General features: G+C 34.6%; 62 protein-coding genes, 6 long non-coding RNA genes, 3 other non-coding genes and 1 pseudogene across 155 annotated transcripts in view; 45 read left to right on the top strand and 27 right to left on the bottom strand.

The window, feature by feature from the left end:
• Ih (hyperpolarization activated cyclic nucleotide gated potassium channel Ih) overlaps positions 1–11,894 on the bottom strand; it is a 148,832-nt gene extending 136,938 nt beyond the window's left edge. Inside the window, exon 1 of one of the 2 annotated variants that reach the window (XM_065346184.1) lies at positions 11,519–11,894. In XM_065346184.1, coding sequence (XP_065202256.1) covers positions 11,519–11,571 — 53 coding nt within the window. In that variant the 5' untranslated portion in view covers positions 11,572–11,894. The remainder of the gene's footprint in view (positions 1–11,518) is intronic. The other variant, XM_065346185.1, reaches the window with a different exon arrangement.
• Positions 11,895–14,867: 2,973 nt separating this feature from the next.
• Positions 14,868–20,680, bottom strand: LOC135832739 (ecto-NOX disulfide-thiol exchanger 2). Of its 2 annotated transcripts, none has more exons than XM_065346181.1 (14): positions 20,480–20,680; positions 20,297–20,392; positions 20,010–20,216; positions 19,804–19,942; positions 19,437–19,722; positions 19,146–19,359; positions 18,948–19,073; positions 18,630–18,863; positions 18,351–18,563; positions 17,507–17,613; positions 16,493–16,621; positions 16,274–16,414; positions 16,057–16,201; positions 14,868–15,963 (listed from the first exon to the last, which is right to left on the bottom strand). In XM_065346181.1, exons 1-14 carry the CDS (start codon positions 20,520–20,522, stop codon positions 15,737–15,739), a joined length of 2,307 nt encoding a protein of 768 aa, XP_065202253.1. In that variant the 5' UTR covers positions 20,523–20,680; the 3' UTR covers positions 14,868–15,736. The 2 variants fall into 2 exon arrangements, with proteins under 2 accessions (XP_065202253.1, XP_065202254.1); XM_065346182.1 differs by having other exon boundaries at positions 20,019–20,216.
• A 283-nt stretch (positions 20,681–20,963) lies between these two features.
• Positions 20,964–30,083, top strand: LOC135832738 (myosin-IIIa-like). The gene is made up of 23 exons (XM_065346180.1): positions 20,964–21,314; positions 21,502–21,677; positions 21,766–21,870; positions 21,986–22,162; positions 22,235–22,531; positions 24,269–24,433; positions 24,544–24,660; positions 24,752–24,940; positions 25,027–25,229; positions 25,302–25,446; positions 25,536–25,728; positions 25,805–26,009; positions 26,255–26,399; positions 26,471–26,621; positions 26,718–26,998; positions 27,076–27,353; positions 27,431–27,596; positions 27,792–28,119; positions 28,202–28,347; positions 28,415–28,513; positions 28,604–28,680; positions 28,747–28,848; positions 28,940–30,083. Exons 1-23 carry the CDS (start codon positions 21,182–21,184, stop codon positions 29,067–29,069), a joined length of 4,008 nt encoding a protein of 1,335 aa, XP_065202252.1. The 5' UTR covers positions 20,964–21,181; the 3' UTR covers positions 29,070–30,083.
• Positions 30,084–30,150: 67 nt separating this feature from the next.
• On the bottom strand, positions 30,151–33,312 carry gwl (serine/threonine-protein kinase greatwall). Its single transcript, XM_065346183.1, has 14 exons — positions 32,999–33,312; positions 32,849–32,904; positions 32,679–32,779; positions 32,511–32,602; positions 32,324–32,445; positions 32,140–32,246; positions 31,963–32,060; positions 31,667–31,890; positions 31,357–31,593; positions 31,146–31,287; positions 30,914–31,079; positions 30,738–30,851; positions 30,449–30,661; positions 30,151–30,377 (listed from the first exon to the last, which is right to left on the bottom strand). Exons 1-14 carry the CDS (start codon positions 33,254–33,256, stop codon positions 30,322–30,324), a joined length of 1,986 nt encoding a protein of 661 aa, XP_065202255.1. The 5' UTR covers positions 33,257–33,312; the 3' UTR covers positions 30,151–30,321.
• Positions 33,313–33,828: 516 nt separating this feature from the next.
• Positions 33,829–44,237, top strand: Ephrin (ephrin). The gene has a single exon (XM_065346179.1). The coding sequence runs from the start codon at positions 34,318–34,320 to the stop codon at positions 35,299–35,301; it is 984 nt and encodes a 327-aa protein (XP_065202251.1). The 5' UTR covers positions 33,829–34,317; the 3' UTR covers positions 35,302–44,237.
• A 1,239-nt stretch (positions 44,238–45,476) lies between these two features.
• LOC135832726 (actin-binding protein IPP) lies at positions 45,477–48,930 on the top strand. The gene is made up of 9 exons (XM_065346164.1): positions 45,477–45,970; positions 46,057–46,201; positions 46,305–46,443; positions 46,525–46,690; positions 46,759–47,102; positions 47,185–47,448; positions 47,531–47,613; positions 47,689–47,909; positions 47,986–48,930. Exons 1-9 carry the CDS (start codon positions 45,722–45,724, stop codon positions 48,214–48,216), a joined length of 1,842 nt encoding a protein of 613 aa, XP_065202236.1. The 5' UTR covers positions 45,477–45,721; the 3' UTR covers positions 48,217–48,930.
• A 764-nt stretch (positions 48,931–49,694) lies between these two features.
• On the top strand, positions 49,695–58,467 carry Sur (Sulfonylurea receptor). The gene is made up of 23 exons (XM_065349548.1): positions 49,695–49,928; positions 50,043–50,237; positions 50,354–50,503; positions 50,596–50,760; positions 50,881–51,018; positions 51,136–51,298; positions 51,445–51,623; positions 51,691–52,015; positions 52,339–52,444; positions 52,520–52,781; positions 52,879–53,016; positions 53,105–53,269; positions 53,341–53,689; positions 53,783–54,009; positions 54,098–54,322; positions 55,270–55,427; positions 56,738–56,933; positions 57,003–57,240; positions 57,314–57,438; positions 57,534–57,721; positions 57,828–57,928; positions 58,007–58,203; positions 58,287–58,467. The coding sequence occupies exons 1-23, from the start codon at positions 49,701–49,703 to the stop codon at positions 58,419–58,421; spliced, it is 4,353 nt and encodes a 1,450-aa protein (XP_065205620.1). The 5' UTR covers positions 49,695–49,700; the 3' UTR covers positions 58,422–58,467.
• A 2,774-nt stretch (positions 58,468–61,241) lies between these two features.
• LOC135832729 (putative inorganic phosphate cotransporter) lies at positions 61,242–70,388 on the top strand. Of its 2 annotated transcripts, XM_065346168.1 has the most exons (11): positions 61,242–61,635; positions 62,031–62,170; positions 62,272–62,499; positions 62,598–62,685; positions 62,791–63,011; positions 63,465–63,614; positions 63,713–63,845; positions 66,465–66,709; positions 66,803–66,935; positions 67,572–67,642; positions 69,776–70,388. In XM_065346168.1, the coding sequence occupies exons 1-10, from the start codon at positions 61,632–61,634 to the stop codon at positions 67,625–67,627; spliced, it is 1,398 nt and encodes a 465-aa protein (XP_065202240.1). In that variant the 5' UTR covers positions 61,242–61,631; the 3' UTR covers positions 67,628–67,642; positions 69,776–70,388. The 2 variants fall into 2 exon arrangements, with proteins under 2 accessions (XP_065202240.1, XP_065202241.1); XM_065346169.1 differs by lacking the exon at positions 67,572–67,642 and having other exon boundaries at positions 61,246–61,635.
• A 2,389-nt stretch (positions 70,389–72,777) lies between these two features.
• On the bottom strand, positions 72,778–82,847 carry BuGZ (Bub3 interacting GLEBS and Zinc finger domain protein). 16 transcript variants are annotated; one of them, XR_010556364.1, is made up of 13 exons: positions 82,583–82,847; positions 82,027–82,153; positions 81,813–81,945; positions 81,547–81,730; positions 81,331–81,463; positions 80,659–80,759; positions 80,335–80,440; positions 80,049–80,207; positions 79,678–79,966; positions 78,367–79,253; positions 75,799–75,922; positions 73,759–73,888; positions 72,778–72,984 (listed from the first exon to the last, which is right to left on the bottom strand). XR_010556364.1 is itself a non-coding variant. In XM_065346170.1 (11 exons), exons 1-10 carry the CDS (start codon positions 82,621–82,623, stop codon positions 79,153–79,155), a joined length of 1,374 nt encoding a protein of 457 aa, XP_065202242.1. In that variant the 5' UTR covers positions 82,624–82,847; the 3' UTR covers positions 72,778–75,922; positions 79,149–79,152. The 16 variants fall into 16 exon arrangements, 2 of the variants coding, with proteins under 2 accessions (XP_065202242.1, XP_065202243.1); XR_010556357.1 differs by having other exon boundaries at positions 73,759–75,922; XR_010556358.1 differs by having other exon boundaries at positions 72,778–73,888.
• A 333-nt stretch (positions 82,848–83,180) lies between these two features.
• Positions 83,181–86,184, top strand: LOC135832727 (protein SPT2 homolog). The gene is made up of 8 exons (XM_065346165.1): positions 83,181–83,595; positions 83,722–83,865; positions 83,942–84,077; positions 84,152–84,309; positions 84,387–85,434; positions 85,515–85,632; positions 85,699–85,793; positions 85,867–86,184. The coding sequence occupies exons 1-8, from the start codon at positions 83,539–83,541 to the stop codon at positions 85,941–85,943; spliced, it is 1,833 nt and encodes a 610-aa protein (XP_065202237.1). The 5' UTR covers positions 83,181–83,538; the 3' UTR covers positions 85,944–86,184.
• Positions 86,185–86,852: 668 nt separating this feature from the next.
• LOC135832735 (PXMP2/4 family protein 4-like) lies at positions 86,853–87,892 on the top strand. The gene is made up of 4 exons (XM_065346177.1): positions 86,853–87,107; positions 87,191–87,322; positions 87,438–87,629; positions 87,700–87,892. The coding sequence occupies exons 1-3, from the start codon at positions 86,853–86,855 to the stop codon at positions 87,606–87,608; spliced, it is 558 nt and encodes a 185-aa protein (XP_065202249.1). The 3' UTR covers positions 87,609–87,629; positions 87,700–87,892.
• LOC135832723 (kinesin-like protein KIF12) lies at positions 86,917–94,485 on the bottom strand. Of its 4 annotated transcripts, none has more exons than XM_065346161.1 (18): positions 93,876–94,166; positions 93,649–93,775; positions 93,400–93,516; positions 92,681–92,788; positions 92,533–92,611; positions 92,224–92,445; positions 92,007–92,150; positions 91,740–91,881; positions 91,570–91,664; positions 91,299–91,443; positions 91,100–91,218; positions 90,913–91,017; positions 90,705–90,831; positions 90,328–90,556; positions 89,577–89,706; positions 89,396–89,463; positions 89,215–89,310; positions 86,917–88,464 (listed from the first exon to the last, which is right to left on the bottom strand). In XM_065346161.1, exons 3-18 carry the CDS (start codon positions 93,468–93,470, stop codon positions 88,437–88,439), a joined length of 1,908 nt encoding a protein of 635 aa, XP_065202233.1. In that variant the 5' UTR covers positions 93,471–93,516; positions 93,649–93,775; positions 93,876–94,166; the 3' UTR covers positions 86,917–88,436. The 4 variants fall into 4 exon arrangements, with proteins under 4 accessions (XP_065202233.1, XP_065202231.1, XP_065202230.1 ...); XM_065346159.1 differs by lacking the exons at positions 86,917–88,464; positions 93,876–94,166 and adding exons at positions 88,569–89,043; positions 94,173–94,485; XM_065346158.1 differs by lacking the exon at positions 86,917–88,464 and adding an exon at positions 88,569–89,043.
• A 1,128-nt stretch (positions 94,486–95,613) lies between these two features.
• On the top strand, positions 95,614–96,562 carry spt4 (Transcription elongation factor subunit spt4). Its single transcript, XM_065346178.1, has 4 exons — positions 95,614–95,891; positions 95,979–96,085; positions 96,166–96,221; positions 96,299–96,562. The coding sequence occupies exons 1-4, from the start codon at positions 95,823–95,825 to the stop codon at positions 96,415–96,417; spliced, it is 351 nt and encodes a 116-aa protein (XP_065202250.1). The 5' UTR covers positions 95,614–95,822; the 3' UTR covers positions 96,418–96,562.
• Positions 96,563–96,716: 154 nt separating this feature from the next.
• On the top strand, positions 96,717–121,653 carry LOC135832724 (sodium-dependent serotonin transporter-like). Of its 2 annotated transcripts, none has more exons than XM_065346163.1 (13): positions 96,717–98,612; positions 101,178–101,441; positions 104,677–104,811; positions 109,825–110,035; positions 110,134–110,272; positions 110,992–111,126; positions 111,303–111,406; positions 115,005–115,129; positions 115,204–115,302; positions 115,392–115,537; positions 119,582–119,782; positions 119,882–120,049; positions 120,138–121,653. In XM_065346163.1, exons 2-13 carry the CDS (start codon positions 101,195–101,197, stop codon positions 120,297–120,299), a joined length of 1,872 nt encoding a protein of 623 aa, XP_065202235.1. In that variant the 5' UTR covers positions 96,717–98,612; positions 101,178–101,194; the 3' UTR covers positions 120,300–121,653. The 2 variants fall into 2 exon arrangements, with proteins under 2 accessions (XP_065202235.1, XP_065202234.1); XM_065346162.1 differs by having other exon boundaries at positions 101,175–101,441.
• On the bottom strand, positions 119,881–126,557 carry Ccz1 (vacuolar fusion protein CCZ1). 2 transcript variants are annotated; one of them, XR_010556355.1, is made up of 13 exons: positions 126,265–126,557; positions 125,856–125,953; positions 125,616–125,709; positions 125,326–125,535; positions 125,066–125,244; positions 124,819–124,989; positions 124,587–124,759; positions 124,240–124,504; positions 124,037–124,167; positions 122,924–123,954; positions 122,622–122,849; positions 121,329–121,442; positions 119,881–120,043 (listed from the first exon to the last, which is right to left on the bottom strand). XR_010556355.1 is itself a non-coding variant. In XM_065346166.1 (10 exons), the coding sequence occupies exons 1-10, from the start codon at positions 126,337–126,339 to the stop codon at positions 123,899–123,901; spliced, it is 1,431 nt and encodes a 476-aa protein (XP_065202238.1). In that variant the 5' UTR covers positions 126,340–126,555; the 3' UTR covers positions 123,646–123,898. The 2 variants fall into 2 exon arrangements, 1 of the variants encoding a protein (XP_065202238.1); XM_065346166.1 differs by lacking the exons at positions 119,881–120,043; positions 121,329–121,442; positions 122,622–122,849 and having other exon boundaries at positions 123,646–123,954; positions 124,587–124,738; positions 126,265–126,555.
• On the top strand, positions 121,696–123,432 carry LOC135832733 (E3 ubiquitin-protein ligase MARCHF3-like). Its single transcript, XM_065346172.1, has 5 exons — positions 121,696–121,974; positions 122,061–122,252; positions 122,361–122,577; positions 122,661–122,856; positions 122,941–123,432. Exons 2-5 carry the CDS (start codon positions 122,087–122,089, stop codon positions 123,115–123,117), a joined length of 756 nt encoding a protein of 251 aa, XP_065202244.1. The 5' UTR covers positions 121,696–121,974; positions 122,061–122,086; the 3' UTR covers positions 123,118–123,432.
• A 165-nt stretch (positions 126,558–126,722) lies between the features above and the next one.
• Positions 126,723–132,121, top strand: Ctr1A (Copper transporter 1A). Of its 3 annotated transcripts, none has more exons than XM_065346173.1 (6): positions 126,723–126,890; positions 130,034–130,147; positions 130,286–130,425; positions 130,514–130,612; positions 130,741–130,770; positions 131,580–132,121. In XM_065346173.1, exons 2-6 carry the CDS (start codon positions 130,043–130,045, stop codon positions 131,779–131,781), a joined length of 576 nt encoding a protein of 191 aa, XP_065202245.1. In that variant the 5' UTR covers positions 126,723–126,890; positions 130,034–130,042; the 3' UTR covers positions 131,782–132,121. The 3 variants fall into 3 exon arrangements, with proteins under 3 accessions (XP_065202245.1, XP_065202248.1, XP_065202247.1); XM_065346175.1 differs by lacking the exon at positions 126,723–126,890 and adding an exon at positions 129,885–129,915; XM_065346176.1 differs by lacking the exon at positions 130,741–130,770 and having other exon boundaries at positions 126,725–126,890.
• A 676-nt stretch (positions 132,122–132,797) lies between these two features.
• LOC135832722 (ATP-dependent helicase brm-like) lies at positions 132,798–139,343 on the top strand. The gene is made up of 22 exons (XM_065346157.1): positions 132,798–133,078; positions 133,398–133,550; positions 133,653–133,899; positions 133,967–134,406; positions 134,483–134,644; positions 134,717–134,913; positions 134,987–135,134; positions 135,215–135,428; positions 135,518–135,626; positions 135,702–135,783; positions 135,862–136,019; positions 136,107–136,284; positions 136,357–136,599; positions 136,685–136,851; positions 136,930–137,118; positions 137,216–137,546; positions 137,624–137,854; positions 137,934–138,122; positions 138,207–138,323; positions 138,394–138,620; positions 138,714–138,837; positions 138,921–139,343. Exons 1-22 carry the CDS (start codon positions 133,007–133,009, stop codon positions 139,071–139,073), a joined length of 4,131 nt encoding a protein of 1,376 aa, XP_065202229.1. The 5' UTR covers positions 132,798–133,006; the 3' UTR covers positions 139,074–139,343.
• Positions 139,344–140,005: 662 nt separating this feature from the next.
• Positions 140,006–146,639, top strand: LOC135832721 (ATP-dependent helicase brm-like). Its single transcript, XM_065346156.1, has 23 exons — positions 140,006–140,458; positions 140,532–140,681; positions 140,755–140,968; positions 141,047–141,380; positions 141,456–141,594; positions 141,699–141,860; positions 141,936–142,132; positions 142,214–142,361; positions 142,432–142,540; positions 142,625–142,774; positions 142,851–142,956; positions 143,039–143,120; positions 143,186–143,343; positions 143,573–143,750; positions 143,848–144,090; positions 144,167–144,333; positions 144,408–144,596; positions 144,668–144,998; positions 145,072–145,302; positions 145,393–145,581; positions 145,664–145,780; positions 145,867–146,220; positions 146,306–146,639. The coding sequence occupies exons 1-23, from the start codon at positions 140,195–140,197 to the stop codon at positions 146,456–146,458; spliced, it is 4,365 nt and encodes a 1,454-aa protein (XP_065202228.1). The 5' UTR covers positions 140,006–140,194; the 3' UTR covers positions 146,459–146,639.
• Positions 146,640–152,588: 5,949 nt separating this feature from the next.
• On the bottom strand, positions 152,589–155,240 carry LOC135832720 (uncharacterized). The gene is made up of 4 exons (XM_065346154.1): positions 154,955–155,240; positions 154,549–154,776; positions 154,035–154,212; positions 152,589–153,222 (listed from the first exon to the last, which is right to left on the bottom strand). The coding sequence occupies exons 2-4, from the start codon at positions 154,746–154,748 to the stop codon at positions 152,854–152,856; spliced, it is 747 nt and encodes a 248-aa protein (XP_065202226.1). The 5' UTR covers positions 154,749–154,776; positions 154,955–155,240; the 3' UTR covers positions 152,589–152,853.
• A 1,634-nt stretch (positions 155,241–156,874) lies between these two features.
• On the bottom strand, positions 156,875–347,958 carry raskol (Ras GTPase-activating protein raskol). Of its 14 annotated transcripts, XM_065346103.1 has the most exons (22): positions 298,271–298,471; positions 293,690–294,189; positions 261,366–261,505; positions 261,093–261,134; positions 258,135–258,342; positions 218,284–218,328; positions 171,011–171,105; positions 169,650–169,744; positions 166,871–167,107; positions 165,396–165,497; positions 165,119–165,303; positions 162,398–162,567; positions 162,153–162,315; positions 161,799–162,057; positions 161,540–161,688; positions 161,285–161,451; positions 160,937–161,202; positions 160,600–160,855; positions 158,793–159,432; positions 158,523–158,707; positions 158,292–158,455; positions 156,875–158,157 (listed from the first exon to the last, which is right to left on the bottom strand). In XM_065346103.1, exons 2-22 carry the CDS (start codon positions 294,039–294,041, stop codon positions 157,884–157,886), a joined length of 4,194 nt encoding a protein of 1,397 aa, XP_065202175.1. In that variant the 5' UTR covers positions 294,042–294,189; positions 298,271–298,471; the 3' UTR covers positions 156,875–157,883. The 14 variants fall into 14 exon arrangements, with proteins under 14 accessions (XP_065202175.1, XP_065202178.1, XP_065202177.1 ...); XM_065346106.1 differs by lacking the exons at positions 293,690–294,189; positions 298,271–298,471 and adding an exon at positions 347,544–347,958; XM_065346105.1 differs by lacking the exons at positions 218,284–218,328; positions 298,271–298,471 and having other exon boundaries at positions 293,690–294,195.
• LOC135833516 (small nucleolar RNA U3) lies at positions 243,216–243,413 on the top strand. The gene has a single exon (XR_010556484.1). It is a non-coding gene; the product is annotated as a small nucleolar RNA U3 (small nucleolar RNA).
• Positions 247,069–250,263, top strand: LOC135832717 (uncharacterized). The gene is made up of 3 exons (XR_010556352.1): positions 247,069–247,226; positions 247,506–249,647; positions 249,929–250,263. It is a non-coding gene; the product is annotated as an uncharacterized LOC135832717 (long non-coding RNA).
• On the top strand, positions 251,032–251,782 carry LOC135832719 (uncharacterized). The gene is made up of 2 exons (XR_010556354.1): positions 251,032–251,179; positions 251,269–251,782. It is a non-coding gene; the product is annotated as an uncharacterized LOC135832719 (long non-coding RNA).
• Positions 252,211–252,818, top strand: LOC135832718 (uncharacterized). The gene is made up of 2 exons (XR_010556353.1): positions 252,211–252,375; positions 252,455–252,818. It is a non-coding gene; the product is annotated as an uncharacterized LOC135832718 (long non-coding RNA).
• Positions 261,619–271,744, top strand: LOC135842816 (uncharacterized; annotated as a pseudogene).
• TRNAV-CAC (transfer RNA valine (anticodon CAC)) lies at positions 300,800–300,872 on the top strand. The gene has a single exon. It is a non-coding gene; the product is annotated as a tRNA-Val (tRNA).
• Positions 301,473–301,544, bottom strand: TRNAQ-UUG (transfer RNA glutamine (anticodon UUG)). The gene has a single exon. It is a non-coding gene; the product is annotated as a tRNA-Gln (tRNA).
• Positions 347,959–354,941: 6,983 nt separating the features above from the next.
• Positions 354,942–385,257, top strand: LOC135832703 (aquaporin-like). 2 transcript variants are annotated; one of them, XM_065346134.1, is made up of 7 exons: positions 354,942–355,218; positions 372,158–372,448; positions 376,882–377,025; positions 380,664–380,861; positions 381,451–381,531; positions 382,157–382,278; positions 384,586–385,257. In XM_065346134.1, the coding sequence occupies exons 2-7, from the start codon at positions 372,167–372,169 to the stop codon at positions 384,587–384,589; spliced, it is 831 nt and encodes a 276-aa protein (XP_065202206.1). In that variant the 5' UTR covers positions 354,942–355,218; positions 372,158–372,166; the 3' UTR covers positions 384,590–385,257. The 2 variants fall into 2 exon arrangements, with proteins under 2 accessions (XP_065202206.1, XP_065202205.1); XM_065346133.1 differs by having other exon boundaries at positions 354,944–355,218; positions 382,157–382,270.
• A 2,364-nt stretch (positions 385,258–387,621) lies between these two features.
• LOC135842305 (uncharacterized) lies at positions 387,622–389,913 on the top strand. The gene is made up of 3 exons (XM_065359702.1): positions 387,622–387,907; positions 389,118–389,209; positions 389,551–389,913. The coding sequence occupies exons 1-3, from the start codon at positions 387,821–387,823 to the stop codon at positions 389,621–389,623; spliced, it is 252 nt and encodes an 83-aa protein (XP_065215774.1). The 5' UTR covers positions 387,622–387,820; the 3' UTR covers positions 389,624–389,913.
• A 140-nt stretch (positions 389,914–390,053) lies between these two features.
• On the top strand, positions 390,054–396,137 carry LOC135835331 (gustatory and odorant receptor 63a-like). The gene is made up of 6 exons (XM_065349536.1): positions 390,054–390,198; positions 390,689–390,936; positions 395,361–395,654; positions 395,754–395,828; positions 395,921–396,010; positions 396,078–396,137. Exons 1-6 carry the CDS (start codon positions 390,054–390,056, stop codon positions 396,135–396,137), a joined length of 912 nt encoding a protein of 303 aa, XP_065205608.1.
• Positions 396,138–408,366: 12,229 nt separating this feature from the next.
• LOC135832696 (sodium/potassium-transporting ATPase subunit alpha-like) lies at positions 408,367–433,002 on the top strand. The gene is made up of 2 exons (XM_065346114.1): positions 408,367–408,572; positions 423,764–433,002. The coding sequence occupies exon 2, from the start codon at positions 424,292–424,294 to the stop codon at positions 427,328–427,330; it is 3,039 nt and encodes a 1,012-aa protein (XP_065202186.1). The 5' UTR covers positions 408,367–408,572; positions 423,764–424,291; the 3' UTR covers positions 427,331–433,002.
• A 3,624-nt stretch (positions 433,003–436,626) lies between these two features.
• On the top strand, positions 436,627–478,793 carry LOC135832702 (protein obstructor-E-like). The gene is made up of 5 exons (XM_065346132.1): positions 436,627–436,809; positions 466,995–467,276; positions 474,768–474,968; positions 477,982–478,177; positions 478,560–478,793. Exons 1-5 carry the CDS (start codon positions 436,749–436,751, stop codon positions 478,720–478,722), a joined length of 903 nt encoding a protein of 300 aa, XP_065202204.1. The 5' UTR covers positions 436,627–436,748; the 3' UTR covers positions 478,723–478,793.
• A 527-nt stretch (positions 478,794–479,320) lies between these two features.
• On the top strand, positions 479,321–481,703 carry LOC135832697 (DNA polymerase lambda-like). Its single transcript, XM_065346115.1, has 7 exons — positions 479,321–480,080; positions 480,158–480,346; positions 480,412–480,720; positions 480,797–480,965; positions 481,050–481,141; positions 481,221–481,379; positions 481,448–481,703. The coding sequence occupies exons 1-7, from the start codon at positions 479,685–479,687 to the stop codon at positions 481,559–481,561; spliced, it is 1,428 nt and encodes a 475-aa protein (XP_065202187.1). The 5' UTR covers positions 479,321–479,684; the 3' UTR covers positions 481,562–481,703.
• Positions 481,692–483,563, bottom strand: LOC135832698 (leucine-rich repeat and WD repeat-containing protein 1-like). The gene is made up of 6 exons (XM_065346116.1): positions 483,185–483,563; positions 482,983–483,107; positions 482,688–482,905; positions 482,412–482,610; positions 482,068–482,333; positions 481,692–481,997 (listed from the first exon to the last, which is right to left on the bottom strand). The coding sequence occupies exons 1-6, from the start codon at positions 483,281–483,283 to the stop codon at positions 481,705–481,707; spliced, it is 1,200 nt and encodes a 399-aa protein (XP_065202188.1). The 5' UTR covers positions 483,284–483,563; the 3' UTR covers positions 481,692–481,704.
• A 1,898-nt stretch (positions 483,564–485,461) lies between these two features.
• LOC135832693 (uncharacterized) lies at positions 485,462–487,365 on the top strand. Its single transcript, XM_065346097.1, has 2 exons — positions 485,462–485,744; positions 485,860–487,365. The coding sequence occupies exon 2, from the start codon at positions 486,010–486,012 to the stop codon at positions 486,979–486,981; it is 972 nt and encodes a 323-aa protein (XP_065202169.1). The 5' UTR covers positions 485,462–485,744; positions 485,860–486,009; the 3' UTR covers positions 486,982–487,365.
• A 2,125-nt stretch (positions 487,366–489,490) lies between these two features.
• On the top strand, positions 489,491–492,026 carry LOC135832692 (uncharacterized). 2 transcript variants are annotated; one of them, XM_065346096.1, is made up of 3 exons: positions 489,491–489,846; positions 489,958–491,031; positions 491,107–492,026. In XM_065346096.1, the coding sequence occupies exons 2-3, from the start codon at positions 489,977–489,979 to the stop codon at positions 491,195–491,197; spliced, it is 1,146 nt and encodes a 381-aa protein (XP_065202168.1). In that variant the 5' UTR covers positions 489,491–489,846; positions 489,958–489,976; the 3' UTR covers positions 491,198–492,026. The 2 variants fall into 2 exon arrangements, with proteins under 2 accessions (XP_065202168.1, XP_065202167.1); XM_065346095.1 differs by having other exon boundaries at positions 489,494–489,846; positions 489,958–492,026.
• A 2,589-nt stretch (positions 492,027–494,615) lies between these two features.
• On the top strand, positions 494,616–497,180 carry not (non-stop). Its single transcript, XM_065346093.1, has 10 exons — positions 494,616–494,887; positions 495,031–495,147; positions 495,222–495,345; positions 495,419–495,625; positions 495,700–495,875; positions 495,953–496,209; positions 496,276–496,534; positions 496,602–496,753; positions 496,844–497,011; positions 497,083–497,180. Exons 2-10 carry the CDS (start codon positions 495,040–495,042, stop codon positions 497,123–497,125), a joined length of 1,494 nt encoding a protein of 497 aa, XP_065202165.1. The 5' UTR covers positions 494,616–494,887; positions 495,031–495,039; the 3' UTR covers positions 497,126–497,180.
• LOC135832691 (gustatory and odorant receptor 63a-like) lies at positions 496,969–499,454 on the bottom strand. The gene is made up of 7 exons (XM_065346094.1): positions 499,047–499,454; positions 498,709–498,953; positions 498,377–498,634; positions 498,015–498,308; positions 497,878–497,952; positions 497,718–497,807; positions 496,969–497,641 (listed from the first exon to the last, which is right to left on the bottom strand). Exons 1-7 carry the CDS (start codon positions 499,273–499,275, stop codon positions 497,462–497,464), a joined length of 1,371 nt encoding a protein of 456 aa, XP_065202166.1. The 5' UTR covers positions 499,276–499,454; the 3' UTR covers positions 496,969–497,461.
• Positions 499,455–502,749: 3,295 nt separating this feature from the next.
• On the top strand, positions 502,750–507,322 carry LOC135832705 (protein obstructor-E-like). Of its 2 annotated transcripts, none has more exons than XM_065346135.1 (5): positions 502,750–502,923; positions 503,720–503,917; positions 504,048–504,254; positions 505,076–505,289; positions 505,988–507,322. In XM_065346135.1, the coding sequence occupies exons 1-5, from the start codon at positions 502,860–502,862 to the stop codon at positions 506,079–506,081; spliced, it is 777 nt and encodes a 258-aa protein (XP_065202207.1). In that variant the 5' UTR covers positions 502,750–502,859; the 3' UTR covers positions 506,082–507,322. The 2 variants fall into 2 exon arrangements, with proteins under 2 accessions (XP_065202207.1, XP_065202208.1); XM_065346136.1 differs by lacking the exon at positions 505,988–507,322 and adding an exon at positions 505,456–505,718 and having other exon boundaries at positions 502,758–502,923.
• A 1,488-nt stretch (positions 507,323–508,810) lies between these two features.
• On the top strand, positions 508,811–513,512 carry LOC135832688 (protein obstructor-E-like). Its single transcript, XM_065346088.1, has 5 exons — positions 508,811–508,976; positions 511,922–512,122; positions 512,797–513,003; positions 513,091–513,304; positions 513,394–513,512. Exons 1-5 carry the CDS (start codon positions 508,910–508,912, stop codon positions 513,446–513,448), a joined length of 744 nt encoding a protein of 247 aa, XP_065202160.1. The 5' UTR covers positions 508,811–508,909; the 3' UTR covers positions 513,449–513,512.
• A 1,366-nt stretch (positions 513,513–514,878) lies between these two features.
• On the bottom strand, positions 514,879–517,517 carry LOC135832689 (uncharacterized). 4 transcript variants are annotated; one of them, XR_010556343.1, is made up of 6 exons: positions 517,483–517,517; positions 516,215–517,365; positions 515,958–516,112; positions 515,706–515,872; positions 515,142–515,627; positions 514,879–515,073 (listed from the first exon to the last, which is right to left on the bottom strand). XR_010556343.1 is itself a non-coding variant. In XM_065346091.1 (5 exons), the coding sequence occupies exons 2-5, from the start codon at positions 516,341–516,343 to the stop codon at positions 515,488–515,490; spliced, it is 591 nt and encodes a 196-aa protein (XP_065202163.1). In that variant the 5' UTR covers positions 516,344–517,365; positions 517,483–517,517; the 3' UTR covers positions 514,879–515,487. The 4 variants fall into 4 exon arrangements, 2 of the variants coding, with proteins under 2 accessions (XP_065202163.1, XP_065202164.1); XR_010556342.1 differs by having other exon boundaries at positions 514,879–515,278; positions 515,368–515,627; XM_065346091.1 differs by having other exon boundaries at positions 514,879–515,627.
• A 1,133-nt stretch (positions 517,518–518,650) lies between these two features.
• Positions 518,651–526,955, top strand: LOC135832714 (protein obstructor-E-like). Its single transcript, XM_065346153.1, has 5 exons — positions 518,651–518,868; positions 524,185–524,406; positions 524,486–524,680; positions 525,315–525,522; positions 526,758–526,955. The coding sequence occupies exons 1-5, from the start codon at positions 518,823–518,825 to the stop codon at positions 526,780–526,782; spliced, it is 696 nt and encodes a 231-aa protein (XP_065202225.1). The 5' UTR covers positions 518,651–518,822; the 3' UTR covers positions 526,783–526,955.
• Positions 526,956–528,536: 1,581 nt separating this feature from the next.
• On the bottom strand, positions 528,537–529,983 carry LOC135832715 (uncharacterized). Its single transcript, XR_010556348.1, has 3 exons — positions 529,791–529,983; positions 529,386–529,500; positions 528,537–529,268 (listed from the first exon to the last, which is right to left on the bottom strand). It is a non-coding gene; the product is annotated as an uncharacterized LOC135832715 (long non-coding RNA).
• Positions 529,984–530,437: 454 nt separating this feature from the next.
• On the top strand, positions 530,438–532,585 carry LOC135832716 (uncharacterized). 3 transcript variants are annotated; one of them, XR_010556350.1, is made up of 3 exons: positions 530,438–530,748; positions 531,881–532,349; positions 532,450–532,585. It is a non-coding gene; the product is annotated as an uncharacterized LOC135832716 (long non-coding RNA). The 3 variants fall into 3 exon arrangements; XR_010556351.1 differs by having other exon boundaries at positions 530,439–530,665; positions 531,884–532,349; XR_010556349.1 differs by having other exon boundaries at positions 530,442–530,665.
• On the bottom strand, positions 531,744–533,343 carry LOC135832706 (uncharacterized). The gene is made up of 3 exons (XM_065346137.1): positions 533,129–533,343; positions 532,382–532,565; positions 531,744–532,298 (listed from the first exon to the last, which is right to left on the bottom strand). Exons 1-3 carry the CDS (start codon positions 533,341–533,343, stop codon positions 531,930–531,932), a joined length of 768 nt encoding a protein of 255 aa, XP_065202209.1. The 3' UTR covers positions 531,744–531,929.
• Positions 533,344–535,031: 1,688 nt separating this feature from the next.
• LOC135832707 (uncharacterized) lies at positions 535,032–542,578 on the bottom strand. 5 transcript variants are annotated; one of them, XM_065346140.1, is made up of 5 exons: positions 542,324–542,564; positions 536,180–536,290; positions 535,906–536,023; positions 535,654–535,831; positions 535,032–535,573 (listed from the first exon to the last, which is right to left on the bottom strand). In XM_065346140.1, exons 4-5 carry the CDS (start codon positions 535,744–535,746, stop codon positions 535,205–535,207), a joined length of 462 nt encoding a protein of 153 aa, XP_065202212.1. In that variant the 5' UTR covers positions 535,747–535,831; positions 535,906–536,023; positions 536,180–536,290; positions 542,324–542,564; the 3' UTR covers positions 535,032–535,204. The 5 variants fall into 5 exon arrangements, with proteins under 5 accessions (XP_065202212.1, XP_065202214.1, XP_065202213.1 ...); XM_065346142.1 differs by having other exon boundaries at positions 535,906–535,981; XM_065346141.1 differs by having other exon boundaries at positions 536,180–536,252.
• Positions 539,562–541,215, top strand: LOC135832709 (uncharacterized). 2 transcript variants are annotated; one of them, XM_065346147.1, is made up of 4 exons: positions 539,562–539,699; positions 539,818–540,041; positions 540,422–540,582; positions 540,668–541,215. In XM_065346147.1, exons 2-4 carry the CDS (start codon positions 540,026–540,028, stop codon positions 541,034–541,036), a joined length of 546 nt encoding a protein of 181 aa, XP_065202219.1. In that variant the 5' UTR covers positions 539,562–539,699; positions 539,818–540,025; the 3' UTR covers positions 541,037–541,215. The 2 variants fall into 2 exon arrangements, with proteins under 2 accessions (XP_065202219.1, XP_065202218.1); XM_065346146.1 differs by having other exon boundaries at positions 540,405–540,582.
• A 398-nt stretch (positions 542,579–542,976) lies between the features above and the next one.
• LOC135832708 (uncharacterized) lies at positions 542,977–544,368 on the bottom strand. 2 transcript variants are annotated; one of them, XM_065346144.1, is made up of 3 exons: positions 544,151–544,368; positions 543,610–543,787; positions 542,977–543,524 (listed from the first exon to the last, which is right to left on the bottom strand). In XM_065346144.1, exons 1-3 carry the CDS (start codon positions 544,366–544,368, stop codon positions 543,156–543,158), a joined length of 765 nt encoding a protein of 254 aa, XP_065202216.1. In that variant the 3' UTR covers positions 542,977–543,155. The 2 variants fall into 2 exon arrangements, with proteins under 2 accessions (XP_065202216.1, XP_065202217.1); XM_065346145.1 differs by having other exon boundaries at positions 543,610–543,770; positions 544,151–544,288.
• Positions 544,369–547,618: 3,250 nt separating this feature from the next.
• LOC135832699 (uncharacterized) lies at positions 547,619–554,769 on the bottom strand. Of its 5 annotated transcripts, none has more exons than XR_010556345.1 (7): positions 554,369–554,769; positions 553,808–553,985; positions 552,452–553,725; positions 550,310–552,355; positions 549,970–550,196; positions 549,262–549,439; positions 547,619–548,829 (listed from the first exon to the last, which is right to left on the bottom strand). XR_010556345.1 is itself a non-coding variant. In XM_065346117.1 (4 exons), exons 2-4 carry the CDS (start codon positions 550,194–550,196, stop codon positions 548,461–548,463), a joined length of 774 nt encoding a protein of 257 aa, XP_065202189.1. In that variant the 5' UTR covers positions 550,310–550,477; the 3' UTR covers positions 547,619–548,460. The 5 variants fall into 5 exon arrangements, 1 of the variants encoding a protein (XP_065202189.1); XR_010556347.1 differs by having other exon boundaries at positions 550,310–551,620; positions 553,300–553,725; positions 554,369–554,750; XR_010556344.1 differs by having other exon boundaries at positions 550,310–553,725.
• A 1,103-nt stretch (positions 554,770–555,872) lies between these two features.
• LOC135832713 (uncharacterized) lies at positions 555,873–558,507 on the bottom strand. The gene is made up of 3 exons (XM_065346152.1): positions 557,060–558,507; positions 556,727–556,904; positions 555,873–556,625 (listed from the first exon to the last, which is right to left on the bottom strand). Exons 1-3 carry the CDS (start codon positions 557,263–557,265, stop codon positions 556,257–556,259), a joined length of 753 nt encoding a protein of 250 aa, XP_065202224.1. The 5' UTR covers positions 557,266–558,507; the 3' UTR covers positions 555,873–556,256.
• Positions 558,508–558,578: 71 nt separating this feature from the next.
• LOC135832711 (uncharacterized) lies at positions 558,579–561,174 on the bottom strand. Its single transcript, XM_065346148.1, has 3 exons — positions 560,757–561,174; positions 560,090–560,273; positions 558,579–559,415 (listed from the first exon to the last, which is right to left on the bottom strand). Exons 1-3 carry the CDS (start codon positions 560,960–560,962, stop codon positions 559,047–559,049), a joined length of 759 nt encoding a protein of 252 aa, XP_065202220.1. The 5' UTR covers positions 560,963–561,174; the 3' UTR covers positions 558,579–559,046.
• Positions 561,175–562,103: 929 nt separating this feature from the next.
• On the bottom strand, positions 562,104–564,371 carry LOC135832712 (uncharacterized). 2 transcript variants are annotated; one of them, XM_065346150.1, is made up of 4 exons: positions 564,202–564,371; positions 563,913–564,094; positions 563,298–563,481; positions 562,104–562,784 (listed from the first exon to the last, which is right to left on the bottom strand). In XM_065346150.1, the coding sequence occupies exons 1-4, from the start codon at positions 564,208–564,210 to the stop codon at positions 562,416–562,418; spliced, it is 744 nt and encodes a 247-aa protein (XP_065202222.1). In that variant the 5' UTR covers positions 564,211–564,371; the 3' UTR covers positions 562,104–562,415. The 2 variants fall into 2 exon arrangements, with proteins under 2 accessions (XP_065202222.1, XP_065202221.1); XM_065346149.1 differs by having other exon boundaries at positions 563,913–564,355.
• A 1,177-nt stretch (positions 564,372–565,548) lies between these two features.
• Positions 565,549–934,121, bottom strand: mbl (muscleblind). 13 transcript variants are annotated; one of them, XM_065346120.1, is made up of 12 exons: positions 913,228–913,353; positions 719,240–719,335; positions 682,237–682,278; positions 671,407–672,676; positions 607,226–607,396; positions 605,500–605,595; positions 600,507–600,689; positions 593,198–593,305; positions 589,432–589,473; positions 584,916–585,036; positions 572,134–572,227; positions 565,549–568,975 (listed from the first exon to the last, which is right to left on the bottom strand). In XM_065346120.1, the coding sequence occupies exons 4-11, from the start codon at positions 671,590–671,592 to the stop codon at positions 572,193–572,195; spliced, it is 942 nt and encodes a 313-aa protein (XP_065202192.1). In that variant the 5' UTR covers positions 671,593–672,676; positions 682,237–682,278; positions 719,240–719,335; positions 913,228–913,353; the 3' UTR covers positions 565,549–568,975; positions 572,134–572,192. The 13 variants fall into 13 exon arrangements, with proteins under 13 accessions (XP_065202192.1, XP_065202194.1, XP_065202191.1 ...); XM_065346122.1 differs by lacking the exons at positions 719,240–719,335; positions 913,228–913,353 and adding an exon at positions 934,100–934,121; XM_065346119.1 differs by lacking the exon at positions 719,240–719,335 and having other exon boundaries at positions 913,228–913,357.
• On the top strand, positions 850,993–855,810 carry LOC135835323 (putative nuclease HARBI1). Its single transcript, XM_065349523.1, has 3 exons — positions 850,993–851,127; positions 855,145–855,355; positions 855,529–855,810. The coding sequence occupies exons 1-3, from the start codon at positions 850,993–850,995 to the stop codon at positions 855,756–855,758; spliced, it is 576 nt and encodes a 191-aa protein (XP_065205595.1). The 3' UTR covers positions 855,759–855,810.
• LOC135832687 (phospholipase A2-like) lies at positions 860,464–865,719 on the top strand. Of its 2 annotated transcripts, none has more exons than XM_065346086.1 (4): positions 860,464–860,769; positions 860,828–861,002; positions 864,041–864,211; positions 865,507–865,719. In XM_065346086.1, exons 1-4 carry the CDS (start codon positions 860,634–860,636, stop codon positions 865,583–865,585), a joined length of 561 nt encoding a protein of 186 aa, XP_065202158.1. In that variant the 5' UTR covers positions 860,464–860,633; the 3' UTR covers positions 865,586–865,719. The 2 variants fall into 2 exon arrangements, with proteins under 2 accessions (XP_065202158.1, XP_065202159.1); XM_065346087.1 differs by having other exon boundaries at positions 860,469–860,769; positions 860,843–861,002.
• A 13,103-nt stretch (positions 934,122–947,224) lies between the features above and the next one.
• On the top strand, positions 947,225–948,697 carry LOC135832686 (adenosylmethionine-8-amino-7-oxononanoate aminotransferase-like). The gene has a single exon (XM_065346085.1). It carries the CDS (start codon positions 947,361–947,363, stop codon positions 948,645–948,647), a length of 1,287 nt encoding a protein of 428 aa, XP_065202157.1. The 5' UTR covers positions 947,225–947,360; the 3' UTR covers positions 948,648–948,697.
• A 14,345-nt stretch (positions 948,698–963,042) lies between these two features.
• On the top strand, positions 963,043–979,766 carry dachs (unconventional myosin-IXb-like dachs). Of its 2 annotated transcripts, XM_065346083.1 has the most exons (19): positions 963,043–963,981; positions 969,643–970,089; positions 971,236–971,462; positions 971,600–971,771; positions 971,849–972,021; positions 972,102–972,261; positions 973,467–973,583; positions 973,688–973,968; positions 974,054–974,203; positions 974,365–974,505; positions 974,622–974,795; positions 974,894–975,086; positions 975,230–975,401; positions 975,651–975,862; positions 975,971–976,172; positions 976,274–976,431; positions 976,538–976,857; positions 977,065–977,164; positions 978,524–979,766. In XM_065346083.1, exons 1-19 carry the CDS (start codon positions 963,891–963,893, stop codon positions 978,691–978,693), a joined length of 3,660 nt encoding a protein of 1,219 aa, XP_065202155.1. In that variant the 5' UTR covers positions 963,043–963,890; the 3' UTR covers positions 978,694–979,766. The 2 variants fall into 2 exon arrangements, with proteins under 2 accessions (XP_065202155.1, XP_065202156.1); XM_065346084.1 differs by lacking the exon at positions 969,643–970,089 and having other exon boundaries at positions 963,045–963,981.
• Positions 979,767–982,047: 2,281 nt separating this feature from the next.
• On the bottom strand, positions 982,048–986,901 carry LOC135832683 (proton-coupled amino acid transporter-like protein pathetic). 2 transcript variants are annotated; one of them, XM_065346082.1, is made up of 3 exons: positions 986,644–986,901; positions 983,730–983,838; positions 982,048–983,551 (listed from the first exon to the last, which is right to left on the bottom strand). In XM_065346082.1, the coding sequence occupies exon 3, from the start codon at positions 983,514–983,516 to the stop codon at positions 982,125–982,127; it is 1,392 nt and encodes a 463-aa protein (XP_065202154.1). In that variant the 5' UTR covers positions 983,517–983,551; positions 983,730–983,838; positions 986,644–986,901; the 3' UTR covers positions 982,048–982,124. The 2 variants fall into 2 exon arrangements, with proteins under 2 accessions (XP_065202154.1, XP_065202153.1); XM_065346081.1 differs by lacking the exon at positions 983,730–983,838 and having other exon boundaries at positions 986,644–986,900.
• A 31,373-nt stretch (positions 986,902–1,018,274) lies between these two features.
• LOC135832682 (protein gooseberry-like) lies at positions 1,018,275–1,043,335 on the top strand. Of its 5 annotated transcripts, none has more exons than XM_065346080.1 (9): positions 1,018,275–1,018,633; positions 1,021,311–1,021,614; positions 1,026,344–1,026,459; positions 1,036,919–1,037,118; positions 1,037,853–1,038,075; positions 1,039,085–1,039,299; positions 1,039,932–1,040,112; positions 1,040,190–1,040,477; positions 1,041,811–1,043,335. In XM_065346080.1, the coding sequence occupies exons 1-8, from the start codon at positions 1,018,564–1,018,566 to the stop codon at positions 1,040,453–1,040,455; spliced, it is 1,575 nt and encodes a 524-aa protein (XP_065202152.1). In that variant the 5' UTR covers positions 1,018,275–1,018,563; the 3' UTR covers positions 1,040,456–1,040,477; positions 1,041,811–1,043,335. The 5 variants fall into 5 exon arrangements, with proteins under 5 accessions (XP_065202152.1, XP_065202151.1, XP_065202150.1 ...); XM_065346079.1 differs by having other exon boundaries at positions 1,026,326–1,026,459; XM_065346078.1 differs by having other exon boundaries at positions 1,018,275–1,018,669.
• A 2,348-nt stretch (positions 1,043,336–1,045,683) lies between these two features.
• On the bottom strand, positions 1,045,684–1,049,705 carry LOC135832681 (proton-coupled amino acid transporter-like protein pathetic). Of its 2 annotated transcripts, none has more exons than XM_065346073.1 (2): positions 1,049,498–1,049,705; positions 1,045,684–1,047,224 (listed from the first exon to the last, which is right to left on the bottom strand). In XM_065346073.1, the coding sequence occupies exon 2, from the start codon at positions 1,047,181–1,047,183 to the stop codon at positions 1,045,753–1,045,755; it is 1,431 nt and encodes a 476-aa protein (XP_065202145.1). In that variant the 5' UTR covers positions 1,047,184–1,047,224; positions 1,049,498–1,049,705; the 3' UTR covers positions 1,045,684–1,045,752. The 2 variants fall into 2 exon arrangements, with proteins under 2 accessions (XP_065202145.1, XP_065202146.1); XM_065346074.1 differs by having other exon boundaries at positions 1,049,614–1,049,703.
• Positions 1,049,706–1,053,057: 3,352 nt separating this feature from the next.
• On the bottom strand, positions 1,053,058–1,055,699 carry LOC135832680 (proton-coupled amino acid transporter-like protein pathetic). The gene is made up of 2 exons (XM_065346072.1): positions 1,055,501–1,055,699; positions 1,053,058–1,054,857 (listed from the first exon to the last, which is right to left on the bottom strand). Exon 2 carries the CDS (start codon positions 1,054,808–1,054,810, stop codon positions 1,053,443–1,053,445), a length of 1,368 nt encoding a protein of 455 aa, XP_065202144.1. The 5' UTR covers positions 1,054,811–1,054,857; positions 1,055,501–1,055,699; the 3' UTR covers positions 1,053,058–1,053,442.
• Positions 1,055,700–1,070,483: 14,784 nt separating this feature from the next.
• On the bottom strand, positions 1,070,484–1,072,174 carry LOC135842294 (proton-coupled amino acid transporter-like protein pathetic). The gene has a single exon (XM_065359689.1). The coding sequence runs from the start codon at positions 1,071,903–1,071,905 to the stop codon at positions 1,070,508–1,070,510; it is 1,398 nt and encodes a 465-aa protein (XP_065215761.1). The 5' UTR covers positions 1,071,906–1,072,174; the 3' UTR covers positions 1,070,484–1,070,507.
• Positions 1,072,175–1,073,733: 1,559 nt separating this feature from the next.
• On the bottom strand, positions 1,073,734–1,075,324 carry LOC135832677 (proton-coupled amino acid transporter-like protein pathetic). Its single transcript, XM_065346066.1, has one exon. The coding sequence runs from the start codon at positions 1,075,133–1,075,135 to the stop codon at positions 1,073,744–1,073,746; it is 1,392 nt and encodes a 463-aa protein (XP_065202138.1). The 5' UTR covers positions 1,075,136–1,075,324; the 3' UTR covers positions 1,073,734–1,073,743.
• Positions 1,075,325–1,076,046: 722 nt separating this feature from the next.
• On the top strand, positions 1,076,047–1,085,602 carry LOC135832678 (proton-coupled amino acid transporter-like protein CG1139). Of its 5 annotated transcripts, none has more exons than XM_065346071.1 (4): positions 1,076,047–1,076,240; positions 1,076,350–1,076,448; positions 1,076,527–1,076,655; positions 1,083,554–1,085,602. In XM_065346071.1, the coding sequence occupies exon 4, from the start codon at positions 1,083,623–1,083,625 to the stop codon at positions 1,085,030–1,085,032; it is 1,410 nt and encodes a 469-aa protein (XP_065202143.1). In that variant the 5' UTR covers positions 1,076,047–1,076,240; positions 1,076,350–1,076,448; positions 1,076,527–1,076,655; positions 1,083,554–1,083,622; the 3' UTR covers positions 1,085,033–1,085,602. The 5 variants fall into 5 exon arrangements, with proteins under 5 accessions (XP_065202143.1, XP_065202141.1, XP_065202139.1 ...); XM_065346069.1 differs by having other exon boundaries at positions 1,076,522–1,076,655; XM_065346067.1 differs by having other exon boundaries at positions 1,076,510–1,076,655.
• Positions 1,085,603–1,087,665: 2,063 nt separating this feature from the next.
• On the top strand, positions 1,087,666–1,092,985 carry LOC135832676 (proton-coupled amino acid transporter-like protein pathetic). The gene is made up of 2 exons (XM_065346065.1): positions 1,087,666–1,087,900; positions 1,088,088–1,092,985. Exon 2 carries the CDS (start codon positions 1,088,425–1,088,427, stop codon positions 1,089,958–1,089,960), a length of 1,536 nt encoding a protein of 511 aa, XP_065202137.1. The 5' UTR covers positions 1,087,666–1,087,900; positions 1,088,088–1,088,424; the 3' UTR covers positions 1,089,961–1,092,985.
• Positions 1,092,986–1,093,223: 238 nt separating this feature from the next.
• LOC135832675 (proton-coupled amino acid transporter-like protein pathetic) lies at positions 1,093,224–1,111,011 on the top strand. Of its 2 annotated transcripts, XM_065346064.1 has the most exons (3): positions 1,093,224–1,093,380; positions 1,094,266–1,094,349; positions 1,109,287–1,111,011. In XM_065346064.1, exons 2-3 carry the CDS (start codon positions 1,094,300–1,094,302, stop codon positions 1,110,668–1,110,670), a joined length of 1,434 nt encoding a protein of 477 aa, XP_065202136.1. In that variant the 5' UTR covers positions 1,093,224–1,093,380; positions 1,094,266–1,094,299; the 3' UTR covers positions 1,110,671–1,111,011. The 2 variants fall into 2 exon arrangements, with proteins under 2 accessions (XP_065202136.1, XP_065202135.1); XM_065346063.1 differs by lacking the exon at positions 1,093,224–1,093,380 and having other exon boundaries at positions 1,094,085–1,094,349.
• LOC135832674 (proton-coupled amino acid transporter-like protein CG1139) lies at positions 1,101,258–1,103,573 on the top strand. Its single transcript, XM_065346061.1, has one exon. It carries the CDS (start codon positions 1,101,427–1,101,429, stop codon positions 1,102,867–1,102,869), a length of 1,443 nt encoding a protein of 480 aa, XP_065202133.1. The 5' UTR covers positions 1,101,258–1,101,426; the 3' UTR covers positions 1,102,870–1,103,573.
• A 2,350-nt stretch (positions 1,111,012–1,113,361) lies between the features above and the next one.
• LOC135832673 (proton-coupled amino acid transporter-like protein CG1139) lies at positions 1,113,362–1,116,115 on the top strand. Of its 2 annotated transcripts, none has more exons than XM_065346059.1 (2): positions 1,113,362–1,113,595; positions 1,114,356–1,116,115. In XM_065346059.1, exon 2 carries the CDS (start codon positions 1,114,600–1,114,602, stop codon positions 1,115,956–1,115,958), a length of 1,359 nt encoding a protein of 452 aa, XP_065202131.1. In that variant the 5' UTR covers positions 1,113,362–1,113,595; positions 1,114,356–1,114,599; the 3' UTR covers positions 1,115,959–1,116,115. The 2 variants fall into 2 exon arrangements, with proteins under 2 accessions (XP_065202131.1, XP_065202132.1); XM_065346060.1 differs by lacking the exon at positions 1,113,362–1,113,595 and adding an exon at positions 1,114,117–1,114,272.
• Positions 1,116,116–1,121,589: 5,474 nt separating this feature from the next.
• On the bottom strand, positions 1,121,590–1,146,075 carry LOC135832671 (uncharacterized). Of its 2 annotated transcripts, XR_010556341.1 has the most exons (3): positions 1,145,498–1,146,075; positions 1,144,458–1,144,527; positions 1,121,590–1,121,745 (listed from the first exon to the last, which is right to left on the bottom strand). It is a non-coding gene; the product is annotated as an uncharacterized LOC135832671 (long non-coding RNA). The 2 variants fall into 2 exon arrangements; XR_010556340.1 differs by lacking the exon at positions 1,121,590–1,121,745 and having other exon boundaries at positions 1,142,720–1,144,527.
• LOC135832669 (proton-coupled amino acid transporter 3-like) lies at positions 1,127,395–1,129,620 on the top strand. Its single transcript, XM_065346057.1, has one exon. The coding sequence runs from the start codon at positions 1,127,692–1,127,694 to the stop codon at positions 1,129,081–1,129,083; it is 1,392 nt and encodes a 463-aa protein (XP_065202129.1). The 5' UTR covers positions 1,127,395–1,127,691; the 3' UTR covers positions 1,129,084–1,129,620.
• Positions 1,133,767–1,142,989, top strand: LOC135832670 (proton-coupled amino acid transporter-like protein CG1139). Its single transcript, XM_065346058.1, has 2 exons — positions 1,133,767–1,134,163; positions 1,137,527–1,142,989. Exon 2 carries the CDS (start codon positions 1,137,535–1,137,537, stop codon positions 1,139,044–1,139,046), a length of 1,512 nt encoding a protein of 503 aa, XP_065202130.1. The 5' UTR covers positions 1,133,767–1,134,163; positions 1,137,527–1,137,534; the 3' UTR covers positions 1,139,047–1,142,989.
• Positions 1,146,076–1,153,433: the final 7,358 nt, after the last annotated feature.

Here is a 1,153,433-nt window from a genome sequence, read left to right as displayed (position 1 = left end):
AAATGGCTGATTTTTTGATATGTTGTGCCCAAGGGTCTTGGCTACAACATATCAAAAAATCAGCCAATTTGGGCCATTCCTACGTTTCCAAATTGTACCAAGTACCATGAATTTCTTATCAATTAATATTTTTTGGGATTTAGTGCGTTTTGGAAACGTATGCTTCAATTGAAATCAATTTTCAAAGTCATTTTAGGAGCCAACGAAATTTAGAAAAATGTCATAAGATTTTTTTGTTTGAAAAAAAAAAGGTGATTGAAACTCGCAAAATTGCAGAAATAGACGCGAAAATTACGTACATTCATGATATCCTTCTTCCTCTCGGGGGTGAGATAAATAACACTAATCGTAAGCATTCAATCGAAGCCTTTAAAAAATTGAAATCTTGAATCTAGAAACAAATCAGCTTACTTCGCCTGCTATAAACTTGTATCATCAGTTCATCACGCGTGTTAATAAAATTGCATAACCAGTTTGCCGTAAAAACGCTGAAATTTAAATTCAGTAATAATGCGACTGAATGGCATCCTATTTCGAAATGAAACGAGGAAGGAGGTTGAAGCGAGGAAGAAGAGTTTGAAAACAAGTTCTATACCTAAGTTTGATTATTTCACATTCAAATAACAATTCTGAAAGTGGATAAAAAGTAACTTTGAAAAAATAATTCCAAAATGCGCTTTTGAAACTTCGATTTAAAAAATTCACAACATTTCTTCAACGTTTTATGTCCTTTTAATTTTTTTAAAATGTTGAATAGGTAATTTTTTCGAGAGTATCATTCTGCCCCTTTTGAAAAAAAAATTGAAGCTCCCATTTACAAGCATATCCGATGGAGTTCATATCTGGAACATGAGAATACTGAAACTCGGTCTGTATGACAATCTCCAGAACTCAAAGAGATAAAATATCTACTCCCTGTGTTTTAAAACGATAACGATAATATGTAATAACAAATGGTCGAAGAAAAGATGTGACATTCAATTCGAAATATATACCTATTTCACCCCTCTTTGTCGCATTTTAGACCGAATGTAGGTAGCATGGAGAAGGAAAAAATATTTATGAAGTGAAATATCTTTCAAATCTATAACCAAAGATGAGGTTACTCCACACTATCATTTGGGTATCACAACTTGCGGACGATTTACATCCTCTCACCGCGACTCCGCTGCAGATATCCAACGCTTAGCAAGACGACGACGACGACGGTCGACGACGTACATACGAGTACTATAAATAAACGATAAAATTACAACTCGATCGAATATGTCGACACAAAATACACTGTATCATATTATTGTCAAATCCAACTTGGGGATTTTCGTATGAAATATCACAAAACAGTCAACAATATTGTCACCTATCCGCCGCTCGGTTAGGCAATTTATTTAACACAAAATGCTGAAAATGATTCATCGTACGGCGTTTTGTTGCATACCTACGTACATATAAAATAAAGGCGACTCTATGCCGACAACTGAAATATAGAACGTTTAACAGGTAGGTACCTTTCACGGTTAATTTTTACGCCAGTGATTGATGTTTGATAAACTATCGTACAAATGGACCTGCATTTTACATATAATCCCGTATAATTTTCTATCTCCTTGTTTATAGGATCAATACTTTGTACGCTGGATGATTATCACAAGGTTTTGATCATATAAAGTGTAATCATCCGTTTGATCTTTGATTTGAATTTCATCCGTGGAATAAAAACATCTGATTTTTCGAATTACTCGTAAAATCGATTTTAATTTTATTCTAATGCAACATTCGTGTACCGTGGTTTTATCACCGAGCCGACGAATTAATCTTGGTGAAAATTTCAGTTAACTCGTATTACTCGTGTCGTATTACGTTTCGTACTAAGAATCACTATGATAATCTCTAAAGTAATTCTATAACATGCAAAATGCAAATAAGGACAAAAGATACAACGTGATTTAAATACCATTTCGTTCGTCTTCTCATTTAAATACTTAAATAAAATATTATAAATGTTTTTCTATGTGTAAATATCCTGTAGTAAAATTTGCATTTTTCATAAAGAAAACTTCACGAATCAATATTTATCAATATGGTAGGTACCTACCTACCTAAAGCTTTCATATACTCACACTCGTGGCTTTTATTTACTGTACACATGGAAGGTGAATTTTTAAATAAAAATGCCACATTCGAAGAACACTGAGCTGAGAGAGAAAAAAAGCGAAAAAATACCTACATCGAGTATTAATATAAATATTATTTTCACTTTAACACGACCTCTCGACAATACAAACACTCGGTTCAACTTCAAACTAACCAGAGTGGACGTTCATGCAAAAAATAAACCTCTTGTATTCGGATTTGGTATAGTTAAATATTCGCGAAACGTCGACGAAGGTAAGTATACATATTTTTCCCTCCATCTTCACACTTTTACAAGTTGTTTGTTTTTTTTCAACGCGAGGATTTTAAGTAATTTTAAGGTAAATTATCTACTCTTGATTCCCACGAAATTAAAAATCTAGGGAAATGCATAAGATTTTTTCGAGTAATATTACTTACGAACATTTTAATGACAACTTAGAATTTTGTGTGGTTTGAAATATTGCTGATGTATGACAATTATTACCTCGTACCTCGCATTGCTTCTCTTTGTTCAATTTTTTATGTTCTCTTTTGGCAAATTTCTCGCAACCATCATTGGAAAACTCACATTTGAATTTTTTAAAGTGTTGTTATAACGTTTTATGTATTTTTTGAATCCATCTTAAGTATAAATATTAATAAAATCGACATAAAAATGGTTCAAAATAGAAAGAAAACTGACGAAATGGCAAAACTAATTCAAAAAGTGGTTAAAAAGTACGAAAATTAGTGAAGAAAACGAAAAAAAAATCCTTACTTATTTCCTGAACGATTTTATGAGAAATGTTGACGATATCTTTTCAGTGCATATGAGCTTCTCGTGATTCCGTGAAATTTTTTCCTCTTTTCATGACGAATTGTGTAATTTTCAAATCCATTATTGACGATAATTCATGATAAGTAATATTCGTCCGCAAAAGATTTGATCAGTGGTGGAAATTCGATCTCGAATGAATAAATCAATTTGTTTGAGGACAACTTGCTCGGATAAGAAGAATCGTTCATGAACGAATGAATTACTGAAAAATCTAGCTAAATAAGTACCTACATACGAGTACATAGGTATGTTAAGATAACGAGAGGAAACTTTACAGTTGACAGTGGAGTCAATTCGTTCGTGAACGATTTGCTCCAGACCTCCCAATCAAAAATCGATAGGTACCTATATGTACATATTTGCGAGTTTCAATTATTTAATATGATCGATCATTCATTTTCGAAATGAAAAATAATTTTTAATCTCAAAAATCGACTTCCCAACCAAAAAGCGATCAAGATCGAAATCCGATTAAACAAAATAATTCATCCAGAAAATTTCAATTTCATATAATCGATCATGCTCAGATGACTGATTATTTGTATTGTTTATTAGTAGATACCTACGTATGTATAACAAAAATTTACCAAAATTTTGCCTTTTTTTTCTAAGCGATCTTCTAAAAATCTATTTTTTTATTTTCGATTTCGCAATCATAAGGGCAAATGATCGATCTTTTGGGAGGTTCAATTTATTCAGAATTGACAATCTCCTTCGAAAACGATGAACGATAATTTGTTTTTGACTACATTTTATTCATGAGCATATTTCATTTCAAATTTTAAACATTTACTTATTAATTGCAAAGATTTTTCTATAAACATTTTCGAAGTAGGTACATAGGTAAGTACCTAAGTAATTTCGTACCTATACCTATTTAAATACTCACGTATCTACGTGAAAAATAAATAAAAAATATATAAGTGCAATATTATTCTCGTCCCATGCTAGAAAAAATACGACGGGGAACCTGATTAATTTGCGTTAAAATTTATCAATTTCAAGTTACACTATTCTGTTTCTGTGAATTTTCCATTTGCTTTTGTAGGTACTTTGAAAAGAAAAAGACACATTGCGTTTTTTCACTTAGGTACTATTCAAAAAAAAAAAAAAACATACAAAAGCATGTCATCCTTAAACATAAAATAATAGATAACATTGAATAAACATAAATTCGATTTATGAACGTATGAGGCTTGCGTGGACGAGTACGTATTTACAGCTATAGATAGACCTACGACCTACAGACTTTCTGTTTTTGGAAGAGGTTATTTATATGCAACATCAGATCATAAATATTCATTATTCACTTCAGTTAGACGCAAGTCTGACATTTTCGACTGTTAAATCTTTGTTGAAATTTCTTTCTCGAGCATGTAAACGATTATTTTCAACTTATTTGAAAAAGTACGTGGTCACATGAGCTGATGAATTGATGGTTAATATCAGTTTGTGCCAAGAATGAGATTGAAGTATAACTACCAGCGACGTACTATCAATCAGTATAGGTAATTGAATTACCAATCTACTTTTTCCACCAACCTACCTATTTAAACAGTTACTTGAACAAAGCACGTGAATTGGTGTTCTTAATGTTCCTAAGTTGAATCAATCAGTTGGTTAAAGGGCTACACAGCGAGAAAAAATAAAACTTTGCGAATTAGGTAGGTAAACGAACAAATAGACAATGTGTGTTCTCGTATAAGCAGAACACTTGTGGCTCTCTTGGGACATTTTTGAATTGTCAGTTCGATAAAATGTTTTCGTAAAAGTACTCAATTTGTTTCACTACCTGGATAAAAACATGAAATATCTTCGATGATAATAAACTAACTTATGTAATATGCATAAAAATTGATATATTCGCGGAATGTTTTTCGTAGGTATAACATTTGTATTTGTGTATAGGGTAGGTAAAGGTATAGACTACCTCGGTATAAAATATAACAGATTTATTACGTGGCCTTATCCGTTCAGAATTTTCAATTCGATTTACTTATATAGTAGCTATATATATACCTCGCAATACAGTGTAATTTATGATATTGGCGAATATTTTCAAAAAGTGTAATTAATCTCTCGCTTTATTCATCATTCAAAGTGATTTCTTACCTACGTGAATAGTGTTGAAAAAAAATTCGAAAGAAAAAAAGCATTGTTTTAAAAAAAAAAATACAGGATCCTACTTAGAGCGTAGGTAGGTTCATTTTTGGCATAATCTCAAAAAGAAAAAGGTTATTTCCTTACAAACCCTCTTTAAAAACTATGGGAACATTGCTTTGACTTTTTCCTCGTCTAAGCTTGTAATAAAATGATACGTTCTTTTCATAAAATCATTGTTCGTCTGCTTGTTCTAGGTTCAGTGGAGGGGTTTATTTTCAATAGGGCTAGCACTCTTCCTCAATAGCGTGAAACATTCTTCCTTTTATTCGTATTTGCTTTTTTATTAATGGAGCGTTGTTTTTGATCGATTGTTACTTTGTATAGTGTACTTTTGCAATAACTGATAAAAAAAATATGTCCTACATTTTTTTTTTTCACGATGGTTTGAAAAAATAGTGCACTTTGCATATCGAGGTTGTTGCGTTTATGTGACATAGTTTTTTTCACACGTAGATTTTTTTCTCTTTTTTGAAATTGATTATGTTCCATGTGGTTGCTTGTCGTATGCATTTTGATTATCTTCTCTAAGCGTGTAGGATTTCGAGTGACCCGGCTAATTCAATGTCATACGAATGGTTCTCTAATAATCAAATTCGAATAGTTATATATTAGGCTGGCACACTATATAAAAATCTATTTGTTTCGGAAAACTATTAGGGGTTGCGAATGACTGCCTCATCTTCAGTCTTCACGACTACATCATTTGACCAAACGACAAACGTTATGAAATATCTGCGGCAAAATATCGTATCCACAGACAAGATTCCATTCTAGTGTAAATGTTCATCCCTCAAATACCGATAAGGAATTCTGGCTATGTCGTGGAAATTGCTTTATCGTGTCTGCGTGTTGGTTAGGTAGGTAGTTCTCGTCGAATAATGCAATACTGCATGTCCAACGACAGCCTTTACATGGATTACCGTTCTGTTTGCTGGTTTATCTTCAGCTAGTAATTTCGATATAGCGCGTACCTAGCACGTCGCTAAATATGTTTGTATTTGGCGAAATTTATTTTCAAATGAACCGCGCATCTTGTCGGCCAGGTAACGGGTAAGAATTGAACTTTGCACCGAAACTCATTAAGAAGTTTGAAAATTATGTGGAAAATGTTACCTGATGGTTTCGCGATGGTCTGCTTTGTTACCGCGCACATTGAGTCAATTTAAACTTACCTATCTACCTATATAGGTACTTAGCTTTGTGCGATAGATGCAGAGTGAGCGATGCGATGCGATGTGATGCGATGTGTATTGTCCAGGAAACTTTTCCATCCTAACGAATGGCTAAAAGAGAATTCAAATGGAAAAATTTAATTTATTCGCACGTCGGTCGGAGTTGATTTTTCGCTCGAGTCGAATACTAACGAGCCATATTCTATCGTATTTACCTTCTCTTATGTTGTTGTTTTTTTTCGGATATTTTCTATATTATTGTTGTAGATGGTAGACATTGAAAATACGCTCGTCTGCTTCGCTTCGATATATGAAATGTTACACGTAGTTTTACTATACCTATGCATGCTTTAAGTCGAAAAGTCGAGTATAGATTTTCATTGTCATTGAATTTTCCATCGGGCATTTGTAAGGGTATTGAAAGGTTGAATTCATGCGAAGTGTGTATTCAAACATCGACGAGTTCGTGCGAATACTCGTTCGTCACATGGTTACCGCCACCGTCTGGGTTCTCCTATATACGTACCTACTCTCTTGTTTCAAATTAATAACCTTGAAATTATTTCGAATAATTAACCATTTTAACTATTTGATTTTGATGTTCAAAGCTCAACTTTTATTATATTTTCAACAAAAAATCAAAATGGAGAACTTTTCAATTTTGTGTGACGTGGGCCGGTACGATTATGACGTTACTTTTGCATAGATTACACGAGGCAGTAGGTATCTGAATTTGACTCAAAATTTTGATCCTTCTCCTCATCCCTCTAACGAAAGTATTTTGAGAGCTGCAATGTACGAAATTTACCTATTTTCTGAGGTCTATCCAATATCAAGAAATTATTTTTCATAATCAGAAATTCCACTGTGAAAATGGAGACAACTTACAGAAATCGTTACTTCTGTTTCGAAATACAAGTTGTTCACCAAGTCAGTCTAGTAGTAGTAGTATGCGCCCATACATTATTTTATTGAAAATAGAACCTTACACGTCATTAAGTTATCTACAAATTCGTACATTACAGCCAGAAATAATGCAACTTCAATAACAAGTGCATGCTTTTTGTTCCGCCTCTTTCCCCAAAATCTACACGAATAAAGACGTGACTTACCATTCAATCTCGACACTTGACAATTTAACGAGCCGTTGATAAACGAGCTCGAATAAAACATCTTCAAACTCTTATTACTTCATAACACTTCGAAGTACCCGAAATAAAACAATTAATAGGTACCTAGGTACTGTAAAATTTGCAAAGACGACATTCGAGACAAATAACTATAACGAATTTATAATCAAAAAACAAGTAACACTTCTCAAAGTACTTTTTGACCAATAAGTAATGACAGCGAATGCATGTCTCTAGCACGTAGAACTGCCGAATTTTGAAGATAGTATAAGCAAAAATTCTTACTTCGATTAATCCTCACAAAACATTTCTTGAAGGATTTTCAAAGTCTCAGAAAGAAAGGGACAAAAGCAATTTTCCATGGTATACATTCCGTGGAAATTTCCAGAAATGAAGAGCTTGAGATGCACAGGGATGTTCAAAAGTCAGTAAGTGAACCGTTTTGCTAGAAAATTAATCAACATTTTAGAAAAAAGTTGCAGGTATAAAGGCGGAATTTGTACCTACTCTGAACCTTCCGCATGAGTATTCTACCACATTCCAGATTGCCAACCTCCCACACCATTCAGAGTACAAATACTTATACTCGAAATCGACACCTGTTCTGTTCTAATCAATCAAGTATAGATAGTTGAGTTGGTTGCTGTAGTATAATGGCGCGAGTTACGTGTATAAACCGTAACAGATGCTGAATTTTTTGAATTGATTTTAAAAGTTTCATTTCGTATTCAGTTTTTCCTGGAAGGGAGGGGATCCAAAATCACATGTTGAAATTTTTTAAAACCTGTTCATCTCAAAATGGAAAAAATCATCGTGATCTTTCTTCTCCCCGTTTACCCTTCCTTCCACTTCGCTAAAATAAAAAAGGTTCAAATCGTGTACAGATCAATGTAAACAGTTTTCTACATAAAATTGAACGTAGGTACTAAAAACATTTCAGAAGCTGAGCTTCATGGCTGAAATCTTACAAAAATGAAACATAAGTACCCCGTACTTAAATTACCTACATGAATTTCCTATTTTTTTTCACTTGTAGGTGTAGGTAAGTACAAAGACCGCAAACATCGCAACTATTTCTTCAGGTAAACAAAAAATAAAAAATAAGACGTACGTCTATTAATAATACATTTTTTACAACCAGGAAAACCTAATACGATGTACAAAACGCGTAACAGCGGGAAATCAACACTTTTCAATTTCATGCTCACTGCGGGATATAGGACCTTTGCTTATATTTTTTGAAGTGATGAGTAAGTATGTACAGGTAACAAAGCTCTCGCACAACCATATAGTAGGTATAGAACTGAGAAGAAAATTTCAAAAAAGTTCTGGCATAATAAACCAGTTTCCTTCTTCATCGCAGAGTAGAGACTACCTAGTATACTTACTCACATGAATACCTTACTAGTACTGATGCTAGAGGTTGAAACTGCAGGTTTTTCAGCGAGAAATTAAAGTAAAATTTTACAAAAGAAAGGAGTACGTGATGAATATTTTGCTTGGTTGTTCAAATTTTGTTCAAATTCTTTTATTGCGATAAAGAATTTGTAGGTGTAATGAAATGAAAATTGGAAATTTCAGGCGAGTAAAAATGGAGGAATTGAAAAGTGACAGGTCCATATCATTGCCTGGTTTTCTAACTAAAATTCTTAAAAACAAAAAAACACATTTTATACCTAAATATGGAGAAAAAACTAATTTTAATTGATTCGATCGAATGAACGTTTCGTTCAGTTGCCACAGTACCTGATGATGTGCTCTTTTTTCATTCTTAAATGCAATCAGAAATTTGAAATCTAAAATTTAAAATTTTTACTCTCAAGCCTCTGCCCTCTTCCTTCCAATAAACTTTGCTTCCACGGCCATCAAATATTTATATGATCGAATCTTGATCGTGAAAATTGTGATCAAGGTTCTTTTTTACCGTATGGTACTGAATGATCTTTGTTGGACTGAAGTGATAATTTTCCACCAATCATACGCATCTATTTGTATTTCACGTTCCCCATCTATTTTTTTATTGAAAAACTTTCTTTGGGGTTCACGATATTTCTGCGCACCCTGTAGTAACATTACTAGGTACCTACCTCTATCCATAGTAAAATGATTGAATCTGATCATGTCTGATCAGATCTGGACGTTCGCCAGATCCAATTATATCTCACCAGACCAGATAAGATCTAACAGGGGAGACCTGATGGGATCTGACCAGATCTGAATAGATTTGATCGTGATCAGACCAGACCAAACCACGCATGATCAGATCCAAACATTCTCCGGTTCCAATTAAATCTGACCTGATCGTATTAGACCTGGCCAGACCGGGTCAAATGAATAGGTAGGTACCTAATCATCCCCCTCATATAAGCCTTGTGGCACGTTGAGGAGGTGGGGGTGTGCCGCAATGTTGTGCTCCCAATATTAATAAAATAAAACTTTATATAAAAAAAAAAAGGTACCTAATCATTTTCCTCAAGGTAACGATACTAAATTTCAGTTTTGTATTACTATTACATACTTACTCGTACTTCTGATTAAACAAATTTAAATCGTTTCCTTTATGTAACGTCTGTGAAGTCCCATGATAAGAGTATACAATGAATGTTTTTCTAATAATCGGGTCCTAATAAAAAAATAACAAAAACAAAAGATCCCTGACCGCGGAAAAAATACTAAATATCTAATCTAAACGAAAAATTAATAATAAAAATTGAAACTTTAGAATTTTTGAACTTGAAATTTCAATTAAGTATAGAGAGAGGAGAGTAAAAAACTAAGAATAACTTACGAATCTTATTTAAAGAATCTATGAAGAAATAATATTCTAGCCTTTTCGATAGAGTAGACTTACATAATATATCAGTTTTAAAAATTAATCATCAGGATAAGCAATGCTGGATCCAGGGCCATGAAGGTACGTACGAGCATAAGTACGAGAGTACATAAATAAACAAATGTACATCTTCACGTGAAAACTTTAGTAGGTACCTGGAACCTACCTAGACCTACGAGAAAATGAAAAGCTCTAAAAATAAAACAGTTTTTACTGAATAGACGAACCACTATCATCAAATTTCTAGTTCTTGGAACTAAGTGAATATTTTTTACCCTCGAGATAATTTCATTCACTTAATAAAATTAAATTTTTTACGTTGTTACCTACCTACAATCTTTTTGTAGAAAATATGATGGTGAAACTAAGACAAAAATTTATCATAAGAAAATGTACCTACCTTTACGGTATATATATTTTGTCCTTCTCATAATTATTTTTACTTACCTATGCAATAAATAGGTATTATTGAAAAACTATAGTAGGTAAATTAGAATCATAAAATCATTAGTTTACTGCAGAAAAGGGTACCCAAAGAAGTAAGACACGATGAAGTAGGCATTTTAGCCGGAATACTTCGCTCTATTTTTATTGCTAGTTACCTTTCGTGCAATTTAGTTTTAATATTGAATTCAAAATCATAAAATTTCGTATATTTGAATTTGCATAAAATGAAAAAACAGTGTGAACGAAATGCTTTACCTTTACCTGTATAAAACTGACCCACTTTTAGGTTTTCTCGTATTCTCGTAAAGGTTAAATAGTTATAGAAATATCTATACTTTTTAACGCATGATGAGCTGACAATGCATTAACTTTGTTATATTACATACAAAGTTGAGTTGTGTTGGCTATATTTTCATTTCGCACATTTACAAGTACCTACCCACAGTGAAACTTTTTAAAACGTTGCCGGTTTTTTTTTTACTGCGAAAAATCATCATACTCCATTTATCCGTAAAACGATCGAATAATTCATTTTTTTAAAAAATGATTACAAAACCGAGTTGATGTGATTCGGGAACAATTACAAAACAATGCGACATCTTCGAAACATGTAGGCATAGCTATGTAGGAGCAAAGTAGTCAAATTGTTAGACGTGCATGTCGCTCAAATGATCTAATTAAACGATACGAAGAGTCTAGCTCATATACGTTACAGTAAGTGTATTTCCGGCAAGGGATGCGGCTAATTAGCGTAACACTTTAAAGAGAACGAGTTCAAGTACGTGGTAAATTATTAATCGCATACTAAATAGATAATTACCCGAAAGAATTTGAAGCGACCGATAATTTGCTTTTTTGACGGCGAAGAGACATGGGAAGAACGGAAGACGGCGGCCGTTGGCGTTGCTTTTCAAACGTAAAGATAAAAAAAGTGATCGGGTGGCCGCCGCTATCGCAATCAGTGGCATAATATTCACTTATCAATGTCACATGTGATCCGCGTAAGCACAAGTATTTGTATGAAAAAAAAAAATTCTTCACCTCATAACCGAATTTTCGAGTCGGAAGAATGCGAATAAATGAACGATCGAGTAAATTGTCATGCGTTAATTCCGTAATTTCAACGATAATTTCGATATGGAAAAGAACGCGATTTACCGTCGTCCCTCTACGCGCACACACTGATACCTATCCGTTAGCGAGTCTTCATTTCCCCCGAGAAAGAGAAGAAAATTTAGGCCAGACGGACGGGGACTGGGGAGTAGCAACGCACTCGATTTTCAATGTCCACCTTTAACACCAAGACGGGTGACTGGCACGCGATGCGCCGCCCTCCTCGCTCAAGCTGTTTATTATTGCTATTTTTTTTTTTTTTTTTTTGGTCCTTTTTTATATATAATATTATTTTACACCATTTAACTAGAAAAACGCCTGCTGTGAAAGATAGTTTATTGCGTTAAAATGTGTCGCGTTCGAAACCCAACTTGAAGCAGATTTCGGATGAAATGAAGCGAATTCTCGATGAGAAGGATAAAGGTGATAGTCGAGTGACGTAGTAAGTTCCAAGTAGATGTTTTTAAAAAACTTATCCTAGGTCAAACATGCAGCTAAAACGTAGAATTTTTAAGCTCTTGGAAAAGAACAACGCAAAGATACAACGATACCTAGTGATGTACATACATATCGATAGGTACCTACAGTCGATGTGTTGACATTTTTAGAAATATTTTTTCTAAAGAGAATCAAAAGTCCGAGGGAAACTCGTCGAATTCATCAGATACTTTCAAATTTGAAGTAAATGAACTTAATTGCTAATACTTTCGACAGTTTTGAAAAAATGCAAACATGAAAATTAAAATTTGAGATAGGAAGTATTTAAAAATACAAATCTCGATTTATTGAATCAAGTGAAACCTTCAAGTTTTCATAGTTAACTATAGTACCTACCTACTCGATGATTTCAGGAGCAAAAAAAAATGTTTTTTTTATGATTGAGAAATTCCACGCTCCACAATTTCAGTCATGTTTAATTTCTTCGAAAAAATCCTATCACTTTTCTCAATCTCAATAAATTTTTGAACCTGATCTCAAATCCAATTCAATTTTTATTTTTCTTGCACCGCAAAATTGAGTTAGACATGAAACTCAACGCACTTCACACAAGAGAGAAATCTTATGATCTACAGTTTGTTCTTGCTTTTCTTTATTTTTTGGAAAATCGGTAATTTATTTGTTGTGTTTTGTTTTGTTTCGTTTTTTTTTTTCAACAAGAAACATTTTTTGTAGTGGTAAAATTGGAAAAAAAATCATCTCAAACAATCATCTCTGTTGAACATTTCAACTTCAACTCGAAAGCAAATCCTGCCAAGAAAAAATGTGTAAGCTAACGAACTCTGCTGATGAGAAAATTCTGTTACACCCAGCTAAAATTGTATTCCTCAATCCACATCCATCTTTTCGTAAGACATTAATTTTTTTCTTTAAAAAAAAATCAAAGAGATTAAATGATTCATTTTTTTTAGTAAACTTTATTTTTTGGATAGGTACATATTTCTGAAAAATATCATTCGACCAGCAATCGTATATAATGTAATCAATTACGTCGTATCCAATTCCAGTTCAACTTTTGTATAGTTTTTTACAATTTCTCAAATAAAAAATACATTGTTTCTACTCCGCAATCTAATTCAAACCGTAGGTCACTACTGAAATAAATTCATTACCTAGGCAAATACCCACTACATAACCACACAAAGATATTTTTGAAAAATAGTCATAATCTCGTACCACTGAAACTAGGTCTATAGGTCATTTTTTTCAATCCTATGTGTGATAATAACCAGTCTTTGGGGAAAAATCGGTGTGAAAATAGGGTAAATTAGTTAATTTGTTTGCATCAACTAAAATCCAAGTTTTTAATGTTTTATGGCCCAGCAGTGTTTTTTTTGTTGAAAAAAAAAATATATCTGCACGCAACTGCTAAAATACAATACATTCATAACATGCACGTGGAAGACTAAAAGTTTCATACCCATGCACGTAGGTAGGTACTTCAAAGGTTCGAGTTTTAAAAGTAATTGAACCAGGTATTCATTCCATTCGATATCACGTACCTACACTTATGGAAAATTTCTGCTGCAGTTTTTAATACTTTTCAACGTGTTCCGATCAGAAATTAGAAAACGTTCTAAAAATGAAAATATAAACACACGAATAGTGAATTATTCAACTAGAGAGGTAATGTGATTTTCAACGAATTTTGATGTTTATTTCCCGAACGAAGCGAGGGAAGTGACTAAAAATCGTTGAAAATCGTTACTAGTACTATTTTTTTCATTCCCCCTTACGTCAAAAAAAGGTTAAGGATTTTGAAAATTTTCCAGCTTAATATGGCACGGAATTTTTCCAACTTGGGTTTCAATTTCTTCGAAAGGAGTGAGATATACTGTCACTACCCTGCTGCATCCTGCTTAAGGGACTTTTGAGAAATGCCCACAATGTAATAAAATTTCACAAATAATAAATGGCACCTAGCACTATGGCCTCATTATATTTGAGTGTCACTTACTAGAAGTAATTCAGTGCTACAAATATATTTCGTGTCCAGTTCAACTGGTGAAAAAAAAAGTTTAATTCATCCTTAGGAGAAATCTCACATACCTACGTAAAAAAAATAAGCAAGTATGTGAGATAAGTTGCCTACCCAGTTCACCGTAAATACGTTCGTATTTCTTTTTTTTAAAATGTGTAAAATAAGTTGCCTACTCAATTTGCCGTAAATACGAATTTAGTTCTCTTACTGAATACAGAATATACTGTACTTTCTCTCTCCCTCCCATCATCAGACCTTTTCATCTTCCAAAAAAATATTTTTTATTTTAGATTCAATTTTGATTTTTGAGATAGTAATTATAATGCACTAGATTAAACCCGGTAAAATTTGTCTTCAGCAACATTCTCAGGCCATTCGAGATCAGTTTGGAATTTATTTTTTAAAGATTCTGAATCTTGTTGTCGTGACGAAAAAAAAGCGTATGATGTATTTTTAAAATTTGACCTAACATTATTTTGCATAATATTTAGTCAAGTGAAATTCAACACACGAAACTATTCGAGTATGATAAATAGATAGTATGATGAATAGTTGATGGATATGGAACAAATCACACTTTCGTTTTCAAAGTTTTATTTAAGATTCGCACAATTGTAGTCTTAAAAATAAACACAAAAATCAAAACAAAAAAACAACACGTTATTAAAAAAAGGGTATTTTTCAGTTGTCATTAAAATCTGAGTTCAAATTCTCCTCCAACATACATCTATTAAATCGTATGATCATAAATGTTGTGAAAGGGTCTCATTTTTTTTATACATCGGTAATTCCCCCCCCCCCCCTTGAAGAAAAAAAATTCGTCAAATGGTCCTAAAATAATGAAAACATGAATGTTTTGCAGATCTAAAACCAAGTTATTATTTTCCCCCCAATTTTCAAACTTCAAGCGATTTTTAATTCATAGCAAATAAGAGAAACATAAAAATCGAATAATCGAAATTTTTCAAAGCATCGGCACAGTACAACAAAACAATCGAATACGTTTTGGGATAAATTTCAAACATATTGGTACAAACCATTAGAAAATGAGTAAAGCTGATTCACATATTTTTTTCCTAACGCATAACGCACAAGAATATACCACCAATGCAACAATGTAATCAAATTTGAACAAAATGATTTTTGATTATCTTGTGGTTGCACACATTTAATTTTTAGGTGTTGTGCGTATGCAGGAAAAAGTATGTGAATGCAGCTTAAGGTACAAATAATGGTGAATCTGGTAAAATAATTAACCAGAATACATAGAAGTCTTTGGTAAAAAATTACATGCTTTTTATCAAGTGGCATTTTTGATTCCCTTTTAAAATTTTAAAACCAGTTGATACACATGAATGCTTTTTAAAAAAGGCAAATGAAGTTCTGAAACCTCAGCAAAATACGTAACAGTACATCGTACGAGAAACAAAATGAAATAAAACAAACTTAACCAACAAATGCATCATTATCGCTGCAAAAACCGGCGTATTTCCATCTACGTTCCATATTCGCTCCAATTCCAACCAATTCTTGTTGAAACACGGAAGGAAATTTACTCAACAATTGCTCGACGTCGGTAACTTTTAAAGAAGGCATAGCTTTTTGTAAAAATGAGCATATATAATCAACTCCGGCTCCAAAAGGATGTATATGGAGGAATATTGATATCAATCCTACAAGTGTGAAAATAAAAATCAAAAATTGATTTCGAATGAAAGAATCATTACACCTACCTAAACGTAGGTGATACAAAATTTAAAACTAACCTAATAGCTTCGCTTCTCTTTCAAGCAACGTTTGGATATTCAAAGTTGTTGGAACTACGGTGGTATCAGCTTCTTGAGATTTCTTTTCTGGATTTTCATTATTGGTGATTTCTTGCGACGATTGTTTCTTGATATTTTCCATTTCCTTGAGTTTTACACAATTATTTTCATTTTTAGCCCATATTTCCAATAAAACTAACAAATCAACTCGGCTCACCTGATTCACCATATTAAGCGTACTCTGTAACAAAGCGATCTGTTCGGTTTTACGATTAATTTCGCATTGCAGTTCACTCCTGATGACACAAATTTCGTTTTTATAAGCTTCCAGTTGACATCGTAAACTATCATTTTCGTCCTATAAACATGGTAAATTAGTACACATATTTTCAACGACTTAATCCTGCAGCATCATCAATATCATTGTAATACTTACTTTCAAGGAATTAGTTTCTGAATCCAATTTTTTCTTTTTTAAGGCCGGACTCTCTTCATCGTCGGAATCGGAAACATCCATTTCATCATTACCAGATTCGTCATTTTCGAAAGATAATTTTTTGATTTCCTAAATAAATTATGAAAATATAAGTTTCTTAATTTAATTTATTTTTGGAAAAAATCAATTTATACCAATATTAATTTTGTTTAACATTGAAAAATTATATGAATAAATAATGTACATATGTAATGTAGCGCGAAAAATAAATTAATTTGAATTTTCGGGGATACAAGTGAAAATAGCATAATTTTTTCATAAATTGTTAGCTATTTTAGTAACTGATTAATTTTGAATCCACGTTAGGTAACTTTAACTACACAGGATTTACATACAGTGAAATTAATTCGTATTTAAAATTTCACACAAGGAAAGATGTAAATTCCAAACTTCACGCAAAAAAAAAACAACACAGCTTATTAGGAAAAAGTAAGTTTCTGTGAGACATCGAAGGTTAGAACCATCACACTCATAAGTAATATTTCCCTTCCTACTAGGTAATTGAAATTTTCAAAATATCAAAATAACACCTACATCAGCATTGTCTAAATGGACCGATGCACTAAATATCACAATTTTTGTCATTATATAGACAGATGAGTTGAAGTTACAATTGATTTAGTTTACTACTTCTCCGGTTATTTTAAACATGAACGAATTAAAGGGAATCAACGCTCATGTAGATTTTATAATAAAAAAGCATGGTAAAATTATGCATTACATGTTACTGCATTTGTAAGGAAATATCCAATACACCCACACTGTAGATCCGTTAAATAAATAACTAAATACCTACCTGGTTGATTAATCAAAGGAAAACGCGCCTTAAAACAGCGTTTACAAAATGATTCGAATAATCGTACATAAAATAAAAGCGAACAAAGCGTATTTACAGTAGAAAAAAAAAACAACAAAAAAATCCAAGCGTTACATATTCGCAATCATACTACCTACCATGGCCGTTTTCTTCCAAAGTTCAATATTTTTCCTCTGTGCTTTAGTAAAATGATCCCAAACCTTCTTGTGCGATGAACTGATGAACAATTTCTCGATCTGAGCGACTTTAACATTTTACGGAATTTCAAATAATAAAATATTCATAGGCGAAATAATGATGAAAAAACGTTGAATTGATTTCATTTTTTTCGTAACAATTTTTTTTTAATACAAAAGAATAGTCATAAACTATTTAAAATTATTTTGAAATTTTTTCCTCTCAAAATGAACATTTTGATGATTGAAAAGTAATCATGTTAAATGATTTACTACGTACGAAGTCTTTCAAAAATATGTAAACAATTACAACAAACCTGATTTCAGCGCTCCGTATAAGTCTTTAAAGAGTAAAACTTACCAGCCTAATATTACGACCACTGACCGTACTTTACCACACCATTAATATTACACATAAATTGTGCTTTCAACTAATTTTTCTGACCTTTTTTTTCATCTTTTTTTTTTGTTTAGTAGATAAAGCTTACATGTACAAATCCAAATAAATATAATCTACCACCTATGTGATTAAAATAGCATTCTTTATAGCTTATATATACATACAGAAGTCCAAGTTTTAGTAATTTCCACAACCCTTATTACTGATATATTTGAAATACTCAGAGAACGAAGTAACTATACGAAACAACACTGACTGGTGGAAAATATTTAAAGCATGTTAATGATTTTCATTCGAGAGCGAATAATTTCCACGAAACCAAGTTTGAAAGCGGTATTTTAAAAATCCGACAGTATTTTCAATACACCGATAACGTACGTGATGAAAATTCTAATAAATACTTACATTGTGTGAGTATCACGTGAGCACGCAATTTCATTATATCTTTTGATTTTTTAAAGTCGCATTCGCATTGATTTTTGTCATGGAGCAGACGTCGAACATGCGAGTTTATCGATTGTATCATGCTGTAAAACATGTTAACGTTTCGTTTATTACATTCTCCGCGATCTAACCAACAGACAGCTACGGATATTGCTTTCATGAAAGTATCTTCGCCTATAAAATGAAATTTTTGTAACGATGGTCATCGTAAATCATCATGAATAACAGTAAAATACCCACCTTTTAATTTTTCTAGAACGCCGTTCGCTTCACTTTCGGTAAAATGACTAGGTCCAGTAGGTGACATTTCCCTGCAACTCTCTCGTAACATTCGTTCTCTATGACGTTGTTCTCTTTGAATTTGTCTTTGTTTGCATTCCCATTCGTATTGATCATCTCGAGCATGAGCGAAATCTACATGCAATCGACCGGTATTCGGTGGATCCGAATTTGATCCTAAACGAATTCTGTAGCCTGAAAAACAGAAACGAAAAATGTTATACATACTTCGCGATTTTAATACATACAAAAATAAAAGGAAATCTCAGATCAACGTACCAGAAAGAGTGAGAGCTTGATCTACAGCCGATTCTTCAGAAAATCTTATGTGACAAAATTTCTTATTACTCAATCTTATGTTGGTAATTTCACCGCAAAATCCAAATACTTCTCGTATAATATCCTCTACAAAATGATGACAGATTAATATCATGACTACTATGCCAAAACTAGGTAGGCATTGTTTCATACTCGTACCTTTAATATTTTCAGGTAAGCCACCAACGAATACAGTTTTACAACCAAGCGGACGATCCCTTGTAGTAGGAGCGGGAGCGTTAGGATTAGGTGGAAAAAGCGTACAACTTTTACAATGAATAATGGATTTAATAACAGCATTTGTATTCTGTTCGGAAACAGCAGGCGTAGCATTATTTGGTAACTGAGTGAGAACGTTTCCGAAAACGTTGAACTGAAATCAAATGATTCATTAGAATTTATTTCATATTTTTTTACAACAAGGGTCAACATTAAATGCTCATTGTTTACCGTTTGTCCAACAAAAAGACTAGGATCAATTATGTTAGAGGTCAACATCTGATTAACCCCCAACATGGGAAAATTCATATTTGGAAGAACATTATTCCAAACACCGGCGTTAGTTGTTAAAACGGGAACATTTTGACTAGAAGCTGTAGTTGAAGTAGTAGTGGTGTTGGTGGTGGAAGAATTTGGCAACTGAGCGTTGACAGTCTCGTTAGTTGGCCTGATTTCAGAGATAACTTGGCAATCATCATCGTCAGAATCTACGCCAATGATTTCTTTGACAGAATCACTGAAAATCAAGTCGTAAAATAAGTTTTAAATATTTTCTTAACGCTTAATTAGTTCATTAAAGAGTAAACTAAAAATATACCTTTTATCGCTATCTTTTTCCGAAGAGCTTTTATTTTCTATCAATTCGTTCACGATAGGGATATTAGGCTTGATTTCGGAGATTTGTTTGAAGTTGAGATTTTGATATCTATCTTTTATAACAGCTTGTTCATTAATAACTAAAATAATTCAAAAAAAAATATTAGTAAGGTAGAAATTTTAAAAATTCGTAACCAATTAAAATACCTGGCTTACTCCTAGATGAATTGAATTCTAAAGGAGCATCATTCAAACCAGTAGAGAGAACAGAGGGTGTGACACCTCCCGGAGAGAAAACACTTTCGTTAAACAGCTGATGATGGTGGTGATGATGAGCTAATGGAAAACCTTGATGACCAATAAGAATAGGCCTCCCAGTACCCATCAAAGAATGATGCATCGCCAACAATTGTCCTAGAAATGATAAAATAAAAGCCGTAATAATAAGCCATCAATTTATTCATCAATCGATAATATTATGCTAATCCAAGTACCAGCTGTAGGGGGTGGCGGAGGTGGAGGAGCCCTAATGACCGAAGAAATTCCTGCTAATGAAGCAGCTGCTGTTCCAGTCGGAGGCGGAGGTGGATCTATTGAAACATAGCATTTCTTTAATAAAATCTAACCGAAAGTACAAGACATTCCAGTGAGTAGAAAAATGATAAAACACAACATACTTAACGCCATCCTATGGTTCAGGGAAAATGTGTAAGAGCTCATGATGTTTTCTTTGGTTAATGAGCGATCATACTTCACGTACTTAAATTCGTGAGCACTTTTTTCTCATTCTCCGAAATTCTAACTCACTTTTTTAAATCAAATTATTACATAACACTACTGTTATTTTGATACCTCTTTTGACTTACATTTGACAAAACAACAACAAACAGGAAACAACGAAAAACGAAATTGAAATGAATGTTTGCGACGGTATTCTGCATTGTTTTTCTGTGAGACATGTTTTTTTTCATTCGTTAATTTTTTTAAAACGTTTTTTTTAACGCAAAAGCTTGAAAATGTTTTTAAAAATATTTGATTTTATGAAGTTTATTTCTCATATTAAACATAATTCACGTTGAAACTGAATTTTAAATCGTGTTACACTGAAAATTCAAAGTTATGGAAAGTGTTTCTGCCAGTCAGAAAAGACTCGATTTTGTACGATGTTTTGAAATTAATTACTTTATGAACTTGTTAATTTGTAGTTCAAACATGTAGCGCATCTGATACAATGTTATTTTGATAAAGCATAACGGTACATACAACGGTACAGTAGGACAGTATACAGCCAACTTGTATCATGTCTGAAGTGTTCTTGGTGCTGATCTACGCTTACGATACAATGTAACGACTAAAACCCTTCGGTACATTCGTTGATCATGACATATCAAAGGCTATGTCATTTTGCAAACATCTCTTCCTTACCAGACCCGACCAACAGGTACAGAATCGAAGAAAGAATCGGAGAAGGTACTTATGGAGAAGTTTTCAGTGCTGTGGATTTACAAACAGGTCAGTAAATTTACAATTAAATATGACTGATCCTCTAATTCATGGCAAATCACTCTTAAATTTTTACTGCCGTACACCTAATTTCACATGTCACTTATCTGCACGCTGTGAAACATCTGATTCTATGGCTACTCGATTGCATATGATGTTACAATTTCTTCAATAATTTTTGTTTGTTTCATTTCAGCTGAAACTGTAGCGATAAAAATATTGGAAAACATATCGGAAAGTATCGAGGAAATTGAAGAAGAATACATGATCTTGAAAGACATTAGCCATCATCCGAATTTACCTCAATTCTACGGTCTATATTTAAAAAAAGGAAAAAAAGTTGAAGATGATCAATTATGGTTGGTTATGGAGGTATGTTATTTCATTTTTTTGAAGCTACGATATAAAATGGTTCAATGTGTTTGGTGCAATCAATCACATGGTACGTTTTTTTTTTCAGTTATGTGCTGGTGGATCGACAACCGAATTAGTTCGCAATTTGAAAAAAAGAGGAGAGTTGTTGACCGAATTACAAATAATTTATATTATCTACAACACACTTCAGGTAAAGTCTTCAAAAGAATACAATATTTTATTCTCAGATCGTTCAAATTGAGCATAATATATATGTATTCGAAGAATTATTATAATATTGTAATGGTATAATTTTTCCATTATAGGCCATAGCTTATCTACACAGTAAGCATTGTATGCATCGTGATATCAAAGGACATAATATTCTGTTAACTGATGAAGCAGATGTAAAAGTGATTGATTTCGGAGTTTCTTCCCGATTAGGAGCGACAATGGGCCGGAGAAGTACTTCGGTTGGTACACCATACTGGATGGCACCTGAAGTAAGTTAAATTTTAAACTAAGATTTCCATTTCACTCGGCTCATTTAAATAATTCGTTGCATAATTTCGTAGGTTATCGCTTGCGAGCAGCAGCTGGAATGTTCATATGATTCGCGGTGTGATATATGGTCACTAGGTATAACGGCCATAGAATTAGCTAAAGGAGAACCACCGTTATCTGAAATTCATCCTATGAGGGCATTATTTCAAATACCTCGTAACCCCCCTCCTACACTGGATCGTAAAGACTGCCCTAGCTTGAAACAATTTGTTAGTGAATGTCTAATCAAAGACTTCGAGTGCCGACCTACCGCGCAATATTTATTGTCTCATCCGGCGATGAAAAAAGGAGCCGAAAATGCGCACCAGGTATGTAACTAATAATTATTTATTCATCGATCTCGGCTACAGTTTCGCGAATATTTGCCTTTTTTTCGCGCGTATCGTTTACTCTACAAATTCGTCAACAATTACGAATTGCGGTGTTTTCAAAAAAAAATCAAACAACCACAAAAAACGGAATATTTATGTTTGCTCATTTAAACAAATAATATTCGAGACGACGCGACGGTAACGGTACTATTTGCGTAAGAACTTGACAAGTATTTTAACGATGGCTCTATCAACGGTTCTTGTGTTGTTTGGTGTAAAGTCTCACGAAAAACACGTGTACCTTACACCGTGAGATTTTGTTGATGAGCCATACTGGAAATGTTAAATAAAAAATTGAGAGTGACCTACAACATTTTTCAAAACATGAAAAATGATCAAAATTATTGCCTGGTGATGTTTTGTTTGAAAATTTTGTCCGAATTTGCACGAAGGTGTAGATTATTCCGTATTAAGCGTATTCTAACATAGGTAAATCTAATTAGCAAGACTCGTCGCGCATTCAAGCGAAAGATTTCATTAAATGTCTTAGATGCTCTAGAAAGTTAATTTTTTTTTACCATACGACTCGTGTTAATTCTTCACATACATAAGTCTATTGTCTCGTAGATGCATACTTATTATAATACGAGAAATATAATTTACAATTTAACAGCATATTAAATTGTGTGCAACCATTCGTCACATTCCAATTAAACCGTAAAACTAGTGATTATAATGATTTCTTAATTACTTATTCAAATTTTATGCATAATAGATTGTTACGAGATGCCTTTCAAAAAAAAATAAGTTTAATTTACGAACTATTAATCAAGTAACGAAAAAAAAAGAGATTAAAAGAAAAGCAAAAATTTAAAATATATCCATCTTCGTGAATTTTCTCATTTCATGTACCTAGCTACTCGTATTTACGCGAAGAAACTTAATATGCTAAAGAGTAGGTAGGTAGGTAGGTACGTAAGAATTAACATGAAGATATTAAAAATCTCTCAGTGTAAAAACAACATGTTTCCTGTTACAACATGTTTACTACACTGTCGCGTTTACGAGAAAACTCAGTCAAGTTTTAATAATTATCGTAAAAATGGAAACTAACGTTGAAATTCTCGTATCATAGAAATAGCAGTAAATCAAACGCCGCTAAATCAGCGGTTCAAAATAATACGTCAAATCGAATAAAATATATCAATTAATTTTAATGGCTAAAGCGTACAAAAACTCATACCGTTGGCTGACTCCATCGCTCCGGTACACAAAACTGTCAGCATCGAACCCAACCTCGAGTTCCTTTATGAACAAAAAATTATAAAAATAAAAGAAAAACCGGTATCATCTTTCTGCGGAAGTTGATCGACATTTTTAATTATTGACCTCAATTAGCGCGGTTTTTCTCCATTCATTCGTCGATATTCATTTTATCATCAGCGTCATATTTATCTTCGTCGGGTATTGTAAAACATGTTTGTGTCGTCTTCGAAAATAATTCGATTGTTTTTTAATTTCGACGAATATATTAACGATAATTGGTTACCCACCACCGAATTGATTTTCCCTTTTTTTTTTTGGAGTCGCTGAAAAAAAAAACGTGTTACGAAATCGCGAGAACTGATCGTCGCCTCGTTCCAAATTAGAATTGTTTCTATGTTATGATTAGATTTTTTTTCAATATTTATATGCTCCGGTTATAGTGTTTTAAATGAGTGAATTTTTTTTTAGGCGCGTAAAGAATTGAAAGAAAAAATCCTCAAGCAAAAATTATATGGTAAAGATAAAATCACTCCAGATGTTACTACGAAACATGGAAAATTTAAAATCGATCGTAAATCGGAGCTGACTAAAATGTACGTTGATGACCTAGCAACTTTGGATACGTTGACCGAGGTAAGTTATGTTTACGTTTTGATCAGATTAATCTCACGTTTTGTGTATTTTTTTTTTTTTTTACTCTTGAAGAATCGTGCCTAATTAAAAATTTGAAACAATCTTTACAGGATATAATTGTAGAACAGTTACAATGCAGATACGAAAGTAATCGTATTTATACGTTTATTGGGGATATTTTACTAGCCATTAATCCTTTCACTGCTTTGGGACTTTATAATACAAACGTACGTTGATTTTTCTTCCTCTACTTTATTCGATAATTTTAAAATGAAAAATTGCTATTGAACTAATTAATACATATTTGCGACGAATTAGGAACAGAAACGTTACACTAATAGAATTCGTTCTGATAATCCACCTCATATATTCTCGATCGCGGATGCTGCTTATCAAGCGTTATTGTTTCAACAAACCAATCAAGCTATTGTTATCAGTGGAGAAAGCGGAGCTGGCAAAACTGAATCTGCGAATTTACTACTCAAACAATTGGTTTATCTAGGAAAGGTAGGTACTAGGTACCTACCTATCTATTTGAAAATTCGTGATAATCATTATATTTTCGTTAATGTTTTCTGCTCATTATTGCTCAGGCTGTGAATAAAAATCTAGAAGAACGTATTCTCAGAATGAATCAACTAATGGAAGCATTCGGAAATGCTCAAACTGGAATAAATAATAATTCTTCGAGGTTTGGTAAATACCTCGAATTGAGTATGACTAGTGCTGGACGTATCTCAGGGGCCAAGATATATGTTTATCTGCTTGAACACAGTAGAATCGTTCAACAAGCTCAGTAAGTTTTTTTCATCCAGTGTAATTATTCAATTTAAGATGAATCGAGTATTGATGTTGTTCGAATTTACAGCGAAGAAAGCAATTTCCATATATTTTACTATTTGTACGACGGATTAACTAATAATAATTTGCATTTGGATTATCATTTGGATGGAGAATTACGACAACAACATTCCTATTTACCTGCTGATAAACAAGATTTTAATACAAAAAAAGTAAATTTTTATTTTGAATAATTCAAACGTAAAGAGTCGTGTCGTCAAGTTCACCTACTTTACCATCCTCATTTTTGTTTTTTTGCTAGTATAACATCATAAAATTTGAAGAAATCAACAGCGCTTTTAAACTGATTGGATTCAAAGAAGATGAGATAATCTGCGTTTATAAAATCCTCGCTTCTATTTTGCATCTCGGTGATATCGAATTTAGCGAAGTTGTTTCCGATGACAATACCGATAATAAAAGTAAAATAATCGATTTTGCTCCCTTACATCGAGGTAAACTGTTCATAGGTTTCATTTACATAGTTTTGTTGTAAATAATCTTATTAATCTACTTATGTGTGTTTTTTAGTGTCCCATTTATTAGGATTGAATAGATTTAATTTATTGGAATGTTTAACCGTGAATAGTGTCACTATGAGAGGTGAAGTTATTACGAAACATAATTCTGTGACTGAAGCTTGTGTTATCAGGGATGCCATCGCCAAAGCTTTATACAGCAGACTTTTCGATTGGCTTGTCAGCTGTATAAATAATTTACTATCCTATCATATAAGGTAATTGAAATTAATGATAAGTAGCATCTTTAAAAATAGTAAAATGAATGAATTAACGTCCAAAATTGAGTCAAAATAAATAATTTCTTTGGCATCCAGGGCTCATAAGGCTTTTAAAATGGTAATTTAATCATTGTTGGACTAAAAAATCAACTAGAAGAGCCGCAAGCCATTAAATTCTGAACGTGAAATTTTTTTTAGTTTATTGCATTGTTAATCAATATAGGTATGATTTTATTTTACAGAGGCGATGCGCGTATGATCGGTATACTGGATATCTTCGGATTTGAAAATTTCGCTAAGAATTCGTTCGAGCAACTTTGCATCAATATTGCAAATGAACAAATACAATATTACTTTAATAGACATATATTTACTTTAGAGCAGCAGGTAATTTAAATTGTTTGATGAAAATTGGGTATAAATCTGCATGTTCTCTAATTATGTTTTGTGATTTCAAGGAATATATAAATGAAGGCATACCGGTAGATATGATCGAATTCGTCGATAACAAACCAGTCTTAGACATGTTTCTATCCAAACCAATGGGATTATTATCGTTGCTTGACGAAGAAAGTCGATTCCCCAGAGCCACCGATAAATCTTTAATAGGTACCTATTTTTATGCATATCTTATCATCGATTTTTTTTAGTTTTTTTTAAAACTTCATTCAAGTATAAATATCTTACATTTTTAAAATTTTTCAGAAAAATTCCACAGCAATATAAAAAGTAAACTGTACATTCGTCCAAAATCAAACACTTTACAATTTGGCATACAGCATTTCGCTGGTAAAGTTATGTACTGCACAGAAGGCTTCTTGGACAAAAATCGACAATTCTTACCAGCAGATGTGGTAAAATTATTATGTGGATCGAGTATTCATACAATTCGATACTTATTCCAATGTTCCGTTAATAAGACCGGTAATTTGTTCTATTCGATGCCGGTCAATTTACGTCCCCCTGAGTCACCAATATGTAACAAAGTAAGCATTCATTTCCGATATATTCTTTATTTAAATCATATTTCTTTGATTACTATCCACCTCTGTACATTTTTCAGAAAAGTGCTCCTAATAATTTGGATAACGTTCCGAAAACTCGTAGTCAACAAACAGCCGCCAGCTATTTCCGCTACTCTTTGGCCGAATTATTGCAAAAAATGTCCGGTGGAATACCACAGTTCGTTCGTTGCATTAAACCAAACGATTCAAAAACGCCCCATCTATTCGATCCAGTTAAAGTACTAAAACAACTACGATATACCGGAGTTTTAGAAACGATTCGCATTCGACAAAACGGATTCTCCCACCGAGTAACCTTCGCTAATTTCTTGAAACAGTGAGAATTTTTTATTGAAGCGAAAATTTTTTGAATGGGTGTATGTATTTCAATGTTTAATTTTTTCCAATTTTCAGGTATTCGTTTTTGATGTTTTCGTCGGAAGAACGATTCCCACCTACTAGAGAAAGTTGCAGATTACTTCTAACTCGATTGAAAATGGATGGATGGGCGTTAGGAAAAACCAAAGTGTTTTTGAAATATTACCATACAGAATATCTTACGAAATTATACGAAGAACACGTTAGTTTGATATTTTATTCATTAATTACCATGGTTGTGGGTTCATTAATTTTACCCAAATATTCGCATGATTGCGTTGAAACTCGTTGAAATCAGTCTTGAAAATATAACATTCCGCTTGTTGACACGTCTCATAACAGATGATGAGAAGTTTTTCAATTTCCATAAATTTTAAAATAATACATTTCATTCCAGGTCAAAAAAATAATTATAGTGCAATCGTGCATTCGAAGATTCCTAGCCAGAGTGAAGTTCATTAGGATGAAACGCGAAATGACCTTCAGCGTTTTAACGCTACAGAAATATATTCGCGGTTGGATTGTTCGCAAGAAAACACAAACATTGAAGAAGAGTAATAAAAATCCGGTCAATGTTAATGGAATCGACGATTCTAAACGCAACGAAGTCGATGGTCGTAATAAAAATCATTTGAAAGAAATTAACCCTCCGCCTCAAGTACAAAACCACCAAAAGAACGGAATTGTCGAAAAACCTAGCAAAGAAAAAGATTTTAATAAAATTGGTTTGTATCAGAAATGATTATTCGAATTATTACCAAGTGTTTTTCAAAAATTATGATTTATGAATTCTCTGTCTTTTTACAGAGTATCAAAATGGAGCCAAACCTCTCAAGTTTTGGAATGTGAAACCGAATTGGAATTACAACGATGAAAATTGTAAAGATAGTAACTGCAATAATGTGAAAAATCTCAAAGTACAAATTAATCCGGCTGTCAAACAAGCGAATAATGTATGCGCCTAGATTATTTTTTCAATTGATTTTAGTACGGAATAATTTATAGTTGGACATCTTGCAGGCTAATAAAATAATTCCAGTCCGAAACAACTCCATTAAAAAAGTAAAAAATATCATTAGACCACTTGTGGTATACGATGCTCCAAAACCGTACATTCAAGTACGTATTTTTATAGAAATTATTTCTAAATGTACATATAAACTAATTAAATCTATCTCCTCTTTTAATTTTCTCATTTTTAACCAACAGAAAGGGTTCGTTCAAGAAGTGACCAAAAAATTCGCAGAAGAGTCATATAAATATAAAAAAGAAGATGAAATGAAAAAGTAAAGAGAAATGTAATGGATAAGTATGTGTGAAGTTCTTGTTTATAATTAAATTTTCATTTTTAGAAGAAGAAAAATGCAAACGTTGGATAAAAGTTGTAAAAAGGAAGTACCAATAAAAGAAATTAGTCAACAGCCAGCGTATTACTGGAAGTTTCAACCAACGAGGTATAAAATTAATAACATAATGCATAATTTATATCTAATATCGATATACAAATGATTAATTTTAATTATGTTTTTTAAATGATATTTCCAGTCGAGTGAGAATTCTCGGTAACAACAGTCCGTGTAATTTTCGTCAAATGCTCAGACCAATTCAAGATCCGCCTACAGAATCATTACGAAAACGTATGGTTGAAAGATCTCAGAAATTAAATGGTGTGTGAAAATGTAATACCTCGAGTATTGAACATAATCATGAGGTAAGAAGACTAATGATTGAAAATGAAACATATTTCTACATAATAATCGTGTAACTGTTTTACTTGAACTAGTCAGATAAATATTTTTAAATATGAAAATATTCTGCATGCATATACATGTTCTATTTTTAAATACATTCCATGTAGGCATATTTAAGAATAAGATTTTTTCAGTGATTTTTTAAAATGTCATTCCATAATGAATGTAGTTGTTGTAAGTACATATGTTGTTTATTTATTTTATTTTAAATTTCTGAAATTTTTCTTTTTTTCGATGGTTCTCGAGTTTAAAAATTTTTGGTTTCTTGAAATAGAATAGTGATAACGTTTGACGTTAAAATTTTCAAAAATAAACCATTAACAGGTTTATGGATTATTTCCAATGGCAATACTAGTCTGATTTTGCAAATCAAAATGTTCACGTGTTTTTATTGTTTTAATTTATCGGTGAAATATCTGTGATTTTTTACAAAATCGCCGTTTTTATAATTTTCAAAATTGAAAACAATGTACTATTTGCATTGTTAATTTATATTGTTATCAAAATAATGTTCTAAATTTAATTGACACTTATTTTTACACACGGTTGTATGTGAATTTAAAGATACGTGAAAAATCCAAGTTTAAGTACATACATTGTATTGTGATTTTTTTAAAGCTATTAATAATATCACCTTTTCCACGCAGTGGTGGGGAAATTTGTATTTATAAGTTTACGGTTGAAGGCTGAAATGAATTTTTATACATAATATTCAATCTGTGATTCAACATTTTTTTCTCCCTCATTTATTTTGAAATTCCATTTCAATGGTTCATTTACAAAAATCAAATTAATTTGTGTATGTAATCTTGTTCCTATGCTTATTTATACATTCCGTTGTACTGCAAACAACGTGTTTTCGTACGTTAATTTATTTTGTTATTCTGTTATTTATTTTTTGTTTGTATAATTTGTTGCAATAAATATCTACAGATTTACGTTTATCAATAATCATTCGTAAAAATTTTGTTCTTCAATTAAAAACTATGTAGAGCAAAAAAAATATTCTAAAAATCAAGAATTTATTCTTTCAATAATACACTATTCGATTTTTAAAATTTAAAATTATAACACAATAATTCATCAGTAAAAATACGACATAAAATTTCATAAAATGATAAATACCAGCTGAGTAGTAAATACCTACTTACATAGAACAGGCTATAAGGAGAGGAATTACATATCGAGGTGTTTCAGATTGGTAACTGTTATTTGTTTCATATCGCAACGCGCTGAAAAATTAACCAATTCAAATTAATTTTCTAAAAATTGATGGGATTATCTTCTTGAAATATCCACATACCTTTGAAATATGAAGTATCATCAATCGAATCAGGTTTTGGAATGAATGGAGGCTCGACGGATAGTAAATTATCCCAGCTTATATAATGAAATAAAGGCATGTCGCGTAAATCGGCGCCGGTATTTCTTTTTTCAGGTTCCAAAGTTAACAGAGAATTGATCGCGGCTTCCATTTCCGACGATAATGCTTCATCTCCTTCTGGCCAATCTAATCCTGAATCAAAAACATATCGGTAATGTTATTTGAAAAAAATCAGCGATCGAAGAGTATAGGTCAATTTCAAACTTACTTCGATTCAGTATATTTTCAAACACTTCTTGGGGTGTTTCTCCACAAAATGGCAGGACGCCGGTGACCATTTCATACAAGCATACACCAAGTGCCCACCAATCTACTCCCGAGCCTGAATAAAGAAAAAAATAAGTTAGCTCGTGTTGAACGAGATTTCATTTACGAAATGCTTACCGTGTTCTGTTCTCAACAGTAATTCCGGCGCCAAATAATCAGGAGTGCCTAATATCCTGCTGTCGGTTGGTTTAAATCCTCTTCTTAGTATTTTCGGGGTACGATAAGGAGTACGATTAGTATTAGGCGTTCTATTATTCGTAATTGGACTAACTAGAGGATCCTCCTATAAAATAAAATCGTTAGTGTCGAGAAATTTCGCTCGCCAAAAGAAAATGAAATGGATACATACCAACGGCGAAGATATAGACGTTATCTGTTTGCTAATATTAGTTTGTTTACTGAGAATGGCATCACAAGAGGTCATACTATTCGCTGCATTGACTGGAGTGGAAAACATGACAGTAGGTTTTCTATTTACCGCAGAAATCCTCCTATTAGCAAAAACCGAATAAATTATTTTCAGGCCGAATTCTTTCTCATACGGATAAACTGATACTCACTTTTTTTTCAATACACTCCTCAAAGGACTTAAGTTAGAAGGCTCTGTACAGCGCGGAAGTGTGTTTTGGTCTCTAACTGGAGTAATTGTGTTTGTGATATCCATTAATTTAACTTCTTGAGTAAGACCTGTGTTGTTTCTACTCACTGGTGAAGAACAAGCGAGTTCAGGGTGACAAAAATCAATTGGTCTTTTTCTTTTTAAAGGTCTATTTTCCAAATTAGGTCTTTTGAATGATCTGTGCGATAAAAATACATCATTAAAATATGAATTCTACATAGTGTAATGTATGAAAAGAAGAAAAATTATACCTGGTTGTAGATAAGGGCGATGGTGTAAATAATGATGCATTGTATTGTGGTTTTAGTTTGGAATGACAATTGCAAGGCATGGATATTTCTTTAGAACAGGAGGCACATGTTTCATACGTAGAAGATGCATTTAGGTTGGAATCAGCTGAATAAAAAGGCAGGAAACCGGATAAGTTATTCTCATCACCTAGAGGCGAATCAAAAGGCATTCTTTCATACGATCCCTAGAAAATAATTTGAGCATTAATATCTGTTCATAAAAGAAGTAAACATAAGGAGAGTTCGTGTCAACTTACAAAAGATATGTGTGATGTTAACGAGCAAATTTGACCAGGAGTTCTAGCGTTCAACACACAGCCTGGAGTTCTATGTATTAGATCGGATACCTCGAGATCTAAAAATCAAACATTCATTTATTATATCTACTCTAAACTAAAACTGCAAATATTGGTTTAAAAATGAACAAATATTACCTCTATGAAGTGTTACTTGACTTAAACCAAAATCTGTTAATTTTAAATGTCCAGTTTCAGATATTAAAATATTATCTGGTTTCAAATCTCGGTGTATGATGCCGTGTCTATGAAGTACATTGAAATGTAATTTTAAAATAAATAAGTAAATGCGAATTAATAATGGAAAACCACTCTCACATACCGATGCAAATATTGCAAAGCTAATATGATTTCAGCACAGTAAAAAACAGCCATTTGCTCCTCGAAGTAGGTATAAACACCCAGCAATGACTTTAAATCTCCGCCAACCATGTATTCCATAACCTAAAAACCAAAATCATACGAATTAATGACATAACTTTTAAAATTTCAATACAATCATTACCTACCAAAAAAATTCTTGTGGGTGTTTGTAACGAATAAAACAGCTGAACACAGAACGGACTTCTTGACAGTGCTAAAGCATTTCTTTCATTTACAACTGAAAAGTATCAAAATACGTATGTATATGTAATCCAGAAAAAAAAAGATCTTTTCATTACTAAAAATATAATTACCTTGCGAGACCATATTTTTATTTATCATTTCGGATTTTTTCATTACTTTGATAGCGTAAATTACATCAGTGTGGCTCGTTTTTCTGCCCAAATAGACCTCCCTGAAACACGATTGTTCAATTATAAACTTCATTTCAATAGAAACAGACCGTGAAGAAACAAATACATACCCGAAAGCTCCTCGACTGATAGGTTTAAGAACTTCGAAATCTTCTATATTAGGAGCCTAAATAAACGAAAATGAAGCAAATTAAAGATCATCGTAGAAATACGTATACATACAACAACTCATTTGAAATACGTATCAAAACTCAACTTACTTTAAAAGTTTGAGATGATTTTGAAATGGTCTGATAAATAGATCCTGGAATTTCATCGATATCGTGATGAAACACTCCGTCGGTTTCTTTCTCTTTTTCCATTTCACCGAATTTGAAATATTCTATTAATTTTGAAAATACTTTCATGAATGTAATAAATATCACATCAATAAGCGGACCATCATTAAACCAATTTTTTAATACAAAAAAATGAATAAATTGCAGCAAGAACTCCGGAAATTTTAAAAAGCACATCATCAGGTCAACTGATAAAAATGTAAGCTCAACGGATTTCTGTTTTCATCACAGAAAAAAAAGTAAACAATGAGCTTTCGTGTCACGTAACCCAAAAATTGACCAATCAGAAAACACGAAAAGCTCAAAAGGGCGTGCGTTATTCCGTGAAAACAACCAATGAAAATCGGTTTAAGACATTTGACGTTTTTCAATTTTATTCTTCCTAAATCAATCCAATGCATGTGGTATTTTGACGTTTTACTTGAAATAATGAATACTTTTCCTTTCGTAAAGGATTTTATGATAATTTGATTGACTCAGTAATTCTAAAAAAGTCTTGTTCATGTAAATTCAAGAGTGATGAATAATTAAAAAAGCAGATATAACTTTTATAAAATGAAGAAATTTTTATCACAAAAACGCCGCCATTTTCACTTTTATTCATATCACAGCAGCATAAAATATGCGCAAAATAAATTTGAAAAAACTGGAAGAGAGAGGAACAAAAGTATGTTGGATTCGGAATATAGGTCTTTCTGTGCTGTATGAATATTCCGTGTACTTAGAATTTTTGTTTGTATGTGTGTGTATTTTACAGGCGCTTGCGTGTGTGTGTGTGTTTTATGTTTTACCTTTATTTACTTGAAGGTTTATTGACTGTTCTTTGGTATTTTAATTATTTAGTGTTATTTTTACAGAAGTTTCATATCGTGATTATTCGTGGTGTCGATTTAAATATATGTAATTCGTTCAGTTCGTCGTCGAATTTGTGAAGTGATATGAGTGATGAATGTGAAACACCAAACTATACTTTTATTTTATGAATGTAGAATCAACGTCAGAGTGAATGACTATTGGTGAAAACTGGAAATGCGAATGCATTATTTCAATGTAAAAGATACATTTCGCGTTTAATATGTGCTTAAATTTGGTGCTTTCGTTGTGGATGAAATACATTAATCCATCGCAATGTGTTCGACGACGTCTTATTTGAGTAATAACACGTAAATGTAGCGCCTCAAGTTATACCCATATCGGATTACAAGCGCTAATTTTCAGAAGTGAGTAATAACCGCAGAGCCATGATTTTTGGAAATGAATTCAGCTTTTTGATCATCACTGGGGTTATTCGGATACTATTCAGAAGATTCAGATTTCTCAACAACTTGTCGTGCGCCAAGATAACGTCTTGTATAACACTAGGCCTGCTCATATGTTTCGAGACAGTGCTACTTTGTGCAGTTAGCGATTGTACGAAGTCGTTTTATATTCATTGGAATACATCGAATCCTATATTCAGAGTGGATAACACGGATCATATAATTTCCGTGAACCAGGGCAATACGCAGTTCGACTACGATCAAGTGAACATCATTTGTCCTGTGTACACTCCAGGAACGCACGAAGAAGACGCAGAACGATATATTATCTATAATGTATCGAAAGAAGAATACGAAACTTGTCGTATAACTAACCCCAGCCCTAGAATAATTGCTATCTGTGATAAACCCCATAAATTAATGTATTACACAATCACTTTCCGACCATTCACTCCACAACCTGGTGGTTTGGAATTTCCACCCGGACACGATTATTATTTTATTTCCACGTCTTCGAAAGACGATCTACACAGGCGAATTGGCGGACGATGCGCCACGAACAATATGAAAGTTATATTTAAAGTCTGCTGTCGTCCGGAAGACTCGTATAATAATTCTGTGCGACATATATCAAAAAATACGTCGATATATTCATCGGTTCCGGCCATGCAAACGACAACCACCGTACCAGCGTATATTCGTTCTTTTACGGCCAGACCATCAAAACCATCCAATTTTGTCAACGTTTATCACGGCGTTACTTACGAGCCTTCTGCCGAAACGCCGCCCAATAAACAAACCACCAAAAAATCACAAGAATTTCCACATCATCCTAACGAAGTGGTCAAAAACGAAGAATTAACTCACGGTGGCGCGGCGACGCTGTATCTATTTTCATTTTACTCATTTAAGCATAAGTTACTTGCCATGATTGTCATCAGTCTAGTCTCTTTCGTTATACGGTAATTCTTTTATAGTTATTCTGTTTTATGTATTTATTTTACGAATCGGTTTCCGAAACCTATCATAATGAATTCTTCGATCATTACCAAAAGTAACCCCCTTCCCTCCCTCCCTCCCTCCCTCCCTCGTGAAATTTACTCTTCCCAGTCCCCTTTTTTGTTTGTTTTATCGTACCGTTTTTACCTTGTCAGCAAGACTGATAAAATTCCAGTTCACTGACCCTAATATCCGGTCTTTGGTAATGATTCTAAGGATTTGTTATAGTTGTGCTTGCATTTACGAAAAACAAAATTTCGAAAAATCGTTTTTATTTTTACGTCGAGTGTTTGATAATATCGAATTTTTGCGATTCCAAATGGCATCCCCCCAAGCTTTTTAACGTCGTGGAGTTATTTGTTTAATGTACATATCGCATTTATTAAGATAGATTTTTATACTTTTTTTTTTTCTCGGTCGTTTCTTCTGACACAGTATAACAATTAATTTAATTAATTTCATAAGGTTTTAGAGGACCAAACTGATTCGTGAGAAGTAAATCCGCGAAGCGAAATGCTTCTCTTTTTTTTGCAACTGTTCGACTATCATGGGTGAAGTTAATGCGACGAATTTTAGAATTTTTATTTCGAGTTCTTTCATTTTTTTCTGTTATGTAAATAATTTCTTCTTATCGCTTTCTTTCTGTTTCTTGTTCTTGTTCTTCTTCGTCAACTTTCAAGTACCTATCGAATGTACCTACCTATATTTTTCGCGAACAGTTGTGTTTTATCATTTTTCTATACCAGTAGTGATGTTCAAATTTTTCTAATTCATTTTTTTTGTACTCGATACAAAGAATACCGGACAATAATATTTAAAGAGTATTTGAGCATATACAACATGCAATTCAGCTATGCCTTATCAGTACCTGTAAAATTTAATTCACGAATTGCCTCGCGTATCAGATTTTCGTCGAAGAATTTCAGTAAAGAATTCGGTATACTGATTTCTTTGCAGAAATTCGAAAGTTTTTCTTCTTACAAATCGAAATTCTGAAATTGCCGCGACGATTTGACACGCGATAATTGGCCATGGTATTCGCACAAAAATATACTCATTAAGAATAAACTAATTAGAGAATCGCTGAATTAGTCTGCCCATTAAAGGAAACGGTTATAATTTGATTATTTGCGCGTTTTACACGAGTCAATTGTTTCATTTCCGGAAGTCTTAGCGTAGAGCTATGAACCCGAATCGATTTAATCCAGTGAGATTTCGAATGTTTTAATTTTTGATAGGTACCTTCAGTTTGAATAAATATGACCTGCTATGTTGATTTTAAACTATCCTGAATTCCTGAAGTTCGAATATACTTTTCATTTCGTTAATTACGAGTTTATAAGGAAAGGATAAGTTTAAATATGGTATTGCAGCGTTGCCAAAAAATCATAATTGTTCTGAATTGTTCCCAGACACTCCAATTTTTCGTTTCGAGACGTCGCGCGTCGGTGGTGAAAGTTGATATTTTTGAGCTTTGATAGATTTTCAAGAAAAGTCCAATTACTATAATTTTTGGTTAATTATTCGTATTTCAGCGATGAATCGTAAAAGCTGATTGATATTTCCTCCCTTCCCCTGAGACAGAATGATGTTGAAAAAAATGACCAGTGTTTTGATATCTTATTCTTGAGAATATTCTTCGTTATGCCAAATATTCCATTAGCTTTGTACGTAATTTAGATTCCTTCAGTTCACAAATCTGTGACCTTATGGTTCAAAAATATTTGAAAATACCCCTGGATACCCTAAATAAAACAAACTTCTTTCTCACTGCATCAGTTCCATCTCTCGGTATAGCAAGTTTTGAAGAATTGATGAGAATGAGGCTGAGTTGAACTGATAAAATTCAACTGAACCTTAATCCTTAGATCATCTCTTCCCTTTCTATAGAATTTTGACGCATTTTTTTAGAAATTGCTCGTCACTTGTTTTAGTTCAAAAATTGAGATGTGAGCTAAAGCAAGTTGAGAATTGGGGTCACGTTAATCATTACTCTAAATTGGATTTTGGATGGGGGAAAGTCTCACGATATTCTTTTTTCATCCGCAGAATTTCTAAATCTAAACAGTGGGATTTCTCTCTTGGCTTTTTTCTTCCCCTCTTTATTTCACCTTTAAAATTCTTAAATTTTTAATTTGCATTTTCACGTTGACTGAGAAAAATGGCTGGGAAATTCATTTAGAATCCCCCTTTCTCCTACCCGAACTCCATCCATTTTCGTTCCAAAAAAATATGTAATAAAAACTAAAATTGAGGATCTAGATCAGATTTTATACAAATCATCATTTTTTAAGTGGGATTTTGGATTAAAAATTCTTTTTTGGACTGTCATTTTTAAAAATTTGAACATGATACAAATTTTATTGCAATTTTAATATTTTATTTTCGCGATCTCCCTCTCTCCCTCCGACGCTTCTATCTTTAGACATAATATGTAAAATCTGTGATTCAACTTTGAATTTTGATTGAACGAAAAGAGCAGAAAGTTAGTTTAGTAATCGCTCCTTGCCTTTTTCTTTAGTAAAATTCAATATTGCTCTCTCATCTGTTAACTAGCATGTTTAATAATCGAGAAGTATGCTAGAAATTTCCAACAAAAATCAATTGAAGCGTTGGGTTTCAAAACCAGCTAAATGAAAAAAGTAAAATTTTACAGGAAATGAAAAAAACGTTTAGAATTTTTAGTTTTAGAGCTACAGGGAAGTTTTTTTCGTCATCGGACAAGTTGGTAAGCATGCTTTCAGTTGGCTAAAAACCAAGACTGTAGAATCAGTTTTGATTGGTCAAAAAGCAGATTTAAAAATGCATTTAGTAGGTTTTGGAGCGTAATTACGCACATGGAAAATTTTAAAGTAAAAAAAACGAGTTTTTATTGGGATAGTTTATTTTGAAGGTTCTAGAATTTGCTTTTTTTGAGTTTTTAAAAATTATTTGCGGCATTATCTTTGATTTATTTTAATCGAAATAATATAATTTATTTTTTCTGCGTGTATTTTTCTCTAAAAAATAAAAGTATAATTTTGGTAAAAAGTGCAGATAGTAGGTTTTGATGAAAAAAACAAACATGCATTTAGTAGGTTTTGAAGCAAAAATTTCATTTAGTAGGTTTTGAAGCAAAACACCGTTTTCAATCGCATTTTAGGTGGCATTTAGTAGGTTTTGGAGCAAAACTGACTTCGCCATTCGATTCGGGAGGTCCGAAAATACCCGAATCCATAATAATCTCATTTTCGAAAAATGGTGCATTTAGCAGGTATTGAAACCCAACGCTTCAATTCGCCGAATCATTTTGCCAATTTTTTTTCATTTATAAAAAAAAAAACTTGAAACGTCAATTTTTTGAGAAACAGAGAAATAATGAAAACTTCGGGTGAATTCCTTTGAACTGTTCGTGGCTTTTTTTTTAAAATATTCTAATTTTAAACTTTATGTTGTCGTTCAAATATTTCTGTGAAATTATTAGATTTACAAAACCTGAAAATTCTCAAACGATTGGGATTTTGAAAGAATTTCCAGTTTTATGAAAACAACGATTTTCTTGGTGCCATATTTTTGAAATTTTGGGTTGGAAAATGCTATGGAAATAGAGTACTCCCAATTTAGCATACTTTTGTGAACGGATTTCTGGTAGGGTGACAATAATCCAATTTTTTGAAGCCTTAAAAATCTTTAAAGTTTCCTTTCGATAAGTAACTCGAACTATTGATATCGCCTTAATTCTTCTCTCAAAAATCCAGTATCAATTTTTGCATTTCTTAAAATTTATTCTAAATTATTATTAATTTTCTTAATTGGAACTGTTGCAGTTAACGTGCTTAATCTGAATCAAAGCTAGTTTGTGCAAAAAACAAACAGGGAGGGTAAAGGGTGCCTGAACAACTCACCCTCTTGAAATTAGCTGTGGCATAGCCAAGATTTTCTCGAGAATAAGACAAAAGAATAATTTTGGCAAAAGTTGTAATATTTTTCTTATTATATTTTTAAAATACAAATAACGTACAATTACCTACTTCTCGAGCGAAGATCATGTCTGAAAAGTAAAAATGTATATTTTCCGTACGCTCGATGGTAGTTGGGAGGTGAATGTACTCGCCTCCTTGTCTTTTGTCCTCCTTTGGCTACGCCGAAAAATAGTTTAATCTTTAATTTTTGAAAATGACGAATGTTCAAAAGTGACATGCCTTCTGAAAAATACATAAATGAATAAAAAATTGACTTCTCGAGCGGAAGAAAGTGTGGAAAATTTCGCCTTCACCGAGAAAAAAATACATTTTTATTTGAAAAGTTGAGAACTACCCGCTGTTGATCATTTTCATTTTTTTGTCTCTCAATAATTTTCCTTCAGTTTTTGACTTTTTGATGAAATTTTGCATTATGCACTATGAAGAGTAGGTATCTAAAAAATCCGTGAAACTTGCTAGTATCTACTGAAAAAGTCCTATACTTGGCAAGGCGGTAATTTAAAAATCAGATAAGCCTCCAATTTGGCTCAAGAACACGGCAGTGATTAATTTGAAAAATTATCAGATTGTGGTATTTGAAAAAAAAAATGAATTTGAGTGATCATTCATTTTGGAAATTGAGGATGTTTCTCAATTTTTTTCCAACAGTTTATTTATTATGTAATTACATATTGATTTTCAAAGCCAAATTCACAAGTGCAGACGGAAACAAAAAGCCAAGTTGGTAGAAATTTGATGTAAAATTATATCAGCTGAAAACTTTTTCGATCGTTTATCGTAATTTCTTCATTAGATTCGCAAAGAAAAAATTTAATGCTTTAAAAAGCAAAATTTCATTCCCTTTTTTCAACAACTTGAACTGCTTGCTAGGAGAAATGTTTACATTTAAATTAAATTGGAATAAAAAAGGATAAAATAACACCGGGGTTTTCGATTTTGTTCGAATTTCATTTTGGAATTTTAGGAAATTTGGTTGAAATGTTTTATTTAAAAAAAAAATCGTTTCAAAAGATTCCTGGACTTGTGTGGAAAAAGTATCAGTTTGAATTTTCAATCTTATTTATGATTCGTTTTTTGATTTTGATTTTTTTTTAATTTAGTGATTTCTCAATTGAAATAAGAAACTTAGATTTAAATTTCTCCTTCATATTCCGAAATGGAATTTCAAACTATTTACAAAATCATTGGCGCTTTCTCTCCTTGCACAAAATTTTATTTTATTGGAAGTAGAAATTTGTTTAATTCGGAAACAAATAATGTTTGTTAATTCTCAACAATTTTAAAATCAATTTTTTTTATCAATTATTGGAATTTTAATATGCATAAAATTTGGTTCAAACTGAAAACCCCCGCGTTAGTTTACCAGATTTTATTTCGATTTTGTTGCGATGTAAATATTTTTCTTTTCGTTGAAAAAAAGATTTGAATTTTGTGTTTTGAAGCATTTTACCAGTCTTATAAAAAAGTTGAGAAAAACAATCGAAAAAATTTTCAGCTGATGAAATTTGACAGCAAATTTCTATCAACTTGGCTTTTTGCCATTGGAAATTAACATAATCATTTCATAATCATTTGGAGAAAATTGAGGAAAATTCTCAATTTCCAAAATGAGTGATCACTCGAATTCATTTTTTCCCCAAACATCACAATCTGTCTATTCAGTCCAATTTCTTTCTTGAAAATTCTTGAAATTTATCAGTTGAACTTCTCTCAGATGTTAGAAGGTTAACCCAAATTTCTTGTTCAAACTTCATTAATTTTTGAAAAATCTCATGAGAAATCTGGGTTCAGTAAACGTATCATGATATAAGGAAGACAGTTGTTCGTATTTTTGGGAATTCCTTGATAGATTGATGGGTGGAGGGGGTCAAAAAACACCTACATTGTTCAAGTTCATCTTTTTGAGGAATCAAAGAAAAATCCCCCCCTCGATTAAAAAAAGTACTGAAGGTACCTGCCTATGTATGATCCTATAGAAAATTTTTTAAAATCCTGCATTTCAATTTGGAGATTTTGTTAAAGAATTTTGGGTGCTTTTTTGATTTGTTTCAATTTGTTTGACTACCGCGCTCGCCCTCTCCGGCAGGCGGCAACCAACAAACTCTTGAAACTCTGTTATCAATGAATCGTATTCTGCAAAATTGACCTGTACGTTCTGATTTGGACCAATTTTAATATTGATATTTTTTACTTCCAACTTTTCTTAAAATCCAATACGTTTAATTTGAAAAGCCATAGAAAACCATATCGTTTTTTTCATCTTTTTCGTCCCTTATTCTGAATCAGATCGTACGTAATGTTGACTATTTTAAGACGAGACGACGATTTGATTATAAAATCTTCTCAATTTGTACTCATAATTTCAAAACACGAATGTTTAGTCAACAGTGTCGAATTGAGCTACGAGCTGGCAGATTGAAACAGCTCGCATTTACCACCCCCATATGCACTTTTACCGCAGAAACGAAGAGGTTTTGTGAACAAACCTGAAATTCTTTAATGCTTTCAAAGAAAAAACGCAACGGGAAAATTACCATTTAATATTTTTATTCAAAATTACATACATTTCGCTCATGTCAACCCTTCGACGATGTTATACGGTGGTATTTTCATTAACGTCGCCTCGGTTTTTTTTTCTCGTTCTCTTTTTCTGCGTATTTGTATGTGTGTGTATCTTTGTGTGCAAAACGACGGAGTTATTTCTAGTGCGAATTTTCAAACGCTTTATGCATATTACGACGATGAATAGAGGCATAGGGGTCGGGCATAAAGAGAGAACCAAGTGCAGAAGTAAGCGCATATCAATGTTTTTTTCTGTACTCTCTTCAAGTTGTGCACTGTGCAAATGCAACGATGCACCAGGCTGTAGAAATTGGGAAGCAGATAACGTGTGCTCGTCTACTGTGTGACGGGCGTGAAAAAGTAAAAAGTAAAAAAAAAAAAAATGACGAACGTTTCTCGTAATTTTTACATTCTTTCGGGGCGGAGGTGCGACGCGTATACGCTTTTTCAAGGGTGTATTTTGGATGTACGAGAGTGTGTAAAGGGTTGAAGCGCGTTCGCGAAGAAGGCGCGACGACGCCATGGGTGGTGAACAGTGCGGGGTGCGTATTGAAAGAGCGTGTGCTGTGTACAGAGTGTACAGAGTACAGAGAGTGTGAGAGAAAAAAAAAATAGCGTATGCATCGCGGTGGTTGCGATGACGATGGAAAGATGCAGAATAGAAGACCCGGGGCAGGGCTGAGGCCTGAGGGGTTGATGAGCGCAAATGCGAATTCGTTGATCGTAATTTTTTAAATGATTCACCGGCGTATGTATGTACGTACCTCAACTCGAAACTCGACTTACGAGTGAGGTACGTACCTACACGTAGACGTACGTAGCTTTTGAAGGCTAACAAATGCGGCGATTCTCTAATTATATAAATGCTGCGTATACTTTAGCGAGTTGTATTTTGCTTTTTGGCGCGCGTATAGAGTATTTTATGGTTTATATACGCGTACAATAACGATCCACGCTCATTAAGAAAATAGGTGTGAAAATGAACCGGCGACACTTGACAAAAGAGCTCGAGTCGTTCTTTCAAGTACTACGAGGCTTCTTTACAATTGCGCTGCGTTGGTAATGTTTTTTAAGGTGGTGTAAGCGAAGCGCATACTGCCAGGCGAGCGATGGTAGTTTACAACACATACACATATGTACCGTATATTACACGCATATATTATGAAATTTATACGTCGAACAGTATTTTAACGTTGGTTTATTCGTAGAGACTGCTTTCAGTATTAATAGCGTGGTTCCTTTTAGAATTCTTCTTTTACTTTTTCTTTCTTTTTTCGCATTTTTTTTTCTCCTCTTTTTTTTCTAGCTTTATATTCTTTCTCTTGTATACTGAAATACTCACGATAAGGTTTATGTGATTTTTTTCTGGCCTTGATGGTTTTTACTCGAATATTATTCTATGACAGTATTATTTATTTTTAATTTTACCATGACTTTATTACGGAGCCTGTAGTAGGATAATTTTTTGTGAATTTTTTTCTTCTTGTTCGAGTTCATTACCTAATTGACGAAAATAATAAATCCGAAACGACTGTATAAATGAAATTATACAATCATTATAGAAATTAAGCGAATCTCTTCTATCGTGTTTCCAAATATTGTACCTTATTACAAAAATTTAATACTCACGAAAATTTTTCGATCATCGTAGTAATTTTTTTAGTATTATTTTTCTATTTTTAATTTCGTCATATCAAAACAATAAAGAAAAAAAATGATAAAACACGATATTCATAGATAATATTTACTCTTTTTTTTAATAACTCGATCGACGCATTTTTTTTGTATGTTTTTTTTATACGGTAGAGAAAAAGTAAATGTGTAGTTGTATATTGTTTTTTTATTAGAATGTATTAAATGGCTTTAACATTTCATTTGTACCGTTGATTTGTGTATTTTATGTCCCCCTTTTTATTCTACGATATGTTACAATTATAAACATATTCTAAAAATTAAAAAAAAAAATGATTTTAATTTGTAGATGTATTATATATATCGTACCGTCGTGTAAATATTATTTTAAATTAACTTTTTTTATGGCTATCTATTGATACATATTTTATACGACATCTTTTATCGATTTATTCCTTTAATTAATGTATGTTTTTTGATATGTATTTCGAGATAGTTGTTCGTTCGTAATGTTCTTATAATTACTGCCATATTTAGCGAAATTGTAGACATTTTAACGATTTACAAAACTAAATTGGCTGATAGTGAAGTGCGCTGATTTTGTTGGGAAAAATTTTCAAATATGTTTTGTATTTTGTTTATTATTATTATTTTTTTCTGTACATATTGTAAACAAAATTTCAACAGTGTATAGCTTTCGATTAGTAATACGAATTATATAAAAATAAATTTTCACTTAATAATGTGCGGATTTCGTTCTTTAGTTTTTAGGTTACTGTGATTCTGCGCTGGTTTGACATACTCCTATATTGTGAACGGCGAATGACTGTTCGGGTGTAATCAATAATCATAGATTGGTTGTCACAGCCGCAATATGATCTTATTTCATTTTTCCATTTATCACATTGATGCTTAATTTATAGGAAACAGAAGTAATTTTCGTTGTAAACAAATTTGGACGTATAGACTCATTTATGGCTAATCATTTTGGCAAAATTACGATGCTGTCTGCTGTTCCGTCACTTGTGAATGTATTGTCAGTTTTTCCATATTTTAGATCTCATTATTGGTCTGATTTTCGTCGCCAGAAAGCCAGAATAGATCAATAATGTATATTGCACGGTTTGAAAATTCAGAATAAAAGAGTTCAGCATTCTTTCAGATTTTATAGTTTCAACTTCATAAATAATGCATTATCTGGAATGTGCATTGCTCGACGACCGTGCTTGAATTGAAATTACGAAATACAAATCAGAAAAATTTGCTCAAACATGGATTTTATTTTAGAATAGGTATTCTAAAAGACGAAAATTGACCTAGATTTCAGGTTTCTGAGGTTGAAATTCTTCATTTTTTATAAACACATGTAGCTTCTTCAAGTCTTCACTTTTTTGACCAGCACATAAAAGATGAAATTCAGGATGAGAAATAGTGAATAAAAGTTGGAGCCTTTCAGTTTGCGCTGAGATGAAGGAAAGTCGTTAGACGTTATCCCTTCTCCTTTCAAAATATTGTACATTGTACAAATGACATTAATGAATTCAAAGAAAAACTGTGCTGACCTAAATGTGGCTTTGTTTTCAATTTCGTCTTTCGAACAGAATTTTGTGTTTGAATATTCAAATTTCAAAACCATTTACTACAGTACAGTCTGCAATCCTCATTTCGATCCGAGCATTCCGAGCTATATTATCCTCAAATTCTTCAATCCACCAATCCTTATAATAAGCAATATAATAAATTAATAAAATGAAAAAAAAACTTGAACTTCGAAAAATTTTTAATTTAATTTTCATTTTTCTCTTGGAATTTTCTAAATAGAATTTTTCAATTTTCTAATCAAATCAAATAAAAAATGAAAACTGAAAAATTTTGTAAATTACGGTATTTTCATTTTCATTACCGTAATTTGCCCACCAACATTACGTAATCTATGAAATGACGTCATTTGTTTTTATCATTATAATCAGCTAATTTTTTTCACCCCTTTTTCAAAGTAAACTTTCGCCTATTTTCTTACATAATGAAACGTATTTTTTTAATTAATTAATTGCTTAGTGATCGAATTTAGTACATTTTATAAATTCTCATTTCTTGACTCGATAACGTTTCGATTTTCCAATACTTTTTATACGGTGATAATATGAATTAATTTATCGGAGACTACGTAGACGAATTCATTGACCAAAATTTCAATTCACTGTGTTATTCATTCTCGTTAATTGTTCCCTATGAATTTATTCACCAATTCTGTTAACACATCATTAATGCCAAATGTACACGTAAATAAAGATTTTTACTTTCATTCGTTCTTGAAAAACTGCGTGAACAATAATCCTCCTTCGTTGAACGATTCGCCCGCTGAATTCGACTACAGTTCAAATTTATATCCTATAAGGCTGATTAAAAATTTACAATCTCTGAGAAAAGAGTCAAGATTCTGTGATGTCAAGATATCGGTTCAAAATGAAATATTCAACGTGAGTATCATTTTTCGACGTTTTCGTCTTTACCTATATAAGTAGATATGGTATTATCGGTGACTTATGATTTTAAAATTTTATAGGCCCATCGAGCAGTTTTATCCGCCAGTAGTCCATATTTTTACGCTATGTTCAACAATGGATTGAAGGAGAATGGAAAAGATGTCATTGAGCTGCACTCGTTATCGTCTGAAATTTTCAACGGACTTATCGATTTTATTTATAGTGGTTCGTACAGTTCATATGTAATACTTTTATACGTGTTACTTGTCACCTACTTTTACTGTATTAGATGTGTTATTATTGACATTTGTTTTGTAAACTTTTTCAGGTAGTATAAGAATCACTAGACAAAATGCCCAAGAATTAATCGTCGCTGCCGATATGCTCCAGTTGACGGATCTCGTCACTGGATGCATTGATTTCTTCATCAAAGAGCTCGATATTACAAATGCTGTAGGAATATATAGGTATGTATAATGAACTATATTTGAAACCATTGAAACTTTTCGAGTATTACTTACCCTGCCCATCTGTTATACATATTTCAGATTAGCTGATATGCATAATTTCACCAATTTAGCCAAATCTGCGTTAGAATTTATTCAGAATAATTTTCCTTTAATTTGCCAAGAAGAAGAGTTCTTGGAACTACCAAAGAAGTATATTTTAGAATTACTATCCAGCGAATATTTACGCGTCGATAGTGAACTTCAAGTAAGTGAGCCTTTATTCCAGATGAATCGTGTAAGAATCTTGCGTCTAATTATCCATTATTTTGTCAGGTTTTCCAATCGGCGATTCGTTGGATCCATCATAAAGTCGATGAACGTCGTTCGTTTGTTTTTGAAATCTTGTACAACATACGACTGCCATTATTAGCTGAAACTTACGTCGAACAAGCGATTAATGATTGCGGCGACAGTAGTGTAAAATTAGCCCTTCGTTCTATTTGGAAGGATCTGTTTTTGAAAAAAGGCAATTTATCGCCTTTAATCGTTCAACCAAGAATATGCGCCAAGAAAGATATTTTCGTTATTGGAGGCTCGAAAAGAGAAATGATCAGTACCTGGACTCGTTCTTCTGAATGTACTTTTGAAACTGTTGAGAAATTCGATACCTTTAAGAAGTAATACTACTCGTAGTTTTCTTCAAGTCTATTTTTATTGCTTATTGTACTTGGAGTGATCTAAATTTACGGTCATTTCTAGATGTTGGAGTCGTGTATCTTCTATGGGTATTGGAAGAATATTACCCGGTGTAACTGCTTTGAATGGTAAAATTTTTGTCGTCGGTGGTGAACAAGAATCTCAAATCTTAGCCAATGGAGAATGTTACGATCCTGTTGGTGATACTTGGACAGCTATCGATAGCATGGTGGTTCCCAGATGCGAATTTGGATTGGCAGCTTTGCATGGTTATCTGTATGCGATTGGAGGATGGGTTGGTGACGATATTGGCGGGTCGATTGAAAGGTACTTTTACATACGAGTACATACTATTATAAGCTGCGATACGAATTCGTCGAATATCTTATAATCGTTAATTCTTTTCCAGGTATAATCCTGTGCTAAACGAATGGAAATTATATGGAAATTTACCCGAACCTAGATTTAGTATGGGTGTGGTTTCTTACGAAGGTAGGCTGCAATTTACCTATTGACAAGCTTCTTGGCATCACTCATTGTGAATGATGATGACGTTAATTGTTTCAGGTTTAATATACATTGTTGGAGGTTGCACTCACAGTAATCGCCATCATTCTACTCTCCTGAGCTACAATCCAATTACGGGTGAATGGGATACATTAGCGTCGATGTTGGTGCCACGGAGTCAAATGGGAGTCGCAATTTTAGATAATCATTTGTACGTGGTTGGAGGTACAAATAAACATCACAATGTGCTGCATTCCGTTGAAAAATATTCCTTTTACAAAGTAATCATAAAATTTTTCATCGCCCTGAGCGTGGTTTTCATGAATAAAATAAATATATTTGTAATTTTTATGATAGAACAAATGGTACAAAGTTCCACCGATGTCCGTTGGAAGATCGAGTCCTGCAGTCGCAGCGGTGGGCGGGTTATTATACGTTATCGGCGGAGATCAAACTCACGAAGTGAACTTTTATCGTGCCCAAATTACAATTTCATCGGTCGAGATATTTGATCCGGTGGCAGGAGTATGGAAAGATGGTCCTCAACTTCCAGATAGTCGAAGTGAAGCAGGAGCTGTTGTAGTATAATATTAGATTTCGAATGATTATTTTTTTTTTACATTAACATGGCGCGTAATATTTTCCTACATACTATCAATTTTCGTGTTCATAAACGTTATTAAAAATCTCAAAAAATTGTATCATATTTTTACCTACTGATTTTTGTCGAATTTCGAAGCGTTTTTTTTCCTCAAGTAATTATCGATCGCTTTGCGATTAATTGATTACCATACATACGGTACGGCTTGTTTATTGATATTATATCGCGATTGTATTAGAAAAAAGTAAATATTAAATTAGAACATTGATTCTTTAGGGTTCTATAAATTTGGTAAATTCAAAAAAACCGGAACTATTTAAAATGACGGATATCATGTAATGGATGATGTTCCTATTTCTCCGCTTGTTCATAATTGAACAATTTACTTATGTAAGATAATCTCTGTTAACGCGTTAACTTGTTAGCGCGATCGCTGAACTTATAATATAACGCGCAAATCATTCAAATGTATCACTATTGTAAAATTTTCGTTTTCGCTTTGGTTGTGGCTAGTCATTTGTCGGGTGAGTGTATTATTTCACGGTTGATCTTTTAATTATGTATTTTTATTACGTTAAAAACGTCGAGTTTTTCATCAATACTACAATTGTTAAGATTTTTACTTGTTTTTACTTTCTGTTATTGAATTCATTGTTTAAATTGTAAGTTTCAGTAATTACCTATAAATTTTTATCACCGCATGTTTTATTTTATTTATTGAATCCTAACAATTGATTATTTTCAGTTGAAAATGTTTTGCTCGGATAATTTTACTATAGAGTACAAACCGACTTACATTCGTTTAATCATTAGTCCATGTGGGGTGGAATTATTCAATCTTGTCTGTTTTTCATCATTTGTATATATTCTGATATTGCTATTGATTTACGTTCGATGGTCGCCTAGTAAATATTTGGGGTATGTATTCTTAAATGAAACGTATTATTAAATCAAAATACTTGAGTAGGAATACCTACCAATTGTAAATCAAATTTGTTTCAGAGTGATTTCAAAAAAGCGTCTGTTCTACGGACATGATACTCGTTATTGCTTAGCACTGTTGCTACTTTTAGTACAGTTGATAGAATTAGAAGAATATTCCATCGGGTATTACGATATTTGGTACATCAAACTGGTACCAATCGCCGCTATCGTGTCGAACGTAGTTTGTCAAATTTTCTACAGCAAATTAGAAGAATATAACAATCTGTATTATCTAGCTGTAACAATCATCTATTGGCTTTCTTGCGGATTGTGTAAAGGTCTGATGTTGATTACAGTTTTGAATTTGGGGTTAAATTTCGAACATGTAATTTTCAGTACATCTGTAGCCTCAACGGTTTTATGTTACTCAGCTGCGATTAACGATTTTATTTCCTTGTTACAGGAAGTAAGTTCTCACCCACGTGGAATTTGTATTTTATAATGAAACAATTGACGAATCTTATTGAATTTCCAGATGAGGAGAAAAATGTCTAAAATTGCAGAAGTAAATAATGAAGCAAACGAGAGAACAATTTACGCCTATCAACATCCATTCAGCAGGTTTTATTCAAAAATAACATTCTATTGGTTAACGTCGGTACTGCGTATCGGATATGTTTCAACGTTGGAAACTCCACATTTTGGACAATTACCTGACTCTGAAAAATCCTCAGCTCAATTCGAAAAACTCGACGAAATATTTCATTCGGAGAAAGTAAGTTGAATTTGTTATTTTTAGGTACCTACATAAATTTTAAATTCTGTTTGTGCGAAAAAAAAATACCTACCTACACGAGTTCATATTTTTAATTTTATTCATTACACACAGGCAAAAACAGCGAAAAACGAGTGCAAAGTTAGCTTATGGAGGTGTTTTGCCAAAGGATATTGGAAAACTTTTGTGTTAGGTGGGATATTGAAGCTGATTGGTGATATGGCTGGATTCATTCCACCGTTGGGTATTTCTGTGGTGGTTCGTTACATTGAGATGATCCAAACCGCTGAGACCAAGAGCACAAATGAGGTATATAGGTATTCCATTACCATATTATTTCCCATTTTTATGACTACCTATATGTACACCTGTATGCGAAAGTGCTACAGTATTCCGCATTGTAATGAAATGAATTTTATTTCTAGTTTCGTTACATCAAATGGAATGAATTCATAAATAATGGTTACGTTATGGCTGTGATAGTATTTATAGCTATATTGACTCAGGGAACACTATCTCAAAATAGTACTCATATCATAAACGTTGAAGGAATTCGACTGAAGAACGCTTTGCAAGTCAGTACATATTTTAAAAATCCGATAGGTAGATATGTAATGTACCATTGACCATTGTCAGTGGAACACAAATCATGTCAAATTTGTTTCAGGGATTAATTTATCGAAAATTATTGAAAATTCGTAAAAATGAAATACAGTGTCAAAACAACAATTGTGATAATATTGGGTATATAACGAATCTAACAACTGAGGATTCATACAATATTATGTCCTGTTTTTGGATCGGCCATTATGTGTGGGCTATTCCACTGAAGGTAGGCCTACGCTTTAAGCTTGGGATTTGATTGTTTAGAAATCCGTTCCCAAAACACATTCAATATGTATAAAGCGTACTGTATGACATAAGAATTTGCAATAATTTAAAATAATTTTAGATAGTATTGTTGATTTATTTACTATTTCAAGAAATCGGAATCAGCGCTGTGATTGGTTCAGTCGCTTGTATCATTTTGATGTTATTCTTGCAACTGATAATAGGCAAACGGATGTCAAAGAATTATAAATTGATTTCGGTAATTTTTCAATCTAAACACAATCGTTATGAATTTTAATTACTTATGCATGATGAGGTACGTTTATTGTACGGTGTACAAAATTTCATATCTAATTATTTACCTATGGATTTTTAGGAATGGAGTGATAAGAGATTGAGAAGGATAAACGAAGTTCTTCAAGGTATTCGATTCATCAAGCTATCATGTTGGGAACATATTTTTACAGAGGAGATATCAAATCTGAGGGAAAACGAGTTGAAGTATTTGAATACAGATTCTATTCATTGGGCCAATATTAGTAAGTTCGTAAAATTATATATGTAGGTACACCAATATACCTTGGCACAATAATTGAGTGCATAAACAATAAGCATACAAGAAGTATCCAAGCCTAGATTTTGGTGTTTCTGACCTCCCGCCTACGGGTTCCTACAATGATTTCAGCATTCTTGGCAAATACATCATCCATCATAATAGCTGTGGTTACATTAGTTCTTTATCAAATTTTGGAAAAATCGCCCATAGCTCTGAGTTCGCTGTTCACAAGCTTAGCTCTATTTAATCAATTGACGGTTCCTCTTTTTATATTCCCAGTCATGGTACCAATTATGATTTCGGCCGTGGTAAATGATTTATCGAAGCGATGAATTTAGAGTACAGACAATTTTTAATCCACGAGAATTTTAACAGGTAAGCATCAAAAGAATAGAGAATTTTCTGTCCTTACCTGAAATGAAAATTGACATCGGTCATGATCGAGATGAAAAAAAATCAAAGGAAAAGTACAATCATCAAAATGAAAGTATTGATGAAACATTCAAGAAAGATTCGACTGATGATACTACAAGATTAAGGAAAATCACCGAGAACAGTGAAAACGAGGATGAAAACAGAATCAAACGTGAAGACAATTTTACCAATGAAAAATTAGTTTTAAAAATATACAATGGTATTTGGTTTTGGGGAGATACGACTAAATGCTCACTGGAAATAAATGATTTATCAATTTATGCAGGTAATTTTCCAAACGAATTGATTTTTAAATAGATTTAGTGTAGCTATGATTCATCCATGTAATTCGAAAAGAGGATTTTTTCTCATTTTTTTCAAAGGCGTAAAGATAGGCAATTCATCTTTCATTTTCGGTCGTATATAGAATAACTGTGACTATGAAGTCGCATGAAGGAGAAAAAAATATTTTTGCGCAGATCTCATTTCTTGTTTGTTTGTTTATTTTTTTTTTTTTATACCAATCCTTGTACTCTTCTGAACCTATACCCATGTTTCTCTTGATAGGTGATCAAAACGATAGGTAATTTCAATTGCATTTGTTTTCAGGCTCTCTGAACATTATCATCGGTAAAAAAGGTAGCGGAAAAACTTCATTCTTATGCGCTTTACTCGATGAAATGGTTCAACAATCAGGAAAAATCAAATGGAAGAAGTAATTGATTTAAAAATAATCCACTTGTTTTCAGTTTTAAGAAATTGTAGCCTAATTTACCTCACGTCTAAATAGAAACTTGAAGTTTGGATACGTGCCGCAATCTCCATGGCTTCTAAACGACACCGTGAAAGAAAACATAACCTTCGGATTCCCATATCAAGAAAAGCATTTCGCTAGAATAATACAAATGTGCGCCTTGAATGCCGATATAAATTTATTACCGAGTAATCAACACACGATTATAGGAGGTCGCGGAGTCGCATTATCTGGAGGACAGAAGCAAAGACTTATGATTGCCAGGATGCTGTATTCCAAACCGGATATAATATTATTGGTAATGAATTTATAAAAACTATTCGTCATTCAGAGAGCCGAGAGGAAAATATTACTACGAAAATTCACATAGGCTGCGTTTTACTGTTATTTACTAGGATGATCCATTTTCATCTTTAGATACGAAAGTCAGTAACCATATTTTTGAAAACTGCGTCAAAAAATATCTCATCAAGCAAAATAAAACAGTCATAATGACAACGACTCATAAAAAATTTCTGCCTTTTGCTGATCAGGTGAATTTGTATAATGTGTGGTACATATTATAGCTCGCTCATCTGACAAAATACTCGTACTTACCTACCTATTCGTATTATGTGACAGATTATTGTAATGGAAAACTGTAAATTGAAAATAGCCGGTACGCTAACAAAAATTGTAAAAGTTGCCTCGGAAGAAATCCAAGGTTTAGATGAGCAAAACACCAAGAAATTATTAGCTCCTTGTCTAAGCATAGCTGAAGAAGAAAAACAACACCGCAGCTCTAAAGTTTGCTATTGAAATTCATAAAAGCGAATTGTAGTTAGCATTCATTTGTCTAATGTGTATTTTTCTCACAGGGGTCATTATTTGTTCCTTTGAAAAGAAGACGTAGTACATTATCAGGTTCTCGATATTTTACCCATGATTTACCACTCCCAGTTGACGATTGTGAAGTGTCCAACACCACTTTATTACAGAAGAGAAAGCGATCTAGAGCGGCTACCGTCACTGAGTATCCGAATTCTCCAACGTTACACAGGACAGTATTTAGAGTATCTTCTCTGCAAACCAATCATACGCAACAGTGTTCGAAAAAGAATAAAAAAAGAAACGATATCGACGATATGATTAATTCAACCAGGCATCAGTCCACTCAGTCCACGGTATCCGATTTCAGTGCTGATTTTGAAGATTACAGTGACCAATGTAAATTCAGAATTCGCATCTCATTCGTGTCTGAACCAAAATACGTACTATACCTACCACCTACCTGCTTCAAATGATCTGTGTTTTTTACAGTTTTGGAATCAGCTAATGAATTACATTCTGCATGGGACATGATAAACAGAGAAAGAAAGACGAACAATAATATAAAAAATTATAAAATTTACATACAGTCTTGTGGAATATTTACCGTGGTATTTTATTTCATATTGACATTCGGATGGCAAATTATGCGAATTTTGGCAGATTTTTGGCTCAGTTACGTTGTTTCAACGTTGAATCGAATGGATTACAAAGAACAAGTAGGTAACTTTAAAATCAATATTACGAGTAATTTATAAAGCTATAGTTACGTATGATTGAGGTATATTGAAATTAAATTTACTACAGGAAATACAGTGCTATTTGTACTTGTACGTGATGTTTTCAACTATAGCTCTGACATTATCACTTTTTTCAACGGCTGTTGGTCAGTATGCTGGTTCTATATCGAGAAAATTCCTCCATCAAAAGATGCTGACTAATATACTGAAATGTTCCGTTCAATTCTTCGATAACACATCGTTTGGACAAATAATTGATAGATTTTCCACTGATGTAGAAATTATTGATAAAGTAAGTACCTAGTACCTACCTAAGTAGGTAGTTCAGGCAAAAATCATAAATGTGTGTTTTGTTTTTTTTTTGTTGTTGTTAATTATTTTTATAAAATACTGGCACCTAATCTGAAATGCAATTAACTAAGTAAGTACCTACATATAATTAAACCGCCAAAAATATACGCAAAAATATAAGTTAAATTATAGTCTTTTTGGGAAACGCAGAAATAAACTTCAAATAGGTAGGTGTGATTAAATTCAGATTTATCTCGACCTGTAAAAAAACCGACAGAATATAAATTCAGTGAATAAAACAAGAAATTTTGTTTTCAGAATTTTTAAACTTTCAAAAGAGTAGTCTAGAATCCGGTCTTAAAAACCTCGTGATCAAAATGTTACCCTATTCTTAAGCCAAAATTCAATTTATTTTCACGTCACGCTTGAATTTAAAAATCATCAAAAATGTTCAAAAATTTCAGAAAAGTGGACGACATACAGGGTGCCCAGAAATATCGAGTACCCCTTACAAAATTTTCTACTAAAATACTTTGGTTGGTCACAGTGAATGATAATAATGATAGCACATGATTGGTTTTTGGACTGGAGAGATAACATTCCACCAATCATATGTATCTATTTCACGTTGCCAACCTATATTTTTAATGAAAAACTTTCTTAGGGGTACTCGATATTTCTGGTCACCCTGTACTTGTAATTTCATTTTTAAAATCTGAAAAGTGGACGACATACTTGTAATTTTATTTTTAAAATCTGCTTTGACTGATCTGTATTTATCTATAGGTACGTTTAGCTTTTGAAAAAAGGTTTCTTTATCGCGTTTATTTATCAAAAGACATGGGCAATTAAGTACCTATTAGTTGATTCTGCATTATTTCATTACGTTATATTGGAAATCTAAAATAACAAAGGTGTACCTACGTGAACATAATTTTTTTTTTGCAGAAAATTTCAACATCTACACAGCGATTAATTCAATTCCAATTGTTGTGCCTGTCAGCAATACTGGTGAACTGCTTTATCACTCCGTGGTTCATTATTTTAGTCATCCCTATAACTCTAATTTATTATATGGTTCAGAGATTCTATCGTTGTTCGTACAGGTATGGTACTTATTGTTTTCTGTTTTGACTGTATCTTACGTGGTTAGTTGTTCATTTTAAAATAGGTACCTTTATTTGACGCATTTAAGATATTGGATAACAATAACAAGAGCGATCGTGGGAATAATTGAATGAATAAGTATTGAATTTTAATTACCTATTCGCAGTGATAGGTACTTTGTATATTAATTTGGATAAGAGGCGAAGAAAGTACCTACTAAAGTACAGTATGATCTGCGTTTTCTTGAAAAAATTGCAGATAAATAGACATCAATTAAATTAATGTTTTTTGTAACCTTCGATATCAAAATGATACAAAAAATAACAATTTTCCTATAAATCGATGACTGCTCTCACATGTGAACGTTTATAAGAAGTAATGAGGTGTTTTAAAGGCTAATTAGGTACAGGTAATTCTGATACGTATAGATCTACGTAGGTATTTGCGTTAGAATTAAATAAAATTCCATGAAAATTAAGACTTGCGTCAACATTTTATAGAATCCTTTTGCAATTCGCTCGATTTCTCTTGAAATATTCGTTATCTTTTCAAGGTACTTAGATACATTCGACAGTGATACTTTGAATGAATTTGGATAAGAAGTGAAGAAAGCACCGTATGATCTACCGTAGTCTTGAAAAAATTGCGGACGAATCAAAATTATACAAAAATGAAATTTTCTTTTAAATTGATGACTGATCTCACTCGTATAAGAACTAAGAAGTAATAAGGTGTTTTTATAAGGCTAATTAGGTAAGTAGATAATTCTGATATGTTAGATCTATTTTGCGTTACAGGGAAATAAAATTCCATAAAAATTAATGCTCGCGTCAAGATTTTATAAAATTCTTTGGCAATTCGCTAAGATTTCTCTTAAAATACCTTCCCGTTATCGTTTCAAGCGTAGGTATACACTTCTACCTATTAGAGCGTACAGCGCTGCGCCTGTATCACGGTGTTATTAAAATTGCATACCGTCGATTCAAAAGGAAAACAATCAATTAATAACGAAGCGTGAAGCGTTGAATGAACGAAGGGCGTTTTGTAAAACCATGAATGTCATGTATCAACTATCTCGATGAAATTCGATAAACAAAGAAAAATAAACAAGGATACCTATTAAATTGAACCGATTAAAAGAGATTAACTAGAGTAGGTAATCCTTATTTATACTTACCATTATCGTATCTGAATAAATAAATAGGTAGGTATACCTACCTATTCTGAAAGTTGGATGGTAACGTTTATTGAATGGATTTACTCTATTATAATTTATACTCACCCCCTCTTTAAAAATTTAATATTGCAGAGAACTTCAACATTTGGAGAATTTCCTTCGTACTCCGGTAATTAATCATTTTTCTGAAACATTCAACGGATTAGAAGTAATTAGAGCTTTACACCAACAAGGCACCTTCTTGAAGAGCCTATTCCTGATGAATGATAAACACACGAATGCGTTCCTAATACTCAACTCATCTAATCGATGGCTTGGAATTATTTTGGTATCTACACCTATTGATTGCGCATTGAAAAAAGCTCATTGTCAGAATTAATATTTACTCTTTTTGCAGGATTACTTGGGCGGTGTGATTGTATTCGCAGCAATGTTAGTATCGCTGATTAGTGTTACGATCAAACCAACTTTGAAAACTTCAACATTTTTTGGCTTAGCTATTAATTATACCTTACTGATACCGATTTATTTAACGTGGGTGGTGAAATTCTTGGTGGATTTGGAAATTTATATGGGAGCTGTTGAACGTATTCATCAATATGCAAAAATGCCAGTGGAAAATTACCTAGAGGATGGTAAGTAATTATTTGAGACGAATTTTAGAAATTCTAGGCTGGTAAGGTATACTATTACATCTTGATTTTACAGCTTCAAGACCATCCAATTGGCCTCAAAAAGGCATAATTCAATTTAAAAATGTAACATTAAGATACAAAAGCGAAGGAAAAAGTGTGATACAAAATTTAAATTTAGTCATTCACTCGGGTCAAAAAGTAATAATAAAACATATCTTCTATCTACAATATACTTCGATAGTCGATAGGTATTTAAAAAAGTCAATTTATTGGTTTTATTCGAATACTGATAGGTAGGTATTTGCGGGCGAACTGGCAGTGGAAAATCATCTCTAATGATGTCTTTGCTAAAAATGGTACCAGTCATTGAAGGAGACATCATTCTAGATGGAGTGAACATTTCTACAATACCATTGCATCATTTAAGATCAAAAGTTTCCATCGTTCCTCAAGATATTATTTTATTCAATGGAACTATACGGTGAGAAAGTAGTCGAACTTATACTAACGTAAATTGATTATCACGTGCCTACCTATTTTGTTTTTGGAGTGAATTCATTTTCATATTATTTTTTGAACAACTTTAGACAAAATTTGGACCTTAAATGTGAATTTTCCGACGCCGAGTTATGGAGGTGTCTAAAACTTGTCAAGATAAGTGATACCATAGCAAGTATAGGTGGATTAGGTAGGTACCTGTTGATTCAGTTTTTTTGTTTACAATAATTTACATAATTATTTTTACGTAGATATTATTTAATTTCAGATGCTCACGTACACGATGGTGGATCTAATTTAAGTGCAGGAGAAAAACAGTTGATTTGTTTAGCCAGAGCTCTTTTACGAGAATCGTGTTGCTTAATTTTGGACGAAGCAACGAACGCGTTACAACCAGAGATAGAAACCGAATTTCTGAACATGATTTTGAATCTGTTTGAAAATCGTTCCGTTGTCGTTATAACGGTAAGCCTTGAATCGATTTTTTAAAGTAGGTACTAATAAAAATTCATCACAGCATCAAAATAATAATTTTATTAATTATTCAGCATAGAATATCCAGTTTACTTTACTTCGACAGAGTTTTGGTATTGGATAATGGAAACTTGGTCGAAGATGGTTCTCCTAAAGAGTTGATGAATAATGTTGAAAGTCGTTTTTCTAGGATGGTAAAAATGTTATAGATTCTTAAAATGGGCTCGTCAAGTTTAAATATAAGTTTCAAAGTTACTTTTAAGAATTTCTTTCACTGATCATTTCTTCCCATCAAACCATATTCTTATTGAGGTAAAAGAAAAGGCCAAAAAATGAGGGAATATGTTTCAGTATTTTTTGCTTATATTCCTATCATAGGATGTGAATATCATAAGGATTGAAAATTAAATCATTTTGAACATGTAAGTATCGTAAGTAAGTACTCAAGATGTATTTTATGTAAACTTAGATTCGTTATGTGATATGGATTGCATTAGTTTCTGTGTGTAAACGTCCAAACTGAAACATATCCTATTTAAATATCCCAGTTTCCTCCCCCCTCCTACCTTTTTAACTTATTGTTCCTTCGAATTTCAAAGCTAATACCCACGTAACATTTGCACTTCTGGAATTTTTGCTGATTTTTTTTTCTTCGTATTTGCTCCGTCATTTACGAACCAATTTTAGCAGAAAAGATGCAGTAATATTTCATTTAAAACGAATTTTTATTCACGATACATAAATTATAAGAATAAGTATTACTTTTGTTAATGATGAATTTTCCATGAAAAGTTATGGAAAAATGCGAGATTACTTATAATTAAAGCAAGAATCGCCATCGGTATCCCCGCTGAGATCACTCAGATAGAGAAGCAGAAAAAACGTCTCATAGGAATTCTAAAAACGTGAAGAAATTACGAAACTTTCATTTTACGTTTTTTTTTCATAAAAAGGCAGATTGTAGCCTTATTCCAGACTTACTTTTTATGAAATATTCAAGACGTTTGTCAGTTACGTTGAAAAATGTTATTTTTTATTCGCATTTTTTGTTTTTATGAAAAGTTTGCACTCGATTAAAAAGAAATGTTGAAATATTTTTGCGCCAAGTTCAATGTTGTGGTCATGAAGAAAATTTTTAAAATCGTCAACGCGAACATTTAGTTAATCTGATTCTAATTATTAGGGCAGAAGAACATATTCTTTAGCATATTTTTTTCTGTGCTATTAGGCAGGGAATATCAAACACATCTTTGCGAATCAAGAGAATTCAAGTCGACTGAGCCAATGTTATTTTGCATATTTTAGCATATTTCGACTAAAAATGCATGTTTTAGCATATTTTCACCTGTTTTAGCGCATATTTCAGCATATTTAGTCAATTTTCACAGTTTTCCCCTATTTTTAGGGAATATTTTTAAAAATCTTCAAAATTTGCTTTTTTTGTAATTTTTTGAAAACAAAATTTTTCGAACACAAATTTTTATTTTTTTCTCATTAAACTTTGAATTTTATATCCTTTCCTTGCAAATACCTCCTGGAATTTTCACTTTATTAAACTATCAAGGTTACCATTGAATTCGCTTTGTTTTTCCCTGTAAAACGATACCCATATTGTGTAGGAAATGGTGGGAATATTTTGGCATATTTCAACTTTTTAGGAATTTTTTTTGCATATTTTCATCAAAATGAGCGCATAAAATATGCGCATATTTTGGGTTTTTTAGAGCATATATTCTTCTGCCCTACTAATTATATACTTATGTGATAGAACATGTGTAATTGTGTATTACTCAAAGATACAAAAAATGTGTCATAATGTAATTGAAAGGGTTACTTAGGTAGGTACTTTACTATGAAGCAAATTTCAAACAGAACATTATAGTTTTCTTCGTAAAATTAAATTTTGAAGCGACGAATTTGATATCGCGTGATAATCTGCAATAAAGATTTATGTAGGTACCTACCTATACATATATTTGATGACTATCCCTCATTTTGAAGGAAATATGAAGCGAAAAATCGTTGCCACAATAATTAAAATTTTTTGATAATGATTTTGAATTACATTTAGCTCTTCTAGAAAAAGAGCAGTCAAAAAACACTTAAGATATTTTTCGGATATTGTTACATGGCATCGTCCCGCGGCACCCCCCTTCTCAAATTTCTAGCCAAGCGAAGTTTTATGAAAAATTTGACAACTCTTTGCCAAATTGACATTCATTTCCTTTTAGGTGAAGCTGATGGGTTGGAAAATTCAATTTTTTCAGACCGTTGGTAGCTGGATTTCAATTGTATGAAAATGCCATCTTACCTATAGAGAAAAAATTCATTTCTCCAAGTAATTTTCGATTCAAAATACCTACATTAATATACTGCAATTCTAGCAGAATTTAAAATTTTCAATTTTTTACTTATTTCACCAACAAAATACTTCCCAATTTTGAAAAATGTGACCACTGCGGGTGGGAAAAATCGAATTTTAAAATTATTGCTAATCAATTGGTTCAAATTTAGGTTGACGGTGTGTTTAGGCGTCTTTGAAATGTATTTCTAGAAAACAGATTTTGCCGAAATTGATCAATAGTGACCTTATTTTACCAGAAATTGATCGAAAACCAAAAATTATCACCGATAAGTGATAATATTAATTTTACGTTGAAAAATTCGGCATCCAAATCCAATTAATTTAAAAATGCAGTGCACTCACCTCTTAATTGCAATATTTACAAGTTCGATCATTTTCATTAATATAGTGGATCTCTAATTAACTATTTACCTATCATAATAAAAACCACTAAAGCTATCTACCTAATTACCTAATTATCGCAGCTAATAATTTTGGAAACATTTTTTTAAAAGGGTATTTGGATAATTAGCTCTATATATACGTATTAGGTATCCTGGGCCTCAGTAATGCGTTCGCGATTACTTAAGTACATCAGTACAAATTGATATCTTTTTTTTTTTGAAAAAATTACCTTACCTAGATATACCTAACATTTTTAAAAAGTCCGTAATCTATAAGAATAAACATTTCAGCGAGTGGCTAAACTGTGTTCCGTGAGATAACAGTCTCGCGTGTTTCTATCGGTATTGAAAGTCTCGTAGTGCTCGAATGGCGCGTGTTTTACTAACAGGTTTCAACACTGAGAGAACTATTCGCGAATTTCCGACTAAGTCGTATTACGAATCGTGTTTCCATCTTATAATACTCGTAGTTTAAATAGATGAATACGTTAACCGAATATTAATCATAGAATACAAAAACTAGTGACATAGTGACAGTGTATAATTTACGAGTGTATTTTGCTCTTAAAACATTCAACTTGCTTCATCAGTAAGGAGGAGGAATTCGCGTTGGCGAAGAAGCTTTCGAATCCTCGATTTCATTTTTCCTACGGTTTCGATTTTCCAACAAAATGAGTGAGTAATTTAATAAACCTACCTATTATTTTTAATTCTCTTTGCAGAATTTTACTTGTATTTTTTTATTTTTAATTAAGGTTTGAGTGTATGAATTTTTTTTTACCATATGGAAGGTGGGAATTTTAATATTTGATTCTACGTTGAAAATTATTTTATAAAAGAAAAATGATAAATTTTCTGTATTTTTTTTTTTTTTTTTTTTTTTAATGGGTACTAAAAATTATTGAAGGATAGGTATTTTATGATGCATTCCTAATTTAACGAGATGATACCGGTATATGGAAACATATGGTAAAGTTTTAGCTAAAAATAATCAATAATTTGACGTAAACAAGATGCGATATACTTACGATAATCTCTTCATAACAATATACGATGAACAATTATTACAGTTCCTACTACATTCGGATTACGACACGTCCAAGTATTCATGATGGTAACAGCTATTACAGTTGCTTACATTTTGAGAGTAAATATGTCTGTAGCTATTGTCGCCATGACTAATAACAAGATGGCTAATGAAAATTTTCAGGTGAGATCTTGAAACTTTATACGATGCATAAATTAAGAAGAAAATTCTCTGAAGAGTAGGCGCATGTTTTTATCACTCTTTCGTACCTATACTTTCTACAGGATTTCGATTGGAGTGAACCAGTAAAAGGGACAATATTGAGCGCCTTTTTCTGGGGCTACATGATGTTTCAAATCATCATGGGAAATTTAGGTGAAAAGTTCGGTACCAAGACGTTACTACTTGGGGCGATGACATTTTGCTCACTTATAACAATCCTGACACCGTTTTTGGCCGATCTTGGTTCAACGGCCGTGATTGTTTCAAGGGTACTGATGGGAGCTGCTCAGGTATTATGTTGTAATGAATTTTCTCTTTTTGTAATGTTCCTAGTCTTTCCTACCTAGGTAAATTAATTCGCTAAATTGGTATAAATTTTAATCTCCAGGGTGCATTTTATCCATGCGTGACGGTATTTATTTCAAAATGGGTACCACTCGAAGAACAGGGAAACAGTTACACGTTGGCTTTTAGTGGTAAACATACTAATCCGTTGTACCTAATTGATCTCATTTCAACGTGTTGCTTTTGCTTTGGATTAAATAAGATTAGCTAGATTTTGATAATTCTCTTTTCAACAGGAAGTAACGTAGGTACTCTGATTGGTTTACCTTTATCTGGATTTTTGGCAGCGAGTTCTGCAGGATGGCCGTCGATATTTTACGTAAGCGGTGCCATTGGAATTCTGTGGTCTGTGGTATTTTTATGGGTTGGAGCTAGTACCCCAGATCTTCACCACGGTATCAGCGAAGACGAGAAACAAAAAATTAAGGAATCGCTTCAAAATCAAAATCAAGAAGAAGTGAGTAGGAGTACCACGAACTCTATGTTTGAGAGCAACGCCTCCGCGAAAATGCTACCCACCGTGTTTTATAGTTTCATTAAAAATGGTAACACTGTCGATCGATACAGGTAAAGAAAGGTAAACATGAATGGGAAGCTCGTTCATTCAACAGTTTTCCTCACCAATGAGATTTCATTTGATGAAGAAAAACTACAACTTGTCGTGGTAGTTAATGAAAAGGAAAATTATTTGCTTTCATATATACCTACGGTTGTGAAAGTTGAATTTCCTTTCATTGTATATTTACCTTCATAAACTTAGATAGGTATTTCCTCGAATGATAAAACGATTTTTTCGCCGAGAGTAAATTAAACGCTCTTTATCGCAAATAAACACGAATTAATTGTACCTACACCACGGATCGCTCTTGAGTAGGTAATGAATTAATGAATTTAATTAATTTTATCGTAGAAATTACCGACTCCGTGGCGAGAAATAGCGACTTCCTTACCACTATGGGCGGTATTCATTGCACATTTAGGACAGAATTGGGGATTCTGGACTTTATTAACGGAAATGCCCAATTACATTAGTTCGGTTTTGAAGTTCAAAATAAAAGATGTGAGTAAACTTGCGAGCGTGAATTTTAAACGCGTGATCACAAAATTGCTAAATATTGAACATATTTTTAATTTTTTCTTTTCTTCTCTTTTTTTCAGAATGGATTTTTATCGTGTTTACCATACTTGGCTGCTTCGATCACGGCGGTGGTTTTTTCATCTATGTTTAATCGTATGGTTCAAAAAAATGTTTTACCGAAAACCACTCTTAGAAAAATATTCAATACAGTGGGTAAGTTGTTATCTACGTACCTATTTTGCATTTTCGTTTGTTTTAAATAATGTTCCATTTTACGCTTCAACGAAAAAAATACAAGGAAGTTGTAAAATTATATCATATCAGCAACGAATAGGTATAGGTAGCTAGGTTAGGTACCTATCTACAATATGTAAATACCACCATTATCGTACCATGTCATGACCATCACTTGTACGGTATTTTTCTCCAATGATCATTTTTGAAACTGGAAGAAAATAAAAAAATTATATAAAAAACTGGAATTTATCTTATATCCTATTTTCGACCGACTGTAGTGAAGTGATTGATCGCTGATTCGATATCGAGTCCTTTTAAAGCCTTCAGCGGGATTATGTCAACTCATACTCGATCAAAGAATACTGTTTTTAATCGCATATTTTATGACTCCAATTTTTTCCGTAGGTATAATGTGTAACCGAAAACAAAATTAATGTAACAACACTTCTAGTTGATGTATTGTAGGACTCTCTTTGAGGTGGGGGGGAGGAGTGTTTATTTCAGCAATTTGTGATAGTGAAATGAATCACTATCGTGGTTGACCAAATCGAATTTTACAGTTTGGGAGGCTGTTTGAATTGAGATTTTATAGACATCGTTTCCAAATTTTGAAAAGTTGAAAGTTAGACAATTTTTTAGGAAATTAAAATTTGGAAATTGAACCTAAATTTGAGATTAGTTGAAGCTTACTGTTACATCTAAAGCATAGACTGAATTTTTTTTTCGAATGTCACAATTCTACTTTAATTCAATTTTTTGATTTCCTTCAACTTGGAGGGGGTCATTCCATATCAATTCAACCAAAAAAAGCCGAATGGCGCTGTAAGTGGGAGCTACCATTTAAAATTTTGAAAAAATTTCCGTAGATGTACCTTTTGATGTTTTTTTTTTTTGAAATATTCAATTTTCGAGATGGGATCTCCTAATGGAAGGGGAGCATCCCTCTCCCAAATTTGGGTGAAAATTTTAAAACAAATCTGGGGCATGCGATGTACCGAATTATATGTGTTTGGTGATGCTGAACACGAATATGACGTCAGATTTTTGATTGGACTCCATCCACGGCCCCCAGCACCTCCCCAAATGGGATAAAAGTTTTAAGAAGTGCTTCATTCGTGCGACACATGGAATAGTATGTTTTTGGTGACGCTGAACACGAATATGACGTCAGATTTTTGATTGGATCCCATCCACGGCCTCCAACAATTTTCTCACCTATTGGGGGAGGTTTTGGGAGCCATGGGCGATGTCAATTTAAAAAACTAAGGCTATATTCGTGTTCAGCGATATCGAAAACATACTATTTCTGTGTCACACGAATGAAACAATTTTTTAGGTTAACCCCTTTAGGAAGGGCCCCCTGAGGGGGCTGGGATCAAACTGATTGCAGGTTTCTTACTTATTGAGTGGGTAGATATTGTTTTAAAAAAATTGAGCGAAATCGATGGGCATGACTCAAAAACGTTGGTTGAATTGAGGTGGAATGACCCGAGGGCTTCATTGGGGGAGTTCAATATTATATGAGGGCCCGAGGAAATTTTTTTCTTGAAAAGGAAGATATTAAATAGACATATTCTACCACAGAAATGGGAAATTTTCAAAAATTGTCACTTGACTTTTCCTCTTTTTTTTTCAAATTTTGAGGCTTTGTACCGTACCTACAAGGTAACCAATTCAGTTTGAGATTCTATGATAAGATGACGAGTTGTTATTTGAATATCACGAAGGGGACATTAAAGGGATTATTTAGAAAAGTAGGGAAGCGTTTTCTCGCCCGATAGGTAACAATTTTAGGTGGTGGATAGTGAAAAATTCCAACCTTGTAAAATGAGTTACTGGTTACACTTACGCCATCGTCTATCTATGATGTCAAAATTTATAGAATTTCTAGAAAGGTCCTTTTTATTCGATTCGATCATATTAATTCTTAAGATTATTTCGAAATAAGCAAGTCACAGAGACACGAAGAAGTACGAACGTCTCTTGAATATTTTCTTTTCGTGTATAGGTAATCAAGCATGCTACCGAGGATAATTTTTTGAAATATTACGAATAACGCTTCAGCTCAGTAAGTCCTGCGCATCGTAAAAGCTGCTTGCAAAAATTATTTACGTAGGTAGGTACTTGTTTGTAGTTGAACAAATCGTTGTTTTCGTTTATTTACTCGTCATTGTAATTCGAGGTACAACTACAAACCGAGTGATAACCGATAAGTAATTAGTACACGCGATTTGAAATTTTAAAATATACAACATTACAATATATCAAATGTAGGTACAGGTAGATTTCAGTTAAATAAAAATTCTGATAAAAAATAATACTCAACTTGAAGTGATTTAAACGACCTTATTTTTATTACCTAGGATATAATGAATTTACCTAGATACCTATACCTACTATTTTTGGTGATAAAAAATATCTAAGTACCTATCACAAAATGTACAATAGGTATTACGTAATTCAGATACCTACTACGACATTGTAGGTATCACCAGAAAACTGCAAAATAACCAAACATTCTGTTCCATTATTGAAACTAAACAAATTTTTAAGTAATATTCAAAAAATTTAGTCGAAAAATTTGCATTGTTTCAGCATTTTGGGGATGTGGCCTTGCTCTTTTTATTTTGGCTTTAATGAATACAACGGATGCGACCACGGCTGTGTTTCTGCTAACATTGGCGGTTGCTCTAGATGGGGCCATTTTTTCTGGTTTCATCACAAATCACGTCGATCTATCACCGAATTTTTGCGGAACATTGATGGGAATCACCAATTCCTTAGCTAATATTACTTCGATACTAGGGCCTTTATTTGTAGGATGGATTGTTGAAAATTCCGTAAGTAAAGAATTTTTTATTCGAGTTAGGTACTACTAACTACTAGGTTTAAATAAGGATTTTCATTCACGTAGAAAAATAATCACTTTTCAGGAGTCAGTCGATCAATGGAAAAAAGTATTCTTCTTGAGTGCCGGAGTCATGTTCGCGACGAATTTCTTTTACGTCATGTTTGGTACATCTGAACAACAATATTGGAATAATCCTAACTCTTCACGTGAAAAAGGTATGAACACTACCTATGTGTGTATGATGTTGGTTTACCCATCGGTGGAATAGATTTTAGGTATTTCTCGCGGCATTAGAGGGTATTTAGTCTATTTAAACTTATGCATAGACTTGTTTAATTAATACATTTGTGGATGTAAAGTTTGCTTGGGAATTTACGATCTTAGGATACCTATTTCAAAATATGCGTAGGTACGATATAAATGCCAACCTAATGCTTTTGAATAATGTAGTATCTATTCTACATACGAATACAAGGTGGCCCGCGTGTAAGATTTCAAAAATTGAATTTGTTCACTCGGATTGAGCTTTGATAATTAAAAAAAAAAAAATAGTTTATGAAAAAAAATAATAGACCTAAACTATGAAATTTCCCATCAGTTTTTTGTAATGAGTCTTTATCAAGAAGTTTACTTTTTGAAATATCTCGAGCCGAAATCAAATTGGTAACTCTATTTCATCGAACAATAATTTTCTATTGGAACGTTACATAACTACTAACTAGGTACTTAATATGGGCCACCCGGTATATACACGTATTAGGTTTAGGTATATACATAGCTAATATCTACTAATAATTTATCTAATTTTTTATAAAAATAATTCACACTAACATAAAAAATTCTACACGCAGAACATTTACTTGATAAAGAAAAGGTGGTGGAGAAAACGAATGATTTACAAGAATGAAGAAAACTGGTTCAAGTAATAATATTTTAATTACGTACATAAATTGTTTTGTGGCGTCTGATTTTGCTCAAATTGGTTAGAATAGATAGTGAGGAAAATTCGTTTAAAAGCTCTTCGTCAGTAGAATTTTTCAAGTAATTTTACAGCAAAAGAAAAAATAGGTAGGTAACTGAGGAGAAGGTCCCTTTCCCGCGAATTTCTCCTCGAAAAAACTACCCCCTCTCCCTTATAAGGCAATGTCTTTCTTTCGTTTTTAAAGAAGCTGATCAAACTTCAATTACGTAGATTTCAACGGTGCTAGTTTTCCTCACTATCAGTTTTATCAACTGTGTCCTCCACTCCCTGCTTATCTTCTAAGATGTAGGTACAAATACTGGGTGTCTGATGAGTTGCGGGTTCCCCCTCGAGCAACTCACGTGCAATAAAATATGTTCATTTCAACAAATCATTTCATAAACAATAAAAGAAATGTGTCATAATTTTTTTTATTTACCAACCATTTTCATGAAAAAAAAAAATGAAATTGAAAACCAATAGGAGTCCGCAATTGATCAGACATCCGGTACTTGCGTCAAACATAATTGAATTGACGCAATGGAAGCAATTTTTCCATGCATTCTTTTCCTCTCTCTACCACACCTAATTTCAATGACAGGTTAATGTACCTACCTATATACTGCAAATTAGGCCGGCGCGGAAAAATAAAAGGTTCTTCAATTTGACTCAAATTTTGATACATACAAGTATGTGGTATGATTTGAGTCAGAGACCAACCATAAAAAATTTCAGCCTCCTAGGTGTTTTGGAAAGGAAGCTAGGGCTCCCAAAAAAGGGTCAATTTTGAAGGAAAAAAAAATGCGGTTTTTAAGTATTATTCTAAACTGTGTAGGTACATTAAAAATTGAAAAATTGACACTAACAGTTCCAAGTGCGATAAGAACCTTTTATTTTTCCGCGCCCGGGTACTGCAAATTGTCTAGAGATATTTTCTTTTTGGAGGATTTTTTTTTACCAAGAAAATAAGAAAACCTGATGTTCTTCCATCATTAAGAACAACTGCACATCTGTCAAACTAAAAATAAAATAATCAAACTAGCGTTTATAAAACGTGAACACGCATAAATAGGTACCTACGATACCTACCTACTCGTGCGTGAAAATAAATTATCGCAATGCGATTAAAATTAAGTGACGATAAGCGTCAATATTTAATGTGTTGAGAAATGAAAATATTAAAAATATCAACTTTATAATCAATTATAGGCTATATCTGTTTCATTTTGTTATTTGGTTATTTTTCTACTCGGACATTAACCTCTATTTCGTGTTTTGAAATTTGACAACAATAGACGTATTTCAGCTTTATTTATTAAATGCTTTCGCTTTTATGAAATTTATTCGGTAAATGGACACGCTGCCCGCATTTGAGCTTACATACGTACTTCAATAACAAATCAGCTACCTATTGATGCTTTAGAAGCTTACAATTTTGCTCCCTGCTGCACTACCTAGCGTATATCTACGTACCTATTCGTAGGTACTTCATTTTATCAAATTATTCGATCAATATCAGGGATAGGTATTGTAATCGTAGCCGAACGAAAAATTGATGGACAACTTAGATAAAATTTCAATACCTACCTATGCATTGCATTTAATTAATTTATACCTCTAGGTACCTGCCTACTCGAAAAAGTAAAAACAAAACCATAAAGTAAGAGTTGATTTTACCTACGTACCTACTTGAAAATTCGAGTCTTTTTGCTGGTAGGTAGGTACCTTGAATTGTTACTTTATTCCATCAAAGTCAATAAGATACATGAAACCAAAACTGAAAAAAAATTCAGACTCGCATCATAGATAAAATATAATACTCATATCGTCTACAATATGTTTGCTTCGTTTATCCTTGATTACTTTACGTAACCAAGTTTACAGCAATATTATTACTTAATTCGTATTGTTCTACGACAACTATATACTCACTTTCATTGATACCAACAAATGGTATGTGATAACAAACAATCTATCAATATGCTTACGTCGTGTCGTCCGTGTCGAGGAAAAAAGTGACGATTGTCTAAGGTTTACTCAAGATTAATCAATTACATTATCTAAATCTCTAATTACCCAATGTTGTTTTTTCAGGCCAAAAAAAATGAACGCACCTACTGAAGTAGAGAACGGAAATGAATGAAAATGAAATTACAACGGCTGTGATACAGAATAATGTAGGTAGCAATTTTTTAAATTTAGTCGATTAAAATATTTTTGTTTGTTAATTGCATAAATGTTATACCCCATGTGATGGTTTGAATGTCTATTGTTTAGGTATATACGTATAGTAATTTTATCTCTGTATGTTTTTCTTCTTCATTTTTTTCACGCTCGTGTAGTTTTTATTAAACGGGTAATCTTTTTTAAAATCATTATTACCTATTCCATGAAAACGTCGCATTATTTTATTATTTGTAGTAATTGTAACAGAGTTTAATATTCCATCAGGAGCGTGTAAAATATTCGTCGAACTCGTTCGTTAATTTCTCGATATTTCTAGTCAATAATACATAAATTGTAGGTAAGGTACATACATATACCAATTAATTCGGAATGTTTATTTGCCAATGCGAGTGGAATAATAATACGAAATGTAATTATGCACTTATCTTTTATATGTATTACTGTACCTACTCTTTGTATATTTTACAATGTTTTATACGTTCCAGTACATGTACAATACATACGAGTGTAAAAAAATCAATTACGATTAAGGTCGAATTATTAAATTGTGTATAATTAAAACACATTAATCTTGAACGATATGTAAACACATCTGATGATGAATGAAATTCTGTTGCAAGAAAATTATAATATTACAGTAATAATCGTTAATTCGAGTAGGTACCTAAATGGTAAGTAAATTTAAAGGAAAAAAAAACAAAAAAACAAATTGAATTTTTTGCCTCACATACCAAAGTTGAAAGATTGCCAACCAAATATAATACTTAATTACGCGTAGATATTGATGTAAATTAGAAAAGCTATGAAAATCTTACATCATTATTACTATCCCTTTCACTTTTTTTGAAATACGAGTATCCATAAAAAGATTGGAACATTGTACGTACATTTTCTTGAAATTAACAGGAACATTTACACTACTTAATCACTTAATTGTAGGTGCCAAACTCCCTTGACAATATCGGTCTTTTTAAAACCTACAACTACATATGTAAGTAGGTACTTCGATCGAAATTATCAAAAAATGATCATTTGTGGAATTTTAGTATACTTAAAAGTTGAGAGACGATAGCTCAAAAAATAGGTAAAGTCACAATTTTTCTTATTAATAAAAAAACCACTTCCAATACATTAACGAAGGTCAAACAGTTTTCTTGGATTTCAGCCCAAAGTAGCTGGAAATGAGTTTGATCAATTCAATACTGCGATTGAGGGTTTATTTTGGTGCAGATTACCTATAAATCGAAAAATAGGGTACCTATCTTGAAAATTTCAGGTGTGGGAGGCAAAAGCGTGTATTTTTTAATTACTTGTCTTCCAAGTTCTAACTGAAAAAAAATTATAATTACGAAATCTAGTCGACAGCGACCTAATTGTGAAGAAAGTGAAAGGTGGCCAATTTGAACTCCAAAGTTGGAGTTCGCTCACTTTCAGTCATTCCAGAACTAAAAATTGGAAAACAAAAAAAACTTGAACATCTTGCCAATTTTGGGGCAATTGAAACACACAATACACGTATTAAAAAATGTTTATCTTGCGAGATCAAATGAATCACCATCCAATATACAAATACATTACTGCAATTTTAATTTATTTCAGTCAGGTTGCTGTTTTCTTTTTCAAAATCAATTTTGGCAGGAAATTTTTGTACCTATTTCAATTTTAAAATGTTTGCATTTTTGAAGTAACTGGTCAAGTTTGGACTTATAAATTCAGGAAAAAACTTGGCCCGTTAAAAAGTTGATTTCAAGAAGGGAGAGGGGTTGGAAGGCGCAAACTTTCAAAACGCACATTTTGAGCAGCCTTTGAATGATGGTGCCAAATTTTAGCTTCCCAAGTTGATAAGTGAATGAAATAGGCTCAAACAACGGTACAATATTTTACTTATTTAAAAAAGTAAAAATTGACTTCATTAAAGGGTTCGCAAACTCCCCAAAAGGCACATCTTGAGTATCCTTTGAACAGAAATTCCAAATTTCAATGTTCAGCCTTTAAAGTCAATAGGATAAGTTCTTGCGATAACACAAAATCAAATTTACTTAAAAAATTAGCGTGACGCCCATCTGAGTCACTCTGCCTTTTGAAAACAAAAAAAAATCAATTGAATTTCCGACATTATTCCAGGCTTTTCAAAACTTGGAAAAAACCGACCGAACGGTGTGAGGTTGACTTTTGAAAACTTGAAAAAAAAAAACATCTTGACTTTCTGATACTATAACTACCAGTCTTTTAAGAACACGGCAAATTTTTTTAATTGATTTTTTTACATTATGTTCAAGTGGGAAGGGGGATCAACGAAATTATAACTATCAGACTTTCAAAGAATGACTTTCTGATATTTTGTCAGATTTTTTTCTTCAATTGGAATTCTAAACATTGAGTTAACTCGAACAAAAACATATCCATGATTTAAAACTTTCCCGGGAGGGGAGACTTTACCATCATTTTTTTAAGGAGGGGGCGGAGGGGCAATTTTTATATTTTCTTCTCCTCCTAAAAATTTACAAATCTTGTGATTCTTAGTTAAAGATCATCAGCAGTCAAACATCTAAAAATCTAAATATACGTAGAATTTGGACGAATTTTTATAGATGTGGTTTTTACTGAGATAGGTACTCAAAGAGTCATGAATGCAGGGAGAAAAAATTTCAGGCATGTCTGAAAATTATTAAAATTGTTTTCTGGCCCCATGAAACAAATTTTGAGCAAACCTTTTCCTCTGTAACGTCATTCTCAAACCCGGCTAAACCACCCCCTCCCCCTCCCCTTCGCATAGTTAATTTTCTTTTATGAACAATTCTTTTCGGAGGGATAAATATTGAGAAAATACGAAAATGCAATTTCAAAGCTTCGATATTCTTCTTTATCCCCCTCCTCCCTTCTCACCAATAAACAAAAAACGAGAATAGTAGATTTAGTTAAACAATTGGTTTTATTATACGTAAGTAACAATTCACAATGATTTAAATTACAATTCGTAACATTTATCGATTATCACTCGTTTAATCACGAATCGAGCTTCATGATCGTTAACAATCATCACGATCACGTGAAATCAACAATTCAATATTCAACTTTTCCAATTAAGCACACCGTCATCTGAACAGATTCTTCGGCTAAAATCATTTCAACTCGTGTAAAGTACTTTGAAATATGACATATTCTTCGAACAACTTACCGTCAAAAAAAATACACAAAAATAATAGGTATTTTCCATCAAAACAAACAAAAAGTCAAGTTTCTAAGGAACTATGTTGAATGAAAATTGGATGAAAATTCGACATGTTTTGTGTTTCCTTTTTTAAAATTATTTTAGAGGTCGAAAATGTGAATAGGTAGGTAAAATAATTTGAAGGTATACGTACGCCGATGCATACGGTACCATTATGTAGTACATATGTACATTGTGCATACACATACATTGTACCAATTTAACGATATGGAATAAATTAATTAAAATTTCCATAAATAAACACCTAATACGAGGTAGATGAGTTGGAAAAAAATGAAAATAATTTAGTCGCAATAAACTGTTCAACTAGACAGATTTTCTTCGCTCAAAATTTATCACTATATTGCATCAAAATAAGTCAAAATAACACGATCCAAAACGCAGATTCATTTCTCATTCACGTGTTCGGTGATTAAATCTGCACATGTATGCACACACATACACGAACATAGCACACCTATCTAAATTATAAAATACGTAGAAGCGCATTCGTGGAAGTATTTTTAATACTGAACTATAGGTAATACTCGCAGAAAAATCAACTTGGCGGAAAATTTGAAATTTACGACGTACGTAAGTTACACATATTTTGCACATGAGATAATGTACGTACACGTAGTAACTTAGTAGTATAAATGCGAGGATGAAAAATACATACGATCACAATCACAACAACTTGCATCATCTCTATCACCAACAACAGCCATATTCATATTCACGAATACCATATAATGTATTGTACACGGTACGAGTACATTCAAGTCAGCTTGACGGTAATATTTTTTTGTCTACGGCATAAAAAAGGCATTATACAAAGTGCCACACAAATGTGAAGATTGTGCCATAACCCGTTATTAGTTGTAAGCGCATATATACCACCTCTTCCACATAATAACATGCAACGTGTGAAATTTGTTCCAACATTTTCGAGCGGCACTTCAAAAAATAATAAGTACATCAACATATCAACGCACAAGCGTACACATCGTCAAAAAAACACCCTACTTCTTACCCTTACCACAAGCAAATTAAATGTATATAGCTTGTTCTGTTTTGTTTTTTTCATTCTGCTACACCCGAATTTATACAATTTGAATGGCATGCCAAGCGTAGGGGTTAGATGTGCGCGAATACGCTTCTAAGATTCCAAACAAAGTAATTAGGAAATACATCCTGGGCGAATCGTCATACACGAACACGTCACAATGCATACAAAATCTCATTCATAATAAATGGTAAAAGACACCATTACGAAGGTAATCGAATTCATCCACAATCACATTCCTTAAAAACTAAACTAATTTTATAATCGTGACTAATAGAGACGGCAACCATCCAACAGCAATGGAATTGTAACATTTTTCAGCAGTTTTTTCCGTTTAAAATCGTGACAAAAGAGTGTCTTAAGAATTTTCATTTACCTAAAAGGCAGTTTGAGATTGTTGCAAATGAAGATAATCTTCAGTTTCCTTCATTTTTTCAACATGACACGTCCTCCATTTCATTTGGGTTTGGGAACAAAAAAGGAAGACAAATTTGAATTTTTCCCCAAATAAAATGACTTCAAATCAGGCAACAAAATAATTTTTCAATTCATTTCAGTTCAAATTTCAGTACTTATTCTGCATTTGTACTACACTTTTCTCATGTTTTTCGTTTCCTGTTCTGTTTTTTTTTTCCTAAATATTAATTTGCCATGAGAAATAAAATTTTAATATTTTTATGTATTAGTGTTTCAACTTCAATTTTCATACTTTTTTTTCTAATAATACCTAATGTTTTAACCACTTTTCCAGTTTTTCGCTTGAAGTTTGAAGAAAAATCGATTTGTTGAGTAAAAGTAATAGAATTTTTAATTTTATTAATACTTTTTCGAAACCAAAAAAATGTAGCGATTCTTCACTGCTTCTTTTAGTACTAGGGAGGATGTTTTTCTTGGGCACCCCCCCCCCGCCCATCCTATAATTTGCCCTCGCCCCGCCGCCAAAAAATAAAAGAGGATTAATAAAGGACGAAGATTTGCAACTTATTCGAAAATAACCAGTTATTTAGACAGTCAATTCTTATCCTATTTCCTCTGAATTTTTTCCAGATGAATTCTTTCGGGGAAAACTTCTCAATTTTCAGAATTTACGAACATTGTATTACTTGCTGATCAATGATCACGTATTCTGGCATGGAATAAGTTTTCAAACCCTGACATTCAAAAAACTTGAAATTTTGCACAACTAACACAATGTTATACGTAATCAGATAAAGGCGATCAAATCATTCGCAAACAGCACAATTAGCAAATCTATGAGAATAAAATATTAAATAAATTATTCACCCGTCACCCGAATCTACGTAGATTAATTAAAGTGGTAAAGTTGCCGTCTCTAACACGAACACGAGTATATAAAAATAAAAATCGCCTGTGTCCGATATTACAGAACACAGGGGACTCGTCGGAGTCCAACAGTGCTTCGAAATGCACTGTGATATCACGCCAATAAACCTGCATCACCTGTTGAGTTCCGCCGTCGAAAACCCAACAAGGGACTTTGTATTATGGGTACAAAGTCCAACAGTTTAGCTGTGATATTTCGCCTGCCCGATAACGCGCTCGGACAAGGGACACCTGTCCAACAGCCGTACTGTGACTACAAAATGGTAGTTTTTGTATAGAAGAGAAGAAGGAAAAAAAACGGTACAATACCTTTGGACGGTCATGTCCCCTTACTTTAAATGATCAAATGGCCGCAAATTCAGAGACCGAATTTTAATGTCACAGAATTTTTAGTTTCAACTCCTACCTCACACATTTTTCGTCACAATACCGCCTGTAAAACATAACACAATTAATATCCGTATTTTTATTATTTTTCAACATTTGTTTGGTTCATTTTTTAAATTAAGATGGGATTTTTTTTCTCATTCGTCTTAATCTCGTTACGGTATACTTAAAAATATATTAATACCTAAAGGTTAAAAACAACGCTTATCGTCGATACTCAGGTAATCGCCCATGTAATTTCATCGGCGATTACCTATCGCATCGAAATAAAAACATACAAAATAAATAAGAATTAATTAATTTTATTTTTACAATAAACGTTCAACAAATACAATTCATTAATATACGTGAAAACAATTCGCATTTCTAAAACTCGTGCGTTGTACGAGCAAAATTACGAGAAGCATTCGACTCGCACAACACGACAAACAAACCAAATTACGCAGGCAAAAAAACCTTGCGACATATCTAGCGAGGGAAGAATTTTTTTAGCTATAGTGGAAAAAAAGTCGAATTTATTTTGTGAGGTAGAATACGAGGAGATCTGTCGTATTTTAAGTGCTTTGCAAACATAAACTGTTTAAAATCAGAAGGAGAAAAAATGCTATTCTGTTTCTACGACACAGATGAAATTTTTAAACACACGTCATTTGTTGGGGCAGAAAAAATCCAAAATAAATTATTAAAGGAAGAACATGAAGAAAATTTGATTATTTATTGGATCACTTTTCTTTAACCAACAACAAATTTCCCAATCCACATTCGGACTAATCAGTCAAAAATCTTCTGAAAAATTCGAACGATACCGGGTTCGAGCAGTTCTAAAATTGATAAGAGTACGAATTTTCACATAGACCATCTACACAAGCAGAGCGATTGCAGTCAACCTATACATATCGATACACACGAAAGAAATTCTTGGCATTTTGCAATGCCTACTCGGTATCAGTTGATTTGAGTAAACAAATCTATAACGTACGGTCTACAATATCACAGAAAATTCGAAAAAGAAAACGATATCGATAACGTACTCCTACTAAATCAAAATATCACAATGAACACAACACAACTGCCGATGCCGGCCGTCGTCAAATTGCTATATCATTTTCAGACTGCCAAATTCATCATCTCGAATAGGTACCCTTACCTGCATGATTTTCAAATGATTTCATATATTCTCTTCGAGAGGGAAAATGAATGAATAAATAAATAAATAAGATGGCAAAGTGGTATTACAAAATGCAAAGAAATAATTAAAGCGTTAAATCGCAACGTTTTCAAAAACACGTTAATGTGATACCTATCTATTAAAAAAGAACACTAATAACAAAACAACTCGACTATTTGGAGCTATACAAATATCGTAAAGTAAAAAAAAAAGTCTCGAAACTGCATTCAACATGATTACATTATTTCGTTCAAAAATTCAATAAAATATTTTCTTTTCAGGGATAATACATAATAGAAAAACTGCTTCGAAAATATCCAAAATTCCAAAAAGAAGAAGGAAAAACAAAGTATTATACACAATGACTCAATAAATAAGCCAATCTGCTACTTCCTGAAGTAATAAAAACAATTTTGAGTTCCTTTCCCAACCACATCAATTATTCGCATCAACACAAATCGTAGTGTACAGAATATAAGGCAGCGAACAGTATTCACCAGAATACAGACTCAATTTAACTGGGTGTTGTTTAAAACAACACAATGTAAGTATTGATTAAAATGGTGTTTTTAGTGTTGAATATTTGTCAATTTTTGTACTTTGGTGATGCAAAAAGAAACGACTTGGTTGTCTTCAAAATAATAACCAATCGTACATGCTTCTCGAACGGTGAAAACTCGTGTCACTAAACTACAAGATAGGAAAAAATCCAGCCATACTTGAAAAAAAAACGCAATGTTTAATTGAATTTGTTTTGCGGTGAAGAAAAAAAAACGAAACCCATTCGAACATTTCAAGACATAAATAAAGGAAAAACATAATAAACGAAGAAATACTGATGAGCATTTCACAGTGCAGTCTATAAAGCTTTACAAATGTGATCGATTCGATGATAATAAATAAAAGAAACCAACTCACAAAACGAAAATCACGAATGAAAAAAAGTGTCAGAAATGTCAGTTAATCCTTTCAAGTAAATTTTTTGCCTTCGATTGCAACAAAATTCATAATGGGAATTATCGCCGCGCCGGTGGAATTAAACGAAGAAAAGTACGTTCAGCGTTGAAAGCAGGCAAATTAAAGAAAATGTCAAAAAAACTTAGAAGGCTTATTTTTCGATCGTTACACACACGTTCTAAGAAAGAAAAATAAAACAAAATCGAATACAAACGTCAAAAAATAGTAGAATACTAAGTTTTATGTCGAATGAAAAAAAAAAAAAAAAAAAAAAAAACAGAAAAAAAAGGAAAACCAAAAAACCAAAAAGGAAAAAATGAAATTTAGCAATACTGACGAACTAAGCTAAATACACGAAAACTTACGAGAATATCGATTTAAGGAAAACTATATTCAATGTTCATATTCGGATGGATATTATGCTGAAAAAAACATATACACTTAACTGGAGGCGTTTAAAGGTATAAAATAAATTAATCACTTTTTTCATTTTTTTGTGGTAGGGGCAAGGGGTGAGAAGGAGGAGGAAAAAATAAACACACGTCGTTTAAGAAATTCGCAATTCGAAGGTATATACAAAGAGTCGCAAAGAGAAACCTAACAATAGAACTATACTATCTAAATTTACACGATTCACACTACTTGGAAAAAGTCAACTTGCAAAATTTCAAAAATTATCCGTTCAAATTTTTTTCTCTTTCATTTTACAAAAGAAAGACCAAAAACAAAAGAAATTAATTTAAAAGAAAAATAATATTATAAGTATGCGATATAATAAGACATATTTAAACATAACCTTACACCATATTATCGTTTTTAACGATGAAAGAAAACAGAGAAAAGAGGTTGCAACCCTAATCGAAGCACGCTCTTCTCCAAGTCGGAGAAAATTTAACATAAAAATGCTGAGTTGGTAAATTACGATCGACGATGTTGACGACTTTCTATCACAACTACCCAACGTGGATATAATGATTAGATGACGCGCGTCTACGCAGATATAACACCGTACGCTCGATATCGTAATAATTCCATTTTAAAAAGTGGTTTGTATCAAAAACGAAAATGGCTTAATATAAGAGTGAATGTGTCAATTTTCGTTATAAGTTATGAGAGGGGTATAATAACCATATCCCCTCTAACAAACCTGATCATCTGAATCTCGGCATCATCGGTGTCAGAACTGGACCACCAGGAAAAGTCATTTGAGCCGTTCCGTACGGGCTCATCATCGGTGCCGCTCCGAGAAATCCTACGCGAAGAAAAGATTTTGTTAAATGATGAAAAACTTCAAACTAAGCAAAATGAAAATGAGATAATATGTATTGAGACGAAAAAGAAAAATGAGATGCAGAAAACACTGATTATTGAAAAATTGCACTACTCGTTTTCAAATTGAGAGACAACTCGGCTACTTCTTCAAAGTTGATCACAGATCGAGCTTTTTGAAAACTTCAATGTCTCAAGAATGCGATATAATCGAAATTTTCTTGAAAATTGAAGTAAATATTGCAGCTGAGAGTCTTCGAATTAATCCAAATTGGTTTTCTTTTCAAAATAGTGCAGGAATAATTTCAAACCTCATTTCGACCTCCTTTAGGATTCGCTGCTTTTTCGTCTCACTCAGTTGATGACCATAAAAGCGATCAAAATCGACACGTCGACTAGTTCATTACCTGGAAATCCTACGGGTGATGGTCTTAACATTCCTACATTAGCGGCCGGCGACATGATCGCGGTATGAGGACCTAACGTCATAGTAGGCCTTAATAAATGTGCACCAGGCATAGGAGTCATCAAAGTAATGCCACTAGTAGGCGGCATAGTGACAGACATTGGTAAAGTACCAATTTGCGGAAACCGGGGCATCATCGCTGCTGCAGCTGCGGCCGCTGCATTAGCTACAGCAGCGGCTGCGGCCTGTTGTTGAATTTGCTGATGCTGCTGTTGTTGCTGTTTACCGAGCTAAAAATATACAAATACGCGTGATTAAAACGCTTACATAGTTGAAGTTTAAATCGACATTGAAATGTTGAAAATTATTCACTTCGACTTGTTGAGCGTATGTTAAACTAACAGACGTAGGTGCTCCGGGCATTGACGTTGAAATAGTAACTGTTGTGTTTGCTTCGGTAGCTTCTGGCATTGAAACCACAGGAGTTGATTCTTCCACTTTATATTTTGGTAATCTAGCTCTATGTTCTTCCTACAATTGAATTAATGAAAATGATCAAATAAGTAATACGTGCACATTATAATATAATTAAAAGATAACTAATCTAATCGATTCTCCAATTTTCAAAATAAATTAAAACTAGGTTACCCATACTTACCAATGAAACATCTTCTGGTGGATGTACAATTTTACTCGATGCCCCAACGGTATTAATTAAAACGACTTTTTGATCAGCGTTCGTCGAACTGGAAGTATCATTTCCTCTGATTATTAGTTATTGTTCGTTAGAAAAATGAGGGAAAAATACCAAAACATATTTAGGCGATACATACTGAATAAAGAACATATTCTAACACGTCACAAACACTACAGCAAAATAGTCATTTCAAACACGCCTACTACTTTCAAGATGACAAGGTATCGAATATATTAAAATATCGATAGGTATTGTAATGAAGCGGAAAAATAATCAACGACTTACCCATAAGCGGGAAATGTAGGTTTTGAAGTCGAAGGCGCTGTACTGTTAATTGGTTTAAAATCACTGCCCACTAGGGTGGAGGAAGTTGCAGAGCTTGACGTCTACACACGGTACAAACATTTTTTAAGCATTTTTCAGCGCATCGGGTAGGATACATTCAATCACAAACAAATAGCATTGCAATGACAAGATTGCAAACAAAAAAAAAACATAGTGAAGTAGTGAAAAGCTAGCGTTATTACTACGTTAAACGTTCATTTAAAAAACTACAAGTAGATAAAAATTGATCAAATTTTTCAAACAGGCGAAAAATAGGGATAAAAACTGCGTTTTTTAAACTCTATAATAATGTGATAAAATCACCAACTTACTTTAGTAATGATAAACTACAAATAAATTTTGGAGATATAATTTTTATCAGCATGTGAATTATTTACCTTCAAACGCTCTCATATTTCTCATCCCCTACACGGGACATAAACAATTATTCAGAAAATTGTATATTCAACTAAAGCAATTAGCATAAAAAATATAGCATTTCTGCCTCGAGTGTAATTCATCTGTTGAAATTTAATACCGAAACTTCGGAAGGATGGGATTTGTAAAAGAAAAAATAATACCGCTGCGAAGTTTGAAAAACTATGCTTTTTAAATGTAATATTTATTACTTACAATGGCTGCGGCGCTTGGAAACAAAGGCTTATTAGGGTGCGATTGAGAAGCAACTCCAACTGACGTAGGAGTTCCAGGAGCGTTCAATTGGCCAGAGTTCATTCCAGCAGGTGTAGGCATCATAGATGGTAAACTGCAGAACAATAAATTGAAATTATTACCGCTTCGATGAAGAATAAATCTACTAAACTATTTCAAAAATTTGTTTTCAAGTACCCAGCGCCCATAAACGGAGGTGCAACGTGTCCCATATGCCCCATCATTTGTGGAAATTGAGGCGGCATTACGTTAGTCATCATTCCTGGAGGTAAGCCTGACATGGCATTCGAGGAATTATTTTGATTTTCAGGTTTATGTTTCTTAGTTGGAGCTTCATCTTCACTATCCGAATTTTTTCCACCTAAATTTCACGTGTTTCAAGTAAAAGTTTCTCAAAATACTTAATTATACGTAATCGGAATTTTAAAAAATGTCATTCTTACTTTTACCTTGCTTTTGCCTTTCATGTTCTTTGAGATCTTCTTCAGGTATACCTTCCATTCCGTATATTTCAATTTCAATATTAGATCGATTAGAGAGCGCATTAGGAACTTTATCAATTGGTTCTTTATGTACCTACAAAAATACATTATTAAATATCCACGCATCTGTTTCCGTAGATCATGATACGCAATAGAAGATGAACTGATTTTTTACCTGCATACAATGAATTGATAACCCAGGACCCGTATATAATTTCTTGTGACAAATATGGCATTTGAAGTGTTTGGCTTTTTGATGCTGAATTAGAATTTTTTCGTCTTCGAATTCTCTATTACAATACCTAAATTACTCGATAAGGAAGATTATCGTAGAATAAATTGCAAAGATTCGGAAACAAATATGGAATTTCCAATATGCAAATCAGCTGAAAAATCAATAATACAGCCATAGCTACACATTTTCAAAAAATACCTATAATCACACATGAGATTTATCATATGTGACTTTTTCTTTCTTTGAACATTTATCTTGAATATAAATAATATACTTTTGTTTATGAATCTTTCTAAACGCATAAAACGTCAACGAAATAAAAATAGGTTTCCTGGTTGGCAACACAACTGAAGTTCCAAGATAAACATGATGACTCCAAGAATACATACTTCATAGTTTTCGCACTTGAGTGATACTACTACTTTCCGTACGTTTAATTAATAAGTTTTGACGTACGTTTATGTATTTGCTTTTAATGAAATGTATAAAAGGATACCAACACCATGGTTTTGACTGTCTCTTCTTTTTCCTTCCCATTTTGACGGATAACCTTTGAGTTACAAATTCGAGTCGATGAAATTAGCACTACAACAATCAAATCAGAATAACTTTACACGCGATCAATCAATGATATTCACATAATAGTTGAAATTCACAAATTCACCATATCGAATAATAATTCATTTAAATAATAAGAAATTATTATTCATAATTATTTTTTCTACAAAACGACTGCAAAATTATTTTGAGACACGATTGAGATACGCCTGTTGTTGCCAACTGATAAATTGACAAGTTAAAATTACCTTATGCTTTGTCCATTTTTTAAAATGAAATTTTTAATTTGATTATTTTTTCAACGATGGATAAATAAAATTATTCTAAATTAACTATTTGATATTATTTTAAGAAAATTATATCGTTTTAAATAGTTGAGTTGATGTTTTAACCGAGGTAAATGTAAAAAAAAATGAAAATAAAAGTTTTCAATATTCAAAAGCACTACAATATTTTTTTGTTTATGGCAACATTGGTTTCTCAAATCGGACCTCGCGTTGCAATCACCTTGACATTTTTTTGTGCACTCGCCAATTTCAAAACATTTTGCAAGTATGGGAGATAACACGTCAATGAAGAAAGAAAAGGAAAGTTCCAATTACTGAGTAAAATAACTATTAACTAATGTAAAATCATTTTGTCATAATCATTTTATTCGTCTATTCTTCTACTTTTGATATCAACTTTTTGATCAGTTCGAATTTCCTTTGGTATTTTCAATTATGTATGATTTTTCTTTTTTGAACTTTCTTCAACTTGTTTGAACAACTATGTATAAGTTACGCTTGAACTTCATCTATCTGTTGTACAAATAAATCTCGAATAAACTCCACGTTGTATAGAAATTTCAGTTTTGAAAGATTCCTGTTGTTATACTCTTTTAGTTGAAGAGAAATGGATTTCGGATCCTTGTTGTACAAGGCCCAGAAAAATGATCAAGATAACAAACAGGTACAGTTTGATTCTGTGTGTATGTTTGCTATTTTCATTAATCATATATGTATCGATAAACGAATACTGCGATCAATTTTTGTCACGTTACTGATTCAGTCTTAAAACATTTTTATTCATTTCCAGAGTGCAGGATATTATAGAACCACCTTCGCTCCCCCTAAAAAAGAGCGGAGGCAAAAGGAATTATCGGCAAACATTCAGAAATTTCTCGCTAAAAAAGAGGAGGAAGAAAAACAGAAACGTTTAGAGGCTGAAAGAAAAAAACAGGTAAAGTAATGTTTCACTGAATATGGCGAATGTTTCATTAAATATCAAAAATGATTATTCCATTTTTAATTTACAGGAACTGTTGGCGCTGAGGAACAAGGACAAAAAATCATTCAAAAGGGTCAAATCGATGTTAACTAAAACGAAATCGGCCAATAAGTCAGTTATAGAAGATGCAGTGGACAATGTCAACACAGCTGTAACAGCAAATGGTATTTTGTAAATTTTAGTAGATGTAAGAATAAGTTTTTGAGATGTGTATGTTGACACATGTAATTTTCTATAGGTCCTGCACAGCCAGACGAAGATGATTATGGATATGTTTCAAAAGATGCCGAGGATTTGTACAATAAATTGATAAATAAGTACAACAATATGCCACCAGAGGAGTCTAAATTCTCAAAATCTTCTAGTAAATGCTCAAAAGATGTACTATCTACCAAGGTAATTGCACATTCTGCGATTCGGTGTAGGCCGTTATCTGATGTTGAATTACATATTTTTCTTTACATGCGTTCTAGGACCGAGTGAAAGCTGCCTTGCTACGCGAAGAAGAAGAAAAATTTCTTCCAAAGAAAAGAAAAAGGAAATCTAAAAACGGTGAAGCTGAAGAGGAAGATAAATCTGACGATGAAAAGAAAGATGTTGAAAAAGAAGAGAAAAAAGAAGATACGAAAAATCCGAGCAAATTTAAAATACCTAAAAGAAATGTCCAACAACCTCCTCCGATAGATTTTCAATCTTTATTGAAATTGGCAGAGAAAAAGCAGCATGAACCAATTATGATTGAAAAAAAAGTCGAAGAAAAGCCTGAGAGGCCTATGACTGAGAAAGAAAAGCAAGAATACCTGCGAGAAAAAGAACGCAGATTACGTAAAGAGATGGGCATTAGTGAAAACTCTCATAAAACAAATGAATTATCCAAAGCGAAAACAATGAAATCGAAATCTGAAATGACTGTAAAAAATCAAAACGTTACTCCTTCATCAGCTCCTGTCGATAAACTGAAAAATGATAGAACTTCGGATCTTAAAAGAAGCCAGCCATCAACTAGTTCATCTCAAAAACCAATGAAAACTAGCCCAAGTCCAAAAAAAGTCAGAATCGAAGAGCCTAAACTTGAGACGTCGAAAGAAGAAAAATCACCTGCGAATACTGAGAAACCAGCTCTTGGTGTATTATCTGAAAGGCAAAAAATGTTATTAGCTCATAAACGAAATTCTGAATTGGAAACTAAAAAAATGGCGTTACTGGAAGCTCGACGAAAAGAAGCTAAACTGAATGGAACAAATCAATCCAAAGAGCCATTCAGAGAAAAATTATCAAATACTTCATCAAAAATTTCGAGAAGTGAATCGCCAGTGTCTAAGATATCAAAACCTATGGAGAGTCATTCTTCAAAAAATATTCCTTCAAAGCCATTGACGTCTAAAAAACCGATCTCTTCTAATATTCCAAGCCGGCAGTTTCCTCCGCCTGATGTTGTGAGACAATTTCCGCCTCCTGATGTAACTAGACGATTCCCGCCTTCAGATACCATGAGGAATAAACCTAAACCACCCATGAGACGTGAGTACCTGTACTTTATTTGTAAAAGTTTTGCTTTATCATTTCCATTACCTATATTGGTCTCATTTATTCTGTTACAGGAAAAGTTATCGAATCAGATGAGGAATACGATTCAGAAATGGATGATTTCATCGACGACTCTGAACAAACTGATGTTTCTTCATTCATAACAGAAATTTTTGGATACGATAGAAGAAAGTACGTGATACGTAATCGAATACGGTTATATAATATGAAATTCCGTACTAATAGATTTTTTTTCAGATATGCTGGCAGAGGTTATGAAGACGATGACGATGAATGTATGGAATCCAACTTTTCTCAGTTGCAAAAAGAAGAATACATTAGTACTAAACATGGTAAAACTATTGTTCGCTTTGCTCACAAAAGTCAATGAATTATCTGTATTTCAAATGTTTTGTCATTTTCCAGGTATTTTGGAAGATCTTGCAGATGTAAGACGAGAAAAAGCTGAAAAAATGAGAAAAAAAAAGCGCATAATGTATTAAAAATGTGATATGTACTAATAAGTTTGATTACCAATAATTTTTTAATGGTTCTACAGTTTTATCGATGTATTATTAAGAAGTTACGTTATTTTCTACTGCGAATTTTTATGTGGATAAATGATTTGTTTTGTTACGCTTTATTATTACTATGCAACGTAAAATATTAGTAAAGTAATTATTTTTGTTTGAAACAAAGTGGAATAAATATAATTTCGTTGAGTCCCTGAACGCACTACTACAATTTGTGATTTTTTTAATGCAACTTTCTTCAATTTGAGGATTCTGTACTCCGTTGAGATTCATATACATTTCAATTCGAAAATTCACTACTGTAGGAGACTCATGTTTTTTTCTCCTTCAATGGTAATTATTAAATCATTTAATGCACATATGTAATTCACATTTCTGATTTCACACGACAATTTATGCAAATTTGCTTCAAATGAATGGAAATATCGAGGCACAAGAAACAGGCTACATGAACTGCTTCCTTTTTGCCACCCCTCCCCCTTTTCTCAATCGTAAATTTGGTATTTGGTAAAAGCGAGTTCTCTATTGGTAGATTTGAATAGTGCGGGGTTATGTGCGGATCATATTACGTTACTGTTACTACACTCCTTTTTCCTTATCAGTAAATTTTGCTGAATGGACTGATAACTCGTTGTGTTGTGGTAGCGTTATGGAATAATTTTTACTTCATTATTCGTATAAATTGTAACAATTTACGCTAACAAATTATTTGTATTTTTTGCAAAAAATTGACCTTCAGTAATAATGTAATCAATACGACTTAAGTTGTGAAACTTACGTTTCTATCTGCCTATGATGTGAATCCATGCATGAAGAAATTCACCATCGGTCTCATATTCCTTCGTTTGATACGTAAAGTATAATACATATTATATTAAGATGACATATGCAATTAAATTATTTAGAAATTTAAAATCCAAACCTCTTTTAAGAGGTATGGTAATTTATTCGGTGACTTGGCCATGTAGTAGTTTAATACAACAAAGTTTCGATAAAGAAGCAAAGTATAGTTGGAGTCGAGCTCTAAAATTCAGTCTTTACGGTAGTTTATTTGTGGCACCTTCCTTGTACGGATGGATGAGATTCTCTTGCCTAATATGGCCCCAAAATACATTAAAATATGCTTTAATAAAAGTAAGTTGGTTTTTGAAAATTAAAATTACAATAATGGAGTATTATGAAGAGGTTTAATTGATTATTTTTATCCAAATGTACAGGGTTTTGTAGAGCAAGTTTCATACGGTCCTTTTGCGATGTGCTCATTCTTTTTCATAATGACTTTATTAGATAATGGAACCGTTGAAGATGGATTGAAAGAAATTTCGAATAAATTTGTCCCCACTTGGAAGGTAATTTGGATATTAATCCTCTCACAATTATATTTACGAATTTTTAGTTAAATTCTTAATCGAAGTACAAAATTTATTGTGTCTTAATTATACGAAAATGATAATCATTTTTCAGGTCGCTGTTTTTGTATGGCCTTTTGTACAGACAATAAACTATACTCTCATACCGGAGAAAAATCGTGTCCCATTCATTGGAGTTTGTAGTGTTGGCTGGACGATATTTCTGGCTTTTATGAAGTATCAAAATGAACATGCCATCGAAAACAAAAATCAATCGGCGAACTGAACATTCCAAACTGGTTTTTGGGTAACTAAACGTTTATATCATCCACGAGTACCTACTCTAGCAGTTATTTAATTCGATTCGAAATTTGTAGAATATTTCCAGGAGTAAAATATTGGATATGATCCAGGTCTGAACAGATGAGTTCTGCATTGTAAAACTTTCGGTTTTTGGAAAAAGAGAAAGATAGGTATTTTATTTATTAATTGAAAATTTCGATTGATAGTTACCTTCTTTTCTAGTTTAATTTTGTCTACTACCTATTTTAAAATAAAATTTGCATTCCATTTTCATGTCGTCATTCACTCAGCTATAATTGACCACCAGTTCATAAATCAAGTAGGTTTTTAATGCTGAATTAAAAATTAGGTCAGAAAAAAAATATTGGGTAAAAATTTTACAGGAATGTTGCTTCGGTAATGTAATTTGTAACTTTCTTTATGTTGATATGTACTGTTTAAAAAAAAAATATCTATGGTGAAAAGCTTCTATATGGCTTTTATTATCTAATTATCGTTGCAACGTATTTTTCTTTCAACATGGCCATCCCATAATTTTTCATTTTTATAGATTCTCTGAAAAACCCATCTTATTGAAATTTTTCACGTGATGTTACATTGCATTGGTCAAGTTATTAATTATTATACTACCGATATTATGTATAATCAATGCATCAAAATTTTACGTTTTGCTACCTAAATTAAATTTCTTCATGTTTACAGGAAAGCATAAATTTATCTTGTTTGCTTGAAAATTGAACTATGGAACCTCTTCTGGTTTAGTCTTGTAGCTGGTTCGTTGATCACATTTTCAACTGCGGCTCGTTCTTATTTAATTTGCTTTTAAACCACGGGTTTGACTTTGCAAAAAAAAAAAAATGTTTCATATTACTCGATTTAGTGAGCACCTACTTAATACTTCTGTGTTGACTACGTATCATCGTGAAATAATATACAAGTGCACTTGACAAAGAAATCGAGCTTTAATGATGATCATAATAACAAACGAATTGATAAGTATAACAATTGGTTGGTACGACAAATAATGAAAATGAGTGAATGCAAACGTTTGATTACCCGTTAATAATTTATACAAATAGGTACCTATGCTACATTTATGTACATTTTGAAATTGAAGTAAGAATCACAGATTAATAAACTACATTATTGGCGAAATTGAACTTCCAAAAGGATTTGGGAATTTTTTCACTACTAAGGATGGAAACGAATCATTTTGCTTTTTTCTGTGTCTTAACGACAAAGGCAAATTTCGTGGTGAATCGAAAGACTGTGATTTTTTAGAATGATCTGCTAAAGAGTGTCTATTAATCTCCGTATCGAGTAAATCATTTTCTATGCTAGCTCTTCGAGAAATATTGAACAGTGGACTTCCAAATACGTTGTAAAGTGTAATTAAATTCTTAGAATCCGTTTTTGAACTGTAATTTATACAAATTTTTATTAAGCTATGGATATTACGTTTATGTTGGGCTCGTGTTTGATTGTTTTGGTCGAAATGAATTCTGTGAGGTATGTTTTCTATGGTGGAATTATTTTGTCCATGTTGGATCTTTGAAATTGCTAAAAAAGTGGTATTGTAGGGCAGTTACCTCGTCATATATCTTTTGCTTGGCTCTGATTCATCATACAGTTTTTTGCCCGATGCACTTTTACGTGTTTTAATAGAGTCCATTAAATTTGAAATTCTGAAATCCAAACTAAAATTCAGTATATGCCTAATTTCTACCATTGTATTTTGGTGATATAGGTATATGAAGATGAAGAACTTACGCTTTGCCTATTTGTTTTTTATTCATTTCTTTTTGTATTGCGTCTGGAATTTCCTTTGTCGTGTATGTCTAAAAAAAAAAAATTTTAAAAAATGAAATTCCTAGCAAATACTGGATTTATGATTATGTTTTTTTTAAAATTAGTACTACTACATATATTATCATGACTATCATGAGCTTACCGTATCACTAGAATAACGTGAGCTTCCCGACGAGCTTTTTGTATTAGAATTGTTTTTTTGCATATCCAAATCATCCAAATTCAGCCCTGCTTCTGCTGAATGACTCGTTCGTGTCAGTAATATTGGAGACCTGTCAAAAAGTTACAAAAAATGTTACAAAAGTACTTGGTATAATTACTGTAGGTACGACCTTAGATTTATTATTTTGCCAATTGATTATTCGTCTACGTGTCTACGTGAAACAAACGATTACCTGACAGGCAGGTGGTAGGTAAAGGTACATCTACATACATATATGTATTAATCATTTTCACACGACAAATCTCTTACCTGTACATAAGATTTTTGATTTAATTCGTGCTCAGTTTTTTTTCTATGAAAAAAAATTTATCTAAAAACATATTTCGTAGAAAGTAGAAAAATCCTCGATTATAATTCAAAGTAGGTAGGTTTCGTTCAATCAAGATTTCATAGATATTATTTTGGTGATGCAAACGTGGTTTTTGAAACACGTGATAAGAACATGTGAGAAAGACATTGGAAGACAGCCATGAACAAAAAACATGACAAATCACAAGTAGGTAAATCCAAAGTACAGCTTTATTATACAGACAACACAGCAAACAAATCAGTACCTAGTTTATAAGATACTTATGAAGTAATGTATGTAAAATTAAGAACCAATCAATATGATGAACGATTCAGATAAGTAGATAGGTACCTACCTACATAACAAATATTATTCTCTTACATGTTATCTGATTCCACTTTCTTCAAAAGTCTTTCATTTTCCCTGCAAACGAGCTGATGATCACGCATTAATAAGTCTCTGGAATGGAATAGATCTGCGTTTTCTTTTCTCAGAGCTTCATTTTCAACTGCATAATGTTTTATCAAATCAACTAATTCAGAACTTTTCATTTGTGCTAATTTTTCTAGGTTAATTTGAGGTGGCGTTTTTAGACGTTCTGCTAGAGATCCTAAAACAATAATAAATTATTTGCGGTTTCATTAATCGTATTTTTATACCTACTATACTCATGATTCAACTTTGGTTCATCTCTAGTAGATAATTGCTGTTTGTGTATTTATGCGATTGTATATACATAACTATGTAGTCGTAGGTACCTGATTTCTTCTTCAATCCTTCGACGTATGACTTATTCAAATCTAACGCCATTCGCAACCGTTCATTCTCATTTTCTAAAGCTTCAACTTCACGTTTCAATGCCAGAATTAAAGTTTCCCTGGGATCCTGGAAATATTGTTAAGATATTACATCAGGCTATTCATTTACATATGAAAATCGTTTTATAGGATAAAAGTTGAATTTTACCATTACTACGATGGGTTTCGTTCTGATTTTTTTAGCACGAGCTGCGTATCTAAGCGTATTCATTGTTTCTGATAAATTCGATAAAGTTGGAGAAACACATGCTATCTGATGAATGAATTTTAAATTTGATAAAATTCACGACTTCATGACATTTTTTTTTATGAATGATTAGGTTAGCATGACTCACCATTAATGTTACTCCACTTCCCGCCAGACTATCAGCTAATAATTTTGTCAATTTACTGTCTCGATATGGAATATGGCCATTTCGTTTGCGAGGATCACTGAGTGAAGCTATGCAATATCCTTGAAAACCCCGTATTTGAGGTTAAAAACTCATCATCGATTTTTTTATTTCATCACAAGCAAAATTATTGAATTCTTACCTAGTACCATTAAACTTTTATTGATGTTGTTCGCTTCTTCTAAGGTTTTACCAGTGCTGTTTGTTTTTTTAGTCATTTCGCTTCCTGCTAAATCAACAAAATTTATTTTACCGTGCTTAGTGATGAAGACTTCAGAATCTGCCATCTAAAAACATCAAATAAAATTATTGCTTCATTTTCTGCTTATCTTTCTACATATGTAAGAGATTTAAAGCGAGTCTTTCATGATTCATGAAATAGCTGCATTCGTGATATTTTATTTAAAACTTGCCTGTTGTTCTGAAGTGATATGAACTGTCAATATGGTGTGACTTCTGCCTGAATAGCTATTCATATTGTGCTGACCAATCGAGCGATTTCGCATACCTAAACAATTCATGACAAACAATTTTGAAAAATGTGTTTAGATAGCATATTTTATAGAATAACAATGGTTTCTACCTTCTTCTAGAACTGCTTGGAGATCGTCTAATTCTTCGCAATCCACCGTAAACAAATTTTCAACAAAAAAACCTCTGGATTTTTTAGACCATCTCACTGAAAGTGGTTTTCTGGTGGTGCTAGGATTCAATAAATCTATCACCTAATGAAATTAAGAAAAATAAAAAAAATTAGTTTCAGTACCGATTTGAAGAATACGTTTCAAGAAGTCAACTTATTTATTGTAGGTAGAGGTAAGGTAAATATAGGTATGTAGTAAATACCCACCTTTTCGTTATAAATTTCTAAAAAAGATGCTTTCAATACAAAATGTACTTCTGCTTTCTCTTGTAACAATTGGAATAAGTGTAAAAAGGCACGAAATATCAAACCGTGTTGAGCAGAATATGGGTCAACTTTTTTCTTAAAAAACTGCAAAAGAAAATTTAAAAAATAATAAATTCGTGCTTCAAAATTTTTAAATTAGGCAGTCAAGTTTTAATACCAATCCTGGAGGTCCTGTCAATGTATGTGTTTTACCACTTCCAGTTTGACCGTAACAAAAACAAGTAGTGTTGTATCCCTCTAGAGCCATATTTATGAGTTTTTTGATTCCACAAAAATTGAAAACGTCGTTTTGCGTTGCACCAGGTTCGAAAACGACATTAAATGAAAATAATTTTGATTTAGGTCCGTTTCCACCTGTGTAAATGTTTAGTCCTTCTACCTAAAAGAAATTGTCCAGGAAATAGAGATTTTTTTTGGAAATACCTACTGAGTGTAATTTTTTAGTTATAGGTAGGTAGGTACTCACTAGTATTTGACCATTTCCAGGAAATGATATCACATTGGGATCGTTGGTTTTTATTTCTTTACCATTCAACGGTCTTACTCTGTAAACATTGTAGGTATAAATTTACAAATATCTTCAATAGAGAAAAATTGAGGGGAAAAGTCACTACCTAACAACAACGTTAATTCCACCTTCTTCTGTTTCTTCTGTAGATTTAGGTAAACTATTGGAAGAACCGAAATGATCTAATTTTTCTAAAGACCGTGAAAAGATTGAGCTAGAATCATAGAAAAACGCAGACTTAATTTTACTGCAGCCAGTTGGAAAATTAAAATTTGATGTAGTTAGTCGTAAACTTCTTCCCATCCCCTCTTCACTTCATCATGACACTCCTCGTTGGCATTGCGTTTTAAGGCGAAACACTTATGCAATTTTATTAACGTCATAAACATTTACAGCGGTAGAACTTGTAATCGAAGGCGACACGTGGTTAACAATTCGCGTAGGTACTTAAACCTGATTCTTTTAGGAAAAGTACTTGCGTATTTCCCAATTTAACCTATAAATCTTCTAAATAAACGAATGAATATAGGTAGTGTTAAACTTGGGTCGTCCGAAAATCAGTGGGTACGTTTTAAATTATGCACCGAAGCATAGGCGCCTATTCTCAAATCAAAAATTCAACAGTCACGAAAAACTGTAAAAAGCATCACGTGTTCGCTGTCCGACTTCGATTTGAAACTTTGAAATAATTTTACCGACATTGACCCGTGATCAGCTATGCCAACAAAAGGGTAGCCTCGGTAGGTAGGTAAGGTACCTTACTTAGAAAGACAACAATCTTAATGGAATAAGCACAGTAATAGGCACTACATATAAATTACTCACTCGTTACTTCCACCCGCAGAAGAAATTGGTGCGATGGTTTTGGCTTGTTTATTGGAATATTTATTCGCCATAATATGTTCAAAATCATGTTACCTAAGTTTTCGTGAATTTCAATCACTGAAAAAAATTTGATTAATTAACAAATAAACCATCAAGCTAAAACCACTGACTATATTGCGTAACGATTTTGATTGCAAAATTGAATTTGAAAAATGATTGCGATTATTTGCAGATTATTTAGCATTATACCTGAACTACATCGCAGATATATTTAGATGTTTCATCATATTAATGGCACGTGGACAACAATGCTCAATTTCTATTACTTTAATTGCTGATTGAAGTGAAAATCAATAGAATAGGTATTGATTTAAACCTGTAGCGAATGATTAGGTTTTTTTAAAACAATAAATGAATTATTTTTAAAAATTCTACACAATATGAGAGTTGCAGTAAAATGTACATTATATACTCACATAACTACGTACGTCATTATTATAAACAGATCAGCGCAGAGATTATGTAAGTATCAATTTTTTACGCGGTTTTTTTTTTAAAAAAAAGAAAAACACTTTGTAATATTTTTTCCCCCTATGTTTTACATTAAAAGATACCAAACATGACAATTGTTTAAAGTATGGTTTCTAAATCACATTTACCCCGAAAATAATTCAAATTCTGTCAAACGCTAGAGAAAAGCACATTCAAAGAAAATCATCATGCAATAAAAAAGTAGGTAAATAAATGAAATAATTCGAAAAAATCTCACTCACTGTAAGTGTATTTCTCCTACGCACTATTTTAATGAAAAAATCAAATTTTACGCGACACATTGAAAAAAGAATCATAGCAACACTTGGGTCCGATTACATTACACTCGTCAAAATATGCATTAACATTAGTAACATGTTAAAATCCTCCACGAGGGATTAAAATACCCTCGATACTCCCTCCAACGGGAAAAATCGAACTTACCTAGTGGCCTCCATAACTGTTTTTGTTTGACAGCAGCTGTCAATGTCATCAATCACTGAATTTTTAATGAGCTCGAATCTATTATTCAAAGCTATTTATTAGTGGCAATTCAAGGAACTTTTGTAATGGAACGTTTCTTTGTGCATTTGTACATTTCACGAGTTATTTTGGTTTATGGTGTGCTTGTATTAAACAATTGAAAATTTTTTTATCATGGGCGATATACTTAGACGTATGCACTTTCAAAGAAAATACTTGAAATATAGGTCTGTCTATTCTTGTTCTTATTTGCGTTTTTTCGTGAATTTTCAGTCGGATTTCCACAGATTTATCAACCATTTCAGCTTATACGTCGATTACTTGAGGGATAGCTGGTGGAGATCATACAATCATCTGTTTTACCTACCTACCTACACTTGTGTACATTAGGTTGGATAGTTCAGATTTGTTCGTTATTTCATCAATGATTGATTCTCAATAGTTCTTTTTAGAATCAACGCTGGAATCTAATATTTTTATTTAGTTATCTGATTTAAATTCCAATAGAATAGAGATAGATTAGAATTTATCGAAAATCCAAATAGGTATTGTTCAATTCCACTACATACAAAGGTATTCTACATCTCGTATAACTATAAGTAACGGTTAATGGTGCACGGTGCATCGCTTGAATTAATATAATTTTCTAAAAATAATTTTGAAACCTTTTGAAACTTCAATCAAAATTAAATTAATGACGAATTATTCTCAGTCTCACAATGGTCTCACACTGACAAAATGAAATCATTGTTAAGGGAATTGGACAATATTAGTACCTAGGTTATTATTTTCAAATAGGTAAATGTACATAATTATTATGTACATTGTACGTATGTAATATTATGTAGGTATGCGTTTGCGTTGTTCATTTTACTTCACCTACAACTACAATTACTACAAAATGAAAATATTATCTAATTATTCTTTGTGTACTTAAGTAAAATAAGACTTTGGTTTGAATTGCATCAATTTTTTTACATGAAAAAAACAATAAAAAGTACTTGATATTTCTTTTTTATCCGCCTGCAATAGACACGTTATTCTACTTAAATGACACTAGGTACATTTTTTTATTTTTTGCTAATGAAAGTTTTTACTGCTCTCTTTAGGCGAGAAAATAAACCATTCCTCAACACACTCAACACAGAAACACCTGGCTTTAGCACGGTTTCTATGTACTTCACTTGTTTATTTTTTTGGAAAATATATGATGAAATGAATGAAGATTCTAATCATTCTGATCTGAAAATTTTGAATAATTTCGATTTTGGTTTTTCGAGAAATAAGAGTTACAAGAGCATTCATTTGCATTATTAATCGTATTAAGTAACGTATTGACATTGACCAATCTTGTAGTCAATAATAAATCGATTGCGTGTTTTCGGTGATTAATTTGTACTTGGTTCAAAATGTCCGTGGAAATAATCCCGAAAGAGCTACGTACTGCTCGTGCATGTTTGGTATGTTCGCTGATTAAGGTAAGAATTGATTGAAGCACTATATTTATGAGTATTCTTCACGTTCGATGTATTCATTTTCATCTTATTTACTCATTTCTTTCACAGTCTTTCGAACAATTTGAATTTGATGGCTGCGATAATTGTGACGAATTTCTGCGTATGAAAAACAATCGGGAGAATATCTACGACTGTACCAGCTCTAAATTTGAAGGGTGAGTATGCTACATGCTACGATATGAAATAGAACTACGTATACTCGAGTTGATGACTAAATTAAATTTCAATTTTGTAGCATGATTGCATTAATGAGTCCAAAAGACAGTTGGGTTGCTAAATGGCAGAGAACGGGTAATTCACACTCTCGGTGTTTATTTTTATTTGAGAATTCGATAGAATTTACTTAACACAGTTACTTTGTATTTTAGATCGATTTACGAAAGGAATTTACGCCATTTCTGTAGCTGGTCGTTTACCAAATAGCGTTATTCGTGAAATGAAAAGTAGAGGAATAGTGTATCGTTCACGTGACATGACCAACAGATAAACATTGAAGCTGTGGTTAATTGGGATACTGATGAATTATTTTCCGATCATATAAGTATAAATATTTTGAACTGTTTAAATTTAAGATGTAATATTGTTTATATAATGTTTTCAACGAGGATTAAAAATATCCATTTATTGTTATACTCGTTTGATATTTTCATTTCTCAAATCTTATTCGTATCCTCGTATCGCGTCGAAATGCTTACTTTAGCCTCTAGCTTGTAACATTTCATTTACTTCTCAATTTTGTATTGAATTATGAACTTCAAAGATACGAGTGTAAACTGACTATGTAGGTATTTCATTAACAAAGCATTTATTCATTTCATCATTATAATGCACGTGCGCGTAAGTGAGTAATACGTTTAACTAATGATTAAAGGCAAGCTTAAAGGAAGAAGTTTCAGATGTCATGCTTATCTTCGACACTTATGCCTTTGTTTATGTCAAACAACAGGATTGCATGGAAAATGCTCTTTGTTATTGTTTGTCTGGCCTCGTTTTTGAATTTTCTCGATAATGGACAGTGGTCGTTGTTACTGTTTTCTTTAACAAGTAAACTCACACGGTGCTTAAAAATGTATGTAAGTATTACGTACAAATTTTAATTTTTTACAAAAGCTAGAATTTTATAAATATCATCTTTAGGATTACCGCATGATAAGCTGGGCAGCTTATTATTAGTAAAAATGATTAGGCTCGTGAAAATTTCAAATAGACAGGTAGGTATTTGATACCTAGCTAGATATATTGAGTGGATTGGGTATACTGGCACATAATGTTAAAATATTTATATTGATCTGACTAAGATATCGAATTCGGTTGCGGCCAAAAGGGAACAGATTATACTTTTCTGCTTCATTAATTTTGTTAATTTTCTACAGAGCGATGATTAGAAATAACATAGGAAAAGATTGATGGTCTTATATTGTATAGGTAGGTAAATCTACAATAAATGAAAATTATGTGTAAAAAAAAAGGGAAAGTGCCATGTGTGCACAATCAAACCAAAATCATAAAACTTAATTTTTGAAAAAAAAGCTCACAAAATTAGTTAAATTTTTCACATTTTAATTTTTTTTTATGTTTATTAGATGAAACTTAATCAATTAAATTAAGCTCTGCCGATTTTAAATTGTTGTGTTTTTCTGGAGGGGAAAGGAGTTGGAAAGTTGAAGATAACGATAAACTGCTTTGAAAATTTTTTTGTATGATCGAATTTTCCTCAAAAAAAATGTTGGGGTAAGGCCACTTTCGGATCACTAAAATAGATCAAATATACTTAATCGAAACCGAAAACGTATGCATCTAGAATATAAGTAAGGTAGCATGTACCTACCCACTCAATAATGCCTACTTATACATACCTATGTTTTAATTTGATTTGAAACAAAGATTAGGTACATCCTCAAATCAAAACAACAGGCACTTTCATACTTTCAGTTTCGATAAACACTACTAAAAATTCAATTTATTATTTAAAAGGGCTGAGGTTCTCAACTTCACTCACACTGCACTTCGCATTTACTGGAAGTTTTATTTCACGTGTTAACAAAGCTCAATTTTACATCAAAACTTGATGCGTGCTTTAAGAAAATAAACGAAAAGAACTAAAAGTAGGTACCTAAGAAAAAAGTTGAAGAAACCGATATGAAATATTTATGATTCTAAAACAATCATTCGCGCCAAAAAATAAATTACATATTAAAATTAAAAAATTTTCACTCTAAAGGAGGGATTTAAAGTGACTTGGCGATGGTAGTCGAAAACTTCCGAGAAGGCGGGACGACGTACGTCCTTATAGCTTGCTTCTGCGACTTCTTTGGAGATACGCACACAAAAACTCACCCCCGTCTTATATTAACACATACAAATGAATGTACATGGATATAGGAAAATATACGAGTATATGTGTTTTGAAAGGTGCAATTTCTTGGATTTTCCTCGTGATCGAGTATTTCAGCTCGAATTGTTTCACGAGCTGATAATGTATCACCCTATCGTTCAAACGTAATTTTTTATTAAATAAATAATATAATTGATAAACGGGGTTGATTTTTATATTTTACGCGGTGTAAGATGATTGTACGCGCGGCAAAAAAACTCACCATGTGCATAGAAACGGTGTAAACTATCGATGATTAATTAATCGTGGTTTTTGATTTGTTGCCAGTCTCGTCGATTAAATCACAGGTAATTTTCTTGTTTTTTTATACGCATCGTAGTTCATAGACCTTTGAGCGTGTATTTTTTTTCATATTTTGTTTATTACCTATGTTGCACGTAATATCAAAACTTTTGAATTTGATCTCTCGTAATTTTTTGGTCATTTTTTTCAAGTTTTTCAAAACATGAAATCTTGATTTAATTGAAGAATTAATCTATAGAGTTGAGCATTATTTTTCACTTTATAAAATTAATTGATACCTATTCCAAGTGAATTGTTATGTTATATCCTTTCCATTATGATCACCATACCTTGAAAAGGTAAAGAATTTTAGGATTTGATTGATATTTTGAGTATACCTTTCATTAGCAAAGGTTTTCTTACTTTTTTATTTTTTTAAATTAAATTCAAATCAAGTATCTATGAGGCGTCTACGTAATAAGAAAACTTAATGCAATGGAAAATTAACGTTTTAGTTTCCGGTAATGGAATAATGTCTCAATTAATTTTCCAATAATTTTGATAGGAATTGGGATAAACGCTATATTTCTGACGTTCAAAAGCACCTAAAAAGACTTGGTGGTATAAGGATACGAAATCTTTAAAATTTAGATTATATAGGTAGATGTTTTTTCTTTTTAATTACCTAATGGTTTTGGAAAGTAGAGCTCAAATTAATAAGGAAGGGAGATCCAAAAAATCTACACGATTTTTTTACTCCGAGTGAATTGTGTTTCGATTCATTTCTTTAAAAAATAACAAAATTAGAAAAAAAAAGTCGAATATGAGCCAATTGCAAATTTCCTTTCCCCTCCAAAAATACCATGATAAATAATCTGTGGATCATACAAAGTACAATAGTCCTACCTACTTTTTTGTACTTTTTTTACAAGTTTTTGGTTGGTAATATTTTTTTAGCAATTAAAGAATTGACATTTTGAAAAATTTGGAAGGCGGAAATGAACGCGAATGCTTCTTTGTGACCTTTCTAATGTACATTTCTCAATTTTCGACTGATTGACATATTAGAAAAATTCAGACAGAGTAGGTTTTGAATTTTTAGAATAGGTATGTTCTTTCAGTTGCTCTGTCATCGATTTCGTCCATTTTTTTTTACTAAAGCGTGGAAATTCATAAATAGCTCACATAAAAATTCGTTTGCTTAGTTAGATTTGATTTTTAGAAAATAGTCTAAAAATTACGTTGATAATTAGGTAAAAATAAATTAAATGACTAGTCATCGCCTCAAAACCAGAATTTTTGAAGGCTCTAATATTTCATTAAAAAAAACACATAGGTAGGTAAGTCAATGAAATACCGAAAAATATGACGCTGCAGTTATAACTGTGGAAATCTTCTATTTTGGTCATATTCTAGAAGTACCTATTTTTGCCTAATTTGTACACGAGTTTTAAAAAAGTATAAGTGTTTGTTTTTTACAGCTGAATTTTTCCAACAAAAAAATCTGAAAATTCTCATAGTTTCTTTAATATTATAGCCCACAAATCGAATTTAATTTTTTATGTTTTTTTTTTTTTTGCTAGCAGAATCAGTATAGGTAGGTAGGTAGTAGGTACTCAAAAATTAATTCCTTGAAAATTTTCAAAAATCTTCTCTTCTTTTTCAGTATGCTAAGATCCCAAGAAGGCCCTTAGGCAAAAGTTCATCTATGCATAACGCTTTTTTATGCTCCTCTACCTATAGATTCGAAGCGTGGCAAAAGTTTGTCAGGATGCTCTGTAATTAAATTTCGTAATGATCACATCAAAATGGAGACCTCATCACAGATGTAGATAGCTAGGTACCCATCAACGTACAAATTCATTTTTGTACGAATGTTTGCTTTAATTATTCCGATTAGGTGTTATTTATCTACTTATACATGAGATGAACTTAAACCAACGAGCCAAAACTATATTTGAAATCGATTCATTTAGCCGTGAAATCACATTTCAGAAACTTTATAGAAATCAAATTCAGTCTGTTGACGCGCACCTATCTCACTTATGCGCCTATATTATTCGACTTAAATAGTTAATATTCTAATCTATTTTAATAGATAGGTATTCTACTTTAGCAATATTGAAATTCCGACTGGAAAATTTTTCATCCAAGAAGGCTACCTACCTACCTATATGAATTTGAAAAATACATCTAGCTATTTCATTATTCCGAATCGTTCATATTGTTCATAGAGCAAGCTAAATTAGACATATCAAAAAAACCTTCATTATTTTTCAAAGTAAGTAATAAGATAGTTTTGTTTAAAATTAAACGCGTTTCCTGCTCGTGTTTTTTTTTCTTCTTGTAAAAGTCTATTCTGTCGCCAAAAAGAGAGAACATAAAAGACAGGTTTTATGGTCCAACATTAAAAAATATTCTTTTTTTTTTTATAAACGACGCAAAAAGAACGAGTTAATATAATAAAAAACAACGCTGCAATGAAAGTCAAATTTCATTTGGTGATTTCCACTTCTCAGAAACAAATTCAAACGAATTAAAATTTTTCCGAAACTCGATTTAGAAATTACGTAGGTACCTATAGCTTAGCATAGGCCTAATGTTAATCTAAATTAAATTATAATTAGCAGAAAAACAAAGACCAATTATGTCGGACGAAGGTATAGAGAGTGAAATTGAAAAAGGCGCAGCAACATCGGAACTGGAAGAAGATGTTTGTAATGAGATGATGGTAATCGTAACGACAAAAAGATCCAGTAATACTTCGGACGATGAAGAAATACCCAGAGAAACGTGGTCGAAAAAAGTGGAATTTCTTCTAGCCGTCATAGGATTTGCTGTAGATTTAGGAAATGTTTGGAGATTTCCTTATATTTGTTACCAAAATGGAGGTGGTGAGTATATTCCATTTAATACATCGTCAAAAGCTTACAAACTAGGCTTTTATTAGTCTGTATATACCTATAGGTACGTTTCTTCGTAAGAATATAAAACATTTTCGTATATGTATAACGATGATGTATTCAGGAATTCGTTAAATCTACCTAACTACATACATGCGTCTTTTAACGGATGAATTAAAACATTAAAGATCATAGAAGCTTACCCAGGTAGATAGATAGGTACCTATCTAGGTTATGAAGTATATTCTTTAGCAATGTGGATATATTTGCTGAAATATTTTTACACTTCTAACAGATCTTTTAATTACTAACTACAATTTTAATTTTACATTTCATTTTTTGTGATTCTTAATCAATGTTTTTTATTCCATTTCATTCTATCTTTAATCTGCATCGCAAAGTCTCTAACTCAGATGCTACCTACTTTATTTGCATTTATTCGAGACTTCGATTGTTGGTGTTTATCAACTTTTAGTACAAGTATTGTTTCTTTGCTTGCAAAAAAACAAAAAAACTTATTGCAGAGTAAAGATGGTGATTTTTAATATTTCACTTCAGTGAAGTTGTGTCGATGTCGCATTGTTGCGCTGACTTTTCCAAAACTTTTTAAAATTTGCCATATCAAATTCTAAACATGTGTGAGGCTTATTTAATTGTACGCAGATGATTGTTCAATAATAAGTGAATCGAAAAAAATATGATCATGATACAAATAAAAATACACAAATATTAATAAAAACACTTCAACTAGCAATTTCTCAGTTTCTTTAATATAAATTTAAAACAAACATGAAAATTGAAAAAAAAAAAAGGTTATTGTGAAACCGTCGTAAAAAACAAAACAAAGCAGGTATTAGTTTTGATTATAAAATATTTACTCGTACCTTACGTAAAAAAATTCGTGAACAAGAAAGGCCGAAAAATCAAGCATTTTCGATGTTCATTTGGAAGGATTTGAATACCTGCGAGAAGAAAAAGAAGTGACAAGAAGTTAGTATGATAAAATAAAACGAAGGAGAAATAAAAAGGATTGAAAGTAGGACCGAATATAGTGAAAATGTCGTAGACTGGCGACTTGTTGCTTTTAACGCGGGTCACCCTTTTAAAAACTTGAGCTAAACATTTTCGAGATTAGGCTAATGAATAGCCTTCGTGTATATACAAAGACCTAATAAGAGGCCATTTGTCGTTGCTCTTCGTCGTAGTTGTAATACGCTTAGTAGTTTCCAATGTAAGTTACATATATTTTATAATAACAAAATAACAACAACAATTGCGATAACGCATTATCAAGACAGTCTACCAGAAGTTGTACTCTGCTCGGTGCGGCTTTGTTATTGTTGTCACGAAAATGATGATACGCGAACGAAATCAAATTTCCCATCAAATCGTGCCCTTGTTGTAGTACCAATGGCAGTGGCAATGGCAATACCGCACCTTTTAATACGACAATAGCTATTTTATATATTGTTTCCTTTGCTTAGCTTGCTGCTGTTTTATTCAAAGCTTCGAAACGAGATTTTTAATTTGTTAATCTCACGCGAGTTTGAGAATAAATATTTGTTCGGTTTTCTTTCCTGAATTATTTACTAGATTGGCGATTTTTTATTTTCAAAATTCGATTAACGTAGATGGAAAATGAAACCCTTATGCGCATGTAAATTTAAAATATTAGTTGGGTAGGTACGTACTACGTAGGTACTTACCTATCTGATTAATTTTTAAATTTTTATAAAATTGAACCGGGATTATAAAGTAAACCTTACCTAAGTAAAATTCTCAGAAGTTGAAATATATTTGTATGTACGAACTACGAAGTTTCATACCTGCGTTAAATTTTTGATGCTATCTAGGCCTAAAATTTTGAAATGTGCTTTCCCCTCGCTTTTGAGCAAACTTAATGAGTAGCTTAATTATATGAGTAATTAAACTTTTAGCATAAATCCATACCCAAAAATGATAAAATTTTGAGAAAAATGTCGAAAGTTCCAGTTCGTAAAAAATATACTCTGGAATTTCTCGGCTGTAATATTCATTAGAGCAATAAATTGATACAGGATTACAATAATAGAAGATGCAACAGGCACAGTGTACAAAATTTTCACTATTCAAGTGTAACAGCTGGTTTGAAAAAATTTATAACTTCAAACACTGAACCTACTTAATTTTTTTAACAGAAATTTATTAAAATTCATATTGAACTTTCATAAGAATCAACATTTAAAATGTGATCTGATAATTGTGGTATTTCTAGTTTTTGAAAAATGTTACGAATAAGGCTCAAATAAAATTACAGAATCTATCATCGGATTAATGCCTTTGTCTATTCAAATTTAGGTTTTTTCAACAAATAATTTCGGAGAAAGAAGAAATTCTGCCTGGTATATCAGTCATTATTTTATCGCCAGGAATGCGTCATTTTAAATCGTTTTTTTGGATTTTCATAGAAATATCCTTAATCAATTTGAAAATAAAACAAAAGTATTTATACATGTTATGTACTTTTTAAAATTAAATTAGTGTTCGTGCAAAAAAAAGCTGATCGAAGCTCACATTCAATCTTGTCCCATTCGGTAATCATTTGAAAATTACAGTTTTACAAAAAAATTCAACTTGGAATTTTTAAAATTCTCAAAGCATGATTTTCAATATTCTTTCAATAAACTTCAAAATTATGTAGAATGATTCACTTCAACTTCAATCGATTTTATTTGAATAAGGTTCTGAAGTTGGGTATTTGTAGAAAGTCGACCTTCTCCGAAAAGTTTTAACCATGAGTTGAGTTGGAGGGGAGAGATGAAGGATGAGCGAGATGATCAGAAGAAGGAAGTCGCACACAGGCTCTCAAATGTCACCACAGAAGTACATTTGCATCTTCTTTGCAAGATAAGATCTGTGAGAACTTAATTGGTAACTACATAATTGATATTTACGGTAAACTGGTTAGGCAATTTATTTGACGTATTTTTCCAAAATGAATCGTATTCACAGCAAATTGACCTGTCAAATTCAATTTTATTGACTTCCCGAGCACTCTGTTAGAATAACTATGGCTAGATATATGCTCATTTTTCATTATTGAATGCAAGCGAACTTGTCACCCATCCACTCTTCTTACCTATAAGAATGTGCCAATTTTTTTAAAACCTATTGCATAGTGTATGCACATCACTGCTAGAATACTGAAAACGGTTCAAACTGAGATCATAATCATTTTTCGTTTCAGGGGCTTTTTTAATACCATGGTCTCTGATGTTCCTGTTCGGTGGATTACCTTTATTTTATATGGAATTAGCTTTAGGACAGTTTCATAGGTGTGGGTGTTTAACGTTATGGAAGCATATTTGTCCAGCATTAAAGGGTAAGTCATAGTCTGAAAATTATTTATACTTACCTACGTACTTTAAATACTTGTTTTTCTGTAGATTTAATTGTAGGTATTCACATTTAGCTAATCACAAACATACCTATAAGTAGATGTTCGTCTTTTAAAAAATCATTACACTTCATCGAATGTGAAATTAATCCCTCGTTCGTTTTGCATTTCCTCGTGAAAAATTCCTCTCATTGATGCAGTGTTTCAATAATGAAACAACAAAAAAAGTAGGAAGTACATATTATATTGAGCAGTTCGCATCAAAGAAACTATTAATCTGGCAAGTGGTTTCAGCTCATGAATGAATACTTTAACATACCTACCAACAAATAAAGATCTCCAGAAAACTCCTAACGTACAATATGGGCTTATTGAAATATCTTTTTTATCTCATTTGTCAATACTTGTTTTTATTCTTTTTAAAGAACACGTAAAATTCGGACTTTCATTTTTTTTACATCTCATAGAATGAAATATGTAGGTACTGTATCAGACGCTATAGATTGTGGACACCTGTATAATATGCTCAGTTTTTGAAATCGTTTCGTAAACTGTGGCTCTTTTTTAAGTATCTTAAACATAATATCCCTTTTCCGAGTATCTTGAAATGTAGGTAGCTCCTACAACAACCCTAACCTTAAAACTAAATCTATCACGAGCTTTCAAGTTCATAATGAACCATTTCTATATTCTTTTGCCACCTTGGGTATAAGTAGGCATGCCCAAAACCGAATCTTGTAGAATGCAAATGTGGTTTACTACAGAACTCGATATTTGTAAACTAGAAATTATTTTATTTCGGTTATTTCGTCTAAAGGAAGGTTCGCGGTTTTACGTTTTGGGTTCGCGGTTCGAAAAGCAAATAATCTAGTTAAATGTTCCGCGATATGAATTCGGAATCAAGATGAAACACGAAAGGCGATAACAGATTTTACTACGATATTTAATAATGTAATTTTAAACGGTTAATCTGCCTTCAATAGTATTCTTAATTTTACTTCTCGCTCAATATACGTACGCTCCTATTTCACGAGAAGAAATAATATAAAATTAATTTTAATTTCTAGACTTTCCTCCGAATAAGTAAGAATATCAAATGTTAACCTAATTGATTTCTGTTTTCAATATTGTACTCCTCGACGTTATTAATTATGTTTGCCAAGTTTGTCGCCTTGTTCAACACGACTTCAGTTGATGTTTTCTTTCGTAAAAGATACTATACCTACATTTGTATATTCATCAGCCTATAGTATATCTAATGCACCTTTTCAAAACACGAATTAAAAACTGTTTTTAAAATGTTTTTTGATTGACGCGTGTGAAATATAGGTAAAATTTTTTATGGTTTTAAAATCTGTAATTTTTTGCCTAGAAAAAAAATCGCCTACAGTTCGTTATTTTATAAGAAAAAAATTAATTACTTCGATAGGTATTTTTAATCGAGATGAAAAATTTGGTCGTTTTTATTAGTTAAATCACACTTGCGAAAAGACTATACAAACGTAGATAGATATTTTTTTTCTTCATTTTTTGCTGCGATGCATTTCAAAAGTTATTGTTAAAGAATACAATGATTGAGTCAATTGAACACGATCTTCGACAAATAGAAAGGTTTTTTTTTTCTATTTTATTAAAGATTTTCTACGTGTCATGTTACGTTGATTTTTCAGAATTTTTTTTTTTACACTTTAGTTATCTCGCTATCAGTTTTTTTGTTCGTCTTTGAAAGAATTCATCGGGTTAAGTTAATTAATTTCATATTATGAACATATTTGTCACCGATTTCGTCGATTAAATTTTTATACATAGTATTGTCGACTTTTGAATTAGGTACCTACCTACCTCTATAGTAAGTGTAAAATAAAAATGACAGTGTACTGCATTTTAAACTACATTAAAATGAGTTCCGAGAAAATGCCATCTTTGTTTGCATATTATGCTCGCTGTCCTTTTAATTAATTAAAATTTAATACATATAATAGCGCTCAATGTAAACGTTGGCGAGTATTCTAAAATTGGAAATGGTTTGGAAATGGAGCGGTTTTTTTTCTGGTTTTATCGTGTACGGTTATAGGGGAGGTGTATTGTCAAAGCCCTGAAAAACCTTTTTTAATTAAATTATTCGTGCTTCGACGAAACCACTTGATTATTTTATCTACCTTACAATCTAATTATTTTATGTATCATGTTTTACACAACAAGATTGTATTCTTAATATTTTAAAAGCATTTAGCATTCTTATATAGTATACAGGGTGTGTCAGTCGCCGTACACCGCCTTAAACTCGTATCTGACGAGGTAGCAACCCGAAGAACGCCAGTGTTGGTGCGTTTGACGATTCTTAGATGTTAACAGGCGGTGTAATTCAATATCGGATGCTATTTTGTTTTCTTAATTCCCTCTTTTTCTCAACTTACTTATAAGACCTAGTACAAAAAATGCAAGAAATCAGGTTATAGCCTATTAGAGTTGTATAAAATTGAAAACTTCCTGCTTCCAACGAACACCTCATCTCGGTCCCTACTTGAGCAAAATCAACTCATATAAGGGTAAGGGCACCAATTATGGACCAGTCCGCAATATGGACCAGCGCCTGTTCTCGTCGTTAATAAGCACAATCTGCCAGGAAAAAATGTTTTACGATGTATTTTTCATCAAAAAAATGAACGAGATAAAAATTACAACTGTAAGGTCAAAACTCGCTGAGAAATTGACAAAAAAACTGTTTTGAGACACTGAAAAAATTTTTAGTATGTTTTTCAACATTAATTAAAACATATAATTATGTGGTGTAATTTTCTAAATGTTATTGATGTTTGTAATATCAAAAAAGGACGTTGTTTCTGCTGGAGTGATCAGCTTTTGCTAAAAATGAAGGTATGAACAGACATTTTTGGTGCAGATAAATATGATGTTTTGAATAGTAAAAATATGTTAATTTGAAATTCTTTAGGTGGTCCATATTAGGCGTCCAAAATTTTAAACTGTCATTTTTACACTCATCATTCAAAAATTTTTACAAAATATTCAAAATTAACCTGCACAGTGCACTGCTTAGAATACGTTTTTTTGTTAATTTCTACAAATAAATATGACGTTTTGAAAAATGTGAAAGTACGTTTATTTTAAAATTTTATATGTGGTCCATATTAAGCGTCCAAAATTTCGAATCGTCATTTTTGACACTCGTCGCCCAACAATAAAAAAAACATAAATGTACTTAAAGTTGACCTTCGCCCCTGAAGTTTTGTACAGCGTTAGTGGAAGGATGGAACTTCATTTTAAGCCTTTGTGGAGGTTTCTACCCCCTATAGTTTTCAAGTGGCAATCCTTCAAAAAAAAGTGGTCCATATTTGGTGCATCTACCCTTACGTACTCGTAGTATATTAATTCATCTCCCACCCTCTCAACACGTGGGTTAGAATAGCTCTTGAAAAAAATTGCATTTTTTGCTCCTTTGCCCCAAAATGATCTTTAAAAATTTTAGGATGAATTCAAGTCATGTCGGGAAGCCTCTTTTCGACTTTTCCTCAAGATGTCGAAAAATTACGAATAGGTACCTATACAAAAAAAATTGCGTGTGTTTTCTTTCTAATTCCTGAATTTGACCCATTTTTCTTCAAACAATCTTATGCCAATTTTTTCTAGGTATATGTAGATAATTTGTCCAAGTTTTAAGGATCCAAGCTATATAAATATAAATAAATTGAAGACGTCATAACAAAAAGGGGTATATATGACACATATGTTCTTTTTGAGACGAATCCATATTGTTATTCTTCAGACCTTCCTCTATCATATGAGACCACCCCCACTTCACAAAGTCGAAAAACCAGTGAGATATCGCCATTTTAAAACTGCGAAGTCGATTAAAAATTTACTTTTTCAGAGATAATGGGTTACTCATGGTCGATTTTGTGTTATCAACCATTATTTACCTGGTTTAAATCCAAAAATTTGCTCAAAAACATTTTTAAATCAAAAAAAAATTGCCCAATTTTTCGCTTCAAAAAGGACATATGTACTATAATTCGAAATGTTTGAGCGCTTACCGCTGACACACAGTTTCCTCCAGACTGATGGTGCATAGCATTTCATATAGTTAGATAGTAGGAAAATAAGACAGAATCGTCACCATGTTCAAATATATGCACATTTCTAAACTTCATAAGCACTCAAACTTTCAAACAGTTTTTTCTCAAAATACAACTTTCACACATACGTATGTATGTCCTTTTTGCTATGACGTCTTCAATTCTTTACATTATGTGAGACTTAAAAACTTGAATTAAGTATCCAATTTTTGAAAACTTGGAATAAAATTTGATCAATTATTTTCTTTAGCATTTTTGTCTGATCTACATAATTTTCGTAAATTACCTACACGATGGCTAAGTTATTTTTTGTAAATGTGGGTGATTGTGATCATCGTTAAATGGAATTAGGTACCTTATCTACTACTTACAATTAGTTAGTTTTTGGTACCTAAATTACGAAATAATTGTTGAAAAATTATCAGTATTCTTCGACAAATTAATTAGGTATTTGGTATCAGTAATTTTCGGTGAATTGTAAATTACTGGTAATTTTTGGTGACTTTTGGTAATTCTCTGATAAATCTACGTAAATTACAAGAAATCTTTGGTGATCGAGTTACTGCAAAATCAACGAATAGCTGAAAATTTTGTAAGGCGTTTGAAAACTGGGAAAAATTTTTGTAGAGTTCCTATATCTACACCTATTAATGACATTTTCATGATCAAGTTTCGAGCAAAAAATAAGTCCATGATTTTTCAGAATTTCCTTAAAGAAGAGACTATCATTAGGTATTTTTTTCAATGGATGAAGGGTGGTGATTGGGGAGGTGATGCCCACTCTCATCTGTTCTGATTTATGTAGGTTATTGCATCTTCCCTTGAGAATGATGAATTGCATATAATTCATATTATCTAGTTGCTAACATTTTATTATTATTATTTTTTCTGTAATTTTATCCAGGAGTGGGATATGCAATATGCCTGTTAGATGTATACATGGGTATGTATTACAACACGGTGATCGGTTGGGCGGTATACTACCTGTTTGCCAGCATGAGATCCGAATTACCATGGACGACGTGTCTGAATAGTTGGAATACGCCATTTTGTTCGCCGGTCACTGCGAATTTTACCGATTTCAATACAACCAGTCCTGCTAAAGAATTTTTCGAGTGAGTGGCGAAAGAAATTGATTAAAATGGATTGCCGATGAGGCAAATTCGTGCAAACTCACGGTTTTAATAAAATACCTATCTGATGTACGTTTCAGGCGAAGTGTTTTAGAAAGGTACAAATCAGACGGTCTTGACAGAATCGGTCCTATAAAATGGTCTATGGCGTTGTGCGTATTCACCGTATTTTTGCTAGTGTACTTTTCTTTATGGAAAGGCGTCAAGAGCGCTGGAAAAGTACGTTGAAACGGTTCAATTTCTAAAGGTGCGAGGCGTGTAAATTTAAATTTACACGTACGAATCGATTCGATGTATCACTCTTCATCAATCAGTTTAATTTTAATTTAATACCGTATCTTGTGATGTTGAGAGAGAGAAGAAAAGTTTGAGTTTAAGGCCAGCGCACCCCCATACAGGTACTTGGTACCTACGCTACGCTGGTCTCTAATAATGTGCGAGCATTTTGCGATGAGTATAATATGTAGTATCCATATATCAGTGAATAAAGGTGCTAATGAGGTATGTTCATTGTATAATGAAATGTTTTAGAAAACAAGAAACTATAAATGTTAGTTATTCGGAGTACGCTATCGTAAAAGATACGATAACGACTGCGGCTCGAATAAACGATCCCATCCCCTCGTTCCAATTTACTGAATTGCATTATTTTTTCCTTTTTTTCACTTTCATCGCATTAAACTTTCGTTTTATCTAGGCGCGCCGCGATTTCGTGTTACGAGTAGCTGAGAAAAGGGTTGGCGATGAGAGTTTTGTTTTCGAGAAAATACCTACTCGTAGCAGGTATCTCGATCTACCTGTCTGAATTTCACCTTGAAATTTTCTTTACCTACGAAAATCATCATCGCGAGATGAATTTTATATGTAAGCCTATAGGTGTACCTGCATTTGGCAAATATTTCATTTAACGTGTTGCGTTGTTTTATTATTTTTTCAAGGCTGTATGGATTACTGCGTTGGCTCCGTATTTTGTTCTGTTTATACTCTTAATTCGAGGTATATCGTTACCAGGGGCAGGCGAAGGCATCAAATATTACTTGACACCAGAATGGCATAAATTGGCTAATTCAAAAGTTAGTATGACTTTGAAATTTTATAAAGCATGTTGAAAAACCCAATTTGGTACCGTAATACTCGTATCGTACTTAGCGATTATGGTACCCACCGAAACCTATCTAATGTGATTCAACTAAAGAATAATCAATTTTGATGATCAAACAAATATCTTTTTTTTTGAAATATTTTACAGGTGTGGATCGATGCTGCATCTCAAATTTTCTTCTCTCTTGGTCCTGGTTTTGGTACTTTACTAGCGCTGTCAAGTTACAATAAATTTAATAACAACTGCTACAGGTATTTATAATAGGCTATTTATCAATTACCTAGGTACCTACGATTTGTATTTTGATTGCGTTTGTGAAATCAATTTCGATTTGGTAACTACGAGTGTGTTTTTACAAAACAATTCTATCGTGGTCATTGCATTAATACGTTTTAAATGACACGTATTTTTTCATACCTATCGTTTTAGTCAATTACATTTACAGCTTTACGAAAATGTAGCATGGGAGTAGGTATTTGCACCTAGCGATGCACCGGTAACTAGGTTTCTCGCTTTTTGTAAATAAATCTATCGTTGATGCCATCTGTTGACATATGTAATTTGTTGCTATGTGATTCTATGTACTTATAACGGATGTTTTTGAAATATAAAACTAGAGGGGTAATGGATATGTGTGATTGTGTACGTACAAAAAAAAAACATATAATAGCTGATGCATACTTACTTTTTTTGTAAAATGGACAATCATTTATTAAAATTCACCATCGAAATCGAAGTATTTTTCTTGGTGTATTTTTTAAGGTGCATCATAATAAAAGAAAAATGTCAGAGGATTTTGACCAAAACAAGCAGAGACCTTTGTTTTTAATTGGAAGTCACCCATGATTTAAAATGACCTATAGGTATAGCACTCAAAAAAATTGACACCACTGTATACTTATGAAAATATTTCGATGGTTTCAGAAATGACATCTCTTGATATTTTAGCATAATGAATGTGTAATGTGATACGGGAGAAGGCTCATTGTGAACCCCAAATTGTGTAGTGGCTAGAGCGAAAAAACAACTTTGTTTTGAAAATGAAAAATCGGTAATTTCTCAAGAACTCAAAAATTGAAACCATTATTGAAGCAAGACAGTTATTGGATATAGGTATCGGGGGAAAAAGTTGGAACAGTTTTGATGAATCAAAAATCAGATTTTCTAACGTACTATAAAATAGAATTTTTCAGTCTAGATTAAGCACCAAGCAAAACATGGGAAAGAAATGAAAATTTTCTGCTTCAAAGTGTGCTAATTTTTTCGGAAGTAGAGGAGGTGGGATATGCAATCGTTTGGGCTTTCCCTGCGCAAAAAAATCAGCAGTATTGCACAGATTTAAACTTCGACTTTCTATATGAGTTAATGTTATAGGTGGGTACCGAAAATTAAGCTCTCAATAAACACCAACATTCAGGAACGGGATTTCACTTTTTTCCAGAATTATTTATACCTAACTCTCTTGAAAAATAATCAGATCAATGTTAGGTAGGTATTCATAAAAATTCACATTATTAGGTGCTAGAAAATTTCAGGTTCTGTAGAATTTTTGAACAAAATTTTCCAATTCGAAAAATAAATGCTAGACACAGGGTAATCGAAAAATTCGGTTCACATTTTCAAAAAAAAAATATACCTATAGGTAACTTGAAAAATTGAAACTCACAAACTGCATATTTAGTGTTGCCTCAAAATGTCCTGGTAAAATTCAAATTCTCTAGGCCAATTGAGAAGGGAGATGGGAGGTCGTAAACGATGACAGAATCTAGGTACTTTTTGTTTGATAGAATAGAGGTGCATTAGACAGAACGATTAAAAAATTCAAAGTTCTCATGAAAAGCACATCTAGAGTTTTCTCAAAATATACAGTAATGACACAAAAGTAGTGCCCGGTGGTTTTTATTTCTAAGGGGAAAGGGCTAGAAAGATTAATGAAGCGGCGCGGCGTTGAGTAGAGAAAAATAAGGGCTTTCAAAAGCGACCTTGAAAATTTCCGACCCATGCACAGGGTGTCCACAAATTGAAAAACCGGTTGGTCAAAAAATTTATACTGGTTTTCATCGGCGCAATGCATTCTACACACCAAGGCAACAAAAACGTGGTATGAATTTTTTGAAACCGGTTCATCAATTTGCAACCAGTTAACAAAAAATACTCAAAAATTGTAGATAGAGAAAAAAGCTGGAAACAAACGTTGTAGAGCGTGAAAAAACACACAATTCTGTCTAATCACATTTTGAAACCGGTTCATTGGTTCGCATTCAGCAACCAGTTTTTGACAATCACCTAAAAAAGGGAGATAGAGAAAAAAACTCGAAACAAAAGTTGTTGAGCGTGAAAAATTGAACCATTTTTGCTGATAAGATTTTGAAAATGGCTAATCAACTTGCAACCAGGTAGCTTTTGATGGCTTGCTGCGATTCAATGAACCAGTTTCAAAATTTGATCAGCAAAAGCTTCAAGCTTTTTTCTATATCTTCAATTTTTAGGTGATTGTTGAAAACTGGTTGCTAAATGCAAACCAATGAACTGGTTTCAAAATGTGATTGAACACAATTGTGTAATTTTTCATGCCCCACAATTTTTGTTTCAAGTTTTTTTCTCGATCTCGAATTTTTAGGTAATTTTTGATAACTGGTTGCAAATTATGAACTGGTTTCAAAATCCGATCAGCGAAAGTGGTTTAATTTTACACGCTCTATAACTTTGTTTCAAACTTTTTTCATTTTTCTCCATCTCCTTTTTTTAGGTGATTGTCAAAAACTGGTCGCTGAATGCGAACCAATGAACCGGTTTCAAAATGTGATTAGACAGAATTATGTGATTTTTCACGCTCTACAACTTTTGTTTCAAGCTTTTTTCTCTATCTACAATTTTTGAGTATTTTTTGTTAACTGGTTGCAAATTAATGAACCGGTTTCAAAAGATTCATATCACGTTTTTGTCGCCTTGGTGTGTAGAATACATTGCGCCAAAAAAAATCGGTATGCATTTTTTGACCAAACCGGTTTTTCAATTTGTGGACACCCTGTGCATGGGCCGGAAATTTTCAAGGTCGCTTTTGAAAGCCCTTATTTTTCTTTACTCAACGCCGCTTCATTCATCTCTCTAGCTTTTTCCTCTTAGAAATAAATGCTACCGGTCTCATAGGCCAATTTTGAATTGCGAGCTGTCTAACATAACGTTTTTCAGTTTCCCTTCAAATTGCTTTAGAATACGTGATTTTCGGATTGAATATTTCATTACCTACTTTGAAGGTCTTATTCTTAATTGCATTAAAATAATTTCTTTCGACATTACAAGAGAAAAAGGAAATTTTTGAAAGCCGAGTAGATATCAATTTTTCAAGAGCAACTTCCTATCGGACAAATTCCAAATATTTTCCAAAAATTCCACATTAGCCATCTTATAGGACTAACGAATGCAAATTTTCATAAAAATTCGAAAAGAAATTTTGCCTCCGCTCTCTCATTGCGATCAAATATTTATATTTATTCCACTCGACAGCAGATAATCGTCTGAAAATAATAATTAGGTAGGTATTTTTAAAAGCTTTTTTATTTACATATCTGTTGTTTTTCAGCGACGTTGATTTTATCCCCAAAAACTTGAAAATTTGTTCAAAAAAACATCTCAAACATTGTCTAAAAAAAAAACTTTCGTAAAAAAATACAAAAACAAAAAAAAGATACCGAAAAGAAATTGATTTTAATAATTTAAAAACGTGCCGAAACGACGCGACGACGTTCCGTTTCATCATTCCTTTGCATGACCATAATATTGAAAAGTTTCGAATTAGGCCTACTCGTCGATAATAATATTAAATTTATTGGTTTATTTTTCTCACAGAGACGCTATAATAACCAGCAGTATAAACTGTTTGACGAGTTTTCTAGCTGGTTTCGTTATATTTTCCGTGCTCGGATACATGGCTCATGTGCAGAAAAAAAGTGTTGCCGATGTAGGACTAGAAGGTGATTTAATTCATGTGTAATTACAGATAATTCAGATTCAAAGCTTATTAGTTTATTTTTTTTCTGTTCGAAAGGTCCCGGATTGGTTTTCATAGTGTATCCGGAGGCGATAGCGATGATGACTGGATCGGTGTTTTGGGCGATAATATTTTTTTTGATGTTGATTACATTAGGTAAGAGAACAACGAAGAAAATTATTAATTATCGCAGGGTTGCCAATTCGAGAATAAAATGGGTAATTAACGTTGCGAATTTTCAACAGGTTTAGATAGCACATTTGGTGGCTTAGAAGCAATGGTAACGGCGCTTTGCGACGAATATCCGAGGCTTTTGAGAAGACACCGAGAGATTTTCGTAGCTGTTCTACTGCTCGGCGTTTACATATGTGCTTTACCTACGACCACATACGTAAGTACAACTACGAGATCACCTACCTATGGTGTATGTATAGCTGATTGAGAGAACAAATTTCAAAAATTTTCATCTCCAGTACGTATCAGAGTAGGTACGAGTAATGTTGAAACAAAAAGATAAAACGATTCTCGTGTTAGATTTTCTACAAGAATAAACAACTTAGCGTATGTCGCGGGTATGTAAGCTTGTCAGTCACATTTCGTCCTATCTTGGATAAAATTAAATTAAATCAAATCAATCGTATTCAATGACCCGGTTACTCGGCTAACAAAACAGCTTTTTTCACTTAACTCGAGTAAAAATTTACAAAATAAGTATCTACAGTTGGCGTATCCTTCAACCTGCTCGTAATGTCTACACTTTTACTTTCGTATTCGTCGAGAGTGAATATTTTCTCAAAATTTTGAATCAAATAAGTGTACGAGTAGATAGGTAAAACTCAAAATTTTCAATAATGTAATAGGTATCACTCAAATGGGCTCCCTATATGAAAATAACAATAAAATCAGTGGGGTACCGATTTCATTACTCTTGTAAAAATGTATATCTGCCTATCAATTCAAATTTAAATATGTAGGTAGATGAAAAAAACTAGGCGTTATAATTTTCATCTATGCCATTTCAAGCCAATAGAAATATATTGTAGATCGAAAAATAAACCAAAATGACAAGGTACGAGTAGGTAAGACGCGAAGACGAGGAAATTAAATAGCTTGCGCGCTCCGATGATTTTTCTAGTTAAAAGCTTTCAACTTTCCTACTTTTTCTTTTTCAAAGTGTATAAACGATTCGTTGAATTAAAAGTGGCATCCATAAAACATGAGAACCTTTGCTAGAATAAACCTTTTTTTCAAATATTTATTTATCGCCCCGGCTGGCTGCACGTATAATAATTTTAAAATTCCTGTTTTTCAGAATACAAATACCTGCTACGTTTCTTTTTCTTACATCAGTGAAATGAATTCTTTCATCTATACCTATTTGAATGTTCTTATTAAAAGACTTTTAATGAAACTAACCCTATTTGTATCTAATTTTACAAGTAGTAGTAAAGATTTTCATCTTGCGGACATCTTTCCTTATCCTTCCTCTATTTAATCAAAGTGTAAAAATCACATTACACATCAGGGAGGGTGAGGGACTTTAATCCAAATAGGGTGGGGTTGAATTCTTAGCTAGGTTATTATAGCCTGAGATGGCGTTTTGTTTGATATTATTTATTAATTATTAAATAGGTCTGCGTATCCAATCCTGCAGTTACGTATAAGAGAAAAGATGAATGAGAAAATTGGCTCCTGGCGCAGAACTTTCTTCATGTTGCGGCGTAGCCTGCGGTTCCAAATGTTTTGGTTTTTTCCTCGAGTGTGAGTGAGGCAGAGGAGAGGAAGAAAGATTGAACGATGCAATGTTTTATTACAACTTGTTGAACAGGGGGATAATGTATTTTCAATTCTACCTGAACTAAAAGATCTAGATTTCGTCAGAAAAATATATGGACGACCAATGTTGAAAATATGTTAATAGATTTGCATAATCAGTTTGCCGTAAATACAGTGAGAATCGCAAGGAGATCTATTGCAAAAGATTAACTTGAATCAGAAATGAAGTCTGGTGTTTTGAATTTTTTTTACGAAGTTCTATCGAATAGTCTAATAAAATGACCACAGTTTCCTTTCTAACCATTCGAGAAGGGGTACCTAACTACCTACATATTTGTGACTGGTAAAAATTGACGAAATATAAGAGAACTTATTATACCTCAAAACTTCTTAAACTAGGAGAAAATCTGTTTAGGAGTCTTTTAAAAGAAGAAAAGGAAGCTTTGAAATCACTGATTGAAGTTTGAAAACCCAAAGCTGAACATGAGAGATAAAAACTCGATTTTTCATTATCAGACTAAATTACAAAAGTTGAAAGTTATCGTTTAAAAAAGTTGAAAAAAATTACAGAAAAGACTCTTCTTTTACTCTTTTTTCAACACACAAACTTTAAAGATTGAATTTTTACACCACTGTAAGGCACAAGGGTCTTCAGTTTGTATCAATTAATTCAAAACAAATTCCATAAGTAAATGTCATATCGATTCTTAGGTACTAATTTAAAAGCACCAAGTTCAAATAGGTATTTACATATTTTTCCAATTGGACCTCAATGAATCCTCGCTTCTGCCCTTTAGAGAACTGAGAAAGAATCAAAAAATCAGAAATTACGTTCAACGTCTCGTTTTTTAACTATTCGGAGACACTGAATATTTGAGTATGGTATCCATTCATTTTTGGATTATATTCCTTGATGCCTTTCTAGAATTCTTCCAGGTTCCCTTCTCAATTTTAAAAATGAGTACAGAAAAATCCTGGAAATGTAGCGTGACATGTGAAAAATTAGTTACCTACAGGGTAGGTACCTAATCCGACTGATCCGAGGCCACTAGATAATCTGAATAATTGAGTGGTCTTCAAAATCAACGATCTCAAATTGCTGATTTTTTAAAATTCAAAATAAAAACAAATTAGAAATAGAGTCGATTTTTAAGAATGAAAAATCTGAAATTGAGAAAAAAAAATCAATTTTAATTATTAGTTAAAAACTTTCTACGCAGGAGCTTATTTTTAGAATCATGAAAATGGTGGAAAATATTGGGTTTAAGTGAACAGATCGAAAGTTTTTCTCAAAAAACTACACCAATTAATAGGGTTTTTGTGGGTGGTGAGGAAGGGGGACACAAACAAATAAAACATCTGTATCATTTCAAGTCACTCCTATCATTTCCCTCCCTTTCCTTTTACTCCCAAGGAAAAGTTTGTATGTAATTTTGACCAAGCTTCAAGTGCAGAAGTACCTGTTCAATTTGTAAGCTATTCGTGTGCCTTTTTAAAATCACAATTTGAGCATTATAATTAAGTGTAATTTAAAAAAATAGCTTACAGACTGAAAAAAATTGTGTATTTTATGTGATAGGTACCTTTACTATTTCCAATTTTGTAATATTTTGACAACATCGAAGGGAAGAAGAGGGGATCAATGTGGAGGGATTTTAAAAAGTCAATATTTGAACTCAGCATTTTCAAATTTGCAATCAAGAGATAGATATGCTACCACATTTTCAATTTTTTTGAAATTAAATCATTGAAGACTTTTGTGTTCTCTTTAGAGATACAATTATCTATCACTTTGAAAACCAGTTCTTTTTTTTTAAAAAGTGAAATAGGTCTTCGCTGAATTTTTTTTGAATTTTTAAATGATTTATCATAATAAGTTAAGATTGCAATGTGAAAGTTTATAGTAGGTATAGGTAGTAGGTACCTATTAAATTTTTCAAATTTTAATTACATATTAATATGTAATTGAATCTACATATTCGCTTTAAAATACCGTGAACAGATTTGCTTCAGATCCAACTAGTCTTGAGATATGAGCCTTCGAAGACCGGCAACTTTTGTTTAGAAACCGCAATTCGCAAAATATGTGAATATTACTGTGCTTCTACCCTCCCATCAGCAGAACGAACGTTTGGAACGAAAATGACGGAATCAGTAGAGAATAAACTTGCGTATTTACGGCGAACTGGTTATGCAATTTTATTAACATGTTTGAAATACTACGGATACCTATGCTTGTAGATTTGAAGGCATAAAAACACCGGTTTGTTCATTTTTGGTTGATTACGATTTTCATTCAAAATTATCAGTTTTTATGTTGGTTTGGAATTTCATTTCAAAACGGGAATTTTCATTGAAAAAGGTCACCCTTTCCAATTTTGGGGCAAGATTTTTGAAAAAAAGGGGAAAATATGCGATACATTGACTAACATGTTAACAAAGGTGCTGAACAATAATATGGCCTTATTTTTTAAATTCGACCTATACCACCACCCTTGGTGCCCCCTCCATTTTGTGTCAATGCTTATTAACTGCCGAGGAAGGATTTTTTTAAAATTTACTATTTATTTACGAAGAGGTATTAAATAAGTAAATCTTCAATTCACATAAGAGTAAACATTTAAACATTTTAATAAAACTTTTTTTTTTTGAATTCCAGGGAGGCTATTATTTGGTGAATCTCTTGAATATTTTCGGACCCGGTTTATCGATATTATTCGTAGTATTTGTAGAATCTGCTGGTGTTTGTTGGCTGTACGGCGTCGAAAAATTTTCTCGCGATGTCGAATGCATGCTTGGACACAGACCAGGATTATTTTGGAGAATTTGTTGGACCTATATAAGTCCGACATTTTTATTGGTAAATGTGTCGTTCTTTCGTAAATTATTATCACCAAGCGTTAGCTGAATTTTTGAAAAAATGTCGAACTGATTGAATCTGTAACGCGTTTGTCTACAGGTGATCTTTGTGTTCTCTTTACTCGGCTATGAAGAAATGATCGCTGGTGAATACACGTATCCAGAGTGGAGCATAAATGTAGGTTGGGTTCTAACAGCCTCTTCGATACTTTGTATTCCAGCGTATATGATTTATTTATTCTGTATCACACCAGGACCATACCTACAAGTAAGAAATTTGGATTACCTATCTAATTATGTGGGTATTTAAAAATACATCAGGAATTTTAATTACTCGAACGAATATTTTTTTACAGCGTTTTGGCGTCATGTTAAAACCATCCGAAGATTACAGTATAACCGCAACCACCAATATTATAACTACTACAACTACCACAACAACGATGATTAGTTCCAAAAACCCAGAAAGCTTAAAAGCACGAGCAGCTACAATAAACTACGGAGCGACATGCGTTTGACGACAGCAACAATTGGAATGGCTTGTGTAAAACATGGCTATTTCGAAATTAAAATCTTCGATCTCTGTGTTGTATACTTTATACTTACTTACATTAACTTATTAACAATGAATAATTTTCGTGTTCATGTGTAACTATGACTTTTATGGTCAAAAAAATCGCTACTCTTGTGCGTTTTACATGACTGAATATTCAAATAGTCTGCCAAAAAAGTTTATCATTTATTTTTGCTATAGATTTTGGTAGTTAGATGTTAGCTTTAAAATACATAATATTGTTAAATAATTTGTGAGTTACCTTCAAAAATATTTCTATAAGTACTTATGTAGCATGTAAGCGTTTACCAATATTACCTACCAAATAATTTGGGGATTTTTTTTTACATAATGTAAGCATGTGTAAGCATGTTTCTAAAAACAAGTGGGTAAATAGGTGGGGGGGGCATTGCTTTGTATTTATTTTTTGTTTTGATTGCCAATTTTAATATTGTGAAATAAGTAGATACTTACTTAAGAATGCTTCCTATATGGTAGCTTTTAAAATAGGTACGTATAACGAGTTTTCAATTAATACAAGATGAAGGAAGTAATTTTTATTAAAAATCCATTCTGGCCATTTACCCACATTGGACAACTCTTTTATTTTTTTTCGGTTGTAATTGTAAAAGATAAATAAATATCTAAGCATTTTTTTTAGTGTTTTTGAAGGGAAAATTTTTCCGTAAAAATATTTGTAGTTTTTAAAAACATAAACTTGGCTTACAATTTATCTAGTCATCTGGTTTATTTGTTTTTTTGTCGTGTAATTTCTTGGACAAATTTACTTACCTAATTTAAAAAATAATTTTTATATTAAGTTACACTAAATTAAACTATTTACCTGTTATGACAGACAATAATAAAAATAAGCGTATTCTTAAATTGTTTTGTGAAAATATGTACTTATTGACTAATGTAAGCAATCGTTTTGCAATATTCATTTTATGTTTAGGCTTTTTACTTATTTTTCAAGCTTATTATAGGTACTTACCTATTAGATATAATTTATTTTTGATTATGCCAAGTTTTTAAAAACTTAATTAGATTGGCAGGTACTTTAGTACATCGGTACCTAGAACTTGCTGAAACACATCGAACCGATTACCTACAAAATAAAAATAAAAATCAGTTTTCAATCTTGTACTCACATATCATTGACGAGAGAATGATGCCATATCATATTTGTACGTGTGCAGAATAATATTATAAATAAGCATTGACCTACCTAGGTAATCAATTTTCAATCGTATAATTTAATTTTTAAAATCTGAACTTTTAAAAAATTAAGATCAATAAAGTGGAACATAATATTATTTTATAGTGATATTTTATTTCAAATTGAACTTGCTGAATTTGAATGAATAACAAACAAGTGCCTTGAAATGAGCTCAAAATGAAACAAAATGGGATACACCTACTTCATTCTATCACTCATCATGACGTCATAAGCTGGAATTGATTCAAATTGAAATATTTGGTTGCATCTAATTTTACTTCAAGAATTGACCAATTTGTTGCTGATAATTTTGAAAAATTTCCACTAATGTGAGAAATTTAGAGAAAATTTTTGATAAAAATAAGTCATTTTAATTTACATATATTTCGAATTCAATGAAGTAGGAAATTTCTACGATCAAGTGGGTGATAAAATTCTTCATCTAGTTTTTAAAACAACGTTATCAATAAGTATGTAAATTTCCACTAATTGTGCATTTTAAATTAGATGAAATAAATTTTTGGTTGAACAAAATGCTAACGGGTGTCATAAGAAAAATTAACAACGGTGTTGTCGGTAGAGGAAGTACCACTCACGATGGGGAACGAAATTTATTAAAATTCAGATGCCAAAATCGATCACAACAGAAAGTGGTAACCTCGAAAAAGAATAATCCTCATAGTAGAAATTCTTCTAAAGGTAAGCGATCAAAATATTCATTATATTAGGTACTTATGTAAAAAATGATGAGTAGGTAGTCTTGAATTTCGGGTTTTCATCCTCTTATTAATAATTTGCCCATGATAGGACCTTCCGTAACCGATTTAAAATTAGAAGAAGAAAAAATATGTCGAATATGTCGTTTAAATGAGATAAAAACCAAAGAAAATTTGATATCTCCGTGTGCGTGTAAGGGTACTTTGGCACACATACATCGATCATGTCTAGAAAAATGGCTGAAACGATCAGGAACCACGTATTGTGAATTGTGCCGTTTCAATTATACTGTCAAAGTCATAGAAAGGTAAATTTAAAATTAAAAAATGTTCTCGAAATCACAGTATGTACCTATATCAATCTTGAATAATATTTGTTTCCCCCTAATAGGTACTCCAAAGTTGATTCAATTCGTAGATGGCTCACTGACGATGATAATTTCGACGATGCGCAAGATCTAGTAGTAGATATGGTCCTGGCAGTCACTTTCCTACCGATCGTGTTCATTTGTGGTTATGGTTTTCTGGCGGTTTGTTCAGAAACACCTCGTATTACCTCGTACAGTCTATCGAAGAATACCTTTGAAGTAAATGGATAGCGTATAAAAAATCAATCGAATCAAAATAGTCTTCATTACACTCATTTTAACATACCTATTGCACTTTGGCAGATAAAGCAAAAATTATGGGTAGTTTTCATGCTCGGTTGCGCTACTGTATCGATTTTGGCCAGTTACACGTGCTGGATTGCTTTGCGATCGGCTCATTATCACAGAAAATGGAGTAGCTGGGTTCGAAGACATGGAAAACTGATTTTAATTCTCGATAAAAACGAAACCGCTTTGTAGCTCGATTTTACCACAGACTGTTTTTTTTTCTCAAGCTTTTTAATTCCAACACCATTTTAATTATTTTATTTCGACTCTTTATCGGGAAAATCGTAGATGAAATTCATTTTGTTGTTTAGTAGATTATTAACAATTTGAAAACCATTTTAAAGCATTACAAGATCAACGTAAAATTCATTTTATAGTAGTTCTATCGAAAAACATAAAACTTGCATACGTACTGCAAACAAGTACCTATGTCAATTCAATTCCTATACATTTGCATACCACGATGTTATGATCTTGAATTACCTAATAAAAAGTTATCAGTAATTACATATTTGTGAACTTGTCGAACGACTCGAAGTATCATTCTTCATGGATTTGTTCTAACCAAACAAATTAAGATTTCTATGTATGTAATTTTTAATCATATCATAAAACAAAGGTTATTGTATTAGCGCGTAACTTCACTTATACAGCTGGTTACATCGAATGTAAAAAAAAATATATCCGTGAAACGAATAACTATTAAAATGAAACACGAAATAAATAAAAAAGTAAATTTAAAAATTGAATATCACAGTTTATGGTTTGAAAAGAAAAAGAAATTTTAAATACCTAAATAAAATATCAGCGATTATATCAAATTATGAACCGTATTGTTACTTTGCGTAATGACTTGGACTATTTTATAAAAACGTGGTTTAATTCGAGAATCGAATTCAATCAAAATAAGTGAATAATAAAAAAAAATAATTTTGAAATATGTAGAACAAAATAAACGAATAATCCAAATTGGTTATATGTGGAAAAAAATACTCTTCAATTGTTTTTCACAAATTTTCTTCATTTCATCTGTAAGAAAAATTTCATACACATGCGTGAATATAATATCGAAAATAATATTGAATTCCACGATCGGATAGGATAAATTTACCATTTATTTCAATCAACGTTGTGTTTTTCTGTTGTGTCACAACGTAAAATTCTCGTTCATTGCAGAACTGACCAACAACCCAATGATCATCGTACGTTTTCAAGATTGTTTCACCGATAGCACTATCACTTCTGAAAGTTTAATTCATTTTTAATTTAATAAATATTTTGGATAAATTCAAGTTCAGAATAATCGGCCATTACCTTTTTTTATCAAAACAAACATCATTCAGCACAGATAATATTTCCGGTGTTACGAAAGATTTATTATTACGTATCGTATTCTTCTGGGCTAGATTCAATTTGTTGAAGTAAATGTAACTGAAAGAATTGCCACTATTTGAGACATTTTTGGCAGTTGAACGTTTCTTATCCACTTGCAAACATAATTCCGAAGAGAATGCTATCATTTTCAATTTGAAAAAATTTTCTAAATGTTTTAATAAATCCATTGATAATTCAGTGGTTTCTGTAACAGAAAAAAATGTCACATTTTTCAGAAACTCCGATATCGTGATGGAAAAAGAACGCATCGAAGAATTAATTCTCACCAGGAATGAAGATACAAATGAACGAAGACAGGACATTATAGACGACTAATTGATACACGATATTTTTATCACCACATTTAATGAAAAGTTTAGGAACTTTACCCATGGTGACATTACTGCTATTTGAATAGAATGGCGGACACGTTATGAATCTGCAACCAAACAAGAAATGCCTTCAAATTAAACTTATCGTAGCAGATATTCTTCGGTTACGTCGAAATAATTTTCTTACCGTCCCAAACTAGAATCACTGATAATGGTAATCTCCGGAGAAACGGTGGTATCATGAGTAAAAGAACCTTCCGAGGCATCATTCGTGTTACTATTATTTATAAAAGAGGATAATAAGTTTGTAGTGAGATATCGATAAATAGTTCGTAAGCTCTCGCCTTCAATATTGCTCCTGAAGAAAAAAATTCAATAAATAAATAGACAGTAAAATCAGCGCACAGTATTCGACAAAAAAGTAATTCACTCACCAGACTAAATGTTGTCTAACTAGAAACATAGCGTAATGTATTTCATCACCGAAAGTACTTTGGAATAGATTCATGAAACTTTGAGCATGTAAATAAGTTTTTTTATCAAGCGGTAAAAACTGCATGCCTTCGAATACATCAATAATATCGCAGTTGGCAATTTTCAATACTGGCAAATACTGCAAAAATTGATTAATCGTGTTTAATTTGTGTCAGAGAAAACATAACTAGCGCAATTAAATTGAACAAAATATACCAACCCGAGTGAAAAACTGTTGCAGCTTGGTCTTAAGTATCTGTACTCCATTTTGATCGCTATTCAAAAACGATGAAAATGGGCCAACGAATAGTTTATACATCTCATAGGCTTGTTTTACTAAAGAATGATACACATCGTCGTGAATATTTTCACTGCGGTATGAACTATCTTTCAATCCATTTTTTGATGAAATGCAAGGAACGTTGATCGTCTAAAAATCAAAAATCAAATCATCGATAAGCTGCGTGAGAAGTCGATTATAAGAAAATCAACCGCGTTTAGATAAATTACCATAACGATCCAACAGTCGCCTTCCGGATGGTAGAAATACCTCCTCGTTTTTAGCATGTGAACAGATTTGCATTCTTCTTTGGAAATGAAATTTCTGAAAAAAATCGCGTAGAATTAATGTTTCACTTTTCATATTCAAGGCATGATTTTGAACATTAATTTCTAGGTTCGTTCGTGTTCCTACTCAAACCATCAATTGATAAGTAATCGAACTTCTAGTGGAAAGTAATTAACACTTACTCAGTGAATTTAATAATAGCTTCGCTCAAGCCGACATTTTTCACTTGTGTGGTAACATCTGTTTTCGCCGGATAGTAAAATAAGATCTTTTTATCCTCCTGTGAAAATGAAACAAATACATACATCTGTATCAGTTATGTTCAACACACAATTTGTTCATCATATGTTACAGAGGAGATGTTGGAATTTTCAATTATTTTTACACCTCATCCTCAATAAAGTACTGCTAGGTAGGTGTAGGATCAAAACAAAGGCAAAACTCCGAAAAATACACCATTGTGCCTCATTCGTCGTGTATTTCTATTGAAAAGAACACAGAAGATCTCAAGTGTTGAAAACAAACCCAAATACCCAAGTAAGTAAGCTTATATAGAAGAGCGAAATTCCGGACTGCTCATTACGTACGTACCTCTCCTTCTTTGCATCCTAATAAAGGGTTAAAGATGTAAAAACTGTTGAGCGTTATCTTGAGTTCTTCCTCCATTTTACTCGAATTTTCATCTTGTGAATAAATAGCATGCGAGAAAAATTGATGTAAAGCCAGATTGCTTTACGAAGATGGATTCAACTAACCTGTCTTTCACAACAAACTTGAAATTACTAAAATTTTAAACGTTCACTCAGTTTCGAGCAATCCAAGGATTGCAAAATGAAACTGAAACTTACGATGAATCAATTTTTTTTTATCAAAATCGAGTGATAAAAATTTTTTTCTTTTTAGTTTTTTTGTTGACTTCATATGTGAAGTATTTTTTTTTGTATCAAAATCAGTGTTGCTTTGACGCAAACGTTAGAGAACGCAGAGAAATTACTTGTGAAAATAAACAACACACTGAAAAAAATTCGAAAGTGATAGTGATAAAAAATCACTCGAGTCAATTCAATATCAGTCTGTTTCCATATTTTTTCTCGTATTTTATGAAATAAAATGTGTTAGATAAATTTAATCGTAATGAAAGAAATTTGAGCACATCTCGTTGCTTGTTCTTTCTTATAAATTATAGTCCTGATCGATATCGTCTTCTGTTCCTATTGGTAAGCCGAATTATTTTGTATTTTTATAATTAAAATTCATTTCAGCAAGTGCTTAGCACCGATACGATTATCTTTTCTCGTCTGATATATGGAGAGAACAATTGAATCGATAAATTTCATTGTTTTCCTTATCAGTTATTTGCATTTGTGGAAACAAAACACACGTAGGGTGTCACTTCTGCACTTTGAAAAAACACCACATTTTTTTCATTTTTTAAAAATCATTTACGGAATGGAAATGATAAATTATAACCTCGAGATTAATTTGTTCTCTGCACTTTCTTACCTACACTAACACTTTGCTAATTCGGAGACATTCATCTCAAGTTTTCAACGAGAAAAGAGAAACCTGAGTTTTCCGTTTTCCTTAGTACTGTATAGTTATTCAAGGTTCGGTGAAATTTTTCGCACGTTTACATCATCTGTTTTCAATCACAGGTGTAATAACTGCTGTCGGTAATAGCACAAATCATACTACGAACAACTGATTGTGTTCTGACCGTGAAATATTTATATATTTTTCGAGAATTTGTGTTTGATTTTTTTTTTCAAAATTGCATGTATATTATGAAGGAAATGTGATTTTTCAAAAATTGTAATACGAATTTAAATTTAAAAATTTTTTTGCCCCAATGCACCCATACTAAAAAATATCTCACTTCAAGTTGTAATCCAACACCTCCTGAAAAAATGTTCAGTACTGTTCAAATAAATGTACAAGTACCTATAATTACTCATTATTATTTTCGTATCGAACAGAAAATGACATTTCAATATTGGTGATTGGCATTTTGAACTGAACTGTCTATTAATTAGGGCACACCCCAATTGTTTTCTTGCAAACATTTAATTGCTCTACCATTAGTATTTTTTTCCTTCGACTAACTGTAAAAGTTGAACCATTTATTCGTTGATTATACTTTGGTACTTCGCTGTTTCGCGCTTTTATTAAATAGGGAACGAATAATGATAACCACTGAATAGAAAGTGACTGCAGTGAATTTAAAAAAGAATAAAAAACTTCTCGGCACGAACTACAGTACACACTCATTGAAACATTGATTGTCTGCTTACATTCTTTGCTCTTGCAAACTTCTTATTGCCTTCACTTTACGTGCGTTAGGTCATTGAGATAAGTTTTTTACCTGGTGGCTTCTACGAATTGTGTAGTATACCTAGGCCTACCTACCTTCTAATCGTTCATCAATTCTTAGAACATGGAGACGAAGTAATAAGTCTGAGGACATCTACCTACAGTACCAACATACATGCCTACTTACGCAATTTGTGTGTGTGTGGTTTTTTTTTTTTTTTTGAGAAAAAAAATCCGAATAAATTATATTTTAAAATTGGTCAACATAATCTTCGTCGACTTGAAAATTATATCGCGGTTATCTGATTACCATTATCTATGTGGTGCTTCCTTCATTTTCTTAGTAGATTTTCAATTTGTGGTTTTAAAGCAATACATAAACTTTTTGAAGAGACGAAATCGTGTGCACGATGTTAATCATCGTGTCTTTATTAAAACTCGAGCACGATAAAATAAAAACACTCGAATGATTAACTCATTCAGTTCAACATTACTTTGGTTTTTAAATATGTCCAAGGTCACTGATTAATTTCTGTGTTTTCAAGTGGATATTGTTCATTTGTATAGTCCCGAATCTATTAGTAAAATATGATGTTCATATGTATGTAATGTACCGATTCGTTAAAATATTGAAGAAAACGTCGTATCAGTTAACTTCATACGTCTTCCTCAGTAAAATTATTCATTATTATCTCAAATAGGTAACCTGGAATTCTTGTCGACTAATTCTCGCAAACCTATTCCGGAGATAACGTTAACGTTACAAATTACATTAATAATCATTCGTGGAAGACAAGAAGAGTATGAAAAATTCCAAGCAACTCGGCGTTAATTTACCTCATAATTAATGTAATTATATTTTGCGTTCTCATCAAAATTACGTAATTTTCAATCTAAAACGAATTTCTGTCGTTTATGTTGATCTACTTTCTCGAAAATAAGTGGATACCTTTATTGTATGTATTCTGCTTTGAAACATGTGGTAAAATTGAGTACATACATTGTATTTCATCAGCTTATTCGTATGTCTAGATGAAATTTTAAGCTAAGTAGGTAATCAAAATAATTCAAGTGGGCGCTTTCACCCATAAAAAATCGAATACCTCTTCAAACAAAAAATTCGCTGTTAGCTGAATTTTATTTTTTCACTTTCATTATATTTTTTTGCTGGAATCAAAATTGAATGTAAAATTGTCCAAGTTTGAGTAACCCTGATCAAAGTTGTTTCTTATATCATTTTAGGTCATACACGCCTCAAATAATGTAATACACTGTATGGTCAACGAATAAGAACTAGTTATAGGTACCTATATTGAATCATTAATCCATTAGGCCTATAAGTAACTTTTTATGATGAGATCTGCACGCTGCGACAATTACGTAATTTACAAAACGTAACAGTAAATTCTAAAAGATTCCAGAATTCCACGTTTCTTTGAGGAATTTGTTTACTCGAACAAAGTTTCGATAAAACTCCGTATATTATGAAACAAGTAGACCTACCTTACCTGCCATAAACATCGTATTGGTCGTTTTGTAAAATAATGCATTCTTTTTAAATTCTCTATACCTATTTGAAACAGATGTATTTCGTGCGAACTAAAACCTATGCTCGCTGAAAAAAAGTACAAATTTGTCTGTCGATTCGCTGTACCAATGTTTGTTGAATCTGTTTCTATAATACACGTCATTATGACGAATAAACTGAGAGATTAAACCTTCAATTGCAGAAAAAAATTATTTATGCAAAAATACCTGATCATCACTCGTTGTTTAGTATGATTGAATTAATGCAACGTATGCGTTTCATTAATTGTACCTATACGTTGAATGTGCTTGTAAATTGATTGACGTGTTGAGTTGACACTAGCACAATGAAATAACTTACTTATTGATAAGAATTTACTTCGAAGAAGTGGAGATTTTTTTCAAGTAACCTATAAGCACATTCTAATCAGTTTGTTAACTTTTATTAACTTACTTAATCGTCAGCAAGTTGTTTTTTTCAACGTGTAAGTAATTGTTGTTTCATTGGGAATTCATTTTACAGATTTGAAATATGAGCCACGATCACAGTAGTCACGATGGGAGTGCACCGATGGATGATCATATGGACCATATGGATCATGGATCGCACGCTGGACACGACATGATGTCACACATGGTGAATATTTATTCATACCTACCTACCTACCTAGCTAGCTAGCTAGCTAGCTACACCTAATCGTTTAAGGGCTGAAATGTGTAGTCTGAGTATTGAGATAGTTTTTATTATGATTGAACTCGTATTTATTTCGTTTAGATGAGTATGAGTTTTCATTTCGGTTGTGAAGAAACGGTATTGTTCAGTTTTTGGAAATTTTCCTCTTATGGTGGCCTTATTGGTTCTATGATCGGTATCTTCATTTTGGCTGTATTATACGAAGGATTAAAATATTACAGGTAAATTTACAAACACTACTGTTATACAGGAATCTATGAAAGACTATAATTATGATCGTTTGAATTAATTAATTGATTATAATTTCAGAGAACATTTGTTCTGGAGATCATACAGCTTACTTCAATACCGTTCGGTTCCTATTCCAGGAGATAAAACTCCTCTTCCTTCAGAAGCCAAAGTTTCTCAGTGAGTATATTAATAATTTACATCGTGTTTAATATTGTAGGGTTATTGTTTTTAAAACGTAATTGGTAGGTACTGATAAGTGTCTAGTGAAAGAAATTGTTTCGTAACATTTTCTATTTGGTTTGCAGTATTTGTCCAGATGTTACCCAAAGAAATGCGTAAGTTTTTATGTAGGCCTCAAAAGCTAAAAATGTATTTTTCAATGCGAAATAAGTTTTCTTATTTTTTGCATGCCAAAGCTTTATATCATTTTGCATTGAATAGAGTGAAAAATCCTTTTCTTTCTTTTTTAATTTTTTTATTAGGCAAAGTCTGCTGTATTTAGAACGTGTCAATTTCCCTCAATTTATCTTCCCTTTTTACTCTAACTTTCGCCTATTTTGCTTGGTTTACGATCCAAATTTTTGTAAACGTTCAGTATTATTTGAGCCTTGTATATAGTTTTTTTTTGTTCGTTCTTCTAATTGTGATTTATTTATATGTATTAACGCAACATTATCGTTATGTACAGTATGTACGCAGTGATACAACGATTCCGACGTACTTATCATGATAATCGATCGCGATTACCTGTTTACAAAAATATCAAATATCGCGATTGTTGGTGATTTTTCTTGAATTACAAACAAAAATTCTCTGTTTTCCCTGAGTAGTGAGAAAAAATGTATCAAAAAAATTTTCATATTGCCAACGCGAAAAATGCAAAAAAAAGTTTTGAGCTTTTGTTTTTTGGTTTACCTGTAATCCGATTATTCGTTTACATATGATAATCGCGGATTCAAACTTCGGGTTAATCCGGATCATTTGGATAATCATACAACACTAAGCATGACACTTATTAAAATCGTGATATCCTCAGATATCTGTACCGTTTCGATACGATAGGTATCGTTGCATCACTGTACATAAGTATACTTGCATTAATAAGAACACGAATACTGATTCATGCGTTTTTTATTTTTTTCAGACCATTAATGTTCAGTAAAAGTCACGGTTTTCAGACGTTACTGCATGTAATCCAAATAGTTATTAGTTACTTCCTTATGTTAATTTTCATGACGTATAATGTATGGTTAGGGTTAGCCGTAGCTCTAGGATCGACTACAGGATTTTTCCTATTTGGTTGGAAGAAATCAGTTGTTGTAGATGTGACAGAACATTGTCATTAGTTGACGGAATCGTTTAGAATAATTGAAATTACTCCCAACATCCCATTTTACCAATAATGAATACCTAATCATGATACAGGGTTGCAAGTCATCACCGTTGGTATGTTGCAGGCTCAACAGAATAGTTTCATACGTAATTATTTATCTAATATTAAACGTGCATACTTGTTGAATAATGGAAAACGTTTTTTAATCGTCTGCGCTCGCAGAATCATTTGTATTCTCTTTTTTTAAAAGTCGTATTTGTATTGAAATATTTGCCTAAATGTTAACTTCGTATTATAACTATTTTAATTTGTACAGAATAAATCTGACGATAGATTTTTGGTCATTGTTACAATATAGTGAGTTTCATTTGAGATACAAATATTTGCTTTACATCTTGATATGAGAAAATCTGGCGCGAATGAGAGAATTTGATCTTTAGTACGGTCTGGGTTCAGTAAATATTAAATACCTAGGTATAGAATGAATCTTAAATCTGTAGGCAACCTAGGTATACAAAAAAAGAAAAAAAGTGACAGCAAAGCATTCTTGTGCAAAAAATAAATCGTAATTGTAATTATGAGAATATCAAATACTTGATCGAGCGAGATGAACTCAGCGAAGAATGAATATGAAAGATCTAAATATTGGGTACGAATTGAATTCACTTTAAATTCAACAATTGAATTTCCGAGTTGGCGAGTTCCACTAAATTGATTAATTGACATTGACTAGTTTTCCATATCATAATAATAGACTGAATACAATATAGAATAGACCTGATGAAATATTTCCAATGAGGAGGAAAATTTTTCAAATATCCATGAATTTAAATTTAAAATATTGAAATATTTGAAATTGAAATTTTTAGCAAGAAACGAGAGTCTCGTGAGTCGAGAGGATGAGGCAATTTTGAATTATGGAGTAGTTGGTCATTTCATTTTGTTAAGTGGTTACACTGAATGAATGACTGCGTATTTTGCATTTTCAGAAGCATAACACTGTTTCCAAAACTTGTGTGTTTGTTTATTATTGTTTTTTTTTTCAAAAAAAAAAATTGCTTAAAAAAAGTTATCTCTCATTTTTATGTTGATTGAAGTTACGAATTCACGGAAAACGGTTCGTGGTGGAGTGGATGTAAAATGGATCGCAGAAAGAAGATGAAATTGATTCGAGTTGACATCTCGTTTCATATTTAACTCAGTCACCGGCCACTCAAATCTCGCGTATGCCTTGAATTATGGCTACCACAATGGGCCCTCCGCAAAATTCTCCATCACCATCTGGATTTCCTCCTCATCCTCCTGGACCAGTAAGTTGTACATTGTTTATGAATTTTGGTATAAAATAAGTCTATTTTAGGGAATATTAGTCTATCGGCTACTTATCGATGGTACTATCATCGAAGGAAGTTTTTCTAGAAGCATCATTATCGATTTTGCATTCTATTTGGTCCAGGACTAGGAAGATGAACGTTTAGCGCATGTGAAGTTTCAACTTGCGCCAAAATTGATTGAAATTTGAGTTTTATCGACATGATTGTTTTTTCATTTTTTGGTCTTGGAATTGAACGATAAATTTACTCATATCAAGATGATTAATTGATATTATCTGTATTTTTTTCAATTTAGCCGGGTGGAAGGCAGGAGAATTTGAACGCTCTTCAGCGTGCTATTGATTCAATGGAAGAGAAAGGATTACAGGAGGATCCCCGGTATTCACAATTATTGGCTTTACGTGCTCGTCACGAAAACATGGAACCACCTCGACAACCCATACCTCCGGTGAGACTCAATATTGGGTTGTGAAAATATGCCAAGTCGAGCATCATTATATTTATTTCATTTTTGTAACGAATCAAATATGTTTTCATGTTTGTAATTTAGCCACACGGACCTCCGATACCTCCAATGAATTCGGGTAAACAATTTTTCACTCCAGAACAGTTACAACAACTTCGAGCCCAGATATTTGCCTATAGATTGTTGGCCAGAAATTTGCCCCTTAATCCGGACCTTAGTCTAGCCCTACAAGGTAAAAAAGTCGACGGTCCGATAGGTATGCCGAATATTGGGATGAATGGAGCACCATCCAGTCCATTCGTACCTCCTGCCAGACCTGCAAGTGATTCCGGTAACTTTGAATACCCTTCACACGATCATTTATATGACGATTTTTCTAAATAATTCATTATTATTAGGTACCGATGCCGACCCAAATCAATCCAGTAGACCTGGAGAACATCTTCCAGCTCCGTTTCAACCTGTTTCTCAACCTGGTACGATGCCTTTAGGACCCAGCGCACCTCCTGGAGCTGCTAGAGCAATGGGTTCAGTTCCGTCGCCACCTTCTCAGCAATCTCCTTCCAATCAGTCCACGACTCAACCAGCCCCAACACCTACTGTCCAAGTATCTATGAATCAAAAACAGAATCGCGTTACTTCTCTTCCAAAACCGGCTGGTATCGATCCATTGGTCGTTTTACAAGAAAGAGAAAACCGAATCGCAGCCAGAATTGCTTATCGGATTGAGGAATTAGATAATTTACCTACGAATATGTCAGAAGATCTCAAAGTTGTAGCTGAAATCGAACGTAGGGCTTTGAGGGTTCTTAATTTTCAGAGGCAGTTGCGTGCTGAAGTACGTACTTGTTTAGTTCGATTTTCATTCATTTTTTCAGAACGTAATAATTTACTGGAATCAATTATTTTATAAGGTGTTGGCTTGTACAAGACGGGATACAACTTTAGAAACAGCTGTCAACATCAAAGCTTATAAACGTACAAAGAGGCAAGGTTTACGAGAAGCTAGATCTACAGAAAAATTAGAAAAACAACAGAAACTCGAAGCTGAGCGCAAAAAGAGACAAAAACATCAAGTAAATAATTTGAAACACGATCATTGTATAATTTTCCGTGAAATTGCCATCAATAATTTTCTTCTTTTTCAGGAATACCTGAGCACCGTGTTACAACATTGCAAAGATCTCAAAGAATATCATCGTAATAATCAGTCCAGGGTTGCTAAGCTTAACAAAGCAGTATTAAATTATCACGCAAACGCTGAACGTGAACAGAAAAAAGAACAGGAGAGAATCGAAAAAGAACGTATGCGTAGACTTATGGCCGAAGATGAAGAAGGCTACAGGTTTGACTTGTTTCATATCATCTCAATGTCGATTCCGTCGAATTCTTTCATTAGGATTTCTTTCCTATTTTAGAAAACTCATCGATCAAAAGAAAGATAAGCGACTGGCCTTCCTACTGTCCCAAACTGACGAATACATCAGTAACCTTACTGAGATGGTCAAACAGCATAAAATGGAGCAGCGTAAAAAGCAAGAAGAAGAGGAAAAAAAGCAGAAAAAAGTCAGTTTTTTTATACACTCGCCGTTACTTTTGATCAAGCGCAAGTTTGCTTATGCCAGTTATAACTTTGTTTGTTGCAGTTGAATAAGAAACAAAAATTGTTAGAAGCCGAGGGTATGAACAATTCCACCGTTCATGTCGCCGTCGTCGAAATCGCCACTGGAAAACAACTGAGGGGAGATGATGCTCCGCTAGGTAGTCAACTCAAGGCATGGTTAGATTTGCATCCTGGATGGGAAATCGTTGACGATTCTGAAGATGAAGAGGATGAAGACGAAGATGGTATTTCAAGAGGTGAGTGATCAATTGAATGCGAGTTTTTGGATTTTAAGAAGACCTGCTTAATGGATATTATACTCACGTTGCAAATTATTTATTTGAAGATAGAGATAGAGAAGACGAACATAGCGTCAAAGAGGTTATTCGAAAGGCCAAAGTTGAAGACGATGAATATAAAAATGCAAATGAAACTGAAGAGCATACTTATTACAGGTTTTGTAGTTTTTCCCCTTTGATATTAATTTTTAAAGAAGATTAATTAAAATAATGAACATTTTTTTTCTACAGTATTGCTCACACGGTTCACGAATGTGTCACCGAACAGGCTTCCATCATGCAAAATGGAAAATTGAAGGAATATCAAGTCAAGGTAGATTTTTTTGATGTAATTATAGGTAACAGAAAATTTTTTTTAAAAAACGTTACTGAAAATTTTTACTTTGTTTAGGGTTTAGAATGGTTGGTATCGTTATATAATAACAATTTAAACGGTATCTTAGCTGACGAGATGGGTCTCGGTAAAACTATCCAAACTATCGCTCTAATTACTTACCTAATGGAAAAGAAGAGTGTTAATGGACCGTTTTTAATTATCGTGCCGTTATCGTAAGTTAATAATCTGAAATATTAGAATTCATTTCATTTCTATTTTTAATGGAACTGTTTATTTATGTTGAAATGTTTATTTAATAGAACATTATCAAATTGGGCTTTGGAATTTGAAAAGTGGTCTCCGAGTGTATGCGTGGTTGCCTATAAAGGATCCCCTGGTGCCAGACGTATGTTGCAAACGCAAATGAAAGCAGCAAAATTTAATGTTCTGTTAACCACTTACGAATATGTAATTAAAGATAAATCCATCTTGGCTAAAGTGAGAAGAATGGTTTTACCAGCAGTTCTAGAAAAACATTATTCGGAATGATCTGAATTATTATTTTTTCAGATTCATTGGAAGTATATGATTATTGATGAAGGTCATCGTATGAAAAATCACCACTGTAAATTAACCCAAGTATTGAATACCCATTACATCGCACCACATCGATTATTGTTGACCGGTACACCATTGCAGAATAAGCTTCCTGAACTTTGGGCGTTGTTGAATTTCCTCCTACCGTCTATTTTCAAATCTTGCTCGACTTTTGAGCAGTGGTTCAACGCTCCTTTCGCCACCACTGGTGAAAAGGTAAATAAAATGAACAAATTTATGATGGCCGAATTGATTGAAATGCTGTATTTTTTAACCTTTTGTTGGCTATTTTTGAAAAAAGGTCGAATTGAACGAAGAAGAAACTATTTTGATTATTCGTCGTTTACATAAAGTATTAAGACCGTTCTTGCTTAGACGATTGAAGAAAGAAGTTGAATCTCAATTACCGGATAAGGTCGAGTATATTATCAAGTGCGACATGTCTGGACTACAACATGTCTTGTACAGGTAGCTTCGCTTTTGTTCATTATCTGCGCAGACTTATTCGTTAAATTGATAAAATTAAAATGTAATATTTTCTTTCAGACATATGCAAAGCAAAGGAGTTTTGCTTACGGATGGATCGGAAAAAGGTAAACAAGGCAAAGGAGGAGCGAAAGCGTTGATGAACACCATCGTTCAATTAAGAAAATTATGTAATCACCCTTTCATGTTCCAACAAATCGAAGAGAAGTACTGCGAGCACGTTGGGTCGTCCGGTAGTGTCGTAAATGGGTAAGAAATTTAAATATTTAATGAAACAATATGAATTTTATTGTTATTGAAGATTCCAATTTTCATACTCAACGTATCACGTTTATTTCAACACTAGGCCTGATTTGTATCGCGTCTCCGGTAAATTCGAGTTACTTGATAGAATCCTTCCTAAACTGAAAGCCACCAATCACCGAGTATTGCTATTTTGTCAAATGACCCAACTTATGACCATAATGGAGGATTACCTGAATTGGCGAAAATTTTCTTACTTACGTTTGGACGGAATGACCAAAGCTGAAGATCGTGGAGATCTGTTGAAAAAATTCAACAGCCCTGACAGTGAATATTTCCTGTTCTTGTTGAGTACTCGCGCCGGAGGTTTGGGTTTAAATTTACAAGCGGCTGATACAGTCATTATATTTGATTCTGATTGGAATCCTCATCAGGTTTGTTTGTTTTTCCTACATTCATTTTCCATTAAAAAGCTGTTGATCATTTTAAACGATGTAATTCGTGCTTTCAGGATTTACAAGCTCAAGATCGTGCTCATCGTATTGGTCAACAAAACGAAGTACGTGTGCTGCGTTTGATGACCGTGAATTCAGTCGAAGAACGCATTTTGGCTGCTGCTCGATATAAATTGAACATGGACGAGAAAGTTATTCAAGCTGGTATGTTTGATCAAAAGTCTACGGGATCCGAGAGACAGCAATTTTTACAGACCATTCTGCATCAAGATGACGCCGATGATGAGGTATTTTTCTTTCAATTGTTAACTTGCGTCTTTCGTGTACAAATCTATGGACCGGCTTAAAACCGAATTTTAATTCTAGGAGGAAAATGAAGTGCCGGACGATGAAACTGTTAATCAAATGATCGCTCGAAGTGAAACTGAATTCGAAACGTTTCAAAAAATGGACTTGGAAAGACGCAGAGAGGAAGCTAAACTTGGCCCGAATCGAAAATCGCGGCTAGTTGAAGAGGCTGAGTTGCCCGATTGGTTGGTGAAAAACGACGATGAGGTACGTATCCTCTTTGTTTTGACCCTGATCCTGAATTTTGCAGTCATTTTTACTGACATTCGCCCTTCTGATATAATTTTACAGGTTGAAAAATGGACAATCGAAGATGAACAGGATTTGAATGCAAGTATGGGACGAGGATCCAGAGCCCGTAAAGAAGTCGACTATTCTGATAGTTTAACCGATAAGGAGTGGCTAAAAGTAAATATAGCTCGATTATATTTGACTTTCAATCGTTGGAATTTTATTAATAAATTTATATCTGAAATAGGCGATCGATGACACCTACGAAGAATATGAAGACGAAGAGGATGAAGACGTTAAAACTACTAAAAGATCGAGAAAACGAAAGAAGCGCGGCTCGATGATCGATGAAGATGACGATGACGATGATACTCCGTTGTCGTTTAAGAAGAAGCGCTCCGACAAAAGTAACGACGAACAGTTAAAAAAGCAAATGAAACGTATCATGGATATCGTCGTCGAATATAAAGAGGAGTAAGCTAATCAGAAATTTGATTGGTTTTGTTGTTCAAACATTTATGGAAATTGCATCTTACATTCGTGGTTGTGTAATTTTTCATGTTTCAGGGAACGATTGCTTAGCGAACCTTTTCACAAATTACCTTCTAGAAAGAAATTACCTGGCTACTATGCAATTATAAAGAAACCTGTGGATATCAAAAAAATCAGAACTAAAATCAACGATGGCAAGGTAACCACGGATAGTATTTTCTGAATATGTGCTATGATGCCTTATTTTTTGACACGATTTTAAAATCATCTTTCACGTTTTAGTATGCATCGATTGATGAATTGGAATATGATTTTATACTGCTATGCAAAAATGCTCAGCGTTATAACGAAGAAGACTCGTTGATATACAAAGATTCTGTAGCCCTTGAAAAAGTATTCGCAAATGCGAGAAATGAAGTGGAGAATTCATCTTAATCACTTATCTTCCCTTATTTAATATTTTTAATGTGTTTTTTGCTCGAATCGCTCGAAGTATTAGAACTTCTATCATGAAAATTTCTATTTTTATTTGTTTTAAAATATTTTAATGTAGAGTGGATTTATATCTAGTCAAATCTAAATCAAAACGCTTTTATTTTTATTTAACGTACGAGTTACGATTTTATACAGCTTTAATTTTTTATTGTTTTGCATTTGTTTTGCCTTTTAATAGGTTATTTAGTGAAGTAAAATTATTCCAAAGAATGTAGTTGTTTTTATTTAGAGATCATTATTTTCAAAATTCTGCTAAATTTTCTTTTTTGAAGAATGTCAACTCGAAAGTTTTCTCCCTATTTTTAACAATTTGCATGCTTCTAAATTCGGTTTCTAGGCCTTAGGCCATATCAAGCTTTTGAAATTGGACTACATATAGATCTAAATGACCAGAAAATGCAAAAAAAATGAGAAAAATGAATGAAGTTGAATTTGGCTGGCTCTAAACAATTAAAAAGTTTCTCGGAATGATCTCAACGTTTTGAATACCTAAGGGCCATATTCATAGACGTTACTTAGGGATCACTTGGCGAAGTGGTGAATTTTGAAGCAATTTTTCCAGGCGTGATTGAATTTTTGAAATTTTGTTTTTGAATAAATTGAGAGATTGGACTTCGAAGTGTTGATTTATCATTTTAAAAATATAAAATTTTTATTCGTTCGTGAGAAAAATTGAATCAAAATTCACCACTTAGCCAAGTGTCCCTTAAGTAACGTCTATGAATTCGGCCCTAAGTTTCATTTTTCATGGAAATATCATCCGTTTGTTTAGCCTAAAAGTTGAGAAAGTTTTTTTAAAAAACTTGCGGTACTTTTCAGACAATTCAAAGTAGCAACACTGATTCTTCAATTTAATTGCGACGTTTGTTTATCATCATGTCGAATCGTCTTATCGATGTTATGTGGCATTGTACCTAAAAACCTAATGTTGATATGTGATAAAACTCAAAAAAATTACCAAAATGTTTTATGTTGAACTTATTTTTTGTTATATTTACGTGTTTTCAGTTTAAAATTGTTATTTAATTTCTTAATCATCTCTGTAGTTAACCAATTTCACCATGGCTAGTCCTTCACCTCAAAATTCTCCGATGCCTCCGCCTCAAACTACATCTCTGATGGGACCACCTCAGAGTTCACCCTCACCTTCACCCATAGGTTCGGTGCCTTTTAACCATGGACCTGCTCCTATGATGAATCATAATATGAATGGTAACAGTGCTGGGACATCGCCACAAACGATACAACCAGCGTCACCCAATTATCCGCTACATTCCGCTAGTCCAATGGGTGCACCAGGACCTCATCAGCAACAAATTACGGTGGTACGTTTCATGTTTTCTTGTGTACTCTTGGACAACAATTAGTCAGTATTTTAACATGTTGTTGCTGTTATAGCCTGGAACTAGGCAAGAGAATTTGAACGCGTTACAACGTGCCATTGATAATATGGAAGAAAAAGGTATGCAAGAAGATCCTCGTTACTCGCAGTTGATCGCGTTAAGGGCCAGGCAGGGTAACATGGAAGGTCCTAGACCTCCTATGCAGGTAAATTTCATCAACTTTTTAAACATGCGATCAAGTTTCTTATATTTTGTAACCAAATATGTTGTGCTTTCAGCAACAGAATACAGGAAAACATATATTTAGCTCTAGTCAGTTGCATCAACTTAGAGCTCAGATTATGGCGTACCGACAGTTGACTAGAAATCAACATATTTCACCAGAGCTTATGATGGCAGTTCAGGGTAAGAAAACAGATGGGCAATTGGGTGTCCAAAGTCCTGTGTCGGCATCTTCGGATTCGTTTCAGCAACGTGCAATGTCTGAAAATGGTACACTTTCTTTCTTATGCGTTTGAACTTTTTAAAAAAATGAATAATCACTCGATTTGAATATATTTTTTCTTGTAGATATGATGGATCCGAATCATATGCGACTCGTTGGACCACAATCTGGCATGCAGATGCCACACGGATCTCAACAGATTAGGCCTGGTATGCCATTATCTCCGGGATCGATAAATTCGCAAATGCGTCCGCCTCAGCAGATGTTACCAATGCATCCACAAATGCCAATGGCTCAGGGTATGACGCCTATGCAGCAACCTCAACAGTTACCACAGCAGCTACCTCAGCAATCTGCACCACAGGGTCAACAGTTACCACAAAAACAAGGTCGAGTCACTTCGGTATCTAAGCCCGTTGGTATCGATCCTGTATTAATTCTTCAAGAAAGGGAAAACAGGTACATACACATATTCAAATGAGAATTACGTCTACGTAATGTATAATTATTTCATTTCGTGTAAAATTTTCGTAGGGTTTCGGCTAGAATAGCTAATCGTATGGAAGAGTTGAACAGTTTACCATCATCTATACCTGAAAGTCTTAAACTCAAAGCAGAGTTAGAACTAAGAGCTTTACGCGTGTTGAATTTCCAACGTCAGTTGCGTGCTGAAGTAAGTTACCTAAAAATAATTCAAGTGTCTTCTTTGATTTTTTAAAAAATTTTTATGCCGAAAAACTGTTTAAAAACTGATCAATGATTTACGAAAAATCACAGGTATTGGCGTGTACAAGACGAGATGCCACTTTAGAAACCGCTCATAATATCAAAGCATACAAACGAACCAAAAGACAAGGTTTAAAAGAGGCTCGCGCTACAGAAAAATTAGAAAAACAACAGAAAATGGAAGCCGATCGGAAAGAAAGACAAAAACATCAAGTGAGTGTTCTACCAGTTCAAATATCCTCTCGTCAATATTCTTATTCACTCTAAACGAATTCCTTCGTGTTTTAGGAGTACTTGAGTGCCATTTTACAAAACTGCAAAGACTTTAGAGAATACCATCGCAACAATGTAACTAAAATTTCTAAACTGAATAGAGCTGTACTCAATTACCACGCAAATGCCGAAAAAGAACAGAAAAAGGAACAAGAACGGATTGAGAAGGAGAGAATGCGAAGGCTTATGGCTGAAGATGAAGAAGGATACAGGTTGGAAACATTTTTATTTTAATTTACTGAAGATTTATCAGTATCGTCGGCTAACTTTGTTGATTTCTATTCTTCAAACAGAAAACTCATTGATCAAAAAAAAGATAAGCGCTTGGCCTTTTTGCTTTCGCAAACAGACGAATACATTGGAAACCTTACAGAGATGGTCAAACAGCATAAAGTTGAGCAACGTAAAAAACAAGAAGAAGAAGATGAAAAGAAGAAAAAAGTAAGCGAATTTTTCAGACAAATGCATCAAGTTTTTTCTTATCCTAAAATCTATATTTTGATTTTTTTAGCAAAAACGCAAACGAAGGCGCACTGATGGAGAACAATTTGGTTCTGAAATGGATGACGATAATTCTCAGTTATCCGATTTACACGTTACAGTGCTGGAAACGTCGACTGGTATGAATGCTCTCCTCCAACCATCGTGTTATGGTACCGAATACTTCAAAAAAGTATTAAATTTGACGTGAATTCGTTTTTAAGGAAAACAACTTCGAGGAGAAGAGGCCCCTCTGGCGAGCCAGATCAATTCGTGGTTGGAATCACATCCTGGATGGGAAGTTGTCGAAGGAAGTGATTACGAAGATGACGAATTTGACGAAGAAGGGGATGATGATGGGTCCAAAGATGCCGGTTATTATTTATATCTTTGTGAAATTATTATTCGGATAAAAGAGCGAGTATTAATCATTGATTTTAATTTTTTCAGAAGGTAAAGAGAGGACTGAAGAAAGTAGGGCGAAAGCGGTTCTTAGGAAAGCCAAAGTTGAAGACGATGAGTACAAGAACGCCTCAGAAGAGCACACTTATTATAGGTAACATTTTTTCATGTCTGTAGAATTTTTTTTCTTCACGATGTTGAATTATTTTATTAATTTTGTTGGGAATATTTTCCAGTATTGCTCATACGGTTCACGAATGTGTCACAGAACAAGCTTCAATTTTAGTCAATGGCAGTTTGAAGGAGTATCAAATTAAGGTAAGATACATAATTTTTTTTTCTCCAATACGTTCGAGCGCAATTTTGAAATGACTTTTTTTCAGGGTTTAGAGTGGCTCGTTTCACTTTATAATAACAATTTGAATGGTATATTGGCTGATGAGATGGGTTTGGGTAAAACTATTCAGACGATCGCTTTGATTACCTATTTGATGGAAAAGAAGAAAGTTAATGGACCGTATTTGATTATCGTACCTTTATCGTAAGTATTTCTTTGAACATTGGTACTTTCCAAGCCTCGAACTTGTGCCTAACTTTGACTCTACGTTAAAAATTGAAATTTTTTTTGAAAATTTAATAGTTTATTGAAATTTTGAGTTGAAAAAAAAAAAACCATAATGTTAGAATATCTGCCATTCTCAAGTTTTATATGTCCGCGTGTTTTTATTTTATTGACGAATTGTTCATTTTTACAAAATTATTATTTCCAGTACATTATCAAACTGGGTTTTGGAATTTGAAAAATGGTCTCCTTCTGTGCTTGTCGTAGCCTATAAAGGTTCACCAGCTATGCGGCGTACCCTACAAGCTCAAATGAAATCGGCTAAATTCAACGTTCTGTTGACCACTTACGAATACGTGATTAAAGATAAATCCATTTTAGCCAAGGTACCTGTTTACAGCGAATAATTCTTGTTTCCTGTTTGAAAAAGTAACCTCTTCCGAAACGGACTTGTCATTTTTTTCTTTTCGTTTACCAACCTAGATCCATTGGAAATATATGATTATCGACGAAGGTCATCGTATGAAAAATCACCATTGCAAATTGACTCAAGTGCTGAATACACATTATATCGCACCTCATAGGCTGCTTTTAACCGGTACACCTTTGCAGAATAAATTACCTGAATTATGGGCTTTGCTGAATTTTCTTCTGCCATCGATTTTCAAATCGTGTTCAACTTTCGAGCAGTGGTTCAATGCTCCTTTCGCTACAACCGGTGAAAAAGTCAGTAAGATATTTTTTTAAATGCTTCTATATTTCTGATTCACTACTTTTTTAATTTGATTTTTTTTCTGTATAGGTGGAACTGAATGAAGAAGAAACCATTTTGATCATTCGACGTTTGCATAAAGTACTTCGGCCATTTTTATTGAGGCGATTGAAAAAAGAAGTCGAATCGCAGCTGCCTGATAAAGTCGAATATATCATTAAATGCGACATGTCCGGATTACAACGTGTTTTATACAGGTATCATTTCTACCATTCTTTGGTTCAAATCTTGATAAAATGTTCGAGAGTTGCTTAATGAAATTTCATCTTAGGCATATGCAGAGTAAAGGTGTCCTTTTAACTGATGGATCAGAAAAAGGTAAACAAGGTAAAGGAGGAGCGAAAGCGTTGATGAATACCATCGTCCAATTGAGAAAATTATGCAACCATCCATTCATGTTTCAACATATCGAAGAGAAATACTGCGATCACATCGGAACATCAGCTGGTGTTATTAGCGGGTATGTCGAAATTTTCGATTATTGTTGATTTGCTATTAAAATATAACGTCTAATATCTCACGTAATTGTAGGTCAGATTTATATAGAGTATCCGGTAAATTCGAACTACTGGATAGGATCCTACCTAAATTGAAAGCAACCAATCACCGAGTTTTGCTGTTCTGTCAAATGACTCAATTAATGACCATTATGGAAGATTACCTGAACTGGCGCAAATTCACGTATCTGCGTTTGGACGGAGGGACCAAATCAGAGGATAGAGGAGAGTTATTGAAAAAGTTCAACAGCCCCGATAGTGAATATTTCCTGTTCATACTGAGTACTCGAGCTGGTGGCCTGGGATTGAACTTGCAAGCCGCTGATACAGTAATTTTGTTCGATTCGGATTGGAATCCCCATCAGGTCGGTATTTTCCTGAATTACCCGCCGTTCTAAATTATTATCTGGAATTTTAAACGATAATTCACGCCGCTAGGATTTACAAGCTCAAGATCGTGCCCATCGTATTGGTCAACAAAACGAAGTACGTGTGCTGCGTTTGATGACCGTGAATTCAGTCGAAGAACGTATTTTAGCTGCTGCTCGGTATAAGTTGAACATGGATGAGAAAGTTATTCAAGCTGGTATGTTTGATCAAAAGTCCACCGGATCCGAGAGACAGCAATTTTTGCAGACTATTTTGCATCAAGATGACGCCGACGATGAGGTACCATTTATTTACTTCTTTTCCTAAAACACGTACTTCTGACGAGTACCTACTAACTATGTCTAATTTTTAATCGAATTTCGAATTCAGGAAGAAAATGAAGTGCCAGATGATGAAACAGTGAATCAAATGATCGCTCGAAGTGAAACCGAATTCGAAACGTTTCAAAAAATGGATTTGGAAAGACGCAGGGAGGAAGCCAAACTCGGTCCGAATCGTAAATCTCGTCTGGTTGAAGAAGCTGAATTACCAGATTGGTTGGTCAAGAATGACGACGAGGTAATAATACTCAAATTCGTCGAACTAACTAATTTTCAAGATAACGAAATTCGAATTTCAAATATTTCAAATCGATTCGCAGGTCGAAAGATGGTCCTACGATGATGATAACGAACTCAGCGTTACAATGGGTAGAGGCTCGAGAACTCGTAAAGAAGTCGATTACACCGATAGCTTGACCGAAAAGGAATGGCTCAAAGTACGTATTCTTCAAAACGTTCTTTCGTTGCCTATAATTACGTATCACGTCTCCTATTTTTCTACAAATTCTCCTCGTTTCCAAAGGCAATCGACGATACTGTCGAGGATTACGGTGACGAAGACGAAGAAGATATTAAATTATCGAAACGAACTAGAAAACGTAAAAAGCGTGGTTTCGACGACGACGACGATGATCCTTCGGTCACGTTTCAAAAGCGTAAACGAGTCGACAAAGCTGGTGAAGCGAAACTCAAAAGGCAGATGAAAAAAGTCATGGATGCGGTAATCAAATTTACCGAAGAAATTGATGGAGAAACTCGAGTACTCAGTGAACCATTCATGAAGTTGCCATCGAGACGTAAATTGTCTCATTATTACGAGGTTATTAAGAGGCCCATCGATATCAAGAAAATTCTTTCGAAAATTGAGGATGGAAAGGTGAGTGCCTCGTTTCGCCGGTGTAAAAATTCAGAGCTCCTGTACTAATGAAATAATTAATTTCATTTTTAATTATTTTTTTCAGTATACTTGCCTGGATGACTTGGAAGATGATTTCATCCTACTGTGTAAAAATGCCCAGGAGTATAACGAGGATATTTCGTTAATTTATCAAGACTCGGTTAAATTAGAAACCGTGTTCTTGAACGCTAAAGAAAGATTGGAAAGTTTGGAATAAAGGCGCTGCTGTTTGTTTTTTGTTTTTTAAAATTTATAATTGTTTGTGATTTTTTCTGAGTTGAAACGTTGAAGTCAAGTAAACCAAATTTGTTTCTCACTTTAACCAAATACTTTGAGTACCATTAGTTTTGTTGTATCTGTTGTTCTTTTATGGTAATAAATTTCGTCATTATGATTTAGGTAGTGTTTAAATTTTATTTATGGAATGAACGATTTTTTTGATTTTTGTAGGTTTGCCTCAATAATTCGCCAATGTGAAGCTCCGAAGTCATCTTGGAAAAAATTTTCGCAAGTTTTTTCAGTTACCTAGAAAGTTGATTTGGAAAAAGTTGATTCGCGGATTTATTAAAAATGCACTTTCTTTTCGCCGTGGTTTTTCGATTTTCGCGTAAAAATGTAATTACTCTATAATCGCGTTTTTCATTTTTTTTTTTTTTTTTTTTAATGAGAAACATTATTGATAAGAGTAGGAAAGAAACGTAATACGTTAGGATAGAATTCATTTATTTGCAACGTAAAAACTTATGTCTTCGTAAAAGATCGCCACAAAAAACAAAATAGGTACATTAGGTATTTCTATAAATGCCATTATCATTTCCAGTACCGGTAATTGTTGCAATATGATAACCCGAACTGTGTCTACGAATCGTCGTCGATTCGCTAGGACTCATTTTAGCCAGAGATGCATCCTTGGTACCGTTTATTTTACGACGAGATATTTTAAATATCTGTTTCCGGTTTTGTGAAGGAGCAAACAAATAGAAAATGATGACACCTTCGTAAGCACCTGTCACATCCGAAGAGTACCTTACGGTGCATAAAATATACACATCTATAACCATAAAATAGTTCAACGCGTTGCATAAACTTTCAATCCAAGACATCAAAAACACGCTGCCAGATAGCACCATTAGACGAGCGTAAAATTTGCTCGGGAATTTCGACATGGGACTTTTCTTTAATGTTAATAAAGTTAAAAGTAACAATACGGTACTCAACATTCTTAATACTAATTCCGCCATACATATAAAATACACAAATTCTTCTACGCCAACTTGTTTAAAATAAAGTAAAAAATAACACGAGAATATCGGAATACCCCATCCGCATAACAAATACAAAATGAAAACATACCCGTCGACGTTATAATTAATTATTCGAAATTGAAAAATACTATGGCGAATTACTAGGTAGGTATCGAAAGTCGTTATTAAAGTTAAAAATGCGGTGATATAAACCATCAAAGAATACAGAAAAAAATAAGCGTTTAAAAATGCCACCTTGTAATATAAAACTTTGAATACATAAAGTAAAATATAAGATACGATGTAGGAGTAGAGATTCTTCCTGGAGATATTGCTACGATGGCGATGTGAATGTTGGTGATATTGATCGATGTCATAAAAATAAACTACAAGAAATATAAAAGAAATCAAAATACCGAAAGATGATACATAGTATAAACACTTTGGTTCCAACTCAACGTAATTATTGTGAATATTAATTAAATGTTTAAAAAAATTGATCGAATTATTTTTCGCGAAATCAAATTCGATTATTATGTTGGAATAGAAAGATAAAGAGTTATTTACACCACCGAATGGGGATAGCAAATGGGTATCGTGGCATTTTTCGATTATTTCATCGAACATGTTGAACGCGAAAAGATGGAAACATCGTTCAAATTTCGCGATAAGGTGGCTTTGATTTAACCAAATACTGGTACCCAGACAACTTTGAACTGATATTCATGATGGAACTTATGTCTTCGACTCTTCGTTTTCTTGGATCAAAAAAAAAAAAAATATACAGAGTGCTTCGATAAAAATTCAGGCACAGGTTTCTGGCGACAATACATTTACATATGTATATCTTCGAGTCGGGAGGAAGAGGTGTTGGTAGTTTATTAAGTTTCAAATAAGAAGTCTAGTAAATTTGCCAATAAAATTAAATTTTGTTTGTGGTGAATTGGTGAATTGAATTAAGTAGGCATGTATATATATTGATTTTGTTCAAAATATATTGAAGCTGATATTTATTTCATTTTCAATTGTTTAAAATTGGGTAAGTACCTAGGTACATCGTCATTACTTCCTAAACATTTCAGAAGGGAATAGGTAATTGGGTAAAAGTCATGAAAAATAAAATATATTTCGATTGTTTTTGAAACCACCAGATCAGAAACAAAATATCATAATGCTCAATGTGATTTCTTTTTCATATTTTCAGACCCTGCACCTATTTTTATACCAACTTTTTTTTTGATTTTTGAAAAATGATTTTTATTTTTTTTAAATTTTGAATCATTTGGTACGACAGGAAAATAATGACGGATAATTTTTAAAAAAGTCAATGACGGAGGGTAGGTAAAAGGTACCTACCTACAGTATTATTATCGAAGTAAAAAAAAAGCTTGCAGACTTCACCTATGGTAAAAATATTTTTTTTTAAGTCTAGGTTTCAATTGTTCTAACGACTTGCACAACTGCAGTCTGCACATAGCACGAAACGCATCACAATGTAGGTAGGTATGCAGAAATATCGAGTACCTACCTACACCAAAGAAAGTTTTTTGTTAAAAATACACGTTGACAACCTGAAATCGATGCGCATGATTGGCGGAACATCATCACCTATTGTTATTCATTGTGACCAACCAAAACATTTAACACAAAACTTTTTTCCGGGTATAGGTACTCCATAATTTTCTGCACACCTTGTAGCACAAGTAAATTAGCTATTCAAATTATTCGTGCTCTTATGGAATATATTGGTTTTTAAATTGTCGTTAAATTGCTCTGGATGATTAGAAAATGCTCAGTTGTATTTTATTCCCCTTAAATTTCAATGATTTGGTGCCTTGAACAGGAAAAACAACTTAGCCTTGGTCATATTCGTGGTATTTTCATTATGTAACTTGAATCCAGCTCTTTGAGCCAAAATCTGGGATTGAATACGCGTATAAAGATATAATCATAGATTCTTTGATATCAAAAGCCATCACGAGCTGTTCTAAACTGAGTAGAATATACCATTGACTATATAGATATAATGTACTACGAGTATATCTATACAGGGTGTTTGGGGAGTGGTGGTACATACTTCAGATTTGGATCCTACCAGGTACGACTATGAAAAAAGGTTATGTGAAGGTGTTGCCTATCTTGAAAATTGAAGGGGCTAAATACTTATTTCGAAATCTAAGAGCCAAAATCCAATTTTGTCCATGGAGGTAAGTAGTACTTCGAAAAATGGCCAAAATTACCTGCATGACTTTTTGTCCAACTTGCAAATTGAAGGGGCTACAAGTGATTTTCAAATTCAAAAAAATCGCGATGAAAAAAATGAATGCGGAAATGAATACAGACGTTAAAAAAATAAACAAATTTTGTTATGATCATTTTTTCCCTACTCTAAAATTTAAAAAGTTTTTGGAACTCAAAAATTGTCAATGTAATAAACTTTTCAGCAAATCAAAAATTGTAGAGCTTCAAAAACTTTCTAAATTTTGGAGTCGGAGAAAAAATGATCATAACAAAATTTGTTTATTTTTTTAACGTCTGTATTCATTTCCGCATTCATTTTTTTCATCGCGATTTTTTCAAATTAAAAGTCATTTGTAGCCCCTTCTATTTGCAAGTTTGACAAAAAGTCATAATAGGTAATCTTGTTCATTTTTCAAGTATGTACTATCGACCCCCATGGTCAAAACTAGATTTTGGCTCTTGAATTCTGAAAATGTATTTTGCCCCTTCAATTTTCAGAATAGGCGACTTGTTTATCTCATGTTTTTTTTTTAGGTCTGGACGGTTATATCCATATCTGAAGTTTGCACCACCACTCCCTGGACATCCAGGAATGGTTGGAAAGTTTGGAGTAAAGGCGCAGCTGTTTGTTTTTGTTTTTTAAAATTAATAATTGTTGATGATTTTTTCTGAGGTTTTTTTTTTTTGGGTTGAAACGTTGAAGTCAGTAAACCAAATTAGTTTCTCATTTTAACTAAATACTATATTGAGTACTTTTAGTTTTGTTGTAGTAGGTTTGCCACATTAATTCACCAATGTAAAGCTCCTAAGTCATCATAGAAACATTTTTGGCAATTTTTTTCAAATTACAAAGTTGATTCTCATATTTATTTAAAATGCACATTCTATGCTCGTGGGTCGTGGTTTTTCGCGTAAAAATGTACTCTTAATCTCTCTTTTTTTTACCACCTTAATCAGAAACATTTCTGATAAGAGTAGGGAAAAAACGTAACACGTTTTGCAGTATTGAAGTCATTTATTTGCAACGTAAAAACTTAATCGCCTCGTAAAAGATCGACGCAAAGAACGAAATGCATTATTTCTATAAATACCATCATCATCTCCGGTACCGGTAATTGTTGTAATGTGATAATCCGAACTGTGTCTAGGACTCGTCGTCGACGACTCGTTAGAATTCATTTTATCCAAAGATGCATCCTCGGTAACGTACATTTTACGACGAAATATTTTAAATATCTGTTTCCGGTTTCGCGTAGGAGCAAACAAATAAAAAATGATGACACCTTCGTAAGCACCTGTCACATCCGAACAGTACCTAACGGCGCATAAAATATACACATTGATAACCATAAAATAATTCAACGCGTTACATAAACTTTCAATCGAAGACATCAAAAACACACTGCCAGATAGCACCATTAGACGAGCGTAAAATTTGCTCGAAAATTTCGACATGGTACTTTTCTTTAATGTTAATAAAGTTAAAAGTAGGAATACGGTACTCAACATTCTTAATACTAATTCGGCCAAACATATAAAATACACAAATTCATCTACGCTCACTTGTTCAAAATATAGTAAAAAATAACACGAAAATATCGGAACACCCCATCCGCATAACGAATACAAAATGAAAATATACCCGTTGACGTTATAATTAATTATACGAAATTGTAAAATACTATGACGAATAACTAGATAGGTATCGAAAGTCGTTATTAAAGTTAAAAAAGCGGTCACATAAACCATCAAAGAATACAGAAAAAAATAAGCGTTTAAAAATGCCACCTTGTAATACAAAACTTTGAATACATAGAGTAAAAAATAAGATACCACGTAGGAGTAGAGATTCTTACTGGAGACATTGCTGCGATGGCGATGATGATCATGGTGATGTAAATGTTGGTGGTATTGTTCGATATCAAAAAAATGAACAATAAGTAATATGAAAGAAGTCAACATACCGAAAGACGATACATAGTATAAACACTTCGGTTCCAACTCAATGTAATTACTGTGAATATCAATCAACCGTTTGAAAAAATTTATCGAATCATTTTTCGCGAAATCAAATTCGATTATTATGTTGGAATAGAAAGATATAGTGTTATTGACACCACCGAATGGGGATAGCAAATAGGTATCGTGGCATTTTTCGATTATTTCATCGAACATGTTGAACGCGAAAAGATGGAAACATCGTTCAAATTTCGCGATTAGGTGCCTTTGATTTAATGGCTCTTATCGCCAATATTCGCGCGATAAAATTATACCGGTACTCAGACAACTTTGATTTGATATTCATAATCGAACTGACGTCTTTGTTTCATTGGATTCGAAAAAAATATATATACAGGGTGCTTCGATAAAAATGCAGGCGTGTCTTGCGACAATATATTTATCTTCTAGTAGTGGGGAAGGGGGTACTTAGGTTATTAGGTTTCAAATTGTAAATGTTGTACATTTTGTTGATAGTGAAATGGTGAATTGAATCAAGTTGAAGCTCATTTTTATGTCATTTAAAATTTTTTTAAATACAATGTTTTTCACACTTAAATATTTCTTTACTTTGTTATTGAAACCATCAGATCAAAAACAAAGAAATCACATTAAATATAACCTTCATGTAGTAAATCTTGTTTAACATAAACAATACGGTGTATCTATGTTTCTGTAGACATGCACAAATCACAATAATGATTTCTTTTTCTTGTTTTCAAACTCAATACCTATTTTATCAACCATTTTTCGATTTTTTTTCCAGAGAAGTACGTAAAAAAAATTTCAATTTTTGGAATTCTTTCGAATTTTCTTTGGTACAATAGGAAAATAACGATGGGTAATTTAAAAAAAAAAAATCGATAACGGTGAGTAGCTTTATTATTGAAGTATAAAAAATGTCTGTCGACTTCATTTATGGTAAAACATTTTTTTTTTTTTTAGTCTGGGTTTCAATCAGTCTAATGACTTGCACAATTGCACATGCATCACAATGTAGGTAGATAAAGATACCTACTCAAACGTAGTAGGTAGGTATGTGTAAATTAGCTATTCAAATTATTCATGCAATTAGGAATATCTTAGTTTTTAAATTATCGTTAAATTTCTCTGGCTGGTTGAAAAATGTTCACTCGTATTTTATTCCCATAAATTTCAATGATTTGGTGCCTTGAACAGGAAATATAACTTGGCCTTGGTCATCTTTATATTCGTCGTATATAATTTCATTGTATAACTTGAATCCAGCTCTTTGGGCTAAAATCTGAGATTGAATACGAGTAAACATAATCATAGATCCTTTGATATCGAAAGCCTTCGCGAGCTTTTCTAAACTGAGTAGAATATTATATCCTATGTCCAATCCTCTATATTGCGGTATTACGAGTAATCCCCAATCATGAACGTACTTATCTGTACCGAGGATTTCGAATGGATCTGTGTTTATTCTAATATCTTCGTAGATTTTGGACATTTTCTGTATAGCTTCACCCGGTACCTGAAATAATACTCAAATAAGTAAAGTAGGTACGTAGGTAGGTATTGATTTAAAATCTGTACGTATCAATGTAACACATAACCGACTAATTTATGGTAGATAATAATATATAAATACTGTAGAGATTGGCTAGAAATTAGACTATTACATATAGGTACATATTTTCGTAAGTAGATAGATTTTGTTTATGCTGAGCCGATGAACTGTGTTTGAACGAAACGAAATACTTAATCAAAGGTCAGTTTATCAAGATAGGTAGTGCAAAGCTTTCATATCAAATGAGCGTACTCCACTTGCCTTAAAATGAACCCATTGCACTGTAAATCAGAGGTTATCAAATATCAAATTTTCAAACTCAACACCGATAACCTGTATCGAAGGAGGAGATGTCTAACATCAAATTTATTTTCAGAGATAAGGTAATTCCATCACTCTCGCTACTTTTTATCATAAAACCTACAACAAGAACATGATAGACCTATGCACTAAGTAAAGTAGGTAAGGTACAATTTGTCCAAAATTTGAAATATTTTGAAATGCGAAAAAATTCACCCAAATAGTTGGAAAACCTATTTTACATGGTTGGGTAGTTATTTATTCTGATCAAATATTTGTACCGAAAAAATTGAACCAATTTCAGTTCTTATCATACTGACACAATATGTATTTAGAACTCAGACAAAGATCCTTGCTTAATCCACGAAACATTACAAAAACTAGCCCTCTATCCAATAAATACCTAAACCTGAACTTACATATTTTTTTTTTAAAAACAAGTATTACATATTTTTGTAAATTAGGTACTTAATTACTTCTGGTAATGAAGGGTCTCCTTTTGAAGCGATAGACAATATCTGCAATCCAACAATTTCAGGTTTCGGAACATCTTCATCAAGTACTGCCAGTATGCTGACACTGTTTTCCAACATTTTACTTATTACGTATTGGTAAATTTGCATACTCAATTCATCTTCTAAAAGCTTCGATGAACTGAAAAAAAAAAAAAAAAAATGTGAAGGTTTCAACATGTACCTAATATGAAAATTAACAATTTTTCGAATCTTTTTGATAGGTATTTGATTTTTTTTCCTTTAAAAAATACCTATCATTTTACAATACATTATTTTAAGTATAACATGAAAATATTCAAAATTGTTTATTCCGACGAATTAATTCAACGAAAGATTGAATAAAATGAATCACACTATTCACCTATGGTTCTTTTCATTTAAAAAATGAAAATAAGAAAACCAGCAGCATCCTGCAATTAATAAGACACTTGGTAGATATAGTACAAGGTATAAAAAATAAGAAATTTATTCTTACACGCTGAGCGGTTCTTCTGGGAAGTAATACTTCATCATTAATTCAATACTTTCTTCGAAACGTTCTGGAGTTAGATCGACAATTTTTATAGCGAACGATTTACCATCTTTGGACTTAGATTGAAATTTATGCCATGTGTTTGGATAAGCAACTGATTTTGGTCTATTCCATAACAGTGGCAGATCTGGTAACTCTTCCATTTTTAAAAATAGGTAATCTCACTGCTACCTACAACAAGTAAAAGTAGACACTACGTTAGTTATAAGTACAAAAATATGTTCTAGGGGCTCAAAAATTTTTATTTTAGATTACGTGTGGTAGATTATAAGAGTATGCATATCGCATATTAAAAACGAATTCTTAAAACTGATGCTGATTTTGCATTTAGATAGGTAGAGGTACTTACGTAGTACTATTCAAGAATAGCAAAAAATCCCACGGCTAAGCAATTAGAAATATGTAATAAAATAAATCCGGTCTAAAATACCTAAACAATTTTTTTCAACTGAGCATCAAACATCTACTGAAACGATTCGCGAAGCGCGATGTTTATACCATACCATGAAACTTTATCAACTGATTAAATAAGAACGAGGAAATTTTAATATGTAATTTCATATTACGCGTATACTGCTACTGATCGTAACCCAAACATGCTTGAATTCATGAATTTGTGCCAGAATCCTTATTCCCACTCATCATTTCAACCTTCATGCTAAACTTAAACAGTGGGAATACCTAAGAAATTCATAATGAAACGTATTTATACCACGTGCAGGGAAACTCCATCAATTGGTGAAGAGGTAACTTTTTTTTATTCCTTCCGAGTTCCGATACACGTATTAAGTTTAGTAGGTATGCTTATTTAAAGTTGAAAAATACAAAAAATCATATTTGGAGAAAAAAGTAGGGTACCTATCTTCAGTGAAAATTGCATGCTGAATCTAATGATGTAGGTAAGGTACGAGTATATCTACTTTTAAAATTAATTTTGGAATTCACCTTCTTGACAAAATCCCTTTGACTATATATACATGGACTACTATCTTCATTGTCGCCGATGAAGCCGAAGTAATAGAGGTACTAGATCGGGAGCATCGGGAATTTTCATGCGCGCGCAGGAATTCCACCCACCCTCGCACCTTCCAATCACGGTGAACCACGGAGCGACGAACACCCTCCTACGTTCCAACGACCGCTACGCTCGTTGCAACGAAATCTCGCGCATGCTCAGAGCCCATGTCCCGATCTAGTACCTCTATTGCTTTGGCTTCACGATTCCCGTTCAACAACAATAGGAGATAGCAGTCCATGTATATATAGTCAAAGCAAAATCCTGGATATTCAATAATGATGATAAAATTAAAAAAAAAAAAACAGTGAATGCTTACAAGCAAGAGAGAATAGATGCTTGCCAGTATATTTGCCGTGCACTTTTTGAAAAAAAAAGAAACACTCTAAAAAAAGTGAAAAAAGTTTTGAATTTTGAAAAGGAATTCCTATGAGTTGTTACATCATTCATAAGTAAGTAGGTATCTATATCTACCTATATAAATATCTTACAAGTGTATTTTTCATCAGTTTCATTCCACCACTCCCTCTAAATATCGTTCATTTGTTGTAAAAACTACTTTTTGGATAGTAAAGCAAGGCATTATAGGCCCACTCCAAGAAAAATCAACTTAAATTCCAGTACTCTAGAGATTATTTTGATTTTTGGCTTGACTGAAAAATTTGAATTTTCAGCCAAAATTGGTGTGTTTTCTCTCTAAGTGACGTCAAAAAATGAAAAAAATTTTGTTATGATCATTTTTTTTACTCTAAAATTTAAAAAGTTTTTGAAGCTCAAAAATAGTAAATTTTAATGAAATTTTTAACAAATCGAAAATTGTTGAGCTTCAAAAACGTTTCAAATTTTAGAGTGAGAAAAAAAATCATCATAACAAAATTTGTTTATTTTTTGACGTAGAATTCATTTTCTGCATTTATTTTTTTCATCGCGATTTTTTGAAATTAAAAATCATTTGTAGCCCCTTCAATTTGCAAAATGGGCAAAAAATCATGATAGGTGATTTTGTTCATTTTTCAAAGCACTACCCACTCCCATGGTCAAAATTGGATTTTGGCTCTTAGATTTTGAAAACGTTATTTTGCCCCTTCAATTTTGATGATGGGCCACACCTTCACATAACTTTTTTTCTCAGTCGTACCCGGTTATTCGTGCTACGCAAAATACGAAAATTCTTATCAAAATAATTGTCAAAATTTATTCGTCGATCACTGTTTAGAAAAATAAAAAATGAAACAAAAAAACATAAAACAAACGTACTTTTTAACATACTTTATTAAAAATACAAACAAACTTGAAATTCATCGAAAAAAAAGGTGCAACAGATTCTAAAATACATTAACCATCTACATAAATAATAATAATAAAAAACAATACTGTTAAAACAAATTTACCGTACAAATCAAAATGTTTTAAATAGAACAAAGCCGAAATTAAATCGTCCAAGAAGTAGCTCTAATACAAGTATAATGCAGAAGATAGGGAGGTAGGGATCAGAATAAAAATGCTAAAATGTATCCTACTTTTGCAAACTGTCATTTTCGTTAAATAGATAAAAAATGGTAATAAATAAATTTGATTATATAATTTTGAAAACAGTTCTATTCAATTACGACGCGACACCATAGACATAGACATAGACAAGTCTCCATCCACCCAAACATAATTATAGTAGTAGTTTAAAAAATTCAAAAACAAAGAAACAAGAAGGTAGTCAAATATTGTAAAAGAAAAAAAATATTATAAATATAGTCGATAAACCGATTTTTTAAAACACGAATAAATTCAATAATAAAATTTAAAATAAAAAAAGAAATACGAAAGTGACGAACGAATACTTATAAGCATAATCTAAAAATGTAATATCTATTGTACACATACGTATGAATGGTAGCATGTAGTTTTGGCTAATAACCCAAAATAAATGCATTTAAAAAAGAACAAAAATAAAAATAAAGGGGGAAAACACGAAGTGAATCTATCAAATACATCGGTCTAGCTTAAATCTACTTTTGATCATTATTTACAAAAAATAAACTTTGGCGTCAAGACGAATGAAAGTATATAAAATAATAATTTATAAATCGAAATGGTAATGTAACACTATTAGTATGACTAAGTATTTGTAAATTTTTTTTCAATTGTTTACGTTATAAATGTCTTAATCTTTTTGAAAATCTTCCTCGAGTACGCGTACGTGTATATTGTCAAACGCTACATTACTATTTTGTTTTGTACTTCATAAAAAACCGTTTAAATAATTTCTTCAACAGGAGGAACTTTTCAATTCGCTCAATTCTTCGAGAAACCTTTGATTGGTATTCAATTTATTATTATTATTATTATTATTATTATTGTTGTTGTTGTTATTATTATTCTGTCGCTCTTTCAACTGATTAAGGGCGCTCAGGAGTCTATTATTGGCGGCGTCTAAGACGGCGATTTGGTGCTCTTGTGCTTCGATCACGCGTTGTTTGTGAGTCAATGTGTCAGACATTTTACGCTGTTCGCGCCGTAATTCTTCTTCGACTGAGATTAGTCTGCGAAAAAATACAAAAACGAATATTACTACAGACAAAGATACGTACAAAAGAAACGCCGAAGAGTCGAAAAATTAGAAATTTTTTAATTTGAAAAAAAAACTATATTCTGCAAAAGAATTAATGGAACCAACCTAGCAATAATATTTTTCATGTTATCTGTTTCAGCTTCTTCGTGATCTACTATCGAAGTAGACGAATTCGGTCCGGCGCTACCGTCCAGCTGATGTTCTGCTTGTTCTAATTTCAATTTCAATAAATCGACGCTCGATTGAAGTCGTTCTATCTCTTGTTCATACTGAAACGAAAACATTGTCAAGTTAGTTGGCTTTTGCTGGGTGAAAGAAAAAATTTAAAAAATGAACCTCGTTTATGAAAGCTGAAATAGGTGGTGAAACATCATCGAATACCTCGTCGATGTTACGTCGTACCCTTAGCTTATTGCGGCCGGTGTTCGGTTGTCTTTCGTCGTCCGATGAATCGGTGGCGTCTCGAGCCGAATCGACGGATAATCTATGGTGTAAGTTTTCGCTGTAAGGTGACATGATTTCTACAAAAAAAAAAAAATTACATTGTAAAACGAGACATCATATCTATCAACTTCAAAATAAAGTGCAAATATATTCAGAACTCACCAGCAGGTACGTTATTATTATAATAATTCGTTCGGTTGGCTAATTTATGATCGGAGGGAGTGGCCACTCGCCAAGCTCCATTTCGAGCGAATCCATTACACTGAGGATTAGTCCGCGGAGCTCGATGAGCCGGATGAAATCTCGGTGGACTAGTAATATCGCCATTCTGGGCATTATTCTCATCCGAAGACGAGCTACACGAACGCTGTCGCGGTTTACGGTTCATCCTGTGCTGGTATACCGGATTGGTGAACGCCAACGGAGGTAGGCCGTTTTTCGCATTCGTCGTATTCGACGACGTGATGTTGGCGTTCGAATCGACGCTATCGACGTTACCGTTCGGGCTGCCGTTCGCTACAGTCGATACGTAGTTACCGTTCACGTTAGCGTTGGCGTTCGAGTTACTCGAGTTACTGTTGCTCGAATTGTTCGAATTTACTGAAAGGTCGACCGGACTGGAACTTTGACTGTAGGCGGCGAAACTCTGGTACCCGGATGAGGCGACGTTGGACAGCGTTGAAATGCTGACTTGGCTTCCTTTACGGTGTGTGTCCAAGTCGCATTCGTCCGAATAGTCGTCTAGACGTGTCGCGTTGCCCATATTTCCGTTCATGTTTCGAACCATTAAGTTCCCTGGTCGCTGTAACAAGCAAAAGAAAAATTAAAACGTTAGAATTATTGTATTTTTTGCTTAATATTGTATGCTGGGAGAATCAGTAGCAGAACTGCAAGTGTTTTAATTCGGCAGAAAATTGATGTTATTTCGCTTTTTTTTTCGAAAACTGAAATATTTCAAAATTTACTAGAGACTCTAGAATGGCTCGAAAGAACCATCAATTAATTTTAAAAATCGCCAAAAAAATTCTGATTCAAATCCATAGAAATTGTTAAAATTTGGTGCAGATTGATCGAAATGGCCACAAAAACAATATGTATAATATCAAAGTAAGTAGATGTTCAATTTTATTTTGGCCCCTTTTTATGACAATTTTTCCAAAAATATAAAATCCAAAAATCCACCGGAGACTCCAGAACAACCCGAAACTATCACCAAAGGTCATAAATACGACATTAATCTAAATTTAAACTTTTCACATCGACACAAACGGAAAGAAATGATGAATTTTTCGTATTTTTTTATTTTCAAAATACCCAAGTATTCGTTTCTAGAAAACATTTGATTTGAACAGACAAAGACGATTTTTGAAAATTTGTACCAACATTTTTTACAATTTGAAGGAACCGAGAAAAAATTATGGCCAAAATGGTCTCAACAATATAAAAAAATCCAAATTTTTAGGCCAATGCATAAGCCCCCCCCCCGTTCAAGAGCTCTCAAAATTTGGAAAACTTTAAAATTTTTCATGAAGGCACTTCAAAAAAAATTCAATTTTTCAAACTTGATAAAAATAAACTTTTACAAAATTTTTTAATGATTTAAAATTTGATAGTTTGAAAATCAAAAGACCATCTATTCCAAAAAATAAATAAATAAAAAAATTGTTAACAATAAGGCTCTATAAAATTTCAAAAAAAAAAAAAAATGAAAAACGACTCACTCTAAAATGCATTTTTGGTACTTACGAGACTGAATGAAAAAAATGTACTCATTACACTACAAAATTTTCGATAACCAACACAATGATTAAGAAAATTCTAAAAATACCAAGTGGTCAAATGAAAGCTCAATAACTAATAATAATTGCACCTCCTTCCTCCTCCCTCTTCCTGCCTTTTAAGGTGACAAACCTTTCATCTGATCCTGACCCATAGAACACAAAAATCTGCTAAATCAAGTTCAACTTACCGCGTGCATTTGCGAAGTGTTAAAATGATGATTAAGTGTATGATTATTGCTGAACGAGGTAACTGCTTCGTCGCTATGAAGAGATAATTGATTGGCGGCGGACGAATGGCCGTATACGTGTCTTGGTAGGGTCGCAGCTCTGACTGCACCAGGCGAGGAACATTTGTTATTGAGGCTGGATATAGTATTCGCATCGTTGCACGGCGAATACAACGTTGAAATGCTACCTTTCATGCAGACTGTCGGATCATTATACCTATAAAATCATTAGGTATTAAAGAGTTGATTTGCACCAGATATAGGATATACTAAACAATCCAACTAGATAGGCAGGTACCTGAATATGTTACGTTGAAGCGAATGATAATTATGTAACGGTGGTTCGTTGGAGATTTCTATCGGACGTATGAGTCCACTTGGTTGAGTCATTGCAATGCCGACCCTTTGTAAAATGCAATCCAGCCTATCGACATCTTTCATTTTGGCTGGAGCTACTTTGGTAATACATTCCAATAGAAGAGAATGCAATATACTGAGCTGTTTGCCGAGATCAATTAACCCATCATCTGCGTACGGTACAACCGAAGCGTTCGGTAAAGGACTCTGCAAAATCACACGTCACATAATTAATTATTGATCGGAAACTTCAATTTATTTTTGAGAAAAAATATTCGCAACAACTTACAGAAATTGACTGCAAGAATTGCTTCATAGCGGAAGCTTCGCGTTCAAGGAAATCGTTCATGAATTCCATGAAGTTCTCTTTGCCTTGAAATCTGGTGAAATTCGCCAAAGTCTGCAGTGTTTTGGCGACCAGAGTTAAATTACGAGCGCCTTTTTCGTTAGGGTATTCTATAAAACAATGCACAAAAATACGAATAAATTCGCCGATCACTTTGAGAATAGATACAACTTCGCAGCATTGAGACCGTCTATTTACCTTGCGTAATATTAAAAAGACTAGGCGATAGAATAGCAGGGCATAAAAATCGTAAAAATATACAAGCTGAAATCAAATTATCGCTTATATCGTGTCTGCCCGATTGAGTAAGTTGTTCGCGGAACATAGTGAAACATTCGCGTAATTCGCTGTAAAAATGAAAAAAAAACGCATTAATGATGATAGTACAGTATCCTGATCATAAATAAATTCATATTATAATACTCAGAGTTTTCAGAAATCTCTCTAGCAAACTTACATAGGGAAAGCTGAACTCGACTCGACGATCTTCTTCCAAGTACTTTCGACCGCATTTCTCAAATTTTGTTGTTGTTTAGTCAAAGTTGCTGCAGAAGAAACCTTCAAAGGATCAACTTCGCAATCGAAACCGGATTCTAGGACATTTTCCACCAACTCTTCCAGCGTGTTTTTCAAATACTTTTCGCCCGTTAGTTTCAAAAAAGCTTCCATCGCTTTGGTTGCCAACGAGTTGCCACGGAATATCAATCTTTCATCTTCTATAATGAATATCAAAATTATAATTCACGATACGAATCAAATACTGAGTTGATAATGGATAAGGTCGCAGTGTAAAGGAAACCAGTCAACTCACCAACTCTTTTAATATCCATCATGACGATATCGGATAGAAAATTCTTGGCCAATCCTTCCTTCTGCATTATATGTACCAAAGAAGTAGCTATATCTTCTTTAGCTTTAACGCTGACCACAGGTTCCAGTATTTCGCATATCGTTTTATAATCAGTTTTCAAATACTGCAATACGAATAAATATTTTCAATTAGAACTATCAACTTACAAAACACGAAATGAAATTCTAAAATAATTCGACCATTACCTGTAGGAACTCTTGATAAATCTGCACCGGTAAAATGTCCACAGTTTGGAACCGACATTTCACTCTTAACGCTGGTGACTCTTTCTGACATGCTTTTTCCATAACGATAGGATACCATCTTTCGGTCAGGTATCGTGAACTCACCTCGTGCACCGGAATGCTCACCGTACCTGAAGACAAAATAATAAAATCCATCATTTTAAAATTCAAATCGATCAAATAATTAGGTAAAATCATTTAAATGAAATGTAACAGGGTGTCTCATATACATTGTTATTACCTACGTTGAAAAATTCCGTGCATTTAAAAATAATTCACGAGAATTATCTAATAGAAAGTAAAGGAAGGCAGCTTAAGCAAATCAATCATCTTTGAATAAATTTGAGAAAATTCTCAACTTCTTGACACAATAATTTACATCCGAATTTAAACACTTTTTCAGGTTGAAAAAATAATCGATGTAAGTAGGTGCATGCATCAGAGAACTAAGGATATTTTTACAGAAGAAAAAAAATGTTTAATCAAGTAAACAAATTTTAAATTAAATTAACATAAAAAATTAAAAAAAGATGACTAAGTAGAAAAAAATGAGAAAAAACAATTAATTGTCCTAATCTCTTCACCTCCTCTTATGAAATATCGTATGGAGAATTTGTCAGCGACATATTGAAAAAAGACCACAAAAAATGGTTGAAAACACGAGGAAAAAATTCTCGAAATAATTTTGAAAAATAAGAACAAATGGAGTACAAAAAAAAGAAAATCAATCCTGAAATCAAGAAAAAATCATAAATTCTCCCAGCTTCAAAATTCTAGTAAAATGTCAAAAAAATAAGCATTTTGTTGATATTGGAAAATTTTTTAAAAAATACCAAAAATTCGGAATGATTTGAAACAAATAAAAAATGAGATCATCTCAATAAGTAAAAATTTGAAACAATTCTCTGATTTGAACAAAACATCAGAAAAGTGAAAGAAACAACCTAAAGATATTAAAAAAATATGTATGTACTTTAAATAATTCAATGTTTTTCAGATGATACTTTACTATTAAAAATACCAGAAAAATATAAGAGATAAAAACCTACGAATTTTTGTATTTTTTAAAAAGAATCTACGAAGAAAATTTTTTGTTTGAACCAATAGAAATTGTTCTTGAAAATTTGTGCCTAAATCAATCGAAATGGCTACAAAGACGATGCTAAATTTCATTTTGACATACTTCATTTTGATTTTTTTTTTTTCAACTGAAAAATTCGAAAATCCCCTGGAGCACCACCAATTGAATCGATTCATTAGAGTAGAACCTGAAAATCTTTCAACTCAATCTCATAATTATGTTTTTTTTTCATTGAAAAATATGTCATGATTTGAATTTTTATAAATTCACCAAACATTAAAAAAATAAAATTCAGCAACTAAAATTTGGCTTGGCTGTACGTGTGTATTTCCAAATGTTCTTTCGACTTTTCTATTCCAGTCAAAATGAAATCTACCCTTGTACCTATGTATAAGTTATCGTAGGTAATCAGTACAACAAAACAAAGCAACAAATTGCGACACTGCGACGTTTGACGTCATTATCATCCACCACCGTCATCCCTCCCACATCCTTGGGCAAATTTTACTTCAATATTGCAGACGATTACCTTGAAGGAAAAAAAAGAAAACCTATCGCCACAGGGGTTTTACTCAATCGACCTAAAATTGGAACCTCTTTTTTGCCTACTACTAGTTCCCATTTCAACAATAACGTTATAATCAACGTTAATGAATCGAGCATATTTTCTTTACATCATTAACCGAATAAAATCGCACAAGATGTTCGTCAATTAAGTATACATACGTTTAAATAAAGACTCGAAAATTACTCGTACATTTATACGATGAAAAAAGATCCAACCAACTATCGTGTATTGTTTGTACGTATGTAGGTAAGGTACAGGTTCGATATGCTCATCGAAGACGAATATCGTATGAAGAGACAGAGAGCCACCACATACGTGAGCTCAATCCTTTGAACTCTTTACATATTGCTCTGCTGCTCCACTTATGCGAGCTAATAATTAACCGTATTCATCGACGTGTTTGACGAGACCAAAACGGCACGTTATTTTCGATCGTATGTACTCGTATATGCCAGAGAGTGAGAAATTTCCATACGTGTACGAAATACGACTGTGTGATGTACGTAGATGTAGCTTACCTATAGCTACGTGTACGAGTAAGTACAACTGATTACGAGCTGTCATCATCGACGGCTTTTCACGTACATATTGTACGTGTGAATCGACGCGTGTACCATAATTACGTAATAAATTTGGTACACTCTCGTTACAGATCATCGAGTCAACGGTATCTTCGCATATATCACGTACCACACTCGAATATTACCATAACCAAACAATTTATAGGTAAATAATTTCCCGAAAACCTACTGATTACCTAGTAGACCTACCGATGAACGAGATCATCGAATAATGATCCAGTAGCGAAGATTTTCTTTTAGTCAGAAGGAGAGAGAGAGGGGTTCCAAACATTGTTCGAAATTACGTTTTTGCAGAACAATTACAAAAAGTCATAAAAACTATTCGAAAATGCTTCAAAACCGATAAATATAGAATACACGATAATTTCACAAGTTTTCAATGTTTTCATACAGACCACCTGTTACAGTGAATACTTATTTCATTCATATTTTTTTTTCGCATCGTTACTCACCGACGAGGACACTCTTGTCGCGTTTACGTCTTTTATCGCCTTCTCGATACAAATGAATGTTGACTATGTTTACCGCAGGTAAACCTTGGAAATCGAAGTGTTCGCCCCAAAAACACAAGTCTGACTTCTGTTTGGTCGATGTCTTCGCGTATAACGTTTTGTCCAGAAGTAGCTCGCAATAGTATCTGCACAAAATAAATTACAAAGTTGAGCAAACATTCCATATTCTCGTTTAATATTATACGAATAAGTACATTATTTATATAAAATGAATTACTTTTTCTTGTTGGGTATGCCTTTGGCTTCTAGTAACCATATTTTCATCGAGTTGTCAGTTCTTCGAACGTGTTCTTGGTCAGGTTGGATGGTTTTCTTCAAACTGTAACAAAAAAAAAAAAACAAAAAAAAAAAAATGAAAAAAAATGACCAAAAATTGTTTTATTTTTAGTTTTTAAAAAGACACGAGGCAGACAAAATGATGTCTAGAACACCGAAAAAATGAGCATTTGAGGAAGAATCAACAGGTCTAAGGAAAAGTGCAGCGACAGCGTTGAAAAAAAAATCATCAAAGATCGAGTGTATTCCCACAGCAAAGATTCTCCAAAAATTCGGTACCTATAATAAAAATGCATACACAGTGATTCTCAACCTTACAACCTAATTTCGTTATTCACTCATCAGAAATACTCGTCCACACAAAAAAATCACACACAATCGAAATCCACTTCGCATTCTCTTCTTTTCCAACAACCAAAAAACACACCTCACCGTACACCCTTCAATCTACACAACACATAAATAAAAAGACCATCAACCTCAAACCGAACCGACGACACACGTTTTCAGTTCCATAATAATCAAATAGCCACACAAATTCACACCCTGAACATATCTTTCAACACCCCTTTCGAAACAATCGACGATCAACAATCTGGCGGCAAAAATCTCCTCCTTCATCCACCTTATATTATAATATGTATAGCCTGAGATCAAAACCTTTTCATCGAGCTGTTTCATCACAACCGGAAACTCTCACTATTAAAAAAAAAAAAAAAACGCAATGTCCAGCATCTCATGCCACTCCACTCCGTGTTCAATTCACTCTCCCATAAGAATGAAAACGTCTTACACATCTTGGCCACCATACAACACATCACATGGACATACCGCCTTCTGTGATCTTACACGGTCATCAAACTGCAGCAAATTCCAAATCAAACAGTTCTTTTCACTTACACAATTTCTACGTACAAGAAGAAAATATAGAAACGAGAAAAAATAGGAGGGTCACTATATAAAATAACATATCCTCCTACACACATTGCGTAGGTACTTTCTTCAATCGAGTTGTCACATTACATAGGCAGTATTTAGAAAAAGTAGCGTACAAATACAAAATATTGTTCACCAGCACAGATGTATGTACGAGTACAAGTACACATACGTTTTTATGACGACACGTATCGTACGTGTATTCCATACACTTCGATAATATAACGGTACCGTCGAGTATAATTTTTTAAATACCGAGTAACCTGGGTCATTTCCTCGTCGTCTAAGTACGTGTATGGTATTTGCTCGTACGTATTTGTAATAAAAAAAATGGAAAAAAATGAAAGCGAAGGTGTAGGTACTTTGCACACATTTAGGTTAAAAGAGAAGCACAGATGCGAATAAACGGTGGCGACCATCTCGTGTAGTAGGTACCTATACGTATTTATACGAGTAGTTAAATACTCTCGGTGTACGTACCTGTGAACCCATTTATCTCTTTCGTCGGCCGTTCTACAAGAAAAATATCTGGCGTTTCCGGCCGGCAATGTGACTTGAAAGCAATGCTCTCGGCCCAGAACAGAAGGATGTAGCGGTTTTATTTCGACGCCTCCGCAGCTCAAATCCAAGCTTTGCATTGCGCTTTGACACTGTCCCGATAATAAAGACTCGTGCGATCTGGATGTACGTAGACGAGGCTGTACCGATACGGCATTCCTGCGGACCAAAAAAAGAAATGTAAATAAATCTCCGTTTAATGACCAACGCATAGGTAGGTCTAGGTATACCAATAAATAGTTATAAAAGATGTCTTAGAAACGAATTTCAGAATGAAAGAAGCCCTTTTACTATAGAGTATCGTGTTGCATGAGACTTCTATCGTTTATCTTTTCAGTTAACGAGTCTTAGATACAATTTACTAATAGATTACTCTTACTCTCCAAGTCTCCACATTCCACCAACAATTTACCAACCAATTTTTGAAAAATTAAATTGAAAATTAATCATCTCGAAAAATCGACCAAAATGGATATAATTATTTTTTACTCACAAGGAACTCTCAAGTCATGGTTTCATCCTCGATCAAAAATTCAATCTCGCTTCCCCTCCCATCAAAAACACAAATTACTCACTCGCTTCATAAATTCAAGAGGACAGGAGGAGGGAAATTCGAAAAAAAATCGAATAAGAACGAAAAAATTTACTTTTACGAAAAAATTAACGATCACTAATGAAATCTAACTCACAACCCAATACTTTGTGTCTGTGAATATCGAAATGAATGTACCTACTACTGATTAAATAAATGATCTTTTCATTTAAACTACCTATATCGACGCTGACGACTGCTCTTGTTTATAATTTCACAGCTGTTTACGAGTGCAACTAAATAGTTCAATGGCGCTCGATTCTCGAATGAAATCGATTTATTTACTTTGTGATATTACAGACTGTAATCACCTATATACGTCGAGATGTCATCACCAAACGCATTGTTCATTTTGATTTTTTCTTTCGATGAAAAATTGTAAATTTTACTGATCAATTTACGAAGAGAACCATGAAAAAAAGCACTGCGGAATTTAAATTTTTCTTCAGTTGATTAAATTTCAATTGAAGCTGAAAATGAATTTTTGAAAAAAAAAAGTTCGAAAATTCAAACAAGTAAGATGATTAAAATTTTTAATTAATTTTTATATTTTAGAAAATTTTTTAAAAAGTTGAATTATTTTAAATTGAATTATTTCTGGATAGAAAAAACGAATTATAACGCTAACTTCCTATCCCACCAAAACTGAGTTAGACCATTTCTAATAATTCCAGAGCTTTTACAAAATAAATTTTTTTCAACATTTTTGAATTTTATTGAAAGCTGAAGATGAAAATATGAGAAGACTACAGAAGAGAAAAATGGAACAGTGATGAGGGGGGCAGGGGCGGATGGGCAACAGGGGGAACCGGGAAAAATCCCGGTAAAAATTGGATTTCGGCGCTAATTTTTACGCTAATTTTGGCTCGAATTCGGCGCCGCAGCAGCGCCGAAAGTGTAGCTCTGATATGAAAGAAAAACATTATTTTTTACTTCTTGAAACACAAATTTTCAAAAGCTTTCGCCCTCGCTTCGCTCGGGCTTGTTTTATTTTCTTTTTCGAAATCATAGATGAAAATTTAAAAAAAAAAAAAAATCCAAGTTGTAAAGCCGAAAAATAAATTTTCATCCTCACATCAAAAAACATCGTTTTATGTCTCTCCTCGAAATACAAATTTGCAAGAGCTTTCGCCCTCGCTCGAGTTTCTTCTCTTTTTTTTAAAAATTATGTAACTTCCTAAAAAAAACATCATTCTAATTCTAAAATTTAAAAACCAAAAAATGAACTCCTTGCATTTAAAAAAACTCGTTTTTAGGCATCTCAAAATGAAACTTTTCAAATGCTTTCGCCCTCGCTTCGCTCGGGTGAATTTGTTTGTCATGCTCCAGAATTTGCACGTTCAGCAACAAAAATAACATCTTTTTACACCTTCTAAGTTTGTATTTTCCAAAATTTTCGCCCTCGCTCCGCTCGGGCAAAATGTTCACCATTTTATGCCTCTTTTATTCAACTTAGGTATTTGGCTCAATTTGGTGTAGGTGCAAGTACATCATTTTTTAGTTATAAAACTCTAAATTTTTCAATATTTTGTTTATCCTTTTACGAATACATACTTAGGTTGACTAAATTCAGCACACAAATTTTAATTTAATTCAGTAAACAAATCTAATACATACACTAATTTCAACTTCGTCAAATTGTTCCATTTTAAAAAAAAATCACCAACTTTTTGCGTTTTTCCCCCCTCAAAAGTTGACGAATTCCTAATTTTTATACCCTCCTTCAAAATGACCACTTTGGCTGAAATATTCAAGGTAAAAAAATTCAAAAAAAAGTACACATGATTTTATTCCTTTGTCACCCCCCCCACTCCAATCATCGACCCCAAAAAACTAGCGTCACATCGGCACTGGCGCCAAATCCCGGTAACTTTAAAGTGCCCCATCCGCCCCTGAGGGGGGGGGGCACTCAGAACGACTAAAAATCAAGCAATTCTATTTGGCTAGGTTGACATATCAACTTTTTGATACTAAAAAATGACGTTAAACACGTTTTTCAAATTTTTTTCAAAAATTTCAACGCTTTTTCCCACAATTTTTAGCGAATGAGATAATGCAAATGGAAGAGACGAGGAAGGGATTCAATAAAAATGAAAATTCAGAACTCACCCATCGCCGTCCGTTGTTCGTTTTCTCTCCAGTTTCGTAACGCTTTTTGTCCTTTTTAACGGATTCGATCGGAACGATCTTTTCGAGAAAAAATTCTGTAAGAAAATGATAAAAAGTACAATTAAATTAGGTAATGAATTGAGGTAGGTACTTACTATTAATTTATCAATTTCCTCTAATATTAATCAAAGAAGTTGTGAAAGATGAACATTTTTTTAAAAAGTTTATTTTCTCTTGAACATCAATGTTGACAAATTTTTTTTTTTTAAATCCGCAAATAGCACTTGTAAGTAAATTTTTTATCTTAATGAATTTCTCAACTCTTCAGAAAATTTCTACACTCTTTTTCATGATTTTTCAAAGTATCTTGGGAATTCAATGGGTTTGAAAAAAAAGGCAATCAGGCAGGCTGAAGAACATTCGTTTTTCAATTTTCATTTTCGATAAAAATTTCTCAAAGCCATCTCAACAAATCAAACAATAACAAGAATTTCAAATTGAGTTGACGTTCCAGAACCATCTCAATCCATCCTCTTCTTACTTGGTTCGTTTTTCCAACTTTATTTGTAGATGATCAAAAATCAAATTGCCAAATTCGTGGTGAAAAAATTCAGATCCAAATAGTTACGTTTGTTTTTTACAGCCAAGTAGGCTATGGTATTTTTGACACTTTCTGGATTTTCAGCAGCGTTGGATTCAAATGAATTCATTTTCTGATCCCCACCCCCTCACTAATCAACCATAAGCTCGGAAATTTGAAAAAAAAAATGACAACAACAAAATTGAACGTACGTCATATGTCATGTGTTTTCTGCAAAAAAACTAATAATTTAAACGACCAAATGTAAAATTAGATCCATCTGTCAATAAAAATTGTTGCTATCTTTTTTTTTTTTTTTTTGTAGAGTTCCTCAGTCCCATCTTCGCTGGCCTACTCGTATTCGTATCTCTTTTATTAGTTTTCAAACTGAAGTCACCCACAAATTCATTCCCTCTTCTAATGATCATTCGTAAAATCCTTCACCCGCATTCAGCATTGAATAAAGCTATCTCTGACCGGATTTTCGACCCCCGCCCCCATTCTTTCCAAAAATATAATTTAATCACACATTATCAAATACATGCGCATTTCAGAGATCAACGAATATCCGGATCTTCCCAGTTTATCCGGACACTCGCGTACGCGGATAAACGTTCGGATCATTTTTCAAATTAGGAGCGCTAACTGAAGAAAAAAAATTAACCAATCAGAAACGTTGCTCGAAAATCCGAGTGCAATACTTGGATTTGGATATCCGATTCCGAGTACTCGTTGAACTCTGGCGCAATTTACGCAAACTAAGTAAACAAATAATACTTACGACTATTTTCGACGGAGTAAGCTCCAGGGATTTATTACCCAATACAGGAGTAGTCGGCGCGCTGCCTCTTCGACATGCCTTTTCGTAAGACGTATCTGCAAAACACAAAAACAAAAATTGGGAAATTTAGTCCTCGCGAACTATCGCACAACCACACTTAATTTTAAGCACTTTAATAATGATAAAATTACCAAGACGAAAGAAAATTACATTAATTACGACCAAATGAGCACATATGCTTTAAATTTCTACACATTCGGACGAGAGGCGACCAAAAGCAACGGACACGACTAATTCGCAATTAAAACTCGCTACCGTATGACATGACACATGAGTCCATCGTCAAGTCACCGTTTGGCGTTGACCGTAAACGTAAATCTCAAGTCTCGAGTCCTCGTCCTCTGCGACTTGAGCGAATGAGACGCGGCGATACGACAATCCCACCAATGCGGAACAAGCTTTAGTACCTACATGTATAACCGTTGCTCGACACGCGAATAATAAATACTTCTGTATGTATTCATATGGCATTTGATACACTCTCACACATATCTACAAATGTACATATAGACAGATACACAACGGATCTACGTACGCTGCATACATGCTACATATTATAAGATAAATGCAATATCTTCTTTCTAGTACACAACAACTCGTAATAATCGGTACAGAACGCGAACGTAGCGTCGCGATGCCTTATAGTTAGACTAAATCGCAATTTGTCTACACAGCATTAGATTAGAGGAATGGGCATGGGTACGGGTACGGGTACTTCAGACTTCTATTATTTCACCAATGCGTATAGACATAGAGTATAGAGTATATATGATAATATGCTACATCAACATTTATAAATAAATAATAATGGCGCGCATTAATCGTCGCAAGACACCGCATAATATTCTATTCGCCATTCCCATACATACATAGGTATAATGAAACCGTTACGCGTATTAAAATTCAATTCGTATTCGCAGCTATGTCGAGTCTAGTAGAGTCGACAATCTTGCACACACAAATGTACATACGATAATAATTAACCAGCTGATATGGCTGATACACGCCGAGATTGTAATTGTATTACTCGATGTAAATAGTATAGTACTACATACATTACATCTAGCCAACATATAAACATATACAATGGAAATCTCGCATATAGGTACAGGCTGCGACCAAATAGCCATATGCTCTGTATATTCTGACTTAAGTGAGCGCGTCCAATAGCTATATTCTTCTAGTTAATTATAACGCAGTTCAATTAACTAGCTCGGTCAACAATTTGCTTCAACTATTATACTAGTGCATCATAATGGGTACTCTGAGTTAGCATTCAGGGTCTCGTATAAGTTAAAACAATGGTAAATATGGTAACCACGTCTCGATGACGTCATTGGCCTTTCAAGAGTCACCGAGTAGTGTAAGCCTTGCGACATCTTGGAGCTCGTACCCAGGTTCCTAAAAAACTTATACTCGATCGAAGGTTTCATTTTCTGGCAAATTTTTCAGTAGAACTTTTAGAAGTGGAGAGGAAGACAGTGGTAAGGGATTGAAAAAAAATGGACTATAAAGGGCTCTTCAAGGAGCTCTACATGGAAAACAATGAAGAAGTTGTACGCTCGAACGCATTGGGTGGATTTCAACGGTGGTTTCGTGGCAACACGATCACTGTCAGGCTCCTATGAAGGCTATGAACAATCAACTAATTGAGATTTTGAGAATCAATGTTATGTTCAGGATCGCAAACAAAATACCTATATCGGAGGATTTTGACCAAATTCAGTGGAGATCTACATTTTGAGTTGAAAGTAAGTAAAGTACCGAGAAAAAATCTCAGCAATGGAGAAATCCTCAAACAGGAACATTTTATACAAAAAATGCTTTTTTTTCGCTCTAGCCTCTAATACAACCTGTTTTGGGAAAAATAGCCCAGTTCCAAAAGATAGAAACTACTTGAAATTCCTACATCGATCTGGACCATTGACGTTGAAATCCAAAACCATTTTTAGACTTCCACTGAGCAGTTGAAAATTTTAAAATTGATAGGTAGGGTAAAATCGTGTTATTAAAATATTTTCGCTTCAGATATTACGTGTTAATTTTATTTTGCCGAAACATCGAAAAATGCAATTTCTGAAACTGTAGGAGGGGTGGGGGGATTTTTGAAATGCAGTAACATAGTACCAAACTTTTAATTACTACCGAAAATTTCAAAAATTGAGAAATATAGACAAAAAACATGAATTTTTTTGAATTTTTGAAGTTGATAAAAGTGATTAAAAAAAATTACCCGGGCTATGTATTTTTTCCAAAACATCAAATAAATTATGAAAGAAAATTCTCAACCACTGCTAACAAAGCTTGTTCACCTGAAAACTTTCTTTCAAAAAAATCACAGGAACCATCAACTCAATTTCCAAGGCAACAGCTGATTAGTAAACGGTCAAAAAAAATCATTTTGAAAAATATCTAAGTAAGACGTATTTGAATGGGTTTCTTGAAATTATTATCGTAAAAACCGACTGTAGTTAAAGAACCACCCCCCCCCCCTCCAAAAAAGGCTGAAAGTCATTTTTGAGCCAGATACATTATACACGAATAAATGAAGAAAAATAACACGTTTGGCATAAATAACATTCGATAACACTTACAGGGATTTTTAAAATACATACGAGTACGAGCAAGGGCACGCTTATTATGTAAAACCTCGAAAATAGGATTCCCTCATTTCTGCAAAACTGTTCAAAGAGCTAAAAATTGGTCGAGTCAAACAGTTCCGTTCTCAAAAACATCAACTTTAAGAAGGGCATTAATGATGCTCTAAAAAGAAAATCCGCAATGAATTTTTAAAAATTATCAGTATTTGAAATACTCTAGTCATAATCTCAAGAACATCCGATTAAAAAAAAAAAACATTCAAGCACTTTTAAAAATGCTGGAAATCAATTGTGATTACATTTCAAGTGTCCTCCAGAAAATGCAATTCGAGACATTAAAAAATGGCAATACTGAAAGCAGGTAAATCCGTTCAAGTAGTTTTACCCAGAAAAAGTGTAAGATGTTGATTTGGATTTTGGATTATCAACAATTCTCCTCCCCCCCCCCCCCCCTACATCTGATGAAAAAATCTGACCCATGGACCGCTAAATTTTCAACGATGCCGAGCTCAAATACGAGTAGGTATAATTTCCAGAGACAACTCTTCCAACTCTGAGACACCTTTAAAGCCGGAGTACTTTTCAAATGATCTCCGACTTCGAGAGGCGGAGTAATAGACAATAGTCCGAAGATACATCGAGCGCTAAAATTGACCTTTTACTCCGAGGGTCCATTTCAAACCGAGCGATAACGAGCAGGAACGAACAAATCAAGCAAGGAAAGAAGAGAAAAAAACCAACGCCGAGACTTTTTTGTTTATATGTAAGGTTCATCGTACGTGAAATAACTCCACAGATGGGTGCACTTTCGCCACATCTCTTCTTCATACTACTCGTATCCGACTACGCAGGTATTTATCTCGCTGGTTCAATCGCATCGTCACGAATGTAACGAGGTTCTAACTATTAATTACGCAATTACCGATCGCGTTCGTCTTCCCTGCACCCTGCCACTCTCCGGCACCCCATCGTACATCAATTTAAGGCTCCGTTTCGCGGCTAATTTAACATAAAATTGAACAACCGATGCGATGGTCCTCACTTCTCTCTTTCGGTGAAATACAAAAAGAACGCAACGTAACAGAAAGAGGAAAAAAACAATAAAACGTGAATCCATTCATCTCTAAATCTCCTCTAATGCATTCTTCCTAAAGGTTCATTTTCGTGCCCAAGTGATTCGAAGTGAATTAAGATCGAGATTCGGTTACTTGTGTAAATCGTCTCGTCATTCATCGTGCGTTTCGCCTTCGCCGATGCCGTTATCCTACCGCGATGCGGAGTGCGGAGCGATTATCCATATCCACTATTCAGTTATCCATAGGTATTATAGATACGCTTTGAATCGAATATACTTAGTTAACTCGATAAAGGCAAACTGCGGTGCGGATATGCCGCATTGCTCGTACTCCCAATGGTCGGATGAGCGTCGTTGCCTTCAGCTTCGCGTGCATTTCAAATCAGATTCCCACGATTGCCAATTAGCCCAGGTTGCCGATTCCCAAAGTTCCAGATCCAGGTACGAAGACGAACCAAGAATGCGATCGTCTTGTGAGAGCAAAGTATAGATTTAGGTATTGGACTACTTCGTAGACCTCTTAAATGAAGTTTTCAGAAATTTGAATTGATTTTCATTTTATAGAGACTGAAAGTTTCAGTAAAAAAAGATAGATTCTGTTAGAATTTCAGACAGGCTGACAGGGTCGCTGTCCAGTAGGATCAACAGAAAGAAAGTGACAGGGGAGGGTACGATTGATAAACTGTTGAAGTGTTCGAAAAGCAGCACTCTTGATTGTGACATTGAGACGATTCAAATGACTTTTCATTAGGTAATCAAATACGCGAAGAAATGCTTACGAGGCTTTGATTCACAACACCCTTCATCTCTCCTCCCCCACCTCAAATAGAACGAAATAAGACTCTTCGACAAAATTGAAACCCGCACACCAACCACCTACCATACCTAATTTAGATCATATCTACAAATGACGTCTCAAGTCACAGCCTACCATACCTCAGCACAAATTTTTCGCTGACATCATATTTTGATTTTCAATTACTCTACGAACAATTCCCCCATACCGATAACTAATTAACAAAGTATAAACCTAAACTTATCCTAGACAGAAAAAAAACAACAGCTCGATCACGTATCGTCGCGTAAATAACACTTACTTCAGCAAATCGTTGTGGTTACTGATAGCTCTACTCGATTACAAACTGTATTAAGATTTATCATATAGTTCACTACAACTACGATGGAAAATTCTTCGTTAAAATTCCGTACGAATATTCGCGCATATTATTATAGGTAAGTACAAAATGACAAAACCGCACGAATCAAACACCAGAAGCACCACACATATGCACACTTGGATGCTCAACACGTATACACGTGTTGCAACCAATAGAAACCGAAGATGAAGTACAGAAAACAGCAGTTAGAAATATGTAATGGGCACCGAGCACTGAGCAATGAGCAGCGAAAACGAAACACCATTTACACGAGTGCAATCGCGCCAACACACTCGTAAAATTTCTTAACGAGCAATTAATTAATTAAAAACGAAAGCAAAATACCGAAAAAAAACATTCAGAAACGTGTTGTGTATGTACTTAAACCGCGAACTTGACTCGTTACGAGAACTTGAACGTATTCCTTAGGATTCTTAGTACATACATATCGTAGGTAAGGTACCTACTAAGTTCATCGATGCACATAAACGATGGCCACAATCACATATCGACTGGACGGACGCGACTCGACGCTTCGACACAACTCACCATCACCATCATTCAAAGAGAGCGCAGAAAATTCTACTAATTGCCGGAGAAGAAAGCGATTGCATCTCTATTTCTCTTTCTCTCTCTACTTTTTTTCAACAGCACCAGCACCGCAGCCAAGACGAGAGAGCGAGCAGCATTGGCACGGCGGTCCTACGACGTGGCCACGTACCGTACCATAACACCAATCGCAACGTCACGAATCAACAGTTTTCTCCTTTGTACTGGTCTTTTCGTCGTGAGTCTCTCTTCTACGACTACGAGTATGCTAACGCATAAGCTCTCAACTCTCAAGTATACCTATCGGGTCTGTTTCTTCAGCCATCGTCGACATCGTTGGTTATTCTTATTCGAGCTGCGTTTGACCTCGTTGCATACTCGTAGATAAGAAAAGAGAGAAAAAAAAATATTCAAAAACGTACCCACCGAATGGCACTTTTGACAAAACTCAACGCAGTATGTGCACCAAATATGTACCTATAGGTAACTACGTTCGACTTTTTACAACGAGAAAAACACCCACGTTCGTGTTTTGTATACGGCATACATAATATCTTCTTTCAAATTCTTTCATCTTTCCCTTTCTTTCGAACGATAGATCCGATAATAGCGTTTTATACTGAAAGGAGAATCGTAAAAAATGAGTTTACATCCGCGACATATCGCAGCATCTTTTCTCATTTCTTTTGAAAATCTCAACATTTGGTCAAGTATGGGATTCCGCCAGGCACCAGGTATGCGGATTATTTTCTTTTTTATACTCAGAAGATCAAATTTCCACAAAGAATGAACTACATTATAAAACGCAGATGTAATCACTATGTTACATCTTTTATCAGAAATAATCCAATATTTCCATTTTTTTAAAAAGTTGAAATAATTTTTGGAGAATGTCCTTCGAAAAAAACACAATTTTTCTTGAACAATTTTGGCAAAAAGCATGACATTTTAGTAATTTAGTACCAAAACAGTGATACTTTTTCGCAATTTTTTGCCAAAAAAAGATGGATTTTGGAATTTTCTGATTCAAAAAAATATCAAATTATTTTGGCAATTCGGGGCAACAAACTGAGAATTTTGCAATTTCTTTGTAAAAATTAAAAGCAACACATAAGCACAAATTTTTGAAAAAGGGTTAAACTTTTTGGATTTTTTTTGCAAAAAAAAACCACAAAAAACACAACTTACAATATTCATGATAAAAAGTGAAACTTCTAGGCAATTTAGGCAGGAAGCGAGACTTTTCACCATACTTTTGGCAGAAAACAAGACTTCGACAATAATTTAGCTAAAGGCAGGGCTTCTCGGCAATTTTTGGCAATTTCGCTAAAAAGCGGGAATTCTTGACAGTAAATTTACAAAATGTAAGATTTCGAAAATTTTTGGAAAAAGCAGGGCTGTTTGGGAATAATAGGCAAGTGGTACCCTATTTTTTTTAGCATTTTTTGCCCAAAAAGTTCAACAACTTTAGCAACCTTTTGGTAAAAAGCGGGACGTTTTGGTAATTTTTAGGCAAAAAATCTCAACTTTGGATTTGGAGTGCTCAATCATTGGGGAAAAGTGTATTTTTTCAGCAATTTTTGTCGGAGAAGCGATACTTTTTTCTATTTTTTGGTAATGGTGACAAATCCTGCCAAAAAAGCGAGACTTTTGGAATTTTTTTTTACGAAAAAAATTAAAAATTTGGAATTTCTTGTGAGAAACTGCAATTTATTTTCGAAATTTTTAACAAGAAACAAGACTTTTAGATAACTATGAAAAAAAGGGGATTTTTTACTATAGTAGATACTCTAGGCAAAAAACGAGACATTTTTTTGTTTTTTTTCACATAGTATGGTGAAGATTGGGAAAAATTGGATTTTGGAAAATTAAAAAAAAAAAAAAACGTAATTTTAGTAACCAAAAGTCACTTTTAGCAACTTTGGTAACTTGGTTAGTGGTTACTTGAAAATTAACCAAGTACACGCCATGTTGTTCGTTTTTTTTTTTTTTGGAATTTCAGAAAAACAAAATTTTTAAAACACAGATATCATTTTTCAAGCTTCCAAAATGGGCATTAATATTTCATTTTTTGAATTTTTCAAGACATTGTGAATAAGAAATTCACTCAGTTTTTTGCAAAATTTCACGCAACGCGATTTTTTTGAGTATGGAGGGGAGGAGGGGATGCGACCTTTGTTTTAAAATAACTGCTTTCCCTCCCAAAAATCAAATGCTTATTGCTATCAAAAGTATCATCGTGAATGGCTGAATTTAAGACGATCAAAATCGAGAGCCTAATTCTGTCAAAATTATTGGTTTGAATTGAGAAAAATTCACCAGTATTATTTTTTTCCAACATACCTCGTCAAATTCTACCCAGTATAAAAATTCTTCAAGAAATTCGCGATTCAAAAAAAATTAATTTCTTTTGGTACCGAAAATAATTTTTTCAAAATTCTCAAGTTTCCATTCAACTAGATTTTTTAAATCAAATTATCAATAACAACACGATAAAAATCAGTCGACAAAAATTCAGAGAAACTTCGTCACCACCCAGATCTGACGATTCGAAGCAAAAGCACAAGACAACAACGAAATTTATTCAGGCACAAACAAGGCAACATCAACGCGCCGATTCCTTTCGAACAGAATCAAAATATGACGTTTGAGTTGCATAACGTTAGTTTAGAAGGAACCTACTCTTGGAAAGCGTGTCGGTATTTTTTTCAGCTTTTATTTCCTTTCCTTTCTCGACGAATTAAATATTATTTATTCAAATTTATACACCCTGGAAGGATTCTTAATGTTACTATTATTTAATTTTTAACCCCGAATAGATGCCCAATATTGCTATTCCATAAGCCGTTCGCTCAAACTACATAATATTTCCACGGTCGTTTATTTCGGGTTCTCTGAATTGCAAATCTTACCCACGCATAAATCAATTTCCACCCTTTACAAAAGAATTGAAAAAATAAAAAATAAAATACACAGTGAAAAAACCTCTGCACTACTTCCTGCATTAAGGTTACCTACTTAATTAAACTCCCTCAATCTATATCAACTTACAACGCGTCTACGCGTATCAAGGGGAGAATCGGTGTTAAAGCCGCATTCACCTGTTAAATTATTCATAAATTCGTCTAATTACATCACGATGGGGTTACTGACAAAAACTTCCGCTCTTTTTTTCATCGTTTATACAGGTACGGGACGGCCAATTTGGTCACAGAGAGCGTTTTGTTTTTGTTTTTCCTTTCTTCTTCTTTGCTCGAACCGAAGGAAATCGTTCCATTATCGCCGCCATATGGCTTCCCTTTCGCTATAGAATTTCTCTCGGTATTTTTTTATTTTTTTTATTTTATTCGCTTCGTCTTCCAGAATCGAGACAAAAATACGCGTTGGTTTTTTTTACACAATTACACCTTTCTAAAAAAGGTAAATAATTATCGAGTTCATGGTACATTGATGATATTTATTATGGTAATTTCGCCGTAGTCATCTTCTTTAAATACCGAGTCGACATCGGATCCCGCCAAAATACCCGTGTACTACATAGACGCACACCGCGCCGTACTCGTATTTTCACTTCTATTCTGCTCACGGATTAAACGCATAAACGCATTCGGATCGTAATTACCATAATTATATCCGCGAATAATCGTCTACATTTATGGTTTCATTTTCTATATACTAAAACAAACACGAGTCAATCGGTGTAACTAAATGGTGTTTTCAAATCACAGGTATACCTTACTCTTGCTTTGTAGGGTGAATCAGAAGATATTCCACTAACCTCAGTTTCATTTCATGAGAACCATCAAGAAAAAAACGTTTGATGAACATGTTGCCTATAATCTCTGAAACTAAATTGGTGCTTCAAGAGAGTCGAGAATTTCAAATTCATACAGCTGGGTTTGAATTTCCCAAAAGGCCCCAAAAACTGCATCAAATGATGAAGAAATCGAATGATTAGTCGTCGATAATTTGAATTTCTCGCATTCGAACAAAATTGTGAAGGCAGCTAAAAGAAGCGTGTTTTGAAAACGCATCAAACTTTTACTACACCATTTTAGTAGTTACGATTCCTTTTTTTTCCAATGTTTCGGTAATTTATACGGTTTAAATTGATTATTCATTTCTTTTTGCACTCTCGGTCTCAATAAATAGTCGTAATTTAGATTTGATTTTCTAATTAATTGGTCCGTTGTGTTGATTTGTCCTTTTCCGAGCATGCGTTCGAGAGAAAGTGTGCCAAAAGGGTATCAACTATCGTAAAAAGTTGAACTCCTGATGGTCAAAGTAATTTCGGCGGAATTTCATCGGCTAATAAGGTGGCATGAGCACCCAATACGCAAAATATTCATTATCTAATAGAGCCGATCGTAAAAAAGCAAAAAAAGAAGTAAAAATCACGATACGAATTCTTCAGGGCTCATCTGCGACTATAAATTTATTCTTCGTAGAGATGCGGAGACGTTGTGGCCTATTTTTTGCACCATGCGCGCGCCTTGTTTGTAGAAGATCATGATTTGTGGGTGCGAGAGAGGCGACTGGCGAGAGATCTTTAAACGATTGGAAATTGAGAAGGAGGTGCCCATACTCGAGAGTACCTTACCTATGCAGATGTACGTACTCGTAGATTTTTCTATTTCTTTTTCTTTCTTATCAATGTGCTAGAAAGAATAGCAAGAGAGAGTAAGCAGAACTTTATCCAGATACACTGCGCAGAATCCAGTTTAGGTACACACTACACAGTACCGGTTCGCTTATAGCGCGAAAATGCCATTCAAATGAGTAATGGATGACTGTTGTGGTACATTACACATAATACATACTACTTTACTCAGCTTATGTGTGTGTGTGTGTTGTGTATACGTTTGACTGGTTATTATAGTCTTATTATACGGTATACGCAATTATACCGACATATTTTTTATAATAATTTTTTATTTTTATTTTTCGCGTAGGCGGTTCAAAAGGTATTGTGTTGCTTTCTCACGTTGCGAGCGCACTTCGAGTCCAAGTCGTGGCTGTACGAGGGGTTATTTAGCTTTTCCGCTTCGATAATGTTGTGCGTGTGCACGATTAGGTCATGGCGGCTTTTTTTGAGGCACAATTCGGAGATTTAGATGAAGTTTTCGTGATGCCGAAAGCCGGTCACTGAGTCGACTTTGGATGTCTTTAGATAGTACTTACTTGGAGGAAAGACTAGCTGAAGAGTGTACGCTGTACAGGGCGATTCATAAAATAAAGGTAGGGGAAATCTGACGACAAAGGAACCTTTCACGATGTCCCCTCCCCCCACTTGAACAAAATCGCGATTTTTGGAAAGAGCATAGTCTGAAAACACCATATCCACAAATTTCAGCAGCCTAAATCGGATTTTTCGATTTTAGACAAATTTTGAAAATCCAAAATTGGGGATTTTCGACGATTTATACTTCCCTTTTTAAAAAAGGAACCTATTTGTTGTGTAAAAAATTATGAAAATCAGCGTTGAAACTAATACCCCCCCCCCCGAACCAAATTTCGCCGTTTTGGATCATTCTAGAGCCTCCAGTGCCACTTTCGATTTCTTTCTCCAGCAGGGAAATTAATTTCAGCAGCTAAACATCGAGTTTTACTAGTTTTCAACCCATTTAACGAGTTTATCTCAATTTGAACCGATTTTCAGGCAAACACTTCGAGTATGTTGTTTTGAGCATCATATTTATCTACGGGGAAATCGTTCAAAAAATTCAAAAAATGAAAAAACACCCGAGGCATCTGCCTGGAAATCACCCTAAATGTGGATAAAATCGTTGAACAGATCGAGAATAAGCCATAACTACTTAGATTTTCAGGTGCCCAAGGAGAAATTTAAAAATTCTGGAGGAACCAAAAATCGATTTGAAATTCGGCTGGTGACGTATTTTTGTATGCCTTTCAGTCACAGAATGAGTCCACAATTTCAGTTTTTTGACAATGACGCGAAAAATAGCTCATCGTCAGACCAAAATTAATCTGCATTAATTTATTACAAAATGATACCAAACACGACTCCACTATGTAACCCCAAATCAAATCCCTCTTCACAGTACACCCAATGACTTTTTTTTTTTAATGCAAATTTTGCATTTAAAAAAGACAAAAGAAAATCTTTTCTCAACTCGAAAATCACCATTAGTTTTTTGAAATCAAACTGCGAAACTGATTCAGGGGTTCCCAAAGTTTGAAAAATTGAGCAACTTCGCAGTACGATGTCATCCGTTTTGGCCCAACAGTCCTGACAGAAAAGGGCGGGGGGGGGGGTTAGTTGAGATTTCAAATAATATGTAAATCATATTTCAGGAGTTCTCTGAGTTTAATTTTTCGATTTCTATTTTATCGAGGGAAGGGCTATAAATCGACAGAAAATTAATGGAACTAGTAAATGAATATTGAAAACAGCGAAAAAACTGTTGAAATGCTGCCAAAATTTCGTAATATTGAAAAATTGCATAAAATGCTGGCAAAATGACTCGTAATTTCTTGAAAAAAGAATTCGAGATTCGAGTAACGTTGATCTTTGCATTGTATTGCTGAGAAAACCAGAATGTTAAATTTTTCAATGACTACCCTACTACGTCTCTTTCTTTGGCTAATTCCTTCAACCCTCTTTTCAAGCCCTCACCCTTAACACTCGGGATCCTTTTTCGTATCTTTTCATAATCACCTTCTTTGGAACCGAAATCTTCTACACTCACCCCTATCTTTTTCCTAGTACTTTATCAAGAAATCAAAATACCGGAACCGAATAAGGTCGACAAAGCGACTCCCGTATGTACCAACGCCCAAGTACTTTCATTTTTTTAAATAGTGCGTCGTCGTCTTAGACGTCGAGATACAGAAACAAGAGAGGGCCGTGACATTTGGCCTGTGCACACATATACAAAGTCGACTCTCTATCTCTACCTCTAGAGTACTCTGGAAACCATGAATAGAAGCTAACGATACAGAAAGACGATTACACGAGCTGGGTATTTATTATACTAGGTTTTAAAATCAGACCAGCCGACTTGTACTACTATACAAACGAAACGCAAATTCTAATGGTATCTCGACGATCACGAATAGTATACTCGAGACACGACAAAACGAACGCCATCGCCATCACCATCCGATCCAGTAAACTGGTTAGCTGAAGACTAAAAGCTGCTGAAATTGTGAAATACAACACCGCCGCCGTCGTCATGTTGAAACGTTCTTCGCTATAAAAACCAACCGTCAATTATTCTATTAGGAAAAAAAGGTGAGAGGACACTTGAAAAACCTATTCTCAATTGGTCGATTATATTTCAAGGCAATTCCTGTCACCGGATCGACTAAAAAATTACACTTTGACGAATTAATTACCCCCCTTCAGGACTAACCGTCCCCTAATTCGGGTTTTCAATTAATTACCCCCGCCATCGCCACAAAGTGAGGTATAGATGATCGTTAATTACTCTGGTCTGTACACATAAACGAATGTACCTATATTAGACGTGATTAATCTCGCGGACATAAGAACAATAGCAAACGACACACGTTCCAGAGACCACAATCGCGCAGCCACCGAATGATAACCGGTTCCAGGACTCATATTAACACACCCAGAATCGCAATGAAAAAAAAGCAGAATCTACTATTAAATGCCGGACGTAGGTACGAAGAGAAGAAAAAAAACGCCGTTTGATTCTTAAAACAACACACGCTGCTCTTTCGTTCAATACGAATTAATTTATTCAGACGATCTCTTTATAACGAGCTTTTTTTTCAAACCCGAACGCGAACGCGCTGAAGGCCGAGCCATTTGTAATTGTAAATAATGAAATGCACGCCCCCCGCGTACTCCTTTAAAGAAACAAAAAAATTATTACTCAATCAATACACACACCATACCCATCTGATTTTCGGGCTTTGTTATTCCATAATTCGTACGCGCTGCTGTGGCTTCGGATACCTCCTCCCCTTCCCCCTAGCTCTCTTCTTTTCACGTACAAGAAGTAGCAATTCATAAGAAAATTTCAATACTATGCCATTTACGCGCCTTTTTCTTCTTTCTTCACCAGTATTTCCTGGTAAAGGGGGAAAAATCGTGACTGAATCTCGCAACTCGCTATGGTGACTCATGATGTGCCCTGCAGTTACGCTGTCGTGTCGATTTCGATTAGAAAAACTAATTATTTCAGGGATACTTACGATTCTTTCTCGATGATTTTTAATCTATCTAACGTCGCTGATCGTCGTAGTATTTGTTTAAGTAACTAATTATAAAGCCATCACTTTTTTCTCGAAAGCTGTATCTACGTGCTTGAAAGTTGAAAGTGATATAATATTTGGTGCAATTCCAGTATGAATCAGATCAAGCCATCGTATGGCCATACTATAGTTGGCTACATGGCTACCTCGCATACTTATTTACGAAATTGATTCAATCTCCAGATTAGATATCACGTGTATTACAACATGTTTAATCGAATTTAAAATATGGCTGACGCTGTCCTTCTTTACGTGTGCATACAAATGTATACTATGTGAGAGTGTTGCGGTTCCTAGAGACCTACACAGTCCAAATATCAACGATGCGAATAGGATTATTTCATCAACAACGGATATCCCTTCCGGCCAAGTCTCATATCTAATCAAATTATACGCACGGCATTTTACTCCGTAACGTATTCATTAGGCTAGTATGTTGGATAAGAAAAAAACAACCAGATAGTAGTAAATACTAGAATTTGGTAGCCAAAACGATAAGGTATTTCCTGCGTAGCATACTACCGGAGATTTCAAGTTAAAAGTAAATGATTATTATCGTGAAGAAGAGATGACGAGTATACGAAAGGGATATTAATTAATTTTCGAAAAGAATAGTAATTTAAGAGTATTGCAGAGATATACGATATGGTGAAAGGACAGGGAGAGGAATGGTAATTGATAATGAATTTTTCAATTTTTCATCGCTAGAGGCAAATTTGAATTACCCTCAAACGAAAAGTTAGTACTCGTAATTCAACTTCAAAACACAAAAAAGCACCATGAAATTTAATCAAAATCGAATCGAATAAAAATCAAGTGATTTCACGTTGCTTCAAAGAGCGGATACTATGGAGGAAAAATTCTAGCCAAGAAATCTCTATTTTCGATGGAATTTCAACCCTTCATCGTCAGGATGAGTTCAACTAAAATGTTTTCAAAATTCGCATGCAGAAAGTTGGACTGAAAAATTAGATTGTAATATTTGAAAACTATCATCAATTTGAGTGATGACTCATATTGGAAATGGAAGATTTCCTCAGAATGATCATGGAATTTTCAGTTTAAAAATAGATACACACACAGAAAATCAAGATGGAATTTTGTCGTGAAATTTTATCTCCTGTAAAAATTTCTAATCCCTTTTCCCTCGATTTCTTCAAACCCCTTAAAAAGAAAGTTTCATAAGTTTTTGACTATTTTTTATTTTTTTTTTAAATTGTCAGTATGACCAAAAATAGACAACACTGTGTTCCAAAATATTTCCCAAGTTTCAGGAATGACATCTTTAGATATTTTGGCATAATTAATGTGAAATATTTGCTAAGAAAAAATTTTCAAAACACAAATTTATCCAAAAATTATTTAATAAACCATTTGCAAATTTTCAACCGCTCAGTAGAACCCTAAAAACTGCTTTGGATTTTGACAACAATAGCATAGATCGAAACAGAATCTCAAATACTTTCATTTGGGACTAAATCACAATTTTTTCGAAAATGTCCCCTCTTTGAAGTTTTATATCTCGCCTCTAGGGACACCTGGGAGGCTACAACTTTTTGTACGTAACTTTCAAAATTCAATCCAATCAATTTGAAGGGTAGAAAATATGATGTAGGTACACAAAATTTCAGCTCATTTCAGACCAATTTGGTCAAATTTTCATTTTTTCCAATTTTTGACACAAATTTCATTTTCAAAAATTCGCCAAAAGAAAATCACTTTGACGTCTGAAATTTTGGTTGGTATGCATTTTTGAATCTTTTATGATTTAGTTTCGTTCGATTCAAAAGCTTTTCTGCCAGTTAGTATACCTCCCTCACATGGGAGTGGGAACGGAAAAATTCCAAAAATCTGAAATTTCACATGAAAGTGAGGGCGAGCTATAACCCAATCAAAATTTCATCGACAAAACTATCCAACCACCATACTATGGTGACCTATATACAAATCGTTTCAATTCGAATTCACCTCCTCTTTGATTATCATCTTATTTCTAGAATAATTTTACGAAAATTCGCTTCACAGAATTTCACTATGATGCTTTCGAGTACACATACTCATATAACACACTCAGAATTTCAACATTCCATCATAACAACGCATCACAATCGGAATCCTTACAAATAGCGCCACTTCCTGCTGTCTTCATTCATTTCCACTACCAAAGACCCACCACACGATAGAAAAACCCGAACACGAACACTGAAATTCGCGGAAAAATCAAAGCGCATCGTTGTTAAAAATATCAACAATGTTAACTTCGACGTTAAAAAATACACCATGTAGATCGTTTTTATTCGATCGTTTCAATGAATCGAACCCTTTTGGATGATATCACGATTACGCGACATTTTCCACGAAATGTTATATAATGAAATAATATATGTATTCGCGTATACGTCACCTCAGCGTACATAAAAGCCAACATAGCGACTGAATAAATAGCTAGATGTACCAGTACCAATATATTCTGACATACATTAAACGATTCGATCATTTTCTCAACATACCTGGAACAGATAGAAAAAATCAAGAAAAAAATTAATCTCGATACAAACAAAAATAAATCACAATAATATTATACTGAACTACCATAACATACAAATAATTATGTAAATTGCGTTCAATTTAATTCGTATTTTTTTCCGCAGAGCTTTTGGCCTAATCCTCAGATTATTTGTTTACAAAACCCGCATAATAAACACCATCAACAAAATATCAATGTAGTATGAGAATCTCACAGTCACCAGTCATCAATCCCATCCCAGACACTCATTATGTCATACGGGCTGTCCAATTTTCGCTCTCTTCTGCTTCCATAACATCGAACAATATTGACATGTGACAAATTTCTAGGCCACGTTACACCTTTAAAAACTGCAGCATGTTATTATGTACTACAGACGAATCGGGGCAACCACACCCACACAGTATCGCAAAATACCAACAATAATATACTTTCCCGTTCGATGAAGAGTGAGAAAAAAATGGCACATTTTTTTAGAAAACCAAACAACACAATAAATAATCACCTTCAGCTCGGGTTACCTCGCACGTTGCTGCAGTTGTACACAAAACCGTGCACACTTCACCTTAAAATCAGGCCGCTCTTGACACTAGGTATCTCTACCTATACTCAACCTATGTACAAGCTCTGTACTTTACCTATACCTATACGCACGCTAAATTTGCTTTGTCTTCGTTTACCTTACGAGCCCTTGCATCGCGAGCCGACGACTAAGCATAGAACTGCGACCATTTACGTAACCTAACAGCAAACCGGTTACTAAACGCAGAATAAATCACATTAAATTGATTGGGCACATTGTTGAGCTGCCGGTTTTAATAACATTATACATTTTTATATACTGGGACTGGGCCACTGCCTTGCCATCGACTCGTGGTACGTACAATGTGTACATTCGTATATTAAATTATAGGTTCCTTTATTCGAATGTAAACACAACGTTACACACAACCGATTTTCGATACTTATCGAACAGAAAAGACTCAGCTACATAAGTATGTAACAAGTAGAGGTAGATCCATACAAGGTATACCTAAGGTCCTAAGCACTCTAACACAACTTGACCCTCTTCAAGTCGAAAATCCCATTCACTAATAAGAACCTTTGCTTCGTACATACGAGTAGGTATTTCTAGACATATCTCAAAATACAAAAGGGGAGGTTCGTGCCCAAACCATATCCGCAATCTGGACAAAAACAAAGTAAACGTCACCCGAGACAGACTTAAATATACCTATGTAACGATTAACTTCCGCTTCAGCAGCGATTCAAGCTCGTAGTCGTGGAAATTTAACACATCGCTCTATTTCACCCTTCTCGAAACAACCAGTTCAACGTGACATTTCGTCGTTCTCTTTTTCCACCTTGGGAGGTTCAAGTTACGCAAAATCTAACACACGTAGCACTCGTATTCACGACTGCGGTGTTATCACGACACCTCTATTTGTACTCGGTAATTAGTAATAGGTTAATAATCTGGACCGAGATATTGTGTACTCCAAGTACTAGGTACACACGTAGCAAAAATTTTAATTGTATAAAAATACTCGAGTCTCAATAAAAACCAGCCAACTGAAGGAAAACGACAACAAACTATAGGTATACGGCTCATTTTACGACATCCAGCGTTCCTTTGTCAATTAACCATTTAATTGAGGTTATTCTGCATGTATGCTTGCAGTATTCTATGTATTGGTGGACAAGAATCACTGATGTCGAGTGTGTAGTGCGTGCGAGAGAACGAGAGACGGCAGCAAACGCGGTAATCATCAAATGACGAGATATTTGTACCACGTGGTATCCAAGTTTACCCAGTTATAGAATCGTAATCGTGTCATTTTACTTTCAATACAGAAACTGAAAATAAATATTTATTAATCATGTTAATCAACCATCGTTCTCCCTCCCTAATTCCTCTAGTAGGTACATTAGTTTTTGAGGTAATCGATTTCTCTAAAATCATCTCAAGATTTTGACACCCCCCCCCCTCTTATTGCATATTAATACACACTCAATTTTTTCAACAAAAAAAACTCGAAAACTGACCAAAAAACACGAAAAAATAACTAAAAATTAACCAAAGGTGACAAAATGTGAGCGAATAGAAAAAAATTACAAAAAACCGGAACATTAAAAATTGGCAAGCTTTGTTATCAATTTAAAAAAAATTGAACCGGACTTTTTGGCAATTTTTGGCGTCAAAGTGAGAATTTTTGCATTTGCAATTTCTGGTAAAAAATTTTATTTTTAGCAAAAAACGAGACTATGACAATCTTGAGAAATGGAAGGACTTTTGAACAGTTTTTGGAAAAAAAAGCGCGACTTTTGAACAATTTTTAGAACTTGTTACAAAAAACGACAATTTTTAGTAATTTTGGTAAAAAACGAAGATTTTTTTGTCAATTTTTGAAAATATGAGAACTTTTTTGACAAAAATGAGACTTTTTGGAATTTGTTTGCAAAAAATGTTAATTTTTTGCAATTTTGCGTACGAGAACTTCTGTCCATTTTCAAATGAAATAAAAATATTGTTGTCGATAAAGCGGGACTTCTTTGCAACTTTTTAGTAAAAATAAGAGATTTTTTTTGTTTATTTTTGGTAAATGGACTACAACACAATATTTTTGAGTACTTCTTCAAAAAAAAATTGAGGTGTTTTCGCAATATTGCTAAAAACAACACTGACAATTCTGCCGAATAAAATGACTCACTTTTGGCATCTTTAAAATTAGCAGCACCTATTCAAAATCACAACTAAATCATCCGCTGCAGGGTCGTAAAGGAGGCAAAAAATCAATACAATTTTCACACGTCGAAATAACAACACTCATATAACGACCATTGCACCGCTACTTAAATATTTCCACATCGATACGTCTAGCGCGAGAATTATTACTTCAATTTTCATCAACCCCAGCAAATCGTAAATATCCCCAGAACACAAATCCACTTTGCTTGCTTTTCGCCTTACCCATCTCGAATGCAATTTACCGAGTACCTCTACTTGTAAGACCATTAGGCCATTAAAAACCTTAGCGAAAATCGCTTCACATCGGTAGGAAAAGGGGTAAGGGATAGGGGACAGAGATCCCTTTCGTCGAGTTTGAAAATGCCCGTGTAATGTCTCCTCGTCCTCATCTCGTAACGAGCGCACGACTTCTGCAGGATGCATTTCTGAATAGAATACCCAATTAAATAAAAGGCAGGGGTTCTCTTCGTCGTCGTCGTCGTCGTCATCGTTGTTGTGGTTGTATATAAGGTAATAAAACATAGGGCATGACACGCACGTCTCTTCGTCTTCTGCCCCTACGGCTCCATTCATCCTTCAAGATGAAGACGAGCAGCCTATGACTCATGCTCGTAAGTCGCATCGCATCGCATCGTTTCTTCCGTGAGCCGGGAGTTTCTCCTCGTACACTCGTATATACAAGCGCCAAGTTTTATTGCTTTAAGAAAATCCAAAGGGATTCTTTTCGCTAGCCCTCCACCTTACTAGATTCGAAGATGAAATTAAAAAAATTACCAACAATACGACCCTTGCCATAGATATTGGCGGCGAAATTTCTCTGTACTGTATTTCGTGACTACACGGTACACAGAGTGATTCACCATGCACCAAAGAGAAATACCGAGAGGTCTTTGTTTGGTAAACACATAATATACCTTTGGATGAAATTTCCATATACCTACAAAGTGGTTTTTTTTTTCAACCCGTACAATTCTCAGGGATAAGGTTGCATTCCAACGAAGCCAGGTATATCTACCTGGATTAAGTATACTTTCCCGATTTTTTACCCTCTTCGATCTACCTGTAGACCTGCTCGAGCCTTTGTTATGAGACCGTCCAAGGTAGTACAATTATCGTTTACATTGTCCACTCCACACCGCACCAAAGCGTAACCTGGTCCGAGGTTCGGCTTCGCAGGTGTTTCATTCTGTATCTTTACTCTCTACCTCTGTCGATGTAGATCCTCAACCAACAACACTACCATGCCCAGATTACGAGCCGTTTTATTTGAACCTGTTCCCGCGCGTATATCAACTTCTTACATCAGCTGCAGCACCATCAACTTCGGCCATCGGATTGTTCGAGCTAATCGTTCAGATCCCTGATGAACAACACCTTTAAATACTAGTCCATAATACAGGAAATATCTCAAGCATATTTTGCGGTTCGAGTCGAGTTCGAGCATCGACGCCGGTGTGCTTTGTTAACGGTACAGCGGCGTAAATTTTGGCACAGGTGGATACCTGGATACAAGAAAGATGCGCGTTTATATATGCAAATCACCAAGAATACCAACCAGTTTCTTCTTCGTCATTGACATTCATTCTCGTAAATATGTATTCGATCGCCGATACACATTTGATAAAAACGCGCCAACAATAAATATTTTTTACCTACAATCGCGAACACAAATAAACGTAGCTTAGGTACAATGTACATCCACCAACCGACCGACTGTACTTGTCACCATCGAAAGTAACAAATCGTCCTGATGTCACGTTCGATGACGTATTTCCGCTCGTCGTCGACGACGACAACCACGACGAGCTACTTTGATAACAGCAAAGCGATGAAAAAAAATTTATTAAAAAACCTGGTTTCAGGTTACTTGGTTGATGCATATACGAGTATGTATACCGTGCTCTGTTATATTTAACACGCGTGTGTAGAGGTTCTTAATAAAGTGCCACGAGCTAACGGATTCCCATTTGGGCGAGAGAATAATTAATTTGCGACCATTAGCGTTTTTCTTCCTGCTTCGACAAGGCAGGTGGTGTGGATAAGTCGTAAAATGGCTACCAATCGATTGTATCGCGTCGTAAATTACCAGAACTGTTCTTTTTTCCGATAAGGAAATTTCACAACAGTGTTTCAACACTCGACAGTGGAAAGGTTCGGGTTTTAGTAGATTAATTTAAAAAAAAAAAATAGATCTTTGGTTTGGAATCTACCAAAGAAAAGATTTAGCTTTGGCATTTGAGGGCATCTGAAGGATTTCCTGGCAAGGTTCTGGATCCCTACTCGATTATCGAGTTAATTTCCAACATTCTCGTGCAAACAGCAACCAGAAACTCAATCCAGAAATGAATCAAGGACTGCACCACAGAATTCTTTCTGTAACATTTTTTAAACTTCACAATCAGAGACACCCTTGGTGACTTCTGAAGTTCTGATGGATCCAAATCACAAACCCCAGACGAATCCCAGTCGAGTTCATAACCTCTCATGACTTCTCATCGCTTTCTTAGACTCATTCAGCTACTACTTCTTCCGGTGTCCTTCTCAGAGAGACGTAATATTCTAGAATTTCTGGTAGATTCGAATCGTGAACTGGTTGAGACCTGAGAGTTCATTCATCTCAAATTACAAAGGGACTCAAGTCAAAATATAATCCCTCTGTTCACTGTTCAGCGACACGTTTTGCAACTTCTGACAAATTTGTATCACGAATCTTCAATCAGGAAGTGACTTAAGTTAAAATTTGATAGCATCTAGCGTCTCATCAATTCTTCTGTCTCATTGAGCTTCTACCTTTTCTGGTTCACTCATCAGCTGAATAAGCTGAAATTTTCACCTTTGATCAATGATTTGAAACATTCTGCTACATTCCAAATCTTCTTCAAAATTTCATCTTTCTACAGCATCAATATATACTCCCACTATGCCTTGATACATTCCCATTATACCTAAAACAACCCTTAACACCAACCAATGCTATGCTCACCTTCCAGATCTCCTCACAACACGTAACCAGGCCATCTTTTCTCATCTCGTGTTTCTCACAATACCTGAAAAACTATGCAACCAAGCTCGACCGGAGCCGGAATCACATACCGCAGCAGTACAGTGCACGCAATTAATAATGGATTTCGTGACGTAGATAAATAATGGCAATATATTGTAATAGATATATTACATAGTTCACCTCGTCCGTCTATGTAATAACAAATAACGTACAAAATCACAACAACCACTATGTCTATTGAGCAAAGAAGAAAAAAAATGAGATAAAATAATCCCAGAGTCAATACAGAAAAAATTCGTGTACTCGTTCGATACACCTCAGGTCCACTGTGTATACTTTGAGAATGATTAATTTTACATTGTATTCGGATACCAGTGTCCATGTATAGGTAAAAGGTATACATACATACATTTACTACATGCGTTTACAATGACAGCCATAATGTATACACAAGCTGAATAGGTACACTATAGTATTTCAACCTTTCTTCTTTTTCGTTATACTACTCGTATAAATTGCATCGTATATCGTCGTCGTCGTCGTCGTCGTCGTTGACCATCCACATCGAAATTCATTCATTTAAAAAAAATTGCATGATTTTAGATATTCTTACCCTCGCTCAATCTATTCAATACGCTTTTGTAGTCAATACTTCAGATTGTTTATTATCCAATCACTAAGAACAGAAAAAAAATCTCCAAATCTGTAAAATCAAATTTCTCAACCTTTTCAAAAATGTTTATACTTTCAATTTTTCATTTTGAAGACCCCCGTCCCCCTCTCTTTCACGGCATCTCAAAAAACAGTATTTCTGCTGGGCAAAGATGAATTTTGTCAAACGGATCCAGACTTTGACTTATTTTAATCAATTACATTTTTTCGGGCAATTTCTCGACTTTTGATGGTTTTTGAGAAAATTTTTCGGCGATTGTATAAATTAATTAGTATAGACTCCCTATCAGTACTTTCCCCAAATTTTTTCGTTTTTGAAAAAAAAATCAAAAAACCTTTCCACAAGTTTTTTCAATAACATGTATTTTTGAAAAATTCACCAAGCAAAATCGACACAATCCAAAAAATTGTTAAATTTTCAAATTGAAAATTTTTTTCATAATTTATATTGTTTGAAAATCACACTCATATTCGTTTCTACTGCAGCCACATCTTCGGAAACTCTGCCCACCTTTTTGTTGCTAAAAAACACTCGCACGATTCACGAAATTCCCTCATCGAAGTATTCAAACCTCTACGCACATGACAAAACAAAACCTAGAATTACGTGACACAAGATACTCGTATTTTCCGCACAAGGAATGCGAAAAATACAACGAAATAAAAATATAATAAACTATGTAGTATAACAAAACAGTGCGAAGAAACTCTCTAGTAATTCCCCAACACCGATCATGTTCGTAATAATAACAATTTATCGTGTGGAAGTTCACCAAACACCTGAAGTTATTGACTTTTTATATTTCATACACTCTCATCTATAATCAATCATCCATCATTAAATAAACGCAAATTTTGAAACCCTAAAAAAAATTTCCTCTTAACCTGTAGTTATTCTTTTTTCAATGACTCCTCCCTAGAGAAAAAAAACGCATCTTTTAACCCTCGGAAGGAACAGAATATTCGTTTCTTTTTTTTGTCACTCAACGACCCTTACAGTTTGAAAAATTCGCCAACTCTAATGCATTTTCTATTTTCGATTTGAGAAAAAATCTAATGGCTTCTTTATGTCACCGCCATCTGTCATTCATTAACCATTTTCCCCATCTGTAAAAAATTTTCACGCTCGGTTTAACTCGTCCACAAAGCATTGCCTGCTTCGTAATCATCTTCTTTATTCGTTCACCTCTCGCAGATATACCTCTTGTTATTCGAATTCTTCCTATATAAAACTTTTTTTTATGCCGGATACGAACGTTTGCGGCGAAGAAGATCTCGGCTAAATTATCCTCGTGTTAAGTCTTTTACAGCACAATGGGCACTTTACCAGACAATTTACCCTTCTCGCGAGTAGATAAATCTACCTTCAACCCCGATTATAATCCTCGTAATAGCCATTAACCGCCATAAAAATCGTGGTCAACGGTTCGCCTGAAATATTACCATACCGGGTTGAAATTAGGGCTACCTTATCAATTAAAAAGATTATGTAAACCCGAGTAAAATGCTCGAGCCTCGGAGCATTCATCAAAATACACCGCACCGGCTCCACTACTTGTATACTTTTTACTTACACTCGTCGTACAGTCAGTCAATCGACTAAATAAACCTTCCGCACGTCGACAGCTGTGCCGACAAAATCATATTTTCTAAAAAGGGGTAGGTAGGTAGTAGGTACTTAAAAGGTGGGCTATTGTCGACTCCACCGTCAACGACCCCCTTCCAAGACAAACATAAGCCAACGTGCACGGTACGAGTTGCAAATACATATGTACCTATTCGAGGAAAAAATCTATGGGTTTACTTAGCTAGACCAAAACAACCAATATGCAGCTGAACTGGAATTCGAATTTTTGTTCTGAACCAAAATTAATTCCATAAATCGAGGCCATCTGGTCCAAAAGGGTACAAAATTTTGTCAACCGAGTGCTTTTTAATGAGCCATTATTCTCTCTCACTGTGTAAGTATAAAGAGAGAAAGATCCCTCACCTTTTATCTTTAATATACTCAACTCTCCAATGCCACCGGTAACCGTACCTCAATATTTGGTGCTTTCACCGGTTAAAACCATACTGTCCATGACATGCGTCCCATACCATATGAACGTACTTATAAATATAAATACATATACCTACGTATACAAAACGTATGGCGAAAGCAGGAAACTACAAAAAATACCGTAATTAAGATCGTAAAATGAAAAAAGAATTGTAAACAATACGGTTTCGCTTTTTTTTAATGGTTTCCTTACGAGCCTTCCAGGGCATTGGTGAATGGTGTTTTAATTATGGTACGAGTCCAAGGGTAGATAAAGCGCAGCAGGGGAGGAAGATTTTAAGTTTTTGAGGATTTTTTTAAAAATGTGTTTTTTCAAGTTAATGACCAAGTCTTACAAAAAAAAGAATTCTACTTCGATTAATAGCCATTTTAGAAAACGAAAGACATTTTTCGAATAATCCTTACCTTATTTCAAAATTATTATCAGAATAAATTAGGATCAACCTCGCCCACCACTACCACCGTTGATAATCCCTAAAAACAAAGACCCGACAACTCCAGAAAAAATTTATCAACTGCAAAACATGTCCTTGAAATATTCAAAAAATTTGAAAAAAAAACTTATTTTGAGGGCTCCTGCTCAAATTTTTTGTACCTAAAAAACAAAGTTAATTTATTTTTCAATTCGTTAATCTCAATCTAATAACGAATTTAGGATTGAAATTCCATTTTTTGCCAATTCAGCCATTATTTGTTATTAGACTGATTTTCAAGATTTTTTTTTCAAAAAAACCAAGTAGATCAAAAAATTCTAAATTAGACCAAAAATAAATTTTTTGAGAAAAATGCACTAAAATCACAATTTTTTGTTTTCACATCTTGAAAATGTTTTCAAATCTCAAAACAAATTGTTTGTAAATTTAAAACAAGGGAGGAGGAGGGATGCGTATACCTCAAGATACGAAAAATTTGAAAAAAGAGAAAGCAAAAAGTCAATAACTTTGCAAGCATTACGAACCTCATTCTGTAGAAAATTTTCCAACCCTCGAGAATTCAGATAACATCACATCTCACCTATGACATCAGGAATCTCTTCAACTGTCAGGTCATAAGACCGTAAAACCCATCATTCAATTCACCTTTTTGACTAAGAAATCGCAATACTAAACCTTCTAAACCAGTTCCTTATCGCAATATGAACCCAAGTACCGGGTACTCAATGACTTACCAGCATCCATGTAATTATTCATCTTCTCCACTCGTTCGCAGTCTTCGACTCATATATACCTACACAGACACAGATCTACGCAATGAAACCCGACACTAACACCCAATAATTAATGAATGCACTTATGGATCACTGAAACCATCGATATACGAGTCGAAGTCCATCATTAGCGAGTACACAACATGTCATCTCATTGGTCGCGAAAGAGGAAAGACACGTTCACCAAACCGACCATCGTCAACGTACAATGCGGCGAAATATTAAAATTGAAAAAAATCCGCGTACATGACGCTTTTCCTTACACACCTCCCACCATGGTCGTCGATGGAAACAAATGGATTAACCTACTTTAGGCCTCGACACATCCATATTTTCGCGCCTCTTTAACGGTACGTACGCACAATACGCGCGTTGTCATCGTCATGTCGCTCCAAGTCGAATTAGCGACAAAAAAATACCATACCAAGGCTCAATCTAGAGTCCAGGTACATATACCGAGTGCTGAAAAAGACACGTCTCTCAGATCATCAGATGTCTCAAAATTACCAATACTACCTCTCCAGATGCACAATGCACATGTAGGCACACGTAACAGGCAACAGCAGGCGAAAGCTGGACGTTGTCAACGGCAATGAGGAGAAAATTAACAGATTGTGAAATACCCGAGCACTCGTATACATATGTGTTTTTTTTCAATCGAGATAATTTTATCTTATATTTTCATTAGCGTTGCTTTTAAACACGTTTTCAATATATTTAAAAATCGCATTCGTCAGTCGACCAAAACACGTATATGTACATACATATGTACGTACCTACATAAGTAGGTACACGAGAATCTCGTATAGGTACTTTGATGTCGTCTTTCAACTCGCCTGCTTCTTGGCTCGTGATTCTGGATTACAGCGGAATTTGCAATCGCAACGTCTTCTACGAAGTTCATTGATAAGATGATAGCAAGCTCACCAAGCCTCCATCATACGAGTAGGTCATTAAATACGACCACTTCTCTACATCTCCCTATCTAACTCGAGTATCGTCGACTGAGACTGACAATGAGAGGCAGTCGTTTATGCTTTCCTGATACACTATCGATGTGATTCATCATTGACATAGGTAATGGCGAAACCAGATTCAGCATACGTTGTAAGATCATTTATTTAATTTTGAAAATTATTATACAAAATCAAAAAACAACGGAAATTTTGTCATCGATTATGAAAAAATTCGTAGAAATTCGCTATCGAAACTGCCATAATATAAAACGTATTTTTAAAATCGAAAAATATAAAAAAAATTGAACGAATTTCCAAACGTTTGATTCAATTATCAAAAATGTTATCACTGATTGAACAGGAATATGACGATAGGAAGAGGAGGGGTGGTAGCGATTTGCATTGTTCTTCTATTTTCCTCTTGTAAAAAATCTCCCCACTTTTTTCAAGATCTTCATACCAACCCCGAATATGACTAAACAGCACTTTATTTTTTTAGTCAAAAAAGTCTTGAAACGAAACGATTTATGTATTATAGTTCTTTGAAATATTTCAAAAATTGGATACATAAATCTGGAACACCGAGAAAAGGGGAAAATTATTGAAGGTAAAAAATCGGGTACTACCTATCATATTTTCAGAGAATTTAAATGAATTTGAACTGAATTTTCAGAACTTTCATTCGGATTTCGAGTGTACGTAAATCATATTTTGTTTTTTAAATAAAAAATCTACATGTTAATTCCATTAAAAACACATAATATTTTAATATCTAAGAGAATTTTCATTCATAATGTATTCAAAATGATAACCTTTCGTTTCTAAGAAATCTGTGAAATTTCCTGTATTTTGTTTAAAAATAGAACAGATCGAGAGAATCAAATTATAAACCAAAAAAAAGACGAAAAAGGAACAGGCTCGCATAACTGCATCTACCTACTCGTGTTGTCCACAAAGTGACCATCCAATAACTTCAAAAATGTATCAAAATTACCCTTTACGAAGCTCAGGAATCCAACATATCAATATTTACTTTCATCATGAAATTAATGACCATTGACCAATGCTCCGAGAAAATCTCGGCTAAAACTAAAAATGCACCTAGAAGCGGTACATTTCAATCACGATTGCTCCTACGAGATTAGTCGACCACAGATAAGCTTTTTTTTCGAGCTAACATCCAAGCTGACGGAAACAGTATAGCATAGCATACATTATCGACACTTTAAATAGGACATGTACTCGTACAGATAGTACTATTCGATACTCCCCCATTAGATAACGAGTAATTATTATCACTACTACGCGTTTCATTTCGTCGGCTCAGTTCCATCATCAATCGCATACGAATAATTAAGCTCGTAAACCAGTCTATTCTCCGTAAATTTTTTGTTCACAGGCCCCAGTATACGCTTCGATATCCAAAAATACACTTCAACTAATCCTATATTCGTAGTCGTATAGCTAACAATAACACCCTTTGGCGAAGCTTTACGCTTTTCAGTAGTAGGTATATATTACACCACTTGAAAAATTTTCAACGCTATTCCTCGCACATATATTAATCCTTATTTACACGTTAGTCTCCTGCAGCGAGGATTACTTCCCTGTTTTGGAGCAGAGTTTGAAAAAAAAATCTCCCTATCATCATAGGTGATATATTATTTAACCGAATCTTACGCTAGCGTTTTCATTTCGAGAGCAATATAGAGCGAGAGAGAAACCATAACACTCGAGTCGTTGAATTAATTACCATTTCACTTTTCTTCTACTCGCATAATTCGCTTTTTAAAAAAATTTTCCGCGGTGACTTTTACTTTTCGAATTTCTCTCATTAATAAAGACCACGACGACCAAGTTGACAGAAAAACGTGCCAAAGTCTGTAACATTTGAAATATTCGTAAACATACTTGCACAAAATGAAGATCGCAGATAAATCGCCTGCATCGAGTTCCAGATTCCAAGATCCAGTTTTCAACTTGGGATACTTCTTTTCAAAATGTCACATCGGCCGAATACACAACTATAGATGTAAATTAACGCACTGATCGCGTATTTGACGACAATTAAGAATAAAATTTCTACGTCTACGACGACGAGCTGTTAATTTAAGACTATTAACTCGGCTCTTAGGTTAGATTGGACATGGACGCTTTTCAATGAGATCTCCAAATTATATTAAACGATGGTTGTTTTCCAACGACGATGACTTGGTCGTCGACGCGAAATTGTCAGTTCAAGTGGAATTAGAAAGAATCATCTTAGTCATCGGCGTCTCATCTATTAAGAATTACCCGTGTTTAGAAACTATAACAAATAGGTCCATGCCAAAGACTTTTCAAAAAAAAAAAAAACAAACTTTCAATCTTTGAACTTGGATTGCCTCGCAATACATATACATACAAAGGTTCTTCTATTTTCATGGTCCTCCTCCCTACATCAATACATCATACATGAGCTCATGAGCATTGATCCCATATGAGGTCATCTTCGTATAACCGGTAGGTTTTTTTTTCTACACCAGACCACTACTAAGACGACGTCCACAAAAAAATAGGTACCTAGACCTAGCTATACACATACAACACCACACGTATGTGTATTTAAAACCATACGTTGCCAGTACAAAAAGATGCTGCTTCATTCCAATGGTACACTGGAAGAAACACGTTTCGCCTGTGGCCATAATCAGCACCACCGTACTAAATACAAACACCAAAACCTCACAGGTACTTGGGATACCTAAAGACGTATACGAGTAGATATATCTAGTAGATTTTTCTTCGTACATAATACGCTTCTTTTGCCAGTTAAAGCTGTACAGGGTATCCTAGCCTCCTCTCTTCATCTCGTCTGACATCTCACCATTTAGTTTTTCTAGCGCAAGCCAACGATTATACAGGTACATTCTGAATTCAGATCTATCTTCTTCTACCTTACGTTTACGTACATTTCCCTTCTGTAGACTGCAGTTGACAGGCGGTTATACCTGTTGTTGTATCTTTACTGTGTGGCTATTTCTTCTCCTCTACAGTTATGCGCAATTCGAAACAACTCCTCGTTCATCTGACTCGATTCGATGGTGTATTTCTGTACCGCGTCGTTTAATAAAACGTGACTATCTAATTTTTTTTTCTATTTTGAATTTTTATTCATTCATTTTTTATCGTATAAATCAATAGAGAAGAAAGATGGTGGATTCTGTTCGTCAGTGTTGATAAACTTGGGAGATACTTTCGCCAAAGTATGCGGAGACAAAACCACGAATTTTATTTGGGAAGCCATTAAACTAAAATTTCAAACGAAGGGCAAAATGATAAATAACACAAAACGAACATTAATAGATCACAAGTAAGGGGAAAGTTAAAAAAATTACCACTATGAAAAATTATAATTTCATAGGAAGGAGGCTAAAATGACATACTCAAATCAAATTTTGTGATCAAGTTCGAAAAATTAGGCAAATCTTTAAAAAATACAAATGATTCCCTTTTTTGAATTTTTTTTCCAAAAAAGATAGCTGGTGGTTTTCCAGACAAGTCCATTCAAAATTTAAATAAGCATTTTTAAAATTACAAAAAAATAACAAAAATATGTTTTCTTAAAAACAAGTATTTTCATTATCATCCGATTTAAAAAATTCTGGGACACATACTCGACCTTCTCGCGTAGATCTCAACACGAGAATAAAATTACTCCCGAATCGTAACCTCAAAAATTTTAAGACAAATCTCATTTTCAATAATTTTTAATGAAGACTTTTTTTTTGAAAAAAAAATTGAAACCCAAAGTTATAGCCTCGAGGGAGGTTTTGCACACCTACCTACCTATGTTATTTTTTGGGTGACAAAAAAACCCAAAATTTCCCAGAGTTCTTCTAGTTTTCCAAAAACTAGATAACTAGACTTACTTTTATCATTTTGTACAATAAAAGTTGATTTTTTTTAGCCAATCAAGCATCCCACAAATTAAAATGAATGGAAATGCAATTATTGCAGGAGGTGAAATTTTTAACCAGTCGCGTCTGATTACATATTTTTCCAGGGAGCTGCATTATCAAGACATTTCAGTTTGAATTTTCTAAAATTTGAAGTAATGATGACAAAAACACTCATCTATTCATCATCAAAATTATCACCAAAAATTTAATAAAATCATAAAAATGTCCGAAACGTTTTCCAAAACGATAGAAAAATTCATAAAGTAGGTACTTTGATCCCTCACGCAATACATCATACCTTAGCGTAATTCTAAAATCAGTACGTGCCAATCGATGAATTCCGCATCGTTTACGTACACGGGGCTACCAAATAAGGTAAAAATCTAACCCAAGTCTGTCGGCACTCGGCACTTGACTCGATGGTAATTCGAAACCTATAACCATAATTTAAAAGATACGGAAAATCTCACGTAACACCGCCATTATCGAATCGAGAAGCAATCAATTACAGCAGTATCTAATAACAGCAGGGACATCTGCGTAAAGCTTCTTTAAACCTGGCAGACACTTGAAATCTTCCAATTGCTCAAAGCTCGGCTACTCGTAAGTACACCACATGTGTGTGTACTTAATCAGCCAATTACGAATCTTGGGGTAATAAAATAGAAATTTATACGTAAAATATCGCAGCTACCATACACAGCAGCTTGTGTATGCACTGCAGCTAGAGTTACACACACGTATACTCGAGTACCTTCGCTTACACGTATCGTACAAGTAATAAAAAAAAATGCGTGACTAATATCGCTATAAGTTCTGCCATATGAAAGATTCCATGTTTTATTGATAATTCAAACACGCCTATTTCGCAATTACCATCATACCATATTATATTGTGTACGTTGCATTGCACTAACAAGCCACAGCCACACAGTGAGAGGGAGGACAATGACATATGGATCATTTTCATACCACGTAGGTAACTAACGTTGTCCCATCTTACGCGTCGTCGAGCACACTCGAACAACAGGGGCAGCACAGGCACAGCCACAATCTCACTACATGTCTAATGTCTATGTACACTGTATGTAGTACTCGTAAAAAAAGGATGTAGGTAATTTTCGACGAGGTGATAAACGTTCTCTTTATTTACATCGTCTACCATCTTGCTCAGTCTCTCTCTCAAGTTCTTCCTACACTGTTTGTGTTTCATTCACTGGTCCTACGAACACGAGTATAGTAAGTAGAAATACATACACACTTAAAAATTTCCGGCTACCGAACTCCTCGCATAACAGACATTTCACCGTCGTTTTAATACATATTATGTATACATACAGTACGAACCGTGCGAAAAACTCGTTCATTGGAGTGAAAAACACAAGAGACAATTTGCCGCCATAGCGAACTTGACCACGTCAGTTGCGTTCATTCTTGAGAAAATGAGGCGACCGACGCGACGTGCAATGATACAGATGAAAAATTTAGCCGGACAAGCCCTTAATTTTGCATAGTTTTGCACATTAAAGGTTGAAACAATGGGCCCCTAAAGTCTCTTCAGCCTCGCATTTAGAAAAAAATATTCCAACTCGAGACCTCGAATTACCTGAAAGCCTGAAATGAACTCGTCACATTTTTTTTTCAATTTTTCAAAACTGAGGGGGCTGAAGGGGTACTGAAGGGAGGTATCCAAAAAATTAGTGGATATTTGAACTCAGTGCTCTTAAAAACCAATCTAACCACATGTCACATGTGATTTTCAGTTTTTGATATTTCTACCTCCGAGGAGGGTGAGGGGGGATTACGAGAGGCGAATCGAAAAATGGGTCCATTACCATATTCGAACTTGACACTTTAAATTAAGTATCAACCAATACGCCACTTTACTTTCAATTTTTTCTAAATTTTGATCAAAATTGGAAACATAAAGACGTATGAGCTCCTACGGATGTTGAGAAGTTGTGCTTTCACAGCGAAAGTTCGATTTCGGTGTTTTCAAATTTCAATTATTAATTTTCAATAAGACATATACACATAATCGACAATCCAATACCTATTACGACGTAAAAAAATCAATGTTACCTGAATGAACACCATCATCGATATCTTCATCGTTCCTTCTCGTCGTCTCGAAATCATTCACAGAGCAATAACTTTCGATTAGCTCTTTATTAGGGGGTTGATCGATTTGAATTATACTGGAGGAAATATCCGATCCACTGGAGGTGATCACTGACTGATTATCGCTCTTTGAAGACTTGGTGGTTTTGGTAATATTGGACGAACTCCTGGATAACTTTCTACTCGACGATTTTCTAATTAAAGACAGCGGAGATCCTAACGAAGATGATTTTTCGTTCTTATTCAACGCTTCCAAAGCTTGCACCGAAGACGATAGTAATTTCGAGGAGACTCTGAGCAAAGGTGACTTTGTTTTGGTCGATTGACTAGAACTTTCGTTAGAGCTAGAGGAATCGGCAGTGACGGTGGTTGCGGAGTTGATAACGGTAATCTTGGGTGACTTGGGCGACTCGACGATTTTCTCGACAGCGACAACCGGTTTCACCGTCGTCGTCGTCGCTGGTTTACTCGACGTTTTCGTAGCGTCACGAGAGTAAGATAGTCGAGGTTTACTGCCCGGTGCCGAAGACGAAGTTGGCACAACTCCAGAATATGGCAAACTTCTGGTCGCCTGGACGCTTCTCTTGGGCGCCGCCTCGGTACTCGTATCTTTTTTCGCTGTCGGAGACGTTACACGACTCGATCCAGCTGTTGATCCTTTTCGGCATAAGTTCGAGTACGTTGTTCTTTTAGAATCACTCTTGGTCGGTGTCGTTTTAACGCAATCCGACGCCAGAGGTACGTAAAACGTCGATCTTCTCCTTCTAGTACCATTCTCGGTGCTCTGATCGCGATCGGTGCCCGGTGAAGACGACATAATGAATCGCTGCTTCTGCTGCTGCTGATCACCAGTACCAGCTGGACATTATACAATCGAAATGTGTAGCACACACCACAGCGTCGTCGTGTTCTTCGTCCGCCACGGCCACGATTTATCACCCGATCGTAACAAAAACCCAAGCCTTTACCTGTACATAGTAGTTACAACAAAACATAACCAATTATTCCCGCCCACGTATACAAACGACCGTGTCGAAAACCTTATTAACACGTCGAATATGTATCAAAAGGATCGAGTCGTAATTCATTTAAACAACATACCCGCCTAGATTTTTTACATACATCCCTTCGCCTGCTTGCCTGCCCAGTGCCCCTGTACCACGACGCGTACCATTCTTCGCAATTTAACCCGCAGTTATACCTTGGCCATTGTCCAGTTCATACAATCATATACTTGTAACAATAACAACACCAATACCCCCAACAGAAACCTCCCTTAATAACGCACTGGTATCCATTACATACACAGATTGAACCACGAGATATTGCAAACGTATCAAACGTGACTTTTTTTCCACACAATACAATGGAATAACATACATCTCTCTCAACAATCAGGTTGCCAAAAAAAAAAAAACTAAACAGTTGATTCGTGACTACGATTCTAGTAAAAGCATTTTCTTCATTTTTCTCCTTCGCTTTTGGGAACAGATGGAAAACAAAACTACACCAGTAGGTATAGGTATGTAGCAAAATATGATACCTTCTAGAAGTTTTTTCTTTTTTTAAAAATACCTAGAACTCTCGAATCACAATATATCTTCTAAACATTCAACTTGGTAGACCTTCACCTGAGATGACAATTTCAAGATACCCCCAGCTGGTAGGCCATATTTGTCAACAATTGATACATTATCTGCAGTAACCTCTGCCTGTAGTTTACCTATACAAATACATAAAACGTTTGTCAAGACTACGCGTCCTCTTCGTAATATTCCTCCCAGAGATAATTTTTTATCGCACTACGAACCTAAAATAACGTAAATATACAATCAATTAGGTACGATGCCTCTATTCCCTCCCGATAACACAGACATAAAAGTTACCTATGAAATATGGAGACATTAAAACGAGCTCCAGATGCACTACACAGTTGACAGTACACAACACACCTACGATCAATTCATGATACATATTCGAAGCGTTAAGTTTACAAAAGAACTGCTCGATGGTGGTATCTTCGAATTGAATGAAATTAATTTTTCAATCATTAACATCATTCACAGTATTGAAAAATTGTTGGATCGTAATTTCCCCAAAATTTATCAACTGGGACAACAATTTCATTTCAGTAACGAAATTGAATTCCCATCCAAACCCAATCACTCAATCAGCTAGAATTTTTCTTCTTTTTACTTTTGCTTCATTAGATCCAAAAATCAGTAAGATCGAGATTTGGGTCTGAATTTGAATCTTGATGATTAATGTTTTCTCAAAATCAAAACTAATCATTCAGAAATTTCGTAGAGGAGATCTCAGAATGTCTAAGAAATGCGTTCAACAGAGTTAGCGGTTGTAGAAATTCAATTCAACAAAGATCAAAATTTGAATCATCAATTTTTAGATAAAAATCGACTAATAAAATTTCAAAAATTTTTCATTGAAGCGTAATTCAATTTTTTTCAATTTTCAAAAATCCAGCGAATTATCATAATATTTCTGAGAATTTTCCCATTCAATTGGAAGAATTCAAAACCGAGCATATTTTTTGCGAGGCAAACACGAAGTCCAAGATAAAAGTAGAAAAAAAAGGAGAAACTTATACAGAGCAATGTCTACATTCGTATACGTCGATGCAAAAAACGAATTTTCACCAATTTTGAGCAGTACATGTCTCCTGTCCATGGATCAAAAAAGTTCAGAGCACGATGCTTTGAATGTTATAGAACCTTTTTTATTTGTCATTTCAGGCAACATCAAAAATAAAATGAAAAGGTTTTATTTTCGTTAGTTTTGAAAATTAAGTTCTTTAGATGGTCAAAGGTTGCTTCACTGACCATGATCGACGCTGCATGATTCCATATGAATAGGGGTCCAAATTTTCAGTTCCAGGTTTCGCTTTCCAGTTAGCATGTCGGTGTAAGTTCAAGTTTAGATTCGGTTTTCGATTTTTGACCTCTGATTGGGAGGAGAGATGGGAGGGAGGGGGGGGGGGGGTTAATAGGAAAGATTTTTTTTTATTTTTCTACTTCTTCTTTTGTTCAAGTTCGGCATTTTCGAGTTCAAGTTTAGTTCAGTTTTTGTCGAGGGAAAGTGAAGATAGAGCTTATCAGTTCTTTTATAAGCAGAACTGTTGAAAAGTTTTTATTTTTTAAAATAAGAGTACTGTTTCCAGTTTGTGTTTCAGTTTTTGAAATTGAAATTAAATGTTGAATATTTAGTTCGTTGGTTATTATTGGTTTAGAAAATTCTTGTTAACTCGTTCATCATTTGAAAAAAAGCAGGTCATCAAGTACATGCATTTTTTGGTAAATTTTAATTTTTGATAATTTCGATCTTTCGGTAAAAGGGATAGTTCTCTCTTCACCCTCAAGACAATTCAACCTTGATAAAATCTTTTTATCATCCGTAAATTTCAAAAAAAAAAAACATGAAAAATTTATTAAAAATCGAAAAAATAATAGTTTAAGAATCAAATTTTATCCTGAAATCCAAAAACTAAGGGTCCCTCAACAAAACGTACAAGAGGCCCCACAATTCTTCAGTCACCCAACGGGCAGCACTTTTGCTTCACAAATTTTTGTTTTCGGTTCAATAATCCTGCTTTTCGATTTTCGATTTCAGTTTCAACATCCCTGCCTTTAATGCCTTTGATGGCATTGGGCCATCTGCGTTTCGATTAATCGTCGAGGAGAGGAAAGAGAGGATGAATAGATACTAATTTTGACAATTTTTGACGCTGTTTATAACAAAACAGTTAATTTTAAAAACACACACACGCAAACAAAACATAACGATTAAAGAAGAGGAACAAAAGTAACAACAACAACAACTAGCGCACGAAAACCTCAATAAAAACCTCATTTAAACAATTCTCTTGATAGATACCATACAATATAAGTAACATTAGAACTAATTTTACTCACAAAAAACATCGTAATAATGAAAATTATCAACTAAACTTCAATTTCAATTCCTCAGAACCTTTGAACGTAAAATTATCGAGATGTAGTATTTTAAAAGGTTTTAATTACCGAGCCATTGATTCTGAATTTGATTACCTAACCTACTGAAATAATCTTTCATTAAATTCGAACGTTTCAATGAGAACATAACAGTCAGCTTCATGTAGGTATAAATTGAACAAAAGCAAAAAAATAAAACAATCATCAAGATAATTATCTACTCTCCACATCAGTCAACTTTGTTGTGTATGTTTATTGTTTATGTTTACATGTCAAGTTCAGCTCAGCTCAGCTCATTACACTATCACCAGCAAAGTCAAAGTATCACTATCACCGCCAATAAAATTTCCAATTATCAAAATAGATACGCACATGTAAAACTGAAACGAAAAAGCTGCAGCAGCAAACGTATCGAATTTCATTATCAATACATACAAAAGGGTAGCTTCTATAACCCTACCTCCGTTTACAATTTTGTTCATCATCGTCAGTGTTGTCAGTTTAAAACGGTGCCGTGTGTTTAAAACGTTTAAAACAGTGTTTTAAACGTCGAGAAAAAAACGGACCATGTTTAAAACAAAATTCTGTTTAAAATAGTTTTTTTTGTTTTAAACAAGTTTTTTTTTCAACTCTAATTTCCTAAAAAAAACATGTTTTTTTTCAATTTTTCGTTGAAAAAGTAGTGAAATTGAAGGAATTGAATTTTTAGATTTTCATTTTTCTTCCTATACTTTTTTTTGAAGGCAAATTTTGTGTTTTGATTTCAATTTTTTAATATTTCTGGAGCCTTACAGCTATTTTACGACGTTGCATCTTAACAGTTGATGACTGGATGACATATATTTGAAAAACTGAATCCAAAACAAATGAATTTGTGTTAAAAACGTGTTTAAAACACGTTTAAAACATGTTTAAAACATGTTTAAAACACGTTTAAAACACATGAGAATCTGGCAGTTTAAAACTCTGTTTTAAACAAAAAAAACGTTTTAAACAAAAAAAAACGTTTTTTTTCCAACACTGATCATCGTACACTTGGTGCTGTGAAGTAGGTAGGTAGGTATCTATTAATATCAAAAATTGAATGAACCTACATTGCTCGAAATTACCTTCATTATTCACCACATTGTTCAACTATCACGCTTCAATTACCTACTAATGAACTGCGGTGGAAATATCATCGAATTAAACGCGTATACCCAGTTATTATTTAATTAATCAACCATAATCAGTACTAAAACAACCACAGGTGTGCATATATTTGTAGGACTACGGACTATCAAAATCAAATTACTTCGTAGTTCGTATGTTGAATAAATTTCCTTATACCTATTTTATTATGACCTTTCTTTCACGTTTCGTATCATCACATTCAAACTCCACAGCCTACTTTGAGTAACCATGTCATCGAAGTTCAAAGCCATCTTACCCCGATCACAACAAATTCTTCTACGAAATCTCAAACTCGAACAAATTTGAAATCTCAGTGCTCAAGTAGGTATAGCTTACTCTTATATGCTGCTATTGCTGTTCAGCTTTCAATCGGTCAAACTGGATAGGAACGAATAAACGACTCGTCAGATTTAGTTACAGTTATAGTCATAATCTAAATTAGGTACACTCGTTATTCTTAACATAGATATGTATATGTAAGTTCTCTCTTATCATGGTTATTATATCAGCTGTGTGGATTTTATTACTTTAGAGTGTTAGAAAACCCCACGAACTGACGATGCAAAGATAAACCCAATTTGTTTGTACAGTTTAGATTCTTTCAGCGTAAGGTACCTACTCAACCATTAGCCAAAGGATCCCAAAGTTCCATCTAAGAAACTACATAGCTCAAGTCAAGAGTACTGAGTATGTTATTTGTAATTGTATTTTGTATGCATAGGAAAGGAACTGCACGAAGAGTACGATCAAGAGTAATGGTAAGTAAGAGACTGCACCAACCAAGCCAAACTACCAGTTCTTCGGTTCGATGTGAATGCATCTGCATCTGCATACGAATGTAGACACTTTTATGCACCGTAACAGGTTTCTCCGGACATTATTATATTAGGTAGACGTAAACGATGCAATACGATGCCAATTGCCAATTGCGTACCTTACATAGCCACTATTACGTTTACTTGGTAAACTATAAACTTCTTCAATACACTGCACATCCGAGTACACGGATATCCGATAATTAGTATTATTACGAATTAAATTCACAATAAAACTTATTCGAATCGAAACACAAAACCGAACTCACGACGATCAACAGACTAACACTAACCATACTCCACGTGGAACGAGCACTAAACACTGACTAAGTAACTGAGATTGTAAGCAAACACACTCGAACATTATCACTAGCACCACGATATACGAGAGCCATTATCGAACTACACATCACACACTTGATCCGATACATGTTAATTTTAATCGCGAGTGATCATCGTAAAATCACTTATCGAAATCCAAAAATCGTAAGCTTTTAGCAAAATCCGAACTTCGAAAATCGGTTCAATTATCAGGACATCGAAATACATACACAAAACACGCACTATGCGTTCTATGCGTCACCGCTGTTCTAGATGTACTTGAATTCGATCGAAACGAGCTACAAGCTCGACTGTGTTGTTCACTGTGTTCACATTTTCAACTTTCCTATGTTGTTCCCCCTTCTTCTTCGGCGATTACATCGCGCGCGCCAAGCCAGTTCCTCCATCAGTCCATCGTCATTATTTTCATCATGCACAAATCGCATATCCACTTGGATTGCATTTGGATTTTGGAGGCTGAGATTTTGTGCAAGTGCATCCTAGGTGCATTCTGCAGATATGTCATTTGCCTTCCTCATTAGTCATTATCTATGTAAGTAAAGTACAAAAGTACAATTCCAATTATGCATCTTGATTGCAACTCGTAGTGATGCCAACTAAAAATTGCAAAGGGCAACTGAAATAATCTTAATAGAAGAATTGTTTTGATTCGTGTAAATTTTTATTGAAAAAGTTTTCAAAGCATTCGATTAATTTTCCCCTTCGAAGAGAAACATTTTGATCCTTTGTCTTCGATACGAAAACATTTTTTTTATTCGATTTCTTTCTAAAAATTGATAAAATAACTCATGGTTCATGGTAAAATTGAAATTCGACTAAAAAAATTAACTGAATACCGGCATGCTAAACATTCGGAGGGGGGGGGGGGGGGTCAACACGACGATTAAATACAAATTTCATTTTATCCAATTAGTCGGTCATTTTCAATTTTTTTATTCGGACTAATTCAAATCCTCTTATTTTATCTACAATTCCAGAACTAAAATAAACAGCAGAACTACAGAAAATTTGAAAATTGAAATAATTGATAAATATTATCATCTTACTCGAATCAAATTATTTAAAAAATTAATCCTTAAATTATCTTTTTTATTCGAATTTTTTTTCTAGCAAAATATGTAGGTAATAATTATTCAGCGTTTTTACTTTTAGAATGTCCATTCAGCAGCTTTGCGACCTACAACACCCTTTACCTTCCCACCCTTGTAAAAATTTGTAATCATGCTGTACTTCAGTTCAGTATGATTGGAAATTGCAAAAAAAATCATGATAACAGATTAATATTCAGCAAGAGAGAGAATATTTTCCAAAAAGGTAAAAATCGGAAAATTAATTTCAGTGGCTGGAAATTCAAAAATTAGAGATCCTGGCTCGTTTTTGAAAAATTCACAATCGATTCTTCAAATCGAAGCTGGTGCATTGAAATGGTTCCTTGATTGTAAGATGAAATTAACTAGTGCCAAAGAGTCCTTCCTATCTTTAGAAAAATTCTATACTTGGATAGATGAAAGCAGAAATCATATGAAAAAATTAAAAATAGCAGAAAAAGTTTTTAAAAACCATTACTCAGGGATAAAAATTTGATAATTTTTCTTCATAAAAATTTTTTAGCATTTCTTGTGCCTTGTGTTTTCATTTTTTTGAGAAGTTGGGGAATTTCCTAACCATTAAGGTTTTTCATGTAGCTCTAGCAGTAAAATTTCACTGGCTCTTTCATATCATAATCATAAAACACCTAGCGGAAATCCATTAGGTAATTATTCAAGGAAAATCTGTTCGTTCGATAAAAGAGAGTGGGAAACGGTTCATCAATTCCCCATATTAATTAAAAATTTAAAACCGAATTTGAATTTCACTGAATCATCACTAACCCAATTGGAAAATTTGTACATTCGAGTTGAAACACTGTGGAAAAATAACCAGTAGTATGACTATATGTAGATCATCTCTGACTATTCGATCAAACTCATCATCAAATTGATAATACCTAGGGTAGCTTATCAATAAATCATAACTAATAAAAATACCCGCTCATAATGAATTACTAAATTCGATTTAATTAAATTTCCAATTTTTTCCCCTCTTACACATAAGTTTGTATGCCCAGTTCTAGTTTCACCCATCAGACTGTTTTTAGCATCTTTCACCAAGTCTTAGTTAGTTTTTGTATTGTATGCGCGCCCATGACGACATGTGACGTCCCATACCGCGAATTTTTATCGGTATCTATGACACAACATTTCAAATTACGTATGTACATAGTATGTCCGTGTGCCTACAAGAATCACTCTTACACATTGTAAAATCTGTTGATAAAACTTCGCCCTGACTATAAATAATCAGGTTGATTCCCTAAATAACTGAAACATACACAGAAAATTTATCTTCATTTTTCGATAACTACGATCTTTGCCACGCCACAGCTTCTATTTTCTTTTCAATTACTAAACAAAGACCTTATCTTTGAAGTGATTGCTTTTTTAATTGAACACACTTGAACAAAAATACCTACATACTGTCTGAACTGGCTACAGTAAGATAACAATACAATTTAATGAAAATGAAGGTCAATCAAAAGTCTGTATAAGTATGCGATACGAGTAATAAAAAAGTACATAGATATTATTCCCAAGTGTCCATTGTACCTATAGCTATCTAGTATCTCTATCTATGTACATAGACGTTAGATAGGTAGTTAGGAAGCTAGATAGACTGCAGATTAGGTAGGAGCCTAGGTAAGAATTCAGATCGAAAAAATGTCTACGTATGTAGGTACGTATTATTGGTTTATCGATGGTAATTTTTCAAATGTTGAGAAATTGATAATAATTCGTACCATTTATCAATAGTTATTTCATTATCATGTCACTGTCGTCCTTAGTAGGTAAAAAATGAATAAAACTGTTTTTTGTAATCTTTCAATATAATACCTATGTATGTACTATCTACATAAAAATTTTCAATGTTTACTTTCGCATAATTTCGCAATGAATTCTTTCATTTGGAATGGAACAAAATATGCATCAGTCAGAGCCAATGACAAACATTCTTTCTAATCATAACTGATTGTATAGCGATTGCAGATGAGTTATACAGATGATGAAGAAAATGATTTGATCATACGCGATCACAGAACAAAAGGAAACGAAACACACATACAATAGTGCTTATCACCATTAATACATACGCATAATGTATAAGGACAGAAAAACACACGAGTAAGTAACAAATACTTCGATCTGTAACTAGAAATTTCTCGCTACTTATTTGCCCTCGCAATACTGAAAGAACATTTTGAAATTTTTTCAGTAATTATCGATGAAATGCTGAATCGTGACACAATACGCGAGTCGATTGCGTTCTAAAATCTATCGTGCAGTTGAGAAACACACAGAAGCAGCAACAAATTGGCACGGGGCTCTATTGATGAAGAGGAAGAAGGGATGTATTTCCACAGATGAATCATTTTTTGGAGAATTTAACATGGATGCTCTGACCTTTGTAACTATACTCTGAATTGAAAAAAAATTCGCAGAAAAAAAAGAAGTCACCATTTATTGCTCAGCTGACAAATTTCAATTCTAGTTAGACGCTTTCTGTGAAATCAGCTTTTGAAGAAATTTTTTTCCTCATGGAATTCCAATTCCGAATTAACACAGAGTTGTTTCTTTTTTAATAAATTGAAGATGTAAATGATTGAAAATATCAAAACAATGAATCGATCGTAACTGACTCGCATAGATACGATTCTTCTGGAGTTTTTGGGTCATTTTCCGATCAAATTCCTCGGAAATTTTTCGAGTCACGAAATCACCTTAAAAATGACTCAAAAAAGAGACACCTGGAGTCCTCTACAAATACATGAACAATTTGCTCACTTTTATCGACCGATCTACAGACTTACACCCCCACACCCTATTTTTTCATTTTCATCAAGTCTCATCCCCCCCAATAGACAGAAATCACAACAAACCCCTATCGTGACAATGCATTTTGCTCCTAAAACAGACACATGTCGCTTCTCAACCCATCTCGACTGCAGTTTTTCCTCAACCAAGTAAAGTAGCGTACATACGAGGGTATTTTATGGCAATAGACAATGATTGCGAAACCTTATTATGCGACAATATTGGCGTACAAAAACACGAAGGGATACCTCTAATCTCTGGAGATTATTCTAGACCATTTAACGAACGAAATACGCACGCGATCTACTCCACGTAGCGTACATTTGCCCCCAAAAATACTACACACGTTGACTTTTCGTTTACCCCATCGCGATGCTAGAAAAAAAAACTCTATCCGGAGTTTGAATAATCGAAATGTCAATGCGATCGAGCGCGAATTAAACATAGGTCTATGGCTGCCTAACGCCTACCTTACCTATAGAGCTGTTTAAAAATTGTACACGCGAATAAAAAGGCACGAGTTGGGCCGAGGGCCAAGGGCTTAGAGGTGGTAAATTAGCAGAAATGTCATAACCTCCAGATAGGGTGTTCATAATGCGTATCATCCCTTCGTCGTCGTGGTACGTGGACGTTCATTTTTGCCTTGGTTGCATTGTTATTGCAACAAGGTGTTTTTAAAAAGTACCTACATACCATACCCAGCCAATATAAATGCATGTGCATGCTTGTGTAATACATATGTACAGGCACGTAAATATACACAAATACAACGAATTCGTACCATCGAATAAATACACCATTCCATGTAAACGATCCTAATTGATAGTATTGTAATATTGTCATTAATACTGTAGAAGGTCGTGTAATTGGGGGGAAATTTGACTTCGCGTATTTTTTTTCGCTAATATTCTCTCTTCTTTTGTAACTAACTACCTAGTGAGTGAAGAAAAACATCGGGTCGTTGGATTTTTTTTTCGTAGCAGTTCTTGGTATTGCGAAACGAAGTCTAAACGAGGTTCATTGCTAATCAATTATATTGGTGTAAAATTTTTTGCACCGTTTGGTAAAATTATGTATATTTCAAAGCGTGATAAATAAGATTAACGTTGTTCGATACGTAACGGCTGTTTTTGCTTTTTGCTGCAGTCCGAGCCCGAGTATACTATACGCATAGGCTGACCTAGTATACTGATTTAAATTCATATCTATAGCGTGATGCGAAATTATTATCCAAGGTTTTATTTGCATAGGATATACCATACAGATGGAGAGATACCAGTTTGCTAGACTGCAAATGACTCAGAGTAGGTACCTATAGCGTGCATTCGAGCAGCAAGAGTTAAGCCTTATAGTATGTTAGACAAGTACATATGTCTGCAGAGATAGATACACGAGTAATTTAATAGCAAAGCTGCCCTGGTATTTTTACCTGCTAAGCTTATAAGATGAATTTAAAATGAAACGTGTTCAGAGATACTCCTATATCTTGCGGTATGAAACCAACGTAAGCTATCAATATCGTATATGAAGAGGATATTTTAAATCTACAGAAAGCAGACAAAATTTTAACAGCGCAGAAAACTTGGGTAAATATGCATTCGATGTAGGCTAGTCAAAAGTCATAATTATGTAATGTAGGTAGTCAGACCTACGTCATATCAAAGTCTCGAAGCATTCTTACTGATAAGGTGACAAGCAAATAGAGTCAATGACTCATAGATTATAAATTTCATTGATTTCTTCAAAGCCTTCATACTCAGTTGACTTTGAAAATCCAGAAAAAACGTATTCCTTTCTTAAATGCCTCAAAAATCACTACAAAACTGAGAAAAATGAATGCATACTGCTACGTTTTTAGAAAAGAGACAAAGTGGTTAAAAGTAGATTTCTTTTCTCAAAGAAGATTGACTCCAGAACCTAAAAAAAGTTTTGATGGTTGCATCTGTCTGAAATTCAAAAATCAGCCCAGAATGAAAAACCCGAAAATATTATAAAAATCATTCAAAATATTGTAATGATTTAAATAGAATACGAACCACTTAAAATACACTGCGAAAATTTCAAATTACACATTTGAAAGAAAAAAATATGGTTCCAAAAAATTTAAACAAAAAAATGTCAATTTTTTGAAGTTTTCCACAATCAAAAATAATAAGTAATTTTCAACTATTGCATCATATTACATTTTTGAAGTATCATAACACCTCCTCCTCCCTCATACAGTATAACGTTCGGAAAATTTAAAAACGACTATTTCTACAGCACAAATATGAATATTTTTCAAAAACAAAGATGAACACGTTATAAAAGGCAACGATCAAAATTTTTTAAAAGAAAAAAATAACATTTTTCTAAAAGCAAAAATTGACATTTTTTAGAAACAAAAAAAATCAACATTTTTTCAAAAGCAAAAATAAACATGTTTCATAAACAAAAATAAACATTTTTTCGAAAACAAAAAAAAACAAGAATTAACACTTTTTAAAAGCATAAATCAACAAAATTTTCAAAAAAATACTTTTGAACCTATTTCGAAATATTTCAACGTCATTTATCAAATAATTTTGAGAAATTTACCACTTTCAACAATTTTTTCATCACTGGAAGCATTTTTAATAGATAGTATTGATTCCAGTATATTAATATAGAATTTTCAAGATATCATCTTTAGAATCTTAGTGACATTTCAAATAGTGTAAATTTAATTGTAAAAAATGATTACTAGATATCACATTTTTTTACAAAATTGATGAACAGTAATAGAATGAAAAATTTGCTTACAAGCATTTACTTTTAGACTCCGAAAACTGAAACGGAAAAGATAGATGAGGGAGGAGGAGAAAGAGTGTAGGTACAGGTAGGTACAACGCAAGTATATAAGTGCAACAGTTGTTTGTTTTTTTTTACTAGAAATGAAATCATAACTAAAAAATATATTTTAAATGATCCAATTAATTCATCCAAATTCCCAACATTACAGAATTCGCGAATAATAAATTACGACTGTATATGAAAAAGGGTTCGTAAAATTACTGAGTTTTCTAAAAATCGATTAATCAACTTTTCTTCGAGTAATTCGCTCATAACTGATATTCAAAATGGGCCCAAAAGCATTACACTTACTCTTACTCAATCACATGATCAATTCTCCAGTACAATTACGTTTTTAAACACATAATTTCCAATCTTCCAAGCTGATTTTTCAAATACACGCACACGATTACACTAATACTAAATCAATCATCAAAAAAAAATATTTCCATACAGAATTTCCATCATAACCTCGTAAATTCTCACCAAACTCAGCGATTCGAAAAATAAAAAATGAATTCACCGTAGGTAATCGAAGATATGTGAGGGCGCATACGGAAAGGGACAATTCGACCAAAAAAAAAAAAAAAAAAAAGTTCTCTGAAATTGTTGTAGGAACCCAGGTTCCTACAACAATTTCAGAGAACTTTTTTTTTTTTTTTTTTTGGTCATAAGGACCCTTTCCGTATGCGCCCTCACATATAAGAAAATTTTCACGTTAACGTTTCTCCACATCCAATCAAATCATACTCGAACTCGTACATTTGCATCGTAAAGTAAACCAGCTATGTAGTAAATTATACCTCATCGTAATTTTCCAATCAAACCCGATCAGTTATCTGCACCATTATTACAGCAACAACGTTCGATGCAGGTGAACAAACTTCGCCACGTTATACGAGTATTTTTCGCATCGCAGGAAACATTGTACGTACATAATTTACAGGGGAAAAATCCCGATTTAAGCACGACCCAGACGGCCCAGAATCCACATAATATAAAGCCTCTTTTCTAATTACGGTTTCATAAATTCACAATTCAGCAATAAAGTTAATACACCTAAGCTTGTTTGCAATCTTTGCTTCGTTTTCGATCTATTAGAAGAGAAAGTTCAAAAGTCACGGTATCTTTTTTTCGTATCGACGAAGATACGCCAACAACAACGAAGTCGAATATTATCTATGCTACAGATATTGACGTAATATTATAGACACGATATTATCTCGTGCTTTTTTCATAAAAATTAAGGAGAAGTTGACAATACTATTTTAATCCGTTACGTTATGTAATTAAATTAACATGCATGTGTAAGAAGTAGGAAAATATAAAAGGTACCTGCTAGAAATACCGATCTTGGTAATGACTGAGATTTCAACTCACCTGAAACACAAAAAAATAAAAGAGAAATTAAAAAAATAGTCGCGTGATATGAAAATACGTTTTAACAATAAATTAATATAATCAAGGTCTTATATAAGTATAAGGCATGCTGGCATTATGTTGACTATGTTGACATTATCGCAGAATTACTCCGAGTAAACAATGGAAGTCAATATTCGATACATTGCATGTTTTCCTCCTTCCAATCAACCAAACGCAACTACTCTGGCATACCGACTGAGAAATTGCCTATTGTGCATATATCAAGGTATTATCGTTCAACTAAACGATTCGTGGCATTCGGCTCAGATCCTTCATTTTCATGATTAGTCAACCCAAACAGATTCATAAATTTGTGAGCTTGTTCAACATGAATTATCAATATAATAAATTTGTAATATCACTCAATATTTTGGCCTGCAATTAATTTCAAATTGTTCCAAAAAAATTTTCAAATCATGAAAAAATACGAAATTTCTGCTGGAGGCTCCAGAAAAACGAGAAAATGTGAAAAAAACCTTCTATGCTTCAAAATCAAGAAGAAATTACATTTTTGAGATGAAAAAAAAAACACATTCAATTTTTGATAAATTGAAAGTAGTACACAAAAGGGGTATAGAAAGAAGTTAATTTTCATCTTTATACAGAAGCCATGCCAAAAAATGTAGAAAAATTACTTTCAAAAAAATATCAAAAATTAGCAGATTCTTGGACAATATTTCTACTCTTTTCCCATCCTTCTTATAATTTACATTTTCACATCTTTGATTCTTTTCCAAAATTTGGGAGAAAAATATGTATGTACATTGAAAAAAATTAATGGATCGAGTAAATACGAATATTTTTATCCAAAAGAATGTTTCTCCAATAATTTATTTTTCATTTGCCTCTCTTTTGAGGGGACGAGAGGGAGAAGGACTGAAAAATTCAATTTTTTGATGTTACATACTACGTATTTTCAAACTATAGAAATAACGAGAGAGACAATTTTTTGGGAGAAAAATTCTGAAACCTGGGAAGCTTTTATTTGGGAAAGGAGGTCAAATCTTGACTGAAAAAATCTCAAATTGTAATCACATCTTTCTGAGGTCATTTCACAATTTTTTTTTACTAAATTCCATTAAAAATGTCGAAAAAAGTTGAAAATCTACCACCCTGGAACCCGGTACATACGTATCACGTCTGCAGATTTCTACACCTGCATTCCCAACCTAGGCAACTTCTATCGCATCAACCGCACAACTGCAGGGAATTTATCAACTCACGTATTTATTGCTCCTAAACGAGAAGGTGGTACCATCGATCGTCGTTTTTTCTTTCACCAGCAGCAAGCAGCCAGAATGCTTTATCAAATTGCAGAACATTCTCAAGATTTTCCTCATTGCATGTTGACAACAATGCTGATTGTCTTATCGATAAAGTTTTATTTAGAATTGTATAACTTAATCTCTGGCGTCGTAATACTTACGAGTACTTTTTAAAGCGCTGCTTAACGATTATGGTATGGTACATACATACATACGAGCACAGAAATCATGAATCATGAAGTAATCAAATCACCACACAACATACGAGTAAAAATATTATAGCCAAGTTGGCGGAAAACTATTTCAATCAAATCCCCTACCTATTCATTTTCCTAACCAAAACGTAAAACCAAGAAGAAATTCTAAAAAAAAAAAATAAAAAAACAATTTGTCATCGAAAGTCGCATTATTTATGTAAAAAAAAATCGAAAAAAATTCAATCTACTATCCGGATTCACCAAGTCCCATCATCGTACATCATTACGACGTATCGTACCCTAGAAATTAATTTTTTCCATGTCCAAGACCCCATACAAACTCACCAATGTAAAAAATAATCGACGACGAGAAATTTACCAAAAAAAAAGCAAGAAGGAAATCATTTTTCCGGCAGAATGAACGTTTCAGATATAAAAGATTATATTGAGAAACGAAGATGGTTTATTTGGAGATTTTTTTAATTACTTTTTTCCATTTCTTTTTCACCAACTTCCGATGACGACGAAACATTCTCGAGATTAATTTTTCTGAAATTCGTTTCTCCATCACCTCTTGCCTCTTTTCTCGTGCTTCAATTTACTTTTCTAATTAAACGAGAAGTCTCGCTAATCTTTGGAATTCTAGTTACGAATCGAATCTAAACTAGAGTATCCGGTATTTGGATTTGGAGAACAATGCTATTTTAAACTGAGAGTCCAAGATCGCCTATTTTGGCAGTTTTTTCTAAACACATTAGGCACGTTTCGATGACAACACTTGGCATACTAAAATCATATTTAACACTTTTAATAATAAATGCACGCTCACGTACTCAGAGTAGCCTACCGTTAGGCTGCGTATTGATTTAAGTAAACCAGTTCAAAGGGTCGTAACTATACGAACTTTCTAAACTAAAACTTAACTTTGAAAAACTCGTTCATTCAGCACCCTTCTATGTTTCACGTGACGACCCAGGTGAGTAATCGTCGCGTGATCATCGTATCGGGTAGGTCTACTAGACTTCTAGAGAAGGCAGTTACTTTCTCACATTATTCTTTCATTTATTACTTACTCGTTTCATTTATCATTATTATCAAGCCTGTAGTCGACCAATTATCGCCCAATAGGAAGAAAGGGGTAGTTCGACTCGGCGGAAATGAATACCAAATAGAGTACGACTTTGACGAATTTCCAGCGACGATTCCTTTGATCTTATTCCCACGTTAGTGGTGTTCTTTTAAAAGACATACACGAGTAAAAAGTTCACGTAAGTAAACCAAATTGACACACTACACACGATTTTACGACCGCCACTTTCCTAAATAGGCCTATTCAAAGCCTACGCACACTAAATGCATTATGTCTCCGTGATAAAAACACCGTTTGCTATTTTAAGCGAAGCTCATAGAGTATACCTCATGTATACAGGGTGTCCCATCAAACGTCTGTCATATTTTGGAATAGTGAGGAAATTGTGACGAAATGAACTCAATGCATGTTTTTAGATCAGAAAAGTAGCTGTTATTTAAAAATTTCTTTTTTTCGCACCATTTCACGAAAAAAAATCAAAAAATTATTCAAAAAATTTCCTACTTTAAAAAATCTAGATTCGCCAATTTTTTGAAATTCAATGAAAAATAATATACAAAGAAAGAAGTAGCAATTTTTCGGAAATTTTTGAAATTTCTGATGATTTTTGTATTTTTGCCAAATTTTGAAGCACTATCACTTTTTTTTTGAATGCAACATATTTTGAATGTTTTTCATATGTTATTTCGATCAACTCATTTTGGTTTTCTCCCTTCCTTTTCCTCCACTCTCTCGAAGATAGTGTTCTGATAAATCAAAATTTTATCCATGATGGCACATTAGGCAATGAACTTGCATCTCAAACCTCCACAACGAAACCCTGTTGAAATATGCAACCATCAAAACATGACAGAGTCCATTCCTACATCATTACATCTCAGTCTAGACTGCAACAACAATGATTCGATGGGACACCCTGTATATCCGAGCCCAAAACCAAACCTACGAGATCGAAACAACTGAATGTCATACACCGTATAATACATTTGCCTACATATAAAATGCGGTACCTTTTTTACACCATTTTTGAACATTATTCGAGAGCATCTCCTCGCGAAGCTCGAGCTCATACATACTTGTACTATAATGTAAGTATACTATTTATGAAGCACCTATCTATACAAAGATGCAACTCATAGTCACACTTATGTATGTATATTGTATACGCTCGAGTAGAGCACTTCTTGGCATATACAAAACAACAAAGCGATTTCGAGATGATTTGTATAATAAAAACAATTATCCGCTGAGACGAGCACGAGTACTACGACTAAGAGTACGAATTTCGTGGGATGTTTTGGCTTTATATTCCGTAACACGGAGGTTTTTAAATGCGTTTCAGTTTCCTGCCGAAGAAAAAATATCGTGGGTTAGCGTGGCCATATTTATAACAAGAGGGAGCCGATCGCGAGTATTAAAAGTCTTCCAATTGGGTTAAAGTATTATAAAAATAAACTCGACGCGTTTCCGATATTGTTGCATTAATTCATAAATCGAGAATGTAAAAATTCGAGAATGAAGTTGCTTCGAGGGACAATTGTGCTACTTTCGCTCGTTTCATTGTTGTATATACTCGTAATTATATGAATTTTGGTGTTGTTATTTGTATTACAATTTTCTTTTCGGTTTCATCAATTTTATAATTTATAAAAATTGGCGTGCCTTCTGGAAAGAACTCTTCGTGAAAATTGAGTCATCTTCCCCTCGACGACTTTCTCACCTTGTACAAGGGTGATCAACCCTAATAATTTCACAACACGCCGGGAAAGGAAAACTACACGAAAATATTGGAATTAAAATCAAATGAAAAACCCACCTCGAATATTATAGTTCGTTGATCCGATCCACTATTTCATTTTCATGCTTTCTACAAAGTTGACGACTGGTGGTGACTAATCGTTGCTATAGCATTCAATGGGATAATAAGTGCGGAGTTGCGGACCCACCCATTGAAAGAAAATACGTGTTTTTTTTCTTCATGTTAATATGTATTTCGTCGCGATACGAATATTACGCCATCGTACGAATACCTACGTGTCGGCAAAAAAATCACCCAGGACCTTCCTAGAACAATATTGTTGCCAGACCGAGTCAGCAGTTATAGGTGTATTTTTCATAAGTTGCAACTTGCAACGTTACTTGGATTATGGTCTATAGATAACAGCAATCAATTTCAATTTTTAATTTCTCATTCGCCAGGCACGAACATACCTACAAGTACACGAGAGTTTCCTTTTTTTGAGGAACTTTTACCCTTGGATTTTCCCCAATTTTCCACATTAATTCTCTAAGGTTTTTCCAACTTTTTTAGTAATTTACGTATGAATGGAGCAGAAAAAGCTCCGGGCTGCCAAATGCCAAGTCAAACAATAACATGAACTGATATACATTGAGCACTTTTTTTTGACTAATATGCTAAGAATTAAGGAATTTTAAATGAATTTATTCAGGCACCTATACTAAAAGCTTCTGTAGAAATTGTACCATCAAAATCCTATATCTAATCAATGAAGTCATAGTCATAATAAGAGAGTACAAAATAATCCATCAAGCAGAATTATACTGGCTTGTTTTGAACTGAAAAATTAAAAATTGAAGTGTTCTTACAATTCATTTACCTACACCTCTCTTCCTCCCTCCTACCCTAATCTTAATCAGAAGTTCGAATGAAAGTCAAGACCACAATTTTAAACAACACTGTTAAATAATCAATATCGTAAGTACATACCATGTCAATCAAAAAATGAATTGAGCATGCCAAAAAAAATTTCCAAATGATTGATTTGAACTTACTTTACCCCAGAATTACCACAGATTAATACTTTCATATTTTTCAACTAAAATGTTAGACTACTATTTTCTCATCTTGAAGCCATATCTTGCAAAAATGCTCAAAAAATTATTAGTATTATTACAGGCTACACCACTCCATGTGGGACACATAAAATATTCAAAAACTTTGAAGATTGAGTCGCTTAACCAGTGGGCTTCAAAGGCTATTTTTGGAGTAAAGGAAGAGAGGAGAGAGAAGTTGAAACCTCCAAAATGTCCAAAATTTGACAACATATCTAGTAAGTACCGGGTACCCAATTACAAATAATTAATTTTATTTTCAAAATTATGGAGGCCTCTCCTCCCCCCTTCTCGCCCTACAATTCATGCTTACAGCAAGGAATTTTATGACCTAAAAAATCTGAAAATATGACTTTACATGGAAAGTTTAATATTACAAACTAACTGTGAGGGTTGATGTTGCTCAACGTTTATTTCCCAAAAATCAGTTACTATTGAAAAAAAAAATTTTATATTTTTTTCATCACAAAATACTAGGTTTTTGGGGAGAATAGGCATTACTAGAATCTATAAAAATAAAAATGAACAAAATTACAGAGTATAGATATAGCATACCTACCTGGTTTTCAAGAGACTTTTTTTGAAAAACTCCGCAAGTCTTGAACAACGCTCAGTTGTTTCAGAAAATCATAGTGGCTGAAAATTTAATCCTGTCATAAGTTCGACTTTCCAAATAGATTAGGACAGATGAATCGCAAATCCAAAATGAAAAGTACATTTTTTTTGCAAGATAAAAATCTCAAATTGGGGGAAAATCCAAAATCGTCAAATTTAGGTGAAGGTTTTGAATCGGCTCAAAAATGAAGGCAATTCATTCGGACGATAAATTTTTTAAAATACCTACCTATAAGAAGTTTTGAGTAATACTTATTACAAATATTGATGATTTGGATTTTTTTTCTAATTTGAGAATTTAAATGTGTAAAAATATCAACTTTTAAATTCATCATCTCGTACTTGAGATTTATCTGCACCAATCGATTCGGAATGTCGAATTTATGACAGGATTCAATTTTCAGCTGCTTTTTAAAAACTCGTCAAAATCATTACCGTTTTGAAGACCGTTTTTGATGACAGCAAAAAAGTTTTTTTTTCTTGATGTTTTATAACGTTTCTTGAAAAATCCCCCCCTCCACTCCACAAAAACCCAAATTTTCTCATTTGTTTTCCCATTACTGTAAAAATTGTTTCTCTAAAATGACTATAATTCAAATTAGACTAGAAAAAAGGTTTTTTAAAGATAATTTTTGTTCATCAGTTCGAGCAATTTTGAAACAATTTTGGAAAATTCAAAACCCCGCCCATTTTCACAGGATTGTCTGAAACAAGGATTATTATCAGTTCACTATTCGATGGTTTGGGAACGAATAAATCAAATTTTCAGCATGCATCTTTGGTATCTATAAATTTAATTAATCGTAGATCCTCATCATAATAAACCAATATCTATATTGAAATCTCTCGCAAAATACTATTCCGGATATCAATAGGTAGGCTACTTCCGTGAAAAAAAAAATTAAAAAACACTAAAAATAAATATCAAAACATACACTAAAAGTAAACAAACCACTTCCTAGCACTATCATCGTCAATTACGAAGCAATTAAAAATACATACATACACAGCCTTTCACTGAATATCTAAACAATAGCAAAATACTTAAATTCCACGAAAAGTGCAACTTCCACAAACGATCAATGCGTTTTGGAGTACAACCAAATGATTATTTCTCGGTAATAAATGTAAGCACGAACGGATGTTTCATCCGGTACTAAATCAGCTGACGTATGGAGTACATAGAGTATTCTCGTTTTATTAGACAAATAAGGGAAGCCTTTTCGAACACCGCGCTGGAGATTAAAATTAACACAAAAGTCTCCTATTATAGGATTTAAAAATCTGCAGCAATTTGACCAATTGCAGTCAGCTAGATATGTAGTTCTAGTCGACGGCAAGTGTGCCTGCATGCCTTTACCAATATAAAGCTCTGTGCATTTCAGTCACGTATCGCAGTTTCTAAAACTTTCCTATGTTTTACGACCAGTTTGCGTACCTTGAGGCTGTAATAACGTCCTCTCGGTTGATTTATAAGTTATAATATAGTCCGATGGTCATGATCGAATTGATGCGAACTTATGTGAAATTTTTCACCCTATTGGTACATATTTCTCCATAATCTCGAGATAATTTTACCTTGTCAATATAATACAGATAGCACCGTTTGTATTGTTTTTCTCACTATGTGTATTCAATTCGCAGAAACAGGTCAATTTTACACAACTCGATAAAATTCAGCCCTCTGTGAAGAGGTGCATAGAACGTATGTCGTTGTTTCGCATATACTACGTACCTACATACTCTTAACTCGTACGAACACCTAAATCCTACCAGATGCGCTCTTCGCACGCCTCCAAATTACATTACGCCATTCTGCAGTCACACTGACACCTTCACTCGGTGTCGCAATTGCCATTCTAAACAAAGAATTGAATGAGGCATCCGAAAATTCCGTATTTTTTCTTTTTTTTTCTCTCCCAACGCAACGTTTAAATCGACGCAATTACGTTCTCATTTCCTACCGCTGGCGCTCTAAGCTCTGTTCGACAAGCTACATAAATTTATCACTTTCAAATGCCATAATTTTTTCCTCGCACTCGAGCTCTATACACGAGAGAGACGTTTAAAACTGCTCCATATTTCTTTCGTTAACGGCACCGACTCCGGCATCGTGATCGGATCTATCTATTCGCCTGCTCCGCTCTCCTGCACTTGCTTAGGCTATGTACCCGAGAAAATATAATACCAAAAATTATTTTTAACGGTGTAAAAAAGCTTAGCCTGTTGGAGACCAGCCATGAATATTTCTACACTGTCAGTTTCGAGTAATAAAGAAAAAGTTATTTTCGAACCCTAAAAAAAAACGCAATTTAGCGCGTATATCTTTTTCGCTCCCTTCTTTCGTGTCGAACTTAACGTGTATAATATCTTGTGTTTACATTATAATCAACAGATGCTATAAAATGCGGATATAATTCAACTTAGATTTTTTTTTATAGCGTTTAAATCGATTAAAACGTATACGTTTAGTGTACGTAGCTTACTATACAATGTAACAATATCTAACTCGTAAAAGTCCAAAAGTCTGGCTCGTTTTTGTTTTTTAAGTTCGAGATTTACGACTAGATTACGTGTTCGTTTTAACGAATTGGGAGGTGAATTTTATTGAATTTTTTATCGACAGTGCGTCAACTTACGTATAAGAAGAGAATTTCGTGAATTATTGTCGTTGAAATGCACGTTGCTGTTTTTCTGCATTGCGAGAAAAATTTATTCATTATTGGAGCAGGAAGGAGGGAGCGGTGAGAACCTAGTTCTAGAAAATTTAAAATAGTTGATTTTGTCAAATTTTATGACTTTTTTTGGACTACTGTAATTTTCAAAATGTTTCTGAAGACTTCAGAATTGCTTGAAACCACCTCCAGTTGAGTTGGCATGTTGAAAATATTAAGGTATAAAGTGAATTTTTGCTTCCCAATTCATTTTGTAAAATTTTGTGGAAATTTATACTTCCAAAAATTTAAACTAGATCCTCGCATCTCAAAATCAACCCATCAACGTCACTCATCCTACACCACTTAATTTTTATGCACCCTGTGTATAGTCTATAGCAATTTACTCGTACTCATCGAACTCAATTTGGGTTCATGACTCGAAAATCGTTCACCTGCGTGGTACGTTCTGTGAAAATACCTTCGTAATCATAACCCATATGCTCTCTCTCTGCCACCTGATTTATACCACAGCTCGTATTAACCATTTGTTACTCGTTTTTATCAACAATCTTCCAAATAGAACCCACGTCTGTATCAAAAATATCTTCGAAAATCGGCTCTTTTCTTTTTAATAACGAGCCACGATAATTTATACAACGAGCTCGTGTATCCGCACACGCACTTTGGAAAAAAAACTCATCACAATTTAAACTTTTCCCAACCATATGCTCGTTTGATTGGGTAACCCTCACATTTGGCTATTTCAGGTAACAAAATCATCCTTTCGCAGTACTCCTTATAATATACAGACCCTGTATAAAGAAGAATTTATCGGATCGTTTTGTGAATTAAATTATAATCTACTCTCTCGAGTCGAGTAAATCCAAACAGAATCGTTTTGTCGCCTGTATGTAGGTACATACAAGGTCCCTTAGCTCGCTTCTACCATACTAATACATCCTTCCTCGTTTGCATATTATTTACGAAGAATTTATAAAAATTTGCAAAAATTTTTCTTCTCTCGATATCGCCCTACGTTGACCTTGACAATAACTTTGATAATTAAGCTCGCTAGAGAATTTGAAATCTACACGCGAAGCTATATACGAGTACGAGTACTACAACGAGAGGATCTTCTAACATATTCTGTACACACTACATAGAACACACATGTTATGTTACGACGAAAATAATAAACACCTATCTAGTACCTATTCATTGACTCGTGTACTGTACATATTTGTACAATCACACGTAGGTGCACAATTGACCATCTTTGACTAATTTCGAAAACACACTGAAAGTACAAGCTGTAGCAGGTACTTTCCCCGTCATCATTAAAATCACTGCAGCGATGCCGACGACGACGACGACGATTCGTACTAATTAATCATCCAATTATTATTGTTATTTTTACAACAAAACTGCTCAGCCGATGTAATTATTGCATCTCGTATACTGCACAATACAAGTACAACTTCCTCATTGTTCACGCTTTGCCTGTCGTTAATTGGTGAATGCTCTGCTATTCGAGTCTGTATGTACAGGTCGATTGATTGATTGATTTTATAAATAAAATTAAACGAGTATAATGATGAGTACTTTTTCAAGTAATTAAATACACTTCGGCCGATTCTTCTTCCTTTGGCTTAAATGCCTCGTTGTGCATTTTTAGTGACTTTCGAAGGAGAAAAGAGAAAATTGTTCATTGATGTGATTTTTTTCCAGAAGATTATGGAGAATGGTTTCATGAGAAAATATTCGAACCGATAAGGGAAACTTTAGTCTAGAGGTATCTGTCTTTGATTTGAAAGGGATCAAGCTGCATGAAAATTTTAGTTGCAAAAATTGTTTGTTTTTAGCAAATTTTTGAAAATTCAAAGTTAATTATTTTCGATAACTTTATGCTTCTTTTATGCACTTATTTAAAAATATTTTATTTAGTACTAAACATTATGAAAGTTAGTTTTGAAGCAATATTCAACTCCCACAAACTATAAATTTCACCATTTTCGGTCATTCATTGATGGTCTGTAGGGTGATCTTAGCTTTCCCCAGAGGGCTTGCAAATTAATTAGAGCAGCTAAAAATCGAGTATTTTCAAGCGGACACCTTGTGAGTTTTTTTAAACAGCATATTTTCATAAGAAATAAGATTCAAAAATCAAAAATTTTCAGTTCGTGGAGAAATTCTGCATGCACGATTATTAGCTTCCCAAATCAATTTCTACGCATTCCCGAGAGTTTAAAAATAGTGCTAGAGGCTCCTGAATGATCCAAAACAGTTAAATTCGGTTCAGGGGTGTTGATAGTACAATATTTTTAGATTTTTGACCAATTTTAGAAAAATTCAAATTGAGTCCAATTTTTATGAAAAAATTGAAATTTGATAAAATCAAGATAAAAAGGTCAATCTTGGTTTACATTAAATCTAATTTTCAATCTCTCAAATCGATTAGTAGTGGTTTCGTGTCCTTTTTATGATAGTTTTTTCAAAAATGTAAAATCTTAAAATCAACACAAGGTCTAAAAAATACTTAAAACCATCACTAATTCAATCCATAGATCAAAAATACATTGGTAAGTCACTCGTACCTAAATCAAATTCTAGCTCTCCACTTCGATTTCATTAAATTTTGATCTTTTTCGTGGAAAATAAACAACGTTGAATTTTTAAAAATTCGTCAAAAATCGAAAAATGAAATTCAAAACTTGAAATTTGGCTTAGGTGATGTATTTTTGGATTTTCTTTAAAATTTTTTCTGAAGCAATTTTCATCTAATTTTAATTGAAAAACTGTTCTATTTTCTTTTGGGTGCTATTTAATTTTTGATCACTAATTAGAGTGCAAATGCAGAACATTACCCATAAAATATTTAAAAATTTTTCAAAAAAAATGTACAACACAATTTTTAAAAACTCCCTCCTCCTGGGACAACTTTTTGAAAATTCACCCGAAAAATTGAAAAAAATTTCGATTTTCTCAATTGCATTCTACTTTTTAGAAGCACCTTGTACATCCTCATCATATTTACCTTATGAAAATCATCTCAACAATCTCAAGCCTACTTCAGCTCATTTATTTCTCCATCAAATTAGTTGAAAAAACTCGCGTTTAACGACCGTTCAACGTATACCGTTATTTAAAAGGAATTATAAATTCAACACTCAATTAAAATGGCAAAACCTCGATAGCTCTTCGTTCCATTACGGTAATTATCGGTATTTCGATCCCCAAATATCTCGCTAAATATAAACACATACTTTGTAATTCACGAATATTGAAGAAAAAAAATCGAAAAATAGGGCGCACATATACCAATTCAAATAAGTAAACTATATTCGTGTTCGCGGTTCTTCAAATTAACAGCTACCTATATAGTATCCGCGGTTTCAAGTCGTGCACACCGGCTTGACTCACGTATTATTAAATTTGTTCCTTTACACTGTTATATTTCTGTAGGAAGCCCTATCCAGGCTCCAACAAATTTCTATACCAAACCTACTTATTTTAGATTCAATTAGCAAAACTGTTTACCAAAGTTCTTTTTGCCCCTTCACTGTTCAGGATGATTTTACTAATGAGAACTCGTTTGCTCAATTCGATTATACGTGGGTAGATATTAAAAACCATATTGAAAAACTTTTTTTCAAACAATTACCTCTTCAAATTTCAAGATAACTTTGAAGAATGGCAGTCACCTGATGGGACACCCTGTATACTTAATGTAGGTAAAAAAGGCAAAATCGAGAGGTGTTACAGCATTTATTATCTATTAATAAAACAAACACGTTGTAATTAATTTGTTATAAATTATACATTGTCATTTCAAGGACATCGAGCTATATATACATGGATACCCACAAATATTCCTTCAACTTGGACATGTCGAACGTGAAAATTTACACTTATATTTTTGACTTTCGGTGGCAAAAAACACCCAATTTTTAATATAATTATCTTGGCGTGGCGGTCGACCAAAAAGAAATCATCGCTGATGGCATCGAGTACCTATCAGTAGGTATCGGTACCTAATATGTACAGTCGAGATTAAATTACATGCTGGACCAATTGGCCATCGGGTTTGAAAAATACATCTCAACTCGAGCAAAGTCGCTCTCTTTCTCACTCCTTTACGCCATAATTCTTTTACTTGCTCGCGCTTCTACGTACCGAGGGAGCAAAGTACCGCGATATTTCCCCCATTCGAAGTTCATTTACATAAACGTGGAATATTTCAAATGAACCTACACATACGAGTACATATATGACTTCCGAACCATCTCTATGCGCAAAGCTATAGGCAAGGAGAAGGACCGATATTAAAAAACACAGATTATTATCTTACGCCGCGCCGCAGTCGCATCCAATACGCTTAATTATGAAACCATCCCACGTGTCAGTTTATGCGGCGCGCACAAATATGGAAACTATATCCTGGAAACATTATCACTAAAATTACACGACTATGTACATATTACTTTGGCGTGTATCTCGCTGCTTTGGCTGGAATTTTTTTCCCTTCTATTTTCATATGCAAACATTCAAAAGAGTAGGTACGTCAACGTGTAAGTATCCAGCACGTCACGAGATACCATCGTGATTAAAATTTCGCCTGTGTGTAGTCAATGAACAATGATGGAACATTAATGGCGTTTTTTCTCATTTTTACCCGTAGAAGGAAGGTGTGTGGTTTAATTAGACGATAATTTTTAAATTTTAATCTCTGCTGCAGAGTTTTAGCCGGGATTTAAAATAGAATTCAATTTAGGGGCGGGGTAAGATGAAATAGTCGGGTCATACTAAAACACTACATACCACGTGTGGAATCTTTCACCGAAACAAACCTCTCTCCCTAACCTGAGAAGAGATGATTTAGGGAAATATAATTTTGTTCCCTTTGGTTTCCATTAAAACTGAAAAAAGGTGACAAACTCAACAGAGTAAATTATTATGTACTTTAAAAAAATCCTGTTAAAAATTTTCGGGTTAGGTATATTTTTTTCGAATTTTCAAAAATTTTCATTGCTTCTTTCAGGTTGGCTTGAGTTGAGATACATACAAAAAAAGATAGAAAAACGAAGTCAAAAACAGTTTAGTGAAAAACTCTCGCCCCAAACTTGACTTTGAAGTAGATAATCCTCTCCCATTCTTTTTACATCAGCCTAAAAATTTTCAAATTTTTGGATTATATCATCTTTTTAAAAAAATCAAAATTTAATCAAATTGAAGTAAAAAATTGACATTTGATTCCTACACTATTTTTAACCATACAAATCAATCGGTGACGAATTTGGGCCGTTTTTAAGCCTTCGGCGAACTTCAATAAATCAATTTTAAAAGTACATATTAAAATTAGAAATCCAAAAATCTGCAGGAGGCTTCAAAACAACTCAAAATCGCCACCAGTTTTTTAGGAGGCCGAAATAAAATACGAACCAAATTTAAACTTATAATCTCATTTTCTTAAAATTTTATTTTTTGATCGGAAAAGATCAAAATTCGAATTTCAAAAACTACAAAAAATCGAAAAGTGAAATTGAGCATTTGAATATTTTTTTCCAAAAGAAATGTAATCGGACTTCAACTTTACTAATGGAAATTTCAATGTCCCATGGTTCAGTTCTTTGAATTTCTTTTGTAGGATGCTCGATTGACCCAGAAAATGGATTTTCACCGATGAAAAAATTGGGAAAAATTTTCAAATTTTAAATTTATCTTATCGAAAAACCTCACGAGATACATTTTTTTTCATTATTTCCCTTGAAATCAACTTTAAAAATCTTGCAAGATTTACATTTTTCCAGTAAAAATTGAAGCAGGATTTTCAACATCCAGAATGGCGTAAGTAGAATTTTTTCTAGTTAAATTTTTATACATTTACGTAGATTCGCCCATCACTCTGCCACGCTACAACAAATAATCAAATTTCAACTTCTCTCCGAAGGTTCTCAATAATTACCCTGTTCACCTGTTCCATGGCACACTCCTCTAAATTACAATAACGCCACTCGTATAATATGAGCTCAAATACACATAGTATAAAGTGTATCTTTGACCTAGAACCACTGCAGGTATAAAATTCACAGGTCACTGCCACAAAAAGAAAAAAATTTCGGTCAATGAACAAAATAACAGCTCGTTACAGAACAAACGTAACTCAACTGGCAGCCCATCGAATGCATCAATTATCGTGTATTTTTTTCTTCTTTTTTATTTCATTTCATCTGCACAAAGGCAAAGCAAGATGCGGGTTCTAGTGTTGTTAATCAACGATAGCGTACATAATTAACTACATAATATGTATACATGGAACAATGTGATTTATAAATATCTCTTCAATACGTACGAAGACGAACGATTGTGAAGACTTGAGCTGAGTATGCCAGATACAGAGAGTCTCTCTTATATAACCCAGCAAGATAGTACTTTGGACCTGGTAGTCATAAAGCAACTACTATATACATAAATTATTAACGTGAAATCGATATCATTCAATTACGATCACCACAGACCGGCAGTTTAATTTATATGCTTGTAATAATCACCTATACATACGTATAGTACGAAAATCGCCTTCAGCGCGACCGCTATGGTTTTAAATCATCTCAGTAGGTATAGATACATAAAAGTACAGCGATGTGTACTAAGTCAAGATCAAGGCTACACAAGGTGTACTTCTGAACTTCTTCATGTAAACTTTTCTGAACAACTTACAATAATAATCTTATTTTTTTTATGATCGAGTGCAACAATCAAATTCAAAATTTCTGTAAAAATCCGGTCGGACCGCCCGACAAGGTATAAAAAAAATCCCAACATAAATACCTAAACGTAACAAACAAACAGAATGAAAACGAAACCTTCCGACCATTACTGCTTAAATTCTGCAGACAACTTCCCTATGATTACATGTTTTCAAAAAATTTCCTAGATACTCGATAAAAGTGATGAGAACATGAAGTTGAACCTTGTCAATTTCATCATAATTATCATGTATTTTTTTGAAACTACCTATTTTCAAATTTAGGAATTGTGAGCTTATACATAATATGATGTATGTATGTAGGTACCATATGAGCGTAGTTGATGGAAATGATAACTGATTTTGTAAAGAAAGTCGATTTCGAAGGAAATATAAATTTTTTAGAGGGTTGATAATTTCGAGTATGTACCCATTCACAAAACAATGATACAAGGTCAATGTCGATTTTTATGAGCTCACAACGCACGCAGGCGTATTTGAAAAAAAAAAACTTCAAAACTATACGTCGCTGTATGTGTACATGTGTTTAATGAACGTTCGTTGACGTTTTCGAATTTTAAGTGTCATACATTTATACGAGTACAATACATTATTAAACCGAAAAACTCGATTTGTTTACGAGAATGATGTCATTTTAAAATAACGCGTATGTGTGCGGTTTGAGGGGGGATGATGAGGCCTTATGCATCAAGTACGAGAAGTAATCCAAATTTAGAATCGTCTCGATGTTCGATGTACTTTTATTAATTTTATCCATTCGGTTGAAAAAGTTTTCAGATAATGCGATGGAAGCTAGGAAATCGACTTCGAATAGAGTCTTTAATTTTATTGCGGAAAAGCATAAATAAAACACTGATTTTTATTTTTTTTTAAAAATCACTATGCATACGACGAGTAGAAGGATGAAATATGCACTAAAAAATGCTCGTCTCATCGATTTTCACCACTTACCCTCCTCTCTGGCCTCTCCTTCCCTCAAAGTGTTTCCATTTTTATATGTACAACGAAAAACAAACGATAATTCAATTGGATTTGATTTTAAACAATTTTGAAAAAAAAAAAAACGTTTTTAGGAGTTTTTATTTTCAACTGAAAAATTCAGTCTTTTTGAGGCTAATACAGATCTAACGCAGGAATTTTGTAACAATGAGTAGGTGTCTTGCAGTAGTAACGTTATGACTCCTATGAGGGACTCCGTGCAAAAAATTACTACACGTAATCAAAACTGAAAAAAGATTTGTGTTTTAAGACCATAATTGACCACATGTTTAGCAAGTAAAAAATATATTCGTATGTAGTTCAAAACCGGTCTCATTTTAATGCTCGTATTTTCTGATAGATTTTTCAATTTCCTTTCAATAAATATCTGAAGTTTAATCATTAAAAAAATCATACTTGTACAATTTCTATTCTCTAAATGGAAATTGAGTTGAAAAGTCCTTCATTTTTTTATTTTCAAAAAATAGAATATTATGTGAATTTTAACATTTTTACACACTGTGCTATAGCTCACTATTTGAATTTCGATTCAATTACATATATCTCCACCCCCACCTCCCTCCCCTCCACTCTTTTCCACACCTCTCCTCATTCTGTATAAATGGAAAAATAATGTTCCATCGTCTCAAAATAGTCTTCTTTTCAAAAAAAATATTATAATGCACTGAACATTTTTAGCTCTTCTCATCTTTGTACAAATAAAATGAAAGAAGAGTTACGGAAGGAATTTTAAGTAGAGGTTTTTCCTCTGACCACTAGACCAGTTATCCATTAATCTTGATGATGGGGAAGGGGTCCAATGCTTTGAGAAAATAAGTACGAGGTATTTATCATACTTTAATCTGAATTATTCTTAAAGGTTGATACATAAAATACATACTTTCAATTTCTGCCTGGAGAAATTCATTTTAAACTTTCAAGTCTTCAAACACAATTATTTTCATCAATTCACAGACACATATTTCAATTTTCTTTGCCAGAAATGCGTCGAAATGGAACTACTTGGAGGAGGAGGAGGAGGAGGAAGAGGAGGAGGGAGAGGAGCAGGAAAGGTGGAGTGAAAAAATATTGAACTGCAAACCTTAGTTTTATCATTTTTTTTTCATGTTTTTTTTTTCTATTCAACAGAAAAGTCTTTATTGTAGATTTTTCTAATTCATAATCATGAGAATTTGACATCGGAATTTCCTTCAACTCCTCCTCCTCATCCTTCACACACAAAAAAAAATCATCATTTTTGTGCCATATTTACCATTTTAGATTTTTTTTTCCGCCAAAATAAGTATGTACAGGAGCTCTTTAGGCATTTTCTCAAGATTAGAAGGGAATTAAACAATGAAAAGGCAAATTGAATAAAAACTTGAAAATGAGGAGCTTGTTTGGGAATATTGAAAGTTTGACAAAATCTTGGACGATTGATTGAAAATCAAGAAAATGAAAAAATTTTAGGTCGCACACAATCTTTTAAAAATCTTACTTTACTTAGTTCATTGTTTAAATAATGAGAAATTCTAGTGATTTTTGATCAGTAAGCAGTTGAGCTCACTCAATTTTAGCAGCTTTTGAGTTAATTATTGAAAAAAACGTTTTAGGTCCCTACGTATCACCTTTGTCCAAATTAAAGCCCAAAGAGGGGGTATCAAAACATCACTTTGAATGAAGTATCGCAAATAAAATATCAAAAAGTTCATCATATGGTCAACTCAATCATTCCCAAAATTATCTACCTGACTAACTCTAATTTTTTTTCATAAACTCTTTAATTACACGTAGGTTAGGTATACACGCAAAAAAATCAACATACCTATAAAAACCGAACCATCATACTCGTCCGGGCTCGGAGCGCCTCTAAGGCAGGACGGAAATCCTCTACTGAATCTTCTCAATGTACCGGATGAGCTAGTACTCTCGGTTGAAATAAAGCTACCACTATAGTACGCCAAAGAATTCAAATCTGCTACACAATCCGGAGGCAGCGATAATGAGACAGCCATCATACGCGTAAATCCCCACAATTCCAGTTACACTCGGCTAGCCGCTTGTTTATTCTTCATATGTCGCCAAACCGAAGAAGCCGAACCAAAATAGTACGTACGAGTACAAATTACCACCGTCGAGAAGGGTCCAACAAAAGATTGCACCAACCGGATACTAGACGTTTTGCTTTCAACTTCCGAATCATTTATAACAAATACCTACTTAGGTATAGGTAAGGTATAAAGGCGACGAAGGACGGTAAAGCACACGAAGACTAAGTATCAGATTCCAACCAGTTTTTCTTAGACTTGTGAAGCAGATGTTAGCAAATTGTCAGCACACTTCTGACTTCCACCAGGGAGGCATTTTTTCAAATGAAAAGATATAACGTATCACATCAACGATCAACCCACACAACAACACGATCACTCTGCGATTGAAAAAAGTTCAAATTAATAACTTGCGTATATTTTTGAGAATTTTGATTTTCTCGACTCCGAATTTTTCAATATAATGGAACATTTTTTCCCAAACATATTAAAATAGAACCTATTTGAAGAGTCAATACAAAACCTATAGATTAATTATATATACGAGCTTCCCTGTACAAATAGGCAGGTACCCTAAACCTTGACCAAAATGCATTTAAATTGGGTCATAAGCGACGCTTCGCAGGAAAAACTACGATTAGCGAGAATTAGAATTCTAACGAGAAAATATCATCGCTTCTTCGACGGTTTTTTACACATCTTTGTACACTTCACAACCAACTTGAAATACAGTATACTCACAGACTGACGACAGTCAATTAATTTTTTATTACAATTTTTAACCTTGAATGAATATTTTACGCTCAAATGGTCACCGATTCTATAGATTTAATTTATGCACGATCGTATCGGATAATTTTTCAGCCTTTATTTTCTTATTATTACGCGAGCAAAGCACACGGTAATATTCGAAAATTACAGTTTACCTATAATAATAATAATAATAACCATAACTGACCTCTGAGTACCCCCCCCCCACTCCTCTCCATCTAGTACTAGGAATATCTGAAACGTCGATCAAATAGGTACCTAATTTCTAAGGAACGAGTAACTAAACACACTAGATTATTTTTCGAGCAAAAGTAAAATAGAACCCCCCCCCCCCCTTGGAACCACGTCTCAAAAAAATCGAAGTGAGTCGAGAAAATATAAACTCAAAAATTTACTTCGAACGGGTCGGAAACTTACAAAAAAAAAACTCAACAATTCGAAACTAATTACCCGAGTTGAAAAAAATGAAATTACGATGAAACAATACGTAAAAAAAAACAACGAAACAGACGCACGCGAGGATTAACAAAAAACCACAACACCAAACCGTCTCATTCGAGTTATTATTTTTATCAAAACGCGTTGATTGGCAACCGAAAGTTGACTCAACTAAACAGTTGTGAAAAACGCAGGGTTACCAATGTCGCCGACCTGAATATTCTGGTAACACTGCCTGCGAGTGTTCTATTTCTGTTGTCAATGGTTTTATGACGATAAAACGAGACCAAGGAGTAGAATTTTAATTCGACTTTTGCCAGGAACGTAAATTTAACTAGGAATAGAAAGGTTAGAATGGAAAAACAAAAAAAAATTACTGGAATCGCATCGTTTGAATCAAACAAAAATTAAATACTAACCTATTTCAAAACCATTATTTACACCACAATTTTTTTTAAAGTATTTCTATTAGGTACTTAATTTTAGAAACAAATCTTTAAAATTTTGAGGAACAGTGAAACTCTTCCCATTCTACGTTTTTAAAAACTAAGATTCTAAAGCTGAAAAATTCATCATAAATGCAGCAGAAAAATTGAACTCTCGAATGATGAACCATTGAAATTTGAAATATACATACCTACTTCTCAACACTCGTTTTTTCAATTTTTATTCCACGAAAAACTACTTATGTAATTTGTATTTTATTTCCTACATTTTGGAAAAGAAAAATTTCCATTAAAATTAGAAGACAACCTATGTTCAAAATATTCATAAATTAATGAATATTTTAGCTCATGGACATTTTCTTACAGTTTTCCCATGAATGAAACAAAATCGTCACACATATTGCTAAGTTTAATCAAAATTCAAAATATCAAAAAATGTTTATTTTCATTATTACCTACCTTCTTCTTTTAGCCAAAAATTTTGAAAAAAATAGCAATTTTTCGCAATTTTCCCCTACATTTTATTAATTTTTTTAGATAAGTATTCAAAACACAAATATTCTTCTTCCTAAACCATCCCTGCGAAAATATTCTCAGACATAATCAAATCTCGACTATAGCTGCGATGAAAAATAGCTCACTAGCCCCAGATAATTTAATGTCCTGCCAAAGTAAACTTTGTGCATTATCATTCGACGATTTTATTCACCACTCTTCGTCTCCTCGCTTCTCAACTTGAAATCTTAAATACAAAAATATCAATGGTTTTATTTGTGGCTTGTTATTGTTTAATTTTAGATACTTTACGTAGGTCTAGGGTCTAGGTACCTTCGTGCACGTGATTTTAATGTTTCACTTCCGAGACGACGACGTAACGACATTCATTTATCAGCCACGAGACGCCTTATGATTATCATTTCAGTTTAATCGTGATTTCGAAGGGTAAACTAAACTACATAAACCCACCCAATGAAGTGTCCAACTGTCTGTCATTCATAATCATTCATCATTATGTTAATTTGAAATACTGATAGGCAGAAAACCTAGCAAACAGGGGCAGTTGAGGTTTCTTTTGCTGGGAATTACATATTTAGAAAATTGAAAAAAAAATATAGGAAAATGCAAGGCAGAAGCAGAAAAAAAGTGACCTCAAAATACCTGATAAAATACTCTAAATTTCAGCATTGTTTCAGTATTACTTCAGTATTGAAGGAATTAACACACAGTGAATAGATACATAAAACGTTAGAAATGCATGGCCCTTGATCCAAATTTGGTTGAAATGAAAATGACCCATCAAGCACTAGTAACGTCTTGACTCCTCCTCGCTCATTCTTTCCCAAAATATCGAGTCCTCTACTCTCAAAATTTCAAAAGCAATATTTTCATTTGGAGAGAAAAGGAAGAGGTAAGGAACTTTTGAAATTTTCACAGATTGCAGTTGGAATGTGCGTGAGTTTTTCCTAAAAACAAGTCTTCATTTCAAATTTTTTATTCGAGGAAACCTCAAAAAAAAGAAAATTGGAAAAGTGAATAACAGAGACACATAAACCTTAACTTATCACACATTTTGAATGATTTTTTCCATCCAATTTGGTCAACGAATGGAAGAGAGGAAGAATGAAATACCATAAGATCATTATGTAAATGTATAGATGCTTGACTGTAAAATTGAACAGAGATGTAAGTAAAGTACGAAGACAGACTTCAGGTTTTGCTACCACAAGCTACAAAAGTATTCAACTCGACTAAATGTAGAAAATTAAATCATTACGAATGCTTAAAATTGACATCTGTCAGATGATGATATATTTTCACTCGCAAAAATATACGTTTTGATAATCAAACGACTTTCATTGCTACCGGTATTCGACCGAGCCCGAGTGAATAATTTTGTTTGACGAGGCTCGATAGTCGATATGCATGATATTATGTTCTCTATGTGCGTATTAATTACCAACACCTTACTCATTTTTTTCCTTTTTTTTTTTTGCATAACAATTAGCTTTAGAGTCGTCGATACTGTTAACCAATTACCATTCAACTTTCTAGTATACTTTTTACTTTCTCGCATATTTGAAGAACGTACGGTATATACTCGTATGAGTAGTCTGTTGTCGTCATATTCGTATTCGCATTCGCATCTGCAGCGTGTAAAATGTTGTTGTTTGAGTATACTAAGTACACAGAGTACAGCACACATACTTAACCCGTCCTCCCAGAGTTCATTTGTCGATTACGTTAACTTTCTATGTGTGTAGGTACCCATATGGGGGTTATTCGTTCATTACAGTAATTATAATGGTCGATTTACGCGGCTACGCGCACGTTACATGTAAGTACGAGAACGAAATCGCTGATGCAACAGGCACAGGCTCGTTATGGTGTTTACCATAACATCGAAACCGGCTGCTCAACGCGCTCAGCATCGCGCTGTAAAAATGTAAAAATTAGATCTACAATTTTTTTGCTACCATAACATCGTTTTAGGAACCACATGTACCACAAATGAGCACCGATGCGACGATTTCGTAAAAATAAAGAACCTACCGTAACAAATCAAGCAAACAAAGCAAAAAAGCAAAGCTGACTTTCGTAATTTTACAACCGCAACTAGCAATACAGTCACCGGTGCGGCGACGAGAAATTCCCACATTTTAATTGATTTCGTTACTAATTAAATCAATTATACGAACGCATTCTGCGCATCGAGCTCTATGAACTGTTCGGCGCTTCGAGGTACAGTTAGAGTTGACCTTCATTTCTCAGCTACTCGACTCGACTCATTGAGATTTTTCTCACTGTGTGATTCGTTTAATTGCACAACTCCGAGCCACTAGCACATGGAAATATCAAATAAAATCGCAGAGAAAAGGAACGAAGTGTCAACATGAAAAATTCACAGTCAAACAGTGCAGTGAGAGAATTGAAAAAAAAATCAAATATCCGCCAAAACCAGGTTCGGACGATAACAATTTAACAAGTTCAGTCAAGGTACCAGCATTTTTCTTGCTTTTTTTTTTGGGGGGGGGGGATTTTTGAAAATCAAATTTGGGGCAAAAATAAGGAAAAATTAAAATTTTACAAAATTGACGTAGAAAGCTGAAATTTGACATCTTATTTTTGTCCCAACCGTTTTGAGCAGTTCAAGAGCCGCAACCCACAAAAATTTGAAATATAATACATTATACAGCTATAAACCCGATAACACTGATTTTGGGAGATTTGTGTGTAATTGGTCTCCATGGGGTAACAACACTTTTTGGGAGACTGGAATTTTCAAAAAATTGCTGGACGATCCAAAACAGCTTGAAACCATCGTCCATTCAGCATGTTAAAAATAGGAGCATGAGCTGAATTTCAGATTTTTTCTGTCAAAAGTCGCAGGTACAGTGAATTGTTTTACGGTTCTGAATTGGCAGAAACCAATTTTGGAAAAATGGTGTGTAATCGGTCAAGCAGACCACTAACAAGTACCAATTGCGTTTATATGTGCTAAAGTTAATTCGCAAGCTTTTAATGGTACCTACTTCTTGAAAATCTGGAATTCCCAAAATACAGCTGGAGGTGACAAACCTCAAATCGACTTAGCGGGTCGAAATTTGGGTAGGTAGGTAGTAGGATTCTACCTACTTATAAAGTAATCTTAGCTTTCCAACTTCATTGTGTACCAAAACTATGCTGGAGGCTCCAGAACTACTCAAAACAATTCGAAACAGTTTCCAATCGATTTGGGGAGTCGAAAATAAGCCACATACTAAATTTCAATTTTCTAGGTTAATTTTGTAACATTTTGTTTGACCCAGATTTGATTTTCAAAAATTCGTTGAAAATCAAAAAATGCATTAGAGATGCACATTTGCATGCTATTTCGATTTACTTTCATTCGGCTCAAAAATTTGTCCATCAATTGGGATATCTCCCTTTTCGGTTTACCTCGATCATTTTTCACTTTCGCTCGATTTTTTAAGAGCATTAAAAAAAATTTTTTATCAAGTAAAAAATGAAAAAATGTATTTTTTCAAAACATTTTATCAACATCAATATTTTATCCAGAAATGACTTTGTCTAGATCATTTTGAATCATTTTAAGATAAAATACTGAAAATTCGCATTTATTGAACTATATCTTGACAATGCAAGAATCGAATGAGGAATGACACAATTTAAACAATTTTAAATCACACTAACTTTCGCGATTACATCTTTTTAATAGGCATTTTTTTCCAGTATGCTATGATTCGATTTCGCTTTTACTTTACTCAACGTGAGAAAATTAATAAACAAATTAATTTTAGCGACATAATTTTTAAAAAAATATGTGTAACGTGACGTGTATCGTGAGACTGTTTTAATTACCCTTGAAAAACGTGTAGATATACGATTTGAAAAAATGCACGCAATCCAATAAATTCACAGTTGCATTTGCACTTATGCGTTTTTTTTTTATTATTATTTTAATTGAACGAAACAACCGGAATAATTAAATTTTTCATTATTCGTAAACGTAAGTATTAGTAAAATGTAGAAGTCTCGAGCGCGAGCATAACGTATGAAAACGAGTCACAAGTTCTACAACCACGTTTTCGCGTACGAGACTTACGAGTCAACGTGTACTGCGGGTCTGCGGTAATGAGAATTCAAACTATACCGTCTGACTACTCGTAGAAAAGTTGTTGCGCCAGGTCGTATATAAGCTTGAAAACGTCCCATATAACATTAAGATCATACTTTCAGGATCATTTCTGTAGTATGTATCTTCGCCTTCTCCATACAATTATGGAGTCGATGTAGCCACGATGATGAGGCGTGGTCCATCAGCCTGAGCGTGAGGCATGCCTCTAATGGAGATTTTCATTAGAGGTGTACGATGATCGCAACTGCCTTCGGGTAGAGGGTTGATGGACTGGCTGAGTGGTCAAAAAATTTCATTTAATAAATATTCACACACTCTAGGGGATGATTACATTTCTGAAGAAGTCATTGACCTCAAATGGGGTAATTCCTACGGAGGAAATTGAGAGCAACGACCTCGAGGATGCAAAGGAAGAAGGCGAGTGAGATGATTAGACGCATACCAGAGTTTACCAAATTATCCACTCAAGGGCTCATCATAGAAAAATTGAATCAGTGTAAAAAATCAAAACAAAAAACATGTAATTTTCAGAGTTGAATTATTTCATACCCTTTGCAAAAGTTCAGATTTCAATCACATATCAAAGTAACAGCATTTAAAAATATTAAAGTTTTACACTGTACATAACGAGCCCTCTATACTCATTTTTGAAAATTGTGATTATAAAAATGAAAATACAATTTTTGAAATTTTTCGTTCCTATGTACTAAAAATTAAAATTGAGATGAGAAAAACAGGTGAAAATAATTTTTCATGCAGTAGCAAGACCACAAACAAATGAATTCTAATAAAAATGATTTCCAGATTAAAAAACCTACATGTACTGATTCAAGTAATACTATTACAGGTAGTGAGTGAGTACCTTTTGAGTATACTTTTACGTAAATTAAATACTTAAGGCGAAAATAAAGGCATAGTTTGAAGAGGTGGCATGGCATGGTATGGCAATCAATTTCATTTTCAAGTAACTTGCATGATTCTATTTCAGTTCATGAATTGATAGTGGATTCTTGTGTGTAACTATAAACCATAAATATTCAACTTACTCATTACCACGTTCTCTTACTCTTATAACAAAGATTTGTACTCACCTAAAACAAAAAACAAAATAAAATTTGATTAGAGGACTGACAAGTGATAATTATTTTATAGGTACATACGTTCGCGTTCCTAGTATTTAAAAATTAAATCTAATTTATAGGTGCATTCGTGGCACATCTCTCATTCTCACGAAATGTTTTTAAAAATGTGTACCTAATGACAATTTTCATTTCTAGGAATAAGTGCATCACAAATTACTTTCATTCCCAATTCTCAGCTTTAGGGAATAGCCAGTAGTTGACTACCTACATATGTATTTCTCACTGCAATACATTTTATCCTCGCATTGCTTTTTTAAAAAATTTATTCGTTTATTGAATGATTGAGCAATTTCAGAAACCAGCACAAAAAGCAAGCACCAATCGTCAAATTGAATATTATCAAAATATAGTGCGATAAACCTTGAGTGTCCTTATCAATGAACGTCTACCATCAACTTTATAATTATCACCAAGTTCCTTGAAATTTCCCCAATACAGCTCTAATTAAGTGCTAGAAAATTTTCGAAGTAGGTGTGAAAAAAATTGGGACACTTCAAAACTCGAGCTACATGAAAATGATAATTTTTTCAATGTGGAAAAGCTGATATATACGACAACATCATGAGATTAATTTTCTAATTGACGGTTTAATTACTTAATGCAACGGAGACTATATTATACTTTTTTTTACAGGAATTTTAATTTAAATTTAAACTTGCTCGGGGACTAAGTGTATTGTTCAATTTGTTAAAACTCTAATACTTGCTCATTTGACAGTTGAAAACAACTAGGTAGTAGGTACTAGGTACCTATTCATATCGATCGTTTAAAAATACCCTTTATTTTCTAAGTAGGTATACTTTTATTACTTTCCTTACAAAGAGCATTAATTTTACTCATTTTTAATCATGTGGAACTAATTTTGAAATTTCAAATGAGTAAAAATAAAATGATTACGTACTATTATCGTGTTCGAGAGGTAACAAGGTTAGAGTCATTGGTACTTTCAAGACGCTAACACGATGTACATAGAACAAACTAACGCCATCTGTACGCCAGATATTTAATAACAAGTGGTATTTCGCTCCATCTACTGGCCAATGCAAGAAGCTATTCGTTACAGAGAAATAACAAGAATGAATTCCAACAGCAAGCAACAAGTGCTTACAAGAATTCAAGCCTTCCTTCATTCAGGATTCAGGAAGCTCAATGCTTCCTTCTTCCTTCATGAATTCACTATCCAGTCTCGATGAGATGAGATAAAATTATGGGATGTTTATAATCAATATTTGCGTCAATACTGTTTAGTTCCACGATACTGTTTGTAATACGACGCGCGAAGAGTCGGAAAACTAATTTGGAAAAATTTTCGCAATTTTTTTCTCCATACCTCATTTTCATAATAAAAAAAACTAATGGCTTATGAACGATTCAAAATTTTACTTCCGACAACTTCTTTTCTAATACTCGCTCAGCTGCTTCAGATCAAGCTCACTCAGCTAACCCGTTTACTTTTAAAGAGGACAATAATTTTTCAATAAGAAAAAAAATCAGAACAGTTCGTTCACGATAAAAACATCCACGCTGCACAATTTCCTATATTGTTTAACTCGCATATGTTTCTTTTGTTTTAAATTCAATTAAGAAATAGTTATCGCTATGAATTCAATACGTATACCCAACTTTTGTATTAAATGTTGATGGAAGTACAGAAATATAGCTTTGTAAAAACAAGCAAATGCCTACTTCAAAAAGTTGGTGTGAATATGAACCTACTCGCCACTCTTTTCTAGGGACCATTCAATTAGTTTTGCATCGTTGAACTAATAAATTGATTTGAAAAATGCTTTCAAATTGAAGAAATTTATATAGGTACTAGGTACATATAAACGATATTCAAGATAGGTACTTTGAAATATCGAGCATTCAAGGGACATTTTTATGTTTGAAACGAAGTTGGTCGTGACCGAGTAATTTTTCCAACACAAATTCTCAGTACTTACGGGTACTTGAAGATAATATAGAGACCCTGGACTTATCAGAAAGGTAACTATGACTTTTATCAAATTCAAGAACCTCAAAATGATATTACTAACATACATACTTATACTATGTAATACTAGCAACCCCAGCTCGCGCCCTCGCTTCGTTCGTACTGCTCATTCGAGCGTCCAAGAATTTTAAAACTCGGAATTTTGAAGTTTTGGGTCATTCATTGAACACGATTAAAAAATCAAGGGATCCAAAAATTCCAAAAATTGGTTTTTGGATCATTTCATTCCTCGGCTCCTGTGGATCCAAATCGGTTCAAATTTCGGATTTCAGGTTAAAATACAGTTTTAGAAAAAAAATGTTTCCTACATTTTTTCATGTTGATTTTAGGACCCCCTTTTCCCCAATTTTGGGTCTTTAAAATCAAAATTGGGCCTTAATAGAAGTGGCTGAATCGTTTCCTTTTCGCCTTTATTATGTACTATCGATAATCAGGCTTTGAAAAAAGTCGGGTGATGATAAAAATGTGTAATGTACATCATGAGTTTTGCAATTTTTCAATCTTTTCCCGTGAATTTTTTTAACAACCATTTTTATTTTTCAAATTCAAATTCTGCTATAATTTAGATATGCTGAATACCTGGGGGCGCAAATTCATTCATTAATTGGATCGATTCGGCAGAATAATAAAAAATTTTAAATATTATACCATCTTGATATAATATTTTCCAAGTAATTACAAATACATATTTCAGATCCAGCTTTCATAGCTGGAATAATTAAATGATTTTCCATAAAATATCGCTGGCCTTGGTACTCGTGAGTTCTTCTGGCTCATTAACTAACTTTTTTCATGATGCGTGAAATTGGAAACTAAATTCAAGTTTTAAAGTAAGAAACAACCAAACATTCGAAAGTGTAGGGTTCAGAATTTTTCAGAGTTTGAAAATGAATAAACTTACGTTCGTGATATCTGTCGCTCTTCTGATAGTGGTGATTTTCTCCACGAAAAGTAAAGCATGGTGAGTCTAACTACATAATAATCAAATCACCATTTTTTATAACTTGACTTCCTACTTGAAAATGAATCTTATTTCATTTATAAGCATAAGCACTAATTTAAGAATACAGATGGTTATTTTTTTTAAATCAAATTGATAAACTTTGTGTACACTGCAAATTTTAGATTTAAGTGAACCCTGAGAAACGTGATAAGATAAGCAAAACGCTGAAAATATTTTTCCACCTAAAACATTGCCAACATTCGATTTGCGTTAAAAAATTTTCTTTTCAATCTACAGGCTCAAAAGCTGTAAAACGGGTGGCGATTGCTTTTGTGATAGAAGTTGTAATCAAACCGATGCTGCCCAAGTTTGTAAAGATTTCTATGAGATCGGCGCAGCTACAAGAGTAATAGCATGTCCTCGTATAGGAAACTGCGAATGCACCCTTAATAACCAGTTCCTTCGCCGACGAAGATAAAAACGAACAGATAGAATTTGATTCAATCTTTCGCAACATACGAGTAGATTAAACCGCACTGGATAGCAAAGATTATTTTTTTTTTTAAATTCATTTTTATGTACTTTTGTTAACTTAAATGTGACATTTTTGTGAGAATATTTTAAGATCGTAATTAAAACTGAAACATCCGTTGCACTGTTCGAATGCAATTTTTAACAATTAAAATTTGCGATGAATGAAAAAAAAATCTACCCATTATGTTTCAATCTTCATTCCGATGAATAGGTACAGTGTTGTGTCGTGAGTGCCTAACTGGCTTAGGAATCCCGGCTCAGCTTTGCCCAAAATGAATTTTCAATGGTTTTAATATGCCATGAAATTAATGAGAAATCGTAATTTTCTAAGGTAACTACCGATTTTCAATGTCAACGGATTAGGTGGGTTCAGAAACGGCGATCAAAACATGAGAAAACCCACGTTTTTCAAAAAAGAATCAAATACTTTGAGAAATCTTTTGCTCAAATCCTTGTACGGCTAAGGGATTCAATATTTTTTCTTGTAGTCTCCCTCTCACTCAAATTAAATCACGTTATTAATTTTCGTCAAAATTCGGAATGTATATTTTTTACACCACTCAAATGATTTATATTAACGGTTTTATTGTCGTGGATCTGGAAGAACATGAGATCACTTGATCAGCATTCTACTTAAGCCGCGGTTTCTGACACCCCTACAAAGATGTGATGCGATGATATTCAGAAAAAACTCACTTACCTACGTCCAATTCGCAATTTAAACAGAATTGTACCAGATTTTCAGTCACCCTTTTTACACCTTTCAACATTGTACAGTTTCTAAGAAAACGTGGATCCCCAAAAATACAATCCAATCTCAAAAGTAAGTAAGTATTTTGTAATGATAATTTTTATAGGTACTTAAGTGAACATTTTTTCAAAACGGACAAAAATTAGACTCCTCCGCCTGAGACCGAGTAGGGACGAGGGTCAGAAAATTATAATGAAAAATTATATTGTACCAAAGCCCCACCGTCTCAGAGTTGTGATATTTTCTACGACATCGATAAACATTCACGACCATGCGGTAGAATCGTAAAATATAAAACGTTGAAAATTGTATCCGAACAAATTAAACCTTAATTAATAATTAACGTTCAAATTCTGAAATGCGATTTAAAAGTGATTTTTTCTTCATACTAAGTAGGCAGCTTACATAATCATCAACTAACTAATTAGTTCTCAAAAACGACAACATGATGAAAGTTATTTTTTGAAGGAAAAAAAATCGTGGATGAAAGCCCTATCCTTCAAAAAAATGTTTATGTGTTTGAACCCAAAAAAAAATTCCAAAAGCTCACGAAAATTTTTAGTTTTTTCCCGCATATACCGGACGAATCGTACGTCCTAGCAAAAATCTGACGACATAGTGGTCTGAAAGAGAATTAAATTCTCCATACAATTTCGTTAACGTAAAATTTTCGCAGGACACTTAGTTTCAAAATTTGTACGTCTTTGAAGTTGGAATGTTGGGGTAACAAAAAGTTGGTCTTTGAAGTTGGCCAGACGAAAAGTTGCAGTAACTTTTTACAGATAATTCAGTGACACAAAATTTTTACGGAAAGCTTTCAGCCAACACTGTAGATGAAGATCTGAAATTGGTCAAAATCTTCCAACTTGAGCTAAATTTTGTACTACCTAAGTATATGTACCTACCTGTATTTCCTCAGATCATGTTGCATAATTCGAACACTTTGATGTGATTTTAAGAGCGTGTAAGGTTTTGAAACCATAAAACATAATTAAATATACGTGTACAGATTAAATTTTTATCATCGAACTAATGAACTAGTTTGAAAAATAATCAACTAGCTAATTAGTTTTCGAAAACGACAAAATGAAGAATGTTACGTTGGCGATATCGATCCTTTTACTAACAACTGATATTTTTTGCATGAATATGTGGTAAGCAAACAGGTTTTATATTCATCTTTTGATAACACCCTAGTGAATTTCATATGATCCAAGTAAACTTTAATCACTGGATTTTCATCATCATTTCACAGACAAGCCAAAATTGATTTTCCAGCGTACCTAATAAGTATTGAAATTTCCCTGTCAAATAAAAAAAAAAAATCTTTGATTCAATCAGTCATTGTCACATAGGCATTGAGTCAGTGATTCTTGAAACTGCTGAACACTTTTAATACAATAATTTACCACAGAATTCTTATTTTCGAATGTAGGAAATGTCCAGACGGTAAGAGTAAATGTATCTGCAATCGACCATGTACCCAATCTGACAAAAATAAGGCTTGCAGTAAAATTCAAGGGAGAAAATCGGATACCTCTAGTTTTTGCCATTCATCGCAAAATTTTGATGGCCACTTTGCTTGCCATTGTATTACGGACTAGATCTAGTATATAGGTAAGTTTAGCACCAGGAAAATTACCAAGATACCTACTTTATGAAATGTTTTTATTTTATCATACCGTTTAATACATTAAATTTCTATTCAAACTCGTTTATGTAAAATGAATTTGTCGAAAGTATGAAAAAAATAAACATTTTTTGTTTGTTTTGAATTTCTAATTCTTACACAGGTACCTACGTAATATGATTTTTCTGAACAAATTTTCACCTTTGTTTCACTTGATAAGTGAGTAGGTGAACTAGATAGATGTACAAATATTTTTCTAAAAATATATAGATCCATATTTTGGAAAATTTTCAGAAAAAGACTACAACTCTCATTCCTCTCTTTTCCATGAAAACTCTTCAATCCAATAAATGATTTTGCCCAATTACCAAGTTTTTACAATTAGTCCAACGGACCTTATCCGAGAAAAACATCAATTAGTAAATTTTACAAGCACTTTTTAAATGTTTTCTCGAACTCATGATTATTTTCTAATAGTTTTGAAAATTTTTCCATCATGCAAATATTGATACCTACTGCAGCACACCTGCATATACATATTATGATAGTTTGAAGTTGAATAATCTGATAAAAATATTTAGAATAAATCCTTTTCAAACAGAATTTTTCAAAACGTGAAAGATTTTAAAATTCCGCAGAGGCTTCCAAAAATGACTAGAAGCTTATTTCAAGGTAGTGGAAAGGAGGTTGATTTTTATTCTAGCATCAATGAGGCACTTGAAGAAAAAATGATTCAATCAGTATCGAATAACAATAGTATTAACTCAAGAAGTGAAATATTAAAGATTATTGCACCTGTACCTATTATTTGCGAACATTTCGGCAAAATATTCAGGGTTTAATATTGGATCGTAAAATATGCAGGTATAAAACGTTCATAAAAGTACGCGCACAAATAAAAATTTACCACTCTGGAAATTATTTTCTCATTAAGGCTTGTACAGTCGTCAACTAACTAATTATTTATCAAAAACGACAAAAAAAAATGAAAAATCCATTCGCAATATTAATCTTTTCGTTAATAATAGCAATTTTTTACACCGAAACTAACGCGTGGTAAGTGAAAATTCATAATTATTCTACTCTCGATTACTGTTTTAGGTATAGGTATTCAATTGCAACTAAATTCTGATTTTTAAACATAGGACTACAAGATGTGAGAACAAGGTAAGTAAATGCAGCTGCGACAAATTTTGCACCCAAAAAGATGGACAGCGAGGTTGTCGACGAATTCAGGATTTAGGTCGAACGTATATCACGTACCCTTGCCTTTCAAAGATTAAGGACTATCGAGCTGTTTGCGATTGTGTTATGGATCTAGTGGATAGGAAAAGCCACCATGGGCATGGGCACTGAATTATAAAGAAAAAGAAAACAAAAACTTACAAGATTTTTTAAAGACTGAATTTTTTAGTGAATTTTGTAATACCTACTTAGACTCAATATCAAATTTTCGAAAAATAGCCCATATTAGTAAATTTTTAATACAAGTATTAAATTATTATTTTTTTTACATATTTTCTTACAATTTTCGAAGATGCTACACCTGAGGTTGATGTTGCTACTGCAGTTCATTTGAAAACAGTAAAGCCTTTCAAAAGGGCATACATCCCAATTCCTCAGCTCATTCAAAAAATAAAATTGTTAATCATTGAGTAACCATATTTTTATTATTATAGATTGAAAATCAGATATACCTATACCTGGATCTTGAACTTGTTTTTAAAAAATTTTCATTTTATCCAAATTTTTATTTAAAAAATGTCGTTTTCCAGATGTGAAAAATTTCCAAAAATCCAAGATTTTGCGATAGGTCTAAAGATTCCTAACCGAAAAATTCGAATTGACCACCCGTGAATTTAAACCTACACTAGAGATTTTCTTTAAACCACAAGAATAAGATTAAATGCCTTTAGAAACGTTTAGAATGCATTTTCTAAAGTCGGGATTGAAAAAATTTAATTTCCAGCAAATTAATACCTAAAAATTCGAATGCTGGAAACATTTCATGGTATACCTAATACGTTATCAAATATACCCGCGATCATAAAACTTTAACATTCGTTTTACAAACCAATAACCAAATGAGATTTGAAAACGATTGTTCCTTTTAGTTTGTAGCACTATAGTACTTACGACGTGTTTTAATCAACCAGCTAATTAGTTCTCAAAAACAACAGAACGATGTTTATATTCGCAGTTTCGATTTTCATACTAACAATTGCCATTTTCTACACCGAAGCTCAGACCTGGTAAGTAAATATTTGTAATATTCTTCTTTTGATTACCTATACTTCAGGATACCAAGTAAATTTTTACTTTTATATTTAGGGATAAAGTATGTCGATTCGCGCATAGTAAATGTGAGTTCGATGATTTATGTAATAATAGAAATGCGAAGACAGTTAGTGAGATGGTTGAGCATTCGAGAGCAAGAGTTAATTATTATCTTTTACAGAAGACCATACTGAGCATACAAATACTTGCGAATGCTTTAATAATGATATTCCAGGAGGTTAATGCAGAAAATCGCTTGTAAGTAACGATGAAACATTCAAAATTAGAAGAAAACGCGGTGATTAATAACGCATTGCACAGGAATTCGATCGTTTCATTGATTCAACATTCAATTTGAAGATTTTTGAAGAATTAGATACTGTTGTAACAAGAAGTCAATAAAATCGGAGACTAACAAGTTTGAAAAATTACTTTTTTTTTTTTAGTTGGAGCTATGATGAGGGCCATGATCGAAAATGAGGTGAAACCACAAAATTTAGTAGAAAATGAGGGGTTGAATAGTTATGAAAATCGATAAACATTTACACCTTGAATTTGAGATCGAAAAACAAGAACAAATACGAGATTTTTATCTCACATCTTTCTTCAGTTACACTCAGATCTTGAGATCTGGCATTCACATTTCACTCAACAGACACTTTCCTCTGGCTATGAGATTGAATAATCGAACTGTCGTATAAATCGATAAGTAATCTAACACACATAACGGACGATTTGAAAAGTAATTAAGTAGGTACCTAGTTTGGCATCGAAATAATCACCGTTACTTTGGCGAACAGCCAATGAACTCGTCGAACTATATTTACATTTGCGTAATTTTCGAAATTTTGTTTCCTTACTGCATCAATTAAATATCCACCACAAGAAGGTGTACGTGGCGTAATTTCGACAATGACCTTATGGCATTTTAGAAATACGTATCTGCGCCATCATTAAGTTGAATAAATTGGACGCTAATGAGTGATAAGGCGGCTACAAATTGCAACTGCGAGTATATCTTTTTCTACTTATGTTCGTTTTTCAATAAAGATTAATACCTAGTTATCATTTTTGATGCACGGAGCTTATCATACCTCCACAGAAGATTTTGGTGAATTGATTAGCTAAAAAAAATAAACGCAGTAATCTATAGAAATAGAAAGTCATAATTTCGAATGTGAACGAAAAAAAAATTCAATGATTAAAAAGTAAATTTTTTCAAAGAAACCGAAAAACATTAATTTCATACTCTTTATATTTCTTTCGGATGATTTGGATGATTCACAGCGTTACAAAGTTATCATGTAATGAACACCTATACTGCGCCTACAAACGTGGTGTACAATGATCTAATGCGTCACCTTTTCACATGAAATGACATCGTGATCACCATCATCGCCCATTGATGACAGAAATTATAATATCGAAGTACACGAGACAATTTTTATAAATCAGAAAAGATGAAAGATAACACAACCTAATCGATAGATAGTTTTTTTTTACATCCACACACACTTATCCTTTCATGTCCACAGCTTAGCTACATATGTACATAAAGTAAATATGAAATATAACATCACAATTTGAGGTTATTAACGATCGCAGACGCCTTCGTTTAATTGTTTTAATTCGTTTAAACGCAAGGTTACGAACCATAGATTGACCGGCATGCATATGGCACAACGAATGGGTTAACCGTTTACTTCTTATAGTTATAGTGTTGAGTTGTTATTTGTCTCTAAGTCTCACATCCTCGCAGTGCATTGTATAGATAGGTAATAGGTATCAATATCAGGTATTATGCATATACATATAAGTGGACGTGCGTAAGAATTTAGAGCCAAATATGGAAAATACAAACATGAATCTAAACCATAACCGAGAACTTTCAATATTAAAAAAAAAATCATTTCCATATCTCATGATTTTTCTTCAACTCTTCCCCTCTTCTTGAGAGTATTTAGCAGAGATAACCATAGACAGAGATACTCAATCCGACACTAGCATCGTTATCATCACCTCCTACATGTTTCCATTTATCGCATGAGTTTGTTTCAAAATATTAAGGTCCGCTATACGTGGATACTAGATGTAGATACTAAACTAATGCATCATCGTAAGTACTCGTATCATAGTACCTATCTAATGTGTAAGCTATGTACGAGTACTATCGTGAAATTGAAAACATCATAGCATGAAATCAGTAAATTGAGTAAACAGTAGGACAGCAAAAGTATTTTGTAAAGAATTTCTGGAAAGAATGTACAAAAATGATCGCCTCAGAAAAAGTCAAGAATACGATCAAAAATTTGTATTCGAGAAGATGAAGGAATTTCTAATTTGGAAATCCAAAAATTTGACAGTAAGTATAATTACTAAATTCCAATTTTTAAAATCAAAATGCGAAGCAGTGGCAATCACGTTGCTGTAAAGGGCGGAGTCATCCTCTCATGTTGAAAAAGTCGTCTCAGTCGCAGTCACCGAAGTTGGCTCAAGTCGTCTTATCTTACATATTATGTATAGTCGTTCAAAAACACAAAAAATGTTTCTACAAAGCACATCATTGTAGACATTTTTTACATGGAAAATTTTGATTATTTCAAGAAAATTTTCCCCCTCCCTTCGCTCGAGTAAATAATCGTTCTTCCAATTTTTTAAACACTTTTTGAAGTTTGTAGTGTCAAAATCTCCCTTAATTTAATAATTTTTTGTCGAATTATTTTATCATGGGAAAAAGTCAAAATGAACCCAGAGCAAATATAATTCCCCCCCCCCTCCTCCTCTCCATAAAGAACAGATGAAAAACTGAGATTTTCCAACAATTTCCCAATCATTCTTTTCAAATTTTTTATCAATCTACTTACCTAACAAAAATTGAGAAAAAAAATCCGTTTAATCAATTTTTCAAAATAAAAACTGCGATAATTTAAAGTGGAAAAAACTGGCACCACTTCAATAATTAATAACTGAATGAAGTTGTATTCCGAATGTCAGTCACAATAAATTGAAGCTTTAATCCCGTATTTTCACACTTTTCAAACCGATTCTGGGGTAATCCTCCGAATTCAGTAAGTATCCTTAACTGTCAGTACCCGAATAACTATTTTCTCAAATAAATTTTTTCCGACCATTTTTTTTTTTTGAACACTGAATTTATGAATCTGATTTCCCGAATCAATATGCTTCTTCAGGCAATTTTGACTAAAAATGGGTCTTTTATTACAACTTTTACAAAAAAAAAAACAAAGATTTTTCATAATTTTGGCAACAAGAGTGAAATTTTTTGATAATTTTGATAAAAAGCAGTTTTTTGCAATTTTGACAAAAAAAACAAAATCTGCTGAAAGTTTTGGCCAAAAAATGTTTTTCTGCAATATTTTAGCAAAAAACAAGACTTTTTGGCAATTTTTGTAAAAAAGAACCGGACATTCTGGTAATTCTGATAACACAAATTTTCCTGGTAATTTTGATTTTGAAAAAAATTGTAATTTTCCTGGTAATTTTGATTTAAAAATTTTGTAATTTTGGCAAATAACTGAGTTTTTTCTCACTTTTGTGCATTCGGGAGTAGGGAAAAAGGCTTCAGAAAGTTGGTAGTTCGGAAAAATGTCAATGTATGGTTTTTGCATAGGGAAAAATGTATTTGGGGGAATGTCCGAGAACCGACACTCTAAAAAATAGCCTCGTCATTACAGAAAATGTTAGGTACTTATCAACTGATTTTGTAGAGCAGGTTCAGATTTTAAAACAAGTCACGTGCACATTTTACTCACATATCACCTACTCTCTAAATTTGAAACAGTCAATTTCACTGCTTAGCAGTCACGACATTTTGCCTTTTTAAAGCAGTAGTTTTTTTTTACTGCAAAACAGTGAAAAATTACTGAATTGGTCAGTCAAAATGATTTTTTACTGACCAATTCAGTAATTTTTCACTGTTTTGCAGTAAAAAAAAACTACTGCTTTAAAAAGGCAAAATGTCGTGACTGCTAAGCAGTGAAATTGACTGTTTCAAATTTAGAGAGTATATTCAAAAATTAATCACCTTCATTACCACGGCAAGTCAATAAAAAAAACGAAAGACTCGCTGAATTAACGAGTAAGCATTGTTGTTCAATTTTCAGCATAATTATTACAGGATACCTAGACGTTGACCAAATTTTCAGAAGGGTAATCACATCTTCCTGTCTTTATACGAACGTTGGACGTGCACATGATGTCAGTCACAATCGTTTGAATACGTAGGTGTACAATGTACAGGTACATTAGAGATGAATTATACAATGAATTCAAATCAAATCAATATTCAATCAACGTCAATAATTTTTCCACGTATATCTAACCATCCAACATTACGAACTTCCCCAGTTCCCCAAAATGAAGGGAAAACCCCACATCGACAGATCGATTCAACGAATTTACACCAACTCAACAGGTGAGAATAGAGCACTTGGTACTTTGTCTGCCTACACTTCGCCACCTACTCTATGAAAGTATGACCTAGCAGAGCGACATTTTTCATGGATATAAACACTGGTCATTACTTACGACTGGGGATAGGTCGATCTTCATCGATATCCACACACATCGAGTTGCGTTTACGATTCTTGATGCTTTTCCAAACTCTTCTATGTGCCATTTCTTAGAAATGATGATCACTTAACATTATAAAAACACACCGCACGAGATGATCAGCGACCAGCAAACACAGATTCGCAAAACTTCAGTGATTAATACTCGTAATTTTACCGACACAGACACGACGAACCATTCTAATTACACTTAAGTAAACGTCTACGCGAATGTTTACCACGTATAAAACTCTATGGATATCGCTTTTTTTTTTTTTTTTTTTTTTGTTATCATATGAATAGTGGAAAGGGAAAATAATATTTTTATCGAAAGCATTACGTCACCTCGAAGCTCGTGTTGTATAGACTCATTCCGTTATAAATTTCTTTTTTTTTTCACCGTGCTTACAAAACATTAGAATTTGCAGCGACTCGCACGAATATTTTTCTTTTTCAAGAACTTAAGCGAAGGAAAACTCTTTTGATAGCAAAGACGACTGCGACCAGTGCGACCTAATTACGAATTAGTAGAAAATAGAAAAGAAAAACGAATGGTTAAACATTCGCGAACCGAAACAATAAACCGATTGAGTTGTGTCTTCGAGATAAACATACCGTTCTTCGTTAGGTTAGCAGACTTGGAAGGAGGAAAAAATAACAATAAATAGCGTTAAATGTCAGTACGATGATCTAACGAGCCAACCGTAACTATATCGTATTTCCGGAGCTGTATACGCGACTGTAAGGTTACGCCCAACGCCGGAAATCTTTTACCTCCATAAAAAGCTATCCTTATCAAATGTATTGTTTTTACGTGGCCGATGATATTTCGGCTCTGGCTGACACATACCGTTACAGAGTGTATATGACCAAGCGGTACCCATCCTCACACCACACACGTACTTAAAGATAGGTCTACCCTTCCTATTCTCATAAACAAGTACGTAGTCGACTTCAAACTGTAAGATCGATCGAATCATTCACTGAGATTGCTCGATCCATCGATGCGAAATCATGGGAATCGCGGATGATTCTCTAGAATCTCGCCCATTCGCACGTTATTTATACAATTACTCGTAGGTATAGCTCGGTACATTATACAATTGCGATTGCGTGCATTCAACTAGGTCGTTAAGCTCGAAAGGATTTCCACTGTAACTTACCTATCGGTGAATAAGCAGAGCTCGGTACATCCTCACGTAAAGATGCTGATTCAGAGATACTTGTGTCTTCATTGGCATCATCTTCTTCGTCTACTTCTTCCAGTAGTCCTAAAGGAGAGGCAACGTCGTAACCCCATTTTTGGCGAAATGCTTTCGCACCACCGTCTAGACGTACCCTGGGAAGGTCTACGAAAAGAGCGTCTCCGATCTGGAAAATTAAATCGAGTAAATTACACAGGAGTGTGAGGTGTTCATGATGTTAGAGTACGAAATGACGACTTCATTTACGATAATACATATAGGCTCAAGCTACGGTAACAAATTCTATATAATTATGCTGAACGAAAGTCGCGTGAAAATAAAATGACGTCCGAAGCGTATACCTACGTAGTACGGTAATTGCTACATAAAATAAAAGATGAAGGTATCAAAAATATAGACTGAATAAGATATGATTATTCACGTAACTGATTGTATAATTGAATGGATAGGAAACACTCATATTTCATATAATTATCTACAAAATATCACAAAAATAAAAATTAAATAAGTAAAAAATTTTCATTTCAAAAAAATGTTTCAAACATATTAGGTGAATTTTTTGTCAAATACTTAGGTATAATTAGAAATCGTCAGGACAACCGAAATCACACTGATAGAAATAAAGAGCATGTCACCCAGGCCTCAGAAGCAAATTCTGAGCAGCCGAAGTTAATTTTTCGATTTTTAGAAAATTTTTGAAAATGACGGAAGCAGCCTATATTGACTTCACATCAATTTTCTACAAAAAGAATTAAATATTATAATGTAGAGATGAAAACCTGAAAATCGGATTATTTATGCTAAAGTCACATTTGGAGTAGATTTCCACCATTTTCAAGCCTATCTGGAATATTCAGTAAAAATTGACTTTTCTCCAGCAATTTCAAATTGCTCTAGAAGACATTGTTATCAACTTCAGCAGCTGAAAATTTAATCCTATTATAAGTTCGACATTCCGAATCAGCTATGGTAAGTGAATCGTAAATCCGAGGGGACACAATGAAAAATGTATTTATTTGCAAATTGAAAATCTCAAATTTGAAAAAACATTCAAAATCATCAACTTTCGCAAGAGATTGCAGGTCGGCTGGAAAATTGTATAAAAATTGATTCTGATAATTTTTCGCAAAAATTGATGATTTCATGTTTTCAACATTTGAGATTTCAAACTTGAAAAAATATCTACACTTTTAAACGTCTTGTCATCTCGAATTTGCGATTCACCAACCCTAATAATCGGTTCAGGAGGTCGAACTCATGACAGGATTAAATTTTCAACTGCCGAAGCTGCAGAAAAGTCAATTTTTGCTGAAGACTCCAGGTCGGCTCGAAAATGGTGGCAACCAATTCTAGGGATCGACTTTGGAGTATATAACCCAATTTTCAAGTTTTCATCTTCATATTTAATCTTTTTGTGAAAAATTAAAATTCCAACAGGCTGTTTCCATGATTTTTAAAAATTCGCCAACAATCGAAAAATCATCTTCAGCAGTTTAAAATTAGTTCTGAAGTCCAGGAGATATGCTTTTTCAATGAGCTAAATTTCAGCTCAATTTAGAGTTGACGAGTTGCAAAAGTGCCTTTGTAAGTAGTACGTGATCTTTCAGTTTGATAGACAATTTTTTCAACGTGAAAAATATTGAAAATTATGCTACACTCACCTCGCAGTTTCTAAATTATCAACTTTTCGAACTTAATGACGTACTTTATTTTTTAAAGGGATTTTTAAAAACCAATAAGAAAATATAAAATCTTACATATTCACAAAAAATAAAGCGATTATTGTACCTACTCAACTAGCTACAAAATTCTGCCTTCATTTTATTTAATCAACTGCTAATTTACTTACTACAAAAAATAACCACATTGGACAATTATTCTAATTTTAGAATAATGTAATTCGCAGACATTTTTGAGAATGAAAAAATTTTGATTCGTTTACCAATTCATTTTTAATCAAAAATCTGAAAAAATTTTGATTCGTTTACCAATTCATTTTTAATCAAAAATCCGAAAAAATTTTGATTCGTTTACCAATTTATTTTTAATCAAAAATCGAAAAAACATTAGTAAGTACAAAATAACAGGACACGGTCTAACCCTACCCAATGTTCAATCATTTACATGATATTTTTTTCAATATACCTACTCCTTCTGTGAAATGTTCAAGTACCTCTGAATTTTTTCTAAAAGAAAGTATACTTATCTTAAAATACTCGCGAGATAAAATTTTTCAATATTTGTAATCGTTTTCCCAATTAACTCTACAAATAAACATACCAAAAGCAAATACGCCTGAATAAATATCTACACCTATCAGATAGGTACTTCAACCCATAGTGAGTAACAGTGAGTAATTTTCGATAAAATTCTGTCATTTAAAAAAAGAAAAGACAAGGTATATTGCAGATAGAATTTCCATCAGCAATTTAATAAATTAATCAACTACAGATACCTACATTATGACAAAACAAATAAATAAATAGGTAAATAAAAATCATTTATTGAGAATTTCCTTTTAAAAAAATCATAAAAATAACCTTTTGAATAATAGAAAAGTCAGCACCGAGGATAATAAACATAAGTAGAAATTCCCATACCCCAACACTCAATATTCTATAGCACAAAAAAATTTCTTTGCACATAAAAAGCACAACTAAGAGTAAAAACACCACCAAAATAACGTACGAGCAAACGAACTAAATTCCACGAACCAAAAATGCAAGCAATTAAGCACCATACCACAGTACAATTAATCTTCCACCATTAATTGGAATTACATTTGAAAAACCTAACATTAAGCCTGGTCGCATAGTTCAAAAAATGATAGAAACTCTACGACATGCATAACGTAACGCCAAGCCAAATTCTGCATAAGCAGACAGGTAAAGATAGTCTACAAAGAGAAAAACCAACCTTGTTCCTCAACCCAAAGCCTCGGAATGTTCCAGCGAAAATCTGCAGCCGGAAAATATAATAAAATAGGCAATTAATATCTATAAATTTTTAATACGTATTATTCTTCTACTACTCACGAATGTATCAAGTAGGTATATATACCTATTACCTAATTTGCTTAATTTTTCATTATTATTTTTTCTTATCCAATATTGTATGCTTAAAAATAAAGTTAAAAATATTCCAACACAACCCAACATTATAGAGAAAAAAACGAAACAAATCTTTTACCGATAAGTCTTCGCTTCTGTAAGCTGTGAATGTCTGTTCGTCTTGTAACAAAACGCAAAAGTACGGTTCCCAGGCTAAATTTGGATGTTTGATGCTTTTCGTGATATTCGACGACCGATGACCCAAATCGATATCTTGATCTGAAAAATAAGGAAATAAAATCGTTTATTAGACAAACGGTACAGGTATTAGATATTATGAATAATTCAATTTTCATTATATCGAGTACTTCGATAATCAAATCCATTTCGTAATGGCAACATTTATTCACACCAAATCACCCTCACTAGAAAGGCTCATTTCGCTTATTACATTTTGTCGGCCGACAAACGCGGTCGGCATGTTGAAAGAGAATTATTCGTTATGGATGACTTATGTTGTTTCGGCAGTATTTGGAACCTGGCCATTATACACGACAAACGACGTGCACTCGATGAATAATGAAAATCAACCATTACAGAGGACCAAGATTCCGCGGGTAAGCGAAGTAATCAAAGCAAAAAATTATATAATTTGAGCCATTAACTAGCCTCAGTTATACAAGGTGTCCAATTCGAGAGAAGAATGCACCAGAAAAATGCAATCGAAACTTGACTCATTAGGCGATAAATGTATACGTTTGAATAACTCCTTCAATATGCAAGATAGACAAATTTTCTACATAAACTAAATCCATAAAATAGGTTACCTATGAGAAAATTCGTCTATCTCAAATACGTATTTTAAAAAGTTACAAGAGTTTCAAACCTTCATATCATTAGAACCAAAAATACACCTCACTGTGTTGAATTTTGAGCCACCAGTGCTCATAAAACCATCTCATTACTTTGTAAGCCTTTACGTACAACATGCTACTCAACACTTTACCAACTTTACATTAAATAACCCATATACATGACTGGCTCTAACTGAACTAGTAAGTATATAAGTTCATCAACTCGAATAAAACATTTAATGGTTTTATCAGCTTGTAAAACCGCCTGCGTCTATGTTAAGTTCGCAGCAAAGATAAACGAAAGTATCACACAGTTTATACGACGAGTTAATTCGCTTAGTAACGATTACCTATTTCGAATAGACCTAAATACTGATAAGATTTTGAGTAAGTTCCAACGCGTCGTAATTAACTTTTTCTCTGTTCTAGGCAGTGGCGAGGTGGTTAAAAAGATACACATTATGCACGATATGGCTTACGTTGACATTGTGCAGTCATATTTACTACGTTATGGGTGCTTGGATTAATGAGTTGGGTTCTAAGTCGACTATAATGGTACTAATTACCAATTACCAACCACTAACGACTTATTAGCACCTTCAAAGAGTAAGAAATTCGTTCAATTCTTATGCGCAGATGTCTCAATACGAAGAAATGACTACCAAAGCGTTGGATTTATTAACGATGGGCAATAGGACCACTAATTCGACTGCAATTATGAACGAGTTGAATGTCACTAAACCAGCTATGGTATCAATCAAATTTTATAAATTAACCAACATTCATCTCAGTCAGAGTCAGCCAAAAGTTAAAAAATAAAATGGAATTTTACAGGAATCGAAATACGAAGAAATTGCCAAAATACTCCTGACCACCGAGAATTGGACTTTCAATTTGGCTGCAATTTTCAACATTTTGAGTACCTATTTTACCAGCAGAGAAATCCCTAGCATGATTAGTTCTCTGCAGAAGGTTGAAAAATGGATGGAAACAGTTGTTGGTGAATTCCAATTGTATAATTAGCTACATATTTCAATGTTTTTCTTAATTTCGTGAAATTGAGGTGTAAACTTTTTTCGCCTCCCCCCCCCCTCCCTAACAAAAGAGCTACTCCAACTAGCAGAAAATTCTTTTGGATCAAACAAAAAAATCGAAATGATCACCAGACCAAATTTAAATTTTGCCTTATTTTCATGGAAACATTAAAATTTGACACAATAGAGGGACAAAATCTGGGCGGAGGTATCGAATCCTATTAGAGCCTCCAGAAAGTTTTTGAATTTTCCTCACATGAAAAAATTTTGAATTTATACTCGTAATTTTGGTCATTTTTGTGATGATTCTTTCAAAGCTAGAAAATCTAAAAATGACCAAAAGGGATCAAAATTACTACCAGGTAATCGATTAAGAAGATCTAAAGGGTTTCAACCTTATTTTTTAAACCTTTTAAATTACCAAAAATTTGTCAAAAATCTAAAATAAAATTCAAAATTGAAATTTGGCTCAATGGGGTATTTTTTTATACTTACTCTTTCAAATTTTTTATGTTCAATCAAAAAAAAAAAACAGTCACTTAGGACACTATTAATGTTTTTAAAATTCACGATTCACTCGTTAATTTAAACAAAAATGAGCAATCAAAAAATTTCTCCCAGTTTGCAATTCAACTGTTTTTTCATAAGGAAGGTAAATTTTATGCAGAGGAGGGAGATAAAATTTTCTTCGGTCCTATTTTGGCTCTCGATGGATGGCTCCAGAATTTGGAGTCAAGATGTAACCATAACCATTAAGATCAACACCGCAATCAATAGAATAATATACATTTTCATTATTACGTGAAAAAATGATAAAACACTCTTCTCTGCAGGTATTACAAAAATATCGAAAACGCGAAATAGTGATTTGAAGAAAAGTATATTTTGGCTGATATCGATACATTTTATATTTTTTCTCACCATTTGCGTCGAATATTCGGGTCTATTTCCAACTCACAGAGATGGAAACCTTCTCAACATAATTTTACAAGTACGACATCAGCCATCACGATATTATTCTCACAACATGGCTCATGAACACCGCATTCCCCTGCGAATGCTTGTTAAGCAACTTATTCGATTCATCGTCGAACGCAAGAAAAAACGAATGAGAATCTTCATTGTGCCTTGAAACACATCGTAGGCAACTCGTTGAACAACAAAACCGATTAAATAGCATATTTTCAGATTTTAAGGAGCGTTTATATTCCACGTGAATTGTTTTTTTTCAATTTTAATAGGATTTGGGAAAGTTGAGCATGACAACTTATGATCTACAGTTCTCAAATTTATGCATTTTTTTGAGCAGTCGATTTTTTCGAGTGAATAAAATTCTATCAAAAGTCGAGAGCTTCCCATCAAATGGCAGGATTTTCAGAATTCTCTACAAGACTACTTCACGTATTCGATTCTCCAGTGAGTACAATTTTATTCCCCTTCAAAATACGCTAATCGAAAATATTTCAATCGATTCAATTTTTTTCATTTTCCACAGAGCCTGCTCTCCACCGTCCACCAATAGGAGAAATAAACTCGATACATATAACCCTTTGCGACATCATCACCTCGATGATATCACTTTTCCAAATCCAAATCACGTTGAACATCGCCGTATGTTTTTTCAACACAGTCAGCGTACTTTTCACGACCATTTCCGAGTACAGGGCAAATACCAATTGGACGCTATGGATATCCGGACTTTTATGGGTCACTTATTACATTTTACGAGTAATTATGGTTTGCACATTGGCCTCTGGAGTAACAGAACAGGTTTGTTCGCTGTGCAAATGTTTTTTTCCCCTTCATTTTGTAGTACATAGGTACTTGATCAACTAGACTGCTGGAGAAGAATGCCCATTTGATTAATTATAGTATTTTATGTCGCCGATTAAATAGAAAAAATAGACAGTTTAGGTATCTCGGGTATGAGGTTAAATAAAAGGATGCACCGGTGGAGTTTGATGACTGTTTTTTTCCTGTTTTGATAAGAGAGTTGAGTTGGACATTTTACTCGAATTAGGTTGACTGGGGCTTCAATTTTTTTTTCAATTTTTAAATGGCAAAAGTGAAAATCCGTTTTATTTTTTTTTCCAGGCTGATCAATCACGAATTTATTTGAGTAATATAAAAGGTCAAAATTTAGATGAAACCCAGAGATATCAAGTAGGTAAAATTCATTTCCAAATTCACCCCAGATATTTTTATCAAGCAATTCGTAAAAACAAATTGCTCTAATTTTCAAAAACTCTAGCGTTACAACCCTTTTCTTTTCCCCACAGACCGAATTATTTTCACAAAGACTGGCCAACACAGATATAAAATTCATTCTTTTAAATCTCATGACCATCAACACCGCTTTTCTAGCATCGGTGAGTAAAATCTGCGAAAAATTCCACTCCTCCATTTTCAAACCACCCATCATCATAATTATGTTGTATGTATGTTTTAGGCCGGTGTCGTCATAACCACGTATTTAGTTATTACACTTCAGTACACCTATACTTAGGAAGCAGCGAAGGAAGGAAAAAAACACATATTCACATAAACGACCGTTATAAAAACTCAAATAAAAATATTTCTCTAACCGAAAATTTATTCAATATCACACCAAGGTCGCCAAATGAAAAGTCAAGGCTTGTTTAATGCGATCTTCACATACATAATGGAGAAACCCAACCCCAAAGACGTATTTTTTCGTTCTTTCAGCGTGGCTTATTATTTCTCTAAAATATTCGGTGCCATGCCCTTTAAGATTGATAAATCAAATACAACAACGGTAAGTAAGTAATAATCTTTTATAATAAAATTATTCAACCGGAGTAAAAAGGAAGGATAAATAGTTCACGAAAAGCTTCGACCGGAAACCGGAAGACGTAACTTTTTTTTCACAATTCTACCAAATGAAAGAAATTTTTTAGCATAAAATTATAACGAGTTGGATTTTTAAGTGTGTGCGTGTGTTTTTTTTTTGGCAGGGTAAAAGTAAATGGTGTCGAATTGGTATAATTTTTTCCATAGTTTACATCGTTTTGGTTTTCTTATCCATGTTACTTACTAAAGAACTCTCAAATTTGACTAAATTCAAAGGCAAAAAACAGGTAAAAATTGATAATTACAGGTATCTCGTGAAAGTTCCAGTTTCGCTAATTTTAAATTTTTATTCATTTCTTTTCCAGCTAAAAATACACGATAAAACTCAAATAATTACAGCACCGATGTTCGTATGGTCTTTATTCATTTCTCAAGTATTTGCCATCGCTTCGTTCGCCTTGTTACCCATTCAGTTGAGAGAATTGAACTCAGTTTTTCGTAAATTTCGTCAAATGACCAATTCACACCATGGAATTCTACTCTTTGGTATACGTCTGCATAAATCTTCAAACTAGAATAAATTTTTTTCAACGCTATTTTTCACAAATTTTTTCTCATTACAAAGGAGACGGAGCAAAGGCTGAAAAAATGGTAGACAACGTTAAAAAAAATACTTGGAGGATCATCATACTTTACGTTATTTTAGCCGTAAGCTCCGCGATTTCCAGTTTCAACCGAATACGCCTCTCCGCCAGCGTGAATTTTGTCGTTATGGTTGTAAGTATAATTTAGGTTAAATCTTACTATTCTACAGTGGAAAAAAGTTACGGCCTTTGATGATCATAAAAACGAGGCAAATGAGAGAAAAAGAAAGCGAAAGGAATTATGGAGCAGAAAAAAAAACAACCAAAAATGGAAAAAGTTTATGTAATTTTTTTACGACTTAACTATCATATTGCGAAAATTTTCGGTCGTTTTGAACTTTTACTTTGCTTATGGTAGGATCATTTAGAGAAAGATTTGGAATCTAATTTTAATACGTTGGTTTTCGTTTCGCGACTAAAAGACGAGAAATTTGTTTCGCGAAAAAATAATGAAATTGCGGCTTAATGCGAGTTTAATTTCACCATATAGACGTATGAAAAATGCCCTACCTTTGATACATATTTGAAAAAAAAAGTATTTCGATAAAACGTCAATTTTCCAAACAAAAAATGAAAGCGTTTGTTGTAAAGAATCATTTGAAAATAAGTTTATGGCCTGTTGATGCTACATTGAAAGCTATTTTTTTGGTGATTTTTTTTTACTCAAAGTCGAATATAAAAAGACTGAAAAACAAAATTAAATTTCTCGACTTCTTTTCTTCTAGTAACTTGAAAAAACCATGTCCAAAAAAAGAAGTTTCAAAGTTGCGGGATAATCATTATTTCATTAATTTCAAAACTCATTTCAATTTTCATTTTAAAAATGAAGATTATATTTTTCTTCAGAATTTCATTAATTTATTACATAATTTGTTTCGGAACATACAGAGCTTAAATTGATTTCTTGAGTTTTTAAAGTAGCTACAATACTACATACATTCTAAAAAATAATGTACAAGTTTTCACTTTTCTTTTTTTTTCTTCTTCAAAAAATGGTTTTTATTATTATTATTTTAAATTTTAGTATATTTGAAAAAAAATCCTTTTTCAGAGCCTTTATTTTTCAAAAGGGGCTTTCAGCAAACTTAAACTTTTGTACAGAATGAAATTTAGGCATGAAAGCAATGTCAGTCAGGAATGGGGAAGTATTTATTTATTTATTTATTTATTTATTAAGAGCCATTTACAGCAACTTAGGCTAGGGGCCCTATATTAAGACAAACTTATGATTAGGGTATATACATATCTAGAAATAAAGTTACAATCAGTACAAAAAAATGGGCTACCTGGGTTTTTAAATTTTAAATTTTTTTATCTAATTTAGTAGAGTAAAGAAATTTAATGACATTGTCTATATGAGTGGGGTCATCAGAAAGGAGGACTTGAAGTTGGTTGGAATTTAGAAGTCTGGAGCGTTCATTTTGGTAGGAAGGACAGTCTATTAGTAGATGAGCAATGTTTAAAGGGATGTTGCATTCTGGGCACGAAGGGGGAGGCTGTTTGAGGAATATGAATTGGTGAGTAAGAAGAGAGTGACCAGTTCTGAGTCTGGTGAGAAGAACTTCAGATCTACGCTGAAGTTGTTCAGAAGTTTTCCACAAAGATGTAGTGTTTTTTATTCTTTTTAGTTTATTTGAGCTAGGGATTAGAGACCATGAAAATTGAAACACTTCATGCATTAAAGTTTTTGAATGGAGCTTTAGGTCTGATAGAGGGATTGGAATGTTGGCAAGGGGGAGGTGCAGGTGTGCTTGCTTAGCTATTTTATCAGCCAACTCATTACCATGAATCTGGGAGTGTGAAGGTATCCAGCATAGTATGGGTGTGCTATTTTGGAAGAGTTGCAGGAGTTCAATAATTTCAAGTGATATAGGATGTGAATATTTTGACCTATAGTTTTTTATTGATAAAAGAGCTGATAGTGAGTCAGTAAAAACTGTAACTTTATTTAATGAAAAATCAAGGGAATATGTTATTGCAGATTTAATTGCATATAATTCAGCAGTGAGAATGGTGCAAAGGGAGGGGAGAGCAATGGGAATAGAGATATCGTCATGAATGATAGCACATCCAGTGAATTGTTTGGTTTTTGAGCCATCCGTATATATGTGACTGTATTCTTTATACTTATCAAGAAGAAGAAGAAAATGTCTTTTAAGTATGATGGGGTTGGTGAGATATGAACATTTTATCCTTCATCTTATCCTCGAGCCCCTCCCCCCCCACAGTCATCTTTTCCAAGGTAGAAAGTTCAATCTTCAATATTTCTATGATTGAGATGATTCCAAAATGTTGACAAGCTAGTCGGTAATTTGAGTAAATTTGTAGCAGAAGACCGGTGAAAAAGAGGTGCAAAGATAGGAGGGGGGGGGGTGTCAGAATATATGCAAACAAAGGGAATTATTTTTCTAAATTGTAACCTTGGTGCAATGTTAAATGTTCAATCTATTATTAAATGCCCAATTGCCCATCAATTTTTTTTAAATTTCCACAACTACACGAGGAGGAAGAATGAGGAGCAGGCGGAGGGGGTTTACATTGTTTTATTAATTGATTAATGACTGTTGATCAGCAAACTTCCGAAACAAATGAATTTCCAGAAGTTTTTTCATTTCAATCATGGCCCCCTTGGAATTAAGAGGATTCTATAGGAAAAGGGCGGGATGTTTCAATCCCTTAATAACCAAATCTCGCTGGTTCACCAACATTCGCCACAAACTTGGCATATTTTCTCTATACAGGACGTCGTCACGAAGAAAATGGAAGCGTTGTCAGTCTGCATCGAATTCTGCGCCATATGCGACATCATGCTTCACTGTTTTTACTCCATCAACGACACTCTAATAGCTTTGAAATTCCGTCGACGAGGTAATTTTCACTCGTTTTTACTATCAAAATTTCCATTTTGATTTCACACACCCTTAAACTTTCTCAAATTGGTCACAGAATCGCCCAATCGACAAATGTTCCCCTTGATGAACGAGATGATACCACCGACACACGAAATTCTGAATTCTTTGAGCCACTGTCACAGTCAACTCTGCGACATTATCCAGCAAGTGAATAGAATCTACCAGATTCAGAATCTATTTGGAATAGTCGTCTGTACGCTGAAAATGCTACCTCACTTGTTTCTCACCGGCATCATCCTGACCTATTCAAACTTCACTATAATTCATTCGTCCTTTTTTTTATGGCCTGCCCAGTACCTGTATCGTGTATTCATTTTATGCGAATCAGCTACCAAGGTGACCAACGAAGTAAGTAGCCGTTTACTTGCATTACACATTTTTTTCTCTTATTCGTTTAGAAAATTTCCATAAATTAAAAATTCCAATTACGAGTAGATTCCAAAAATACATATCTTTAGATGGTTATTATTTTTCGGATTAATAATATAATAAGACGTATACAAATACAGTAGATATAAAAAGTTATTACCCTCGAAGCGATCTCACTTCGGGGTATATTTTACGCCAATTGTGCTGTCGATCAAAACCGACAAAAATAAGCAGTTAGCTATTTACTCGTATACAAACAGTAGACATAGATTGAAATGAAATGTCAAGGATTTCCATACCTACACTAAGAGAAGATGTTCGCGTGTCCTAGGCCATGAAAACTTATAATCACGTCAGCGCCTTATACGAGGAGGAAGATATAGACGAAAATTCCAAACAACAAGTACACACGGAGAATTTGTTTACTTTCATAACATTTTAATGGTTCCAACGTATGCATCCTTCAAGGTCGAAGTGAAAAAATTTCAATTATTTTCTTCGCAGGTTGTACTGTTTATGGAGAAAATCGATTCTCGAACGTTTCAATTTTCACTTTGCGGTTTGTGTAAATTAGATAACGAGTGTTTTTTCTCCGTAAGTATATATCGCAAATGGTTCACACCCGAAATCCCGAATCCGATATCCCGAATGGACATTTCCCGAATAGGATATTTCCCGAATACTATTTTCCCGAATCCATTTTCCCGAGGCCCAAAATCCCGAATAACCACGTCCCCGAATGTCTTTATCCCGAATTTTAAAATCCCGAATATATTTATTTTCTATGGAAAATGTGTTTACCATGGTCATGTACTCGAAATGAAGGTATCATACTGTAAAATAGCAGCTACACTAATAGACACACAAGTGGTAATAGAGGGGTATGTCTACCACCGCTCAAAGCCAGATCAGAGTAACAATAGAATAGATTGGGATTTCCGCTTACGTGAGTCCGATCAAAACAATGTAGAGCTCGATGTATCACCAACTTCTTTGACGAAGGCAGAAATATAGTTGAAGCATATGTTTCCAAACTGCACCAAGTCCAAAAAATATTGATACGAAATTCATGGTACATACTTAGTACAGTTTGGAAACGTAGAAATGATCCAAATTGGCTGATTTCTTGATATGTTGTAGCCAAGACCCTTGGACACAATATATCAAAATATCAGTCATTTTGGGCTGTGACTTCATGCTATGTAGATGGCGTTGCAACCTCTGAAATCTTGAAAATGGACTTAATGCAGTTTGGAAACATGCTTCAGTTGTATTTAAAAGACCTGAGCAATCTGTCCACATGCACCTCTGAACTTTGGCTCATAACATTGTTCTTTGACATTTTTTGTCATACCACAGTATTTTTGAATTTAAAAAATTCAATTTTTTAAACGAAATTTTTTTCGGGATTCGGGAAACAAAGGATTTGGGATTACGGCATTCGGGAAAATGACTTCGGGATAATGGTATTCGGGAAATATCCCATTCGGGAAATGTCCATTCGGGATTTCGGATTCGGGAAAATGACCGTGAATCATCGCAAATGAACTGGCGAAATTCTTGAATGAATATCCACTCGAGGAACAGGCGGGGAAAGGGAGGGAATAGGTACATCGAAGCATGCAATTTTCAGATTAACCTCGGTAACAAATTTTTTCTCCTTCGTTTCAGAATCTGGTCACAGTCGGCGGTTTCTTCATAATAATCTTGCAGTCGTACATGACTCAAATAGAAAACTGGCCAAAGGAAATACATTCCGAATGGGAAGGTCAAACGTGAAAATCCTTTCAACTTGACCTTTTCGCGTACTATATTTCACATTTCCACCGAACACCGCTGTCGCGTTCATTCATCTTGTTTATTTGTACAAACACCCAAATTAAAGACAGATAAATATGCCATTAAAAATTGTTTATTTATTTAGTGGTCATCACTCTCGAATGCCTGTATAACGCATTATTGCTGTTCGAATTAAATTCGCCCAATAATTTCGCCACAACATCGGGAATGTCGGGCAATCTAATATCATTGCTAGGTGATCATTATGTCCGAGCCAAACGTTTTAGTTTACTTCAAAGCGTCTTATTTTATTTCTATTATTTTTGGAACGATGCCGGTTAAATTGAACTTCGTACCGGTTTGTCATCGTGATACGGTAAGGTTACGATGAAATTACTTACTCAAGTTTTTATTTACCTATAGCTACCATTTTTTTTCTTTCTTACGCAGAATTACGTAGGTATTATAGTTAATTACCCGTTATTAATGAGTTTTTTCATTAAATTGTATACTTCCGTTCGTACTCGAACATTGCGGCAAAGCTACAGAAAGAGAACAGCAACGGTATGCATCGTGCGTTGGAATTTGAATTCGATACTCGCACGTATTAAACAATACTTCTCATCTGAACTTAAATTACGATTTGATAAATTTTTTTCAAGCTGGCAATGGGTAGTGAGAAGTAGGTATTAGTTACTAACAGAAATAAGTTGATCAGCTACTCCGCGGTCAGGCATAAAATTCGAGGAACGAGGAATTACTGAAATTTCAAAATTGGATTTTTCATGCCATTTTATACGAAATATCTAATAAAAATCCCACAAATAGGTATTTTTTCTAGGAAAAGAATAGAAATAAGAAAAACTGCACGATTAATTCCTGAAATTTTTAATCGGTTGATTCATTGACCTTTGATTAAAGTTTTTTAAGTCTAACACAATGATCAAGAGCTTAAATCGGTCTAGAGCAAATCCCATCCTTCCCTCCCTTTCTCTTCTTAAAAATTGACAAATGGAAAAATTATTAAATAATTACGTTTTTTTAAAAGTTGAATGATTGTTGGACAAAAAGAAAGTTCATTTTAAATACATACGAATTTCACACAGACTAAAATTTACAATTTTTACACTTAAAAAAAAAATGAAATTCCAATATTAGTAAAAAACGAAACGCTTGTAGAGCGGCTCATTAAGAACTAAGAAGTCACAAAAAAGTAAACGAATTACTACGTAGTTTAGTGAATTTCAAACCAAATTTTTGCAAACATTAGTACAATTTGTTGATTTTAAATCAAATTTTGAAAATTTTCAGTCATTTTTATACCAATTTGAGATTTTTTTTACGATGCTTCATGTGATTTTTGGCTAAATTTCATACAATTTCATAATATTTAATGAGTTTTTGACCATTTTCAAAAACTTTTTAAAATACTATTTCAGGCATTTTTGCAAAACTTTGCAGATTTTTCATGAACTTTTGATGGTTCTCAGATTTTTATTTGCGAATTTTACCATTTTTTAAAACAATTCCTATATTTTTAAAATAAAAATTTGTTCAATTTTACGGATTTTTCATAATTTTTTGGAAAATTTTCAGTGATTTTTTTATGCAAATTTCACTTTTTCTTGCGATATTTCACGTGATGTTTGCTATATTTAAATGTGTTTCGATAATATTCAACACATTTTTTGCAATTTTCAATAACTTTTGTGACACTAATATTTGAGCAAAATTTTGCAATTTTGCTGATTTTTATCAATTTTTAGGCAATTATGTGAATTCTTAAATAATTTTTACCAACATTTTTTTGACATTTGCTAAATTTCTATCAATTTTTGACCATTTTTATGGAAATTTCAGATTTTTTTAAACGGTATTTCATGTGGTTTTTGCACATCTTCATTTCAATTTGATAATATTTTAATGAACTTTTTGACTTTTTTTTTGATATTTCAAGCATTTATGCGGAATTTTGCTGATTGCAAAATGGTAAAATGTTTCTTGAGCAACTTTTTCATTATTTCGTTCAATTTTGCTGATTTTTCAATAACTTTTACCAATTTTCAATTTGTTTTGTTCTTTGAAATGGCGCAAATTTACTTTCTCTACTCCTAAATGGTTCTCCGGTTGTTCCCATACGCCTAGAGAAAATGTTCCAACATTCCTCGACAAATTTGGTTTCAAAATTACCTATGTCAAAACATTCCCACCAACGAGGGTCAGGTCACTCGAGTAATTTGGTATTAAAATCACGAGCAGTACAATAAACCATGATTGAAAATCATGTCGTATTACACATACGTATATAGTAAACCATAAGATCGTTATTATAATCTAATTACATAGAAGCGTTTTTTTTCGCCTCACTACCGACTTGAAGTTGGTTTGGTATTTATACGTTGTCGTCCGTCCATCCGCGTAGCAAATACCGATTACTCGATTAATGAACCTACAATTAAACTTGGTCATCGAGCTAAGCTGTTGATTAGCATTGCTTCACCCATCCGAGTGGTAATAACCATAAAAAACCCTTCGCTTATCAATTACACGTACATACCACACATAGATATGAAGGTACTATAGCACACGACCGATACACGCAACAAAAATGCGTATACACAAAACACAGAGAACACATTTTAAACCAAATGACTGCTGGTACCGGTTCAGAAAAGCATAGAAACTCGACTCGACGTATGTTTTTACCTCGATCTATAAGTAACTCAATACTCTCAATGTATAGAAAATATCTTATTGCTGGTTCATCGATCGCGCCGTCGCCTTAGTAATAAATTTTGTCACCGTGTAAGCTCATGCTCGCGTTGAAATTTCAATTTCATCTCGAGTACGTCTGGAGAGATATCTAGAGGTACACAGTATAATAGTATTATTTTTTTTGCAATTAATCACACCTTCGTTTTCTGATTTGTACATTTCGTATAGCAAATCGGACAACGTGAGACCATAGATGGTAAATTGGCGAAAATTACAGAAGCATGGCTGGTATTGGTGGTGGCTTTCGTAGTTGCAGATTTAAACACCCTAACCAAACTGACGCCGACCTTATTTTTCTCCCAAGTACGTAGTAAAATGGTTCGTATTTTTCCTTAATAGCGGAACTATGTCAAAAAATGATCCTCATCGTGTTCAATTCAACCGAGTCTATGTATTTGTATATCTAGTCCAGCGTGAGTCCGCATACGTTTTTAAAATTCACGTACACACGCATTCGATATTTTTCAGTACACGAAAAAAATATTAATACCGGTCACTACTGTGCACATTCGTACACAAATGAACCTCTGCCGCCTCTTGCTCACTCTGTCTCTCTTTCTTTCTTACTCTTTCGCTCGTGCCCTGTATTTTCTGCGTCATTCTCTATAGTAAGCACTCCCGCAGCACCGACCGAAATATTTTGTCTATGGCTGTAACACTCTATAAGAAGACAAACTACGTGATAGAATGTCTATTACAAAATTCTAACCGATAAAATCAACAACCAAAAGCTTTCCATTCCATTGGCTAATGTACCGAATACAACGGTCAGCGATGGTATTCTTTTTTTTTCCTATTATTTTTTCTACTTCTATGTATTTCATGTATTCTTTCAGTTAGATATTGTAGGTAGGTATCTTGTCTACTCACCACTTTTAGTTATCTATACGTAGATTTCTCACTTTTTTTCTTTCTTAGTTTTTACGAAATTAATGTGAATTCCAGAAAGCTGTCGATAATTTACCCAACGATTACTACTGTATACGTCTTCTACATAATGTCGAAATATGTTCCATACTGGTGTGTAATTTAGTATGTATCAAGAGGTTACCAGGTATTGTGCAGGATCTACGAATATATCGTTCTGAGCAAAAATACAACACAGGTGAGTGTCCTACTCGTCAAGGTTTCAATTCACGTTTAGCACGATTTCAATTACAACGAGATAATGTAAAAAAAAATTATCCATTATTTTAATATTTTTCGTTTTTTCGTTCTTTTGAAAAAAAATTGTAAATCACGACAAAAATTGCCAAACGTAAATAAATACGACACTCCCACTTTCAATGCCAAACAAATTCAATGTCGTAGAAAAACCAAGAAGGATCAAAAATATTTTCGGCCAGATATTTCGGATTATATGAAAATGGCCTTGATGTGGCCAAAATAGTACAAGAAATTATCGAATATTGAAATAAATTGTGCGCGTGTGAGCGCAATTTTTCAATAAAATGAACTGATTTTCAGAAGATCAACTTTGGCGGCTCAAAATTTGGTTTTGGAGTGTGGACATGTTCTTTTGGTGAACTAAATTTAAGTTCGATCGAGGAGGATGAATTGTAAAGATTCTTACAAGGGAGCGAAGAAGAAGGGATGGAGAGGAAGTGAAAATTAATTTTGTAATTGAGGGGTTCCATGGAAAATGGGCCTTAGTCATTTTTTTTGTTTTTCTGATTTTTACAATTCTGAATGTATTTAAATTGTTTTTATTAATTCCACCATATTCAGTGATATTGAAGTGTTCTTCCATGAAAAAAAAATAAATAAAAACGATTTGGAAAATGTTTGCTTATAGAAAATTTGGACTTGTAAAATTCAGTGAAAAAAATTAACCAAGGCCCCTTTATCAAAATTATAAAAATTTCATTTGTTTCGATTCCTACTCAGTTACAGTTACACATTTTCACTCAGTTTTGAAAAATTCCACATAAAATTTGAATTTTACTTCCCTGTCCATCCCTGCACCAACATTGAAATTTCTTTAATTGGACATTGCGTGAAATTCCAAATAAACCATAAAAAAGTCAAGAAATCGGAATAAAATCGTAAAATTATGGTGCAAAAACATAAAAGAGAATGTAACCAACTGTAACTATAGATACCTATAAGTAAATAAATAAAATAAACAGAAATCGTAAAATCAATTCAGAAGTTGTCACTTTAAAATATACGTTAACATAAAAATATCAAAACCAATCGCATATATGTACGCGTAAAGGTATCTAATCAATTTCAATACAATTCCAGCTAGCCGCAAAGCATCTCGCATAAATAGAAAAATCTCGGCTTTAATTTCATTCTACTGGACGATAACCGTACTTCCAATATGCATTGATTTATACCACCTTCATGTGGAAACGAACAAACTCGAGTTGGCTAGAATTCTGCAACAAATGCTGCACTGCATTCCGTTAACCATTAATTTACAATTTTGTTGCATGTGCATTTTACTCGCCGGCGAATTAGACGCGTTAAACGAAAAAATACAAGGTATAGTAGGTGAAATTCGCTTCTCCTCCGACTTGGAGCTTGTTTGTGTTGTGTAGGTACATCGAGTCGCAAATATGCAACTCGTGTATACAAAATATGTTTATACCTCTATGCTATTTCGCTTGCGTAGAAAGTAGTCATTTATTTCCGGAAATCGGCGAGCAAAAAATAGGTCAAAGTCATTCCACCATTTGTCAACTGGTCTACCGGTTAAATCGAGTCTACGAAATACAACTTCTTTTGGAAACCGCCATAATAACGTTGAATATTTTATTGCACACGTTTCACGTGCTAAATGCCAATAATCACAAGTTACAAAGTCATCTGGCTGATATAATTTATAGTTCGATGTGGACTATGCATTTTGCGGCTCGACTATGTACAGCTTCGATGATCGCTTCCAATACAATTATGCAAGTAAGAGTTCAACTGCGTTTGTTTTCAAGATAAATGAACTAAATTTACCTTATCAAGTTACCTATACCTATGTTAGTTTTAATTCCATTTGTAAGAGCGGTGTGCTATGAAAAGTTGGCGAAGCTCCATCAACATGTAATTGTAGTACCCATATGCGAAGAATAGGTACGTAATAGGTTGATACATCGAAAAGCTCCACGAACTCATAGTTTAAGGTTGAATAGCTGTAGGGTGGGTGTACCTCAAGGAAACTGAACTTAAAGGCGTTAAATTGTGTCTGTGCGATAAATTCAATTACGATACCTCGCATTGCTCGAATTATTCCTAAATGAATGGAGGAAGGTTCCTTATTATATGTGAGTAACATGCTGAATTTTCAAGCTGATAAGCATAATATGCCAATGCGTACCTCTACCAACCCTCATTTGAATCATCAAAAAATCATTTCAAAATATGCTCACAAACAGCGTAGCCGGGTAATGCAATTTCAGAGAAATTTCACATTATTCTTGTCAAAGTCAGATTTTTTTCAAATTGGAAAAATGCACTCATCGCAGGTAGAAATCGAAGATTTTTCATTTCTCTGAAATTGCAATAGGTACATGATATGCATATTTCGAATTGATGGTGTTAGTCGATTTTAGCCATTTGAGTGCCCCGGAAAATGTTCAAGTGGTTTTCAAAATCGCAACTCAATTTCTTTAATAAAAATTATTCAACAGGAAAAATCGATAAATTCGGTCCAAATTAGGACTAAATTGACCAATTTAGGCTACGATAATGTTGAAAAAGGCAGCTTTTCACATTTTTTGAAGGTCTTGAACCTCTGAAAGAACTTAGGTACCTACTGAAAGTTTAGTTTTAAAGCAAAAAATCCACGTTTCTAACATGCTTGCAAGTTTGAAAAAATTCGGTAGACAACTGTCAAAATGGGAAATTTCAAACTGAAATTGCAATTTCACTCCTTTTGAAGGAATTACCTATAGGTGATTTGTCGATCTGAAAATTTTATCGCGGAGGTTTTGGACCATAAGGAAGAATTTTCGCTGGTTAGTTTCAGAATCAGAAGACGAGGCCAAATCGCCTATTGTTCCTTGTTTTAAAAGCTCTAAAGTGACTTAAAAATGAGTTCAATTTATCATGATGAATTCAAATTTCAAATTTTCAATTGCCATCACTGCAGGTATAAGTATATATGTAGGTACTCCAAAATATTTCCTCAGTTTCAAAAACTATAATTATCCCTCGATGTTTTGTCTTGATTAAAGCGAAATATTTGAGAAGAAAAAATTTTTAAAACACGAATTTACCCAAAAGTAAGCGATTTGCAAATTTTCAAACGCGCAGTAGAAAGTAGAATCCTAAATGTGGCCTTAGATTTCGATGGCAGTACTACCTTTTGGAAGTGGACCATTTTTCCCAAAACAGATTTGGTAAGGGTAACGATTTTTTCGAGAATGTCCCCTCTTTGAGAACCATATATCTTCCCTCCAGGGGCACCTCCAGATCTTAATCACTCACCCCCTGGGCATTTTATTACATATACGAGTATAACGTACAAATGTCAAAAATTTTCGAATTCCATCAATCAGACCTTTCTTGAGCACGACGAGGTTTTTCCAGATTTTGGCTAATGACATTCTGCATCTCATTTCACCATAAGCTCAGTCTGCGCCATTTTTTTTTGTATTTTCATTAGACCGTTACCGTTTTCCTCTTCATCTAAAACACGCAATCAGACACAGTGGTACGCATCACAGCTTAATTTCCTCCAACACTCCGACTCGTCTCGGTTCCAAATCTCGTTTCAAGTTTACGTCAATGTTTGACCAAGTATGAATTTTTAATTTCTTCTTATACACGAAAAAAATATACAAGTATAAGAAAAAAAAGGTGCAGAATAAAGCGTATAGAACGGACGAAAATGAGATTATAATCATGTCTCATTATGCAACCATAATACATACCGCAATGATGTAAGGAATTCCGTTAGCTGTGTTCGCTGAATAAGCGTATATATACGTCAGTTTTGAAAAGATTTAAATGAAATGTAACAAGCATCGACGCATAATTAAGTCGACGTTACGGTTGCAACTCGACACAAACATTACCATTTATCTGCATCACGAGTACCGTCAACGGTCGACCGTCGTCGTCGCACGTAAGAAGACGCCGTCGTGCCGCCGAAGACGGTACGACGATGATGTACATACTACTTATAAATACGTAAAGTTCAAAGCCATCTTATTTAGCATTAAGTAGAAGTACATATACGATTACGAGTATTTTATAAAGAAGAGAGCGAAATTATGTCGCTGATGTGATTTACAGGCCAAAGAAACGCGCAAAGCACTTCTCCAGTTAGAAGACTGTAATCAAATTAGTCGCAATCACGAACAAGTAATTATCCAGCCAATCAATAAGAAAATGTTCCTGATGCATTGAATTCGCTATGTGGTCAAGTTTGTAAACGCCTTTTGTGGTCGATTCGAGACTTTAATTTTCAACCGACCAGAGTAAATACTCAACGAGATAGGACTACGACGACTTAAAAAGATTATCTTTCCTTTAGTAGGTACAGAGGTATATTGGAAGAAAGAGCAGAAATGGCGAACAGCGGATCGAGATTACAATTTATACTATGATTCGATTTTCGTGTATTTCCAGTCACGAATTTCATTTTCGTATAAAGGATTCATGCATGTCTGCCAAATACTCCCGCATCCGTCCTCCTGTTTTTTATTTTCCTCAAAACACTTTGCATCGTCACGAAAAATTAATCGGTTGGGTGTCATTTTTATAGCAAAGTTATGACTTTGAGAGAGAGGCATGACGGCATGACTTTGACCCATGTGTAGGTAATAGGTATAGCCAGACTAGACGAACGAAAGAGCTACATGATCTTGATAAGAATATTTAAAATGCTGTTTTTGAATGGATTACGAATTAGCAGCCAGATTAGATCGTAATTTTAATCAGTCATGAAGTGCTCCTTACTTCCTAGAAAGCTAAATCGAATCATTAAAAGTCATATCATCATCATCATAAGAAGAAGGTGGCACAAAAAGGGCAAAGTTGCAAACAACACGAATCGATCATAGAGAGACTACGACTACAGTATTGGAATCATCAACGGATTGTTGAACAACACGTTGAAATCAGAAAAAAATGAAAAAGCAATTCAAAAATGAGGGCGTAAATTGTCATGAATAATTTTGAAAATTCCTTCCTCCTCCTTTCTGGATTTTCAACAGTAATGGAACCTAACCTGGGGAGTCATTTTGAATGAAAGGACTGACACGAAAGGTTGCCCAGCTCATGGCAGACAACTTTCTGAAGTAGACAACGCAAAATCGAAAGAGCACGCCAAAATTTCAGATTTCAAAAAGTGCATTTTCCGACTTTTGGTGAATTTTTAAAAATCAAATAGGGGCCAAAAAATCCAAAAAAAAGAAATTATCAAACACACTTAGAAAGCTGAAATTTGGTATGCACCATATACAGGGTGGCCCAGTTATGAGTGTGGTCATTTTTTTTTATTATTTCAATTTTGAGATCAATTTGGAGGCGAAATGGAGCGTTCCACGAGAAAAATACATCAACCAAACTTGTAGAGAATTGAATTTCCAACAACCTACAAGAGATTCATTTTTCTCCAGAATGCGTAGTTTTTCCGTTTTTGCTCAAAATAAGAAAAATTTTCAATATCACCGTAAGATTTTTGTTTTTTTGAAAAAAACGGAAAAACTATGCATTCTGGAGAAAAATGAATCTCTTACAGGTTGTTGGAAATTCAATTCTCTACAAGTTTGGATTGGTTGATGTATTTTTCTCGTGGAACGCTCCATTTCGCCTCCAAATTGATCTCAAAATTGAAATAATAAAAATAATAAAAAATAAAAATTTTTAAAAAAAATGACCACACTCATAACTGGGCCACCCTGTATTTTTCAATCCCAGAAATCGATTGGAAACGATTTCAACCTGTTTTGAAACAGTTCTGGAGCCTCCAGGAAATTTTTTAAAATAGAAATTTCCAAGAAAAAAGTTAGGTAAGTTGAAAAACTTGAAATTTACATTATAGTCTAATTTCAATATGTTGAGTCGATTATGGGCTGTTTCAAGCTATTCTGCAGCCTCTAAATACATTCCATAAAAAAGAGTCCAAATTGAATTTAGTGTATAAGGAAATGCGATTAGTGCTTGGTAGTAGATAGATTTTGCCAGCCTTACCAGTTTCACAAAGGGGAGGGAGGCCCCCTCTTAAAGGAATAGAGCATCGTAGTCGTACTTATCCACCTACCTATGCATAGAGACGAGAGCGAAGGAAGAAGAGAAAAGTACGACATTTTAGGATAACCATAGGTTTTCATCACAAGAGATGAACAGAAGTTAATTTTCAGCCCTGCCATAAACTCTACTAATTTTGAGACTTCATAATAGCACTATACGTATGACCACAAAACTATTTCTTTCTTCATTCTGAAATTAAATAGATACCATGATGCATCATTAAACATTATACCTATCGAATTACGATAACTAATTCGTCGCTTCACAACATAATCACAATATCGCATTAAAAACCATATAATTCTCAAACCAACTGCATTCGAACTTCCATCCATTCCAAATAAATCTACATACATAATTTACCATATCGAATTTTGTTTTACCCTCTGCACTATTTTTTGTGTTAATTTTTTAGACTCGTTAACGATCCAGATAACAGTGAAAATACTTAATCGATATCTAATTCATTTCTATAAATAACCACAAATGAGCATTTATTCGAACCCCCTAGCACTTTAATTATCCATGTTGCAGATAATTTCGTTAATGAACCAGATAACCAATCAAGATATAAACTTCAATATCTGCGGCTTCTTCACTTTGGATGGAAATCTGATCATATCGGTAAGCATAGACCCAAGTACACATACTAGGTTTATTTTTAAAATAAAATTGCACACACATGGTCGCTGGTCGCTTCTCACGTCAACCTTTAGTACTGCATTTAAATACCATAGAATTTATCTCCGTTACACATATTAAAGGTATATAAATTCAAGCTTAGCGTACCACTACCACAACATCGATCGGCCTCATCTTCAGCACAATTTACCGTACAGAAGAGATCTAGGGAAAAAACCTCGTGTACTTTTATATTTATTACGACCATTACAAATGTACGAGTAAGTAGTAAGTAGATACACGTTACGCGCAGCTTTTTATCAACCGAAATTCAACGATACGCTATCATTACAAAATTTAAACAATCGCAACCGGTTATTAAATATGAAATAGATCGCCTGCCGGCTAAATATATTCATCACACGAACGTTAAATATTCGCTTTACGCTGGAATAAGAACTAGTTTTTTTTCTCTTCTTCCTTTCTACTACGTACGCGTATGTATCTTCGCAAAACACCCAATGTAGCTGATCGTGTACCTTTTGCCAATACCTCGACTTCCAGACTTGGATGCTGGACTCGGACATCCTAAAGGCGATTTTAAATAGTAGCGTATTTCGTACCTCGGTCGCGAGTTGCGAATAATTCGAGAAATACGAGTACGCCGAGAAACAAGGATAGAAAAAACGACCACGAGGAAAAATCATTACACGAGAGATTAACGTGTTCGCGATCTCATTCATTTACTCGCCATATATGTAACGGAAGTGATGAAGATGGATTTTTTTGAGAGGAAAAAAAGTGTCACGAAGTGAACAAAAATGTTATTTTCAAGTTGACAAAATACTATGACTAATGAATATGTAAGTAAAGGTGGCAGGTAAATGCCTCCTGGCTGGAGAGCTCGAAATCAAAATCAAAAGAAGTAAATGTATCTAAGAACCGGACAGAGGGGAAGGAATTACTCGTACATAGTACCTATGTACTATTTTGAGCTGACTATGAGAAATAATGTTTTACCGGATGTTGCAGATTTTAAGCTGGTGTATCAGTTCGATCCTCATACTGTTGCAGTTCCGAACTCCAACTTGATTAATTTATTCATTATCGATCGACAGACATCAATTTCCAAATCAAGAAAGTGATAAAATTCTTATATAAAATGGGCATTATTTTTACAACTTGCACACATTACCCAAGTACATACATGTGTATGTATTTGTAAATAAAAAATTATTGGTCCACCTTTTCAAATTTTTTCCAGTATTTTTTTAATAAAACAAGGAAATTACTTTCAAGCTTCAGAGCGCATGACCTATTTATAAAAAAATCCAAAAATCACAGGAAATCGAAAAAATGATATGTAAATACTTTTCTCTGCTGTCATTCTCAATTCAGTCCATAAGTAATTGGGAAAAATTCTATATCATTATCAAAATAATCTGAATAAGTAAATACTCGGAAGATGATGAACGAATAACGAAAGTGCTTCACTTCAATTTGGGCACAATTCTTCTGTATACTCGTATCTTAAACATTTTGTCACTTCTATGACGACAATTTCTACTCACCTGAAACAAAAAAAAAAAAAACAATTTTGGATTAATTGATGTTGTTCAATCATCACGATAATTTAATTCATCATTATATGATACTAGATCTCAATATTTAAATCCAAATATTGAACCCGTTCAAAAAGCGTCAAAATTGGGGAATGTGTCGATAAATCTTTGTACAAATTCACGTCAAAACTGATAGATTGACACACACGTTTATGAAGAATTTACAAATCAGATAGCAAAATGGTATAGATAAGTGAAATTCCAAAGATGTCCATCCCGTCACAAAAGAGGAGAATCTCCGACCTCTTTGTAAATAAATTGAGTACTTACTCCTTTCACAAATCACATCTACATTCTCCCACATGAAAGAATTTGCGAAAAATTTGTGAACAAAAAATCGTGCAAAATAAGTATAGATGAGTTTAAGCGAAGTCGGGCAAAATTTTTATTCAATAAAAAAAACACGATATTTTTGAGAACTCAGATGTTTTCCCCCAAAAATGTTTTTTAGAAAGAAAAATTTTCGACTTTTGAGCGAAATTTTTGATCTATATCTGCTGGTAGGAGGGCATTTAGGCAATCATCTGAAAATTCTGCTCAAGAAGGGGTGAAACAAGATTATTTAAAAAACGGATTCAGGACACCTTGTTTACTTCAAATATGTACGTACTAAATAAAAAAGTACCATCAAAATTTTCAATTTTTCTCGTCAATCTTTTCTTCCGCCATCTTAAATTCTTTTTTCAACACTTCCAAATTATTTTTACTGTCAATTTTTGGTTCTCTGCTCCTAACAAAAAATTTTTGTCACAAATAATTTCTAAATTTCTAAAAAAAAATCCCTTCAAAGTATAAAAATTATCACAAAAATGCATAAAAATCTACCAAAAATCAAGAAATCTCACATGAATATTTCAAAATAATAAATGGTTCTAAAATTATTCAAATGCTCGCAAAAAAGGTAAAATCTTTAAAATATCGCACGAAAAATGGCAAAATTCAAAGGTTCATCAGATTCCACCAAAATTGTAAGTAAGTATGTAGGTACCTACTCATAAATTCATTTAAAATGAAAAAATCCTCAAAAATTAGTGGAGTTTGAAAGGGGAAGGGTGGAGAGGGAGGGGGAGGGGGAATTAATTTAGAATTATAAGATCAAAATATTGTATTTTTGAAAAAAGTAACAAAATAAAGAAGTTGGGAAGTTTCATGGAGAACATTTTCTAGAAATTGGGCAGACGGTTTACATTTTATAGAAACTCAAAAATTTCGAAGACCATTTTCAAAGTTCGAAGAAAAAATGCATCAGTGATCATTGATCAGCAACTAACGGTGGAAAAATGAAGCCAATAAAGCCTCCTGGAAAAAATAAAATTCAGTTCCACATCCCACTCTCTACATTTCCTTCTTGGAAACTTTCTCCTAATTCGCTCAGAAAATCAATTTTCATGAGATGAGGCAACGCGGTCACTTTATCTAAAATTAAACTTTGGAACTACGTACGTAAAAATACAACGATCTTCTGATAAAAAAAAAAAAAAGCTCAACATAGCCTTACCAAACTTCCATCTTACACCCCTCCAATTCTTATCAAAATTAGTCAAACAGTTTTCTGTTTCCGAGAAAGTGAATCTAAAATATTACACAAATGATTTTTCAGAAAGATCTGTGTTTTGAAAATAGACTCACTTCGGAAACTGTTTTACTCAAAAACCTCTGTTTTCCTTTTCCCTTGAACTCTTATAGATATTGAATTACCATCGTTCCCCTACATTTCGAAAGATCAGCGATCTTCGTGAGGCGCAATGTTGTCTTTTGACAAGCTTTAGAAAACAGGTCATGAAAATTGAGGACCCAGCATTGCAATTTTCGCAAAAAAAATTGGAATCGATTCAAGTTAGATACTCTTTAGAAAATATTTTTCTAGAGGCTAAAAATGAGTAATGATCTGTTTTAATCAGTATCCTGTAAACTATCGTTTCAGGAACTGTTGTTATCAGTGTTCCTCTTCTCCCGCTCTTCTCTTCCATCCTTCCTTCACCTCAAGCTACGGGTAGGATCATTTTGAACCGACTCCAGTGAAATCATATCACCATTTTCAAGGCAAAACACTTCAAAAACAGAAAACAAGTCTCTCAAATTTTAATACCTCCTGTTCATTTCACCGCATTCTTATAAAACTAAAAGGATTCTCATCTCTATAAGAAGCTCTCTATCTCACAGATATCCAAAAAAGCGCTTCTTCTTTTCACTGCAGTATTCCACTACCAACCATAGGTGCAAAACTTCACATTGGTTTCAACCGCCTCCAAAATTATCCTCGCAAATGCTCTCTCATCCGACAGGTTAAGCATCAAAGGAATACAACAATCAGATTCAGGGCTGGTCTTTTGAATCAAACCAAAAATGCAACCTTTCAGGTAAATCTGGGTAAGGTACCGTAGCCGGACACACGCTACGAAGCGGAAGCGTGCACGTACAACTTTCGGCAACAACCAACAGACATTATAACCTCAGCGAGCAATCCGAATAGAAAATTTACGTCAACGGCACACGAATTACGCATTAAAGTGATTTATCGTTTTAAAGACATTTCACGCTTTAACTTACACATATTCTTACACAGCGTACTATGTACGGCTTTAGCGAGCCAAGTGAGAAGTACATAGAAAAGGAGACAGGGGCGACCTTATTTAAACGAGTTGGCAATTGTGAAAAATGTCGTAGTACCACCGCGCTGAGCGTGCAAGTTCGCGGCTCGGCGTTAAGCATCTCGCATGGTAGGATGATAATGAGTACCTAGAAAATATCAACTTTACATGTACGTAACGGTAATTTTTTTAAATTTACATCAATCATATAAAATGCCTCGTGTTGTAGCTCGCAGCTGTATAATACAAACGTACCTCGAAGTACACGGCGTACTTTTTATTATCATTTTTTTTCGACCGGGTACCGCAAAAAAGCACCCGTGCACTTATACGGATTCACAGCGAATCAATCACGATGTAGATTTAAATTAATCGTACAATATCGATTCGCCATAGAATCAATTTACCACTCATTCATCTACATGAGCTCTTTGTCTGCTTCTTTACACTCCCATATGTGCGTATATACTGAATCCATAAGGTACACGTCTCATCAACAATACATAAAAACCAACGATGACCTATAAATATCAACAATTCGCATAACTCCACACGCGTTCGAATGCTAATAAATTACATTCGCAGACGGAGAGGTAAAAAGCTCCTCGAAAAAAATACTACAACCTAACACCACACACAACAGCATCGTATACGTATATGAAATGGATACGTGAAATACAGATACGAGTATACTACACGTAACATCTCCAGAGTTTAGACATCTTTGCACCGTAAAGAAAGAGTTTATCGACACAAACGAGATCTGATCAACGGTCGTTAATCTAGATGCGCTCGGATATTTTCTGGTTCATCTGGTAAAATTATTAAAAACAGTTATCGCGCCGTTTAATTTCGTATCTTATATACATCTACATACTATAATCAGCGCAATATATACTACGAATCTAATTTACATCATAAACGTTGGAATGTTATTAATGAAGTTTGCTTCCCGCAGCCGCCCCTGCTACCCCTCGTCTTCACTGTGAACATTATTAATTTGTAAAGATCTACAGCGGGGGGTTTCGCACGCCTGAAAAACTTGGCAGGTTATCTTTTAATTTATTTCAACGACTTTATCCCCCGCACAATAATCACAGCATTCCGCCTTCATCATCATCACCAACAATCCAACATCTTGCAATGTGTACTTTTCGCTTCTTCTAAGTACACTAACACTTCCTCTATATTATATACCAGTATTCGAAATCATAGACGTAATTTACCGACTGCACTAACGCAAATTTTTCAATATATGTCAACGTCGGACATCGTATATGCCAGCATACCAAATCGACGCACGCCATATTTCTCCTTATACGGGGTAATTTTTTTACCAAACGTAGATCTCGTACAACTGATAAAGCAGAACCGAGTAATCAACAAAGCTACGAGCAGATCTCTCATTGGTATATGCTCTGGAAGTCTGCACATATACCTATACTCGCGGTAATCGTCCGACAGATATGCACAAGTACGCGAATAAAAGTGCTACAGAATGTGTTGGCTATGTTCTCACGAAGATTGAAAAACGTCACGAGCGAATATGTCGTAAGGTCGTTATAGTAAAATGAAAGGTAAAGATGCATGTTCAAAAACGCTTGTATCGTTGAAAAGAATCAGAAAAATTTCAAAATGGTGGATAAGTCGTGAATTTGAACGCGATGATTTGATCTATACGAATCGTATGCTCGGACACGTGCGCTATTTATGTAAAAAAAAATCAAGTTCCACGTCCAAGGTGTCAGCTTAGGTTAGGTTAAGGCGAGAGAAAGATGTCAAAATTTGATGATAGTTGAACTGTTGAAAGTTTTGTAGAGTTATGTAGTATCGAAATTTACTTCAGTGACTGAAGATACCATAGGGCACTTCGCAAGATACCTTGCCTTTTTCGTGATCTACATATAAAGTTTCACTATCATTAAAGGTAATGTGAATATTTTTCAAAACAAACACTTATGTACTTACTTGTACTTACTCTGAAGTTTTTTTTTCAAAATGTGAGCACATCAGAAAAAAACACTTGGTTTTTCTTCAACCTTTTCAAGCCCGGAGATACATTGAATACATCCCAAATTTGCAACATTATTCAATTTTCGGCATTTTTCAAATTTATTAACTTGAACTGAAAAATTATTAATTTGCAAAAGTTAATATCAGAAGACCAATTCAACTCAGATTCTTACCTATCAAATGAAAAAAATCCTAATCATAAAATTTCACCACAAGAAAAGACTAGAAGTTCACTTTGATCACTTTTTTTAAAGAATTAATTTCTATTTCAACCAAAAATCGTGAAATTTTGAATGGAATCATTTTTCAATTTAGGAAAAACTGTTCCCTTTCTAAAAATTCTCCCTCTCAACAATCTTCTTGGAGGTGAAGAAATAGAATCTAAACTTCCTGAAGAAGACGTGAAGAACACAACATAGAGGCCAGAATCCAGGTTTTTAGGGGTTCTTTTTCTTATTCTGATCATCAAATTGAGCTTTCTCTCAACTTCACCAAATTCGAATTTCTGTACTCTGAACAACCAACTGAATTTTCAACTAATTTTCCATCAAAAGTGCTGAATGGTGAAATCTGAATCAAATGCAAGATTTCTTTCATAAGTTGCTTCGGACTTCGAATCTATTAAAGACTTTGCAACACCAGAAAGAATTTCAATTCTGTATTATTTCAAAAATATGTATCTGAAAAATGCTTCAATTTTTCAATTCTCCAGCAAAATGTCCAAATCTCCATAATTTTGTCACTAGTTGAATTCATTTTAAAAATTTGTAAATTAAAGAATATTTTTTACTTTTTTTTTGATTTTTCGGTATTTTTGTAACAGTAGGTACAAAAATACATCAAACCAAAAATGTTTCCAAGCGACGGGAATTATTTTCAAATTTTCAAAATAATTTTTTTAGCAATTTTTTATATCAAGTTTTCAAAAATTTTGGACATTTATTTTTTTTTCAGTTTCATTTTTTTCGCGAGTTTTTGCGAGCATTTTTTTCCAATTAATCCATTGTTAATAAAATTCTGATGGTTTTGACTTGAAAATGATAATTTCTCTTTTTTTATAAAAATTTTTTAGATTTTTTCTTCTATTACTAGAAAAATGCTTCAAGAAAATCGAAAATACATAAAAACAAATCAAACAAATTTCGATAGATATTGAAACCATAAATCAGTTATCATTTATGTACATGTTCATTGAGATCTTATGAACAAGAGGGAAGGGGAGTTTACGAATACGGCTTTCATGAAGTTCAAAAATTGAATCCTGCAGATTGTAAATTGAACAAAACAGGTTAAATTTGACGCATTCATACTTCCGGTTCTCTCTCTATGTATGGTCACCTTTCTCATAATTAAAATTAACCTTCCCAAATCACTGTTAACGTAATCGAGGCGTACAAAAGCTGATGATAAAAATTCATTCATCCATTTTTCATTCCGCTTCATAAACGCCTTTTCACTCGTTGCAGTTGTTTTTTTTTCAAATAAATTTCAAAGCCCGAAAGTAATTTTTCAGAGATGTCCGAGTTAGATTAGATGACGATGACGCAGCAGCAGTGCGAGCCCGGAGCTCACACGGATAAAAAAATTAACGCGACTGAATTTAACGATTTATACGAAAATTAGAACAAAAGGTCGTTTCAGCAGTTTGAAAGGTTAAGCTATCAGATTATATTTTCATAATTTGAACGATACCTATTATTTTTACATAACGCGATTTCGCAATCATACGAGTGCATATGAACGTGTTAGTTCAACAGAGCAAGACTGCCATTGGAAAGCATAGCCTCAAAGAATGCTGAAATTCAACTCGAGGTACCTAAATCTATACAATTATATCTCAATAGTGGCTGTAAAGCCGAAAAAATTGCATACCTGTATTATGCAGTTGGCGTTTTTACTGTTTTTAAACCAGTATGTTTCATATCTCAATAGACTAGACCCGACTAGACTGATGTGTGGATGCTAGGTGAATGATATAGTAATCGTTAATCCAGTATACTTGTAATTCTGCGATAGATGGCGAAATTGAAATAAATTTTTCAGAAATTAAATTTACAATAAAGCTACTTAAACCATGTCAATCATAATTCGTCAAATTTTATCCTCCGAGTTGACGATAAAACGTCATCGGGTTAATAATATCTACTTATGAACAAAGTGTCATTTCACTAACCATTTAATTTTACGATACATTCGTCGAACGTTTGAAAATTTTCATCGTATGTAGATGTACTCGTATAATGGATGCAATAATGTGGAAAAATATCAAAATGGCGGATTTATTATACGTAGTTTCATAGAGCCCGGTTTTCTTCAAAGTAATTCACGCAGGCATAACACACAACCATATGGGATTCAGAATAGTCGCAATAAAACTAAATATGCCTATATTGCCAGTCGTTCCCATAACGATGCAACAACCCCTTTGCGAATATTTCTACGAAAATGGCAAAATAACCTCTTGAATTGCCTTCAGCCATATTCGAGCTACTGATGTATCCCGGCATGACACAATGTTCGAATCACTAAACCCTTTCATTTAATCGAAAATCATCCAGAATTATGATCACGATTTAGTATAATTTTTCTCAGTTAGTTTCAAAATCAACTCATTACATTCGTTCTTCGCTTCATATCTGTACGCATAGAGAAAACATTACTATACGTTATTGCCTACTGGTTGAAATATTAATACAAAATTAGCTCGCCAACCAATATTTAACCATTTAATAGCTGTTGGGCTTAGAATATCGTCGACTACCTATAGATATTCGTGAGAAAATACTTCATCTCAAACACATAATACGTTAAAAATACGAAACCAAAATACAACCCAAAGCTCACCCAAAGGCATTGCTAAACTTTCCATACACTCGATTACCTTCTTTATTTTCTGTAAAAATATCCATTTTTTAAAAAAACTCTAATTTTTTTCATCACCATTTGCATTTCAACTGGAGAAAAAAAAAATCCATTCCGGAGGTACTGAAAACACGAAAATCGTGTTTGGTCATTAATATACGCATACAGCAGAAAAGAGGAATCAATTAAGTAGTATAACCTTTTGTGAAGGTATACAAGAGTACCTTTTCGTTCAGGTATATTAACTGCCCTTTCATTATATTCCAAATGGTAACGTACATAACAATCCGCGAGTAAATAACGTCGTCGTTTTTATCCTGCGGATATAAAAAATACCGCGTATTTTCAACAGTCTACCAGGTATGGCATGGCCCAGTTATGTAGAAAATTTTTATTAAAACCATTAGTCCCTTCCGCTCGAGCTAAAATTAATTTCGCTTTTGTCGACGTTTTTTAGAATCAGGTATCTATATTTATTTGATTTCTACTAATTTTGACTCTCTTGTCCGCAGTGTAATCGAAATTCTTCGAATGTTTTGATTAACGTTTACACGTTATTTGGATGATGTGTACTATAGGGTAGATCGAAAATGAATTTTGCAAGTTCCAATACCGCGGAAAACTTATTTTTTTTTGAATTTTAATATGCTCTCCGAGGTGCAAGTTTTCCGCGGTATGGGAACTTGAAAAGCCCAATTTCGTCATTTTCGGTCCACTTTAATGAGTACTTTCCTCTCAAACATTTCCTACACATTGAATTGCAGCGATTGATGAAAATTTTAGTCAGCCACTCTATTTCATTCTCGGTTGGTCATTTTTGAAATATCAAACTTTTTTCAAAAATAACAAAAAATCAATCGCTCCTATGAATTTTTATTTTCAAAAAGTAATTAAGGTTAAGCTTTCTAATTAATTCAGGCAAGAAACCGAAATTCATCATCACTTCATGACTTCAGTTAAGAACTATCCGATGCAACCATTGCAATCTCACCCCTCGGCAAGTCAAATAAAATGAGAAGGTGAAATCTTCACAAGCAGGTAATACTATTAGAATCCTAATTTGTTCCAATTTGACGTAGGTTAGGTACCTATCATTAGCCCACCCAAATTCGCCCTTTATTTTTATAGCGGTATTTTCTTTCATTCTTTAAACATTTTCACTCAACCTACTACAAGTCAGGATGGCGAACCCATCTTCAATTTTCACTCCGCCTCTAATTTCAACTCCCAAATAATGAATGAGTATAAAAATATTTTCAACTTTCTTCCCTCTTCTTCATAAACTTTTTTTGATTATCTGATTCAACTGAAAGAAAAAAATCACACAAATACCACAAAAAATTCGAATGAAGAAATAAAAAAAAAATGGACCGATAGGGACAGCAAATAATTCAAAATGTGCAGAAATTACCAAAGAAACGTCATCTTCATTTTTTAATGCATATAACATATTTTTATACTTTTTTAAAAATCGACGATGACGTTCGAAGTTTTTCAACCACTTGAATGCCATCCCTTCTTCCGTCCCACTCGTACCATTTCTTTCAAATTTTTAATTTTTGAAGTTTTGACGATAGAATGCTCAAAGTGTTCTGTTTAATCAGTGATAATTTACTGATATAAATTTACAGAGCAGAAAACTTTGAAAATTTCATCTGCAAACAAAAAACCACATAATAGTCGGCAATCGACAAACTTCACCTATATTCTCACTCATCATTCACTAATGACCTCAGACAAACGTGTTCTAATCGAGTTCAACTTGAGCACCACTGATGATCTTTGGCATTCCATCAATAAACAGAGAAAAAAAATGAAACGTAACAAAGTGAAAAATTAAAATTAACGAAACAATGATCATTGTATGTATGTTTCATGGTACCACACAGCACATTCGTTCATACAGTGCGTACATACGAGTATGTGTAAGTTCCTCTCTAATGGTACATTCGACATGGCCTAATCATCCGAAACTATAACGCCTACTGCTTTTTCCCCAATATACCAGTACCTTGATTGCGCTTCATTGTTGCCAATACCATCATCGTTCATGTATGCTCTATCCGAATGAAAAAAGAAAAAAAATACTCCGTAGATTTGGAATGCTAAATGGATTTGTATATGAGTGAAAGTTGAAAAGATGAGGAGACAGAGAAAGAGAGATGGAGAAAAAAACGTGATATTTTCAAGGATTATGATACATCAAACCGAATACAACCTTGGTTAATTGTATCAAATAGTCGCATCACTCGTTTACACGAGGGTAACTATTATCATTTGTCGTATATTATTACACATTCGGCGTACATCAATCGCCCAATTCGTTCATTCCATTCATAACGGTACAAGTACATACATCAAATCGCGAAAACTTACCATCGCTACTCCGAAGCATGTACATAAGTCCAGAGCAAAACTTAGATTGCTCGTATCGTTTAGGCAAAGGTTTCGGTTCGAAAAGCGAATAATCCAAGCTGCTGATTTCAGAGGTACAATAATTTTCTCCGCAAATGCCAGCCAGCCTGTTACTAAGCTCGTACTCGTCGTCGTCGGAAAATGGCTCGAAATCGGACGTGTGAAAGCATTCGTCTTCTATTTCGTCGACGATATACATGGAACTTTCCATATCGTCGGTGAGTCGATGTTTCCAGGCGACTTGGCCATTACGATGATGGTTGGCGATGGACGCTAACGTCCTGTACGTCTCGTACCTATTATCTACATCCATCGTACCGATGCTGGCGTCATTTTGTAATTAAATCCAATCCGCCGCATATAATGTTTCAGTTATAGGTAAGGTACCTTTTACAAGCGTATATCGTGTACCAATGGAACGAAAAAATTACGTAATCGAAACGTACAGAGTACGACACATTCTACGCGAACCACAAACAAAAATAAACATCGAGCTAAAAACAATGTATTCAATGCTATACCATGCCAAACCATATCATCTTTACTTAAACAAGATACACGTAAGTGCAAAAGACTATATTATATGTAGATTGTAGATACATATAATATAGGTACCCTTCCTCACCCCCACCGTATCGAGGATGGCTCCTGGCGATGCTTTAATTAATATACTCGGTCGAGTTAACGAAGTTTAATTACTCCTAAAACAGTATTTCAATGGAGTGCATAGTTCATATAGCTAGTCTTTCTTAAATTCAATTAAGACCCTACCCGAATAGTCTTTAAAAACCACACACTGAAAATAACTGTGTACCTGATAGGGAGACCTACTCAACACTAGTGCGTAAGTCTGCTTCCAAACAAAACTGAATTTTGGAAAAGAGAATGAACAAAATCTCTCGCAACCAAAATTTAAGCTTCCCTAATCAATTTTACAAATTTTGTCAAATTTTTGAAAACTCCAACTTCAGCATTTCTCAACAGAAATGTTCAATTTGGATTGATGAAAATTTGGTTTTCACTTGATATGAAACTCCTAAACATAATTCTATCATTTTCAGCACTTCTAGAGTCTTTGGCATGAAATTATCATTTTCTCTTTCCACGTTTTCTAATTTAAAAAAAAAATTGAAAACAATAGAGCAAATCGAAATCCTGCCGGAGATTCTAGAATGGCTGAGAATGGTGAAATTTAGTCACTAATTTCAAAATACAGAAGTTACGTGTATGCATTTTTAAAATTTTTTAAAATTTTCCAAAAATTGAAAAATTGTTGATTAAAACAGCTTAAATCCAAATTACGAAGATTTTTGAATAAACCCTTGGCAGAAAAAATCCAATCATCGATAGCAAACATACAAATTACATTATACCAAACCCAGCCATTTTTCCACGATCATCTTGCCAAATATTCTCGCAAGTCAAATACATGGCGAAGAACAACCCAACCGTTACTTTTTTATTTGAAAACCGAAAGTGATCTCATATTGTATCCTCAACGAAAAGAACCGGTTTATTAAGAAGGAGTGAGCGAGAGAAAGAAAAAAATCAACACCTAAACCGCAATCTTGCTGATATAAACAATATCCTAAGCATCTCGCCACAGATCGGCATTCGTCAAAAAAATTCCTCTTAACACCTTCGACTATCCAGAGATCGTAAAAGCGTATACATTTTACGACCCATATTATGCTCGTCCAGCGTCCAATACGGTACTCGTCATTCCATTCCAATATTATCGTACAAAATAGATAACTAATTACCTTTTGGACGACCTTGGTCAAACCTTGGAAGACAGAGATATCCTCGATCATACGTATTATACTTATAGATGGTACATTGGAACATCGCATCGTGCCCAGTACACCAGGGTGAAAGAGATGGAACACAGAGCTTGAAATATTTTAACGCGATTATCTCGGTGAAATGTCTAATCGAGAACACGATTCTTTCGGGTAGAGTTTGGCTTATGCCATCATTTTCTAATCAATTTCGGGGTGGGGGGGGGGGGTATCAAACCGCATCCGCGTATAATGTGTTAGATGAGCCATAACCAAATTCTCTTTCTGACATGAATTTATATCTACTTGGATTAATGGGCTCGACGTATGGCTACCGTATGTGTAGCCAGTATATACGTATAGGGTGGTAAAAAAAATAGGTACAGATGTAAGAAGATGCGAAGGACAGGGTGGGTTAAAAGAATAGTGTATACGACTAAGAATGAGTCTTCATTATCTTGTCGAAGTAACTTGGTAGTAATGATAGAAACGTGTGAGGGGTACAAAAACCAGAAACGATTATGAACACAGAAAATATCTTCATTTCTCTTGTGGCTGAGATGCATCGACGACGGGGAAAAACTATAAAAATTGGTAACACCAAAAAAAATGATCACTTCAACTCAGGAATTTGCCAACTAGCAAAAAAATCAGAATCTGGGTTACCAAAGCATTGAAAACATCAAAAACGGATTTTCGATTTCCTGAGTTGAAAATGAAAACAAAATTAAAATCCAAAAACAACAAAGATTTAAAAAATCAAGACCTTTGAAAATAATTTTGAGAAGTAGGACTGTTCAGATCTTGAAAATAATAGATGACTGATAATTTTAATTCGAGAAGAAGAAGCAAACGCTGAAAGAATAATTATCACTGAGGCAAAGTTATATGTACATATAAAATCTCAACAGGACTAATTTGACAAAATGAATCAAAAACAGGATTATTACCAGCAATTTTCCAATTTTAGTCACTTGACATTGCACGTTAATTTTCACTTGATTGACAGAATGACAGTTTCGAATTTGAAACAGGAGAACATTCAACCTAAAAGCAAGACCTTTTGAAAAACCAACATTTTTAACAAAACGCTTAACTTCTGAGAAACAGCCAGGAAAATTCAGCCATTACAACTTATAAATTAATAAACTTCCCGAAGTGCTTTTCTGTCACCAAAATACTTTGATGACATTTGACTAGACTGTTTACCAAAAACTATAGACAAAATTTTTTATTTTCAAACAATTTTCAAGCCAATTTTCCCAATTTCCACTTATTAAATGGAGGAATGCCAAAATAATTTTCTCCCAGATTTTTCAAGACACCACTGGAATTCTTTTTTCTTGGAAAATTTAAAAGTTTTACACTATACGTAATTTTAAACCCAGAAACTATCATTCGAACTCAATTTTAAAAACACCTATACACAAATTCAAAACTCTAAATGAAAAAGTAATGTACAAATTCATATCTCTACGACTCAGAAGTACATACCATCAACGAAAAGGTGGGTACTTTCAACTCAAAATTACTCCAGGTACCTCTACCTAACACAACATATCAATACCTACCCTGCAACCTCCCCGGTTCCAGCCGTTATTACCGCATTTTTAAACCGACTACTATTCTCGGGCAAAACTCAATCATTAAAAATATACAGTAGACGTTACAAAAAGATGTTTACTGAGTCTGTTCGATGGCAAGAATTAGAAAAAAAAAGAAAAAGTACGCTATCCTCGTACAGATAGGACGTATACACAACGGGTTAACAAGAAACAACGGTCTTACACGTGATTGACATCGTCTGACGTTTACTCGAACAATATTTATACGTTTTTGTAGTTTTTCTTTGGAATTTTTTATACAGCATTTCTTATTCGCTTGCCTGCAAGGTATCTTTGTTTACAGGTGTCGCGTATTTATATACGTAACCGCGTACAGCGTACAGTAGACGATGACACAGAAGCAAAAGTAGGTATTTCGACGTAAACAAATCTTAAAAATTGCAATTATTCCGGCCAGATGAAAAAAATTACCGCCTTGCGACGGTCGAAGAATTTTTTCAAACCGCCTCTTGGAATTCGAGAAATTTCAACCGATAACAAAGCCATAGGAAACATGATAAGCTACGCAATTCTAACACGAAAGGACAATATGGCAGTGCCCATATCCAATTACAAAAGTACCTCGGTGCGCCTCGTTTGTTTTATAAAATTACCGCACACTTTTTTTTGCCCCGTGCTTTGTTCGTGTGTCTGTTTCTCTCTTTCTTTTTGATACATCTTCGTGAGCCTCTCACGCGGTGTTGATAGATTGTTATCTCGACTTTTTCATATCGTGAATAAGATTCGTGGCAGTCGAGCTGTTGGATGACGTTTGGGTAAATATTAGGCTTTTATTTGGTTCGCCAGATAGGTTGAGCTTTGAAAGTGTAACGAATATTGACCTTATAGATCATGGATCCAATATCTGCATTGCAACTGCCTCTAATTAGCTAACTCGATACAAAAATTTTAGAAAAATATAAAAATTGTACGATACCAAATCAACAACAATAAATATCTAATCAAAATTCGATCAAATTCTCTCGAACCCACGCCTGAAAATTTCGATCGAATCAAACATTGCCAATAAAGGTTCCCCTTGTAAAAATTTGAGCCATTTTAAAAAGCTCAAAAATAACCAAAATACTTGACTAGAATAGCACTGAATACATTTTTTTCTTCTTTCGTAACAATCACTTTGAAAAATGAATAACTACCTCATCAGTTAATCACAACCGATCATCAAACCTTATCACCGAATTTTCACCACAGCACAAAAGTTCACCAAACTTCACCACACGAAACCGAACGCACCAAAAAAAGCACACAATCGCGAAAATCACGCGCTACCGGAACCTTTGAAAGTAAAACAAGCCAGAAACAAAACCCTCGCGATAAACGTCATAACCGGCACCAGTACTTTAACTGGTTTAAACTTGAAACGCGTGGAACAGGATGAGTCGCGGTGGCGAACCTGCCCAAGACGCCATCTACCGTCAAACTTGACGCGAACTAAAGTAATTAATAAATTAGAATTAACGCTTAACGTTAACGCCGCCGTTGAATTTACTATTTAAATATTGCTATGGCCAGACGAGTTGGTATGTTCTTAAATCCATCCTTCTAGTACGTAGAGCCAAGCCATACATATGTACTCGGTTTATGTACATTCTACCGATTTAAAAAAAAGATGGAGATATTAAATAGCGCATTTAATTGAAATTTATTTACTTTAGACCAACCTTTTCTAATTAATTCTACTAGTATTCACTTTTTTTCTACCCCGATTAGAACAAGTGTTTGTGGGTTCTGGAGAGAGAAAAATACAATAAAAATTTTACAGCGCATATGGTTATGAGTTTTTACTCGTCTCGGTCAATTAACTTTGATAAATGCTCGTTTAGGGTTCGAAGAATTTTTTTCGCCATGTTTTACTTCGATATAAATTCGTATAAGATACACGTTAGATGATACAACTCGACAGTGATAGTATTTGCAAAGCCATCCTACTTTGGTGCAAATTTATCAGAGGAGATTATTCAACGCGGTGGCAATTTATTACCTTACTACTTGTAAATGAAATTCAGTTGCCTGCTCGTTGATTTTCGGTAGATTATTTGATGAAGTAACGCATTATAATACGTTACATTTGTACACAGGTTTCATGAAGGATAAAAAAAAAAAACATTTTTTTTGTATCGAGGAATGACAAAGATATTATGGCTAGAATCGCCTTAATATTCCATTGACCGAAGAAAATTGGCGAAAGAATAAGTAAGGACGTAAAGGTTATGAGAATATTCCTAATACATACAATGATTTGATCACTGTTTGACGTATCAAGTCGGAATTTCTTTAAAATATCTCGTCAAAAAATGAAAAAAGAAAAACCTTGGAAGAAAAATGCTCAACAATCGCGCTCTGAAATTATTTCAATGGGAATTGGCAACTTGGCAATATGTAATTTAAAAGCCGCCTTGATAATTTATCGCATAGGCAAGTTTATAGACGTTCATGAAAGCAAGCTGCCTAATCTCAATACTGTAGGCGTATTGATATCTTGTTACAGTTGTCACCGCGGTAAGACGTTAATAAATTTGCATAACCGAATGAGCTGAAGGAACTTGAGTATATTCGCGAAATAAATGCTACAGATTCACTTGATCATCAAAAATTTTTTTACATAATTGAATAGATAACATTTATTTCGAGATCCATTACAAATGATGGAAATTAAACTGACAATAAAAATTTGATTTAAATGAATACCGATTTTTTTTTTTAGAATTTTGACCTCGGTTGCGTTTTACGGTTGTATTTTCATCTCCAATGTTCGAAGTGGAATTTTTCAACAAAATCAACAAAAAAAATGCAACAATGATTTAATTTTTTTTTTTTTTGTTGAAAACTTTGGACCTTGTTGGTTTCCAAAATCATCTGCTTCATATGCTAGGAATTAATTGTCTGATTATTCAATAAATGATGGTCAATTAGTATTTATTTTCTAATTCCACGACCACTTTATTCTGTGATTTTCCATGCATTTTACAACTCAGATCATAATAATCATAAGATGTGATTTCAAAAAAAAAAAAAAAAAAAAAAAAAAGGGTTTTAATTAAAATCGACATTTAATAAAAATTTGTACTAGGGGGATGTACTCGAAATAAAAAATTTCAAAACAGACCAAAGTAGTCCAAAAATGAGGAAAATTTGAAGAAAAAAACCAATTGAGATAATAATGATACATAAGGGGCTTTGTAATAATGAAATAAAGATGCTTTGATAGGTATTTAATGGAAAGTTCAAAAAGTAAAGCATTTTTTCAAGCAGAAAGAAAGACTGTAAGTTAAAAATGCTCAAAAATCAACAAAACAAAATAAAAATTTTGTTTAAAAAAAAATGCCAAAAAAATGGAAAAAAATTTAACGAAAAATGATTCAATACCTATTCGTTTAGTTAATTATGAAACAGTACACAGATTTTGTGAAAAAAAATACGATTTTTCCAAAGGTCTATTTTTTGACTGGGTTACCTACTTGAGAAAAAAATGATGATAGGAAGAAGAAATTAAGGAGAAGCAAAATATCATTGCAATAAAACTACAAATATAATTAGTCAAAACGAAATCCATAATAATTTCATCATTGAAATTTGGTTCAAATGCACAACAGACTTCAGCAATTACGAGCTTTTACCTCAGCAAAAAGGCCTAGAGAATTGAAAACTACACTACGAGCTTTTATGTTTTCGTAGTGTAGTGGTTATCACGTGCGCCTCACACGCGCAAGGTCCCCGGTTCGAACCCGGGCGGAAACAATGCAAATTTTTTTTTAAATAATCGACTACATTTTTGATAATAATACTAAATCATGTAAACAATACACAATTTTATATCAATTATGTGAATGTAAAGTTGCGATATTGAGAATTATATCATTGAAATAAAAATTGAATGAAAACGAAGTTTTAGATGCCAAGTTTTTTAATGAATGTGAAAAAAAAAAATTTTGTTAAAAAAAATAATATAGGTATGTATTTTATCTGCTTTAAAATTTTTTTATTCAATAAATCATTCGCCAAAAATTTGATTTTTTATTCAATTTCGATCATAAAAAATGTTGATATTTAAAATGAAATTAATGCCTTAATAATTTTTGCACTAGATACATGAAAATTAATATACCTACGAATAGTAAATAAAAACAATAAATACGCAATTTACTTCGTTTCAAGACAGGGTACCATTGTCCAATTATAGCGTGCAATGCATCAGACTGTATAATTCCATCACTCATGCAATCGTGTAAATTGACTTTTATCAACGAAAATCAACACTTACCTGCAAAAAAACAACACAACATACATTAATAAGGGTGAAACAAATTAAGAAAAAAATTTTCAAAAAAAAAAATTTTGAGGTCCCACCGAGATTTGAACTCGGATCGCTGGATTCAAAGTCCAGAGTGCTAACCATTACACCATGGGACCTTGTTGGTGAAACAGCCGTTCTCAGGCTACTTCAACGCTATCTGCGTTACATGCAACATCTTTAGGTTACAAAGTTCACTTTCCTCTCAAATATAGTTAATTTATGCATTTTTTTTCGTAAATTTGCATTCGTGTCGAATGATCTTGCCAAGTATTTCATTACAGTGGCAATTTTTTTCGTTCAAATAATCATGAGAGAGGAACTTCTATTCTATAAAAAGTATAGGCGATTCGCATCATTCATATCAGCTTATTTTTTCAAAACTGATTGATTTTTTTACAAAATACAGTTGTTTTTCTTCAGCAGAATTCAACTAACCACTTAGGCAGGTATTATTCTTTCACTTTTTCACTAATTATAATTATAAATAAAAGGTATATGATAGAGACTTGGTGAGTTGGTGTTTGATTTCATTTTTTAAACATAAACACTAGCCTAGCCCTGTATACGTACGTACGTACTACAAAAATCCTATCACATGTCAAATTCCAAGAAAATACTTATAATAAATCACAAGAATTTAGCATACATTTTTTATTTTTTATTCAAGTAAATTGTTTATGAAAAGTGCAGGTATTATTATACTGACTATTCGACTCAGGGCGATAATCAAGTCACCATGTGTTGGCGCCATCTGCAGCTTGAACGAGTAACATTTTCCTAAAACAATTTCCTGCAGAGCTTTATCCAATATTGCAAAACACCTGTAGTAATGGAAATTGAGATCTTGGAGTTGCAAGCAGCAGTGATACAAATAAATAATATTCTACACATTTTCCCCTTAAAATTCGAATTACAATTTTTTTAAACTGATGAAGCATAGCTTACAAAAAATTCCCGGATCAAATCCAAGCCAAGATTGAAATAGCACGTAAAAATACCTAGGTAACAAAAAAAGCTGAAATTTTGTAATTGGCCAACAATGTGAAACTTGTGGTATTTTTTCATGAGCTTAGATTTTCAACTCGATTTTTCTCAGAATCTTGTGCAAGATCTTGAACTTGAAAAAAAAATTCGATTTTTTCAGGATTTTTCCCGCTTAAAGTTGTCACTTTTGGTTGAAATTTTTTCTTGCAGTACTTATGTATATTATGAAAAACGACCATTCACACCATCAACCTGAATTTGAGCTAAATTTTCCAACTTTTTCCACGTTCCATAATTTTTATTTTAAAAATCGAATCGTGCCATTTTTGGAACCCCTCAGTCTCTTCTGAGGCGACCTACCGAGCTAAAATTCTTGTCAAGACTAAGAAATTTTGACCAAAATTGACAACTTTGGGCGGGAAAATTATGAAAAAAACATGTTTTTGAATTTTTGAAAGTCTCGCACCCCCGCCTTTATATCAAATTTTGAACAATATGACCTGGTGGTTTTCAGTATCCCAGCAAGTTTGAAAAAACTCGGTTGAAATCTACCAAAGAAAGCGATTTTTAACAAAAATATCAATTTCATCTTTTTTGAAGAGATTAGAAGAGATGCAACGATCTGAAAATTGTATCACAAGGTTTGGACGACAAGGACCAGTTGTTGGCCGATTCGCTCTTCTTAACCTGCTATGCTATTTTCACCGAAATCTCTAAAATCACAAAAAACCAATCATTTACCTTAATTACCCCTTCATCCATCGTATTTGTAGAGATTTGGGTCTCTCTCTCTATCTAATTCCGTATCGTCATTTCCTGCAAGACAAGTTGAAATTTCGAGTACAATAAGTGACGATGACGGGAAATCAACGCCAATCATCATTTCATTATGATCGGTACCAGGCATCTGCCGGTAACTTAAATTGAATGGGGCATTGTTGCCAATTTCAATCTATTCACACTACAGCTAGACTACGACAACGTTGCTTTTAAAAAACCAACACACCTGAATACGAATTAATAACGTCACGAATGTTCTACCTGCAATTATCGGATAAAATGCTACATTGGTTCGGTGTGGTTGGAAAACACATGTGAGAGCTTCCTAAGCCTTTTATCCCTTCTGTGGTAAAAACACCTTGCCGAGGAAAGATTACTATGACGACGACGAGAAAAAAAGCCAACTTTGAAATCCAGATCCCTCTCTGTTCCCTTCGACTATGTCATTGTATAATCACGCATCTATTCTGCGAAACCTTTTAAGGATAAAATATCACGCCGAAGGTACTAATCGCGGCTTCGGAGGCTCGATATGCTTAATGTTCATTTTTGTATCGAGTTACTAAAACGAGAACACGCGCCACAAGGACGACAGACGAAAACTTCGCACCGTTAGCCTTCGAAAAAGGACACTTTTAACCTTTAAGTGCCCGTATACCTATGATAGAAAAGAAGGAAGAAAATCTTACGTTTTTTTTTTCATCCTAAGGTACCTCTATAACAGATCGATGGCGACAGTGTTTGATTTTTTTTCACTCCTGTGTCCAAAGAAATCGTAGGTACATACGTACATAGGCATAGTTTATTTTTTACATTATACTAACCGCGACAATACATTCAGCTAAGTTTGCAAACGGTTACAATGTCACCGCTATGGGTTGCCGCCAATGTATGTATAATAACTGGTTTCGTCGGATACGACAAAAACGGTCATTTGCACGGTACACCGCCATTCAAACAGTTCCAAAGACGACTTTTTTCTTCCATGTAATTATACCGTTTGATGTGACTGTGCGATCAAGTAACCATATCCTGTTTGATTGATATATGGTAAAAATACACGTGTCCTGTTATGTATCTGGCCGTTCTGAGAAAATACCAAATTACCCTTTTTTTCCTTCGTCAAGTGGACAAAAAATTATTACGGAATTGAAAACGCCCTTAAAATGTTATAAAAAAAGCGAAAGTGAAGCTCCGGGTTACTAGATAGATACTAAAGATACACGTGCAAAAAAGCTATCCTCTTATCGTACATATAAAAAATCTATACGTGTTCAAGGACCATCGAACAACACCCTTTTAAATTTTTACCTCTGAGAAAATCTTTCGGCTTGCCTAATAATGTACCTAAATTACCTACCTATGAATATCATCTTCACGTAAGAGGATTTTCGTACCTTTTGCACAAACAAAATAAACATTTTTGATGTGTGAAAAAAGAACTAAATTTTGAGTAACATTTCTTTTCATAACGTGATCGCCACGTCGTTGACGTTTTTCAAAATCTTAATGAAATTTTATTTTACGTCGTAGGTAGTAGTATGGAAACCTTCCAGTATCAGATACCAAGAAAAAACGTAATATTTTGAAATATTTCTGGGTATATAAAAATTTAATACTTTCAAGAAGGTAGCTACCAAAATAGGAAATTGGAAAGCAAAAATTTCAATTTAAAAATACTTCGAATGAGAAAACTTTCAAGTTTATTTTTCTTATTCGAAGCAACAAAATTAATGGTTTATTACGTTTTTGATGAATTTGCGAAAATATCAAAAATCCTGTACATATAAGACAGGGGTCTCAAAAATTGAAATGAATGAGACGTGAATCTTATTTTTATGCTCATTTTACTGATTGGATTGCTTGCTATACTAGGCATTTCAATAGAAACAATCCTCTTCCCCTCTCATAAGCATTCTTCGAAAAATTAAAGGCAACATAAATTTTGATACATGATTTTTTTAATTATTCAGGTATCTGAACATTTTGCCAATGTTTGGTGTGAGTTTTCGTGAAATAGTAAATTTTTATAAGAAAGAAGTCTTTCATTTCGTTTCAAATACATTTGCTGCGGAATAATCTACAGCAGGGTGTCTAACAAAATTTCAATACAAAAAAGTAGGACTTAAGTAGGACTTTTAGCAGGACTTTTAGCGGGTCACTTCTCGAGCACTTATGGAATTTTTCAAGGTGGAGAGGGGGGGGGGGTAAAAATTTACATTCAAGTTTTTAGCTAAATTTATAATTTAAAATGATTATTTTTTTTTGAAAAATCCAAAATTAAAAAAAAAACCGGACCTGATTGAAGCGAGGGCAAAATCTCACGAAAATCAGTAGTTATTTCGAGACGTATAAAAAATCATGTTTTTTGAGTAATGAATAACTTATAAAAAGCGTACCTATCATTTTGTTTCAAAATTTTAAAGTTCGAATACTTGATGATTTTTTTTTTAATTTAAAATGAAAAGAGAAATGAAAAGCAAACAGGCCCGAGCGAAGCGAGGGCAAAAGCTCTCAAAAATGTGTAATTCAAAATCTAAAAAAGTCTACAAATGAACCTTTCTACAAAATTTGTTCAAAATTCCGGAAAAAGGGGAAAAATTGAAAATTTGAAAAAGTCTTATTGAAAAAAAAGTAGGACTTTTGGATAAAATTATTAAAAAGTAGGACTTTACTTAGGACCAAAAGGACTTTTGAAAAAAAGTAGGACTTTAGTAGGACTAATAGGACCAGTAGGACCTGTTAGACACCACACATGGCAAGAAAATTTTGGCACCAGACAAAGCCCCAAAAGAGCATGCAAAAATAGGTAACTTACCCTATCAGCCAAAATTTCAGGAGCTAAAAGGTGAGGGTAGATTTTCAAAAATAAAATTCGAAGAAAAATACAATAAAAATCAAAATTTTGATCATCTGAGCAAGGAAGTTGGAATTTGGTATGCCTTTTTTGCGCCCTCACCCTCCCTCCCCCATAATCGATTGCAACCGATCTTCATCCGTTTTCAGCAGTTCTGGGGCCTCTACAAGATTTTTGGAAATCACTATTTTCAAGAACATCTCGTCTGTCTTAATCTCCAGAAAAACTGTTTTGAAACTGTTTCATACAGGAGAATTATTACTACCTTATTGTGAATTTTTTTCAGCTTGAAATTATTCTATGAACTTTTGGAATATTTCAATTTCACTATCTTTTTTTCCATTCGAAGCTCTCTCCTTCAGCTTTGACTTACTTCGCATATGTCTCCTTCGCGAATAATTAAAAAGAAAAATATAGATTCAAAAATTCATTTCAAAACGAGAAATGCGCAAAATAATAAACATCAATGTGCTTTAAGGAACTTCCATAGTGATTTTCAGCCAGAAAATCATCATCTGCTTATGAGCTTAATCTCACCTCCCTCCTAATTTACCCTTCTTTCATCATCAATTATTTACAGTTTTACACCAGACTCTAAGGAAAAGTTTCACTAACTCAAATATTTGTACATATTATTGATTTACATTCTATTTTTATCTTTTTCAAAACCCATTTTCAGGTCTCCGCCGTACCCTCTTCGAAAACCTTCTCATCACTCGAACAAACACAATACACTTACATACTTGGTATGTTTATGTAGTACATTGTAACATCATCATTCCACATCTCTAATCGAGTAAACACGAGAAAATCACCCCTATAGTGATACGAGATAATTTCCCAAGCAACCGCACATCGTTTCTCTTTGACCACTCCAACCCTTAAAGTTTGAAGCCTCGCCCTGCATAAAATATTTATCGCACTAATTCACGATTGGCGAGGTACCACGGACACGGACAGCTAAGGCAATCTTACCACGCACCGAGAAAATCATTTCAAAGGTACGATGATTACATTAAGTTATCCGAAGGCAGCCATAGCAAAGGGCTAAACTGGGTGGTGAATGTTTTATCGCATTTTACCACAATGTGCTAGAATGTATTGTACACATATTACGCAGGAATACATCCCACGTCCTGTTCCACCCCGTACAGTAAAGGGCTCGATTCACTATTGAGACTCGACTCGGTTGTTGTAAATTTGATCCTGTCCGATAGGTAGGTACCTACCTCCAACCCAACTGTCAAGATGTATTATTCGTCTCTTATATTGTTGCTTGTTTATGGCACAGCACCCTTCACCCTTTGGTACGCATTGTACAATGCCGTTTCAACTTTTAGGTACTAACTCGTACACGTACGAAAATTAACATCGACAAAGGTCAAGTTGCTCATTTTTTCCCCTGTACATTCACATGGGATCAAGACCAACGAGCGACGTAATGGCAACGGCATGGCAATCTTACGAATTCAGGTGGCCATTTTGATACTTTCATTGATGTGGGAGTTTGCAGTATAGGTACGTACGCAGTATGTCTAAGTACTTTTTATACGATGTGTGGTACGAGTAACCGATTGGCCTATATTATCGATAGGATATTCATCTGCATTGCGTTCAGCATCGAGCTCGTCATCTTTTTAACGATTCCAAAACCCGCACTAATAATAATCGCAATCAGAATATTCCTCGTTTACTCGAATAATAAGTACGAGACGTTAAACATGTAATAAAAACTTGCCAAAGTCATAAAGTCGACTGCAATTTTTACTCTATACATAAGTGAATAAATACGTACTACAGTAAGCGCTCACGACTCAACTTACTTAAGTAGACGAGCGACTCGTAAAACCGAGGTTCAATTTTACAGACGAAATTCTCGCATCTAAAGTTGAACCCCGCCGCGAAAGTTTAAATCATAATGCTCGTACGCGTAATGAAAGAATCAAGCTTTCATCATAAAATACATCCTTTCGAAGAAATTACCTTGAAAGTTATACAGTCGACATTAAATTAAACAAACGCATGACAGGGCGTATCTTGGTGCAAAAAATTTTTCCAAGTCGTGACCTACTTTAAAGATGGTTGGTTTTTTTTTCGGCATAAATCACAAAGCACCGAACTCGAACATGTGGCTCATAGACAAATGAACCAAATACAATGAGAACGAAACAAAAAAAACTGACCGTATAATCGTAACCTATCGCATAAATCATTCGGCGATCGAATCAATAAGAACATTTCTTATTTTAATGAGTTTCCTGTGCACTTCGAAATTGTACATCACTTTGTAGATCCCATCCCGAGTACTTTGTTTACACGTTCATTAACGGAAAAGGCGAGAAACCCGTTGTGTAAATTTTTAAACAGCGGATGTGCTCAATGCTCAACGAATAAGTTTTAATGGCTCTGCTACCTGAATTCGCTGCAGTGATTTTAGCAACCCAGCTAATGGAACGTTTCTGGAAATTCTACTTCGAGTTTGGAAACAAATAAGTATACCTAACACCTTTTTCTCGACTTAACAAACGAGATAGGGGAGATTTTCAAGGCATCGTCTTCAAAAAAAAGTTCATAAACGGATCATTATTATTACTCGAGGGATAAAACTGGTCGTAAGTATTAAAACGAAAACTGGCGATGAGTTTGGTCAGGTATCCTTTTAATTGCGTTAATTTATCCCGAGACGCGATATAATGAGAGGAAATACGAAATTGAAGAGAATATGATACAGAGGAGGAGGAGGAGGAGGAGGAGGAGACGAAAAGGAGAAACTCGTAATATACACCAATTCTCAATGGGTTAGCAAAGCATTAATTGACAAAATAACAATACTTCCTCACGCGTTTAGTATAATTGTGTTGAAATTTTTCATTTCATTCATTTCCTCTCGCTTCCTTTCTTGTCCACATTTCCATCTTTCTAGGAAAGTAAAACCAAGTGCATTAGCAGGGATAGGAAATATCTTGAACCAAATCGAAGTTCTAAAAAATTAAAACTTCTTGACCCATTTTGCTACTAAAAAATTGTTTGATGAAAGAGAATAGAAAAACTTAATTTCATCAAATTCTTACGATTGAGCCTCTCTTTTATAATTCGGAAAGTTCTTCAACTAAGTAGCTGCATTTTTGCAGTTGTCTTCAAACATTTCAGAGCTCATAACCCTTCCTTTTTTTTTAAATGGACTCCCATAAAGTCAAAATTATTTTGTAGTTTGGGATCTGATCCAAAAAGTCAGAGGCCAAATAAAATAAGCAAAAATCACGAAAATGCAGATTTCAGAAATTTTGAGGGTGCCATCCATCTCTTTTACAGTTGGTCCCAAAATTTCCATGCAAAAAAAATTACGAAAGTATTTACTTGGATTTTCAGTCAAAAATTCTTAAATTAGTCAATTTCTTACCGCTTCGAAAACTTTTGGGGCACTTGAGCCCTATCTCGCTCAAATGCACACATAATAGATCGAAATTATTTCCCAACGTTCACCTCGCATTAATTTTCAAGTTTCAAGAGAGTAAAAATTTAATTCCCATGAGAAAAAGGAAAGGTTTGGAACAGGAAAGGAAATGAATTTTTTGGGGTGAAGTTTTCAGGATCCTGTTTTTGCCCAAATGAGCCGGAACCAAATCTGACAAAATGACCAAACTGAACGAGGACATATTCGAAATTGGTAAAAAAAACTCATACTTATCAACAATAAAAACTTCATTAAAATTTCATTACTTCCTTCACATTAAAAAAATCCAAAATGTTTCATAACTTTAAAAGTCTTTTTTCCACGGCCAACAAATTTCACTCTTAATTCATATCCAGCAACCATTTGAAAACGCATAAAATGCCCTCTTCGTTTATTCGTATCTCTCAAGTTGAAAACCCCGAACCCCGTACATGTACGAGTATAAGCACAAAGCATAATCATGCGAGCGATTCAACTCGTCCAACAAGTCGAATAACTATGAGCGAGTAGCGAGCACCTTGCCAGTAGTTTAAAAAGAAACATCATTAATTTTCTCACTTTGCAGCATCATTTTGACATTTAAATTTAGCGGTTTACGGCCCTTTTACCTTTACCAAGCAACTTCGAACTGCTAACACACCTTTTTACACGAGCAAAACATTCGTATAACTTTTTAAAATCTTCCACTCGAGTTGTAAAAATATTCATAGCTTAAACTTTGAGGCAGAGGCAAGAAAAAGGTGCAAGGATCGTATTAAACATCCGTTAGAATAAGAATTTCACGCATGTACACATTTTTCTCAAAGCTTTTAGACCATAAAGTAAAGTTTTTGTAAGTAACACGTAAACCAGAGTGGTAAAGAAGTACATTGTTTTGCGAGTTACTTAGCATTCAACAGGTAAAACACACGATTCGCCAAGTTTTATCTGTAAAGTACAGTTTGGCGGGAAATCACGAATAATATACCAATTCCTAAAGGTACGCTGGTCCGATATTATTTCCTCTTTGCCACTTTCATAAACGGAAACAGTTTTCCTCGTACATGAAAAATGTACGTCAATTCCCTCTCTTGAATTCATTTCATTCAATTAAAATTAATTCACCAACTTACCATCGGCTAAATTAAATCCCATTGACAAAATAATTTTTTTCAAAGGTAAGCGATTTTTTTTTTCACTTCGAGTTCCAATCTCACTCGTGAAAATTTTCGCTTCAATTTACCTCGCCCACCCACGTCACTTCGCCACTGAAACCCACGCTTTGGAAATTTCAAGCGACATTAATCTTATTGCGAATCGTACGCGCGTATTTCGTGAAACCTCAATCTCAAAATTCATTTGCTAAATTCAATCGTTTCGAGATGTCACATTTTCAACCATATAATTTCCACTTCTCGCAAGCTACACTATTTTCTTCTTAATATAGGAGCGCGAGTCAAAAATCTAATAACGTGGTGACCGCGCACGTCTACTAATATTACCTACATTCGTCAAAATTGATAATACCCCTTCACCCTGGCGTGAAAATTGTCCCTGGGTAACGTTTTTAAAATACTTTTTTTTCTAAAACTATCGCCTATTGAATAATGGATGAAGACGTATTGTAACCATGGCAACCAGGGGGATTATACAGCTTCCCAGATGCATCTTCAAAGTACAAGTGCAAATCGATATTTGCGCTAGGCGGGTGCACTGTACCACATAGTGAGCCCGAAACCACCGAGAGCCTTTTTCATTGATTTACACAACACATACAAAAAAAGCCGCATCCCTTAGCCCCTGAAAAACGTTGCCAAACGTTGCGTAATTGCTCTCGATGCAAGTGTTCATGTACAAGTACGTACATTAAGTATACAGTCATACAGGTTTAAAACGTGATTTTTTTCTTACTTCGACACTCGTGTTTTTTTTGTCGTTGTTGGTTTTTCTAGTTGGTAATTACTTTTTTTTTTTAAATCGAGCGACATTAAAATGAATATTTAAGGCGAGGTGTTACGATTATGTATATACCTACGTATTTACTGTTTCGTTTAAATAATAACTTTTTTTTAGAACACTTCGGTTCTCAAGAGAGACATTTTTCAACCGTCGTGACAAGATATTTTTTTTCATATCCCCTAAAAATGTTTATATCTGTCTGGTAAAATGTTACAATTTAAAAAAAAAAAAAAATGAGAAGTCCAGATTAATTAAAAAGTTCTAGTAAATATCCCAGGTTTACGAACAGTCATTGAAAAATATTAGGGAAAAACAAAGAGGAAGTTTAATTTTTTTTTTAGATTTTTAGCGAAAAAGATAATTTTTAATAAAATGAAAAATATAGGTCCAGATTACAAAATTCAGAGGTGTGTTAAAAACTTTCTTAGCAGAACGCTGAAAAAAAAATTATGCGCAATAATGATTGAAATACTCATTTCCAAAATTTTAAGGGTGTTTAATTCACCCCCTCCTCCACTTCAAGTGCCTCGAGCTCCAAATACATACGATCAGAATATCAAATTTAATGCACAAAATCAATAGTTCTTTTTTCCATTTTCTTTTTTTTTAAACTAGGCAGATATTTACACAGTTTTTCAAAATTTTTGGGCCCATAATCCTCGCTTATGACTCTTCTTCATAGGTCAAAGTTGTGCTTAGAGGTTTACTTCGTCACAATATTCAGTTCTCTAGCTGGAAAAATAAATGGAAAGCAAAATGTTTGAAAATAAATACAACGCTAATCATCCAAATTTCGAAGTATTTCAATTCGCCATCCCCATCACAATAAAATTTACTGCAGCCTTCTCATACCCCAACTGTCATTAAACTATTCATTTTGATTTTCCAATCAAATGAATTTTTTTGGACCAATTCTCATAGTTTTTAAAAAAATTTCGGAGCACATATCCTCTTTCTCCCTTACCATAATAAAAAAGATCTCCAGAAGGTGAAAATTATATTCGATCGAAAAAAAAAGTCAATAACATTCGAATTTGTGCATACATGATCCCTCATCCCCTATTTTGGCCCTAATTTCGAAGGGCCTCGCCATCGCTCTCCAACAAACCCATTAAACTGTGATTTTCAGGATCTTCCTTTATATCATAAATTATTAAAAGTTTTTCTTCAAAGAAAAAACTTGAGCCTTAGATGATGCACTTTTGCAATTTCCAACCATATTTCATAATCAGTTATGCAAAAAGTCACCAATAAAAAATCATTGTGTCGAAATTTTTTCGCATTAAATATCCATTTTTATGACGCAAAAATGAAAATAAATGATTTGGGAACAAATTGCCCTACCTAGTAGGAAAATTTTCCTGATAAATAATGTGCTAATGATTTTCACCTCCACCCTTCACTGGCGTAGTTTCCAATAACGTATAAAAGTTAATTTGAGAAATGAACGAACGAGGGATATGCTTCATGCAAATAGCTGATGATGCGGTTCATTTACGAAAATCATAAAATTTAAGTAACGCAAAAAATTATGGCAAGAATAACGTGGTCGTAAGAATCGCGGAATCTATATTTTTGGACAAAGAGAACTATAAAAATGAAACATAAACGATAATTTTTCGCAACATTTTCAAAAAATATCATCAAATCTTAGGTACCTAAGAACAGTAGAAAGCTCATAAATATAGATAGAGAAAAAACAAAGCAAAAAGAACACCCTATCCCTCATACGGGAAAAATGGCAAATTAAACTCTTTTCTTGTTTTTAACGACCGATTTCTAATTCTTATCAAAACACTCTATATTCTAACAAAGCACGATGAGATCGAGCAGCCATTATATCCATGAATATTTATACTCCAATTCTCCCCAACAATATCCAGCAACTCTTCAAAAAAACCACCCCACATTAATTTCAGATTCTCGTAACATTCAAGTAGAATAATAATACACAATCTCGAACAATTTCTATAACGAAAACAACGCGGAAAATCACTCGCAAAATCTGTGTCAGTGAAATAAAATCTTTTCATTATCTAAATGGTAAGTATAAATTACAACTGTTTCGTATTTCTTCGCATACGATTCGCAGTTCAAATACGTAATAATATGGCGCGTTTTTTTAATATTTCCGAGAAATTTGAATTTTTTTCGCATAGCGAAAATATTGATTTTTCTCAGAAAGATGAAACTGTCATATAAAGAGGCAAGAGAAGAAAAAACTATTACGAAGAAAAAGATTTTTCTCTTCGTACTAGCACAATGAATGTCTTACGCATTTACAACAGTTGCTTGTAAGCTACATTTCATCAATTCTCAGTTTATGCTTTTTGAAATACGATCGTTAAGCTACACGTATAATTTATCTCGCAGCGTTTCTGACCCCGACACACACCCAGCCGCACTGTCTGATGAATAAAATAATACATATATTCATAATCATAAATGTGGTACATTACATAGTTAAGCAAGCGAAGAATTTCGCACGTATCCTCGATCGGCTCCATTCGCCATAGTACGTCACTAAGAAATAAAATTTTCGAAAACATCATACTCGCGGGAATACCTCGAAATATTCGCGAATTCGCTGAAAAAACGCGAATAAAAAGGGGAAATTTTTTTATCAAATAAATCGTACAGTCAGTATTCCTCGAAGCTATTAGGGATTCGTGTTACATAGATCAGTTTCTGGCTGCGTAAAGTTTCACATTCGAGGGTAGAGAAAAACACCCTTTAGGAGAGTTCTACCCGGCATGGCACGCTGATGCGACACGTGCCATTATACAGGCCGATTTTATAGACTCGTTCGACGTCGCGCCGTTTTCGTGAGAACCCTCCATCCAGGTCTCCGCCCTGATTTTTTTCAATTGTGGGAATCGTCGCATTTAGGAAATTCGTAACGGTACCGGCGAATTTTTTCCGATGCATACGAAGTGATTCGCGATACGATTCGAGCCAAAGACAATGAAAAAAATTCGCTTATGGTACGATCATTACATGTTTTATTGATGCCGCATTGCATTAAAGTTGAAACCAATTGTAAAAAATACCATTTCTGGGAACTTTTACAATGCACTGTAATAACGTTAAGAGACGAAACGGGGAGCCTTACCCCGGATACTTGAAACACACGTGCTTAAGAGATTCGAGTATAATGAGCGTTGGAGTGGAGCCAATGCAGCGTCTAAGCTTGGCCCATATTTTAACTACGCGAACGGATAAATCTGTCCATGATCGCATATTTACACAGAAATTCGAATTTTTTTAAGTGCTCTCGACCGTATATACAACCGTGTTTCAAAATTAGGCTAAATGTTGTTGTCGCCGGTGGGGAGGGGGGCAACGGTGTCGTCGTCCGAATACCTCAATCAGCGTTTGGGTTGGATGACAAGGCGGGGAGCATTCTAACGTGTAGGGGTATTTTTTTCATTTTTCGAGAAAAATAACATATTTTTTTAGGTGTAGATTTTAAATTTTTTTTCTCGATCATTGTTTTGAAAATTTATCAATTTTTGCCAACTGTACGTTCCCTGTTTTTCTGTCTACCTTCGCCATACACCTGGATTTAAATATTTTACATTTTAGCTCGAAAAATATCTCAAAATAATTGCAAGGGAGTTTTCAGGTCACTGATTTTGATTTTCACTCCTATTCCACCGATGATTCTGAATTGGGCTACTCAGAAATCGTTAAATTTTCAAAACTTCAGAAATTGAAACGTGGGCGAGGGAATTTAGGTTTTGGAGATTGCTGATTTCGATTTTTACCATTCATTTTACCTCGTAATCCAAAATTAAACCATGCATAGTAGGAGGGTCCGATTACAAATTTTTCTTAAATCATAACATAGTAGAACGGAAGTCTAGGTTTTTGGTTACTAAAGATCATATAATAGGCATCTAAGGTTTTTGGGGTACCTGATTTCAATTTTTTTGTTATGTCGTCAGCATATTCTTATCTTAGTAGTTTAGCTAGATTACTCATGCCGTATGGCGTATCTTAGTTTTAAAAATATCAAATCAGTCATGTACTATTCTTGCTTAAATAAACATCTCCGATGTGGTTCGTTTGTCCGTTTTCTTCGAGTACGTTTTAGTGGCGACGAGGATGGGATCCTCAAGTGCGTGTATCCCAATTTAATTTACAAATCTTCGCGATTTTGCGCATTATTTTTTTATTTGTTCGTGATGATAAATGACTAAAAAGAAAAAACGTGCTGAAAAAGTTATGGCTACAAACGGTTTTCCTGCTCTTTTTGCCAAATTCAATGCTGCGGTTGAGGATTTTGCAAGTTACCTCGATCGTTTCAACTGCTACATCGATTGCCTAGGAATTACTGATCTTCAAAAGCCAAAATTCTTCATTGCAAGTGCTGGTGCCGAAATTTTTGCCCTTGCCCGACGCTTAGCAGCTCCCGCAAATCCAAAGGACTTGGATTATGATAAATTGACGAAATTGCTTACCGATCATTATCATCCAGCACCTTTGGAGGACGTTGCACGTCATATTTTTCGCCACAGAAAGCAAAAAGATGGTGAGTCTTTCAACTCGTTTTATGCTTCATTGAAGGAATTGTCTCGAGACTGCAATTTTGCTGATCAAACGCGTCTTGATGAAGAATTGAAAGCTCAAATTATTGGTGGTACCAATGACGGTACTTTACAAAAATATTGCTTTGCTACTCCAAAATTGGCCTTGAAAGATGTCGTTGCAAAAGCTGTTGCTTCTGAACAAGCTACCAAAGGCGTTGACCATTTTAATGCACCAAATGTCAAAGCCTCAGAGTCATCTTCTGTAAATCGAGTCAATGAACGAGTTAATAAAAAACACTTCCAGAAGAAAAAGTCGAATGGTTCAAAGAATTATGCTTCAAATTCCAATTCAAATTCTACAAATCCTGGTGCTTCTCATGCCAATTCGTCGAAATCAAATTTTACTCCAAATATGGTCGTTATCTGCTACCGTTGTGGGAAGAAAAACCACAAAGCTCCGGATTGTCGTCATAAAAATGCTGTTTGCAGTTCCTGCCAAAAGGTTGGTCATCTCAACACTGTTTGCGGAAAAAGTAGGAAAGAATTATTAGAAATTCAAAAACCTGCGGCTGAAAATAAATCATGTAACGTAGTTGATATTGGGCAGCTTGGTGAAGAAAATTTACCTACAATTGCTGATGGAGATGATCCACCCCCTCCCAAAATTTTCATCGATGTGCAAGTTGAGGGAAAAGCTGTCAAATTTGAAGCAGATTGCGGTTCTGGTTTCACTCTAATTTCGGAGAAAACATTTCGTGAGCTCAATCTTAGTGAAAAATTGCGACCATGCAAATTCGTTTTAAAAACTTATGATCGTGGTATAGTGCGTATTCGTGGATATATTCCAGTGCATGTTAACTTCAAAGGGAAATCATATCGCCAAGTATTGCGCGTCGTTCAAGGCGATTATGACTCCGTTATTGGTCGCGATTGGCTTCTGCCTATGAATATTGATATTCGTGAGTTCATAGAAACAAACAAGATAAGCGTTTCTGTGAATTTAAATTTAAAAAGCGAAATTGACAAATTAGTATCAGAGTTCTCGGAGTTGTTCTCTGATAACATAACCAAAGTGCCGAATTATTGTGCTGACTTTAAATTGAAAGCTGACGCAACTCCAGTCTTCTGTCGCGCACGTACTGTTCCTTTTGCTCTCCGCGAGGCAGTTGATAAAGAAATTGATCGCCTAGTTGCCGCCGGTATATATGTGCCTGCTGAGTCATCCGAGTGGGCAACGCCGATTGTACCAGTTATCAAATCTAATGGTAAGATTAGATTAGTTGGCGATTACAGTGTAACGATAAATAAAGCCATAATACCTGAAGAGTATCCTATACCAAATATAGAAGAGGAAATACTTCAAGATTTTGCGAACTGTGTGCATTTTTCAAAGTTCGATATTAAAGAAGCCTACATGCTTCTTGGTGTTTCCGAGGCTTGTTCCAAATTATTGACTGTCAATACTCCAAAAGGTCTTTTTTACGTTACAAGTTTGAATTATGGTTTGCAATGCGCCCCTGCTAAATGGCAACGTTTTATTGAAAGTATTTTCAAAGGTTTAAAATGGTGTAAATGGTTTTTTGATGATGGAAAAATTTCGTCAAAAACTGCTGCTGAGCATTTGGCGCGAATGCGTAAATTTTTCGAAATATGCAGAGAAAATAATTTACGTTTGAATAAATCAAAATGCGATTTTTTGACAGATCACTTGAAATTTTTGGGTTTTGTTGTGGATAAAAATGGAATCCATAAGACCACTGAAAAAATTGATCTAATTTTGAATGCCAAACGACCTACGAACGTCACTGAATTGAAGTCCTTTGAAGGATTAGTAGGTTATTATTCTCGTTTTGTGCCAAATTTCAGTGATAAATTCGCACCTCTAAATGCTCTGACTCGGAAAAATGCAAAATTTGATTGGTCAGACGAATGTGAGCAAGCTTTCCAGCTCATTAAAAAAGAAATTGCCTCAGAACGTGTTTTATGCCACTTCGATCCTGCTAAACCATTAATTTTGTCTACTGATGCGTCCCCTTACGCTATTGGAGCTGTGCTGAGTCATCAATTTCGCGAAGGTGAGCGCCCAATTGCTTTCGTTTCTCGCACTTTAACAGAAACAGAGCGCCGATATTCTCAACTTGATCGTGAGAGTCTTGCAATTTACTGGGCTGTTAAACGTTTTTTCAATTACCTTTTTGGACGAAAATTCATTTTATTCACCGATTGCAAACCCTTAACTTCAATTCTTGCTGCTCATGCTGCCAAGCCATCGTTGAGTGCTACTCGTTTGTTGCATTATGCACTATTTTTGCAAGGGTTTGATTACGAAATTCGTTATCGCCGAAGTGAAGACAATAAAAATGCTGACTTCGCATCTCGGTTTCCTTGCCAAATTGCAAATTCGAATCAAATTGATGTCCCCGCTTGGTGCTATACAAATTTATTACATTCGCTTCCTGTCAAAGCAGCTGAAATTGGAGCTGAAACGTTAGCTGAGACATCATCTGCCACCCTGCTTCGCCAGTTACGAGGGGAAGAGCCCTGCCACATGAAAACTGCTGAATTGGCTCAATACTCACTTCAAGACAACTGTATTCTTCGTAATGATCGAGTATACATTCCTGAAAAACTGCGTCAACGTGTTCTCACTGAATTGCACCAAGGTCATCTTGGTATGGTGAAATGTAAAAGTCTTGCTCGAAGTTATGTGTATTGGCCTGGTATAGATCATGACATCGAAGATATGGTCAGATCTTGTGCCAGTTGTGACCAAAATGCTAAAAATCCGTCAAAATGTGTTTCTCATCCGTGGCTGCCCCCCTCCCAACCATGGCAACGTATTCATTTCGATTTTGGAGAAATTGAAAATACCAATCTGCTTATAATCGTTGATGCCTATGCAAAATGGCCTGAAGTTTTCGTTGTCAAGTCTACAAATTCTGCTCAAGTCATCGAATGTTTTGAGAAATGTTTCTCACGTTTTGGTTTACCTGAGGTTGCTGTCAGTGATAATGGGCCTCAGTTTGTTTCAGAAGAACTGAGGGAATATTTTCGCCAAAATTGCATACATCATCTGACATCTCCGAGTTATCATCCTCAGTCAAATGGGCAAGCTGAACGATTCGTGCAAATTGTTAAAAAAGGCTTAAAATGCACCCGAAATGGTCCTTTTTTCAAACGTCTACAAGCGGTCCTACGTTCATATCGCCGTGCACCTTTGTCCAATGGAAAATCGCCTTTCGAATTGATGTTTGGGCGAAAAATGCGAACTGTAATTTCTGCGGTCAAACCGATTTCCAAATTTGAGCAAAATTCTCAACTGTCGAAAAGAGAATTTTGTGAAGGTGAAAAAGTTAAATTTCGCCTATTTCGTGGTCCTAAAAAATGGGAAGTTGGATCCATTTCTGGTAAACTGGGAAATGTAGTTTACCTCGTTATATCTGGCGGTAAAACTCATCGCCGTCATATAAATCATCTTTGCCGAACCAATTTGGATGAATTCAATTCTGCAATTTTGATCGATGATCCTGCGCCTGATTCTGCACCAATTATACCTGATCAAGCTGAGCCCGAATTGCCCATCCAGCCTCAGCCGGCAGTGCGTCGATCATCACGTATTCGTCGACAGCCCCAGTGGTTTCAGCCTTCTTAGAGGGGAAGAGTTGTTATGTCGTCAGCATATTCTTATCTTAGTAGTTTAGCTAGATTACTCATGCCGTATGGCGTATCTTAGTTTTAAAAATATCAAATCAGTCATGTACTATTCTTGCTTAAATAAACATCTCCGATGTGGTTCGTTTGTCCGTTTTCTTCGAGTACGTTTTATTTTTTCCACACGATTTTACCAGTATCCAAGTGTCCTATTCCGGGGGATGTCACTTTCAAACATTTCAAGAATTGTGGCATGGGTGCATGGAAATCTGGATATTCCAGGCCACTAAATCTGATTTTCCACTTGATTTTTTTCTCGACCCAAAACTGAGTCTCCAAGGAGATATCAGGTTCAAAAATATCAAAATTTAAGATGCACGGAAGAATGAAAGTGAGAATCAAAATCAGCAACAACGAAAACGTACCTACATAAATAATATGATAGAAAATACTGAAAAATAGCAAAATAGCAAAAAATAAAACTACTGTTCAAATTCAATAAATTTTTTCCAGTAGGTACATTATTACCTCAAGATCATTTTCCAATTCGCTCCATTCCATCGCAACCTTTTCTCATTAATCGTAAACTGACTTATTTAGTTTCCCGTACGAGGCCACATACTTAATTTAATTAGTCTATTATTTTTGCAGCAAAAATTCGTACTCACCTGAAACAAAAAAAAATATAATTAATTAATTATTAAAGATTAGATGGTTTAACCAATACATTATATCACAATCTAACTTGATACTACAATAATACGCCAGAACTGGCAAATTATGAGCGAATATTAGCCACAAATCGTCAAAATAGGCTCACCATTGACAGATATGTGTCGATGTGCTAGAGTTGATTTTGTATAAAAATTCAAAAATTAATCGCAAATTTTCATTTAGAAGACAACTCTTCTGAATGATACCAGAAAACATAATTAAAATGAATCAAAATATGAAAAAATTACTATTATTATCGTTTACGATAACATATATCGTACAAGAAGTAGGTAACAAACCTAACCTACCTAACCTACCTACCTACCTACATTTAAAAAGACAATGACCCAACGTCTTTTCACGTAAAGGAAAAGAGTATAAGGTTCACCGATAATTATTAAATCGTGATTATCGCATTATTCAGTGATAAAAACCAACGACAAATGTATACGTTAGAACCTTCGAATACTCGAATATTTGTCGATAATTTTCAATACATGACCGTGAATCAAATACTTTGTATGCACAATTGCACATCTAAATAATACATTACGTATATCGACGATATTTTGTTGTTTTTACCAATCTTGTATGGTTCACAGGTTCAGTTATGGATGATCGAACGTGTATAAAAATATACGTAGAATAAGGGAAGATGATTGTTTTTTGAATGCTAAATTCAAGATTTTGACTTATGATTTCAACTCGAAAGTTGGCATAGAATTTACCTTCATTCTAGTTCACTACTCTCTAAAAAGAGTGGAAATTTAGGGGGGGGGCATTTTCCACTTCGCTTTATTCAAAGTAGTTGAAGCTCACTACAGAAAATAAAATCGAAACCTGTTGAGGACGTTCTAGGTGCACAATTTGTCTCACAAACCAACTCATCCATACCTACGCACCAAATGGGGGAGGGGCGGTTTGAAAATGCCAATCATAAATTAAAAACATGATTTCTTTGAACTTGAATGCTTTGGAACATGCAATATCAAAATTATGAAAAATATTCACCAAACATACTGGAGTAAGTTCATAAAATAACGCCAAAATACCTACAGTAAATTTTCAAATTTTCGCAAATAGGAGAAGAAAAGGAGCCCTAGAGCCGGTTTTCCCAGCTTTTGTGAAATGTGAAAGTTTTCGCGAAATGAGAAACATCTAATTTTCTCTGTTTTTCATTGAAATAAACGCTTACTTTTGTACCTGCAATTTTCGCTCTTCTCGCCTTTCTGTACTTTATTCTATATGTATTACATTCGATTTAAATTCATTCACCGGTATGCAAATAATACTCCGAGCTTTAGTTTTATTCGTCTTTGTTCTCATTTCCCTTTCAAGTTCAACCATCCATATGTATTTTTTACCTTGGCGAAAATGTTTTCCAAAATTTCCTCTCACTTTTAGAATTTCACGCATGGCTGGAAATTCGTTTACTTGTTTACAACCAACCCACCACTTCTGGGATCAGGATTTTTAGTCTGGTTGAAAAAAAATACGCATTTGATTTCAACAATTACGTAATTCTTTTTCAATAAAAACTGCGGTTCGGCTCGTGCGTCAATGGCGTTGAAAGAGTTATATAGCCAAGCCAAGTAAGTATGTGAGAATTCGAGTATACCAAACAAAACACAATACGAACATCAAAAAAAATTATCGAGGGCGTGGGTTTTGTGAAAATGATATCAGCATTTATTAACATAATATAGTATAGTAAGTATATCCGAGTGGAGGAAAAATAACCTCCGTTGTTCGTCAATATTTAAATTCGACTCGCCTACGTTTAAGAGCAGTATTAGAATGATTAGACAGTTTAGCTTTTGTTTAAAAATTTAACGAGTTTCGTGATTAGTTTAATTGGACGTATTTTTCCCTCACTCGTTCACGAGTCGAGGCACCATCGTCGAATACTTCAATTTATGGAAAATATTTTCCAACTAATTGATCGATGAGTATTGAGTACCCTATGCGATGGTAATTTGCGAAAACTTCACACGGTACGTCGATATCCAACGATAGGTAATAAGTGTAGACTTTGACAAGATGAACGCGAAGTATAAGTAAGTATTGAAAATATCCTAAATTTGAACCCCGAGAGGAGAAACTTGATTCATAATTTAAATTCGCTAACGTCATATTTTTCCGCGTGCTTCAAGATTGATATGAGATGATAAAGTTATCACAATGCATCAGTTTAGTATATACGTATGTAGGTATAAGTTACCTGTACTTCGGATACCATTATAATAACATACGATTTTATTCATATACCTACGACTCAGACGAACCAGAAACGGTAAATTACAATAATCGATTATAAGATTGTAAGTATCCCGCTTCGATTGCTATTTTTGCTATAAATCTTCCATCAGCAGTTCTAGACTCGCTTTAGAAGGTTTTACTTTTCGTGGGTACCAATAATTTTTTCAATACACGAGGCGAGAGGAGAAATATGAACTGGCTTTTGAAAGCGTTGTGATTTATTTATTCGTCGATTAGATCAATACGATGTGATTTTTTTGAAGAAAAAAAAACACTCGAATTTATATGAAGACTGTTTTCTAGAAAATCAGGACGAAAAATTAGAATTCGTTTGGTTTTGATTTTTTTTTTTTAGCTAAATGTCGATCATTATCGTCATACAAATCTCTCCCCACTTCCCTATCTTAAAGACACAATCATATTTTTATTACAATACCTACTATCGAAGTATTAATAAAAATGACTCAAAACTTCCAACACGTACCAAGATCTTAACACATATGATCGGATTGTTCCGGAGGCTGAATGCGTATGATTCACAACATAACCTTGAAAATTTTAAATTTACATCTAAACTATTGAAATTATCATTTTAAATTAAGTAAGTAAAGAGATGTTAAAAAAACCGAAATTGAACGAGTTCAAGGTGGTTACGAGCAACTCGACTTGTAGAATTTGTCAGCAAACTGGGAAATCTTCATCGAGTACAAAAGGAGATGGTGTGAATTTTTCCAATGTTACTAAATTTATTGGACAATATTTTTTGCTTTCAGAATAATTTAATAGAACTTGAATATTGAATAATTACCTTATTGCAATGATCAGAAAAAAGTTATGTCATCATTGAGAGAATGTATCAAATGCAAATTTTTTAAAACTACGCCAGTAGCACAAACAGGTAAATTCTACACTTTTCAAGTTTTCAACCAATATTTAATGCATTCATCTAAAGCTAAAATAAATTTTGATTTTTTTCCTCAAAATTTCAAAAAATACACTTGGAAAAATATTTCAAAATGAGTTGTTCAGCGATTAGATCAATTTTTGGTGAATTTTTAGAATTCGTTTGAAAAATTTGAAAAAAGGAAATATTAAAAAAAATTCATGCTTTCTCAAAAAAGTGGTAAATATGAAATGGCCATGAGATGTCTACAAAAAATCTTGAATCAAAATGCATTATTACCCCCTTCCCCTTAAATAAATACGATTTCAAGATTTGGGAGTATTTTTCAGACCTTACCTCCACAGTCTCATTCAAAAATGTTCTTTCAACATTTGGGGGAATTTTTCAGATTATTGCTCTTTCTTTTTCCCAAAAAGTTTCTCAAACAACAAATGATATTTTTCTAAAAATTGTGAAGCTAATGCGCAAAATTGAATATTTTTACATTTTTTCTCGCTTCAATCTGAATTTTCATCATTTTCAATAAATTGAAAAAAAATGAATTTTTGACAAATTTTCAGTGAAAAATATTGAACCTTTGAGTCAAATGCCAGACTTTTTCAGCATTATTTTTTGATTTTTGGCTCAATATAATCAAATGCAAGACTTTGCAGAACCCGACCTATTAGGAAACTCTGATAGATAATAAAACTGTTTTGGGGGAAATATCCGCATTAAACCCATTTTCAAAATTAAAGTTTGTTTTAAAACACATTTTTTCCGGAATTTTTCGAAACGCGTAGGAGTTAAGAGGGGAAGAAGAGGGGAGAGTGCGGGAGAAGGAACGACTCACCAGAAAATCACACTTTTTACTACGTTGTGTCATTTGAGATCATTTCACAAGAACTTTTTATTAGGATTGGCCACATTCAGGTATCTCATTCATAATACATAAAAGGAAATATCTTTTAAAAAAATGATGACAACTATAAAAGCTACATATAAGAGAGGGGGGAAAGGGAGAGGGAGGGATGAGGTTAAAAATGCGATCAGGGATGCTTCTCGTAGTTAATAGTGCCTTTCCAATAGCCAGATATTGTCCCTGAATCGTTCCAAATCAACCTCTGGAGAGCCAAATTAGTTACACCTTCAATAAAGTTCCATCTTCCTACTCTCCGCCTGTAATTTAACTGACACGTAAACCTCGACAATACTATTTTTAGCTCATCTTGGCCACAAAATTCGCTTTCAATTTGAACACATCGATAAATAATAATCGACGGTCAGACCTTGCAGTTTGATTTACAAGGCATACATCACAAAAGAACCAATAGGTGCCACCTGCGCACAGAATTCTTGTTTGGGAAGCATCGGTGAGTCAAGCTGGCTAAAAATCCATCATATGTACGTCCGCTTCTACGGGTACAATTGGACCTAAATATACCCATACGCATAGTCGCATATTCATCGCGGATATGCTCGTATGTATGTACTAGTCATCTTTTGGTGGTGATACACCTCCATGAAATTGGATGCTAGAACAATAGTCAAACTGGGGTCATCGTTTCTCTATTATTCTTTTAAAGTTACGTAATTGGTACACATAAATTATACATGTATAACGAAGCTTAGGTACGTTAGACGTATCTACGTATGTACATACAGGCCAACGTATTATAGAAGTTACAGCACACAGTATGGGCTTCGAGACAAAATGACACAAACCATGCCATAGCTTAGCTTACCTACATACCCCATAATACGTGTTGCTCGATATGTAGGAGTGAAATACGGAAGTTTAACAATTTCGCTTATAAACACGAGGTATGGTATATACGTACATCGATTCTGGGTTATAAATCGTGCCATCAGCTTGTAAAAAGTATTATACTTATACGTGCAATTCGCTTACGTCGAGTAATTGGAGACCGACCACGGTAACAATTAGCCATACAATATCGTCATTAATTTACCGAATTGTGTATATGTATACACGAAACGATGCATATAAACACAGGGCACTTATTTATTAGCGCCATAAATCTTTGGTATATTACCTATGGCCACGGACGATGAAATCTTCCAACTTCTTTTTAACATAAAATCTGAATCATACGTTAGTCATATACATAAATCACCCATTCAACACCTTGTACGTATTTTGTGTTTATGCTTCGATGTGATCCGTACTTACTACTTACACAATAGGAGACTTTTAACCATACATGTACGCGAAATTTGCATGAACAAAGATCCCCGGTACCTTCACTTTTACATAGCAACATGGTGCCCGAAAATGACATTATCGTTATAATTTATGGATAATGCGGTTTACGTCAATTTTTATGCATCATAGAGTTTCAAAGAATGAGAGTCACAGTTTTTTTAGAACACGCTACTGTGGTGATATGAATCGAAAGATTTCTCCCTCCTCCGAATAGAGGCTTACAAAGTGGGTGGTGTATTTTTTCCAAGGGATTGAGATTTGTGATTTCCGAGTAGGTAATATGTATTATCTCAACATCATGAACAAAATATTACAAAATTGTGCAATTTGAAAAATTTCCGAAGAAATGCAACAAAGACTTTCCAGTCTGCAGACAGAGAAAAAAATTAAAGAACTGGTTTTCTAGAAAAAAGTCGAGGAAAAATTACTTCAAATCTGACATGGAATGAGCAGGTGAACATTGAAAAGCAATCAGTTTTTAAATGTCAAAGCTGGAAAAAAATCTGCATATCTACCTACTTCCAGATTTGAAATACGAACATTCGATATCCGAATTCTCCATCCCCTCTCCGTCGTATCAAAACTGAGTCACTTATGAACGACATTGCATTGAAATAAACAATTTATAGATGGAAGAAAATATTTTCAAAACATTGAATGAGTTACTCAGAAATATGAAATACAGAGTGGGCCAAAAGTCAGTATCCCGATTTTCACGTTTTAGTTTTTCTTTAAAAAATCAAAAACTAAGCATCCTAGAAAAAAACTAACGACATTATGTCGATTGGAAATTTAGTTCTCTACAACTTTGTTATCATGAAATTTTTTTGGACGCTTCCTTTCGTCTCCAGATCGATTTTTGTGACTTGATTTTTATGAAAAATTTTTCAAAAGTCTATTTCCAAGAGTTTTAGTTTTTTGTAAAAAAAAATCAAAAACTAAGCATCCTAAAAAAAAACTAATGACATTATGTCGATTGGAAATTTAATTCTCTACAATTTTCTTCAGTATAATTTTTTTGTAGGACGCTTTCTTTCGTCTCCAGATCAATTTTAATGAATCTCAGTTTGTAAATTTTTGAAAAGTTTTGCAAACTGAGTTTCATTAAAATCGATCTGGAGACGAAAAGAAGCGTCCTACGAAAAAATTACAGCGAGGGAAATTGTAGAGAATTAAATTCCCAATCGACATGATGTTGTTAGTTTTCTTCTAGGACGCTTAGATTTTGATTTTTCTTTACAAAAAAATAAAATTTTTTGAAAAATTTGCCAACTGAGCTTCACAAAAATTGATCTGGAGATGAAAAGAAGCGTCCTACGAAAAAATTACGTCGAGGAAAATTGCAGAGAATTAAATTTCCAATCGACATAATGTCCTTAGTTTTTTTCTAGGACGCTTAGTTTTTGATATTTTTACGAAAAACTAAAACTCTTAGAAATGAACTTTTGAAAAAATTTTCATAAAAATCATCGATCAAGTTACAAAAATCAATCTGGAGGCGGAAGGAAGCTTTTAAAAAAAATTTCATGACAACAAAGTTGTAGAGAATTAAATTTCCAATCGACATAATGTCGTTAGTTTTTTTCTAGGATGCTTAGTTTTTGATTTTTTAAAGAAAAACTAAAATGTGAAAATCGGGATACTGACTTTTGGCCCACTCTGTACTTCTTCGACGCGTGGGTTGCTAGCTTCTTCCTATCAACTGAACTGACAACATTTGAAACCTTGTGTGAGCATACATTTGGATTTAAGTTCTTTTCTGCAAGTTTGAGAACCCATGGAATAGTCCAGAACAGAAATTTCAGCGAAAGAAAATGTTTGAAAATTTGAATGAGTGTCTAAAAAAATTTTAAATGGTCTTCTAAAATCAAATAAAAATTTTTTTCATATTTTTTTGCCCAATTTCGGTATTTATAATCAATTCTAAAACCTCACATTACCTCCTTTCTTTCTTTCTTGAAACTTTGTACATACAATAAAAGTGACTGAATTGAAGCTCTATTTTTTGAAAATCTTGTCAATTCCAATTTTTGCAAGAATTGAATTTCAAAACTCATATTTATTTGATAATCATGTCGAGAATGGGCTTCAAAATTCAAGAGGAATAATTATTCAATTGAAAAATGTTTGCAGTTGAATTAAATTTTTTGCGTCTTTTGTTGCAAATTGGGAATCCTTAACCTGGGAATTTCAAAAATTCCAAGATTCTGAATTTTAAACTAAAATCCTCAGAATGTACAACCTGATGAATTTTACAAATTGAAAAAATTGTTGAAATCCGATTTTGAGCGAACATAAGATTTCCTCGTAAAGTCCATTTTCAAATTACCTATATGGAACTTTATCCAAAAGAACTTTTTATTGGATTTTGCCAACTCAACTTTCTCCAGTCACAAAATTTAACACTTGAAAACATCATTTTTGAATGAAAAAATCTTTCTTGGGCACCCTACACAGCATATATACTAACATGCCGCTGGCGTTTAATATAAACTTCAAGTGAAGTCTTTCTTATCTCGAGTGCGTCGATATACGTACGCATTCGACATTTCCATATTTACTCGTCGTATTTAAGCGCGATTATACGTATTTACAAATACCAATTTCCTGAGCGATCCTAGACTCTCGCACGCGATGACCTATATTTCACCTCCTGTGTAAAAAATTAAAACTTTGGAAAATTGTTTTAATTTATTAGACTTCCGAAATAATTACACCTAGCAATTTTGACGAAGTAATAATCCAGCTGAGTCGTAAAAAAGATAAAAAAAATTCCTCTCAAGTAATACATACAACATACCTCGAGTCGAGATATCGGAATACTTACACAGTAAACAACGTGAATCACTCTACGTGTACAAACGTTTCAATAGGTGACAATTTTTTACAAAAATATTTCCAACGTATTCAAACAAGTTTATTACCTTCTCTTCAAACATCAACATCTCAAGGGTAAAAGCTAATAAATTCTGTATATTTCAACTTCGTTAAAACCAGAGTAAGTATAGACAAAGACACGTTGAAATTTTATTTTATACCTCAAGTGAATTCGATGATCATCACGAAAACAATCCATTCTGCGGTGTATTTATTTTAGAAAAACGATTAAATCGTAAAAATACCCTGGTTGCCTTCGTAAATGCGCTGGAACGTGCCAAATCATCGCGAATAAGATGAATCAACCATCTAAAAAATGACGACAAAAAAATTCCTGCACAAATTTATCGTCTACGTCTACCTTCTGCGGTTTCTTATTCCAACACATGACAGGCTATAAGGTTAAATAAATCGAGTTGAAGGCAAACGAAACAAGAAGAAATTAATTACACTTCACGATAAATTAATAATTATTCGTCGCAAATTGACCTTTCACTCGTGACATATTGATCAAATCGCACAAATTTGACAGCTTCGAAACATCTTCATCCCAACAGATTGCTCTACAGTAAACTTGCCTCGTATACCTAATCTCAAAGCTTATAATTTCGTTCGAAAGCTACGCGATGTACCTACACCTAGTACCTACTACCTACAACAAACTTTCTTAAGAGAGTATAGAATTTCTTAGTAATTCATCGGCATAACCGTATTAATAAAAGATCGCCGTGCGTACGCTTTAATTTTGAATAAATAATTCGCTATAACAAAACACCAACGGGGATATTTCGCCTCGAGTTGAACGTATCATAAATAGCTTAGTAATTAGGTTAGTCTTTACATCGGGATATTTTTGTGTTACTCTAAGGTCCTATATCATCTCCACAGTCCACACACAAACGTATAGTACGAGTATTGTACAGAGCATTGTTCGAACACATCGCTTCGTGTATTTCGTCGTTGAAAAAAAAGTACGAGTATTTTTATAAAATTAAATCAAACGTTTTGTGCGACGATGCGAAATAGGTGACGTTTTCGGGTCAGTTTTTTCTCTCATCGATGAACCACAAAGATTTCAAAGTCAAAATTTCATTCCTCTTTTGTTTTTTTCATTTTGAATCATCGGGTAATTGGGTCGATTTGAAATTAATTTCAAAAGGTACTACTACTATGAATGTACGTAGAAGCATCCAGTCGTTACGCAGAGGTGGGGTAGGGCTTTCAGTGAACTCCATTTTTATGAAATTGGAAACCGTTCTTTTTTATAGATAAAAAGGTATCGATTTTAATTGCAAACACTGTTCTTTTTTTCTATTTGCAAACGCGGGCTTTAAAAGAAAGGAAAATGTATTCGAGCAAAAGGAAAAACGAACAAGAAAAGACTGAAGAGAGAAATAAAATGCAAGAAGAATTACCTCATCCGAAGAAATGTAATCCCTAAAGAAATAATTATTCATTTTAAGCTTTTGAATGAAATCCAATTCACCGATTTCTGAATCAAAAGGGTCGTTTTTAAAACCGTAAAAAGGATACAGAAAAATTGAAGGGGAGGGGGGATTAAGTCAACGATGAATCCCTGTCAGTATGAATAATTTTTATATGATTTTTTTTTCTTTTGGTTTTGAAAAGCTCTAAATCCAATTTTAACCACAATATTAGGATGCAAATTCAAGTTACATTCGGTAATGGTAATGGTATATGTCAAGGACCAATAACGAAGGCAGAATAAATACTCTTCACTAAAAAAAAGGTTTCTCTCAAAAATGGAATGAACAAAAAAATCAATTTTACTAAATATGTAAATGTATCTATAATTTCTCAAGAATTAATATACTTCGGTAATACTTAACTGGACTCATCATAAAATTGTGTGTTGAATGGAATTATTTTGGAGCGTTGGTTAAATTTGTGATTTCAGGAATTCGTAAATCGCCAAAATTTAGAATGGCTCGTGATTCGAATTGACTTTCAGCTGATTGTTCCTAAGAGTATAATGGTCTGGAAACAATGAACATCTGTCACAGGCTGGGACCATGGAAATGGCTTTTGGGCTCCTCCTCTCCTCCCTTTTCTTTCACATTCGTGTTTTTTCTAGCAAAGGAACAATCTGGCTAAAATAGGTACCTATCGTACCTCTGTTTTTTTTCTCACCTTCAAACTTCAAATTTTTTAAATCATCATTGAAACAAACACATTTCACTGCCTTTGGATCGAATTTTACAGCACACATTTGAAGATGATACACAGGTCAATAACATACTCGTACAATCATGTCCAAAAACCCGAACCCAAACTGAATCACATTCACTTCTACGTGTACAATATTGATTCTGAAATACGAGTACGTCAATTTGAAAGAGAATAATATCAATATCATGATCGTAAACTGGATTATTTCAAGGACAACATCGAAGTTTAATTATTCCGTCAGTCAAACAAGAACAGCTCTAAAAATTTAGTGATATCACATTTTAATACCTACGTTTCGAGAATTAATACAGAGAGTTCAAGCGAAAAATTCGTCTTCATTACACTGAATTTCAAAAAATACTCCAAAATCCAATCAATTGTCTGATTTTGATCCTTTCCTCGATCCTTAGATACCTCATAAGGGAATTCGACTCTTGAAAAATTAAAATTTCTCGCCAAACTGTACTCTCTTCCTCCTCTGCAAAATACTCCAACGAATCTTTACAACCGTGAAAATTTCAAACATTCGATTTAATCTCGCACGCGATCATATCGAGTTTATCAATAACGTACCAACTCTGTCACCTTCAATCCATATCATACCATAAATAGCTTTCATCTATAACCACCCTCAACAATAAATGAAAAATGCTATTACAAAATCTTTCATAACAGGACAACAACAAGAGGCTAAGTTCATAGAGATATATAGGTACCTCATAGAGAACCTTATTAGTTCATAATGTAGGTTCAGTCGAGCTAATTAAATTGTTGAAAACACGTATAAAATGCGCCGGTAATAAGCTATACTTGTACATGTCACCATTATAGTAAATTTACTCGCTTCGTAAATAACTCTCGATTTCCATTCACCTCGTCGTACGCGTCGCGTCGTCTTTAAGTATATTACACGTAGGTATAGGTATATTTACCGTGCACTTCCATTATTACCAATTATCCGTCGTTTAATTTCTGCCAACAACGTACTTAATGCTTCCAAAAATTACCTTTTTAAAAAGTAATTAAACGTTTCGAATAACTTTCGCGGATTGGTATGGTGGAAGCCCGCTTAAAGCCAATCGTTAACCGACCAGTATAATAGACCGGTTATAAAATTGGGTTACTCAGTAAACAACCGAGTTTAACTTGATACCTATACGTACAAGTAAAGGTAAAGGTATATACCTTCGTACGGGTATTGTAATACACTCGAACGAAAAATCAAAGTGAAAATTATCGAATTAATTAGTTCCATTAACGCGCCTTCGAACATTTAAGCTTTTTAATCGCACGTCGCGTCGCATTTTTCTCGCTGGTTGCGCCTGAAATCGCCGCTTCGCGTATTTCCCACAATATACACCTACCCGTCAAAATCATCGTAAAATTCGCCGTACTTAAACTCGATCGCGATAACACACATCACCAAGAATTACTATACACCTAATCTGTGAAAAAACTATCGAGAAATAAATTTAAATACGCGCTAATTAATTCGCGTATAAAAGCATCTATTATGAAAACACGTGATAAGGAGAAAAAAAATACACATCTTTAAAATATAATATACCATTAATCTTGTAGAACAGAACATAGATTCGAGTAAACTGACCATATCGCACACATGCATATTATATCGCGGTGTACGATCAAATTAACAAGGCATCAAACCTGTTTCATTAATTAGCAATCTCACTATTGTATTTTTTGGACGGGTTCCTCCTGCGTGGAACTGCTCAAACAAGATGTGTACTTAATGGAAAATATTCCCAAGTTAATGATTTAATAAAATAATAAGCGTGGTAATCCTCGGTATACTACACTTGACCTTGCTTGATCAATGATCACTGCATTTGTTTATACTCGTACATATTTAATCTATCGATGTAGCCACCAACAGAGATACAAGGTGTCTCAACCAGAAGTCCTACAGGAATACTGAATATCCAGGGTGGCTGCCCTGTTACGGAATTTGAAGGATCAACACTATAAACACGGGTTTTTCCAAAATGCCCCCTATTTGAGCACCCATATCCTCTTTCCAGGGACACTTCCTGACTTTCAACTCAAAATGAAGGTCTCCAATGAATTTGGTCAAAATAAATCCGACATTTTTTTACGATCCATCCTGATAATCCACACCCAAAAATTTACCTTATTTGAAATTTTTAAGATCACTATCCCTTCAAATATCAAGTTGCACTCTTCACTCATAAGAAAGACTTTCACTTCTCATACCGCAGACAGCATCTAAAATTTGAAGTAGGACACATTTTTGACGAGACACCCTGTATAATATAAGTTTCTAAATACAAAACTTTGCTGCTGATTATCTCGTAATTTGATTTATTTACTTTGCGACTTATTATTAAGTAGTAGAAAATTTTCATCCGTAAATATTCCAAGTTCGGCATTTCTTTAGCATTTCAAAATAACGCGAAACAAACAAAAACTTGACAAAATTACCGTCTCCGTGAAATTTAATTTATCGCTTAAACGCGACACTGCGTTGATGTGAATATCGCGCGTTAAGAATTTAATTACACTTCGGAATTTGTTTTTCCCTTTAATACTTCGTCGTTTCTCCGTATTTTCCTCTCGATCGTTAAATATTTAATAATGCGTCGGGTTGGTAATTGTTTAAATTTGAATTATGAACAAACTAGGCAATTTTTTTTAAAATCTTAATTTAGTTATTATTTAATTGAAGCGAACACCAGAAATCGTCGGAATTGAAGACAATTATTTAAATTTTCGATGACGTTTTTCTTCGCGACTTTTTTTTTTCACGACGTGAAAAATTAATTAAAAATAAAACTCGATGAAATAATTCAACCTTTGCATAATTTTTTTCATTTCAAACAGGAAAATTCAACGAAAAACAAAAGGATTAAAATTAAAGTTCCTTTTTAAAACCAACGCCTTTGCCGCGAAATATCGAAATTAAATGAGAAAAAATGAACGTAATTACTAAACGAGGCGTTTTTTATGACTTTTTCTTCGCCGTCGGAATTAAAATTCATGAAATTTATTAATTTTTTTCTCTAATGAGAACGCAATCGGCCGCTGAAATGAATTTCAAATTTTGTATAAAAAATTCTAAAATGTTATGTAAATGTAGGTTGATTTGTAACTATTAAAAAAGGAAAAAGTGAGCAATATCTATTAGTTTTTTGAAAGAGGAAAAGAGAGGGTATCAAATTGTTGCCATGTAGATTAAAATTTTTATAATGAAGAAAATTTTGGATGCTGAAAAAATGTTGAGAATTGAAAGTGATTGCAAAAAATTTAATAAAATGACTCAGAAAAATCGAAACACTTTCATTCATTCATTCACTTCTTGAAAAGAAACTTAACGGGTATTGATTTCTTTGGCGAATTTTTTTCCAACTTATAATAATTTTTCATAAAAAAGTAAATGACAAATTTCTTTTGAAAAAATTGCATTAATTTTATTCCAAAAAATAAAAACTTTCCATTTTACAAACTTTTTAAAAATGAAATACGAAAAATACAAGTAATGTTCATTGTTCACACGAAACAGAAAAAAGGTTAATCGTACAATAATTTTTCAACTCGTAATATATTATGCTTCAATTAAACGCACACAGGCTAAAAAAATATTAATAATTCTGTACGCCAAGGCCGCAAACAATGGTTTAAAATGAACCGTCGTTTTTACTAAAATAACTGTATTTCCAACTTCGTATTCGTAATGAGAAACTTTATGAAGATAATAATCAAAGTCTAGATAATTATAAAAAATTACATTCTCTGACAACCTCGTCTACGCTCGTTCATTTTTCAAATACCTACTACAAAACTCGCAAAAATAATAAAAATAATCAAAAAAAAATACCATTTAATGCAAGAAATTGTGGCTCGAGTGATAAAAAAAAACAAAAGACCGCTCAATATTTAAAAATGCGGCACACGGCCGAACATTGGAAATTTCGCTACATCATTTCCGTCTTAAAAGTTGAAACATCGAATTCCCATTGCGATTGGGTTAGATAACTAGCTCAATATGATAAGGAGAAGACGATTTACAAACACATCTCTTACGTCAGTTAAACGCTGATAATTCAAACACTTCGCATAGCGTTTATTTACAAACCAATTTTTCATTCCAGTGAAAAGTAAACATAACACGTTCTATTCTCAACAGGAAGGTGGTTTTCTCAAGTTGAGCCTTACATTTCAAATTCAAATCAACTAGATGCTTATTCGAGTTCAATTACATGCCACTGAAGTCTGAAGAGCGAGCAAAACATATCCACCATATATACCAGAAGTGGGCCCCACAAAAATACCGCCACGAGCGCTCACCTCCTCGTATCGTAATGCAAAATGTGCCAATCCCTAAAATTGCCAAACTAGACTAGCTAAACCTGAACAGTCCATTCATTTCTGCGATACCTATTGTTCAACGTTGGCAAAACTGGTGTCCTGCTTCGATACGATGAAAATTTTTCGTTTTAATAATGCGTACGTAGACCATCGCGCCTTAAATATCCGTAATAAATCACGTAATGATTAATGACCGCATGCTCTTCTCTGTTTAAAGGTCGACCGACTCAAAACGCATTAAAAAATTAAATTTTGTTTACTCTATCATGTGATATATAGACATGATCTGAATTATTAGGACGTTGTTGTACATAAGTATATTCGCCGAGAAAATACTAGGAAAAGAGATTTTTTCATACTGAAGAACAAGAGTGTTTGTCAAGTCGTTTTTAAAAACTCTGCAATCAAACAAGTTCCTACTAAAATTGAAAGAAAGTTGCTGAAGACATTAACCATCAAATTTCAACAAGTTGAACCGAAAAAAGGTTTAAACGTGTTATATCTGACTAATATCTAAAAAGGGGGTGGTCATCCAGAATGCTCAAAAATGAAAATTTCAAATCTGAAACCATATTGAATTTTTAATGACGCGAACAAAAAAGGTTTTCTACCAAAATTACCTATCACCGAAATAAAAGGAGTTACAAACAGTTAAAAATCATTTTTTTAAATAAAAAATTTCAAAATTTCAAAATTTGAAAACAAATGTCAAATTAAATTTTTTTCTAGATTTCAACTTTAATTTTGATGTAACTTCTGAATTTGACATGAAATTGCTCATATTATTATGTTCAACATTTCGGTGATTTTTCACATAAATCGTAAAATCCAGATAAACCGCTCAAAAATAACTCAATCGTTCCCAAACGATTCGTCACCAACGAAAATCTGAAACGTTGTTTACGTTTGAATCAAATTTTCCAATCTTAAAATTAAATTTCCGAATCGATATTAAACCATTATTCAAAGTCCACTATTCTGTCGTTCCCATTTCAAAAATCTTTTGACTATTTGAAATAACTTCATTTCTCAAAAATAACTTTTCTCGTAACGAGGGTGAAATTTGGACGGCTCGAGCTCGATCCGTTGAACTAGAAAAACACCGATAAGGTGAAAACTTCGCAGCTACACCTATTGTCGAATGTCTTCCATTGTTGTTGAAAAACTTAAGGTCCCCGAAGTTGGGAAATGATTTGCGAAACGTAACTCAAGCAGATTTTTAGGAAATCGATCGCACTTACGTACTTATTGAAAAAAATTACGCAAATGTCGATAAACAAAGCCTCGATTACCATTTGTTATTTGAAAATATATAAACGAATGAGACGCTCGATGCACGTTTCATTCGTATACGTGGAGAGACTCGACCTAATAATACGTTTTATAATGTAATGTACTTATACTTGCGACATAATTCGAGTCATATACGCGTTATAGTGCAACCAAGAGGTTAGATAATGGTGATGTCAATTTTTTTTAGTATTTAATTTTGGGATTTTCGTGTAAATATTTGAGGTCGATAGGACGACTCGGTGGTTTTTTCCTCCCAATGTTTCGACGCTGTTTACCTTCTCGTACCTTTGCCACAAACTGCAGCTGTCGTTTTCTCAAACTTTGTGCTCATTTTCGTGAGGATTTTTTTTTTGCTCTTTCGTATACCACATTTGACAGGCGCTGGCGCTTTCTCTAACTAGCTGAGTATTTTCGATGGTTGATTTTGGCGCGAGAATTATACGATATGTGGCATTGTTATACGCTGATTGTACGTGCAACCGCAACAACCGCGGTATCGTCAAGAGCTCGAAGTTTTGGGCGATGAATACGCATACGAGGTGTAATTTTCGCCGTTGGAAATTGCCATTTAACGGGTCAACGAGGTTTTTGGCGGTTTTCAAAATTCGTACTCGCGGTGAAATTTAGTCGGTGTGGCGCGCCGGCATTTAGCTAAATACACGACTTGGCAGTAGTATGCTGTGCTGTACCTACAATTACCATATAGAACATCGTCGTCTTCGTCGCCGGTTAACGGAACTAAACCTGTTTGCTCGTTGCTAGATCACGTAGAAGAGCGCGTTTTTTCCTCTTCTTCTTTTTATGACGTAATGTAAAAGTAAAATATTGGTCCTGTCCCATAAAAAATTCAATAGCAAGCTTTCATCCGCGTGCTGCGAGCTGAGATGACGACGGACCGAGATGAAAACCGAGCAGCAAGCCCAGCTTCATTCATACCAATGCAAATGCTATTCTAAACGAACCTATAATCTATTGTAGAGTTATCATTGTCTATATAATTAAACAGCTTTGTTGCTAGCTGACTTTTTTTTTCTTTTTTCATCTCTTCTGAAAGATACGAGGGAGGTCGAGATGATGATGGGTTCGTTAAATACTCGAGGAAAAAAATTTTACTGTGTCGGAAATCGTTTGTGGTGGCCGAACGAGAATATCGTTCTGCGTGCCAGGTAATTAAAAATTTTACGCGGCTTTTAAATTTTTAATTGAATAATGAGTTCGAAATATCGAGTATTTGCAGGCGATGACTGGCCCAGTTGATTTGTATAAGTAGCCGGTTACTTTTGATGTTTTTTCTCCTGGTGGTTACCTCTCTTAACGACAGGAGAGGTAATTACTGCATGTGCTCCTTTTTTTTCGCCACAAACGAGACGAGTTTTTTAGAAAAAGGTTTGAAAAATTGAAGGTATTTGAAAGAAATGGGGACGTCGCGTCGGATGATAATGGATTGTATCGGAGAACTGTATATTGCAGAATTTTGAGGTTTTTGATTCTGACCACGAAGCACACGAATTCCTCTGAAATATCTTGATGATTTTTATGATGTATTTCTGAGTTCTATTAAGTATAAGTCAGACAATGACTCACATAGAGCGTTAACGTCTAATAACATTGATAATCAGTTAATCACTATTGAAAGAAAAATAATTTAAAATGAATTAAATTTTTAGAATACTCCAGTTTTTCTTAAAAATTATTCTGTTTTTAATTGTTCAGATTTTAAAGACAACTTTTTAAACATTTTCCATCCAAACCTTATGGTAAAATGATCATAAAAGAAAGAATGAGAAAGAAAGAAAAGCTTACACGAAAAGTCAAAAGTCAACTGTTTAAAAAAATGAAGAATAACTTGATGAAAATAATGCAATAACGAGCTTATAGTTGAAGAAAAAAAAGGCGTGAAATGGTCCTCTTCTTGGAAACTTGACCAATGGAAGTTATAGCTTAATACTTATTTAAATGGTCCAAAACTTCAGTATCTCTGTCTGTTTTCAATCTATTTTTTTTCGAAGTAGAAATTACCATCGTAGCAAAATGCGGATTTTTAGTTTTTCAACAGTTTCAGAATTTTCATGCAGGTAAAAAAAATTTCAAAAATGCAAAAAACAGATTTTTCTACGATTTTTTCGCCAAAAATAACAAATTTTGGTTGAAAAACCTTCATTTTCGCAATACATAAATAACAAAATATGCCCAACTAAGTATAAGTAGGCACACCATCAATATGAATTTGCACCTCTATTTAATTTTTTCCATGTTTTATAACTTTTATTTTAAAAATTGAATTGTGCCATTTTGCGATTCCGCAACTCTCCTTTCGGGTGACCCATCGGGTTAAATTTACGTCTAGACTAATACCAATTAGAAATAACTACGAGTACCTCAGGAAAATATAAGGAAAATTTCGTTTTTGGATGCTTTTTCTTGATTGAAAAAAACATATGTACTTTGAAAAAGTCAAGATTCTTCTAAGGCGGTGGCAAAACCAGATTTTTTGGCATAAAAAATTGAGATAGTTTTTTGAAAACTCTTCACAATAAATTTTCTGAAAAAATTGGTTCGAAAAACCAAAAAATCGCCATTTTTTCATCAGTACGGGAGTCACGGTTTCAAAATTTTGAATCTTGTACCCTCCCTTCCCCGTGTGATGAAAATTGAAATCATAAATTTGTCAAAAACCTATATTTTAATACTCAGTCATATTGCACTTTTTAAAACTTTTGAATTTGGAAATAAAATTTTACTCAATCGTTCGCAAGCCAATCAAAAGACTAAACGAATGTGCCCCAAAACTCGATTGAGAGCATTGAAAAAACAATTCCAATTCTTAAAACCATCCACTCGAAGAAATAAAAACAAGAAAGTAGAATTGTTTACCACGCATCGATCAAAATGATCAAATAATATTGGAACAAAAATAATTGGCGAGCGATTTGATAAATAATTCGTCAATACTCGAATCGTTTACAAACAATCAATTTATAAAAAAGTGAATAACCTCGTCAGCCTGCCCAAGAACAAACACCTGTAAGACTTTCCCATCAAAATAACCGAATCGTTCTCTGATAATGACCGATAATAATCATCTAGTCGTATCTGATCAAAATGAAGACCAAAAATAAATCGATTCTCGGCGTATCTCGCGACCTCCACTCCTCTTCAAAATGGAATCTGCTAATGTGTATTTTCTGTATCACCACCTCTTCGATGTCGATACCAAGATCGACAAATCCATCTAAACAAGAGAACGATGACGATGATTGCAGGAAATTGAAAAACGAGGGCGGAAGGCTTCACCGTGTAAAACACTTAATATAGCACACGAAGGAGTATTTTAATATGCATATTGACCAGAGTGGAAATCTAGTTGTTCGAGTTAGCACGAATTGTTTTTACCATTTGAAATTGTATACCAATGGGATAGATTCGGGCATTCAGACGCGAGAGCATTCGTCAGCATGGGCACGGGACGATCGAGCTAGCCGACGCAGAGCAGCAACGTGTCGGTCTGGGACTTGAAAACGTATCCTAAAATTAATAGCGATAATCTTCGAAAGTCCGAGTAAATTATAGAATGGCTGTCGGCTCGCAACGAATAATTATCTGTGGAAATTATCGACTACTTGCGTATGGTCTGCGCTCTGTGAAGCCCGATGGTATTGGAAACGGGCGCAGACGAGTCGAGGAAAGGTGAGGCGATGTCGTATTGTTGGATGAAAATCACTAGGCAGATATTCATGAACGCGAACATCAAGTCTCCAGCTCGATTACCATAACTCCCACGAAAGTACTCGTATACTCAGTAAGTACGCGTTAACTGTCGTGAAAAATCCACCCAGAATGATGAGCCAATAGCTCGTATTCAAGGTGTAATTGATAACAATAGAAGATCGGCGTGCCCTTCGGCCAGCGAGCGGCGCATCATCGAACGCGTATGACCCTTTCTTCGGTGTCAGCTGAGAATTTCTCTGGTGTCTCGTGTGCATTGTGTCATGTGCCTTGTGCCGCCGCGACTTGCATCATTGTTTAAACGATTCACACCTTGCTCGATTCGCAAGACGAATTCGAACACTTGTACATAAGACTCCTACTGCGATCCACTGCCGAATCGTATACACTAAAAACAATTGTCAATAGAATCCAAGATCTAGGTTGTGATTAAGAAGAGATTCTTCACCACGATCCATCGTCTATTAGCGTATACTTATTACTCGAAAACCCGTTACAAACGTATCATGTACGTTTCCTGTGTTGTTAATTTTCTAAATCATCTGTTTTGACAGAGCCAGCGAGTGGTTTAGGTTCTTCTTTGAGTTATTTCAGCGCAGTCTGTATTACCGCAGCCACGATGAGAATTTTTTTCATTATTATGGGTGACCCTTGACGTGAACTTTTTTCGTATATTTTACCAACACGTTGAAAATAATATGTGTTTAACAGGGTACTGACGAGTTCATACTGAGGCAGCTTGTTCCGCATAATCAAGAGCTGACGAAATGGAGAGATGAGTAACACGTAAGAAAAAGGGTCTACTTCGAAAAAAGGGATATTTTTCATAAACCGGCAGCAGACATTTTGGAGACAATTTTCGGAAGAATTTTTAATTTGGTTTCTAAAAAGAAAACCCTCCGGGTAGAATATCATTTCGTACGTAGACTCGCACGTTTGGCTGTTCGAGTCTTATTATGTGTGTATGTATATGAGATTATAAAGAACGAAAATCACGCTTTCTGACCCTCTTTCTTACAATGTTATTCTCTTCGAAAGACTGAAAGCTAATAAAATTACATATTTTTGTTTCAATTTCGAAGCTACTCGAATTCGAAAAGCGAAAAAAAATCTGTTTCATTAAAAAATAATTCCAAAGCCCCGACTCGTGTATTCGGAAACGCTGACATAACGAAGTTAAATTTTGAGAGAATACTAAGAAGGGATTTCACAGCAGAATATCAATTTATACGGTGCCATGGCCTAAAGTTGAAGTGAAGGGGTGATTGACTTATTTGATATTCAAAATGTGCATTGTGCAATCAACGAGTGTATCAACACTTCAACAAGAGAGTGCTCAAATGGTACCTCAGTAGACAAAATTTCAGGTGCCGAACTACAAATACATTTGTCAAATTTTTGGGAATTTTCAAAAAGCAAATTGTCACCAAATAACATTTTTAAAAAATCGAAATTTCATCTGACTGAGCTCGAAAGGTGATACCTACTTGATGTTTGCTATGTAGGTATCCTTTCTTAATATGTATGTACCTCCACTCAAATCGATTGGAAGCAACCTCAAGTCATTTTGAGTAATTCTGAAGCCTTCACCAAAGTTTTTATGAATTACGATTCCTGCGAAATTTCACCTATTTTATCATTTAATTTTTTTAATAATCTCGCAATTCGATTGAAGGCAGTTTCGAAATTTTAAACGGCAAATTAGAATGAGGAGGGCAACTTCGGATTTTCGTTTCAAGATCGAGATTTCCAGCATGCTTTTTTTCAACATAGTTTTTACAACTTTTATCTGATGCTCTTTTTAATTCTTGAAAATATTTTTCCTCGACTTGAGAATATTGATTAAACTCCTGTTTAAAATATGATTTCAATATACCACTCCTCGAATCTCCTACTTGATCCCCACTCCGTTTCCCATCATCACTATACCTTCACAACTTGCAAATCAAAACCTTTGCAGATTACATAAGGAAAAAATCTCACTCACCACCATTCTGACACTCTTCACAACGGAGTTCATGCACCCAATGAATTAATTTCCTATTTGCCAACGATACGAGCGACGACGACGTAAGAATAAGATACAGAAAAAGCAAGATAGATACCTTTATAAAAGATACGCGTAATTCTTTACAATCCTACCAGTTCTTACAGCAGGCATAATTTAAAAAATATTACTCAAATAATAAAAGGAACCGGGTTTATTTATTCAATAGCTAAATGCGATATAAGTTTATTCAAACATTCGGGACAGCCATATAGCCAGCTAGCCAGACCACAGAAGCCGAGTAACCGGACTTACGCCGCAGTTTTTTTCAACTTTTATTTATTCGCGTAACAAACATTGAAAAGCTATTTCATGTACACGCCATCGCCAGCACACAGTTCAATTTCAAAATCACACTCTCGTGACCTTATCCGTATACACACTCGATTTGACGTAAGTATAAATTAAACGTAGAAAAAAAAGAAGAAAAAAAAACGTTCAATTTACGAGCACTAATCCTCTTTATAAACGTTCATCTCTCCTTGAATCAAGTTCACAGATGCCGCCAAATTTATCTACTTACTACCACCTACCTACCGCACCGGATAATTTTTTTCCAATCGCGAAAATCGATATGAAAATTTCATCGTTTTTCAAGTCAGTCGATAACCTCCCTTAGCTTTTAGGTCGTTCGAAATGGCAATCTAATTCGTGACTCGTGAGTCACACCGATAATGGTTTTTTTGTTACCCTCTGCCAATAAAATACTTCTCTCCCTATTCTTAAATGTCACCGTTCGCGGATTTTCCTGCTCCCTTTTCGCCCCTTAGCCTTTGGCAAACGACATTTCTAAAAGTATTCCAACGGATTGCAAAAGCGTTTCTCGAGTGGTTTGGTATTATGCTTTTCACGCGTTCGACGTAAGAGAATTATCGTGGTTTTAATTTCGAATGAAATTGATAACGAAAGACTCGAGTCTGAATTCTGAAAGCACGTATGCTTACATTTTACAAATGACTCATTTTCTGGGTATTTCGATAAGTTGAGTATAAAATTAACCAGAAAATAATATCAAGTAATCGCAGCAGTGTTCACGTCGTAAATATATTCAACTGTCTGGGTACCTGTATCTTAATTTCGAAATAAGTTTTACTTTTAAATAACTCGGCGACCACCGTTTCATTTGAAAACGAAAAATAACCCGACGAATGAAAGCCAAAGTAAACTTCGCTTTCAAATTCGACAACTTTTTTTCACAACCGAATCCGAACACGCGGAGAAAATCTTGAATGACGATTGACGTTATTTAAAATAGTAAATCCAAGTTACCACCAGCGAATTAATAAAAAAAAAACTCGTTTTTTTCACAACTTGTCGTATTCTACGCTTCCGGTGACAATTTTCATCCTGCGTCGTTCGCATTCCAAGAATAAGAAAATAGTACACTAAATTCTCTTCTCGATTTAATTCCGCATTATTGTAAAAACGCTAGAAAATAAAACGAGTGATAAATAAGTCGAATAATTTTTGAAAAAATATGAATGAAAAATCACAGAATTTTTCCCACACGCAAACTCCACTTGTGAGGTAAGTTATTAGGATGAGTTCATCGCAATTACCTACAAGCTGTTCGAGTGAATAAAATTCCAATATTTATTGTACGCGTTTGTTTAATGAAATAAAAAGTATTTTTCCGTTACACGAGATAAGAATATTTGATTTATCTGTTTTTAAAATATCGTCAAAAAGAAAGGTCGAATTTGAAACTTTTTTTTCCCGATAGCGTATTTTTTTCCAACCAAATAAAAAAATATTATGCAATTTGTATTTACATAGTTTTACCATTAAGTCTTAACTTTACCTAGACCTATACACAAGGCATCAACCATTCGCACAAATTAACAACATAGGAGCACAGGAAGTGCGCAAATAATAACGCCAAATTACACGAGTTCACTTTTCTCTTGTCATTCATCGTATACGTTCTGACAAATTCTCCGCTACAAAAATGAAAAATTAGCTAAATTACTTCAAACGGGATTATACGTATAATACTACATTTGAAATGATTTTCTCGAAAACGGATTTCTTTCACCGTCGTGTCGTCTCACAGCACCAATAACGTCGTCGACACAAAAAGTAAAAGTGCATCATAAATCCTGAAGAAAAAACACGCCAGCTTATAAGACAAAGTGTACAATTTTTCGAGCGGGTATTCAATTTAATTTAATATACAGAGATGGGTAAAGGTTAAGCACGTATTTAAAATGTTTTTTGGCACGTTGAAAACAAATACAATATTTTAGATTAATCGACTTAATCGGTCCGTAAAAAAATATTACATTGGGACAGGAGAAGCAGGAAGAGAAATACGAAGGCGTGAGCTTTTCATAAGGTTGTAATGGAAAAAATTCATTAATTAATTTTGCTAATTTTTGCTTGAAATACCTCAAAAAGAAAGCGTTCAAAATAAACATTCATATATGCTACTGACGAACGAAAATTTGGAAAAATTTAAAATTTTAATCGCTAACGATCTACTAATTCATACAGAACTTTTCAACTTTCGCTCAAAATACCCCAACAAAAAAACAACTTATAAAAAAGCTCAGAAAATTAATGGTGTATTCACCTCCCACTTCAACAGGTCCGTGATTTTTCGAAAGAGCATGGCCTGAAACTCCCATATCCAAATTTTCAGCCACTCAACTCGATTTTCAGTGAATTTTTTGAAAATTCGAAATTGACCACTTCTAAGATTTAGGCATTCTTTAAAAAATATCAAAAATGGCGGAAATTAGTCCTGAAACTAACATCCAATCCCCCGAACCGAATTTTACCGTTTTCAGCTGTTCTGGAGCCTCCAGCATAATTTTAAATTTCTCCAGAAAGCGTAGAAATTAATTTGGGCAGCTAACACTCCAGTTGTGGCTTGTTTTGATCCGTTTAAAGGCCACGGTTTATTCATACTTGAGCATTTTTAGGCGAACATCTCGAGATGTTTAGTGAAAACTGGAAAATGCTCTTAGGTGGGAAATAATTCACAACTCGATTTTCAGCTGCCAGAATTAATTTCTATGCTTTATGGAGAAAATTTTAAATTCTGGAAAAATCGAAAATTGTCGTCGCTAGAGGCTCTAGAATAGCTCAAAATGCTGAAATTCGAAGGTAGTGGGTTGGTTCCAGACGAAATACACCCATTCGTGCCAATTTTGGTGGTAAAAAAAAAGTCCCACAGGTGTCCATCTGGAAATCGGGCCAAACGTGGATGAGGTTGAGAATAATGCACAGCTCGATTTTTTGCTGTCCAAATTGATTTCCACGTGTGGAGAAATGAAGGCTCCAGAATGACCGAAAATGGTGGAATTCGGTTCAAGGGAGCTGATATTAGTCTGCGGTAAATGATACTTGAGTTTTTTTTTTTCAAAAAAAAATGCCTAAAACGTCGAAAATTGTCAATTTTGAATTTTCAAAAATTTGCCAAAAATCGAAAAATTGGCTTAGGCAGCTGAAATTTTGTTTATGAAGGTTTCAGACTATGCTCTTTCCGAAAGTCGTAATCCCGTTCAAATCGGAGCTGGAACTTCCGGAAGCTCCCTAGTCAGCTACAATTTTCATCATAAAAAAAATCAAGTAACTTACTACGTACAATCAAAAAGCCAAACTTGGGCAAACCGAAAGTTGAATTTTTGAAAAGTGGCATCAAGAATTTTTACTCACTTACATGAATTACCTGTACCTATATACAAAAGATTTAAATAGAGTATACAAATAGTCAATTCTGTATACCTGTATCATTATTTCAAAAAATTTTCATTGAAATCGACTGATCTTTTAGTTCATACGATTCCATTAGTTTTCAAACAATTATGTATTCCATCTCTAGTTAAAACAGGAACAACATCTTATAATATTACATTATGGACCCAAAAACGTCTTTGTGTACACTTGTACCCACCTTACACATTAATTTCTGATAAAAACTGCCCAACTCCATTTACATAAGTAGGTACGTCTACGTACAAATTACTTACACAATTTTATCTCTTTATTCACCTTAACAATCAAGAAACTACTTCGAAGCATGAATCATCCCTTGAAATCAGTATCACTTCCCTCATATTATACCACTCTAGTATCACACGGATCCACTTAATCTGTCACCGAACTCTTTTTTCAAGGTTACCAACCAAGCTGCTAAACCACACTTGGAAGTCGTTCAACCTAAATTTCTAGTATTATGAAAAATCTCGCACCCATGACACGCGAATTTTTAATGACTGCACCTGACTTCGTCTTATTCTCATACATATTATGCTATGTGAAGTAAAAATCACATCGCATCGTTTAATGAGACCTTGAAACAAGTCAGATCAAGTAAGTATATACCTACCTAATCTATATTTCGATGACTAACATGAGAATTTTGTCTTTTACCCTACGCTATTGCCATCAGAGCAAAAGAAGACGATCGGTTCATTGTATGTAAAAAACTTGAGTTGATAAACAATATTATACTTATAGATTCAGAAATTTTTATTACGTTTCACGCCCATTAATCGTCTACATATGTAAGTATTTGTTAGTTTAGCTGTAGTTGGGATGGCCAGGCAAGTGCCATCGTTCGTTAAAACGGTCTCATCTCATCGGTAAAGTCTCAGTATACATACATTATGAATTTTTTCAACACTTGGCTACATATTGGAATAGAAAATTAGAAATTCCGAGACTCGGTTATGTATACGCGACGTTCTTCCCTATTTGTTACATCCCACTTACATTGCTGAGATGCAAGTTATGATATGTATTATATTTATGCTTCATTCTTTGCTTCGAATTCATAATAGAACGCTTCGTGTAAAATATACTTACCAAATTCTTACAACAGAATGTTTTGAATTGAGGAAACTTCATTCGGCGTTAGATATTTAATTCAGCGAAATGAAAATTTACGGAAAGCCGGAGATATAGGGGGCCGGGGTGGGTGTAAAGGTGTAGAAAATTTTGCCCACTAAAGGCCAGAGCGGAGCTCAGAGTGGAAAAGATTCTCCGTGTACGTATTTCGGTATTCAGAGAAGTAGATTTCGATATTTTATAACCTTGACATGTTCCATATGAAGAATACGTCTATGGAATAGATATCTGTTTCAAAGATGCCAACAACCACCCACCATTCGGTATTGCGCGTCACCTGAATATCATCAGCTGAGAAGCACGTTCGAGTAAGATGGCAAAATTTTACACAACATGATAGATCGGTAGGAATCGTTTGATCAGCATTCAGCACATCGATGCCCATTGGCCAATTTTGAGCTGAACCATTACCGGTGATACAGTAAACGTAAGAAAACGAAATCAAAGTAACTAAAACTACTCTGGAGTAGGTATACCGTATACTATGGATTTGTTTACTCACCGAAAACATTCAACCATCCTTCAACCCTGCAAGGGTACGGCATCTTGGAACAATGATTCATATTTGTTTATCACACTAAACAATTATCATTGAAAACAGATCACCGACAAAAAAAACCGACGAGTACTCGAAGCTTGAAATCGAAATTCAAAACTCGAAATATACGTAAATCCGAACAAAACACATTCTAACATGAATAACGTTGCCGATCACGAACATCACCACCGAAACAGCCACCGAACTTGTAGACAAAATCTGTAACACACGATGAATTTGTTCAGTTGGAACAATATAATAATACGTAAGTAATTTATAAAAACACCGAAAAAATTAATACACGATCATATTTTTACTAAATTTACTCGTCACAACACAACACACCTCGACCGATAGCCGGAATACGTTTGGAAAGCACACCAACTTGATCGTTGATAAACAAAACGACGTTACAATTCAAAACACTACGATGCGCGCGCATGAGCACATGTCGCTGTTTCGTTTTGAATTCTTCCATGTTCCAACGTCTCATGTGTTGAAAAATACACATGAACTAGTTTTTTATTTTAATTTTTTTATGGTTTTGATTTTATAATTTCGCCTTTTGGCTGCTTCTTCGAAGGCTGTACGAGAAATATAGTGGATTGTTGAAGTGGTAAATGGTCTAGATAATGTGTTCGGGTGCATTTTCATCACATTTGTTTTATTCATCGAAGCATTACGATATTTCTCAACTCTCAGCATCTCCCGGCAATTAATAATGAAGATATGGCCAATGACAGGGATACTCAGTAGGGTAAAACAGTTGAAAAAAAACATCACTAGAACACATGTTGTTAAATCGATCATATGTAAAATTGATGATTGAATTTACCCGTTAATCCTTAACACTCGAACGATTTTCTCTACGATGAATTGGCTCTGAACCGTTCAACGATGCGAATAAATTTACAAGCATGTACTGATGTACTGCCTAATGATAAAAGTCAGTCAAAGCTGTCACATACTCTGCAATCTTCGCACAGCGCATCTTGAAAGCTGATCCACAGTACGGTGGAATTCAAAGTACAACGCAACAGCGATGAAATTCATTGCTGAACGAATCACTGAGTAGGTATCAAAACAACAGCAGCAAAAACAACGTAGGTAATTGAAGTAAATGAACTGCAAAAAAAAAGCAAATGAAATGATGCGTGAAAACGATACACATCGGACGAGTAAAAAACCAAACAACGAAACTAATTTCCTAAAACGAATGTCATTTTCGACATTCTGCGAACGTTCGAACTCCAAATGAACCGATTAAATGAGATTTATAATACGAAATTATCTTCTTTTGTTACCGCCCACAAAGTATCTGGAACAGTATGAGGTAAAATGATCAATTTGTAATGTAGGTATAGTCGATGTTGATATATTAAATTGAAACAACATATACGAAAAGCAAACGCTAGATCATCGATTCGTCACATCGAACTTACTGACAGAATATGTAATTGACTAATTGAGTAAATATACCTACTGTACCTAATAATAATAATAATCATCATCATTCGCAGTAATATTCTAAAGACTAATACAATTTTTTAATTTTTTAAAAAGTTGTCATACATTACGACGAAATGAAAACCGCGATCATTCGAACTTCTTGACAACTAGAAAAGTTGCGGTCACGAACTCTGTAACACAACCACATCAACAATCATTTATAAAACACATTCGTTCGTAAGTATTCTTAAAGAGTTCGCTCGAATCATCGTTTAACTCCAAAGAAGAACGACAGAGCGAGCACAACAGTTGATAATTTCATGTGCACCTGGCATCGAAGGAGCTGCAGCTCCATTAACACAGCTGTTAAAATTTTCACAAGCTCGATTCCTGCACGAGTAACACGACGACGATGTAGGTCTAGGTATCCAGTGTCATCGTTACTTCACCAGCTGGGTTTAGCTTCAACTTTCAGTTTGAACTCGTAGCCAGTCGATAATTTAGTTCGAAAACAAAACCGTTCTACATTCTTCATCTTTTTCTAGCTTTTATATCGAACAATATCATATGGTTGAACTTCTCATGGCACGACGATGTCTTCGTTTCATTTCCATTTAGGTAGACCGAAGTTCGAATTCTAACCGACGTTTACTTCTACTTTACACCGGACCTGATTATTTTCATCTCGTTACATAGTATATAACGTTCGTTCCCTGTAATAAATATCGAAAATCATCATTACCCTTGTACGAACCGTAACTAAAATACAAACCACTTAAACTAAACTACATAAAATGTACCAGTTCGAAACAAAACACAGTTTAAAAATTACCCACAAGGTATACCATCAACACCTCATTACCGTCTAGCGAATCATACAAATTTAGAAACAGGTTCCCCATAGATAAGTTGTTTTGTTTACGCTAATAAAGGATAGCAATTAGAATTATATCTGCGCCTACTGCGGCATAAGTATTATAGGTAGGTATACTCTACGCTTGTGTTATTTTGCCGCACGTGTGTGTAAAAGCTTGATTAATAGACATCCTTTATATGGGATTCGAAAACAGAGTGCAACAACGTATACCAAAGTAACAACCATATTCGAACCTTCGACTTTGTGTTTGGAACCCGTTACAACCTAACAGGGAGGTGAGCGACCTCAACCATAGGTGAAGTTGATACATGGCATAGATATGCATGGTGAATCCAGTTGTCATTAATAGTCTTCCCTTCATGAAGGAAAATGGGCGCGAGCACTGGTCTGAAAATTGTTACCTTTGATTACTTTTTCTTTTAATCGGAGAAATAAAAGTGAATTTGAACGGGGTTTTCAACGTTTTACCTGCAGACTCTGGTTCATTCGAAGTGTAGAATTTTTCAATTCCTGAGAACTCAGCATGGACGTCATCATCGTCAGGTCTGCGGCACTTCGAACATGTTAATATTCCCATTTGGTTACAGTTCATCGAGCATCTTGTAGGTAATCATCTAAATCATTATACTCTTCAATTCAAAATGCCATTTGGTAAGTGCCTCCGTCATACGCTCCACGCTCCAGCAAACCTACAACAGAAGTAAAAATATCTACGTACTATAATCTTTCATAATACAATATCACAACCGTTAGATAAATACTTGAACAAGATTGCGTGTTATTTTAAACGCACTTATGCGATTGAACAAGCTCATAAATGCATGTAGGTATAGTACTCGTAGTTGGGTACTTCATAATCCAATAGGTAGATATAGGTAAGGTACCTTACTCTTTAAAAGAAAAAAAAAAAGGTATTTACCAAATACCAAGCTCATGTTCCTAGCAGCACCTGCTGGCACAATGGAAATATATTTTATCCAACGAGCAATTTGTATTCTTCATATCCATTTACCTACAATCGTGAAAACTCTGAATTTGATGATCAATATACCAAGGAGATGAACTCCAAATATCAAGGATACAAATTAGAATTTTTTAGGAACCCTGAACTTAGCCATGTAAAACAAGTTTTATGAAGGTTACTTGCACACACGTGACTGTATCTATATTATACCTAGGTACCTACATTGTTTTAGGCTGCGGAAATATGGACGAATTGCTTCCCCTTTGTGTTGGCTACTAATTGTTCCAAGTTGTTAGTTTATTAAACACTTTTACCGCGAGTTGAGTTGTATGTTTGTTGAAGCTACCCATCGAATTCGTATATGTACCTATTTCACGATATGAAAAAATGCAGTAGGTGTACCTATTCGTAAATGCGTGAACTGGTTTTGGAGTTGAATTTTAATTTAATCGAACTTTAACACATCTATATTTGAATAATTTGTTATGTGATCTTATGGTAGATAAAATTTTGGAATTTTGCCTAATCTTTTTTCTTCAAGTTTTACGTCATCATAATAATAATTTTAAAAAGTAACTATCGACATTGTAATAGAAAGAGAAATTTGACTTTTATGGATTTACGACTTTAACGAAATGCATATTAAATTCCAACACTAATTACAATATTAGATATTATTAATCTACTAACACTACCTAGTACCTATTTATGAATTTTTCAAAGATTTCAGAATGTAACTTACAAATTTATACCTACCTACATAGGTATTACATATGTATAATTACATAAGTAGGTACCTATATCATTGCAGTGTACCAAAAACATCCCAGTTTTTCTTTGGTTAACTGAAAAAAAAAGTCGAGAAATACATTTTGAAATAATTTTGAAATGTAGGGTAACTTTTTAAAAAAGTTTATGATTTAAGTTTGAAGAAAACTCAGAAAATTTTCAATTTTTTCAACTCCAAACTCCTTGAAATTTTCCAACAGTTCAGAATTTAAACTGTTGATATTTGGAAATTTATTGTTCTAGAAAATTAATTGACACATGAAATTAAGTGTCCTCAAAAATATTATTGATATCAAAATAAACCATGCAGTTGTGAGTATTTAAACTCACAAGGGAACTACCTGAACCGGCAGAAACGAAAATGAACGAATCAAAGCTAGATCGAAAGGAGACCACCTCAGGACCCCAAATCCAAAATTTCAAGTGCTAAAGTTGATTTCTCGATTTTTGGTGAATTTTTGAAAATTGAAAAATCCGAAAAATTATCAATTAATATCTATCTACCAAAAATAGAAAATATTGAAGAAAAATGGAATTTTCTCGGGAAGTGGCTCAGATGGTGTCCCTAACTCATTTACGACTATCGAAATTCGTAAAACCTCAATTCCAGTCATTCTGGAACCTCCAGCGATTTTTTATCATTTCTCTAGAATCTTGAAATTGCTGTGGAACGGCTAAAAATCAACTTTAGCACAAATAACTTTATTTGGGGCCTATGTGGGTTGCCTTTAACCATTTTTTGCGGTTGTCGCGAAAATCGGCGTCTGCTGGTTCAGATGTGTATTTTTGACCACTGGAAAAAATGACAAAATTTGAAAATGTTGAATATTCCATCTTTTGCGATGCTACCTATCCGAAATCGAGCTCTGACCGATTTTCGACGTCCCGAATAGGCAAAACCTCCATTTCGACCATTCTGGAGCATCCATTAAAATTTTCAAATTTTGTCATTTTTTTCCAGTGACCAAAAATACAGCACTTGAAATTTTGGATTTGGGGTCCTGAGGTGGTCTCCTTTCGATCGAGCTTTGATTCGTTCATTTTCGTTTCTGCCGGTTCAGGTAGTTCCTTTGTCAGGGGTGCGGTGCTATGCCTGATGTACGGTGAGTATCCATAAAAATTGGTTTCAACCGCCATATCGCCTCGCCCTGTTTGAACTACCTAATCAAAAATTAAAGATATCTTCAAGTATGGTAAATTTTTCCGAGCGCTTCAACTATTTTTTGAGATAGAATATTTTAGCTTGAATTTTTCAACTTTGGCTAAAAATATCTATATTATAAATAAAACATAGGTAATTATAGGAAAAACACGAGTCATTCTTTAAAATAAAGATGGATATTTTTACAATTTTTTGGTGGGATTCTCAATAGGAATTTTTTCTCAGAAATCGATTTTTGCTGATTTCAATGTTTTTCATCTCAAGCAATTAATTCGTTGGGAAGCCCAAAAGTTCAAAGAAAATGGAGAGAAAAGAATGATTTGCTCTTTTCAGAAGGCTTTCGTTTCTGAGACAGGTACATGTACATTCAAACAAAATTTTTGCTCTCCACTCTACAAAATATTGAACGATTTTTTTGAAATCTCACGTGTGCGTGTGAGCCCTCAGCATTTTGGAGCGGAGAATTCTTTCAAATTTGTAGCAGTAGTGCAAGGGCACTTGACTAGGATTTTTCGAAGATGAGAATACATAAAACAAAATTTATAGGCACAAAGAAATATTTTTAATGACGAATTGCTCTTCAAGAATATACCCTCATCGCACTCCTACTCAACCTAGTTGTGAACATTAGTTCATTTCTTGACCAATATAGAAAATCCTAAAAGTGAATTGGAAATACTGAAGCCAGGAGGTACATAAATGACATTTTTCAGTGATTCATTTTCCTACTATCATTTCTTCCTCACCCCAATTTCACTTGTTAGTGAAACATTTCACGATTTTCTTTTTCTTATACAGCAAATTGTTTTCATAAACGAGCAATCATTGAATACCAAAGTGAGCAAAATCGAGCTGATTATAGTGATTTATAGACCGAGTATCTCTGTTGGAGACCAAACTACTGTAAAGGTAGCAATACATCGCATAGTTTTAACACCATAGTACACCATGATTCCAATATAATCGTTAACGTTAATTTAAGAATTAAAAAAATCCTGTTCTGCTCGCGTGTCCGTAATCAGTTTTTGATATGCTGTAAATACACATGGATTACATGCACACACAAGCTATAGAATGGATGTACTGGAGACTGGAGGTTCACCATTATTATTATATTTATAATATCGAACGTGCTGCGCATCGTGATTAATTATATTATTTAAAAAACGCCGTTAAAGTGAGACAGTGCGACGAAGAAGAGAGAAGACGAGTGACGAGTACCATATTCAGGATATCGTACGAAGCGTACCGCAGCATAAAGTGAAAAAAAAACCTAATGAAACGACAATTTTAACCTACCTTTAAGATCATCACATAATATGAGCGAATTAATTACACAGAACGTAATACAGAGAGTCGTTAATGATTCACCCAGACTCTTTCGTGTCAACGTACATTTGAGTGAGGAGTTGATTGTCTGCGCCAAAAGCTTTTATCGGCGTTTACGACAAAGCACGTGTTTTACGATTACGAGTTCATATTTTGTTCATACTTATAGGCCTAATTATACACCCGGATGGAAAAAACAATTTGCAAAATGAATCTTCTATAGCCTTTTAAAAGGTTCTCCAGGCAAAAATAAATCTTCTAACTTCTACTCGAGTAGGTAGGAAACTTGTACAATGTACAGAAATATCTCTGAGGTTATCAAATCTATACGACACGACACGATGAAACAATCCTTTCAATTAACTTACTTCCTCCAATCGATATAAATTAATTTACAAAATTGATACATTTTTTCCATTAAATCGAAATAACCGAATCCCATAAAGAAGCAGGAATTCTCTAATATTTGGGCAACGACAAAAACCACGCAATGAAATAATGATAGGTAGTTTTACCATCAGGAAGACGCCTATCAAGATCAACCTCAACCATCAACCATCATTTCGAGTTGAAAGAATTAGAAAGTCGAGTCGAATCAAAGGTCCCTCATTATTGAAATTGTTGTTATTCCAGAAATACATCTTCACACAGCGGAGGAGTAAAGAGGTAGATTTATTGTGAGAAGATGATAGATGAATTATACGCTACGTTAGGACGAAAAAAGTAAAACTGAAGTAGGAGTAGGAGTCAGATAAAAAATAAACTTTGTATAATCTCGAATTGTGGATCGTGGTGCGGGTTGTCGATCGTATTCGTATACGTTAGTCGGTAAAAACGCACATGACTTTATTGTACAACGTGTGCTTGTACGCGGATCACTTTAACGTATAAATCGAGCTGCTCGTATAGTGCTCTTCGTGCACCTACCGGTGTACTTATTCTACATAAATTTATCATTGTGAGCTGACAACAGGTGTTCGCGTGCATTACGATTGAGGTTTTTACTCGGTGAGCAAAGTTTTTCTTGTGGTTTTTCTTCGATTCAGGATCGTTCAAGACAGCATTTCTGGTGAGTTTTTGATCGTTGATTTTTATGATTTTTTTGTATATATTTTTTTGATTTTGTTAACGAAATAAGTGAGTTTGTTTCACAAACTTCGAGAGTATTTTGGAATTGATTTTGAGTATTTTGTCAAGTTTCGATTTAGTTGACTATCAAATACAAAAGTGAAAAATTCATAAAATTGAAATTAATTTGTTTGATTGGTCCTTAAATGCTTTTCAAAGAATGAATCATATTGAGAAGTGTTCCATAATTTGAGTAGGCAACATGATCAATCATAAATCGAATTTCCATTTATACAGGATTGTACAACTGCTTAGGTATATGTACCTATAGGCTACTTTTTTTTCATTCAAAAGAAAAATAAATGTATGTTTGGGTTCAGGAAACTTAGGTCTAACCTACATATCGACCTATCATTCAATTTTAACATTAATTATACGTGTTTTTTCGTTTTAAAATTTTTAATCACCAAATTAGTGAGCTGCGTGAACTGTTATCTTCATTTCATATCGTTACCCATTGGCTATTTGCTGTATCAATTTCACCACATGCATATTAATGAAAATTCAAACATCATTCACTTTTACTGAAAGTATCTAATGTAATGACTTAGATTTGAAATGATCCGGGGAAAAAAGAAATTCGGCTCTTTGAACTATGTATTTGTATTCGGATTTTTGGTTTTAATTTTAATCACGATGAGATTAAGAAAAAGAAAAAAACAATATTAATCAAATTAATTAGCTCCATATGAATTACACATGTTACAGAGTGAGAGCTATTTAAACTTTACCTATTTGTACATTAAATTTCTAAAGGCATAAGTAGGTACTTAATTATATATAAAAATGATATGTATTACAAGCAATGATCTGTGCAATCAATTCATTCGGAATAGAAGGGAGAGATAATTCAAAGTTCACATTTTTCAAAGGCCAAAAAATCCATAAATTCTACAGGTCAATGAAATATTCTTTCTTTCATTTTATTCTGACCTTTGCTTCTTCAAGGTAGGTGAATTTTCAAAAATAAAATAATAAGGAGGGTTTCAAGTTTTTAGTGAAAAAAAATCAAACTGAACCTATGAAGCTCTACGATAAAATTGACGAACTAACGTAAAGTAGGTATGTGTGATCATTAAGAAGGGGGACTTACATCGATGGGAATGTACTTTTTTTTCAGAATTGGACTTTGAGAGATTGCAGACATTTGAGAACTTATTTGAATGATTCATTCATGACGTTTATTGACTATTTTGATTCAAAATTTGTAAGATCCGAAAAAAAAACATTCAACCTACCAATGAACTTTGAATAAGAAAAAATATATTTTGATTTTTGGGGGAGATTCGCGTAAATAAAATTGATTTGAATTACGAGTTTTGTCGTCATGAATCATCGATATTATGAGTTGAATCAAATTAAAATTTTGGAAACCCATGAGCCCAAATCATCATGAATTTTACTATCGTAATTTTTTCGACTTGAATCATAGGAATATATAGTACATAATTATTTCCAGATGGAAAATACTTATATGAAGGGTTTTGGGCGGAAAGATTGCAACTTTAAAACATTTGGTGTTTGGATGGGAAGGGAAGGAAGTTGATGTAATTTTATATTAGCCACTACAGCTTTGATTAATCGAAAAATTTGCTTTTTGGAGTTTTTTTCATAAGAAGGAAAAACAAATGGCAATTTTATATGTAGGTACCAAGTTTATAACAAAATTTAAATTCAAACTCAAAAAATCACCCTTGCATTTTGTTTGATTGAAATAAAATTCATTGGAACGGTGGATTTTCAAACATTGAATTTTCAAGAGCCTCAATCTATCATACAATTTTCGCGCCTTTGTCAAAAATTCCAAAATTATAAGTGGAGAAAGATCAAAATATTACTGGAAGCTACTAATTGATAAGGAATGGTGAAAATTTGTTTTTGGTCGAAAACCAATTTTTGTGAATTTTGAAAAAAAAGTGTACCTAATGGATTTTGAATTTTGAATAATTTTTCTGAAAATTGAATAAGAAAGAACAATCGAAATATTGATATGAGGATTTCAAAACATGCACAAAAATAATTATCAAAAATCATGATAATGAGGAAATATGTACAAATTGTGAAAAGTTGTCTAAAGTCTTACAAAATGAACACGCCTTGACCAGTCGAGGTTATTTCAAAAAAAATTATGATTTTTTGGAATTTTTTCAACATTATGCAACTTGAAAAATCATTTTGAACAAAAACCTGTTTTTGATGAAATCTCATAACACAAAAATGCATTTTTTCGAATCTATATCCATCGTGTCGCTTCCCGAACACTTTTTCATCTTTCAAGCCGGTTTCAAGTCACATTATCCGACTTTTCCATACCTTGTACAGTCCACAACGATAAAATCTCACAAACGTGTGCAACTTTAATGTACATACAAAACGGTTCCCTAAACTTACTCCAATTCTGGACGTGCGCTCAATCGGTTTATGATGAGCGGTAAAAAAAAACCAGTTTCAAACATACTTCCTACACAAAGAACTCTTTTTCTCTGGTTTGATTGTACTCGTACCTGTACCTTTACTTCGTGATATACGGAGCCTAAACAGAAACAGCGCACAGAGTCGGAGATGATTTGTAATTTCTAAACCAGTATTTCAATTGCCAAGTTCAATGGAGTCGGTTTTCCGTACATTTTCACCAAGTTCACCTATTGTGTTTGCCCTTTTAATGCGCCAGCGTGAGCTGAGCGTTTGGCTCAAATGACGGGTGATTTTTCAAGTGTATTGGGTCAGTGTAGTATAATTAATCACAGAAGCTGGTTTTCTCAAAAAAAAAAGAGAAAAATTTCAAGAAGGGGTGATTATAAAAAATTACCCACAGTTGGTCGTATTACGTATATACGTACATCGCGTAAAATGTATACGAATCGAAATAAATCTCGTCTCGGATTCGCGCTTTGCTGTTGTATATTGAGATAAGCCATGTTATGCAAGTACAAGTCCAAGGTACCTATAAATTAATTGCCAATTTTAGATACAAAATATCGTGTAAATTTATACCAAAAAATCATCGCCAGTGGTGATACTATTTTCAAATCTTGATAATTATACGCTGTTTGTTCGTATCCATCCCGACCTACTTGAATTTTAGCACCGTTGAATTTTTTTCGATAGAATAGTCGTTTATGGTAATGGTAAACATTATATAACCTTCGCCTTCAACTTGAAACAGGTATATGCCAATAAACAAGACGTGAATTTTGTACGAGAATTATAATTAAATTAAAGTTTTTCATTTCAAAGATGGTGGTGGGTTCATAGAGTCGTTTCAATGCATCCAATAGAGGTATCTCAAACCCGCACTGAGCATAAATTTCCAGTCTCCAGAACAAAGAACTGAGAACTCTCACTCTGCTACCTTTTAACTGTCCTGAATTCGTTCGCTTTTAACAAAATGCGATTGAAAATTAGGCCAGTACCCACTTCCGCACAGTTTTTACGAGTTAGGAAAAAAATCTACCGTTATACTTTTAGTAGGTACCTATCTCTAGTACATACTGTAGTTTCATTTGCGCTTATTTTTTTCCCTCTTTACGCGTAATTCGTTTACGATGTACTTGTCCCAAGAATAATTAGTACGCGTTTGTGTGTTGCAACATGATTCATGTGATGAAACGAACAGATGCGGTTATTTTCATTTTTTTTATGTGACCAACTGATCCGCATGGGACTCAAATGATCATTCACTTGTGGAGTCAATTCGAGTTGTAATTAATAGGGCGTTATATGTAGTTTTTGATCTGATGGTCGTAATATCGACACGAATTATTATCTGGTGTAATTGGAAAATGGCAGGGTATCGTTCGAGACGACAATTTGATCGAATTGTATCGGATCGTGGGTCATGGCGGAGGAGGCGACCGTTTTGTACATATAAGTATTATCAACGTGGAATGGTTCCAAAATAGGGTCGTTTGTTTAACCATCCAAAGACAAAGCTTGGTAATGCGATGAAGCTTTGATGCAGGATGAAGTTTCCCAACATACGATATTGTTTGCGTTGTTGGTTGCATTTTTTTAATAACGAAACATTCGTGTGTCGTTAGTCCCCCTCCTCTACCTTCCCTCTTCAAAGTCTTCCTATCTGCGAGTATCACTGTTTTTATTTTTAATTTCTTAGCCGTTCGTGTCAAGTTTGTCACTGAAAATTTCATCATTGAGGGTGTTAAATTAGAACACGATCAAGTTAGAATTTGTGGCCTTTTTCAAAATCTGAAATCCAGTAAAAAACCACTCGTGAAATAGGTATCTGACTTGAATTCGCTAAAATTGCATAACTTATTTTCAGATAAAGACCTCCCAAGTAAGTAGATTTTTAGCTGCCCAGATCAATTTTTAAACATTTTAAAAATTCAGAAATACAGGAGGATGAAAATCGAAATCATTCCCAAGGCTTCCAGATCAGTTGTAAAAGTCAAAATTTAATTTCAGTAGATTGATATCAAACTTTCAGCAACATTTTTTTCAATGCACTAAATATGCCTTATTTTGTACTTAGTCAGCGCCAGATTTTGGTATTTTGAACGACGTTTGCATGGTAAGCGAGTAAATTGTCCATCGCACAATTATTATCTTCAATACACCCAAAACCTGTCATCAAATTGGCCTTGATTTTTTCAAACGATTACATTGATTACAATGTCGAGTTGCACAAATGACGGAAACGTTAATTAAATGGAAATCTGTAATGCGTGTGTCATGATACACAACACGCGGCTCTTTAGCTTTCCGCCTATAAGTACTTATACGTATCTAAACGTGACCAAAGATGAAGATTTTTCTGTACTTAATATAAAAATCCACCATTATTGATACAGTCTCGGGTGTCATTAAACAAGCCATACGTATTAATACATTACACATAAAATCTCATTGTTCAGATCGTTAGGTACTTCGTTACCTACCTATAGGCGCTCTCGAGCTATAAACCTGTCCAGCTTCTTCGTAAAAAACAGCAAATTCCGCCAGTTCCTCAAATCACGACATACCATATTTGTTGTACTTATAGGTATTGGTCTTCTCTCATGATAGTCATGATACAAAGAAAAATGTCTTGATCAGCGGTCTCGCTTTACATATTGGTTTAAATTTCTCATTGAAAATAAGCGCTGATTTACAATAGCCAGCCTTATATACTCGTACTTACGCTTAGCTCTACACCAAGACTCTTTAGCTTATTCCTCGGTTATTTACAAAGTTTGCTCGTATACAATAGCTACGTAATTCCAACGCGTATACGGTTACCTTTTTTGAAAACTATTCTTTATATTGCCTCATTAGCATTGTGTTGGTTTTTCATTAATTCTTTTTCATCCATTACTCGATATCGAAACCGTTATGTGTGGTGCTTATTATTTTTTCTATACTGCTTTATGTAAAGGTACAAGCTTAGCTAGGTTATAGCTATACGTATAGTGAGTCTACGTACTCGTACTTAAATGCATAGCTTGCTTGTGCGTAATTACGAGTGTATTTTCAAATATTTTTTCATACTTGGTTTAATTATTTAGCATAATTATGAGGGCAATTGTTTCAAATACCGACTTTTATATGAAAAATTATACAATATGCGAAGAATGAGACGAATTTTAACTTGATTGTTGTTTGGACTTTAATGGAAACTTGAGTACTTATGAATGGTTTTAAAGAATTCTCGCAAGGTATAAGTACCTACACGGCAGCAATCAAGGTTTGATGAAAAATTTTAAAATTTTATAAACGTAGGTAACCCAAAATGACTTTACATTAAAATTTTTAAACAACCAGTTTCAAATGTTAGTGGCGGGCGAGAAGGGTACCTTTTTTGTGAGGGACTAATAATAATTAAGAGTTTGAATTTACAATTAACAATTTAGAAGAAAATTTTTGCAGGGGCACAAAATTATCATTCATCAACCGTAAACCTGCATTTTCTAAATTAAAATGATTTTTTTTCGAATGTTCTAATTCCTGTGGAAATTTTTTTCAGCCTTTTTTGACCCTTTAAAATTCTGAAAGTAGGTACCAAATCTAAAGAATTAATTTTCACAGCCTTGACGACAAAAGCTCGAAAGGTGGAACGAATCATTAGATTGAAGTTTTTGGTTCAAATTTTAATTTTAGAAATTGAAGAATTCTTAAAAATAAGTCTGTTGATTTCCAATGTGAAATAAGGATAGATATGATATTGAATTTAATAATGAATAACAACCTACTTCCAGGGGTCGGAAGCCAAAAAATTTCAAAAATGTGAATTCAGTTGTTCCAAAAATACGTACATGATTAAACACGAATACAGCAAACTTTCGATAAACACCCTTCTTTCAGGTTTTTAGGCACTTCATTTTATTTTATTTTATTTTTTTTGAAATTATAATACAAAAATGAAAAGGCTTTAAGCTCTAAAATTAATTGGCACATTCGTTTGAACATACATGTTCAGGAATCCACTTGAGACTTTTAAATTTTTTTTAAAAAGTGTCTGAATAATACCCGGTTGCTTTAGAAATACTTTCTGAAACAATTCGTGTTTTTAGGACTCAGACCTTCTAAAATACGCATGAAGGAAAATTTCATTCAGAAAGTTTCAAATAAAAGCATTTTTGTGGGGTTTCCTTGAAATTTTTTAAAACGAAAATTACGATTGTCATTTTTAAAATTTTCATCTGATGAAATTTTGGAACCAATTAATGAGAATTTCATCTTATTGAAATATGATTGAACTTTTTCAATAATTGAATGTAGGTTCAAGTATAATAATTTATTGAAATTTATTTTTGGAATTCTATTTTAAAAATTCGCTTATTTTTACCTCATGAAATTTTTACCACCCAAAACAACGATTTTTCAAATTTAAAAATATGAAAATGTTTATTTTTGAAGATTGCAGTTTTTTGACAACAATTTTTTCCGAACTGTATTCTTACTGGTTTTAAAGTGAAATTTGATTTCAAAATTAGAGGCTCGTGGAATTCCTTTTTACAATTTTCATCGAAATTTTCAAATCTGAATTGGAATGTTCACCTAAGCCTGAAAATGAAAATTTTCATCAGCTATTGAACATTAAATTCACTTCACCATTCTTCTGTCAATATAAATCTACTGTTTAGATTTTGACCACTGATGCAGGCGGGTCAACAAGACGAAGTTTTTTACATAAACCTACACATCTCATATTATAGATAATTACGTTGAAACCAAATTTACGATATAATGATAGCCTCTTCCTAGAATACGAATATTTCGTAAGCATACTATTTTCGCTTTTAAAAACTAAGCCTACGGTCCAGATGATAGCCGATAAATCACCACCTCAAGAGCCTTATTAGAAACAAAATAAAATCATAAAAGTCAAAACAAAAACAAACAAGATGCCATTTACATAAAAGGATCTTTCGAAATATACACACTCGCGCAACAATCTACTCTCTAGAACAAGCTGCCAAATCTTGAAACGTTCAAATCAGCGGGGACATGCGTTGATGTTGAACATAATACTTACACTTAATATGTACTTATACTTATTTTTATGAAAATATACGACTATATGATTCATTATCATTACATCGACGTATAATTATTCGTTAAAGAATTGAGATTAATTCGACACGATGTACGTGTAATTTGAAATAAAATGATAACGTTATTTACATCGGTTAATCCTTTGATAAAATAATGACGTTTTCAACAAAACCTCGTGTTTGAGTGCTTGACACACAATGATGAAGTATAAAAATATCTACCCGACGTTTGTCCCAATTAAAAACCATTTTTTCGCGAAAATGAAAAATAAAAACTTGGCACCTGTCGATGGATTCGTTTTCGAGTCAATTTATCGTGATAATTCAAGGTACCTTTTTAGATAATCCCAGTTTATATAATTAAATTAAATTATTTTATTATAAATTCGTGATTCAGTTTTAAATTATACACCTTCCATCGCACATTTGCATTTTGTTTTTCCTCCTTCCGTACGAACTAGGGCAAGAATTGAGGGGGGGAAGAGGTGATCGACTAAATGACTATATTGTACGAATCTGTCGCCTACGGGGCCAACATTGCTCTAATCCAGAATTCAAACTGCGTAGTGCGTACTTAGAATTTGAAATAAAACAAATAGCATATCTGTCGATGTGTACTATATGGTTAACATTTCACACAGATAATATTTAGGTTAATGGTAAACCTAAAACGTGACTATGTAAACTTGATTGCTATTACGTCAAAAGATGATTTTCATAAATATTTTTTATTTCATTTTTCCCACTGTTGTCTTTCGATGAAAAATTTTGTCAATCAACACGAGTCTGCGACGATTCGCCAAACTCGAGGAAAGTACCTATTTTTAATACCGGCAAAATTAGACATTTTTAACCATAATAAAATACTTTTTTACTACACTGTTCGTATACGAGTATTTTTTGTCGATATTTTACGATCTTTGCTCATATACGACATGGGAAATTAAACTGAAGGGTAGAGGAGAAATTTTAATACTGCGTAGATTTATGTCGATAGTTGATGCTTTTTTTTTTTTCGATGTAGCAAAAGTGAAACTGAGAAAACCGGCTTACACAGCCAACGTCATCGTGTAATCGTTCATCGAAAATGTGGTTTTGTCATAAAATTAGAAGACAAAAATCCATCTAAATCGTACGACTATTTCAAACACTCCTCGTGGTTCATTTTACTCGTGAATTACTTATAGGACATGGAAGGTAGTTAGATTCACGCAGATATCTCTGTGTAGGTACTTGGGCTATGGCTATGGAAAAAGGCGAACAGTGTAACCGCAACGCATCGCTTATTCAAGCTACCAAAATGAACAATAACAACAACCAAAAAAATAAACCACTTATTAAAACGAACCTTTGCCAGCTTCTGTGAAGTATTTAAAATGCATTTAGCCGAAAATAATTATAACCTTGCGCTTGTGATTTCCTCCGGCGTCGCTCTTGGCCTGGGTATAACTGAAACAAAAATTGTATACGAGATTAGGAGAAAAAATTAAACGTATCGTCGAGACAGATAATTAACGAATTATATTCCATACAAAAAATTAAACACACAATACTACATATTAAAATATAGTCAATTAATTGGGGTTTCCTATTTATTATACAAATATTCGTATCTTTTATCTATAGAAAAACACACCGATAAGCAAAACAGCAGAAGATGAAATGAAACTGACCCAATGACGTTCTGAAATTTTTTTAAAAATAAATATTTATTATTTTTTCCCATCGATTGTATGTAAAAGTTATCGATGATTTTACACAATAAGGGCAAACTATGCGAGTACAAGATCATTGTATGTTATCAAACAAGCTGATAGAACCATATGAGAAAAAGTGCTACACTTTGGAATTACCCAACACCTTCACCTTTTTAGGGCTTACAAGTCCCTAAATGGTATGCAATTTTTTTCTTCTAATTTTCGCATCGAGTATAGAGCACCTATTTAGCTTTGAACAAGCATTGCATAATAATTATTAGTCAGAAAGGGGGACCTTGGCAATGGATACGTCACGTGAATCCCGATCGCGGTTAAATTCAACCTATACATTGCGCGAAACGTTATCTTTTTATCAATATACACATTCGCTATGATGAATTACCGACAATGTAGAAAAATTAAAACAATCCCAATCAACCGACGAACATCAAATGCAAAATGGAAAACCGATGCCACGCTGCAAGTGTCGGTGTTTTCTTTGATATGGGGGTCCTCAGAACCACCGCATCGTTTCCAGATATCGAATAATCAACCTTGTGCTATCGTACTCAATACCTACTCATAGCACATCATAGAATCGAGTAGGATGCGAAACACCTTAAAAATACCTATCTATAGGTATTATTATCCCATATACGTCACGTTAGAGATGACCGGAGATGGTTTATAATTACTTACGTATGATATGATAATGTGGTCAGATCTATGGTCAACTATGTGATGGTAACCGCAAATCGAACTTCGAGTACATGTTAAAGAACTCGAGATTAAAGGAGGTGAGTTTTTATAAAAATAAACCAACGACAGATTCTAACTTAAGAAGTACAAAATTTTCTCATTTTTTTATGGAGATGAAAATTTTCCTTCCTATTAATATGAAAACGAAAAAATTTATTTAAACAAATCCTGTAAGCTGTAGATGAGCATTTAAATGTTTAGTTCTCACAAAAACTTGGATTAACAAATCAATTTTGTAATTTTTGTTCAATTTGAAAAAAGCAATTGAAGAAAATCTAGTAATTTCTTAGTCTATTTTAAATCACAGAACTACAGGAGTTTGAGCAGATCTGACAGTTTATTCCCGTCCCTTCAATTTAGCCTAAATTCTAGAATTGGATTTATCTCAGATTATAGAGTTCAAAGCAATTTTTTCAAATAGGTGGTGTGGGGGAGAGGATGCCAGTTTTTCAATCGTAGAATTCAGGGTACTTGAAATCACTGAAGTTTTCAAAATGGGCATTTTCACATAAACTTTTACATATACGTAAATAACAGGTAAATGAACAAATTCGATTGAGTAGCTGGAACTTCACAGATTATTATTTTTTGATCACTTTTATTCCTCCAAGGTTTGCTGTGACCATAATTTCATATTTTATTTCGAATGCAAAAAAAAAAGTTTGAGGAAACACTAGATATTGAATAAAATAAATCAGGGATAAAGATTGTGGACATTTTTTTAATGAGAAACAAAAAAAAGTTACGTAAGTATTGAATTATCACTAAAAAAAGTACACAGGAAATTTTAAAAATATGCAGAATTTTAGAAAGAAAAATGTGGTTCCATCTGAAAAATTTGAGGAAATCGGGAAATTGAAAATAGCAGTCCACACAGATTTCACTCTTTGATTTCACCATTGATTTTTTTTCATCTAGTAAGTAAGTATCTGGTTTTTTCTCCCCGTGGCAAATCAAAGATTTTTTTTCATAAAGGCAAGGGGGGGAGAGACAAACTTTTCATAGGTATAAGCGAACGATTTTCAATATGACCAGCAATGTTTCCGGAATTATTTCTCCTCATCCCCTTTTGGCCATTTTTGAAACTACAAGTTTACAAAAACTTGCCCTAACAAATAAAAATTACCTTGGAAATTTCTGCATTTCAATCGGTCTGTCTGAAATGTCAAATGGAAATAATCTGCATTCTAGAGATCTGAATCATCCACTCACTTTCCAAACAGGTATCTATACAAAATATACATCTATTCCCTCAAATTAGTAGGTACTCGAAGAAAAATGCATAAAAAAACAACATAGTACGTATTTATCTCATGATTTTATTTAATTTCTCATATTTTGGCAATCGGAAACGTTGAAATAATTGTTTAATATTTTTTACCATATCTGCAAGGTCACAATAATAAATTGGGCATGATACTGGGTTTCTCGGTTAAATAGCGGTGCGCTTTGCAAGTGATATCTATGTACTTTTAGATAAATTTTCATGCATCATTTATGATTCAGTTCGTTCGTAAATATTTTGCAACGCTGTGTAGTGCTTGATATCTAATCGTCAGGCTAATGATTTTTCTGTATTTTTTTGCGACCGGATGAAAGCGAAATGAATAAGGATAAAACAGACAGAGTACCATACACAAATGGTGGGTATCAATCCTAACACAATGAGTAACACAGATCTAAATTCTTCAAGGTTGAAACATATAACTATTTGTGCTGATGACAATTTATTTATTTTTTCATTTTATAACATGGTGATTTTGACTTGAGATATTTCAACTCAGATTTGATTGTAATTTTCTCAACTCAAACCAATAAAAAGGTACTTTTGATAATTAAATGAGAGAAAATTCTTACAATTTTCACACTCCTTGATTCATCTTTTATCTAAGAGCATTTTCATTCCGAACATGAGAATTTATGCACAAATATTAGGAAAATTGAACTTGAAATCGGAAATTTTTCAGAAACATGAAGTTTTGAAATCTGTGTTTCTGCAGATACTTCCTAATTGAAATTTTACTTCTTTATTCTGTGTATTATTTTTGAGTAATATATTTTTCGAAATAAACGAGTAAACTAGAGAAATAAATTTTAAGTAAATCCAATGTTATCACCAATTCTGTGTAATTTGATAATAGGTACGTATGTATACGTACATATTTCAATTTTATACGGAAAAAATTAATAGGTAACAATGTTGTTATCATCACGAAATTTGCAAAATAAAATTCATCACTGATAAACTGTTTCAGATAAATGCATCATATTGTCGATGTAACTTTAAAATTCAACAATCATATGAAAATTTCAAGCTAATTAACGAGTTGATTCATTGAAAAATATCAATTGCGATAATGCAATCAGCAAAAAAATAGGTACAACTAAAACAGCAAAACACGTGATTCATTTTTTTTCCAAAAATACGCTATATTTCAAACAGAATTTAATGAATACAGTTTCACCAAAAAAAAAAACAACAACAAAAACAACACGCGATGCAATTCAAAAAAACAGATCATATGTCAGGTGAGGGTTATAAGGTCGAATATTTTGCAGATTTTTACGACTCGAAACCGATCGAATTCACGAGGTAGTCGAGAGAAAGCTAATAAAATAACTTACTGTATTTTTAAAGCCAATTCAACAGCGAAAGGCGAAATTTAATGATAAACTTTGGCCACGTAACGAAAATTAGCGATGTAATTGAGAAATAAAATGGAATTAAAATCAAAAATATAAATTCTTTAATTAAAATAACTGTTAGAAGATAGAGATACGTTACTTGTACCTGTCTGTCTGTAAATTCGATTCGTTAAATTTTTAAAAACCTATCACTTGGAAATAACAAATCGATTTTCGTTTCATAAAATCAGGTACGAAGTACGTACCAAAAAATCTTTTCTTAATAAATTCCATCTAAACTATTCGATTTTTTTGAAACTCATCTTAGGAATTCTAATTCGCCATAATTTCACAATTTAATTGCAAATCGATGTTAACTAAGAGGACAGCGAAAGGCGTTATTAATATCTCGAGTTTTGACCGTTTTGACTATGATTTCCAACTCATTGTACCATTTAAAGAGCCGTCCAAGCTTGAACGAGAAATCTATGGCTATTGAAATGTTGAAAAGCCCAGGTAATAGAGGTACCTTATCGGTTCATGACTGGTTTCATTTATCTATTCACATGGACCTACAATTGAATTGAAGGGAGTCTCTTAGGCTTTATAGGCAAGCATTACTTCGCTTACTTTTTTCTTCATTTAAAAGAAGCCAACTTGAACACGTCTTCGTCGAAGTTCACCGAAGCGTGTAAGTTTTTACGATTACTGCCAGCGCAGTTTCAAAAATAGATATTATTTTTTGTCTTTGTTTCGAAATTACTCTTCATCTTGAATGTTGGTGGTTTTGAAAAATATCATGTAATTAAAACTAAATAATTTATAAACGTCTCGTAAAATTCGAGCTAACGAAAAAACCTCTCAAACAAATTTTCAACTGATTTATTATAAGCAGATACATTTTGTTAATTTTTTGTTTCTTCTTTTCTCACAATACAACAAATACTTAGATAGGTATAAAGTGTGCCTGCCTAATTTTCTATGTATTGTGGTGGGCGTGGTGATGAGTAAATGCGAAAAGATCAAGGACATGAAAACATTATAAGATCAATTTAGAAGATAGTGCTTTTTTTATTATCTAATAAATTATACGAATAGGAACGAGAGATTCCAAATATATTATTTATAAAGCAATATCATTGTTTATTGAACGGTGTAGATTACGATGAAATAGGTACTAAATTGCCAAACGGATATTCAAATAATAACTTTTGTACAGATATGTCGATTCGTTTGCCGATGATGCCGATAATCATCGTAATGTAGTGAAAAATACGAATATTTTACTCGAGCTTCAAGTCAAACGAGCTATACAATATTGTGAATTTCCTTTTTTCATACACAGAACAACACCTAAACGTATGGACGATAGATAACGACACCATAGCAAAATAAGTACATACAATCGTATATACGATGGCTCGACTTTAATAATCGATTGCGATTTTCCAAATTCATTCGTGCTTATTAAAACGGCTACGAGAATACGTAGCAACAATTAGATATTGGAGAAGCTTTTGCCATTTATCATCGGAGGTGTTCATTTTGACTAAATTTTCAAAATGACGTTACACGAGTCGAGTACCTACACCTAACACCATCGTACCTATGTATAATATGTCTGCTGTATCTATGAACTTGAGCAATTATTAAGAACTTCTTCGTTAACAAAGATTATTTTATGCTTTGTAATACTTGTGTTTTATAACTGACAAAATATTATAATGTTCGATGTAATAGGCTCTGTTTGATGATTTATGATGTTCGGCTCATTCCCACCTCGCATCGTATTAATTAATTTTTCTCGTTCTTGTTCGTAAAAATCGACGTTAAGCATATGTACGTAGGTACGTATTTATACGGATGGATGGCGAGATTATTTTATGTGATCGTTGATCTTTATGAAAATATCTTTATCCGGCGTCATCTTATTATTTATTATTAATTAATAAATTTAGATTTTCTGAAGGAAATGATGGTGAAGAGGGTGAGTTGAAAATTCGTGCGAAACCAATTTAAGACATACTTAAGGAATAAAAATAATTCTAAAATTGACTTCCTGAACACCCCCCCCCCCCCCCAACAACGAGAGAGGAAATTTTGATTTTACAGATACACAAGAGAGTAGACACGTATGAATTTTAATTTCAATTTATATGAATTTCCCCACATTTTTTATGTATCCTATGCCCATTCTAGGGACCAAAAAAGTTTACATTTTGTTTTTTTGGCAATAATTTTTCAAATTATTCAGCAAGGAAAAAAAATATTCACACTGTAAAATTTGTAGAAAAATATGATGAAACTAATTTTAATGATATTTAGGTAAATTTCAAAGTATGCGCATGATTTTATCAAAAACATATATTTTCAACAATTTTGTTCACAATTTGGCCCATTTTCAAGAAATTTTACATTTACAACATTTTACGCTGTTTTCATTCAGTTCTCTTGTACGATTCACGATGGATATCTCGAAAAACTCTGATAAAGTAGTCTACCTCTCAAAAAAATTTTCACACCCAAACAACTCGTATCTAAATAAATTTTATGAAATTTTTAAAGAATTTCAATTGCTTCTGAAATTTTTTTTATTGATTCACATGCTTCAAAATGCTGTTTCCCGCAGCTATGTCCACACGACGAAGTGCCTACGAAAAGTTAACATGGCGGCGTGATCCAGTCTCAATGAATAATGAAAATGACACCACTTGAAAGGAAGGTTACTACATATTGCCATTATTTACATTTTTTTTTTTGATGTGATCAAGCCGATTTGTCAAGTACACTTCATTTTTAAGAATGCGAATGAAAAGAATTCATCTTCTGACGAAAGAGGAAAGGAGGAGTATGAGCGGTTAGATCAGAATTTTTTGAAATTGTAAATAGGTACCTATACCTACCTACCTATGATGAAACTTGAATTTGTATAATGCTAAGGTTAGCGGTTCAAAACAAAGATAGCATTCATTGCTCGTAAAAGACAATTTTTTTTTACTTTTTTTTTTTGTAAAATAAACTTTGAGAAAAAATACCCTATAGAATTTTAAACTAACAGAAGCAGATTTCAAAAATTTGGCCTAAATCGCAAGAAAGAATTACGAGCACGACTAATCACAGTTCATAATTACCTACCTATTTGAAACTCTTTTCGTGAGATTTTAGAAACTGGAAAATTAAGAAAAAATACTGATTACTTCATGCCAGCTTAAAATCACTATCGATCGGTTCTGGATGAGTCAAATAGTATACCTATTTAAAATACAAACCCAACTTTAGTCATTTCACTTTAATTATATATAAAATTTTGATTTTCTTTCAAACAAGGGAAATGAGCCAAAAAAGTACATATGTACATCAAAATTCGTCAAAAACTGACAATTATAAACTTGGTATATTTTTGGAAACTCTAGATTCTATTTTTTCTACTTAGAAGTATTTTTCGTAAGCTGAGTTGAGGCTTCTCCCTTAAAAAGGATCTGTTCTTAAAATTTTGGTCAAGAAAGTGTTTTTTAACCTTCAAAAATATTTATGAAAATTCTCATTTCATCAATGTTTTCAGTCCATAGAATCAACCAATGCAAGCTTGCACCTTTTCTGGGCGTCCCATTTTGATTACACATATTTCATAGATTCGAGTTTGACTCAAGTTTGATTTTGAGAATTTCTCACTCATCTTTCCCTCACGAAAATTCAGCACCTACTCAAATTTTAAAAAAATTCTAGATGAGTGAAAAAATTATTATAAATTATTCCAGAAAAAAAGAAACTACAGAAACAGTGGTATCAATATTATTTGTACTTAATTGGATTTTTTGTACGTATTTCTTGGGAAAAATTTTTTCGAATTTTTCTCTACAATCTTTACTACGAATTTCCAATCTGTTCCATTCCAAATTTTCAACAAATTGTCAAAAAATCTGTAGAGTGAGCTCAGAATTTTCTTCTCTCCCTCCGCCCCCCTCAAGTAAGAGTGATCGAGGATTTTATTTTTTGCTCACTTTCCAGCAACTAATTTGCACCAATACGATTATTTTATGAGACCTCGTCGGTGGAAGTACAAAAACTCAAAAAAAACCTTCCTTAAACTCTTTCCCCTGTTACCCTGTCGCCCCGTGCCTTCATATATCTTCCACAATGCACATTACGAGCAAAAATTCTCGTGCACTGCAAACCTCACCTCAATCATTCAACCATTTTTCAAATACCTACGCATATTTTTCAACACCTTCAAAACCGCAAACCTACTCATTTGTCTGCAACGTTCCACAACATTCACTCATCCATTCGAATGATTCTGTTTCAGGTATAAAAAATGGCGCCGAAAAAAGCCGCATCGTTGCTCGGTCTAGAAGAGTTGACCAATAACAAAAATGGTCTCGGGAAAGCGCTGTTAGCCGAAGCTGTTGGAGTTTTCTTCATAAACTATTTCGGATGCTTGAGTTGCCTGAAACCAGCAGCTCAATCGTTAAGTTTCACTGTAACCGGTAGCGCAGAGGCGTCAAATCAAACTTGGAGCACAGCTCCGGTGGAATTCACATCTCAAACAATCGCCATAGCTTTGAGTTTCGGTTTAGTCATCTTTGTTTTAGTACAAGTACGTATTATTTATGTTGCCAAAACTTGATAAAACGTTTTTTTATAACTGACTAGAGCACGATTGCATAATAACTCTCGCATTATCATCGTTCTCGCATAATACCTATTTAGTTACTCGCATATGTATAATATGTAGTACTCGGCTTAGAAAAAATTTCTTTTTAAAATAAGTTATTACTTCCACAGTTTATTCGTATTTGGCATCTTGCAACTGGCACAAACCACAAAGCAGGTTAACATCAACGTTATAATAAATAGCGAAAACGTGAGAGGCAAATACCTACTCACTGCCCAATTTTTGTATATTTTTTTCGTCTATTCGTTTTACGAGAGTAAAATTTTGCAGGCCTTAAAAAAGGAGGATACATTTTAAGCCGCGAGTTGCGAGTTTCGACTATAATTAATACAGACTCGGCTGACATATTGCAGAATTACTCATTTGAAATTTACCAGCAGCCATGTTGATCTCGTGTATCTTGAAACACGCCGCCGCTGCCGCCTGCCGCCTCTCAAAAGGTAGAAAAATTATACGCGTATTATTAAATCGTATGATGTCAGCTATGGAATTCCACGAGTGGAATTTCATCGCAACATCTTGAAGCCGGAGGCGGCAACCTCTGAAAATTCAATAGAGACCTTTACCTTTATACAGGCGACAATAATGCCGATAATAAGGCTCATCGAAAATATCACGCAGCGTGAAAAAAATAAAGATAAACGCTTATTTTTCATTTCAATGGAAAAAAATGCCTATATCTATACATGCATATAGGCTCTAATGCGTATGAGCACCTTGTGAGCAGAAGACAGAATCATTATAATAATATACGATCGTGATGTGTTTTTTACTCGCGAGTTTTTAGAAATTCTCGAATTCGAACCAAATTTCAACAAATTTATCCACGCTCGATTTTTAATTTTTCTCATGCCTAAGAATACGTATACGTAAGTCGTACGTAGCGTAGACGTACCTTTTCCAATATCCAAGTCTGGAATAAATCTCGTGTAGCGCTTCATCGGTCACGTTTCGATGGTTCGGTTTTATTCTATCATGTTCGTGAATTGAAATAACCTACCATATAAAAAAATTCTTACACAAATATTCATATTAAGATGGTTTTACAGCATAAATAAACGTGTTCCGAGGAATACGTGAGGTTTATACCTTGCTGAGGTATTTACCGGCAAAAGAATTTTGATACAGACACCTGCTTATCTTTAAAGCCCAGTTAATTCGTACCTATGTTCGTATCTTTGAAAAAAGAAGCGATTTTGATAAAAAAAAAACCTGGTTATATTTTTTGGCTCATAATCTACAAATAAATTTCGAAATAAAACGGACGAATTTTTTTTATAAAGAGTTGATCCATCTTTTTTTATTGTACCTACCTATAAGCACAGAACAGGGTTCTGACGAGCCTTGGTATTGGGACACACGTTGCATCATCTTTAAAAAAAAGTTGTAGACGGAGATGTTGCTTATCAGTCAAAATGAAAGGACCCATGATCGGAAATACGAACATTATTTCAACGTCATAGGTACAATTCTTTTAATTTCGGTTGAAAACTGTTTGAAAAAAATAACATAACAGTTCATGGAAAAAAACAAACAGAAAAAATGCTTGAAAGTTATCTAAGATGTAAAAATTATTTTAAATGGAGAGAAAGTCGTTGGAATGGCTCAAAAAAAAAGCAGAGAAAACAATATTCATCTCAATTTCTGAAATTTTTTTGAAATAGGTACCAACTAAAGTTTTTACAAAATATAGGTATTTTAAAAATTGGTTGAAAGTCATTAAAACTGCTCAAATGCCTGATCTTCTGAGAAAGAATTCATTTGAGCGTCAAGCTTCGTTTTCGACAAAAATTTGATCTCTGAAAAGAGTAGTACATTTCACCAACTCGCCCCCCGCCCTCCTAATGACCAAAACCAAAGTTTCAGCAGTCCAAATTATTTTTCAGATTTTTAATCAATTTTTTGAAAAATAAGAGTTGATGTTTTTTAAAATAATCATTATTGTGCAAAATATAGCTACCTATATCTATTTTTGAAATACAAGTGGGCACTGTTCTAGCGCAATGGCAAGTGAAAACCAAATTGTTCCTCGAGTAATATTGCCTTTTTAAAACAAGGTCCCAAAATCTCTAGCTGAACCGAAGCTTTCTTCGATATTTTGATTTTTGCCACAAAATTTTGGAACTTTCATCGAAAGAAACAGGTAAAAAGGACAATTCACATTCTCTTTCAGCCTTGAACTTCCTGAAGGGTCAGAAAAAAATATAGCTCTAGGTACTCGTAAACGATGAATAATCATTCGTATTGGAATAAAACTTTTGGAAATTGGATAAGTTTGTAATTTGATCATTTTCCACGAGTCAGTTTCTTTATGAGAAGGGAGGGGGGGGATCACATTTACTCCAGGTGCGTTTTGGTTCTTGAGGCTCTGAAAACGTGGGATAAGAAACAGTAATCGAAAAATCTGGCCAGCATCTACGTACTTTCCGGATTCTCAACTCAAAAATGATTCTGACTTCAGGGATTAATGAGCTCAAACGGTTACCTTTTTTTTTCATTTTCCAGCTGATCATTTCTCCAATTACGTTAGAACTGCCCTTTGAAATGTTTTTTTGTTGAATAGTGCTAAAATTATTTGAAATGTTGCTTTTCAAAAAATGTTGTTTAAAAAACGATTAAAAATTGTTCAAATTAGAATCGAAATTACATCTAAAAAGTCACGATAAAACAAATAGATGGTATTGTTTCAGGTACCTAATGATTAAATATTTTTGAGAAAATTATTCGAAAAAGTTTTGGAAAATTTCATACAAAAAATAAAATATTTTAATTTTTTTCTCAGAATGTTGATAAAAAATTGTCTAAAATTGCCTTAGTTGTACGAAATTGGCCTGCATCTGCATCCTTGAAAATTCCACAAAGATGATTAAGGATTTACTTTAAAATATGCACTATAAAAATGATTCAAAAATTGCTTTGAAAATCATTCTGAAAAATGAGAAAAATTGATGATTTTTTGAAAAAAAAAGTTGGTAAATAAATTGATAAAAAAATGTTCTCAGTACACTGCGTATTTGACTTGACAGTTGACAAATCATGTGAAATTGAAAATATCAACAAGAAATTCAAAACTGTTTCAAATAAAATGTGACGAATTTGCCCTGAACCTTTGAACAATAGGTCGAGTATTCGCTTTAGACACAAAAGATCTAAAAACCAATGGAAGTATTTGAAAAAATAAAAACGCGTTTCAAAAATTTGAAAATGAAATTTCAGTTGATACAAATACTACAAAGTTATAGATCATATCGCTTTAGATTTCTCATGCATTACTTTTTTTGCTAGTATAGGAGGGAGTGGGGATGGTAGAGGAATATCGACGCAGTTTTATTCTATTTAAAAATTTTTATCAAGCGAAGAATTTGTAAAATTCACGTAAATTACCAACTATACCTACATCCAACTTCTGAAAATTGAAATTATCAATTGAACAGCAATAATCGCGATGTCAAATTAAGTCTCGAAATTAATCCTACTTTATCGAAGTTTCGACAACATAGTCTACACTTGAAATTACACATTACAATAGGTACGAACTTAATTCATCTCAGACACCGCAAATACGATGATAGCTAGAGATAAACATACAAAGAAAATTATTAATCCGGAAAATTAAAGAAAATGCTGCATCCATATAGCTATAGTTAATAATGGCTTAGTTTTACCACGAATTCAGTTGGTAATAGATAGTTACCTATGTGAGTACACCACAAAAATTCGACACACTGAACATAACCTTGAAATGGAAGGAGGGGAGATCCAAATGATGAAAAAAAAACATCAGATGTTAATCCTGTTAGGTATTTTTATATGTTCCTAGTTCTAATTTTAAGCAAATACTTCTACGAGTGTCGAGTACGTACATGGGTGGTAGACAAAATCTAAGAATTAGGTGATCAAAATTCTGCACTTTCTCGCACGTAATTTTTCCGAATCTTTCGAATCCCTCGAAATATTCTCACTTCCCTACTCCCTGGTCCTTCTCGTCTAGTTGAAAACCCCACACCATTCGGACATTTCCGTTAATAGTTTTTACAGATAACGGAAAGGATGAAATTATACCGGAAAATCGGACATTCAAATGCCCGGTAACCTCGACATTTTTATATATGTCAGGGTTAACAAATTGAAATAATGATTTTCGTTTTCCATTTACCGTGAGAATGCAACTGTGACGTCACATATATACATATAATTACACAAACACTAATCGCCTCCATGAAGTTCGGCTACACTACAATATACATATGCGATGACGGTGGCGTGGTATAGCTGTTAGCTATGCCGAGCGTGAATTTATATACGTACGAATACAGAAAATACCTACATTGTACGGTGTAATGTCATTGTTTCAGACTTTGGCTCATGTCAGCGGCGCCCATTTGAATCCTGCCATCACCATCGGGTTACTGGCTACCGGAAAAATCACAATTATTAGAGGAATATTGTACATTGTCGTACAATGTCTGGGAGCCATCGCCGGTTCCGGTGTACTCCAGGTAATTAATCCGCGCCGAGCCGCCGGGCTTTTTCTTTTAATCTTACTACATCGATGGCGGGAATTGAACTTATAACGACGAATATTGTTAAGTAATTTCCTCAACAAGATGTTCGATACGTATACGTTTTTAATTGAGAGTTATAAAGAATAAGTACCCGATGTGAGAGAGTTGTCTCAATTTATTTTATTATTATTTTTTCTTAATAAGACTATAAAAGTGTAGAGTTTTCAATTCGAAAAGGCAGTCAAAATTAATGAATTTGCAAATATCCCGTCGAAAAGTTTTTTTTTGCATATTTTTCCGTAAAAAAAATATTGATTTAAAAAGGAAGAAAAAAAAGTTCAGCCTATACAAAACGTATAGCGCGCACTTAATTAAATTTCCACCATAAAAGTTCCACGACTTTTTTTTTAAAAAAAAAGAAAAAGAAATTTATGGAGTAGATGACCTAATTTCAAACTGAAATAATGAACATAGGTAATCGAGTGTGAGCAATTCAGTAATGTTGAAGATTTCATTACAGGTACCTATTTTGATACTTTTCTTTCAGCCAAAACGATATTGTCAACATAGGAGACACAGTGTTGAAATTCACACGGTGAGAAGGTACACTTGGTTTGAAAATGCCAACTCAATCTTTTAATTTTGAAAAGTACTTAATCAAGTTTTAAAAAAATAAATGACTAAAAATTCGATTTTCAAACTTCATTTTTATCAGTACCTATAACCTATTTATATTTTCAAAAAACGAAGCTTATTAGATTGAGGAAATAATACTCAAAAGCCCCCGAGAAACCCTTTTTTTGGTCAAAATTTTGTATTCTTTGGATCATTAGGAAGGATAAACAGTTCTTCAATTTTCAGCAGAAAAATACTCACTTTAGCAATTTTTCTAACTACATTTCAATTCAATTCTTCTGAGCCTTTGAAATCAATTTTTCCAATTTCCAATATGGGCTTCTCACCCCTCCCCCTCTCCAGAGAAATTATGATATGATTATACTTTTGTTATATTACCTATAACTAAATGAACAAATTTTTAGTTCAGGGTTAGGTAGGTGGTCTAGTTACATAAAAAAAAAATGAAAAATTCAATTTTTTCGGTACTTTCAAGAAAGGGAGTGAAGAGATGAAATTTTTTATAAATGGATTAACCTCTTGAACAAAACATATTACCATCATATATTGGCTCAAAATTCTCACATCTTTTTTCTGTAATTTCCAGAATTTGTTGGAAAACTTTCAACGATGAAATTTTCATTTTTCCCTTCCCTCCTCCCATGGAAACGCATTAAAAACTAACTTGGAGCAAAAATATCCGAATCTGTATCAATTTTCTACGAGAATTATTTTGATTTTTTCCTTCGAAAAAAAGGAGGAGAAGGGGTAAAACTGGTTTCGTTTTACCCCCGTCTTTTTCAGACAATTCAACCACAATTTTTGGCGGTTTTATCAAATTTCGAAACAAGAAAAAAATAGAGAATTCAAAGTACTTTAAAAATAAAGATAAATGTAGCAAAAAAAAAGACAAAATAATTTTTTAGTAGAAATTGCAGTATGTTCGAATCATTTTTCTATTTTCTTCATGATGAGACTGTCTTTGAAAAGTAAACAAATTCTTCTTTCATTCTCTTAGACTAGGTCTACTTTGAACCATTATCATCAAATTCAGCTGTTCCTTTTTGCCCTCACTTTGAACCTCTTTCGATATAGTTGAAGCACTTCGTTCATCTCACGAGCTCTTCAAATGACAAAATTTGTCAAAGTCCAACCAAAACCGATGGTAAACGCAAAATAATCAATCATAAAAAAATTAATTTATAATTAGAACAGCAAAACTCAACTTTCTCTATTAAAAACGCAATTTTTTTCATCATTTTTCAAACAAAAAGAGAAATTTTCAATTTCCCTCTCTCAATGAGTCATATTTACTTTTCTTTTTTGTGTTCAAAGATTATTTTATCAAGGGAACCTTTCAGAAAACCAAGCTCGATCAAAAGTGCATGTCTGAAGACCTTCAAAATCCAAATTTCACGTCTCAAATAAGTTCATTTTTTTGAATTTTTGTCAAAGTTTTTGAAATTTAAAAATCTTTAAAAAAAACTGTTCCAAAGACGATTTTTAAATTTTTTGATAAAATATACATTTTTTGAGCAAAGTGAACTGATATGAATAATTCTTTCAATTCAACTCCCATACGTCAACATTTACTTGTTTTGGGCCATTCTGAAGCCTCCAGAGATTTTAATTTTCTCAAATAATTTCAAGACATTCTAAAATGGCCAAAAATGTACTTCAGTAGGTACCTACTTAAAACTTTTGAATGAAATAAAAATTGCTCGTTTTTAAAAGATTTTTTTCCCGTTGACTTTCTCAAGTGCCCTCTACACAGTTCAAAGTTGCCCATCTGCATTGTAATTGCCCACAAGAATATTATCTGACAGCATAATTTGAAAAATTTCGCTAACTCGAGAACAATTTTCCAATTTACGCACGTTGGCGGAGAAGAAGGGTGTTAGAAGCCGCCTCCTGTCAGTTTCTGATCCACATTCGCCTCAAGTTTTGCTCTTACGTTTCCATTCAATTAGGTCATCGTGTTATCAGCTGAAATATCATCTCAAAGCTGCGATTAGTTCTTCGAAAAACTAATTATCTTTTCCTCTACATCGCCAGTTCAAAACATATACATATTATATGTACCTATTCATTCAAAGTGAGAACTCGAAAACCATATGCACGCCTCCAAAATCGTAACCATGAAACATGGTGGGCTAATTTGGCTCGAAGCAATATCGCCTCTTCCAACTTCTTCGAAATTTAACAGTCGAATGAATATGTTCTGCGAAATACGTGATCCACACGTTTGGAAAACCCTAAGAAATTTCCCCAACTTGGCTATAAAAAATCATACAGACGAGTCTACTTTGCAAATCCTCATCATGACTGCAGAACTACACCAAAGGCATGAGTAGAAGCAGTAGTACCAGGGTGAAGTGCTTTTCTATCACACACGCGAAACCGAACAATTCTACCGGCCGGAGCTAATTCCCAGTCCCACATTTACCTAATATATTCAATAGTACTAGGTACAGGTACCGGCGTTAATCACGAATTCAGTGATTCCAAAATGTATTATTTGCATTAATTTACGCCTAACTGTTTTTCTCATATTCTGTTCTGATGTTTTACCAAAACGATTATTGTATATTGTACGTGTAGCAACATAATCGTACACAATGTAAAACTTCAAATTCCACGAAACGGCATCAACGTGGTATGTACCTACCTAGTATCGGCAGTGGTCGCGATCAGAATGAGCTTCCAAAGAGAGGAAAGGAAACGACCATTTGTTTTTCTTCGATACGTAATAACAAGGCTTTGTGCTGGCTTCGAGCATTTTAGCTATATGAAAATTTTCTATACCATAATCACGACCGCGAGTAGGTACAGACTTGGTCGGCTGTAAAGTATGGTATAGGTAAACCCGACTCGAGCTTGTTTATATGATAATTATACTCGTACTTCGAATTTCCGCCATCGAATTACTCAACGTTACAGTCTGATGATTATAAAACACTATGCTCGCCATTTACTTACACCCTCACTCACTCTTGTCTGCTACTTCGTGTGCGTAGATTTTAGTACCGGAAAATCTAGGAGCTACAACACCGTCGCCTAAAGTTACCCCATCGCAAGCGTTAGGATTAGAGTTCTTCCTCGGATTCATCTTGGTATTGGTCGTTTGCGGAGTCTGCGATCCGAATAAACCTTTCATTAAATCGACCGCTGCTTTGGCTATCGGATGGACTGTCGCTGTTGGACATATTACTACCGTGAGTATTACCCAAGTACCTACCTAATACCTATACATTAGGACGATTTTTCATACGAGTAAGTACCTAATGTAAGGACGTGGGACGTGGCACTGTGTCGAGTCCTTGGACTTAGTCACGCATCGCGATCAATTACCATCGTTACTGTTTTCATTGCTGCTTTTTAATCTACACCATATCGTTGTACATCAGAATACCTATATATGTACCATATCCTTATACTATTAAAAACAAATTATTCAATCGTATTGTTTCGCGAAATAGAGTAAAATACGAATCTTATGTCCATTTTATTCGATATACCTACGTCAATGTCGTTAATACTCAATAGAAGAAAAAAAACCTAACAAAATTATAAATTCGTCGGTAAATAAGAAAAAAATCTAAAGAATAGGTACATTGTGTCCTTCGTACTCGTATCTATTTTCCGATCACGTTTCAACGAAACAGCGAGCTGATTGAATTTTCAATTAAACGATCCCATTGTCGGTTGATTTCGCGATATGTCAAAACCCATATATACACGCGAACACGTCTTTACAAAAACGTCCATCCGAAGAGATACTAATTTTATCGCAATATTTTGCAGGTTGGTTTGACTGGATCAAGCATGAACCCAGCTAGAAGTCTCGGATCTGCAGTTGTAACCGGAACTTGGACTTATCACTGGGTAAGTTTCAAAATGAGAAAAAACAATACTCGAGCATAGATACGTAAACGTATGTCTTTTGACTTTCGAAAATACATAGATACACAAATTACATCCTATTCATAGCAATATGGCTGGCGTATAATCGGCCATGGATGATTTTACGCCATTCCTGTTCACTTCTACGAGCTCTTTGCTCTTCAAAATTCTCTCGACGATTGCATTTTCATTAAAAACAAATATAAACTTTTTCGCGCACGAGTTGGCAAAATTAAACGCCCGCGCCTTTTTGAATTCTCGTCATCTACCTACCTACGAGTACGTGTCTATGACAGTCGACAGAGTGTATTATACAATAAAGCAGCTCATTACGAGCGACGAAAATTACGATGACTAGAATTGGACCAAGCACTTCGTTTTACAGCATTGTTTACATTTATATACATATTTGAAAATGATGAGTTTATTGTACCTCGAGTTATGCATAAGTTCGAGTACCTACATATTTCTAAATTAAACGTGTACTACGATGAACGATTGCTAAGTTATCGATTAATTGCACGAGTTGTTAGGTGTTAATAACACTCGTGCGGTTGATTTATTGTCAGTACGTTTTATAATAATTGTGAAATTTATTATTTCTTAGGTTTACTGGGTAGGACCCATTCTTGGTGGTGTTGTTGCCAGCCTTCTGTACACCTTTATCTTCTCTGCTCCCGAAGCCGGAGAATACGCACCGGTCAATGTAGAAGAAAAAGAGGTGAGTAGGTAAATTAAATTCGTGACATTTGTTTTATTTATTTAGCTGAAATAATGAAAAAAATCGAATCCATAATCAATTTACCTCATCAAGTTCAATTTACTTCGTGTTTTGAAGATTGGAACAAAGTAGTCCTCGAGGAAGGGGAAGGAAGGAGGAATTTGAAAAAAAATCATTTTAAAAAACAATAACTCATAAAAAAATAAAACCTGAAAAATGCTCGAATCAAGGTTCAATATAAATATAAATAGAATGACAATAGCAACGTATGAAAGAAGAGGGAAATTCAAGGTGCAGTATGCAGTGAGGGGGCGTGGGAGCAAGTTGTAAAATTCACCTTGTAAGTTTAAAGTCGAAAAAGCAATAAGAGGTTCTCATTATTGAGTAAGAAACCCCCCTTCTTCTCCTTTCTATCCAGTTATTTACAAAAATGATCCCAATAAAATTCTTAAGGAGAAAAGAACCTCCCGATAAAAATTTTGATTTTCTCTTTTTTGATCACGGTAAGAACCCATAGGACCCAATGGGAACTAGCCTCATGTTTCTAAGACCAAAATTTAACCTCGCGATCAAAATTTCGATTTTCTCTTTTTTGATCACGTAAGAACCCTTGAATCTCAATGGGAGCTGGCCTCAAGTTTCTAAAGTACATATTTGTACATACAAAATTTAACGAGATATTCTACGTACTTTCATGGAAACAAACACTGCAAAAACTTCAATTTCAGAAAATCAAAGTGCTTCAATTTTAAACGCTTCTTTAGTGAAATCGGACCATCGAATGGGAAATCGATCAAAAGGAGATCAAAAACGTATTTCACGTGAAAAATCTCTGAAAATCGAAGTTCACTAGTTTGAGGCAATAAAGCCAGAATTTTGAATTGAAAAAAAAATGAAGCGAGTAGCTTCAAAACTTTTTTTTCAGCCCATTTCTCGGTTTAAAAAATCACACAATTAAAACCAAAAACTTTAAATTTAGATTTTTCGGAATTTTGGTCATTTTCAATTTTCTTGAGGAATTTTTTTTTGGGGGGATACTGACATCGCTTATTACTTTTTTTTAAGGATTTTTATCAAGAAATTTTGGCGGATGAAATCAAAAAAATCTATAAAAAATTTCACCGGTTTGAATATAAAATAGGTAGCTAAAGAGTTAAAATTGTTCTTCCCCCTTCCCCCTCATCTTCACCTCAATCACTCGTAAATCTATGTCGAAAAAAATAAGTAGAAAAAAGCTTTTAAAATCAATCAGCATTTTGAGATTAAAATTTAGAAACTCTGCTCCAAAGATTTTCCAAATGCACTCTAAATTTTGTTTCAATGCTTTGTTTCGAGCCAAATTTTTGTATGTAGGTGAAAAATCTCATGAGGTAGATCGGGAGAGGGAGGGAAACTTGAAATTTTTAAAAAATGATCACTGGTTGAATATTGAATTCCTATCTTCTTACATCAATTTTTGATATGATTTTATTCGGAAAACTATACAGTCTTGTGAAAAAAAAAAAGATTTTTATATGTACCTAACTTGATATTTCTGGTCATGATCGATAGTTTGAGTTTATCTTCTTCGTTCTCAATGGTATTTTTGATGAGGGGTGGGGGAGTGAGAGAGAGAAGAATTTGAACAGTGAAAAATCATACGTTTAGACATCTTTTTCGATAACTTGGAAGAATATTTCAACTTAATAATTGTTAAACTCGAAACTTTTTTTGACATCGTCACTTTTACCTGGTTTTGCCTCTTTTAAATATTTGATATTACAAATAAAGTGTTTATTCAAAAATCAGAAAAAACTGGAAAAAATCACAAAATTATAAAATTTGGTACAAAAATAAACATCGATGAAATGAACGAGCGGAAGGGATATGTATTACAAGTATCACCACAAACTTTTGAAAATGAACAGTAGAACCGAACAATAATCAAAAACATATGAAAAAATAATATAAATTGAAATAAATATGAACCCCATAATTCATCAATATCTACACACCCTAATCACTCTCGACTCGAAAATCAACCGAAACCTCGTCTCTAAATTTACACCCTCCCCCTCCCCCAACATGACATTAATACCAATACATAATTCTTTCAACTCGTTACCCTTGACAGCTGAAAATCTTGATATCAAAATAATATACCTACTCAAACGACCAACAACGTCAACTCATCCAACATCAAACACGCTATTACTGCCTAATTATATACTTAAGGCGACCCGTTATGGTCCGCAAAACACGTATCACTAGATAAAAATTATCTTTTACATATTTAACGGAAAAATTACTTTATTAATACGGTGCATTTTCCGCAGCTAAAACGCTTAGATGGTAAAAACGAAGATGGACTCGCTTAAGAAGCTAATAAGTCAACCCAAAAACACCAAATCGCCGAATGCCATTCTGTCAAAAGTGTTCGAATAAAAATTCAAAGTTATATTTGTGACAAATGTATTTATTACATAAGATTTATGCTTGAAATTTATTGTTTTTATTTGTGTACGAATTTTATTTCCTCTTATAATAATTGTATTCCTATCAACTTTATGTGTTAATTGAAGTAACTTTTTTTTTGTGAAATTCTACAGACATGTTTTTAATTATTGTTTATTTTGTAAATGGCGATTCTAAATTATTATTGACGTTGTTTTGCTTTGCTTTTTTTGTAAGAACATTCTTGTGATCTAAAATATCAATATTATGCAAATAAGTTATCATGTATCTCTAAGAATATTTTTGTAACATGTACAAAAGTAAGCGAACGTGTTCTGTCCAATAAATAATAAGATGTAATGTTATGACTAAAAATTATTATTTACTTATAATCTTATTATTTTTTTGTTACTGTTTACGTTGTACTTTTCCTCCTTTTTTTTTCTCTCATTTAATTCACTTATGCATTTTTACGTATTACTTGAACAAGAGTTTTATTTTCTCAATTTGTATCTAAGGTCACAAAAAATAAATTATAGTGTTGCGTTTGAAAAGTTTTTATTTAAATGGATTCAACTATTTGGTGAAATGAAATTTGGAAATAATTTTGGAAATCGAGAACCTAAAAAAGTTATTTTTTTTTCTTTACGTTTAAATGTAATACTCCCTTTTTCCTCCTATCACACTTAAAAATAGTCAAAAATTCATTCCAACTTTTTTCCTTCGAATTATTATTGGTTCTTCAATTCTCAAATATTCCCTGAACAGGTTGCATGTGTTGAAATTTCATTCGTCAAATTATCCTCGAGTTTCAAATACTTGACTTCTGGAAATTTTGAATTTTTCGCTAGAAAATTCAGCTTATTCGCGATATATTTGCAGCCAATTTTGAAAAGTTAATATTATTTATTTTCTATTTCGTTCGTCGTATTTTTTTAATGAACTTTACGTAGATAGGTAACCACAAACCACCAAACTACTCGTAACATTTAGTCTACCATGCTCGCAATCAAAATCATGCGTAGATATGTAAACTTGTAAGAGATAATCCGTATTGGAAAAATGATTAGAAATGTCGTGTCTAATTTCAATTACAACGAATCACATAACAAAAGCGAGCTTTAATTTCCCCCGAGACTGTAAATTTACCGCGAATTTTCAGATAATTATTAAACCTTAACGTGGGTACCTAATCATCAAAATGATGACATTTTTTGGACAATAATCGCTGCAGTTAGTCTTCAGACAGATACGAGTTATTTCACGCGATCTAAATAATGACGCAAACAAGTGTTACGTATTTGGATGATTTTAAAAGAAGTAGAAATTTTCGTCAAATTTCCATCTATCATAAAACCATCGTACCGATCATCTTCGTGCTGCGTATTTTCGGTATTTTCCCTTACGAAAAACACGACGGTAGGTAAATGATTTAAATTTTGGAAACTTTTTCATTAATAGAGAGTTCGTAAAAGAAAATCTGTTTTTCCAGGTGAAATAAAATTTCGTTACAAATCGGCAGTGTTTTTGTATTGTATCGCATTATACGTGTTGGAATTGACGATTACAGCGTTTACAATTTCGAGTAGTTATCGTTATTATACGCTTAAGCGGTTCGATGTGGTGCAAATTTACATGGTGGTTTGTTTATCAGCGATACCAGTTTGTACATCACCTCTGATATGGATATCAGTCGGTGAAATTGAAAGCTTCTTTAAACACTGGATGAGTTTTCAGGTAAACTTTTCCCCTCATTTCGCACCAAAGAGAAAAAAAACGACGCTGAATTCTAGAGGCGATAAAGCGACGAAAGAAAAGGGTTAAAGATGCTCCATCTTCGTCTTCGCAATGAACTAATCGAATATTCTTGAAATGCTGTTTTCAATTTTACAGAGCAAATATAATTACGTAATGCAATCTTCGCTGCGGTGCAAAAGCGTTAAATGCACGATTATCAAGTACGCTTCCGTTTTCATGGTCGTGTACACGGTGTTTTTTGCGGTTATTGACATCGTCGACGATAAGTGGTACCGGGGTGTGTTTTTCACCATGTGCATTCTGTTCCATTCTTTATTCATGACCATGTACGTAATGACTGAGAGAACCTTTCAAAATACCATGGATCATTACAAGAAACAGATGACAATTGTAAGTACTGTATAGTTAGGTATCTGTATAGACACTCGAAGCGTGAAAAGTTTTCAACTATCGTGCCATATTCATTAGCTGAACTTTACTGGAAGTACACCAACTGTCATGCTGACGATTTTAATGAAAATTGCCAGGTGAAAACAGCTTGTTTCGTTACTTCAGAATGTAAAGTTTTAGAAATTGATAGGACCTATGCCTTCTTTGAATTATTGACGAATTTTCAAACATCAGAAGTAGTTTTCATTCTTGTTCTACCATTTTAAAGGATTGAAAATACCTAATCATCGCAAAAAAGACTAAAACCTCTCGAAAATGATCACGGACTTATAATATTTTTTTTTATTTTGCCAGAGCATATCATCGAACCAGCTCGGCTCTCACTTGATCGAAGACTATCGCCTAATATGGGTCACTGTTAGTCGCATGGTGCAACAATTCGGAGCGTGTTTCTCTTTAATGCTGACTATGCATTTGGTCCTGCACAGCATTATGTTCGTATTGCTTGTTTACAATTTCGTTGGCTCAGCTGCGCATCTTCTAAAAGTGAAGAATTATCTGAAATTCGCCAAACTATTTATAGCTCCCTGGATACCATTCGCTATGATCTACGTGTGCTGCAATATCGGTCATTTAATTACAAGACACGTACGTAATGTATCCTTACCGACTACCGTGTTGTGTGTACCCTATGTTTATTTTCCAAAGGGTAATCTTGTAAGGCCAAGATTCGTGCTGTACACATTACACCGCATCGCATATAAAACGGAAAACGAACTAAGTATGTAAAATCATTAAAGAGCTCAGCATTCGCAAACGTATCAACAAATCCATTAGAGCTTCATGCTAGCCTTTAATCTTCAAATTAACAACGAAAGCTTTTTAGGCACTTTGTGATGAAAATTCGAATCTTTTCTATGCTAAACCACACGCTAATCTACATGTTGAAAGTGAGACCTTTTCACCTTTATGTTACAGTGTAGCGAAAGAATACCCGAATTGATTGTGGAAATGAAATCGAAACTTTTGAACTTCAAAAACGATAATACTATATCCGTAAGTATAACCAGCAAATAAATGAATTGATTGCAGCAGTATGGAAGGTAAATAAAAATAATTCGTCTTAATTACAGCAAATTACATTTCGCAGGACCTTACGAAGTGTCCCCGGGGATTTTAATGAAAAGTACGAGTAATCTCAGCGGTTGCCCTCGGTCCAAGTTATACGATCACCAAAATTGTAGCTGCCACTTAACCCCCCCCCCCTCCCTCTTCAAAAAAATGTAGATATTGAAACTGTTTCATACCTATAGGAGAATATTGTAACCGTATAGTCACCAAAAATTGGTTTCAGTTTCAGGACTGTTATGAAATGGTTTTTAGAGTGATTTTAAAACATATGTACTATGTACCTACTTATGGTTTCAAAACGGTTTGAAGACACTTTCAAAATGTACTAGAAACCATTTCAACAGATCAGAAGTGTTCCAAATCGTTTCAAAATATTGTTTCAAACTGCAAATTCTCTCCTCTGTGAAATAGGTCTCAACTTCGGAGATCCGGGCATACGTCTTGAGGCCATTGACACATCTGTCTGAACTCTCAGGGTCACTGACCTACCTGTCTAGCTCTCCAGGGTCGTCTGTCTGTCTGGCCTCTTAAGGTCATTGAATCTTCAGAATGACCTTCTGAGGTCACTGACCTATATGTCTAGTCTCTCCTGGTTGCCTGAGTGTCTGTCTGGTTTCTTGAGGTCATTGACCCGTTGTCATGGCTTCTCAAGGTAGTCTGTCAGGCATATTAAGGTCATTGACCCATCTGTCTGGAGTCGCAAGGTCATTGACCCACATGTCTAGCTCTCCAAGGTCGTCTGTCTGTCTGTCTGTCTGGCCTCTTCAGGTCATTGAATCTTCTGAATGATCTCCTGAGGTCACTGACCTATCTGTCTAGTTTCTCCTGGTTTTCTGAGTGCCTGTCTGGTCTCTTAAAGTCATTGACCCGTTGGTATATCTTCTCAAGGTAGTCTAACAGCCTGTCTGGACTATTAAGATCATTGACCGGTCAGTATAGCTTCCAAAGGTCATTGACCCTTTCTGGCTGACCTCTATAAGTCACTGGCCAACCTGTCTGGCTGTAAAATCAGTTGACAGATAAAGGGAAAGTTTCTGTTGTATGGTACTCGTATTTATTGAGAGTTTTCACTTATCGGGGTTACACATATATGTACTTATTACGACGTCAATGTACAACAATTTGTGTTTTTCAGATAAAACTATTTTTGTATGCGGTAACTGATTACAAACCAACGGTCAATATTTTGGGATATTTTGAAATCAATCGCCCATTGTTTGGTTCGGTAGGTAAATACTGCACTTACCGGGCTGGTGAACGAAATGATAAAACCCTTCTGTTCTAAAAATAGGTACCTGAATAATTTTTTTTTGGTTATTCGTTCAAAAAAATTTATTTTTTTTAGAACTAGAAAATATAACTGACCACGAAGGGTCTAGATCTGTTCATAATGACACGGTAGGTAAGATAAAAGAATCCATACTTCAACTCTTCACCTCAATTTGATTATACTTGTTCCATTTCATTACGTTCAATCAGCCCTGTATTGAACAAACAACGTATAACAACACGCTTACAACTTGTCATGCACCTATCCCATCTAATTGAACCTATACTATTAATATCCACTTTTTTATTTTACAGATAATATCTGTTCTGGTAACCTACATGATAGTTTTGGTACAATTTGGAAGCAGTTAAGATTAAAAAACAAAATACGTAACAATTCAACTTCCAACAAAATACGATTTCCAGCAGACTTGAGAATTAAGCAATCAATCAGTTTTGCGTCGAAATTAACGAATAAAAATGGGCTCAAGCCCACGATGAATCGAGTTTGTCTTTGTTCCAAGGAAAATTCAGCCTACCTACGCACCGAAAAGCTTTACGTGAATCAAATCAGTCAAACAACACTAATCTCTTAGCTATTGTAAACATTCGACTTAATCGTGAATAAAATATTCAGCAAATAAACTGATAGATAAATGTGAATTTCACACATGATTGTGTTTCACGCTCCAACATATGAGAAAATAGGTTGGTCGAGCCAGTTAAAATATTCATTTTTTAGACGATGAAAATTTGACGAAAAAAAAAGCTTCTGGGTCGGTTCGGTTCGGTTCAGTTCACGATGTACGACAGTTTCACCACATCAACTAAAAACGTCAGGTTTGATGTTCGTCATGTAAGAGGACGTTTATTTTTTCAAGATTTTATCCTGCCGGTTTTGAAAACTCAGCGGTTATTGGGATTCGCGCCGTTTTATATCGAGCGAGGTAGGTTTTTTAGATGGCGTAAATTGGACGATTTTCTTGACCGACATATTTTTTATTGTTTCAAAAACAGCACTGTTGGAGTGTTGGTGTTTAGTTGAGTAAGTTTTCAATTTTCTTTTCTTTTTTTACTTTTGAATATTAAACAGTGCTTCTCCGATTGGTTGAAATAATTCACATAAGGAATAGTAACGAGAAGGAAGTTTAAAATCAAACAATTGAAAAATGAACAAAAAATATCAAAATTAGAAGAAAAAAATTACATACCAAAAAATTTCAATGTAGGTATCTGACACTGATGGTAAGAATTTGGGCCATTTTTTTCGTTGAATATTCCGATCAAGTTTTCACTGAAATCAAATAAATACACAACATTCTTTAAAATTTTACTTTGAAATTTTTCAAAAATTTTCCATAAAAACTTGGACATAAGTAGCTATTTTGAGAGTAATAAATTTCTATATCATCTTATATCGATTTGCCTCATTTTCAGGCAAAATAGCGCAAGGTTACAATCGGGCTACTACATTATATGGAATTTTGAGCTACACTATTGTCATATTATTCACATTAACAACGCAACATCAAATCGTAACCAAAGAAATCAGAACTGAAAACGTTAGTTTTAATGCGGCACTTGTTGGGTACTTGAAGCTATTATCTTTAACTCAACAGCTCTTAGGTCCTTTGCCTTTCATCGTACAAAAAAGCAATTTCCAACGATTCCTTACAAAATGGATGGTATTTCAGGTAGTTAAATTTTATATTCTATCGTTAAATATGTTTCATTGTTACACGTTTTATTTTATTGTATTCATTGATTCACTACTAATAATACCCAACTTGTCTATCTTTTTTTTTTATATGTAATTCACTTTCCTTCATTATTGTGTTACAAGCACGCAATTTTATGAACAAGATTAAACGAATATTAATTTTATTCGTCGGCTTTTTCCCCGTATAAAATTTTAATCAAAGAAACCCCTCGATATTTTCTCATTTTACCAAGATTGAAAAATGATGAGCTGCTTCTGAGGTTTAAAAAAATTTAACACAAAATCTTTAATCAATTTTGTAAAAGCAATTTAATTTTCAAAAAAAAAAAAAAAAATCCAAAATATTTATATAAATTATAAAGGCATAATTTTTCAAAAGCTTTATATTCGAATTTGTATTCTCAGTTTACTGAAAAATAGTAAAATTTCAATTGTTTTCATCGCATAAATTCAAATAAGGATAAAATATTTCGAAATTTCCACTCTTTTTCAAGAAAAGATTTACTTACACACATTTTCCAAAAGAATATTTCTCAAACAGCACAAGCAAAACACCAACCATATTTTTTTCCTAATTCCATTTTCCATTTCAACCAAATCATACAAAATTTTAGGATAAAAAATTGATACGAATGAAACGTGTACATTTCGACCTACGCGCAATCAGTAAGGTTGTCGTTTCGTAAACCTACGAAATTTTATGATATTTCACGATTGCAAATCTATTCGATGAAACTTGCTAGATACGTATCAAGTCTCACAAATGCCATAAACTTTTCCTTTTGATGTTTCCAAATACGCCTACCAAACCGAAACACAATCCTAACATTCGCATTTCATTTGTTATAAACGTACCTACAGAGTCGAACACATTTACATCGTTTTCTAGAAATTAATACAAATTGAAGATATCTACGAAGGTACATTTTAACGCATAATTACAACTGCCACACACACAACTTTATACATAGCAAGACTTCAAATTGTTTCTCAAACGAGAAAAAAAAGCTTAAAACTTTTTCGCAAGCGTTACGAACTTTCAAAGTTTAACATTTTCGAAATTTTGCCCGCGTAAAGTAAATTAAATCCTACACTCGCACGTAATCCGGAAAAAAATCAATTTTATCATGTGTCCTTTTGAAAAAACCTAATGCAAATTACAACATACGTGTAGACAAGCAGTTGCATATACGTGGTCTGTGAAGGCGTCGTTTTACTTGAAAAATTTCTTATTCGACGATTGTGACAGTTTTTCTGAGAATTATGTCCGAATTTACATGTTCATAGCGCCTACAAGACGCTGAATAAATCAAATTTTTGGTACGAATTTTTTCGCTTTCATTTGTTAAGGTCGCGACAAGAAGGAAAGAACGTAATGAGGAACTTCAAGAAATGTACTTTTTATTTTCATTTTTCCCCGCAGTAAAATATTACAGGTTTTCATGTTAATTCGTTTTTTTTTCTGTTTTTCCAAAAATTTATCAGAAATCTGTGATATTGAAGTGAAACGAAATTGATAAATAGAAAAGTAGGCAAGGAGAAAAAAATGCATAAACCTTTTTTTTAGTGTGAATTTTTGCCAAATTTGGAAAATATTTTCATTAAGTATAATTCAAGTTACAACAGATGATTAGAAAATGGTCTACTCGTATTCCTAATGATGAGAAAATAGGCAAATATTTTTAAAAACATTATACCAAGTGCACCTCGACACGGCTAAGGGCTAAAAAAATTGATAGAAATGGCGATATAAACTTCTAACCATACGTGCCAGAGATTGAGTGCTTTCGTGATGATTATAATATAATGTGGCATATGTTGCCTATACTGTACCATTGAAGGCGACGCGACGAACTTCTTTTAAATTCTTTTACGAAAAAGTATTAAAAATTACTTCAGAGTTGAGCACACTACATACATATTAAATAATTTCACGTAGAATAAAACTGTGCGAGATGAAGGGTTTCATAATTTTCAACATTTCTTGACAACCATGCTACAAACGTATGTAATGAAGATGACTTGAAAATAAATGATTCATTTCGTATCATTCAGCTGTAACAATGAAATATTAATTTTCCAGAATCAACGTTCCTTTAAAATAAGGAAATAACGAGAGCAAGTAATTTTTGAATTCGGAAATAATTAAGCTAAATTTGATAAATGAGAAATAAAGTAACCTAATACAGTTGGATGTGAGAAGTAGAAGTGAACTGAAATGCTCACTTCCTCATGCTGTCTTCCGACTCGTGAACTTTCACACACAGAATCCATAATATCACGTAAGTCCGATGATATGTCCCATTTCAAGCTCGCCATCAGATAATTTCTGTGTACCTGACTTCATTTTAGAACTCGAGGCACGTAAAAATAAGTCATGCGTACAATTTGTCCGCGTGCAATGTCCGATTTTTGCCTTTTTTCCCCAAAATGAAAGGGGTAGGCTGAAAGTTGTCTACACCACGAACAAAGATAAGATTTCTCGACTGTTTCAAAATTTCACCTTGCTTATAGTCATTTTTCAATTGATTTTTTTTAATGTATCAAAAATTCAACAATTTTTTACTCAACTCATAATTTTGAAAATTTTCCAATTTTATTCAAAATTTTTGAAAGTTTTACATTCAGTTTTCAAAAATCAGCATAAATAAAAAAGAAATGAAAAGTTGGAAAAATACTACAAAAATGCTGAAAAATTGAAGAAAAGTTTTTAAACAATAGAAAAGGTCAACAAAAATGTTAAAAAGATAAAATCGTTACCTACTTATGCAAAACAATGGTAATATTTGTACAAATGTTCTGAACTTCTATATAACGGGTACCTACCAGAATACCCAAAATTTGAAGTATCTTCAAAAAAATAATTTTTAAAAAACCTGAAAAAACTAAACGAAAAAATATTTAAAAATTTTTTTGGATTTTTTCAAAAACGCTTGCAAGTGGACAAATAATTTGTAAAAAACACTGCAAAATTTAGACAAGTGTTATTAAAAAAATATAGGTAAGTAAGTAGTCAATTGTTTGTATGAAAAAAAAACAAACAAAAAATAAAAAAATTTTTAAAATATTATTTTTTGAACAAAACTTGTAAAAAGATCTAGGCCCATACCAAATTGTCAAAAGATTCAATTATTTTTTGATATTATGAAAAAATTATCAAGAAAGCAGGAAACTGAAGAAAACGTCATCAAAAACTTGAAAATTTCAAACAAATATTTCGGAAAAAAGGGGGAAAATTCAAGATCTTTGATTTTTGACCACCTCTCTCTATTTATAAGCGGGACAGAAGTTTGTCATTTTGAATTTGTTGGACGAAATTTCGAACATTTTAAAAACGTTGTTGGGTCGGTAGATTAGTTCGAGGTACATACCTCAGACTCGCAATTGGAATATAAAATCCTCGTATTTAATGAATTCACACCACATCGAATCCATCAAAAGCCGAGGGCAAAAAGAAACCTGGGGGAACACTCCATTTACCTGTGGCTTCTTCACTATTTTTTGAAAATTGACACGTGAAAAAATTAATAGTGCGATTTTTATTTATGTATTTTTCAATGAATTTCAAAACTGTTTAATATCTACTCTGAGCTTTGTGCTCATCATTTCTCAAGCTCTTTAGGAAATGAGACTTGAGTCAAATTACCCCCTTACTCCATTCTCCTGCAAAGCATCGTTCCTTATATTGATTTTTTTTTTGCAGGAAGAATATCAAAGAATAACCGGAGAAGTAGTTAGTCTAGATAAATTGAAAACATTGCGAATCATCGGGATGTCATTTATTCCAATAGTATCGATAATTCCATTTTTTATACCTCCGTTTGACATCAACATACGTCCCTTAATTCACGACATCACATTTTCAATATTCATCGTTCAAGAACTATGCATCATATTGTACTGGTTGCTGACTTCAAAAGCTATCGAATTAGTTGCCAACCAATACGAGAATAATTTCACTAAGTTAAGTCCTTTTCAAGTGACTCGTTTGCGTTTCAGTTTGAAAAAAAAATCGAATTTTATCTATCGCAAAATCTCCCGAACTCCATAAAAAATTGCATATCTTGGAAACGAAATCTATACGTGCATAAACATCGACAACAATCGTCGCTGGTCGTAAAAATATGCAATTTACGAGCTCTTCAGAAGTCGTCAAATTGTTATAATTTTTCAACTCGATCGACCAAACAAATACGAGATAGCGGTATTTAAACTGCTCGGGAAATTCTTCGACATTGCTCGACGTCGGAAAAATTCCACTTTGGTTCGATTTCACGTGAACCGAAGAGAATACTCGTATACATTCAATTAATGTCCAGAGAGTCGTTAAGTGTTTAAGGGTCCTTAATACGATTCTCGAAGGCATCTAAATTGAATTAAATTTTACAGGAGGTACAAAATGGCCGAGGATATACGAGCTTAATAGAGGCTTATCGTTTGCTGTGGATGAACTTGTGCAACATAACTAATTATTTCGCTTCATCAATCGGAGCCACTATCACGGTTTGCTTGGTGTTTCACGTATTGTACTTGATTTTAGCTGCATACAGAACGGTCACTTCGGTGCCGGAGCTTTTAAGGAATTCCCAACCGTGGAGCATACCGCCGATTTTGATTGATTTACTTTTCCATCTCGCGGTCATATTGTTTTTCTGTAACGTCGGCCAGAACGTAGTGAAATACGTAAGTACATTACATAGGTACCTATACGAGACGAGTTGATGATTGACATATTTGACTTGAACTTCTGACATCTATTTCTTTCTTTTTGACGTTTTACAGTGCACCAATAACATGCTAAATACCATCCTAGGTATAAAAGAACAATCGCAATATCGTAACTATGACGAGGCACGAGTAAGTTCGTAGCGCTACAAACTTTTGACCCGCAAGCGATGATGGGGTACCAACCTCGTAAATTTTTATATTATTTTATTACTCATTCCCAGGTAAATATTTTCCTTTATACAATAAACGAGTACGAGCCGTTGGTGAGCGTTTGTGGATTTTACGAAATAAATCGTTCGCTATTCGGAGGAGTAAGTACACATTTGGGAAAGTTCCAAAAAAAACTGCCGCGTGGTTCAATACGCCACTAATTTTCAGGTTGTATCCATCTTGCTCACTTACATGATCGTTATAATTCAACTAAAAGATAGTATTTGAATAAGAAACCCGGCAACGTCGCTTTTTATATTTTCTCAAGTCTCAACAAAACAGGGGTAAGCTATTAATGAATTAATTGTAATACGAAATTTATTCCGAGAGCTTTTCGTCCTAAGCAATCTTTTTAATGAAAATATTTTAATTAACGTTTAATTAAATCACAGCAGAATTTTGTTTACGAAATCTTTAAACATTCAAACGCCGCTCGTAGTACAACAAAAAACCTCAATTTATCAACAATAGCGAGTCTCCATCTACGCAGGTTAGCTCGAATATCAGCAACGTTTTCCTTCCAGCTATCCACATCTATATTCTATACCCAGTCCAGCAATTCTAGTAGGTATCTCTACATTTTCAACATTTAATTACCTCAGCTCATGTGGTCAGACCGAGTACTTAACGAGAATATTAGCGCTTTGTTTTGAAACATTTGTCAGAGCTGTTTGGTCGATTCACAATACCTCTACCTAGTACCTACAATAACAACAACAACCACTTAATATTCATTCTGTGTAAAGTTCCTTGTTTATGCAGATTTTTAAACAGGTAACGTGGTAATAAATTTCCAATCAAGATTCACCATTCACAACTCGATAAGGCGACAAAAAAGTAATCAAACTTCTTCTTTTTCTTCTCTCTACTTCGAATAAATGTTCACAACGTAGCTTTTGTGTAGGTAGAATCCTACGAATTGGATTTTTTCGTCCTGAATACTTTTCATGATTTAGAAACGAATTTCAGAGGCTCCAATCTAGAAACTCGAGGCACTCTACTACACCTACACTTATTTAAATCTAGACTAGGTATTCAAACAAACCAAGGAGAATGGAACGGAACTGCAAAAACGCAATGTTTTTGTATTCAGCATGAAATTTTACATCATTTTGATAGGTCACATCAATGCTTTCATAGAAGCACAAAATCAACGGTTTCGCCGCCATTTGAGAGGGAATGGGAGGGGAGGTGGTAGAGCACTTGATGAGAATTTTAAAACGGAAACATATCTAAGTAAAGAATATACGATGGGTTCGGTTTCATAAACGTATTACATATAACTTCCCAAAATTGATGTTAAAGATGAATCTCAGATTCAGTTTTGGGGACACAACTTCACCGAAGGAAGAAGAGAGATCGAAATGCAAAATAATTGCGATTTTCGAATTCAGCGCGAAATTTTATACAATTTTAATAGGTCGCATCGATATGTTCAAACGAACAAATACTTTACAATTAGTATTGAAATTTTGGAGGGGGGAGGTAGGTGACACACGTGATGTTTACTGTAACTTCGAGTTGTGCAGATTTTTTCCACAATTTTTGAGTAGTTGGACTTAAGATAGTACCATCAGACAAAAAAAAAAATGAAATTTTCGATTTCGAGCCAACACTTGAGTCAATATCTAAGTAGAACTGAAGTATACCGCAAAAATCATATAATTCATTCTACGTGCTGTTCGCATTCATTTACGGATCAATGTGAAAGAGAACTCCAACTTGAATATTTCTTCTTTTTTTATTCCAAATGAACCGTCATTATGCTCGTAAATTACCTATTTTAACATTATTTACGTAATTTATTTTCAAGAGTTTTCTTTCCATTCGTTAGGCCAATTTCCATCTACCGAACAAACATACACCAAGATTCCCATCCAATAAAATCTCAATTTCATCTCGAGAAATTTCGATAAAGTTGATTATTAAATAAACATTAATTAATGAGAGCGATACGACGAGACGCGATGGTTAATTCGCCGGTGCAAAAACGAGGAAAATATGAGGTTAAACAAATAGAAGAAAAAAACCTGAAAAACGTCGACGCTGTACAAAGGGCATAAGTCCCATCATTACAGAATGAATCGACCTAAATTAGCGTCGAATCGATAAAAGAATATTTTCAAAAACTGACGTCGCATAAAAGTTTTTCAATTTTACCTTGAAATTTTCAATATTTTTATACTTTTGATTTGGCATTTTCATTTCTCTTTCACTTTTCATCTGTTCGACACACACAAAAAAGGTACCTACGAGTACAAGATGCCTTTACAAATAGGCTGAAAATCCCATTATGTCGAGCATATAAGTAAAGCTATACGTCTGTGTGTAGGTTTCTGCTACGTCCGAAAAAAGGCATATTTCAATATGATTTTTTTTTCAAGTATCACGTGGTAGTTTCCCAAAATGATATTGTCGAATTCGGTAACAATTTCACGAACACGGAGAGATTTAAATTTCAAATCCATGTCGTGTTTTTGACGCATCGAGATCTTCTTTATTGGATGAATAACTTGGAATGTTAACTTATTTCAAAATGACGGTTTTGTAGTAGCCCAATTTTCAAAACCGTACCAGTTCCCATGAATACTTGGTGTCTTTGCTCCTACCATAAAGTCCACGTCCAAAACTAGTTTTTATACATACAAGTAAACTGTGTATCGCACAAAAATAAGTTGATTTCAGATTGAAATGATTATATGTAGATATAGGTAGGTATACCTGGCCAAAACCTATTGTGAATAGACCTTAAAAAGACGACATGAAAATTTGGAATTTCTATTCATGTCTTTTCCCGCTCACAAATTCAAAACTTCAAAAATTTAAATTTTTCCAAGAAAAAATTCAAATATTTTTATTATTTTTTTTTTTTGTAAAAAGTATAGGCGTATCATCTTTAAATACTTATTTTAAAAAATTTACGATTTTTTAGGATGGTGGGGAAGAGAAGGGGAAAGGAGCTTGCTGAATACTGACAAAAGATTTAAAATTTTTGAAACATCTTTTTCAAAGATAATCGCACAAATTTTTGTTTTAAAATTTGAATCTACCTATTTTTGATTCTGATTTTTATCTACATCTGGATTACACATAAAACTGACAATCAGTACCTGCTTCTTAAACGGGTCTGGGGTAAAATGGAGCTGGATTTTCAGTCGGTGGGATGAGAATGACATGATTAAGTACATAAAAAATGTTGAGCAAAATCGAAGAATCTGATTGAACTCATAACTCATAAGGCATGACCCGACAGACATTTGAATGCAACTAATACGATTCTTTCTTGACAAAAGCTGATGGCAACACTTGCATGCAATCATATTTGAAAATTAATTTCACCCTGATATCCTTTCTACTTTCCTTATCATTCTATGAAGAATAGAAACCCCAACCGAAGCATCTCTGAAGCATACGTATCGTTGCTCGAGCGAGTGAAACTTTCGTCGAATTTCCATACCGTATAATTAGTTGGAAAAATTAAAAATTCGCCAGTCGATGAAACTGTCACCTTGAAGTGGGAGCTGAACTGACGAGAGTCAAGAGCCATAGCGCACACCAATAGAGCATGTTTAATTATTCTTTAGTTGTCCAAATAAACCCAATGGTGTTTCGATTCCCATTTGAAGTATTTTTCAAGGGAGAGAAAAATGTATCTTTATGTACACAGTGTGCCCTAAAAATACGTAGAAATTAGAAAAACATAATTTCATATCAATTATCAAATTTCTAGAAAAAAATCCTGGTATATAATAATCCAAATACCTCTGGTTCTCTTTCATCGTCAATTTTACAGAATAGAAATTTAAGGCTTCGATAATGCCGAATTGAACACATCATACGAGATTACCAGACAGAAGATGTTCACTACATACATCGAAATTCTTCGACATAGATAATTTTCTCAAACACAGACCACGTGAGCAACCAACCAATAATCAACATTCAAGTTTGTAGCAACGACGAGGAAACCCGCCGCGAAAAGGTAAATAACCAAGAAGCGCCGATGAAAGATATTTGTATCAAATCAACGTAGGAAGCTCAAAGCCTTAATTTTGTCCAATTTTCAAAACACTACAAACGTATTTGTGTCATTCCCGATCCCGTTGTACTATATCGTACCACCTGCGACAGCCACCACTTCCATCTCCATCTCTGTGTATACCTCTGCTTTGACGGGAAAACATCAAACACCCTTTATATAATTATAACACCAAGGACACGCAATCCATTCAATTTTTATATCGGAGAAAATTACACGACAACGAAGCAGCCAGTAAAAGGGGTAATCGATTGATAGACAATAAAAAAATTTACACTTTATACGTCTTGGTGTAGCTTATCTCGAGCTTATGGGGTTGGCGTTGGGTTTCGATGCCCTGGAATCCTATTCCATAGTCCATTCGAGGAATGATAACCTACATATTCTACACGAATCGTTTTCGTAATGTACCATGTAGACTCATTTGCATTAGGAAATTTGAAATCAGCACCGGCACCATTTCGGTGGAAGATTTCCAATAAATTGGGTGGACGCTGGCTATAGATATATAAGGTAACATTTAAGTACACATATAAGACTACCTTAGGCGCGATTATTTCCGACCGTTTCCGTTTTCGTTATCTCATTAGGTCAGGTAAAAGATAATAAATCTTTTGGAATGTTTAATGTAGGTCAACTCGAAGGGATAGGCCGCAGAAAACAATAACGTTTTCGGGTGGAGCGCATTCTATGTTCAGTTTTCTATAATGGCGGGCGCCACGAAAAATCGAATACTCCCTTAGTATCTCGAACGTGTACCCTTAGTCTATCCTTCGGTTAACCTCTTGCTCGGAAAAATGTTTGTTGAGCGCGTGAAACGTGCATTGGCTTGTCGAACACACCACACTAAAAGGTCTGCTAAGAGTCAGGACTTCGACAAGGTTATAAATTGTTATCGTACATTTCACCCCTGCCCACTTTCCAGCTCCCTCGTTTCAAAATATCACCACCATAAATTCGCCTCACGGTAACAGAAAAAAATTTCATTTTTCTTGTCTAGCTATACGAGACGTATCCAGCCACCTAAGGCTAATGAACAGCGAACACCTATGCCTACTGCTAGCAAAAAATTTCGCCCTATTAGAAACAAACCGTTTAAAACCATCTCGCATATGAAAAAATCACGTTCGATATGAAAAATTAAGTCATTAAATAATAGACACGATGAGACGCACGCACGTGCGCCATTATTCACTCACACAAGCACACATTTGAGTAAAAATAAATCGTAAAATACAACCATTCTCGTTATTGTTAACGTTTTTCATGCTAAAAACTACCACGTTTAGTACATCTATGACGAGAGTCGAGAATAAAATAAGAAAAAAAGTGCATAAAAGTTGGCAAAAGCCAGCTCATGCTAGTCTGTTTCCCAGAGAATACGAAATTTTCAACATAGGTAACTATGCTTGGAAAAAACTGAAAACTCATTTTACTTTATGTTATTCTGCGCTGCGAGACTTTCCTTTTGTTTATTCGTCGTACTTTCGTCACAGCTAATTCCGCATCTCAACAAATTATAAACGCCATTTTTCTAATTCTCTTACTTCAATTTACTTTGCTTTTAATTTTACAAATTATTATCGTCGCCTTTTCTTCGTCTCATTTTTCTCCACATTTTTCGCCATATTACTGCGACGCCACGCCGATGTCTTTCGGTTGGTCGTCGGATTAAATAAAATTGCTCGAATAATTCGCCTAATTCGTAAGTATAATTTCTCCCCACACCGAAGACGGTTTCCATTTAGTTAATCAGAAAATTAGCAATGTCGAATACTTATTTACAAAAAAGTACTACATTACGTACTTACGTCCTTTTGATATACACGCTGCGAATTTGTACCGCTGCGTTAACCAAACAATGGAGGATACACGAGGAAAAAAACATATTTTCTCACGTTTCTCTGCTCTTCTGATCTCTTTCTGTTTTCTTCCCTCTTGCCCTTTCGGTGAGCAAAGACTGCTTAGCAGATAGGCCTAAAGGAGGTCTGTACCAGGGATTTCGCTCCAGGGAACAAAAAACCAGGTCGTATCGAAAGTGTAACATCGTTACAGGACGACGAAGTGTGTTTCTCCAGTTCATTTTCTTTCAACATCGATGGAAATTTTCATTTTCGTAATCGTAACTTTCATCAGTTCAAATGTGTGTACGAGATTTAAATAAGTAGCTGACGATAACAGGGAACTGGAGGGGGGGGAGACACCTCCATCATGAAAACAAATTTTCGACGATAAATAGAGGACTTTTGAGCCAATTATGCGGGACTTTTTCAATTATCAGCCAGCACCTCTTTATCAAATTTAGGACATTTTCTTCGCTTAAAAGACTTACAGAACTGATCAGGAATACTTTCTGTTCAAATACAAATTCACAATCCTTCCTCCCCCCACCCCAAAAAAAAGAAAACCCTTCCAATTTAAAATTACAGAACTGTTAATCTTGAAAAATTTCAGCTTTTTAAACAAATAATTCAAACATAAAAATAAGTTATGAAAAAGTGATTTTTTTCAAAATTGAAAGCACCTACGGAATTACTTAATTCAGAATTTTTTACATAAAGTTGTACCAACACATGGATTTTTTTGAAAATATTCTAATCTGATTTTTTCAGTCTTAATTCTTCATAAATTTTTAAAAATTCATCTCTACACACAGGGTACCCAAACTGGCAAAAAAAATAAGTTCCAGGGACCGAATTGAATTTCTCGACCTATGAAAAAAAATTAAAATTTCATCTAATTGAAATAGAACGCTAGAATCTCGTTTATATCTCATTTCCAAGCTTTTGAAAGGACTGGTGCTGGTTTAGAATTGTTCTGGAGCATTCTGTAAAAGTTCCAATTTTTCAGTTTTGGAAAAAAACGGCCAAATGTTCAAAATTATTTTCCAGCGAATTAGATCTAAATTTCAATAGTTTTTTGGTGAAGAAAAGGGGGAAGGCTGAAAATGATTTACAGATTCGAAGAAGACCCTGACTCTTAGCACAGCTTAGAAAGACCACCAATCAATTTTAGAGGTCAAAAATAAAAAATAAACCAAATCCCTGTCTTTTACGTGAATGCGTTTTTTGAATAAAAATTGAATTTTTTTTCGAAAATAATATACCTAGCTGATGACAAATTTTAGATTTAAATTGAAAGGATCACAAAGATAAAACCGAGTTTTTTATTTATACATTCTGAACTTATTATGGTCATTGTTATGGAATTTTTTTCAAAGCTGAAAAATTCAAAAATCCACTGGAAGTTTTGGAAAGGCTTGAAACCATCAAAAATCTATTTGTGAGGTAGAAAATAGGGTACCAACCTATAAGTAAGTCAATTTTCAACACTACACCTCAATTTGATCTTTTGATTTTTCCAACGGAAATAGGTCAAAAAAATTTCAAAATGTGCATGCCAAATTTTAGCGCCCTAGATCAATTTGGACGGCGGGGAGGAAGACACAAGGTTTTTCTAGGTAAAAAAAAACACGAAAAGCCCTGTTTTCTTCCATCTAAATTATTTCAGGAAGCTAACTTTTTAGAATTGTTAAGCAACTTTTTTTTTTTTTGATTTCCTATCAATTGATTCTGACACCTTTTGACTTTTTTACCTTCTTTGCCCTCTTAAAAATTTGTATATCCGAAAGTTATTCCGGAAATCTCAACCAGAATAAATTTTTTCAAGCGAGTGTACTCCACTCAACTAACCTTTGTATCTCCTACAATGATAATCTTTCCTATGTACATCGTACACCTCACCAATATCATCGAGAGAATTAAAAAGGTGGAAAACCTACAGTTTCATTCGAATCACTTCGTTTAAAAAATGAAACAAAATTGCTCGTTGAAAAAAATGAATTACGAGCGTAACTTAATTCGATGCACGTACCATTTGAAAATTGGCAAAAATCATATCGAATCGAAGTTGGTAAGTAGCTATTGTGTAAGAAAGGAAAAATGGTTTAAATGCTAAAGCACCCTTATCAACGACTTCAAAAAATACGTAGGTAGTTCATCTTGCACACCATTTTTTTGAACGTTGTACCGACAACGTAAGATTTTATATTGCTAACTGTACATCTCTTTTTTACGAAGAAAACATTTCTAAGATTTTTTTTTCGCCAATTCAGCGTAATTACAAAAACACGATAGGTCATTTTTTATAATATAAAAAAATTAACGTTTCATAAAGTAACTCAGAGCGGAGGGACCAGACGGGAATTTTATATTAGAAATTATTCTTATCGCTGACTTTCAGTTTTCGTCCTAGCCAAGGAGGCGGTGCGGGGTAGCGGTGTAAACGTGATTATAAATCATAACCAAGAAAGTAAATACATATATTTTTATAAAATTTTCATCGCCGAAAAAAACCCTTCGGCTAAAAAATTTAAGCACCGTGAAACCAGGAAAGTTGAGAAAATCGATTTATCATCGCATTTTTTTTTCTCCCTTACGACGAGATAATTATCAACGATTTCGTCGTCGTCATCGTCGTCATCATCGCCTTGGATTTAAAATTTAAGATACCCACGCTCGATGTAAGGATGAAATTCTCGAATTAGGAATTTTTACGAGTTCATCTCCGGAACAATTAGTATTATCTAAAGGATCGAATGCTATAGAAATTTTCAAAATTGAACGCCATTATTTGAAAATTGTGTAGCTGCTTCGATTATAGGTACATAAAAATTTACACGGAAAATCATAACCTTATTTTTTCCCTCGTCTCCTTGGGGAAAAAGTCGTTTTAAATTTTATTCCCAATTATGAATACTAATGACCTCATAGCGAGTTCGCCGTTTAATGGGAAGGCATTTTCAGGCAAGGTTTTTGCAAAAATATTAAACCAGGGAGTTAACGGTAAAACGTATACAAATTTTATGGGCGGAATCAACGTTGTCCGTGTCTGTTCATATTGAAATTTTGCTAATTTATGATGCTAGGTTGCCAAGTTTACCAACTCGACCAAGGAGTAGAATGGCTTATTTTGTACGATGCAAAAATTTTACGAGGGTGTATTCGAGATGCCTGACGAGAGCATTTACCATTTCGTCTTTGATTCACGGTCAGAAAATATGATAAGTATGTACATACATTACGTAGTCAATTTATTCTACTTACCTACTTTTCTCCAGATTTTACCGATGTCATTATATTCATTGGACTCTGGATAAGAACTCATTTTGAAAATCGTTGCTTATTTTGGACATTTTGTAATTTCACGAGTAAGGTAATTCGCCTGAAAAAAAAATACCCCGATTTATGAAAGGTGTTTTTTAATAAGAAGACTATAAGTACACACTAAATGTTTCATCTAAATCATTTTTAAAAAAACGTTAGGTACACAAGTGAAGTTTTCTATTAAAAAAAAACTTGAAATCAAATGAACCCTAATCACTATAAATCCTAGATAAAATACTTTTTCTGCTGCTCAAATTTTAATCTTACATTTAGAAAAAATTGCTTTGCAGTTTACGTATAGAAAATAAAAATACAAGTAAGATGCAAGTGTAGAATTTTCAAACATTCCCATCCCACAAATCTCTCTCAAACTACAAAGAAAAATCGCTAGTTAAAATTTTTGAGTATTTGCCGAGAAGTTCGATACCTTATTTTCAAATCAATCGATGGCAGTTTTAAGCTGTTTTGAAGCCTCTCAACAGATTTTAGGTAAGTCCTGTTTTGGAAAATTTTTCATGAAAAGAAGCAAAATGAAATTCAGAAACCAATTTCAACACAAGAAAATAAAAATATCTGCTGGAGGCTTTTTAAAAAAAAAGGGCTCAAAACTACTACCCAAACGATCTTAAAGAACAAAAATAAGGTAATGAACCAAAAATTTCAACTTTTTCTACCCAGGTTTCATCGAATTTTGATTTTTCCATAAAAAAAATACGAGTTTGAATTTTTAAAAATTCACCAAATATTGAAAACTGAAATTCAGCAAATGAAATGTAGCTTGGTGGCGAATTTTTATAAGCTCGTTTGATCTTTTTGATTTGATCTAGAAAATGTCTGCTGTTTGGGATATCTTTTTGAGAAATGAAGGGTGGGGGATGACAGCGAAAAAATCGCCTAGAGCGGAAAATACTCAAGCACGACCCTGGTCTACTGCGTAAAAATAACTGCGCTGCAATAATATTGATTAGATACAATTTTTTCTCAAAAAAAATTCTCATTAACTATGGTACCTGTACCTACACAACTTGAATAAAACAGCAAAAAAAAATTGCGATCTCAGGAGTAAACGTGGAAATAATTCACAAAATGTTTTTGCAATATATTCAAAAGAGTAGAAAGCAGGTTGAATCACAAGAAGAAAAACTAAAAAATAAACTGGAAAAAGAAGACAATCGATGGATGTGTAATTGCAAACTGTGAATGAAAGTATAAAAAATGAAAACTGGTGTACCCCGAAAACGAAATCTTAAATTTAAAAAAAATCTCAAGCTGGCTCCATAGAACTCATAAACATTATTTCAGATGGAAAACTTGAAAATAATTTTTGGATGTTTTCAACATGATAGGTATGTATCAAAAAATTAAAAAATGTGCAAATCATGATTTCTATAGTTGATTCGAAACACTTAATATCCAAATCTCCTTATGATGAATTCAAATGGCCCTAAAATATGTGTACCCACTCAATAAATTTTTCATTCAATTTATATCAAAGAAGTTCTGGAAAAAAATTAAGATGAATTTTAGAATCATTTATACAAATTTATACTTTTGAGACTCAATTGTTCGTGAAAAATCTATTTTTTTGAAGTGGAGCCACTTCTGCTCATTTTCTTACCAAAGCATGGGAGCTCATAGGACAGCTCTAAAAATATATATTTTTTTTACATACTCGAGCCCCTCAAATGTGCTACTTGTACGTATAATTTCTTCATGTTTCTCAAAATTTCGCCTTTATAAACGTAACTAAAAATGCAATTTTTGAGCACTTGTGCAAAATTCAAAACCTCAAGGACTCTAAATTTCTCGCATGGCCTGCTAATTTTTTGTTGGAAGCTACTTTATTGATCCTTACTTTTAATAAAAAAAATTCGCAGAATCTGTGACTGAATAACCGAGAGTTCCCCTGGTAAGCATCCAACAAGAAATTTAATAGCTGTTACGGAGAAGAGGAAATCCAAGCTCTACAACTTTTAGTGCAATGCGTTTTTTTGGTACTTATGAGATGGTCAGTTTCATTTCAGTTTTGGATTTTATGTTGAAAAACGTCAAAAAATATAAATACAAAACTTGAAACTTACGAGTAGATACTCACGTTTTCAGGTTTGAACTTTGAAACTTCATAGCATAACGAAACGCGAATAAAATAGGCTCGTGTGGTCTAATGTTTAGAAGAATACCTACCTTCCCTACCCCCACGGCGCGGCCCACACACCAAAAAATCCGATCAAATCTCGTTTTCCAAAATAATTGAAACTCAGTCAATATTTTGGAACAACTAAGTATCTAAAACTTTCACCCTGCATTACACCGGTCTTTAACAACAATCGCAATGAAAGTCGAATTAAATTGTTTTCAAATAGTTATGTAGCATTTTTTTGACATTCACCAAAGTGATTGATGATTTAAAATTCGCAAAATATCGCCATTCTTCGTCACAGAAATATTTGCAAAATACAAAAAATCATCGGATTCAACTTCGCCGACTTTTTTTTGTTCAGTATTATCTCATCGCCTGTTCTATTAATTTATTTTTCTTTCGTTGCACGTTGCATTTGCATTGAAAAAAATCAGGGTAGGTGCTTACGATGTAACGCCCATTTCATCTAAAACACTGAACAATCATCCAAAAAACCCCACTTATTTAATCCGACCATTTATCCGAAACCTAACATCTGGCAAAAAAATGAATATTTACGTTATCCTCGACTAATCTCTCATGGTGCGATTTAATCGAAAATTCATTTCCAAGAATCGGAACACCTCGAAGAAAAATTCAAGAAAGGAAACAACGAGAAAAAATATCGCCTTAATAAAACTAATTTCGCATCGTGCTGTTACAGAAGAGCTGATCGTGTAATCCTTAATGGTTTAAATGTCACTCGAATGAAGATTTACCAACACCAGAGAGCGAGACAATCTATCGAGCTATCCTCTTCTCTTCATACATCAGCTGAACACCTCTCTGAAAAATCCTTCTCCTCTGGCATAGCATACCATAGCATAGCATAGTCAAACCCTCGAAGACGTCGATTTACAATATCGGTTAATTTGCGATTCGGCATTATCGCAGCGAACTGGCGACAATTTCATAAATGTAGATTTGTAGTGAACAAAATTCTTGGCCAACTTTAAATTATCCGCCGAGTTAGTGGAGTGTGCCACTTCGGCCGAAATCAGGGTAAAGGGAATTTCACGCAGACGCTTTAGTCGCGTCCTTAAATCTAAGAATATAACTACCGATTCGTATATGTTGGGCCATGTGGGCGCCCGTTTGATTCGCCAAGCCAAAACATCCAGTCATTACTTCGATATTGTGCTGTTATTTTTTTTTTTTAATTGAAAAAATCAGTGTTCGCGAATTCCAAAACGATTAATATTTCCTTTGCGGAGTGTTGTACGCGAGTTTTAGTGTATTTTGTGGTGTCTTCGTTTAACGAAAAATTTGCCATTTGAAAAGTAAGTCGGAAGATGGAAAAAAAATGTTCGCTTAAGACTATTTTAACGTTTGCTGATACGTGGCTTGTTTGATATATATTTTGCTTTTATTTCTGCCTAAGGTGAGCTCCGAAATAGCCGAAAATTTGTTAAAAATATGGTATTCTTAGGCCTAAAAAGCGGTGTTAAAATATCTACCATTCGGCACCGAAAGATACCCTAAAAGCCTACCGAAAAGTGTAGACTCGCGCATGAACTCGTACACGAGAGTAACCTGGGTCACGCTAACGTGCAAACCGCATGGCTGCGTACTTCGGGCTGTTTCATTGATAACACGGGGGTGTTTTCCTGATAAAATAGGTCACATTAGGGAAAAGGTTTGTTTTACATTACATTACGGATAATAAAATAATATCGTATAGACGACCATGATAAGCACGAATTTTCGGGGTGTAGCCCTCTGTCTATGTCTCCGTCTCTCTCTCTATCTCTCTCTCTCTCGCACACACACACTGCTCGCCGAGGTAGTAAAGGTCGACATTCTTACGTTATTTTAACATTGAACAAATACTACATACGAGTACATTATCACCGCTGATACCATAGCAGTGCGTAACCGAATTTGAATTTCGAACACACGACCTATCGATTTAATTGCATCCGTGTGTACTTTTTCGTCGAAATGTCTATTTTTAAAGCTTTCCGTCCAAACATACCAATACGCACACACAGATCTGCTTTTTCACTCGTTCTCCCAAATGCGATCGTTGCCTTGGCTGCCGTCGCAACCGCCGTCGTTGCCCCTCCGCAGTCGCGCTCTCTAGTCGCGATGTTTTTCCTAATTTCCAAAAATGTTTCCACCCCGCCGAGTACACGACTTTGCCACCGCGACCGTCGCCGCCGCCCTCACACATAGACCCTTTTCTCCAGTGTACCTTTTGCCCGAGTTCCAGTTCCAGTTTGCTGGAATAATAAACGCCACCATACGCCGCGCCACCTCCAAGCCAAACCATGCCATGCCACGCACCGTCAAAAGGGGAAGCTCATCCTATACGCCTACTGTTCCCAAGAGCCTTTTGCACAGCGTCTGATTCGTTTGCGACCTTTTTTTGCCAACATTTTGCAAAATGCCATCCAATATACAGGTGGAATTTCGCACACAGTGTCTCTGTTAATTCGCATCATTGATCCGTCGCTATGTTGACCGGTCACCTTCTCTACTTATCATGCTGTGTCGAGTAAATCGAAATTTCCTCCGGGCAACCGTACGATCTTTGCAAAGTTCTGTAGCATATCTGAGTGAAGGTGTCAAACAGCTAATCGATATTTTACTCGTATTTGGGGTGACGAAAAGCTGCAGTTTAAAATCGATTCGAATTCACAAACGAACAGTAGGTAAATCTACTCAAAAAGGTCAAATACTGAAATTGAAGACTTAACTACACTTCTCCCTAACCCTCTTCCCATGATGGACAATTTGACAACCTTTTGAAAACCCAAATGGAATATTTGAAATAACTCCACACGCGTACTCTTATCGGAATCTACAGCCAGCATTCGAAGCTTTTTTTCATTTTCGAGCACTTCTGAAAGTTCATACTGAGCTTTGGTGCAGTGCACTCTTTTTATAGCTTAAAGGTAATTCAAAGTTCATTGCAAGCTTGGCCCATTTTTTAACACTTTTTTAGCGTTAACACAATATGTACCTCACATTGCTCACCGCAAACTTCACATACTTTTTTTAGATTTTCAAAAACAATTGCCTTAACGCATCAAGCTTGATACACTTTTTTCTGCAGCCCTTATGCATTTTTTTGCAGCTTTAGAAGCATCATTGAAGACACAATATATGTACTTCATACTTTCTACTGTTATTTAGCATTTAGTAAGCGCCTGAAAGTTTATACACTTTTTTTTAATTTTCAAAGATAATTTAAAGCTTGTGTCAAGCTGAGTGCATACTTTTGCAGCCTTAAATGTATCTGAAAGGTCATGGCAACCTTGATACATTCTTTTGGCGACTTCAAACCTACCTGAATGGAAATTCCCAAGTAATTTTCATGTGAAATTCCAGTACAACTTCAATAAAATGTCAAAAAAATTTCAAAAATTCGAATTTTTGATTTTTTTACGACATCGACATATCTTTGCACAAAATTCATCAGTTAGGGCGCTGATAGTGAGTGGGGGAGAAGTAAGGGTACATTTATGTAGGTAATTCACAAAAAACTGTAGGGACGACAATCAAAGTATCTACCATAATTTTTCAAATTTTTTGTTAAATTACAACTTCGTCAGCATTTTATTCAGAGATCAAATTCCCTTTCCTCATTGTATCATTGTATTCAACTCTTTGAAAGTTTATGTAGAAGACAGATCTAACAAGTCTTTAGATAGTTTCAATCACGATTTATAAATTTCATGTTATTTTCGAGTGAAATTAGTCCTCTCCCCCTCCAAAAAAGATAGTAAAATTCAACACCGAAAATAAAAATCTTGTCTTCACAAATTAACTAAGCTAAAGCAGCAATATCGTTTTCTACGCATCTTTCTGTAATTTGGTCCAAATTTATGCCACTCAAGTTCAAACTTCATAGTGAAATGGGGAGGGATGTAAGTACATACATTAACCCAATAATGAAGCAATATGAGGAAAACAATAAAGACATACAAAATTTTGCACCTAAAAAAAATGTTTGTAAATGAATAGGTATGTAATTGAAAACGAAATTCTTCTTTTAAATCAAAATTTTACCAAAAAATAATACTCAACATCTCTATGATCACTCATAACTTTTCAGAAAATTTAGGAAGATAACAATGTCTTGTTCAAAAATGTGAGATTATAGAATAAATGGGTGTAATTTTTCGTGTAATGGACACCAAGTTGTTTGAACACAATTTTTTCTTAAAATTAATCTCCCTCAATTTCTGAAATGGAACATCGTAAACAAATTTTCAGGACAGGAGGTTGAATTTTTTTCACTGCCTTCGTTTCTCATTATCATGAATTCGTGCATCAATATTCCATCAAATCCATAAATAAAATTCAGTCAAGGTATTCAAATTCCATCCATCACATCTTTCCTGGGCACAAAAAAGGCAATAATGTCGGAAAAATTGGTGGAAAATATGCAAATGACATAAATTTTATTATGAAATCAATGTTCTCGTTCTTTTATTCGAATAGAATTTCATGACTTTTCATGACATTCTTTTCAGAAATTGAATTTCTTACATTCGATCTACAGACACCTTAATTTTAATTAAAAATTTTTTCAGTTTATTCAGTAGTATTTTTCCATTAAAAGTTCTGCAGCAAAATTTTTCCAAATTTAATAAGCGAAATTTTCACGTTTTTCTTGTTTAAAAAAAAGTTTTCGTAACTTATGAAAAATTTTTAAATTGAAATTTGATTCAGTTAATGAAAGAAAAGTCAATCAGCAAATTTCTCTGCTTTTTAACTCGATTTAGTCTAGAAAAATATCCCAGGGAATGTCCGGATCTGATATGATCTATGTAATCAGATGAGATCAAGCCGGATAGTCATGTCGGATTACCTACTTATTTTGAAAAAATGAATGAGGGCCACCTTATAATATTAGTATCAACATCCTATGCAGTAAATTAAAAAAGAAGAAAGTTATTAGGGCCACTAAAAGTACATATCATCTTGAGTTCATTTCCATATTTATTACAAATTTCAACACACAAATAAAATGATCGGATGGCATGTATCTGCGACAGCTGGCTTGGAAAATTGAAAGATCTGTTTCGAATTAAAATATGGAAAAATTCCAACATATGTATATGTCTGTAACACTATTTTGTTTTTGAGTGTTCAGCAAAGCATATTAAAATATACATTACATATTTGTAACCAATCGAATCACTGGTGCACCTATTGAACTAAACGCAGGAAATTTCCATAAAACAAAGGAAAACTTTCAAAAAAAAAGTGAAAAATCTTCAGATAATTTAAGAGGTCGAATGATGACGAAAAATTCAAATTTCTTAAATTTAATATAAATTTAGGTTTTTTAAATATAAAATGATCCTATAAAACTACCCCGACATAAATATTTGATTCGAATCTGATGAAAATCGAGGGGAAAAAAGTCCCTCGCGCATGAATGTAAAATATAAGTAGCATTTAAGCCCACCTCGTTTCATTTTCTCTTCAGATTTTCAATTCCAAGTTGGGAAAAAAGTGTATCGAAAATATAGTCAATTTCGAGCGTTAAATTACTCGGTCCTTTTACCCAACTTCGATAAGTTTACCATCGAAAGGAAAAAACCTTTAACATGTTGAAAAATATTTCAGCGAGAACGAGTTCTTTTAAAGGATCAATATTTTAAATTTTCCTCTTATTATTACCTACCTAGCGTTCCAGATACGCCACGCCATGCATATCGAAGCTGGTTAAAAATTAAAATATTTTCCAGGCTTTCCTTCCCTACTCTACTCCTTCATTCCCGAGCACATTTTATTTCAACATGACAAAGTTTGAGTTTTGATTTGTATAAAATAGAAAAACGCTATCAGATTCGTGAATAATTTCGATCGCTATTCGCTCTTTTTTCTCGTTGGATTATTGCCAAAGGTCACTGACCTAGTTTTCGTAAGGAAAATCGGCTGAAAACGGTGTCAGTGTTTTTCTACCCCAAAAACGCGCCGATATTTTTCGCGCTCGCTGGAACCACAGCAATAGCATTTAGGGCGAAAGCTGCAGCTAGTTTACACGAGGAGCAGTATCTTTTCGCCGGCGGTAATTTTGAAATAATCATTTATCGAGCTCCAAAAGACAAAAGGCATGCGCAATGCGTACACGTACACACACTACCTACACATCCGAATTTACCGATGATGACTAATGCTATTAAGTCATAACACAGGAAATTATTCGTCAGCAGGGCATCGAGTATTACACATAGACCGAGGGTATAAGTGTAGAAAGTACATTTCTGGAAAACCATGGAACTTTCGATTTAGTCGGTATAAAAGTTGGCGAAGATATTTGTACGCATTCTGAGCTCGGGGTGCCCATCTGCGAGTTTCGACGTATTCCAGACATCAACAGGTAGTTCGGGTCGCTAGCTCGGTGCGAGTTAATCAAAATTTCGTCAATATTTCGCTGGTACACTTTTTACACGCCTAGTTTTCGGCACGTTCCATAGCCACGCACGTAGTAGGTTATCCACCTATAGCTATACGACTATTTTCGCTGATACGGAGGGGCTCGTGTGTGATGCCCCAAAAAAAGAATTCTCCAATCAAAATGAGCTTTCTAATTTTTCCTTGAAACATCTTCCAAAATAAGGCCCAATAAAAAAAAAACTTATCACGTTTTTGTTTGACTGGTAAGATATTGTATCTCTGCAATTTTGTCTCTTCTTGTTCGTATTTTTTTCCTTCATACTCTTCACATTTTTTCAAAAATTGATAAAATGTCGAACTTTTCGTAATCAAAAATTTATTCTTAGGGAAAACTAACGAGGAAGCCTCTTTGGTCATTCATTCGTCGATTCATAATAATTTTTTTGCGAAAGGTTCTGAGACCCGTAGGATAGCTCGATTAAAATTTTCAACTGTTCAATGAAAAAAATTGAGGGATTCGCAAAAATTTTGGGTTTTTAAAGTAGCGCGGAAATTGTATAAATGCACAAAACATCTACTTGACTGATATTGCTTCAGAAAATATAGTTTTTGATCATGTTCGAATCACAATCACATACCGAAACCTTGGTAAGTGTGAAAAATATCATTTTTGAAGGTCCAAATTTGATTATGAAAGAAAAATCACTTTTACAAGAAAACACTATATTTATTATTAGAAAGAATTTTTGTCATAAAAAGTTCAGTTTTTTCTGTTTTCTTACCACCACAAAAAACGATTTTTGGCAAAAACCAAACATCCCCTCAAACAAAATGAAGAAAAAAAAATGTTTGACATACAATTTCCTATGAAAGTTAATTTTTTGTAAATTACGAGCAAGTATCTTACCAAAAAAAATAAAACAGATTTTTTGAAAAAACTGAAGGTTCATGAGAAAAAACAAAATTGCAAACCTCCAAATTTCCTGCCGCTAGCTTTTTTTCTAGTTTTTTTTTTTCATTTAATATTTTTTAATATTCAATATTTTTTACATTTTGAGCAGAAATTGGAAACTCAACTTTGATTGATTTTTTTTTATTGGAACTTAACATACGGATCACCCTGTATATTCCTTCCTATCCACTTCGAATCAAAATTCGAAAAAAAAAATAAATAGGTAAATTTTCAGAAAAATCAATAACTTTTGCATACCTTCATACCTACTCGTAGTGTATGTTGTATGTATTATAGGAAGTTCGTCGAATGAGCCTTTGAATGTGTCTTTATATGTATTTCGAGCCGAGAAGAACGGGCGAAGGAGGAAGAAAGGAAGATGTACTCTCGTATAGTAGTACTCGTAGATATAATACAGAAGCCTTCGGGCTGGTTTTCGGCGCACCGTGAAATATCGCTTTAATCACCATCGTAATACGACGAATAAAAAAGGTGAAAGAAATACCAATTCTAGAGCGTTTTTCTTCGTATAACCGTCGAATCTTTTATATTCATCGTATTGGATCGATAATCCAACACGTGTTAAATGAATGCGAGCGCCAACTCCTCTCGCTAGTAGACATTTTTTCCACTGACAACGTTCTCTTTTCGAAACGATCATCTGGTATGCTTATATCATCTCTAACAATAAGTCAAGTACTCTTTCTTCAAGCCTACCTTGCTTCTGGTGTCATACCCCTCATACCTCTTTGTCATGGTTTTCATCAAAATGACACGAGAGCTGTAGAGTGAACATAAGCACGAGGGGAAAAGCTCAATTAGTTTAATTATCGTTTTTTCTATGTTTTAAGTACGTACGATATCTCGAGCGAGTATTTCTCCTTATTTATGATGATTCTGCGCACATCTCGTGTTTAAAATTAAAAACAAAGTGTAACCTTTAGTTTAGAAATAAGTATATGGGATAGATAGCCAACAAAAACTATGTTAAACTTTAACCTCGATTCTCTGGTCCTCTTTTATGCTCTACCATCTTGAGAATCTTTCTAAATCTTTCTCTGTGCAATGCACATTAAACGTTCGAGCTCGTCGTACTGGAAAAATACCCTCAAAGATGATCATTCAAAGGGCAAAAAAGGGAAGAGAGATGAACGATTATGCAGTATAGGTACGATGAAATCATATGCACAACAGAGGGAGAGAGAGGGAGTGAGGGAGAGAGTACAGAACTTGAACAGGTGATCTATTTAAACAACTCAGCCAGACCAAAGCGTCTGTGTTAATGCGGTTTTCTCTGGAATGGCGAATATTTCAGAAATATCTCCGGGCACGCGGCCAAATTTCGGTAACATTAGAAACTCTAAAGCATAAAATCGTATTCCATCGTTAATCTATGGCACCGTTTCGAATCCACGGACGCGCGTAGATTATCGAGTCGAGAAAAAAAATTTCGAAAATTCATCATCACTCAGCTGATTTTCTCGCCATATTGAAAATCATATTTATCGTCGTAAAAACCGCATCGCCATTTGCACGAATAGCAGCCGAATACTCCGAGCATCTATAATATTAATTTTGCGCGAGCTTTTATACTGTAGGTAGCTGCGTATGTATGTAGTTTGTAGTACGTACGATATGTACATTCCATAAACTTTCAGAACAAATCGATACTCATCGTTAGAATTTGATACATCGAAAATCAATATTGCAATTTTTTCCATACCGAGGTTACGATTACGATAATTTCGTTCGATTTGGTATAGTTACAAGCGGCGCCGCCGTATGCAGCTTATAAATTCTCACCGACAGCCAAAATGGCGTCTGGTTCTATTTTTAAAATGAATTTTCCATTCTATTAATTTCAAAATGATGTTTTTCTCCGCTTCGTTCGAGTTGGGAAAAAAATACAACGTCTTTCGTATACGATCGATATTATAGTGTCATTTTATTCATTTCTCAATCGGTTTTTCCGTTCGAATTTTTCTCGAAAACTTTTCTCTTCCGGAGATTCGAGAATGATGCTGGTTAAAATGAACAGCGTCTGAAGGCAGGAGGCCATTACGTTAAGGGAAGGGATTCCCATAGCGGAACACGAGCAATGCATGAGAATGGGATCATCTTTTTCGTCAACGATCGATTGCTTCTGTTTTAGAATTATTGTCTCGAACGTCAAAAGTGCGACCAACAGTAAAAAAAATACGTCTTACTATGAATAGAAGTAGTAAATTCAATACTTTCGAGTACCTATTCAATTATTTAAAAATTGAAGGGGAAAAATCTTACATGGTCGAGGATTTTGACCTTTAAAATAGATCAATAAATAAATAGGTATATACCTAGGTAAGACTGATATTTCAAAACAGATTTCAACATAAAAATTTATTGCACCTACTCAAGTCAATGTACAAATTCGTGACTTCTTATGATTTGTTTTACATGAACTCCCACATTAGGTAATTTATTAAGAATTTTCTCTTTACTTAATCATGATATTGAAAACTCCGAAGTTTCCTAAGTAAGAACGGATTTTCGTGGAATGGTTTAGCTTAATTATTCATCAGATGCCAACGTTGAATACCTACTGTAAATGAACTCTTGCAATACCCAGAAAAATTGTCTTCATTTTATTTAAACTATACTTACTTTGGTCTCTTAAAGCCTGCGCGATGCACGATGCACGAAGCTGAAGCAAAACTTTCTTTTCAAAACTGCTCAATTTTGCGAAAATTGAAAAAAAAACGGAAAAAATACAACAAAGCAGCCGAAGCTCTATCCTTTTTTTTCGTTTTTTCAAGAGCTTCAAGTTTTTTACGCTTGAACAACTAAAAAACGAGGTTGAAATTTTTTGAGGCCCCATTAATAATTCTTTTTTGAAAAAAAAAACTGAATTGAAGGAAAAAAGCAAAGGTCACCTTCGAGTTTCAAATATCTTGTAATAATAAACACCCACAAAAAAAAATTCTTCACTGATCTTGTAAGTGAACAATTTTTTTTACACACTATCAATGGCTGGTTTGTAGATTTTTTGTGAAATTTTCACTTTTCTAGGCGCTAGAAAATTCGAAAATAATTTATTAAGAACGAAGATTTTTCAACCCATTTGACCACCAACGAAGAAGAAATTATTACTGTAGGAATTCAAGGATTTCCCTCCAATAATTTTTTTTTTTATAAAAATGATTCACTTTAAAATAAATTTTTATACAGTTTTATCCCGAGAGTGACTAACCGTCGAATTTCTCAAAAATTCCTGACGCCTCGTCCATTAAAGCGAAACATTTACAGAGTGTTTACTGAGAAGTGAATCATCGGTAGGTATCAACTTCGTTGGCAGATGACTAAAATTTCGCAACGTGTATCTATCGCTACGCTTTCCACCCTCAACCCTCATACAAGTAAAATTTAGAATGCTGAGCTTTATTTTCAAAAAAATATTTTCTTTCGAAGTTATGAAATAACAAAAGAAACTTGTGTGATTATTTTATGTGAACTTGGCCAAAAATGAAGTATAGACCCCTCCATTGCTTACATTTTTTTTTTTTTTTTTTTTTACCAGTTCCGTTTGACGGTCTAGTGAAGTTATATCATCTTCTTCTCAACTCTCGAGGTAATTGGAGGGAGAAAGGAAGGGAAGGGAGAGTGGGAGGCCTCGTAATTTTCATACGTTGAAATTTCCCAAGAAAAAGTTGAATTTTCGAGACTAATTTTTCAAGACTGGTTGAATTCGGAACAAATAGTTTTCCAGTGTTTTGAGGAGAATAAAAGTAGACATTTTAAAATCAATAATTAAAATTTAAAAAGCTCGGAACTTGAACTTTCAAGGTGAAAGCTTAACTTTTTAAAACAAACATAAAAGTTGGAAGCCGCCTACAATTGAAAACAAATTGTAATGAAAACACGTCTTCATTCTCATTGCACTTGACAAATTAATTTTCAAAATCAAATTTTTGACATCCTAAAAGGGCACAAAGGTCACGCATCAATTTTGATTAACATTCAAAAAAAAAAATCAAATTAAGAGAAAAATCAATTCACAACGGTCGCTGAGTTTGAATAAACGATTACTTTTCAGATTTTACTGCTTGCTGTCTCTCAGTCACTACATTTTTTCTGAATGATGGGTGGCAGGGGAGGCATAATGAAACATGCGTAATAATTTCGGGCTGAATTTGTCCACGTATGAGCTTTGTAACTTTTCTGTTTTGTTTTGTTTGTTAGTGTCAATTCTAATGGATCATTTCATAAGGGAAATTGTAGCTAAAGTAATCAATCGTTCTTCCCATTGTTCCTAAAATTTGAAAAAAAATCATTAAAAATTGAAAATGATGAGATATAAGATGAATTGAAAAAAATAGTCTGCTGATGGAACAATCCAAAAGAATCATCAACATTTTCATAGGATTTCTAAAAAGTTATTTCATTTAAAAATTCTGAAAAATATTCAACATTTTGAAGCTTTGACCATTTGAGAAGGGATGGATGTCGATCAAAAATTTCAAATCATCATTTATGTATTTTCTTTGAAATTATTTCGCGACTATTTTTTGCAACAGTGCGACTAGATTTTAAGACTTCACAAAATTTCATTTGCTAAAAAAGTAACTTTTCACCTAAACTTCGAAATAGTACCTCAAGTACGTATACCTATATTTCACGATGAGGGCGAAAAAATTGATTTTCTAGCAGAAAATTTTCCAAAGTGACTTTCCTCTTGGAAAATTGGAAAAAATTGAATACCCAGGAGAAGAAAAATTATGAAACAAGGTAAGTAAAATTTCGTTCGAACCGAAAAATTGAGAAACACGTCGACATTTTTCAATTTCAAAACTCTCTCATAAGTCTACTCTCGGATAACTCTATATCTTCGTGCAATTAACTCAAAGTTTAAATCATCTCGCGACATGATTTAAGGTAGCCGATCATTTTATTCAAGGTATACATTTTTTCCGATTTTTACGTAATAACTTTTCCAACTTTTATTCCTTTCCGAAACACAGTTTTACTTTTGCCAAAATCAAAATTGTAACCCAATTACCTCCAACTCGGGTAGGTAATTTACTAACTTTAACTTTCAATCGCAGCACACTTTTAAAGAACGTGAAATATAAAGCCTGCTTTTAACAATAGGTAGCAAAATACCGACGAACATTCGGTGGAAAAAAAACTCTTTCGATCGACATAAAACTATAGCAAACTCATATTCCCATGGAATTTACCACTTTCTCTTCATTCTGGGTAATCCTTTGAAACCGCCTTAAAATGCTCGACGGGATCAGGCTAAAACTGTATACCTCTTCTCAGATAAGCCGAAAAAGAGTGAAGGGAGGTGAAAAAGTTACATGATTTATACATTTTTTTAAAAATGTCACATACAGTCACGAGACTAGAACCATCTTCGGACTAGATTTAGGGCAGTTGAAAACATTTTCGTAGAATTAAACGAAATATTTATGGTAGCTGAGTGGAAAAAAAGAAAAAAAACAACGCGTTACGAAAATGATTCGTTGCCTCCCAAGCGATTTTGTCGGTGTATTTTTCACTATTTCGGCGTCATGTAGCTGTTATATTCGTACGAGTAGAGTTACCATCGCATAACAACAGATTCTATATACGAGTATATGTAATTTTTCGTATTTAATTAAAAAACTTTTTCGAAACGTCTCGTTGAAGGGAAATTTGCTAAATAAAACTACCCCAGAAATTTATTCTCGGCTAATTGTATTTTTAGCTGAATGCAAACTTGTTAGCTGAATGTTTTTACATCAAAGGACACACCACATGAAAGCTGGAAAATTGAACGCACGAGATATGTTTTATGGTATATGAGTTTCGTACAATAGGCTGTGAAATTTCAAAGACCTTCCACGAGCGTATTAGAGGTCGTGACAATTGATTCGAAAAGTGCAATATCTCACTAGGTTAGTTTCTCAGTCTCATCACATTTGATAGGTAAGATCAACTTAAACCCTTGATACCTTTTACACTTTGAAAATTACATTTAAAAAGCTACCATTTATACGTTCTCTTTTCCAACCTCGTACTAGTACACGACAAACTCGTCGTTGTCGTCGTTATTTTTACAATTTTGAAAGCACGTAGCAAAAGCTTCCATATACGCGTCAAATTCGTGTTCCGTTTGATGATACGAAAAGAATTTTATTTTTACATATTCGTAACCAGCAACCATTATAATATGATTTGAATACGGTGATTTTCTAAAGAATAAATTATATCTGCTCCAAAGCTCTTGGTTCGTATCGTGAGTAAGAGCCAAAAAAATTCCACGTTTTTACCAAACGTTCTTCTCGGGGAGAAAAAGCAGAAAAAAATCTACTCGAATTTCAATAGTAAATTCGACTCGATAACAAAAAGAAAAAACCGCAGGTAATTTTCGTTTCGACTGGGTGTCTCAATTATACAAAGTCGACAGAAAAGCCGATTTTAAAAGGGCAAACACCTAATTACTTATTAATACGCGTGGCTTACTTTGTTCGTTTTCATGAGTCGTTTACACCGAGAATAGCACGATATGTGTAGGTATAACGTTTATATATTTATTTAATAAGAGTCAATTTTAAGGCGAGCTTCTATACATGAACAACGTTTCGCGATGGCCGATTAATTATTCATGAGTCTCGGTATATATACCTACACAGACATACTACATAGGTAGGTACACACGACACACGACACACGACATGATAAATTTCACCGTGTAAAATGCCACCTAATGCGAGAGGGATGACAATTTATATACCTTTGCGGGAATTTCCAAACAAAAAGCATAGAATTTTGCAAGGAAAAAAAATCAATTTTTTTAGCTAGGTACCTATTCAAATCGTACGAATTTTTATACTTGTATGTAGTAATATTCAAGGTTGATCATTTTTCTCATTCTAATTCATAAATAGCACGAAACATCGAGCTCGTGCCTTTTTTCCACAAATAAAAAGCTGCCTTTCTGAAATTAAGGAAAATTTAACGCATAAATGAAGTATCTTATAAATAATTTCTAATTCGCTTATAATGGAGCTGCCTAATTTATAAATGATAATTAGCTATTTTTCAAAATGGTGCCGACGATTTGCCTCGAAGATGTGCTTTTTTCTGCCTCTCGATATTAACGATGTGGTTTTACGTTGATTAAGAATATAATTTCTGAAGAAGAAAAAACATTATGAAATTTCGATTTCGGATGGAAAAAAACACTGTCAATTTTCATCTCGAAAAATTAATGAATTCATCATTCGTGAGACTGGGAATTGAAAAACGTCGCCACTCGTTTAGAAAAATAGCTCTCTAGCGGTTTTATACCTATTTTCAGGACCTAAACGGATTTTTATTTCGAGTTCGTCGCGATTGTTGAATTTTGTTAATTAGGTAGATGGAAATTTCAACTTTTTCTCCGTCATGAGAGCACCGTTTACCAAATATTTTATTTATCCAACACAAAAACGCTATAAACCTTCAGGCGTGAATCCTACAAAATACTCGTACATATTTAAAAAACCCGCAAGTACTTCGATATAAACCAGAAAATGAAAAAAAAAAAAAAGTATACGTTAGAAATATTGAGATAGCTTATTTTTCACCTTCGATGCAAACCGTAACTAAAAATTGAATTTCCATACACTTTGTCGAAACACCAAACACCCTTACGAATGATATTGGCAGCGATTTCACATTTTAGAAACCCCTCGTACGAAAATATATAGGTCAAAAGTTTGGGGGAACTGCATTTTTGAAAAGAGCGCTTCCGCGAGTTTATCTTTCCTGCTTAACATCTCTGTTTGCCAAAAGAAGTCGGTGTTTTCAGCCACAAAACAGGTGTGGATATACGAGAGGAGAGGAGCGAGGGTGTTATAATGCACGCAACCCTATTTTTGCCTTGCCTCGTCTCGTCGCCCTATTCTGTAGATGGCGAAAAATTGATATTTACGTGAAAAAAGAAAATGATATTTTATACTTTTTAATGATATAAGTTTGTCAAGATTTTCGCGTTGCTTCATCCGCGACATCGCTATGATGACGTAAAAACTGGAAAATGTAATGAGTGGAGGGGAACTTCACACCCTGTTAAATTCCATCAACCTAGAGTTGATAAATTAGAGATTACATTTTTACAAATTTGATTACACTTACAGCGCTACATCATGGAATATGGAGCAGGTTTTTTTCCTACGTTTTGAACATTTCATCGAGTTACTGTATTTTTTCTGCTTTTAAATGAGAATTTATTTCGGAATATTCTACCGAAGGAGAAATTGTGGTCAACAATGTATCATTCTGCTTTTTTCCTTCTTTCTTTACCATCGTGATTTATCAATTTATCTGCTTCGTTTTTCGAAAATGTAATTTTCAGTTTTTACGATGAAACGACGCGACGAGGTATGGAAAAATATTCTTTTTGAGATTTTTTTATAAACCTTGCGATTTTAAAAATTGAAAATTATGAGCCTTTTGCTCAAATTACTCCGAATTGATTGCAAGATGATGACCAAAAGATATTATTTCTGATATTAGTGGAATATTTTGGAACACAGTGGTCCTAATTTTTTGGTCATTATTACTGATTTCAAAACTTAATTTTCTCAATTTTTTAAAAATTGGCAATATGTACTTAGTAAGCAACAAATATTATCTTTTGGAAGTGGACTACATATATTTCCCGAAGCAGTTTAATCTTTCAACTCAAAGTAAAGGTCTCCACTGAATTTTGTCAAAATCCTTCGATCTCCCCCCCCCCGACCCATCATACGACACAAGATAGAATTCAGCCAATCTGCGTTTTGCGTGCTATGAACTTTCGAAGTTCATCGAATAAATTATTATTAATTTATTATTATTATTATTAATTTCCAAAAAATGAACGTCCGAGGTAATCTAAATTGAACACGTGACATTTCTTTTGATGGGTCGATGTTTTAGACACGAAATGCTCACGATCTGTTCCGCATATACCAATCATTTTCGGATTTTCTTTTTACGAGTGGAATTTTTTGAAAAGATGTTGCAAGGTTTTAAGAAAAGGAAGATCAAATTAACCAAAAAGGGCATAATAAAACACTTCGAAGCCTTCCCTTTTCTCCATCCTACGCTTACAATTGTATCCTCTTAATTGAGCAGATTATTAATTGGAGCAATTTTTTTTTCTGTTCACAGTTTTGTGCAATGCTAGAAAAAATTGGAAGACGATGAATACTTTGCTGAATGCATTCAACAAGGCGAAATACCTGACGCCAACTGCCAAATACCTACACGCTTTAGGTGACGTACTCCTATACGTACTGGTGAATTACTCATTACGGATTTTATAACCGAATTAGTGAAAATTTTGTACCGAAAGTTTTTCATTTTGTCTGTGATATAATTCGTCGCCGCCACCGCCGTCGTCGCCGTTTCCGTTATAATAATATTGTGTACGATGGGAAAATCGCCCTGTTGTGTCACGTCGTGTTTATTGCGTCAAACGCTTATATTATCGTCGCGTACAAATTCGATTATGGATAGCGAACGTTCGATGTTTACAAAAGTTCGATTTTAACCTACCAATAAAGATCTCGTTTTAAAAAAAAAACAACTCCCCCGTACAGTCTCCGTCACTCTTCCTGTCCGACTACGCCGATCGAGCATTTGAAACCGCAGGTACCTACCTTTTAATCACGCACGTTTTTTGATTTCATCTTAGCCATGCCGACGTCAAATTCGACCGCCAAACATGACGAAGAAGCGGGTAAACCGAAAGTTGAGAAGGTTGATAACCTTAAACGTGAGATGGACATCGACGATCATCAAATTCCCGTCGAGGAGTTATGCGCGCGTTTCCAAACAAGCCCGGAAAAAGGACTGACATCGGCCGAAGCAAAAAGGATCTTACTGCGAGATGGTCCTAACGCTTTAACACCGCCAAAAAGCATACCATGGTGGATTACACTGATCAAACACATGTTCGAGGGCTTCTCGATTCTACTTTGGATCGGAGCAGCTTTATGTTACACGGCGTATTTGATCGAATACACAACATCCGAAGACGCAGCCGAAGATAATTTATGGTTAGGTACTGTGTTAGTCTTAGTATGTGTAATCACCGGTATATTTTCGTATACGCAAGAAGCAAAAAGTTCCAAAATTATGGACTCTTTTAAAACGATGGTTCCTCAGTACGCGAGCGTGGTCCGAGATGGCGAAACTAAAACCATCCTTAGTTCCGAACTAGTCAAAGGTGACCTAGTCAACGTGAAGTTTGGTGATCGAATACCAGCCGATATACGAGTAATAGAGAGTCACGGTTTCAAGGTGGATAATTCATCGTTGACTGGCGAATCTGAACCGCAGCCCAGAGATGCTAAACAATCAAAAGCTACATCCTGTTTAGAAGCTTCAAATTTAGCTTTCTTCTCCACAAATGCGGTTGAGGGTACAGCTAAAGGTATCGTTATTTTATGCGGTGATAATACAGTTATGGGTCGTATTGCTGGATTGACGTCTCGACTAGAGCAGGATGATACACCAATTGCCAAAGAAATCCATCATTTTATGCATTTAATATCAGCCTGGGCCATCTTCCTGGGTGTATCGTTCTTCTGCATGGCTTTCTTGCTGGGTTACGAGTGGCTAGATGCTGTAATCTTCTTGATCGGTATTATCGTCGCCAATGTACCAGAAGGTTTACTGGCCACTGTGACTGTTTGTCTGTCGTTGACTGCCAAACGAATGGCATCGAAGAATTGCGTCGTCAAGCATCTGGAAGCTGTTGAAACGTTAGGATCGACATCAACCATTTGTTCAGATAAGACTGGTACCCTGACCCAGAATCGTATGACTGTAACACATCTGAGTTTCAATCACGATGTCGTCGAAGTTGATTATTTCAAAGATCCTACTGGTATAACCGAAGATATCCGAAATACCAAAGCGTACCAGTCATTGGTAAGAGCCGGATGTCTGTGCAGCAGAGCTGAATTCGTTTCTGGTCAGGAGAAAGTGCAGCCTTTGAAACGCGAAGTCATCGGTGACGCTTCCGAAGCAGCCATCATTAAATTCTCCGAGTTGGCCATCGGCAGTGTAAAAGCTTTCCGAGAACAGCACAAGAAAGTATGCGAGATACCATTCAATTCGACCGATAAATTCCAAGTATCCGTTCACGAGTTACCATCCAATGGACAACTGGTTGTAATGAAGGGAGCGCCGGAAAGAATTCTAGAAAGATGTACCAGGATGAGATACGGTGACGGCGTCGTTGATTTGACTGATAAGTTACGTCACGATGTTGAAGAAATCATCGAACAACTGGGAAATTACGGCGAACGAGTCATTGGTTTTTGCGATTTATTCCTCAGCACAGACGAATATCCTTTAGGCTTCGAATTCGTAACAGATCCGCCAAATTTCCCACTGACTGGGTTACGTTTCTTGGGCCTGATGTCCATGATTGATCCGCCTCGTCCTGGAGTACCAGATGCCGTGTCTAAATGCCGTACCGCCGGTATCCGCGTAATCATGGTAACTGGTGATCATCCAGTAACAGCTAAGGCTATAGCTAAAGCTGTAGGCATCATTTCCGAAGGCTCAGAGACATTGGAGGATATCGCCAAACGCCGCATGGTACCAGTAAGTTCCTTAGATCCTCGAGAGTCTACCACAGTCGTCATACAAGGATCTGTACTCAGACACATGTCTTCCGAAGAACTAGAACAGGTGTTGCGTAAAAACAAAGAAATAGTGTTTGCTCGCACATCTCCAACCCAAAAGCTGCACATAGTGGAAGGGTGTCAGAAACTAGGCGCTATTGTGGCTGTCACCGGAGATGGTGTCAATGACTCACCAGCTCTGAAGAAGGCCGATATTGGTATAGCTATGGGTATCACTGGATCAGACGTATCCAAACAAACTGCTGATATGATCCTCTTAGATGATAACTTTGCCTCAATCATCACAGGAGTCGAAGAAGGACGACTGATTTTCGATAATTTAAAAAAATCCATCGCTTATACCTTAGCCTCCAATGTTCCTGAAATAACACCCTTCCTTCTATTCATCTGTAGCGGTATACCATTACCTCTGGGTGTTGTTGCTGTGCTCTGTATCGACTTGGGAACCGATATGTGGCCCGCTATATCTCTAGCATATGAAAAAGCTGAATCCGATATAATGAGACGTCATCCTCGAAACCCCAGAGAAGATAAACTAGTAACTGGTAAGCTGATCTTCGTTGCCTATGGTCAAATAGGTGTCATTGAAGCTGTAGCCGGATTCTTCTCGTATTTCGTTATAATGGCTCAAAGTGGCTGGATGCCTTTAGATTTGTTTGGTATTAGGGCTGCCTGGGATTCCAAAGCCATCAACGACTTACGCGACAGCTATGGCCAAGAATGGACATATGGCAATCGTAAAATCCTCGAATACACTTGCCATACAGCCTTCTTCATCGCCATTGTTGTAGTCCAATGGGCTGATTTGATCATATGTAAGACCCGTTACAATTCCATTGTGCACCAAGGCATGGATAACTGGATACTCAACTTTGGTATGGTTTTCGAAACATTGGCAGCCTGTTTTGTTTCCTATTGCCCTGGTATGACTGAAGTCCTAAAGACATACCCAGTACGAGCTGAATGGTGGCTACCAGCAGTACCTTTTGCCATTGTTATATTCATCTATGATGAAGGTCGTCGATGGTGGCTAAGAACACATCCTGGAGGATGGGTTGAAAGGCATACCTACTACTAGAACACCTGTTTGTATTATCGATTGCTCGTTCATATCGACTTTAAAGCGGTTCTTTCCAATAATGAAATTATGTATCAGCGAGAGTTCTCAACACCAATCAGAGAAGTAGTCCAAAACCATTGCCAACAACATTATCATCATCAGCAACAAAAACAAAAACTAAAAACGCTATACCTACTATTTAAATTACATAGTGAATTACTTCATTACCACCGCCAAAGTAGTAATAACCGTGAAGTGTTCGAAGAGTAGATTTTTTTCTCATACCTATACATTTGCAAGTTGAAACAAATAAGTTATTTATATGTATGGATAAGATTTAAACGAATCGAATTGCGTCTTCGAGATGATTCAGCCTCCTCAATTTTAAATTCGTAGACGTTATCGCATGTTTTTTTACATTATAAATATTATACAATTTTAGGTGTCTATGTGTATTTGTATAATTTATAATAGGCAACGCCATAATTCCATCCATTTAGTATTATACTCGTACAAGTTATTTTTTTAACGACAAAATCTTTCTTCTTTCGCGCCAAAAGCCACGCAATGATGTACAAAGGATAGAAATTACCAAGCAGTATAGGTAGGTACCTAAAGATATATTCTGATGGGCGCTTACAAGCCATTTTTGTTCCTAGCACGGAGACAAAACGTAACCTCGAGCCATTTTCTTATTTTCACGTGCAGGTGAAAGACAAAGAAAGAAAACGGCGGGGAAAACGAGGCCGCATTAGTAAAGCAAATAGTTGTATCTTTTGCACGCTGTCCTTTGCACGTCATTGCGTTACTATTATTTTTATTATTTCGTATACTAACAGCAGTTCACCACCAACGAGTAACTAAATAAACCTAAACTCGACAAAAAAAAAAAAAAAAAAAATGTGTCAATTACGGAAAATTTTTAGTTTACTTTTCTCTCCAAAAATTTCATTATTCTTTTGTTAATCGAGACTTGTGCATTAGAGATAAACTTGTATAAAAACCAGGTATACCTCCTTCCTCGTCATTAACTACAAATCTTACAGTTACTATGAAACGTCGCATTTCTCAACATTAATATTGTACTTACTCCTACTACCGTATGTTCCGTAAATAATACAGCTTCATACAAGGTAGAGATGTGCCTTAACTGTTTGCTATAGTACTTTATTTTTTATTGTGTTGCATATGTGACTACGTGTTGATATTATTACTAAAAAAAGACAAAAAAAAAATCATATCCGACAAAGATAATACTTACCTAATTGCAATAAATCAATCATACTTAAGAGAATACCTTCTTATTCCCTCGCATATCTAGGCCTACTTATACGTAGAATGTAGATAGGTTTATGAAAACAAAACTTAAAACATTATTAAAGCTTATAAATTCTTTCTTTCACATATTTTTAAATCAAAGTGTTTTTAAATGCCAAAAATTCGACCATAAATATCGTTTTAAATGGTTACACAAAATATGGCTCCATTTACCAAAAAAATTATTTATTTTTTCCACGTCTTGGCTAGGCTCGAGCATGATACAAAAAGTTACTGCCCGGATCATCTGATTATGTATGAAAACTTTTATCGAAGAAATTCTCCACTATGACCATAACTTTGTAAGAAATTACAAAGATTAAATTTCTTTTTAAAATTATAAATATATCGAAGATACTCGCCGTAGTAGTTATATACCTAACTTTGTTTTAATATATATCGCGTTGACATAGTTTCAAACATGGCCAAGTTTTCGATACGATAAATTTTATATAAAGACTCCGTCGAACCAATGTTTCTCTTACGTATATTGATTTATAATCTAATATTACGTACCTCCTTTTCTCCCAGCACTTCCCTTCCTCTCCGTTCTTCTACATTATATGTACGTGTACAATATATATAAGCGTATTGTATTTCTATAATAATGTATGTGTATCCTCTGTGTGAATGTGTGATTATATGTAATATTCGTACATATTAATTATAATTTATATTCGTTATACGATAAAATCTATGATGCCGAATTTAAAACTCTAAAAATCAACACCCTCCCTGCCCCGCTGATTCGATTATAAAATAATTTAAAATATAGTAGGTAGGTACGCGAAATACCTAATACGATACGATATTGTGTGGTTATAATCGTCAATTATGTGTATTAAAAAAAAATCGAATGTGTATAATTTTATTTTTCGTTTTCGTTTTTATAGTTTTTAAAAAAATCGTATCGTTTTCGAGAAGAGAACCTCCTCCCTTTCCCTTTCTCTCAAAGAAGATATGGAACCCCAACTTATCTATTCGTATGTTGATAGTATTTTAAGCGCCTATTATCTCTGGTAATTAAAAAATTATACGCTCGAGCAAAAAACCTCATCGGAAAACAATAATTTGAAACGATTTTCTTATAAACGTGCAAGTTTTTAATTTCTTTTTCTTTTTCGTTATTAAATTTATTCGAATTCGCCGTTCGTTGATTTAATGTAATTTCAATAACACATTCCAGTGGTGTTTTTTTCTTGTTGATTTTTTTTCTTTTGTTTCGGACGTACGTTGATCCGCCTGTTTCTTTTTGAGGTTGAAAAAGTTGACTGAAGAATAAAATTTTTAGATAATTATACTTGATATTGTAGAAAAATCGTGTTTTTTTATTCTTAATTATTTTTCAATCTCTTTAGTAGGTAACGTAACTTACGAGTATAATTTGATATGCTATATAATTTAATATGGCGTCGCGTTTTTGTTAAATTAAAAAAAGCAATGTTGGAAAAGTCATCCGACGCGAATCAAGTTGCAATTAAATTTTTCAAATTAAAAAAAAATCATAATTTGAAGTGGTGTAGCAAAGATTTGCTGCAAAGAAAACAAACGAGAAAAGGGGAAAGGGCCAAGGGAAGAAATACAATAAAAAACGTGGAAATAATAAAGCAGCATCAAAGTACATAAATGTACCTACTCGTAGAATGATTAAAGCAAAAGAGGCAAACGGATAGCAAAAAATATGAAGTGGAGAAAAGTATACGGCCATGAGATTGACTAATAAAAAGTTGAAGGAAAATAAAAGGAGTTGACGAATAGAATAGAGGAGTCACGAATCAGAGGGGTGTGTGTGTGGTATCAATGGAAATTTGAGTAAGTGTTTTATTGAGATTTGGAAATGTCTCAAAATTAGGTATGAAATTTGAAATTTTGGATTCAAGAAAGCCTTTATTTTTAAACAGAGAATCAACAATACGGTTAATTTTTATTTTGAATAAAAATTAATCAATTTCTAAAAATATTTTGAAAATTTACAAAAAGTTGATTTTTTAAAATTATGTAAGGTAACAATTTTTTAAAAAAAAGATTATCAACAAACGTATCATTGTTTAAAGAAAAAGGGAAGAGGGAGAGAATAATAACAGAATTTAAATTTTGTTTTGATCAAATTTCGAAAATATTTGAAAATTAAAAAAAAACATAGTCAGCAAAAATTGATTTTTTATAAAGGAAGATTTCTGTCTCATTTTCCAAAAATATAGGTTTCAACAAATTTTTTTGAATTTTAAAAATTTGAATCAAACGTTGATCAATTCTCAATAGCAAAAGAAGAGAGGGAAAAAAGAAACCAAATCAACGGTTTTTGAGTTCAAAAATATCATAGGTAGGTAATATCATTTTTATTTCTTAAAAATTTATTCTAGCAATTTCTTTTGATTTTGAACAAATCACTCCAAGACTCAGTCCATCCTCATTAATATAAGGGAGAGTTATTTCACAGACATTTCGACCCCGAGCTCATTCCCTTTTCTTTGCACATTTTTTCGAATCGCAATAAAACACCTTCGCTACGCCACTTTTTCTCAGTACTTAGTTCATCTCAGTACCCCTTGTGATCATAAGAAAGGAAAAACTGAAAGAAAAAACATCAAAATTTGTACGCCTCTCGAAGGGCAATTACCCCCAAATCCAGTAAATTTACAATAACAACGCCTGGCACGTTAGCTGGGTCATGTTCTCATGAATTGAAAACCCTAAACCTATTTTATACTTCGAAGGTGCTCACCTCGAAGATGAAAATTTCGTTGTTAATCTTTTGTTACTCCAATGTTGAATTATGTTACAATAAGTATAAATTAAGTTTAAAATAAAATAAAAAAAATACGTAAGAAACTCCCATTTTAGAATTAACTTTTAAAAAAACAATTCCAGTTAAACGTTTTAATTTGTAAATACGTAAACCTGTAACTAGATATACTTTATAAAAACAAAATCACCTAAACGAGGAGAGTCAAGAAAAGGGTTAAGCAGTTTGAAAACCCTTTTCGCAAAAAAAAAAAAACTACCAACACGCTCACCTTAATTCGAATATAAAAATTCAAATCGGTAATGCTATAGTAGAACTAAACACGTTGCATTTCCCACTATTTATTATTATAATTGTATTTTTTTTTTCATCATCATTAACGCCATCACCTCCAAAATGTGATCATATTTAATTCGTCCGAAAAATTAAGATTCGGGTGTAAAGGTTTATTACGATGGAAAAATGAGAAAGCGTATAGAGTCCGTGTGTATTCTCAGAACAGAACAAAATTTAGTACCGAATGATGCTTTTGTGATATTTTTGTAAAATTTTAAATAAGAAACGATGTTATTTTGTAAGCGAAATTTAAATTATCCTCCTTTTTTCTCCGACGAAGAGAGGGGTAATTCTGTGAACTTAACGACAATTAATAACATTTCTCTGTATAGGCTTCATCATGAACCCTAATTACGCTTTCGCATTAACCAATAGAGCAAGCCCGAACCACTTGGAAGTGCAAATTCCACTTTCCACCACGATAAAAAGAGCCATCGTTGAAATGACTCTTGCATAGAAAGGAGTTTTAATGTAAAGAAATGAGAGTGGGCATATGAACGGTAGTTACTACATAGCATTTTGCTTTGTGGGCGAATATTCGAGTGGAAATTTCGACTGCTGTATGTAGATTAATACCGTTAAAGTTATGTTAACATTATTAAAGCAGCCTAGAGCAAATGGCGTAAAATTTTAGCTCATCGTTGATTAGCCTACATATACCATGCTATATGTGAGCACCACGACGACGAGAGAGAACGGAGAAGCCAACGAATAAAATTGTATTCGGCTCTCGGGTTGCCTATATCGTGCTCCTTAATGTATGCCTTTTTCAGTGTGTTTATGTTTATGTGTGTATTTTTCTTCTACTATTTTTTTTTTCCTAGAGAATACAGTATCTTCCATTAATGTTATATAAAAAAATATAAAAAAAATATATATTGTATGTAGACCATTTTTTACTCTGGAAATTTCAGTTAGTAATAATATACTCGATGTTTCATTCCAAAAAATGCTTAAATAGAATACGCGCTCGTGCATGGTTTGATTATACTTGTATAACGATCTATATGATAATTTTTTCAACGAAAATTTACGAAAAAATGGTCTTCTCTCTCTATAAAGTTCTTATTTACTATTTATTCAATATGTGTATAGAACTTTACACGTCGTTTATATGTTACGTTTATGTTTATTTTAGGCATGCCGATGCAGAGTTTGTTATTTATTATTAAACTTATTACGGGAGTAAATGAGCTTAATATGCTGTTAGAATTTACCCTAAGTTAAGTGCTAAGGTAGTTTGTTACTTTCTGGTAATGTTTCATTTTCTTAATAAAACATTTGAACTGTTTATGAAATTTTTGAAGAAAAAAAAACAAAGCCTACGCCGAATCGCAACCCACGATCGAAAAAATTTCTATAAGTACCTAATTTATTTTCAAAACGAGAAAATTGTACTCCTAAGGAAAAAGAAATTCGTCGAAAAGTTTAAAATTAACCAACGAACAAATTTCAACAGGTATTTGAATAAGATTCCACTCAGCGGATTATTATTTTGCTACGACTACGACATCAGACGAATGTTTTAAATATTTGAAATTTACCCCAGACGAGTCAATTTTATAATTTGAATATCGAAAAACGAGCAAACATTCTTTTAATATTCCAAGAATTCTTTCAACTTTTCGACATTCCGTTTTTATTTCAATCGCAGTCGTTCTTATTTCTTTCTCGTTTTCTTGATGCCTGTTTTTTCGTTTTTTTTTTTTTTTTTGGCAGCGAGTGTACTTGAAAAAATGAAGAAATTCACTTCGTTTCGAACGTAGCTTTCGATTTTATCCTTATAAAAAGAAATTTTCGGTTTTTCAAATAGAGTTACACGTTTCTATTTTGTTTGATTTGATAGGTAAGTAGATGTATTTTTGAGAAAAAATTTCAATTTAAATCGTATAAAAAACTGTAATACGGGTTTCTCGTGTTTGACCTTTCTAATATTTTTAAAAGGTAAGCATAATAAAAGTGCAGGTACTTTGAAAATATCAATCGACCATTTTTAATTTTCAATTGAGAAAGTTTCGAAAAAAAGTTAGTAGGTACTCGACTCTTTAATATTTGACAAGAGGACAGTTATGCTTTAAAAATAGGTCGGGAGATTCCAGAACGGCTTGAAACCACCTCCAACCGACTCGGCAAGTTGAAATTAAGGTATAACGTAAATTTTAGTTCTCCAGCTTCATTGGGTAAAATTTAGTGAAAATTTCAACTTTTAAAAATCTGCTGGTAGCTTTAGAAATTTTCAAAACCGTTCGAAATTGTTTACAATCGTTTTTTAGGGTCAAAAATTAAGTACATACAAAATTTCAGCTCTCTAGGTCAATTTAGCAAGATTTTCATTTTTTCACATTTTTAGTCCAAAGATTTTCAAAAATTCTCCAAAAACCGAAAAGTGCACTTTAGTACTTGAAATTTTAGCTGTTAATGTACTTTTGCATGCTCTTTCGATTTAGCTCAGTCCCGTTCAAAAATTTCTTTGACAGCTGAAATGCCCTCCTCATTAATGAAACAAATACCTAAATGTTGAAAATCACCAGACGCGGCATACAAAAAGGTTACCCCGACCAAAAAAACCAAAAAAATGGATTTTTTTAATTTGCTATTTTTATGTAAAATTGACCGTAGAATACGATAAAACCATCGCCAGTTCGCTATCTTGACGTTTAACCTGTAAAAATGGCTCTAAAGTGAGGTAGCTCCAAGAAAAATCTTCAAAAAAATTTTTTTTCCGTTTTTTTTTCAATATACGTTGAAATATTGCTAATGAAAATACTTTTTGAAAAATGGAAAAAACGTTTCAAAAACTTTAAAACGCGTTTTTCTCAAAAACTACGTTTTTACTCGGGGTAGTTAGACCACCTTTTCGTATGCCGCGTCACAGATAGTTATTAAAAATTGGAAAATAGTAGATCAATAAGGATGGAACAAGGAAAGGAGTTGTAACGATGTGTGTACTTCCAAAAATCAATTTTATGTCTAAAAACATCTATATGTATAGGTACTATAGGTAAGGTATTTAATTCGATCTCAGTTCACTGATTATCAAGGTGAATATTTTTTGCGTAAAGTCCGGGTGGGTGTCCAAAATTTGCGTGACGTAAAGCTCATTTGCGTCACATTGAACTTTGAAAACTTAATTATGTCAATTTCCTGATGTTACGTCAGACTTTTATACTCGTAAACTTTAAACAAAAATTAATTAATTCCTGACATTCCAAGTTACGTTGACGTAGGTACGTTGTACCTATAGGATGATCAATTTCTGATATTTTTAGTTGTGATTTTACAAAATTTTGTCTGACTTTTGGAAACTTGGAAAAGATTGTGATGAATTCTTGACATTATGTCAGACTTGAAAAACTTGGAAAAAGATCATCAATTCCTGATAATTTCAGAAAGGTACGTTCAAGTAGACTCTGGTCGACTTTTAAGAATGATTTGGAAAAAAATCAATCAATTTTGAGAAAAACGATCCAGAGTTTGAATACTTAGTATACTAGGTCCAATTTTAAGGTTTTGCCGCGTGTGGTTAAAAATTTGCATATTGCTCAATTTTGAGGAGGTATTTTCATACATCTATATGTAGATTGTAGATATTGTAGGTACATTGAAATTTAAAAACCATGTAGCTCAGGGGTGACATCATTGTTAAGAAAATTGAGGGAAGCTCGAGAGGTCAAATACTTTTAAAAATTTTATAATTAACCTTTATTCAAGCAAAAAACATATCCATGATTCAAAACTTTCCTAACAGACAGGACGTCGCATCCATTTTTTTCAAACTTCAGGAACAATTTGACGATATTCTAAATGCATTTTGAAGAAGTTTTCGTATTTTGAAATGAACTGCATAATACGTACTGTATATTTTTTTTTCGGTGAGAGATTTCTCTCATCTCAATAAAGAAACACCAAGATAACATGGCGGCGATGACTATACTCAACATAGTCTGAAAGAAATTACTTAAATGGTAAATAAAAATTACTGCAAGAGCGATGGAGTGAAAATTTACATCTCTACACATATCTAATGTATTCAAAAACAGATACCAACGTCTTTCTCCATGCTTACAAATTTGGTAATTCAAGCATTGCTTTTCCAATTCATTCTTCCAATTCAATACGCAATTTTTTTCAACTGTCGCCGGTATAAACACTTGGCCAATTCTCATTATGCATCGATAGGCAAAAGAGACCTCATTCAACTGCAAAATGTTTTGTTGACATTATATTACAAGCCGATTTATGGGGACATTCAATAAACACAAGATTGTGGCGGAAGGGAGGGATCGATCATCCGTCAAAAAAAGTATGCAGTCGGTTTCCAAAATACTAATCAGACGACTGAAATTAGTTTTCTTCAAACTAGAAATTTAAAAAACAAAATAAATGACATTCTTGAATTGAAAATTGGCAATGCATTCTATAAATTTTGAGGGCACTTGGGAAATATTTTGACCATCTTACACAACGAAATTCGTGTTGTTTACAGCCTAAAAAAATTAAAAATTTCAAAAAATTCCGTTGAATCCCTATTTCTCCCCATAAAAATTGAAATACCTCGACTACGTAATCCATAGATCACGTAAACGTACTATAATTCCTGTTACGTATTCGCTTTCACCTTTGGATACACACCAAAACCTCCTCCGGCCCCTTCCATCGAGGCATCGAAATCAAAAAAAAGAAAAACAAATCCACAACACCTCACCCTTTTCAAAAGTACACTGTTAAGTATGTATAATGAAACAATCACCTATTAAAGACAAATTGAAATCTCCACTATAGTCGTAATTTTTCAAATCAAATGCATCTATGGGTAATTTTACGATGCATGGAAATGAACAACGAAAGAAGAAGGTAGCGAAAGTGTTTCAGATCTTATGGTATAATCGTCGACAAGAATGCAAATGGTTAGTGGCAAAATATCAACACTTGGAGATGGAACTGTATTCATGGTAATCCGCAAGGCTCTTGATATTTAAAATAGTATAAGAACTGGAGTCAAGGTCGCAATTTCATTATTCCAGTTCTACCATCAACATGAACACATCGTCGAGGTATCTGCAGTATTTTGCGGCGGTTTTCATTTACGTACAATTAGGTAAGTGATTTTACGTATGTACTTAGTCGGTTTTTATTTAATATCGTATCGATTTACTCGAATATATAGGTATAGGTACTGGTACAGGTAGGCAAAGTACCTTTAACTCGCGTACCTATCCTTTTTTCTTTTTTAATCTACTAACACAAGGCGATAAATTAAAACCAGATGACATACGAGAGAATTCCCGGCTACGAGTTCATGACCTTTGGGATTTTTGCGTTTGATTCGTGTATTATTTATACGCGTAATTCAGCAACGAAAATATTGCATCCCACTAGACACAAAATACATAAGGTAATAGTACTTTTTTCGCTAATGAGAAATATTTCGATTCGAGTGCACCGAAGAGACATTTTCAATTTTTGTTTAGTTTTTGTTTGGGTTAAATGTACTCGTATACAGACATATGCGGAGGAGGCCAATTTCAAGTGAAAAAAAAAGTAACGTTGAACATTTCCTCCTTTTACTCGCGTATATACAACGAAGGTAGGTGTTTAGGCGTGGTCATCTTTTATTTTCATAGAACTAACACATATTTGGCCTCCATTATAACAACCATTAACATTTCGTCTGCGAAATAAAACTACATCATTATAATTATAATTCATTTCCCCTTTGGTATTACGAGTACACGCAGTATATAGATTAAAAAATTTATTAGGTATCAACTTTTACTCGTCGTCGTATACCTTTAAGAGTATGATTTTTACCTATGTACTTAGGTAGGTATATTCCATAAACTCGAATCATCTGCTAAGTGATAGTCGCTGTTGATGTCGTAGATAAGTCGCAAGTACAGCTCAAAAAATATACTTATATATAGGAATGAAATCGCTCCAAGGCTTTCTTATAAAATTATACTCGAAAATTGTACAAATGTTAAAATTACATCGGTGAATACAATAGGTTAATTAATGTTTCTCATTCTAATGTATTTGTACGAATAAAGGATGAGAGAATATTTGAAATTAGTTCGGAACAATTTTATCAACTTGTCACGAATGTTCATTTAAGGATACTCGTAGAACGGTGCGGCTGGAAAATTAATGAAATACAGTCTAATTAATAGATATTGTCTGTGTCATTAACAATAGTTTCGATTATTAATATCGCATGCCTGCAGGTATATTTGACGTTAATTAGACAGGTACTGTACGCATGAACCGTATTAATGGTACATAAAGTCTAACATAGGTATTAGGTATACCTATACGAACCACCCATCTTAATAAATAATTCTCTGGTTTCTTTCCTCGACTATAATATTCAACTGCTTTTAGTCTCACTCGCATCAAAACTTTGATTTCTGCACCTACCCTTTCAAGTATACGGAGTATAAATTCAATGTGGGCGAAATGCCGATACTAAGAGAAAAATGTTCCAATTTCGAGTCGTGTTGCGGTTATCAATGTCCACAAGTTTAGTATAGTAGGTTGAATTTACGATTATGCTTTGAACAGGGCCACTTCGAGTAGGTAGGTGGAATAGGATGGTTTTTTTGGTACCTTTATTCAAACGAGACGCGCAGTTTTATTTGCATTTGACATTTATTTGGTAATTTAATTATTCAATCGAGCATATGGCTTTTACGAAATGAGACCGATCTCCATTCGAGTGAATTATTAGTGTAGGTATTTCATCGGATACATGGCTGAATAAATAATATTTATATCATTACTTTCTACGTATTTGTCTTCAAAGTTATACCTACTCGTTTACCTACTTACTTTTCTAAACGTAACCTAACAGAATAATACTGGGATATAAGGTCTCCATTGATTGGGCTCAGTAATTTGAATATTATTTTATTGGCTGTTAGACTGAGACTTATGCCTATGTCCGGAAACTCGTAATATTAGAGTATTTAACCCTTCTATTTCGGGTAACACTGATTGGTACAGTCGCGAAAGAGGTTTAGCAGCATCTTTTGCGACTGGACCAATTCGCAGTTCATCAACGGTTGTCCGCGAATCGCCAAGTTAATGTGCCTTTTAGTCTTTGTGCCCTCCGGGTCCAAGTTAAAAGTTATTTCGTAGAATTAATTAGTGTATTTAAGTGATCCCTCCAAATTTGTACAATATTTTCCCTATTTCGCACGAGTTCGTGGAATTATTGATTATTGACGTGTATTTCTGTGTGATTAAACTCAAATATATCGAATTCAACACGTAATCGTGTATCTTTTGTTAATTTAATATATTCGTCGCGTGTAAGTATCCATTCGGTAAAGTGTAGGTGTGCTGGGGTAAGTACCTATCTTATGCCAATCTGCTTTATTCGTCATACCTTTCATACGTGCAATTATATTATTTTATCATTGGCGCCTGACGAGAATTTTTTCTTGCATGCAAAAAGTTCAAGTGCTTTCCATCACGGAATTTGCGCCTGTTAAAGTGTTTAATTTTTAAACTTATATCCGCGAAGCGCTTTTTATAATACGTTGCATTTGTTATCTACGTGTATTTCAGGGCGAATCCCGGAAATTCGCGTAAATTTTGTGTATTTTAAGGCGCGAATCGTCGAGTTTGAAAAAGCGCGGGAAACCGCTCGTCTGAACTCGATTCACCTCGTCACGCTTGATTGCCAACCCTTCGCGGTTGCTACGAGGTAGACTTGCCCTTGAACAAGTCGTAAAAACGCGCATTCGCGAACCGAGTGGAGTTTGCCGGCACATTCCATTCAAACCCTTTATTTTTTCTTACAGTAGCTCGTTTAGAGCAATTAAAAAAGTCGTAAAATCGTTTGTCAAGTAAATTCTTTGGAATTTAACGACATGTCGACCCTAAAAGATCGTTTGAGAAATCAGCCGCGGCGTAGCCTAAATGAAAAGGATTTGCAACGACCACCGCCTAGTAGCTCGAAGCCGCAAACCAAAAACAAGAAAAAGATAACTGCCGCACCCTCGATAATAAACTTAAGTACGCTTCACGAATTGGACGATCCGTTCACCGACGATGGAAGCGATCTACCTGTGAGTGAGGAAGAGTTAATGGACCCTCCCACAATGCCACCCGGCGAGGTAGAAGTCGACCACATTACCGAAAGATTGAAATATACCTGGCGGTATATCGATGGCCATTTTAGGAAAACCCTAAAAAATCAAGAAATGATGAAGGATAAAATCAACGACATCGACGCATCAGCGCAACAAGCCAATAACATGGCAGCTAATGCATTACAAATTGCAGGAAAAGCTCAGCGTAGAGCCGAATCGAACAATGATGAAATCCAAACAATCAAGGCACGGCAAGACGAACAGGCCACCCGAAACGAAAATCGGTTTCGATCACTAAGAAGAAAAACGGATGATCATGAAAGAGACATCGATACACTAGAAACTGATGTACGTGGTATTCGTGGCCAACTAGCTGAGCACGTGCAAGTACTCGCGGAAGAAACGCAAACCACTGAACACCTCGCGCAAAAGGTCAATACACTCGAACAAAGAGTCAACAACGCACCGAATGCACCAGGAGGTAGTCGTCAGCCGAATAAGATCGATGTTATGTTGCTCAAAGCATCGAATATCATATTCTCGGAACAAAACCGTTTATTTCCTCACGATTTCATACAACGTTTTGAGCATTTCACTGATGCAACTAATGCGCCCGATGCGCATAAAGCGCACGTATTTACAACGGTAGTAACTACGTATGACCGCGAAGCGTGGATGACTACTCTCTGCCCAAATGATTCGTATGAAAATACGAAGAAGAGTTTCCTCCAATTTTATTGGAACGAACGGGCTCAAGATAGACTTGAAATGGCGTGTAATAATTACGACTGTGCGACAAGTCTACAAGATTTAATCGGTCAACTAATTCGGTTTACAATTGCATTGAGCCACACTGATCGTCGTGGCACGCAATACATCATTCGCGCAATTTCGGTAAAACTACCACCCGCCTATCAAATGATGGTACAAGATCAAAACCAAACGTTGGAGCAATTCATTGCAAAACTACGTGAATTGGCTGGCATTAAAGTCGATTTCGCGAAACATCGACGTGTACGTATCGTACCGATGCAAGCAAAACCCAAACCATTTCCAGAATGGCAAATGCAACGACACATATTCATGCAAGGACCAGTACCACGCTGGATGCAACCGAACTTGGTTCATACAAGACCATTATTACCAATGCTAATGCCACCCCCTGGACAACAACCACCAACGTTTCCAACCCCCCAAGCTATAGGACAATCCGTCCAAGGAAACAATGGAAATCAGCAACAGGGACAGAGACCTAGATTCCCGCAAAACGCACGATTGCAGCCAAATTTTCGATTTCAGAACCACCCTAATCGGAATAATTACGCGGCTAACAATAACAACAACAATAATAATACGCAAAACGTATCTACCCCTCCAGCAGTCATAGCATTGCCACCCCCACCGCCGGCAATCATGCCTGCACAATTTGTAACGATGGGCCCTGACGGGTCGACTCAGTTCGTTCAAAATTTTCAGGTACCAACATCGGGTCAATACTACGAAGATAATAATCTAAACATTGATGCAACCAGCCCATATTACGACGAATACTGTCAATACCTATATAACTATTACCAACAATTAGCGACGAATCAAAATAGCCAACCGGCTACGATAAGTGAATTACCTGAATCAACACAAGAACAAAATGATGCGTTACAAGTTCAATACGCTACGTTACAATTTCCCCAACCTACCGCAACACACGTGGATTCGCATGTAAACAATCCCCCCGCTACCGCGTCCACCACCCAACCATCAACGAGTCAAACAAACACTCCGAACGCGGCGAATAATTCTACGAATACCCCGCCACCCGCCGCTACGCCCGCGGGAAACCAACGAAGCTAGGGACTGCGGGGGAGTCACCTAGTAATGTCTCACCCCCCAGTGCGATATTCGACGAATATACCTGGCTTGGAGACAGTTTAGTTCATTACCTTAAACGAGGATCGATTTCACACAAAGTGATAATGGACGAACATCTGCGCGATCAATTAAGTTTAGAAGAACTATACAAACGTATAGAACCTATTCGAATATACCCAGGAACAAAAGTGGTATTATCAATGGGTCAGATGGAGCTAAATTTTTCTAAAAAACCATACGCGGTCGTCGCACGCCAAATCGATAACATCATTAATCTCTTACTCGACACGAAAAAAGTCGAACACATCTTTTTACTAATGCCTTTAGTAAAACCACGTAAACGTACCGACAAGCCTGTTAGCTTAAATCGGTACATTGCATACCGCGATATGTTCATTAGACTTCTCGATGATAAACGCATCACTTTTTGGCGCCAGCCGGCGTATGAATTTCTAAAGCAAGAAGTGGTTACATCCGACACAGGTGTAGTTTTTACCAGACCTGCGGTCGACGATAAAAATAACATAATACCTCGACTCGACAAATTCTACTATGCGAAAGAATTTGATAGGTACTATCCTGAAATGTCGACTTATTCATATTTATTAGAAATGATGACCGCGGCACTCAATAAGTATGAAAAAGTTACTCTCGATAATCAAAATGCTAACAAACCGTTATATCGAGAAGAAAGTAAAGGACCATTGAAGAAGTTATTCGCTACGAATCTAAAACTGCATGAAAACCCAATGGACGAGAAAATGCCTATCAGCAACTTAATGATGCGTAAATTGGTCCAGATTTTATCGCAAAAAATCGAATGTGATCAAGTAACAGGTGAATATACGCGTCGCATGGTTTCCCCTGATGGTAGTTCACTGTTTGTGAAAATAATCTACGATCCACCGGCGAAATCTGGTAAATTATCAAAACCTGTGAATATGGAAAATATTCAAATCAAAAAACGTGTACATATAAAAGGTACTAACGGTGACGTAACGATGTCAGATGACGAGTCCGATGAGGACACAATCAAAACTACAGAAAAAATTGACAAAATCGGGCCTAAAGTTTTAGGTGTCAATTATGTAGATTCGATCGACTATGCGCATACAAAGAAAGATCCACCTACGAATGAAACTCAAATGCAACCGATGACAAAAGATCAATTTATCGATCATTCCACCGTAGACCCAATATGCGTAATACCCGTAATGATAGGGTTACAACCACTTGCTATTCAATTAGATAGCGGTGCTCTACCTAATGTCATCTCGAAACCAGTAGTCGAATACATCACACGTCAGCATCCACAATGGATTAAATACATACAATTACGACGACCAGTGATGCTGAAAATGGCAGATAATTCTATAGTCAAAACAATGACTCATATCGTCGAGATATGTATGCGTATAGGTACACACTTAATCTATGCGCCATTCTTCATACTAGATACACCTGCTAAATCGTGTATATTAGGTAGAATATCGATGCGATATTTAGGTATCGAGCCTAAGCTCGAAAAGGGGCACGATTATGCAAATTGCAAACCTCGCAACGGGGTACCTTTTAAAATACCCTACCTACGTGAAGACGAATATAGGGATGCTTTGTCTGTCTATCATATCGAAGAAGACCCTAATTATCGACACGAAATGATTCATCATTTACATCGACAAACTGGGTACTTTGACCAAGAGTTCGCGAATGAACAAATTTTAGCGCAAGAATTGTACAAAAAGAACATGAAAAATGATCTAAATAATTTGGTAATTAAAGGTCGAATTACAGCCGAAACGGCTGAAAATGCGTTCAAAGAGGTCGAAGAATATTGCGACATATTCAGCAATTCCCCTGGACGCTATATCGGTGAAAAGGTAAATTTTAAGTTCGACGTCGATCCCAAACTGGGACCATGGCGTGGAGAGAAATTCCGCCCATCGCAAAAAATCATGGAGGCCTTACGACGAACGATAGCTAAAATGTTACGCGAAGGGATTATACGACCGTCTAGGTCTAAATACATAAATACCATGGCACCGGTAATAAAGAAAAATGGCGATATACGTTTGTGCCTAGACGCCGACGAACTCAATAAAAAACTTCAACAAGTACTTACCGAACCGAATCCGGTTGAATGGATAATTTTCGAGAATAAGGGTGATGAACTCTTTTGTACTTTGGATTTTACTGCCGGTTTTTGGCAGCTCGTTTTAGACGAGGCATCGCGAGAATTCACCGCTTTTCAGGTATGTGGGCAAGTCTATGAATTTTGCAGATTGCCCTACGGCCTGAAAATATCGAGTGGCGAATTCGTGCATATGATAAATCAGGTACTACCTGATATGAAAGGTGTCACGAAATTCGTCGATGATGTAAAGGTATCGGGCGCAACGTTCCGAGAAACTTTGGATCGATTGAAGAAAGTTTTTGAAGCGATTCGAAAAGCTGGACTTAAGCTGAATCCGAATAAAACTCAATTTTTTCGCGAATACGCCGAGCACCTTGGCTTTGTAATTTCAAAAGACGAAGTCGCGAAGCAAAACGAGAAAATAACGAAGTTTTTGGAATTTGTTCAAAAACACACGAAGAAAGGAAAGTTCGAACTTAAAACGGTTAAGGAAATACTTACTTTAGTTGGCCTAACTGGGCTCTATCGAAATTTCATACCGAATTATATGCAGATTCTACGACCCATCTACGACCTTACCAAAGGTAACTCCGATAAGGTCACTTGGGGAGCCGAACAGGCGAAAGCTTTTGAATTATTGAAAGCAGAATACTGCAAAGAATTCAAATTGAAACCACCACCTCAAGAAGGCGATTTATACCTCGACACGAGTGTATCTGAAGATGCCATGAATGCAGTATTATTCTACAAAGATAAAGATACAAAAGAAAAACAAATCTGTTTATTCGTATCCATTTTATTCGAGCCACATCAAAAGAAATTTACGCTGTTCGATCGCGAAATAATGGCTCTCGTTCAAGTTTTGAAAAAAGTTCAGATGTGGGTTATTGGTCGAAAAATCCACGTGCGAAAGAATTTAATGGCAATTGTCAATAAATATCGCGATATGGCTCAATCCCATCGTAAAGCTGCGAGTTGGATAACTTGGCTCAATTGTTTCGATCTCGAATGGTCGATGGATAAATCAAATAAACGTTTATACGATGTAAAAGCTAAAGAGCTCGAAATTAAAAATTTTTCCACCGAAATTCCACCATATGAAGTATATTTTGTCGAAGAAAATATTTCCTTGCTATATAGCAAGCTCAATGACATTCCTAAATACCAACACGGTGATGATACTTGCGCAGCGCTTTTTAAAATCCTAACTACTCATTATAACGACGATGAGAAAAAGGAAATTGAAATAAAAATGCGCCGTGCGAAGAAATTCGCAATACACGATACACAAGTATTCGAAGAACGAGTTGAACCAATGGAAATGGATGGTGAAGACATCGTAGCGATGAAACCTATCAAAAAGCCTATGCTAATGAAGCGTTTAGAAAATGGCTCTTTCGTGCCATACCTACCTGACTCGCTTTTTTACGATACCGTCGACTATTTGCATCACGCATATGGCCACCTAGGAGCGGCCAAACTAGAAATGGTGTTTCGTAGGATGTATTACCACCCTAACTCTATGCACTATATAAGAGAAATCTGCAACACATGTATCGTGTGTAAGGTTAACAAAAATTACACGAATCATAAAGTGTTGGAATACGGGCAAATTGAAGCCTATGCAATAGGCGACGTCTTATCAGTTGACATTTATGGCCCTATTCCCGCCATCACGGGATACCCAAAATACTTACTCGTAGTAAAAGACATCTTTACTGGGCGTGTATGGTTGCAGACGATGCACCATATTCGACAAATGGACGTTTGTAACGCTATGAAAACGGTGTTGGCTGACATCGAACGTAGCGAAATAAATGTCAAGAAAGTAATTACCGATAATGGTTCGCAATTCATAAGTGAATCTTGGTATAAATTACTCGAACACAACGATATAAAAGTCGCTCATACTAACGCATACAACCCGCAATCCTCTTCGGTAGAGCGAACTATGCGAGTAATTGGCGACAAATTACGTGTGAAATTGAATAAAATTCACAACCCTCATCAACCTCATACGGGATGGCAATATTTTATTCAACAAATTCAGACCGAAATTAATAATACCCCTACCTCCTTCGGCTTTACCCCCAACGAGGCATGGGGCAGGCGAGACGATATTAATACAGGGATGCCTCACCGAAGAAAGAAATTTGATTTTCAATTTAAATTGCTCGAATTACGTGAAAATTTGAGTAAAGTAAAAGCTCCATCCGTTACACTCGCCGACAGCTTTTCCGAAAAGTTAAACCCTAACAAGGATTTAATTATGGACATGGATAATTACGCGCGCGTAACCGCTGATGGTGCTTGCTCCAAGAACGGAGATTTAGACGCTATTGCAGGTATTGGCATCTGCTTTGCGCCAGATTCTATACGAAACGTATCAGATAGGATAATACCTACCGACGAATTCCAATTATCGAATAATTTTGCAGAATTGACAGCAATAATCCAGGCGCTGGAAATTCTCAAATTCAACAACGTCAAGAAAGTGAAAATCTTCTCTGATTCAAATTACGTAGTTAAAGCGTTAAACCATACTGTACACAACTGGCTAAAGAATAAATGGCTCAATGCGCGTAAAAAACCCGTCCATCATCGTACGCTATTCGAACGAATTTTGGAATTAAGAAAAGCATTCGACAATGTTGAATTCCATCACGTATACGCCCGCAAGTACGAATATACGAATATAATCGCCGACCATTTGGCCAAAAAGGCCGTGTACACACTAGAATTAGCTAAATTCCAAGTTGAAAAAATGTCGGATCGACAAATAATTGAAACGTATATTCGAGAGCGACGCAGATTGAAACGCATTGAAGAAGAGTACAAATTCAATAAAGAACACAAAGATCCCGATACGTTGAAAGAAGGTGACATGGTTTTGCTGACGAATCATAAATTATCTAGTTCAGATAAAATGACCGCGGCCAAATTGTATCAGAAACGTATTGGACCGTTCAAAATTTTGAAACGTACTGGTACAAATTCATACTTAATCGAACCGACTGATAACTCTCAAACGAACAGAATAGCAAATGTTCGACAGCTGACTTTATTTTTAAAGAAGGCTGAGCTTGCTGAATTGGAAAATGACCCCTGCCTACGTTCATGGCTCGATAAACGCTCATTCAAAGAAAAAATTTCTGAATTTTTAAACACACACCTCATCGAAGAGAACGAGATTACGTCTGACGAAGACGAACTCCAAACGGTAGAAAAAATTCAGAAAATACGCGTACCGCGTTCTAATATACAGGATGAGAATACCAAAGCAGCTGCCAGATCAGTACTCGTTAAATTGCAAGAAATTGCTCGTGAACAACGTAAAGTTTTTCGTGCACAAAAACGTGATAAAATTTTACAACAAAAAACCAAACTAGACAGCTCACCAAATTTACCCGAGCAAATACCCGAAATCATTGACCTGACGCGGGATAAGGAGAAGAAAAAGAAGAAGAAACCCAAGGATGCTGAAAACCCTACCATTCCAAAGGAAGTCAAAAACCCTATACCCTCCACTTCGTCGATAGCTCGAGACGAGCAAAATGCAAAGAAAACCAGACGTTCTGAACGCCTAGCGGCGACTTTGTTACGTATGGGGCAAAGCCCAGCATCAAAACAGAAGGCAATTGAAGTAAATTCAATTCACGGTCGTGATTTCGAAGCAGTTTTTTATCGAAATTATTATGGTAAGGATAGCGATATCAGTACCGAATATGATAACGATGACGTCAGTGACACTGCTAAAACATCCATTCATCAACAAAATGAAAACTCGAGTGTAACTACTGAATCAAATACTGGTAATGAGGAGAACACTCAATCCCAGAGAATAATTACGACAAGTAATACTTCAATCACTGCAACACCTAAACTCGGAAAAAAGAATAAATTACAAAAACTGATTCGATGGGCTACGAAGAAGAAAACATTCCATCGACAGTGAAAACAGCGGTTTATTTACATACACCCTCACTTACACACACACACTCGCATACGAGACAAAAACTCTCTCGATCATCCGTTTCCAGGAATTTAGCAACGCTGCTCATACCCGAGCTCAACCAATCGCCAACGTCCGATAAACAGCACTGGCTGTGTTGTCATTTTTTTTTTTTTTTGTTGTTGTTTTTTTTTTTTTTTTATATTCTCCTTTCTTTGCACCCGAAGATGATCGATACTCGACTGCGAATTCATAACATCCTATGATATCGTAGTGAACAGTCCAATTTAACAAGTGAGTACCCGAAAAGGGTTAAGGTGCGGTGCGTTCAACTATCCAAAACTTTTTAGTGAGGTTTAATGTAATTATTCGTACATGACGAAGATATACACCGATACGGTGACAACTATTCGTTTCGAATTATAAAAAAGTGATAATTTATTGGACAAACAAACGACATAATGAACCAGCTATTACTCGTACCTCGCCGCTTTAATCAACGTCCACCATACTTGCAGCTTGGTCACCAAACGATCACCTTTAAACTACAAGGAGTTTGCAAAGATAAAGAAGGAAATATGGATTCGGTAAAAGTCCAGTTACTTTTTCAACATCGAACCAAAACAATCAACTATACACGAGGCGATTTTAACAACTGGGTGCGATTATTTTTACGATTAAACCCAATAAAAGACTTCACGTACTCGCCGAAGAAAACCCTACGCATCGAAATACATCCGGTAATTACGAACCAGCATCAATTGACGGTACTCCATTTTGACGGTAATAGTTTTCAAGTACCTATTCAAACGGCAATCTTCAATGAAACTTTATTAGCCTTTGATTTCGACCCTACGAATCTGCAATGGAGAAATTGAAATGACGAATCGTGACTCATTTCCGAATTCCAGACTCGTAGATACTATCGACTACGCTTTAATATAACTTTCATGTAAATACGTTACGATTAGTATTAATCCTCAAAACTTTTCAATGTTTCTATCGAAATAAGTATAAATTCTAAGTATGCCATTTACCGGCCAATTATTCGTTCGTGAATTTAGATATAAGTTTTTGCTCAAATTAAGATAGCCAATAATTAATCAATTTCCTACTCCATTTTTATTATTATGCTACCGTAAAAATTTCTACAACTCTGTTCACATACTTCACACCGAATACAAATACGATTCGTAATAAAAATTCAAACCCGAAAAATACATAACAATAGACCTATCTAGTTACTTCCCTTGTTACCAACCCATTTTTTTTTTTTTTTTTTTCCGTTTCCTGATATTATAATTAATTTCATTTTGTGTAACTTTTTGATATATTTCTAATTTTTTATGTGTTCCTATTCTATTGAATAAAATATCATGTTATCAATCTACCATTTCTTTCATTATTTGAACAAAAATTTCTCGAAGCGAGTACTTAAGTACGATGAGTCCAATTAATGGCAGTGTGTAAATACGTACATCAACACATTAATATGTAGTACAAGACAAATGGAAGAAATATAGAAAAACGAACCTACCTACAAATTTACCGAAAATAGGTACCTACCTACGTATCATTCATCACAACGCACTCGTATCTATCAGCATCGCCGAGATAAGAATAAAATCCTAAAATACACACAAATAATGGAGAAGAATAACGATAAACTCATTGAACGAGTACAAGTACATTCAGGAAATGCATGCACTCTCGACCAATCAGAAATAGGCGATAACAAAAGGTACTTCAGGTATCAGACTAAGTTTATTTCGCCAAATATTCATACCATCTACAACCGTCGAACAATACTCATCGTATAGGTTAGTTTTCGTTACCATTTGTCGCTGTGCGTGTAATAGATATTGCGAGTTGATCAATTTTAGCGTGTTTCATTTGCGAGCTCTTTTTGTGTAGCCTTTGATAACTAAACCGTACCGGTGCATTTAGATTACATCGCGTAATATTAAATTTCCCGCGAGTTCAATATGGAACCGATCTTTACGGTACCCAGAATTTTTCGACAACGCCCTCCCTATCTACGTCTTGGGCACAATACCTTTTCATTCCGTTTTAAGGGACCAGGAAAAGATAAGGAAGGAAATTCCGATGCGATGAAGATCCAGCTAAGTTACCGAGGACGAAGAAAAATGAGAACCTTCTCCAGGATCGATTACGAGAACTGGGTAAAACGTTTCTTACAGTTAGATCCTCGCGTCGACCTAACATATGCGCCAAAAATCCCATTCCAGGTGGAATTACACGAAATAACACGAAATGGCCACCGTCTGGCCGTATTACATATATATAACGTAGGCCACCAAATTATGATACCGAACGGCGATGTCGATTATACACTAGAAAAATTTGGGCTCAATCCTCGAGACTTTCGACCAACGATCACTTGGAGCTAATTTTATCGACGGTATGTGCGGAGATAATCACGTACTCCCTGTGATAAAACATCATAAAGCATGAAATTTGTACCAAAGATTAATTATTAATTTCGTTTTCGTATTTATTTGTACAACAATATGTGTAACGCTTTATTTAGTTACCAATTTATTATAATTTTTGCAAGTTACATATTTCCTTTGTTTTTGTTAAATGACTATACGAGTAGCTGTGCTACACATGTAAATACGTTAAAAATTCGTTCCTATCACCTCATCCATTTAATTTACCCAAGTTATCTAATTATAAGTTATTATATTGTTGTTTTTGTCGGTATCGAAATAAAACTCAAATTAAGATGCATATTTATCATTATTAATATATTTCTCTTTGTATTGTTTTCGTAAAAGAAACCCAATTCAATCTCAGCTCAGCGAGATCTCTTCAAATAACCAAGTACGTAATCGTACTACAAAACCATAATTGGTATTCAAATGAATTAATCAATTTCTGCTGCAAATTTTACATTTCGTAATACTGCACCTCGCTTTGGATCAATTTAAAAAAATTCATCTCATTCCTGGTTTTTCTATATACAAACTTCATACGTATTACTGAGCACAATCGCGATCTCCCTTTTTTCTCACAGGATAGACTAACTACCACGATTAATCCGTCTCGGTTTGCAATTTGGTTCGACTTTTCGGCTTACGTCTGTTTACCATAAAAGGTAATGCGGTAAATACTCACAACCGAGTTACTCCAAAATTTCGTTCAATTTTCACTTCGTGTGCTTAGTTTCAAATTTTAAATACGATAATTCGATACGAATTTTCTACCTGTCAAATTACTCAAGAACATCTTGAACTCGCACGTTCGAATAATCCACTACAAACAGCCGCTTTTCTATGTAAAATACGTGTTTTCGACTCGTGGTGTTTTTCACATCATCTCATCTCCGAGATGACCTTATATAACTCGTACTGTTAACGTACATTTTTCGTATCGAAATAAGCCATACCGGGTATTACGCCGAACCGTCGTTCTAATACTAAATTTTCGCGTACACAAAGAAGAATATCGCAAATAAAGACGCGAGTGACCCGATAATCGGGATAAGTTTCGAATGCGTGTACGCTGAGCGTTCAAACTTTTCAATTTTTTCAAATTTACGCATCGTAATAATGGATTTCCGACCCGATCATCTTCGTTTTGGCCATATACCGGTCCATTTTTCCGTCATCGGTACGTTGTCCAGCTCGAATCATCGCCTCATTCGCATTCAATGCACAGCCCTTGGCCGCAAACACCAGCGCTCGTTCCGAGCTGACGACTTCGATCAATTTTGCATAAGGCACTTTCACCAACCGGCAAAAGTTCTCCTACGTGCAAACGCCAGACTACGATTAACCATGGAACTCCACGATCTGTACGATGAATCGAACCGCCGTCTCGTTGCCCGCCGCCTCCAAAATGAATGGAGTGATACGATGGTACCGGTAGAAACCATCAACGATATGCTACGTAAGTTTCGGTTCAACCCCGGCGATTTTGAGGTAAATCCACTTGATTTCGTGATACCAATGGAAGTGGATTAAAACAATGTACAAATTTTCGATAGCTTGTCGTCTTTTCGCGACCAATAGTACCCTAAAAACGTAGATTTTAAAGCTAACTTTAATTTTAGATTACTTAATGTAAACTAATAATACGACCGCATGATGTTAAACCAATCAGAATAAACCGTTCTTCTACATGCCTCGTGTACTTTATTTACCATAAACGGTATATAATAAAAACATATACAAGTAAGTAGGTAAACAATAGAAACCCTACCTACCTAGAATGCTAAGTACTAGGTAGACGGGTAAGAACTAAAACTTGACCTACCTAGATTGGTAAGTACTAGGTAGGCAAGAATACAAGTGAGCTAGGTAAAAATAAAACCAAAAAGACAAACAATACTAAAATTTTCGACTAGAAATAGTAACTAAAACAATTAAAATCAACATACTCAAAATCGAGTCAGGTAAGCTTAAATAAATAAAAACAACATAAAATGACTAGAAAATAAGAAAATTTATTGGTAACCAATTAAATAGGTAGGTAAACAAAAAAAAAATACGACGCCAGGCCGGTGTAAAGATGAAAACAAAGACTACCGTACAGCTGAAAATCAGCCAGGTAAGTGATTTTTTCTTTAATACTTTTTTCATATCTCGTGATATGTCGACATCTCCACGTCGAACCCATAGTAACTACATCGACACCTGCAATGTATTTGACTAGACATACATGCTGTTCAATAAATTTACCACCAAATTCTCATTCGAATCGATTTCAAATCGACACCCCCTACAGCTTTCAAGTACACTTAGTACTCATACATAATTCATCCGCATAGGGACGGGTATCTTTTTTCGACATTTTCAACTTCAAATAGAAAAGCGTACACATGCAAGTGTTTTTTCAAGAGACGGTCGTATAATTAGCGATTCTTTTGACAAAAATCCAGCGCACCACCATCTGTAAATCAGTTGCGCGCTCGATTTTACTCGTCACCTTGGAAAAGGACCCTTAAAGGGATATTTTTACGAGCTGGACAAAAACCGAAACGGTTTCAAAATTGAACAAAAAATAAAAATATCGTTTCGGTGATTAAAGCAAGCTGAGACTCGTCTACGACTCGTAAAATACGACACTTCTACGTCGCAGAACGTTTCAAAGGCAGTTAAAATATGCCTGAGAAACAAAAAGAAATTCAAGGTTAAGTTTTAACGATGAAAAAAGACCAACCACCTTTGTCCAAAGGGACAAAAACTCGCTACGAGTAAAATAAAAGAAGCCTAAAAAGCAATAAAACAGTCACTCCGCGTCAGATTTCAAAAAGACTAGCAGACTGGTCGCTTAATTTTATGCGCATAATGTGCCAGCTTCGTCTTTCTTTTTCTACGAAATTTTTCAGCATACCGACAGGCTAGCTGATAAGAAACAAAGACCATATAAACGCAGGAGTGGGGCAATTTTGACTAAATCTAACTCAACTCACCACCGAGTTTTAGCATCGACCATCATTAGTTGTTTTTCTTAGCCTTCGATACGTTCTCTGTTATCAATATTGTGCGTTCGAGTAGTTTATTATTATGAATCCAGAAGTTACAGAAATACTGTGTTACGTTTGCGAATTGATGCGAGTAATCATTTCTATATTGAAAGATCTCATCGAGAAAAACTTCGTGTAAATGTGTTGTGCGCGTATCAATATTCAATTTCGTTGCAAAGATTGTAACAATCCGGCGTGTATTTTTTCTCGTTCGAAGAAAAATAAATGAGTGATTATTTACGTCCAAAATTCAAACTATTGTGCGTGTGCAAAAAGTGTCGAGCGTTACACCGAATTCGATTCCAATACAACCCGCGATACCGGTCTAACGGGCAAATTTTTTCATTTTATCGACGTCCATTTAACATCGCGGTATCTGTGTAAAACCTTCAGTGCGATTCGCGTTGAATTCTCGAATAATTCGGTCATCATTATCGTGTACTATGGATCGCCACGACGTACTCAACGTCATCGACGACATCGTACTGCCATTGTGTAACGCGTGCTACACCCCGTTATTTAAGCAAACACCGTCGGCCGAAAGCCGAGAAAAGAAAGTAGTCACGACATGGTGCTATCATCTATTCCACCGCTTTTGCATCGACTCGCTGTTTCGCAAATCCAACTATGTCGACCAGAAAGGCAAGTTTATTCACTGCCCTAATGATTCGTGTCACAGACAAGTATCCGAACACCAGGTGAATGCGTTGCATTTACTAACTGCAACCTTACCCTACGACGATGGCCTATCCGCTCAAGAGCTACGTTCTGATCTTCAAACGGCGAGAAACCAGCTCGCGAAATACGAAGCATCGACGTTGGAATACGAACGCAAGGTGCAAGGCTACGTTGGATTACTCCAGTCGCGCGACGCGACAATCGATCGGCTACTCAACAACGAGACCACGCGCGCCTTACAGCCATCCGAACGCTATTCGGCTCAGGATCGATTGAAACAATCGCACCCAGCGTCATCATCCAATCACCGCTCTCGATCGCCATCACGCAGCCAAACATCGACGCCGAAAAAACAGAATACCGGTCGAGATGCGAGTCAATATGCCACGCAAAAGCAATCACCGAACGACTATCAGAGAAAAACCTACCATAACGATGGCCGCCCAGTCAGTACCGGAAAAACACCGATTCATACGCAGGCATCCAATCGACGTAATGCTACGAACCACGCAAAAAACTCGACACCGGCGCGACCAACACCACCGGCTCGCAAATCATCACCATCGGAAAACGCAACGCCTATTCAACAACCCGATATTGAATACCCAAAGAAGGTTTTTTACGCGAAAAAATCAACCATTGAAAACCAAGGCAAGAATCACAAACGATTCTTTAAAAAATTCGGGATTACGTCTTCGGTACTAAAACCATTCTACCCGCTGAACGCATATGCAAAATACTTCACCACGCTCGGTACGTTCGTTTCCCAAGACGTGATTAGAACAGCGATTGCTGCCAAAGACGTCCTGCTCATTGGAGATGGGTTTATCTATGGTTTGATGGATTTCATCCTCGAGCATCGTAAAATCCGACCATACTTACACGAGGAATTATATGGACGCGAACTTTCAATCGTCGATTTAGTAAAAACGCTCAATGGTTTTTTCACCCTACCGCGTCGAGTCATGCTCGCTATCGGTACCTTCGACGGTTTCATGGGAATGCCAGCATCGGTGTACCAAGATAAATTTTCACAATTGATTCGAATCCTAAAGAAAAAAGGAGTAACGGAACTTTACGCAGTAAAATCGATGCGGTACGAAAATCAAACTGACGTACAATATGCGGAAATCGAATCGACAATCAGAGTAAACTGGCAACAGGTATTCGGTGGAAAGTATTATATTATTGAACCGTACAAATTTTTACCGGAACAGACCAAATGCGACAAATATGGACCCTACCACGATCGCCAAGACTACTCAAAATTCGCTAAATGGATGTGTCATCAATTTATATACGCGCGTGACCAATCTCTCGACTCGCCTGATGCGGTATTCGACAACAATGCGTCGGGTGATTACGATTCCAGATCGGAACACTCCGACTCATCCGACTTCGCAGTATACGATACCGAGAATTCCGGTGGGAAAGCACCATGCAATTCACCTGTGATTATCGATCCGCAACAATCTGATAGCGATACGCCAACCGAAAAAACTGAAAAAGCTAAGGAAGAAAAGCCACCAACTCCAACGAAACCTAAACGGAAATCATCAGCTGGCACTGTACCATTGTCCAAATACGTCCCCATCGCAACGGTATCGCCACTGCCGACCGACACTGCGTCAACATCTAACGTTGCATCGGTCCCTGAGCAAATATCATCGACATCGCCAATCCCTACGGACCACAGCATCCCCGATAACGAGATCATTCGCCAGCCATCGCGCACCGAAGAAGAATTACTAAATTCCGACGCGAGTATGCATAGCGATGACAACCGTAATGACGACGATACCGTTATGGAGTAACGCTGTGAGTAATTATTTTTTCCAATTCTGCTCATTTAGCTACAGATAAAAATTCGTAAATTAAATTATTCTAATGTTCGTTACTCGCGATATACCACCTAGAATTGGAAAAATACGGTTACATGTTGTTTATTTGAGGAAAATATTAATGTATATCGAAGATCTCAAATTATGTTAAATAATCGTACCGATTTCATATTTTTATATCGAGATACTCATTAAACTACTCTTAGTTAAGCGTTCCTAATTGTTAAGATTGAATTTTTTTTTTTTTAAGTATTCTACAGAGCGTTCTCGAATTATTCAGTACGAATTATAGTTTATCTCTATCGTTATAAGAGTATTTACTCACTTATTTTATAATCAAAAATTTTTTTTTTTTTTTTGGTATCGAACGATTTTGGCATGTTTTTATTGTTTAATTACGAATTTTGAACGTTATTTGTTACGCTTCCTTGGTCTTAATGACCAACTATTCGATACCCTGTATATACGTTACGCATTATGTTATGTGTGAACTGATTTTTCTCTGTTATGTAGTTTTTGAATTTTTTGTTAAATGTACTCGACAATAATTTTGTGTAAACTGTATGTAATCCATCATGATAAATGAATTTGTGCCATACCTAAAATAAAAAAGACAGTTCAAGATAGACTAATATTTATTGAATTTTAACAGTTCACAACCAGCTTTAAGTAATATTACTTAACTATAGTGACATATAATTAAACCACGAACTCGATGCAAATATTCTTCTCAAGTTATCAGCTGTATACGTATCTAGAACATAACAAAGAAATAGAATATTGAATTAATTTCAAATATACGAATATAAGATGAAATAGAATAATGCTGACAATATTTCTACCGACATAATAATATGCAATAGTTCAACAAATTTCCTACCTTTCGTGCACGATTTAGCTTGGCAATTCTTCATCTTGACTACGTATCGTAGATATCTTTAAGAACTTGCGTTTTGGTCATGTTTCAATCCGTTGGGAGGTATGTGCTGAAATCAAAAAAGGTACCAGTTCAGTATTCGTCGTATGTTTGGATTTGTTTTAGCTGGTAGATAGAAAGGTTTTTGAACTACATTCATACTGGGTTTATTGAACCTCGTCCGTCGTTCAGTGATCCAGTGGTTCGCAGTTTCGACTACCTGGATACCTACCACGCTCGTGGGATTGAAATTTTAATGAGTTTACTCTGCTCCTTTTGTTCTCACCCGAGAAACCATGGGGGGCAGCTGATAGGTCCGTAGCGGACAATTGGCTGTCCACTATGGACGAGTTACCGGTAAGGCATAGTCGAACCTTTGTTCTACCGTGATTTGCTCAGCTGGTTCACCGACCGCTAAGTAAACTCACGCTGGGGCATATGTTAGACTGAGACTTATGCCTATGTCCGGAAACTCGTAATATTAGAGTATTTAACCCTTCTATTTCGGGTAACACTGATTGGTACAGTCGCGAAAGAGGTTTAGCAGCATCTTTTGCGACTGGACCAATTCGCAGTTCATCAACGGTTGTCCGCGAATCGCCAAGTTAATGTGCCTTTTAGTCTTTGTGCCCTCCGGGTCCAAGTTAAAAGTTATTTCGTAGAATTAATTAGTGTATTTAAGTGATCCCTCCAAATTTGTACAATATTTTCCCTATTTCGCACGAGTTCGTGGAATTATTGATTATTGACGTGTATTTCTGTGTGATTAAACTCAAATATATCGAATTCAACACGTAATCGTGTATCTTTTGTTAATTTAATATATTCGTCGCGTGTAAGTATCCATTCGGTAAAGTGTAGGTGTGCTGGGGTAAGTACCTATCTTATGCCAATCTGCTTTATTCGTCATACCTTTCATACGTGCAATTATATTATTTTATCATGGCATAATAATATTGTTCTCGTGAGTAGGATATCGCCATAATTTATCCAAACCTCTATATTCTATTCATCTTAAATTAAGATTGATTTGTACTGCTGGTATGTAGTATCAGCAGACTGATTTTGAAAAAAAATTGCTGATTCTGCGCTCAAATCGGATAATTGAACATTTTTTTGTAAGAAATGAAAACATGAGGAAAAATTGTAACAATGAAGCTAGATTTTTTTATCCAAAATGCAATTTTTCCAATTTTCCTACTCAAAAAATACCATTTTTGAAAATTGTCTATCAAAATCAGGCATACACTAGAGGCTCTTGGCGGCTGCATGAATTTGTCCCTTCATCAAAATTTCAGGAATCATGTTAACAAAAGGAAAAAATTATGAAACGAGTTGAAGCTTATCATTGAGAAAAAATCGTTCAAAAAATTATGTTTTCAACTTTTGCTCAAAATACTAATTTCGAACCCCTTGGGAAAAAATTGAAAATGTTACATTGTGAGTACAATATTTTGTTTCTTTTCATTTGCTTCGTTGGGCCCTTGAATTTCCCCTAAATCACTTTTCGTCATAAAAATTGAAATTTTGAAAATAAGTACGACATACCTACTTATTGCTAGATTGGATTATTACTGCCCAAACCTTTAATCAGGTTCCTGTTACTCGTACAAATGAAATTGTCATTGTGTATCGATTGATGAGCAAGTGAGATGTCTTCTTTGATGAAGTTCAACGATGTACAAAAATTGACCAGCTCTCCCTCCCCTTCCCTAAAAAGCAGGCTTTACTCTCCTCTCTTGCATTCTTCTGCTCAAAAAAGACCATGTACATTTTTTTTTTTTTTTTTTGGAACTTACATTCATCTTTTGGGTATTAGTTATCAAATTGAGAATTTTCATTAAAAACTATAAAAATAATGCGGAGCTAAATTCTACTAAAAAGGGCCAAAAGACACTTGACTTCGGAATTAACAAGCATGCTATATTTTACATCACTTTAAAGCTCGACTTTCTCAATAATCAAATTCGCAGTATTACAAAACACTCGTTAGTGAGAAAACACAAAGTAGGGTTAATCAAAACGGGCGACGAGAAGCACTCAATTCGAGTGCTTCGAACAACAAAATTTTTAAAAAATCGTCTCAAATTCAAGGTAATCTGATAAACATTTGAACGTACTCGATAAATTGATTTTTGCTGCGACTGAAATTTCTCTCTGGAATTCGTTGCGAAGTGTTAGGCTAACAGTAAGGGTAGGGTACGGCTACCACAAGGCAACGGTGTTTCCCATCTCGAACCTTCAATCTCCTGCTATGATCCATTAGAGTTGTTTCAAAACATGATATTCAAGCACTCGGCTTGTCGCGTTTTAAAGCTACACAATTTTTTCATCTCCGCCTACGTATTTTTACCTCAAGAGAGGCATTATCATTGCGGGTAAATGGCTGTCATATATGTATCAAATTACACGATATTCTGATCGCGCTATTTGGCACTCATCTAAACGCTCGTTCTTGAGTTTCCGATAAATTTCCACGAGCGTATTCGCTCGCCTGTCTGTCTGCCCTTACAATATACGAATATGTTGGATGGAAATTAACTTAGGTAGATATGTATTTCTCCATCGATATTGATCCTGCGGAAGACGCAAACGAAACGTATATAAATATTATACATACAATACCAACGTAGTATAACCATAATAACACAACAAACGAAATACGATAAGTCTTTTCGGAATATTAGACAGAATTTTGAAATATATCATGACAGTATCTTTCAACTCGCTGAGGTAAACTTAACACGGTTGTATGCTGGTTCAACAATATACAGTACACGAAACCCCATTTGTTAGAGGCTAATAATACCTACAAAACATCGTTTATTCCTTTTTCTTCAGGATACGAGTAAATAACGCCAACTTTCCCCAATTCGAGGCGATCCGACAAAAAAAAATATTTACCAACTAAGTGAAATTGTTGTACAAAAAGAACTTCGATATCAGAGATTTTTTCAAATTTATTTTAGAAGAAGGGAGCAATTCTTGTTTACGTGTCGGAGTTACAGTTAGCATCCACCTACACATGATCGTGTGCTAATAAAGGTATATAAAACTTCACATTAGATAGCTCACATTGATCCCCCGCAAAGGGTTCTTCTTCACCCACCCAAACGTAGCGAAATATATAAAACTTAACGTACAAGTTAACTTGAAAAAAAAAAAGTTCCTTCATAGTTTCATGACACGAAGTAATTTACAAACGATGCGAGCTTCGCAATTTCCTTGATTTGAACATAATATACCGTGTCTATTCCAAGTAATAAAATTTTTTCCACTCTGTACTTATACACGCGTAAATTTTAATTATCGATTGCACGTATTATACGAACATAGTACATACGTAATCGTGTACAGTTTGATAAAAATGCAAAGCTGAATTTAATACGTTCTCTATCTTTGTTTGAACACTACTCTTAGGATCTGGTATAGGTGTAGGTAAAGTATTAACGATGAGCAACATCGCGAATTTTCTTGTTTACATTGTCTGATCGATATAAAAGTTTCGTTTCATTTCCCACCGTATAGACTTATGCTGGTAATGTCGAAGATAAGCCGAAACGTTTTTTAAAACCTTTTATCCTGGCTGCCATCTTCGTCACACAGATAGGTATACAATTCATTTCTTCTATATACAAGCAGACGATTGTACGTAGGTAAGTAGGACAGCGGTTTGAAGATTTGTGGTTTTTTTCTTAAAACACGTTCACGAAATACATTCAATAACACAAAAGTAATATCAAATTCACCTCAATATGACGATTAAGTTACATCACGAACAAAAAAAAAAAAAACAAGTTTATTCGTATTAAGCGAATATGATAAAATCTGCAATTCACAACAGATTTACTTTCTTAGCTATAACTTTCAACAACGTACTAAATGACGACAATTTATAATTAAATCTCAACTAAAAGACTAAAAGAGGACTTTGTAGGCGTGTAAAGCGAAAACTTTGTCAGTTACCTACTTTAATTTTAATGAATAAACCTTGGAAGCACAACATTCAAAATGAAAATTTCATCACACCATAGTAAAAGACATTTCCACCTTCAAATTTTGTCACCAGAATTTTTTGCTTAGCTGCCATATTGAAGGAGAAAAGCAGCTCATCTTGAGTCAGATTAAAAATTTCGGTAGGAAATAGATTTATACCTAGCTCCAAAAAAAAAATGGGCGCCAGAAACATCAAAGTGACCTAGAAAACAGAAATTTGGTATGTACACTATTTTTGACCCTTTGAATCGATTTAAAATGAGTTTGAAACGTTTTAACCTTCCAAAATTTGAAAATTTATATGTACGTATTTAATGGGTCACTACAACAAGCACCAATTACGTTTATAAGCGCAAAAGTTTATTCGGACAGGTTTTTATGGCTCTTTTGGAAAATCTGGAATTCCCAAAATATGGTTGAAGGCTTCAGAACGGCTTGAAACTACTTCCAATCAATTCAGCATGTTGAAATTAAGATATAAAGAATAAATTTTAGCTATCTAACTGCATTTGATACAATTTTGTAAAAAATTCCAACTTTCAAAAATCTGCAGGAGACTTAAAAACTGCTCAAAATGGTTCTAAACAATTTCTAATCGATTCAGGGAGTCCAAAATACGGTACATGCTAAATTTCAGCTTCCTAGGTCAATTAGGTAACATTTTAATTTTTCCCATTTTTGACAAAAGATTTTCAAAAATTTATAAAAAATCGAAAAATGCACTTAATAGTATCGTACCTTGAATATAAGCTGGTGGTATACTTTTTGCATCCTCTTTCGTTTCCATCCGGATCATTTTGACAGAGAACCACGATTCATACCTACTTATAATTCGAAGTCACCTTGCAACCTATCAAAATTGGTTAACATTTTGTAGGGAGAACAAAAGTGCTCATTACATATTTAAAATTTTGAGCAGAAAATTCGAACAATTCCTAATAAAATTCTTAAGTAGTAACCTTGCAACCCATTAAAATGAATTGAAATTTTGCGAGAAAACGATAATATTAGTAGCTTCTGCTTTAAAACGATTTCTGGAAATTTTTAGCCAATTTTTAAAAACTTTTGTAGGTGTTTAAATACACTTCACAAAATTTAAGTAAAACGTACCTTATGGCAAAATGATAATTTTTCAGACATTTGATATGTATTTTGAAATACGCCATTTTTCAAGTACCTATAGAGAATCGGGACATTGAAATGATTATTTTCAAAGGGTCTGAACACGAATATGACACCACTTTTTTTTAAATTTAGTCAATTCTCAGATATTTGGCCACCTCTCTTTCCTTCCCAAAAGTTTCAAAATTCAAACCAATAATCTCGTACTGCGACACATTGTTAATCATGTTTTTCAAGCATGCTGAGTATGCAAATGATTTTAGTGTTTTGATAGGACGTCATCTTTACTCTCAGTACCCTCTGCCCCCCCCCCTCATAAAGAATCAAAATTTGAAACAAAAAAGTGAATTGATCAAAAAAAGTAAATGAAAAGCTACGATTTACGTAATGTATGTAGAGAAAGGAAGAGGGGAAGTGTGAGAGGGAAAGAAAAGAAAACGAGAAATTCCATCGCTAATTTATAAAACCGAATAGGTAAATATTCGTAAAAATGAAAAAAATTCATTTATCGCTTTTCAATTGACATCATTTTGAAATCGACGTTCAAGAAAGTACTTCAGAAATTGACATAACGATGCTATTACTGAAAAGTTCATAAGTTACTTCCTAAACAGGCATAAAACATCGTTGCAGAGGCGTTATAAGAATTAAGACCCTCGACACGCCGCGTCGGTAGGTAGGTAATATTGAAATAAAAATTAATTTCGAGCTCGTTACTTTCATTATTAGATTGAAAACTTCAGCCGACTTCGTTCGCGGAGTGATTCTTATTGGTGGTGTCTTTTTATCGATGGCGGTTGCCCTGGTCGTTATAGTGTCGTCGGTACGCCAAGATGACCTTTTTTTGGCTAGAAATGTAACAATGATTAAAATCAGATAACAACAAGGTAACCTACATTTCAAATGTATATCTTTCGATGACAAAATTAATATTAGCTCTGACTCTGAGTATTTCGTCGATATTTTGTTTATTTATAATGGCTTTCTAGCACGAACTCGTGTGTACTGCCACTGACTCGGCAACGTCAGCGTAAGCGTATTTCGAGTCGATTTAGCCCTTTTTCGCTCTCTCTCTCTTTCTTTCTTACTCTTTCGTTCACAAATGCAGCGTACATTTCCGTCGAAAGAATTTCTCATTTACCTTTACCTTTGCCAAGGAAAAGGAAAATATTCGATTTCATGGCCATCGGATTCGTAGGTAGTAGGTACCAAAAAATGACGATGAAACGAGCTTAACACAAACGTAGGTATAGAAATACGTAAGAAGTTAGCATACAAAGACACAGACACAGAGAAAGACTCTCGACATTAATGTCGATAACACCGCAGCCTAATGACCCTGCTCGTTGCCATTACTCCTAGTCCTATACGTAAACTATGTATTATATATAGATGTATATGAAAAGAAATTGCATGAAATACTTACCGGCCGGCCATGCCGACCATAGGTTATTTTAAGACGTTTCTCATGTACAAACTAAAACCATAAGGTGTGGTAGTCATAAGTCCTGTGCGCTTAAATATACATTAAATATACTCGAAACGATCCTCCCTCTCTCGTGACCACTCGCACCACACCGATAACCCAACTTCATCTATATTTATACCTCTCCTAGTGTGGAAATTTATCCATATATTGGAGTAGTTTTACACAAACTCTCGTCCTTCTCGTATTCGAAACGTTAAAAAAATCATTTTTCACCGTCATTGCTCCGGTACGAACGTCCGTCCGTCCGAACCACCTTGAACTTGAAAACAACACTGTACCTATAGCGTGAATTCGAACGAAGAAAAAATTTCTCTTGATTTTCTATACGAACGTCTGTCATTCATCTCGATCCGAATTCTGCCCTTTTGTTTAGCCACGTAGGTAGGTATATAGGCAATCTTAATACAATTTTCGCTGTTGAGAAAATCTCCTCGGTTTGGTAAAAAAAAATGCCACAAATACGTGTTCGTGGGAAGTACCTATATACTAATTTAGAATGAAATCAATTTTTCAATCGAGTTCGCTTCGACGAAATTAAAACTGATTGAAAAGTTTCACTCGGGGTGAAATCGAATAAAAATCTATACCAGGACGCCGACAAAAGAAGAGAAATTTCCCACAAGAAGAATCCTACGAACCTACGTTAGATGTATAGAGTTCACATGTAGGTTTTATTTCGAGACACTCGCATCACAGGGGACGAGGGAGGGCGGACGCGGGGTTACGTGAAAAATGACGATATTAAAATTTAGCGAAGAGAATTTCATTTTAACGAGTGTTATACTCCCGCCGAGTAGACCTAATAATAAAATTTTTTAAAACAATTTTCTATTCCTCGTAAGTTTCACTCACTCGGTGTCGGTATATACGCTACTACGTCAAACCGTGGCAAAAATTAATTTCGAGTTCTTAACAAGTTCGCTTCCATCCTCGTACTCGTACGTAGATATGGGGTAGCAGAGTGAAAAAAAAAACTTTGTTGATATTGAAGTGACACGACTGAACCAAAATTGTTTTCTTGAAGCTTTAGACGAGTAACGAAGCGCAGCAAATTTTCTAATTGAACGATAAATACGTGAAAGTCGGGTTATAACACCGAAATACATACATACGTACGAGTAGGCTATACGTATACGTTGCTAAAGTTTACAATCTTTTTTCAATTTCATCCGAGTACATGACGTAGAGGAAAATTTTCAACGTACAAAAGTACACAATACTACGTAAAGGCGAGGGGTAAACTTGATAGGTAATTTTTAAAGCACACGCTCGTATTCTGTGTACGATAAGTATAGGATTTTCGCGTATTTTTGGCAACACTGCCGAGAGTCTCGATCGTTGTCGAACTCTTCGTCGCTGCATCGAGTACAATATTTACCCAATTGCCATGTCGCCAAATTACCGACCTTATTGTTATTTGATTACCCTTTGCCGACCTCCTTCTGTCACTCATTCATCGTATTACTTGAACAATTTACAACGACTGAGCAAAATTTTCTGCGGCGGTCGTAGGTTTTCGAAATATTACAGCTTTTTTCCCCTCTAGCTCGTATTGTTCAGTCCGGGTTTTCCTTTTGGCAGTATTATTTGTTAAAGGCCTTTTTTTACGCCTATTTTTTATACCTACCTACGCTTTCATTATCGTAACATTACGTTGAAATTGGTAATAAATGTTTGTTTTATTAGTTTGATTGAGATGAGGAAGTAAAAAGAAGAGAAACGAATCGACCATTTGCAATATCGTTGCGAGCAATTTTTTTCGCGTCGGGTCAATAAAAAGAAATGAATAATTTATTTTGAAATATTTAAGGGCTTTTTGCATGAAAAGGTGCCGAAATATTGTTACGAAAAACACCTAAGATATCTGGACTTTGATTTCAACAAAAAATCAATTCTTGCGAAAAGAACATGTTTCAAAACCTCTGTGACTAAAATTTCAGCTAAATTAATTTTCTAATTTTTGGCGAATCGTTAACACTAAAAAATTTTCTTGTTTTTCATAAAAATTTCAATTTGGCAAAAATATTTTCCCCACCCAATGTTGACATTGTTGACCCATCAATTCAGACTCAAGTAAGGAAAATGAAAAAGTGGGGTTACATGCCCTAAAAATGTTGAAAATTATTATTTCAGTAATTTCTAAATATTTTGGCAATTTAATAACTTCTCCGACCTGAAAACCAAAAAATACGCAGGAAGCAAACTTCAGATACCTCATGAAGCCGATTTGAGGAGATTCGTGCATTATGCACAACAAAATTTTTGAAATATCGCATGATTCGACATTCGACTAAAAAATTGAAATGAATAATCTAGAGAGAGTGGGTGCTAAGTACATTTCGGACCCAAGATGATTTGCGAGAGAGGGGGGGGGGAGAAATATTTGAAATGTCCCTAACTTTGAAAAACGGTACTTCATTCATTTTTAAACATTTTCTATAATGATTGCGAGGCATCCCAAAAGTTAAATAAGGCAAAGTTTCGTAGTTTTCAAAATTTTGGAATACTCAACCTCCCTCGCATCCTTCCCTCTAAAAAGTGGGTTCCTAGAACCTTATAGTCCAAACCCAAATTTTCAGCTAAAAAATGTTGTGGTTCATGGCCTCGTCGTCGTCTCCAAATAAATCTACCTATTTGACTTGGTCGTTTTTCATTTTTTTTCAAAATTTGGCGGAACTTAAGCAAAAAATTATGGTCAAATGACTTTAAAAAGACGTGAAAAAAAGTCTAAACTTTTTAGGTCAATGTTTTACTTCCCCGGCGACAGCTGAAAGTTCCAGCTCAGCGTTCATTTTTGTCAAGTTCAGGAGTTCTCAAAATTACATATAATTCTATTCTTTAGTCGGGTAATTTTTTTTTAGAGAACCTCTATTTCTATTCTCGCCTCCACAGGTTCATTTCTCCCAAAATGAGACCCATTTTTGTGCACGCCAAAGGTCAATTCAATAAAGGAACGCAAATGTATCGATGGAAAAATCAATTTAAAAAATATGAAAAAGACCAACGCGAACGAAATAGCCGAACTCTGTCTCTTATTGAAATAAAATGTCACTGCCAGGCCCGATTCAAGTACCTAGTACTTTAAAACACAAACAGCATCCCCTTTACTTCCTTCAAAAAACAGACCACCAAGTCTGTAATTTCAATTAACTGAAATTTCCCAATTTGTTGTTCACTTCAGATGAGATTTCAAACGAGGCAGTTTTTTCTTTTAGCCTATTGTAGATTCGTCATCGTCGGTGGAAATGAAATCATAATTCATTTAAACCTTTTAAATAATCCAATTTGACGTGCTTGTACCGACGAAGACAATTACAAGGTTATAGTGCATTACGTAGGTAAATGTGCTATTGAAAATTACCAAATCGTATTTACATTTCTCTCAATTTCTCGAATATCGTCGATTCGTGAATTACGAGTGACGACGTTACCTACGCGGTGAAAAGAATAGTTCAAGTATCTCTACCTATAAAGTTGTGATGCAAGGCTTTGAATTCTACTCGTATGTTCTCTTGTGAGTTACAGACATTGCGTAATTATACGAGTAAGTAGGTACCATCGATAAACAAAAAGTAGACACATAATTCGTTCGTTTGTAGAAAAAAAAAACTGTGAGATGACGGTTAATAAAAATTCCTAAAAACTTGCATCGTATTAATGTTCAACTGCACAATCTTCCTGTATTTCTGATTGCAGTAAATGGACTGGCGCCGAGAAGAGCCCCTTCTAGCGTAACTCCAAGGACGCGACCTTTAAAGTCGTCCGAAAACGTCACCGAAGTACTCGAAGGTGACTGTCCAGAATCAGATGGGTTCTTCGCAGACGCTCAGCAGTGCGATAAATACTACGAATGTCGCGATGGTAAAGTTGTAGCTGAGAGATTATGCGCAGACGGAATGGTATTCAATGATTTTAGCCCTCAGCATGAAAAATGTGATTTACCTTTCAATATAGATTGTTCGCAAAGGCCTAAATTACGTAAGTATACAATACAATACAATGCATGGAGCTAATCTTTATATAGGTACCATAGGAATATTGAAATTTAAAAACGCCGGTCAAATTTTTCGTGCAATTGAAAAAATGAAAAATTTTACGTTTTATGAGCTTTAATCATTATGAGTAAAATTAATTTCCAACATTCGAGTTCAAAAAAATCACTATTCCACTTGAGACTATTTTCACAATCTTTCCATATGCACTTAAGCAGGGTCAATTTATATGTGTGTTCAGAGGAACAGAAATTTGGAGTTTGACTTTGACCAGCAGAAAATAACTTTCATTGCCCAGAATAGTTGAGGATGCATGCTGGTCGTGAAAGTGGAAACCTTTAACCTTGAAAGATAAAGTGACGCCAAATAAAAAGATTTTAATCATGCAATGCGATTTTACGTCAGATGCAAGTGAATCTCAAGATATATTTTGTAGGTACATTAAATTTTTTTTTTTTTTTTTTTTTGAATACCTACCTAACCATCACTAAAATAATATATCCAACGTTTCAACAAGAAAACAAAATATGTGATATGACTGATAATTTAGTCGAATTGAATTATCCTTTTCAAATTCCGAAATTATTTATTACTATTTTCAGGTCTATAGGTACAATTTTTTGAGATTTTCCAAGCTTTCAATATGCAACAAAACATTATTATGTCAGATGATACCAATTGATCCGTTAATTATTTATTCATTTATTTATTTTATTTTAAGAACCATTTACAGCAATGCTGGTAACAATCTCAAAATTGGAGTCAGTTTTTTTCTCATCCCACCATTTTGAGTCATACCTGTCTGGCAGACTTTACAATTAATCACGCGGGACAAAAAATTTCTAATTAGAGTTGGTAGGTACATATTCGAAAGTTTCGAATTTTTAAAAACTTTTTCAAATTCGCTAGGAACATGTTCAATGATACGTTATGCTAGATCATTCTAATGTTGACCAGGGATGCCAAAACGGGGTAAAATTCGATCCTCCTTTATTGAAGATTTCTTGAAGTAACGTCACGAAAAACAGTTGGCATTCGATCACCTTTTTGGGGACCCCTGATGAAGATTTGGCATGCTGCCTATGTCAAATATCGAAAACTTGTAATTTTTTTTATCAATTTCCAGAGTCGCATATTTTGGTGATGATTGCTCCAACATAATTAATTATTCAAAATTTCATTATCATTTTTTTAAAAAAATATAACAATATTATTTTTTGTTCAAATTTTTTCAAATATAATATTTTTTTGTTTTACTATTGAAGTAAGTAGATTTACCTTCAGTAAAAAACAAATTCATCATTCACGAAAGAAAATTTTCTTTACATACCGAAAAGAGCGGAAGTCAATTTTTGACAAAAATTCTCTCAGTTGTTCTCTTCCGACAATGAAAAAATAAGTGCAATAAATCATTTTGAAGCTTGCAAAGAGTTATCAATTTTCTCCATAAATTTCAAATTGCTTAGCAAGGACCAAAAATAAACTTTAGCAACCGAAAATTTTGATTGCCAACTACACATTTTCGAGTCAAACGGTCATACAAACACACCAGATGATATCTAACAAAACACCGTTTTTGAAAATTTGATCTTACGTATTCCTGAAACTTGAAAATTTTAGTGAAAGACACTGAATTTAAACTGGCATTGTTGGAATTTTGCGGTAAACACCAAAAATCGTCGCAGGGCCCCTATTAAGCCCTAATCATTAAGTTACAGATGCAAAATGTCATTTATGCTATTTTTTGAGCAATTTGAAATTTTTAGAGAAAAATGAAAATTTGCTGAAGGCTTCCGAATATGGTCTAAAACTGGTAGTTTTAAAAATGGGAGAGGGGGTTGAAATGAAGTAATTATTCACATGGGTTCATTTTGTTTGAAAAACAAATTATGGAAAAATTAAAAAATTCTCACCAAGAACAAATTTTCTGAATTTTTTAAATTTTGAAAAATTAGGCAAAAATCCAAAAATGAACTTCAGTGCCTAAAATTTTAGTTACGGGCGTTTTTGAAAAAGGAATTTATGCTCTTTTGATCAAGCTTGGTTTCGTTTAAGTTGAAGGGTGGAGATGTTATTTCCTATGTCTCATTTCCCTACTTCAGAAGGTTCTTTTGGGACTTCGAAATTCATAAGAACTGATGGCAAAAAATTTGAAGCTCAAAAGACACGAGTTTTAAGTATTATTTCTGGAGCCAAAAAGCGGTAATCATTTTTTTTTCATGAAAATTCTCACTTACTTAAACTGATTTAAAGGATGCTGAAATTTGAATTGAATTAGTTATTTTTTCAAAAAAAAAACCTTCATTGCCAAAAGTGTGTCGAAAGGGAATTAGAGGACAGATGAATGGACGAGAAAACTGTGAAATTCGGCTAGTTTTACTCATTTCAATCTCAAACCGTGAAAATCTGAAAATTTCACAAACTGTCGCATTTTCCAATCCAAAAAAAAAAAAAAAGATATTTCAACAATGATTTTAACTCATATTATAGGTAGACAATTCGCAAGAAATTTGTAAAAATTTACACGCATCGTCTATTTTTTTTACCATCTTGAAAAATCACTAGGGAATTCATCGTACCGAAGAACTTCAGCACAAAGAACTCCAAAGTACCTAGTAAGCCTCCTGTATATTACTTTTCAACTTTTTTTTTCTATCTTTGTTCACATTAACGAAAGCAAAATGTCGCGACAGTCGAGATTCGTTTATTACGTATTCGTTTCCAATCTTAATTCAAATTTCTCAATTGTGCAAATCTTTGAATACTAATTTGGTTTCACTAGATGGTAAAATTATTGCTACCACTGCACTTAATTTCCAAGGTACATATAGGTACACGCGTGGATCTAGTTTTCCCAGACCGACAACATCGATCATGTAAGTAAGAGAAAACGTGCTGTACATTCAACTTGCATCGTCGAGCGTAAAATTTCTCCACAGCAATTTGATCGATGAAACCGTCTGAAAGAGTTAAGCATGCTCTATCTTATTCGCATAAGGGATCTAGGCGACCCAACAAGGAGGTAAAATAATTTCCAAGTTTGACATTTTGACGCAACGCGCACAATTTGTAAAAATTTATTCGCCTGTGTGGAGCATTGAATGTGACGTCAAAACGAGCGCGCCAATCGAACGTAATTCTATTTTAAGGTAAATTTGTCTCTTTTATGACAAGCACATAGCAAGAAAAAAGGTGTTTCGAAGTAAAACGAACGATTCTGCGTATAATAAGCCGAACGAGTGAAAGAAAAAGCCACCTTATTCGAGCCTATCAATTGTTACTACAAAAGCTGAAAAAAATTTCCAACTTGAAAATCGGTCTGTTTAAGAATTTTTTTTTCAACGGTACGTCAAACGGGTCGTATACTATTAAACATTATTAAAATCAATACGTTTGACTATGCGACTTTTCTTTCATTATTACCATTTTCTTTATTACCCAGCCAACGTTATAAAAGTTGGTGTTTTTTTTTTCATTTCATTCTCAACGTAGGTACCTCGTATGATGTACTTACTATAGTTGTTCTAGTTGCATCGCCCGTAGGACGAGGACTTTATAGTATGTATTTTAGTGGCGTATTTTTATCGTCTTTTTCCTGCAACCTAAGTAAAGTCGAATCGCGTGAAGGTATAATATTCAGTAACACTCGCACACATATACAGCCCGGACTGGAATAGGTACGCAACATACCGTCTACGGGGCTCCAAACCGAGAATGAAAACTTTTGCGAATGCGGATTTGCTCGCTTCGTGTACCCATCAACGTACATTTTAGCGAGTTTCCCGAAGGAGAACAGTGTAGCTATTAGAATGGGTATCAGTGAGAAGGGCAACATGGTGGAGGGTGTCAAAATACTATTTAAGTTTCAACATTCCCTGATCACGAAAATGTAGGTTGCTTCAAGTGTGAATACGAATACAGGCAGGTACGAAAGAGCTGAGGTAAGTGGGTCACTTGAGAACACTTATACTTTCTTATACCTACGAGGAAATTTGAACTTAACTCGGATACTGTTTGAAGGAGCGAGAGAGCAATACCTTCGACATTCCTTTTAAATTCAATACGCTTCAAATTCATCATCGATTCGTCTCTTTTGATGTACGTGTAATTCGTGTAAAAAAATTGCACGCTTAATGGTATTCCATCCTTCGGGCTAATTTCACCAAATCGAAAGGGAGACTCGCTACTTTTAGCAGCCTGCGAGCTATTTGCTTTTATTACCAACCACCTACTAGCGATACGACCGGCGGTTTTATAGCGAGCAATATCGTCTATGCAGTTATTGAATACATAAAATAACGTCTCTCTTATATACGTACACTGTACAGTTTTCTCGCCATTTTTCATACGTCTCTCACTATCCCACTCCCGCTGCACGCGCAGCATTTGATTTGCAAAAACTTTAATTTGTTTTGCGCTCGATGGATGAAAATTCCATACTTTGTTAATGTCAACTTGAAACGTTACTTTAATCAATTTTGTCGAATCAGCATTAAATTTTGTACATAAAATGGCATGGATTTAAGTTGTTCAGTTATTCCTTTTACAAGTTTTGCTCTTTTAGAAAAAAAGTACCTACCTACATCTTCTGATGAATTTTTTTTTGTTCACTTGAAAACTTTAACCAGAAATCATGCTCAAAAATTCGGTTTTTGTAAGTGCAGTTGAAAAAACAATGCAAATTGATTTCTCCAGACAACTTTTCAAGTTTTATTAGTATGGATATCAACCAATTTTCAGACTTGTGTATCCAAAAAGAGCACTTCTAGGGCACAACTTTTAAGCAAAAACGACAAGAATGAAGAATACTGTCTTAAAAGGCGAATGATAATTGATAACAATAAAAAAAAATTGTGATTTTGTAGCTGTCAATGAAATTGTTTGCCATTTCTTGTAATTTTTAAAAAATTCCATCCATAAAAGATTCATTTGGCACCTTCGAAAAATAAAATACATATGACAGGGCGGTGTTCAATGAAATTTTCAAATCAAAATGCAGCATTTTAGTAGAACATTTTCAAAATTTCTGCAGGACCATGAACACTGAGAACCTGTAGTTGAGACAGACACTGTTTTAGTCAGTGGGTGTGTTCAGACCCAAGTATGGACCTGTGACTGAGACAAACACAGTATGTGTTTCAAATTCAATATCTCAAAAATTTTTAAAAACCAACAAGACACCTACTTCACTTCCTAGCCAAAATCAAACAATCAGAATTGAAAACACCAGTGGTTGAGTCAGACACTGTTTCAACCAGTGGGTGTATTCAGACCTAAGTATTGATCAGTGTATTTTTCAAATTTACGTTTCCTCCTCCTCAAAAATGTATGTACTTTCAAGATTTGGCTGATTCCTTTAATTTTTATCTCCTCTCCGACAATAAATTACCAAAAAAAAAAACAATGTCCACAATTCTCAGTGAATAATACAATACTTTCGAATCAAATGAAGAACCTTATCGATTTTCAGGATCAATTCGTCAAATGCAGAACTTTTGAATTTTTTGCAGCAGGATTTGCAGGATTTGAAGATATTCTGTTTAACAACTTTGTTATGAGCAATTTTTTTGCTATTGAATACATACATATTTTTAAAAAATTGGACCTTCTGGTATAAGGGATGATTTTTTTCCTAATAGGCAGATAAATAGGTATATTTCTCAAGCATTACTGGGAAAAGTTGGAGAGGTAGAATAGGTTGGAATGATAGCGATAGGATGGCATTTCAAAAGTATTTCCGGTGGAGGGGTATTCTCAATGGAGGGGGGAGGGGGTCTAAACAACAAAATATTATACCTTCCTTAATTGAAAAATTTCAGTATCACTAATCAATTTTTTTGACGAGAATTTTTACGGGGAAACAATTTTTTAGAGAAGTCTCGAATTACTAATACCTAGGTACTTCACAAATACCTACTCAGAGAAATGTGTTTTCAGAGCAGAGAGGTAGGAATCAGCCGCTCAAAAGAAAGGATTTAAATTCTACGCAAACGCAAATACTCGTTAGATTCGCTTCTTAAATCAATCAAAAAAAAGTAGTACTCAAACAACTTGTACCAGAAAAAAGAGCGAAACCCGTACAAAAATAAACTCAAGAGTTGCTTTTTGAAGTATCAAAGTTGTTATACAAAAGTCGAATCCGATTTTACGTATTATTTTCAGGGTTTAATTTCGCAAAGGTACCGGCAAAATTACCAAGTATAACTGAAATCTTCGAGTTCGTGGGAAAAAATACTGATAACGAAGAAAAGAGACACGTTGACAGCAGAGACAAGAGAGACAAAAAGGGGGTTTGACCTGGATCTCTCAAAGTCCTAAAACTTAACGCTGACAGCAGGCGGCGACGATTAAAATTTTCAAGAGGTAGAAAAAAAGAAATGATGTCAATAATCACTTTACCTAATAAAAAAAAAAAACTTACACCGAATCTTTTAAGAAAATGAAAAAAATAAAAAGAAAAGAAAAGAGAAGAAAAAAGAACTTGGAAATTTCTACCATACTTTCGTGACCTCTGTTCCTGTTAGCTCCTTCACCTTCCATACAGAGAAGAAGAAAAAACTCCAAAACCAATATTTCGTAAAAGAAACGGAAAAAGCGAGGAAAAAAATATACACGCAGTATCTCCATTATTATATCTCGCACATCTTGGACATGGGCATGAATCTTGTGAAAAATCTTCGGGATCTTTTTTAAATAAGAATATTATCGAACATCTCGACTCGACACACGATGGAGGAGAGTGGGGGGACCTTTAACGGTAATTATTTTGGTTATATGCTGAATAAATATACAAACTATCGAGCCTTGGCAAACAGCAGAATCACCTACGTAATCGTCTGCGACTCTTTCGCGTTGTACAAAGTTCTAATTTAGTTCACATTACGCGAAGTTCTCCTACTTTCTATTACATCACGCGCCGCGTTAATGACGATTCGCGTACACGTAGAAAAACATGTGAAATAGTGACGCTTCTTCTTTTTTCCATCTACTCGAGTGTAGAATATTTTTAATAAGATTTTTCGCGAAAATAGCGCAACACTGATGACCGTTAGGATGACTTCACGTGATTCTTATTCGTTGTTAGTATCACAATTTGACGAATTTCTTAATCCAAGGTGATATTATCGGTATGTATTTTTGGTATTCGATTTGCTCGTATTTAAAATACTTCTTCGATGGGTCAGATTTTTATTCCGAAATCAAAATACCGCTACGATAAGTTATCTCCATTTTCAAAGTGCAAAAAAAAAAACGTTCTGCTGGCAATCGACGACAAAAAATCCATTAAATTTCATACTCGATAGTAAACTTTTTCCAGTGTGTAAAAATGCTCGTTCGTGTATGTACTTGGCTTTCACATTTTTATCATTATTATCAATCATTTTAGTATATAGATGCATTTCGCCTACTTGATATAAATTTTACGATATTTAATTAACGAATTTGAATTTTTGTTGTTTGTTTTATTGTCTAACAGAGGAACCGAAGCCAACTATACATTGCCCCAGATTGAACGGCTACTTCAATCATGAAGATCCAAATACTTGTAATAAATTTTATTACTGCGTAGATGGTAAATTTAATTTGATAACGTGTCCCGATGGTTTGGTGTATAGTGAAAAAACTGGTATCTGTTCGTGGCCAGATGAGGCTAAAAAGAAAGGATGTTCTTCGCAAGGTACGTATAAGTATCAAAAACTTTGACGAAGCTTTTTTTCCTGAGCTACCGCACACTTTGGTCATGATGGAGTGGTCGCGAGGAGCAAGGTAATGATACAAATTGCCTGTTTCGTGGCCTCAACGCGTACCTAGCTTTACCTACTGCCTAGCTGTTGGCGAGCTTAATAAAAAATCACACTGTACACGCATATACCATCAATCTTTCTAAGATAAGGCTTCCAGCTGTACACGAATTCGTACACGACGTTATTTTATGCAAATTAACTCGATAATTTAATTTGTTGAATTATTTTTTGGCGAGGGGGAGGAAGAAATACTGGTGAAGGGAGGCTGAAGAATGGACAAGGTATTTTAATGATTTGAAAATTAAAAAACCAGATACCTACCCAAATTATGGGAAGGGACATGAGAAATTTTCAGCAGTATAGTAAAGGTAAGTAAGTTCTTGAGCAAGTAAATTGATAAATAAGTACATTTAGGGATAAGTAAATGGTGTTCAATAAATGAGAAAAACATTTCTTTTAAAAAATGTTGATTGGTGAAAGATTAAAACCGCTTACGAGTACATGATTCTTAACTTGGTTCTTCATTTAACTTCAAGTTAATGTTGGGGGTCACCGAAAGCGTGTGTAGGGGAGAATTAGAAGACGGTGAAGGCAGCAATGAAACTAGCTGAGAAAGAGTTAGCTCAATCCGATTCCAAATTTAAGAGAAGGGGGTAGTTATACCCTCTCAATTAAACGCGTTCATTTTAAAAATGGTACCTATATTTCAAAATATTACCAAAAGCTATAAGTTGATGGTGATTTTTATATAATTTTTGAAGGGTGAACTTGCAATTAAAAACCTCAAATTGTAGGTATTTCTGAATTTTGAGAGAAAATAAAAAAATTGCAATTGTATTCAAATTGCTAAACATTATTCAAGATCAAGTTGAAACTGATTAGAAAGTACACAGAAGTTATTTCAAATATGCAAGTACTCCCAAATGCTAAATTTTTGGCAAAATTGCTGAAAGTGTTCTAAAAATTATGTAAAATCGCGTAAAAATATATGAACGCGCACACTTCAAAATATCTTTCAAGGAATTAAATTGGTGCCAAAAAGTTATAAAAGTTTTGATGAATACTTCGAACTTTTCACAATTCACATTGAATTAAAAATGCTTAAAATTACATGAATCAAACTTTTCAAAAGTTTCAAACTAGATTAAATTACATAAAAATTATCAAAATATTATGAAATTTATCAAATTTGAGTAAATGTTGACCAAAATGTTGAACGATAATTTAAAACTCCATAAAAATTGTCGAAGTATCCCATAAATTGATGATTCGTAATTACTGTTGTAAATCATCACCACCTACTTATTTTGTTCTTCAAAATCATGAAGTAGGCAACAGAATTGAGAACCACTGAATTAATTACTAACCTTTTCCAAATACATGCGATAGATACCCTTTTCAATTTTCATCGTCTGAATTATCATGTTTCAAATTCTTCAGGATAAATTTTGAAAAAAATTCCAAAGATTATCAAAACTAACTTTCAACTGGAATTCCAAAGGACATGTTCTGACATCTCCATCATCCTTATTCATTTGTCGAAAAACTATCACCTAAATCAATTATCGAGACCAAAATACCTACAGCTATTCGTAATTGAATCAATCTCCGTTTATTTTAAGTATTTTTTGACGATTCAAATTTTTATAAAATCAATAAATAGAATGCTTTCCAAAAAAAAAAAAAAAAAAAAAAAACAATTTTAAACATCTTTTTATCTTTACAAAGTAGGTAGGCCTACTGAAGTAGCAGTCTAAGTATGGTAATTTTATTCTTAATTACGAAAAAATTCTACGCCAGAGAATTTTTCGAAACTACGTGAAACTTAATTAAAAATTCAAGCGTGGTTTTTAAAATTTTCAAGCTTAAAATTTTACGATAACGAGTTCGAAGTTTTACAACGAGTATTCGTATACTAAACACAAAGGAAATGCGCATAAAAAATGCCACCATGTGAATTATTCTTTCTTCCGTTTCGCGAATAGTGCCAAGTTTCTCATCTTTTTTGTCACTTCCAGAAGAATGAGTCATAAAATTGCTTAAATGTTGTTTTTAATTATATGACACATTTTGGTCGATATAAATTATGATTTATGCAGTCGTATTTTACGAAATCGTAACGTTGAAATAACCTCGATTATCAGACGTACGTACGAAGGAATGTTGATTTTAATTCTTTTTAAATAAAATACAATACTATATGAAACGAGGGATTTTCGAGGCAAAAAAAAATGCAAATAAGTGTGAGAACATGTCGCATTATGGTTTTGTATAAAGCAATCCGTACATGAAAATCGAATAAAGACATTTATCACGAACATGTTCAAAAGGATACTCGTTTATGAGAATCTGTGATTTATGCCTAGCATTTCCCATATTATATTCCAGCAAAATATGAAAACGTTATAAACACGTTATACATGTATGTATCATTGATATTTTTAGAAAAAATTTTCAAGCTGTATTATTAAAACTCTCGATGCTCAAGGGACGGATTTACTTAAAGCTGAAATTTTTTTCAATGAGAAACGAAAATCTGTGTGACATTTTATCTCATATTCGTTGAAATAGCTTTAGGCTCGAACTTCCATTTGATTAAACATTCTCTTTTCATAGTTGATTTTTTTTTTTTTAAATCCATTTGGCAATGTTTTCACCATTTATTGCACAGTTCGTTTACTTGTCCTAAGAAGAAATATTCTGGCAGAAGTAGTGAGATTTGGAAATGCTTCAAGTTTTTTAAGAACCCCTTTTTACCATGGTTGATAATCAGACAAATACCCTTGTGATCAATGAGAACTTGGTAGATTTATTCTTAGATTTTACGTTATATTTATTATTAGGTGATAATAACCAACGTCTCGTTGAATTTATCGAATCGCGATGACGGAGGTTTTTATTTGTTCTAACCGCGATTTCTTATAAGTATATGCTTAACGATTCCAGAATTATTCAAATTCTCGTGTCCCAAAGTCGATTCATCTGTCGCCGCTCAACATCCACGATACCCAGATCCAGAAGACTGTCAATATTTTTACGTTTGTATAAACGGAGAAGTTCCTAGGAGAAGTGGATGCAAAATGGGGCAAGTTTTCAACGATGCAACGGATTCTTGCGATTGGCCAAGAAACGTTCCCGATTGGTAATAAAATCTTATATACCTACCAACTCGAGTTAATAATATATATATGACGGTAGACGGTGGACGACGCTCAATTACCGAAAAGCAATCGTCGCTAATCGAATAAATAATCACTCGCGGTTTGGTTTTTTGAGCTTTGATTAATGGATTAGTCAGAACCCATGCAGATACAATGACTTCTCGTGAGACGAATAACCTCTGCGATGTTTAAATCAAGTGTTAAAAATTTATAAAAAATGAGATTCGTATACGAGAAGACTGAACGTGGGTAGATAGAGCTCATGAAAATGCACGCGTAATGCAAATTCCAAAATTATGCTAATAAATCATCGTAATAAAGTTGAACGAGCGCAGTTGGTAATTAATCTTTTCTATTGTGTAGCGCTGAATGGTACAAAGGAGTATTAACTGAAGAAGAACTGGAAGCATTAGAACATCCAACCCCTAAACCGAAACCTAAACAACCGTCGCAAGCTGTAAAGAGACAGAAGACAAAAGCTACAGATTTTGCCAGACTTCTTGATACCACTCAAATACCTCAGTAATTAGATTTTTAAAAATAGGATAATTTAATTTTGTACCTTTGATACTCAAGTAATAAAAATTTTAAAACTTACTAATCTCTTTTGGATTTAGAATAGTGAGCAATGAGCATTTGCATTCAAGTAATGTTTTTCGCAGACTTACCTTCAAAATTGTCTTGGTTTGGTTATCTTGGTAGTTGATTCAGCTCCAGTTCATATTTCAATTTAATTTCAATTAATTGAAATTCAAAGTAGTAGGATTCGGAAACTATTTTGAATTGAACAAGAGTTTTGAAGTCACGACTCACGACATTGTGTAGTTTAACAACTTGAATAACAATAATCTTTGAAAGAACAAGAAACGCACATTTTACATCGCAAAAGTGAAGTAAGTAAATTTCGCGCAAATTTTTACTGATATCAAAATTTTGAAAATTTCGTCATCAAAAATTTTTCTTTTATCTTTTGTTTTGCAAAAAAAGTAACCTTTGTGCCTAATGCTTTCTGATTGGTCAATGCTATCCAATGCTACGCTCTGATTGGCTGAAATTTAAAACTGCTGCTCAAACCCGTTGTAAACAAAATTCCAAAAATAATTTTTTTCAGTTCTTATCAGTTAATCAGTTACAAAAAATTTTCAATATTTTCAATTCAAAATCTAAATCAAAATCTCAAAACTGTGATAATTTTATTTCTCAAGTTGATACTTGTATCATTTTTGTGCTGAAAATCTTGTGATTTGACAAAAATACGATAATTTGAAATGTCAATACATTAAAGTCGTCTCCCAGAGTACGATATTCAATCAGCTCTTCGCCAAATCTGCTTATTGGTTGCTCAATGGAATTGACTATATCATGCATACTTCGATACCGAAACTTTCAGTTCCATATGATATTTTTCATTCGTTTTTGAATTATGCTGAGCATAAATACTGTTCCTTGTGAGTAGACTCCGTTTATTTCATCAGCCAAGGCATCGGAATGTCTACGAATATTTTCCAATCTTGTATCATTTATATTCTACCCAGCGGGTTATTGAAAAAACGTATCAAATTATTTGAAGATAAAATACTTGCTTTTGGTGGCAAGATCACTTCTGAACCTCTGAAGACACCACCCACTCATATAATAGTAGAAGATGGTCTGTTAAACAACCCTAGTCAAGTTATCAACGCTTTGAAAGCTACGAATTTATTGCCAGAGAGCTTGAATTGCAAAATTATCGGTACCTTATGGTTAAGTCGATGTTTGAAAGAAAAACAATTTTTGAATACGGATAATTTCGAATTTAAAAAGATAACGTTGGTAAAAAATGAATTGAATGATGAATGTCAAGAATCTCCTGCCAAAAAACGAAGGATTGAAGTATATCCTGGGGTAAATTTTCACTACATATTCTCTATGAATTCTTTTCAAGTAATACGTAGGTATCTAATCCCGTTCTTAATTTTCAGATGTCGGTATCGAAAACTATAAATTTTGATGTTCCACAAATTGATCACTGCCCAAATGAAGTAATATTAAACGAATTCCAGAAGTTAGCTGATAGTTACCGTGCTCGAAGAGATAAATGGCGAACATTAGGATATGAAAAAGCTATTCAATCTATCAAATCGTGCAAACGAGAAATAACGAATATCAATGTAAGTATGTGAGTTTTCATTCCTCTTTTAAACGTCCAAATTTTAATATTGACGTTTCATTTTAGGATGTCAAAGGATTACCAAATATAAGCGCCAAAATGGTCGATAAAATCGCCGAAATTCTCGAAAACGGGTATTTAACGAAAGCTCGTGAATTGTACACAGATGAAAAAACTAAAATTTTGGACATGTTTGGTAAAATATGGGGAGCTGGACCAACTACTGCGGAGCTTTGGTATCAAAAGGGATTAAGGACGTTTGAAGATTTAGAAACCAAGGGAAATTTAAATCAACAGCAAAAAATTGGATTAAAGTATTACAACGATATTCAAGAGAAAATACCTCGGGAGGAAGTGGCCGAAATCGTTAAAATTGTTTGTATTCTCTCCATCTATCGTTCTATTTGCATATTTTGTAGATCATATTTTTACAAAACAAAATGTCTCTTAGGTTACCGAAGCATGTATGAGGGTGTGTCCTAATTTAAAAGTTATTCCATGTGGATCATTTCGTAGAGGAAAGCAGATCTGTGGCGATGTTGACGTTCTAGTTATTAAAAAGGATCACATTAAATATGATGCTGTGTTGCCAAAGATAATTACCAATTTAAAATCAACAGGTGTGCGTGTATTAATTTCATTTGTCGAGTACAGTTTTGATAAGGTATCATTTTTATCCATATTAAAATCGTTTCATTTTATAGGTTTCATTGTTGATGATCTAATTGGTACAGACAACAGTGAAGAACCTAGAAAATATTTAGGATTATGCAAGCTACCGCGAGAAAACGCCAAAGTAAATTTGAATTTCATTTCACTATCAATTCGGTTATGTTCATCAACATTAATATTTATGAATTATTTTCATTTTGTAGAATAGAAGATTGGATGTATTTCTTGTGCCAGAAAATGAATCAGCTACTGCAATAATGCACTATACAGGCTCTGGTTTGTTCAACCGAGCTATTAGGTTATACGCTTCAAAGAAGAATATGCATTTATCCGAGCACGGTCTGTACAGAATTATTCATCAAGTAAGAATCAGATTCTGTTAACGTATACACGCTGACACTTGTACCTTCTAAAACTTGTGCATTTATAGGACAAAGAAATACTTAGAAAACACCAGATCCAAACTCCAAACGAAGAGAGCATTTTTCAACATTTAGGCCTTTCTTATAGACTTCCTGAAGACCGAGAAGTTTTTTCAACCTAATGTTACCAATACTTTTTTTTATACCGGTGCAGTTTTGAACTAGTTTTTATATTAATGTTTTCTAGAATTTTGCCAAGTTATTGCTTCTATGTTCGTAATATATTGAAAATGTCGGCGTTACAATAAAATATCAAAGTGAAAACTCATTTATTATTACTCGTCAATTTCCAGATACAAACGGTATTATTATTAGTTACAGCGACTATGTATTTACCCTTTGGGTGTATAGCTGCTTTGGCTATCACAATATCGTAAACGTCTAAATCGAGTTTTCTAGATTTCGCGACATATTTATCGTTTACAACAGGCCATTGAATGGTCCTGGCAGGCATTATGGGTAGAGGTTTTTTAGGCAGTTCCTCCTTCTTCTTCAACATTTCAATATCATAGATCCAAATGGCTCCTTGATCATCGCCACAAGTGAGAAGACCTTTTTCTGAAAATACGAAGCAAATGTTAGAGAGAGGCGTCAATTTTGAACAGTTTTTTGCGAATCCAACACTCACCATAATTTACACTGATTCCCATGAAATAATTATCCGTTTTGCTCCAATTTAAATTATAATTTGGTTGTAGACCTATACACTGAGAATCTCTCGCGAGATTTTTTATATTATCCAAACTGCAAATGTAGATGTATCCGTGTAGCGCACATTTCACCGCGATCAATTTATCATTTATTTTTTCCACAGAATCAACTAAATCAAATCCGGTGGATTGGGGATCACCTTCTTTTTCAGGTAAACGAAATCTTAAAATATCTCCTGTCAAGCTAGAAATGAGAAAAAAAATCAGCTATGATTCATTATGATGGTCTTCTTGGTTGGCGTCGTTGAAATAATCTACTCACATCTCTTCATCGCAGTTATCGACAAACCACCCGAGCAAACCATTATCCGAAGCAGCTAGGAGTAAATTTAGACTCGAACAATACGACAGGCTGAATATTTCATAGAAACAAGTAATCTTGTTAATTTCAGTGATGATCAACATCAAATCTTCATTGATACTCAAGCGTAGAATTAGAATTTCTCCATTATTGAAAGCACCTGTAACAATTTAAAGTTACAAAATTACCGGAAAAATACTCGAAGTAATGGATTGCGAAGGATAATGAGCTACTCACAAAATAATATATTTTCATCCGACGGATGAAATAACAAACAACTAATATGAGTGGAAGCCGGTTTGGATACTTTGATGGGATACTGAGTCAGTAGAATTTCACGAGCAGGAAACATGAAATATATAATATTTCGAACGCCGCCAGCGGCTAAAATTGATCCATCTTCTTCCAGAAGTTCGTGTTTCAATTTACCCCATGATAAAGTATAGAAAATTTCTCTGCAAAAGGAGAAATTGAAGAGTAATGTGTAAAGAAAGGGCGAGGGCTTATGGTAATTTTTGAAAATATACGTTACTTGGTATCAGCTGTATATCTTTGATCGACCTCTTGTGATCTAACATCAATTATACAAATTTTATTTCCACCGCACGTGGCGACTAATTTGGAAGATTTCGATGGCTCAAAACTCGCTTGCCAAACCTTCGAACAGTTTTAAGAGATATGTATAAAAAATTACAACTGTGCAAAACGTAAGAATTCAACTCATGTGAGCTTACCTGAGTTTTAATATCCGCATAATCCCGGTCAGTTTTAGAGTGACAGCGTAAAAACAGCTTTGGATCGTAGTCGAAATTTCTGTGTCTTATTTTGGACATGGTGGTGTTTATAAATTAACTTAAATCACACTAAAATGAAAATGAAAGAAATATTAAATTAAAAGATCACTGAATGTTCTGTTTGTGTATCACCTTATCAGTAACAAATGTTTGTTTTGTTGTGAAAAATTGGCGCCATAATGAACTACCGGATGTCCCGACGACTCGACGCGTATTCTCTGGAATTTTAAGGTTTATGTATGGTTTATGTAGTCAGAATCAATTGAGCACCCGGTAGAATATTATCACAAAACTTGAACAAAACTTTGGCGGTTTGCGCTTTTGCGTTTGCGCCTTGCGGCGTTGGATTGGATTTCAAATTCCAAGCAAAAAGTACATATGTTTATGTACCTATACATACGTATTATATATGTAATTGAGATGTTTTCAATCGGCATTTTATAATTATTAATTACCTACGTAAATAGTAAATTAGTTACCTATTTAAATATACCTATCTTCGTAAATTTTGTAATAAATAAATGGTATCTAATTATTGTATAGACACGTATTTTTTTGTGTGTTTAATTCTCAGTTTCTCAATATTATAATTTTTTTAGAAAAATCTGATTTATCGCCATTAAATCCCGAATTATAGTTCAAGGTAGATATTCTGGTAACAATCAAATGGCTCAATTTTATGTAGGTAGGTACCTAGGTAGGATACTCCAATACCTGCGTAGTTTTCTGTTTCACTGGCACGAGTTCAAGTAGGTAGATAGGTACCTCTACCTAGATGTCTGTTTCTGCCAGCTTGTGCTAAAAGTCCAAAGTGATGAGTTAAATTAAAATAAAATGTACCAGTTGAAAAATCTTAAATTCAAAAATCGTTAATTTTGCTTTAAATTTATCAAAAAATTTTCTGAGGTATAAAATTTACTCTACGAATTGATTGCAACCATTTTCAGATCGATCTGAAGTTTCCAGCACAAGTCGACTTTCTCCTGCAATTATTTCAAATTGCTCACAATTTACTGCCCCAATAACAATTACGTAATTCCATCTCCTGGACCTTTATTTTTTTGATTTCGTAAAAATGTATCCTTGAGTCATGCCATGTTGGGGGGGGGGGGGAAGAGGGTCTACTTCCGGGGGTACAAAAAGTTTTGAGAAATTTGTTGCATAAATTGACAATTTTGGATTTTTTCAACTTGTAAAAAATGCTTACGCTTTTCAACTAGTCATCTCAGTTTTGCAATTCAACCGCCTCAATCGATTCAGATTAGCGAAATTACATATAACAGGATTAAATTTTCAATCATCAAAATTGTTGCAATCATCTTCTGAAGTACCTATTTTGAATTGCTGGAAAAAAGTCAACTTTTACTGGAGGCTCCAGATCAGCTTGAAAATGTCGTAAATCAATTCGGACGGTCATCTAGAGTAGATACCTACGAATTTCCATTCGTCACTTCGGATTTGTGATTCACTTGCTCTAATCGAAATAGAATGTCGAACTTATGATAGGATTAGGTGCATTTTCAGCTAGCGAAATGAATTTCAACGCCTTCTGAAACGATTTGAAATTGTTGGAGAAAATTCATCTTTTGCTGAAGGCACGAGATTGGCTAGAAATTAATTGCAATAGATTCAGGAGGTTGATATAGGTATGTACCATGGCAGTAAAAATCTTTAACGCTTTATTCCCCAAAATTAAAAATCAAAATTCTATTCGAACTTTTAAAACAAGGCCAAAAGGACGGATATTAGAGATCAATGCTTTCTAAGTACTTACACATGTGCAGGAATTTTTTGAAACAAACCCACACTATACATAATTATGAGTAAAACATTGCGCGAGGCCGGAGGGCACAAACTGTACAATAAAAATATGTATTTGAATTTGAATTTTTATTAATGACAGTACTCACTTACCTACCTATGTTTTTTTTGAAATTTTATTAAAATTTATTGGGTAGCGTTTTCTATGCATATATTTTGAAATTTTATTTCCTTAACAAAAATAATTTTTTCAATTTTTGAATAAACAAGTAAAAAAAATCTCCATTCTACATAAGCAGGTGCCTGCCTACCCACCGAATATGATCATACGAATAATTGTATCGTTTACTGAAAGAAAAATAGGTACCTATCTAACATATCGAAGGGAATATTCGAATCTGAAAATATTATCTAATTCGAAAAATGTCTACGCTTCAACGGTGAAGCAGGGTAATTTTAGTGGTGGAAAGTGAACATTGAGTTGAAGCTTTCTGTTAGTACGTTGTGCGATTACAGCAGTGATATACGAGTGCAGTCTGGCCTTACTGAGGTATTGTTGTTTTGACAACTATGTACTAGATAAAAGAGTAGGTAAAGATTTGGTTCAGTTTTTTTCATGATCAATCTTTAATTATTACGTACTTCGATATCTATTTTCTCTACGAGACTAAATCTGCGTCATAACCATATGAGAGTTCTTCGCGCTTATTTGTAATTGACAAATTGTTCTCGTCATCACGTAAGTACCACTTTTTCTCATTTATTCGTTTACAAATTCACTTTTTATTGCCAAGTGTATCGAAATTTTTAAATCTCTCTAAATCGTTGTTTCGCGTTGTTCTTTTTTAAAACAGAAGACATCAGAAATATTCACTGTGTCGGATTCGAATGATAAACCGTCCAATTTAAATCCGCCATCTCCTTCGAAGGAATCAAGTGAAAAAACTGCGCTAGAAGAAATTCTACCCGAACAAAATTCTTACGAAGTAATTCAACAGTCTGACATGAACATCGCCGGGGATGGTATTCGGCCGGGATCTTCAGGCTTATGCGCTAATAATCCAAGAAACGATGCTCCACCACGCGGCGAGCAACATGAGGATAATTCAAGAAATAACAATGGTCAAGATGAGCGAATACGTCGAGATGATCGAGTAAATGATCCAAATCATCAAAACGATGCTGCTGCGGAATCACAGTGTTGTAACCAATGTGGTAGATGGTGTCGCGAGGTTATTTGTTGTTGCATCGAGCATTTGCGGGCTCCAACCAAACCGCCGCCGGCAAACGAAGACATCGATTGTTGTAAACTTTGTATTGGAGGACCAAGAGGATATTGGCTTCTTGGTGCTGTGTTCATTGGCTTGATTTGGTTCTGGTTAATATGGACTGAGGGCCTAGCTAAATTTCCTGTATGGGATTTAAAGATTTTTGTGTGTAGTAATCATTCTACTTACGATTTGGACAAAGTATCTTGTATATATCCGAACGAAACTGATTTTTTTACCCAAGAACGCGTAGACAAATTTGTAAACGTTTTACATTCGATTATTCTGAACGAAGGTTGTAACGATGGCTTACAAGATAAATTCAATATCGCCACTAAATTCCATGGACAATATCCAGAAATTAAAAATCATACAATTCTCAATGATTTAATCCGCATTCACAAATTTGATATAAAGAATGCCACCAAGTTGATTCAATTATGTAAAATTCACTTCAGGAGTTCTAATCGTGATTTAGTTCATCCCGTCGGTGATGATGGATTTCTTTACATGCACGATGACTTGATGACGTATTGCAGCTACAAATCGCACTGGCTTAGTAATGTATTGATTTCTGTTCTGATGTCTTGTCTAGTTCACGTCATCATTGGAATTCTCAGAGCGTTAGGGAGAAACTATAAATGGCCGTGCAAGGTAATAAGCGAAATTCAGCAATTCTGCCGAGTTGCTCAAGAAGCTAACCCATAGTAAAAATATCGTTTAGATATGTATCTACTAATTTTACTGACGTATGGTCCATCTGTGTTATTTTATTTTTTAACCATGATTCGCATACCTAATTTATTGATCTTGTGGTAAATAACTTTCGTATACTTACTGTCTTTTTCGTTCAATAATTTTTCACCTATTGCTTGTGCAGTTTATCTAGGGTTCATTGTAGTTTCATTTTTTTCATGTGCTTAAATTACAAACTAATTTGATGTAAGATATTATGATACCTAGCATTACCTACTTTTTTCTTTTTTTGAAATTATCTCATTGACGAATACTCGTTGACTATTCCCACCTTGTTTTGTAGTCACAAGTTGACCTGTATTGTACATACGAACTGCATAATAAACTGACATGAAATTTTGTAGGAAATGCATTTTATTTTTTTAATCGTATTGAATTTATACTGCCGAAGCACAGGTTAGTAAACAATAAACATGTAAAACAGCACGAGAATTGGTTATACATGGGTTATTCAGAAATGAAACTTATCTAGAAAATCGTGTTAAGTAGGTAGGTAGGTATGTAGGGAGAGTGTACATATGTAGGTACGTACGAAATGTTGAAAAGCTTAAAAAACATTTAGCAATTTTAAAATGGCCACTTTCGAGCAAACAGTTGAAAATTTTCAAAGAGAAATTTTGACCGCAAATTCATTTTTCGAAAATAAAGTGTATAATAAATTTGAAATTTTCTCTACTTCCAATAATTGATAATATGATTTTGAAGACAGTAAGTTATTTGTATTATCATTATTACTTTCAGACTTCACGTCTCAATAGCTTTGCTGAAACAACACAGTAAGATGTGATGATGTGAAAGATCAGGGTAAAGAGGTAGGTAAGTTGCATTTTAATAACAAATCGAAACGTGTATCCAGTAAAATAGATTTCACAAAGCTGCTTTGGGACTTCCCCTTCTCTCTAACCAACGGATATTTTTGATTCAATCAAGTCACTATCAGTCGTGTTAACTTTGATAGGTACCTACCTAAACATGTTTCGTTTCGCCTTTTTTCTGGGCAATTCAGAACTTGGAGAATAAATTCGATCCGTATATCATATTCATTGAATTACATTCATTCACAATCTGACAATTTCAGATTCTTGAATTACCCTAGGTACCTTTCCAAAAATTAATTTTAATCTCCTCGTCCGAGGTGTGTCTTTGAATCTGTTTGTAGACGAAACGAAACTAATAAAAGAACAATGGATAATGTGCCAATTATCGATGGTAAACGTTTCTTCAGCGAATTGATGATGATTTTTGGAGATATAAATCGATCAATAATGCAACCGTATTCGATCAACAGTCAATGTGTGTGTACGAGTTTTTCAGAATAATCCACTCAGTGATGTCGAAGTTAGGCCTACTGGCAATCAAGACGCTATTCAGAGGAAGCTTTTTCCTCACGATTTTACCTATAGAAATCGGGCTTAACTGATGAAAGCGTGTTCGAGTTTACCATCGCGAGGTTCTCATATATTCGCCAAGATGCTTATCTTTTTTTTTGATAGGAGAGCAATGGTTCTTTGATATTTTCCTGTGGTCGGAAGTGTACCTATCGTTTCTGTTTATGGACATTTTCATGTAGGTATACATATTCGATATACGAATAGAATTTCCGAAAATGCAGAGTCATCGCCAGAATCAGTATAGGACTAGAATTACTACTAAGTAGTAGAAATTTCAAGAAAATAGATCGTCAGAAGAATAAGTACCTACCTATGTACCATTTGTGAATTGTACAATATCTCACAGTTTCTTCTTAGCTCATTTTCACTTATTCATAGTGCTTCGACTTCGATTACTTCATCTGTCTGTATCGTATACCTGTACCTATGTATTATGCTATTACTGTGTGATTTCCTTATATTTTTACTATCTTATAGTCGTTTTTTTATTCTAATACTTTGGTATTGTTTTGTTTATTATGAATTGAATACTTACTCGTATAGGTACATACATAGGTACAGGTAGGTAACTGAAGAACTTTGCTAAATTGAAAGGCGGTGGGACGGAGGGGGTAAATCATTATTGCAATGTTTGTATTGGTGCGTCGGTGGCATAGTATCCTTCGTAAAAAATGAATGGGTGACGTTTTGAATGGTTTTCAAATTTAAAAAAAAAATATTAAGTAGGTAGATAATAATAAAACTGATGTAGAATGAAAAAAAAAATAGGATAACAGGTAAAATTGAGTCAGAATTTGAATATTGATTGGAAGAATAGGTGTCGTAAAGTCACTAGGTGATAATTTTAAAGCGAGAAACTTGTGAAAATGAATATTTCACGTATGTTCACGTCTCTACATTGTCCGTGGTCAGGCTTCAATATAGCTTGCTGAAGTAACATTCAACAATGAAACAGATTGAGGGAGAGGAGAGGGAAGTAACTTGAATTTCACCGACAAAACAATACACGCAAATCGCAAATCGCAATACGCATTTCGATTTTTGTTGGTATTCTAGCCTAGATACAACATGACTAGAAATTTTATCTGATGTTGGTATGGATGAATCTGTTTCATGATTATTATTGGTGAATTTGAGTAATGAAAGATGTGATGGGAAGTGGTACAACGATTTTTAATCTAATATTATGGCAACACTTTTTGATAAAAGTTTTCCGCCTTTTACTTGTAGATTCAAAACTGAATGAAGAAACGACGCGTAATAAATTGCGTTTATTTACAATTTGGCGATTTTACTAATAGGTACGTCTTGAAAGTGAACTGTTGTTTGCCCAACTTTGGTTGAATGTTTCGTTGTACTTTGCATTATAATTTGTTTTAAAACCGAATTGAAATTGGTACTCGTGTTATTTCTTCGATCGAAAAAAGTAAGTGTTTCTGGTTTATGTAATAATTAATCGAACTTCGATCAATATTCGTACCTAATGAGATAGATATCATTTTTAAGCACCAAATCGTGATTATTTGTTGACGAATAGGACCTGGGAAAAATTCACGATGGTTGATGGTTTTCCGGACGATACCGATACAAGTGAAACCCTTTCGTCGGATATAGGTCCGCCGCCACCAGTATCTCGTCGTAGCTTGCCAGTGCCAATGCCAGTTTCTTCATCTGGAAGCAGTAGACGAACCTACTCAAGCAGCCTATCGGCATTAAATCGGCCCGATATAGTAACCCCGGGTGAATGGAGTAACAGGTTCCGTAATAATAATAGAGAGAATATCCCACTTAGAAATGTGAATGTTGATAATCTCCAAGGTGGTAACGAAGAAAATCAAGGTGCTCCTGCTGCACAAAATCAAGACGCTGCTGCTGCACAAAATCAAGACGCTGCTGCTGCACAAAATCAAGACGCTCCTGCTGCACAAAATCAAGACGCTGCTGCTGCACAAAATCAAGACGCTGTTGCTGCACAAAATCAAGACGCTGCTGCTGCACAAAATCGAGCCGCCGCAAGTAATGAAAACCTGCGTTTACAGTGCTTTGAAGCATGTTATATCTTCTTAATCGTCATCTTCGTTATCCAATGCGCCGATATCATAGCTTTTAAGCATAATGTATGGCCATGGGGAGACAATGTCTTTCCTAAAATTCAATTCAATCTTGATCGTCCGAGATGCATCTCTGAAGACAAGAACACTACGTTCCCAGAGAATTGTATAGAGAAACGAAAAGCTCACTTTTTAAATGAAAATGTAGTGAGGTCTTATTGCAGAATAAGTTTAAAAGATGCTTTTATAAATAATTGCGAGAATAACGGACTTAGAACATCTGATAAGCTGCCAATTATCAAATACGACAGTTTCATCGACAAATTAAATGAGACTTTAAAGAAAGCACCCATCGATAATGCAACGACGGAAGATATATACGAAGTGTGTGTACAGGTTTTCCGGAATAATCCATTTGGCGACGTTGAAGTCAATGGAACTGATCAACCTAATTTCGTGTTCAGAAATCGGGCATTACTGTTGGATAAATGTTCGAGTTCACCGCCGCCTAATTCTCATCCATTCGCTGAGCTGCCTTTACTTTATATTTATTATAAAAGGTCAAGATTTGCTATAAGTAATTTGCTCGCCTGTGTGTTCAGTGCACTGATTCTTATGATAATTGCAATTTGTAGACGACCATCACCTCCGCCATCGCCAGGAATGCCAATAATACAACCGCGTATATATCCGCCACTACTACGACCCGGAGATGAAGAGCTTTAGCGAGTTTAAAATATTTCGGAGCTACTTTTCAGCTCATTTTGATCCAATACTCATTACCGATGCTTCAATGATTTTGTGGGGGATTTATTCAATCATTGCGTGATTCCCCCCCCCATGTTTAGTATCCTAATATGTCCGCCTTTTTAAAATTATTTTTATAGATTTAATTATTCTTAGGTACCTACTTATTCCAACATCTTAGTTCTTCCATTACTGATTTAAATTGTTTTTTTTTTTTTTTTTTGTAAATTTCTTCGTTCATTATATTTTCTTAAAAATAATTTTATACGATATTTTTTAGTCATTTTTTTTGCCCGTTTTAATCTGTTGTTAATGTAGGTATTTTTCAATTTCGATACATAGATACATATTTTACACCCGTATTCAAGTAAATTTTAATTAATTTTCACTCTTATGCTTTTTCAAATTTTGTAATATCCTGTTAGAACCGCTTTCAATTATTTTACTTTTTTTAAAAATCGGCTTCCCCTCATTTTTTTATTCGTATTTTTTTGTTTACTTCATGGCCTTATTTTTATACTTATTTTATTTGTTTATTCATTTTTATTCACCTACATATACTTACCTATTTATTTATTTATTTATTTATTTATTCATTTATTTATTTATTTATTTATTTATTTATCTCTTTATTTATTTATTTATTTATTTATTCATTCACTTATTTATTTATTTATTTATTTATTTATTTATTTATTTATTTATTTATTTATTTATTCATTCATTCATTCATTTTTCATTTATTATTTTATATGCTAGATAGATAATTTAATTCATATTTTTCACGAATAAATGTTGAGCATTTGTTCGTACATGATCTTATTCTTATTGCCTATGCCTATATTATTAATGTGTGGGTATGTTCCGAAAAAGCAAACGGTCATTGAATTTTATCAAGACGTGAAAACTCTTTTTGCTATGCGCGTATGCGTTTGATTCAAGTAGGTATTGTGAAAGAAAGATCTGCTCCAGTCAATATCTTTGCCAAATGCATAAGTCAATGTTGAGACCTATAAATTTTTTTCCCGAATAAAATTAATCAGGTACTATCAATTACGTCCACAAAAATCAATTTGTTTCTCATTTTAACCAAATTCGAATTTTGAACTAGGTACTTACTACCGATAGCATCTATCCTACTTGAAATGTACCGTATGTAGTAAAGTCGTAAAGATGGTAATAATCACAGGTAAGAACTTCTCCAACTTGAATTCTATAAGTACACGATCGTTTCACTTATCTACATCTACGAGTAACAAAGTTTTAAAAAATGAGTGCTGAAACAAACTTTGCATATCTACCTATAGAATCGGTAGTCTTAAATGTGACCCGCTCTGACAAAAAAATCGACCATTTCGACTAAAGCCTAAATTTCATAAAAATGTTTTTTTTTTAAATCTGATCTTTGAACCCTGAAAGTTCATTTTAAACGTAATTATCTGGGGAGCTTGTTTTTGTCGAAACGGTCGATTTTGTCGTAGCTGCCCGGTCACATATTTATTGTATTTATAGTTTACTATTCAAGTTGATTTTTTTTTTAAAGCCAAGCTCAGAAGTTGAAGTTTTTTGTCTTACTGATTATAAAAATTATCCTTTGGCAATTGGCATTAATTACTTCTTGAAATTCACTTTAATTTTCATTTCAATAATTCCTCGTTTATTGGAAAATTAATAAAAATTCGTTTAGGTATGTAGGTTACTTACATAGTTGTTAGTAGTTACAGTTAGTAGATGGTTAGTTAGTAGTTACTCTGCGAAAATTCTCGTGAAGTCGTAAAACGTGAAACTTTTTACTTTTTAGGAATTATCAAAACTTCAAAAGTATAAAATATTAAATTTTTAAATTTCGAAAATTGAAAAATTTGAAATAAATGAATAATTGAAAATTGATTGATATTAATATTAAATAAAAAATTAAAAAAAAATAATTAATATTTTTGAAGTATTTTATTTTTTGATTGGTGTACTCCTGTCTCCTGTAATGCTCCTGTACCACAAATTGCACACGATTGGACGATTTTAAAATTTGCGGCATACGATAGGTTAGCGCGTTACCGGCAACGTTGCCAAATCCAATGGCTGAAATAGCATAGCAACTAGCAACATCGATTTATCAAATATCAACAAAAAAATTTTATCAGCTGATCGGAAAATCGTTTGATAGAAGAAGTAGACAGATAGAAGTCAGTGTAGGGCTCTATATAAACCAGGTGAGCGCATCCACCATTTTGTTCCCTGAAGTGATAACGAACCAGTAATTATTCATACAATTTCTCATGTAAAAAATTCAATTTTTTAAATTGTTCTCGAGTTTGGGTGAACTATTATGCAGTCTTAAATTAATGACAATAAAATTCCCTATCGATTGATGTTAAATTCTGATCATTTCGCGTAAAAATAACGATTTTATGAATACTTCTATTTTACTGATTTTTGCATACCACGTACGTCATCTTTAAACTAAAAATACTCAAAATTTTCAGTGGACACATAGGTATTTTAAGACAGCAAAATGTTCGTAAGTTTATCCTCTTTAAAATGAGCTATTACCGAAAGCTCTACATGCAACCGTTCAAAAGTTTTCGAAGTTTTAAGTTACGAAAACAAGCTGCTGATGGTAAGTACTGAACATTGAACTAATATTACTCGAAATTTTTAGTGGACACATTGGTATTTTAATACAGCAAAATGTTCGTAATTTTATCGTCTTTAAAATGAGATTATAACGAAAGTTCTACCTCTCATCGTTCAAAAGATCTTGAAGATCAAAGTTTCGGAAAGTGAAATACTGATCAAAACTAAGTGCCTGACTGATAACAGTGATAAGACAATTTGACCACTTTCCGCAACTTTGAACTTAAAAAACTTTTGAACGGTTGAAGGTAGAGCTTTCGGTAAACAATCATTTTAAAGAGGATAAAATTACGAACATTTTGATGTATAAAATACCAATGTGTCCACTAAAAATTTCGAGTAATATTAGTTCAATGTTCAGTACTTACCATCAGCAGCTTGTTTTCGTAACTTAAAACTTCGAAAACTTTTGAACGGTTGCATGTAGAGCTTTCGGTAATAGCTCATTTTAAAGAGGATAAACTTACGAACATTTTGCTGTATTAAAATACCTTTTTTTTTTTTTTTTTTTGGTTTGTTGGTTGTCTACTTGTAATGTGTTTAAGCCAATACGTCATGTGTCCACTGAAAATTTCGAGTATTTTTAGTTTAAAGACGACGTATGTAGTATGCAGAAATCAGTAAAAAGAAGTATTCACAAGTCGTTATTTTTTCATGAAATGATCAAAATTTAACATTGATCGATAGGGAATTTCATTGTCTTTAATTTGAGACTACACGTAAGTTCACCCGGACTCGCGAACTATCGAAAAAATTGTATTTTTTACATGAGAAATTGTATGCATACTTACTAGTCCGTTATCACTCAGGGAACAAAATGGCCGATGCGCTCACCCACTTTATATAGAGCCTTAGTCAGTGAACCGGCTTCATTTCATATTTTGTAACAATGCGGAGGATAGAAAATTAACAATGAAACCCACTATCAGTCATTAATGATACGAAGTTTGCGGATCTTCGAAGTAGACTCTGAAACAGTCTTACAAGTTTCAATATAATATTTTATAAATTGCTGGAACATGCGTAAATGAACAGGTAAATAACGATGATAACCACCTATATAATCCATCTTCAACTTCATTGTATTCAAATTTGAACTCTGTGATATGAATAACTTTCGATGTGGTTAAAAGTTCTTACATTTTTTAGTTAAATTTTGGTTTGTTGTTTGTGAATAGATTACAACGATGGTGTCGAATTGCTCTCATTATGACAACTACGTCAAGACAAATGGATTAGAATTCTATGAACTTGTTGTGAGTAATTTCATCGGACCAAAAAGAAAAGTAAAACAGGTACAGTAATCATAATCAGCGTATGATTTTTATCTAATTTCTATATTCAATTTGTGTAATGTCACTGATTTCAGATATGCACATGTTTCGAATGCAAATACACCGGAATCCATTTACACGCGTGTCTTCATTGCATATTTTTTGGATGTCATTCTAATCACATGGAAGAACATGTTAAACATTCAGGCCATTCTTTAGGTACTCGTAATTCATATCATTCTAGTCCAACCATTTTGTCTGAAAAAGTGCTCATGCGAATGTATTATTTTAGGCGTTCAACTGAAATTCGGATTCGTCAAATGTTTCAAATGTGATTCTTACATATATCACGATGATATACTGGATAAAGTTCAACGTAATTTAATGCCAAGTTTTAGTTTACACACTTTGAGAATGAAGTTCCAAAAATTAGTCGATATTATGAAAGAGGCTCAAGAGCATCCCGATAGACAGTATATACACAGCTATTGTACCGTTGGTAAGCAACATAATCTACGAGTTTGATCAAATAAATTACTTTTTTCGTCTATTATTTGTACGTTGTGTTTGCAGGATTACGAGGATTATTGAATTTGGGCAATACGTGTTTTATGAATTGTATTATACAAACATTGATGCATACTCCGGTTCTTCGAGATTACTTCTTTGCTGAGAAACATAGCCTGTGCAGTTTCGAAGGTGGTTCATCCAAGTGTTTGGTTTGCGAAGTGTATACTTTATATCAAGAAGTGAGCCGAACAGATCGTCTTCAGACTAAATTTCTCCAAGTTCAACATATATTAATTATATGATCTGTTTATTCTAGTTTTATTCGGGAAAAACTGAAACGTTATTGTTACATCGATTATTAGCATTGATATGGAAAAATGCCGAACATCTGGCTGGTTATGAGCAACAAGATGCTCACGAATTTTTCATGACTATGTTGAATATACTCCATAAACATTGCACAGCTAATAGTGACCTAAATTCATCGACGTCAAATAACGTCAAATGCTCGTGTATCGTTCACAAAGTATTCGCAGGACTTCTCCAATCCGATGTTGTTTGTCAATCTTGCAGGTGATAGTTTATAAATTACACTAATAATTACCCATTTCGCTGTTGTAATCTTCGTTACGGTTTCAGGAGCGTTTCAACGAAAGTCGAACAATTTACTGAAATTTCTTTGAATATTAGCGGTGCACATTTAGATAGTTATACGAGTAATCCAGGAGATTCTCAAATTCCTATTCTATCGTTAGTTGATTGTTTGGAACAATTTACTAGAGCTGAACATCTAGGATCGACCGTTAAAATAGAATGCAGTAAATGCAACATTCAGCAGGAATCAACCAAGCAGTTGACTGTTAATAAATTACCTATTGTTATATGTTTCCATCTAAAAGTACGTTATACTTTGAAAAAAAAATCGATTAGATTAGGTATTTTTAATCATTTTGATGAACTTGTAGCGTTTTGAACATTCCAATCGATTCCATAAGAAAATCTCAACACCTGTACAATTCCCGGAAGAATTGAACATGGGTCCTTTCACCACCGAATACAGAAACGCGGAAACAAATCGAAAAACTAACGGCATATCCGTTTCGTATATTCCGAATGGGTGAGCATTTTCAAGCCGAAATACTTCAAGATTTTTTTGTTTTTGATTGATTGATTGATTGATTGATTGATCGATTGATTTTTTTCACAGAAAAAACGAAATATCTAAATATAATTTATTTTCCGTTGTTAATCATCACGGTTCTATTGATGCTGGCCATTACACTTCTTATATCCGTCTTCATGAAGATACCTGGTACCAATGCAACGACGAAATAATCTCAAAAGCGAATTTATTAGATGTATTACAAAGTGAAGGGTAAATGAATCATTTCATAATTTCGTAGGTACATTTAATTTCAGTTGAACAACTTATATTTTTATTTACAGGTACTTATTATTTTACCACAAGCAAATGGTCGATTACGCTTAAAGCTAATTACTTATGATTTTTTTTAAAAAGTGAATTTTTGTGATGATAAGGTATATTTATATGCTTAGTTACATATTTTCGTATCATTGTATGTAAAAGAATTTACCATATATCTGTGACATTTGTAATCAATGTATCTATTGTTTATATTTTTTTTCTTCGCCATGTCGTTTTATTTAATTCGCCTTTTTTCCTTTTTCGATTTGTGTATTTATATTTTTTCGCTAATTGACTATCTCTATGTACCTAATCGTATTATGGATCCGCAACATGACGATTTTTTTTTCATTTAAACATTTATTCATAATAAATGTTCATTGTGTGAAATAAGGATATTTATTCTGCTGTGTAGTCATATAGTGTAGTATCGTTGTCTTTATTTGATGGTGTTGTCGGTGCTGGTCCCTGTGATAGTGGCGCTGAAACGTTATTTGCGGGTAATTGCGCTGTCGATGAGACATTATTTACGTGGAATTGTATCATTACAATGACGTATGTTACTAAAGCGGTGATAATCTGCAAGGAAAAGTATGTATTTTGAGTAACTTTACCTTGAATTTATTTTATGAGTATTGAATAGGTGTATACTCACGCTTCCAAAAAGTGATCTGTTGATGACAAAGTAATCTGAGACTGTAGCTTCGGATGAGTATTGCTTTAATGTATGCAGAAATATGTTGACCTGAAAATTATATTGAAATTTGTATTATTTTTAGGTTGAAATGTTTCAAAATGAGGCAGAAGATGCTTACGTGTAATTCATCTTCGTAGGACAGAATGTTATGATTTTTAATTTCTAAAATGCTATGTAATATCCCTTGCATACTCTGTAACAAAAATCAGTTAATTTTTATGTAAATTGATCATTTTTAGAAACGTTTGAACTTACACTTTCGGTCATCTTGTATCCAGCTTCACAATAGGTCATTAAAATGACCCACCAAAATATTGTTACCAAGACAGCAGCAATAATGGAATGAAAATTTGACGACTTGTAGTGTTCCAAGCTATCGAATCCTGTGTTATAAATAATGCAAACCAAATAAATCATATTCGTAATGATGAATACAGAAACGATGCCGCAACTGCTAGATCCACAATTCTGTATCAGTTGACTCAGCGTCATCCAAAGAAGACGATAATCTTCTATTTTAGCGGTGTATCCTTTGGCATTAACTACTTCCTGAAATTCGCGTCAATTTTTAATGATCCTTCCTAAATTGGAAAATTAATAGAAATTCGTTTTCTTACTTTGCGAAAATTCTCGTGAAATTTTTTAGAAATTATTGTTATCATAGAAGATGTCAGTTTCCAATAAACAAAATGGCATAATGTGCCAACAACGTTGAATAAATACCCTGGGAAATGATACCAGCGAAGGTTGTCGATTAAATAATGCGGTATTATCAGAACTATCATCAAGACGAAAGAGAAAACGAATAAACACATTTTCACCACACTGAATTTAACTCTTGGAAAATTATTCATTGTAACTTGTTCGTATTTTTCCTGTAAATAATGAATGCAGGTAATACCAAGTCAATTTTGAAGGTATGCATGGTGTCTGCGAAATAGGTACCTACTTGAAAAACGACCCATTTATCTAGATATTCTTGGTGACTTCGCATCTGAATCCAAGATAAGACAGGTGTGATTAATTGAGGAGCTATCATGAATGATGTCAAAGCACCATCAACTTGACTATTAAACGAAGTCTTTTTATCGGAAAATAAATCTATGAGAGAAAACAACGAAGATACTCCAACCAATAGGTAGATTACCACCGAGTACAACATTATTGCTGAGCAGAATTTATATTCCATTTTGCCTGAAATTGAAATCTCTCACTTAGATATGTATGATTTAACTTAGGTAGGTACTATAGGTACTCTCCAATCTATATTTATAAAGTTGTAGTTACCTGTTGAGTCTCTGTAGAATGGAGCTCTACCCATTAATCTCAATATATCGAACACCAAGCTAATAGTCATATGATACACTTGAGGTTTCTCTGTGTAATCCATTTTCCATTCCAATGCCTTTGATGCTTTTTCATTGATATTATCTTTTGTCAAATCAACTTCTGAGCTACTCGGTCGTGAACCAAAAAAAATTCTCGGAAATCGTATTCTTCGTGATATGGTGTCCATTTTTACTTCTTCGTGCGAAATTTCACGTATTTTATAGCCAATTCGTTTGAGCAACTGAATAGTTCGGAATAGCTACCTATTGCTTTGTGCCTTGCGGTATCGAATTATTGTAGGTACGTACTTAGGTAGGTATAGTCTGTATGATGGTCATATCATTAATCAAAAATTAACGATTTATTAGCGTATTCGCGTGAGCTCATTTAATCGAAAGTTCGTGACAATTCTTTTTTATCAGACCATTGGTATCGTCCAATTTGTGTGAAATGGTTTTGCGCGTGGGACAGATACTTGAGAATGCCTATTTTTTAATTTATTATCTGGCAGTGAATCAGTTTATAAGCCCTTCAAAACGTAGATATTTTGGTAAATTTTGCATAAAAAACCACCTCCTTTCCCCTCATTATCACATTTCAAAAATCTTCCACAGTGTGGAAGTGATCACCAATCTTACACTTGTGCCATGCTATTAAAATTAAAATTTTTCCTTTTTAAAATAAAAATTCTCCACCCAACTGGTAAAAATTTTTTGAACCATCCATAAAAATTCAGCTGCTTTTAAAGGCATCTTCGATCTTCAAGGAGTTCTTAAAAATCAAATTTGGGCTAAAAAAGGGAAAAAATCAAAATTTTACAAAACTGATTTTAAAATATAGAATTTGGTAGGTATAGGTAGGTACCCCATATTTGACACCCCTTTCCGGAATCGAGTGAAAAAAGTTTCGAACCATCTTGAGTACATAGTTGTGGAACCTCTAGCAGATTTTTAAAAATTTACCGCATTTTACCAAATTAAGTTGGAAGACTACATAAATATACGTATTACTCAATCAATGTCTCAATTTCAATCTGCTGAGTCTACTGGAACTGGTTTCAAGCTATTCAGGAGCCTCCAGCCCATATTTTGGGAATTCCAGACTTTCAATAAAAGCCATAACTGTACTTTCTAATAAAATTGAAAGTTGAACGTATGCGTATATATGTACCTACCTATTTATAAATTGAACACTTCGATTAGTAATGAAGTACCTACCCTGCTGTGAACTACCTTACCTGCAACCAAAATTGACAATGTTCAGTGCGAACCCTCCGACAACACTCGAAAGAAACTGATACAAGCACTAGCCATTTTCCAATACTATGGTAATTAAAAAGCCTCCAAAAACATATCTATCTAGGGGTATTAATATAGTCATGAAATTCTTCTTTTCGCGAGCGCAACAAAAATGAACTATGTACCCGCCTCGATACCGTTTTCCAAAGACTCAACTGCCACAGATAGACGTATCGAAAACTCATCAACGGATACGCAAGCCGGTGACTCTAACGAACACCAACTTTCAGTTTCATCGACAGAATCAGGCCTTTTCGAAAGCGCCGATCAAATCAGCGTCAGCGACGTACCGTCCGATCAACGCAAGAAGAATTCTTTTTATCGTTGGTTTAAAAGAAAGCTATGGTGCATAAGACGTTCCAAATCCGCCGATTCTGGTCGTATAAAAAATCAAACATTTCGAAACGCGAAGATCGAAATTAAAAAATCTACGTCTGAGCGAAAAGCATCTCAAAATACTCCTCAACTCGAACCAGTCGCTCAAGAAGAGCCCACGGTCAAAAATAAACCGACAGGGGTTAACTCTGTACAACCTTCGACGTCAGCAACACCTGTGAAAAAATCTGCCGATGATTCCAGTTCAGATGAATCTCAAGATGCAGCTGCTACGGTACAAAAAACTCCTCAAGTAGTTCCTCCTAAAGAAAGACAGGTTACTTTTTCCGATACCGTTAAGACGCACATTAAGACTAAATACGTTACAGCTGAAGAATATCAACAAATCAGAGGTATGGATATGAATAATCGCGCCATATTGTACCAGTATAATCATCAATCTGTGGAACCCAAGAGTTGTATTGTTGAGGGAAAAAGTACATTTGTTCGTAATAATAAGGCAGATCATCGTAAATGTAAACATACCAATGAAAACGTTTTGAAAACTTAATTGATTCTTATTTCAGCTCGTAAATGAACTCCGCCATTTTTTTTTCGCTTTAGAAAAATATGTAAGATTTCGAAAATTGTAAAGGAAGAGTGGTTCCTTTACTTTGTGTTGAAATTAGGTACGTATAACAATAACTGGGTTATTCAGGAAGATTCTGCTCAAAAAAAAAAAAAAACATAATTTGAGCAGATTTAATTGATTTTCTACATAGGTAGGTATTTTTTTGATATTTGAGGACAAATATTATTTGGCGAACAAAAGAAAATTTATTCTAACAGAGTCACTTGAAAAATATTGGAATAGAAAATGAAAATTATCAAAAAAAAATTTGATTTTTTTCAACTTGTAAGGGTGAGAAAGAGAAACTGAGAACTCCATACCCGGGGACCAAAATAACATGGTCAACTGAAATAAGTTTTTTTTGGGTTTTTTCTTGAAAAAGAGGATTATTTAAAAAATACTTTTTTTTTGGGGTGTTTATAATTGCAAGTGTTTTTCTGATCAAATTATAAAACCAAATAGAGAAAAATGTCCCAAATGGATTCTTGATAAATCAAATTGGTCTAACTTCAATAATAAGAAGATTTAAAAAATACTGACACCAAAACGTGAAATTTTTGGATGGATAATTTTTTTTTCATTTTTGGTTTTCAAACAGGGAAAAATAAAATAGTAGAGATCATTCTTTCACCCGAGATAACAAGATTATGGGTTAGAAGGTAATAACATTCCAACAGGTGGTATGGAGCCCCAAAATTTTGGTCAAAATTTAAAAAAAAAATAAGTTGGAACTTTAACCATAAAAACGTCTATTTTTGCAGAAAATTATTCAAAAAATGTATTCACTCTCGAATTGGACTATTCTCAAATCAGTCTGGAGCCTCCAGTAAAAGTTAAATTTTTTCCAGCATAAGTATGTTGCTCTAAAAAACGCTGTGATCCATCCACTTCACTTTTGCTGAAGGTTGTGAGATCAATTTGAGAATTGCTACAATTGATTGAAGGGTAGGTGGAGTTTGATTTTAATATTGGAAGTAATTTTCAGATTTTCTTCTCAACATTGTATTTACTTAGGTACCTAGACCTACCTACCAATCTACCCAACTCTTTTTGTGAAAAAAATGATGGTGCATAATGATTTATTTTTGAGAGAAGTCTTGAGAAAATGCATGAATGTATTTCCTCAAGAATAAATAACAGTATTACGTATCTTAATTCTTTCAAAAAAAGAGACTTAATCAGCTCTTTTCACGTTTCTAAAGCAAGCTCGACCGAAAAGAAGTCTCGCATGATGATCTCATAATACGCCTATTATCACATATTAAGCACCGCGATCATTGAACTTCGCAGAGTAGCCAGGTATTATGTCGATTGAGCAGCATGTTAGGCTATGTCTACTTTGATGAATATTATATTATCTGTTTTTTCTACCAACCAAAACCACTATTCTTCCAGTGGAAGGGTAAACAGTGATGTGGCAAAGAGGAACGGTACCTACGCTCAACAATGCTGTAAATCAGTGAAAATGAAAGTACATATGATGTTGTATGAAACGATGCTATCAGTGGATCGTTAACCAGGAAAGCCATGGACGCGTTTGCTATTCTCCTTAATCTGCTTTTTGCGGCATCTACTTTCATCCGCTTTACAGGTAGATTGTACATTTTAATAGAAAGCGAAATCATTGTGCGACATTTTTTTTTCTCTTTTAAATGTTGCCTGTAATTATAAATCTAGTTTTAATCTCGATTAGTTAATTTTTAGGTACATTATTTTAATTTCGTATCATTGTGGTATCAATCGCGAGCTAATTAAATCTAACGAAATTATTATTTTTGGCTTTGAATTTACCTACGAGTACATAAGTAGATCTTAGAAAACGCGTTCAACTAATGCTTTTTTGAATCACATTTTAAATGCTAATATTTAATTATGGTATTTGAAGTAGGCTTATTGCAGATGATTTTTTGATTAAAAGTTAATAATTTCAAGTTTTTATATATTTTTTCAAAATTCGTGTTCATTTTTCATTTTTAAAACAGCCTTAAGTCGTCACAACGAACGTGAATATTAATTGGTTTTAATCGATAGCATAAAAGAGAACACGAACGTAGAATATTTGAATTTTAATTTAAGGTATAAAAATGTGAAATTTAATTTTGATTGTCATTTACATGGCAGCATGTAGCTTGTCAACGCACGACGCGTTATTAGAATAGCAAAATACAGACATTATGTAGGTATTATTTAGCTATAATACGCCAAGTAATTACACTTTCTCCCAATACCTAATTTCGCGTTAGGAAATTACATCACGCTAAATAGCAATTGATAACGTGATATATCTGATTTATCTACCTACATTATACGATCGATAATACACCTTTTACATATGCACGCGTATTATGATGACAGCGGTAACATTGACACGTTTATTATTTTTACAGTACAAGCTGATTTTACGTGTCCGCAAAAGAATGGAATTTACGAAGATCCTAAACAATGCGACAAATTTTACGAATGCGAAGATGGTCAAGTTGTGGAGAAATTATGTCCCGATGGTTTGGTATTCGATCCTTTGAATAGAAAAATCAACAAATGTGACCAGCCTTTCAATGTTGATTGCGGAGATCGTTTGGAATTACGTAAGTTATCACACATCGTTCATCTCAAAGCAATAAGTAGTCTATTTTTGTTAGTACCTACCTAAATTATAATTATAAATCACTGGAGTATTTTTATTTATTAATTTATTTATTTTATATACATAAACAGAGAACCCAAAATCAAATCATCTATGTCCACGAAGAAACGGATACTTTGCCCATCCAGACGAAAAAATTTGTAACATATTTTACAACTGTATCGAAGGTGAAGCCACTGAAATAGTTTGCCCTACGGGATTACATTTTGACGAATATTCAGGAACTTGCGTTTGGCCTGAGTCAGCCGGCAGAACTGGATGTGGAGAACCTGAAACAAGTAATTTGGATTCCAAAATTCATTATTATGCAATTTACTTACCTACCAATCAATTAATTACCTAGCTTTTGGGTGTGATTAGTTACTAGAACAGGTTTTGCTCTTATTTCTATTAAATACCTTTTCAACGCGTATAGGTATCGACAAAATACATACAAAAATTCTTACATTTTTTCAATGATGGATTATTTATTCTCAATTTTTATTTAGAATTATGAATCACTTTATGAAATACTCACTTGAAGGAAATGAATTCTTTTGAACGATTTACGAAAGTGGATAAAAATTTCTCAGCTTTGAGTTATGTAACGTGCATTATTCACCTGGCTGATTTCCAATACATTTTAGACGAGACTGAATTATTAAATAGGGAAATGTGAAGGTGAACTAGGTATTCAGTTCACGTATGAAAATTTGAAAAAATTTACCTCTACTGTTTTACATATTTGTGGGATAGGCGGTGATTTCAATAGCGGTGTCTTATGTAATTAACGGGATGAAAATTTTTTTCTCATTTTTTTTTTTCACATTGATTGGCGAAAAGAGATGAAAAATGGGAATGATTCATCGGAAGAATGGTACCTATTTTATTTGTGATTGTGTGCTTGATTGGCCGAGCGAATCGAATTCGAAAAGATAAAAGCTATTTTTAATTAGTAATTTCATAATTTGTGTACCATTTTTAAAATGTTTATCACGATAGGACTTGGATATTTTCATATTATTACCTACCTATCATTGGATATCTTATTGTCGTTGTTATCTTCTTTTTTTCTAAGATAAATTGCTACTTATCTTTAACTAATGATATTTTTTTGCAGTGAAATTGAAAGACGGATTCTCTTGCCCAAAAGAAGCAGCATCCGGTAGCCATGGTCAAGCTGTAGCTCATCCAGTCTACGCACATCCCCAAGACTGTCAAAAATTCTACGTCTGCTTGAACGGAGTCACTCCCAGAGAACAAGGCTGCTCTGTTGGAGAAGTGTACAACGAAGAATCTCAAAAATGTGACGAACCAGAAAACGTACCTGGATGGTAAGTATCCTCGAATAATAAATTTAAATTAGATACGCCATTATGACTATTGCCTATCTTTTGAGGAGAGTACTTTTTCAATTGCGTTACCTACAATTGCTTCTTTAAAATAAACTATCATTTTCTTGAGCACCAAATTTTAATTCAATTTTAATGGTTTATCTAGTGAGGAATGGTATAAAGACGACCCAAATGTTCAAAAATCCAATAAGAAGAAAACTCGTAGGCGATGAGATCAACTCATAGAAGATCTTATTTAGTAATTGTTGCATCAATTTTAATTAGCTTTCATCATTATAGTGATTTCATTGACTCTGCTCATCTAGAAATTAGGTACTCTGCGTGTAAATATCGAAATTATTGTATATAAACGTGTTTTAATTCTCTTTTTTTTCATGATCTGTATTTTTAATAAACGTTTTTACAATTGGCGGTGTTTTAATTGAGTTTTCTCTGATGAGACGAATTTTTAAAAGTATATCTACACGAAGTTATAGAAAAGTGATTGAAAGAATCATATTGTGTAAGAAATTGATTAGGTATCTGTACAATTAAATGAAACAAGAAATAAGATTTAGGTTTAAATTTTTTCCATAAGTTTAGGTATAAATTTCTGATTTTTATAAATATATATTTTTTTTAACGACACATACTTACTTACCTACTTAATGAGCTTTTGATTTGATCTGTGTTAACAGCAAAGACTGGTACAAAAATCATCCTCAATTTAAGAACGTTTACAATGCAGATGGTACTATCGATTTTGGAAAGAAACGAGTTTTTCACAATTGACAAACACCTTTGAAAATTTGAATTGAATCCTGCAAAATGCAAATGAACTGATAATAATAAAGGTGTAGGTATGGATATTTGTAACATTACAATGAGTATTTTTCATTGATATTCATTCGTGAAAACGAAGATAGATGAATTTTATTTTGTATTCACTTGTTCATTCGAAAGAAAAGAATGGTATCATTAATTAGATGACATTAGTATGTATGTATATCATATGTCACAACTTAGGCTCCTATAGGTAGAGGTACGTAGACTGTTCCAACATTTTTTTTTTTTAATATGTATTTAATAATAAATACCCACCTAGATAAAAGTGAACTTTTTTTATTAAAAAATTTACTACTTAGATATTCACACAATTAGATATTTATATCTACTTATGTGCCTCATAACTTTGTAAAAATTATGGGTAGGTAAATAAAATAATTTTTGTAAAATTAGGTGAGTATAGTTCTAAGGTAACTAGAACAAAAAGTCGGACGAGGGAAGAGAATACAATATGATTGTACATATTGAATTGAAACAACACAAAAATTGTAAAAAAAAATATAGATATAGGTACTTACATATAAAAAACAACCATCATCACGAGTCAATTTTTAAAAAATCGCCAAAAATCTATCGGTGAATAAACTTGGGCATCTGTTTAGGATTTGGATTCCCAGGTAGGTATCCAAGAATTTTTCAAATCTGAAGTGGTGGATTGGACTGTTTCCCTTGTACGTTTTTCAAAATTATCACGACTGCTTTAGATATCAGAATTTATTTCAATTTCTTCTGTGACACCCGTCAATTTTGATTTTCGACTTCCTATGCAACAATTATGTAAGTAGGTATAGTAGGTAAGTGTATTTAGGTAGGTAAGCGGATAGGTAAACGTGCTGATGGTAGGAAAGAAATTGCATGTTTCGCTCGTTAAAGTTTGAAGTTATGAATATGAGAAAAAACGTGAACGAGTTAAAAGTGCATTAAACGAGTAAATAGACAAATGCAATTAGTTAGAATCAATTTACAGAGAAAGTCACCTTATTGTGTAAGTACATTTCTTAAGCACCCACAACACAACTCGTAGGTACGTGAATGTGGTGAATAAGTACAATTATCATAATTTTAAATTACGAGCAATTTTAACATTGGGTTATTCATGTTAATTGAGAGAAATATCATTTAAGAGAACTATTACTTATTCCTGTATTGCATACAATGTGCAAAAAAAATAAATACCATCTAACACATTTATAAAGAAGTGTTCCTTCAAACAACAATTTTTCTCCATGGAACAAAAAAAAATGAAGTCGAAACCAAAAATAAATCAACTTAAATAAAATTTTATCCATTGAATTTCATTTGTCGATTTTTGGTGAATTTTTAAAGCTTCAAATTTGGCTCATTTCCCTCACAAAAAAAATTGAAATTTGATAAAATTAAGGTAGAAATCTTAAACTTGGTTTAAGTACAATTATGATCTGCTGAATCGATCGGTGGTGTTTTCGAGTCGTTATATGAAACCTCCAGCAGATTTTTATATTTTTCTAGGTTCTTGAAAAATGCCACAAAAAATGCCCAAATATCAGTTTAACGATTTGGACGACCCTTTCAAGTAAGTAATTTTGGTACAACTTTCAAAATCCTTCATTAATATCTATCTCTATTTGATTTCTTTCCTAAACTATTAGACACCTATTTAATGATCTTCAAACAACTGCCATCCTGCTCTAATGACCCTTCCACAAATCAACACAGTTAGCATACTTTTTCAATGCCGAAAATGTTACAATTTCGTATATCCTTTCAGGACATCGGAGAACAGATTGAATTAATTGTACCTAGACCTACCAACGTATTGAGTGGTTAATGAGACTCAAAGTACCTACTTACGTAACCTTCGTGCATTCAAAGAAATAAATCGCTATGTTGAAAGTAATTTAGAGAGATAACCTTCACCTCTTTGATATTTATGATAACGGAGGAAGAAATTAAATGGATAAAATAAAAAGTTCTTCCTCGTGCTGATCAAATGAATTGTTGAACGTCAACTTAATTATTCTAGGCGCGATATTGGCTTTTAGATTTAATGCAGGCGGAGATTTTAATCTGATCGTGTATGTCGTCTTCGTCTCCTTTTATATTCTCAGTTCGATTGCCTTTTGAAGAGCAATAAACTATTAAGGAGGCATGGTTCTACGTACCTATTTTTAAAGATTGGGGTAAGAGTAGGATTGTCTCTATCGTGGCCAAAATAGGTAATTGATAGGCATTTAAGTATACGTATATTCATAAAAAAAAAATCCGAAGTACGATGGATCCTATCATAATAAGAAGATCGCATAAACCTATTTATAGGTACATCTGCCTATCGACATTTCATTCATTGAACTGAAATCAAAAACAGCACGATCATTCAAGTTCTCAAGTACATTGAACTTTATTGCCTAGGTATAATGAAACAAAACAAACACCATCATCACAAACTAGGTAAATATAAATACCTATTTATCTAGCCAAAGCCACGAAGATCGTATTTTTCTGTCTTATAAAAAATCTCATCGGAGCAGAAAAAATTCATAAGAAACCAAATTTCAGCCTAGATGTTTGTATTAGGCTAATATTTCCTAATATACCGGCGAACAAAGCTTTTGTTTACCGACGTATATTGGCCCAGGGCAAAGCAATTACAATCACCTTCCCAGTCGTAGGGCCGGTTCTGTGCAAAGCCGTGTGGCAACTTGGAATCGTACCTATATGAATTCTAAATCTTATCGCATTTGTCTACATATTGCGCTCAATGTGACTGTACTTGAATGATAATACAATAGGTCGCGATGATACTCACGAAGCAATGCTCTTTACAGATATTCTTATTAGCTGTGATATTTTGTAGTCTCGGAGGTAAGTCTGCTTTTGAAGTACCTACATTATTTATAAATTTAAAATAAGTATTTCGAGTTCGAAGAAGAAATGTTCCAAGTTAAGTATGAGTAGAGTTTTTGACTTAGAATATCAAGTGATATGAGTAAGTAAGTTTTTCAACATTTTTCAAAAATTCTCTTACTCCCCTCCTCAAAAAAGTTTTACAAATGCTAACTTTAATATTCAGACGTTTATTTATAATTTTCCTCTCTTTTCAATGATCTCAGCCAGTACCATTTAGGTAGCTAAGGTTAAAAATTATTTTATAGAAAGAACCAACTTACATACAAGAACTTTCTTTCCTGGCTTTGCATGTTGTAGTGGAAATCAGCAAAAATTATTTTCTCAAACTTCTTTCACGAATTAAAAGTAAAATATTGAGTAGGTGTGAAATTAACCTAAATAAATGTTTTGTCGCGATCCCTCTTCAAATTAAGCATTTTTAGGACAAATTTGTATTTTGATTGAAATTCATTGCAAGGCCATGATTATAAAAAAATCATCCCCCTTCGCGTCCTCCTCCTTTGGTGAAATTTCGAGTTCTTCCAACAAAAAAATATCCACGTTGATTTAGATCAATCCAAACAATTATGAATACCTATTTTAATGAATTTGGCTCTTTGACAAGAGAGAAGGAAGACGAAAATGCTATTTGAATAATGCTTGGAAAATTTCACTTTTCTTCAAACCCAAAGACACTTGTAGGTGAACAATAAGGCGATTAAAAATGAATCGAGGAAAAAAATATGTTTACTCAAAACTGAAATAGAATTATAAAATTATTAAATATGTAGGTACCTCGTTGAATGGGCATTCAAAACAAAAAAAATCACTGTTTTTCAAAAATGTTAAACTACCTAGCTTTGCTTTGAAAATCGTGCAGGAAAAAAAACAAAAATAAAAAAATGTGAAGGTGATATAAAATTTGAAAATTTGAAATTTTCTTTTATAAGTCTGAAACATGCAACAGATTGACACAATTTTACAAAAAATTTCCATTCTGAAGAGGAAGTGATATGAGGAAGGGGATTATTCACTTTGAAATCAACAATACCTAATCTTATGATTGATTAGACCTAAACGTTTGGTAAAATGTTTTTCCTTTCAAAACAAAATCAAATAATTGGTAGCCTAAGTGAATGTAAAAACAGAACAAATTAAAATTAAATTCAAAGATTAAAACAGTGTTTTGCAATTTCAAAAATTTCACCTACTTGAAAAAAACTGCAAAAAATATGATGGAAAAAAAGACAAAATTGTTGTGACGTAAAATCTTGAAAATTAGTGAGATCTGAGACACATTAAAAATGCGGGATATTATTCTTGAAAAACTAAAATTGGTAAAATATGCTCCCGATTGCTCCAACAAAGTGGGCTAATTGCTTTGAAAATTTCATGAAACGTGTAAAAAATACCTACAGGAAAAAAAACTGCAAAAAAATGAGGAAAACAAGGCATAAAAATTCAAGCTCATAAGAAAACCACTCGAGGAGTCCGCTTTCCATCTGCACGAGAATTCAATACTTGAAAAGATTGGTCTGACCCTGCCCCTCCCCCTCTCTAACCAAAATCCAGCATCTTGAACTGATTTTTTGTGCATTTTTGAAAATCCAAAATTGGTCATTTTCTGAAATTTATGGTGTTGTTGTTGTTGTTTTATTCAAAATGTAAGTACCTATCATTTCCTGAAAAAAAATCAGAAAATCGGTCCCGAAGCTAATATCAAATTCTCCAAACGAATTTCACAATTTACAGCAATTCATAGAGCTTCCAGCATGATTTACGACCTTTGGGAGAAATTCAAAATAGGTACTGGAATAATTTAAAAAATCTCGTTGAAGAATCCAAAATGGCTAGAAATGGTGGAATTCAGTTTGGAGGGGTCCATAGATATTAATTTTAGAAATTAATTCGATCATTTTTACTGAAAAAGTACATTTTCAAAAAACACAAATGGCTGAAAATCTTGATTTTTGGCTTTAAAAGTTGATCAAAAATCGACAAATCAACTTGAGAATGTTCAAATTTTGGTTATGAAGGTTTCAGACTGATATCTTTTCCAAACATTAAGTTGTCGTTCACTACTTGAAATAACTTCATTCTTCAACAACTAAGACTTCAGACTAGAGACTGATTTCATGTTCTAAAAACATGAAAATATGCCGCACGAATGTTTATTATTATTTTTTTTAAATAATAAAAGCAATAAAAATCACAGCGGAGAACGATTACGAGAAATTTTCCGCAGTTTTAAAGTTCCATATCGATTTGTTAAAAAAAATTCCACCATCAAGTGGTAAACATTTCCACGAATGTGTCCAGTGTCCACGAGGCAGGTACCTACTTCGGATGCTTCGAATAAAAAGACGATTAAAATTCGAGCTAATTTTAAAATAGAATTACATCGGCGAGAAAAAGAAGATGAAAACGATAGTAAGAATGTGATACCGGTCGACCTTGTATTTGCATATTATACTCTGTCAAAAGTATATACTGTATGTATATTCTCGTTTTCTCGGTGCCGTAACAAAGCATTGGCATTGTTTCGGATATTCGACTCGAGTTGTCTGTGTAACGTGTAAATAATACTAAATAGATCTTTTTCGATGAGACTACGAATTGCAAGATTACCTTTTCGTCGGTCAAGAACCTACCTAATTTACGATGACCGCGACACCGAGGTTTGCCGCGGTGATTATCTCATCGTCGTAATGAGAGTGAATGTTGATTTTTTTCATACGCGCCTAGAAAGAGAGCGATGAGGGGGAGTAGACGGAATGTATGCAATTAACACGAACGAACGACCATTTAGGCTTATGTGAGAAAAATCCTACTGCAGGTTCAGTCGACAAATATGTTAATTGAATTGTATACGTTGGCGATTGAAGGCACATTAAACGTTATTAAATATTTTCACGTTCTAGTTTCCGGCCAAGAATTCAAATGTCCACCGAAAAATGGCTTTTATCCAGATCCCATACAGTGCGACTTGTACTACCATTGTTACAGTGGTGAACTGGAAGAGAAGCTTTGTCCGGACGGTTTAGTGTTCGATGACTCGAATCCTAACCACGAACGATGCGACATTCCTGTAAATGTTGATTGCGTAGATAGGAAAGAATTACGTGAGTATTCTGCATATAAGGTGATTCATCATTTGATTTCAAGCGAGGGAGGGGTCAGCAGTGCTAGTCTCAGATCAGAACGAAACTTTACCTAAGGAATGTATTCAAAGGGGGAAAATGCATCCTATTAGGTAGGTATTCATTTTTTCTGAAATTGTTTAGTTGGAAATTGAAAGGACAACTATTTTTATTTTTTTATTCGAAAATGAACACAAAATCTGACGCCTTTCTCGAAATACAAACCACAATAGTATTTAATTTAAGAAGTCTATCTTCAAAATTGAAGGGGATTCGTCGATTGCAAATTATAGGAAAAATTCCAAAAATTGCAATCAGATTTTCTCTGGCTTTGAATATCAATTCCGGAGTAACTCTTAGAAATGAACTATACCTAAAAGAATTTCTTCCACAAAATGATCTATCTTCAAATTCGTAGAAGCTACAGGCAATAAATGGATTAAAGTGATGTGCTTTGATAAAACTAAATATAGGTACACTCCTTCTTCAGTTCTATAGGTAGACTATCTTGTCGTAGAACTTTTTTTTGTTTAAAAAGGTCCATATTTGACATTTTGATTTAAAATATTTTAAACCTGTGCTCCTCCTTTGGCCTCGAAATTCGAATAAGTATATCTTGTCAACAAATTTCTGTATTTTTAATTTGTATTTTTTAGAGGAACCCAAACCAAGTAAAGGATGTCCACGAGCTAATGGAATTTACAGACACTGGGATACTCAAGTTTGCGATAAATTCGTAAACTGTGTCGAAGGTAAAGCCAACGAATTACCTTGTCCTCCCGGGCTCATATACGATGACTCAAAAAGCAATTGCGCTTGGCCAGCTGATAATTTAAGAACTGATTGTACTAATACCAAAAGAGGTAACTAGTTTTGGATTTTCAATAATTACCTACTTGTAATTTATTTTGAGTTACCTACCTAATTGTTTATATTTTTTCTTCTTTCAGAAATCCTAGAAGATGGATTCTCATGCCCAACTGGTGAAGTGGTCGGTCCTAATGGAAGGGTTCTACCCCATCCCACATTTCCTCACCCTGAAGACTGCCAGAAATTCTATATTTGTAGAAATGGAGTTACTCCACAATATGGTAGCTGCTCTGCAGGCTCCGTTTATAACGATATCACCTTCCAATGCGACGAACCAGAGAATGTTCCCGGATGGTTAGCTAAAATATAGATTTTTGTCAATTTAGTGTACTTACCTAATTTTTTGACCCTTCAAGTCTTACCGATTTCATTAATTTTTGCAGCGAGAACTGGTTCGAAGAAGAAGATAAAAATAAAAATGCAACCAAGAAGACGTGAACTTTATTCTATGTAGCCATTTTCTTAATATTACTTTCAAATTATATTATTAATTTTTTCTAATTTTTTAGTGAATGATTTAATTTGGTTTACATTTTTTCCAGTATCTTTTTTCTTTTCTTTCAAGCCTGAAATGATAAAATTACAAGTGCATCCAAAAATACTACATCACTAGGCCAAATTTCTTGTTTAATTTTATTGATGAATTTTTAAAAATTAAAATTTGATAAAGTTGAGGCAGAAGGCTGAAATTTGGTTTAAATCCGATTTTTGGTACCCCAAATCGGTTGGTGGTGATTTCAAGCCGTTTCAGCGCCTTTAGCAAATTTTTGTATTTTTCTGCATAGAAAAAATTATAAGTTATGTAAGGTAGTAAAACAACAAAAAGCAAATTATCTACCCGCGTTTCCAGTAAACTCTTTTTGAAACCCTTTCGACCAATTTAGGGAAACATTTTTAAAATTTGCAGTTTCCAGTTTAAATCACAAAATTTATCAAAAGATCACCCAAATCAAGAAATTTTTGAAACATTTGAATAAGTTTTAAGCTCATCAAATTTTGAGCTTTCACAGCAAAGCTTATAAACATTGAACTAAGACCTTGAAATAGTTTCTACTCTTTGTTTTGGGGGGGGGGGGGTGTTTATAATTACAAGATTATTACACCCGTGTAGAGAGGGGTTTAGATTTGATTTATTAGGTTAGTTTTTTTAGTAGGGTTATGAATTTTTGGATTTCAGAAGGGTTGTCTGGGATAGTCATTGAATTTGAGTCTATTTGGAGAGATAGTCTTGTTTGCTGTAATTTAGGACAGATGAATAGTAAGTGTTGAATGGATGTTGGTTCATTTTCGCAGAATTGACAGGGAGGTTTTGGAATTTTTTGGTAGAGGTGGTTGTTGAAATCATTTGATCATGATTTTTTGCTAGTCTCCATCATTTTTTTTTTAAATTGAAAAACAACCTAACCAAATTCAGACTCCCAAAACAAATTTTTAAAAAAATCGCACCGCTCTGAATAAATGCATACTCTGTCCACTCCCATCAGGATAGTAATCACAAATTTTGAGTGTTTGAAAAATTATCATTTTTTTTTGGTTGAAAAATTATACCAAACATTTTTTTTAAATGTGTATTTTTACTAAAACAATATCTCCTGCCCAACTTACGTGTGTACGTAGGTACTTACTTGAACTATTTTTGAAAAATTATTTTCAATTTCAAAACATATGTATTTCTAGATAAGTAGGTATGAAAAATTATGTTTTTGAAAAATAAACCTAAAAAATACAACTACAGATGAAAAACGGATTCCTCGGGTATTTCCAGGTAAAAATATCAATAGGTGGGCAACTTAAACAAATTTTCAGAAGCCTAGTAGGTAGGTAGGTACTTATTTCAAACATTTTTAAAAAAATTGTACCTTTCTAAATTTCTTTGAAAAATTATATGTATTTAGTACAATTAGACTAGATAAGGCACACTACATTTATATCTAAGTGAACTTGAAGGATAAACTATCTACACAAACTCGAACTCGTTGTCACTAGTGAGAGATATGCTTGAATCACTGATCCATGATCTCTCTTCATCTTCATCCAATAATCGAGTATATGCCTTCTGTAAACTAAACGTACAATTACATTAAAATATATCACATTATTACTATTTATACAACAAAAAGTGAATACCTACACATGTGTAAAAAGTGCGGACACCCATGCATTAATGGCACGTAATTTACAGGAATCAATGAACTCTATTCTGTTTTTAAATTTAGGCACTAGTTTCTTTGTAAGTTTTCGGGAAATCACAAAAGAATGATTTTCATCCTAATCAACATTTAAAAATGTTATCCTAATTTACATAAAAATCAGATAAATCAAATTTTCAAAAAAACAGCCATGATTCTATTACTTACACGAACCACTAAAAAGAACTCTTTTCCATTATCTAACATGGAAAAGTAAAAGACTTTATACTGAAACATATACGGTACTAAAGTTCCTTTGTACTTGATATCTACTGGCCATGTTTCCATTTAATTTTGTTCATTGGATTGATATCCTATAGAAAACCAAAGAATAGTGGCTAGGAGTCTTGAACTTTCATTTGGCAAACTGTTTCCCTTCAGGGTACATAATTGCTTCCAGTCTGATTCTAGTATTATGGAATCACCTGCTAGAAAACAGAAATCCTTACGCATCAACAATATTGGTTACTATAAAGTACATATAATAGAAGCTCCTTACACCTTACCAGGTATATCAGTTGAGGTAGTGGCACTCAAGCCCATATTAGTTATTTTTTGTCTTTCTTTCTGTTCAACAGCAGGTTGCTTCTTAGGATCTTCAAGTTTAGGTAACTTAAAGTCAATACCATAATGAGAAAATTCTGCTTGCTTGGTTTTGTGATCGAGTGTTACGCTATAAAATAAAAATTGATTCAAGTTAAAACTCAGTAAATAACTGAAAATTAAATCTAAGTATAAATAATCTGAACTTAACTTACAACTTGTTGAATACTTTATCACCAATTAAATTTATGATATTACGAATAGTGTAAACTTCACTTTCAAGCTTATCTGAGTCAATTTCATTCTCATCCGAGTCAATTTTGTTCTCATCTGAGTTTTCACTAGTTTTCGTGTAACAATAAGTAGGCACCTGATAAATGTCAAGCGGTACAATTTGATAAATAGGTATATTTATATGACTAGGCACTTTTGGCAGTTTTGGCATACTTATACAAAGAATTTAAATACTTACACTGACGCTTAAATAGAAAAAGTTGCTATCTTCTAGAATGCAAAAATCTAAACGTAATGTCGCACACATATAGGAGGCAATATTTCTGCAGTACATCCTTCGAAGAGGCCAGTTGTTCTCATAAGTCATTGAAAGAGGCGTGCAGCTAAAAGCACTTGGTATTGCAAAATGTACAGCGGCAAAAAGTAGACGGCATCATTCGGCTGTGGTCCTTTGGGAAGTACATCGCCAATTCTCAACACAAATTCTCTTATCTGACTCATTAGGTATTGAGAATTTTAAACCAGGGCTTCAAACCCAAACGTTTTCGGGTACGGGTATCGGGTATGGGTACAGAAATTTTTTTCAGAGGATCGGGTACGGGTACAGAAAATTTTCGGGTACGGGTATGGGATTTTCTTCAATTTTCGCCATTTTTGATACAATTTTGATGAAATACCTGAAAAAATACCCGATCTATCGGGTATTCGGGTTCAAAATAGTTTAATCGGGTACGGGTTCGGGTACAGGTATTCCTTGTTTTATTTTTTCGGGTAAGAGTACGGGTTCGGGTACAGAAATTTATGGATTTTTGTTCGGGTATTCGGGTATTCGGGTACGGGTTTGAAGCCCTGTTTTAAACTGGAAAAAAAAGTACATAATTTTAAAAATCAATACTAAACAACTTTTGTATATTGTAAAGGTGTGAAGTAGACGTATATTTCTTCAAGAGTGGAAGTATACAAAGAACTACTTTCAGATGACTTTTCCTCTGATAAACTACTTCTAAGAGTTCTAAGGGATAAACGGGATAATCTACTCTACTGAACAACCTGGTGACTGGTCTCTCTCTCTCCCTTTCAACTGGTTTAATGTTTTCAATTGATTCTCCTGTCTTTTGGGTTTAGCTTAAACAACTCGATGGAGTTCAATAGTATTTTTGCTAAACATTTTGTTTTTCATTTTGGTGATTTTACTATGGATAAATTAATTTTGGGAAACCTTTCCCTTAAGATCAATTGGTGGGTCCAATATGCAAAGGTGTTGATAATTATTAATTAAGTACCTTGACGATAATTCGATTAACAGTTTGCGATTGAGTTGGAATATTGACTATTGAGTTTGAAATTTTCTGGTGGTACTTTTCTGTGGTCATTGGTTTGATTTTTAATCTGAAAAATTTGAAATAATAAAGTTATCGATATTTTGAAAAACTGTGCTTACTACTTAGATGTTTGTTTGAACATAAAATAATAAAATAATATAATTATGTAACAACTAACAATCACCTTTTTTGCCCTTCTACTTCTTATAAACGTCTATACTGGTACCGGTAAATGTTTATTTATAAAATAATGTTTCCGAGTTGTTATCTATGTTTGTTTATCTCGTTTCGGTTATTGTATTCATTTAGACGACTAAATTTTATGGGGAGGTGTTACGAAAATTACTAAATTATTATTTATTAATTTTGAGTTATCGATTTTTGATGGTGAGGTAACGTTTTGACGGGAATTTTAAGAATTTTGTTTACAGATAATACAGGGTGTTCCGGGAATCGTCTGCCAAAATTCAACTGTATTACTACATATTATATTATTACGCGAGGAGACGAACAAAAAACGTTATTAGGACTGGTTGTCTATCTTGTGAATTGAAGGAGCCACCGAGGCACGCGCTTCGCAAAACTAGAAAACCTACCTACTAATTTTGAAAAATTCATCAAAACTAAAATAAGGAATGTTTGAATCATTCAAATGATGCTCATAATCCATAGTACTCGAGTAGAGGACAGAAAATATTACATATTAATATTACGACAGATTGCCCATCTTCAAAATTGAAAATAATTATACGATAGGAATCGTACGTAATTTTTAAATTTTTGTTGGTAAAATCTATACAATCGTGTAATGAAAGTAAAAATGATTCGTTATTTTTCATTGCAAAATCACCTCCCCAAGCCATACGTATGTGTTATTTCTTTCAAACTATACTTTCAAATAACAGAGTTCATGTTTTTTTTGCCCTCAAGCGACATGAAAAACAAACCTAGCAGTAAGTACTCAGATTCACCTGCCACAATCATTTTTGAAATGTTATAGATTTATTTCAAATACAAAAATTTCAACCATTCAACACGTGCCGTTAAAATCATAACTCTTTCATCTGGTTTTATCATTCGCAAACAACTTTCTCTTCGGTTAAAATTTTTACGACAAACTTTCATCAACGTTGTAAACAATTAAGTACCTAAATGCGTAGAAAATTCAATGACCAATTTGTCGAATTTCTAAACCCAAGCGAGAGGAAAATTAATACAATTTGAAGTGGTCACTAACGACTCTCAGTGGCAGCACCTCTTACGTCCGCTAATTCGTACTACAAACGTTGTAAATGTACAGACAAAAAAAAAGGTAGGTGATACATAATTGCGATATTGCGGTAGGGAAGGCCAAGTATTATGGCCCAGTTTCTTCTGCTGCATATCAAACAGGTATAAACTAGTCTTAGAGCAATTACTATTAAACGATCGCTCAAGTTTTTTAAATTTAATCGTTTAGTTTTTGTGGAAAAAAGGATTTATGTTGTGCCATAATTTAGTACTAGTTGAAGTGCACAAGTAAACATGTATTCGGTCGTATTGGCGGTGTTTTTGTTGGCGTTTTCGCAAGGTGAGTATTACTTATTGTGATTTTTGAGTTCAACTTTTGTATACTTATAGTGAATTGTGCTTCCTATGACGAATAAAACCGCGATATTTCTGTAGATGAGATCGGTGATGGGTTTAAGATTGCGTTGATGGTTCGATATTTCAGTTTTTTTTTAACATCGCGGGGACGTTTTTTAATTTATTTGCGGTGATCGGTGAAAAAAAAGCATCAGCCAAATAATCGTTCATTTGTGTTTTAATTGAAATAAAGTAGGTACCTATTTACTTACAATTTTACCAAAAATGTAGTCCCAGTTTTGGATAAATTGAAAGATTAGAAGAATTTGTACACATATAATTACCTTTATAAGTCGATAGGCAACCAACCTTCCTGTCCATCGATCATTTCTCATATTTCATAATCAAACCGTTTACTCCACCTCCTGCTGAAAAATTTTAACCCCTCGAGGCATTCTACTCTTAATAACCACACAATGCTTCTGCTAAGCGACATCATAAACCGATTCCATACCTAATCTATTTATAAAAAATGATCTAAAAGTAGGCCTTAATGATACGTGTGATAAATATGGGTCATTCGAGAACACTACTGATTCTTTTTTTTTAGTCATTCTCATAAAACAATCAAAGAAAGTAAACGGTATTTATGCGAGACGATTATTTCATACAAAGCGGTTAAAATTTACCTATGTATTAGTAAGATTACATAATCATGCTTTATATGGCAGTTGATCGATTCGGAGAATGTATATTGAACGTTTTTGTCAATACAGTTTCAAATATGACACTTGAAAAAGAACCAATAAACTCTTGAAATGTTATAAAACATAATACACGTCCATCTACAGTGCCAAAAGATCTTTTACTGCCTATGAAATTTATTTACCTTTCAAGAATAGCGAATATCTCAGATACATTATCTATTTTCTGTGTACCTACACTTATGCTGTTACGAATTCTTACCTATTTCTAGACTTCCGCGTGATTACTTTACTAATCAATATCTTTTATTACAATATCAGCGAGGTGTTTAATTTATGTAGGATTATTATATGTATTAGATTTTATCACTCAAACTGTCATCAAACATTCAGATTGATGAGAAAATATCTTTTTTTAACTGCGAGAAATTTACTTTTTTCGGCGGGATTAGAAGTTGAATTAGTTTTAAAGAGGCGAGGTTATGACCTTGATATACTTGTATTAGCGATAATGCGATGAAAATTTATGTGAAAATTGTTTATACCGGTTGCCATGTGATGGGAACCAAACAGTGTTACCAATTCAAGCGATTAATTTTCGTTAGAACCTCCATTCAACTAGTTACTTAAAAGTTGAACCGGAGATGATCAAGGTTCGAGATACCTACTCGTCAATTATTTGATCGTTTACATATACGTTTACATGGAATATTCCACAAAAAAAATAAAATAAAAATGCATTTATAGTGGAAAAATTTTAAATTGACATCGGATTTGAGATGAGTAATTTCAAATCGTCTATTTGGGTATTATTCAAATGAACTCCTTCAGACAGCCAGTTATGCAAATATATTAACACGTGTTTTGCCGCAAAAGAAAGATATAATTTTGTATGGCATTTTATGATTAGCTGGAAAATAATCAGTGATTTTAAAAGTTTACCAATTAAATTTTGTTGAATGGTACAGACTTCGAATTGTGAAAATTTTTCTGAGTTGAAATTCAATAAGCTTGGATGAGTTCTTTCAGAGCAGACTCGTGTTTCGACATTCATTTCTTGATGGGTACCTATATTTCGCATTGTGAATTTTTGCACTTTTTCCAGCTTTTCTAATACTGACACCACTGCAGAGTTTCGAAAAAAAATTGTTGATGAAAAAAAAACATCTTCTACGTAACCAAAAAAAGTCATCAAAATTGAAGTTTACTTTTTGGTTTTTATTCGTAATCTTGCCGGAAAATGAGCTTATGTCAATTTTTTGAACATAAGTACATGATTTACAATTTTATCGGATGAATATCAACGAAAACTGAATTTTGAAAAAGTTGTTTGTAAGCACTTGAAAAATTCTGACATTTTTCACGCAATGATTTTTTTTTGAAAAAGTTTTTAAAAAATCGAAAAATATTCTCATTCATGACCTTTTTAGTAGATACTTCTACATATCCATCGGATACTTCAAGATTCATTTTTAAAAAATGGGAAAATCTCGAGACTACTCCTCCCTCTCCACCATTTCTTTTTTTTTTCGATCATTCGAAAAAATTGTGAAAAGCATATCAAGGTGTTTTCTATTTTTATCAGCCTTTTCTTCACTAACGATTTCTCTCTAATTTTCCAAGGATTCCCAAATTGGGTATCCAAAAAAAACTCAAATTTTTAAAAAATAAACTCCGCTTTTCGTTTGTAGCTACGAGGCACAAAATCTTCAAAAGTTTCAAAAGTACAGATGTTTTGCGATTAATAGGTATCAAAACGTCAAAAATAAAAAAAACTAAAAACATGTGTTCTTTTTTTGAATTTTTGAAAATTTGAAGAATTTAAAAAAGCTAACATATTTACTTACTCTAGGATGAATTTACAACTTTTTCAGAAATTTTTTTCGACCAAAACGAATCAATGAGAATAATTTCTAACTTCATTTCAGCATTCGTAACTCAAAAATACTGCTTGTGGACGTTCTGGAGTCTCCAGCGAATTTTCAATTCTTTCCAGGACTCGTGGATGCTGTTTGGGGATTCTTTCGACTATTTTAGATCGTCACCTCAAAATGCCAGTGCATTGGTTCAGAAATGAATTTTTTGACCAAGCATTCGAGTAGTTGTATAATATACTCACTACTCAGTTCTGGGGAAAAATAATAAGTATAAAATTTTGGAAATGACTCACTTGACTTCTAGAATTCATTTAGATAACGTCTGTTGGTTCAATATAATCACAAGACTTGAAAACAAACATTTTTTGACCATTATAGAGCCTCCAGAAAATTTTCGATTTTCTACGAGAATTTCAAATTGCTTAAGAAGATTCAAAAATGAGCTTCAATTCGGGCATACATCCCAAGCGCACATTGAATGAAAAAAAACACATCTCAAGCGCAAATCGATTTGTACATCATTAGCGCAAATGCATTATAAAAATGCATCCCAAGCGCAACAAAGAACGCCGGTATCAATACACTTTCTCAGTTTGCTTTACGTAGGGGGTTTCAAACTGTTGGTCAGTAACGCAGTTTATGTAGGTATGTAACACAACTTACAAGCACATACAAAGGGTGTTCCAAAAGTAACGCCTCCAAGCTCATAGTTTGAGTCCTGAAACTTTCCATATGCGGAAGTTTCTCTATCTGTGGTACCCACCTTCCATGCTAATATCAACCCAAATACTCTCGGGGGCGATTTCTCCCCTCTCATGCGCCTGTAGGCTGTATCTGTATGTATTTTTCAGAAAACCCCTTTTTTTTTGAATGACAGTAGTTCAACCCCCCCCCCCCCGTAGATAGAGATACAAAAAAAGTTGATACATCATTAGATCGTAAATTTGACGTAGATTCTTTTGTCTAGCTACATACTCGTATTTTTCGCTAAAATGCAATTGGGGGGGGGGAGAAAATGGCGAAAAACGTGTTTTGAGGGGCTAAAATCCACCGTGCGAAGACGCACCAGGTGGATCAGGGGTGATTCCACATATGTTGTTTAGGTTTGTTAGCAATTTTGTTTGGGTTTGCCCCCATAAAGTGCTTTACCGACTGTACTACAGTAATAGTTATGTTTATCCGTATTTATTTAATAACTTTCCATGTGATTTTTCTGTGATAGGTATCAAATTTACTTATACAATCTTACATGCTTATTAGTTTCGTCGATTTCTTTTCGTTTTTATAGGCAACCTATTTTGGGAACCACTGTTTATGAAAAACCGTTTTACCCTTCGCGGCATTCTTTGTTGCGCTTGGGATGCATTTTTTTAATGCATTTGCGCTTGCGATGTGTACATCAATTTGCGCTTGGGATGTGTTTTTTGTTAGGTCATTAGCGCTTGCGATCTACGCCCTTCAATTCCCTAGTCAAGATGGTCGAAAAAGTCACCATTTCATCAATAAGTATGTAGGTACTAATCAAAAATATAAAAACTTGGGAGTTCATTGTTGGTTCTTCTTGTGCAATTTTAGAATCATGGAGAAAATTGAAAGCTCGCTGGAGGCTCTAAGGTGTCTCAAAAGTGGTTGTTTTCGAGTTGAGAAGGTTGAAGTGAAAAAATAATTGTCAGTTGTTTATTTCGTTTGAAGATAAAATCATAAAAGGTCAAAAATCCGCTGTAGCACGAGCTTTTTTAAAAATTTTGGAATTTTCAAAAATTCTGATTTAAAATGAATCACTTTCATAATTGAAATTTTAAATCAGATATTAAAGAATACCTTTCGTTTGAGCATTTTTTTTGTTTTTTTGTTGAACGACTGATTGAAGGAGGATTGGGATGATCTCTCGATGTGAGAGGGGGGTGAAAATGACTAACATGCGACTCTATACCGAAAGGAAATTTCATGCTGAACACTTTTTGCAGTGATAAATTTTGCTTCAAATCTTCGCAATTTAACATCCTCCTCCCCTTGTGCTCTGGAAAACTCCGTCACGATGGAGGAAATCTGTGTCACTATGTACTTAATCGGCGAAGGTCAGCAATTCTGAAAGGGGGAATAGGGAATGGTAGGCTACTAAAAAGAGAAAAGAAACGATACAACGGACGCGTGATACACATTTCACCGTGGTCTTCTGATGCTTGATGGATGTGAGCATTTAAAAATAAGGAGTGTACGTAGAGGTAAGGTAACGGGTATGACGTTGAACGTTCGGACTTGGATATTGTAGCCGAAGGTAGAATGTCATAACATAAATATACGTAGACGTACCTTAACGTCTACGTACCTATCGGTGGGTAGGAGGTACAGATACGTCGATAGGTAATAAGCAGCCACTCGAATGCCCTAACGTAATAATATGTAATACAACAAACAGTACATATTATGTATTCCAGGGAAGTGAAAGTAATATTAACAATAAAATCGACTATAACAACGTGATACACGATGCATTTCACAATGGCACTGGCACGCGAGTACATTACTACCTAGTATACCTATAGTGACGACGACGCTCACTATACCTACCTACTATTATAAATAGGTATCAATAAAAAATTTACTTTTTTAATTACTCGGAAAAAAATTAATCGTAATTAGAAGATATGGGTACCTACTTAATTTACGATCCGGAAATTTTATCAACGAATTTTTTCACGCTGGGCACTCGAGGATTAATTAATATATCATTTTCAGCGCAGAGCCAACACTTCTTGCAGTCCAACAGTTGCCCAGAGACGTACGGTGAACAAACGTACCATCATCCGGAATTATGCGATCATTTCGTCTTATGTGTTAACGGATCATTGAGCGTTGAACAGTGTGAAAATGGTTTATTATACGATGGTAAGGGAAACGTACACCAGCACTGTAATTATTACTGGGACGTCGACTGCGGAACAAGGAAAGCCGATCATAGTGAGTAAATTGAGAGATTAATTAAGCAGCAGGCTGAGCCACTCGTTCGCAACCCATTGAACTTTTTTTTATTTTGCAGTTGCACCGATAAGTTCTCCTGGCTGTGAATTCAAATATGGTATATATTCCGAAGGCCCTTCTTGTAGTTCGAATTACGTGAAGTGTGCGGATGGCTATCCACATGTTCAAGATTGCGAACCTGGGCTCGTCTATGATGATAGAATCAAGAAATGTAACTGGCCTGATCTCATGTTAGAGACGTGTAATCCAGAAGGTAGGTGGTTTTCAGAGGGAAACAGGAAGGTACAGCTTAGATGCCCTAAAATGGTCAGAAGCCCTACTTTGGGGCATTCATCTTACTAACTGCATTACGAATTGGGTAGATGGCGGGAAGTACATATTCCGATGAATCAACTTGAGCAGGTTTATTTTTTTCTGGAGGGGAGAGGGGTGCAATTAAAACATTCGAATATACATGCAAGATGTCCAGGAAGTGAAGTGGATAACCGAGCTTAAAATTTGAATATTACAGCTGAGCACTATTCAGGGTAAAAAGATGAACGTGTTGCCTATCATAAAAATAGAGGGGCAACGACATTTCTAAAAATCAACTGGGTGAAGCGTCGAGAAGAGATCAAAATTTGATCAGATGACCTTTTTGTCTGATCGACAAATTGAAGGGGCTTTGAATGAATTTTTTATAACAGTCCTTCGAAAAGTAAAGAAATTCTACATTTATAATGACGACTTTTTGCATAGAACTACGATTTAAAAAGTTATCGACATCTAAAATTGGTGGATTTAAAATCCGGATTTGTTTAAACCAAAGTTGGGCAAAAATTTATAAATCAAATTCTACAAAATTTTTTATGTATTTCCAAAAATTAATTCGATTTAATTTTTTTTAGCTGTCATTGGTTTTAAATGTCCGGATAAAGTTGACCCACAATCAGCTCAAGCTAGATTTTGGCCATATCCTAGATTTGCCATTCCCGGAGACTGCGAACGTCTAATTACCTGTGTAAATGGTTACCCCAGATTGATCACGTGTGGAGATGGTAAAGTGTTCGATGACGAAACTTTAACCTGTGCTGAACCCGAAGAAGTTGCAAAATGGTAATCTTTAAAATAATACAAAGTGATATCGATAAAATCCTTGGTCAAATTAGATCCTATTGAGTAGGTATCTTCAACTTATGTCTATGCTTTCGACCTACAAAACTGGCATGTTGAAACCAACGCACAAGCAATCAAAATCAACCAATTAGAAGATCAGCATGGAGCTCAAAAAGAAATATTGTATCACTCCACTTGGAAATTTCCAACTGTAACAAATTTTTGCCCTTGATTTCTCTATTGTTATCTTACCCAAATAGCTTGTTCTAAGAAGCTTTATTTTGATGGTCAGGTGTGTATCAGGAATGTTCATCATTCATCATCGTCTCATGATTTTGAAAAAATCTTTCTTCGTGAGAAATATCCCCCTCCCCCTGGCCCATCGAAGAAATCGTTAATTTTACCCATAATTTTATAAAGTTTCCAAAACCCGGAAAAATAAAGCTCTATGCTTTATAAAATTAAATTTGAGATTCTCACATTAAAAAAAATTCTACCTTGTTTAGAGATGAAACCCTATTTAAAAATATTATATTTATCATTTATGTCTTCTATTTTTCAATCAAAAGTAAAATAAAATAAATTCCTGGGGTAGGAATGGTAGGGGAGAGTGGAACCATCGAAGCTCAAAGTAGATCCACAGCAAATTCATTTCGCCTTTTCAAGTGCAAAATTATACTCCAATTTTTCAAACAAAAATTCACTTTTTATAACTTTTTCAACCAAAAGCAAACAATAATATTCACGATGGGTGATGGTTTTTTCTAGCAGTTCAGGAGATGAAAACGGGTCATTTTAGCAAACTTTAATAAAATATGTTGAAAAAGAAATTGAAAACAGGTTTCAAACATTTGAAAAAAGAAATCATAGGCTAGGTATAAATTTTGATACCTACCACTATATGAAGTGAAAAATACATATGAAAAATATATATTATATAGGGTAGTTTTATGCTACAGAAAGACACAAAAGTATGATTCAGTCAATTTTTCGACAATCGTGGAATGTGGATATCATTGGATATGTCCTGTTCTAATATTGTACCAAAGCAGCCTTTGGTTCAGTGATTCATCTCAATCTTTTTTTATCAGTTAAAAAATTTTTAATAGGTTATCTCTTCAACTCTATTTAAAACCTCTGTCGTTTAGTAATTTTTTTCTAGCATATCTATTCATTTTTAATTAAAGATTAACATCGGCATTCTTTTCATCGACACAATTTTCTGTATGTTACAGCGCACACCACAGAAAAAGGAAATAAAAATCGACCTCATCTACAAATCAAAAACCTCCAAAACACCGAATTTCTCTCCGAAAAATCATCTCAACATTCCAATAGCCATAATTTCATAAAACAAGAAAACAAAAAACCAAAAACATAGAAAAAAATATAATTTTTTACAATAAAAAAGAAATACACATTAAAAAATATAATATTATTTATTTCTTAACAACTTATAATAATCTCAATTTTAATTATTTAGCTAATTCATTTTCTAGCACTTTCTTCTCCTGTGTTGAGGGACTTCAATTCGCTATTACCTACTATCGCTAGAAAATTATAGGCAAACGACCAAAAAAAAAATTATCTACCAACTGAATTCTACCATTGTTGGATACACGGCGAATTTTCAACTTTGAATTGATAATTCTTCTCTGATGTGTAACGCGAGAATATCAAATGGAGTTCAATTTTTCTACAGAAGTGGCCAAATTTTAATCAGAGCTTGAATTGGTTTTTTGATCGGAAGGGAGAGGAAATGATGAAGATACCTTCTCAAATAGGTACTCATTCATCATTGCAGTGTGTCAACTGGCGTTTTTTTTTTTTTTTTGAAAAAAAATCAAAGCAACTGGTATTTATTCTATAAAACCTGGCAGAAACATTGGCATTGCTACAATTTAAATTACTGTATCGGGCACTTATTAAAATAGACCCTATAATTAAACGTTTAAATCAACCATCATTTTCTTACCTTGGAATGTTCATTTCTTCAAGTAGGTATTCGACGCCTCCCACTGGTTAAAATCCAAAGTAATACCACCGTCAGTTAGATCTCGTACAGATGATGTAGGTACCTAATTGTTACTTGAAAGAAGTTACGCTTATTTTACCAACATTTAAATAAATTAATGAAAAATGTTAACACTAGCTGTACAGTTGTGGTAACAGGTTTTACGAATTTTATAATAAGAATGAAAGTATAAGTATTCTCCATCGTAGACATGGGAACGTTTGAATAATTCTGGGAACCAAGCGTACCTACCAGATTAGTGTGCTAAAAAAAAACGAAAATCTCCAAAAAAAAAACAGGATGTTTAGGTACGTCATTGAATATTGAATGCTTACGGTTTAAGTAACGACATGACATCGGTTTAATTTATTGGTGCTTACACCAACCATACTTACACCTAGGTACCTAGATTTTTTTCCAGACTTTACGAGTACAGAAATGTTTGAACCAAACAAAGCACAATTGAAAGAGCATTCAAGAATACGCCATGCCGCACAACGACCAAATTTCAGAAGCTGAATTTAATTTTTCAATTTTTGGTGAATTTTTAAAAATTTTTACTAGACTAACTTTCTACGAAAAAAATTCAAAACTTGAATAAATTAAGTCGAAGGTGATATTTAGGGAATCATTTCGACTGCACATCAAAAGAAGGTGGGAATGAATTTAAATTACTCTTAAAACGAGGTGGGAATCCATTGAAGTGGTTTTCAAAATTCAGGAAAGATAAGTTTGGAAAATTGTGCGTTCGTAAATCGATCTTAGGAATCATAAAAACAGTCGATTCGAGGTGGCTTCGATAAGTGATTAATTTATCTAATTATTAATTGAAAACTCCAAAAGTTTTCTGAAATCTTTAAAATGGCTATAAGCTGATACCAATTGATTTGGGAAGTATCCAAGAGGGAGGGCAGTACACACTAATTTTTAGCGTTCTACCTCGATTTTATTTTTGTGAAAATTATGGTAAGTCCTTATACTTAAATTTTCAGCACATAGATAAAAATTACGAAAATGAAATTTATTTTATGAAAAAAGTACAATGAGTATAATTGATGTACACATAATACTTGACTTTTTTTTGTGCTAGAAATATGTACATTATGAGTGAATAATTCCATAATATTTTAAGCATATAAAATTACTAAATTAGGTTTCTCGAACTTTCTTGTTGTTCGACTTTTGAGATCTTTACAAAAAATGTCAAAAATTTGATGCATTGCAAAAAATGAAACAATTTGAATTTGTTTTGTACTGATTAGGTGCGGTTAAAATTGAAATGACATTTTGTTAGACTCTCCAATTCGTATTTCTGAATTCTCGGTACGAACTAAGTACTTATCCTTGTATTTGACTGAGGACAACTCAAAAAAGTATGCGAAGAACAAAAAAAAAGAAAAGAAAAGCAAATAAACTAGCCAACGAAAAATGATTAAATTAGTTTTCTAGTTTTTACTTCTTGAATTTTTAAATTTTAGAGGAATTTGTAATCGAAACACAATTTAAAAAAAAAATGATTTCCTCTCCCTTTCTATTGATTTGTTACAGAACAGATGGTAATTGGTTGTGTGATGTAAAAAAATTTTCTACTTATTTTGTCGCTATTTTCTTGGTAAAGTGACTTGTTCGTAAATGCGTAGCTCTTCAAACACCAAAAACCTATGTATTTATTCTTCAGTTTTCGTGATGTTAAATTTACTTTTAATCTTGTCTCTTAACTCTTCAGGTATTACTGAAAAAAATAGCACAAAATTATTTTCATAGTTCAATGATCAACTTTTTATGAAAAACAAAAGTTTTGAATAAGCAATCTGAAATAATTATTAGATAGGTAATAAGATCCACTTACAGCTATAGTATTCTGAGAACAATTCAGTTAGAAAGTCTGTGATAATTTTCGCCTCTCCTCTTAGTTCGGTTTCCAATGAATTCACCTTTTTTTCTAAAGCATCCAATCGTGTTTCCTGAAATAAAGAAAATATGTAAGTAAGTATCTTTTGTTTAAAATGGAAATTTTCTTCATAAAAAGAATGACATCGGAGGCTGAATGGTAGGTACGTAAGAGAGGGGGGGGATTGAATCCAAAGCTTGAAAAGGAAAGCTATAGATAACTACTGTAGTCACTTCGGTATAGGTACATAAGTTTGATTTTAGAAGCAGAAACAAATCTTTCGATTAGTGGATCATGAATTGATATTACAAACAAAGCGTTTCGTTACTTCAATGATGTCAAATAGGTACCTACTGTACTTACTAATTTATCGTTGCCATGCAGTGGACGAACTGACAACAGCATAAAAATACATATCGAACATAAAAAAAAGGAATTCGATCGTAAATACATTGTTAAAAGTTGGATGGAACCAAACGCCGGCTGTACAAATTTAAGTTACTGTGTCAGAGCTGTTCTGATAGTGATTAAGAAAAATTTCGTATTCACTATGGTGAGAGAGGAAATGTGAGACTCTATCATCTTCTTCCATCATTGATAATACAGGTACATATAAGATATACTCAAAATTACCTAATTAAATAATTAAGTACTCAAAGAGATCGCTTATTTGCTTCCTTATTTAAATAATTTGTAAGCTTACTAATTACTTTTCGACTTCCTAATTTTCTTCAGATTTAATATTGTGTTTAATTGATTCATTAATAAGTAATCAATGTTGAATATTTTCAATTTTGAAAGTCGGTTTTCTTTAAAATTTCATTTCATTTCTTTAAAGAGGTTTAAAATGTATAATAACTCGTATGATTTCAAAACGCATTACTTAGGTAATCTCCGAATGGGTCCACTTATATTTATCTAGTATCTAGTATTTACTTATCAAAACCGATCTGCCTCGTATCGTTAACCTACGTTTCAATGGATAGATAACATACCTACTTAGCCCTGTATCCAAATTTTTAAGGAGCATTACGAATCGTAGATATATGAGATACATACTTGCAAAATATAGTTTATTATCAGTTAGTTATGACTTATAAGCAATTGAAAATACTATCCTAGGATTTAATTTAAATGCCACAAAAATAGATAAACGCAGTGATTAATATTTTTATGGACCCACATGCCCAAACAGGACAGGTTCATCTGACAAAAATTATGCACTTGCAACTTGCATGGTAGGTAAAGATCCCTGCACCTATTTACTTTTCTCTTGTTCATATCACAGCCACTCGTATTTTACTTGTTTTTTTTTTCAATCGTAAGTCTCGATCTAATTTTACTTCCTACTTACAATTAGATATTTTATTTATTGAAGTTTTAGCTTCTTTATTTTTTATTTATTTATTTAATGAGCCGTGAAACGTAAGTTTTTATAAATAAAACTCATCAATGAGCACAAGTTTTTGTATGAATATGTATATATTACTTAATTGTCGAACGCTAATTTTGATAAAATCAAAGCCTTTTAGATACTTACATTATTTATAATTTTTTTATCACTGTTCTACAGTTTTTAAAGTCCTTTCCATTCCTTTGAATTTCTACATAAAAAACAAAAAATTAGCATATTTTTAGATTCTTTTTCGATTTTTTAAAATTCGTCTGAAAGTTTTCCAACTGATTGAGATACCCTTCTTATAAGATCGCCTAGTAAATATACATAAGTACGTATGATTTGAATGCATTTTCAGAGCTAAAAACGAATTGAAGAAAATCAAAACTATCATCAGTTGGTGCAATTCATAGTAATCACTTCTGTTCTTATCACTTACCACAAGAAATAGCGGTACATTATGTAATCTTGATTCAAAAAAAAAAAAAAAAAAGGTTTATGACTTGTAAGTAGAACTTGGAATTATACCCACCGGCCACCTCCCCTAACCTCATAGAGGATGTTTCTAACTTCTAAATTTTCAAATACCAACACGTGCTAAAATATGCTATGTCAACGTAGGCAGGTCTAAAATATTCGTGGAAAGATCCACATAGCTACAATTATGTTGAATGGTACTTAATGTAGTTTTACCTGGATATTTTTTGTTTGCAATTCATGTTTGTAAACGATAGAACTCTTGAAAAATTTTCAAGTCGAGTTCAAAATTGAAAATAATCTGTAGAAACGTGTTTCAATCATGCAACTTATTCTTGATTCTAAAAAACGTCACAATTTCAAAAAATATTTAACAAAGATTTCTTGATTCCCATTCAGAATACGTTTTGAAAAAGGTCATAATCATAAATAAGACATAAATGTTGCAATTTAGAAAACAATATAATTATTATAAAATTCACGTTCGATTCTTTTTTACTCTTTCGAATGTTTATTAATATCACAATCTTATCGCAGTATCTAATTTCACTAATAATCTCAAGTTCGCTATTCTCTGCAGCAGGAATCGAACAGCAGCGGAATCGAATTTCAACCACATCCACAGATAGTCATGCGTACTTGATCCCCATCAATTTAAACGATTTGGTATGTTTAATGGGAAACAAGGCATTTCCTTTTTCATCTTTATAATCTTCGTAGAACACCTCGTTGTATACTTTGAAGCCCACTCTTTCGGCTAGAACTTGAGACTGGATTCGACTATACATATTCATACATCCTTTCACGTCGTAAGCTTTGGCTAGTTTTTCCAAACACAGTAAAAGATTGTAGCCTATATCCATCCCTCTGTAATCTGGTTTTACACATAGACCGAATCCTCGCAAAAGTCTATCGGTTCCAAGAATTTCGTAAGGGTCGGCGGCGTTCATCAAATCGTTAGCGATCCGTTTCACTTTTCGGATTTTTTCCCCAGGATCCTGTATTGTTTTGGGAATAACAGAGATTACTTTATGAAGAATTTATATCAGGTAGGTAGAAATTGTTCTAGAATTTAACTTACATGAAAATGTCGAATCGAAGGGTCCCCGTTGGTTGAAACGTATAAAATTTGAATTCCAACAATTTCAGGAGCTGCCACATCTTCGTCTAAAACTGCCAAGATACTCGTCCTAGTTTCTATTGCTGTTTTCAAAGCGTGCAAGTAACGAATAGTGTCATTCATATCGTCCAAGAATTTCACCGATCTGAAACACAAAATTTTCATCCATCAGTGGTCGAGTTAAATGATAAGATATCGGTAAGATACCTTGATGATATAATTTTTTCGCCTGCGAGTGAGATGGTCCTGCAACTTATGTTGCTTTTATGCTTGAATGGATGAGTTGGTCGGATAATTGTTTTTTTTAAAATTTTTTTCAAGACGTAAATATTTTAAAGAATTTTTAGAAATAGATTGAGTAAAAATTAGGAAATTTGTTTTAATTACTGAAGTATTTTGATTTAAATTGTCAAATTGTAATATTGTTTTTGTACAACAATACGTAAAACTAAATTGATTCCGATTTTTATTTCATTAAAAAAAAACTATTCTTATGAAAGTTAACGTATGGATCATTTATAAGAAAATTTTTCGATTATAACAATACTTACTGAATATTTATCTCAATATTTAGCATACATTTTTTTTTTGTTGAATTACTGAAATGTCTTAAAAATTATGTTTTTTTTTTGTTTTTGTAAAAACGTAAAATTAACCACGATTTAGGTGGACATTTAGCTTATTATTTTTATAAATTATCAAACTTACGATCGTAATGGCTCATCCATAAGGAAATATTTCGCCATGAACTGTATAGCTTCTTCGTATCGATCCGGTGTCAAATCAACAATTTTAATATTGCACGATTTGCCATTCTTTGGTCTAGATTTAAATCTATTCCAGACATTTGGGAACGGAATATTTTCAGGTCTGCTCCAGGCCAATACTGGTACAGGTAACTTATTCATATTGGAGTATTTCATTTAAATCACAATAAAAAAAATAAAAAATATGTACAATTTGTCTTTTAAATAAAAACGCGAAAAGAGAACTTATTTTAGAATTGTTTTGAGATCAATGATTTTGTACTTGGACTTTAATTACATATACAGAATGAGATCGAGTAAAAAGCGACTAACTCTGGATACAATTTTCAAAAAGTGTGTTTCAGAATGAATGGCGTTGGAGTATAAATACCAAGTGATATTTTTTAATCAAATTAATTTTATTTATTAGGTACATGTTATGCAATGTTTTGAAATCTTTTGAAATTTTTCAACTAAGGTACTTCGTAGTACGAACAGATTCATTCTCCAACAAATTGAAGAGATATCGAAGGTATTTAGATATTTCTGATATGTTTCTTATTAGTGGAAATTACCAATTATTGCGACTCATTGCAAGATGTTACGGCAATTCGGCAAAAGTGTGTCTATGCGTCTTGAAAGCCTTTGGATATGCTTCATATGTAGGTATGTATTACCTATAAAAAACCTGAAATGAGAAAGTCGATACCGTCAGCAGTACCTACTCATATCAAATTCGAAGTATAATACGTAATCACCTAATCAGTCATCTACATATGAAACGTCTTGCGTTCATCAGATTTACATTAGTACCCTCGTAAACAATACTTCGAGTTCTAAAGTTCATTTTTGGATTTTTAGCGAATTTTTGAAAAATTATCAAAACTTTAAAAAGCTGTTTCGAGGACGATGAAATGCAGATTTTTTGAAGCAAAGTGAACCAATGCGAATATTTACTCCAATTCAATACTCATAAATCAACATCAAATTTTGTACCATTCCGGAGTCTACAGCGATTTTCTATAATATTTTCCAGAAGTTTCTAATCGCAGTGTAGAACTAAAAGTGAACTTTAGAACGCATAAGCTAGGTCGTCAGTGCTTACTTATGACACCCTTTGACCTTCCGATCGCTTTAGCTGGTTACTACAAAATTTCAGGAGTGTGAATTTCTAAAATCATTTTTCAAAAATTCGTTAAAAATTCAAAAATGAACTTTAGAACCTGAAATTTTGTTCAAGGGGGTTTTAAGACATAGATACTGTTTTGATCTACATAGCTTCATTTCGTTCGAAAATTCGAATTCCCTGGTTAGGTATCTTATTTTAAACATTGATAATTTGTATGTACAAGAAGAAAATGCATGGAATTTGAAAACCTACGGGAATGCAAACCTGATGATGGCTTACACATCAACCCAAGCAACGCAAATGTTAGTAGGTTAACAGACGCTAAAAATGAAGGGGCAAATACAAGTACATCGTCCGCCTACACACACTCATGATTTCCTTTGATTATGCCCACAGAAAAATGGAATGTAATGACGCTACGTTACAGAATAAACAGACAAAACTACATGAAATAGCAACTTAAGAGCTGTGATGACATTTTATACAAAGCTAAAAATAGAAAACATAATATCTACCATTTCTGACGTCCAAAACACTTCCATGGCTTTATTTTTTACGTTGGAGTTTACATATTTTCAATAATTTTAATTTCGTGTTTGTTCAGTTTTTTTTCTACATGGGATGGAAAATAATTTACAGCAATGAACGTTCTAAAGTGCTAACGAGAGAATTCTAAAATGAAAGTATAGGTATAGTAGGTAGTGTAGGTACGTAAAAAATCACAGACAGGTACGAATAAAATTTCACATTACAAATTATAATTCAAGGGTTGAAAATACATAACATTTATAGAAATTCAACCCGGATATATGCTATTTATCAGTAGACTTAAAATTAAAGGATGGAAATGAAAATTTTTTCATTTTGCATATACCTACATAAATATTAAATTTCAACCACTTCCGCAGGTCACGAATATTTAAATCCCATCAATTTGGCCGATTTGGTAAGCTCAATGGGAAACATCGCATTGCCTTTTTCATCTTTATAATCATCGTAGAATATCTCGTTGTATACTTTGAATCCAGCGTTTGCAGCTATAGCTTGAGAATGAATACTAGTGTACAAAGCCATGAATCCTTTCAAGTCATAAGCTTTGGCTACTTTTTCCAAACAGAGTACAATGTTGTAGCCTATATTCATTCCCCAGTAATCTGGTCTAACACATAAACCGAATCCTTTTAAAACTCTGTCAGTTCCGAGGATTTCGAATTGATCGTGATTTGCATACAGGTCCTCATTCATCTTCTCAAGTTTACTCATTGCATTTCCAGCTAACTAAAATACATAAAACACGAAAGTATATACTCACAAGGTGAAAAGAATGAAAATACAACTACATTTTTTACTCGACTTACTTCTGGTGCAGGATCATCTTCTTTGGAAGCTACATACAGCGTTTGTAATCCGATCATTTTCGGTTTTGGAACATCTTCATCTAATACAGCCATGATAGAGACACGCTGCTGAAAGGATGCATTTTGCTTGGCCAAGTCATTTCGAAGACATATTTCATCTTCTATCAGTTTCACAGATCTTGAGAAAATAAAAGAAAAAAGCGAATAATCCTAAGATGTCGGTCGAATCGTAGAATTGCAATGAATACTTACACGGCTAAAGGCTCATATGAGCACCAATAATCTCGTACAAATTCCAAGCTTTCTTCAAATCTATCCGGAGTTATATCTATAATTTTTATTTTGAACTCTTTACCATCTTTCGATTTTGCTGTAAATTTATGCCATGTGTTTGGATAAGGAATTGACGCCGGTCTCTTCCACTTATTCCACAACGGTAATTTGGGAATATTTTCCATACTCAATTTCATGTTCGCCTTTATTACATACAAAATCAACTCATTTAGAGAAATAAAAATGTAGTTACCTTCATCTCTAATATTTTTGTGTAGGTAGTTGAATGCTGATTGCTGAGTAGTGGAGGTATTTTCATTCGAAATCTAGATACTCAAGTTCTTTTTATAATGACCGTAGAAAGCTACGGAAAAAACGTAGACACCCTCACAAAAAAATAAATTAGATAAATATGGAAAAGATACCCAAATTAACGTTGTGGAATAAGTGGAAGAGACCAGCATCCATTCCTTATCCAAACACATGGCATAAATTTACTGCAAAATCAAAAGATGGTAAAGAGTACAAAATAAAAATTGTAGATGTAACTCCGGATAGATTTGAAGAAAGCTTGGAATTCATTCGAGATTATTTTTATTCAAATGAGCTTCTATGCCAGTAAGTACTTAGGTACCTTACCTACATATCATTATTAATGCTACGATTCACCATCCTAGGATTATGTGTTCCAGAAAGTAGAGAGCAACAGATAAAATTAGACTTTTTTCAATTAGGTACTTATTACAATTATTTGGCAAACCACCTCACTACGTCTGAATTCTTACGTAAATGTACCAAAAAAAAAAAATCAAATTAGATCTGTATACAATGTAGATAGTACTTGAGCACATGTCTGAGAAGCCATTTTGAAGTGGAAGAGTACCTAGATTTCATCTAAAATAGGTCATTTTGGTGCGTGGAAATCAAAAGCGAGGTCCTTAAAACCCTTTTTTTTTTTTTTTTTTTTTTTTTTTTTTTTTTTGATAACAGAATCTGTACTTATGACTTACCTATCTAATGTTCTTGAAAAATTTCATTTATCACAAGTACAGGGGCGGATGGGGCACTTAAAAGTTACCGGGATTTGGCGCCGGTGCGACGCTAGTTTTTTGAGGGCGATGATTGGAGGGGGGGGGGTAACAAAGGAATAAAATCATGTGTACTTTTTTTTGAATTGTTTTACCTTGAATATTTTAGCCAATGTGGTCATTTTGAGGGGGCTATGAAAATTACAAATTGATCAACTTTTGAGGGAGAAAAAACGCAAAAAGTTGGTGATTTTTTTAAAAATGGAACAATTTGACAAAGTTGAAATTAGTAGGTATATGTATTAGATTTGTTTACTGAATTAAATTAAAATTTGTATTCTGAATTTAGTCAACCTAAGCATGTATTCGTAAAAGGATAAACAAAATTTTGAAAAATTTAGAGTTTTATAACTAAAAAATAATGTACTTGCACCTACACAAAATTGAGCCAAATACCTAAGTTGAATAACATAGGTATGAAATGGTGAACATGTTGCCCGAGCGGAGCGAGGGCGAAAATTTTAGAAAATTCAAACTTAAAAGGTGTGAAAAAATGTTATTTTTGTTGCTAAACGTGCAAATTCTGGAGCATGACAAACAAATTGGCCCAAGCTAAGCGAGGGCGATGGCTTATGAAAATTTTTATTTTGAGATGCCTAAAAACGAGGTTTTTTAAATGCAAGGAGTTCATTTTTTGGTTTTTAAATTTTAGAATTAGAAATGATTTTTTTTTTTAGGAAGTTACGTAATTTTGAAAAAAAAAGAAAACAAGTTCGAGCGAGGGCGAAAGCTCTTGCAAATTTGTACTTCGAGGAGAGGCATAAAAACGATGTTTTTTGATGTGAGGATAAAAATTTATTTTTCTGCTTTACAACTTGAGTTTTTTTTCAGAAATTTTTCATCTATGATTTCGAAAAAGAAAATAAAACAAGCCCGAGCGAAGCGAGGGCGAAAGCTTTTGAAAATTTGTGTTTCAAGAAGTAAAAAATAATGTTTTTCTTTCATATCAGAGCTACAATTTCGGCGCTGCTGCGGCGCCGAATTCGAGCCAAAATTAGCGTAAAAATTAGCGCCGAAATCCAATTTTTACCGGGATTTTTCCCGGTTCCCCCTGTTGCCCATCCGCCCCTGCACAAGTACATAATTATGTACCTACTTAAATTACGCAAAAACGACAGAGAGTTTGAAAAGTTCAAAATTGAATTCAACTGGATACAAAATCGCAATCTCGCTTTATCGATCGAATATGGATAAACTACTAATCTTCATTTTTATTTTCTCATTACTCACTGCCTTCCTACGTGTAGATCTGTAAAAATATTAGAAGATGAAATAAGTGTCCAAAATGAATTGGCCAGACAAAATGCACTCTTACAACAGCGTATCACTATCATGGCTGTATTAGATGAAGATGTCCCAAAACCAGAAATGATCGGATTACAAAAGCTGTTTGTAGCTTCCAAAGATGATGATCCTGAACCAGAAGTAAACGTCAAGTAAATGTGTTTTTATTATCTTTTGAACTCGCGAGTACACTTTCTTGTTTTATGTATTTTAGTTAGCTGGAAATGCATTGAGTAAAATTGAGAGGATATTTCACGACCTGTATGCGAATCAAGATCAATTCGAAATTCTCGGAACTGACACAGTTTTAAAAGGATTCGGTTTATGTGTGAAACCAGATTACTCGGGAATGAATATACTTAGGCTACAACATTGTACTCTGTTTGGAAAAAACAGCCAAAGCGTATGACTTGAAAGGATGCATGAATATGTACACTAGTATTTACTCTCAAGCTATAGCTGCAAAAGCTGGATTCAAAGTGTACAACGAGATATTCTACGATGATTATAAAGATGAAAAAGGCAATGCGATGTTTCCCAATAAGCACACCAAATCGGTTAAGTTGATGGGAATTAAGTATTCGTGATCTGCAGGAGTGATTGAAATTTGAATGCAATTTATGAGCTCTTTTCCAAAGTTGGTCATGTCATTTTTTTTTCAGGTTGAGAAAAATGAAAACAATGTTTTTGTTCTGGGGAAGTAATTTAAAAATTTTGCATTAGATACCTATTACATTCCTGGGACGTTGTCCTTTCTCAACTTGGAAAAATAAATGATTTAGCCAACTTTAGAAAAGAGCTATTCAATTAAGTTCATTAATAAATAGCGCACTTATACGAGTTGAATTTTGTAAGGTAATAAAGTTTAATTTCAAATCTATAGAATCATAAATTGCAATATGAAAGTTTATTCATACCTATTTGCGTACGTAATCCATACTTTCATTATAGAATTGAAGGAGCTATTTATGATTAATTGTAATTTTCAAAGTGCTCAACTGGTCATACAAGCACCTTTAATTTCCGATATGAGAAAAATATGAACAATTCGTTTCTTTGTACCTACCTACAGCGTTTAAACTTGTGCAAAAGATAATTGTAAATTTAATCACAAGTAAGCGTACTTAAACAAAATAAAAAGATAAAAATTCGTACTTACCCCGTCAACTACTTACAGAGATGCAACTTTTTTAATGCCATAATAATCGAACGAAAGATAAGCATAAGTACCTACACTCGTCGGCGTCACCATTTACCTACCTAGTGAAGCTGAACTAATCAGTTGTGGAAGAAGTTGAAGTATTATAGTGTTGCGCCATTCAAAAATATAAACAATTTTAACTAAAATAGGTAGATTTTTTTACATTAAGTATAAATCATTACATTCATCCATCTACGAAAGTAAGTAAAATACCTCTACTTACTCGCCGTAGAACTATTTAAAAATATTCGAGATACATATATGTACTTAGATGCATTTTTTTTTCAAAAATGACGTGATTTTGTACGTATAATAAAGGCGAACATGAAATTAAATATGGAAAAGATACCCAAATTAGCATTGTGGAATAACTGGAAGAGACCAGCATCCGTTCCTTATCCAAACACGTGGCATAAATTTACAGCAACATCAAAAGATGGTAAAGAGTTGAAAATAAAAATTGTAGATGTAACTCCGGATAGATTTGAAGAAAGCTTGGAATTCATTCGTGATTATTTGTATTCAAATGAGCCTCCATGCGAGTAAGTATTCTTTTAAATGCTTCAATTCGACATCTGTAGGCCATTTTGGTGCGTGGAAATCGTATAGCGAGGTCCCTAAAATACTTATTTTTTTGATAACAAAATCATACCTACTTAATGTTCTCAAAAATTTTCAATCATCACAGTAGCATATACTCATTTTGGCAACTTGGCAAAATTTATTGAAGTAGGTACCTACTTGAATTACGCAAAAATAACGAAAAGTTTGAAATTGAATTCAAGGGAATACGAATTCACAATCCCAGTTGCAGTTTTCGATCGAATGTGGATTAAAAATTTAACCTTGATTTTTATTTTTTTATTACTTACCTATTCTCTACCTACCAACTTACCTACGTGTAGATCTGTGAAACTTTTAGAAGATGAAATTAGTGTCCAAAATGGATTGGCCAGACAATACGTATACTTACAGCAGCGTGTCGCCATTATGGCTGTATTAGATGAAGATGTCCCAAAACCGGAAATAATCGGATTGCAACAGCTGTTTGTAGCTTCCAAAGAAGATGATCCTGAACCAGAAGTAAGTAAAAGTCAAGTACCTAAATGTGTTTTTATTATCTTTTCACCTCGTGAGTATACTTTCGTGTTTTTTGTATATATTTTAGTTAGCTGGAAATGCGATGAGTAAACTTGAGAAGATAAATGAAGACTTGTATGCGAATCACGATCAATTCGAAATTCTCGGAACTAACCGAGTCTTAAAAGGATTCGGTTTATGTGTGAAACCAAATTACTGGGGAATGAATATAGGCTACAACATTGTACTCTGTTTGGAAAAAATAGCCAAAGCTTATGACTTGAGAGGATTCATGACTCTGTACACTAGTATTCATTCTCAAGCTATAGCTTCGAAAGCTGGATTTAAAGTATACAACGAGATGTTTTTCGATGATTATAAAGATAAAAAAGGCAATGCGATGTTTCCCAATGTGCATACCAAATCGTTCAAGTTGATGGGAATTAAATACTCGTGACCTGCGAAAGTGGTTGAAATTTAAATGCGCAATTAGGTTAGGTTAGAATGCTTATGTATTCTTCAAAAATGGAAAAAAATTTCATCCTCCTTCCTCCTCCCCTAAATTTAAGTCTACTAATAAAAGGCATTCTTTCGAGTTGAATTTTACCAAATATAATTTCTTTTACAGCCCATAGACTTATAGAGTGTACTTAATGTGAAAATTTATTCATACCAATCATCCTGCCATGTGTAATCATATTTACTTATACCTATGTACTCGTATTAGGTATGCACTTTCATTTTATAGAATTCTCTAGTAGGCATTTTTCGAACCACCGTACCTTACTCAAGTCAAGTTTGAACTTTTTTTTAGCGTAGCCTTAGCGTGAAATCACTGAAATCCTGATTCCAGCACCTGCCTTCACCGGTTCACCTTGAACCGTTTTTTTTTTTTTTTTTTTTTTTTTTGTCATGGACGGAATCTAGCAGTAGCGGGACGAACTACATTGGGCTCGTGCTGCGAATAGAGTTGTTACTGGTTACCTGGTTGGTTTGAATCATTGATGTTATAACAGGTGTGTCCGTCGCGTTGAATAAATGTAGTACCCGTCGCGTATGGCGTGTTCACATTTGTGTTCACTGTTCAGTTCACACTTCACTTCACAGCATTCCAATTTTTGTTTATCACTCGCTACTTATTATTAGTTATGTACATTATTAAGATATATGCTTTTATGTGAAGTTATCGCGAATTCCTTGAAAATCTCACTAAACTCGTTGATTTTGCAATTTGCAGCCTGACTTTTGGGAATTGGGACACCCTGTATTTATTCAACGAAACTTTGAAAGTAAAGGCCTTTTTATAATGACTGTAATTTTTCACGTCGTTTTTCTCACGGCAAAATTTCAAAGTGCTTTTTTTACTGCAAAGTTGAATTAATTTTACATTGCTGTAGTTTTTTCCGTAGTATTAATCGTAAGAAGCTATACGGCATGCCGTAAAAAAAGCACATTAAAATATTATTTACAAACTCCACGAAGGTGTTTTTAAGTACATAGTAGTTTTTACTCCGTGAAAAAAGTACTACTCAGAAAGTACTATTTTTTTTTCACAAGGGCAGTTGTAAATAATATTTTAATGTGCTTTTTTTACGGCATGCCGTATAGCTTCTTACGATTAATACTACGGAAAAAACTACAGCAATGTAAAATTAATTCAACTTTGCAGTAAAAAAAGCACTTTGAAATTTTGCCGTGAGAAAAACGACGTGAAAAATTACAGTCATTATAAAAAGGCCTTTACTTTCAAAGTTTCGTTGAATAAATACAGGGTGTCCCAATTCCCAAAAGTCAGGCTGCAAATTGCAAAATCAACGAGTTTAGTGAGATTTTCAAGGAATTCGCGATAACTTCACATAAAAGCATATATCTTAATAATGTACATAACTAATAATAAGTAGCGAGTGATAAACAAAAATTGGAATGCTGTGAAGTGAAGTGTGAACTGAACAGTGAACACAAATGTGAACACGCCATACGCGACGGGTACTACATTTATTCAACGCGACGGACACACCTGTTATAACATCAATGATTCAAACCAACCAGGTAACCAGTAACAACTCTATTCGCAGCACGAGCCCAATGTAGTTCGTCCCGCTACTGCTAGATTCCGTCCATGACAAAAAAAAAAAAAAAAAAAAAAAAAACGGTTCAAGGTGAACCGGTGAAGGCAGGTGCTGGAATCAGGATTTCAGTGATTTCACGCTAAGGCTACGCTAAAAAAAAGTTCAAACTTGACTTGAGTAAGGTACGGTGGTTCGAAAAATGCCTACTAGAGAATTCTATAAAATGAAAGTGCATACCTAATACGAGTACATAGGTATAAGTAAATATGATTACACATGGCAGGATGATTGGTATGAATAAATTTTCACATTAAGTACACTCTATAAGTCTATGGGCTGTAAAAGAAATTATATTTGGTAAAATTCAACTCGAAAGAATGCCTTTTATTAGTAGACTTAAATTTAGGGGAGGAGGAAGGAGGATGAAATTTTTTTCCATTTTTGAAGAATACATAAGCATTCTAACCTAACCTAATTGCGCATTTAAATTTCAACCACTTTCGCAGGTCACGAGTATTTAATTCCCATCAACTTGAACGATTTGGTATGCACATTGGGAAACATCGCATTGCCTTTTTTATCTTTATAATCATCGAAAAACATCTCGTTGTATACTTTAAATCCAGCTTTCGAAGCTATAGCTTGAGAATGAATACTAGTGTACAGAGTCATGAATCCTCTCAAGTCATAAGCTTTGGCTATTTTTTCCAAACAGAGTACAATGTTGTAGCCTATATTCATTCCCCAGTAATTTGGTTTCACACATAAACCGAATCCTTTTAAGACTCGGTTAGTTCCGAGAATTTCGAATTGATCGTGATTCGCATACAAGTCTTCATTTATCTTCTCAAGTTTACTCATCGCATTTCCAGCTAACTAAAATATATACAAAAAACACGAAAGTATACTCACGAGGTGAAAAGATAATAAAAACACATTTAGGTACTTGACTTTTACTTACTTCTGGTTCAGGATCATCTTCTTTGGAAGCTACAAACAGCTGTTGCAATCCGATTATTTCCGGTTTTGGGACATCTTCATCTAATACAGCCATAATGGCGACACGCTGCTGTAAGTATACGTATTGTCTGGCCAATCCATTTTGGACACTAATTTCATCTTCTAAAAGTTTCACAGATCTACACGTAGGTAAGTTGGTAGGTAGAGAATAGGTAAGTAATAAAAAAATAAAAATCAAGGTTAAATTTTTAATCCACATTCGATCGAAAACTGCAACTGGGATTGTGAATTCGTATTCCCTTGAATTCAATTTCAAACTTTTCGTTATTTTTGCGTAATTCAAGTAGGTACCTACTTCAATAAATTTTGCCAAGTTGCCAAAATGAGTATATGCTACTGTGATGATTGAAAATTTTTGAGAACATTAAGTAGGTATGATTTTGTTATCAAAAAAATAAGTATTTTAGGGACCTCGCTATACGATTTCCACGCACCAAAATGGCCTACAGATGTCGAATTGAAGCATTTAAAAGAATACTTACTCGCATGGAGGCTCATTTGAATACAAATAATCACGAATGAATTCCAAGCTTTCTTCAAATCTATCCGGAGTTACATCTACAATTTTTATTTTCAACTCTTTACCATCTTTTGATGTTGCTGTAAATTTATGCCACGTGTTTGGATAAGGAACGGATGCTGGTCTCTTCCAGTTATTCCACAATGCTAATTTGGGTATCTTTTCCATATTTAATTTCATGTTCGCCTTTATTATACGTACAAAATCACGTCATTTTTGAAAAAAAAATGCATCTAAGTACATATATGTATCTCGAATATTTTTAAATAGTTCTACGGCGAGTAAGTAGAGGTATTTTACTTACTTTCGTAGATGGATGAATGTAATGATTTATACTTAATGTAAAAAAATCTACCTATTTTAGTTAAAATTGTTTATATTTTTGAATGGCGCAACACTATAATACTTCAACTTCTTCCACAACTGATTAGTTCAGCTTCACTAGGTAGGTAAATGGTGACGCCGACGAGTGTAGGTACTTATGCTTATCTTTCGTTCGATTATTATGGCATTAAAAAAGTTGCATCTCTGTAAGTAGTTGACGGGGTAAGTACGAATTTTTATCTTTTTATTTTGTTTAAGTACGCTTACTTGTGATTAAATTTACAATTATCTTTTGCACAAGTTTAAACGCTGTAGGTAGGTACAAAGAAACGAATTGTTCATATTTTTCTCATATCGGAAATTAAAGGTGCTTGTATGACCAGTTGAGCACTTTGAAAATTACAATTAATCATAAATAGCTCCTTCAATTCTATAATGAAAGTATGGATTACGTACGCAAATAGGTATGAATAAACTTTCATATTGCAATTTATGATTCTATAGATTTGAAATTAAACTTTATTACCTTACAAAATTCAACTCGTATAAGTGCGCTATTTATTAATGAACTTAATTGAATAGCTCTTTTCTAAAGTTGGCTAAATCATTTATTTTTCCAAGTTGAGAAAGGACAACGTCCCAGGAATGTAATAGGTATCTAATGCAAAATTTTTAAATTACTTCCCCAGAACAAAAACATTGTTTTCATTTTTCTCAACCTGAAAAAAAAATGACATGACCAACTTTGGAAAAGAGCTCATAAATTGCATTCAAATTTCAATCACTCCTGCAGATCACGAATACTTAATTCCCATCAACTTAACCGATTTGGTGTGCTTATTGGGAAACATCGCATTGCCTTTTTCATCTTTATAATCATCGTAGAATATCTCGTTGTACACTTTGAATCCAGCTTTTGCAGCTATAGCTTGAGAGTAAATACTAGTGTACATATTCATGCATCCTTTCAAGTCATACGCTTTGGCTGTTTTTTCCAAACAGAGTACAATGTTGTAGCCTAAGTATATTCATTCCCGAGTAATCTGGTTTCACACATAAACCGAATCCTTTTAAAACTGTGTCAGTTCCGAGAATTTCGAATTGATCTTGATTCGCATACAGGTCGTGAAATATCCTCTCAATTTTACTCAATGCATTTCCAGCTAACTAAAATACATAAAACAAGAAAGTGTACTCGCGAGTTCAAAAGATAATAAAAACACATTTACTTGACGTTTACTTCTGGTTCAGGATCATCATCTTTGGAAGCTACAAACAGCTTTTGTAATCCGATCATTTCTGGTTTTGGGACATCTTCATCTAATACAGCCATGATAGTGATACGCTGTTGTAAGAGTGCATTTTGTCTGGCCAATTCATTTTGGACACTTATTTCATCTTCTAATATTTTTACAGATCTACACGTAGGAAGGCAGTGAGTAATGAGAAAATAAAAATGAAGATTAGTAGTTTATCCATATTCGATCGATAAAGCGAGATTGCGATTTTGTATCCAGTTGAATTCAATTTTGAACTTTTCAAACTCTCTGTCGTTTTTGCGTAATTTAAGTAGGTACATATGTACTTGTGATAAATGAAATTTTTCAAACATTAGATAGGTAAGTCATAAGTACAGATTCTGTTATCAAAAAAAAAAAAAAAAAAAAGGGTTTTAAGGACCTCGCTTTCGATTTCCACGCACCAAAATGGCTTATTTTAGATGAAATCTAGGTACCCATCCACTTCAAAATGGCTTCTCAGACATGTGCTCAAGTACTGTCTACATTGTATACAGATCTAATTTGAATTTTTTTTTGTACATTTACGTAAGAATGCAGACGTAGTGAGGTGATTTTCCAAATAATTGTAATAAGTACCGAATTGAAAAAAGTCTATTTTTATCTGTAGCTCTCTTCCTTCCTACTTTGTGGAACACATAATCCTAGGATGGTGAACCGTAGCATTAATAATAATATGTAGGTAGGTACCTAAGTACTTACTGGCATAGAAGCTCATTTGAATAAAAATAATCTCGAATGAATTCCAAGCTTTCTTCAAATCTATCCGGAGTTACATCTACAATTTTTATTTTGTACTCTTTACCATCTTTTGATTTTGCAGTAAATTTATGCCATGTGTTTGGATAAGGAATGGATGCTGGTCTCTTCCACTTATTCCACAACGTTAATTTGGGTATCTTCTCCATATTTATCTACTTTGATGTTCCTCGTTCACCTCTATTACATATAAAATCAAGTCATATTTTGAAAAAAAAAAATGTACTTATATCTCTAATATTTTTAAATTGTAGTTCAATGGCGAGTACGTAGGTAGAGGTATTTTACTTACTTTCGTAGATGGATGAATTCAATTTATTTATGCTTAATGTAAAAAAATCTGTCTATTTTGGTTAAAAATTGTTGATATTTTTGAATTTCAACACCTCGTAATGCTTCAACTTCCTCCAAAACTGACTTCTTCAGCTTCACTAGGTAGGTAAATCGTTACGCCGACGTGTGTATTTTTGCACCAAACTTGCGCAGTAGGTATATCTACTGCGGTTTTATAACACGTATTTTTTATCTTTTTATTCTGTTCAAGTACACGTCTTATTTGACTTACTTGTGATTAAACAATTTCAATATTCATTTTGAGACAAAAGTATTCAGTGACGACAAGAGATTGCAAAAGCTGGTGTAACGTGAACCCAAGGATGCGTACAATGTAACTCTTGATGGGATATTTTCAATAAATGGTAACTAGTATCGGTTCGCCTGCAAAACCTCGATGTCAAATTTTAAAACTCCCTCCCCCCCCCCTCGAACAACTAGGAATTTTTTCTGGACAATACGTATTTCCCACCCTGCATGTAATATAATATCACTACATAGTACGTACCAAAAATTTTATTGTTTCATTTTTTCATAAATGAATTCCGTCGTTGATGATTTTTTGATTCAAATCAAAAATTAAATAATTCAATCAGTGTTCTGTCGAATCTACTAGATGTTGTCTGTTACTAACGTAAGCATTAAGTATAATTACGATTGAGTGGAATAAATACCTACCTAAAAGGTATGTAGATAGGAAAAAACAAACAATCAACTCGAAACTAGTATGTAGGTATGTAATTTAAAATAAAAAACTTACATAATACTCTATCATCATCAATGTTTTAAAAAAAAAATTGCAAACTCAACGGCCTCGGTAGCTTAAGTTTCGTTTTTGCTCGATTGGAGCTGACGGGTTATGAAAGGAAGTTTCCTCATCATAGAAGTCTCATCGTCGAATAACCGATAACTGTCTACTATACTTCAAACATGGTTATATGAATTCAGAATCTGAAAAAGGTTTTGAAATACTTACCTATCTAACTAAGATGTACATATTACATTTGTTACACATGTATAAATTGACAATTTTTTTCTTCGAAGAAACACAACAAATAATTAGAAATTAAATTAATAATAAATAAGTAGCCTATATCATAAATAAGATTTTCTCTGTCCCAATAAATTTTCAAGTAAGTACTTGGTAGCATTCTGAAAATTCTTTAAGGGAATATTTTAATCATACTTATAGCTCCTTTAATTCTAAAATGAAAGTATGGATTAAATACATACACAGGTAGGTAGATATGAATAAATTTTCATATTACAATTTATGATTCTCTAGGATTGAAAAAAAACTTTATTAGGTAAAATGCAATTCGTAAGTGCGCTATTTATTAAAGAACTTGATTGAATATTTTTTTTCCGAAGATAGCAAAATTATTTATTTATCCAAGTTGAGAAAGGCAACCGTCCCTCCCGGGAATGTCTCTAATGCAAAATTTTTACGTTACCTACTTCCACAGAACTTCATTTTTCTCAACCTGAAAAAATAATGACTTCAACATCTTTGAAAAAGAGATCATAAATTGCATCAAATTTCAACCACTCCTGCAGGTCACGAATACTTCATTCCCATCAACTTGATCGATTTAGTATGTACATTGGGAAACATCGCATTACCTTTTTCATCTTTATAATCATCGTAGAATATCTCGTTGTATACTTTGAATCCAGCTTTTGTAACTATAGCTTGAGAATAAATACTAGTATACATAGTCATACATCCTCTCAAGTCATAAGCTTTGGCTATTTTTTCCAAACAGAGTACAATGTTGTAGCCTATATTCATTCCCCAGTAATTCGGTTTCACACATAAACCGAATCCTTTTAAAACTGCGTCAGTTCCGTGAATTTCGAATTGATCTTGATTCGCATACAGGTCTTCAATTATCTTCTCAAGTTTACTCATTGCATTTCCAGTTAACTAAAATAGGTACAAAAAATAAGAAAGTTCACTCACGAGTTCAAAAGGTAATGAATAGTATATTACGTGACAGGAGCGGAAAGTATGCGATTAACGAGTGCGAAGTTTAAGGAGCGAGGCGAAGCCGAGCGACTTAAATCGCACAAGTTAATCGCGTTACTGTCCAATTCTGTCGCGTATACTATTTTAATTTCATATGAGAGGAAAATAAAAGCTGAAATTTTAAAAAATGGCTAATTTCGAATTTGTAAACATGTGCGGAAAACAGTCACTTTCCTCCCTAGGGAGGAAAGTAACTGTTTTCCGCACATGTTTAGGTAGATGCGTTAAAGACGTATTTTCCAACCACAAAACTGTCTAGGAAACTACTCATTTTCCGATCATATGAAATTAAAATACATTTATTACTATTACTGTATAGGTATTATTTACTTCTGGTTCAGGATCATCATCTTTGGAAGCAACAAACAGCTTTTGTACTGCGATCATTTCCGGTTTCGGAACATCTTCATCTAATACAGCCATGATAGTGATACGCTGCTGTAAGAATGCATTTTGTCTGGCCAATTCATTTTGGAGACTTATTTCATCTTCTAACATTTTCACAGATCTACACGTAGTAAGGCAGTGAGTAATGAGAAAATAAAAATTAAGATTAGTTGTTTATTCCTCATTCGATCGATAAAGCGAGATTTCGAATTCGTACCTATCCACATTGAATTTAATCTGGAACTTTAAAAACTCTCTGTCGTTTTTGGGTAATTTAATATAGGCTATAGTTACTTCAATAACAATAAATATCACACGAGTTGCCGAAATGAGTATGTGACTGTGATAATTGAAATTCATTGAGAACATTATCTTAGATTTCCACGCACCAAAATAGATGAACTTTAGGCACCCCCTCCCATTTGAAATGACTTAAGTACATATCTTAAATGTAGTCAACTGTCAAGTACTGTCTACAATCTACATTGTATTACAGCTAGGTCTACTTTGAAGTTTTTCTGTAATAGGTACATTTATTAGAATTAAGACGCATGAAGTGGTTTGCCAAAATTATAATAGGTAATTCCTTCCTACCTTTTGGAGCACAAAATTGTAGGATGGTGTGTCGTAGCATTAATAATAGGTACTTACTCGCATAGAGGCTCATTTGAATACAAATAGTCTCGTATGAATTCCAAGCTTTCTTCAAATCTATCCGGAGTTACATCTACAATTTTTATTTTGAACTCTTTACCATCTTTTGATTTTGCTGTAAATTTATGCCACGTATTTGGGTAAGGAATGGATGCTGGTCTCTTCCACTTATTCCACAACGTTAATTTGGGTATCTTTTCCATATTTAATTTCATGCTCGTCATCTTTATTACATACAAAATCACGTCATATTTTTTTATAAATGGACATATAAGTATATCTATAATATTTTTTAATCGTTTAATGTTGGGTACCTACGTAGATGTATTTCACTTACCTTCGCAGATAGATAAATATAATTACTTATACTTGATGTAGGTGAAAAATCTATCAATTTTGGTTAAAATTGTTGATATTTTCGAACGTCAACACCACAATACTTCAATTTCCTCCACAACTGCACTCTTCAGCTTCAGTAGGTAGTTATATAGTGATACCGACGCGTGTATTTTTGCATCAAACTACCGCAATAAGTTGTTGACGGTATACGTAATTACGTACACCTATTTTTATCTTTTTATCGTGTTTAAGTACATAGTACATTTACTTGTGATTACAATATAGCAACCTAAGTATTCAGTGACGGCAAGAGATTGCAAAAGCTGGTGTAACGTGAACCCACGGATGCGAGCAAATGTACTCATACCTACATAACTTTTAATGAGATATTTTCAATACACGGTAGAATCGGCTCGCCTGCAAAATCTCGATGTCAAATTCCAAAACCCTGAATGCATTTATGTAGAATGGCCTCAAATTTGAAATACGTTAATTTGAGTTGAGTCCACTTTAAGCATCTGCAGCCTTGGAATTTGGCATTAAGGTTCGTTCATTAAGGCCAATGTAAAATGAGACATTTTGGGTAGGTACCTATGATAGGTATGAAAAAGTTGATTGTATTAGGAATATTCCCCGACTTATATGTAGCATTAAACCTCTTTAGTTCGCGATAATTTTCGAGTCACAAAGTAGGTTGGTAACATTGAAGATTACTAGCACAATAGACGCTAAAGACCGCGTCACGCCTGACGTTCGGAAATATTTTTTTTTAGTACCGTCTACTACTGTCGCTAACTAAGACCCCCCCCCAAGCTAGGAATTTTTTCTGGACAATACATGGGTATGTAAGTAGGTAGGTACCTATTTCATCACTCGAATGTAGTATCACCGCACACACCAACAATTTTATTGTTTCATTTTTCCGTATAAATGAATTTCTTCATTAATGATTCTTTAATTCAAATCAACAATTAAATACAAATAACTCGACCAGTAAGTAGATCTATGTAATTTAAAATAAAAAGAGATTGAAAAATAAGAGCAAGAACAAATGAGAATGACATTGATAACTGAAAAATAAAATTTTAAAAAGATACGTTATCTACCTATTGTCTTTACACCTACACAATACTCTATTATCATTGTATGAAAAAACATTCGCCAGAAATTGCAAACTCAACCTCGGTATAGCTTTAGTTTCGTTTTGGCTTGATTGGAGCTGATGGGTTGTGAAAGAAAGTTTCCTCATCACAGAAGTCCCATCGTCGAATAACTGTCTACTTCAAACATGGTTACATGAATTCAGAATCTGAAAAAAGTTTTGAAATACCTACCTAAGATCTATGTATTATCTACATTTGTTACACTTTGTACAGGGTGTTCCAGAATAACCTTTCACTTTTGTTTTATTAGTAGCTCTGAGAGAAAAATGGTTACGGAAATTTTTTTATAACCAAAATGAAGTAGAAATGTGCCGTTTTTAGACCATATATTTGAGTTTTCATTATAAATTAAGTTTTAAAAATTATTCCACCAAGATGTTTTCCATCATTTTTGACACAATCGACCAAACGTTTTTTAAAATTATTGAACACTTTGTTGAGCATTTCTCTTCTAATCAGTCTTGATTCACGAATAATATTATCTAGGAGCTGTTTCAGAGTCCTAGGATCATCTTGATATACTTTTGACTTGAGGTAACCCCATAAAAAAAAATCACATGCTGAAAAATCAGGGGATCGAGGTGGCCATGAAATTTCTGTGTCCAGCGAAATTATTCGATGACCAAAATGCTCACGCAATAAAGAAATCGTGTCCGTTGCGGAATGACAGGTAGCGCCATCCTGTTGGAACCAAGTAACTCTATACTTGTGTCTGCGTTTCAATTCAGGAATGAGAAACTCGTTTAACATTTTGCGATACCTCTCACCGTTCACCGTTTCATCAAACACATACGGTCCCACTATACCGAATTTAGCCACGCCCATCCAAACAGTCAACTTAGCGGAGTGTAGAGGTTTCTCGTGTATTATCATCGGATTCTCTGTCGACCAGTAGCGCATATTTTGTTTATTCACATCACCGTTTAGATAAGAATGAGCTTCATCAGTAAAGAGTAACGAGTTCAATGGAATCTCACCAGTATCAATTCTTGTAAGCATATCCTCGGCAAATGATTTTCTTCTCACAAAATCAGTTTTTTGTAACTTTTGAATGATTAAAATCTTATATGGATGGAAACTGAGGTCTTCAGATAAAATTCGTTGCAGAGAAGTTGGTTTGATTTTTAAATTTAACGCTCGTTTACGTATTGAAGTGGTAGGGGTAGTCTGTACTGAATGCCTTACTCGGTCCGTTGTTTCTGGCGTTCTTACTGATCTTTTCCGACCTGTAGGCTTATTTTTACAAGCATGAGCGGTTTTCTCGAAGTTTTTTACCCATAATTTCACTGTTGGCCTCGATGGCACTTCACTTTTACCGGTAAGTTTAAAATGTTTGCGGAAGGCACGAATTGCACTAATGTAAGAGTCATTATTTTTGAAAAAGGCCTTTACAATAAAAGCGCGCTGCACAGCCGTCCACTTCTCCATGGTAAAAAATTAATACTGAAACATAATTCGGCATGTGTTGGCTACCTGGAACCGCTTTTACCATTCCCCTAACACCATTTGAACGCAGATCAGTGCTCACCAAAATGTGAAAGGTTATTCTGGAACACCCTGTATATTGACAATTTTTTTCGAAGGGACACAATCAATTAATTAGAAATTAAATTAATAATAAAAAGTCTAAATATATACGTAAATTCCTATTTTTTCAAATTTTCGACAACAGATTGTCAATACGAAAACAGACATAACATTCATTATTCAGTGCTGCGTGTTCGACAATGATTTCATACTCAATTTTTCTTTTTGATTATTTTTCCAAATCACTTCAATTTCAATTCCATATTCATTCATTTTTCATGCTTAATGCGATACTTACTCGCCTATCATTTTGAGAGTAAAAACGCGAAATTTTTTCTGGTCACTTTGAATCAATCTGAGTAAACTCCGTTGCCATAAGTTTTATCGACTTTGTTCCTTCAATAGGAAATAGAATTCGTCCTTGATCATCTTTAAAATCATCATAAACAATTTCATTCAACATCTTGTAGCCTGCTTTTTCAGCTAAAACTTGAGACCGAATATTACTACAAATAATCATAGATGCTTTAATATGAAAAGCTTTCGCGAGTTTTTCAATGGTAAGAAGAATATTGTAGCCTATGTTCATTCCAGCGTATTCAGTTTTTACACATAATTCTTTGCCACGTATCACTTTATCTAGGTTGAAAATTTCCAAGGGGTTGTGATTTTTCATAAGGTTTCCGATTAGCAAATGTCTTTCTTGTAACTTATCTCCAGGTATCTGAAATATGATCAAAGTTCCATAAAAAATAATAAAATTATTACGTATTTGTATCGTTTTATCGATGCACTTTTACTCGTACGTGTGGCATTGGATTATCTTCTTTGGAAGCCACTAGAAGTTTCATAGTTCCGACTATTTCTGGTTTTGGGACATCTTCATCTAATACAGCAATGATGCTGATTTGCTGCTGCAAAATTGCTTTGTTTTCGCATAGGTAATTATGAAAGCTTATTTCATCATCCAAAAGTTTTGATGATCTAATAAAGAAAAATCATATCTCTAGGTGAACTTTGTGGATTAATTATTATTTCTAAATTAAAAAGAAAAATCATAGAGCAAATCAAGAAAATAATGTTTTGGGAGTAATACGTTTCTCTTCACTTCTCATCTTCCCTATTTTCGCTATAAAATTACAAAATAATGATTCTAAAAGAATAAAATAGTTAGGCGATTTGTTCCATCAATTTTTCCTGCAGTAAAATGCTAAAATTTTGGGCTTCCTTTAATGCTCAAAATGTTCAATAGGTACATCCATATTTACCAACACCAAGACACGTAAAATAATATCTAATTGTAGGTAGTAGGTAGGTATATAGGTAGGTATGTAGTTCGCATGGGAATAATTTAAACGTGTACTTACACAGTCAATGGTTCTTGCAAATAAAAATATTTTTTTGTAAATTCTATACTTTCTTCAAATCTGTCCGGAGTCAGATCTACAATTTTTATTTTACAGTCTTTACCATCTTTTGTTTTCGCAGTAAATCTATGCCAAGTGTTTGGATAAGGAACCGATACTGGCCTCCTCCATTTGCACCAAAACGATAATTCAGATAATTTTTCCATAACTTTCAACTACAAAATAAGTTTAGTTCACTTTGAAAATATTTCACATAAAAGTAAAATTCACGTAGGTACATGCGTAATTTCGTATTTAGTACGGTAGGTAAGTAGGTAGGTACATTTGTAATCTGTTGAGAACAACATACTTGGCCCAACTGGGATCTTTTTACGAATATAATATGTATTACCCAGTGCCACACCTATTTACCTACTTCTCAACGTACTCGAGAATGAGTAAATAACTGAATTTTTTTCATCATTTTAAACCTGACTAAACATTAAATATGTACACACAATGACACAAGAACACAAATGAGGAGTACAGGGAAAGAACGACATGACTGGTTTTTTGCAAATTTTTCAGGCGTTCTTTCAATGGATTGAGTTTTTTGCAATTTTTAAGTCATTTATTTCAAGTAAAATCTAACAGATGGACAATACCTATTGAAAAAAATCAAGTTACGCCGTTGTTTTTCCGTACTCTTAAAATGAACTACTATAGGCCCCCCCCCCCCCAAAAAAAAAAACTTCAAAAATATCGAAAAATTTCCATAAAAACTGAAAAAAATGATTTTAACAAAAAAAGAAGCTTTCACAAATTTTTCTAAACTGATACCTTTTCTTTGGAAAACTTTTAAACCAAAAGAAGAAAGTCAAAAGTCAAAGCTCTTTAGACGTTTTGACAAAAAATCACAATTTATTAGCAATTTTGCCAAAAAAAAACTACTTACTCAGAATTTTAATGAAAAAACATTACAATTTTTTCGTCAACTTGCCAAAAATTGACGCTCTGTGACAATTTTGACAAAAAACGGGAATTTTTCAACGATTTTGGCAAAAACAGGTTTTTTTGGGTAATCTTTGCAAGAACTGGACTGTTCAACAATTTTGGCAATAATTGAACCTTTTTGGCAATTTCACCAAAAATGAACACTTTATTTTGACAACTTTGATAATAATGGAAACTTGTTGACTATTTTAGCAAAACTTGGCGCTTTTCAACTTTTTTCCCCCAAAAATTGAAAATTGACACTTTTTGAAATTTGTTTCCAAAAAATTGACATTGTTCAAAAAGAACAGAATCTTACGAGCAAGTTGCGCAAAAAAAAGTCCTTTGACAATTTTGAAACGACAAGAGGACTTTTTAAAAAGTTGTATACAGGTAGGTATGTACCTACCTACACAATTTAAGCAATTCAAGATTCGATCACGGAAGTTTTGGAACGAGCTTTTTTCTCAAAAATCCAACTTTCGTTGTGATGAGAATCGAAACAATATTTATCTTAAAGAAATGAAAAAAATTGAGCGTTGAAAGTCTTATTTTTAGTTTTTATACAGGTAACAACAATAATAATTAGGTATTGATTAATCATATTTAGCATAAAGTAAGAAACTTTAAGTAGGTACATACAAGTGAATAGTGATAGGTATAAAATAAGTAGGTAGGTAGGTAGGTATCTATACTTGAATCGTCACCATGTTTCAAGAAAGGTCAAAGTCTACAATTTTGGCTTTAGGAAGATACTTTTCTCATCAAGTAGCAGGTACCTATACCTAGGTATATAAAACCGTTTTCAGCATAATAGTCGCTCAATACGAGCGAGTGATCGAAGAGGAAGGAAAATAATTGTTTTTTTTTCAAAACTTGAAACCTTTTTCTGCCTATTTTAAATAATAAACGTATATTATACAAATTCAATTGCCATATATTTCACCGACTTGGTTCCTTCCACTGGAAATACCACTCGTCCTTGATCGTCTTTATATTCATCATAAACAATCTCGTTTAAAGTCTTGTAACCTAGTTTTTCAGCCATGACTTGAGACCGAATATTACTACACACCATCGCACATTGTTCAATATGGAATGCTTTGGCAACCTTTTCAATCGTTTGAAGCATATGGTAGCCAATACCCAATCCATTATACTCTGATTTCACCAATAATCCATAGTCGCCTATTACTTTATCGGCGCCGAAAATTTCGAAAGGACTGTGATTTCTTTTCAGGTGTTTGATTAGCTTGTGTTTTTTTTGTATCACATCTCCGGGTATCTGAAATACACAGAACAAAAATTATCCAATGGGAAAGCTCTATCGGAAAATTAAAATTTTAGTGTCTTTATCGATGCATTTTCTAACGTAAGTACTCGTACGTTTGGCATAGGGTCATCTTCCTTGGAAGATACTAAAAGTTTCAGCATTCCAACTATTGTAGGTTTTGAAACATCTTCATCCAATACTGCAATAATACTCGCACATTGCTGTAAGACTGCGTTTTGGATTTTAAGTTCATTGTGGAAACTTATTTCGTCTTCTACCAATTTGGATGATCTAAATTAGGGGAAAAAATCGTACCTCTAATTTTATTTCTATCTTAGATCTGAAGAAACGTACAGATATGCAAGTAAAGTACCCACAAATAGTAGGCAAATATCTGTTGTAAGCGTACCTATAATCTCAAGTAGGCAATTTAAACGTATACTTACAAATTTAGAGGCTCTTGAGGACAGAAATAATTTTTCGTTAATTCCATACATTCTGCAAATCTATCAGGCGTCAGATCCATAATTTTTATTTTATACTCTTTCCCATCTTTCGGTTTTGTAGTAAATCTATGCCAAGTGTTTGAATTGGGAACTGAAGATGGTCTCTTCCACTTACACCACAATGATAAATGAGATAATTTTTTCATGATTTTCTATTTCACGAGTTTACATTGAAAGATTTTGTATAAAATTAAAACTTCATTCACATTTGTAGATACCCATCTGTTGGAAATGTAGACGGACGTTTGCACTATTACTTGGCTGAACTGCGATGTTGACGATTAAAAACATTAGGTATTGCCATGCTTACCTACTTATTCATTTTCTGTTAGATGAGTTCATCGCTCAAGATACCTATCTGAAAAAAAACTTGTCAATCCAGTTATCTTATCTCCTTAATGAAAAATATTGTGTAGGTACTTGAATGTTATAATTTGAAAAAAGTCGCTATTGTTTCATACGTACGTAATCTATTAATGTTGGACATAGCTTATCAGTAATTTAAGGCCTCAAGTACCCAAACCCAAACCCATATACCTTTCTGAAAGAATCACTTGTTTAAAGCTGAAGTACAGTAGGGAAAAACACAGCATATTCTAGAAAATATGTAGTGTCATACTCGTTACTTTGAAATAAAGTCACTGCTTGACTTTGAATTGAATAAAACATTAATGCTGAGAGCTTCGTCTAAAGATTTCCAATTTGAAAATTCCAAGTGGTGTCTGGAAAGTCAACTGCCATCCATTCTAAAAATTTCCCCTAAAACTGAAACATTTTTTCTTTTTCAAATCCTATCAAGCTGTGCATTGTAATGCGATCACATTCAACCTGCTTGCAATACTTGAAGAGTCTGGAGCTTTGAAGAATCCACCCAAAATGCAAGCCTCATAATTTTATAGCTTTCATTTTACGGAGTGGCTAGTCAATTCACAGGTGAGCAATTAGAGTAGCAGTGTTACAAGGTGTGAAAGTGAATCCTTGAACAAGATCTTAAATAGCTGGATATCTAGCCTACCTAATTTTACGCATCTATCAGATTGAGGCTTTTTTTATACGAAGACTTTATAGAATCAAGAAAATCCAAAAAATCATTTAGAAGCTCCAGAATGGCTCGAAACAAGTACAATTACATTCGGTAGATCGAAACTGAAATCTTCATCAAATTCAATTTTTCTGTGCGCCGCGCTAGTGTCGCCTTGTTTATGATTGGCTGATGAAAGGTCCCAGTATAAACATTGGAATGTAATGTTGTGAAAATTGCTGATAACAACGGGATCTTTCGTTAGTTCCGGTGTTTTTGACTACCATTTCCTAGAGCGCGACAGTTGTCTTGTCAAATCCCTATTTTCATTCTTAAAACTAAATGTGACTCACTCGGAAATTTTCTGAAAATAGAAAAATGGAAATCTAAAATTTGGAATTTTTAATAGGTAACTGAAAAGAAGTAAACATTAATGCATCATGATAAAAAAATTGGTTTTATTTTTATTTTTTAGTAACAGTTAGATTACGAGTATCATTAAAAATTCAAGTTTAAAATTAAAATAAAATTCATTACTAGGTATCTACAATAAGAAGTTACATTCCATTTGTGAAAAAAAACTAAAAGTTGTTAAAATCATAATACGAACGAAAAAATTTAAAATATTTTTTGCTGTGTGAGGAGGGAGGGATGTTGGCATTTTAATCAAAAATGGTGCCCCCACATTTTAAAAAAAAGTCCCCGATGTTGGGATTTTTTTAATAAAACACATGGAAAATCTTTCTAAAATGACTAGACTAAAAACAGAATTTCCAGAATTAAGATTGTTTTGGTTGCATTTAGGAAAAATGTTAAATCTTTCAAATTCAAAAATAATAGCAATACTCTGTAGGAAAGTCATTTTTTCATTTTCTCTCACTTTAAACCTACTATCATACCAACATTTCATGTAAATTCAATCGCCATAAGTTTTATCGACTTGGTTCCATCAACAGGAAATATTACTCGTCCTTGATCATCTTTGAATTCGTTATAAACAATCTCATTCCATGTCTTATAACCCAATTTATCGGCAATAACTTGAGACTGAATAGAAATACCCGTAATCACGGATGCTTTAATTTGAAAAGCTGTAGCAAGCTTTTCAACTGCAAGTAACATATTATAACCTATACTCAATCCTTCATACATCGGTTTTACACATAATCCGCACTCTCGAAATACTTCATCTGTGCTGAAAATTTCGAAAGGATTGTAATTTTTCTCCAGCTCTTCGAATAGCTTGTCTTTAATAGGCAGAAAATGTCCAGGTATCTGAAACACATCAGGCAATAATGTACATACATAGAACTTGCAAGAGAACCTGCACAACCTTTCAACTTCGATTCAGCTAAAATTAGGGTTGACTTTAGGGCGAATAATAAAGTTTTGTATATGGTTTGCTGCAAAAATTGACAATTTTGATTTTTTTTTTAATTTGAGATTTTCAGCTCGTAAAAAATGCGTAGGTATCTACATCTTTCAACCCGTCTTCTTGAATTCGCGATTTACTTGGTCTAATTGATTCGGAATATCAAACATACTTATGACAGGGATAAATTTTCAGCTACCGAAGTGGATTACAACGTTTTCTGGAGTGATTTGGAATTGTTGAAAAAAAGTTAATTTTTGCCAAAGACTCCAGATCCGCTGAAAAATAATGAAAATCAATTCGAGGGCGTCCCCTTTGATGTAAAAACCAATTTTCAGTTTTTTCACTTCATATTTACCCATTTTTTTGTAAATAAATTATACCCAAGTTTTTTCAATGATTTTCAAAAATTCGCCAAAAATAGAAAAATCAACTTCAGTAGCTGAAAATTTGATTCTGAGGTCTGGATAACATGCTCTTTCAGAAAGTCAAATTTCAGCTGAATAGTAGTTGAATAAATAGGTTGCAAAGGTTCTTTCATTGTTGACTCTACAACAAACTGGTAGGAAACTTTTACTGGTGGTTTTGGTACAGGATCATCTTCCTTAGATGCTACCAGAAGTTTCAACATGCCGACTATTTCGGGTTTGGGAACATTTTCATCTAAAACAGCAATAATACTGGTGCACTGCTGTAAGATTGCTCTGCGCTTACTTTGACTATTGTGGATGTTTCTCTCGTCGTCTAGAAATTTTGATGAGCTAAGTAAGGGAAAAAATTCATATTCATAGAATAACTTTCTAGATTGTTCTTGAAAAAAAATGTTCTTTTACCTACACTCCTGTGATCATCCTACCTATACTTAGTTGTTAAATTCTGTATTGAAAATGAAATATATAAAGTACCTATAGACTACTTGGAAAAGAAAAAACTCTCTCCTTATTTTTAAACTTTATATTGCAAAGATCTTTTCAAAAAGTACAACTTTTCATCATCAGGCAAGAGCACTATTGGACTCCTTAGTTTTGGTTCATCCTTTACCTACCTAGACTACTTCTGTTACTCAACTTGCAATTTCGCTTTCTTCCAAGAATTTAAATAAAAAATGAGAAATTTCGAGCCTTTTAAACTGTCTATTATTTTAACGAAATGTTGGTCGAGAGGAAAAAGTTTTTTCATAAGTGGTCAAGTATATGTGAATGAAGATGCTATGAAAATAACACTCAAAGCATAGTTCTACTCACATGCACAACAGCTCTCGAGGGTAGAAGTATTTTTCGGTGAATTCCATTATTTCTTCGAATCTATCTGGAGTGAGATCCACAATCTTTATTTTGCATTCTTTGCCATCTTTTGGTTTGGAAGTAAATTTATGCCAAATGTTTGGATAAGGAACCGTCGTTGGTCTCTTCCATTTATACCACAACGGTAATTCTGGCGAATTCTCCATGACTTCTTTTCATGTGAAATAATTTGGATAGGTAAAATTAAACTATCACGTGAAGCATTATTCGTATTGAAGATGAAATTTATTTTTCAAAACAAACGTACAAACATGTGAAGCCTAACTGCAACTCATACAACTAGATAGGTCTTAAGTGTAGGTAGTATAGGCTTCCACCTCACTTGACTTACTTCTGACTGATTGGCTTATTTCAAAACGTATAAAACCCTGCCTATCACATTCTACACAAGATCAAGGTTACCTATTTATCTGCTTAAATAATTTAATTGAGTAGGCACATATATATAATGCGTATTTAAATGATTAATTGTTTCATCAAGCTCTATCTGCGTAGTTGGTTCCTACGTGTGTGTGATAGAACAACCTCTGTATTTTGTAGGTACATAAACATGTTGCCTTGCATGGTTATAAACATTGATACTGAAGCTGAGAATCTTCCCACAACATGAACAATCGACTCGAAATTATATCGATAAAGAAATAGCAGCAGTAGGTAGGTACTACACACATTGATATCACTCGCCCTTATTTTTTCTTCCGAATCGATTAGCGATGGTTTGGGTTTTAAAAAATGGGTTTGTAATATACGTATCAACTCTATTTGTCTAGTTCCAAAATCCACTTCCATTGGTTCTAATCTAAAATATTCAGAAGCGATAATCTTTGATGAGAAATAATGAAAAATTCGAAGACTCCAGATCGACTCAAAAATGAATCTAAAAATTGCAATTTTTGAATTTGGCAAATGATTCTCTCGCAAGAAATACTTACACTACGATTTGCATGAAATCACGCAGGATTAAATGAGTATATCCTAAAACCTTCATTTCAAAAGCTAAGGTACATTTTTAGATTTTTGATGAATTTTTAAAAATTTAAAAACTTTTTAAAAGCTACAGTTGAGATCAATTTTCAACTTTTTCGTAAAGAATTTTTCTGTCTTCATTTCAAACAAAAGGAACCGAAGCGAATAATCAGTGGATATCAATGGAAGGAAGATGGGTATATCCATGCCTTTTTTTCATTTTTATAGGGGACAGCTCACAAAGTACTCTCCAGAATAGGCATCCATATTTTAAGAGCTGGTATTTTCAACAACTGAAAAAAAATTAATGAAGTGCAGAGGTATCAATATCAAACGATTGTTTTATTTTCAGGTAACAAAATCATCAATAGAAAATTGTAACATTAGAATATAAAAACACCAATAGCCCCAAAAAAATGTTCATCGTACATCGTCACCTAGGTAAGTATAACTTTTGAAAAATGACTTTCATACAATTTGCCTGATGGGGTATAAAAATTTCTGGGATGAGGATTATTTTGATTCACCCAAATAATTTTTTTTTTTCAGTTTTACATCTTGCTTCAAATTCAAAAATAAAAGCGATAAGTATGAAAGTCAAAACTTTTCATTTTGGCTGATTTTGAACATTATCTATATAAATTCAATCGCCATAAGTTTTATCGACTTGGTTCCTTCAACAGGAAATACCACTCGTCCTTGATTATCTTTGAATTCGTTATAAACAATCTCATTCCATGTCTTGTAACCTATTTTATCAGCAATGATTTGAGACTGAATAGAATTAGCTGTAATCACGGATGCTTTAATATGAAAAGCTTTAGCGAGCTTTTCAACTGCAAATAAAATATTATAGCCTATATTCAATCCTTCATATCCTGGTTTTACACACAATCCATACTCGCGAAATACTTTATCTGTGTTGAAAATGTCAAAAGGATCGTGGTTTTTTTCTAATTTTTCAAATAGCTTGTCTTTTATAGGCATAAAATTTCCGGGTATCTGAAACATTTACAACATAAGTAGAATCAAGCATAGGTAGGTACAAGTACTTATGTCAGCTAGGGTGGCTCGTTTTCTAGATGTTTAGAATTTTGTTGGACCCTAACGAAAAGTCATAGCCAAATCGCACCTTCGGAGTAATAAGATTGCATAATTATTAAAACAATGAAATTTTACAGGAGAACGATTTTTTTAATAAGTACTTGATTCATTATTTTCATCAACTTGATTTAATGTAAACTCAGAGTATTATTTTTGGTTGCAGGAGATTATAACAAACTCCAAAAATGTCAGAATTTATTTTTTTGAGGTGTAATCTTATTACTCCGAAGGTGCGAAATTATCTCAATAAGACGCTCGAAAAATTTCAAATATTCTGGTCAATGTTGACTATACCTACCTACCTACCTACCTACACTACAACAAATGATAAATTCGAATGATTGTAAGCTAATGTAGGTATGTAGTGTACCTATATAATTTTGAGAATGAAATTTTTAAATAGGTACCTACTTGTGGTTTTGGTATAGGATCATCTTCTTTGGATGCTACCAGAAGTTTTAGCATGCCAACTATTTCGGGTTTAGGAACGTCTTCATCTAAAACCGCAACAATACTAGTATGCTGTTGTAAGATTGCTCTGTGTTTACTTTGGAGGTTGTGCATGGTTCTCTCGTCCTCTACAACTTTTGATGAGCTATGTAAAAAGAAAAATCATATCTTTAAAATGACTGTCTCGATTATTCATTTTTCCAAAAATCAAGTAGATATGTATCTACTTTTTTGTGTGTAATATAAAAATTCTCCCTACCTTTTTTTTTAACGCCTACGACGTGGCGTGGCCACCCTATAATTAAGTAAAAAGTTCAGCATTAAAAAAAAAAAAAAAAAAAAAAAATGTTTGAAGCGGCATATTACTATTAAGCAGTACTTATCTACCTATACTTAATTGAAATGAAAAGAAGTTTGAAATTTTAACTTTTTCCAACTAGCTCATTATTATTAAAGCATCAGCATTTAACAATAGTAATGCAAAGTTACAAAAATATTCACCTATAGATAGGCAAGTCATGTACGAGTAGTAGGTAGATCGACTTACTTACTTCGGTAATTTAAAAGCATACTCACACGCATATGGGCTCTCGGGAGAAGAAGTACTCTTTTGAGAATTCCATTATTTCTTCAAATCTATCTGCACTGAGATCCACAATCTTTATATTGTACACTTTGCCATCTTTTGTTTTGGAAGTAAATCTATGCCAAATGTTTGGATAAGGAATGGATGTTGGTCTCTTCCACTTATACCACGACTGCAATTCAGATAACTTTTCCATGATAAGACTCTCTTTTTAGTGAGAAAATTCGTACGAATATCAAAGATAAATTCGAAATGTACGAGTATTTTTTGAAAACTAACATTGAGCATAATACGTGGCCAAACTGCGATGTCCTAACGAATCATAAGTACCTACATATGTGGGTTCATTTCACGGCTGACTTATTTTGGTACTTATATTATACCATAGACATTGTACTCGATGTCTTTGTCGCCCACTATTCAAAAACAGTCGGATTCGGCGCATACGCAGATGCGTATACTTTTCATGAAGTACTATAGCAGTCTATGTATGTATCACATGACTGTCAATTACATTTTATTACCATCATGAAGGTTACCTATTTATCAGTTAAAATAATTTTATCAAGTACCTATGTATAAAGCAACTTTAAACACTTCTTGATTGTTTTAGTGAGCGATAAAACTACTTTGTACACAAATATCTTAACTAGAACGACTTTAAACATGGATACAGGACTGAGAAAGTTCGAAAAAATAGGTGCTGCTGTTGACGAAAAATGTCTCAATACTCGCAAACTCAACCGATGCACAAAATTGTTGCTTTTAAACCAGCAGGAAACACATTTAGAAAATTTACGAAACTAGAAAATAAAAAAAATTATGGAAAAGCGTTTTTTTTTTTCAAATCAAATCCAGATTTCCTTCCTGGAAGGGTTTTTGAAGCGGCAAATTCTTTCCCAGCATTGGCAGCTCACTAAATTTAGATTTAATCTTCTTAAAATTTTCTCATGTTCAACAATTTTAGACGAAAATACGATTTTTTTTACTATTTTTACATATGATCAAAATTGATACTTGCGATGAGAATTTAAAATGGACGCTGGATTCGAGTTCAATCACCCAAAATGACTCCATCCCTCTCAATTAATTTTTCAACTTGAAAAAGTTTGGACACCCGCGATTTTTGAGCCAGATCATCCCCACTCAAACACCATCAAAAACTAAATCAAGCCCAAATACCGAATTTCGTTGAAATCCCGCTGGCTAAAATGTTCTTATAACTCGTCCAAAAAAAAAAAAAAAAAAAAAAAAAAAAAAAAAAAAAAAAAAAAACATGAAAAAGCAGAAAATAGAAATGGACTTTTAGGGTCCCATGGAATAATTATTTTTGAAATATTTCTTGGTGAAATCGCTGTTTTCGAACACATATTTCTCGTTTTTTTTGTGGTGGGGAGGAGAGGATTTTCATATTTCACAAACTTGAAATTTAATCATACAACCTTTATTACTTATTAGGGTTGAATCAGACGAACAAAAGGTCAAAGTGAAAGTTTCTTGGCATGGAGAATCTACGTACAATGGTTATTTTTAAAATTTAAAATCTTTTAAGAAAAAAAAATCAGCAAAAATTTCAATCACCAGAAACTTGAAAAAAAATAGTACCTAAAAAACCAACAACGAGTATCTGTTTCAGAGACATTTATTATTTTGTAACATTAAAAGTAACACGTCATCTTATGAATAGAATCTGAAATTTACGATACAATGATCTCCCGTCATTAAAACACTATATAAGTTTAAACGATAAATTACACGCATTTTTAATGCTGTCCGTATCGAATTGGTGAGAAACTATAGTTGTCATACCACATCTATACTTTATGTCTTGAAAGACTTAAAAATATACATTACACATCCGTTATATATGGTATTAACTATATAAGGAAAAAAAATTCGTATTCAACGTATAAATTATACATATTTTTCGTAAAATATATATGAGAACATAAAACGATCTTGTTGGTAAAACGTACTTATATTTAAAATGATCAAACGGGACAAAAAAATAAATAAATGAAAATATCAACAAAATTCATAGTACTTCGAAAGGAGGAGAAAAAAAATCTTTAAAGTCTAATTAGTGTACGAAAGTGTATAATCCATAATAAAGAAGGGCGAAAAAAAAAAACGAAAAAACAAAACAAAAATGGAAACTTGAAACAGGCCTGCTGCTTTTCCAATTTAATTATAATACTCATCTTTCACGAAATACATTACAATACTCGTAATTATTATTAATAAATGGAATGCATGAAAAAATACGTCGAGCATGTAAGTATATAAAATAATCTAGAAAAAAACACGAAAACTTTACTCTACTTGAGATTTTTCCAAAATACTTTCAACTACATACTCGTAAAAGGGTGTAATATGGGCCAGTTTTTTTCCCCCGAATCGCCTATGTGTAGTGCCTCGAGAGTACAGCACCGGTAGGATTTATCACCACAACTTGCTGATGCCATTCGGCAACTTTCAGCCGAGTTGCTTCTCGTATAGTAATAAATTTCAGGCTAAACTTGGCCCGTAAATTACACCCGAAAATAAGGTATTTCTCAAAACCCAGAAAATAAGAGGGGAAAACATCTACACTACAAAAAAACAAAAATTCTCAACTTGTTTAAAACTTAGAAAAATGTCATGTACAAGATTTATACACAATTTTTTTTAACTACTGTTTTTTTTTCATATTCTAAAAATTATTGAAATTTAACAAACGAAAAAAAGTACTTTCGAAACATTAAAAAATTATTGTAACTAAAATTTTTTATACAAATTTAAAAATTTCAAACAAGAATAGAATAAAACACAGTAAAAAGAAGAAAATATTAATTAAAAATTAACAAAAACGTAACAATTTGTTTTTCAATATAGACAAACAGAGGGACAGGGGGAGGAATACTATTTTGTTGCTTGGTGTTGACCTTGGAGAAGAATTCAAAATGGCGGATTTAATCCCACAACAGAATAGATCGATTGGGGCTGAGGGGTGAAGGGGGATCGTCGCGTGAAATAATTTCGGTTTTTTTTTTTCATTTTGTTAGTTTAAATTTTCAATCTTACAGTTTGCTGACGATGAGTATTTTTTTTTTACAATTTTTTAATTAAATTGAATCAATATTTTAAGTTGTATTCTGAAAGAAATAAACTTGATCAAGTTTCAATTTTAAAAATTCACTTTCAAGAATCATTTTATTGTTCAATTCCCACAATTATGGCGAAATGATGGTGGCTTTCAGGAATGATTGATAGATTTGACAATTTACAAACACTCCAACAATTTTCGTTTAATTTTTTCATTTACCTTTTTGCATTCAAAGAAGACAACAAATATTTTTAAAATTCCTTATTTCAAGTGTTTAGTACTTTTGAGTATTTTTTCAATAATTTCAACTAAATTTAAATATTTTCGTTTCGAAAATGAACAGGTCCAATTATCTGAAATTTTGACCGAAACTCCCTCTTAGTTGCATTTCGCTCCTTAAACCCGCCACACGCCTGAAAAATCAACAGATGACTTTCATCTCTAATTTTAAAAAGGAAAGAACGAGAAAAAACAAAAGAAAAAAAACGTGACGAAAAAATAAACAAAAAAATATAAGAGAAAAAGAGAGAAAGAGTAGAGAGAAAAATAAAAAAAAATAAAAAAAAAAGAAGACTATATAATGACGATTACAACTAAACTCTACACATTACACAAAACACTACAAAAAATATCACAAAAAAAAATCAGTAACACAAAATAATACTTTTTTAAACAAAAAAATTATAACAAAGAAAACAGAAAAAAATGAGAAAAAATAAGTATATAAATGAGCCTTAAAATATAATAGTGATGACTGATTTGTGCGAAAGTCCTAAACGTACAATCACAAAATATCTTTTTTTTTTGTTTACTTTAAATTATTATAGTATATATTTTGTCATGTAAAATTGTGATGATAGAAACGCAAAGTAGAGAGAGATAGAGAGAGAGAAAGAAAACGTGTTCTCAAAATTAAGAGAGAATTTGATAATAAAAACCAACACCTTAATTACGTATGGAAAACTGAAGACTAGATCAGTTCACAGGGTCAACCGGAAGATTCCTCGGCAATCGAATGAACCACATCGGAAAGTTTCACAATGCGAGGCAACTTTCGTTATGCATCACAATGTTTCTCTTTCGATCACATGAATCAAAAGATTAGATTAAAAGAGACAGCACGTCGTGGTAATTCTTTCGAAATTTTTGCTTTTTATTTCCTTTACAATACTACCACCTCGGTGTGTGCTCCAGTTTCCAGCTAAAATTCATCACATTTACCAGCACAACAAATATATTATGCTATGTTAAAAATTAACGAAAGGGTAATATGTAGTAAATCGAAAATTAGGCCTTAGAAAAATTTTCCATCGATTCGTTCAACTGATTAAATAAACCGTATATAAAAAAATAATCAAATAATAACAATAAAAATTCTCGTACAATTCCTCGCAACCCGACATAGTTCGATTTTTTTTTTTTTAGTTTTAAAAAATTGAATTCTCATAGAGGTGGCAGTATTAACAAAAACAAAAAAATTCTATTTAAAACTAAAGAAAAAAAAATACAATAATAATATTAATAGTTGAAAAAAAGAACATAAGTAAATAATACAGGTTATAAATCAAATTTTCGTTATCACATTGATAAAAAAATACGGTTAGTTGCGAGTACCAAACAAATTCGCAACTGTGGGACATTCAGGAACATAATAATTCTACATAAAACTATATGTATGAACGCTTAAATAGCGTTTACTACTTATTTTATATAATCAAAGATAATTTTATAATAATAATAATAGTAATATAATGTTAATAAAATCATTATAAATAAATATTTTCCATAAAAACGGTTTTTTCTTTCCTTTTCTTTAATTACTTAATAAGTATAATAAAGAGAGAAGAAAAATAAAAAGAAACAGATCATAAGGAATTAGGACACTAAAACTTATTATATTTAAATTAGAATACTATATATCCATATTTTTTCTTCCCACCAAACTTTTTGGTATTCACGAACATGAATCTGTAAGGGGAAAAAAAGTAAAGAAAAATATTACTAAATTATCCAAAAGCGATAACAACCTCGAGAACATTTAAAATGTAAATTAAAACAAAAAGCAGAAGAAAAAACTGTACACTAGGAAGACTCTTGATATTTTTTTCTTTCGCATTAATTCCATTTCGAGTAAACAGAAAAAAAACTCATTAAGTGAAATCCATCTTGGAGCCGTAAAGTAAGCCGCTGGCGCTGATGGATTTGCAAATCTAGGCTTTAAATCCAATACAGCCTGGTTTTTTTTTATCTCGATTTTAAATCTAACAAAGTTATAAACAATGCTTAATTCCGAAAAGCTCGTATTCTTCGGGAGTTCCTTCTCGTCCTGTCCCCGTCCCTGTCTCCTGCCAAGTCCCTTACCTACTGAGCAGCGTGCTAACACCCTTGAGTCGTTAGCTTTGTCATTCATTAAATCGATAAGCAGATAACAGTGTAGCCAGCTTTGTTTTTTGGCCAAATAATTGGCGAGAAGGCACGAGTCTCGAGACTAACAATAGATGCAAGAAGGAAATAATAGCTGTGCAGCTCTTTTTTTTCGGCGAATTTTTAACTGAGAAAGTAAACTCCTACGATGTTGTTTCGAGTACGATGAATTAAAAAAATACGTCATCCCCCCCCCTTTAGAAAAAGGTAATTTCATTTAAAATTAGTTTTTTTAGCTTTAATAAAAGCTTTCTTGATTTTTGAAAACGGGGTTTGAAATTAAATCACAGTGATTTTAAAAATTTGGAATTTTCTGGCGTTACCTACCAAATAGTTTTTTTTTCAAGAGGAAGTAAACAGAGTATTTTTTACTTTTTTTTACAGGAAAAGTGAACTTCAAACTCAAGTACAAAAAATGGAACCGTATTTCTATACAATTCTCGAATGTTATCTAATTTAAAAAAATTAATTAAATTCTCGATTGAAGAATTTGTATCTGATTTCTAGAGGATTTCATGGTCAAGAGAATTATTTCAAGTTTTTTTTTTTGTTGTTTTTCAAAATTTCTTCATGCTGAGTTGATTAATGAACCATTATATTTTCACCCCCCTCCCCCCTCATAAGTCAAGAGATCGCAGAGTTTGCAGTTTTGCACAGCTCTAATTTTTCTTTTCAGTATAAAACTTTGTAAAACCCTAAAACACCACAAATTTCAATTAAATAATTTTCTTCTATAAAAATTGAAAAATTTGTGTGTTCTATGGTTTGGTGGATTTTTAAAAGCGCTGATTTCGAATTTCGAACTAATTTTTGAAACACTCCCTTTCACCCCTCCTCCTCAATCTACTTCAAAATTTGAAAAAATAATGAACAATTCGAATAGCATCTTACATGTTGTTGGGTTTTCAAAGGTGATGATTTCCAATCGCGACTCATTTTTTCGATTCGAGCCAGCTAATCTCTTCAATCGGTTCCAAAATTTCAAAGAATAAAATGAAAATTTGACTTATGGGTTTTTGGGAAATTAGAGAGGTTGATTTCGCGAGCAAGTATTTGATATTTGATAAAAAAAAAACTTTCCAATTTTAAACAAAATATTTAAAAAAATTATACAATACATAATATACTTTTTTTTAAATGTTTTGACAGATTTTAATTGTGGTGGCTAATGGCACTGAATTATGTACTTATCAATTTTTTCCATCAATTTTCCATAAAAATATGACAATGACCATTTTTGAAATAGAATTATCGCCGAACTTCATGTAAATTTTCAAAAGTTTTGCCCATTTTGTTCTGTGGATCAACTCATTTGACCAATTGAATGTAAAAATCTAAAATTTGGTTTGTAGCTCATTTTCGACCTCCCAAATGGATTAGATGGTGCCGGTGGTCTCGAGACTTTCTGAAGCTACCAGAGGGAAATTTTTCAGCACTAGAAAAAAACGATTAAAATATGGATTTAAACGAGTAGAAATAGACGTTGAAAACGTGTGCTAATAAGTGAGAGCTGAGTTTCACTTTGGCCTTTTTTATGGAAATTTTTTCAAAGCTAGAAAATCGAAAATTCCGCCGAATGCTCCAAAACGATTTGAAACCATTTCGAATCGATTAGAGATGCCAAAAATAAGGTACATATAAACCAAATTCCAAATTTTCAAATTCATGGATTCGTGAACGAAGATTTGTTCATCTTTTGACAGGTTTCAGATATCACTTTTTGAAAACCTGAAATTCCCAAAATATGACTGAAAGCTCCAGAACATCTTGAAATCACCTCCAATCAACTCAGCATGATGAAATTAAGACGTAAAGAAAATTTTAGCTTTGGAAATTTAAACTTTCAAAAATCTGCTGGAGGCTCCAGAACTGCTCAAAACCCCTTCTAAGCACCAATTCCGGAGGTCAAATACAGGATACTACCAAATTTCAGCTTCTCATGTCAATTTGGTGAAATTTTGATTTTTTCACATTTTTGCCCCTTTGATTTTCAAAAATTCGCCAAAAATCGAAAAATGCACTTTGAAACCGGAAGTTTTGAAACTTCAGCTACTATAATAGATTTGAGAGATTAAAAGCAGCATTTCAAAAAATTTCTCTTTTTTACCTCAATTTTGTCAAGTTTTTTGTATTCTTTATAGAAAATAGAAAAAATTCGCATTTTCAAAAATTCGTCAAAAATCTAAAAATTGAATTCAGCAACTAAACTTTGGTTCAACACTCCACGTACAAAAAAAATCCTTTGTAAGAATCCGATTTAAATTCTATTCTTCGATGAAATAAAAAGATAATTTTCGAGTTATTTATTGCAAATTACGAGACGAAATTCGGCAACACTGTTCGAGTATAGGTACCTACTTGGGAACTTGAAATTTCGTGATAAGGGTAATCAACCAGATAAATGAAATGTTAATTGAAAATTAGTACAAAATGGTACTTCACTTTTTCAATTATGATACTTAATGAACTTATGAAACTATGTAATCAGTAGATACACGGATAGGTAATTTCTTTAGAATTCTACTTTGATATTCGTTAATTGAAAGTAAGGACCATTTACAAAGCACAAGTTTCTAACCCACTTATTTCTACACAAGACCCAGACCCAGAGTATTATGAACTGACTAATATTATCAATAAAGTTCCATTATATAATGCATATACGAGTACCTACACGAATGCTAAAAATTGAAGTAAATTACCTTCAGTTATACGTCGATATAGACTGAATATTCATAACAACTTTTCACTCAGGCAGCTCTTAATATCTCGGCAAACCTGGAGGTGCTGCACTAACTGTAAATTCATATAAAAAATACAAAATTAGTCAACATAATAAGGCACTCGTTTAGTACTTAAATTTAATTAAATAATTATTAATAGATAGGTACATAGGTATATACTGTAGATAGGTACGTGTACGTAACCAACGAATATAATCTACACTAATTTTAATAATAGGTAACTTCAACTTCATTTTGTATTGGGACCCAGAACGACCAATAGCCTAAGCGCTAATAACATGCAACCGTCACAATTTTTAAATAGCCAGTAAAGTTAGAAACAGCATAAATGCTTCGTATTTATAAATAATATACAGTGTTAATGAACAACTTGAGACAAATACGATGGTTTGATTTCTTTTCTCTACTTTTTTTCATATTTTTTTTTTTTTTTTTTTTTTTTGCTAAGATGTGTATTACTCGTATTTACAATATCGATGAATTTGGAAACTTAGTTGAAGTTACCTGGAGTTTGGGAAATAAAATGATAATACCTGAAAAGCGGCCACAGCAAAGTTGATTTTGAAGCATATGTGCATAACAAGCGCGATACAACAGAGAAACATGCTTTTCAAAATAAAGCATTAATGTCACACAACAACCTTGTTGCAGACTGCATTACAACGAGCAAGTAGTGATTTACTCGACAACCAACTGAACTTTAGTCTGTTTCCAGCGGGAATCGAATCAAACTCAATACAATGAAATGAAAGCAAATTACGTTACATTTTACATAAAAAAAATATATATAATGGGAAAAGAGAGATAAAAAAATACAAAAAACGAATCACATTTTCAAAAGCTAAACGCATATTTTGTGGTGATGGTTTAAAATCCGTGTACCATTCAGCAAATACCATAAATCTCCTTGTTAAAATCTAAAAAAAAACCACGCTAATTATAAATACGATATAATTTGTTTGTTGGCGATTTAAAAAAAAAAAACAACTAGATGTCCTGTAAAATGCAAATAATGTATAAACATGAATTTATTGCAAAAAAATAACAGGTTATTGTCGGGTTCTCGTGTATTTAGGTAGATAACTACGTGGGACTTCACAATCCAGGGTTGGGATAGGCAACCAAGCTTATCTACTCTTCGTATACGTCGATAATCTCGTTAATAATCTAAATGCGGCAACGTCGCAATCTTGAAAGATTCGAATTTCAGTCGTTTCAAGATAAAAAATGGATTCCTCAAATTACACCGATAAATTATTCACGATTACCCATTCGCAGATTACCCTTATCGTGATTTTCAATTTATCAGTCCATCGTGAATGTTTCGAGGAGGGAAAAGGGAAAAAGGTCATTGCTGCAGACAACGTTGATAGCAAAAAATATCCCTATTTAATAATTTCTCAATTGTATTCGGAATTATGTTCGTCGTAGAAGCTTTGTTCTTTTTTTAACTCAATGGATCTTCCATCATCGACACTTCTGTTGGGAGGATAAGCCTCATCGAAGAATAAACACGAGTAGGATCAAATACTCGTAGGTGAGCGAATTACACAATTTAGCACTCACTGTCACCCATAATTGATGTAAGATGAGTAAAAATACCAATGTAAGCGCTTATTTTTCACCGTATATACAAAACATATAATAAAATCGATTATTGGCAACGTCGCAATAACAAAAAAATCGCTATTTTGGACATTTCAACGTTGAATTTATTGGCTGCTATGATCTTGAACCACGACATAGGCGATTGGAATCTTTTTAACGATTCTATAGTTTAGGCTATGGCTTGTAGCACTTATCGAAGATATCTCTTATAAAAAAGATGCATTTTCCAAAGACCAGATACATCAATTCTTCGTACAACAGGACCGTGGGACGTCAACTGAATAGCTTACCAACAAATTACACCCCAGCCCAATAAACTCTCTAAACTCATAAGAAACACATCGTATAATCTGACTCAGTCTATAGGTAATTTCTAGAGCAAAGGGAAGTATCAGCCCCAAAGGACTGTAAGAGGACGGCCACACGATAACACAATGGCTAAACTTGCGCGATGGTTATCGTTTAAAAGGTAATGATTAATGTTACCCTCAAGACTACCCAGCGACTTGAACGAGACCACGGTAGTAGGTTGATTAGTGGAGGACACTTGTTATCACCGTTAAAGTTCAACAGCTGCGTGTAAAAGTTCTTACATCATTTACAACACACGAGTTCTTAAAGTACTCCATCAATCTTTCGTTAACGTTTTGCGATCGCAGCACGCAATATCGAGCCAGTATCTTATTATATGTTTGCCAAGTCGAGATAAACTGTGCGTTTTTCGACGATTACCGCTAAATCGACAATTCGCGTGTTACTTGTGCCTACTATTTTGATTCTCCCTTGCCCCAGCGTCTTCCTCTATATTGAACTTAAATCTCTGATGCAGTGTTTAGACGTTCGTTTACGACGATTGTTGGTGTTCGGTTCGGAGACAATTTATAAAAACGAATTAGGTACCCCCAAAAAAAATTATTTAAAAAATGACACGATTTGGACTGTAAAGAACTAAGTAGGTACCAAATACATTGTACTACACGAAAATGATGTTTACTTTTTGCATAGGTTGATTCGTTATAATTATGAAGTGATTACGATGGTGGTGATGATGATGGGTCAATTTTACACTTTACTAATTTTGTCGGGATGGATGGATTGAATGAAAAAATGCTTTGAAATAATTCCAAAAATTAGGCAGATACAGAAATACTGCAAGACAACTCATCTACTCTTACAATGTTATGTAGCCATCTTTTAAATACCCATTGATTTTTCTCAATTATCAAAGATTTTCCGTACGAATTCGCAACGTGTTTTCGATTCTGGAAAACATTTCATCCTGCAGTTTCAAATTCAGAAAAAAAATTCGTTGAAGAATAGACAATTTTTGAAAATCAGAAACCTTTTTTAAAAGCTTATGATTGAAAAGGATTCTGATGAAATATTCTGGGTACATGAATGAAAATTTTGTTTCATTTGGAAACTTGGATGCTGAAATTTTCCACCTCTCATTTGAAGGTACGATGGAGCAAATTTTTAAACTATCTTTGAGTTTCAAAATTTTCAAAAAACAAAACATTTTCCTGATTCAGAAGTTTTGTACAGGAATTTTGAGAAGTGAGTGAGCACCTATAATTACATGATTTTACGATATTTTGTTCAATTTTGAAAACTTTGAAAAAATGACCAATTTCTGACATTTTAATGTTACGTCAGACCCTTGAAAAATTAGGGGAAAACTTATTTTTGAATTCGTAAGACTAAAAAGCAAGAAATGTTTCTTGATTTTACAACATTTGGTCAGGCTTTCAACGGTTGAAAATTTGAAAAAAAAATGAGGACAAATTCTTGACATTTCATTGGTGAATGACTGGTAATTTTTAGAAAAATTCATTACCTAAATTACCGGTAATTTACCAAGAATTACCGGTAATTTACCCAAAATTACCCTATTTTACCTAAAATTACCCGTAATTAACCAAAATTACCATTTTTAGAAAATTACCAGCAATTTTAAGTAAGTAACAGGTAACTTTTAACAAATTAGGCAATGTGTTTCTCGATTAATTAGATAGGCACACATAATTTTTGGTAACTTTTGGTAAGCTGTAGTTGATTCTGGGTAAATTACGAGTAATTTTTGGTAACATACATAATTATGTACATGGTGGTTTTTGGAAAAATTACTGTTACTTTGGTAATTTGTGGTAAATTACTCATAATTTGGTAACTTATAATGAATTACTGATAATTTTCATAATTTTTAAAGGAAACTAGGTACTGGTTTCAATCGTAATCGTACCTTTTGGAAAATCAATTGTTTAACTTTCAAAAATGACTTCCCATCATTTAATCCTAATATAGAAATCTTGAAAAAAAAACCTGGGGGTGTGAATTTTCATGCTTAATCAATCTTCCAAAAATTTCTAACAAAAATTTATTCCAATTCTTCATCAAGCTGTAAAGTTTTTCTGAATTGAATTGAAGATTTTGAAACAGGGATTCCCCAAATTCATGAAGGGTCGATAAAATTTCTCAATTGGTTTCAAAATGAAAGTCCCAAAAAATATAGAAATAATAAGCTAAACTTCAACTCAATACAAAAAGATTTTCTAATGCAGAAAGTTCAGAACAAAAATTTCTCGAGACTGATGGAAGGGAAAAAGGTAATTTCAACATTTCACCCCAATTACCATTCGACGCAAATGTTTTCCCAAGTTTCCAGATTTTCAAATCAGTTCTTGTTTGATTTTCTTTTAATAAAATTAGAAAAAAGAATTTTTTTTTATTGCCAAAACAAACGAAGAGCTGATTTAATGTTTTGTTTTGGCAAAAATCCCACGTTTATTGTGCCTGCTTTTTAAATGAAATTTTTGAAAAATTATTTGAATTCTTTTCAGATGTCAAAAAGTTGATCTTCATCACAATTCACTATCCATTAACTTTTTAATCTAGTCTGGGTGATAAATGAATATCCATCCGCATAACTGAGGCAATGACGAAATCATGTTGCCTATCTCTCGAAATGAAGGGGCAAATTGCCACGAAAACAAAATCTAGTCTAAAAAACTTTTTTTGAAGGTAAGAGCAGGAAGAATTCAAAAACTTGGCTAATTTTTGAACGACTGGTCATTGCCCAAGGTCTCATCTGAAGGAGTAATCAATTTTCTTGGGGAAAAAATTACCGTAGATGCTGATTCGTTTGTGATATGTTGCATGGCTTTTCAATTTTTGTAAATAATAACTGGTGATTTCAATTCTAGAGATAGGCAACATGCTCATCCAAAATTTATTCCTCGATGGTATCAAATACAAAATTATATTGCACTGGACATACTGATCAGAAATTTTCTGCCATTTCTCAATTTTTTTATGCCAGAAAGCTCACAACACAACATAGGACCCATCATCAACCAATCCTTCGATAATTCTTCAAATATAAATACCTTGATAAATCAAATCTGTTCACACAGGTGCACTTAGGATTGCAATATGTTTAAATGGAATGTGATGCGACTACAACCAAAACACCCGGTATAAGTATACACAGTGAATACATCAACATTATTTACATAAATAATAAACGAATAAGACTACGCAAAAAGCAAACATCTGTGTTATTGAATCATCAAAATTCTGTATCTTTTTTTTGGAAAAAATAAAATAACAGGTACCAAAACCTCCGCAACAAAGTCAAAGGTTCGTATTTATAAAAAAACATGGTTTTTTTCCAGTCGCTAAATACGCCATACACAAGCGGCAAAAACAACAACGCGAACCTGGACACGAATACGAGTAGGAAAATTCTGCATCACGTACTAAAAAATGTCTACCGCGCGTCAATATAAATGTTATGGCTTTATTAGTTCACGAACGAAAACAAGCGATACGTATAGGCTTGTAAGAGAAGTTTTTAATTCGTATAGCACTACACCTTTAGGAATAAGCTCACTGTAACCCATCTAAAAAAGTATAAAGAAAACAACGATCAGGAATACATGATGAAGGCGAGCATATGTCACGTATAAACAGTAAACACAGCGTGCGGAAAAAAGTAAAGGACCCTTGACACAGGTAGGTATGTAGGTTGGCAGGTAAGTGATAGGTATTTCAATAAGGATCGACAGATGACCACATTTGAGAGACGAGTATCACATCTAGTAGGTAGGTATACAGGAAAATACACGAGCAAAAGAGAGAAAGAGATATAGAGACGAAAACGTAAAAGCGAATGATGTGGTATACTTTGAAAAAAATATATATAAACTCAATATTATGAACATGCATTTTTTTTTCTTTTTATATACTCACATAGCGTACATAGGTAATAAAATACTGGTACATGTGTAATAAAAGCTTTTCAATATTATCGTCAAACAAATCAAACAGAAGCCGAGATGAGATATACATTTGCAGCAAAAAAAAGAAAATTAAAAAATAAATAAAATGAAAATAAACAAAGGACCCGAAATTTTCGGAAGAATTAAAAATTTTCTAATACGAAATAAACTGCGTCACCTCTACAAGCCAAGCTTTTTAATATTTCACGTATTAATATAAGGTATATAAAATTCGTTTGTAAATAATATGTATATATAATTATTTACTATAAAAGCTATAAGCGTGCATTAAAAACCCATTTTCCAGAAAAAGTAGCCGATTTTTTTGTTTTTTTTTTTCAGAAATGGTCGAGTTATAAAAAAAAATCAATTTACACGCTCGTTTCCACGCGAATTGTGACACTATTGTGTAAGGTACACGCTATATTTAGAAAAAATGAAAAAAAATTTGACAACTGCTACGAGGAAAAATGGTGGAAACAAAGACTTATAATTATAGACAAAACTATCGGATGAAAAAACTATTTAAAAGCGCAAAGGCAACACATCTACTAAGGTAGATGCAAAACAGAACACTCGAGAGCACGTGGTTTAGCTTCTAGGTCTATCCAATTCAACATTATAGCACTTCCGGATGCATTATAAAATGTTGTTATTGTAACAATACGTAAAGTGATTCTTTCTACTCAAACTCGTAATGCAATAACCTTATCAGAAGGCAGTTTATCAAAAAAATAACGAATTTTGAGTCGTAAATTTGTAATGGTAGCAGAGCAGTAGTTTTTCGTCCATCAAAAAACGTTCGACGTTCATGAAAAAAATGGAATTTCATCAAAAAATTGTTGTAATGGTAGCAGAGCGATGGTTTCTCATCAGTAAAATCAGAAGCTCGCATCGAAAATTCGCAAAATCTCGATGATTTATTTAAAAAATCATTTTCGCCCCTCTCCTTCCCTGAATTGAACGTCCAATACATGAAATTTCAATTTTTGATCCATTCCAAAATTGTTTCTCCACATTTTCAAAATAATTTCCTCCTTTATTTCTTGTTTTCGGCAATTAAATTGACTTCCATCCTCGTGAATACCAATGCCTCGAAAATTTTAAAGAATTCCAGCGAAAATAATTCAAACATTTTCATTTTGAAAATTATCTCTATAACTGGATTCTCACAACTGAAAAAAATATATCCTCACTGTTTCCATTACAAGAGAAAAAAAAGTACAATTTCCTCCTCGCAGAATAAAAATTTCTCCCTAGAAACATCCACCCAAGACGCGTTTACCCGTTATTAAAAAATGAAAAAAAAAACTGAAAAAGTTTTAAAGATTTCGCAAATGCATATCAAATCTCGTTTACAAATGAGACAAGAAATTGAAAAAACAAAAAATTGAAAAAAAAAATGGAGTAAAGGTCATCCTAAAAGTCTGTCACTGGCATTAAATATAGTAAAAACTAACATTAAAATACTGCTTAGCAGTTTTTGAACATATTAAAATAGTTGAATAATTTAGTACACATACGAGATAAAATTCCATACGCTAATCGTGCAATCAAAACGTAAATATTAAATTTTAAAGCCAATGTAGACAAATAAAACACGAAACGTATAAACAGTATACACGGAAAAATAGTACAAAATTACACATCAAAAAAAAAAAAGAAAAAATGTACACAAGCTGAAGGTATCTTTCATACTTCGGTAACCAATCAAAGTACCGTGTTCATAATAAATAATCAGCCATATACATTTCAAAAAACAAAACGAAAAAATTGGGACAAAAAAAAAGAAAAGGCTTATGTTTAAAAAATCGAATGCAAAAATCGCCGTCAATTAAATTTAAATCGAAATCGTATAACCTTAGACTACGAACGCTATCACAGTATACGTATGAAACTTGTATAATGCATTTTTTCCTCATACAGACTGAAGAAAAACTTTTTAGAAATATATTTACAAAAACACGCAACGATTTCTGCATTCTATCGTAAATTATAGGGCGAAAAAAAAAGAAAATATATTAAAAATACGTCACTATGCTAAAAAAAAGAGAAAAAAATTATATTTAAATTGTTATTCACGATTATATAACAGAAATGCATTATAAGAACGTTTTAAAATCCAAATAATAGAATAAAAGCTTAAAGAGAAATAGAAAGCTACAAATCGATTACTCTACAGACAATGAATAAAAAAACACGTACGTAAGTAAGTTTTACTGCTTGGAAAGTTTTTTATGTTTTATAAAAGTATGGATTATTTTTCATTTTTTTCTTGTTTTTTTGCTTTTTTTTTGTTTTCTAGTGTCGTGTATGGTTCGTCTTTTATTTCTTTTTTTTGCTGTTTCGTTTTAAATCTCTTTTGCCGAGTTTTGCTAAATTTTTTTCAAAAAAAAAGTAACTACCTACCTACCTAAGTACCTACCTACTGAAGAGAAATAAAGAATCGAAATGCAGGTAAATTTTTCGCCGCTAAAAAATAATCTCACGAGTATTGAGTATCTAGTTTCAATTATCACACGAAAGGTAACGACAATTTTGTAAAATGTGAGGAATACATTTATCATAAACCTAAAATAATGTTGAAAAACATTGAATTTAGAGGAAAGGAACATAAGTGTACGATTTCATCAATTTTTTTCAATACCTGTGGCGTTTCAAATATTCCAGGTAAGAGTGCTGACTTTTATTGTTCAAAAACTGCATCATTAGAATATTTCGTCAAAAATCAAAAAAGTCGATTTTTAATGAACTTCAGAACAGAGCAGATTTGGAGGGTGTCTAAAAAATTATACTTCATACCCTCGTCTCTTCTGCTTAAAAATAATAAAAATGAAAAAATACACGAGATCATAATTATAATGATTTAGTTCACTGCATTTTTCAAAAAAATAATTTTTTCATTTTTTAAAATATTTTTCAAAAAATACAGGAATTTTGGGTCAAATTCAAATTTTTTTTAGGATCTTAAGGACCGGTAAGAAACGTTGAAGTCGGGACCATGGTAATGGAGGGGCAAATAAAGCCACCTCAATCCACAGTATTTCATTTCTAATTTAAAAAAAAAAAAAAAAAACCCGCTCATTAAATCAGTTTTTCTTGTCACACATTTTACTCGTATGTACTTCTCTTATTGTCAATTTCTATTTTGAAAAATAATCTTCATACAAGGTGTCCTGTCCGAAGACCACCACAGGTTATCTATTTAAAAATTTGAGGGAGGGAAGGGAATTTGAAAATCCCAAATGAAATACATTTTTCAAGTTCGATAAAACAAACTGAAAATACACAAAACAGGAAACATGAAAAACTGCATACGAACTTTTGAAATGTGAGGGAGGGGGATCCTCTAATTTCAAACGAGTTGAAAAATTAAATTCGAAATTATCAACAAAAAAATTCCAATGACTCTGCCGACTTTATGAGGTGTTCTCTATGAAATCAGAAATCAGTGTTGTAAGATTTCTCCAGAAAGTGAAATTCGACTCGGATTTTTTTTTTTCAACTTCAAAAACTTTAATTCTTATAAAAATGCGGATTCCGAGTCATTTAGGACTTTTTCAGTGCCCTCTTTTCGCATACAAGGACTAAAAATCTTTTTCATTGCTTCTAAGATCTGGATGACCTATTAGACACCTTGAGGGAGAATTTCTGATTGTAAAATTTGACTCTCTTTCTTCCTGTGCACTACCTCTCATTTTGAATCAACAAACATCGCTGAAATTATCGAAAGATCAGCGTAAAATCAATCAAACATTCTTAAAGATCTGTGAATTTTACTCATGTTTCACTGAATGTCACACTGACTTATATTGTGCAGCAATTATCCTTGAATTTCAACACTTTTTCACTGATTCAAAACTGCAGACTTAGAATGTATATACGTGATGAAATTGGCGATTTGTGCATCATCTATGAATATTATTATGCTAATTCCCCATTCTTTCAATTCTCTTAGTCATTGCAAAATTACTCATTTTATTTCTCGTCAAATAAGACTGTTAGAGCCTTAATTGATCGGATTCTCAGTATACTTGAAACAATTTTGAAATTCATATCTTGGAACGTGCCACGGTGACTCGACTATTTCCTCTTCTTCATTTGCATCCAGCACCGTCTCATCTGCGATCTTACGAATTTTCTAAACCCAATATTTGGTAATGCTCTTTTCTCAGCTATATAAATATTACTCAATATCAACATCAGTGGCGTAGTTATAGCAGACCCTGACAGCCTTCCCCTTCAGATGAAAATTCAATCTAATCCGCTCATTAACTCAACGTCTTTCGCTTTTTGAACCAATATTTTTCAGAAAAATTTCGATTTCGTCTGCATTTCATTTTTTTAAAAAAACAACAAAAAAAATTGAAGGATTTTTCGAACATTCTAAATTTTCATTTTTTTCTGGGAAAAATTCTGGCTACGCCACTGATCAACTCCAAAATTCCAAAATTCTCTTCTCGAATCGTTGCATTTTCGTTGCACCATCGACGAACAACTTTAATTGGAGATCATCAACAACCCTATAACCACTCGAGATTCGTAAATCGCCATTTCAATCATCAGCTGTCCAAGCGATGCTACAAACTCATCCCAGCACCACTAAATATGCTTCAGGCTGGCACCGCCACCCAAGTACCAAATTCCATCAAATATTTAGCAACCAGAGTAGTTCACCAGTTCAGGAAAAATATTGCAGGGTATTGAAAAAAAAATTGAGCGAAAAATTATCAAAACTGGCTATACTTTACAGAGTAATGTTTAGATACAACGAAAAAAAAAAAAGGAAAGAGAAAGTAAAAAAAAAAGTAATAAGGTCGTACATAAAAATCGAATTACTCTTTACAACAAGATGTGAGAGATACTAACAGACATAATACGTACATACAAGAGTAAGATATATAGCCATCGAACACAAAAATACGTAGTACATCGCCATTTATGTAGAAAATATCAAAAGCAACAACTATATACGTAAAATAGCGTAAGCTCTTCTATACATCTCACCCGGTCTCTTCACAACAACAACAACAACACCAACAACAATAATAATTTTTCAGCCTGCGTGTGTGTGTGTATATGAGTATAAAGAGTATATCTCATTTATATAAGTAAAAGTAAAAAAAAATCAAAGTCAAAGAAACCAATACAAATACATAATATGGGCAACACCACAAAAACTGTGTACGTGTATCAGAAAATATGATGTAATAAGCGGCGTAAAAAAAACTTCTCGCGTATGTTAGTAAAGTATATAGGTGGTTTTTTTTCATTATTTTTAGCAAAACTGCGGTAAAAGACTGAACCGTAACCGCTTCACTATGTGCAAGTAAAACAAAAAATAATAAATACAGAAAAAAACCCAACAAGACCGAACCTACATAACACACTATTTCAACAACGCCATTAAAGGAAAAAAAATAAGAATGCAACTGAAAAATATTTCAAAAAACACTTTCAAAAAAATAAGCGTCGCTAAAATGTAGGTGGGTAATAATTCGGCGTTTCTCAAAAAAAAAAAATAATAATAATAATAAATCCACACAAAAAAATTATGTAATTAAAATGAACGCGTAGCAACGAGAAAAAACATTCGGGTATGGATTTTTTTCTCAAAAATTTGTACTTGTACGTGTATCGATCGAGTAACCTTCGACTTTTTAAAAGGAAAAATTCATTAAAAATATTAATTTAAAAGAGAAAGAGGGGAAAATGCTAACATACGAATCTTTAAAAAAATTTAACGTTCGAGAATTTTTACGAAATAAATCGTGTTTCGCAGAATCATTGAAGAAAAGAAAAATAATTATCGTACAAATAACATAAAAATTCACGAAAGTTTTTCACATAATCATTCTTTTTGCTTTAAATTTAAAAACAATAGTTAAGAAAAATATTATATTATAAGTATAAACGTTTTTTTTTGTTTTTATTTTTTAGTAATTTTAATTCTATCATCATCGTCTCAATTATAATTTTAGTCAAACGAAAGAGAGAAAAAAACGAAAAAAACATGAAAAAAAGGTCAACAACACGCACACATTTATAAATAATAAACGTATGTAACAAAGGGGTTCAGGAATTGGGAGAGGATCAGGGATAGGAAGGAGGTAGTCGATGTGTGCGTGTATCATAAAAATGTGCGAGTATCATCATCGTTCTAATCGATGAAGAAACAATATTAAAATACTTACCTAGATAAAAATCTCGAAAAATTATCAAAAAAAAAAAAAAAAAAAAAAAAGTCAACAGAAACATGAAACGATGCATTTTGGTTTAGTGGTTTTTAAACGGTTTTTAATTTTTTGTACGGTTGTAAATCGTCTTCGTTATTATTATTTCCGATGGTGGCGGGTTGACTATTAATACTATTGATATTATTACTATTATTATTACTACTACCAGCGCTATTGTTGATAGCATTGCTATTATTGTTGTTTATACTATTGGCATTAACGTTACTATTACTGTTAATTGATGTACTATTATTGTTAGTAAGATTTGAGAATTGCGCAGCAGCGATAAGTTCGGATAGATGGGATGAGGCGGCGGCCGCAGCCGCCGGATGGTTGGCGATGCTGACCGGGGGATAACCAGGAATAGACGGTCGGAGAGCGGTCAGCTGTGGGAAAAAGTGATGCGCGAACGCCTGATTTAGCTGACCGGCGGTAGTATTGTGATAACGAGGCATAGAGGCGGCCGCCGCAGCCGCGGCAGCAGCCGCCGCCTGAGCCTGAGGCGTTGCAGGATTCTGCGGGAGGTTTTGTTTGTTTAAAGAAATACCCGTAAAAGCTGCGGCAGTTGCAGCGGTGGTTGGAAAAGCGGTAGACGAAGGTGGTAGTCGGTACTCACATGACACAGGCACGAACGGTTGCAACAGTTGCTGGTACGCGGTCGCCGCACTTTGTTGGTAAACTGGTACGCCGGATTTGTCGCCGGCTGCTCTCTTATAAGGTACCATACCGGGAAACGCCTAAAAAATTACGGCAAAAAAGAAAAAAAAAACAACAACGAGATTAGTCACCGATGTACACTTCGTCAAAAAACTGTTTTGGTATAAATATACGATATCTACTTGAAAATTTATATTAAAATAGGTAGGTACTGTAAATTAAGTAGACCTATGTGCATTATTCCAGTTCACCAATTAACTATTATTATACGACGTTTCTCTCTCTTCCTTCTCTCGTTCGTCGTTTTCTTACGTCATTTAAACGACGTTCGAGCCTGCCTATAGATTTCTACCTAATACCTAATCGATTAATTACACCGTAATCCAAACATAATATCCAAGTTAATCGTAGCCTAGCTTATACTATTACACCTCTACCCATAGTCTTACCTTAACAGCTAATTTTAAACTTATAGAAAACTCTTCCCGAAACCTTTTCTTTTCGTAAGCTTTCTTAAAATACACACAGAGGCTTAATAACTGGCTCTTTATATTACCTGCCTACGGAAATACGTTTTTTTTTTCAATAGCTAAACGTTCCAACACTACTGAATTAGCCAAAACAGTGGAAATTTTTGAATGAACGATTATCCACGCCTACCATACGAATTAAATAATCATTACCATGCTTTGTCAATATTTTGTAAAAAAAAACAGTTTTTTGCTTACATGAAGATGAGTCTACTTGGAAACAATTTATTCATTCTATATTTTCCATTCGTAAAATAAAAATATAATCGTGAATCACCTACCAATTGAGTATTTGATTCAAAAATACTCAGAACAAAAAGTGAAAATTATTGCACAATAAGTTACTTGGAAAAAAATTCACTGAAGTAACGGAGTGGGCGGGGGGGGATTAATAGACAGATTTTCACGCCTCCCCTCCCCAGCTCAGAATCTGTAAAATTGTCAAACAGGTAATTTTGATCTATGGTTAGTAATTTGACGACTTTTTGACATTTTTTGAGTGTTTGGAAGAAATTTCAAAACTGTTTCGAAAAGTCAAGATTTTTGCTAGTTTTCCGCAGAACTTCAAAACTTTTCCACAACAACTTTGTTTTCAAGCAATAAAAGGTTTCAAGGTTTTTTTCCCACAAATTTCCAACTTATTTTTTCAGAATAAGGGAAGGATGTAGTGGGTCAAGTTCTGATTTTCACGAAAGGGGAGAGCGGGGAGCGAGTAAAAAAATCCATATTGAAAATTTCCAATGAAAAATGTACTCATTTCTCAAAGTCACTGCATTGAAACTTCTTTTAAACATTATTTTCAAAAAGTTTTTCGAGGACTTTCAAAATTGACATTTTTGGAAATTCTTGAAACAAGAACACAGAAAATTCATCGCTGCAAAAATTTTTGGGTGAGAATGTTCCTAATACTATAATTACGGAGATCTAAAAAATATTTTAAGCTACCTACTTATTATGATTAAACAAATTTTCAAACCTGAAAAAAAAAAAAAAACGAAAAAGTACTCATCCCTAAAATAAGAAAAAGGTTCGAAAACAATTTCGCAAAAACCTGTAAAATTACAATTACACAGCAGATGTTCGGTATTTTTTGGTAAAATTTTCAAAAAAAGTTGAAATGAAAAAAAGATTTTTTAAAAAACAATAAAAAACGTCTCTTTTTAAATGTAAATTATTTTCAAATTTTTTTCCAGATTTTGATCAACTGTGGGGATGTTTTCAATCCTTGGAATCGTTACAAAAATTTAAATTTTCAAAATTTTCAGAAACATAGCACCTCAAAAAATCTTCAAAATTTCAAAAATGCCACTTTCCATGAAACGATAACATCGCAATACTTGAAATTTAGCATTTAAATTTTTCAGCTAATAAAAAATATAACATTTTATTCTACAACTTGATACGAATAGCTTTTCAAGATTAAAAAAATTTCCTCTACCAAAAATTGGCCGGAAAATACCCCCCCTCCTCCGAAAAAAGTAAGAAAACTTATACCTCTTTTCAGTCAAGTTAAGAGGTTATATTTTTTCTGAGACTTCAAGCGACCGTCTATAACTACATACAATGAAAACACATTTTCCCCCCTCTATTTTCCAAAGGCTCAAACATTAGTCGACTCATTTACCCGCCCTCTTCCTCCTCTTCTTAATCATTTTGAATTTACGCCAAATTATACAAAAACGTTTCTTAATTTCCTCAAATTGAATTAATGAAATACGTTCCAGCTACAAATTTGGATCTGAAATCGAAATTGACCCAAATTTTGCAACTTTTCAAGCAGAAAACGAATGGACACAATTTTTAGATTCAAATTACATGTTTTCATAGGACCAAATTTCCCGTTTTTGAAAGCAATTTTTCAAAAAGTGCCCTGGTAAATTTCACTTGTATTGCTAGTTGCATATTTTAGCCAATCTTTTTCTTACATTTAAAAAACAAAGCTCAATAATTCAACATCAACAAAAAACAAATTATTTCAAACTTTGGTCAATTCTATGGCCTCTATATAACCCTGCTGATATTTCAAAATAATATTTTCAAACGAGTTTTTTTTTCAAAGTTTGCCGAATTTCAAAAAAAATAATTATTCGTAGGCGTAGGCGAACTACGGCAATTTCGAAAAGAATTAATAAAATCTTGAAATTAAACCGAAAACCAATTTCTCATTTGCAAATATCCTCAAGGATTACTGGATCGTTGGCAAAAAAAAATCCAATCATCAGTTAGATACCTAGACCTACTAAAAATCCCCTCCATAATTAACACAATGCACCCTATCTGACATAAGTACATTCCAAACCTGCGAAATGAATACCTTTTTAGCTTGATAACGCCTCGAGTAAAGTAATTTTCATCGAAATAACAACTTTCCACTACAAAGTGAAAAAAGACTGCGTATAAGTCGATATAAATTTTTTTTCAAACGTAAAAAATTACATCGAAGAATATACACCTGGGAATTTTTCTTTTACCGAATTGCTCTGTCTGTGTTTGATCTCATTCGTACACAAATTTAAATATCTCTCATTCGAGAATTTTATTCAGTTTTCCTCGTATTTTTTCTCCATTCGGCATATAAAAAGCGAACCAAAAAGGACCAATATTTGACGACTTTAGTCCAACAAAGGGAGAAGGCAAGAAGAGGGAAAAAACTTCGACATATTTTTCCAAAAATATCTCCGAAGTTTCGCTTCTTCTTACAACGAAGCCACGCGAAACCCCTTCCTTCGCCTTTTCGGCTCTTCTTCCCACATCTCATATAATGGAATGGTCGCTGTTGAGAATTCCTTTTTGAAACTACGACGCAGCATTTCAAAGAACACGAATATGGTAAGGAGAACTTTCAATCGAACGCGAAACCAAACCCAGCTTATAGCACGTTACCCGAGGCGTAGGTATTCGACAAGCATAAACGATCTTCTCATTGCCTCCCGTAAAACATCCTTCATTAATCGTTTGAAATTATTAATTAGGCGCGTCGTCGTGGTTCGAATAATGCCTCACAAAACCAAGTATTATATACCCTTATGTGTGTTATATGTACTTCATAATGTACATTTAACTTGTCTACATTGCGCGTACTTGAACCAGTTATCAACACTTTTAATAGCTCTAATATTAATTAATCGTATAACCTAATATATCGTGTATTACTTAGTTTATAAATAACTGTACACAATACATATTAATATAGCTAGGTAAGTACTGTAGATATAATATAAGAGAAAGACGAGAATATTTACACGGTAATAAATACCTACTACGATGATAAATCAAAGCACGTTTCAAACAATGATATTTTTCTCATCCCTTATGCCCTTATTCTTCATATCTAAACATGCTTTGCACATTTTTACTCATATCTATAACTTTTTTTCCTTCAATTTCTCAACCTTATTGTAGCGCCAGTAAGCCATACTATACTATTTATTTCGACGAAATAACCATAATTCGTATTACACCTTCACCAATACATATTATAATACCTAACGCAAAGCTATTTAAGCAACCTGATTATAGTATAAAATATTGTGAAAAAATAAATCTAATCAGCGTCAAAGAATTAAGTGTGTAAACTGTCACATAACATTAGTAGCCGTTTTAAAAAAATATAAGTGAAGTACCTATTTCACATTAACTACTCATTATTTAGAGAATAATAATATACTAATAATTGGTTTAGATAACGAAGACGCGACCAAGTACAAAGACACGTACATGGTTAATTAATGACCACAACGAAATAAATAACACATGAATAAATACGTAAGCGAATTGAAAACCAAAACATAAAGGTATAGTATTAAATTGTAGCATTTTGACTCGTTAATAGGAGAGAGGAGAGAGACAGAACGCCACATACACCACAAAACAACAAGAAAATGGTATTCACCGTTAACATTATCGCACTACATTATTATGTAAGAGGTTAGTAATATCACTTACAAAGTTCTCATAGTAAAAAGCGCCAACTGTTTTCATATCCATCTGAAACAACACAATGAAAATGAGTTACTATTAAGGGCACAACGGAATTCGGTTCTCATCTCAATTTCTGTTTACCTAACACCCGACCCATAACTTTATAATATTAATTCGATGATCGATTTTGGCCAAAATTTATTTTGGTTTTCATAATTTGCAAAGAAAAAAAATTGCGAATGATGAAGCTATTTGTAGGTAGGTACCTATTAAATTCGACGCCATAGTTCGAATAGTAAATTTGGTTCGTGGAAAAAATCAAACGTTGAAAACATTGGTAACACTAATAATTCGAAAAGATGAATAATAATAAAATTTTTCTCAACCTGAAAATTGAAGCGAAATGTTCAAAAACAACTGAATCAGACTTTCGAACGAATTATTCGCAAATGATACTCGAAAATTATTTGAAATGCGAGTTTGAAATGGATTTTATCGCCCACGAAGAATTTGTGAAAAATGAAAAACCATTTCCAAAACTCGAACGTTCCACTCAAAATGTAATTGAAAGGCCCACGAACGATTTGTTCCAAGAAATAAGAAATCATTCGCGAACGATTCTTTCGAAAATCGATTCATGTAGGATTCGATTCTCAAAGTATTATCCATTCAGAAATGATTTTCTCAAAAAATAAGGTTACAAATTATTGAAGGTAGCCCTCGAAGGATCCGATCAAAAAACCATTCAACCGATTCGGAATGAACGAATACTGGGGGGGGGGGGATGAAAAGATTATTCAGCTATTGGTGAACAACTGATGCAGAATTAATGAGTCATGAAATGAAACGATTCGTTCATAATATGATTCAACTAATTTGAAAATAAACGAAGTCGTTCTCGAATGGTTCGTTCAAAAAAATATTCAGCTACTGCAGGCGAACAAGTGATGCAAAATAAATGAAAAATGAATCATTCTCGAACGTTTCGATCAGAGAACGGATCAACTGATTCGAAATGGTGAGCACGTTGTTCGTTTGAAAAAATGAGTCAATCGTTGGCAAGCAATTAGTTTTAATGAATGAATGAATGAATGAATCGTTCGTAAACGATTTTTTGGATTAGTTCATCTGTTCCAGAATCTGGTCAAAGAACAGGATTAAGCAAGCTGACAACATTGCAAACAGTGGACAATAGTACTCAAGTCGAGTTCAAACGGTTTTGAGTAAGAAAATGCTTGATTTTTCACTTATAATTATACGTGAAATGGATCCAGTTCAGAAAATGTTCGTTCCCTAATCTTTTTTTTGAAAGGTGAAACTAAAGCTCTTTAATACAAGTATGGAAATAGATCATGCTCTTAAGAAAGTCTTAGCATTTTACGTATGTGTTACGTACTGCGCATGGCAGGTTGGTGTCGTCACGCGGTGGAGGTGGGTGGAGCAACCAATGGGGTGCAACGTTGTACGTGAACAGCTGATTTGATGCGTGCTCGCGCACTGCGCAGTACCTAAAACTTACGTAAAATCCTATGACTTTCTTAAGAGTATAATCTATTTCCATACTTGTATTAAAGAGCTTTAGGTGAAACAAGGTATCCTAAAAATGATGGACAATAAAATATGTAGTGTTGAAATTGATGAAGTTATAATTTTAAAGATGGAGGGAAGCTTGATGTTAAAGTGTCACGAAGGCGGAAACTTGTCAAAAAAAATTGAAATAGTGAAACTCTGAGAGACGAGGGGCGTTCCACAACTAATGCTAGTTATTCTCCTGCATGCTTTTACCACATGAACAATGATCCTGATTCCGCTTCCAACGTTACCGAGTATCCATATTCAGAGCTTCACATCAACTAACCACCTCCCTTCACCCTCCCCAGTAAGACATGTTTTATCAAAAAAAAAAAAGGCAGCGTTGAAGATTTTAAAAAGCTCATGAAAAATCCTGCAGTGTTACCAATGACCTAGATGAAGACAATACTCTATTATTATGATAATGTATTTCCAAAATGTTCCCACAACACAAACATCGAAAATACCTAAATACTTATGCTCAGTCTTTATCATTTTTTCAGCATAAAATTCTCTATATAAAATCCTTCTCTCGACAATGAAGTCATTTAGCATCACTATAGATTCATATCAAATAGGAAATTATTGCTCAATAACAGAAAAAAAGACATTAAACCGCATGAAAAAAAATCCAACTCCTTCGTAAAAATTCTTCAACATAAAAAAACTCGAATTACTCGCACAAGAAATCAATTTCATTCGAAAAACGTCGCGTAAAATCGGCGTACTAATATTTTCCATCAACTTCCGGATTAAAAAAATCCCTCTGTCTGGCCCATTTTCTCTAATCGATCAAAATCCCACCACTGATTAATTCTACAACAATGGGAGAAAACACCACACCGAATCTAAATTCTAATCCGGCGAGCTGCGTTTTACTACGATTTAATTTTCAACTCGGGCGAATCCAATCAACGCGGAATCAATTAAGCGCGAAAAAAACCTCTCTTATCGGGTGTATCTAATTGAATATTCCTTCGATATCTCTCCTATAATTTTTTTTCAACATTCTACCACTACGTGGTACCTATACTTTTGCAAATACGAAATAAAAAAAAATCAAAATCCTCGAATACCGAAAGACGCTCTGACACATAAGAGATAAGGAACTAGCGCATAAAATAAATGAGCCAAATTCTAAATATTCAAATCACTATCGACTTTAATATACCAATTACTTACGAGTACATTTTCTTATTTCATTTCATTTCATTTCAGAATTTAAACGATTACTTACGCGTTACGTTTCCGTTTCTCGTACAATTTATTTTTTCTTATCGATTTGAAAACAATTTTATATTTAATCTTTCTGATATGATTACTTCTCTGTTTCCTCCCCATACCTTGCAGCAATTTTGTATTTCCATATCCATGCACGCATAAATACCGCAAATACCAAATCAATTAATTTCTTTCAGTCTTAATTTAAGTAATAAATTTTCCAGTACCACAAAGTTAATGAAATTTTTCCCAAAATTACGTGACGAGCATATCACGTCAAAATTTCATCATCATGTGAGATTATCGTGATGCTAAACAGTTCTTCATCGCCTATGTTGATCTTACATCTCCCCTTCACATCTCATCACAAATTGAACACTTAGTTAAATAAATTCTTACTTGATTCTCGATCCTAATCAATTTTCACCCAGATGAGTACCGAATGGTGATTAATCAACATGCAGACAAACGTTACACGTAAAACTAATAGGTACATACGCATTACGTGATTACGAAAACCAATAATAATTCTTAAGCTATTATTACGTCATTTTTCAACCAAAAAAAAAAAATCACTACTAAAATGTGAAAATTACTAAAAAAAAAATCGTGTGTGAATCATCATCACCAAAACCGAAAGCAAAAAAATCTACAACATTGAATCAAATTTACACGTTAAAGCGACTATATAAGCTGATTGCTCGAATACGCCGCGTCTTTGTTTTTTTGTTTTCTGGCAACAGTGAAATTCACCACTGAAAATTTATCCTTGGCTCGTGGATCTTGGTCTCATTCTGAGACTGATCTCGATAACACATTATAAATACCAAAATTTATCATCGTATACCTCTTTCTTTGAGAATGGAGATAGAAAAAAAAAAATTCCTAACGTATTACACTAAACGTAAAAATAAAATAAAAATAAAATATTGAAAAAAAACTTATAAAAAAATTAACGTATAAACGAACAAAAAAACATGCAAAGCAATGAAAGTACCATAAGAAGATCGTCATTAGGATCGTGTGGACGTTTTCTTCCGATATCAACTGCGGATGCCGCATTGGCAGCAGTGAGAGCGGCGATTCCAGCGGCAGCGGTGGATTGCTAAATTTTTTTTAGCGTACAGTACAGGCAACAGCAAGCCAACAAGCCAGCAAAGATAATCGAAAAAATAAATAACAAAAACATGTTAAAAATTTGGTAAGTTACAACAGGTAAGTTATAAAAGCTGTTAAAACGAAAAAATAAAATAATAACGGAGAAACAAAAAGTTATTAATCAAAGCCACGAAATACGAAACGATAAAAAATCATGTTTCTATACAAATCTGATTATTTCAGTGTAACCAAACAAATGAAAAATATAAAAAAATAACGACTATAAGAAATAAAATGATCAAAAAAATTGAAAAAAAAAATTAATACTGAAAAACATTTCCTATCCTTTTTATATTTTCTACTACACATTTTGTTCGGCGTTGTTGTAGTAATGGTGGTGCCTTTTACTCAAAATTTATTTACCCGAATCTCACTCAATTCCCTTTCTTACTGAACTATGCGCATTTTTTATTCCATCCAACACATTTCGTATCCTCACCGTAGGGTCATGTACGTTTCCATATACGTTACCCCCCTCCAAAAAAATACTGTTTTTAGGTGAGAGGATCACGAATTTTAAAATCGAATTTCCCTCTAGTCAACACGTTCCTTTCCCTGCTTCTTCTAAAACCCAAATTTCACCCTTCCCCGTTCCCTTTTTTTAAATCGACTAAATAAAGAAAAACAAAACCAAAATAAAAAAATAAAAACAAAATAATAAACAAAAAAAAAATCAACAACAAAATAAACTATAAACACAAACGAAAAAAAAATGGCAATTTGCAGGCGCTACAAGCTTTCGCAACGAATTCGATGATAATAATAAGATACCTAGACGAAGAGTCCGGGAGAAAAAAGGAGACGAGGAAAATACAACTTTTATACAACAATTCGGAGAACACTTGGAGAACCCATCAATCAATCAATTTACGAGCAATCTAAATTGACTGGTATTTGCGGCGGTAGCGTAGCAGGTACCACCTCTCTAATTGAAGACGTTTAAACTCACACCAGTAGCACAGATATAGGAATTCTGTTGTGGTACATTTATTTCGCCAATAAAAACCATCTCATCTTGGCGCAAAACGTTCTCCCTTCAGGCTCTTCTCGTATTCTACACGCCGAATTTCCCCGGTAATAATAAAATTTCCCTTATAAACCTTTTCTTCCTGCTCGCTGCTCGTGTCTGCCTCGTTCGACGGAACCAGGAAAAGCCGCACGTATCAAAAAAGTCCGCCACCGATGCTGCTTGTACAACTTCCAATTAAAAAGAGCGAAAACCCTCTCCGACGTTCTATACTTCTGCCTCCAAATATCGCATCGTCGTTCACTCTACACTACCAGAAAATGGCAGAGCAACACCGGAAACCAACGTATCCTCTCTCGCTGCTTCCTCCCTTCATCCAGCTTCATCGGTCTTTACGTACAAAAACTCTCAAAGCTCCCGAGTTTTTAACGCACGTCCAAACGATAAAATTGATTTTCCACCAATCATTCTTCTCGCCGAGTTCGTGTTCCAACTATTCGACTCGCTCGACTGCCTGTGAAAATACCAGCGCTGGACTTCGGGGGCGAATAAATTTTGTGTCCGTACATTCGTATGTACCATAGTACGCTGTAGCGGCTGCAGCAACGGCGGACCGAAGTGTACTGGCAATTTTAAAAAATATTAACAAACAACGAGAAACCTGTGTACGTGCCACATTTGCAGCTGCTGCACCATTAGGTACGATGGAAAACCATTTTAAATTCCGCATTTTATACCAACGATAAATATTAATGTGCTTCGCGCTATTTTTCTTATCAACTGAACCTCGCAATGCGAAAGAAATTTGATTACGGGATGTGGCGGCCGATGTTGGAAAATTTTCCAGAGATTTTATTCTGAACTCGACGAGGTCAGGGCGCGAATAATACACAAAAAAAGCAATGTAATCGGCGACGGAGCAGTCTCGAGACTGCTTACGGTAGTATGGATCTTATTAGGATGAAAAACTGATGAACGAAATGATCAAAGAGTTGTTCATGATAATTGAAAGGCAATTGAATTTGAGTGAATCATTCGCGAACGATATGATCAAATTTGAGTTGTTCACGAATGACAGATCACATCTAAGTAAATCATTCGCGAATGACAGCTCGAATTCCAGTGAATCATTCGTGAACGACAGTTCGAGTCGAAGTGAATCGTTCGCGAACAACAGAACTGAATATAAGTCACTCCCAAATGATTTGATCACATAGCTGTAACCTCGGCTGCTGCTGAAATATACTAACATCATTAATCACAAATTCTGAAAAATATGTCAGATTCCAACAAAAAAAAAAAACAAATCATTCAACAGAACCATCCATCTCATCAATTCCTTCATTTCAGTTTCACAAAGTTGCAGTCGCAATTTTCGATTCACTACCTCCTCCTCCTCCCCTCGTTAATTTGCTGCCAACACGCCTTAATAAGGAAACATCTACATCTCTATTCTCTACCCTAACAGGCTTTGCTCTCAAATACGTCGAATACTTATCGCAGCGGTAATTTCACACAACAATCGTGGTTTCTCTGCATTCTCCTCTATCGCAATTTCTCATTCCGCAAAATTCGTGTACCCAGTACCTACTTTGACGTTGATATACGCGAACGTCGCTTGTCGGCCAGCGATCCCCTCATCTACCTCGATTCCTTAATTTACCTCGCTCTTTAATACAGCTTTGGCCCGAAAGCCCGAATCGACGCTCATAATAAACGTATAACGTAGAAATTTGGATTACTATTTATAGAACTCAGCGCATACCATAAACACACATTCGATAGTCGCTACATATCAATAAAATACCTCCCATTTTTCAACTTCTACACCTACACCATGGCTACCTTCAGCCATTTCAATTTCATATGTCACTTCGCATGTTTATAGGTACTTTATACAAAGCAGCCTGATGGGCATTTTCGATTTTCATTCAATTTCCAAGAAGTACGCAGTATGTATTGAAAAAAAGAATTTTCGAGTAAAAAAATTCCCACACACCTGATCCCAGAACTGACTTGATAAATAGAAAAGAGATGCGTAAAAATAGTTCACGAGTGAGTACTGACAATTTTTTTTTCGTTTCAGTTTTATCAAGTTGACAACACTTTTGTTTCAAGTTTTCTTTTTTTTTTTTTTTTGATCGAATTCCACTAGGGTAAAAGACAAATTTACCAAAACACGAAACATTTTTTCGAATCAAAATAAAGAATCGTAAAATTGAATGGAAATTTTCAAAATTTTCATAAATTAAAAATTTCGTTAGATGAAAAAAGAAAACTGGGAAGGTGATTACAACTTTTTTTAAAATTGAAAAACATAAAATTCAAAACAGCATTAAAACTTGACAAAATGACGACCAAATTTTTCAAACAAAATTGAAACCAAGAATCGTTGACAAAACACCAAAGACGATAAGGAAAAAGGCATACCGCTACGAAAAACGAAGACCAAACGAATACGACGACATAAACTCGTAGAAAATTCAATAAAAAAATTCGTATTGCCATTTTCCATCTTCTACGCAAACACGCAAATAGCATACTAATTTTTTGCCATTTCGTTCCAACGTCTTTTAACCCTTCTTCCATCCTCTCATCTACCTTACCCACCATCTCTCGACGTCAATAATCCATCGAAAGTTGGTGGAATTTTTCATCTCTATAGGCAGCTTTTAACACGCTCTATTGGGCTACGAGGACGAATATGATTCCAAACTTGGCGCACATTTATTCCCATCATACTTCTCTTTTCCCTTCCACTTCGTATCACTTTGAAAATAGTGTTATCCTCGTCATCCTATTCGACGTACAACTTTTTTTCCAGCCGCAAAGCCTTATTTTTGAGTAATTTGTAGAACTCGATCGAACTTCAAATACACTGATATCATTTCCACTATTTTGTAATCTTTTAACTCTTTTCATCTGTAGAAAAGCGAAGACGTGAAAAAAAAATAACTGAAATAAAAAGCCAAGCAGTAACGAAGAAAGTTGCAACTTTACACGAATGCTAACCCTCGACATCATCCTTTATTTTTTTCCTTTGGTGTTTAAGAATTCTCACATTTATAATTACAACGATTCCGTACAAATGCATCGAACGAGATGAAAAAAAAAATGCCTCGATCAATACGTCTCGCATTCGTGTACTACCTTCCCTTCATTTTCCCCCTGCCCCCTTCTAATAAATCGAGTCGTGCAGCTGATAAGTTCACACAATTCTAAAAAAGAAAAAAATTACAAATGCACCAAGACAATGGAAAATTTCATCTACGAGAAAATCTACACAATACAAAAAAAAAAAAATTGAAAGAAAAAAAATACCAGATCAACTACTCGTTTCAAATATAAGGTGCATTTGAATAGGTTGGTGAAGAGGAGGGTGTATTTTTTCTACTAAAACTTAAACTATTGATTATACATATGTAGCGAAAGATCACGACTACGTAAGCCACTTATTGCATTGTTTGAATTTTCCAGGGGAATCATTTTTAAGAAGAAAATTTAGGTTTTCGAAGGTTATTTCGCTAATTTTTACGAATTTCTTTGCATCAATAGACTTCTTTCAGCTGAACAGTCAAATTATTTGTTTAATACCAACATTTCGACAAATCTACCTCGATTTAAGAAAACTTTCGAGCGAAATTCTCAGCTATTTCGACCCGAACTCCGAATTCTCGATACTTTCCTTCTTTTCTCAGCTTTTAGTCACTCTTTCAAAGAAATTCTTATCACGAAGATTGAAATATGTAATCGCTACTTCAAAGCTCCTTCCTCTACCACCACATAATAGACCATAAAAGTAAATACACTCGGCCTCGAGCACGTTCAACAAATACCCCTCTTTCTCTTCCACGTCCGCCATATTTGAAGAAATTTTCCATTTACCAATTTCCCTCTTCGCTTATTCCACCGCCTGGCTCTTCTCATACCCCACACAAAAGAACGAAACACCCGAAAAAAAAATCAAAACGACACACGTATGCGTTTTATGACCGTCATCGTCGTATCTTTATACGAAACATTATCAAATTACGCCATTTTCCGCGTTCCCCTTTTCGAGCGATTATCGGGGTCGTCTCTGTACGACATATACGAGCTTTTCCAAGTCATTTAGGATCTCGTCGCAGGGCGCCAGTGCTTCGGCACAATGTACCGAACACTGTGCACAACCCATCTCGTTGGTGAGCTTTTAAATCGAGAGCCTCGTTAACGCAGCGCAAGTGTTGGTGTACCCTACCCTACCCTACACTCAGCCTAACGTTATGAGGCATCCTAGCAAACTCTCGAGTCTCGTTCTCTCACTCAATTTTCACAATTAAACGAATTAAATTTTGTGTACGAGTGTGCTTTTGCCCTGTATGTAGTATATTAATACCTATATAAGGAGCAGTATCGACGTCGTTGAAGCGCCGCTGAGGCATCCCATTGGCTCACGAAGACTTCATGAATTTCAAGAATGATCCCAGATTTGAAGTGAGCATTTTTTTCATCATTATTATTTCACAATTTTTTCCAATATCATATGAAGCATACGTTTCCAAAACGCACTAAGTCCATTTTCAAAGATTCTGAGGTTGCAAGGCCATCTAGCATAAAGTTGCGGCCCAAAATGGCTGATTTTTTGATATGTTGTGCCCAAGGGTCTTGGCTACAACATATCAAAAAATCAGCCAATTTGGGCCATTTCTACGTTTCCAAATTGTACTAAGTACCATGAATTTCTTATCAATATTTTTTTGGACTTAGTGCGTTTTGGAAACGTATGCTTCATATTAACAACTGCAGTGAAATGCGAAAATTCCAATTTTCCGAATTTTGAACCAACAAAGTTGAATAAAACCAAAATTTACGACATCCAGCTACAAGCCAGAATCTCGCAGACCCTCAAGTCAGCCAAAAATGGATCAAATGATGCGAGGATTATTCTCACACTTGAATTTTGAAAAAATTCTACGATCCATCGAGTAACTTCTATGATGACTTGACTTGAAATTTCTTAATTACACCAAAAAGTTTCTCGAACGATTGAGTACCTACTTGAACATCTCCACTAAAATCTTTTATTTGCTCGTACACGATACGTACTATATCCCACGTATATCCTTCTAAAAACCTTTTTCAAACGCAAGTACATAGAAAGAGAAACGTAAACTCAAAACTGTACATACATGCACAGGATCATCGCCGATGTGTACAGAAGATGGAAAAGATACTCGAGAACATCGCAGCACTAAACGTTTATCGTCTTCGTTTTCTTTTCCAACCTCTGCCTCATCTGTGATCAGGTTCGTATTTCTCCTAAGTACCTAAAGCCGCCATAATTTTGGATGACGTTCGATTTTACAGTTCGCCATTACTAAGAACGCCTACACCTACACGATCCAGGCAGCAGTCTATAATCATCACATCAACTATCAAAACTTTATCCAATTTAAAACCTAACGATATCCTTAAATTCAGTCTCTGATACAAAAAGTGAACCGGGTACAAGAAACTATCTCACATGAGCAGGTTTGCCAATGACATTTGAAGGAGCAAACGTTTTTTAAAACCATTATCCATCTTCTAATATTGTAAGTGCACTGCATAACTTGTTCAGCATTCGAGTAGGCATTTTAGCGGACATAGCCTACATAGCCTATAAACAGCGTGGAGATGGGATGGAAGGGTAGAGCAGGAAAGCATAATTCAGTGCAGCAGTGCAGAGAGGATATTTTCATAGGCGGGTAACAATTAAATATTTCAGCAAGTTGTTTAAATCATCAGCTCGTAAAATGATGGCGATCTTTGAATGCCATAAGAATCATCCCTTCCCCTCCCTTTCCATACATACCTATTTCACCACCGCATTACGAAACCTATCCAGAAACTACAGTTGTACATAGGTAAGTATACGAGATGTGAAGGCAGGGAAATACAATCAAAAATAAGTTCAAATAAAAAAGCATAGGCAAAAAAAACACCGCATAATTCGTCACTATGCGGAAGTTTTTTTTAAACTACACACAAAAATTTCAGAAAGAAAAAAAAAGGCACGACCAACTTCAACTTAGGTACTCAATTAAGTTACCTCGCGAATTTCGCACAAATCAACAGAAAAAAAATGGTAAAAAAATATCAACTAAATAATTTAAAACGAATTTAAAAAAGAAAAAATACGAAAAAAAACATGGAAGCGTACCTCTAGCCTATCAGCTGTCCTTGGCATTTTTTGTTGCGTGACTACGGTCTGTTGTACTGCCATACTTAAAGGATTATTAGGATCTGGGCCGAGTATAGCGGCGGTTGGCATAATCGGAGCTGCGCTGAAATATGGATTGAAAGTATTGCCAACTTGTGGAACTCCTGGTAGGTACGGAGTGGTCTGTATACGAATAAACAAATAAAATCACAAATTGGTTAATAAATTGACGTTCATTAAACTAGACAAAGTATACAATTTAAAAAATAAATTGATAGATAAACGTAGATAACATTAAAGTAGGTGTATAATAAAATTAATGCATAATTTTATCATCAGAGGTTGCGTATGTACTATTTGAAACATCATTACACTGAGAGAATTGAAATGGCATGAATTGCAATAAATTACAAGATATTATTGGATCATATACATACGTACATATAAATTATTATTGAATTTTTACAGCATCAATTATAAAGTTTTCTAACAGTAATCAATTTAGAGGAAAATTAGATTCAATTTGAGAAAAAATTTTAAAACTCGAATATACTAAAAAAAAAGTTTTTCAACCGCTCAGTAGAGTCCTAAAAATGACCGTGGATTTCAACAGCAATAGCCTTTCGAAAATACCCCTTTTTGAGGTTGCGTATGTCCCCTCCAGGATCAATTCCTGGATGAAGGAGGAGGATGGGGTGGTAAAACAAGTTTCTGAGTGATTTTCAACTCAAAATGAAGGTCTCCATCGAATTTGATCAAAATCCTCATGCATTTTTTTCTTCGCGACCGATCGTTCATTTTCAAGTCGTTGAATTCTGGTTTACTTCGCGATCATTATTCAAGATACGATTCTAGTCAAAAAGTTTCGTGGACACCCTGTGCATGTAAAAATTCAACAACTCTACTTAGGATCCGAAATCTTATAATTTAAGGCAACAAATACCATCTATCTCTAGCCAGTATTTCTTCCTGCGCCAATTACTCGGTCGCAAGTCATTTTTCCAAATTTCAATACATTTTCAAATACGATTCCGCTGGCAGATTTTCAATCCGCGCAGTTCGAATGCGTTCAAAATATATAACACAAAGAACACACAGCCGTGTCGAGGCGACACTCCCAACCTTCCAGAATGATTAATTCCGGTCTCTGGAAGAGTATCGCCTCAACGACCGCTCTTCCAGTATTCCAAAAAGCGCTGATAGAGTGGAAAAAAATGTCATCTATCGAAAATAGTAACTCGTTCGTTCTATTTTCTCTCTTCGCGTCTCATTTATACTCGTAAAATTCTCCTCATCCTCGAAACCATTTTATTCGATCTTTCACGTAAGCACAACGTGTATACTAGAGTAAAAAGGCCTACACATAGGCGATATTTTTAGGTCAATTGGCATCGTTTTTGGTGCCATAACTTCTCTCCTATATACTACATATAACTTTCAACGTACATTAATATATGCCTTCCTATAAACGTCGTATATACGTAGACATTTTTCTCTCGAACACCTACCCTACTCTCAATCGCCCAGTCTTCCTCTATCAATTCGTATTCCTTTCTTCGAGTCGTTTTACAAAGTCCCTCCGCAGCCATTCGTCCTCTCTTCGCAGCTCTCAACGCAACATATACAATTTTTGATCGAATTTACCCCCTCAACTTCAGCCTCTTCTTTTTTTTCCTATCATTCACATATAAACTATTTCAAACACCAACCTCCCGTATAACGCGATTTCTTCCTCCAACCCTTTTCCTTTTCTACTCGTACATAGCGAGGAAGGGGGAAAACACGAAAAAATATTCTCGTACCGGAATTACTACACGATTTTCTATTCTATACTTCGAGTGAAACGTATAGCTAGCAACACCAAAGCAACGCCGATCAATTTTATAAATTTGACAGGTTTTTCCCCCCAACTAATGACGGGCGGCTATCGCCTTCGTAGTATATAGAGAAAAAGCGAGAGAAAAAATTTTGACAACGTATATAACACCGATATAACTTGTCGGCCTTACATTCGTTTCGGCCAAACCATCATTGCTATTTCGACGAGCCAACGTTATAACCAGGAAAAAATACTTTCTTTTTGAAGGTTTTTCATTTTTATTTTCTTTTTTCAAGGTACACGCATACAAACGATTACATACTGTTTGCGCCATCGCCAGGTCGTTTTGCTATACGGTATATATATGTACGAAGCGTTGAAAGGGAAAAAATAGTACTAAGTACCTGGAAGTACGCGAGGAGGGGGTATTATACATCACGAGTTCGTTAATAACCATTTTTTTCCTTTTTGCAAATTTCCATCAGCCTTTTGTTACACTTTGTATACATTTTTTTCTCTCGATAATTAGAATTTTTTCACACTCGAAAGATGAAAAAGAAGCATTGCAGGCGTATAGCTAGCTTATGATGGCGGCTTTTCAAAGGCATATCAGTACACGAGCACGTACACGTGTTTCGTCGCCAGAATACCTTTTCGTTTATTGGCAGAATAAATATTGTACGGCGTATAATTTCAGCATACTTGGGAATTATTCCAACAATTTCGTCAAATTTGCGTAGGTATCATTTTTCGCGCAAAAATGCGAATTATTCGACGATGAAAAAAGAGAACCAACGAAACAACTATTGAAAAAATGAAATCAACTCAACAAGATGGAAAACATTTTACGTCGTTTTCAAACAAAAATATGAAAAAAAAATCTTCTATGTCTAAGCTTTTAGCTCGTATAACATTCCACGACTTTTCAGCGAATTTTTATGACCTTCGTTTCGACTTCTTCGGTTGTTGTAGCTTTTTTTTTGCAGCTTGAACGAATTATAATGGAAAATTACATTTCTCAAGGAAAAAAGAGAAAATTTTTTCAACAGACTTCATTCAACGAGCTCATTTTTTTTTTAGCCAATTATATCGTTCAGTTTTTCAAAAAGCTCTTCAAAACCAACAATAAATTACCTATTATCATTAGGAACATAGATTAAATTTCAAACCAAAGAGAAATGTAAAATAATTATCAAAAAATTAGGCTATTTAGAATTGATTGATTACATAAGTACGTTTACAGTACAAAAAAAGGTTGAAACAACCATTTGCTGGAAGAGGGGACGAGTCTTTTGTTCATTTTTTTGAAAAAAGAAAATGGAGAAAAATTCAAAGGCTGATGTCAAAAAAACTACACACCCCATAAATAAACTGAAAATTACACAGACAAACATTTTCTTCACAAATATATATATTAAATTTTGAACCCCCTCCCAAATTTCGTTTAATGTAATTCAAAAACGTACTTTTTTCGGTACTTTGTAGGATTAAAAGTTCTCGAAGTTACTCTTCCCCCTGGCCAATTTCTCAACCCAAATTTCAGAATTTAAACTCTCGATTTTCGCAGACAAGAAAACACAACAGGTTTCTGTGGCATTCCCTTATTTCAGCAAGTTGAAGGAGGGGAGTGAAACGTCGTGTGCTGGAGCTTTCTTAGTACAACGAATAAATCGAATTCAAATTGAGGAAAATCAATTTTTTTTGGGAAAACATCTACAAAAATTTTTCTAAATTGATCGTAATCATTTGATAAAGACTTCCTACCATGAATTCAATATCCTTTTTTCCCTATTTGAAATGGAAAAGGATAACATGAGAGCTTCCAGCAATTCTTTCAGAAATAATTCGGTCGGTTGAGAACAATTCACTCGAAAAAAAATCAAGATCCTTCGTAAAACGAGTCCGTTTTCATGAAAAAAGCGACTTTTTTCATTTTTTTTCTCATTTTACTGCCAAAATTTTTAAATAACTCATCTTCAATCAAGAAATTCTGTACTTCACGTCCACTCATCTTATTCTTTTTTTGGCCACCTCTTCCTCTACAACTGAACATTTTCTCTGCACACTGAAGAACGTTCTACCAACATTTTCCGAAACTCAAATGCACCACTATGATAAAAATTAGGTCAACCAGATACGTCGTAGTTTCAATTTCATCTCTTTCTTTCAAGGCAGGGTAAAAATGATAATTGTAAATAATTAAACTTTGAAAAAAAAGAAACAAAAAAAAAATCAAAAATAAAATATTTCACACACCATCTCGTCGTCGTTGAAATTTCCTAGCGAACAAAAATATAAAATTTACCAACCCCTCTGCCCTTTCCTCCCAACCATACCACTTCGAAAAATAATTCGAGAAGAACCCATTAAATACAGACCACATGGAAGAAATGAGTTACACAATTAACAAAATAAAAAAAAAAAAGAGAAAAAACTCTCCAAACATGGCAATAAGTATGTTAAATTATATTATCCATTCTCATCGAAAAAATTAGTCGCGATTAAAACCATTTCGTACAGAACCATGAAGATAGAAAGAGAAAAAAAATTGCGTGCGTTTTTATCTCCATCACTATACACGTATACATAATGAGTAAATATTACAAGTGTGTGGTATGCATACAGCACAATCAACTAAACAAAAAAAAGTAGAATCTAATCTATCACAGAGTAAGATTATTCAACTAACTACCAGCAAACAGAGAATACTGGAAGGCGTTCGTTCAATGTAGGCTTAATTCTCTCATCTAGTACATACTCGTAAAATATTACATAGAAAAAAAAACCTCAATGTACTAACTCGTACAAAAAATTAATATATTTTTTTAATAGAAGCGTAATGCGTATTTAAGATCAAAAGCAAACAGTAGCCATGCAATAAGCTAATTAAAAATATTAATGGTAGGGAAAAAAATAAGTAAATGAGCCATTCATCCCGCAGTATACCATTTCTGGTAACTCGTCGAAAGTCAACAGTGTCCAGGATCGCACTCCTGACAAGACTATACGACCACACCCAGCCAATGTGTAATTTTTTTTCGAAATTTTTTTTCAAATGCGTCACCAGTAACGGTACCTTGGTTAAAATGACCGATTAATACGTTAATATTAAAAGAGTTTAAAAGTAAAAAAAAAAAAGAGAAAAAAATTAAGAGTGAGTAATAGTGTACACACCATGAGACCTAATTGCGGCTGGCCAAGTGCGATCGCCGTTGCAGCGGCGGCAGCCGCTGCGCTTGACGTCGGAAACTGCAGTTTACCAGCGACATCCTCCAACAAGACACACATAGGGTAAACAACAACAACAACAAAAAAGGTAACAAAAACCATTTACGCCAAACTACTACTGTAAAGACAAATGCGCATCGTAGACTATACAAATGGCTGTCGTCAACTTTTTTTTTCACAGGCTGTCAAATCTGCAGCCTATGTGAGATAAATTCGGCCAAAAATTCAAAAATCAACCATATTGTCGATCACCTTTTTCAACAACACCCTTCGTATATTCCACGATTTCGTTATATTACATTTAAAAACTATACAAGTACAAATAAATACTAATGTAGCGAAAAATTAATTAGGAAAGTGCTAATTGAATAAAAAAAACAATCAATGAATACAACCATCGTGTTATTAATGAAAGTTACGTAAAGCCCTGAATAATGCTATGTTGATTTTGCCCTCGTTAAATTAATGTTTACTCCAATCACCCCATCTTCCTCCGCTTTCTTATAGTAAATTTATGGGATTTGGGAAAATATTTCATTTCAACAATCACTTTATCCACCTCCCCTAAAACTTCGAAAATCATTCTTATACATATTTTTGATTTGCCTCGAAAATTTTCCCACAAAACATCGAAAAATTCATTCGTTAAGATTTTTTACAAAATATCTCTCTAACGTGCACCCGTTTAACAATTTTATTTCGTGCTCGTGCTACCGTATCCCAAAGAACATGCAACCCCCTCGACTGCCAACATCGTCATAATTAAAATACCCTCCAAATAACAACATAACAATACACAGATGAACTATTTATGATTAGAATACAACATTTCACCACATAAATTGTACTCAAACATGCATCTGACCAGCATTAACCCCCATCCCCTCCACCCTATTCTTTCCCATCCCAAAATATTCGAATATTCAAAGCCATCAATACGTGTAATAATTATTTCAAAAAGCTTCTAAAAGGTAAGGAAAAATAACTTTATATCTATCAGCATCAGTTGGCCAAACTATACGATTTCCACAATATCTTTACGAAAGGGTACAAGAGAGAGGTAAAAAAATCAAAAATAAACAATTCAACAATGTGCACTGCTCATGGCACCGGTGTCGTAGAAAGCGATGCTATACGAAAAAACGATATCAAGATAAAGAAAAAAAATTACATAGCTTTCGTGTTATTAAAAAATAAACAAATAAGCTAAACAAGAAGGAAATTATTAAGTAGTCAATTATTCATGCAAAATGCTCTGTGTTTTTTCCCGCGAAAAAAAAAATTGTCGAGTGTTTTTTTCTCTTTATTTTTGCATTTTCTTATGTACAAATCGTTTAGTGGCGTTTTTCTTTTTTTCTTTTTTTTTTGTACAGTTCGTGCTCATCCCAAATTCTCTCTTCATTTTTTTTTGCCCTCGCTGTTAAAAGGTTAGACAAATATTTACGTTATTGTTATTGTTGTAGATGTATACAGCGTTGTGTATTACGAAGCAGGTTTTCATTTTAAAATTATTTTTCGCTCGCGAAAATACCTCTCATTTATAAGATACAATGTTGACTCGTTTGGAAAAATAAACGAACCAACGATGATAGCATCGATTTTTAAAAAATGATAAAAATAACGCGTAAATTAACTAAAATTATTAAGCTAGGTATTCGAATTTAATACTCACCACAGCGGGAACCTGACTAGGAACCATCGGCTGACCGGGAGCCAAGCCCATTTGTTGTAATAAGGCATTCTTCAAAGCTAAGTGATTTCTGCCATTTATGAGCAACTGATCTTTCAAGTGTTGCGGCGGGTGAAAATACTTACAAGGTGGTTTATCTCGATTGCAACGACCCTGCAAATAAATCGTACATGATTAGTATAAAGACTAGGAAAAATATTCCAAAATACACGTAATTAATTACACAAGTAGAAAATATTCGAAACATAAAATACTGTGTTATTTACGCCGGGGCAAGAGGTCACAGATCATTCGAAAACGTTCGAACACCAAAATCAGCGAATACTAAGTATTATGCAATGAACTCGAATAATTTTTACATTTTTACTCCATCTTTCTGTATCGTAATCAAAAAATGTCCCAAGTAAAAGCAAACTAATTTGCAGACACCTGACTAAAAAAATTGAATTCATCGACTACTTTCAGCAATTCGCTATAATTCTCGATCAGACGCGAAGGGGTTCCAGTCTGACACAATGCTCAATCTTATCCTCATCCCCTTTTCAAAATACCTAAGTATATAATAAAACGAATTTATTTCGATAATAAACGATCCGATTCTTAGTTAAAGCTTCGTTATTGAAAAGGAAAAAAATGAGGCTGGAGGACAAAAAACCTATAAAAATATTGAATATACTCGTACTCGAAACGAAGTCAAATTCGCCACATCGCAGCACGACACAAAGTAATGCATTCTAGACTGCAAAACGACACTCGAGAAGCTCATTTTACAGGCAATTCTATCCATGGCACGAAGTAGGAAAAGCAATTGAAAACGTAACGATACGCTTGATTACCTCGCCGGTGGAAAATTACCCAATTTCGTAAAATTTTACTACTTAATAAACAAAGATGATCACGTTTCGTCTGCGGAAATTTCCGTTTCCATTTGTCAGCCTATAACAAGCAGGGCGCGGCGCGGCGGATGGGATAAAGGGGGAAACTGTAAAAATTCGTATGCATAGGATCAATGCGCGCACAAGTACTTCATTTATATAACTTCTTTCGAGCGTCTAAAATCCACTACCGCTGAGGGAATATCACCCTTCGTATTATTTCACACCGAGAACCCTGTCCAGTTCAATTTTCGCGTTCATTTGCCAAAAAATCCTCTTACATTGCCGAACTGTCTCGCTTACGTATCGTCACTGCGGCAATTTACAAAAACCACACACCTCGTAAGTCATAAAATCAACGTCAAAAGCTTTCTCAAGTCAAAACTTACTATACACGTTGTGTACGTACATCTCTCAGTCATAATCCTTAATCCCCTCCCCCCTACTTCCAACCTCATATCCAACATCGCGTCGTTTCTTCTTCTTTTTCAGCTCACGTTGAGAATTAACTTTCACCTCACACACATCGCGTCGTTCTCTTCTTTCTCGTAATCTCACTCGCACCCCAGCTTATCGTTTCGATTACATACAGACGTAACATCGAAGCGAGTTTCTGTGTTCAATTTACTATAGAATGGGAGGGCGGGAGTAGATCTGAGAATTTGAAGGAAAAAAAACGTGCAGCCTTTTTCAGAAAGAACGAAGAAACGACGATAAGATTAAAACCAGCAAAATACTTCTTCAAATAGGTCAAAAACGTTTTATTTGAGACAACGTATCATTGTAACACGACTATTATGATAGCGAGAAAAGTTAGATAAAGGTCATGGTCACCGGTCACCGCCACCCCTGGAGGCTTAAACCAAGCTGGCTGGCTGGTATAATTAATATCAATGTTCAAATGATTAAAAAAAAACTTCTGAACACGAGCACTTTCACATTGTGTATTGATTTTTAATTTTACCGGTGATATCAGGTAAGCCTTAATTCCCAATGGTTTTTGAAACAAGGTTCGTCCCCCTTGCCTTCCCACCGCTAAAATTTATTTCACGCAATTCACTGATAAAATATAGAAATAATGTTCTCAATCTCGCCACAGAATTTTCATCAAAATTATGATTTTTCCCGAGATCTTTAACCATCTACTTGTTCTTGGATAGTTAAGTTTCTGCAGGTTATTTTGCTGCTAATTTTCAAAGAATAATGAAATAAAGATGCAAGACCTATAAAACATTTACCTACAAGACTTGGGAGACCTATTGAAAACTCAAAAAATAAAAGATTAATAAATATGAATCTTCTTTTTTCGTGATTTTCTGTATTTTCTAGATTCTCTAAAGATGAAAATTCACTTACATCAACCTTGCAACACCGAACACTCAACAAAAGTAAAACCTGTACACAGAGAAAACTCGCAGGAGCAAAAAATAAAAAGCACCATTACAGCGAAACTATTATTAGACCCTGCATCGGACCATTTGGAGCCATTAAAGTCACAGGCAGCCGGTACACGACGCTTTAAATGGTACTACATCTTTAAGCAAATTAACTTTTGTTAGCTTGACGACGAAGAAAACGACGTAAATTTGATTTCGGTCTTTTATACGACGTCGTCAGCTGAGAAACCTGCTCAAAAGCTCACGCGCGCGCACGTTCATCACGCCGAACGCTCGGTGAACGACGCTTCTAAAACGTCAATAAACGCGAAAATCATTTCACGGCGAAAGCTCCGCACTCCCTTCGTGTTCCAAAAAGGTATACTTTCCCTTTCTGTAACGTAGGTAAATTACTGTATAACAGAGCATCTCGCTATTATTATACCCTTAGTACATTGGGGCACAACACGACAGTGGCACTAGCGCCGTTTAAATTAGGACCACGACGACAATGACTTCGTCCTTTTCTTTACTCTGCTCGGTCCCTGCCCCTTCCATCAATTTACTGTTGGCTACAAGCGTAACAATGTATACCTAGCTACATAGGTATGGTACTGTATACACAAAGCATACAGAATATACCTACCTAACCTACGCTGTGTAGTACATATAATGACTACGACGACAACGACGACGACGTCATTAAAACAAGAAAGGTTATTTTTCATGCGAAGGTTACCTTTCATTTTAAAATATCAAACCGGCGTTTATTTTTTCCCGCACCTATTACCTACTGTTGCTCTTCTCGTCGAACATTTCGTAGCGACGAGGACGAAACTGACGTCGTAAATGCCATCGTCGTCGTCGTCGAAAAAGTCAACAAAAAGAAAAGGGCTAGGTACATTACAGTACCTACCTACTACCTATACACATTTTACGACGATGACGATGACGACGACGAACAAGACGACTATACGATGATGACGAAGACGCGACAACGACGACGACGAAGAAGGATATTCGTGGACTCGGGTCCCTCCATTATGGCCCTCTTTTCCACGAAAAAAAATCTAATTTACTTATAACGCGGTGACTCGCGTATATGTAAAGTTAAAATTAAAGCAAATTTAGTCAGAATGTTATATACTTGACGTAAACGACTCGTATATTTTCTCTAAGGTCCACCCTCCTCGGTACGTCCGCGTCCTGTCGCACGACCAAAAAAAAGTCTACTCGGGCACGCACGCCATCGCATAAAATAAACGACCTCCCTGCGAGCTTTATTACATTTTACCACCGTTTACCCTATTCCCCCTTCCACATCCTCGGCTATAATTTCTAGGCTTACCTCTGCACCAAAAGGGTGCAGGTACACTTTCCCTTCGTCGTATACCTAGTCACCTACACAAACACAAACACATACACAAAAGCTCCACACCACGGTCTTCTCTCTATTCCATTTACCTAGCTACGTAGAATTTTTGACGATAGCACCAGCGCCACCCCCCCCCCCACAATTTCGCCACTGAAATACCGGGTCTCGACGCAGAGCGTTCGGTATAGCGATGTAACGTTAATATTTTACAAAATTATATAATAATTTTTCGTGATTAATGAACCGTCCTTTTCGCCCTCGCCCCTCGCCCCTCGTCTCCATCCTACCCCCAAGCTTCGTACGTAGATATATATGGGCAACACACAGATCTATCTACCATGTAGCACATCCACATACGAAAACATAGATACAGATACAGATAGGCAAGGTGCGTGTCATTACAAATTTCATCGGCAGCTTTGTACACATACGCGGCTCGTTGAATTTCTTCGCAGCCTCACAAAAGGGAATGTCATGGTGAAGCGGTGAGGGGGTACCCCGTTTCAATTACATTTTTCAAACGTTATGTACCTACCGTACGTTGCTGTTGCCGTCGTCGTCGTCGCAATTACCGACATGTAAATTACGCCCTGGTGTAAATGAGAAATTTTCCGCTCGTATTATATGGCTCCCTTTTTTATTCCAACTTGCTCATATGCGAGCTGCGAGTCTCTCTCTCTATTCTAATGGTTCTTCGGCTATCCGCCTGCCTGCCAGGTTACATTATAATAATATTGTACACGTGCATAATCAACCTCGGTACATATTATTGTGTACTCTGGTACATATGTATATACCCACCACCTATCTAGCTGGCCCCCAAGCCTGCCTATTTATTTATCAAAATTACATAAAATGAACAACATCGTCAATGAAAATAAAGCTTATTCGAAGGATTGAAAAGCTCTAAAATTTATTTACAATGAAATTCTCCCAATATTAAAAATGCAGGGGAAACGAACGGTTGATATTTTTGAAAATTTTGATATACGTATTTATCAAATTGTTGGAGGGACTATAACACTCCTTTCAAAGAAAAAAATGAAAAAATACGAACTTCTCTAGTTTTTTCATAAGAAAAAGCAGACACAAGAGACCCAGATGACATTAGAAGTCAAGTTTTACTATCGAAATTTTGGATAAAGGATATTGCTCCTTCAATTTTGGTATTTTTATTCAATTCACAATATAAGCAACTAAACCTGACAATGTTTTTTCATTTGTCGCTTCGAGTCGCATCTACGATTAAATTTTCGCATTTTTGCATACTACATTCCACGAAACACCCCGCACACAGTTGGAAATTCAGCGAAAATTCACTCCAGATGAAATACAACACTCTTCCCGCACCTTCTCTCGCTCCAGTGCCCGGAGGTTTATTGCATAAGTACGTCGAGTATATACGTATAAAGCACCGTGTTACACACTATAAGTGCGACGAAGCTACGTGTGATTTCTGCTCTGTTCTATTTTTTAATCTCGCCATCGTGCCGGAGCTAGAACGCGGTATTTTTCCAATATAAAATGACAAATATACGCTGCAAAACCCTTTATACTCGCTCGTATATATTAATACACGAGCTAACGTAAGTGTATTTGTGTTGGGTGCACCTCCATCCATCTAGCGACGTAATCCTTTTTCACACAGCAAACGTCGTTTCATCTTCTCCACCGCATTTTCACTTTTTTCCCTCGTTGTTTTTTTTAATTTTCCATTTTCCTAGCCATACTCGCGCCCTGGCTCTAGCTTCGATATCACAGTTCACACACGCAACGTACGAATGTGACACCCACGCAATGTCGACGACGACGTTGACGAAACAATAACAACGACAATGGCTGCAACAAATACGTACATATCATATACGTAGATGCGTATAAAGAACATTCCGAAAAGGCCTAGAGCTTTTTCATCTCTTTGTAGAGCAGAAATCAACTCGGGTCGTATTTCTGCACACACTAGACAATCGTTCAGGCATCTGTTCGGAAAAATTTTCAGAGTGTTTGTACTGTACATTAATTAATGTACGATTTCAAAGCAATTACTTCAGGGGAAAATCCCATCGTCGGTAAACAACTTGATCTCAAAAATTTTTTCAGGATCTAAAACTTTCTGATTCAATTCAGTTGTACGTGAACGAATCCTTCACATGATCGAGTCAATCAATTGCGAACGACTTGATCAGTCACGAATATTATTTAAATTTCACAAGAAACTCATTCTGAAAAAAATTCGGTCGTTCGCGAACGATTAGTTTACAGAATCGAGTCCGTCGTTCGCGAACGACTCGACTTGATCATAAAGACGACACTATTGGTATTGATACTTCAAGAGCACTCAATTCGGAGAAAAATTCAGTCGCCGATCAACAAATCGTTTACAAAATCGAGTCAGTCGTTCGCGAACGTTCAGAATTTATCATAGCACAGAGAAAGAAAAGATAATTTACGTTCTAAGAGCAATTTTCACAAAATTTTAATAGTTTACGAACGAATCGTTCACAGATTCGAGTCAGTCGTTCGCGAAAGGCTCTATTTGATAATTGAGAACAGGTTACTCGTATTTTAAAAGTAAATTCGGAGAAAAATTCAAATTGTTAATGAACGAATTGTCCACAGAATCGAGTCAGTCGTTCGCGAACGTCTAAATTCGAACGAAAACTCACTATTCAAAATCTACAGGAAAAAGTGAAGCCAAAAAAATCAATCAATCACAATCGTGTAGACCAAGTGTTTTTTTTGGGGGGAGGTGAAGGATTGTAGCTTCACGAGTTTCCGATCCTGTTTATATCAATATCTAATTATCTATGTCTAGATTTTACCACAATATATAAGAAATTATCTACATTCCAAGAGCAACCATTTCAGATCAAAGTTCAGTTGTTGACAAACGAATCGTTCACGTTCATATAAGAAAATTTCGTCATTCACGAAAGACTTGATCATAAGGAAGAGTTTATTCACATTCAAGAGCAATGAATTCAGTGAAAAAACCGAGTCCGCCATTCACAGGAGACTCGTTGACTGAAATTCATCATTCATAAAAGGAACGTCAGAATTATGTACATATTTCAAAGACTCGTTTTTACCTTCAGCTCTTGAAAGGAATTCGCAACTTTTTTCACAAAATTTGGATCTTCCCTATTTTTTCTATTTTTTCAGCAGTTTTAGAGCCCTCCTACATCATAAAAACATCCAAATTCATTTCGTCAAAATTTTGAAGTGGGAGCTACTTTTTTCATTTTTTATCATCATCGTATTTTACTAAAATTTGAACATATTCACCATCTTATTTTTAAAATCCTACTTACTTAATTTTATGCATATTTTCTATTCTTTACTCTCAAAAATGTTTTATGTGATTCAGAAAATTATTTAAAAAATTTAAATTTTGCGCATTTTTAGAAGAATGAAGAGGGGGGGGGACAGTATGAAAAATCAAAAAATTTTCAAATTTATTGTTGAAACAAACGTGTAAATGAGAAGGGCGATTGAGACCTAGATTCGAGTGTTGAACTTCAATCAGACAATTTTTTTTTGGTACCATTCAACAAAAGTTTTCGACGTGACTACTAACACTCTCTCCCTCCCCATCGTTCAAAGAAGAAACCGACAAACATTCTAGCGTCCATCTGATGGACAGACTTTGCAATTTGATAATCATGAAACCGAGACTCGAATGCCAGGTATCCTTCGGTACACACGATCAGCGTCGTTAATTAGTATCACAAATTGCTCCGACAAGTCGTATTTTTACCAGCAATTAAAAAAATTAACACTACAATAGCGTCGTCGTTGTCGTCCAGATACGAAATGCACGTGTACGAACAGCACATAGTAGAACCGAGAACCGAGAAACCTGAGGTTAAAATACCTCCTCGTAAATCGTGTCCATTTACTAAACGTGTACGAATACAAGCAAAGCACCACACAGCGTAAAATTAAAACACCATAATATACCTACAACACGAAAATTACTACATAACGAGTATAATTAAGACTTGTATGGCAGGGCAGAATAATTTCAGTAGTATACTTTACTGCTTCGTATGCGTCCGTAGACCTACGATATGTATTCTTCTGCGTGCTTATTTTTACCTTTAGCTTTTACACACATACGTACGTCGTACATATTACGTACCCTTTACCTGATACTTTCATACATAGTCCTACAAACAGGTACCCTTATTCGATTTTCATTATCACGAAATTACCACCAGCCAAGACCAGGGCACATGTAATGGCATTCCAAAGCTACACTATTTCCTCGCGCTACCCTTCGATATTTCATCTTCGCCTCGACGATATTCTACTCACACACACGCGACCGATTCATATTACGAACGTACAAATTTCGCAAGTACGTACTACGTACTACGAGCGCACACATTCACATGTAAAGAAGGAGTGGGGAGGGGGTTCACAAATGGTAGTAGCTCGGCTTTAGCACACAGGATTAAATTCATAACCGAAAGGGTTCCTTCTCTTATCTTATCAGATTATAATGAAATACTCGCGGTACGTGACTTCACATACTTTACGTACATGTGCGGTGCATTCGCTCATCACACACGTACAACTTGGTCATAAACACCGCCGCACCTCTTCCGCACTCCTGCGCAAAATGAAGAAGCTGCGGCAAACCCGAGCACATAGAAAACTCTACTAGCTCGTCATAAAAAGTACATCGCCACCGAAACATATGAGATCGAGGATGGGGCGCGGAAAAGCTCACGACGAGCAGAAGGATGCGGAGATGGAAAAAATCTTGCAAACTCGCACGATTGCGAGTAAAACGAGAAGAAAACTGCCAAGAAAAACTCGTCGTCGTAAAGTGCGAAAAATAAGCAAGAAGGAAAATGTAATTTTCCGCAACACCTTATCTTCGGAATTTCATAACGCGTGAAGCAACATCGTTTATACCAAATTACACCACCGATACACACTCGCGCGCATTATCTCTCTCATTTTTTTCTTCCTTTACAGTCTTTTCAACAACGACAACGAATCTTTGTCGTCGTCGTCGTCAACAACCGTAAATCAGCTCAAGGTGTTGGAAATTTAACCTACGCGACGACGACGATCAAGTACGTACAAGACGACGACGACGACGACGTTGGGGGTGCGAAACGAAAGAAGAAAAAAATACATAAATAAATAAGAAGAAAATATACTCTACAGTAGCGAAAATGCGGAAAAACTACCCCAAGATACTACCTACTCGCGTACTTTTTTCAAGATATACTTTTTTTTTCTCTTCTTCATCATTCTATGTTGGCTCTGAACAACACACCGCGACTCCTGCGCAGCGCCACTTTTACAATAACAAATCGTATTCGGATGTCGTTTACTTTATTTAAATGTTACTCTTTCCCGCCATTAGCTGTCTCCCTGGGCGCACCGCGCTTCTCCGCCCGTCCACCAATAACCGTGTTTTAAATTATTCAAATCGTCCCGAAAATTTCCTCCGTACAACGAAACACGACCCTTATCATCATCGAGGGCAATATCTTAGCAGCGTTTCTTACTATCCCTTTCGTTGATATTTCACAAGATGCTCGCTCGAACGAAAGACGAAATACAAAAAAAACGTCAATTGCTCCTTTTATGGCATGGAAAAGTAATAAGGGCGTAGCAGGAGTCGACTTTTTATCAATCGTGGGAACATTCAAGTCTAACCCTCCAATGGAATACCATAGTGAAAAATAAACCGAGTTAAACGTTTGATATATTTTTCTCAATTTTACATTGGATTTCCTAAATTTTCTTGAAAATTTCAAAACTACATGAAAAGGCCCTCTTCCCATTTAATATTTCTGTAATAATTAATTACGATAATAATAAAGGTTTCCAACAGAATTCCAACACACAACAGACAACTGCAGGATTTATTAAGAAATTCTTGAAATTTTTGCAAGCTCGTTCACAAAAATATTTCTTACCCCCCCCACCCCCCTCCACCTCAAAAATGCACTTTCGCAGAAAAAATGACAAAAAATGAAGACAACTCGAATGTTTTACAGACGTAATGAAATTCCAAAACACTTTGTTTGTATGACATCCTCTATGATTTTTCGATGGTCTTGAAACATGAAAATAATCATCAACCATTTTGAAATTTAACCCTCTGCAAATAGCCCACTTTCCAGGAGAAAAAATTCGACTACCTTTCAAAATTGGCAGAAGACTGCGAAGAAGACATTCTACACTGTGCAGTGTGCATTAGAATTCACATGATTTTATCTCATCGCAAGATATGGAGAATAGAATTTTTTCGTATGCAAATAAGCCAACACATTACACGAGTGAAAAGACCTGCACGCAAATCGAGAAACCATTACATCATTCCAACATTTACTACGATAGGTACGATATCGATTGATAGATAAGCAAAAGAAACGACTACGAATGTTACCGATAAACGGCAAAAATCGAAACACTATTTTCTAAACATCTCCCAAAAATACAACCTTACAAATTCTTTTCTACACGATATCACCTTTCGATCGCAGTTTTCCAATTTCATTTTCTTTCCGTTCGTTACGAGAACTCGAAATGTGTCGATTCGATGCCTCTACCGGTATCTAAATGTCTCCTTTATTCGAAAAATACCTATTACGCGGTAAATATTCTCGTGATCTTCATTCCTATCACATCGTTTTCGTTACACGAAATAATTTATCTATTACTGAATTCCCATTCATACTACACCATAGTGATTTGCAAAATGCTGTACAATTTTCAAGAAGTTTCGCACGATTTACCACAAATAATTTTACCGTAAGTGGAAAAACTAGCAGCATACCTCTCAATATTATTACTGAAGTGGTACTTTTTTACGAGTATTACACAAAAAAAAATACTATCCAGTATTCAGCAAAGGTCACTTACTCCACCACACCATCAGTACTTTTTACAAACGCACAACTGGTTTCCATTTTGCTTACCTGCAACAAAAAAGAAAAAACGAATACGTTAATTACACAATTTGATGAAAAATTACAAATGGAATAGCATACTTCAAAAAATCATCAAAAGTACAAATTTATAACATTACAACTTCGATAGAAATTAGTTTACAACACTCGAAAATACATTCGATGCAATATTCAATGCTTCATTTTTGTACTCTGACCGAGAAAAAAAAATTAGAAAAGTGAAAAACTCGCGATAAACCATCTTAATTAAGAATTCGGTCAAATATGAAAGAGCAGACATCGTTATCAAACCCTTTTGAAACCCTTGGTCGTTCTTCACCACCGCATCACTCCTCAAAAAGGTACAAGAGAATTCGAGAATCGTCGTCTCATCATCGCACCAATAAACATCCCCTATACACCGCAATTTCACCACCTCGACGTTTAATTTTTACCAATTGTTTAAAAATAATACCAACGAAGATGGAGAAATTTCATTATCCATCTTCGTCTTTGGGTCTACGACTATATCGATTCGAGTCGCGCTTTTCATCGAACGAAAAACTTCCATTCTTTTCTTTAATTCATTCTCGACTCAGTTCGTTTTCCCTGCTCGTCTATTTTTTTCTCCACGATACTTACTCGTTTTATATTCCATTTCGATGCTACGAAATTTACATTTCGGATTGAAAACCTTTCGTTCGCGTTTCACCCTCCGCATTCCCCTTATCCACTTTATCAGCTTACTGATCAGCAGCAAATCGACAATATACGAGTTTTTCATTCTTTTTTTTCTTCTTCTTCAAATGTACAGCCGAGGAGCTTTTTCTCTTTCATTGTCTTCGTGTTTTATTCTTTTCTTTCCTTTTTTTTTCTGACCTCCATTCGTAGAGCTTGTTCTCATATACGGAAAACTACGCGTCAATTTTCGGTTCCAAATTCAGAGTCCGGTGTTTTTCTCGCACGCAATAGCGAAACGATAACGACCACGTTTTTCGCCGTTTTTGTCAATTAATATACGACCTCTGTCGTCGTGATTTTTCATTTCAACCCGATGAAATTTCGTCGTCGCCTTTCGAAACGAGCGACGAGAAGCGAAAAAAAAAACAAAAAAGAGAACACGTAGTAGGCAGACAGAGACACTTCGCTTTCGTATCCGTCGCACACGCGTTAAACAATACAACGTATAACGAAACTGGAAACTTCTCCGGGAATTTATTCGCGAAACGGAAAAAAATTCTCTACAAAAGCAATTTAACCTCGGCAAGAATGTACCCAGCACACACGCTCGCGACAATGGGCCAACAATTTAACCGACAAGAATGCCGGTATCTATCGTACAAATACTCGTATACGTATACGTTGTTGGCTCGTTCGCTCGTCTTCGCACATTCGACTCACTTGTGTCCTATTCGGTCGCCTTCCACAATAGGCATGGAATTTCATCCGAGAACTCTTCTCTCATCGCTGCTGAAATGTTTTCATTTCGCGAATTACATTCATAAAACCGAGGCAGGCAGACGAAACGCCAGCCATCGCGAATATCGCAAAAGCCACAGAGAAAGCTACAACTCGTACAAATGTTACACCTTTTTTTTCCTCATTTCGCATCGACGAGAAAAAAAAGGCTACGCGAATAGAGCCGGAGGAGCAACGAAATTATTCCGGATCCCCTCACCTCTTCATCCCATCTCTCAAATGGCAGCTACTTTTTATATACGTACGTATACAAATTCGTCGTAAGCTACGCACCCATTACGAGCCTTTGCCGAATGGAATCGCGAAACGCTAACACTCGTACTCGAGACATACACACTACAAATACATACGAACGAACGAAACGCGCGAAAAAAATGATTAATTTAGCCTCCCCATCTGAGCGCTTCTCCTCCCGCCATGCCCCCCTCTCGCCACGGCGTCGGCATCGTTCTGAAATATTTCATCAAGCGCGTTATAAATTTATACTTTCAAGTCGCTAACTTTAAATCATTATTTATAAGGGTGAAATATGAGAAGCGCCCGCTACACCGAATTCAGCACCCCCCTTCACTCCCAATCCATCTTTTCCTTTTGCCATCGTACATATAGTATAGGCCTCGTTTTATTATATGTACATGTATAGTATAGGTTTACACGCATATACATACATACATCGATTCTATGTACGTAAATGTAATTTCTTTTGACTTTTTAATACACATATCGACCACCACCCCTGCATCGTTCTATCACTATCTCTCATTTCCAAATGCACTGCTTTCGCGTCCTTCGTACACACGAGCGATATGTACCACTTATCTAAATGAGAAATAACATAATCCAGCCAAAATGCTGTACCCCTTTTACCCTAAATACCATTTCATGCGGACGCTACACGTTACGAGCATCATAATCATCGCCATCATCATCATTATGGTCTTCGCCGAAGTCATCACCATCATCTTCGGAATCGAAAAGGAGAACAAAACCCATACAATTTCGGTTTTAGCCATAAACTCCACAATATAATACCTCGCGTATCCGGCCTATTGTTATTATCTAAATCAAAAGCTCAACGTAATATACGGACCATTTCACACGCAACAAATTGCATCATCTAGGATCATATGTACATTACATACTAGGAATATATGGAAGTACCTCGTAGACATACGAGTATTTGCATATTATGCAGTAAAACCAACCGTCGACGGATTATATTACACGTACTCGTCGATGATGGAAATAATTCTGCAAAATCTATTCTATCGAATTTAATCATCAACCGTCTTCCTGCTCTTGTTCAGCTTTAGCTTCACTTTGTCTAATACCTATATAACCTAATGAAATACACTCGCAGTCGTCGAATGTTGTCGAAAACTACACATATCCAGGTCTTCCTGCTATTCTCCCTCGAGGAAAAAAAATACCACCAACCCTACCCACACACCGCACAAACAAATCAGCGACGATAAATCCGATTTGTCATACACGCTCCGTCAAATGTCTAAATCAATCCTTTACATAGACTGCGGTGGCGTTGCTGATACAAGTCTCTCGTACAATTTCGCGATTTTGCGTCACAAACTATTCTCAAATCTCAAATAAATGTGAAAAGAACCGTAGGGTAAGGTATATTCATAGAATGGTGTCGCTTCCCGCCTCCTAAGCAACGTCGAAAACTTAATTCCACTTGTGGTGATGGTTTTCTTGTTCTATTTGCATCACTTTTCAATACGTTGAGTATAGTTTAGTAACGAGGTAACAGTCACACCAACAGAAGAAAAAGGACCGCCAGTCTCCAATCTCTAAAAACATTTTGTATTAGTATAGGTGGGTAGCTAACCTCGCAGATTTTCAAATTATTTCCCAAATAATCTGAATCATCAGCTAAAGGCAAAATCTCAACGTCGGCTTATCTCTCTTCAATTCACTCTCTTTTCCCCTCGAATAAGAGACATGAGTTACGTATTCTTGATTGAGATGCAAATTTTGAATTTCTAACGACTTGAAAAGCTTGAATTTCAATTTTTTTCACGTTTTCAAAGAAACTCGAGAAAGTACACGACCAACGATTCGTATCAAAAAAATATTCGTTCGCGAACGATTCACTCCGAACAGTTTAAACGATCAATTCAATTCGTTCACGAACGATCAACTTTGAATGATTCGTTCGTTCGTCGTGAGCACTGAACAAGTCAATTCATGATCCATTCGTTCGCGAACGATTCACTCACGATTCATTCTTGATGATTCATTCGTTCGTGACGATTCGCTTCAACTGGTTGATTCGTTCGCGAACTAGATATTCGCTCCAAATGGTTCATTCGTCCGTCGTTCCTCCACCATTTGCTCTCAATGGTTCATTTGGTCTCGAACGAATCACTCTTGATGTTTCATTCGTTCGCGAACGATTCGCTCTAAATAGTTTATTCGTTCGTGAATGATTCATGAGTATTGATGATTTATTCGTTTTAAAACAATCTATTTTTCATCATTCATTCGTTCGTTTATTCACGAACTATTCAATTCATTCGTACGCGAAAGATTCCTGGAAAACCAACTATTTGACACAAATGTTGCAAGTGAATTAGTACAAAATTTGTCGACGATACTCCTCACCTCCCCTTGGCAGACAGCAGAAAAATCCATCAAATTACTCGCTACCAACGACGCGACGTTTCATCTATCTCTGTTCATTAAAAAGAAAACCACAGATCCTTTCCAACCCAACATACACTCACTTGCCCTTCTCGTTCACCTACGTATAGGTACAAATTTGAAACCCATCTCGACAACGTATCATATTGGCACAATTAACCGCTCGATTCGATTTTCATAATGGGTTGTGCGCGCGAGAATAAAGTCACTTTATACTTATCCAGCGCACTACACACGAACATCGGCATAAAAGTACTCTATATTACCCTAGTGTCGTGCCGTGTCCTCGGAGTCTATCTCGCTCTATTCTTCTCAAACTCTACACACATTTACAGTTTAAAACGATCGTTAATATTTTCACAGCTCGAGTTCTCCTCGTCGACAACAGAGAGAGGGCAATAGCGACAGAGAGAAATCGACGAAGCTGAAACGAGGTATATGTATAAGAGAGCGAGTGCAAAAGGCGATGGCGCTTTTAAAAGCCTTCTCGCTGGTTCGCTCTTTCGTTGCTTTAAAAGTTTTTCTCCACCGGCAGCACCACCATTGCCATCGTCGTCATCTCAGTGTATCCGGGGTAGCTACCTTCACTTTTACGAGTTGCGAAAATCCGCCCCCTCTATAAACGAATTTCGAATTACCATGGTCGTTGTCGACGCCACCACCGTCGTCGCATCGCTTTGCCAAATTTAAATTGAAACCAGAGAACGCCAACACTACATTCGCTTTACGAATTCCTTATTCGTATAACGCAACCATCCCCTTACGTTTCTTATCCTTAAACCGTATACGGCTAATTTAAATATTTTATTTTTTCGTCGCGGCAGCGTGGAAACCTACTAAAAGTGTACACAAAAGAGACTTCTTTCACCCCTCATTCGGCTCTTTGTCGTACCACGGGCACGGCGCCTGGCCATTTTCCACTACATCGTACACAATTGCACCGCAATTCTCATTACGTTTATGTAGTTAGAGCAACCGTAGTTGTAGTAATTTCGCCAACTTAGTTTCAAGTCGATGATGCCATCGTATAATTACAAAACTCCTAGAGTACAATTCTCGCCGCTTCGGTCTTCCTCTCCATCTCCGCAGTTGCTTATTCTCCAGAGACCAATCTAATTTTGATTTTAATCGTAAAATCAACTCGTTTAATCATCCGAACTACTCGACAGTTGAAACAGTATAATTTTATAGGCCGAAAAAAAACATTTCCAAGCCGAGATTTTTCTAATGGAAAATCCCCGCGTAATGACGGTCGCTCGTTTAATAAACTTCCAGTATAGCTCGCTCGATCTTACGATTTAATGAGACAAACGATAAACTTCTCTCCCATTCGAACCCCTTCTACAAAGATAATAGACAACCAAAACATAACGAAGATTATCTCCCAATAAGAAACTTTTCATCGGATCATCCCTCCAGTGTAAGTGTATACACTCGACAATGGCCATCTCCCTTCAAAGAGCTTCTAACTGAAATCCACCAGTTGGCTAAACTGACCCTAAGGCTCAAATTACCCATGTCGAATACTTCCTACAACGATCACCAGGGTACAAAATATGTCCCATTCGACTCGTAATAATTTGAGAACAAGATTCGGGCTCAATTAAGCACCCCTCGAAGCTTTTCTATTTTCATTTTCTATATCTATACACATCGTTCGCGAAAACGCAGAGAAAATTCTATCGATCGCGAATACGAAAACAGTTTTAATTTAAATTCAAACGTCATCGAATTTCGCGCAGCGATTGCCATATTGTCATCGTAGTCGTCGTCGTCGTCGCAGCATAGTTTTCAAAACAACGATGAGAATTTCGCTCACAACAAAGAGAAAGAAATGAGCTAAAAGAGAAAGACATTTGTACAACAACAGTCGGTGTTATTCGATTTGAATAATTATTACTACGAATTCACCGTCGAAATTATTCGTAAATTCAACTCGCGAAGTATCGCAGTCGACTAAAAGAATCAAAAGAGGGAAAATATTAATTGAATGTAAAATATCGGTTACGGTTTCAAACACCTCATCTCCTCTTCCGATACGTAGCTGCAAATTTCCCTCCTGTTTCTCTTCCATGACCAGTCAAATAAGTTGACGGTAGCTATACGCTATTTGGGTACTCGAATAAATTAATGAAAATGAACAAGACCGAAAAAAAAATCGTACGACTTTCATTCAAATCAGTTCTCTCGAAACGCTGTAGCCTTTCATTTGTGCACCTAATGAAAACAATTTCCGTAGAAAACAAATATACACCAACCCAGCACAAGATCACACAATAGATTGTGTAGCTTTCGATAGTGATTTTTCTATCACACAAATGAGCTCCATATTTTGGTAGCATACATATTATTAGATAATCAGAGGTACAATAAAACTACTATTCGAGCACCCCAGCCATAAATTAATACGTAGTTGAACTCGGCGTACACAAAAAAGTGGGTAATTGCCACCTTCGAATTTATTTTCTCGTGTTTCTATGGTTCAATTTTGTTTTTTTATCTGAATAATATTTTTTCGGATTTATTTCCATCGAATCGTGAACATTTTCAATCAAAATGCATGAAAACCTCACAGATCCATTAAAAAAGAACCCAATTTCCAGGATTTTGGTTGGAAAGTGTATTTTTTACAAGTTGAATATTTTAAAAATGAAAAATTCTAAAATCGTTCATTTCTACAGAAATTGACAGGAACTTTCATCCACTTACTTGAATCAACCTCCCTCTCCAATTCAAGAGAATCCGGAGCTCACAGAAGAAATTGACCGTAGCCGGATGAGACGGTGAATCGATCCAAAATCGACTTTATCAAATTTTTTCAGCACTCCATCAGTAGGAGTAAGACCAAGACAACATAATATTTACTAAATGCTGCCACAAACCTACCTCAACCTTTCCGCTTGCCGTACACGTGATTTCTACATTCCCACCTAATGTGATCCGCAAAATTGATTTCGGTTGACAAAAAATGATTTCAATTTATGAATTTTTCTAAAAGTACTCCTCTCACCTACGATGAAATTTTGACCACCATTAGAAATGGGTCTCCTTCGTTTTTCGAAAAGTTACTTCTGACCAATTAGAACAAGACATGGCACCTCGCTCTCTTCACCTCCGACAAGCTTGTCCTCCACTTACGTCATGAAAAATTCTAGCTACGCTATGGAGTTCATTTCTGTTCAACTCGGACAAAACTTCCTCAACAAAACCCCTGTCTACATTGAAATCGTTAATCACACGAAAAAAATCAGAATCGTTAGAGATTGGAATACAGATACCCCACCACTTCCACTTGTATCTTCGAAATCACTCTTTAAACCCTTGATAAACCCTACTAAGCAGCTTGAAAAAATTCGCCAATGATTCTGATACTTTTTCAACATTATTCTTTACAACAGCTCTCTTCATTTCTCTACCTATAAACATCTGTACGGTACGAAGATACGGTAAAAAGTATACGTATATAGTACATAAGATAGCAAAGGCATACTACACCTACGTGTTATAGCAAACTTAAATAATGAATAATGATCTCGTTTAAAGTTCGCTTATCTTCTGTGTCAGAGCTGCTGCGAAACACCGCACTTTGCATAGCGTGTATTTCGCCGGCGCAGCCATCCTCACAGAGAGCGGCCTGGTAAAAAATGCTAATGTACGGGATAAATATACACAACACACGCCTGCCTTTAGCCCGCTCGCAAGTGACTCGGTCGCGTTTACGAGAAAAAAAACCAACCCCCCTCCCCCGATTTTCCTCTCAACATCATCCACGAGCGAGTCTCTTAGTATATTTCACAGTCTGGTACGCATTTTATGTATATTATTTACTTAATCTATACGCTCGTTTTTTTTTCTCCTGCTCTTTTTTCTTCTTCTTCTTCTCGTAATATACTCCTTAGGTAGGTAGTAACTAGGTATAGGTGAGATGGGTAGAGCTGCTTTCGCATCATCTTTATTCCTTAATAAAGTTGCGAAAATTCTACTTAACTTTGAAGATTGCGAAATTCAAATGATGTTTTTCATCATTCTCGTTGTCTACTTCAGTACTTTTTATTCTGCGGTAATATTCGCAATATTCGCGCTAAGAACGTTAGGTATACGGTATTTCTACCTACTATACGAGTACATCGTACATGCTATAAAATCGACTCTGCTTTTTATAAATTTGAATACATAGTACCTCCAAGTATGCGCCACTCGTAGTATAATTTTCCATATACTTTTGAAAATTACCAACAACGTACCTACTTCTCACCAGATAATTCATACCTTCACTCTTCTTATATTGGTTTCTAGTCTAATGCCAATATTTTACAACGCACGTACATCCATTTCGAGGTATTCCCTTAGAGCGTATATACACGTGATAATTAAAATACGAACATCGAACGTACGAGTATTTACCGCGAGATGTAGGTACAATAAACATCGTTCTTTTTAATTTCGTGTCGGTCAAAGCTAATATCACTACACGTTCAACAAAGAAAGATGTTAGATTCTCGACACTCCTCTGTCCACCTTCTGCACCGCACAAATGCGTATTCGGTACAAAAATGTTGTCACCAAAGTGCGGAAGTAATCAACAAACAGGAAATGAGACACCTCTGTACATAACGTTTTCAACCGCGACCTAAAAAAATAATAGAATATGGAAAAAAAAAGAACAAAATACGTCCGATATTTTGACCATCGTCGCTAGACCAGTTTACCGTGACTTATAAAAACCAAACTAACCCAAACCCAGAGCAATGGTCAACACCAAACAGGCAAACAGGCAAGGTATCACTCACAAGCAGAAAGGGGAAAAGAGACACAACGCTATAGAGAATTTAAAAAAAAGCGAAAGTGTGTATCTACAACACAAAATTGAAATTTACATTAGACTTGGCCGTGTAGATCAATTTCCTCTTTTCTCCTCAGCGGTGGTTCCAACATTCAAAATCCACCGTAGCTTCCAGAAGTTACGCAGTTGTAGTCTATCTACATATCTACTTATTTCGTTTTTCAAAACGAGTATTAAAAGAATGAGACAATAGTGCAACAGTGGTAGAGAAATCAGCTTCGATGAGTTTTAATTTGATAGCTTGTGATGACATCATAATACTACACACTCGGAACTACATAATACCACATAGCAAGTGATTGTAATGGTAGGTAGGCAGGTATGGTTAAGAATCAATACATAGAAATGTATTTCTTCCTATTCAGACAAATCGTTATAATTAAGTCGTAACCGAAACTCAACTTTTACAAATTTCTAATCATTCGACATGAAAACTTTTTTTCAGTTTTTCTAAACAAAAGAACGTAATTGTCGTGGAAAATGGTTCAAATGGTGGTCTCGAAATTTGAAACAGTTGATTTTTGCTATCTACCAAATTTTGAGCTGCTGAAGTGGATTTTACAATTTTTGATGAATTTTTGAAGCAATAGTAACTCAATTTTGCTAATTCAGTCAGCTAAACAGTGGAAATCTATTGATTCCAGTTTGGGTAGCATAACGGAAAATTCCACGCTTAAAAAACTAAAAGAATCCGACCAGCGATCACGAAATAGAAAAAAAGTAACAAAACCACAAATCTTCGAGCCATCAAATAATGTATTAAAAGCGGGGGAGAACAAAACGGTTGACCAGACAATAAAACCGGATAACAACAGGTATCGAAGGAGAGGGGTATGGACGCAATCCAAATTATATGCACACAAACGAGCAAACATTCTCGCATTTCTATAATGAAAATACAAAAAAAAAAAAAAGCAAAAGAAACCAGTTCCTAAACCCTTTCTGCTTTTTTTTTTTGCAATTCGCAATGCAAATTCGAATCAACTCGGCTATAAGAATAGGAAAAAGCCACGTATCATCGTCTGTTATCTCACGAAGAAAAAAAACACATCGCTGACCACATTATCACGAACGGAGCATTATAGAGGTCCTTGACGGCGTGAACATACAGAAACAGATATACGTGGACAAAAAAGAGCAAGATGAAAAAAAACTCGTATAAAGGACACAACAATTAGTCTTCCAAGTCGACAAAAAGTCGACGTTGATCATGATCATGATCACATACCCAACTGCATACTAAATTCATCTTATCAACAAACTATTCGGTATACCCATATAAATGCACTTTTTAGCAACTAGCCGTCGTCATGACCAAATAAAAAATATATTTATTAGCTGTCTCATAGTCAGCAACGACTGCAGCTGGAAGAAACGAGTTTTTTTTTTTTTGGTCGAAAGCAGGCTTTTCGAACAGAACAACACGAATACGCGATCCGGTATTTACAGCGAGATCAATTTAGCCCACGTAATTTATCTTTAAATGACACGCTATTCGTTTTACAGATCAATGACATTTTGCGAAAGAGAGCATAGAAATGGGCCTCCGAGTAGCGTGTCTCGCTTGAAATACAATACTTCTCTCGTTCATGATGGACTTCCACGTCAACAATCGAATACTCGAATGAAACCTCGTCAAATCAATGAAGTAAAAAAAAATTAGAATTTGGGTAGCAACGTTGTTCGGGCGATTTTCAATTCCTCCTTTCCGTATCCTCTCGAACTAAAGGGGACGAGACGAAACCTTTGAAACATATCCAGTAAAAAACGAAACCGTTATCAAATTTTCTCCGCAAGCGAGCGTTCGTTCGACAACACATACGAAATTCAATTTACCCCATTCACACACGTCTGCCTGGTCGACGTCGAATTGTTATTATACTCTGCAGCACATCGTCGAGGTAAAATTATAGCGAACTGGAAAAAGCAGTCTTCTCGTAAACAGCGTACAGAACATTACCGAAGAATACGAGCTTTTAAGCATCGAATCCACGATGTCAGTGCTGCGTCGCCGGCTTTTATCAGCTCGTTTTTCTTACGCCTTCAACGAGGCCGTATTTCGTTTTACGCCTGTTTTTGCTAGATAAGCTAATACAACCGATGCGAACGTGAAAAACGGTTTTTTTCTACTGCTTTTTCGATAACGTCGTCGTCGTCGGTCGTTGCGAAATTCCACCTTTAAGAACTAAATACGAGTATCTATACTGCAATGCCTCACGTACACGTGAGCAAAGCTACCTCAACTTTACACGTCGTCGGAAGCTATAAAATCAGCGTATAGGCTATCAACAAATCGTCAACATTTCAAGAATATGTACTTTAAAGCTTTCTGTTACGAGATGTGATAAATTTAAAAGCACCGCTTTCAATAATTATATCAATAGGATGGTTTCAATTGCAATCACGTGAAGTTCAAAAAAAAAAAAAGTTAAAATATTCAATTTTTAAAAAATATCACCTTCGAACTCTTATTTTAAAAATGCAAATTTCTGATTCTACGCTGATTAGGAAACATACATTCGATGACCTGAAGTGTCTCTATTTTGAGAAAGCCCAATGACGCGGAAATTTTTTTTGAAAAATCACAATTTTAAAAAAATCACAAAAATTGACTATTTTCGAAAAAAAACAGGATTAAGTATTCAAGAAACAAACCCATCATACAAATCGAATAAGCCACAAAAATCATTTCTGTAACTCCCACCTCTTCATATCACTCTCAATTTCTTCACGAGGAATTCTGACGTAATCGAAACATTTCCACAATTACCATACACTTAAATCAGCTGTTCACCGCAACCGTAGGCATAATTACAAATACACACTACAGGACGAATTCCACACCGTACACAGCACCTCAGTTCTCTTCAAGTCGAAAAAAAATCTCTCCAGACAGGTACATTGTATGTACAAGTACACGGTCGACCACCATTTATCTCAAGGTTATCCATCGTGCTTTTAAAATTAGAGAAAAAAATACACCGAGACGTTGCTTTGGTACTTATTCTCTGATACGTTTTTTTTTTCATTTTCAACACTGCGGTATCTCGACTACATCAATAATAATAACACCGCAGCATCGTATTAAACAACGAAAATACTCCTTTTAATGATGTATGTACCCGTTTGCACTCGTCACTCGGGTGTAATGGACCTGCAGGGCGAGCCACTGAGATTCAGAAGATGAAAAAAAAAAACACGACCACCTGGGCCAAACATCTCCCCTTCTACACCTAGGTATTCTCTTCGATTTACCCACCGCGTACAGCATATTCTCTATAATCGAACAGTGGCTCTATTATAGAAAAATAGAAGTGCGAAAACACCATCATCACGTCTACATCGTCGTTTCTTTCATTCTGCTACCGTGCTTTTTGTCTTCCAAAACGACGCTCGTAGTCAGCGTTTTTCTTCTCTCTGTTTTATTAAATCTTTTATATTGCTCACGTTGTCGTCGTCGCTTTCGTCGTTGTCATCTTGCGTCTCGACGTACTTTGTATATTCTACGGGGTGTCCCGGTTGGATTAGTCAGCTGACGTAGGAGAAACCAACAAAAAATTTCGAGCTATATAAGCACATTAAGTGCCTATGAAACTGAAGGTCTTAATACACAACAAATCATTCCTTCCAATTCACCAGAATATTCTAAATCAATTTCACCCAAAAGAAAACCTGAAAGAACCAACGTCATAATTGCAATACCACTGACAGTGACAAGACCGGTCACATACATCTTCCCGTCCAACTTCAATTTTGAAGGAGCCAACGCAGCAAAAAAAACAATTATGATTGGAGTTTACAACAATAATATCAAATTACATTGGCCATAACCAATTTTAAATGCAAATATGAGCAAAAAACGTATGAACTTTTTGTTCCCCTAAAACGACGTAGAAACAAAAACATCATTCTGCGTCCGAAAATTCAATTTGCAACATTACCCATTCAAAGTGCAACCCTTTTTTCACCATTATCATCAGCTCACCTCACCAAACCAGGACACCCTGTATGCATCCTACGCTGCAATATTTACACTATACGTCTATCCAGGAAATTTTATCGAATCCGATCACGTACCAAATACGACGTTGCTTTCAAAGTCTGCCTCTCCGCAACCCCGCTGCAGCTCGCTTCATCTGTGCTGCGAGAGCTTTTTGTAATAATGCAGCTTGCGCAATTCTTTACATTTTACGTACGCGTCCACAAAGACTGCGAGATGTGCCGGATTTTTTAATTGCGAGCTAACGAACGAAAATCTGCAACCTCGGGCGAATAGTAAGTAATACTCATTTCAACCAGAGAGACAGACACACACACAGTGAAAAAAGTTTACTACTAAACGGAAATCAGTAGGTACATGGCGTTTGTTCAGCTCCAAACACGCTCTCTGTACACTTAAATAGCCAGAGCCATCTCGTCTCAGCTTCGGGTATCTTCCGATTGCGGTAAGTACCGCGCAACTCAATTTAACGAGCACATCGCTAGCAAATTAAATTATTTTATCAGTCGAGTCACTTATAGTCAGCTTCGTTTTGTTCGTCGATTTTCACCCGTATACAGTAGCAATGAACCCATAATACCTAACGAGGAAGAAATTTTCTTTCGACGTGTTCCGCTCATTCGCTCTTTCAACTTGCATTTCACTCTTGGTTGGGTTGGGGGGTTTTACTCGACACGAAGGAAGTAAAAACGAGTTACTAGTTCTTTTTGAGAGTGATTTTCGTAGAAATCGAACTTTTCGATCATTTCATATGCACAAGCGCATCTAATCAAAAAGGAATAGTAAGCGGAGCGGACGGAGTGAAATTACACAGTTTGAAACCATATAGATTAAAATTTGACAGCTAAAAAAATACAACAAAAAAATAAAGGTTCGAAATTTCTCATCAGATATAATATGATAAATATTCCGATGGTGAAATTCAATGAGACGTTAATTGCACGCGTTTAAGATGATACTCGAATAGTGATTGCTTCGCATAATCAATCAGCGAATGATTCTTCCATAAATAATAAACTAACTTACTCAATCTTACAGGTACGCAGATACATTATTCTATTACTCTTCAAGCAAAAATTCGTACTCACCTAAAACAAAGAAAAAAAATACATAGAAAGATTAGTTTATTTTGATTATTCAACTTCATAATTTAACATAAATATCATAACATTAAATCAGCTCTCCGAGTCAAAAATCCTGGCTCAGGATTAAAAATTCTCCATAAAAAAAAGTCAACTTGAGATGCTCTCAAAAGACTTGGATGATTCAAAAATTGAATCTTTCAAATTTTTCAATAACATACGTAAAAAATAAACCATTCATTTGTAAATGGTTTTGAGCCAAATTTTTGACAACCCTCCCCCTCATGACCCTAAAAATTATCGGCAATGTACTGATTGACAGTTTGATCAGAATCAGATCAAGTTCCACTGAGACGATAACATCTGCGCAAAAGAATATACTGTCTCACGAAGGTTATTTAGACGTACAAAGAAACTCAATCACCATATGACGATAGATATATTCCATGTATTATAGCATACAGAACAGACCGCATACGAACCGGACAACGGACGTAGTATATCGAAATAGACATAATTTCCAATTCGAATCGCGTGCATGTGTCCATGTCTAACACTCTCTCGGAACATTAAATAATAATCAATCGCGTCTATTTCTCTCGCCATATTATACTGCCATAAAACAAACACTTGTTCTTATGACATTCGTTACAAAACACCACCATCGCGTAACCATAACCGCGCTCCATTGTTTTTCTATAAATATTACATCGCGCACACGCGTATTTCGATGATTAGCCTGTCGCGCGTTCAACGCGCACAAGTTATAACATATCGAAAGGAATTTACTTATTCCATCGCTTCACCGATTGCGCCGCAAATACCGCCAAATACTCGTAACGACGACGACGTGTATTGACATCGTATGTCATAAACGTAGAAAATACGAGTACGTATAAACGCGTATAAATTGACCTCGATATACCTACGTACCTACTCGTATAGATAGATAAAGTTGGGAAAACTTTACCCACAATTTTCGTGTCGAAAACCGAAAGAAATCACCACGAAGAGGAAGAGATGGGAAGGAAGGAGACCTAAGTTTGGAAATTCTGATTACGACGAACGATGGTGCGCTAGAAATCGATAAAATGAATAGAGAAAATAATTAAGACATTATTGCCGAGATTGGGCGATCAATCGCTCAAACCTCAGATCTGAATTTTGACTCACCGAAATTGATTTTTCGCAAATTTTGAAAATAGCACAAATAGCCGATTGGTATTTTTATGTTTCACTAAAAAAAGTAGACACACAATCCTGAAAGTTGGTTTATACAAAGGAACTAAAATTGTCCCCACTCCTCGTCCCTTCAATTTCAACCATTTTTAAGCCAATCTGGAGCTTGCGGCGAAAGTTCACGTTCCTCCAGCAACTTCAAATCGTTCCAATTATAATCAACTTTGCAGCTGAAAATCTAATCGTGTCATAAGTTCGACATTCCAAATCAATACTTTTTGGCAAGTTGAAAATCTCAAATTTTGAAAAATTCTGGAATCTCAAATTTCTGCATTTGATCTTGCAATGATGCGTTCTTGAGTCAAATTATTACAGGATAGGGATCGATTTTAAGAGGGTGTAGAAATTTTGAAAAAATTGATGAACGAATTAGATTTTTTTGAAATTTGAGATTTCCAATTTGTAAAAAAAACATTCAAATAAATGAGAAAAAAAATATGAACAAAATTATAAATTCATTTCTTTACAAAACATTTCAACAAGTTTACAGCGAAATGAAATTTGATTCGGATTTATGTACTTCAAAACTGCTTTCAAGTTCAGCATTCGAATAATTTTTCAAATATTTTCTCATCGCAACTTTTACGGTGCTTAAAATTAATTTTCGTGTAATTTCCTGAATTTGTACACGATATTCTCAACAATTTCATGCAATGCTACCTATAAACATTTATTTATGTATCGTGTTGGACATTTTTATGGATATTTCTAAGCGATATTTAAATCAGCTTATATCATTTTCATAATTTTTACACGATTCTGAGCAGAGTTAATCGTATAGAAATGCACCAATGACCGTGAATAACGACCATTTCTATGAAAAATTCATCACAAATATTGTCACATCGACCGAGAAAAAAATCAGCATCAAAATTTTTCGAGCACACTACACACTACAATTATTCTAATCGAGCTCTTGCAAACGTGTGGAATTCCTAATAGTAACAAACTCGTAATTAACCTTTAATCGGCGCGTGTTTCTCGTTCACGAACACTATACACACATCGGCGGCGATTTTTTTCCTCTTCTCTTCTCTTTTTTTTTTATCACATACGAATACATCTACAAGGTAATCATCGCACCGATTACATGTTCGTGACGACCAACGTTGTAGACAAGACGTTACGACGTTACGTACACTTACTTGTAGACTTATCTCAACACTAGAGAGGGAAAGAGAAAGAGAGAGAGACCGAGATGGAAAGGGAACGACCGAGAAAAAAAGCATGAATCATCGATTCTACGTAAGTACAACATCGCAGAATCGGTAGCTGCAGAGCAACTAACTAGCCACGAACTATATAATTTGAAATCATACGAATTAAAGTACGACTCGTAGGTAAATGAAATAAGTACATACTTATAGTAAAACCTACGTATTTAAAACGCCATTATCCAAGGTTTGTGGTTAAAACAGCCATCGTTGTCGTCGCCGGTAATTAGAAATTAGTACCCCGATAAAATTGCTCGTACACAAAGATCAGCACGATTCTTCATTAAAAAAATCCACTCGTCGATCACTCCTTCGCCAGCTAATCAATTTGAAGCAACTGAAGAAAACGACCGAGACCATATAAGTGGACAGAGTGGACACTCTTATTCGCGACACTGCTGCCAGCTACGATCGCAGAATCTCTCAAATTTCACGATTCAGGTCATCGGAGGAATGGCCGATGACAGAGCCGAGGGCTTAGAAGATACAAAAGAGGTAAACCGTATCGCTTTGTTGTCCATTACTAATTCATCTTTTAGTATATTCGGTAGCTTACTATCGAGGCAAACTATTCCATATACATAATCAAAACCATACACATACATAACGTATATACCTAGTAGCGGGGCTCGATACCACACAGAATGTAAAGACATCAGAGAATAAATGACGAAACGGGGAACACACAGGGGCAGAAGGAGAAGACGAAACCTAAACCAAAACCGACTCCATTGAAATTCGATTACTTCGACGCGTAACAATGCTACAGAGGTAGGCAGCATTCTCATTAATCTGGTATTAATTAAACGACCTCTACAACCGCCGTCGTCAACACCGTGCCTTCTTTGCATCTCATCTCCAACTCGAATCCGCTGCAAGCGGCAGACAGCATAAACCAAAGAGATCCGTATAGCTCAGCCAGGGGATGGAAGTGGAGGAAACCATAGGGAAACTCATCAAGGTGTCGAATTCGTAACCGCTCTTCGTTTCTTGCCTGTAATTTTGCGAGAAACTATCGAAAAGACGAGCGAGTAGAGCGCGGTACAAGAACAAGGATACAGTGTTCCGTTTGCGTTTTAATCCAAATCCTCCTCCTGTATCCTATTGTTGCTCGCCGACGTTGTTGGTTCGTTTCAATGCTGCTCTGATGTTGTTGGTGGAATATCTCACTCGAAACACGGCAGTGTATCCGTATACCAAGCAATGGAACGATTGCGGTTATACCTTCCATCTCGCGAGCACATTTACATCGACCATTTACACGGTACAATCTCTCGAGTGAGTCTGCGTATTTATTTGTAGTACGAGTAGATATAATGTACAATGTACATAGAAGGCACTAAATGCATACAACGTAGCACAAAGTTTTCACGTTAGCTCGTACTTCCTTGGTAAAACCCACCTTTGGGTACGTCATCACGTCATTGTACAATTACACACGTTCGATACAAAGCCCAGATCCGGCGATTGCGGTATGACGAAACTTTGAAAGCAACAGAACAGGCGAGGGTAACAGGGGTAGAATCAAATTTACAATTCCGTTCGAGTTTTCAAACCCGAGGGGGGATGGTAAAGGGGTACAAATAAGGGGTTGAAAATTGAGGTACGATGCAGTTGGACAGAATTTACTGGTATTTGGCGGCGGTGTTGCGGTTTGTTAACTCGACTCGCTCGTCGAGCAAAACGACGACAGTCGCAATCGAAAATGACGACGACGTCGATGACGAAGTACGTGCCGGTCTCCTCCTCCTTTCCCTATGCAAAACTCCCTTTCGGCGACGACCAACTTGCACACCGCAGAGCACGATTATCGAATTAAGAATACAAATCAACTCGTCGCTATAGTCGATTCGCTGTTCGACTGCATTTCATTGTCGAACTACTCGACCCCGCAATCGCCCTCCACGCCGGTTGAAATTAGCTACCTAAGGGTATTTAGCTGATTTTCTTCGGTTTATATGTACGTACATATAATACGAGATAAGCATATTGAGCAGTTTTTTTCTCCTTCGAATCGCACAAAACGTAGTATATGAGGTAAGAAGTTATATGCACCAACAGTCCAACACACACCGCAAGAGATCCAGCGCAGACACACGTACCAGTGTTGCACAGCGAATGCGAAATTTCCAAACCAACATGAAACGAGAAGATGCTAGAGTAGTGTGGGTTTGCAGCAGAGATTATGTACCAGGCACTTTGGCGACCTCTTCCAAAGATTCTATCTTATGCAACTACACATACTACGAACGTTGATAACTACATGCAATCCGGATCTAAAGAATAAAGATGGCAGATCATTTTGGCCGAAACCAGTTGTAGGTATCCCTCTATGCATAAAATATCGTCTCGTTAATGGCAGAATTTAAAAACGATTCATTCGTTATGCCAACTGGTCGGTCAGACACTGTAGACAAAAAGTAACAGAAACAAGACTGGACTGGGGAGAGATTCGAGTCTGGCAACTTGACTCATCTGGCTTTTTTCTTAATACTCTGAAAGATCAAACACATCGTGTTCCAAAAGTCCAGCACGGCTGATGATATTTTAAACAGACGGAGACGCTGAAGCGATCTCAAGGTTACTTGAAACGGATATTGAAAATTACTCTTCTTTCAGTGTGCAGAAAACCATAAACTGCGTTTATTCAAAAAATTCAAGAGGATGCCCCAATAGAGCAAAATATTTCCAAAAAAGAAAAATACTATCAAAGTTTTGAAATATTTGCTAGTTCGTTTTGGCAAGATCTAACTTCTCTGGCACAAATCAGTAAAAAATATCGTCAGATCTCATCTCAAGATAATTCAACATCATCGAACTACACAGACGATACACACTAGGTATAGAATAATACACCAATGAAATCATCTGATTCCCTGCAAGGTATGGTATACTATCTCATATACCATCAGTTTACAAGCGTATTACGCGTTCTTGCTGAGCAGATTCGATATAGAATCATCGACGTGTTCGATTTTCCGTACCACCAACAACACAATAGCCACAAAGAGAGAAGAGATGATCACGTGATAAGTACGCGTAATAGATATTACCAACGATCGAGGTACCTATTACCTATTCCCTCATCCATTGCTACTACTCGTTCCGCTCCGTTGGCATAAAATGTTGTCTAAAATTACAAGCAGTGTTGAGCACGAGCTCATCAGATTGGAAAACTTCCGTCAGAAATTCATTCCATTATCGATTTAGGTGACTTGTATTACCAGTTAAGATCCAAGATCCAAAATTCCGCCATTTGCTGGCTGGAAAAGTATCCTATCAGCAAGCACAAAACAAAATCAAGAACCAGAGCAGAACACTCGAATTGAATTTGGATACCACCGCTACAATGTACGTATGTGCACTGCACAGTGCATAAATAGATCATTAGTACGCAAAATCGTTCATTTCGCACGCAATTCGTCAAAATTTCATCACGAAAAACTGGCACTTTTGGTTTTTTGATCTTTTTCTCAGTCTTTATCAACAAAAATGTACAAGTACGTGAACTACGTACGAACAACGAATACATTATAGATATAGATCAGCTAAAGCTCAACCAGCAACGCACCAAAATCGCCTCATCGTCGACTGTGTATAAAAATACTTCCATACGTGAGGTAAAGAAGGGCGAGAGAGGGATGAACACTGAACAGTAGAAGAAATAAGAAATACCAAAAAATATGGCACTTCTATAACACACGTACGAAATAATCGTCGCAACGTGTGTAATATTTATTCTAATTAAACTGACCGTGTGAAATATACTCCCAAGTGCCAAATTTCCACCATTCACCTGGCCATTAGCGTTGGTCGTCGCCTGCTTTCACAAAATACGAAGCACGCGCGCGCCCGATGACGAATTGAGGACAGATTTATTAAGAGATAGGTTGCCCTCGCGGTTCATATTTGTGTACACAATGCACAGGTAGATGATAGGTAGGAAGTTAATGTAGCAGCGAATGATGATCGAGAGAAATTGTGAATTGAAGTACCAAAAAAAAAAAAAAAAAAAAAGCGATACTATCGACCATTTGTTCTCAACAAATATCTCGGCCATCGAATACGATAATTTTTTTTAACCCGAGTAATTTTCAACTGCACTCTGGATCGCCTTCTAGGCAGAGAGGTAAACGCTGAGCTGCCCACGTCTTCTTTTTGTCCGTCGTACGCACGTCTTTTCGCATCATTTCGTCTCTCGTCTTCACATCCTTTCATTTTTTTTGTTTTCTTTTTTCGAGAATTACCTACGCTGATTTTCGCGAACAGATAACGGAGTTATTTTCCATGGTACTGGCGTTTTCTTGGCTACCTTGATCGTCGTTATATTATTTTTCGACCTAGTTCTGGAAATAACCTATTCATTAAATTATACTCCGAGAATATGCCACGAAATAAATAGAACTCTCGTCCAATCTAGCAAAGATTCCATGACTTTTTTCTTCACTTACACCCAACACTAACTATTCATAGTTCATACAACATACGAGAATTTATCGGCGAGAACGAAGAAAACTATTTCTTTCTGATTTGGTATACAGTTTCTTCCAACCTGGAAGATTGATCCTGATTCAACTATCAAATTTCACTATTAGAAACTCAACTCCATCCCCTTGTGCTTTAAGAAATTTCAGGAGTGTGATGAGGGTTTATTCCCGAGGAACAATTTTTCATCGAAAATTTTTGATGAAGGCGAGTTTTTTTTTACAACTCGAACTTATAAATTTTGTTTTGCTCTCAACTCTTGCAATTTCACCCTTTTAAAGTGATTTAGATTCAAGAAAGATGTAGAGATATGAAAATCTGGTCACGGCGGTTTTGGACCTTAAGGACCAACTTCTACGATCAATTTCAAAATCTCATCCAAATGCTGAACATCTTTTTAAATCAGCTATGCTCCTCGCCAAAATTAAAAATTGGATCCCAACACTCCCTAGGAGCACAAACGACTTTCAATTTCTATTAAAATTCAAAAAAGATTTCAAAAATGAAGTGACATATTGATTGTTGCTAATTTCAAGACTTTGAATTCGAATATTGGATAATTTTTTCAATTATTTCCAGTTGCTTTAAAAATTGTCAAAATACAAAAAAATTGAACATCGCGAGTGACCCTTCATTCGCAAGGTTTTCTACGGCACTGAGTTCGAATATCGAGCTTATTTTCTGAACAGGGACCTCAGTGTCCCTTCAGTCTCCAACATAAAAAAATTAAATAATATGATTAATTTTTTCCAATCCTATTCATCTATTTTCTGAATTTTATCCGTGTCTTCCCAGCCCATCTCCTACTTTGGAAAAAAATAAGCAATGGGGGAGGGGGTCATTGAAAGAGCCACACACTACCATTTTGTACACCTAATTTCGTAGATATTTACTAAATGCGTTTTTAGGTAGTTCAACTTTTCGTTTCATGAAAATTCCAATAATGTTGCCAACTTCTATAACACCTTTTTTAGATATCAATACGCATCTAAAAATAAATTCGTACAAACAAAATTCTCTCTTCAATACAGAACTCTCGAATAATCAAAATTGCCCAAAACCCACGTACTAAAACGCACAGGTATATGAACGTACATCACATCGACTCTCATTTAATTAAATCTCTAAAACTCAAGGTTCATAGAACCGTAATTCAAACTCGGTCGTTTTGCATTTTCCGAACACAAGAGAGGCCGAAGCCGAAAGGCATGAAAAATTTCTCACGCAACGGGGGCGTTTATAGGTACGACGAGTGGCACGAAAAAAAAATGATAATTCGTTTGGCATTCTTGGTGGTACGGCGGTAAGACGACGTTTGCGTATGTTTACATTGTGAATGTACGTATGAGCAAAATGGTTATTTTAAGAAGAAAAGAATACGCGGTATGCATGCATACATTTATATTTTCGTAAACGTACCCAAGTATATAAAGTGTGTTTACGCTCAACCGTAAGTATTCCCCGTTAACCTAGAAAAAGGAGAACTACACGCCCGCGTATATTGCCAAAAATCGTCGTGTGCACCAGGCACTCCATTATATACGAATACGTACAACCAACCTCGTCAAATCTGTACCGCAATAATTGAACCCGAAAACGCAGAAATTCAGAGAAAGAGAGAACAAGCTTTTTTTCGTTTTCAAAAAAAAAACACACGTCGATCTATTAAAAAGACAAAAAGAAAACATCATCAATACTCGACGACAATGTATGCAGTGCTCGAAAAAAAAAGAAGGAAAAATCCTCTCACTAAACGAAGTATAAAGTACTAAAAAAAGACTATCGGAGGAAATAAATTACCAGAGGCAAAGAGAATCGTGCGAGAAGAAAATTCCGTTGAAAACCATGCCAAAAATTTTAATTACGAGTATAATGAAAGCGATGAAATGGAATGACCGTGTGACGTAGGGTGAGGAACCGCAAAATACACGTACGAGTATGCGGTAGATTTTACAATACGGTGGATATATTTCGAATATGCTGTCAGTTTCCTCGATTTACGAACCACTAATCTAGTAATTGATTGATGGATAAAAATAATATGAATGTCGTGTGAACAAACCAGGAAGAAGGAAGTACGATAAAAACTAAGCTCGCACTTTAGATTTAATAATGCCAGAAATTGGGGAATACGTGATGAAAAAAAACAACTGTGCTCATTTTTCTTTGACTAAACGAACTTTTTTTTTTCAGACGTTTCTTTAAAAATGCATGAGAATTCCGAATGAAAATTACAGAGCACTGGAACCCGAAAAATATCAAGACAAACATATCATGCTAAAACGTCGAGTAAGCACCTAATAAAAATTTTTAAAAAATTCAGAAAAACAGAAAAATTTTCCAATGCGGTAAGAAGTCAAAACAAAAGAATAAACGGCCAAAAATCGACAAATTTTGAAAAAAATTAATTTAAAAATATGAAAATCGAAAAAAAATTAATAAAAACATATGAAAAGATTCAAAAAAATGAAAATGGAATCGAAAGATTATAATCTGAAACAAATTATAACAAGGAACTGATGACCCTTAATGATCGAAAAGGGGAGAGAAGGAGGAAGGGTGAAAAATTATCAATCTGTGAGGCTATGTGATACGTATAAAAAAGCTGTTTTCCATAACTTGGGACAGTCCCAACCGAATCTCAAAAAGTAGAACTCTCAACCTTTTATTTTTACAGGCCGTACCTCTCTAATAATTTTTCGATTTTACAAAAGTAAACGACTTTGGTAAACAAAAACTACAAAAAACTGTCACAAAAAATAATAAGAAATTAAAAAATAATATTTTCAGTGCTTTTCAAAACTTTTCCAAACTTTAAAATTTCCGATTTTAGAATGTTGTTCTCGATCACGAGAATTTTTTTAGACCACTAAGGATGATGTTCTTACGTGTTTTTTCTTCAACCTATTTTCACTTTTTTTCGATGGAATTTTCTTTTCCAACTCTACCCACAACTTGCTCGTTCAGAGGGAAAAAAACGATATTACATTACATATCTTCATCTGGATCTCATACATTCGCAAGTTCGAAAGTACATTATTTTAATGAGACGCGCGCATGCGCCTCTATTGCACCGTGCATATCTTGAATCGTTTTCCGAAATTTCACCCATTCGTCTCCGTATCGAATTTCACGTTCGAATAAATTATGAACTCGAGTAATTGCCTATCGGAAAACACAACCGAACGAGGTAAATTTCTATACAAGCGAGACCCTGGCATAAATGGAATTGGTAAAAACTTCTAACCGAGAAACAAAGGAGTAAAATGAGCTCTGCATATGATGGCAGCTGGTTAGTTATACCAAATTTTAAATAGGAAAAAAACATATTGTAAACAGTTTTTGAAAAATATTTTCATAAATGTTTACATACTCGTTCGATTTTGTTTATCTACTTCACATTGTGTATAATGTATCGGTTTTCGTTCCGTTCTTCGACTCAAATCTATATGTATAATCATGCACAAACAGGGTTGCCAAACATCGCAAAAGACACGAGATTTTCCGAATCGCGAATCGATTAAAATGATCAATTACTAAATGATTAGTACTTCTTTTTTTTTTAAAAGTACCTAAAGAAAAACCAAAAAACCTGCTAATCTCGAGGTTAACCGATTAATATGTCTACGTGCTCCAACTGACATAATTTCTGGTGTTTTTCCATCAAATGTTATAACCAGTCTAAAACTAACATCAATAAATCAGCTCAATTGCAATTCTTGTTCATTTAATTTTCAATGAAAAAAGAATCAAAAAATGCTCAATTTTCGTAAATTTGACAACCGTGTAGCTCTCAAACGCCATCGTTAGACTCGTAAAACAATACAGTTAATTAAAAGAAGATACTTACAACACTAACGAATAACAACCTCGCTATGTACACAAAATTGCTTGCTTACCTATAAAAACAGACAGAAAAAAAAACACAAAAAATTAGTACGCCGATACGTATAACAATTTAAACGCTTAATTAAGAGTAAAAGAACTATCTACTAATTATCTTTCTCGAGGATAATTTGGTTCTACCCTGTGAAATACCTTCATTCGCGTTTCGCGTAAATTCTCCCCGACCAGTTTCAAGATACACTTTTGCAAGTAGGTAGTATACGTATCTACGAGTACGTTACATAGAAAAATGAAACTTTTAAAGGGAAATTTTTCACTCGTTGCACACGACGATGGTAAAGAGAAGTTAGCGAGAAAAGCTCACCATGTAGCATAATGACACCAGACACTCGAGTACCTAGCATCAGCATTGAGCGCAAATTGATATAAATACGAGTACGCGAGACCGAGGCGAAAGCCCAAAGGTGCGGTCGTTCAAGAGAGCAGAAAAAGGGGTAAAGAAACACGCTACGAGGCAAAAGCCTGAAACTATCTCGCATCATTTCCACTTTCCGTGTATATCATTCTTAACTTTTCAAACTTCTTTGAACCTTAAAGATTCTCTCATTTTTCTTTCGTCGTTGCAGCAAGCGAAAAGAAGAAAAAAATACGAAGAAACATTGCTATAAAAATCTATCTCTTTTGTAGGGCTGGCAGCGCAACGTACTTACACCCCGCTCCCGTCTTTGCACTCTCGTAAAACTCGTACAATTTAAAAGAAAAACTTTATATTTATTAACCAGCAATTTACCTTTTTTAGAATTATTTCGTCTTCGCTCTTTTTCGCCATATACTCGCCACTGCGCCGCCACCGAATACCTAAACCTCCCTTTCTTCTTGCCCTCAGCCGCTTACTCGGTCGAAAAGAACTTTTTAAAAAAAAAATTCAACGCCTACGGCTCGAGACGATTAATTTTAATTTTTGCAGCCATTTTCCCCCTTTACTTTTTTCCTTCTTCGTTTCTGCAGCCAGCTTTCTCCAGTACTACAGTATAGAGTTTCGTTTTAGCTCGTTCGTCTTCCAAGTTTTTAAACACAAAATGCAAAGAACGACGTGCAGAGGGAAATAAAGTGCTAGAAAAATTTCCAACGTTATGTGTAAATTTCTCGAGGCTCTCGTCTAAGTCGTTACGAGTTTTTTAAAGTCGCTTAATTCTTTATCCTGCTCGAGCTCTTGCTCTTGCTTTTTTCTCCGGCTTTTTTCCAGAGACAATAAATTGCGAAAAAATCTGTTGAGAGTATTTTTTTTTTTAGTTGCTTTGCTTTATCCTTTCGAGTCTCGTACGCAGTATAATCGATTGCATACGTGCGAGGTTTTCGTTCGCCATTTAGTTGTATTCTATTCTTGCGAGTTTTGGAGTTTATTTTGTTGAGAATGAGCAGAAAGATAGCCAACTCATACTGATAATAAAGCGAATATAACGAATGAGGAAAAATTAACGCTGATTTAAGAAAATCATACGATAGGAAGATAAATCAGATACACTAAATGTGACCTCCAATCGATCAAGATTTCGACAAATTGCCAAATTTACGTTATTTATCGTATACAGTGAAATTCATTCGGTACAATTTTAAAATGGCATTGATATTCCACCATTAAAATACGCCTTAACTCCACGTCGTCGCAGTCTTTTTGGTTGTTTTTATATCTAACCATAATTAGTACCGTGTGCTGTGATCCCCTGCCCCAGGACTTGGTGTATGGAACAGACGTCATTTCTAGTTAATTATCCTGCTTTATCTTAACTCGCAGTCATCAAAAACGACCCGAGCAATAAAAAAGAATGAAAAGAACCACACACGTTTGAGTATCAGCTTATACACATCACACATCGCAGACGATTTATCACACTTTTCAATAAGTTTAGAAAATCGCGATATCCTGCGATCGATCCACCATCCACTTCTCCGCTCATTCCATCGTGTACGTAAAACTAACGTCATAGTTGAAGAAAGTACACCCATACTGGAAAAATTCAAGCACCCAGCGTCTATTTTGGCGCCAACGTCAATTTCGTAAACTCGTGCACGCGCATCATTGATTTCGTAATATTTCTTAAAAAAAAAAAAAAAAAAAGAGTAGAGAACGACGAATGCAGACCGACGATCTCAATACGTCTCGATAACTTCTAAACCGAACCGAATACGAACATCGAACTATTCGCTCATAAATTACAGCTCGCTCGAGCTAATAATAAATTACACATACGTCCAAGTTTGTTTCTCTCTTCGCTCTCGCAGTCAGTTTCGCCCGCACCATACGTAATGATAATTCATCTCTCATACACCGCAAAATCCGCGAACCAGGCAACGCGCAGAACAGATGGCGTGATATATGCAAAAAATCGTCGTGATCGTTTTAAAGTATCTACTCTTCTGCACCGACGTGTGCTTATTTTTCATGCATAACCTGAACCCTTTCCAAGGTCGTCTAGCAGCCGGACTCCGGACTCTCCGCTCTCGCAGCTTCGGAATAGCCACTAGCGACTAACAAGCCATAACCGGAGAGCTCTTATTTTTTTTTCAACTATTACCGCATCGTATCTTCTTCCAACGCCCTGTACCCCGCCCATCTCATGCACACGTAATATTGCAGCAGCATTCTTCGTCTCTCTATACAACGTATTCTTGCTTGGACGGGATACTTCAAGATGTGTGACGAATATTAATACACCTGAACGTAGACGACGTTATAATGGTCACCATATCTACTCTTACGTGGTCATCCAATACACATAAAGAACTGAACGATTCACACGAATCAAAGAAGCCAGTCTTATTCCATGATCAAATCCGCTGATCAAAATAATTAAACAAATATATGCACTGAAAATTATTATTTTTTTTAATACACCTTCGAGCTGGCAACCATGTTTTTGCTTACCACAAAGACATGTCATTAGTATCGATTTGTAACATTATGTACATCCAGGATGTTTGCGAACGTGAGGCTGTGACTCTTATATGTATATAGGTATTCTACGACTTGTTATTGGCTAGGTGTAATCCACACCTGTGTATACCATATTTAATATTCTACAGGGTGATACGAAATTTTTCATCTTCAGGAAAGACATTTTCAAATTTTACCCCACATTCACAATCGACTAACTTTCACACTAATAAAGGAATGGATGGGAAAGGAATGAAGAAAAAAGTGTGCAGGAGAGGGAGTGCTTTTGAGATTGATAATGATTTGATAAGATCCAAAAACACATCACCCGGTGCAATTTCCGATAATTTCCTATACTGAATTGCGAATTTTTGAGAATATCATTCCATGGATTCGCATCATTTTCCACAAAAAAATCAGAATTCGATCCACTTGAGATAGAAAGCTGAAATTCGATTTACATTCTTGTTTTTGAGAACCTACCTACACCCATTTTTGGATTTTCCCTAATTTCTCACGAGGGACCCTTTCAAGGTGTCTGCGTTTGATTTTAACGAGATCACGATTCTTCGAACGAGCATGGTCTGAAACCCCCATAATCAAAATTTCAGCGTTCCGAATTGATTTTTCGATTTTTGAAAAATGTTTTGAAATCCAAAATTGATCATTTTCAGAGATTCGTGTTTTTTTCTTAAATACGTAATATATGCTTCAGAAAAATGATGAAAACTGGCCCTGAAAATATCATCAACTTCTACGCACCGAATTCCACCGATTCTGATCCGACCATCATGTAGAGCCTTCCAGCACGATTTTCGACTTCTCCAAAATTTTGGAATTTCTCCTGGAGGCCCAGAAATTAATTTAGGCAGCTAAAAATCGAGTTGTGGCTCATCCTCGACTTGTTTAACGAGGTTTATCGCATTTGAGCCATTTCCACGCAGTCACATCAAGTGAGTTTTCGACTACTAATTTTGGATTTTGTATTTTTCACCGGGTAAGCATGATCAAAAAACACAATCGAAGCGTCAGCAACAACTCGATTTTCAGCAGCAGCAATTAATTTTCACGTCTTCTGAAGGAATTGAAAACTTTGGGAGACATCGAATATCGCACTGTATACGTAGGTTCCAGGATGGTCAGAAAATGGTGGAACCCTGTTCGGATTTTTAAAAATCTATATTTTCTTCATTTTCACAACTTGTTATGACTACCCTACCAAAATGTTTCGAAACCACCACAGATCGTTCTGAAGGATCATAAATCAGGTTCAGCCCCAAGTTTCTGCTTTACAACTTCAATTTAATCAGATTTCGTTTGCGAGAATGCTCCCAATTTGAATTTCTAAAAACTCTTCAAAAATCGAAAGGTGATATTCAGAATCTGAAAATTGGCCTGTTGATGTACATTTCAGGCTGCTCTATCAATTGTTCTTTGATCGGTTCAAAAATTGTTCTGCCGGTTAAGATAGTTTTCAAAATGCAAAACCTAGTGGCTTTTCTTGACATACTTACTCGCTAAATTTGCGCAAATTTTCCAACAAACCAGTAAACATCTTGATTCACTTGCCCTCTAGGTCTATTCTCGCCGACATTAAAGCATAAGGTCAGACATATGCACTTAGTCTACCTCTACGTAAAAATACACGTAATTTGACCAAAAATACCGAGCTAGTTTCACGCGACGTTAATCGCGATAATTTGCTTCTTCTGTACATCTATTATAGTACCCATTACCTAGGCATCAAGACCTCCATAAATTCACACAAAGACATAAAAAATACCCAAAAAATACAACGTTTGTACTTGCACAAATAAGACGACGTTCCGTGCTCGTACAAAGCTCAATCCTTTACGAGCAGACTGAATTTGACGATGATGACGTCACTTCGCCATATATCGCCGTTTCCTACCCCAATCATAGGCCACCTTCTTGCGAACCTGAGCCGCGTTCAATTTACACCAATGTACCGCTGTCATAGTCGTCATTAATTACACCTCGCCGCGGCCTACCTATCTACATTATTTTGCTATCGCTAGGTATACATACACGATATCTAAGCGCACGTTATCAGCCAAACAACAACGTGTACGGTGTGTAGGCCATATACCACACACATCTCCATATCAATCCACACTGACACGCACCCGAAGCTGGAGGTACCCACAGAGAGGTACTTCCATCAAACTTCGTCGTCGTAACGGCTCGGTAGTCATTCGTGAAGTAATATAATTTCGCTTTTAATTCGTAATATAGCTCCAGCAACGTGTATCTCACTCGTTGTATAATTAATTATTAAATTAACCATCCGAATTACCTATTCGCGCATAATATCGCTAAATTACTGTTTCGCGCTGCCGGTAATCGAACTCGTACACGCTATGGGTACTCTACTACAGTACGTACTACACTATGACTCGCCGGCTCGGCTACTCTTTTTTTTTTAGTGCCATATCCGCGCACATTATGTATACTATTTCGCCGGGTTATACCAGCTCGTGGCACGACACGTATCATCGACGAGGACAACCGCAACGTGAAACCTCACCAGCGCAACGCTGCCGCACCACGCCATCCCATCGTCTGTAAGACTGGGTGGCACGGGGCTGCGGCTCACCGATATGTCGCTGATAACGATAAGGTACACACTATATGTACACAACAAAGGTACACGAAAGTGAAAGCAGACGTTAACGTTCGTTCGGTTACACCTTTATGACGTAAAATTGAACCGTATTTACGACGAATACCGCCTTACGCGCGACAACGTCACCAGACACCGCTGCACCACCGGCTCGACCCGGCCATTCGTCCGGGGGTCCGCTCCGTTCTTGTAAAAGCTCGACGTCGACGTTGTCGTCGTCGCCATGTTTTCATCGCTTTCGTTTTCAAAACCATCGTCAACAACCACCATCGTGTCATGTCATAACTCCCTCCCCATTAGCCTTATCCGTTCTTACCTTCGATACACCAACCAACAGCCATATCGTCGGAAAATTTAATTTTCCTTTTATTCGCATTCGCTCCATTTTCCCGATAATCATTTTTTCCTTGTTCGCTTCATGTCCTAATATTACGACGAGAATCCAACCGACGATCCCCTTTCCTCGATTCACCTCATTTCCATCACCACCTGGAGCACTTCGTTCAACGGTTTGTCAAAAAACAGGGTGCTTATTGAATCTCAAGAACAAAATATCGTACATTTTGGGCCTTTCGACCATCATGCCTTGATGGATTCTTGAAACTCTTGGAAGGGTTTCAATGTTTCGATGGCAAGTTATATCGCTGCCGAAGTCAATGCATAGTCATTTCGCAGCAATTTTAATTGTTCGTTTTCAAAAAAAATGGAGGTGATGATTGTTCTGAAAATTGACCTATTGAATGAAAAACGTATAGAAAAATGTAATACGCTGCTTTCAACTTCATCAACTATTTCCCCGGAGATCAAAAGTAGAACGGGAGAAGGGGGAAACAAAATAATAAAATTTTGAAAAATGCAATATGGGAGTAGATATAAGTTATGGTGTTTTTTTCTTCAAATTTTTAATTTTCTACCTTCCCTTTGGAGTCTATTCTGGTGTTTTGGGTTAAATGATCATCAAAAATGAAATTTGACCCTATGAAGAACCTTTTTATGCGAAAAACTCAAGTTTTTTTTGGCCAAACGTCTCCACTTCTTGATAATTTTCTCTTCCAAAAAATAAAATCTGCACTCATTTTATAAAAGTTTTAAAAGACATAATGTCAACTATAAGATTTGAAGAACTTTCGATTTCAAAAATTTTTGATTTTCATTACATTCTTTTCAACAAAATTTCGGTATTATTTTCATTTCCAAAAGCTTTCACCTTTTTGTAGGATATTGACACCCCAAAAAATGAAATCCCTATTTGAGAAAGAAATACGTACAGAAAAGGAAATTCTTCATAACCCCAGTTCAGTTTCACTTTCTTTTTGACATCTCCAGCATTTCGTCCTACTCTCTCCTTATTTTATACACATTCTCAAACATTCAAAAAGAAGGGTATGTTTGCGTATACAGAAGCCAATAACTGATACACAGTTACACACACACAAAAAAAAGGCAAGTAGTAAGCTGCCTATAGTGTACACGTCATCAATCATTCATTAGCACGTGCGAACGCCTTGGAGCTTTTACACGAGTTCAATCCGAGCATATTTTTTCTACCTCGACTCAAAAAAGGGGGACTTTTTTTCCCCTGTTCGTACACCGCTTCGAAACCAAAAACGTCGACCGGGTTGCGAAAAAATACAACCACGACCACTACGCCCTTTCGCGACGGTATTCGCTCGGAGGAATTTTCCTGTATTCCGCGACCGAGCTAATTTCAACAAAAACACGTTTTTTTCTTCACGCAGATTCGGGGAGAAAAAAGCCAGAAAAACCGAGTAAGTAAATTTATCGAGCGAATAAACAAACAAAGAGAAAAGCAGAAGCACGAGAGAAAAGCTTTCGCCTTCGCCGCAACAGCCGCAGTACATTTATACCCCGTATTTCCTCCGAAATGGGCGCCTTTACCTTATACACCTAGAACACATTCGAAGAAACGCTTATTAGCGACCTCGCTCGGTCGGCAGTAAATTTAAATGAAAAAAGATGACAACCTTAATTAAAACCAACATCGCAAACCCTTTTTTTTCACCCTGCAGTGGAATAAAATTTTTAAAAAAATTCTTAATCTTCGAAAACCATTCGTCCTCACTTAATTAAATACGCCGGCCGCAGTACATTTAGTACACAAAGAGGAAAACTCGACGAGCCAGAGAGAAAAAGCTACTCGGTTAACGACGCTTCGGTACACACCTAACAAGTTCACCCCATCGTACACTTTTTTTACATGCTTTTTTCCCAGTTCGTCAGAAAATTTTACGCGCTATTCCTATCCTCCACTGTCTAAGTGCGCGGTTATAGTGGAGCGTAGCGTAGCAGCGCGTAGCTGCGCGAAGATTTGTCAGTGGGTGGGAGCAGCGAGGAGGGATTCCCTCCTCGCTGCTCCCACCCACTAACAAATCTTCGCGCAGCTACGCGCTGCTACGCTACGCTCCACTATAACCGCGCACTAACTTGGTCTCACGCAATTCGTATTTGGCGTGCGAATGAATAAAAATAATCAACACGCATTTGCGCGAAATTTAATTAAATTTGAATACGTTATCTCGCCTTCGAATGACCTGGTCTCCTAACTCCTTTGTCGTTCGCATCGTCAGCGTAAAGAAAAAATAAGTAAATATAAGGGCGCAAGCATTCGCAGAAAGGTATTTATCCGCACCCAGTCCCATCGTCGTTTGTGGAAATCGTTTACGTAAAGCTCGTTTTTGCTTTTTCGAATCGCCACATTACGTTTTTGGGCTCGGGTCTCTCGACGATCGATAAAATTTCGTTCCCTTTTACCGTCTCGTATCTTTGTTGATAATTGTACTGGTACTTTCATCGGCTGGCATGGCCCGGCGAACAGTTTGGAAAACCGCAAAGCACGTTCCAAAACTTATATATAGATATACTTATAAGGAGATACTACGACGTTCAAGCACGATACTGGTATTATTAAAACTTGAACCAACAACATTCATAGTACGAGTATTATAACCTTTGTCGTCTCGTGCCTTCGTCGTCGTCGCGTACCTATACTACCAAAAAATCGAGCCAGTAAACATTACCAGCACCAGCATCAATATCACCACAACGCCGCTACGTACCACAGTAAATTTAACTCCCCATTTAATTTACGATACTCGATTACTTTCACTTTCGCCTTCTTCTTTTCCCATAAGATATATCAACGAAGAAGCGCACAAGCGCCCCTTTCCCTTCCTCTGGCAGCCGGTTGCGAAAAAGCAAAAGAAAAACTAAAATGAAAAACTAATTTCTCTCCCTTTTGGGAACAAACATAAAACCAATTTGTTTCCCGAGCACACACACAGAGCTACCTTTATACATACAAACGAATCGGGGTCGATCTTGGCTATCGCCGTATCGCCGCAATACCTCACACTACACTGCTCCCAAAATCCCGTACAGAGTTAGAAAATTCCACGTGGAAAACACACGTTGCTCCGGCTACTCCGTCCTACACGGTGCGACTCTCTGCTTGGCTTTTTTTTCCATCACAATAATTGACGCTTTTGCACACACAAACGCGAGCTCTATCTCTTCATCTTTCTCGCTTTGACTCTTTCTTTCTCGATATCTTTTTTTTTTACACGTTTTCGGACTTCCACCTATGTTCCCCTTAGTCGATGCTACGGCGAAAGAAGATCGGCGTGCGAAATAAAAAGGTAAAGAAAGTCTTTCTCCGCACACAACACTCCGAACCCAAAATCGTCTTCTGATTCTCCGGAGAGTCGTAAAACTCGTTCAATTGAGAAAGAGAACATACACGTACGTACTACGTACCACCTAGCCTACTATGTAATCGTATATAGTACTAAACCCGCTAGAAAGATGGATAAGAGAGGGGAAAATAAAGCCCAAGTTTTGTGTTATGTCGAAAAAAGAAAAAGAAAACTACCCGCTCTGCTCGCTTCGCCTAGCACTTACACACGATAGCAATATCTCACGTGTATTTTTCACCTGAAAAATACAACTTACGACTTTTTCCACTGTTCTTATTTCTTTCTCGCCCTCTTTTTTTTTTCACTGCTTCCCTTAGTTTTTTCTTTTTCTCCCTTCATCGTGGCTTTGATCTTTGCTTCCTATATTATTGTTGCGCTAGTGTAAGTGTGACGTTATTGTATGTGCAAGGTACGATGTTTCTTTTCTTTTTTATTTCCTTTTCACCTTACGCGTCCGAAACGAAATTCAAGCAATAATAAAAACCTGCGAAGCAATTGCATTATGGCTAAATGCACGAATATGATTGTACATACTATACATATCTACCCTAGACGTTTTTAGGCTCATATTTCGCCAACCTATACTTCCAGCAACGCACCTAGATGTGATACATACGATTCCTAGTAAGTAAAATCACGAACCGGATCATACAGCTACAATGCCCCCTCGCCCCAAAATCATAAGTGGTCAAATGTCATACATTTTTACACCCCCTTCTCCACTTATCCAACTTCACCGCAATCAAAAAATAACGTCAAGATTCGTAATCTACAGAAAGTAGGTACGGTAATTACAATATTTACGCTAAAATACGGTAATTACTCTAATTACGGTAAAAATCCAGTGATCGCGGTAAAATTACATCAATTGTGGTGAAAAAAACTATGGTAGGTAATCAGTTTACTGAACCTAATTCTGGTAAAAATACGGTAATTACAGTAAGATTACCGTCAACACAATAAACGGTGGTAATTACGGTAAATCAATCGTAATTTCACGACAGGTCAAGGAATGCCACAGTCAGTTTACATAAATCAAAGATAATTACCATAACAATGCGATAATTATCTTAATTAATTGTTGGCAATTCTACCAGACAGCCTAGGTATTACATGAAAAAAAAAACTGATTTCATATAGTTTAAAAACAAATTCCTCGTTAGTAGTGAATGAATTTCAAAAAGCGAAAAAAGATAGAACCTGGTTAGACCAGCAATCTACATGCGGGATTTTTTTCATTTTGCTACAACTGTCGAGGAAGCTACGTCCTGCGCCGCAACAGACTTTTTTCAAATTTCACACTTACGGCAACGCAACGACGATTGAATTAGCCAAAAACGTGCTATACCATGTTTGTACAGCTTTGACATAGTTATTATCCGTGCGCATTAATACGTGTAAACTTAATCGTAGCCGTAGATTATACCTGTTTAATATGCTGAGACATGTTTTTCCACCTATATAATTAATGCGAACGTTTTTAGGAGAAGTTTGGTTTTCGTCGTCAACGTCGTCGTCGTCGTCATACTCGTACACCAGTCATTTCTTAAAACATTAATTATAATTTCGTGTTACGTTTTGTATGTAGCTTGTACGTATACATACATACAAATCCATAAACATAAACGTAGTTCATCGATACCCTATATTATTTATATGAAAAGATATTAATAATAATTTTGTGTATACTGTATATTCAAGCAAGACATTCATACTCTTCTATCTTGCTTCGCATTAATCTACCTACGACGAGTAGGTAAAGGTATAGGTACAGTATGTGAGTCGGCCACGTAAAGTTTAATCACCCTTTTCGTCACAGACTAAGGACACCAGGCAAAGGACGCGACACGGTAGTATAATCCGTCTCAGTTGTTATTATTCGAGTCATTGTTTTGTCACATCTACATAATTTCGGCTGCTAAAGTTCTAACAGTTAATGAGGTTGAAAAGTGTAATGATCTGTCGAGCGTCTCATTCGAAAAGCAAATTAACGCGTAGTCGTCGGTACGATACAAGAAAAGGGGATGATTCCACTTAGTTGAGCAAATATATGAACTCTATGCCATTCAATTGGCTAATTTTTCAAACCCAAACTGGTCCTATTATAATCATCAAGTTCAAGTGCATAGAAGTAAAAGTAACCAACTACCGTAGTTCAAAGTAAAGTCGGCTAAATACATAAACCCATGGCCATTATACTCGCTAATTACCCAGCAGACGTTGTGAACGTGAAAATTTCGCAGACTAGCCTGACCTGTGCTGTTTGCAGAGATATCCCTGAAGTTTGGGAAATCCTTTCACGCTCCCTTTGCAGAAAATGTACGCGGTGTAGGTGCCTATACGTTCTTTCGGCACACTTTAGAATTTCTCATGCGCTACGAAATGATCAATTTTTCGAATTGAAATCAAGAATTTTTGCAAATCGTTCGCTTAAAATTTCAATCCGATGCACTGGCGCATAAAATTGATGAAAATCAACCACAGTCGTCCGTTCCTAAAATCTACACCTTTAAAGTGTATTCCACTTTTCCATTAAGCCAACATCAAGAAACGAAATAACTTGATCGATTTTAAATTCAACTCGAAAAATATTCGCTCGAGTGGAAGATTTTTTACGTCAAAAAATATATACTCGTGAAACCATTTGCACGTAAATTGAAACGCAAGAAGCTGTTTTTCAAAACACAGCCGATAAGACTGGTATACGAATCCGGGCTGAAATTTTCAGAATCCGAAAAAAATACTTTTTCAAATACCTTGGCAGAAATACGTACCTTTCGTTTCGAATAAATAACACGAAAACGGACGAAAATTTTCCACGAATACTACCACACCCATGTCAAATTCCATCCCTCGGCTTTTTTCTATCGCTTTAATTTATATTTTAGAAAACAAAACACGCACAGTCGCATTCACACATTTAAAGATGTTGGGGGAAAAAAAGGACCATACAACTCGAATTTCCAGTTTCATTTCCATGCTCTAGTAATTCGGTCAACAAAACCCCGACCAGGAAAAATATCGTAGCGAGATTCGTGAAAATCGTCGTCACTTTGCTTGAAATACACGAAGTCTGGATAAGGTTCATGTACAAAGCATTCTGCCTCCTTTTCCACTTCCATACTTTTTTCCTGTACATTCGTTAGACGAATCAGCACAATTCGAAACTGTTTATTTTGAATGTCCTCATGCCCAGCAACCACAAAATGTAATATTCTCATTTCTCCCTTTCCAAAATTAATTCAGAAAATAACCATCTTCCATACGACGACATAATTCCTCACACAACCTTCTCTACACCAAATACAATATCCATGCACACCTTCGACATCATATAAAAGTACATCGAAAGCGCATCAACAATCCATACCATTTCGCTGGATAACATGCAACTCGGGACAACTTCCACTCGCCATAAAATATCCCCCAATAAACATCACACCGCCAGTTGTCCTCTAACCCTAATACACACGTTACCAACAGTGTATGTACAACAAGAAGACACGACTCTGCTGAGAATGAGGAAAAAAAATAGTAGAAAAAACACGCGAATACAAACACATACGTTGCAAAACAAAAGCTTCTTATTTCCTGCGTCAATTTTCAACCCTCATTCTCATCATATGTGCGCGTTTGGCCAACCCCTCGAGACAAATACGATGCCTTTAACGGGTTACTTTCTCGAGAGATATTTGACCGAAATGGAACGTCGAGCTGTCGCCACTGGAATGGCCATTAACCATAATACCATATAGCGCAGCTTTCGAATAAACCTTCGAAATAAGCTTAAATGTTCTGCAATTTGGTCGGCTCGGTGGAATTCGTCAGCATTACGCAATCTCTACACTGTAAAAGCTTCAACAACACGTATGGAAACTGGGTCACATCTACAACTAAGTACCCTGCTGTAATTCTTCATCCAATCTCTTTTAAAATTTCAACAAAAAAACCACCTCTACTAGTACCATTATATGCAACTCTGCAACGAGTAATGGTATTCATTACCCTATTACAACTGCATAAGACCATTGTTCGCCACCATTCGTTCAAGTTGTCGTCAAAATCTCATATAACTTCGGTTACTCGGGCAAGTAAGCATTAAAAGTCGTCATTCGACCGGTCCTGCGTTTATACATATTACCAACATATTATTCATCATAATGAACGTAATAATATCTGCTCTTCTAATATTCAAGCATCGCATCGGCTATACATAGAATATACAGGGAATAAAAGAGAAAGAAAGCAAAAATAGCACGTATGGGTGAACCGGTTTTCTGCATACAGGACGTGTTTTCGAGCTATAGCAAAATATTGTACTACGCGAATATGTATAGAATGTACTGCATTCGACACATTCTACCATAGGGGGGTTTCTTCTGCAGCTTATATCAAAATTATCGTAATAAATGACGAAATAACTCGACATTGCAACACATTCGAGATATTGAATTTAAATAATGCGTATCCAATATGATCTGAATTACACAACTTCAACCAAAAAGTCAAAAAAAAAGTACTCAAAAACTGCCAAATGGGTAATTCAAAGACGTGGACCGTGAAAAAACAATACACGTGCATCGTGCGATAACATTCATTTTTACATTTTAAATTGAAAACAAGCCGGAAAAATTACATTTTCAGCAAGAAAATCGAGGTTCCTAACAATTTGAGATTTTTCTTCCGTCCTTCCTGGGTAGCCGATTTAGCTAAAACACTAATTCGAAAAATAATTTTCAATTTTGGGAAACCAATTCGCTCTTTTTGCCTTCACCTCAGCCTTCTCTCAGACTCATCTGCCAAATAAGTACTTTTACAACATCTCATCCAAACACATAACCTTAACAATTAATCAACTAGGATTCGATACAGGCTACATTCAGAATGCAAAGTAAACCACATCCCACGATGATTTCCCAATAGATCCAAAATAAAACTCATCGATCAAACAATCACAAGAATACATAAAAATACAACGTAAACGAGCGTATTTTAATTACCGTACAAGGATGCTTCACGTGCATCTTTATCACCCGCACATGGACGATGCCATCATCATCTTATAATACACACGAGCACGACATCTCCTTCACCTCCTACATCTGTTTAATTCTTCCTCAATTCAACGCGCGATTCTTGCTCGCAAAGATGCGAAAAAAAATTTACATTTTTCATACTTGACTTTGGCATAATCGACCATATGCTACAGCTCATTATCTTACAGCTCACAGGGTCAAGTACGTTCAGCACTCAAAACTACTATACGCTATGGGTTTCGGGATCTTTAATTTATCGCATTTGATACCTACGTGCGATGACGTATCATTCATGCCGCAGAAATAAGAATAAAAAACACATTCGCAATATTCGATGAAAACTTTTGTAAAAGAAGAAGAAAAACTCGCATGAAGAGGCGAGATCTATCGATTTTCTTTGCCTAGCCCCGCTCTTCAATTCTTTTACCACTGTTTTGCACGAAAGCGAAATAAACCATCACTTTCGCATGCATCGCCAACTCCTACGCATACAGCAATACCCACCTATTACATACACCCCTCTGACTTCTCCCCGTGCTGCAAAATCGTACAATGTAATATGTATAAGGATAGACATGTGTAGTATCTACGCTTATATCTCAAATATACGAAAACACGAACACACCATAGCAAATACACCGAGCCAACTCATACATCTGCATATATACAGAAAGACACACTCGATTCATTTTCTATTCAGTATTCACCTGGCAACCGAAAAAAATTCAAGTTCCCTCGATACGAATAACTTTTGAAAAACGCGAAAGAAAAAAAAATTAAAAATCAACCAGACGTAAAAAAAGAACGACGACAAACAGCGACCTTTCGAAATTGAGGAAAGGGTCGAGAAAATTTAATAAATTATATAGCTTCGCGAAAGGTTATTCAAATTCGTTTTCGAAAACTTCGTTATTCGTTTGAAAATTCAAACTCCAATTATTCGACTCGCCCTTAAATTTTCAACATTTTTTTGTGGATTATCATTTTATTCGTGTAAAAAATTAAAATAATAGTCGTATCCTTGAATGTTTCAAGGTGTTTTAGCTTACTGCTGCTTTTCCTATCTGTTTTCTTTGCCATTCTCGTCTTCGCTTTTTCTTTCTCGGCACGAATTTTTTTCTCCACTTTCGTTTTCGAATAAACGCTTCTTCGTCGTCGAAAATATATACGCACCGAGTCGTCGACAAAACGAAAAGTTTACACCAAAATAAATAATTCGGTACACATCAAAAGCGCGCCAAACAAGTTCGAGTTTATAACTTTTCCTTTTTGCTGAAAATTCGCAGGCGTTTTTCGCTTCGTTTTATTTTCATTCGGCGGCGTCGTCAGCGAGCGGACGAAATGGTACGATCGATTTCAATCCAGTGATGGGGAAGGTAGAAATAAGGTAATTTTGAAACGTAAAAATTTCAGACTTTATAGGAATAAAAAAAGAAGAGCAAAAAAAATTAGGTATTTAAATCATAAAGAATTTGTATAATCGTCTTTCATCTAAATTTCTTCGCGAAGGTACAAAAAATAAAAAAATATTGATATCTCTTTTCTCAAAAGGCGCATCAAATATTCATACCAAACCCCAAAACATGTATTTTTTTATTCAGGAAAAATGGAGGAATGCGAAAATATTCACTCGAAACTCGAAACATATTTTAGGAAGAAAATCGAGAAAAATAAGTACTACTGAAAAAATTTAAAAATAGGTCACTGAAAATTCGCAGATCCGCAGTCAAAATCAGATAAAAGAACACGAATGCTTTGAAAAATTAATTGAGGATAAAAAATCAAAAAATATATCAAAATGCGAATTTATAATAAGAAAAAACATATGAAAACTGTAGATAAATAATTTTTGAAATGCCTGGGAAAAAAACATTTCTGAGCAAGCTTAACAAATATGTCACAAAACTGACGGAGCGGCCAACAGTAAAGCCTTCGTCGAGAGTCAACCCCCCCACCCTCCTCCGATATTAACGTATAGAAAATCAATTTTCTAGATATTGTTCGTACATGGGAGTAATAAAAAAATGTAATTTTTCAATGAAGTAAAGATCAGGAGCACATTGCCTTCGCATCTCCATTTGAAAGCACGAAACAAAAAGAAAAAAACTACAAGAATGTCCAAAAGGGGTTTTCAATTTGCAACACAAGAAGCAGAATTAAAACCCAACTGAAAAAGAATTCAACGAAAAGGACATGGGACAAAGAAACTAGTCATAATATGGGAAAATTTCGATAGGTAGGTACATCTACATACCCCTGGAAAAATGTTATTCAATTGTATGTTAATTTCTATGAACACGAGTAAGAAAAATAATCTCGAATCGAGTAAATACCTTGGGTAAAAAATAACATAAAACTTCTTATTTATATTCGAATACTCATTCAATTTGACAAAAGCATCCCGCTCCCTTTTCTGCATCCAGTACGCCAATCCAGACAAATTTTCAACAACACAAAGCTCATCTCTATAGCGACTTTTCAAAATCCTCACATATATCAAAACCAGTCATCAAATTCACTCGCGAAATTACCATTATTCGTAAGGTTATCCGCATTTCAACTTTCCTCCCGTCTGCATTTTATCTCCCTGCAATGCCATCGAAATCTTCTCGAATCGTATTTATATTTCCAAATTCGTCAATTTATATTCTCACAATGAAGTCGAAGGGGGAAAAAACTACCGAACAAATAAACTCGACTACGTTAAACGTTCCAGAGCAAGACTGAAAAAAAAACATACGAGTAAACACGACTACTCGATTTACTGAAAAAAAAACTCGAGCTATTTGTTCGATTAAAGTACGAAAGCAACTTACAAAGATGACGACAAATAGACTAGAAAAAACCCTCTACAGTTCGATTCACTCCATACTCCTTTTTTCTATACATTTTACTCGGAAAACTTTGTAAATTCCAAATACTCGAGACTGAAAGTTCACAAAAAAAGCATGAACTATCGTTAATCGTAAAAATTACATACACGATGGAACAACTCGACAAAAAAAACTACTACACCCAACCTAATTGCGTGTTTGAAATGCTAAAACGAATTCCAAATGGCCCGGATTTTATATTATAGCGAGAGAAAAAAGAAAAAAAAGAACTACCCACCACACCCAAAAATCATTCCCAATATCCAATACAATTTTGCCACGGTTGGTCAGAACGAGAGAAAGACGGGGAAACCGCCAACACACGAACTACTGAAATGAAATGAGGAAAAATACGAAGAAAACAACGCATTATGTCCACTATTGACACCAATGAGAGATAGTGGCCGCTAACCAACGGTCAATATAATTTTCCAACGACAACGAACCTTCCTCTAGCTTTTTCCACATTCCGCTCTCTTTCCCTGCAATGCCCTGCCTTTTCCCCAAATGAGAGTAATGTACGAGTACATACACTTCAAACCCCCCAGCTACGTTTATGGCTCCATCTACCCCTCATTGATGATATTTTAACCTTCGACAAACTCGTATGGTACTAAACATCGTAATTATCTCGCCGTTCACGAGTACAAAATAGTGATTTCCAAAATTTCATGTTTCCTCTATTGGATGTTCCTGCTTTTATGTCTCTTACTTTTACAGAATTTATACAATTTGAGAAAATTCTTTCTGCTCTCGTTTTTCGCCAATCATTCGAGTTATAATTGCTATCCAATCAACGCGTACAACTTACCTTCACTTGCCATAAAGCGAGAAAAAATCTCCAATTTTTTGTTTTCCGGGGAGCAGGATTAGCACCAGAATATCGCATGAATGGCTTCGACAACTACGCGACCATAGCAATCGACATTCGACAATGGCTACGTAAATGTGCGCAGAGAAGAGCAAAGAGTAAGCAAAAGCTAAACTATATAATATACATTCGCGGAACCCCTACATCTATGAAAAGGTAAATAACCTTTTTTTTTTCACCGACAACGGTACAGGAACAAGCGCCATACTGCGCTATACCGATTTTTAATGGTCTTATTTATCGGAAGTAAACTCTTCGCACTGCTTAACTAGCAACCAAACGAGACTATTACAACGTTATCGCACTATGCTTCGTTTTCCCGCAAATATATAACGCGTACCTACTCCATAATACTGCGTGTACTTAGAAACGAGCCGATATTTTAAAAATGGCGACAATGAGCCGCATCATCGACCATTTAAAAAAAATCCGGAATAGTTTTTTGTTTGTCCATATCGAAGATTAATCTTTTTCTTTCGCCATTTTTCCCCCAACAAATATTTTCCAAAATACACAAATACATTATACGAGAACACGAGTATTCGATTCGCGAGTGTTTTTTCTAGTATTTGGCCCAGTTCAACTTTATTTATTCATCTTCGAAAATCACAACTTGAATATTCTCCCCTTCAATCCCGGAGCCACTTATGTTTTCACACAACAATATAATAAGCAAACACTACAGATCTAGAAGTACCCGTTTCACTTCTGTTTCACCATTTACATTAGTTGCCTCGAGAAGTCCTGAAACACTCGTTTCATCTCAGTGCTTTCAATATTGAGGAGGGAAAAAATGTCAAATACAGACCATACCTTCACTTTTACATCACCTAATAAAACGTCTGTTTCAGTTCCACTACACATAATTTATAATTAATAAATCACCAATGCGAATCCATAGCCTTCTTCTCATCTTACATAATATATCGATTTTCCCACAAGTGAAATTCCCACGAAAAATTGAAAAATATTTCCAATTCTTCGTCACAGAAAATTTATTAGTGAGGAAAAGATTAAGATCCTATAGAAAAAAATTGAGAACCATATTTCAAACTATAAAATTTTCCCGAAAAAACTCAACTTTATTGAATACTTCTTTATTGGAATCTTACACATGGACCGTCCTGTGTATTTGCATATTCCAAATTGTACAATCTCTACATCATTTCCACTCGAATAATCGCAAAATTTGAGTTCCCTCCACCTCTCCAATCCATTCAACTATCTCCAACACACACTACACGTTCACATATCAGGATCAATTTCTCAAATTCCCGCCTATCCCTCGACTTTTCAGCCTAAACACCTGCAAAATTAACCGAATCGTGAACAAACCTACATCTTTTTGGCCAAAAACAGACCTACTTTTAAAACGACCATTCACGTGAAACGACTTCACCTTCCAACATTATAAGGTATTCGTTCGCAAAAAAACACCGAAAGGGAGAGAGAAAAGAAACGCACCCCGTAAAAAAACCACACGCGAGAAAGGAAACGATTCGTAGAAAAAACACGTGAAAAGAAAACGTAGTTGAAGAAAAAAATGAACGAGAAAAAAATAAAACGAACCTTTTGAAACGAATAACCTCCTTCGCAAAATCCTTCATATTCAACGCGCAAAAATTCGGAAACTTCCAATTTTCTACAGGTGTTTTTTTACCTTTTCCCCACCTCTTTCCCTTCTGCTACTCGTACTGTATTCGTCGTCTCCGATATATAGTAAAATGTTGGAAAAACGCGCGTTTAAAAAAAAGCTTCGACGTCGTCTTCTTCGCCGAAAAAGAAAGCGAAAACTCGTGCAAATATTAATAACGACGACGTTTTTCCGACCTCTTTTCCCCTCGGATCCTTCCTGCCATCAACAGATTTCTGTTATACGTTTTTGTCTACCTTTTTTTTCTTATTTTTCTCATTTTTATTTACCCTTTATCTCTCTATCGCTCTCTTTTTTTCGAAATATTATGTTCACGGTTTTCAAGTACATAGGTAGCCTTCGCCTTTTGTCCTTGCAGGAGATTTTTTGCTTCATGTTCCTCTTCCTTGCCATCAATTTCATCGACGATACATTCGAATACAAGCATTGTAAAAAAGGTACGAAAATACTGTCGAGATTTGTTTACGGACAATTTCACCTTTAAATTTGTTACGCATTTTGTCGCGTGAATTCGCGAGTTTTCTCTTCTGTTGTTTACTGCGTGTATTCGACAGATTTTTAACAAGATGAAAATATAGGTCAATTTCCGAAATTTGGTCTCGGCTGGTATCAGATTCCGATTAGTTTTGTAAATTACATATTGAACACCTTGTACTTATTCACAAGATAATGAAAACAACTGCCCCCTCTCCAAAAGTTGAACTTTTCCACTAAGTTACGTACCTCTGATTCGAACAAAATTTTGAATACCAAAAATATAAACACGAATTCGACACCAAAAAATGTGATTAGAACGATTTTGCACGAATTCATTTCAACGAAATTTTTTCAAATTTGAGATGACGAAGTTCAGCCGACAACTAATCAATAATCGTGAAAAACTTTTGAAAAAAATCACTGGCAGAAAAAAAATGAAAATGATTAGGTTTCCACACATCTGAGCACAATTTTTCTCATCTCACCTTCTTTCCAAAATTGAACTCGAATTTTCATCAAATTTTCCAACTCTTCTAAGAAAACAATCTATTTTGAACATTTTTCGCTTCGAGAATCATCAGGACCAGCTGTCCTTTTCCACCTACTAAAAAAAACTTACTCGTACATTTCTCTCTCATTTTACAAATACTTTCAAAATTGTACACCTGAAAACCAACCCCTTCAAAGCTCTTGCAAAAAACATGAAAAATTCCCCCCTCTCTTCCCTTCTTTCACGCAGCTTGTTTTTTAACCAAATACACGCCAACGAACCTTCGCAGCGTACTTCAAAAGTCATCGTGGAAGTAAAAAGAAAAAAAATACACCCAGGAGATTCCATTCGTAAATCCCAACTGTAAATAATACATCGAGAAAAAACTCAAAGTCTCGTCTACAATGATTAAAAAAAATTACTCGCCTACGATGCTTTCTTTTTTTCTGTTTTTTTTTTTAATACAGGGTAAAAATGCATTCATTATTCTTCGTCGAGCCGGCAGTGTGTTTATTTTGTAATAAATTCTCTCTCGACTGCGTGTACCTTCAACTTACCAGATGGAAAATCCGCGGTCGAATTAACGAGAAAAAAATACGTACTGCAGTATTATCATTATGGGAATATTTTCTTACGTCGATGATCATTTTTCTAACATCATATAGGTAGAAAAACTCGTTGGAAAAATTGCTAGAGGAATTCTGAATTTTTAAATAGCTACATAGCCAATAAAAAAATCGACTTTTTGCTTTTCGAAACGTTACGTATCCAGTAACGTACTTCGGAGCTCTTTTTTTTTTAAAAAAAAAAAAACCTCTCTCTGAAATCGCTTTACCACCGTCATACGACATTCTCTCCGTACATACGAATACGTGTTGTATATTATATGCAGTAAGTTATATTTCTATACATACAGTACACAGCACATATTTCCTTCTCACACACTTTTATATCCTTTGATAGTGTTTACCTTAGCAGCCGCATGATACTTAACGTTAAGTAGTCTTAACTCGACCCGCTTTTCCCAAACGAATGTATTTAATGCGCGTCGCAAGACTTTTCCTCGTACATACTCCGCACCTTTTACGTTCTTTGACTCGAGTCTTTTTTTTTTTCCTCCGTATAATACGCAGTAAACCTAAATACAACACGTAAGTATACTACAAAAAGAGAAAAAATTCCACCATTATGGTAAGGAGAAAATTGCCAACCTTAGTACCGCACATATCTACTTCATTTTTCCTTTTATACCTTCTTATTCGCTGAGTGCACAGTCTTGCAGCATCATTACCAGCACGAATGCTATTCGTTATTATTATATTTTGCTCGAGAAAACGAGTAGCGTTGAAAAAAAAAACCACCGATGAAAATCATTCCCATCTCTATAGCTAGAGCACAGGGGAAAAAAAGAAAATTCCGACACCCTTCGCGTGATTCAATCGAGCAATCGTCTCCTTCGTCGTCGCCCTCAACTTTGAACAAATCTACGCGGATCACGCTCTGTAGTCTGCGTACCAGCGTGTGAGAGACCTTCAAGATGTTTTCTTCATTTTCAATAGGGAAAATAGAGAGCATTTCGCCGGCTATAAATACGTGTTAAGCATCGTATTGCCGCCATTATCGTCAACAACGGCGAGCTAATTTCGCCGCGCCAACCCCTTATAATGTAGCTACACGAGTATAATGGATCAATAAAACCTGACGATTTAAGGAAAACCACCATCCGCACCCCGCATCATCCTACCATATACTTCGCGTCTTTTTACAATCTACTCTCTACGCAGAACACTACAATACGCACCCCTTTATATAATACGACTCGTATACCTTTGCTCAACTGGTGAAAAACCAAAGAGTGATTCCTTTTTAAAAATTCTAATCAAATTAAATACCTCGGTAAATTACGCGAACTGTATATTTATTGCCTATTCTGAATCTACGGCGTTCGAGTTCTAGTCCTTCTTACGTAGTTTAGGTATACCTGGGGCGATTAAACTCTCGCTTTCGAATAACCGTAACTTCTTCATTCTGACTTCATCGTCGCCCTTCCAGCTGCTTCGAAAAAGTTGCCAACAACGACGAATACGTAGAAGGGTAAATCAAAAGTTCAGTTAATGGTTCAGCAACGACGAGCTTTTTAATTTTTGCTAAAATCCCAAAAACGAAGCATCCCAGAAATAACTCATCTGGCTTGGTGTGTAGGAAGTAATGATGCTGTATACGAGTTTATTTCTCCTCAAATTATTGGCAGAATTCTTTTATTTTCTTCGAAAATCGATTTTTTGTGAGCAAAAATTTAGTTCTACATACTTATTTCATTGGAACCTGACATTTGGGCTGCCTCGCCTGTGTAATGCACCTTCAATGAAGTGCCCCTTAATCAATTTTTCTATTCAAATTTTGGTTTTAAGATGTCATAATCACCGCTAGAACAACTATGACTACAAACCTGCGCAGTTTTCAAACACATTCGTTAAATATCACCGAATTCTGGAACACTTCAACTTCCTTTTCGGACACCCTATGGCAGCTCCACAACACAAATAATGTACCTTACTTTAATTTGTTGCGTGCACGTTATAGGTATCAGCCTAAGTTATCACCCGGATAAACTTCATGTACATACACGGGGGTTTTCTTTACCTTCTTCACCCCTCTCTTCACACGCTACCCATCGGTATCACCAAGTCGTCGCTCATCATCGTCATCTTTTCCTCATCATCGTTCAGCTTCAGCTGTCCCTTCGTGCTTCATTCAAACTTTCGCCGCTCGTACCTACCTACACCATATACTCGTGTACAGAAAATTCAAAGTAAACAAAACGTATCGGAGAATTTCGCCCAACTATGTACTTCCCCCTCTCCTCTTCTCTACCAATATCTCTTTCCAGCGAACCCAAAAAACCCTCGGGTCGTTTTCTTCGTGCTATAACGATACACTCGCCTTCCATTACCTACATATATACACGTTCGTCCTTCTCTTTCGGCAGCCCCCATGCCCCCAATTTCGTAACTTTCGTTTACGTAGCTCGCTGCGTATAAAACAGGACGGAGAAAGAATGAAAATTCGTGAGCGCCTTTTTTCCCGCACTCTTCGTTCTTGTCTTTGCCTCTTTTCAACATTCTGTAAACTAAGTGCCCAGCCCATTTTATCGTGAAACGAGAAAATGATAGCGAGATGTATAAAACCTTGGGATTATTTGGCGCACGCTCAATTCTTTCGTATGGACGATTTTTACGACGCTCGCAAGTTCGTCGTTGAATTACGATAATTATGGAAATAGGAAGTAGAACAAACGATTCTGAACTGTTCAAGAATATGTACTTAGACCTACTACCTAGCACATCAATAATCAAGCGAACGAAAAATGCACCTACAGAAGATCCATTCAGAAAAATCTAGTTCGAAGAAAAAGAGTCCCAATAACGGTTTGAAAATCGATTCATAGAATCGTTTACGAACGAATCAAAAAACCCGTTCACATTAGCGTTCAAAAACCCTGAAATGAACGAAACAAGACAATATTCATACAAGATTTGCACAAGACCGAGAAGTCACTTGCGAACGATTCAAACTGAAGAAATTAATCATCGTTTTAAAAAACGTAGTGTGGAAGGAAATGAATTGAAAATTCATCTCTCACACATCGATTAAGAATCAAATTGGAATGTCGTTCGCGAACGATTCAAACGAAAGTTATGAACCGACGTTCAAAAATATGCAGCCAAAGAAAATCAACAGAAAAATCACCTGCATAAGATTGATCAAGAACTGAATTGGAAAGTCGTTCTCGAATGATTCGTACTTGAAGATATGAATCATCGTTCAAAATTTGAAAATGCAATGAAAGAAAATGAATTGATAAATATTAAATTGAACAATCATCTTCTAAAATTGACTGAGAATCAAACTGGAAAATCGTTCGCGAACGATTCACAAAAGAGATATGAATCGTCGTTTAAAAAATAGACATTAACGAAAAGAACTGTCAAATTAAAAATAACCTCATAATAAAGAACGACAAAGAACCAAATTTTGAAGTCGTTCGCGAACGATTCAAACAGAACGTATGAATTATCGTTCAAAAATACATTGAAAAAGAAAATGAATAGAACAACCACCTGCCCTAGACCGATTAAAAACCAATTAAAGAATGTTGTTCGCGAACGATTCTGATGAAAGATCCGATTCATCACCAGGGAACGATAAAACCATTCAAAATTATGGGGCATAAGAAAAGTCGTTCATCTCAGATTCTCACCTAAAGTGATCGTGATTCTTTTAACGATCCATTTACGAACAATGCACCATCATTCGCGAACGTTTCGCACAAATTTCAATAGGTAGAAAAGCTTGAGACACGTTCGTTGAAGGACTCAAGACACAAAACAACTTCGAAAGAAAATCCACTTCTTGCCCTAACTCAAACCGAACCCATCGCATAAGTACGCATACATGTAAAATAAACTTCGACGTCGTGTCAGTCTCACGAACTCCGCAAACAGTTTGAAAGATTACTCTAATTTTTCAGCCAACCCTCCCAACTCGTTCGTACGGTCAACAAACTCATCTCGTAGCAAATCCACCAAACCCTTTCCAATCTTCCCGCTTCTTCAAACTTATTCATTCATTTTAGAACCAGCAACAAGCACATCTCTCCACCAACATACACACGTCTTCTTGGCTCATTTCGAAAAAATATACATAATCGTACATCGACCGATTCTGCACTAACAACAGCAATTTCAACTCACGAATTTGCTAGCTTCTGCCCGTCTTTTCGTACAGATTTATACACAAGAACGTATTTATGTAGCTAGGTAATCGGTGTACAAACTTCTCTCTACTTATATACTACACAATATTTCATGTACGAGTACAACAAGAGCTCGTGTAACGTGTATTTTGCCTATTCCAGTGTTTCTTTCTCGTTTCAGTGTGTATGGGCGCGACTGCCGCCTCGATTGCGCTCTCATTTTGCCTCCTTTTCGACCCGGCACCGGCATCGGCATCGGTACAGCCACGGCGCGCCGTACATGCGATATACAGTATACACGCTTTTACCCGCCTAGCTAGGTATATCGATCCGTTAAGAATTATATAAAGCTTATGTTGGGTATATCTACACATCGACATCGTATACACGCAAAATTGCCGTATACAGCACGTTTATACAGTATACCTGTGTTTACTTTGCACATTCGCCCCCCCCTCCGCCCATTTCTCCTCGTGAACAACCTCCAGCCACCGTCGATCGAATTAAAAAAAAAAAACCACCCTCCTGGCGCCTATTTAAAAAAACACACCCGACAGGGGAAAAAATTTCACATGATAAATAACTAATCCAAGTACTATGGTCAGATTTGTTGAGGTCGCCAACACCACGTCTCCTTCGCCATATCATTATAATGTAGCCAGGCGGTATACATTAAACTTGAAACGAGTAAGTTGACCCCTTAGGTCGCGTGACCACTGTCGCTAATATGGCTACGTCGACGTCAGCTAGATACACTATACACACGGACGTGGACATACTGTATCCCTTTCCCTTCTCTCATTCGATTCCATGCACAATGTTCGCGCCAGCGGTAACGGCAATGAATACGAAAACAGAGCTTAACAGTATCCCCCCAGCCCCCTTCCCAAGCTATTTCACTTCACTTACTCCATTTCCTACCATATACGACGACTAAATCCATACTTATTAATAATTCTCTACAACGTCGCATATCTCTATACTAAGCGAACGTGCGGTGAACTGGCGGCCTATACTTTGGTGACGTAATAATATATCATTATCTATGTACGTACAGCGTACAGTATACCCTGCGTCTCGATGCATAGTCTGGTAGATAATGCTCTATCCATATTGCAGTATGTTTACGAAGGTGCACAGTTACACACTAGACTACGAGTACACAAACAGCACATCATATAAAAAATACATATTCAAATTTCGGACTCAAAATCGGGTACGACCCCTCAGTGCCTCTGCAGCCCTTAATTTGAAAAATGAAATAAAATAAAACTGGAAAATTATTAAAAGTGGAGCGGCATGTCGACTTTCACTATTTCAAAGGTTCGAGTACGAATAGCCATTCATTACTTGGATTTGAGTAGCCCCTCCACATTTTGAAAAAAAAAATAGTCTCGAATATAGAAAATGAATACGTAGGAGTATCTGAACTCCGTGAATTTTTCAATCATAGAACCCCACTTTGAGATGCCTTGATTTACCTTTAGACATCGCAGAAGGCAAAAAAAAAATATATCTGTAGCGTTCCAATTCGAATTCCGTATGTCACATATCAAAACAAAATCGAAAAGCATTTTTCTTTTTCCACCCCACGTAACTGACATAGCTATACAATGCACATTCGTACCCATATAAGACTCTTCAATCGATAACCTAACAATTTGGAAAATTTGTCTGCGACATTCGCCGCATAAGCATTTTCACAGCCAACGAGTCGGTCGAAAGGACGAGGCCGAGGGTGGAGGAAGAGACACTAAAAAAAAGCACCGCAGCGCAAGAAAATAATGCTGGCGCCCGAGTAGGACGCATTTGATTGCTGCACTTTTCATAACGAAGTATTCTGACACCCTTCCTCGCCATCTCATCGTTCGGTTAGCATCGCGTTTCGCGAAATGGCAGGCAGCAACGCGCCAACTTAGCGACTTACCATCGTGTCTTGTTTCCTCCTTGCTTCTCTCTTGGCTTTAATTAATTTTACAAGACATTAGAAAATTAAGGAAAATGCGAGCTTTATGAAGGAGGCGTTAACGCGATTACCAAATAACACTTTGTTATCAAAAGAGCGACGTGGTGCGGTGGCGGAGCGCAACAATGCGGCTCGGGCAGCGGCAGCTTTCCGAAAAAGGGAATTACGGAAGCATCCCTTGTCTCACTCATTCTCATCGCTTCACGGTGGCGCTATCGTCGCGGTACCCTTACATAATACTCTTTCTTTCTTACTATATACACATAAACCGCACCCTATAGAAGCTTTAACCCCCTATCACCCTTCCCCATTCGGCTAACCTATCTCAGCTGTGTAGTAATATTCGCGCTCCAATGTTCTCTTTCCTTTGCCCCCCTATCATTCTCTTGGCACTTTCTTTTCTTTACCTTTCTTTTCCTATCTCATCTGTATACTCTTAGGTTTTTTTTCCAACGCCGTTCGTTGTATTTCTACTCAAAATTCTCCCACTCGTTGCAATTTTTCTCTTCATCTTATCACGCCGCTTGCTACACCATGTAACGAGCTATTAATAGTCGCTTTCTTTTTACCCTTTCGATGCTTTTGAGGTTCTGCAGCGTTTCTCGTTAGATTTTTTTTAATCCCAAGTACGTGTTTTCGGATGAGAACGTTCTTCGAGATACGATAGGCGTATTTTAACTTTGTTTTTTTATCAACAAAGAGATAGATTATCGGTAAACATTGTTTTTTTTCTCCAAAATTCATAATCACGAACATGACGAGACAAAGTTAGAAAAATAGTCAAAATTTTGCAGAAAAAAAATTATAATTTTGGTAAGTTTGATGTATATCTGTTATACATTTTGGAGAATTCGCAACAAATTTATCCATCTTAACAATTCCATTCAATGGGAGATTTTTTTCCAGAATGTTTTGTATCGCCTCGGATTGAGAATAAATACGCATGCATGGCGTAAATTCTCACCAAGAGAACGAAATTCGCTTTTCTTCCGTTGCGACAGCCTTCGATATATAATCGTTCAATATGAAGGTGCTTTTAGGAAGGAGGGGATATTTATTCGTACAGAATCTAACAAAGAGGTATCTTCATTGAACATTTTTTGGAAAATTCAAAAAATATTCAGTCAACATTTTTAGCAATTTCAAGATCGATTTTGAAGATTTTTTTGATACTTGAAGTATAATTTTTTGGACATTTTACCCAATTGTGATGGATTTTATCGACTTTTATAACACGAGCAATTTCGGTTTTCGGCCAAAAAATGCCCCATCAATCGCATGCGAAAATATTTAACACATCAACATAGTACACGAAGGAAAAAACAATAATAATATGAACCATAAAACATGGCTTACCTTGATACTATCATAACATGCCGTAACGCGTCCATTTTGCACTTCCACATTAGCTGGAGGATGAGCGAATTTGCATTCAGTATCCGGACGGGTGCATTTATTACGTTGAAATTCTCTGCATACTTCCAATTGGAGCCAGCGTGAGTCTTTACCGTTTAGTAAATTGTTTACATTGACGACGGCCATAGCCCCGGCTCCTGGTACCGCAGACGAGACCGTTGTAGGTCCTACCGCTACGGACGGAGCACTGGGCAAAGAACTAGGTACCACGAGGGACACGATTTTGACGGTTTATCGACAATTTTCGAATAAAAAATTATTCTTAGACGACCGCGTTTTCGTTAGTGCGTTATTGCAACTGTATCGTGCGAGTCGCTTCGTCTCGCACACGCAAATATTGCTCGAGATCTGCTCTTTTTTCCTTATTCTTGTCGTTTTTTCAAGTATTACCACACACACACATATGCAATGGCGCGCGCGCGAATTCCAATAATCCTTGCTTCTTGTCTAGTTTCGACGACGACGATATCTTCTTCAACAAACGCGAATCCGATTCCAAAAACAACGGCGAGAACGATCGAACAACAGACGTAGGTAGGAAAAAAATTAGGGAAAAAATTGCCTCTTCTATACTAAATACGAGACTTACGTAAGTATACGGTTATTATAAGCTTTAATGGTAATTATATTGACTAGCATCGAAGCGAATTTGCCGTTCGGTTCACCACGTGTAATTTTTCACTTAAAAAATTTCAACGACAAAAAAATACCGCGAACAATACAGGAAAAAAGACTACAAAAAGCTTTAAAACACGTTTCCAAAAAAAAAATCAGTTAATGCTGCGCTAAGACAAAAAAGCCGTCGATTTTTAGTATCCGCATGTAAAGTCTTAGATACGATATTTGTAACAAAGCTTTTCGCAGCACGCGCGATAAAAAACGATAGTAATTTGAAGAGAGAAAAAGAGAAAAGGCGTGTGATTTGAAAAGAAATAAAAATTATTTAAACCACAGAGGAAACAAAGAAGTAAGTTAACAAAGCTGCCAACACATAGGCCACGGATGCTGCTGCTGTTGCTGAGATGCTGTTACTGCTGCACAACAGAGAGATAGAGGTAGTAGAGCAGATTCGTCGACACGACAATTTTTTTATTTTATACAAGCGGTATATAATATTTATATGTGTGTATATTCGTGTGTGGTACTTTGCGCGCGTTTTCTCAGTGCGTGTGCGCCTCTTTTTCCCAGAGATAAAAATTGTTTGTTAGGTCTGCAAAAAAGAAAAACCAAAAAATACCCCTCGATTACTACAGGAAGTTTAACAGGAAAAAAACACAATCACAACCGTACTCGTTGTCACAAGAACGAACTAGTGTTAGGGTAATCATTATTCGATCGATCGATCAATATTAATCGGCGTGCAACACATTCGATTCTTCGTCAATTTTTCAACAATTAATCAATCCTTTCATTTTTTTTCAAAATATACCTAAATTTTTGGAGCATTTTTCATACCTACATTTTTTTTTGATTTGTCTGATGATGAATTTGCAAAAATTGAAGAAAAAAGAAATGAAAAGTTGAATCCTCAAAAATGCTTTCCTCGTTTACTATAATAAATTCTTCGTTACTTCAAGAAACAAAAGAACTCTTATTCACCGTGAATTTTGAAATTTCATCAAAACGGACCGTTTTTGCCACAGAAACAAGACAATTTCGACCAACAAAATAATCGATCTTGCCCAACACTAGAACGAGCTGGAGAACAATTAAAAGCTTAGCAGCGTCTGTTGCAGATACGAGCGAAATATGAAATATTCTAGATAAAAAGCACTATTTCTCTTGAGGTGCACCCACCAACAAAAAAAATGGTTTAAAAAATCGTGAAAATGAAAATTTTTAATGGATCTAATGAAGGGAAAATGTTTCATAATAGTATTGGCAATCTTTAAAATCGAAGGAGCAATAGATTCAAATTTTTAAAGGAATCTGCAAATTCAATCGTTTTATTGCCTATAGCTCCTTCAATTTTGAAGAAAGGCTTCTATTTGTTCATCTTCAAAAGATGCAGTGGAATTCATACTTGGAGCCAGAAAAAAATTGATTTAAAAATTGGTTGGGAACTTGGGAATTTTTTCCCTTGAAATTCTTTCAATTTTGGCGATAGACTATTTCAGCAGTCTACAAAAGTTACGCCAGGATTCATTTTGAAAATTTTTATCTCGTCTGTTACCTTTAATCAATATGGGCTTTCTAAAAAAAATATAATCAAAAATGGAAAAATTTGCATAAACGATGGCATAATGAACATTAATACGATGGGTACATCAAACAATACCTATTAATCACACAAGGTGAAAATACCTGAAAATGGGTGGGCGTAGGGGGGGGGGCGTATAAATGCGAAATCCCTACACAAATCAGTTACATATTACGCTCGTATCTTTCGCTAATAAATAATTCTAAAAAAAAATAAAATAAAATATATGTAAAGCCTTATACTTCTATCACATTAAAAAGCTTATTAAAATACATGTTATGTATCTTCTACATACGTAAAAATATGTCCTATATTTTCACATATTGTATGAATAAAACTAAAAACAAAAAAGATATCGCCGCATATACGCTGTCATTGATATTTATAGGGTGTACAGATAAGTATCTAATGGTACAATATGCGTATTCTTGATTTAAAAAAAGTAATAGCTGGTTATCGAGCAGCCATTCCGCTAAAGCACTCGCAAAAACATTGTACACTTTACGTTCATTCGATTCGAGTAGAAAATCAACACAAGACCGCTTCTATCTTTTAAAATCACATTCAAAAAAATATCAAATGGGCAAAAACCAATGATCAAGGTGATTCAAAGAATAATTTTTAACCTATCATCATAAAATTTACTCGTCGTCACTCACACGACCACGAGGTTTCCTAGTTTTCTCGCGTTCAACGGATTCCAAAAACAACAACATTTTACTCTCAAAACGAGTCAAATTATCGAAATTCGTAGATCATTCTCAGAAAGCACAAGTTAAAAAATACGATCAAATCTTGAACTTAGTCCACCTCGATATTAATTCCAGGAAAATATTTTTCTTGCCAAATAAGTTCGTATTTCAGCTTTATGTTTCAAAATCAATAACTTGATCTGCACAGCTCCTATACCGAGAATTTATTTTGAATGTTTACAAGCTAACCTCGAATAAAATTTTTTTGGTGAGCATTTCACGTATAGAAAAAATTTCTTTGTAAATTTAAAAAATCAGATGAGACAATGATATTTTTAAAACATTTTAAATCATATCATTGAGATTCAAATGGGTTCGAAATTTTATATGTTTTGAAAAATTGTAACAAAATTTACAGACAGATGATTGAAAGTTTTTATTCAAGACTTTACTATTATTCATGCGGTCATTCTAAAAAACAGAGCTTGTAAAACAGGCAACACTGTTTTTATTAGACACAAACGTGTACATATACATACGTCTTAACGTGCACTAATTTTTCAGTTTCGCGATACTTATCATTTTAATGGTAGTTTCCGCTACATCACATAAATGCATATAATTTCGAGCTGACTCTGATATCACCGTCCCGTAATTATTTTGATGTCATTTTGTAAAGTAAATGGAATGGAATAAAATGAAAAATAAATATATTTCGGGCATAAAAAAATAAATAGCACGGCGAATAATACGAATTTACTCTTTTTCTACTTTTTTTCTAGATCAGATTTTATTCTCGAACGATAACCTCAGCAGAAATATCTTGCCTCAGAATTCAAATAAACACTACTCGAAGCAATCAAACGTAAAGCACACATTGGTAACGTATTGTACTATGTAGGCTAAATCATCCGGCACATTTTAAATGAGCATCTGGAAAATTTCAAGAGGGAGGGGGGGTGGAGTTGAACTACAAGAAGCGAAGACAACCTTGCAGCTTGTGATCACGGATCACGACGCGAATCTCGATCGATCGAAATACGGAATCCACGAAGCTCCATACTTAATGACGAATTTTGACACGAAGCGAGTAGAAAAAGCAGGGAAATCCACAGGGATACAACGTTGCCATTTCAAAATGTATTTTTTTATACCCCAAACAATAGAGAAGATAAAAGTTTTGTTAAAAATTCTAAGAAATTGTCCAATCATTTTCACATTTTTCTAATTCACAAAGGATCGAGTAATTTTTATCATGAACCTTTTTCACAGAAAAATTTTTAATCAAATTTAAAATCAATCTGAATGGTTTTTAATCAAGCGTACAGCATTCTAAAATAGCAACATCGAATGGACATCGAAAATAGATGGCAGGGGTAAACTAGATTAGCAAATTGGACGATAACCACTAGTAGGTACGGTGCAATAACCGAGCAGAGCAGAGCAAAATTGAGCTAAGCCATCCAACATGTACAAGCTCGCACGTGCCAACCCAGTTATCAACAACCATCTCTTTCATGTACCTTCGGCGACCGATTCGTATGATTTTCAAAAGCATTATAAACTGCATTTACGAGTATGTACATAATTACTCGCCATTTGATCACAGATCGAAACAGCCAAAAAAATCGTCCATTTCGCGAGCTGTCATTATACCTTCATTTCAAAATCAAGATCGAGACACAAATCGAACCATAAAAGTAAAAAAACAACCCATAATTAGCCACAAACGGTTTTTAATTACAAGACAAAAAATCGAAAAAAAAATCACGACCTGGCGAACTCGAATACCTAATAAATAAATCGACACCGGCACACCGCTACGCCACGATGTGCCTCAAGCTGATCAAATTAATCGGTTTTTTTTACCTCGTTTTATCGAACTTACCGATAATTCAATTCACGTTTCGCTTTCGTATCGCTTCCAATTCGTTAAGAAAAAAATTCACGCATAAAAAAATCGCATAACCAGAAATACACATTATACAATCGTCGTTAGGTTACTGATAAAAAAAAAACACGTCGTCGATGCAAGGCACTTGAAAACGTAGTATTAGTACTACGAGTACGTTCAACAAACAACAACTTACAACTTACTCGATAAATGTGCACTGCACGTTTCTGCCGCAGACATACACTACATACACTTCTACGAGCAAGTTGTACAGATAAGCTCAAAAAATTCGTACACATTTTTATTACAAGTTCGCACGCATATCGCATAACCCTTCATTTCGCTCTCTTTCGGCTAATTTCTGAAACTACACAAAAACCATCGAGCATCGGTCGTTGCTTCGAATTGAAAGCACACCACACAACACAGAACGCTTTTCTCTCTTTCTTTAACTCTACTAAAGCTCGATTTCGAAGTACATAGTTACCTAGTATCTCTTTTCCTCCCTATTACATCATAATCGAAACAAAATATTTAAGGTACGTTTCAATTAAAATGATAAAAATTTTTTGATAAGCGCGAGTCAAAAACAAGGCTAATCAACTTTCATTCGTCAGAAAAAAATTTGCCACAAAAATATGTACATAGTTTCACCAACGATGTACAATGTACATACATACATAGTACATATTATGCATGGATGTTAATTTTCAGGAAAAATTCATCATGGCCAGTTTTTTCAGTTTGAGTTGAGTCAAACAATTTTCATTGGATACATCAAAATATCATCACGTTTCTCAAGGCATTTCATTTTTGGATATTTTTTTCAGAATGGCTCCTACCCCCCCCCCCCCTCAAAAAATTCAAAACATGAAAATTAATAAATCGTAAATTTAGAAGAATTTTTTCAATTCTCCAAATTTTCAAAGTATTTTTCTCATTTTTCATAATTTATCCCCTTCTCTTCCCTTCCCATGCCCAAAATATGACGACAAAATGATGATGGAAAATAATAATGGACTGTTTCCGATCAAATTTTCAAACAAAACATCTTTAAAGCTGACCAAATGAACTCGAGAATGTGTGACCACGTTTAGTGTAAGCTGGTGACCCGCTCGACAAACTACACACCATTTTACCAAAACTCTCAAATCAAAAAACCGGCTCGAGGATTCCATAAAATCATCAAACAAACCAGCACACCGGAAACATTGAAAAAAACCATCTGGTTTTTGACCAAATCGCACACTCAAACAGCAAAAATCAAATCACCATCACTCCTCATCTTAAATCATCAAATCTATCCAGCCTTTTCTTCGCGACAGCTTACTCGTGAACATGAGTAAATCGTTCGCGAACGTCTCGAACAAATTAAACTACGAAGATTCGATTATTCGGAAGAAAGGTAGTCGTATTTGTACTTCGACAAATCACCCGGCTCCATTTTTCTCGTTACCATCTTTTCACTATTCAAATTTCTCAGCTACAAAAGACACCTTACGTAATACCTCCACTTTCAAAGTACACATAGCGCTAATACACAGTACCTATCAACTTGAGTAAATAATTCAGGTTCGTGTCACACTCGAATCAATCGGAACATACCGTATATGTGTAGTATGTACTCTGGTACTCGTCAGTCGTCACATGCACACACGTACGCCGATGATAATTTAGCCATCGCGTCGCGAACACAACACACATACAATTTCGCACCTAATACGACGAGTACAAGCTCGACAACGACGCTGATGATGACGATCCGGGGATCGACGGGTGGCGCAGAGCGGCGTCCACACTAACTGCGTGCCACCGACAACCATTATTTGCTCAACACTCGAAATTTCACTACATACACCTTCGTCGAGGACCCCATCAACCCGCCAGCCTTCTTACAGAAAGGTAAATGCCATACTATGTAACAACATCGCCAGACGAGAGGCAAGGTGCACACGCTGTCGAGAGGAGAATCAAAATTAAATTTCACGGCGCCTCGTCGCGTTTCTCGTTCGTGTCGCCAGCATCGTAGTTGTAGTTTTATCACGTCACACCGCCGTATCCGTACGCGTACCTTACCGTATAAACGAGAAAAAAAAAACACCAAAGGAAAAACCTTACTTGAATTCACGACATATCCTTGCTCCCAGTGCCTAAATCCTTGCCCGTCATTCTTCACCTTTTGGGAAAAAAATCCGTACGTCAATCTGAACCCTCTGTAAAAACGAACGTTGTGCAGACGTACGGACCTCGGGGAGACGCGACGCGTGAAAAAAACACGCGCATCGTCAATGACGTAAAGGAAAAAAGTGCCTTCTCCGTCTACCTATCTCTGTATTTAAATGGACGCGGCTTTAGATAGGCGAAACTCTGCGCACCGTGTGCGAAAAATAAATCCGACGTCGTGTTAAAAGGATTAAGCTCCGACTAAAGCGAGGTTTTTTCCCTGCAAATGTCAACCGTATTAAACAACAGACCGAAAAGCTGACCTCGTCGTAAACTAAACGCCTAATAGAATATCAGTCGACGTACGTTTTACCTACACATTCTCCTATCCTATCCTATCCTATCTCTTTGCACGATCTATCCGCGTAAATTTACTACATGTCACAACAAATGGCATCAAAACTAAAAAGGATAGAGAATAATTGATTACGTTGAGCTGCGATGTCGCCAGACTGCACAGAAAAAACAAAGACAAAATTCGTAAAATCGCGACAGTATTAGAAGGCTTACGAACTGACAAACGTTCCGAATTATTATGATCAAATTTCCAGATTATAGATCCATATTAAAATTGAAAGGGTCAAGATAAATTCGATTTTCAAAAATTCACCGAAAATTCGAAAAATGCACTTCATCGCCTGACATTTTGGCTGGTGATGTATTTTTTGCGCGCTCCTTTCATCTAATTCTAACATTCCACCTTTGAAAGTGCAACTCCCCTCCCCCTTCCCTCGGTTGACAATTTTTTTATGGAGAGCTCAACAACCAACATAAGTTTTTCCACGTCTACTTTGAGCTAGGTACACCTCATCGGATCTTTTTTAGAACCAATAACTCTCGGTTTGAGATTCCAGATTTTTTGAATTAAAATTTCCAACCAGTAAATAGACCATTTTTACAACAGAAAAAATCTTCATGCATCATGACTATACAGAAATAGACCAAGATCAAATTATTCTCGAAATTCAATCCAACTGCCCAAATTTATTGTCTTCTGCTCATTCAAAAACTCCAACATTATACAATTCCTACCTTTACTACTGACTAAAATATCATGCTCCGTTTTACGAGTAGCACTACTTCTTTATCACATTCCAGCCAAGATAACGTCTTCCGGAAATCACACGACTGTCTCCAATTCTCATAACACCAATGGATACTCACAAACTCGATTAACGGTATTAAAACGCTCGTTTTTTTATTCTAGGAAACAAACATCCAACGCTCGCGGTTTTTCTCCATTATTTCAATTCGATAAATGAAAAATTCATTAGTCGCGTATCGCGTTAGGTACTCGCAGCTCATCATCAACCGTCACTCGGCGAAAAAAAAAAATACACACATTTTTAAAAAACACGAACAATATTAATATGATTAGTTATACGATGAATGGAAAAATCTCGCTCAGCTTCGCCTATCAACTCGATGCGCGTGTTTTTTTCAACAATTTTATTGTAATAGTGTGAAACACTCATTTGCAATTTGTGAGAGGAAAATTAATAATATGCATCGTTTCAATCATTCTCACATTTTTCATTTTTTCAAACATCAAAAATAAATTTTCAATTTTGTGTAACGTACTCGGTTTGGTAATTTTCAAAAATCAGCATAAATATGTACTTATTTCAAATGCTCGACACCGCATAGATGGCAAAGCGACGCGATACGGAAACAACGAGTACTTTTCTCACTAAATCGGATCGATTAAAACAGCCTTGATACGAAATTAAATCATCATACGAATGTGGTACACTGGTACAGTAGTACAAGCAGTACTCGGGCGCAGAAGCATCCGCAATTACACATGCCATACCAGCATCAACGAGTAATGATCATAACAGAGTCTGACAGCACCGAACAAAACCACTTACAAGAGAGCACGACTACAATCAGGGCGTACACATAACCAATTGTTTGATGATCATCATTTACTACCACACCTCCGAGGCTCAGCAAATATCGAACCAAGCTCATAAAGAAGATTCGGGCAAAAACTAAACGGTTTGGAAATCCCAAACATAAACAATTTACTGTAGGATAGAATGTCGAAGAATCAGCAAAACTACCCGTTCGAAACACGCAAATGAATCATTAGCAACTGGAACACTCGTTCTCGAACGACCGAACCGTATTTTTCAAGAATCATTCAAAAACAAAATCATCGAATCGTTCTCAAACAAAAATAAAAATCGTTTGAAATTTGAAACACTTGTGAGAGAATTAAGTAGGTAAAATATTAATCGCTCATGAACGACTCAGTCGTTCACCAATCGAATCAGTGAAATTTCTTCAAAATCGTTCGAGAAATACTTTCGAAATAATTTCAAATAACATCCAAACAATTTGTTTTCTCTAATGAATCGTTCGAGAACGATTCGGTCACTCGTTCGTGAACTACAAACCAATAGTGCAACCTAAGCAACGCTTTCGCCTATGATGAATGAAACATAATTTCATTCACGAACGATTCCCTCGTAACTCACTTCAGTTCACCTTAAAGTCGTGCACAACTTACAACATTTTTTCCTACAAAAAGATAATTTTTTCATCGCATCCTTTCGAACCATCGAATGATAATCACACGCAAGAGTAACCAATTGATAACCGTATAATAATTTGATTTCAATCGATCAAAAAACTACACTGATAGTACGGAAATAACTCTCCTTTTCAACCTTCCTACAATATCGATAAACAGAAAGCGAAAACTGCTGCAAAATGAGGAAAATTCGCCGCACTAAATATACCGTTTGATTAAGTTAAACTCAGTTACGGTCGCCCGTACTCGTTATCGGTTTTATTTCGCTTCAGCCTCAGCGTCGTCGACGTCGTCGTCATCGTCATAGCCGCTATTTTAATTAAATCGACCATATTGTAATTTTAAAGGTTGAAAATACTTTCACGATAATTAAACCATTCGAACGACGACGACGACAACGACGTCGACGAGATTTTCCTACCAACTTCCAAGGATCAATACCTACGTGCCGATTAAGAAAACAATTTGATGAAAATTCAACTCCGTAAGAAAACAAATGAACAAAAACAGACAATCGAGTGGTCTTTTTTACTCGCAAAAAAATCTTATCCGATCAAATGATTATTTTTTTTACTCTCCGCTATCTTCAATACTCGTCCAACGTCACCAACTCATTCGTCCCCTGCACTGCCTTCCCGTCCTCGAAAATCTATCCATAAATACATCTGAATTACATTCGCCCAAACACTTATACTTATTAGGTATACCTACGACAAGCTGTATCTTCTCTCTACGCCTGGGTCTGGAAGTGAACGATACACGAAAAATACAATATATTATTTAAACGACGCGACGCGCGAACAACCCACACGCTATTTACGAAAATATATCTACATAAATTCAAATTACACGACTGCGAGCATTTCATTCGTTGGTCCATGGCCGCCATTAAAAAAAAATCGGTCGCGAAACGAGTCCGAAATTTATTCTTCCTATTTTTTCATCTGTCCCTATTGTTACACAGCATAGGACGTAGCTTCATCACTAACAGTAACAGTCACTCTCACACAGAGCAAACAAAATTACATCATTCGATATGAGTATTACGATGTACGAGTACGAGTACCTACATTTAAAAATATGTAATACTAGTATCGTAGCTACATTTAATCAGATATTATCCGGTAATACAAGTATATGTAAAATTTATTCATACACATCGATCGATAGAACCAAATTTTGAAAAATAAAAATTATAATCAGAGTTATTTATAATACTTACGTATATGGGCAACGAGAACCGCTCACGTATAATTTCTACACGCTGCAACAAAAAGAAAACGAAAAATATTCATTAATTTCACATCTCTTCGTAAACGTAGAGCACGAAATAAAAATACATAAAAAGAATAACCAGAGGAAACTTGTAACCTACAGGTATTTCCGCTCATTTCCTCGAAATCAATTCGTAATTTATGAAAAATAGAGGTCACCTTTTTTTTTACTGTACATATAGAATTTTAAACTACACATCGAGCACTTTTAAAATTTATACAGGCTTTCAGCATCACTCATTTATTTTTTACACGTTTCTTTGGAAAATAAATAAGTCGCCCTTTTTAAAATGAAACAAAAATTTAAAAAAAAAAGTTTTCCCGGTTTAGAATATCTTACTCTGATTCTCTTCAAAAAAAAAAAAAACACTGAAATAATTTCTTCATCGGCAGATTTTTTTAAAAAGAAGGTAGGCAAACTTGCTGATTTTTTGATGGTCAACTTTGGGTGGGGATTGTGCCAAAACTATTGGACGGATTTTCGTGGGGTTTGGTTTATTTTACTCAGAAAACATTCAAAAGCGAGGGTATGTCGAGATATTTTTGTTTTATGTCATTTTGTAGCCGTCATTGGGAATAGAATGGAGGTACTATTGATGCTCAGATCTCCTTTGGAAAAGCTAAATTAGAAAATGTGGCTACATACCCTCGCTTTCAATGATTTGGTGAAAAAAAAATGAAAGAATTTTGAAAATTCACGGAGAAATTCCCGTCTGAAGTTTAGATGGGAGCGGGCCGCGGGACATAAGCACGATTAAATTCGTTCACTCGATTACAAGCAGTCTTATGAACGAACGATGAAAATAACGAACAAATCGGCTTCATATTTCGACCGGTTGTCGAATTAGAACGCTCCCCGTAGAGTATACCCTTAATTAATTTAAATAATGATCAAGTGGGGAAGTCAAGAAAAAAATTGACGATCCTCGATTTCAGCCAATCTGCTGATAAAGCTTCCTCGTAAATCGTTATCAACTACGTACATCAATTCTTCAGCTCGAATTCAACCGGTATAGAAAAACACTAATCAAATGCATCGACAATCTCGCAGTACTCACTCCGTACCACTTCGCGATCGCATACTCGTAATTCTGCAAACGATGAAGAAGAAAAAAAAACTCAGCACGCCTCGCTCGGTAAAATTTCTGCACCGTTCGCGATTTCGTTAGCGAAACATAAAAAATAAAAATTCTCTCGTTGAAAAACGAAAACGAGAAAGAATGGAGCTGCTGTCGCTACCGATTCCAACATCGCATTCGAGTCGATCCAATAATCGAGAACATACAGTACAACACATACACAAGTCATCATCATTCAAAAAAAGTATGCAAATTGTGCATTGAACCGAGTTTGTTTTTTCCTCCTTACGTCCTCTCACTCGCTCTTTCTTTCTTTTCTTCGCTTCTTTGTACGATGGCTTTTATTTTCTCTTATTCATCTGTCTCTTTTAGTTCAACTTCCTGTTCACCCTTGTCGATATACAACAGACAAAGAGGAAAAAACCAGGACTAAACAGTACGAAGAAGAAAAAAAATACAGGTATACGTGAAGTGAAGAATTACATAGCCCAATCCTATCGTTCACTGAAGACGTTATGCTCCTGCTCAGTGAGTTCTTCGCTCTTCCAAGACTAGTACTGTACGAGTGAGTTCTTTAGCGAAAATATATGCGAACTACGAACGAGTTGGCAATACTCGTATATTTCATAATAAAATTGTCAAGAACGACTACACGTCGATGTAGAAATTCGTTTTCGTCCAAAAACATTTTTCCATTAACTTTTCTCGTATTAGAAAACTTTTCGTGCGGCAGTTTCGATTCTTCGTACTACGGCTCGGATTAGTTTCGAAAAATTCTCATCGCAGGCATCACAGTCGGCCAACTTTTCCCTCGTACATAGGGTGTCGGGAGTCGGAGACCAGTCATCCGTTAGGCTTTCGTTTCCTTTAGTTATCCTTGTTTTCGATTCTTCAGTTAAAATTCCTTCCCAACGGGTTCGTATCTGGGTGGCATTTCTAGTGAGTAGGTGGGCTGACGCAATTTCGAGGGCTTTGGGGCCGAAAAAATCCAAAACCAAAAAACTCTGGTACATTCACAACACGTTAAATAAATCTCCAAATGGCCAAAGCCCATTGGCTCACCCCTGGATAGATATTTTCATCAACTCTGGGTCCCATAAGAGCACCAAAAAAAGAAACGAACAATTATCACGTCAAAGGCATCAACTCCAGTAAATTCTGGTAACGTTACCATAAAATAATGACGATCTTCAACCTCGATCTAGGTAACATTCGCAATCACCGGCATCATTAACTCATTGGGTACTACAGCAGACGTCAAACATATCATATCCAGCAAAAAAAAAATTACATGGAACATCCAGCCGAGTTCTCTGCAATAATTTTTCTTCATCGATTGCAGCACTCGGTGGTAATAGTAAAGGTTAAAAGTCACCGGCATCGGCAGATTCATCTCCTCCACGGTTGTTTCTCGTCCAGTTGTAACAAGTCTCCAATGCTTCATGACCAACCACCGCCACCGGCGCGGGCTCTCGTGGCGACGACGACGCGCGTCTCTATTAAACGGCCAAAAACCAGTTTCATTTTACTTTTTTGTCCTCCTTCATCTCTTCTTCTGGCAATAGCTGGGTCTTTCGTTTACAGTATATACCGGCCTCGAAGACTGGCGTACCATACGTGGCTATAACTAGAGTCTCGTAAATATACATATTATAAGCTACACCAACACACCAAGCATTGAATAAAACCCGAAATCTAATACATAAAACACGTTGTGTAGCTAGCACATATGTAGAAGATCGATGATGTCTAGCTCTGGATTCGCTGCAACTGCAAGTCTATGATGCGTTTCAAGACCTCGTGAGATGTTCGTTGAAATAACATTTCTTAAAATGTCTTTCAGTGTTGCCAATTTAGCGGTTTTCAAGCTATTCCTAGCGATTTTGAACATAGAAAACCGCCAAAAAATGTCAATCTAGCGGCTAGCGGGAAGTCTAGCGTTTTTGACTTCATGGCCACTTTTACCATTTTAACTCACAAATTCAGCATTTCAGCTAAAAAATATTGAATTTTTGAAAAAAAAAATCAATGAAATTGAACTTTTGTAAAACCCATCCACTCAACTTCATCAATTCTTTGGTAATTTTTGAATGATTTCACTGTTTTTTAGTTTTTAGTTATTTTTGTACAGTTTAAAAATTTTAACAAATTGAATCTTCATCAGTTTTGTATTTTTTACATGACTTGAGGTTTTAAAAAAATGATGAAAATCTAGCGGGAAGTCTAGCGATTTTGCTATATGGAATTTAGCGGTTTTTAGCGGTTTTTTAGGATCAATCTGGCGGGATTTTTCAATATGGCATTGGCAACACTGATGTCTTTGAAGTGGATTCACCTTCGAAATTTTGCAACGTTGCTGCGGTCACAGGCAGACATCGACTCTCTGAAATTGCCGCGAATACCACTTGTCAATCATAATCTGGCTATAATACCCGTGTTTAGTTCTATACATATGTGTAGCACTGTAGCTCTCCTCTCTTCTCCTTACCAGACCATTTACCTGACGTGACACAATACATTACAGGTTTCTCAGCAGTCTAGCAATAAAGAAACGATGAACCAGGGCTTCTTCACCAAGTTATTATGCAGTGTACACCAGACCAGACTCACTAGACTGATTTCAACTCGCGAACAACTACACGCAGTGATGGAAAACTAGTACCTATTATTTTAGTTTTATGTAGTTCTAATTTCAATTTTATTTTCCAAATTTTCCGATTTAAAGTTCCTTGTACTTTTTTTCATTTTACATCACTTTCTTCAACTGTAAAAACTCAAATTATTTGCAAAAAACAAAAAATTAAATCATGTCATTTTGGGAACCACCGCCAAGTGAAACTGAATTGGGAAAAACCTGTCATTTTGAAAACTAACGAACCCGAACTCTCTTTCCCCACTCGTCCATACGACCCACGAGGCTAAAATTCATGTCTAAGCTAATATCAACTCAAAATACCTACATCATAAATGTTGCATCAATTTCAGAAACATTTTGGGATTATTTTCTCCTTTTACAGAGGACCCATTTCTCTAATTTGGAAATGCTCATGCATCTGGTGAAAATCAATAGGATTCGCTGAAATTGCAATATCAGAAATAAAATAAGTATGCTGTATTTTGACAGACGAATTTGGTACAAATTTAGGTTGATAATAGCGTGGTTGGGCGTTTTCAAAATATATTGCGAGAAATAAAATTTCGACTAAAATTAAATAATTTTAGAGGTAACAGTAGATGACAAAATCTAATGTTTTGCATTTTTGAAGGTTTTGAACGTTGGCGAAATTTTTGAAAAAAATACACAATACATTTTAAGTGCCATTGAAAAATTTTAAATGCTTTTTCGAACAAGAAAATAAGTTTGAAAAAATTTCAAGAATGTCGAACAAGAAAATAAGTTTGAAAAAATTTCAAGAATGATCTTTGGTAGCGTCCAGTATACCTGCGAGTTTGGAAAAATTTGGTTGAAAATTTGGTCACGGGTGTTTTGGACCACAAGGACCCGCATCCACTAATTTATTTCAAAATTCCAGCCAAGAAATTTGCTATTCTAAACCCAAGATGTCTTTTTTACAAGTCGTTGAAGGAGCAGGGGGTTCGAGGAAAACTCTATATCACAGAAGAATGGGCTACAAAATGGTGAAATCAATATGTTGAGTGTCTATTTCTGAATTCAATAAGCAAATTTTTCATTTTCAACATCCTTTACTTCCACGTGGCGAATGAGTTTAACGTCAGTTTTCTAAAAATCACCCCTTTCTGCTGAACTATCGAAAATTTTAGCTCAGCACCCAAAAATGACTCGCATTCAATTCAAACATTTTTGGACTCTCTTTCGCCCCTTCAAATCATTCAAACTACAGGAAAAAATTCTCATGAAAGGAAGAGCTACACCAGCTTTAATTTCTCCTCGCTTCATCGAGGTTTTGAATTTATTTTTTAAAGAAGAGTCAACATTATTTTATTGGATTTAGCTCCTGAACATTCTCTTTTCATTCTTTTCGCCGTACCGCAGTCTCCTCAGACTTTCAGTTCAATTCGCACAGTTTTTCAACTCCACACATGAATACCTCACCCAACAAGACAAAACCATTGAAAAAGATAGGCACATTATCGTTAAATCGAAGCGGACAGTTCACCACAAAAACGTCGAGTACGATTGTGTAGCGTTTCAATTTCCAACTTCAACTCGATTTCCCGTATGCCCGTATTATCTTTTCGAAAACAACCATTTGCCGCGCCCTCAACACAACGCCCGCGTCCTCCGCACTACACACAAAACTCCCGCCACCACCCCATCTATGTCCGACCAGAAAGCTCACGAATTCGACCGAGTGCACTGGACGAAAAAGGGATGGATGGTACATGCAATTCAAATACCGAACACAAGGGCAACGAACTCGATTTTCCATTTCACGGATTTCACCGTCGGCAAAATTTTAAATGCCGCGACGTTCCAGTCTCTCCCTTTTTATTCGCCTTGTCTGCCCCCTCTTCTTCCATACGTGCGTTGGTTTTTTCGCCCATCTGTGTTTGTGATACATACGATGTCGAAGACGAGGGGAGAACGGGTGATGGAATAATGCAGTTTCATAGTCTGTATGTTTTTGTGCCGCATCGACCGGCGATGCACCCTGCACTAAAGGCACCGTCGTGTCGCGCGTCCTCGAGGAGAAATGCGCCGGATGCCGGAATTTTCCTTCTTCGAAATGTACATAGGATAGCGTAAAATGTCGCAAGCACGGTTCGATGCAGCTCGAAGACATGTATGTGGACAGTGGGCTGCGGCTGTGCATGTGTATATTTTATCTACCTAGTCCAGAAAGAAAAGGTATTACACGAGTAGACCGAGACTAGCTGTACGCCGCAACATTTTCCTGTCTTGGGCACATTGTCGCTGAGTCATTCGTTATCATTGCTGCGTTGTCAAATCGATCGAGTCAACGCTGCTGTATACACCATACCGCAATCGTCGTTCGACCCCGATAAACCGATTTAATCGAGCGAATACGCGTGAAAAATAGCTCTTTTTTCTTCATCTACCGTCGTATTTTACAGAATCTATCTGCTACAGGTACGTGTACTGTAAAGTGTTTAAATACCTGCACTCGCTGACACTTGGATAGCTGAATAAGAGTAAAAAGAAACCGACAATAATGAAAATGGTTCGTTTCAACGATTTCGATCAACACCGAAATAAATTTTACAACGACCACCAGCGACTATGTTTCATTTTCGGCAGCAGACAGAAGAGATATGTAAATTTTAAAATACTACGCTCTTGTATGAAACGACTACGCTGCAACAACTCTTCGCGACTGTCAAGGACACACAGCACTAATGAAACATTACCTCCCCGCTGCCCCCCCCCCCATTCAAGTCGTCATTGTTGTTATTAATAAATCAACCGCGAAAATGGCTTACGCGTACAAATTAAACGCGATAATACAATCCACGCGGTATTTCCAATCGCTGGCAATTTCAATTTACACGGATCGAATTCATCCCTGGAATGTCCTCTATCACCCATCGTCAATTCCATCGATTTTTTCCACCATTGCCATCCTCGCCAATGCACCATAAGGAACGGAAAAGATTTCCATCTTCGGGAAAACTCGAACCATTGTGAAAATTCAAAATTGACCATTGTTTACTTCGTTGATGAAAAAGGCGAGAAAAACAACACAGGAACATACCCCTCACTCAATTAAATTAAAATTTTTTTCGTTCGGTCGAGAAGAAAGGCACACGGAGAACAGAAGCGAAATCCAAACATAACGAGTCCCTTATAATTAAACCGTGTCAAGGTCTATAAATATTAATTTTAATTAATTTTCATCCTTAAGTCAAAAATAAGCAAAACGAAAAGCACGTCAAAATTAGAAAAAATAAGTTCCACCGCTATACAACGAACGGAACAGAACCTATGCAAATCATTTTGGAAAATAATTACCCTTCTGCATTGATTATTTGGACGAGCGAGGCAGCGAGGAGCAGGAGCAGGTAATGAAGTTTTGGCCCACTCGCATAGAAACGGCGAACCCATCCGTTGGCGGCGCCAAGGATTATAGAACGTCGTCGTCTCAAACGACCAACGAACGAGAGAAAAAAAAACCTCCCCTTACGCGGCGACAACGACTATGACGGCCGTTCCACCAAAATTTACTATCAGTTTTCCGATGGAAATACGTAATTTACGACAGAAAATTAAACTTCAAAAAGTTTTCTCCGAACGATGCTTTTTTCCAAAGGAATTAATGGATTTCCAATGTCAAAAAGTAATTATTTTCTTCGACATGTTCCAAAGCGTTACAAAATACAACGATAAGCACCAGCATCCGAACACCGTTAACGTAGCGCATCCTATCATATCCTATCGTTTCATCGAATATTCCGAAATTGATAAGCTATGACAGCGGATTCAGCCAGATAAAGCATCTCGTTTCGAAATTCCATCAACTGAGCCGGTTCAAGTTGAAATTTCTGAACGTATTCGTTAAATTTCAACTATATTTATGACGCCGGGTCCGGAAATTAAAATGATATTTCGTTCGAGTCTCGAATAAATTTTCCATCCAGCGAAAAAAAAACCTTCGGCTTCTGCATAATCTATATCGTACGACCGAAAACTATCATTTCGCGTATCCGCAACGACTTAATCGAATTTATCTATCAAGAAAATATAAACCCTTATTTAACTTCTCCCCGTGAAGCTAGAAAGACAAACCATAAACGATTAGAATTATCTAAAATTAAAACAGTTATTGAAAAAAATTAACATCAGACTGTAATCCATTCTCAACAGAAAATTACTCGAAGATAAGAATACTACCTCAATGCGCGAAAAAAGTCACACACTACGAAAAATTAAACCATGGGAACAAGCTTTTGTTTTGTTTTCATTTCTGCTATTTAAATTAAATTAAAAACTCGTTTCAATGTACAACGAGGTTACTGATAACTGTCCATACTAATCTGTTTTCTCAAACATTCCGAAATGTATACCTAATTCTATTTCTCAAACAAACAAGGATGCAAATGAGCGTCGATTAAATAACACACCATACTGAAAGACGCGTGCATTAGCAAAAAAAAGTGAGTATATGCTTATCTCATTCATTCTTCGAAGTGATACCCCAGAGAAGAAATCAATCAATGGAATTCGTAAGTAATGTCGATTATTCACGTCGCGTAATTTGATATTTCTTCCAACATTCCATCAGGTCGCGTAATTTTATAGAAAGACAGATAAATAAGGGATAATTTAGCAACACATACGAGACTTTAGACGCAGAAACGTGCTACGCTCAGTTCAGCTCAAATTACCTATTTAAAAAGTTTCTATCAATTCCGCACCATTGCGATTAAATGTATTGGAAGTAAAACTTCGCAACTGTATCGAATAACTATTTCATTTAACGTATCGATCATTTACATATTCTCCAATCAATTTCATCAATTCATCATTTCCGAATTCCTTGTGAAAAAATATTAATCATTAAAAATATAAACCGGAATTCATTACGCCTGTTCAACAGAATACATACACATGTACGATATTCCAAAAGAAAGGTAAACTGGTAAAGTAATGATTTCAGGATTTCTCCAATTCCATTTAATTTATTCGAAAGCTGTTGAGCATGAGCTTTCCAAAAAAATTTGGACATAGAATGGAAACATCGAGGCACTATTCTCATCAGTTTTACTTCAACGCGAAGTCATTCTGAATCAGAAAGAAGGGATTAGGGATTGAAAAAATAATACGAATAGATTTAGATTTTTTGAAATCAACTTGAACATGATCTTGATCTTGGTGCCGCATCCATAGCAACAAAATTTCAAAATTATTAGGTACATAATAGGTAGTTACAGAGTAGTGGTACCTGTCCTGTACACCATACATACACTTCAGAATTTGGATTTGAAATTAGTATTTCATAAAGTAAACCAGGATCAGTATCGTGAAATTCAAAATTTTTGCGGCAAGTCCGTCGTATGAGTATGTATGATGCAAAAAACATGACAAAATTAAAATAAAAATAAAAATTGCACATGTTGACGCGTTTTGTTTACAATTTACGATAAGGTTAATTCACCCTTAAGGTGAACGAGAAATAATATTGATAAGGGTACTTTTTCGCGGATCACACCTGATTTTCATTTTTCACACTAATCAGTAATCACTTGTAAGTTGTAAACTTCGCACATTGATTTTGGCTCACACTCTGTGCAAATACGACGTTTTACTAATAAAAAACTATGTAATTTCATACCTGAACATTGTTCTAAACACTTTACAACATAAGAAGCTAAAGTACAGTTCAACCATTGCGGACAAACGTCAATTATAAGGCAAGCCAACGATGGAAATAACTTCCAGCATCATTTCATTAAACAAACACTAATTTGAGAATCAAAACACATGGAAATTTTGAAACACCACGACAAACACACAATGAAGAGAGCCCTTCACCAGCTCGAAAACACGATAAATCGAGTACTACTACGATGGTGAGAATGCAATCAGGCAACGTCGCTTTAAAACACAAACCAACAAAAATCACGCTATCAACACAACGTTCTCAGGTAAAAATGCAAAGCTAAAAGCTCCAATCTTTTGCTAAATCGATACGAGAAAAAAGAACGAGAAATCCTTTTAATCATGACTAATACGCGGAACGAAACAACGTGGAATATGATTAAATCGTGAATCATGAGCAGAATTAATCGACTCGTGTATGTTTCTAGTCGGGAAAAACAACTACCGATATGCTTAATATCACTATTTACACAACAAATCCCTTAGGTGCTTACATTCGTCTCGCGTACAACGAAATCATACAAAATACACGACCATTTCACGTATTAAATCAAGCTGAAAGCTTACCGTTTTCAAAAATATTAACACCTCGTGTGAAAATTCATCATCGTGTGCTGAACATTGTACTAAAACCGGCGACCGAAGATAACAGAAAACTGCGTTTTTTTTCGATTTAGTTACAACTAAGTTGAACAACAAAATAATCAAACACACGATTTATAAGCCAAAAAAACACAGCGGCTCACAATGGCAAAAAAACACGAATATTATTTTCATTAAAAATTACAAACTCAAAAACAAAAAACGATAATCCGGTAACATTTGAACATTTTTAAATGTTAATAATATGGATAAATAAATTGAAAACAAACATCTAACAACAATAGCACACACCATCAACTACATAATGAGGCGTCCGATAGACTAACGTTCGGCGAACGTAGCCGAATACCGCGCCCAAGTTACCAGAAGGTTACCAAGCTGAAGTGGGGTATCGGGAGGTTTACAATGTATAAACGTAGAGAAGGGGTGACTCCTACACGGCATGTTACTCGCAATCGCAACGAACCTCTGTAGAGGCGCGCGCACACCACGTTCGAAGCGTTCGAAGCGCTTTCACACTGAAATACCATGACTTCCGAAATTCAAATGATAATTTTTTTTTCTTTTCTATTTTTTAAAGCGGAGCCGAAGCTGAACTTTGAGATTTTTTTTCGAATCAATGAATTAAGTATTTTATTTTTATCGAATTTTTATACTTTGGAGAAAGATCGTTAAGATATTTATTTTCGGAAAGTGATAATCTTAACAACCCTACAATTCTACATTATTGCCTAGCAGTCTGGCACTACAAGTTACACAACATCACAACACAGGGACGAATACATTTTGTTGTGCAAAGTTGCAAACTGTGTAGGCGTAAGCTTTAAAAGTTTATAGCCAGGCTTTTATTTTGGCTTGCTATTGCTTGTTATAAGTTATATTATTGGCTTGAGAAAGTTGTTTCGTAACCGGTAAATAAATACACGCTTAAATTTGATGAAATAGTTTATCAGAAGAATTGAGTAGGTTCGCTGACTCAGCGACTCCAGAGCAGATCTCAACAACAACAACAATAACAAGACATGGTAAGTATGTATGTACCTATTTCGTTCTTCAGATAGATGTTTCGTTTGTGGAACTGGAAAGTGGAAACCGAAACATTCTCTAGAGGATTTCCTATTTCTTCTCCACCAATAAGTAAACTTTCATCATCATCTTATTACTTCATTTTACATCAAACAATAATGCACATGCATAGTACAGGTAAATACTTATCAAATCTCATTGCTGAACCATCGTTGTTCTTGGCTCTTTCAAACACTTCGCACTTCATTCGCAATACAACCATTCGCTCAGCTTGTGTATCCAATCGGTGTCCATATTATTATATGAAGCTAATCTGGTAATTTTTTTCACTTTGATTTCGACACAACATCACTCTTAGCAATATGAATACGAATACGCCAATCGATATTTCCCAATAGGATTTTTTCTCGATTCAAAAATGATGCCAAGTTTCACAGTAATTACTTTTGGACGTTTAGACCTCTTAGGAGTTCTTATGGCAGACACGTCACGCCACTACAACTCCATCTCTTTTGTCCTGAACCCAATCTTCGACATATTATCCACGCTTTCGCCGTTCGTTCAGTTTCCAATATGATTGAATGTGATTCGTTCCTCTCAGGTAACAGGCGTGAACACAGTACCAACATTATTCGGGAAACTACAACAACAACAACGTGTGGACAACCGAATCCTATTTTTGCGAAAGTACTCCGCTATAATCGAGTACAACACTACGATACCATAGGCTGCTGCATAGCCTAAGATTTCACGAAAATTAGAAATTGTCTTAATCAAAACCAGCAGCAACTAGGTACTGTAGCACAATGATGACTATGAATAATGGTAGTAAGCGGAAAAACTGTGTCGAATTGTATTCGCAATTAATTCCTCTCTACTTGACATCGATTAATCGAGTACCTCTACCATCTACCCGCTGCACATCTACGTATATATTTACACAATATTCGACGACAAGGCTCTTCATCAATTCCTTCCTTTTTTTTTTCTTCATCACTTCGCAAGTTCGCAATAACTAAGTTTGAATCCAATTTACTTCGTTGATTATCTTTCCTGGTAAAAGTAACTTTATCCATCTCGCATCTAGCTTATCTCCCACGAAGGCAGCGTGGTTTGTCAATGATTAGAGATTATAAGGCAACTAAAACTACGATGAAGATGTATGACTAACATTAAAATAAAGATTTAACAGAGTAAACGTAAACCAAGAGAGTATGCAAAGTAAAGACATGCCTAGTGTTTGTAGGAGTATAGGTAGGTAATAGGTACCTATCTCTTTATAATGTATTTCGGAAACCGTGTTGTGGATGACATCTTTAGGAGGTAGGTATGAAGTATGGTGGGGCCGCGCCATGTTCGACTTTTTTTTTGTTGGAAAATTGGAGATTGGATTCGAAAAAAAGTTGTGAAGGGACTTCTAAACACTGTGGTAAAAATTTTATGCCTCCAACTTATAACATCACTTTTCTACCAGGGTTTCAGATTTTTAAAATTTGCGTTGAGAGTCAGAAAAAAAGTTTTTCAAACAATTTTTTTTTGTGATAATTGGCCACATTACATCCACTTGAAAGTAAAAAAGCTATTTTCGATATTTTTTCACTTTTTCAAGCTGTTTTATACAAGTCTGGAATAGGTCCAAAATCGTATTATTTTTGCAAGTTTATGCAAAACCCACGGAAAAGCGAAAAAGTTCAAAAAACGGTTTCAGTATGTATATCCAAGTGGATAAAATATGATCAATTTATTGAGTTACCAAAAATTTTTTTCAAAAAAACTAATTTTTTAGATTTTCAAAATAGTATAAGTATTAGGTATGTAGATGTACACACTCAATTTTAAAAATTTGAAACCGCAGACAAATGATGGTAAAAATTTGAGACCCAAAATTTTCTCCATGGTGTTCTGAGTTTCCGCCACAACTTCTTTTCAAACCCTCCCCCCCTCCAGTTTTCCAAAAGAAAGTCGAAGATGGCCCACTCCAGTATGAAGTTTGAGGATCATCTCCGCATCATGTATAAAGGTGACTATACCCACTCAAAAAATCGTTTAATTGTCATTTGGTGTTGTTATAACAATAAAGGAAGTGAAAGCCCCCTTACACGTGTATCTATCATTTTGATTTATGCAACATTTGAAAATATTTCAATATCAACGTCAATCATCATTATCTTTTAACTGTGAAGCTTCTATAGCACCTTATAACGGTGCGACGTTTTATTAAATAAATTTATACTTAAACATATATTGACTATTTTTGACAGTAGCATGGTTTTCCAGCATGTACACACTTCCAATCTTTTAACAACACTTTGAAATTAGTTCCACCATTCCACCATATTTTTTTATCCACCAAAGATACGTATTCGTTCCTTTACGTAACGTGTATTGACTATATACGATTGAACAAGTACAGAAAATAATTCGGTATTACGTGCGAAATGTAGTATAGATAGCACGCCAAATAAGTTGAAAAACCCTGCAACTCACATAGATAGGTAAACCTGACAATGACAACGATAAATTACTTAATACACGTGAATTTCCTTTCAACCATCAGCATCACTTCAGCACTATAAAATCTACTCAACGCTATATAATTATGTTACATTACACTTCACCTTAAACTACAATTGTATCTAAGTACCAATGTTTCGAATACAAACGATTTAGCCCTAATCTCCTCCCTCGAAACACACCGAAGTTAGTTGGCATGCCATACATATTGTATTATTAATGCATAATGACCGACAGAAACAATGTATTAAGAATTCAAAGCGTAGATCACAGAGATTAGATAACGACACCAAAATTTTTCCTTTCCTTCGTATATTGTATGCAGTCAAATACTTAATGATTAATGAATAATAAAAGAATTACACGCAACCTGGAGGGAAAAAAATGAACGCATGGTACCTAAAGGATACGTAATCACGTTATTTGCTCACGATATAGGTAGTCCAATATTTTGAACCCAAATAGAAATAGCCTCGTATAGTATACTACTCAAATGCACTTTAGTAGGTAAGTCCAAGTACCATAATATTTTTAAACCTCTAAAACGAATGCATGAGCAAGATAAAAAGTACCTAGAGGGTATCACTAATTTATTATCGTGCGGCCAAGAGTTGTCGAGTTTTCAAGTAGCAGTACCAACTCAATAATATGCTATTCAGCTATCATCTCAATACCATTATTCAATTCGACGACCATTACATGATGACTCATTCTGTAGACAAACGATGCGAATAATATCGCAGTGAACCGTGCGATCTTTAAAACTGCGAGTACGCAGAACATCGTCGCGATCTATTACCACTCGTACTTTGTGTTTTAAAAAAGTGAACAGTCAACTGTGACGTCTCCTCTAAGGTCTTTTCTCGTTGGTGCAGAGTGTTAATAAAAATAGTTCATTTCCCATTTACCTATCTATGTCGACTACAGGGTGGCCAGAAATATCGGGTACCCCTAAAAAAGTTTTCTAACTAAATACTTTGGTTGGTCACAGTGAATGATAATAATGATAACACATGATTGGTTGTTGGACTGGAGAGATAACATTCCACCAATCATATGCATCTATTTCACGTTGCCAACCTAAATTTTTAATGAACAACTTTCTTAGGGGTACCCGATATTTCTGGCCACCCTGTACCAAGTACTAAGTAGGCAATTTACCAACGATTAGATGGGTTTTTTGGTGCGAACTGAATTCATCAACAAGATAAATATAGGTAGACTAGTGCATCAGGTGCAGAAAAGCTCCGCCTTTCCTCCTCCATGCGAGGCTGTAGAGGCAATAATGACGATTTTCTAAAATATTTCCTAATACGTACCTACTTGTAAGTACAAGAAAATTAGAAAAAATTGAGCAAAATGAGTGGAGGGGGAGGGAGTGAAAAAAATTTCAAAGTCATAATAACCGAACAATTGAAAAATTAACCTTCAATAGCACTTTAAAGCGAGAGAAAATCGGGAGTTTTCGTTTTTTTTTTTTTTACGTTGAAAAACCATGGTCACACGGTCACACCCGCCAACCCTTAAAACTGAATAGATGTGGTTTTTTTTATACTTCAAACAATAAATTGAGGGGTAAATTTTTAACAAATCGATGAAACATTCAGTATAGAATTCCTATTTTGGCACCAATGTCAACAGCAAAACTTTTTCATAACTAGTTGAACTTTTACGAGTAGGATTTACTATTACAGACTGTGTAGGACAAATTTTTGGAAAAATTAGAGTTTCATAAAAAATTATAAAATTGATTTTGGAATGAAAAATTTTCAACTCGTTTGCTACACGTATTTATAGGCCTTGGTATTAGTAAGCATTTATAATCCGAAAATTTCGAATTCTTTCATTTTTTTCGAACAGAAATTAGTCTGCTTTGCATTCTAATTTATTAATTGATACAGACTTACTCGTTCTTATCATCATATTGTTCACCTTTACTAGTTTCAGTTATGACAAAAATAGCTCACCTGAAACAAAATGCAAAATATACAGTCGATTAGTGAAATGATAATTTTCAAGACAAATCTACTTAAAGCAATGTGTACAAATAACTCAAGGTTTAAGGAATTTCGAAAATACCTCTTATTGCTTCTTTCGATTCGTAAGGTAAATGACACGCCATGAACGTTATAAATTTTAGAATGACGAATTCTACAGATTTTTACCCCTCTTCGCTGAATTTGAATACAATGCCATAACCGAAAGATTCAAGAAGAATTATTCATACCTAATCCTTTTTCTTTCAAAGATTGATACACTTTCAATAGTTGGACTGGAGGTTTTCACCTCTCTCTTACGATAAGTACATATAACGAGAATCCTAGGTAAGTACTCTTAAAATAAATCATGAATTTAGAAGTAGTAATGCTAAGGAGAAATCTATACGTATACACGTTTTAGATAAATAAGTGCTTCTGCAAGCATATTTGATGACTTAGTAAGTTTAATAGGTATCTTTGCAACTTTGCAAGTTATCAACATGTAATTTGTGCCTTTTGTAGGTAACTTCAACGTAATTACTTGATGTTAAATAACACATGAAATAAAACCAAAGCCTTTTACTCCCGAAAAAAAATTCATTAACTAAATTAATAACACTTGAAAAATTAAAAAAAAAAGAGTTTAATTTCTACAAAACACTCGACGAAGAAAATAATTGAAACTAGTAAACGAAAATTTCGGTTTAAATGTGGGCCAAAGTTGAACGTAATCTAAATTTTCAGCTTAAATGACCCATTTAAAGTAAACATTAAAGCTCGCCGCAAGCAGGCCGTTTCTACGCGAAAATAAACAATGTAAATTTATAAAAAATGACTATAGCTTTACAGGAACACAGTACAACAACAATTCACGTGTTTTCATTTAGTTAATTTTTTTTGTCAAGATTTAATTCCGGTATTAAATTATTCCAACTGCCAAGTACTATGTACTCTGCTCAGCTCACAGCGAGAAAAAAAATACGTTCAATATAAAACGAAAAAAAAAAAAAATTAAAAAAACTCGAGCTAAGTTTTCTTCTCAAAAATTCTGTTTAGCCATTCGTGAAAAACCGTATCATCTTTTTCTATATACACTGTTTCGCGAGCTTAAGGTCATTTTCAGTTATTAAAACCAACCGTTCGTCGTTCGGACTAGAAAGGAAAAAAAATTAAAAATAATTTTTAATTAAATGTCGAGAGACGTTCTGCGCGAAAAATTTTTATTTGCCAACTTACGTGCGAACTAAGTGGACTCTTCAAACTGTATCGTTAATTATTTGTTAAAATGATAACCTTCGTACATTTTAATTTAGAAATTAATATCGTTTGAGCTAAGTACGCCACATGGTGATAATCCCCTCCAACTCCCTTCAGCAACATTACATCCCTCTTCGCCAATATAAACTTATGGAAGAACAACACTTCCGCTATTAACAAAATTTTTATATATGTTTTAATTTATTTTTATATCTTTAATATAGTTATAGATATATTTTTTGACGATACGATTAATCGTAAACTGAACGAAAACGGATACGTAACTTTACATCGGGTATTTTTCATGTTTTATGGAAGTCACGGATTCAAGGTAACTAAGGATTATGATACCTGGCTCTTGCTCTAACGTTCGTGTTGATTTTTCAAGCTCAATTTCCTATAAAATAAGATTAACGCGGCGAAGGTATCCCTTATTCGTAGGCACATGATAATGGAGTAGATGAAAAGCAGAAAATGTCGAGGAGAAAGGGCAGCACGTTGACCGAAAGATGAAAGTTTTGATTGAATTTTAACGGTATATGTATTTACAGCAGCTTTACGAGTATTGTACTCTACTGAAGTTACTTACGAGTATTTTTAATCTGTAGGTTCCCAAAATTGAACAAATTTCCATACAGGTATGATATTCATAATAAACTCATCTTTTGATTTTGTGACCCATTATGATTTTTTCAGCCTGATTTTCCTTAGAACAAAGGAAAATAAGGCTTATACACAGCCTACCAAGATTCCGTGATTGGGGGTGGGACCAATCACAAAATCCGTTTAGGGACCCAAGGAGTCCAAATCCATCAGAATTTGAGAAAGAAATGATGTTTTTTTTCGAGTTGATGTAAAACGACCTTTCCTCATGCTGAAAAATTAATCCAAAACTCTAAAAAAAAAATTTACTACTTAAAAAAATCATATTTTAAAATTCTAACCAACTTTGTGAAACAAATTAAATAACTTTTAAAATGAAACGACCCCTATATATTCCATCACTGCTCAGGTTGAAATTTCGTTTTAGTGGTTATAAAAAACGACAAATTTTCCTGTAAATTTTCTCGAGAGTCAAAGTTTCGATAAAATTTATCTCTCCAACGATCTAACAGGGTAACAAACGACGCGAAATTCCTTCCAAAGGGTAATTAAAAGTGGTAGAAAAAAACTCGGCAACGTTGCGCGGCGTCGGGAAAAAAAAGGAAGAAACACTCGGAGCAAAATAAAAGGCGCGATAATCGATTGAAAAATACATCATAAACGCCTTTATAATTACAAGTTAGAAGCGGCTCGAATTAATACCATTAAGAAAAACACAAAGGATATAAGTTGGCTTATAATTACTCGCGATAAAACTGCACGTAAAGTAATCCCTTTGATGTACTTGTACATGTTATAAATTCCATAAGGACAAAGGTCTTCAACACCGATGATCGTAACTTCGTTAAAATAACAATTTCAAGTTGGAAAAGCAACGCAACGCGAAAATGAGAACGTGGTAAGGAAAAGTGAGACAGAGAATGAGCCGGCAGCATAAGGTAAGGCATAGAATATGCCATCGTCGTCGTGGCATTTGTACGAGTATTTTGTACCCATAGAAATAAAAACCGCACCTCGTATACACCTAAACCTATATCTTAGGCAATGAAAAGTTTACTACGCCCCATCGCACCCGCCACAGCTACCGAAATACCATGTTTATTACAGCTGGCAAGAATATCTAACCAGAAAACTTTCAACTTTGATGTTTATAAATACAGGCTGCCTTTTAAATAAGACAGATTTTCGCAAAATTCAATCGCCTGTTTGCAAAAGACGCAGCGGAGCGATTTCCTCCCTGTTTTCGGTTTTCCTCGCAAATAGTCAACTTTTAACTTTTAGCGTTAACTGATGGTTCATTAAAAGTTGTTACCAATGGCAAACTCTCGTTTATCTGGTAATTTAAACTTGGCTCAAATAAACTTTACAACAATACAGGCGTGAAATCAACTTTAAACGGTAAATAGCTCTTCGATATTCTCTCACTCTCTTATAGGTACGAGTATTATGTATGAGTAGTGTGCACTGTAGGTATATACGAGTATAGTGTGTACCGTGTAGTGTATTTAGATCGTTAAATTTTCATTTGATTATTTTACACCTCTCTCTCGTTCAGCACTTCCCTTTACCTCTCTTGCATTACCTTTCATTCGACTCTTTTTAAATAGGCGGTGAAACGCCATACTGCCAACTTTTTTCCCGTACCCTTTCCTCTCATTTTCTCTTCTCTTCTCCTCTCAAACTCGTCAAATAAAATTAACCTTCTCGCGCCACATTAGGCTATATGTGTTGTATACGTTTCCAATAAAAACCTAATTTTCGAAACCATCAATTTTAAATAGTACGATAAATAGTCTCTAAATATAACGCGATTTACCTACCTTTTTTTTATTGCTAATTGGAGCGAAATTTTTCAACGCTCGTTTACCAATAGAGGTAATGTACTTATACGTAATGTAGTAGGATGGAAAACTTTGATACTTTCATGCCTCATAAATACTTAGACAATACAATAGGTATCTTTTCTTTGAAGCAAGGGGATGATACTCAGAAAGAGCTTCAATTTAATATTCCTGTTTGAGCCAAAATTTCAAAATGGACCGTATTAGATTTTGCTAAATGTGTAGCGCACCAAATTGTTGCATGTTTTGTGATTAAATGACTGTGCAACTAAATCATATGCAAGCATTGTGAAAATTCTACTGTTGAACCGATTGCAAGAGAGTTTTGGCTCTTTGCTGATTGCAAAATGGTTTGCCTATTTTGTGGTTTAATATCCTGTATAGTGTATATGTATTATAGGATGGATCGCTGGAAAAAAATGACTGGTGAATTTTGGCCAAATTCCGTGGAGACTTTCGTTTTGAGTTATAAGTTATAAGAAACAAATAAAAATGGGTTCCCACAGAGGGTGCATTTTCAAAAAAATCGTGGTTTTTGCTCTCAAGCCCAACTAACCTGTTTTGGAAAAAATGGTCCAGTTCTAAAAGATGGAATTTTAGATTCCACGTTGACCCAGGTTATTGCTACATATGTATAAGAATCCGAGACCATATTTATGGCTCTACTGAGTGCTTGACAATTTGTAAATTGCTTATTTTTGAATAAATTGGTGTTTTGGAAATATTTTGTATCAAATATTTCGCATTAATTGTGGTTTGTAGAAAAACATCAAATGATGCGTGTAATTTCTGAAACCAGTTTTGGTCATTGTTGCTAATTTTAAAAAATGTGAAAAAAATGGACAAAACCCAAATTTTTCAGTTTTTTGAAACTGGCAATAATGACCAAAAATTAGCATCACTGCGTTCGAAAATATTTCTCCGGTTTCAAAAATGACTGTTTACATACAGTATTTTGGCTTGATTAATGCAAAATATTCGAGAAAAAAAATTTTCAAATGACAAATTTACCAAAAAAATAAACGATTTGCAAATCAAACACTTAATAGAACCTTAAAATCAGTCTTGGATTTTGACAGCAATGGCCTAGGTCGACGCAGAATCTTATCTTCTGGGGCTTTGCTATTTTTCCCCAAAAAAGGATGGGTAGATTGCTAAGGCAAAGAATAACGATTTTTTCGAAAATTCCCCCTCTTTTAGGATCCTTATGCCAACATATTTTCTGACTTACTTTCAACTCAAAATGAAGGTCTTTACCAAGTTTTGTCAAAACCCTCCAAATTTTTTTTTTCACATTTTACGAATATAAATTATAGTTCTGTTTTATTCATTTTTAAAAAGAGCTGAAATTTGTTGAGGGAAAAATATTTTTGTTGCAAACCCACTTTGTTTGCTTTTTTCGCCTCTTTTTCTAAAACTTATCTATTCTAATACTATTGTCTATTTCAACATATGAGATGGTACCATTTCTTCCTAATTATTGGAAAATTTTTTCAAGTTTTTCCCTTACTTATAGGTACCTACACAATACTGTTCGTTGTTTTTGTCTTTAGTACCTATGCTATACTTACCTATCTAATTTGTTCTTGTCATGTACATTAATATTGGTTCTCATTTGTTATTTAAATTCCTAACTTCTCTCCATGTATATTACGTGAGTATAAAAAAAAAACTTTGGACAAGGAAGAAATACTGGAAGATAATGTGGACTTGATGAAAATGATAAAAAAAATTCAAATTAAACTTTGATTTTACTTATCATTGCACATTTTATTAATGGTGACGCACCTCCAGTGTTCTGTTTAATGGAAGGATGAGTAAATAATATACATACATATAAAAAAATGTACTTAGGTATATTATTAAGATTTAAATTAATTCATTTATTTTTAAAATTGAAGAGTGGTAAACATAATTGCCTACAGTACTATTTGTCTTTTCTCTGAATAATAATCATCGACTGATAAATTACAGCTATTTGGCCACAAATCATTCGAAATTTGACCTGATTCATGTCTTTTCGGTCTTTTCCTTGTATAGTACTCATCAATTGATGAATTTCAGCTATTGGCACCAAAAATTAAATACAGAGTGACTAAAAAGTCAGTATTCCGATTTTCACATTTTAAAAAGTTTTAGTTTTTTGTAAAAAAAAAACAAAAACTAAGCATCCTAGAAAAAACTAATGACATTCTGTCGATTGGAAATTTAATTTTCTACATTTTTCCTCGGCATCATTTTTCTGTAGAATGTTTCTTTCCACCTACAGATTGATTTTTATGAAACTCAGAATGCAAATTTTTGAAATGAACTTATGAAAAATTTGCAAACTGAGTTTTATAAAAATTGATCCGGAGGTGGAAAGAAACATTCTTGGAAAAAATCATATACGTACTTAGAGAAAAATTGTAAAGAAATAAATTTCCAAGTGACATAATGTCATTACCTAGTTTTTTTTAGTATGCTTAGTTTTTGATTTTTTTACAAAAAACTAAAACTTTTTAAAATGTGAAAATCGGAATACTGACTTTTTAGCCCTACTCTGTACTTGGCCGTGAAATAGAAACTTTGCAGCTAGAGCTTTATGCTTCTTATGTGGCCTAGACTATACATAATGTATGTTCTACGTTTGAATTATGTATTTTAATTACTCTTTCATTTACCTACATTATAAATTTTTAAATTGAATTGCATTATCTGTTGCATGATATTATAATAAATTTACCAATAAGACCTAATGTTACTCTATTTGTTTCATGTACGTATCTAGTGGCAGAAAAAAGACAAAAAAACAACACCTTGTCAATAGAAGGAATTAGTGTAATTTTTAACAGGATACCTTGAATTAGTTGAGAACAAATTCACCAGCAGTTTCACTTATGCCACATGTAACTCGTTGTGGACCAAAGCAACAAAATGATTGAACGTTTTAGGGCCTGAAAAAACAATGGTGCAATGGATGAAGGTAAAATTTGAAAATTTTGTATGGTATTTGATAATACATGGTGGTTTTAATGTTATTTTGTCCTCCTAGTATAGTATTGGAAGCCTGGAAGGATATCAAATGAAGAGCTAAAAAGGCGACTGGTGAACGGAGGAAGAAAATGAGAAGGACTGGTAATGACCATTGACCAATAAGGCAAATTACGATCAATTATACACTTAATGATAATATATGTATCTATGTTATAAACTTGAGTAGAATTCATCTTAACTAGGTAGTAACTAATTTTATTTCTTGAAAATAATGAAGTTTTCTTTGAGGGGATATAGTCAAACACCAGACCATTTACCTATGTCAAAAAATTAAAAACCACAAAAACTAAAAAACAATGGTGATATTTACCGTTTCATAATGAGAAAATAATACATATTTGGAATATCATTCATGTTCCCACTAATTACTCGTATTTATGGTTTGTGATATTCTGTTTCAGAGCTAGATCAGGAATCAATGTTCAATGCTGTACAACAGAAGATATGGGAGATGAGATACCTGAAAAAGTTAACCAATTGGTTATTGATTGTGTTTCCAGGGCTCCTCAAACGAAGAACTGGATTATGAGTTATTTGAGTATATGAGGAATGCCAATATAAATGTAAAAAAATTATTTTTGACGCAAATAACACTGATTGACCAAAATTTTGTCAAAACAGTTTTTAAGGCTTGTTTAAAAACATTGTCAGATACCAAGCAACACTTTGTTTTACAGATGATTTCAGACCATCTGTCAAAGGATAAAGAAGAATCAATGGATGATATGTATGTTTGGTGATGCACAATTTTAATTTGTTTATAACCGTTAATATTTTTTTATCGAAGTGAGTGTGTATCGTTATTAGATTTAAATAATTCCAGAAATTACAATTGTAGTAAATTGTATCACACAACAAGGTAATTCCTAACAACGCCAAATTCACCTTGCTTTTTTTTTTGAAAATAGGATGCAGATTGTCAATGTTACACGATAAAATGATAATTACAAGCTGCAAGGAGAGAGAATTCAAATTAAATTGTGATTTTTTCAGGCTTTAAACGATTTCATTAATAAAAAAAAAATGATATGAGGTCTATGGTATGGTATACCTAAACTTACATACAATATCTACACAGGCATCAGTAATTTTAAAAACTCACTGATTACTAATCGAACTTGCTAAAATCTAATCGAAAACCTGATAAGATGGTAATTTGGTACTCCTACTCAGTTAATTCAATAAAAACTGCGAGAGATCAAACTGAAAAATCAGTAAAACCTAATCATTTTTAATATTTTTCAAAATTACCTATGTACATAAGCAGGTACATCGTGGAAGGTAGTTGAATTGAAAAATAGGGGAAAATAGGGCAAAAATTTCGTTTTAGTTGAAGATGAAAAAATAGTCCATAGGACTTTGAAGCTTCATATGGGTGTTTCTGGTTTAATATAACTTGAAAAAATATACCTGCCTAAGTGCCTACATACCTATGGTACATATTATGTACTACGTAAAGTAGGTACACAAAATTCTCATATACGCTATTTTGCAGATATAATAGTAAGACTTGTACTCGTAAAACGTTCTCAACAAAAAAGATTATAGATGAAATTTTTGCCTATACTTGATATCGAAGGAGATAGTACAAAGCTTTTAGAAGCTTATAGCTATTCTACGCGTTTATTAAGCGTAGGTATAATATCGGATATGGAATTTTTGTAGGCATAATATGATCCGTGTTATAGTTGATATATGTAACGTAGACGTACGCTCTCTCGCAGTAGGCCCGATATACTTATTCGTACAGCAACGAAAAAGGAATATTAATATACGATACGTGGTCTAATAAGTACGTACAACATCGTGAGCTTTACACTAATTAAAAAGAACATAGCGAGGTGGGTTGGCAAAGTATACTCGTATTATTGGGGACTCTTCCACCTTGCACACATGCTTACAAATATCACCCACGCTTTACGACTAAGAAAAGCACAGTAGGCTGAATATTTTGTTTTTATTACGAGTATTTTTTCAACGATCAAAACAACCGACCGACAGACCGTACAGTAGTATGATGTGCGTTGACAGAAGATACGAGAGACTGATGATTTCTTTCATCCTTTTGCTATTCGCAGACTGTGTACTTGTATTTTGTCGATGGGTTGACAAAAAACCAAACTGTATACTTATATGCAGCTAAAATGACGTTGCTAACGTACATACATACAGAAAAACTAGGTCCATTACTACCATACTGCAGTATCACTTAACGATGCAAGAATTTGACGAAAGCTTAATTAGTAAAGATACGCGGACGAGAGGCTGGTTGCCGAATACGATAATTATATACGACGGCGTGGCGGCGAATCGCACATAACGAATTTAAAACATTTTTTAAACGACCAAAAAGAAAAAAAAATGACCTTTTTAACATTCGAAGCAGAGTTGGTTAGTGGCCGGCATATACGAACGTGTTCTGCCCACATCAATTAAAGCTCATTAGATACGCGAGTAATCTTTATAGAATACCTTATGAGGTACCATGTGACGTACGAGTATGTTGCAGTTGATCGTGCTGCGAAGCGCGAGTATGTACCTACCTACCTCGACCTGAAGATGAGATTTTTTGCGTACGTGTGTCGCAGTTGTCTGCCTCTCGATGTTTTAGGAAGCTCACGTAAATCAAATCGATCGTTGTTCATTTTTCAACCATTTGCAATTTTCAAAAAATTACAAACGCAATCGACGCCCCATAAAATATGCTTTGGTTGTAGGTACTTTCAGTTTTTTTCAATTTTTTGGAAGAAATGTGCAAAAATTCTAAAAATTTGGTTTCTTGGCTTATCTCCTTCCCTCTTACGGAACCAGATCGGTTCAAATTTTGGATTCAAGGTTATAATACGATTTTTAAAAAACAATTTTCCCCGCAAAAAAAATCATGTAGATATCAAGTACGTAGGCACTCCTTCACAACATCCACTATTTTGGGCAAGACATTTTCCCTGACTTTTCCAGGTTTTTCAGATCAATTTCCCAGATCATTTTTTCCAATTTTATATAGCCTACTTAGATTCGCCATACTTTAATTAAAGAAGAAATATAAGGTGGGGGGGGGGATTTTTCATAAGTTTCTTTTCGAATTGGATACTTTTTCGGATATAAAGAACAGCTAAACTTTGATTATGAACTTTTTTAATTAAAAAAAAAATTAACATGCAAGCAGTGGCGTCGCACTCCAAATTTTCTGGGGAGGGGGGGGGGTGAATTGGGTATAAAAATGCCGAATGGAAATTCAAAAAGGCCGTCGAGAACTGATGAGGGCCAAGAGTAGATATCATGTTTGCCCTATTTCTAAAGAAGAAGCTATTGAGACGAAGTGATGTCGAATGAAAATTTGTGTAGTATACTCGTAAAAACATCAATTTTGCCGATTGACACAATATTCATATGACTAATGAAATTTTTTCTTCTTTTTTTTGATTTTTGGAGAGGCCTCAAATGTGAAATTTGTTTACATAAGAGCTTTTCTCGATATGCTTATTCTTTGTTTTCTTAAATTTTAGAATTGGAATAATGTTTTTTCGAAGGAAGTTGATTTTGAAAAATAAAACACTAACAGGGCCAAGCGAGGGCGATAGCTCTTGTAAATTTGTATTTTGAGAGGCATAAAAACAATGATTTTTGTGAGAAGTTCATTTTTTGGCATAAAAACTTGATTTTTATCATCTTTAAATTTTCATCTTGCTGTTAAAAAACAAAAGAAAAAAAGCCCGAGAGAAGCGAGGGCAGAAGTTTTTGAAAATTTGTGTTTCGAGAAATTGAAAATAATGTTTTCCTTTCATTACAGGTCCTTACACAAAATTTGCAATTGATAATTTTTTCAAAATTCCAGGGATTTTGCATGAAAGTTACTAAATTCCCTGACTTTTCCAGGTTTTCCAGTTTTTTCAGGTGAGTGGACACCGCTCTTCCTCAAATTTGGGGCCCTTGAAATCAAAATTAGACCTTCGCCACATTTTCAAGACCAAGTACTCGTCGAGAGCTTTCAATTGAAAAAAAAAATGACTTTCACCTCTCTCGAGAACAAAATGATTAAAAATTTCATTAGATACTAAGGATCCGATGTATTAAAAAAGATTGTGGTTGCACTTCAGCTTTTTCAATAATAATGGGGAGGGGAGGAGGTTCCAGCAATTTTAAAAATTCGTTTTTAGGGACATGAATACGTATCTCCTTTCTCCATTGAATAAATCGGTCTGAATTTTTATCTGAGAATGAAATACGATTTAGGAAAAACCCATTCACTCCAAAAATGTGTACGTTGATCTTAGGACCCCCTTCCCGGAATTTGGACTCTTAAAAATCAAAATTGGATCTAGGCTTTCATTTCTAGAAGCAAATACTCGTCATAAGCTTTCGATTAAAAATAAATTCATCTTTCTAGCTATCATAAGAGTAAAATGAAAATTGAGGAACTTTTCAAGTTTACGTTTTTACACATTAGAAATTGCTCAACGTCCATAGCTTCTCGACTTTCGAACGTAGTCAATTTCATGAAATAACATGCTCATTTTGAAATTTTTCGATAGGTAACCAAAATTGATTACCTAGTGGAATTTTTTCAATTGGTTCTGAAGTGTTCAGTAGATTGCCAAATTCTCCAAAGACTCCTGAACACATCTAGCCTCCGAAAAGTTTTTAGAGTAGGTACCAATAATATTTGTTCCATGCTTTAGGTATACATGAACGAACCCCAATATTGTAGTGAAATTTCAACCACAAAGTGGAGAACGAAAAAAAAAATCATCATCACGCGTAATCCTCTATAGTATTATCGGTGCCCATTCTCCTTGGTCTACGCACCGGTCTGCCTGAGCCTTGCACCGTTCTAGATTCTAAAAAGCTGCAGAAAAAAACCCTTAACCTCATCTCGGGTGATTTACAATTTAACAAATTAACGCGATTATTTGGTATATCGAGTTTCAGGCGGTACCTATTTATAAATATTGCTGGCGCAGTACATGGCGGCGAAGTTGTAACCGAAAACCCTTTTACACAAAATCGCCATATACCATGCAGTAAGTTAGCTTGATTTACGATGGCATTATGTTTAAAGTATAGCTATGGGTATCGAAACATCGCCCCGGCGCAAACCCTTCTTTACCTTATAAATTCTACACCAGCAGCGCCGTATAGAATAAGAGCGAGAGAGACAACGCGGCACAGCGAATATGTATGGCTCGATCAACTAACGTGTAAATTCGAAACCATATGACCCAAGCGGATACCATAGATAAGGTTATTATTTATGGCGAAATTTCTGATAGCGGCGTAATAAGGAACCTGGGTAATATTACACGTAAATGTTTAAGAGCTCATTAACTTGGGAGACGAAAAGAGAAAGAGACAGAGTACGGCTTAAAATTGTCAGCTTTTAAAGCGCACCATAAACGAGACTGGCGAACGGAGGCGACCGCGAGGCGGGGGTGGTGGTATAAGCCAAAGCAGGGTTTCGTGTCGCCGAAAATATCGATTTTCATAACGTTGCCAACGTAATTGGCGGTGAAAATTTTATCTTTATGTGATGTGGAAACGCAAATCGGTGCATTTTTTCGTCTCCTTCTTCTTCTTCTTCTTCTTCTTCTACTTCATTTATATTTAAATCCTTTTTTCTACTCGATAGCATGGCAATCGTTTTTCTTGCCTTTTTATCCTTTCTCGTCATGTCGTCGTAACCCTCTCTCTCTCGCTCTCGCCTCACCTGACGTTGTGTTTTTAAATTAAATAATCTTATATACCGGATGCGATAAGAAACACGAAGAGTTTTAATCAAGAATCTGCTCTCCGCGTTCGTTGCAGTAAACGAAAGCGAAGCATTTGCAAATGTTGAAACGTTAACAAAAATTCCACATTGTGGAGACATTTTAATTTCATCCGTGTAATGTGACAAATGACGACGTTAAGAAAATCTCCTTGTCTGGCAAACGGTTTCCTTTTATTTGAAATTATCAAATCATAATCTCGAAGCTCACGCAGAACAGCTAGAAGATACCTGAATAAATAAAATACCTTCTTGCGTAATAAGAAGCGTCAGCTAACTTGGAGCATAAATAATTCAAAGCGTAGTGTACCAACAGAAGCAAAGGCAAGGCTAAAAGATGCACAGTGTTTTTCGCAGTATTGTATACTACTCGTCGTATAAACCACTCCACTCCTCGTTTTCCCTTTTTGCCAGGGCTTCCTTACCTCATCGAGCCCTGAGCCCACGACTCCTTATCTGTTCGTCGTCCTCCTTCGTCACACATTTTCGCATATCAACCGAGAATCTACTTCTATTCGCGAGAAATTTCCTTTCTTGCGAATGTATGTACCTTACCTACTATACTCGTACACTACGCAGCGAGCTGTGTGTGTGTGTGTCTGTGTACTCGTATTTTCGTTGCTTTTTCAAGTCACTTTCTCATATATCATGATTATTACCGAAACCTTGCTCGTATTCGAGCGCGCGTTTTCTTATTAGAATTTCCACAAAACTGTTTCCCTGCCTCGCTCGTGCCGCTGCCGATGCTCTTGTTATTCCGCCTTTTCAAACGAGAGAGAGTATAAAGTTTCCATTTTCATTCTCCCAAAAACGAGTATACGTATAGTAGATATACGTATAAAGTCGTACGTTTACGTATACGCGGAATTTTGTTCGCTTTCTGTAACTCTTCGTCTCTGTTCGACGACGCTGTGAGCATGTTGCTATTTCGATGCCCCTCATCATTTCTCTCGAAGCTTTTGAACTTTTAACGTTATCGTGGCTTACTGCGGAAATTTAATCTCAAAGGTTTATCTTGTAAAAGAACGTTGTTAACGCCTGTAATCGAGGGGAGCTTTATAGCTAAATTAAAAAATTAAAATAACTTATATTTTATTGTATTCCATTTTACATAAAAGAACCAGATGGGTTTGTTCGCCTATCTTCGTTTCAATTTATTCGTAAATTCGTGTACAAAAGCTAGCAGAGCTTGGAGCAACACAAAAAAAAAGAAGAAAAAAACATGATGAGCTTTTATATCTCTTGTTTAGGATTTCTTCGTTGTTTCCATGTATACGAGTAATGCGCTTTTGTGAGTTTTCGCAGTGGGTTTTAAAATTTGTACGAATATTTGAAGAGAATGAAGGTTTTTCTCTCTCTCGAATGATGTTGTAAGAAGAATACGAATTGGCCTGTATTTTGTGCTGAAATTAGCGGTAAGGTAGGTTTGGTTTAATAAAATGCAGATACATATCATTTTTTCGTGCTCATTGTATTGAGATATCGTGGATATGAATTTAAATTATTTATAGAAATATTATGAAAAACACGAACATTCTTTCAAAGTACGAGGTTATTCAAGGTGTAGAAAAATCTCTTCAAAATCGCCAGTTCAAGTTTTATCTTTATTCGCAATAAGCTCCCCCCTCCCCCAAACATAGACTCATCTGGTAGGAAACTCCATGATCTATTATTTCATTTCCATTCATTTTACTTGTAGAACCTTATATTATTTTGTTTGCTTCAGAAGCTGATTTTTGTTTAAAAATCCATTTTTACAAAAAAAAAAAAAAAATGAAAAAAAACAACTGAACGATTCAAATCGACTTCGAAGATTGGCTGTCACATATAAGAGCTGCAGCAGAGGCGGCGGATGTTATATGCATCTTTGATGGTACTTCGTTGGTTCCTTTCGCCAAACTTGAAGACAAGGTACCGCGGACGAGCCTTGCCAAGTCGATTATTACTGCGCGTCTTGATTTGGATCACTTGAAATAAAATTAGTCGATGATTTGTCAGCACCGAGAGAGATTATGAAGGAACTAATTGAATACCAGAAACCGACTTTTTTGTACTGTAATGACGAAAATACGAAAAATGATCCAAATAAAATTATTCCATAAACTGGCTGAAACATAAGCAATCCGCTCATACCTCCAGTAAAAATACTATACACACGACACTTCGTACAGTTAACGCCCTATAGTTTCACTCAGGTGAAATCGGTTGGCCATTTTTGGTGCAAAATAAATGTAAAAAACAAGGTTTCAGCCAATCGCAGCACAGCTGCCCGTCAAGTGACGTCACTGTGACGTTTCATTGAAATTCAATTGTCTACTTTGTTTGTTTACATTTATTTTGCACCAAAGATGGCCGACTGATTTCACCCAAGTGAGGCTATGGATGCCTTGGTACAGTTTCAGCGTTCACTCAACATCCTTATGTAACAAGTCTGATTAATTATTGTCACATTTCAACGCTACTTTGAAAAGGCACCAGCCCTGCACCCAAAAGTTCCATATAAATACAACCGAAATATTGGATCAATGAAGCAGTCTTCCTATTAGTTTAAACCTAAGCTAATCTTCTGTGTTTTTATGTACTTTTTTATGTAAATCTAAGTTTGTGTTTTATTTTATTTATTAAAGTGAATTTAAGCAAAGTATGTTTTTAATTAATCTGGTAATCAAGCCACCACAGTATGTACCAACGTTCAGTTGTTTTTTTATTTTATTTATTATTTTTTTTTTTTTGTAAAAATTACACCATCTGCATCACGTCAAATTCCAGGTGCTAAATTCAATTCTTAAATTTTCAGTGAATTTTTCAAAATTGACTCAAAAAAATTCAGCTCCCGGGGGGTGTCTCATGAAGGAGAGATATAGGTCTTTAAAGAAGATGAATTTTTGAAAAAATCGTTGTTTTTCTGCTCAGCCCCAACTCAACCTGTTCTGAAATAATGAGTATAATGACCCAGTTTGAAAAGATAGTATTAACCTACGCTATCGCCATCAACATCTAAGACTAGTAACAAGTTGGGTAGGAGCCTTAGCAAAAAATCTCGATTTTTTCGAAAATGCTCCCTCTTTGAGCATCCATATCTCCCCTCCAGAAGCACTTTCGGGGCCTTTTTTGGAATTTTCAAAATTCAAAATCAAAGTCTCCATCTTAATTTAGTAAGAATTCTCCTATTTCTTTTTTCGTGATCCACCCTAGAAAACACACAACTTCCAGAAAAGAGGATAAAATCATGTTGCCTTCCATATTTTACTCAACATTTTGTATGTATGTATTTTCAATAAAATTTCTATAATGAATAGAATTGAATTAGATTTTTCACCTGTAGGAACTTTCCTCCATCACGCCTCAAGGAAAAATGTGGGCTCGCATACGGGTTTGCTATGTACCTACTCGTTATTCATTAGCGAAATTTTTATTGAGAAATATTTTGTTTCGATATGTTGAAGGAATAAACAACGTTGCGAAAAATTAATAATCTAAAACAAAGATGATTCCCCTTCATTTAGATCTACCCAATAACTTTCAATTACACCTTCTGTAAAATCTATTGATCACCTGGTACAGAGATTAGACTATTTAACCTCACTTCAAAGTACATACATACAAAATGTACATCGCAAAAAAATTCCAACACATCGTGCCAAATATGCCTGACTCGAATGATTAGAAAATTCTCCCAGCTACGGTCAGGTCAACTCGGGTACCTACATATGTATGTACATGATATTTCAATTGTTTCGGGTCGAACATCTCACGGGTTAAAAGCTGACTATGTAACATTTGAACAATAATTACTGGCTCGACGTAAACATACCGCAAATATTTATACCAGCCAGGTACCGGTCGGTCGTTTTAATAAATTGTAACTGATGTAAATTGAGGATATGGTAGAATGACGTTGAAACGTTGACTTCATTAGAGGCGGCCGCATACTGAAGTCTTGTCGTATAGGCAATATTATGTCAATTTATAACCATCTTTTATGCATATGTAACACGACCTATTCAATGGACGAAATAAGCCCGGTGATTATTTCTTCAATGGGAATTTATTGATGGTGACGAATTGAATCGCTGTTTAATAATATAATATCGAGCTCGTTATTGGTGAAAAATTTCATTATCAAGCGCAATTTTTATATCCAAATATTATTATGAGAGGGTGGATACAAAATATCATGATGTTTCACCTTCTATATGGCGGGTAGGCAACAAATTATAGTTTATTATTCAATATTATCGGGTACCTTACCTACTACACAGCAAGTCATTTTCAAATTTCGCTCTAAATTACCCAACTGTGAAGCCTTCCAAATGGTGTAATGCAGATAGTAGAATATTTCATGTAACCAAATTAATTAATTTCAGAATAGTTTGTCCGAACAGTGCAAATTCCTAAAAATAATTTGATTAATGGATGAAAATATGAACGTAACATTATTATCTATCATTTCTACAAAAACGGGGTTATTTTATACCTATCCAATTGAAAGAAAAACTACAACGAAAATTCTGAAAAAAGTGTGATTTTTGATAGTTTAGAAAAAAACAAGACTCCAATTTTGGCAGAAACCACTTTTTCGCAATATTAGTAGGTACACTAAAAAAGAGATTGATGCAATCTGTTATGCATTTTTGATTGAGCACTAATTTAGCAGACTTTTGAAATTTTCCGCCAAAACACCTGAAACCTGAATTTTTCATTAAAATAAGCTGTACCTATCAGAAAAAACCGTTTTTCTGCAAAATTTATACCTAATTACCTATCCATAGGCTGGGTGAAAATGTGCCAAGTCCGTGAAAACTTCGAAAATTATGGAGTCCCAGTGGTGCCAAAGGATGAGAGAAAAAAATTAATTAAATTTTTGAAGAGTGCAGTTTAGGGTGTAAAATATTCGGTCAATTTTTCATTTCGAAGAAATTACTCATATTCAGCTTGAAAAGCTCGTAATGGTTCGCAAATTTTGAAATACGATGTCGTCATAGTTTCTAATCTCACGATTATTTCAACGACGGCTCGCGCAAATTTACAAAGCACACGAAGTAGTATTTCACTTCAATCTTCAATAGGAAAAATTATAATACGCCCTCACTAAACCGTAAACCCATCGAAATCTACACGTCTAAAATGTCACCGAGCGATTAATATAGCATCTGTACAAGGTTGATAGTGATACAGAGAGAGATAATGAAAGCAAGGCTTCATTGTACATACGAGTGAAATTTCCAGTAAAAAAAAAAAAAGGAAAGAAATTTGTTTTTTACACGTTTTCTTTAGTTTCGTATAAAATAACGTGGGTAAATTTTAAACATATTTTTTCGCCCATTTTTCATCATCACCCTTCTCGAGATAAACTACGCGATAAATACGTTGCAAAAGAAACTACCTATACAAGATCGTACATAAAAAAAAACTTAAAAGACGAGGGGGGCTTCAACTCGAACAAAGGAAAGGAAAAGGGTACGGAAGGGGTGATGAAAAAAGAATACGCATTATACTTTCAAATATGAGCGATTGTGCCGCCGAGTTGATGAAACGTATCGAAAATTGCACAACTTTGCGAATAAGTTTAAATAGGGATTTGTTTGAAAATCACGTTTTCGCAACTTTTTTCAGTGACAAGGCGCCTCGAGCTTGTGCAGCATCTGTCAGACATTAACGTTGGCAACATTCTTATGTTATGTAGTTTTATCCTTGCATTCTCCTATTTTTGGCATTCGTATTTGTACACGTTAAAAATAACATTGAGCGCTTCTTTAAATCGTGTGCAGGAGCGGGGTTCACGCAGAATCTTACGTGCACGCCGTTTCCATAGACGAAATTTTTTCCCATATAAAGAATTTCTCGCGATAAATTAAAAACAACGAGAAAACGTACGGTACGAGGAAAAAGACCGAGACATTTTTTTATCGCCAATTAGAAGGTCTTCGGGGTATTCGTTAAAAACAGATGATTCGAGATTTCTCCATTCCAGCGCCACACAGCCATCGAGAGCACTTTGTTACGACAAATTTCAAATCCGAATCGAACCGAGTAAATTTGGCGTATAATAAATAGTTCGACGATGTCATCGTTGTTTTAATCAGCATTAAATTCTTGACGTTTTGTCGCCATTTCCCCTGCGTCGTGTTGTACGACCGAATATTACGTGACTTGGTAAAATGTCGGTCGATTACAAAATATTAACCCTATTTTTAGACTATGTTAATTTTTCACTCAACCTTATTAGTATTCGCCTCTTGAAACTTAAACTTGACCGTCCTTCTACGACGAATTTGTATCCAGCGATTGCAATATAACACAACAACCGCGTCAATTCTTATACCATAATTATCTAATCATTATTACGTAATTAATTTACGAATTAGAAAGGGATTTTTTTCACACTTTCGTTGAGGTTGTTCGGTGGGTTTTTGACCCCGTGTTTTGGTTGATTTTTTTCCTACAGTGACTGCTTGCCAAGAAAAGGATCCCACTGATTGATCAACAGACCTTTCATAGGAAGAGAAGAGGGTTGGTTGGTACAAGGGTAGGGTAATACTTACTCCGAATGCAATCTATAATAATGTGAAAACTGGTCTCTTAAAGTTTAAATGTCATAGGCTTGATAGGGTATCTTTTGAGCCTCAAATTTTCTAAAAAAAAAATAGCCAAAAAATGGTCGAAAATGCGATTGGGCAGCTAGTCGAGTTACTTGTAGTTAAGGCGTAATTTTGAGCTTGTGCATCTAAAAAGAGAACCTATTTTATGGGCCCAAAAATTTTCGAAAAATTTCCCCTAATTGACCAAGAAATGCGATTAGACACTAGACAGCCACAACTTTGAGAACTGTCTGAATCTCAATTTGTGACTAGAAAATACGATTTCCAACATGACTGCCCGATCGCATTTTCTACCATTTTTGAGAAATTTTTCAAAAATTTGGAGTCCACAAAAAAGTATACCCTATATGACTTTCTGACGCTTGATATGTCTACATCGTTTCATTTTTTAGAAGTTTTGAGCCATTTATTGGGCCATTGAGGAATCCGTAGTTTTGCGAATGGGCAGCTGGGAATTCTTTCACTTGAAAAAAGTGGGGTTAAAATCGTGTCCATTTTTAGATTTTTGACAATTTTCTGAGAATTCCAAATTCAAGAATGTCTTTTTAAAATACATATAAATTTTTGAAATTCAACATTGTGTTCCTTTTTAAAAAGAGCATGCTCTAAACCCTCAAAAATCAGAATTTCAACTGCCCAAGTTCATTTTTCAGTTTTTGGTAAAATTTTTGAAAGCCCAAAATTGGCTACCTCTGAAGATTATTGCTTTTTTCCAAAAAAATATATAATTCATTCAGTAAAAATAATCGAATATCAACCCCTCCGAACCGAATTTCGCCTTTTCCGATCATTCTGGAGCCTCCTGCGCCATTTTTAATTTCTCCAGAAGTCGTGGAAATCAATTCGGGCAGCTACAAATCTAGTTGTGGCTCAGCCTAAATCAACTTCCACGCATTCTAAGGAAATGTCGGAATTCTGGAGAAATCGAAAATCGGGTTAAAGGCTCCAGAATGACAGTTGACGGTGAAATTCAATTTGGGAAAATTGATATTAATTTCAGGATAAATTTGAAACATTTTTACTGATTAAGTAGGTACATTTTTTAAAGACAGTTGAACTCACCAAAAATGATGAATTTCACTTTCGAAATTTGAAAATCAATTTGGGCAGCTGAAATTTTGATTTTGAGACTTTCAGACTACATCCTCCCAATCCTGAAGATGGAAAGTATCAAGGCTCAAAGATTGAAGACTCCTATGCAAAAGAAAAAGCTGAGTGGAAAGAATCAAGAAGGGGGAAGGACAACGCGATGAATGATGAATTGGTTGCCATCAAACAGCAGCAGCAGGAGTCGGCAGAAAAGAAAGAAGCGGTCATGAAGGAAAGAAAAATTTTCAAGCTGTTAAACTGCACCGCCCCCTCCACACCTCTCACCACAAGAGAAAAGAGCATAATGTGTACTTACTCTTGCAAAAAAAAAAAAAAAAAAAAAAAAAAAAAAAAAAAATGGAAGAAACGAGGCAACGAAGTCCCACTTCTTTATAGAATTCAGAATTAAGGTTGAATGACCCTCTGGTCATTGCTCACCTCATAAACTTGCAAAATGCAAACACATCTTGACAACTATGTACTTAGAAAGTTCCTATCATTATTATAATCTCATAATATCAAATTTTACATTTCAAGTAGGTACACGATACCCCACATTCACCCCAGTGCATTTGAACGCGAAAAATGTAGATGCAGATGCTCGACGAAGAGTCATTACATCGAATGCAAATCATCTATTCATACGAGATTATCCGCGATTAAAATTCATACAGTCGGATAACCACCGAAGATACTCGTTGCGAGTAATTTTAATGATTTTTATTTTAATTATGACGCCTTCGCGATACTCCGCACTCTCAACTATGTATTTTTTTTTTCGCATCCTTCCCTCATCCCTTCGCACGTTATTCCGTGCAGATACTCGTAAAAAAGCCAACGCGCGTCGTTGAACCATATTATGTGATTCCATTAACGCGAATAAAAATGTCCCGACTAATGCGACTTCGATTTATGACTGGACTTATTAAATTTAGAAGCCATTTGTGAATGCTAAATTATTCGATACTCATGCGACGTTGGTTGGATGTATTCGTATTTAGCAGTTAAGTGCTATTGTCACCGTTTTAGACCATTAAAAAGGGGGAATTTCACGATAAGAAACGAAAACTCGATATCTAAATGGTAAAAATAGCCGGCATTTTGGTTTTGGGAAAAACGTTCTCGTATCGGCGCTTTTTTCTCCCATTTTCCCCCTTCCAAAATTTATTATTCGACGAATGAACGGATGCGAATGATGTGGATCGCAGATAAAATACGTAAGTGGAGTCGAATCTCACCATATTGTTCATCCTGAATGACTTCCGGTATCATTTCAACTACGGAATTATTTCCCTCGAGCACACAAAATAGATGGTAAAATTATTGATATTCACCTGAAACAAATGAAAAAAATAAACAAACTTAAGTTAGTTGATTTAAGCATTTTTTTTCGAAAAATATTTTCACAAAAAATAAAATGATGGCAAAAAGTGCATTATGAACTTAGAAGTCGAATTTAAACTAGAATTTTCGCGGTCCAAAAAAAATAGGATTAAAATACCATACAAGACATAATACATACATATTTTGAATTTTCGCAGTTGCCTAATGAGGAGAGGGAGCTTGAACTCCCTAATTTTCAAAATAGCTCGAGCCCAAACATTTTTCGTACAAGATTACGTACTGTAGAATTATTCAAAAGTGACCTTGGGACTTCTTAAAATGGGTTAAAATTCCGCGAGAAATTCAAATATTTCAGCGAAAATGCTTTTCGAGAATTTTTTCAATAATGAAATATTGGTTTGGGTTCTGGAGTTCTGAAACATGTTGTTTTCAAAAAGTATAACTTTCGTTGAAACCGAAACTAGACCCTTCAAGTGGCTCTCTTCGATCAGAATATGGTTCGTAACGTTGAACAGAGTAAGACTACGAACTACACAAGTTGCAGTCATATTCATCACATTAAAACTTAGGCGTTTTACATTCTTCCCCCAAAAATAACCATAAGTACAAGTCTCGAGAAACGCATTGAAGCCGAAATGCCATTTAAATGATAACATTTCTTATTCGTAACACTCGAAGAGCATAAATCTAGATAATTACATTTTAAAATACGCACAACGTGGAAATTTCCAAACAAATACCCATACGAGTACACGATATCTAGTACCTACTACCTACCTAATTCTAAATACGGTATAACTTACTATACAGAAGGAGCATCTGTATACTATACGAGTACAGCACGAAAATGCTCAACAAAGAGACACGAGTATGTGCAATGTGATGTGTATATTCTATATACACACAAATGTCTTTGAGAAGGTAAACTTTTGCAGCAGCATTACAAAGAATAAGTGAATTAAAAGAGCATTACATTGGAGAGAACTTTCGCCGAGATTAGTTTTGTAAGTTGCATAAAACAAATTTACGTACAAATATTGATACTGGCGTTCGCCAGCTATAAAATGTTGAAATGTTAATCAAAAGCATACCGTACATTAGCTTATCAACGACTCTGTCTTAAGAGTTGAATTTAATTTAACAAAATGTAAATGTAATTAATTAAAAGATTTATACTTCATATATTCTCCGAAGAGGAGAGGCATGAATGGCGCATGCTTCTAACCATTCCAACACTATACTGCATCTGCATTACCTACAAAAGCGTCATCACGGATTCACGGCTTATCGTTAGCACGATACGGAAGAGTTTTTGTTAAATACGAATACAAGATTAAAACCAAATAGAATGGGAAGTTTTCGGTTAAAAAGAGCAGCATCTCTATCGCGAAACCGAAGCGTATTTATGTACTTTAGGTACATTACTCAAGGTCTACCTACATATTTTCAGCTTTTATTATTCCTTTGATACGAGGCACTATTCGAACTATGCTACATCTACATAGACGAGAATATTTCCAAGCCTTGGTACACGAAATTCGCTTTTAAATCTCGGTCCGCGAAAATGCCGAAGCATAATGCGCCATATCGCGTACATACCGAGCTAACTTTCCTCTCTCGCGATCAATAAAATCATTTTTCATTACGCTAACAGCACTACGAGTATGTTGTACTCCTACCATTACGTATTCCAGAGTAATTTTTTTTCAGTCTTGAAAAGTTTTCCCTGAAATGCACTTTTTTACGCCGATAGCGTAATTTTTGTATGAAAATAAACGACGTGCATGTGCCTACAATCGTTATCTGCATCCGGAGGGTGAGGGTGCATTTCCAATGGATATTTTACGCTGCGTTCGAATAAGGTTCCGGATCGATTTGTCATTTGAAATGTGCCAAAGGAGAAAGGTGAAGGGAGGGAATGAAGTTGAAGCTAGTTGGTGATTGTTTTCTTTATTCCGAAAATTTAAATAAAAGGAAGTTTGAAATGGATCCGGATGTCAGGCTATAGACCTATCAATATAGCTTATGCAGTTCGTTGGGTAAGAATGTATTCCCTCGAATGCAGCTCACATCAGTAAAATTGCAGTATCAGTTGCGCAAATATCGAGCACGTGAGACGAACAATATTTTTCTAATTTTTGTCCATTTCTGAAAGTGTTCACTCTTACTCTACAACAAACTACTCGCTGCTGTACTTGACGTAATATTAAGTAAGCATGTACCTAATACTTATACTTATATAATATGGATTGCGTAGTTATTTCAACTCTTCACAATTTGAATGTCAGTACCGAACTGTTCTTCATTACAATTACCGTTCAAAATCAATTTTTGGTAACATCTTATTCACTTCGAATTTTACGCGGCTCGAATCTACGAAGCAACCGTGATTTATGGAGACATTGGAGACTTGGTAGATGATTTTCAAAAAAAAAAAAAATTATCAGTAATTCACCAAAAAATTACCAAGGAGCATCATCACCAAATCACAAATAAGAATAGAACCATCGAAGGCATATCCATTTTGAAAAATTATTTAGAGTTCCTGATAACACCTTCAACGTGAAAGATTATCAAAATTTGTATGCCAGGTGTTCCAAAGTCATGTGTCAACTATTTTGCCTGCTGATACGCTGATACTGCAACCCAAATTACGAATGTAGCTGTAAGTTGGGTTGGAAGGAGATTTCCTGAAAAATTCCAAATCTGAAGATGAAACTTGATTCATTTGACGATGACAAAAATAAAAAAGGTGATGTCGACGACTCGAGAAAAAAAGACCGACGTTCAAAGAAAAAAAAAAAGGTCCCGCGGAAGGGTCATCAACCCTCGAATAAAAGTTTTCGTAAACATGTCTGGTCGAATAATGTAATTCTACTAACAACTGGTACGTTGTTACCTTCTTATGTTTTGACTGTTGCATAATTCTTCGAATATCAAGGTACTGGTAGTATAAATTGAATCCGATTGTCCCATGTTGTAGAATTATAAAGGGAACATCGAACCCCTTGAACCAATGATGCCATAACAAATTTTTTTTCGTTTCGTTATTTTGTTTTGTTTCAGGAGTGTCCAAATTTTTAGTTTCGTGATTTTTTCGTTACAACCCAGCATCATAATTCATCACATTCAATATTCATCTACATAAAATACATGAAGCCCTGGATTCGACCCTGCTGGACTTTTTGTATGGAGCCACCTCAAAAAAGTTTTGTATGCTCGAAAATCTAAAACCTTGCAGAATTTGAAGCTGTTTATTACTGAATAAATCGAAAAAAAGCAAAAATTCTGTGAAGTTAATCAAGCAAGAGGTATGAAGGGTAAAACGTACATATTCGATTGAAATTTTAATGAAACATTTTACAGAATTGAAGATAAAAAGAATACCTATCTGATATCAGACCAGTAATTTTGGTAATAGATACAAAAATTTAAAAATTTTATCAACATATTTATCAACTGATAAGCAATGAAATTAAATCCAACATTTCGAGTCAAAACTTCATTAGTTTCATTGGTTGAAATACAGCAGGCATCTTATTTCATCGTATGAAAACATTTCCATATTTGTAAATGAAAATTTAGATGAAATGAATAGTTCCTTGATGACTATTTTGGTCATCAGAGACAACAACAGTCAGTTGAGAAGAGAACAATTTCACATTTTCAAAGGAATAGAATGTAGCAGGACAAAACAAATCTGACGACGATGCATGAAGAAAAAAACAACCAGCAATGATATAGTATGTAGGTACCACAGAAAAACAACAATCAAAAATGTAAGAAATTCTACTGAACATATTGCTGAACACGAAAAATATTCAATCATACCAAAGAAAAACAACAATCGGAAGTAGGTATAAGAAATTCTAGTTCTACCGAACGGATTACTGAACCTGAAAAATATTCCATCAAGAGATAGTTTCAACTATTCAAATTGTACCCACTTCACACTTGAAACCAAGGGGATAAACTGGAATCATTTTCTGTACATTTATAACTTCTACAAAAGAAAAATGAAACGATGAACATCGAAGTCTTGTTGAATCCAGCAGCGAATTCATAATGAATGATTATAAGATCATTGAATCTTCTACGAGTATTCGGATTTCTTTTAGAAGATAAGATTAAAGATCAATGCCTATAACCAACTTTTTTCCCCCAACAAATTACCTAGTAATGTTGTAAGATTAGTTCAGCATACAAGAGCTGAGTGTGATTGAACAATTCAAGTAAGCAAATTACCAAAAAAAAAGTCATTGAAAATAGTTGAAAACATCTAGTTTGTAGCAAATCACACCTACAGACTGTCAACAAATCTGAGATAAGTTACCTACGTACCCTAGAAGTTGCTTTTATTTTTCATCGAAATTTTGAATAGTTTTTTGTCTCTTTTATTTATAAAAAATTCTCAGCGAGCATAGCTTGCTTACTCAAATACTAAATTACTTATTGTATAGTAAATATTATTCGTAGAAATGAAAAACAACTGTTTCACCCTGAAATTATTTATTTCGGCTTCCACGTGACTTGTTTTTTTCATTTTTAAATAAATTAATTTCTATTATTCTTATCATTTCGTATTACCACATTGAAAAAAGCTAAAAAAAAATACCGTCTGCTGAAAAAAAAAAATACACGAGCACCCCTTAATAAAAGCCTTCCGATTCAAAAATCAACTGAATAATAGCCTCGATGAAATCTAAAATTAAGTATTTCATTTGATAACAATACGATAGAAATATTGGCGGTGGAAAAAAAAATTGCAAATTTCTTACAAAAAAACACCGTGTTTCGCTTTAAGATTTTCTTCTTCTTTTATATCGCGAATTTACTCTGAATAGAGGTTGTTTTGAAAAAGAATTTTGTATTTTCTCTCTCGGCGTTCTTTTTTTTCTCTTCTAAACTACACGAAATATTACCGAGAATACCTAACTCCGGAGATGAAATTTTTACAAGCTTCAACTTTGATATGGTTTGCAAATAAATTAAGATATTTTTTCCAGCTCGACGCAAATTACCCGGCTGCGTCTCGTAACAAAATACGTTTCCAACGGCGTATTTTCATTCGCATTATATTCTCATTTAAATATTTACCTAATCAGGAAAAGTATTTTCAAGTGAGCGTAGTTTCGCGATAGAAAAAAAAACTGATAATATTCCACTCAAAGTGTGACTTTTTTTATACCGGTATTCGTGTCGGCTATATTATAGGTATTGATTTTGTTTCGATATAATTTTTTTTAATTAACGAATTGACTTTTAGGGTTACCACCTACGTTTGCACTACGTTGTCTGGGCTTTAACGCTTATACACGAAATACGAGGGGATATAATCGATACTAATGAACGTCCAAGTGAAGATTTATGTTTATAGTTTAGATAGTGCACAATGTACATTGTACACTGTACAGTGTGTTTCACAAAGATGTGTCAGCAGTTATTAGGGTATTTAGTTTCAATACAGGTACCTAGCCTAGCTAGGAGTGTGTTGCAACCCTTTCCAGGCAGCATTTCCAGGGTATTGTCGAAATCGATTTCATAATACGGTTTTATCTAGGCATGATAGTTAGTTTTTATTCCTTTTCACTTGAAATAGGCAAACACCAATTCGCCTCAAAGACCTGGCTACACGTTGGTAAAAATGATTCAAATTAATAGTGAGCGATGGCGAAATTGGGCAAAGGATTATAATACTTCGAAAAAAATTTATTATTTTGATCGAATTACTTTTTACTGAGCCAACTTGTAAACTGAACGAGCTATAAGAACATTTTGAAAATAAATCATGATTCGAGAGGATTGAATGAAATAATGATAGAAACTCTACACCAAAAATTACCAGTAATTTACCAAACGTTGATGAATTGCTAAAAATTGTCAAACTTTTAAAAATGAGTGTTGTCTAACTCTTCAAAACACGAAAAAAATTAAGCAACTTATTTGCTAAAATCATTTTCTTTGAAATTTTTTTTCAAGTTTTCAAAAGTTGGAAAAGTCGTTTTTAAAAGTTTGACATAATTTTAGAAATTTGTGGATTTTTGGTGAAGTAGGCAACAACATGATTCTTGGTAAATTACCAGAAATTCTTGTCAAATTGTGGACAATTTTTGGTAAATTAATAAATGCTACGCCAAATTTATGACTTTCTAATCTTTTGTCAGACTTTCGAAAGCTGTAAGAGGGGGGGGGGGTATCCTCATTGGGGAGGGGAAGAACAAGAAAACATTGTCTGCAATGATAGAACTGAAAAGTGCTTTCAAGTAAGCACAGACATTCTGGAATCTTCAGACGATTTTTCAGTTTTTTTCAACAGCTGATTAAAATAGACTTCGTTGACGGTGTATTTGATGCATTGATTTACATGTAGGTATCAGAAGTCGCAGAACAAGAATTTGGCTTTATTTTTCCATTGTAATCCATTTCAGGCTTCCATCATCCATGCTCAATAAGTTATATGTAAATCGTCATAAATATCGATTCTACCAATTAGTCGGGGGGCCCGCATAAGGATCACTTGCAACCCCCTGCCGATCCTTCGGGACAACTTTTTTCTTAAAGGGGGAGTCCTAAGGAACATTTCTAGCTCTTGTCCTCAAAAACAAAAGTGGCCCTACTTACAAAATGGAGGCCATTTTGATTGACAGGTCAGCCGAAATCGCAGATTTAGCGTTCCAACATAGGACTAGCATAACATTTTTTGAACCGTACAAAGGTAGATCGAAAGAGCAGGCAAAAATTCATCACCTGTCAAAATTTCAAGTGCCACAGTGCCTTTTTCGATTTTTGGTGAATTTTCAGAAATCAAATTTTGGCAAAAATGTGAGAAAAAATAAAAATTTTACCAAATTGACCTAGAAAGCTGATATTTGGGATATACCCTACTTTCGACCTGCCAAATCGATTGGAAACGGTTTCAAACCGTTTTGAGCAGTTCTGTAGCCTCCAGCGGATTTTTGAAACTCGAAATTCCCACAAAATTTCAACATAAATGGAGTTAGAAAGCCGAAATTAATTCTGCAAACTAATTTGAATACTCCATGACATCGACCGCAGGTAAATTTCAAGTCGTTTTGAAGCCTTCAGCAATTTTTTGAAAATTACTGAAGCCTCCAGGAGATTTTTGAAACTTGAAATTTCCCCAAAATTTCATCAAATGGGATTAGAAAGCCGAAATTTACTCTGCAAACTAATTTCAGTACAATAATATGAAGTCGACTGCATGGTGGTTTCAAGTGGTTTTAAAGGTTCCAGCTACTTTTTGGAAATTTCAATTCTGCTATAGATGCCATGAAACCTTTCAAAAAGTCACTGGAGGATCCAAAATTACTTGAACCTACCTGAAGTCGTCTTCAGAGGGTGTTAAAATTGGAGTGCATAAGTAATTTCAGCTTTCCATCTCCATTTTGAGGAAATTTTGGGGAAATTTCAAGTTTAAAAAATTTACTGGAGGCTCCAGTAATTTTCAAAAATTGCTGGAGGCTTCACAACGACTTGAAATTCACCTGCAGTCGACTTCATAACGTATTGAAATTAGTTTAGTTTGTAGAATTAATTTCGGCATTCCAACTTCATTTATTTGATGAAATTTTGTGGGAATTTCGAGTTTAAAAAAATCCGCTGGAGGCTCCAGAACTGCTCAAAACGGTTTGAAACAGTTTCCAATCGATTTGGCAGGTCGAAAATAGGGTATATTCCAAATTTCAGCTTTCTTGGTCAATTTGGTAAAATTTTTATTTTTTCTCACATTTTTGCCAATCAAAATGGCTTAAATGGCCGCCATTTTGTAAGTAGGGCCACTTTTGTTTTTGAGGACAAGGGCTAGAAATGTTCCTTAGGACTCCCCCTTTAAGAAAAAAGTTATCCCGGAGGATCAGCAGGGGGTGCAAGTGATCCTAATGCAGGCCCCCCGACTAAATGGAAAAACGAAATTCAATAACTTCACATCGCTAGTTTTGGTAAACGAGAATTTTTACAAGACAGTCAGTCGTGTCCTACTTTGAATTTTTCGAAAGTAGGTACTTAATTTCTATTTCAAAATATCCTGTCGTTTCGCGAGGAAACCACTTCTCAGCTTTTCCATTCCCTTAGGCTCTCAAAACAATAAACAATACACGCTACACCATTAAAATGATACCGTGGGTGGAAATATTCTCACGCCAAATATTGTAAAATCAGTTTTATCTGTCAGTTTTGGAAATTGAATCTGTATCCTTTCGCAATACAAGTTAGGTAGGCATTCGGCATTCGCATTCGTGCACCGAAATAATTCCACTGCTAAGTTTTGGTCAAAGATAAGGGTATATTTAGGTTGCAAACTTGGCGGTTGGAATGTCAACCGTTGTGACGTGAATATTTTAGGGTAACGTGCTCTCTAGTAAATTACTCGAAATGAATATCGCGTTGAGGTGGATAAAACACGACGATCATTATCCATTAGTAATGTCGATGGTATTTAGAAACAGCGTTATAACATTTAAAAGCGCGGCTTCATTTGCCACATACTTGGAAGTTGAATTAAACCGGACAATATTAAGTAATTATTGATTTAAACCCTCTTTGCATCCGTATGCCTGGCATTGGCACCCCTTTATCTGTGATGCTTACCAGGCAAGGAGACTGGAGACGCAGCGTGTTTCCGGACAAAGCCACGTCAACTTTTGCCATTCGCCATCCGAGTGATTTTATAAAATTATTATAAACGTGTCGCAGTCGACGATGCGATGGGACGCGAAGGACGGAGCGTCGGAGCGGTTGATGCGATGCTTTTGCCAGCAACCATCTCGACATTGGTGCCGAGTATTTTGCATAATGGCGGTGTGAATTTTATATGTACACGAGTTCCGCCCTTAAATAGCGGTCTTCTCGTGTAAAGTTTCACGTGTTTTGAATTCCTCGACTAAACTCGTCATCGTCGTCGTCGCCGTCGTCGTCGCTGTTGGAGGAAAAAAATTCATTTTCTACATATTACGCTCGCTAGAGAAAACTTTTTCGAGTAGTTTCATGTACATATACTGTACATACTACATATACATATAAAAGTGTACAACGTATATGGTTTAATATTATGTTAGGTATAGGTCTGCTCGGTTATTTCGCGCGCTGCACAACGCTAAATAGCAACAATAGAAAATCGTCGGCAACAATGAAACACGTGATATTTAAGGAAAAACTTTCCAACAATGACGAAAAAATTAATCTACGATACTGTCAAAAGTATTTAAAAACGTGAAAACTGCTAACCGGAGCGAAATGGTGTCCCATTAAACAAAAGATCCAGGTCGAGAGAAGATGGCATGCATAATGCGAAAACAATAGCATTGAAAAAATATATAAGTATTTTCTTTTATATTTGTGCATCAACTAGAAGAATCAAAGCAAAAAGAAGAAAAAAAAAGCGAAATCTAACGTTGTTCCGGTGCAACTTTTTTTCTTCTCCTATACCTATACTATTGGTGTAGGTAGTGCATAGACTCTTCTTGAGTCGTTAATCCGGATTTTCGTCTTTTTTATTCGCCGCCACCGCCAGTCGCTGATGTGAATAACGCCAATCCAAGTTCAACAATTCAGATTTCATTCCTAACACAATTTCATGCCAATTTATCATAGGTATTTCAAAAAAATAGGCGAGAAAAACTGCGCATAAAATAAAAGCTTTGTTCTTTTCGCATTTATTTTTTACACTAGTGTAGCTTGGTGTATTACACTGGAGTAGGTGGTGTACTCCACTCATGCACCACTCACACCAGTGTATGTGGTGGTGTAACATTTATTTGGCGATGTTTTTTTCATCCCATTTTTGTTATCATCATCACTTCCGATAGTTTGTAAATAGAATGAAATGAGCTTTTTTACAATTTCACTCTCCATTTACAACTTTTCTTCAATAAATTAATTCACATTTGAACACAAACGCAAACAATTATCATCAACAATCAATTCAATTTCAGTGTGCATGGTGTACACCATCTACTCCTCCTCCAGAGCAGGAGTAGATGGTGTATGCACCAACTACACCAATGCATTACACCAGAGTACACCCTACTGAATAGAACACAAACTTGCCTGCACTAGTGTAAAAAGAAAATGAAAAGAACAAAAATCCTACACTTTCTACACCAGTGTACACTAGTGCAGTAAATTTGTGCGAAAAGAACAAAGCTAAAAAGACCGGTTCATTTTCAACTCTTTTTCGGAATTTGACTGAGTTCGGCACGAAATTTTTGTTAAATGCTTCAAAAATATGTAAAAATTTCAGTTTTGGTAAAATCTTCAATTCCCTGCCATGACTAATTCTTGAACCAGAAATCACAATTATTATTATCAAAAAATAAGTGGAAAATTTGTTCGGGTTGAAAATTTCCAACGAAAAACACATTTTTCAATAGGTCTGGAATTCTGGTTGAAACTGGAAGTTGTTTAGTCTAGCCAAAAAAAAACAGATCAGTTGGCTGCCATCGTCGCAGCCCTAAAAATTCAGACAGTATTTGAAAAAGACGTACTTTAGGTTTTTTGGTGAGGAAAGGGGGAGATGATGGACCAGAAAAATCTCAATTTTCAAAATGTGTAGTAAAAAAATTCGTTCCACGTACACTGAACTGAACCAAGGTTTGCAAAACAAATTTTAAAGTCGTGCCCCCAGCTTTCCATTTCCGGTAAAAATAGGTAAACTGTTACAAAATTATTCAAAAATGATCTTGCGACCACCTATCAAAATGAGTTTATATTTTGTAAAAAAAAAAGCTGGGATAGAAATTCCTGATTTTTTGCTGAAATTTCAAGCAATTTTGATTGTCACATGATCCTTTTCTTCTGAAAATCCCAAAAATCACTACTCGATTTCATTCTCAGGAATCCTTAAAAAGAGCTCAAAAAAAGTTGAGATGGAAACTTCTGATTTTCTGATGACATTTTAAACCGTTTTTGACTGTCACTTGATTACTTTTTTCAAAAATCTCAAAAAATCATTACCCAATTTCAAACTCGGAATTCTTCAACGATACCACGGATAATTTCATACTTCAAGTCCAAGGCTGATTCAGCATTGTTTTCCAGAAGGTCGTATTCATGGCTCAAAAAATATACACATAAACGTTATGCTTTTCGACTGCCAAAAAATTCATGAAATAAGGCAACACTGAAAAGGGAGAATGTTTTTCAATTTTTCTTTTGTTTATAAATTGTTTGGGTTTTGTCTAAGGCAGACGTTTCACATTTTACAGTATTTGAATTTGATTCATCGAAACGTGTAATGATTTTGTAAAGGAGAATATATTGTATAAGCAGAGATGAAGAGAAAGACAGACTCAAACAAAACCCTTGCTTTACATATGCCTTAGAGGCACTACAACATCCCCCTATGAACAACCGAGTCATCTTATGCATATTCACGATTTAGTTATACTATACGTCACAATCGAAAACGAAGGGAACCGCATTTCTTGGCTGGAATGAAATTTATACAAATTACATTGCATGTACAATACGAACATATATGTAGTTGCAGTTGAAAAGACATATCCTGTAAGTACATATTAGTAAACAAGGTGGTATTTGCAATAACATATGGAACGATTTTAACAAATTTGCAGCAATTATTAGTTGCTGAACGAAGGTATCGTCGTCATATCACAAGGTAATATGAAAATCAACTCGAGCATGACCAATACGTAGGTTTTTCACAAGGTCACAAGAATGTACCTTATTGGCAGGTCATCAAACCATACGACCGAAACTAATTCTTGCCAGAGAAGTTGCTGAATTACTGGTTGAAGGCGTTACGTTGAGTAAAATGCTTATCAGTTTCTGACGTTGTGAAAATGAGTCGAAAAATAAAAAAGCGAAAGCCTACGAAACAGACAAGTGGCCACGCAGATGTCGAATTTTATCTACAGGAGACTAATTTCTTTGTTCGAAAGCAACATTAATACATAATTCTTCGGTCTAAAAATCGCATACAATTCGTAAATAATGAAAAATTGCTTCAATATACCTCGTATATTTGAAAAATTGCATTATAAAAGGGCTCACAAGCAGTCTATCAAAACTGATAGATAACAGCTTATTCGAAGGATTAATCTATCATAATTCGCAATAAAAATCCAAGAAATTGGAATAAAACCCCACCACAGCAAAAAAATTGAAACCTCTGAAACATTCTCTTTTTTTTTAAATACAAGCGAGACCTTCGACAAATTCTCTCCTCGACCGATGGTTTTTTTTTTACGAATTTCCATCATCAACCATGGGTAAAATCCATTGTACTGCAAACTACATCACAAAAAATCTTCTTTCACATTTTCACAAACTCGCATCCGAGAAAAAAAAATTTAAAAAGGAAATCCTAAAAATACGCCATTGATTTTCCAAGCTCGCATTTTTCCCCCATAAATAACCAAACAAAAAAAAATAGGTCGTCGGGAGAAAGAGAAAAAAAAGAGACTGACTTTATTTCAGAAGTTCGCTACTTATATACCGTTCATTTATCACGAGCGCTGATTAAAAGCTACGCGCTTCATAGACAATAATCAAACGCGAACACAATGGTCAAATAATTTCAGATTTTTCACACAACTGTAATCATTAGCTCGATGGCTTTAAATTAGCGTCGTGTGTTTTTTATCCGATATGAAAAAAAAAATCTAGGTCGAAAGAAAACGAGTCACTCAGTTGGGGGTTTTCTTTTTTTCCGATAAACATCGATAGAGGAAAAAAATCGCAAGGCGGATTCGTGCCCATTTTCAAATTAATGTGAACTTTCGACTGCTGATGAAAGTACGTAGTTGAGGGTTCTAAAAACAAGACTTCAACCTCAGAGGATAAATTGAAAAAACAGAGTTACGGTAAAGGGTAAAGCCAAGGCTTCGTACATTGAAGTCGTATGTAGGTTCTTCAAATTCCTGTAAAGAAGAAAACCTCTTCAAGTGTCCAGCTCCGATTTGAACAAGACGGCGCGGCGATTCTTTAAAAGAACATGGTCTGAACCCCCCAGAACCAAAATTTCAGCAGCCCAAATTGATTTTTTAACTTTGGTCGAATTTTTGAATGTTCAAAATTGACCATTTTCAGCCCAAAATTTCAGATGCTCAGGTGCATTTTTAGATTTTTAGTGAATTTCTGAAAATCTTCGAACAAAAATGGGAAAAAATCACAATTTTACCAAATTGACCTAGAAAACTAAAATTTTGTATATACCCTTTTTTAGACCCACTGAATCGATTGGTCGCGGTTTCAAACCGTTTTGAGCAATTTTGAAGTCTCATGCAGGTTTTTAAAACTCTAAATTTTTACAAAATTTCACAAAATGAAGTTGGAAAGCCAAAGTTCACTCTATACCTTAATTTCAACATGTTGAGTCGACTGGAAGGTGGTTTCAAGTTTTATATTGGAGCCTCCATCGACTTTTTGGAGATTCCAGTTTTCTAAAAAGAACGTCATAAAAGCTGTCCAAATTAAGTTTAGCACGTATGTTTGCAATTACTTAGTGCTTGTTTTGATGGCTCATTTGACCGATTAAACGACATTTTTTCAAAATCGATGGATTCCAGTACGCGACCATTTTATATATTTTTTTTTCAGGAAGTCGAAAATGAATTGTAAACATCAAAAATAAGTTTCCGAGCTGGAATCCACCGATTTTGAAAAAATTCAATTTGGACAGATTTCATGTCATTTTTCTTTTAGAAAACTGGAATTTCCAAAAAAGTTCTGGAAGCTCCAAAACAACTTGAAACCACTTTCCAATCGACTCAGCATGTTGAAATTAGGATGCAAGGTAAATTTTGGCTTTCCAACTTCATTTTCTGAAATTTTGTGAAAATTTCGAGTTTTAAAAATTTGTTGGAGGCTTCCCAACTGCTCAATTGACGGTTTGAAACTATTTCTAATTGATTTGGCGGGTCAACAAACGATTAGCAGGTTATGAAAAAATCCAAGTTTTTCGCTTACCTCGATCACTAGTTCTCGACTACCGGATTATGATCCGAATCAGGACACCCGGTATAAACGACAAGAATATATTGAGCGGGTAAGTTTTTGGTAGAAATCGAGACACGGGTAAGTAAAACAGGAAACCAGCGTAAAAACGAATTTGTTTTGTCTTTGAAGCGGCGAGTAATGACGACGAAGATGACGATGGTGGTAAGGATTAAGATTGCATTAGGTCGACTTTAGTACCACGATGCTTTGAGACGGTGGTGTATGGTGTTTCCAAACACGATATACAACTACAACAAGAGACAACACAACCAGCCACCACGCAGAAAAGAGGAGAAGGTTTTGATAAAAGAGGGAAAAACTACGCAGAATACATAGGCCATCCATAGCTTAGCGTAGACTTGGGAGACACCCTGGTCGCTAATCTAGCTTTAGAATTAAATTTGAAGTAAGATGAGAGAGGTTACTTTTTGCAGCGACACGAATTAGTAATGTAAAATTTACGAACACAACGGATAAACTTACCAACGCATAAAGAAAGTTTATAAAAGAAATGCTACATTGTTGCCCATTAAGACGACGAAAACTTGTAGGCTTAATCCCTAATACAGTTAAGAAAAGGACATAAGCCAAAAAAGCTCTTGAATCTAACGAAGTCTCTCTTTCTTCTTGTTTCGTTAGTATGAAAATTAGAGTTGGTGAGAAGAAAGGCGTGTGCTTTTATAGTGCCTTTTTTAATTTCTCAAGGGATGAAAAGCCCTTTTAATTTGCCATTACTTGTCTCCGAAACTCGCCTTCGCCTTGGCGAGACCTTTGAAAAGACCTCTTTGGCGTGTTGCTGGTTATTTGATTATCGGTTTTTATTTAAGACATCTGCGTTTTATATTACTTTTTTTTTCTCCTCCTCGCGGACCGTCTTTCTCTCTTTCACTCGCTTCCTACTCTTTCTCTACACTTCGCCCAGAGAAAATGTTTTTTCGCGTACATGAGAGGAAAAAAGTTTTTCGAAAAGTACGCCAACGAAAGAGAAGGAAAAAAAAAGAATTTCATTCTATTATCTTAATTAAAAGAACTGTCGAAGGAACGCGAAACATAAAATTAAAGGAAACTACGTTTATTTTAAATTGCATTTATAACGGTAATTCGCGTTTAAACTTTTTTCCACACGAAAATTTTCTACTTTGTTGAGAACTCTGCCTGCCTCCCCAGCGACTCGTTCTTCGTCCATCGGCAAGAAAATCCAAACATCTGATGAATTTTAAACCTTACTCAGCAACGTAGTATATATGTACTACATTATAGAGTATATCTACGTAGTGAAGTGTATTTAAAAAGTATATCCCTTCTTTTTTTTCTCGCTCTTCTTTTTCAACTCACCGCATCCCAACTTTAATTTTATACCTCTCTGCGGCCTGTGCCACGATTTTCCACACAACGACCTCGTAAAAATCATAATACACTAAACGAGCTACTGCACGCGAATAAACTCCACTTGCCGAGTCGAGATTCGTTGTTTTTTTCCCTCTCTTTTCGCCCTTTCCTGCTATAGTCGTTCTTGTTACAATAATTTCATTAAAAAATTGCAGACAGATATTTTCCAGAAACGGGTAATCACCCGAAAAGCCGAATAAACTTGTAAGAGGGATAAGCACTAAGCGGCCGGATTCGTTTAACAATTTAACAAAATTTCCTCTTGTAAAAGGAAATTTTTCATTAGAATATTTAACGACGGTAATCGACTGTTTACGAGTCATTCGTGCCTGAAAAATTTCTCGAGATAGTTGAATTAGCGTGCGATTTGTAACGAGTCCAAACTGAAGAAAGGAAAAATGTAGTAAAGGGAGAGGAAGGGAATGAGAGATACTGAAGATGAATTGAGCTTTGAAATGAGGTCATTCTCGTATTTTTTTTTTTACAAATAAAGGCAACAATAACTGGACTACCTATGATTCATTTTTTATCCTTTCATCTGTGGTAGGTACGATATGAATTCGATGTTCATCAAGGGTTTGAAGCAGCCCTCAATTTCTACCAGTTCAACACTGTGAAATTCAAGAATAGTCATATGGATGAAAATTCAATGTTTTTCAGATCTTTAGTACAAATTTTGCCTGAATTTTCAACTGTAGGTAAATCATTTGCTCGAAATATAATTTGAAAAATTCCAGCTTTCCAACTCAATTACCCATACTGCGATCTGGAGAATCGGCTCATTTTTCGTAAATTCTTCAGTCATTTTGATATCTTTAAAAATTCATCAAAAATCGATAAATGGATTTGGGCTGCTGAAAACATGGATTTACAGATATTTTTACATGATCTTTTCTAATATCCAAGAATTTTTCAAATCTGAGGCGAGGAGGTTGCGTAGCACCCAAGAAAAACGTGTGGTTCAAACAAAGCTAGATTGATAAAGCAAGCAAAAATGCTTCACCAGCCAAAATTTAAGATATTCAATGAAAACTTCATCTTTTAAATTTCGCAGAATTTTGAAAATCAAAAGGTCAAAAAGCAAAAAACCAAAATTTTATCCGACGGAGCTCTAAAAAGCTAACATTTTTTACGTATCTTATTCTTGAACCAACAACTTGGGCGACGTGAACAGAAAAAATATACAATTCCTCTTCAATTGAAGAAATTAGAAAAAAAATCCAAAGAGTACGTAAGTAGGTAATTTTTGTTACAAAAAGTTGAAAACATAAAATTGCACGAGAGTGGAAAAAAAATTATCAAACATTTTCTTACGAGCGAGAAACATTGATATTACATTTTTATAATTAGAAAATAATAACGATTTCCATCTGGTTTTCCTGCTTCTTCATCTCTCTTCCATAATTTCCACTCTGCTCTCCTACACCTGATAATTTTTCACCAATTAAAACAGATTTTCTCGTCAATTTTCAAAAACCTTACCAACACTCGTCGTTAATACTTTTCAAAGACCGGTGATTTTGTTTCGCTAATTAAAAACATCTAATTAACATCTCCAGCCATTATAAATAATACATAAAAAACTGTCTGCGCCTCCTTTTACCTTTGAAATTTTCCCCCTTTTTTCTCATAGTCAAAACCACAAACATACTTCATCAGAAGCCAAATTCTACCTCTCCTCGTGAAAAAGAACCAGCATCCAAGAACCAAAAAAAAAACAACCTCCAACTGCCAAAAAGAAACAACTCAATTCCACCACGACTGAAAAATTTACACAAACCGGCCAGGAATTCGTACAATAAGGGTGAGCTGCTGCTGCGGCCTGGCTCAGCTCGTCGAATTATAATTCAGCGGTAATGTTTTCCTTTAATGAAAAATTTTTATCTCATTTAAATGCGATAGTACAACTTTTGAATAATGTATTAGAAAAACACGGCTTTTGCGAGTCAATGTAGCGGAATACAAAAAGAAACGACGTTTTCCAATTGGAAATATTTCCTTCGTCATTTTCAAGTTGAAATTCGATTAAATTATGCACTGCGGCGTATTTTTTACATCGGCGGTGGCGACGATGATGGTAGGAGGAGGCGAGGAGAGCAGTAGATTCTCATATATACGAACTAGAGATACTCGTATATGCTTTTTTGCCCGTATACATACATACACATGGTTTCTCAACATAATCCCCTACTCCATCCCCTTCCTATAGGCATCTTGCTCTGCGGCGTATTTTCTTTCTACATATACTCGTATATCTGCTGTGCGAGTACAGTATTACAGAGAACTCGTAGAATCAAATGTACTGTAAAAATCGGCTAGAAATATGATTAAGAATGGGAAGAAATTAATTTTGCGCAACTTCCTCTCCGTATAGTACGTATTTACAGTGCATAGAGTTATGTATGTATAACTTATACTCGTATGGCGTGTCTGAGGCCATTGTCGTGGAAAAAAATCAAAAGCCAAAGAGAAGGATGAGGAGACCAGCATGGTATAGCGTGGCATGGCATGGCATGGCAGCAGATCAGAATATCGCGCCATGGCGACCGTTATCGTTAACCTATATCTGCACAAACGACTTCAATCGGCGACCGTAATTAAATTGTAATAAGTTAAAAGTTCAACTTTATGGGCGAAAGGAAGCATGATAAAGTTGAGAGCGAATCGCGGAAATAATACAGAAAAGTCGAAGTAAGAAGGGTGGTAAACGGGCCGACGAGAGGTGTGACGGGGTGGGGTGGGGTAGGATACCCGTATATACATGATGGCACCCTCGTTATGCCGCATTACAATAAGTTCACCATTCATGAGTGCACAGCCAGCCTATTTCAAGTCATTAATTCGGAACAATATTACGACCGACCTCTTCTTTCGTCTCACGTCGTCGCCGAGCCCGGCCACAAAACCGGCTATAATTTTATCCCATCAACCTTCATAAACATTATCGATAAGCAACGATTTTCCAAAAGCTTTTTCAATCAAATTTTAATGGTAAATCCTAAACCGAGTTTTTTTTCGCGCTGGGTTTTTCTTTTCGTGAAAAGGTTTGAAAAAAAACGCTTTATTTTCCGGAGAACCGATCGTTTTCGAGGTGACCCTTTTTTTGTGTGTGTCCGTTAACGTATAGTTGAATTATGTTCGTAAAAGCGTATTAGATTTTTACACTATATTTTCTCAAAGTCGTTTATTGGATGAATTTTGGCCGTGCCGGCAGGAGAAAGCCGAATCATAAATTTTAGCTGGCGATTTCGCTAGTATTTATAGGAATTACCTCGTATATATAGCGTGCAGTAAACGAGAAATTCCGACTTTTTATTATTTTTGTTACAATTTTATCAATTTCACCTCGTTTTCGTGTATTTTATTTCGTATATATTTTCGCAGGAATTTTGGTTCGAGGACAGTTTGAGAATTTCGCTATTTTCCAAGCTCAGACACTATACTGGACACGCGAATAAGAAACCCAATAACTGACGGTCGTATTGCTCAAATTTCACGAGTAACGGCCAGTTTTCGCCACGGAGTGCTCTTGGCTGCACTGCAGTCGAAGTTGTGAAGAGATCACGATTCGCGGATGATTTATGAGAATTATTATTATGAGATTTAAATTTATTATGGAATTAATATGAAAAAATTATTATATGGGATTATTTTCTTATTCTTCATGGATTGCTCTTTTTTTTTTTAGAGTTTTTGCGCGGAGCGCGAAAATTAGTGACAATAGTAATTCGTAAAAGGAGAATAAGAAAAGAGAGCTAGGAAATGAAGTGAGCAAAATCAACTATTTTCTGAGTAAGTAATTATTGTATTTTCTGAAATATTTCATTTGTTTTGTTATTTTTCACAGAGCTAATATCAACCTCGGAAACCAGTTGAAAATGATGACGATGGATTGTTTGGTTTTACAAGAAGAGTTACCAAAAATGAAAACAGGGGACGGATGTCACACTACCATGATTGTCAGACAGAGACACTGATTCAGATTCAAATTCAAAAAAAGATCTCAAGGAAACAAAGGAAGAAAGCACGTATGATGATAAAAAAAATTTGAAAAAACACAGAGAATGGCACATCTGGTATAGAGCCCCAAAACAAGATTTTTAGGGAGTTTATACCTACACTGCTCCGGCTGGTTGGAGCCGATTGTTTTGAAATTTGGTATGAGGGTACGATACCTGAGGATAATAACCCTACATTTACATATATCAAATTTTTTGGACCCCAACAACAATTTCAAAACCCACTTTGAAGACTTGAAATCAAGAAACAAAAACATTCTTACAGGTTCCAATGTATTTTCTACTGCTATTGTTTCAGAATTTTTTGAGTGGTGGCTGCGGCCGCTGTTCCATGGATATAAAACCACTTGCAAAAGCGGAGTTTTCTGCTTAAAGGAGTTAATTTTGGTGGAAAAAACATTTTTCTTGAAATACCTTTATCATCAAAGACACCGAATTACTCCATCAGCCAAAAGTGGATCAAATTCGTCAATTTTTTGTCTGTTTTATAATTTTCATTACAAAACAGAATTACGTCATTTTGGGAACTTCTGACACTACCTCCGGGTAACCAACACAGCTAAAATTCATGTCTAGACTAATATAAACTGAAAATACATCAATTACATCAATATACCTATTTCAATTTCAGTAAACTTAGAAATCTTTGATATTTTTTCTTCTTAGGAACTCACTTTTCACCATGCGATCGTTATTCACAATCTAAAAAAATGAATTTTCCTACCTACCCACCCATAATTAGGTATGAAAAAATCAAAGATTTTTAATTTACTGAAATTGAAACATATGTACTTTGTATCTTGTTTTTCAAGTTCATTGGACATGAATTGAATTTCATTCGTACAGGTCGCACAGAAAAAGTGCCAGGGGTGCCCAAAACGGCGCAATCCAATTCTCCGAATAAAAATCATAAAACAAAAAATTGACGAAATTGGTCCAAATTCAGGTATGAAGGAACAGTTCACCGCTTGCTAGAAAACAAATTTCAACTAAAATTGACCACTTTACGGTGGGGGGGGGGGCGAGAAAGCCTATTTCCAAATGGTTTTATGGCCATGGAGCAGCGGCCACCACTCCAAAAATTCTGAAAAAATTGCCAGAGCTAAATCTCACTAAAAAATTGAAAAAATGATTTTTTTACTTTACCCCAGATTTTGTACTGTTATCCACGTTGATTTCAAGTTTTCAAAGCAGATTTTAAGAATCTTGTTAATTTGATTGATTTTATTGAAGAAATAATTCTCTCGATGATTGGAGAGTATGACATAAATATAGATTCATTCTTCCAAATTATGGAAAATATTAGCTGGAAAGCGATGACTGACCATATGTTGGTGGGATGTGCAGCTCACAGAGTTGAGATGACAGAAGAAGTCATGAAATATCTAGTAGTTTATTCAACTAGGAAGTAAAAGTGATTTTCGACGAATTTTGAGGTATAATTACCCGAACGAAGCAAAGGAAATAAATCAAAATCATCAAAAATCACTCTTACTCACGAGTTGAATAAATTTTTTTTTTTCAAAGTAAGTATGTGGTACTAAAATTGAGTCAGTGCTTCAAAAAGTAGACAACTGATCATAAGATCGTGAGCTCGTTTCAAGTTCCGAATTGATATTTTAATCTGAACTCTTCACTTTTCAAAATTCGCCCACTTCGATAAGATCTTTCCAATGTGACTTGACTATCAAAAATTGTTATAGGTTTCATAGCCTAGTTTCCTTCCAGGCAAGCCCAAGACGAATAAAATCCAAATAAATATACAAAATAACTTACTTAGGTACATATTACTCTACTTTGACTCATTTTTATTCACTGAAAACACGATGCTTACCTAAAACAAAACCAAAAAAAAACAGTCAATCAATCGTTAGCTCATAAAATTCAATAAAAACGACGATGAATAAAATACTCGTCGAAAAGCGGACCATAAAATATAATAAAAATAATAATCGACATAGAGACGATAATGTAACAGTTGGGGTGTAAAATGGCACGTTTCTGATTGGTGGTTGACTGGCAGCAGGCAAGTTTGATCCGGTGGTATATGAAGCGAAACCTATCCACATCCACACGTCTCTCATCTCTCCGTCTCAATATGACGTACAATATCTACAAAGGCGTTATATCTTTCGAGAGCAGTAGCGCGGAAAAAATGATGGGTTTGATTCGTATAAACTGGCGAGAAGTTTGTGTTTAATAAAGCGTGCGGAAAGCTTAAAATGGCCTCAAGAATAACGCGCTCCGCAAAGCTCGGGCGAACATAGAGCGAGAGAGAGAGAAAAAAAGAAACAATAAAACAGACAATAAAGGTTTTCGGGAATTTCGATATAGTAAAATGTCATCACGATGGATGACGAGGAGCCCGCAGGGGTGAAATTGTTTTCGTCGAATGTTTTAACGCAACTTAGCGTTTCATATTGTTCGAAATAAAAGACGACCGCCGCTGTAATCGGTATAAAAGAAAGGGACATGGAGTATGGAAAAAAAGCACACACTGAAATGTACTTATGTACGAGACGAGAGCAGCGAGTACATAATATACAAGGTCGATATATCGAAAATGCGTAAAGTTTATATGTCATATCAGCAAACATAATCTCGCCCGGTAGCGTAACACTGGTCACTCACTTACCACACATACTCGTACAATAATCACATGTTGTAGTATACAGAAGGCCCAACGTAAGCCTACAACAGACTTACTGAGCAGCGAATTTTCATCTCGATGAACAAAAATACTCATCGTCAGCCTGCAGACGATATACATATTTTAGAATTGTAACTACAGACGTGTATTTGGTATTATAGCTTTAGAATATGCTCGTAAAAGTAATTAAATAAAGTCAACCTCTTTGCTGCAATAATTTTCCAAGTGTGAAAACGTGATAAGACCGAGCAACGGTTACAAATGCAAGCTACCTCGCCTGATATATTCAAATAAGGTCTTTAATATTTGCGATAAAGCAAAAGGATGCTGCGGTTTTGTTGTGAACGTTTCATAAACTCGTATTCCATAATTTGAACGTCATCTTTGTTGTCATTATATTTCCATTTTTATACCTAACTCAAACATTCAACTTGTACCGATAAGCTTTTCACCACCGTCGAGCGACGTAAAAAAAAATTACTAATAATTTCCTACTACGAAAGAGCTAACCTACTTGCTTCTTTTATTATTTTATCCTTATTTTAATTACGCTATTTAATTCGCGTTTCTTTACCCAGTGATAAAAAAAAAGTAGCTGCTTATGGTTCATTTTTTTTAGGGACATCGCTTCATTGTATATTTTTAAACTGAGCGGAGTTACTTCGAATAGGAATAAAGAAACTGATCTAGATCAACATTTTTTGCAGTTTTTTTCATTTTTAATTTTTAATTAAAACTGCCCAGATAGGTGAAGTGAATTTTATTTTTCAGTCGTTGATAAAAAAATATGCCAAAACAAAATGGAAGAAAAAAAATCATCCGTAATCTATGAAATGAATCCAAAATTTCAGTTTGTAGGTAAGCAAGACGAATTTATTAATTTCAGTTTTAGAAATTTTCTAACAAGAAAATAGCAAGTAAACTAAATGCAATAAAAAACGGTGCTGTTTGGTCTACATCATGATTTAATCATAAAATCTCTTTTATAAACCCCTAATCACTCAAAATAGGTTCATTCGAGCGCTCTCAATTTTCAGCAAAACTGAAAATTATTTTTAATTTTGCTGAATATGAAAAGTAAAGGTGTCTCCACACTAAACAACATAGAAAAATCACATAATTTTGGTAATTACAGCAGTAATTGGTATGGTAAAATACGCATATAACCTGCCATAGATGACATAGAGGATTTATACGGGAGTAGTACCATTTTGTAGCTCTCGCCGCGGCGAACACGGCGCGCTACCTACAAGCCCCTCTACAGGGTACCCAGAAATATCGAGTACCCCTAAGAAAATTTTTCATTAAAAATATAGGTTGGCAACGTGAAATAGAAGCATATGATTGGTGGAATGTCATCTCACCAATCCAAGAACCAATCATGTGCTATCATTATTATCATTCACTGTGACCAACCAAAGTATTTTAGTAGAAAACTTTTTTAGGGGTACTCGATATTTTTGGGCACCCTGTATCTATTCATGGGAAGAAACTACGGGCGCCTACAGTCTAGAAAATGAGCAAAACCAAAAAATGAAAATTTGTCAAAATGAAAAATAGAGCATTTTTTTAGATAAAAATTGCAATTTTTGGGATTGGCCTACCTTCATTTTGGAAGGATCTATGCAATTTTGAAGTTTTGAAACAGATCAATTTGAGTAAATTTGAAATTTTTCAGAAATTAATCTGTTTCAAAACTTCAAGGTTACATAGATCCTTCAAAAATGAAGGTATGTAGGCCAATCCCAAAAATTGCAATTTTCATTTAAAAAAATGCTCTACAAGTTCTCTAGGTCAAATTTTTCATTTTGACAAATTTTCATTTTTTGGTTTTGCTCATTTTCTAGACTTTAGACGCCCGTAGTTTCTTCTCATGAATAGATAGGGGGCTTGCAGGTAGCGCGCCGTGTTCGCCTCGAGGAGAGCTACAAAATGGTACTATTCCCGTATAAATCCCCCATGTCACCTATGGCAGGATTTCATTTCAAATCTAATAAATAAATGGCAGATATTTTTGTACTTTTCTACATTAAAGAATGTAGAAATAAGTGTTTGAAGTTTATTTGAGTGGTTCGCGTTTATTGTTTACTCGTTTTAAAATATTATACGCAAAAATGGATGACTTATTAGCTCAATTTATTACTGAAAAAGAAGTGAAAGTGACACACACACAAAAAAAATGATTGCAAATGGGATGAGCCCCAAGAAAAACTTCTGCTAGAATTATATTCGACACACTATGGACCCTTCGGACCGAAAAAAAAGTTCAAGTCCAAAGAGAAATTCTACCAGTTCATCACTGATGAAATAAGTAAATTTGAATATAATTTCAGTGTCGTTCAAATATGTAATTTATTTTATTTATTTTTATATCTTTGTGTACTATCTGTATGTAGGTAGATGTATGTACAAGTAGGTTACTCATCGTTTCTCCCCCCCCCCACCGGTTCGAAACAAAATTCAAAATTTTGAGGCAAAATATAATGCTCAGATTGACAACGGTCACAGCACCGGAAGAGGAGCATTATCTTTCGCATACTTTGAGTATGTACAGCATAAACCTATTTATGTAAACCTCATTGTGCAATGTTCTGTTTGAATAAGTACTTAGTAATTTCTACTTCTTTTTGTTCATTTTTTAGCATTACCTATGCATAAAGTGTTGGGCAGGAAATGTTCATCGCAGCCGATGTACTTGGTGGGTACCGAATACCGATACCTACATCTAACAGCAACGATGAGCAGGATAAAAGAAAGGAGTGATGAGTCCTTCTCATCGTCATCTAATGTACATGTGTCCAAGTTCGTGACGTCGGAAGCGGCCGCATGTTCAAAGACGATAGATCTTTCCCTCCCCAACCAGGAGGACGTGGGGATGGAAAACTCTTTGCCAGTGATGTTGGTTTTCTCGATGACATCTCTGGAATGTTTTCAAGTGCTGAAACTACCCTCGCTCCTCAGTCTCATGCCACTGAATTGATATCAAGTAAGCTTTGTTAAAATTTAACACAATATTCTCCCCACGAAAATGTTTTTCAAGCATTTTGGAAATATTTAGAGCTCAAAGTTGGGTCATGATTTTTCTGATTTTCGAAGAAGTGCAATGAGACCTATCAAAATAATATGTTAGAATTTCAAGAAAAAAATCAAATATTTAAACAAAATTGTTTCTCAAGTTTTGCAATTTGTTACAAAATTCACTACAACGGATTACAATGGGTTAAAATTTTGCAAAAAATCAGATATTTCCACGAACAATACGAACATATTATTTTATCAAATCCGCTGCCTTTTTGAAAAATTTAAAATCTATTCATGATAGTTAATTCAGTGCTCCGGTAAAAATTTACCAGACCAGAACATTTCAAAAAAAATTGATGGAAATTTCCCACCTTCAACTTCAAACTAATGGTACTAAACCAACAATATTTCACATCTTTATACCTACCTAAAACCCTTACCAAAAAGGCAGGTACGTGTATTCAAATCAAAAAGAAAAAATTAGTCAAAAAAAAGAGGCGAAAAAAAATGAAAAATCAACAGAGCCGTGTCGTCGAGATTCACTAAATTGGAACCTCGGTCGCCATTCTAACGATAAATTTTCTCAGTTGTATACAAAATATTTAATGAGGAATAATTTTTAAAGGACGTTAAAATGTCATCGTTGTATCAAAAAGTGCTTTCGTTAAAGGCAAACGTTACCTCGATTTGCGGACTTGAAAGAGCTCGCAGGTTTTATAATTCGCGTTTCATTTCTTTTAAACATATATTTTTTTAGGCTTTCGCCCTTCGGTGGTCGGTCGACTCGAAACGGCAGCATGCGGGGCTGTAATTAATGCGAGCAATTTATACGTATGCGTAGGAGGCCGTCTGGCTACAGTATGTATAGTGTATACAATATAGGATACACTACACACAGCAACAGCAGCACGTGAAAGTCACTTTCATTATTTTACAATTTCACTGTGGTAAATTCTACGACTCATAATTTGAGCCGAATTTTGGAAAAAGTTACACAACAAGTATAAAACAAGCAGCGGAAGAGAATTCCAATACGAGTCCCAGGGGGTTTTATAATTTATGAAGCTGACTAAAGCATACCGCTATTCTATTTAAATTTCGTTCGCTCTCTCTTTCCCTTCGATGAATTTTCTACTCCCTGTTTTCTCTCTTCTCCCGGCTGAAAAATGAAAAACGAATTTTACCCGGCAACCCTTTAATCTACTTAATTAGCTATCAGATTGTTACCGTCTGCAGGTTTTCTTTTTTCCTTTCTTTTTTTTGCTAATTTTAATTGCGTGTACACGCTGATTCGAAAATCACGCTCATCAAAAAATAAATTTCTCATTTTCGCAGTTACGTACTTCGAAACAAGAATAAAAAAATTACGAAAAAAATGAATAAATACATGTTGAAGTATAATATGCGTAAAGTATTATCAAAATTATACTACAAACGTTATCTGGAGTGCTTTTTCAGGGTACTCGGCCCAACGCACCGTGCCTGTGTAATTCAACTCAGTTATGTAAATTTCATGCAAATTTATTCTCATAATTTGTCACCCATGGACCGGTAAAAGTAAATCCCCCCGACGTTATTCTTATACATAAAAGCCAAGTATAAGCAACAAATTAAAAAAATTACAACATCCTCGGCGTGTACCTCCGCGAGTCTGTACTGCATACAAACTGCAAGCATTTCCCTCCCCCTTTCATCTTGTTTAATGTTTTGGGGGTGCCGAGTGAACTTAGGCCGAATTCGGGTAGCAGTTTTCGGAAATTCGATTATATTATTCTTTATTTACGATCATTTTTCTCTTTCTTTTTTACTTTGCTGGCTGATTTAAACGATATTATCGTACGAACATCTACATCTACACAGTTGGCAAATCCTTTAAATAATAGTGACGATCTTCAAAATTCCTGGTACAAATATTTAAAACATTATTTACGACGAAGGTTCCGACGACGAGCGATGACTACATCCCCTAAACGTGCCGTATGTATAGGTACCCCTACCCAGCACTCGAAATATTGTTATGAAAATGTATTCAATTTTAAATTTAATTCAAGTAATGAGATTTCTTACGGTGATATTTTTTCCACGAACGTGTGTGGGTGCAAACTGCTGCAAAATATAGCGTGCCCTGGTAGACAAAATTTTCGCACGACGAGAATTTTTTCGTCGGAAATTGCGTTAACGTAAACGAATTACATTATAGGAGAAAAATATGGCCTTTTTAAATAAATAAAGAAAAAAATAAAATTAAAAAACACATTTTTTTTCTTTAAAAAAAGTTGAATTATTAGTACACATTTCCATCGCGAGGCACGTCTAGCGAAATTGTACAACGGTTATCTTATCACGAAAGTAGTGAAAAAACTGATCCTCAAAGGGGTGATTAAAATGACCATGTCAACGAGTTTCCAAAATACTAAGAAGTATGGCGAAGAAACGTCCATATGTAGAACTGTGGAAAACAACAAAATGACAAAAATGATCGAAAATGAATACTATAAAAAATCGATTTTCTAAATTGTGACTCTATAACCTTCAAATTGTATTATTTCAAGAATTCGTTAGAAAATTTTTTTTTTTCGAGAGGCAAGTTTTGTAAACACGTGAAAAAACTAGGAAAAAACGATAAAAATCATGCACTAGTCAGAAAAATACCAACATATCGCTTCAAACTAAAAAAATACGTCAAAAAATCTGTCAAAAAATGTTTACGAATAACCTTTTTTCAAACAGAAAAAAATGACAAATGAATCCGAAACATCGTTTAATAAAAATTTCAATTCATCCCGCTATCGACCATCAAACGGGAAAAGTTCGCAATACGAGCTTTTTCCAGCATGTTTCAAAGTTCCGTCGCATAGATAGCGTTTACGACGCTTATCAACGAAGTTGGAAATTTTCGGGGGTGAAATTAGCATTAATGTTACCTAATTTGACGGCACTTAATTCGATCACGGGCCATGTTAATGGTGTCGCAAATTATATATAATTTTTGCCACAACCTCTTTCTCGTTTCATTTTTTCGATGGGTTTCCGAAGCAAAAACTGTTGATAAGTGTTTAAAAGCTAAATAAAGGGGAGAATTGTTAAATAATTTGTGTAGGTAGGTGAACAAAAAAGAAAAGAAAAAACGAGTAAGTGAGCGTTGTAAAATGAAAGGTTACTTTTTCAATATTTGATTCTTTACAAAAGAACGACTTTGTTTATCAATGGATAATATTGTATGTACTTAGAGGTATTTGAATCGTACATACACTTTTATAGAAAGTATACGAGAATAACGTAAGTAAATATTTCTCAATACTCTTGACCTAGAGAGTCGTTTGAAATTTTTTTAACGTGAAAGGTTGTGCTGGGAGCTGACAAAGAGTCATGCATAATTGAACCTATTTCGCAAGGGAAAAATTCTCCAACAAATTCGATTCCACCCATACTTCGCCTAGGTACAAAATTAAAGTAGTTACAGCACTTTCAAAGTTTACTGTTATCATTGCGCCTTCAATTTTGAATATAAGCAACACATGACGATGATGTACATATTTTGTGAAACTTTCAAAGATCTACAAGAAAAGTTACAAATATTTTTTGTCCAATCTGAATATTGAAGAATATGGGCAAATACGAGTATACAGCATAGGTACCTTTCTATGCTCCTTAGCACCTTCAATACTGAAATTGGACAACATATGCATGCAACAGGGTCTCCACTTTTTTGATGAAATGATTTTCCCAGACTTTTCCATGCTTCCCAGGTTAGTTATACCAATTACCTACACTAGGCAAGGGCATATTTGTGTTCGGGTTGAAAATGGGCTTAATCGATAGGTTAGACCCTAAAACAAAAAACAGAGAGAGGATTTTCAATTTGAGTTGTTTTTGTAGTCAGGAGAGACGATCAAATTTGCAGAAATGACCGTTTTTGCCCTATTTCACGAGTTTGTGGCGACATCAGTATCATATGTTTCAAAAAAAAAAAAACAAGGTCATTTTCGGATTCTACGTATTTTTTTAAGTAAATTAGTTTCCTCGATTTTCGATTTTTGAAGTTTCAAGCGCATACGGAAGATTTTTATTGGTACAAATATTTTAAAACTCGGAGCGCGAGACGCTGGCGTTACTCCACCACGTAATCGTGGCGTGGAACTGTTTTCACCCGGAGTTCAAATTGAATTTTTCGTATTTAGAAAAATTAGTCTTATGCGCTTGAAACTTCGAAAATCAAAAATCGGAGAAAGATGTTTACTTAAAAAAGTGCGTAGAATACGAATATGACCTTGGTTTTTTTGAAACACGATACTGATGTCATGTCACCACAAACTCGTGAAATGGGGCAAAAACGGTCATTTTTTCAACTTCGATCATCTCTCCTGACCACAAAAACAACTCAAATTGAAATCTCACACTCTGTTTTTTGTTTTAGGGTCTAAACTATCGATTAAGCTCATTTTCAACCCGAACACAAAAAAAGGCCAAAAAAAATTGCCTAGTGTTATCCAAGCCCTTCAAATGTCAACCAAATATGTACTTACACTCGAATAGCATGAGAAGCTTTCAATTGGGAAGAGAAAGGTAATGGGATTTTTTGCTCAAGCTATGATTTTTTGTGGTCAAAATTCGTCTTATTTTCAAAAAAAAACTAGTAGAAATGAAAAGAAAATAAGAAAAACTGGATTTTCTGGCAAAAAAATTGGACCTTTTTACCAAAAAACCAAGTGATTTCAGTTAACGTAATTTTACTGTATCACGTATGATTCAAAATGGAAAATGATATTTCAACAAATCAATTTTTTGGAAATAATAATACAATGTTTATGTGCAACAGGAAATAGGTGGTTCGCAGAAATGAGTTTTTCATGTTGAATTTCAGCTAATGTTTATTTACTCTATCCTGTCAGTTATTTTGATTTCGTCTCTCCAAACAATAATATTTTGATTATTTGTACTTTACGTATTCTATTCGGTTTTCTAATAAAAAATGTTTGATGATATTGAAAGTGAAGATGAAGATGAATCGTCGGTATTCAGAACACTTCCGAGGTTAAGGAAAGTGGCAGGCGAAGCAAAAGGGCTCGTTATACCTGAAAAATCCGCGAACCGATATAAGAACGCATAAATAATTAATTCATTCAGTGGCAAAAGAAAATGGTTTGGAGATTCCAGGATTTTCAGAAAACATCATTGGTAAGTAAGTAGTAAATACCCAAAAAACGAAGCGATTTTTTAGGGACGTAGATGGCCCTTGACAGCAATCTATTTTTCTTCCACCTAAGGTGGGTAAGTAAGTTTGATGAAAATCCCTTAGTAAGTAAAATGTTGACGAAAATCACACATATTATTTTGTTTATTTTGAAGAATAAAAATGTAAGGTGATACAGTTTGTACAACCTGTCAGGTTTATATTTTGGGGCAACAAATTTTGTTGTAAGCCAACTTGCGAATTTATATAGATGTGTGGATGTAGGATTGTAGGTAAGTGCAGGATGTATCCATAAAAAACAGAACTTTCTGAGAATTTTGACAAGAACTAAAACTTTATGACAATATTGAAGAAAAAGCGATTTTTTTTTATTGAATGCAGTATGCGTAACAAATATCAGTAACCTGAATCGTGAACATCAGTATTCAAAATCTGGTGGAAAGAAGAAAGCTCCCCATTGTATTTCCACTCGGGTAGAAAATGGTATTGCTTAAAGCTTAATAGTATGCATATGTTACCTGATTGAGTAATAATTACTTCTTATTGAATTTTTTTCAATATTTCGTTGCTGACTCGTTATTTCTACTGATTTGTAGTCATTATACGATTTATGTTTTTTTGTTTACCATAATGGTTTATTAGAGATGAAGCAAGTACCTACTTATATAATGACGTTCCTCTTATTGATCTATTACCAATTGATAGTATTCATTTTTGTAATTAATAAAAGGTGCCAAACTTATTATTATATCAAGACTTTGAGTACTTGGACGTTCTTTTTTTCAAATGGTACCAAACTTATTATTAAGTATTAAGACTTCGCTTTTTTTCGTTTTTTTATATTTTTTTAAAAAATGGTGCCAAACCTATGGTTATTAAGGCTTCGCTTTTTTTTCGAAAATAAAACTTTTTTTGACAAAAATTAAGACTTCCGACAATTTTGACAAAAATACAGATTTCTTTGATGATTTTTATCAAAAGATATACTTTTCGACATTTTGGTGCAAAGCATTGAATTTTTGGAAGTTTATGCTAAAACACGTGATTTTATCAGAATTTTCGGTGGGGATTTTTATTTGACAATTTTGAAAAAAAAACAGGCCTTTTTAGACAGCTCAGGCGAAAATCGATACTTTTTGGATGACTTATTATTTGGATTTTGATCTGGATTAATGGGTTTATAAATTATTATTCGAATTGAATTAATAAATTTAAATAATAATTCTAATAATAATATAATTTATTATATAATAATTACAATTCATGCTTTTAATATTATAATTTTCTTTTACAACTGTACCCATTATTATTGGAAGTTCAAGAAATTTACTATTATCATTAATATTGAATCACTTATTAGAGAAGGGGCGTAAGTCACAGTTTTGGCAAAAATCGTTTTTTCACTAAAATCGACTCCTTTCATGTCAACACACATCATGCTAAAAAATGGCGCAAGTCCATGCTTCATACTCCTACTTTGATAGCACCAAAGTTTTCATCTATTAGAGAAACGGCGCAAGTCCGAGGACTTGCGCCGTTTCTCTTCCAGCTGAAACATAGTACCCATATAACACACTACAGATGTTGCCTATTGAAGAAAGGGCGTAAGTCCTGAACCTATCTATGCGCTTTCTTCTACATGAAATAGGTACGGACTTGCGCCGTTTCTCTTCCTGCGGAAACATGGTACCCATATAACACACTACGGATGTTGCCTATTGATGAAAAGGCGTAAGTCCAGGACCTATCTATGCGCTTTCTTCTACTTGAAATAGGTACAGATGTTTTTGGAACTACAGCACTATAGCAAATTAAAATATGAAACAGATTGGCTGTTTGCTTTCATCCCAGATCTCTCATGGTGGTTGTATACTTAAATTTATTCGATAACAGTCGGCATCCTAAATTTTGTGTTGTTATATTGAATAATTTTTCTTTATTTAAACACTACAATAATGTCAGATCATGCTAGTGACGATGATTTTTGCGAACCAAAACCAAAGGAAAAAAAAAGGTTTTCGTAATCCTGACTACTTTACTATGCATCGAAATTAACGTTTGAGATGTTGGTTTTATTTTAATTAGATAAGTCGAAAATCTTATGTTTTATTTTTGTAAAGTCGAAAATGTAACATTATTAATATCGAAATTCGAATAAGTTTGATTTATGCCATTTTTTATTTTTTTTTCATAAATATTGAAGTAATAAAAAGGTTCAGAAGACGACTTAATTGACTTTTAATTTCATTTTGTGGCAAAATATACTGTTTTCAGCAAAAAAACTTGAAAAAAAAACAAAAAAAAAAAAATCTATTAGAGAAAGGGCGTAAGTCCAAAACCTTCGATCGAACCTCGCTAGGTTGCGCTGAACTCAAGATTTGATGTAATTAGTGAAAAATACTCGGCTTGATAAGTACTTTTTCGTGGTGCAATCGTTTTTCAAAAATTTTCGAAAGTTTAGTGGTAAAACAGTTTTTTCCTTCTCCTGTAAAATTTTATTTTTGGGACTTACGCCCCTTCTCTAATAAGTGATTCTATTAATATGTAAGTAGAACTTTTTGACAATTTTCGCAAAATTGAATGTCTGTGACAATTTTTGACAGAAAAAAAACAAGGCATCATTGGCAAGGCAAAAATCTGCACTTTGTTTTAGATATTTTTGTAAAAAGCAGAACAAAAGTAAAGAAAACATGATGAACAGAAGTGCCAACACCCTGCGTTATTAACTCATTATTATCAATCAATCCGCGATTTTTTTTTCATTTATTTATGAATCTACAAGTTGTGTTGAGGGGGAGAGGGGGTGGAGGGACATATTACCATATCACTGTGTAACGAAACGACGAAAGAATGACGACAAAAAGAAACATAGCCGGGGACTTTTTGGAAAAAATAAAGTAAAATCTGAGGTTTTGCATAATTACTGATCAACTAATTTATTTTATAAAATTCCATGCTTTTAGAGTGAAAAATAGGAAATTTCATGACATTTATTTGACTTTTCCAGAAGAGTGAAATTCGCTGCCTTTTCCTCAGTTTTTCAAAGTTTTCAGAAAATGGACACCACGGTTGGCCGAGGCAGCGTGGGTCGTCTTCGACTGTTTTTGTGGTGCGGGGGCGCTCAAAAGAATGCAGGGAAGATTTTGGATGCCCGACTTGAATCATCAATTTTCTACCGAAGTTTCAAATTTCAAAATTTACATTTAGAAAATTGAGAAAAATTTGGTAATGATTTGATTAGGTATACGTACCTACATATTGCATTCACTTTGAAAGAGAAAACACAAGTTTTGAATTTTTTTTACTTTTTTTTTTGTCTTTTTACGCAACTTTTGAATTTGCATTCTTTTTTGTAAGTCATTCAAAACTCCTAGAAAGGTGAAAAAAATTCATAAATACTGTTTTCTTACTCCCAAAAGGATGATCAATCATCAGTTCATCACCAAAGTTTTTTTTTCAAAAAAAAAAATTTATGGATTTTCAAAGTAAATGTTAATTTGAAACCGTGGTAGAGAAGTGATGGTTCAAGTCCGGGATCCACAATTTTTCACGTAGTCTTTTGAGATCTTTCAACACCTTTTTATCGGATTCCCCCTTCAATTTTTCAAAAAAAAAAAAAAAAAAAAAAAAACGTCAAAGACAATCCACCCTAGTCCGCTCTTAACACCAGCTTTCCTCTTCTATTCTTTCTAATACAAATTCGAGTGAGTATCAAGTTTTAAAATTAACGTCGTCTCTAAAAATCCACATAATTTTTTTCTCATACTAGGTACTTACATACTCGTACGTCGCAGTTAATTTGAGTTTCGATTCTCTCCACGAACGTGATAAATTCTCGCGTTATGGTGTATTATTAATTTACACTTTTAACGGTTCTGGCGTATGCGGTGTTAAAATCGCTTGTAAATCGAAAATTAACGATTATTTGGCGAAACACGAGCGAGATGAGAAAGATAGACGAACGACACGTATAACGTAAAGCAGGACGAGGACGTCGAGTATAGCACCACAGATACACATTTCGGAAACAAGAGACGATGTAATACATTAAAATTTAAGCTGCTTTGTTTACTTTTAATAATGATGCTTTCGTTAGTGCGCGAAATCATGTAGGTAAATATTCATTAATCCGTTATACTCGTATCAAAAGATTCCCCTACGTAGAGACCAGCTCCAGCGGCGAAACTTTTCATTGACAATTTTTTGCGCCTAAATTTTTGCGTGTTTCAAGTTGACGTATGTGTAGGTAATGTTTACCTGCGCAACATCAAAGGTGTAATCCGAAAAAAAATCTGGCGTGGAAAAATTCTGCGTAGGTATATTGATAGTGAAAAAGAATTTTTAATTTTGAGCAACACGTATGTAAATTTAATACGAGCTTTGATGATTCTTTCGCCGTTGAATTTTATACCGAATTGAACGGAATTTTCGTTCGTACAGGCGTGTAGCAAAGCCGGCCTGTAGACTAGAGTGAGATATTGAGTAGGATTTTTTTCATATTAGGTACACGAACGTGAAAAAAAATAAACCTTTTGGTATAGGTAAAGGTATACGATGCTTTTTTTTTAAGGTAGCGTAATTTTATATAACCAAAAACGTGTTACCTTCTTTTAGAATATAAAATATGGCTAGAAAATGCCTCTCGATATAGTTTTTCAAAAGGATGGAGGAAATTTTGGAAAATATTTGCCACGTATAGCTTTATTAAGAGGTAAAACGAGGGTGCATTTGGGAAAAAAGGGTGATAAATTTTCAAAAATCATTGACGACGAGCTATAGGAAAAAGGTCGACTGGACAGCGCCGCGCCGAGGGCGAAGAGAAAAAACCATTTAAGTATATTCGCTGTATGCTGCGAGAGAGAACGAGAAAGAGAAAGTATAAGTAAGGTAATACTATTAACAAAATAGCTTTTAAGTCATTATTTGGAGACATTAAAGCAATAAAAGAGCGTGTATTACACGACCGGGGTCAAAATATCTGGGCGAAATCCGGTGTGTTAATTCGTTTTGCTTGCGAGTTTAATTTCATTATTCAGCTCGAATAAGCCAGAGAGCAGTCGCATTTGTAAACAGACCTTCCTCCACATTCGCATCAATGTTAATCAAAATATTTTAACGAAATTGTACGGCGCGGTAAAACGCTTAGCTTGCTTTTCTCTACGCACTACCTACTCGTACCTACCTACGGTGTGTGGTGGTATTATCTACTATAAAACGAGATTGGCTGCTGCGGAAAAGGGTTACACGTATACGGGGTGGTGGCACTTCGCCTTCGATTTTGCAAGTTTTGTCATTTAAGAGGAATTCTCGACGATAAATTTTCCCAAGCAAGTTTCGCTCGAGAAAAATATGTATTAGGAATTTCACTAACGGGTTTTTCCAATAGTTTTACGTCGCTTTTCTCCAAATATGTTACCGTGCGATGTTTGTTGTTTATTTCTTTCCTTTATTTCGTTCGCATTCTATGTATGTACGATCCGACACGACAAGTTTGTTTACACCGTGAAAGAAACATAATCGAAGAATTTACGTATTTCGCGATGTGAAAATCAAAAATCATATCGTTAAAAAGACCAAACTGATGGAAAATTTCGATTACATTTCCAACTGCTCGAATGTTTTTCAAATTTTCGTTTTCTAATTGGCTTCCCAAGTTTAGTTTTGAGAGTAAATGCTACGATCTATCGCTTCTACAAAAAAAGGCGAATGACTTTGAGAACGACAAAATAATACGCTGCATGTCAGAAAAACTGTTTTCTTCAACAAAACTGAAATAAAATTTACTACACCAAAGGTACCTACCAAAATCTAATTCCAGGTGTAACAATCTGGTGCAGACATCTGGCGTGCAGTGTACACTGTGACGAGACGTGCAGCGATCCACTCTATGGTGGATCAACAAAAAAAAATTATCTTGGTTTTAAGCGATAATTGGTTAGGAAGTTAACTCGAATGAGAGATCACTCAAAAATAATTTTGTACTTCAGTTTATTAATCTTTCTTTTTTTATTTTCATTAATTGAGATTTTGTGCTCGTTCCGATGATGACCTTAAAACAGAAGAATAACTACATATTTCTAAGAAGAAATTGAATTAGAAAACATGAGTAACTCTCATGAACGATATCGATCTCATCGATTTCAAATTATTGGGTAAAATTAGTCAAAAGCTTGTTGTGTTTTTTCATGTTTCACTTTGTTCAAGAATCACCCATTTTCCCATCAAATGAGACTTCGTATTTGTTGTTGAAAAAAAAAATCTGGTGCTAAAGTGCTTTACTCGATTTTTGGTGAATTTTTGAAAATCAAATTTGAGCAAAAATGCAACAAAAAAAATCAAAATTTCATCAAATCAATGTATAGAAAGCTTAAAGCTTTTTGGCATGCAATTCATTTTTCACCCCTCGAATCGACTGGTGATGGTTTCAGGCCGTTTTGAGAAGTTTGGAGCTTCCAGCAGATTTTTGAGAATTGAAATTTTCACCAAATTTAACCCAATAAGCTAGAAGGTTAAAATTCACTCCACATCCTAATTTCAATAAGCTTAAGGTCCGTCACACACTTGCGCTACGCTACGTTTTGTTATCAGTAATTTTGTATTGTGAGAAAACTTAATGTTCTTTATGGAGTTATTTCATGTCACCTACTTTCTTATTATTCTTTTGAATCATGTCTCTTGATGATATTGAAAGAATTGAAATACTTAGTTAGTGTTGTCCTTGAGAACGAGAACGACGCGACGTAGTCGAAAACAATGAAAACTCTCCGGAAGTAAGTGAGATTGGTGAGAAAATGCAGTAAAAAAAATAAATGATCAGCACAGAAATGAGAAATTATCTATCTTTATTTCAGAAAAAAGAAGAAATCCTCATGAGCTTGGGGGAAAACAAACATGCTTGTATAATTCGAAGCATTATCAGTACAAAAATACGAAAACGAAAAACGACATATGGGCCCAAATGACCCAGAAATCTGGATGTACTGATAATGAGTACCTACTACACCAAATTACCTCAAATCTTATTACACCAGAAAAGTGGCTTAATATTTTCCCCTACGAATTGCCCAGATATTATGTCATAGGGTAAAATGAACGGTTTGAGCATCCGTGGAAAAAATTGTTCAAGCAACCTATGTGCTTCATAATTATTTGCGAAGAAATGGGAGATCATACGAAGATGAAGTTGAAGAAATTCCAATTGAGGATTTTCAAAACCCAATTATCAGTTCATTGATTTTCCCAGAGTGAAGTACAGAGCGACGAGATCTGTTACGATATAAGTGAACAATTTAAGAATTATTAATATGGAATTTTCGAACTATAGCTACAGGCTTTAGAACAGCTTGAGCATCCGTGAAAAAAATTGTTTGAGGAACCTGTGTGCGTCATAATTATTCGCGAAGAAATGGGAGATCATACGTAGATGAAGTTGGAGAAATTCCCAGTAAGGATTTTGAAGACCGAAGATAGGAAATGAATTGAATTTTAGTTTTCTAATTTTCAATTCATAGAGTAAAATTTTGTGGAAATTCCCGCTCTCAAAAACATATCGATTTGGAAGCTTAAAAACAACTCAAAACGGTAAGAAACCATTTCCAAATCGTATAAGGGGGTGGAAAATGAGAGTTGCTATCAAAAATTTCATATTCGCTGGTCAATTTGATGTACCTAATTTGATTTTTATCGCATTTTGCGCTTAAATTTGATTCTTAAAAATTTACCAAAAATCGAAAAATGCACTTTTCAGCATCTGAAATGTTGCCTGGGAAAATTGTCGCATGTTTTTTTGATTTGGCTCTACATTCGGTTTGAAAATTCTTCTGTTGATCGGAATACCTCTCTTGTTAATATTTTCAATTCAATTGAGAATGATGGATTCTTCAGCGCCCTTTCAATCTATTCAGAAGAAATAGGTAACTATCAAACGAAATACATACGTAGAAGCATTTTAAATATCTAAATTAAAGTAAAAAGTGAATAATATTATCAACCAATAAACATTTTTCATATAAAAATAAGATGTACTTAGCTGGAGTTAAATGACACGAAAAAATCATTCATCCGTCCAATTCAATTTTACCTTCGCCTTTTTATTGGTAGATTGCATGAAACAGGAATTTTTAGAATTGAAAAAAAAATCTCTCATTATCATCATTTTCATGTTCAAAAGATGATTCAATTCCTGAAAAATCACCCACATACCTATTCAATATGGCATTTTGACAACCCAATCTGCATCCGGCTTGTACGTAAAATGACTTGGCGTAAAGTAGAAACCAAAGCGGCACGTTTATTATAGCTTTGGCAAAACGAAGCGAATGCAGTGGTTTTATATTAATAAAATCGTATCATAACGATGCCTTAAAAATTAAACTCCATCCAGAATATTAATCCAATCATCGAAACGATAAGTACGTCTACGTAAAACTACCATATAGCCATAGCCATAGCCCACATAAAGGAGGAACACTAATTTCAAAATGTAATCTCGCCAAACCGAATTAACTACTATATATACGCCATAAAGAAAAACTATAATATACGCCGCGTATTCTATGACTGGGTCTATGGTACCCTCATTTGAATAATGTAACCGTTAAACACGGGCTTTTGAAAAATTTAAATTTTCTTCAGTGTATTTAACCGAAAGGGAGACGACCATCACAAGCGATGCGATATGAGGGGAAAAGTTATTTTGAAAAATTATCGATATCGCTTATAAAATTAGTCGTAGAAAGAAAAGTGCGAGTGAGAAAGGGCTCAAGAAGAGAAGAAAAAAAGGTTATAGCTTTTATACGAGATTACCTACTACTCTCAGAGAGAGGGAGAAGAAGATTCACTATGTATACGTCGAGTTGGTAGAGAGAGAGAGAAATTCATTTATGAAAGTAACACTAACACCACTCGCGTAGCAACTCAATATTCCCATCGTGTCGTATAGATTCATCATAATTAACTGATTAATGTGTTAAGGGTTGTTGAAACTCGATAACCTTATGTGTGTATCCTTCGGTTGGCCTGATTTTTTTTTTTTGTCTAATTACTCTCAATTAATACGCAGCGAAAATGTCGCACCGGATGTAAAAAAATTTCCCTAATTAGGTGAAACACGTTGCGAGCAACCTGAAGCAGTCAGCTTTTATTAAAGTCAAGGCGAGTTCGCACAGCCCGAACCCTCTACCTTTTTATCGTTTTTTTTTATTTCGAATTTAATTCCGAGCGATATTCAAAACGTGGAAATTATTCCACTTTTCACCGAGACCCGAATCGATAAGAAGAGAGCAAAAAAAAAAAAACGAGGAAAATACCAAAGAAGGTTTTCCTTTTTTCTCTTTTTTTTTTTATATAATACGGTCTCGAATGTCGCAACATCGCGGGAATGTATTACAAAACGAGTTATTGGGGTTTTTTTCTTCCACCTTTTAGCGGTTTAAAGAAGCACCACTTATTCTCGAGCGCTTTTTATTGTTGGTAAACTTAATTTATGTCTACGCGAGTACGTAATTTCAATAAAACATGTCGCAAAAGTTGCCAAACTATTTGCAAGCTGAATTTTTACGCATTTTTATCGTAACCCGAGTAAAAGCAAACCGTTAAAGTGATGTCTTATACGTGATATTTTTATAAAAGCTCTCACCTATACAATAGTCCGAAAATGTTATTTTTCCCCAACTCTCTATTACCCTCATCCTATGTATCGCAAAAAGTCATTCCGAGAATATATTTTTTTCAATAACGTGGTGCATTTTATCTGCTGATTTTTTTAGATAATAAACGTTCTCCATTGATAGATTGGTCTATTGGGGGCTTTGACTCTTTCGAATACCTACTCGATGCTTGAAATTTTTTTCATTCATGATTCAGGTTTGAATGCTAAAGTATCTAGGTAATTTAATTGTGTATTTAGTCTAAATAATTCATGAATATTTTCCGATGATAAACTCGCGAATTAATGAGAGATGAAGCAGTCACATTTCAATTCGAATCAATTTAATTTTCAATTGAGCATATCTTTGAGATACCCATGAGTTATTTTATAAGTTTGAAGTTTTTTATTATATCTTTTTCTAATCAGTTTCGTAGATTGCCACAAAATGTGTGGACTAGTCAACTCATCTATTTAAACGACTTTTCTGAGTGTGTGTTCGAAAATGTATCATTTTTTATTTACCTATAAGAAGCGAGGTAATTCATATCATAGGAATTGAAATTTCAACCTATTCCACCATAATTGAAAAAAAAAGAAAAGAAAAGAAATTAAAAATCATGAACAAATTTTTCAAAGTAAGTAGGCAGAGGCACCGAGAAATAAGCATTTTAATGAGTTAATTTTAAAATTTAAGAAGAATCGGAATTCTGAAACGAGTTTTTTCCTCAAAGGGGGAGAGTTCAATATTGACCAAAAATATCTGAATTTGCAAGTTCAAGTTCCTTAATATTATGTATTACAAAAAAAAAAAACACACATTGAAATTCGAGTTATCTTAATTGCGTCTGATGCATGAATTGAATGCCCAACCCATCAGGAACCGATATAAGAGAAAAAATAAACGAAAATAACTATCATCTTATCATGTTTGATTGAAACACGAATCCTCATTCGAAAAATAAAAGAACTTCAAATCAAGCAAATGAATTTATAACATCACGTATTTAACATACTTGCAAAACAATTAGGTAGGTATGTACAATTCAGGACAATCGAGTCTTACACGACGAAGATTTCGGCGGCACGACTTCCAATTTTTGAGGATCCATATGCACAATCAACGAAACAGTAGCGTTACCATCTTCTTTGGAAATATTACAAATGAAGTTTCCTTTCGTATCCCAACTGGTTCCATTATGCGATACTCGAATATACCAATAATCGTTATCAGCCAATTTTCTATTTTCGTAGTCGAATTCGTAAATAGGAGAAAAACCGTGCGCTTTGACTGGAATATTGTACAATGTCGTTCCATGCCCATTTGTTGCATCGTTGTTGAGCAGATGAGAGACTCTTTCCACTAATAAATCTTTGAACCAGTAGTTGTAAATTTGGAAGTGTCCAGTTTTATATCGGTAATTGGTGTGATCGACTCCATCATCTTCTGCATAGCACTGAATCAACGCGACGATCAAAACGATTGCGAAACGGATTAACATGATTGTAAAATTTAGAATCTGATTACGATACTTTACACTGGAATGTTTTCAATTTTAGTGTTTTACTAGTAAAATTGGTAGACAGAGTGAACGCGAAAGTTACTAAACTTCGAACTGATTATTTGGTAAATGACAAAACTCTACGTATTCACTTTATTTTTATAAGAGTTTTAAATGCCTGTATTCGTTAATGAATTGAACAATTAGATAGATAGATAAGCGCTTGGTGTAATTTTAATGCAACGTATCGTTTGATAATTACACTTCCTACACGTGTAAAAAGTTGCGTAATTTTAATTTCGATAAATTCAGGAAATGTTTCAAGAAAGGTACTGAACTTTTATCATAGATTATGAATCTGGCTCGAAATCTTGTAAAATTAATTGAATCTGGATTGTTTTTGAATAAGTAGATAGGTACCTACATTTATATTTAAAATTGGAGGTTCAGTCGAAGCCTTTGTGGAAATTCTCCTAGCCTTAACGTTGCACTTTTAAGATTTGAGAGTATCCAATGGTATTATCAACTTCATGATTTCTGTATTGCATTGAATTATTGCGACAATCAAAACAATAGTAAAACGTATCAACAATTCAACATTATCGTAAAATTCAGGTAAAGTTACTCGTATCTTTGATACATGTGTCGAACGTTTTTAATTTCGGTGTTTTATTGAAAAACGTTGTGAAAATCACTACACTTCGAACTGATTAGTAACCGATGAATTTCTGGGTATTCTCGTAATCACTAAGTAGGTAGTAGGTACATATTATGAGCTTTAAATATCATTTTTAATGAATTGAACAATTAGATGCGTACATAGGCGATTGGTAATTTTAATGCAGCGTATCACTAGATAATTATACTCGTACACTGCTTGATACACGTGTAAAATTACACAAGTAAATTGAGGAAATGTTTTAAAAAGACACTGAACTTTTATCCTATATAGATTACCTATAAGTTTGGTTTGAGATCTAGTATCTATTCACAATTGACTTAGTTACGCACATTGGCTGAAAAATTAATTTTGAGCAAATTTTGAACAGAGGTTGGTTTTTTGAATAGGTATTCAAAGTGGACGTGATGGTCGAATCAAAAAAATTAGAAAATATTCCATCTAGCGGGTCTTCAATATCCTCCAAATTAACAATGATATTATTTCATGTTTTGATGATTTATTAATGATGTGAAATATTCCAGACGAAAAATACTTTCAAAACTCTCACATCTTTCCACCAGGCACACTTACGAGTAGGTTTTCTCAAATCTGATGTGATTTTTTTTGTTACAATGAAGAGGAGAGGAAATAATTACGTGACCTACCTACTACTAATCATCATCATCATGTGTGCAAAATCATCGCAAAAGACCCAACGAACGCTACTGATACGTACTACATGAGATGAGGATAACCTCTTTTTACTTGGAGTAAGTATTTATCTTTCTAAAAATACCCAGAAAAAATTTCCATCACAAAAAAAAAGCGCCCATTAAAAGTTTATACATGCATATTATAACGAATTATAAAGATAATGAAATAGTAGAGTAGGTATTTGTTAGTTTAAATGAGGCACAAGCTACACACAAAAGCATAAAATTAAACCATCCAGTCTGGAAATAGTAATTAGCTCTCTAAGTATTGGGCTTAAGGAAAGTGGAAGTTGGTTCACCAATATGTATCTATACGTACACGCCCCACCAAGTAGAAAACTTTCTTAATATAGTCGATGAACTGAATTACAAAGTTTTCAGAAATTAACGCATCGCATAATTTTTTTTAACCCTTTTTGACTTCAGGCTTCTATCACCATTCTGAACGAACACCTAACACCTCATACTTAATACATGAGTAGGTATAGGTAAGGTGTAGAGAAACAATTAACACTCGGGAGAATTTATTTGGCGACTAAAATTCACCTTGTGGCGTCGATGTTCTCGCTTCTCTCTGTGTGTGTAATTAGTAAATTAGGTACTCGATTATGCTTCTTTGTATAGTACCGTCTACTATGTATAATCATCTCGCGTCATCAATTTGCTACTAGTCTGTGTGCTTTTTATTAAGTATATTATGCTGTGTTGTGTATAGCTGAATGTAGCAGAATACACGCCGTAAAGAGCACTCGAGATAATGCAAATGAACCCGCTTTTACGATTGGCAATGGTATTGGTGTAAGCTTCATATACAGACGTTTTGAAATGGCAATACAAGTATATACTCGTGTATGCAAGTTACTTTGGTGCCAAATTCAGAAAATCAATCGGGTCACTTTGTTTTTGAAGCGTATTGAAACGTCTCTACAGTTATATACATCATCAACTGATGGAGAGAGGAAGTGTTTGTCAGGTGAGCGTTAAAATTCTCCACATTACAATTCCTGAGGTATTGGTTAAACTATTCAACGCAAAAAATTCAGTAAACCTTCATTTTGGGGTTTTAAAGTCACTCAGAAAAATGTTTGACCCGAAGGTGTCACTGAAGTAAAGATGAAGGTCCATATAATATCAAAAACAGGACATAAGGAAAGATTTTGGGTTTTTTCACTGCAGTCCCTACGCAACATGTTTTGACTAAAATGATCTAGTTGCAAAAGACAGAATTTGAGGTTCAGCGTCAACCTTGATCATTACCATCAAAATACAAATCCATTCTTAGAGTTCTACTGAGGGTGTGAAAAGTTGGAAAAAGTTCACTCAGGAGAAATGAAGTGTTCTGAAACAGCACATTACTGTGTCAAATCCATTCTTAAGAGTTCTACTGAGGGTGTGAATATTTGGAAATCGTTCACTCAAGGGAAATGAAGTGTTCTGAAACAGCATTACTGTGTATGGAAGAGAAAGAGAATGTTTGGCCGAACGCTTGTTCGTTACCATACATTTCAGAATTTTGTCTACAGGTACCCAACTTTACTGCCTGCATTGCTAAATGCCTAGGTGGTTGGAAATCAACGACCGTTGCAGATATGTAGATATGTGGACAATATAGCACACATCAAAAAAGAAAAATGGAATCCACGATCAAGTCTCAAATTAAGTCAACTCCGTAAACTAAGAGATTCGCTTACAGAACTCCTACGTTGATTACAGAAAAGGATACCACCAGTCTCATTTTCATACGTGATAAGTTCAACTTGCTGAACCTTGCTGAACTACCCTAGTGCAGCTTTGGCGCAAATGGCCTGGTAACGCATTGGTTTTATCATGTTGCAGCTACCTTCCATCAATAAATCTGGTTCAGCTGCTAAAAAACCAACTCGTTGGCCGTATTATCCGCAAATGTCCTTTCTAAAATTATTGGGACTTTCGCAAGTGTTAATTTCACATTTAAATTAGACAATGCAATGTTTTGTGGTTAAATTATTTTGTTTAAAATTAAAAATACGATTAATAATTACTGGCTGCAGCCAATGCTAAAGATCATTGTTTTTCAACGAATCACAAAATGACAAAACAGCTGTTTAGGTACCCATTATTATTTTTGCGCACCCTGTATGTATGAGTAGGTCACTTGATTAATATCAGTACGTCTTGTAGGCCCTGCTTGTAGTGTTTGTTTTTAGTTTGAAATAAAATTCAAAACTTTGAATCGAAATATAAAGCAGGGATTGATGATGACCATAGCACCAGAAGAAGCACCTTATCATTCCCACACTTCAAGTATGTATACTGCAAAGTATGGACCTATACTTCAAACCTCACTATTTTTTTAAAAATTCATTTATACAAGGTGTCCGGGGAGTGGTGGTAAAAGCTTCAGCTTTTGATATAACTGGTACGAGTAAAAAAAAGGAAAGATAAACAAATTGCCTGTTTTGAAAATTGAAGGGACAAAATACGTTTTCAAAATCCAAAAATCCAAAATCCAATTTTGACCATGGGTGTCGGTGGTACTTTGAAAAATGAACAAAATTACCTACCTAAAATGACTTTCTGCATAAATTACAAATTGAAGGGGCTACAAATGATTTTCAATTCAAAAAAATTGCAATGAAAAAAATTAATGCAGAAATCACTACAGTGTCAAAAAATGAACAAATGTTATGATCATTTTAGAGTGAGAAAAAAAATGATAGTAAAAATTCGTTCATTTTTTTGAAGTAGGTACGCAGTATTCATTTCTGCATTCATTTTTTTCATTTTGAGTTTTTGTTTAAAATCATTTGTAGTCCTTTCAATTTGCAAGTTAGGCGAAACGTCATTACAGGTAATTTTGTTCATTTTTCAACGTGCTACCAACCCCCATGGTTAAAATTGGATTTTGGCTCTTGGATTATGAAAAACATTTTTGCTCCTTTAATTTTGAAGAAATCACACTTTCACATAGGTAACCTTTTTTTTTGGTCGTATTGGGTTGTATCCAAATCTGAAGTTTGTACTGCCATCCCCCGGACACCCTGTATATTATTAGGTACCTAACGTACCTGTTCTGTTTAAATAATATTCCTAGTATTTCTTTTTGTTTGTGTTTTAGTATTATACATAAAGTTTTAGGCAACTGTTAGTGTTTTAGTGTTACACATAAAGTGTTGGGCAGGAAATGTTCATTACAGTAGATGTATCTGGTGGGAACCTCAAACAACAGCAGCAAATATGTACAAGATAATGATGAGAAGTAGGGATGACTCCACTTCATCAGAAATAAACGATGATGAAAATATTGCATCAGATTGAATTGTACACACTACCAATTTAAATGCCCTGATAAAACAGGTTCTACATACTACATTTACTTAAAATACTTTTCTGTGGTGCTGCAAAGTGTGGCAGATGCAGACAAGAAATTCATTTCCATCGATGTCGGTGGCTTCGGACAACACATTTCAAAATTTGTCACGCTGGAGCAGCTTCATTTTCCAAAACCATTGAACTGCCCCTGCTAATTATGACATTGAAATTGAAAATTCTTCCCCAAGTGATATTGTTTTTTTATGACAGTTTGGGAAATCAGAAATTTCACTAATGAAGGCCTGATCCTGAAAGTACCTGCTCTACTTGTCAAAAACTGTAAATATAGTTACATCTGGCAAGGAATTAACATTAAGTAGGTAAGCTTAATTTTTTATATTAAAAAGTTTTGATAATTTCAAAAAGTCCAATATCTTTCTCAAGTCTTTTTTTACATCTAGAGTATTATTGTCTATGTCTACAATACCAACAAAGTATATAATATGTAGGTATGTATGTACGGGAGTGGTGGTACAAACTTTTTTGACCATGGGGGTGGGCATTACTTGGAAAAATGAACAAAATTACCTATTATGACTTTTTGCCTAACTTGCGAATTAAAGGAGCTACAAATGATTTTTAATTTCAAAAAATTGTGATGAAAAAAATGAATAGGGAAATAAATACCGCATCAAAAAATAAACAAATTTTGTTATGATCATTTTTTTCTCATCTAAAATTATTTTAAAAGTTTTTGACGACCAAAAATTATAAATTTAATGAAATTTTTAGCAATTCAAAAATTGTTGAGCTTCAAAAACTTTTTAAATTTTAAAGTGAGAAAAAAAATTATCTTAACAAAATTTGTTCATTTTTTGAAGTAGTACACGCCTATTCATTTCTGTACTACATAATTTTTTTCATCGCAATTTTTTGAAACTAAAAACCATTTGTAGCCTCTTTAATTTGCAAGTTCAGCAAGAAGTCCTAAAATAGGTAATTTTGTCCATTTTTGAAAGTACGCCAACCCCCATGGTCCAAATTGGATTTTCTATCTTGGATTTTGATAATGTATCATGTCCCTTCAATTTTGAAGCTAGACAACTTGTTTATCTTACGTTTTATTTTACTCTCACTGGGTTAGCAAACAAAAGATTTGGTAGAAGCCTTGATAAGAGTAAGTTTTTTTCCAAATAATTCACTTGAAATTATTCAAAATCTCCCTACAAACAGGACATTTTTTAGGTTCGCGCCTTAGTGGGATATTTCCACTCCTGCCCAGCTGCTGCTGAGAAATTGAAGCATTCTGCCGAGGCTCTACACCGAGTACCATTAGCATTGATCCAATACTGTGAAACTAGCTGGAAGAGTAATTACCTGATGATTGATAGGCTATTAAATGTAGGTGCTATTGTGTATTTAAAATATCAAAGTAATAAGATGACTTGTTTTTACTAATTTGTATTTTTACTTTTATGTTTTATTCATAATTATTGTTGCATCCTTATTTATTACAAATATGGGTAAGAATAAGCAATCTTGAGTGCCCAGTGAACACTGAACACCTAATTTTGCGCCGTTTGAGAAGTATTAGATACCAGGGTAAGAATTTGCAATCTTGTATCGCAAAAATGGCATGAGTCAGATGACTCATACTGACGCTATCCTTCTTGTTATTTTACAAAAAAGAGCGCATCACTTTTTTGCTCGCAGTTGTACTGTAAAGATCGAATAAATTCATTCAAACAGTTTGCCATCGATTATTTTCGTAATTTTGAATTTAAAGTTAGTTTGATTTTTCTCAGCGAAAAATAAAATATGATTGTTATGGGCCCGCGGAGCGACCTAGTTATATTTTAATAAGTTATCCCATTATGCAAAATCTTCGGAAAGAAAATATTTTCAAAATATGAATTTACCTACAAATAAGTTCAACCGTTCAGTAGAACCCTAAAAATGGTCTTAGATTTTGATGACAATGACCTAGGCGACGTAGAATCTGAAATACTATCTTTTGACATTGTGTCATTTTCCTGAAACAGTTTCGGCAAGGGATCAAGCGAAAAAACACGATTTTTTTCAAAAATGCCGCCTTTTTGAGGTTGAATAAGTACCTAGCTTTCCTTCAGGGACACTTCCGGAGCTAAAAAATTTTCTGGGCGATTCCCAACTCAAAATGAACGTCTCCAGTGAATTTGGTCAAAATCCTTCGACTTTTTCTTCACGATCTACCCTTATGAATACATCTGAATGGAACCTTGCACTACATATTTAGTCCAAATATTATACCTACTCTTCATGGCGAATCCACCCATACAAGAAATCGCTCCATAAGCACCCACCAGCAAAAACTCTCCACCCTGTAAACCGTTACCGACGCCATAAAATATACCTAATACGATTACATTAACCATCGCATCGGTGTGGTTGTTTCGTTTAAACACGAGAAACCACTATTTCGTCGAGTACACGCGGCGAGCTCGCTACTCCACACCGTACAATACACATGATAGAGAAGGTAGGCAAGAAGAGAGGTACCTAGTACAACGAAAAACCAAGGCAGGGTAAAAGAAAGTCTCGAGCCTGTAACTTTTACCCTCTACTAACACGAAAGTTCAATTCGCGTTTAATCGCGTAAAAATACATTTCGATGCGTTGCCATAAGCTTAGGCGTTATGGAAAATTACCATTTCCTCTTTAGCGTTCGCACGCTCTAGCACTGACGCTAGTGCCGGTGCTGGTCTCGTTCTCTCAAAAATCCAAACATCGCCCCGTACTATGTAATTTATCGAGCCCGACCAGTATTTTGCTCCAAGTTAAAACTATACGTCAACCGCGAAACCGTGCGGATTTTTCGTCGAAAACCGCAAATTTTGGAAACCCCTTGGCACTAAAGCTGTATCTGCTCGCTACGAACAATATCTCCAGCAGTATACCCGGCTAAATGCATATTTCTTATACGTATAACTTAAATCCGGCCATTTTACCATTGCTAATCTAATTTAGCGTTATTGTTTCAATAGTGTAAATTCGTTTGCAAAATGTTAATGCTCGAATGGCATTATACCGCATTAAAACATTCCAACCAGCTCGTCCCATATTTTTGCTAGCTACATATTTCGCTAATAATTTAAAATTATACCTTGAAAAGCGAAAGCGCGCAGCAGCGTTGCGTTTTTTGAAAAATTACTTTTTTTGCCCGCTTCGTAATCCGCATATTATAAATTTTACCCGTTTCGTAGGTAACGTATACAATTTGTACGATAAAATCAGGTGTGAATTTTAGTTTCGATTTATTAGCTTTTGCGAGACAGAGAGATATTAGTGTGAGGAGAAGACGGTTCATCACGAAGAAATTTTGATAACATTTCATCTTTGGAGCGTGTGTCATTCATGGTCATCTCATTATAAGGAACAATTAAGATGTGCTGTAAATTCGTTAAAATTAACTGCAGTTTTTCTAAAATGAACAATTCTTGCAATTACTCGTATTACAAAAAATATTTCACGTCTTCGCCATTTTTCAATTTTTTTACTCCATCTCCTTCGAAATTTCGACTAAATTCACAGCTTCTCCCTCACTTTCATCATCTGCGAGAACAATTTGTATTGCTGTTAGCTGGGGAGATATTCCGACTCGAAGAGGGGATGTGATGCATAGTAACATAATAAATCAAAAACACTCGACATCACTGAGCCACTCACATAGTAAACATAGGTAGGTTGTTTTTCAATGCACAAGGGTATGCGAATACGATAGTACGAGTACAACACATTGCGCATTCTTATGAGGACATCTTCGACAAACCACTCCACCATACTGAGCAGTGAGCACCCAACGAGGACGTAAATAATTCAAAACACGATAAAACGCGGCCGCCGCGCCGTACAAAAACACACTGTTTCAAGGGAGAACGTACTACGATGAGCTGAAAAGGACGACTTTGAGTAATTTGTCGGCCGTCGAGAAGTAACTAAAAATAAGATGATTTACATTCTACCCTGACAAACAATGCGAATAAGAATAATAACTCGGTAAACGAGAGACCGATATTATGAAGACGAGACCAAATAAAACAACGTCAAATTCCTCTAATTTTCAACATTAATCGCGCGCCCATCTCGCTCACTCGCCGCACTTGTGTTTCATTTAAATTATTAACAACACTCCGTTGTCATTCTTTTCGACGCGTCGGCGTCGACTTCGATAATTATTTTTCATTTGGAGCATTCGGCAAATGCGACGCGATCGTTCGAGTGGTTGGTTTTTTACTCGTCGACGATGAATGGCGATGGCGAGGTGAACGGTAGGGGTGCGTGGGAGGGTTGAATGATGCGACGATGAGTTGGTTTTTCAATTCCAATGTAACGATTCTCAGGTGTTCTCTTTGAAAGATGGCGTGTTGTGTTGAAATTTCAAAATCTGCGTGATTTGTTTAATATTTCTTATTGTTAGCTGAACGAAGAGATTCCGGTGATAACTAGAATTTTGGTAGGAATTCCTTCGTATAAATTACTTACTAATTACTTGTACGTCTTTGGAAAAATTATTTTTTTTGACAAAATGTGTTTTTCTTCAGTCTTTACATTTCTCACCAGTTTTCCTTCTGAGAATTCGTACGATGCGATACAGTATTTTCACTGCGAGTATTTCTTTGATTTGAATCAAAATTCGAGTCAAAATTTCATGCTTAAATCCGTGGTTCGAATCAGTTTCTTGTTAGCTGTGATCGTGATTCGTACAAGTTCATGAGCCGTAAATCAAGTTCAAGGCAATTTTTTAAAATTCAAAATTGATCATTTTCAGGGCCAGTTGCACCATATTGGTTCAAGTTTAGGTTTAGCTAATCCAAGTTCAACTCTGAACCAAGGTTTAACATTTGCAGTGTTGCACATCAATGGTTTAGGTTTAATTTTATGTAGTAAACCGAAGTTAAAACGTCATTCATTCGAAAACTCAAATAAATTATGACGTTTTTGTCTGTTGTGTTGATATTGTTGTGATTCTACATGAGTACTGATAGTAATAAAAATGAAAGCGAAGCAAATAATGTTTAAAAAATTGAAATTTCAAGTTGTTTCCCTTTTTTCTTCTGAAATAGAATTTGAAGTGTTTAAATTCTAAAAATAAATGTCAATTTATCACGATATACTTCACGATAATGATACCGACGAAGAGTTTGAAGAACTAGTAGTCTTAGTTGCATTCCCTGTGGAACGTAGATTGCTTAGTGATCGACCAGATCATTTTTTTCAAATTGGAATAATTAAGAATTTTTTGATACTTTAGTTTATTCTCATTTTTTTTTAATTCCTTAGTTTATTTTAAGACTTTTTTATAACCACCGAATTATTGAATACTTTTTCGGACAGAAATATTTAAATCAGACAAATGGCATAGTAATGCAATCACATTGTAAGATGAAAGTAGGTACATAGCTGGTTCGTTCATTATTTTCCGAACATCTCAAGTTGAAATCAAGCGTATTTTGATTTCATCTCTGCTGCAAATGTGCTTCGATCATGTTCTTCCTCGGCAAATTCATGGTTCAACTTTCAGATGCCGGGTTAACCGCAGAAATTTGAGAGGTTAAAATTAGACTTGGTTCAACGCTTAACATATGGCATTGTGCAACACCACTTCTGTCCAGAACCAAGTTTAAACCATGTGTGGTGCAACTGGCCCTCAGTGATTCAAGTTTACTTAACCCTTTGGAGGTTCTCTAGGTTCCCATGTTTGAGAAACAAATTACTTTAATGGGTGTAATAGAGTACCCTGCGCAATTGACCAAATCACAAAAAAGTTGAGCTTTCAAAGAAAAATCATGTTGAAAAATGAAAGTTTCGAAAAAGCTCAAATCCTTCATTTCCAACAAAACAAAATGAATATAAATTGGTAATTTTTTTCAAAAATACGACAAAGACACAAGTAAAAAACATCAAACAAAAGCACTTTTTGAAAATATTTTTGAAGAATTAATGAGAAAAAAATCGTAATAACGGTAGTTAAAAAGGTCGTCTGGCACTTCACGAGTTGAGCAAAAATAGAAACTTGGTGAAAGAAATGCCCTTGACCAAAAAATGAAAAAAACAAAAATCTATGTCGCTAAGAGAATATAATTTTGTTGGAAATCGTACCCAAATATTAAGTACATAAAATTTGGCCAAATTTCAAGCTTTGTCATGAGGGGTAACTATTTTGTGTCATATTTCGGCCCGATTTTCGACAAGATTTGAAGACTTGATAAAAAATCCTCTCTTGGCGACAAAAATTTTTCTTTTCTTCATTCTTTAAACAAAGGCATTTTCGCCAACAAGATTTCATTCTCGCTGAATTTGTGAACTTGCCAGATGACCTTTTTTCAATCTTGTTTTTTTTTTACATTTTTTATAATTCATTTTTTATTTTTTTTTAAAAAAGAGTGTTTTTGTTCAATGTTTTTAATCCATTTTTTTAAAAAAAATTTGCATAAATTGACATAGGGCAGATTGGCCCCACTGCCGAAGGTAGTGCATATTTTACTGACCCCTTATATTGAAAATATTGGGAACGTGTGTAAATTATTTAGAAAAGTAGAAATCTTGCATTCTTCTGTACTTTACGTACATGACGTCAGGTCGTTGTCCGAACCCCCTATATCAAGGAGTTCGCGACAAGGATGACCGAATGACAGATTTATGATGTCTTTAGTTAGCGACGTATGTGGCGGCATTCCACCCCCTGTGACAGGTCAATTAGTCAATGATCTCGCGGCTCGCGTCGTGATGACATTTATGATCAAAGATAGGGTTTAAAATAATTATTTATGAGCTTTGTACTTGTACATAGCAATTTTCACGAATTACGCATATACCACCACCCTTCTAGGGGGTGGATCTTGCTACTACATACTCTCTATATTAACGATTTCTTCAGAGAAATCGTCAGTCTTATAATTCTTTAGGTATAGTGCAACGTCGTGCTTTTCGCGTGCATCTCTAAAGATGTATCTAATTCGCAATAATGCAAATACTGCATGTTTTTAATTAATTATCATACTTGGTTTCGGCAAATGCGCACACGTTGATTCCTTGTCGCCTGTTACTATAACTGAATCGTGAATGCCTCCCCATAGGGGAGGTTGTCGATCGAGCTATGGTTGTTTGTACCCTCTTCTAGCGAGGTAATCTAATTCGTTTTAATATATTTAATCGATCTTATCGTGATCGGAAATAGTATCTATTTTGGTGATTCGTTATGTTCGCGGCATATTCGGATTATGCAAAGGGATACGTGCGGTCTCGTTTAGTTAAGTTCCATCGATGCCTTTATTACTGGTAAGGCCACTGATAGAGATGGAAAAAGCGTATAGTGTTCTGTAAGTAGTAATATGTGTACACTATTTAATTATAAGTGTTTTTTGTGTCGTTGTACGTCTGACTAAAATGTCTAGTGCAACGACCTTAATTAGATGAATACCTCGTAATTTAATTAGGTGCCTTATAGGTATATATTTTCCACGCACTATTCCACCTGCGAGTGGCATGGGCGAAGTTATAATTCTCGTAAAAATTAGGTATCTCTTAGCTGACTTTCTCACTATAGGTAGAGTTAAGTTATTTACGTCTCCAAATATCATTCAGTCAAAATGCTATGTGAAAACATAATTGCACAAGATGTATGTTTATGACGATTTGTAAATAGTATAAATACATAGTTTAAGTAAAACAGCGTTTTTATTGAAGACTATGAACATTGAATGTGTATGGTTGAAATGATAGGTTACAGCCTTCTGAGCTAGCTGGCAATAGGTAATTATTCCCCACATAAGGAATAATTCCAAACCTCACTGAGTACGAAATCAAACATTACCTTCTCTCCCTTGAGTAATCTATCCGTTTCCTACTATATCATATTTTGGCGCCCAAACGTGGGGCGTACCTTCTAATTTTTTCAAAATTAGAGGTGCGTTCATGAGCTTGTGATTTAATTCACCTACTGTGGAGTGAAAAAATCGTCGGATATAATGAACTTTGGTTGCTAAGAACATTTTTTCTTGTGATTGATACATAGTACCTCCTTGAAAAATGTTTTTTCAGTCCAAAGTTTCCGATGACATTGTACTGCATGACACACAAGTGAATTAAAAATTGCAAACTCATCACAAATCCATCCTTAAAAAATTCCTTTTGATCCCCTCTGACCAAATGACTCAAAACAAATAGTCTAGGCTCGAGTCTAAAATCCATTTTTTGCCAGTCAATAAGATTATTGCCATAATATTTATTAGCCTAGGATCGTGTAATTTTATGGAACCCAATACCAGTAAAAATGCACAAATTTTAATTAAATGGCTCCGATTGTGCAATTCGAGTAGAATTATTAAGAATTAGGATTTTTCGAAGTTTCATATGAAAATGGAATTTCGGAAAATATTCGTTAGGTAGGTCAGTGCTTTTCAATCTTATCCCTTCGGAAAGGATAACGATCTTGAATGTCATTGAACCTTGATGATAGGGAGAAATATTTACGTTTTTATATTAAAATTAATTTAGAAACGCGAATATTTTCTAACTAGTAGGTCTAAATTAAAACTATATTATTGCTAGATAATAGGTTATAATATGTATGCATTATTGAATTTGACAATTTCAAACTCGTCAAGTTTGAAAACTAGTCAAATTTCAGTAATTTAGATGTAATATTTTTTCGTTTCGCGAATCTACATTCTGGAATCTAGATACGTGTGAAACCAAAATACATGTATTTATTTATCACCCCCATTTTTGATCACTGTTTTGCTGAAAATTATGAGTAATTCAGTGCCTGAATGGGGCATGTAATTTAATTAATTAATTAATTTATCTAATATTACCTAAAATTACCTCATTTTCTGGTAGATGTACTTAGCCTACAAATTTCACTACACCTTTGAAAATACCAAATAAAGAGTATTTTTCAAAAATAGTACTTGTTGCTTAGTCCTTTAATCCTTTAGTCCTTCATCGCGAAGGGGAGGAGTCGTTAACCTTGACATCGTGTATATAGGGCAACGATCTTCTTTAAATATGGCGATCGCGATCGGTATAACAACCCTGCGCGAGGGGTTGCGGCGACTTTTACAACGTTCAATACTCGTAACCTCCACCTACCCCGCCACCACCGGCGGCATATTTCAAAGGATGTACGCGAGATGCAAAGCAGAAGGGTGCACCGCTCAATGTCGCGGAATGTAGTGCCGATGACCCTTACATACGAGGCGCACGACAGAGCCATAAATCCTCAAGATTTGTTTATTTTTACGACCAAAGGCGTGAAATAAAAAGGCTGAGCTGTCAACGACAATGGAACCTCCCACAAACTTGGTCAATATAACATCAAGAATATGAGCTTCCGAAATCATTGTGCGTTTGTTCCTCGTGGGTGATAGTACTCATCTCTATAGTGCATTGAGCTTATGAATACTCCACCAGCTTTAAGTACTCGCAGTAGGGTAAGTAAAAAATCGTTTGTTTCCTTGGATTTAGACAACTTTAATAGTCGTAAATCCACTCGTGTAATTAAACTTGATCTAAATATGGACCAACCTGAGAGTCATGTTTCTGATCAATCGGTTTTGAGTGATCAATCTCCGATACAGACCAGAGAGCCTGTTAGAGAGAATGATAGTAATGCGAGTACACCTTCCGATGAAGGTTTCGGTACTCAAAGTGACTCGTGTCCTTTCGATCCTGAAATGTTTAGGGATACCACTGACGACGAGGTCTATGCGATTTTCAAGAAAACTTGGGACTGGAATCGAGAGATTCAGTCAAAAGTTAAGTCGAATTTCGAGCATAATGAGTGCGAAAATACGAAAGCGAAGAATTATGCGAAAGAGGCCAAGAATGTAGCGGTATTCTTGAATGATAGGATGCAGAATATGTCTATACAGCAGGATAAGCATATCGAATCGACGAATGATTGGTTGAAAGAGTTGACAGATAAGCTGGAAGAGACAACTATCACGGTAGTTGAAACGAAAGACAAGACTGTTGAAAATTCTGATAACATTCAAAAAACGTCTGAAGTCATTACGAAATTGCGTCGCGACATGAAAGCGAGAGATGAAGGATCTAGCAGAATGGTTGATGAAATGAATTTCATCAAAAGTGCGTTCCGTAATTTATCTCACGCCGGAATCAATAAGCCGAAAACTGTCGCGATAGATCCAGGTTCTGTTAAGAATGCAGGCGTCTATTTTTCTGACGACCTACTGCATTTTCCTCACGAGTTTCTAAATGAGTTCGAGTCTTATTTTTCCAACACGAATGCTGCCGAAAATCATAAGGTTTTTGCCTTCAAGAAGGTGATTTGTACAAAAAACAATCACCAATTCTTGGCAACAGTCCGCGATATCCACCGTTATGATCAAGTAAAACAGAAATTCTTGGACTACTATTGGGACCGAAGGGCCCAAAATGAAGCCATGAAATTTTGTAAGTACAGTTTCACGACGGCGGACGATATCAAGGATATGGCAAATCAGATGATTCGGTGGGCTAGGTCTTTGTCTCATCATCGTCATGGTGACGAACAGGAGCTTATTGAACTTTTGATCAATAAAACTCCGCCTCAATACCAACAGAAGTTGATAGAGACAGGACAAACGTTGGAACAATTTATTGATAAAATTTCAAAATTGACTAAGATTCAGGGCGATACCAAAAATGAAGTACCGATTACTTTCCGAAAGCGTAAATACGATGACTATTCTAATCGTACACCTAATAATCAATATTACGCGAAATCGTCGTATCCAACTAACGAGCAATTGCAGACCTTATGGGATCTCGTAACCCAAAAAGCAAAGCAATCGAACGTAAATAATCGATACAATCGCGTTAATATTCCTTCGGAGGAATCAAAAACTCAAACCGATAAGAACGTGACCTCATACCCCAATAAAGAGAAACCTGAAGTGAAACCCACTCAGGCTACTCATCAAACAGTGTCCATTCAAAAACACGATCCGAATACCTCAACTTCGAATTCGAAACCGTTTAACGTGGATAAATATGGCAATTTAGTTGCCAATAAAGCTAAACCTCGTACATACGCGCCTCCTGCCGCGGTACAATCGGTTCAATTTGATGAGAAAAAGGATAAATACGTCGTCGTAGATACTCCCCAAGAAGACCTGGAAGACACAGTGACCATGTGTAACTTACTGAACGAGATGTTTGAGAATGAACCAACCGAAAAATTGGATCTCCAAACGATCACGATGGCAGTAAATATGATGACAACTGAATTATCTCCTGATCCAAGTGAAGACGAAGAAGAAAATTCAGAGTCGGGAAATGCCAATCACTAGGAAGCCCAGGGGCAACTCCTAGTGCTAAGAACGCCCCGATGAGAGACATTCTGAGTGAATACATATGGGTAGGCGATGGTTTGGCCCATTACATGGCCAGAGGCGAAGTCATTTTGTCAAATACACTTCCAGATTATCTACGCGACCAAATTCCACTTGAACAACTTTATAATCGGTTATTAAAAGTCGAATTTCCACCGAATTCTAATTTCATTCTATCTGCCGGTCAGCTAGAATTCAATTTTTCCCGGAAACCGTATCGTGTAATTGAGCGTCAATTACGTAATATTATCGATCTTCTGCTCGATAGGCGCGCGGAGAGCATAATTCTATTATTCCCTCTCGTAAAACCGCGAAATATAGACGAGCCCGACGTAAAATTATATCGGTATATCGATTTTAAGAATTTATATGCTCGAGTTGCAGCGCATCCGCGAGTACTTTTCTGGAAAAATCCGTCAATGAAATTTTTGAAAACAGAAGTCATCTGTGAAGAAGGCAAATTTTTCACTCGACCTAAAATTGGATTACGTCGCGAAATAATGCCACTTGAGCAGAAATTCCATTATATTCCTGCACTTAGGCGATATTTTCCATCGATTTTGGAGTATCGTGACGTACGCAATTCAATACTTATGGAAATGATACGTCAACGAAATTTTGAAGCCTGGATAGAGCATGTAGAGAATATGGAAAATGAACAAGACTTTTCCGATGTTCAAGAGAATGTATACGAAACTGCTACCTTGGCAGTAAATAACATCACCAAGACTCTCGTTACGAAACCTAAAGTTTTTAAACCTGAGAAAGTCATCAGAAAGGCATTTAATGAAATGCAAAATGATTCTCGTTTATGGTCAGATTCAGCCAAAGACCAGAATTTAGGTGAACTTCTGACCTCCAAAATTAATGATCTACGTTTACGTACAAAACAAAAACGCAAATGTCAGAAAATTGATGATCGAACTATAAAATCAATCGACGCGATCGATAATGCTTCTATCGGTAATGAAGAACCAGAGACTCCAACTACGCGTCAATTGGTCACACAAAATATTGACGATCCAGCTTGTGTGATACCTGTAATTATCGGTAATCGAAAAGTGGCTCTCCAATTGGATTCTGGGGCACTGCCTAATGTTTTGTCCCGCCTAATGGTCAAAACTTTCCTACAGGAAGCTCCAGATTCGATTAAGTTCATAAAGCTACAGAGAAAAGTTCAACTTAAATTGGCCGATAATTCGCTAATTTCGGCTGCAACTCATATCGTTGAAATTAGAATGATAATAGGTCCTATCGAAGTCAAAGTTCCTTTCTATATGATCGATACTCCAGGTCAAACATTCATACTAGGTAGAATATCCATGGAATATTTACGTATGAATCTAAAGATACACGAACGTACTGTAAAATGCAAACCTGAATTTTGCGAAAAATTCAAGGTACCATTTATGCCTACGATTGAATTTCAAAACCCTCTCACAGTATTTTCTCTCGAAATAGCTGATGAATGTGGCTCGAGAATTACTTGGGTTGAGGAAGAGATTTTTGAAGAAAGAAGGACAGCTATTAGAACTTTTAAAGAAAATTTACGCAGCGATTTGAAACAAGCAGTTGAGAATGGTTTGATTACACAAGAGCAATCGATTGAAGGTTACGAAAGACTAGAAAAATTTTCTGATATCTTTGACTTAAACCCCGGAATGTATACTGGCGAGCAAGTAAAATTCAACTTTCCAGAAGGCGACGAACACCTCAAGCCCTGGAGAGGTGAGAAATTTCGTCCAAGCAAGAAGTTATTGCCAGCCTTACGTCGAGCAATAGCGAAAATGCTTGCCCTTGGAATTATTCGATACTCACACTCGCCTTATATCAATACTTTAGCTCCAGTCGTAAAGAAAAACGGTGAAATTCGTCTGTGTCTCAACGCAGATGAATTAAACAAGTATTTGATCAACGTACTTACAGAACCAAATACGATCTCCAGCATGATCTACAACAATGCTGGAGACAGATTATTCTGTACGCTCGATTTTACGGCAGGTTTCTGGCAATTAGTAGTGGACCCAGAATCACGAAAATTCGTAGCATTCCAAGTTGAGGGGCAAGTCTATGAATTTATCAGATTACCTTATGGTCTAAAAATCTCGTCAGGCGAATTCGTTCACATGATCAATCAGATCATTGATAACGAAGATGGTATCACGAAATACGTCGACGATATTAAAATTTCCGGTAAAACTTTCGAAGAAACGATCGCGAGGTTAGAAAAAGTTTTCCTACTTATTCGCGAACATGGCTTAGTACTCAATCCTACCAAGACTCAATTTTTTCGAAAGCAAGCAGATCATTTAGGCTTTGTTATATCCGATGAAGGTGTTGGCAAACAAAGCGAGAAAATTAAGAAGCTTGAGGAATTTGAAAAGAAGCACACAAAGCGAGGCAGATTTTCACTTTCCAAGAAAAATGATATTTTGGCTCTGGTAGGCAACACTGGCCTATACAGAGATTTTATACCCGAATATTCGCAAATCGTAAATCCCATCTACGAATTGACAAAGGGTGATGTACCAGTCGAATGGACTGAAGTCCAACAGAATGCTTTTGAGAAATTAAAGGCTGAGTTTCGAAAAGATTTTAAACTTCAGCAAGCTCCAAAAGAAGGCGATTTGTATCTCGATACAAAACTTTCAGACGATGCTATGAGTGGAGTTCTCTTTTATATGGAAGAAGAAGAGAAACGAATCATATTATTCGTCTCCATTGCTTTTAAAGACCATCAGAAGAAATTCACGCTATTCGATCGTGAAATTATGTGTCTCGTAAAGTGTGTACAGAAGTTACAGATATGGTTACATGGTCGTCGCGTTCATGTACGCTCGAACTTACTACCTATCGTAAATCGTTTTCGAGAAATCGCGCAAACTCACAGAAAAGCAGCCCACTGGATTACTGTCCTGAACTGTTACGAGCTAATTTACGATATGAGCTTGTCCAATAAAAAGCTCTACGACGTAAAAGCCCCTGATCTAGAAATCAATCAAGTCGAAGTCGCAGATCCGTCATCACAGGAGGAAGATCCACCAGCCATACTCGAAAAAGATGAATTCGAAACAAGTCTCGAACCGTTCGAACTTAAATTCTTAAACGAGAATATCTCGGAACTTCATCAAAGACTTCGAAATATCGCGACTTACCAAAAAGCCGATCCGTATTGTAAAAAACTAATCGAAACGTTATCCGAACGAGTACCCGCGAATAATAAAAAACTGAGAGATATGAAAAGAAAAAAGATGTCTAAATTCGAACTTTTCACCAATAATGCAGGAGAAAAAGTCCTCTTACGTAAGTTAGAAAATGGGTCGAAGGTTCCTTGCTTACCCGACGCCTTATTCTTCGACACAGCGGACTATTTGCACTGTGCTTATGGTCATGTAGGTGCGAATAAGTTAGATGTCATTTTCAGACGAATTTACTATCATAATAATTCTCTTACCTACATTCGTGAAGTCTGCAATATTTGCATAGTTTGTAAAGTTAATAAAAATTATGCAAAACACAAAACCATTGAATATGCTCAAATTGAGGCATATGCACTTGGTGATGTGTTGTCTGTCAACCTATTCGGACCTTTACCAGCAAACATGTTCGATCCAAAATATTTTCTCGTGGCAAAAGATGTTTTTACGAATCGAACATGGATTAGGACTCTTTACAATACTAAGAAGGAATCGGTATGTCAAAATATGGACAACATTATCAGAGAGATTAAGGACCATAGAATTCGTGTCCGAAAAATCATTACTGATAATGGTTGTCAATTTATTTCGAACACATGGTACGACCTACTCGAGTCATACGATATTCAGGTAGCACATACAAGTGCCTATAATCCTCAATCGTCGTCTATCGAACGAACGATGAGAAGCATAGGGGATAAGATTCGAGTTAAGACTAATTCGAACTACGATCCTCAACGTTCTCATTTAGGTTGGCAGGATTTAATTGAGGAAATCGAACTTGAACTAAATAATACTCCAACCTCGTTTGGATTCAAACCGTTTGAGGCCTGGGGCATCTCCGATGAGATCAGTTCAACGATTCCTCATGAGAATCAAATATTCGATTTTCCAGGTGAACTTAAAAAACTTCGTGCTAAAATCGTCAAACAAGAACTCCCTTCTATCTCAATCTCACAGTGTCTTGGAGAAACTTTAGATCCAGACATTGACTTGATTATCGATAGAGATGGCTATACTCGAGTCACTGCCAACGGTGCGTGCTTGAAAAATGGCGATCCCAATGCGATAGCAGGTATAGGGATTTGTTTCGCGCCTGAATCACTTAAAAATGTCTCTGAGCGTATCACACACCCAGATTATCCTATCTCTAATAATTTAGCAGAACTAATCGCTATTCGTACTGCCCTAGAAATCCTGACGAATAATGAAATTCGAAAAGTCAAATTGTTGAGCGATTCAAATTACGCCATCAAGGCCCTCAACAATACTTGCTCTACTTGGATATCGAATAACTGGACGAACTCTCGAAACAAACCTGTTCATCATGAACAATTGTTTAAGGAGATTCTCGAGTTGAGAAAAGAATTCGATGCTGTTGAATTTATTCATGTTTACGCAAGGAAACATGAGTATACCAACATCATAGCCGATTCTTTAGACAAGAAGGCAGTGTATACGGTTGAGGAGCAAACTCAGCGAGTGTTTGAAATGTCTCAACGCCAAGTGATTGAAACATTCATTCGCGAGAAAAGGCGACTTAAGAAAATTGAGGAGGAATCATCTTTCAATAAGAAACACCTCGATCCGACCTTTTTCGAACCAGGAGATTGGGTATTAATGACGAATCATAAATTGTCATCTTACGAAAAGCGAACTTCTGGTAAACTGTATCAGAAGAAAGTAGGACCATTTATCGTCATTCAGCGAAATGGTCAGAACTGCTACTTATTAGCATCGACTGATGATACTAAAGAGGATAGGGTGTCTAACATTCGTCAATTAACTCTCTTTATCACGAAAGCGAATTTAGAGAGTTTAAAGAACGAAGCCTGTCTTCAGTCTCACATTGATTCTAGGTCGTTAGAGCAACGAATTAAAGATTTCCTTACAGATCATCAAAACACAGAAGATGAAGAGGATGAGGAAATTGATTCGATACCTGACGAGGACGACATCGAAAGCGAAATCATAGTAAGTAATAAAGATTTCCGACGAGCTTCCGAAGCAGTCCTGAAGGAAGTCAATAAAGCAGCACGAGAATACCGCGCGAAAGCTCGAGCCGAACGTGCCGCCATTACCGAATTAGACTCACGACTCCCAGATGGTACAACTCTTGCGATACCTCCACCTTCCACCTCAACAGGGGCAGCTGCGGACGATACTCCAAAGAAACGAGGGAGACCGAAGAAAAACCCTGAGACAGATTCGCAAGGTACCACTGACAGTCAACAAACCCAAACTAGTCAACCTTCACAAGGGGCACCTGAGAATTCGCAATCCACTTTGACCAAGAAGCGAGGGAGACCACGCAAATCGGACAAGGACGACGATTCTCAGAATACGACTTTGCCCTCCAACTCACAACAAAGTTCAGGTAACATTACAGAGGTGACTTTACCTGAACCCCAACCTGACTCACCTACATCAACTCCGGCCCAAATGACAAGATCCAGAAAGTCGCAAAATATTCCAGCCGACTCCGGATTCGTAGAAACACAGCAACCTGCATCACAATCCGAAACAGATTCGCAGCCTGTGGTGAAAATTCCACGATACCCGCCTTTACCTGTCATTCGGATATCCGATCGAGTCAGAGCCCGATTACGACGAAAACAGCCTGAATCCTACTGGAAAAATAAATTCCAGACTCAAGCTGTCGAATTTGTACCCGATAATGACCAACCTCCTTATCCGCAATATTATGAAATGGATCCTGATGAGAGATCGGATACGGAGGAAAACAACAATAAAACACCAGAATAAGGTAAGCCCTAATGCCTCCACCAAAGAGTGAAACATTAGGTAAAGTAAAATTAGGTAATTAATTATACAACACGACGTATTTTCTCGACCACCCTTCGAGTCGAAAATACGCATCGTTCAACCAGTTCATTAACCCTTAAACACGAATACCACGACTCTCGCATCCGTGTACAAGTGTAGAGGGTAATCTGTAAATATTTTTGTTAAATAGCTTCCCTCTCGTCGTGTTTGTCATGTCACTAGGACTTCAAACCATTACGACACGAGAAGTACATATGTGTTTGTATATTTGATGCGCACGCCTACATCTATACCCTAAATTATTTATTTTGACATAGTAGCACATTTTAGCTAGAAATACCTATCAAATACCAATGTCATTTGCCTCAAATATTATAATGATTCACGATGCAAATTAGTTTTATTAATCCCTTATAGTCAGATGCCCTACTAATCTGTGTCACGAATCACCTTATTTTTCGAATGTCCCAATTACCGATACTCTCGAGTATAGGTACGATAAAAATTGAATTACATGGAGAAAGATAGCATTTTTAATACGCCAAATGTCCCAATAAGTCGCAAAAACGACTCATTACTACATCAATCACCCACGAATCCTGCATCTCGATACAAATTTGTGCAAACAAATGCTCCATCATACCCTCTACTATGTCGAATATCTAGACGAATTGCGAAAACAATTCAGCTTTATGTCAATCATCCTAACGACTCATAGTACAAATCAGTCCTCTTCATTATACCCGTAGTCAAGTGCCCCACTGATTTGTATTATAATTATCTTAAATAAAAATTGAATACCCATACTTCATTAACATTCCATTATATAGATTAGTACGTAGCGAATATACAATTACATACGATTAATTTGTCATCGATGACGTTATTTTCAAAAAGAAATACGATCACAGATAAATTAATCTTAGTTTTAGTTTAGTTTTAGTTTTCGTAGTCGTTATCTTCCTGGGAAAATTACGACTTCGAATATTTTGTAAATAGCTAGTATTTAGATAGTGTTAGAAACATGCTCCTGTCATTCGCAATGCGGAATGAAGGACAAATATGATCGCGTATAATTAATACACATCCCTCTAAAAACCCATAAAATATATTCTAACACGAATACAGTAATCGTTGTTGCACTCGAAGCAAAAAACACACCCCCTAGTTAGCAGTTTTACGACCGCCAACGCGATGTTTCGATCGTAAAAGTCACATTGTCAAATGACCCTACGCCTTAGCCTTCGCGTAAAACCGGTGGCAAGGGTGCGTAAGACATGCCGACAATGTAGCTGGACGACGCATGAGACTCACGATACGATGTTTACTACCCTTCTAGAGTAATTAATATAGAAATCCTACTAATTCCTATCCTCGTCAGAAATTTCCTTATCTCTGTTAATTTCTCAAAGTAGGAATTACCCAAAATGACATTTTTATATTTTTTGAAATTTTATAGCTCTAGAGGCGGTGCACTGTTTTCTGCATTTCACACTTCGGTATCTTCGAATCCTCGTTATTTTTCTCGAAAAAATACCCTTCCCTGTCTATCTACAACACGTACATATCGTGAGAAGACCAAAAGGCACAGCAATTTTATGTGTTAGGAGTAGGGATATTTTTGGACCAAATAGCCAAAAATCACGTCAAAAGTAACCAGCAAAAGATTCGACGACCATATCTGTAGTGAATTTGGTGCTGAAAGGATCCATCTCTACAATTGGTAAAATTGTCAACTTGTTAATTTTTTTTTGCTTTCGTAATCACGCATTAATATTGATCTCGTATCTACCCAAAGTGGTAGCTGCGAAATCTAGGACGCTTTTCTTATTTTTGCTTGTAATTTTCTTTCGATTTTTCTTTTTTTTGTACAATGAACCACATGGAGTTATTGTGCGATAAGTGCTCTCGTCCTTTGACCCATATGGGTCCTGATGTAGTTTCGGGCAGGGACAGAATCGCGATTACAACATGTTTCCACCTATTTCATTATACTTGTGTGAATAATGAATATACGTCAAGCTTAAGAAAAAACTCCCAGAACATGCGAATTTTTGATTGTCCTCGCCGCGAGTGTAAAAAGAAATTGCTAGGTACAGATTTTTCGGTCGTGCATCACACTTCGCGGATTGTTTGATACTTATCAAACGATACGCGAATCAGAGACCTCAACAATCAATTGACCATGCAACGGGACCTATACACCAGGCTACAGGGCACCGTTTCGGAAATCACAAATGAAAATTCGAATTTGAGGGCACAGAATGAGGACCTGCAACGCGAGTTCAACAACCTCCAAGCGAGGTACAATATGTTGCTCGACGAGCAGAACAGTAATTTATGTGCCAGCATCCGTTCTCGTAATACGCCTATCGGTCCTATTACACCTATCGGTTATAGGCCTCAATCTCCCTTATACAGTCCGATTCCAATGAGCTTCACACCGAGCACCGCATTTACTCCAGTGCCGTCTCACTCTGATGCTCCGCCACCTTCATTACGCTCAACTCCAATTCGAGCACCTATTTCTCAACAACCTCTTTTCTTCTGTACGCAACAGCTTACTCCAATCCCTACAACAATGTATAGGCCCATACTTCCAAAGCCTACGCCTTCGACTTCGACCTATACTATCATGCAATCGATTTCTCAAACCTCTACTCCGAATCCGCTAAGTTCATCGACGACGAGCAGTGGTCAGAAACGACCTAAAAGCCCAGAGTCGTATGATAGCGAATCCTGGAAAGACGAACCTAATCAGTCCAATTTAAATGATCTAAGTGATCAATTGACCCATTCGCATGTCGCTAAAAAACCCAAAATTCCTCAGCCTAAGCAGAAAAACGGATCAGCCGCAAATAAAGGTTCTCATCATCGTAAATATCGAACACGTTTTGGTACAAGTTCCGCCGAACTCATCCCCTTCTACCCTATCAATTCGTATCCTAAAGGTTTTACTGCCGCGGCGTACAAAATATTTCATGAAACATATGTTGCAGTTATCTTTGCCTACAACATCTTAATGATAGGGGATGGGCACGTTCATAGTATTACGAGCTACTTGTCACAAAACAAACCGTACGCGTCTGTGATGAGTACCGAATTATACCGCCAAGATCTATTACTCGCCGATCTGATAAAATATGTTAAAGGGTTTAAGGAGTTTCCAGCACGAGTCATGCTTGCTATAGGCACGTATGATGTGCAGTCTGGTACACCAGGCGACGAATTCTTTAACAATATGGAGAAATTATGTGCTTTGTTACAGAGTAGGGCAGTCAAGGAATTGATTATTTTACCAATAATCCAACATCCAAAAACGAATCCGGACAATTTCGCTGCGATCAACGACGCACTGGAATATGATTGGTCGCGGATACTAGAGGCAAGGGTCACTAGGATCCCGGACATATTCGTGTGGATCGAGAGCGAAACGCCAAACTGGAATAGCTTCGGCCCATACTATCCTGCGATAATGTACCTCGACACGATTCGCAATCTTCAGAGTAAATTTATTCCGGAGGTAAAACAAAAAAGAGATGAAAATCTCTTACCACCGGTATTATCTCCACAAGTCCATTTAGACAGGTCTAATCAAGTAGATAATACAGCCCAGTCTAGCTCACCTGAAGATTTATCTACTTCCTCACAGTCCAACACTTCAGTGAATCTTCATAATCTCACCGAAATTAAAACTTCGAATTCACATGCGTCATTAGTGGAAGTTGATCATGGATCAACTCCCTCCACGTCTAATCAAAACTTTGAGCTTGTTCCTCTAGATACAGCACAGCCGATCACAGCTACAGACGCGGTCAAAGACAGCAAAACAAGCGAATCCCTGCGCTGTACCATACGACGAACAGCTGATGACTCGTTTGAGATCGAGCCTAAATCTGACATCCTGGCTCTTGCGTTAAACAACACGACACCGACCCAAGACGAAATCGAAAATAATGAATCGCGTGAGAGAAATGAGACGATGCCGACTTGGGCAGAGGAGGTGGAAAATGATCCTGAGGTTCGTGCAGCTGCCGAGATAGTACAAAACATCCGAACCAAATTCCATAAAAAATCCAAAATTCCAGATCCAGATCCGAAATCATAAGTAAAACTGTATCACGATCATATTTTGACTTATTCTTTTAGATTTAATTTAGAATTATTTTTTTTAGATTAATTATTTGTTGAAAGCATGTAAAATTGTGTAAAAATGGATCCTCAATCAATCTTGATCACCTTAAGAATCAGATTGAATGAAGTCCAACGTGTATTTCAAATTTTTTAAAATTTTTCGTTTGTTCAACAGTTTTGTAAAACCCATCGTAGTATTTGTAATAATCAGCGTAGACGAGTTACATAGACGTAGATATGCGGTGATATATAATTGATCAAAGAGACATGACGACAATATATCCAGCTGACATATTATGCGACGATATTACACCTGATCAATTGGAATTTGCCAACCATAAAAACTGTTCAACGATTGGAAATACGACAATTATCCATTATCAGTATTATCGAATTTTTTACAATAATTTTTCATTTCATTTACATGTTCTTCAACTTAGTTATAGTGTACATAGTTTAGATAATATTGTAAAGTAGACACATCTTATAGACTTAGGGCACTATACGTTTCAAATTAGGTAAATTTTTTCGTAAATTTAATAGAGTGACATATATTTTTTTTTTGAAAAACTTGATCATTTTGGACAATTTTTTTTCCTTTTCTAATGTCACTCAGGGTTTTGAAATTGCTAGATTAAAAATTACGTATGACGCATAAAACTTAAAAAATATCCGAATTTCTGGTCATGTCATACGTAAAGAAATTTTTCGTTTCTAAATTTTAGGCCAAATTCTAGGAAAATCGACTCGCGACAACGAATCAACTTTCGTCATTGAATATATAGGACAAAGAAAATTTCGATTCCTGAATCGAAAACAAAAAAGATAAAAAATAGAAATACCTATGTATTCCATTTGCCGTGCCAAGTGAATGCCTTTCTTCTGATTGACCCACTTTTCGATGTAGATATTTGGCTACTTATTATTCCAAAATTTTTCAAGATTTTGATTTCTTGGAAAATGGGCTTTTATCGTCTATACCATCTAGACGATACGAAATTTTTTCCCATTCAAAAAACAAGCCTTTTGAACCAAAATTTGACTTCTTTTTTATTTATTCAGTTAGATCCCAAAAATCGTTCCACACTCTCGAACTAGTATTTTCCTTTTCGTTCGATCATTTTGTGGTGTGATTGGCATACTTACTGTGTGTACTTGTTTACTGAATCGTGGTTAGAGCTCCTCAGTTTCTCTACAAATGTCATTTAATCAAATAATTTCAATATCTCTGTTATGAGATTTGTTGACATGATGAACTTTTTCCATCATGAACATTGAAATTTTATCAGGCTATACATTATTCGAGCACGAATAATAATCGAGACTGACTCTAACATACACTCAGTGACATTGCATACAGGACACATGTCCAATACATGCACAAGCTAAATAGTCCCGCCTCCGAACCATCTCTTGAAAACTGTTCCCTCAGCAAATAGACTGCACATCAACGCAGCAAAAGTACGGAGGGGCAGTGGTAAGCATATAGGTCACGGGGGTGTGGGGGGATCGACTGGGGTCCTATCTGCTCTATTTTTTCATGATCCGTGCTTTAACTTCGGTGATATACTCTCCCCTGAGTGAATCCACGAAGGGGCATTTGACATAGGGCAGATTGGCCCCACTGCTGAAGGTAGTGCATATTTTACTGACCCCTTATATTGAAAATATTGGGAACGTGTGTAAATTATTTAGAAAAGTAGAAATCTTGCATTCTTCTGTACTTTACGTACATGACGTCAGGTCGTTGTCCGAACCCCCTATATCAAGGAGTTCGCAACAAGGATGACAGAATGACAGATTTATGATGTCTTTAGTTAGCGACGTATGTGGCGGCATTCCACCCCCTGTGACAGGTCAATTAATCAATGATCTCGCGGCTCGCGTCGTGATGACATTTATGATCAAAGATAGGGTTTAAAATAATTATTTATGAGCTTTGTACTTGTACATAGCAATTTTCACGAATTACGCATATACCACCACCCTTCTAGGGGGTGGATCTTGCTACTACATACTCTCTATATTAACGATTTCTTCAGAGAAATTGTCAGTCTTATAATTCTTTAGGTATAGTGCAACGTCGTGCTTTTCGCGTGCATCTCTAAAGATGTATCTAATTCGCAATAATGCAAATACTGCATGTTTTTAATTAATTATCATACTTGGTTTCGGCAAATGCGCACACGTTGATTCCTTGTCGCCTGTTACTATAACTGAATCGTGAATGCCTCCCCATAGGGGAGGTTGTCGATCGAGCTATGGTTGTTTGTACCCTCTTCTAGCGAGGTAATCTAATTCGTTTTAATATATTTAATCGATCTTATCGTGATCGGAAATAGTATCTATTTTGGTGATTCGTTATGTTCGCGGCATATTCGGATTATGCAAAGGGATACGTGCGGTCTCGTTTAGTTAAGTTCCATCGATGCCTTTATTACTGGTAAGGCCACTGATAGAGATGGAAAAAGCGTATAGTGTTCTGTAAGTAGTAATATGTGTACACTATTTAATTATAAGTGTTTTTTGTGTCGTTGTACGTCTGACTAAAATGTCTAGTGCAACGACCTTAATTAGATGAATACCTCGTAATTTAATTAGGTGCCTTATAGGTATATATTTTCCACGCACTATTCCACCTGCGAGTGGCATGGGCGAAGTTATAATTCTCGTAAAAATTAGGTATCTCTTAGCTGACTTTCTCACTATAGGTAGAGTTAAGTTATTTACGTCTCCAAATATCATTCAGTCAAAATGCTATGTGAAAACATAATTGCACAAGATGTATGTTTATGACGATTTGTAAATAGTATAAATACATAGTTTAAGTAAAACAGCGTTTTTATTGAAGACTATGAACATTGAATGTGTATGGTTGAAATGATAGGTTACAGCCTTCTGAGCTAGCTGGCAATAGGTAATTATTCCCCACGTAAGGAATAATTCCAAACCTCACTGAGTACGAAATCAAACATTTCCTTCTCTCCCTTGAGTAATCTATCCGTTTCCTACTATATCAAAATATTCAATTTTTTGCTGGAAATGTCACATTTGTACTTTTTGGAAAATTTCATTTTCCAACAAAACTTTTTATCGAAAGCTCAAATTTTTTATAATTTGGTCAATTGGGCAAGGCACCCTATCACACTCATCAAAGCAATTCGATTTGCTAACCCTACAACCTAGAGAACCTCCAAAGGGTTAATCGCATTCAAACAAATTATGAATTATGCTTAGATTAAAATCTCAATCAATACGATAAAATGGGACATGACACGAGCAACGAACCTCAAAACCCCAAGTAAGTACGAGTTTATCGAGCATTTAAAACTTTTTGCTCGATTGAGCCGAAAACGCGTAAGTATAAATTATTGTCTCGTCGTTTCGTATGTACATATGAACAGAGGTAGCAGGGAAGCAGACAACAGCCGAAAAATTATCATCGCCTGCGTTCGTTTTCATTTTCATTATAGCTAACGAAAAACTTGAAATGTCGTTAATTTTCATTAGCATCGAAGCTTTTGCCTTTTTTTTTTCCAACGTACTCGTTCACCCTTAATTTCCGTAATTCAATCTGCTAATTAATTTCTCATTGCTACCCCATTCTTCGAGCTATTCCATAGTGGATAATTGTTTTACGTTATTAGAGTCGATTGTGCACCGTTATACAACGTGTTACACACAAAAAGCACGCGAAAATTACACTTTATATTATGTCAAAGTATACGTATGTAGGTAACAAACAAAATAACACGAAAAAAAAAAAACATCTGCCAAGACGAAAAACTACGTAGTTTGGGTAAAAGTACATACAAAAGAGCCAAGCAGCACCATCTTTTGGGTTTAATTCAGTTTACAAAACAGGTATTCTAAAATCTAATTTTCTTCTCGGTAAATTAAATTTTTCGACGCTGGTTCACCTTTTTTTTTTTTTTTTTTATTTGGGAAGCTTCACATGACATCGGTTTCTAAAAGACGGAATTTTTCTTTCACATCTTAACGCCGTGGTGATGCAGGAAACGAAGAGAGAGAGAGGAGCAGAAAAAAAGAGACTCGGATTCATTAATTTTTCTCGTTTCCAATTCCATTATAGTTTAATTTTATTTTACAATTTGCAACTTTTTTGCTTCAACTTTTTTACCCGATGCGACGTGCAACGGAAAGGATACTTGGCATTTTTTTTTCAGCTTTTAAATAATTAATGACGTTACGGCGCGCGTATTCTTTTCTTTCGCAAGTTGTAGTATAAAAATCGTCAAATTTATTTTCTCCTCTCGATTTTTTCTCTCTCTTTGGCGCGCGCGATGTTTCATTAAATCGAAATTAATACTTTTAAGAAGTTTCTCAAGACCACGCTTTCACCCTTTTGTTTGCCCATTTGGGAACCTGACCCCTTTGTACGTCGCTTACAGGACAATAACATCGAATGCACGAGGAAGAGGGGAGGGGGAAGGGGGCTACTAGATTACGTAGCTCGGTATTGTTTTTCATAAATATAAAACCATTTCATAAACAAGGTGATTATCCTCGTCGGTGTAATGCCATTTAGGGCGCAACTTGTAGATTAAATAATCATCCCTTGCACCTTCATAAATCATGTGTGTAGAATAGACGACCCCACGCTGCAGATCGCAGAGTCTACTTTCTAATACAAATCGGTTAAGTAAGCAGCGTCGCAATTGCAGGGTAGCATTTTCAATTACATATAATCACGTGCTTCGATTTGAAGGGAACACATTTACAATCCGTCAGCTCCAAGTGAGCTGAAATTTGGCTCACAAAGAGCATGTCAGTAAGACCTCAAAACCAAATTTTGAGCTGCTGAAGTTGATTTCTCGATTTTTTGCGAATTTTTTAAAATGGAAGAAATGGCCTATTGGTACATCAATTTTCTATAAAAATAATAAATATAGAGTGAAAAATCTAAACCTCGGTTTATACGTGAAAATTGATCCTTCAAATCAATTGCCAAAATTTTTGAACAGATCTGAATCCTTTCATTCAAGTCAACCAAACCCCCTCCCCCCCTGCCATCATCTTATAAACGGATCTGAAGTCTCTAGCAAATTATGACTTTTCTCCAGCAATACAGCATCGCTCCAAAAGGGAATGTAATCAATTTTTTTTTAAATTTAAAACTCATTCAAATGATATTGAAGAACTACGAAAAAATATTTCGAACATTTTCTTGTGAATTGGAGTTTGAAAAAATTTCAAATTTTCAATTTTTTCAATCTCATAAAAATCAGATAAACTTGAAGTTTTCACTTAGAAAAAGCAATTTTAAATTCTCTTCAATTCGAGCGAATTTTTCAAATCTTTACAATTTACGTACCTATTCTCGTTTCTGAATCACATCTCAGTAGGTTTTTTTCGCTCGGTAACAGTTTAATTTTAGATTTTGCACCGTTGAAAGTCGTCGTCGTCGTCATCTGACTAAGACATGCAAAAAGGTACACAAGGTAGCGTAGTTGGAACAAGCAGCAGCAGCAAGCAGTAGGTTAAAAACGATGATGAATAAAAACAATTTGAAGAATGAAGGAAATAAAAAGGGCTGATACTCGAACTTAAGTAGAAAACTAAGAAGAGAAAGTCGCTGATGTTTTCAAAAGGTCGTATATTTTTTTATGCGAAAACCAAGTTGAAAAAAAAGCTGCCGGGAAAGAAAAATAACAACCTGTCCAAACAATATGGCACTGCAACAGTTCTTGAACGGGATGTTCGTAATTGCGAAATCTTTATTTTGATTTTTATCTTATCTGCAGATGAAACTAGTCAGAGGATTGCTTTTAATTTAAAGGCAATATAACAAAAGTCGTTGGCAAACTACGTTTATCTCGGTTGCTTCTTTTATTCTCTCTCTCTCTCTCCTTTTTTTTCACTACCTATTTGTATTCTTTAAAGCCTGGTGTGAGAGAGAGGGGGAAAAGGTCATTATATTTATAGTAGTAGGTTTTTAAACCCTGGATATGGAATTTTTTTACGAATGGATTTTCATCGTGCTCGTGGGTGAAAGAAATTTAATTGGATAATTTGATCGCTCTCGCCGGACAATCCTGAAGTGAAAAACGATATCCCCTCGGGAACTGGTTCTTACCCCTTGGTTTCAATAATGCTACGTTATGTTTTAAAGGGTCGGAAAATATCGCGCTCGCGATTCAAATCAACAATTGAGACTTGTTTTTCAATGGACGATTTTCGTACGATTGGAAGTAGTCAATTATTATCAATGGGTCTTACTTTTTTTTACGATATTCAATAATATGTATTGGACAACTGGAAGTCAGCGAATTTTTAAACCCAAAAGATTAATGGAGTGTAATTATGAAATAACACTCCAATTATTTGATTCGATAGGAAGCCACGAAACATGCGAAGAACGGAGAACCTAAAGAGTCATTGAATGGAACTGAAAAGCCTAACAGTGTTGCCAACCTGCACAACAAATTAATTAACGGCTCTAATAAGGTATAAAAGCTGAATACTACGAGTACATTGTTTTAAAATTTACCCAACAACGGCGTTCAATATGTAGCAAATTAATATAATTATATTCTCACGCCAACTTCATCAATCATCGACTCACCTGCAAAAGAGAAACAAAATGTAACATTTAAAAAACCTTTTAATTATCTTAATTTATTATCGAACAAATTAAGAGGCACGTTTAGGTTCAAGCATCGAGCTGGAGCGAACACACGAGGTTAATTTTAGCGCAGGAAGGCCTTTTTCAGTTTTCTCGTCGATAAAAACAAGGCTGCTAAAAACACGATGAAATATTCTCAAAGAATAAAAAATTTTCTCCGGGCTGCGGAGCTCACTGTAGCTTTTGTGAAATATTTCGTCGAAAAATAAATATCGAGAATAGTTTATGTTTTTGTTCCGGCTGACAGGCATTGAAACTTTACGAGGTTCAAGTTGCAACTTTTTCCTTTCAAGTAACACAACCCAAAAATGTAATAAATTTATTCCTTTTTCAAAAGAATTTAAAGTTTTTTAGTTATTTCAACGACGCGCTTCACGTTAACGAGAATAAATCATTGTACTTTTTTACCAACTACTTTGCAAAGTACGACGACAAAAATTTTCGCAGTGAAAAATTTCAGCTTTATTAAGTTTTAATCGAGAAAAAAGCTACGACTTTGGTCACATAAAATTGCCCTTAAACCAATTAACATTTTCAGCTACTTCGGCGATTAATTTTAATTACGAATTTACCAATTACAGTAGTTTGGCTGCAGCAAGAAAATTTTCTTCGTGGTTTTTCGCAACTCGGATAAATAATAATAATAAAAAAACAGAGAAAAACTCGCAGAGAGTTTATTTTATCGCTCGCTTCGCGAGTCCAGAATAATTGGTTAAATGAAAATTTAACTTTCTTTTCATTGCAATTTACTGTACACGATGGCAGGGGTAAATTAATTTATAAACATAGTGCGCCATAATCGGTTCGATTCGCGCAGTAGTCAACTCGTCGTGAAATTAATTTCCAATAATTTTCCAAGGTACGAGATAGGTAAGTATAAGTACTGAACTTCAAGTACTACACGTACAGTCGCACACTCGAAACAACAGTATGGGTATTATTGTTTAAAAGATTTTCAAAAGAACAGTGTTGTTTGGTGTTCAACGAACAATGTTTTTGACATTTAATTAGCCACCAAGATACATTTCTTAAACAATGATACGAATCGTCGTATAGTCGCGCGTTCTCTTCTCTAAAACCACACAACTATTATTAAGGTTCTTATAATATCCCTTCGCTTTTCCATTTCCACCATTTTAACGCGATTGTAATCGCAATCTTTTCTCAGCTCCGTTCGCTTTATCCAATTCGATCTTCACTTTTGTTAAAAAGGTAATTGTACTTGCGATATCTTATCCTATCTCTTCGTACACCAACAAAATGGAAATCCAATTTTTAGTACAGATTTTAACCAGAATGATGGCGAAAAGAATAGACTAGAAGAGCAGGGCCGGATTCAAGCAGTTTCCGCTCCAGGCAAACTTTTTTGCCACCATTGCCACTCCCACCCATCAAAACAAAAAATCAAACGAACACGAAAAATGCACCACCAGAGCACATTCCAGTACTGAATTTCATTTCTCAATTTTGGGGAAATTTCTACGAATTCAAAATTGCCTAAATTTTCTTGAAAGAATCACAATTTTAAAAAACCGAAATTTTTTCGTGTCTCATTTTCGACCTTTCAAATCGACTGGAAATAGTTTTGAGCCCATTTAAAGACTCAAGAAGAGTTTCATTTTCCTGTGTTGAAAAGATGGTGAATTTCATTTTGGTTCTTCTTATAACAATTTTTCCAAAACTGGACAGGTTGATAATCTAAAAACTGCTGAAAGAGACGCCAGAAGCGCTCAAAACTATCGTCAATTGATTTGAGAGATAAATAATAAAGAGTATACTAGCCCTTAATTTCATAAAAATTATGATCTGTTTTACGGAAAATAGACCTCTTAAATTATTTTTGAAAATTCACCGAAATTCGAAAAATTAAATTCAACAGCACAAGTTTTGCTTGGTGGTATATTTTTGGACGCCCTTTCAATGAAAAAGGTCACAACTTCGACTATTCGTTGTATTATACTTTAAAAGAGGTGCTCAGCTGGTGAACCCTGGGTCATGAGGGTAACATCCAAATATCAGTCCACATACACACTGTGTGTGATTCAAAATTAGGTTAAATATTCCCCATTCACCCTCTTCTCTTCCTGAAAAGAATTGTCACGAGATTTTGTTTCAGTATAACATTCGATCACCATACGAAGAATTTAACCATAACTCGAAAATATTTTTAAAGAAAGAAGTGAAGAAAACGTACTTGTAAGTTGTAAGTAAGTTGCGAGTAATAATGATTTAAATTTACCTTAGAATAATTTCACAGCATAGACCACCGTTCCATCTTGCCTTCAATCTAGCATAACGTTTCAATGGCTGAGAACTGATTAATTAATCAAGTCTCCATACGTGATTACAATTCGAAGAACACTCTACATTCTACACACAGAACGAATACCCCAAGTAATCTGTACATAAAAACCTCCTTGAAGTTCTTACACTCTTCAACGGTCACATACACATACCGTGGATTGTTTGGTTTTTTTCCATCTTCCACTTGCGAATAAACCTGCTTCGGAATAAGAGAATGTTATAGTACGCCAACGTGAATTGTTGGAAGGTTAAAAGGGTGCATCGCAAATTGATAGGGGGACGTGACATCATCAGACTCCTGATTCGACTCGATCCACCACAACTGACCGGATAGGGATAGAATGACCGTTCAATTGTTATATGTTGATCTTGCTCTCATATACTTAATCATACTTGTAGAGCGTATTATTATTCTCTAGGAGATGAGTTGTGTAACTTGATGTTTTATGTTCAAGTATACTACGAAGAGATTTATAGGGTTGGGTAATTAAAAAAATTGAAAAGTGTACATCTTAAAACTTAAACATTTTTATTCAGGAAACACATTCATGGGCTGGTTGAAAAGTTCAGAATTTTTCTTATTTATTAAAAGTTTATTGTCCTGTGAGGCTGTAAGAAGAGTGCATGAAGGGAACAAAAGATAAAGGTCAGAAATCAGTTTAATATCTAATCAACGGACAGCAACCGAAAAAAACACGATCAGGGTCATTTGTAAAATAAAACCAAAAAAAGAATCAGAAAATTATATGAAAATCTTCTACAATTTCTACCCAATCATATTCTGAGAAACACTCCAATTTATCTAAAATCGACTCAACTCATCACGTGTCACGTTTTATAGTAACTGAAAGCTCAATTACGTTAACAAACCAAACGTTAAAGAACGAAAAGAAACCAGATGAAGCCCGAAGAGGGAGGAAAAAAGAAGCAACACAAACACCGTTGGATACATTACCAACTATACAAGCTTGACTTTAGAAAACGTGATAAATGTTTTTACTAAATGATTTACTGCAAAAATCAAATTCATAGTTTTACACGAAACCTACATTAAAACTAATCCAAACTCCGGAGGGTTTCATCGTTAACTTATGAGAGTTTCGTTTCACGAATTCTTCAAGATTCATACACGTTCATTAGCGAGACTTTGGAGTAATTCATTTTCATAACGTTGGACCACTTTTTTGTTCACTTTTTCGTCGCCTTGCTACGTCATTCATGTAGGATCGAAATTTCTTTTAAAAGTTTGCTGCAGGATTTTCATTGCTTTGGAACTACATACCTATATAACGTGAGAGCGTATTTTCAAATCGAATCAAGAAACCCAAATAATCGTTAGAGAAGAATTTTCACGAAAAAAAAAAATTATGGATAATTTTTACTATTTCAAACAGTAACCGGATCCCATTCAAAAATATTGTGATTTTTACTATGAGATTAGTAAATTTTACTATGAGAGTAATACATTTTACCTAATTCTATAGGTAAAATGTATTTTTTGGCTGAGTAAAAATCACTATTATTTTTGAATGGGATCCGCGGTTACTATACTGAAATAGTAATTTTTATTAATTTTTTTTCCGTGTTCGAATTACGGCGAATTTTTGAAAAAGATCATTCAACTTGAAATGTGCAAAAAAAAGAGGGAACATGGTTCAAAAAAGGAAACCTTTCAATGAGACCCCTGTCCCCTCCAAAAATATGTAGTTTTTTTTTCAAGGATCCATTAATGCTTAAAGCTTAATTCATTTTCAAAAAGAAAATTATTCAATTTAATTAAGAAATTCATTTATTTTTAAAATGAAATTTTTCATTTTAATAAAGAAAAAAAATATTAAATTAATGAATTATAAGATAGGTAGTTGATTGTTCATAAGGGTATTCAATTAATTTTGATGCTAAAAATATTTATTCATTTATTTATTTGAAGGAACAAAGGAATAACAATAATCTGTTACAAAATAGTAACATTCGTAGTTACAATGACTTATGATAAAATCGGTCATAAGTAATGATAGTAGGTTTAGGAAGACTGTGTCACATGCAACATTCGTCTATCATTGTGATATCGCCCTTTGGCGAAGACTTCTGTCTATTAAACACCATCAAGGGTTAGATGTACACTTCGAGAAACTAGTAGTAGTCTAATAAAAATTTTCCCATCCGAGGCGAAAACAATTTTTTACGAACCCGCGAGAAGAACAATAAAAGAAAGCATTCCTGCATCAGGAAAACTGTACTATACATAATAAATTCGGAATTAACGCAATTTGATTTGAATGTTGGGGTGTTAGCAACACCAAAACCAATATCTCAATATTTAGCAGGTCTGAGGGATCTCGTTGACGCCAATCAGCGTAGATGGAGACTGGAGGTTCCTGAGTTGAATCAAGATGCTAAAATTGAAATAAAAATACATACATACGAGTACCTAAATGGAAGAAATGACCGATCGAAACCTTGCATTCCGAACATGATACTTATGAAGAAGCGAACAAGACACTGGACCAGCTTTTGGAAGCCTCAACAGCTTCATTATCATTAAACATGGCTCCTAGGAGAAAAATGTTCATGAACAAAATTGCTCTAAATGAAATTTGCAGTTTGGTTTTCATCATTTTTCGTGTACATAATGAATTGTTACGCAGATAAACGTCCTTGATTGTTGAGGACTATTCATTTTAAAATAAAAAAGGTGAATTCGGGCGATTGGACCAAAATCATCGCGAATCGTAGAAACCGGTGTACTTCGATACCCTAAACACTAATGTACTAGCATTAATTGTTACAAAATAGTTAGAGTTTTCAATGCTCAAAATTTGTCAATAAACGGTAAAAATTGAATACATTGGTTGGTTTTTCGAAATAATCTGCTCTCACACATTCGATTGAAGTGGTAGATCTTCATTTTTGAGGCTCTTTTTACTCGGGAAACCAAAACATAATCAATTTCTATCGTTCGTTCGCAATTTTCGACGATTCAAAAATTTTTATTTCGAACATATAAATGCTAAATGTGCGCTATAAAGGGCCCCAGACTCGTTTTCATTATTTCTATAATATTGAATAGTTCTCAAAATTCGAAGACGTTTATCTGCGTAAACAAAATTCGTCGAGCATGAAAAACGATAAAAACGTTTTATGAGGCAAATTTAAAATAGAGCAATTTTATGTATTAATGAGCTTTTTTCTCGTAGGAGCCATATTTTCGGAGAAATACGCGAAAAAATTATTGTCAAAGTTCATTTGACGTGTAAACATGACTTCATTACTTCTTCAAAATCTCAAATTGATATTATTTGTACAAAAACATCAAAATTTCACAAAAAATTGAAAAATTCACTCGATCAGCTGAAAATTGAGATCTGAGATTCAACAGCTGAGATGTCTCCTTTCGAGCATATTTTTATACTCACACCTACCCATGTTACCCGAAAGTCATAAGTTCCCTTTCGAGTCATTCCATTACGTCTAGAAGAAGACCTGATTCATAATCTCTCACCTGCTCATCTCACAGCATTGTGCATATGCAATAATAATTACACAACACCGGCAATCTTCCAACCGCAATAAAAAAAATCGATCAAATGGGAACCTAAAAAACACCTATCCTTACAACGCACCTCGATGACAAAAGGCATCCGCGGCCACCGCGTAATATTTTTAATTTGACGCGACACAAGGAGCAGATTTTCCATTTAGCTTTAAAGGGTTAATATGACGAAAAAGAAAATAAAAAGGAAGGTAGGCGCATTTAACCGAATTTCATTATTCGATAAACTGGTTCTGCACAGACGAATAACAACAAACCGATGTACCACGTACCTATACCTACTACATGTACGAGTACGTATGTACTGTAAGTATAAAGAAGTCTACGAACGACGACGCGGACCGGATTACGCGTCTTTTGTCTAAAGATACGTAACCTCTTCTGCGTGGGAAGACTGCATTTATCCTTTATTCTCCGGATATTTCGCACATTTTACGTACCATTCTCGGGGTGAGTTGTTGGGACGAAGAAGCGCTCTTCTATTATCGCTAATAACGGATATTTCTTACATAATGGGTTCGCATACGTAATACCACAGCACATAACAAGTACTAAGTACAGCTGGGTATCTTCTTCTATCTCCTCTCTGTCGCTGGTACTGTTCCATCTCTCGCGTATCTGGCTCTTTTTTCTGCTCGTTACTACGTCCGAAAACTTGAAAACAGTGGAGTAATTGTTATACTCGTATGTGTAGGTAGAGGTACTGGGTATCATTTATGTAGGTACGTAACGTAAACGTACATCTAGACTCGAGATGTGCACATCAAGGACAGCAATAATGTGAACCTGATTACAAACAGTTGTGGAGTTTGTCGAGTCGAGAGTAATTTTGTTTCAAAGGATTTAAGACTTATATGTGGAAAAAAAAGATGTTTGGCCGGTTGACCTGATTTTTTTTTTACATAGTAGGGTAAGAAAAACAGAAGGATGAATGTGTAGTTTAGTTGGTGAAAAAATTGAGTGAATGTAGGTAAACAAAATAAGAAATAAGTAGGTAATTCGATCGAATTGAAAATTCAATAAAAATGCAGTGCAAATTGGCAATGCTTCTTCCCCAAAAAATTATTGCATTTCATAAAGTTCAATAAATGGAGAGACTCGCAAATAAATTCTGATTTTGAAAAAATCATCGTTAACCTAAATTATGAAGTATTTTTCAAATGTATATATTCACTTACTTATCTATATACCTACCTACTTAAAAAGTTCACCAGGCTCTCATTCAGCCCCAATACACAGGAAGCTCATTTTTTTAAATAGAAAGCCCTCGACGAGTACTTGATGCGAAAAATATAGTGAAGCCCAAATTTTGAATTTAAAGGCCCCAGATTTGAGAAAAAGGGGGCTAAAATCAACAAAAAAAAATTTTGGAAATATTTTTTCTTTCAAATTGCATTTTGAACCGGATCCCAAAATTTGAACCGAATTGGTTCCATACAGGGGAAGATAGTCAACAAACAAGGTCGCCTATTGTTTGATTCGGAGATGGAAAAAAAAATGGTTTTGAAAATGTAAAAAAAAACCTAAGGCCTTTCAGACGGGTACCTACCGATGGATTTGTTTGATGAGTAGGTACGTAATGAGTAATTGTAGATTTTTTACAATCAGGAAGAAAAGTAGTACATATTCTTTCACAAACCGGTTGGCTTTCTTCTTGAAAATAAAACGACCTTCCAGCATGAAAAAATTCAATAGGCATACCCTTTTCAGTAATCGTTAAATTTAAATTGTCTGCATTATCCTCATACAGCATTTGTATTTTTTCTCCACTTTCTTCGTTAACGATCCTTGAATAAATTTCACTTCTACGATGACATGATATGCAGCAAATGCTAATTAGTTTTAACTTTTAGACCCTCGAAGGATTACGCCTTGACCAGCATCATGTATCAATCGAGTCAGATTATTTTTATAAGATTGTTGAAAGACTACGGAATTGATTTGCATTGAATTACATCATCTTCTTTAGAATGAAAGTGATTTCGTACATTGTTTCAAAGGCAATCGATCTCTCTTCACCAATACCCCACATGGCGGTGCATCTGCATACTCATTTTGTATTCGATTTTATTCTCGAAGCTAAAATTTCCCAACAGGGGAGGGGTAAGTTGTCGTATTACGCCCAATCTTCCTTTTGTCCAAATTAACAGGATTTTAAACATGGTTCTTCACACTCTCTTTTTCTCTCGCTATACTGTATTGTCCTTTACTTTAAAATCAACGTTTCAAGTTTATTTAAGAGGCGGGTAAATGCGTCTTGTGATTGGCCAATAAAGAGAGATCGATCTTCTTGAAATTACAGATAGTTTTCACTTGAGAAAAAATTAGCTCTCACTAGTCACTTCAATTTCGAATCTGTGAATTAGTTCGTCATGTTTTGTGATGTACGGTGATTTAAAACTAATACGATACCAAAGATAAGAGCGGATTCGCTTCTAGTATTTTTTTCGAGTATCTTAACGTAAAATTTACACGCGGAAATACGTGGCCGATTAATTATTCGATTTTTTTCGTATCGGATTTATTTATTTCGTTCGCGAATATGGATATAAAGCATATCATATGCGATAAGTGTTTTAGACCTATCCTCGAGCCTGGACCTTACGCTCCGAACGAATCCCATGATAACCCACATATCACATGCTGCAATCATGTGTACCATTTTGGATGCGTGAATCGGCTTTACTACGATAGCCACGAAATGAACGAGCAAAAAGTACGCGTCGTCTCCTGCGTACATCCAGGATGCAACAAGAAATTTTCTGGTAATCAATTTTCACGCATTGAGATTACGACTCGCATCGAACAGCTCGCGCCGGCTTTTGTTGCGCGAATTTCGGAATTAGAAAACCAATTAGGACTCACACAGGTTATGAACACGAGAATGCAGAATCGTGCGGCGGTAATGACAGAAGAGCTAATGGCTCTTCAGACGCGTAACCAGGAATTGCAGAAAATACTAGGTTCTGATCAGCAGCAATTCATCACTACTCCTCAACCTATTTCTGGTCTGCCATCCCTGCACTCCACTTCAGCTACTTACGAGGCCTCAAATTCTTGTTATCATGCTTCTACAGTTCAACATTACTCGACATCTCATAATAATTCAGAACCAGCTATGCAATCTGAACTACAACCAATCAGGGTGGATTTAACACACGACTCGACTACAATATCGTTCGACCTATCCCGTAATTCGACGTTTGATAAGGATATTGCTGATGTGCCTTCAGTTTTCAAAATTCCGAACTTTCCGGAGCAAGATCACAGCGAATCCTCGAAAGACCAACAGGCACTTCGACGCAAACGCGCACGAAGACCAAAAAAACATCGAAAAAATGTTGTCACTCCGCAGCCAAAAAAGACCCGAAATACTTTGGCAGAACTAGCTTCGAACCATCGTCGCTACAATCAAAGATTTGGAACAGATTCCGCTGAAATTAGGCCGTTTTATCCGATTAATTCGTTTCCGTTTTCTTTCACCGCTGCGGCACACAAACTACATGAAGAAGAATACCGCGTCGTTCTATTTGCATACGATATTCTTCTTGTGGGTGATGGACACGTAGTTGGTATGGCAGAGCGTTTGGTGAGTGAAAAAGTATATTATAAAAACATGCTTGACAGGGAAATGTACAGAAGAGAAATGTCTATTGCGGATTTATTAAACCTCTTAAACGGATATAAAAAATTACCGAAACGTATCATGTTATCAATAGGTAATTTTGACGTGGTTTCCAAAACTTCCCATGCAGATTTTTTCAATCAAATGATGAAATTATCAAATTTGCTGAAATCGCACAATATCACTGATTTGTTCCTCCTTCCTCTGATAAAACACCCTGACCAAGACGAACAAACGTTTGCCGAAATTGAGCAAACGTTCGATTACGACTGGGGTAATGTTAGCGGAGGCAAGGTGTATGAGACTGAATTCAATTTTCAACGAATTGCATCAATCTCGTCCAAAAGTAGACGAGTATGGTCCATTTTATGAACCGAATCAATACGAAAACATAATTCAGAGTATTAGAGAATTATACATTCCTCTTCCAGTGAGATTACAACGAAAAATGAACCGAACTCGATCATCTCTCGTTCAAGACGTCGAGATTATTGAACAGACGAATAACCAGCTCGACTCAGAGTCGCTGGTCAAAACTGAAAATCAAACCGCTGAGCTTCGAGCTCAACCAGTTGATAATAAGGAAGTCGAACGCGTGACGAAGTTACAGCGAATTAGTCAGATGTGGTTTGAACAAATTTTGGAAGGCGAAGTAAGAAACAAAAATGTTAAATAATTCAAAATTGTCAAAAACGACGCTTTTATAGTTGCAAAAAATTTGAATCGTTCTATTACGAGGTTAATTGGCACCATTTTCCGTGTTTGTTTTAGGCGTTTGGTCAAAACCAAAATTTTTCCAAATTTTTCTCAAGTTTTTACCATGGATCCTCCCTCCGAGATTTTTTCAGCTAATGTATTGAATGTATTGGGTATAGGTCGTCTCTACGTGAGCAAAGAATTATTCGAAGACTGGTTGGAAGTTGGGGGATATAATTTAACTAAAATTGATTTTTAATGAAATCGATTTAAACAGTTGAATTCTCATTTTTTCAATGAATGACACGACATTTTCAACTTTCTGTTAAACAGAATAATGGTTTTTCAGTTGGTGGGTGGGGGGGGGGGGGAGATAATCACAAGAAATTTTCAAATTTTAGTAAGTATCATGTGCTGCTGCAAAAAATCCTTATATAGGCACTATGCTCGCTTCGCTCGGCCAATGTAATGTTCTGTGCTCTTTTAAAATTTCATTTTCAAAGACTAAATGCATTAAAAAAACACCAAAAAAAGTGCCAATTAGCCTTGCAATAGAACTATTCTAATTTTTTATAACCTTAAAGGCATCGTTTTTGACAATTTTGAATTACCTATTCGATATTTTTGCTTCCAACTCACCTTTTCAAAAGTTATTGTTAAATCTCGTTGGATCAATAATCACTTGGATTTTTTTGTCCTTATTCTGGAAATTGAGAGAGTAGGCACATTTTGCAAAATTTGACATTTCTGACCAAAATTATTGATTAAGTTTTTGAAAGTTGGATTTGTTGATTTTGAAAGTGAATTTTGCGTGGATTTTTGAGACCAGCCAAAAAATGTTATTTTGAAAAATTGCTCATTCCTCAAGTTGAAGAAGCTACGAAGGGTGGGTAAACTACGAAATGGATAGAAAATTCAACCAAAATTGTAAATCAACTAATAAGAATAAGAAATATTTACGGTTTTCATTTTTAGGAAATGACCGAAGTGAAATTCATTTTATTTTAGTGATAAATCATAAATTCAAGTTGAAATTTATTTCGGTTTGTCATTCCTATGCACATTAACAAAAGTTATTCGCGATTAAAGAACATTAAAACAGGGTGACCCTGACTACATATTATTAGCTAAGTATTTTTAAGGCATAAACTTAAGCATTTTCAAAAACCATTCCTTTCATCTCTCATCCGTGTAAAGAAAAATTTTTTATTCAAGATTGATAGTTAACATTACCAAGTATTACATTTTTTTTCTTTCATAATTAATATTTACCGACTAGGTAAGTGGCTCGAAAATTGTTTCCATCGAAGTTAAATCGAAAGTTGAATTCTGGTTCATCTTCTGGGTCATAGTAAAAAAAATATTCTCCGTTGTTTTACGTATTCAAAGTAAATAATAAGTATAATTCGTTATTTCATACATCTATACATGTACCTAACGATTATTTGTAATATCTGAATACTCGTAGTTCATCTTTAAGTGTTAAGTTAAGATAGACTAGGTATCTACATATTTAATTATTGGTGTTCTTATTTTAAGTTTTGTATACCTATTTTGTATTTTCATCACAAAATACAAATTACTTCGTTAGGTATACCTAATCGTTGTGTTTTCGTCATTTCGTGATATTTATGTTAAAATTTTACATCCTATCGCCCACAACGGATTTAAACTTTTTTTCGTCATTTTTTTCGAATAAATGCAATTAAAAATAAGCAGGAATCTCCGAAAATTATCAATTCTGGGTTCTCAAAGATTCGCCAAAAATCGCAAAATTGATTGGGGTCGCTGAAATTTTGGTTATGAGGGTTTCAGACCGTGCTCTCTTCATAATAAAAAGAAAAATCTGACAAAACGTCTAAACGTCAGTTTTGATAGTTTGTTGTACTTTTTCGAGGGTTTTTTCAAGTGCTTGAAAGCCAGATTTGATAGAAGTCTATTTTTAAAATATTGGTCAATTTTTTTCAAAGTTTCAAGTCCCACACATAATAATCAAGAATTCATTGGAATTTTTCTCAAGTTCTCAAAAGTCTGACAAAATATTTCAAGAATAACCTAGTAGTATCTAAACTCCCACGCAAATGTACTCGCAGTTCAGTCCGAAGTATTTATGGTAATTTTAAAATAAGTAAGCATTTTAAAAACATCGCCGTCGTACTATAAAATACTACACATGGGTTAGCAATTAACCAGTCACGTTTATTGTGCTCGTTGAACGAGAGTGATTTTTGTGTTAGACTTTCATTTCACGTTTACAACAATTAACGATGATTTTTCTCAATTTGAACCGAGCTTTTTCCACTTGGAATAATTTTTCCAGTTCAAGAACGTCGTAACTTTGAAATATTATGCTACCATTATGGCCTACGTAATACTCATAGTATGTTTCTCTACGCGTAGGTAATTATTCGAAGAGTAAAAATCGATGTTAGATACCTACACGACGAATGATCGAAAATTGGAACATCAAAAGAAAAGTCGATTAAGAAATACGGCGTAGGGTGCCAGGAAAAGCAAAAAGGTGCCACGAATCAAGCCCAACTCATGAAAAATGTATATAGAGATATAAACTATAGTACACGAGCGCAGAGCACGTCCGATACGATACCTTCACACACGTATATTTTTTTAGTAATTTTATTCGTGGCGCTTTGCGAATCGAGTGTACACGTAGTCGAGACGAATGTACCGGGGAGAAAAAAAAGTTTTCAACGTTTGAAATCAAATAACGCGCCCGAGTTTGCGATAAGATTGCACGAGAATAAGGTGAAAGGGGCAAATACCCCAACGTATTGGCGAACGAGGCAAAAATAGTATAATTCAATTTACTCTTCGAACCGTTTACATTTCCAAATAAGGAAAACATCCACATTCGCCGTACACGAAGACAAAGAGCCAACTCGATAGACAACCGAGACTTTGATTTTTCTGCATCGTTGAATATATTTAACGTGAAATACTGCACTCGCGTACCGAAATATTACCAGGTTTTTTTCGCCATTCGATCGAATTCGACGTGTAACGAAATTTTTACGTGAGCCTATGAGACAGTTTCGAGTGACTGAAAATGTTGCAGCACCTTATCGTATGTACCACCTTATTCTTCGTCTGGCGATTTGGGAAGTAAATTTAAACGAATTTCTAGATAAAGTCTCTCATTAAGACAGAATCAAGAAGGCAAGAAGATCTGACTGAAGAAAGCGAGCAAAATGGACACTCAATTAGCAATCATCGAAAATCGATTACAAGTGACATTGAATCTTACGTTAAATTGATAAGCTATGCAAACATGAAATATTTATTTTTAAAAAAAACAGGTATTCAAAACTCCAAAAAATTGGACCATTTTTACCACTTTACTTGAAAATGTCAAAAAATGCCATTTTCGTGTACTATCGTTTTCAATGCTTTTCGAAGAAAGAAATTTGCTGTATGCCATGGTGTATTCCCCTGCTCTACCTTGATTGGTCAAGAAGTTATGTGTGTTTGAATTCTGAAAAAATAACTCAAAAAAACGTTGGAAATTTTCGAAGTAAATTTTGTGCTCATATTTTGCGGTTTTATAATGTAAATCGCAGGAAATTTCAAAGGAAATGATAATTTCTTTTTGAGTGATTTTTTCAAAAGACAGGAGAATGGGTTTTGCCATTAGAAAGAGCAGACTTTCTACTCCAAAAAACATGAAAAACACAAAACCATGAAGAGGACACTTTCCCGAGATATTTGAGTAAAACGGTAAGAATGATAAACTTTTGAACACCTTTTCCCCTCAAATATTTCGTTTTGCATAATCGTTCCTCATCAACCAACACTATGATTAGCCACATAGAAATTTCTTTGACAAAATTTGCTATACTCAGAGCCTCAAAGTGCAACTCTCCAAGCATCATTTTTTTTAGTGGAGCAAGGTTAAAATTTGTGTTGCAACATCGAGAATAAATTTTTTCGTTGGAGCATAATTTGGCCCCTCCAACTCTGAGACTAGGCAAACATCTATACATGGATTCAGGATGGGTTACGTGTGTTATAGATGAAAAGGGTTATTCTGCAGCAAGACACCCCGTATTAATCTTGACAATTCCAACTAAATTTAAAGGACTTGAGAAAATGAAAAGGTTTCACATAAAGTCAAATAACTAACAAAACTTTCACATCATTCAAAATTAAAACAGCAGCAAAAATAAACGCAATTAGTTTTAGATTCTTTCATAAATCATACATTTATACCTAAATGACTTACTCATTATCATACTTATAGGCATATAAATTGACAATCTTGTGGCAAAACTTTGTACTCACCTGAAACAAAGAAAAATACAATACAATGATGATTATTATTTTGCAAATTTCAAATTATCTACTGAATCATTTTACACGTCAACCTATGTATGAGCCTGAATCTGCCGATTCGAGTCAAATTTCGTAAAAACTTGGAGAAATAAAGCTGATGTGATGACTTGACTGAGCATCCAGATAAAGGATCGTCCAAAATTTTCTTTTTCAATTGAATGGTGCTTTTCAAGAAGGTCCTATCGACCGATAGGACCTTTTTGAGGAGTTCATGAAATTTGAATCTCTGACGATTTCTACATAAGATGGTGCAAACCGCAGCGCTCCATGTGGTGTTGTTCACAAACAGCAGCTATATGAAGTTGGCTAGGAAACGCAACTGGAAAATGCGCGCATTACCTTCTTCTCCGAAATGGTTGATCACAACTATACCAGAAGGCAGTCTTGAGTAGTAATTTTCAACGCAGAATTCAAATTTTGAGTCAATTTTGCCCCTCGACCCCAATGGGGGGGTGGTACCAAATGAAAATTTGGGGAAAATGTGAAAAAATCGAGTATAGTGTCGAAATCTTGATACATACTTTGGGTTAAAAACAACGATTTTTGAGTCAATTTACCTCGTAGCCCCCCAGGGGGGGGGTGGTATCAAATAAAAATGCGAAAAAATCGAGTATACTTAGTGTCGAAATCTTGGTACATTTGGGCTGAAAACCCGATTTTCGAGCCAATTTTGTCCTTCGCACGCCAGGGAGGAAGGGGGTGGTACCAAATCGAAATTTGAGGAAAACAGTGAAAAAATCGAGTGCGCACTCACACATGCATGGCTAAAGTATGAGATGATACAGATTTTCGCAGGTTTCCGCAGGTAAATCGATCGCAGTTGTTTTACATACACTAAAATGCATAATTTTTCATATTCGTCGTTTTGGGGAATGCTGGTGGAAGAAACTTCTGCCCTACAGTATTAAAGATATTACATTAAAGTACTCAATTTTTTCACTTTTATCCTAAATTTTGATTAGGTACCACACCCCTCCCCCCGGAAGCCGAGGGACAAAATTGACTCGAAAATCGGGTTTTCAGCCCAAATGTACCAAGATTTCGACACTATACTCGATTTTTTCGCATTTTTATTTGGTACCACCCCCCCTGGGGGGCTACGAGGGAAATTGACTCAAAAATCGTTGTTTTTAACCCAAAGTATCAAGATTTCGACACTATACTCGATTTTTTCACATTTTCCCCAAATTTTCATTTGGTACCACCCCCCCTGGGGGGGCTACGAGGGAAATTGACTCAAAAATCGTGGTTTTTAACTCAAAGTATCAAGATTTTGACACTATACTCGATTTTTTCACATTTTCCCCAAATTTTCATTTGGTACCACCCCCCTGGGGGTCGAGGGGCAAAATTGACTCAAAATTTGAATTCTGCGTTGAAAATTACTACTCAAGAGTGACTATTTCATGTTTTTGGTGGGTTTGAGAAGGAATAAAATCGATTTTTAGGTGAATAACCGCAAGAAGGTCCTGTCGTTTCAAGAAGGTCCTATCGAGGTCTCTTTTGTAAAGCGCTCCCATGGAAATGTTGGTGGTGGAAAAAAAATTACTATGCAGGAAATAAATAGTGGAAAGATGCTTCTATTCAACAAAAAAAACCGGAGCTCGCTATATCATTTTAAACCAAAATGGCAAAACACTGAAATATAAAAATGCGTTTTTCTCAAAACCAGTTTTTTGTCGATAGGACCTTCTTGAAAAGCACCATTCAATTGGAAAGGGATTTGAAAAAAATTTGTAGGATGATTTCAAAAAAACTTGAGGTAAAAAAAAATTGTAACTTACTTATCAAACAAGGTTACAAGTACAATAAAAATCGAAAAAAAAAGTTTCTTCAACAAATTAATCTACAATGAAGAGTAATTTTATTTCATTACATACACTAGAAAATGAAAAAAAGTTGCAACAATTTTTTCACTTTTTATGGAGTTTCCAAATACGCTAATAATCCATTGAAACCCTTGGAAAAATTGCAAAAGCTGATTAAATAGCTTTCAGAATTCTAATTAGATACGCTCGCTGCAATACAATTTACAAAAATTATTCCAACAATATCTTAACAAAAATCTAAACCGATCCTTTCCAATTGATATATTACACCCCCATAACGAACAATTTCCAATTCGACTCGTACCGACGCCGCGCCGCGCCCTGAAACCCTGAAAAAATCCACCCTTCCTCGCAAACCATCTCTGCTACCAGAACCTATACAGCAAATAACGCCCAAGAACCCATTCTAGCCCGAAAATTGCTTACTTATCAGGGGAAAAAATCGCTTCAAAAATAACCTCGTCCGTTTTAAAGTTATACCGGGCGTTTTATAAAGCGACCGAGAGAACGAAAGCAACAAAAAAACGCTAACTAGACCCCTAATATATTTCCACGTTGCTCCGTTGGCACACTTTATCTGTAAATGAATCTTTGGGAAAAACATTTGTAAAATGTTGCTAACATAACGGAAAATGGACCCGTATTGACAAATCATTTTACTTATCGGACAAACAATCGTAAAGAGGTAAAAGTAAAAAAAAAAGATAGCGAACCTCGTGAAAAAAGAGAGAAAAAAACACCTCGGTTGAAGAAAAAAAAATTGATGACTGCAACGGAAAGTGATGAAAGAAGAAAACACGTTATCAACAATTCTTTTTAAACGACATTCGGGCGAGTAACATTTTACTCGGGTATTATATCTTTTTGTAGTAAAGTACTCCGAGTGTATTCTAAATTTCATATTTTCTACCCATTTTGTAATGCCAGTGCACCCGGCTAACCCCCCAGTCGACTGCGTACATCGTATCGTATCTTATGGGTAGAGGTGGAAAATACTCGCGAGACTAATGAGCCATAGCGAAGCGATTCGCGAACTGACATTTTCAAAATTATCACAACAACATTCGTAAAAACGAGTACGTAATTTCACGTTTGTCGAGAAAATATGTATATCTACTTAGGTTTTTTGATAATGATATTTTAAATACGTAGTATCTATTTTGTATAAGGTTGGGTTAGGCTCTTAACCTATAGTAAGTACCATTCACCCTTATCAATTCACCAGTGAGAAAGAATACCCAAATCGATTAAGAAAACGAGAAATTTACGAATAAAATAAGTAGCTTTTTCGCATCCGATATGAAAAAGTACGTTACATATCTTTTTTGGCTAAAAATTTGCTCCATTAACGGTATTAATAACGTAGTTACTTTATGAAACTAGCCGCCAAAAAAATAATTAAATTAAAAGCGTAAACACATTAACTGGATATGGCACACGAATGGCGAACAGAAAGAGACGGAGAGAAAAAGAAAAAAAAAGGGTTGATATGGAAGAATCATTCATTCGGCGCCAAAACGTCGGCCTTTTTTTTTGTACGTACACAACCCTCACACGCTATCGCAGTTTACTGGCCACGCGGGGACGTCGTAGTTTCGAGCTCGTAACTTTATCGTCTCTGTATTGATTAGTTGGTCGTCTCGTCTGTATGTACACTGTGTAGTGTGTACTATGTCTATGTACGTTAAACGAATGCATTTATCCTCGCCAAATGAGATGAAACCCTCAGCTATATAGACTTGCGATTAATCGATAATTGATACAAAAATCGATAGGTACTATTTATGACATTTTCAGTCAATTAAACGAAAAATTGCACTGCCCACTGAATTAATTTTATTTACGATGTTTCAGCGTCAGCGATGTAAAATAATGCTAAAATGATCCCATAAGGACACTAGTTTGTTTCACGTGATTTTAACCAAATTCCTGATTATGAGACCTCAAAATTGATGCAGCTTTGCTTTGTTATACATTTATTTTGATTGTTGCTGCATCAAAGAGGAATAAAACCTCGACGAAAACGGCGTTGGTCAATTGGAACAGTTGAATTGTGGGAAAATGATGAAGAACAGTTCATCAAATTCGTCAGAATGGATAAACAGACGTTCTCTGAACAACTTCTGAGTTTGATTGAAAAAAAAATCTGTCTCGGAAAACAATTCTGCCTAAATACAGGCTCGGTCTTGCCTTGCAGTAAGTAAATAATGACTTGACACAACAGACCAGAATCTAAAAAACTATGTGCGGGATAATCCATTAAAATATTGTTAATTATTATTTTTGTATTCTTTAGCTATATGGTACATGGCTCAAATCAGCAAGTGGTGGCATGAAAAATTGAGGGGACTACAAATTATTTTCAATTTAAAAAAATCACAATGAAAGAAATAAATGCGGAAATGAATACTACGCCGGAAAATGAACAAATTTTGTTATGATCATTATTTTTCTTCTTACTCTAAAATTTATAAAGTTTTTGCACCTGATCAATTTTTGATTTGCTGAAAATTTCAGTAAAATTACAATTATTGACCTTCAAAAACTCTCTTAATTTCAGAGTAAGAAAAAAAAAGATCATAACAAAATTTTTTCATTTTTGAACGTGTAGTATTCATTTCCATATTTATTTTTTTCATCGCGATAATAATTGAATAATAAACCTAAAAATTCCAAAATTTGGATTATTTATATGAATAATGCCGATTATTAACACGACAGCACAAATGATTTACTATCAGTTGAAGAAGCAACGATCAAAAGTTTCAACGGAAAAAAAATTGAATGTTAGTATGTACCTACTTCGTCAATAATTACAATACAACCAGAATGCGAACGAGATGATGATTAACTCATGTCCTGGTTGAAAAATGAAAAGAATAGTACAATTTCAAAGATGGATATTTTCCAATACTCAACTAACGAAAATGTAGATTTGTAGATATTTTAAAATAGAAAGAAAATTACCTAGGCCATCCAATAATTTCAGTTGGATTTTAAAACTATCAAGTGGATAATGAGAGAAATTCATCAATTTTAATGAAGCTTCGATTAAAATCCGACGAACATAAACTTGGCTATGCGTTTTGGCATAAGTCGCACTGCTGTCAGTAATATATTCCGAACATTGCTTTCAGTATTGCATACAGCTTTGTATAAGACACTCATGGACAAAATTCCATCATGTACTTCGTCAATAATTACGATACAACCAGAATGTGAACGAGATGATTAACTCATGTCCTGGATGAAAAATGAAAAGAATAGTACAATTTCAAAGATGGATATTTTCCAATACTCAACTAACGAAAATGTAGATTTGTAGATATTTTAAATCAGAAAGAAAATTACCTAGGCCAATAACTTCAATTGGATTTTAAAACTATCAAGTGGATAATGTGAGAAATTCATCAACTTTAATGAAGCTTCGATTAAATCCGACGAACATAGACTTAGTTGTGCGTTTCGGCATAAGTCGCACTGCTGTCAGTAATATATTCCGAACATTGCTTTCAGTATTGCATACAGCTTTGTATAAGACACTCATGGACAAAATTCCATCTCAAGCAAAAAATCAACTTTCACTACCAAGTTCTTTCACAACTTTATGTACGAACTGTAGAGCAGTCTTATGGCAACATTTTATTCGAGAACAAAGTCTTCTTGTACATTGGAGGAGCTGGGGACAAATTACCTAATGATCCATTTCGAGGTTATTTAATAACTTCTACAGAAGTAAAAAATTGAATTATTATTCATTTGAAATTTCCATTAAGTATTGGATTTTTTTTGCGGTACCTCTACTTTCATAGGAACTAGGCAGAGATCATGATCAGAGTTTTTATATTTTCAACCCAATTTGAAAAATCTGATCTTCCGACGATAACACTAGGCTACTGCATATTTGCGTTTGGGTTGAAAATGAGCTTAATCGATACTTCAGACCCTAAAACAAAAAACAGAGTGGGGGTTTTCAACTTGAGTTGTTTTTGTTTTCAGGGAGATGATCAAAGTTGCAAAAATGGATGTTTTTGCCCTACTTCAAGAGTTTGTAGCGACATCAGAACTTATTGTTTTGCGAAAGAAACCAAGGTCATTTTCGGATTCTACGCACTTTTTCAAGTAAGTATCGATTTTTGATTTTTGAAGTTTCAAACGCATGAGTTCAAATTGAATTTTTCGTATTTAGAAAAATTAGTCTTATGCGCTTGAAACTATGAAAATCAAAAATTGGGGGACTTGATTTAAGTACTTAAAAAAGTGCTTAGAATCCGAAAATGACCTGTTTTTTTTTTAGCAAAACAATACGGATGTCTCTATGAACTCTTGAAGTAGGGCAAAAACAGCCATTTTTGCAACTTTCACAGTCTCTCCTAACCACAAAAATCATTCAAATGTAAAAAACTCACCCTGTTTTTTGTTTTAGGGTCTAAACTATCGATTAAGCCTATTTTCAACCCAAACACTAGAAAAAAGTTGCCTAGTGTAATTTTTATTCTAAATTACATTGAAAAAAATAAATATGTACCTAGATTTTATTGCGATATCTTCCCAAAGAAGTTGATTTTCTGAGTGATCAATTCTCAGCACTTAAATTCGAAAATTTTCTATTCAAAATGAAAGGATACATGCACCCAAATGGTCAAATGTTGGAGCATTTGGTAAACAGCTATGGAAACATATTATCCTCAGAAGCTTTACAATCATTTGGTAGTAATGAAGATGATGCCAAGGCAGGCCGGTTCATCAAGAGAGAAAACATAAGCACCGAAGAAGGAATAGTTGAGGCAGACGATGAATTTTTTTCAATGCTCATAAAAGGAAAACTCACTTACAGAAGTGACAGATTAGCCGATTCATTCGACCATTTGTGTGATATCATCTACAGAGTTCCTGTAAGTTCAACTAGTGTTGAGATTCGCGAACCCTCACAATTAGGCAGACCCTCACCCCCACCAACGGAGGGTTGAATGTTTATTATACTAACCATGAGAGAAAAAAATTTCAAACCTAGTGATCATAAGCCAGATTCATTAATTCAATATAAAAATAATATAATCCTCTGTGCGAGGTGCTGCTTATTTACGGCAAACTGAGTATGCAATTTTACCATCACCTACGTAATGAAATACATCATCATGTTAACAGGCAGTGATATTGACTCAAATGATTAGGTGGTAGTTGCCTTGTTGATTTTTCCGTGAACGGCGCCAAACCGGCAAAACAGTCGATGGACCCCAAAATGATCTGAAGAAAAAATTATGAAAAAATCATTGCGTGGGGGATAAGAGCACCGCCAAAGTGTTGCTGAAAAGACTATAGCAATATTTTTTTCAAGTAAGTAAAATAACAGAAACAAAAATGTTAAATTAATATGTTCTAAAATTTATATGTACATTAAATTTGCACCCTGTGATCAGAGTGTTTACTGAATCCAGAAAAGCAAATTTCTTGCTTTTTTCTTGCTGTTTTCTCACTTTTAAACATGAAATTTCGTTGTAACTAATGAGCAAACAATGAAAATTGGTTGAAATGAAAAATTCGACCAGAGGAATTTGTGGAGCATTTTTCAAGCTAAAAATAATTACAATTTCCTACTTTCATTTTTGAAAGATCTACACACCTTCAAGTCTTGAAACTGATCAATTTCTGTAAAATTTCAAAATAAAAACTTTCATCAAATTTTACAGAAATTGGTCACTTTTAAAACATCAAAGGTGCATAAATCCTTCAAAAATGAAGGTAAGCCAACGCAAAAATTGCAATTTTCAGCTAAAAAAATGCTGTACAAGTTCTTCAGGTCAAATTTTTTATTTTAACCTATTCTCATTTTTTGCTCATATGGTAGACTTTGGAAACCCGTTGTTTCCTCCCATGAATAGATAAAAAATGATCTTATAGGTAAAGCACCGTGTTGCCCTTGAGGCGAGGGCTGATTTTTTTCTTTGGAATGGAGAATTTTTTGAGGTGCACACAAATATGCATATAGCAAAACCTCAATTTTGTGCACATCTCCAGAACCTGTTTGCTGCAGCAGAACAAGTTATCATTGAAATCTTCCCCCGAATCAGAATCAAAACGTTTGAATTTTTCAACTTTCAAGGTACGGTAATTTTGCCGCCGGTTTTGTAGGTATTGTTTACGAATTTTTGTTCCTTAATTTGTAGGTATTGAAATGTTCTAGTGTTTTTTACTAGAAATTGAACGCACTCGTGCAACAAAAAAGTACTGAGCTGTTCTGTTAGTAAAATTAAACCCAAGCAAGAAAATTGAAAGTCATTTTTGGGAGAGTACCCTTTAAAAAAATTCGCAACGGTAGTACAGGAATTTTAGATGAAATGAGAGGATTTATTCGGACTAATTCCTACAAAAGGTTTTTTTGCGGGATACTGTAGTGGAAGAGGTCCTATTCAACATACTAAAAGTCCCACCCCGTACCCCGCGTGCGTCGCGTGCTAGAGCGTGAAAAGTGTCCCGCCGCGGCGTTTTTTTCGATTTTCTCGCGAGGAGTTAATTTTACGTCAAAAATAGCTTTATTTTTGTATTCTACGTCAAATTTCCGATCTAGTGATATATCAACTGTCCTTCTACCCCCAAGGGGGGTGGAGCTAGAACCATTCAAAAAAGGGGGGTTTCCGGAAAAATACATAAGGGCTATAGGCGCCTAAGAGGGGTGAAATGGTCCCCAAAAACGTTCGAGTTGATATTAGCATGAAAGATGGGTACCATTGAGAAACTTCCGCGTGAAAAATTTCAGATCCACATCCCCTCCCCTTTTTGAGGAACCCCCCTTTTCAAAAATTTCAATAACACTTTTCTCGGCCCCATTTTGACCGATTTTGAAAATTTTTCAGTATGTGATGTATATCCTTAGTAGGTATCCCCACAAAAATTTTCAACCCCCTCCCCTCATATTTACCCCACAAAATGGTGTAAAAATGTGTCTTAGGGAGGGTTGGGGTAAAATGGGAATTTTGGGGAAAATAACTAAATATTAATGAACAGGGTGTCGTTTTCTTATGATTCGATACCGCTGAGCAGGAATATGACGTCAGATTTTTTGCTGCACGCATCTAGCCCTCTCCAGAGCACTTGGCCCCCTCAAGTTTTACTATTGTTGAAAAGCATAGAATATGTTGAAAAACGCTATTTTGAGGGGTAAATACGAGGGGAGGGGGTTGAAAATTTTTGTGGGGATACCTACTAAGGATATACATCACATACCGAAAAATTTTCAAAATCGGTCAAAATGGGGCCGAGAAAAGTGTTATTGAAATTTTTGGAAAGGGGGGTTCCTCAAAAAGGGGAGGGGATGTGGATCTGAAATTTTTCACGCGGAAGTTTCTCAATGGTACCCATCTTCCATGCTAATATCAACTCGAACGTTTTTGGGGACCATTTCACCCCTCTTAGGCGCCTATAGCCCTTATGTATTTTTCCGGAAACCCCCCTTTTTTGAATGGTTCTAGCTCCACCCCCCTTGGGGGTAGAAGGACAGTTGATATATCACTAGATCGGAAATTTGACGTAGAATACAAAAATAAAGCTATTTTTGACGTAAAATTAACTCCTCGCGAGAAAATCGAAAAAAACGCCGCGGCGGGACACTTTTTACGCTCTAGCACGCGACGCACGCGGGGTACGGGGTGGGACTTTTAATATGTTGAATAGGACCCCTTCCACTACAGTATCCCGCAAAAAAACCTTTTGTAGGAATTAGTCCGAATAAAAAACTTGAAATGACTGAACTACGGGTCTGGGAGGTAATAACAGTAATCCGAAATTGAAGAAAAAATCGAGAAAAGAATGTCAATAATGATAACGAAAGTGACCCAGATGAGCCTGGAGTTGTTTTCGATAATGATGACTGATTACACATTTTATCGAATATTATCTATATGTAAATAATTTTCTAATACTTCGCAAGCGATTTCTACAGGTAAGTTTGTGACATAACGACGGTATTTATAATACCACAGTCATATAAAATGCGATAAAAATCCATCGACATTCGAAACTCGTTCACGGTAACGTAATTTTCACCGTTTTACGAAGCTGAAAACGTCAAAGTTTTATTACCTCGGAGTAACAACGTGGAGACGACTCGACTCAGGGTTAAAAATACGACACCCGGAGTATCTTATAATATAGAATACGTAGTGTACTCGTATATAAAGGAACAGCGCGCCGTGGCTCGCGTATAACTCGAAATAACTCATCCATGCGGCGTGAACGTTGCAGTCACAAAGTTTCAATAATAGTTGGGAAAGTTATTTTAAAGGTTAGCAAAGCTAGTCATTTGTCTTAGCGATCCCTAAATGCGATATTTTCCTCGTCTTCCGACAACAACTTCCCGACCGTATCTCTCCGTTCTTTATAAACGCAAAAAAGAAAATTATCCCGGTTCCGTCGGGTTTACGAGTAAGTTCGCCTTCGCCTTCGCAGGCCCCTTCAAGTGACGCGAGTAATAAGGTGAGTAATTTTTCAAAACGAACTGACTAACGTAAGTGCAGCAATGATTTGCGCAAGGTGTGAGAGAGAGTTTATTCGCACATGTCTACGCCGGGTTTCTTTTACACTTCTATCATCGTGTCTGGTCTATTATTAAGTCGGGATACTTTTACACAGAGAGTAGCTATATTGGATAGTTGAAAGTTTCAAAACAACCACGTAGAAAAATCTCAAAGATATAGCTCAAAGTCTGTAAACCATCTTTTTACGGGGTGATATTTTTAATTCGACTCAGAGACGAAAAACTCTAAATGAGAGGCGTTTCGCGATATGGGTCCTTGTTGTGATTCGATGTTTTTTTTTTTATTGGCGATTCCGACTTACTTTTTCACGAGAAATCGAATGGTGCAATCAGATTTCGCTCATCCATCAACTTCTCGTTTAAAAATTACTTGAACATGAATACTCAAAAACTCACATTTTTGGGAAATCAAAAAACAAAGTTTTTGTTTGTTTTTGATTTTTTTTTTTAAATAAAAAAGGTCGATGGAAAAATTATTTTATTGTTATTACCTATGTAAAATTTCATGGCGAATCCGAATTTCTCGGTATTTTTTTGCGGGGTAGTCTGTAACGTTGTGTAAATTCGCCTTTTCACCACAAGGTCCCTTTTCTAAATCACGGATATCAGGCGATAATGAACGAATTTCGTCAAAATTTCCCATCCAACCTATGCGCAAGACAACACTGCACCCAAAAATCAAAAAAAAAAAATTGAAAAAATCGAAGCAATTCGATGTTTTCTCTCTCCTGAAAAAATCGAAATATCACCACAAGGACCCTTATCGCAAAACCCCTCTCAAATAGGTAAATTCCAAAAATTTCAAATCCAAAAATCCTTTTTTCGATGTGTTTTAAATAACCCTTCAACTTGAGTTTTAAAAAATTCACATTCAAAGTACCCACTCGAATCGCGTCGCATGTCGGAAATTCACATAGACGAAAAATATGTACAACCCAATTTCAACGTTTTCGTCGCCTTATAGGCTATACGGCTATAGCTTCGTATATATAGCATCATTTAGGAGGAAAACTTGACTGAATCATCTCGCAATAACATTCCCAACTCGCGATAATAACATCGGCATTGCTTAAAATTGCTAAACTTCGAGCCACATATCGTAAAGATATTAGAGAAATGCTTTTCTGGCCAACTTTCAGCTGGTTTAAATTGTTAAGAGGCTTCTGCAAAAGGTCTTATTTGGTTTGAAAATAATCAATTAAAATTCTTAGCATTGATGAAGGCGGAGGCGGATGATGTAGAAAATTTCGGATATCATTTTCGAAACCCTGTACAAAGGTAGAAACATTTCATAAGGAAATTTTCCTGTTTCTTCTAATCATGCATATATCTAGAAATACCTACGACATCTCCCCTTGCCACCCCCTCATCAATCCTAGAAGAAACCTTGCATTTTCTAAACCCAAGTGGAGGGAAAGAAAGTGGAGGGAAAGATTAGTGGGGGCAGCACGAATGCAAATGGTTACCTTAAAGCTGAAATCGAGTATGTCCACAAAAAAGTACGATTTTACGCATCACTGATAAGGTTCGGATTTGCTCGGAAGGGTTCGTTGAGTCCTGATTGAACATCGGTAAGCTTTGTGCATCTTCCGTGGTGCACTTTTACTGCACGCAGATGCAAATTTTCCAATTCAGAGCACCCTGGAGTCTTATCAGTGATGCACAAAGATGTTTCTTTTTTTTTTATGGACATACTCGGTTTCGGCTCAAAGGTAACGATTAATCAAAGTTTTAACGAAGGGTCAAAATGATTTCAAGTGATGTCTGTGCCGTGCGATCAACCCAGAATGTGTCTCCCCCACCCCTCCCACATGTAATACACTTTAGCTATTACTTTGGAAAGAGGCCCCAAACATGAACTTTTTTCTTGAAAACTGTTCCAAGTTGATCCCACCCAAAAAGGTGTTGGGAATTAATTTAGAATGCATTGTGGAAATATAGGTACTTACATCTAATAAACAAATTCAAATTCATTTAATGTCGCAAACTGAGTTTTTCTAACTACCTATTTCAAGGTTTTGAGTAAGTATTCAAAATTTTACTCATTTTTGAAAAAAAAAGAGTTTTTTCGAGTTTGAAAGTTCAAACCCCATATTATTTTTGAACGGACATCCCCTGAAAAAAAATGCGATTTGAGATCCTGAATCTCGCTGCACGATTCGTTATTCGATCAAACCCCCACTAACCCTCCCTCCAGTAGCGTTGTCGAATATCCGAATGCATTCGGATAGATACGAATTATTCATCCGGACCCGAAATGTCAGAATAATTCAAAGTTGTGAAAATAGGACGATCCATCCATAGAGTGAATTTATGTGAAATGGTGACGCTCCAAAAAACTGCTGATGCGAAGTCCGCCAAAAGTTCGAATTAGCAATTGGAATGAGTACTGAAACTGATATTAATTTATAATTTCAATAAAGCGTATATATTCAATTGTGACTGTGAGAGTTCTTTTTTAAAATTAACAAAAATAATCTGTATTTTATTTTAAGAAAACGTCTGGAGGTTAGTAATAAGAATTCTCGATCACACACTTAGGTCAGTGAAAATGAAAAATTTAGCGGAAATGCCTATACTTTATTTCGTATTGTCATCTTCGAGCAATCGTTGAACAGATTTCCCAGGAGGAATGAGACTTCAATTATATTTTTTCATTTCACTGCGATCAATTAAACAAAACTGCATTTTAATATCGACGATCTTTGTTTTATTAAATCAATCGCTTTAATGAACTTCCACAGTTATCTATTCTGTATTTTGGTACAAATCTCATTATTGAAATGAAGTAAATGATTTATAGCAGGAAAATCTACCACTGGATGGCGTCTCAAACGAGCAGTAGGCCACATCGAAGTTGTTCGAGTAATCGCCGCCGTTCTGAAACATGCATTGTTGACAGTTGATGAAATAAACGCATTCGACGAACAGCTTCTACTTCACTACATTGATGATGATGCCCCTCACAGCTCATGTGAAAGAGAAGGTTTTAGGAATTATCAGAAACGTGTAAATCCGGAGTATCCAGCGCCAAGCAGAGGCAGATTCATGACAGTTCTATCTAGATAATTTATTCCAGCGATAAAGTATCAAAATAAGATGAAAAAGCCATAGAGGAAAATCAGTCGCACTTATGATGGACGGTCACTCATTCTCAAATTTCAACACAAATCAAATACGTTAATAACACACCTCAATTTTCATTAAATTAACCATATTTATTTTTTTTCAACTCACAAAAACGGTTTTCTGTGTTAGAAGCATAACCAAGCCACTTGGGGAAAAATTTACGGTACCTAACCGAGTTGTGGAGAGTAAAATTTAGAATCACCCCTAGGTGTCATCAGATTTTCGCCAGAGCAACTGCACATGATTTAAACAACATTTATACATATTTCTGCACGTTTCATTGCTTTTCGTTGTATTTCATTGTAAAACATGTGAACGTGTAAAACGATGAAAGTCGTTTAAATCATGTACATGTTGCTCAGGCGAAAATCTGATGACACTTAGGCGATTCTGAATTTTATTCTCTACAACTTGGTTACCATAAATTATTTTCCGAGCGGTTTGATTTTGCTTCAAATTCAAAAAAACCGTTCTCATAAGTTGAAAAAAAAAACCGGTTTGCGAACATTCACTGGCTTGTAGGGAGTGTTAGCGGGGTTTAATCTAAAAACCAATTGCACAGCGAGATTCAGTGTCTCAACCGTTTTGTTTATTCAATTTTGTCTATAGTTACTTGTTGAATATTGAAAATTTGATTATCTGGGTAAGTTGAAGTTAATTAATTGTTTCGAGAACTTTTAATTTCTATCGTTTATCTATTAGAAAAGTTTTAAAAAATTAAACTATAAATTATTATTTTTTAGAAAATGAACTTTGAAATTTCGAAAAATGAAGTTCATGAATCTGGTATATCCGGTGATGAACTTATAATAGCGGTACCTACGACTTCAAGTATTAAATACAGTGGTTCAGCGTCCGGGTCCATTTACACCGTTTCGTCCCCTACTTCGTTTTGCCATAATAACGATGATAATTCTTCTAACGAACCGACATCTTCGAACGTATGTTTATACGATGTTCCGAATGTTTCAAGATGCACAAACTGGGACTTGCAGTCCGCTTTCGGCCATGCTAATGTCGATGACGGAGACGATTTTGTCTTGTTCATGGTGCATCCTGGGTGCACGCAACATATGTTTCGGTTCACAGGTGTACTAATTAACAAGAAAAATCTTTCCGGAGACGAAAAAAAAGTCCAGAAAGAGGGTGTCTCTTTAGGAGATCTAATAGTGCTCAACGAGTATGAACGCGTGCCTCTTTACCGAGGAACTTTTTAAGCATTTCAAAATTGTTATCGTCTGGTTTTTCGGTAATCTTTGACAACGATCCGAGAATCGTTGACAGTAAAGGTAATATTGTAACTCACATAAAAAACGTAAATGGATTTTTTTTGTAGTTTTTCTAATAAACTTCATATACCCCTTTTACATGTTAGCTTGTCATTTCGAATGCAACATAAGTGCAGCATTTTCAGCAAAACATCTCATTTTTCTCTCGCAAAATTCGCAAAAAAAAACCTTGAAAAACGATATTTTAAAAATGCACTAAAAACGACGTTTTTGAAGCTACATCTGGTCGTTTCAGGAAAACGCAAATACCAATGGTTCGATCTAACCATCATTCGATTCCTAATAAAATTTATATTCAGAATAAACTCCTGAAAAAATTTTGAAAAATCTATTGGGATAATTTAAAAACCATAAAGTTCAATATTCAGTCCAAATAAGCAAATGTAATTATCGGTCCGATAAATCTATACTTTTATTAAAATCATCATTTTCTTTGATAGTATAAAACCTTGAGTTGACAACATATGCCAAAAATGGCATCTGTGTAAAAAAGAAGCATACGTTTGACAACATATGCCAAAATTGGCATCTAACGGAAATTTTTACATAAAAAATTTTCAGTAATTTTTAGTAGATGCCATTTTTGGCATATGTTGTCATTCACTAGGTAAAATTTCATTTTTCACGTGAGAGATGCCATTTTTGGCTTATGTTGTCTTTTACATGTTGTTTACGCAAGGTTAATACAAATTCTATATTTCAGTCTATTGCAATATCCATGCAACTACGAACATATCGATAATTCGCTGAATTAAATTTTTTACAGAACGATATTATTCAAATTGGTTCTTCTTCAGTTATGAAAATTTTCATAATGAATTTCTTCAAAATGGTACTGATGATTTCGTTTACTTGTACACTGAGAGAACTGTTTAGTAGAAGTTACTGTAAAATTTAGTAAAGTGGCCCCCTGGTAACCCTTTTTGTAAAATTTACTACATTTTGTAGTACATATACTAAGAAATGTAGTAGAAAAAGTACATTTTACTACGTTTCTTAGTAGTTTGTACATACTAAGAAATGTAGTAAATTCTACAAAAAAATGACCAGAGGCCCTCTTTACTAAACTTTTCAGTAATTTTTACTAAAGTGATTTTTCTCAGTGTAGTAGTTCAAATAACAACTGATACGGATAACTATGTATGTATGTATTTCCGGGATATTAGAAAATGTTTTTTTTTAATTTCAATTGTGATTTTGGAAACGTTCGGTAATCGAAGTTCAACAAAACTTTCAATTTTTTTTGTTTCTAGTAGTTCCGAAAAGCCGGTTATCTCACGCTGTTTGCGTGAGTGTTTTTTTTTCAATTACTATTATATGTACACATACACAAGCCTTGACAATCCAACACCATGAAGAAATTGGAGACAATTTTCAACCAAAAAAGTAGCTCCCAAGAAAAATTTTCACGTGATGGAATTTCTTCACTATTTGGCGGCAAACAGAAGAAATTCCAAACAACATGATTGAACTGAAACCCGAAACGAACTGAAAAAACACTACGAATAAATTCGTAAAATTTCACGAAAATTATACTTATACCCTGACGAAGTCACCCCTGAAAAACCTGTAGCTATGAGAAATCCGCAATTCGATCATGTAATTCTCGCGGTTGATATAATTTACGCGATAATTCAATATCGACAGCGAGAATCTGCGAGAAGAAATTCAATTTGTGACGACGACGATGGTTTCTCGCAAAAACGTTTAAATTTCATCGGATTCTTCGCAGAACACTGTAGGTATTATAACAGCGTGATGAAATATTATATAAGAAATAAATAAGCTCGTTTTATTATCCGCTTGTAAAAGAATAATTCTTTGACTGGATTATTTTAGGATAGGACGCGACGACATTGTGCGATGCGAGCGGCGGCGCGACGAAACGACGAGAGCTGCGTGTTTTCAGGCACCTTTTAATACAACGGAGAAATTTTATAATAACGGACAGTGAACTCTTCATTAAACGACATCGTATTTTCTTCGGCGTGTATAGAAAATAACAGCAGTTCATTTTAGACAATACCGTTGAGATTAGCGACGAAATTATACAGCGACTGGGGTAAAATCGTGTAAATACGAGTATCGATCGCCTTGAAACATTTCAGTCCATAGTATATACAATGGTAAATAAACAATATATGCATCAACACGCACCAATACAATATATGACATCGACAATGAGTTAGGAAATTGCATTTGAACGAAACCCACTACCACTACATTCCCCTCCTCATTCAAGTAGTTTTGAAAAATTATCATTTTATTCATTTTCTGAAAATCAGTTCGTTGCGAACGAGTTGAAAATGCGCATTTTCCGTAATATTATGCGTAAAAAGTGCGTGATTTACTCCGCGGAGGGGGGGGGGGATTATTTTGCCAAAATTAACAAAAAGAACTCGTGAAAAAATTGTACGAATTTGAGATACCAGACTTGATTTCAGGAGTATATTTGAAACAGCTCAGTTCCTTCCTATCAATTCATATTTACGGCAAACTGGTTATGCAATTTTATTAACACGGAAGAATTCAATAAGTATGTTTTTTTTAAACGGATAATACATATGTGAAGAGTCCACGGAAAGAACCAGGTAAGTCACTTTTTCAAACTTTTGTGTTACGGCGTTTTGAAGTATCAGAATGCTCCAATTTTGTAGTGAATTTGAATTTCATCAAAGTAATGACTGGAAATACATCACACAACATCCCACAAACACAATTTGAGGTATTTTAGAAAAAAAAATGAAGAGATGCGCCAGTCACAAGTTGAAAAGTCACTCTTTTCGTGAAAAAATCAAGCAAAAAATCGAAAAATTAGCGTTTTGCAACAACTTGAATTGAATGAAAATCGATTATTATGATGACATAATAAAAAATTTTCGGATTCTAAATAGTTAACGATGTTGAAATTTTCTTCCTGCCGCCTCACATTTGGTCTCTGCTCATTTCTCTCCCCTCCTCTTTTTTTTAAAGGCCATTTTCACCACAAAAAATCGACTTTTTACAAAATCTAAAAATAGACTACATTTTTCTACTCCTCAGTGTGAATTTAATTCAACCCTAAACTCATTTTTGAAAAAAAGTGACTCACCCAGGTTCTTTCCGTTGACTCTTCATGTACATGAATCCATAATCTGGATTCTACCCGGATTTTCTGTCCAAAAATCCAAAAATCCAAAAAACCAAAATCCATCCTTGAAAATCGCGGTAAAAAAAACAAAGGTCAAATTTTAAATTTTGGTGGGTTTGTTGATGATTTGAAATTTGATTTCTTCAAAATATAAATATAGAGATGGGATTTATTAGGATTGATGATTTTCTTTCATCATCAGAATACTGACGAACTGACCTGTGCATGGCTTGTATTCGTTTCTGTTCCTTCAAATTTTAATTGCAGGCGTTCAAGAGTATATTGCTTCTCATTTGAAAGATTTCAAATTCCGAGAAGGAAAATTGCGGTTAGTCGTTAGAAGACCAAGTTATCCTTAGTACATTGATGAAAATGAAGCAAAATTTGTCATTTACGTTTCTGGCAATTTTGTATGGAGTAGATCGCAGAACAATTGGTAGTATACCCAATTGGTAGTAGTGTAATACTTAACTACCACTTTTTTTTTGCAAAAATCCTCATAATTCATTGTATATTACTACCCACTCGAAGCTTTTTTCGAAATTCCGAGGGCAAGTTGAAAAAAAATGGTGGTCAAGTTCTTCCAGAAATACACCTTTTTCTCTATTTTGACGAACTTAACTACCATTTTTTTTCAACTTGCGCTCGGAATTTCAAAAAAAGCTTCGAGTGGGTAATAATATACGATGAGTTATGAGGATTTTTGCAAAAAAAAGTGGTAGTTAAGTTTTAATAAAAATAAAACTCAACTACCATTTTTTTTTCAACTTACCTACGGAATTTCGAAAAACGCTTCGAGAGGGTAATATTATACGATGAATTGAAAGGTTTTTTGCAAAAACAATCGGTAGTTAAGTTTTAATAAAAATAGAACTTGAATACCACTGATAACTCGAAAAGCTCAATTTTTGATACCAGTAATCTCTGGTTAGTAACTACCTACTTAAAAATTCTGAAACGTTTTAACTGTTGGTTAGACTTGTCAACAGTTAAATTGCCGCTAACCGAAAATTGAGAAACCAGCCCTCAATATAAATTATCGTAATTCGTAATTATGGAGGTTCATCTTAATATTAATTTAGAAAATATAAATTCTTTTGTTGAATTTAATAATTACATAGGTAGTTTGCACAAAACGGAATTGTTTTTTTTATTACAAAAGTGGAATGTGATCCGATGTTTTAAACGTTGTTCGAATTCTGAGATAAAATTGTATAAATGCAGGGAAATAGTGGTAGGCAAGTACATTTTTCTTCAATTTTGTATCCTGTAGATCGATCAATTTCATTACCAAATTAAAATGAATTATAGGGTACAGGTTCCAGTGCTAAAATTGTACCATTGAGCCGTATGTGTATTGCTGTAAACAAACACATGCAAGACGAAATATGATTTTGCAGAGGCACGCTCATGTCGAACTAGGTACCTATAGGTTTGCGTTCAGAGAATTGTTTTTTTCCCATTTTATTCATCTCAGGTCTAATATTTACTCGTAATTTATGTTTCTAGATCTCCGGTATATTTGCACCAAGTGCAAAACTACGAGATCGATATTCTCAGGTTCTATCTTCGAAAATAAGTCTATTGAATTACAAACTATTTTAAATTTGTTATATTCGTGGGCGATGGGCTACAGTGTCCAAAATACTGCTAGATTATTAGGTTTTAAAAGTAATAATACGATCGTGCAATGGATGCAGTATGCCAGGGATATTTGCTCCATGCAAATACTGAAAATTTGGTCTGGTGGTTTTAGGTGGAGAAGGCAAAGTGGTAGAAATCGACGAATCTCTTTTTGTCAAGAGAAAATACAATAGGGGCCGATTACCGAAGACATGGAATAAGGATATGCCTATGGAATGGGTTTTTGGTATTTATGATCATGATTTGAAAGTAGGTATATTAACCGCAGAGCAAAAATGGAAAGAGTAAATTGTTTTTTTTTTCATTTTTTTTTTTGATTTTATTCATTTAACTAAACTAAGTACATTTTAAAAAAAAAAAAAACAGAGATCGAGAAACAATATTAAATATCGCGGTAGACACAGAAAATAGATTAAACGTAATACATGACGAGCTGCAGGAGATTAAGCAAAGTCATCGCACCACGAAACGAAAATTGACGGTAACACTCGAAGAAAATAAAAAGCTATGAAAAGAAAACGACGCGCTTCATACTATTATCAATAAGTATAAACAGTATACAACTGCGGTGCAACGCAATGTCGAAAAATTGTATATAGGGTCCAGTAATGGTCTAGAATATGTGCAAATGCACGAAGAAAGTCTGAGGAACTTAATTCCTGAATAAAATACTGTATTTATTCAGGAATCAATTTCCTCATTTTCTTCATACATTTGCACATATTCTCAACCTTAATTGGTAGAATTCTGTAAATAAATATAAAATAAGATACCTATTTAAATTAATAAATAAATAATTAAATGAATTCATGTACTTACAAAGGATCCATGATATATGTACTTATGTATTGTTGTACTTGTACAAAACGTAAACACGAAATGACGCGTGACGCCTTCTTATTATCCTGCCATGGGTGACATGGCAGATTTATACGGGAGTAGTACTGTCTTGTAGCTCTCATCACGGGGAACAAGGGGCACTACCTACAAGCCCCTCTATCTATTCATGGGAAGAAACTACAGGCGTCTAATGAGCAAAACCAAAAAATGAAAATTTGTCTAAATGAAAAATTTGACCTAGGGAACTTGTAGAACATTTTTTTAGATGAAAATTGCAATTTTTAGGATTAGCCTACCTTCATTTTTGAAGGATCTATGCAATTTTGAAGTTTTGAAACAGATCAATTTGAGTAAATTTGAAATTTTTCAGAAATTGATCTGTTTCAAAACTTCAAAATTGCATGGATCCTTCAAAAATAAAGGTAGGCTAATCCCAAAAATTGCAATTTTCATCTAAAAAAATGTTCTACAAGTTCCCTAGGTCAAATTTTTCATTTAGACAAATTTTCAATTTTTGGTTTTGCTCATTTTCCAGACTTCAGACGCCCGTAGTTTCTTCCCATGAATAGATAGAGGGGCTTGTAGGCAGCGCGCTGTGTTCGCCTCGACGAGAGCTACAAAATGGTACTACTCCCGTATAAATCCCTCATGTCACCCATGACAGGTTAATGGTAATGAAGGGAAACCATGATGCATTAGTGTTTTAGTCGTTGTAAGTATTGAGCTTATCGAGTTATCAGTGGTAACCAAGTTCTATTTTTATTAAAACTTAACTACCACTTTTTTTTGCAAAAATCCTCATAACTCATCGTATATTATTACCCACTCGAAGCTTTTTTCGAAATTCCGAGGGCAAGTTGAAAAATAATGGTTGTTAAGTTCGTCAAAATAGAGAAAAAGATGTATTTCTGGAAGAACTTAACTACCATTTTTTTTCAACTTGCCCTCGGAATTTCGAAAAAAGCTTCAAGGGGGTTATAATATACGATGAATTATGAGGATTTTTGCAAAAAAAAGTGGTAGTTAAGTATTACACTACTACCGAACAGTTTCTCGGTGCTTCACAAGGATGACAAAAATACTTCGTGTAGTTTTAGAGAACTTCGTATGCGCTCAAGATCGTGAAGTTATTGGTGAAAATCTTCCTCGACATTTCGATCAATTTTTCACGTGCAAATACGTATTGGATTGCACTGAAATTCCGGTTTGCAACCTTAAATGTATCAAGTGTCGAACTCAAACTTATTCACACCATTATGGAAGACGTAACTCTTACGGCCAGTTACAGAAAAATTGAAAGTCCGTAACCTGAGTTTGGGTATACTGGTCCGCCATTTTCTTGCGAAAGCGATTTTTTCATGTCGAAAACTATGACATTTACAAAAATTTAGCAAGAGTTCTTTTCTGAAAAAATTGAAAAAATATGATTAATTTTGCAAAAATCTTGAAATTTTATGCAGTAGAACCTGAGATTCTGACAAAATAAACAAAATTACCTACGAACATTTTTTTATTTTCTCATTTTTTTCAAATTTCTCAGGTTCTACAGTATAGAATTTCAAGATTTTTGCAAAATTGATCATATTTTTTCATTCTCTACAAAAAAAGGACTATCTCAAATGCTTGTAAATGTCATAGTTTTCCACTTATAAAAAAATTCGCTTTCGCAAGAAAATGGTGGACCAGCTACCCCATCACTACCTGAGTTGTGTGTAGTTCATGTTTTACAACAGAAAATACAATTATGTATTTCATCTATTTTATCGATACTGATTGGCGGGGTAATAAAACTACTAGTAGACTTGGTTGCATTCCCTGTAAAACTTGAATTGGTTCGTGATCGATCAGCTCATTTTTCAAATAGGAATAATCAAGAATTTTTTGATACTATAGTTTATTCTCATTTTTAAAAAAATTATTGAATACTTTTTCGGACAGAAATATTTAAATCAGACAAATGACATTGTAATGCAATTTTATCACATTTTAACATGAAAGTAGGTAGATTTTTTTCATGGTAGGTAGTTTTATTCATTATTTTCCGAACATCTCAAGTTGAAATCAAGCTCTTTCGATTTCATCTCTGCCGAATGTGCTTCGATCATGTTCTTCCTCGGCAAATTCATGGTTCAACTTTCAGATGCAGAGTGAACCCCATGAAATTTGGTTTAAGGCTTAACATGGCATTGTGCAACACCACTTTTGTCTAGAACCAAGTTGCAACCATGTTCACGGTTTAAACCACTGTGGTGCAAACTGGCCCTAAAAATTATTCAAACGCTATAAAAATTATTCAACCAAAAAAAAAAATGCGATAAAAAGCTTGCTAATGTTCCCAAAGCGTACAAAATTACATAATAATATTGAATTTACGCCAACACGTCCCTTAAACACATACACAACATATACTTCACATTGTAAACCTAGAATTACCATCATCTGTGCTCTTTTTCCATAGCTGGCGTATTTTTACATACGTTCCGAATACTGGCAACAATTGAAAACCCATCTAGAGAACACCTCGAGCTAAAAGATAAAGAAGAAAAAATCTTCTCGTACTCGTATCTTATATCCATCACTTTTTATACACTTGTATATCCAAAAAGTACGACAATTTCATTAAAGGGGTAAAATCATCGCAATAACAGCACGAAAATCTATTTCTTATTGAACGTGTAACACAATCGAATCATCGGGACGATTGTCATTCGCTATTTATAAACCGCCACCGATGCGAAATAGAAATACTGCGTGACGTTCGACATTTTCTCGAAGAATAAGAAAAAAAAGCAAAAATAAAAGAAAGAAAAAGTGAAGAAAAAAGATCACACAGTTCATACGTTCTTATATACGTATCTTCTTCTCCAGCATCTCGTCTCGCGTAGTCGTGTCTCTTGCCAAACATATCAAGCCTTATATAGGAACGAGCTTATCTGATGTAAAAAAAAAAAAAACTCCCAAGTTGGAAAAACTTTTATACATCATTCATTCGACAAACGAAAAACAAAATCCAATTGCTGAAGTTCGTTTTTCAAAATTCACCGACACATGTGTAAATACATAATACCTATCTTTGTTGCACGATGTGGATACCTAACCACTAACCAGACTAAGAAGCCAGAACAGTAAAGCGAATGCGAGAATTAATAAAATTACCCAAAACAGACACACGGGTTGTCAAGGTGTAATGGTAATGGGCCAAGCAACCATGCAGCAAGAAAATAAGTAAAACAAAATCTCGTCTGCGTATTCGCTGTTCATCGTACGTAGAAAGTATCCGAAGAGGAAAAATAAATAAGCAGCACACCTTTTCTCAATTACATACGCCGGAGTGGTTTACCTTTTAAAAGATAACCTTTTATGCGGAGCATCCTTTGTCAATTTTCAAGAAAATAATGCCCAAGACTTGGTAATATCGGCAACAATATATTCGCCGGAGACCGTTCGCTCGTTCTCTCTCTCTCGTGTTACAGACTTGCGATTCTGTCAGTCGAAAATCTATATAAGAAAACCAGAACACAAACCCTCACATTCGTTTAAAGTTCGTCCGGGTGTAAAATGAAAAGAATACGAAGAAGAAAAAAAAACCTTATGAAAACAAACTTCAAAAACGAAAAACTTTTTTTTTTGCTCCAGAATAAACAACCTTTTCGGTGCACTGGTTTGTGTAGCGAAGTATAGACAGGCAGGTAGTACGGTGAAAAAAACATGGTATTTGGTCGGAACCCTAGTCCATCCTACTCAGAAGCCGATAATTTAAACTTGTGTATAGTTTCCACATTCCCAAGTTACCTTCGAAAGACGCGGCCTTACACCTCTGCTCGGCAATTTTATTATTTTTATTTGCCTTCTCTCGGGGGCAGCGAGAAACGCAACGTGAATGGCGAAAATTCGATACTCCTTAAAAGCCACTCTCTCTCTAAAGCTTTCTTTATACCCACATCATTCAAAAAATCTATTGTCAAATAAGATTACACACATTTCATCAAAATGTTCACCAAGCCGAAACTCTCTCCAAACGAGAACCGAAAGAGAGAAGGGGTAAAAAAAATACGACGTCTATACACTCTCTTTTTATTGATGAGATTCCCGTCGACGATGTCGTTGGACAAAAATCAAAATCACTCAGTGTAACCATTAATTGACATCTATAACGTCTTGTTTTTCCTCTCGGCTTGCAGCGGTTAAAGTCTCGGCTAAATCGATCTCAGCTGTCATACTTTTGGAACACAGGCTCCTCCGACTCGAGATGGAAAATTAAAAAAATAATAATAAAGATAATAAACCGAGGAGCTAATCGTGCTTTGAAAGTCATAAGCTCCATATTGTACCGTACTGCGGCCGGATAGTTTTTCTCATTTTCTTGGCATAAGGCGAAGAAACTGAAGAAAGATGAGGGTGCCAAAATTGCGGCAACTTTCGTACACACCACACAAATACATAGGTACACAAAACTCCGTCGTAAAAAAGAGCCGCGGGACAATTCGAGGGTTTAAAATATCGCTGCTGCTATCTGTGCTGCTTTCGAGATACTTTTACGCGATATTGTCTACGTTATTCTAAAATGGGAATTATATACATAGTAGCAAAGTTTTACTGCTCTTGATGGCGTAAAAAAATCAGTTTAAAAACTTGCAATTAGAAGAAATGCATGTATGTTGTAGTCTCAAATGAAAAATTCTCAAGTATGATCCTTTTTATGCAGAACAACATACCTATACCTATCAAAAACCTGCAATGATGTTTTTTGGTATTCCCGAGAAAATTATTTTCAAAGATTTTAGGTAGGTAAATACAAAATTGCTCAGAAAAATATCAAAACTTTATTCGGTTCCAAACAGCCAATTTCCTGCTCAGTAAGTGCATAATACATAGAACTTTTCTTTATAAATAAACACGTTAAATCACATCAATTAATGATTTTGCTAGAGTTGAACAAATATACACCACCACACCCTTTCGACCATTGTAGCCATTCTACAGACTGTAAACTCGAATTTGAAATAAATTAAATAAAATCTAATTTTCGGTTCCATTTTCAGCGAATGGGTACACCAAAACAAAAGAGAAACTCTAAAAAAGTATTCTGGTTTGAATTCACTGCGCCTAGCCACCGTGTAAAAATTTACCAACTTTAGAAAACTCAACTCTCGTTCACGTTGCTTTTTCTCGAAAACATTTTTTTCATGTAGAAAGGAATTAGAAAAAAATCCTTTTTTTTAAATAGCTTACTTAACAAAATGAACGTTCTTAAATGTGACTTCTTTTTTTTTGTTTTAGTTTCCTCTCGATGTTTGTGTAATTTGTTCATTTATTCTTCTATGTTCTTTTTTTGTTTTCATCATTATCCATAAACCTTCTCATCTGTGCTCGTTCTTTTTAAAACTTGCTTTTTGAAACAATGCGAGTTTATTAAGTTGTTGGTATTTTTCTATGTTTGAGTAAATTATAAAGAAAAAAAAATTAAATTAAAGAGAATTGTAACTGTTTTCCCCTTCTATATCTTTTAAACGACTAAAACGGATGACTAGGATTATTCGCTGAAGGAAAAGCAACGACGGAATATTCTTTGAAAGCTCGATTTAAAACTATTTTGTTTTTAGTCGGAAGAATTTGAATTAGCAACTAATTTGGCGTTTTTTTTTTTCAGGAAATATTCGGCAGAAGACAGTGAAATTAAGATGATTCGCTATTCAATCAGTAGAGATACCTATACACGTGTGATTAAATCACTCAACTCATCTAATTTATTTTAAACTGATACGTATGTATAAATATCACTTGACCATAAAATAACATTTTTTGCGACTTTGAAAAAAATATGGCTCGAAAATGAGCTAAACTCATTAATTTTCTCATTTAAAAATTAATTAATTCGACCATGATGCCTGTAAGAGAACTGGCATAAAATGCATCTTCTTCCTTCCACTCCCAAAACATTGAATAAAAGAATGAATCATATTGAACGTTATTTTGATAATTTTTTTTCTAATACTTGCATATCTACCTACTCTCATATCTTTTTCACAGCAGGATTAACATTTTATAAGCGAATGCCGATAAAATGAAAAAATAAACATTATTCATACCTTGAAGACTTCAAAAACTTATGAAATCGCCCACAATGTCTGCAGGTTTTCGGGTATCCCACTCATCTTTTTTTCTTTAGAAAATAGTGACTTCAATTACCTGAAAAAAAGAAAGAGAAATAAATATTGGAAATGATACATGGTTATGAATGCAATTGACAGTAAAATTGAAATTCATTTCATGACGTTACAATGATAAAAATTGTGTAGGGCATCAGGGAAGGGGGGAGACAACCAACAACCAATAAGTCATCACCATATTCATGTACGCGGGCCAGATTCGAAAAATTGAACAAATTTTTCGAGATAACGTCAAGGGCTAAAGTTAGACCGTAAAAACAAGTCTAGCCGGGTAAGTGTATAGTAAATCGGCTCCCGAATAGGATTTTGAAATTAAGCTGTAGAAGTTGGTTTTTGGGGCCCAAAACCCCCGTGACAAAATTTTCAGATCTTTAGTTCACCCAACTCCTTCAAAAGGAGACAGATTGACATTTCTGCTGAAAATTCAATTTAGGCAGTTTTTAACCGAATTTTTTTCAAACTTGAAGAAATGTTAGACATTACCAAAGGCCATTCGTGAGAATTTTTGGAATTTTTTCGAGCGTATTCTGTCGGCAAATTTGCATTTTTAGTCCCTCAATCGCGTTTTCGGGAACTTTTTGCAGAGGTGAAATTGCAAAAGAAATACTTTATTGGATACATTTTCTAGATGCACAATATGTATTTTTTATCAGAATTTTTTAGGTAGGATGAAGACCCTAAAAAATGCCAAAAACTGTTTTTTTAATTTGCCAGTTGCTAGACGTGTTCACAAATTTTATTAAGAAATGTACGAAGTTGTAATTTTTCAAGAGAGAATTACGGAACCACTAATTCAGTCAGCGATCTACACGTCGAATTGATACTGAAATGGCAGCTTTAAAAGTAAGCAAATATTTGGATTTCATTCAGTCCTATGAAATTTAAAAAAATGTACGAGTAGGTACATCGTCGGCGCTATAAATCAGGCCAAAAATAAACACAATGTTCGGATAACTCGATACAAAAAACCTTTCTGGATGATTGGGATCGGTCGAGTGAAAATTAAAGGTTTCAAAATTTTATCGCCAAATTGCATGTTGAAACGATGATCGCGCCAGGACTGTAATTTACAATACCACGGTGTTGGTACCTACGAGTATACCCATAAATATATTTCTTCTTCCCTTTTTTTTTCGGAGTATAAACGTATTCGAACGCGTATAAAAATTCACAGAGTAGGTTATTGCTTCGACCTTCGTTCAAGGATAACTTCATTTTGACCCGAATAAGCAGAATGAAAATGTTCATTTGGAAAAGTCTTTAAAATAGGTATTAGAAACACGCCGAGCGTAAGTACCCATTAAAATCATTAAAAGGCTGAGTTTTGCGTTCGATGGATACATGGGAAATTTCTTGGTGGAGTGAAAGGCAAATTCTGCGTATGCAAATTCACACAGAGAAGGTAGATCTGCACATCGCTACCAACCACTTCAACAAATTCCTTCGCCGAATAACCCCCCCCCCCATCAAAAATTGAATATACGGGGTCGTACGTGTTGAACCATTAGAACGTTCATTGTGTAGACAGCAGACACATCACAATGCAGGTGACTTTTCATGTCTTAAGAAATGATAGGGGAGGTGGAAAATGTGGACATGGCGGAGAAACGCTAAATAACATTTTCCACTCGGATAATTCCGCTCATGTCGGAAGACGAGTAGGAATTTCTTTGGCTGAGACGAAGCGAGCAAACTGAATACTATAAAAAATGAAAATCACGTTTTGTTTTTTAACCTAGACATTTTAAAAATATTTATAGAGCAATGGTCTCTTAACATCGGACGAAAAATTTTTACTTGGGTATTACGATCGCAATATATAAAAGGATTTGAATGGAATACAAATTTATTCACATGGTAGGCGTTCGAAACAATCTTTCAAAGGAGGTTTGATATATATATAACGGATTAACTCGTGACGGCGGCGCCACCTCTACCTCCACCCTCATCTATGGTCTTCGTCGACATAGTCGTATTCTCGAGCTCTGCGTCTGGTATACGTACCTACGTAGAAGAAGGTTGTGTATAAATGTAGAGGTATACAATACACGGCAGCAGAAGACAGATTACTGCTTTAGCGAACCACCGCGGCCGGATTTTACCTCGAAGCCCGATCCTGGGTATACTTTTAAATGGCGAAATATCGTACCAACTACCTATCTGAAACCGTACCCACCGATGAAATAAAATCGGCCAACGCCATCCCCATACGAGTACACGGGATACGCACACGTTTACAAAATGGGGCGCAAATTTCTCTCGCATAGTGATGGAAAAAGCGAGTTTTACTCCAACAGTCGACCAACAAGGCTCAAAGAGTTAGGCACCTCGCCTCACCTCGTCATTTCCATTTCCACCTCAGCCGGAGAAATTCACTGTTTTCGCGCGTACGTTCGTACCGAATCAGCTTAGCTTGCGAAAGTCTATAATCCGGCTGTTCAACTTGATGGTGTGGAAATTCACACGACAGATCATCGGATTTAGTAATGCAATTTCCAACCCTGCGCTCTGCCTATCCGGCCTCGCCGTCGTCGCCGGTTTTAAAACTTGAAACAACCATCCAGATGTTTACTTGCATTTCGAGTCTGCGATGCAACGTGTACGTATAATAAGATTTTTGCAACGAAACGACGAGCGAGAGGCTCGTGCAAATTCCTGTTTTCATTTTTCCCAAAGCGATGAGATGAACTTTCGTAGTGCTCAGATTGTGCTTTGAGCCTCCGTTTTTTATGCGCTTTTTTTTTTAATCGAATAAAAGAGAATAGAACTTTGTTACGAGTTCTTTGTTTGCGTTTTGTTTAGTTGCGTGTTAAATTCGAAAAGAGTTTAGGAGGAGAGGGAGAGGGTGTTAATACAAAAAGGTTCTCGCCAGCTATGCTCAATATTAATTAGATACCCTGTTGATTATAAAAATCTTGTTTATACTCGGCTCAATTCTTCAGATGAAATCTGGTTTGAAAGTTGACAAATGATTGGCTCAAAGAGGCATTTCAGAAATTCTGTAAAACCATCAACACTTTTATTTTTTCTACTTTTTAATTTACATTTTGGAGTTTATATATGTAGAACCACCTAAGCAAAAAATAATGGCCGAATGACCTCAACTGGACGGGGGGGGGGGTTCAAATTTTTAGATCAATATGAACCCCTTACCTGTTGGGATCTCAAAATGTTCAAAACTTTAAAATTCTACATATTTTTCAAACAATTATTTTTTTCCCGCATGAACGTGAATTAGTTGTTCAATTTCAAATTCACTACCTTGAGAATACTATCATACAATTATAATATTAGGAAAGAAAACGCTATTACCTATTTTTAAAATTTCTTTAACCGGACAAAAATTAATTTTGAGCTTTTCTGATGAAAGACATCAGAAAGGCAAAAAATTGAAACGTTAGAAAATTTAGATTTCTTAAAAATTTTAGCACTCTTTAGGGAGGCCAAACATTGACCTAGAAAATTTGAAGTTTTCCTATGTCTGACAGTGGTCCAGGAGACCCACTAAAATGACTTTACCATAATCCAATGTCGTTAGTCAAAGTGGTGAAATACTAGAAGAAACAAGCTCATATTTTTGAATTTTGACATTATTTTTTTTGTAAATGTGGGAAAACAGCCCAGAAAATTTGCCGGCCTCTACGTAATCCAATAGGTACACAATTCAGTAGGCCTGCACACTGCAGTTCTATCGAAACGATCATTTTCACCCCTCTGTGTGCAACTATGAGTTCCTATGTGCATCAAAAAGTTGTTTGTTTAAACCGCCATTTTCTTTTTTCAAACACCAGAACGTTGTTGACTATCGTTCAACGAAACCATGGCGCCACGCCGAAGTTACCGCGCGAGATGTTTTGTTGAATTCTCTCGTAGCATTGTGGAACGCTAGTGGATGCTCGGGAGTTAAGATGGGGTAAAATGGCGAGCCTGCATATTTTGCATCTGAGTAGAAAGAGCTCGTAAAAATATTTTTGAGAAAAACGAGTTTTTCACCATTTTGTGATTCCAGCGTAACGTCTAAACATTTTAATCACATAAGTGCATGAGGCTTCTGAAGGGCCAGAAATGATGAACTTCGGTCCGGGGAATTGGTATTAGCTTCAGGACTACTTATCATTCATCACTTCCGAAAACAATCTATTCTGAATTTTTAAAATCAATTTGAGTAGCTAAAATTCTGGTTATAGTTGTTTCAGACATTCAGATATTTTTAGAAATCGTGGTCTCTTTCAAATTGGAGACGAATATCTCGAAAGGTTCCTTAGTAAGTAAGTTTCGTACCATTTGACCAAAAAAAATTCCAAAGAGCAAGCTAAAAATGCATTATGACACTCGCATAGGGTATTTTGAAGTTATATGCCTCCCATCCCCCCTCCAGCTAAAATTGCGATTATGGGCTCTATATTGACCACTGTAAATAGGGTCCTGCAATCTGCTAGATCTGAAAAAAACTACAAATTTCTCAAGTTGATTTTTTAGGCGATTTGTTTTTTTTTTAGCAATAGCTTCTCCCCCATCCGGCATCCCATCCAGAAACAAGTAAATGAAAACAAAATGAAGGCTCGAACAATTAAAAATGTTTTTGACTACTAAATTTAGGCATAAGTTGCTGTACATTGAGAATTTTTTTCGATTAGGTCTACTCTCTAAATTTGAAACAGTCAATTTCACTGCTTAGCAGTCACGACATTTTGCCTTTTTAAAGCAGTAGTTTTTTTTACTGCAAAACAGTGAAAAAAACTACTGCTTTAAAAAGGCAAAATGTCGTGACTGCTAAGCAGTGAAATTTGACTGCTTTAAATTTAGAGAGTACACACAGTCGTACCCATAGAGATTCAGATTCTTCATCTTGTTAACGTGTACATACAAAAAACTACCTAACTCGAAAACTTTTCAAAGGTACTCTTATATTCGAAAGCAATTACATATGTATTCGACCCTTGTACTTGGAACTGTATTCAATAGGTCCACTTTTGGCCTTCTAAGAAATGCTTTTGAGAATTTTTCTCAATTGCTATGCCCAAGTCCAGTCTGCCTCTGCGTTTACCTATAGACCTACGTTATTGTTGTAGAAATTCAACACCACTTTCGAGTTAGTTTTGTTCTCCGTGGTAAAAATCTATTGATTGTTTAAAAACAGGTACCTATTTACCGGTTTCGAAAATATTCATCGCTGGAGAAGACATTTTTCAATACAAAGGCAGCCAGGCACTTCAACTGACAAACCAAACAATAAAAAATTCTAGGAACAAAGAGCAGTCGTTGCAATCTATGCAATTTCAACCTCACTCCATGGCCTACGTGACTACCTGAAAACATCCCCACTAGCACCCCTAGCCAGTAAATGGCAACGTCGCAGATGCGCGGGCAGCAAACGGAAGTGGAACGTTGGCTGGAACTGGTTTCTGTGGTCAAAGTGCGAGTCAATTTGCTTTTGTTGCTCGGTACGCTCAAGTCAGTTTTTACTGCTGCTCTTCATTTGTTGCCAAACGTTGAACGCATTCGGATGAAATTCAGACTGCTGAAGTGTTTTCTATCTGAAGTGTAAATTTCCAATTTGAGTGTTAACGCGATTCGTCACTGTTTTTTTCCTCGACGATACCGAAGTCATATTCTGAGAAAATGGATGATTTGTCCGTGTTTTTGGAATGTGTGAGTACCTAACTAATTATAATATCAATTTATAATTTGCTCAATTTGGTCTCTATGTAATCCAATACGTACACAATTCAGTAGATATGTAATTTTATCCAGGTGGTCATTTTTACCCCTGTGTGCAACGGAGGGTCCTTTGTAAAAATAAAATATTTCAGAACCTTCGACTTGAATAATTCAATTACACTCGTGTTTAATTCAGATGATCCACATACGCGTACTAAAAATTCATTAGAAAGTGGTTTGTTTAAGATTTTAATTTTTGTCCGCCATATTGTTTTTTCAAACGCTGGAGCGTTGTTTACTGCTGTTCAACGAAATCACGACGAAGTTGCAGCGCGAGACCGCGTGTGCTTTGTTTGAAATCTCACGTAGCCTCGTGGAACGCTTCTTAACGCTCTGGAAATTTTCAGGGAAAAATGGCGGGCCTACATATTTTGCATCTGAGCAGAAAGAGCTCATAAAAATACCTTTTAACCAATATGTGATTTCGCGACGGAAGGCGGGAAAGACCCCAAAAATTTCAATAATTAGGGCACCCAATATATTTTCATGGATGTTTTTTTTTGAGGAATTTCGATTGCAAATGTCACAAAATTGTTTTCCGTTTCAAAAAATTCATTTTTCTAATAAGTCCAACTTAATTTCAAATACATATTTTCCCCTAAAATGCACATTCATTTACGCATTCGATTGATATTTGAATATTATCGTCCATTGATCAAATAAATGTTATCGTCTAAGATTCACAATTCGTCGAACATTTTTGAATATTTTGAGATTTTTTTCAAAATTTCGATTTACTTACTTACTTTAACATAACATCTGTTTTTCAAAATATAATATTTGATTGTTGTTGGTAATGTTGGTGTTAAAAATACTATTTTCATTCGATCATTTTGTTTCATTTTCTGAAAATTCGCATATTTTTAAATATTTTTAGCGAATCTAAATATTTTGGGCATTATTTCACCCAAATAATCAAATAAAATATTCCTCGAATAAGAGCATGAAGGTACGTAAATCACATAAGAAATAAAAAACATGAAATTTCGTATTATTCAGGCTGAGGTATGGGGAAAAAAGTAGCTGAACTATGGCTACAAAGTTGATCATTCATCATTGTAGGTATGGCACATCAAAATCGTGTTCGATTCCATTCACTTTCTTATTCTATTTACTTGAGTGGTTACTCGATCTTCAAATCACCACTAATTTTCTAAGCTCTGTGATTTGAATGAATACTTTCTACATTTTCGCATACCTATCAAAATTCGATACAATGTACCAAAAAACATGAAAAAAAAACTGCAATAGCAATATTAATTCATCCTCCATCAAATACTTCGAACCTTGTCCCGCGCAATTTTTGGTCATTTCAAGTTCTTGAAATCAGTTCCAAAAGAATAAAGGATATCAGTCGTAGGTAAAAATCCACAACATTCATAGAAACAGTAACGACTAACTGGCGCGCCAACCTGGAGTCACGTTTTCAAAAATGAATAGCGTTGTGAACAAAATGTAAAGATAAAAGGCGCGCCAGAGAAATTTTAAATAGGTATACCTTTTCAAATTTGAGTTTTATTATGTTATTTGCGTAGGTATGTAGTTTGTAATTGTTTGTGTGTAGTCCTGACATATACATGTGTAGATATTTGTGTAGACAGCGTCTGTCTACAGTTTCTTAAAATCGCTGTATTTTTGGAGCCAATTAAGTGTGGCTGCTTGGAACGGCAAATTACTGCGATTGATCAGATTTTTTATATTCTCGATTCTTGCAAAATAAATCATTCGATAAACTTCATTTCACCTCAAAAAATTATTGTAATGTCATTACCTACTTCAAATATCAAAAACGTAAATGTGTATTTTGTTCCATTATCAAAGAACATTATTGATAAATGGAACCTCTCGAGGATTTCATCTCCGACTTGACCTACCGCGATTTTTGAAAATACATAGAATTATCTGAAATCCCCACAACCAAAATTTCAGCAGCCCAAATACTGCAGGTAGATTTTCAATGGGTTTTTAATAATTCAAAATTGGCTATTTTCGATTATCCATTTATTTATTTTATTTTGTTTTTTTTTTTAAATACAATATTTGTTCATTTAAAATGATGGAAATCAGTCTTGGAACAAAATATTAACTCTCCCGAACCGAATGTCACCTGTTTTGAAAATTCATGAGCTTCCATCGCAATTTCCAAGTTTTCTAGAACTTATTTTTCCAGAACACCTGGACATCAATTTGGGTCACTAAGAATCAAATTTGTGACATAATCTTGACCTGTTTAAAAGGCTTGTCCTCATTAGAGTCGATTTCCGAATGGTGTCTCGAGGGTGTTTTTTGATCAGCGTTTTCCAAATTATTGGTCAAAAAAACACATTCGGGAGGTTCGCTTAGGAATCGAGCGAAACGTGAATAAACTCGTTAAATAAGTCGAGAATAAATCGCTGATCAATTTTTAGCTGACCAAATTGATCTCCACACACTGAAAGCTCCAGAATGATTCAAAATGCAGAAATTCGCATTCGAGGGAGTTTCCAGGCTCTGAATAGACCATCTTTTAGGAGGAAACATCTCATGAAATTATGCACTCTTTGACTACTATAAAACACTGTAATGGAGGGTTTAAAAATGATGATAATAAGCACAGAAATAGTCAAAAAATGCTTTCAAATTTTGATATCATTGTTCCCCTTTTAACGTAAGAAGCTTTAAAAATAATGTGTTGATTTCTGTTTTAGATGTATTTTTCTTTTCTAATTGTTTTATTTGTTTCTTGTTCCAGATGAAAATAAAATATGACCTCAAAAGAGCGATTAAACAGGCGCGAAAAGAAAATCGCCGGCGACGCCGCCAACAAAGGAAATTGAAGCGTCTGCAAAAGAACAAAAAAAAAGAACAGCTTTTATGCGCCGAGTTGGAAAAGATGAATTTATCGTAGAAAATTTCGTTGAATTGTGATTGTTGGTCAACCGGTAAATTCACGGTGTATTTTTTTAATTTTTAGTTTCTATTGAATTTTGTACATAATTACCTATTCATTGTATCATTCACCTTTTTTTTTTTTTTGTTTTTTTTTTACTACATATCTACTTAATGTTCCTCTCATTTGTAATTTGTTTTTGATTTCAATTTCCTTTTTTTCTAATTTTTAATTATGTGTAATGTTGTTAGTATAATCAATTGACACGGTGAATGCTGAATTTTTACTGGTTAATATACAATTTCCTAGCTGAAAATGGCTGTAATTATTTAACATAATTTAATTTTTTTTTAAATTTCGTTTGTTGAATGCATAATCGATGATCTAAGAAGTACCTAACCGACACTTCGAGACAACATTCAAGTTTAAAAATTACTTACAAAATCAAGTACTCGTTCTTGTTTTCAAAATTCAGTTTTGGGTCACGCTAAAATCACATGACGTATTTAGGAGAGTGATAAGAGGTTCTTCAATCCTAAAAGTCGTAACCAGTTTTTGAACAAGAGTAATCTCGACTGATGAAATTATATTGTATGTAAGATAAATTAAATACGAGCTGTTTCGCTAATTCACGATTTGGAAAACTGAATCGATGGTTGAAATGAATTCATACGGGACTTGTTATTCAAACAACTGATTCTAGTGCCAGGTTTGATTCTGAGATGATTGGTACCCATTCATTTTTTTTTTTCATCGAAGATCAACGGTAAGTACCACACATACCTACTTATTTTTAATATTTTGCTTTAAATATCGACAACCAAGTAGGGAAAAAGTCATTCTTCGATTGCTTAAAAAAATTCAGTTATTCGTAATACATATTTCAATTCTAAAAATCGTAAATTTTTCAAATTTATTTTCCCTTTTATTTGTTTTAACCATATAATCACCCCTAACAACAAAAAATGTTATTTTTCAAAAATCAAAATTTTTTGTTTCGATCGCTGGATTTCTCAAATTACAAATTTTTAGTCAAGATACCATTCGGAATGCGAAAAAAATTCTATACCATCTCCATGTTCAGCTGGAGTCGCACAACATACGAGTGGCTATGATTTAACACTTGAAGGACGAGAGAAAAAAATTTCAAAAAGTATCATAAAGTAGGTAACCTTTACACCTATATAATACAAGATACAGCACCTGATACGATTTTGAAAAAAGGTACACCCCTAAAGCTCAATTACCATTCCATTAAAGGACGAGGGAGCTCGAGAAAAAAAAAGGTAAAAAGAACAAGAGGGATCCGCTATTGTTCATCGAACATGCCGTATACATTACCAAATCCTTTAACCCTCGCTTTAATACATTAAAACCAGATCAACACGTGTCACCGAACTTATAGGAACGTGAGCTCAAACTAACACAGGGAATCGATATCGATTATCTATGCGCCAAGAGGGATAATTTTACCTGCTCAGCCAAAATATGAAGACTAGATACAAACAACATCCCCTTATACGCGTATAGCGAATACAACAACGACGATCCAATGAGCTGCTAATATCAAACTCAAACGCACTCCGATGGTAAAGAAGTTATTCGGAGAATCAACGAAATTATATTTTGCCAACAATATGGTATTCGTCAACCTTGTTAATGAAAACTTTCCTGTTGTAGACACCTGTTTATTAAATCACAATAAAGGCGCGAGGCGCCAAGCGCCAACCAGCGAGCGAACGAATGAACGAGTGAACGAGCGAACGAGACGCGAAGAACATTATTGAACTAGCGCTGAAATTAGTTTCTGAAAGTTATCCTCAATTGCTAATTATCTCGATGAGATAATATTTCGCATCCGCGCTCGAATATTTCTAGCTTCTTCCACGTCGTCGTCGTTCAGTCGTTGTTGTCGTCGTCGTCGAAATACGTTTTTCTTTATAAAATATACACGACATCGCCCAAAACTTTCGCCATTCATAAAGTATGACTGGAACTTGTCATGGACAGAAAATACGTTCCGATAACCTCTCGCTACCTTGCTCTCCTTTTGCCCGCCGTCGCTTATTTGGCTCGTTTCGCAATATGTATGACAAAAAGATGAACACAGAATTTCGGTTTAATTTCGTGGAAATTACGTAGCTGCGATCTTTCCAATTTGACAAGTTTTACTTTCATCGTACCTACTCACAACACTACACAGCATATACGAGTATACGCGTGTATACTACTCTTAAATAAATAACACCGCGATTTTACCCTCTACTTTCGTTTAACACCATTCTCAACTCATTCTGTACGTAACACGCGTCTCACACTGCATTCTACATCCACCCACAGCTCGCCGCATATCACCATGTCGTAAAATTTCTCAAAATTAATTTCACTGTCAACACGTTGACGTGATGGGCACCAGACACCAATGTCGTGTTTTTCCGAGTCACGTATTAAAACGACAATTCGTAGTCGTCTTCGAGATTTTTGTACAATTTTCTCGTTATTTTCTTTTACTTTTTTTGGCGCTACGATCTTCAAATTGAAAAAGAGATCCGAAACAAAAAATGTGGTTGTTCTCTGAGGATATCAGATAGCTCTTACGAGGGCCAATTGAATTGAAATTTAGCTTGCTAAAAGAGCATGTTACCACCGATCCAAATTTTGAGCTGCCGAAATTGATTTTACAATTTTTGGGGGACTTTATCAACTTTCACCACCTCAACAAAACCAGCAGATAAAAATCATAACCGCGACACAATCGGCAATAATTTCCACCAGCACTCATCTTCATTCCCCTACCAAATATCTCAGCTCGAAGAACACAAAACGTCGCAGGCTCCACTACTGTCCGATATGGCAACAAGTAAGTACTTACGCATACCTACATAAATGAGAGAGTAAACTAAATCATGCGATTCTTTACACGTAATTACGTAGAACGTACCCCAATTCCTCCACACAACGCAGGAGCACCCTTAGCTCATAGAGCAGAGAATAGAATACCAGATAGACAGAGAAGAGACCGAGATGGGGAATATTTTTACACATGCCAGGTCAGATTAAGCGGTTCGATCTCGTGTGTCGTGTACTATGTTTCGTTAGGTTAGATGGAAAATTGACATTACCAATTCGTCCGGTGAAATGCTAATGGCTCCGGTATGGCTACCGTAACGAATTTGAATTTGCATAAATTCGCATCGATAAATAAATTCAGGTTTACCACGCTTCAAATTAGTACAAAACCGAGAGAATGTGTAACCTGCATGATTTTATTACTGACGTATGATTAACTACCACTACGTGTAATGTACCTGCGGTGAACATTACCAACCGAGTGATGAGTGTCGTTTTCTTCTTTTGAATATTTTCATTTTGGCGATTAAAGAAAAAATTGTGTTTTTACAATACTGTATAATTATTTTCTTACTTACGTGTACTACCTACGGTTCAATTCGAATAGACAGCCAGAGAGAGGAAACAAAACCAAACAAGGTAGGCTTGACTACAAAAGTATTGGTATACACTTACAAACATTGTTAAATATCGCCATCAAAGCCTAATTCAACGCAGAAAACTACTGTCCCAGTAGGGAAGAGTGATTGTGGTGTCACTGATAGCGATTTTTCATCTGATATAAAGAAAAAATTGAACAAAATTGATGTGTCTAAACTCGAGTAGACATGAAATGACTGACCCATGTTCAATCTTCAAAGTGATTGATGGCAGTTTCAAGTATCTGAAGGTCACATTCGTGGAGATGGGTCGCCCAAAAATTGAATTTTTTGCGAAAAATTCTTCATCGTAGCGCTATGTACGTCATAGCGTTATGAAAGTCCCTGATCATGGCATAAATACCGCTATAATGAAGCGTTTTCCACTGAACACTCAATTTTTGGGCTACCCTCCCCTTCACCAATGTGAGTCTTAGGAGGGTCGTACAGCATTCCACCCGCATTACCCAAACACAAGCCGAAACCTATTGAACAGGTAACGAATGCATTATAATGAGACTTTTCTGGGTTTTGCCAGCATGAATTATTATGTTGTGTAGTCAGAAGTGTCAGTGAGTGATTATAATCAGATCTTTCATCCTATGTTTGTTCTTTTAAAACGTGTTTGTTCGAATTTTTCAAAATATGAATCAACACGAAAACGAGCAACTTTGTACTCCCGAGGATGTAAGGGAGAAGAAGCCGTGGAAACCGGAGATAATCTGCTGCCAGGCAAATCAAGATTGAGATATGAAACTGCTTACAAAAAGTTCAATACTCCGAAACAGAGTAGAAAAATACCAGAGACTTACAATTCGCCGAATGTACTGCTCTGCTATTTTAGAGCATTATCAAAGAACCATAAACCGTCAAAATTGTGGGCGACTCACTCGATGATCAACACAATGTTAAAACTAGAATACGAAACAGACATAAGTTAACAAAACGGTCAAAATTTATGAAAAAAAATATCAAAAGGGTATAAGCCGACTCAAGCAAAACCATTCCAAGAAACCAAACTACAAAAATTTCTCCAAACCACCCCTGATGAAAAATGGCTCGCTGTTAAAGACCACTGGGTCCCCTCATAGTGGTGATTGTGTGGAGGAAACTTTATTGGCTCCAACATTTTTTTAAAGATAGCCGATAATGTTTCATAAAAATTTCAAAAATCAGAAGACAGGTGTCCGAAAAAAAATTAAACATTTCAAATTGAATGAAATATTCCTTAAAAACCTGAAAAGTCTCTTTGAATATACATAGAACCTTTAATTTTGTCTTGTTATGTAGGTATATTGAATAATTTTGAGCCTGAAATTTAATCACGATTTTTTTAAAAATTGTTTTGCAGGTACCTGTTCAGCTTAATTACTACATACCCTACGTATCTTCAGATCTTCGGATTTCCGCGAGCATTTTTTAGCTTATTTGACCCATTAATCCCTTTTTTGCCCAAGATATGTTATCATAAAAGAGGCAAATAAAAATACTTATTATATTAACTTACTTATTTTTAAATTTTAATTATAGGTATTAATTTTAATTTGATATTTTATTTTGATAAATAAGTATAATGTTTTTTGTATTTATTTTAATAATAATTTTTATATAGAATTTTTTATATAAATACTTTATTTTTTTTATTATTTAATGACGATATTCCCATTTGAGGGTGCAAATTTGGAAGGAATTTGGGGTATGACGGTTAGTATTTATGGGTAATTTAGATTAATTTAGATAGAGTTTAGTAGATACATTGGGTAATTGCTGCCAAGGTTGGGCCTCAAGATTGCCCAATTTTAATGACCTAAGTTTATTTTCAATTTCTTCTTTTTTGCGTTTTTGAATGATATTTTGTACCTTACCTGAGTAATTAATAATAAATACTTTTTTTTTTCATGTTGATCAATTTTTTGGGTTTGAGGAAGAGAAAGGCATAAAAAATTGATGCTAGTGCTGGTGCGGGAAGGGGGATAAAAATTACAACTTTGAACATTTTTCGAAAATTGGGTACATTTCTTTCAAATGCCTGGAAACGCCACTGCTCTATTATTCTCGAAAGTACACACAAAACATAAACCCGCGACTTTCATAATTCGCTATAGCCAAATTGTAAACGTAGCCTACACTTTGTCGAGCAGTGAATGACAACAACCTGCAGCAAAAATCCTAAGAAAAACACGCGTTTTTTACGCCTCATAATACAGTAAAATTATCCGGGTGTTTTCTCGTCGCAACGAGGAGTTATCTCACGACGGAGAAAATCTTCAGGGAAATTAATACGAAGAGATCGAAATTGTTCAAGTCTGGAGAAATACCCTGGAACGCCTTCGCTCGACTCCCGTATCCTTCGTTCCCTCATACCCTTCAATCTTATTCATGTACACGAATGTAAGTATTCGAAATTCAAAAACACGCCAAGAACGAAATCGCTGGAGAACTTTTTTTCGTTTTTTTTTCTTCAACTCACTCGATAGTGGAGACGAGGCAGGCACTAGTAGGGAAGAAAAGAACGATTTTAATCATGCAGAATGACACGAAAATAATGAATGAGTTGAATAGCATTGTACGAAGCTGGCGAAAAAAAAGACGAGAAAAAAGGGTGAATTTAGCTGCGTGAAGAATAACGAACGATAAATGTAATCAAAATTCTTTTAATGCGCTCGAATATCGGAATATATTTATGATACGAGTTCGTATCTTTTCCTTTTCTCTCTTTTATTCTTTCCTCGTCGCTCGCGTAGGTACAACAGCACGACAGCCTTGAACGTGGGCGGGGCGGGGGTGCGAAACGAGTGAAAAAAAATTCAAAAACACGTAGAGCTTTTTCCCGCCGCCGACATTTTATAATGAACAATGGCTGTGAACTTTTTTAAATTTCATTTTTAAGCGTTTTACTCTTGTTTTTCGTGTTTTCACAAGCGAATTCTTCATATTCCGAAGTTGCTTTTAAAATATATACTTTTAATCCGCTTTTTGGTTCTTTTTCACTCTGCAGATCCCTTTACCTCGCGCCAGTTACCTCCCGGTTTTTATATTTTTTTTTGCGAAAGGAAAAATTACGAGGTATTTGCGCCTGAAAGACTGTTCTTCATTAAAGCAACTTCTTTGAGTTTAGAGAGTAATATTTACTTTTACGTCGTTATAATTCATTTTAACTTGTAAAAGTTATCGCGAATTTTTTTTTTAATGTTAAAGCAACCTTTTTTCTTCATTTTTTTTTTTTTTATAAATAATTTGTAAGTTTTTTTCATTTATACGCCGGAGATAACAGGATCGCACATTAAATTGTACAACTTTGCTCGTTTTTCCACATTGCTCTTGACTTTTTGCTTACTTTTTAATGCTTTTAATAGGTGTATTAAAACGACTATATTAGTACATATTAGGGTGGAGCGGAAAAAATTTATAGTCTTCGATTTCACTGAAATTGAAGTATGTTGGAGATTTTGAGTTGAAATGACCCCCAAAAAATTTTCAGCCCCCCACGTGCCCCTGCGGTGGAACTGTGGCCCCCCAAAGTAGGGTCATTTTGGAAAAAAACGCTGTTTTTCGAATTTAAAAGTAGCAATAACCATTTTTTTCGAAAACGGGTAGCACTCAAAAGTTGCGATTTGAGATGACGAATCGAATGACGTAATTGGTTTTTCGATTTGACCCCCGCTAACCCTCCCCAGTTTCGTTTGAAAAGTCGCGAATCGGCGTTTTTTTGCTATTTTAATCAAAAATACAGTCGATTTAGGATCCGAATGCGATTTTATGATTGATTATTACTTTTCACATTGAAACAAGTGAATCTAGCTCGTATTCTAATCTCTACCCCTCCCCCTTTCTTGAGCCCCCTCCCACATTAAAAACTCCCCTGCCACCTTGAATATCGTTCCAACAAGAAAAATCACGTGATAAAAGTTGTTTCTTGAACATTTTTCTACATTTTGGTTCTAACAAAAATTTTATTTGGCGCCACCGTTGGGCCCAAAATTCCCAAAAACCATTTCCAAAAAAATTCAAAATCGCATTTTTAACGTTTTTACATATTAAAAATTTGTAATCGAGAAATGTGGACGCGCTCAGAACTAAGTATTTGGTACTTATTCATTTCTCTTTTTCCCATGCCTCGCTTATGCAGCCCTCTTCACGCATATCACATCAACATTTTCAACTGTTCATTTCAAAATTACTTCTAAATCCTCATTATCTTCTGAAAATCAGCAAATTATAAATGGGAAATATTTTTTTATGGTGAAGCACCTTCAATACACGACTAAAATAATGAAGAATAAAAAAACAGAATTCGGAGCTAAACATCATGGATCTGAATTAATGCATACGAGAAGTTTGAAATTGAATTACAATTATAATACAAAACTGAGCAAAGGAAGTGTGAGGATTCAAATTCCTAAAACGGTAAATGTCTGCAATAGGCCACTATTATTTGTATCTTGAACGTAATTTACAACGTACTTCCATTTTTTTGCGATCAATCAGTAAGGTACCATAAGTACGTAATTAAAAATTATCTTTATGAAAACTGAAAAAAAAAAAATAATAACATCTTCATTCATTCATTCAAAATTTTAAACTTAACCGAGTATGTAAAATCTAACAGGGGTAGTCTGTAATGGAAACTTTTGAAATTGAAAATTTTCACTCTTCATTGATTAAGTACAAATTTTTCGTAAAAACGTTAAAAACGCAATTTTGAATTTTTTTGGAAATGGTTTTTGGGAATTTTGGGCCCAAGGGTGGCGCCAAATAAAGTTTTTGTTAGAACCAAAATGTAGAAAAATGTTCAACAAACAACTTTTATCACGTGAGTTTTCTTGTTGGAACGATATTCAAGGTGGCAGGGGAGTTTTTAATGGGGGGGGGGCTCAAGAAAGGGGGAGGGGTAGAGATTAGAATACGAGCTAGATTCACTTGTTTCAATGTGAAAAGTAATAATCAATCATAAAATCGCATTCGGATCCTAAATCGACTGTATTTTTGATTAAAATAGCAAAAAAACGCCGATTCGCGGCTTTTCAAACGAAACTGGGGAGGGTTAACGGGGGTCAAATCGAAAAACCAATTACGTCATTCGATTCGTCAATCGCAACTTTTGAGTGCTACCCGTTTTCGAAAAAAATGGTTATTGCTACTTTTAAATTCGAAAAACAGCGTTTTTTTCCAAAATGACCCTACTTTGGGGGGCCACAGTTCCACCGCAGGGGCACGTGGGGGGCTGAAAATTTTTTGGGGGTCATTTCAACTCAAAATCTCCAACATACTTCAATTTCAGCGAAATCGAAGACTATAAATTTTTTCCGCTCCACCCTAGTACATATACATAAAATATGCTGATGCTATTTTGTTATTAGCTTTGCCTCGTCTGAGAAATCCAAGCAAGCGATCCGAAAATTGACGCAGAAAATTATACTTATATACCCATGTATGAATTTTACTATGAAGGTATAAATATGATTTTCTGCGTCAATTTTCGAATCGCTCGCTTGCATTTCTCAGACGAGGAGAAGCTAATAACAAAATAGCATCAGCGTATGTAACTGAAGAACGGAATCAAGTCACCACTCTCCTTTGTCTCAGAATATGAAAAGCCTGAAGTAGGACAGTGGCAAACATCTCGAAGTCGCGGTCATCGTGACTCTTAAACTGAATCAAGTTGAAGAAAATGTTCAACCCCGCAACCCGATATGATAAGGGACTCGAAGTCAGCCAGCATTGGAGGAGAAGAATCAAGAGGTTTTATTATTTCTCTATGAAGAGTCGAAGCTCAAATTTTCTTCAAAGCTTCCTGAAATACCCTTTAATAGAAGAGCATCCAATCAGGTCCTTTATGAACCACCCTTTCAATGAAACAGCAAACCTCTGCACAAAAAAAATGCCTCAAAGGGATCAAAGATGGCGACCTAATCCCTTCTAGCAAAAAAAGCAGCGCAACAACGATCACCAGTATTAAAAAGAAGAAAAAAATACTCGCGACAATTTTTCACGCCGTTGGTTCGAAACGTAGCGCGACACTTGGCAAATTACTACTAAAAAACCGACGTCAGAAATGATTTTCGATTATTTCACTTTCTCGGTAAAAGAGTTAGGAGCCGAGCGAATAAAATAAAGCTGCAATAATTAAGACCGGAGAGATAATCACCGGGGCGCTGGAGCTCGATTATCCTAGGGTTTTTCGTTTATAAATTACCGATTAAACGAATCTTGCACGTCGTTTCGGATTATCGATATTATAAAAATAAAAAGCAGCAGACGTTTTAGATTAAAACTCCAGATATCGGCTTAATTAAATTATTCCATCAATCACGTTGCTGTGTTGCCGTTAACCGGCAAATTAACCGGCGACATTTTGATACTGCGTCTTAAACTTTCTAACACGAAAATGAGAGACCTGCGCTGGCAAAAAGATAAGAAACATTTAAACACGACAGGGTGTTCTTTAAAATTCGCTTACAGTCGAACGAGACTTGAAAAATTCTGCTGTATAAACATTTCCTTCTTCTATACTGTTTTCAATGTTGACAGCACTTGTCACGTAAAAATGTATAAACAAAAGGGGGAATGGAATGGAGAAGTGAAAAGCAAATTAAATGAAAGGGGGGTTTGAAACCAGGGTGAATCGATTACGATGAGACATTTTGAGAGCTTGCATCATGAAAAAAAATCGGAGAATTTGGAACAAATTCAATGGAGATCTTCACTTCCTAATGCTCTCTAAATTTGAAGCAGTCAAATTTAGAGAGTGACTTCCAACACAAAGTGAAGGTCTCTACTGAATTTGTTCCAAATTCTCCGACTTTTTACATGATCCAAGCTCTGAACGTATGGAACTTTAATTTGAAAAGAGAAGCAACAACGACGTGTACTGTAAAATGTAAAATGTGAAGCTATCGCTATCTCTCTCTAGCCATCGTTTTCGTTGCGGTTATGATACGCGCGCTTTTTCAAATTTCAAGCGTGCGATCAAGATTTCGAGGTTTTTAGATTTTTTTTAATGCTGATGCATGCAATTCAAATTTTTTTCAATTTTTTTTTTCAAATTTATACATGTTCACGACAGCACACTTATGAACCCATGTATGGGTTAATCTTGCATAAGAAGTGAACCAGTAGGTTTACCAGCCTGGCTCACTTCGTAAAGGCTAAAGTTACATAACAAGTGAGCCACCTGTTTCAAACTAGTTTTGTCAAAGTTAGCTGCGCGCACCAAATGTTTCTCAGAGATGTTCGCTAGATGTAGTACTAACATGAGGCCTATAGAATAGGAAGTACTGGTCGGCATACCCAAAGCCCTGTTGAAATTGGGTATGCACGATGATAAATTTGACTAATGATTTTTCTGCATTTTATTGCTCTATGGGAATACTGTTGATACCAAAAATTTTGATGTGGTTCAGACTTTTTGACAACCAAGCAATTTTCACAAAATTCAATATAGTTCAAAAAATTTTTAAATTTTTTTGAAAAAATTTTCTCCAAAAATTTTTTATTCCGTTTCTTGATACAGATAAATTATATATTTCAATGACTGTGCAATTAGAATTTCGATTAGTTAATTAGAACAGAAATTGAAAATGATTTTAAAAATTTTGAAATTTTGAAAAATTGGCTCATAAGCCTACCGCGATGCCTATATATAAAAGAAGATCATTGCTGCCGGTATTCACTATTTTGTACGAATACAAAGCATGTAATTCGAATTTTCGCTGATGTATATAATTTTTTTGTTAAACAAATGATTTTAAAAATGACCAATTGTGTTTCGACATCTCTACTTGATGAAAATATTTTTGAAAGTGGAGATTTTAAAAACAATCGTATTAATTCATTACTGAAGAGTATTGTTGAAGTCTGCATAAACGTCAGGCTTCATCATTTCTGTAAAATTAAACCCGAGTATGATTCTTAGATTCGAATAAAAAAATGATTTAAATTATCGAAAATTCGAATTAAAAAACGCACATGCTTTGTATTCGTTTAAAATGGTGAACATCGGCAGTAATGATCATCTTCATACATTCTGAAAAAAAAATTAAATTGCATGCATCAGCATTAAAAAAATCTGAAAACCTCAAAATCCTGATCGAATTCATCATTGTTTGAAAAAATGGCTCTGAGCGAAATGTCTCATCATAATTAGAGACAGGATATCCTACATGTTTACAGAATTTGAAATGAATATCGATTACCAGGTGTTTTTGGGTACATTGATGGAACACAGGTTAGCATCGCAAAACAGGCGATCAAAAAAAACGAAGAACATAAATATATTAATCGTAAAGGTTTTCATTCGTTAAATGTTCAAGTAGCTAGTAAGTATGTAAATTATAAAATCATCAACTTCATTAAATATATTTTATGATGTTGCTTGGTGCGTTATCATCTGTAGATGTGATTCCTTCTGTTTCATTCTAAAAGGTGCCTATAGTGAATGACACATATGAAATACGCAGCATCGACTCGAGACATTGTGGGCGTGCTCACGATGCATCAATATGGCAGTTGAGTGATGCCAGGGAATACATTTCCAGAAAGATCGTCAGAAACAGTCATCTATGGCTGCTGGGTGACAGTGGATATCCACTGGAGCCTTGGTTACTGGTGCCATTCAGGAATCCTGAAACTCTTGGTGAATAATTATTCAACAGGTTTCACTCATCAGCTAGAAGCACCGTAGAACGAGCAATTGGTACATATTTTATTCTCAGTGATTAATCCTCAAGCATATACCTATTTAATAAAATGTGAAATGTAGATATTTTAAACTTCTTTGCTTAATTAAAATTATTTCTGTACCTATAGGCTTAGTAAAAGGAAGATGGCGTTGCATGAAGCTGGAGAGGAGTCTCCACTATGGACCTGAAAAAGTCTCAAAAATGGTGAATTGCTGTGCAGAATTGCATGACTTTTGCCTAAGAATGAACCAACATAGATATCTTACTGAGTCTCTAGGCGGGGATGCAGTAATTGATGAAAATGAATGCGAAATAGTCCAAAATGAGATGTTTCATCTCTCGGAGTCTCGGAGATGAAAACGGTTTGTATTGCATAGAAAGAATTTTGTAATAAAAGATGTAAATTGTAGAAAAGTGTGGATTAATATTGAATAAGAATTACGATTTCTTATTAGATATGATCAGCAGACCATAAAAACAGCCATCTTTATGATTTCAATTTTCAATTTGGATTAAAAATATTTAATATTATTGTACAATGTTAAATAAAAAATGTATACTTAATACTAAAAAATTGCGAATTTTCGTGTTTTTTCTTTATTTCGGAAATTTTCTAATTACAATTAAAAATTGCATTATTTCAATCTACATATTATAATCGATCCAACGGAAAAATAATCGATTAAAATCTATCCAAAAAATTAACGACTTTTCTCATCTCTATTCCGAAGGCGAAATGTGGGTTCTTAAAGAGAGGGCATTTTCAAAAAAAAAGTTGGGGCTTCGTTCTAGCCCATACCCAACCTGTTTTGTAAACAACAGCCTCGATCCTAAAGGTGAATAAGGTGATATTCAAGGTTCTGCGCCGACCTATTGGCCGTCGCCATCAAAATCCAAGACTACTTTTTAGAATTCTACTGAAAGTTGGAAATTTGCAAATCGATTATTTTTTTTTGATGAATTCGTGTTTAGAAAATATTTTCTCCTCAATTATTACGCATTAATTACGTTAAATCATCGGAAGATATCATTTCGGTAATTAGGGGATTACTTTGGAATTCAGTGGTACCAACTTTTTGGTCATTATTGTAAATTTTAACTACTCGAAAAAATCTGTAAAATTTGTAGCCATTTTTCTGAATTTTTAGAAATTGACAATAATGACCAAGAAATGGATACTGGGTCATTCCATGTCAACTCAACCAAAAAAAGGCGATTTTGAAAGTCATGTCTTTCGATTTCGCTCAAATTTTTTTTACAATATCTACCCACCCAGTAAGTAAGAAAGCCGCAATCAGTTTGGTCCCAGCCCCCTCAGGGGGCGGGTGGGGGGCTTCCATTATTTTCACATTGTCTCGAGGTACTCAACTTCAGCCGCCCATTGCTCCAAAACTATGATACTTTTATCAAAACTGATTTCACAGTTCGAAAGGGCATTGAATTTTGAACTTTTTAAGCATTTTGAAATTTTCAAAAGTTGAAAGTTGAACTTTCAATTTGAAAGTTCAAATTTCAAAATGGCGCTGTAAGTGGGAGCTACCATTTAAAATTTTGAAAAAAATTCCATAGATGTACATTTTGATACTTTTTCGAAATATTTAGGTTTCGAGTTGGGTCTCTTTGACGGAGGGGGAGCACCCCCACCCCCAAATTTGGGTGAAACTTTCGAAAGATAATCTGGGGCATGTGATATATCGAATTGTATGTTTTCGGCAACGCTGAATACGAATATGACGTTAGATTTTTGATAGGACCCCATCCACGTCCCCCAAAACCTCCCCAAAGGGGGTAAAAGTTCAAAAAAGTGTTTTGTTCGTGCGACACATGGAATAATATGTTTTTGATGACGCTGAACACGAATATGACGTCAGATTTTCAATTGGACCCGTCCAGGGCCCACTGCACCTCCCCAAAGGGGGTAACCCATAAAAAAAATGGTAACATTCGTGTGACACATGAAATAGTATGTTTTCGATATCGCTGAGCACGAATATAGCCATAGTTTTTTAAATCGACCTCACCCATGGCCCCCAAGAACCTCCCCCAATTGGTAAAAGTCCAAAAAAATTGTTGGGGGCCGTAGATGAGGTCCAATCAAAAATCTGACGTCATATTCGTGTTCAGCGTCACCAAAAACATATTATTCCATGTGTCGCACGAACAAAACACTTTTTTGAACTTTTACCCCCTTTGGGGAGGTTTTGGGGGACGTGGATGGGGTCCTATCAAAAATCTAACGTCATATTCGTGTTCAGCGTTGCCGAAAACATACAATTCGATATATCACATGCCCCAGATTATCTTTCGAAAGTTTCACTCAAATTTGGGGGTGGGGGTGCTCCCCCTCCGTCAAAGAGACCCAACTCGAAACCTAAATATTTCAAAAAAGTATCAAAATGTACATCTATGGAAATTTTTTCAAAATTTTAAATGGTAGCTCCCACTTACAGCGCCATTTTGAAATTTGAACTTTCAAATTGAAAGTTCAACTTTCAACTTTTGAAAATTTCAAAATGCTTAAAAAGTTCAAAATTCAATGCCCTTTCGAACTGTGAAATCAGTTTTGATCAAAGTATAGTAGTTTTGGAGCAATGGGCGGCTGAAGTTGAGTACCTCGAGACAATGTGAAAATAATGGAAGCCCCCCACCCGCCCCCTGAGGGGGCTGGGACCAAACTGATTGCGGCTTTCTTACTTACTGGGTGGGTAGATATTGTAAAAAAAATTTGACCAAAATCGAAGGACATGACCCAAAAACGTTGGTTGAGTTGACATGGAATGACCCTACTATTATATTCTCAAGTGTTCTCACAAATCCAAAAATGATATCTCTCAATGTTTCGGTATAGTTTCAGAGTAATAGTATTTGGAAAGAAAAAGTCTTTCAAACATGAATTTACTCAAAAATAAGCGATTTTCAAATTTTCAGCTGTTCAGTATAGTTAATCTTTACCTAGTATTCTTGGATTTTGATGGCAAAGCCAGAGAGTTCGACACATTTTCTATTGGGCCATGTTTCTCAAAGCAAGTTTAGCATGCGACTAGAGCGAAACAACCACGATTTTTCGGAAATGCTCTTTTCTTGAGGACCCATATCTCTCCTCCAAAGACACTTATGATTCACTGATTAACATCATCCGTAACTACGAGCGCAAAATGAGAATCGAAGTAAGTTATTTGTGCTTTTTGCTTTTTCAAAAAATGTCCTAGTTGCCTTATTAGTTATTTGTATGCTTTGCTTTCAGACAAATCCAGTGCTGTTAGCGTGCTATGGTCCATATCTACATTATTCCACGCCGCCGAAAATAGGGACTAAAAATGTTTCCTATTGACTTTCAACTCAAAAACCAAAGTTTATTTTATGAATTTAAGTGTTTAGTCTAAATTAAGCTTTCGCCGTTGAGTACATACAAGCCCAAAAAAAGACCAATGCACCCAATGTCAAAAATATAAAACAATGCCGAGTATTCATTCAGTGAAGATCAATTGGAGGCATATAAACAACATAAAGAGCGAGAGGTTGCATCCCAGGCGATGAAAGATTATGACATGAATTCCAGTAGTGCTTGCAGTGTGACCTTCGATTTAGAAGCGGCACTAAACATTCCGTGAACAACGAATTCTGGAATTTACCAATGAAGAAAATTCAGTTCGTAAAACTTCACTTTATATGATGTGAATTTTGGAACTGTACATTGTGTATTCGACCAGTTGAGCCAGTTGAAATAGTAAATATTTGCAATTCCTTAAGGTACAATAACTTGATTGATTTTGCAATTGATCAGTTGAATCAATTGAAGTACATATAAGATTTCATAATCTTTGCAATAACTTGATTAATTCTGCAATTGATCAATTGGATTAATTAAAATACATATAAGATTACATAATCTTTGCAATAACTTGATTGATTTTGCAATTCCTCGCAACAACTTCATTGATTTCCTTATACTTGAAAGAGAAGTGGTTCTGGTTCAGATTTACCAAGGGATCAAATTTTATTCAATACAAGCATGATCATGACAGTGAATTGATGTCAATCGATCAAAGACGTACTTAAAGAGAGGGCAGCTCGCCCCCAGCGCAATTTTTCATGTTTAGTTGGAAAAATTTACCATTTGTACTTGAAAAGTTGAAAAATTCAATAGTTGCCTTTCAAACACAGCAGAATAATATTTAAGTATGAGAGAAAATTTAACATTCTTGTTGAGAAATAGTTGGTTTTCGGTTTTATTTGATTTTTGCTCAATTTAGGAAATGCCAATTTTTTATACTGTCGTTAAGGCGTCGTTACAGAACGCAGTTCCATGTAAGTTCTGATTTCAAGGTTCCAAGTTTTTCAGCGTCTCATTTTGGACAAAAGATTGAAAAAATTTTGACGTCGCCTTTATCTCTTCAAAATTTTTCGATCTTTCGACGAAAACAAGTGGCCGAATAGTTTTCAAAACATAAAAATTTAAAACTATAGAACTTTGACTGCGTTTATAAAGACACCTTCAATATTATTGTTTTCTTATTAATTTTTTTTTAAAAACAGGAGACGCTGCGCTGCTGCTCCCAAAGGTCACAACTGTTGCCACTCATTACCCGATTACTATCGAAAAGCTTGTCAAAAAATATGACGATGTAGAAGCATTGAAAAGTGCTTACTACGCAAAACTTGAAGAAGTCACACCCATCGACCAAGATCGAATTTTGAAAGCATTTTCTTACGAACTTCGTTTCCATGTTATAAAAAGATTGGCGAAGGAAAAACCGCAAAATCAAATTGAGGCTATCCTCGAATATCTCGACCTCGACGAAAGAATTTGGTTGTACGAGTTTCAGTTTACGTTGCCAACTGCCAATACTTACTACACTCTTTCTTTTTCTTTTTCATTTTCACTTTTCAGGTAGCAGGATATCAGTTTGTTTGCGATATGGTAATGCGAGCATTATAATCGTTGAACAAGGTATATGTAGTAGATATTAGGTAAGGCAGGTAGGTGAGTTACGGAACAAAGACAGGCTGATAAGAAAACTACAAACAAGTATGACGAATACTACCTCCTACCCAACAGTCTCGCATATTTACCGCGGATATCGCAAAAGTGCGAGTATTATACGAAACGAATGTCGTCTGTTGTCTCTCCTTGGTGTCATCTACGAGTACATATTTTGGAAACAATACGATACGAAACGATAACGTGCAGATAACTAAAGCGATCGTAGTGGACATAATTTATGCGTGGGTATGAACGACGCCGACGTCGTTTCTCCATATGACAGTAGCATTATGAGCAATTTGCAATGGTTACGATGGATGGTATTGTTTCTGATGAGAAGTGCGAACGAGTACAAAGGATCGAACGTTGAATTCACTTTTCCAGGTACGTCTCACGATGTACAAGTACTTTGAACGTACTCACCGAACATAAAATAATGTAGATGAATGTATGACAGGAACCAACTGGTGCGGTCCAGGCAACATATCTTCGCATTTTGACCACTTGGGAACTTTCGTCAAAACGGATAGCTGTTGTAGGGAACATGATCACTGTCCACTCTCCATCAGCGCCAATCAAACCAAATATGGATTACACAACGAATTACCTTACACCAGGTTTGTAATTGACTCCCTAGTGCCTTTGCCCATATCCCTATTTTTGCTCATTTGAAAAAAAAAAAAACAGACGAGTCAAGTACATATAGTCCAGTCATTAAAGAAATTTTTACAGGAAAAATGAATATCAAACAGATCTTTCGCAGATATTGTTCACAGTGGTCCCCTCAACAACATACTAAAAGTCCCCGCCCCTACGGGGTCCGGAACCCCCTTAAAGGGGGGTGGGACCTCCCCCAATTTCAGTTTTTCGCTATTTTCTCCTCCGCATTGCATTTTAGCGAAAAATATGTAATACATAAAAGAATCTACGTCAAATTTCCGATCTAATGATGTATCAACTTTCCTTGTAGGTTCAAGGGGGGTGGAACCACAACCATTTAAAAAAGGGGGGTTTCCTGAAAAATACATAAAGGATATAGTCGCCTATGGGGGGGGGGGTGAAATGGCCCCCGAAAGCGTTCGAGTTGATATTAGCATGGAAGGTGGATACCATTGAGAAACTTCTGTGTGAAAAATTTCAGATCCACACCCCCTCCCTTTTTTGGGGGACTCCCCTTTTTTGACACTTCAATAACACTTTTCTCAGCCCCATTTTAACCGATTTTGAAAATTTTTCAGTATGTTATGTATAACCTTATTAGGTATCCCCACAAAAATTTTCAACCCCTTACCCTCATATTTACCCCTCAAAATGGCGTTTTTTCTCATTTTTTCATGCCTATTAAGAATCAAGATTGCAAGGTACAATTTTAGAAACACGTTTTTTGGATGTATTTTTGACCCCCAAACATCATGTACTTTTTTCGAAATTTTTGCTTTGGAGCGCCGCGCTGAAAAGTTGAAAAAATGTGTCTTAACTGGTTGGGGGGGGGGGTTGGGAAACATGAATATCAATGAGTAGGGTGTCGTTTTCTTATGATTCGATACCTCTGATCACGAATATGACGTCAGATTTTGTTTAACACTCACACAGCCCCTCCGGAGCCCTCAGCCCACCTCAATTTTTGATATTTTAAAAATAAACTTACTTTGATGATTTTGGTGTCGTTTTCTTACGATTCGATACTGCTGAGTACGAATATGACGTCAGATTTTCTGCTACGCCCACACAGCCCCTCCGAAGCCCTCAGCCCCCTCCTGAATTTCCACTATTTTTGAAGTTAAGCTACTTTAACAACATTGTGGAATATGACGTACTGTCTAAAAAAAACTTGTTGGAATTGGTTGTATGTAGTTTATAAATAAATGAGTAATTCTCAAGAAAAGGTCAGTTTTGATATGCATAATTTTGAAAAACAAAAATCATATAATTGAGAAAGGGAAGTTATTTTACATGATAAGTAGGTACACTTTTATTACGTGTTAAAAATCAGATAATGTCCAGAAAGTAAGGCTGGAAATGAAAAAACGTTGAGATTGAAGCCGAAGGACAATCACGCTAGTCGACATATAACACAATAATACAAGCAAAATTTAACATTTTCCCCCTCCCCACGCCTCACCTTCCACCTCTACAGAAAAAATAACTCCCGATTCGAACATGTACTACAACCTCGAAAACATATCAACCGACGTATTACACATCAATGAGGGTCGAATCCTAATTATTACTATTTTGTGGGTGGGGTGTGGGGAGTCAGGGGCAACAGCGCGGGGGATTGAATTGAGGCCAACACTAGAAAAGGGATGTGGGACATTTATGCAAATGATTCCCACTTGAAAAAAATGATTTTTGTTTTTCAAAATTATGCATATCAAAACTGACCTTTTCTTGAGAATTACCCATTTATTTATAAACTACATACAACCAATTCCATCAAGTTTTCTTTAGACAGTACGTCATATTCCATAATGTTGTTAAAGTAGCTTAACTTCAAAAATAGTGGAAATTCAGGAGGGGGCTGAGGGCTTCGGAGGGGCTGTGTGGGCGTAGCAGAAAATCTGACGTCATATTCGTACTCAGCAGTATCGAATCGTAAGAAAACGACACCAAAATCATCAAAGTAAGTTTATTTTTAAAATATCAAAAATTGAGGTGGGGGCTGAGGGCTCCGGAGGGGCTGTGTGAGTGTTAAACAAAATCTGACGTCATATTCGTGATCAGCGGTATCGAATCATAAGAAAACGACACCCTACTCATTGATATTCATGGTTCCCAACCCCCCCCCAACCAGTTAAGACACATTTTTTCAACTTTTCAGCGCGGCGCTCCAAAGCAAAAATTTCGAAAAAAGTACATGATGTTTGGGGGTCAAAAATACATCCAAAAAACGTGTTTCTAAAATTGTACCTTGCAATCTTGATTCTTAATAGGCATGAAAAAATGAAAAAAAACGCCATTTTGAGGGGTAAATATGAGGGTAAGGGGTTGAAAATTTTTGTGGGGATACCTAATAAGGTTATACATAACATACTGAAAAATTTTCAAAATCGGTTAAAATGGGGCTGAGAAAAGTGTTATTGAAGTGTCAAAAAAGGGGAGTCCCCCAAAAAAGGGAGGGGGTGTGGATCTGAAATTTTTCACACAGAAGTTTCTCAATGGTATCCACCTTCCATGCTAATATCAACTCAAACGCTTTCGGGGGCCATTTCACCCCCCCCCCATAGGCGACTATATCCTTTATGTATTTTTCAGGAAACCCCCCTTTTTTAAATGGTTGTGGTTCCACCCCCCTTGAACCTACAAGGAAAGTTGATACATCATTAGATCGGAAATTTGACGTAGATTCTTTTATGTATTACATATTTTTCGCTAAAATGCAATGCGGAGGAGAAAATAGCGAAAAACTGAAATTGGGGGAGGTCCCACCCCCCTTTAAGGGGGTTCCGGACCCCGTAGGGGCGGGGACTTTTAGTATGTTGTTGAGGGGACCACTGTGAACAATATCTGCGAAAGATCTGTTTGATATTAATTTTTCCCGTAGATGGGACAAAATGGGTCTTTAATGACTGGACTAATACGTATTACAACTTTTTCAATAAAAAAAGCTCTACTGATTTCTTAATTATGTCGTTTCTCTGTTTGTTACGTCAAGTTCGAATTGCGCTTGCGATGAGGCTTTCTACCAATGCTTACACCGTGTCAACACCAACTCGGACATGCCCGATACGCTTTCATCAGAATTAATCGGCGAAATATACTTCACTTTTTTGGAAACTCGTTGTTTTCAAAAAGTACCACCATACGCATCTTGCGAGGTCAACAAGTAAGTACGAGTACATTCGTAGTAACATTAATACGTAAGCACAGCGCAAGTAGAAGTACCTGTACTTTACTACCTAGCTGGTCACCCAGTGAAGGGACCTAGTAGGAATTTTCCCATATCCTGGGAAATTTTCAATCCTATGGGAATAACGCGGGGAAGCGAGAACATGAGGGGATTTCTACAACAATGGCCTTAAAATGGAAATAATGTGGCCAATTTTGACATTTAATGTATCATTTCTCCTCCAATTGACATTTTTGTCGATTTCCCTTTCCAACTCGAATCAGAATAAGTATGAAATTCTATGAAAAATCAGTCGCCTAAATGGACTTGCGTTAGTTGTTATTCTACTGTTGGAACGGATATGGTTTACGACGACGCTAAAATAAGATACTCTTATCGCCTCGTTGTGTCAGTCGACAGTTTTATCGTAATTTTAACCAAAGGTGTGTTTCTTGTAGTTGTGTATGTGTATGCATGTAAATGTAAATACGTTTTCCGAAGAAAATTTTGCTTTCAAACATATCAATTACAAAACAATCGCATATTCTTAAATCTGCACTTATTTTTTCATCAGTAGCATCGTTTGATCGATGGACATTTACATTAGACGATAGTAGATCGTCGGTGGTACTAGGTTGGATGTTTGGTGTTGAAAGGGGAGGGTGAATGCAATTTTGTTTCCAACTACAAGGTTATGAGATACTCGACGCACATTTGTACTTATCCTATGTAAGCACTCGAACATACTCACAAGGTTCATACTTTTTTTATACATTTATAAAGTCGCAAACTTGAAACGTTTCTAGAGGGAAATTATACTCCAAAAACCAAATTTTTGAATTTGTAAATCTTCCTTTACATGTTTGCATCTGGCTAAAATATGAATCATTTTGCCCCCATGGGAAGGGAGAAGGTACTTCATAACAACAAAAACAGGCACAAAGTTTAAAATTTTCCTCAATTTTTATAAAATTAACATAAAATTTCTCGGATTTTTTTTTATCTAAATCGTATTTCAACTTTAAATTTAACGTTCAAATCAATATGACCCCACTGAGAGGGAGGTGAGGTATGTTCCAAAAACCAAATAATTTAGAATTTTTGAACCTACTCTCTAAATTTGAAACAGTGAAATTTCACTGCTTCAAATTTAGGGAGTATATCTCTCAAAATGTTGAAAAAACTGAAATCCAACCACAACATATTTTTCGAAAAGGTATTTATGTAGGCTACATGTAGACAGTAGGATATTAATATTAATAATCTTGATTGTTATTTTTTTACTGTTTCAGCAACACGGAAGATTGCTTAATTTCAGCGTCAAATCATTCGGTCGAATTTCAATGGAAAACAATGCCACCGTTCAAATGACAATGCACACACGTAATTACCTACTTACGGCTGCGATACCTAATTAAACTAACCTATTAAGTAAACATGCTATGTAAATTGTAATCACCTATTTGCTCGATATGCACGTGAAATATTACAATTTTTATTTATAATTCCCCGATTGAATGTTTTTTTCGAAAATATGAGAACATTTTTCACAGGGTAATCGCAAATTCCGAAAAATACTTACAGATTGAAATGCTCGCTAAATTCAAATTAATGAGTGGAAAATCGAAGTTGTGCAAAAAGAAACATGAAAGTGCAAAAATCTCCAGGACCAACCGAAAAAATTCTTCAACTCTTACAAAACAGCAAAAATCCATTATTTTGTGAAGTATACGACCTCAAACAATCCCCCCTCCCCCACCCTATATAACTTGAGAGGCAAAGTCGCAATCTTACCCACAACCTATTGATTTCGAAGTTGGCAAAATTGAGGCCGTATTCAAACTTCAAAACCTCATAAAACATAAGAAATGGATGGTTACTGTTTATTATGATACCTACGTAAATCTTGAAATGATATTTTGTATTGAAGTAAATACACATTATGACACCGGACATTCTCCAGATACATTCTCTTTCTCATGTTAACCTAACTGCCTTCTGTTGGCTTGAGGTTGATTTACAAAAAGGCCTTTGATGGGAGTTCAAGTCATACCATTTACAAACAGTAATTACAAAGTGCAGCTTTATTTCGGCAACTAGCAGTGTTCCTATTCTTAGTGTGTTTGTAATCAAGTGTCATGTTTTACAATGAAAAGTTGTTTATCAGAGTTTGATTAGCAAAATTCGCCAAATCACAAATGTGCACGAAATGATAGGCTAGGGAAATGTACTTTTTTAAGGCCCCTCCAACACGACGAAAAAATCACGAAGGTGAATCATGAAACGGTCTTTCTCTTTACAATGCTAAAAGCGAAGGATCCTCTCGACCCCCACTCCTCCATCCTAAAAAAAAGTCAACGCTGACCCACGCTATTGAATAATACATATTACGAGGAAGATTACTTTGAGCCACCTTGTACGTGATGTTAGGTTCATTCGAATTTATTCGTACCTCGTGCAATACGTTAATCTACGAATGCATACTATTACTTCATAAAAAGGGATAGCGAAACATTACCGAACAAAGTAGTAACGAAAGGATCGTCGTAATTAATTCCACAATTACATCGACGATGTATTTATCGTACGATATATGCAATTTATTGTACGCAGACGTATGCGCATAGAGCATAGAAGCAGGTAGAGGTACGTAATACGTATATACTTTTCTGTACAGCGATGAAGGAAAATGAGAACAAGGAATTGGAGGCAGGGAACAGGGTTAGCAAAGCTCGTTCTGTAGTATGAAGGTGCTTAGATTTGAATATGTAGATGTACGAGTACGACTCTGTGCAACATAACAGTACCTTACCTATACTTGGTAAATACTCGTACATTTAATACGAATTGTAGATACGTATACTAGGTTATGTACGTGTGCTCTAGAAGTTATACGTATTACATATGTGCATCTACTCGTACGTCTACGTGTACGTATGTGTACACAAAATACATGTGTATAGGTACTATCGAAAACCGCAAAAAGAATAAATAAACAGAATATTGCAATTACGCGCGTTGCACCGAGTAATCGTTTGGTATGGCGATGGCGTAGCGTATACGAGTATGTACCAACTTCATTTCGCATATTACTCGGTTTTGAAAATTATTATATAGTCGGCGGCTAGGCAGGTAAACGTAAAGGTAAAAGTACGCGACTAGACACTAGACAGCAAAGGGGTGCGGGCCTGGCTCGGTGGTGGTGCGGTGTACTCTTTTGAAAGATAGATTTTCATGTTTGGAAATACAGTATGGAATATGGATGTGTTAGCAAAAGAAACCAGGACCGGAGGAGGGTAGTTGGCAACGTTAGGTGCTTACTTTGCTCGCTTATACGAATAGGTATATACCATTCGGCGCAACATGCAATTTGCAATATTCGTGGAAAATTATTTCGAATAAATATTTATAGAACATCTTGGTATAGCACGCGATGCAATTCTTAACGGTTTCTGGTACCAGTGTAGCGAGTACGTAGACGTACATTGGGATTGGGGGTGGTATTTATGTGTTTCTGTGTTGGTTGCTCGCGTTATGTACTAGGTATACGTACACTGTACAGTATTTACGGCTGCAAGGCGCAACGTGTCGCGTCGACGGCTTGCAACCTATCGTTTTCGATTTCTATGCTAATTAACTTCATTGTATATGTAAACCGCGGTAAAATGTTCCCTTTTGGCTTTTGATGTGAAAAGTTTCCGTTTATGGCGTCTCTCTCCTTCTCTTTCACGTACTTTCCTTTTCCTTCCTTTCTGCCAGGTTTCTGATTTACTCCTCCCTGGACGATCCCCGTCTTTCGTGATACAGAAAAACAAGGTATAAACTCGAGTTTCTCTATCTATATTATACGTATCCTATATCTAGTATCTATCTACCTCACCTAATGTTCACCCTTTTAGTAATTCAGTTCGAGAGAACACTTTTAGGTATCTAGTAATTCGTGATCGCGAATCAAGTTTATAGTTATTAAGCTCGCCGCTCACTGCGCTGTCGAAGTGATCGTTTAAAATATTGTTTTGTTAGATTTAATACCCATTCGTTCGTGGTGTTTTTATAGCATGAATTTTACCTATAAGTATTGTCCGTCCAACATACAGGGTGCCCAAAAATAAAGTGAACCCCAAAGAAAGTTTATTGGTGGAATGTTATCACCTCAGTCTAACAACCAATCATGTGCTATCATTATTATCATTCAGTGTGATCAACTGAAACATTAAGCAGAAACATTTTTTAAGGGTTCACGATATTTCTGGGCACCTTGCAGCTTGACCAGAATCGTGTCATACATGTAAGTCAAAAGCCCATAAGAAATATCGCAATGGTTTCTCAAACTGGGATTTGTTTATTTTTTAATTTCAATTTTTTTTCAAAATATCACACAGCCTCACACAGGATTAAACACGCATATTTTTCTCACGCTGAATTCTGGTGATGACGGATTTGCAAAGTTATACCTACTTAATAAAATGAATTCATTCAGCAATTATAATTATTGATTTGAATTAATTATTACATACTCAATAAGGTGTGGTAATTATCAGTTGAATTAATTTCAGTACACAATGAAGTAATTCATTGATCAAATGGTAGGGTAATTTAAATTCTAGTTCATCAAATCTCAATACCTAATGTGACTCATTTCAAATTTACCCAATATTCAACAATTTTTTTTTTTGAATTGCACATTTCATTTACAATACAGATAAGTTAAGATTTTGTAGGAAATTTTTTAGCGAACATTTCAATAAATTCATCATGCAAAATGAGAGGAGACACCATATCATGTACGTCGCAATGTTTTCACTGCATTTTCACCCATAACTTCGAATTCTTTTTTGTCAGTTTTGAATGGATGCTTTCTATGATGAATATCCTCGGATTTTTTATAAAAGTTATATTGTTGGCCATTTGCATACACGGAAAAATTTTTAAATAAAAATGACTATTTCAGCATAGTAACCGGATCCCATTCAAAAATAATAGTGATTTTTACTCAGCCAAAAAATACATTTTACCTAGAATTAGGTAAAATTTATTGCTTTCATAGTAAAATTTATTAATCTCATAGTAAAATTTACTGATCTCATAATAAAAATCACTATATTTTTGAATGGGATCCGGTTACTATGCTGAAATGGTAAAAATTACCCATAATTTTTTTCCGTGATTTAAAAAATCATAACTCAAAACTTCGTAAATTCCGAAGATAGTCATCTTTTGATAAGTTCTTAGAAATTATGTGTTTTTTCTTAAATTAAACCATTCTAATTTTGAAATGAGTAGTTTAAAAAAAAGAAAAGTGCTTTGCTCAAGAAGCAGGGAAATTGTATGTAATAGTTTGGAAGTCTGTGAAGATGAAAGAGAGAAAGGAAAGCTCAAATTTACCCTAAATGGTGCATATGATAGGGTAGTCAATTACACTGGTGTCTCACAGTCTACAGTCAGAAGGATAAAAAATGAAGTGAAGGGATTACCTAATTCTACGGATTCTCTGGGTAATCCAATTCTTGAAAAAAATATGATCTAATAAATTTGATTTCTAATTCTAATGAATCTTTAGGTACACCCAATAAAACTAGAAATAAATAACGACAAAATTCAATTATGACGATTTTGATGTTGGAGAGTTGAGAATTATTATTGTCTAGGAATTCTACGTACAAAAAAAAGAAATGCAGTTCTTACAAAAATTAAGATTATGTCTAGAAAGACGAGGTCTGGGAAAACCGTCAAGGGAAACACTACTTAAAATATTGCGATAAAATGGTTTCCGCTACAAAAAAAACTAAATCTGACAGGTCGATGCTAATCGAAAGCATGTCCGTGGTGGCAGCAAGATGCTCATTATCTACAAAAAATTGATGAATATCGAAAACAAGAAAAAACCTACGCCTACCTAACCTGCATTGGAAAAAAACCCAAGCCCAAATGAAAGCATTCGAGATTCTGAGTCGATCTATGTAAACATCGTCAAACTCAAAGACCACTTTTAAAAGGATCCACTGAGCGGTTCAAAATTTGCGAATTGTTCATTTTTCGATTAATTCGTGTTTTGAAATTCTTTTCCTGAAATATTTCGCAGGGTAATTGCCAAAATAACGACAGATATCATTCCTAAAACTGGGGAAATATTTTGGAACGCAAAGGCGCCAATTTTTTGGTAATTATTGCGAATTTCAAAAAATTTAGAAAATGGCCATAAATTTATGACATTTTTTCATTTTTTTTTTGAATTTGGCGATAATGACCAAAAAATTGGCACGACTGCGTGGATAGTAAAGGGAGAAATTATTCTTTTCAATTTTTATGGGAAAATGGTAGGGTTTTTTGCTATTACGAATAAAACATTATTTACCTAAATTTTAAAGCGAATTTTAATTTCCTATTTTTCGGTGTGAAGAAATTGAATTCTGACCATTTGCCACTTTCCTTACTTTCAAAAATGATAATTTTTCAGTATTTTTGATAAAACTTACGTACTGTGAAATATTTTTACGAAGGAAAAATTTTCAAAACCCGAATTTATCCAGAAATTAACGAATTGCAAATCTTCAACCGCTCAGTGAAACCCTAAGGGCCGGTTTCTCAGTCGTCGGTTAGCGGCAATTTAACTGTTGGCTAGTCCTAACCAGTGATTACTGGTAACAAAATTACAACTGGCCGTCAGCGAGCGGCGTTAAATTAAGCTAACCGAAAAGTTACACAACTGATTCGGGCCGGGCACCCGCTGGGATCGCTAGTGTCGCACCAGTGGACTAGGATTTTCATCAGGACGAAAACGTGCTAGAGAATGTTTTGATATACAATTTCAGTTGAATTTGAGTGTGTTTGTTAATCGTTTTTGTCCATTCGAACACATCGATCCACACGAAAGTTTCTTCAATACAAACCATTTTGAAAAACTTCGAACTTCATTTATGTCAAATAACCCCATGTAAAAACATATGATTAGTTTTTCAAAAATACTAGTGGTTTTTTCAAATAAAACTACTAGTTTTTTGAATTTACCAATAGTTTAAAATTTTTACTTCTAGTAATGCTTCATTTAACTAATAGTATTACCCTATTAGTTGATGAAATTTCTAGTAGTTTTTTAGACTACTACAAGTGTTTAAATTTTAATATCAGTCTTTTACTACAAGTTCCATTTTCAAATTGCAGTAATTGATTTTAAACTACTAGCAGATTTTTTTGTACCAATAAGGTTACTTAGGTACCGTAAAAGTAAGAAAAAATATTACTGCTCCCCTCAGTAAACTAGGTAAGTAATAGTCATTTAAGTACCATACCCCAAAAAAATTCAGGGTCCGGCATGATTCGGAGCAAATGTCTAATGATCATCCCATTTCACACACTCTCTAAATTTGAAACAGTCAAATTTCACTGCTTAGCAGTCACGACATTTTGCCTTTTTAAAAGCAGTAGTTTTTTACTGCAAAACAGTAAACAAATTACTGACTTGGTCAGTAAAATATCATTTTAACTGACCACTTCAGTAGATTTTTCACTGTTTTGCAGTAAAAAACTACTGCTTTTAAAAAGGCAAAATGTCGTGACTGCCAAGCAGTGAAATTTGACGGTTTCAGATTTACAGAGCACTTTTGGATCAGTTCAATGGCCCTTAGTGTTTAAAAAGTAAAAAAAAATTTTAAATGATTTTTCAATCATGCCTTCTGAATGGCTAGTTGGGATTGAATTGCTTTTAGGTAGATCTCCCACTCAAAGTAAACTCCTCCAATAATTTTCTCCAAAGTTCAAGGTATATTTTTTTGAAAAAATAATTACACTCTAATGTACCTATTATTTATATGTACTTTCATTTTTAATAGTGTGCTCAAAACTGATGAAGCTGGTAGAGCCGCAGACTGCGATAAAAAAGAATGCGTCTCCTCCAATGCCCGAAATACTCAAGCCATCTAATTATTTCTCTGAAATTTCTGACGATGTGAATATATTGTTGACTATGCACATTAGAAACACACTTGGATAATGTGTAGGTACTAGGTACGTTATTTAATTATAAAATTTTTGTAGATTTTATTCAATAGATGCAATCGCCAAAATTAGTATAAACTCATTGGCGATTGCATCAAGGCATTTTACACAAAGGAGAAGACCACTCAGATATCACTGACGGGACAAACAGGAAATTTTTACAAGAATAATCCAAATGCCAGAAAAAAATCCATGATTTGTCCGATCGTTTATGAGAGAATTGAAAGTGAGAATCAGAACACATTTTGTTATAATGTTGATATTTCTGATTATCTTTTGGTTATCGCAGATCAACTTGCGAAAAAAGCAGTGTATACGACTGACCTACTTGAAATGAAAATTGACAATATGTCATCAAAACAAATAATTGAAACCTACATACGTGAAAGACGTAGATTAAAAGAAATCGAAGAAGAATACAATTACAATAAGGAACATCCTGATCCAACTACTATCAGGTGCTTACGCGCAATTCTCACCGCCGATTTTCTTACAGAATCGTCATTTTCCATGCTAGTCTGTCTACACTATTTTTAAAATTTTGTAATTTTTTTTTTTTTTTGAAAAATAGTCATAATGCAATATGGTAGGTATAATTATGTGGTAATAAATACTTAAGAATAATAATGTGCAAAAAATAAATTTCATTTCATTAGCCATTTTTTATATGTATACCTACAGGGTGGACAGAAATATAGTGAACCCCAGAGAAAGTTTTTCATTCAAAATATAAGTTGGCAACATGAAATAGATGCATATTTATATATGTACTATGCAGTTGGTGGAAAGTCATCATCTCAGTCCAACAAATAATATTCTATCATAATTATCATTCACTGTGACCAACCGAAATATTTAGCTGAAAACTTTTTTAGGGGTACACGATATTTCTGTCCACCCTGTACGTACCTACTTCATAAAATACTTCGAAACCTTCTCAAGCCCATTTGAGAAGCTTTAAAATCTAATCCGACGACGAGGTTCCAAGATCATCATAAACTCGTCTGAAAACATTTCCTCAAGAATTTCAACAATACGATCGCTCCCTCTGTTCTCCACATAAGAATTAGACAATTTGTCGAATTGTATTCACTCAAGCAGGCAATCCTACGCACAAACGCAAAACGTATCAATAAATTCGCACCATCGCGCTAGGCAACTTATTAAACTTTTGCGAGCATCGTGTAGCACTAGCAGCAGGTTTTTGGAAAATGCTACAGCCTAAACCTAAATGAACCATGTAAGTCACATATTCTACCGAGTTATTGCTCCCGTAAGAATATGGTTGTTTATGTTATCTCTTTATGTTACCTCATAAAGCGACTTTAGTTGGCATATATGTACGGTATCCGTAGGAGAGAGGGGCAGGGGAAGACGATACGACGGTGTAACATTACAAATTCAAGGTATCTCTATATAGATTACCCAGCCACCGCGGCTGAGTTTTATGCTTTCGCGTTTGTACAAGACCGAAAATCGTATAAAAAAATACTAAAAAATGGGTTTAAAATATTTTTATTATTTTGACATCGACGAAATGTGAAAATTTTTCTCGATGGATGAATGAAACATAAACTACCTACTTACATGTGTACCTTCTTTCTATTTTCTTTTCGTTATTGCGGAGGAAAACTTTTCCTCCGCGAGATGTTGCCGCCTTTCTCGCCCTATACGAGATGATAAAGTGTATTTTTGGTAGATATTTTTACTCCGGCTACATTTTACGCACCCCTAATTGGTACAAGTTGTCTGGGTGAAACGACCAAATAAAGCGAGATAAAGAAGGAAAGAAAAAGTTAGCAGATTAAATCCAGACTCGTATACTATATACTACGTATATATACGATCTATCCGCATTAAAATGCTATTGAAGCTGGAAACACGAGACGAGACGAGGCAAGGCGACTCGATTGCGTATATTTTTTGCATCGTTTGCGCCCTTCGCCGGTGCCCTTAATAAGCGCAGCCGTCTGAGCAATTCGGTTCAATTTTTACAAGACGATACACGAAACAAACTTATAATTTAGCCGAGATATGGTAGCTGAAAAAAAGCCAAGTATTAAAAAGTCGACACGTTTTCAAAATTACTATTCCCCAAAGACCAGAATCTAGCGCGGAAATTGCGAAAGCAGGCCTTTAAATTGAACAACGAAACGGCGGCGCCAGAGCCACCATTTTTACGTTTGTTTCGGGTATTGAATAACTAGGCGAAAGAGGGAAAAAAGCCTTGTTTATTTCAATAAAGAACGTTGCTGGTGAAAAAAAAAAAAAAACGAAAATAATTTTAATCTAATCTGAATTCATATCGGATTCTAACTCGCTTTTGTGAAACACTCGCGTAAAATTGGAAAATTTTTTAAAATCAGTTCACTCGACGAATAAAATTAATTAATTTTTTTTCTACTCTGTTGTATGCTCGACATTGTTCGACGTTTTGAACTTGTTTTTTTTTCCGCTGTATCGTTCGTTTTAATGGCTATATGGACCAGCAGTGGCGGTTTTTATTGGGATTTTTTCTCATCCAAATGCCACATATTGCAATAACTGACTTTAATAATGAATCCAAAGGTTCTAACGGATACTTTATGTAGTCGAGGTTGACTATTTGTCCTTTTCAAATGGCCTACTTCCGGGTAATTCGATGTGTAGCTGAATTATACGGGTTTTCAAGTTTTTAGCTGTTATACACAGGATATCCAAAAAGGTATATCGTATAGGATTTGTGTTTATATATTTCGTCCAAAGAAATGATGGAAAATAAAAATTGAAAAATAGGTATCCAATACTAGTATAAAAATCCACACTTCTACAAGCATTCGTAATGTAAGCATTAAACTTACCCTTCGGTCTCACAATATACGAGTAAATAAGTAGATCAGGTACGTAAGTATCAACTCACCTGTAACAAAAAAGATATAAAATTATACTGATGATTCATTTACACCAATTCATAATTGAAAAGTGCTGTGGGAATGTCAGCTCATGTTCAAATATAGGTACACGGTTGATTGGGAAAGAAGGCAAATGCGAATGGTTGCCAGCTAAATAAAAGATTTATACCTTGAAATACAATGCATTTTTTTTTAAAAAAAAGCTATGAAAAAGAGATATTATATTTTTTCAAGTAGAGGAATACCTGCAGCGTAATTCTGAAATTTTCCATTAATTTCCATTAATGCAGCTGGCAATACGAGTAAAGAAAATTACAAGAATGCACTTACTGCAGAGTGGGCAAATGACGGTTTTAAAAAAGGAAAACCTTTTCCGAAGTTCAAAAAATAATTTTATAGAGAAATGTCTCCTCTTTCGAATGGCGGACTCAAAACTCCATTTGAGTAAAAACAGAGGTAGATAATGTCAAAAAACCAAAACCGTGTCAAGTTGTAACATCTGCCACTTTATGATTTTCTAAATATACTAGGTGATTAGAATACCATTTTTGGCTCCCTCCACAGAACCATTTATTTCACCCCATCATCTTGTAAAATATTTCAAATTACTTCAAATCCGTCCAAGAGAATAACTTTTTTGGAATCCGAGAAATAAGTATACTAAAATTGGCTACAATTCCCTCCCACACAAAATGTTTCAATGATATCAAACAAATTCAATTCTTGTCTGGAAATCCCACGATGAAATTTTAATAGTCGTTGTTGGCAGATAAATACGAAACTTTGTGTTTACAAAATTTCGTAAAGAATTTTTTCTGCTATAAATATTTCTACTTTGAAAAACGAGAGCAATTTCGTGAAAGTGAATTTCATAGCAGAGACAACATAAAATAGAGACGAGACGGCTATTTATAGCGGAATTTTTCTTTTGAAATAAAAATTTTTTCAACATTTTTCATTCGATGAAATTACAGTAGAATTTTTTCAACGAGTTTCAACTTTCTTTCAACGACGTTAACCCTAGTATCAACTTTTCTGATCTTTTATCTCGTCGTTCATTTTTTTCTATTCTTTCAAGTATTTCAGGCAGACGATTTCTTTTAGTGAAATTCTTTTTCTTATGGATGAAGTTGATCACCGGCTTTTCGTTTGCTCGCCTATCGTGAAATTTTCCGGAAGTGAAAAATTTAATTCTGAGATTTTTTCACTTTATCGGAAAAAGGAGAAGAATTTGGAAATCGGAGCTTTAGAAAGAAAATGCAGAAAATATTTTTTGAAAAAGAATGAAGAATTGTAATATAGATGAAAAACAAACCAATTACAGAAATATTTGAGATTATTTGCCGACCAAGGCAATTGCCTATCAAAATCAAAGACTACTTTCAAGATTCCACTAAGCGATTAAAAATTTGCAAATCACTCATTTCAAGGCGAATTCTTTTTTTTTCATTTTGAAAATATTTCTTCTCAGTTCTCAAATATTTTACATTAATTATGCCAAAGCATCGAAAGTTATAATTTCAGTATGTGGAGAAATACATATTTTAGAATACAGTAGCGTCATATGTAAGATGATTTTTGGCAATTTTAAAATATATTTAAAAAATATTCAAAACCTTGACAAATTTTTTCAAATTTTTGCAATTGGCAATATTCATTGAAGGATTTACCTCACTTATTACAACATATTTCTCCAGTTTGAAAAATTACATCTTTCGATGTTTTTTTCAAAATTAATCCAATGTACTTGAGAAGAAATTAATATTTTCAAAAACGAATTTTGTAAGTTTTCAACCACTATAACTAGAACTCTATCCACAGATGATCATGGATTTTAATGGCAATAGCCCAGGTGAAGTAGAATCTCAAATACAGCCTTTTGGAATTGGACATTTTCCCCTTTTTTCCCAAAATAGGTAGGGCAAAATCTACTAACAGCAAAAAAAAAACACGATTTAAAAATAAATTCCCACTCTTCGAGGACTCATAATACTCGTAAGTATATCCCCTTCAAGGACATCACCAAAGCTAGAAATTTTTCTAAGAGACTTTCAACTCGGAATGAAGGTCTTCATAGGCCTCCATTTTCCGCGATTCACCCTAACCTGCGTACACGTTCACTTATTAAAAGTAGAAAACGCTTTTAAATAAATCGTGTTTCAAAGTAATATAATTCACATAGTATCGCAGACAATAGGCGTAGTTATACGTGGTAGGTAAAGGTATTCGATGAAGAAAAAGAACACATTTTCGAGGCAACCCCTCGATTACGTCAGGTTTTTTAAATTAACGATTAAGGTTCGCGTGATTCATCGCTGAACTTTTCTTTCAACGCTGTTCTACCTTCGACAAAATGACTCACTCGAAACAGAATTTAGCAAAAAAGAAGAAAATTCTATGACTCACGAGCACTATTACACGCATCCAGATCTACACGAAAATTTCTCTAGGAACAAAAAAAAAAAAATGAAAAAGAAAATAAATATTTGTCCAATTTCAGCCATTACCGTTCAAAAATTCACGCCAATAATAATTATTCACCCCACTCCTCATTCCACCCAGACGTTTACAAAAGCTGCGAGAAGGGGGGAAAAGCACGCTCATTCTTCATCGTAGACGCGTAATAATTTCCATCAGTCTTGGCAAATTTCACAGCATCTAAGACACTCGAACGATGCAGCTTGTCGGAAAACTTATTTCATTAATTATTCAAACAAGGACATAACATTTTCCAATAGACTAGTCTCGCCGCGAAGGCGAAATTTCTAATAATAAGTAAAATTAAAAGGCGCTATAATAGTTCGCCGACAAGATGTTTTTTAAAAAGAGGAAATTCAGCCACCGAAATTATCTTCCTCGGTAATTAATTATTTCAGCGCGATATAAAACAAGAGAGAAGGAAAATCTGCGCCAAGTTGATGCGCGTCAATATACGAGTACTTATATTCTGCGTAACGAATTCCCATCAGGGAAAGGGAAACGCGATGGGCGAATGTAATTATACAAGCGGAGTACGATATTTGACGTTAATTTGTCGCTAACGAATAATTATTATATTGTTGAAAGAATAAAAAATGAAAATAAAATAGGAAAAAAAACGCAACGCTGTACTATAAAATGGCACGAAATTACACAGAGATGAGAAGCCGTTCATTATTGCTATTAGCGTTGCGATGATTTTATGATAATGGAAACCCTTATGAAGTGTTGCGAACTCGCTTTTAAAATAATTAAAACGCGTTAAGACACGAAATACGCGAAAATACGCCATTCTTCTTTACAGCTTCTGTTCTACATTCGCCCGGTATATCGGACTTTTTCTTCGGCATATACCGTAGTCGTAGTCGTAGTCGTAGTCGTATATTTCTAAAGAGTTTAACGAAATTTCCGCGAGTTTGCCAAAAAGAGCATTAAAATAATTATTTTGTACAATTTACGCTCCTTTGTAGGCATAATTAATATATTTTATTGCTGGGAAATTATCCTTAATCAAGTTTCGCTTCAAAGCATCCTTCGGTGTAGGTAAACTGAAGGAAAAATGCGAAAACTGCCTTTCTCGACGTTGCTTTCTTAAGCCTATTAAAACGTCCATGTCCTACTTTATCCATTGAATACATCCCCAGTACTTCTGATTCTTGTGTAATCATGTTCATTTTCCCAGTCAATGTCATTATAAAGAGTTTCAAACATTTTATGTACAATACAAATAGGATCGCTCAAAAAAAGTCGGCGCCGGATTAATTCAGCAGAGTGCAGAGACCTTCATTCTGAGTTGAAAATTACTCAGACATTTTTTTTAGCTCAGAAGGTGCCCCTGGAGAGCAGATATGGGCTTTCAAAGAGGAGGCATTTTCGAAAAAATCGTGGTTTCTTCGCTTTAGCTTTTACCCAACCCATTTTGGGGAAAACTGACGCAGTCTCAAATGAACGTATTCGAAGTCGATTTATGTTATTGTCTTTAAAATCCGAGACCACTTTTGAAGTTCTACTGAGCGATTAAAAATTTACAAATCGTTGATTTTTGAATAAATTCGGGTTTCAAAAATTTCTTCTTCACAAATATTTTGCATCAATTACGTAGGTATGTCAAAATATTAAAAGATATCATCTCTGAAACGGGGAAAATATTTTGGAACGCACTGGCGCTAATTTTATGGTCAACATTGCAAATTTCAAAAATTGAGAGAAATCGCCAGAAACACGAAATTTTTAGGATTTTTCAGAGTTGGCAAAAATGATCAAAAAATTGGCACTACTGCGTTCCAAAATATTTTCCCAGTTTCGTAAATGATACATTTCAATATTATGCCATAATTACCACCTACCTAAATTGAAATATTCTTGAAGAAAAAATTTTCAAAACACAATGTGCTCAATAATGAGTAATTTGCAAATGGATTTTGATGGCAAAGCGTAGATCGACGCAGAATCTCAAACACTTTCATTTGAAACCGGGTCATTTTTTCAAAAACAGATTGGGTAGGGGCTAAAACGAAAAAACCACGATTTTTATCTAAAATGCTTTTTCTTTGAAGGCTCATATATGTACATATATGTTGGGTACCAAGTCCGAAATTGTACAATTAGGGGTTGGTACAGCCAATTTTGCACCATCTTCGAAGTGTCCAGACCGAGCGTGAATATTACTTTTTCATCGGGCTTGGTTCGTACCATGCCCGGAGGGTCCGGATAAAGTGTTCGACTTGGTACAATTTGTGTTGTACAAAGTTCGAAATGTAGTTTTATAATGAATGAATTCGAATTAAATCAGTTGTAATATTACCTTCGTCCATTCGTACAAATTACAAAAATTTCCCCTCGAACAGAAAATTTTCGATGTGTAAAATTTTTTTCTTTCTAAAATATTCTGATAAAAAAAATGCACTCAAGATTTCTATCTGGATACTGGAAATCGAACTTAATGAGGATGAATTTGTTATTAATTATGGGTCGAAAATAAGATAAGTACAATTCGTTTTAAAATTAATTTTCAACACCTTCTAGAGAAATCGAAAATTGCATTGGGGGCTTAGAATAGCTGTGGTAAAATTTGAATTGGAGGGGGAGGGGTAACATGATTTATATTGATTCGTGCAAATTTCAAAATTTCCTACGAACAGAGATTTTTGATTTTTTCAAATTTTTTCCTTTTAAAATATATACTTTGTGAAAAAAATCAATCGACCTGTCCTGGAAATGGGCTCAAATGCGGATAAGCCCTTTGAACAAGTCATGAAAATAAGTCACAAGTTGACTTTAAGGCTCTCAAATTAATTCACACGCCTTTTACATTGAGAAATTTTCAGATTCTGTAGAAATAGAAAATCACGCTGAAGGCTCCAGAATGTCCCAAAAAATGGTAATACTTTACCTAATAACCGATTCGCATAATTGGGGGGACTACATTGGTGAAGATGCAGCAATTCAAAAAAAATTCACTTCCTGCTGCCCACAGATAATTTGTAATAATTTGAATTTTTTCCCCAAAAATACACAGTCTGGTCAACAAAAACCTCCATCGAGGCGTCTTAATTCCCACGAATCCTCTCAAATATGGATAAACTCTCGAATTAATTCATTGTAAAACTATATTTCGAACTTTGCACAACAGTCACAACACAATTTGTACTAAGTCGAATACTTTGTCCGGACCCTCCGGGCATGGTACGAACCAAACCCGATGAAAAAGTAATATTCACGCTTGGTCCGGACACTTCGGAGATGGTACAAAATTGGCTGTACTGTGGCGATGATAAGAATTATATATAATTGGCCGCGAAAGCGCTAAAATTTAAGATATAGTTGGCCGCAGGTCGGCTGTCATATTGACGAGAATGTTGTCTTGTATAGTTTTTAGTTGTTATGAAGTAGTTGACGAGATAATAAAAGTATTTGTTATTGTTGTTATTGATTTGGTATATTTGGTTCCGACATTTGGTAACCACGACACAAATGATATTTTTTATGAATTTAATATTATTGTTATTCATTTTTACATCATGCCTGAAACTACTGCAAAAAATCATGGTGCAGGAGATCAAAATCGATATTATAATAATCTCATTCCAGATTATTAAGTCAACGCTCCTGGTGGCATTACAACATGGGCAAAGCAGGTAGAAACTCGATTTAAACTGGCAAAAGTTATATCTGAGGAAGATAAATTTGATCATCTGGTTGCGTCCCTACCACACGAAATAACGAGTCGCGTATTTGATATAATAAATAAACCGCCTTCCGTTAGTCCTTATACTACATTGAAAGATGAAATCATGAAAGAATTCAAGCCAAGCGATGCTGAACGTGTTAAAAAGTTATTGAAAGATATCTCTCGAGGTGATCGTAAACCATCTGAATATTTTAGAGAAATGAAATCGTTAGCTTAAGATATATAAAGTAACTGGTGATGTTCTCTGAGAAATGTTTCTAGATCAATTACCAAAATCCGCAGCCGATATTTTAACAGTTTTTTCAACAACTTCTTTAGATGAATTAGGTATGAGGCGATGATAAGAATTAGATATAATTGGCCACGAAAGTGCTAAAATTTAAGATACAGTTGGCAGCAGGTTGGCAGTCATATTGATGAGAATGTCGTCTTGTATAGTTTTTAGTTGTTATGAAGTAGTTGACGAGATAATAAAAGTATTTGTTATTGTTGATATTGATTTGGTATTTGTAAGGTACTGTACATATAATGGGTATGATCGACGTCAGCCATTTTGGTTGTCTCACGTCGTTGTGTACATTCGTCGATAGTAAATGTTGCATAAGTGTGAGTAAGTCTCACCCACACTTATACAACATTTACTATCGACGAATGTACACAACAACGCGAGACAACCAAAATGACTGACGTCAATCATACCTATTATACAGTACCCTAGTATTTGGTTTCCAACACGTACCAACCCCAAATTGTACAATTTCGGACTTGGTACCCTGCAACATTGCCCACATATTTCCCTTTGAAAGACACATCCGGAGCTAAAAATTTTCCAAGCATGTAACTTTCAGTTCAGAATGAAGGTTTCTGCTGAATTTGGTCAAAATCTGCCGATTTTTTTTTTCCGTAATCCACACCAATTTTTCCATACATGAATATCTTTGTTTTATCTATTTCCAAAATTCTGAAAATTTCATCATACTCCAATCTGTGGCAGTTGGTTCAACGAGTGAGAACTATCGTCTAAGTTGACTATAATAAATCTTAAAAGCACAAATCATAAGTTCAGCTACAAATCTCCTTCGAAGAAATACTCGATCCCCAAAAGTTTATCCAACTGACTAGCTGCGCACAAGGACACCCTGTATACAAGACCTAAAACCGATAACAATTTACAACCAACATAACCAATCAACATTCGGCTAAGTTGGGAAACAAAAAGCAATTTTCTCAACTAGGTACCCCGAATGTTTTTTTTTCTCCTACACAACGAACCATTGCGAAAAGTTGAGCAATAGAAACAAAATGTTACAATGGAAAAAGCCCGGCTAAGTATTTCTGGACGGTTCTAAATTAAAGTGTAAACGTATATAGCCTACAGGGAGGCACAGTTCAAAGCGCAAATTACCTTTCTAATACTATCTAATCCTTGAATATGTGTTCCAGGGCAGTTTACTCGGATTAATGTCGGTCTAGGCCTGTTTGCAGACAAGTAACGAGTAATTCTTGGTTTAAATGTTGCAAAAGAGCGGCGAATCTTCGGGTTATATTTCACTTATTAGATGGGCCAAGTAAACTAAAACGTTGGGAATTTCGGATGAGAAAACGATGAAAGTGTTTTGTTGGATGGTGACCTGATTCGAACAACAACATCTCGTTTTCTTCGAACTCGTGGCTTCCGAAATTATCCATCTCGAATAAAAAATTACAAATATCGGATGTGCGTATACAAAAGGGAATATCTCGAACCAGAAATATATAGGAGCAAAGCCTTTGTAAAATTATCCAATTTCGCGCTACATCATTATTATAGAAGCTCGGCAAAAATCGCCCATAACCGTATCCATATCAATTAGACCTAACGACTACGATGTAACTTCTCAGTTCTCACAACTCGACTCATTAATTTATCCAATTATTAAATCTCTACAATATCATCTTACCTCTCTTACGTCATTTTCCACTCCATTGGGAAACTGCAGAGTAAAACACACAAACACCTAATTATCGCGCGCAAACGACACACAACCTTTTTTACATCCGAAATACCACACACTCTGTTTACATTCTTTTTAAAAAGATAATAAAATACGTGAAAAACTAGCGGATTTTTACCGACTCCAGTAAAATGGAAACAAAACAACAAAAGCGATATAAATAACCAGTAACGATTCATATTCTCGTGATTATACCGAATATTGTGTACTCAGCCGTTAGCAAAAGCATAAAAAAAATCTCGCAATAAAAAGTTTTCTCGTTTTGGTAGGGAAATTCGCTCGTTTTAGAATGAGAGAGAAGTTGGGAGAAAAAAAGAGAATACATTGATACGGGTCGGAATTCGCTGAAATAAACATTTTTCCCTTCCAAAAATAAAAAAAAGAAAAAAAAGAAGCTTGTCTCACGCATTTGTACGTTATAAAGCTCCTAGCTTAATGCGGTTTAAATTTTTTTATAGGTATGTATATTTTACCCTTCTATCTTTTCTCGTGTATGTGAATACATATGCGAATACATTGCTCCGAACAAAGGTGAAGTAGGAAAAAAAATTCACCTACACCAAAGGACAAATGATACCATAATCAAAGTCAAATCATCATCGCCCTAAACACATCCTTTTACCATACTCGTAGTTCGGCTATTTCTAATTAGCACACTATTCATTCTGACGTATCTTATTCGTACAAGGTTTAGGTAAACTCGTAAAAAGCCCAATAACGTTGCCTCTTTGTTACAATTAAACCGAGGGGTGAACACCGAAGCAATTTTTATCGTCCTCGTAAACGTTAGCAAAACGAATTTCCACAGTAAAGCCACGTAGTAAAATTTTCAAAGTTCAATTTACATCGTAAAAGGTAACTGTGTTTCTTTTCTGCACCCTTGCAACTTGCAAGTATAGGTACTTTTATTCAATCTGAGAAAACAAGGTTTACGCTATTTTCTCTTCTTCGATTCTACATAGAACGAAGCTAGATATTGAGAAAATGAAACAATAAAATCCAACGCGTTTACGAATGCCTTATAATCCGACTAACGGATCATTGCGGAGCCAAGTACGGTTAATTGTGACTCAATAATATAAAAGTGAGATCGAACAGCAGTTAAGTAGGTAAAGACAAATTTTGTTATATAGAGGCAGTTGCAAGAGGGATGGTTTTCCTGGAACTAATGATGAGGTAGGTAAATTGTTAAGTTTAAACAAGGATATAACAAAGCAATTAGGTAATCCTATTTTCGTATCGTATTTCTCATATTTGCAGTTTTTTTTTCATCATAATTTGAAGGAAAAAAAATGCCACGCCGAGGAGTAAGTAAAGTATGTACCACATGTTTAAATTATCTAAATAACGAATTTGTACCGAAATATCTACATATTTTATAGAATCAACGCTCGATGCCCTATCAAACTCCACAAAGGAGATCCGAAATGCCGGAGGAGATAAGTCGTCATAATAGTCTTTCAGGAAAATAATGTTCCCCACAGGAACCAGTTCTATATCCAATTAAACAATATGATAGAATTAATGCTGAAGCTGAACATGTTTATGAATAGCCCAGGTGTGAGCGATTCATTCTTAAATATTACGCGATATATTGGCTTATGTAAACAATCAGCTTCATCTATGGAGTTAAGTATAATTGAAGGATTCTGACCGAATTCGGTGGGTGTTTTCATCCTGAGTAGTCACACAGAAAAATTTCTACCTCAGAAGTGTTTTTGAAGGAGAAATACATATGAGACCTCAAAGGGAAGAAATCTTCAAGAAAATCGTGTTTTTTTGCTCCAACTTCCACTCAAGCTGTTTCGGGAGAAATGTCCAGATCCAAAAAATAATACTTATTCGAGATTCTGCGTCAACCTAGTCCATTTCTGTGAAAATCCAAGATCACTTTCAGAGGTCTACTGAGCGGTTGAAAATATGTACACAAATTGCTTATTTTTCATGAGAGTAAGTATCCTTATCAATATTTTAAATTATTATTTACAGCTAATATCAAAACGATTTGTGAGAAAGTTGTTGGATTGTGACTTTCGATTAATCTTCCACTTCTAGATCATTTTTTCAGTAATGAAAAAGAATATTGTTGAGTGAAAATTCATTGAAATGATATTTATATGGAATATATTGATTTGAAATTTATATTTTTGATTAAATAATTCATAAATTAACTTCCAAAATTGAATGAGGTGATGGTATGTAGCTGTTGGAGCATCGATTGATTTCAACGAACATAAATTTTCTCGACTAGACCACACCAGCATTTACAATTTCACAAGAGACGCACTTCCTGTGCAATTTCCTGATCCGAATGTGTTGGCAAATTCAACATTGACTGGCGAACCACATGGTGCGCAGCCAAATCCAGCCCTGAATATTCCGCTCAAAAAAAAATTGAATGTTTCGAACCTAACGTTTTATCCACGATTGACCGAAATATGACGATCCAAATTTTAGCATTGATAACAAACCGAAAATAGGTATGCCCTTAGGCTCAAGAATAATTCAATTTATCGTCTTTTTTATTCTAATCTGAAACATTTAATCCAGAATCCAGTACCTAGGTAGGTATTATAAATTTGTAGTGTTCTTTGTTATATCAAAGGAATTTACTGAAGCTGTCCAAAGAAGAGAAGAAACTTTCAAAAAGCGCTACTAAACAAATCGCTGTCTCTGAAAATACTGTCAAATCATCCATGGATACTACGAATGGCAAAAAGAACCCGAAGGGAAAATTAAAGTATTCTCAAGTCGTCAAATTTGCTTTAAACGTGCATTTTACCTTATACAAGACTTTATGATGTGAAAAATAAAATTGATCTAAAATTATTTATTTTTCAATTTTTAAACGCTTTCATTTCAATTAGTGCAAGTTGGAATCGCTGAAAAGAATTAATTTTTACTTTCTGCACAATTCTCTCACAAAAAATTGGCTGGAAAAAAGTTGCAATCCCTTTCGTAAAATTCTGTCGTATTTTCCAAAACGCAACTTTCAAAGTTTTTACATTTGGCTTCACTTCCCAAAATCAAACAAAACCGATTTAATACGTATTTTTTTTTATATACAAATTTGACAGTCTTCCTTTCAAATGTGATTTTCAACCAACGATCGACGTACACCTGAACTAAAACATTTAAAAACACGTAAGTTGTAGAAGCTCGAGTACCTTCAAATACACCTCAAATCATAAATACATAAATCCACAACACACGTAATATGACCCGTTTACTCCACGTCGATTCATACCTCAATTCGACAAAAACAGAATTACGAATACGTCGAAAATCCGGCAACTTTCAAATATACATATTGGAAAACATATTTTTCTCAATTTCTCAAATCGCACGTTCACGGCGAATTCGTCGATTACTAAAAATAGCGTTCAGCTTTTGAAGAAGAAAAAAAAACGGATACAATCCCCGATACCCTTTCACATTGTGGCTTTTCTTACACAATGATCTTTCGCCAGAACCAAGGACAAATTCGTCTTTATCTTCGTGCCATGAAATTCAACGAGTACGAGGACGATCACGACGTAAATACGATAAATGACTCATTAGTTCGGGAATTGGAAATAAATCGGGGTAAACATTACGCGGCCGCCGAAGAATCTGAAATGGGAAAACTTTACAATTGAGAAGTTGTAATATATCTAAGGGATTCGCCAATCTGATAGAGAAAAGCAATATTATGTTTCCGTTAGCCATTTCGCCGAAATTGGTCACACATAGTTGTGCGGGACGAGGTTGGGGTGCATACAGCGTACGACGACCAAAAACGTTAAACAACAATCAACGTTTTTCAGCGGCTACAGAGGGCGCATTCGCGCAAAGATCTTTCTATACTAGTCAAGCGGAACGCTATTATCATAAGAATAGGATAATTTTTCTGTTCCAACGTGAAATAACAATTGGACGATTCATTCCGATGATAAAAATGATGTATAGAAGAGCGCCAGAGTTGGTCTCTCGCGATCTTATTTTAGCAGATAATGAGATGATTCCATCTTCGGCACAGCTCCGACTACATATTACATAGGAAATGAAAAAAATCTTTCATTTTAATTCAACTATTTTGTTTTTGATGTTATTATTCTCGTATTTATTTATACTGTAGGTGTTCTCAAGAAATTGCATGTGTTGAGAGTACATGCATGAGGATTACCATCCTTACCATCCTAAGTTGTACAACAATTAGACGTTTTTTGTAGTTTTCCTGTATTTTTTATGTAATTATTTTTAAGCCGACTGCAGTGAAAATTTTCATAAACTATCGCAGGGTAAAAAAAACATGAATTCGTTCAGGGAGAACGTAAGTAGGTATCAACAATTAACTATACTTCAAATATAATCATTGAATCAATGGTACTTGAATTTCTTGTGAATTTTCAATTCGCCAAGATTACCTATATCACATGACACGGTTTCAAAAATACCTAAAAATCAAGACTCAATTTTGTGCTCAAAAATCTTTGAAAATTCTCCTACCATTTTTTGACGAAATATTTCATTTTTTTTTGCAAAATATAAGCACATTTTGATATATCGTGAGACACTTTTATAAAAATCTAAAACATCAAGACTAAATTTTAGTATTTACATATTTGGTCCATTTTTTACAAACATTCTCAAACACATTTCAATGGGAAAATCTGAATTTCGAATTAAAATTTTTGCCCTCAAATATTTCTGCAAAAGGTGGTCATACTCATAATTGTAAAGATTTACTTAAATATCGTCTAGGTATCTTGAAATAAAAAATACATACTTTTTGCTATGTCTACACATTACCGAAACCAATAAAGTCATGGTATAGATTTTTTTAGATATCGAGAGATGTTTTTGAGGATTTCTTTTTCTTTTTTTCCAAGAGTGAAATGTTATGTGTACATTGTGTTTTTCAACGTCGTTGATAGTGATGAGTCAAGATTATTGGATTTCGATCATTTCAATGTTTTGATACAAGTTCAGAGTTTCTTTTACTTTCAATGGCTAACAAAGTCTGGAACGGAAGTAAATACATTAGCAAACGTCATTATCAGCGTATTTTACAAGCACCTTACCAAAACTTTACAAAAAAGCCAAAAAGGTAATCAATTTCTTAATTATTTTCGCTGGATGAATGCAAAACATGTACGTGGAATGTAGCATCGCTTTGAAATTTGTATGATTATTGTATGTAAGTAGGTATGTCTCTTTCCTCTCCAAATTCTACACAGAATTTATGAAATTGTACCTAGACATCAATGAATATTTCAAAATAGCCGAAGTGTGATGTAAAAAATGTTTGATTTTTTTCAATAAAATAATTGAAGCATGTGTTTCCAGAACGCACTAAGTCCATTTTCAAAGATTCTGAGGTTGCAGGCCATTTAGCATAAAGTTGCGGCCCAAAATGGCTAATTTTTTGATATGTTGAGCCCAAGGGTCTTGACTACAACATATCAAAAAAATCAGCCACTTTGGACCATTTCTACGTTTTCAAATTGCACTGAGTACCATGAATTTCTTATCAATATTTTTTTGGACTTGAAGCGTTTTGGAAACACATGCTTTAATTTAAAATAGGTACCCTGATACCTATACCCATAATCGCACAGGGTCCTCGTTGTATATTGTTTTTGGAAAATGGGAAAAAACAATCATTTTTACAACCTACTCTGGCTATTTTGAAATATTCATCAATGTCCAATTGTCCATACAATTTCATAAATTCTATAGGTAGGTATACGTAGAATTTGGAGAGAAAATAGGCATACGTACATACGATAGATATGCACATTTTAAGCGATATAACATCCCATGTATGTTCTGCATACATTCAATGGAAATATGACGATATCAACAGATATATGTATTTATTTTGGTAGTTGGACAGGGGAGTATTTTGAAAAATTACAATGAATTTTTATCCAATTTGTTCAGAATGTATCCTAATTGTTTTATTCAAAAAGTCTCGCTCAAATTTCAACCTCCCTCGTAATTTTAATGGTCCGGAAAATTATGTCATAGGAATCGACGCACACGCGGTAAATAACCATCAAAGCATCTTGTCGTCTTTTGTACATTCAATTATTCAATTTTATCGTAAAAGGTGAAATGATTGATAGGTATTGTAAAGGTATAAAGATAACATTTAACTTGCCTATCCACTCGTACATCCGTACCAAATGGATTGACGAATCGTACAATTTATTACTAAAGACAAACTCGAGAGGAAAAAAAAATCAAACAACGGTTCTTGTAGGGCAATTAAAAGCACACCCCTGTATCAGGGTTAGCGATAAAATTGGCGTTAATTTAGTTTTGGTAGTCGAATTAAGCGTATTACACGCAGTTCATTCAAGTTGGAAAAATCCATTTTCTGATTGAATTGTGAAGGATAAAACCTTGGATGTAGGATGGTGTAAAATACGTCGAGTGCGACGCGACGCCGACGACGACGTCGGTTGGTTAGCTTATATACTCGTAGGTATATAAGGCAACGTATGTACCGCTCGAGTCGATCGTTCAACTTAATGGAGGAAGTTTTCTCCTCTCTTTAAAAGCCAACCAAGATGGAGAGTGAGAGAGAGAGAGAGAAAGTATCGTTTTAAATTAAACGATTCATTTTCCGAACGCGAAAAGCAATTAACTTAAAGTTAAATAATTTGGGAAAAGATGTACCTACGTATATATATACGTTTCGGTCGTCGTCGTCGTCGTCGAGGTGAAATTTTACGCGCCCAAGTCGAGTCGTTTGCTTTCTCTACGAAAAGCTAAGAGGGATTAGACGCGGTAAACGAATATTGTGCGTCGTTTGTTACGCAAACCTGGAATTTGTATTCTGATTTTTTCACCCTATCTATCTGCATGCTGGAGCCACTCGCCTACCATACCGTCTCTTCATCGCCATCACAATCTACTCAACCCTTAAATTACTTCTCTGGCGTTCTTTTCGCCCGTCACACCGGTCTAGTTTTGAATTTATAGTTTGTTAAAATACCACCGCATCGTGGTACTGTGTGCTCTGTGCTCGGCTCATCCCTTTTTTTTTCAACCATCCGATGCTACTGAGGGCCATTGAACTAGTCGCGTGCTTTTGAGGGGATAGCTGGTTGAATAGATGGTTTCGAAGAATTCTCAGATAATTTCAGGTGCGAAGGCAATTATAGAGGAAATCCTTGCTCTGGAAAATTTATCGAGTAAATTATCTTAAAAAGAAGCAAGTACCTACGGTTCCAACAGCAGAAGACTGTTGATGACCACCTGTGCAGAACTCAAGCATCCTGAATAATATGAATATGAAGTCATTATCTATTTTAAACATCTTTACAAGAAAAAAATTGAAACGACCCTCCAGAAACTCCACAGTGGAAGTTGTGGAAGTTCAACTTCCAAAATCACGTTCGAGCAACCTCCACAAATTCCACAAAATGTGTTCGGGCGACTCTGTGGAACCTCCACAAAAATTTTTATACAAAAAAAAGTTCCACGACAAAAAAGATCGTGGAGTTGCGGAACTAGATTGTTTCAATTGATAAATGTAGTTTGCTATAGAAAAATTAGAATTTTTTCATTTTATTTTTATTTGAATTAAGTTCTGAAGTTCTGGTATTTTAAAATGGATTTAATGACAACGGCGCTTTTGGCTTATTCGAGGACATCGGTAGCCATCAAAAATTTGCAAATTGTTACAAAATTTAGTCATTTTTGTGAAGAAGGACAAGAATTAGAAATAGTTATAATTTAAGCCAATTTGTGAAAACTATTTCTCGATTCAACAATTGGATTGAGGAAATTCAGGAATCAAAGTAAGCCATTTTTTTTTTTTTTTTTTTTTTTAATTGGAGGAAGGATTGCACAAAAAGTTATGGAGAAACCTCGAAAGACTGCAGAAAAAATTTTGCAATCCTGACTAGGTCAGTCACTTTTTATCGAAGTTTCAAATTTCAAAATTTATTTATACTTTAGAAAATGGTGAAAAGTTTTTTTGTACAATTTTTTTTGTCATTATTGATTACATTACACTTACGCTTGAGAATGAGAACATCGCTTTTGAAATTTTTTTATTTTTTCAGGTCATTTTACACGACTATTAAATAAGTAGGTACAAAATAGTGAGAATTTTGTAAGTTTTATAAAACTCCTAAAAAAATGAAAAAAAAAAACAAAAATGGTTTTCTTACTTGTAAGTAGGTAGATATAATTTAATCAATTTACCACAAAAAATTGTTTTCAAAAAACTTTTTTTTCATTTCCAAGATACATTGAACGTTTGAAACGGAGGTAGAAAAGTGATGGTTCAAGTCAGGGATGCAAAATTTTTCCTGTAGTCTTTTGAGGTCATCCAACAACTAGCGGTATAGTGTAGATTGTGTTTTGAAAATTGAAATAATTTTTCGAGAAAATAATTTTAAATTTGATTATTTGCAATGCTATCAATTGTGTAACATGGAAAATAAAAAAAGTAAGCACAACAACAAGATATTTTTCTTTTGGTAGTTTATTCAAAATATACCTATTTTCACAAGTTACCGTGCTTCATCATTTACTTCTAGAAATTAATCAAGAAAAGAAAACACAGAAAAAAAACTATACAGAAGAGGAGAAATGCGTGCTAAAAAAACCTTTTTTTAAAAAAAAACATTCTCTGCAGCCGAGCAACACAGAAGGCTGGAAACCAGCAAAAGAAGAGAAAGGCCTAGGATTGGGTGGCAGTAGAGTACAGCCGGACAGAGGGTTGTTCCGAGGTATCGTATAGCAGTTATCTAATCAGATCGTTATAAGTACCTTACCTATCAAGTATTTATTACCCACTAACATACACCTGACCCTGGTACAGGCCCTAAAAAAGAGAATGAACGTCGAAGAAGGATTGCTGAACATGGCTTTAGAAGAAGCAGCAAAAAAAATTCTAGAAAGAACTACGAGTAAAACTAAGTAAAGAAAATGTTCGTACACCTTGTTACTTGATTTGTGATGTCAGGTAGGCTGACAATAAATATGTACATGGGGAAAATTTTTTTCATCATTTTTTTTACAGCACACCTGAAAAATGTGCTAGGAGGTATCAAAAAAAGATCCCTCAAGTTTCATCCCTATGACTTGATTTTAACCCGTGTCTCAATGGCCCCAAAGTTTGAAACATAACGTCTGAGCTCAACCTTACGAGTTTCACGGCGACGCGTGGAGGAAAAATTGTTGAAGCGGAGTATCGATAACTGTGATTTTTTGTTGTTGATAAATTGGTCAGTTTTTTCTCAGTCACAAGCCAACTTTGAAACAGTTTTTAAATTATATTTTGTACAAAAAACCTCGATTTTTTTATTTTATTCCAGTGTGAAAAAAATTGAGCTTTCAAAACACTTCTATTCTTGTACGTTTCTCTATACTTTTTCACCATCTGCAAAAAATTCAAAAGGTTACAAGGATATAAAATTAACCATTTGGTATAGAGAAACGTACAAAAATGAGAACAGAATTGTGTTAAAAGATCAATTTTATTCCACAACGGAATAAAATTAAAAAAATTGTGTTTTTTTGTACATAGAAAATATTAAGTTTTTAAAGACTGTTTTAAACTTAGCTTGTGACGAAAAAAAAACCATCAAATTATCAAAAAAAAAAAAAAAAATGCAGAATATCATTACTCTATTACGCTTTGTAAATGTAGCGCGTATTCAACGATTTCTCCACCACGCGTCACCGTGAGACTCGTAAGGTCGCGCTCGGACGTTGCGTTTCAAACTTTGAAGCCACTGTGACAAAGGTTTACAATCAAGTTGGAGGGATAATAAGTAAACCTTTGGGGATTTTTATTGATACCTCATGGCACATTTTTAAGGTGTGCTGCTATGTGCTGCATTAAAAAATCCAATGTCGGAGAACTGATGATTCTCTAATGAAGTTATATTCAAATATGAAAGCTAAGCGTAAAGCTGAATTAGCTAAGGAAATCTTTCTACTGGGAATAATATTATTGTACTGTACACCACCCAGATGAAGACCCAGAAATTGACATGCTGGCTGATCAAGAAATGGAAATCAGGAGTACTCCTGACTCAGATTATCAATACATGATGAAAAAATCACAGGATCAGGGTACTCTGGATTTGAGTATAGCAGAGAAGACACCATATACACCTGCTTCATCCATGGTCGTTCAAACGTAATCTCAATAAATACTCAGAGGAATGAAATGGCCGTCCACGTTGGCGTCGTTTTCTCAAAAAATGAAAACATCAACATTTAATTTTGAATTTGAAAAGGATGCATCATTTGAAATTGAAATACCGCGATACCTATCAGCTCAGGTATCTGCGCTTGTCGGTGATTACTCAACTGAACAAATTTTCCGGAAAACCAGAGTGTGCCCCGTATGCCGCGAAGAGTTAGTCGCACCATCTACCGAATACGACAATTCGGAGTATAGACCAATTGCGATTATCGCACGTATACTCGAAAATGTTTGCTGCGTCCGCATACAGTTTTTTTTTTATGAAAATTATAGAATATCGGAAGGTCTTGAAATTAGTGGTATTAATGATCCTATAATGGAAGCCACCTTATGAAGGTATAAAACGTATCATGCGAGGAAATCTGCGATCTCAAGCATGAAAAGGTAGGACAGTTAAATTCAGAAGTTTTTTTGCTGCCTTCCTATTCATTCAAGTTACTATTATTAGAATTCATAAAAATTAAGTTAGCAATATGATGAATGATTTATTTATCATTTTAAAATAGAGAAAGAGATTTTTTTAAATCTGAAAAAAAATGAATTTATGAAATAATAAATGATTTATTTATTTATTTTATTTTTCAAATAAAAAAATTACAATTTTTCACATGGGTATTACACTTTTATAACCACTTCATCATTGTCAAGAACTACCAATCTATTTCCTTAAGTAAAATTATTGTTCATTAAGCATAGTAAAATATGTTTTTTTACACGAATTCTCAAAAATCTGGTTTTTGGACGTTTTTTGAACCTCTTTTTTAACACTTTTTGAATTCTAACCACATGCGTTCAAAACCTTATAAGTCTTCTCTCTTTAAGCAATCCATTTTCAAAAGCTACTACATTAGCAGATTCTAGTGGATTCTAAATCTGCCAAAATCCGCGTAAAAAAACATAAATGTACTTGTTAATTTTTTTTCCCCGAACATTCTGGCAGAGTACCGAGCATCTGGATTTTGGCAGACTTAAAATCAACTAGAATCTGCTATGGTGGTAGTTTTTGAAAATGGATTTCGGATTTTACTAAATTTACCTACTTAAAAATAGAAGACTTTTATGGTACCTACCTATTGAAAGTTTGTAGGTTAAATCTAGCGTTTAAAAAATAGATCCAAAAAGCGTCTAAAAACAGATTTTTGAGAATACGTGTAAAAAACATACCTATCAACTTACATGGCCTTATGTACGAGTATCTACCTATTTCGTCGACTTATTGTTTATTATTTATAGTCAACTTATATGGTACCTATCTGTTTTCATTCGATTTTTCCTTGGGTTAAATTCTGAGATTCGACTCTTCGAAAAAACGTTAAGATCGCGTTTTGAACGAAGCAGCAACTAGCTACAGCTTCTGTTGAAAGTAGAAATCTGCTGAGAGCTTCAAAAAGGTACTTGAAAATACAGAGTTTTAACTACTTTTAAATTTATTTTCATTCCCAAGTTTATCAGAAATTTATGTTGTCTTGAAAAGGTTATTTTTCTGTAAGTAATTTTCATCAGTTTTGAATAATTTTCAGTGATTTCATTGCAAGCAAAAAAAAAAAAAAAAAAAACTCCGAGTCAATCTCTGAAATGAAAGCACTAAAAAAGTTCGTATGGTACTCGTATTTACCATAATTTATCGAACTGTACAGAAAATCACACACGAGATTATGAATAATACTTCCAAAAAACCAGACAAAATTTCGTACATGTTCACACATCCAACATACACAAAGGTTAAAAACACCGTAATTCGCAACTAACCAACCAGACGACGAAACGACGTTCGATAAAAAGTGAAAACTCTCATAAAAGACGAGCATTTCTATAGAAGTGATTAAAAATTAAAACCATTGCGGTAAACTTGGTCGTTCGTCCATTGAACTATGTACATAACACACGGCGCAAACGATTTATACATATAAAAAGATTTCTCAGTTAGTCAAACGTACCTAACGTAAAATTACCTCAGCGAACAGGTAGGGGTATAAGTAAAAGAAAACGGATATTTAGTTTGATTTGTGAATAATTAATGCTTTACTTATGCGCACCACACCATATCGTCACGGAGAGCTTTTAATACGAATACGTAATTCATCGTGCTTTTTTTTTTTTTTACTCGACGTACCTCACACATGCGATGGCCAAAAGCGAAGAAGGTGCCATTATGAACGAAAGTGTCGTCTTTAGTCGACGTAGGTAACTATTTTTTAGCTTAACATACCGGTTAAGAGCTAACTTAATAATTTCTCGAATACGTAAACGGTTTAGAAAGGCCCTTTATCTCTTCTTACCCTATTAGCATACTCAAGTTGTCGAGTTTATGCTTAAATAATAAATACCTTCGTAGACGTAGGCATAACTAACCTAGGTATACAGATACTTTGCACAGACTATACGATAATTTTTTCAGCACCGTCGCGTCGTCGAGTAGCTGTGAAAATTACACATTTGCCATATTCTCGTACACCTAGAGTAAGCTTCTAATTACGAAAACATCTCTCTCATTCCGTCTGTCGCTGTTTCACTCTCTCGCGTGTACAACATAATCGATACCCAACCGAGAGAAGAGGTACGTAAAAACGGTGGCAGTAGAGGACACGAGGGTATAGGCAAAGCAAAGGCACTAGGTAGGTAGCAAATTATAAAACAAATTAAAACCTACTCGTAAATAATTTACTATTTCCTTACACCTTCGGATACTACTTAATGCCTCGAGTTCAAATCAATTTCATTCTGACAACGTGCAACGTTTCCTTTCCATCGTCATTCGCAGTCAAACAACAAAATGGAAATTAATGAGTCGTTAATCTGAAGAAAACACCGAGTCCGATGGAGAGGAAGAAATGTTGACGGACAAAAAAAAATAAAGAGAAAAGAACACCGCTGCGATGGGATCACTGGAGGAAGATTGATCATTTGGGAAATGTTTCGTCGACCTTATTGATTTTTCGTCTTATTTAAAAAGCAAACCCCGGTATCGTTCCTTTTTTTACACGCTTTATTGCTTTCAGTTTAAAAATACTTTTTCAAATGTCAAATTAAACGCGTGTGCGCCTAACGTAACGTCTTCGTCGCGTCTTGAAAAAAAAAGCCAAACTAACGAAAAAATTTCACACCCGATATTATTTTCCCTCCCACTACTCGAGAGATCATTCAATTAGAAAATTAGCCCGCAAGTAAAGGAGGAAAAAAAACATCTATTTCCTTGTCATATTTTTTTCCTCTTCAAAACCGAGGCTCGATTCGAGTTTATTTTCAAGAGGAAAAATACAGCAAAGGTTACGATTCGTTATTTTATTAAAAATATACGTAAATACCCGGCACAAGGTGATTCGAAAATTTACTCTCGACGAAAAATAAACTAACAACTCGATTCGCATCTCCGGTTAGGGAAATACTTGCATCTGCATCGGATAAAAAGTATCAAACTGGTATAAATTCGCGTATGTAATATTTCCTTATCAAGAGAAAGCTTGATTAAATTACACCAATTAAATCGAACTACAATTTCCACCGACAAAAATTAAATCCCCGAGAGAGAAAGCGTGCTGGAAAAAGTTTTCAAATTAAAACTTGATAAAAAAAAAAAAAAGGAGGAAAGGAAGAAAAAAAAGGCGAATCTTTTTCCAACTAGATGAAAAGTATTTCAGTGTTCATTGTTTTCATCGTTTATGCAAAATGAATTGAAATCTTTTCCAGCTTCAAATGAGAACAATGCCTTCATTGAAAGGAATATTACTCGAGCATTGAAGCGGAATATCGGCCAAATTAAAAAAATGTCGATGTATTAAAGTAACAATGTATCGATTTCGGTCGATATTAAGTTTCGTTATTGCTTTCGTGGGTATATTATTCTTCATAAAGCTTAGCATAGTCTGGAATTGAAAATTGAAAAACATTTCAATCACAATTTGGTTTGCATCGATGGTAAAAAAAATGATACTAAAACTGGAACACTTGGACATGTACATAGATACAGATAGGTAATCATGGTTTCCCAATTCCTCGCCAAGAAATACCAACTTAATATTAAGTACTTATAGACAATCTTAACTACGGTTTGTTCGCTGCTTGTCTCAGTAAATAATTTTTTTGACTGACAATTTTCTAAATTTTTTTCATCAGTAGGTACGAGAGAAAATTTCAAGGCTTCGAGAATGAAAGGCGGATTTCAACACAGCCACGCCCCAAGTCACAAATTCAAAGGAAATTTTATAAAAAATTGTATTTCTTTAAATTTTTAATATTTTCATTTCTGTTTCAGGATTCATCGAAATGAACTTTTTTCAAGAAAAACCTTATCCGATTCCTCAAACCAATTTGACGCCCTTTTGTGCAACCCCCCCCCCCCCGTTGGAATTTTTTTTAAATGTAGGTATACAATTAATTAATTGAAGTCTGCACACAATTTTAGGAAATTTTTCATTTCTCGTAAGAATGGTTCTGAATAACTCCAAATTCTCAAAAAACCTTCCTCGGTTCCCAAACAATTTTGGTTTACTTGCATGAAGTACCTACCTCTCAACAAAGTTGAAAAAAAAAATCAAAAATATTGTTTTTAACCGAGGAGTGGTTTTTCTCGAAAATGGGAGACATTCAGAAAATCTGACCAGAAATGAGACATTTTCAGAAGTTCTTCATCTACAGACTTCAAGTTTTCATTTTTAAATTTGGTTTCTTCCAATTTTGTGGGCCTTTGCGCAAGAAGATCAACATTATTGGAGGATCAAGGAAGATTTCTTCTTGAAAGGTGGTTTCATAGAAGAATTCTGATACAGAAATGGGAATTCACAAAAAAAATTACCAACTTTGATTTATTCGATTTTTCTGTATTTTTTTCAGCACTGCGCAGAGCTTCATACAAAGGGAGCAAAACAGCCTAAGGAAAGGGGGGGGGGGTTATTCCTATAAAAAGGAATTATTATCTGAAAAGTTGCCTATACATTATCCTTAAATAGATCTACAAATGTATAAAACGATTTTTCCCGTTGTGCCTTAATCATCGATCAATTTCAAAGATCATTCCAAGTCACATCACCGAAATTTTCCCAAGCAATTGAATCCATCAGACACAAAATTGAAAGAGGGTATCTTTGCCAGACCTGATATTCGAAAGCGGATCAAGTATCATCATTATGAAACGAAAATGACAATCAATCAAAGAGGAATTCACTGCAGACAATCAACTTATGATTTTACAAATTGTAAGTGACTACTTTTCAAAGTACGATCATGTTTGGAACCCGCCCGCCCCTCCCAAAAAACCCTCCATCCGTATCCGTAACTGCCTCAGGTACGCAAATATCTCGAAAAGATACGCACAACACTGCCAAAGCAACACCACATAGTAGATACATACAATAAAGTGCAAAAACCATAACATGAAAACCCACATTAGAAGTTATCCTTATTCGAGCATTGTTTAATAAGTAAAACTATTTGTTATAAGATTAAAAGGCATATTCGAAATAGTTGGGTATTTTAAAGGCAGAAAACGAGCTACGAATACTGAAGAAAAGCTCGTTTGAACGTTCAACGATATTCGTATACTTCGCGGGCCGTATATATATATAGACTTTGGTGAACCAAAAGTACGAGTATTTCTTCGAAGTATACGTAAACCTCATCAAGGCCATAACAACGCTGGTATTTCCTCTTGAGCGAAAAATTCCCTAATCATAGCCGCGTCAAACCACAACAAAAGTGATCCCAGAGCAGAGGGAAATTGGGGCGAGTATGGACCTACACTCTACAGTCCTATCATACGCATCGTATCGATCTATTTGAGCCCAAGTATACGGAGAAAAAAAATTCTTGACTCGAATCAATTCATCTGACGACGACGACGATACATACACACGTAAAACAACCCTCATATGTTTCACGTCGAGATATATATGCGTTGGAAAATTTCCCAAAACAGCCTACAGGTATAAATCGCAGAAAAACCGAGGGAAAACTTTACGTCTGGAGTAGACCTCAAAGTAACGATGAGGCAGAGTAGGGAAAAAAACGAGTCCGCCTCTTTCCATCAGTGCCGGATAACAATTGATGATCCGTAAATGTGAAACTTTGCAGCATCGAGATTCGCTCGCACATTTTCCTTCGTACTACTTTTGCTCAGCTTTTTCGCAGCAGTTTTTATCACCAAAAAGGAATACGAAGAGAAAAAAAAAACAACAATCCTAACAATAGGGTTTGTATAGTATAGCTGACGGCATTAATATATTTCGATTTCATTCGCTCTCCCAATCGTTGTTGTTGTCGTCGTCGTCGTCGGAAGCGCATTTGAAAATCTTCCAAGTTACCGGAGTAAACTTAATTTAGATTATTTTTATATTTTTCCTCGTTTTTTCCCTTCCCGTTTAATTTTTTCATTCATTTCGCAGTTGTCGTCGCGAGCGGTTCTTTGACGACGACGAGAACGACGTCGACGTTTAAATTCCATCTTTTACACTAATCTCATCTATACCTACAGCGACGCGACTTATGGAATTTCATTAATTTGAGACACTTTAACCCTAATCGCTGGCTAATTTTCCTCATTTTTTGGATAATCAGGTGTTAGCGAAGGTCTTACCCTGCGGAAACAAATGTCAATGTCGACTGCTGTTGAAATTAATTCATACCTACTTGAGTATATATTTTTTTTTCGAGAGTAAGTAAGTAAGTAAGTAGGTAAGTGTACGTATTCAATATTCATATTAACGAAATCATGAGACTGATCATTTACTACGAGTACAATATTTTTATTCGCTTTTTCCCCCCAGTCGTGGGTGACTTTCCACCGGCTGTGAAGAGTTCCAAAAATTGCGCTACAAATTCGTGCCTGGTTCTTATGCGAGTGATTTAACGCTTAATATACTTTCTTTCAAACGGGGAGTAAAAGGGCGAAAATCTGAGATTTTTGAATTCGCTTTGCACAACACAGTCGTAGTCGTAATACGCCTTAGTTTTGTTCTGAAAAAGAATAATTTTTCAAAAAGTTTTTCACAAAGCATTGAAATTCTGGCGGCAAAAACAAAGAAGTAATAAATTACATTCTTTGGAAATTTTCGCTGTGTTTAGCTTGTCGCCTGTGCCGCCATCTTATATATAGGAACGTATAAAAATTTAACCCGAGTTCTTTTTTTTTTTGGAAAAAGTTTTATAAAAGTTTGCCGAATCATCACTTTTTGAACGTATTTCCATCTTGCCTTTTCTTTGGTTCTTTATTTTTTCGGCGTAATAATCGAACGTGGTCGTACGTGAGTATTTGATGTTGCTAAGGTTATGTAAGTAATATACTTTTTGCTGTTAAATTTTAAATTTTTTGAAAAATGTTGGTAAAGCATTTTATTTGTTTTGGTCTCTTGGAATTATAGATTTTTGTTTATTGTTAAATCAAATTTACTCGTATTTGCGATGAATTTTTGTTTAGCCTATTTTTCAGTTCAAAAATTATACTCAACTTGAGCACTGCATTTTTCACGAAATTGATGATTTACTCATGATCATTCTATTACGATGAATCATGTAAGTACGTATGTACGCGCTTGTATGTGTGTGAGCGAGCGAGTGAGTGTGTGATACGTTAAAATGCTAGTCATCTTATACATTCAAGGTTTCAAAATTAAAAAGAAAAGTGATGTTTAAAAGTTTTTGCATTCGTTTTTCTTTTCATTTTTAGGCTATTTCAATTGTTTTTAAAATTAAAAAAAAAATTTATGCAAATATGTACTTTGAACACAGCAGGCTGTGGTTGTCTTTTTTAAAAATACGTGTTCGTTTTTCTTTTTTACCTTTTAATTTTTATTATTTTCAATTGTTTGTACGTTCTCATGCTTACAATTCTTTTCTTTTCAAATAAAAAAATGAATTATTATTTAAAAAATAAATAATTGATGGCTGAGTCACTTTGGTGCTTCTGATTTGGGTCCCCAAAGTGCCCCGTTTATTACTACTACACTATACAGTTTTAAATTTTCAAAAATATATTTATGATCAATGCAAACGAAATTCACAAACATTACCCATTACTTGACATGATCAATTTTTTTTTTTGTTTCAGAAACGATTTTATAAGTAGATAATACTTACGTAAAGTTTAAAAAAATCATGTTTTAAAAAATCAATTTCAAAAAATCGTTTTTTATAATTTAAAGCTGATATATTTTTTTAAAAAAATCGTTTTATCGTCTTAGAAAAAAATCCGATTTCAAAAAAATGTTTTTTTATTCTAAGCGTTGCTGTCTTATGTGGATGAATTCGTTATGATTATGGGTCGAAAATAAGGTACAATTTGTTTTTAAATTAATTTCCAGACCTTCTAGAGAAATTGAAAATTGTATTGGGGGCTTAGAATAGCTGTAATTGGTAACATTTGAATAGGAGGGGGGACCGAGGGGTTGACAAGATTTATATCGATTCGTGCAAATTTCAAAAATTTCCTACGAACAGAGATTTTTGACTTTTTGAAAATTTTTCTGCTTTTAAAAATATACTTAGTAAAAAAAAGCAGTCGACGTGTCCTGGAAATGGGCTCAAATGGGGATAAGCCCTTCAAACAGGTCGAAAACAAGCCAAGAGTTGAAATCATGCCGAAGGCTCCAGAATGGCCCAAAAAATGGTAATACTTTACTAACCGGTTCGTCTAATTGGAGGGACTGCGTCGGTGAAGACGCAGCAATTCCAAACAAATTTCACTTCCAGCTGCCTACCTACAAATAAGTTGTAATAATTTGAATTTTCTCCCCAGAATACATAGTCTGGTCAAAAACCTCCATCGACTCGTCTTCCCACGAATCCTCTCAAATATGAATAAACTCTCTAATTCAAATTCATTCATTGTAAAACTATATTTCGAACTTTGCACAACACAATTTGTACCAAGTCGAACACTTTGTCCGGACCCTCCGGGCGTGGTACGGACCAAGCCCGATGAAAAAGTAATATTCACGCTTGGTCCGGACACTTCGGAGATAGTACAAAATCGGCTGTACCAACCCCAAATTGTACAATTTCGGACTTGGTACCCAACATATACATGATTGTTTTTTAATCGTGTTATTTCATTATTGCTTTATTTGCATGTTTTTTTTTAAAAAAAAAGAGGGGGTACTTTGGGAATTCCCACTCTTGGGGTCCCAAAGTGCCCCGCCTGTTTTCCAGATTCTCTTCACGTTTGATAAGACTTTCAAAAATATTGTGTTTTTTTGTTTTTCAAGTGCGCCCTTCGGGACTTGGCTACCCGTAATATTCATACAAATTATCATCCGTAGGTACATAAGTAATAACTAATTTTTCTTATGACTTATTGAAGTAAGTTATTTAGATACCTCTATGAAATGATCTTTCAGGTAATTTGGATAATACAGGGTTTTCCGAAAGAGGTGTAGGTAACTCGCCTGATCAAGAGTAAAATGCCAATCAAGCTAATTCAGAGTCCATTAATAATCAGAAACCACACATCGAATCTGTTTTTAGGGCAGATATCTCAAATGTAATCCTCAAAGATTGCTTCACTCATTAACCATTGCAGATAAATTGAATATACGAGTATCTATGTATATGTAATTGCTTCATGTAGCAGAACACCGACGGGAGCAAAAAAAGATCATTTTCAGTTCAAGCCTAAGATCTAAATTCGACGGAGCTACTAGTAAAATCGGTTCAAATTTTTCAAGCACTGCAGAGCCTTCAATTTTGCACATGAATCGAACATGAACATAACCTTTCTCGCAGAGAATTTCAAATTCTACGAATCACACCAAGTTCATCTTCTGCTTGACGTTCAAAACCGAACGCGCTGGAGCACTCCAAAACAATTCAACCTTGAGTGAAAAATGAAAAATGACCGCCAAGAATCAACACTTGAATTACCACAATCGGAAAATCAATTCAGACCAGTTTAGTTCTAATTTCTGTATTATATGTACTTGAACAATAAAAATTATCCAACACCTGTTACGGAACACCCTGTACATTTGATTTTTTCCTCGATCAGCGCATAATCTTCGAAGAACGCGCTATACTAATACTTTTCGCTTCGCTCCATCGCCTCGCCAACAAAAACTTATCCAACCCAGCTGAAAATCCGGACTAAAAGCGCAACTTATTTTCTAATTAAATATTACGAAACGTAAACAAAGACACCGGCAGGACTCGGTACAATCAGGCAGAAGCGGAGCAGTATTATGAGGGTGGGAGGGGGGAGGGGGGGTGATGGAGGAGACGGTTGCACAAGTTCAAAACCGAGAAATATAAGCACAAGCACAGCTCCGGAGCGGGATGAATATCAAGATGAAAAATGACCCAGATTTGATTAATATTAATAGAAAAAGGAGAAAGTCAAGTACTAAAGAAAACATTTCGCAATAAAACTTTTCCACGGTTAAAACTTTACGCGGCGCGAATATTGTTGCCGCGAGTTTTAAAGTATACGAATTTTCAACTTTACACGCCTTTCTCGCCGCCACTTTGCTCGTAATACTCAGTCCGACCAAGGCGGAAAATTTTTCATGATTAAAAAAAATGCTTATTCGTTGGTAAATCAACGCAACGCGCGGATAATACACAAACCGGGGACGGTGCAGTGTATGTTTTTCTACCCTGAGAAATTCGACGCTCTGCTCGGGAAAAATTAATACGAACGGAAGACGGAGAAGAGCGAAATTCTTCCCAGCACACTCGAAGACTGCTGCCGGTTCTTCGGTACGAGGTTTATAGAATATTAAAAAATACCTACCGCCATTGTGGAATCAAAACAACCTTGACGCGGGGGAGTTCACAGCAAAAAAAAAACGGTGAAAATTCACCACCAGTCACGTCTTCACGTCTCGAGTAGGTTACAAATCGCGTGAATATGTAAACAACGATGCTGTACGCCGGATGAGAAAATTTCGCTTTGCTAGGTAGCTCAAAGATATAGAGATGACAAAATACGGTTATAATAAAATGACACCGCAGAGCCCCGAACGCGACGCCGACGGATGTTGGTAAAGTTTCCTAATGCTTTTACGTAGTTCATATCGCGCGCTATGGTCATCTCTTCGCTTTTTGGCAAACTCTCCCCTCATCTCCTCCCCTAAGCTGTCTTTTCCTCTTTGGCGTATCTTGTATACTTTGGCGTAGTTTGCAATTTTGAAACTTCATCTTTCTGCGTTCTACGTACTATTTCTGTTTCGCTTCGAGATACCATCGTGTCATATTTCGTATCAATTTTAACCGCAATGAGACGTTCAGATGGCAAGAATTCGTCTTCGCGTAATTCGCTCGTTTTTAGCCAATTGAAAATTTTCTACCTACAATTTTCTCTTGACGATATCATTTTCAAGGTAACCTGACGGATATGCGAGTATTTAAGCCATCAATAATGTCACCTGAGCCAAAGGAATTGGAAGAATATTGAAACGTTCGAAAAATTTTCGAGTAAGTGAGTGCTTTCAACTTCGACGTCCAAATTAATGCTTACGTTAGCAAGCGTAAAAAACAGCCAATCGAGCCAATTTCAAAATAATTTCCTTACCACTAGAAAATTTTCGATTTTTCACATTTTTTCTCTTGGGTGCCTGTAGCTAAATATTTCGGTCAAAAAAGAAAATCATTCAGCCACATTTCGATTTTTAGCTGTCCAAATCATTTTCCTTCCACGCTTTTTGAAGAAATTGTAAAATTCTGAAATAATCGAAAATCACGCAGAAGGCTCAAAAATCTTTCCAAAGGATGAAATTCAGATTTGGGAAACTTTTCATCATTTCTACTGAATACATATTTTTTCAAAAAAGCAAAAATCTTTAGAAAAAGGTCAATTTTAGATTTTAAAAAATCCCCCAAAAATCGAAAAATCAATTCAGGTAGCTGGAATTTTATGAGCTCATTTTCCAGCCAACACATAGAGAAAAAAGTGAGTCACTCAAATTATGATAAAGAAAAGGAAATCCTTTCACTTCTAAATATCAAAACAAGCGTAATGCCTATAAAAAGAGATGAAAAAAACAAGAATAAAAACAGAGAGCTAGAACGAAAAAGCCTTCCACACGTTCTTTATCCTTTACACATATTTCAAAAAAAAAAAAAAAAAAAAGGCAAAAAATGAGCAGGAAACACGAGCAGGTAAAAATGACGACAGCAACGAAAAAACGCATAACCTTCAATAAAGGTACCGACCGGTCAGCTGAACGAGAGAGTTGAAAAGTCTCGTATAGTTGTACGATGCGAAAAGGAAGAGAGGAGGGAAGGAGACGAAATATACGGCGGTAAAGTTTTTATATATTGGACTTTCTCGTAAAGGTACACATAGTTTATACGGTACAGAGACAGACGTAGAGGCAGTAGAAGAGAGAAAAAAAAAGAGAACAAATTTTAGGAGCTTTTGTTGCCTCGAGGGACAAACAATTCTTTTGCACTTTTCACATTTTTGTTGAGAAGGAAATTTACTCCTACGAGTACCTGCTGGTATTGTAAGATAATCGGCAAAAATCGAGAAATTTCGCCCTTTCTGGAGGAATCATTTTCATTTCTAATTCAGGGAATTTTAAGAACATAGGTAGATCTTCACGAGTTGATCATTTTGTAATTACTGTATTCAAATAGATTTTATATATATGCTTTCAAATGAAAATATTTTGCCTCGTTTCGCTCAGTCATTTTTGTAGAAAATGGAATATCGTAAAAAAAAATTATAAAAAAAAAGGATTGCAATAATAAGTTTTATCACATTTTTTTCAGTAAATAGGCGAGCTCTTTAATTACACGGTTCCGAAAACGAGAGTTTCAATCGTTTGATTCGAGACTACTTCAGATCACATCGAAGGGATGAATATTCAGTGGTCACAGTCTTTGTTAATTTACAAAAAATTGTTTTACAATTTCAAAATTGTTCTAATTAACTAGGTATATTTTTAAATACTTATTTTGTAAAATGTAGTGAGATATTTTTTTGAACTTTTCATTTAAAATACGTAAGTACCTACTTATTATGATATGTCTGGAAATGAAAATTGAGAAAAAGTAAATTTAAAAAGTGGAGAGAAGACATCACCTAGTTTTTAGTAGAGAAGAATATGAATAACCAGCAGTATCTACAAATATTACAAGGTCATCTTTTCACCACAATGCATAAATAGGTACCGCATTAGTTCAACGTTCATGTTTTAACTAACATAACGATCCTGAACATGAATCTCGATTAGTGCAGATACGTAATTACGTACCTCACCTACGTATAAGTATGGTCGTTGGGTGTCCGTGGAGTTGTAGTACAAACTTCAGATTTTGATATAATCGGAAACAATTTTTAAAAAAGTAAGATAAACAAGTTGCCTATTTTGAAAATTGAAGGGACAAAATACGTTTTCAAAATCCAAGAGCCAAAACCCAATTTTGACCATGGGGGTCGGTAGTACTTTGAAAAATGAACAAAATTGTCCATGACTTTTTGCGTAACTTGCAAATTGAAGGGATTACAAATGATTTTCAATTTCAAAAAATCGTCATGTAAAAAAAGAGGCGGAAATGAACAAATTTTGTTATGATTATTTTTTTTCTTACTTTAAAATTGAATAAGTTTTTGAAGCTCAGAAATTGTAAATTTAATGAAATTTTTAGCAAATCGAAAATTGTTGAGCTTCAAAAACTTTTCGAATTTTAGAGTAAGAAATAAAATGATCATAACATTTGTTCATTTTTTGACGTAATATTCATTTCTGCATTTATTTTTTTCAACACAACCTTTTGAAATTGAAAATCATTTGTGGCTCCTTCAATTTACAAGTTAGGCAAATGTCATAATAAGTAATTTTGTTCATTTTTCAAAGTACTACCGACCCCCATGGTAAAAATTGGATTTGGCTCTTAGATTTTGAAAACATAATTTGCCATTTCAATTCTGAAAATTAGCCACAATCTGAAGTTTGTACCACCACCCCCCCCCCCCCCCAACACCCTGAGTCTAAACATTTTACAATCTTATGCTAATCTCCAGATTAGAATTCGATAGAAAATGTTTGGAACTTTGGAACGAAATATATAAAAATTAAAACTATCACGTTCAACTTCACTATCATCAGTTACAGAGAACTAAAAAGAAAAACTTCGTTAGAATAATTACTTATGTGTATTGTCGCAGTAGGTACAGCTTGAAATTAATAGAATTATGTATACTTAATAAAATTCATGATGACAAATTGTTATTCATCTCCACTGTAAATGTAGGGATAATAATTAATTTTATATCAACTTACAATTAGTGATGTTTCAACAGCATCTTGAAAGTAAATTGTGCTCATATTCTCTGTATCATAGGTTCCAAACAATATAGCCTTTTTTTGCCTTTAAAAAATGCTTAAGTAGTAAAAACAGACTTTCAAAAACAAATATTCTCATCCAACAGTTCATCTCTTCAAATTGAATCTTATGGATTTTCCATAAATCGACAATTTCTGGTGGCCATTTACTAAACCAGAAAAATTGTCATAAGATGGATGGCGATTCTTGCATCCTTGATCTCAGCTTCCTCAAAGTTGACAAGAAACCTTCCTCATGGCAGGATAGAGCACTCAAGTATAATAAACCATTTGAAAGCAACTTGAAAAGATGGAGCGGGTTTTGCGCCAGGAGGCAACTTCAATCGAGACAGGACATATGTATTTAGAATCAAATATTTTAACTCGACATGCAAAAAATCCCCATCAATGATATTTCTAAAACACATGTCTACTTTTTATCTGTGATTTAAACCTTTTCTTGCAGACTTGAACCGCATTCTTACATGTTTGTACTGAGTTTTTGAATTTTAATTCATAGCTGAAAAAGGTGCCCATCACAAATCACATAATATTATTGAGGCATTCTTCTGAAAATAATCGACTTATTGTTAATGTTTCACCTTCCCTGATTTATTCGTTCACGTTGTAATTTAATTCAGAGTATAGAATGGAAAAACCGAAATCGCTACGCGCAGAATACAGATACCAATGTAGATATTATAGGTAATTATTCGTGCAGTAAAATGTTTTTTTTTGTCAAGTCAAAATACATGAATCGTAATCTATTTCTTGTATTTTATATGTAACTCATTAATTAAATATTGCAAACTGGAGAGACTCTAAGTTTATAGAATCTACATGGTATCTTAGCAAGTTCGGAAATTGAATATACGAGTACTCTCACTTCTCAGGGTGTCTAACAAAATTTCTCCGAAAAAATGCAGTACTTTTACAGTACCTTTTGCATTACTGTAGTGGAGACTAGGGACTCCTGGTTACCTACCTAGTAGGCTGGGGGTAAGCTAACTAGATTAGCGCCCTCTGGTGGATTCGTTCCATCCAGAGGTAGACCCTGCCGAAAGCTCCTGCCTCTGTGCAGTTCTTTTATTATCTTTGACGTAGCAGCTTTAACGCTGGCCGCTATCTGTCTGTGAAAGAACGCTCAGCAGAAGAATACCCTGTATTGTACTGTGTCAGACGTATGACCGTCTGACCATTTGTGCTTCATATAATAAACGTTAATAAGCAACTGGATTGTTCCTTATTGGTTGTTATAGAGTACATTGTTGGCTTTCATCATAGCTTAGGCTATTTAGTCCCCCAATCTAGTGAGGACCTCGAGAGTGTTAGAGCGTGGAGGGCACTACAGGGAGGGAAAGGTTGGAAATACCCCCAACATTACCTTATTTTTTTTATTCAGCTAATTTTTACAAGTATTAATTTAACAAGTGTTACCATCTTTTGAGGTACAAAATGAACATTTTTTTAAAAATTTTCACCAATTAATTCATTTTGAGGTTTTTAAAAAATTTTAAATCAATGATTCTGAGAAAAAGTACAGTACTTTTCAGGCAAAATGCAGTACTTTGCAGTACTTGCAGTACTGAGGATTTCAATGCAGTACTTTTACAGTACTTGCAGTACCTGTTAAACACCCTGCTTCTGTATTAAATTAAAGGCCAGTGTCACCAGTATAAGTAAGACTTCCATTTTCATGCGTCAAATCATGAACAAAATTCAACGGAAGCGCAAAGAAGCAGACAGTCGAGTATTTCGGTCCAATAAAATATTCGACAGCAGGATGGAAAGTGATCGAGGAATTTGCGCCAGGAGGCAGATGCAACTGACATCAAACCGAGATGTCAAAAAACTCGCTGAAGACATGACAGAACATTCCAGACGAATACTTGACCACAAGTACTCGTGGGTACGTACATAGGTCATACGTATCTACTTCCAATGAACAAAAGTAAAGTACCCATAGTGCCTCTTTTCTGAAAAAAAACATTGAACGACTGAAAACGCCTCGAGGATCCGCCTTTAAAACGCAGACAACCCCGTAGAACATAGCAATAATCTCTAAACGAGGAGAACACTGAACCGAACAACAATACTTGATAAAAACCGACGAACCTGAATTTAAACCCGACTACATACAATTTTAATTCCCCGTACCACTCGAGCCATATCTTACTAGCAAATAATCTAATACACTTGGACGGCGCTTACAACAAAAGCTCAAAAATACAGCCGCTTAAATATTTAAAAACCTTACGCGAACCGAGTACACAGAACAGAAAAAAAAACAAGGAAAAAAAGGTTGATAGGTAGGTAGGTAAAGAATAAAAGAACGCCATTGAGAATACTCTGTGCGCTTCTAGTAACAAGCTATGCAAAAAACGTTAATATTTCAGTCGGTTTGGTTAGTTACGATGGTAGAAAAAATTTAGCGAAAGATTATTCCTATGGGAGCGTTTGTCAGACGCATAAAAATGTATGCACACAAAACAACCAACAACTCTCCGCAAACTCGAGTAAGAGAGCAGGAAAAAAAGAACAACCTGACAGAAAACTAACGGTCAGACTTTTACTTTGGTATTACCCGCTGTCGGTTGGGTTACGTTGAAAAATTACCTCAACACCGAAAAGCAGTTAGGTTCGATATAAGAACAGGCGGATATTCGAGCAGATAGCATTTTAATGGAGTTGCGATTAGAATACCTTTTCGTCTTTTTTTTCTCGTGCTCTCCTCTGCTGTCTCTTTTTCTCTTCATCTTCTTCTCCCTCACGCCCTGTTACATTTTATCTTTTCTTTCTCTAACACAATACATCCAATATATCTATCGTGTTTTCTTCTTGTGTAACCAGTACAGATATCTACTCGAATAGCGCTATTTTCTTTTTTCGATATTAGGTCGACTTAACGTATTCGATACTCGATATTCAACGCTTAAAAGGCACCAAAAGCAGACGAATCTTTACTGATAAGTTCATATTTTACGTTGGCAGACACGTAACAGGTATTTCAAATTGAACCGTAAACTCGAGAATAAAAAAGAGAGAAAAATTCCGACAAGACGACGCGACGTGTCGATACGAGTAGCTGTATTATCATCTGACAAAATTTTACCACGAGTACCTTTGAACATTGTGCCTGGAAAGCTTGCAGCATCATATCAAGATTTGGCAACAAATTACCGAAAAATAATTATCGGATAATTTCTACTTCGTTTTTACTCCCCCATTGCAGCATCACACTTATCGTATTTAGTCGAAAAGTCAGAATTTGATTGGATTTTCAAAATTTCCATGTCCTCGTCTTATATACGAAGTTTTTATTCAACTTGAGAAGCACCCCATTTTCCATCAAAATGTAATTATTTAAAAATAAAAAAGCTACTTAGTTTCAATTTCTCAAACAGAAAATTTCCAATTGTGAGCCACCAAGTGATGGAGAAAACCAGTGTTTCCATACATATCAATGATATTTAACATTTTCAATGAGAAAAATTAGACGGGCCATGTTTCAAAAAATAAAATTAATAACCGAAAAAATAAATGAACAATGATCGATTATTGAAAATAAAGGCAACTCCAAAAAAAGAGATACCTACCTACAACTTCATAAATACACAATTCAAAATAAATCTTTGAGATTTTGAAAAAAATGCCTACGAAGACATTTTAATCCCATCCTACTCGGAAATCAGGCTCTAGGAAGGTATTTTCAGAGAAAATATGTAATACGTATCACGTTAAACACAAACAAACGTAAAAATCAAGAAATTAGGAAAAAATCAAACAGAGGGTGGGGGAAATGATAATTCTTGAAAAATTGTAATTCTATCAAAAAATACAGTAGGTATGTATGTATTTTTGTATTTTTCTAATCAACAATTCATTAAAATCTCAAAATATTAACGAATTTCCTCAAAATCTCTAAAAATCATTTCCATTATTGTTAAATCATCATTATTATTCCCTCTAGTACTCCAGTTACATCCTAAAATTCAACCATTGCCTTTCTCATTTTGGTCCTTAAGCAATATGAAAAAAACTTTCACAACCCGGTGACTTCCAATTTTCGTCTTCTTTTTTCTATACTAATCAATGATCGTATGTTTATATTTAAATCTAAAAACATGTATAAAGATTCGTTACATTTTCAAGAAAAAAATTCCTCCTCATCGAGATATAAAATTATAAACAGCTTCAACTAATCAAAACACGCATCACTAATCATTTTTACAAAGTAAGTAATCATTTTTTTACATCTTTAATCGAGTCAAAAAAGTAATACCACACAAACTTTTGGTAGGTACTTCCTAACTTATCAGTTATTTTAATCAGCCAATAATTGGAAAATTCGCTATCCAAAGGCATATTCAGCAACAAACTAGAGATAATTCATGAGTTGGAGAACATGAAAAATGACCGACTTATCTGCTTCAATTCCTTCTCGAAAAATTTTGGATTACCATTCGACATCGGAAAAACAGAAAATTAGTCTATGAAAAGTTTTACAGCGTCTAGCTCTTTCAATATTAATCTATTCAAAATCTTCCTTCAAGTATTAAGTATTAATTTATGTAAGTACGTATGTATTGACCAAAGACCAGATTTTTTTAGCAATTTTTTTACTCGATCAATAATTTACAAATCTAAAAATCATCAAATTTTCCAATGGGAAGATAATGAAGTTTCCATTCACTCACAGGGGACGAAGGATAACTACCAAAAAATAACAAATTCGAGCTGTACAGAAGAGCAGACGAAAATAATAACAATCGAAACGATTCAACTTCGTAGCTCTATCGCTTATCGTTCCTTTGGCAATTTTTTCTTCTACATTCAGATCGTATTTTTAAAAAATTTGCAATTTAAAACACTTGCAAGACACCTTTGATGGATATCTTTTGTAATAAAATTCGTTGTAATTTTTTTTCGTCAAATTTTACACCACTTTCGTACGAAATCTTTCGCATCATCAATCAAAATTCAAGCTTAGACCTTGGTAAAATTTTATTTAAAAAATTTTCTGCATGAAAACCGATCCAAACGTCTAGTTGATACGAAAATTTTTCATAAAGCAGTGAAATTTTCGACGAATTGTATCATCTCGATCAAAAATGATCGTTCTATCGATGAAAAAGTCACAACACCATAAGCGAATGATCACGACCATCTAAAAAAATAAATAAATAAAACTACACCTCAATCAGCTTGAAATGACCGCAAAATTGACGCTTTCACAAATCTCACCAATGATCAACCACTTTGAAAAAAATTCACCGCAATGCTCATCGACAAAATCCACGTTACAAGCTCAAAATCACCACCTCAGCATCACAATAAAGCTTCGAAAGCATCATACGAAGAGATAATATCATGGGAAAAATTTTTTAAAAATGAAAATAACATTAATATTACGAAGAACGCATCGATTTTTTAAAAAAACTATTATTTAATCGCGCCTGCAAATAAACCGTAAATACAACACATAGTACGTACCTGTTTAGCGAAATACTTTTCACTTTGCTAGGCTGAAAGCTGTTAAAGCAGAGACCCAACTTATCATTAAGATCACGGGAAAGCAAACACTGTTTGCAATCATCGACTCGACATTACACACGCGAAGCTGGGCGCCATGCCGGGACGCCGCCAAACTAACGAGACTAAATTAAAATGCGCGCGCATCCTTTCGCCACATTTTGTCCAATCCTGCCATCTCTGTCTTTTGCGTGAGCTTTTTCTTTATACTCGGTATCCTTTTTTACTTCGCTGTTTTCTCTCTCGCCGCAGTCTATACTTTCCATCTCTCTCGCTCCCTATTCTCTTTCTGTACAAAAGCTCACAAACCAACCGCAACGTTAACCAGCCTTATATCTCCCCTCGACAATCGGAATACCCTTTGGTTATCACGCCTTTTGATAATATTGTGTATATATGTAGTACAAACTTACTGCCGTCTTATACAGGGAGTCCACAAATATCGAGCACCTTATGTGCCAACATTGTAAGAATTCAAGAGCGATGTGAACAGTTGCACTATTGGTGGAAAAAGGCTGAAGAAGACGGAGACGCCGGAGTATTTGAAAATACTTAAGCCTTACCCGTTTTAATAAGATAAGAAATAAACACAACCAATGCTAGAATGAAAAGACGCAAAGAAACTGAAATGGAGTGAATTCATAATTGTAAGTTACATTTTTGGAATCTGTGTATCATCCAGCACCAGTTTCAACCACATGATGAGCAATAGAGAAGCATTTATGCAGATGCATGAAAAAATCAAAAGTTGGCCGGGACCACGAAGGAATACAGCATAAGTGGTTGATTACCCAATGAAATTTCAGAGTCAATAACTAATCCAATTTGTGAATCTCTGAGTAGTCTAAACTTGGATCCGGTCGGTTATGGCGCAGATAATGCTTCCGTACATTATGGTACAAATTGTTCAGTCCAATAAAAATCAACTCAAAAGAATCCGGCATTGATTAATGCCAATTGTCGTTGAAAACATTATCGTATGATGTTGAATCATTGGTATAGAAGATATTTTAGCAAATTTTCGTCTTCTGCAAAAAATGATGAAGAGTTGAAAGACGGTTTCGATTTTTTTCAATCCGAATATCGCGAGATGTTGAAATATATTCCTGTTCGCTGGTTTTCTTCATCAAATAGCAAATACGGTGGACAGAATCATCTTATGTTGAGACCCTATCAAAATTTACTTCATAAAACAATGCGAAGAAGGATGCCCTGATGCGATTTGAGTATTCATCATCATCAAGGATCAAGAGGATAGCTTATCTGATAATTCTGTACTCCAGAGCAAAAAGGATGTGAGTTCACTTTTTTTGGATTTTGAGATTTTTTACATCATTGGAAAGCTCTTGCAAACCACTTTCCATTGATGTAAAAATCTCAAAATCCAAAAAAAAAATGGACTTCCATCCTTTTTGCTCTGGAATACAGAATTTGAGCATTCCAGAATACTATACTTAATTATACATCGTCCAGCATATATTTTTGCTTTTTGTAAAGTGTAACAAGACGTTGCAAAAAAAACCTATTTTAATGCACTTCAGTTGTACCTACGAGACGATATGCCAATTGAAAACTGATAAGTATAGAATCAAGAAGATCGGCGCTGTTTTGCGGATTCAACTAATTTCAAAACAATCATGAAAATATTTTCATTTAAAAGTTTTGAGTGCCTTCTTCTCAAACATGATAAATTTTTACTATCGTGATAATTTGGCCAATTGTGTAGGCACATTGTCGCAAAATTTCGCACAATTTTTCCATTTTAACATCAATTTTATACCAAACCTCCATGATTTTGATGTCTATTTTACAATTTTTATGATAGTTTGTGCAATTTTCACAAAGTTACAAATTTTTTTGATGAGAGATATTTGTGATTAATTATACAAAAGTAATTTAATATTTATTGGCTATTTTATTTAATATTTATTCAAGTGCGTTAAATATCAATTTTCATAATGCTATTAAAAATATTATTCATTCGTTTGTGATATTAAACAGACCTCACTCTAAATGAAAAAAATTAGATATGTAAATATGTAATCTTTAGTTTAAAGTCATCAAGTAAGCAATTTTTTTTTCTTTTTCTGTTCGCCATTGACTTGCAATTGCTAGGTGTTGTATGAAGTTAATAATTAAAATGTTCTTTTTGACTAAGCGTGAAAAATGAAAAAACAAGATGCGTGGTTACGGACAAGGCACCCAATATGAACGCAGAGGTGGATTTACTTCCAGAAAGGATCAAACATTTTCCTTGTTTTGCTCACTCCTTGAACTTTCAATTTGGTCATAAGAAGCAGTATTGAAAAGTGTAGTAGTCCTGAGGTAAAAGAAGTGATTGCAAAAGTCAGAGCAATTGTGACTTTTTTCATCATAGCCCTAAAGCATCGAGGTTGTTGGAAGATGAAAATGCAAAACTCGTGGAAAATGCCAATTAAATGGGTGCAATATGTGAGTAATAGTAATTTTAATAATTTTGAACTCATTTACATTTTTTATACACCAGAAGTAGTAAGTATGTACTCTTCAAATTCTTTTCGAATGGTAAAAACTTGGTCGAGAAATTAATAATGAGAAAATACATTTTAGAATGTTCATTTTACAACACTTTTGTTAAAGATCTCAAATGATTTTTTCAAGATTTATCATAACTATTATGCATCATGGTGAATAAAAGAATTATGCTATAGCCAAGCGCGTTTGGTATTTTGTTCCACTATGTAGTTAAGGCAGAACTAACGCATAGGGGAATCACATATAGAATCAGAGACATCATTTGCTAGTGTAGGTAGCCTTTAAACATTGTAAAACCACTACAAATCAATCTTTTTTAATTAAGTACCTAGGTATTATTCCAATAGTGACGAGTAGACTGAAACTGAACCTAAATTCATATCACTTGGGAATCTCACGAAGTGTCAGCCGGACACTGAAAATGAAACTGCATCTGTATCAGAAAAGTTATGTAGCTAACATTACCTACTGCCAACAACTTCGCTACATGGGCATAATTTAGATTTATCACTTTTAATTACATTTTAGGGTTTCAACATTACTGCAGCAACGCGCAGCAGGATCACTGGAAACATGAGTTCCTCATTATAGTTGGCTTCACCATAAAGACAACTGTCTATTGATATTAAGCCAGACTATTATTCTCTTTTTTTGGTCAATATTCTTTGCTAAAAAGAATCAATTTTCATCGCATTTGAATATGCACATCAATTTCCACTTCAAATCTTTAACGACACAAAAAAATTGTACAAAATTACATTGGACCAAAGGAGTCGAAGATTCACACCAATGGCTGAAGGCTTGGGCTCACCAGAATAATGTTGCACATCAATCCTCTATATGATATCCCCAAGAGGAGACCGTTACCACAAGTCTATTGAACCAAAAACAAAAGGCGCACTACATATACCTATGTACATATGTGAATGAGCGTTTCAACCCACATAACAAGTTGACTAGATAACGAGTACATGGACGGCGAGTTTCAAACACATATGTGTACAATTCACCACACTAATTACGCTGCTTTCATGCCGCCGACTCCATCGCTAGCCGGGTTTTTACAACCCTGAGTTCAGGAATCGGCGCCACTTGAGCGTTAATCACGTTATCCACATGTCGTCGACCCTTTCGCTAGCCGGGTCTTTACAACCCTGAGTTCAGGAATCGACGCTATGTTGAGTCCAATTTCAAGATATTGGTGGTAACAGATGGTTTCAAATCTGTAGATTCCACTAAAAACTAGTTGTGCTCGGCGCACAACGAACAAGAAGCATCTTCAATAATCAGTTTCAAGCCTCAAACCTCTAGCCTTTGGGTTTGCTTCAGACTCCTGGCCTAATTCAAATTTTCTCTCGATTTGAGGGTGAAAACATGACTGCTACATATATTTCTTGTTGAGGTACATGCATAACAATAATGTACCCATTCTTGATCCTTTTTTTTAGTTAAATTTTGATCTACAAATAGGAATTTTTAATAAAGCGTATGTATTTTTTTTTTTTTTTCTTAGAAAAGAGGAAATTACGAGTATGTAACATGTACCAAATTCATCATCATGTGGCATGACACTTCATGAGATTCCCTGTTGATTTGCATCAATTCTAGGGAACCTTCATAAAATCAAAATCACTAGCAAATTCATCACAATTCAAGTACATAATTGTAATGTGTAATTTATTTTATCTGCGATTCTAAATCTTTTTTAAATATTTATTTTTAACCAATTCAGATATCGTAATAAATTTCTCACAATCAGTGAAGTTCTAAGATAAGTACATATTAGGCTCCAAGAACGACTGAAGTTTTTGTTAATTAAAGCATTGGTAATAAGAGGATAATTCTTTGAGATCTTCAATAAAAGTGTTTTAAAAATGAACAAAAGTAATTATGAACATAATTTTATAAATTGTTGTACATTTTATCATCAACAGAGTAAGTTAGATGTGATTACTGGCAGTAGTGAGTAAGTAAATGTTATTACTTAACAATGATTTCAATAGTTCATGTGATGTGAATCTGAATGTGATTTTATTTAATTAATCCATTTTAATTATTCTTCGTTCCTGTTTTCGTTTCCTAACTGATGCCAAAAACGTATTTTTTAGTGTAAAATATTTTAGCTTAAAGCTGGGTACATACATAATGGCCGCGGATTTTGCACGGATTCGATGAAAAGTGCAAGTAAATTTTATTAACAGTGATTTCGATAGTTCATATAATGTGAATCTGAATGTGAGTTTATTTAATTAATCCATTTTAATTATTCTATGTTCCAGTTTTTGTTCCCCAATTGGTGCCAAAAAAGTATTTTTCATTTCAAAATTTTAGCTTCAAGCTGGGTTCATAATGACCGCGGATTTTGCACGGATTCGACTGAAGTCCGGGAACCGGAATAAGAAATGAATTTTTTTAAATTTCGGTGATCAAATTTCAGCATAGAATGTTATTATTAGTCATCTTTCCAAGTGAGTATTTCAATCGTCCAATTTGTATGCTCACCCCTCACTTGGCGACGTCACTGCTTGCAACAATATTACAGAAAAAGAAACCAAAAAGTACTCTTACTTATCTCACGTTCACGTGTACCTTAATAATGAATAAGTCAGAGGCTATTTGCCGAAACGAGCAACCACCGTGGCAAAGTAAGATCAGCCGCATTCACGACTTGAAACAGCAATTTTTCGCACCGTGCAATTTCAGCCTACTCGTATTTCGTGGAAAATAACCCCGCAGCTCGTTATCAATAAGACGGAAAATATTCAGCGTTAAAATACCACCCTCGAGGTAATCCACCGTCATCGTCGGCGGAACACTGCGGCGTAAAAAATTCGCAAATATTTCGACGCGGCCAACACCGCGCCGCACCGATGTACCGGTGCCGGTGCGAGAAAAAAACCTAGAAAGAAAAACTTTTTCAGGGCTAATTTATTTTTAAACCTTGACTGTTTTCAGTTTTTTCTTTTGTTCTTTCAATCTCCATTTGTATTTCCTTATGCGAAGGTACTTTTGCGTTAATTAGACCATAAATTCCAATTTAAAAGCCATTCTTTTAATTTATTTCTCTTTCAGCTTACGTAACAATCCTTCAAAGGTACAAATTAGGGGCTGTCGTTGCATTAGTATGCGAAAGTTATCGCAGACGTAGAAAGAACGCGCGAAGGGGGGATTTAACTCGAAATGTAATTTTAAAAGCTAGTCACGTCCGCTATAGTATACCAGTTTCTTTACACCTTCGACCTAACAGTTACAAGATTCGGTCGAACAAGAAGTAATTAATATATGGAGTCGGCAGATATATACGTATACGAGTATGGCAGACGAGACGCGCGATGCGGCGTACGTACGCTACACGTTCTCTCTCTCATAAGCGAGCTACACTATCGTAACAAGGAGTGCACATTTCAAATTCGACGGATACGGGCGCGGGGCTCACAGCGCACAGCGAGCAGGGGTAGGATTTGGCGAAGAAACTTAGTAAAACGCGACCGTTCTAATTTGATGGAGATTCGACGGAGTTTACACGGTTTTCATACCAACTAAGGTTTTACATTGAGATACTAAGTTTGATTACCTTATTATTATAACTGGCGTACGAGTTTGATTCATATTAGGCGACGATTTTGAGCTCGAGAAGAGCACACGACGCGACGCGTATGTAGGTAAGGTAGTAGGTACGTATAAATTTACATAGGTACATACACTCTCGAGCGCACCATCTTCCATTTACCGCGAGGTAATTATCCAAAAAGGTTTCGATGACGTCATCGAAAAAGCTAGTATAATATACTCGAGCATCTGTTAAATATTGCGAAGGTATAATTTCTATTGTTTCCCCTATCCCCGCACCCTTTTTTTCGTCATCTAAAACTCTCGAGTTTATGTAAAATATTGCAGTTGGATATCTATTTCGATTGCTAAACTTATTGGCGCAATTAAAGGTACACGATTCGATAAAGCAATTCGATAATTTAATTTTTCCATCACCTTGCGACTCTGGTATAGATTACAGGTTTGTGGAATCAAGTTTTAATAATAAAATATTCATAAATTGGAAATAGCCGAAATTTCGACCGTAAATTTGCCGTCGACTTGTATTTTCTGAAAATTGTGAATTTCGCCTGCTAAAGTGTCGTTTTAATGTGTGTATTGCATAATATATTTTGTCGCCCGGGTTAAAGTTGTTTTAATCGAATTACGAATTGTCGTTCATAAATTCGAATGCGGCAAAGGATGGGCGAATAATTATTTATGCTATTCAGGTTATACCGAAAACTTTTGTTCGAGAGCAATTTCGTGTTTATCTATCCATACTACATTAGCCTATGAAAATCGAATTTAAGATTCGGTTCCAGTTGTATAATTGTATAAATGTAATTCGATAAGATCTCGCGAGAAAATTTTTATCGCAGGTAGACAGATGTAACCCTTGTGGCTTTGATAAATTCTGCGTATTTGCCACTTCGAAGAGAAAGAGATTGTTTCGATGAGAAGTGGTGTTTACCTATTTGGATTTAAAATTTGTTCTCGATCGCGTCTCTATCGTTTGATACACTCACGAGTATGTTTAATTAAAATCAAAATAAGTAGGTATTGTTTTGCGTTATTATTGAGGAGCATACAGTTTTTTTATTGTTCCAGGTAAATGAATATAAAACATGCGTATACAAAAAAAAAAAATGTTTAATGACAGAAGACTCGACATTCAGTCAAAATGAAGGGAAAATGGCCAAAAACTGGAAATGAAAACAACATTCTTTAGTTTTCTCAAAAATCAGTTATTCCTTTGCTTCTATTCTTGTTTGGTTCCCCTTCTCCCTTACTGGGCGGGCAAGACCTTTGAACACGAACCGAACTACAGAAGAAGGTAGGTATGCCCATTACCTAGGCCTACATACAATCTCATTTACATAATACAGCAGTATTTATTGAAGATATGGTTGAAGAGCGTCATTGATCATGTTTCAAAAGTGGACAAGGAGAGAATAAGGACCCCTGGAACGAGCTCAACGCGTATTCAAAGTATTTCTCGCGCCATTCATCTCGAACCATTGATTTTTTACGTAAAAAATCAACGTCTCGAACTCAAAAATGTATACGCAAATTCCCCAGACCGCTTTCAATACTCTCAGCAGAAACCTTTCCACGCACTCAACAAATACATTTGAACATATTCGTCGGTTTGGTCGCAAGAAAATGGACGTACGTCCAAAAAATTCAATTTTTGGTTTATTACATATTCTGATGTTTTGTAATGCCCTCTATGAGATGAAAAAAGAATTATTCCAAAAAACGCATTTTCATTTTTCAACAGAGAAAATTGCAAATGAAAATAGTCTATTAGCTATATGTCCCTAAAAACGGAAAATATGAAATGCAAAAGGAAACATGTCCAGATCCTGCCGGAAATAAAGCCAAAACTTGCAAAATGATAGTGCCCTCTTCTCACCACTTTAATAATATAAGGTTATTGACGTAATGAGAGTTGCATATCAGTTTGCCTGAACGTTATCAATTTGGTGGGCATTCTCATCAGTGAGTATGAAAATTTCATATTTTGAGCAATTTTCAACAGTGTTTTCGAAATTTATAGCTCACTATTGCATATGAAATAAGCGAATGGAGAAAAATAAGGGAGAAGGAATCCAGCAAAATTGAAACCTTGATGTCAGACCAAAATGAAATACTTAAACATAGAAATAACTTGTTAGAAAAACTTATTGAAAAGTTTTAAAGTGTAATGTAATTTTAGGTGTGTACTTGTTGACTCGTTTTGTTCAAATTTTGTGTTTTTACGTATCTAGAGGACGTTTTTAATGTGATAGATCAAGGGATACTGAAAGAGTTATGGAAATCTCGTTACAATTCATCAACCTCTTTTAATGATTATTAGTTTATTACTGCTCCAGTTTAGTTCCGAAAAGTCTCTCACAACTTTTAAATATTATGTCATCATCACGAAACAAATTCAAAAAAGTCAATAGGGTAAATTGTTATCAATGAGTGAGCAAACGTAGGTATTTCAAATACTTAGTTTACAGTGTTCTTCAACTTCAACGATGCCTCAAGGATGAGGACATTTTTCAAATATATTCTTTCAAAAAAATTCTAAAGTAAAGCCAGTCAAAACGTTACTTCGCTCCGTTCTTCATTCGTTTTTTTAGCTTTTTTCAAGTTTTAAAATGTACCTATTCCAGCATTTCACCCGCGCGCAATTTCAAATTAAATTTTGAAAAACGACTCTAAATAATTAACTGTTATTGTTTGGTCTAGCGAACAATTTATATGGCGCAAGGTGCAAATGAAAAACTGCTCATTTATTCGAGTTCTTTTTTCCCGTTCGGTAAAAATTTAAGGAAGTAATTTCAGCACTTATTGAATTCTTAGTCGGTTGTTGAGCGCCTACGCTTTTAAGCGTGATTTTATGCGCGACTTTTGAGAAATTGGCGTAAGACTAATTATAGGGAACTTATTTTGATTAACGTTTTAATTAATTTCGGTTATAGTACGACGTATAACGTTATATACGTATACTTCACAATACGCACAGAGGGAGAGAGAGAAAGAGAAAAGAATGTTGATGCTGAAAGGAAAATGTTAATGTTGCATAAATTAACTCGTTTCTTATTTTGTTCATTATTTTCATTCAACAACGTTCATTCGAGATTTATTACGGGTTAATACAAGGGTACGCTTTAAATTCCTTAATGCGCTTTTATTTTTTGTTTTTATACGTAAACGTACCTATATAGTTTCACATGACGATGATGGTGAACTTTCTTCATCACTGTCTCTTTCTCTCTCTGCCTTTGGCTTCCTCCCTCGTCGTAAACTTTATTATCATTTTTGTTCGCGACGATGAAAAGAACACAGGCGAATTACCTATGTAAGCGAACGAGCGCGTGGCGAAAGCTCGCTCGATATACGACGAGAGAATAAAGGAATTCCAGGGTTGGCAGAGGGTTCGGAAAAAAGGAAGAGGTTAAATTAAAGTATAAAAAAATGTGTTATTCGTCGGAAACTTTGATTACACGCTTTATTAAGCAATAACGCGATAAAAATGAAAATTAATTTTTCCACAAGGAGGATTCAAATTAACAAAACAGATAATTGAGGCTATACGGATATAGGAAGGCGAGAACCTTAAAGGATTGCGCTTCGCCGAGATGAAAATTTAATGGCTTCGTCAAACGGCATTTAAAATGGTCCTTTGCAATTTCAATTAAACGACTGCCGAGGCTATCGAGCAAACGGAAGTATTTACAGAAAATTCTCCCATTCTCTTAAAATGAACAAGAAGCAGCTAGCGTGGACTGCTTTCCAACTTTTGTCGTGTGTTGCCACCTTTCGCCCTTTTTACTCTGCTATTCTGCTCGCTTTCCACTGTGAGTCGCAATGATGTCCTTGCTCGCTAATCGCTGTATGCTTGAATTATCCAAATCCGCAGCGGTATTTCGTCTCTCGTACTATACGTATATACTCGGTAACATGCCGCAGAATTTTACGCGAATATATCGACGTATAATTGCTTACTCGTTCTTGTATAAAGTGGATGGAATTCCCTCCTCTCTTTTCCTCCTCAACGTTCAATCAATATCACGACGCGATGCAAAGAAAATCTGCACTGATTTTACTGCAGCTACATAAATAATTCTTTTCTAGGATAATCTTCCATTCCGCCTGCGTGAAGGCACGTTAATGGAAAAAAGTAAAACGTAAGTAAGATTATGAATATTACGATCAAAAATATGAATGTGATGATTCTGGTTTTTACGTTCGTCAACTCGAGTTGTACCTATGGTCAAAATATCATCCACGTTTTATTTACACTCCATATATTCGCTTCAGTTGCGTTCCTCTATCCTTCCATCTAGTTTCGCTGTAAGTAAATACATCGATAGAAATGCAATTTTTTTTGATAGATTCGGACGTCAAATATTCGTAGATTTGGCCCAAAACATGTCTTTTTTTGGCAGAATTGGACGTCGTATTGTTTTGTTTTCAATTTGAAAGCGAAATCTGTGATTTTAGCTGACCTTCCAAACAAAGTGACCGCCATTTTATTAGTAAAGACAACTGTTTTTGGCAAATTTGCTTCAAAATATTCCATCGCAAAAATTATGCCCCTGAGTATCGGTGTGTATGTGTTAAGGAGGTGGGGGAGATATGACATGCCATCCAGGAATTGGATCAAGGTTGAATTCCCACTTTTCCTAACAGGGTATTCCTCTATTGAGGGAATTCGAACAAGTTCATCTGCGTAACCTACTCTCTCAACAAAATGATAATTAAATTACGTAGGTATCGTATTACGCTGAACTACTTTTATTTGTGCATCCGTATCCCTCGAAAGAATACACTCTGCGGAGCTCATTGCCTGATAATTGTTTCAAATAGTATTCGTTAAATAAAACTGTAATTAAACAATGAAAAGATTTCACGAAAAGTATACTTATCAAGATGAAAAGCAATATTAAAATTTGCGAGGACAACGCGGCGTAAAATGAAATGACGAAACGGATGAAAACGTTGTACGCGAGCGGTGTATTATGTTTGCTGAACACAAAACAAAGTTTTTAATTAAAGGAAATGTCATTAAAGGAAACGCTGATCTGTTTAAATAATACCAAGAACCAGTCTGTGTAAACGTAGTCAAGGCGCCCAGTTTATAACGAGAAAAAAAATTAAAGCGAAGACCTTTTACAAGGGAAGAATTTTTCCAACTTGGCCGATGCAATGGGTAAATAAATAATACGTACAGTAGTTGATGAGTTCAGAAGTGCGAAACCGTTAGGATTTGTGGAACATTTTACAACACTGTAATGCATTGAACCGCTATTCAAAAAGCTGAAAATTTATGGTAAGACGAAATGTTGAAAAAATTTCATTGCTTGGAATTCATGCAACAGTCAACAGTGAATGAAGTTTTTGTCGTCTTTGTGTAAAAGTCTCTTTTTCAGTATTGGTGAAATCAAAAATGTAGTTGAAAAGTCGAGGGCAATGATTTCGTGTCAAGCAAAATGTGCATACTGCGAGCACGAGATAAGTGAAGACTCTTGTTTCAGTTGTAACGAGTTGGTCTGAATTTTCAGTAGGCTAGAAAAACCTATCACTTTTATTTTCACGATCATGAAAGTCATCAACGATGTTCGCTATTTTGAGTCACCAGATATTTTCAACTTAGTTAAGAAATCATGGGGTACTTTTTTTCAACACAATATGGTTCGAAACTAGTTACTTTTTTATACTACCAAAATTCTCATGGTATTAAAATAATAAAACTGATTCTAAACGACACGCTCGTGTCGCCTCCAACCCCCTGCCCACCCGCCCCGAGAATAAACGAAAACAATTGAGCGTGCACTGCTATCGAAATGCATTCAATTACAGTTCTTATATTTGATGAAGGATAAAATGCGATGATGTAAGCGTTTATTTAAAATTAAATATTGAGAAATTGCCTACTTTTCAAAATAATAATTTAAAAATGAATTATGAAAGCGACCTTGACAACCTATTTATGAGTAATTCAAATAAATGTAATACCTATAAAAAAAATCGAACATAAATTATGTATAATTAAGTTGAACTGGTGGAAGGAGTAAGTAATTTTTGAGTCCTTCAAAATTTCAAATTCAAATGCTTTGAGAAAGTTTTTTTTGGTTCAAACACGTTTGAAATAGTTAAGTATCTTGAGACAAAAATTAGGAGATATAGGTACGAGGCACCACGAATAAGTAGGTGATGTAGTACTAATACAATAATCTGAATTTCAGTGCATCGAAGGTGATAATGCCTTTGGATACATACATCGTCAGGCGTTGGAAGAGAAGCTCTATCAAGAACTTGGGGTGAATTTTATAACTACATATTACGAGTATTCCACGAAGTTGAAACAACAAACGGGATACATCCGCAAAAAAAAACTCTGAGAAAGAATTCATAACCCCCGCCCACCCTCTTCGGAAACATAAAACAATTATAAAAATGGAAATAATGACAAAAAAATGGTATTTAAAAAACATTAAAAACTAAATACATTTTTAAAAAAATTTTTTTGTAAACAAGGAGAAAATTTACTCCAATTTTTTTTTTTTTCGAGTAGAGAATATTAATGTAGATTTTTTTAAACATTACGACTTTGACTTATGTATTTAGTTCCACCAATGAAATAATTTTTTTTTTTTTTTTTTTGACAGTGAATTCATCACTTATACAGCCGTTCCATTACTGAACTACATTATCAAAATCTATATATAAAGCATCAGAAAAATTTATATTTTTTTAGTTTTTGAAATTTATAATAATAATAATAATTTATTCAACATTATTGGTACAATACATCTTAGGTACTACACAATTTGACGAAAATCAAAATGCTTAACGTAGTAATGCCTTGATGCCTTGAATAGCGGGGTCACACTCTCTTTATGCATTGTAGTCTTCTGGCGGGGATTCATTCTTTCTATACCAGTAAATTTTTATATTATTTCCATTTTCATACTTAATTGTTAAATGTTTCCGAAGAGGGTGTGCAGGGGGGGGGGCGAATTCTTTCTCAGAGTTTTTTTGCGGATAGTTCATTAAGTACCAGAACATTTTAATCGAATTTGTAAGCCTTTTAGACATACGAGTACGTACACTAGTTGATACGTAAGTTCACCAAGACGAATAAAATTTTCAAAGTTGTAGAATAACCAACCGATAACAAGCAAGTTGAAAAACTCTATTTCGACTGTGAAATTCTTTTTACAACGAAATTTTGAAATTTGTCCCGGTCAATATGCCCTGTAACAAGTCGACCTTCAATGTTCCTCGTAAAAGTTTGTAAATAACAGCAAATTAACTACGAGAGAAGATGTTTGTGCTCGGTACGAAGTTCAAAATTGACTCTTGTCTCTGCAGATCTGCTTTCTCCGCCACACACACAACACACACATTGGAAATTTTACAAGTCAATAGTCATTCCAAGTAGAACTGATAACTGGAACAAGCAGCTGCGTGGTTGTGGGTCAATATGAATAAGATATTTTATTCCACCGACAGTAACAATATTATTAGTAAGTAATTTGTATAATTTCTGAAATTTTAGCGATTTATTGGACTTCACAGCCCTTAGACCTTTAAAATATAAACCACGACAGCAATAAGAATAATAAAAAAAAAACAATACCGAACTATAACAAATATTCGAGTACAGTCTACATCTCGTGCAACCTTTGAAAACAGACAGAAATTTTTTCATTTGTTATCTATCCGCTCGGTTACATTATTGAATGGCTATAAACTTTAATGAAGGTCGCCTGAGAGCAATTTCGAGATTTTTGCCTCGTTTGTAACGTTCGTGTTAGCGTTATTATTCCATTAAAACACACACAAAGTGAGCCTTTTTCTTTCTAATGAATTATTGATCAGATTGCCGAGCATATCAGTCTATTCATTGCAAACTGAATTGTTTGTATCGGTATTGAGATAGGACTACGTGGAATGTCTTGCTGAATTATTTATTTTGAATTTAACAATTTTCCGACCGTATTCGCCGTTCCAGGTGGCGAACAACGTACAACGAAGATGGTATTTTTTTTTTAATCTGTCAGATAAATACGTGGGCTTGGAAATTTATACAACCGAGATCGATATGGTAACGACGAATTCAACCTTTGTAAGGCGCAAGAAGATTTTTCAAAATGTTGTCGACTCTATTAGATTAGTATTTCGAGAAATAAATTATGATAGGTAGTACTCGAATTGGAAATAGTATATTCCAGCGAATGTTCGCTGGTCTGAATTTTCATATTCACTACCTAAAGGAGCGGGATTCAAACAGAAGGATGATGAAGTAGTCAGAGTTACATTTTAACAGGATCCGTAACACCTACATAATAACTGGATTCTTCTCGATATGATCACCCAATGATGTTTTATCAACAATAAATCAAGAAAAAATATTCAATATTCATGTTTACTTATGTAAGAGTATTTGTGTAATATTTTCAAGACCCCCCCCCCCCCGTGATATTCAACTCACCATCTACGTCAAATGGGACAGACATAGCATCGGCGAAACGCACCTACTCGAGAAAATCAAATTAGTCCACTTCATTACATAAATTCACTTCGAGCAAACACGTTTATACCATCTAATTCAACGCCCTTCGACTCGATGCATTATTCAAAATGATTTTCAAATATTCGAATTTACCGAACTAGTTGAATCTTCCACGGTTAATGTTCTTCATTCGACGTATACCGAATAAATGAATTTTTTATATAGTGAAAATAAAAAAACTTAGAAGAGAGAAGGTAAAACTCATCATTTGTGCGCGAAATGGTGGTGTTTTGCAAATAAAATAATATTTCATTCTCACTAATAAAACGTACCCACGAACGGAAAATCAAACCGTGTATTCAAATTCAGTATACAGTTCGATGAAAAAATCTGTGTTTTTTTTTCGAAATGCAACAAAATGGAACTGATAAAACACTAGTCAGAAAACTTGAAGAAATTTCACTCAAGTATTTCATAATGGATAGTAAAAATTGGGGAAACACCATAAAAATAATATTTTGGTCAATTTGCAGATAAAGAGGGTACACCCAGAAGTACATACACACAAAAATTCCGAGCTCAACCTCAAAATTTATCAGAATCAAACTTCCTTGAATTAACATAAATCAAATAAAATACCCTCGGAATCAGTGTAAGTGGTTCCAATTTCTTCAGAATCTGATTATCTTATACCAACTACAAGAATTTACCAGTAAAAATAGACTAAAACATACATATAATCAAATAACAGTATTTGGACAGTCCTATAATAAGAACCTATTAAAATCACATTTCAGAACTCCAAAAATTATACTTCTCGAAATAAGCAACGCGATCATCAGAGTCTCTGGTCAACGCGCATCTTCCTCAGAAAAATACCACAGTTGGCGATAACAAAGACAGATTTTAATTACAACAACTCGTAGGTAAATAAAACTGCATAATCAATTCGAGTCCATAAAAATGGTAGGTACTAAAAAAAACGTGCAAAAATTAAGAACTAAATCTTTCAACACCTTCACAACGATACACAAAGCGAGGAAAACGAGAAAAAAAGCTATACAGCGTTCTTTCATCATTAATTATTTAAACAGCAAACTTAGCCAAAGTAGTGAAACAAGTTAAATAAATTAAGTTCTTTGGAATCTAATTAAATGAAATTATTTAGTGAAAAAAAAACAAACACAAACAAAATACGTAGAAACGAGAAAGAAATCATGGTAATGGTTCTTTCAGCTTACAAAATTAATACCCAACGTGTGTAACCATTACGAGTAAATACTTTCGCAGCTCGAAGCTAGAATTTCGGTAAAAGTAATTCCATCGGTTTTTGTTTCATTTTTGTTGTTTTCATATCACGCATTCGATTTTCTGCGTGTTTCTTTTTCCTATACCTAGCAACTCTTACGAGTTGGCGAAATTTTCATTACGTTATTTATTTCCTTCTCTACGTGTTCCCAGCTACTACATTTTGCGAGTTATATTAGTTTTTATTATTTTCATTCTGTTTTTTTTTCTTTCACGGTCGCAAATATGGAAAAAAACACCTCTTGCCTATAATAAATGTAATTTTTTTCCTTTCAGTTGTCATTCAGCCTATGAATATTCGTATTTTATACGGCAAACACGAGTTAACGAAAAACGTTCCGTGGATTTCAGCATTGTTTGGCTTTTCTTCGTTTCCTTTTTTTTTGTCTCACTTCTTCAAACTCGACACACAAATTTAAAAGAATCTTCATTCTTTTTTATATTCCCTCCGGTAGTGTTTACCGAACAGATTTTTATACTAGGAGAATGTATATGTATCATGTAAGAATATGATATGGAAAAGACAGGAATAAAAAATTTACAGAATACAAATATAGGAATACGATTTCCTGGCTGGAATTTTTTTTTTTTTTTTTTTTTTAACAACAATATTTTCATACTAAAAAAATATAAATGAGATGATGAGAACTAAAAGTATGTTAGGTCAGCATGAACTATCCTTCGACTTGCGATAAGGTGGTATCGCTGAAGGAGCATGGACTCCAGAACAATCATTTCATGGATTCTGATGACCCTCCTCCAAAATGACGATGTACACATTAACGCTTTACGTTGCGGTCATACTTTCCATGCACCGTGCATTTTGAAATGGATTGAGTTGAAAAGGTAGGGTGTATCGTGAATGAATGTCAGAACTTCAGATTTGCATATAACCGGGTACGACTTGAAAAAAACGTTATAATATATAGACAAGTTGCCTATCCTTGAAATTTAAGGGGCAACTGAGCCTTGAAAAAATTTGCGAAAAACGTATTTTTTGACCTTGGGAATGGGTAGTAATTTAGAAAATAAACAAATTTTGTCATTATTATGAATTTTTGCCCAACTTTGAAATTGAAGGGGCCAGAAATATTTGTTTTTTTCAAAGTATTTTCTTTTAAAATATTTCTGACACCTTCAATTTCAAAGTTACGCAAACCATTCCCAAGGTCAAAAAATACGTTTTACGCAATTTTTTTCAAAGCTCGGTTGCCCCTAACATTTCAAACATAGGCAACTTGTCCATACAACGTTTTTTTCAAGTCATATCTGGCTATATCCAAATTTGAAATTTTGACATCCACTCACCAAACATCTTCTATAGCATATGGATGCTGTTTTACATCACTATACTGATAATACGACGAATTACGTCAAAGATTTCAGACATGAAATAATACTATACTGATATACCGCATTCTCTATCTTCCAGAATACCATGCACCCCTTCAAGTATTGTTGTCTTATCACTTGAGAGACTCAGTGTAAACAAATCAAATTGATAGTGAAATTTTCAAAAAAATTGAAAGTTCCAAATTTTTATTGCGATTTAATTATTCATCAAATTAAATCAAAAGTAAAGTTTTAACTCATTTGAACTTTTTGAAGGTTGAAAAAATGGTGAACTGCTTTGTTCCTCATTGTGTTTGCCACAACAAAAAAAACCAAAAGTTCATTTTTCCGCTTTTCTAAAGATAAACTTTTGAAAGAATGGTTGGAAAAATATGCTTCCTCGGTATTTTACGGTAAGTTGACGCTAATTGCTCATATTAAGCATATTTTATAATATTCATTAGTATTTAAATTGATTATTTAAGTTAAATTTATTTTAAATTTCACCTTCTACTTTCAATAATATTTGGTGAGGAAATATTCAAAAAATAAGAGTAATATTTGAGCAAAATATTGTAAAGGAGGAAATGAGTGAAGTGAGCAAGGTGGGAGCGGGGCGACAAACAAAATATACACGAATGGGTACGTACTACGTACGTATTTTAAAACTTCTTCGTCGTTTCCATCAAACGACCCATTTCACGAAATAGTATAAAAATAACTACAAGCAAATGACGAGAAGATGCTGTCCCAACTGACATCAGCAGAATATGCCGCTATCATTTCTTTGGTGCTGGAAAAGGAAAAATGCCAACAATTTTCCCACAGAACGAAGATAAGAAAATGAATCTATTTTGTAAAGCTTTCTTTTTTGAGGTAATTAATTAGTGTTTGAATATTATATTTGAAATAATTGAACAATGTTTCAATCACAAGAAAAGTAGACACTTAATTTTTCATATTTTTTCTTCATTAGTGAAAATGGTTCAAGTACACCAGGCAATAGTACTGTTACTAGTGAAAAAATAATTGACATTGCTGTTAAAAATTGTCAATCATCATCACCACAACAGTTACTATCAATGTACAAAAACCAATAAATAAAAAAGGTATAAAAACCAAAGTATGCAGGTTTGGATTTCCTAGTTCAGTAACAAGGGAGGTAGACTTACGTTCTGTAGAGTCATCCATTTATGGGCGCAGAGAGTTGAAACCTCACAGTAGACTGTACAATATACCACGATCAGAGGATGAGACTTGTGTGAATGATTACAATGCTGCAATATTGCTAGCTTGGCAAGACAATATGGACATTCAGCTGATTGGTGAAAAATCAACTGTTTTAACGAGATATATCACCAAGTACCAAACTAAAGAAGCGAAAAGCTATAACAATGCCATGTTTCAGGATCTGTTTAACACAAATAAACCATTACATATTCGCTTATGAAATATTGCATTGAGAAGTTTGAATAGGTACCAGAGAATGCAGAGCGTTAGAAGCTGCAGATACATTGCTGGGAATAGCACTGTGTGGGTAAAGATAGAAACACAGTTATACGACACATTAATGTGTACATAACGTGTAAAAGAAAAGTGTAAAAATATACGATGATGTGAAAGATTTACCTATCGATTCTACAGATATTTATTTGTGACTCGTTAGTAGATGATTATTACCCAGCTCGAGCTGAAGCAATGAAAAATGTATCCTTGTATGATTTTGTACAAAATTGCGATGTTGTTAAACAAGATCCGAGTATTGTAGACAATGTGCATTTTTCAATCGAATTTTTTCAAATTTGCAGAAACTCTCGACACTACCAAGAATCTTCTATGGAATTTTTTTTCAAATTTTTTCCAACATATTTTCCAGTTGAAATGGGAGTTTTATTCAGCTTTTCATTGACATGTTTGGTAACAGTGGTGCAATAAAAAAAGAAAATAATATTGTGTATTCTATCTAGATGTAAGTAAGGACGACATTATTTTTTTCACAACTTCTCATATGGGTGCTTGACCCCAAAAAAAGCAAGACCAGATTTTTTTCAAAATTTATCTCGTCTAAAGTCATCAATTTTGATCAAAAATTTCAATATAGTAATTATGATTTATGAAAGACGTCACACTACATTATCAACCAGAATTCTGGACATACTTCCGAACTTTTTCCATGTTTTATAACAAAAAGGGAGTCATTGGTACCCTAAATGACACGATTTGATTTTATGAAATGAAAATTATAAATCAAAGAAAAATTATCAAATTTAGTCCAAATTTGAAATGACGGTGTTGCTTAACGTTTTTCATACTGCATTGCAAGAATAAAATTGTTCTCCAAAATTGATGACTTCAAATGGAAAAAATCGTGAATCAAATTAGTTTTTCGCATTTTAGAAGATCAAGCACCTACTTATATAAAAAATTCTTTAAAAAATACAGTCGGTACTACATCTAAATGAGATACACAAAATGAATACTTATATTTTTTGTTATTGCGTCGATGAAGCCGAACGTGCCGCTGAAAAACTTCAATTGTCCATTTCGCCAAGAAAATATAAACAAAAACTTGGAAAAAATTGCCATGAGTGACCCTAGGTAAAGTCAAGCATTCCTGCAAAGGAAAAAAAAGGTCGCATAAATTAAAAACTTTTTTTTTGTCATACGTTGTTAAAATGTTTTCAAAAACACTTTTTTCTCTAGGAAACTGGAGAGGACATCATGGAAGTGTTAAAAGCTTTTCATAACGATTGGCGGAATGCATCAACGGCCATTGCGTACCTCGAAATGATGGTGAGGGCAAAGAAAGATATTGTAAGTACAAATATGCTGACTGCAGTCTTCCTTCTTTATTTTATAGCTTATTACAAATACATGAATGTGAGCTCTTTGTTTGCCAAGGTAAGAAATTTCGACAGAAATATCAATCTCACCCCTTAATAGAGGGGTTAGGAGTAATAAAAGGATCTGAAAATTTGGTCATGTGGGGGGGGGGAGATTACCCATGCAAAAAAAATATCAATTGTTGATATTCTGCATTTCTCCCCTTTTTTTCCTTACAGATTATGTACAAAAAAATATATTCAAGGATTCAAGTGATTTAAAAAAACTGAATTCGTATATCGCCGAAAAGTGTAGCAACGAAAGGAAGTTAGACAAGAAACGGAAAAACGAGGGAAAAAATAGATTTTTTTTGAAAAATGAATTCGAATTTTTTCGAAAAATTAATTTGGAACGAGAATATTTTGAAATACATATACTCAATTACATGGGTAGGATCACAAATACTTACCAACTTCTTCTCTAATTTCCAAATTCCGTGGAAAGGGGGCAATCCGGTCTTTTAAACCCACTATGAGCTCTTTTTGCTTGTAAGATGAATTATTAATCACTTTTTGTCTAAAAAATTCAAAAGTGAACTACATTGGAGTAAATTGAAAGTCAATCTATTATACGAGTATTGCGAACCCATCTAAAATATACTCATCTATAACCAATTAGCTGGGTTATATGCTTCTCAAACTTGATTTAATGAACTCGGAAAACAACTTAGTTTTATGGTTGATACATTACTAATAATGTTAATTTCTTTACTTTTAAAATAATAAGTAGTTTATTAGTATTAATTACCTTGCATTGCTCTTCGATTTTGGGCATACAATAAGCCCAGGCCACGGGAAAACGTTAAAGATTGAATTTTTTTCTCGAATAGACAACATAATGAACGCATAACCGAACCGAAATTACTTCCAAAAATCGCAAGCACACACACAGAATAAAACACGAACTAATCGTAAGAGGAAAAATGAAAATACTTCCGCACATCACATACTAATACTATGTACTTATCAGCACCGAAAGATACTCTGCCTAGTACTGTTCAGAAAATTCTAGATGCCATCAAAATAGAATACCTAAGTACATAATTTATGTAGCACCACGAAAATAGATTAGATTGGATGGATTATCGAAGATACGAGTAAATCAACTACGATGTAGTCCTTATCGAAAAAACGAATCGTATTCCAATATAGGCTCGATAAGATTAAGATTCACATAATGCGCTATTTCTATGAGGAGTTGCCGAGTTGGCTTACCACTACAGGGTGGACAGAAATATCGGGTACCCCCAAGAAAGTTTTTCATTAAAAATATAGGTTGGCAACGTGAAATAGATGCATATGATTGGTGAAATGTTATCTCTCCAGTCTAACAACCAATCATGTGCTACCATTATTATCATTCACTGTGACCAACCGAAGTATTTAGCAGAAAAGTTTTTTAGGGGTACCCGATATTTCTGTCCACCCTGTACAAACATACTACCAAAATAATATGTGGCAACGTATCAAAAACTAGTTTGTGAAAAAAATGCTTTCAAAATTATTTTAAAATTGTTTTATACCTATTTATTAATTACTATAGCTGTAATTTTAAAAATAGGTATTAGGATGGTTACTGCTGGTTATGTTCAAGACACACTCTGATGGTCTCTTTGAGGGCCCAGTTATGAGTGAGCTCGTTTTCTTCATTCTTTTTCATTATTTCAATTTTGAGATCTATCAAGAGGTGAAACGAAGTACTCTATGTGAAAAATGCATGGAATCAAAGTTGTGGAGAATAAAATTTCCAACGACCCATTAACGATTTATTTTTCTCTAGAATGCATAGTTTTTCAATGGGTTTTCTGTTTTCCTCAAAAATTAAATTTTACCATCATCATAACATTTCTGTTTTTAGAGAAAAACGGAAAAACTGCATTTTGGAGAAAAATAAATCGTTTATAGGTTATTGGAAATTTCATTCTCTACAACTTTGGTTCTATGCGTTTTTCACGTATAGAACGCGTCGTTTCGCCTCTAAATTGATCTCAAAATTGAATATAAAATCAATAATTTAAAAAACTCGATTTTTTGATATTTTTTATTTATTCATTTTTTTTTTTAGGTAACAGAACAGTCACCTGGAAGAAGGATTATTACGATTTTGAGATCGAAAGAACTCGAGAAATGTGTGATCGATCCAACTAGAAAAACGAGTAAAAAGATTGCGAACGTGTACGGTATATAGGGTGTCTCGTGAGTCGATGTCAAAACTTCCGATTTGGGCACAACCGTGTACGACTTGAAATAAGCTATAATGGACAAGCTGCCTATCATCATTAAAATTATTCAAGGAGCAGCCGAGCTTTGAACAAAAAATTGAGAAAACCTGTTTTTGACCTTGGGAATGGGTAGTACATACTTTGGAAAATAAACAAAATGTAGTCATCATGAATTTTTGCCTAACTATGAAATTGAAGGGACCAGAAACATTTTAAAAGAAAAAATCGATAAAAACGTGTTTTTGACTTTGGGAATGGGTAGTACTTCGGAAAATAAACAAATTTTGTTATTATGAATTTTTGCCTAAATTTGAAAATGAAGGGGCCAGAAATATCTGTTTCTTTTAAAATATTTTATCCAATTCCATACCTGTTTATCATCAATAATGTTCAATTCGAACAATAATGAAAATTACATCCAATTTTCAAAATACTCCAGTTCATTCTAAAATCAATACAATTACCTACTTCACGTGATTGAAAAAGTTTCATCTCATGTTTGCCACTTTGCTGGTAGAATTCCATAATAACACGTTTACATTATAGGATGAGTAGACACAGGTGACATGTAATTATCTGAAATTTGATATCAAAGCCCGCAGCCACGATAAAATACATGACTGGTAACTGGGAAGGGAAACGTGGTACACAGACTCACGTGCGATATTCTCCAAAGAGGTGCAGCATAAAGGAGGCTGCGGATTTTACCAAATTTAATGTCTATCGCACACTAACTTTGAAAACACAAGATACTAGATACCGATAGTATTCCCACTCGTTTCACTTTGTATAAGTACAAACAGCACGTCGGCATTTTACATATAGGTACGAATAGTTTAGTAGGTACATCTAGGTATTGTAACCCGGTGGAATATTGCACAAATAAACATTTATTAGTAAACTGCATCGCATTCTATTTGGAAATTGTTTTAAAAGAAATGCGTTTTTTATATTGATTTCATATAAGCCGCATATATACGCGTTTAGCTCGAGCGAGCGGTGAAATAAAAAAAAATAAATTGTACTTGAAGAGAAACTCATCGGTAAAACTTGCGAGCAGAAAAACATTTGAATATCAAATGGTAAAAAGTTCTCTTTCTACCAGCTCCGAATTACTTTTATGGGGTTTTTTCTGTATCATACTACTAAGGTACACCTGACGACGCTTTGGCTGACATACAAATTTCTTTTTAGTACGCCATAAAATTTCATATTTTGGGGACGTATGTAGAATGTAATTTCGTTTTTTGCTTTCCCAAAATACCTTATTTTTTTCTCTTCTCTTTTTTTCTGTTTTTTTAATATTGTTCGTTTTATATTTCCGTATGCTTCTCGTAAGCGTGTATCGATTTCCAGAGTACTAATTTGAGTAGGTACCTAACAAGGAGAGAGAAATTAGCCTCGAACCGCAATTCAACGAAGCTTACTGCACACTGCAAAGGTACTGTAAATTATCGTCTTTAGGCGAAAAAATTTACTTTTTGCACGAATAAAATGGATGTTGGAAGAGTTATTTAGTGTAACGAATAAAATTAATTTACCGAACAGAATTGAATTTTTGTACTGGTAGCGATTCGATATCGACAATGGTGAAGTGTACGATACCTACTTCGACTCAATAGGTATAAATTGCTGGCTCTTTTAACGTAGCTGTTCGTATTAGGCAGTTGGCAATATATTGGTAACAGCTTTAAGGAGTGAAATGCGGAACGCGACGGTGTTATTTCGCTATACAAGAATATGTACGTGTGCATTATTGAGGGTCGAACAACCCCCCGGGGTCTCGTAATGTTCTTAAGTGCAAGCAAAAACGTAGATTTTGCTATAATACTCGTATGTATAGCGTACAGTATATACCAGGATACGGAGGAACACGTCTATTTCTCTATGGTTTGATTGGTAAATAGTATTGCTGTCGCCATCGCTGTACCCTGTACCCTGTATCTATACCTATATACTATCTCAGCTACAACACAGACATACCTATTACCTACCACGGTTACTGCCGCTTCTGCTTATGACGTCGGGTAATTTCGCCTCTTTTATGGAATTTCATTGTCCCCGTAATTCTCTAGAGTAGGCACTTGTAATACCACAATAGTTATACGTATGGTTTACCTTATAAATTATTGTACGTACGGTAACGAAACCTTCCATACGTATATATATAGTGGAAGGTAGATATACCGAAGGATGCATGTAGATGTACATTGACATGCTAAACTTTTAAATAATGCGAGGGATTTTTACCTTTGATATGATGAAGAGTTATTGACTTGGTAAATGTAAACTTTCGTATGCTATGCTATGCTTGTACATTCGTACATTTTCAATTTTTCCAAAACGAAAAGTACTGCACCTAACGAGTGTTTGATATTTCGATAATACGTGATCATCGGTGACTATCAATAGAGATAATCTTCGCGCAACATTCCGATTCTCAAAAGAAGATTAATTTATTTCTTCAAGAATGCAACATCATTCAGAACAGGTCTAGGAACGCTCCCACAACAATAATTTGTCCTTGCTTATCAATCTCATCATACCTAGCCTATTAGGGCAGAGCAGAAAACAAATCTTGGATGTGGACGAAAAGGGGGTCTTCACTCACCCATTTTACATTTTATAATAAGTATTAAATAAGTAGCATAGTAACATAGTAAGTATTCATCTACCGCTGTTTTTTTTTGTGAGAATCTTGTTAAAATGATGGGAATTAGTGTTCTGTTGAAGAATGTTCTCAAAATTCCTCGAACAAGTTGTAAAAAATTGGTTGTTAAATTCTATCAAAATTCCTGACATTTATAAAAATTCAACTACCAATTTTATTCACCCTGGGGAATTTTGAAAAAATTCTTCGTCAGGACACTACTTCACTTCGTTTTAGTGAAGATTTCGCCAAAAAAAAAAGCGATTAAGATTGGATTTTAATAAAAATGAAAATTCATTGAAAATTACCTAGGAACCTTTAAATAACGCATCTCATGTTTTCAATGAAAAGTAAAAATATTTGACTACAAAAATGAAAACGAAAATAATGAGGTCATAGTAAAGAAAATGAGTGTAAAAAACGAATAGGTACTTAACAGTACATAGTGTGTTTAAACGTGAATTTGGATAATATCAATAGTTTCATCGATTTTAAAACTACTTCGCTAGTTCAACTAATGTTGAGAAAATGTTTTTATTGCAAAGTTGGGGGGGGGAGGAGGGTAATTAATAAATATCAATGCATAGACAAAAATCATGCGATGCCAGGAAGTACAATAATTTCTGATCAATGCCCCGCATATTCGGCCATTCAAGGTACAGGACTTTATCAACATCAGACTGTCAATCATTCTCTTAATTTCGTCGATCCTAAAACGGGTGCGTAGTGCGTACACACAAAATATGTATTGAGCCCTTCTGGTCCTGCTGCAAAAAATTTCTATGCAAAAAAAATGTTATGAAAAACAAACGAATGCTGCCCAGCAATTCAGATGAGTTTTTGTGATGCAATTTTTATGATGAAGGGAAACCAACTGCTACATTCTTACCGTTGATTAATCATCTTAGTATTTGGGATGACTACAATCAACGAAGCTGTGATCGATATTGCGGAAAATCTAACGTTATATTTTGCGATAATTGCGTCGCTCAGAACAAAAATTACTGTATGATTCACTACTTATCATGGAGAGTAAACACAGGAAGAAATAAATCGATCACGTTGAATTTTTTACTCACTGGTCACACGAAATTTAGCCCTGATCGTTCATTCGGATTAATAAAATTGGAATACGCTCGTTCTTATGAATGTGGACTATTTTCAAGAAGTGAAATTCGCGACTCTTTAAAAGAGACCGAAGTTTCCATCGAGTAGGTACCAGTTTAGACATAAATCTCATGTTGTATTCCATAATGCAACACTACAATAATTGTATTTTACTCGGTGTACTCATCTTTATTTTGTTCTTTTTAATCGTGCATACTGCATAGTTAATTATTCTATTTTACTCTCGTATATTTATCAAAACGACTTGATCGATGATGTTGTGTTTTTAATCTGAAATTTTTTAATCGTGTGTTTTAATTTGTTTTATTTTATTTTATTTTACATGTATTTTATAGAGTTGTGTTTTACGTACTATCCTATTGTATTATATATTTATTCTGCTTAATTTAGCAATTAATTTCACCTTGATTTGTTGAGTTTTACGGTGATCAAAATTATAGAGATCAATCCAATGTTCCAGACAGAAAAAGAACTGTCCTGTGGTCTAGAAAATTGAAATTGAATTATCACAGCAGTTTTCAGGAGCAATGCAATTCATCTCTTAACGTCTATTGTTGCTTTCACATTTGGTGACTTTTTTTTGTATTAGGTATTTACGAGTATAATGGTCCTAATCAATGTATACAACATTTTAAAGAAAAAATTCAAACTATGATCACTGTGATAAAAAAAAAATTGACAAAATCTATAACAGTTGTTATTGTTGGTGATTTTAACGGGGATGAGAGCAACAATAAAGAAAAACAATTTCTTAAGTTAGGTACCTATTTGAAGATAATGGATTGCATTTGCAATTACCTTTGAACCAATCTTCCACAAATAATAATACTCAAATTGACTTATGTTTTACCAATTTTAATTACAATGTAGATACATTGTAAATACTGTGAAATAATAGACTTGACAAAACTACTACATATTATTGCTGAGAATGAGAAGAATAAAACCAATAAAAATTCTCGGAAACGTAAATATCCATCCGACTATGGTATAAAAATAAATTCATTTTCAAATCCAGATAAAGTTAGCTGTTACGCAAATTCTATTATTCAAGCATCACTAAGGGCTGGTTTCTCAATAGTCTGTTATTAGATGCAAATTAACTGTTGACTAGTCCTAACCAACAATTCATCAATTTCCAAAAATCTTTTTTAACGCGTTTACGAGTATAACTTAGGTATGCAAATCGTATAAATATGTCAGTTGAAAATAGTTGTAAAAAGAATAGAGCGAGAAGTACTAACTTCACCAATGCTGAAAAAAAAGTTGTTGAAGTTATGCATCGAATTCAGCAGTGTTCTGCACAACAAAAAAACTGATGCGGTCACAATAATGGTGAAAAGCGAAACCAGGGGGGGGGGGTGGGGGCAATTGAAACGCGTTATAACGCTTCAGGAGTTGGCTCAGTAAGTACTCTTACATGGTAATTCAGTATTATCTCAGAGTCTGATATGGACTATAAGAATCAGTGTTTTAGGATTTTAGAAGGTGCTCTACCTCAATATGGCTGATGACTTTTTCAAAAGATCTACTCGTAATGTGTGTACGGCTCATTCACCTGACTCATTTTCAATGAACATGAATCCGGTAATTGGGCTTACCTACACATACATATCAGATCTCTTGAAGAGTTTACCAGCCATACTTATTTGAATAAAGTAAGTACCATTTTGCACAACATCGATGGTCTGTACATTAAACAGGATGAAACACCTTCTAAACCATTTTCGTATGCTCTACTTCACATCACCCAGTAGAGAATACTTTTTTTCTACCTTATAAGTTTGTACTTGTGCACAACATCGATGGTCTGCACATGAAACAGGACGAAACACCTTCTAAACCATTTTCGGATGCTCTACTTCACATCACCCAGTAGAGAATACTTTTTTCTACCTTATAAGTTTGTACTTTGTTCATATTCCCCTGTCTATAGTTGCACTCAACATGGCAACGATAAAATTAAGGCACCATATTCGAGGCAATTAGTATCACTTAATTACAAGGACGCTTTTCAAGGGGGAAAATGAGCGCGCACGACGACGAGGACGAAGTACGATACAAGTACGATTATAAAAGCAATCATACTCTCTATACGGAGACTTGTACTCGTACAAAATGTACACCTTTTATGGGTACTATGTATAGAAAGGGTTGGTAAATAGGTAGCTTTACTCTCGCCAATCCGTACATATACGTAAGTTTATTCGTACTTATATACTACATCCCCATATACCCAGCTAGACCTAAGTATATGTAAGACAAGGCTGGATGGGGGTGGGTTGGAGTAGAATCGCAGCACTGAGCACAGCAATGGGAATATAAAGTGAGCACAATGCGCCAACGAAAATTGGCTAACTATTGTAAAGTGAACCATATAAATAAGAGCATCGCGTGTGTGCCGCAGTTTACCTCTACACTACACCATATACCTACATCTAGAACAGTATAAACCGACACTCAGCAATTTTCTCTTAAGAAAAAGCGGCATATTCAAAAACAAAGTCGTCGCTAAAGCTAGCGCTGAAACTTTCACAAAGTTGAACGTTGCTGCGTCTAGTTATTTTGATATGCTAGCAAGTATTACAATAAGTGGGTGAAATTTCTACGTTGACTTTCGAGAAATAACTACTTGATATTCATCGAAAGGTAATGAATTCAATTTTCTGATTTGATATACGTCGAAGACCATGATAAAGAAGTTCTTTTGATCATTGATTTCAATACGAATAAAGAAAGAAAAATGATAGTAGAATACGACCAAAAAAGAGATAAGATGAATGAACAATGTACCTATGCAGGCCTCGACCAATCATTTCTATCTATGCTTGAGAGCAAAATTGTAGGCACTTCGAAAAGTTTGAAATATCCAATTGATAATTCTATTTGGGTATAGGTAATTATTGTAAGAGTTGTTCAAACATTTGCGTCGTGATCTACTAACAATTCAAATTTAAACGTTAATAATGTGAGTTTAATTGATTTCATTTTTACTATCAGTTAGATATTCTCCGACGAAAAAGAACCTACGAGTAAAAAATTATAAGTAGGCGAGGCAAGATTCATATGATGTAAGTAACTCTGCCTTCGGATGAATCTGTTTGATTCAATAGAAAGCTGCGAAACTCGCACCTTTGGACAAGGAGTACAACTAAATGTATCAAGTACAACAAAAATAACAATCAGCCCAGAATGGGAAGAATCTCTAAACTTACTGAATTGGCGAGATCACAATATGATACCTCACTAACTATGAATGTTTCGCAGCACAAGTGTAGTGAAGAAAAAAGTGATGCAACTAGGGCCATAAATGATTACCTATTCAAAATTACTTGAACAGGCGAAAAAAGAATACAAAAAAATGAATCAAAAAGAACAAGAAATTGCGGTAAAAAAATACGACTAGAAATAGAAATAAAAAATCTTGAAAGTTTATTGTGGGTAACAAAAAAAAAAAAATGATTTTGTGTATTTTAGGATATGAAGCGGTCCCGTGAATCGTTGCAGTCAGACAGGCAGGAGTTGGCCGATAAAATTCTGGGGGAAAATTACGAACTATCTGGAGAAGAAATCAACATTTACACGGACATGTTTGGCGTCGATGAAGATAAATTTATTATCCGATACAAGACTGATACAGCAGCCTTGTGATCTGTATAACGAAAAATGTACCTATATTGTATGACTAACTATTGAATTTGCGTAATAAAAATTTGCATTTCAAAAATATTTCACATCATTGAAATTTCAAAAAAAAAAAATATATATATAAAAATTAAATCTGGACTTCCGCATCATAATAATATAAGTATCCCTGAAAATTTCAAGGTTCTCAGTCTGAGTCAGATTTTCAGTTATGGGTACGTTCCATTAATATGTATAAAGAGAATTGGGAGCCCACGAAAAGCAGTGTCGTGCGCTCAAGACATTTCAATGACGAATGTTATTATACCTAAGCCAAAGAGTAAGAAACAAAATTCAAGAAATAGGCACCGTCCCCTCCGTGGCATTGAGAAATTGAAATTTTGTAAAAATGGCACTGACAAGTTTACTAAAATTATTTCTAAAAAATTATAAAAAGTTAATTATTAAAAGTAATAAAACCCATAAAAATTTACTCAAAGAAAAAAAAACACCCCTCCTTCCTCATATTTAGAGCTATTGATCAATCTACTTTGCGCCAAAATTAAACATTATTAGAAGAAGAATGAATGAAAATTGCATCCGAATTTGAAACAAAGTGGCAATTTCCACGATGCCTCGGTGCTGTAGATGGAAAACACATTCGAATTAAACCACCACCAGAATCCGGATCAAATTTTTTCAAGTAAAAAGCCAGTCATTCGATTATGTTGATGCAAATCGACGCGAACGCAGAGTTTTTAATGACTGATGTTGGGACCAACGGCTGCTTACCGTTCATGTTTATGGGAAATGAAACGTTTTCATTGAGACCTGCAAATAATTCGAAGTACACATATCGTCGATAGAGTACATGCAGGGCGTCCGGCGAGTGGTGGTACGAACTTCAGATTTGGAAATAACCGAGTACGAGTACAAAAAACAGAAGATGAATAAGTTGCCTATTTCGAAAATTGAAGGGGCAAATACTTTTCAAAATTCAAGAGCCAAAATCCAATTTTGACCATGATGGTCGGTGGTATGTACTTTGAAAAATGAACAAAATAATCTATTATGACATTTTGACTAATTTGCAAGTCGACGGAGCTACAAATTTAGTTTCAATTCTAAAAAATCGCGATGAAAAAAATGAACTCGGAAATAAATATGTACATCAAAAAATGAACAAATTGTGTTATGATCATTTTTTTCTTACCCCAAAATTTAAAAAGTTTTTGAAACTCATGAAAATTTTTGATTTGCTAAAAATGTCATTCAAGTAAATTAACAATTTTTGAGCTTCAAAAACTTCTTTTAACTTCAGAGTAAGAAAAAAAAATGATCATATCAAAATTTGTTTATTTCATGACGTAGTATTCATTTCCGCATTCATTTATTTCATCACGATTTTTTGAAATTAAAAATCATTTGTAACCCCTAATTTGCAAGTTGGGCAAAAGTCATAACCGGTAATTTTGTTCATTTTTCAAAGTACTACCGACGCCCATGGTCAAAATTGGATTTTGAAAACGTAGTTTGCCTCTTCAATTTTGAAGATAGACCACACCTTCACATGACCTTTTTTTGTAATCGTACCCGGTTGTAATCAAATCTGAAGTTTGTACCACCAGTACCACCACTCTCCGAACACCATGTATAACGAATACATTTTTGTCAGACGAAAATAAGCGCAAAGAAATTCACCGAAATGTGTGGTAGAATTTGAAAGTGCAAATTGGGAACAATATCATTGGTTTTTGGTGGGAAATACGAATTATTGTTCTCAAATATCTGCATCATGTAAAAAAAATGCTGTGCTCTGTCCAGAAACCAATACTTGCGCTCTTTCAAGAAATTTGGATGAGCACAGAAATGTTACGCCAACTAGCGGGATTTTTGCTACAGAAGTTGAAGTTACTGTAATTGCAGACTTGTTGAAATGTTCAATATCTGTATATCGGAAAGAAGGACCCCATTCTGGAGAAATAATGATGTCGTTTGGTGAAGCTTATACTCAATAATTCATCAACGATATTCTTATACTATTGTAGTGAACCCATTCATCGGGGTGATTTTGAAGTCATTGTGCGTTCAAAAATGACGATTACTTCAGGAAAAAAATGGAAAGTCTGACACAAAAACGATGGCCCGTTCACTGTCGGAAGTAATGAAGTCGACAATGCATGTTTTACTCCTCAGCCTGCAAATGAAGAGGTTCAAATTTCACAACTTCAACAAGCAAGTTTGGAGGAAATTGAAAATCATGAATTGCATACAGAAGCAGACCAGACACCGTCGCGTCGATTTTTGTGATCAATCATCTGTGTGTTACCAATATGAAGGGAATAGAATAACTAATATTTCTCACTTCCTCCCCTGAAGTGGGGAAATTTCCGCATCATCCACTCGACTGTGATGCAAAGTCCGTACTGACGTACCTACTACCTCCACGCTTCACAGGTAAGTGAATGTTGTTTACCTGTGTTCTGTTTTCAGTTGCGAAAAAAAGAAAAGCGAAGAAGTAATGTACTCATATTTCTCATTTGAATCCGGTACCCCCGTACGAAGGGTGGGGAAACCCATCATACCATTCTATCAAGTACAATTTTGTAAGTTCAGTTTGTACATGTATTTGCAAAAAACGCACGTGGTAAAATTTACGTTTACATTAGAGATGTTGCCAGGTTTCCGCGTTTGTAACGATACATTTGTTTTTTAGAGGGGGAGAGGGGGTTCGAATTAGAATTGAAATTTTCAATTTTTTATCGACGCGATTTCTAAGTAAATATCTCCGATTACTTTTGAATGAATTATTTAAAAATAATCGGCTGTGTTCATTCTCAAATTTTATAGTTTCACATAATTTAATTGTTGTCAAGTTCATTCCTCTTATGTATTATTATGTCATGTTATAATGTTGAAAATATTTGAGTATGTCGAAAATTGACTAGGTAAGTAATTAAAGTTATGTCTGTTAAATTAGTATTTTCCGTACAATGATCCGAATAACTGAGAATTAAATTTCAAAAATTCGAAAAATTTTGAATAATCGAAAATAACGATGATAAATTGACCTTCGACTCTCTAACAATTACTTTTGTTCGAGTCTTCATCCTACCACCTTCGGAAAAAAAGGGCCCGGTTCCCGAGTTGAAAGATTCTGCGTCGAACTGGACCATTGCTGTCAAAATCCAAAACTACGTTTAGGGTTCTACTGTAAAGTTGAGAATTTCCTGATCGCTTATTTTCGGTTCTAATAATGTTTTGGATACTTCATTTTCCAAATATTTCACATTATCAAACCAAAACACCGAAAGATTGGTAAACATTTCTGAAATTGAGAGAAGATTTTAGAATACAGTGAGACTAGTTTTTTGATCATCGCTGTCGATTTTTAAAAATTCAAAAAAACAACGAAAAAATTATCAGAATTTTACCATTTTTTGAAATTGATAATAATGGATAAAAAATTGCCCCCATGAATTTCAAAATATTCTTTCAGTTTTAGAGCTGATATCTTTCTACGTTTTGGCATAGGTAACTTATGCGAAATATTTTGGAAGAAAATATTTTCGAAACACGAATTAACTCTGAAATAATCCATCTGCAAATTAGCAATAATTTAGTAGAACCCTAACAGCGGTCTTAGATTTTGAATGCTATGGTTTAGGTCGACGCATCTCAATATCTTTAGGAACCGGGTCTTTTTTTTCAAAGGTATAGTTGGAAGAAAACTCGAACGAAAATAACTACAATTTTTTTCGAGAATCCATTCTCTTTGAGGACCTACTTGTGTGAAGAACCTTCTGTATTACCACCTAAACAGAAACATTCCCCCAGAAATAAATCGCGAGGTGGACCGAGCATTATGTGCAGGACCAGGATAGCCTGCTGAAACTATTTTTTTCCCACTAGACTCATATTATCTTCAATCTTCATAGGCAAGCAGCGATTTGAAAACTTGAATTTAATATTCGAGGGGGAAGGAGGGGTAGATTTTAATTTTAAATAGGAAATTTCAAACTGTTAAGAAAAATTGTGGTCTTACTTGAGAACATTCCATTAGAAAAAATTCAATTTGATCGAACAATTGCCATAAAACTTGATACTTATTATAATATTACCTATTTTTTATCTGCTCAGATACTGAAATAATTAACGTAATAGATAAACATACGTGATGATAAGAAAACGCTGGTGGTTTAAAAATTGAAAAAAACTTATCATCGCCTAATTTAAATAGTAGGTTCAACAAATCTGTGTTATCTATAACCAACAATAAAATTAACCTCTCGTCTGCGATAACCATTCTCAAATTCTCTTTATTAGTTTCACCATTCGCATCGAACGAAGCAGTCATTTTCGCGAATTTTTTTCAACTTCAAGTTATGATGAGTTTGCTTGAAAAAGACAGAAGCCTGATTTGGCATCCTTTCACTCAAGAGAAAACCGCCGCTCCGCCCATCTTGATCACCAAAGGTAAAGATTCGTATTTATACGATGACAAAAATAACAAATATTTAGATTTGGTTTCCAGTTGGTGGGTGAATATACATGGTCATGCCAATGATGAGATTTCCAACGCTATTTACAACCAATGTAGAAAATTAGAACACGTCATATTTGCCGGATTCACTCACGAGCCAGCAGTAACCTTGTGTGATTCATTGACATCCCTGTTACCATCACCTTTAAGGAAATTCTTCTTCAGTGATAATGGTTCAACTGCCGTCGAAGTGGCTATGAAAATGAGCTACCAGTGGTGGAAAAATCAAGGCTATCATAAACCTTTATTTGTGGCTTTCGATGGAGGATATCATGGCGATACTTGGGGTGTGATGAGTGTCAGTGTGAAATCCGGATTCCATGATGCTTTTGAAAAGGTAGTTTTCCCTGTGCTTTATGCGCCATTTCCAGATACTTGGTTAGAAGATGACAAAGTCGATGAAAAGGAGGCAAATTCTCTGATAGTGTTGAGACAACATTTGGAAACAAATCGCCATAATATTTCGGCTATTGTATTGGAACCCCTAGTGCAAGGTGCCAGTGGAATGAGAATGTGTCGTGCTAGTTTTATCGATAAAGTCACCACGTTAGTTCGCGAATTTGACATCTTAGTGATTTTTGACGAAGTCATGACTGGTTTTGGAAGAACAGGGACATATTTTGCATTAGATCAGACTAATGCTGTGCCAGATTTCATTTGTTTGTCAAAAGGTATCACAGGTGGCTTTCTACCCTTATCCCTTACTGTAACTACTCAAAAAATTTACAATTCATTTCTCGATGATAATTTTGATAAAGCTTTCACTCACGGCCATTCATATACTGGTAATCCAGTTACTTGTGCAGCTGCAGTCGCATCTTTCAAAATTTTAACTGATTTGAAAACCAAAAACAATATAGTGAGTATCAATACTATTCATCGAAATCGTATCAACGAATTGAAAAAAAATTGCAAGAATGTGCAACATGCTCGCATCACTGGTACCATTGCTGCATTTGATGTCAAAGAAAATGTCCAGGTAAAAAAGTTCAAGGAAAAATGTTTCGAAGATGGTATTCTTATTAGACCTTTGAATCGCAGTGTGTATTTACTGCCTCCGTATTGTATCACTGCTGATGAATTAAATCATGCTTACAATGTAATAATCAAACGTTTGAACGAATTTTGAATATTTTATATTATTGCAATGAAATTGATGCAAATAAACTGTGAAGTGAACTTTGTTGTCATTTAATACTTGATTGAAAATCAGTTGTGTTTGAATGGATAAAAAAAACTCAGGGGTTTTTTGAAACTTCAAAAGGCCTAAAATAGATTTTCTTCACCTTGAAGCAATCTCGATCAATTACAAACTCCACAGATAAGACATTTTAACGAGAAGGTCTGCTTTCCATCTACCTATCCCACCAAAGATCAGGATTTTGTTACAAGTTTATCTCAACGATGACCATGCCAAGCATTGTTATCTAAATTTGGAGAAAAAAATGCATCTATAACAAAGAATGTGTAAAAAAAAAACTAGTAATAAGACCAAGCATCTCAAAAAAATTAAATCCTTATATCGTTGAAATGAAAACTATTTCGAGAGGGTGGTTTCTAGGGGGAGGGGTTTGTTCGTATAGTTTTTGGTTAATTTTAATGCGGCAAGAAGAATCGGCCGCAGTGCAAAATAAAGTAAAAAGGAGAGAGCAAGAAAGGTTATACAGTTGCGTTTACGATTAAGTTTAAAGGGTTGCGTGTTGGGAACTAGTACGGCGCCATGTACACGAGAGAAACGACAAGGGAGAGCTAAATATCGGCGCCAGGAACTATAAAAAAACCAACTTCGCCACCTCGTCTTTTTTGATCCTCTTTCCCCTCCTCCTACCCACAGCCAAGTGCTGGCTGCGTTCAATGGGTACGTGTGTCGCTAATATGAAAAGTTTCCTGCAGAAGGAGGAAAACATGGTGTACTGTTTGAATGAAGTATCGCAATTCGCAGGATCTGTCAAGTTATCAAAGTTACTGCGGAACACGATATGAATTAATTGTAACACTCCATTTTAAGGAAAACAAGAAACGATTTTTTTTAAAAAATTGATAAATCCTCGAAATCGAAAGAACTACTTAGAGAGACAATTCATTCAAAGTTAAAACTTACATGGTTGAAATTTTATAGCCCATTGAGGCTCACAAACAATTATTCCGAAAACCATACTTATTTGAAAATTTTTTTTCCAGCAAATCTGAAAATTTTGTTTTTTTTTCTTTAATTTCTGAAATTTACAAACCATACTCGTAAATGTGCAAATTTGAATTGTTTCAGGATGTCCGAGACTCTCACACCAAATTACAGCCATACAACTTCCGATTGAAAATGATCAGAAACTGGGACTCGAAATTCCAACAAAAAAAAACCTTCACCACTGATCGTTGAAACTGGAGAATGAACAAAAACGCGGCAAAAAAGGAGGGCAGCGGTATCAGCTGCATTCACCCTCTCCCTCAACTTGAGCCAACTTCACACCGCCCTTTCGCCTCTCCAATGACAAAAAACTCCGCAATGCCAGGATCATTCTGCGGTAAATCCACCGAACGAGTAAATTTTTCCGCAACAGCTTTTAAATAATTCGTCGAGGAAAAAGCCTTACGAAAGGAAAATAATTACGCGACCGAAAGAGCAAAGAAGCCGGGCTTGGCGGCGACAAGAGGCATATAAAACAATGGCATACATTTGCCACGTCGCGCTACCCCGTTCACAATGTGTACACAGAAGAACCGGCGAGAGACAGAAAATTTTATGATGCAGGATAAAAGCAATACCGTATACCCAGAGCGTCAGAGTAATACACTATGAATTATTAGTCGTCTAAGTCTATATTTTGGCGGTAAAACACAGAGAAGATAGTGGAATAACTTAAGTCTGAAAGCGGTTTTAAGCCCGAAAATTCTGCACTGCCACCGAAACGAATACGGAATTTAGAACGATCCCCATAAATCAGGATTCACAGCCAGGATGTCGGCCAATTCTTTGTCCCTTATAGTGTCCCGCGCGTTTGCATCGACGCCATTTTGCCGTGTCGCATTTCACATTTCAACTTTATCCTTTTTTTTCCTTTCTTTTTTTTCTCGAAATAAAAGTAAAAAAGTTGCAACAGAGCGAGATAAAAACGAGAAAAAAAAGTTGGAAATATTGTACACAGCGCAAAAGCTAACTTAATTCTTATAACGGATGGATGCGTGAGAAAGTGTCAGAAAAGACGACCATTTCTGTAATCTTTCATCAACACTAGAGTACTATTTTGTGGTTGATGAATATACATATATACTTATATCCATTATCCATTCAGTTCATTTCATTTCAGTACCAAGAGAAATAATTTCGATGTTCCATCGGCGTAATTTTTAAAAATCAAATCGGTCAAATATTTGAAAAAAAATTACAAATCGACTCAGAGAGCTGAAATTTAATGTGCGCCCTTTTTCGACTCGCCGAACTGATTGGAAATGGATTCAAACTGTTTTGAGCAGTTCTGGAGTCTTCAATAGATTTTTGAAATTAATTTCATTTTCAATAAGTATGCGATCAAGTGTTTAAATGCAATGATGATGTTTCCAGTTGGAATTATTTCAATTTTTATTCTAATCAAAATTTAAAAAAAAAAAGAAGAAAGAAACGACTTCAACGTTTGGAGCAGTTGAGAATGGCGCGTTTGGAGCGAATCCGTCTTCGCTCCATCAGCATTGAAAATATGACGGAAGAGGCGTTTCGAAAACATTTTAGAGTTTTAAAATCAACGTATCATTTTTTACTTGAGTTGGTGGGACCTCATTTACAGAGTTCACGGTGGAGCAATCGATTGAATCCACAAAATAAAGTAAGTTACCTACTTGCAAACATCTTTCTTACAAAATAATAATAGGTACGAACCTACTGTCAATGAATTCCATCTGTTGCTCATAGGACTCCGGTTTTTTGCAAGTGGGAACCACCAAACCTGTATAGGCAAAAATGCAAGCTCGGGGGCAGCGGAACAATCCACTGTATGTAGGGTGAATCATAAAATATTGACAGTGTTTAATGAGACGATTTGCCCCATGTAGGTACATTAGTTGGCCAAATGATAATGATATAATTGAAATAAAACAAAGGTATGTATTTTTTAAAAAAATTGAAAAGAGGAACACCAAAAAAGTAGAAATTGATGATTATTTCATTTGCTCATAGATTCTTGGATCAATTCAACATTCCTCATGTTATTGGTGTCATTGATGGAACACAAATTGGTATCTTTCCGCCATCACGTAATGCACCGGAGCATTTATATGTTAATCGCAAAGGATATACCATTCAATAAATGCACAAGTGGTAACTTCATTGAATTACATATGTATATTATTATTTTCATTTCGATCGCCTAATAAGGAGTTTCGTTGCATTATAGATAGTGGATCATAATTACCTAATTCGAAACATTGTAACGAAGCACCCTGGCAGTGCTAATGACAGCAGTATTTGGAAAAAGAGACTCGGAAAAAAGAATGATGATTCGAAGAAAGAGAGACGTTGTTTCAAGTGTCAGATGAGAAAAAGGGCCACGCAGCTTCCCCGTGCAAAAGTGCTAGTAGTGCATTTCGTAAAAACTGTTAAACGTCCCCGAAGAACTGGAACTCGAAATTAAACGAATATGTACTTAATTAAATTAGAAGCTTCTTTGGTCGACAATTTGTCAAAATTCTATGAAAAATTCTACTCAACTCGTTAAAAATATACATACACAGTCCTGCCATAAATACTAACCATACTTTAAACGCTTGTAATACAAAAACTTGAAAAAATTTTAAAAACGTAAAAAGTGATAATACATATTATAATATTCGGAAAGTAGATAAAAAAAGCTACAATTTCCCGATACTTTGCTGCAACTTGCTGATAAAGGAGCTTGACAAAACAGGAATTGCACATAAAAAAAACAGAAGCAAAAACTACAAAAAAAAATGGGCAGTGGAAATTTTTTTAAGATATTTTTTCATGTGCATCAACTTTTTTTTTACTGAAATAGTAATTTAGTGATTCCGAAGCACAGAATTATTATTTTCGTAAAAAAAATTGATAAGCCTATAAAATTTTTTAAAAAAATTGCCCAATTTTTTTCGACTTCTGACGTACATGAGTCCTATTTTATTTTCCTTTCCTGTTTTGTTCAACTCCTTCCCCTGTCATAATGTTACAGCTATGTTGCAGCAATGTACAGTCAAATTGTAGCTCTTTTCATCTACTTTTCGAATTTATACGAGTAATCAATTTTACGTTTTTAAAATTTGGTTTTTGTGTTACACACGTTCAAAGTTGATGACAGTATTTATGTCAAGGCTGTGTAGAATCTGACTATTTTGTAGCCATCTTTTTTTCAATTTTGTAGTGAAGTTTCACCAAAATCGTAAAAAGCATAAAGTTTTTTGATTTTTGTTCTCAATTCAGTTCAGCTCGAAAACGATGGCAATCGATTGTTGAACTCAAATTTAGATAATAAAAACCCACATCTATGCAAAAAACAAAACGCCACGCATTCTACCATCAATAGGCAAAATATTTCCTAAGGCGAGCGAAAATAAACACCCTCGAGCACGTGATTTTACTAGCAAATAATACCACGCAAAACATTTATGGCGCGCCGTACAATACACGTAATATACGACGAGAAGAGGACGGCAATCATACATTCCACAATCGAAATCCATCTATTTGCTATCATTTTAAAAATATCGCCGAGTCAACAAGGACGTTGGCAGCATATCGCGGTCCGAGCGTTGAAAAAAAAAATGGAAAAAATAACACATATAGCAGGAAAAACAACACGGAAAAACGTCGGCGCGCCGGAAACATCGGCGACAAAAGCTGCTCTCGCAAATACCTCGGCTAAGTACACTCCACTCACCCCCTGTCACATGGACGAATTTTCCGTACACAACATTCTCATATTACGTGGGTTGATAGCAGTATACTCGTATGTATGGTCGACCAAGTCGAAGAGGAAAAGAGAGCACGGCAAGAAAAGAAAATAAATTTATGAATCAACTCGTTCCTATATACGTACTCGTATATTGTTGTATATGCTGGTTCTCCAGCGAACAGGCTTGAAGGGATATGGGAATGGGAAGGGTGGTGTTAGCAGCGGCGAATTAACGAACCAAAGCAACATGTTTACGATATGACGACCGACGTTAATCCCTTATACACCGACAGCCATAGCCAGCGAGAGAAAGCCCAAGCACATCGCGGACAACACAGAGAGAGAGAGAGAGTGCGAGAGAGGCAGAATACTCTATTTATACCTATACATGTATGGGTAAAATGTGCAAAGCTTATAATGGCGACTATCTGCGTTATCAACAAGATGCAGAAACTTAGCTTAATAGTACGTATCTTTAATCGAGGTTATACTACCAGAGTAGCCTAAGCATGAAAATGAAACGCAGATTTATGAAGGTTTGTGCGCCGTCGGTCGCACCGCGCCGCGCACTCTTCCATCTCTTCATCTGGTGAAAGTACACGTCTAGCTTTACAGCACCCTTCATCTCTCTCGTCTGCGTCTCGCACAACTACTTCAAAAAAGGGGAGAACGTATCAATAGGTAGATAATCAGATTACTTTCGGCCTTTCGGATAAGTAAAGTCTAATTTTCATCCCTTGTTGTTAATGTTACGGATAAACAAAAATGTTACCGTAGCGTTATAACTCGCCTTTCTCGTATTAAGCTTTTATACGTCCTCCTTGATATAATTTCAGCGTACGCTTGCCTGTTGTTGTTGTTGCTGCTGCGTCGCGTCGTCGACGTTGCTGTATGCTTTCATTTTTTTCTCTGTAATTTTTTTTTTTTAATGAAGTGACATTACAACACGTTCGAGTGGACAATGACGATGACGACGACGACCATAATTAAAGGCGTTTTAAAGAACGTTCGTTAAGGATTTTTTTTTCATGATCTTGTTTGGCATTTATCAAAAAGTTGAAGGTGAAAAAAACAGCCAACCGTGGACGTAGTTCAATGGCTAATTCTTTGGAAGGCTCACTCAAAGGAACCTTTATAACTTGCTAAAAACTGGCTCACTGAAAAAACATGTCACCCAGACTTCAGGACCAATATTTCAGACACTGAAGTAGGTTGAAAGTAACGGAAATAGCCTATTTGTAGTATCAGGTATATCAACTTCTAACAAAAGAATAAATAAATATGGGGAGGAAATCTAAAAATCGGCTCTTAACTCAAGTCGACCTGTTGACTGAAAAAATAAATTGTATACTTCTATTTTTTTTCCAATGAATTTTAATAATTTGAGAATTTTCTAAAATTTCTTCAAAACACAGTTGAGTCAACTTCTGAAACCAAAAAATACGCAGATTGAAACCGAAATTCGCTATAAAATTTCATCACATAAAAATTTTTCGATTCTTTTACTCGATTTTTTTTTTTATACCTAAGAACAGCAAAGAAAAAATTTGAGTGCTCCTGTCGAAAAATCGACTTCAAGTGGCTGCACTGACGATCCACTTGAAAATTACCAAATTTAGAGGTGGTAAATTACGTGGTAATTACCCGTAATTTCTCCCCCTCGATTTCAGAAGGATAGTGACCTCTTTGGAAGGGTAACTCACCCTATGAGTTGGTCAACTATTAAAATGGCCACCAAAAATCTTCTTTGGGAATGACTCAGGCCCCTACAATAAACTTCTATTCCTCTTAGCTAAAACTCTGCCATTTGCCCTTTGCATCTTAACTTGCTAACATTGTTCATTTTCAAGTTTGACCCCTTGTGGTAATTTTAATTGACAAATTATTCAAAATTTCCTCAATATGCCGGAGACAACAGGAGCAGAAGCTGCAATGGAGCAGGATGAGACTATAAAACCTACAGTGAGTTATTTATTTGTATTTTTAGTGAAAACGTTAGACTCGTCAGTTGTGCACATGGTGCACTCAAATTTACTAGAGGTCTATTCCGGCTCCCTGGGTTAAGATCCCTCTTCTGACGATTTTTAGAAATTGCTTTAGGACCCCAAAAACGCTTCCACTATTCCTCTGCCTTTTTTAGTCAAAATTACACTCACTTAGTTTCAATGAAACTAATTGGGCCCTGTGTTCTTTTTCTGCCTGCCTCCCCTTCAGGTTCCGGACGTCGTGGTAATTGATCCAATCAATTACTCCAGTTAATTCAGAAGATATTTTTTAGAATATTAATTTCAAACAAAATTATTGGTAAAAATAGAGAAGTCTTGGAAGTGTTTGAAAATCAACAAAATTTTACACTTCACAGCTGAAAAAAATTTCCATCTTGAATGAAATGAGCGAAACATTTTGGAAATTAATTGAAATTTCGTTTTGGAATTTTAATTAAGGATAAAACGAGGTGTATAAGTACATAGCTCGCGTTCTGATGCAAAAATTGAAAAATTGAAAACAAAATGACATCTAATGCAGCAATGAAATAGCAAACGGTTTTACATTGTATAGGTAATCGAATTTTGTAAATTTCAAAAATGAAATTTGTTCATTCAACTCTGTTTTATTTCAAGTTTGTCGTGATGTGACGATTTTTCCTAGTGAGATGTCAAAGATGTTGAAAATAAGAATGGAATTTTATACAAATATGTAGTTCGAAGCACTCAACTTTTTTCTTTAATGTTCGTATAAAAAAAATAAAGAAAACAATGAAAATTATTGTGATAAAATTTTAATACAGCAAATTTTCATCAATTTAGCAATTTGATTCAGTCCGGGGATTCAAAATTGGTTTTGGAGCTTGACATACTTACATAATAGTTTTAAGGAAATTGAAGAAAATTCTCAATAAGTAAACACATCAAATTTCTCAGGTCAACTTTTCGCATTAAACTCCTATAATCGTCATAATGTGTTCCAACTTGGTCCAATACAGTCAACTATAAATGTTTACTCAAGTTTATTTTCCTTATCGTTTTCACAACCATTTTGGTCCTCCGAGCCCGGACATGTCGTTTCAGCCTTCCAAGAAATTGGTTAATGAACTACGTCCACAGTAGTAGGGTGTTTTAAAAAGCCTCATCTCCCAGTCTCAAAATCTTTGCAAAATAAAATTAACTCGACATGGATTAAATTTGCGAGCAATGATTTCAGATCTTCCGATACAGTATGTTCATTGTTAGAATCATGGCTTAAAATAAAATTGACCACTCTAATTTTGTAAACTCTTTTTTCGAAAAAAGTATATTATGGTACGTTATGATACGTATGTGCCCAATGCCCATACCTAAAGAGCTCGTATACTTATAGGATACCTACAGTCTACACTCACACATACGACGAAGACGTTCAACGCAAACAAAACGCGTTCCTGATTAGAGGCCCGTAGGCCTTCGCTGGAGTAAAACCCGAGGGAAGAGACTATTCCCAAATTTTCTAACCGTAACTCGTTATAAATAATTCATTCGAACGATACAACCGAACCTTTCGTACGTGACTTCATCATTTTATTTCTGTTTTTCGTCGATTTTAACATCTTGGAGCGTCGTCGCTGCCACCGAACCGCCTCGAAAACAGGGTGTGCCAGAAATCCCAGTTTTTGATCGTAAAGTTTCTCGTTCGGCTCGTTTATATCGCGAACACGTTCATTTTTTCAGTGGATTTTGGTACGTTGCAATTTTCAGCTTTCGTAAGAATACTGTTTTCATTTTGGGAGTACATTCGAGTGCCTTGTTGATTAGAAAGCGTACATTTACGCAACGACAAGATCTTGCAGCTAATTTTTCTAGATTTCCCAAAGAGATACGCCAAAACATGCTCGGAGGGAGTGGGAGTAGAGTCCAGGGTTACAAGGAGGAGATGGATGAGCAGATCAAAAAGCTGCACACTGAACTGTTGAGTATTTCACTATGCTAAACAAGCGCGGAATCCACCTCATTCAAGAGAAGAAGAAAATATCCAAATAGTATAAACACCATCAATTCTGAAGTGTGTAAAAAACTTATCTCTTTCTACACAGAGCATGTAATCAAAATTTCTCGATAGTGACTAATAATTTAAACGAGAGAAAAACGGGTCAATGTTCTCTACTGACTACCGCCAAAACACATCGGAAATTTAAAGAACAAGTTGTAAGTATTGTAAGTAGGTACGTATAACAGAAAATATGAATGTCGAATTTGAAAATTAATTTGTTATATTTATCCTCTGAGCTTGAACATTTTCTTTAATACATATGTGAGGGCGCATGCGAAAACGCACCAATTGGCCAAAAAAGCCCAATTTTCGTAGGGACTCTTAAAAAATCGAGTGGAACCCTCCGTAGGAATTTTTTTTTGGCCATTTGGTGCGTTTTCGTATGCGCCCTCACATATACCTAGTATACCTAATGTTGACATTATTTCATGATCACTGCTTTCAGATTTTTACTGGTGGTGAAAACAGGGCAGTGCAAATCAATGAATCTTTAATTACGAAGCGGAAATCAAATAAAGGAAGAGTAGTACCTGAACGTTGGGTAATAGGCATGATTGATGCAACGTCCAGATTGGTGTTATTGAATCTGTGCCGAATCGTTCTGCTGAAGAACTGCAGCGCGTCATTCTACAGTACGTTGAATGATGGGAGTGTGATTTGGATGGACGAATGGAAAGGTTATTTGGGTTTACAAAATTTGGGGAGAAATTACACCCATCACACGTTTAACCACTCTGTGAATTTTGTGAATCCGATCAATGATGTATGTACCAACAAGTAAAGCTTGATGTAAAGTCTAAATACTCACGCTATTTGAATATTTTGAACTTTATGGTAATTAAATTCTACTTGCCGAAAGCCTGGTACACACAATCCAATTCATTTCACAAACTGTATTGGTCAAATCGAATTTGTCAAATACCTATATGTATTGAATCATGTGGACGCTCTGATGATTCAAGTTTTCTTCAGTTTCGGAGTTGCCGCTGCCTTTGAAGGCATAGTAGTGCTTATTGGTGATTGCAACGGTCCATCAGAGGACATACATAATGTGCATGTATTCCGAGCGAAATATCAACGGTCGCCTGAGGATTGTATCTTCCACCAGCGAAAATGAAAATAGCATTTTCAAGCAACTAGTAGTGCTGTTGGTGCCCATTGATAATCCGGGAAGTCCAAATGTTTTCTATGTAACGTTAGGCTATACATGATTGGGCCACTTCGCTGCTTGCGAAGAGTTGAGTTATTTCCGCATAAATGTGTGTGCGTTGTTCAACGTTTCGTTGATTGGTGACACCAACACGTTGAAAATTTGAAGAAAACTTAAATTATTACAGCGTCTACAACTCCACATGATCCAATATATTTGACAAAATCGATTTGACCAACCGAGTTTGTCAAACATATAGGATCGTGTGTACCAGGCTTGAAATACAAACAGTTACGTCAAAGCATAAGAAGTTGCCGATTTCGAGGTAGAACGGCGGAAAGTTGAAATTGAATAAGAACATGCCGTTAACATCATAAGAAGCAATGACACCCTCCTTATGTAATAGTGGAATCTCCATTCCACAAAAAAGACACACCCTCGTTGATTTTGTAGTAAATAATTTGGTGTCTGATTATTAGACCAATAATCAGCCATAAAATTGCTCTCAACAAAATTAGCGAGTGGACTACTCTACATCATTGATTTTAGCGCTAAAATCAATGCTCTACATATCATGTACAATGGTACATGCTACAATATTCATCACCCCTCGAATTTCGCAGCATTTTGGCCACCACTCTGATCAAGAAAGAGACAAACTTAGGGAATGGAGTTACTTTGTGATAGATTTGACCCTCGAAGTAGGGTTGGTAAAGTTAAAATCCAGAACAGTTCCCCGGCAGCAGCCGACCTTCTTGGACTGAGCCGAAAAGTTGGTTATCAATTCAGTTATATGGGGAGAATGTGCCAAAGTTAAGCACAAAAAAAAAACGTATGGGCATTCATTAGTGAGCAAATAAGATCCAAAGGTTATGATTTCTATTTGAAACAAGTGAGTGTAATTCATTCAATAATCTTCTTTATTATAGTGATTGCTGAGAATATTTGATCAATTAAGAATGTATGCCTTAGACCAATTAGCAAACAAAAAGGGACACAGAGTAGTAAGGTTGCCCCCTTATCACTGCCACTACAATCCCATTGAGTTGATAAGGGTGTCTCACCAAAGATGCAAATCATACCATAACCATCAAAGATTGGAAAAAAATGTGCAAAACATGCCGAATAGTTTCAAGAAGAAGTTAACAGTCGAAGCAATACGACGGGGATGAATATGAACATGAAGATGATATTTTTTTATCAAAAGACGCGGAGAATGATATGGTTTGATTCATGGTTTATATGTTCCATTTTTATTTATTTTTGTTTTGTTTATGTTTTTCTAAATAGGTTTTTTGTATTGTTAACAAAATTCATAATTTATGATCGCGAGAACGCATTGAAAACATTTTTTTTTGGTGATGATGATTAGTCATATATTATGTCCACTTGGAAGTAAGAAAGCTGTTTTTGACATCTTATCACTTTTTAGAGTTTTTGCGCGAAGCGCGAAAAAACTCTATTGTAATCACTTTTTCATGGTAGTCATCGTCGTCATAAATCTTTTTGTAGATTTTTAAAATGCTAAGCAATATGCATTAAAAATAATTGGCTACGTTTTTTTTTTTTTCTAAATTCCGAATAAAATTCAAAATATTACTGTTGATAATATTGATGATAATGAAGAGCGAAGAAGTATTTAATAATACGTTGTATTGGTTTTTTGAATCAGTTTTGGAAAATATCATTTATTATTTATGTTATATCATTTGAAACTATACATTACGCATCCGTCACTGGTACTCTCGATCGTTGATTTTTTTGGATTAATTTAGATTCGATGGATTCGGAACTTTTTCAAAGTATAATTGAAACTGTGAAAAAAGCTGATGCTGCAGATCAGCAAAAAAAAATCGAAGAGCTATTTTCTTTATTTAAAGAGGTGCCAATACCAAATTCCATCACGATTTCGTTTTTGCAATTGTTTGAAAAAGTTTATACGAATATAACTGACCAGAAAATGAGAAACAAAATTAAACGCGGGTTATTTGAGATGAGCATGAGCGAATAATTTATTGTGTATTTTGGAAAGTACTTTCAACCAACTTACGATTCGAATAAAAGAATTATCTGCAACGAGTTGATTTTTTCAAAAACTGTCTTAAAATGCCATTTTTTACGTTTTTTCTGGAAAAAATTTGGGAGATAGTTGAAAATGTATACAATGAAACTTTTTCAACATCAAATTTCTACCCTAAAAATATTTCAAAAACTTGGCAAAAATAGCTGTTTCAACCAAGGATCAGAATTATTGTAAAATTGCTTCGGTTGAAGAGTGACTTTTGGATTTTAGAAACATCGCCTTCCTCAATTTAAATTCAAACTTATGCTGAACTTTGTTTTTTTAAATACCTTTTTTTTTTAATGATTCAAGTGAATTCATTATCCCTCAAACGCAAAAACTCTTTTGTAATCAGCGATTAGCTGATGGCTTGTTAGAGTAAGTATTCTACACAAGTATGGGATAAGTCCAAAATCGCATCATTTCTGTAGACCATGCAAAACCCCTGGAAAGGCGAAAAAAATTCAAAAACTGTGTTCATACATCTACGAAGATAATTATAATATTTGCACGATCAATTATCCCCGAAATTAAATTTTTCGAAAAAACTTGGACCTATTTTTTCAAATTTCAATGTAGGTAAATTTCAAAATTATTGTAAAGTTGCAGACAACTTTTTTTGAATCTCCCATCCAATTTTTAAAAAAAAGTCAACTATAGTCCAACATAGGTTACACCAAACCCCGTTTTACGCAAAAAAAAACACGGGGCGACTGCTTCCCTCTTTCCGCACCAGGCGTGTGACGTCACTTGGAAGAAGATTCCACATATGATGGTCGCGTAATTTTTATAAGGTTTTTCAATTTTTTTGGCAAAACGAAAGGGTTTGGGTGAATTTTTATGAGAACATAATTTGAAGATATTAAAATTTACTATCGATTGATATAAATTTTATCTGATTTTGTGCAATAATGACGATTTTACAGATATTTTTATTTCCGAAATCTTACTGTATGCGAAGTTTTAATTGAGATTACTCAAAATTTTCAGTGAACACTAGTGTTTTAAAATACCAAAATGTTAGGAATTTTGTGCTCTTCAATGTAGTTGTTTAGTCAAATCGTTAGCTCTTATCGTTCAAAAGAATGAAAGTTCAAAGTAGTAAACATTTATGCCGTGCGCAATGAAATTCAACGTTGAATTGAAATTACTCAAAATTTTTAATATGCACGTAGATTTTTTAAAATACCAAGATGTTCAGCGTATTGTGCTCTTTTTAATACATATGATTTTTTATTCAAAGCGCTAGCCTTTATTCTTCAAAAGTTAGTGAAGTTCAAAGTTGTAAAACATGTTGCGCGCAGCATGAATAAAATACATAAAATAAAATAATGCCACTTTGATTTGAAACTTATACTCAACATTTTTAGCGAACAAATACTTAAGTTGAGTAGATCTTTCAAAAAACCAAAATGCTCGAAATTATATTCAAAATCAAAAGTTATTAGTTATTATTACTTATTAATTAACGTGCAAAGGTTGACGGTTGTGAAAAAATACCGCGCGCAATAAATTTTGGTTATTTAAAACACGGTACGTGTTCACTGAAAATTTTGCGTAAATTCAAATCAAAAATGAATTTTTACTCCGCACGGAATGTTGTTACAACTTTGAACTTTCATTACTATCGAACGATAAAAGCTAACGCTTCAAATAAAACACCAAATTAAAGAGCATAATCGATAGTAAATTTTAATATCTTTAAATTATGTTCTCATAAAAATTCACCCAAACCTCTTCGTTTTGCCTAAAAAATTGAAAAACGTAATTTCCGCCATACCAAAAACGACGTCACATCAGCCGATGGACCTATCTTGTTTTTGGTGTAACCTTTGGAATGTGCCTATCGTATCGTGTAATGTAGTATACTTGGTGGCTGCCTGGCTGGTGTGTAGTTGTTCTAACAACAGCGGTAGTACCCAGCAAAAAGAGCATACAACCAGCAAGTGAAGCTGGAGTCGAGCTAATGATAGAGAGAATGCCTGCCTGGTAAACCGCTGTCGTCACCACCGCCACTGCCACCCGCTTTTATCATACGTGCATTGCACGCTAGAAACAGGTAGAGGTATAACTAGACTGGACTGGAATGGACTGGAGACGTGGAGGTACCACTGCCAGTGTACACTGTACAGCTACAGGTACACGCATAGGCGCATTTTCAGTGTCGGTGGGCCGAGGGTCAGAGGGATATTCTGTTTAGTCTTTGGTACATTTTATGCACGCTATACCAGCGTATCTGTTTCTGTTTCTTACTCTTACCATACAGGTATCTGTCTTATGTTGTACCCATGCGGCGAATGTGTGAGTGTGTTAGGTGTATGTGCACAGCTAGTTTCTATCTACTTTTACCACTACTATTCCACTCGACTCGACTCATTAACTCGCGCTCGCGAGTTTCAAAGCAAACTATGTCGGTGGAGGATGAGGATGAACGAAGGATGCGATGTGCGGTGTGCGGAGCACCAGCCTAGGTACCGGTAATCGTCGTATTATATTGGTCGCGCGCGTCCGCCGCGTCAATCGCGTATTGTTTAGTATTCACTTGTCCAGTCTGATTGCGAGTCGAGTAGTGTGGCGCTGTGCGGTGTTGTGATTTTCAAATTTTGTTTTTTGATGTTTGATCATCAATTTCGTGGTCAAGTTCTGCTTCTTGACGTCCACTGGTGTCGATGAAAGTGCGTCTTTGTAGGCATATCGCGTCGTTGCCAAGCCGAAGTCTGGATCTAGTATCCAGTTTGATGAGAAAATGTGTCGCGTATTCGTTTACCTATAATTAATTAGGTAGCGTACCTAATTACGATCCATTTATCGCGTTGAAATTGGTTAGCTGGCCATCTCGAACGAGGGCAGCTTAAAAATCGTTCCTCCGGCTGGTAAAATGATGACGAAGAATACTCGAATCAACCGACAACGTATTTGTGTAGATATTCAATTTGAAAATGATTATTACAAGTACATCGCGCCTTCGACAGCTACTTTCTAGGTATAATAAACATTGCGCGGTGTGTGGTGTAGTGAAGTTCAGTGCAGTGAGGCATATGACGCCGTAAAATGTGTGATTTTTGATCGATTTTATGCGTAGCTGCCGATCATCGTCGAGTTACGATGATGACGATGATTGTTAATTGGAGTTCGTGTGAATATCTCATACTGTTCCTGTGATCCTTTCGTGAAAGGCCTACGTAGACGTTGCAAAATATTACGCGATGATAACTCATTACTCTGTCGATTAGTTCATTTGACATGGCAACTTTAGGACTATCGAAAGTTTTTATCCTGGATAAATACTTCACCGAATTACAAAAGTACTGGGAAACGGAGAGAAAATTGCAAGGTAAGTTGCGTTCGAATGCATCAATTCGTACTTTCTTCAAGTTTCATTTTCAGTTTTACAAATTGAGCCGGTAAGCGAAGCTAGTAATACATAGAAATAAATTGCAAAACGTATCGCGAATGGTCTTTCCCTGCTGCCTGCTGCTGTCTGCTATAGCTCATGTATGAAGTGCCTTCACCTCCGAATCAAGTCAAGGGCCATCTATCAAGAGTATCAATATAAATTATTTAGGTACCCCTAGATTTGTCAACATTGCAACTGATCGCAAAGCTGACGAATACGCATTGCGCAACAGCAACCGGATTTTATGCGGGCAAAAACAACCCGGTACGGTGGCTCGATGGCTACCACCACCACGGTCAGTTCGCATTTGGGAACTATCAAATAGGGAAGTTTGACAGGTTGAAACTAACCATAGGTGAAAGAACGATTGTGTACACACAATTTGAAACTAGCGACTGAAATCAAAACCATCAAAACCACTGAAATTGTCGATTAACCAAAACCAAAATCAATATCGAAAACTAAAACAAATTCTCCCAGGTTCTGTATTTTCCCTGACAACTTCACTCCAGTTGATTGATTTTGGATTTGATTGTTCTTGTTCATGTTCTTCTCAAAAGAATGTTGGAAAAATTGTGGGTCTCCAATTGGTACTTACCAGAATTGTTCTACCAGGGTTCAAATTTTTTTCAAATTAAGATTGAAAATAGAAAAAAGTTTTTTCAATTAGATTTTTTTGGTGATAATTGGTCACATTATATCCTCTTGAAAGTAGGAAAGCAATTTTTGACATTTTTTCACTTTCTTAGGTCATTTTATGCAAAGGAATAGGTCCAAAATCGTATTACTTTTCCTAGGCATGCTCAAGTTGACTCGTACAATGTAATATGGAGCAACATATTTGAAAAACTTAGAATCTCCGAAATATGGCTAGAGGCTCCAGAACAGCTCAAAACCACTTCCAGTCGGCTTGGTATTTGAAATTAATAGTAAGAAAAAAAATGTTGCTTTTCAGCTCCACTGGGTAGAATTTTGAGAAAATTTCAACTTTTGAAAATCTGTTAGAGGCTCCAAAGCTGATCAAAACGATTCGAAACTGTGTACAATAGATAGGGGGGGGGGGGTGAAACTACGATCATATTATCTAATTACAGTTTTCTGGCTCAATTAGTTGAAATTTTGATATTTTTTCCACATTTATGGCTCAAATATGTAGTACTCAGTACCTACTACGGAGTGCCTTTTATACTACCCATGGAAAATTTCGCTCAATTTGCTTCCTCTGCCTGAAGTTGCTACTGCGAGAAGGAACATTGCTATGAAATTTTCAGCCCCCCAGAAGAGAAAAGGAGCGTCGATGAGCCCTATCATTTCATAAAGTGTGAAAAAAATCGGACAAAATTTTGAAAATTAAAAATATTCTGATTTCAACAACTTTTTTTTGCCTCCCATCACCAGTCATCGCCAATATGAGAACTGGAGGGTTTACAATTTTTTTTTGCTCTGTGCCTTCGAGTACTCAAGTAATATGTACAAAATAAATACCTATACAGTATACATATGATAATGTTAGCGGGAGTAAGTGTCGTGCTGGGAAGCGCCCCAAGTTCTCAAAATCCAAAAAATTCAAACTTTCACTCTTTTACAGCTCAATCTTCGCTGAACTACGTATCTTCATATGATAAACTATTGTTCAATATTTTCAACTAGCTCACCTCCGCGACGGATAGTGAAAATGTGAACCCCCCCCCCCCCGCTATTTGGTCAATTATTTTGATTTTTTCCTACCAACATTATTGGGGAGAAGTAAAGACCGAGTTGTGTTTTTTATTGGGGAAAGGGTCATTCAAAAACAACTTTATGAGCCTCCATATATAAGGAGGTCAACATTATTGGGGAGGAGGGAGAGACCGAGTTGGTTATTTTTTTATTGAAAAGAGGAGTTTTCAGAAAATTTATTTTTCAAACTTTTTCGCAGACTTAAATTCTTTTATTAAAATTTTTTTTTCAACTTTGTTGATAAACTCTATCTACCTATTTGCAAAATATGATAAAATTAGCCTTTAATAAAAGAAAACCGACATGGTGTAAGGAACCGAGGAAGGGGTTTTCTTGAAATGGAAGGTATCCTAGAATGATTCTGTAGGAATGAAAAATTTTTGATAAAAGTGCAGACTTCAATTTTTCATTTTTTCTATTCATCTCAACTTTGGAGGGTGGAGGGTTTTATACATACAAGAGGGCCAATGTTTTTTGAAAGTTCGAGGAAGATTTTAGAAATAAGGTTATATAGAAGACTTCTGACACAGAACTGAAGAATTTTTGGATAAATTGGATTTCCCCTTTTTTTCAACTTGAAGGGGTTCGCACCGGCACCACTTTTTTCAGATAGAGAAACAATAAAAAGATTGAAATTCATTTTTTCGCCCAAAGTAACAACTTTCTTACACACTAATTCACTGGCATCAAGTTTGGACCAATTCAACATCCGGTACTTGGACTAAATCATTACATCGATCTGTCGATCACAGTATTCAATGGTTGAATTACGATTTCTACTTTAGCCAAGCTGTATCAGGTCATGGAGTTTTCCGATCTCATCTTTTCAAACGCCATCGCACTGACAGTCCTTTGCTTGAATCAAGTATTTTTCATCAGTGCCCAAGATGGGCTCTGAACAAACCTCTTTTACCGGTAGTCCTTCAAATTGCCGAACATCGCAACTACCTCAGAAGCAAAGTATTTCCTTTTTAGAATGCTGAACCGCTTCGGAAAACCCCATCGTCTAGTACCTCGAAGTCGATTACGAGTGGGGTGTTTATGCGACTCTTTTACATTTCATGTTAGTTTTATTAGAATTTTTTGGAATAATTTACAAACTTTGAGGTAGAAATTATCTCGAAAATTGTAAATTCTCTTCACCAATAAATCGTTCATTAGGTATATACTCGTACGAGTACAATGAAAAAAAAAAGGTATAAGTACAGAATCTCCAACAATGTAGAGTATAGCTGATGAGAATTTTCATGTATTACTTAAGCCTGCCTGACGTTATGCCTGATCTGCCGAGTGCCGACGGTGCTGAATGATAACACTGATGGCTGACAACGTCGCATCGCCGCACCGAGTTGAGCCTAGCTGAGCTGCGCCCGAGTGAAAGACGCTAAATTATCGGATGGTGAGAACTTGCAACTACGCTCACCGTGGCTGCCTCACCTAGCACAGAGCACAGCGCACCAGTTCCCGAGTACCTCTACCTAGCCACCTACCGGCGGACGCTGCTGCTTTACGTTGGATTTGTGTTGACCAGCCGCAGGCAATCCAGTCTCCAGTTAACCAGTTCGAAGCATCGCGGTCGCCGCTAGCGCAGTGTGTTCCAAATATGTAGGCGCCGCGCTGCGCCACCGCATCCGCTTATTATCCTACTCAGCGATCGCCACCGTTACCGCCGGTTCGAAGTGTTCGCACTTCGAGCGCAAAGGCTGAATATTGAAGCTTGAATTGATTTTCGAGGCTTATATCGCTCAACTGACCGCCTGGCCCGAAGGCCCGATTTTCGCAGCTGCTGCGAAATTTTTGGCAAGTCTTGGAAGTCAGTGCGATCGTGGTGCCGGTGGAGCACTTAATCTGGAGACTGAAGTTCGTAAGCTTCCCAATACTAAATCCTTGAAACAAATTTTCAAGTACATTCGTGAAGGCGAAGGAGGCAGGATAAAGTGAATAGCATCAATGATGACATATATTGGATGTTATCGCACCAGTCATATGAGTCTAATATTTCATATTGCCAACCTACATCTTCTACAAAAAAAAAAAAACTCGCGGCGAGGAGCTCAATATTTCTGAGCACGCTGTACGTATTTAGGTAGGTAGGATCTACCCTAGAAGTTAAAAGTGATGCGAATGCGATGCCCATGTCGATGGTAATGGCGAACTTGCAGGGTCAAACAGGTTGATATAGCCTCGAGCTTGAACTAATTTTTGTTCTCGCGTCATCGTCGTCATCGTGCCATTGACCATTGGCCATTGCCACGGTAATTGCGCTCCTTTAACGCAGCATCTACACTCACTGGCGCGGATTTAGATTTAGAAATTGATGTTGTTTTGTGGTGGGCACTCATGTAGTCAATGGAGCAGCCATCCACAGTACATAGTACGAGTTAGTAATGTTGGTCATTTTTCTTATCCAGCTTACTTTGCTGAACCACCAATTTAGACACAATGAACCGGTACCACTTCTTACTAGATCTCCAAACATAAAATTCATTCCATACTATTTCTAATTTGAACCAATCATAGATTTTAATAACCGTATCCAACTCTCATCAACTCCTTTACAACAGTTTATCGTGCGTTCAATGATAATGTGATCAGCCAAATTAGCTTCAACAACCCTAAACTCAATCCCGGACTGATCACCATAATCAAATCCCTTAAAAGGAAATCCCATCCCAACCAACACAAGACAAAAGGGAATTGAAAGAAGACTAAAATTTCGATTTTTCGTAAATTTTAGAGATTCAAATTCGACCCATTTCTTACTTTAAAAAATCGAATTATGATCAAACTGACACAAAAAAAATGAAATTTGGTTTGAACCTCGTTTTCAACCGTCTGAGTGGATTGGTGGTGGTTTCAAATCGTTGCGGATTTTCGATATCCAGTTTTTAAAAAAACGCTGTAATCTAATTTTCAAACTGTAATTTTGTGACAGTTCAAATTCAAAATTTTCTCCAGCGATTATTTTTGAAAAAAATAAATGAATGAAACTTAATCATTCGTGTAGGTACACCTAGAGAAAAACAGCAGAATTTCAATTTATTTCGTTGACGCGTTCGCGAACGATGAATTTTTATTCTCATTTTCATTTTTCAAAGAAAATTTTGGATTTGAACCGGCAATAAAAAAATATTGAAAATACGTCGATCGAATTAAGGGTACAACGATGATAAATCTGAGTTCATAAGCATAACTAAATTTCATTTTCATCCTACTGAACGGTTCAACACCATCATCAATCCAATCGGAAAGTCGGAAACGAGGTACAGACCAAACAGCATTTCTCCTCAATTCAATTACATTTTTATTCTTTTCTGTAAAATAGCTCTCCTGAAATCCAAAAACTCATAATCCTACTAAATTAAATTTAAAAACGGGCTAAATTTAAATCTTCAGAAAATTTGCCAAAAAATCAAAAAATTAATTTTAACGCCTGAAATTTATGCTGATAATGCATTTTTAGGATCTTCTTTTGATTTTCCTATGTACGATTCAAAAAATTCTTGAGCTGGTCGCGCAGACATTATCCGTAAGTTTAATCGTGAGGTGCCCCTTAATCGATACCCAGTCGTTATGAATTGAAACACTATTCGAAGGTAGGTAGGTAGGCAGACAGGCAAGCAGGCAGTTACACGGTACTTAGCTCACTTTCGGGCATTATATGTATTTACAGTAGGCAGTTAATACATAGTCGATGTATGTATGTACTTGCAAATCGAACAACCAATACCTACGTACATACTCATAAACTAGATCTACGATCCGTTGATCGGTACAAGAATACAGATTTGCATAGCAGCTTCTAGATAGCTTAGTCGAGTGTTTTTACTCGTAAGTCAACTTGTTACCCTTTTTGTTTGTTTCTCGTTGATGGCGTAGATACATCTTCTTCAAACGAGGCTGTTCACCTGCAGCAGCGACTTCGAAGTTTGAGTTCAGAATTGGTAACGTTGAGGAATCGATTATACGTCCAAGGAGAACACGCGAACCACTCGCCAACTTCGCTGCCACCACCACCACCACCACCTCCACCGCCACATCAACAATCGTCTTCGACTACATCATGTCAACAACAGCAGCAACAACAAATTCGATCATCTTCGGCGTCCTCGACGTCGTCAACGACGTCTTCGTTGCAGCGTCAGCAAAAGCAGCAGCGCCAACAACAATCAGCGTTTGTACAATCGGCGACTGCGGCCAACAACCACAATGCCACGAACGGGGGCCATAATCAAAATAACTCTGCGTTACCTCCGACATTACCAAAAAATCAAATACCCATTCCGCCACCTCATGTACCAAACGCCGTTTCGCACGCTATCACTAGTAAGTTTCGCACCTACTCGTACATAGTGTAAGTTCATCTTACTCGTGTATATTCACTTAGCTTCATCTATCGTAGCTCCGTAGCAATGCACAGCGCGCGCCCTTAATCAGTTAGCCACTGGTATGTCTACTCAAGGTTAAGGTCAAGATGATTAGGTATTTCAATATCTTTCATTCTCTCATCTTGTAGATTGTCGCATGTTCTGATGGGTCAAAAGAAGTCAAACTTCGGGAAAGGGTGTTCTTCTGGGATTCTGAGATCTAGGTTTGACTCTTGAAGTTCGGTCATTTTTATTAGAGAACCATACATGAATAAGTACGTACCTTCCCTGTGACCCACATATACCGATCCAAATTTTAAACATCCCAAGGCATCCTTACCCCATTCAAGGGGGCGAAAAAAACTTTGATTTCTCCTCCACTTTTGATTTTCCAGCCACTGCGAATTGACCTAGGAGGTGACTCAAGAACTCAACACAACCAGTGAGAGGGTGTCTCAAATGTGCTATTTAGGTTTTCCCAAAAAATTATTGCTTTGGTTGGAATCATTTCCGCAGTTGGCCCCGAAAAGGTAGGTATGACTAAATTGACAGGACAAATAATTTTTAGCATGTCTCACTTCAAATTTTCATACACTCGAGAAATTGTCCCTCACAACGTCATTTCGTGACTTGATTGGATATCTCGGATACGAAAGTAATGAAAGAACAGGAAGGATAACACAGGATACAGATGACTTGATTAACTATTTTTTTATATATATTTCGAATTCAAAAAAAGAAGAATTGATATGTACGTAGAGAGTTTTCTGAACAAATTTTTCATGAACTTTCAAATAAAATGCTAAAATTATCGTAGTTACTGTCTAAACGAAGAGAGAGGAAGAATTTTTTGAAAGTCTGAGTTTTTTTTTGTACTTATCATGGCCATTTTCCAATTTTTTCTTAAATCTGCCAGAAAAACTTCGAAAACAGTAACCGAAAATTTTCTAGCTTCATTTTTGATGAAAACCCTTAAATTTCTCGTTCTTCGCCATTTGACCTTCTGGTTGTTCAATAGTTGATAGATAAATTTTATATTGTAATTATTAGCTGTCGATTTCAACCAGCAAATAATCTACCATCGTAAAATTTTTGTTGTTTTTAGATGACGTGCTTGTAAAGCACATAAGCGCCGTAAACGCCAACGTAAACGATGCGTACTCCAACGGCCCGAAATCGAAGGCTTCGATGTTGTTATTACCCTCGGCGGCGGCCAAAACTGCGTCGCCGACCAGCGGCCAGCTTGGCGATTTGATTTATTTACCCGGACCTCTGACAGAGGATGCAGTTTTTAAATGCTTGCAAGCTAGATTCACAGCCAAGCAATATTTCGTAAGTACATTATAGACTATAAAGCATATTTAGCTCCTAGCTGGATTTTTCAAATAAAAAAATTGATTTTGATCGCTACTTTTGAAATTCAGTTTAAATGGTCACTCGCTAAATTTAGTCTTGAAAATATTTTGCAGACTAATGTTGGTCCAGTTTTGATATCTGTGAATCCGTTCGCCGATGACAAGAATCCGTTGACGTTGGCCAGTATGAGATCCGTATCCTTGGATGCGAAATTACTGAAAGTCGTTCAAGATGCGGTACGGCAACAGTCCGAGACAAGTTATCCGCAAGCTATTATTCTGTCGGGTAAGTTTAATACGTCGAAGCAGCAAGCTTATACGTAGATGTCGAGTATAATTAATATCACATATGCGTTTTTGCAGGTGTTAGCGGCTCGGGTAAAACATACGCTTCAATGTTGCTGTTGAGGCAGTTATTCGACGTCGCTGGCGGAGGACCCGAAACGGACGCTTTCAAACATTTAGCTGCCGCATTTACTGTACTTCGTTCTTTGGGATCTGCTAAGACTGCTTCGAATTCTGAATCTAGTCGAATTGTAAGTAAAATCACCGCCGCCGCACCAATAGTTCACAAGTATCTGGAACTACCATTGTAACGATGTTTTTGTTTGCGCAGGGCCATTTTATCGAAGTTCAAGTTACTCACGGTGCTTTGTACCGCACAAAAATTCATTGTTATTTCCTCGACCAAACCAGAGTCGTGAGGCCTTTACCGAATGAAAAGAATTATCATATATTTTATCAGTTATTGGTGGGATTGACCTCCGAAGAAAGAAGTAAGTAGAAGACGCAATAAGAGTAAAATAATTTCGATACATAAAAAAAAAAACAGAACTTTTCAAAAATGACGAATTTTTAATTTTCAAAAACTCGTCGAAACCGATAAATCAATTTGACAGCTGAAATTTCAGTCATAGGGGTTTCAAACCATGCTCTTTTCAAAAATCATGGTCCCATTCAAGTCGCGGTGCAAATTTCAGCAGCTGAAATTAATTTCTCGATTTTAGACAAATTTTTGAAACTTTGAATTTGACTCATAACTTTTTATAAAAATGATCAGAAATTTTATCAAATTTAATGGCCGAAATTTTGCTTATGCCCTATTTTTGATCTCCAAAGTTGATTGATAGGTATTCAAAAAAATATTATAAAATAAAACGGGATGAAAGATTTCAAATTATTTTTACGTTTTTCGTTGATTCGTTCGCAAACAAAAACAGAATTTTGAACGGGCTGAATTTCATTTTCATTCTTATTTATGGCATTATTTCGACAGCTGGAGAATCTGAAAATCTGCTGGAGTCCCCAGAATTGCTCGAAACCACCATCAACCAACTATAGGGAGGTAGAAAATGGATATTAGCCAAATGTCAGCGTTTTTTAGGTTAATTTGATCAAATTTACATTTTTTTTTTTTCATAAAAAACAATGAGCCAAATACAAAATTTCAAAAAAATTCCAAAAATTGAGAAATGAATTTTAGTAAGTATGTAGCTGAAATTTACTCCGGTGGTGTCCTTTCAGGGTGTCTAACAACATTTTAGCTTACACCGACCCCGCCCCCCCCCCGAAAAAAAATATTTTTGAACCAGTTGGAATTTGGCGATAAAATTTTACAAGTATTAATTTAACAAGTGTTGCCATCTTTTGAGGTACAAAATGAACATATATTATTTTTTCAATTTTCACCAATTAATTCAACTTGAGGTTTTTAAAAAATTTTAAATCAATGATTCTGAGAAAAAATACAGTACTTTGCAGTACTTGCAGTACCGAGGATTTCAATGCAGTACTTTTACAGTACTTGCAGTACCTGTTAGACACCCTGACTTTGAGATCTTATTCTGATTCTCCTTGGGCCAATACAAAAATTTTTTTGGGCCGTTGGGAAACGTCTTTCGTCGAATTATGTACAATTTGCAACTAGGAATCGATTCAACGAGTTGTTCTCTAAATTCATTTCTCTGATCGTTGTTTACAGTGAAACTCAACTTGGACGGATACAACGTGAATAATTTGAACTATTTGAAACACGGCGACGTAAACCAGGATGAAGTTGACGACGCTAATCGTTTTCAAACGTGGAAAATTTGCTTAGGTTCGCATACTAATTAATTTGCGCTTTTCAGTACTAGTTCAATTCATAAAATAGCAGATTTAAAAACTAAAATGCACCTTGGCTGTTCATTTGATCGTTTACAGGCGTATTGGGTATACCGTTTATGGACGTGGTTCGAGTTTTGGCCGCTGTTCTACTTTTGGGAAATGTGCACTTCGTCGACGGCAATAAAAATGGTAAAACCTGCGGTGGCAGTGACGTAAAATCACTGGTCATTTCTGAAGTGTCGGTGGTCGGCGAATCCGAGCTGAACTCTGTCGCTACTTTGTTAGGCGTATCAGCCCAGTCTCTGTTCAGAGGCATAACTTCCAGAACGCATAATGCTAGATCGCAATTGGTGAAATCGTTTTCAGATGCAAATATGGTACGTGTACAACAGTCGTCGTTTAGTGAATTTCATTTACCATTATTCCATATTGTAATCGAATTACATTTTGAACATATTGCAGTCAAACTTGGTTCGAGATTCGTTGGCCAAAGCTTTATATTGTCGTACTGTTGCAACCATAGTCCGCAGAGCAAACAGTTTGAAGAGGCTTGGTTCCACATTGGGCACTTTAAGCAGCGATTCCAACGAGTCCGTTCATAATCAAGCCGAAGTAAGTTTAGTACGACACTTGTCTCACATTATAAGTATGTACCATTCATATAAACTTATCAAGTTTGATCCAATTTTCATTGCTGGATTACGCAAACGCTAATCTGTAAAAAGAACTTCCGACTAAGCTTTTTTCTAATAATTTTACTCGCATTATTCAAGGTGGCGAGTCAACACGCTTCGACGGTCGGTACAGCTGGTTCCAAGTCCAATAAGTCAATGGTCGCTTTGAACAACGCTGTCAGACGAGCTACAGACGGTTCCATTGGTATTTTGGATATGTTCGGCTTCGAAGAACCCAAAGTAAGTGCAACATCGTCTACGTATTCACGAATTTTGAAATGAGAATTGCGGTTTTGAGAAAAACGCGATTTGAATTGAAACGTCCAAGTCTGATTATTGGTTATGTTACTGTACAGCCTGCCTGCTTGGAACATTTATGCATTAATTTGTGCGCCGAGACTATGCAGCATTTCTACAACACTCACATCTTCAAATCAAGCATAGAATCGTGTCGAGACGAAGGGATCAATTGCGACGTGGAAATCGATTATGTAGACAACGTTCCATGTATCGATTTGATATCTTCTTTGGTAAGTGTGGTCGTGGTTTAAGTTTCAAGTTTCGCTTGCTCTCTGTCTTAATCGTTGTAAATGTGCCCAAAATTACCAATTCTTTATCACGTTTGCAGAAAACGGGTCTATTAAGTATGCTGGATGTGGAATGCTCAAAACGCGGTTCGGCCGAGTCCTACGTCACCAAAGTATTCAAATCTGAGCATCGATATAAAGGCAAACTGTTCGAATCGAAACCGTTTGATGGAAGAACTTTCGGTATCCAGCATTTTGCTGGACGTGTAACGTACGATGCCACCGATTTCTTGGGTAAGTCTTGGACGCTGTTAAAAGAGGCTGATGGCATGGTTGGTTCATTTGTCGTTGAACCACCGGAGTATCTCTATAGCAATGATACTGTCGCCGCATTTATTTCATAATTATAATTTGTTCTTGTATTTGGTCGCTCGCAGATACAAATAAAGACGTGGTGCCTGATGATTTAGTCGCAGTTTTTCATAAACAAACGTGCAGTTTCGGTTTCGCTACTCATCTTTTTGGCAGCGAGTTGAAAGCTTTATATACTTCGGATGTTGTTCCACGAGGTATAAGCTTTCGAATATCACCAACGTCGCATTCTGATTTGTAAGTATCAAATTAGTAAACTACCAACCACGACCTTCTCAAATTTCAATTATTGAATAATTCTACAGGAAGTAGCATACTACCTAACAAATTTTTGAAACAAAATGCCCCATAAAATAATTCCAACATTCAAAATAATACAATCAATCACAGAGAGTTTATGAGCTACCCTGACTCAAGTACCTACTCGTAAAAAGAAAGAAATTCGAATAAGTACGATTATAAAATTCAAATCTTGTGTACCTACAGATTGAATGGAGATGAACCTGTGTCGACGCTGACTCAAGATTTCCACACGAGGCTGGACAATTTGCTACGTTCACTGGTACACGCGAAACCACATTTTGTGCGATGTATTAAAGCGAATAATTCAGAAACACCGCGTCTGTTTGATCGTAGCACTGTCATGAAGCAGATACGTTCGTTACAGATTTTAGAAACTGTCACTCTGATGGCTGGTGGTAAGTAATAATAGCGAAATAATTAAGGGTTCGACGATTACCCTTTGAAGACTATTACGAATGGACTTATCAAGCTAATGTATGCCAATTGTCAATTTTTCATCACAGGCTATCCTCATCGAATGCGCTTCAAAGCGTTCAATACGCGGTATCGGCTGTTGGCTCCGTTTGCTAAAATGCGCTGCATCGAAGAGCGCGCTGCCGAAGATTGTCGACTAATTTTACAACGTATTGACAACAAAAGCGATTTGAAACAAAATCATGAAGTTAGCATGAGCTGGGCTTTTGGCAAAAAACACATATTTTATAGGTAGGTACTCGTGTAGTATCTTTGTGTTTTTATTTTTCTCTTCATCTACTGCCTTTTAAATATTAATCCACGTACCTACTTTTTTTTGCTTGTGCCTATAGCGAGGGAATTCGCCAGCTATTGGAATCATTGAGAAACGAAACGAGATATCGTGCCGCTGTCATTATTCAATCCTTGTGGAGAGGTTGGTACGCAAGAAAGAAGTGGCCATCGTTGAAGTGTACGCTACAGTTGCATCAGCCAGTGACATCCGCTACAGGTAGGAATTGGGAAGCCTCGCGCTCTCTTTCACTACGCCACCGTAATCAATCAGGCACCAATAATCGACAAAATAATATTAATCCTCATCATCATTATCAATCCAGGTCACGTTGTGAATTCAAATTTGAACGCACGCGCCGCCGCCGCTGCTGCTGTATCAGCAAGTATCGCGTCAGCGGCCAGCAACCTGAATGGCAGTGGCGGAGGTGCCATTTCCGTTCAACAACATGCCAACAATGCTGCAAGCGCCGCACCAGCAACAGCCAATTCGGCATCGGCTGCCGCATTGGCATCTGCGTCCGCATCCGCCACGTTGACTAGACCGCGTCCGCAACCGATCGCCGGCACTCCACCGCCGGATCCGAATGAGAAATGTGACGCTAAAATCATCCAACAGACGTGCACGTTGTTCGGATTGGATTTGGTTAGTTTGTTTCTTCAATTTCGAATGCTTTGCTAGCTTTTTTGGCTTTTAACGATCATGTTTTTTACATGTCACTGAGCGTCATTTGACAAAGGAATCTGCAGGCTAAAGCTGACGCTCCGTAAACCGCTTATGTTTTTTCTTCCTTGCTCAAGTCATTATGTACTTACCTGGTTATTAATCTGTTTGTTATAATTCATCCCGCAGGAGAGGCCACCACCAGTTCCTCCCAGTAGATCGTATACGATAACGGGAAATAAAAAGTTTGGATATCCTCAAACAAGAGTCATGAAGACTAGCTTTCCTGGTATGTATATCTATCTACGAGTATAAAGACTACATTATGATACGCCTAAATCTAAATACTCCAACTGTAGAGTGGATCGCAAAAATAATTATGTACATATGATAATACATATCAACCAAATTCAGCGGACATCCTCATTTCTAGTTGAAATCGTCACCCAAAACGAATCTAAATTGCGGAGGTGCGCCTGGAGAGGAGATATGATTCCTCAAAAAGGGGTCATTATCAGAAAAGCAGTCCAGTTCCAAAAGATTATCTATATTAGATTCAACGTCAAACTCCAAAATCACTTTTAGGGTTTTACTGCGGTTAAACACGTGCAAATCACTTGACCTTGGGTAAATTCATGATTCAAAATTTTTTCCCCTGAAATATTTCGGAGTAATTGAGCACAAAGGAATACAGTGATCCTAATTTTTTGGTCATCATTGCCAATTTCAAAAATTTGAAAGTGTTTCCACATTTTACTTAAAATTGGCAGTAACGACCAAGAAATTGGCACCATGAGAAACATTCGGAGAGGAAAAAATTTTCAAAAACAAGAATACACCCAAAAAGAAGCGATTTGCCAATTTTCAACCACTCTGTAGAACCCTAAAAGTGGTATTGGATTTCGATGGCGATGACCAAAATCGACCCATGATCTCAAATACTATCTTTTGAAGTTGGGCTATGTTTTTCGAAACAGGTTGGATAGGGACCAAACTGAAAAAACCACGATTTTTTTCAGAAATGCCTCTTTTTTGAGAACCTAGAACCTACGAGTATATCTCCCTTCCACGGACACCTCAAGAACTATAAAATTTTCCGAGTACATTTCAAATCAAAATTATGGTCTCCACTGAATTTATTCGAAATCCTTCAGCATTTTTTTTTCACGATTCACCTCAATGGTCATTAAAAAACGAATAATAAACGACAGAAAAAACACCCAAACATTTGGACTTGATTTCTTTGAAATGTAAGCCGGTATGTTTACCTACTCCTAATGCAATATTTATAATAAAACAGGAGGATTATGTATGTACTAAGTACATAAATTGAAACTTGCTTGTGATTTGTAATATATATGACGACTAGTAATGTAAATACAGAAGATGGATTAGTAAATGGAGCAATAGGGATTTTAAAGTATATTTAAAAGTTCGTTTCTTACCTTCTTTAATATGGAACATGAAAAACCTTGTCACATCTCCACTCCATCAAATTGACCTAGGAGTTTGAAATTTGGAATACACATCCGAGTTTCAACTCCTTCCCATCGTGTTTTAGCTGCGAAAAAATGAATCCTCACTTCACGTAGCTTAATATTCTGTATTGAATTCAAATGTTCATTTTTTATGTCTTTTTTTTCTTCAGAGGAAAGCGGCGCCGAAGTAACTTTGATGAAAGGCGACAGTGTAACTGTTGTTGGAACATCGAATAAGAGAGGCCATCTACTGGTGGAACATGCTAACCATAATTTAATCCACGTGCCTTTTCAATTCCTAGAATTAAAGCCATCAACATCTCTGACTACTGTTCAGTGACTGTTTTTAGTTTATTAAGCGATATTAAGACTGCCGAGATTAGAAGTTATGCATATGTATGTATCTGTCTGTTCTTCATTACTTTCTTACTATTATTTACAATTTCCTTTCTCGAATGATTGAATTTCATTTTGTCGTTAGTTAAGTTTTATTTACATACGTGGGTACCAAAAATGATGGGTATGAGAAGTACATATGAGTTACAAAGTGTATATTGGCTACAACTTTTTTCTATGTACCTATGTGCCATTGTGCCACTTGCCAATTTGTAGATAATTTGAATGTTTTTATTTTTTTTATTTTTTATTTACGTTGATACGTACCTCGTAATTACTTCTAAGTTTTTGTTTATTACTTAATTGGACAATTTTCAAAATTTTCGACAAACGCTTAGTCTTACCTACGATAGATACCTTACAACGACTGATTTTTATTTATTTACTTATCTATTTATTAATTTGTTTAAACTTTATATTCTGACGTATGAATTTTTGTACCTATCATACTCTGAATAACATTCGCCCTCGCGCGTAACTTACGTGCCTTAAATTTATTTTACGCTGCTCGTAAAATTTGCCATATATACTTGCCATACTTACTAAACATAGATTGTATATAATAACGTATCATTAGCGTGAATGCGAACGATCATATCGTGTAAGCATATCTATCTACCTACCTACCTATTTAGTAACTAAGTGTAGTTAAAGTCTTTTTCTACGATACCTAAGGGTAACTGTAACTGAATACTTTCGCGTAGAATTAAGCTATTCGTACTTTCCGAAGGTACTCGTATTTTTCATAATTCATGTCTTTCTTGGAACGATCAAACGCTCAAGTTTACGTAGTTAAGTACGTACCTTTACCTATGTGTTTACATTTTTCATTCTTCTTTCACCTATTTATTCGCTCATTGATTGATCTTTTCATCAATTTTGTTGATTTTGTGTAGGTACTCGAATACCTACACGTATGTACTGTGTATCATTTATTTACTTGTAATTACTCAATTACTCGATGTATTCGTAGTATACACATAAGCTCGAATATAGACGTATACCATATTTCCTATACTCATGTGTAGACCTATTGGGTTCTTATTTCACTTTTGCTATTCACACTTTACCATTAGCGAACATACTGAAAGCAAAACGGAGGGGGGATGCTCAAGGCTTTTTCCTTGCTCCAATGTGGTGACAAAAATTCTCTTCAATATTTACATATAATAAATTCAACCCTTCCTACCTTTGAAGCTGAGCTTTCTGTAGAGTGAAAGATTCGCTCAAAAAAGTACACTTGACCACACTACAACTACTTGAAGGATGAAAAACGCCTACGCTGGGCCATTTTTTGTACTTGACAGCAGGCACGAAAAAGGAAGAACATCGTATTCACGTACGCAGAAATCGTTGTGAGAAATACACCGATGTAATCTCGAGCTGATGAATAATTTGAAACAGAGGAGATGTCCGCAACATAGGAATAGCGAAATAGCACACATATGTAACGTGCATACTACATACATGAGCACACCAGCTAAAAAATGTTTTTTAATCAGGATATCTAAAATGAAACGCGCCAAACGAACACACAAATCCACCCAAAATGTGTTTAATCATTCACGGTTTTAATTCATTTTTTATTACGTACAGGCATCGGCTACATACGTAGTATTACCTACTGGTACATAGGATTTTACGGTAACGCGTATTAAGACCGAGAAAAACACCATCCTATTACATACAAATAGGTACCGAGCGAAGTATTTTTTTTACGAGCATCTCGTTTTCGGTTGCAATTTTAAAATTGAAAAATTTTCCATTCCGTGCATAAAAAATACGCAAATACGAACGAAAAGGGTATTGCAAAAATGAAGCCTATATGTAACCAAGTGGAGTAGTTTTATAATTCATTCAACAAAAAAAAATTCAACTTTAGTCGTCTTGAAACAGGTAGCCTACATGTCATATTGGAACAGAAAGGTTCCAAGATGGCTGTATTTTCGGGAAGAAACGATATTTCTTACGTTTTCGGTACTCTAAAACAGCTGGAAATACTGATACTTCTGGTAGAACGTTTTGATGGGTCGTTTTTCAAACTTTTTTTCAATTTCGATGGAGCCAGACAAAAGGTCATAGCCAAATGACCGTATAATACGATGTAGAAAAAATTTTCAATTTTTAGGTCAACGCTTGATCCTCCCAGCTCGAGCTCTAAGTTTAGAAAATTGAAAAAAAAATCAAATGTGTCTCCACAAGACGGTAGAATTAAAATGGAAGAACTGATTCACAAATACCTGCTTGATAGAAGGCTACGTAGATTACCTGAGCAAAAAAAAATTGAAAATTTCTTTTCGATACAAATGAATTTTTTTGAAATTTTTAGAACTTTGTGCACTTGACTGGACGAAGGGAGGGAGAGGACGTCAATACAAAGTACAAAATTTAGAAAGTATATTTTTTGATTACCCCCCAAAAAAATAGCGCAATATTATTGATAGGTACTTCACCCTACACTATACGAATCAAGTCACAAACCAAGATAGTCAGTACCTACACTTTGTATAGATTCCGCAACAAACTACACGTACCCCTGAAGTCACAAATTCATTCTTTCATTTTGAATTTCCCAAGTCCAAAACAAGACATCGTCGTACGAAGAAACACCTAGCAACGTAAACGTAACTCGCCAACTTTTCGCGAGAAGGTAGCTCGTTAAGGGAAAGTAGATAAAGGGATGGTCGGCCGACGGTGCGGGCGTTTAATAAAACGTCGCAGCGTGTCATTGCTGTAAGGTTGTATTTATTTGGTTTATTTAAATAAATGGAAATATAAATATTTTAGAATCCTGGGGCGCTTATATAGTACCGAGATGCTACACGAGCCAACTTCATGGCGTATTCCTTCCAACTTGGAAGAGAAAAATGCGACGAGCAGGCTAACACAAAAGGGTAAATAGGCTGAGAAAGCCGACAGCGGTGCGAGAGGGGGAAAAAACTGCGGTACTTTTATTGCTTGCAATAACGAAGTTACGAACTTCAAAGCTTTTATACATATTTTAAAGCCGACACGAAGAGCAAAAAAAAAAGAAACATTTAAAAGTTTTCTTTCTCCCGTCTCCAGACATCGTTTTTATTTTCGTGTATTGTTGCCGGCGAAAAAAATAACCTTGTGGCGGCAAACAGGCGCCTCACATCAAATATACCGAAGGGGCAATGTTAAAGGGGTATTTAGTGATGATTCTTCAAGGTTGCACGGATATAAGAGGTTCTTCTCAATTTAAGTCAAATTTATAATAACTTAAGGGGTTGAGGAGTCAAGATAGATTGAAATCCTCGAAAGCAAAATATGAATATAACATTTCTTTTGAATCATTTATTATCCCGGATAATATTTTTCAACGATAAAAAAATTCACAGACGTATAAAAAAACTAATAATAAAATGTTATAATATTTTGAACAACGTCAACTAGAGCTGCCATAAATAAGCAAAAACAAATCGAAACAATGACGAAATCTTTCAATAAAGTCAAATAGAAACGTGTACTTTGGCCTTCTTTTTTGACCAGCAAAAGCATATGTAAAATGGGTGGCATACCCTCATCCATCAATATACCTATTACATTGGTTAGAGAGAGCAGCAGTCTGAAATCTGGAATGGCGACCGCGAAGCAGTAAGTTAAGATGCAGATTGTTACTCGAACAGCGCACTCGATGACTAGAGGATGCTTCACACGCTTGCCACTGAATACATTATTCCATATGGTATCGTAAGAAATGTATACGAATAAAATGAAAGAGGTGCACATTCCCAGAGTGTGCAAACTCAGAATAACCAGCGGAATCGCCTCACCAGGGGGTAAATTCAACATGATATTTGTTTGCAGTCGATCGCCGTATTTAGCATAACCGAGTATTCCAAAAACGCCGTAAACTATGGCAGTTGTCGATAAGGCTATGTTGAGTACACCGAAAAAAGTCGTAAAGCGTTTGGGATTTTTCATGTCGTTTTTTACAGGCAAACTAAGTGTCGTACATTCGAACGATCCTAGAAGAACGGCGAAAAAATTCGGAAACTGAAAGATGTCGTTGACGGCTTTCATATCGGCTGTGCCATCGTAACTGCTCGGAATGATACTAATTAATAACAGATTTAAAACACTGAACGCGTTAGTCATCATGGACAGTGGAACGAGAAATTTCAATTCTCGAATCAAAGCTAAACCAATCAGAGGCACCATCAATGCGGTCATGATGGTGATGACGTCCGTGTTCGTCTCGTAGTAGTGGTCGATCACCACTTTGAAATTATTCGCTATCGTTATCAAATAAACGCTGTTCATCAGTGATTTGTTGAAAACGTTATGAAAGTACACCAAGAATTTGCCAACTGGTACTAATTTTCGGAAGAACCTGGGTCCTTGTTCGAATGCTCCTTGCACGATGCCGAGGTAAGTTAAATTAGGAGTCTTCAGCTTCTTGCAGAGTTGATATTCAACCTCTAACAAAAGGTGTATCACGTGTATGTACAGGACACAAACGAATATTGTACCAAAAATGGCTACTGCATAGCCGACGCTTCTGAATGTGTATGGTAGAAGTAATACCCCGGTTCCAACGATGTATTTTAATAAGTGCAGAATAGGGCCCCAGAAAATGGTTGGATTATGCTGTTTGCCATACGCATGAGGATCGTATTCTTCCTCCATCAATGATTTTTCTAGAATTACAGGTGATTCGGGCGAGGGATTTTCTTTTTCTTTGTCCTGCATCGGAATATTTTGAAGCGAAATCAGCGTAGGCGATTTGCAGGTTTGTGCCATTGCAACGTGAAATGCGACGATGAGCAGATCTTTTGCTGAAATTATCACAAAATCGAGTTGGAATTAAAGAAAAAAAAGGCTACATATAAATAGTGCTCTACAAGAGTGTACTATAAACCAATGACCTCCAAGCATGTGAGTATGCAACTCGTGCTGAGTAAAGGTATGCATAATTGCGTAACCTGGGATTTGGAGGGGTCGAATTATGCTTACATGAAAAATATTTGTTCTCGATTTCACTGGGCAATTTCAATCTGATGCCACTGAAGACGATAGGTTGAAGGACGAGAATTTAGTACGGACCCATTACGCATTTGAAAAACTGTAAATGAAATCCAAGATAAGCTAGACTGGTTCATATATAACTGCAGAATGATACCCACAAATTAATTTCATTGGACAGAATCAGTTCAACAGCAATGAAAACAGAAGAATTTTATCAGTTCTCGGTTGTTATTGTCTTTCCATTAAGAATATTTGGAGCTAAAAACCACGTTTTTGTGCTTTTTTAAAAATATTTTTCTCAAAAAGTAAAAATTTCTCACAATCTTGAACTTCAAATAATTCATTTGTAGAGATGCCCTTTCGTGAGTTGTACTTACTGCGTTTCAAACAGAATCAATAGAAAACGTAATGGGAATGCCAAGCTACAGTACTTGATTCCAACTTGATTCCAACTTGATTTGCTTCGAGATTTGGCAAAAATCTTATCATTTTACAAGTACATCAACTACAAGGAATTTGACGTACGTACTTGATAAAGTTTTTGTTTCATTTTTTCTGTCGCAATAAACGTTTGCGGTTTTGATTACCAACTTTTTTTGTGGATAGTAAGGGCATTCAACATTTTTTAAAATGATCTGCAATTGAAAATTTCAAACACCTGTAGGAGAGATTCAACTTTGAGCTTCGAACATTTCTTTTTGTTTTCTTTTGTTTCGTATTCAAACCGCTAATTGTGTACAGTGCCGAAAACAGTGCTGCCATTTTCGATGAAGTAAAAAAAAATCGGGTTAAAAAAACCTGGGCAAGTGCCTAATAATCAAAACAAATATATGAATGCACAAATGTAAAATTATTAAAAAATTCTCAAAAATAGCATTTTTCTAATTATTGGAACAACATGATTAACATGAGTATACCAATACCTATCAAAATTCAATATATGTATACATGTATGTATAAAGACGATTTTTTTTAGGTATTTTTGAAAAGTAAACTTTAAAAAAGTTTCTAAATGTACAAAACCCCGAAATTTTTTTTTCAATAATATTTCTTTCTATATTGTCGAAGTATTATCAGTATCTTCATAGAAAGACAAAATTAAATTCATTTCTCGCAGAAACAGAGCACTTTACAAAAAAATAACATTTTTTTGACACAATTTTGACAAAATTATGCCCTCAAAAATGTTGAAAAAATTTTCAACGCAATATTTTGCCACTGTAATATGCTGATAAATATACAAAAAAATCCACCTCGCCCTTTCCTTTTCCAAAATCGAAGATAAATTGACGATAATGGTATTTTTTGGTTCATATCTCAAAAGCTTCTATAGCATTGAAGAAATGACAGGTAATTTTCTCATTGGTTTCAAGTAGGTAAGCGTTCAATAAAGAAACTGAATGATCCTAGTTTTACACAATTATCATTAACATACGAGTACCAACTCCCAAAATATTCGATACTACTTTTTTTTGAAAATCAAAATTTTTGGGGGAAGTTTTGCAAAAACTATTTTCAAAAATGCTAATTATTCTTTGTAGATTTACGTTCTACTTTGACGCAAAGGGAATTTTATTTGTTACTCAATTATTACCTTCACTGATAAAATGCTTTGACAATACCGCAAAAATAATCTTTGAAATTTTTCAGAGAAATTTGGTGGTAATGAAAAAGAATTTTTCATCACTTGATTCTATACAAAGTTTGATATTCAGGGTCGCAAGGTGCAAATCCTAGTCTGTCGTGGTTCTTCGGCGACAAAAGGTTCAAATTGTCCAGCAAAATCAAAAATGAAAATTTATCATAAGCATAACTCAGCCCCTTCCTCATTAGATTCCAAGTTGAGCAAACAAACGTATTTATGTAATTATTCAATCCGAATGAGTTATTTTAGAAAATTTACTTTTCCAGAATCATTTATACAATTATACATAAGAGATGGGTGAGGATCTTGACACAAACCGATGGGGAAAGGGAATGGACAATGGACATTAAATGTCTTGAAAATTAATTTCAGTAATTTTTACGATACTTCTAGCATTGCACTGACTTCATCGATCCAAAAACTACATCAAGGGGATTTATAGCATCAGTATTTTCGAAAATATCAATGATCTATGGGACTTTCAAAATCTGTGGCGAGTTGAGAGGGAACAGAAAGGGCTTCAAACGTCACATAAATCGGAAAAATCGATATTCTCCATACCACTGTAAACAATGGCTGCCACGTTGGCTTTTCAAGCTCTAAAAAAATTGGGCGCACCCCAAAAACGTTGAATAAAATTGGGAGTATTTGAACACTCGACTCCGGCTGATTTCAAATAGGGTTAAAAAGTACTTTTTTTTCTTGGCTATATGGTCTAAAATGGTAACACTACATTCCAAAAGTGGTAACACTTCTGTGCTCTTAGGTGTTTACATCTCAAAACAGGACTTTTCTTATCACTCAAGAACTTCGGCGATTATTTCACTTTATTTCATAGTTTTAACAAATATTTCATTTACATGATAGCAAGAATGCAAAACAACTCACCACACGTAAATTTAGTTCTATTTAATGTGAAATTAGTGGAAATATAGCATCGAATAAGAAAGTCCTGTTTTGAAAATGTAAACGTGCCGCGGTCTTCAACTGGAATGTAGTGTTACCACTTTAGACTATATAGCCAAGAAAAAAAAAGTACTTTTTAACCCTATCTCAAATGCCCCAAATCAGAATATAGCGCAAATTCAAAATTAAACAAATCACTGTGAAGTGTTTCAATTGCTCACTAATATGAGATTGTACGCGCATTAATCAACTCACCACACCAATTTTGAATCGATTAAGTAGTCTAGAATAATAATATAAATTCTTTAGAACAACTGGATGTTTACTTAATAATGTTATTTTATTAATTACCTTAAGAATGAGTGGCAGATGCTGTAAAATCACATTATCACAATACTACAGTCGTCGACCATTTTCCAATACAGCTCCTTTGCACTTTAAAAAAATTCGAACTCACTTCGAACTCAACTGATTTTAAGAACAATACTGAATATCTTCATTATCTTATAAGTACCTTATAATTATTCTACAACAGCAGCAATACGTAGCTACGTAAATTGACTCGACCACTTCAACGTACATATCGTAAATTGGCTCATTTATCCCTCGATAATCGAAATGATTAACAACGTGGTTGAAAAATTTGGTTAAAAAATGATAGCGATTCGATATAGGATAAGTTCGGATTAAGGTAAAGTACCACTGAAAGTGGATTTTTTACGGTTGAGAAAAATTAAACTAATTTTAGCCATGTGTTAATGGGATGATGCAGTCGTGTTTGTAAGATAATGCAGACACGATAATGGTAATTCTGTTTACTTTTTCACGTATCATTTCATAATCAAAGGATGAATATCTTACACTCACGACGAAGTTTCCTAACTCTTACATGTATTTGTGTGAGAAGTATTTTGGACATAATCGTCATAATCAGTGTTACTACTAAATAGGTATGTGAAGCATCTATAGCGTATGCGTAGAAGTTTATGAACCAGATAATTTCATTATGAACGTGTTATCAAATACATAAAATGAAAATATCAATGGTGAGACTGAAATCAGGCAGAACAATTAGTCGAACAATTTTTCATCTGATATCCGCCATGTGGACCTCCAATGAAGAAACACGATACTAAATTGCGCCAAAAACAGAAAAGCTTCGCATCGTTTGTAACTCTTGAGAATTTTCGACTATCGAGTAGAGTTCAAAATTATCATGAAAGATGCAATACTTTCACACAAAAAATGATGTTTTTATTGAAAGTTACAGGAGTTACACTTGATTGAAAATTTAAAACACAAAATATCAATAATACATAATTTTTTTGTATTGCATCATTTACCTATTCACCAACATATTATACTCGCGAATATCCTCAAAAATGACTGATACAGCAACCCAAGCTACGTACTTTCAAGTTGATTTGTCGACGCTTGAAAACTGAAGGAGCAAAGGATGATATGGGTTGATTCAGGTTGAATCTTCGAGGATGTATTATTTCATTTTGGATGCACTGGATCCGATTATTACGCCAGATGACAGAGTTTTAAAATGAGCATACCTTACAAAGTCATTTTTTTTTCATTTCGGCGCATCTTCAAAATAATTGAAGGAGCTTACGATTGATGGAAATTTTCAAAATGCAATAGTACCTCCAATCTTAGATACAGGCAACATTATTCTGCCTTTTTTTTTTTGCTAGATTATTCAATGCTCTACAAGAACCATTTAAAAGAATGTCAGTGCTTTTGAATTGTCAAAATGCCACTTCCTTTTTTACATGTATCAAACCTCAACTACACGCAGAATAGTAGCAGGGGGAGAAAAACATTTTTTCAAACATCATCATAGGTGAATTTTACCCAATGATCAAAAAAGTTCTATCAGCTGTTCAAAAAGCTAGGACTTGAAAGGGGAGGAGGGCTTGGAGTAATTCTCATTTCAAGAAGCCTAACTGTGTCTCTTTCAACTAACTTGTTTACTTTCACAGAAAAGGTTACTATAAGCTAACATTATTGGTTTCTTCTTTTCAAAATTTTGCTTGTGAAAAAATTTTCATTTTTCAATTTTTGTTTCTCCTCCTCTTGAAGAAAGGCCACAAAACCCCATTTCACATTATTTTTAGTTATCAATATTTTTCAATTAATCACAATTTACTTTGAAAGAGCCGCTCATCGAGTGACATCTTCAACAATCATTTAGTACTGGTATTAAACAGACAAATGATTCTTCGTTACTTGAATTTTTTTATTTTTAACCAAGTATTTCACAGTCTGCTGGAATCGCAGTAACTGTCAGGTACCAGAAGTTGTGTCGGTGTAGGCTATGGGATATTTCAGTAGGATGATTAATATCGCAATTGGCTGACAGTCCATTAAGTGCCACTGTAACCCATGCTCTAATTACTCCAGATAGAAAATACGTTAAACCTAACTCAACCTCCTATAGGTAGGTACTTCATAGGTTAGCACGACTTGTATTTCATTCTCAGATTTCTTCAGGTACCGGCATTGTTTGCTCGAAAAGAAATGAACTGATTTGGAATCGATCAACAGAACAGGGGGACGGCGTACTTGTAAGGAAAGATTCAAGAGTTCCTTTCGAGAAAGCTGTGATTACGAGCGGATTATTTGAATATAGGTGTAGGTACCTAGGTACAAGTCTACTTATTTATTAGCAGCTAGTAAGGGCTATCACGAAAGCTTTTCGAAAAAAAAAATTTACTCAAGTAACCAAAAAAGGTCGAAGAACTAACCATAAAGTATCAAAAACATCAGAAAAACATATTTTCAAAGTCGAAAAAAATGACCAAAAAAAATGGATTTTTTTCTTTATCAATCAGGAAAAATCTGAAAGTGAAACTAGATAGAAACTGGCACAACTTTAACAAAAAGCAAGGCAATACTTTTTCGGGATTTTACTGAACTATTCTTGGGAAAAAAAATCATTTTAGGTAGTTTTGGGCAAAAAAGTAAAAATTATTGCAATTTCTGACCTAACAAAATGACACATAAGTAGGTACAATATTTGGAAAAAAGAGACTTTTCGAATTTTTTGTAAAAACCCGCTATTTTTGGCAATTTTTGGCAATAACAGGGTGTCCACTCATTCCTGGAAATGATTTTCCCTGACTTTTCCAGGTTTTCCAGACCAATTTTTACATTTTTCCAGGCCATTTTTCTCAATTATTTATGCTTACCCTGTACTTCAATTTTAAAAAAAAATGGGGGGGGGGGTAATTTTTTTCATAAGCTTCTCTTCGAACTGGATACTTCTTCGGATATAAAAAACAGCTTAACTTTGATTATTAACTTTTCTAATTAAAAATAACATGCATCAAATTTGGCCAATTGATAAAATACCTATGTAATAACTTATGAAAATTTTTCTTTTCTTTTTTTGATTTTTGAAGGCCTCAAAATGTGAAATTTGTTTATTTCAAAATGAGAGACAAATTGGCCCGAGTGAAGCGAGGGCGAGAACTTTCGAAAATTTTCATTTCAAGATGCCTGAAAACGAGTTTTTTTTTGAATGCGAAGAGTGTTTATTTTTTGGTTTTTTAAATTTTAATATTGGAATGGATGTTTTTTTGAAGGAAGTTTACTCTTGAAAAAGAAAAAAGAACAAGCTCGAGCGAAGCGAGGGCGGAAGCTTCTGAGAATTTGAGTTTCGAGTGTCATAAAAACGAGGTTTTTTTATGTGAGGACGAGTAGCTTTTTTTTTGGCTTTTAAAATTTTAGAATATTTGAATTATGTTTTTTTTTTGAAGGAAGTTGATTTTGAAAAATAAAACAGAACAGGCCCAAGCGAGGGCGAAAGCTCTTGTAAATTTGTATGTATTTCGAGATGCTTAAGAACGATGTTTTTTTCGTGAGGAGTTCATTTTTTGGCATAAAAGCTTGATTTTTATAAACTAGAAATTTTTATGGTGCCGTTGAAAAAGAAGAGAAGCCCGAGCGAAGCGAGGGCAAAAGCTTTTGAAAATTTGCGTTTCGAGAAGTGAAAAACAGTGTTTTTCTTCCATCAACAGGTCCTTATTCAGAATTTTCAATTGATCGTTTTTTCAAAATTCCAGGGATTTTGCGTGAAAATTACGAAATTCCCTGACTTTTCCCTGACTTTTCCAGACCGACCAAATTCCCTGACTTTTCCAGGTTTTCCAGGTTTTCCAGACCTGTGGACACCCTGAATAAGCAAGATTTTCTGGTAATTAACACAAAAAGTGGTACTTTTGCTAAACATCGAAAAAAAGTGATATAATATGTATTTTCACAATTTTTGTCAAAAAAGTAGAACTATTTTGCAACTTTTCAATAAAAAGCGAGACGCTTTGATAATTTTAGGCAAAAATGATCAACTTTTGGGTACTCCATTTTTGAAAAAAAAAATATTTTTTTTAGCGATTTCGCTAAAAAGATTTTTTATGTCAATTTTATGAAAAAAGCAAGACTTTGTGACAATTTTCGACAATTTTATTTTTGAGAAAAAACGAGCTTTCTCGGAATTGTTTGCAAGAAACCACAACTTTTGAAAATATTTTAATTTTTAGCAAGAAACGAGGCTTTTTAGAAGCTTTTTAGTAAACGACTGCACTTTTGATGTGATTTTTCAAAGAAGATAATATCATTGCTCTCGCATGTATGTTCAATGCTTAAGAAACGTGTAAAAAATTAATCCTCAAATTATTCTTTCTTTTTTTTTTTTTTGAGAAAAACCCTATATCCCAGAGATTTAAAACTGCAACGAGGGACAGCAGCAAAATTATACGTTAAATGTCCTCGGAAACGATATTATTCGATAATTTATCTACAAACAACTCGAAGAAATTGCCTGAAAGCATTCGACCATCGAAAAGTACGTACGAGTAGAAGTGCCTAGAGCACGCGACAATGAAAGAAATTTTCTATCGTATTTACTTGGTTATGGAATTATGATTAAAGAGATTGATAATTCTCTCGTAAGTTTTTTACGAAAGATTAAAATGCTATCTGTTACGTCATCGGGTGATTTTAAATTCGATTTGGTGGTGTAAGTGAGGTAGTAGGTAAGAACTCGTACCTTTCTTAAGTAACTACCAAATACAATAATGAGCCGTAGTTATCCCTATCCGAAATATTTACCTCGCATTTGCAAGTTTCGAGCAAAGATTTATCGGCGGGCGAGTGATTTAGCAACGAAGCTTGGAGGAAAAAAAATTCAAGCCTGCGGACTAATTGTTGGCAACCGTTCCGAATGTTTAAATAACGCATGTAATAAAAAGTCGAGTTGGTAAATTTTGCGTAAAATAGAAGGGAACGAGGCACGAGACTTGTTTGAAGATTTCAAATGCATACACGTATAGTATACTTAATACACGTTTGCTAAATAAAATGGGTTATTAATTTAAAATCGTAATTATTCTGGCATGTATTCCAAAATCTAGGTAATTTGGTAGATAAATTTAAAAATTTTCAAATTACCGCTTCGTTTCAGCTTTTCACTACGAGCAAACCGCAGAACAAGAACGGCCAGTTGAAGCGTGAACAGTTGCGTGGATTTTGTATCTGTCATCGTGAAATTCTGCAATAACCTCGCCAGCGAATACTTTTTTAGTGTTTTTTTTTCTCCTCTCTCCAAAGTAATTACCTTTATTGTAGCATAGGCCGTGTTACGTTTCCGTTCATTAATTCATTTGATATTGTACTCGTATTCTAATTCTAATTTGACTTAAAATCGTTGAGTAATTTTTTGCTGACGTATTACGTAACTCGTCTGCGGAAAGTATAAAATTGCACGATGCAGATAGGTACATACCTATAGACAAGATGCGGTGCGCATGTCTTAACACACGTGTAGCATCATTGATAAATGACTGACGTAGGACCTATGCGGACAAGTCAGCAAATCATTAATTATGCGCTATGTACTGACAAAGGCATGTGTTTTTTAAGTGAATCCGGTTATTGCCATTTTTAATATTATTAAGCACGCGGCGCGGTGGCGTTAGTGTCTTTTCTTTTGTATGCGTCGGTAACTAATGACGTTTGTTTTCTGCGCTCCGGTTGCTCATTATCTAATTAGTGTGTTTTGGTATTTATACTGGGTGTCGAGATGATAGTATTGGGGTTGCGTATGACTTCTCGACCGTATACGCAGACAAATTGATGATGTAGGTTTGATGTGTGTGGCTCTTTTATATGGGTTATTTATTTTTTCCCTCTCTAAATTATACATGTAGGTACTCGGGGGTTAGATATTTCAACTTTGGTATACGAGTATATTGGTCAAAAATTAGTGAAAACGTGTACCGACAATGCTAGATCATCTATTTCACATTAAAACCTTGATAATAGGTGGAGATGAAAGTATCATTTGAGTGTAGAAATCAGATACCTTATTTTCACAGCACCAAATCTGATATCATATTCGTGATCAAGAGGCTCGATTCATATGAAATCAACACCACATTCATCAAATGCAATACTTTTCACAAAAATCAATTTCACTCCTCCTGATGTTTTTTCAAATTTCTGATTATGACCCACTCAAAATTTTGAAAAAAATACACATTTTTCAAGGGTCAAAAACACATTCAAAAAGGGTACTCTCTTTTTATGCCGAACCATCATCATCACTAAAAAAAAAAAAAATCAAAAATAAATAGACACAGCTTTAAAAACGTGATTTGTCGGGGAAAATGATGCAGGAGAATGTAAATTTTTACGAGATTGCCCCTCATAATTAAACAATCGACCCTAAAATCAGCTTCATTTAAACCATTCTGATGTTTTTTTATCTCCCAACGTAAAAAAAAATACTCGTACCTATTGAAAAAGCAATAAATTTGCAAGTGTCTGCTGCATTTGCAGTTTAACGGTGTGTTAAATCGTTTCGGCGTTTTGACGTCTGCACGAAGCCGTATCTTCGGCCTCCTTTTGAGTAACTGGCATTTTAACGTTATTGTAAGTTACCTCGCTGGTTTATGTTTATTTAGAATGTCGCACATGCAGACTTGATACGTATCATTTGTGATGTTTATTAGGCGTTTTTTACCTACATGGCAGAATTCTGGTGTTTTGGTGGCTCAAGTTGAACATCGCGAGTACCTACAAATTTTCGAATCATTCTCCGTATGCGAGTATGGCTGAAGTTCCGTTAATATTCACGAATCACGATGAATGAAAATATTGATTATAAGGCGAGAATGGTCGGCAAAATACAAACCAAAAGGATCCCAACACCCGCAGATTTACCTTTTTTTTCAAAGTGTGTGAAATCTCGCCTTCGAAACAATTGCCATAAAAGCGCCGAAAAAGGAAGGTGAACTAACAAATCAGGCTTATAAAAAGAACTAGTATGTATATTGGTTGACTTTGATTAATTTTTTGTATCGGTATTTTTTAATTTACAGCTCTTTATTCGGCGCGTTTTCGTAGCGGGAGGTGCGGTGGGTTGTATTATCAACAATGTATTGGGGTATTTCGGTGGCGTTAAAGGGAGCCGACATCGAAAAAGTGGCGTTATTTCAACAGGTTTGTGTACATGGCCGGAAGTTTTAAGGTATACGTGTTTTTTGAGATGAAATAATTATTGGAAAAATTTATTAAAATTTTTCTCATTGATTGAATGAAACTCCAGACACAGGTCAGGAATCGATGAATGGCATGATGGAAGGTATAGTTGGGCTACTCGCATCAGCTGTAGGTACGAGTAAATGTGAACTTTTAACCAAACTTATTTTTGAATAGAATAGAATGGATCCTCTTGTCATAGTGTAACATGAATACGTAATTCTTTTGTTACAGAAATAACCATACGAGTGGAGTAATGAGCGTTCGAATTTTTATAGTCGAAGCGTATACTTATTCTCCGAAGCGTTATAGTATGTTTTACTTTAATGAAATTCTCATCACTGGTTGAGTAGGTATGTGTGTGTATGATTCAATTATTGGATGACCGGTTAATTGGAATGCTTAACAGAAGAAGCTGATGAGATACACATAACTTATAATAGAGAAAGAGATAGAATAGTAACACTGGGTGTTCGTGAAAGAGAAACTAATGCAATGAATGCGTCTTCTATAATATCTCAGAGCTATAATACCAAATTTTCATGACGCCACCATGATGAACAAAGTATTGACAAACCATAGGAAAAATCGCGCGTATTAGGAGCAGGTTAACACTCATCAAAAGTTCACAACGTTATGAGGTTATGACGTAAGTTTTGAAGTTGCTTTAATTTCGAACCATAAGAATTCAGTATTTTGAAATTAATTAAGTTTACATAAAAACGGTTCAAAATTGATGGGAAATTGATAAAATGCTAAAATTTAGCGAAAAATTGTTGAAAATTCATTAGAAAACGACTGAATCAGAAATCACCAGATAATTTAAAATCGTGATAATATTAAATTTTTCGGGAAAAAATTAATAAAAACGCAGAAAAAAGGGCAAGCCGTATTTCCTATTATTACCAATTTCCAGAAAACGTGGATTGGGCGTCTGGTGAAAAATGAATGAATAAAATGTGAATTTATGTCACCAAAAGAGATTTTTTCAATCGATTGCAAAATCATGTCGAAAATCCAAAAACGACTTTTTTTGTAATTCTCTTCTCAAACCAAAAAAATGCGAAACATCGTAATTAATCTGGTGATTTTTGAGGCCAATACATTGCTGTTGTTTGAATGAGATTTCCAGACAGGACGTAGAATGGATTACTGAGTCGTAAAACGGCCATAAAATCTCATTTAGATACAAAAAATAGACAAAATGAATAATTTCCATGAATATTTTTTCATGGCTGAGATAATAGATTAGATTTCATGTCTGATATTCGACTCAGTTATCGACTCTACGTATTGTCTAAGAGTTTCATTCAAATTATAGCGAAGTTTAGACCTCAGAAATCACCAGCTAAATTTCTATTTTTCGTAAATTTTCATTTTTAAATAATTGAATCAGGTACCAAACATGTTGTTTTTGGATTTCCGATGCGATTTTTCATTGCATGGAAGAAAACTCTGTTGGCACCAAAAAATTCACATTTTATTTATTCATTTTACAGCAGACGCCCAATCCACGTTGTCTACGTTTTGGCAACGCTGTTGAAATCGAAGAAGGACAAGACCGTCCGGCTCGGAGGACCATGAAAATATTGCTTGTGGACAATTGTTTACCTACTGAACAAGGATACGAAGTACCAACCTAAAATGTGCTTTCAAACATGATTTTAGAAAATTGCTTCGAAATGCATGAACATGAATTCATAAATAATGTGTACATCACATCTTGACCAGATGCGAAAAAATTGTTCGCGAATGGACGAATCGTTAATCAATAAGATCCGGTAAATGAACACCTAAGAACTTGACATCACGAATCTACATAATATTGACAAAAACGGACTTTGAAAATTTCAGTTTTTCCGAGCTGTTCTGGTATTTTCAATCAGGATAACCGGTAAAGTGATTTCCCTCGATGTGGGTAGAAATGTCATCAACAACTTGGATGACATCACCATCGCACATTACACATATACTGCAACCATTCTGAACATCTAGTAGATACATATGTACCCGACTGGTGAAAATGAAAACTGAAATTACAATAGAGTCGGAGGTGTTGAGTGTGAACGAATTAGTGGCACTAACCCAGTCTGAAGAGTTAGTCTGGTATCTGCAGGGCCTCGGTTATAATAAACAGGTAGAAGAGACTCCCCGCTGCGCCCCCGGGCTCCCAACAAGGGGGACCTTCTACTTTGTTACAAATGAAAAAAGGTAATTACATGGCAGAATTACAGCAGGCTACTGTTCGTTGCTTGAGAAGATACATTTTACCTTGGTGTACATCAACTATCAAATATTTAGGCAGTCGACTGATACGGTTAATAACAATAGAACCAATGGTAGCTGTTTGGAAGCCGGCAAGGTTCGGGAATCCAATTAATACCAAATAATGTGACCATTGTTACCGTCGATCGTACATAGTAGTATTGTAAGGGGAAAAAATGCGACTACAGAAGGAAAAAAACTTCCAGACGCGGAGATTACTTATACTTTTACCCTCGCTACTAGTTAATCGAAACATGAATGAGCTATTTTTGGAATTTCATGAACACGATATTAAGTATGTGGTGTGATGTAGTCTACCTTTCTTTGGCTATGCAGAGTTGATGAAATGATGAGATATCCCTCCATCGCGTATACTTACCTAAACCTACTTGGCCTGCATATCGAATATTGGAAAACTTGTACGCGTCAGTTACGCCGTTATCATAGTACACGAACTAATAATGTTCGAGAAATCATTTGCATCGTATTTGTAAAATACGCATAACAGTAATTTGCAAATCGAGTAGAAATTGACCATCTACAGTCGTGGCTATTGCCATATAACCTACCTACATTCTTTCGTTCGTCGTAACCTACACAGATCGTATACGGCAAGTTGAAAAATTCATCAATCACTGGCAAATGATTACCAACTCTTCATCATTAGCGCAATAAGTAACGTATCGAGTGAGTTAGCACAGACGATGGGTATTTGGCTGCTTCAATTAATCGCTTTAAAGACCGTTTCATCGAATTTTCATCGCTTTGCTGGCCCGTGCAATGCGATCTAAGGATCGCCGTCATATCTTCTGCGTGCTAATTCGATTTGTTCAAATGGGCCACGCAGCGACACGTTCCTTTCATGGTCGCCAAATCATATGTAGTCGCAACAATCATCTTCTGTAGCAATGATGGGTCATCGTGCAGGGATCAATTAATTTCAATATCGTCTCGCTGTGTTTCCTACAGTAGGCTATTAAACAAACAGGCTTGTTTCAGTCGAATTTCAATAAAGCAGATGCTGCATTCGCATTTCTTATCCAATTCACCTCTAGTATCTGTAGAAAAACACCTCTACGCGATTGCCCGCGTATTAATTATGGACACGGTTCTCCGTTACACATTTGATCAAAGAGCTGATCATCTAAATCTAATTCAATTTGTTCAAGTGCGCCATACACTCGTGCGAGCTATTGTCACTCCAGATTTTTTTCTTCAATTGATAATCAATTTGTACGCTTTTATGCGGATAATAACTATAGTTTAAGCAAACATCATTGTATCCGTTTAAGAGCGATTTTTGCGTAGGGGTAAATCTAATTGAGAGGTTTGAGTTTGACTGAAAAACTAAAAGTAACGGTTGGATTAATAATCATCTGTGGGTGTGGTGTCCATGCTCATGTACGTGTCTAATGATGTTCTTGTAGACGTTATTTTTTCTACATAATTCTATATCCGTGTAAAATTTCGGCACCCAGTTCCTTAAAAATGCAAAGAAAAGGTTAATAGAACCTCACGTGGCTCAGATTTTTGGATGTGTTTCTTTCGACAAAACTTGAACGTACTCTTGCAAGAATATTAGATCATTTTTGAATTCATGAACTAACGTTCGTGATCGCTCAGGTGTTTCGTTTTCCACCACATGGTTTCAAGTTCAAGGCAAATAAGACGAGTTTTCCAGCTGCTGAAAAATTAATACTGTCGCTCTCGCTGATAATACTATGGTTGAATTGCGATTCTTTTAAGTAAGTACGCAGTAACGAAGACCAATGGACCACCAACGTTTACGTCGAACGAAGGGGTAATTAAAAATCATCAAATTCACTTCTGGTATCTATCAGAATCACGATGGTATCTACAAATCTTGATACCAAATGGAAAACACAACAAAGTGATGAAAAAAGGAAATTGTGAAGACGAAAAACGAGAAGAAAAAAAAACATAAAAACAAAGAAACTATACGAGTATTGCTGACTAACGCTGTAACGTCGAAAAAGTGACGTCGACGAATACAAAAGATTTCTCGTTCATATCAGCTATCCGTCGATGGCTGGAAAATTCATCCAAGTATGACAGAGAATCTCCGAACATAGGTACAACTTTTGTCCACTCGGTACATCGGTGTCGGTACTCGGTAGCGATGTCCTGTTGCAGCTAGATTTTCAGCGAGTTTCCCACGCTCCAAGTAACCGATCCACTTTGCCTTTCCTCTTATTTTAATTTTCTCTTTCTTCGATATTATATATATATTTTTTTATACGCCATCTCTTCTATTTTTTTTTCTTTTTTTAATAACAAATAACAAAGTACCTTTTGTATGAGATGATGCCTTTTATTTCTCGGCTTCATTCTTCTAAGGTATAAGCATTCCAGACTGTATAAGCCAAGATGTTTAGCTTCTGTTCTGTTTCGGTGTTGTTATTCTTGTTACACTCCCGTAACCCTCGCCCTGTGCAGCATACATTTCTTTTCAATGGAAAAATAATTTTATCGCCTTTTTATATTATATGATACTAGCAGGCTCATTGCTGCGCTCAGTGTATGACAATGAAAAGAATCAATTTCATTGAGCCCCTGATCACCGATTTCTTCCAGCGTCCAGCTCCTGACCAGTATTCAGCAATTTTTCAAAGCCTTACTCGGAAAATTCCCCGAGCAAGATAAGTAGTTACGAGTGATTTTTGCCGAATTCTTCGCGCTGATACCAGGAAAAATGATGAAAAAATTCCATCTTGTCAGGATTTTTCACAACTTCAAAGTATGCTTATATAATTATCAATCACTAAAATATACCACCAATTATTGTCAAGTTTCAAGTGATTTATTTCACCATTTTCATTTCGATAATAATTTGATCTTTGATCAATTTTACGCAATTTTCCACAATTTCCTTTTTCATTACCAAGCTTTTTGTGACATTTCCCTAATTTTTCACCCTGTTTCATCAATTTTTCTGACTTCAGAACCATAAGAATTTTGTTTCTTGTCAAGAATTTGAATTTTTCATTGAATTTTTTCCAAATTTCAAAATCCTTAAATTACCTCGCAAAATCTGTTCCAATTCCATTCGAATTCAGTTGTGATGAGAGATTTCCCATCTCTTTGAGCTGTAGAAGTTGAAAAAGTGAGTGAATAAAATGTTGCATCAATATTTTTTCTTCGAGAAACCTTTAAAAATTTAGGAGGAGGCGATAGAAAAATTTTTCCGATGGTAAAATTTCATCGCAAATTTGCCAAAATTGTCAATGAGTACCTACTTATTCTTGGTTTAGCTGCCAAAAAGTCCTGTTTTCTGCCTCTTCCTGAAAAAAGTTCAATGTTCTGCAAAAATTGCAAAAATAAGTCTCTTTGTTGGTCAAAATTGTCGAAAGTTCTTATTTTGACAAAACAGTGCTGTTTTTTGGAAAAAAATTGTCAAAAAGTCCAATTTTTTCCAAAATTGCCAGAAAGTCTCACTGCAGTACATTTTGGTAATTTTTGCAAAAAAAAAAACAAAAAAAAAACAGGACTTATATGACAATTTTGACAAAAATGACATTCAACAAACAATAGGAAGATTTTATTTGTAAAAACATGACTTTTCGTCCGTTTTGGAAATGAAATGAGACTTTTTTGACGATTCTAGAAAAAAGTCTTTTTAACCACTTTGGAAAGAATGAAAACGTTGAAAATTTTTTATAAAAAAAAGTGTTTGGACAAGATGATGAGGACTTTTGACAATTATGACAAACAACGAAATTTAGGCAAAAGAAAGCGGGATTTTCAGGGCTGCTAAGGCAAAAGTTAGAACTCATTCACAATTTAGGCAGAACATAGGGTCTTCTCGACAATTCGGGATTTTCTGTCAATTTTGACAAAAACTAGAAGGGTCCGGTTGCCATTTGGACAATTTTGGAAAAAATTAGGCCTTTTCAACAATTTTCTTTAAAATGGTACCTACTTTCTGATAATTATCTTTTACATTAAAAAAAAAAACAACTTCTTCAACAATAACGGCAAAAATCAGCATTTTTTTGAATATTCTGACCAAAAAAAAAACAGCTGGAGCACACAAGAAAACAGCGGGGCAAAAGTGTAGGGAAAACTTAAGCAGGACTTACCCTTTTATGGCACAACTTTTCAAACTTCCATTATAAAACGTGCACAACCAAGTATACGCGTTGAAATCTTTTTTTGGAGGGGCTTTTCGGCAAAATCTGTTCAGAGATTCTTCAGAACCCAGAGCGACAAAAAAACGGTAATCTTTTCAACATATTAGATAGAAGATATTATACGATTGTGTAAGCTATTCATCACGTATCTTTGCTGGTCTATTGTTGTACACAGGCTAGTTATTTATCACACACATCATTCCCATCTCAGGTAGCCGGTACCTGTATACCTGTGTAGTGTGTACAAGTTAATAGCTGTACCTCGACGTATCGTTCTGTCTCTCCGCCTTTTCCAAAATATTGTACCTAAAGTTACCTCCCTCCTTGCACCGTTACGCTACCGCAGTCATAGTTTTCTTTTCTTCGTCATCGTATTTTCCTGTCATATTGGAATCACGAAATCATCTTTTTTTTATTTGATGATTTCGATGACCTCGATGTTGTTGTTTTTTTTTCTATACGATCAAGAAAACTCTCAGTACCTTTGGTAAGCGAGATGTATTATTTTTACTTATTCGAGGTAGTCTACCTGCTGATGAACTTTAGCCCTGCCTACAAAGGCGATGCAATTCGTAAGCATAAATTTTGCATATTTCAAATTACTCAAGCATGTATCCGAATTGATATAGGTACTAATTTCCATCATAAATACCCGTACATATAAAAATTGCGATTTCAGTCCTTCGAAATATCCAAGGCAACCTGGTCGCAAAATGTCGGCATTGCGTGCTCAAATCTAAAATTAGTCTTATGATTAAAATAACCTCAACTTTCTTGGTAAATTTATTATAATGATGATACGATGATTTTATTCAACATACTTATTAACAAGAAGGTCGGCGCGTTTATTTGGCTCGATGCTCAATAATTATGGAAACGATAGTTGATTAACGTCCGTACAGCGTCATTTTCTCGATATAGAAAATTGATCTGCAAGTAGATTGTATTGGGGTACTAGCGAAGAGTTATTTATAATGTGATAATTTTTATTTATTTTAATAGCATCGAGACACCTTGGAAATAATCAACAGCCTGAAGACGTGAAAAAAACACCGCTGATCGGAAACTTGGAAAACTCTTTTTATCGTATGATTAATGATGATGGCAACCGAACGGAAACGCGTTGTTTTTTTGTTGAACAGGAAATTAATTTCAAACAAGAGAAAAAAACAAAAGTAAGAAAAACTAAGTAAAAACTGACGGATTGCATCAGACGAGAGAAGAGTGAGAATTTATAAAACGATCGTTGCGGAGTGTACAATATAAATAGGCAAGGTACTTTGAAACATGGTCTATGGAAAACTTTCGCTTATGGATATAGGCGATTTTTGCATTATAATGACAGCGTTTTATGTACAGGTATTTTGTTTTCATGAGAATCTCGCGCTCAGCTAATATCTCATCAAAAAAATATGATTTGTGTTGGTAGACACGCATGAACTCTTACATACAATCGCCGTGACTATTGTCCATAGTTTGGTGTCTGCTTTGATATACACCAATCGATACAATATAACATATTCTCTTGTCACTCGTTTTTTTTTTACCACTATTGTTTGTCGAATGCCGCGCGCACTGAAACCAAAAGTATGTGATTACTGGTTGTAAAATAATAGGTATTGGGATACCGATATAGTCCTTGTTCGGTACATTAGTTCCAATGGGCGATCAGCGGAAATCCTTGCATCAGCAGAATATCCCCCGTGTCTTGGTGTGGCGTTGTGCACAAATTTTACGTCATTAGGCAATCGCGTAGCCGTGATACGAGCTCTTGGAGGAATCAAAAATATTTCAATTATGTTGATTGACCATTGTATTATGGCGGTGTAAGCCGCTGAGAATTTCCAATTGCGTAATAATCGAGACGTCGCTGCGGCGTTCAATTTTCATCTCTGTTTTTAAATACTGAGACGATGCGGCGCGGCGCATCGGAAATTTAATGGATACATTTTTTGACCATCGATGCCCTTTTTAATACGCTCGCAAGCGTATAAAATAAGCAATTAAAACGTTCCGTTCCTATCCTACGTATCGATCGATCGATTAAGTAAACAAATATGGTACATAAACGCGGTCAATCGTCAGATCATCATCCGTGGAAAGACCATAGAGATTCTTTGGTTTTGTTTCATGTTAGACTATATGCCGACGAATGCGCCGTTCTGGATCATAAATAGGTATTTCCGATAAATTACAAATATAGCGTTACGAATAAGCACAAGTTAACCGTTTTGTAAACGTTCGTCGATGGTGTGGTTGCCGAAATGTGACTCTGATTATGCACCGGAAACTGTGTGGTTTTTTCCACAGTTATAGGTTCTGGAATTGACGCTAAATCTCTCGAAAAGAAAAAACATCTCTGTAGATGCACGAGGAAACCGTTCGAGAGATAGCAGGATTGGAAAAATGTATCGAGATGAGTCCAGAATTGCGTTTCAAGAGTCGTACTTCATTTTCGAAATAATTTAAACAATTCCACTGGTTAAAAATATTTGAACATTCCTACACCAATTCTTCCCAAGAAAAATCATGAAGAAATTTCGAAGTAATAAAGATTTGTTGAGTTCCTTGTGAGGAGGAAGATACCATCGGTCCATCATAAATTGGTATATTAACCATTATTAATATAATTTTAGATACACCGGGTGTCCAAGAATACAGGATTCTGATAAGCCGAAATGGGAAAAAGAATTCCCCAAGTGAAAATTGAAAAATTGAATAAACAATCGAAAAAATTTGCTTTTGAATTATTGTACCGATGCAAAATGAAATATTTTTTCGTGTTTCATTGAAACAATCACTCAATCGCCCATTTTTAAAATGATCATTCAATTTTTCAATTTTCAAGCAGGGAATTTTTTCTATTTTTTGATAACATCAAAATCCCTTATTCATGGACACCCAGTACTGCGACGCTTACTAATAATTTCATTTATTTTTTCAGGTGAACGATTACATCTACCATTCTGATCTCGTGGAGAAAAATAATCGTACTGTGACGTATGAAGGGAAGAAATTCAAAAATCACAGATAATTCAATGATTTCCAGCAAACAATTTGTTGAGTCTGATCTCAATTTAAACCCAAATTGAAAATGATGAAAATTCTAAAGCGGACATTAAATTATCAAAGTAAGTACATACTAAGTAGAGTACTCAGATGTTTTTGGTGGTTGTGTTCATTTTACATTCTTCTACCAATTGCACTGTGATGGGCCATCCCAAACGAATGAAAGTAGGTATATTAGGGGTTAGGAGATGTAGAGCTATCAGGAATCACCATCTTAGATTTAATTCAAAGTGATGTCAAAGATTTTCAAGCCGTTTGCAACACTTTTCAGTAACTTGAAAAAAAATACACATGAAGCCATACAGCAAACTGGAAATGAGTCTGGAAAACTGTGTATTCGGCTCACCTTAGTAGGCTTGTAGATGATACGGGTCTAGTCTATCGGGTGTCCAAGAATAAGGGATTTTGATGTTATCAAAAAGGAGAGGAAATTCTTTGCTTAAAAATTGAAAAATTGAATAATCATTTGAAGAATAAGGCTTTTGACGTATTGCGGGTTGCATATCGGTTTGCCTGAACTTTATCGGTTTGGTGGGCATTCTTATCAGTGAGCATCAAAATTTCATATTTTGAGCAATTTTCACAAGGTGTTTTTGAAATGTATAGCTTTTATTTAGTTTTTTCTTCAATTTTAAACACTGTTAAACCCTGTAATGGAAAAAGATCCTCTCTTCGTCTAGTTTTAAAGAAGTTGATAAAACGTCTTTGAACCTCAACAAAGAGCGGATCTTTTTCCATCACAGGATTTAACAGTGTTTAAAATTGAAGGAAAAACTAAATAAAAGCTATAAACTTTAAAAACACCTTGTGAAAATTGCTCAAAATATGAAATTTTGATACTCACTGATAAGAATGCCCACCAAACCGATAAAGTTCAGGCAAACCGATATGCAACCCGCAATACGTCAAAAGCCTTATGGGCGTTTGAGTGATTGTTTCAGTGAAACACAAGAGAATCTTTCATTTTGCATTGAAACAATAACTCAAAAGCACATTGTTTTGATTGTTATTCAATTTTTAAATTTTGACTTGGGGAAATTTTTTCCCATTTTGGCTTATCAAAATCAATCCCTTATTCTTGGACACCTGGTAACATGTCATATGAGAGGTAACTATTTTTGATTTGTGCAGTTGCATGGCGAGGGAGGGAGATGGAGACCAAAAACTTTCAATTTTTATAATGGCTCAGGCCCAACATTTTTCTTACCCTGGACACTTCCTTGAAAGAGCATTTGTAAGCACTGAAAACGATTTGTCTGGCTCAGTTCATCTCTGATGAGCAGCACAGCAGTTACCGCAATGACAATGTCGTATTTCTGGTGGACTCTTTCAAAACTGGCGCTGGTGTTTCAAAAAACGGAGATAATTCACAAGTAACCATTGCGGCTCCTTTCTCACCTCGAATAGGTACAATAAATATATAATTACTTCAGCTGCACTGAGAGAATTATTATTGAAATTTGTACTATAAATTAATGAGATTTTAGATGTACTCTGAAAGTTGAACGTTTTTTTTACGAAGAATTGCAGAAATCTTCATTTTTTTTCTATAAAATAATGTGTACGAGTACATCTATAGTAATTTCTCTCAAAATGTACAGCAAAAATTACTATAATTTATGGTAAGAATTGTTCAATTTGTATTAAAAATCGTTAAATTTTCAGAGAGTACATCCAAAATCGTAATAGATATTTATAGTAAAAATTGCAATAAATTTTTCTAGGTGTGGCCAGTTGCATGGTGTACGTACTTGTTTTGACAATAAAAGGAACTTTCTGAATATCTTTTGAATCGACTTGGTCCTATAGGAATTCGGTATGGAGGTAAGCCCCAAAATTCAAATTTTCGGTATTTTCAAATCCTTTCTCTAGTCGATTTGATCACTCAAGTTACCATAAATTTTGTTAATGACAATGACTCCATCCGTTGAAAATCCTCTCAATCGAACCAAGGGAAGGGAAAAAGTAAAGCAAATAAAAATTATACACGCTCCAGAAATAAGCATTTTAATAATTAAACCACGTGAGTGTTAACAAGTACACATTGTATACTTAGTATTTGATTGCGAGCACGCGATTGTTACAAATAGGTAAGTCACACTATACCTAATATTCACGGTCTACTCTAGATGAATCAATTAATAAGCGATGCTGATGATTTTTAATAAGAACTCATAACGCGTTCGAAGTACCATAATCGGCACAATGTCGAAATTAGAGCCAGACAGGGCACGCTATACGGTATTTTAAGCGTATAGTGAATTCTTCATCGGATACCTTTTGGCAGTTGGACGGCAGACAGTGTAGGTTTATAAGCGTCTCATCTATCAAATTGATGAAACCGCGTTCATTACCCATTTATGGTGTGTAATTCGAATTTTAAATGCGTATTTAATTCATTTCGGGTATTTTTTTTCTAGCCATCGGCGTTTAATGGACCGGGTAATGTCTATATTTGAAAACGGTTCGAGATTCATTCGAGAAAAGCCTACCAAGTTGCAGAATTTGAAATGGTTTGGATGCAGGCTTTTACGTAATGTGGCGAAGAATGAAAATTTCAACGTGTGGAGAAAGTATCGAATGTATGTAGGTAGTTTTATTAAGAAAAAAAAAAGAGGTTAACGGATTAAGATATTTTATTTACTTATTATACGTACGTGACATGTTAAGTACAAGTATTTAACCGAATATCAAGTCAAATTGTATTCAAGTGGAATATTGTAGCCTACGTGGTAAGAGTAGGTACATAATAAAAATAGAAATTGCACGGCATGTCAGCGAGGCTAGAGTTATTGTTATACGTTTCAAATAGGTGTCTATGCGATTATTTTACTTACTTATGAGTTATTTTTTTCTTTTCTGGGAAATGGGAATGAGAAAGAATCCACGATTTGTGATTATGAACAATGTTCAAATATATGATCTCGAAATTCTTGTAACACCGATTTTCATCATTTTCAGGGCATTTTAGCTTCTTCCTCCTCCCCATGCAGTTACTGTCAAGATCATGAGAGCCATTTCAAGTGGTAAATTTCATTTTTTGAATTTACTTTGCAGATCCTGGATCTGGATTGAAAAAAAAACACGATTTCTTCGAAGATGCGTCCTCTTTGAGTGCACCCATATTTTATTTCCAAGAGCACCTCCTAAGTTGAAGTTTTTTCTGGACGTTTTTCAACTCGAATGAAAGTTTTCGCTGAATTTGGTCAAAACCATCTGACATTTCAAAAATTGGATTCACCCTAGTGTTTCTGTTCATAGGTATATGCATAAGTCATAAGTGTATAGGTAAATGTTTTCGATGTGAGAGTAGGCAGGTACCTATACTGATTCATGATTGGTTGAAATCGACGATTCAATTTTACCTACACTCAACTTTTACTTATACCAGTATACCTAAACCATGCCTACATGCACGTCAACTTCCTGCATTCGTGTTAACGTTGATGATTCTTATGGCTGGCGTAATTTCCACATCAACTTCCGCGATTTCACGCTAATTTATTTGATTTTATATTGTTACCAGACATGGGCTTATCAGCGTGCGTAATGATGGCATAACATAGCAACAAAGGCGTGGTCTTAGGCAGCAAATTCTAATAAGACAAGGAAAATAAAATCAGCATCTACACATACATCGATCGTCCACTACTCTGGCAGCAGCTATACACATTACGTTCTGCTCAGTAACAAGAACAGATCGCGAATGATAAATTTTTTCCATCGTTGAGGTTCTGTAAGGTAGGTATATACAATACCTACGAAGGATGTAAAAATTTTGCTGTCTTTTGATCATAATAAAACCTTGTAAATTGTCGAAGGCCTCACATTCTTGTATTTTTTTCTCTTTTTTAGCTTACAATATTATACGTTTTTTCGGTGACGGCAGCTATCGAAGCCAGCGATTATTTTTTTTATATTTTCATTTTTTTTTTTTTACTTTCAAGAATTTTGTATACGTAGTAGGTAGGTAGGTAGGTAGGCACCAACGTGAGTGTTTGTGTGTGCTCGTACGCGTATACTAATGACAGGTAAGTATAGATAGATGAAAAAAAAAAGAAATAAAAAAATAGTGAAATAAATAAAAAAGAGCGAGAATGAAACTGATGGAAAACAAAAGAGGGCTCACTGGAGCGTGGAGTGATAATAAAGCCGATGTGTACTCCCGCCGCTCCACATCTTGTTGCTTATGTTACTCGTAGCACTCCTGAAGTAGGGGTTCTTCTTATACGTGTAGGAAAGTGTCGAATGTCGATGGGATTTTGGAAGAGCGCTAGATCTTAATAGATGGTCTGAAAATTTGAGTCTTTCCTTATCCTATTCAAGAACCGAGAAAATGATGAAATTGCAGAATTTTCTGCTTGAAATGTGAGCGTTTGATGCCAAAATATTGATGGGGCATTCATCGTTTGGATGAAATATATGCTGCATTATGCTTTACGCGAAATACGATAAATGAGATCTTTTATGATAAAGGTAGTATTGATGAAATTATGATTATTCAATTTACCAACATTCAGTTCGAATCATCTCGAGGATAATTTGTTACCCGAAATCCTTCGAGCTAATAAAATATCATCAATGAAAATCAGATCACCAGTCTCATATTGGAAACCACTGTCAGTTTGGTAGATAGGTAGTAGGTATACGAGATTACATACAAGTACATAACAAGTAACCAGTTTTATACATAGGTAGGTATATCGTGTACCACTACCAACCACTACTATGGTACAGCTTATTTCCACCATTATGCCAGAGCCAGCCAGTGTGCTATGCCTGCGGTCTAATCGTAGCCCCCTTCCGTCTTCCTCACCTCACGATTCTGATTCAGGTACATCGTTTAATGCTTCATCACGATGAGGGAAAAGCCACATTGGTTTTCCAAACGTAATTTCAACAATATGGCCGCCAATGTGCTCACTACTCGTGCACCTCCTCTTCTATTTTCCATGTCAGCGTGTAATTCCACACGATGTTCTTGCGCTTCTGAAGCGTTGTGAATAAAAGGAATTCTTCCGTGTTTTGAGAATAAGGATTTGGGCAGGAATTTTAGTAAGTTAGAAGGCGCTGAATGTCAAAATTTTAATAATTCAAATCTATACTTACTCGTAATAGTCGCTTCATAGAGTTACACGGTCACAATTACGCCTATTTGCATTTACAACTGCCCTCCGCTTCTTTCGTAATTTTTTTGAGAAAATTTTCTTGTGTTTGAATCGAAAAAAAAGTTTTCCAGAAGCTCACAGAAATAAACATAAGAAAATTTTTAGTATTTCAGTTTTCCGCATTTGCCGGACGAACCGTACGTCCTAGCAAAAATCTGATGACAGAGATCTGAAAGAGGATTGAATTCTCTACAATTTCGTAGGTCTGAAATTTTCGTAAGACGCTTAGTTTCAAAACTGTACGTACGTCTTTGAAATTGGAGTTTCGAAATAAATAGCACTAGGCAATTTTTTTTGGCCTTCTTTTTGTGTTCGGGTTGAAAATGGGCTTAATCAATAGTTTAGACCCTAAAATCGAAAAACAGTGTTTTTTTTTTTTTTTTTTTTGAAACATAATACTGATGTTGCCACAAACTCGTGAAATAGGCCAAAAACGGCCATTTTCGCAACTTTTGACGATTTCTCCCGACTACAAAAACAACTCAAATTGAAAACCCCCACTATTATTTTATGTTTTAGGGTCTAAACTATCGATTAAGCCCATTTTCAACCCGAACACAAAAATGCCGTTGTCTAGTGTAGGTAATCAATGATTTATTTGTTCAATTCCAGGAGCAGTCAGCACCTTCAAGAGAAGACTCAGACTTTTTAATTCAAAAAGTACTCCAACTCCAGCAAGCGGTAATGCCGGCAGCACCAGCGGCAGCGCCAGCTCCAGCGTGTGTTTTTACAGAAATATACCACAGCAACCCAATGAACCCATACAAATTTACGAAGACCCGACATCTTCACCGGCGGCAGCAGGTCCTTCGAACGCTATACCTATGAACTGGAAGACCCTTCATCCCCCATTGAAAACTTATAGGGTGGCTAAAAAGGTCAGTATTTCGATTTTCACCTTTCAAAAAGTTTTAGTTTTTTGAAAAAAAATCAAAACTAAGTATCCTAGAAAAAAAAATAATGACATTATGTCGATTGAAAATTTAATTCTCTACAATTTTACTCAACATCATTTTCCCGTAGAATGCTTCGTTCTGCCTCCAGATCAATTTTATTAAACTCAGTTTGCAAATTTTTGAAATGAACGTTTTGAAAAATTTGCAAACTGAGTTTCATAAAAATGATCTGGAGGCAGAACGAAGCATTCTACGGAAAAATAATGTCGAGTAAAATTGTAGAGAATTAAATTTTCAATCGACATAATGTCATTAGTTTTTTCTAGGATGCTTAGTTTTTGATTTTTTTACAAAAAACTAAAACTTTTTGAAAGGTGAAAATCGGAATACTGACTTTTTAGCCACTCATGTATAAAAAAATGTATATTATTAAAATTTAAATTAATTCATTCATTTTTAAAATTGAAGAGTGGTAACATAATTGTTTAAAACTCTTCGTCTTTTCCCTGAATAATAATCATCGACTGATAAATTACAGCTATTTGGCCACAAATCATTCGAAATTTGAACTGATTCGCGTCTTTTCCCAGTATATAGTACTCATCAATTGATAAATTTCAGCTATTTGGCCCCAAAAAATAAATACATTTATTATGTATAATGTCAACGGGCATTTTCCCCGTAATTTAATGGAAAGGTGAGTATTCGACGTTAATTTATTTTATTTTATTTCATTTTTTACATTGTTTTTTTTTATTTCATTTTTTGTTCAACAGGAACGACTCGCTTCCTGTTTTGGGAAAGACCTGAACCATTGTCATCAAAATGCACGACTTCAGGGTTTAAACTATTGATTTAAAATTTATCAATTGCTAATTTTTGAATAAATTCGTGTTTCGAAAATTTTTTCTTCTCAAATATGTTGTATTAATTGTGCCTTGTGCCAAAACATCAGAAGAACCGAAATATATCTTTATTGAAACTAGAGAAGTATTTTGGAATACACTGATGATATTTAGGTATTGGTCATTATTGTGGCAATTTGAAAAAATCGAGAAAAATGGCCATTTTATTTAATTTTTTTTCGAAATTGGCATCACTGCGCTACAAAATCTTTCCCTGATTTCTGAAATTATATCTTTCGATGTTTTGCCTTATTTAATACGAAATATTCATGATGAAAAAAAATTTTCAATCCATAGATTTATCTAAAAATTAACACTTTACAAATTTTCAACCTCTCAATGTTGTACTTCAAAAGTGGTGTTGGGTTTTGATAGATATGGCTGAAATTGACGTAGTAATCTTAAATGTGTACCATTTGGAACTGCGCATTCCCTTGTATGTACTTAAGTGTACAACGAATGGAGAGAGATCAAAACCTTGCGTTCCTGCTTGAAACCCTGTAAAATAGCCACAGTCAAGCTTCAAAAAGAAGATATAACTCTTCCAGAATTCTATAAAGAATGGACGATTTGTGTCATGCTCCCCCCCCCTCCCACTAACAAGCTGGGTAGGAGTTAGAACGAAAAAAGCATGATTTTTTAGAAAATTTCTCTCTGAGGATCTAAACCTTTCCTCTAGGATCACTTACGAAGCTGGAATTTTTTCAGAGTGACTTTCAATTTAAAAAACTCTCTACTAAACTTGGTCAACAATTCAAAATCCTTTATTTTCGTGATCCACTTTTAGATACGTATGTCGTATATATACACTTCTGAAAAATGACCTAATCGTTGGCCATTTTTGAAGCAACACCATCCTGACCGAGAAGCATGGTGTTGTAAACTTGTACCTAATACATACCTACATGCTTCACTTATCAACAGCTATGCGAATATTTCATTAAACCATCGTCAACAAAACTCATATAGTCAGTACAGCAAAACCCCATCCATTTAACTCGTCTCGTAGGCAAGCATCGAAACAATCTGCAACACATACCTACACATACACAATCACGTCAAATTCAAATCCCACCCATCGAACATTTCATAAACCGTGTCTCAATGAACCATCGAATATCGTGACAAAATATCCGCGTTAAAAATCAATGGCGGTTCGATTTCGTATACATTTAACGCCGCCCTTTTCTTCTATATACACATGTAACTATACGGACGTAGTTGCCGGCATACTACACATATGAATACTTATGCAACAACCGCTGCACTTGGGAATGAAAAAAGTGCAATTTCAATAGGCAATATCACGTCAACAAATGAGCCCATAAAATCTCCACTAACATTGCCGCGATTACACACATATAGGTAAAGGTATAACTGTTTTATATCTGTCGTTAAGAGCTAGGTCCACCATTTCTGCGAATCGGATATCCGTGCCGACGACGACAAAATACCCAGCAAACAGCAACCTCAAAAGGACCACCAACAACAACCGACACGAATCTCGAAACAAGTCTTATTTTGTTTGATGAAAACCTACAACATGCAACATCCGAATCGCCGAATGCGCGAACCCGAACCTAATTCACACACATACACACCCATTCGAGGTATATCCTAAAATCATTTTCCGATAAACCGTATCCGTTTAGCTTACATAATATGTATACCTTTCAAAATACCACCATCTCAACTTCGTCAATTCCCACACTTGACTCACGACCACGTAGCGTGTAAAAGGTCAGCGGGCTACCAACAAAATTTTCACACTTAATCACCTCATTCAAAATAAAATCAAAAATTACTTTTAGAATCTGCAGGAGCAGCTTCTTAACAATGAAAACTAACAGATTTACGACATTATTTTCTTACACAATCAAATACTTTTCTACCGAAGAAGAGGTGGACGAAAGACAGAGACAGACAGTGAGTAATAGGGACGGAGAAAAAGAAAAAAAAAACAAAAAGAGAAATTTTTTAGACGAAAAAAATCTTTGGATTTGTTTTATACACACACATGTATATATTTATCGCCCTTTCTCCGCTCCAACTTACTGCTGGATAGTGGATAGTGGATACCCCCGAGTGTAAGGTGTAACTGCCAAGCGCGATTTTTTATTAACATAGTATTATCTTCTAACCCTATTTTCCTATTTGGGGGCTTCGCGGCAATAAAACAGATATTGTCTCAGAGACAGTTTTATAGCAGGTAGCCTCATATCAACTGTTTACACAGCAGGATAGCATAGTGTTCTCGTGAATCCTTGCACAATGGGGGCGAAGGAAAGGTTTCTCGATGTCTGAATTAAAACACTTCTTTTTTTCTCTCTCCACAGTATTGTCTTTGTTTCGTACTCGTATTTTTTTTTGGCAGCAACAGCAGCATTTCTTTGTGTAACTGTAACATCTCTATCGTTGATAGTATTGAAATATATCCAGTGTAGTTTGAAAGAAAAATATACACAGATTCCTGTTATGTTCGAGAAAAAAAGTCCTTTTGAAATCTGACTGACTGACGACTCAATTCTGGTTTATAAAACGTTTTTACGTAACGTTCGTAGATTAGATCATTCGGTATGACTTTTTATATTCGAAGCTCTTTAGCACGGTGTATGTAAGTAGGGCTACTTATGCAGTTTAATTTTGAATTCATACTGCAAAAAATGGAACTGCATGCCAATACTTGAAAAATAACTATTTCTCAAGTTTGGAACAAAAGTCTAACCCAAGGCGACGCCTTTAAAATAAGGAAAAAACGAACGCTTCAAATAAATAGACCACTTTTCAAAAAGAATAGGGCAAAACGCCCTGACGTCACAAGGTGTATAAATGGTGGTATCTCTTGATTCCCCTTACATATTGTGGGCATGTTGCTAGTGATTGTTCTGTCCTCTTTGCATTTTGATATGCCAAAACTTTCAAACCATCTCGAGGATCCCATTATTTTATGGCTCTAAATTGTAGAGAAATTTGTGCCCTTTCCAACGGTAATAAATTTTTTGAAATCCTCAAAGGTCTTTCTTGAGAAAATTGACTTAACGAGCTGAAATATGTAGCCAATTCAACATATTTTTCTGTACACTTTGAACTTTGAGGCGACAGAACTTTTAAACCATCTCGAGGACCCCATTATTATATGGCTCTAAATTGTAGAGAAATTTGTTCCCTTTCCAACGGTAATAAATTTTTTGAAATCCTCAAAGGTCTTCCTTGAGAAAATTGACTTAACGAGCTGAAATATGTAGCCAATTCAACATATTTTTCTGTACACTTTGAACTTTGAGGCGACAGAACTTTTAAACCATCTCGAGGATCCCATTATTTTATGGCTCTAAATTGTAGAGAAATTTGTTCCCTTTCCAACGGTAATAAATTTTTTGAAATCCTCAAAGGTCTTCCTTGAGAAAATTGACTTAACGAGCTGAAATATGTAGCCAATTTAACATATTTTTCTGTACACTTTGAACTTTGAGGCGACAGAACTTTTAAACCATCTCGAGGACCCCATTATTTTATGGCTCTAAATTGTAGAGAAATTTGTGCCCTTTCCAACGGTAATAAATTTTTTGAAATCCTCAAAGGTCTTCCTTGAGAAAATTGACTTAAGGAGCAGAAAAATGCGACAAAATTCAACTCATTGTTCTGGCAGCTTTGCACTTCGAGGCAACAGAACTTTTAAACCATCTCGAGGACCATATTATTTTATGGCTCTAAATTGTAGAGAAATTTGTGCCCTTTCCAACGGTAATAAATTTTTTGAAATCCTCAAAGGTCTTTCTTGAGAAAATTGACTTAACGAGCTGAAATATGTAGCCAATTCAACATATTTTTCTGTACACTTTGAACTTTGAGGCGACAGAACTTTTAAACCATCTCGAGGACCCCATTATTTTATGGCTCTAAATTGTAGAGGATTTTGTCCTCTTTCCAACGGTACTACAGATTTTGAAATCCGCGAAAGTCTTCCTTGGGAAAATTGACTTAACGAGCTGAAAAGTAGAAGTGAACAGCATTGTTTACAGCTATGCTTGTAAGGTTTAGCCCACGAAACCAAAGGTGCAAGTATGCAACCTGAAATTCGCGTTTTGCCCTATATTCACTGGTCTTCTGAGCAATGTCGGTTCACTCATACAGAGCACAAATATCAAAAAATCAATATAAACATTTCAATACGTTCAAATAACATCAAACTAGCCTCAGAAATGATCCAAAAAACTCTAAATTGTATCGAAAAATGGGCTGAAATAAATGGACTAACATTTTCTGAATCTAAAACTCACTGTATACTTTTTACCAAGAGAAATAAAACCTACCCAGAACCTATCCTTGAATTCAAAGGACATCCTTTAGTTTTTAAACCAACTACCAAATTCCTTGGACTTACTTTTGATAAAAAACTTACTTGGACACCTCATTTTCTCAACATAAAAGCTCAACTAAACAAACGTCTAAATTTACTAAAAATTGTTAAAAATCCAAAGTATAACCCATCACGCCAACTATTGCTTCACTTGTACAAAGCTCTGATACGTAGTAAAATTGAATATGGAAGTCCATGCTTTACAAACCTGTCAAATAAAACTACTAACATTCTCAAAACTGTTCAAAATTCCTCCTTGCGCATCTGCATAGGTGCTCTCTATTCGTCTCCAATTGATAGCATTTATTGTGAAGCTGCAGAGCTTCCTCCTGACTTTAGGAAAATTCTCATGACAAACAAATTCTTGACAACTGTTGCAAATAATCCATCTCACCCTCTTCAAAGGTCACTCAATGTCTACAGCTCTCAGCATTTCCTCCATACTTCAGGTCCAATCCCAGAATTTATCAAAAATATGAACAACCTACAAATTGACCTAAAAAACCTAATACATAAACCAATATCTTATCCCCCTTGGTCTCTTAAACCTATACAGATGGAATTTTACTTAAGAAACTACCCAAAACATGATCACTCCCCATTATTAATCAAGAGTCATTACTTAGAACTGTTATCAAACTATACTGAATATAACTTATGCTTCACTGATGGTTCAAAAATGTCTAACATTCATACTGGTTATGCTTACTCAATTAATGACAAAGTTCTCAGTTTCAAAATTCACAACTGTGCCTCAATTTTTACTGCTGAACTCACTGCCATAAAACATTGCCTAATAGATATAATTTCCATTCAATCAGAAAATAAAAAATTCTTAATCCAAAGCGACTCACTAAGTTCACTGCTATCCATTCAAAACATTTTTTCTGACCATCCCATAGTCCAAGACATACATAAGTCCCTTTTTAACCTCCAATATTACAATTACTCAATTAGCTTCATGTATGTTCCCAGCCACATAGGTATTACTGGAAACGAAACTGTTGATAGATTAGCAAAAACAGCCGCTGCCCCCTCCCCTCTTACCTCTCTCACTCCTGATGACATTAAATCTCTAATCACTCACAACACATTTACTAACTGGCAGAACTTTTGGTCACAACAAACTTCAAACAAACTCTTCCAACATAAAAAAACTACCCTCCCCTGGAAAAATCTAGGCCACCTGAACAGAAAAGAAGAAATCCTGATTACTAGACTAAGAATAGGCCACACAAAAATTACTCATAACCACTTATACCAAAAAGAACCAAAACCCTCATGCCAATTTTGCAGAAACGAACACACATCCATCCAACACATACTTTTCAACTGCCCCCAACTAAAACAAAACAGACTTACGCTACAGATAAAAGAAAACCCACCTACTATCCCTGACGAACCCTCAGAAATTCAAAAATTCATCTCCCTAATAAAAAACATCAACCTCACAAACCAAATCTAACCCCCCCCCCCTTACGGGTGTAATAATCTTGTAATTATAAACACCCAAAAAAAAAAAAAAAAAAGTAGGTACATGAAATAGAATCCGGTGAAGATTTTTCAAAGTTTTTCAAGTTCTGCCTCAAAACAAGAAGGACGAATTAATTAGAACAATTTTTACGAGTTTTTCAACAGAGGGAGCGTTTTTAACAGAGAAATCAAAATTACTTGTGGGACTTATAGGGGAGTGATTTGTTCTTGAAATGGGAGGGTATTTTAAGGAATTCTGAAGATGAAATTGGCTAAAAAAAAAAAAAAAAAAAAAAAAAAAAAAATCGGCGGGGGATGAATGTTCGACTTCAGTGACCATTTCAAAAAAACAATAGTTGTCGCTGAAGTCGGTTTTAATCCTTCTGAAGCGAATCAGTTACCTTGAAAAAAGGTTGCCATGCAAGTACATATGAGTGCTGGGTATAAAGAGAACGACCCATAAGGGTGGCGAAAAACACAAATTAACAATAAGATTTGCAGTACCGACTTAGGGAACAGTTACTTGTGCCTCTCTCCTCAAAATTGTTGAAATATGTAGATTTTCGAATCAGAAAATAGCGTTTTCAGTTGGTAGGTAATTTTAAATTTTCGCGAATATTTTCCTTCGCTGGTAACTGATTTTCTGCAAAATTGAAGCCCCGACCTCGTTTCAAATCGAAAAAAAAGTACGTACGCGAAGTAATTAAAAAACGAGTAATCATATGCATATTACTTCCTATTCGAGATTACTCAATTTTTGTAAAGTTATATGTTCGTTTTATGTCACAAAATTAGACCTGATGCAGCTGTATCAAATCAGATTTACTTCGCAGTTCGTCACACCGTATACTTATTGCGTGTACAGACGACAGAATAAGTCAACTCTGCCATCGCTGAATTAAACATACCTAACATAAATGATTCTGCATTTCCACGTAGGGTATCTTGTTTCTTGGATTCACTCATTTTAAATACGTGAGTAAGGATTAATGGAATAAGAAATGTACATCACACGCTGACTGATTACGTTGTATGCTGGGAAGGAATGTCCACAATAGCTAATTAAATTCTTCGGTTAATTTGTTCACTTTCTCGAGTGATGATTGATCCATGATTTATAGTAGGTACATATTTAGTATAAGAACTTAATCCCTTGTATAACAGCAGTTCAACAAGAAATCATTTATTACTTTGACTTTTCCAGGTTTTCCAGACCAATTTCTCCAATTTTCCAAATTCTTCGAATACCACATAATACTGAAAAAAGTGGGTAGAGGATTAAAATTTTTGTAACGTCACAAGTGACGACAGACGAATATTAGTAGGAGTCTAACAAATAAAGCAGAACGTAAGCAGCTGATTTTTGGTTGGAGATTAATGTTTCCATTTTCAAAAAGAACTATAAAAAATGACGGGAAAAATCAAAATTCGAAAACAAAAAAATGAGATAAAAAATGGAAAATTTACAAAGTTTGACTAAAGCAAGGGAAAAAAAAGAAAATTGGCAATTTTGGCAAAAACAAGATTTTTTGACAATTTGGGCGAAAAATGAGACTTCCTGACAATTTCAAAATGTTCTAACAAAAAAAGAAAATTTTCGACTGGAAAATGGGACCAGACTATTTTTACAAAAAATGAGAGTAAGATTCGAAGTTTTAAAAGAATCATCGATAACCCTAATTTTGGAGTAAAATTTTTAAATTTCGCGACAATTCCACAAAGGTAAAATTCCCTGACTTTTCTCGGAAATTGATAAATTGGAAAATTCTCAGAATATCAATTTGTTCCCTTAATAGCACGTTATTGTTTACCATCAAGATTATGCTCATACTGCAGCAATAGATATGGGGGGAAAGTCTCGGATCGAGTATGCATTTTTAATCGAGCACACTGACGCGATTTTTTACAAAAATGCATCATAAATAATACATATGACGAAAGATGGATAACTTTTTTGGACGATTAATAACGCTAGTGTTATCCCAAAGTAGATCGAAGTAGAACTACCACGCCTAATGTTAAACTACGATCGATGATTGGCCGCGTAGATCCGATGGTAGGCGTGCTGTCGTGCCCATGAATGGTCCAAAGTAGCCTCCGACCTTAGATTTCGATCTGGTACTACGTCAGTGTGATAATTCAGTTTTCGAGCATTGTATGGAGTGATTTGACGTTATTTCGTGGATCGTTGGTAGTTTTTTTTTTTATCAATCTTTCACTATTTTGATTTTTCTTCTGTTTCGGGAAAATACGCCTGTTCTTATCGTGTGAAGTGCACCTACAACGCGATCAAGACCTATAATCATCGTGAAATATTGAACTGTTGATTATGCATATTCTGTGTTGATTGTCGGAATTATGCCATGTATCGCGGATTGAACTAGTTTAGTGTGTGGTGATGTTAATACTTGTAATGAAAAAACCAATGAAAAGATGACAGTTACGACTTATGAGATGATGCGCCCTTGTTATACTACTACCACCGGTGGATACCCGTTTCAAGGTAAGGATCAGCATTTATTGGGAATTTCCTTTCAAGGTAAGAAAGAATCAGCACAATGTTTTATCGAATAGATTGAAGACTTGCGTTTTTTTTTTTCATCGATAGCTAGATAAAATGCGCATATTCTAACGTCCTTTTTTGAATCATTTTTTCCAATTTTTTGTGGTATCCAATGAACTTGGGTCTTCTCTTACAGCGGGTTCCGAAACTTGATTTTAAAAAATGTTATTTCATTTCAGCAACGAAATTCATACCGAAATCATGTACAATTATTAATAGAAATCAATCATCTCGTTCAAAGTACTCATTAGCTTCATTTTATGATTATTTTTGTCGCTTATACTATTTTCGATTTTGGCCAAAACCATAAACCAACGCTGGGTGGACAGAGTAGGTACAACGGTATACACCATAGCAATAAAAAAAGAGATCTATACGTGTTTAGCTTCAGATCGCTATAAAAAAACGTCGTGAGTTTACGATACAAAATCGTTTTTAAATGGCAAGATATCCGTGTGTGTTTAGCTTTCAAACATATTCAATTATTTTTGTCGCTTTGGATCATTACTATCCTTTATGTTTAAAAGCCGTGAAGCTTCAGGCAATTTTATTGAAGGTGCCCGCCTGTTTCTGTGGTATGATATACTTCATAGGAAAATCTGTTTGAAGTGAAATAATTAAATATTCGGCTCTTATTGAAATTTGAAACGTGTTTTTTTAAAAATCAGAGCAGAAAAGGGTGCACTGGATACGATTATTCAGTCTAGAAAAAAAAAGCGGAAGAAATGGATATGTCATACGAGTAGAAATGATAGGTACTGTGTGAAAATTGATATAAGCATGGAGGAATAAGACTACGGTGAAAACAGTAGGGGAATGAGTTGATGATTTGGACACTTTTTTGAAAAAATTTTTTTAGTTTCCTGTGGAAGTTTGGGGCTCGCTTTAATGAATTTCCCCCAAAGGGACCATTTTGTTTTGTTTCGTTGGGTCTTTAGGGTCTAATTTTTTTAAAAATGCTTCAAATTTTCTACAAAACTGGAGATTTTTACGATGTGAGTGAATGAATATTTTAAAATCTTTTTTGAAGATTCTGTAACTAGGACTACCAATATCATGATAGTAAACAAATTTTGAAAAATTTTCATATTGACCTCATAATTTTACATATAATACAGGAAACAGCGTGTGGTTGCAGGCAAGCCTCAGCTGAGAAAGAGATTTAAATGGTAAAAATTGAAAAAATTATCAAAAACTACAATGCAAAATATGATATTCAATTAGTGCTGGGGAAAAATGACTCGATTGAAAGTTTTTGATATTACTCAAATTAGGTTTTCACTTTTTGATCAAATCGGAAGTGAGCAAAAAGAGTACCTGTATTGCTTTTTTTGTTATATTTTTTTCATCATTGTCTTGTATAGATTTCAGATAGGTAACTACTAGGTAGTAGGTACACTCGAAAAATTGATTAGGGGATTTTTTCAATTCACCCAATATTGCAGTTGTGAGGAAACAGAGACTCAAGCTCAATCGAAAGAGTACATCTTAAAATTCCCTGGGCCAAAATTTCAGGTTCTGAAATTCAATTTTGGATTTTTGCCGAATTTTAAAAATTTTAAAAATCAAAAGCTGTTACAAGGGCGATTTTCAAACTTCTCAATCAACTGTAAAAATTTTTTCAATTTTCTCCAGAAATTTCAAATCACTTTTGAAAGGCAATGAACATTGAGACCAATAAATTTAATCAACGTTTATTGGTCATCCCCTCGAATTTTTAGGTCGTTTCTGCGAAATTCTATAAGTTCTTGTTCAAGATGGATTTTTGACTAATTTGTGAATCTCAAAAAAATGAAAAAAATCACATTTTCAAAGAATGTATGTACATAACGAACGGCTTCATCGTCGAAAAATTGTCTGGTGCGTCCACACAATTACCTGACCCGACCAATTTGACCTTTTTAGAACCACCAACGAGTTTTCAAATTTCTTCAGAGCTTGTAATTTCGCTCTGAAAGGGCCAAAATTATGCTTCAAGATCGACAACTTTGGTCTGTGATTATTGAACATCTCGCCCACTTCAGGCGGTTTCTACTAAATTCCAAGAGTGTAAATTCAATGTTTCCCACCTGAAAACTGGTAATATAAAAAAGAGAATTTGGAATTTATAAAATCAATGAACAAAAACTGATCTCGAATATAAAAATTAATCCAGTAGGTGAGAACAAGTTCTGCTTGTGAAGTTGTATCAAAATTTCGAAAATTTCAGTAATTTTGTAAGCGTAGGTACTATCTACTTATGAACATTTAACGTAATACAAGATTCAATTGTTAGGGATTTTAGAAATAGTGATGGTTTTGAGCTCATTCTAGGAAACAGGATAATACAAAAATGCAACTTGCTGGTGATTTTCTATCAGATTTTTAAATTTGAAATGTGTAGAAAACGACCATTTTTATATGTCTGTTAAACCAACTCTTCATCTTCTCGATCTGATTCTAGAAAGCTTTTTTTTGAATAATTCAAATGAAAAAGCACGTTCATAGGTAGATTTACCTACTTCCTTATGTGAAAATAAACCTATATTTAATCATACAATTGTTTTTCATTCAAATTTTACTCTGTCAATGATTTAAAAAAAGTTGAAATCATTAACTTTTCTCTCTCAATTTACAGGACAGGGCCGTGTGAATCAACTAGGCGGTGTATTTATCAACGGGCGTCCTTTACCGAACCAAATTCGATTGAGAATCGTAGAATTAGCAGCGTCCGGCGTAAGGCCTTGCGTGATCTCAAGACAGCTTCGAGTATCTCACGGATGCGTTTCAAAAATTTTGAACCGATATCAAGAAACTGGCAGCATCAGGCCGGGTGTTATTGGTGGCAGTAAACCGCGCATTGCTACTCCCGATGTTGAAAGGCGCATTGAAGAATACAAAGGCGAAAATCCGAGTATTTTTAGCTGGGAAATTCGAGACAGGTTGGCATTTTATTTTTTCAAATATGCAGTGTAAATAAATATAAATATACGAGGTCTGTTTGAGATAAGATTTCCATAGGGGATACTTTAATTTCTCACGTTGGTCGAGAGGTATTGGTGGATGGACAAGGTAAAAAAAGTTGCCTGTGAGTCTGCATTGATGATTCATTTTTTTGCAAAAAACGTACTGTTTTTACACATAATTTCATTTCATTTCATTTTCGGTTTCCAATACTTTGGCTGAAATGTAAATGCAGTGGGGCAGTTCTTGATATCTACAAATTTCAATGCAAAACATTGACCAGGAAAAAAATTGATGGAAAAACGAGACCTCGAAAAAGATCATTTATAGCATGATGATGTTTTGATAAATGATGAAAAATTCAGCCTGTAGTATTTCAAAACGACAATATGAAAACAAGTTGGGTGTTGAGGCATCGACTTCCACTCATTTGTTTGAAGAATACATCATTCAGGGATTTTCTCGGCAGATTTTTCAGTTCTTAGATTTAGATAACTGTCTTTTGACCAAAGTAGTAGGTACTCCATAAGATAGGAAACTCCAATTTGCGGACGATTAAGAAACCTGCCTACCTACCTAAGTATTTATCAGGGCGTAACGAGGAGTGAGATGGAACTTTTATGAATATTGACGTGATGGAAGAAAGTAAAACTATCGCCGTTATTGGCAAAACTCACGTATAGATTATACAATGAACTCGCCCAACAATGATTTTAATACCTGCGCGGTGTCTCGAGAAGGGAGTACCTTACTCGTATCGAAATAAAAATTGACTAAATCTAAAAATTAAAATGTAAATTAATACGTAAAAAATTTCAATTTTTTGAAAACATGGCTAACAATTGTCAGCGACCTTTTTTTTCATAAAAACTTATACCTATCTTTGGAACGTGAGAGCCGAAAAAAGCTCGCAAATATATATTTTTCAATTCTAAATACATATAAAAGCCACACTCCGACATAGTTCATCACCACCATAGGTCACGGCCTCATGGGTAAAAATGGGAGCCTAAAATTGGTGCATGAGTCGAGACCAACCTGTGATGTTGGAATTGAAAGTTTTCAATTGAAAAACCTGTATCCAATGATGATTCGATTTTTTCACATTGTGTAAAATGGAGAAGGGCTCACTGCGTCGGCACGAGGGAGTTGGAAATTTCACGGCGTAATTTCCTCACCCGAGGTAACAACTGGGGGGAGGGGGTATAAACGAAAAAAAAACTCAAAGTACATGAATAAGGCATATCCCGCGTACATCTCGTCTGGCACCGGCTCATAGAGCCCATCGTTATACGCAACGGTACCATATCGACAGGTAACCGTTATCGATAATTTTCTCTATGTAAGAAAACCATCAACTTATGACAGATTCGAACGCACCTATCATTTTGGTAAAACTCAAAGATAGTCTACTTATTTTTTTGGTATTGTTATTGGTTATTTTTCTTGCAAGTGAGAGGTTTATGGGAAAGTACTCGGTCGATGTGGTAAAGTTTTGAAAAATTGTTCAACGTTAAAAGATTGAAAAAATACCCATGCTTACATGTGTAAATGTATCGGTGTGATTCTTCTCAAATGAAAATCAGTTAAATAGGCATGTCGAATTAGCACCGTACGTCATTTAAAAAAGCTACAGCGAAGTCATAAAATTTTAAATCATTGAAAAGGCGCAAAAATTCATTTTTCAAGGATGTCAAGTGGAGAGAGGAGGTAACTGAACAGAATTCTGAATTTCGGATGTTCACACGAAAACTTCAATTTCACTGTTTCTGATCTTCTCTAAAATGCTGATTTTTGGATATGTTACCCACTTATATGCACGTTTTGATTTACTTTCGACGATTCCGGTTTCGACTTTTGCAGCTGTTTTTACACCCTGCACCTTTGTCATTGAAGTTTGACCAAGTAAACTTTGTTTCAAGAGCACATCAATCTTCTATTGAACTAGACTCGAACGCCAAATTTGAGCACATTTTATTGATATTGAGCAACAGCCTGACGCTTCCTCAGGAAAATTAGCCTAAAAAATAGTGCGTTTCATTTCGAGCATCTTAAATCAATGTTATCAACTAATATTCAGAATAAAATAGAGGGAGTTGGAAGCGTGCTCTTGAATTAACTGTTCAGTTTAATAACAAACGAAGTCATTAATGAAACCAATTTGCTATGTGGACATAGCTGTCTAATGAAAAAGAAAATAATAATCATGGAAAGTGAAGTGTATATGTATTGTATATCTATTTGTGGAAGGGAATTCACTAGTACGCTCCGTTAAATTTAAATATTGCTGCTTTCGTAGTTTTAGATCATCGTTTACCTACTGAATCGCGTCAATTATATCAGCGTTCACGATGCTTTCCAAAAATGGAAAAGGTCGATACACATTCCAGATGAAAAGGTGTTTGTGGAAGAAACAGTTTTTTTAGTGCACTTGAAAGTATCTATGTCAGAAACAAAAAACCATCCACATTGTGAAAATAAATATTCAATGCTAAAGGCCCTGATTAACCTAAATCAAAACATTCATGAAATCAAAATATAACAAGTAATAGCCTTTTTAGAAAGAAAAAGTGAATGATATATGAGAGTAAAAAAGTCAATCAATGTATTCTGGAAAAAGTCTAAATACAAATTCTCGACAGAAGCTTTGAAAATAATTTTTCAGTTTACAAAGTAAATTGAAGTAAAATTCAATTTAAACAGTTTGATTCAAGCCTTACTACTTGAATAGTTCAACTTGGCTTCTCAAAGAAAAGACTAATTTTTTAAAAAGAATTTCCTCGTAGATGATGCAGGTGTATGTATTTGGAAAAAATGTAAATAAATTTCCCATGAGCTGCCTCTCATATAATGCGATCAGAAGAGCACGAGAGTATAATATAGTAGAGTGAGATCGAGAAACCGAGCAATTGATCGATCGATCAATCAATCGATCGAGTATCTATTAGTCAAAAATGTATCTTACTTAGTTCGCGAAACACTCTTTCTCGTGAAGTTTTTAACGTAGGTAGCTAGGTACCAACACAAGAAAAAAGAAAAATACTAAGACGGTTCGCGCGATAAATAAATTCGATGTATTGAGAAAGGCGCGCGGTAATTCTCAATTAGTTATGCACGATTACTGCAGTGTACGTTGGTAGCTTTTTTTTCGCCGGCCAATGCGGCATGCATAGAGACTAGTGTAGGTATCTTTGTAAAAAGAAAGAAAAAAAGAAGAAAAAAACGTGGTGAGAGACCGTAGTCATTCAAGTGTCGAAGAGAAAAATCAGGTTTCGGATTTTTATTAAATTATGGAAAGTACGTAGATAGATGTATAGTAAATCATTTCATTAACTATGGTGATGCTGGTGTGGCGCAGCGACAGCGACGGTTGCGGTGTTCTTTTTCTCTTCCGAGTGTTTTGTTCATGTACATACATATAACTATAACTAACTACACGAGTAGTTCATGAGCCTCCAAAAATTTTTGAATGTTGGAATTTGCGCTAAACTTTACTCAATGAAGTTGGAAATTTAAAATTTACTTTATGCTTCAATTTCGAAATAGTGAGTCGATGTTTTGAAGCTGCTAATAGACAAATTTTAGAAATTCCATTTTTGAAAAAAGGCCTTCAAGTTTTGTCAAATTCAACTTTAGTCCATATTTAAACTCATATTAGTGCTAGCTACAGACCTTCTTACCCGATTACACGGGGTTGTTTTGAAACCGGTTTCAGTTAGTTCGGAACCGTACATTTCTCCTGCGATTTCACGATTAAAAATTTGATAAATTCGCTGATAGGTATCCGGGCGATTCGACAAAAGAAAATCTAAAACCTAGTTCGGTCAATATTTTTCAAATTTTCAATCATGAAATCGCTGCAAAGATAAGTATGTAGTTTTGAACTGGCAGAAACCAATTTTGAGAAAATGTCGTGAAATCGGTCAAGATGTCACTAATAAGCACCAATTGAGTTCATATACGTGTTGAAGTTGATTTGAACAATTTTTATATGACACTTTTTGAAAAACTGGAACTTCCAAAATACAGCTGGAGGCTTCAGAACGACTTGAAACCGCCTCCAGTCAATTCAGTATGTTGAAATTTCGCTATAAAATCAATTTCAGAATTCCGTTTCTATGATTGAGCAAAATTTTGAAAAAATGTCGTTTCCCAAACATCTGCTAGAGGCTCGAGAGCTGCTCAAAACGGTTCAAAATTGTTTCCAATCGATTTAGGGGATCGAAACCAAGACATATAGATATTAGATACTGAATTTTTAGCTTTTCAAGTCAATTCGGTAAGATTTTGATTATTTTTCCATTTTTGAGATTTTTAAAAACTCGCAAAAAAATTGAAAAATTTACTTAGTACTTGCCTTTTGATTTAGCTTTGTAAAGTTTTACAATTTTTCTGCCGGTTGGGCTACCTCCCTTGTAAGAGAAAATAATGGACTCACAGGAAAAATGAAATTATGAATCAATTTACCATAAAAAAAAAGAGATTTTCAATTTTTTCCCCTATTTGAGATGATTTTTTCTACTCCAGTTCGAGTTCATCAATACTTCGAATAACCGCTACTTTTAACCATAAATTCGCACATTACATATAGGTAGGATTATTTACACCACACCATATTATTACACAATACATGTATTACTACTGTATAATACACTCGTATCATTACAATTCAACTTTATCCGCTATCAGTTCTCTCGTATGTTCCAGATTGATTAAAGAAGGCCTATGCGATAGAAGCAATGCACCCTCAGTGAGCGCCATATCAAGGCTACTTCGTGGACACGACGGTGCTGACGATCCACCCGATAAAAAACTCAGTGATGGTGAGTCCCTTCATCTATGTTATTCTGTACTTATGTAAGATTTCTCTGGCCAGGAGGGTTGTTACTTGATCGCCGCTGCTGGACACAAAGATACCAGCAGCATTTCTCTTAGCTCGATCGAGAGATGTAAGAAAAAAATACACGCCAGCCACAGCATTTCTCCGTGTATCCTGCGCCTGTAGTAAATCTTTACGTCAGGCTTAGATAATGTACAGGAGACGTACTAGGATAAAAAAAAATTGAAGAATAGAGAATTGGAAATTTCTACGTTAATATCTTTCTCCTCCGTTGGTAGTTGTCGTCTTGTTGAAGAAGCACGAATTGTCGAAGCTGTCACATTGTGTCCATACGACGTAAGAATATACAAAAAAAGATCTTTTGTAATGGAATGAAACGAGTAAAAAAGGCCAGGTCATCGCCTTTATGTTAAGACTATAGACGAGGGCTACTTAAAAGATCTATTGGTATTGTATATAACGGTTTACAATATATCATTCGTTGCGATCGCGTGCGTACTGCTGAGGGTGGAATGGGATTTTTTGCTTCTATTTATAAATACCTATAGCCAGCAAGATGGTAAATCACGAACTGACTAGATGTTTTTGAAAGCCAATAAACGATCACATTGTAATTCACGAATGCTGCTAAGTACTATACTACAGCATCTCGTATCATTGGTAGGTATAGTCTGCTTTGCTTTTTGGTTTTTTGTTTTGTGTTCGAGAAATGTTTACACATGTAGCTGCGTAGTGGGTACTCTCTCTTTGATTTTTTTCCTTTCACGTTGACAATTGTATTACAAAGATACTATCGTCTCGCTTCTGTGTATAAAGAATTTGTACTATGTACATGGTGTTTAGAAAATGTCCTACCCGATTTGAATGGAAATGTAAATTTATCGTATGCACACTTTTTTTTTTTCGTTTATCAGGGCTAAATTGCACCTTTATGTTCGTAAATGTAATAGGCTAGATAATGGATAGAGTCGTTCATTGGCTACCCAATACCAATCAAAGATTAAAGAAATCTTGAAAAAGTCGAGAATAGATTTTAAAAGAACTGTCTATCACAGTGGGAAAAAGCCACAGCTCAAAAATACCTAATAAAAATTTGAAATAAGTACATTGCTAAACTGATGCAGAGATCGCTGGAAAAAGGGGGGAGAGAAAACTGCTAAAATTCAACTAAATACAGCGACCGAAAATTTATTTGGTTATTTTTTACCTAATATTGTCCTATTGAATCAGAGTTTCGCCATTTCGAGAACAAATAGGTATCTTAAAGCAGTAGCTGAATTTACATAGGTATAGTAGTTTTATTTATTTCAAAAATCTAAAACTGAGCAAAAAATGAACAAAAGTTGGTATTTTTTGTTTTCAAGAAAAAATTAGAAAATTTAAGCAATTTCCGATCATTTTTCAAAATTTATGCTCGACGCTACAGTATTGAATACTTCAACAATATTTCAATCAATATTTCATCTCACGAAAAAGTTATAACAAATGCCCTCTTCATTTTCCTTTTTCAAAAGTTGCATTTGCAAAAAAAAAACAAAGAAACTGGAAAACTCGTATTTAAAAGTAAAATTGTCAGATTATTTTAATCATTAAAAAAAAAAAAAAAAAACGACGAGTCTCTTCAAAGTGTTTGAAAATTTGTTTTTTTTTTCAAAATTCTTTGAAAATTAAGAAGTGAAGTAGTACATGTGTCAGAACCAGCCTATTTAGTCTCGCAAGAAGCGATAATATTGACTGAGGAATACCTTGTCTACTCATTTTTGGTTACTAAAACTACTAATTTTTTGTACGGAAGGTAACCTCATATTTTTTGATAATTTTGACAACATTGGCTCATTTCCAGCTGTTTTTCATACTTACGTATTTTTGCAACTGGAAAATATGTAAATTATGTACACTTCAATTACAACGACTGAAATCTGCTAAAACTTAAATTTTTTCATTCAGTTTTGATCAATTGATTTCAAGTTCAATGTTATGTAATTGCATTTAAATCAATCTCAATTATTAGCCCAAATCTACAACATTACTTAAAATTTCTCGAAGGGGAGAACGATATTAGAACTAAGAACAGTTCTGGGATTTCTGTGACACCCTGTGCATGTGCAATCGCCTATCCAACGATTTATAGTGTTTCGAAATATTCGCGACTTTTGCCGCAATGCAACATATCAGAATTTTACAACAGTGTTGGCATCGTATTCGTTCAGTCAATGACATTTTATCGTTTTGTATTATGACGAACTATATGCTCCCTATTGGCACTATAAATTTAAATGTTTGGGTCTAAGCCAACAATACCAACAAAAAAAACATAACACGATATTATTAATGCTTTTTAGCAATAATTATCGAATCGAGTAAAAATGTCTTCCAGAGTGAGAATTGAGAATTGTTTACAAAAATTATTTCGTTTTGGGTTCAAATGTCCTCTTGTTTATTTACCTGTTTACGTATAATTTAATGTTTTGAAGTAGCTATATACATAATTATGTACTTGCTTAGGTGTGACTGATGAGCGCTTGTGACAAGACGAATAGATAACGCTTTAGCATAGGTGCTCAGGTAGTAAGTCTTGTGTGAATTCAATGTAAATGTTTTCATATTTTGAAATCATACAGTGCAAAACTGCATGTATGATAGCAGTACATGTCATAGTGTCCTAGGTAGTTGGTAGTGTGGTACATATACCAACACACATAAATGTTGCAGTTGTTACTGGTAATAATGTCAACGACGTCGTCGTCGTCGTGTCTGCGAGGTGAGCGATTTAAAAGTCAAAGTAACCGTTTCACATCCATAGCGGTAAATATCAAAGTAACCGGCGAAAAGTATACCTAACTATTTCAGTTTACGTACATAAACGCTCGACCATATGCCGGCGAGGATAGAATTTCGAAATTTCCAATTTTTTTTTTCTTTTTTTTACGTTTGCTTTTGTGATAGTTAAGTAACGTCCAAATTGGGACGACTTGTCCCCTTTTTGTCTGGGTACTTTTCCTACAAATATACTTAACTGCCACACTATTTTCAATAATAATACGAAAATACCCATGGTACCTTCGTGGGCATTGTGAAACTCACATTATTGCGCAGAATTTACGACTCGAATAGGCGTAAATTATGCTAATTTTGTATAATCATAAAACAAACAGGTGTGTTAGAATGCAATTGATATACTATTTGGCCTTCTTGATAATAAGCAATTTGTGACGAAATTGTATGATTTCACGCTGCATTGTGTAACGGTATTGATCCGTGTGGGTATATGGAATGAATGGATAACGAAGAGCGTGCAAGAAGTAAAAACTTGATATGGTGGCGATTTTCGCGCTGCTGATTGTTGAAGCCGAAGGATGGCGGGCTAGTCGACCAAAGATGTGATGCTGAGTGTTATTTTATGAATAGCTCGAGGTGCAGTCGTGTATGGTTCACTGAGTGACTCACTATTAAACGTTGATTTGATCTTTCGTTGAGGAGTTGATAGGTCCATTTCAGCGTACTTGACCCTTTTGATCGTTCATTTACCAGCTTTTCAAACGAATGATATAATTTGATAAAACAATCAATTCTCCAATTCAAAAAATTACAATTTTTAACGTTACAACGTTCCTCAGTTTATTAAAAAATGAATAAGAAATAGGTAGGTAGTTAGGTACCTACTAGGTACGTATGTATCGATTTTCAACATTACTAAAAAATAACAAAATGTTATTCATCTTGAGTGTGCAAGTATTAATTATTTTTACATCAAATTTTGAAAGAAATCGGGAAAATATTTTCAAATGTCTCAAAAGTTGTCAACTCATTAAAAAAATATGTACTTGGGTTAATTTCTCAAAATTTTTTCTGCTGACATATCTAAAAAATAGGTACCCACCCTGATATTCTGATTGAAAATAGTTGATTTTTCTTTAAAATGTTGTTTTTTTTTCCTTTCCATTAAATACCTACTGATCGTATTTTTTGTTCGTTTTACAATGACAATGAGGAACCAAAAAGGTAAAATAAAACTGCATTTTTATAGTGGTCGAAGAAAAGAGAGTATAGAAACCTTGCTTTTATTCCCTTCAAATCCATGTTACTCGTACTTGAGTCTTCACGTTTCTTTTCTTATTCAAATGCAGTAGTCAGTTCAAACAGAACTGCATGTCTAATGTCTATTTGCTTAATTCATTGAAATCCAGTGTAAAACTCGAAAAGTGGCTGTTTTGAATCACAACAATACGTCTACTTTTAAATTCAAAAGCAGCACTGTATTCCGAAGTATTTTTCTAGTTTCGGAAATGAATGTTTTCATGTAATATAGCATAATTAATTCGTGATACTCGCATTCGAGAAAGAAATGTAGGTTCGGATTATGATCGACGCAAAATCCCGAGTACTACCCATCGGAATATGGTCATTCTTCCAAAACAGGTTGGGTAGGGGCTAGAGCGAAAGAAACACGATTTTTTCGAAAATACCTTTTTTTATAGGACAAACTTCTGAAGCATCAAATGACCTATAAAATTTACAAAAATTCGTCGAAATTGAAAATTCTATGTGCCCAGAATATTTGAATTCAATGATATTTTCACCTGTCTTTTCCTGAAGTCCAACCTTCGTCGAAATAATTCCAGCAATGGAAGATGAGTGAGGGAGAGATTCGGAATTTTAGCTTTGCTTGTGAGGGACCATCATTTTGAATACCTGTTACAGTAGAAGAGGAAGTACGAATAGGTGTAGAAGGATGGACTTCATTCATAACATTATTGTTGGTCTTGGCATTCGTGTGCATCTGGTTCTGCGGTATTATACGGATTATTTACTCAGGCAGTAAATCAACTCTTGTTTGATGTTTAGGTAGGGCTTGATGGATTCTCGTTTAGTTGGGATTGTCGAGTGCGCTCTGGGAGTCTCGTTCTATAAAAGGAAAGTGGTATTTGATACATAAGCTCCGCCTGTTCGGTTAACCAATCCAATTTAACGTCATTAAACAGTAATAACAATTATGTATGTGGTACATACAGGGGGCCTATGTACACCAGACGCGTGAGTTTCAACTCGTGTACTTTTTTATTGCCTTCTGCTTTGACTTCGTTAAATGGACGACAACGACGACGTCAAAAAACTGACATTATTTGAAAGCGACATCGAACAAGCAGGAAATGCATGACTTGCTGTATCATTGCAACTTGGAAGTATTTTTAATTGTCTATTTTTTTTCACTCTTCTACTACAACGAGTATTCTTCCTGTGTTCCATTTTTTTAAAAATTAGTTAGGTCTTTTTAGACGGGTAAAATAATTAAATCGTGGTATCGTGTTGTAAATGTACTTATAGTTGCAGCTCATTTATAAGTACCTATACCCAATGGAAATGATAACTAAGGTTTCCACCATGCTAACACCGAATTTCAAAGACCTAAAAAAGACGATATTATCTTTTGATCGGTGTGTATTGTTTAGTAGTCAAAGTCATTAAAGTGTCGGTGTTTCTAAAAAATCATTTATTAGATGATTTGCTACTTTTTTCAATGCTTTTTGAAATATACCTATGGTAGGTAAATGCAGCGGAGTTGATTTTACCACCAAAGGTGCGACTGCAAAATCAAGCCGCGCGGTATTACAAATAGAGAAAAATTGCCCAAACCAGACGTAAAGATACCCCATCCAACCGGTTTGGCTGGCCACAGAGAGTACGCACTGTGCAGCCCGCTATTGTTTTTCAAAGGTGCCGAAAACCAACTGCACGTTCGTTTGTCGGCATTTTAAAACGCCGAATCGTTTCGCGTTTATAAGTTTGTGATCTTGTAGAATACGTGTGCGGTTGCAGTGTGGGTCTCGAACTACATACATGTAAAATTTAAGTTATGAGTTCGATAAGTTGTGTGACACTTCTCGTGTCGTGTATTCGATGTAGGTATATACAGGGTGCCTTGATCGTATTTCAGAAATAATTTGAATTCGGGGTGTACTCGAACATTTTGCTATTGAGACGTGATGCTACGCGAAAATTACTACGTACAAAAAAAAGCTATTCTAATTGGCAGACTCTTGTTTTGACTTGAAGAAGAAAAATCCAAAGAGCATCACAAAATAATCAAGTCATCAGGAAAAGTTTCAAAATCCGAATTTCACGTTCTGATTTTTAACGAATTTTGAAAATTCAAATGCTATTCTCGCACAAGAAAAATCAAAATTTGATAATTTGAGGTAGAAAATGAATAGGCTCTTAGGCTCTAGTACAGAAAGTGTAAGTGTGATGACCTGTCCTCAGACTTAAATCTTGATTTCTTCAACATTTCTCGTTTTGGTACTACCGAATGATAATTTTAGAACGCACGAGCGATTTTCAATCCGCAACTGGGGGGGGGGGGTAGAAGATAAAAATATGTTTTACTGCGGTTTTATACCAATTTGGGCTATTTTCAAACGATTGACATGAAACTCGGTATGAAAGTGGAGGTACTGAAGGGAAATTTACCCTGAACTCTTTCAAAAGAAATCCACATTTAAACTTTGAAACCACTTTGGAGAAGGAGGAATCAAAAAATTCAACAAAAAAACTGCAATTCTTTTTCGGTGTATTTTCTACCTTTGCGCGTTGATAATTATTTTTCAGAAGCTGAAATTTTTTCTGATGATTTCCAATTCAAAATTACGATTTTTATCAAATTTAGATACTCATTTTAAATTTAATAAGCATATCCAGCGAAAAATCATCGTTCAAAATTGATGCTGTTTCAATATTTTTCAAAGTAAACAATTAATGAGCATTGAGCACACTATAGTGTGCTCAATATATGAATTTATATTCATATATGTACATACGTCAGTTATATTATGCGCCAAAATCTGAAGTATGGTATGGCAGTAATGCAGTAGGCAGACATTCGAAGGGAAAGGGAAAGGGAAAGGGAAAGGGAAAGGGACACCCTGTATCAAAACTCGTAGTGAATAGTGGGAGTTCTTTATATTTATGTGTGAATGCTGTAGGTAAACCGTACACTGAAGATGGAGATTTAAAGAAGTGCCTGCTTTGATATTAATCCGTTTTTCAAAGGGCGTGATTCATGTTAACCTGATGTTACCAAGCCTACTCTATTGTCAATTTCACTTGTACTGCGAAGTGCCATCCGTGTAAAATGTGATGGATTGGCTAGCCTAGTTGGTGGTTTTCATCAAAACCGACGTAAAGAAAGCGACTTCTTCAACTCACGAATGATTGACGGTCTCGATTTTAAACTGGTTCAAACGTAATAGGCGGATCGAGGGTTAAAATCATAGTCTGATCTATGTGTTTGCTGCTGTCAATGTACGTAAAGGTAGACCACTGTTTGGGTTTTGCTTTTTAGGAGGCGTAGAAACTAGTAAGAAATGAAAAGAGTACAGGTTGCCCGTCTAATTATTTGCTCCTTTTTACTACCCCTTCCAATTTTTACCTTGTTGTTTTTGGTAACGAGTGAGGTGATCCCAAGCCGAGGAGCCAACGTATCAAGAAATACGTTTTTAGTGTGTAAGGGATGTTCTAATGGATGAAAAATCTTAGCCAAAGGCTGGTTTCATCATTTTTTTCGTATTCAAAAATATTTTTTCCTTCTTGAATCGCGCCATTTTAGGAAAACCTGATTTTCTTTTGGGATGACCTATAGGGCTAAAATTCATGTTCAGACTAGCAGAATTATAAATCGTGTAACTACCCGTCCCTCGAATGATTCGGTGAATCGTGTCGTTCTTCAATTGAAAGAACCAATCAGATTTGCTACATATTTATGTTCAATTGAAAGAACCAATCAGATTTGCTACATATTTATGTACATTAATTAATCGCCATTTCTATATGAACGCAGAAATATTGTATTACTATGGAAATTTCTACTCCAATACTATGAGAACATTATACCTTTGAATTATGACGTCATCAATATTTCAACCTTTGATGATGTTTGGCCTTTGATCACAACTATACGGACACGGACTGTAGATTTATTCCAATGCCTTAGAAATTGTTATTTCCACACCTTCAGATTACCATGGAAATTTTATTATTCCAGTAATCTGAGCACCATTATACAATGATGTCATCAATATTTTTACCTTTGATGTTTGGCTCATAATATTAAAGCCTCATAAAACCTATGTACTTTAGATACAGCAAAATTACTATGGAAATTTACATTTTCCATATTTTCAGACGATAATCTGAGAACAAAAGGCCTTTACGCGATAAAGTCAACAATATCTTGACCATTCATATTTGGTCTTTGATTACAGCCTTATCAAACAAATAAGCAAAAAATAATATTGTCACAGCAACTAACTGTACAATGGTCAGAAGGCCCATACAAAATCTCAAAAACATTTCATCCATACGTTTCCACGCGTTTGGAAACGAAGGAATCATCTTTCAATTCATCATTTCGAGTTGATATTAGTATGGATGGACATGACTTCTAGCCCGGTGGGTCACTCCAAAAGGAAACCAAGGGGTCCCAAAATGGTGCCATTCATGTTTCAAATGAAAAAATATATGTACAACATAAAAAAATTTACAAATGTGGTCCAAATTCAGGTTGATTGTCCAGTGATGCGTTTGTTCATGCTATCCTTAGAAAAAAAATGTCGACCAAAATTGACGACTTTCGGTGAGAAAATCGTGAAAAATCAGTTTTTTTTTCAAAAAAATGCCACTGAAATGTCAGTTTTGCCTTTTTAGTCAATTTCAAAATCTCAGCCGGGTGCCGATTCGCCAATACTCGACTCTCTATTTATGCTCTCTGTCTGGAAAACTGGGAAAATAATTTCTCTGAAAGAATTGCACACCGTATTATAAGTATATAGGTGCGTACTTATCATCTTGATATTTTGATGAAATGCGGTTTTGAGTCATAAATTGAGACTTCCTGAAGCACATCTTGCAATATTTAGTTGAAATCAAAAAAATAATTGGAACCTATTTGGATTTCAAAAAAAAGAACATAAAACTTTGATTTTTTTGAATGACAGCAGCATAATTTGATCAAATAAAGGGCGTCGCCATTCTGAACTGAGGCTACCCCCCCCCCCCCAAAAAAAGAAAAAAGAAAATAAAGACATTACCGGTGCTTCCACTTCTTATGAAAAAAAAACCGGAAATTTTCGAAAATTAGAAGTTCTAAGTGTAAGGTTCCAGTAACTTTTTTTCTCGAGACCGTCAAGGAAACACCTGCAGTCCTGCACGATGGTTTGCCTACCTCTGCCACGTGAACTAAATTTCCTTAAAAATAATTTCTTCGCCCCAAATTCGTTTCGCACCCTTTTTGATGAAAAAATAGTCTCCAAGCACGTCTGTCTATTAGACATATGTCAGCTGTTAAATAAGTAGATCCTAACACCAGTATTCTTACTATGTATAAGGTGAAAAAGAACCTTTGAAATCAGTCGTCTATCAGACTCAATCCCTCTTCCTTCTCTTCCCAATTTTTCAATTCTCGTCCTTTGTTTCTTACACGTCTGGTTTGGTGATTTTTTACACGTAAAACACGAAGGAGAAAAAGGTTACCAAAAAAGTACCTCCGATGATCGATTCGGGGTTTTGAAAAAAGAAAAGTGGTTCGAAAGAGCGGCATGTGCATGTACAACTCATGACCTACACACTCCTGGGGCTTTTGAAAGAGGGATGCCGCTCATATAAAGTAGTAGGTACTTGCAGCAACTGTCACATCGATGCGACTATGTAACAATTCCGACGTGACGCGGGAGCAAAATATTATTAAAACATATGGAGAGATATTCATTATACTGAATGGCAACTACAGCAGCAGCAAAAGGGCCTACTTGTATAAGACTTATAATATTTGTGGGATGTTTTCGTTACGGTTATTTAAGCAATATCAAATTTTTGACAGCAGTAGCCGTTAACCGACAGTTCAACTAATTGCGTGGGTAGGTGTGCGTCTTGTGGTAAAGAGTCCCCTCCCTGTATTTAAAAGGCCATCTCTAGAGATCTAATGTACTTAGGTACGCGTAAATGTAAATGTACAGTACATAGAATAGATGTACCACTTAGTTCTTTGCTGTACTTACTTATGAAGTACGATTCGAGGAGAGTAGGTATATACCTCTGCTGTGATTTCATCATTGTATGATAAAGTATCCTATTGCGAGAACTCGTAATAATTTTCCTTTTTTTTTTTTTTCATGTATAAAGAAATTATTAGTATGGTCGACCAAGTGAAGAGAGGTAAATACACCGGAAAAATTTCCGTTCTTACTTCCTTCACTCTTTACTTTAGGCGTTGGTATAAATCATGCCTATAGGTACAGTGTAAAGACTTCAATGTTGGGCAATTACGAAATATCAGTGTGGCTGGCGTATTTTTCTCACTTTTAGCATCGATCAAGGATGCACGGTCATTAAGGAAGGCCACTTTACAGGTACGTGAAAGTGAAACGACTTATGATACTCAATTTTTTTAGGTATTAAAGTATCTGACGCATCTGATTGCGAGTCCGAGCCTGGCATACCATTAAAAAGAAAGCAACGAAGGAGTCGTACAACTTTCACCGCGCAACAATTGGACGAATTGGAAAAAGCTTTCGAACGGACTCAGTATCCGGATATTTACACAAGGGAAGAGTTAGCTCAGAGAACCAAACTGACCGAAGCTAGAATACAGGTAGGTGTTCTACAAAAATGTGCCCACTTGGTTAAGTTTTTCTGAGTGTGTGATGATGCCACCGCGATCGACGAACTACGCGAATACTTTTACTTTTATTATTATTTGAAGAAAAAAAAGAGCGAAATCCCGGAGTGTTTTTGTAGATAATGATGCAAGAACAAAACGTCTGAGTGAACTACCAAGTTACACAGCGATGTAAGCAGCTCGTCGTGCATTAATCTTCTGTAATCAGCAGGGGTGGTTTCACCTATTAATGATCGGTCAGCTGGAATTGGCTGAAATACATATCATTAAGAAAGTGAGAGTGAATAAAAGAGTAGTAATGTAAAGTACGTCGTAATCGGTTCTCACACGCCGCGGTATTCGCGACCTTCCAAGAGAAGTGATTTTTTTTTTGTACAGAAAATAAAAAATTATACAAACGTGTGTTTCCTGTATTGTAATAATGATGGCAGAGAGGCATACCTAGTAGGAGGGCTCGTGTATAAAATAGGTAACAGTGATATTGGACGAGGTATACGATCAAAGGATAGCGATTATTTCGCTGTTGTGAGTGGAAATTAAGGAACATTGAAACGCTTAATTTGCTTAAAAGTATATTTCCTTCGAATTTAAGGTCGCCACTAAACTTGGGTATTGGACAACGTCCACCTAATTGAATGTCAGCAAAACCGAAGGTTTTTATGCCATGCAACACAAAAAAATATGGATTTTTTTTCTTTCTGTTTTAGGTTTGGTTTAGCAATAGAAGAGCGAGGATGAGAAAACAAATGGGCAATAATCCGAACAGCAATGGTAATTACAGCCCTATTGGCATATCACCGATGAGTATGAGTTATCACGGTTCTGTTGTGGGTACAACCAGCCACCAAAATGGTGGCCCACCTTCGCCCACTAATTACGTATTACCTTCTCAATCTTTACCAGAAACGACGTATTCGGCATCACCTCAACGTAAGTATAATTCACCTACATCTGTGCTCATAACTAGACGTATTCAAAACAATGAGGTTGGAGATTTAGGATTGCTACCACTCGAAAGAATAAAAAATTTCAACTGCCTGATGGAAAAATTTGAGAGCTTACTGATGACGGATGGGGGGAGTTACCTTTTTCAAATTAGCACAAATAAATCAACGAATGAAATCAAGTGACAGGTAATCATTTCCGAAAACGTTGTTTCAAGTCACACTTTCATTACATTTCCGAAAACGTTGTTTCAAGTCACACTTTCATTACAATCTACCAGTTTGACTTCAGAATACAAATTTTTTCATCAATGATTATTTTAAAAAAAAAAGTATTTGATAGTTCGCGATGTCAAAAACTATACAATGGTCGGACATTCTGATTTACAAGACTGTGGAATCGCAAATTCTGAAACTGAGGATACCGAAATTCTTGTCTTGTTCTTGGTATTAAATATAGGTAGTAAGGACCAATTTTCATTTCGGTCAGATGAAGCAAATAATAAATTTTCATCCAAGATTACTTTAAGAAAAATTGCAAAATTCGTCGATCATAAATTCAGTTCATACCCTAATTTAGACTTTCAATATCGATAAGAGGCCTAAAAAAACTGCGAATTAAAACATTCTAAAAATTCGATTTAATTTAAGCAAAAATCACTACCTATACTTTTTTTTACTACAATTTAAAAAACATTTCCATTCCCGTTTTCTTCTCAACTATTTTTGCGCCATTCAGAACACGTCATCATTAAACACGACTTTTAAATTTAAAAAAAAAATCACGAACACTGAGAGAAGCGAGTGAGAAAGCTCTTCGAAAAAAACATAACACGACATCAAGATTTGACAATGTCAGAATGAAGTGATCAGAAAAATTTGAAAAAGTTGTGAAAAATCATTCATAAAAAAATTTATAAATCATGGAAAGATACCTAATAATGTTATTTAAAATTCGAAAAATAGAGAACTGAATTGCGTTTTTTTTTTCACAGTTACGTCGGAGCATTCGCATCCCAATTTGTACAGCTCACATCATCAGCATCATCATCACATGGAAGGTATTACTTCGGTGGCTGCTTCTGTACCAATGACACCAGCATCCGAAACTGACGAGCAGAAACCCAATATTAATTCCGAATCTCCGATTCCTTACATCAGTTTCAGCGCCAGTTCCTACATCAGCCCTCCATCACTACTTTCGGCTCAGGTAAATTACACAACTATTCATTATAGACAGTACTCGAGTGTAAAATTATAAAAAAGTGAGAGATGAAATCGTGCCGATAGTTTTGTGATGTTTAGATATTTCAATTTTAAATTCATTTTCTTAATTTCAAAACATTTTAATAGAATTTTTCGTTGTCTTATAACACTTGAACTGATTTCATTTTGTTTTGAAAATTCTCATTTTCCCAAGTTGATGATACGTTTTGGTGCTTTTGAACAAAAATAAACTACATACTTTGTGACTATTTCAAGGACTGCTAAAACAGATGCGATTTTCGCAATATTTTAGAATCACCAATACATACAATTACTATCGTGGCTGCAAATTTTTTCTAGAATGAACGAATCGGTTTAAAAAATTGATTAAGGGATTCTGGGTATGACTTTATGTAATTAGGGGTTGAAAAATAACTGGCCTTCTTTTTCATTCAATTTTTTTTACAATCGCATGTCTTAACCCCAGTGGTGGATATTTTCAATTCGGTAAGTATCTCCTTAAATTTATTTCTCGACGTTTGATATTTCCAGCAAAAAAATTACACCACCGCAGCATTAGTTGCATAACATAATCGACGAAGGCATCAAATACAATTTTTTCTCATCAATTTTCAGATGGTCAATATGAGTGCAAATAGTTTGGGAAATCATCTCGGTAGTGTATCGCCGAACACTGTGCTAAGCACTAGTGCAGGTCCATATCCGATCAGTCCAAACAGTATGATGGTACCACATCAATTATCACCGATGACTCCATCAACTCCTACTAGTTTAGCTATGATGACATCGCCTTCAGGTTTGTTTCAAATCACACGTTGCTGGATTCAAAAAAATTTACATAATCATAATTTGGGTATTCCTCTCTTTGAACAGATTCTCAGAGTACCGGATCAACAGAATTGGTATCGTTGAATACCTCGAGCAATGGGGCCACAGCCTGGACGGCAATTGGAAGTTCTCTATCGGCTAACCACCATCAAATGCACATACCTCGTAGTTGTTCTCCACCTCCTACTTTAATTACTACCACTACGCTTAACCCACTCAGTCCTTCTGGTTACCATCCGTACAGTTCCTCCGGATTTTTATCCGCTCCACAACCACGATCGCATCCTCAGACTTTTTATCCGGCTTGGTGATCAATTTCAATACACATTGCAGGTTGGTATTTTCAAAACAATAATTTCTACTACAAATTTCACATACTCATAAGTATTATATTCATTTCATGTATTGAGCAAATTGATACGGTAGAGTTGTATAATTATTAGGTACGGAATGTTTAGCGTTAATATGTACCTAGTTTCAAGTGGACTAATTGTATTCCTGCTTTTCAAGTGTTTGTTAACCAATTGTTGTTTTTATTTTTCTGAATGTCAATTAACAATTAGTTATGAATATGACGTTACTGTTTTAAGGAAGGGTATTCGCTTAGAGTGATCTAATAGTATATTATGTGACAGGAGCGGAAAGTTAATCGCGTTACTGTCCAATCCTGTCGCGTATACTATTTCAATTTCATATGAGAGGAAAATAAATGCCGAAATTTTAAAAAATGGCTAATTTTGAATTTGTAAACATGTGCGGAAAACAGTTACTTTCCTCCCTAGGGAAGAAAATAACTACTTTCCGCACTTGTTTTGATAGATGCGTTAAAGACGTATTTTCCAAACACAAAACTGTCTAGGAAACTACTCATTTTCCGATCATTTGAATAAATTGAAAGTATTCTACGTTTTCTATGATAAGAGATTTCTTAATTGTGTGGCATTCAAACTTGATTTTCTAATATAGTGGTCTTCATTATGAAGTTGAGGATGGTTGGCACAAAAGAGTGCAAAATAACAAAAAAAGGCACACTTTTATTCAAAAACATCGAAGGCACAAAAGTTTGCTTCAATTTCAATCAATATTAAATAATTATGTCAAATTATGAATCATAAGTTTTCAAAATCAAATTGTTTTGGTTGCTTTACAGAATTTTTGAAATTTATTGCATTTTTTGGCAGACTGTTGGGTATTTAAAATATATTACCACCTAACTATCAAAGAAGCATTTGTATGTATTTTTTTGTTACTAATTATTGAAGAAATTGTGCTTATTACCTAAATAACGATATGCTGTCTATCAATAAATTTTATTGTATATGTCCTTATGATCATAACATTGATGTAGGTACTATGTTCATCTAGGCCATTTCGATGTGGATTTGAAACAACGGATACATACCTCTAGAGGATCAGAAATTAATTTAGTCAAATTTCTGTTGCGTGAATTTGATTTAATTAATTTCTATTCCATTATGGGGACTAGTGAACATTTCAAACAACACATCATATCATCAACACGAACGTGCACAAATTTCCCTTTTTCAATAGTTTTTGAAATGTTAACATTATTGAATTAATATTCTTGATCAGCATTTTTCATTGCCAATGTACATAGTATTACAGAAACGATGGTCAATTAATCACAATTTCATTTTTTTTCTAGTATCATGATGCTGACAAGGATAAAGCTTGAAACTCATGGAGATGTTTTAAGGTACTACCAGTATTTGCACTGATTATTGTAGAAACACGTTGTTTAAATGATGTGGAATGAATTTCTGTTTATACATAGTTGTTAGTGTACCTCTGTAATTTTTTAAGGTTTTTAACGATAATAGTTTGTAAAAATTTTTGAACGATATACGAATTGACGTATAATTTTGAATATAAACGCAAAATTGCAAAAACAAATTCTCAATTGCATTGCATTGTAAATAAGTTTTACTTGTGTTCACGTTGTATGTTTCAACTTTATTTGTCTGATTTTATTTCTCACTATTGTAAGTTAAAATTTAGAAATCATTGATGAGCATTTGTTTGTAAATATTACACCGCTTTTTTTCTTGTTGTTACAGTTATGATCTCCATGTTTTTTTAAAAATAATTTGATTTTTGATTAATAAAATTGTACACTTTTGATTGTTACCTTACCTAAGCCAACTAATTATGTTCTCATGATACAACTTTTTTTCTTTTTTTGTCTTTAGAGTAGATTACTATTGTGTAAGTGGAATTGATGGATTGACAGGAGATTTTGAAAAAATGGAATATGTGTTGTTAGCTTATTCATCGAATGTATTTATTATTTTGTTCAATTGTTTGAACATCTCCTAAACCTAATCAAAGGTTATTATCATGTCAAAATTCTCCTTCAAGTAAGGTAAATTAAAATCGGCAGCTATTGAATAATAATGAAAAATTATATTGTAAAATTGTACTTTTCGATTGTTCATCAACCGCAGAATGGTTTGAAATTGAATAAATGAAACAATGTAATATAAATTTGTTTTATTTGAGTTATCAGAGATCAAAATTGAATTGGAATTACCAAAAGAGCTAGTAGGTATGGTCAAAATGTTGCTAATTGGCATATTTTCATCAATTTTCCTCCACATTCATAGGAAAAGTTTCTAACATCAGATCAACTTCACTGTAACTCTTGATAGGCTGTTGAAGGTGAATTACGTCTCATCCTTTTTTCATCAAAAATTGCTTTTGAACCAACTACCTACTTGTTTAGAAAATATCGTGTAGAATTGATGAAAATTTGTAAATTTGCGCAATTCGGGCCGAGCAAGGTTATGGTGCGCCAATTTACGTCTTCTGTACCATGCACTGATAAGATAAGGCAAGTGGGAGACCGCCTCAAAATTTTACATTACTTCTTATGGAAGAATTTCAATTTTTACAAATCATTTTCAAAACATAAATTTAAAACAAATGTCTTGAAATTGTTTTCCTTCATTAACTTGCCATCAATGGCATATATTAATTCATTGAATTTGCTTAGTTTTTCTTATATTTTGGATGTCAGTATGCTTCCTCCATCTTCAGCCCTAAACTACATAAACGCTAACTGGCAACTGCAACCAACAACTCACAACTAGAGCTAGTTGGCTGGAATAGCAACTCTGTTATCAAGACGCTTGTGTTATCAACGTGTAACAATAAAATTATTTGTTCCGTTTTCTGTTAATGAATTTTAATATTAAAAACAAAAAAAAATTGTTAAAAAACCTAGGTGAATTATTAGTGCTGAAACCCATAGTTGAAGTAATTCAAAATGATGGTGTTATAATGGCACTCATTGAATTAGTTCAACCTCACCCAGAGCTATGGGATATGGCCTGTTCGCAGTACCGGGAGTTGAAAAGAATAGATAAAACTCCAAAATGAGCTGCTATTGCGAAGGAGCTGAACATAACAAGTATGCATACACATTTTAAACATTGCAACTTTTGAACTTAAGTACAATGCATTTAAGATATCTTGTCACTTATTTTCTTTAAATTTTTAGCAATTAAAGCCAAGAGCATTTGGGCAAACTTGCGTACAGTACTGAAAAAAGAACTAAGAAAGGTGAAAAAAGTTAGCAGCGGAGCGGAAGGACCAGACGGTGAAGACGCAGAGTATTATGAGGGAAGTTGGTCCCATTGGGCAAGGGTTCAATTTCTACGAAATGTGGTTGCTCCACGGGCCACCAGCTGAAACTTAAGATTCTGCTGGTACTACTCTGGCAGTTCCTCCGTCATCTTCAGAAGCACTTACCCAGAAAAATTTAGAAGCAGCACATCCTTCCACTTCTCAATTCTATGGAGACTTCGTTGAAGATCTGGAAATCGATGAAGAGGAAGATGTGAGGCGAAGAGGATCTGCTAGTATTAGAATTGTTCCTCATTTTGTTGCTAAATTTTGTATTTAATGAAATTAACTTTTATTCATTTTTTTTCATTTTTATTGCAGCAGTTAACAGCAGGAGCAGCTCAGGTTCCAATGCTCCGAAGCGTCCAAAAAAAAACGTCAATGCAACAAGCGTTGTACTTGGAAGCAAAAAAAAATTTCTAGTGTTATAATTTCAATTTTAAAAATTCAAAATGGGAACAGGACTCATGCTGGCCATGGGTCTCAGTCTCACTGCAATTGCAGCGTGTTCATTTGTAGTAATAAGTAAGTACATTTATAAAATGTACTTACGTGGTTGGTTGATACTTTCCTCTCTTCGCAAATTATTATTTTTCGAATGCATGCATACGTATTTATTGTTTCATGATGAAGAAGAAACGAAAATGTATCTCTCCATAAATTTCCACGGTGCGAAGTCAAGAGGCGTGAGTGGACTATCGCTCTTCGCATGGTGGGGTCGACTAAGTATCAATATTTATTTGCAGCGAACAATTCTTACCAGCGGACTACATAAGTAATTTTTAAACGTAGTAAAAATGGTCAAAGAAAGCATGCGGACGAGAATAACACGATCCAAAAAAAAAGAAACCTCAACAAAACCGACGAATTAAAACCTACATCATTTGATGGTAATTTGAATATTAATTGAAAAAATTAAAATGCTTCCATAAGAAGTGATGTAAAATTTCAAGCGGTCTCCCGCTTGCCTCATCTTATCCAGAGGACACAAACTGGCGCACCATAACCTTGCTCGGCCCGAATTTCTATTTTTCAAAGAAAGAAATGACATTATTTTGTGATCTTTGGAATTTTTTAAACCAAGAATACGAAAAAAATCTACCCCAATTTTTTGATATGTTAATCAGCATCTCGAGGTAATTTTTTCAGAATTTTTGAGAATGGACGCTGCTTTTTGGTGCTTAAAAATGTGGCAACGCTTATTTTCACCTCATCGCTAAAAAGCTCTTCCGTAGACCCACAAAGTGGAAAACATCCCAAAAGTTTACTGCATCGTACTTTACAATAGCCCTATTTTCCTCAAAAACTTTGAGCACCACCAACTCTCTTGTAAATGCATTTTGAGAACTGCAGTTCGCGCCATTCGTCATCTCTCATTGAGGTGAAACTGCAGAAAAATATTTCAAAAACCGCCGAACATAAGTGCAAAAAACTCAACACTTCACTGGTTCGAGCTGAGCATAAATTCATAATTTTCTGAAATCGGTAGGCCTACTTATAATTCAAAATTGAAATTCCGAATTTTTTTCAAGATTTTGATAAACTGAAGGGTCTCAAGGTGTAACTCTCCATAATTATTATATTGTAGTTCATCGGTGGCGCAAGGTTAGAATTGCTTAGCGAAATCGAAAATGAAACTTTTCAATATAAATATAATTCGGCCCCTTCAATACTCAAACTCAGGATGAATAGCCTATTCGTTTGTTGGAAGGCGGGATAAGTAACATAAGATACGTTTTTCGGGAAATTATGCTCAAATTATTTCGCAAGATGTCGACAGGACGCACATTGCTCATTATACTGAACGGGTTGCATGAATTTTGGCCGATTCAAATAACTGGACGTGTTTAAATTGATTGAAAATTCAAATACAACATGCACGTAAATCTTTCTTGTAAATCACTTATATTCGCACGTAAGTATATCAAAAAATTGTAAAATATCACAAAACGTATAAAAAAAACTAAACATAAAACGCTAAAATATTTTTAACAACATCGACTAGAGCAGCAACAAATAAACAAAAACAAATCAAAACAATCGCTATGTCTTTCAATAAACTCAAATAGAAACGCATACTTTGGCCTTCTTTTTTGACCAATAAGAGCATGTGTAAGATGGGTGGTATACCTTCATCCATCAATATACCTATTACGTTAGTTAGAGAGAGCAGTAGTTTAAAATCAGGTATAACTAGTGCGAAGCAGTAAGGTAAAATGCACAGCGTTATTCGTATACTGTACTCCATGACTAGAGGACGCTTCATTTTCTTACCTTTAAATAAATTATTCCATACAGTATCGTAAGAAATATATATGAATAAAATGAACGAAATGCAAATTGCCAAAGAGTGCAAACTCAGAATCACCAATGGAATCATTTCGCCAGGAGGTAAATTGAACATAATATTCGGTTGCAGATGATCACCGTATTTAGCATACCCCAGTATACCGAAAGTACCATAAACTAGGGCAGCAATCGATAAAGATATGTTGAGGACGCCGAAAAAAGTCGTAAACCTCTTCGGATTTTCCATGTCGTTTTTTACAGGCAAACTGAGGGCTGTACATTCCAACGATCCTAGAAGAATAGCGAAAAAATTCGGAAACTGGGTGATATCATTCACTGCTTTCATATCAGCCGCGCCATTGTAAGAGCTCGGAATGGAAAGAATTATCAAGAGATTGAAAATATTGAACGCATTCGTCAACATGGACAATGGTACTAAAAATTTCAATTCTCGAATCAAAGCTAGACCAATCAGCGGCACCATCAGTGCGGTCATGATGGCGATAACGCTCGTATTCGTACCGTAGTAGTGATCGATCACGATTTTAAAATTACTCGATATGATTATTAAATAGACGCCATTCATCAGCGATTTGTTGAAAACGTAATGAAAATACACGAAGAATTTGCAAACTGGGACTAATTTGCGGAAGAATCGTGGTCCTTGGTCGAATGCTCCCTCTACAATGCCGATGTAGGTAAGATTGGGAGTCTTCAGCTTCTTGCAGAGTCGGTATTCTACATCAAACAAAAGGTGTATCACGTGCATGTACAGGACGCATACAAATATCGTGCCAAAAATAGCTACAGCATAGCCCACGCTTTTGAAAGTGTATGGCAGAATTAATACCCCTGTTCCAACGATGTATTTCAATAAATGGAGTATCGGGCCCCAGAAAATGGTCGGATTACGCTCTTTTCCAAACGCGTGAGGATCGTATTCTTCCTCTATCAATGATTTTTCTGATATTACAGGTGGTCCGGGCAAGTAATTTTCTAACATTACAGGCGATCCAGGAGAGGAACTTTCTTTCTCTTTGCCCTGGCTTGGCACCTTCGGAGGTGAAGTGTCATTGAATATTGGTGATACTCGGTTATGTGCCATGGTAATGTGAAATTGGACGATAGGTACAGGTAGGTCGGTTGCTGAAATTGTAACAAGAAATAGAGTTGGAATTACTGAATGAATTGAAATATTCGATGTACATGTCTTACTAATACAATATTACAATAATCATCTGTTCAATACAATGTTTTCTGGAGTAACAATTTTTTCAACAGGTGTCCAGTCTTTCGAAGAAATGATATTCCCTGTCGTTTCCTAGTATTTCATCCAGACAAATCCTTCACCCCTATTTTCCAGATGTGTTCAACATCAACCACACACCAAATAGCATGTAGGAGAGATTAATACCTACTAAATCCAAAACACCTACTCACAAAGTTTTACCAGTTCTTCAAGAAGGAAGGGTGCTTGAAGCGATTATCAGGAAGCCCAACAAGATCACATCTACAAAAATGTCTTTCCTTATATTCATCAAAAAGATTACCTAATAACATTCTTAAATCGGATGGAAAGGATTCGATAGAGGACCCCAAAAAATGTACATCAGCCAAAATTTCTAGTGCTGAAATTAATTTCTCGATTTCTTGGCGAATTTTTGAAAAATTTAAATTCGAGCCAAACATGAGGATAAATTAAAACTTCATCAAATTGATCAAAAAACATGAAATTGTATGTAGTAGTAGTAGTAGTACCCTATTTTCGAACTACCTAGCTGATTGTTGATGGTTTCGAACTGACCATATTTCGGAACCATTCGATCGATTTAAGCACGAATTTTCAAAATCTTTTCGTGCTGGTTCAAATCCGAAATTTTCTCTGGGAAAAAATACTTGATGAAAGAATAAATAAATAAGTAAATAAATTATCGTTTGCGAAGACGTAAACGAAAAAAATTGAAATTCGGTTTGAACACTTTTTTCAACCTCCCACATCAATGGGTAGGTAATGGTTTCGAATTGTCCTATAGAGTCTCCAGCGAATTTCCGAGAATCTGCTGAAGGTTTCAGAACGATTCAAAACCAACAACAATCGATTCGGGAGATCGTAAATATAGTACCTACAGACCAAATTTCAACTAAATCCGTTTACACGTTCGCGAACGATGAATTTTCATTTCTTCAAAAATTATTGCAGGAGGAGAACCGCCACAAAGAGATTTGTAGAATATTAACTAAATTGGAAAAGATCATAAAGATGATCTATCCGATCGGGAGGTCGAAAATAGGACACACACGGAATTTCAGCTTTCTAGGTTAATTCGGTGGAATGGTGATTTTTTGCCACATTTAGCCCGAATTTGAATTTTCAAAAATTCACCAAAATCCGAAAAATGAATTTTAGCACCTGAAATTTTAGCTGGTGGTACATACCATATTCAGCGTCTTCCATCGATTCCCTTTCTTCGGTTCAGATATTTTCTTTGTAGGGTAATTTTTACATATGTATTATTGTAGGTATTGTATAGACTACAGTTGAAATTTATTTTACAGATTCATGTTCGATATGGAATATGGACGTTGAAGAGCACGTCGATGACGTTAGTTTTGAAGGAAAGCGTAAGTACATATACGACAATCAGAATTTGCATCTTTCAATATTCAACTATTTACGTAATTATATGGTTATCTTCTGTCACTGTATTTCAGATTACCGTGTGCTGAAGTGTGTCTATTGCGTCAAAGAATTAGCATCTAAATATTTGAAGTCTGTCGTTGAAAAAAAGAATCTAAACGAGTCGAATTTGTTCAACAAGAAAAAAATGTAAGTATCTAATGCATTTTCCACAGTACGTAATTGTTTTGATTGGTTTTTAAGCAATAACCCACTTATAACTTCTCTCACAGAAACGCTCAAGACAGAACCGAAATCTGATATTGAAAATTCGGCGGCGCCCCTTTCGCAATCAATCTTGGATTAAGATTTCTGCAGGTATGGGATTTCAGTTCCAACCCTAATGAATCAAAAATTGACTGGAATTTTCGAAGTTTAAAAAATCAACTTGACTTTTTGTAGGTACTGGACACCTGTTGATGACAACAATTTTTGAATTTTTGAATTTCATTTCTTACATACCATATCACTTATAACCTTTTTTTTTGATATTAAAAAGAAATATTGATGATTGAATTCTCAAACATCGCTTCAAATCTTCAACATTTCACTAAAATATCATTGTAAAGTGTTCTTTGTTGCTCGCGCATATTCGGATTTTTCCTCCAAAATAATCCCTGGCTCTTTCATCTGATAATCAGCTTGTGGTGCCACCCGAATGTAATTTTTAATCGTTTGAATAGCCCGGATTAATAATAAATTCTAAAGTATACGGCTGAATGCTTAGATATCTATTAATTACCTTGAAAATGAGTGACTGGTGTCTTACGAATACATATAATCACATTATCACAATATTACAGTCTTCGATCATTATTCAACGCAATTTACTGGCGCTTTGAAAATATTGAAACTTACCTACTTCGAACTCGAATGGTTTTTATAACGACACTAAACATCTTCATTTTTTTATACTTAATTATTCTCAAACAGTCTGAATACATAGCTACGCAAATCAACTCGATATCTTCAATATATAGGTGTAATCATTAATCCTCCGATAATCGAAATGATTAAAAACTTACATGACTACTTCATTTTTTCATGATGATGTACGTATGGCAAGCATACTGTGAAAAATTTGGCATAAGAATGGTAGCGATTTAGTAGGATAAATTCGGATTAAGGTGAAGTATCAGAGAAAGTGGACTTCACATGTTAGAGAAAAGCTTGGCTAATTTTAACCATGTGTTTTTGGGATGATGAAGACATGCTTGGGTGAAATCTCGCTAAAAAGGTGGGTCTAGAAGTATGTACTTACATACATAGATTATGAGTAGTTTAATCTTGAGAGTGCCATTAAATAACATGTAAATATGAGTGGTGGGATTAGGTAACACAGGTAGGTACAACAATCCGAATCTGAGAATAACTTTCGAGTAGAGTTCAAAGTCATAAAACACAAAGAATTGAGCTTTTGAGCCTAAAGCAACATGTAATGAGAATTATGTAGAAGAAACTGTGCCCAAGTATACAGATGAAGACTTCCTGACACATTTTCGTTCAAACAGGAACACGGTCTTTCCTTCAATTTCAATTTACACCCGACTCAATAATGCTATCGAACCAAAAAAAATGAATTCAGTTGATCAGCATGTTATTCGTTCGTTAGGGCATTTCGGACGATGATTCGAACAAATTCAAAATGGGTTTTTTCATTTACTGGTGAGATTTACGAGCAACTTCATCAACAATTCTTCCTGCCTACATGTTCGTCATGGAATTTTTAGCCTTGCAATAAAGGGCTTCTCCGATAAAAAAAATAGCTACGTTTAAACGAGCGTTGATATCTATTTGAATATATCTTCACTCTATATACGTATCTGCAACATTTGTCATATTTAAATTACCCGAGAGTGAAATTTTCATTTAAAATGGATGAAAAACACTCGGTCGTCTTCAACGCTGCTGCGCCTCTCTTGAACGTTATTTTAGCAGAATCAAAAATTTATCAAGTGTCGTTTACACTATTTATCACTGTTTATAAACGATTGTGTCGCAATTTTTTACAGCTCAACTTAAAGATGCTGTGTAAGTTGTAATGTTTCTCCATCTGGCGACATGTTTCACGCTGCGTGTTAGCAAGTTTTACTTTACATACACCTGATTTTATACGAAATGCTAACAATTTGTTCGCTGCTGTCGAGGTGACATTGACAATAGACGCGGTGTAATGTCCCTCTTTACTTTTACCAGGTACACGAGATGCGAGATAGGCATAATGAGTGTTGGATGACGTTTTACAAGTAACTCGAATCCACATGTTGAATTGAAATAAAGAAAAAAAAACCGTATACGTAAGTATGCGATGGATTGGTGCACAAACTTTGAATTTGACAACGAAACCTCTGAACAGGACTTCAGATTTCTGAAAGAGCTTGGTCTAATCGACTCAAATCACGATAAATGCTTCAAACCGGTTCAGGATATAAGCCACAATTTGATTTTCAGGTGCCTTAATTAATTTTAACGCTTTTTGGAGAAATCGAAAATTCCGCTGAACGCTCCAGAACGATCGAAAAAGGTATAATCAAGTTGGGTGGGGACGGGGAGGAGTGGTTACATTACATAGTCTCAGGACTTATTTTCATCACGAAATATTTTGTCCAAATCTAAAATAGTCAATTGATTGACGAGATAAAAAATGAAATGATCAACTAATTTCGCGTACCGCTTCAATTTCATCATAATTCAATTTTTTATTGGAAGAGAGCCAAATTTGGACCTCCGAAAATTGAAAAATAAAATCCAAAACCTAAACCCTTATATGTACATATCACTATCATACAAACCATTAAAGATGATGAATAAGGCGACGTTAATGACGAGCTGAATTATACGTCTAGCTGCAGGCATTGAAAATGACTACTTTATCGACAATGGCAGTTTTATTTGGGGATTTTCACGCGTGTTTCGAGTTCTTATTGCGTTACTTTATGTACATTTTGTATTTTGTTTTATTGTTCTTAGAAGTTGGTTCAACTTTAACGTTCGGTATAACTAAGGTAAAGTGTGATCGCCATTTTTTTGCCGTGTTTTTACCGAATATGATTTACGAGACGAATTTCGCCTTGCGCCGTTTTCTACTTGGTAAATACGAGGCGATGCGACGTGTATTCTAGTTGCATATGGCAGAGTCAACAACAGTTTATAGTGACAGCGTTGATAAATGGCTTTCATTTTAAATTCGTTTACCAATAAAGCTACAAAGCGCTAAATCGATCAACAGATTAGCTGTCAAAAGGATAAGTTGCATTGTGCACTTTGAAATCATCGCCCACGAAGAGCGGCATGGGGATTATTTTATCTTATAATTTTTACCGAGTCGATATCGTTGATTAAGGATTCATTCAATTACTTAGTGATGTCAACAGTAATGAAAAATGAATGAAGATTTTCTGCAATCTCCTTTTTTTCTTAAAAAAAAAGAACTTTGAGCAACGACTTCAATTTTAAAAAGAAAAAAGAGGAAAGGGAGCACTATCCCACAAATAATTCAAAAATCCAATCCGCGTACTTTTCGTCTTTTTTCTTTAAAAAAGAAAATCAGCCAGTACTGGTAATATCAAATATTCACAAAAAATACCCAATAAGTAACTATGTAAAAAGGACTGATAAACGTTAATTTAAATACACAACTGTAATAATGTTACGAAAATTTCACGACAACGAAAAAGCAATCGACTCGCGTTATCGATAATGAAAATCACTTGGTTCAATTTAGCAACGAGAAAATTTTCGAGCAAACTCGTCGTTTAATATTTCCTCAATTTTCGCCAAAACCCTCCATTAATTCAGCGAGTAGAACTAATCGATTCGTTTGTTTGACACGACACGACAAAAGACAAGACTGTGACGAGGAGGCGATTTTTTTCACAGCGAGTTCTTTCGTTCCCTTGTCGTGTTTTTATGCTAATTCGGTAGCTGGAGCGTCGATAAATGAGGCATTTGAAAATTTAATTAAGAAAGAATTTCGCGACCTAATCCATGCCCCGTCTTCAAGCACTATGTGACGCGATGAAAGAAACGAACGAAATGTGCGAGTTGTTGACAATAAATCGATTCGTATGAAAAGCTAGATAGGCAAGTCCGAATACCTGCACAAGCAACCAATGGAAGTAAAAAATACGATTTTGACGCGAGATGGTCTCTATTGATGAAAATTAATTACTAAGGACCCGTAAAAATCGAATCAGAAATTCAATTTGCCCCTTCAATTTCAAATGTATACAATACTTGAACCACACTAGGTATGGTATATAATATGTATCTTTTTCGAGAAAAAAACCAACCACATTATGCTCAAAAAAAAATTGATTCCTCATTCCGGAGATGGTGTCCTCGGTGAGGTTGATTTATTTTTATAAAATACGAGTATTTAGTACAGTCTTACACTAGATAATAACTTATCTCCCTCGCTCTCTGGCTCTTTCGAAAGACACTCCAGAGGGAGTACATCTATTTGAATTACAATAAACGCATATTCTTTCGTTTTCATCAACTTCCATGAGATGTGACGTACACATAGCGCGACTAATGCGATAATTACGCTAGAAAAAACTCCATCGTGCATTATCTATACGTTCATTTATCGCGGACCAGGTTCCGTCCTTCCTTCTAATGAGTATTGTTGGAGATTCATGGTGTACGTGGATCGTCAACAAACCACATATTCACGACAGTAATTTTAGTCGAAAAATCGCCGAAGTTTTTGAACGACGTTTGCTACTCCGCCGGCAAATAGAAACAAAGCAATAAGAATCAACAATAAATCTTTGAAGAAAATCATAGCCGTGTGCAGAGTCTGCTTGGGGGATGTTTTCCTAGCAGAAAGTAACAACATATGAACGAACGGAAGTACTCCGACGTCGATTAAAATTGAAATAACGCCACCTATCGAAACGAGGATTTTGAAATTAGGCACAGCTATGGCTATGAAATAGGGTAAAATGGTCAGACCGAGTCTCACCGCGTATTCGATGATTATTCGCCTGTGCTTGATTTCAGAAAGAGGAATATTACTATGAATCGTGTCGAAGGCTACGTACACGAATAATGTATACGAAACACATATGGCTAACGTATACAACACTAGAACCAACAACGTCAGATTATTATCGGCGGGTAAATTGGCCAAAATATTGGGTTGTATTTGACTACCGTATTTCGAATACCCTAGGAATCCAAAAACCATGTACAAAATAGTCACACCGACCAGGGTGACATTGAGTACGCCAAAAAGGCTGGCAAATTTACGCGGAGTTTTCATGTCGTTTTTCAGCGGTATAACGATACCAGTACTGCTGAGAGCGCCTAGAACTATACCGAAGAATGGCGGGAACTCGTACACATCGTTGAAAGCTTTAGGCTGATCGGTAACATTGGGCGGATTCCAAGATAGATACAAGATGAGGAAAATATTAATGAAATTAAAAGCTGTCGTGACTGCTGACAAAGGTACCAGGAATTTCAATCTTCTTACCAGTCCCAAGACAAGTAAAGGTATAATGACGACGGATAAAATGGTAGTCATGCTGTAATCAACGTTGTAATAGTAGGATGATATATTTTTCAAGTTTTCCGCTATCATTACCAGAAAACAAGCATTGTACATGGATCCGTTCACGACGTAGTTGAAGTACAAGAAGAATTTGGCTGCTGGAGCGAACTTCCTCAGAGGTTTGGGGCCTAGCTCGAAAGCGTGTTGAAGAACTCCGGCGAACGTCAGTTGGGGTGTTTTTAGAATCTTGCACAATTCGTATTCGACGTTCATCAAAGTGTGAAGTATGTGCGTGTATATAAAACCGACGAGCAGGGTACCAGGAATTGCGATCGCGTAGCCGACGCTTTGGAATGCGTAAGGTAGCGCCAGAATACCAGTACCGACGATTGACTTGAAGAAGTGACATACTGGACCCCAAAATATAGTCGGCTGATTTTCGTTACCGTAGTCGTGTGGGTCGTAAGAAACGGATTTTTCAGCACGATGGATCTCCGCAGAATTTTTCTCACCTGCTTCATTGCAGGGTGAAATGTTGCCAGTTTTTATGACCATGATGTTGAGTGTTCTCGTTGAATGATGTATTCTCGAATTTCAATCGACTACAAAAGATATAAAAGAAAGAATTACTTGATGGATTCTCAAATTTTTTCACGAGTGTACGGTAAGCGAGATTTATTGAAATCATTTTTCAAAATGTACAGAATCGACTACTGCTGCGGTTATATTCGACTCCTACATTGATAAATTGAAATTGAGCCAAAAATTTTCGATTGATTTTCCAATACGATTACAAGAAATACTAGTTGAAGGGAAAGCTATAAAAGAAATCTAAATTGAATCATTTTCAAACACTGATTATTCTGCTCAGTTCTTTTCTAATCATCAAATACCATGAAGTGCTTTAAAATATCCAACTACCTACGAATAGTTACAAATTTGAATAGGTACCCTTAATTCCAAGTTAGGTGTTTAGCTTTTGGAGATTTAGGCGATTGAAATTTTTCACCAATAAGTATGCGAAAAAAAATATAGATGGTAGTTTGTTCCGACCAAATTATTATCAAATACCAAAATTTTAAAATATATTTGAAAAATAACTCAAGCAATAAAAGTGATAAAATGAGGAAACGTCAAATTGAAACATTTAATATAATTAATTCGCAAAATATTCTTTCATTTAAAAAAAAAAATTGTAAAAATACGTAGATAGGTGTCTATTTGCGAGTAACAATGATTACGTACCTTCGATGTATGTAAGTACCTATTGTTAGTTTTCGCGTTCAAAAAAACAACCAATTCCTCTCAAAAATATTTTAAAATTATGAAAAAAAATTATAGGAATTCGCGAACGTTTGAATCACACGCAATGAGTATTAGAAATAGTATGCAGTATGTACAAAACAAACCACAGAATAATATACTAAATACTAGAGAGCTAGAAGGATTAAAGGATGAATTCGATTAATTTGTATACGGATATAACATAGCGCGGGGAATCAGGCATCACGTGCTCCGTTAATAACGCCTCGTACAGACTTTACAAGTGAGCGTGGAATACTTGCTAGTTTTTAATCTAACATACGACGGTTTTGTTAATTTATAATATTATGGATCTGCGAAATCATCGCAGTGCCACTCGACTCGAAAGCAGCTATAATATTTCCACGTTGAGAATGCAAATACACGGTGGTATCCAACTTCGTGTTTCTGATTGTCGAGTCGAGTATTCAATAAGTCTTCTCCCCTTGATCCTTCTCAGTAAACTGCTAAATGGGGTATCTACCTACAATTAGGTAATTTCTTTTCTAGGTTCTGGTAAAATTATTACACTAATCAAGAAGTCTGATGTATTTTGCTCTTTCAAGCCCAACAGAACTGATTCTTGGAAATTCTGCCGTTTACATAATATGTAGCCCTGGCATTTTGCATTCCTTGCTGGAATCCTTGAAAAAGAAAGTGGATGGTTTTCAAGATAAATTTTGCGCAATGACCGTCGATGAAATGGCTATTCAAATGATCATATTGCCATACCTTGTAAGGTTCAGAAATGTTTGGATACCTCACTCCAGTGCTGCGCATTTTTTCATTGGTTTATATACATATTTTAATATCCTTCATTAATAATAATTTCAAAAATAAATGTTATTTGAATTTGTGTTTACTTTATTATTTAAATTTTAAATTATGATACTTGACAAATTTTCATATTCAATATTTTTTTTCAGAGGTATTGACGCTTATGAGCGTCTGAGAAGCACAGGTTATCCAATACCGTGCGCAAAGACCATAAGAAACAATTTCAGACACTACACATGTAGCCCTGGAATTTGGCATTCCTTGCTGAAACCCATGAAAAAGAAAGTGGATCGCTTGAACGATAAATTTTGCGCAATGACCGTCGCTGAAATGGCTATTCAAATAATCAATTGCCACAAAAACTTTTTTTTCTGATTTTCAGTGTAAATTTTAAAAATTCAAATCCAATTCAAAATTGATGCTTCAAGTTACGCATACAAATTTTTCCTGCAGTCTTTTGAGGTCCCTTCACAACTTTTTACCGAATCCTCCTCCAATTATCCGGAAAAAGTCAAAGATGACCGTCCCTAGTGTACTTCGTATTGAGTAGGTATATCAAGTCATTTTCCATTTAAATAAAGCACTATAACACGGGGTATCAGGTATGTTGATCCGTTATTTTCTTGCGTAAGCAAACTTTTCATAAGTCGGAAACTATGACATTAACAAAAATTTTACGATAGTCCTTTCTGTCAAACATGAAAAAATATGACTAATTTTGCAAAAAATCTTGAAATTTCATGCAATAGAACCTCAGATTTTGAAAAAAAAAAATATGAAAAATTTTTTGTATATTCATTTTTTTTTAGATTTCTCAAGTTCAACAGCATGAAATTTCTCAAAATTTTTGCATAATTGGTCACATTTTTCCATTTTCTACAAAAAAAGACTCTTGTAAACTTTTTGTAAATGTGATAGTTTTCCTCTTGAAAAAAATATGCGTTCGCAAGAAAATGGCGGACCATCATACCTCCTGTTATAGTGCCCTTGTTGATAAACATTCTGCGCGACCTCCTCCTATGAGAAATTGTGCCAAGTCCTGCTTTTCATCGAAATGTCTTGCCGGTTTTTCTTATTTTTTCAGTCAAATTTCAACATTTCAACTACTCGGATTTGGTCAAACACCTCGAAGAAAGTTATAGCAATAGATTGTTACGAACCAGTTCTTGTTCGCTTCATATCGTCCACATTGCGTATAACACTACAGACAAGAATATCAACTGGAGGCGTTTCCAGTGAAATTCTGTTCAGTCAGATGGTTGGAGAACGCTGATGTTTCAAGAAGAATTCTCGAAATTTCACTAATCAAGAAGCATATTGATAGCGTTGAAGATAATCCACCGAATACAAGGCGCAATTATGCGGTGATGTCGAACGCATAAAAAGATCAACTTTCAAACTCCTCTACCACCTTAAATATTGTTCCTACAAGAAAAATCATGGAATACAAGTTGTTCCTTTAAAAATTTCCCAACATTTTGTTACAACAAAAATTTCATTTCGGCGCCCCCTTGGGTCCAAAACTTCCAAAAACCATTTCCGTAAAAAAAATCAAAATCACGTTTTTAACGTTTTTTCGAAAAAATAATCAGGAAACATGTTTAGAACTAAGTATGTAAGTATTATTCATTTTTCTTTCGCCCCCGCCCGGCTATTACAGCCCTCTCCACGAATACCAAATCAACTAAGTATCTTCTAATCTTGTCACGTTGGCTAAATTTATAACGAAAGTATATATCCCCGTATGGTTTGATATTGAAAAAAATTCTAACATCACGCATGGATCAGTCAGTCAATTTTTTCAATCTAATTAAATATTTGAGAAAATTTTCGAAAGTCAAGAAAATCATCGATCCAGTAATTACGCGAAACGCCTACTAACTATATGCCCACCCCGAGAACGTTTTGATTGCAATGCTGGCAGATGAAACAGAGATGCAGAATGCTAAAATGATTATCTCGAGAATCGAAGGAGGTTTCAAAATTGGAAACTAAAAAGGAACTCAAGTGCCTTAATTCAAAATCATTTTTTTAAATACTCGATGTAATTTTTAATTCAGTATACATTAAGTATGTACTTAGTACTGAGCTTGTTTCCGGATTATAAAATTTATGAAAAACGAGATTTTTGATTTTTTTTTGAAATTGGTTTTTGGGAATTTGGGATCCAAGAGTGACGCCAAATGAAATTTTATTTTGAAGAAACCAAAATGTTGGGAAATTTTTCAAGGAACAACTTTGAGTGCTACTAGTTTTCAGGCAAAACGTGGACTCGTGCTTTGAAATTCATAAAACGGCGGTTTTTTCAAATTTATCTTACTTTGGGGGCCCACAGTTCCACCGAAAGGCCGCGTGGGGGGCTGAAAACTTCTATGGGGTCATTTTATTCAGAAACCGTTGTCAATATGGACCACCTCGATAACTTGCACAGCTGTGTCAAGCACGACAACCAGGTCAACGCAATTTGTTTCTTTTTTTTTCTGCGGAAACATTCGTTCAACGACACACATTTTCCAGAAAACGTAGGACACGGCAAATACTACGACCAGGAAATGTAACCGCGTATTGCGAGGCAATGTACGGTATAAGTAAAGATAGAGCGAGGTAAACGGTACAGCGAAAGGGTAACTGGAAAGAAAGCCAACTCACCTTTATGAAAATTTATCGTTTTAATTTCGCATTCTTCGAGTTGTTACGCGCTTCACACCTCTATTTCAACTTTTTCCCCGGCTGCGCGACTTCGCTGCCTAATGGAGTTAGCCGAAAACCAAGAAGGTATCGTACTTTTACACACACGTCCCCCAAACCACCCACCTCTCTATCTCGGCAAAATATACAAATACACGCGCCAAACGAAGAGAGAATGGTGCGCGGTGACGACGACGTGCCTATTTGAATTAGTAGCGTTCATTACGAGAACCAAAAATAGTCATTCATTTTACCCGCCAAAGGCTACGACGATTTTTAATTTTTTACGATGGCGACAGCCGAAAAAGTTTTCCATTTCGTACGAGCTTTTCTTACAGTATACTCGTATTTCCAATTCCAACCAAATTTCAGATCGTATTTTTGGTCATTATCGATACTTCTATTAAGGCTGTTCTCTCTTTCACTCTCGTATAGAGTACGCCTTGTCAAGAGAGGCATTGTTGTAACGCCTCCTTTTAGTAGAAATTTTCGCTTCTATTCTTTGTGTAAAAGTTGGAAGCTACATTGGGACGCGTTTATGCGGAGAATTTTTATGGCCGATTACGTGTATCGAATTTTTATTCGCGGTAAAATTCGATTCCGTTTTGTATTGATGTGAGGTCTGTTACGTACTACGGCGCATTAGTCTCACCAGCACAAAACACACTCACATACAAGCCATAGTTATTGCCACACACAAATGTAATAACTCACCAAGTAAGCTAAGACGTGAGATACCACGTGAAAGGGATTAATTTTTCAAGAATTTACGTATTAATTGGCTCTCGACGAGGAACCGAAAACGGGGCAACGAGATGCACTGACGTACATGGCGAGAATTTCAAACTTTTTATGTTTTTTCTGACGCGTTCGGAAAACAAGGTAGCTTTACATTACACCAACCTACCTATAGCGCCAACATTGAGAGTAAATTCGCATGTAAGAGAAGGTTATCGAAATTCACAACCGATGCGGAAAAACATACGAGGGAGGAGGGTATCAATCTGCAAAACCACACCTCACCGCATATGTTTTTATTAGAATACAGAAAACGTGCGGTGTAATCCCGAAGCTTTACGTTTATGTACTTCTGAAAAGAAATGTATCAACGTACACAACACTTCACTTTGGAGAGTAAACATTGATAAATTCCAACCATTAATGCATGGACGAAACGTGGAATATGTTATACAAATAATGCGCTCGAGGTAAAATTTTAATACTAGTAATGCACTCGAATATTAACACGCATACAAGCGAAGGATAGCACCAAGTTTTTCTAAAGGTAGGGTACTCATTTCTCTTCAACTTTATCCGTATAAATATAGGTAACGGATGAGAAAAATTAAACCACTGACAGCGCATTCCTAGTGTGTCATCCTGATGTAAATAAATTTATGACGATAACCTCTCATTACCTCGTCAATAAATACCCCTCGCAAGTAAACCAAAAAACTTTTCAGTTAACATAGTTCCAAAAACTCAACTACAGCATTCTACCGCCATCCGAATGTGAAAAAATACAGCGAAAGAAGGATTTTTTTCATGACAGCGAAAAAAGCGGAGGCTATTTTGAGTTGAAGAGTCAGTCAGAAAAAATTTGAGCTCCTGAGGTACCTCGAGTAATTCTATTAAGTAGTTCCCTCAAATCTGATGATTGAAAAAAACTTGATATACATAAAACATTTTTTTTCTTCATGTTTTGACCCGAGAAATACAGTAGCAAATCCTATTAAAACTCCGTGATCATTGATTTGATGAGTGTAACATTTTGCCACCAAATGCAGACTATACTCAGGAAGATACCTACGAAGATGACCGAAACATCTTGTAATATCGATGTCATGAAATCTCTCCTCTTAGATATGAACCAACGACTAAATTTAAAATTAAATTTTGAATCAGTCAACTGTTGGCACTGGCAAATGCGACGCGGACCAAGCATTACAAAATCGAGTAAAATTTCATCATTTTGTCAATTTTTACTCTTAACTACCTACATACTCTTACTATCGCCATCTACTCGCAGCTAATCCGCTCAAAGACTTCCAACAGTGCACAAAATCCTTAGTTCAGTGCTGAATTAGGAAAAAATACGGAAAAGCGCGTGAAACTCCGCACTTGACCAGCGATCGTTATAATGGTGGTCGGAGGATGACGCGACGTTGGTGTAAAACCTTAACGAGCGGCAGAGAAGCAATCCAATACGGGTAATATTCGGTAACAAGGTTCTCCCTTGTGTATACCTCTTGTCCTGATACACAGATTGGTTGGCGGCATTATGCGGGGTAACGCAAACAACCAAACTTACCAGTCCGGGGGTATTTTCAGGTCAAAAAGCAATTCCTTAAACGGCGATTTGTACTGAAAAATTACTCTGCGGGATACTACAGTCCGTACGAAACGCGTCTATGGCGTATAAGTAACGTAAACCAAAGTAGTATAAACTATAGTATTAGGCTAACGTTAGTATATAGAGTCGTGATACAGGGTAAAAGAAAAGATCGAGGAGAGGAAGACGTAAAAAGAAAGAAAGAAAGAAAAACCTACAACGACATAGTTTTTCCGCTTCATTTCACACGCCGAAGAGAATACACGTCGTCGTTGTACTTAGTGGAAAACGACTACCAACACTGATGCTGCTGCTGGATACTGCTTCGGCAGCGGCAACACGACGACCATAATAAAAGTCGAAATGGCGGTTCACAATGTTCGATTTTTATATCCTTTTTCGTCGTCAAAAAGATGTGTTTTTCTCTTATTGGACCGTTAGAAGTGCCCGCTTCCTATTCCGGTACACTGCGTTTTCAATTATTCACACACCTTGGCTAAAGGTACGTGTGCGACTCGCGTATGTCTTAAACGTGTTTTATCGTTTTTTCCCCCTCGCCTTTTGACTTCATCTCTTTCTAACCTACACAAACTTGAGTTTACTTCTTTTGAGAATCTCTTTTCTTTTTGTTTAGCAAAAGCAATGTCGAGTAATTCATTTACTACACTATGGTGTAACCTCAAATGGAAAGATGACATTGATATGAGAAGATGGTCTGGTCATCAACGTATCTTTGATATGAAAATTCATTGAAACACCCAGTTTTCAGCTGAGAAATGGCAGCAAGGACGTGAAGAAGCAATACCATCTTTTTTCTAATGTTTTATAGCGTGGAAATAGAAAAATGTGAGAAAGTCGGAATTTGGTTGAACTTATAGAAGGAACATTTGCTTCAGTGTGAAATTGTTCGTTTTTACATAAATTATCACGCGCACTACCAGCAACGTTGGATATGAACAACCAAAAGAGAGCTTTCTCGTCCCATCATGGCCCGCGAAGGAGGAGGGTTTCATGTCGGCGTGCGCACCTTATTTTCTGCACAAGTATGTATGTAGCCGTTGAGACCAGTTGTGAGATTGTGTGTGCGTGGCTGCAGCATGTTCTAGAAACTGCGTGTTCGAGAAATGGAGAATTAACATCAACTGTTCGTCTATATGCGATCTTGTTTTTATATTTATTTCATTTGTTTCGAATTTGCGATTATGGCGGATCTTTTATTACCTATGAAATAGAAAATGAAATTGATGATCAAATTGAAACATCTACGACACCATCTGCAACAGATGCAATGTACGAATATCATGCGAATCGTCGTCAAACACAAATTTTAAACGTCATTAAGTAACCATTTATAGGAATAGACAATTTATTCAATTATACGTTGTCCAATGATTTGTGTCAAGTTTTCGTTTCGCGGGAATGGGAAATACAACACAAGTGCACCACTGAGCAAAAAGTTCACTGTCGACGAGCATAAGAGGCAGGTAGTGCAGAGGGTGAGGAAAGTTTTCGATGTGTTCACTCACTTTTTCATCACTTGCCTGAACCATGGTTATTTAAAACCCACATACAAATCAAACGGATTTCACCTCAGTCGAGTAATACGTACAAATGAAAAAACATCATGAAATTCGTCAAAAATTTTCCACTTTTTTCAGACCTTCTCTAGACCAAAAAGTATAATCCGTAAAAAATTGCAACCTCTCTACTCCGCCTTTCTCCCCCTTTTACCCAATAATACGTATGTAAAGCACGAATCCTATTGGGAATACAGCGATATATGTAGAAATGAAACTAATTCAAATTCATTGATACATCATATTGCACATACACTATCGTATCGACGAAACACACGCGAAGAAATTTAAAATTTTTTCTTTCAACGTGACAAGAATTATGATTCGTAGTCGTGATAAAGTAGGTAAAGACTAAGGAGGAATGGAAACTGAATATATTGCATATTCGATGCCATAGCACGGCTGATGCTGCTTTTTGGCACACGCCGTCATAGCAGGATCGTTTTCAAGACGACGTTATTCGTCTGGCGGGGTTCGGATAGCCCAACAGAAGGTTCCAGTGAGAGCGCAAAAAAACAACGTAAAAGAGAGAGTGAGTAAAATTGAATAAAAAAATATATAACTTAGCGAATACGATAAGAAAAAATAAAAATTTCTTATTCGAATAGCAAGAGGGAGGGAAGTGGGATGGAATCGTACTCGTGTACAAATCTTAGGCCGACGTATACGACGAGTATATTTACTATGGTTTATAGCGTATCTACGTATATTTCTTACTTTCCACCCTTCTGTTCATGAATAAGTTACCATATTACAAGGATACCCGTATACGCGTTTTACTTCTATACGAACGAAATTCGGCTAAACAGGAAGAAGCGTACGAGGAACAGCGAAAAAAAGAAGGACTTTGGCGCTCAGGGAGAAATTATACTTCGCTTGTCGTAAATTTGTCACTGAAATAATTTATGCGACGAGCCAGGTATACATAGAATATGAATTTCTCATCGGTAACCGGCACAAGCTATAAATCTAACGATACTGCGAAATTACTGCTGAATCTTGCTTACTTTACTCATCGTATACAATGATGGTACCCATCTATGCATGTTACACGCTCCAGTCAACTTTACTCGTAAATTTAACTAATAATTGTCATTTTCTGAACAATAGTTCCTTCCGATGCGATGGGTAGTTTTTCTGAATTTTCAGTGCCAAATCAGGAAAAAAAACTGTCTTGGGGAAAAAATGACATAACCCAGTTCCACAACATAGTGTATGAGATTCGGCGTCGACTTAGGATATTTCCATCAAAACCCAAGACTACTTTTAGCGTCCACCTGAGCGGTCGAAAATTTGCAAATCGCTCATTTTAAGGGTAAATTTGTGTCTGGAAATTATTCACTTTCCTAACAAGTATTTCACATCAATTATGCCAAAACACCGAAAGATATCACCTTTGAAACCATGAAAATACTATACAATACAAAGATAAACCAATTTTAGTGGAAATTATTACCAATTTCACAAAATCGAGGTAAAATTGCCAAAAATTTGAAAATTTTAATCGGTTTTCTGAAAGTGGCAATAGTGACTGAAAAATTGGCATTAAGTGTCCATAATATTTTGCCCAGTTTCAGAAATGGAACTCTTCCATGTTTGTGCTTAATCACTGCGAAGTATTTCAAGAAAAAAAAATTCAAAGCACAAATTTACCACAAAAAAAAGCGACCTGCAAGTTTTCAACAGCTCACAAGGGAGGTGCTCCAGGACAGTCACCGATTTCAACAATTCTTGCACCATATTTAGAAGACCTCACATATAGCCTAACCCCCAAACATCAAGATGGTTCTTTTACAGCTTTTTTCGAATTTTTTAATGAGCAATTATTATTTATCGCAACATGATAGCAAATTGCTACAAACCATAAAAATTATGTGAATTAAAAAATGCAAGATGCGAGGAATGAGAAATTAATTGTAAATAATGGAAATTTAAAAATGTGGACTAAAAAGAAGGCCAAAGAGTTGGGATTTAATAATTTTGTCGCAAGTGATCGATTCATCAAACGATTTAAGCGTCTATAATAATATGGGATGCTATTAGCTGCAGTCAACGATGAAGGTTTACTGATTCACTTTATGAATGTAACCCCAGGTATAAAATGATGACTCGCGATAAATTGAAAGGTGTTTTCCTTTCTCTGTCGTTGCCTTACAAAAGGCATTGAAAAATTCCGAAGGTGTTGCGTTAACCACTGATTGCTGGAGCAGCTTCTCTAAAGAGAGTTTTCTTGTAAAGTTATAAAGTTCGTTTCTACAAAGGAGGTCCAAGAAGCCGGTGATATTGAAAACATCACATCATTGATAATTACTTGATTGGAACAAAGGCAACTTTTGCTGAATATTCGGACGATGATATTTTCAACACGGATCAATCGAGATTCAATAAGGAACTGCGTTTTGGCAAGACTCTGTCATTTGTTAGAGAGCACCATATGTTAGCTGCTGCTCAATCTATCAACGAACTTACTCACGCATATACCATAATGCCAGTAATAAAGAGAAGTGGCGAATTACTACTTAAACTGTTAATTCTATAAGAGACTATTAGAGACCTATGTTCCCTGTACAATTTTTCAAAATAGCTATGAGAAAATCGAAAAATTGTCCTAGACGGCTGAAATACGTATATTTATACATCAACTTCAGCAGCTGAAAATTAGTGGTCTCGCCGTATGTATCAAAATTCCCAAATAATATGGGAGGTTTAGGTATACAACCTGCACCGCCAAGTTTTGCTCAGTTTTTCAAAATTGCAACGTGGAAATCGAAAAATCGATATATCAACTTCGGTAGCTGAAAATTTAGGGTTAGGCTATATTCGATGTCCTCCATCCAGTGGTGCAAGAATCGTTGAAATCGGTGAATGTCACCAGGAGCACCCCGCCTTGTCAGAAGAATCCTACAATGGTCTTGAATTTTGATGACAATATCCTAGGTCGGCGCAGAATCTGAAATATGTACTATCGTTTAGAACTGTGCCATTTTTTTCGAAAAGACACCGATCTTTTCGAAAATGTACCCTGTTTGAGCACCCATATCTCCCCTCCAAGGATTCTTACAGACATTTTCTTTCAACGTAGAATGCTTTCCGCAATCAGTTGAAATATTATCTTTTCAAGATGCACCAATAAATGCTTAGATATATTTTTGAAGGCGTTCGTTCAATTGTTGTTGAACATTGAATATGCGTTAAAAAATATATAATTCAAATTCGAAAACTGTAACTAATAAAATAATGTGGAAGTACAAGATAATTCAAACTCACCAGTCTTCTCAGCATCTGCAGACTCCAATTTCGAGCAATCAGGATCGATGACAAGGTACGAATAGGCACGACACAACGCAGCGCGACACAAAATACCGTAAAAAAATACTTTCGCGAACGATCAACTACATTCTCGTACATCAAAATTACTTCTAACTTTTGACAGAAACAAAATCAAACTACGAACGGACGCGATACTAAGCACCAAATCATTCTCGATTTTCGACGTACGTAAAACGAAAAAAAAAAAAACATCAACCATCTTGAACACTTTTTTGGCATTACAACGGCGAGGTACGAAAATTTACGCTGGAATAATCTCGATTCTACGGACGTAAGAAGTCCTTGAGTAGATTGTATCAGTTGTGTAGACTTTTGAAACTCATCAAACAAAAAATGCTCCTTCAACTTAAGACACAATAAAATGTTCAATTGCCTCTCCTCAATAAAAAAAAACACTCCAAAAGAAAAATTACCCACTTGGCTAAGAGAAGTGCAATAATTGTTTGACCCTCCCCCCTCTCTCCCACATCGCATCACATTACATTACAGAAGACACGCCTGAAATTATCATTTTCATGTTTTTGAACACATTAATTAGTCGTAACTCAAATGTATTTCTTCCAATATTACAAAAATAAACTTACGATTTTTGAATTGCGAACATAAGTAGAATAGTTTCTTTTCTCATTTGCTACGTTGATAGAGTTGGTTATTCGAGTTAATATGTGTGGTTTTCCTTTTTCATTTTTTTTTACTTAACGAATACACACCAAATCTCGCGGGACGAATGTATTAGAATTTTATTCATGTTTCGCGCGCGTAGAAGGGGAACCGAGAGAGATAGGGAGACGGAGAGAAAGAAACTTGTAATTTGATGAAGGGTGTTAAAGTTTTTCCCGAAAAATGAGGGCATAAGAAAATGGTTGGAGTTTGCAAAATGTGAGTCGAATATACAAATAGGGAAAAAAGTGTATTTCCTCCATTTCGCTCACTGTGTATAGGTATACGGTTTGCATTGATGTTTATATGTGTGAGTGCGAATACACCACGTACCTATATATACTACAGTATGAGGATTGTAAGAATACGCGGAAGTGACGCTGAAGACGACGAACTACGATAAAGACGGGGGAATTGGTGGCGGTGGCAATATAGGCTCGTGAAAGGGCAAGCAAGCCAAGCAGCCTGGCATAAGAAGGTGGCTTACAGACACACGCAGCAGTATCGAAAAAAAGAAAGCGAACGAGTTGGAGAAAGTAAGGGAGTAAGATAGAATGATGAGGCAGAAAAAAAATAAAAACTCGGAGCGGACGAGCGTGAAAGGCAAAGGAATGCGAAATACAGAAAGAAAAGGAAAGAGATGGGGTAAAAAGAAAGAGAGAAGGCATTCAACTTTTGAGAAAAGTTTCTGGCTATGCGGTAGTTGTCGCATTACGTTACTGTAGAAAACTTACAACTTTCAATCTTTATCGTGCATTTAGAGTTTTGCGGAGGATCTGTACTCTACCCTTGGTTCTGCTCCTAGCCACGTATACCGGTGCCCCGGTCCTGGTCGTTTTAGCGTAACGTGCACAGGCACACATACGCAGGCATACAAAAGACAGAGGGGGGTGGACGTCTTGTATCGGGGGAGTTTTTGCCATTTGAGTTTAAAAAGTGTTGCGAGTGTAAACTCAGTTCACGTATAACGCCAGCGATGCTGTTTAAATTCGGCGCCGCGTCTCATCTGATATTAGCAGAGAAAATTGAAACAGCTGTTCTAATAGAACTCTCGTTCTGTATAGTTTCACTTCACTGTAGTTTTTCTAATAAACCATTTTACAAAAGTAGCCGAACGAGTCCGCAATAAGTTTTGATCTTTCGTGGCTTCTCATTGATGAAGTGTCGCAAGTTTTCCTAATACAGATGGAAAATAGCTCCATCGGGTAATCACAGAAGATTACGTGAAGCTTCGATTTTAACGATTTCACTCGGCTGTCGCATAATTAGCGCTCAAGATATCGAGGCGATTACTTTGAATTGAAATGTTTCTAAATCATGTACGATGAAGGGATGTCCACTGAGAATCATTCAAAGCCTGTACAAATCTGGCGCATACAGAAACAGATTGAATTGAATCCAGAAATATACAGATTTCGCAAAAATAACTAAGTAAGAACTAAGAAGATAAAATATAGATACACGAAGTTTCATGCAGGGAGTTAAATATAGTGCCAACGAAATCACACTTTCTTATCGTATACCTATACTCAAATTAGTCTAACACATTGCGTATTTCTTTGAAAATCAAAACCGATAGGTAATTCAAAGAAGTGATACCTAATTATATCAAATCGACAATGGCTGTAAAAAATATTCTCTCTTACCATTGCTCTATTCTATTTCTGAACTAAAAATATAGAGTCTGTGCCGTTAGTCCGGTAGCTTCGTTAAGATGAATTTTATGTTGAATATAATCTCGATTTTCTTTCTTTGTAATTTCATCCTCGGTTATTTTTCAAGTAACGAAAGGAAACTTGAGGTTTTTGCGGCGGCATTGGTATTACGGTTGTTTTTGTTTAGTATTTTTTCCCTTCATCTTCGCTTCTCTCAACGAGCGACCCAGACCGAACTTCAGACGAGATAACGAATTTAATAATTGCCCCCTTTTAAGCCGATTACATTCAGAGCTGTACTTCATTCTTTGTAATTAATTAATGCTAAAACGGAAATTAAATTTTTGCCATGGTTTGGTTTTTCTGCAGAACATGCTGGCATATCAGGGTTAAGAAATTTCGTTTCACGCAGTGGTGAGTGTAATAGCAGCAAAGACGATGCTAATGAAAAAATAATAACGTAAGAAAGTATCGCGTTCGTTCGAGTTGTGCTGCTGCAGTTTGCAGTCAAAGCTGCGGGTCGGCGTGGCAAATCCCCCGTTTTGCCCACTCACAAACGACCATAGCGTCGTGCAGATGTTGTTGATAGTGGAAATTAAAATTTTATTGTGTACAACGTGTTCTTACTATTTTGTGCGATATAACTTCGCCAGCAGAGTGGTGTATAGGAGACGGATACGTGAGGGCAAAAAAAAAACAAAATGAAATAAAATAAAGAAAATCGTGCTCGTGCCTTGGGTACATTATGAAGCTTGGTGAGAAATTTGTACAAAATGAAGTGTTGAAGTGAATATGTGAATGTTGCATCTACCCTCGCATAGCGAGAACTAGCTTTCCATCCAACATCATAAGAAGGATGGGTTTTACCGAAATCATCATACAATGTAGCAGGTGGAGGATACTTGAAAAATTGAATTCAAAATGAATTTATTCAACTACATATTTGGTCCAGAAATTCAAAATAGCTATCTACCCACCTCTACTATTGTATAATCTATACACAAGCTCATTTTGGAGGAAGGTCTAACAGCATTGTCAGTAACTCAGTATATTAGATGATTGTTCATCAAAACAACCTCGGACCCAAAATGTTAATTATTCTCAAGACATCTGTGGGAGTAATCGAATTTTCTATCTATCCGAAGATATGCACATTGTATTCATTTATCAAAGACGACTAGTGACAATGACGTCGTCGATAGCTCCGATTTCTCAGAATTTTGGAGCTAAAAAATACGACATTATTCAAGACAAGAGTGCCGAGATTGGCTGCATTCATTTCGTGAGTATCTATACCTACTATCTATCTACCAGAGACATCAACTTTCAATAGAAGGGTATTTTTCCACGTCTGTTCTTCGACTTCGGTAGCCAAAAACAACGGACTCCAACGATCATGACTACATTCCAGAGGAAATGAGTAAACGAAATACATACCTTACTCGTAAAAGTTATGCATACATGTACAATAAATGCTTTTTTTGCTCACCACTGCCAATACCACGAATCAAATCTAATTCGCTCCGTATCCGGACTAATTCTGCATCTTCTGCTTGCCGAATCTTCCCATCGTTCTACTGCATTCAATAGTTTTGCATCTTCAATCTGAAAAAAAAATTCGAATTGAGTATTTCAGAAAAAATTTTCTATTTTTAAAACGATTCTTTGAGTTGGAGGAAATTTGAAAGATGTTTGATATTTTTTTTTAGCCCTCCTCCCCTCGTCATTCCTCTATGAAAATCAAAGAGAAAACTGTGGGTTTAGTTACGACAACACAACCAACAAATCTTAATTGGAAATTCTTTAATCAAACCTCATCTGTGTAGTCACTAGAGTCACGCATCCTTTTACAATTATTGTATATACTTGTAAAAGTACTTTCAATTGAAATTTAAGCAAAAGAAAAAAAACGCGTAAAAAATATATTTAATTCAGCTGTAAAATTTGAAAATACTTCGAATAACTTCTACTAAGGCCGCGGAAAACAACAATGAACAAATTGAAATAAGAATAAGATCTTTTACTAAGGATAAATACATGCTTATTGTTTTAGGTTTCTGTTGGATCAGTAATAAAGCGTGTAAAATGATCGGCACAGTTTCGTCCATCAATATAGCAATGACTCCAGCCAAGCTGACCATAATTTTAAAATCCGGTAAAATAATTGCAATGCAGTAAGGCGCAATGCATAAAAATATTCTCAAAGCGTATTCGGCAGTGATTGGATGGTTCATTTTTCGATCTTTGAATATATTGCTCCATAATGTATCGAATATGGTGAACGAGACTAAAATGAACGAAACACAAACCGCAAAGGAGTAAAGGCCCAGAACAACGAACGAAGCTGACCGATCGGGTGGCAAATTGAAAAGAATGCTCCCTTGCAGACTGTTACCATATTTCGCGTATCCCAATATTCCGAAGGTACAGTAGATCAAGGCAACTGCACATAAGGTAATATTTATAACACCGAAAGAGCTGGTGAATTGTTTGGGATACTTCATATCGTTCTTCAACGGCATTATTATACCTGTGCAAGTAAAGGCGCCCAGTGCCAGACTGAAAAAATCAGGAAACTTTGTGACATCTCCGATCGCTTTGAAATCCGCTGATGTGTTGTAATCCGAAGGAATCGAAAGGATCAAAATTATGTTAATCATGTTGAATATGCTGGTCAATATGGACAAGGGCACTAAGAACTTCAAATTCCGAATCACAGCCATAGGTATTATCACCACCATGATAGCAGTCACTACGTACACGATATTCAAATCAAAGTCGCAGAAATGGTTGATGATAATCTTCAAGTTTCCACCAATCGTAATCAAGTATATGGAATTTGAAATGGATTTGTTAAAAACGTAATGGAAATACGTCAGGAACTTAGCGACAGGAGTAAATTTACGAACACATACTGGACCTTGCTCGAAAGTATTCGTGACGATACCTAGGTATGTAAGGTTAGGTGTCTTCAGCTTCTTGCAAAGTTGGTATTCGACGTCCATCAAGAGATGTAAAACATGTAGGTAAATGAAACCTACCAGAAAAATACCGAAGATTGCGACGCTGTAGCCAACGTTCTTGAAAGCGAATGGTAAAGCCAATATACCAGTTCCAATGGTTGCTTTGAACAAGTGAAATAAGGAACCCAAAAAAAGGGTTGGATGATGTTGTTTACCATAATCGTGAGGATCATAATCTAGCGAACAGTCTTGCTTCGTAGGATGTTGTACGGCTGTTGATGAATTTTCCAAGTCTTTTAGCTTGTCTGCGTTATTCGAAGATGAGGTACAATTGCTGCATATTGTGGATAAAAAAGACAACACCATTTCTCAAATATGATAGGAAAAAATGTCGCTCACAAATTTCAACAAACCGTGATCGAAAAATCGACAAGTGATGCGAAACTTCACCTGCAATCACTGATGACGAATTTATGATTACTTAATACACGAAAACAGTTTTAGTTTTATTCGGAACTGGTATACTCGAAATTCGTTATTTGTGTACAGAAGCGCATGCGAGAGAAATGAAAAATTGTAAATTTTAATGCGGTTAGTATAATCAATTCTAATCCGGAGATCACCGATCAGACAAGTGTTACACCCTATTCGTGATAATTGGTTTTATTCAGCGTGCTATTCACGGTTAAGATTGATATAAAGTCAATGAGAATCATAAATTACGTAAAAGTGTATTTTTTTAAAGTTTATTTTGAAGAAAAGAATGTTTATTATGTTCACGTGATCATAAAATCGAATGCTTACTCAAAAATGTCCAAAACTTCAAACTTGGCGAACGCATTCGCTGGCACACACACGATGGTATTCTATTCTTCCCCCAATTTTTTGAATCATATATTCATGCTCCACTTTCGATTATTTCTCTCATTCAAATCGCACTCGGACAGCAGGTAAAGAGAAACAAACTCTATGGAATAATGTATCTATTTTGATAGGAAACATTTTTCGAAGATTTTTCATTTTTAGATTCTCACTAAAGGAAAAGTTTGATGCTCCAATTTAATCCCTTATTATGAAAACTCAATTCGACAGCTATCGAAAAAATTGAAATGAAATAGGGGTAAATGTCACAGGAATAACCGATTTCAAAAAAATAATTTTCGAATTCAAGACTAACAATGGAATTGGGTCTCGTAAGATTACCTTTGTTTACATAACTGATTTATCTATTGGGTCTCAATCTTGACATTTTAGAAAAAAAAAATTTAGGGGCGATCAAAAGTTGAGCTGAAATACCGAATAAAAACTCAAGATTTTTTTCGTTGAAAATGCGGTTTTACAGCTAGATACATGAAATGTGAAAAACGACAGCATCAAAATTCCAATTACAGAAAAAAATGCTCATGCATTCAGAAAAACCACTGAACTTGTAATGTACATAAGAGAGCACATTTTTGAATACTTTCAAAACATTAAAGGAAAATAATTTCTAAAAAGAGGAAATTTTTGACCTACTAAAATGAGACGCTAATGTCTATTTTCCCATTCAAAGTCCAAAACAAAACTTGTAGAATTTCTAAACATTTATGCACTTCTGCTCGCCTAAAAAAAACAGTGATTTCACCAAGGATGAAAAATTTTCTAAATGTTCAAAAACACAAATTAGGAAACGAAAACCTTCGGGACATTTTAGCCCTTTTATCGTGATATGGCAAGCAATTCCTTTTGGTGAGCTGATTAAGTGATATAAGAAGAAGAAGAAAATGCGTTCTGAAGCATTCAACTTTTTTTCCCCGTAGAGTTAGAGAAAATGAGAGAGAAGTAACGGAAAAAACATTCAGGAGAAAAAACTCACCAGAATATTTCTCCCACACGACTTTTCGTTCACGTCTGCATTTTTAGATTTCGCTTTGAAAATCTACGTAATCGTTTCGGGAAAATCTACACTTTCAAAGTGAGAAATATTTCTATTGACAAATCGCAGGATCGAATTTTTCAGTCCCACCTTTCGCATGAAATTTCACAAACTTCATCTGATGACCATATCCTGGGTGTTGAAAGATTGGAAATTTTGTAAAAATCCAGGCTTTAAAGGTGAATAGGCTACCATTTGGAAGCATGATTAGATACGTATTTCTACCATTTCGAAGGGTCAGAGGAGGGAGGGCTAAAAACAAAATACAACGTACAAAAGTTTAATGAATTTAGCTATAAAACTTGACAATACTGCGAATAACTTCAATTAAAGCAGCAGAAAACAACAATGAACATATTGAAATAAGAGTTAGATCTTTCATTAAGGATAAATACACGCTTATAGTTTTAGGTTTCTTTTGGATCAGTGATAAAGCGTGTAAAATGATCGGCACAGTTTCGTCCATCAATATGGCAATGACTCCAGCCAAGCTGACCATAATTTTAAAATCCGGTAAAATAATTGCAATACAGTAAGGCGCAATGCACAAAAATATTCTCAACGCGTACTCGGCGGTGATTGGATGGCTCATTTTCTGATCTTTGAATATGTTACTCCATAATGTATCAAATACAGTATACAAAGTCAATATAAACGATATACAAACAGCAAAGGAATACAGACTCAGAACAACGAACGAAACCAACTGATCTGGTGGTAAATTGAAAAGAATGCTGCCATGTAGACTATTACCATATTTCGCGTATCCCAATAATCCAAAAGTGCAGTAAATAACAGCAACTACTGGTAAAACGATGTTTATAATTCCAAAAACACTGGTAAATTTTTTTGGATATTTCATGTCGTTCTTCAACGGCATTACTATTGCAGTGCAATTGAAAGCCCCTAAAGCTAAGCCGAAAAAATAAGGAAACTTGGTGATATCTCCGACCGCTCTGAAATCCGCAGAACTGTTATAATCAGTGGGAATGGTGAGGATCAAGACTATATTGATCATGTTGAATACGCTGGTCAGTATCGACAGAGGTACCAAGAATTTCAAACTGCGAATTAATGCCATTGGTATCAACATTATCGTGACAGCAGTTATGAGGAACACGATGTTCAAATCGACGTTGTAATAATGATCTATGATAATCTTCAGGTTTCCACCGATTGTGATCAGGTATATAGAATTGGATATGGATTTATTAAACACATAATGAAAGTACAGCAGGCTTTTAGCAATCGGAGTGATCTTGCGAACAAATCCTGGTCCTTGCTCAAAGGTATTTGTGACGATACCGAGGTACGTCAAGTTAGGCCTCTTCAGCTTTTTGCAAAGTTGGTATTCGACGTCCATCAAGAGATGTAAAACATGTAGGTAAATGAAACCTACTAGAAAAATACCGAAGACTGCGACGCCATAGCCAACGTTCTTGAAAGCGAACGGTAAAGCCAACATACCAGTTCCGATGATTGTTTTAAATAAATGGAATAACGAGCCCCAAAATAGAGTGGGATGTTGTTGTTTGCCATACTCGTGAGGATCGTAATGTTCCAAAGACTCTTGCTTCGTGGAATGTTGTTCGGATAAAGAAGGGTTTTCCAAGTTTGATTGATCGGATTGGACCGAAGATGAGACGCAATTGCATATTGATGAAATAGGATTCAATACCATCTTTCGAATGCGAAGTAAAAAATCTTTTAAAAAAATTTCAACAACTCGTAATCGGCGAACTGACTATGAGACACATCGAAGCAATCGCTAACGATTAATACAAGATTTCAACCATTATTCCATATACGAAATAGATCTCAGTTTTATTCGTAGCCGGTACTCGAAATTCTTTGTTTCGAGTGTAAATAAATAATTATAGGTAGGTAACAGTACATTACCGTGTTAAATTTATCAATTTCTAATCCACAGATCAGGGCAATATTACACTCACGTGATTGTTGGCTACACAAGGCGTGCTACGCAGACGGATTTAAATTGAGTCTTAGTGCTTTGGATGAAGGTCGAGGTTCTTGGAATTAATTCGAAACATCGATAGAAATGGTAAATGTTCCAATTTTGCAAGTATGTACTACTTATTACAGTCATCGAGTTATTCATGCTCGAAGTTGTTTGCAATACTCATTCGAATTTGACTAAAAATTTCGACCTCCAACTCACTCCCTCGTAATTTCCTTCTTCAAAATACGATTAGAAAGCTGTGGTCTGTGGTTATCGGTATTGACTTCCATTATTGAGATCCGTCAAAATTATTTCGATAATTGAAGATCCCAAAAGCAACTCACACAACTGAGAAGTCAATACCAACCCCCTCCCTTCCCTCTCATCATTCCGTCATACGCTCTGTGGCGCTGATACTTTAGCGATCCAACTACACGCCAAAAAATGCAAAGTATCACACAACTTGGCTCGACTAAATACTATATACTTACTTACTATGATATACATTTACACATGTACCATCGAATATCACGTGTCCGTTGATAACTCGTACCCACGTTTCAACGGTGACGACCCACACTAATAAACACACAAAAGTACAAAATATACGTCACCGAGTACGTTTCTAATTGCCTTTTTGTCACTGTCGTGTGCGCGGCTGCCCTCGTCGCTTCAAAATCCTCCAATTATTAACATCCTGTTTCTCTTTGTAATTTCGTACCTGTAATTTTAGGATTTGAGTTGTTTTTGATTAAGCTTTCCTCCTTCTTCGCCCTCCAAATCCGAACATAGTTATTAATTAATCCACCTCGATGTCCGCAAACAGGTAAAAAAAATTTCTTACTAGACGGCCGTCACGTGTTTGTCTTTGAAGAAGAAAAAAATGATTTTTCAAAATAAAACGTCAACATATTACTTGTTGTGTATCTTCGTAGCGACGTGGACGTCGACGGCTATTCGTTAAACAAACGTTACAGTTGATTAAAGTTGAAAATTTGTTCGACGTCGTCCTTTCGATTGTCACCGTTAATCGAGTACGTATTATATAATAGGCAACTATTAGCTAGTAGCTAGACACAATACACACTCAGTCAGTTTATCTCGCAGCGCAGCCACCGCGTTCGTACATCTCAATTATACAAACTTATCGCAGTACGAAGCACAAACGTGACGAGTTCGAAAGCGAAAAATCACCGTCGCCGAATCGGACAATGATCAAAACTTTCTCGTCAACTAGCCAGGTATCGATGATTTATTTCTGTTTTATTTCACGTAAAACTAACCGTTCAACTGCCAACCTCCCTCAGATCCCTCATCGCACCAAAGTGATCCTATTCATTCGTTAATCGTTGAACTATACCCAAATAACGCGATACCATTTATTTTATTAACATCGCACCGCATAATTGTTCACTGCTTTTCGTCTACAATTACCTCCTAACCATCATGAAATGCAGCATTAGCAACCGAAAGACGCTGCGAAATTATCCAGTTTCAAGTACAGCACAGCAATTTTTCGAGAAAGAAAATTGGATACCATTGTATAAGGAAACGTCTATCGGCGCATATAATATGTATTGCCACATATGAAAAGAGAAGACGTGGTGGAGGGTGAGAGAGTTTGTTGAGAAACGATCTGACCGAAATACATAATTTTATATAATCTTGAAGGCTAAAGGGAGATATCCTGTCCTTTCTTTAAATCGAATTAATCCTATTAATATAAATTGAGTATTTTATAAATCAAAAGCATTCATCTTCAAACATTTCCCATATATTATTCCACAACAAAATGAAACAATAATACAAATAAAAGAAAATATGCAAGAAAGGAGTGCGAGTCGACAACATCACCCATCCCATTCGTCTAAAAAAATTGATAAGCGTTTCATGGAATTCTACACGACACTCAGGTCGAATCGTTCACGATATAAAGTGACTCATTCGAATCGAATACTACGAATAGGTTAGAATAGGTGCATTTCTAATACACGGCATGGTCAACATGTTTCAAGGTTTGCTATCTTTATTCCGTTTTCACAATTTATCAAATCCTCAAATGTGTTTTCAGAAGAGTTAAGTACACAGTACACACAAACGAAACGATTTCAACTATTATCGCCCATCACCAAAAAAACAGAATTACATATTTCTTATTAACCAGGGAAAGGAATCTCCCTTCTGCTAAGAAAAAGCTGACAAAAAAATTCTTCCAGATATCTGGGGAGAGCGTGGTCAAACTAGAAATTACGTAATCTAGTTTCTATCGAGCAGCTTTCAAACCATCTGAGATCAAAATGTTGCCTACTTCGATAACTGAAGGGGCGAATTCCGTTCCAAAAAAAAAGTTGAAACACATAAGTTACTACTAACCACGAGAGTGAACAGGAAATCGGAAAATGAGCTGATTATTGCCCGTCCGCTAAAACTTGAGCGCCCCGCTTAGTGCATGACATTGTCACATTATTGCTACCAGAATTTTCACCATTGAACCACAAAATAATTTATTGCCACACATGAATGGGTTGAGTGATACCCATAAACAAAGATGCAAACGAACATGCACATGCATTTTGTGCACGTTTCGAGACGAAAAATCATAAATGATGATTGAAGGGTTGCCTACTAAAGGCACCAGGCGGACCTCTCAAGTTGTAGTGGCCGGACAATTCACGTGAAAATTGTTTGCACACTTTAAAGTTGAAAGGGGTGACGAGAAAACCCGTGTTTTACGAGATTATTAAGAAAATTAGGGGTACATACATAGAAAAGTTGAAGGAAAAAACATTTTTAAACTGCAATTTCACGTATTTTAGGGGTTAAAAATTTTCAAGATGCGAGTCCTATACGCAAAGTCGCAAACAGTTGTCAGAACGAAACTCAAAGGTCGCTTTTACATGACATTATTAGCGCTACTGTCTGGTTTCATCATCATTTTACAAATTACTACGTATATTTTTCATTCGTCATTTTCCATTCAACTATTCACTTCATCACCTGAGTGAGTAGTTGAATGCTTTTTCATTTTGTGAAGGTGTAGCGAAAAAAGTAATCAAACTATGCATCTCTTCCTTCGCAAGAAAACTAGTAGAATTTCAAAAAAGAACGAGTCTGAAAAACGGAAACGAAAACTGTAAAACTGAAATTTAGAACCAAAAGATGAAGAATTAAAACTTAGAACGAAATATGATCTTTGAAACAGGATCGAACGGAAACCCAAAAACTTCATTTTTACAGCCCTGGCTTCCAATTTGAGCAGCCAAAAGAAAAGTTATCTGGTGGATTTCATATGATTACAGTTTAATATACTGATCTAGTCATATATGTAATTTTCCAAAATCCATTCCCTCCTGCTCAATTTCAAGACACTTCTTCAGTTTTTTTCTATTTTTCAAAATTTTGTTGAAGAAAGACGCTCATGAATTTTGGAGAATTGTTCCTAAATTTATGCAAAGAAACGCGAGTAAAATAGATGCAAATTGGAATTTGAAAATCCGCTGGAGGCTTCACGGCAGCTCAAACTTACCCCCCTCCCCCCAATCGGATCGGAAAGTTAGATTACGTAAAGAGCTTTAAGATTACGATACTGTGTAGACTGCTACATAAGCAGCAACTAGCAACTTTCCAGCCAATAACCGAGCAACTTATATCATTTTCGTGCCACTGTCGTGAAGTTGCTATGTTGCTGGTTGCCGTCTATGTACATGTAGCAGTGCACTAATTCAAACATCAGTTTTCTACCTCGATTCACGATTGAAACAGATTTTTACACCATTCATAAGCCAAACTAAAATTTTCAAAATATGTCAAATTAGAAAAAATTACTCTTACATATATCTTAAAGCTCTGTAATACAAGTATGGAAATAGATTATACTCTTAAGAAAGTCATAGGATTTTACGTACGTTTTACGTACTGCGCAGTGCGCGAGCAAGCATCAAATCAGCTGTTCACGTACAACGTTGCACCGCAATGGTTGCTCCACCCACTTCCACCGCGTGACGACACCAACCTGCCATGCGCAGTACGTAACACATACGTAAAATGCTATGACTTTCTTAAGAGCATACTCTATTTCCATACTTGTATTAAAGAGCTTTAATATATCTTACATCAAAGATGATTTACTACTCGACTCGTTATCCGAATCTGGTAACACTGTATCTACCTCTGCTGCAAACGCTGCATGCGTCAGTGGCATGCGTACGTGACGCCGCGCCGTTGCGCAGCAAAATGGCTACCGAAATTGAATTGAATCGAGTAAGAAATTATAACTCGAAATCAAACATTTGAAATAGAAATACTTACACATTACATTTACAGACAGAAAAAACACAAACACAGTGGTGATTAAACACACTTCAAATAATGAAAGCTCTTACGAATTACGATACATGAATAAGATACACTGTATTGTTGTGTATTAGATCGCTTCTTTCTTATACGGAATTTCATGACAATTTAGATCAAACAACCCACAGAATTCATTTCTCCACGAAACATAATACGTCTCAACTTAGTTAAATCCGATGATTCTAGATGAAATCGTGATGAAATAGTTACCTTCTCTCAAGTATTATACAGTATGATGATTATGAACAAAATCGTATTCCTTCTCTAAGATAGAAAATCACTAATGCTTTAGTAACTTAGGTATGTGTCTCTTCTGTATATGCAACACTACGTTATACTCAAAATTGTAGGATTTTTCATTTCCTACACAACTTTAGACAATGATGCTAACGTAAAATAAAACATGATGGTTGGTTTACTTACATCAAGAAAACTGACCAAGTGACCACGAACCGCTCAGGAAAATCAAGAAGAGATGAACATCGCAATTCGCAAACGAATTCTACTTTACCGTTTACAATACAATAAGTACAGCATTAGTATTACGAATTCACGAAAAATCACTATCGACGCGATGGTCGCATTACACGATCAAACGAAGTTTTGAAATTCGAGTAATCAATTAAGTATCAAAACTCAAACCCGAGTCTGAATCAAGATTCTTACTGTCACACACGAAACTCGAACTCGTTGGTACTTTCAAGAGATTAAATTAAAACAAAATGACAAAAGACATTAGACAGAACGGACTTCGCACACGGAAAAGAGATGGACTGATGGACGCACAAATGACAAAACAAAATCAAAATCAACGAAATCGAAAAATGAAGACGTGCCGACGTGGACGTGGAATTAAAAACGCCAAATAATCGCCACTTCGCCAAATATTACACTACCCCCTCCATCATTCTAAACAAAGACAGCACAAGCACAACGCACCGTAGTTCGTTGTTTCGGCTGGAACGGTTGAAGGTTGCAAGAGGAGTCCATCCTGACCGGAATCGGAGCACCTTATTGATGACGTCATAGCTCAACTTCTCGATGTTTATTTATCATTTTCCGAGTTTTCACAGGTAATTGTATGGGAGAAATTCAGTTTTTCGACTTTATTAATCATTATTGGTAGGAATAAAGTGAATTTGCGTAAATTTCGATGATGACTTTTCTTAATTAAAATGACATTTTTCGTCGAATGGTTTGCTTTCCAGCAGAATTACAGAAACAACGACTTTATATTATAATATAGTATTTTCATTCATGGATAAATTATTATGTAAGTAGATATATTGAATTGAAATTTCTCGAAATTTTCAATGAAAACACTAGTGTTTTAAAATACCAAAATCAAAAATGTTCAGAATTTTATTTTTATCCAGTTCAAAATAGTTTTTTATCCAAAGCTGCTACTGTTTAGTGTTTATCTTTCAGAATTCAATGAATTCATTAAAGCTCAACGTTCGATTTTTACTCCGCATCTCTGGTTTTCACAACTTGGAGCTTTAATGAATTTTGAACAATAAACGCTGAGTGAGCCTTTGGGTAAAAAAAAAAAACATTTCGAACAGAATAAAATTCTGAACATTTTGAAACACTCATGTGCTCATAATCCGTGAATGAAAATACCTTCATAAAGTCTTTTATTTCTACACGAAAACAAAAATTGTTCACACCATTCGATGAGAAATTCAATTTTACTTCAGAAAAGTCCTCATCAAAATTTATATAATTCGGTATTTCGTTATTTATACTAAAAAAGTAGAAAAAGAGACCTTTTCCACATAAATAAATGAAAACTTTTAATGAAAACATGAAAATAAACATCGAGAAGTTGAGCTATGACGTCATCAATAATGTGCTCCGATTCCGGTCAAGATGGACTCCTGGTTGCAAGGAATCCGAATAAAATCGAAGGTAGGGGGGGTAGCAGTGCAGCCAGTTTATCACTTTCCAAAAATCACTAGATCTTATTCAATAAATTACCATCATTTTTTATTTTTTTTTATCTCTCCGAGTATTTTGTATCTTGTTTTCAATTATGGAACTTAATTTGATAAATCCCTTCCCTTCACCTCTACTTTCTCAAGATGACAAAAATTGGCATGTTTTTAGGCCAGCAGAGAGGATTTTTGCAAATCACACCAAATTATTTCTGAGACATTCTGTTTTTTCGACGTACCCGAAAAAAATTGAAATTTTAGTAAATTTGAAGAATTCTCGATAGGTATTATACCTACTTTCTATTTTATTTACGTATTATTTTAACCATCTTTCATTCTTTCACTGTACAGACCACCGAATCCAAATAAAAAACACAGGAGTGAAACACAGCACATCAATACTCACAAATTACAAGAAGTCTCGTGCCAAAAACAGCACCGCTATACAAATTTTCAACATTTGTAGATTTGTACCATTTTTGGTACCGGTGTTCTGTGTAGGATTAAAAACTTAACAACTATTTTTCAAGAGCTGAAAAATATTCCGCTCATTATTCACATTTTAATTCATAATTTGAGAAAAAAATCAAAAATTTGCAGTTTCTAAACTTGAATTATTCGGAAAAAACCTCACAAGAAATCAATCAAATCACGAAGCTCGTGAAAATCTGTGAAAGATTTTTAAAACACAAAATGACATAAATTTGATAAATTTCAAAAACATGTATATTGTCAGGTTTCCTTACCTGAGCCTTCTAGTCTCGTATACAAAAAATTTAATTTTATAAAACCCTCCAGCGCGACGTTCTGTAAATCTACATGAAAAGACAAACTGAAGCTTGTTTGCATTCCTGAAATTTGAATACTCGAATAAAGAATTATTCATCTGAGAGGTATAAGAATTGCAATTTAAAAAAAATAATGTACTTAGTCCGTTCAATACTCACTTTCCAAAGAGAATTTTTAAACGAGAATCATGAATCATATTGACATTCAGTGAAACAAACATTTCATCATCACTATGGGTACTTTTAAAGTTTTTAAATTGAAATTACAACTTTTTAAAAGAAGTTGCCTACTCACTAAGGTAAAAAAAATCTACTGAAAAATGCACTTCAATTATTCAGATTTTTTCGAAAAATAAATTTGTATCGCATGAACGATGCCCTTTACATGAAAAATAGAAAAAAAACTCGTAAAAATGTTCAAGGTATCGGTATTAATTCGAGGTTGAAGATGACAAAAGTACAGAAATTAATAGAGGATACATTAGAACAACTTTTAAATCTTAAACGAGGGAAAAAATTGTCGTTGAGTATAATATGTTACGCAAAAAGTGACTCGTTTATGATTTTTCTTTTTTTCAAATAAACTCAGTTTAACAATAACGTTGCTGCATTTAGTGTTACCCTGGCCGACATGGTTAGTGAAGAAAATGAGATCTAATTCACTCTAGAATAAAATCTACTGGCCTCGATCGAAAATTTTTTGTTTTTTTGGCAAGCATTGGACTTGGAAGAACGAAAGACGTCAACTTGGAAACTTTTCTGGTTCTTATCATTCGGATGAAAGTCCTTAAGGAAATTTTCTATTAGTTAACTGGATTTGATAAAATTATGGTTTCCATTTCCAATTCCAGTTTACCAAAAAAAAAAACAAGTAGGTTTCCTTCGATCCATTCTTTAAATTTCTAACTATCACTCATCCAATTATTTCTGAACTCACAACTCTCTCGCACTCTCGCCGTTCATTTCTAATAAATTAACTTCCCACTGTGCACAAATCCACCCGACACATTTATACTTACTCGGTAATACCTTTACCTAAGAAATCGTAATTTTTTTTACAGGCTCACAATAATTCGAAGAACATCAAACACGATGCGCCCAACTGGACGTTAATCTACACGTGATCAATCATGACGATAAAACCCTCTGTACAGAGTATATCCGACACATTAACCCGAAGCTCTGTTAAAAAATCAACAAGACGTTATGACAGCACCGTAGATCGTAATGCACCGGCGTCAAAAAAATGCGACTCTTACGACCCCCACGATTACGGTAATGAAAACCACCCGACTATATTTTGGGGCCCAGCGCTACATTTTTTCAAAGCTATCGTCGGTACCGGGATTTTGGCACTGCCTGCTACATTCGAAAGTGTCGGATATGCGATCGCTATTCCAAGCACGATTCTAATCGGTGTATTGTACATGCACATAATTCACGTTTTGCTCGACGTCGAGTACGAATTATGTAAGATATTGAAGATACCTAATTTAACGTACGTCGGTGTCGTTCAACAATGTTTCGAGCAAGGCCCTAAGCCGTTGCAAAGGTTTACTTTGACGGCTAAATTCTTGGTGTATTTCCACTACGTGGTGAACGGTTCGTTGGGTAACGCTGTTTATTTGATCACGATCGCTGGTAATTTCAAAATGATAATCGATTATACTTATAACGTTAATTCCGACATAAAAGTTATAATATCGATTGTAATAGTACCTTTGATAATTTTAGGATTGATAAAAAATCTAAAATTTTTAGTACCAATGTCGACCATTTCGAACGCCTTTAATTTCATAAATATTTTCTTAATTCTGTACATATCTTCGAATCATGCCGGTACCAGTAACGACGATGTCAGAGCTGTAAACGATGTACTTAAATTTCCAACATTTTTCGGTATCGTTCTGGGAGCATTGACTGGCACAGGGATGGTTTTACCTTTGAAAAATGATATGAAAAATCCGCGAGAATTTTCCACCGTGTTCGGTGTACTTCATTTGGCTCTGGTCACTTCGACCATTTTGTATGTGATTTTTGGATTTCTAGGTTACGTCAAATATGGAAGTCTAATACAGCCCAATATTTTAAACAATCTACCACCTGAAAATAATCTAACATTTATGGTATTATTGCTGTGTTCAGTGGCGATCTGCGTATCGTATACTTTATTTGTGTATGTGGCTTTTGATACGGTCTGGAGTAATGCATACGACAGTACTTTTTCTCGAATGCAAAATCGTATGTACATGGAAAGGGGTATTAGACTGGGTTTAACTATTTTGCCATATTTTATCGCTATGGCTATACCAAATTTTCAAATACTAGTATCAATAGGTGGCGTTATTGGTATACTAATTGAAGTAGCTGTACCGCCATTTATACAAATTTTAATATTGACTGCTCGGTCGGAGCAAAAAACCAGGATGACGTATGTGATCATATTCAAGGATATGTTTATCGTAGCTTTGGCTTTGTTTTTATTCGTCGGAGGAGTAATTAATGTAATCGATACGATTACCGCTTTTTTTTCGCAGTAATGTCCGCTGAACTTCTGCCAAATTCAATAGAGAAAATTATAAAAGATGGAAGGATTAATTTGGGTATAGAACTAATCTATTGTATTTGCATTAAAAATACGTACATCATGGGTTTTCACGATTATAAAAATTTTAAATCTTCCAATCTCGTATTCCAAGTTTTTTTTCAATGAATTCGACGATTATTGAATTTCACTCGATATTTACATCGTGTTCGTCATTCTTAAAGATTACCACATACCTACCAACTGTGAATTCAACAGATTAAAAATTGAATAGGAAATTCGAGGCTCAAGGCACTTCCACTTTCTAAAAATGAAAGAATTTTTACAAACTTTCTCATAGGAATCTAATGGTCATCTTATCTAAAAAATTGTTTTGTTTTTCGAATATTTTCTTCATTGACAATAAAATTTAAAATTGTCAAATTCAATTAAGTACTCGTAGGTAGGTCTAGGTATAGTATGTAATAAGCATATTATTTAAACGTATGTACTTGTACTTATTGTGTAAGTAAGCTAATTAAAAGACAAACAAAGTGATGAATAAAAACTGCATGTTTTCTATGAATTTTAGTCCTTTTTTCGAGTTGGAAAGGGGTGTAAAAAAACTTGAATTCATAAATTAGTACCTAATATAGAAGTTGAGTAATCAAGCTGCGCTCTGAAGCGACTGAAAAATTACTCAAATTCGATACCTAAGCTGGCCAATAAAGAAGGGAAATACTTCGTGGAAAAAAGCATAGAAAAGTAAATTACTCTTTCCACGCGCTTTTAAAAAATTCGAATTTCCAAACCAATGAGCCAAAATAAAACGTCATCAATTTTAAACTTACGTTTCGCCAAATCATTCTTTAATTCTCGAGCTCGTATAATTTCAACGTAGGTAAAGCAGCATGTAGCTTCTATTTCCCTCGACTGATCGAACATTTTTATTGTTTTGTTTCATTCCTTGTAAAACACATAAACTGACTTGAAATTTGTTACAAACATTTTGTTATTAAAATTAAAGGATTGCCCGACTGTTTTTTAATCCGCGAATACCTACTCGTAGATATTATGAATCTTGTATAATGTTTTGAAAATCAGATATTCTAAAAATTTGCTTTCACCCGCACACCCGCAGTGTTTGCAATCAACATACGAGTACTTCGATCCATCAAAAAATTTCGAGTGGAAATTGCAGATAAAGAAGAAAAAGTACATATCTAAGTAAAATGCACCATTATAAATGGAATTTGAGCACTGAATTTCCATTTGAGATGTTAGCACATTTTTGAAGATTTAAATCAGGCGCTTGAAAAATATGTACTTACCTCTACCTACAGCACTAATAAAATTAACTCAAAAGAAACGCAAAGTCAAAATTCGGCTGGTAAGTATCTTCTTTCCGACCTTCAAAATGTTCTAAAAACCCGATTCATATTTTTTTTTCCTAAGAATTTATACTAAAAGTATCAAAAAAAAATTGCCATCCACACGTCAACATTATAAGCTGTAATTTGGTTCATAATTCATGGCCAATCTCTGAGGTAGAGTGCTTGCAGTTTCACAGATTCTCAAACTCTACGGTTGGAAAAAAATCAATGAGGATTGAGGATTCTAATGAAATCCAGCCCTATCAAAAATTTATGAGGAGACTGGTAAGAAGGATCATGAATAGGGATAATCTGAGTTTCGCCAGAGCTGAATTTCACCAAAGCTTAATTAGGTAACATTAATGCTTTGAAATGTGGGAAATGCAATCATTTTTATGGTGGGGAGGGAGGGCAAGCGTATTGACTTTCAAGACATTCTCTAGATAATTTTTCAATTTAATATGAATCTTCCCCCTAATTGCCCAATAAATCAATATAATTGTTTTAGAGTAAACAAAATATCATTTTTCATTTTATCCATTTTCAATTTTGGAATCATTTTACAACTTGTGATGATTTTTTTTAGTAAATTATGTAATTGAATGAATTTTTCTCGGCTTCCTCGACGCAATAACGTTTTGCTGAAAAGTGAAGGTCCAAGAAATGCCTCAAAAACACCAGTAATCGATTTTATATTTCACCAAGCAGCCTCCTTGTAAGTAACATTTGTAACGACAAATTTTCGTTTTACACGTCATAATAACATTATAGGTACCCGTTACCTCATCTTATACTTCTTATCTCATGCATCGAATACGAGAGTAAATTAATAAGAAGCTAATCACTCAGGGTCATCCGTAACTTCACACTCCTCACCTCCAAAATCCATGAACAAAATCAAGATGCATGCCAAAAATCACTCTTCCTCTCGTCCTACATAAAAATGCATATTTAATACAAATTTTACGACGAAATTTAGCTACCTACAGCAGTAAAAACCTCCTAGAATAAATTACGTCCAAAGCAATCTGTTTAGGTCCAATAAACTCGATTAAAAATAGAACATCATTCAAAAAGTAGGCTACAAAATGAAAACATTACATTCGTAGTAGGGCGACGATGAAAAACCACTCCATAACACACTGCACAAAAGAATCACCAATCGGAAAGCGTTTTCAAGGTCAATTTTCCAAGGCTATAATTAATAATTATTAACGAGAAAGACCGCACATACATGACATAAAAAAAGATAGCACATTCGCCATTCAGTTTCTCGGACGATAAGAGTGGAAAAAAGTGAGTCGTACTAATGTTTTCTTTTTTTTCAAGTCGTTGTCGTACTTACGTAAAGTCACAAAATCGTGTTTAAAATTTATCTGTACGATATCATTTCCAATGACGTAACGCAAATTCTCAACAAAAAAAAAAAAAAAAACGAAGGAAATTTATCAGTTTCCCTTTTTTAAAGGTCATACGTATATAATTTTCAAGTCAGCAATTTTAACTAGCAGGTAACTCGAGTCTTTCGACATTCATACGTAGAGGTACAGGGTATAGGTAATCTACATAGGTATACGTAAGAGACGGACACAGTATACAGTGTCATGTATAAACGATAGTAACAGTTTCAATGTTAATGCATCGGTGATAAGTTTTATGAAGTAAGGTTAACCTTTATTATTATTATTTTTTTTCTAGTATAGATACGGTTTATTCGACTCTAGTTACAAGTTGGAAATTCAACGTAATACGTACCTACCTACCTACACAACAAGTGTCTACCTACGTAAACCCATACGAGGAGCCGAAACCAAAAATTGAAGTCGAAAAAAATTTGTGAGTATTGGCATCGTACGTGGTACCCATATTACGTGTAACATAATGAAGGATCACATTCGCAGTACGTGTTTACTCTTTTATAATTAATGTATTTTTAATGAAGTACGTTTGTGACGAGCAACGTTTTAAAAAAGTGTGAAAAAACACGATATTTCTTCTTTACGAACTCGGTGAGCTGAGCTTTCAATAACACAGTATGGATAACCGCGACGACGCCGACGACAAAGATAATCACGTTAACAGTAAAAGTTCAATTATACGTAACATCGAGACGAACAGCGTGAATTACAATTCGATCAGCAGCAAATTTCCGTATCTGAGAAGCAACAGTCTCGAGACGATATACGCCTTCGATAACCCATCATTTCTGCCGGATGGATTACCATCATCTCAGCCAGGTAAAAATGGAATACCTCCTCTACCAAACATACTGGATACGCACAGCTTCTACGATCCTCATGATTTTGGCAAAGAGCAACACGCCACATCGTTTTGGGAAACGGTACTGCATATTTTAATCATATCTGCCGGCCCAGCTGTGTTCACATTGCCGGCTACTTTTTTGAACGTAGGAGCGACGGTCGGATTGATCGGCGGTTTGCTCGTCATCTGTTTTTACGCTTACAACGTACGTATGTTTGCCGACGCCGAATACCAAATATGCAAAAAGAAACGAGTGCCTAATTTATCGTACTCGGATACCGTGTTTTTCGCTTTGAAAACAGGCCCCGAAAGCGTCCACTTCCTAGCGCCGTACTGTCGAGTCCTAACCTATTTGGTATTTGCCATCACTTGGGCAGGAGGTAACGCTTTTAATTTAATTCTGATTGGTGAAAATTGCAGAACTCTTTTTATGTTATTTTTCAACCAAGAAATTAATATAAGAGTAGCGATGATTTGCATAAGTGTACCCTTACTATTCCTATGCTGGATCCCAAATCTGAAGTATTTAGTTACCGTATCAACTATAGCCAATTTCATGAACCTGTTAATCATACTTTACGTACTTTACTTCGTTTTCGACGACTCGAAACCATTTCAACCACGAAAAGAACCGATTAATTTGATCGACGTGCCTCTATTTCTAGGCTCCATATTATTCTGTATAAATGCTACAGGTATCTTGATACCTCTGAAGAACGATATGCGAGAGCCGAAAAAATTCAACTCAACATTCGGCGTATTAACCGTATCGTACGTAGGCATAGCCGTCCTGATAAGCATTTTCGGTACGTTATGTTCGCAAAAATTTGGAAACAACGTACACGCGAATGTATTACTGAATTTACCCGTCGAACATCCCGTCGTTAAGTTAATATTGCTATTATTTTTACTAATTCTATGCTTACAATTTCCTCTGGTAACTTACGTGGTTTACGATACCGCCTGGAATAATATGTTACGCGAATACAAGAGCAATGTTACGCATAAATTACTTTCCGAATACGTTGTAAGGACTACGATAGTCGCGCTCATCTTGATAATGGCTTTCATCGTACCGAATATTCAATTGTTTTTATCCTTCAGCGGGACTGTTGGCACATCTTTCGATAGCATGTTGTTTCCGACTATAGTCAATACATTGGTGTGTTTTCGTAAAACCAATAATAGTAAGAAATACGTCTTTATTTTATGCAAAAACGCACTTATCGCCTTAATCGCTTGTACCTTGATAATATGCGGAGTGAACGATTGTGTTAGACATATTCTTGCTTATTATAACGGTACGTAGGTATATGGTATAGGGAGCCTGCAGAAAGGTATAATAAAAATGACTGAAATATTAATTCAGGTCATTTTGGAGGAAGAATCGAACAAATGACAGGTGATCCAACTCGTTTCGAGATGGTTTTATTATTATACCGACCCGATGAATTCAGATATACCTACGTCAGCCTAGAAAGAGACACCAGTACCACTATAAGACAGCAGTGGACGCTGATCGGTCAATTGATTTTATAAAATCAAAAACTGATGGATATTTCAAACAACTGATAAGAGTGATAAGAAATTGAACAGATTAACTGAAGCGAATGAAATTCATGTACCGTACACTGTAATTATTATCAAGGTACCTGTACCTTACCTGTACCAAATCCAAACGAAATTTTGAGAAAAAAATTCTCAAAACTTGATTTTTAAAATTAAATTTCCCGATGTTTTTCTTCGAAATTTTCTTATTTTGCTATTGTTCGTTTGAATAAAGAAAGTGTGTGATGATAAACTTATCTCAAAATAAAATTTTTCGTTTCATATGTTCTCAACATTTGATTATTTTTTAGCAGATTTGACGAATTATTTTTTCACAGCTTCCCGACTTGAAATTCAATTAGAAATTAATGCTCAGAGTGTCAAAATACACCGATTGGCCATTACTATACACTTTTCACTATAATTTTGGTCAAATTCTCCAAATTCGCGATTTCTTATTCTTTAATGGATTAACTACCTATTAAGCGTTCAATAACTTGTGAATCAACAGGACCGTCAAAAGAGGGGGCAAAGGGGAGAGCCCGGCAAAGTGAGTACAAGATCAAGATGGAAATTTCTAAAAGAAATAAAAACAAAAATAAAGTCCTCACAAAACAATATTGTTTTTATGCCTGTCGAAATACAGATTTTCAAGAGCTTTCGCCCTCGCTTGGGCGTTCTGCGCTCTTTTTAAAAATCAACTTCCTTCAAAAAACATCGTTCCAATTTTAAAATTTTAAAAGCCAAAAAATAAACTCCTCGTCCTCACATTAAAAAAAAAAAAAACAGTTTTTATACCTCTCGAAACATAAATTTTCAAAAGCTTTCCCCCTCGCTTCGCTCGAGCCTGTTCTCTTTTCTTTTTCAAAATTAACTTCCTTCATAAAAACATTAAAATTCTAAAAAATTTTAAAAACCGAAAAATAAACTCCTCGCATTAAAAAAAATCGTTTTTAGGCACCTCGAAATCTCGCCCTAGCATTCGCTCGGGCTAACTTGTTTCTCATTTTATGATAAACAGATTTCACATTGAGGCTTCCAAAAATTAAAAAAAGAAAATAAAAATTTTCACTAGTCATTTGAATATTATATCAGTCGGCAAAATTGATATTTTTCTCCCATATCAGTCGACACCCCTCGTCCCCTTCTCATGAACCTCAATATAGCTTCGGCTTTAGAAATCAGGCCCAACGTGATAGTGATATTTGTCTCAGACCCGCATCGACTCTCGACGGCCCTGTGAATTAATTAATCAATCAAATTAATTATTACGTAGTTCTATTCCTTCAACTTTTTCAAAAAAAACAAGCAGTTGATTCTTTTTCAGATTGTTTACAAGATCAAAATTATTGATACCAGACTAGTGTACTTATTTGGACTTTCCTTTAGGGAAAAAACGAAAATTATTCAATAAAAATGATTACGGAGAGTCCACAAGGGTACATCATATATTGTTATTTCTTACTTTGTAACTTCGGAAGAAGGTCCTACAGGCAAAAAAATATTTATCCTAAAGATACTGCAATGAAAAATTTTTCAAAACGCTTGTCTTATTTTTTTACAAATTTTTTGAAAAATTTCACAAAAATGATAATGGTAAAAAGATACCTACCTTTGAAGGAATGAGAATTTCAATAAAAATAGTTCGAGATTTAAAATTCATATATAATAAGCAAGACGACTCGATCTACCTTCGTATTCAACAGATATAGAAAAAACAAAAATTCAGACATTTTTTATTTTTCACCTTATTTCACAATAATTCCTCTGTACTTCTCATCCCACCCAACCGATTTTCAAAAACCATAACAATTAAATTTTTACAAAAATTCACGTCTACTTGGCAGGTCTTAGTACGTAAACGAAATATTAATTTACTGCATTTTTACTTGGATAATAATTTATTACTTGCTGTATAAAAAATAAGTAAACATTTCCCAAATTTTATATGATTAAAACATTCATTCTAGAAATTAAAATATGCATGTTGGATTTTATTTACATTTTTTTTTTTTTTTGGCTTTTGAAAACAAATTTCATGACACGCGATAGTTCAAGCAGACTTTGTTATGGCACTCTCTTTTGAGTTGCCAAACTTTTTAACAATCTTGAAGCGAAGCTACCATCGTGTTTCTGCCTTCTAAGAGGTTTCGCAGATTTCCGAAGACTAAAAATACAATTTGGCTGATTGAAAAATCACACAAACTGCGTTTCATAAAGAAAATCTCATCAAGCTTCAAAAACAACTCAAGCATCCCAGCTGAAATTGGTCGTTAACTAAGCTTTCATTTAAATTATTTCTTTTCGAAAACCGGAACGAAACGAACGATGTAGCAAAAACATAATGCAAACATTGCACCTGACCGCCTGACGATAAACGTTGATAAGGTGAAGACGAAAAGAATTTCTCGTCGAGCCGAATCTACACTTTTTCACGATTATTATCAAAGAAAATTTTGAAACTTGTATTTTTCCCGAAATCTTCACTGATCATTGATTCTCAATTCATCATCATTTGGGAGAAAAGGCCAATGATCTCTGGACATCTCTACAAATATGTACTTTCTTATTCTCAAGCTTTCACTATTTTCCCCCATTAAACATTTGTATTACCTACATACGATATAAACCTTGAAAAAATTATCGATGGAGTAAAATTGGTATGAATAATTTTTTCAATGCCATTTAGGTTTATACTGCTAATAATGATTGTAATTAAGTCGCTCAATAACTTAGATTTAAACGCGTTTTATAAATGATTAAAAATTATAAACATTGAAAAACCATCGTTGTCTGTTTTATTTGAGTTTCAAGTTCGCATGACTGTTAATAAAATGAGCAAGTAAATTTCGAAAAGTCAGGCGCTGAAACGTTTAATATTCTGAATAAATTTCTAAAGTAAATACTTATAGGTACACACAAATTCACGCGAAGAATTTTAAAATTTTCAACAAACCAGTTTCTCTTACACTGTAGGTACTTTAGACAATCCTATTTATAGTATTGTTCAGAATGAACAATAGAGTACCCGAGCCAAAAAGTTAATCTCTACTCGTACGCATCTATATGTACATTTGATTTGAGAAACAACGAAGAACAAAATCAAAAGTGATGATCGGTAATACTTAATTCAATTATCTATTTTAGACTTTTTTGTGCGCGAATATTCATTCCAGAGTAGGTAAGTGAAAAAAATTGTCACTTTAGTTGATTAGATCTTATATTTTATGACAGATTCAAAAATATTGGAATAATTATATTTGTTTTCATTAATTAAAAAAAAAAATCGACATGCAATAAAATGAATACACTCGCGTAAATGCCGAATATTATGTGCATTCATCTCAAAAAAATTTCGCAAAAAAAAAAACTGGCACATGGCCCACGCCAGGTAATCTATAATTAATATCATCAGTCTAAAGTACCTACATAAATCGGATTTACGAACCGAGCTGAACTACAGCAAACAATAAAATTTAAAAACTTTCTATCCAATAAAATAAACTCAGAACGAGATAAATTTCAGCACTTGAAAATACCAGGCGACATTTTATTTTTCATTTAATTTTCAAAATGTACGATTTAATGGAGCGACCTACGTTGACCGGTGTAAATCTGCTTCGAACAAAGGTACCTCTTAGCAAGTTAATGTTTTATTCATCTTATACTACGATACATTTTATTCATTCGGCTTCGCAAAATACCTACGTTAGCGGCCACCACTTTACAAAGAGTAAAATTTTCAATTGACTAAAACATGCCAATAGTTACGCTCAGCTCCTAATTACCGACTTGTCACCTGCTGAATAGCTATAGCGAAAAAAAATTCGATAGATAAGCGTTTACACACAGTTGTAAATTACAACTCTAACAAAGTTTCGCTTTCGTCGTGTTGAATTTAAAATTTTAATGATCTAGTTATCCTACGACAACGTGTGTAGATTGCCACTTTTTTCGGTTCAGCAACACGAATATGAATGCACATAGTCGTCGAGGTTTACATTTTTTATGTATTTAAATTTCTGTTCGAATATCCAAACATACAATATCGTACTCATGTTTACAGTTTAGATGACACATTTACCGACGTATACTTCAAAATGAAAATTGTTTTGTTATCTTACCTACGTGATTTCGTTACTTGCAATCGGTGAGTGTTGAATAATAATGATTTATATTATTAAAATAATGTACCTACGTATAGATAGATAGATAGATAGCTTTTAAACTACATGAGGCCTATAATATCGTGTCCCGGTAAAATTATCATCAATATAAAACGAACTACATACTCCAACGAAAAGGTGAAAAAAACTTTTCTCACGTCATATTATTCAATTAAAGAAAATATCAAAGTTATGTTAACCAGGGAGTCCACACTTCTGGAAAACCTGGAAAAGTCAGTGAATTTCGACCGTTTGGAAAAGTCAGGGAATTTCAGAAAATGTTCATTGGTAACTTTTTAATAATTCTGGTAGTTTAATTGTATTTATTTTGAAAAAAATTTCCCTCAAATCGCTCGGGTAATTTCGTTTAGTTTGGGCTTGGAACCGAACATATTGAAAAATGTGATTTTTTTAATGCAAAGGAGAGGTAATTTTTAAAATACAGTGTTTTCATTTTGAAAAAAGGTCTGGAAAATGGAAAAATTGGTCTGGAAAACCGGGAAAAGTCAGGGAAAATTATTTCCAGAAATGAGTGGACAGTGGACACCCTGTTCAACTTTTTCTTTACATCGGTACTCAAGGCAACGATACAAAGATGATTATTTACCTCAGTCTTTCTTTTTACATTCAGAAATAAAATCAGGTCTACATCACACATCCAATATATGAACGTGCTTAGCACTATATTTAGAACAACCATCAAGCTTGAAAATTTTACACTTTATTCAAATCGATTTGAAGGTCAAAAAATGGTAATGTTGTACTTAAACTAGGTGCTTATCATGCAAAAAACATAAAAGTATACTTTTCGATGTAAGAATTTTAGCACAGTAACTGCCATGACTAAACTTACTTTATGTTTCTTAGCAGGTGTTTTTTTATCATGTCTTTTTTGGGAGCACTTCAATTCTCGAAATTTGTAAGTCTACAATTTTTTGTAACCCCTCCTCACCCCAAACATACAAAAAAAGAGTTGATTTTCACCTTATCTGTTTAGAAAGTCCTCTTTTTGTTCCAAAACTGCCAAACAAAAGTCCTGTCAATTTTATGCAAAATAGTCAAGAAGTTCCCATTTTTAGCACAATTGTTCAAAAAGTGTCCATTTTTAGTAAAATTTTCAAAAAGAGCCAATTTTAGATATAAGTAATGTAATTGTACAACAATTATGTATGTGCCAAAATTGCTAAAAAATTCTCGTTTTGCTCCCACTAAAAAAACCCTGTTTCAACGAATAAGTATCACAAGGTGTTTATCAGCAAACCTGCAAGAATAAGCGCATTATTCGCGCTGATTCCACATTTTGGCCCCCAACTTCCCAGGGCCCATTGTCTTGACGAGAAGTATTCCATCGCAAAAACGGTATTTTTTTTCGAGAAATGAAGGCAAAAAAAGTATAGCTGTCTAATCGCATACTTTGAGATTTCAAGGAATTCATTAGAAAAAAATTGAACTACATACATACTGTATGAAAATTCAAGTTTTCTCAAACATTGAAAGTAGCCCCAAAATGTTTTAATATGTACTTTATAGTTAAAATAATAACCATGACTAAGAAAAAATATTCCCAGATGTTGTAGCTGACCAATGCACATTTCGAGATTCTGAGGCATTTTTTTGAAAAAAAATTGTGCCTCTGCACTCATGCAAAATTAGGCCTCTAAACGTTATTATGTATAATTTACAAGTGACTAAAAATGAGGTTTTTATAGACATTCGACTTTTTCATAAATTCATATAATTGTTGGACTATTTTGGAAAGGACAAAATCTAATAAGACCGTCAATTTTCCATTCAGAAGCTGAGTTCAAGACAGAAAGCAAAAATTCTCAAACATACAGTCAAAATCGAAGTCATCCCAACATTTTATAACCAACTCCACTTCTCAAATTCAACGCTTCTAGTCCCTCACTTTGTCTTTTCATTACTCGGTAGCTTCCTTTACCTACTAGAATTCCATCAGGATCCAAATTCGCAGAACTCAAGTACCACACTCTATAATCTATACGACGACCTTCACAATTTTCAGAAAAAATTATTCGAATCTGTTCTCATGATTTTCAACATTTTATGAAATTGAAATCATCATTTTTAGTGTTGATTTTTGGGTAAAAATGAAATAATACTTGAATGATTCATATGGTTGTCTATTACACAGGAAATTACGTGGTTTCCAGCAATTTAAACGGTTTACATGTACCAAACATACGTCAAACGATAAATTTTCAAATTATGATTTTACCGACAACTGAAAAATAATTTTATAACGGCGATTTTATGAGATAACATACGAGTAATAAAGTATGTGAGGTAAAAAAAGGATAGTGTGGACAATTGGAGTGCAGTCACTCAAAATCCCCCACCTCTTCTCGGGATGAAACATGAGTAATTCGCGATATCATGCGGTGACTTGACTTATCACTTATCACGTCAAGTTACATACAAACAAATTGAAATTCAAAAAATTGGTGATATTTTTTTTTGAAATCATCATCATGATGAAATCAACAATATTTCCAGTTATTTGACGTTATTTTCGCTTCATTTTGCGAAGTTTTATTTAAATTGGAAAATGAAAGGTTGAGATAGTAGGTAGGTAATAGGTATGGTATACCTACTCAAATTCAATTGATCAACATAAAATTACTGCATGCGTCCTTTTTTGTTTTCAATACATAATGACACATTTGGCACAAATTTCTGAAGAAAAAAGGGAACAGGTAAACGAACCGTAAATTTCGAGCGTGGATAACTTGAAAGCCATAAATGGTACGAATTTGGAACTTTCCTCAGTTCATTGGGCTAACAGAAATTTTTTTTGGAGATATAGCGAATATCAGCGTAGTTACATTTATAAGCATCACAAGTTGGCAAGAAAAGCTGAAAAATGATCTCTCCATATTTCCATGCTCAGAAATTCTGAAAAATTACCTCAATTAAGGCAAATTTTTTAGACTGATTAACATAAAAAAATTGAGGAAGGGCGGACATTTTCTCATATTCCTGATTTTAAAAATTCCAAACATTTGCAATTTTTTTTCAGAAAACTTCAAAATTTTTCAAATCAACTCATTTTTTTCAATTTTACAGGCTACTACTTATATATCTATTCGAAAAAAATTGATATAAAAATATTTCATATCCTCATCACTCTCGTTTTTGATTTTTACTCACATGTTTTTTTTTCACTGAACAACCTCGATTTTTTCCAAAACTGAATATTAACATAAAAAGCTGCACATGGGATAAATTTTTTCAAAACTTTTGAGCATGGACGAAATGAAAAAAATTATTTTTCAACTTTTCTGGCTAACTTTCCGGCAACACTAATCATCGGCCCAAAGAGGAAAAACCTCGACGATTTGAAATGGAAAACCCACAGTAACGTCAGTAACGAGACACTTTCAATCCTTTATCAAAGTGTTGCTAGACGAAATAAACGGCTGATTTTGAAAATTTAAACTCGAAAATTCTTGGATAAAAAATTTTTATTCTTCATCATTGATTTTAATTCACAACCGTAAAACGTTAATTCTTGACTAATATATCAAATTTCGAGTATAATTTTGGCTCGATAGACATACAATAGGGAAAACTTTTGGAAAATTTACAACAAGCTGACAGACAGAATAATTACTATTTCATCTGAATTTTCAGCCTCTTTGCAAAAATTTGGCTCGAATAGGAATTTTGGAAAATCCATATTTTAGAATTTGCGAAACTAAATTATTAATTTGCCAAACTAACAGTATGAAATTATATGAGCTAAGTTTCTGAAAAATGAGATTTTCGACAAATGGAAAAGCATGCGCTTCTTCCAAGCAGATATAAGAAGAAAAATTTATGACTGTTTTATACTTTTTCAACTCGAAGATACCCCAAAAATTAGCGTAGTTCTTGATGCTTTTTCAATCATTCCTTCTGCCTTCATTACCAAATTTCCACACATTATGTACTTACTTTAATTGTCAGAACAAATTACATTGCAAAAAAAAAGATAAAAATATGATTAATATTTTAGCTCAAAAATCGAGCCATAAAATATTTAAATTTACGTATATTTCTGCAACTTGATACACAGTGTGTCCTAACTTAGTTCGGTAGATCAGTGATAAAAACATTAAAGATAGTAAAATCTTAAATTACAACTGCATAAAACTTATTATAACACGTGCAATTATTGGTATATGAGATTATCAGTTCTAAATCCTCACTTAAAGCCTATACCTACTCTCTAAATTTAAAGCAGTCAAATTTCACTGCTTAGCAGTCACGACATTTTGCCTTCTTAAAGCAGTAGTTTTTTTTACTGCAAAACAGTGAAAAATTACTGAATTGGTCAGTCAAAATGATTTTTTACTGACCAATTCAGTAATTTTTCACTGTTTTGCAGTAAAAAAAACTACTGCTTTAAAAAGGCAAAATGTCGTGACTGCTAAGCAGTGAAATTGACTGTTTCAAATTTAGAGAGTACTTCAAATTATACGCATTTGAAAATCGCATCAGTTCTTATCGCGACATCGACACGCATGTCTATAAAAAAATTTCTGCCTAATCCTACACTCGACAAGATCCTTTTTACCCGCAAAAAACATCTTTGAAACAACCCGCATGTAAGGAGTAATATTACAAAACCCGGTGTTGAATTTTTAAACGACGAATTTCAGTTTCACCGTAGAATCGACTATTTAATCGAAAATTTTCGTTACCTCGTAACACAATGGCTCCTTGAGCTAAAAATTTACCTACCAACGTAGGTAATGTATCTACGCGTTAATTTAATAACTGCATGAAGCTAATGTTTCATCACTCGAGTATAATGCTAACAAAAAGGAGAAGATTCTATAGTTAATATTCATAATAAAGTACTAGATACCATACTATAACACCATAGTTACACTAAGTATATTTCGTCATTGTTTTAACAATATAAACCCAGTTAACGATGTCTCGTAAAAGTACACCGGTATCAATGGCTTTATCAACTCATCCTGACTGTGTTATTTTAGTCGTGATATTTTTATACGTTCATTAAAAAGTAATAATTTATAATGAAATTTACATTAACGCAGCTGCCGGTATTGAATAATAAATTCTACAAAGAAAATCAGATGTTCGAATTTGTCTACGTATAGGTACGAGTATATTTTTGCTAGTTTAGCTGCTCCTTGAAAGTGAAACTTATGCAACTCATAGTACATACAATCGTGTAGTTCAGCCATACAGACGACAGTATTTTTCGCGGCGAAACAAACCGATAAAAAACCAATACCACTTCGAAAGAAAATTCATCATTTTCGATATTGAAAAATGAATAAAATCGAGCCACTTACTGGAATAAATTGCATTCAATTGGACAAACTGACATTACGAGGAAAATTTATGGATTTTAATTTTCGCCTTAAGTAATTAGGCAGTAGGTACACTCGGAATAAATACAACCGCTAATTTTGATAAAAAAAAAAAAAAAAAAAAAAAAAGGAAACCGTAGCTCGGCAAAGCGATAATATGAAACAAAACGATGGTTAGTTTCAACTTTTCATCTCGAGAATAATAAATAAGCAAAGAAATTCATCTCACAAAGTTGGATTTAATTTCAAATGTAGAAAGTTTCTCGTCGTAAGTGTCTATGGTTGTAACAACCGTGTATTTGAGAATTTCCTCCACGCATTGTGAGATATTAAAATTTAAATTCAACTTGGAAATATCGTTCGCGCATTGATACAGAGAAAAATTTCGAATTTAAATTGTCTTTATAAAGAGTTGACGCGGTCGAGTGGGAATACGAACGGATGAATTTCTCTGGGAAATGATAATTATAATACACGAATGTACAAATACTGGAAACGATAAGCATTTTGATGAAATTTCAAAATATTTCACAAGTTTTAATTTCAAAATTGGAAACACGAATAGAGGATAACAATAGGAATTTAAAATATTCGTATATTTTGGAATCTTTATGGAATTCATGATGACCAACTCACACATAAAATGTGACGAAGTCACACGAATGTATTGCTATCGAGAAATTATATTTTATTTTCTTCAGTTTTTCTCAAGCTTCTAGCTTCTACAAATGCACATCAAATAATCACCCCATTCAAAATTGGTCACAGAAAACATTGGAGGTGATGAAAAAATCTCGAAAAAATGTCCAAAACGCAATTTTAAAAATTATTCAAAAATAAGACGTGATGTCATCATACTGAACCGAACAGGACAGGGGAGGGTTTGAAATGTTTTCAAAACAATTTTTCGTTTTTTTTCTCAGTATTATAGTCTATTTTATTTTTCAACTTTGTAGGTCAACTCTCATTTCTCAAAAAAATATTTTTTTCATTTTTCATTCAATTTTTTTGAGAGCACAACCAACACTTATTACAATTAAAAAGTACCTACTGCTTGAAGAACGTACGTTAAAATGAAAACAGGGTGTCTAACAAAATTTCAAAATAAAAAAAAACAAGACATTAGCAGGACTTTTAGCAGGACATTTTTAAACACTTGATTTTTCAAGAGTGGGGCGAGGTGAAATTTTATATTTAAATTTTGTGCTTTCCTAATGTCTTCGAAAATCCCAAGATTTTTTTAAAGCAATCGGATGTCGAAAATATTATTTAATCATTTCAATTTTTAGAAAACTTGAATGTAAAATCAAGGTAGGTTATCATTTCCTGATTCGACCCTTCCGCCTTGCTTCTTCAGAAATCGAGAACTTTCTTCTTCGTTTAAAAAGTTGGTCAAAATTACGAGTTCATAGGGCAACGGGTAAAAAATTAATACCACATAGCTCACCTCGATCAAGATCTTCGAGATTACAAATCGAAATATTACCTCAAAGAATATTGCTTGATCGAAGTATTGGCAACAAGTATCCACTATCCAACCATCCACGCACACACATAAAAACAGAGAGATACATTATAGGTTGAAAAATTTTCTTAAGCGATAAGGCGCTCGATTTTAATCAATTCGCCCAAAATGATTAGTTCGAAAACGATAGACTCGAACGCGTCGATACGCGTGTTGCGATTTTTCTTTCTTTGAAATGTGACACAGACATGAGTACATCGATGGTCGATCGGACGATCGAGTACTGGAAATTTTTTCGCGCCTGTATTGTCGAAACTAAATCTTTAATAAATCGCACCTCTAAACGAAATGTATCCATCGCCGAAGACTCGGATCAGGAAAATGTCGAAGCTAGCCCAGGTACGAATATGGAAAAAGAATACGATCCTTACGATCACGTAGGCTGCGAGAATTCCACCTCGTTTAGCGGCACCGTATTGCATTTGTTAGCTTTAAGCCTCAGCCCGACCATACTCAACATACCCAGTACCTTTGTAAAGATCGGATACGTGAATGGTTTCATCGGTTCGTTTCTAATAATTATTTTCTATTTGTATTGCGTTCGATCTATCATCACCACAGAGTACACGTTATGCAAACGATTACGAGTACCAAATTTGACCTACACAGAAGTCGTATATTACGCTTTTCAAACCGGACCCTCGTGCTTTAAGGGTCTGGCCAAGTACAGCCGATACATAGTGGATGGTAACTTCGTATGCACTTGGATAGGAGCGAATTCCGTTTTCGTAATAATAGCTTGTAAAAATATCAAATGTTTTTTCGATTATTTCTTCGACGTGGATATGAGTATACGAGAGGTTATGATTTACATATCAATTCCATTAGTATTACTCTGCTGTATACCAAATCTTAAATACTTGATACCGTGCTCGATATTCGCTAATTTTATAAACGTCAGCTGCATCGTAATCATATTATGTTTCGTCATCCAAGACCTTCCTTCGCTGGAAAATCGCACCGAATACGGCGACTTGTCATCGGTACCTTTATTCGTCGCTACCATATTGTTCACCATCAACGTCACCGGTATAATAATGCCATTAAAGAACGAAATGAGAAATCCCAAATCGTTCAATACGAAATGCGGCGTACTCAACGTATTCTATATACCATTCAATTTACTCTACTCGGCTTTCGGACTGCTTTGCTACGTAAAATACGGCGATAATGTAAAGGAAAGCGTCATTTTAAACTTACCAGGTCGAACGTGGTCTAAAATGATCATCGGTATGTACGGCATAGGCATTTGTTTCTTCTTCCCGTTGAACGCTTACGTGCCATTCGACATAATCTGGAATTTAATATCAAAAAGTAAATGTCGTATAAGCGAGAGCAGCGTATGCAATTCGTATCTAGTCAGAGCAACCGTAGCTTTTTTCACAATTCTGTTGGCCTTCGTCGTGCCCAACATAGCGTTATTTTTGTCATTCACCGGCACCGTAGGCACCGCCATCGATAGCATGATATTGCCAGCCACCGCCGAAATTCTCATCAGCATCAACGATCGCAACAGATTTTGTATATTTTTCAAAAATTTCCTCATCATCGGACTAGGCTTCGTATTAATTGTAATCGGAATGTACGACGGTATTTCCCACGTAGTAGCCCATATGAAGCATAAACATTAAACTTGCCATGGACATTTTTTCAAACCCTTTACGTAAGCTGTATGCTATCACGTCGAAATCGATACTCGATAAACGTAAATTAAAAATACTGCCAGATAACGTATCCTCGACTTTTTCTTATTTTTCCTCGATTCAAGAGTATACCTACGATTTTGAAGAATGAATTTACAAACTACCCCCGCATGCCTCGTCACCCGCCACTCGCCAATACGCTGCCACCTTCAAAACTTATACTTATTCTCGTGTCGAGGTTTCGAGTTAATAAATTTTTAAAAAGTAAATTTAATTTGTTGCTCCAAAGGACTAGATAAACTCCGAGTTATCAACTTTTATTACGTTTCGTTAGACTCGCTTATGAAGCCGCACGTACCATAAAGTCTCTCAAAATTAGACCACACGAAAAATACCTTACGGCCGTGAAATTGACAATTTTAACTACGCGGTATGAGATACAAACGTGGAGAGAGAAATTAATGAAAAAGAGCGCGAAAAAAACAAGCGCATTGAAGAGAGAAGCAGACAAATTTTTAGGGAGAACATTAGTTTCAGGCTATATACCGACCGAAAATGTAATTAAATTAAAATAAATGTTTTGTAAATATAAATTATTTTTAAGATGTAATACCTTTCTCGTAAGACCGTTATCAGATCGTTCTTTCTAAGTTATTATAATATTTATACTGGAATAAAAAAATTCAAGTTTTCTTGGCGTAATTTTTCGATTATTACCGCATTCTAAAAAAAAAAAAAATTCGACTACTCGAAAAATGAAATTGATAAGGATAAGGTGTATCTGATTCCCACTTTGTGTTATCTGATAGGTAATATTGGGAAACTATACTCGCAGTGAATTTAAATTTACAAGCCTATGCTCAAAATTCAAAATCTGAAAAATTTTTCCTGAAGGAATTTTTTTCATGTTTTTTAACATCGAATAAGGGCACAAATTACGAGCGCTGAAGTGCATTTTCAATTTTTAAAGGATTTTCAAAAATCAAATTTTGACAAATTGACCTTTGAACTTTAATATGTAACCTATTTTTGCCCTTTTCAATCGATTGGAAACGATTTCGAGCCGTTTTGAACAGTTCTAGAGCCTCCATCAGATTTTTCAACGTTGAAATTTCCAAAAAGATTTACCAAAGGAAGTTGAAAAGCTAAAATTTAGTTCAGACACTTCTTCTTCTTTATCGTTCACTCGTATCCGAGCATCGTGACTATGGAACCTGCTGAGTCCATTGGGCTGAACCCTTCAGCAACTTTTTTGAAATCCCGTGCAGTTTTCGGCGGAAAAAACCCTAAAATCTGTTCAATTCATTTTTAGCACTTATAAACGTGATTAGTGATGCTTGTTAGTGAACTCCTTGACCATTTACCTATACTTGCCATTTTTTCCAAAATCTATTTCTGCCAGTTCGGAAACGTACGTACGTATATATTTCTCTAGCGATTTCACGACTTGAAAGCACCTCCAATGTCAGCATTCTAAAATTTATAAGGTATAAGATTAATTGATTTTTAGCTCTTCAACTTCAGCGGATAAAACATTTTCAAAAATCTTTTGGAGGTTCAGAACTGCTCAAAATGTTCAAGAACTGTTTCCAATTAATTCGAAGGGACAAAAACAGGGTAGGTACGTATACGTGATTTCAGTTTTTTGGCTGATTTGGTAAACTTCAGACTAAGACTTTCCCCATCAATTTTGGCTCAAATTTCATTTTCAAAAATTCATCAAAAAATTAAAAAATGCACTTCAGCATATAAATTTTGAGCTGACGATGAATTTTTGGATGTTCTTTCGATTTTACTTCGATTCAAAAAATTTGCTGCCATTTAGGATACCTACCTTGTAAGAAGGGGCATTCCATTCTACAGGGCTCCTAAAAATTGTTGGTCAACAAAATAAACAACTAGAAGGGAAATTCAGAATGCAATTAACTATGTAGTACATACATTACCTCGTACAGATACCTATCATCTATCATTTGTTTTTTTCACTTTCAGATTACATGAAAAACCATAAGCTGAGCAATAATCGGGAGGGAGCAGAGATTTTTAGACTCGAGGTGAAATTTTTAGGATAGATAAAAAGGTTCCAATATGGAAATAAAAATTGTCAGGAAAAGAAAAATGTTGAAAAAGTTGACATTAATTCGGTATTTCTGACATTTTTACGTCTCGTTATTTCAATAATTCATTCCACTGTAGATATAAATTTTTCATCAACGAAAATTCTCCCTCACTATATTTAAAAAAAGATAACGTATCCCAAAAATCAGCGGTTTTTCATTAGAAATAATTGTAATTTTCTCAACATTTTTTGCTAGTTGCAATTTTTCTCTTCTCTCCATTATTTTTTAAAACAGGTTTGTCCTCCCCCCGTCACCAAAATGATGATCAGGACTGTGTGTAGAATTTCAAAAAAAAATTCATTCTATAAGTTGAACGAAAAATTGAACATTTTCGAATAGCTTAAGTACAGTTTCCTGGAAACAATTATCCAAGTGAATTTTTCACCAACATCATCACGGGTAATTTTTACGCCCCCCCCCAAATTCAAAATTTTCCAAGAACGTCACTGTATAATTTTGAATATCGCCGAGGAACTTTTTCCAGTTAAACATAAACCCCATAGCACCGATCCAATTACAAAATCTACACGATTATTTTTTCGCGGAAAGACCCACCGGCAGCGTTGATAGGTGAATTAGACATTATACAACAATATTTACAAACGAGGCAACATCGTTAATTTCGAATGTCATACAGCACGAGATACTCGAATGGTATCCTCGTTAAGCTATCGGAGTTGGCACAAGGACGTGAAAAAAATTCACGTGCTCGGAACGCATTCGCATAATACAAGTTAAAATTCAATGAACGATTTATCGTGCAAATCGACGATATGTATAGGTGAGCAGGTAAAAAAAACCGCAGATATACTATTTGACGTACGTAGACAGGTTGGTTACACACCGACCGAGCTGACGATACGATTTTAAAATAATGCAACAGATTTCGTTTTAGGCGCTAATGCTGCGAGGTCACGTGATTAAATTATTACATGATCACGCCTCCTCACTTCGTCTCGTCTCATCGTCTCATTTGACTTTACAATGTGTGGACATCTATTTTTCATTTCATTTTATTTTAAATTTACAGTTTTCAACACAGACGTTCAAGATACCTAAGGAAGTAGGTACATATAACTTAGGTAGGGCATCCATACGAAACACGATATCAACTATAGGTACATCATTAACGATTTTCCCGATACGATAAAAAATTGACTAGATATATTGATTTGCAAATATAGTTTCGTTAATACAAGCTATATCTATACCTAATACCATACCTAAAACCCGCCTAAAAGTGAAAACATCTTAAATATACATATCTTTCATCGAGGGTTTTCCCAGATCAAAATGTTCACATTGTATACCTAAGGAACATCAACGGTCAAGCATGCTATGCGTTACAAGTACACTATAAAACTGCCTGTCGACAACGTATTATTAATGCTTCGAGTTCAGGGAATTAGTATCGTAATGAATACCACATCGCATTAAGAAAACATTTGATAAAGGTAAATTTCATTGGGAAAATACAATACGAATTTGTAGCCAAGAACAAGTCAAACCACGTGACGTAGGTAAATGAACTAGACGACGAAGTAACTTGTGATTGTTAATTAGATATCTAGTAGTAGTATCTGTCTAGGTTTTGTAGCGTGTACATAGACGTACCTACTACCTACCTACGTCAAAGACCAACGTCATAATACTTACTTGAGAAATAATTAGGTGCAAAACATATGCACTGTACATACTTATACATGTACCTGTGACCTAATTCGATACACATCAATTTAATACATAATAATAACGATGGTCAACAAAATAAAAAAAAAGTCCCTTTCATATTCTGATGCATTTGTGGACCGATAAAATTTTTTTTCACTTCGTATCATCGAATACATAGATTTTGAAATAAGGGTCAAGAGAGAAGGTAACATCTCTTTTTTGTCCCTTTTGTCACTTTTCAATCTTAAAAAACGACTTGACTGGAATTTTATTGAAAAATTTATAAATGTACATTTTGGCAACCAAATTGTTCTAAAATGACTTGACAAAAACAAAAGAAAAATTTTAGAACCCCCCCCCCCTCCTTCACCAAAACAATGATCAATAGAGAAATTTGTGTAACCAAAAAAAAAAAAAGAATGAGTAGAATTTCGAAAAAAAATATTAAATGTAGGAACTAGGAAGTGGACGAAAAATTGAAAATTTCCGAATAGTTTGTAATACAGTTTCCTACAAAAAAAAAAAAAAAAAGTGATTCGAATAGAAAAAAAAAAAACATTGAACATTTCACGTTCTGGTGAATGATTGATATCATAACTTTTCTCACATTTAAGAAAAAATCCATTTAATTCTTTCTCCCACTCATTGAATTCAATCGAATTTTTATAAAATGTTTGTAATTTTTGATCATAAATGAACCAGAATGGTTAACTTTCAGTATAGATGTCGTAACCAAAAAATTCAACAAAAGAAAAGGGGATGGACCTTTGGATTTGGAACATGGCAGCTAGAAATGATATCACTTCAGATAAATTTTCTCTGATTGATCCTCTTTTTTTCATTAAGTTGAAAACAAGTTAACAAGGAGCCCTCTTGGTTTGTTTTTTTTTGTAACAGTGGAGAGGATGGGAACTTAAGGGGTGGTTGCCAAAAAACATTTCACCCCTGTAAACAAAAAACAATGTGTACACAAGGATTTGACTTTTCCAAAATAGTCTAAAAATACCTATCATAAATTGATGAAAAAATCGAATGATCCAAATATTATCCAAGAAAAAAACATTTCTGATCTCATTTAAAAGATTGATTTAAGCATAAGTAAGGATAATAATACTTTTTGAAAGCCAATTTAAAAAAAAAAAATGTTTTAAATTCTCGAAATGTGTGTTTGGAGTGAACTGCTATAACTCTTGAAATCTTCTTTCTAGATCATACTCGTATTATACGTAATTAATACCTAACAACGCGTTTCAAGGGGCAGTTTCAACAAAAGTGAGGAAAAGTGTATTGTTAGGCTCTTTCTTCAAAAAAAATCGTAGAATCTCGAAATGTGCGTTTGGGCAGCAACAATCCTATATGTGTACAGATAGGTATGTAGAAATCTTTCATCTAAATCATAATATTGTTGTCCCTCCTACGTAATACATTGAAGAAAAATGAGGATTTTCAAGACATTGAATAACAAATCAATTTTTTCATCAGTAAGTATATTATGTGATTCTGTAAACATCACTTTGGAAAATTCAAAACCCTGCAGAACTTCCAATTTTCCATTCGGGTAACTTAATTTTTTGGGGAAGGCGCGCTACGGGTCTCGGCGAGAGGAAGTAACTTCGCACTCGACAAGAAATCATTTTCACACTTTGGTATGAAAATGAGAAAAATCGGTGACTGAATGTTAGAGAAGTTACCTTGTGAGAATTACACATGCCCTTGCCTTCTCTCCTCATCTCCAAAAAAGCAACAAATCGTCAAATTTGTTATAATAAGAATATCTACGTTAGAATTCCATTTTTTTTTTTTTCAATTCAAAATTTTAAGCATTTAGGTATCATAATTTTTTTCCAAGACATCACTCTTCGAAAAACATTCTGACTTTCAATTCAAAAGCTTGGAATATCACATGTGTGATCATTTTTGAGACCAAGAAATGAATGAATGAGATTGCGTTTTATGATTAGTCACTTAATGCCTTCTCTGATAGGTACAATAAAACGGAGTAGAGTAGATAAGAAAGATAAGTGGAATTTCTATCTCTTGAACGTACTAGCATGTTAAAGTTTGTAGAATTGAAAGAAAAAAACAAGACAGAAGGTGATGGGAAAAATGTTACAAGTACCTCGCCGAGATAAAAGTTGAATCAAAATTCGACTGAAAACTACAAAGACAACAATAAAGATCTACTTACGGCTTACGTACAAAAATAAGAGAACCATTAGGAGATTTTTACAGTCGCAGATAAGATATAAGAGGTAATTGATCACCGATTCAATCAACGCCTATTAAAATTCTTCACAGTCGAGTACTTCGGTTCAAGTTGTAAATAAATTTATTAGGTATACGTATTTACTATACAAATATCAAGTACCTATACCTATAGAATATTTCGGCGTTTTCGAGTGGTTAATAAAAATAAAAAAATTAGTTATCTTAAAAAAATTGTACCAACTGTGTCGGTATAAGTAATTCGTGCTCGAATAAAAGTTTTCGCGAACGAAGTACAATATTGCACTTTTAAATAATGATACTTTCGTACCCACCAGTTCGACGTTAATTGTACCTACTTATAAGACTGTCTCAAGTAATTCGCGATGGTAAATGCTATTTTTTGTAGTGATGAATCGAGTCCGAAAAAATATGAAGTTACCACACCAACCTCGCCGACCGAAAAACCACAGCCGGATCCGGTCAAGACAGAGAAGACTGATATCAACCTGGAATCGAACGGAGGAGACGAATTCGATCCGCATGACTACGGTAATAGTAAACATCCGACGACTTTTTGGGGCAACGTGATCCATTTGATAGTAATTGCGGCCGGACCTACTTTATTAAGTTTACCTTCGACTTTTGTGCAAGTTGGTTATGTGATCGGTTTTTTCGGTACATTTATAACGGTGCTTTTTTACATGTATTGTATGAAAACAATAGTTAAAACCGAATACATCCTATGTAAACGTTTAAAAAGGCCGAATTTATCATACCCCGAAACGGTATACCAAGCTTTTCATACCGGACCCAAATATGCCAGATGGTTCGCCGATTATACGCATTTATTAATTTATGGAGCTTTTATGTGCGTTTGGGTCGGAGGAAACTCTATCTTCTTATTGTTGGCTTGCTCGAATATGAAATTCGTTTACGAGTATTTTTTTCACGAAGAAATAACCACTCGTATGATAATGATTTATCTGGCCATTCCTTTAGTTTTATTATGCTGGATTCCGAATTTGAAATACCTAGTACCTTGTTCTGTTTTCACGAATTGTATCAACGCGATTGGTATATGCGCCATTTTATACGACACTCTGCAAAACACGCCATCATTAGAGTCGAGAAAAAGCTTCGGTACAGTCGAAAGTATACCTTTATTCTTGGGTACAATTTTATTTACTCTTAACGCTACAGGCATCATGATGCCTTTGAAAAACGAGATGCAGAATCCGAAAAAATTCAACGCCGCTTTAGGAGTGCTCACCGTATCCTACATTCCAGTCAGTATTCTGTATACGATATTCGGAACACTTTGTTATATCAAATACGGAGCCGGGGTAAATGAAAACGTCATCTTGAATTTACCTCCGACTAAGTTATCTAAAATTATCATAGGAGTTTACGGCATAGGTATTTGTTTCTTTTACCCGGTCGTCGCGTACGTATCTTTCGAGATCATTTGGAACAATACGTTGAAAAATAAATTTCAAAAGTCTACCCGTCGTAAAATATACGAATACGTTGTACGTACCCTTATAGCATTATCGTCCATTGTGTTAGCTTACATCGTACCTAACATGGCTTTATTTATATCTTTAGCCGGCACCGTTTCTACCTCTTTGGATAGTATCATTTTTCCAGCTTTTACCCAGATTTTAGTTCATCACGGAGAAAAAAGGCCGGCGCTTGTGATTAAAAATACCCTAATCATATTGTTCGCTTTTTTACTAATGATCACCGGTACCATCAACAGTATTTCGCAAATAATCGCTTACTATTCTTAATGTAATTTTTTCTCTGACTCTTCTCACCTCTTCTAGCGTTTCTGCCCTTCCCTTCTGTTTTTTTGTATAGGATATCTAAACCATAAATATTATACACTATACAGTAGAATATCATACTCCATCGCGTTTTTTGTCCTTTTCATCCAATTGTTGTATTTTTCTCGCAGTTCGTTCTTATTTATGAAAACAATGCGTTGCTATAAATTATCGTAGGACAGTCGCTATGTTTTTCCTTGTATGTATATAATGTACCGACTTTGTAATTAATTGTAAAAATATAATTTTGTACGATGTCCATGATTTTGTGGAATATTTAGAATGAATAAAGACAGTAAAGTAAACCAACTGAACTAATTCTTTTTTGCTCGTAATAATAAAATAGGCCTATGTGAGAACCATTGAAAAATCAATTGTTGAACAAGAAAAGAAATATCGAGAGGAATTACTCGAGAGCTCAGGGCTGGCAATAATGATGTACTTACCAACCAATTTTTTTAGAATTTGGAAAATCTTCAAGTCAAAACGCAGAACTTTCGCAGAACTGCTTCGAAATTACTGCAGAGCTTTAAACACAATTATTCCTTGATCAAATCCCCCTCCGACATGCGTTTTTCAGATTTTACTTATATGTAGCTTCCTCTCGAAAATTCGATTTCAACATTTACTTGGTCACGTTTTTCATAATCTTCAAGACTTTCAGGATCTGTTAGAAAATTCGTGCCCTAAAAAAACATTACTGGCATACATTTCTTTCCGAAATCACAGTACCTACCGCGCCCCCAAAGGAATTAATTGAAAACTCTTCATCAAAAATGAGCGTGTCAAACAAACTTTTAAAAAAATGACAACCAATATGTACCTAGTACCTACATTGTACAATGTACATATGTATGTACTTACGAAAAAAAAGCTTTTGAAAAATTGTACAATGTTAGGCCAAGAGAATTAGACATCGAGGTTGGAAAAATTCCCATCAAAGAAGACTTTTTAAAAAAATGTGTAGAATACCGCCCTAAACAACATACTAAAAGTCCCCATCGCCGGAAGTAGAGCTAACCTCAGGAGGGGGTGGGACCACCCCAAGTTCGGTTTTTCGAGATCTTCTCCATAATATTATGGCCTTGACATAGAAAATACTTAAAATAGTTATATGTACCTATGTACCTATTTAAAATTAATCTACATAAAATTTCCTACCTCATTTAGGGGGACTAAAATCCAGATTGGGGTGAAAGCTCACAAGGGCTGGTATAGGGACACCAAGGTTTTGTGTTCAGGGTATAAAAATGGGGCAGTACAATACCAAAATCCAGCTTGCTCCGGAGCGATTCCCTATTCAATGCTAATTTTCTTAGGCCAAGTCCGCTGATGTTGCAAGGTTCCATCCCCCCCCCCCGGTGGGAGAGGAGGGTACAAAGTTTTTTTTGTTTTTGTTTTTCAATATCCGATTGCATCGCTTATACATAACATAACAATAAACACAATTCTGTGGAAAACCAAATTTCATTGTAGTTCCCTAACAAAATTGCTTTTCATAAAAAATCATTGAACTTGAGTGTGGTTTTGGGAGAGAAGAGGGCGTCCTATGTAAATTTTGCATGGAACATTTTTTATAGGAAATTTTATGTAAATTATTTTTAGTACAACTACTTTTTGTGTAGAGGCCATATTAATGGAGAAAACCTCGAAAAACTGAAATCGGGGGTGGTCCCACACCCCTCTAGAGGTTAGGTCACCCTCCAGCGATGAGGACTTGTAGTATGTTGTTAAGGGCGGTATCCTACACATTTTATAAAAAAGTCCCATCTGATGAGAATTTTCCCAACCTTTCGCTCATTTCATGTATCATTCTCTTGCCCTATATGTATGAAAGATATTGAAAAAAGTAGACACCTAATCGACAATCAAGAAAATGATAAAAGTCCCTCAGAAAATTTTATTAAAGAATGGGAGGAACCATAAATTCCCAAACGCACACAATTTGGATCATGAGTGGTCAAAAAAATGGAGACGTAAACCAGGGAGGTACACAAAAAAATTGAGAAATTGATAGGAAACCAAATCATTTTGGAATTGAACTTTCAAGGCAAGGTAAGTACCTATATTATAAAGTTAGAAATGAATTTTCACACCAAAAAAATCACAATGAAAACAAAACAAGGTCATTCAAAATGAAGAGATAAGTATGTTCGGAATTTTGTCAAGTACAATATTGATGAACTTTAAATTCTTGTTTCACATAAGACAAATGACGGATACTGAAGAATTCCCAATGCACATTATACAGTACGACATAGCAAATCTAAATTTCTTAAGCCCGTTACGAACATTTTCATAAATTTACTTCCAATCTTTCAAAATTTTGGGAAAAAAATCACCTGTAGGTATTCCTAATACTTGCAAATTCATCAAACCCAAAAATTTTTAGCCTTCTCGAAATTTTATCGCAATGCTCATCTATAGGGCAAATTTCAAACGATTTCATAGATTCGAGCAATCGACCTATTTATTACCATCGCTCTTCAATCAACGTTTGGATTAATAACAGTTGGAAAACTCTTTAATTAATAAACTCCTCCGATCGAGATAAATTATCTCGATTCGACTAATTTTGGTATTTTTTCTTTTTTCCCCTCTTAATCTAATCAAACGAGGAATTTCGATGTATTTAAGTTAATTTGAAAACCTAACCGTGTAGTTTGGCAACATCGAAATGGCAGATATCGGAACGTGGATAGATTACCCTCAGATAAAGTTTGATTGATCTCGCTCGAACGTTCGGCCAATAAAGTAACAAAAATACTAAAGAAAAAGAGAAGAAGATTACAAAGTACCTAAAGTCGGAAGAAAATTTTCAAATCGTGTACATTTTTGCAGGGTCGTAGCAGTCAGCGAAGCGTTAATAGTTTGGTATTCGCAGTTGAAGTAAGTTGATATCGCTTTATTTATGTTTTTCATACCGCGAATAAATATATTTTATGGCTCGAAATGAGGAAATATGTATGTAGATTCTGACAGTTGGAAAATCCATCTCCTCCACTCATTACTGATGTATGTAGGTACTTATGGTTAGACTTATGGACTATTTTCGTAATACCTATTCACTTATTTTCACCCAGCTACCTACCTACCAACCTGCACGTGTGAAATTTTATGAAAATCAATCGATTTCAACTTGCAAAAAAATACATTCGGTTTCGGATTTCAATGAAACTTTTCGAATAACCCGGGGTTCTACTGATAACGTGAAAATTCATTTACTATGTAAGAACACATAATATCCTAAAAATTTCGACACGTGAGCGCGTAAACCATACCAAACTTGTTAAAAGGTGATAAAACTACGTTTGACAAATAATTTCACAAATACGAATGGTCACTTGATGATAAAAAACAAAGTAGGTTTGAAAATAAGGTCGCGGGTCATTCATCGAAGTCAAACCAGAATCCTGAGTCACGATAGGTAGCCTTGTAAGGACTAATCTCACATCAATTCAAATATGCTCTAAAAAGTTTCAGTGTTTTCAATCTTTTTAGGGTCTTATTTTCCAGTAAAGCTAATTAATATGTCACTTTCATTATCAAGAAACCCAAACCTGGAGGTATATTACATAACTTAGGCAACAGTTGATTAGATTAGCAATTGTTTGTATAGTACGGTCTATCTGCACTTTTTTTTTTTCAGTAAACGATTCGACCACCTGAACGTGAGTCAGCTGCGGTTTCAAGCGTGCGTTTTTCGATAACTTGGTGGTATTTTAACAAAATTACGTAGCGCTGTTTTTATTCAACAAATATGAACGTTGGTGCGTCGATGTTTCTCATTTTGAACGCAAAAATATGGAACGTGTAACCTAACCATTGGATGTTCGTTGTCGTCTCGTCATCATGAAGACGACGTGAAAAATTAACCTAAACCATCCGAAACAATGGCCGAAAACGAAAATACGAGTAAAAACTGCACTATGAATTCGCTATCCACATCGACGCACAGCAGCAACAACAGCAATGCAAGCGAAGAGATCACATTACATATTAAAGACGACGGTGGAAACGGCGAACACCCTCAAGCATCTATTTCGACGACCATCTTCCACATGCTGGCTCTTTCGATCGGACCAACCGTATTCATAATTCCGAGCGCTTTTAATATGGTAGGCTACATACCGGCTACCATTGGTATTATACTTATCAGCTTATTTTACTTTTATAATGTTCAAATACTATTAGACTCATCGACCATCTTGTGTAGAAAGAACAAAAAAGACACCATAACGTACGCCGAAATAGTCAGATATGCTTTTCAATACGGCCCTCCTAGAATACGTTCGCTGACGGTGTACACTTACACGTTGATGAATATTTTATTCGTCGTTAGTTGGGCCGGAGAGCTCTCTTTTAGCGTCGTATTCGTATGTAAAAACATAAAATTCATCTCAGATTGGTACCTCGAAAGCGACACTGATTTGAGGATAATCGTCATAATACTTATCCTACCCTGCACGTTGATCACGCTAAGTTCGAATTTGAAACTGACCATTTTGAGTTTGCTAGCGACCATAATCGACGTACTATTTATCGCCTACGTCATCTGGACTTCTTGCACTGATCACCGATTGAAAAACGTCAATTTTCGGGCTCTCAACGCTGTGTACAACATACCAGATTTCCTAGCCATAATATTCTTCACGTTGAACTTCACCGGCATAGCTTTACCATTGAAGTACGACATGAAAAATCCCGAGAAATTCGACTCGAAGTTTGGAGCTTTTAACGCCGCCATGATCATCATAACCGCAATCAATATAGTATTCGGTTTCTTCGGTTACACCACGTATGGAAGTAAAATCAAAGATACGATGACGCTGAATCTACCCCATGGACCAGTTACTCACGCCATGATAGTGGTTTACTGCATCGCCATATTATTAACCTACCCAGTATGTTATTTCGTTATATTCAACATCGTCTGGAACGAATGGGTCAAGAACAAAATACGTATGAATGTGATCACCACGCGTATCGTCATCAACTTGGTACTATTCTCCGTTATCATTATTTTACCCAAATTGAGTCTTTTTACCGAAATATGCGGACTAGTGTGCGCAGTCTTTGATAGCGTCATGATACCATCCGTCGTCCATATTCTCATGTCGTGGGAGAATGAAAAAAAATTCAGGATCATTCTCATCAAAAGCACGCTGATTTTCGCGTTCGGAATTTTATTATTTATCTGCGGTATGTATCAAAGCCTTAATGATATTGTGGAAGGAGATCAAGGGAGTTAATGTGATACGGATACCCAGTCTGAAGCTCAAAAGCTCGTCTAAGCTCGAATGTAAATTTTATTCTCTTCGTCTTAATATAATTTTTTAGAAGATAAATGTAAATAAAAATATTTATGATGAACGCTTTCGTGGCTTTCAAAAAATATGTTTTTTATTTCGGTTCTTATGCTGTACGTTAAGCAAGTTGATGTTATCCAACCTTAAGAAACTGCTGAATAACTGGATCCGAGACAAAATTATGTTTTAAAATGAGCTAGATCATTCTAATTATGATTTTGGACATCTATCGAAGAGATTTAATTATTGTACTTAATTAGTCAAAAAACCAACGCGAACGGATTTTTGGAATTTCTCCAGAAATGTGCATCTCCCCCGCACCTTAGACATTTCTTCAATGATCTTACTACAGAGGGTGTCTGTATAGTGCATACACTAAAACATTATGCATAATTCAATAACGTTGAACTTTCCAATTCTAGTTCGAAATGTGTACCTCAAAAATAAACCCTCAGAGAAAAAAAGTGATCCCTTCATTCAGATACATATAGAAGTTCTAAAATTCTATTTCTCTCAATTTATTCTTCTCATAAAACCGTTACAAGAAAGGTATCCCAACTAGTAGAAAACTGTTGAACTGGTCAAAGCTATATCAAAAGCATGCAAAAAATACATCTCCGGTCAAAATTTCCAAGTGCATTTTTTCGATTTTTGGTGAATTTTTAAAAATCTAATTCGAGGTAAAAAGGCAAAAAAAATGAAAATTTCTTGACCAAGAAAGCTACTCGTAAAATGTGGCGTGTATCCTGTTTTCGACTATATGCCCCCCCCCCCAATTGAAATCAACTATATACTCAAATTGAAATATGCGCTGAGTTAATGATGAAATCTTGATTTTTTTGGAATTATGGTTTAAATTTGATTTTCAATAAAGCCACCAAAAATCAAAAAATGTACTTAAAAGCATCTGAAATTTTGGCTGGTGATGTATTTTTGCATGCCCTTTCGATTCAGATCTGTCGGTTCAGAAATTTTTCTACCGATTGGGAAGCCTCCTTTATTGATTTTTTCTGAAGATAGATTTTCAGTAAAAATTGTCATTCTTTTTCAATTTCAATTCATTTTTTCAACAGAAAAAATCAAATTTGGAGAAAATTTGAGGATCCCACAAAAAAAAAAAAAAAATAGAGATATTTAAGCAAAATTTATTGTAGGATGAAAAATTTTTCACCAGCAGGTACGAAAAGATTAATTTTCATTCCCGAACGTGTTTGAGATACTCTGAATGAAATATAGAAAATTCAACGAAAATCGATTACTTAACCACAACAAAAAATTATTTTTACCTACATTTTTTTTCACAACAAAAAATTCATTCTTGATAAAAATCAAAGGTTTTATGAAAAAAGCAACAGAAACTAAATTAAAGGCACTAAATGTCTTGTAAATAAAGCTTGATTTTTTTCTTACTAAAGCTTTATTATTGAAAATGAAACATTTTGAATTGACTTGGGAAAGTTCAACTTGAATAGTTTGTTCACAAGGATGCGATAATATGTACCTTTACTTCAAGTTGAAAATCTATTAGTAGATAGTCCCTCGTTTTGTGCTCTAAACTCAATATTGCTTCTCAGAAAACAGAATGATTGAAAATTACAGTATACGAAGCACATATACACTTTCATTTTCAATTTTTTCCGATTAGTACTATTGACTATAATATCACTTTATTAATTAATCACGTTAGGTATACCTACATCCTGTGAAAAACAAACCGTATACTTTTACAAGAGGATGTTTCTCTACAGTAAACTTAAACCCGAACGTAGGTAATTAAACGTCAAACAACAATAATTAAAACACCACCTTTTAAAAATATAATTGAAGAATGAAAAATTTAATTTTCTTCGCATTTTTTCCCCTTCTTTTCGCTAGAAAATTAATTTACTCGCTCAAACAACCTACGCAAATTTGAAACTTTCTATTGACATACTGAAAACCAGGAAGAAGAACATTCATATAATAAAACAAAACAAAATTCACGTCACAGAAATGTTTTTCTGACGTCAAGTAAGTTTTTGTTGTATTACGATTATAATTCTACTGTTAAATTCAGAAAACCTCCCCGGGCGTTTCTACAGGCCTGTAATTCTTCCATTAAATCTTTCAGAAATGATACCAATTCCGACGCAAAATATCTTTTCTGATCAATTTTACTACGACGAATGATCGATGCTCCTAAAAAAAATTTTTAAAAACACGCGTGGTAACTTGTTCTGAATACCAGGAGTGAAGTGCTTTATGAAAGATCCCACTACTGTTTCTATTGCAAATGCAATTTACACTGTCACAATAATTGTGGAAAACAATGCAAAAATTGATAAAACTATAACAGTGAAGTGAAAATATACGTCGTCGAAAAAATTTCCATAAGAAAGAATTTATTCAGACCATACGCCATACACGAGTCACTCAAAGTGACATGGAAGTGGTTGAACCGTCAAGAAATCTCGATTAGAAAAAGTAAATAAAACATTAACATGACTTGATAATCAACTGGGGCCACTAGGGCCCTAATTTGGAGACAATGCAATGCATCTTTAAAAAATTAACGTATTGCTGGCTTTCAATCATTCATTGGAATATCAAAAATTAAAAAAAAATAGTATCAAAATCGTACACATAAACATATGAGTAAAAATCAAATTAATCGTTACAAAAGCTGCTTAAAACGTCGCAAAAATGGCTAAAATTGTCACCAAAGTTGTTTCAATTATAAATACGCAGAAATAAATCCCGTTGTGAGAAAATCGCGCTCTCAGACGAGCTGACAAATACATAAAGCAACTTTTGCGTAGTACGTGATATGCATTTTCCTTTTTCACACGACTCTGTTTTGAAACCAAGGTCATGGCAGACAAAGTAGGCAAATCTTAAGTCAGCTCGGATGAATTAAATAACACCAGTAACACGAGTAAATGAAGCCGTCTGGGCGCATTCATTCATTCATACGTTTAATCTTCACGCGAACTTATTTCTGTCTCAAAAGAAACAACAAATTAAAACAACGAGGCAGCGTCACACGAGTAATTATTTTTTTAAAACTTATCAATTAAATATCTGTATCAGAGCTTCGAGAACTTCAACTTTCAAGTATCGAAATAAAATTTCTTTCCTTGTTGAAAATCGTTCTGCAACTATTCTTACGTTACCTGTTTCAAGGTTTCAGTTACACACACGTAGGTAAAAAGAAGTTAATACTCACTCCGTTTGAATGAAAAATTCAACGTATTTGTACTTCGTTCATAAAATATAGAAAAATACTTCGGAAAATAATATTTTCGCGAAATGGTGAAATTAAATTTAAATCTCAGAGATGAGACTTCATGACGTTCGAATGAATACTTGATCGATTTTTTTTCAACATTACAATAGAATACGTCTACAATCTGGATTACAAATATTCTGAAATGACTCATTCATTAACCATTTAAAAAGATATTAAGTTGTCTTTTATTTTACTACATTTTTAAATAGCTTTCAATTCGATCGTGAAATAATAAAATTTATAGTAAGTAGATACCCAAGTTTCATTGTTTTATTCCCATAAATTTTATAAATAAAACCTCATCAGATCTCCATCTCACACATCGACATCGAGACATCGACACAGTTTGTTCTAAATGTGGAATACGAGTACATCGTATTCGTACCTATCCACGATAAACATCAACTTTACTTAAACGCGTGTCATCATTTTTAATCAGCGTTTGCATTAAGGTCACATACAAAGTAGAAATCATATTTCAATTATCTACCTACATACAAAGATACAAACAAAAAAACAGTTTTCACACATTAACACTGCACTAATTTCTTTTCAAAGCGTAGCGTAATACGTAACCTACTTTCAGAGTTTTTTGGCCTTTTGAGGAGAAAAAAAACAACTTCCTTGACTAATTCGAATGAGTAAGTATGTACACGTGAACAGGAATAGGTACGTAAATTTAATGTAACCAAAAAAAAGAGAGAGAATCATGTAATGCAAGATAAAAAGTCTACAAGTTTACATGGCAAACGGCCACATAAAATAGATTAATTATCGCTTAATTTGATATCTTCGCCTCATTACTCCGAACCCAGACACAAATCAACATAGACTGAATCGTAAATCGTTAAAATAAGAATTGAAAAAATTCCTATCATGGAAATACTCGTACATTGCAAAATAGGATGATGATACTTTCTAGGTATCAATCTACTTATTTCTCTCTCTAATATATTCTTAGAATTTCGAACACGTTTCATCAGAAAAATTTTTTTACAAATGCGAACCAAATTATTCCATATTTGTTGTTCAACCAGAGCCTGGATTTTATCAAACAATTATTCAAACCGTATTATTTTTATGAGCTGCGTATAATTTGCGCGGGAATACTTAAGCTAATACCTAAACACGACTGTTTCAATGTTCGTACACATTATTATTAAAAATTATAGCACGTAATTAGAAAATTTTCGATTAATATAAGACTACAAGACGTGGTTATTTTTCACGATTCGCGGACAAATTTGGAATACTTAAGGGAGGAAAAATATACTGAAATAGGTACATATGCATTGATTCTGATTCTAATAAAAGTTGCATTAAATATTATGCCATCACTTGGTCAGAAAACGTTTCACGAAAAATTTGTAGGGCAATGACGATGTGAATTTCTAATGAATCAAAATCCTTGAGTGAAAAGTGAACCATGATAAAATCACTTTATAGCAGGTACAATAAAAGGGGTCTGAAGTTTTTTATTTTTTTGAGATATAATTTACTCGGACTTTTTATAAGCCATATAAATTGTAATGAAAAAAAAATAAACAATCCCGCGATTTAGAATCCTCCCAAAACTGATGTTAGATTTTCAAACTCTGAATGGCCCACTAATGCCGGTCAAGCAGCGCGAGAGATGGGAGGGTTATCACGTAATATCCCAGTCTTTAGGTATGTACTATGATTAATTTCGCATTTTTTTTTTATGGATCAATTAATGAAGGCGAGGACAGAAAATTTGAGATGTAAAGGAGGGATGTCATTCATGTCATGAGCTGATTTTTTCAGGGAGATCTTATTTTCCCAAATTCGTCATGATTGTAATGAGCTCGTTTAGACTACAAATACCCATACATATAACAAATTTCAAATCACCAAATTTTACAAGAAGCCAAAATAAAACACTCCAACTAAAATAGGGGAGGGGGTGGATGAAAATTAGATTAAGTAGCGGTACTCGCATCTCATCTGGTCAATGTTTAAAAAATATGAACGAAATTTCAATTTTTGAAAAATTTAGAAGTAGGTACCAAGGTACCTATATAAGGTGTCTACAAGACTTTTAAAAATTAAATTGACAACAAACATTTCATAAGAGTTTCAACACTTGGAAGACTTCTCCAGCAAAAAATCAATTTGAGGGCAGATCACAAATTTTTTTTTCATATTTTGGGAACCTTGAAAAAGATCAACAGCTGTGGTTCATGGCAAACAATACTTCCAATTATACGTAGGCTTATACTTAGGTAACGATTGTGATGAAAAATTTTGATCAAGCTCGTTTTATAGTATACCGAGGCCAACTGAGATCATTTCAGAGAGCTCTGCATCCGAGAATACTCGAAAAATCGCAAATAGATATGTATTAGGTAGGTATAAATTGATTTGACATTTAATCACGGAATGACTTACCTACAATCACATGTTCTACGTATTATGCCCATATAGCAAAAATTCGAATGCTTCTGAAACAGAGAAAAATACAACTCTGTGGATTAGTTGATTTCAAAGGATTTGCTTTTATGAAACAAAACAAAGAATTCGGCAGAAAAAAATCCTAGTACCTATCCATATTGGAAAATTGAGAATCAGAACTGGCACAAAGTACGAGTATACTTAAACATCGTTCACAGATGTGTGTGCTATGCGTGAATAAACAGATCAAAATTTGAATTTACCAAAAATGTAAATAATTAGTCTTGAAATCAAACATTTTTTTGAGAAAAATTTGAGATTTTCATACCGCAAGTAGAATAAAAAATGCTCGCCTTTAGTTAGTTAATTTCTTTCATAAATTTTCGACTCAAAAATGTGATTCGTTGACTTTTTTAATCTCAACTGCAGTACATATTTTGGAAGAATCACATTCAACAACTAAGTAGGTAGGTAGTAAGTAGGTACCCAAGAATTCTACATCGATTGAAATACGTGTATAAAATACACATTTATTAACTGATGGTCGATATTGCATCACTAACCAGTAACCATACAATTTTCACCAAACAATTTTTATCAAAGGTAATCCTATCTGTAATGATAAGGAGACGAAAAGCGTGAGTTTTATAGCTACCGTTTTAAACCTGAACTGAACACCAATACTAGTAAAACAAAAGAACCTTTATCCGGTTCGAGTTGCTCTTTTAGGTAATAAAACAAGCGGCAATTGTCCCATTTCGACATAAAAAGACCACACGTATCGTACTTGAAATAAATAATCTCAAAATTTTATGGAGCAGCGAACGATAACTCGCACGGCATTTTATTTTTGGACCTGTGAAAAAAAAGTACACGAAATACGCGAGACTATACAGATAGCAGGTGACTTTACGCGGCGCGTGTACTCAATTGTCGATAACTTTCCAATATGCAAATCTTCAAGTTCAGTTGGCTGGAAGAGGAAAATCACGAGAGTACTCAGCATCAACAATCAAATGAAAAATCACCAGCACCAATTAGTACCATAACTCGAAGTAGCATAAGAAAATCAAATAGTTCGAACGGATTGGAAAAATCTGCGCCTTCGCAGAAAGGTATCACGTGGATTGAGTTTGTATTTCAAGCTTTCATTACCAACGAAGGTCCGTCGATTTTCGTCTTACCTGTTTTCTTCAAAAATGTAGGTTATTTACCCGGTATACTCGGATCATTAGGAGTGGCTGCATTTTACGCCTACATGATGTGGATACTTTTATGGTGCGATGATCAAATCAAAACGAAGAAAAAGATTGAAAAGCAATCGTTGCATTCGCTCGTTACGAATACATTCGACGAATATAGATGTATTAAGATCGGTTTGTGGTTAAACGCTTACCTCAAATATGAAATAGTACTTAGTTGGGCAATGGGTCTATCGCTTAATTTACTTTACGCTACAAAAAATGTTCACTTAATTTTGCATCATTTCGATGTACATGTAACCGAACAATTCGTATTGCTATGTCTTTCAATTCCAACCATGTTGGTGTTTTTCTTTCCTCACATCAAATCGTTGACGATTTTGTCATATTTTATAACGTTAACGATGGTAATAGTACTCGTAGAAATATTGTATTATTTATTCAAGATCGATCAGCAGGCGAGCAATCCACGAGTCGTTATGATAAACGATATATCCGCCCTACCTGATTTCCTATTTAGCGTGTTTAATTTCCTCAATTTTACCGCTATAATATTCCCATTGAAAACCGAAATGAAAAATCCGAACAATTTGAAAAAACTATACGGCGGCCTTAATGTGAGCATTTTTCTAATGACGATTTTGAACATGCTCTTTTCTTTGGTGGCGTACTTCCAACTGGGAGACAACGTAAAAGAAAACATCCTCGATAATTTACCCTCGAACCACGTTTTAATGATCACCAATGGGTTATTTATTGCGGGCGTTGTGGGAAGTGGAGCATTATCATTTTTCGTCATTTTCCAAATATTGTGGATTGACGGTTTGGGAAACGTTTTCAAGCAAAGTAAATACATTACGTTGTACGAATACGCAGCCAAATTCGTGCTAAGTTTATTTATAATAATAACGGCGATGTCAATACCGACTTATAACCTTTTCATCAACTTAATTTCGTGTTTTAGCTATCCATACGATTCTGTTTTACTCCCTATGATACTAGAAAGTGTCATAGTTTGGAACGAGTGCCGAAAGACTGATGTTAAGACTGTTTTAATTTTAGGTAAAAATTTAACCATAGGTGTAATTACTGCTACTGCGTGTTCTTTGGCTTTTTATAAAAGCTCGGTTGAAATGCTGTCATATTATAATTATATAACGTAGATAATGAATAAATTGTAAAAATGTACATAATTTTTGTAGGTACCCAAATAATTAAAAAATTCAAATAATTCAAAAAGGGCCCTCAGAAATACCTTCTTTTTAATATTCATTTTCAGCGTAGGCCTTAAAATGCGATTCTATACAATCATACATTTGCAATATATGAGCTCGCATACCTAATCAAAACAAAAGATTCATAAATCATAATAGAGTTTTTGTTTGATAGTTGATTAGATAGGTACCTTCTTTGAGAAATTCGAGCACCCCACAAACTTCATACTTCTTTGATGGTAATAAAAGTGTATAACTGGCAGAACATGTTTCAAAAACGTTATGAGTTATGACTTCTTCATAGGGAAGGGCGAAGGGTGTTCAACGTTTTTACACGTTAACTTTCGCGTTGTAAATGTCTTTGTACATTTCACGATTTTTTCGGAGGGGGGGGGGGGTGTCGAAAATACTTTTACCATTTCAATTTTTCATGAATCATTCAGCAAACACTTCACGACTTTTTTTTTGTAAAAGATGGAAAAAATGGAACAAGGGGTCAAAATTTTACACCTAAGATTCACTTTTCCAGGGTTATGACTGTTATGAGGGTTTCTAATATTTTTTTCCGGAGTAGGGGGGAGTTGACAATACTTTTACCATCTCAATTTTTCGTTTTTCAATTTTTTTCAGCCAGTTTTGAGCGTTTTTAATACAATTATCTTAGTACCTAATCGTTCTAAAAAAAAAAAACAAATTAATTCATCGAGAATTACTTGGAAAAGCAAAGCGAAGCATAGCTAACATTTTTGGAAAATTTTCAGTTTACAACGAACAAAGGAAAGAAGGCAACTGAATGTGACGGCAAATGTTCGGAAAATTTTTGTATTTTTACACCTGCTAAAGAAAATTTTAACACCAAATTTTTTTATCAGTCAGGTGGGAAAACAGCATTATTTTTTGAAAATTTCGCAAAAAGGGAAAATAAATTTAAAATTTAGAGTCTGATTGAAAAAAGCAAGAGTTCTTGATGAATTTGATAAGAAGCACGATCAACAGGACAAACAGAACTGTTGGACACCCTAAAAAAAATTGGACCCCAAAATGAGACTGCAGGTTGAAATTTTACCACTTACGAGTGAAATGAATATCTACTTTGTATGTTGCTCGGTGTTATAAAGAGATCAATATAGTTTTTCATCTAGATATTTATGCAACTTTGGAATACATACTTTGAAAAATTAAAACTTTTTTAGGATGCTTTTGATTTTATCCAACAGAAAGCAGAGATTTCCTTTATGACTTTATGAGCCTTCCAAAGGATTTTCTTGTAGATATTGCTCCAGTGCAAAAAATGTGTGAAATTAGCAATGCCACTTTGTTTTTAGGATTGAATTTTTTCAATCCAATCAGACCACAACCTCAATCAGGTACCTCTTACAGAAAAGAAATTCTGATGTATCGAAAGATGAATTTGATGAAAAAATTAATATCTAGGTACAGTTTTTGATTTTTTTTAGATTTATTGGATTTTCTCTGGATCTTTCGGACAATGTTCTGATTTCGATCAGATAAAATGTGTTCAGACGGATTCAACATTTTTTATTCAAAACTCGTTGAAGCGTGATTTTTTCCCCCGAAAACGGAAAAAGACGTTTTTTCGCTATTGTGAGAAAAGGAGGTTAGGGTGGGGGAAATTTTTTTGGCTCCAACATTTTTTTAAAGGTAGGTACGCAATAATGTTTCATCAAAATTTCAAAAATCCGAAGACAGGGGCATTTCACATATTTTACCCAGGTATAGGGACATGGCAAAAATTGGCCGCGAGCTGCAACTTTGTTGTTATCAATTCTGAGGTAACTTGCAGCCAATGATATTTAAGCGTTCACATAACGTCAGCATCATTCAGCCAATCAAACTTTTGTTTTTGGTTTCTTACCTCAGAATTGAAAAGGGAGCCAGTCGCGGCCATTTTTTTCCATGTCCCTGTCTGTACCCTTTCAGCATGTCTTAATACTAAGCAAAAATACTTCTGCGCTCGCAGTTTTACGATCGCGCGATAAAAATGAATTTTTAATTACACATTCTGAGGTAAAATTTCACGCTGAACAATTTTAGTTCTCTTGAATTTCCGCCACTTGTCCATGATTTTGAAGGGAAAAAAACGTGAAAAACGTGATTTTATGAGAGTTTTTTAAGATTTTGAGCTTGACCCACCAATCCAAACGGCCGGGCGATTATTTCTATAGAAAATAGACCTATAAAGATACACATTTGACAAAAAAAAATTTTTCGTTCCGGAGTAATGTTGATTCAAAGTTTTTTTTTGTTTCCTCCTCTCACCCCCCCCCAAACGACGAAAAATTCTGAGAACTGTATTCGTCCACAGAAAAAATTCATCTCAAACACGCGCTGATGCAGAAGTTTCCCCCTGAAAAACGCATTTTTTGGCACCCCCCGGCTGAGGGGGTGGGGATTGGCTATGGGGCCAAAATTATTTTTTGCGGGTACTAAACATCCCCTGTGAGTTTTATCAAAATCCGAGGTTGAGGAAATTTTCCTATCTTGATGGGTGTACCCTTTCAAACTGCCAGCTTGATTTTCGATTTTCGGCGAATTTTTGAAAATGGTGGAAGTAGCCTTTTGGTGGTTAGTAACATATATCAATTTTTTATAAAAATATTAAATAAATATACTCAAGAGATAAAAATTCTGAAAATGACATTTCCAATCGATTAGGACAGGTTAATCGCAAATCCGAGGTGACGAGTTGAAAAGTATACTTTTTTGAGAGTTAGAAATCTCAAATTTAAAAAAATCTAAAATCGTAAAATTTTAAAATAAAACTACGCAATAAGAAAACTTTTCTTATCGCCTGAAATTGATCCCCTCCCCCAATCAACTGCGACCATCCTCTGGCCATTTCTGTCGTGTTTTTCGAAAATGGTATTGGGGACACTAAAATCATTTTGGCCGAAAAATTTTAAAAATACACATGGAAACAAAAGGCTTTACCAACTTGTAAGCTACGTGTAACAGAAAATTATTTTTTTTTAGAATCGCTCATAAATAAGTTCGAGCGAAGCAAGAATAGAGTTTTTAAAAAAATGAGATAATCTAGTGCCTAAAACAGAACCGTTTTTATCATTTTATTTCAATGAGTTCCACAGCATGTTAAATTTTTTTCAATTTCCCACTTCTTCAATTTTTGACTTTTACATGTCTACGTGATTTAACAAATCACAAGCTACAATAAAATATCAAAATTTGGACAATGCAGTAAACTTATTCTCAAGACGTAAAATCACCACAAGCTTAACATGACACCATCGATTCGCTTTTCTTTAGCACGATAAGCAAATGTCTTTTATACGTCACGTCAAGTTCGCTTTGTGTAAAACACTACTTATCACCCTCCATATATAATCAAAGTACTAAAACTAAGGTTGTACAGCTATTATAACGAAGCAACTCATGAAACGAGTCCATGTTTGGATGGCATTGAAGTACATACATACTTGCACTTTTTTTTTTTTTTTTTTTTTAAAAAACAGTATGTTTTGTGTAATAGTGAAATCTGTGCATTAGAATACATACTGCGCCATAGTACACATGCGCTTATTTCGAGTGAAATCGTATCTTTATGTCTTACAATCTCGGCTGGGTGGAAAACAAATACCAGGAAGATGGAGTAGCTCCTCGATCCAGGGATAAATCACCAGTGTCCAATATCATAAAGCGAGGAAGCATACGAGATCAAAATGCCACCGAATTGCAGCAGATACCACCGAAACGAAAAGGCATCTCTTGGGCCGAATTCGTATTTCAAATTTTCATCACCATCGAAGGTCCAGCTGTGTTCATACTTCCAGCCACCTTCAAGAATGTAGGATATTTGCTCGGAATCCTCGGAACAGTTGGAATCGCCATTTTCTACATGTACCTCATGCGAATACTGTCATGGTGCGACGAATACATGCAAAAGAAAAGGAAACTCAAACAACAATCGTTGTATTCGCTGATCACCAATATATTCGACGAATATAAATATCCTCGGGTTGGTAGCTGGTTAAATTTTTACCTCAAGTATGAAATTATATTAAGTTGGACAATGGGATTATCTTTCGGCTTGTTTTTCGCCAACAAAAATGTACAATTGATATTGGCGTATTTTCACATCCAAACGACCGATCAATTCGTATTGCTGATTCTGTCGATTCCAACGATGCTAATTTGCTGGTTCCCTCACATCCAATCTATAGCTTTTTTCTCATATTTCATAACGATAATCATTGCCGCGGTCATGCTCGAGGTGATGTATTATTTACTGATTAATCCGGTTGAAAATCCGCGAGTTCTCATGATCAACGACGTATCCACTTTGCCTGATTTTTTATTCATGATGTTTTACGTTATAACTTACACAGCGTTGGTATTTCCTCTAAAGCTCGAGATGAAATACCCGTCCAATTTGAAGAAACTTTTCGGCGGCATAAATCTCAGTATTATTCTAATCGCCGTCTTGAACATATTTTTCTGTTTGTTAGTCTATTTCAAGCTGGGTGACGAAGTACAGGACAATATTTTGAGTAATTTACCCAACAACGAAATTGTCTTAGTTACCAATTGTCTATTTGTGGTGGGTCTGATGGGAAGTGGAGCTTTATCATTTTACTTAATATTTCAAACCTTATGGTTCGACGGCTGGGACAGCTATTTTAAAAAATCCAATTTCGTTAAATTCTACGAATACGTGGTCAGATCCATGTTAGGTATTTTTATTATAATTCTAGCCATGGTTATACCGACATTCAACCTCTTCATTAATTTAATATCGTGTTTCAGTTATCCGTACGATTCTGTTTTACTTCCTATAATATTAGAGAGCGTTATTGTTTGGAATGACAAACAAAATACCACTACGGCCGTTTTAATACTAATTAAAAATATCACCATAGGTGTATTATGTGTTCTAGCATGTTTGCTGGCTTTTTATATAAGTTTATTAGAGATTTTATCGGTCTATCAAACATAAAAATACCGAAGACAACTGTATGGCGGGTAGGCTAGGTACTGAATAACGAGAGATAAGGTGCAGTGTTTTTTTAAACCCATTTTTTATCCCCAAATCCTGTTACCATACTGAAATAATGTGAATTATGTAATATTGAATTTTATTTAAAACGATTGTTACGTAATTTCGCAAACAATTTTACGATAAGTAGTTGAATTAATGAAGTGTGTGAATAGGATTTTTCGTGAAAAATTTAAGCTGCCTAAACTAAATTTATGATTACCTACTTATTTCGAAACATCGAAACTTTGTCGCATTAAATGGAATTTACTTATGTTAATTTATTCAATTTTTTCACGACAAATTTTAGGTAGGTAACCTTCGACTTGGATGCTGTTGAATCCTATTTTTGTCACAAGAGGCAATTAAGGCTGACATTTCAATGCTTTTTTTTATCAAATAGATTTTTTTTTCCTTTTTGAAACGCTTCGAGTTAGCATTGTTTGAACTGTAACGTACTGAGCATCCTGGAAAGTTGGAATAAATCCTTTTTACATCGACTTGTTTATTAGCATTAATTATGAATAATTAACTCTTTCAAATTTATGGAAAAGCAGAAGAAAAATGGTTTCCTGGCTAGAATTCCGGATCCGGCCAATCGTGGTATCAGTTGATTAGGTATCGAACACCTGTCCTTCGTTTAAAATTTGAGGTGCTGAAGTTCATATAATAGAGAGATATGGCGATTTTTCTGATTTATTGAAAAGCAGGTAAAAAATTCGTTTTCTGACCGGAATCTCAGATTCAGCCAATAGAGGTATCAGATCAACCTGTTAGAATAAACACTAAAAAAATACGTTAAAAATCAAAAAATAAACTTCAGCATCAGCAGCTAAGAGTTGCGGGATGGGGGTTGTTTAAGATCTCTGTGATCAATCCACGTTTAGTTGATTGGAGATTTCGTATTCAAGAAGTTCCCTCTACTGTTGGTAGCAAAAAACTTGATCACGCAGTTTTTTGAATGGGAAAAATAACAAGAAATTCAACCTGCCCTCTAAACCATTACCTAAGCTCTTTGGAGCCACCCTCCCGATCCACCACCCATCACAAAAAAATCGAAAGTTTGCAGTCGCAGTCGTACCTACATCAATTCTTAATTATCTACATCACATACACATTAGCCATCTCCCTTTGCAATAATTGTTTTTCAAGAAATTGCATACTTAACTCGTTGATCAACGAATGAATTCGTCGTGCAGATAGCCTAACTAAAGCCGCTGACTCAATTTCGTTACTTCATTCGCTTTAGATTCCCTGAAATTAGAAACACGCAACGCGCATCATAAAATGAACCAACGAACATGTTTTCAAAATTCACAGAACATCTTTAATACGCATTTTCCGACGAAAACCAGCTCATTTCTAAGAACAAAAAACACACCATTCTTTTCATCATTTCGGAAAACGAAAGCCTTATTAAAACACATCCAATCTTATTTTTAAACAAATCAAAAATGAGAGTGATATTAATATAGCAACAGAGAGTATATTATTCTCAAGTAAAAATGATGAAATTTTTCCGATTTCGAATTAAAAAAATTATCATATTATACTCGAACACTCCGCATCCTTCTATCAGAATACTGAAAAAAAATTAGTTTTTTATAGTTTAAAAAACTAACGTATAGATGATCCAATTTGACAACCAGAGTATTTCACCATCCTTAAATTAAAATACCTCTCAACTCAATTACTTTCAAAAACTCCGCACTTACAATCCACACACCGAAATAAGTATAGGTACCTACCTCACGAAGTCAAAAAAATTCAACACACTCTACCTCCATAAAACGTACCCTATTGAAAGATAACATGAAACTAAACGAGCTAAAGAGCTAAAATGAACGAACCGAAATAGTAAATTCAGCTAAATAAAATAACGCGAGATGAAATTCTTTTAAGACTTCAACAAGAAGAAAACCAATAAAACAATGCAAGAAGTAGCGACCGTATTAACTTTGTTAGCAGCGAGAAAAGAACAAAAAGTAAATGGCTTAAAGAGGTAGGTAGAGAATTACCTGGCACCGACAAAAAAGTTAAATTTATTCCAAAGACCGATGTAAAAGTTTACATGGTAAAATGGTAGGTAAGGTATAAGGGGTAACAGCGATACATGCTTTAAGAACGCTTAAACGTGCCTTCTTCTTGATAATTTGCTGTTTTAGGTACGTGCTTGAAGGTTACCGCTGCAGACTACGAGGAAATAATGGATAAGTATTGGATTAGGGGTACCCTCGAGCATGATGTTCAAAGTTGAAATCTTATACCTCAAAATTTGGCTGCAAATAGAACGGTTTAATTCGTTAGAATGATTACCTACCACCACAACGTGCGCATTTCTGAATTTATCAAATGGACGAACACAATTTGATTGTATGCAATTTTGGTAAGTAATATGGATCTTATGGGGATTATTAATCCTTCTAGTTGGGCCTCGATTTTAGAATCTGAAAATTGAGTTAATTTGTTTTTTCTCTCAAATTTCAATAAAACAAAAATTATCTTTTTCCGTGAAAAAAAAAATAGAAGAGAATTATGCCAATATAATATTATGTAGTTTCAACTTCTATGACAATTGAATGTACTTGGAAAAAAATACACGCCACAGTAAAATGTAGCCTATACAAAAATGAATACAATATCATAAAGGGTTTTCAGATTCGTTACTATCAAGTTCAAGGCTACGAAAGTCATATAAGTGAATATGGATAAGATAAGGCTACCTACTTGAAAAACTACATATTCACATCAAACTAAGCACCAAGTATTCAAATGGTGATAATACATTATTATGAGAATGAAAATATGATTTTTTTCCCCTAAAATTTATAGGAAACTGCAAAATAGCAAAAGTTCAACTAGTGCAATTCAAAAAAAAATTTCCAATTTTAATATTTTCTAACAATTCTAATTTGACTCTACGAGAACTGGCGAACTTAAAAGACCTGAAATACTCATCACCATATCAGAATAAATTCCATCAAAAATAATCTCATTTACTTCTAGAAAATTAAGTTTCAATTTTTTAGGGCTCGTACTAGATTTTTTTTTAAAGTAATGTTTAAAAAAGGAACCAAAAAACAAAAAAACTCAAGTAAAACATTTTAATGCGGAAAAAGTCACCAAGAAAACAAAACTTCTCAACTGAATTTAATTTAAAGAAAATTAAACAACAAAACGTTCCTATTGAAATCTGATAGTGAAACTCGATTTGAACTTTAGCCAGGACTTTTTGATAAAGATAACTTCACAATTTCAGCTACAAAAGTGCGATTATTTCCTAACTTTACGACAAAAACATGACACTTTGGCAATTTACAGAAGGAAATGACATTTTTTTCGTATATTTCTGGTATATAAAAGCAAAACTTTTCGGTAACTCTGGTAAGAGGCGAAAATTTTTCCGTTTTGTTCCAAAAATCAAGACTTGGAGGCAATTTTTGACAAAAAGCTATAATGCTTTCTAGAAAATTTTGTCTATAAAGCGAGACGTTTTCGCTACTTTTTTCAAAAAACGAGATTTTTGACAGTTTTTGGCGAAGAATAGTGAGAATTTTTTTTAATCTTCCATAAAAAAGCGACAATTTGTAGAAACTTTTTGGCAAACATTTTTTTTTTGAAATTTTTCACTGAAAGCAAGAAGTGACCGCAATTTGAATTTTTTGAATTAAAAAAAATAAACTTTGTTTTAGTCGTCTTTCCCCCTCCTTATAAAACTTCAAGAGCAACTGGGTATTCTAGTCAGCATTTCAACCTGGAGAAAAATTGCATTTAAAAAAAAACAACTGGCAGCAAATAATTTATAGTACCTAGGTAAGTGTTTAATGACTTACATATTTTGAAAATGTCTGAGATGAAAAATGTTTGTACCTACAGTTTAGTTTTTTTTTTTTCGAACATTGAAAATTCCCAATTAAAATGCCAGACTTCTGGCAGCCGGACTTCGAGCATTTGTTTCTCATACAGGTAAAATTTGAAAAATTGAAAAAAATCACATTGAAGGTCATCCAGTTGGAAAATTTACAGTAATTTAATTTCGATTCAGAAAATCGAACATAATGATTCATTTCGTTTCATCCTTTTTCTTTCACTGGAAAAATCTCAAGGACAACTACGAACTGCATTTCAATTTTCATTTCTTCTTTTGAATTTCACATAGTTTCAAAAAAATATGCATCATGCGCTACTAGTTGCATTCTATGAAAACCCACTACCTTATCTGCAATTGCACTAGATCGTAAATTAAAGGTACGAATACGATAACAAAAAATACACACAAAAACCCAAACAAACCCACAAACAAAAATTTCCGTTTGAATAATTAAACGGTCCGCCCGTTCATCGCGGGTCACGATACTATTATAATTACTATTCCACCGCTTCTTTCTATGTACTATGGATAGAATAAAGAAAAAATATGCTACCTATTACGTCATCGATAGAAGGTTAACATTGGTAATTCCACATATTAGCCAAACGTAGCATTTCTCCTTTTCTTGAGATGAAAAAAAAAGAGAGAATTATAAACAAGCTTATCAATTTGTACGATTAACGTACCATCATTTTAATATATTCATAATAATATTTAACGCGCGAATTACGTCGCTAATTTGTGCCAATAATCGATATAAATAATGTCGTAGATCGTTAAACACATTTATATATCACGGTGCGTTAAACCAGACAAGGTGTACGGATCCGCGATATCCCTCTCAACCAGTTAAAGAAGAAGCTTTTCAAATTCATCACACATTGTCGATTGTCGAATAAAAACAATAACTTATTTTACGTGACGTCACTCAAAATCAAGGTGTAAAAGTTTACTTGATATGCGAATACGTTTTTTTTTTTTTTTTTTGATTACTACAAGCCATAAACGAGTAGTCGGTTGTTATAGTTAGTTGAACGATATGTTCATGAAGTTTTCGCGATTTTCTCGGACATCGAAGAACTTTTTTTCGTGAAATATTTTTCATTTATACCGGTTTCGTTTTATGTACCAGCAGTGCAATTTTTTGGATTAAAATTATTTTTTAAGAAGGTAAGCCTAATTTTTCATCATCATTATTTATTTTTAATTTATTGATAACTATTTTTTTAAAATAATAAGCAAAAGCTCGATTAAACCATTTTTACCCCAAAAATTATTCGAATCACAATTTTTACTTTTTCACGCTAAATAATTCGTGTAGGTAATAAATTTTGAGACCAGAAAAACGTCAAGTTTAAAAAGTGAAATACCTACATCATTTTTTACTCATCTAGTAATACGTAACATTACCTATTATTCGTCGTGTTTAAAATAGAAAAAAAAACAACCCACTAGTCGGTACACTAAAGTACTGACAAATTTAGTTGGCGCAAGAAGGAAAAAAATGAAAAACTTCTGTAAAAACTACAAACTCAAATCACGTAATTTTTTCCACAAAAACGTCAAACAAAAACTATAAATTTTCTCGAATAAAATTCATTCGAAAGTTTACACAAAGTTTACTTACGTACCTACTCGAAGACGTGTTGTCAAATTTTCAAAATTACGCAAAAGTTTTCGGTATAATATTATAATGAAATTAGGCGTATATTTATTTATTCGAAATTTCAACGAACCAATGCGATTTTATACGTACAATGAAACGGAAAGCTTTCAGTTTCCAAAGTCTGCAAAAATTTCAATCTTTTTTTAGCGAGTGATGGAATGGGGCAACAGATATCTAAATACCTCTTCGAGATTAAACGCTTTCAATTTACAATAAATAAATGAGCCGTGATTGAGAAAAATTATAGATAACAGATACGACAAAATTTTACAAGTTTATGAATTATGTAAGTATAGTACATACATTTTTTAAACATGTCAAGGAAAGAAAATGATACCCTCAGATAACGTTAGGTAGTTACATGATACAGACATTAGATAAAAATTAATAAAATTAGTCTAAATAGGTATTACACCGATCGCCTCATTCTTAGTTCAAAAAGACCTTCACTAATATAAACGATTTTTTCAACACTCGCAACACATACATAATTATAACAAAAGAATGATGCGAAGTAAGTTGAAAAAAATAAAATAAAAAAAATCAAGTGTTTTTTTTCGAACCCCGAATTTCAATAGAATACCTACCAATTTCAAATTTCAATGGATTGTTTGGAAATGGTGCATTCATAAAGGGAAAAACGACGATAACTCGCCTGACATGGGCCGAATCGGTCCATCGTGACTCATGAGAAAAAACACCTAACGTAATGGCCTTTTTTCAAAGAAAAAAATTGACACCTTTGCAACATTCATTGGATGGTTCACTTCTGAAGCATGGACAAATACAAGGGGACTGGAGGGGCTAGTCGAAAATCAAAATTCAAAACTTGTTTGCCCTTTTTAAATTAATGCAACTTGAATGTTTCTCAGATGTCACTCCTTCTCAAAAAATTCACATTCAAAATCCTGGAAACATTTTCCAGACCCTACCCTTATTTTCTCAATTAGTTTTTCGTATCTTTGAGATTAGTGGTCATTTGCTTTTTGAGAATGTTGAATAAAAAATGACGCCCAAAACGCCTTGCCTTGAACAATCGAGTAAAAATGATTTCTTTCTTGGTGGTAACTAAATTATTTGACCCCCCCCCCTCATAAAATTTCAAAAATAATCTTCTTTGATCGTGAAAAAATTGAACAAATTTTCTTTCCTACCTTCTCAGGTACCTATTCAAAACATTAACAATTTTGAACTTTCCAATAGGGCTGATGGAGAGCAGATGGGGAGGTGGAGATCCAAGTCTCAATCAATTTATTGCATTCTTGTTAGTCTATTTCAATAACACCGAGTAAAAATTTATCCTCTACCCTGATCCCTGGGTTGAAAAATCTTGGCTACGAAATTGAAGAATAAGGTACCCAGTAAAATAAAGGAAATTTTTATTGTCTTCAATTTGGATTGGAATGAGATGAACAGAGTATTATTGTAGTATTTCTCTCTTACCGTTATCAAAACACAAATTTCTGATTGCAGAGGTTCATTTTTTGATTTCTGTGCACTTTTTTGAAATATTCAAAAAGATCGCTTACACGAAAGCTTGAAATAATACCAGAAATCTACTGTCTTCTTTACGGATGAAAATGGTGAAAAAAATTAAATCAAAACTAATACGTACCAATTCATTTTTTCCAGAAGTTTCAAACCCTACATTTTCCCAAAAACTCTTTGAAACCAAAAAAATAAACTATTTGGGAGATGAAAATTTGGTTTTGTTGCTTTTTCAATCTATGCTCTTTCCATCTACCTACCAAATTTTTCGCTCAAATTCAAGGTGAACTGATTGAGGGATTCTGTATGCAAAACATTTTGGACAAAAATCGGTTTCCACTATGGAAACTTCATTCATTCACATCTGAAGAGCCAAATAATTCGAAAAATGGACTTTCGAGTTTCGAGAGGATGAAAAGGAATCACGAAAAATTTATTGAAAGAGAAAAATTAGTTTCGCTGCATTAATTTTTTGGACCTTTTGCTTCCATTGCCCCTCTCCTTCATGTTTTTTAAGGAATCAACTGATAATAATTTTTCAGAAAATGTAATTCAATTTCTATTTTAAAAAACGATTTGAAAACCAATCCGTTCTATACATTTTCCCCTTTGACTTCCATCTTGCATCACTTTAAATTTCTCAGATAATGTGTCAAATTCCTACCAACACATATTTTTATAAAATTTCAGACTCTCCTCCAAATTTGTCCTTTCTCATCTCTTGTCCCTAGCACTTCACTAATTTGACCAATCATCATAATACACTTGAACTGATAACGAAATTGAAAGTAGAATTCCTCATCTAGACAATAAGCGCAACATAATGCACATAGTGTTAGGTAGGTAGGTAGGTATACACAGGAGTAACTTGTGTTAGGAAAAAGGTTACACAGCACAAACGACCTCAATTTTCGCACAAAAAAAAGAATAGTAGGTACGAACGTATTAATTACTAGGCGATCACGGTTTATATAAATGAATACGGTACTGGTGGATTTTTTTTCCTTACACTAGTACGCTTGTAGTTTACCTTCATTACGGTCATTGTCGTTCCACCTATTGGTATAATATGATTTAAATATGATTTTTAATCGAGCTTATCATTGACATAGAAATAATCGTCGATACGACCTCAATAATTTTTATGGGTTTTATAATCACCGATCATTTGGTATAATTTAGGAATACCTACTTCCTTTTCTCTTCTTTCTTTCCTTTCTTTTGGTTGGTAACCTTTGATTACCCTAGCATATCTATATTCTATATATCCCAGACCCCACTCGAAAGTCACGTGTTAGACACACATCGACGACGACGACGACGACGACGACTACGAAAAAAACTAATCTACGAACAATTTCCTTTGCTTGTTTGCACAGATATCGCCATGTTCATGAACGTAGCCACGATAGACGTCAGCCATTCCGAAGATATGGACAAACGGCCGCCAAATTACAGCGCCAGTTATACGAATCCTGTATTTACCGAGGATCCGAAACCATGTTTTATTTCGAACGTAATGTCTCGAGTCAATTTCGAGTCAGAAAGAGACAAATCGTCTCAGCAGATAAAAAACGACAGCCGAGTATCGATCGCAGATTTCAGCATCGCCGATACCAAAGACTACGATCCTCACGATTTCTGCAACAGCAAGAAACCCACAACGTACTGCGACACGTTGGTGCATTTGCTCAAGGCCGCCATCGGTACCGGTATTTTGGCCATTCCTAGCGCCTTCAAAGATGCCGGATACGCGGTCGGTGTAGTCGGTCTCATAATAATGGGCGCCTTTTACACGTACTGTATTCATATGTTGTTATCCAGCGAATACGAACTCTGCAAGCGGAGACGACAAGTGAACATGAGTTATGCCGCAACAGTGCAGGCAGCTTTCGAAGAAGGTCCCAAGAGGCTACGTTGGTTAGCCGGTGTAGGCCAATTCGCCGCTAATTTCTTCTTCATGTTGTACGAAAGTGGAGGATGCGCCGTGTACATTATTTTCATATCGAGTAATTTGAAGCAGTTGTTGGATTACTACTTCGAGGCGGATTTCAATCTTCGATTGATCATGGCGTATGTGACTATTCCGTTGATTCTATGCTGCTGGATACGTAACCTGAAACTGCTCGCTCCGTTATCGGCAATAGCCAATGTCCTAATGGTGATCAGCTTCTGCCTCGTGTTCTGGTACGTTTTCCAACAAGCACCCTCGTTCGAAGGACGTCGCGCAAGAGGCGAACCCAGCAAGTTACCCATGTACCTGACCACGGTGCTGTTTTCAGTCGCTTCGACCGGACTGATTTTGCCTTTGAAAAACGAAATGAAAAGCCCGAAAAGTTTCAGCACACCTTTAGGAGTAATGAACGTCTCCATGATACCGATCTCGTTTCTCTACGTAATCTTCGGATTTTTCGGCTACCTCAAATACGGCGACGATATCAAAGGCAGTATTACGTTGAATCTACCCCAAGCCGAAGGTTTGGCTCAGCTAATCAAAGGATTATATTCGTTGACGATATTCATCTCGTATCATCTGTGTTATTACGTAGTCTACGACATAGTGTGGAAGAACTTTTTACAAGGTAAAATTCAAACTAAAAAATTATTCTGGGAATACGTGATGCGAACGCTAATACCGGTCGTTACGTTCTTAATGGCGTGCGCCATCCCGAACTTAGACTTGTTCATATCTTTGGTCGGCGCTGTCGGCATAAGCACAACAAGTTTGGTAATTCCGATTATAACTCATTGGTTGGTCTTTTGGGATCACTACACGAGTATTACGAAACGTTCGATATATTTCATAAAGAACCTCCTATTATTATGTATTTCCTTAATGATATTCTTCACCGGAGTTACCGAAAGCGTATCCGATATAATCAAGACTTATTATAAATAATTTCGTTTCGACGGAAACGACGAGAAAAAAAAATCCAAGGGCCTAATACAATTATCGAATTAACACCGCCATCGCGTCAGAACGATACTCAATTTCGATAATTCCCGATTTCCGAGACCTCAATTTTCTCAGCAAACAACAAGATCGCTACCCTCTCGTTATATTACGATACGACCTAGTTTTTAATCTCGCACATAATAGCGTAAATAGTGAGGTAGCTTTTCAAGCAACATTTTGATGACGCACGAACGTACATTGACAAATTTACGTAACAAGGCGTACACACGTGCTACTTGTTCGTAGGTAATCGCGAATACGAAAAACAACGTTTTAATCGCCTCCGATTATACTACGTAGGTTCCTCTATTATCATCTCGTGGTCGTGTCGTATTAATTTCACTATCTTCGGAGATCGAAAGTACATATACGTCTATGTACTCGTACAATCGTACATTGTACAGCCTATGTACCTTTATGAATCGTATTATAAATAACATCGAAAAAGAAAATTTTGAAGGTCCTTATTTACTCCCTCCCTCCCTCCCTCCCTCCACCCACTTCGTCTAAAGCACTCGCATCTTGGTCGACAAAAAAGGAAAACAAACTCGAAACCTTGGAATTTCCATCCAACTGGAAAAAAATTATATCTGGTAAATTGGTCGGCGTAAAATGCATATTAATGAGATAAGCACCGCATCGATGACCTAGTAATCGTATAATAATATTAAAATGCAAAAACGCACGTCGCGTCGTCGTTAGTTCGCCGCGAATCATCAAAAATTACACTTCTAATTAATGCAAAACACCCCGCCAGAGGTGAATTTTTTTCATTTTTAAGGAATCTCATCGGTAAGACGCCATAAATTATAATTATTTCCCATATTGAAAACAGAAATCTGTACGTCTGGCAAATTATACTTGTATAAAAATACTCGTATCATTGACGCAAAATCTAATCTAAATAAACGGCGTGATGCGGAGTAATTTACAAATTTTTTCTTCTCTTTTTTTCGACAGTACGAATAGGTAGGTATAATGTACAAATGTGTACGCATAAATCGCCAACGTGATAATTTTTTTTTTTTCGAATAAAATACACATTTGTATAGTTATCGATAAGTAAATTAATTACGATTGACTATCTACCATTGACTCAACATTGATTAAAGCGTCACGTCGTACATGTTGGGAGTTCAAATGATATGCAAAAAGCATCCAGTTGGCGGGGAAGATCCCCAGAGGAGTTCATAGGTCAATGAAATTGTTTCGTTTTAATTTCTCTCCTCTGCACACTTCCCTATTCATATACTCCAGATTAACCAATTGTAGATGAAAATAAATCTCGTAATTGCAGATATAGTGTTGCTGTTTTTGTTATTATCGTTCATTAAAACAAAAAAAATAAATAAGAGATCGGGAAATGTAAACAAATCAATCATTTTTAGGTATTAAAATGTGTGCAACCAAACACGTACAATATGATACCGCGGGAATTTCTTTCGATCTATCATGTTATTCGATTTTATCAACACGTCTCAGTTTTTATTTTGATGTTTCAAAATTCAACTATTTGTTCAATTTTTTGCGATAAGAATAAGAGAAAATGAAACTTACAAGACGTGAAAATTACTTAGAAAAAAAATTAAGTCTTAAGACGAAATTGAAATGAAGTAAAAAATATAAAACAAATATGTATACAGTTCCTCCTTTCGAAAAAAAAACATAATATCATAGTACTCTACTCAAGGAAAGGCTTTCATTTTCCACGAATAAAACTGGCTAAAAACTGTTTTTTTGAAAAAAAGACTGATGACTACCTACTGAAAAAAATGTACCACAAAAAATGAATCGTGAAAAATCGAAAACCCTAATATCAATCAAATGGAATGACAAAATGACAAAGAATTTTTTTGATAAGTATACAAATTAGAACTCTTTATTAAAAAAAGGTGATCTCAAATTACGAAAATAGTATTTTGGGTATTTCAGATACTAATCAACTTCTCCTCCGTGATCAGGATGATTTCCAATCTTGCAAAATTGAATTTTCGACTTTTGTTCTCAATCTTTCAGTTTCGTAAAATCCTCCTCCCCATCCAGAAAAAAAAACAATTGAAATTTTTTAGATTTGATTTAGGTACAGGAAATTTTCAACTTTTGATTATTTTTGACCAAATTTCACGAGTCTATTTTTTACTACTTTCTGGCCCAAATTTCGAGTTCTACTTTTTTCGACAGTACGCAATGAAAATTTTTATAAAAATAAGACTTTTTTACACAATTAAAACGCCAAAACCATCGACTTGTTTTTGTATTTCTAGTTTCTTTTGACTAAAATTCAGACATTTCATTGCATTTCGGAATTTTGTGGATTTTACAAATACCTACTTGCCTCAAATCATCTTCTACAGTTGAAAAAGGAGAATATGAGTTTAATCAATCATTACGACTAATTAATTTCCTCCATTTTACCTCACTAGTAATAAATGTCATATCCCTTTCTCCCCCCTCCAAAATTAAAAATAAGTAGATCACAACACGATCAATTTCTACCTCAATTACATAAAATGTACCGACATTTTTCATTCCTGCGACAAACGTCCTTTACCACCTACCACTTACCAGTCACCACCACTTCGACCATTTTTGCCCCCCCCCCAATTACCCACGTTCGCGTCCCTAATTAGTAATTACCCAGAGAAGATACCTAAATCATGAGCTCAAAACTTCTCTACCAGTTCCTAAACCCTTCGAGAAAAATTTCCTCTTGAGCAATCATAAAAAAAAATCGGAACGTTTACTTATTTAAGTATAATTTTTAAGTTAATTAAGTAATGTAAACTATAATTCGAAACTAGTCAATTTCCATTTATCCGAAATACGATTACAATTGTATAGTTATGTATTTATTATGTACTTAATGTAAACAATATTCAAAATCTCATTATAACAATTAAGACTGAAGGCTCTGCCGCCTAAAACTGCGTACCTATTTTTCGCGATGTAACAACTAAATCAAATCATTTATTCAAAATCATTTAGCTTTCTTCTCATTTGGACATGATTGGATCTCCCTCTAGATCATCGTTAGGTACCATATAGATGCATTACTATACGTACCTGGTACCTAAGTTTCGAAAACCAATTTAAAACTCGTATAATTTTCAACAATTAAAAACGATTAAAAGCGGAAAAAACATTTATTTTAATTGTGAAGAATTTTCCTCAATGACAGCGTGTCCGAAATTTTCATTGTTTGATGTGATTTTTAAACGCGACAATTAATACATGTTCGAGTAACAAAATTTATTTATTATTTTTCAAACAATGAACATTGATGAGCTTGGTAGTAATTTGAATAATAATTTTTTTGACAGCTGCTATTCGTTACGTATTTATACAAAAAATACACCCAATTTTTGCATATACTTTTTCTATGTCACATCTACTTAAAATTATTACACCAATCGTATTGGATTTAAAATGGATTTATATTATTTTTTTTTTTTTGTAAATAAAAATTATTATTAAAGATGTTCTTTTCCTAATGAATTTATTATTTTCGTACATCTAATCGCGATACTGAATACGTTAGTACCTCTACCTACGTAATTCAATTTTGCGAAAATTTATTTCTAATTGTTCGAAGTTTTAACGATATTTTGATGCCAACTTTCATGTAGAGACGCGCTGTGAATTATCTTCATGGTACAAGAAAAAAAAAATGACTCGAAATTTACATACATACGTAACGTGTACCTAGACCTACCTAATGTATGATGTTTTGTATTTTTACTTTTTTGAAAAGAATTCATCGTGTGCTATTTATTTGAAAAACGCATTTAGAAACATTTTTATTCCGTGTAAGTAATTAGAATTTTAGCTATTTTACAATGTGTACCTATACTTGTAAATTTGTTCGAATAAAAGTTAATTATTTCAACATTGCGTAATCTTTGATTGGTATGTAATAAAATGAAACGAATAAATTCGCTGCACAGAGGTAGGTCAGTATAGTAAGTATGTACCAAGTGCTAGTAGTTTGTATATACAGACGAAGAGTGTTGAACGTGGTAGGTAGGTAGGTATAAGCGAGAATGCAATTGTTTCATAATTTTTTACTCGGTAATGTTATTACACCGCATGCGAAGTGTAGGCTCGTAGGCAACTAAACATCCATTCATTTGACAAACAACGTGTTAATGATGACCTCCGAGTGATGATCTGACATGAATAGCTTCATTCATCATCACGTGAATGAAATGAAGAACAGGTCATCTAAATATACAGACACTAGACAGAAACGATACTCTGTTCGAGGAAATCGATAATCGATTTCAAATAGGTACGATAAGTCGATAGCTTGGTTAACAACAATTATTCGATTTCGTACTTACAAAAACACAGGGAAAGGGGAAAATAAAGGGTTTATCAAGTTGTAAGTTCATCATTATTCATTATCTACTCGGTTAAATATTTAAACGTGATCGAATGAAACGACAAAACGCGCAAAAGGACAAGCAAGAAACGTTTTCAGTCATCCTGAGTTTTTTCCCCCATTAACTATTAAGGGATGAGGGGGAAGATGAATTATTATTCTCACCAGAAGCGAAATACTTGTAGTAGGTACATATACAAACACGCTCTCGAAAAAAAAGTTTCTTTTCAGTCAAGAACAAAAATTATAAAATATCAAAATGATGCCCCTCCGGCCACCTCTTGGTTTTTGTTCGTACCTATATGAATAACGTACGATATATAGATAGATTAAATGTTAAACCATTAACGAGATTTTGCCGTTAACGAGTGGGAAAAAATCAAGCCAAAAAAAAATTGATAAATGAATTTTCTCTCTTGGCCTAATATAACTTCAAAAAACCCACTTCTGTAGTTCCGTTTCAGTACATTACTTAATGGAGATAAGTACGTACTCAACATAATGATTCATAGACATAGACAATTAAATAACATATACGTTTTATGAGTATTTTACCTGCAATTCCATCTTTGTTAATGCATTATTTAGATTATTATTCAACTTGTTAAATAAGTGGGAAACTTATCAAGATACTTTATCTGTTCTGATCACTGAATACTTTTCAGAACACTGCTAAGTACTAGGGAAGGTAGGTAACTTATTATATCAGATATGTAATTTTCGCTGGATGATATTTGAAAGATGACATCATGTATATTTTTTGTACCTATTGCATTTTAAGATGAAATTTTTTTCGGGATCCAATTTTTTTTTTTTTTTTGCAACAAACTATACAAACTTTCAAGTTTTATCTGAGATGGTCAACTCATTTGATAAAATTGTCACTCTGATAATTTTGGCAAATAATTGGAATTTTTAACAATTTTGACAAGAATACGATTCTTTGGGCAATCTTGGCATTACGCATATTTACCTTTTCTATGTTTTCTGCTGCAGTACGTTACCATGCAATCGAATTCAGAAACGTCATAGATATCTGAAATCTGAAATAATAAAATGAACCATAATTACTTCCAGAAGTTTACCTCAGAACATCCTACATTAAGTGAAAAAAAAACTTTAAAAAACTAAAAAAAAAACAGGCCATATACAATGACGAATTACGTATTTATAGCGTATTAGGATAAGCGTACAGAGTGGGGACCGAGGAGGTATCAGTGATTTTCAGACTTCCGTCAATTATTACTTTTCCTTATTTTGCGATTCAAAAAAATACTTTGGAACAAGAAATTATCAATTTTCAACACTCCTGTATAACATTCGTTCGCAATTTTTCCGCGTCTCACTCATCTTTTTTTACCTGGGAGATTCCTACAAACTGGCAACGAATCACCAAACTCAGTTTAAAAATCATAATATTATGACTGATCAAAACTACGGTCATTCAACTGAAAAAGGAGAATTTTTAACTTGTTCACTTGCCCTAGATGTTGGAAACCTTTCGAAAAGAGAATTTAGACCGAAAATACTAAGTTTCGATGTTTGTCCAACCCTCGTAATCATCCATTTCTTCCTTGTTCCTTTACTCACGAATGGATTTTTCAATCGAAAAATCCTAAATCAATAGAATACGCAGATAATCAAACTTTCAAAGGTTTATTTTTACTCATTTCTTAAGACACATGCAATTAATAATCTCTTGATAAATGGTATCGACACAATGCAGATTAACTGAAATACATCGATGCATTCAAGTACGTATACTTAACTGGGCAATTGGCTTAAAAATTAAGCAATAAAAAAGGTGTTTTTTTGAGAATAGACCTTGAACTTGTACTCAGCTTAATCAGCTCATGCAGTCACGTGAATCATAATCTCATCATACACTTGATACCTTTCACCACCTCGACCAAAAAAATCACACTCGTTCAGTCGCTCCCAAATTCTATTAGCAATATCCATCACATAGATACAATACAACTACCATCCTGAATTAAGATACTGTCTCCTTACCAAAGTATCCAATCTTCGAACCATTAACGAGAGAAAACATCTGGAAACGAAAAATTGTAGCTACCTATCAGCAAACGTATCTTTTCTAGCACCGAACGTCCTTCGTTCACATTGCACTGCTGTACAATAGCTAGTGTAAAGAATAAATAAATAAACGTCCGAAACAATTTATCAAAATGAAATTAGCGATTATGTACGAATATTAACCAATGCGACGATGGAGGCGATGAAACACGTAGAAACACCTTCTATAGGTCCTTTAAGTACACTTTAATTTTTTAAAGCGTGCAGCCGCGTCGAAAATATCTACTCATTGTTCGTATTACCTATTTTCCGCTCGTGTTTAGTGGTCGAATATAAAAACGAAAATACCTTTTCAAGAATAGCGCTTAAAATATCAAAATATCTTTCAAGGTCGTATGTGCTCGCTACTTGAAAATTTTTCAACTTCGTTCGCAGCATTCAGCAAAAAAGATGCGAAAATACTCTCTACGTATAGCGTATTGCGTCGCTTTGAAAAACTCTTAACTAATCGCTGATCCGCCACCGCATCCACCACAGCCACCGCAAAAACACGAACTCCGCCGGTACAGTAGGTATAGAGGTAGACGCGGATAATTTATAGATGCAATTTCCGTAGATACATACGATATACGAAATTTTCACGTATAATTAAATCACGCTCAATTGATGATGACGATGCGTTGAAATTCCAAGGCTTGACAATTAATTCATCGAAAAAGAAAAAATCTATCGGTAATCTACATGAAGATGAACCCATGTGTGTAAGTGTGTGTGTACAACACCCATTAAAGTTGCAAATGAAAATGATTCATTTTGTAACATTGTCACAGCGTTTAAAAAAAAGCACATGTTCAAGGCTCAACAGAGTCGTTGTTTTTATCGCCCGATTATATGTATGACGCAATGTAATTACACTCAAAATTGATAAATATCATCGTAAAAAATGTATTCGTAACAAAAAGTGTACAAGACGAACAAAACACATACCTACAAGCCTCAAATGTACTGAATTTTTCTTTAAAAATGGTCCTTTTGGGCACACGTTGACTTCTTGGAGACTGATTCACCAAAACTCACCAGGTACAAGATCGTGGACATTATGGTCATTTCTAGGCGAATCTGTCACCAAGAAGTCGCCAGACAGTGAAATTTGAATTTTTCAAAAGTTGGTGACTTTTTGGTGACTGATTCACCAAAAGTCACCAAGATTCACCGAAATTCACCAGGTACAAAATGGAGCACATTATGGCCATTGCTTGGTGAATCTGTCACCAAGAAGTCACCAGACAGTGAAATTTGAATTTTTCATGGTTTGGTGAATTCTTGGTGACTGATTCACCAAAACTTACAAGGTACAAAATCGAGCACATTATGGTCATTGCTTGGTGAATCTATCACCAAGAAGTCACCAGCTAGTGAAATTTGAATTTTTGTGTTGGTGACTTCTTGGTGACTGATTCATCAAAACTCACCAAATACAAAATCGAGCAATTGTTCCCGAAAGTATACATTTGTTTCAGAAAATAAAAAGCTCTAAAAAACAAAAACAACGACAGTCGAAAAAATTTTCGGTTCCTCTCTGGTCCCTCTAAAAAAATACTCTCAGTGTGTCTAAGTAGTTCATCAATACTCTTGAGAGACATGTTTCAATTTTTAGAAGATAAATTTAGAAATCTATTCGAACAAGAACGAGAGAAAAGTGAACAAAAAATCTCTAAAACAAAATAAGATTGAGTTTTTTGCAGGGGTTTTCCAAAAGTTTTACTTGCCTTTAAGTACAGTGTTGTCAGATTTTATAGGACTTATTTCTTTTTGAAAATAACATTGATTTTCACATCGTAGGTAAGTTGTTTATCAAAATAAAGCACCTCATAGATTTTTTCGCAACAAAATCTGGTCTTTATTTACGTAGGTAGGTACTTCAAACAATAAATCGGAGAAAAGATAAATTTTTAATGAATTTTCCATGAAATGTATTTGAATACAAATTTTCACAAATGATTAGAAAAATATCCAAAAACTCACCAAATTTTTCGAGTTTTTGAAATTAGCAGTAGGTACAGTAGGTAAAAGATTTTAAAATCTAAGAATTTACTAAAAAAAAATATATATGGTTTGTAAATTTGTAATTGCTCAGCGCAACCCTAATAGTGGACTTGGATTTCAACGTCCACATAGGTACATCAAAAACATTTTGATTTTTTCGAAAATTCCTTTTTATTGAGGTTCTATGTATCCCCTAAAATTTTCAATCAAGTGTCATATCAAAAAATTGTGACGCAGCGATTTTTTCCATATACTCGTATTTTTACCTTGAAATCATCAACAAAGACGGATATCTTTTCAACTTTTTCATTCATCTAACGAATTGTCGACTTCGGATAATTTCTGAAAGTTTTGGCATAATTTTCCAAATTTTAGCGGAAATTCGAAATCTCTGATCTTCCAGAATTAAACTCAACATCTATTCTTCTAATTTGGCGCACGAAAGAAGTGGTCAAAATTCACCAAAAATAACTTTAATAACCAAGCTACACAAAAGTAACCGAAAAATACTGATTCTATCAAATAAATTTCTCGATAAAAGACGTGAAAAAGCCAAAAGGCACGATCGCACGAAATACGAGTAAAACCTCTTCATGCCAAATACCTAGTCGTCAAAAAATCACTCGTATATGTGATCTGGGTAAAATTATCCCGTAGCAAACGCTCATTAGGTATAATTTTAAAGAACGAATCGTCGTCGAATAAGTACCTAACTACCTACATGGTGTGTTATTCCTTATAGGACGACTGCTGATGATAAACAGAAGAATAGGGTTAAATTTGTATGTAACGTATACATTCTACACACTAGAATAGGTATATGTAGATTTGATAGTACGTTATTACGATTACAATAGGCTATTATAAGTACGACACAAAGGACGACTTTTCATTTGATTTTATTCATATCTTGGTAGAGCGAGAATATTGTTGATATATCAAGCTATACTATACTCGCACAGCAGCCGGGGCTTTATTAATGCCTATAATTGTTCCGCAGCCTATCACAATGGAGAGAAATGTCCAAATAGTGGAAATATTTTATTCATTCGATGTACGCGCGTATTCTACATCGCTTCACTTTATTGACAAATTTTATAGGCTATTTGCTTTGCTCATCTACATCCTCGCTATAGCCGGCTCGTAACACCAAACGTTATTATAATTTTCGACGTTTTATCGAAAATTACGCCTCTGCATGAGAATTATTATACGTCTTTTCCGTTCTGGTTCCTCCCATCTGTATATGACCGCTGCTGTTTCTCAACTTGTGCAGCAAAAATGTGAAATGAAATTTCTACCAGACTGGTGGGTTTAACTAGAAAATAAAAAATTTTTCGCCAAATTCATCGAGACAACAACGTATCGCACAGATAAGACTGAAAACCTTGAACTAGAAAACTTCCAATGATTTCCAAAATCATTATACGAGCACATTTATAGGCATTATAATATAGGCGCTTTATCAGCATGTTTTCGAACTTCATACCTGAATACGTCGATAACTTTTTTCTTCGATTAAGTATTTTAGAACCTTGACCATAATGAGGTGTTTTTATTTTCAACTTCGTAAAACGTACAAGCAATAAAAAATTTGAAAAAAAAAATGTAATAATTATTCAATTCAACTCCAAATTACTTAATTGATTTTTCCGTTGAAATTTCTTACTAAAATTACTCGAGCCTTTTCAACTAACAATATCTACATAAATATACCCAAGTCACTTTTTTCTATGAAATATGCTCACCATAATTTAATGAGGTCAACACCATTATTGACCATGATATTGTATTGATGTTTGGAAACAAATATTCTGCGAGATTCTTGGATTTATGGGAAACAGAAGCAATAATATATAAATAAGTTGAACAAATAACGAAGAAAAAATTAGTTTTTCTCTATAAGATTAGCGGATATTCCAACGAGGAAATCCATCCAGCATTACCTTCGAATTATTATTATGAATGACTGAAAATCAATTTTTGGGGTATCAGGATCTCAGAACGGAATGATAGAGGGGCTTGAATGTCACCAAAATATTAAAAAAAATCATCGTATCAGTTATTTTTATAAATTTTTTCATCGCTCTGACTTCTTTGAAACATAAAATCCACTACATATTGTATAACCTCAGAGAATAATTTTCGATCCCACAAGACTCATCAAGATTTTAAATGCATCAAAATTTTTAAAAACAGTGAAATGTCATTAAAAATTAAATTTTGACTATAAAATTGAGATTAACGCAATTACACATAAATCACTGCTAATTTGTGGTAAGTCGGGGCCCGGGGGGGGGGAATACTTCTAAAATTCTGAGAGTTGATAATTTGATAATTCTCACACTGTCGAACATTTGGCCACAGGAAAGGGCTATTGTAGGAGGAATATAATCGAATCTGCGGTGTTCCAAAATTTTTGAAGAGGTCAAAAAACTGCTCAGATTTGATTAGAAAATTTCCTCGGCTACAAAATTGATGAGAGATTCGTGCAAATGCCCTCGAAATTTGGAGTTTCAAAGCTGAAAAAGTTGACTAAAAAAGCTCTCAAAATTCACGCTCGAGTAAAAGTCTATTCTTGAAATAAAAATTTCCGCTCGTGAAGTGAAAATACAGAAGGGACGTGAAGGGAAAGGAAGATATACGCTGAAAAGGGCTACATACGTGTATCTCTGTACCTATACTGCCATATATGTAGTTGAACAAAATCTCGCGTAGGTAATATGTAGGTAAGGTAGATAGGTCTAGGTACCTACTGCAAAACACAACACCGACCTATATTCAAGCTGATACATAAAATTTTGAACATAACACTTTAATAACAATGTAAAATGAAATATGACGTCGTGTTAAAGCAGCACCAGCAACCAGGAACAGGATCAGGATGGTACGGCATTATTTATGAGATTAGCTAGGTTATTCGGAGGCTGAGAGGGGGTTCTCCATTGGGTACCATAATAACGCTTATACAAACGTTCAAATTATACGGTTTAACTCGCAACTGTTTACAGTTTTTAGATTATGGCTATGTATATTTCATAATAATTGGTAATAATCCTGGAGACTTGGTTAGTTTTGATATATAATTCATAAATATAATATAAATATATATTTATAACTCGCGTTCGCCATCGACGACATAGATCACTCTCTGAGTTTTTACTTCTCGAAAATCAGGCAAAAAAACTTTTCATCCTGCTTCTCAAACAGGTGAGTTAGGGTACATTCACATCCGCAGGAAGGGAAGAATATACGTTGCTTACGCTGTTCTAATTGCGATCAGTTCAAGGTTTACCCCAAAGTAATTGCTTCGCGATAAGTTTTTATTGAGCTATTATCACCGTAGAAAATGAGCTCGCTAATCTTAATTTTGGCAGCCTCTTGAGATCTCCGAAGCGAGGTATATATTTCGAAAATGTCGCGTAGCTTTATTACCTTCGCTTCCATCTTATGGAAGTTTAGATGATTTTTATTAAATTGTCGGATTAAACGAACCGGGCTTTTATTGGATTTTGATCAGGGTATCGTAATTCTACGCAGCGCTGCTTGTTTGTTTTACGTTTTTAAAATTTTCGTCGCAATCTCGAGCAGTTATTTTTGGCTGGTTTAATCTGATGGAAAACTACATCTGAAGCAATTCGCTTAAAACTACCGGAGTTTTACTAACTACATATACGAGTAGGTATCGTATCTACTTTTTTTCAGTTTTACAAACACGTGAAGTAGGTATTGGGGATAGTTTTTCAATTTGTCTCGGAAGCGGTTTCTTCCTCCTTTGTCTTATATCGTTGATGAATGATGAAGAAGAGAGTGTATTATTGTGAAATATTAAACTTCGGAGGTACCTACATATAAACGAAGAACGAGGACTGATTTTTGAACATATTGCGACTACTTCTCGCTCTATTATCTAGAATATTTTGAGCTTGATGCTCTTACTTTAGAAAAGTTCAACTGGCGTTAGTACATACAACCGAAAAGCCCTTTTGGACATCTAAGAAGGGGTCAAAGTTGAGAATAATCAAATTGTTGAAAAAATTTATTCGCAAACACACACGTAAGTATATAGTATTTGGTTGTAAAGTCGAGCCTCCCTTCGCGTAGATTTTCAGCTCACTCACGAGAACGTTTATAAGGATAAATTCAAAGTTAAACTTTTCGATAAGAGGCCGTTAAATTTCGTTAACACGAAAACAAGGTTCAGTACTTATGAAATGGAACTCGACGATATGGTTTTACAACAGATTACCAGCAAAGAAAATATCTTCTGTGCTACCTCTCCAGCCATATGGGGCTGTCTACGAGTACTTAATCAGAATTTATTACTTAGCTATAAAGAAGCAATATGTTGAGAAAGCTCGAATCTTTGGTCCTACGTATAGAGTATAATACTATATACTAAGGCATTAAAAACAAAACAATATTACTGAGCGTAAATTTCACGCCACAGTGAAAGTATTTTTGAGGCATAACGTAATTTTCCCCTACGCACAACGATTGAGTACTTTCAAGTGGCGAAATTATCTATGTACCTACCTGCAACAAAACAGGATGTCTAACAAAATCTCAAAACCGAAAAAGAACCTTTGGAAGGACATTTTTTCAAAATTAAAAATAACACTAGGCAACTTTTTTACACTTTTTTTTGGGAGATCAAAAACTGGATGCTAGAGAATCTAAAAATGATCATTCATATTAGGGTGGATTTTTTTTTAGAGAATTCTGGTATCTAGCTTTGTGGACTAGTAGGGTACCTATGTATGTACAGGGTGCCCAGAAATATCGAGTACCCCCAAGGAAGTTTTTCATTAATAATATAGGTTGGCAACGTGAAATAGATGCATATGATTGGTGGAATGTTATCTCTCTAGTCCAACAACCAATCATGCGCTATAATTATTATCATTCACTGTGACCAACCAAAGTATTTTAGTAGAAAACTTTTTTAGGGGTACTCGATATTTCTGGGCACCCTGTATTTGTGAATCCTTGTAGGTGTTCAGTTTCTTTCTTTCTTTTTTTTTTGCATTTTCATACTTGTATCGAATGTGAAAAATTGCAACCTTGCTTCGCGCAATTAGATTGTACATACAAATTTTCAAAATTGATTTCTTCTGCTGATTTAAAAAAAAAATTAATTGAGAATTCATGCAAATTAATCGTGTGAAGTGTATTCATCAGGGTAATGTAACTCTCTGAACACGAATCTGAAGTCAAAAATTAAATTTTTGAGGTTTAAAATCTCAAAACCAAAAAGGACCTTTAGAAGGACATTAATCAAAATTGAAAATAAGCTAATACTGTCCCCCCCTCCAAAAAAATTGATGTTTGCAAAATCACCAAAACAAATATTCTAAAAATTTATAGTTTTCAAGAATTGAGTAAGTATTTATTTTCAAATATGTATAGCGGTATTCTTATGATGTTTTTTCTGCTATGTATTTCAACATTCAAAAAATCAAGAATTGAGTTTGTCTATAGCTTAAATTTTGATTTTTTTAAAAAATATAACAATTTGAAAACTTTTATAAAAGAAGGGATCTTTGGGCGAGAATACTCAAGGCAAATGGAAGTTTTCTTTCAGCTAATTTGCGAAAATTACTCATCGCAAAAGAGTATTTTACCTAAATAATAAAAAACCAAGGTAGGTTAAGTACACGCTACACATTCGATGATAAAACACTCGAAAATTTTTCACTCGCTCGAGTAAGTATACGTAAGTATACCTACCTAATATTTGGCGGGTAAAAAAAATCTCTAGGGTTTTGAAATGCACATGTGGTCATGTGATTTATACCGTTACGTGTTACGGTGCACTTTTAAACGACTACAGAAAGAAATGTAAGGCGATAAAAACGTGAATTTT

The sequence above is a fragment of the Planococcus citri genome, chromosome 1, assembly GCF_950023065.1.
Source record: "Planococcus citri chromosome 1, ihPlaCitr1.1, whole genome shotgun sequence".
Classification (NCBI taxonomy): Eukaryota; Metazoa; Arthropoda; class Insecta; order Hemiptera; family Pseudococcidae; genus Planococcus; species Planococcus citri.
The sequence above is the reverse complement of the archived record's forward strand: the minus strand, read 5'-3'. Positions and strand labels throughout refer to the sequence as shown.

Coding starts and splice junctions, on each gene's coding strand:
- not (XM_065346093.1), top strand. CDS start 495,040: ATGGTGTCGAATTGCTCTCATTATGACAACTACGTCAAGACAAATGGA. Junction 496,210..496,275: donor GTTGTTTGTCAATCTTGCAG/GTGATAGTTTAT, acceptor TTACGGTTTCAG/GAGCGTTTCAACGAAAGTCG. Junction 496,754..496,843: donor GTTTCGTATATTCCGAATGG/GTGAGCATTTTC, acceptor TTTTTTTCACAG/AAAAAACGAAATATCTAAAT.
- LOC135832673 (XM_065346059.1), top strand. CDS start 1,114,600: ATGGCCGAAAACGAAAATACGAGTAAAAACTGCACTATGAATTCGCTA.
- LOC135832678 (XM_065346071.1), top strand. CDS start 1,083,623: ATGACGATAAAACCCTCTGTACAGAGTATATCCGACACATTAACCCGA.
- dachs (XM_065346083.1), top strand. CDS start 963,891: ATGGCAACTTTAGGACTATCGAAAGTTTTTATCCTGGATAAATACTTC. Junction 970,090..971,235: donor CGTTTCGCACGCTATCACTA/GTAAGTTTCGCA, acceptor TGTTGTTTTTAG/ATGACGTGCTTGTAAAGCAC. Junction 976,858..977,064: donor CGTTGTTCGGATTGGATTTG/GTTAGTTTGTTT, acceptor TTCATCCCGCAG/GAGAGGCCACCACCAGTTCC.
- LOC135832720 (XM_065346154.1), bottom strand. CDS start 154,748: ATGGAAGAGTTACCAGATCTGCCACTGTTATGGAATAGACCAAAATCA. Junction 154,213..154,548: donor CCAGAAGAACCGCTCAGCGT/GTAAGAATAAAT, acceptor TTTTTTTTTCAG/TTCATCGAAGCTTTTAGAAG. Junction 153,223..154,034: donor GAGACCCTTCATTACCAGAA/GTAATTAAGTAC, acceptor GTATTATTTCAG/GTACCGGGTGAAGCTATACA.
- Ephrin (XM_065346179.1), top strand. CDS start 34,318: ATGATTTTTGGAAATGAATTCAGCTTTTTGATCATCACTGGGGTTATT.
- mbl (XM_065346122.1), bottom strand. CDS start 671,592: ATGGCCGTCGTCAATGTAAACAATTTACTAAACGGTAAAGACTCACGC. Junction 593,306..600,506: donor GGACAGCTGATAGGCTAGAG/GTACGCTTCCAT, acceptor AAAAAAATTTAG/CAATCCACCGCTGCCGCTGG. Junction 585,037..589,431: donor CTTTTTACTATGAGAACTTT/GTAAGTGATATT, acceptor GTAATTTTTTAG/GCGTTTCCCGGTATGGTACC.
- LOC135832738 (XM_065346180.1), top strand. CDS start 21,182: ATGACATATCAAAGGCTATGTCATTTTGCAAACATCTCTTCCTTACCA. Junction 21,678..21,765: donor AATTATGGTTGGTTATGGAG/GTATGTTATTTC, acceptor TTTTTTTTTCAG/TTATGTGCTGGTGGATCGAC. Junction 21,871..21,985: donor TTATCTACAACACACTTCAG/GTAAAGTCTTCA, acceptor TTTCCATTATAG/GCCATAGCTTATCTACACAG.
- LOC135835331 (XM_065349536.1), top strand. CDS start 390,054: ATGTACGACAGTTTCACCACATCAACTAAAAACGTCAGGTTTGATGTT. Junction 390,199..390,688: donor GCCGTTTTATATCGAGCGAG/GTAGGTTTTTTA, acceptor CCTCATTTTCAG/GCAAAATAGCGCAAGGTTAC. Junction 395,829..395,920: donor GTAACTATGACGAGGCACGA/GTAAGTTCGTAG, acceptor ACTCATTCCCAG/GTAAATATTTTCCTTTATAC.
- LOC135832721 (XM_065346156.1), top strand. CDS start 140,195: ATGGCTAGTCCTTCACCTCAAAATTCTCCGATGCCTCCGCCTCAAACT. Junction 141,595..141,698: donor AACGTCAGTTGCGTGCTGAA/GTAAGTTACCTA, acceptor GAAAAATCACAG/GTATTGGCGTGTACAAGACG. Junction 145,781..145,866: donor CCGAAAAGGAATGGCTCAAA/GTACGTATTCTT, acceptor TCGTTTCCAAAG/GCAATCGACGATACTGTCGA.
- LOC135832693 (XM_065346097.1), top strand. CDS start 486,010: ATGAACATCGCCGGGGATGGTATTCGGCCGGGATCTTCAGGCTTATGC.
- LOC135832722 (XM_065346157.1), top strand. CDS start 133,007: ATGGCTACCACAATGGGCCCTCCGCAAAATTCTCCATCACCATCTGGA. Junction 135,784..135,861: donor TGAAGGAATATCAAGTCAAG/GTAGATTTTTTT, acceptor TACTTTGTTTAG/GGTTTAGAATGGTTGGTATC. Junction 138,838..138,920: donor CTAAAATCAACGATGGCAAG/GTAACCACGGAT, acceptor TTCACGTTTTAG/TATGCATCGATTGATGAATT.
- LOC135842305 (XM_065359702.1), top strand. CDS start 387,821: ATGTTACAGTGTAGCGAAAGAATACCCGAATTGATTGTGGAAATGAAA. Junction 387,908..389,117: donor AAAACGATAATACTATATCC/GTAAGTATAACC, acceptor TGTGTTTTTCAG/ATAAAACTATTTTTGTATGC. Junction 389,210..389,550: donor CGCCCATTGTTTGGTTCGGT/AGGTAAATACTG, acceptor TATTAATATCCA/CTTTTTTATTTTACAGATAA.
- LOC135832680 (XM_065346072.1), bottom strand. CDS start 1,054,810: ATGGTCATAAAAACTGGCAACATTTCACCCTGCAATGAAGCAGGTGAG.
- Sur (XM_065349548.1), top strand. CDS start 49,701: ATGTCTAAAATTGCAGAAGTAAATAATGAAGCAAACGAGAGAACAATT. Junction 53,017..53,104: donor TTCTGCCTTTTGCTGATCAG/GTGAATTTGTAT, acceptor ATTATGTGACAG/ATTATTGTAATGGAAAACTG. Junction 57,722..57,827: donor TTATTCAATGGAACTATACG/GTGAGAAAGTAG, acceptor GAACAACTTTAG/ACAAAATTTGGACCTTAAAT.
- LOC135832735 (XM_065346177.1), top strand. CDS start 86,853: ATGACATATGCAATTAAATTATTTAGAAATTTAAAATCCAAACCTCTT. Junction 87,108..87,190: donor TAAAATATGCTTTAATAAAA/GTAAGTTGGTTT, acceptor CCAAATGTACAG/GGTTTTGTAGAGCAAGTTTC. Junction 87,323..87,437: donor AATTTGTCCCCACTTGGAAG/GTAATTTGGATA, acceptor ATCATTTTTCAG/GTCGCTGTTTTTGTATGGCC.
- LOC135832727 (XM_065346165.1), top strand. CDS start 83,539: ATGGATTTCGGATCCTTGTTGTACAAGGCCCAGAAAAATGATCAAGAT. Junction 83,596..83,721: donor ATGATCAAGATAACAAACAG/GTACAGTTTGAT, acceptor ATTCATTTCCAG/AGTGCAGGATATTATAGAAC. Junction 85,633..85,698: donor TTTGGATACGATAGAAGAAA/GTACGTGATACG, acceptor ATTTTTTTTCAG/ATATGCTGGCAGAGGTTATG.
- LOC135832707 (XM_065346139.1), bottom strand. CDS start 536,123: ATGAAATTGAGTATGGAAAATATTCCCAAATTACCGTTGTGGAATAAG. Junction 535,832..535,905: donor TCATATGAGCCTTTAGCCGT/GTAAGTATTCAT, acceptor TATTTTCTCAAG/ATCTGTGAAACTGATAGAAG. Junction 535,574..535,653: donor AAGATGATCCTGCACCAGAA/GTAAGTCGAGTA, acceptor TATGTATTTTAG/TTAGCTGGAAATGCAATGAG.
- LOC135832686 (XM_065346085.1), top strand. CDS start 947,361: ATGATGAGTTTGCTTGAAAAAGACAGAAGCCTGATTTGGCATCCTTTC.
- LOC135832699 (XM_065346117.1), bottom strand. CDS start 550,196: ATGACGAGCATGAAATTAAATATGGAAAAGATACCCAAATTAACGTTG. Junction 549,440..549,969: donor TCAAATGAGCCTCTATGCGA/GTAAGTACCTAT, acceptor TACTACGTGTAG/ATCTGTGAAAATGTTAGAAG. Junction 548,830..549,261: donor ATGATGATCCTGAACCAGAA/GTAAATAATACC, acceptor TACCTATTTTAG/TTAACTGGAAATGCAATGAG.
- LOC135832726 (XM_065346164.1), top strand. CDS start 45,722: ATGAATTTATTCACCAATTCTGTTAACACATCATTAATGCCAAATGTA. Junction 46,444..46,524: donor AATGCTGTAGGAATATATAG/GTATGTATAATG, acceptor TACATATTTCAG/ATTAGCTGATATGCATAATT. Junction 46,691..46,758: donor GCGTCGATAGTGAACTTCAA/GTAAGTGAGCCT, acceptor TTATTTTGTCAG/GTTTTCCAATCGGCGATTCG.
- LOC135832697 (XM_065346115.1), top strand. CDS start 479,685: ATGTCTACGAATATTTTCCAATCTTGTATCATTTATATTCTACCCAGC. Junction 481,142..481,220: donor TACCGCGAGAAAACGCCAAA/GTAAATTTGAAT, acceptor TTCATTTTGTAG/AATAGAAGATTGGATGTATT. Junction 481,380..481,447: donor TGTACAGAATTATTCATCAA/GTAAGAATCAGA, acceptor GTGCATTTATAG/GACAAAGAAATACTTAGAAA.
- LOC135832702 (XM_065346132.1), top strand. CDS start 436,749: ATGAACACATCGTCGAGGTATCTGCAGTATTTTGCGGCGGTTTTCATT. Junction 436,810..466,994: donor TTTCATTTACGTACAATTAG/GTAAGTGATTTT, acceptor TTCTGATTGCAG/TAAATGGACTGGCGCCGAGA. Junction 478,178..478,559: donor CCAAGAAACGTTCCCGATTG/GTAATAAAATCT, acceptor TCTATTGTGTAG/CGCTGAATGGTACAAAGGAG.
- LOC135832708 (XM_065346144.1), bottom strand. CDS start 544,368: ATGAAATTAAATATGGAAAAGATACCCAAATTAGCATTGTGGAATAAC. Junction 543,788..544,150: donor TCAAATGAGCCTCCATGCGA/GTAAGTATTCTT, acceptor ACCTACGTGTAG/ATCTGTGAAACTTTTAGAAG. Junction 543,525..543,609: donor AAGATGATCCTGAACCAGAA/GTAAGTAAAAGT, acceptor TATATATTTTAG/TTAGCTGGAAATGCGATGAG.
- LOC135832714 (XM_065346153.1), top strand. CDS start 518,823: ATGTATTCGGTCGTATTGGCGGTGTTTTTGTTGGCGTTTTCGCAAG. Junction 518,869..524,184: donor TTTGTTGGCGTTTTCGCAAG/GTGAGTATTACT, acceptor TATCATTTTCAG/CGCAGAGCCAACACTTCTTG. Junction 524,407..524,485: donor AACAAGGAAAGCCGATCATA/GTGAGTAAATTG, acceptor TTTATTTTGCAG/TTGCACCGATAAGTTCTCCT.
- LOC135832692 (XM_065346095.1), top strand. CDS start 489,977: ATGGTTGATGGTTTTCCGGACGATACCGATACAAGTGAAACCCTTTCG.
- Ccz1 (XM_065346166.1), bottom strand. CDS start 126,339: ATGGAGGAAGAACTCAAGATAACGCTCAACAGTTTTTACATCTTTAAC. Junction 124,990..125,065: donor GTTAGACAACATTTAGTCTG/GTGAGTGAATTA, acceptor TTTTTTCTTCAG/GAGCAATATTGAAGGCGAGA. Junction 123,955..124,036: donor AACGTTGATTGAAATAAATG/GTAAATTTATCC, acceptor TTTTTCTTACAG/ATGAAATGAAGAAAATTTGT.
- LOC135832712 (XM_065346149.1), bottom strand. CDS start 564,118: ATGGAAAAGTTATCTGAATTGCAGTCGTGGTATAAGTGGAAGAGACCA. Junction 563,482..563,912: donor TCCCGAGAGCCCATATGCGT/GTGAGTATGCTT, acceptor CTTTTTACATAG/CTCATCAAAAGTTGTAGAGG. Junction 562,785..563,297: donor ATCCTATACCAAAACCACAA/GTAGGTACCTAT, acceptor TAAATGTTTCAG/ATACCCGGAAATTTTATGCC.
- LOC135832733 (XM_065346172.1), top strand. CDS start 122,087: ATGCTAACGGGTGTCATAAGAAAAATTAACAACGGTGTTGTCGGTAGA. Junction 122,253..122,360: donor TAGTAGAAATTCTTCTAAAG/GTAAGCGATCAA, acceptor TGCCCATGATAG/GACCTTCCGTAACCGATTTA. Junction 122,857..122,940: donor TATCGAAGAATACCTTTGAA/GTAAATGGATAG, acceptor GCACTTTGGCAG/ATAAAGCAAAAATTATGGGT.
- LOC135832709 (XM_065346146.1), top strand. CDS start 539,824: ATGAAATTAAATATGGAAAAGATACCCAAATTAGCATTGTGGAATAAC. Junction 540,042..540,404: donor TCAAATGAGCCTCCATGCGA/GTAAGTATTCTT, acceptor ACCTACGTGTAG/ATCTGTGAAACTTTTAGAAG. Junction 540,583..540,667: donor AAGATGATCCTGAACCAGAA/GTAAGTAAAAGT, acceptor TATATATTTTAG/TTAGCTGGAAATGCGATGAG.
- LOC135832682 (XM_065346076.1), top strand. CDS start 1,018,564: ATGACAGTTACGACTTATGAGATGATGCGCCCTTGTTATACTACTACC. Junction 1,026,460..1,036,918: donor CGATAAAAAACTCAGTGATG/GTGAGTCCCTTC, acceptor CAATTTTTTTAG/GTATTAAAGTATCTGACGCA. Junction 1,037,119..1,037,852: donor TGACCGAAGCTAGAATACAG/GTAGGTGTTCTA, acceptor TTTCTGTTTTAG/GTTTGGTTTAGCAATAGAAG.
- LOC135832706 (XM_065346137.1), bottom strand. CDS start 533,343: ATGAAATACTCCAATATGAATAAGTTACCTGTACCAGTATTGGCCTGG. Junction 532,566..533,128: donor ATGGATGAGCCATTACGATC/GTAAGTTTGATA, acceptor TTTGTGTTTCAG/ATCGGTGAAATTCTTGGACG. Junction 532,299..532,381: donor CTTCGATTCGACATTTTCAT/GTAAGTTAAATT, acceptor AAAACAATACAG/GATCCTGGGGAAAAAATCCG.
- LOC135835323 (XM_065349523.1), top strand. CDS start 850,993: ATGAAGAATAAAAAAACAGAATTCGGAGCTAAACATCATGGATCTGAA. Junction 851,128..855,144: donor GGATTCAAATTCCTAAAACG/GTAAATGTCTGC, acceptor TCATTCTAAAAG/GTGCCTATAGTGAATGACAC. Junction 855,356..855,528: donor CAGGAATCCTGAAACTCTTG/GTGAATAATTAT, acceptor CTGTACCTATAG/GCTTAGTAAAAGGAAGATGG.
- LOC135832677 (XM_065346066.1), bottom strand. CDS start 1,075,135: ATGGTATTGAATCCTATTTCATCAATATGCAATTGCGTCTCATCTTCG.
- LOC135832675 (XM_065346063.1), top strand. CDS start 1,094,177: ATGCACATAGTCGTCGAGGTTTACATTTTTTATGTATTTAAATTTCTG. Junction 1,094,350..1,109,286: donor GATTTCGTTACTTGCAATCG/GTGAGTGTTGAA, acceptor TATTTTTTGTAG/TGATGAATCGAGTCCGAAAA.
- LOC135832670 (XM_065346058.1), top strand. CDS start 1,137,535: ATGTTCATGAACGTAGCCACGATAGACGTCAGCCATTCCGAAGATATG.
- LOC135832698 (XM_065346116.1), bottom strand. CDS start 483,283: ATGTCCAAAATAAGACACAGAAATTTCGACTACGATCCAAAGCTGTTT. Junction 483,108..483,184: donor ATGCGGATATTAAAACTCAG/GTAAGCTCACAT, acceptor AACTGTTCGAAG/GTTTGGCAAGCGAGTTTTGA. Junction 481,998..482,067: donor GGGAATCAGTGTAAATTATG/GTGAGTGTTGGA, acceptor TCGTATTTTCAG/AAAAAGGTCTTCTCACTTGT.
- LOC135832676 (XM_065346065.1), top strand. CDS start 1,088,425: ATGGATAACCGCGACGACGCCGACGACAAAGATAATCACGTTAACAGT.
- LOC135832696 (XM_065346114.1), top strand. CDS start 424,292: ATGCCGACGTCAAATTCGACCGCCAAACATGACGAAGAAGCGGGTAAA.
- LOC135832713 (XM_065346152.1), bottom strand. CDS start 557,265: ATGAAAAAATTATCTCATTTATCATTGTGGTGTAAGTGGAAGAGACCA. Junction 556,905..557,059: donor CCTCAAGAGCCTCTAAATTT/GTAAGTATACGT, acceptor CCCCTAATTTAG/ATCATCCAAATTGGTAGAAG. Junction 556,626..556,726: donor AAGATGACCCTATGCCAAAC/GTACGAGTACTT, acceptor TGTGTATTTCAG/ATACCCGGAGATGTGATACA.
- raskol (XM_065346098.1), bottom strand. CDS start 204,751: ATGTCGTCTTCACCGGGCACCGATCGCGATCAGAGCACCGAGAATGGT. Junction 165,304..165,395: donor GGCATACCCAACAAGAAAAA/GTAATTCATTTT, acceptor TATTTTGTGCAG/ATACTATTGCGAGCTACTTC. Junction 161,203..161,284: donor AATTCTTGCAGTCAATTTCT/GTAAGTTGTTGC, acceptor GTGATTTTGCAG/AGTCCTTTACCGAACGCTTC.
- LOC135832729 (XM_065346168.1), top strand. Junction 62,500..62,597: donor TACTGATGGGAGCTGCTCAG/GTATTATGTTGT, acceptor TTTAATCTCCAG/GGTGCATTTTATCCATGCGT. Junction 63,615..63,712: donor TGAAGTTCAAAATAAAAGAT/GTGAGTAAACTT, acceptor TCTTTTTTTCAG/AATGGATTTTTATCGTGTTT.
- LOC135832723 (XM_065346159.1), bottom strand. CDS start 93,470: ATGGCGAATAAATATTCCAATAAACAAGCCAAAACCATCGCACCAATT. Junction 91,444..91,569: donor ATATCACTTCAGAACAACAG/GCAAGTTTTAAA, acceptor TGATGTTTTTAG/ATGGCAGATTCTGAAGTCTT. Junction 90,557..90,704: donor AGGATTGAAGAAGAAATCAG/GTACCTACGACT, acceptor TTATTGTTTTAG/GATCTCTAGCAGAACGTCTA.
- LOC135832689 (XM_065346091.1), bottom strand. CDS start 516,343: ATGACTTATGAGAACAACTGGCCTCTTCGAAGGATGTACTGCAGAAAT. Junction 516,113..516,214: donor TTTTCTATTTAAGCGTCAGT/GTAAGTATTTAA, acceptor GACATTTATCAG/GTGCCTACTTATTGTTACAC. Junction 515,628..515,705: donor TACCTCAACTGATATACCTG/GTAAGGTGTAAG, acceptor TCTGTTTTCTAG/CAGGTGATTCCATAATACTA.
- gwl (XM_065346183.1), bottom strand. CDS start 33,256: ATGATGTGCTTTTTAAAATTTCCGGAGTTCTTGCTGCAATTTATTCAT. Junction 31,594..31,666: donor TCGCCCTTATCTACAACCAG/GTATAATTTTTC, acceptor TTTATCGCACAG/ATCATTCAAAAGACCTAATT. Junction 30,378..30,448: donor TGATACTTCATATTTCAAAG/GTATGTGGATAT, acceptor TTAATTTTTCAG/CGCGTTGCGATATGAAACAA.
- LOC135832681 (XM_065346073.1), bottom strand. CDS start 1,047,183: ATGGCACATAACCGAGTATCACCAATATTCAATGACACTTCACCTCCG.
- LOC135832687 (XM_065346086.1), top strand. CDS start 860,634: ATGAACGACGCCGACGTCGTTTCTCCATATGACAGTAGCATTATGAGC. Junction 860,770..860,827: donor CGTTGAATTCACTTTTCCAG/GTACGTCTCACG, acceptor AAAATAATGTAG/ATGAATGTATGACAGGAACC. Junction 861,003..864,040: donor AACGAATTACCTTACACCAG/GTTTGTAATTGA, acceptor TGTTACGTCAAG/TTCGAATTGCGCTTGCGATG.
- LOC135832691 (XM_065346094.1), bottom strand. CDS start 499,275: ATGGACACCATATCACGAAGAATACGATTTCCGAGAATTTTTTTTGGT. Junction 498,954..499,046: donor ATTCTACAGAGACTCAACAG/GTAACTACAACT, acceptor TTTCAATTTCAG/GCAAAATGGAATATAAATTC. Junction 497,808..497,877: donor CCTACGAAGATGAATTACAC/GTAAGCATCTTC, acceptor TATAATTTTCAG/GTCAACATATTTCTGCATAC.
- LOC135832739 (XM_065346181.1), bottom strand. CDS start 20,522: ATGAGCTCTTACACATTTTCCCTGAACCATAGGATGGCGTTAA. Junction 19,360..19,436: donor GTCTTTTTGTTGGACAAACG/GTAAACAATGAG, acceptor ATTTGATTTCAG/TTCAACGTTTTCGGAAACGT. Junction 16,415..16,492: donor CAGAAACTAATTCCTTGAAA/GTAAGTATTACA, acceptor CCATGTTTATAG/GACGAAAATGATAGTTTACG.
- LOC135832683 (XM_065346082.1), bottom strand. CDS start 983,516: ATGGCACAAACCTGCAAATCGCCTACGCTGATTTCGCTTCAAAATATT.
- BuGZ (XM_065346170.1), bottom strand. CDS start 82,623: ATGGGAAGGAAAAAGAAGAGACAGTCAAAACCATGGTGTTG. Junction 82,154..82,582: donor CAGTCAAAACCATGGTGTTG/GTATCCTTTTAT, acceptor CGAGTAATTTAG/GTATTGTAATAGAGAATTCG. Junction 80,441..80,658: donor CCTACATTTCCCGCTTATGG/GTAAGTCGTTGA, acceptor ACTAATAATCAG/AGGAAATGATACTTCCAGTT.
- LOC135842294 (XM_065359689.1), bottom strand. CDS start 1,071,905: ATGGTGTTGTCTTTTTTATCCACAATATGCAGCAATTGTACCTCATCT.
- LOC135832703 (XM_065346133.1), top strand. CDS start 372,167: ATGGCGCCGAAAAAAGCCGCATCGTTGCTCGGTCTAGAAGAGTTGACC. Junction 377,026..380,663: donor CCGGTTCCGGTGTACTCCAG/GTAATTAATCCG, acceptor TCGTGTGCGTAG/ATTTTAGTACCGGAAAATCT. Junction 382,271..384,585: donor TCAATGTAGAAGAAAAAGAG/GTGAGTAGGTAA, acceptor CATTTTCCGCAG/CTAAAACGCTTAGATGGTAA.
- LOC135832688 (XM_065346088.1), top strand. CDS start 508,910: ATGATACTCACGAAGCAATGCTCTTTACAGATATTCTTATTAGCTGTG. Junction 508,977..511,921: donor GATATTTTGTAGTCTCGGAG/GTAAGTCTGCTT, acceptor TTCACGTTCTAG/TTTCCGGCCAAGAATTCAAA. Junction 512,123..512,796: donor CGTAGATAGGAAAGAATTAC/GTGAGTATTCTG, acceptor TGTATTTTTTAG/AGGAACCCAAACCAAGTAAA.
- LOC135832724 (XM_065346163.1), top strand. CDS start 101,195: ATGTCGGACGAAGGTATAGAGAGTGAAATTGAAAAAGGCGCAGCAACA. Junction 115,130..115,203: donor TGCCGATGTAGGACTAGAAG/GTGATTTAATTC, acceptor TCTGTTCGAAAG/GTCCCGGATTGGTTTTCATA. Junction 119,783..119,881: donor TAAGTCCGACATTTTTATTG/GTAAATGTGTCG, acceptor GTTTGTCTACAG/GTGATCTTTGTGTTCTCTTT.
- LOC135832705 (XM_065346135.1), top strand. CDS start 502,860: ATGGACGCGTTTGCTATTCTCCTTAATCTGCTTTTTGCGGCATCTACT. Junction 502,924..503,719: donor TACTTTCATCCGCTTTACAG/GTAGATTGTACA, acceptor TTATTTTTACAG/TACAAGCTGATTTTACGTGT. Junction 505,290..505,987: donor CCAGAAAACGTACCTGGATG/GTAAGTATCCTC, acceptor CTGTGTTAACAG/CAAAGACTGGTACAAAAATC.
- LOC135832711 (XM_065346148.1), bottom strand. CDS start 560,962: ATGGAGAATTCGCCAGAATTACCGTTGTGGTATAAATGGAAGAGACCA. Junction 560,274..560,756: donor CCTCGAGAGCTGTTGTGCAT/GTGAGTAGAACT, acceptor TCCCTTACTTAG/CTCATCAAAATTTCTAGACG. Junction 559,416..560,089: donor ATCCTGTACCAAAACCACCA/GTAAAAGTTTCC, acceptor GATGTGTTTCAG/ATACCTGGACATTTTCTGCC.
- LOC135832674 (XM_065346061.1), top strand. CDS start 1,101,427: ATGAGTACATCGATGGTCGATCGGACGATCGAGTACTGGAAATTTTTT.
- LOC135832669 (XM_065346057.1), top strand. CDS start 1,127,692: ATGTCTTACAATCTCGGCTGGGTGGAAAACAAATACCAGGAAGATGGA.
- spt4 (XM_065346178.1), top strand. CDS start 95,823: ATGTCCGTGGAAATAATCCCGAAAGAGCTACGTACTGCTCGTGCATGT. Junction 95,892..95,978: donor TGGTATGTTCGCTGATTAAG/GTAAGAATTGAT, acceptor TTTCTTTCACAG/TCTTTCGAACAATTTGAATT. Junction 96,222..96,298: donor TGCTAAATGGCAGAGAACGG/GTAATTCACACT, acceptor TTTGTATTTTAG/ATCGATTTACGAAAGGAATT.
- Ctr1A (XM_065346173.1), top strand. CDS start 130,043: ATGAGCCACGATCACAGTAGTCACGATGGGAGTGCACCGATGGATGAT. Junction 130,148..130,285: donor ACGACATGATGTCACACATG/GTGAATATTTAT, acceptor TATTTCGTTTAG/ATGAGTATGAGTTTTCATTT. Junction 130,613..130,740: donor TCAGAAGCCAAAGTTTCTCA/GTGAGTATATTA, acceptor TTTGGTTTGCAG/TATTTGTCCAGATGTTACCC.